General features: G+C 44.1%; 2 protein-coding genes and 2 long non-coding RNA genes across 7 annotated transcripts; 1 reads left to right on the forward strand and 3 right to left on the reverse strand.

Annotated features, from left to right (window-relative positions):
• Positions 1-1,132: 1,132 nt before the first annotated feature.
• On the forward strand, positions 1,133-4,480 carry DKK1 (dickkopf WNT signaling pathway inhibitor 1). The gene is made up of 4 exons (XM_071438337.1): positions 1,133-1,327; positions 2,350-2,506; positions 2,588-2,698; positions 3,532-4,480. The coding sequence occupies exons 1-4, from the start codon at positions 1,136-1,138 to the stop codon at positions 3,780-3,782; spliced, it is 711 nt and encodes a 236-aa protein (XP_071294438.1). The 5' UTR covers positions 1,133-1,135; the 3' UTR covers positions 3,783-4,480.
• Positions 4,481-111,741: 107,261 nt separating this feature from the next.
• Positions 111,742-754,366, reverse strand: PCDH15 (protocadherin related 15). Of its 3 annotated transcripts, none has more exons than XM_071438580.1 (41): positions 754,344-754,366; positions 639,989-640,231; positions 592,866-592,943; positions 489,447-489,494; positions 473,667-473,727; positions 382,637-382,755; positions 356,837-356,902; positions 315,378-315,538; positions 311,410-311,565; positions 302,634-302,753; positions 301,087-301,197; positions 298,586-298,756; positions 280,338-280,446; positions 275,294-275,406; positions 261,296-261,502; positions 254,695-254,829; positions 252,412-252,561; positions 243,202-243,395; positions 237,345-237,477; positions 230,391-230,470; positions 229,413-229,506; positions 218,969-219,097; positions 206,520-206,825; positions 204,399-204,623; positions 196,464-196,580; positions 188,959-189,099; positions 186,694-186,806; positions 175,284-175,393; positions 173,925-174,065; positions 166,719-166,846; positions 156,103-156,318; positions 152,190-152,278; positions 143,154-143,330; positions 137,116-137,334; positions 132,933-133,043; positions 122,213-122,234; positions 120,824-120,862; positions 120,050-120,123; positions 118,602-118,734; positions 116,081-117,517; positions 111,742-114,284 (listed from the first exon to the last, which is right to left on the reverse strand). In XM_071438580.1, exons 6-41 carry the CDS (start codon positions 382,725-382,727, stop codon positions 113,733-113,735), a joined length of 6,570 nt encoding a protein of 2,189 aa, XP_071294681.1. In that variant the 5' UTR covers positions 382,728-382,755; positions 473,667-473,727; positions 489,447-489,494; positions 592,866-592,943; positions 639,989-640,231; positions 754,344-754,366; the 3' UTR covers positions 111,742-113,732. The 3 variants fall into 3 exon arrangements, with proteins under 3 accessions (XP_071294681.1, XP_071294679.1, XP_071294680.1); XM_071438578.1 differs by lacking the exons at positions 116,081-117,517; positions 754,344-754,366 and adding exons at positions 357,743-357,757; positions 750,750-750,907; XM_071438579.1 differs by lacking the exons at positions 116,081-117,517; positions 754,344-754,366 and adding an exon at positions 750,750-750,908.
• Positions 754,367-876,837: 122,471 nt separating this feature from the next.
• On the reverse strand, positions 876,838-887,313 carry LOC139595300 (uncharacterized). Its single transcript, XR_011680995.1, has 4 exons — positions 887,148-887,313; positions 880,634-880,770; positions 879,262-879,361; positions 876,838-877,108 (listed from the first exon to the last, which is right to left on the reverse strand). It is a non-coding gene; the product is annotated as an uncharacterized lncRNA (long non-coding RNA).
• Positions 887,314-908,426: 21,113 nt separating this feature from the next.
• Positions 908,427-921,212, reverse strand: LOC139595301 (uncharacterized). 2 transcript variants are annotated; one of them, XR_011680997.1, is made up of 4 exons: positions 921,095-921,212; positions 917,459-917,589; positions 911,711-911,777; positions 908,427-909,492 (listed from the first exon to the last, which is right to left on the reverse strand). It is a non-coding gene; the product is annotated as an uncharacterized lncRNA (long non-coding RNA). The 2 variants fall into 2 exon arrangements; XR_011680996.1 differs by lacking the exons at positions 917,459-917,589; positions 921,095-921,212 and adding an exon at positions 913,734-913,858.
• Positions 921,213-1,153,433: the final 232,221 nt, after the last annotated feature.

The raw sequence follows: 1,153,433 nt of genomic DNA on the forward strand, positions 1-1,153,433 counted from the left end.
CCGAGAGAGCGTTCATTGCGGGAATTGCCGCCTCCGGGATACCCCACCGTGGGGATTTCGGGGGCGCTGCTCCGGCTCTTCGTATTCTCATTTAAACCAAGCAGAGAAAATAAATAACCGGGAGCGCGGGCCAGCCGCCGGGAAAAGCCGGGTTAATTAAGGGGGGTTAATTAACGAGAGTTAATTAGCGGAGCGGGGAGGGGGGAGTGGGGGCGCGATGGCGCGGCGGGGCCGCCAGGGGGCGCCCTGGGGCCGCTCTGCCCCGGTGGGGGGGAATGGAGGGAATGGGGAGGGAAAAATGGGAATGGAGGGGGGGGAAATTGGGAAAGGAGAGGGGGGGCGACGCCTTTGATCTCCCCGCATCAAAGGGCCCCGAGCTCCCCCCCACCGACGCTGCCTCCTGCCCCGGCTGGGGTCAGGGGAGTAGGGGGAGGACAGCGAGAGTCCCGCCGTGTGTCCCCGTCCCCCCCGCCACCTCCGTGTCCCCGCACAGCGCCCGGCGCGGGGGGATGCGGAGCAGCCCCTCTCGTCTCCTTTCCAGCCCTTCTCCTTTCCTGCCCCTCTCCTTTCCTGCAAGGCTGCGCTGGCGCCAGGAAGGACGCGGGGGAGGCGGCGGGGGGTTGCGGGGGGGAGACTTAGAGGAGACCAAAGGACCGACTCTGCCATCGGGGGAGGGCGGGGGGCTCTGCGCACCCACAGCGGCTCCCACCCACCACGGATGGGGGCTTGCACAAAGGGGAGTGTCCCCCCCGTCCGTCCCTCTCGCCGGTCCCCTCCGTCGGGCGCGCCCGGCCGGAGACAGCGGCGGCGTCGGGGAGTGCGGAGCATCTGGCCGGGACCCGGGGGAGGAGGGATGCTGGATGGGGGGGTCTGCCCTCGCCCTTGCGAAACCCCCTCCCGACCAATGTGGGAGCCCTCGGGGCGGGGTGGGGGCGGCTTTGGGGGCTCACGGGCACAGCCCCCACCCGGGAAGGCTTTGAAATCGCAGCCGGCGGGCCCCCCGCCCCGAGGGGGCGGGCAGGAGGCAGCCCCGGGGGTATAAAGGCGGCGGAGGAGCGCAGGAGCCGCTGCTGGCGGCTCGCTGCTGCTGCTCGGGGACTGCGCGGGCACCGAGGGCACGGCAGTGGGCACCAGGATGCGGGGGCTGGTGGCGCTGCTGGCGGCGCTGAGCTGCGCGGCCCCGGCGGGGCGGGCGGCGGCTCCCGGGGGTGCCCTGAGCTCCAACGCCATCAAGGGACCCCCCCCGGCAGGGGCGGCCGAGACCAGCGCCGCCCCCGCACCCCCGTTCGACGGCAGCAATAAGGCCCCGCCGGCCGCCACCCGACAGGTAGGAGAGAGCATGGATGGAGCGGCGGGACAGCGGGGATGGAGGGGGACACAGACTGGGAATAGAGGGACGCACTCCGGGGGATGGAAGGGGACACACAGCGGGGATGGAGCGGCGGGACAGCGGGGATGGATGGGGACAGACACCGGGAGTAGAGGGGGACACACTTCGGGGATGGAGATGGGGACGCACACCGGGAATAGAGGGACAGACACCGGGGGATGGAGGGGGACACACAGCGGGGATGGAGCGGCGGGACAGCGGGGATAGAGGGGGACACACAGCGGGGATGGAGGGGGACAGACACCGGGAGTAGAGGGACACACACCAGGGGATGGATGGGAACACACACCGGGATGGAGTGGCGGGACAGCAGGAGTGGAAGGGGACACACACCGGGAAGAGGGGGATACACACCGGGAGTGGAGATGGGGACACGCACCGGGAATAGAGACACACACACCGGGAGTGGTGATGGGGACACGCACCGGGGGATGGAAGGGGACACACAGCGGGGGATGGAAGGGGACACACAGCCGGGATGGATGGGACCCGTCGGGGATGGAGTTGAGGGACACATTTGGGATGAAGGGTGGGACGTCGGGGATGAGGACACTCACACTGGGAGATGGAGCTGGGGACACGAGCAATGGAGGGGACACCGGGAGTGGAAGGGATAGAAGAGGGGTGGGGACACAGCATGGATGGATGGATGGATGGATGGATGGATGGATGGATGGATGGATGGAGGGGCTGCCCAGGGCATGGGGGGACACTCCGGGGATGGAGAGGGGGACACCGGGGACGGAGGAGAGGCACGCACCGGCTGATGGGGACACAGACACACCGGAGGGAGTGGGGACACCTCGGGGATGGAGGGGACACCGGGGACAGGGTTGGAGGCGGTGAGCGACACACGGGGGATGGATGGAGCGGGAACACCCCGGGGATGGAGAGGGGGGGCCCTCGGCGATGGCAGCACCGGCCCCGCTGATCCCCCCGCCTTCTCTGTGTCCCCCCAGCCTTTCCCGTGCGCCGAGGATGAGGAGTGCGGCCCCGAGGAGTTCTGCGGGAGCGCGGCCCGGGGCGGGGGGGCCCCGCTGTGCCTGGGCTGCCGGCGGCGCCGCAAGCGCTGCCTGCGCGATGCCATGTGCTGCCCGGGCATGAGCTGCAGCAACGGTGAGGGCTCTGCACACCCGGGGAGGCGCTGGGGCTGGGGAGGGTGTCCCGGCCGTGGCTGACAGCCCCATGTCCCCGCAGGGCTCTGCACGCCCCTGGAGCCGCCGCACGGAGCGGCCGAGATGGACGAGACGGGCACCGAGGCGCTGCCCCGGCGGACGCCCGCTCCCGCCTGGCTCCCCACGGCCAAAGGTGAGGCGGCCCCGCTGCTGGCGCCCCTCCTGAGGCTGCCATCCTTCCCTGCTGTCCCCTGGGCACCGCTTCGGACTGGCCCCTGCCCCAAGACCTGTCCGGGATGCCCATCCTGCACCTTCATCCCCCGTGGGATCGCTCCGGGATTTCTCCCTTTCCCTCCCGTCCCCTGTGGGATCGCTCCGGGATGCCCCCAGCGCCACTAACTCCAGAAGCCAAACCCGGGATGCCCATCCTTCCCTTCCCTCCTGCCCCCTTTGGGATCACTCCTGGATGCCTCCCTTCCCTCCTTTCCCCTTTGGGATCACTCCTGGATGCCTCCCTTCCCTCCTGCCCCCTTTGGGATCACTCTGGGATGCTCCCATCCCCACTAACTCCAGAAGCCAAGCCCGGGATGCCCATCCTTCCCTCCTGCCCCCTTTGGGATCACTCCTGGATGCCTCCCTTCCCTCCACTAACTCCAGAAGCCAAACCCGGGATGCCCATCCATCCCGTTGGGATCACTCCAGGATTTCTCCTTTCCCTCCTGTCCACTTTGGGATCGCTCTGGGATGCCTCTCTTCCCTCTTGTCCCCTTTGGGATCACTCCGAGATTTCTTCTTTTCCCTCCCGTCCACTTTGGGATCGCTCTGGGATGCTCCTCCTTCTCTCCTGCCCCCTTTGGGATCACTCTGGGATGCCCCCATCCCCACTAACTCCAGAAGCCAAACCTGGGATGTCCACCCTGCCCTTTGGGGGGCTCGGGATGCCCCCCCTGCCCCACGAGCGATGCCCCCCCCCCCCCGGTGTCCCCCCTCGGCCCGGCTGATCGTCCCCTCTGTGTCCCCCCGCAGGAGAGGAGGGCGACTTCTGCCTGCGCTCGTCGGACTGCGCGGCCGGGCTGTGCTGCGCCCGCCACTTCTGGTCCAAGATCTGCAAGCCGGTGCTCCGGGAGGGCCAGGTGTGCACCCGGCACCGGCGGAAAGGCTCGCACGGCCTCGAGATCTTCCAGCGCTGCCAGTGCGCCGAGGGGCTGGCGTGCCGCCTGCAGCGGGAGCACGGGCCCGCCGACGCCTCCCGCCTGCACACCTGCCAGCGCCACTGACCGACACGTGGACAGACAGACGGACACCTGCCGGCGCCACTGACCGACACGCGGACAGACAGACGGACAGACGGACGCCTGCCGGCGCCACTGACCGACACGCGGACAGACAGACGGACAGACGGACACCTGCCGGCGCCACTGACCAACACGCGGACAGACAGACGGACAGGGCGACGGCGGCACCGAGGGACAACACACGGACGGACAGACAGACAGACACGCGCCGGCGGCGCTGAGCGACACACGGACACGCGGACGGGACAGACGGACTGGTCCCCGCCCCGCCTGCACACCTGCCAGCGCCACTGACCGACACACGGACAGACAGACGGACAGGTGCCGGCGGCACTGAGCGACACCACACGGACAGACGGACACACGGACAGGTGCCGGCGGCACTGAGCGACACACGGACCACAAGGACAGGACAGACGGCCGCGTCCCCGTCCCGCCCGCCCGCGTGCCGCTCAGGCGGCCCTGAGCGACACACGGACACGCGGACAGACAGACGGACGCGACAGGCTCCGGCCCCGCCGGAGCGAAGGTTGTTTCTCAAGGGAACTTCTCCTCAGCGACTCCTTGCAGTACGTTACTGTGTTGTGAATACTCGAGCTGGCACTTAGCTGTACATAGCGCCGGGGCTTCTGGTGGCTGCCCGGCTTCTGATGGCTTCTGACCCAGTGGTTATTTTGTGTTTTCTCTCTCCGCGCTCCGGCCGCGGCTGTGGCTTTGTACACACTGGGTTTTTCTGTAAATTCGCCCTGAGCTGCCTCCAGGTCCTGCCCGGGGAGGAGAGATGGGCCGGGGGGGTTCATCCCCCAGCATCCCGCGGCAATGGGATGGGTTGGCACCGTTCATCCAGGGGCTTTTTGGGAATTCCCTGGTCGCCGCTGATGCCCTCTGGAGGAGAGGGAGCGCGGTCGGGGCTCTGGGAAGGGCTCCTGGCAGCAGAATCCCTGTCCCTGGTTTTGGGAGGGAGGAGGGAGCGAGGGATCACTCCTGGACCAAGCACGGGTGCTGCCGATCTCGACCTTGCTCCATGCACAATAAAGATTTATTTTTCCCTTCATTTTGTGGTTGTTTCTGCGGCTCTCCAGCCTTTTGGGATGGCCTGGAGGGAGGGGAAGCTGCGAGCACACGTTTTTCACCTCTTTAGCTGCCCCCTCGTTTCAGGTGGGGAGCCTGGGGCTGCAGCTGCATCCCTGCAACCTGGGGAAGGGGTTTGGGGTGCAAAACCTTCCCTGTACACCCCAAAAGCCCCTTGCACCCAATCCCAAACCCAGCACAGCCCTGGGGGGCTCCAAGGGTAAGGGATACGGGAGCATCCCTCAAATGCTGCCCACTCGTGGGTGTTTGGTGCCTTTGGGGTTGGTGTTGCCTCTTTAGGGCATTAAATTCCCTGGAGAACGTGGGGTTGTGGAATACCAGCCCCACTGGCAGCTCTGGCAGTGCTGGGTGGTGCTGAGGCACGGGAAATGTAAAGGAGGGAGAAGAGCCCCAGGGAAAGATCATTCCCAGCTCTGGAACTGGCTGAGAACAGCCCAAACTGCCCCAGACTGGAGGGTAAAACACTGATGGTCCTTAAACCACCCAAACCCACCCTTGAAGTCCCTTTGGAGCAGCTTTTAATGGAGTCACAGCATGAGCAGCCCCTGAAAGAGTTCCTGACTCACAGGCTGGAGTTTAGTGCCTGAATCATCATTCCAGGTGGTGAAAATTAAAAAATAAAAAAGAAAATAAATAAATAAATAAATAAATAAAAGTGGCTTAAAGCACTTTGTAAAATCACGCTTAAACAAGATTGCACAAAATACATAATAATATGATTATTTTATTATCATAATAATGTTGTGCCCACTAAGAGTCAGTGACTCTGGGACCTGGCTAAGAAAAGCACCAAGAACTGTTCAGATGGGTTCAAATCTGCCATGAACAGTGGCACCTTTTATCCCTATTAAACCACTGTCATTAGGGTCAGGGCTTTTTCTCCAGAGAGTGAGAGGGACCAGCACAGCTTTGACACCTCTGCAGGCAGGGAAAAATGCCCTTGTGGGGCATTAAACACCATTTCTTGTCCTCTTGGGTACCTCTTTGTCCTCCACCCTCTTTTGTTTTGTTCAGGTTGTGTCTCCACACCTGTCCTTGCTTCTTGTGCCTTGACATTCTTCACTTTCCCAGCGTGGTGAAGATAAAAGGAGCATTTTTAGCAGCCATTCTGAGGCAAGAGGAGCTCAGGTCAGCCCTGGTTGCATCTGTGTCCTGTAGTCTGTGCCCAGCAGGATGGATGCTACCACAGACATCTCCAGAATCATTAATTCCATGGAGAGATTCCACAAAAACAATGGTTTTGCTGGGTTTTATTCCATCCTCTCCCCCTTCACCATGTGTGCAGTCAGGATCTCTTCCCATTCCTGCCCCTTTTGGACTTTCTTTAGGGAAATCCAAGAAATTGGATTTAGTAACATCCCTTAGGAAAAAAAATCACGAGAACATGACCCTGTGCCTGTTAAGATTAAACAAAAGCTGTTCTTGAAGGGAGGGATTTCAGCCTTCCCTTAGCCCTGACTACGCTTCTGTCCCCAAAACCTGAGCCCACTCAAGGTCTGCATCATCCTGGGAAGCCAAAACACTCTGAGGAATGGGGATAAACAGCCCCTGAGCCCTGGAAGTGTGGTCACAGGGAGGCAGAAGCAAAAGCTGCAGTGTCCCCCTTGCCCAGGGGAAAGGTGGGTGGCTGGCAGTGGCATTCCCTGGGGAATGGGCAGGTGACATCACCAGGGTCCCCCCTGCATCCCTCCCCACAGTGACAGATTCTCCTTATCAGAAACGCCTCAGCAAATTCCTGGCCAGCCCCAAACCAACCCAACAACAACAACAACAACAATAATTAAAAAAAAAAAAAAAAAAAAAAAAAAAGGCCTGTGGGAAGTAGAAAATATAAAACTTGGGAAAAAATGGAATGTGTGGAGCCTCTGAGTCTGGCCTGGCTGGTGTGTCCTGTCTGGGTCTCCTGCTCTGATCCAGAGGGAAGGCAGGGAGAAACCCCAGCCTTCAGCTGCTGACACACAAAGCAGTGACCCCAGCTGGGAAAGGCATCTCAGGATGCACTTCCCCACCAGTCCAATTGAATTTTTCCACACCAAAAAGATGGGAAACCCCCCTTTTTTCCTAAGCAAGAGGAGAGTCAATAAAAGCAGCAGGTTTTGGTGGATGGAGAGCTTTGGCACCTCTGGTGTACTCCCTGCTCCTGCTTTTAGGGCTGGAAGAGTTTCAACAAAGCTCTGTGAGGTTCAGTATTAATATTTATAATCATAGAAATCTGTAAAGCAGCTTCATGATGCTGGCTGAGCCCAACCTCTCTGTGCCCGGGCTTGGTGGGACCAACACTTTCATTCCCTCAGTTCTCCTGCTCAACCCCAGCATTGTCCCAGAGCATTTGTGGGGTTTTTAGAGGAGGTTTATTCAGGCAAGAGGATTTTCCTCAGTCAAGGCAAGGCACTATTACGATGGCTTCTGCTGGACAGGGACACCTCCCACTGTCCCAGGCTGCTCCAGCCCAGCCTTGGGCACTGCCAGGGATGCAGGGGCAGCCCCAGCTGCTCTGGGCACCCTGTGCAGGGAACAATTCCTAATTCCCAATATCCCATCCAGCCCTGCCTGCTGTCAGTTTTAAGCCATTCCCACTCATGCTCTCACTCCAAAATCCCTCTCCAGCTTTCCTGGAGCCCGTTTAGGTGCTGGAATCATCTCTGGGGTCTTTCAGCCCTTTCTGGACTCTTCCTCTGCACCTCTCAGCTAAAAATCCCAAAGCATCCCAGGATTCCAGTGGCTACATAAACATGGGTGGTTTGGAGGGGAAACTGGATCCTTCCATGGTTTTCCTGAACTGATTTTCCTGAACCTGAGGGGTTCAGGAATCCCTCCAAGGTTTTCCTGAACTGATTTTCCTGCACTGTGGGTCATCAGAAGTCCCCCCTCTGCTGCACTCGGGGACAGTCTGGCACAAAGGAATTAAACTTCCAAGGAGGGAGGCTGGGACAATGATTGCTGTCATTTGGGGAGATTTCAGGGAAGCAAATCCCATTTTCTTCTCGTTTTCTTCCTAAGCTCTTTCAGGAACCACTTCCATCCCAAGCTGTTGCACAGAAACTCCCTTTTTATGTCTTAATAATTGTTCAGAGCTGATGCTCACACCCTCCTCTCTTCCACTGATCTTCCCGTGGCATTTAAAACTAAACGCCCCTAAAAATGCTCGTGTGAGGAACAAAACCTCACACGGAGCAAGAAAGGGTTACAAAACCCCTTAAATCTCCCCGCAGGCATTAAAAGGGAAAAATCCTTTTTGTTTTATCCCCACCTCTCCTGACAGAGAGCAGAATCCTGCCCCTCTCGGCTCGGGAAGATGAAACACAGGCAGCAGGTGGAAACCTTTGTGGCTGTAAGGCAACACGCAAAGCTTTGGGGTGGCTTTGGGGTTTGTTTTCCCCTTTATTTGGGGCCGCCTTTTTTTTTGGGAGGGGGGAGCTCCCCCACCTGCTGGAGCTGCTCTTTGTCCCGAGCCTTTCAACTGCGGGCAAACCTTGATCTCCCTCGGGAGGGGAAGCGGAGCATCCAGGTGGTCCAGGTGTGGGATCCCCATGCCCTGCGCTCCTTCAAACGCATCCCCGCTAATCCAAAGGGATGTTTATTCCTTTATTTTTTTTTTTTCCTTCTTTTTTCCCCCCTCTCTCTCAAGCGGCTTTGTTTCCCCTCCCTCAGTGCCGGACTTGTGTCCCTAATTAACACCTTAAGAGGGGGTGAGGATAACCGGGATATTTAGGAGGGCACTTGTGGGCAGAGCTCCTAATCCAGCCCGGCGGAGGGAGGGGACCCATTAGCAGGTGATTTTTGGGAGAATTGGGATCATCAGCATTTAAATGGGCACGGCCTGATGAAAGGCTTGGCTTGGCTGCCAGGGAGCTGTGAGCTCCGGGAGGGATTTCCCCAAAATCCCAGGTGGAGGGTGAGGAAAGGGAAGCGGCTGAGGGGGAATGGAGGAATGGAATCATGGATGGATGATGGAGGGATGGATGGATGGATGGATGGATGGATGGATGGATGGAGGGATGGATGGATGATGGGTGGAAGGATGGGTGGATGGATGGATGGATGGATGGATGGGTGGATGGATGGATGGAAAAATGGATGGAAGGATGGGGGATGGATGGAAGGATGGGGGATGGATGGAAGAATGGGGGATGGATGGATGGAGGGATGGATGGATGGATGGATGGAGGGATGGATGGATGGATGGAGGGATGATGGATGGGTGGATGGGTGGATGGGTGGATGGATGGAAAAATGGATGGAAGGATGGGGGATGGATGGATGGATGATGGATGGATGGATGGATGGATGGATGGATGGATGGATGTTGTGGAGTGGGCAAGGAGCCCATGTGGGTTTTCCATGAGGAAGTGGTGCTGTGCCAGTCCAGGAGGGGTTTGAGGATGGCACAAGGAAAGAGGTGAAGCTGCTGCAAAACCCCAAAAGTATTCTCCTTTTTTTTCTTTTTTCTTTTTTTTTTTTTTTTTCTTTTTTTTGGCATAACTGGGAGCAAGCCATAACATTTTTTCCATCATTGGGAACAAAGGGTTGTTGCTGTGGTGGAAAGAGGGAATGATCCATCCTACAAGGGTGGCATTTGGGCTTTGCAGCTTCAATCCCCTTCTATTTTCCTTTTTAATATTAAATCCATAGGTGACACAGAGGCAGGATAGATAAATCTGGAGGGGAAAAAATAACCACGGAGTCGTTCAGGCTGCAAAAACCTCTAAGAGCATCCAATCCAATCAAAATCCAATCCAATCAAAATCCAGGCAGGCAACTCAGAAAATATGGCAACTCCAGCAGCACAGAAGTGTGGAAAACACGGGATGAGGAGGTGGGAGCGTGTTCCCAGGAAAAGGTGGCAGCTCCCAGGTGCCAAAGGGAGGGCAGGAGAGGTCTGGGAGGCTGTAAACAATGCTCAGGACATGGCTGAGGGTTATTTCTGTCCTTCCCAATGCAAGGAGGAGCTGGAGTGCCCAGCTCAGAACAAACCCAGATTGGGCAGCTGGGGGCCACAAATAAATCTCCTGGCTGGAGTCACTTGGGGACAAGGGGAATTCATGGAAGGCAGAAATTTGGGGGGGATTACTGGCTAGGAAATCTCTAAATGCTGGCTATGGGCACTGGGAAGGATCATTCTGGAAGTGTCTGGAGCTGGAGGAGGGTTTATTTGATTATTAATTTAGTTTTTCTTGGATGCTGGCTCCTTAAGGCCTCGTTGTAGGGCTGCTGTCAGATCCACAGGGAAGTGTTGGTCCTTATTTATTTATCTATGATTTTATTAGTTTATCTATATTTTAAATACTATTTCTATATATTTTATTTATTTGTATATAATTTCAAACTGAACACTCCTCTGAAGCACATCATTGGTCGAAGATGCTGATTTTGAGAGGAAAAAGGGATTTTTCTGGTGGGAAGTGTCCCTGCCCATAGCAGGGGTTGAGATGAGGTGATCTCTCAGGTCCATCTTCCTGTGGCAGGACAAGTTCTTGTCTTTCATATTTGATATCAATTATTGATACCAAATATTTGGATTAAAAATATTTTAATCAAAATATTTGATTAAAAATTTCAAAAATTGAAATATTTGATTTTATTGTTCCTGGCTCAATATTTCTGGGGCTTATGGAACTGGGTTTAACATACACCAATGCCACCATCAATCAGTAAAGAATTAGATGGTTTTTAAGGTTTTTTCCATCCCTAGGTGTGGATTTTTATGGCATGAACAGAAGTGCAAAGTGTTGAAGGACACATTCAAAGATTGAGTCCCTTTCTCTGTTTTTTGGTTTTTAAATTAATCCTGAGAGCCACAAATGAAAGTATTTCTATACAGCATTGATCTTCCTTTAATTCTCTATTTTCCATTAATTTACAGAGGGGTTTTGTAGCTTCACCACCAGTGCAGGTAATCCTTGAAAATGCCAAGCTCCCAATCTGGGGAGAAGTTGGACAATCCTGGAAGTCTCAGACCTCCCCTTTCTATTTCTGAACACCAAGATTCACACAAAGAACAAAAAATCCATACCATAATGAATTTATTTAATTTATTCTAACATCTCTCCATTGAATGGGGATGGTTTCAAAGTTTGGGGTGGCCCCAAGGTGTGTGAGCAGTTTTGGGGTGTCCCTAAAGCGTGTGAGGAGCTCTCTGCAGGTTTGGGGCACCCCAAGCTGTGTGAGGAGGTCCCTGGTGTTTTGGGGTGTCCACCAGGTGTGTGTGAAGATGTCCCTGATGTTTTGGAGCACCCCAAGCTGTGTGAGGATGTCCTTGGTGTTTGGGGTAGCCCCAAGCTGTGTGGGGCTGTCCCTGGTGGTTTGGGGCATCTCCAGGTGTGTGAGCAGGTCCTTGCTGGTTTGGGGCACCCCAAGGTTTGTTCTCTGTTTCTTTGGGGTGGCCCCCAGGTGTGTGAGGAGGTTCCTGGTGTTTTGGGGTGACCCCAAGCTGTGTGAAGCTGTCTATGCAGGTTTGGGATAGCCCAAGGTGTGTGAAGATGTCCCTGATGTTTTGGGGCACCCCGAGCTGTGCGAGCAGGTCCCTGGTGTTTTGGGGTGACCCCAGGATGTGTGAGGCCATCTCTGCAGGTTTGGGGTAGCCCCAAGCTGTGTGGAGATGCCCCTGGTGGTTTGGTGTGACCCCCAAGGCACATTAGCAGGTCCCTGTTTCTTTGGGGTGTCCCCCAGACGTGTGTGAAGATGTCCCTGGTGATTTGGGGCACCCCAAGCTGTGTGAGCAGGTCCCTGGTGATTTAGGGCACCCCAAGCTGTGTGAGCAGGTCCTTGCTGGTTTGGGGTGTCCCCAAGGCATGTGAGCAGGTTCCTGTTTCTTTGGGGTGTCCCCCAGGTGTGTGAGGCGGTTTCTGGTGTTTTGGGGTGACCCCAAGCTATGTGAGGCCATCTCTGCAGGTTTGGGACACCCCAAGGTGTGTGAGCAGTTCCCCGGTGGTTTGAGGTGTCCCCCAGGTGTGTGTGAGGATGTCCCTGATGTTTTGGGGTACCCCCAGCTGTGTGAGCAGCTCCCTGCAGGTGTGGGGTGTCCCCAGGTGTGTGAGGATGTCCCTGATGTTTTGGGGCACCCCCAGCTGTGTGAGCAGCTCCCTGCAGGTGTGGGGTGTCCCCAGGTGTGTGAGCAGCTCCCTGCAGGTGTGGGGTGTCCCCAGGTGTGTGAGGATGTCCCTGATGTTTTGGGGTGTCCCCAGGTGTGTCAGCAGGTCCCTGCAGATGTGGGGGTGTCCCCAAGCCACCCACTCCCCCCGAGGCCGAGCCCCCCTCCCTCTCTGGGTGCCTGGGCCATCCCATCCCTCTCTCCCAGCCCAGCCGTGGGTTTGGGGCCGTGCCAGCAGCTCTGCCTGCCCATAAATGACCATGCCAGGAGCGCAGGAGCCCCGCAGGGATGAGTGATGGCCAGGGCAGTGCCAGCCCCGCTCCTGCCCCTATTTGGAGCCCTGCTCCCTGCACACCACAGCCCTGGGGGAGGAGGTGAGGGAAGAGCCTGGAGCTGCTCCTGCCAGGGCTTTGTTCCACCCCATCCACAGGGAGATCATGGACCTGGAGTTTTCAGCTTCAGCCACAGACCCTTTCTGCAGGAAGCTGCTTTTCAACCTCTCCGGGTTTTTGGGGTGTTCCCAGGTTTTGTGCAGGGAGAATTCCTCCCTGGATAGGGTGGTGAATCCCTGGAAGGGATGTGGTGGAGTTCCCATCCCTGCAGGTGTCCCAGCAAGGGCTGGAGGTGGCACTCAGTGCTCTGGGCTGGGGACAAGGTGGGGACCAGGCTCAGCTGGGACTCCATGGGCTGGAAATCTTTTCCAACCTGATTTTAATGATGCTGGCTGAGCCCAACCTCTCTGTCCAACATTTAATTCCCTCAATTCTCCTGCTCAAGCCCAGCATTGTCCCAGAGGGGATTTTAGAGGAGGTTTATTCATGCAAGATGGAATTCCCCTGCCAAGGCAGGCACTACTATGGGCAATATTGAAGTGTCTTGTCCCCTTGTGTTATGTTCCAGCTCCTCCTTGGCGAGGCACATGGGACTTGGGACACCATGAAGCCTGTCCCCATGCCAGTGATCTCCTCTCCTCCCAGGTAATGCCATTCCAGAGCTGGATCCTTTGCCCAGGCAAATGTTCATTCCACCAGAAGGCTGGCAGTGCCCATTGGCAGGAGCTGGCCTGTCAGAGCCACCAGGAAGCAGCAGAAATGCCAAAGGGGAGCTTTGTACCCAAATTATTGCTGTATTTTAACCCCTGCTGTGGGAGTTCCTGCTGTCCCAGAAGCTCAGGAGCTGGGGACAGTGAAAGCTCCACACCACTGAAAGCTGGCAGGGGCTGCAGGGGTCCCACCACAATAAGAGGAGACACTGGCATGGAGAGGTGGGATGGGTTCTGGAAAAACCCATTCAGCAATTCCCTGGTTTTAGTTTGAAACCAAAATCAGCCACAGTGATCAACAGGGAGGGAAATCCCTTTTTTCAGTTCATGTCCCATGCATTTAACATTTTCTCTTATAATGATCTTTGTTTAGAGACTGTGTGTTCTTAAAAAAACCCAAACATTTAATTGTTGGCTAAAGCATTGTATTGGGTAAAGAGGCTCCCAGCTGACCTGTTTGGAACCCTTTAAAAATCCATCAAGGTTGTTCTGGGTTCAGTTTTTGGAGGGGTTTTGACAACAGGGAGCAAAGAACTTTCATGGAATGGTTTGGGTTGGAATGGACCTTAAATCCCACTCAGTGCCACCCCTGCCATGGCAGGGACACCTTCCACTGTCCCAGGCTGCTCCAAGCCCCAGTGTCCAACCTGGCCTTGGGCACTGCCATGGATCCAGGGAAGGCATTCTAGTGAGGTTCCTATTATCCTACTGCCCCCTCCATGAATTTCTTCCTATCCTGTTTGGTTTATGAGTGCTTATTTTTATTTTAAAATGCCCCAAGAGCGCTGGGCTGCGCTGAAGAACACCAGTTCCCTCTGCTGACCTTCCCCTGGGTTTCCCTGCTCCTTAAAGGCTGATTTCCATGTGCTACCCTGGAGGTCACTGCTTGTGACCCAAGTGGCAGCCAAGGAGGGGTGACCACCCCGAACTCTGGAGCTGCCTGGTGCTGGATTTGGTGCTGTTGAGCAACCCCAGGAACCGGCTGGGATTTTTTCCCCATTTTTGCTGTCTCTCCACTGCTGAACTTCCTGGCCTTGGGAAAAGGCCAAGTTCTGCCCCTGCTGGAGCACAGAGTGCTGCTCACGTGGCCTGGGGTGGTGATGTGCCCTGCTCCATCCCACAGCTCCCAGGAGGGTTCTGGGACCCTCTGGAGATGGGATCGTGCTCCTGATGGGGAATTTCAACTTCTTGGGTCAGAAAAGGCTGAGAAAACCAAGCCCTTCCTACCTGGGCATCTCGATCCTGCCTTAGATCTGCCTCTCTCTTAAGTTGTGGGTGTAATTAAATTAAATTAAATTATTTTATATATAAATACCTTTCAAAGCTCAAAGTTTTCAAAGTTTTCAGTGTTGCCATGAACCCTTAGACCTGAGCACCTTTTCCAGCCTAATTCAGAACCTGCAATGTCATCAAAATGAAGAAGACTGCAGCCCACACTGGCTTTGATAAGATAAATGCATTTTCCAGGAGTAACTCAACCTCAATTTTTTATTCTATCCCTTAAATCCTGTTGAGCCTCAGACCATCACTTTTGCACATATTTCAGTTTTAATTTCCTCCTTGTCCCTCCAGTTTTAATCACTTTCAAATCAACACTGGGCACTTCACATCTAATCCTGTGTAACAAGATAAGGACCATGTGTTTCTCTTTCCAGGTCTGTATTTCAGGAAGGGCTCTGGGTTTAGTTTAGTATTGACTTTATGTTTTGCAGGGCTGCTGAAACAGTGGCAATTTTTAAATTTAAAAAATTTAATTTTTAATTCCCACAGCGTGGGAATTTTTAAAATAAAATTTATGGCTTCTCATTGACACGAACTCAAATCCCTTCTGGGGTGGGAAACTGGAATAGAAGCAAAATTCCTGAAGGAAAATAAAACCTCCACTATTTTCTTCCCAACGAGACTCGGTGTGCACATGAGCTGCTCCCCAGGTTGAGATAAAACAGAGATGAGTAAGAAAAATCAGATTTTGCCAAGAACAAGGAGAGCAGGGGATCCTGCTGGGCCTTTGTTTTTGTTTACTTCCTTGGGGTGTTTGAGGGAAAGGAGATGATGAGGTCACTGGGAGCAGTGCTGGTACAGACAGAGCTTTTTAAGGCACAAGCTGGCCCCTTTATCTCCCTCCTTATCTTTACTAGGATGGCTGGGGTGGGGTTCAGTCAGAGCCAGAGCTTCTGTTGCAACCTCTGAGCCTTTGGGCTCTCCCTCCCTCACCCTTCAGGCTGAGCCTCACGTTTGGAATCTGCTCCTCTCTGGATCCCAGCACGCAGCCCTGGGATTGTGACATTCCCTGCTCTGCCCCAAACACCTCTCTCCACCCTTGTATGGCCATAAAACCATGGAAGGGGCCCACAGGGATCAGACACCCCAACAATCCCACCCTGGGCTTCCCTGGAGCAGTGTCCAAGCTCTCCTGTCCCTTCCCTGGGCAGCCTGGGCAGTGCCAGCACCCTCTGGGGAAGAACCTTGCCCTAAAATCCAACCCAAACCCCCCTGGCACAGCTCCAGCCCTTCCCTGGGTCTGTCCCTGTCACAGACAGCAGAGCTTGGAGCTGCCCATGGGAGGATGTTGAAGACCCCAAAGAGGTCTCCCCTTGGCCTCCTCTTCTCCAGGCTGAACAAATCACTTGAAAAGCTGCTGGAAAAGTCCTTTTCTTCTATTTTTGGTGGAATTTTGTTCCTTGTCCTTCTTTTGCCTTCCACTCTTCTCGGCCCATCTAGCACAGACAAAATTTTCTTCACTTCTAGGATTCTGAGGTTGCCTCAGCCCAGACATTGAAAACTCCTGAAAAATAACCATTCTTCCTGCTTGCTGGAAGCCTCCCAGAAACTCCAACCTCATGACTTTGTTGTTGCCCCTGGAATCACTTCTTAAATTCCTGGGATCATTCCCAACCCCCTTTCCCACCCCCAGTCTGCCCTGGGAAGAGGAGAGGCTGCTCAGGGCTGACTCACAGCACCTTTTTCAGTTTTTTTTTTATTTTCTGTTACCCCTTTATTTGCTCCGGCACAACCAGAATCTCTTGTCACTGCTCTGTACGTAGCAGAGGATGAAGAAAATGACAATAAACGACAATAAAAGAGCAGGGGAAATGCACGAACACATTTCAGGCATGGTTTTGGGGTGAAAAGGATGTGTCCTGATGGGAGAGGGGGACAGCAAGAGAGACACAGAGCAGTCTAGACCTGACCTCTACCACCCACCCATGTATATTTGGTAAAAAAAACAGCTCTGCCTGCTGTATTTTATTTTTCTCACTGAGGTACACATGGCTCTTAAATAAACATGATTATACCCTACGTGGAGCTGCAGCTCGGGCCAAGCACCAAAAATAGTGGGCAGAAGGGAGAGACTTCAATTAGATGCAGAGTGCTCAACAATTTAACTTCTAATTGGCTTGTGGTTATCCCCCAACGAGGAACCAGCCCTGGAGTGCTGAAAAGATTCGAGGTCTGGCAAAACAGGCACTCAAATGGAGTGTTTTTGACCAAAAAAAGAGGCCTGGGTGTTGCATGTCGAGGAACTCGTGTGTTTGTGTGACATTTGCCTTCAGCTCAGGGCTGAGGCCTCACCTTGGGGCTTTCACAGGTGGGTTCAGCTCCACGTCCTCTCCTCAACCCCAGTCTGGTGGCCCCATGAGGTTTTTTGGGTTGGATTTGGTTCCTGATTCAGCTTATGGTGCAGAACTCCAGGAGCAGCAGCAGTCAGAAGCATCCCAAGAACTCCTTAATTTCCACCCTCAGCTCCAGTCCAGACTCTATTTTCCCTTCCAGCTCCCAGCAAGCCTTTCCCATCATCATTCCCTTAATTTTCCCCTGCATGTAACTGTTCCTGCTGCCTCAGCCTGAAGCAGCAGCACAGAGTGGCCTCCTCACCAGCATGGAATGATCTCTCATTCCCTGAAGCTGGCTGTGGAGCAGGAGGAGGGTGGGAACAGGGGCCCAGTTTTTGGGAGAACACCAAAAACTGGGCCTCAGCCACTGCCCACTCGCCATTCCAAGCTCCCAACCCAGCTCTGCTCTGGCACTGGGCAGCCAAAGCTTTGCCAAGGCTTTGCTGGGATAGAAAGGTGGATTTCAAGGACAAAAACTCACAGAGCTGTGTAGCAAGAAGGTCTGGAAGAAGGAGATCTGGGATCTGGAGTCAAACACAGCAGGAGACAAATAACACTGGGAGCTGGCTCGGGTTGATCCCTGTTGGGGCTTGGAATAACTTTCCCTGTTTATTTGGGAATTGTGGCAGGATTTCTGGGGGTTTTGTGTATCTGGAAGCTCCTGGGATTGCTTGACATTTTTCAGGATCAGCTCCCTGGTAGTGGGTTCCCAGGAGTCTGCATCCACTGTTTATTTTTTTCTCCCCAGGATATGGGAATGTGGGAATCCTGCCCTTATTTCCAAGCCACATTTTCCCTCCCAACTCAAGACCCCCAGGAAACACCTGCATGATCACCAAGGCTTGCTCTTGTACATGTGGCTGTGGCTTAACTGGAGGAGAACATGGCAATTTAGAGGGAAAAAAAAAATCTCAATAGTTTTAAGTGAAAGCAGCAAGTGTATTCCCGTATAATCCATGCATTGTTGGAACTGGTTTTTCCCAATTGTTCCCAATTGTTTCCCATTGTTGCAGGTGTTTTTTTCCCAATTTCTTCACCTCAGGAGTTGTCTAGGAAAGCATTTCCACCTTTGCCCTGGGGAGGAGACCACACAAACTGCAGAGTGTTTGGTGTGCTGAGGCTGAGATGGAATGCAGCCCTTCTTCCCAAAGCCATGGCCCTGCAGCCAGCCCTTCCTCATTTCCCTCCAGGAGTGTCCCAGAAACCACCGTGGCCTGGATGGCTTCAATCCTGAATTTTTCAGTGGAATTGGCTCCTGTAATTATCTGCCTCCTTGCCAGGCATGTCCACTTGCCCCAGGCTCTCCCACAGTGACAGCCACGGGGTTTTGGCAATATCTGAACACCAAAAGTGAAACTTTGCCCTGTGGCTGGTGGGGAGGAAAGGGAAGGGTTTGGAATTTAGTCAAGGACTGCTCCCAGACTGCATAGTGGTGGGAAGAAGAGGACAGAGAATCCTCCTGAGAAGCACAGCTCACACCTCTGGCAGCTCTGGGTGAGGAGGAGGAAGATGGCCAAAGATTCATAAAATCATGGAAGGTTTTGTGTTGGAAGGGGTCTTAAAGCTCATTCCAACCTCCTTTCCTGGTTCTCTCCACTTCCCCAGGGTGCTCCAAACCCTGTCCAGCCTGGCCTGGGACACTTCCAGGGGCAGCCCCAGCTGCTCTGGGCACCCTGTGCCAGGGCCTGCCCACCCTGCCAGGGAACAATTCCTAATTCCCAATAATCTAACCTAAATTTCCCCTGTGTCAGTCTGAAGCCATTCCCCTTTGTTCTGTCACTCCTTGTTCCTGATGATTTGTCCCTCTCCGTTTTCCCTGTCACCCCTTCAGACCCTGGAAGGTGCTGTGAGGTCTCCTCAAACCTTTTCTTCTCCAGGCTGAACAGCCCCAGCTTTATTTATTAATATAATATATTTATTCCCAATAACCCCCCATTTGTAATAACATAGGGTGTGTATTTTTTCACTCCTAGGCCTGCTCTCTCTTCATTTACTGCATCAGGTGTTTTCCATCACAATTAATTAAAAAAAATCCTTCCACCAAAATTAAAAGTTGTCTTTTGCTGCCTTTTTTTTTTTTTTTTTTTTTTTTTTTTTTGTGAAATAGGGTTTCTTCAAGCAGAAAACTGAATTAAAGCATACGAGTGAAATGATGATTGCATTAAATCCACCTTGATGAGCAGCCAAGGAATGCTTTGAGTCCCTAAAGGTGAGACTGTGGCATCATCAAGCAGCAGGGCCGACACCTCGGGAGCCTCCCAGGGGAAATCCTGTTCTTGCCCAGAACAGGCTGAAATCCTGTTCTGGCCCAGTCCTGCATGTCTGGGCTTGTTGGTTTGTCTCCAGCTCCTGGAATTCCAGCTCAGGAAAGAAATGCCCTCTTGTTCCACCAATCCATTCCTGCATCGCTGCCCAACATTCAGGAAAAATTTCTCCATGGAAAGAGAGGTCAAACAATGGAACTGGGCTGCCCTGGGCAGAGGTGGATTCATTATCCTTGGAAGTGTTCCAGAAATGAGTAGATGTGGCCCCTGGTGGTTTAGTGGCCCTGGGGGTGGTTGATCAGAGCTTGGATTGGTGATCATGGAGTTCTTTTCCACCCTTAGTGACTCCATGAGTCCCTGATTGTTGGATTATAATTTTTCTGACCCAGAGGTGAGGCAACTGAGAGGTGTTTTAAAAAATTTTATTCTATTTTCAGTCTGATGAGAAGGGTGAGACAATACAGATGTTATAATTCACACCCTCACTATTAGAAGCCAACTATTTCTTAATTACAAAACACTGTAAGTGTTGCTTGGCTTATCAGCTTTTTGTTACTCTATGTTGTAGATGTCTTAAAGCTAATCATCCAAAAATTACTCTTTGTGGGTATTATTACAATGCTTTTTTCATAGTTTTATTTTTTTTAAGTATCTAATCTTATTTGCAAGGCTATAGCAAGGTTGATATCCTCATTAAAGTTGATAGCCTTAGTTGGGGAGAAATGCAAATTATCTTGTTGCACACAACAGGACCAAAATTGATGACCAGAAATGTAGACTAACATTCATATTTTGGGGAGGAAATCTTGGAAAACAAAGCTTTTGCTCCATCTATTATGGTTGGATGCCCAAGGGAAGGACTGGAAAGCTCCCATCCCAATCCTGAGCACCAGCATTTGCAAGGCCATCCATCCTTTTCCTGGAGTTCCCAGCAGCAGCAGGGCACAGCATGGATCCTCATCCTGTTCTCCTGCAGAATTTCCAGCCCAAAAAGCATGTCCTGCTGAAATCCTGCTGCACTAACTCCTCTGACAAACCCCAAAGTGGCTGGATACAGGAAAACCCCTACTCGAGTTTTGCCAGCCAAGCTCCAGCCCTCTCCAATCACTCTCAATCCCAATTTACTGAAAACTGGGATCTGGAGTTAAACACAGCAGGAGACAAATAACACAGGGTGGGAGCTGGCTTGGGTTGATCCCTGTTTGGGTTTGGAATAACTTTCCCTGTTTATTTGGGAATTGGGGAAGGATTTCTGGGGGTCGCATGTGCCCAGCAGCTCCTGGGAATTGCTTGACATTTTTCAGGATCAGCTCCCTGGTAGTGGGTTCCCAGTTCTGCAGGGTGCAAATGGAATATTTAGGGATGCATGGAAATGAGAGGTTATGGGTGAACAGATTCTCCCTCAGGATCCTTTTATTAAATCCTGGATGGGCACTTAAACTGAATCCCATCATGGAATTTGAGGTATCCGTGTCCCAACCCCGTTACTGGGAATTCCAGTGGGGAAAGACTTGGCCACCCCCCCAAAACATTTCAGTCCTGCCTGGATGGGTCATGGAGCATCCCAAAAACTCATCCTGTGTTGGCTCCTTGCGCTTTCCCAGGTGAGTTTGGAGGTGCAAGGAGGAGATTTGGGCTTCCCAGAGTGAATCCCAGAATCAGGGAGTGGTTTAGGTGGGAAGGGACCATAAATCCCATCCAGTGTCACCCCCATGCCATGGCAGGGACACCTTCCACTGTCCCAGGCTGCTCCAAGCCCTGTCCAGCCTGGCCTTGGGCACTTCCAGAGATCCAGGGGCAGCCACAGCTGCTCTGGGCAATGATGGTTGGGGTTTCAGCTATGAAATTCTCTGGATTTAGGTTTATTGCCTTTTTTCCCCCCCCAAATTGTCTCCCATGCTGAAACAGGTAATTTTCCTTAAGAGACACCATCCAAACTCGTTTTGGTTGGGACACATGGAGGTGGGGGAAGGGTTGGCCATTCCAGGATGGGGTTTGGGGTATCCAGCCATGGCCATGGATCTGTGGTGTTCATGCACTTTCCAAATTAGGGACAGGGGGGAAAGGCTTTTTAAAGAAGATCCTACAGGAGGAGAGTAGGGCACAGGCACCCCAAGTGTCCTTGGACAATGAAGCCCATGGATTTGATCAAACTCCCAACTCAAAGTTCAAGTTCCCTGATATTGAAATAGTGAAGGTGGGATGCTGCCTGTGGTAGAGAAAAATCCATGATCTGCTGTCAGAAATACAAATTAAATTCCCAAAGGAGTTGTTAAACTCTCAGATCAATCCCAAGCTCCCAATATTTATGGAGAGGACCTTAAATGTCCCACCACAACCACCAAAACCTCATTCCCCACAAGATGCCCACTTCTTTATTTATTAATATTTTATTGTGTAATGTGGCCTGAGACATTCACTGCCCTCATATTTCAGGTGGTGCCTTCTTTTTTTTTTCTGACCATTCCAGGATTTTTTCTGGGACCCAACAGCCAGCAAAATATGTTTGGATTCAGGGTTTTTTTTTTTGTTGTTCTTCCCATAAATATCCTCTGTGCATGGCTCCTGATGTGATGAAGTGATGGATGTGAAGCTCGTTGGCATTTCCAAAGTCACGCTCCAGATTCCTGCTTCAGTCTGACCCCAAACAGATCATGGAGATGAGCTGAGCTCTGCTCTTAAGCCTCACTCAACTGCTGCTTGAGCTGCTGATCTCATTTGTAATTTTGTCACCAATTTCTAAAACTGGAGGAGTCAGTAAATGATGGAAAACTTTGAGGAAGTCCAGGAGAAAAGCCAATCCAGGACTTTTTAACGCCCAAATTCCCATCACAGCTGCTGCAATTTGTTTGTTCCTAGAGCAAAAAAGCACCTGGAAATTTCTGTATAGAGAATAAAAGATGAAAAAATAATGCAGGGAGTCTCCTGGCTGTAATTTAGGCAGTGACCAGCAAAAATAAAATTATATTTGAGTAAAGGAAGCTGGAAGGGAGAACATGCAGTGGGTCAGGACAGTGCTGGGTGCTGTGATAGGAATAAAATGATGTTAATAATAAACAGCTCCACTGCTCTTTTAAAGAACTTATTTCTCCAACACATGCAGAAAGTTAAAGTTACAACTCTGTGAAATTTCTGCTGGCTGCCTCATCTGTTTATCATTGACTCCCTGGATGCTCGTGGTAAGAATTTCGGCTTTTGGAATAACGTTTGTGGTAGGTGGTCCCTTCAAAGCTGCTCCCTCACACTCAGCCAGTTTGATTTGCCGGGAGAGACTCTGCTCATGCAAAGTTTTCCTTCAACTGCATCCAGCACCGTGATGAGCCAGTGCAAGAGAAACTACTGTGCTGTGATTCCCCTCTCAAGCCACTCAAGCACTTTGAAGTGGAATTTTTCCTTGATTTTTGGGGCCAGAGAAGTTGTTAGGGTTTTTCTACCCCCCCCGTCCCCTTTCCTCCATTCCCAAGGGAAAAATAAAACATTGACACACATGCTGGTGGTCTATATTTATCCACATAAAATCTAAATATAGCATTGTTTTTACACCCATTGCTGGGGCTAACCCAGCCATGAAATAAACACACTTTCTGCTTTCTAAAATTGCATTTAAAAAAAAAAAAAGGTTTACAATTATTATGGCCATTTTTATGGTATCAAGGCAGAAATGGAACTGCTCTCCCTCTGTGTGTCCATCTAAAGGAGGGAGCTTCACATTCTCTTCCATAAACTGCATGGACACTTTCCATCAAATTAAAAAAAAAACCAAGGCTACAAAACAAGAATTAAAAAACCCCCAAAGCTGCAAAACAAGAATTTAACATTTTTTTAAAATAAAGATTAATATAATAAATCAGCACAGCCACTGTCACACCAGCAGACACTGATGTGAGGTGTAGCTGAGCTCACACTGTGGAAGAGATGAGTGCAAGCACAAAAAGTCAGACAAAATCTGTGAAAAACTACCCAATCAATTTAGAAAACTTTTCCCCAATAGTAAAAGAAAAAGCAAAAAGGAACAGTTTTGTTTGAGTTAATGCTGCACTGCTCTTGAGGCAAAAAATGCTCACAAATAAAACACTCGTGGGGACTGTTGTGTTTATTTTGCTTTTGCTAAATGCTAGAAATCCATGAGACTTCAGGCAGTTTGCTAATTCTAAAAGGCCATGAGACTCCAGGCAGGGAATATTCCAAGAGAAGCTAAAAAAGAGGAAGATGGGAAGGAAAAATTCCAAGGTGAAAATGGGCAGAAAAAAAATGCAAGGGAGAAGATGGATAGGAAAAATGCAAGGGAGAAGATGGATGGAAAAATGCAAGGGAGAAGATGGATAGGAAAAATGCAAAGGAGAAGAGGGACAGGAAAAATGCAAGGGAGAAGATGAGAAGAAAAAATGCCAAGGGAAAACCTGGGATAAAAACATGGACAGGGTTTCTCTTGAGTTCCATTGCTCCCACAATTGATGAGCAACTGGAAGAGGCATCACTGGAGAGCAGTGACTCTTTAATTACAAATGAATGGATGGTGTAGGTGATGGATCCAATGTTTTAAATGCTGATTTAAAAAAAAATATATATTGCTTCTATAGTGATTTCTAAATTATTTTAAAATTGGTTTTCCTTGTCTTTGGTTAAACCCCCCCCAGAGCCAGCAGCCCATTCCTGAGCCCCTGTGAGCAGCAGCTCCTTCCCAACTCCTCATCCTGGAAAGGCAATGGCAGGAGAGGTTCAGCTTCCTTGGAGAGCCTTTGTGTGCTCCAGAGAACCCAGAGATGGAGGCCCTAAATCAACCTCTAAATCAGGCCCTAAGTCAGTGTCTAAATCAGCCTCTAAATCTGGCTCTAAATCAACCCCTAAATCATCCTCTAAATCTGGCCCTAAATCAGCCCTAAATCAGCCCTTAAATCAACCCCTAAATCATTCCCTAAGTCAGGCCTTAAATCAACCTCTAAATCACCCCTAAATCAAGCCCTAAATCTGGCCCTAAATCAGCTTCTAAATCAACATCTACATAACGCCCTAAATCAACCCTTAAATCAGCCTCTAAATTAGCTCTTAAGTCAGGCCCTAAATCAACCCCTAAATTATCCCTAAATCAACATCTAAATCAACCCCTAAATCAGCTTCTAAATCTACATCTAAATAAACCCCTAAATCAGCTTCTAAATCAGGCCCTAAATCAGCCCCTAAATCAGCCTCTAAATCAGGCCCTAAATCAACCCCTAAATCATCCCCTAAATCAGCTCCTAAATTAGGCCCTAAGTCAGCCCCTAAATTGGGCACTAAATCAGCTTCTAAATCAACGTCTAAATCAACCCCTAAATGAGCCCCTAAATCAGCCTCTAAATCAGGCCCCAAATCAGCCCTAAATCAGCTCCTAAATCAGCTCCTAAATCAGCCCCTAAATTAGGTCCTAAATCAGCCCTGAAATTGGGCACTAAATCAGCTTCTAAATCAACATCTAAATCAACATCTAAATCAACCCCTAAATGAGCCCCTAAATCAGCCCCTAAATTAGGCCCTAAATCAGCCCCCAGATCCCCCCGTCCCTGTGTGACCTCCTGACATGAGCAGCATGCAGGAAGATGTGGGGTGTGAGGGACAGCCCAGCTTAGCAACTCCCCATGGAGCTGGGATTTAAGGACTTGACCCCAAAAATGACATTCAGGATGTCCCTTCCAGACAAAAAATGGGACACTGCCCTTCATGGTGTCCTTGCTACAGGGAGAAAAGAGCATTGGGATTATCTGTCCATGGCATGGGGTTGGAATGGGATGAGAGTTTTAAGGTCCTTTACAGCCCAAATCATTCTGTGATTCTGTATTTATAAAATCCCCTGTGATTCTATGATTGTGAAATTCTGTGTTATTCTAATTAAATCTTATTATTCTCAAGGTTTTAATTTCATATTCCCTGCTCCTGGCAGTTGGAATTCACGCTGATTTTTGCATCCTCCAGCTGGCAGCAGATGGAGAATTCCTTGAGAGCACCACTTGATGATGGGCAAGGCTGGGAGCAATCCTGGGGTGGAGTGGCTACTCCAAATATTAAATTTTACTATAATTTTACCATAAATTTTACTTCTTTCCCTTTTAAAACCATGTTGCTTTCCCCCCTGCTACAGCCCCCACATCCCTTCTCCCTGGCACCCAAGTTTGTGAGCTCTTTCCCAGCAATTTTGGTCTGGAAAGAAAGCAGGAGAAGGAGAAAAAATTAGGAAATTCTTCCCTATAGAGCCATTCCCTGTGGAAAAGCTGCTCTGTGTCCTGGGATTGCTTTCAGCTGAACCACAGGCTGAAATTACATTGTTCAAATTGTTCAGAAAAGCGATAGAAAAACAAACCTCAGTTTCTTGGTGGCTCTGTTTAAGTTTTGGCTGTGCTTCCACTGGGCAGCTATGGGTGAAAAAAACCATTTTTTGTTTTCCAAATGGGAAAAATCCTGTGTTTAAAACCAGCAGTGGGCAGAAAACACTTCTGGGGTGTGGGTGACCATGCATGTGGACACTCAGCTCCCATTTCCAGCAAAACTCCTGGAGGAGAATCCCCTTTATCCATTGGGAATGGTTTCTCAAGGCCAGATATGTTCCTCTGAAGTTCCTTTCCAGGCAGCAGCTGTCCAGCATCCTTATCCCATAGGCAGCACCTGAGTGGGGTGGGGTTGTTCCTTGTCCTGGACATGGGGAATTGGCACATTTGGGGTGGCTGTCCCCCCCAGTGCCATGCTGGCCTTTCCCGCTCGGACCTTAATGGGATAACACCACCGAGGGCTTTGAAGATGAAGGAGCAGCCTGGACAAACAGGGCCAGATAAACACAGGCTTCATCTCTGAGCAGCACCGTGCCCAGAGTGCTCCCAACTATTTTTCCCAGTGTCTCCACACACTGGAGGAAGCCCAGGTCACCGCTGAGCTCTCCTTCCCCCCTTCCCCAGGCAATCCATCCCATTTGATGCATCCCTGCAGGATGCTGCTGGGAGCACACACGGGTTAATTGAGCAGCATTAACCCAAGTCAAACTATAACCCGCTGGGTAAACATTTCCCTATTGTTTCTGGGGATTACCGTGCTGGGAAGTCATTAATAACCTGGAAGTACATTCCATTTATCTTTGTTTATTAGCTGCTTTTGGCAGACTCCAGGAGCGTCCCCCTGCTCTGACATCAGCCCAGCTCCAGCCCCTGTAAAGTCAACAATCTAATTTGGTCATTAATCTCCCACTTCAAAAGGGCAGGCAGGAGGTGCAGGAGGAAGATCTCACATCTGCTCTTCCACTTGCTGCTTTGCCGGGGCTGGCTCCAGATAAAAGCCTGGTCTAGGATCCCCCTGCACTGCTTGACCTCACCAGCATCCCCCAAAACCCTTCAGGAATTCATTTCACCCCTCATTTGCACCTCCAGGCAAAGGGGAAGTAGTTCCTCATGTAGTTCCTGGAGGTGTGGAACATCTCCTGAGGAACAAGACCTGGAGATGTTCCACACCTCCAGGAACTACATGAAGTGACCAAACCCCATCCCTAGTACCCCAGTAGGTACTTCCAAGGATCCATCCAGCTCGTTTTTGAGCTAAAGACAATGAACCTCACTCCAAATTCCAGGGTCCTGGTGGCTCCAGATCCCACCACTGAATCCATGGCTGCAGAGGAAGCCCAGGCTCTCTGCAGACCTGCCAGGACCTCAGAGGGGAAGGTCCACCAAGCACAAAGGCATCACCTCCTCCAGCTTAGTGTGCAGTCATTCCTACATCCCTTATCCAGCCTTTTGAACAGATCTGAATCCAAAATTCCACCAGACTTGCTGAAGGAACAAATCAGAGTTAGAAAACCCACTGGATTTGCTGGAGGAACAAATCAGAGTTAGAAAACCCACCGGACTTGCTGAAGGAAAAATCTGGCATGTTGGAAATGCTTAACCCCCTTATTATCGTGGGAGGGAGGAAAACACTGGTAAAACAATTTATTCTTCACTAATTGCATTTTTTTTCCTGCTGCCACACATCCAGGACAGGAGTTGCTGCAAGGAGGGAAGCAGGAGAAGGCCATGAGTGAAGAATTCCTTGTGGCTAAAGGCACCTTGGAGCCACCACTGCCAAAGCAAACCCAGCATTGTTTTTCCTGGGCAGGGTTTGCTCCTCATGCTCCACATGTTTGCTTCCCAAATAATTTCTTCAAACCACAAATGTAAAATTTTCCCTTCCACATCCAGAGCCTTTCACTTGCCCTGGGAAAGTCCTCAGCCTCTCTTCTCTGGGAAAATCCTCATTTAAGCAAAAGTTTTGTTAAAATTCATTAAAATATCATGAAATTTCCTGATTTTACCAGGATATTGTTTTGTTTCACTTCCATGGGTAAAAAGGAAGATGACAGTCTCTCTTCTATATCACCTACAAGGACACTTGCTTTCATTTGTCCTTTTAAAAGACAGAGATTTTATTTTATTTTATTTTTTATTTTTTTATTTTATTTTTTATTCAATTTAATTTCATTTAATTTCATTTTTTATTTTTAATTTTTTAAAATTTTATTTTATGCTCCCCAGCCCTCCAGGAGAGGTGATGTAAGGATGGGTGGGTGGGATGAGATCTCTCCTTCCTCTCCTCTTGTTCCTGCTTTCTCCCTGGATGCTGATATTGGAGATTAGATCCCAACCCCTCCAGGCAAGGAGGAACTTCAATGTGCATCTCCCACATTCTAAAGGGATGCTTTAATCACTGGGATGCTGCATAAGGAGAGGGAGGGAGAGGGAAGAAAGGACCTTTTATTTTGCTTTCTTTAGGGCAAAACCCAGCAGCGGTTTCAAGACCTCCTGAGCCCTCCAGGTGACGAAACTGCCTGAAGTGACACCTTGATTTCCCTGGACTTGGCAAAATTCCCTGACTTCCATTAATCTTCTATTCCTCTCTACGTCTCCTGGCTTGGACCTGGCTGAGTGGTTGAGGAAGATCCAACTCCCCAAACATCCCTGGAAGTATCAAAGGCCAGGCTGGATGGGGCTTGGAGCACTCTGGGATAATGGAAGGTGTCCCTGCCCATGGCAGGGGTGGGATGGGATGGGATTTAAGGTCCCTTCCAACCCAAACCACCCTGGGATTCTACAATCATCTCATTTCATATACAAATATAAATAAATGTATCAAATATCTAGGGATATTTATAATATCTCTCAATCTTGGAGTGATTTCTGATGTCACTTTGTGTTATCTGAAGCTGCCAAGTGTGACACAGGGCTGTTGCTCACGGGGGTGTGCTCCACTGCATGCGGAGAAATTAGGGAGAAATTAAAGGAGATTTAAAGGATAAATTAAATTAGGGAGAAATTAAAACACTATTTTAATTAAAAATGCTCTAATTTGATCATGTAAATGGTCACTGCACACAGACCTGCCTTGGTGTGTTCTATAAAAGAAACCTCCGTGGCTTTGGAGGGCATTTTTGGGGGACCTGCTTCACTGCATGTCCAAGGAGAAATTAAAACGCTATTTTAATTAAAATTTATTTAATTTGATCGTGTAAATGATCACTGCACACAGACCTGTCTTGGTGTGTTCTATGTAAGAAACCTCCGTGGCTTTGGAGGGCATTTTTGGGGAACCCCAAGGAATATCCTTCCATCACAGTTCAATATTAAATATTCTTAAAAAACCATGAATGCATTTGTACTCACAAGCCTTGGGATGGTTTTCCTGCTTTTGTTAGAAACTCAGGCAATGGGGAAAAAAGAAAGAAAAAAACAAATCCAATTGCTGCGTGTCATCTCCATCCTGTCCGAGCAAACATTCCCTCTCCGGGATGGTTTTTTGGGAGATGCCCGGGGGCAGCACACGGAGCCTCCCATGGCGGTAGTTTAACCATTAAGCCGAGCTTAAGGCTCGGTGCCTAAGGTGAGGGCACGAAGAAAGGAACGCCAGAGCTTTGATCTGGGCCAGGTGTTAATTTGGGAGATTTGGGAGCTGTTAGGAAGCTGGGGCAGCGCATCCCGCGGGTTTATCAGGGCCGGGATTAGTTAGGCTGAGGACAAACAACCTCTGCCGGGACAAACAGGGCAGCTGCCACATGAAAGTGCCACCAAGAGGTGGCCGTCCCTTAATGGGGACGCTGGTTTTAATGGGGACTTTCATCTCGGCGCTCCTGAAAGCAACGGGGGATGGAAAAAACAGGAGGAAAAAGCGGATTTGGGGCCGGGAGAAATCACCTGCTGCTCGGGCAAACACCAGGGATGGGTCCTTGGGGCTGTGCTGGGGGATAAAATACAGAGCTTATTTCCAAAGGGTGGGAGCAAGGGAAGGAAAAAAAAAATAAGAGAAGTAGAGGTGATTTTCCCAAAATCTGTTTATCCAAATCCCAGATTCTTCAATAGAAGCTGTTCCCTCTCCTACACACCTGACTCCTTCTACCCTTGAGGACCTCTGTGGTTGCATCCACCACTACCAAACCTTGAAAATGCCACTGCATAAAAACTGCATCCAAGAACTTCACTTTTAAACAAATGCCCTGTTTGTTTAAGAGGTTGTGGGATGTCATTTTCACAGTGAAGGAAAATGCTGGTCCCTGAGGGCAGGATTAATATTGGAATCTGTGAGCTTAACACCTCATGGTTTGTCTCCCTGATGTGATTTTAAACAACAGACCTTCAATTAAAGAAAAAAGACTACTTGAAAATCCTTTAAAAATAAGCATAACCCATATTTCACCTTTCTTGTGTTGAGGAGAAAAGTAAGAACCAACAGAATCACTGCTGGTTGCACATTTTCAATCAAACAATATCCAAATAATGAATATTGAGGAGGAAATCCCTCAGTAACTATTTTGAAGAAGTCACCACTAAAGACCTGACATCAACATTTTGCTGCTTATGAAAACACCCATAAGGCACAAACTCTCTTGCAGCCCAAAGATTTCTCCTGCTGAACCCTGATTATTTTTGTTTTCCTTCAGCACCAATCATTGAGGACAAAAGTAAGAACCAACATAATCACTGCTGGTTGCACATTTTCAATCAAACAGGGATTGAAAATATTTATCCAAATAATAAATATTGAGGAGGAAATCCCTCAGTAACTATTTTGAAGAAGTCACCACTGAAGACCTGACATCGACATTTTGCGCCAAACCCATAAGGCACAAAATTTCTTGAAGCCCAAAGTTTTCTCCAGCTGAACCCTGATTATTTTTGGTTTTTTTCAGCACCACCCATCCCACACCACTGGATTGCGACAGGCTGGGGGTGGAGAAGCAGCACCGTGAATGTGACACTTCCCAAAGGTGTCACAGATAAGGTGAGGGGTGCTGGTGGCTCCCAGTCCCACCTGGGCTGGGAAGGAGCACCTCTGCCCTCTCCTGGGGCAGCACAGCCTGACGTGGCCTCCACAAGGCTTTCAACCCCCATGGGCATTCAAAACCACCCCTCGAGGTGGTTTGAGCAGTACAGAAGCTACAAAGATGGGGAAATGAGATGAGGCAGCTCCAAACCTGGGCACTGAACCTCCCTGGGGCTTGGGACTCGCTGCCTTTATCAGGGGGGATTCCAAGAAGGGGATTTGGGGCAATTTGGAAGCCCCTCTGAACCAGCACATCCCTTCCCTTTGGCTCATCCTCATCTTGCTCTCACTTGTGGTCCAGACTCCCTTCTTTTATTTCCCTGGCTGCCTCTAATTTGTGGCCATCCAGCAACTGCTGCTCGAGGCCTGCTGGGCTCAGCCCCCTGGACAGAAGCTGCTCCCTGCCACCACAGCCATCCCAGGAAAATCGGGATGGGGATGGAATATTTGCCCTCTGATTGTTTAACAGCATCTGAGAATTCCAGCAATTCCCATGAGACCCTGAGGAATGCAGAGCCAGAGGAGGAAGAGCCATGTGCCAGAACCGACTCCTTTTCATTTCTTTTGGGCTGTGGAGAGTGGAGCCAAGGAAGAGCTGGGATAACGAAGCCCATGGTGGTTTTAATTAGCTGCAAGCCTGGAATGTGGGGGCTGATTGTATTTGTTTAATGAGGAATAAATTTGGAATGGTGTGGGTGGGTGCAGGAGATGATCCACGAGCCTCTAATAATGCACAGGGAATATAAGGAATGTCCCTACAGCACAGAATCACAGAATCACAGAATCACAGAATCACAGAATAATGAGGTTGGAAGAGACCTCTAGGTTCATCAAGCCCAACCTATGCCCTAACACCTTAACTAGACTATAGCACCAAGTGCCATGTCCAGTCTTGTTTTAAACACATCCAGCATGGTCACATCCCTGCTGGGCTCTTCCCAAGGGATATCTCTCTGTGGAAGGCTTGGGACTGGCTCCTTGGGCTTGTTCCCAGTGTGCCAGGGAAGGAGATTTTGTGGAAGACAGCCCTGGGTGTGGCTGTGCTTGCAGGGGGTCACACCTGGAGCAGGATCAGGTGCTGTGCCTGCAGAGATGCTGCACAAATCTCCCGGGCCAGAAGCAGGGAATGGAGTAACCACGGCACAAGCGGCACTCAGGGAAAGAAACTGGTCCTGGGAATACCCTTATTCCATATGCCAGGTGCTCCCTGCTGGTCAGTACAAGGCTCTTAACTCAAAGGACCATAAGTCATGGCTTTTTGGTGGTTTTGGTCCCAAATTAGTGTGAGCAGGAAGGGTCCTGCCCATCTCTCACTGATGCTACAGAGGAGGGCAAAGCCCAGGCAACCAAGAGCAAAGGATGGGGACATCTGGGCTCAGCCCATATCTGTTTCCAGGTATCTGGGGTGTGATCAGCAATAATCAAACCTTCTTTTGAGCTGTCCCAGGGGACCAGTCCTTCCCTCCTGTGTGGAACACAGTTAGGTTGTGTCCCTTGCCCCCAGACCACCACGGAGAGTGGATAATGGCTTGGTTTAAGAATGTGCCAGAGCTGGGATTCTGCCCCAGGGCGTTTCTAGGGTCTGCTGGAGCTGGTGGAAGCTTTCTGTGTGGTTGTACTGCAGCTAATGAGTGGTTGGTCGGCGGGGGAATACACCCAGGGTGGAATCCTACACCTGGAATTTCAGCAGGAGGAGCAACAGCAGCCTTGCTGGTCATGCTGCCCTCTGACCAACTGCTCTGGCCTTGAAACACCTCAAACCCCTTGGACACATCAGTGGGGAGGCAGGGTTTGCATGACTTGTCTGGGAGCCACCTCCAAAGTGGTCCTGGCACAGCTCTGATGCAAAAAGCCATGATGGAGAGTCATGAAAACACCCTGGAAACATGCTGTGTGGGAATTAAAGTGCACAAGCACTTTGAACTGGAATAAAATTTGCTGAAATATGTCCTGAGATGGGTAATGGAGCTGGGGAAGGGGCTGGAGCCCCAGGAATGGCTGAGGGAGCTGGGAAGGGGCTGAGCCTGGAGAAAAGGAGGCTCAGGGGTGCCCTTGTGGCTCTGCATAACTCCTGACAGGAGCTGGAGTAAGGCAGGGATCAGTCTCTTCTCCCAGGGAACAGACTGAGAAGGAAACAGCCTCAAGTAATGCCAGAGGAGGTTCAGATTAGACATTGTGGAAAATTTCCTCACCAAAGGGATTGTCAAGCACTGGAATGGGCTGCTGATGGTGTCACCATCCCTGGAAGTGTCCAAAAGGCTGTGGGTGTGGCACTGGGGACACGATTCAGTGGTGCTGAGTGAGCAGCTGGACTCAATGATCTCAAGGGCCTTTTCCAACATTAAATGTTTTTCACACACAAATGCACACCAGGTTTAGAGCAGGTTTCTAAAGCTTGGTTACTGACAGGAGGTTCTTTTACCCTCCATAGGACACAGCAACAGTTTGCATAAAATAGACCTAAAACCTTGACTTCCCTCTTCCCACCCCAGTCTGTTTTATCCCCAAACCTGCAGGGCATCCACATGGACATGATGCCTTAATTTTTAGCTTTTCTATTTTTCAGATTCTGTGCTGCTTTAGTGTGTAGTTCTGAGCTTCACATTGAGGGATGGTGAGCTCTGTGCACAGAGTAGGGAGACAAAACAATTCCTTCTCTAGCTGGGGACCAATATGTAAATGGAGCAGAACTTATAAAAGTGGGAGACCCCAGGTGGGACCAGGTGTCCATTTTGGGACCATTTTGGTTCACCTTGGGTGCAGCCCTGGCTGGGCTCTTGTGCTGCCCAAGGTGGATCCAGGGAGGCCTTCTAATAAATCCCTGCTTTATTCTTTCACTCTGATCTAGGTCAGCCTTCTCAAGGCATCAGAGAAACTGCAGTTCCTGTGACCAGGAATGGTCCAAGCATGGGGATGACAGCAACAAGTCCTGGTAGGGAGCTTGGACCATTCCTGGTCACAGGAGGTGCAGTTTCCAGTGGGATGGGAGCCTGGAGCACCACATTTTCACCTGGAAGATGAAAATCCCCACTGAAAATCCCCAGTGTGCCCCATCCTTGCTGAGGTGACCCCACAGATTTCCCTCAGCACCGCGCACTGAGGAGCTCGGAGCAACCGAAGGCCCCATCTTGCTGGAAGACGCAACAACCGCGCTTGCACCTCCAGCATCCCTTCCCTGCCTCTCTCTGGGCTGCTGTGAGCCCCCAGGCTGCAGCCCCAGCCGTGGGGAGGGAGCTGCTCCTTTATTACCCTTTTCCTTTCTGGCGCAGCAGCCAAGGCCAAGCCGGAGCGGCGTCCACGGCCGGGCCTCTGTGGGAGCGCCGGCATCTGGAGCTGCAGCTCCTGGCGTCCTTTGAGGAGCACAGCCAGGCAGCTGCCGAGCACATGGCAGCAGGGAAGGAGCTGCTCTTGCTTCCAGGGATGCTCTGATGAAGCCTCGCAGCCTCGGCAGCTCCCTCCTGGCTGGGGCGGCTTCCTGGAGCCTCTGGGAGCTGCAAGTTCAGGGAGAGGAGAGGAGGCAGCTGCCAGGCTGAGGGTGAATCTCTTGGGAGAGTTGTGTTGTCTTTAAAAGTCACTGAAAGAGATGGGGGTGTTTAGATATGGGGGTGGTGATTCAAGCACTTCAAGCATCACAGAGTCAAAGCATGGTTTGAACTGGAAGTGCCCATCCAGTGCCACCCCTGCCATGGCAGGGACACCTTCCACTGTCCCAGGCTGCTCCAAGCCCTGTCCAACCTGGCCTTGGGCACTGCCAGCTGCTCTGGGCACCCTGTGCCAGGGCCTGCCCTCCCTCCCGGGGACCAATTCCTTCCCAATATCCCATCTAACCCTCCCCTCTCTCAGTCTGGACCCATTGCCCCTTGTCCTGGCACTATATTCCCATATAAAAAGTCCCTCTCTATCTCTCTTCTAGGCCTCCTTCAGCTACTGAAAGGCTGCAAAAATTCTTCAAACACCTGAAAAATGTCAGGACTGAGCTTTTCTAGCAGAGATTCCACTCTCAGCCTCCTAGGAAATAACCCAGCAGCTTCTGACAGTTTGCTGCCAGTTGGGAGACCTGCACCAGTGAACCTCTATTTGCTGGCTAGGCACAATATTTTTATTCCTTCACCCCCTTCATTTTCTCCTTACAGCTTGGGACATTTTTTTTTTTTTGGCACATAAAGAGTTTGGTCCCAAAGAAGAGTTAAGATCTTTCTGGAGATGGAATTACGATGCAGCATAAAAATGATCTCTTCCTATTTCTTCCTAATTTAGGGCAGGAGGCCACCCTTGTTCCCCAAAACAGCATCCAGAGATGTGTCACATCCTCCATCCACTCCCTCCCACCAGGCACAAATTAAATTCTTCCTCTGGGAGAAGCTCTGGAGTGGGGAATTCTGGTGGAAAAGCAAGGTGTGCTTAGAGGGAGGTTTGGATCTGCTAAGGTTTGAGCTTTGCATGTTTAGCAGGGCTGGGAACACATTAATGTGCATTTTCCCCTTTCCTTGGCCATTTTCCCCTGCCTCCTGCTTTCCCTCTTCCCCTCCCCTGGAAGGACAGAACCTGGTGTGGGAAGTGGAGCAGGAGGTGTACAGAAATTCCCTGTTTTCCTCCCACGTGTGCCCACGCTCATCGGGCATTCCCCAGAATTTACACCCAACCTCCAGCCCTGCACAGGGCCAGCATGGCCCAGCTTTGGGATGATGGGGAAAACATCACCTCTGGCTCTGCACCCTGCCAAGGGACAAGTGGAACTCGTCCATGTTTTCCCTGGGGGCAAAGCTGTGTTTTCCCTGGGAAAAGAGCCACCTTTCCCCTGGGAGCAGTGGGGAAATTTTGAAAAGCACAGCTAAGCCTGTGCGGCAGCCACTGCAGGATGTGGGGTTTGCTCTGCCAAGAAAAATTAAATAATAAATAGGAGGAGGGAAAGCCTGCAGCCTGCTCTCACTTTCACTGATTTAATTCCAATGGTGCTAATTTTGGGAACGCCAGCCCTGCCTTGCACGAGTTCCTCACCCTCACCGAGCGGCAGACAACGCTCCGTTCTGCTGCCCTTCCACCTTTCCCCCATGGACTGGGGGGGAAACAACACCCCCATTCCCAAATTTTTAACACCCCAAGCCAGAGGAGTTTGGGAGAAGTGCTAGAATGGATGTAAACAGGGAATTACACCCTTCCAGCTGCACGTGGGGTTATAATTACCCGGGAATGCAGCTCGGCCGCTGGTGCATCAGATGCGCCACGCTGTCGCCAAATTTGCAGATGTTCAGCCTTACTTTTATTAAGCATGACAATGCCCAGCAGGATCTATTTTCCCTGATTATCCTCAAATGGAGAGGAATATTAAAAGGCAGGATAATTAAAAATAGATGCCTAAACAAAAGGATGTGTCTACAATTCTTTTTCGTAGCGCTTTGAAATAGTTCGAATTTCTCGGCTGGCTCATGTGTACAGGGAAGCCAAAGGATGTCTTAAATTCAGACATATGTCTTCATTCTGTTTAATGTGCCAGAACAAAAACAGAGCTCGAGACCACCATGAATTGATTTGGAAGCGACGGCTCCTCGTCCCGCTCTGCCAGACTCCAGGGCAGATTTTGCAGCGAGGATATAATAGCTTCCTACAAGATAAGGGGGGGAAAAAAAGAGGGAAAAAGAGCCTGTCTGCTGAATTTAGTGTTGAGGATGTTGCATGGGGAGTGTCCCCAGAAATAAACTCTGTATTGTTTTTTATCATATTTTTAATATGAATTGATTTGGAGTGATGGCTCCTTGTCCCGCTCTGCCAGACTCCAGGGCAGATTTTGCAGTGAGGATACAATAGCTTCCTACAAAATAAGGGGAAAAAAAAAAGAGGGAAAAGGAGCCTATCTGCTGGATTTAGTGTTGAGGATGTTGCATGGGGAGTGTCCCCAGAAATAAACTCTGTATTGTTTTTTATCATATTTTTAATATGAATTGATTTGGAGTGATGGCTCCTTGTCCCGCTCTGCCAGACTCCAGGGCAGATTTTGCAGTGAGGATACAATAGCTTCCTACAAAATAAGGGGAAAAAAAAAAGAGGGAAAAGGAGCCTATCTGCTGGATTTAGTGTTGAGGATGTTGCATGGGGAGTGTCCCCAGAAATAAACTCTGTATTGTTTTTTATCATATTTTTAATATGAATTGATTTGGAGTGATGGCTCCTTGTCCCGCTCTGCCAGACTCCAGGGCAGATTTTGCAGCGAGGATATAATAGCTTCCTACAAAATAAGGGGGAAAAAAAAAGAGGGAAAAGGAGCCTATCTGCTGGATTTGGTGTTGGGGATGTTGCATGGGGAGTGCCCCCAGAAATAAACTCCGTATTATTTTTTAAAGCCCAAGTGCAGGGGTGTTTTCCAGGAAGGTTTTGCAAGAGGGATTTCCTTAAATCCCTCTGATATTTAAGGCAGACTTTGAAATAAGCAGCCGGCCATGGGTTTCTTTGAAGGATGAAGATTCAAGGAGAGCAAACAACCTAATTTGGAGGAGATCCAGCTGGTCAGATGGCAAATTAAGGGTGCCAGAGAAGCTGTGGCTGCCCCATTCTCTGGAAGAGTCCAAGGCCAGGCTGAATGGGACTTGAAGCACCCTGGGATAGTGGAAGGGGATGGAATGGGATGAGCTTTAAGGTCCCCTCAGATCCAAACTGTGCCATGATTCTGTGATTCTAACATAGCCCAACTGAGAGCTGGGAAAATCAGGAATCAGTCAATTCCTCAGGCCAGGAAATGTGTCTTACACACAAAAAAAAAAAGGCAAAAGGCACAGGTTAAACTTTCCAAATGTGCACAGCTTCAGGATGAAGTAGGGAGAGGCACAGGGCGAGGAGCTGGGAGTGACCGGTGTAGGGTGGGAGTGGTGTCCTCAGACCCAGAGACATGGCAGGGATAGCTGGGAAGGTGGGGAATGAGGCTCCAGAGGATGGGATTTGGGGTAGCTGTGGCTCAGTGGGTGGTGCTGGATGCTGCCTGGGGAGGGAGAGGCAAAGCTCTGACTCATGTGAATCCACCTCCACCCAAGAATGGCCACCCCCATCCAAACCCAAAGCCAAGAATTCAACTTCTGCTCCATCTCTTCTCTTCACACTCCCCAAGGTCTGGATACCCAGCCACGACTTGTAATTGTTTTTTTGGGGGGGCAAGGAGGGAAGGAAAGTTGAGAGAGTGAAGAGGAAAAACCCAAATCCCAACGCCATCGATCCAGCCGAGACTTGCAGGGGTTGGGAATGCCTGGCAGCATCCCAAATGTCAGGCTGGAATGGGCCAAGTTCAGCCATCATTTCCTGGGCTGTAGGATAGGATGGTTTCCTGGGAAGAGATGGGAACTATGATTTTACCCCCAAATGCAGCTTTGCAAAACCAGACAAAGATTTGCAAACCCTTGTTCGAGTTTCAGGTTCTGTTTTCATCCAACTTTGTGTGGGTGAGCTGATGTGTCCCACGGTTCCTCCACCCCAGGGAAGCTGAGGGATTAAGCACTGGCTGCAAAAAGTTAAAACCAGCTCAGAAATGCATCTTGGTGCCTAAAGATGAACCCCAAACACTGATCTGGCAAATCCCAAGCCTCCTGCCTGATCTAAAGGGATCTAAATATTCCAGGCACCTTGGCTGGGGTCTGAAATCCCTCCAGACATTGGGGCTTAGGCTCAGGGTCTGTATTTCATCCAGAAACTGATGGCAAACATTCCAAGAACCCCAGGGAAGGGACTGGGATGATCCTGTCTCCCAAAACCACCCCAGAATTGCCAAATTTAGCCAAGCCCTTGACTTGCTCTCCACGCTCATCTGCAAAGTAGGTTTTATGTGGTGGGTTTTAGGCAGGGCAGTTTTCCACAGAGACAAAACTTGGGCAAGTAGTGGCAGAGGCAGCAGTGCAGCCTGAAATCCCAGTTTTTCCTTTGGAAGTGCCCAGTGCTGTTCCCCCTGGAGGACACCAGTGCCTGTGGGCTGTGTTTTCTGGCTGTGTTTCAATCTGGAAGAGTGCAGCAGCTCCCATATCAGTGGGGTTGTATTAATCTCAGTTTGTGGTTGCCAGTGTTTTCAAGAATCCTACAAAACATCCCAGCAGCAATGGGAATGAAAAGCAGTTTAATGACTTCCCGCTGGCTGGGAATGTCCAGGCTCCTACAGACTCCTTGGGCTGGGGATGCCCAAAAATGGATTTGCAAATGCATCCACTGTTTGTTTTCTCTCTTCTCCCCACACAGAAATAACCTCTGCTCACCCTTGCAGATGCTTTGGGGCGATTGCAGGATCCCATGAAAGCAGGAATGGAGGCTTGGCAAGAAGGGAATTGCCAGGAAGGTGATGCTGTTCCCGAGAGGAGAGCAGCACCAGCAGCTCCAACTGGAACTGTTCCTGCTTCTCCCATGGCAGAGCTGGGTGGGATGATCAGGGTTCCCCCCAGCCCAGGAACAGAAGAATTGAGGAGAACAAAAAATTAGTTATTCCGGGAGAAATTATAGATTAAGGAGCCGGATTTCCTCTCCATAAATCTCATTAAAACATAAATTCTGTCCTCCCAACACTGCCCTCACTCCGAGCACTTTCCTGGGGTCATAAGGGGCTTCTCCAAAATGCTCCCAGGATCTTCTGGATGGAGGTGTTGGGGTTCAGAGAATTATCCCTGCCCTCTCCCATGCCTGCTGAAGCCCTGGGAGTGCAGGGGTGGGTCAGGACTCTCACAAATGGTCCCTGACGCTCTGGGACACCTCAGTCCCAAACGTGTCCCTGAAGGGCCAGGTGAGCACAAAGTGCTTGTTAAAAAACCCTGGTTAAAGTTCTAAAACTCAACTTTCAAATCTCATTTTATGATCTCTGGCACCAAGGTTTGGAGAGTTGTTCTCTCCACCTCGCCCTTGTGCTTCTTGCAACCAAGAAATAAATAAATTGTAAATAAATCGGGCAAGACTGTCCCAAAGTGTCAGGGATGGGGATCATCCTCCCACCCCTACCGTCACCCCACAGGACACAGCAGTCCCCTCAGACCAGTCCTATTTGGCACAGAGAAAAACCCATGGATTTCCTATGCATTTTTTAGTCACTCTGTTTGTACACACTCAATAAAGGAGATCAAGGAGAGAAAATAACCCCCAACCCAAACCAACCACAGCCCTTCAAGCTTTGTTTTCTCCCACACTCGTTAAGTGCTAAACCAACATCTGGATGCTCTATAAATGCGTTCTTTACGGAGAGAGAGTTTCCCAGAAGTGTTTATTTGCAGTGTCCTCGTCCCTGTGGCAGAGGGGCTTTGTGACGTGGGGCTCAGTGGCAGCTCCTTGCATTGAAGTGACTCTTTTGTAGTCTCAGTGTCTGTGCCACTGCCAGGGCCAGCAATCACCACATTAAAAATGCTTGTCAGCCTCGTGAAGGGGCTCTGCCTTGCAGCATCCGGCGGGGAGCTCGCTTGGAGCCTGATTTAAAGGCAGGATTGCCTTGCTCAGACTGGCAGGGAGCCTGTGGGATCACCAACACTGCTGTCCCTCTCCCTTTCCCTTCCCTGGCCAGCATGGATTTGCTCCACGAGGAGGGAGGGATGTTTGAGGCATTTTTGACTCAGTGATGGGGGTGAAATGCTGTGGCTGCTCCAGGAGTGGCCAGCACGCTGCAGGGTTGGGCTTTGGGCTCTTTGTCCCAATGTGGTGGCATCTCTGTGGGGACTGTCACATCTCACCACTGGTGTGGCATGAGGAGATGCAGAGCACAGCCCTGCAGGAGGGATGTGGGTTTATGTCCCCCAAAAAGATCTGGGAAAACCCTGGACACTTGAGACAGTTAATTCATGTTCAGACTCAGGTGTTTATTATTTCTTATCAATAAAACAGCCTCACTACTGTGAGTTGGGCAGCTTTTCATTAGAAGGCACAAAATGGCAACAATCTCTTGTTCCAAGGGCTTTTAAGACTAAACTATCCAATTAAGAGCTGGCACCTGGATTATTTTCCCTTTTAACCCAATAACTGATCCCACAGAGCTGCAATGGGGACTTTTCTGTCCAATTACAAAATGCCACCCAAACCCATGGAGAAGGAGGAAGAAGCAGCATGAAGAAGAAACCCAGGGTGACACCCTGTGCCCTCCATCTTCTTCCATCCACAGCACACTAAAAATCCCAAAACCTCAATTTCTCACCCCGTGATACACCTGCACTGCTCTCTATAATCTATTGCACACTTTTGTGGGTTCTGGTCTATTCTGCAGTTTAGGAAACTTTCTCCATGGATGAGGGTCAGAGTCAGTGCTGCCCTGGGGGTCAGGGCACCCCAGAGCAGACAGGGAAATATCCCAGTGCCCTGGGTTTCCACACTGGAGTTCCTCTGGTTGGTGCCTGGGAGCTGCCAGACCCATCCTGTGTAAATGTCCATTCCCATGGCAGCCATGAAAACTCCTGAAGGATCTCCAAGCTGAAGGATGAATGATGGGATCCATGGAGACATTTGTAGAAGCCTGGGCAGTAAGGAATTAATCCCAGAATCCCAGAATGGTTTGGGGTCAAAGGGATCTTAAATCCCATCCCATTCCACCCCTGCCATGGCAGGGAAACCTTCCACTGTCCCAGCTGCTCCAAGCCCTGTCCAACCTGGCCTTAGGCACTTCCAGGGATCCAGGGGCTCTTCCTGCTTTTCTTTTACTCTTTTGTCCTGCTTATTTTCAGAAAATATGGACAAAAATGACATCAATTTCCATGCTGAGAGTGCAGCCTGTTAATAAAACTTTGTGACTTCTCTTTCTTAGATTTTGCTGTGCTTTTTCAACCGTGGGCATCTACAAATCTTCCCACAGCCATTAGATAAGTTGTGATCTAACAGCTTCCCTTCCATGTCCTGTTCTCCTCCATCACCTTTTGGAGGAGGAAAAAACAAATCTGGCAAATGGAAATTTAAGGATCATAAGAGAGTTCATTAGAGAGGAAACAACAGTGATTTTCAAGGCAAGAATTCTCCTGGACATCCTCTAAAACACACCAACAAGCTCAAGGAAACAGTGAGCAAACATCCCACTCCTCCTGGAATGCTGGACCAACGTCATTCTTCAGGGAACACCAGGACAGAGTGCTGGGAGGACAGGAAATGATTTACACAGATCAAACCAAACCCAATCCCATGGCTGGGAACACGGCTCCAGCTTGGATTTTACATGGAACTGGAAATACATGGCTGGATTTACTAACAGGGAGTTTCAAACTAATTAAAACCACGTCAGTTTTGTTGTGCTGGAGCTGGGTGGCAAAGGAAGATCTGGATGGAAACACTGCAGAGTGTTTGCAGGAGATGCTTCAGTTCCTGGTCAGTGATGTTTTGTTGAAAACCCTAGAGGGGAAGGAAGCAAAGCAATAACCAGCCTGCCAAATCATGAAAGGTTTGGAAAAGACTCATTTGTTGAGGAAAAGAGTTGGAAAGAAGAGTTGAATTTTTCTCCTGGCTTTTCATGTAAAGGTGCCACTTGTAGAATAAGCGCAATTTGTCCAGTAAATTACAATTATGATTAAAAATAACTCCTCTTTAATTAGTCTTAGGCCATGGGAAGAAGTTGCACAGCATCAAGACCTCATGCTTTTAATTATCTCCTGCCTACGCCATCTCCAAGCTTTGGTGAGAAATTAGGAAAGGGAGGAATTTTGTGTGATTGGATTTTATTTTGCTTGTTTGCCTTTCATTCCACACCCCCAACGTATGAGAAAGAGCAGAATTCTGCAATACCACTCTCATGTAATAGAGAGAGGTCTGGCTACAGCCAGATGTGCTGCAGGAAGGGATTTCTGTGCTCCTCTCCCTTGGGATTGAGAATTGGGATTGTTAAATCTGGAGAAAAGAAGATTTGGGATGACCTCATTGAGGCCTTCCAGGGCCTGAAGGAGCTGCAAGAAACATGGAGAGAGATTGCTTACAAGGGATGGAGGGATGGATTCCCACTGCCAGAGGGCAGGGATGGATGGGATATTGGGAATTAGGAATTGCTCCCTAGCCAGGCTGGACGGGCTTGGAGCAGCCTGGAATGGTGGGAGGTGTTCCTGCCATGGCAGGGGGTGGAACAAAATGGGCTTTAAGGCCTCTCCAGACTCAAACCATTCCATGATTCCATGATAATCCTGACTGCCAAGTAGGATTTCCTGCCATTCCCCTTCCCAGCAGCTCTTGGCTCATCTGCAGAGCCAGCAGTGAAACATTCCCCAGGGAATGTGAGCTTGGGTGAGGAGATGGTGAGGCTTGAGCATGGCTGCTGAAGCAGGAATTGAATTAATTCAATAATTAATTAGGGAGCCATGGTGATGTCACATCTCCCTGTGTGCCCCTCACAGTGTGATGTGGCTGCTTCCAAAGGGGATCCTGAGGAGTTTTCCTTCACTTCCCAGCAGAAGGTCTGCTCCTGATTATCCCCTGAATGAAGGGCACAAGTTCCTGGAGCACCTCTGTGGGAATCCACAAAATCAGAGGGTTTTGGGAAAGCTGCAAAAGGCAGGCCTCAGAGACAGCAGAACTGTGATCAGAGCCAAGCAGCAGCCATGAGATTGGTCAGCAGAAAAATTATGTAAGAAGTAGAAAAGTACAGAGAAATAGAACAATGGTCTGTGTATTAATGCTTGTCTAGAATAACTCCCTAAGCTACAGAAAAGTTTATCTAGCAAGATATTAGGGAGTTTTAAGATTAATAATGGAGCTCTGTGCATTGTGTTTGAAGGCTTACAAGCAGGTATTGTATTCAAAATAAGCAAGCATTGTTTAACCAAAGGTACCTGTGCTTACAGTGGTTGGATAGAACTACTGGCACTGTGCTTTTTGCTTTGTGTGATTGGTCAAACAACTTTTAAAGTGAATTGTAACATTAAGTTCTTAGTGTGCTGCCTGGGATGCGAGCTGCTGGCATCTTCCCATTGTCATAACCATGGAATGAGACTGATGCTGGAAAATCAAACAGCTCAAGGCACGTTCCCAGCAGCCCCATCCCATTTGTGATTTGTACAGAGCCCCTCTGTGGCCAGAGATACACCTGGAGCCAATGTCCCTGCTGAGCTGGGCAGGACGCGGTGTCTGTGAGAGGAAAACGAGCCCTGGGTTAATGATTTTCCTCTGCCATGGCCGGGCCGGGGTTTGGCAGGCAGGACAGGAGGGAAGGGGAGGGAAGGGAGCCGCTCCCCGGAGAGGATGCGCGTCCCCAGGGATCGGGGATGATGAATGGCTTGCAGAGCCGGCTGGGAAAACAGCGGCGCCTGGGGAAAGCTGTGAATCATCCCCCTGTCTCACTCTGCTTCCACTGCAGTGGCTTCCCCTCTGGAAAAACGTGGCAATTCCTTTGATTGGAGGCGCTGCAAAGAAATGTGTCAGTGCTGGCAGCTCCTGGGACAGGCTGGGAGCGGGGATGTGTCCCCCACCCTGCCGGGGTGGCTGCTCCTTGCAGGAGCAGGATGGGATCGTCTCCACTGCTGAATTCCTGTGAAAAAATGTCTTGATCCTTGGTCCAGTTCTGCTGCCTCCTAGATCCTGAAATCAGTGATCTTTTTCTGAGCAGGGAAAACAAAAAAAAGAAAAAAAAAAAAAATCCAGGCTGGACCTGGGCAGGGCTTGGAGAAACCTGGGATAGTGGAAGGTGTCCCATGGCAGAGGAAAATGAAATATGTATAAGCCATTAGGGATATTTTTTTTAATTAGGGCATCCACTGATAGTAGATGGATCCCTGGATCCCTGGCAGTGCCCAAGGCCAGGTTGGACTTTGGGGCTTGGAGCAGCCTGGGACAGTGGAAGGTCTCCCTGCCATGGCAGGGGTGGCACTGGGTGGGCTTTGAGGCCCCTTCCAACCCAAACCATCCTGGGATTCTGGAAACCTGGGATTCTGTCACATTTACCTTGATTATTGCTGGATCCTGACTATGATTGATGCCAGTGCTGTGACCAGGGACAGGTTTCAGAGTCACTCCAGTTATCTCCAGGGCTTGTGAAAGAAAAAGAAGTCCCTGAAGGAAAATCCCTAAGGGTAACTGAGGCAGCCCTGACTGTACCAGGGCAACCTGATGTGCTTTGAATCCTTAGTGGAATCATGGAATCCAGGATGGTTTGGGTGGGAAGGGACCTCAAAGCCCATCCAGTGCCACCCCTGCCATGGCAGGGACACCTTCCACTGTCCCAGGCTGCTCCAAGCCCCAAAGTCCAGCCTGGCCTTGGGCACTGCCAGGGATGCAGGGGCAGCCGCTATCAGTGGATGCACTAAATAAAAAACATATCCCTAATGGATTATACATATTTCTTTTTTCAAATTTTCTTTGTAAGATGCGACTTCCAGGTACCTGAGCTCTATTTAATTTGGTTGGAATTTGAACAGGATAGTGGATGTACTCCATCTGCTCAGTTTTACTTAATTACAGAAATCCAAACACAGATCACTTGGAGTTTCACTTAAATTCTGACAAACAAGAGGGAGGGAACGTGAGGAATAAACCTGCAGGGAGGATGGAGTGAAAAACATGCCCTTGAGAAGGTGTGGGGGAACTATATATACAGAGGTCAATAAATAGAGCTCCTGTTTGGGCTCTGTCAGAGGTGTCCTGAGCTCCCCAGGGCAGCAAAATATGTTGGTTTTGTGTAACCCCTTGGTCAAAAAACAATATGATCTGAAATGGTGGTGAAACGCACTTTTCTGCCCTAAATTAGCAGGCAAACTCTGTGAACCCAAACCTGGCTTTGCCAAAGTCACAAAACCTCAAACACCTCAGACCTGAGCTGCAGGACCACTGAAGGGGCTCTTTGATGGTGCAGCCTAAGCCCAAGGTCTGGCAGGGTATTAGAAAAGTGAATTTTTATTGGATGTATCAGAGGGAGAGAATCAGTGGAAATTTTTGGTGTTCTCCATTAACTATGAAGCTCCAGAGAGAGCCCAGCAGAGCACTGGGTTGTTGACAGAGTTTTGGCTGAGCTTGCTGGCTCTGGAAGTGTGAAAATCCTAGAAGCCCCTTAGGAACAGAGTTTAGGTTTAGACCTACAAATATCTAGCTCAGGCTTTAGCAAATCCCAGCCTTAGCAGGACACCTGTAAAACCTACCAAGCCCAAAACCAAACTGATAGAAAACCAAACCCTGAACCAAACTGGCAGAAATCCAAGCCCTGAACCCACCAAACCCTAAACCAAGCTGACAGAAGGCTGCAGACACTGCAAATCACTGTAACTGTAAAGATATAAGAGTTGTAACTAGCAGTAGTAACTCCAAATTGTTGTAACTTTGAAGCTTCTCCTCTCATATTTGGTGAGGGTCCAGTCACACTTCATGCAAGAGAGAGTAAATCCCATTTTCCTCTCCCTCCCAGCACTTTGTCCTTCCTGTTTTCCCATGGCACAGGGAAATACTTTTTGATATTCTGTGAATTCATTGGTGGAAGTCAATCCAGATTTTATTTCTCCCTTTATTTCCCTTTATATCCAAAAGGACTGGAAAAATTTGCTCATCCCAAACTGATTCCTCTGCAGTTTTAGTGGCTGAAGGAGCTGAATTTGATGGTTTGGAATGAATAAGAGGCCGGGTTTGGGTTGGTTGAAAACAAATTCATGGGAATGGGAATTCTAGCCCAGGAGTCATTATTTAATGATATCTTTTTAATCAGGGAATGGTTTGGATTGGCAGAAACCTTCAAGATCATCTCATCCCAGCCCTGCCATGGCAGGGACACCTTCCCCTGTCCCAGGCTGCTCCAGCCTGGCCTTGGGCACTGCCAGGGATGCAGGGGCAGCCCCAGCTGCTCTGGGCACCCTGTGCCAGGGCCTGCCCACCCTGCCAGGGAACAATTCCTCATTCCCAATGTCCCATCCAGCCCTGCCCTCTGGCACTGGGAGCCATTCCCTGTGTCCTGTCCCTCCATCCCTTGTGCAGAGTCTCTCTCCATCTTTCTTGTAGCTTGCTCAAAGTCTGTTATAACTTGCCCATGGAGCTGCCATTTGGTAGAAAACCCATTTTGAAATAAAAAGTGAAGCATTAAATAAAAGGGAAAATGTGGGAGATATCCTGCATTTTTCTGTCCTATTCAATGACCATAAATTGTTTGGATAAACTAAAAAAAAATATATTTTTGATGGGATAAAAGGTTCCCACCACAGTATTATTTCTTTTAAGCTTTATAATGCTTCTTCCACCATCCCAATAAGCCCTTTTTGCCTGCCTGCAGCTGAAGGCAGGGATTTGGCCTCTGGATATGACATCTTTCTTGAGCCAGCCTAAAAGTGTAGTGATAAAATGCCTGTGGAGTCATTACAATCAGTGGGGAAAGTCTACAGGCATCTAAAATATAATCCAAGCTGCAAAATTGTTATTCCTACAAGAAAATGGAATTATCACAGGAGAGCTCCATGGAGCAAGCACCCATTCCAGCCTTGTGATAAGAAAATATCTTTTCTCCTTAGAAATGTTCAGTGGACAGGAGCCACGGGCAGGGCCTGAGCCCAGCAATTGCCCTGCACAGGAGGCACAACTTCTGCCCTGGGCACTGCCCAGCCCTGAGCACATTGCCCACACAGCCTGGGGGCTCTCCTCCCTGGGGCTGGGCCACAGCTGGCTGCACACAATGCTGTGCCCTGGCCTCTGGCATGGCCCTGCTGGAGCAGGGAGGGGACACCAGGTGCCCACTGAGCCCCTGCAGCCTCACACACCCTGGGATTCCACCAAATTTCCCAGCGGGAAGAGATGGAAGGCTGGGTGAGACTTTCTCTCCTGCTCTGAACATAAAGGTGAATTCCAGTGGTTCCCTTACCTCTTCCTCAGAGAACGAGGCCCTCTCACCAGAACACTCTTTAGCCATTTCCCAAAAGCATTCCTGAACTTTTGACTCTTCCTGTGACACAGAACTGGTGCTGGAGGAGATGGGAGGGAGGCACAAAACTCTCCAGAGGAAGGCACACAAATTCTGACCTGACCCACACACCGATTTTGCTGCTTCAGCAGAAGCTGAAGTTTGCCCTACAATCCAAGGCTCCCCTCCTGAAGCTGTAATTACCTAAATCATGGTTCATTAATACCTGATAGCAGCACAATTCCAGCCTGAGACCTCAGCCTGCATTCTCAGCAGGAGCTTTTGCATTGCAGGCTGAGAATGATCCAGGTGAAAGCTCTCTTTCCATGACCTGTCATAAATAAGGGAGCCTTACAATCCCTCCCCCAGCCTGGCTTTCCACAGACTGCCAGGATCAAGCCCCTTAATTCCTATTGATGCCAAGGGATTTTTGTGGAAGTCTAATCAAAGGATTGCTGCTTCTAATAAGCTTTAGAAAAAGCAGCAAGAAACAAAAACAACCCTGCCTAAGTGGATTTCTCCTACTCTTCATGTTTGCCCCAGCCTTGGATTATTAATTGCTGTGACTGTGATGTGCTTTGATTTATTTAAATCAAAGCAGGCTTCTTTGGCTCTCAGTTTAACTTTAAATAGACATTGATACAAGACTTAGTGATATAAAGAGCAGCTGGTTTTGATAAATGACATCCGGAGATGCAGGGGACTACTGAACACAGAAATTCCCAAATCTCTGCAGGTTACTGTGCATCACAGCACTCACACATTTATTCTGCTCACAACACCCAGAGCAAAATGGAAAAATTCAGGAAAATTTCCATGTGGGCACCTGGACATCATCAGGAAGTCCCTGGTAAAAGTTTTTTAAACCTGGGAGATTGAGTCTCACACCTATGGAGCTGCCAGGTGCTGCTCTGACCCTGAAAAAAATCATTAATTAATTAAGTCATGATGGCTATTCTCTGTTGATTCTTCATCCTGAATTTGCTAGGGTTAAATGCAAACCCCCAAGCCACAACTCTGTGCTCTATTTTAGCCTGGAGCTGCACCAGGGGAGGCTCACATTGGACAGCAGGAGGAATTTCTCCATGGAATTTCTCCATGGCAGGGCTGGGGCTGAGCTGTGACAGGACAGGCTGGTTTGAAGGCAGGATTAGGGGTGAGATTTTGGTGCTGCCTTGATCCACTGGTTTCTTTTGCTGGTGATACTGGAGGGGAATCTGGGCTAAATGAGGGCTCCTGGCCTAACACCCAGAAATACAGAATCATTAAGCTTGGGAAAGGCCTCCAAGATGACTGAGTCCAAGCACTAACCCATGTCCACAAGCACCACAATTCCACATTTTTCTGCCATTTCCAGGGATGGGGTTTCCACAAGGATGGTGATTTGACCTCTGGCTTTAGTTAAAAGTATCATTAGAAGTATTTCTTATCTTTACATGTTGAAAATACCAACAAACAAACTACTACAATACTACTCACAAAACTTTGATGAAATAATGACAAAAAAATTATACTTAATACACCTGATGTTCCTCTCAACTCCATCTGCTGTTTCTTACATTGAGCCCCAGGCTCCCCAGGGAATGGTCACAGCCCCAAGGCTGCCAGAGCTCCAGGAGTGTTTGGACACTGCTCTCAGAGACAGGGTGGGGGTGTTGGGGTGTCTGGGCAGGGCCAGGAGTTGAAATTGAAGAACCTTGGGGGGGTCTCTTTCAGCTCAGGATATTCCATGATTCCAAGCAAATGGCTTAGAGGAAAATCATCCAACAGCCCAGTGAGTGCTCCTGTGAGATGGGCTTGAGACACTTCAGGAGGTGGTGGTGGAAAAGCAGAATGTGGCACCATGATCATGGAATCCCAGGGTCCCTGAGGCTGGAAAATCCCTGCCAGCCCATGGAGTGCCAGCTGTGCCCAGTGCCCACCTTGTCCCCAGCCCAGAGCACTGAGTGCCACCTCCAGCCCTTGCTGGGACACCTGCAGGGCTGGGCACTGCAAAGCTCCCTGGGCAGCCCCTGCCAAGGCCTGAGCACCCTTTGCATGCAGAAATTGCTGCTGCTGTCCAAGCTGAGCCTCCCCTGGCCCAGCTTGAGGCCCTTTGCCCTTGTCCTGTCCCTGTTCCCTGGCAGCACAGCCCGGCCCCCCCTGGCTGTGCCCTCCTGGCAGGGAGTTGTGCAGAGCCACAAGGGCCCCCTGAGCCTCCTTTGCTCCAGGCTCAGCCCCTGCCCAGCTCCCTCAGCCCCTCCTGGGGCTCCAGCCCCTGCCCTGGACACGCTCCAGCCCCTCCAGGGCTCTCTGGCCAGGAGGGCCCAGAGCTGGACACAGCCCTCAGGTCTCTCAGCAAGGCCAGCCTGGGGGTTGTCACTTCCCTGGCCAAGCCAGGACGCTGCCCTGGGTGTCCTTGGTGTTCCCTGCACCTCAGGCAATCACAGTCCCTGGAGTGAAGGAGCAGTGTCAGTCCCACAGCAGGTTCCAGCTGGGAGCTCCAACTTCCCAGGAATTCTGGGAGAGACAGATCATGTAGTGGCCACAAGGCAGGGATCTCAGAGTCCCCAGAGGAGCTGGTTTGTGCCCAAGAGGCTCATAGTGAGTTATCAAAAGAAGAAAAGCCCTTTGCTGTCTTTATTGACAGACCCTGTTTGTTGTAGGAAACCATGGAAAGTGGAAATCAAATCCAAGCTGCCAAGTCAGAGAGAGAGACTGGAAAAATTCAGGTGGACTCATGACCAAGGGACAGAGCTGATCCTTGAGGTTGTGGCATTGTGCTGAGTGGTAAAAGCTCATGGAAGGAAGGAGAAATGAGGTGGGACACATCCATGCTTATGGAATTTGGCTTTCTGAGAAATCTCTGTGCATGCTGAGCATGTGCAAGTGCCTGAAAAGCCACCTGTGGGTGGGAAGGGAATGAATTCCTCCTCTTGCTCTGCCTGCATGCACAGCTGCTGCTCGTCTTATTAAACTGTCACTGCCCAAATCCATGGACCTTTCCCCTTCCATCCTGCTCCCCATTTCCTGGGGGGAGTGCAGAGCAGGGTGGTGGCTGCTCACTGTCCAGGCTCAAGGCCAGCTGGCCCCTGTGCCACACCTCTGTCCCCACAGAGGACCCCAATGTCCCCAGGACTGTCCCCAGCCACACTGGCCCTGCTGGCTCTACTGCAGTGAGTCCCTGGGATGAGTTAGAGGTTGGAGTGGGGATAGGGAAGCTCCAGTGAGCACCAGTGAGAGCAGGAAAATAATTGCAGCTTCTCCTGTTGCCCCAATCCCTCTGTCCAACACGTGTAGCTTCTCAAACCTGTGCCTTGGCTGTAAATATTTGGGATAAACCATCCATGTCCATCCAACCTGTGCAATTCCCAGCAGTCCTAAAACTGTCCCATGGGTAAACACAACCACAGCAGCTGTATTTCCACAGGGAAAAAAAATTCCCTGTGGGAAGAAAGAGGCTGAGGCAGGTGGATCTTAACCGAGAGGGAATTTTGATTGCACCTTTTATTTGATCTTTATTTCTTTTAAGCACGACATCTTTTGTTTTTCTTGCTTTCAGGCTCTGATCTGTCCCTCTGAGCAGGTGACAAGCAGGTGTTTGCAGTCCTGACACCCATCCTAATATTGGGTATGGAGCCTACAGAAATCCTGCCAGTTCCCAGGCAAGGAAACTCAGGGAAAAGGTGGGGATGAGCACCTGTGTCTGTGTTGATTAGCCCAGGGCACTGTGAATTATCAGCCAGGCAAGTGTCTGACAGCTCCTGTAGCTCTTCTTGAGAGGATCTGAAAGCCATGGGATGGGAGATGGATCTGTGTCAGGGAATGCAGGGATGGGTGTAGCTCTGTGTATCCTTCATTCCCAGAAATGCTCTGGAGTTGCAGCATCTGCACCCCTAAAACTGATGGTCACCTCTTCTGCTGTGACAAACCCAGGGTGGGGCTCTGGTTTGGCTGTACATTTATTAAAAGATGGAGAAAAAAAATGGTTTTATTGCCATATGGCAGCATCCATCTGGAGCAACCCTCAGGATCCAGGTGAATTTTGCTGGTCCATGGCTCCCTCTGACTGAAATTTGGGGTTGGGGAGGCCCCTGGGGCTCACAGGCAGCTGCTGATGAAATATCCACTGGGAAGGTGGGCAGGGATGGAATTAGGAGAGGAAATGAGCCCAGGGAAAGGGGGCAGGAGAAGGGCTCCTTCAGGTGAGAAATGTTGGCGTGGATCACTGTGTAACCCCTGAGGGTGGCTGGGACTGAGGTCAGGGGAGCAGATGGGACTTTGCAAGAGCCAGGTGGAATTTGAGGTTCCAAATTCTGATTTGGATATTCCATCAGGAGCAGGGCAAAGGCTGTGCCATCATCCTGCATGGATTCAGGGATTTCCTCTGACTCAGGAGAGAATAAAAGGGTGGAATCTCCCTAAAGCAGAGGCTCTTTGCACCAGTTTGGGCTGAAGGCTTGCACTGATCACAGAAAAGATTAACCAGATAATGCTTCTGAAAAAAAAAAAAAAAATTAAAAACTTGGAGTTTCCTTGTGTGCTTCAAATTCCCTGAGTTTGGAGAAGGGTTTCCTCCTTAAATCCTCTAATTCTTTGTTTCTTATTCATGATGTGTGCACAATAACAGAACACAGACATGAGGCATCAGTTTAACACAAAGCAACATTTTAAGGCCCTTATCAGCCATATATAACCCATTATACAGGTTATAATATATATAGATATATAAAATATAATATACATATAAAAGGAATGGCAGCTAGAACAGCTGTGAATTAGCTTATGGACCCTAATTATTATTGAAAAATTATAATTATCAATCCTTCCTCTCTGCTTCCACCGTTTTGCATGGTACTTTTTAGTAATAACTCCCTAAGTAAATAGAAATAAAGATTTGTTTTTTCAGGATTATTGTAACAAGGGTGGACTTTTGGACACCTTGCAGCATCCAAAACCCTTTAAAAGGGAGAAGTTTCCTATAACAGCAGGATCAGTTTCTCAGTGCACATGGCTTTACCCATGTTCAGCCTGGGGCTGTGAGGGTGTCCCAGCTTGCCAAAACCAAGGGAGGAAAAATGGGATCCGAGTCAAACTGTCCTGCAGGGCTCTGTAAACTCCTGTTTATACAAACACATGAGCAAGTCCTCCCTTTGAGGGTAGAGTTTCTCCAGCTTCGTGGCTTTAGATTTCTACACGTACAAACAAAGAGTGAAAAATCAAACACTTGGCACAGGGCTTTTCCTCAGTGGCTGATGAGCAGTGCTTCATGCTGCTTAATCAACAAAAGCCAATTAACTCTTCAAAGGCAAGCACAGACTGAATCCTGCTGCCATTTGCATGGGGAGCAACGTTCCTCTTTCTTCCAGCTTCCACGGAAGCCACGATGGCTCCTCACACTGAGGAAGAAAGAGTTCAGAGAATGATTTCATGGAACCATTTCATGGAACCATTTCACAGAATGATATCACAGAATGATTTCATGGAATGATGTTACAGAATGACTTCATGGAATGATTTAATGGAATGATTTCATGGAATCATTTCACAGAATGATATCACAGGCTGATTTCATGGAATGATTTCATGGAATGATGTCACTGTATGATTTCATGGAATAATTTTGTAGAATCATTTCATGGAATCATTTCACAGAATGATATAATAGAATGATTTCATGGAATCATTTCATGGAATCATTTCATGGAATCATTTCACAGAATGATATAATGGAATGATTTCATGGAATCATTTCATGGAATCATTTCACAGAATGATATAATAGAATGATTTCATGGAATGATTTCATGGAATCATTTCACAGAATGATATAATAGAATGATTTCATGGAATGATTTCATGGAATCATTTCACAGAATGATGTCACAGTATGATTTAATGGAATAATTTCATGGAATCATTTCACTGAGTGATTTCACAGAACGATTTTAGGGAATCATTCAATAGAATGATTTCATGGAATCATTTCACTGAATGATTTCACAGAATGATTTGATAGAATCATTAAGATTGGAAAAGATCTTCGAGCTCCTCAAGTCCAACCATCAGCTCAGCACTGCCACCGTGGTTCTTGTGTATTTTCTGGTGCTGGCGTGGATGGCAGTGGAATCAACCAGACAGCAGCAGCTGAAATGTTCTCTAAAAGAGGTAAAAGAGCTCCCAGGTGTGGGGTCAGGACATCCTGGATGGGGTGACCTGCCAGAGATGCCCCACGAGGTCAAATGTAGAGAGTTGGGAAGGAGGAAATGCCCTGGGTTTGTCTCTCAGCTCCTCCACCAACAACGGCACCTCCCTCATTGTCCCAGTGAAATATTTGTCACTGTCCAAGATTCCTGCAGTATTGATGAGGTCAAAATGCCAGGACAGGCCCTCTGATGGGGCAAAAAACTTGACTATGAAGGTTTTCTATGGAGGCTTGGGTCCTCATAACATTTCTCCTCCCCATAGCTGCTGTTCTACTCCGCCACTGTTAGGGTGACAGACACAGCACTGGGGACAAGGGATTTTCTGTGAGTGCCATCTGAGGTTCTGCCCATGGAAATGAATGCCAGGGAAAGAGGCTGGATCCATGGAATAGACTGATTTTCCTAGGGCTACTCTTCGTGCTTGCTTTCCTTGTAACCTGCAGGGCAGACAGAGCAAGCCATCCAAAACCAGGGATGAGAGGAAAGGGAGACAAGGAGCATTTAGTGCTCTGAGCCTCCTCCAAGGGAATTCAGTGTGGGCTTTCCTGGATCAAAGTTGCTCCCCCACAATCCATTGTAATTTATGTGCGCTGGAGCCATAGAATAATGCTGAGCTCATGTGGTTTGGTACTTAAGTAAACATGTTTGTGGAGTTCCTAATGCATGACAGAAAGGCTGGATCGAAGCTTTTCCTGGGCTAGGAGGAGAAAGGAAAACAGCCATGTGGAAGGAGCAATGTGTCCCACTGAGGAATGCAGGAGAAAGGCTGGGAATCAGGATTTTAGTCTTGGATAAGGAGCTATTTCTGGTCATTATGGGCCTGAAAACCAAGCATCTTGGGCTCATCCCATTATTCCTGAGCTCATCCCATTATTCTCGAGCTCTTCCCATTATACACAGGCTCTGGAGCTGCTTCTTTGAAATTCTTATCCTCTTTCTTAAGGTCATATTCTGTCTTAGGGCAGTAAGATGCACACATCCCAAATGAGGGAAAAACACAGCAAAGAGTTTGCCTCAGCTGAAAGAATAAAGTGAGAAAAATAAAGAATAAAAAATAAAATAATAAAAAATTAAAAATAAAATAAATAAAAAAGTAATAAAAAATAAAGTGACCTGTCCTGTTGTGCGACGGACGTAAATTAAATATTATTACTTATTTTTCTGTCTGGTGGAGTCTCATTTATTAAAATTGGACAGTGCAGCTGGATAATACATCATTAAACTAAAATAACAAGGTGTTTTTAATTTTAAAAGATAATTTTACAAGGTTTTTTTTGAGTCCTGTTTGGGTAGGGGGATTTATTTAATTTCGAGGCAACACCAACACAAATCTCAAGGCCTCATTGGTGTTTGCAGAATGAGCAGGGCAACCATAATAATGGTTTTGTTTGATGTATTTTTAATGAACGTTCAGAAGGATCCTGTCTGATAAAGCATCCTGAGAAATGGACCTTCCCCAACATTTCCTACCCCAGCAGATGGATTTGATCTCCAAAGCCAACCACAAGAAGCAAACCACGTGTTAACAGCGTGGGAACAGCAGGGAGAGGGACCTTTCTGGCTGTCTCTGGAACACGAGGAGCTTTCGGGATGGTTTTGCCCCACTGACGTCTCTTCCATCAGGGAGACAGATCCCAGAGCTTTTTGGGGATAACAAAAGCAACTGGAAGCAGGAAAATGAGAGGGTGGGTTGTGTATGTGAAGTGGGATGAGCTGGGAAGATCTGCAGATACTTCACAGGTTGTGAGACTGAAGTGCTGATGAATCCCACAGATTTCCAAGGAGAAACCCAAAGTTGCAGGACAAACACTGGATAACATTCAGGATCCACACATCCAGATGGGAACAGCACCCAAAGAACCTGGTCTGGAGCAATGCTGTAATCCTGCCAGCATCCACTCATGCCAGAACAACTCAAGTGAGAATTTCCTGCAGGAATGAGGACTCCTCACAAGGAAAATAATTTCCCAGGGGGCAGGAGGTGACAGAGTGCTCTGGGACAGCTTGGATGCCATGGAGAAGAGGAATGGGGGCTGGAATGTGCTGTGCATGCCAGGCATGAGACACAGAACCAGGAGCAGCAAGGTTCAAACAAGCCAAGGAGATGCTTTGCTATATCCCATCCCAAAAATCTCCTGGCTGGAAGAGGATGCTGGAGCTCTGCAGGAATTCAAAAGCATCAGGCTGTTTCAAATACAAATCCACCTTGTGAAAAAATACCATCCCACCTCCAAATCACCAGGGAAGAGGGAAGAGCAGCTTGGTGAACTCTCAGTGTGGGCTCAGTCTGGATTTGTGTACAGATGGGGGCAGGAGAAATGGGCTTGGCAGACCTGAAGGACCTCGGTTTAGGCTCGGTTTTATCTTTTCTTCTCAGCATAGCTGTAAAACAAGGCACAGCTCAGATTTTGCAGGTTGGGGTGAAAGAAAAGTCAGTGATGGCCCAGCCAGTGTCCTCTCACTGCCACCCCAATGCCAGCTGTGACAGGGGGCATCTCGTGCTGAGATCAAACCTCACTGTTACAGAAGAGGAAAATGGGGCTTCCTAAACACACACACAGCCCAAAATATGATCCACTTGAGCAGCATTTCCCATTGCTGCTGATGAGGCTGGGTTCAAAAAGTTATCATGGAGCCTCCTGAGCTGGCAGGGACACACTGGGATCATGCAGTCCAACCCCTGGCCCTGCACACACCCTCCAACAATCCCATACCCCAAAAATCCCATCCTGGGCATCCCTGGAGTGGTGGCCAAACCCTCCTGGAGCTCTGGCAGCCTCAGGGCTGTGCCCATTCCCTGGGCAGCCTGGGCAGTGCCCAGAACTCCCTTTATCCCAATGTCCACCTGGCCCTCCTCTGGCACAACCATTCCCTGGTCCTGTCCCTGTCACAGGGAGCAGAGGTCAGTTCTGCTACAAGAAATAAAAGATCTCAATTTAAGCACATGCTGCTGGTTATTTAGGCACTTAAAATTAGGTGTGTGCTCCAGAGGTGCTGCTTGTGCTGAGCATTAGGCTTAGGCTGCTGCCCTGAGCTGGGACTGCCCTGATAGTCAGACATGGAAGCAGAGAAATGAGGAGCAAAACCCAAAATAGACGCACGCACACACAAAAATGCAGAAAGAGCGTTTCTTTTTATGTCTGTCTGCTGGGCTTAGTGGGCTTTCTTGGCTAAGTCTGAGCTAAATATTACTGAAAATAGCACAGTGCTGTAGCTATTTCAAAGCTCTGTCTGTATTTGTTCTGTGCACTGGGTGGGCAGGATGCTCCATTTCATAAATCACTTTCAACGAGACAGTAGGCTATAAAAAGGGAGGGTTTTTTTCCCTTTAGTGTTTTTACTTCTGAATGTTCTGAAGAGGCACGGGCTGCACACTGGGGAGAGTTCAAGAAATGTGCTCCTTGCTGCTCCACAGATCTTCTCTCACACATGAGAGACCCAGGGAGACACTGGGCAGACAGCCCTGTGCTCGTAGGTTGACCAGGTCATGCTTAGACTGGGCTAAAGTATTCAAAAAATGTTAGAGAATTGCAGATTGAGATGAGATATTGGGAAGGAATTCTTCCCTGTCAGGGTGGTGACACAGGAAAGCTGTGGCTTCCATCCCTGGAAGTGTCCAGGTTGGACACTGGGGCTTGGAGCAGCCTGGGACAGTGGAAGGTGTCCCTGTCCATGGCAGGGGTGGCACTGGATGGAATTTAAGCCTGTTCCAACTCAAACCATTTCTTGATTTTTCAGCTTCTTCTCATTCCCAGCCCTGTGCAAAGCCCTCCACAAGCACTTCCCAAGGGCTCTTCAGGAACTCCTGTGGTGGAACAATTACCCAGGAAAGAAAACAGGTGATTTTTCAGGAGGGTCTCCTGGGACATTTTTGGGCACAGTCAGGCAGGGATGTGCTTCAGGGGGAAGCTGTGAGGAAGAGGGGAGAAGCAGGTAGGAGAACCTATTTAATCCAGGAATTCTGCTAAGAAGATCCTTTTTAAAACTTTAACATTGAGCTTTGCACTGCAAAAGGATGCAGCTGAGGGTTAGGTTGCTCCCCGTGGTGGATTTTAGGAACAACAGGATGGGAGCGAGGCAGGGAATCAAGGAAAAGCTGCTGCCTGGTTCAACTCATGGAATCGTGACTTTTCCAACTAATACCACAAAAAAAAAAAATCTAAAAAAAGGGGATCTGCACATCAGTATGGAAAATGTGCCCTGGGATTGTGGCACTGGGCAGCTAAAACACCACACAGGAATAAATGTGTCTGGGGGAGGAGATGTTCCTCTGGGGAACCTCCCACAAACAGGGGAGCATGGGAAGGTCCCACCTGAGAAAAGTCAGGAGCAGCCAAGCCCAGAGAGCCCCCTGGAATCAGCTGCTCCAGCCCTGAAAGCCTCAATAAATCCAAGCAGCTCCAGCCAATCAATTCCAGCTCCAGCCTTTCCCTGGGCTGCTCTCCCAGCCTGTGGACTCCACAGCTCAGCATCTTCCTAGGTCAGGAAAAGATTTTGGGCTGCCCATCCCTGGAAGTGTCCCAGGCCAAGCTGGAGACACCTGGGATAGTGGAAGGTGCCCCTGCTCATGGAACTGGATGGGCTTTAAATCCCTTCCATCCCAACCCAGTCTGGGACTTTCCCCACTCTCCTCCTTCCTGAGACCTTGGAGAGAGCTCCTGGTGGTGGAGATCAAAGCTCAGGTTTAGATTAGTGCTGCACAGAGGAGCAATTCTTCAGAAAACCCAAACAAACCCAAATCCACCCAACACCAGCAGCTCCAGAGCCTTTCCCAACTCCCTGGCTCAGATTTCACCCCCTTGTGTTAACAGATCCTGACTTAGGAGAGACCATCCCGTGCTGGGAAGGCAGATTAAATCTCTTCATTTTCCATGGCAAATATTAGGATGAATCACTAAACCCAGGCTGTGCTCCCTGAGCCTGCAACACCCCATGCTCAGCATTCCCTCGCTGCTTTTAGCTCCCTGAATTTGTCATGGGACCTCTGTGGATTTGCTGAGTGCTGAAGTTTGCTTTTAAATTCCCTTCCAATCACGGAAACCACACAGTAAGTGGAGCCATTGTAGTGTGATTTGCAGAAAATGAGCTATCTGGAAACTAATTCTGGTGGTTCTGCGTTGGCTCAGCTCGTGGTGTGTGGCTTTGATCAGAAATAAAGTAAAATCTTGGAAAATTAAAGTCAGAAAAATTCACCCCAAACCAAGAGTCTGAAGTGTAAAAGCGTTGATTGAAGCTGAGTGAGAAATAGCAGAAACCCTCTGGTTCTGCACAGTGGTGGAAACAGTTCAAGGGTGGTGTAGCTATTGTCAGTTATTTAATGCCATAATTTGAGATATATCTATGCATTTATTTAGCTAAATAGATATATTTCACATTTAAAATGAAGAAACATGTCATACCTCACCATTTCACCTCTTCTCTCTCTTTTTGCTGCTTAAATTACCTGCATTTTAAAAATTAAAAATAAAGACAACAGAGATCTGTAAATCCTCTCCCATCCCTGGCTCACCAGCAGCAACAGCATCTGTAAATCTTAAAATTTTAGTTTAAAAAGCCTCTAAAACTTTTGAGAATTAAATCAGGGCATCCTATGAGAGGAACAAGATGTCAGGGCTTCATCCAGACCCTTGTCGGAGACAAGGATTGAGGCTGGAAGGTTGCAGATGGATCCAAAGCAAGAGATTTGGGGACTGGAAGCTGGGAATTAGTCTTGGATAGAGCCTGGGTGAGAGATGAAGGATGCAAGCACCAGGAGAGAGCAGCTCTGCACACCAAGTATGCACAGGTTCCATGCAGGAAACGGGGCTGGAGGATAAAACCCCTCCTGGCAGGGCAGGGCAGAGGATTTCAGCTTCTCCCCACCTTCTCTGCCCAGGAAAGCCAGAAGGAAACTGCAGGGTTTTGCTTTTTTTTTTTTTTTTATGAGCAACTCTGAAATGAAGCAATTGGAGGAGAGAAGTTCCTGGGATATGGCTTCAGGAAAAACATCACCTGGCCCAGGCAGACTCCAAAGGATTTGTGTTTACAAGCTGAGCTCCCCTCTGGCTCAGAGGAGTGGGAATCCACAGAAAAAGGAGATGCAGTGTGCTGCCTCCAGGGTGGAGCTGCTTTTTTAGGCCAGGATGATCACACCAGGCAGAAAGGTCTGGCCAGAGGGCCTTGGTCACCTTTAAATCTCTCTTTTACAGCCAGTTTTACCTTAAATTTTAAAAACTGTATTCTATTCTTGGTGTGATTTTTCTCACTGAAAGCGAGACTTAAAAATGTAAGAGAAAGTTCCTCCTAAATCACCCACCACATAATTCCTTTGGAAATGGAGAATTGCTCCAGAAATCTGCACCTTTCTTCCCCTTTTCCTTGTTTTAGGGCCTGCCAAGGCAGCAGCTCTGGATGCTTAACCTGGTATTCCATGTCAGGAAGATCCCAGAAAAAAATCGATTTTCATTTCAATCCCATTTACATGACTGAGTAGCTGATATTTGGTAGTTACAACTCAGTCATTGGTCACTACTCAGAGCAGCTGGGGCTGCCCCTGGATTCCTGGCAGTGCCCAAGGCCAGGCTGGACTTTGGGATTTGGAGCAGCCTGGGACAGTGGAAGGTGTCCCATGGCTGGATGAGCTTTAAGGTCCCTTCCCACCCAAACCAGGGATTCTGGGTTTTTGTGATTTTTTTTCCTAAGCTCTCGGAAGGATTCAGCTCCCAATTCCCACTAGAAATTGTTGGAAGTTTTGGTTTTGAAAAGCTTTGGTGGGAGTTTATTTCCAGCACAGACGTCCTGTGTAAATATGAGTGTTGGATTAAGATCGTCCTGTTTGGAAAACAAGGCTGAGTAGGGGTGTCAAGTTTTTAGGAGAGAGGCATTATTTGATGTATCACAGAGTCATGGATTGGTTTGGGTTGGAAAGGACCTGAAGGATCCTTTATTCCATGCCCTGCCATGGGCTGGAATGTCACTCACTCCACCAAATCATCGTCCTAACAAGTGTTAATTCCTTTTTCCCCCATTTTTCCTGTACTGAGATGCCTTGAGAAGGCTGCCCTAGAGCAGAGGCCAGACAGGGTTAAAGAATAAAGCAGGGATTTATCAAAAGGATCTCCTCCATGGATCCACCTTGGGCAGCGCAAGAGCCCAGCCAGGGCTGCACCCAGGATGAACCAAAATGGTCCCAAAATGGACACCTGGTCACAGGGTCTGTCACTTTGATCAGTTCTGCTCCATTTGCATGTTGGAGTTCATTGTCCAATTACAGCTTTAGCCCATGCAGTCCCATCCTGCTTGGTTTTCTCTTGTTTGTGCTGTTGGGCCTGAGATTTGGATCAGTTGTCCTTGGTCCCCAGCTGGAGCAGGAATTGTTTTGTCTCCCTGCTCTGTGCACAGAGCTCACCATCCCTCAATGTGAAGCTCAGACCCACACACTAAAGCAGCACAGAACCTGAAAAATATGAAAGCTAAAACCTGAGGCATCAGAATAACCAACAAACCATAAAATATTTCACAGCCTGGCTTGGCCATGCTGTGTATTTGTATTTTAAGCAGGACTAAGACTTTGTTAGGGTGAGGAGATGACAACTTTGCCTCCTGCTGCCATTTTCTTCCAATCCAAAACACCCATGGAAGGAGCTTGGGGAAGAGTTAAAGCAAATTTAAAGCTGCTGTTGGAAGCTGTTCTGGGCTGGAGCAGCTGATGGGAGGAGGGTGGGAGAGCCCAGGAAGGTGAAGGTGATGGAGGGATGGGAGAACTGTGAGACAACACATCCTGGGAAGAGCTTCCTGGTGAGCCTGGCTGCAGGGTATAATCAGGCATCTGCTGCTCGTTTGCTGGGTGTTTTTTTAACTCCCATCCCAATCCCCCGAGCCTCCCCTCCTGTCTTGGCTGTTTTTTTTTATTTTTATTATTTTTTTTGCTGGTGAACGCTGTCTGTTTGTGTAAGGGGTGTCAGGGGCCTGAAATTGTGATCCCAACCAGCAATTTGGGTGTGTGGGTGAAAATGAACCATTGTAGTTGGTTATTTTATGGGCCCAAAATATGGCTGTTAAAAACCCCAACATTCCCCATCTGAGCTTTCTGCATCCAGCCCATAAAATGTCTGGGATGCAGAGACGGGATCCGAGGCGACTTCCTGCCATGAAATTGTGCTTCACTAATGATCACTGCAGCCTGTTTGCTAAACTTGGAGCCCTCTTGTTTTCCCCAAGGGAGATTATGTTGTTTGTCTTGGGGAAAAAAGGAAAAAAAAAATAATAAAAAAAAAAGAAAGTGTTTGTGTGCTGCAGTTGTGAGGTTTATAGAGCTTCAAAAATTCACCTGACATGGGACTGAGCAGCCAGGTCAGCCTGGGTACAGAAAGGAAAAAAAAAAAACCACACTAGAAAGCTGTAAAAAAGGACAAGGATAAGGGATTATTAGCAATTTAATTGTCTATCAACCCCCATATTTAAAATCAGTTCATTTTTAGGTAGGGTTATCTCTCCTCCCCTCTATTGCCCCCAGGTTTTTTTCCTCATTTCCCAAACAGTGCTTTTCTTATCATATTTTTAAATTGAATAAATGTTGGTTTTTTACCTTAGGAGAGGTTTTGAGTGAGGAGCTGTCAAACTTCAGGCTTCTAAAACTGCACCTCTGATGCCTTGCAACAGAGAGATCCCAGTTCAGAGTTCAGAAAAAAAAAAAATACAGAAAAAGAAGATTAAGCTGAGAGGTGATGAAAAAAATAGGAATTTAAAGTCAGCTGAATAAAGGGGCTTTTTCTTTCATCATCACCCTGGTTAGGAATAGTTTTTTCAAGTTGCTTTGAAGAAAGAAGTCCTTTTTTTAGGTGCCAGTGGAAGACTGATAAAGATGGATTGGAAAGCAGACAGGGCCAGATGAGCCCCTTCATCCCAGGTACCTCAAAGCTGTTGTTTTAGGGCTCCCTAAAAGCCACCAAACCTTTTAATCCTCTGGATAAATCAGGACTTTTCTCCAGCAGGGGAAGAAAACACAGCTCCTGTTTGGCCTTCAGCTCAGGGAAGGTCTGGAGGATCAAAGCTGGGATTTTTGGGCTCCTTTTGAACCTCCAGCCAGGGTGATTGGTGTCACACATGCCCGTGACATCCCAAATATCCCCATGGAGGGCACAGTGACAGCAGCCACAGCTGCAGGAAGAGCAGGAAGAAGGAATTTGCTGGATCTGCTCCCATTTTTAATGTCACTTTCTGAGTGCCACTGCCTCACGTGTGGGATGTGTCAGCCCCACACACGGACTCTGGGTAAGAGAACTCCCTGCTTGCCAAGGCACCAAACATTTCAGGAATAAAAACTTTTCCAGAGGCGCTTTAGGTGGGATTTTTAATTTGGTCACTCCCTCTACTGGAGGTTTTTTGCTTTGGCCTTATGCAGATGGTGATCTCATTAACAACTCATTAATCAGGCTTCACACTGTGGGGTTTTTAACCATTTATTTTAAAATTAACTGCATTTAACCCATTTCTTTTTGTTGTTTCCAGAGTGCAGGGCTGTCCATGTGATGAAAATCTGTTGGGATACACACTCAGGTCAGCAGGGAAAGATGGGCCAGGAGGATTCCCTGGAGTTTGAGGGCATTTTTCCCTACAGCAGCCTTGCTTTTAGCTTCCCAGTGGCCACTCTGGGGCTGTCAGGATGTTAATTCAATTTACTACCCCGATTTTGAAAGCAAACTCTGCCCTCCACCTGGAGATGGAGAAAAGGGCACTGCAGGATTTATCCCAGCAGGCTGGAGCTTAAGGAGCAGAGGTGATGGGATCTTTGTGGATTTCAGGAACCTATCCCACATCCAGAGCCTAAACCCAGCAGATCCAAGCCTTGCCTTGAAGGCCTTTCAGCACTTTCCTAATATTTAGTTTGGAGGTGGCTCTGTGTAAATGGGAAAAGGCTGGAAAAGGGTAAGTAAATGTGATTCCAGCATGCTCAGCTGAGGAGGATTAATAAAACACAGCAATAAAAAGCCCATTAGAATTAATTCTTAACATCCTGCAGCATATTTGGAGTAGCTGGGTGAGACTGAGGCAGGAATTTTCCCTGCAATTCAAATGGAAAGACTGGGGGATGTCTCAGAAAGGTTTGATGGGCAAAGTTTTACCCCCATCAACCCAAACCCTCGCCAGCAGCAAAGCAAGTCCATGCAAGCCCAGCTTGGAGCTGTTGGGCTGTGCTTAAATTCCTCTTCCTCTGGTGGCTCTGCCTCCAACCTCAGCCCAGCTCAGCAATTGCAGGTCCCCCAGCACCACAGGCTTTTCTTAGCTGGGTTTGGTTAAGCCAGGCCTGTGTTTAAGGCTGGGCCCAGCCCCTGTTTGACAAGGCCGTGCATTCCCAGCCCGAGGTTTGCACATTCCCAGCGGGAATTGCCCACACATCTCCCCTGGCTGCCTCTGCTGCTGAGGGGCCTGGCACCATTTTTATAAGATGGAGGTTGGAGATTTGGGTAAAATATTCCTGGCAGGGTGGGCAGGCCCTGGCACAGGGTGCCCAGAACAGCTGGGGCTGCCCCTGCATCCCTGGCAGTGCCCAAGGCCAGGCTGGACTTTGGGGCTTGGAGCAGCCTGGGACGGTGGAAGGTGTCCCTGCCATGGCAGGGGTGACATTGGATGAGCCCTTCCCATCCAAACCAGTCTGGGATTCTCTGATTTTTCAGCCTCTTCTCATTCCCAGCCCTGTGCAAAGCCCAGGAAGTTGTGAGAAGGGAGCAGGTAGGAGAACTTCATGAGGAGCTGTGGCTGCCTCTGGATCCCTGGAAGTGTCCAAGGCCAGGCTGGACTTTGGGGCTTGGAGACTCTGGAATGGTGGAAGGTGGAATGGTGGAAGGTGTCCCTGCCATGGCACTGGATGAGCCCTTCCCACCCAAACCATTCTGGGATTCTCTGATTTTTCAGCCTCTTCTCATTCCCAAGCCCTCCACAAGAACTTTCCAAGGGCACTTCCAGCCTCAGGAATCCCTGTGGTGGAATCATTGCCCAAGAGAGAAAACAGGTGAGTCAGGGGAGTCTCCTGGGACATTTTTGGGCATGGTCAGGCAGGGATGTGCTGCAGGAGGAAGCTGTGAGAAGTGAGCAGGTAGGAGAACTTCATGAGGAGCTGTGGCTGCCCCTGGATCCCTGGAAGTGCCTCAGTTCAGGCTGGATGTGGCTTGGAGATTCTGGAATGGTGGAAGGTGGTACTGGATGACCCCTTCTCACCCAAACCATTCTGGAATTCTCTGATTTTTCAGCCTCTTCTCATTCCCAAGCCCTCCACAAGAACTCTCCCAAGGCACTTCCCTGGCAGTGCCCCAGCCGGGTTGGATGGGCTTGGAGACTCTGGAATGGTGGAAGGTGTCCCTGCCATGGCAGGGGTGACATTGGATGAGCCCTTCCCATCCAAACCAGTTTGGGATTCTCTGATTTTTCAGCCTCTTCTCATTCCCAGCCCTGTGCAAAGCCCAGGAAGCTGTGAGAAGGAAGCAGGTAGGAGAACTTCAGGAGGAGCTGTGGCTGCCCCTGGATCCCTGGCAGTGCCCCAGGCCAGGCTGGATGTGGCTTGGAGCAGCCTGGGACAGTGGGAGGTGTCCCTGCCCATGGAAGGGGGTGGAAACAAGATGGGATTTAAGGTCTGTTCCAACCTGAAGCATTCCATGGTTTTCTGGAGCATTTTCCAAGTGGCTGGTCAAGGTTTTCCCAAACCTCTCCATTTCTTCTGCTGGTGTTAGCTGGGAGAGGTTCCACCCAAACCTGGGTCACCTCAGACAGTGACACCCTCAGGCTCTGGCTCCTTCTGAGGAGAGACCTCCTCTGGGAGAGGAAAGCAGGGATCAGCCCCTTACCTCACTCTCATCCTGAATTTAGAGCTCCAGGAGTGTTTGGACAATGCTCCCAGCTAACACCAGCAGAAGAAATGGAGAGGTTTGGGAAAACCTTGACCAGCCACTTGGAAAATGCTCCAGAAAACCATGGAATGCTTCAGGTTGGAACAGACCTTAAATCCCATCTTGTTTCCACCCCCTTCCATGGGCAGGGACACCTCCCACTGTCCCAGGCTGCTCCAAGCCCATCCAGCCTGGCCTGGGGCACCTCCCTGTGGGTCCCTCCCAGCTCCATGATCCTTCTGGAATGTCACCCTCCTGGAGGGATGGAAGTCTTCTCCTAAACCAGTCCTTTCGATGCAGGTTGTGGAGTTCTATGCAATGGAATCAGCAATAAAGCAAACAAAAAACCTGGTCTGGGTTGTTCAGCAGCATCAGGGGTCCCCACAGAAACCTCTAATCTGTGTGTCCTGGGTTTAGGCCCTTTCTGAGGCAGGGGACACTGCAAATATTGGAGTTTCACAGGAGGAACAGGGAATTTCTGTGGAATGCAGTGTGTAACCCACTGTGGAAAGTGTGGGAAGAACTGACAATATGGGCTTGTCTGTGCTTCCCACAACCCTTGGTTGAGAAAAATCACAGAAATAGAAATATCAGAGAATTTCTAATCAATTAAACAGGAGCTATTAGCCATGGGAAGTTAAAATTTAAACCTCTGAGCTGAACACTGGGTCGTTCAGAACATCATAAAGAAAAAAAAAACCACTGAAAATATTGAAAAACAGAAAATATGAAAGCACTTTGAAAATGTTCTAAGGCATTTAAAGGTGTTTCTGGAAGCTGTTGAGTTGATATTTTTGATTAGAGCATCTGACAACCCAAAAACTCTGAAACTTCCTGAGAAAAAGTGGAATTCTCTTAAACCTTCCTGGTAGCCCCAGGGAGACTTTATCCCTGGCATGCTGTGCTTGAAGATTTTTGAGGAGTAGATGGTTAAAGGTGATGAAACAGCATCAGATTTTCCAGCTGTGCCACCATTCTGGCAATCTCCCAGCAAAATAACCTCTGGATGAATCAGCAGGAGGAATCCCAGGGCCAAGCCCAGGCCTGCTGTGCAGGAGGAGTTTGTGGGTGACACCAAGCAGGGATTTGGCTGCTTCTCATATTCTGCATATTTAGGAGAAAAACATTGAGTTGGGACACTGGAAAACATCACCTGTGCTATTCCAGCCCCCCCAAAAAAGCCAGGAAGGGTTTAGATGAGCAGGAAACCAGGAAAAAATCATGGTATGAGACAGGCTTGCATCCAACTGTCCCCAAATGTCCCAGAGAGACCAAGGTGAACATTTCCTGCTCTGTCAGTGCCAACAAGTGAACCTATGGAAGTGGCATCCAAAGTCTTGGGAGACAAAAGTTGATTTCTTTTCCTAAATAGGTAAAAAATGCCTGAGAGGACATGGTGTGTTCAAACAGAATTCTCCACTCCTTGTCCTCAAAATTCTGGTGAATTAAGTGAACCAGCCAGCCCTGGGTTCTGCCCCATTTAAAAAACAAAAAACAAAAGAAAACGAACAACAACAACAACAACAAAAACCAACAAAAAAAACCAACCAACCAACCAACCAAACAAAAAAACACCAAAAAACCCCAAAAACAAACAAACAAAAAACAACAAAAAAAATTTTTCAAGCTTTCCTCATCTTTTATGATCTAACTCTTCCTGTGGCTAGGGGAAAAAAAATTACAAAAAATTCAAAATATAGTGGAAATAAAATTCCTTAAGGTGTTTGTGCCTCCTGGTTATCCACAGCTTCCAGGTCAGATGTGGATACAAAGCTCAGCTAACACAGGAAATACATTTCCAGTCACATGCAGCTAAAATATTATAAAGATAGAATAAAGATACTCCATATCATAAAACAGAATAAAGATACTTCAGGGTTAATTTTGTGTTTTGATTTTAGTTTTGGTTTTGTTTTTTTTTCTCTCCAAATTGCTGAGAACCCCAAACTTTCATGAGTTGTGAACAGGCCTAAACCTAAACCTAAACCTAAACTGGACTTTTCCCCCCCTGCAGCAGAACGAGCTCCCCAGGCTGGGGATTTTCATCTGTGCTTCCTCAATTATAGGATTTTTCAGGCTCTCCCCTCATCTGTTCCCAGCTACATCCTGTGATTCCCAAAGATTCTCAATCTGGCCAGCACAACTTCCATGTCCTTATCAGTGACTCATCCGCACATTGGAAGATCTTAAGAGTGAATCACAACTCCCTGTTTGCCGAATTCCTGCTGCTGCCTGGGGAGGAAGGCTCAGGCTGAGGGAGCAGAGCTCAAGGCAAGAGACACTTTGATGTTTTAGGGACTTGAAGAGGACAGGAATCCTTTAAAAAGAGGATTTAAATCAGTTTATTGTATCACTCCGTGGCGGCACCTTCCAATTCACCCTTGAATTTTTCAGGCTGCACATTGAGGGAAAATGGAAATGTTTGGGGGTTTTTTGAAGCTGGCATTTCAAATATGTTGGAGCAGCTCTCTGTCACATCAGCTCCGTGGAGGAAGTGTCACTCAGCACAACGGGCCACAGGCTGAGCCTATAAATTGTCTGAAATCTTCCCTTTCAGCTGTCAGCTGACAAATGCAAAGGGGAATTACATAAATACCAGTCCTACATTAAAGCCTGAACACAGGGCTCCTGTCTGCTGACGTCTGAGAGCTCCAAACGCAGCGAAACCACACGGAGTTAATGATAATTGAGATCATATGGCCTTTATCAAAGCTTCCCCCAGAAAAGCAGCTTAAGGGAAAAATCCTTAAATGTGTGTCTTGACCACAGTCTAGCAATCTCCTTCCGCATTGGAGCCTTTAACTAATTTGTTGGGTTAATTACTGAGGCCCAGGAAAGTTTGCAAGAGTGATAACTGCCTATTCTTTGATTGCTGATCGTTCCATCCAGTGGTCTTTGGGACAAAATAAAAAATAAAAATATCCCAGCCCAAGATGCAAACCTGGGGGTTCAGTCTGTGCCTAAGGCAGCCAAAAAAGCAAAGGAATCGCTGTGTCAGGGAGCTCACGGCAGCCTACAGAAAGCTGGGATGCAAAAACGGGTCCAAAAGGAGATGAAGGAGAGGTGGAGGGGGTTCAGAGGCTCGTTAGGTAACTCTGGTGTGCCACACTCTGCTACCTTTAATTGGAGGGCTGGGGGAGCTCCTGCTCCGCATCCAGCGCCGGAGGAATGACCAGAAGGTCAAACAGGAGGGAGAGGCGGGGGAGGAGGAGGAGGAAGTGGTAATTGAGGAGCCAAGAGATGATTGTGAAAGTGCTCCGAGGAGTCTGAGTGTCTGGAGAGGTGCAGGGAGCTCCAACAGCAGGGCAGGGACAGGGACAGGGACAGGGACAGTCCCGCTCCTGCTGCCCTCCCAGCCCAGCAATGGCACTGCTGAGTGTCCCCAGAGGCTGCCCAGGCACCAAAGCATGGCCAAGCTTAATTAGCTGTGCTTAATTAGCCTTGGTTAATCAGCCATGGTTAATCAGCCATGTTATCTATGACAGAGATATTGGCCATCCACACACTCACACCTCGGTGTTCCGGGGATGAGCGGGAATGAGAAGCCAACAGCAAAACCATGGAGTAGTGAAGGACCTTCCTTCTGTTCTGACTCAGTTTGCAGAAGGTTTTCACTGTCCCTCCTCCATTATTTATAAAATGGGGCATATTTTATAAATGTTCTGCAATAAATCACTGAGACCAGGCCAGCCACCAGCACAGCTTTGTTGTCCCCATCCCTGGCAGTGCCCAAGGCCAGGCTGGACAGGGTTTGGAGCAGCCTGGGACAGTGGAAGGTGTCCCTGCCATGGCAGGGGTGGCACTGGCTGAGATTTAGGGTCCTTTTCAACCCAAACCATTCTGGGATTGTACAGTTCCAGGACATCAGGGGAGAAGGGATTGGGAATGCAGGATTCACATGAATCAGGCCTTGTGCCACAGGCAAAGTGCAAACCCATCAAAACCCTCAAAGATTGCACTGGAAAACAGGGGTGGAAGAAGAATTTGGGCAGTTAAATTACAGATGGATGTGTCTGAGGCACGGAGAGCCCAGGGGACACCATGAGAGCAAAAAAAGAAAAGATGTAGGATGACCCAAGAAACGGCAATCCAAGAGAGGAATCAGCAGAGTGAGGGTGACAGTTCAGCAAAGAGGGATGAACCCAGAGGAGCACAGACCATGGAATGGGTGTGAACAAGGAGAATCCACATGTGTTCCACACTGGATCAGCTCCATGGACAGACAGAGCGAGCCAGGGACTGATGGCAGCTCATGAAGACACTGGCTTTGTTCCCATGTGGAATATTCAGACTGGCAATGAAGTGTTTGCCCAAGAGGAAACCTGGCCTGTTCTCACCCCACTTTTTACAGCAACTTTTGCCTGGATTTGAAAGGATTCCCTCAGTTTTTTACATCACAGACTCCCTGAGGCTGGAAAATCCCTGCCAGCCCATGGAGTGCCAGCTGTGCCCAGTGCCCACCTTGTCCCCAGCCCAGAGCCCTGAGTGCCACCTCCAGCCCTTGCTGGGACACCTGCAGGGCTGGGCACTGCAAAGCTCCCTGGGCAGCCCCTGCCAAGGCCTGAGCACCCTTTCCATGGAGAGCAACATTTAATTATTTGAAAGCTTCAAGAAAACAGAAGCACCCTGACAGCTGGAATCCCTCTCATGTTTGGGGTATTTCTTTTCCCTATAGAGAAGGAGGATGGAATGTACAAGCAAAAAAAACCCAAAAAACAAAAAAACCCCACTATATGTTATTTCATTTACTTCAGCTTTTCCAATAAAAGCAATTTCAGTTTTCCACAAGAACACCCAGTTATTAATATCAAATCTGGCTTTAATGAGGATTTTTTTTTTTTTTGTGGAACAAGTATCTTCAGCACAGCCACAATTTATCTTTATAATGCAGCCCAGTTGCCAACAGAGACATTACAATTACAAGGGAAGTATCTGAAAGTGTCTGTGTGGTATTTTTGGAGTTGAATTCGAAAACACAAAGCCACAGCAGTACATCCTTCTAAGTCAAATTTAAAGACAAGCAAAGTCAATATTAAGCACTTTCTCCTGCAACTGCTCCAAAATTCATATTCTGCAGCAAATACCCATTCAGCTAATGGGTTTTTTAAGTGTGCACAGAACCTTAAAACACTTGCAGACCTTCCAGCTGTTGGCTTGGGAGCCCTTCCACTCTGCAGTGCCAGCAGAGATGTTGGCAGACACAACACAAGCAGATGTGGAGACCTGGATCACAACTTGGATGACTGGTCAAAAAGGGGAAAAGGAAAAAAAAATATATTTGTAATGGTATTGAAGAATTGGTCTGTGGTCAGAGAATCCCAGAATGGTTTGGGTGGGAAGGGACCCTAAAGCTCATCCTGTGCCATGGGACACCTCCCACCATCCCAGGCTGCTCCAAATCCCAATGTCCAGCCTGGCCTTGGGCACTGCCAGGGATGCAGGGGCAGCCCCAGCTGCTCTGGGCACCCTGTGCCAGGGCCTGCCCACCCTGCCAGGGAACAATTCCTCATTCCCAATGTCCCATCCAGCCCTGCCCTCTGTCAATCTGAACCCATTCCCCATGGTCCTGGCATTCCAATTCCTGTTGCAGGGTCCCTCTCCAGCTCCCCTGTGTCCTTTCAGACCCTGGAAGGAGCTCTGAGGTCTCCACACACCCTTCCCTTCTCCTGACCAGGCTTGCCAACTTTCTCACCTCCTTGAGAACTGTTGAAGGTCTCTCTGAGGTGGAAAACCTGGGCACTGAGGTGTCAGATCAAGTTCAACATCGATCTTTGGAAACAAAAAAAAAAAAAGGAAAGCGTAAGGGAAACAAAATTCCAGGCACCTCAGCACTCTCACAGGGGAGAATTTCTAATATCTGACCTAACCCTGCCCTCTATCCATGGGAAGCCATTCCCCCTTGGCTCCAGGCCCCTGTCCAGTGTTCCTCTCTCTCTAAAATATTGTAAATATTTATATTGGCATATAAATATAAACTTGGATGGCTCTCCAAAGGATGCTGCAGAGCATCCCCCTGAAGCTCTGCCACCACAACCGTGTTCAGCTCAACCCTAAATGAACCTGGTGATGTAAGCCTGACTCCAAGGGCTCTGTGCTTGCAAAGCTCAAATGGACCTGATTTAAATTGATATTCAGTGAGGGAAGTTAATCATTAATGGTGCCCCTGTGCCTGAAATCAAGCACAGACCCACAGGCTCCCTGCTTGCCAAGCTTGTGCCATCGTGAGATGGCAAACAGGACTCTAAGAGGGTGGAAATGTAGGATAAAAGTAAAAAAAAAAAAAAAAAAGGAATTTGTGTATTTATGAATAATTTAGGAATAATTTAGGAATTATTTATTTATGTGGTTTAGCTTGGGTGCTGGGGTAAAACTGAGATGCTTTTCATGGTGGAGATGAACATTTTCATTCTCAGCCCTCATCCAAACACTCTGCTCATGGGGTCCCAAACACAAGGTGGGTCAGCTGAATATACTGAATATTACATTCCCTAAGCAGCCTGAAATCCTGTTCCATAGGAAAAAGCAAACATTTTCCCACTGTCTCCCTGCTCTCTGCCAGTGACACGTGAACTCTGTCACTGACAGGACAAACTTGGAGGGCTGGATGCCAAGCACAGGCAGAGACCAAGAATTATCTTTGTAATTCAGGCATGGCCAGCCAAAGGTGTTTAAATCAGAACAATATGGAGCAGCAATCAGATTTTTTTAAGTGTTTAAATCCCCCAACAAACAACACCACCACCAAACCAACCCCTTGCAGCTAATACCTGATTTTTACCTCCCTTCCCCTCACAAAACTGCCATAAAAATTCAGTCTTCCCTCGCACCCAAAGCCATTTGATATCAAACCAGCTCTGACTGAGCTCCTGCTTCCTGTTAGGACCCAAATGCTCCTATGGCATTGCTCCTGCAAAGACCCAGCCTCATCCCTCTTTTCCATTAATTTGATTAATTGTTTTTCCATTTGTATTCTTTGTGATGTTCCTCCAAACACTCCACAAATTATCTGGCCTGTAGAAAGCCAGAAGTTGTTGAGCTTTTTGTTGTTTTTTTTTTTTTTGTTCTCTTCCCCCCTCCCTTCCTCTTTAAGCTGGAGTTTAGATCTGCCATTAGTTTTAACTGCTCTGTGTAGACCTGCTGGCACCACTGAGGAGAGGGAGGGCTCCGAGGATGCTCCCGTGTCCCCGGCCAGCACAGAGCCAAAGCCACCCCTGTTATTAGTGCTACTGAGCCTACATTTCCCATATGATTAATCATTAAAGCCTGGCTCCAAATTCAGGCTGTTCTGTGGGTCAGGGAGCTCTCCCTGAGCTCATTAACCACGCTGGGCACTCATTTACTTCTCCTGCAGCAACAACCTTTTCCTAAAGCACGAGGAGGGAAAAAATGAAATGCAGGTGATTTTTTTTTTATTTTATTTTTTTTTTTTTCTGCTTGGGGAGGGTTGGGGCTTCCTGCTTGATCTCTCCCAAATAGAAGCAGCAGGAGTATTTTGCTTGTCAAGAGGACAGTAATTCTTCAAATCCCCCTCGAGAGATAACGAGTGGCAGCGCGCTGCTTTTGATCTGTCATAATTACAGAAATAAAAAAAAAAAAACCCAAAAAAAAAAACCACCAAAAAAAAAAAAAAGGAGCGGATGCAAAGCTGCTGTGCCACGGGAAGGTCACTCCTTTAACCATGCAGGATTCCCTCTGTGGCTAATCCCAGCTTGTCCCCAACAGCACAGGCTATTTTTAGGAACAGCAGAGAGCCCCTTTACACATCCTGGCCCTATAAAAGCAGCGCCTTCTGTGCTGCTTCTCCTCTAGGGCAGCTAATGAGTGGGCAGGGAAATGCTGGCTCTGTGCTTTGGGCTTGCAGGCTGCTCCAAGGAAGGACAGCAGGAACGTCTCCTCTCTGGCGTCAAACAGTCCCCCCACAGCATCCAGGCAGCTGCAATTATTACAAGGCAACGGGACAAGCATGAAGCCCTGCACAAAATAAAGTAATTATGCTTAATTAGGCAGCCAAAAAAAAGAAAAAAAAAAAAAAAAGTGATGGCCTGAGCCTCGCTGCCTTAGATGTTGCCTTTTGTTGACTTAACACAGGACAGGTAGTGAATGAAACTTCAAAGTGTAAGCAGCTAAATTACTGTTTAATTAGTGGAGGCCTAGTCAAAAACATAGCAGAGAAACAACAACAACAAAAAACCCAAGGAAAAAAACAACAAACCCTCAATTTTCTGCTGTCAAAGGTATTGAGGCAGAGATACCCATCTTAGAAATGAAGGATTATTACATTAAGTTGGTGTTTGTGGTCAAAAATGAGTTTCTGTCAATGCACAGCTCTCCAAAGGTGCTGGATCAATCCTGACAGTGCCCAAAAGGGACCTGGGTGCAAACAAGGTCCTGGCTCCCAAATCTCACTGACCTGGCAGGCCCCAAGTGTAGCTATTGAATCCTGAATGTTCAGAAGAAAATGTCCATTAATGCAGGGCTCTCCAAAGGTGCTGGATCAATCCTGGAGCCTGTAAGCACTCAAAGGGGACCAGGGTGCAAACAAATCCCTCTCTCCCAAATCTCACTGGCCTGGCAAGCTCCAAGTCCACATTTTGATGCTCTGATCTGCCCCTTCCAAGGAGGCTTCCCTGGACCAAAGCCAGCTTTGCCAAGTCAGAAACGATGGGAGATATAAAAATAATAGGTCTAGGAACACTGGATTCTTAGGTGCAGCCTCTGTCAGTTTTGCTGTTGCATGTCCAGGACTGCAGAGTTTGCCAAGGCAGCCTCTGATTCTTGCATGAGCATCCCACTGCTTTATCACACAAATGAAGGTGGGAAACAGGAGTGGGTCTGAGTAGCAAATTGAGAGGTGTTTTCTGTCACCTCTGGGGCAGCAGGGCAGGGGGGGATTCTGCCCCTGTGCCCTGAGCTCAGGTGAGACCCCACCTGCAGAGCTGCCCCAGCCCTGGGGCCAGCACAGGAGGGACCTGGAGCTGCTGCAGAGAGCCCAGGGCAGGCACCAGGATGGGCAGAGGGATGGAGCAGCTCTGCTGGGAGGAAAGGCTGGCACAGCTGGGGCTGCTCACCTGGAGAGGAGAAGGCTCCAGGGAGAGCTCAGAGCCCCTTGCAGGGCCTAAAGGGGCTCCAGGAGAGCTGGAGAGGGGCTGGGGACAAGGGATGGAGGGACAGGACACAGGGAATGGCTCCCAGTGCCAGAGGGCAGGGCTGGATGGGATATTGGGAATGAGGAATTGTTCCCTGGCAGGGTGGGCAGGCCCTGGCACAGGGTGCCCAGAGCAGCTGGGGCTGCCCCTGCATCCCTGGCAGTGCCCAAGGCCAGGCTGGAGCAGCCTGGGACAGTGGAAGGTGTCCCTGCCATGGCAGGGGTGGCACTGGATGGGCTTTAAGGTCCCTTCCCACCCAAAGCAGTCTGGGATTTTATCCCATTTGTCTCACACATCCAACAGTCCCCTCTCCCCAGAGGTGCTCACATTTGCAGGAGAACCCACAGCCAATGGAGGATTTGTTTCATTTCTCTGCCTGTTCTGGGTATTTACCAGTGACAACAGCTGGAAGCCAAAATAACATCTCCCACAAGGATTTCTACCTGGCTCAGCTTTTCTCTCAGGAGCCCCTGATGACTGTGCCCATTTTAACTGCCCTTCCCACCCCACTTTTCTGTCTCTCACACCTTTTTCCCTTTGACTGCCCCTCACTGTCACCTGTCTGTCCTGCTGCTTGTCCCTCTCTCCAGAGCCAGCCTTTCCACCCCCCTGATGAGCTGCTTCACACTCCCCATCCAGACTTGGTGCCTGAGATCAGAAGCAGCTCAGGAAGAGGTGACAAGGAGGATCAAAACATGCAACTCCATCCTCCTAAATCCTTTACCTCTGCACATTTAGAGGGCCAAAATAATTCATTTTTTTGAGCTGGGGAGCTGTGTTGCTCTGTCAGTCCTGTCCATCCCCTCCTCAGCCAACAAAAGCTACAAAAAACCAAAAAAGGCACAAATTTCCTAGAAGGCTTCTCATTCTCTGGTTCCACATCTCAGGTGCTCATTTTGGAGTAGTGGCTCTGTACCCAGGAATTATTAAACACCAGCTTGTCCCAGAGTTTTTATTTTGTTTGGCATGAGGAGACTGCACTGCTGGACTACAACCACTACCCTCAGCAGGCAGATTTTTCCAAGAGCAAGCTTTTCTTTCTATCCACAGGCTGAAAACACTCAAAACCCCTCAGCACTTGAATTTTGGCCCTTTCCCCCACTATTCCTGCATATGCAGCAATAGGTTGGAGATCAGGGAAAGGTTCTTCCCCCAGAGGGCTCTGCCTCATGGCCCTGAGGCTGCCAGAGCTCCAGAATTATTTGGATAAATTCCCAAGGATGCCCAGGGTGGGATTGTTGGGGTGTCTGTGCAGGGCCAGGAGCTGGATCCATGATCCTGATGGATCCCAACTCAGGATATTCCATGACTGCCCCCTAAACCCACCATGCTGAGGCTGGCAGCTCAGTTGGGAATGCACAGAGATTGATACTCCAGGAGTGGCTGTTTCCTCACAGAATTTGGGATTCCACAAACAAACTCCAGTTTTGAGAAAAAAAAAGAGAAAATACTAAAAAAAATTACCTCTCCAGCTTCAATTTAACAGCCCCACCATGCTGGAAGGGAGCTCTGGAAGCTGGGAAGCAGTTTCAGGAAAGTTTCCCTTGGGTCCAGCATGGCCAAACTTCCCTGTGAGACAATGGGATTCCACCAGCCCTTGATCAAGCTGGCTTTATTATTAATAAATAATTAAAGAGTTCAGTGATTTGGTAAATATTCAGTTATTTCATCTCCTTCCCAATGCCAGCCACTCCCAGTTGTCCCACTGTGGGCAGGGTACAGTGTCCTGCTGTCACCTTTCCCACCATTCCCTACTGGCCTACCCACTGGCATTTTTCCCAAACCCCCACCAATTTGCATTGTTGCTGGAGATAACTTTAGAAGGAGGCACCTCCTCCCTTCTCTACTTCTTACTTGGACATTTTTTTTCCCACAGGGGTGATGTAAAGACGTAAAAAATTCACTTGACAGTCCCATGAGGATCTCAGGACACAACTCAGCAGCTCTATTCTGCTCTGCAAAGATGACACACAGCCCCACAGGGCAAAATATTGTGTGTTCAGGGGCCTCCTTCTGTCTTGAGCACTCCTGAGCTCCAGCTTTATCCATTAGGATTTATCTTTTACCAATAAATGTGCCAGCTCTGGGATAATTCAAGGGTTTCACCAGAATCAATAGGATTTTCATGTGGTTCTCTACACTGTTACCTTCTAGGACAGGGTCAGAAAAGAAGTAAAATAGAGAAAGGGGAAGGCAAGGAGAAATTCAGAATTTGCCCAGCTTCTGCACCAGAAAAGCAGGGTACAAAAAAGCAGGCATCATCCTGGAACTGGATTTAAATGAGATTCCTGGTATCTTTCAATAAGACATAGAAATGATTCTTTTAATTATTTCAGATGAAATGCCACTGGAAATGTTTGGTTCCTGATCCAATTCAAATTCAAAAGCAGGGAGAGCTCACACATTTCCCTTGCTATGAATGTGCTCACTGAGGAGCAGCTGGCTTGGAAAAAGGGATAAGGGGTTGGAGAGCTCCATCCCTTTTTCCTTTTTTACTGCTGTTCCTTACTGGGACAGCAGCAGGAATACACCTACTTGCACATTAAATGCACAGTTACAACATGTTGGAGATGAGGAGAAATCACAGAGATTGCAACAAAGGATATTTTTGATGACTTGAGTTTTTTTGGCAGTTTTGTCTTGAGTTGTGTTTTTGATGACTCAAGCCATTTTTGATGACTTGAGTTTTTTGTCTGGTGGCAAAGCCTGGATATCTGGAGGCAAGAAATCAAAACTTTATGATCAACATGAAGAAAATAGATGAAATTCAGCAGTAGAAATATCCCAAGTTCTCTTTTAAGGCTTCTTGTAAAAAAATCTCATTTTCCAGTACAATTTGGAGACATATTTTTCTTTTAAGATAATACTGCCAATGTCCACTATGGGCACATATTTGATGAAGGCCCAAACAATTTTATATACATAATTAGTCCCAAGAATGACATTTTTATTGCTACATCATGATTTCACTCTTTTTCCAATGGCATGGAGCCATGGGTTGGCTGTTGATTGCCTTCATTTACTGCCACATTTACAAACAATTACAGAGCAGCTGCCTCACTAAACCCTGGGTTTGTATAAAACCCAACTGAAATATTGACTGTAGCTTATTTGGAGTGTAAGAAATCCTGAACAAATCAGAAAATGTCTGTCAGATCCCTTAACAATCCTCTCTCAAATCCATGTGTAAAATTACAGGAAGATTTTGTGTGTTTTATATCTTCAGGCTGCTGCTACAGTAAACTATTCCCATTCTATTCTATAGAATAATTGAATTATTTGGGTGGGAAAGGACCTTAAAGCTCCAAAATTCCATTCCCTGCCATGGGCAGGGGCACCTTCCACTATCCCAGGGTGATCCAAGCTCCAAAGTCCAACCTGGCCTTGGGCACTGCCAGGGATCCAGGGCCTGCCCACCCTGCCAGGGAACAATTCTTTCCCAATATCTCATCTAAATCTGCTCTCTTTCTACTACCTTTTTAAATTTTTTTTTAAATTTTAATTATTTTTATTTATTTGTTTCCTAGAGCTAAAAGGAGAAGTCAAATTTAGAGTCAAATTCCCAGACCGTTCTCCTGAGGGCTCAGGGATCTTGAAGAGATCCAGAATCTCCCACAATATCACCACAGCTGATCAGTGACAGATAAATGTGAGGTTTTTCTCAGCAGAACCAGTCCTGAGCTTTCATAGGAACTGATTTTTGCTGCTCTGGGGAGGAGGGCTCAGGAACATCCTCCCTGCCTTGGGAAGGGCAGCAGTGGGGTGGGAATTCAGGAGAGGACTAAGGAGGCAGACTCCATTCTCTCCAGGGCTTCCACAGGCAAGGGATCCATTCCCTCCTCCCAAATTTCCTCTTTCCTCAGTCATTCCCTGCAGCTGGGACACCTCACCTGCCTGGAGGCAGCTGTTGGATGAAAGGCAGCAGGGATGGGGTTGCTCCGTGAATCCCAAAACACGACACAACAAACCCCTCCTTCCCACTTCCCAGGTTCACCTTCCTCCTCTCCCCAGGGCATTTGTGAGGCTGAGATCCTGGTCCCTGGAGCAGTCCAGCCTTTTCCACAGAGCTCATGGCTCATTTTCCCAACCACAGCAATTTCACAGCTCAGTTTCCCTTTCCAAACCTTGCTCAGGCCGCTCCTTGTTTTTCATCCCAAGGCTTTCTGGCATGAGCCTCAGTTTTCCAGTTGAGAAATGATGGCCTGAGGGCCATCAAAACCACAGCTTGGACTTTTTTTCCTCCTAAGAGATTAATTCACTGTCCTATAAATCTCAATATTAAGTAAATTGAGCAATTATTTGTCCATTTTTATAAGCCTTCACCTGAATCATCAACACCTCTGCACACGCCCAGGACCAGGCAGGAAGAGTTTTCACCATGCTGCTGAAAGTTATTTTAATAAAAGCTTCTAAATTGCTTTATTTTTCATTAAACAATATTATTAAATTTATGTTTGGTTATTGGAAAGAAATATGACAGCGGGTTTGTTCTTGGATATTTATAAATGCACTGGAAGATGATGGAATACCAACAGGTTTGGGATGGAAAAGACCTTAAAGCTCATCCTGTTCCAACCCTGCCATGGGCAGGGACACCAGGACACCCTGGGACAGTGGAAGGTGGCAGAGGGTGGGAGCTGAAAGAGCTTGAAGTTCCTTTCCAGTCCAAACCATTCCCTATCCTGTGATTCTACACCCAAGGAATCACTCAGGTACCATCAGAACTGGCACAACATAAAACCTCCTCAGAAAGGAGAAAGAGATTTTATGTGAAGCTGTTTGAAATAAAAATGACAATAACCCACCTCAAATACTTTTTTTTTTCTAATTTCTTTAAAAAAATGTGATAGAAGCAGCCCTTTTGTATCATTTCTGAGCAGAACAGCTCAACTTTCAGCTGGAAAAGGCGGTGCTCTACCAGGTAATTTTGATTTGTATATCCAGGAGGTCTCACCCAGAGTGCAGGATCCTGCATTGCACAACACATTTCCTGGAGGTAAGAACCACCTGGAGAGAGTGCAGAGAGCTGCTCCACCTGGAATAACACTGGATCCATACCATGGATTCATCCATTCATTTCAGGTTACCTGGAGAAGGGCTGGACAGAGGACACACATGATACCCACCCTCAAAGTAATAAACAAGGAACCCTCATTCACCCTAAAACCCACAGATCCCTCATTCTGCAGGAGCAGGATAAGGAGGAACAGGAAGTTTTTAATAGAGAGGTGAATGTTGGGAAAGGTCCAGGAAAGTCTCCAGCCCTCTGCAACTCAGATGTTGCAAGAATTTTCCCCACCTACGACTCGGAGGAGATTATTCTTTGATTCTCCAGCCCACCATGACTCACCTGTTTAACCTCCATTTACCTCTTCCTAATCTGAATTCCTGAATGTGGGGCACCCCACAAGGCACAGCTGCTTGGGAAGCAGGGCCATGGGAGCAGAGGCTTCTGGTGAATCAGTTCTCCTTCAAGCACAGGCCTGCAAGGCAAGAGGGCAGGATGAACAGCTCAGCCTGCCCTGGGAGCAGCCAGCTCAGAGCTTCAACCACAAGCAGGCCACAGAATCATGGAATATCCTGAGCTGGGAGGGATCTCTAAGGATTTTTAGCTCTTGTCCCTTCCCAGACACCCCAACAATCCCACCCTGGCCATCTCTGGAGCAGTGTCCAAACCCTCCTGGAGCTCTGGCAGCCTCGGAGCTGTGCCCATTCCCTGGGGAGCCTGGGCAGTGCCAGCACCTCTGGGGAAGAACCTTGCCCTGAAATCCAACCCAAACCTCCCCTGGCACAGCTCCAGCCATTCCCTGGGTCTGTCCCTGTCCCAGAGAGCAGAGATGGAGCTGCAGCCCCTGGTGAGCTCTGCCCTCAGTCTCCTCCAGTGAACAATCCCAGTGCCCTTGATGCCTTGAGAAGGCTGCCCTAGAACAGAGGCCAGAGCTAAAGAATAAAGCAGGGATTTATTAAAAGGATCTCCTCCATGGATCCACCTTGGGCAGCACAAGAGTCCAGCCAGGGCTGCACCCAAGGTGAACCAAAATGGTCCCAAAATGGACACCTGGTCATGGGGTCTGTCACTGGGATCAGTTCTGCTGCATTTGCATATTGGAGTTCATTGTCCAATTACAGCTTTAGCCCATGCAGTCCCATTATTTTTCTTTTTCTCTCTTCAGCCCACGTTGTTTGTGCTGTTGGGCCTGAGATTTGGATCATTTGTCCTTGGTCCCCAGCTGGAGCAGGAATTGTTTTGTCTCCCTGCTCTGTGCAGAGATCTCACCATCCCTTAATGTGAAGCTCAGACCCACACACTAAAGCAGCACAGAATGTGAAAAATATAAAAGCTAAACCTGAGGCATCACCCTCAGCCACTCCTTGTATGGCCCTTCCAGACCCTTCCCCATCCCTGTGTCCCTCCTTCAGACCCTCTCCAGTGGATTTGGATCCTTTTATAACCCTCTGTTCTCCTCCCCACCATCCCTAGGGATGATTTCCCCCGGCAAAGAACTCCAAGGGTTGTCTCTGAGGGGCAGCAGAATCCAGGTGTGCTGGGAAGAGGAGAAACACAGGTGTAAAGAGGAGTGCAGAGGTGACATTCCCATGGGATTAACCATGACTTCCTCCCTCCTGAGCAGAGAACATGCAGCCAGGTGCCTTTGAGGGATGATTCCAAAGGTGTGTTGCCAAGCTGCTCACACCACACACATCCTTCCAATCACAGAGCTCCAGCAAAGGGCTCGCTCTGAATCACCCACAGGTTGAACAGCTTACCACATCCCAGTTGTGGGAGGAAATTCTGCTGGAATTTGACTGGGATTTACAGAATGGTGCCAGAATCAAGGTGCTGATAACTCCCAAATTTGTGGTCTTGGGGCAGACTCGGTTTTTTGTCAGGCTGAATTTAAAGCGGTGGGTTTGGAAATGCTTCCTCAGCCAGGAGAAATCCAGGGGAAGAAAACAGGCCTCAGGAAATAAAAATATATGTAAGACAAGAATTTTTGAGTATTTGCAAGGGGAGATAGTCCAAACTGTGCCTTTTTAAAAGAATGGGAACGTGCAGCTAAATCTTTCAGGATGCTAACAGCCCTTTTGCATTTCAGCTGGCAGGTCCCAGGTGGGTTGCAGACTAATTACCTCAAAATGCACCTGCTCACAGCTGGAGAGCAGATGTGCAGCTCTGGAGTACTCAGAGTTTAGGACACCTGATCCTTGAGGAGTATAAAACCATGTAGTCCACAGAAATGCCTGCTAGGAAATAATCAATGAATTCTGGTGTTAAATGGAACTAAAAAGCCTCTTCCTGAATTGCAGCAAGGAGCTCATTGCCTTAAATCTACAAAGGTTAATTTTTTTTTTCTTTCTTAATTTTGCAGTGCAGAGCAGGAGCTGGATTTTGTAGCATGAAGCACCCTCCTCTTTCCTTTTTATTTGTTTCCTCCAGTACCTCCTTCTACCTCATGGATTGTATCTAAGTGATCATCATACCTTGTCTGCAATGAAAAAAAGTTTCTGCTGTCTGGTTTTCCACTTAATCATGGAATTTCAGGGTCCCTGAGGCTGGAAAATCCCTGCAGGATCAGAGAGTCCCAGCTGTGCCCAGTGCCCACCTTGTCCCCAGCCCAGAGCACTGAGTGCCACCTCCAGCCCTTGCTGGGACACCTGCAGGGCTGGGCACTGCAAAGCTCCCTGGGCAGCCCCTGCCAAGGCCTGAGCACCCTTTGCATGCAGAAATTGCTGCTGCTGTCCAAGCTGAGCCTCCCCTGGCCCAGCTTGAGGCCCTTTGCCCTTGTCCTGTCCCTGTTCCCTGGCAGCACAGCCCGGCCCCTCCTGGCTGTCCCCTCCTGGCAGGGAGTTGTGCAGAGCCACAAGGGCCCCCTGAGCCTCCTTTGCTCCAGGCTCAGCCCCTGCCCAGCTCCCTCAGCCCCTCCTGGGGCTCCAGCCCCTGCCCTGGACATGCTCCAGCCCCTCCAGGTCCTTCTCGTGGGGCTCCCAAAATAGAGAGTGCAGAGGTGGCCTCCTGCCTGGCAGATGTGGCCACATCTGGGCTTCATCTGTGACCTCTGGATCAGACTGAGGGCTCTCACCTGTTGTGTGTCCTGACCTCCAGGCTCACAGCATCCTCTCAAGGTTTGATATTTATCTGATACCCATCCCAACCAGAGTGGTTTGGGAAAATCCCAAATCTGAGATCCCCCACAAGCAAGGGGCAGGAGGCTGTGCATTCCCACAGACCTGGGAGCCAGGATGGAGCTGCCATTACCTTCAGTAGTCACAAATAGTTGTGCCAAGGCAGATTTTAGGCACCAAGAGAAACAAATGCAGGGCAGAGCTGGAGACTGGGAAGATCAGGAATGTGCAGGCTGCTGAATGAGCATGGAAATGCAGCCATGGGGATACTGCTCAGCAAGGTAAATTGCTTCTGACAGCTGCCAACCCACTTGTTTTGCTGTTCCCATTTCACATCACAGAATCCCAGGATCACTGAGGCTGGAAAAGCTCTCCCATCTCTCTCAGCCTTAGACAAACACCCCAAATTTCCCTTCCTGGGCTTCATCTCTTTTCCCTGTCTCACACCCTTTGCCCAAACAACAGGAATAAATTATTCCACGGGATCCTCACACCCATCTTTAGCCTTGACAGCAACAAAGACGCTTTCTCACAGTCTTAGTGATGCACACTAAAATAAACTTGAATTACTGCTGAACAAAAAGCACACACAAAAAGCCTTATCTGAGGAGCTGCAGCACCTCTGGAAATCATGAACTGATCAGCAGCAGTGGTTCAAGCTCCTTGTTTTCCTAGGAGCATTAATATTTAGGTCTTCCTGCCTGAAACATTTGGAAAGCCTCGTTAAAAATGTTGTTGGACAAGGCAGGCTCCGCAGTGTCTGTTTGGAAATCCAGCCCTTACAGCACAGGAAAAACCACACATGGGGCAGAAAGGATAAAAATGACTTCAAAAGGAGCAACTGAGGGTTTCAGCACCACCCCTGTCCCCAAGTGGATCAAGCAAACACAGGATGCACCATGATTGTGCTGGAAAAAAAAACAAGGAGCAAGGCATGGCACTGATTAGGAGCTCTGGAGAGGCAGCACAGGGAATTTGTGCTGAGTTTGTGCAGTTTGAGTTGAGGTGAGGGATGGTTAGGGGATGTGTCAGATTGCAGGGGTTGCCAGGACACTCCAGGAGGTCAGCCCACCTTCCTAATGACCCCCAGGCAGAGCAACAAGGCTTTTTTTGCCTCAAAAACCCTTTGCAGAGGCTGCTTTCCCCCCATGACACATTAAAGGGGTGATTGGTACCAAAGTGGATCAAGAAACCACAGAGATTTTGCCCTGGCAGCTGGGCAAAAGGAACACACATCTCTGAATCCTGTTGGAATCACAAACTCTGCAGCTGCTGCTGAAATCCACAGCTCAGCTGATGAGCAGGAAGGGGGAGCACCAAATTGGAAATTTATATATTCCAAAGGGTCATAAGAACACCAGAATGAGGAGTTTCCTTGTCAGGAACAGACCTGCAGCCTTTGGGGACTGCTGCTTGTGCCTCCCCTGCCATGGCAGGGACACCTCCCACTGTCCCAGGCTGCTCCAGCCTGGCCTTGGGCACTGCCAGGGATGCAGGGGCAGCCCCAGCTGCTCTGGGCACCCTGTGCCAGGGCCTGCCCACCCTGCCAGGGAACAATTCCTCATTCCCAATGTCCCATCCAGCCCTGCCCTCTGGCACTGGGAGCCATTCCCTGTGTCCTGTCCCTCCATTCACTTATCCCAGCCCCCTGTAAAACACCTTTTATCAAACCACATTCCAACACCATGCAGGTGCTTTTCAGCTCTGATTTCCCTTTCCATGCCTCCCTGTGCTTCCCTTTTCCAGGGGCAGCCCCAGCTGCTCTGGGAAATCCATTCCAGGGCCTGCCCACCCTGCCAGGGAACAATTCCTCACTCCCAATATCCCACCCAGCCCTGCCCTCTGGCTGTGGGAAGCCATTCCCCGTGTCCTGTCCCTCCATCCTTGGTGCAAAGTCCTTCTCCCCCTTTCTCCTCAGCTCCCTAAATGTCCTCACAAGGTCACAACACATTCACTGGACAAGAGGGCAGGATGAGCAGCTCAGCCTGCCCTGGGAGCAGCCAGCTCAGAGCTTCAGCTGCCTGCAAATCACAGAATTATGGAATATCCTCAGCTGGGAGGGATCCATAAGGATTATTAACTCTTGTTCCTGCCCAGACACCCCAACAATCCCACCCTGGAGCATTGTCCAAACCCTCCTGGAGCTCTGGCAGCCTCGGGGCTGTGCCCATTCCCTGGGCAGCCTGGGCAGTGCCAGCACCTCTGGGGGAAGAACCTTGCCCTGAAATCCAACCCCAACCTCCCCTGGCACAGCTCCATGTCCTTTTGATTTTGCTAAGTTTCTTCATTGAGAAGATTTTAGATTACAAAACTTGCATATGAATCCCAGGTAATTCCTGGTTTCACCCTCAGACTCAGCTGTGTGAGCTGACCTGGTATTTCTCCATTTGAAAGAAAGTTTGTTGGGCCTTTTTTTTCCCCCCCCAAAAAAAAAGAATTGTAAAGAGATGAAGCCAACCCTCAGGAGAGCCAGGGGGATTTGTGAGACCTGTGGGCAAAACTTGACTCTTATTTATCCTCCCTGCATAGGGCATCTCTATCTTGGGGGACCACTGACCTGCAGGATGTCTACAGAATTAGGAGGAAATGAGGAAAGAGAATTTCATTTTCAACACATCCCATTTAAAAGTAATTCAGTGGCAAATCCAGCCATGTAGGAAGAATGACTTTGCCAATAGGTGACAGTAATTCATGGTCAGATTTGATCATCTTAAGGATTTTAACAACCTAAACAGTTCTATCATTCCTTTCTGGGGAAGCCTTGTTGTTAAGAGCTCTTTGATGTTCTAAACATATCCTGATATTAAGGTTTTATAAAGAAAAAGTAAAAGTTGGAGAGAAAATAAACTCTTGTTGGGAACAGGACCCAAACAAACCTTAGGTAAAATAGGGAGGTGCTAATGGCTGTATTTTATCAAAGTTAGACTGATAATTAAATTATTAACAGTGGCTTTTTTCATAATAACTATTGACTTCAATGACCTGCAGTCACCTACTTGTGTTTTTTGAGGCTGATTACTCATCTTCTGCCATAAAATGCTTTTTATTGAGTTTATTATAATGAATATTATTTTTCTTGCCAGATAAAGTGGTTGAAATTTACTGCTGGCTTGGACCAAACTGCAGCTTTGGCTTCCCATTTTATAAAAACTGGACTGCAGCAGTCAGAACTCCTCACTGCTTTGATTGCATGGCAGGGCAGCAAATTCTTTCATCCCCGAGCTGGCTGTCAAGATCAAATTTCATCTCAGGAGAAGTAAACGCACAACTCAAGTCAGGCAACAGAACAGACCTCTTCTTCCTTGTTTTCCTTTTTTTCCTGTGCTCCTTCAGCACTACAGTTTCCTGCAAGGACAGGAATTAATCTCCAAAAATATTGTCTTCACTGATAATTCTGTATAAGGTTTCTGCAGTTGGTTTGCAGGCAGAACAATATAATGTCTTAAAATTAAGATATCCAACTATCACAATTCCAGCCTGTAATTAAGTCCTTTATAAACTCTTAATTTTTTTTTTTTGTAGGCTTGTTGTCAGGGCCTTCCTAAATTTGTCATTCTACCTGTGACTCGTGTATCAAAGACAAACATTTTATAGGAATATTCTGAAATTTATAAGCAAGGAATGTGTGGCTAATTCACCCCTAAGGCAGCATCACCTGCATGTGGGGAAAGCACAGTTGGTGCCTTTAGGGTCCTGCATCCATGGAAGTGAGGGCAGCTGGAGCCATGTGGTGATCCTGCAGCCCTCCAGCTGGGAATGATGTCCCAGAGACAGCCAGAAATAAATATATAAATAGATTTAAATATATATATAGATTTAAATATATAAATATAATCCTGGGGTCCCCAGTATGGGAAGGACATGGAGCTGTTGGAATGAGTGCAGGGGAGGCCATGGAGGTGATGATGAAAGAGCTGGGAGGGCTGGGAGGAGAAAAGCTCTGGGGTGACCAAATTGTGCTTTGCAGGACCTGAAGGGGCTACAGGAAATATGGAGGGGGATTTTGGACAAGGGATGGAGGGACAGGACACAGGGAATGGCTCCCAGTGCCAGAGGGCAGGGCTGGATGGGACATTGGGAATGAGGAATTGTTCCCTGGCAGGGTGGGCAGGCCCTGGCACAGGGTGCCCAGAGCAGCTGGGGCTGCCCCTGCATCCCTGGCAGTGCCCAAGGCCAGGCTGGAGCAGCCTGGGACAGTGGAAGGTGTCCCTGCCATGGCAGGGGTGGCACTGGATGGGATTTAGGGTCCCTTCCAACCCAAACCATTCCATAGTTCTGTGATTCCACAGCTATTTCTGCCATTCTCAGTTTTCACAGAATTATGGAAAGCCCTGCCTCGTAAGGGACCCACAAGAATTCCAGCTCCTGCCCCTGCACAGGACCACCCCACACTTCTGTGCTGTTTAAGCTGGTGCTTCCCTAAGCCCTTGCAGTCCTTCTCCAGCCCTCCCAGCCGTGCAGAACCTGCTCCAAACCCTCACTGCACACTCCTGCAGCATCCCCCATTCCCAGCTTTCCCAGCCCCTGGGCTGTGGCCACAGCACTGGGATTGCTCCAAGACTGATGTGTTTTGAAATGCTCCTGGAATTTCCATCCTGCCATTTCACATGTTGGCTGCACCCCCAAACTATGCCCAGCTCTCCTAAAAGCAGGTTTGTGGCTGTCCACAGCTGTTGTTCCTGTTCCCAAACCCAGCTTGGATACAAACCTCTATTCTGAGTCCTGCCATATTCAAGGCACAGGATTTGGGGTGAGAAAGGGGGAATTTGTCCCAGGTCAGAGCAGGGATTGAGAGCAGGCCGCTCCTCAGCATAAAACAGCTGCTTTGGGGACTTGCAGGCACACATGGGCTGCTGTTATCCCCAGTGGGACTTTTTTGGAAGTGGAGGCTCATTAACATCAGGGCAGGCTGCAGCATCTGGCCACAAGAACATCAATTAGTTGCCTACCAAGTTATCCAGCAGCAAACAAAGGCAGATTTCCAGCACTCAAACCAAATGGGTTTGTAAAAGAAATAGGCTACAAGTTCAGGCAGTCGGTGCCAAGTCAACTCTGTGTTCACCAGGTTTGCTACAAGAAACAGAGGAAATGGAGGTTTGGCTTTCTAACAAAGGAACATCCTTTGGGACCTAAAGAAAGAAAGAAAAAAAAAAAGAAAGACATTTCCTGTCTGCCACTTCGACTCAGGATGCAGAGCTGGTGTGGAGAAATCTTTATTCCCCCAGAAAAAAAAAAAAAAATGACACTGCTGTACTTACCCTTCCTTGAATCATTGCATCTTTCTGCATCCAATTCCCATCCTCTCTGCCTGAGGACAGCTCTGTCGAGGCTGCTGTAATTGGAAATTATCCAAAAGGAAACACAGAGGAGTTCCATGGAAGTGGGGCTGTCAGTCAGTCAAAAGCATTCCAGCAGCTGGGAGCACCTCGGAGATGTTCCCAAAGCCTTGGGGGTTGGAGGCACCCAGGGGTGATTTTTAAAAAGAAGATTCTGCAGCACATGAATGAGCTGGACCTAGCCCTGATGAATTCCAGGATTTGAGTTGTTCCTCTTCACCTTCAGCAGAAAAATGGAAGCTCAGAACTGAAATCCACAGCCAAAGCCTTGGCTGCAGGCACGGTGCTGACACAGCTGCCAGGATTTAGGTGCTGAGCTCACTGCACTTCACCCTTACCTGTTCTCCAGCTCCTCTTGCTGGCAGTGGGATTTTTGGAGAAAAAGGTAGAAAAGGTATCCCAAAGGTAGAAAAAAGTGGGATTTTTGGTGTCAGCTTGAAGCAATGATAGTTTGAGATCATCTCAACCAAAGTTTGTGATGCCCTGGAGATGAAACCACAGTTTAAAACATCTCAATTGCTAATCATCATCATCATCATCATCATCATCATCATCATCCAGATTCACTGGCACCCATCAGCTTTTCCACAGGATGCTGTGTCCATGCCAGGGTTCCATGGGACATTCCCATGAGCAGGGCTGGTGACATGGGGGTGACCAGGGGGATCACCTGTCCCTCTGCCCAGCTGTTCAACATCTGCTGCCCAGGTGATGCAGGAACCCTCACCTGGCTCCACATGGAGTTTCTGCCCAGGGAATATTGGACAACCATTGCCAAACTCCTTATTTGATAATATAAAAGAGCAGGAACTGCAGAGAAATGTGGAAAGAATCATGGAATGGTTTGGGTTGGAAGGGATTTTAAGGCTCATCTCATTCCCACCCCTGCCATGGGATACCTTCCACTGTCCCAGGGTGCTCCAAGCTCTGTCCAACCTGGCCTGGAGCACTACAAACACCAATGCAGAACCAAACTTCTGCCAATTTGTGGTTTTATTAATGACTGATGCCAAATTAAACCAAAGGAATCAAGTGAGGCTTTTAAATGAACTTACATCAGGTTTAACCTGGTGAACACAGAGCAAATTTGGCATTAGGGGCACGAACCTGTTTCTTTTCCAAACCAATCTGGGTTTCTGTAATCTGGTTTTTGGACAAGGAATGGAGGGACAGGACACAGGGAATGGCTCCCAGTGCCAGAGGGCAGGGCTGGGTGGGATATTGGGAATGAGGAATTGTTCCCTGGCAGGGTGGGCAGGCCCTGGCACAGGGTGCCCAGAGCAGCTGGGGCTGCCCCTGCATCCCTGGCAGTGCCCAAGGCCAGGCTGGAGCAGCCTGGGACAGTGGAAGGTGGAGGTGAAACCCTCTCTGTGGGTTTCACACAGCAAATATCAACAGAAAACTGTTTCTAATCACAATTCTGCAGTGAATTCAATGCAATTTTGCTTAATCATACATAAGCCTGAAGGGATAAAAGCAAACCAGCCCTCAGCTGTCTGGGCAGAAACAGGCCAAACACTGAGAAGGATCTCATCCAAGCAGGAATTTATTTGGGATGGATTAAAAGCCACAGAGGCTGAAGGAAGGGAATTAGGAAAGCCCAAAGAAAGCAGAAGGCAGTGGTCAGCAGCTCCCTGCCAAGGAGCAGAGACAGCTCCTTGTGTGTGCACTGCCTGGGAAAGAAGCTCTGGAAGCTGGGAGCATGGAGACAACCTGGGGATTATCCAAGGGGATCCAGCAGCAGCAGCCCCAGTCTCCCAGGGATTGTGGACATGAAGAAATGAGTGTAAGGTCTAAAATCAACAGCAGTGAACTTAGAAATACCCCTGTAACAGTGCTGTGATTAAATCAGAAGCATTCTGCAGCAATTCCAGCTTTTCCACCTCAAAACAACCCAGCCTTTGGCTGTTTGGTGGCAGCCAGCATTCCCACTGTGGGAAGGCATTCCCAAAGGACATGGAGAAAGGGCAGCAGTTTGTGACTGGGCTTTTACAGTCTTGCAAGAAACCCTCAGAGTTTGGGCATGTGTGGAAAGGATCCCAGACTGGTTTGGGTTGGAAGGGACCTTAAATCCCATCCATTCCCACCCCTGCCATGGCAGGGACACCTTCCACTGTCCCAGGCTGCTCCAGCCTGGCCTTGGGCACTGCCAGGGATGCAGGGGCAGCCCCAGCTGCTCTGGGCACCCTGTGCCAGGGCCTGCCCACCCTGCCAGGGAACAATTCCTCATTCCCAATGTCCCATCCAGCCCTGCCCTCTGGCACTGGGAAGCCATTCCCTGTGTCCTGGCATTCCTGGCCATTGGAAATTGTCCCTCTCCATGTTTTCTGTGGGTTCCTTCAGGCTCAAGCCTGTCCCACTCTCTGTCCCAGGATGAGATCCCTCACTGCTGCCAGTGGGACAGAATTCCATGAGACATCCATGGGAAGCCTGACTCCCCTTTGGCTCTGGGCTGCCCTGGAGAAGCACATCCTGAAGTGCAGCTTGCAGCTGGTAATGAATTTTAATTAATGTTAACTAAATGCATTTACACTGTGGAGAACCTGGAACATTTGCTATTTTTATTAAAAAAAAAAAAAAAACAAACAAGGAAAAACTTGCATTCCGACATCTGACTGTGGACCAGGCAGCTGGAATAGCTGGAATTTGACTCACTGAAGTTTCTGTGCCTGATCCTTGCAGTTCCTTGGATAAACAGAGGTGCTTTATTAACAACAACACAAGCAGCCCTTGGAAATCCTCTTGGAAAAGGAGCTGTCCAGACACACAGAGATTTTATTCCCACCCCTTGCATGCAGGGGACACATGCCAAGCATTTAGGAATGCATCAGCCAGCAAGGATGAGGGGGAGCTGGAGCCAGCTCCTGAGGGAATGTGGTGATGCAAGAGATGCACCATTAAGGAGCACTTAACTGGAAGCAGCTCGACATGAAAAGCTGATGTCAAGGACTGCAGGAAGGTTTTCCTGCTGATTCCCGTGGATCTGGACCTCTGCACCCAGAAACCCTCCTGCACCCTGCTCATCAATCCAGCTCCAGCTTGTCCCAGCACCCAGCTGCTTCCAGGAACCCAGGGTTTGGCAAGACTCAGGCTGGTGCTTTGGGCTTCTTCATTTTTGTAGGAAGAAAAGGGGAGAGATTTTTTTCATTCTCACTACAATTACGAAGTTCAACTCCTTTTATTTATCTGTCCCTGTAAATCAGGGTGATTTGGGGTAGGAGAGGGTTTTCATTCAGAAATGGAGGCCTTTATTTAAGGGAGATGCTTAAATTGGTGATATTTATTGCTCAACTAAACTGGAGTTGTTTAGTCCACATAATCCACTTAGTGTAGGACAGGCATTTTCTGTATCACCTCCAGATGCTGCCAGAACCTAAACCACTTCACCCCAAAGCTGAATCTTGCTGTGGTTATAAAAATCTGGGCTGGCCAGGTGGATTTCTTTCAGAGGGGATGTGGTGGATGCATTTCAGAGCAGAGTTCTGTATTTACCAGGGGGAAAATGAGACAAAAGGAACCACCCAGTGCCACCCCTGCCATGGCAGGGACACCTTCCCCTGTCCCAGGCTGCTCCAGCCTGGCCTTGGGCACTGCCAGGGATGCAGGGGCAGCCCCAGCTGCTCTGGGCACCCTGTGCCAGGGCCTGCCCACCCTGCCAGGGAACAATTCCCAATTCCCAATATCCCATCTAATCCTTCCCTCCTTTGGTTTTAACCCTTTCCCCCTCATCCTGTCGCTACAACACGTTTGCCTTTCATATTCAAAAATAGCACAAAATATTTTTTTACTTTATTTCTTGCCTCCCTGTTCCCCAAAACAAGAGATTTTGTTACTCCCCATGCTTGGCCTAGAAGACAAAAGTGATAAAAAGCAAAGGAGTTTGGGTTGAATCCTTTTGTCCAACAGGAACTGACTGAATAACTGCACTTTATTAAAAAATAAATGAATAAAAAAAGAGGAAAAGGGAAGGTTTTGATAGGTTCCATTCTACCCTGCTGAATAATTAAGACCTCAGAGGTCAGAAGGATTTGAAGTTTGCTACAATTTAGGATCTCACATCAGATTTGGCAGCCCTGCCCTAGACCTGAATTTGCTGAGGCAGCTCCTGGAGGATTTTTGCTGCCTGTAAAACACCTCCTCCTCCTCCTCCTCTCCCAGCTACCTCCCTCTCCAGCCCCACAAGATCAAAGTACAGGGAACAAACGGAACAATTTCTTTACAACTTCAAGGTAAACCTAATTTGCTGTAAAGCTGCAAAAAAAGCAGTGAGGAGCTGCTCTTCCTTCCCTTGGATTCTGCAGCAGGAGCTGGAGGGATGAAGGAAGTGCATCCACACAGGGCAGCAGGAGCTGTGAGGTGGCAAAGCTCAGGTCAGATTTCAGGGAATAAAGTAGACTTGGAGTTGTGGGCGTTTTCCCTTTGGGATTTCTCATCTCCAGCCAGGATGCAATGAAGATCAAAAGGTCCCTAATCCCAGTTTTTGGCTCAGGGTCAGCCCTGGGAGGAGACAGGGCTGAAATCAGCCTGAATAAAATGGTGGTTCCTGAGGTCAATTCCTGCTCTGGCAGGTTAAGGAAAGGTGGGAGGAGATGGATCACGTCTTTGGCATCTGCTGTCCCAGAAGGAAAACAATTACAGGTGAGGCTGTGGCTAGAGGGTGCTGGACATGCAGAACCTGGACTGGGAAAAAAAACCTGGATAAAATGGAAAGAAAGTGGGAAAAACCCCCATCTAGTGATAAAAGGCATGAACTGTGAGAGGCAGAGAGCAGGACAGGTGCTGGAAGTTGCTTTTCTTGGCAGCATCTGCTCCTGCCTCACCTCAGCTGCTCTGGTTGCATCCTTCTGCCAGGAACACACAAAGCCCAACCCCAAATCAGTCCCAGTCCCAGCCAATATTCCCAGAAAATTGAAGAAACAGGAAGGGAGCACCCATCAATAAGTCCAAAAGCAGAAAATCCCTGATGTTGCTCAGGTTCATACAAGGACTGCCTGATCTGGTGCAGTTTTTGGGTGAGGGTTGAGCCCTTCCCATTTATTCTGTAATAAAAATCCTCTTATTCCAGCCCAAACTTGCTGTCAAGGACTTGGGAGTACCATTTATATTTTACAGCATTTGGGTTGTGAAGTATTCAAAAGGGAGGATCTTTAACCTGACATGTTACCAAATCAGTATTTTAGACCAAAAATGGATTCAGGATGGGTTATCAGGCTTCTTATGGGGTTTGATGCATTTCCACGATCCCCAGGGAATATTTCTCTGCACTAGATACATTTACACACAACAGGCTGGAATATGTTTGTTTTTACATGGAAAAAAATAAAATAAAAAATCCCCTTCTTTGGCCATTTCCTCATTTCCTGGGAGGGCTTTTTTTTTTTCCATCTATTACCCAAACACCATTAACAACCAACATTTCCAAACCCACTTTCCAACATTCCAGCTCTGGCAAGGTCCACTGTCCTTCCCCAGCTTCACAGGGGATTTTTCAGCACCTTGTACTTGTGGTTTCCTCCAGGACATGAGGCCAAAATCCAGATGGATTCAATTACCTGGGAACAGCCCCGGTAGGCTCCGATTGCTCTGCTTGTTGTGCCCTTGTTTTATGGGAGGGAAATGTGGAATTAACACAGCCCACACCACTTCCACTCCTGGAATATCGACCACAGGTCAATAGGATGGCCCTGACAGCAAATCCAAGGTCATTCCCATGCACAGGGAAGTCACAGCAGGAGCTGGAGCAGCAAATCCAGAGAGAAAAGCCTTAAAAAGAAAAAAAAAAAAAGAGAAAAAAAAGCCCTGCTCAGCTTTGGTTAAAGCCCAGGAAACACTGAGGAGCAGTTAAACACATATTTAAACACATATTTGCTCCTTGTTGTGTTGTGACCTGCTGTTTCAGTACTGTTGGAGTCAATGGGATATTCCTGCCACTTAAAATCCTGGGATATTTTAGTGTAGAAAATATAAAATATGCTGGCACACCGGGCACTGGTGGGCATTTGGAGCATCTCCTTGAGGGCCTTAAAACACAGATGGGAAAGAATAAAATGCTGCCATACCTGTAACAGTTAGAACTCTGGAGGTTTTCTTGGTGCTGGTAGTCAGCATAATTTCTCTTATCAACAGCAAACACTAATCACAAGAAAAAAAGAAGAAAAAAAGATGAAGCAGCCTCAAAACATAGAAAAATATCTAAGATTCAATTAAATAAGAAATAACTTCTCAGTCAAAGAAATTGTCTCTGTGGGTGGTTTATAGTGCATCATGGTCATAGAACTGCAGTCATGGAATGATTTGGGTGGGAGGGGATTTAAATCCCACCCAGTGCCACCCCAGCCATGGCAGGGACACCTTCCACTGTCCCAGGGTGATCCAAATGTCCAGCCTGGCCTTGGGCAGTGCCAGGGATGCAGGGGCAGCCCCAGCTGCTCTGGGCACCCTGTGCCAGGGCCTGCCCACCCTGCCAGGGAACCATTCCTCATTCCCAGTGTTCCATCTAAATCTCTTTTTGGAGCCTAAAACCATTTCCCCTTCTCTTTCCTGGGTTATTTTGCCCATCTGCCTCTTGCTCGTTGTTGATTTCCCTTTCCCCCTCCTTCTACATTCTTGTCACATTTAAGGACAGGTCATTATCCTGAGAAATCCAAGATTTGATCCCATCTCTCTATAGAGGGATCCAGACACAAACTGGGATTATTTGAAAGTGAAATGACATTTTTGCCATGGATAAAACAGGAAAAGTCACTCCAAAGAAACTTGGGAAAAGCTCGTTCTGGTGGCTCTGGGGCCACAGTGAAGGAACTGAGGTCACTCCATGCTCCACATATCCATCCATTAAACCCAAATATCCATTCATTAACCCCAAATATCCATACATTAACCCCAAATATCCATCCATTAAACCCAAACCCACACAAAACCCAGAGTTCACTTCCCCTGAGGCTTTTTCACTTGGCATCCTCTCAAAATGATCCTCAGCTTCCAATCAACAGCGGTGGAAAAAGGGTTCCAGCACCCTCCTCCTTCCACGGCCAGCAGCAGGACACCGAGGAAATTCGGTATTTTAACGCACAGCAAAGGTTGTGCATTTCATGATCCCCCTCTAGTGACGTTTTTTGGGAATACCACCATGGATAAAACAGGACACACAACCAGACCTTAGCAATTCACTCCTCTTTGAAACGATGAGGGCGTACAAAACCCAAGGCTATTTTTTCAAAGGAAATTAAAATTATTTTCTACAGAGAAGGATTCACCAAGTGGAAAGTTCGTTCCTTCCAGTTAAGAGCAGCTCATCCCAAGTGTTCCCCATCAGTGGTTTGGTTCTGAATTTCTGCTCCTTTTCCCCTTGAACACATTTTCCCTTGGCCTTGGCATCACCTTGTGGGGTTACATAACTCGGTGACACACTTCCCCTGCCCTGATTTCACAGGTCACCTTCCAGCTGCTTTTCCTGGGGGAAGGAGGGCCTTGTTCTGAGCAGCAGAATCAGGTGTGAAACTTCCAGCTCTGCATTTCCTCAGGACAGAAAGCTTGACCCAGGAGAATTCATAAATACCATATATTTATGTCCAGACTCCAGAAATAATCTCAGCGTGGATGAATTTGGATATAACCCCCCCAAAAACCCAAGTCAGAGTTAATATCACACTGTTTTGGAGAATTTTATTCTAATTATTAAGCTCAATTTTTATTTTTTATTTTTTTGCCAGGGTTTAAGTTCACTGGGTGGCTTTAGGTCCACTGACCTCAGTTGTATTCAGATGACAAAATTCCTCACAGTGGAAATAGTGCATAGGACAAGAAAGACTCCCACAGGATAATATTTCCACAAGGAAAAAACCACCAAATGTCTAGGAAAGCATCATTGCTCACATTAAAATATTCCTAAGTGCATTTTTGAGAGGTGACACCTGAGACCAGGAGCCTGCACGGGATATTTCCAACTCCACAGTGAAGGAATGAACTGTTGGGTTCAAATCTCCATCAATCCAATGGCTTTGCAAAATTTAATTCTTTTTAAAAGCTCAGATACTGCTTGGGTTATCCTGGCAGCCAGATCTGACTGGAAAATGCCCTGAAATTCCCAAATCCAAGAATCCAATTTCTCTGCAATGCAGCAGCTGTTGCTTGCTATGATCTTTGGGATGTTAAGTGACTTTTCCAAGGAACATTCTCGGGGAGCACAGCCTTTTCTGACATTCCCAACTCCAGCTTAAATTCTTGGGATCAGCTGGGGCACTTCAGGGCTGCTGGACTGAGATCCTGGCCCCAAAGCAAAGGTCTTGACCCCCCCAATGCCTGCAGGAAAGAAATCCCAGATCTCACATGCAGCATCTGATGTCACCAGAGGGGACCACGAGACCCCCAGGACTCCAATATCAGGGAATGGTTTGGGTTGGAAGGACCTCATGGGCAGGGACACCTTCTCCTATCCCAGGGTGTTTGTTCCAAGCATCCTCCAGCCTGGCCTGGAGCTGATTTGGTTCATCCCAGGTGCCAGAGCAGCTAAAAGGTGATTGCACAGACAGGTGCAGCTTGGGGGGCATCTTTCAGGTCCATCCCATCCCATCCCATCCCATCCCATCCCATCCCATCCCATCCCATCCCATCCCATCCCATCCCATCCCATCCCATCCCCTCTAAATCCCTGCACAGAAGGCTCTGCTCATTTTTCCAGCCATTTTCCTTCCACCCCCATTCCCCCTGCTCTGGTTTTATCCCGTGCAAGTTGTTCCTCTCTGGGTTTTGCTCGTGCTGATGTTTTAAGTGACAGAACTGCTCCAGTTTCCCCCCATTTTTCTCTGACTGTGTTGTGGATTTATCCCAGTTCCCTGACACAGGACAGGGAAGTAAATTCTCCCTCACTGCAGCATTTGGGGCACTCAGTTCCAGGCTATCCTGCACAATCTTAATTAGACCTGGTTTCACTGGCACAAAATCCCCTTTTTGACCAGGCTAAATTTATTCCATAGCATTCCTCAATCTATTTAGCTCTTGCTAAACCCTTTCTTCTCCTGTCCCTGCAATCACTGGACTTTGTAAATGATAATTCCATCTCAGAGATGGGAAATTTACCTCATTTCTGACTCAAATAATTTCACAGAGGAACTGATGCAGCGATTCTTTTTTTGGGAAGAAAAAGCAATTCTGCCTTGTGTTAGTTCCTTCCAAATGTATTTCCAATTCTAATTTACTGCTTTCTTTGTGTCTTTCATACCTGCTGTTCCATTTTTAAAATGATGCAAATTATAACAGAATCTGTCCATTTATTTGGGGATGAGCTGTGATTCCAAAATAACAAATAATTCATTATAAAGTTTAGCACCAAACCTGAGAAGAGCCAGAAGAAATAACCATGAAATACATGAAATAACCATGAAATACAGTTAGGACATGGAATTTCTGGGATGATTTCCAGTCAGATGAATATAGGGAATTCTGCCACATCCATTCCTGGCAAAGGTGCTGCCAACATGGTGACAGAATCCCAGATTGGTTTGGGTTGGAAGAGTTGTTCCATTTTTAAATGGTGCAAATTATAACAGAATCTGTCCATTTATTTGGGGATGAGCTGTGATTCCAAAATAACAAATAATTCATTATAAAGTTCAGCACCAAACCTGAGAAGAGCCAGAAGAAATAACTGAAATACAGTTAGGACATGGAATATCTGGGATGATTTCCAGTCAGATGAATATAGGGAATTCTGCCACATCCATTCCTGCTGCCAGCAGGGTCACAGAATCCCAGATTGGTTTGGGTTGGAAGGGACCTTAAAGCTCTTGTCATTGCACTGAAGACACTTTCCACTATCCCAAGGTTGCTTCAAGTGATGAAATCCAGGGAGAATTACCCTAAAAACCAGTTAGGAAAGAGGTTCCAACTCCATTGTGCAGCAGATACTGAAGAAAAGGATGAATAAAGTGAATCCCTTAGTTCAATGCCACAACAGAAAGGGAGAACACCTTTATCTTCTCCCTTATCCCGAAGATCTGGAGTGATTTCCAAAGTGTTCCTTCACTTTCTTGGAGTGCCTTTTGGAATTAACTCTTTTAAATGGCTTTTTAAACGACTCGGGCCCACACCTTTGTGATCAAGGGTGTGTAATTGCCAGGTAAAAAGGCAGAAACCCCAGGGTTAAATAATTGCTGGATCATAAAAGTGAGGATTTAATTCCCAGTGCAGGAGTGGGAAAGTGCCTCTCTGGGAAGGTGGCACCACCCTCCAGAGGCTTCAGCCATCGAGCTGATCAAGGACCGATCACACCCACACCCCTGATAAGGAGCTGCCCTTATCAGGGAGCAGTTGCCACCTTTTCCCTGAGATCAAGGGAGGTTCTCCTTCTCCTGGAGCAGCTGTGAAGATGAGGCAGAGGGCTCAGCCCCACACGATTTCCTCAGCAGGAAAACCGGTGGATGTTGTGGCAGGAGAACATCCAGCAGCTCCACGCAGGTGGAGGTTGGACCTTTCACAGCCTGGCTGCGTCTCTGGCCCTCTGAGCAAATCCTGCAGTTTGTTCCCAGTGAAATCTGTCCTGTGGGATAGCATGACTCCAAAAAAGGCTCTCCTTACCTGCCCTGAGCCCCTGGATGGCTTCTCCTCCCCTTCCCCCCCACAGTGAAGCTACAAGAGGAGAGATTTCCCCTTTGCACATCACCTAGTTAGGATCCTCTCTTGGCTCTCCAATCCTGGATTTCCCATCCAGAGGCTGTCCTGAAAACAGCACCAAACAATTTAGGGTGGGTGTTTTTCTAGTGTAGATTTTCTGTGTGCTTTTTTTACCAAAACACACATCATACAATTGTACACATTCATCAGTATAACCCCAGTGCAGTGCAATTATGCTGATTAATGTGTGCACTGAGGTAAAAAACACGGAATTCCTGAATGGTTCGGTTTTGAAGGGGCTTTTAAGATGATCCCATTCCACATCTACCATGGGCAGGGACACCTTCCACTGTCCCAGGCTGCTCCAAGCCCTGTCCAGCCTGGCCTTGGGCACTGCCAGGGATCCAGGGGCAGCCCCAGGTGCTCTGGGCACTGTGAACAGAGATGATGGGTGAGGAGGGTGGTGGTGCTCTTGATCTTCAGTGAAGAAGAAGAAGATCTCTCTTCTCAAGACCCCTCAGCCCCAGGGGGTGAATCTGGGGGGGACTGGTGTCCCAAAAGTGAGAGACTGTTGCTTTTTTTGGAACCAAAAAGCAAAGCATCCTTAAAAGGAGAACCCTAGAAGCAACCCTAGTCCATGTGCAGTGGTGAGAGCACTGGACATGGAAGGAGGATGTCACAGTGGCAAATGTTCTCCAGGCAGTGCCATGTGTGATGTGGAAACACAAAAAGTTTCAGCTGTGTTTCCTGAAGAAGCCTATAATAAAAGAAGGACTCCTCTCTTCTTGATGAACTGGGAATTGATTATCTGAAAGGTAGTGATGAACTGAGAGTTGATTATCTTAAGAGTGGTAACTTGATTGAGAATCCAAAGTTTTGTCTCACTGTACTGTGTTAGAAATTTAGTGGGAGGAGGAGGAATGTTTTTGGAAGGTTTTCATTCTGAGTTCTGTGTGTGTGTGTTTCTTTTACATATTGTAAGTTAATAAAGTTTTTTTCCCTGTATTCCTAAGTTAGAGCCTGCTTTGCTCTATTTCTGGTCACATCTCACAGCAGACAGTAAAGAAAACATATTTTCATAGTGGCTCTGGCATTGTGCCAGTGTCAAACCACAACATTGTGCCAGGGCCTGCCCACCCTTCCAGGGAACAATTCCTGCCCAAAATCCCATCTAAATTTCCCCTCTGTCAATCTGAACCCATTCCCTGTGTCCTGTCTCTCCAGTCCCTGTTGCAGGGTCCCTCTCCAGGTTCCCTGTAGATCCCTTCAGGCCCTGGCAGGAGCTGGGAGGTCTCCCCACACCCTTCCCTTCTCCAGGCTGAGCATTCCCAGCTGGGATCAGGTGGGTGCCATCCTGCCCGTGGCAGAGGCTGGAATGAGAAGATCTTTAAGGTTCCTGCCAATCCAAATCATTCTGGCATTCTCTGGTTCCATGATCCACCTTGGGGAATGCTGTTATTTATCTGTGTCTCCATTGCTGCTTCAAGGAGCCTTGGATAAACTCACCCCAGCTCCTGTCTGAGAGCTGAAGGGCAGAGCCCAGTGTGGGGATCTTCACTGCCCAAATCAGAGCTGAGTCCTCTTTGAGCTCCTTTTTTTTCACTCCCCAAATCAGAGCTGTTTCCTTCTCCCCTGAGTGCTCTACTCTGCATTTAGCACCCCATGAAATTCCCTTTCCCCTGCCTTTAATGAAGTGCTGCAAACGATTTCTCAGCCCAGCTCCTAAAAGTTGATTGTCTTGATTAAACTCCTGACCCTGTCAGGACAAATTTGATATTTGCTTTGCAGGAATTATTTCTCACAAGATGCCTTTGATTGGTGTTAATTATGTTGTCTTCAACCTCTCACTGATTGCATCTGCCCAGATCCTTCCAATCTCCAGCCCAGAGTGGCCTGCTCAGCTTTTTAAACACTAATTTTAATTTATTCCTCCAAAACTGCTTCGGTGGGGTAGAATTGAACAGAAATCACTCTGAGTGAGTTGTGCCAGGGGAATATAAAGGAAAATTTCTTCACTGGAAGGGTTGTCCAGCCTGGAAAAAGGCTGCTAAAGGAATGAGAATCCCCATCTCCAGAGATGTTCAAGAATGTGCAGATGTGGCCCTTGGGGACATGGCTTAGTGGTGGCCCTGGCAGTGCTGGCTGATCTTGGAGATCTTCCCCAACCTTAACAATTCTATGAGTTAATATTCCTTTCAATTTGCAGCAATTGTACAACCCAAGGAGATACAGCCTCAACCTGTTGCTCCTTTACAGCATTTTCTCTAAATAATGCAAAAACTATCCTGCCAAAAATCTATTTATTGATAAAACATTCCATCTAAAAAAAGGAAGGGGTAAGTTTAAGGCGTATGAAGATGCTCTGAAAACAGGGAATACTAAAAATACCCAGCCAGACCACAGCCAAGGGGCAAGAATAGGTCAGTGGCAATAATTTACATTATTGTAAAAATAATTCTGTTTTTATAGCTCCCAGCTCTATATATAACCCTTAATCCCTGCATTAACTATAAGTAATGCTCCATAAGTAAGAAAATACAACAGGATTTAGTAGCAGCAGAGCCAAGATGGGAAGATTTGGGGCTGGGCTGTAATTTCTTAAAGTCAGGAGCAAAACTTCCATGGAATAAACATTCAAACATTGTCAAGATCTTGATAAAATAGCAGGATTTAGGGACAAAGCCTTCTCACTTTTTTTTTTCCTGAGACCCTTTCTTTAAAAAAAAAAAAAAAAAAAATTCTAATTTCAAATGAACTTTGAAAATGAAATATTTAGTAATATTTAGCACCACCTAAAATCTTCCTACTCCTGTCAAAGAATTGGGAAATACTGCAGACACTGGGATTTTCTACAGGAAAAAGAGGGCAAAGCTTCTGTCTTTTATATTTTCTATTTCTTTTCTCTCTGTACTCTTTTATATTCCCTATGGAGTATAAAACCCCTGTGGGGAGATGGAAACTGGAGACTCAGGAGTTAAGGAAGAGCAGCCAAAATACTTCAGAACATCCAGTTGCAGATCCCATAAAGCTTCTGTGGATGCCAGTGTTATTCCCAGTGGATTCCTCTGGCACACCAAGGATAGACTCCTTTGCAGCATTTTTCTTCTGACTTTGCAAAAGAAAAAGTCACTTTGTTTATTTGTTCATCACTGTTGTGTTGTGAAAAATGACCTTTTTAAGCTTTGGGGTAAAAAAAGAGGAACTCCTTAAAGTTCTGGTGCTTCAGAGGAAATGAAAGGAACAGGAAAGGCAAAAAGCAGAGCAGGACGCTGCTTGTTTTTAATGAACCCACTCATTTGACCATCTGACCACTCCTTTTATGGAGAAATCCAAGGTTTTTCCCATGGCTGCTTTTGGGACTGTTCAAAAATAGGCTTTACTTTTGCCTTGCAAGTCAATTATAAATATCTGTGGCAGAATGCACAGCTATACCAAAAAATCCTCCCCAGAAAAAAAATGACTGTTGCAACTCCCATCACATTTTGGGCTTTTTTCTTAGCATAATAGTGTTAATGTTAAAAAAAAAAAAAAATAATGCAACAGTTTTCTAAATATAAATCCCCGGGATGGCCTGGGCTGGTTATTACAGAGATGTTTAAGAGGATTTGAGGCTCTTTCCTGCTTTTTTCCTGTCCTTTGCTGACATCTGCTGGGTCTTGCTCAGACTTGCACAAACCCCTCCCCAGGGTGACCTCCTCCTAAAATTCCCAATGGAGCAGGATGTCTGCCAGACCCAGCCTACCACCAGCTACAATTTGAGCTGTCCAGTGAGGCCTTTGAGGGGGCTGTGGGGTCTGTGAAGGCTGGGATGGGTCTGGGGGCTCTGAGGACTTTCTGGGGTGGGAGAGCTTTAAAGGACAGTGGTGGCTGCCATGGCTGTGGGGCTTTGAGGGCTGTTTGAATGGTATGGAGAATTTCTTCACTGGAAGAATGGTCAGGGCTCAGGACAGGCTGCCCAGGGAAGTGGGGGACTCCTCATTCCTGGCAGTGTTGAAAAGCCCTGTGGATGTGGCTCTGGGGTACGGGGTTAGTGGGGAACACGGCAGTGCTGGGGGAATGGTTGGATGTGGTGATCCCAGAGGGCTTTTCCAGCCTCTGTGATTCTATCATTCCATGACCCAGTGCCTTTTTTCCTCTTCCCCATATTGGCTTTTTAGAATAGATGAAAATCCTGCAAACCTCCTTTTCTGCCCTCTCAGGAGCACATTTCACATGGGCTGTGATGCAGCCCCAGATGATGAGGCCCTGGCACAGGGTGCCCAGAGCAGCTGGGGCTGCCCCTGCATCCCTGGCAGTGCCCAGGGCCAGGCTGGACTTTTGGATCACCCTGGGACAGTGGAAAATGTCCCTGCTCGTGGCAATTTGATGGGTTTTAAGGTCCTTTCCAACCCAAATGGGGAAGAATCTCTGATTTAACTTGCAGAGCAGGTGGGGCAATTAAAGCGGGTAAAAAATCACAGCGATGCTTTCCTGGCCACAAGGGGGACTCTCCTACAGCTTTATGGGGGAAGAGGATTTCAACGGAGAAGAGGAATAAATCAGTTCTACATCTGAATATGCAAAACCCATTTTAGGCTTTAAGTTTTTAATCTTTTAATCTGTGAAATTCATTAAGAGGTATCAGTTTGCCTTCATGCCCAGCTGCTGCTCTGGCTTCTTTCAGCTTCTGGTTCAATGCTGCAAATTGTACGTTGCAAATATCCTGTTAATTTTTTGTTAATGAATTGAAATGACTTGCTTGATACAGTTTACATAAAAATTACCAACCAACCCCCTGACAGCTCATAGATTTTTATGTTCTAAAACTCTGACCAGATTCCAGGGCTGGCAGGACCTGGCCCTGGTACACCAAGCGCTGGAGCCAGATGTTGGCAGTGGTGGAAAGGGCAGAGGGGCACAAGACAGGTTGGAATTTGGGCAGCAGGGCAGGAAAAAAGGAAAAAGGCATGGAAAAGTGCTGGGAGGGAGGGAAGAGGTGCATGGCCAGTGCTGGTCAACTTCAGCCACCCATGGGGTCACATCTGCCTTAGAGTAATGCATTAAAAATAGCCAGAATAAGAACAAAAGAACAATTTGAGGTTTTTATTAATGTGGCCATATTTTATTGTGTTTTTCTGCACATTCTGCTAACACCTGGCTGCCTGGAAATCTCGATACAAACATCACTCTCTGCCCCCAGCCACAGCACACACTGAAAACATTTGGAGTTCTCAGACATGACCCAGGAAATCAAGAGTTAAAACACAAGCGTTGTTCCCTTTCACTGGTAGGAAGTGAATATAAAAGGCACAATAACTCTCAATTTCTAGGGAGTTAATATAATAGCCAGTAAGTATCACCCTGAATTCCCTGTACAGCGCCTCTCTTTGCTGAAATGCAGAAGAAAACCTGAGTATCTCTAATTGAAACTCAGCTATTGTGCTATTTCATTTAGTGGGAGGCTGTGGGTTTGTGGTGAGAGTCACGACTAAAATGGAGCTGAGAATGAGCTGCCAATTCCCACAAAGTGGAGGTGACCTCGCAGTGCCTTTAAAGGCTTCTCCAAAGAGGAGACATTATCATTCTAATTAGGGCTTCCTTTTAGTGGGGAGAAAATTTGTATTGCACTGCTGCCATAATTCTCATTATAAGTGAGCAAATAATTGTTCCTACTTGACACATTAAATTCCTTTTATATCTTCAAAACATTATCTAAACTCAAAAGTCAAAGGAGAATTTTTTTCTGCTGGAGGCCAGTGCCTGAATTGTTTTGTCAGGAAAAGTGCAACAGTGATAGGGACATCACATCTCATGGCAGATGGACATGTCAGACAACAGAGACTGATCTTCACCTAATTTCATGATCCTTTTTGAGGTCCCAGCTGTGAGTGACAGAGAAAGGAATTTGCACCGGCAGCAAAGGAAATATTTGGAATTCACAGGATGCCAGGGTGTGTGAGGCTGCAGGGGCTCAGTGGGCACCTGGTGTCCCCTCCCTGCTCCAGCAGGGCCATGCCAGAGGCCAGGGCACAGCATTGTGTGCAGCCAGCTGTGGCCCAGCCCCAGGGAGGAGAGCCCCCAGGCTGTGTGGGCAATGTGCTCAGGGCTGGGCAGTGCCCAGGGCAGAAGTTGTGCCTCCTGTGCAGGGCAATTGCTGGGCTCAGGCCCTGCCCGTGGCTCTGGGGCCATTGCTGGGCCCCGGAGCAGAGCCTGGGCCCTGCTCTGCCCCTCCCTGCAGCCAGGGCCAGCCAGGCCTGAGGGCCCCTCTCAGCTGGGGCTCCTCTCCAGGCTGAGCAGCCCCAGCTCCCTCAGCCTTGCCTGGGCACCCACAGCCTCCAGGCCCTTGCTCAGCTCCAGCAGCTCCTGGCCCTGCTGTGCTCAGCATCCAGAGCTGGACACAGCACTCCAGAGGTGCCTGCAGGGCTGCCCCAGGGCCAGGATCCCTCCCTGCCCTGCTGCCAATGCTCTGCTGCTGCCCCAGGCTCCATTGGCCTCCTTGGGCCAGGACACTCTGCTGGTTCAGGGACAGCTCGGTGTCCCCAGGACACTCTGAGGGCACAGGGACAGCTCGGTGTCCCCAGGACACTCTGAGGGCTCAGGGACAGCTCGGTGTCCCCCAGGACACTCTGAGGGCACAGGGACAGCTCGGTGTCCCCAGGACACCCTGGATGAGATTCCCCTCATCCAACCCTCTGCCACTCACTCCTCAGTGACCTCAGGCATCCCTAGGACACTCCAGGAATCATGGAATAACCTGGCTGCCCATCTTTAAGCTGTTGCCCCTCCAGTTGGCTGAAAGCATTCTCAATCTTCCACAGAGGCCACAGAAGCATCTCTTTGCTTCCTGCTTCCCTCTATCCAGCTGTCTATTTTCCTGAAATTTGTGGAAAGTTAATTAATTTGTAGACTGCAAATCTTCCTTCAAATCTGGATGGAATTGGCCATTTGGTTCAGAAATGCTTCTGAATTATCCTGACAGGTGGGTGGACACTGCACCCACCTCTGTGTTATTTCCATAGGAAATAAATTTGAAAGCAGGAGTGTAAGGAGAGGATTATTAAAAAAAAAGAGGTCCTCCAGTCTTAGGGGAGTTAATTAGTATCTCACACCTGCTGGAGAACTAATTACTGATGGGCTAATTTTGACCAGGCACCTGGGAAGTGCTGGTGATGGAAGCACAGTGGGGCTGTGGTGCTGCAGGGCAGGGCAGGATCCTGTGCTTCCCACAGCATCCATGGCTGTGGATCACAAGGCTCTCTGCCAAGTGCAACAAGCCCAGTCCAACCTGTAAATAAAGCACTCACAAAAAACCCCTTGAATTTCTGGGTTTTTTCAGGCTGCCTTTGGGATTTAAAGTTAATGAGAAATGCTACTCTGAGGTTTTTGGGGGTGGCTGAGTGATCCTTGTGGGTTCCTTCCAACTCAGGGCCTGTGAAGAAATAATTTTGCTTGGTTGATTTTGGGGATTTTTTTTAATGATCCTGTGAGATCTACACTAACACTCCTTTCCCTGGATTCAGCCAGGAAGAGTCTGGAAATATGTTATTAACCAAGACTGTGAAACAAACCCTTCTTTCCTAAAGCTTCTTCAAAAGAGAATTCTGCAGCATTTATAATAATCTAGAGTAGGAAAGAGACCCGTGTTCAGTTTGGGGTTGTATTTTCCTCTTCAGTTCTGCCACACAGAGCTGTACTCAGCAGTAAATAAAATCTCCCCAAGACCTCCTACCTGACCAGACCTTTTATTTATCATTTCTATAAAAAACCAAACCTTTTATGGAAAGATGGAGCTGGATTAAACACCAGCTAAATTCACATTGCTGCTGTTTATAATAGCATGCAGATGTGCCAGGGGAGGTTTGGAATCCCAGAATCCCAGCGTGGTTCAGCTTGGAAGGGACCTTAAAGCCCATCTCATTCCACCCTACCATGGGCAGGGACACTTTCCACTATCCCAGGCTGCTCCAAGCCCCATCCAACCTGGCCTTGGGCACTTGCAAATATGCTCTATTTTTAAAGATTTGGGGCAATAAAATCTAATAAATCATATGAGCACAGGCAAGTGCAAAGGTCCTGCTGCTATGACTAGGTGGGGGAAGCTTTTCAAAATTCCTGACCTTCTTTTGCTGATTATTTGTAAGAATTTGTCAAAAAAAGGGGCAAGGTCTTGATATTTGGGCTATCTTGATACTCATGAATGGTACAGATAGCTCTGAAGTGATAGCTCAGCCTCAAATCCTTCCTGAGGAAGCTTCCTGCTTTGACACAAAGAAGAAGGGTGTGAATTAGCCAATTGAAATCCATCCATTCCATCAACTGGCATGGGATATGTTTATCCTGGGCTGGATTTGTGCTGTGGCAGCTGAGGCCAAGCCTGTCACCTGCAGCTGGCTCAGCTGCTGAGCCTTGGCCAGGTTTCCCTGCAGATCCCTGGGGATGCAGTGATTCCTTTGGGAGAGGGGTAGAGGTTACCAGGATGTTGGGAATCCTTGATTCCCATCCTTCCCAGCATTTCCTACCATCCCACCCACTTTTCCTGCCTTTTTTTTTTTTTTTTCCTTTTCCTAGGGACAAATATTCCTCCTTTCCAACCCAAACCATTCTGTGTTCCCATGTTATTGTGAAGGCTGAGCCAGCAGCACTCAGATGAATGCATGTCACAATCCAGGAGTGAAGAACTTCCCTCTAAACCCCTAAAAGGCAAATCATGCTGGGAAGGAAGCACAGGAATCAAGGTGACATGTCGTGCAGCAGCAGCAGGTGGGGTGATTTCACTGCCTAAAACCCAACAGCTTTGCTGTCTGTTCCTTTTATACTCCTCCTTTAACAATCCTGTGTTAATTTGGGAACTCCCAGGCTATTGGGAAGGCTGGGAAGCTGTGTCAGGAGCAGAGCAGCTGCTCAAATCATCGTGAGCTCCCAATCTGTGGAGCACTTTGCTCCCTGCTGCCCAAACTCATTTATTTGGTTCAGCTGCCTTCTCCTCCTGAAGGGAATCCCTTCCCCTGGGAATGGTGCTCTGGGTGTGGTGGAAGCTGCACCTCGTGCCTGTGGGCTGCTCCTTCCTCCTGCCCCTCCTGGCGACAGATCCCATTTTCCACCAGGATTTCCACCTTTCATTTCCCAGGAAGATGTGTTTGTCTGCACGTTTCCAGCAGGAGAACCACGATGCTGGGTGGTTCTGTAAGGGCAGGAAGGGAGCAAATCCCCTCCAGGCATACCAGGACAGGGCTTTTCCACGAGCTTGGGCTGAAATTTGTCACCCTGGCAGCATAATTCATTAATTAATTAGCCTGAGCAGCAAAATGCCCAGTGTGGCACCTGGGTGTGTCTCCATCCATGGGCACAGTCCTGCCCTCCCTCACCTTTTGGGTGGAAAGGAAGGGGGAGGCAGTGGTGGAGCCAAGAATGAGAGCCCTGGGATCACCACTCCCCTCCCTGTGCTTCTCCTGGCTTTAATAATCCCTCCCACACCCCCATCCATGTTCAAGGTCCGTGCCTTGATGTCTCCTCAGAATTCCCACCCTCAGCCCCCAGTTATTTATGCATTTCCAGCCTGCAAGGCAAAAATGTGCAGCAGTAAATTAGGCTGCTGGGAGAGACAAAAATTTATTATTCTTGGCTTGGTGATGGGGTAAAGTTTTGAGTTTATCCTTCGTGTTCCTCATTTAAACCGTGGTGATTAATCAGCAGTGAGCAATTTGTTTCCCCTCCTCTCTGTAGGACTAGCTCTGTGTAATGCTAAATCCTGCTCAATATTTGATATATTTAAAACCTGCACTTTCATTTTTTCATTAAAAGAGCCTCTCACCCACATTTCTGAGATAACAACTTGGAATAAAGTAGCTCTTTGTGAATGCTGGGAGAGCGACGCTGTCTAGGTCTGATGTCTGAAATGTAACACATTAAAAAATAATCATCCTTCTACCTGTGCAAAATTCATCAGATTAAATAATGGCCCTAATACCATTTCCCTGGTGACCTTTATTGAGGAAAGAAGAAATTCTTCCCAAGATACTAAAAATAACCACGGCAAAGCAGAGTTTCTCTAAACTTTGGTGTTGTCATTCTCTCTAAACTCTTTGAAACAAAGCTAAACCTCCCTCCAGCATTACAACATTCACCATGCACCATTCTCTAGAAGCATCTCATCCCTGGAACCCCAAAAATCTGCCCCAGAATCTCTGCCTGGATCTCTGTAGCATTCCCAGGAACCTGCCCTGAGAACAACCCCAGGCCTGCTCTCCCATTCCCCTTAGCTGGGTACCATGCTCACAATCTTCTGGGAGCAGAAGTCATGATCTGGAGCTGTAAGCACTAAAAAAGGTTAATTTGGGCTTTGCTGACCTAAAAAGATGATGTTTCCTATTCTCTAAGTATTTCAACAGAGCCTTGAAGGCAAAGAGAAAGGTTTTCAACAGTTTGAATCAAGATTTTGTCCTTTCTCTTAGAAGAGCTGCAGAAGAGCCACAGCAGCAGAGACACTTCCCCAAATCCACTTGGGAATCCAGCACAAACAACTTCCTTGCTGTTTTCCCCTCCAAGCAAAGCTTCCAGGACCTCCTGGAAGCCAAATATTGGCTAAACCCTACAGGTCTGTGCAAACAGAGCATCTCCACAGGAATCCCACTGCCAGAGGACAAGGATGGATGGGATATTTGGGAAGGAATTGTTCTCTGGGAGGGTGGGCAGGCCCTGGCACAGGGTGCCCCTGGATCCCTGGCAGTGCCCAAGGCCAGCTTGGAACCACCTTTTGCAGGGTTGTTGCTCCTGCTGGGTGACTCCTGAGAGAATTAATTCAATTTTATCCAGTGAAGAGCAACCATCCTTGCCAGAAAGAGAAACCACATTCCAGCTGTCCTGGCTGGTGCCACCTCAAAAGCCATGTGTGAATTACCTGATTCTGCTCCTGTTGTTGCTAGAGCTTTGATCCAGCTCCAGCTTTAGCCTGGGATCAGCTGGGCTCAGTGCAGACAGGAAGCTGACTGACACTCCCTTCTTCCAGAAAGAAGGAAAAAAGGCAAAACTCCTCAGTTCTCATCAGCAGCCAGCTGCCTCCAAAATTCACCTGATGAACTGCACTGTTCTTTGGGCTCATCAAAGCTTGAGGTTTAACAGTGCTTTGTAATAAATGCAAGTCTTCCTCAGACTACAAACAATGATAACTCAGCAACATGGAACCAGGGAATGGCTTCCTTGGAAGGGACTAAAGTTCATCTCACCACACCCCTGCCACTGTCCCAGGCTGCTCCAGCCTGGCCTTGGGCACTGCCAGGGATGCAGGGGCAGCCCCAGCTGCTCTGGGCACCCTGTGCCAGGGCCTGCCCACCCTGCCAGGGAACAATTCCTCATTCCCAATGTCCCATCCAGCCCTGCCCTCTGTCAATCTGAACCCATTCCCTGTCTCCTGTCCCTCCATCCCTTGTCCAAAATCTCTCTCCATGTTTCCTGTAGCTCCTTCAGGCCCCAGTTTGGTGACCCCAGAGCTTCTCCTCTCTGGGTGAGCAGCCCCAGCTGTGCCAGCCTTTCCTCCCAGCAGAGCTGCTCCATCCCTCTGCCCATCCTGGTGCCTGCCCTGGGCTCTCTGCAGCAGCTCCAGGTCCCTCCTGTGCTGGCCCCAGGGCTGGGGCAGCTCTGCAGGTGGGGTCTCACCTGAGCCCAGGGCACAGGGGCAGAATCCCCCCCTCCCCTGCTGCCCACGCTGGGGCTCAGCCCAGGGCACGGGGGGGGTTCTGGCTCCCAGCTCTGCCCCCAGCACCCCCAGGGCCTTCTCCAGGGCTGCTCATCCCCAGCCTGGATCCATCCCAGGGGTTGCCCTGACCCAGGGGTAGCACCAGCACCTGGCCTTGTTAAACCCATACAATTCCCATGGGCCACTTCTGGAGCTTGTTCAGGACCCCTGGGTGGCCCTGTCCTCCAGGAGAGTTTTAAAGTCACCATTTCTGCAGCAGCATTTGAGGGGTGAGCAAGTGTGTGCAGGAGAACAAGGTGAGCAGGAAAATATTTACCCCCAGCTGGAAATTATCCCTAATTTTAACCTTTCCAGTTACACCTGGAGTAAACTGCTGGAAAATGAAGAAGCCACTTCCCAGCCACTGAGAGCATCACACAGAAGGAACTTGGGGACAACCACCCCTGTCATGCACTGGAGACTCCTGTAAATATCAAGCAGTATTCCCTTGGAATGGGTGGCAGTTCCCAGGAAGTATTTCCATGGCCTATTCCCACTGGGTGTTTGCCCAGCATTTCCTAAAAAATCACTTCTTTTTTGTGTTCCAATCCCTTTTCCATTTTGCTGACTGTTCTCCAGGTTCTGGAAGGATTCAGGCTGTGATGGGAGGATGCTGAGTGACTGTGCTGGGCCATTTCTGCCTGCAGACAGACACTTGTAACCCACAACCACCACCACACTGTCCTTTCCCTCACTCCAAATCCTGGGTGCAGGGACTCCCCACCATTAATACAAACACATTTTATATTAATATTTTGATTTTCCAGCAGAACCCTGACAGATCTGTGGGGCTTTCTTTACAGTCTTAAGTAGTAAATACTTAAACAAGGGAGAAAATAGGAATAATTCCATTTTCCACCTCGCTTTCCTTCTCCCCTCCCAGTAGGAATTACACTACCCTACCACAACCCCAGAAATTTCTCATTTGGATCTTCCCTGGTCTGAAACTGTACCAGATGCTGTGCTAAGCCACGAAATCCTGCTTGGAGAAGTGCAGGAATTAAATCAGTGGCAGGAGGGGTCATTATCACCTTGATCCACCAGCCAGTGCTTCTGCCACTCAGGGGAAGCTGCTCGTGCCTCGCCTCAGCCCGACAAATTTCGGTGCTTAAAGAGCTGTAAATGACATCCCAAGGCACAGATCTGGAATTCTACTCCCTGTATCCAAAGCTGGGTTAATGCCTCATTTCCCAAAGGGAAATAAAAGGGATTTTTTTTTTTTTTACTGGCTCAATCTGTGAGGTTCCTGCTGTTGGTTCTGGCTGCTCACAGCCTCAAATCCAGAGTTATTTGTGGCATGGCATCCCCACAAAAGGCAAAGTTTGGAATTCTGTATTGATTTACAGGATGACACCCCTAGAAAATAAAAGGGGAAAAAAGTACCCCCCACACCCCCAAATCTTGTCCACCTGAGGAAGGTTTCCCCACAGTATTCCTGTTTTTTAAAAGTTTAGCTAAAATTGAGTTAATTTTAGATAACACAGCCCCCTCACTGCTGAAAAAAAGTGGGAATTGTGATCTCTGTGCATTATGGGAGAAGCTCTGAGCACCTGGACAGCACAAAGGAGCAGATGGGGATGGAATTTCCCTTGGATAATAAGCAGGGACATCACTACTGACCACCAGTGTCCAGCCCCAGGATCCTTCCCAGAGCTACACATGCTGTAGTTAGTTCAGAAATAAAGAAACAATTTCTGTTTTCCCTCAGAAAATTGGGAGAAAATGAAGATCGGGAACAGAACTGACAGACTTTGCAATAAAAGTGAGGCAGTGAAATAATAACAGTGTCTTAAACAGGATTAAAATATAACATTTTACTCATTATTTCAAAGAATAGATTTTTTTTTTCTTTCTTCCATCAGTCTTATCTGTATGTCCAGCCTCCAGCTTAACTCCAAACAGCTGTTTTAGCGCCGGTCCCAAGTGCAAATATGCCAAGAAAAAGGAATCAGGGCAAAGAAACATCTGGTGGGTTTGTTTTCCCCACGTGTGAGAGGCTACAGTGCATTTCTCTTGCCTGAAAACAAGCACCATTGCTCAGAATATTTGGTCAGAAACCTCAGCTTGAGAAGGAGGTATTGGACAGAGAAGTCACATGGACAGCACATTGCAGACAGCTCCCAAAGACAAACATTCCCAGGGATCTGCTGGGGGACAGCCTGGGCAAAGGGAAACCCAACACAGCCACAGCAGCACCAAGTCCTTTTACTGCCAGAGCAGGTCCATCCTCACCCAGACCTGGTGGTGAGGCCTCAGCAGCTGAAAGGGGAGAGAATGGGTGCTGCCAATCTCTTCCTTGCCAGTTACACACATTGATCTGCTGGCTCTTCCAATCTTTCCAGAGGAATCCAGGTTGTTCTCACAATTGGTTTGGTTTTACCCCAAAAAGTTTGCACAACACAACAGGACACTTTTCTCAGGTGAACGTGGTTCTGCTTTTTTTTCTTTTGCTGCTTCATACTGGAGAAAACCACTTTTCTTTGTCTTTTTTTGGGTGTTGGTGACACCAAACAGTGAAAATTCTCAGCTCCCTGCCCAAGCTGTGACAACACACTCAAAACCTCAAGGTAAAACCAGAAATTGTAACCAGGTGCCTGAATTTATGTCGTGTATTTCACAGGTAATGGGTACTATAAGTTTTGGAAACAACTCTGTGTGTGTGTGTGTGTCCTGAGACCCTTTGCTCTTCCCAGATCTGTCTGTGCACATTCACCTCATAAAATATTCCCCTTTTCTCCTTTTCCCTGTGGGATCCATTTGTCTTTTCAGCACATTTGTGTTCAGTTAGCAGAGTGGAATGGTGATGGCACTGCTTAACCCACCAGCCAGCTGGGCTTGGGAATGGATCCATCCTCTTCCCATTAACTCCTCTTTAGTGCCTCCCACTGTCACAGGCTCATGGATCATCCTGCTTTATTCCAGAGGAATACAGCCATAGGATGACAATTACTGATAGAGCACAAAAGCTGGGGCTAGAGACCATGGAAAGAAGCAAACACAACTGATGTGGGAAGAGATGAAAAGATGAAAAATTGACCGGAGAAGAAAATTGGAATGAGCTAATTTACAAAAGAAAATGAACAAACCACGGCCAGGTAGCTCTGAATAAGATTAATTGCTATACATTGCCTTCCTCTTTTGTATTTTTATCTTATTTCAGCTTCTCTTGCACTTTTCTAAGTGGCAGTGCTATAATCTCAGGAACTTTGATTCCATAACTTTGCCAGCTGGGCGTTGTTTGCATAAATTGCTCTGACTTTGGAACTGGGACTCAAATTCCAGCAGCAGCCGAGGATTTGCTCCATTGACTTGGATGGGTTTATTTTTAATTTATTACTCTGAGGTCAGAAGGCAGAGCTCCGGATATCAATCTTGAACATAAATAGACAATTCCCAAATCTAGACAGTAGAGCCACAAGTACCATACAGAAAAACAAAGCCAGGCAGGTGTAGAGCTGTCTGGAGGGTTAAACCAATGGGGGCTGTGCATTTATTAGTAGTTTACTGTTTATTAAACAAGAACTCCAGATCCAAAAAGAACTCATTAATTGAAACCAAGTAGTGTTTAGTGAAATGGGAGCCTGTCAAAACTGGGGAGGACAATGGATCGGTCCAAATGTGAGTGCAAATTTTGTCTGGGAATTTTAAAGCGTGCCGTTTGTCATGGACAACGGATGTGCACCATACAAACTCCGTACGTCTGCCCCTGGGTGACAATAAAAAGCGCAGTTTATTATAAACCGAAGTAAAAACCAAAATTAAAAAAAAAAAAAAATCAACTAAAATCACAGTTTTGTCATTGGTATGTGGAGGTTGTTCCAAGGGCCCATCCAGAGCTCCTCCTCGTCGGACTGTGTGTGTTCACTGTGCGACTCCAAGGGCTCCTTGGCTTCCTCGTGGTCAACAACCGATTCCTGCTCGTCTGTGCTTTTCAGTTTGGCCGCCCCAGCCTTTGTCACTACATTTTCAGCCCCTATAGTAGAGGAAAAGGACACACTGCACGGCCTGGAGTTCATTTTGTCACCGGGGGATGGTCCCTTGGACAACGTGTTCAGCGGGACGCTCTCCTCGTGCGTCACCGCCAGCTTGTCCAGTTTCTTGAACTGCTTCCCCAGCCTCACTGGGGAGGTGACTTTTAAATTGTTGCCCAGGCAGGCGCGGCGGGTGCGCACCACGGAGCCGTTCTGGGCCACGTAGATGTTGCTGCTGCCGTTGGCTTGGAAGCCGGGGTTGCTCAGCCGGTTCCTCTGGCTGGAGTCGGGAGCGCTCTCCTCGCCCGTGGAGCTGGTCTCGTACTCCGGGTCCACCACCAACTTGATCCTCTTCTTCTTGGCCCACTGTTGGACAACAAAAAGAAATATCAGGGCAACCCAGCAGTTCATTTCCCTGCCCTTTCTGTTCTTTGATTAATGACTCTCATCGGTTTCTATCAATTTTGCACCTTTCCCCTTGGATGTGCGCAGAAACGGGAGGGCCCTGAGGAGGAAGCTGCTGTGTGAGGGATACCTTTAAGGAACTACTCCAAGGTGTAAATTCTAGAAAGGTCTTGGAAGTTTTCTTCCCTTGCATTGTGAATTCTGTGCACTGGCCAGCTCTGCTTTGTGTGCATCACACATCCAGCAGAGAAAATCCCGGGACATACACCAGGGAAAATCTCAGGTGTGGCGCTGGCAAAACCGGCTGGTTACAAAAAAGAGCAGCTCCATGTAAGGCTTTGTGACTGTTCCAGACAGGTGGGATCAGTGGAAATGCTCAGGAAGATGGTGGAGAAACCAGGCTTTAGGTTTATATAACTTAAATATTTTTTCAAAGAATTAATGCACACAATTTCCACACTGCTGTGACTCTGTAGTAGCAGTGATTGCTCTATGGTGGGCACACAACCCCCACTAGTTATTATAATTTATAATTGATCTTTTAAAAATAAATGACTCCTTGCACCACACTATTACCCTTCTGAATGAATAATCCAAGAGCTATTACCCTTCTGAATGAATAATCCAAGCACTAAGATGCCATCACAGTTCACCCCCACTGCAAAACACACACAGGAACACAAGAAAAGCCAGTTTTTAGAGAAAAAATCATGCAAGGTACAAATAGGTGATTACTCTTCAGCTTTTGAGAAGTTAAACTTGCTAAAAATTACTTGGATGCCTGTTTTATTGTTCCTCGAAAAGACAGACAATGTTCTTCACATGGATATATTCCAGTGGATCTATTCCTGCTTAGTTTAAGTGAGATTTACATGAAAACATTATGTGCAGCTACAATGTTGTGCTGTGTGGGGACACAAAGGGGCAGGTAAGTGACCATGGATCGAGTTTAAAGAGATGCTAAAATAAAATAAAATAAAATAAAATAAAATAAAATAAAATAAAATAAAATAAACCACTGTACTGTGATAGGCAGGAAAGGTAGAAGCAATCTATTTCCTTTCCTGACCCAGCTCACTTGGACCTCCTGCCTCAGCATTCCTGGCTTGTGCATCACTGGTGTTTGCAACCTGAATCCTGTGATGCAGAAACAGCCCAATGCCAGCTCTCCCAGTCATCCCCTGCAGTTTTGGGAATGTTGTTTTGCTGCTATTCCACTTGTCCTCCATGCAAACAGAGCTGACCTTGACAGCAGAGAACTCACCTGAAGATTAGCAAATGTGTTAATACAATATTAACATATAGGATGAAAACATGGATGATTTTTAGATCTTTACATCCTCCTCCTCATCATTTGCATCCTTCCCTAAATCCCATGTTTCATTGCTCCATGAAAGCAAAACTTTCTGTATTTATGACTGAGTATATCTATAGTGTGTGTATATATATATGTATGTATATTTATAGATATATATCCACAGGGCTGGAATTAGTTTGGTTTTCCACAGTTCTCTCCCAAGAACAGTGAAATGTTGGATCAATACACTTTGCCCTTTCCTTTTGGCTGTCTCCAGCCTGTCAACATTGCTTAGGAAAGACCACACAGAAGGCACAGCAAACAAAGCCACTCCTCACTGCAAACCATCACCTACTGTCACTCCTCTTTAAAAGGAGGTGGAATCACCCGTGGCCTCCGACTCTGTAACTCCAGTACCCGTGGCCTCATCTGACTGGGTCTGGCTGCTTTCCTGGGACACCTTTTTCCTGGTTTTCATTCCTTTCCTGTTGGTGTCAGAGCTCTGAGTCTCAGTTTCAGGGGACGTGGCAGTTTTCCCGGATGTGGCGCTACCTGAGCTTTTTGTCCCTGTGGTACCTTTGGAAGTCGCACTGATTTCACTGTCTAGGCAAGAAGATTCATTCTTACTGGCAGTGTCCTCCCTGTCACTGTCCTCTGGATCAGCCTCTTCTTCACTTTCCTCCTCACTGTCCTCACCAGGAGCAGCTGATTGCCCTCCTTTGCTCCCTCCAGCAACAGCAGCTTTTGCGTTGGCAGTTTTAGAAACCACCTTGTTTGAGCTACCTGCTGTCTCCTCTACCTCTTCCTCTTCCTCTTCCTCTGACACCTCTTCTATGGTGTCCTCTATTTCCACACTGGCAGAGGAGGTTTTGCTCTTGTAGCTGGATCCCGAGGTTTTCTTGTAGCTCGTGTCCCTGTCGCTACCCGAGGCAGTGGAGCTCACGGATTTCTGGCTGGAGCGTTTGCCACGGGAGCTGCCTGCCCTGCTTTTCACGCTGGACATTTCCGTGCTTCTCCTGCTGCTGGACTCACTGGTCCCTGACCTGCTGTAGGAGCTCCGTGTGGATGAGCTCTTGGACAGGCTGCCATCCTCATCACTCTCAGACTCTTCCTCATCATCATCCTCTTCTGATGAGTCCTCCTCCGACTCGCTGCTGGAGCTGGATTCAGAGTCCTCATCCGAATCCCCCACATCTCCAGTTTCCTCATCCGAGTCCACGGTGCTTTCCGTGGCCTCATCCTGATCCAGGGTTATTTTCAAGTAGTCTTTGTCTTCTGACTCAGAGCTGCTGCTCTTCTCAGAGGACTCATCCGAGGTGCGCCTCCTCCTCCTCTTCCTCCTCCTCTCGTGGTCACTGTCCTCCTGCTCGCTTTCTGCCGTGATGCTGATTGAAACTCCCGACTTGGCTTCATCCCTTTCAGACCCTTCCTCTCCACGCGCCAAATCCTTGCCGAGGCCCTCCTGGAATTTCTTGGAGACGCTGATGCGCTTCAACACGTGGTTTAGTTTCCTCATGGAGGGCCTGGCATCTGTGGATTTCTGGAAGTAGCTTCCCCTGATCATCATGGGTTTGTCCCCATCCGCTTGGCGAGCCGACAGCAGCTTGGCATAGCTGGAATCTTTCCTACCTTTCACTTTCTGCATGATCATTGGGAATATCTTTGCTTTCTTCCACCGGGAGTGGGCAGACTCAGCTCTTCCTGGTTTGTGGGCACTGACTGCCACACGACTTATATGCATCACTCCCCTTAGCCTCCTTTTTCCCTGGCTGCTCCTAAATCCTCTTCCAGGACCACGGCTGAGGTCCATCCCAACACCTACAGGTCTCCCTTCCATTTGAGGCCCTGCTGCCTGGCTTATACCTCTGCTGGGAGGGCCTCTGACTGGACTCATGCCCTGAAAATTATGAAAATTAATTGATTACCACTGGAAAGAGAGTTATTGTGAAAACCTGTACCTTAAAATAGGGTAGGAGAAGGTGCAACATTTATTTCCCAGCATCAAAATGAACTTACCTGTTTTAGAACAGTTTTCTTACCAAAATTATGGGAAATGGTTCAGAATTTTAGAGTTTAGAAAGTTCTAGATTAGGCTGGAAATGCACAACTACCTTACTCTGCAATGGGGAAAACACTGAAATGTTCTGTCTTCTCATTTAATAATGGATTAAGATCTGGCAGTCAGGACAATTGGACTTTTTCTCAAAATAAACAATTACATTGACTTTCTTCTGATTGCCACTGACATTTAAATTTTTTTTTTTTAGATTTCACTGTGGACTCTATGACAAAGGAGTTTAGGTACTGCTTTTCTCAGTGCAAAGTCATAATTTGTAGGAAGAATATTAGTAATAGACTTTTAGAGTCCAGGAGTGCTTTTAGCTGGAAGGGACCTTGAAGCCCATCCAGGGCCACCCTCTGCCATGGACCCGGACACTTTCCAATATCCCCAAGGCTTGGTTCCTCCAAGCCCTCTCCAGCCTGGCCTTGGGCACTGCCAGGGATCCAGGGGCAGCCCCAGCTGCTCTGGGCACCCTGTGCCAGGGCCTGCCCACCCTGCCAGGGAACAATTTCTTCCCGATATCCAAGCTAAATTTTCCCTTTTTCAATCTTTAGCCATTCTTCTTGTCCTGTCACCACAGTTCCTGCTGAAGAGTCCTCCTCCAGCTTCCTTGTAGGCCCCTACAAATACTGGAATGTTTCTTTTTTTGGTACTGATATAAAATGGAATTACCTAAGTCTAAGTGGATTTTTCTTTGAACTAAAACCAGATGTGGATACTAACAGAAACTCAGCAATTCTTTTCTGTGCCTAGAAAACAAAAGGAATTTAACGCTGACAAACTTTACGGGGCCAACAACGCTTAACACTGATCTCCACAAAACCTAATTCCAATCAATTCCAGCGTAGAACTGACGAGGTTTGTTGGCCCTTAAAGCTGTTTAAGAGACAGAATGATCCCTCCAGAGCTGGTTCCTTACCTCCTCGGCTGCTGGCCCGTGGGGACTGTAGTAGTAGCCACCGTCGCTCTCCACCACCACCTCGCCGTACTCGTCGTACATTCCCGACGGGGACAGCAGGCGCCGGCGGCTCCCGTACTGCGGCAGCTCGTACCTGCCAGGGACACCAGAGCTCCTCAGGACAGCCCAAATGTGCTCACACCTCTCACCACACTGCCAGCACTGCACTTGTTCACATCCAGAGCGATGGGAACGGCTTTCCTTGTTTTACTCCCTCCTTTTTTCCCTCAGCGGCAACCAAATCCCAGATATCCTTCTGCTCCAACAGCCACAAGGCCCTCAGGGTAACCTGAATTTTGGGGTCTGCTGGATCAGTCAAAACCTCTCTAAGGACATCAAGCTTCCTTTAATCCACCTGTTTTTTTGGGGGATCTTTATTAATAATCATGGCATGAAAGAGCAGCGTCCCTGGGATCAGTTCTGGGGAACGTCAGCAGGAATTCCTGAAGAGCTGCAGTCCAATGGGATTTATCAGAACAAGGCAGGATGGGGTTTCTTGAAGGAAATTTAAATGCCAAAAGACAGGATGGAGTTTTCTGAGGGAATTTTAAAAAGGTCACAGGGCAGGATGGGGTTTTTTGAGGGAAATTCAAAAGGCCACCAGGCAGGATGGGTTTTTTGAGGGAAATTCAAAAGAACATAGGGAAGTGTGGGGTTTTTTTTGAGGGAAATTTAAAAGGCCACCAGGCAGGATGGGGTTTTTTGAGGGAAATTCAAAACGCCACCAGGCAGGATGGGTTTTTGGAGGAAAATTTAAAAGGACAAAAGGCAGGATGGGGTTTTCTGAGGGAAATTCAAAAGGCCACCAGGCAGGATGGGTTTTTTGAGGAAAATTTTAAAGGACACAAGGTAGGATGGGTTTTTTGAGGGAAATTTAAAAGGCCACAAGGAAGTGTGGGGTTTTTTTTGAGGGAAATTTAAAAGGCCACCAGGCAGGATGGGGTTTTCTGAGGGAAATTTAGATGCCTAAAGGCAGGATGGGGTTTCTTGAGAGAAAATTTAAAAGGCCACCAGGCAGGATGGGGTTTTTTGAGTGAAATTTAAAAGGCCAGCAGCTGGCTGGAAACTGGGAGAAGAAAGAATTAATCCCTGAACACAGAAGAGAAGGAGGTGATGGAAATTAATCTTCCAGGACCAGAAATATAGACACTAAGGGTATAAACCCAGCATGAGGGAAGGGATGTGCACTCTGTAAGTGGAATAATGACATCCCTGAAGAAGCAGGGAGTTATCACACACCCCCTTAACCTCTGAAAAGAGTTTTGTTGTTGGTTCACGCCTTTGTGGACACAAAGATTAAAGTAATCCTTAGGTGAAGGGAAGTCCCACGATTAACTGCTGGAATAATAAACATCACCAGCCTGGAAAAGCAGCACTTTCAGAAATAAAGAGGAAAAATGGAACTATACCCATGCTCATAACTGTAGTAATCCTGGCCATAGTATTCCTGCCCTGGATCAATGCCAGACTCCATACTCAACTCCTGGAAAAGAGAAACGCTGATTGAATGCAAACAGTGTGAAAAAGGCCCAAATGTAATTACTGATTTTATTATTCTTTATTATGTAATTACTTCTTCTGACTGCAGAAATGATCCCCATCCTGTAGCACAAAAATACCAACGTCTCACATTTGCTCTTATTGCTTATTCTGGAAATAATTTTGGGCCTAAAAGATTGGAAATAGAAAGATTTGCAATTGCACTGCACAGCAAGGTGCTAAAGCTTCCAGCACCAAATGCTCAGCTCAGTTCCAGCTGCAGTAATCCATCAGCAGCTGACTGACACCAGCAAAAAATCAGCAGTTGGAGAGCAATGGAATCATTCTGCTGGGAAATCTGAAACTGTGGGATGAAGCCAGTGGGAGCCACTGAAAGATGCTCATGGGGGAAATCACAGATCCCAGAGTGGTTTGGAAGAGACCTCAAAGCCCATCCATTCCCACCTTTCACTCTCCCAGGCTGCTCCAAGCCCCACCCAACCTGACCTTGGAAGAGCCAAGATGCAGTAAATTTAAGGTATTTAATTAAAATAACATAACTGGGCTCACAATGCCGGAACTTTGCTTTTTATCTAAGAGCCAGGAGGAAAAAATTACCTGAGACAGACAAGTTCTTATTAGAAAATGATGTAGAAACCACTTCAAAACTTACAGAACAATTAAGAAATGAAAAATGGTTGTACCTCAGGTCTGAGAAGAGAAGGTCTCAGCAACTGCTGTTGCTACAAAAGAAAATGAGAAAGTGGTTAATTAGGCAGCAACAATTAAAGTGCACATGCTTGGTGTCTAAGATTAGTAAAAAATCCTGAAACCATAGGTCCTTTGGAACACTTTTATGGCAGGCAGCTGGAGACTTCCATCCCCTGTGAGAACACAGAGCTCCTGATGCAGTAAAATCCTTTCACAGTCCACCATTTATTTTGCCTAAATACAAAACAAACTTCCCAGTTTTTGTGGTGATTGCCTGACGTATTTAACTCAAGACCTTCTGTCAGAGGACAAGAGAACTAAGTTCTATATTTAAATTAAGAGACACAAACCAGCTGTGCAAAGAAAAGGAAATAAAAATCAGCAAATATCAACCTTTGTGATAGAAATGTATTTTGGAGAACTTTCCAATTATCAAATGAGATTGTACTGAAGGAAACTCTTCTCCCTGTTATTCATTGCTGGAGAAAATGATACTTCAGGAGCAGCAGACCTCACAGAGCTGCAGGGAGGTCCCTGGAGCCCCATCCCTGCCTGGCAGGTGATTGGGTGTGACACTGGAAAACACATCAGGGTGGAGGGAATTCCCTGGGAAGCTCCTTGTGGCAGCTCCTTCAGCAGCAGTCTCTGAGTCTGGAGGTCACACTCCTGCCACAGTGCATCTCAGCCCCCAGGGGATCTATGGCTCATGAACTTCTTGAAGCACTTTCAATTTCTGGTCTCTAAAGCACTCAGGAGTTCCCCACACACAATCCCAGACTGGGTTGGGTTGGGAGGGAATTTCAAACTCAGCTCATCCCACCCCTGCCATGGCAGGGACACCTTCCACTGCCCCAGGCTGCTCCAAGCCCCAGTGTCCAGCCTGGCCTTGGGCACTGCCAGGGATCCAGGGGCAGCCACAGCTGTGCCAGGGCCTGCCCACCCTGCCAGGGAACAATTCTTTCAAATATCCCACCTAAATTTCCCCTGTGTCAGTCTGAACCCATTCCCTGTGTCCTGTCCCTCCAGTCCCTGTTGCAGGGTCCCTCTCCAGCTCCCCTGTGTCCCTTCATGCCCTGGCAGGAGCTGTGAGGTCTCCCCACACCCTTCCCTTCTCCAGGCTGAGCATTCCCAGCTCTCCCAGCCTGGCTCCACAGGGAAGCTGCTCCAGACCCCCTCAATATCTCCATGGCCTCCTCTGGACCTGCTCCAACAGCTCCATGCCCTCCTCTGCAGAACAGTGCACAGAATTCCAGGTGGGGTCTCACAAGAGCAGAATAGAAGGGGAGACTCCCCCAGTCCCCTGCTGCCCACACTCTTGGGCTGCATGGGAAAAGCACACTGGTATAATCAATATTTGAAAGGTAATTGGGCTCTGGCCTTACCTCTTGCTGTGCATATCCTCGCCTAGAAGTCAGAAAAAGACAAGAAATAAATTAGTATAATGCTGTGAGCCTGCACAAAGATGCCCATTACCATTCTCGCTGGAGAGGGGTGAAAGAGAATGTAATTAGAAATATAATTAGCATGGAAAGAAATACATATCTCTAATACCAAATATGTTTTTCTTTGGGTTTGCTCTGGACACAGGGATTGTTGCATGAGCAAGGCTGGAGATGCTTTGGGATCTTTCCCTGCTTTAGATTGTGAATGGATGAGGAGAAATCCCCAATCCCCATGAGGCAGAGCATCCAGAGAGACTCAGCACAGGGAAAGGGGGACTGGGAGAGGCCCTGTCCCATGCCCTCCCTGCTGTGCCACCATCCACAGAGGGACTCCGTTCCCTCACACGTCTGCTCAAGCAGTGAAACAACTTCTCCTTCTCCAGGACTTTCTGTATCCATCAGGAATTACCCTGGAGCATGTATTACTAATTTCCTGTACCAACATTATCATTCCAATTACACCTTTCCTAACATTTGCTCAGTGTGGGGGAGGTAGAACCCCTTTTTTTTTTTTTTTTTTGCTATCTGCTGTTATTTTGCCACAGACTTTGTGCTTCTGATCTTATGGGGAATTTATTGTTGGTTTAATTAATTTCCTTGGAGCCATTCCTGGGCATGACCAATGCATTTATGTCTGTCAAGTTCTCTATTTTCATGTTTTGTGCCTGAAAATTGAAATGGTTTCAGCAAAACTAGAGAACAAAAATTTAGGCCTTGGAATTTTTCTTAAGGATAAATCTTAAGGATTGTTTTTATGATGGTTTTTAAGAAGGAAAGGGTAAATGCTCAAAATTATGTTAGGCTTAACCTAGGACACAGCCAGCAGTCATGGGGAAGTCTTTAATTACACTAAATAAATAATAAAGACCAGAGAAATCCTTTTAATTCTTTAATATCCCCATCTCTAAATCTTCCTATTAATATTCAGCAGATGGAATTGATTATCAGCATTGAATTAATGCTGTCGCCCATATAATATAAACCTCATGGCCAGCTGAAATGAAGATTTATCATCCAAAGATGATCTGTGACTCTTCAAAGCCCACTTGAGGGGGGCTGGATTTAGTTCCCATATCGCCTACAACAATCTTCAGACAAAGGAGGTCTGAGGAGAAGGAAGTCTATTACTCTTAATTGCACTATATTGCAGATTAAAGGCATAATATGAGTAATTCTAATTAAATTTGGAATTCAACTTTCATAAAAATAGCACCATGCTGAGTTTTGCTGATATTTCTTGAAAGTTTTGTGTAGCTATGATTAGAAGGAACGAAAAGTCCCCAAAAGACATAAAACACCCATTTCATTCACTACAGCACAAGGATCAATTCTGGCACAGAGACAAAGGTCAGGACAACATCATTTGTTTCCAGGAAGGAATGAAAGCTCTCCATAGAGGGAGGGATTGCTTCTGGGAAATGCTCTCAGCCAGACTTCACTGCAGTCTGGGAATCTTCTGTGTGGAATGGGAAGTAAGGCCATGGAGCCTGTGAGGATGTGGGGTAACAGGACAGCCAGAACACATAGCTGGTACTCAAAGGGAGAGACAAAGCCAGAATGAACTCATGTGGACAAGATGTCCCAACATTTCCCTGCTAAAAGAGGTTAGAGGAACTGGGATTTGCCTAAAGCAGCATTTTCCTAATTCCTGGCACCCCAGCAGGCATCTGCTCTTCCACAACTTCAATCTCTTTTCATATCCAAAGCAAAATCATCATAAATCCCAAACACTACAGATACTCCTCAGAGGGAACAACTACTTATCAGTTTTGCCCTGGCTCCTCAAATGGAGATTTTCCTGCAGTTCAGAGCTGGAACTGAGGACAAATTGGGAAGGAGGATGAGTAATGATAACACTGTGGTTCAATTCCAGCTTTGCATGGAAGAACTCTCCACTGATGCCATCTCTGCTCCTGCTCAGGACTTGGCCCCGTCAAGGTGATGATGAAAGGATGAGAGATACAGACAGGGTCACAGAGAACCCCAACTGACCAAATCAGGCAACCTGGGAGGGCTAAATTATATATAAATATAAATTATTACAGATGTTCAACTTGCTACCAACTCCTATAATGGATCTAATGCTTTGTAGCACTGCGGCACCATGGAATTGTGGAATGGTTTGGGTTGGAAAGGACCTCAAAGCTCATCCTCTTCCACCTCCACCCACTTTCCACTGTCCCAGGCTGCTCCAAGCCCCATCCAACCTGGCCTTGGGCAGTGCCAGGGATGCAGGGGCAGCCCCAGCTGCTCTGGGCACCCTGTGCCAGGGCCTGCCCACCCTGCCAGGGAACAATTCCTCATTCCCAAGATCCCATCTAAATCTCTCCTCTTGTGGTTTAAAATAATTTCCCCTGTACCACCCAAACATCTCAATGGACAGAATTTCCCTGGTACAGCTTCTTTCCCAGTCTAATTACTCTAACAGAGTAATTTTTTAAACAAAGGCTATGAAAAAAAATGCAACAAAGGCTGCATTATATCCAGAAAAATTAATACAGTTTTGTAAAGTTTTAAATTTCATGAAGATTTCCAGAATGAGAAAGTAAGCACCCCATCAGCCAAGACCCCCTCCCAGACTGTTCTGAAATGATGAAATTAAATATTCAAACTGGAGTTTCTGTGTGATGTCCACTCTTTCTGCTTAAGGAACATCCCAATTAATTGTACTGAAACTGAACCATTGGAGTTTATGCTGTGAATGACTAAACACCTCCACTTCTGCTATGTGACCTTACACACCCCAAAATCAGGTCCTATTTGGGTCATAGCTCACTGGGGATGTAAAGATTTGCATGACAGCCACTGTTTATAAGCTCTAACATGGTACTTGGGTACTTAAATCTAAATTTCTGTCTTTGGGGTTGAACCAGTCTGAACATGAGCAGCCCAATAATTTCTCATGCCCATCTCTGCCCTCTTCCCACTGTCCCCTCACCAGGAGCACGGCTGGGACACAGAAGGGAACATTTAAGCCATATTCCCACTCTGGCTCTTCAATCCTAAAAATTTTCTGCCTAATAGATGCTGAGCTTTGGGGATATGATTAAAACATTGCAGTCGTGCCACCTTTGGAGAACTGAGCATCAAAAATGTGCACATCTCATAAATGACACAGATTCTGTAACTGCAAAAATAGGACCATAGGATAATCCCTCCCCTCACACATTTAGCTACTCCTACACCTACCTTGATCCTACAACCTATCCCAACAAGGGTTCTAAGTAAAGGAAAATTCTAATGGATCAGCAGAACTTGTGGGATGGAGTTCATGGAGTTTGGCACTGGGACAAAGAGAAACTACCTTAAGCAGCTTTTGACTGAAGCATCCACACATGTCCTAACTCCAGACTTCAAAAACAAAACAGAAAAACAACCCAAAAAAAACCAAACAGGAGAAAAGAGAAAAAGCCAAGCACCATGAAAATGTTGACTCTGATAAACAGTCTAATAAAGAATTAATTACCTTTTTGCTCAGAATGACAACGTTGATACTGAACTGGAGTTTTAGTTTTGCTTCATTAGGTAATATCTGCCTTTCCCAAGATGGTTTTTCAAAGTTGTCATATTAAACTTTTTAGATTTTGGCAAAGGACTGAAAGGAAACTTGCAAGCTGAACCAAACATTTAAATGCCCAAACTGCTGTTACTTACCATTTTTTCAAAGGACAAGCTAATTTACCTTATATATACATTTATAACTGACATACTTTTGTAAATGTAAACATCTGATTTAGACCACGGCGAGCAAAAAAGCTGGTAAGTAAATCCGCATTATGTGGATTTTTACAAGTACTTGGAAACCCTTCACCTGGTGACACTAATCAGAGTGACTTTATTACAATTTAAGTGAGATGTTTCAGCTCATGACAGACCAGCATGGAAATTAAAGAGAGACAGCAACAACATGCACATGCAAAATCATAAAAAACAAACAACAAATGCTTTGTACATGAAAGAAATTTAGAAAATATAAATTTTTCACATGCAGTTACAATATAAAAAAAATGCAATGGAAGGCAGAAGATGGAGAACAGGAGTGGGGACACAGCTGAATTTGCTGAGAAACCAAGAGCAAACCCTTCTTCTGACTGCAGACTGGAACTGAGCTGCATGAAAATGTCAGCAGAGCAGAGCCCATGGAGCAGGGAGATGCAGTATGGAATTATGGAATGCCTGGGTTGGAAGGCACCTTAAAGCTCATCCCATGGGCAGGGCCACCATCCCAGGCTGCTCAAGGCCCATCCGATAACCCGGCTCCCCAAAGCTGAGCCTGCTACTCCCAGGCCTTCCTTGCTTTGATGCCCAATGTGTGGCAGAAGATTCCTTCCAGGTGGGGAAAAATTCCTTCCTTTTTATGGGCAAAGCAAGAGATTCCAATCACAGCTGCAGGAAAATCTGACTGACGTTACCTACAGTGAAGGCTGCTTAAAGAAGTATGGAGCCTGCTGCCATCTATGCCACATCCTTGGGTAAAAATGGACAGTTTCCCCCAAGAATTTCCAGGAGACAAAGAACCAGCAAGATGCAGTTCTGAGAAAACAACTTGGAGAATTGTATTTTACATCACAAATTTCCGAGCGAACGGGAAGGACAGCGTCTCTCCATTTGGGATCAGGAGTGGGTGAAGTCGTGTACAGCAGAGAAAAGGGGGAAAGTCAGGATTTCTGGAGAGTCTGAGGCAGATACTGTGTGCTGCATTAGAGTCTTCCCACTCAAAAAAAAAAGCAGGGAACATCCACCTGTGAGCATTACAGAGCTGTCGACTGGGAGGGGAAGCGTTTCTCCAGCTCCTCCACTACACAGCTCAAGTTCCCATTCTGCTGGTTGTGCTCGGCTGCGGCTTCTGGAGTCGGGAGCTCCGGGGCCGGGGCTGGCTTGAGCTTAGGGACGTGCTTGGGCAGCAGGTGGTTCTTGTCTATTTGGCTGTACATGTTGGCCACCGACTTCTCGATGGCGGCCAAATTCTGAATGTTTTTAAGAATTCCTTTGAGCTCCCGGCGGGGAGGAGGCTCTGGCACTGCGGCCGGGGCGGGGACAGCTGGCTGTTTGGCAGGGGATTTGGAATGCTTGGCAGGGGACAGGAGCTGCGTGCTAAGAGGAGATGGAGAGGAAGAAGAGGAAGAAGAAGAAGAAGGAAGAGAAACTGCGGGTGGAGGCGGAGGATGTGGTGGCAACATAGGAGGGGATGGAGGTGGTGGTGGCAGTGGAGGTGGCAGCTGTGGAGGAGGGGGTGGGGGCATTTTAGGTGGATCTGGAATGCTTTCTACATTTTCTTTGGTCTGAGGAGCTAGAAAACTTTGGCAAAGCGGTTTCTTAATCCTAGAAGATGGAGGAGTTGGCTTGCGAGTCGGTGGAGGAGAATGTTCCTGAGGGTCATCGTGGTGAGTGACGATTACAGCGGGGACCACGGCGGCCTCTGCTTCAACTCCTTCAGCACAGGGTGTTGGAGAGGACAGAGGGGAGGAGCGAAGGTGGGGAGAAGCCACCACGCTTTTGGGAGACTGCTCTGGCGCACTCTCTCCCTCCTGGACGCTGGCGCCGTGCGTGGGCGACCGCGCGGATTTCACCTCGGGAGACCTCACTTGCTTCATCTCCTGCAGCGCCTCAAACTGCCTCGCCTTCTCCTTCACAGTCAGCTTGGGGCCACTGATCTTTTGGAAGAGTGGACTGCTGACATCGTCACTGCTATCGGGGTTTTCAGCTCCTTCCTCCTTGCCCGTGAGTCTCTGCTGCTGCTGCCACTGGATGGGGTCCATGATCACCGGCCTAGCCAGGGACCCTGACATGTGCCTCCTGGTCAGGTGAGTGGGCACTGTCCACGCCCGGTGGCTGCCCCCAAAAGAGGCCTCTCTCCAGGCCAGTCTTGAAGGAGAAAGAGTATCTAAAGTATCGTTCCTTTTCCGTAGGAACCCAGAGGCAGCGGGGCTTTGAGGGAGACCTTCCACGTACAACGGGTTTCGGGTTGTTAGCGGGTTCTCATCGGACAAAAAAGTGATGTTACTCGAGGATTTGGGGAGGTTATTGTTCAGGGATCCATTGATATTGGATTGCTTGTGAGCCTCTATAGCACGGGAAGCAAAGCTGCTTATAACTCTCTGTCGGTCTCCTTCTTCTAAGACTGACTTTTTTCCCCTGCTTTGTTGGAAATGGTAGAGAAGAAAAAGACTTGAAAGAAAAGAAGATAATCACGTGTGAGGAAACATGCATGGACATAGGTACTTATGAGAGAGAGAAAAAAAGAACTTATGACATGAATCAGAGCCATTAAATCACTTCTAGCAAACTACAACCCAACAGCAGGAGCACATCTACTACTGGCAAGACATTTACTTTTGCATCTTCTTTAAGGGGGAAGGAAGAAAAATTAAAACAAGCTGCTGCTTGCTTTAATTTGAAGCTGCATAGCTACTTGGTGAGTTCAAAAATAAATTCACTTCTTGTTAAAAAAAAATCTCTTAGATTTCAAAATTATCAGTTAATATTGCGGCCTATCACCTAGAAACACTAAACATGACAGAAGTATCAATACGTGAATGAATTTCATCACTTGTGTGTATGAATTTCATCTCTTCATCAGGTTGAACCCAATGGAAAGCCCCTGTGGTTGGGTGACACCGAATTTCTACACCAAAAGTGGGAGGTCTCACCACTTTCTGGACTGCATCTATCACCTCCCAGTCCCTCATTAACTTCCTCCCTCAAATATTTTTAATATCACAGTCTTCTGAGCAGATTTGAAAATAAACAGTATTTTGAAAGGAATAGCCCCAGATTGCCAGGTAGAAAAGTGCCCTTTGAGCCCTATTTTAAATAATGCTCACCACAGGCTGAAATGAGATTTATTTTTCTCTCAAACTGTGAGAAATTTAAGATTTGGACCTGTGTCAGGCAGAGCTAAAGTACAACATGAGTAGCAATCTTATCTACCTGCACAAATTAAAATATAATTTAAGATTGGTTTTAGAGATGCCCAGTATTTTCACACAAGTTCTGAGTTGAAAATTCTAAGCCTTGTCTCTACCAAAATTTGAATTTTGGTAAAAGATTAGGAGAAAAAAAATGGAGTTTTCCATGATTCTGTGAATGCTGAAAGATAAAGTTTTTGGATCTCTTGGTCACATTGTTCTGTGGGTTTTGGTGCTGTTGTTTCATATCTCAGAAAACATGACCAAATCCAAATTAATAAAAAAATTAATCTCTGGTGGTTAAATAGTCCCTAGCAAAATTGGAAGGGAAATTTAAATACCTAGAAGGAGTTAATTAAGAGATCTTCTTTTTCCTCTAAGTTATTTAACATGTAAAAGTCCCCTGAGGGTTGTATTTAATAACAAAACACTTTTGTTTCTTAACTTTTGTTTCCTGTTTTGATCAGGGGACCACTCAGGCAGGGAATGCTCAGCTTCCCAATGTTCCAGGGAGCCAGGAGGACTGGAATTCCCACACTGAACCCAGGGATCATTCTCCCAGGGATCATTCTCTCATTTTTGTTTTGAAAAACACACCCAGCAAAGCACCACAAAGTGAATAAACTCTCCCCAGGCACTGCAGCTTGCCAGAGCTGAGTGTGCCTAAGGCTTCCTCTGGGCTGAATGAATAAAAATAATTTACTTGACACTAATTAGAGAATCCCAGAAGGGTTTGGATTGGAAAAGACCTTAAAGATGACCTAACTCCAACTCCTTGCCATGGCAGGGACACCTTCCACTGTCCCAGGCTGCTCCAGCCTGGCCTTGGGCACTGCCAGGGATGCAGGGGCAGCCCCAGCTGCTCTGGGCACCCTGTGCCAGGGCCTGCCCACCCTGCCAGGGAACAATTCCTCATTCCCAATGTCCCATCCAGCCCCGCCCTCTGCCACTGGGAGCCATTCCCTGTGTCCTGTCCCTCCATCCTTTGTCCCAAGTCTCTCTCCATCTTTCCTGTGGCTCCTTCAGGCCCTGCAAGGCCACATTTTGGTGACCCCAGAGCTTCTCCTCTCCAGGTGAGCAGCCCCAGCTGTGCCAGCCTTTCCTCCCAGCAGAGCTGCTCCATCCCTCTGCCCATCCTGGTGCCTGCCCTGGGCTCTCTGCAGCAGCTCCAGCTCCCTCTATAAAGGAACTCTGAATCCTGAAGCAGCCAACTTTGAGGTCAGCCAAGCATTGCATCTACGGAGAGGCGAGAGAAGCAGCGACTGAACTTGAAGGAGCCCCTCCAGCAGAAGGCTCATGCAAGGTGCCACCACCTTTCTGCCACTGGAGCAGATTATTTCAAAAGTTCCTCAGCCTCCTCCTCACTCCACATGAGGTCTCTGGGAGCTGAGGAGACCCCACCTTGTTTTTCTGTTTGTGTGGAGCTGTTTCCATCACTGAGGACCAGAGAGTTCAGGTTCTGTCAGCTCAAAGACTCCACAGGCCTTGCATGGGATTGGAATTAACAGCCAAGGAAGGTTTAAACCCAGCCATAAATCCATGAACTCCCAGCAAACCTCTCTGTTCACGCACTCAGTGTTGGTTTGGCTTTTTCTGACCCTTTGGCTTTAGAAATAATGCCCTTCAAGTTCAGCAATCACCCCTCCTCTCTCTGCTTCCAACAAGAGGGATAAAGAAGCACACAAGTATTGCAACTTCCCAGTAAATGTCTTTTCTGCTCAATGGACAAATAAAATATGAACTTCACCTTGCAAGGTTGGATGGGAATTGCTGGAAGGAAAATTAACTAATTTCTACCAGCTACAAATATTAAGAATATGAAATAAGCTTACTTACTGATGCCTAAGGATCCAGAGACAGGGAAAAATGAAAATGGTGAGACAAGGCAGATTTAAAACTAAAGAGCTTTGTTCCATTTCATTTGCTATAAACACCAAAGAAAGCAAACAAGACACTGCAAATGAAAGATGACAGACTTAGGACAACTAAAACGGGGAACAATGTACTAAAACTCATGAAAAAATGGCAATAAAAGACTTTTCCCAAATAAGAATTTCCTAAGGTATACCTGTGCCCTGAAGGAAAATATTTAATGGGGAAGAAAAAGTTAATTTGTAATTATATTTATTGAAGCCTGTTACTTTCTTGCAAATCCTATGGATTTTGATTTATCTTTGAAGGATTTTTGTGTTTAATCAGTTCCTCAGCATGACAGATAAGCCTTGGTTGTATGCAAAGATATCTGAGAGAAAATATTCCAACTACAGCACCTTTTTGGTACAATGAAGACTATTTTTTGTCCAAATTAACATAAAGCTAAGCCTCAAAGTCAATACTGCAGATCTAGGAACTGGCACCTCTTTGGGGCAGTGCTAAACCCCAAAAAACCTTTGCAGATAAAACAAAGCCCAATGAGAATTTTTCTGGGTTTAGCATCACACAATTAATTTCAGCAGAAATTTGGTTTAGTGTAAAAAAAGATGAATTTTATCCAGATGGCACCTCCCTGCACAAGGGTACAGATGTGACTCACAAACTGATGTGCTCCCATTCCAAAAAAACTTTATTTCACACGTTTTTCCTCCCTTCCTGCCCAAGCATAACTTGACAAAGGCAAAAAGCAAAAATTCAGCCCTTAGGAGAAACTATTCCTACTCCCAGCATTTTTTAGCCTCCTATTTACCCAGAAAAGCTCAAGCCCTGGAATTATTCCACATGAAGAGACTGCACCCAATTGTCCAAGAGTTAAAGCTCTGTCATGGCCCTGTAACATTTTATAAACTCCACCACATCAGCTGGAAAATTTCAACTTTCTGGGCAAAATAAATCATGATTGAAAACGGAGCAACCTTCATTTCCACCATCCCCTCACTCCCTACCTGCTCAAATATTACTCAAGCTGGGCTCTTCAGCACTCCTTGGTTTTCAAGTATAAACAGAGATGAAGAAGTGTGGCAAAGCTTATCAAACAACCCCCCCAATATCACACAAATAATAATTGGATGGAATATTTTCCCACTGAGAGTTAAATTGTTATTGGAGTCCATCAACTTCAGGTTTACAGAGGCATGAAAAGAGTGGCAGCCTTGCAAGATTATTATTTTATGAGCATGTAAGAGGTAAAAGATGAGTTTATTGAGCTACCAGGGGTTTCTCTGCTTTGATAGTTCCCTTAATTTCAATATTTAAACAGGTTTAAATTTAGAACAAAAACCCCCAACAAACCAAACACATCTTACTACAGGAAATGAAGACTTTGGGGCAGCAATTTTCAGGGAATTATCATTTCAGATGAGTGCAATGGATAAGAATGAATTTTATTGGATGTGTTTAGCCAACAGCTTTGGAAAACGTGGAGTGCTGGCCTGGATGTGCCAAGGAATCCAATCCTGGCAGCAGTGACCTGCTGCAGGATCTTGCTCTTAGGAAAACCATCTGGTGAGACCATTTTGCCCACCTAAAGTCTGTTAAAGGTTCTCCCATGCATTACAAGAAGATTAAATTGGTTTTTTTCCTCCTTCCAGAGCCAGCCTATGCCTTTTCTGGCTGTTGGAGAACCCCAAGCAGCTGGGGAATGAAGGAAACCTTTTGCACAGAGACTGCATGAAGCGGTTTTGTAGAATCCCAGAATAGTTTGGATTGGAAGGAACCTTCAAACCCATCCCATTCCATGAGCAGGGACACCTCCCACTATCCCAGGTGGGCCAGGGCAGTGATTTTCTGGATCTGGATGGATCTCAAGGAATACTCACATGGTGCTGTCTCCAAGCTCCTCATAGAGGTTGTTGGCCGCGGCTCCGGCCGGTTTTCCTGCTGGCAGAGCCATCTGGATCCTCGCAGTCTTGGCACACTCAGCCTGCCGCCTTTGGAGAGCCACGGGGGGAAGGAGAAACACTCATCAGAAACACCCCAAAACACGCCCCAAAGAAAGCCAAAATGGGAGGTTTTCTATGTTCTTGGCCTGTGGTTAATAAACACCCCCTGGATTTTGTCTTCATCAAAGCAACAACATGATTATCTTCTCCTGGATTTATCAGCTCCCAGTTCTGTTTCGGTGGAATCCCAGAGCTTCCCAGATCCCAGCATGGTTTGGGGTGGGAAGGACCTTAAATCCCATCCAATGTCACCCCTGCCATGGCAGGGACACCTTCCACTTTCCCAGGCTGCTCCAAGCCCCAAAATCCAGCCTGGCCTTGGGCACTGCCAGGGATCCAGGGGCAGCCCCAGCTGTGCCAGGGCCTGCCCACCCTGCCAGGGAACAATTCCTCATTCCCAATATCCCATCTAAATCTATTTATTTCAGTTTGATGCCAGTTCTCCTTGTCCACTTCCAACTCGTTTTTTCTTAATGGAGTTGGCTGGGAAATTTCTGTTCAATGAATGGTTCATCCCAAAAAAAACCCTTTTTAAAAATTTTTTAAAACTATTTTTTTTAAATGGAGTGAAATCACAGTGGAAAAAAATTCTGTTCCCTGTCTAGAAAACAAAGCTCCTCGTGGGGGGAGCACCACCAGGGTGATGTGCCTGATATACCCCAATGACCCCAAGTAGCCATAAAAATAAATCACTTTTAAACTCATCACACCAGGAGTTCAGGAGCAAGTTGACTATAGGGATGTAAAAACCCCTTATATTTAATAAATGTTGAGAACAAAATTTGTCAGTATTCCTGTGCAAGTTGGAAGAAGCAAAGCTGGAAATAAATACTTACTCTTTGAATCTGTATGGTTGCAAAAAAAAGAGATAAAAAGGAAGGTTAAATAAATTCTGCTTCCAACAACTGCCCATAACAGTGACTCTAACAGGAGTAATAAACTACAGGCTACTTAATTATTCCACACATCAAATTCCAGAATTAATGACTTGTTTAAAGAATCAGAACTTCCAGAGCTGAACAGCATTTGGCTGCTATTTTTGATCCCCTGGAAACAATTCTGTAGTCAGCAGAAATACGAATTACAGCAGGGAATGAAAACAAGACATGAAAACATGAATATTTCTCCAGTTTTTTCTTAAGCAGACACATTTTTAGACTTGTTTCTTTATATTGAATTATTTTTATATAACAATATAAATAATGTAATTATTATTTTATTTATATTTTCTCATCTTAGCATATTTCAAAACTGTTTAAAAATACTTTTAATAATGAAGGAGCATCATTTTTGGTTATTATTTAGAAGATTGCATTCTTTTGTGATTATTAAATGATAAATAATTTATAAGTACCTTACAGGTTTGTGCTGGATACTGGATTTCAAAGGAGTCATTTTTAGATTTATTACTAAAGAAATATTTTAGGAAAAATCACGAGATTCCTTTGGAAAAGGAGTGAAAAAGGCTGGAATGCAAAAACAAACCACGAGTCTCAGGATTTTAATTTAACTCTAAAATTCCTTTCATTATCTTTGGATAATGAAATATAAAAATAAAATAAAAATACAATTTTATTTGTATTTTATCTGAATAAAAATACAATTTATTTGCAATGGGCTGCAATAAATCCAACTCCAAGTCACATGTCTAGATTGGAAAAATGGGATTTTTGGATGAAATTAATTTAAGCAGATTCCTGAGAGCTCCTAAAAGAGATTGATGATGTTTAGATAATCTAACAGATGCCAAGGAAACATGAGGCTGCTTCACTTCTTTAAGGAATCTGCAATTCAGATAATAGCCACCAATGAATTGCAAGATGAACTGACTTATGGAAGCAATTCTTCCACAGAGTTCTGGGAGAGGAAGAGCAGTTTGGGAATGATCTGCCATCCCAATGGTGCAGAAGTTGGTCAAGCTCTTCCAAACTTCTTTAAAAGGCTTTTTCTCCTCATCCAAAATGGAGAAAAGGGGCGTGAATATGATCATTAATTAAAGAATTAATCTTCCAATAAATGGATTTATAAATCTATGAACCAGAATATAATGTATATGTAAATTTGTGAATATGATTTTTAAGTAGAGAATAAATCTATGAAAATATATAAAAATAAAAAAATGAATAGATATGGAGCCTTTAAGTCCAAATGCAGTGATCTTAAATATGAGTAGACCTGAAAATTTTAGTTGAAAGGAACTTGTTGCAGATGTTGATTTGAATTAATTTATCAGCCAATTACTGGAATCTCTTCAGTGTATAACAGGCAAGAGGAAATATCAAAAAGTATCTCCAATGTTGCCCTACAATGGTAGAAAACCAACTTTCCAGGAAACATTTGCAATTAAGAAGCTGGGAAAAAATATTTTAGGATTTAAGCAAAAACACTGGAATCCTCTAATTTGATTTGATTAATTTCTTGAAAAAGCACCTTTTTCCTAAATATTTTTTAGTTTTGGAATGGAATTCAGGTCTGATTCTTCACTTCTGTGTCCAGCACCTGGATTTTGAGCCGGTGTTTTGGCACAAAAATCCTGCACCGTGTTAGGAAACCCAGGATGCACTTCCCACGTTCATCACACCAAGCATTGAGCAGCCCTTGTGGTGAGAAGGGGATTAAACCCAGAAATTACTTTATATACTAGAAATCTAGATAATACATACAAAATATTACAGAAATACGCAATAATAAATAGAAAGTAATCTTGAAAAGATGAGTAATTGTTGAAGCAGCTCTGCTATGAACTGCAGCACCTCTACTAGGACATTACAAGCCCTGGGATGTCACTGTCGTATCTTCTGAAAAATCCTCTTTGCCCAGGATTCTTCTCCTGGGAAGCAGAGAAGCCTCAGAGGAAAAGAAAAACAATATAATCTCATTTGCTTCTCCTGTGTTTTGCTGCTTTGGAATGTGGTTTGGAGATTGTTTATCCAACACGTGGATTGTTTTGGCTCAATGACCAATCACGGTCAGGCTGTGTTGGGACTCTGGAAGGAGTCAGGAGTTTTTCATTAGTATCTTGTTAAGTCTTTTGTAAGTATCCTTTCTCTATTCTTTAGTATAGTCTAGTGTTGGGAAGGATGAAAGTTGGACAAAAAAGTCTCACAGATATGAGGCTTGGCAGAAAGATTTTTAAATGTAGAATCTGATGAAGGAATAGAAATGAAAGCAAGTTTTGATATAGAAGAAAATAATTGCTCAGCCAGTCTTACTAGATAACCAAAAAGGCAAAGGGTGTGTTAGTTAGAAGGGGTTTTTATGGCTTAGAGCAAAGGATAAACACACCTCAAACAAGAAGGTGTTTTTACCAAGCAGAAAGAGAGCACAGGCAAACAAGCCTGCTGATGTTGCGAGTAGAAAAAAGGTCTCAGAATTTTCCACTGCAAGAAAACTGAATTACAACTTCTACCTTAAACTGTAATGCACTAACTTTTAGTGATTGGAGAATAGTAACATGAATATGGTAATAACAGTAGTTATGATAGGCTATGGGTAATAGTTAAGGTATAGATTGGTTCTACTGTGTTAAGATGCTCAGCAAAGAAAAGTCTATAATGCATTGTAACCAAAAGAAAAGTTTATAATGCATTGTAACCAAAGGAAAAGTCTATAATGCATTGTAACCAAAAGAAAAACATATAATGCATTGTAACCAAAGGAAAAGTCTATAATGCATTGTAACCAAAAGAAAAGTATATAATGCATTGTAACCAAAAGAAAAGTTTATAATGCATTGTAACCTAAACTAAGGGTCTCCAGGCCTGCCTGCAGCTGGAGCTGACAGCTGTAGGCACAGGCTCTGTCACCCACAACCCTGGACTGCTGTAACCTCTTGGATGGAATAAACTGCATTTTGGAGAGCTGCCGGGAGTCCCACATCCCTCATTTCAGCTCTTACAGTTTAGTATAGCGTTCTTTAATACAATATAGTACCATAAAATAATAAATTAGCCTTCTAGGAACATGGAGTCAGAGTGATCATTTCCTTCCGGCCATGGGGGACCCCAAAACCACTCAACTGGGAGAGGAGGAGGAGGAGGAGGAGGAGGAGGGTACTCACTGCCGGTAGCTGACCATGACGATGAGGATGGCTGGCATGCAGCACAGGATGATGATGACAGCCAGGGCCAGCAGTGCCCCCTCCGTGTAGCCCACGGCCTGCGCCTGCTTCTTCACGTTGGCCACCACGTCCGGCGTGCGGATCTCCAGGATTCGCCCGCCCTGGCCCAGGTAGGGCTGGAACTCCTTGTTGATATCCAGCAGTTTGCCATCCAGGAACCTTTTCAAGGGCACAAAAACACCCCGATATTAGGGTCAAATTCATGAAGAGAGTTTTAATTAGGGCAGGTTAATAGCCCAATAAAGCACATGCGTTGTCTTTGTGGGCTTTGGGATAGTGGCAATTCCCTGTAAATCCCAGTGCCAGGGACAATTCCAATGTACTTAACACCAGGACACAGTTTGAACACTGAAAAGGAGGGGTGAGCTGAGCTCATCCTGATTTCCAGGGGCACAAAGTTCTTGCTGGCATCACAAAGGCCTTGCTTTGTGCTTTTCCTTCTCTGCTTTGATCCTGAGGAGCAACCAACCCTTCCTGGACTGTCAGTGTCACATTTTTTGAAAAACCCCTTTGCCAGGATTTCTTCTCCTGGGAAGCTGAGAAGGCTCAGAAAAGAATGAAAACAGTAATTATCTGATTGCTTCTCTTTCTCCCTGTTTTGCTGCTTTGGAATGTGGTCTGGATATTGTTCACCAACTGGTCAATGTTTGATTGGTTTCATGTGAATTTGTTTTATTTAATGACCAATCACTATCAGCTGTGTTGGACTCTGAGGAGTCACAAGTTTTTCATTATCATTCTTGTAAAACCTTCTGTCTGTATCCTTTCTCTTTCTTTAGTATAGTTTAGTATAGCCCTTTTTAATACAATAGACTATAATATCACAGAATACTAAATCAGCCTTCTGAGAACATGGAGTCAGATTCTCATCTCTCACCTCATCCTGGGGACCCTCACAAACACCACACTGGACACATCCCTAAGGACCACTCTGCCCAAAAGATCACCAAGGCAGTGGTGGAGTCACCCCCCATGGAAGCGTTCAAAGAACCTGAGGATCTGGCACTTGGGGACACAGGCAGTGGTGGCCTTGGCAGTACTGGGGAATTTTTGATCTGGTGACCTCAGATGTCTTTTCCACCTTTAATGATTCCATGGTTGCTGTTACCCTAAAATCAGACAATTTTTAGAGGATTTGCTGAGTTCCTTAGGGAAATTCTTTGGCTGGCTGGACAAAAAATACATTGTCCAAGGCTTCAACTTCTGAAGGAAAAGTCCTTGGATGACTCCAGAAGTGAGGATTGAGTGTCTCACAAGCTGCCCAGCTCCAAAGACCAAAGCAGGAGATGTGTTAGGATGGAGGATCCTAAAAGGTGGGAGCTATAGCAGAATTCCAGATCCTTACACATACAGTGGTTCTTCTGGAGAAAGACGAGGGAGGAAAAACCTCCAGAAAATGTCAAATAAAAAACAACAAAAACTTCCATAAGTATTTTTGTGTATAAACTCTGAATGTCCAAAGAAAGCCTGAGATAGCTTTGATTTCTTTACTCTGATCATGGACAGAAATTCCACTCTTCAAAGACCTTTTCTTCAAGGGCAGTAATTTCTTAAAATTGACTTCTCCTCAGATTAATTCCCTGATAAATCCTCGTATTATTTCTTGTCCCTATTTTTTTATTTTGGAATTTTGGGGAGAATCCACTCTGCTCTGGGCGTGTAATGGATGAACTGGATCTTATTACAGGCAGAACAGCTCGTCCTGAATAATGAATTTGGGCTGGTTTCATGATACTGAGGGAAAAGGGGCTGCTCACCCCCACTCTCACAAAGGTGTCTGGAAGAATAATTCCCATTCCTGACGTCTTCCACAAACCATTTCCTTGATACTTGAGAAAAAATCCCTTTTCCAACCTAAACAACAGCATCAAGTGGATAGAAACATTCTCTTCCTGCTCACTAGATGTCACTGGTGCATGTCCCACGATCTTGGAGCTGGCAAAAGCCTTCCCAGCAGGACACATTAAATCCCTGGGTGATTTTAAGCATCTCTCCCTTGAAATTCTGCTGGCATTTTCCCGACAGAGCCTTTTTAACAGGTCCGTAACTCAGCCGTGAGTGTTTACTCCGTGATGGAGCCTGACACGTTCTGCAGGAGCTTCACACAGTTTTCTTTTTAACAGGGGACATTTTCCACTTAATTTATGCAGGAGGAATTTGCTGCATTCAACTGGTTTTTATGCTCCAATAAATCAAAGCCTCTTCCCTTTATAAGATAGGAAAGGAGGCTGAACGTTTCAGTCTGGGAAATTATCTGAGTGGCTTCAGAGTCTTTTAGGGTTTGTGGAAGAGGGAGGACATAGTGCTCCCTAGAGCAGGTAGGTGTAGAAGTACAGGTGCTTTTCAGACCCATTTTTGGGGTGTAATCAAACAGATTTGGAGCAAAAATCAGAGGAGGAATGGCTGAGGGAGCTGGGCAGGGGCTGAGCCTGGAGCAAAGGAGGCTCAGGGGGCCCTTGTGGCTCTGCACAACTCCCTGCCAGGAGGGGACAGCCAGGGGGGGCCGGGCTGTGCTGCCAGGGAACAGGGACAGGACAAGGGGAAATGGCCTCAAGCTGGGCCAGGGGAGGCTCAGCTTGGACAGCAGCAGCAATTTCTGCATGCAAAGGGTGCTCAGGCCTTGGCAGGGGCTGCCCAGGGAGCTTTGCAGTGCCCAGCCCTGGAGATCTTCCATAAATGTGTGGATGTGAGGACATGGTTTAGTGGTGGGCTTGGAAATGATGGGTTAAATGTTGGAGCTGATGAGCTCTGAGGTTTTTCCCAACCTGAATGACTCTGGTTTATGAGGTCCCTGATTAATAAAAACTTCAGGTAATCAATCATAAGAATCTGAAGGAAAAATACAGATCTGCAATTGTGTATCAGTTTTACAAAGTACAGGACAGGGAAAATTCTGCGTATCTTGAGAGACACGTGGGTTTTACCCCCTGGCACTGGCTGCTACATCCACGACTTCTACATCATGCCTTTGTTTTCCAGGCAAACATTTCCCTGGAATTATTGGGGGATTAATATTATGGATTACAGGAGCCTCATGCTTTGGTTCAGTGGGGTTTGCTTCTCATGGTGCCAAGTGTGAGCTGCTGTGTCCACCCCCTTCTCCCAGCTCCAGCTGCTTTGGGTTTGGATCCCTGACTCCTGCCTGCATCCCTGCAGCTCTCCACCTGCTGTTCCACTTCATCCTCAATTCCCCTCGCATTCGACCTTCACAAATAATTGTTTTCAAACAGTGACAGCTTCACAAGAAATTCTCTTAAATCAGAGCCTCCACTCTGCTTTAGAAGAAGGAACACAGCAGGTGTTCCCAAAAAAAGCCCATTCTGGAAAAGCCACAGGTATATTCCAGTACACAATCACTTGGTGAGCTGTATAAAAATCCAAGCTGGCAGAAGTCACTAATTCTGTGCTGTTGGTCCATCATGGAATTGTTGGAGACTTGGAAAATCACCGGTGGGAATTTATCTTCCTTATTGGTAATTAAATGTTTAGGTAAAACATTTAATTTCTAATTAAATAGGATTTTTTAAAATTTAGTTTTTAGTAAAACAGGATGTTCTGTTTCTTTTGGACTTATTCACATTTCTCCCATCATATCCAGTTTATGAAATGATCTTTTCTCCCCCTGGTCCCTTTTCTGTCAGATCCAGAGCAGACTCTTGGCTGGCAGAAGGGTGGTTGGGACTTGTGCCTTTCCAGTGCTAAAGTGTCCTCTGACCATGGCAGGAAGAACCCTGAGCCATCCCTCAGAAATCAAACTCCCAGGAGAGACCTTTATCTTTTTAAGAGGTTAAAATCTTTGTAGATTTGGGTACATCCCAAATCTCCTAGTTTCTCCCACTTTCCAGTGAAAACCTGGGAACTCCAGCTGCAAAACTCTCTTACTCCAGTGAGCTGACAGCCACTCACCCCCACCCTAAAGTCAGGGAAGTATTCCCTGGGATTTTGCTGATTTAAATATTTAAAAGCTTTTGAAGATAAAAAAAAAGCCCCTAAAAAGCTGAGTGTGCAGGCACAAGGAGCATTTTAATGAAGTTGTTTCTCAGATGAATCCCCCTTCCCTTCCTGTTGGAAAATCTGATTTTTAAGCCTGATTTTTGCAGGAATTTCAGTTGGAATCTTAACTCTATTCTGCTCTGGGTACTTCAATGGACACCTGAACATCCCTAAAATGACACTTCAATATTTTCAGAGGGTGCCAAAATGAAGAAGGACATTTTTTCTGACCATGATGAGAGTCTGCAAAGGGAAAAGTTTATTTTTCCTGAAATTCAAAGATCCAACTACCTCCCTGTTCAGATAACAGCTGATTTTCATATCCTGATAGTAGGGGATTTATTGAGAGTTTTCCAAAGGGAGGAGGAAAAGGCTGCCAGAACCTTGGATAAAACTGGGAAAAGATCACAATGACTCCATTCTGGGAATGACCAATACTGTACAAGTGACCACAAATACCCAGAGCATCACTGAGGCCTGAAAAGACTCAATGTCCATGGGGATACCTAAAAACAAATGCAAGGAGAAAGGAGGAGGCTCTGTTGTCACCCCCGAAAGCTGTTATTGCTATTAATTATATTTAATATAATTTTAAAATATAAAATATTATTTTTTTTTTTATATTTCTACTTCAGAAAAATGATGCTGGAAGACTGCAGTGAGTTCAGAGAAAACTTCAAGTGATTAAAAGAATTAAAACATAGCCCAGAGCAGAACTTATCAAGAATAAAAATACAGAGGATGATGTGAACAGGAGCCTAGACCTTGGTGAGACCTAGAAATTAAAAGCACAAATGGATACTTTAATTTAGCACTCAAAGTTATTATAAAACTGATCCTGGAAAAATAAAATAAAAAAAAAGACTAAAGGCCTAATTTTTGCCAGGGAACTAACCTGCAGTAACAACCTCCAAGTTGTAGTTGATTGGATTGTCTGGTGCAATTGCTTTGCTGACAGATATGTTCCAAGCAGAATTAATTTGGGGAATTCATTTCTGTTCCAAGCAGAATTAGTTTGGTTCCCAAACTTGCTCAGACTGATCCCAGTGATCTTTCCCAGCCTACAAAATGTGAATATCTGCAGAACTTTGCTATGCTGCTGTTCACCTACCCTCCACCAGGAGCTCAGGAGAAGCAACCTCATCTCCTTGCTCTGGTTTGCAGCCCTTTCCTGCCAGGCTGCTGAGGACATGCTAAGTCCAAGAAGAGCCTGGTGGGGTTCTCACCAAGAGTAAAACCAACACCAAGGTGGAACAAGCACAAAAAAAACCCCAAAAAATGGGTGTTTTTTTTCTTTAGAAGAAGAACCTGATTTGCATTTTGAAGAGCCTGATCTCCTGTGTGGAGGTGTGCAGTGGCCCATGTCCCAGTCTGTGTTTTACATGAGGTGCAAACCACCCCTTTCCCTTCCCTTCCCTTCCCTTCCCTTCCCTTCCCTTCCCTTCCCTTCCCTTCCCTTCCCTTCCCTTCCCCTTCAAAGAAAAAGAGAAGAGAAAAGAAAAAAAGAAAAGAAAAGAAAAGAAAAAAGAAAAGAAAAGAAAAGAAAAGAAAAGAAAAGAAAAGAAAAGAAAAGAAAAGAAAAGAAAAGAAAAGAAAAAAGGAGAAAAGAAGACTCAAGCTCCAAACAGAAACCATGGGAAGCCTGACGGTCAACACGGCAGCACCAAAGCCTGAAGATCACACAGGACTTTGTGTGCATAGGAAGGAAATTCCTTGCAGGAATTTCAGTTGGAAGCTCCTCCACAGGGTGGAGAAAACCCATTACAAGCTGTCATGGAGACAATGTCTGAACCACGTGGACTGGGAAAATTTAGCCCAAGGCACTGGACTGAAGTAGGAAGTGGCAAATTCCCAAGGGGATATTCATGCAAGAGATGTTTCAATAGATTTTTCTGCTCCTGTTATGCTGAACCAATTTCTAACAGACCAGCAGGTTCCCAAACAATCCATGGAAACAGAGGGAGATCAACAAAACCAAGACTCACTTGAAGAGTTCGTTCCTCATGATGGCTCTGTTGGTCTGTGGGTCGATGGCGTAGACCATGAGGTCGGACTTGGTGTAATCCTCCTCAGAATATCCATCCCCAAACCTCCGGGCCCCGATGGATTCCACCACGACCGTCGCCCCCGGGATCTGGTCCTGCACGTAGCGTTCCAAAATCCTAAAGGGAAGAGGGAGCTGGAAAGCTGCAGAGATGGATTTGGGCCGCTCACCGCTGACCCCAGCCCAAATGAGGTACTGAGAGGAAAAACCCATAGGGGGAGAAGGATTTTGACCTTCAGAGCACTTTTAAAAAGGAATTGCTGCTCCACATAACCTCTGAAGTGCTGAACTCTCGAGAAAAGCTCAGCAGTGCTTGGAGAGGTCCTCAGAAATTGTGTCCTTAAGTCCAGCTCTTTGTATTTATGACCCCAGTTGAGTTTTAAATGGCTCAGGGGAATCACCACCTATATTTCACACAAAATCCCCTTGTCAGCCTTTTATTAAGTTATATGATTCCAGCACTTCCATCCCAGCCTTCCACAGGGTGCATTCCATAAATTTTCACCCAGAGAAACAACCACTTGAGCGATTTTTGGTGGGATATTTCATCCAGGCCTCCAATATCACACAACATTTCTGGGGGGGGGGGCTGCAACACCTGCTGCTCCAAAAGGCACCAGGTTTTACAGGCAGGAGGAAATTGGAATATTGGGCTGACACTTTTACCACAGGAAATAAAATCAAATAAACTGCAGCAGGATTCCACAAGGAGGAGAAAGAAAGGCTGATAGAATTTAGAGGTAACAACAATATCAACAAAAAAAAAACCCAGCAACAACCAGACTTGCTAATGGTTGATGAGATTTTCAACATGAGACCAAGAGAGGTTCACTCAAAGCCCACAGAGAGTTTTATAAACAAAGGCATAAATGCAAATATCATCAATTCTGTGCAAAAAAAGGAGGGAGAAATAAACCAGAGCATTTGGGAGTGTAAAAGTTCTTATCTTTCTTAGATAAGAAAATACAGAATTTCCTGGGGTAACTGATATGATCAGAAAATCAAAAAGCAATAGCTGAGCTGGGAGGCAAAAGCAAGGGAACTATGGGGAATGTGTTGCTTGATCCATCAAGGATGCACCAGGGTGTGGAGGAAGACACATCTCTCACAAAAAAGGACATCAGTGACTTTAAGGTGTCACTTGTTCAACACAGAACCTTCTGCAGTTGCTGAGGTTACATTTTTGCTGTTGTGTTTTTTCTTCTGACACAAGATTTCCTGATTTCTTAAGACTCCTGATTCACATTTATCCAAGGAACATCTCTTCTCTTTGTGGGGAAATTCAGTGTGCCCTTAAAACCCATTGTAAGCTTTTAAGCTTTTTTATAAGATCTTGAAAAATTCAAGTATGTCAGAGCTGGGTCATACCTGAGGAGTGAATATATGGAATTACTGCAGAGAAAATAGGGCTACAGATTGGCTGACACGGTGCTTGTGGAGTGGTGTCCCCTGAACAAGCTCTCCTGCTGTTTGCAGATATGGAAAACTCTGCTTATCTCTGCTGCTGGCATGCTCTGCACTGGCAGCCAAGGTGAGAACCTGTCACAGACACCTCAGCAACAATAATTCCCCCAGGGAAAACCTGCCAGGACCAATCTGGGATATGGAGATTACTACAAAACCCCACCAAACACGATGGGAGTGTAAATGGCTAAAACAAAACCACAACCATTCTCAGAAGGGTGTTTGGCACAAGGTGTCAGGCAGAACAAATGTGTAAAGGACTTGCCCCCATCATTAGCATTTAATCATCTTCTCTTGCTGCAGGAGGAGATGAATTTCATGGGATCACAGAATGCCAGAATCCACCCTGAGCCCAGCGCCCACCTTGTCCCCAGCCCAGAGCCCTGAGTGCCACCTCCAGCCCTTGCTGGGACACCTGCAGGGCTGGGCACTGCAAAGCTCCCTGGGCAGCCCCTGCCAAGGCCTGAGCACCCTTTGCATGCAGAAATTGCTGCTGCTGTCCAAGCTGAGCCTCCCCTGGCCCAGCCTGAGGCCCTTTGCCCTTGTCCTGCCCCTGTTTCCTTGTACAGAACTCTTATTTCACCCAAGACAGAAATGCTCCATCAGGGTGGAAAGTTATAATGTGGGGTCACTTCTGCCAGAATCAGTAACAAGATTCCCTTTCCTCAGTAATTCCTGGCATCCTGCTGGAATTCATTGCCTTTGAGAATATCTTTGTCTAAAACATTAAAACTGAAGAACAAACAAAATGTTTGGGAAAGGGATGGAGTGCCAGGACACAGGGAATGGCTCCCAGTGGCAGAGGGCAGGGCTGGATGGGATATTGGGAATGAGGAATTGTTCCCTGGCAGGGTGGGCAGGCCCTGGCACAGGGTGCCCAGAGCAGCTGGGGCTGCCCCTGCATCCCTGGCAGTGCCCAAGGCCAGGCTGGAGCAGCCTGGGACAGTGGAAGGTGTCCCTGCCATGGCAGGGGTGGGAATGGATGGGATTTAAGGTCCCTTCCAACCCAAACCAGTCTGGGATTCTGTGATATCACTTCCTGAGGAATGTGTACATTGCAGCCATTGGTTGTACTGCCATTGCAGGAAACCCCACCAAGTCCAGCAGAATGGCAGCAGTTTTTTGTTTGAAACACACAAATTGCATGTTTAGTTTAAAACAGAGAATAAAATCACACTGAAGACTGAAAAGCTGCAGCTAAAGAATTCACTTAAAAATAGGGCAGTTCCCTCTAGAGTTGTTTGAAAAATCCTTCAGCTGAACTTATGATGCTGAAAACACTGTAATGTTTTAGAACTCCTCTGGAAATGGCCACTTGCTTGCAGTGGTACTCACAAAAACCAATTTTTTTTAGATTCCTACTTTTACATGACAACAGCATCCACAGCTCTGCTGTACTGATCAACAGAATTCAATTTAAAATTAGTCTGCCACTTGTTAATCCCACGAGGGTCATTCCCACCCTCCCATGTGGTGTGTAAGAGGTGGAAGCAGGAGCAGAAGAGGCAAAGAGCTTTTCCCACTGCTCCAAGTCCACAGGAGGTGCTCAGTGGTGAGGGAAATGCCTCCCACTGCATTTCCAAACAGCTCTCCCAATTCCCAGCAGTGACACTGGACAAGAGGAGTTGCTCTGGCATCGAGGGATCCTGAGGCCCAAAGGTGCCTGAAAATCCTGAGGTGATTTTTTTTCATCTTTATATGCAAAATAAATGGAAAGGCAAAATAATACAGGGGTGTTGGTCTGCTGAACTGTCCCTTGGATGGGGAATTCTGTCCCAGAATGGTTTGGGTTGGAAGGGACCTTAAAGCTCATCCAGAGCCACCCCTGCTGCTCCCAGCCCCAAAGTCCAGCCTGGCCTTGGGCACTGCCAGGGATGCAGGGGCAGCCCCAGCTGCTCTGGGCACCCTGTGCCAGGGCCTGCCCACCCTGCCAGGAAAGGATTCATTCCCAATATCCCAATATTCCCAATATCCCATCTATCCCTGCTCTCTGGCAGTGGTAAGCCATTCCCTGTGTCCTGGCACTTCCCACTTTTGTGAAAATCCCATCTCCAGCCTTCTTGCACATTCCCTGGAGGTACTGGAAAAGGCACCTCATTCCCAGCCTGCTCTCAGTGCCATGTCCATGTGTTTATATCCACACCTGAGGCTGCTGTATCCACTTCCAGGCAGACAAGATCCTGGAGAACACAGGATTAAATTTAGGGGTTCACCCTGGCATCACAGCAAGAAGTTCTTGAGGAATTAAAAAACCTATTGTGTTTTTTTGGAGCACATAAAATATTTTAAGAAATAGGGAAACAAAAGCCCCCAGACATTCTTTCTTTCAGAACTCAGATTACCAAAGACTTGGAGTGAGCAGTGTTGAAGATTCAATATCCTGCATAATTTTTGGCCAAAATTCTATTTCCCAAAAATAACCTGGTGCAATAATAATGATCAGTTTGTATTCTAGGTATTTGAAAACACAAATTTGGCAACCATGCAGAGCTAAGAGCATCCAGCCCCCACCATCAGGATCAATGCAGACTTTTCAAGTGCTTTAATTAACTCCTCAATTCTGCTCCACTTCAGGCAAATTCTGCCTGTGTGGAGTTTTTGTGGGATTAATAATTGACAATTAAACCACTGGATTTTCAACTGGACTTCCCCAAAGAGCCAAGGACCAATTCCAGTCCCTCTGGTGGAGTCGGTGAGAGATTTGGGGGATACACTGGAGCCCCAGCTCCCAGATTCCTTATTGCAACATAAATAGAGCTCAGGGAAGGGTCTGCTCATCCTGTAGTGCCTAGGGTTTATTCCAAGCCTAAAAACATCACTTTTTTATAAAACAGCCTTTCACAGAGGTTATTTTTCTATCATACATATGTTCAGCAGGAAGGAGCAGTGCAGAGACAATTCCCTCTGCATAGAATAGAATGATATATATAATACTTCATAATAACATCTAGGACAGAATAACATGTATAAAATTTCATAATAATATTATTAATAGTATTTAGAAAACAACCCAGAGCCAATGCCTTTATACCCACTTCTCCTAATTATATACAAGAAGAGAATCAGGAATCATTAAGGCTGGGAAAGGCCTTTAAGATTCAAGTCCCACTGTCACCCCAGCACCACTACAAGCAGATTGGCTTGCACACCAGAAAGGAAATTTGCTTTCTTACACACTGCTGAAGTTGCTTTCCTTCTCTTTGTGCTCATCCTGTAAAATCCTGCCCTCCAAAACCCCTACACACACTCCAACATTTTTATTTCAGCCTCATTTGTCCTGGTCACAGGAGGAGCATTGCGCTCATTCAAAGAATAATACCCAGAGACATCTCCCCTCTGACCCCGAGGACAATCTCCAGATCTCAGCACAAAAGGGCTTTTCCTGCAATTGTCAGCAGTTCCTGAGGAAAGAAAGCAGGAGTTTACAGCTCTATCCAGTGCATTGGAGAGCTTTGGAGAGATCCATTAGCACAAGAACCCCGGGAGTTACGGAGAGCGGGAGCTCGCTGAACCACGGCTTCCCAGCTGCCAGGGCCAGCAGCAAGTGGAAAAGCTGGACTTGTAGAAGCTTGGGTCTCTATTACCCAACTGAATAAAGGTGGCCTGCAGGTATTAATCATCCTGATTGCTCAGGAGAGAGGCTGGAACAGGCTCTGTGAACACTACACCCAGTAGTAGTGTGCACACTTTCCCAGCAAAGCCAGACCGGCTGGACATGAAACAAGAGACAGCCAGTTGGTGATAAATGTCTCCCTCATCTATTTATTTAATCAGATTTTATCGAATTCAATCAATTCTGTTATTATCCAATCTATTCCTTTTCTCTGTTGGCAATTTAATTTGGAATGAAACATTACAGTGGGAAGAAGTGATGAGAAAAAGAGGAGGGGAAGGGGAGTGGAGGGATGGGAGCAAAGTGACCCCAAAATGTTCCTGTCAGAGAGTAAAGGGTAAAGGACAAAGCAGCTACAGCTGGACCTGTGACTCAGGAACCTTTCATAAAGGGCAGGGAACCAAGTGCCACCTGTGGAAAGGGCTCAAGGGCAAGGTCACTGCCACCACCCCAACAGGCACACAGTGCAGTCTGCTGTAATTAGACTTAATTCAGTAATTATCTGGCAAAAATCATACAGTGAGCATGGAAATGTGACTTCTCCTGTGGGAAAAGTAACAAGACTGAGTGATTTATACCCTGCAGCTGAGATGAGCTGATTTTTTACCAGTTCAGGGACTGAGGAGAAGAAAAAACACAACTGCAGGGAAATCATCCACATCTAAAACACTTCCCTGAACTGTGTGTTCCAGCTCCCAGATATAAAATTTATTGTCTCATATACTATGATTAGACATAAAATCTTATGTGATGCACAATGTACATGTGCTGTATATTATGATCTATAATTTACAGCACTATTTACTGCTGTAGTATTTTATAACATCTCTTTTAAGTGCAGCACAGTTTCTGTGCATTAAGTAGAGTTCCTTTGAAGAATGATGGCAGTCAGCTTTAGATATGCAAACCATTAAGTTGGAAGGCTCATATTCCAAAAAACTCCTTCAGCAACAACTCCAAGAATCAGCACTTGATTCTGCATTTGGATTTTTAGGGAAAAGCCTGCCTGGCCACTTCTGAATTGTGTTAGAGGATTCAGCATGGATTTTATTTACCTGGGGAACTGCCCCATGTTCTTTTCAGAGCCTAAAACTGACTGAGAAAACAATCAAGCGCTCCCCTAAATTTCCATATCTCAAGAACACTCCATCATCTGTCTCCACCATGTTTTCTGAAGGGGAGGAGCACACACTGAATTTTCCAAGAAGCCTCACCCTATTTTCTCTGCCCATCCTGCAGCAGACAGAAAAGGGCCTCACTGCACAGCCATAATTAAAGTGGCCAAGAGAAAAGGCAAATGGGACATTGATGAGAGTATGAAAAGCTTGATGAAATTAAAGCAGTTGGAGGAAAACACTGAATGACTGCAAAAGATCCTATTGGAAGTGTCAGCAAAGACAAGTCCATTGTATTCCTTAAAAAACTCCTACGCCAAATATTGATGCTTTAAATCTTCTCTTCCCTGCTTCACTCCTTTTATATGGACCATTAACTCCCACCCATCTCTGGCTGTGCTGAGTGTGGAAAAACTGAATTATGTAATTCTTAATACCTCATAACTCCTCGTGAAAATGACAGGATCTGGTATAAGTTCCCCTCCAAAGTTGTTCAAACCACTATTTATTTTATTGTGAGAAATCACTGTAATTCCACAAATGACTCATGTACCCCCCTCCATAACATTCCCCATCACCAACTGTTGGCTAAGTGTTCTATTTTCAGGGATTAATATTTGCCAAAATGAGAGGAGAAAGAGCTGAGTAACTTGTGTAGTGACTAATTTAATTCACAGCTCACAGAATGGTTTATATTGGGAAGGGACCTTAAGGATCATCTTGTTCTAACTCCCCTGCCACAGGCAGGGACACATCCCCCTAGACAGGGCTGATTATAGTCTTTTTCTCTGTTAATTAATTACACATTAAATTTTTATAAATTACTGCATTATTTGAAGTGGCAAAACTACTTCAGTCTGAGATTCCAAATAATTTGTTTTCTCTTTGCCTGTGGTTGCACACACAAAAAAATCACAAATTCTTATTTTGTTTTTATGGGCTGCACAAATTATTAAACCTATATAAAACCAGGGAGAGGGTGATCTTTTAAATTTAGGAGGAAAACATGAGAAATTTGAAGAAAGCAGTGAAATAAATAGAATTCTCTGTGAAATAGACCTTTGTACACAGCTAGAAAATTATTTTGGAGATATTTGTTCTCTACAAATATTTTCAGGAATGAATGGGCCTATTTGAAAACAAGTTGATGTAATTCTTCTGGCAAAGGCTGTCCTTAAAAACGTATTCTTAGAAGAGAAATTCTCCAGCTACACTGATCTGCCCATGGTGTTTGTGAAGGTAAAGACTTCCCAAGATGATCTGGAGAACTCAAAACCTGATTTTTCTAAAACTTTGTACTCATTCCAAAGCTTTGTTCACTGTGAAATACAGAATCACAGAAAGGTTTGGAGGTTAGAAGTGACCTCCAAGGCCACCAAGTCCAACCATCAACCACCACCACCCTGCCCACCACTAACCCACGTCCTCATGTGCCAATTCCACTTGGCTTTGAACACTTCCAGGCATGGGGACTCAACACTTGCCTGGACAGCCTCTTCACATGCTGAAACCACCCTGTCCATGACAGAATTCTCCCTAAAATCCAATCTAAACCTCCCCTGGTGCAGCCTGAGGCTGTTTCCTCTCCTTCTGTCACTTGTTACCTGAGAAAAGAGCTTGACTCCACCTTAGCAGAGCCTCCTTTTAGGAAGTTATTCCTATTTATAGGCAATACCTCATTTTAGGAAGTTATTCCTGGTTCTAGGCAATCCCTCCTTTAAGGAAATGATTCCTGTTTCTAGGCAATCCCTCCTTTTAGGAAATTATTCCTATTTATAGGCAATACCTTCCTTCAGGAAGATATTCGTATTTCTAGGTAATCCTTCCTTTCAGGAAGTTTTTCCTGGTTCTAGGAAATAATTCCTATTTGTAGGCAAATTTTAGGAAATTATTTTAGGAAAATTTTAGGAAATTATTCCTGTTTCTAGGCAATCCCTCCCTTCAGGAAGTTATTCCTGGTTGAAGGAAGTGCAGTCCCCATGAGTTCAGCCTGAACAACTTCGTTGGTGGTTCTGATGTTCAAATCTCTCAGAGCCAACGCATACCTGGCCCAAAACAGAGGGAGAAAAGGGGAACATGTCCCAAATCTCCAAGAGAAAATCCATCAGGAATTTTTCCTAGCCCAGTGAAGACATGAGGCACCCAGAGACTTTTTCAATGACTGGTTGGACCACCAAGCCCAAAGTATTTCAAATTCTATGCACAACAAGCAGGATGGACCAGACCTGTGGGAAGTGCCACTCATTGCTGATTGACATGACAAAAAAAAGGACAAAGATTGGTTATAGACTATTTGCTACAGCATTTTCTATCCCATATTAGCTAATTCCATGACAGCAAGTGGAGAAAATTGTCTCTGTGTTACAGAAAGAAGCCAGAAGAGCAAATTCTTCAAGAATTTTTCCTAGCCCAGTGAAGACATGAGGCACTTAAGAGACTTTTTCCATGACTGATTGGACCACCAACCCCAAAATATTTCAAATTCTATGCACAACAAGCGGGATGGACCAGACCTGTGGGAAGTGCCACTCATCACTGACTGACATGACAAAAAAAAGGACAAAGATTGGTTATAGACTATCTCCTACAGCATTTTCTATCCCATACTGGCTAATTCCATGATGGCAAGTGGAGAAAATTGTGTTCCAAAAAGAAGCCAGAAGTGCAAACATGTGGTTTTTGGGGACTTGTATTGACCAGATAAAAAACCTCCCTCACTCCCTGATCCACCCAATCCCAAAGCCAGGGATTTGTCTGATATTTGGAGATGAAATAAACTGATTACCCTATGAGTTGGTCTTTGTTTTGCTCCACGAGGGTGGGAGGAACATTGGAGACAATCACTTGCATGTCCAACTGATTGACCACAGAGACCTGGAAAGAAAAGAGGGAAATTCAATTGGCACTGCCAGGCACAGCCCCCTCCCCATCCAACAGCAATGGGAAAATTCCTCTCCTGCCTCCACACCATGCCCTGATATCCACATCTCCCCTTTTAATTCCAAATAGCAGAGCTGGGAAATCTTGCAGCCAAAGCCCATAAACATAAAAGATTTAACTGGAATTGTAATTCCAGGTCTGCATCAGAGTTATGGATTTTTAAGGTGGGGACAGGAAAAGCTGCTCTTAGTTTAGATTTGACTTAGAGAATCCCAGATCTCCCATGGGCTGCATTCAAAATTACTTGTGAGCTTTTGGGTGGTTTGGATGCCAGGAAAATCCTCTCTTGGAGCCATGCAATGTGCACCAAGAAAAATGGAAATACAGGATTAATTCCACAAAATCAATGCTACTTTGTTAGAAAATCAGGAAGGAAATTGTTCATTTACATTGAAGTGATCAGGGAGAGGTTTTATTTTAATCTCCAATTGTTTTAGCTTCTCCCTCTATCGTAAAACTGCACATTTTACAACTGAGCTTTTTCTTAAAAAAAAGAAAAACAAAGGAGGGATAAATGCTTCAAATCCACTCAATACTTGTGTGCTTTGTTGGAATAAAATTAAATTTCAGTTTTCCACCGAGGTATGGAGTAACCTCAGAGCAACTATCTGGCAATTCTTGTTTTTTACTATGAACCCAACAACACTCCAATCTGTTGAGGATTCTGGAGGAAAATTTGGAAAACTAGGCCAATGTTAAAGCTGATAAATTTAAAAATCAAGGGTTAGTCGATTTTAAAAGAAATAAACAAGCCCTGATTTTCCAAAGAGGAGCCCTGGAAGCACAGCAGCAGAAAAACCTAAATGTGCTTCCACATCAAACACTGATTCACCAGCTTTGAAGCTTAATTCAACTTTAAATATTTAAATGTTCTTGAAATGTCATCAGATGCCCTATCAGCACGTACAGGCTTCTGTGTAAGAAACACAGAATTATAATGAGCTCCAAATAAAAATCATGCAATGGAACTGGAAAGCAATGATTAATTTAATAGAATTAATCACATTAGCCAATTCAAGCAACCACTGTGCACCCAGGAACTGAAAACAGCACAAAGGCAACACCAAAAACAAAGGCAGTGATTCTTTAGATAAGGAAGAAATCACAATTATCATCGGTTGTTCATGTACAAAACCAGGCATAAACACACATTGGTGACAAGTTATAGGAAACCAAGGGTGTTGGACAAAAATCAAGCGACATTCGAGGTTTCCGTGGTAACATTAACTTGCTTGTTATCCCCATTTGTAAAGGCAGGCAAAGCAGAAAATTGCTGGTAACCTCTAGCCCACGAGTGATATCCCTTTGATCCCAAGCTTCTCTCATCAGGCACTTCCCAAGTTTTAAATTGAGCAAGGCAGAGCCTACAAAGACTCTTGATTGTGATATGACACCATTGGACTCCTGGGAGAGGCTGGGACTTGAATGAGGAGGGGCCTTGAAGCCTCCCCAAACCCCAAAAAATATTTGATTAAAGATGTTCTCTATAACATCATAAAGCTGATATCCAGGATTTCAAATCATGATAGTGAATACCCACCACCTACCCTTCCTCAGCACCTTTAGGTGCTTCCTTGCAGCAAACTAATTTTAAAATGTAATTCTTGTTTCTCTTTCATCTCACAGATGCTGAGAGGGAAAACTCCATCACATGGAAGCAAACTGTCAAGCCACAGGTGTCTGACCTGAGCCATCCTGGTGTCCTTCCCATGGGCTGTCCCCACCAGTGTGACAACCTCTGACCAGGGCATTTGGCAGACCCTGCTGCTCCCAGAGCTGTGCCAGGCTCTGGAGAAGCATCCTGCTCCCAGCTCTGGACCTTGCTCTGCCCAGCTTCTGCCCAGCATTATCTCTTCGGTGGTGACCTGCCTCTTCTCCCCAGACCTCCTCCCACTGCAGTCCTATCTTCTGCCCTCACATCTTGTTCTTCTGCATGAGAGTAATTAAATTAATTTCTCTGTTCACTTTTTGAGCTGTTTTGAAAGAAATAACATCTGAGAGCCTGAGCCCCTGACCCCACAGCAGGAAAATCCTGTTAAAATAATGGGAAAGAATCTCAGTGTATGGATCACACTTGGTGCATAAAATCAGACAATCCCAGAATGGCCTGGGGGGAAGGGACCTTAAAGCCCACCCAGTGCCACCCCTGCCATGGCAGGGACACCTCCCACTGTCCCAGGCTGCTCCAGCCTGGCCTTGGGCACTGCCAGGGATCCAGGGGCAGCCCCAGCTGCTCTGGGCACCCTGTGCCAGGGCCTGCCCACCCTGCCAGGGAACAATTCCTCATTCCCAATGTCCCACCTATCCCTGCCATCCCCCTTGTCCTGGCACTCTACCACTTGAAAATTGCCTCTCTGTATTTCTTGTCTCCTTCAGGCCCTGCAAGGCCCCAGTTTGGTGACCCCAGAGCTTCTCCTCTCCAGGTGAGCAGCCCCAGCTGTGCCAGCCTTTCCTCCCAGCAGAGCTGCTCCATCCCTCTGCCCATCCTGGTGCCTCCCCATGGCTCTCTCCAACAGGTCCATGTGCCAGTGTTCTAGGCAGCATGGGGTCTGGAATTGTATCTCCAGCTCCTCCAAGTTGCCAGGCCCTGCTCAGAGCAGCTGGGTGCACTGCTCATCCCTCAGCCAGACATCAGAAAGAAACCTCTATAAATTAATGAGACATCCTTCATTTTCTAATGTTAATGTCGACTCCTTCTGGCTATATTTTAATATCCTATTCGTGTCTAAATTACCTGAGAATGCCCCATCATTTTGGGAGGTCAAGCATGAGGGTGTCATCTTTTATGTTTACTTGGAGAACTCCTGGAGAACTCACCACACCAAGGACTCTGGCTCTCATCTGTATCCTTTGACAGTGTTCCCATGAAGTAGATAATGCACTCCATCCCTTTCACATTATGCTAATATTGAGCCAATCCATCAAGTTTATAGGTTTTAAGGAAATTTAGCTTGGATGGTTTCAGTGCCTGGACTAAGTCAATGTTCTTTGAACAGCACAAAACCACAAGCCTGACACCTAAAGATGGTGACAGTTCAGGAATGCTGCTTTCTCAGGGACTGAGAAGTTCATTCTCAGCCCAAAATTATTCCTTAACACAAGCAACTAAGACAACTTGGACATGACCAAGGGACACAGAATCACGGAATGATTTGGGCTGGAAGGACCTTAAAGCTCATCCAGTGCCACCCCTGCCATGGCAGGGACACCTTCCACTGTCCCAGGCTGCTCCAGCCTGGCCTTGGGCAGTGCCAGGGATGCAGGGGCAGCCCCAGCTGCTCTGGGCACCCTGTGCCAGGGCCTGCCCACCCTGCCAGGGAACAATTCCTCATTCCCAATATCCCATCCAGCCCTGCCCTCTGGCACTGGGAAGCCATTCCCCATTGTCCTGCCACTCCAGGCCCTTGTCCAAAGTCTCTCTCCATGTTTCTGGAAGCTTCTCCGGGTCCTGGAAAGCCACAATGAGGTCACCCCAAAACTTCTCCTCTCCAGGCCGAACAATCCCAGCTGTGCCAGCCTTTCCTCCCAGCAGAGCTGCTCCATTCCTCTGCCCATCCTGGTGCCTCCTGTGAACTCACTCCTAACAGGTCACAAAATCTTTTGGTTTAAGAAACGAAAAGCTTTATTCCAGTGCCTTCAAAAAATTAAGCACAAGCACCTGATGGCTTTTCTCTAAGTCTGCCTGGAATGAAACTTTCTGCAGTGTTTGAATTTCCTGAGGAATTATTCCATACTAAGAATCCCTGGCTGATACTTACGAGCACGTCTGCTTTGCTGCTCAGTCCTTTGCCGTAATCGTCGGTGGCAATGACCTGGAACTTGAAGTAGGATCTCCTCATGTTTTTGAAGAGCATGGCAGTTTTGATCAGCCCTGTGTAAGCCTCGATCACAAAGCCTTCCTTGCCATCCTTGATGGGGGGAATGATGAGCCTGTATTGCATGGCACTGTAATTCCCAGTGTCCTTATCATCAGCCTAATGGGGAAAAGGAAACAAGCACAGGAAAACAAGGTAAATATGCATGGAAGGAGTCATTAACCTTGTCCTTTAAATAAAGTTACATCTTGGCCCAGCAAATTTCTGCCATTCTGACATTTAAAACATTAGATCCCAGAGCACAGATCTGGCTGCTACTTTAAATGCTTCATTTAACTTTGCTGCACTCAGTTTTGCTTTTCCAGCAATTTCTTCCTCTTCTGTTGGCATTAAACTGCTCCAGAAGAAAGAAAATAAAAATTAAAAAGTAGAAAAATATAAGTTGACTTTTAAGTCTGCAACAATACCTAAGAAATGCTTAATTATGAGGAACCTCCACCGCCAAATTCTCATTGAAAAAGAATTATCAAAGAAAAAAATCATCTCAGCAACCCCTGCACAGACTTGCATAATAATGTCCTTCATATTAGAGGGATGCCTAATAGAATATCCATATTCTGATGGAGCACAGGTATTTTTGGTGCAAGCAAGTAACTTTTCTATAAAATAAGGAAGGATTGAGTGGCATTCCTGCAGTGGTGCACAGGGACCTGCTGGGCGCCCCAGTTCAGGACACAGAGCTGTCCTGGCACCGCTGCTGAACTGGATCAGGATGCAGAGCTGGCATCACAACCAGGCAGCCCCAGGAATTGTTACTCCACCTTCCCTGCTCCTGACAGCCCTGTGCAGCCCCATCCTGGCCCCTCCAGCCCCATTCCTTCTGCTCCTGTTCAACCTGTATCCAGAGGGAAGTGTTTCCAAGGACCTTGACCGAGCTTTCCTGTGCTCCTTCCAGGGAGCAGCGAGGTGGGAGCTAATTAATGCCTGAGCACTCATTAGTCTTGGTCTTGGCCTCAGCATCTGGGATACTTCAGGATCTATCAGCAGGTTTTTATGGAAATATTGGCACTGCTCCTGAGGCCTGTCACTTGAGCTAATGCTGGAATAAAAACCAGCCTTAACTTTGAAAAGGTGCACGTAAAATCCATGGAAAATCCATACTGTGCCATGACTTAGGAATGAAAAACAATAAGGGTTTGTGTCAGCATCAAGAGTTTGTAGAATCATGGAATATCCTGAGTTGGAAGGGATTCACAGGGATCATGGATCCAGCTCCTGTTCCTGCCCAGACCCCCCAACAATCCCACCCTGGGCATCCCTGGAGCGGTGTCCAAGCTCTCCTGGAGCTCTGGCAGCCTCAGGGCTGTGCCCATTCCCTGGGCAGCCTGGGCAGTGCCAGCACCCTCTGGGGGAAGAACCTTGCCCTGATCTCCAGCCTGACCCAGCTCCAGCCATTCCCCGGGGTCCTGTCCCTGCTGACAGAGAGCAGAGCTGTTTATGGGACACCACAGCTACTAAAAGAGAATTATCTGTGCAAGGTCATTAAGCCTTCAACAGGGGGCCATTATTCATCATTAATGGCTTCCTCACCAGCACTGAGTAAGTTCTATATGGTGGAAATTGTCCCTTCTGGCTTTTTATTCATTTTCAGATAATTTTTCAGGGAATACCAGCACCAGATAAGCAATCCAGGTACTCAAAGCTGTGTATGCTCCATGTAACTCCCATCAGCCCAGATTCCCAGACAGAACCATCCAGCACTTAAAGGATTACATGCAGGCTGGTTTAGCTGGAAAGAGCAAGTTTCATTCAGAACAGCTCAAAAAATCAACTCCTGGAATGACACTGGCTGTAACTTGTCACAGACACACAACTGGTTAAATTCCCACCCTCTCTCAATACTTTGCTTTCTTCTAAATTCACAAAGCTTCATCTGGCTCGACTACCAAAAGCATAAATATAAAATGTGTTGTTTTTGTTCTCCAGATCCATAGGGTTTTTTTAAGGCTTTTAAAACCCAGAGTGCTGCCTCCTGGGCGAGCTCAAACTCCTTTATTAAGAGATTTTAAGAAAGATGGAAAGGTTAAAAAGCTTTCTGAAATTTTCTCTGTTCTGTAACTCAAAAAAGCAAAGATATCAGTGGGCTTTTCCAGAGCATTCCAGCTGGCACAGGGAAATCCAACCCCACAACATCCCAGAGCCAGCAGATGGGAGCCTGACAGGTGGAGAGTCAGGACAATTGTTGGCTTTCCACATAAATAAAGTGCTGAAGGAAGAAATGAATGTGAAAACACGCTATGTCATAGAATCATGGAATTTTTAACGTTGGAAAACATCCCCAAGATCACCCCAGCCAACCTTTGATTGTCACCTTGCCCATTAAACCACATTGTGCAGTGCCACATCCACTCATTCCTTGGACACATCAAGGGCTGGTGGCTCCACCATTCCATGGACAGCCCCCTTCCAATGCTCTGCTACTCCTTCATGAGGAAACATTTCCAATATCCAACCTGAACTCAAGGAAGTGGCTGGAGAGAAACACCATGTTGATGTTTGGATGGTGAGAAACAAAGACAAAAATGAAAACAGCACTTCAGCTGTGCCTGGAGCGCCAGGACACAGGGAATGGGTTCAGACTGCCAGAGGGCAGGGCTGGATGGGACATTGGGAATGAGGAATTGTTCCCTGGCAGGGTGGGCAGGCCCTGGCACAGGGTGCCCAGAGCAGCTGGGGCTGCCCCTGCATCCCTGGCAGTGCCCAAGGCCAGGCTGGAGCAGCCTGGGACAGTGGGAGGTGTCCCTGCCATGGCAGGGGTGACATTGGATGGGATTTAGGATCCCCTTCAAACCCAAACCATTCTGGGAATCCAGGGTAAATTCAGCTCATACAACACAGCTCAGGATGAAGCCATGACCAATCCAGAAAAGTCCTGCCTGGCCAAACCCTCTTGTTTATCCACACTCAGCTTTGCATGTTGGTAATGGAGCTGGGGGGGAAAGAAAACCAAAATTCCAGTAACCCCACATGAGGGACCCAGCAGCAGCCACAGGAGCAATGTCTGATCCAGCTCCTTTGGGGACATCCATGAGCAAGCCAAGTTTCCCACTGAGTGCCCAGTGAAGTACAAAGGCTCCCCAGAGGTGCCCTGGAGAGCAGCAGGACGCCCTTCCAATAAAAAGCCAATTTCTTTGTTAAAATGGATTTATGAGGTTGGTTCAGCTGGGTCAGAAGCCCATCATATCTTTAATATTGGCAAATTGTCTCTCAATAAAATCTACAGCTTTTAATCGTTGCTGCTTTCAATGACACCAGAAATCAATTTCACCTTCAGTATTTCACACCTGGAGACGTGTGTGACTAAAAACAAACAAAATTTGGATCCAAATTAAGGTATTGATGCTGCAGGCACAGGCATTAAATGAAGTCAGGCCTCCTGCACAAAGCTCAGGGCATCGGAGCTCAGCACTAATGAGATGTTCAAGTCTTGCAGCTGAGTTTAAGGCATTCAACTCCAGTGAAAGAGGCCTTTTGACTTTTGAAGCTCACAGCTTGTCAAGTCCTGCAGAGTTCAGGTGCCTCGAGCTGGTGGACAGGCTCTGAGCTAATTGTCACCAGTTCTGAGAGCTCAGTGCCACCTCAGAGCCATCAGCAGCCCCAGCATCATCACAGCTCAAACTCTTTCCACATCCACCCAGAGATGAGCAAACAGGTGCTAAACAGTCTGGAAAAATGATCAGGTTCCAGCTTCAAGTATTTAACTTTGTTGTTTGCATTCCCCCCTTTTTCTGCTCTTTGGATCAAACCTAAGGACACTGGGCTTGGCAGGACCAGCAGAGAGAGCTTGTGAGCTGCTCCCAGGAACCTCCCAAACTTCTCTAATCCTAGGAAGGATGTTTGCTATGCCTGTAATTTGTCCTGAAGGTAAATATTTTTGACACTTCATTAGGAAGAGATCTATGACATCTCAAGAGTTGCATTATGACTGTCAGAGAAGAGAAAGACCTGCACTTAATCTTAATATTCCAGCAGCATATCTGCCTTTTGTTCTGCACAAGAAATACAGATGTCTCCTAAATCCTGCTGTGATTGAGGGCTGATAAATATGGATGATCTCAGGAATTACCAGGACAAATTCCAGCCTCCTGTGATTGAGTGGAGGTGTGCCCACACACGGAGTTGGGTCAGGATTCCAGCCCTTTGCCATCCCCTCCCACAGACAGGGCACAAATTCTGGGGTGCTCCCTAAGCCCAGCACCAAAGCAATGAGGATATTTTTACTCAGAGGCTGCCCAGAGCAGCTGGGGCTGCCCCTGGATCCCTGGCAGTGCCCAAGGCCAGGCTGGACACTGGGGCTTGGAGCAGCTGGGACATGGAAGGTGTCCCTGCCATGGCAGGGGTGGCACTGGATGGGCCTAAAGTTCCTTTCCAACCCAAACCATCCTGTTGTCTCAGTGGTCAACTCATTCTTTTTTTTCTCCTTTGCAAGAAGGTCCAACAAATGATGCCTTTAAAGCATAAATTAATTAATCTCTGGGTCCATGTGCCTGCACAAGCACAGCTTGATGGCAGGACACCCAGGCAGGCTGGCAAACCCCAGCTGCTGTGACAGCAGCATTGACCCTGTCACCAAAAGCCACCAGTGGCATGTTTGGGACGAGCATAAAAATTATCATTAACTCCTGAGGCTGCATTATCAATGATGATCCCAGTTTTTAGCATTATCAGCCTGAGCTAAACCCAGATTTGCTGCTCAGAGCGCAATGCAGTTGTTAATTTGAAGTGTTCCCCACCTCCCTCCCAGGGTCACCCTTACCCACAAGCCCGATGCTGCTAAGGGGGCACGGAAAATGGCAGGATTGGGATTGGGACTGGGCTGCTGAGGGTTTTTCTCCCCCTTCCTAGCAGATGGCAGCTCCAATGTTCCCAATTAGTGGCTGGCACATAAAGCAGTTTTTAGAACCAGACCGTTTTTGCCAGTAGGAATTACCAGATTGTTGCAGATTTCCAGTTCTGATGGCACAGCTGCCACTGGTCTGTTTTAGGGGAGGCTTCTGGGTGTTCTACAGACACCTAAGCCTGGAAATTTGGGGTAGCCATTGCAATTTTCCTTTATTTCCTGTATTTCTTCACTTCCATGCTCTTTTACACCCTCATCTGGGCTCAAGCCCTTTGGAACTCCTGCTCATCACCTTGGTTTGCCACTGGCTGCCTCAGGAATTTGAAACCTTGATTTTAAAAAATATTTATATGCATATTAAACTTATATTTAACATAAAATATTCCAAATAATATATCAATATATAATATATCAATATATAATATATCAATATATCTCTATTATAGTATATTGATGGTTATTTTCATATATTTATTAATATTCATGTTGATATTCATATTACTTTGAATTTATATGTCAATTTATAGATGAATTTATATTTCTTCACTACACCACTGATACTGATCACTGCCCAGCTCACTCCCAATACCCCTAGTGCCAGGAATTTTCTAAGAAACACAGGTAGGAAGAAATCAGGTGAGTGGGAATTGCTCACTTTGTCCTCCAGTGGTGGCTAAAACCTCCCAGGTGCCAAAGGAAACCCAGATTCCTTTTGGCAGGCTGTCTCATGGGAAAAGGTGCTGAATAAGAGGGGTTCCCAAAGCTGGGTTTTGAAACAAATAATTGGAAAAATGGATTTTATTATTATTTTTCTTTGGCCAAGAGCAGCTAGTGCTTGATAGAATAACTTTGTGTCTGTGTGAGAGGAAGTAAAGGCCACACACATGGATTTCCTCCATAGGATGGGAATGATCCAGGCACATTCCCCACTCCCAGCCCCTCTAGGAGCCTTTACTCAGGAAGGCCCATGCAGGACCAGCAGTCTTCAAAATGCCCTCAAACAACAAAGTAATTGAAATAATCTTCAATTACATGGGAAAAAAATCCCAAAGGGTAGGGAATTCTCTGATTGTGCCAGAGGAAAATAATAGGAAAGTAAGGGAGCTTGGAGTAAAAAGTTCAAAAAGCCAACAAAAAGCAGGAATATGATTTTTGAAGGAAAAATGCTTGGCATTCCTGTAATATTTTTCTCAGCAGGGCACACAGCTTTTTTGGGGGCCAGATGTTCCAGCAGCTGGAGGCTGTGCTGTTGTCACTGCAATGAGCTTTCCAAGGAGATCTTTACTCCTACCAAGCATCTTGTCTCCCTGCTCTGGGACCCATAAATCACATTTTAAGGAAGGAAAGGTTGTGACTGGCAAAGCAGCTCAGCCAAAGGAGGGATGAGCCAAATGTTGCCCTGAAAGCTCTCCTGGATGCCCAAGGTGGAATCTCTAGAATTCCAGAACTTGCCACTTTGCAGATTCCCTTGTCATCCCAAGGGAAAGGAAATAGCAAAAGAAATCTACAGGTTGTAGGCACAGATAGGAAAAAAAAAATGGAGATTTAATAACAGATCTTAAAAAAAACCAAAACAATACAATTTTGGTATTCTCTCCGTATCCAGGCATTTTAACTGTTTCTTTTATCAATTATTTTAGCTCATTATGGGATCTCTAAGATACTTTTGAGGTGAAGAAAAGAGGAATTCCTGCTTCCCTGTGTGTCCTCAGGGCCAGAACCTGCAGCCTAAAATGGCTTTGGTTTATTTTGCTCTCTTTTGTTGAGATATTCCAAGGATATTTGATATTCAAAGGAAATAAAAGATAAAGTTCCATGAAAAAATCTGATCAGAAAGGGCAAAGAGCACAGGAAAATATTGTAAGAATCAAAGCATTTCCATCAACTGCAGCCAATTCCAGAGCCTTGGATTCACTGGCATTATTTAGGCAAGATTCTTTCCCTGCAAACATTTTCAGGACAAAAACACCTTTATAAACTGAGCAGGAATTCAGACAATTCTCTTTCTTCACTAGAATGAGGACCTCTGATATTTCCTCATTTAAATCTGTAATAATTCAATAATTTAATAAATAAAGGAAGAAAAGCAGAGGTTAATACTGTTAATATTTAAAAAGCAAGAACTAATAACATTCCATTATAGGGAAAAGCCAATTCCTGCTGGTAATTTCCCCAAAGATTCTTTTGTGGGTTTGTTTCCTGAGGCAGAATGAAAATATTGTGTTTGGGGCTCAAGGAAGCCTGGTTGGAATTCTGAGGGGGAGCAACAGGAGTTCCATGAAAATACCAGTGAAAAACAAAATAATTCTAATACAAGGAAACACGAAGCAAAGATCAAGGCACAGGACTCATAATTAGAGGCTATGCATGTTACATCTGGTTTTAATTAGAATGTTCCTAATGAAAAGCACAAAAAGGTCTTTAATTAAGGAAATGGGCTCTCAAACACATTGGAAATTCTGGGTAAAAAATGGGAATTGCAAAGAAGGGGAATTCAAGCAGCAAGGAGCAAATCCTTTGCTAAAAATTGCCATTTTATTCAAATATATCCCTTTTTCTTTCTTGGAGCATCACCACCTCCCAGCTCTCAGAGGCCACTGCTCATAATCCAATCAGACCCATAGAGAATAATTCATGTGGTTTATCACTCCCCAAATTAATTCTGATTAAAAATGACTTTTGGAGAATGATTTGTGGTATTCTGCTGAGCTAAAGCATCCTTTTTATCTACTTAAAGGAATCTTACTATGAATCTGGAGCAAAGCAGCTCATTATCCTCCTCTGAAAGGCTTTTATACTCAAATTAATGTATTTAAGAGGATGCTGCTGGCAGCAAACCCAATGACCTTAGAGAGCCGGGAGAAACTCCATAGGATTGGCCTTGGTACATATCAACTGTTTGGATGATGAGAGAAGATTTTATCCAACATTTTATTGGTCTATTTGTTTCTAAGTTCAGTTTGTGTGGAAGATTATGGACTCAGGATTAGTGTTCTTCTCTCCCATTTTTTTTTAATTTTAATTTCTTTTTGGTGTTTGATTATTATTATTATTTGTGCAATTTTGTTCAAGGCAGAGTAGAGCATGACTGAAGCAAGTGAAACATCTGAATGTTCAGCGGTGTATTTGTGATCAATTGATCCAAAACTGATCTACATCAACTACTCTATTAATAATTAAAGACTGCAGTCTTTAATTATTCCCATAAGTTATCATGTCCTGTTAAAGAAGAACTAACAGTGGGATTTTTGGGGTGTTTTTGAAAGCTGTAGTTTTGCAACTTGCCACTTGAAATGCTGGGAGAGTTGGGATTGGCCAGCCTGGACAAGAGAAGCCCTGGGAGGACTTTGGAGCCCCTTCCAGGGCCTAAAGGGGCTCCAGGAGAGCTGGAGAGGGACTGGGGACAAGGCATGGAGGGACAGGACACAGGGAATGGCTCCCAGTGCCAGAGGGCAGGGCTGGATGGGACATTGGGAATGAGGAATTGTTCCCTGGCAGGGTGGGCAGGCCCTGGCACAGGGTGCCCAGAGCAGCTGGGGCTGCCCCTGCATCCCTGGCAGTGCCCAAGGCCAGGCTGGAGCAGCCTGGGACAGTGGAAGGTGTCCCTGCCATGGCAGGAGTGGCACTGGATGGGATTTAGGTCCCCTCCCACCCAAACCACCCCGGGATTCTCTGGTTCCAATACCCCATGTTTGGGGCTCATCAAGGCTGTTGTCAGTGCCAACAATAATAATAAGATACTGAGAAAATCACTTTCTTCTCAAAATCACTCAAATGATGTGGAAGAAACTGAGCAACTGTTAATGAACGCAGAAGATGAAAGCCAATGCATGAAAAACACCTCCTAAGAACCTGAATTTCCCTCTGGAATCCAAACCTGAATAATTTCTACAGTGCAAGCTCTGCATGTACTTTATCAATGTTCTCCTAAATTTCAGCTTGGAAAGCTGCTCATTTCATTCTACTCCTCAAGAACAGACATTCATTCGATTAATTATTCTTAAACCAGGCTGGAATGGGGATTGTGTTTAACTAACAGAGCAATTACTTTTGCTTTCTAAAGGCCAGGAAAAAAGGTAACGAGCACACTGACTGCTGCAAATGCTCCGTGCTACAACAATAAATCCCAGCCTGATCCTCTGCAACAAAAGTACTTCTTAATTATTTCTAATTTTACTTTCACTAAACACACAATTATGTTTAATGCCATCCACTAATACCAACTCCTGGCTTAGGCCTCATTCCATTTTGTGCCAGCAAAACCAGGGAGGATTGGAACAGAAAAAGCTTAAAGACACAAAATTGACATTTTTTTTTGCTCCTTCTTTGTGGACTGATCACACGTTTTGAGTCAAATGTTTCTGAAGGGTAAAAGCAGATTCCCCTCATCACCTCAAAATTTCCCTTTTCTCCACCTATTTCTTATCCCCCTGACTGACACACAAATACCTGTGCCTAAGAAATCCTCTGGGAAAACCAGGAAGGATTTCATAGCCTGTCCACATCTCGTGGGACGACTCCAAACGTGTTTTGACATTCGTGCCTCATGATTCATTTGCTTTCACACGAGGAACAAAATGTTCCTTTCCCTAAATTACTTTGCCTTCCAGAGTTTTTTATCTGTTCCAGTGCCTCTTGTCCTCTTATCTCTCTCCACAATTCCCTGGAAGGAGGATGGAGCCAGGTGGGGATGAGTCAAGGGACAGGAGGAGAGCAAACAGCCTTGAGTTGTTCCAGAGGAGGTGTGGATTGAATAATTGGAAGAATTTATTCACAGAAAGGGTGGTTAGGCATTGACCAGGTAAGTGGTGCAGTCACCATCCCTGGAATTGTCCCAAAATGTCTGGAAGTGGTGCCTGGGGACATTTTTGGTGCTGACCACAGTGGTGCTGGTGGATGGTTGGACTTGATGGTCTTTTTCAACCTTAAAGATTCCATGATTCTTCAAGAGTTCTAAAGTTCATGGATTTGACATGATTCTTGGATTTGCTGCCATTTTTGGATTCCTAATTTTGATGACATAGAAGCTTCCCAATTCCCCACTTCTCTGCCATTTCTGGGCTTATTTTGGGAAGGACTCTCATGAAACCAACAAAAAAACCCCCAGATAGGAACAACTTTATTAAGCTCTGACCCTTTTATCATTCCTGGTGCTCTAAATACATAATTTATTCGTTTTATTGGAAAAAAATGAGTTTTTACTCTTGGCTATTAATATCTGATGTGAATTGTAGTCTGTATATTATATTTCCATTATTTTTCTCTCTTTAAAGATAACAAGAAAACCCCCAGCTCTATGGATGGTTAATTTTATGTCCACTTTCCTCCCAGTGCAGACCTAACGTTGCTGGATTTCCCCTTTACATCCTAAACAAGGTACCACCAAAATAAATTAAAAAAACTTCAGGAGAAAACTGGCATTGAACATAAACCAAATATTTAAATATTAACAGATCTAAAATGAGACCTACAAAGTGGCATGAGACACAAGCTGACTACAAACAAAACCTGGGTTTTAACTCAAAATCATCCTTGCGCCAACATCAACCATCGAGCAGCTTTAGAAGATGCAAATTACAAAATTTCCTGGAAAAATCAAACCAGTGAGTACAAAATTTCCCTCTGTAAGTGAAGGTGATCACAAAAACTTCAGCCTTACCTTCACTTTAAGCACAGAAGAAAACATTCTGGCATCTTCAGACACCCCTCCAATGTACATTTTTTTGGTAAATACAGGTGCATGGTCATTTTCATCCTTCACCTCAACAAAGACCTTGGCTGTATTACCTAAAAGAGGGAAGGAAAAGGGAGAATAAAATATTTTGCAATAATTTGTAGCATCTCTTAGCATTCATGCATTTACAACTCAGGAATATTGGTTTCAAGGCTTTTGATCCCATTAATTACCTACAGGTGCCACAAAGAGCTCATTAACAGCAGCTCTGCACCTTGCTTTATCTATTTTCATTATTCCTACTGCCATGCAAATATTTAATGGCTGATTCAGTCCTGGGGTCTGTAAACTCATAAATGGTCACACAGAGTCCTAGCTCAGCAGCCTCAACACTCAATTAATTTCCTGTGTTAATTGAAATCATCCCCAGTCCTGTTCTCCTCCCAAACCTGGCCTGGCCCAGGGGAACTCCACCAGCATTGCCTCCCCTGAGAGGCTCAACACAAAACACCTGAGGCTCAACACAAAACCCTACTGTTAATTTGGTTTTATTAAAGAGTTCCTGCTCCAGCCCACTGAGCAATAAACATCTCCATCCTTCTGCAAGGGGGAAAACATCCAGCAAAAACCACGGACCCGGTGCCAAACAGATTCCACTGTGCAGTAATCTCCACCAACATCTGCTTCCCTCTTTCAGAATTGTATCATCCAGAAAGATTGCTGGAAATGATGATATCCAGTTCATTAAAACCACATTTGCAAGTGATAAATTGCCTCTTTTCTGAGCTGGTCTTCCCAGCTCCTTTCAGTGCCAGGATAATTTCAGTGTTGCACAGGTGCCACTGATCTATCTCAGTTACTTGTACAAGGCAGGCTCTTAAGAAAAGGCTTAGGAGCCGTATGTTTAGGGGAGGAAAATGTTGATATTTCAGAATATTTCTGACATGGCCAAAAGTCATATTCTGCCTATCTGATGGTCCATCTGATGGGAAACAAATGATGGCTTCATAAATGGAAGTGAAATGTGAAAAAAAACCCTGTGGGTTCTTCAGTGTGGAGAGAAGGGGAAAAAAAAAGAAAGCAAAGAAAGAAAAAGAAATTACACTGATTGTCAAATCTCTTTCTTCTGAAATCAGATCCTTAATGTCTCTGGCTGCAATACCAAACCATGGTAGGAAAATGAGTTTCCCAGGCAGACTTTCCCTCTGTAGCTCCACCCTTCAGGGAAGAAGGTGGCATTAAAAGCAGGATTATGTGTGGACCTTGCCCTGCTGAGCCTATAGCCAGTACTATCGCTGGCTGCCACCAGTTTGGTGCTGGGAGGAAGATCCTGATTTCATCCATGCAAGTGGGATCAAGTGCTGGCTCACCTGCACTGGTTCTCTCTAATTCAAATTAAACATCATTTGCATATTGCTCACTTTTGTCGTGTCAGGCCAGTGTGGGTGAGGTGGCTGAGCCTTGTGCAAAGTCTGACTTGCAATTTGCTTAACTCCCCATTTGTTTAATTTGCTGGCAGCTCTCTGAGCTGCCAAAAGGCTGATTTGTTTAGCAAAGGGTGAATGCTTTGAGAATGGAGAAATGGAAGTTATTACATTAAGCACAAAGCAAATTAAATACCCTCCATATCCACAGGCCAACATTAGGACTGTCACCACTGAATATCTACCTGCATTTCAGCTTCCTGCCTGATTTCTGGCCACAGTCCTTCATTCCAGCAGGTGGAGTGGGAAGAGGCATCTGTGAGCTCCTCCCCATCCCACATCTGGATCCAGTTCCACAGCTGGCTGCAGGAAAGGCCTCTCCACCAGCTACAGAAACTGCCTTCCCCTCACAGTGGAATTCTCACTAAAAGCCCTCAGCAGCAGCTCTGCCATGTGGGGAAGGTCATGCCAGACCCTTTCCCATGGGGATTTTTCCCAGTCCCTCTGCTTGATTCAGGAATATTCCCTGCACAGGAGCTCTGGTGCTCCCAAATCCACCACTCCTGCACTCCCAGCCTGATGGAAAAGGCCACCAGTGAACTGCACTCTTAGAGAGTCTGGTCTAGACTCTGTCATTAGACTCCTTTTTCCTTCCTATTCCAATTTTTACCTGCTTTTCTAAATGCTGGGTGTGGCTCAGACTCTCTTTGTGAGGACAGTGATCATCACAGGCTGTCAGTATTCACATTCACCTTCCAGAGGGGAAATTTGTACTCCCATGTATGTAAAACCTCCCATCTTTGGTGTTCTAAGTCTGTAATCCAGCTCCAATTACTTTTTTCCTTCATGAATTCCAGGAGTTGAAAGCAGGATTTACTCCTTGGTGGCAATTCTTGTGAGACCTCCCAGAATCCAGGTATAAAAATCTTGTAACATATGACTGTGCTGCCTAAAGAGCAGAACAAAAAGCATCTTTCCATGGGCAAAGCAGCACAGGCTGCCAAGGTGGCCAAAAAGAGGCAAGAAAATTGATTTCAGTGGTATCTCAGTCTCCTGCAAGGTTCCTTTTTCCTCTTTTTCTCCAGCCCCTTGGAGATGAGCTGCAGTGCACAGAAAATACAGAACTGCAGCTGCTTCTAAGTCATCCTCAGCTTATAGGAACCAGCTAAATAATCACTGCCAAGAGTTTTGGATCTTTCAGCTTCTATGGTTTGTATAAGGGGAGTGAAAACACCTGAAAGCTGCTCTAAAGCAAAGCTGAGGAACCTCTGAAACACCTAAAATGAGCAGACCATGGATAAGTAACACAGAAAACAAGCCCAACAAAAACTACTGGGTCACCAGGGTGTGCTAGCATTTCATTCCCACAAGTTTTTCCCAAACATCCTTGTTCAAAGTTCTTTTCCAGTCTCCCCATCTAAAAATGTGCCAGATCCATGTGAGCCTATACTTTCTTGCCAGGCTGCAGAAATGAAGCTGAACTAAAGCAAAGATTTTTGGACACTGGGACAGCATCAAGGACGTTTTTGAGTGTTCCCAGGTGAGTTTTACTCAGTGCTTTCACCAGCAGCACTGCACTTGCCTTCTGCAACATTCCAACCCAGCCATGGATACAGCTGCTCTTCAGGCATGGATGATTCTCACATAAATCCCTGCGTCTCCAAAAGCAATTCTGCAGGAGCAGATTTTCAAAGAACCTTTCCAAAGTTCATCTGGATCCAGCTGGGAGGGAGAATTGTGATTGGCCAGGGTTTAGGAGCACTTTGCTTTCCTCCTGCCTTACAAGTGCGTGGAGCAGGCTCTGTGCTTTGGCAGGTGAGCTGTGCTGAACTGCAGCTGGGCTCCAGCTCATATTCCTGCATTTGGCAGGACCCAAGTAGGAATCAGCACTGAATATTTTTCAGTGGCATTTAGATCTAAACGAGCCCATAAAGACTGAAGAAGATCATCATGTGCTGTCACTGCTCGAGAGAGTGCAAAAAGAAGCAAACAGTGACGTGTTTGGAGCAGCACAGACCCGAGGTCTGATTTAAATCCATATAAAACCTCTTTTCCTAACAAATAATGACCTGGGTGGGAGCTCAGGTTTTGTGCAGCCTCTCTAAAATGCACTGCTCTGCTGCCCAAAGAAATTGGAAGTTTGTCCCAGGCTCCCCCAGAGCTGTGAGGCAGCAGGATCAGCTCTCCAGGCTCTGCTTGCATTGGGTCCATCTGTCACAACTCCTGGATTTGGGAACTGCCAGAGCAGCCAACTTGGAAAGCGATGCCAGCACCAACTTTTGCAACTGAAAACATAAGGCTGCTTTACTGTTACATCAACACCACGGGGACACAGAATTCATGCTCATATTTAACAGAGTGGAATCATCATTCCCAATTACTACAGAGCAGCTGCAGAATTTTAGTTGTAAAACTCCCATTTCCATTTTATTCCCAAAGGGGTTTTTTGGGTTTAGAAAAGCAAAACTGAAGGAGACAGGACTGTTGCCTCACCCCCAGCCCCCTGAACAAAGCCCTGCTCACAGCTGGGTTCAGCAGAGCCAGGACAGTGCCTTTGTACCAGCCCTGGTGTGCCAAAGGTGCCAAACAGCTCTACCTGACTGGATACAATGTGGAAATAAGCAATGGAAAGGTGATTTTGTTTTCTAATCTTCTGACAGCAAGATAAAAACCCTTTCTAACACAGTCCTGTCATAGAATCATCCAGGTTGGAAAGGACCTCCAAGACCATGAAGTATGACCTGTGACCAATCTCCACCTTGTCACCCAGTCAATTGATTCCTCTTAAATACAGGAAAAGCCATCATGGGGTTCTGTCATTATCTTTGCATCTCTAGGAATGTGAAATCAGAGAATCCCAGAATGGTTTGGGTTGGAAGGAACCTTAAAGCCCATCCAGTGCCACCCCTGCCATGGCAGGGACACCTCCCACTGTCCCAGGCTGCTCCAAGCCCCAGTGTCCAACCTGGCCTTGGACAATTCCAGGGATGCAGGGGCAGCCCCAGCTTCTCTGGACATGCCCAGCAATGCTTTGGTTCTACAACTGGGACCAGGTTGAATTGGGAGGTAAAAGCTTCTCATTGCCCCTCCTTGTCCATCCTGCTCCCGTGCTCTTTGTCCCTGTGTTTAGGCAGCGCTTTCTCTTTGCTGCTCCCTCTGCTTCCACACAAATCCTTCTGCCCCTCCTACCCCTGACCTTCTCACCTCAAGGAGCATCAAGTCCAGCTCCTGACCCTGCACAGGACAGTCCCAAAATCCCACCCTGTGCCTGAGAGCATTGTCCAAACTCCATTAATATTGAAGGTCCTTCAGGGCTCAGCATCATCAGAATCCTCAAGAAGGACTCCAAGCTTTTTAACACATCATCATCATCCAACCCAGCTCACCTTCCACTCAAATGAAATAAAACAACACAGCAATTTCATATCATGAAGTTTCAGTTAAAGTAACTCCTTTAATGAGTTTGGCTCTGCTGAAAACAAGAATGTGACTTTGCATGATTTAGCATCATCTATGAAACCCCCAGTTTAAGTCACCAATTTGATGTTCTCATACTCCAAAGGACGTCTCAATTTACTTTCTCTCCTCATATATTTATTCAATTATTGCCCCACAATCACCTGGCACCATCACTGAATGACAAGCTCAGTTACATTTAATGCACTTCCACTTTTCCCCTGCACAGATAGAAACTCCAGCTCCTACTTCTCCATAATTATTTCCTATAATACCATGACTGAAAACAATTTGATACCCAGCCTCTGAGCTTTGTGACATTCAGGCCTGTGTGCTGGCTGAGCAGTTTGTCAGGGCTTTGTTATTTACAGAACCCCAGGGTCCCTGAGGCTGGAAAATCCCTGCCAGCCCATGGAGTGCCAGCTGTGCCCAGTGCCCACCTTGTCCCCAGCCCAGAGCCCTGAGTGCCACCTCCAGCCCTTGCTGGGACACCTGCAGGGCTGGGCACTGCAAAGCTCCCTGGGCAGCCCCTGCCAAGGCCTGAGCACCCTTTGCATGCAGAAATTGCTGCTGCTGTCCAAGCTGAGCCTCCCCTGGCCCAGCTTGAGGCCCTTGGCCCTTGTCCTGTCCCTGTTCCCTGGCAGCACAGCCCGGCCCCCCCTGGCTGTCCCCTCCTGGCAGGGAGTTGTGCAGAGCCACAAGGGCCCCCTGAGCCTCCTTTGCTCCAGGCTCAGCCCCTGCCCAGCTCCCTCAGCCCCTCCTGGGGCTCCAGACCCTTCCCCAGCTCCGTTCCCTGCCCTGGACACGCTCAATGTGTGTCTTGAAGTGAGTGGCCCAGAAATCCCTGCAGTTCAAGAGTAGGTCACCAACAAATTTCAGAACAGATTCCACAGATTCAGGGGTATCCAAGACCAGAAGTGGCAGCAGGTCACTGCCAGTGGGTGTCACAGCTCTGTATTAATTCAGTGTTGTATAATCCTTGGGCTGTGCACTCCAAGTCTCCCAGCTCCAAATGATTCATCAGTTCAACCTCAGCAAAGCCCACAGTGATGTGTTAATTGTGCCCCATCTCCTCCCACTGCAGCTCATCAATTCAGTGCCCTGAAACTCAGAGGTAGTGTTTAGCCTGATGAAAATTCCTCAAAAATAAACAAAGTGCCAAGAAAATGGAAAAGAATTCATTGTATAAACGCTGGAATCAAATCCAGACATCAAGGGATCTCCATCACGAAGTCATAAGTGATTCAGCTGGCCAGACACTACTAAAGTATTTTATATATATATTTTAATCAAATTCCTTAGCCATGCCTGCAGCACAGTGTACATTCTAAGGAATAGATGTGCTGTATACTCATGGAGAACCAAAGGCACCCAGCTTGTGCTCCTTTAAGCCAGCCTGAAGTCAAACCCCAATCATTATCAAGCATTCCTGAATAAAGCAGTTCAGCCATCACTTTTTCTGAAGGGCTGCTCCCTTGGGAGAGCTGCTCTAGTGCAGAGTGTGAGTCAGAAGAGGGAATGGAGGGAAGGACCTGCTGACTGCCTTGTGTCTTCAGCCCTGTCAGGAAGGCTTGGAGAAAGCTGTGTGCTGCAGGGATGGGAGCCTCATCTGCTTGCTGGGTATTCCTTGGCTGTATTTTTATGGATGTAACCTTACCTGGATTTCTCCCAGGCTCCAGAAAGAACAGGCAGCTCTGGCAGGTACATCCTTGGCAGTGGCTAAACCTGCACAGGACCTCACCCTGCTCTTAACAAAGCCAGGTTCCTGATCACTGATTAACCCTGATGTGTCACACACTCCACACACTCAATTCTTACTCAAGGAAAAAGAAATATCCAGGATAATCCAGGTTCAAAATCCCAAAATCTCCTGCTGGTTCTGTGGGTAGCACTGGAAAGATGAAGGTATTGGAACTGCCACTCCTGTACAGTGTCTCAGGGCATCCTCAAGGTTTATGGCATGTTCCCAAATATTTGAGCACCTTCAACTAACACAGAATCCCAGAGTGGTTTGGGTTGCAAAGGATCTACAAACCCATCCAGTGCCACCCCTGCCATGGCAGGGACACCTTCCACTGCCCCAGGCTGCTCCAAGCCCCAGTGTCCAACCTGGCCTTGGGCACTGCAGCCACAGCTTCTGTGGCCAAGTCAGCCTGAGAGATCCAAAAATGCACCATGGGCTGTGATGCCATCTTCACCATCACCCCCCTAAAACCCAGCAAGGTCCCTGGAGAGCAGTGTCAGCCTTTTCAGCAAACACCAGCAACATCTGTATGAAAAAGATGGCAAAGGAAGGATTTTTGACACTTACTTTTGGAGGGGACCCTCAGGTTGGACCTCACCACCTGCAGGGAGTCTGCCTGCACTCGGAGCTCGTAACTTTGGACACGTTCATAGTCCAGAGGCTTCTTCAAAGAGATCACTCCTGTCCTGTTGTTAATGGCAAACACATCTGGAAGCCAGCAAAAACACAGGAATTTTATGAGATGCATAAACAGGGATTTTCAGTGCCCAATGGTTTTATTTTGGGGATGACACAGCTCTCTGACACTGCCAAGGAAGTCGTTCCCTCCCTGCCTCCTTCCCTCAGGTTTGGAAAACCCCACCTAGCTCATCTTTGAAGATATTTTTAAGCAGCAGAGTGGCTTGATCTGCCCTGCTACTGGAATAACCAACCCAGCATCACAGAATCATGGAATATCCTGAGCTGGAAGGGACCCAAAGGATCAGGGAATAAAACTCCCTGCACAGATGTGTTTTGAGTATAAATGGAAAGATGGGACAAGACACAGAGCCCACTCTCAAAAAAGGGAGGATGGGATGGGGAATTTTTTACATCCCTCCCAATAATTCTGTGTTATTTTGTCAAGATTTCCAGGTGGAACACAGAGAGTATCCCAGCAGGATGTTTTGTTTGGATATCAAGCTCTAATCCAATATTTGTTACAGCACGGCCAAGTCTATAATCCCTTAAATCAGATTTTTAAGCAAGTCAATTCCATCAAAGCTATTTATGTTTGTATTTTGATGTGCCATGGACTCACACTATGTGGCATCCACGGGAATTTTCACACCAGTGAGAAATATTTTCCTGTAATTTTGCTAATTAATCTGATCGTTAGTTTATCTCCAAAGGCTTGGTAATGATAGATACAGAAACATAGAATGGTTTGGGTGGGAAGGGATGTTAAAGCCCATCCAGTGTCACCCCCTGCCATGGTCAGGGACACCTTCCACTGTCCCAGGCTGCTCCCAGCCCCAGTGTCCAGCCTGGCCTTGGGCACTGCCAGGGATGCAGGGGCAGCCCCAGCTGCTCTGGGCACCCTGTGCCAGGGCCTGCCCACCCTGCCAGGGAACAATTCCTCATTCCCAATATCCCATCTAAACTTCTCTGTTCCAGCCTGAAGCCGTTCCCCCTTATCCTGTTCTTTACAAAAAATCCCCCTCCAGGTTTCTTGTCAGTCCCTTCCAGCCCTTGAATTCCTTCCTGCTTGTCCAGATGAGGTGGGATTTCACCTCCATGACCTGAGAGCTCTTCTCCAACCTCAATTATTCTGTGATTCACCTCAGCAGCTTTACTTCCCCCCAATTTCCAGTAGATCTCTGGTTCCCCATTTCCACAAGACTGAAATGCCAATATGAATATGAATATGAATATGGTGGCACTCACCCTCTTCATTCCCTGACACGATGGAGTACACCACTGTCTGGTTCAAGGCGGCCGCGGTGACAACGGTGACCACGGTTCCCTTCGGGGCACTTTCACTCACTGGGGGAGGCCTGCAGAGAGGGACACAAGGATTTGTGTTACATTCCTGAGCAGCAGATTATTGACACTTATTCCTCAGGTTAGTATGGCCTCCATCTATCAGGCTGCCAGAGGATCTGTTACGAGGGAAAATCACATTAAAAAGGAAGAGGTTTAACATTTGAGAAGGCAAAAGTCACTGAGAAGTCAATAGACAAGAGATGGCAACCTAAAGATGTAATGATTGTTGGATCTGAGAAGTGGGAAAGCAGGGAATAATGAGAAAGAAGAACCACCACAGCCTGATAAATTGGAAGTAAAAGACAAAATAGATCTTTTCTATATATATTTTATATAAATCTGTAGATCTCTTTTATAATAGATCTTGAATATATTCAAGTCTACTGAGAAAACTCAGAAATCTGTCAGAAAACAACTCAGGAAAATTCATTCATGAGTAAAATTCCATGCCTTAAACAGGAACCAATTTGGGGCCACCTCTATGGGAATTTTCACTCTTCACAAATAACAAAAAATTTTCCTGCCAACACATTTTGGTACCAAAATCCAGGATGCTTTTCAGGAAATGAACTGCAATCCAAGGCTACCCAAGCTCTGTGAGGGTGGGCAGGCCCTGGCACAGGGTGCCCAGAGCAGCTGGGGCTGCCCCTGCATCCCTGGCAGTGCCCAAGGCCAGGCTGGAGCAGCCTGGGACAGTGGAAGGTGTCCCTGCCCATGGCAGGGGTGGCACTGGGTGGGCTTTGAGGCCCTTTGAACCCAAACCATTGCATGATTCTGAGCTGTTGTCTTTAAATCAGCAATCCAAACAATTTCAAGAAGTGAGAGGCTTAAGCTCATCTCAAATCCTCCCCCTCAGATTTTCCTCATGGCAAGCAGTGGTTGAATTCATGCTTCAAACTCTTCAAAATCCATTTAAAAGGAAGTTTTGACAGTCATCTATGAATGTAGATGGGGTTTTTTAATGTATTATGCAGATGTTTCCAATTTTTAAAAATTACACTCATTCAATAGATAACAAAATATACACCAGATGAGGATCTGCTCAGAGAAGCTCCTGAGTTTGAAGATCAGTTGTGCACTGATCTTCAAAATTCTGGAGAGAATCTACAGCTGCTTCTTTCCAGGGAATATCATGGAGGTATTCAGAAGGCCAAATGGCACCTGGGGACATGGTCTGGTGGTGGCCTTGGCAGTGCTGGAGGAACAGTTTGATTGAATGATCCCAGGGGTCTTTTCAGGCCTAAATAATTCTGTGATTCCATGAATATTTCATCACTGTCCCCTGTCATCTTCCAAGTGGTTTTCAAATCCTCCAACCCACAGCACATTCTCCCATTCTAAGGGCAGGGAATGGGCACAGCCCCGAGGCTGCCAGAGCTCCAGGAGTGATGGGACAGGGTGGGATTGCTGGGGTGTCTGGGCAGGGCCAGGATTATTGGGATCAATAATCCTTGTGTGCCCCTTACAACTCAGGATATTCCATGATTATATCAAAGTTGGAACCCCAGGACACAATCCCAACTCTTGAACCCAAACTTGTCCCACCAAGAAGTGGCCAGTCTTCTCTTGAAGTCTGCCTTACAAACATTTCTTTGGCATCAATATTACTCTGAACTTCCAAAAAACTTAGGGATAATGAATACATGGAATTAAGTTTTGGATCATGCAATATAACAGTGATCTCCTCTTTTTTTCACTGATAGAAAAATCCCCTTTTACCCAAACCCACATGCACAGAGCAGATCCCTCTGCTCCCACTGTTCTGCATCAGTGGTTGGAATAAAATTGCTCCTTAATTTATTAAGCTCTTAAACCATTGCTCTGAAAAGCTTTTTAAGGTGCATTTAACCAATGCAAATGCTAATCTTAGGGATTAAAAAGATGCCAAAAGGCAGGGAAAGACAGGGGGAAAAGCCTTACAAAGCTGGAAGCATTTAAAGCTGGAGTTCTTTTGATGAGGTCAGAGAGGAAAATGCCCTTTTTATGCTGCATTATAGATGATTTTGTTTTCTTTGTCTTCTGAAGGTGTGGGAGTGTTACAAAACCCCTACATTTCATTCCCAGCACAATTCCAGGATATTTCTGCAGTGGGAATGACCTTATAGCTCCCTCTGCCAGTGCTGAATCCAAGGGATTGACAAATCAATAATAATTAGTGAGAGGTTTTGTGTTTGCTCTGGAGAGAGGGGAAGAACAGCACCGCCCACTCCCCCCCATGATAATTGCATGGATTTCATTCCCTTCTTTTCATTCCAGGGATTGGGAACAAGAGGAGCAATGCATCAGCTGCAGTAAAACACCCAGCTCATCCCTTCAGAGCATTCCTCTGGGCTGTGGAGAAGCAAAGCAGCAAAAGATGAGCATCCAACTTCCCATATCCTGCTCTTTATCCTGTGCTTCCAGCTCTAATAACCTTTGTAAGGGAATAAACTCCTTATTTTCCAATGTTTGAATGGCTAAGATGAATAATGGTGCTTTTTTTCCCCCTGACATATTATTTGAAGGTGTTTTAGGGCACAGGCAAAGGTGTTTTAATGCCATCATTTTGCATCACTGGATGATAAAAGCTGGAATTTTTGTGGGAAGAGGAAAGCATGAGAATCCAGCCCAAACCACCCAGAAAAGGATAAGAAAACCCCTGTGGGAGTGGAAGGGAAGGGAATTTCTGTGAGCTCAACACCTCTGGGGGGGCAGGGAGGGTGAAGGGATTGGTGTGTCAGTGTCACCCAGGGTGGGGCTGGTGTGTCACTGTCACCTGAGCAGGGTTGGTGTGTCACTGTCACCGGGGTGTGTCACTGCCTCCCACCCCACTGCTGACTCCACGGAACCAGAGTTGTTAAGGATGGAAAAACCCTCCAAGACCATCAAGTCCAGCCATGAACCAGCACCACCCTGCTCACCACCAACCATGGCCCCAAGTGCCACATGCACACAGTTTATCAACACCTGCAGGGCTGGGCACTGCAAAGCTCCCTGGGCAGCCCCTGCCAAGGCCTGAGCACCCTTTGCATGCAGAAATTGCTGCTGCTGTCCAAGCTGAGCCTGCCCTGGCCCAGCTTGAGGCCCTTTGCCCTTGTCCTGTCCCTGTTCCCTGGCAGCACAGCCCGGCCCCCCCTGGCTGTCCCCTCCTGGCAGGGAGTTGTGCAGAGCCACAAGGGCCCCCTGAGCCTCCTTTGCTCCAGGCTCAGCCCCTGCCCAGCTCCCTCAGCCCCTCCTGGGGCTCCAGCCCCTTCCCCAGCTCCGTTCCCTGCCCTGGAATTGCTCTGAAATATTTGAAACATTTTCAATGAAATGGTTCTTTCTGAACTTCTGAACTGCCCACCTTCTCAAACCTGTGATTTTTGATTCCTTCCCAAAACTGCCATGCCCAGGATCCACATCCATCCCATCCCTGGATGTGAGAATGTCCCTTGCAATAAATGTTAAAATCCACCTGCATCCCACAAATCTCAGGGATAAACCTCAACTAAGACCCACTTTAATCCCCATCCCACCTCAGCCTTATCCAGAGTTTTAATCTCCCCTTCTCCACACAGCCACCCTTTGACCATGACAACTTTAATTTACTTCATCCATTTCCAATCTTATTTTCTTCCATGACCATCACAGCAATGTGGCATTTAGGCACTTTAACTTTTCCACAGGAATAATAAATGATATTTTGGGAGTATCCAGGGTGGGATGGAGACCAGAAGAGACCTCGTTGATTTCTTTGAGTGTGAAACCACAAAATGTGTTTGTCCCTCAGAAAATAAACAAAGCAACCACAAAGAAGAGCAGGATTAAAATAAAGACATTATTTGTGCACAAAAATACTGAAAATAAATACAATTTTTTAAAAAAATCACTGAATTTGCTATATCTTAATTATCTGTGTCTTGATCAGAGTGGGAAAGGGACACTGAGCACATCAGAAACACATTGCAGGGCACAACCACTGGAAGTGTCCAAGTGAAATTTTAACTTTTCCTCTCTACTTTTCTGGTTCTTCTTTTTCCCTGTGCTAAACACATCACTCCTAGCCCTTTTTCAATTTGCCTGATAGCCAATATGCTTTAAATTCACCATGAAACTTGTCTATCTCCAAAAGCATGAATGCGAGATTTAATAAAAAATTAAATTTCAAGCCAGCAAACCCAATAATAATTTGGAAAATTGGTTTAGAGCTGAAGCTTAATAGTGGGATGTGAATGGACTCCATATGAGCAACTTCAGTTGCCTCTACTTTGTGGACTTTGTATTTTATATCTAGTACCTAGAATATTATAATACAAAAAATTTTTATATATTCATATTTTAATTTATGGGGGTCCATAAAAAACCCTCAGAAATTAAGTTTTGGTGCTGTTTAATTAAATTGCTCACCTCAACTCGATTACTATTGAGGGTATTTTTATTTTTAGGGTGGTGAGAGGGCCAGAGCAGCTGTGGCTGCCCCTGGAACCCTGGAAGTGCCCAAGGCCAGGTTGGACAGGGATTGGAACAGACTGGGATGTCCCTGCCCATGGCAGGGGTGGCACTGGATGGATTTTAAGGTCCCTTCCAACCCAAACCAGTCCTGAATTCCATGATCTCCATGGCAGCTCTTTTAACCCTTTCACCAGCACATAAAAACTGCCTTGGCTTCCTGTGCTTGCTCAATAAAAGACAGACCTGGACGTATTTTAGAGCAATAAACCAGCATTTTATCAACTTTTATACATGTTTTAGAGCAAGAATCCATCAATTTATCAAGTTTTTGCTTTCCTAGTAACTCCCTGAATAGCTTGTCCCAGGCAATTATATTTTTTTTTCCTGGAAAATAATATTTTTGTCTTCATTAGATGTATTTATCAAGCAGTTTATCTCCAGAGTGCCACATATTCCTTCCTGGAGTTGATAGCCTGCCTTTCTGTCTCAATTCCCAGATAGGCTGGAGGCACTCTGACCTTCCTATGGTATTTATCTCCAAGACAAATGACAAGGGAGTCCGGACATTGCCCCAGTGATCCTGTCTTAACCTATTGCATTTTAACCCAAATGTCAGGTTTTGCTCTCCCGACCTCTCTGTGCTGATGCTATCCCTCCAATCTTCCCAAATTAAACCTGAGGCCACAAAGGCAGGAATATTCCTGGCAGCATTCTGCAGAACCAAAAAGGAAAAAGGGGGGAAAATGCCCACCAAGCCCAAAGTAGGGCAAAGTCACCAACTTGGATTGGTCAGACTGATGGGATAAATTCCAAGGATAACATGGCTGGAAGGAAAACACATTGCTGGATGCCAGTGAGGTTAATACTAAAATTATGGATAATTTCAGTTCCATATCCACACCCCCAGAGCGATTTATTCCTACATTTCATTAATGTGGTGCTGGAGTTTTGGCCCTCAGCCTTTCCAAGCACAGATTCCCTGCTGGGATCTGGCTCTCTGTGCTTTCCTCCTCCCTGGGAAACATCCCACCAGAACATTTCATTGAAAAATAATTCCTAAAATTCTAGTTTCTTTTTCATTTGGTATAAAGAAGTGTAGGGTTTTAATAAAATGCAATCAGCACTACCAACACAAGGAAAAGTAGGGGGAAAAGGATCTTTTTCCTGTAATCACCTGGTAACTCACTCCCTAATTTTTCCATGGCAATTCCTGCTTCAGTACCTGCTGTAGAATTAATTTAATTTAACTTTATAACCACATTTTCTTATTTTTTATAAGAAACCAAAAAAGTACCAGCAAAAAATCACTCTAAACCAGTGATTCCAAAGGGAAAATCACACACATTTTCCTGAATCCAAGCTGCCACAGATGTGAGATGCAAATTCCAAATGTATGTTGGAAGCTCCAGCTTAAGTGTGAGGAAAACATCGATTGCTTTTACCCCCAAATCTCAAAAATGCTGCAACTAGAAGGATGCCTGTGGTCTTCCCTGAAAAAAATGCAAATTCCATCCTAGGAAAGGTGGGAAAAAGCAGTGGTAGGACCTGGATATGCTGGGAAAAGGATGATCCAAATGGAATCGACCGGTATTAAACAAAATATTTTGAGGGACAAAACACTTTTGAGGGACAAAAATAACCCCCTGTGGATTCTGACAAGAAAGGGAAAATGATTCCTGAGGGGAAAAATGATCCCTAACAGGGGAAAATCCCAAGGAGTTCTGCTAGGAGGGAAAAAGGGAAACTTCCAGAGGTTCAAAGAAAAGCATCTAAGGTGGAATTGATATCCTGGCAGTGCCCAAGGCCAGGTTGGATGGGCTTGGAGCAGCCTGGGACAGTGGAAGGTGTCCCTGTCCATGGCAGGGGTGGCACTGGGTGGGATTTAAAGTCCCCTCCAGCTGAAACCATTCTGGAATTCTCTGGTTCATCAAGGCCTCAGCCATTCACAGATATTGAGAACCATGGAAGTAGGAACTGAGAACTGAGATTCTCAGCTATTGAGAACCATGGAATATCCCAAGTTGGAAAGGACCACTCCTTCCAACTCCTGAGCTCCAACCCAGAGCACTGTGGATGCTTTTTCCACCTTTCTGAAGGAAGCACCAAATGACAGAGATTCCAACCATGCAATGCCACTCCCTACCCTCACTGTCACTGTGCTGGCTTCCCCATTCCCTTTTCCCAACGAAGAAAACTGCCTGTGTGAACAGCAGGAAACCAGAGAACTGGGGAAACTGTCTTCCTTATACAGCTCCATGATTTTGTTTTGTGAAATCCTTTTGCTTGGATGGTGTTTGAGTCCAATACTGAAGGATTTAATTGGGTGGAAAACATTATGACACCTCTTCCACCGAGGGAGAGTGAGCTCCACGTGTCCCCAGATCTCCCTTTTTAGGCAGAACACATTTCCACAGCAGTGCTGGTGCTGGGAGAGAAATGAAATTAAATAAAATGCCACACTACACTTACACTGAGTTACAGCCTGGAATTCACAGCTTCCCATATTTCCCCATAAAACTTCAGATTGCTGGGCAACTGGACACATCTTTTCTGTCAGGCTGGGGAGCTGTAATGCAACACTAACAGAAGCTGTAAGTTTGCAAAATTCCCCTTTTTTCCTGTTCTGGAATGACTGAACACCTGGTTAATGTGCCCACAGGCACTAATTAGGAAGCAATGATGCTGCTCCTGGTTCCCATCCCATTCCCTGCTCCAGCTACGAGCAATGACCTTCCCCTTGCAGAGGATGTGGAATTTATTAATTAACACAACACCAAAAAGACCCCAAATCCCTTTCAACTTTTACTGTTTTAAACTGAGGACGTGCTCATAAAGAGGACAGGCTTGCTAAAAATACCTCTTTATATTCATCTGAGGTTCCAGTTACATCTGGTCTTCTCCACTGTTTCATAGCGCTACTAATTAATATCTGTTAATTAAGAAATGAAAGTGCTGCCATAAGTTGTTGTGAAGTAATGGAAACTTTTGGATGAAATCCTTGATCCAGAGGTGATCTGGGTGAAGTCAGGACAAAAAAAAGAAGAGCTTGGGAAAGGGGCTCTCTATGGCAGATTTGATGTTCTCAAAAAATTGATTTATTTGGTTTATTGGGTTTTAACCTTCTTTTTTTGGTTGCCCAGAGGAGCTGTGGCAGGAAGTATCCAAAGGATGCAGGACAGGCTTGGAGCAACCTGGGATAGTGGAAGGTGGCCCTGCCCATGGCAGGGGTGGAACAAGATAAACTTTAAGGTCCCTCCCAATCCAACCCACTCTGGAATTCCACAGTTCTTTATCCAGAGACCATTTTGCTGGCACAAAGCAGAGATCAAAGCCAGCCTTAAGAACATTTAATAATTTGTGTGAATTGTCTCACCCTGTTTGGGGCAGGGATGTAGAAAATCTTCCCTGTCCCCACCAACCCGGGGCTGGAGACACTGGACGTGTCCATGTCTTCCACCAGCTCTGCAGAAAACCCCTGGAATCTGACAGCCACACCCTGAGGGAGATGTGGTGACAGAAGCAGCATCAGCAGTGTCCTTCCCTGGCACCAAAGGTCAGCTGAGCCCAGCCATCTCCATCTAAATGTCCACACACCCCAGCACTTCGATTCTTTGGGATTTTTGCCTCTTTTCTCCCCACTGTGTTTTTGTGGAACAATGCCTGGCTTGGAAATCACTTTGTTTGTCAGGCACTGCTGCCATCACCTCTCCGAGTCATCCTCAGTCAACCACGTCCCCAAGTGCCACATCCACACCTGTGTGAGCTCTTCCAAGGATGGGGACTCCAGGCTTGCCCTGGGCAGCCCCTGCCAAGGCCTGAGCACCCTTTGCATGCAGAAATTGCTGCTGCTGTCCAAGCTGAGCCTGCCCTGGCCCAGCTTGAGGCCCTTTGCCCTTGTCCTGTCCCTGTTCCCTGGCACACAGCCTGACCCCATCTTGGCTCCAACCTTTTTCCAGGCAGCTGAAGAGAGTGAGAAGATTGCCCTGCTGCTGCCCTGCTTCTCAGAGGGAGAGAATGCTGGGGTGAGAAACAGCCCAAATCCCACTGGCTTTCTCTTACCAGTCCCCTCCAGAGGAGCCAAGGATGCAGAAGATCCCATCTGATGGACTTAAGGTGGGATCTCTCACAGTTCCTCACAAAGGAACTGTATTTTATTCCCCACTTATCATTAATCAACTGCTGCATTCTGTATTTTCTGGATCTCAGAGCCCTCAGCTGCCCTTTGCTGTTCAATATGGAGAGCACAGCAGCATTTAGAAGTCTCCAGAATAATTTACAATCCAAACAAAGAAGGTGGGGGGGAAAAGAGACCAATTAATTTGCCCTAAATGATGCAATAATGCAGGGGGAGAGCCAGTGAATAAATACCACTCTGCCTTCCTGCACTTGACTGGTGTCTCCTCTGGAAGTGACTCTGAACACAGGTAATGATCAATCAAAGTCTCCCTGGGTGTGAAGAGGGCTCCAAGCAGTGCTGGTGCTGCTTTGGCAGAGCTGCCAGGCTCTGCAGGCCAGCTCAAGGCAGAGTGGCACTTTCATCTCCCTTTCTGCTCGTGCCATCTGCTCTCTCTCTGTTTTGTATTTGGTTTTGATTTTGTAGCACAGGCTGCAGCTTTATTTGGTAAAACTGTTCAACTCTGACCTTTCCCTAAATACACAGGGAGGAAGTTTGTAAACCAGCTCAAGAACAGCGCTGGAATCACCCAGATTATGGTAATTAGACAAACAAAGATCAATACTAATCCACTCTAAAGCCACTAATTCTCAATCCATCTGAAATTCAAGCACTCACATCCAGCAGTTTTCTGTTTTGCAAGGGGCACCATTGCTCCGTGCTGCCTTTCACCCTAAAGATATCCCTGGAAAATGAGGGCCTGTGACACCTGCCAGCTCCAGCTTGCACCACTGCCAACAAACCAAACACAAAGCACAGCCTGCAGAGTGTGACAGTCCCTGAAAACCTTAAGAATCAACACCAGTCCTGCTCCCAAGTGTTTGAGAGTCTCAGAGCTGAATGAGAAACTTCTGGGGTTGTTTTGATTTCATTTTTGACATGGAGGAAAATGAATAACTGCCTTTGCTGTCCCCAAAAGGTTTAAAGAGCTTCTTAGCACTGTGCAAAGAACTTCCCAGGAATGGAGCTGTGCTTTGGAAAGGGAAGGCAGGCTGTCCAGATAATCCTGAAGAGTTCACAGGGACACAAAGATAACCTGGCTTATTCAGGTGTTGTCATCAAAAGGTATTATGGGCTACAAGTCACTGCAGTGAAAAAACATTCCCAGCTCCTGGGATAAAACTGGAGATCAAAACAGGCTCAGAAATCTCATAATCCCAGACTGGTATGGGTTGGAAGGAACCTCAAATCCCATCTCATCCCACCCCTGCCATGGCAGGGCCACCTTCCACTGTCCCAGGCTGCTCCAGCCTGGCCTTGGGCACTGCCAGGGATGCAGGGGCAGCCCCAGCTGCTCTGGGCACCCTGTGCCAGGGCCTGCCCACCCTGCCAGGGAACAATTCCTCATTCCCAATATCCCATCCAGCCCTGCCCTCTGTCAATCTGAACCCATTCCCTGTGTCCTGTCCCTCCAGTTCCTGTTGCAGGGTCCCTCTCCAGCTCCCCTGTGTCCCTTCAGGCCCTGGCAGGAGCTCTGAGGTCTCCACACACCCTTCCCTTCTCCAGGCTGAGCATTCCCAGCTCTCCCTGCCTGGCTCCACAGGAAAGCTGCTCCAGCCCCCTCAGCAATTTCTGAGCCCTCTCTGGACTTGCTCCACAGCAAGTTTGCTCCAAAAGAGACCTGCCTGCCCTGATCTGAAATTCCAGTCACAAATGAACATGTTTTTATTTGCTACATTGCCCAAAATAATGCAGCAGACACTGCACACCTCTGGAGATACCTAAGGAACTGCAGGGAGCAGCAGGAACACTTTATCTCTCTCTCGAAAAATCCTTCAGCCAAGGATTATTATCAAATGCAAAGTTTGTCATTTTGCACTGGTCCTTCAGATTTCATATTTGTTCCAAGTTAAATATAAAATTAGGAGAAGAGAGGCATGTTTTTGCTGTTTTTCATTTCTTTAAGTGGGAAATATGCTAATACTCAAATCATGAGGACAAATACAGCACAGATAATGTTTGTTTGTCTAAACTTGTTTAAATAGCTGAACAAGCCCATCCTTTAGGGCTTACTGAAGGCAATTAGTGTTCAATTTCTGCTTTCTGATTCCCTGCAGTCCTTGGATTTGGAAATATCTGTACAAACCCCACTACATTCTGCTGCTGATTATGTCACTAGAGTGGCATAGAGAGAACACATGGCAACTTCTTGATATCTTGAAGCTGCTTGCCCTGATCTTATCACTTCCTATTATTGTACAGATGTCAAATTCATGAGCACATTCTGTGCTACAAAATTATCAAGCTAACCAGCCCACTTTTTGGTTTGCTTTTGATCAACTTTAAGATACTGAGGTCGATGATAATGAACTGTCAGAGGGTAAAATGATGAAATCATGTCTCTGTGGTGATAATAACCATCACCTGCACTTCTAACATTGAAGAGGTCGGGTCTGAGTCCTCCCGTGCCTCACACAAATGATGCAGAGGGTCAAAACAACTCCAGAAAACTTAACCTAGAGCCCTGGTGATCCTAGTCCCAGTTCCAGCACATGAAATTTGTTTATTCAAATGACTGATATTTTCAACAACTTCTGAGGGGAAAATTTCAAGCAAACCTTCCATCACCATCAGCCCAGATCTTTCCAGCTGGTGACAACCTGCTCAGACAGTAAAATTCCACCACAACAGAGTATTTTTGTAGCTCTGTTTCAGACTAGCCTTCAAGGAGGACTTAATTTTGACTTTAAAAACATCAGTTTTAGGGTGAAAGAACGAACTCCTTACCTGTATTCATCCTGTGTGAAGCGTGGGATGACTGAGGGCTGCAGCACCGCAATTTCCACCGTGGTGGTGTTGAACTTCACCGGGTCCCCATCATCGTAGGCAATGACCACCAGCTACAAACAACACAGAAAATCAGGCTCTGACTACACAGAAGAACGTTTTTCATCCTGACTTCCAGCAATTCTGGTACTTGCAGGGTTTAAGAAATCAGACGTGATTTTCTTTTGCTGCAAATCACATGCGGTGTAAGAACAAAACACGGAGGGAAAAGGTGACAGCCATCCTCAGGTTGAACTTCTGCTGGAAAATTTACAGAAACACAGTAAATTTGAGAAATTTCTTCCTGGAAAGGGTTGTTAAACACTGGAATGGGCTGCTCAGGGAGGTGTGGAGTCCCCATCCCTGGAGGTGTCCAAGACACTGCTGGTTGTGGCACTCAGTGCTCTGGCGGGTTTGGTCACAGGTTGGACTTGATGATCCTGAAGGGCTTTTCCAACCTCAATGATTCTATCATTCCCAACAAAACAAGCAGGAAAAGCCCTGGGTGACAATTGTCTGTTGTTGACATTAATATCTAGAACCAAGGGCTCGTCTTAGAATAAAAAAAATTAACATTATTTCCAACCCCCTCCAAAACGTCCTCCTCAGAAAAGAGATGCTCTAAGCTCAAACGTGGACAAGACCAAACTACCTTCTCTTAAATGAGGCCTGTTCTAAATATTTTGATTTTTAAAAACCTTTTCTCATGTCTATTTGATGACTTAATTCATGATTTTGTGCTGGCACAAGCAGGTTAATTTGTTTTTAGCTTCCCATGAAGTGTTCTTGTGTATGGACTCCAGCCCACTGAAGAAGGAACAATGGGCATTTTTCCAGTTTTCTCCCTAAATCTTTTCCTTATTTCTGGAGGTTTCTACCTGAGGCAGGTCTGTACCTCATTTTCAACTCATTTCTGCCAGTCTGAGCTATTCCACAATAACCCTTTTTGTTTCAGTACAAGATATAATTGCAGAAATTACCCAGATGTTAAATAGTGACTGGAAAAATTCCCAGAGGATTCAGCAGCAGACACAAGCCCAGTGGTCTTGAAGTAAATACCAACTCCAAGTGTTCCCATCACTGATTTCTGGAGTCTTCTCTGTGTTTTTTTCCCAAGAATTCACATTTTCTGGAAAGTAATTCCCTGCTGAATGTCCCATTTACTGCCCTGATATGAAACAGTGTGGGAGAGATCCCAGTTTTGGAAATAAGTACTAGAAGTAAAAGAAGTACTCAGAAGTAAAAACAGCAAGTGCAGCAAAAGAAAAGTTCCACTCTGGTGATGTTAACCAAGAAAAAAAATCCTCTCCTCCCTTGGGTTTTATTATATTAATTAGAAACTTAAAAGGACTTAAATTAGCACTGTCCTAAACCAGGGACTGCTCCAGCTCAAGTAGCCCTTGATGGGACACTCAGGAGTGGAAAACAGTGGACAGCTTTATTCCTCACAATGGAAGGTGAGCAAATAAACCTCTCTTTAACCCTCATTTCAGAAATAAATAACTGAAAGAAGAAAAGAACACCTTAATGAGTGTAAGGAAGTTTCCAAGTAGGGAAATTACATCCAACCCAAGATATTATGGAGATTATTTTTTTTCCTTACTGACCCACTTCTATTTTCATTTTTTACTACCCCATGGATCTTAGAGGGCAGATGCTCTACTGCTTTAGGTTAAAATCACACCTTTATCCACACTCATTCACCCCAGAATCTTTAGGACCAGTGACAACAAAATGGGAATTTAGGTTTCCTTAAAATCAATGTTTTTACATCAAAACACTCATGAACAAGAAGTCCTGAACTACCCAGCTGTGCAGGAGCTTCATTTACAAGACATCTAGCTCTTCTTACAAAGTTCTCCCCAAATTCTCCCCAAAAGCCCTGTTGAAAGTGAACTTGGGAAAAATGAGGGTTCCCCAAGCTGCCTCCCTGTTTTCCCCACCCTCCCAACAGGTACAACCTTTAGGACATCCCTTCAAGACATTCCTGAAATCACAAAGGCACAAGACACACGCCAGAAGAAAAAGATAGAAACAAAAGAACAAACAGAATGGAAATTCTGCATGGAAATCCAATGAAAGGTTGGATTTGATCTTGGAGGTCTTTTCCAGCCTTAATGATTCAGGAATCATTCTATGCAACAGAAGAAACAAAGGAGAACCATGATGGGGAAAGGAATCCCAGCAAATCTAGGGAATTTTGTGGCACTGCAGCTGAATTTGTACCTTGAACACTGTGCTGGGCTCTTCATTGAGGTTCACTCGGGTGACCACACGTCCAGAGTCTTCCTCCACATCAAAAATGCTGGCACTGTAGGGAAACTGGACAACATCCACCTTGTAGCGAACCCGACTCGCTGGGGTGCCCTGGAAAGCAAAAAGAGGCAAATTGGAGATTTTTGGGGTTTTGCACACCTCCTGAAGGATTAAAATGTAACATTGCTAAAGCCATCAAGCCAAACTTGCTGTTTGTCTTCCTCAAACCTGAGCAACCCCTTCAATCCCCCCCCAAACACCTTCCATGACACCTGAGAGGTCCAGGAGGAAAAATCACCAGAGGTTTGGAAAGAAAAGGGCTGAACCCCCACCTTCTTAAACCCAGAAGTGTTTTATAAAAACTGAAATTTTTAAACACAAGATGGGCACGGCTTAAGGCTGGTTAAAACACCTTTCAAAAATATTTTGACTTGGCATAAAATTTGTTTAAAGGTTAAGAAGCTTAGCAGTGGCTAAAGAAAATGCTGTTTTGCAGATGGATTTTAAACAGCTCCATAAGGAACCCTCCCCATGGTTCAGATTCTTGGTGACAAGGACCAAACCCAGGCATGCCTGGGTATGTCACAAAGTGTCCCCATGTCCCACTAGCCAGGTCTTTATTGAACACCTGCAGGGCTGGGCACTGCAAAGCTCCCTGGGCAGCCCCTGCCAAGGCCTGAGCACCCTTTGCATGCAGAAATTGCTGCTGCTGTCCAAGCTGAGCCTCCCCTGGCCCAGCCTGAGGCCCTTTGCCCTTGTCCTGTCCCTGTTCCCTGGCAGCACAGCCCGGCCCCCCCTGGCTGTCCCCTCCTGGCAGGGAGTTGTGCAGAGCCACAAGGGCCCCCTGAGCCTCCTTTGCTCCAGGCTCAGCCCCTGCCCAGCTCCCTCAGCCCCTCCTGGGGCTCCAGCCCCATTCCCTTCCCTCCAGCTCCTCCAGGGCTCTCTGGCCATGAGGAGCCCAAAATTTGAGGTGCCAGCACAGGGGGATGGGCCCTGCCCTGGGCCTGCTGGAATCTAATAAATGATGGAGATTGTCCTTAGCCCACTTCTTATTGCTGGTACATTTATGGAAACATTTTCTATTGTCTTTTATGGCTGTAGCCAAAGAAAATCTGGATGGGCTTTTGCCCTTTTCTTTCCACAAACTCCAGGGGAACTGGATCTCCTGGATGTTTTCTCTCTGTCTCTCCTGTAGGGTTTTGTCTCTGCAGGGTTTCATTTCCAGCAGACACCTAGCAGGGTGAAGTCCCTCATGAGAACCAGAGTTTGCAATGGGAAGACTTCTCCCAGCTACTTGTAGGATGTCTCATCTGCCTCTTCATCCACCCTAGGACAGATTCCCTCTTTGCACACTAATGTTTGAATAATGGTTTTCCATTATTCAATATTTTCCATTATTGAATAATGACTTTCCATTCCATGCCAAAGTCTGGATACGCAGAGATTTGGGACATTTTACAAAATTCCAACTAAATTTTTTCCCAAATATATTTGGGAGTAGATTCAGAGAAACACTTCTGTCCTAGCAACAGCATGATTTAATTTTCTGAATGCCTCTGAGTTTCAAGCTCAGATCAGGCTTTGACCTTTATTTTGTATTTAAACAGCCAAAACATCATTAATGGTGGATGGCTGATTTTTACCTGTATTCAATAATGTGCTTTGTTGGGATTGGGAATATATTCCTTGTCCCATGCCAGCCACAAACTACATGGAAACAGAACATTTCCTTTTGTAAACAGCAATGGAAATGGCTACAAAAGTGATTTGAGCTCACTAAATGCTATCAATGTTTTGCTGATCCAACAGAAGTCATTTGAGCATTGCTTCCTGGAGCTCTCCAAGGAATTCCAGCCTGGGCAGGGTTTATGAGGCCATCAGCAACTTTAATCATCCCAAATGGGTCTGCCAGGCATGTTCCAGTGGTTAGCAAATTAATAAATGATTGTGTTCATAGTTAAAAGCACTTCACACATGCTACAGAGGGCAAATCCTGGAAAAAGTGAGAAATTTCTGGGATCATGGCATAGCAGAGTCCATTATCAACTTTCCCCCTGGCATTCCCTGCTTCAGTCATTTTTCTTCAATGTTATAATTAAGAGCAAATTACCTGCTGAAATTCAGCCTGTTTGGGCTTGGAGTAATGGCCTTAAACTTGCTTGGAAGACTAAGAATCCTCATCATCATTAAAGCTCCTCACACCAGGTAATTTGTGATTAAATAAACAAAAATCTCATCAGGTTATTGTTGTTCCTGATGTGATTATCAAGTACACTTTGCTCCTGTCACTTCAGAAGAATAACAAAACCAGGATTTATTTTTTATTTATGGCATTTTGGCACTGATGTAATTAGAAAAATCTCCAGAGAGATTTCCCAGGGAAATCTATTTAGAAGCGAGTTTTAATTATCTGAAATATTAATCATCTTTTGCCTCTGTTCTAAATTAATTTAGATGCATTATTATGTCTGCAGCAAAACTTGAATCTAGCTGATAATATTCCCAAATAAACCACAGAGTAAGGATTGTGCTTGGCAGGAACCACATTCATTCTCTCCAAAGTTTCCCTGAGATTCAGGACTAACATAAAACTTTAAAAAAAAGCTCATCCAGCTCCAATTATTTCTTCCATGGCTGCATGATTCCTTAAAATTCCATTTGCTCAGGGGAAAAATGCCATTTATTTCTGACACAGAAATTAAGGTCCCTCCCAATCCAAACCACTCTGGGACTCAAACTGGTTACAGACACAAAATTTCTTGGCCCAGGAAAGAATGGGGAAAAATGGGTTTCACTTTCATTTGAAGCTGACAGATGAAGATCCCAGGTGTGCCTGGATTTCACCCCTAAGGACCAGTATTGGAATAGCAGCATCATGAACACAGAGTTAACTTCCATGTAAATCTCCATATATTATCTATACATGTAGATTTCAACTCAAACCTAAGCAATTTGTATAATAAGGAATTCAATAAGGAAAATTTTGTAAAGCTAGTTCCATGGAAAAAATTAGAAAGTGGTGCTAAACCCCCACATTTACAGGTTTCTGTAACTTACTTTTGTAACTTTTTACTGGTTTTTGTAACTTACTCAAAGCAACCATGGAAGATGGGGCAGCCCAGAGTAGGTGGATGATGAGTTTGGTGGCTGGGAATGGTGCACTCGTGTAAATTCATCTTAATTTCATTCATATAAACCCTAAAATTTGAAGGATTTTACTCTTTGTAGTAGGTAACTCAACAAGAGAACCTGAAATTCTGAATTGCTAAAGCTGGAAATTCTGAATTTTTAACTCTCACAGAAGAACCCACCAACTTTTAAAGGCTTGAGATAAAATTACTTGAGGAACTCCTGGAATTTGCAGCATGTGTCCCATATCACTGAAATTCCACTTTTAAAATACCAAGGTCTGGCCAGAGCTGAAAATGGTTTTACTTCCAATTAAAATGCAGTGAAATCTTTAATTGAATATCTCATAGCCTGTTACTTTTAGTGAGTGCATGGAAGACAAAAAGGACAATTACTCCCAATTTGACAAAAGGGCTCCACTGAAGGGAAGCCTCAGGAGGTGTTAGGAGATGGATAAAGCATTAAATGGGATGTTCTGGAGCTCTGGAAGCTGGCTGCTCATTAAAATTAGTGTTCTGCATCTGTTTCTATTAACATTTCCAATAAAAAAAAAAAAAAAGACAGGATATGGAAGGGAATTGCCCATGGCAGAAATATCCCAGCTTTTACAGTGATAACCCATATCAAAAAAGGGATATACAGGAAAAACAAACACTTCTTTTTATGTCAGTCTTGGGAATTCCCTCTGGTAAATAAACTGAGCATTTATCAAACAGCTCCTCGTGCTCTCCTGCCCACATTTTTGGAAGATTAAGAGCTTTGAGACCACTCAGAACCATTTTTTCATCTCTCATTACCAGGCTACTTCAGTGAGGCATAAAATCTTCAACAGGAAGAAAACTCTCCTTGTCTCCAAGGGATTTATCCAACACTAATCCAGGCTGATGATTTCTTCAGCTACAAAGGATGATCTAAATGCCCAAAAAAGAGATGCTTGGCAGTAGGTGCTGGCTGGGACACTGGAGCCTGTGCCAGGAACATCCACAAGTGCAGGTGACTGAGCCAGGTACTGGCTTTGTCCAGCCTTTGGAATTTTTCCCTGAAAAGGCTGGGAAATATCTAAGAGAACCCAAATCTGAGCACATTTGTGTTAACTAAAGCAAAGCAGGACTTGAAATATTTTCATAGAGGTGCTTCTCCCCCTTTACTCTGCTCAGGTGAGACCCCAGCTGGAGATCTGGTGCCTCCAACACAGGAATTGTTATAAGGTTTACCTGTTATTTAGAAAGACTTCAAGCTGTCTCCAAGTTTTTCCTTGGCAGCCATGGCTCTACTTTATCCTCATCATTCCCTCTGGCCTAATTTTGTTGGTTTTTGCTTAATATTTCCTGCTTGTACCTGGAATTAGGTAGAAGCTCCTCTGGCAAAGACAGAGTGAGCAACTTGAGGATGCACCCAGTGATTTGAAAAATTATTTATGTATTTATATAAATTGTTACTACTTTGAAAATGTAGAAAAATCTAGTGTTGGTTGTTCCAAACAGCCAAAGGACAAAATGTTGGTTCACCAAATTTCATGAAATCCAAGTTTTCAGGCAACATTTCCCAAATTTCAGTGACCAGAAGGATGTTTCAAGTTTATAACACATGTAAAAGTAGCTATTAAACATAATTTACATTCTCAGTCGCTGCAAATAAAAAGAGAATTAAAACTAGAAAAGAAAGGAGCAACTGGTAAGAATTTAAAGTGACATTTACTCAAAAGAGCCCTGCAAATCTTGCTGTGGCCTTTAGAGAAAGGCTCTGGGTTTTATGTTTTAATTGACATTTCACCAAGGACCTGAAGAATAACTATCAGAGGTCTCTGGTGCCTCCAGGCCAAGAGGTTTTGACCACTTTGAAATCCACAGGTCGAAATAAAAACATTACAAAGTAACAAAGTATCTCTGAGGAAGTGCTTGACTCTGCCACAAAGTGTTTTAACTGAGCAACTCTTCAAAATAATCAGAAATCTGCGAGGTTTTTGCAGCAAAACCCATCCTCTCATCAACAGTACATTCTAATGATAGCCTAAGGTTTTAGGCACCAGTTAAATTAAGAAAATCCCACATTTTCACCCTCAGATTTGTTCATATGGATACACATGGGAGATACACGGAGTTGTAAATAACTCAGTGTGTGGAAGTTTGATGGGAGGATTTTTTAAAATACAACCAAGTGATGCTTTCATCTCCATCTCCAGTAAATGAAGTTCTGTTGGATTAATTTAATGGCAAAAGCTCACTCTTACCCCTATATGCCATAAATTCCTAAATAATTTAGGAAATACACACAGAAAACGATGTCCCAGGTGTCTTTCACCCTCTTGTCCTTCACCTAAATTAATCCTTGTTTATTGAAATGGGGAGCCCACCTCCACTGCCATCATTCCCAGCTCCTCCTCCTCCTTCCCCCAGAGCTGCCCTTCTGCTCCTGGAAATATTGAAATTTGCCTTATCTGCAGAGAAATCCCACACAGGTGCTGGGCCTTTCCAGCTGCATCCTCACAGCATCCATATTCATTTGACAACGCTGGGATTTGCTGAAAACAATGCTTGTCTCTGAGGAGCTGATTAGGTCTGAAAAGCTTTTATTGCAGATGATGGAAAAATCTGGCTGGGCTTTTATTCTGGATATGGGAATCACATCTATTACTTGCAGAATGACAACAGGAAAAGTTAAGCTTGGAGACTTCAAATTAGTTGGGCTCTTATAAACAGGCATATTTTAAAGCTACAATTATTTTTTAATAGATACTTATTTCTTTCCCTGAACTGATGAAATAAATGTATTAGTAACCTGCAAATAAGATTCCAACAGGTTTAAAACCCCCAAACCACACAAGTAAAGTATTGATGATAACTAAGAATATTCCATCCCTTAAGGCAAGTTTAGAGCAAGGTCCCCTTGCTGAGCAGAGAAAAGACTGTGTGCTTTTAAAGCAAATTTCCAGTGAATTCACATCAAATCCTTTGTGACATCATTTAATGTCAAAGCCAGCTTCAAATAAATAGAGATTTTTCCAGTGGCACAGGCTGGCTCAGGCAGAAAAAGAAACACAGCCATTTATGCCTGGTAATTTTAAAAATAAAAAAAGATGAGGGACACAACTACCAGCCATTATTTTAAAATAACAAACCCTTTCCAAACCTCCTTTAAAAGCTTCCCTCCGTAGCTGGCTGACTTTTATGGCCCTTGCATTTATTAGAGGCTTCAGGGTAACTTCATTTTTAAATCTTCATAAACTTCAACAGGTGTTCATGTGATAGTGACAAAAATGTTACAAAATGGTTCAGTAGGGTTTGGGGTTGTTAAATGAAAAATGAAATAACTTTGCACTGGAAATGCTGATTGCACAGGACTGAGGATTATAAATGCCTTAATCAGAACTATTTTGTTTCCCCTCAGTGATCTCCTAGTCTTCAAAACTTAGACACAGCAATTATAAAATGGAGCTTTTATCAGAATGGGCAAAGAGAGCCCAAAATATCTCATTTTAAGGCAACAACATCTATTTAATATTAAATAAAAGCTGCCCAAGCCCTAATCACACCACATTTAGCTAAGCAGTACCTGATTTGTGTCCAAGCACTTCATCAGCTTTTAATATGCAGGGCACATTCCCCCTGAACTGTTCCCCCTGAGGATTTTTCTCCTTCTTATGCCAAACTCTGGCAATTAAAAATTAAACCTGGCTGGCAGAACAGCTCTGCCTTTTCCTGTCCTCAGAGGATCATCTGGCCACTGATGTTCATCAGGCTCTGCTGACAAAAATTGCCATCAAACTTCAGAACAGGCCATGAGTCAGAGGTGTGTGCCCAGTTGTGTCACTGGAGGGCTTCACCAGGGAGCAGCAGGAAAAAAAAACCAACAAAAACCAGGGAGAAAAATAAACTTTCTCCCCAAACTAAATGCCCTGGGCACAAATATTGCCCATGGAATGTGCAGCTGGGGAGCTCTGCAGTCCCACACCAATGTGGGATGGCTCAGCAGGGATGTGCACTGTGACTGTGACATCAAACAGTGCCAACCTCACCAAACTGTGGGTTCTTTCCTCTTGCACCACCCCAAAGACAGGCACAGCTCCCTTCCTGCCTGCTCCTCTCACTCTCTGGAGCTGGATAAAGAGCTTTCCCAAAGCCTCCCTGACAGCCAGGAGCTGCAGCACTGATTTTCCAGCTCCAGCAGGCAGCCTTGGAAATGCAGCCCGTCCTGAGCAGCAAAGCCAGGCTGACATGAAACAAAGGGAGCAGCTACTCCTCTGTGAAGCTCCCCATACTCTGAGTTGATGAGGGAGCAGGGGCACTTCAGAGGGTTGGATTTTGCTGCCTTTTGGGTGTGGAATATTGAGGGAAGTTTTTCCTTACCGGGGGATCCCGATCCTCAGCTGAGACCGTGGTGATAACGGTGCCCTTGACTGCATCAGGAGCAACCATTCCCCTGTAGAGCTTCTGGCTGAACTCAGGTGAGTAATCATTCATATCCTGCAAAAAACACAAGGCAGAGCTTTGTTCTGGAGTGTTTAAGAGTTCCCTGCTGTCTGGGGACTTGCAGGGGCACATTGAACATTCCTGTAATTGTGAAACTCCTTCCTAGGGAAAGCAAAGGGGTGGTTTGCTATCAATGAACTGGAAAATTCCTGTTCCTCTGGTAAAACCTTTAACCACAGAAAGTTCTCCCTCAACACCTGACTCCAAAAACAAAAATCCAAGCTATTTTATTGCTAAAAAAACCAGAATGGAACCTTTATAAGGCTACAAGGTATCAGGGCATCCACAGCTGTGAAAACCCTAGAGGAGCCTCCCCCAGACCGCAGCTCCTGCCCTGGGCCCAGGATCCCATTCTAGTCCTGCCCCAGGGATGCCAAAGGATTCAATGTGCATTTTATACAAGACAGAGTTTGGTCCTGGAGTTCCAGCAAAATTCCAGATGCATTCACAAGTGGTTTTGTTGAGTCTCTCCCTCCCTCTGTAGGAATTGCCATTCCCAGGCTCTCCCAATTCCATTAACCCTGCACAAAATGAGGTGGGAAGGTGCTGAAGAGTCACAGAAGAATGGATGTGGGACTGCTGAGCTGAAGGGAATTCTGCAGGAAAACACAGCCCCACAAGAGAAAAGAGCTGAGAATTCCACAGCACCTGCTCCTGTGGCAGCAGGCTTGCCTCATTTTCCAAAAGGAATGAGCTGCTCTGGCTTGATGGTGTTTGTAACCTCTAACATCCAATAAATTAAGGAGAAATAAGATATCCTTTGAAAGACAAAAGGACATTTGCACAAATTCTTGTGCCTGAGATAGGCAAGGATACATAAATATATGTATATATTTGTACACACCTAAACATATCTCAAATATTATGCAGGGTCATCCACAGTTGCTTCTCTTTGTGTGGAGATTAAAAAGAAACTCTATTTTTCATTTTTCCTTTTATAAAACAAGATGTTTACCAAAACACTTTTTCCAATTAAAGTGTTGTCTCCTGTAGAAAGTCCTTAGGTTTGTAGCATATTCAAATCAGACCAGTCTGTCCCTCATTTAATGTTGTGGGTTATTAACTGGGAGATGTCACTTGGTCCAGTGGAAGGTGTCCCTGCCCATGGCAATGGTGGAAGGGGATGGGCTTTAATGTCCCTTCCAACACCAACCATTCCATGATTCCATGGGAATATGGAGGCAGAGATTGGAATCCAAGGAGTGCTTTTCCCAGAGCAGTGAAGGAGGAGGAAGAGGAGGTTTAACACCCAGCTATTAAATATTTACATTTACAGATTAGTGGGGCACGAGCATGAAAGGTCCCTTGGTGTCCCCATAAACCAAAAAGCCATGAATCTCCCTGTGTACAGTGACATTCCCAAGGCTATTTTATGCTGGGAATGCTGCACCTCAGGGATTTTCCTGTGTTTGGCCTGTCCCCACCTGTCTGGGAGCACCTGGGTTAGTATCAGTGCATTACAGCAAGTGACTGCCCTAATGAGTTTTAAATTACATATTGATTCCTCCTTAGTGCCTTCCCTCCCCTCCTGCTTTGTTTCCCCTCTTTGCCATTCCCAGATGACAGTTTCACTTCCCAACATTTTTGTTCAGCATTCCTACTAATCTTTTTTCCTAAATACCAGCCCTGGGAATGAGCTGTGTCCTGCTCAGAGAAGGAGGAATGTGGTGGGGAAGGGGGATCCCTCCCAAATTGTGGTTTTTCTGCACTTCATCGTTGATCTTTGTGCAGGGGAGGGATGTCACAATCCTGTAGTGCTTTTCTGCTGCCCCATGGGAGCAAAGAGGAACAAAACCAACAAAAAAGTAGTAGATAGAGAGTATCTATGGTAGGGAGACAGCTTTGAGGGTGTTATGCTCTGCTTTTTGCTCTGTTTTGTAAATAAATCTGTATAAAACTAGAATAAATCTGCAGCCAGAGAAGCAGTGACACAAAGGCTGCTTTGTAGTTATCTGTAAATACGTTATTAGGTATTATATACGTAAATCTGTTATTACCTTACTGTCAAAATAGGCAGCCTGGTACTTGAAAGTGAGAAATATGGAGAATCTGTTTCCCATATTTCCCATTTCCATATTTTGGAGCATGTCTGATCATTAATAGGAGCCTGGATTTGAGTTAATGGCAGCCTGGATTTATGTGGCTGGAGCAGTGAACTGGGGAAGGTTTTAAGATGCTGCAGTTTGGCCCCACTTGTGGGATTGTGCCTCACATTTAAAAGGTGATTTCATGAGTTCTTACAGCCTCTTTGTGGGAGGTTTACTGCCCCATTCCTGAACCTTTGCTTGGGGACTGCACTCATGTTCTGCACCCACTTCTGTGCAAGGGTTAGAGGTGTTTTTTAAGAAGCCATCAGATGTAATCTTCAATTATTTACCTGTTTACAAGCAAGACACATCTGGGGCTTTGGGCTCTGCTCAGAACAAAGCCCAGGACTTGCTCCAAATATTTGTTGTCCAAAGTCTCTCTGAAAACCTGAAAACTCCCTCTCTGCATCTGTCCAGCATTCAATTCTCTTTGATAGCAACGATTGGATTGAGGACCTTGGAGAGAGAGAATTTACAAGGGATGGAGGGACAGGACACAGGGAATGGCTTCAGATTGACAGAGGGCAGGGCTGGATGGGATATTGGGAATGAGGAATTGTTCCCTGGCAGGGTGGGCAGGCCCTGGCACAGGGTGCCCAGAGCAGCTGGGGCTGCCCCTGCATCCCTGGCAGTGCCCAAGGCCAGGCTGGATTTTGGGGCTTGGAGCAGCCTGGGATGGTGGAAGGTGTCCCTGCCATGGCAGGGGATGGAACAGGATGAGTTTTAAGGTCCTTTCCAACCCAACCACTCTGGGATTCCATGAAATACCTGATTTCACCAGATACTGGAGTATCAAGAACTTCAAGTCCCTTCCCATCCTCTTGGCCTCTCATAATGATCACAGCTTAATGACACCAAGTTCAAACCCCAGTGGTGATGCTGACATGGCCAAAGTGGCCCCTTGAATTTTGTCTGTGAGTGGGTGCAAGCTGCTTTACACAGGGCTCTGTCTGAAACTGCACAGAACAGGGCCTTGCTCTCATGGCACAACTGCATCTCTTCCCCATTTAGTGCTCAGCAGGCCCTAAAGTAGCTCATCCTATAAATTAAGGGATAATACTCATGATGGAATACACGAGGCAATAAATGACTGGCAAATGATTGAACTGATCACTTGAGATGGAATGAAAGAAATAAATCTGTTTACCATCAGTGTAGCCCAACCCCAGGCTTGTTATTCCATTAGTGTCACCAGAAATGAGAAATATTTTGGAGGTAATCCAGCTGATTTTTTTTTTCACCTTCCTGTAAGTTTTATGAGGCTGCTCTGCTCTTTAAATGGGAAAATATGTTTATTGTGTGGCTATTCCTGCTGCCCCATTGGCCTCCTTGGCCCCAGGACACTCTGCTGGCCTGGGCACAGCTCGGTGTCCCCCGGGTCCTTCCCCACAGAGCTGCTCCCCCAGCCTGTGCTGGTGCCTGGGGCTGTTCCTCCACGATCACTGATGAACAATTTAAATAATCCTGGGATCAGCACTGAGCCCTGGGGACACCTGCAGTGACAGCCACCAGCCACACCCTGCGCCACTGATCATGACCCCTGTGATCAGCCAGCTCTCAATCACCTCACTGCCTCCTCATCCTCATTTGTTTTTGCATTGTCAGAACTGAAACCCTCTGGTTTTTATTCCTTCTTGTTGCTCTCTCAATTTTGAATCCTTCACCTGTGACAATGGCTTCATTCCACCACACAATGTCCTTGAAAAACTCCAAAGCAAACCAATCCCCAATCCACAAAAAAAAGAAAAGCACTTTTACAAACAAGAAAAGGAAAAATAATAAAAAACTGCTGGTAGTAAGAAGAGAAGGATACAGCACAACATATGCAGAGGTTTTTCAGGTCCCATGATACAGAAATTCTCATTATTCATGTTTAGGAATGCAATACTCACTTAAGAGCAACTGTTTCTGTTATCAAACCCTATTACCACAACAGGTCCTTCCAAATGCTAAATCCTAATAATTTGAACTGCAAGGATTTTGCTTTTTCCAGTACTGGGAATCATCTGGATTGTGAGGGGATGCTTGTGTGTACAACAAGAAGCAAAACCAACTCAGCCCTCACAGATACCCCATGGCTTCCTGCAGCTACAGGGGAAATGTTAAGAAAGCAGTCAAAGGAATCTGAGAATGGGGAAAAGAGAAAAATCTTGGTCTGTTTGAAGTGGTGGGAAGAAATCAAGGCCACTTAGACTATTCCTCCTTGGAAATACTTGAATGGATGCAATAATTATTGTTCTATGACTCCCTGAGGGGTTGGAGTCAGGTGGGGATCGGGTTCTTCTCCCAGAAAACAACGACAGGACAGAAGGAAACAACTTCCAAGCTGTTCCAGGGGAGGTTCAGATCGGATATTAGGAAAGGTTTCTTCACCCAGAGGGTGGCCAGATATTGGGAGGGGCTGCCCAGGGCAGAGGAGGCGTTACAACCCCTGGAAGAAGCGTGGATGAAGGCCTCAGAAGATGTGTGGATGTGGCACATGGGGACACAGTTTAGCGGTGCGGCGTTAATGGTTTCACTCAGGGATCGCAGAGGTCACTTCCAATTATATGATTCCATGAATTCATGGATTCACCTCTGGCTTTCTCTGCCAAAGGAGTCCCAGGACATCCTCACAATGCAAGGAGCCTTTTGGCTGCAGCAGAGGCCAATAACTTGCTCCATCCCCACCTAAGGGTACAGATGAAGTTATTCCTCCTGCACTGAAAGCCCCGCTCTGCAATCTGTGCCTCGACCTAGTTCAGGGCAGGTTAATACAAACTATTTGTAACTTGTCATTCCAAGGGCTGAGAGCCCAAAGAACAGCCCAGTGTGCATCCCTCTCCTGCAGCCACAGGGAGCAGGGGGCTCTGGCTGTGCTCATTCCATTGGATATCTCACAAATGATGGACGACACCATCAGACATCCATAGCTGCTTAACACAATTCCATTACCCAGGAAAAATTACAGTGCTTGCAGTGAAGAGCTGGGCTGGGAGAAATGACAAATGTGAGCAGAGCAGTGGGAGCCCCAGGGGGCTGGAGAACTCAGTAATAACACAAATAAAGTCCTCAGGGTTGGAGGGGCTGGATCTGTGACGGTGACATGAGCTTGGCCCCAGCACTGCCTCTGCTTCCCTCTAGTTCAATTTTGTGTTCTTATGTTGGGGGCTGTGGGGCATCTGCACTTGGTTGAGCTCCTATTTGGGCTCTCAAACCCTGTATTAAAGTAATTACTCAAAGCCCAGCCTGTAAATAAAGGGAAAGCTCAGAAACTACTCAGAGGAAACACACCCAGTTCCTGCAGCAGGAGCAGAAGATGCTGAGGGGGAGGGAAAGGGTGGCCTGTTCTTGTTCTCACTTGGTTTTTGGTTTCAGGACTCTGCACCCTGCTCCTGCTGCTCTGACTCTTGGATCAGCCTTCTGAGGTGTCTTGAGGATCCTTCCCATCTCAAACAGGGACAGCACAGGGCTCTGCCTCCACCCTCCACCCTCACCCCTGTGAATTCTGTATCTGGGAAGTTCATCTTCAAGCTAAATTTAAACCATCCAGACACCTCTCATGACCAATGCTCAAAATATCTGCCACCTGACATAAAGCCTGCTAATGACATCTGCCCAACACACTGAGATATGAAATCTGGCTTTTCCACAAGTCCTCCTCCGTTCTCTCAAGTGCCACTCAAAATTCCCCTGTCCTACCTCTCACTCCAGCACCATCTTCATCTCAAGCATTTAAATAATATTTGATTATGTCCCTTGATCTGTTGCAAAACTCAGCCTGTCACTGAGTATGAAAATAAATTTGATTTATTTTCTTTCTCACTTAAAGTACCCCCTGCTTGACCTCCCTCCCAGGCCCTGTTCTGCCATCAGCCAAACACCTTTTACTCCAAAATTGTTACTTCTGGCTCCAGCCTGGTATTCCAGCCTCTCCAAAGCATCCACATGCTCCCATTTTGTTGCTCGTGTGTGGGAAGAGTTTCCAAGAGAGCATGAACTGATTTTTTGATCCTATTAATCCCCTCCTTAAATCCCCTATTCCCTCCTTTGAATGTGTACAAGCTGCTGGTACTGAGGCCACTGAGCTGAACTGCAATTTCCCCTGACATTAATTAATACAATCAACCACACAATCAAACAGAAAACAGCTTTTCTCTGAACACAATCCTACATGAAAACCTTTAAAAAGCCCCCAAAAATCCACTCAAACCAACCCAAACCATTCTTTCAAGAATTCAGTGTGCTGGAAGAAGGTTTCTTTTATGAAAAAAAACAATGTTTGAGCAACTTGCTCTGTAGAAGTCCAACAGAAGCAGCTCAGGGAATGATGGAAAAGCTGTTTCCTATCAATGACGTGGAATGTGCTGGGGAAAAGCGTGGATTAGTCAGGAACAGGTGACCTGCACCTCACACTGAGACATTTTGCAGACAGAGAGGCATCATAGAAGCCTTCTGGCATTGTCACCAGAGCTACTAATGGGAGACATTTACTGTCCTAAAAGAATTGTGAGCTCAGTAGAGACTGACAAACAGAATTACTCAAAACCAAGTGGTAATTCAAGCACCTGCAGATACAGAACAGGCTGAACCCTTATGACTGGCAAATGCTTTTCACAGACCCATTTAAACTGAATATTTGTGAGCTGTGCTTTTGGTCCTGCTACAATTTTTGCTCCTTCACTAAAATCTGAGCAATTAAAGTCTCTTTTCTCCCACAGTTCACAGAAACTCAAGCAACTGCTCCAAAGGACAGAATGACTGACAGAGCTGCACCTGAGCTCTCATCTCCTCCAGGACACAGGCAAATGAAGATGGGGATGTATTTTAATCACAGATAAAATATTTTCCATCTGTGGATCATTCCCAAACAGACTCCAGAACCCCTGGGGAGGTCCTTGAAACCCTGAGGTGAGGCTGTAGCTCCCTGCAACTCATGGTGCAAGACACTAAATCAGGCTGCTCCTTTGCAGAGCTGGATTTTCCAGCAGCAGAATCTGGAATCCAGGGTGTGCTGTGCCACACCAGCACTCAACACACCCCAGTGGGTGTTAAAATCACAATTTATCGGCTGAAAAGTGATCGTGTCACTTTTGCAAAAAACTGTAGCCATGATATTTTCTGAAAAATCCTTTCCTTAGGATTTTTTCTCCTGAGAAGCTGAGAGGCCTCAGGAACAAAATGCAAACCATGGTTATCTGCTTCTGTGGAATGCAACAGGTGCATCTGGGATTGGTCTCATGTGGTTGTTTCTATTAATGGCCAATCACAGCCCAGCTGTCTGGACTGTCTCAGTCAGTCACAACCATTTCTTATCATTCTTTTGCTATTCTTAGCCAGCCTTCTGATGAAATCCTTTTTTCTATTCTTTTAGTATAGTTTTAATGTAATATATATCATAAAATAATAAATCAAGCCTTCTGAAACATGGAGTTAACATTCTCATCTCTTCCCTCATCCTTAAACTCCTGTGAACACCACCACAGCAAACAATTCCATGAGGGGTTTATTTCAGATTAGAGATTAGAGATTCTAGAGGACAAAATGCTTGTATTTGTGTCTGGTGTTCTTTGGTTTCATAAATTCAGGATTTAACTATGGAACTGCACATGGGGAGAACAATTACAGCTGTTACAAAGTGTGAACAGAATAAGACTGGTGTAAGTGAGGTGCAGGAGAGCAGAGAGTGCATGGTGGTGGAATATTCAGGGAGAGGATGCTGCTGGCTGAGGAGTGACCCCTTTACCTTGACTCTGACAGTGACAGTGGCCAGCCCAGGTGGCATGGTGCCCTTGCTGTCAAAGGCTTCCACGAGGAAGGTGAAGGTTGCCTCTGTGTCAGAGAAGGATTCATAATCCAAGGATTTCCGGAGCGACAGCTCTCCCGTGTGCTTGTTCAGGGCAAAATGCTGCCGGGCTTCCTCAGTGCGGATCCGATAGTTCACATCTGCTCCCAGGTCCACGTCCTTGGCCTGCAGGGAACAGAGGGACATCACACAAAATCCATCCTTGTGGAAACCCAGGGCACCAGGAATATTTCTCTGTCTGATCTGGGGTGCCCTGACCCCCAGGGGAGCACTGACTCTGACATGGAGAAAGTTTCCCAGACTTCAAGAACCTGTAGGAAAGGCGTTCTGTGCTGTTCTTGTGAGCCAGCAAAGGCTTCCTGATGATAAGGAAAGTCCTGTATCTCTCCTGAGGAAGACTCCAAGGTTGACACCATGGCCATGTGATGAAGGAGGGAAAGTTAAAAGATAGGGACTCTAGCTGGCTCACAGAGTGATGTGGCTCCTTGATCACCCACTGAGAACTTTGTTTCTTTCTTATAACCAATGGGCAGTGAATGTGTATGTTAAGTGAATGTAAATATCTTGAAAAAGTATAAAAGCAACATGTTGCTGTAATAAATCTCTCTTGAGCCCTTCTGATGGAGTTGTGGTACTTTGTGCTGTGTCATGCTCTATAATGACCAGAACCCACAAAAGTGTGCAATAGATTATAGAGAGCAGTGTAGGTGTATCACTGGGTGAGAAATTGAGGTTTGGGGTTTTTAGTGTGCTGTGGATGGCAGCAAGATGGAGGGCACAGGGTGTCACCCTGGGTTTCTGCTTCATGCTGCTTCTTCCTCCTTCTCCATGGGTTTGGCATTTTGTCATTGGGCAGAAAAGTCCCCATTGCAGCTCTGTGGGATCAGTTATTGGGTTAAAAGGGAAAATAATCCAGGTGTCAGTTCTTAATTGGATGATTTAGTCTTAAAAGCCCTTGGAGCAAGAGATTGTTGCCATTTTGTGCCTTTTAATGAAAAGCTGCTGAACTCAGAGTTGTGAGGCTGTTTTACTAATAAGAAAAAATAAACACCTGAGTCTGAACATGAATTACTGTCTCAAGTGCCTTCAATCCAGACCCAGAGAAACTGAAGGAACAGTACCCTGGCAACTGGGAACCCCACACATCCTCACAAAATATCCCTCTGAAATTTAAAGGGCAAACTTTTGAGGACATCTTGAGTTTACCTGTGTTGTTGTAATTGTATTCCATGTGAACAGACACAAGGAATGAAGAATTCTCTGAAGGTTCAAGCTGTGGGAAATGAACACAGTGTTCTGGGAAAATGGCAGTGGAAACTGAAGCTGGTTTTAGCTCTCCTCCCTGGGCACCTGCTATTGGCCACGACCAGGATCACAGAATCCCAGGACGGTTTGGGTTGAAAGGGACCTCAAAGCCCATCCAGTGCCACCCCTGCCATGGCAGGGACACCTTCCACTGTCCCAGGCTGCTCCAAGCCCCAGTGTCCAGCCTGGCCTTGGGCACTGCCAGGGATCCAGGGGCAGCCCCAGCTGCTCTGGGCACCCCGTGCCTGCCCACCCTGCCAGGGAACAATTCCTTCCTAACATCTGATTTATATTTCTCCTCTCTCAGCTTAAAACTCTTCCCCTTGGCCTTTAGCTGTCTGCCTGTGTAGATGGTGGCAGTGTACGTTTTGCTGTTTCATTGTTTTTATTAATTACTATTATTTCCTAAATAACCTTATCTTTAAAGGTTTTTTTGGTACCTAGCTAAAGGCCAAGCATTTTTCAGAATCATAGAATCCCAGAAGGGTTTGGGTTGAAAGGGACATCAAAGCCCATCCAGCGCCACCCCTGCCATGGGCAGGGACACCTTCCACTGTCTGAGGTTGCTCCAAGCTCCATCCAAGCTGGCTTTGGACATTTCCAGGGATCCAGGGGCATCCACAGCTTCTCTGGGCAAAAGAACATACCCCCACGCTCCAGTTCACAATCTTTTAGTGCAGCCTCACTGCCGAGCTAAACAAGAACCCTGAATATCACAGAACAACCACGCTCCACCTTCACTCACCACCTCCTCACCTCCAGCTGCAGGAAGACAGTTCCTGGTGGGAGATTCTCTGGCACACAGACAGTGTAGGAGGCGTTGGTGAACACGGGGCTGTTGTCATCAATATCCAGCACCTTGATGGACAGGGTGAGCGTGGAGCGCCGCGGGTCCACGGCGCCGTCGGTCGCCTCCACCACGAGCTCGTAGTGATCCCTCAGCTCCCTGTTCAGCTTCACTGCCGTGTAAATGCTGCCGTTGGAGGTGATCCTGAACAGGTTGTTGAAGTTGGCCAGACTGTAGTGGACCTGCCCATTAACCCCAGCATCTGCATCTGTAGCCTGAAGAGACAGCAGGAAAACCGTGGGTTAATGCACAAATTGCAAACCTCCGAGGGAGACGCCCACAGGAGAGAAACCAGGTGAGGCAGGGAAGGATTCTGCCAAATCTGTGGTGTCCAGGAGGGCTTGTCTGGGGCAGCCTGCCTCTGTCTGAGCTTTGACTGAAGATAAAACATCCCACAGAAACAAATGGCTGCATTCCCAGTGACAGAAGCCAGGCTAACTGGATCCCTTGAGGAGAAAAGGCACATTTAGCTGCTCAGCCTTGGAGATTTTTGATAGGACAAGAGGACACAGCCTGAAGTTGTGCCGGGAGAGGGTGAGGCTGGACAGCAGCAGCAATTTCTGCAAGGGTGCTCAGGCCTTGGCAGGGGCTGCCCAGGGAGCTTTGCAGTGCCCAGCCCTGCAGGTGTCCCAGCAAGGGCTGGAGGTGGCACTCAGTGCTCTGGGCTGCGATCAGGCACAGGCTGGACTCAATCCTGGAAGTTTTCCTATCCTAAATAATTCTGGGATTCCATCTTATGATTCTCTGAACTTCAACAGAGGATGAATTTCATGCTTGTGAAGCCAAGCCCTCAGATAATTTTAAGGCTGAAGGATCTTCAGGACTGGGTGGTGTCTGAGAGGAATTTTTATTTAACACTGAAGCAGTGTTTCATTGCTGCCCAAATCCTTATGGAATATGAATTTAGATGAAGGATGGATGCAGACAGACAGAAGGGACATGTGAGTTAGAAATTTTCTTTCCACTTAACACATTTGTCACACTCAGTGATATTTTCATTGCTATTCTCTGAAGAACTACTTAAATTTCTGTTTTGCTCCTGTTCCTGTTCTTCAAACCCAAACATTATCACATTTCATCCTTATTCTTCTGTGCTCACAACAGGCTGATGATTGCCACAGAAAACCACCTCGATTTCTTTAGTTGGCATCTTTGTTCTCACACACTGAAGCAAGCCTCAGATTACAGTGTCAGCCAAATAATTCTTGTTATCACATAATTATAGGGATGGACAAAATTAATAGGTTTCATAGAGCTCTCAGCATGAAATGCTGACCTGTTATTTTGCATCTCTTAATTAAATTAGGGTGTGATGAACAAGGTTATGTAAATTATACAAAGGGCACTCTGCCCTACTCTATTCTCATTTATTTGCCTTTATGAATGACATCTGTGAAGATCATAAGAGATTTTCACATTTTGTTTTCAGAACAGTTGCCGGGAATGCTTAATTCTGGTGATGGTGTTCATTGTAAGGCTTGGTAATGAAACCATTTATCTTGCTAGAAATCAATTAAAAGTTAATTAAAATTGCTAATAAGGAAAACAATCACTGTGTTTCTTCCCTGTATCGTGCCCATGTGCTAAGGAGGGTTTGCTACAACTTCATTCTGACTGGTCCACTGGTATATAGCATCCTTCTAATCCACATCTGTCAGCTGGATTTGCTTAATTTTCAATCAATTCCATTTCCTCTGTAGAAATAACAGATCTAAAAAAACCCAGCCAAACAAACAAGCCAAAAAGCCCCAAAGGAATCTCCAAGAGTAATCTGAAATACGCCTATAATTGGAAACCGTGACAAAAAATTCTCATGAGACAACAGTTTTGCATCAGGTTAGTTTGGAAGCCTGTTTTAGAATAGATAAACTTCTTGTTTAGGAAAGGAAATTAAAATTACTTTCAAATATATGGCAGGCTTTGCAACTGGGTTCCATAAAACATGACTGTGAATGCTGTGAACTCATTTGTGGACATCCTTAGGCAGAAACACCTTGGCCACCTTCTGCAGGACTGATTTGGCTCACAGAATTGCAGAATGATTGAGGCTGGAAAATCCCTGCCAGCCCATGGAGTGCCAGCTGTGCCCAGTGCCCACCTTGTCCCCAGCCCAGAGCACTGAGTGCCACCTCCAGCCCTTGCTGGGACACCTGCAGGGCTGGGCACTGCAAAGCTCCCTGGGCAGCCCCTGCCAAGGCCTGAGCACCCTTTGCATGCAGAAATGGATAATTCAATACAATCCAATTATCTAATTGGGATTTTACCACCAAAACACTGGTGAAGAATTAACATTTTTAGCGCTCTAAACTTGAAAAGAGATTATGTTCTCTCTATGGATAAGAAAGAAAAAGAGTTTAATCTGTTTCCTAAAAGAATCCTGTCTCAAGGGTGCACAACTGTTCCCACATGGAAATAATTTCCCAGAGCCTGTGGGAAGCAGCTCCTTGGACAAGGACTTGGTGTTGGTGAGGACACTCTCTGTCCCTCTTTGTAGTCATCACTTTGTACCAAAATGGACAACTTTAACCCCAATTTCATCCCCAGATCTGTCACCAACAGGTACAAGAATTGCCAGGAAGTGGAAAATGGGGAGCTTTCAGGAAGTTTTGCTTCAAAAAACCAGGCCTGGTTGAATTTATCCAGACCCTGACAACATGAACCAGTAACATCCCAATAAATTTAATCCCATTTGGTCATTACCAACACTGGGCTGAATTCTCTGAGTGAACAGGTACAGAAGTGGGGGGAAGCCAGGAAACAGTTCATTCCCATATCACCCGAACCCTAAAGAAATTCCCAAAGCCAAGGAGAAAATAGGAGGACTACAAAGAGGCAAGAACAGATTCCTGTGCTCACTAAAGGCTTTCCACCACAACTCATCCCCAGTGATTTGCACAAAAATATGGTGAGAGACCTGAAGTTTTGGTAGGTAAAGGGCCACCAGATGACAGCAGACCCTAAAAGGAGCTGCAGATGTATTCACAGGCAGAAGACTCTGCCTTGCAGAGGTTGCTCCTACCTGACATGAGGCAGCAGAAGCAGCAGCTGTGATTGCTGGAGGCAACACAATCCTCAAAGGCCACTGGGCACCACAGAAACTGAGACCAAAAATCCCAAACCAGAATAAAAAAACCCCAAACAACAGGAGAAAACTAACAAAAAGAGATAAATTACAAAAGGAATAGAAGAGATTCCAAGACAGGGCCATAGTGTCATTGCATCTCAAATGCTGGCCCATTTCTACCTTGTCCATCTCACTGAATCATAGAATCCCAGACTGGTTTGGGTTGGAAGGACCTTAAATCCCATCCAGTGCCATCCCTGTCATGGGCAGGGACTCCTGCCACTGTCCCAGGCTGCTCCCAGCCCCAGTGTCCAGCCTGGCCTTGGGCACTGCCAGGGATGCAGGGGCAGCCCCAGCTGCTCTGGGCACCCTGTGCCAGGGCCTGCCCACCCTGCCAGGGAACAATTCCTCATTCCCAAGATCCCATCCAGCCCTGCCCTCTGTCAATCTGAAGCCATTCCCTGTGTCCTGTCCCTCCAGTCCCTGTTGCAGGGTCCCTCTCCAGCTCCCCTGTGTCCCTTCAGGCCCTGGCAGGAGCTGTGAGGTCTCCACACACCCTTCCCTTCTCCAGGCTGAGCATTCCCAGCTCTCCCAGCCTGGCTCCAGACCCCTCAGCATCTCCATGGCCTCCTCTGCACCTGCTCCAACAGCTCCATGCCCTCCTTATGCTGGAGGCACCAGTGCTGTGCACAGAATTGCAGGTGGGGCCTCACCTGAGCAGAAGAGAGGGGGAGCATCCCATCCCCTCCCTCCACACTGTGGGATCAGCCCAGGACACTTCTCCTGCTGTTTATCCAGAATCAGGAAAAATGTGTCCATGCAAAGAGACAGAGCAAGTACTGCTGATGTTCTGGTGACTCCTCAGATCTCCAGGAGGACTCTTATTTCCATCTCTAATTCATGAAGTACTGCATAACAAAACAAACATGGAAACCTGGGAGTATGAATGCCTCACTACTTTGTTTTCCAGAAAATCCATCCCACATTTATTAGAGATGCCAGCACCTACAAAGTGACAGCCTTTACCTGATGTGGTAAATTCAGATTTGTGTTACCAGCTCTGCTTCCACATCACCAGCAAACCCTCAGGAATATAAACCAACAGTGTTCCAGAGTAACAAATCATCTCTCTCCATCTCAAACAGCAGGAAAACACAGTCCTGGGAGATGGGAATGACTAAGACACCTCTGAAGGATCATTAACTCTGAAATATAATGACAAGGGCTTGAATGTCAACAATATTCATTATATCATTATCATCCTTTGCAAAAAAACCTCCTATTGTACCCTCAGCTCTTGCTTATGATGGTGACAGGATTTAGGCAGGTTAATTGAGGATTTGTGCCTGAAATTTTGGAGCTGGAAAACAGCAAAACAAGGTTACTACGCCAAAGGTTACTACTCCAAATCAGAGACAAGCATGGTGGGTATCTGTAGGAATGTACTTTTTGTTGACAGAGTGACAAAACTATCTTTTGTCTTTTTAAAAAGGAAATAAGCTCAGAAGTTTTTTCTTTGATTAGGTGAAAAAGGCATTTCATAGGCTTGGGGAACTTCACTTCAAATTTAAGAATAGCTAATTGGACAGGAACCAAAAGTCTCACTTGAGCAATTCACTATTTCTGGTATCCCCCTTTCCTGAAGGCTGAAACATTTCTTAGGGACCACTCTGCCACAAAACCAGCTTCCTTCAGTTGAAATTTCCCTTCTTCAGGGGCAAAAGTTCCCCACAATCCCTACCCAAGCCAATCAAACTCCTGATTTTGGACAGCTCCCCCAGTATTCCACAGCTCAAGGCAGGAATTGTGCTGGAGGATCCAAGTGATGCTGTTGGTGAGAATTATAGTTCTCGTGGCAGATAACATGATTCTTTTATACTAGGGGTTTAATAGGTTTATTATTGAGGGTTTAATGGGTTTATTACTCTGGGTTGGAAGTATTCCCAAGCCCCTCATTTGTGTTAAACAGCAAATCAAGTGTGGGTGGGAGTGTTAGATTGGATTTTGGACTTGTTTTGCAGGGAGATTACAGTTTGTGCCCACAGGACAAAATTAACATCTCCCAGATGCAGTCAGAGGCCACAGATATCTGAAATGTGCCTGACCTCTTTGTCATAAACCAAATATCTGTGAGTATTTTAAGGAGGGAACATCAGTCATCCATAAAGTTTGGACTTTCCTTCTTTCCTAAAGTTCAGAAAGGCTTTTCCTCTCTTTTGCTGCTTCTTGCCAGCTTTTACACAGCCTTTCACTTTTTAAATTTTCTTAGATGGATGGAGCAGCTCTTCTGGGAGGAAAGGCTGGGCAAAACTGGGATTATTCAGCCTGGAGAGGAGAAGCTCTGGGGTGACCAAATTGTGGCCTTCCAGTGCTGAAGGAGCTGCAGGAAACATGGAGAGGGACTGGGGACAAGGGATGGAGGGACAGGACCCAGGCAATGGCTTCCCAGTGCCAGAGGGCAGGGCTGGATGGGACATTGGGAATGAGGAATTGTTCCCTGGCAGGGTGGGCAGGCCCTGGCACAGGGTGCCCAGAGCAGCTGGGGCTGCCCCTGCATCCCTGGCAGTGCCCAAGGCCAGGCTGGAGCAGCCTGGGACAGTGGAAGGTGTCCCTGCCATGGCAGGGGTGGGAATGGATGGGCTTTAATGTCCCTTCCCACCCAAAGCAATCTTTGATTTTGGCTGTCTTGCTATTTCAAGGCAAAATTCTGCTTCTTTGTGACCCAAGTGCACACATATCCTTTGGAAAAACCCTGCAGGTTTTGTGGATATCCTCCAGGAACTTCATCATCCTACTGAACTCCCAGGTCATGGCAGCTTATCCTTCACTCCATTCAGAGTAGGATAAAGGAAACACCCTGTAAATTTTCAAATATTGGCATAATTTTCAAACACTGTCCTATTTTTAGGCATTCCACAAGCCAGAAGAACCCTGGGTGATTACTTCCATGGTCTCTGCCAATTCCTGTGCACCTGGAGGGTTAATTCCAAAACCAATTAAATGTGCTTCCAAACAAAACTGCACATTAAGAGCAGTTAAACCCTAAGACCAAATATAAATGAAAAGAAATGAAAATCCAAAAGCTCATGGCTGCAAACCTATCACTGGATGGGCTGGTGAACCCCCTACATGAGTTAGTCACATTTTAATGCTTCACAGCTTCAACCAGCCCAGCTTTCTTCAGGCTGGCACACAACAAAATCCTAACCTTAGAGACCAGGTTGTCCTTAAAGGATGATTAAAAATTTGGGGGTTTGATGAGTGTGTTCTTTGGCAATGATATCATCAAGAGATTAAACCAATGCATTTGCACACTAGAAAAAACCAAAACACCAAAAAGCCCTCCCAAAACAAAAACTTTCTAAATCACAGATGGAAAATACTGTTTAAACTCTGCACATTTAGCTGGGCTCCCAAATATTTCACTGAAGTTATTGTTTGGAATTTCTCTTGACTTTGAGTTGGAAGCAACTTTAAAGCCCATCCAGTGCCACCCCTGCCATGGTCAGGGACACCTTCCACTGTCCCAGGCTGCTCCAAGCCCTGTCCAGCCTGGCCTTGGACACTGCCAGGGATGGGAATCAGGCATCAAAACCCTAAAAGGGCATGAACCAGAAACATGAAATCACTGATTCAGAAGATTTAGTTTGGTGTCAAGCCAAAAGAGATAACAGGGCTTAAAGGCATCCCAAAATGTAAAGTGTCAGCAGACAAAACCAAGAAGTCCTTTCATGGAAAATCCTTGGACTCTCAACAATCAACTGCCACGAACATGCTGATAACAAATATCAATATTCCCGCTGCACTAAAGCACAAATATTATCTGGAGGGCAAAGATGCAGATGAATGCACAAATATAATAAATTTTGGGAACAGGGAAAACAAGAGCACAGCTTTTGAAATCCCTTTTGCTTTAAGAGGCCACGTTATGGGTGGCAAGGAGCTTTCTTAACCTCTTTGAGCTGTGCCCAAGCTGACCTAAGTTCAAGGAACAGTGGAAAAAGATGAGGAACTGTGGCTGCAGCCACTGCTGCCAAATATCCTCCAGGAATTCCCTGGTGCCAGCAGGAAGAGGTAATTTTGTCCAGCACTGATGGTCTAGAACGGAAATAAGCAGCCCAAATCTATAACCCCACCTCTTTCTCCTGATGCCACAGCTTTGGACTTGAGACATCAATCTTGTAAGGGGAATTTGCCTGTTAACAAACATGAAAATCCAGCTAGAAGCACATGAAATTCTTTTGTGACCAGCATCTCCATGAGGATTTTGAGAGAGACAGTGCTGAAAGCCTTATCAAAGTCCTTTCTATCCTCCCTGGGGACAAATTCCTTAATAAACTGAAGGAAATTATACCACCAAGGTTCCCTCCCAATGATCTTGTGATCATCTGACCACTTATAAGAAATGAAGTCTGAACTTTCTCTGCTTGGAGCTCACCTGCCACACTCTGATTCTCTGATTTTGGGGTCAGATTTGCTTTTTTATGGATTCTGACTCAAATCCCAGCTGCTCCTGTTGGTTTAACATCTATGAGATGAATTCAAACTGCATTGTTAGCCACTGGGTCATGCAGTGAGCAGGGGTCCTGGACTCACTCTGGGTATTTGAGATTTATTTCAGAGCCTTTGATTTTGCTCTTCCCCAAAGGCTTAGGTCCTTTTCTTTCTGTATTGTCCTCTCCTGCCATTAAATCCCCTTTTTTCCTGGATTTTTCCTATCTCTTTCACCTCTAATTTTAATTCCTTTTCCTCCTGGATTGTCCTCTCCTACCAATACATCTCCCTTTTTTCCTTTTTCCTCCACCTCCAATTTTCCTTGAAGTTGCTTTGAAGTCCAGGAAATTTGGGAATTTAATTTCAGGAGCCTGTACCTTAAACACAAACAAAATGCAATCTGCAGTGCAGGTTTTGGGAAATCACACTCTTCACACCAAAAACAAAGCAGTGGGGATTTAGGAAAACTCAGATTCCTTTCTAGACTTTTCCACAAGATACTGTAATGTAATAAAATCATAGAATCACAGATGCTTTGGGATGGAAAGCACCTTAAAGCTCATCTCATCCCAACCATTCCATGTGCATGGGCAATAATTCCTCACCAGCATTTTAAGGAGTCTTTTCTGCTTGTAGAAACACAGGAGGAGCTGCTTGTGGGAGATCTCCAGAGGTCATTTAGTCCAACACAACAAGCTTTACCCAACAGCCGTGAAATTTAAATTGGGCTTTAGATCCAGGGTTTACCACCTTATGAATTTATTAAATAAAAACAGGAGCACGTAAGAATTCACTGATACTCACGGACAGAAAGCTTTGTTGGGGAATAATTACATTTCATCAGCATTCAGGAGGGCTGGTACAGTACAACCAAATAAATTCCCCCAAATGTTCCCATTTTTTCCAGGAGGAAGAAGAGGTCCAGCCTAAAAATCAACTTTCTTAAGGCATTTCTTTTGTAACTTAAAACCAAGCAGGTGATAGAGGCATCACACACTGCAAACTGCTCTCATTACTGGAATTAATTTATCCTGTTTCCATTTTAGGGACCATCCAAGGGCCAGTGATACTTGAGCACATAATTCTTTATCCCCATTTTCCATCTCACTTCCATCCCTGCTGCTCTCTCTCCTTGATAGCAACACGTTCATGCTGGAGTTTTCACACAGTGCTGATCAATGACACCAAAGTATCCAACAACAAGTGAATTATGGGCTTGGGTGAAAGAATCTGGATATAAATAAAACCCCAAATGAATAAAAACTTCTGTCAAGGGATGCCTTTCCTCTCCAGGGCCCTATGAGCTCAACAGTTTTTTATTTAACCCCAGGCTGCTTTTTTAGAGTCTGCAACCAAACTGCTGGGGACTGTCTCCCCCTGCCCAAGGCTGTGAACATGCCTGCAAACCAATATATTGATCCCTTTCCTAAGTGTCATTCCATCTTTTCTGCCTCCCATGCCCCTGGGATTGATTAAAGTGCAGTGTACAATGCAGAACATCCTGATGCCCCATCTCCAGCTGGCTTAGACCGCAAGAAAGTGCCTGAATTTCACTGTGGAGTTTCCAGCTGGAGCTTTTTTGGATTCCTGGGGGCCCTTTGTGGAGACTTCCACCCAGCAGCAGCTGTGCTCCTGCCTTGCTGGGGATCCCCAGGATCAGAGGGGAAGCAGCAGCAGGAGGGAATCCAAGCCACCTCTGACTGCCCCAATTTAGAGAACACAGTGTGAAATAAAAGGATTGGAAACACATCTGCTCCACTGGCAGCATTATCCTGTCTGGTTTTTTGTTCTTTTCATCTTCAGGAGGCCCCTGGAGCGGCCACAGGCAGCACTCCTGTGCCAGTGCCTCCTGCAGCTCCAGCTGGCAGCAGAGCAGCTGGAGAGGGAGAGCACTCCCAAGGGTGGATGTTGCCTTCCTGCATGGAATAAATGCTCCAAACTGTGGCACTCACATTCTCTGATAAAATCCCTTCACCCAGGATTTTTCTCCTGGGGAGCTGAGAAGCCTCAGAGAAAAGGAAAACAATTCTTATCTCATTTGCTTCTCCCGTGTTGTGCTCACATGTGGAATGTGTTTGGAGATTGTTTACCCACAGGTGATTGTTTCATTGGATTCTGCTGGGAGTTGTTTTCACTCTCTGGCCAATCAGGGCCAAGCTGTGTCAGGACTCAGGAAAGAGTCACAAGTGTTCATTATTATCTTTTTAGCATTCAGTAAATGTCTTTTCTGTATTCTTTAGTATAGATAGTATAGTATTCTTTTATATTATATAGTATAATAAAGTAATAAATTAGCTTTCTGAGAACATGGAGTCAAATGCATCATTCCTGCCTTGGTCAGGACATTCCCAGCAAATTCAATACCAAACCCTCCCTCTCCCACAGGAAACCTCTCCCTGCCCTCCTGCTACACCTCCTTAGGAAAGCACCCCAAATATTACCCCAGTCCTTATGGGAATGCATTTCAAAGCCCAGCTTTCCCACTGCAAACAAAGCAGAGCATGGAAATCTCTGGGCTGTGGCAGGAGTTGTTCCTGGGGGTGTTCACATTGATTTATGCCCCAAACTGCCAAAAGTCCCCATCCCTGCAAGTGTCCAGGGCCAGCCTGGACAGGGCTCAGAGCAAGCTGGGATGGTGGAAGGCTTCCCTGCCCATGGCAGGCCTGGAATGGGATGAGATTTAAGATCCATCCCAACCCAAACCACTCTGACAATGGGCACCCAATCCTGATACCAAACCTCCTGAGTCAAAAATCCTGAGGGATCAAAGTGGTTGAGCACCTTTTCCATGTCCTTCCTCACCAGGTTCTCTGCTCCCATGAGCAGCAGGGACAGATCTTGGGTTTTAAGGTAAAAATCTCTTGCTAATTTTTTATTTTTCCCCCAGGTAAAATGGGAAGGTGACATTCCAAAGGGAAAGGGACATCACAAAATCTGTCTTTTTATTTCAAATTCTCTGTATGACTGCGTGCTCTGGTGGATTTTAGGCTTCTGTTTGAAATGAGTAAAAAGTTTTCTGAAAAGCAGCTTTGTTAATCAGTGGGCTAATTCTTGGTAGTGAAAACACACAGCACTATAGGGATTTCTTCTTTTACCAGGCTATTCCCACCTAAAATAGCCCTTTATGTACATTTTATCCACATTAAAGCTTCCATACAAAATTTATTCCCATTAACACCTCTCCCATACCTGCTGTGGTTTTATCTACAGTGAAGCACAACACACCAAAAGCTGTTTCAGTTTTTAAGGAATATCCTCAAACAACACAGCTACACCCAAACTCTGATCACCGTTATTTCAATAACCTCACTGGAGCCAGAAAAAAAAAATTCCAAATGCCCAAATTTGTCTTTTCTATACCCCAGAATGGCATTTCCAATGGATATCCCTACATCAATTTGCAGTTGTGAACATGAGAGAGGAGAAATACACCCAATATTTGGGCTATAAAGAAAAAGCTTTCTCCATCCAGGGATTAACAGGACAGGAGATGACAGAAGCAGTTTCTGTCACTCCAAGTAGGAATAAACTATCCCAAGACCACAATAAATATTTTCATTTCCACACAACTTAGAAATTGCAGTCATTTAGAAGCCAGGGAGCTTCTTGTGGCAATTATTTGTTGTATTTTACAGTTCAGTCACAGCTAAAAATAGAGGCAGGCTCGTGTTTGAGAAGATGATTGAGCCTTGAGGGCCCCAGCAAAGCACAAAATGGATTTGAAGGATATTTGGGACTGATTTGAAATGTTCCACCTGTGCCTTTTAGGATGCAAAATGAAAAACAACCACACAGGAAAGCAATGACAAAAAGCAGAGCAATAATTTAACCATTTTTCAAAACTGACTTAATTGCACCAAGGGATCCAAACTTTGTCCAAGACCAGCTCTGATTTCTTATGAAATAAAATAAGGATGGGAAGGAACATGATTATTATGGGTATTTGGGTTCCCATGGTACCCAAAATGTCCTGATTTCTGAAGCTTCTACTTAAGGAGCTCCCATTTTCTTTTGATATGGTTGCTGCTGGGAAAAAAAAAAAAAAGGTTCATTTTCCACCTAAATTCCTGAAAAATGCTTCCCAATTCCTCTTTTACCTACAGTTCCTGCTGGATCCAACCTTAGTGCAGCAGATAGGAGACATTATATTCAACTTCTGGATTGAAAACCCCTCTAATTAATATTTCCTTCTTTCTCTTGAGTCAGGAGAAACAACCATTACAAAAAAAAAAAAAAAAAAAAAAGTGATGTTTTCTTCAAGAGACTAAATCCTCATCCAGAACACCCCCATGTGTTATAACGATTTACAACTTCAAACCCTCAAATTTACATTATCCCCTATTTTTATGCCAGGTCAGCAATTATTTCACTCAAGAATTTAACTGATTTTCCCCTTAATGGCCTCAAAATTTCCTCTAGGTGTGACAATTTCCTACACCCGGGTGTCACTTGCTCAGCACGTTTGAATTCTATCTCAAAACAAATCATTTAAAAATGTGGCAACACTGTTTTGACCCTGTAAATCTGTTACCAGCAAGATTTACAGTGGAATTTCCCAAAAAAGCAAGCTTTTTAATGTGCTATTTTTAAGTGACAAAGTGTGTTCAATATTTAGCACAGGGAAGAAAACAATTCCAATATTTTTAAACCCCCAAATGCGACTTTGTAGCCACAAATGGAGAGTTTGCATTTCAGCTGAAGATATTTGGATGGGTTTTTGTCTGAGGCACAATTATTTTGTGCTCCTTCCTCATCATCTGCACAGCTTGGATAATAAAACACACAATTTTATTGACTTACCCTTACTTGACCAACAAAAGCATTGGCTTCCTCTTCCTGCACAGAGAGGTTTTTGGGGAGAAACATGTCAAAAACTGGTCCGTTGTCATTGACATCTGTCACCACTATATTGACAGTAGCAGTCGAAGTCTAGGCAGAAAAAGAACATTTTGAAGAAATTCTCTTTATTTTACAGCTTCCCCAGTGAGAACTCTGCTGTTACCTATTGGGCAGAACTACAGGTAAGCAGATAATCAATTTTTTAAACATGTTTTTGTGAAAAGAGAAGTGTTTCAAGTGTTTATTTTGAATTTTTGGAAGACAAAACAAGCCCCAGACTGACTCATATATTAGAGATGCATGAAAACTATTATTATATTATTATTATATATTTTATATATAATATATAAATATTATATATAATATATAAATATTATAATATAATTATATAATATGACATAATATAAATATTATAAATATATAAAATATATATTATTATATTAAAACTATTATTATATTATTATATATATCATATATTAGAGATGCATGAAAATCAGTTAGCTTTTAGATTTTATACAGTACTTTAAGAATTTAAGGAGTATTTGGTGTGAGTGGATGGAAAAATCTGGAAATACCAAAATTTGCCAGAATGTGAAAAGAAAATTAGTGATTTATCAACCAAAACACACCACAGTGATGATTAACTAAGCTGATGAAGTGGCACAATCATCCTGTATCATCCTCCTGCATCATCCTCCCCCCACCCCACCCTGATGTTCTATTTTGCAACCCAATTTTAACATTCCAGGAGGAGGGAACAGCAGAATTAACTGTATTTGATATGAAATGTCAACAAAATATGTCTATGCTACCTATGGAAGTTTTCTCTCCCAATCCAAAAGGTGGAGAGGCATTGGCTTGAGTCACATCCCTTTTCTCTGCTCCCAGAGACTGAGAGCTCCAGATCAAAACACCACTTTGTTGTATTTATTTTATTGAGTCCAATATATTGAATTTTAAATCAAATCATCCAACTCAGTGTCTTAAAGCTCTCATCTTGCGTGTTCTGATGCTTTGCATCAAATTCCTGTGAGGGAAATTTGGGCCCTCTTGGGGGGCCTGGAGCATGTCCAGGGCAGGGAACGGAGCTGGGGAAGGGGCTGGAGCCCCAGGAGGGGCTGAGGGAGCTGGGCAGGGGCTGAGCCTGGAGCAAAGGAGGCTCAGGGGGCCCTTGTGGCTCTGCACAACTCCCTGCCAGGAGGGGACAGCCAGGGGGGGCCGGGCTGTGCTGCCAGGGAACAGGGACAGGACAAGGGCAAAGGGCCTCAAGCTGGGCCAGGGGAGGCTCAGCTTGGACAGCAGCAGCAATTTCTGCATGCAAAGGGTGCTCAGGCCTTGGGGTAGGTTTTAAAGGGGAGGGTTGGAGCCCCCACACCTGGAAGTGTTTAAAAAATGAGAGGATGTGGCACTTCACAGTTGTGGTTTAGTTACAAGGTGGTGCCTGGTCACAGGTTGGACTTGATGAACTTGGAGGTCGTTTCCAACCATAAAAATTCCATGATTCCATAAAATGTTCATGACAGGACACTCACAGGGATTACACTGGGCAGATGTGAACCCAGAAGAAATCCTTTTGCTTTAGGAAGAACAAACCTGTTTAAAAGTGGCACCTCACAGGCTTCATAGGGAAACCTGCAACCATCTTCCCTTAACAAAAACCCCCAAACAGCAAAATAAAGAAAAAAACCAAAAAAACCAAAACCAAACAAAACCCTAACCAAAAAGTCTGAATGGAGACCTGCATCATCTGGTGCTCTACTGGCATCACAATCAGCAATTCCCAGCTCCAGATGCAGCTGCTGTGCTTTCAGTGTCCCAAAAGCTCTCAACATCTGCATAAAATAACTCCTCACCACTTAAAAAAATTCAAAAATCCAGAGGATTTTGAACCAAGACAGCACAAGGTGCTCCCAGGCTGGCACCTTCTGTTTACTGAGCCCCAGTTATTTGCTAATTGTTCCTGCCATTCCCACATTGCATTTCTAAAAGGAAAATGCACTTTCTGCCTTCTTGTCCAGGCAAAAACCACTCCAGAACGTTTGCTCTGCTGTGATGCACACTGAATGTAAATCAGCTTTTCCAAAGGTAACTCAGCTCCATGAAATTCAGGGAAATAAACACCCTCACATTTAATAAACTGAGGCAACATGGTGTTAAATAACAACGGCTTAAGGGAGGAATTCCTATTAGGAAAAGATTTCTTTTCATTCCAGATAATTTTCACGGGCTGTGGTTGATCATCTGCAGCATTTTGTTCTCTTTGAGAGGATTTTATAAGGAGAAAGGGAGGAAGGAAAAGAAACTTTTGGGATTTTTTTTCCCAACTGTTGCCTAAGGATTTTCAGTATTTTTCACATTCCTGGCCATTTTTTACTCATCTTAAGCACCCTCCCTGTCAGCCAACACATGCAGGTCAGTGCTCCACTAATATCTAATTTAGATGTCATATCTAAATTTTCACTTCTGAATTTAAAAGGCAAGAGTTTTGCAAAGAAATAATATTTTGCAAGGGAAAAAAACAAAAAACAAACAAAAAAACCACCTTAATGAGATACCAAATAGTAGAATTAATTTGGGAAATTTTATCAAATGCTCCTCTCCCTAAAGTTGTGTTTGTTAAAATAAGATTCTGTAAGAAGACCAACATTTCAAGTAATCCCTGTTTTTATATGAGTCATAGCTCAGAAAATTATCAGCTGTGAATGAATTCAGAAATCACTGCAATAAGACCAATATTTCAAATAATCTTCCTTTTTTATTAACCACAATCTAGCAAATGACCAACAGTGGGTAAAATCACAAGGAGCATTCAAAGCAGACTGGGTTAGCAGCAACCCCCTGGCTTCTCTTCCTTAAAATCAGTAACAGACCCTGAAACTGAGAAAAATGCTTCAAAATCTCCCTATTTCACCCAAATACAGGAGACATTTGTTATCTCACTGCTGTCTCAGCAATGCCCACCTTTACCATGAAGTGAGACTCACCTGTGTGTCTTGGAGGCAGCACTTCTCTCATTAACAGCAGAAAGTGCCGTGATCAAAGATTATTGACCAAAACCAACGTTTTTACATCCCCATTAGATGGCTCCAAAGATTTGTTGAAGCTCCAACCTCAGATTGATGGGCTGTTCTGAAAAAAGCCCTTATTTGACAAACCAGAATGAATTACAGGGGCTCCTCCTGAACTGCAGCACGGAGCAGGGTTGGGAACAACTTCATCAACCCTGCTGGGAATCATGAAAAAGTCACCGGACACTCAAATCCCACTGACTAAATAATCACTGCCCATGTTCAGGGATAAACCAGAGCCTCTTGCCAGCCTTACACTGGATCAGAACATATGGAAAAATGTGGAGACCCTGCCACAGGGTGCCCAGAGCAGCTGTGGCTGCCCCTGGAAGTGTCCAAGGCCAGGCTGGACAGGGCTTGGAGCAACCTGGTATAGTGGAAGGTGTCCCTGCTCATGGCAGGAGGTGGGATTGGGTGGGCTTTGAGGTCACATAAAAATCATGGAATCACAGTTTGTGTTGGAAAGGACCTTAAATCCATCCAGTGCCACCCCTGCCATGGCAGGGACACCTTCCACTGTCCCAGGCTGCTCCAGCCTGGCCTTGGGCACTGCCAGGGATGCAGGGGCAGCCCCAGCTGCTCTGGGCACCCTGTGCCAGGGCCTGCCCACCCTGCCAGGGAACAATTCCTCATTCCCAATATCCCATCCAGCCCTGCCCTCTGTCAGTTTGAACCCATTCCCTGTGTCCTGTCCCTTGTACAGAGTCTCTCTCCACCTGTCCTGTAAAGTGAATTCAGAAATTTCTTAAAGAATTATGAAAAATCACTGAGGTTTGTAGAGGATGCTAAAAGAGGCTGAGAAGAAACAAAAAAAGGTCTTCATAAATAATTAAATACCCCTAAAATTCTTTAAAGAATTGGTTCCCTGAAATAATGAGATACACCTAATTCACAACTGGTTTTCCAGGGCTACACCTCATGCAAATCCAGCACAGGAAAGTTTGAAAACTGCTTTGCCTGGTTAAAAATGAGGATTTTCTACAACACAATCATCAAGCACAGTTTGGGAAGGAATCCTAAAGCTATTCCTGGAAATTTAACCAGGGAAAAAGTCATCTCAGCCTCATATCAGGCATTTCCTATTCATTACTGGAGAAACCCTGCTAACTTCTCTTTTATAATGAACATAAATAAAAGATCCAGAGCAGCAGTTTATATCTTTCTTAGGGGCCCTCAAATATTTCTTACATAGATAATTCTTCCCTAAGCAATAATTGTAAAATTTACATCAGCTGCACAAATTCCAAGGACGCCAGGCCCTGATAAATGTTATGGATGATAAATCTGAAGGAAATTCCACTTTGTTTTTATTTTATTTGTACCCTGTCATTTAAATTGAAGTTGGGAATTGATGAGAGCATTCTGTGCCTTGGAGAGGAAACATTCTCGGCTCTGATGCCGAGCAAGTTTAGTAATTTGGACAAACTCTCAGACAAACCTGTCATGTTCAGAGATCAGCAGTTTGCAAATGATACAATTGGAGGCAAAGCCTTTATTTGATCAAAAAAGAAATGGTAAATAATTCTGCTGATCTCCATATCAGGATTTATTGATATTCATCTCAAGAAAACCATATTTGAGTGGGGACAGAATTAACCCTTCTATGATTCCATTTTCAGACCTTCTTCCCTTCCATGAGAAGTTGAAAAGAAGTATCTCCCAACCCTCTCCAAGCTATAAAGAGGAAATTGCCAGCTGGACTGCAAAGAAATTTTGGAGAGAAGAGGGGAAGGGAAGTGCAATTCTGTAGCTTGTCAATAATTACACTAATGAGAAAAAATCCCAATAAGCCTGGAGATGAGACAAAGAGAAAAACTGTCAAAACTCCAAAATAAAGCCCAAAGGGAAAGCTCCCAAAATGAAAACCTCATACATCACAAAAGAGAACAGAAAATATGGAAAGGAAGAGAAAATCATGGTCATTTAAGGAACATCCTTGACAAATAGAGAGCTTTCTCTTTCTTCTAACAAAAGCCATTTGTGTTTATTTCAAACTTCTCCCTCTGAAAGGTAAAGATGGGAATTCTTGCTTTGGAATTGCATCCAAACACACCTCAATTTGTGAACACAAACTGAGCTTGGAATGTGGTTTTTCCTTCACATTCCACTTTGCCCACCTACAACTAAAAGCTCATTACTTGGGAAATAAAAGCATTTTCCTGCCTGCCCAATTGTTTGTTGTGTCGGACTGTTAACAGTGACAGGTTGTGTTTTCCAGGGAAAACCCACAATCCTGTTAATGCTCCAGTCATAACTCAGAACAACAATAACATGGGAAGCACAGCTGAGCATTTTAAGCAATCAGGAGCATTCCAGGGAAGAGTAATGGAAAGGTGGCAGCCAGGCCACCCCATTCCATGGAAAGCCAAGGTGCTGGGTGAGGGCCTCAGTGGCTCTGGATTAATTTTGATGGAATTAACAGTCCCCCAAAGTCAAGTGGTGTCACCATGACTGCCACCACACCATATTAAGCAGTTAAATCAGCCTTGGGGCTTAGAAAAGAGAAACCTCAATTACTCCATGCCACAGCAGTCTTGACAAAGCTCTCTTAGGCCCTTTGGTAATGACACAGAAAAATGAGCAAGAAAAAATCCGAAAACCTTAAATGGTAATGACACAGAAAAACAAGCAAGAAAAAAATCTAAGACTCTTAAAACCCTCCAGAAATTCAGGTGTGTGGGACCACAGACTTTGCAAATGCAAAAATGAGCTCAACAGCATTGATGATGATGGGGGTTTCTTTAAAGAATATCAGGGATCAAAAGGAGAGCCAATACCATATTGTATCCTACCCTAAATTCCAGTGGATTTTAGGGCAGGCATAGAGCACTGGCCTGCCCTGGTGGCAGCTGTGGAAGAAGGAGGTCCAAGATGAAGAATCCAGGAATTGGAAAGGAAAGAGCAAGATGTCTTCTCCAGTATGGGAGGAAATGACCTGGAGTTGTGCCAGGGGATGTTTAGCTTAGATATGAAAGAAAATATCTTCACCAAAAGCATTGTGAAATACTGGAACAGCTTCTGAGGAAGTGGTGGAGTCCTCATCCCTGGAAGGAAGTGTTCAAGACACGTGTGGATGTGGCACTTGAGGACATGGTAGTAGTGGAGCTGGTTGATGGTTGGGTTTGATGATCTCAGGGGTCTTTTCTAACTTTAAGGATTCTTGGACATTGCTAACTATGGGAAAGGCATATCCTGAAGAAACAGTGCTCCCCACAAGTGTGAGGCTGGGGCTCCTGGACCCACAAGCTCATGTGGGAGGTGTCCTGCTGTCCTCCAAACTCCTGGAGATACCAGAATGGGAAGAAAAATCCATTTTAATGGGTCTCCCTGAGCCAAGAAAGATGCTGTCAGGGCTGGGGATACCTGAGCCTTGCTCAGCTCCATGGAGAAAAACATCCCAGGTTTTCTGAGAACAAGAGAGCCATCATGTTGAGACAGAAAGCTTCCAAAGCAGTCTGGGATAGATTTCTTCCTGTAAGCATCAACAATTTTCAAGCATAGCAACCTTTCCCAGCTGTGGTATTCCAGGATTTTATACACTATTATTTAAAAACTCAGGAGCAGAAGTTTTGCCCTTTTGCTTTCATGTCATAGTGGCTAAAAATCTTTGTTCACACAGAGTTTGGCTGGGAAATATTGTGGATATTGAAATTCTGGAGTGCTGGCCCCAGTTTCTGAACCACTGAATCCCTGGGTGAAGCTACAAACACTGAACTTACTCAGGTGAGTATGAAAGACCAATACAAATGTTCCCTTTTCCCCCACTCTGTGAGGGCTTTTTGGTCATCTTTATGCTTGAAAGGTATGGATTAAATAACCACATTTAAATTGTCAGTGCCTGAGGAACATCAGCTCCTGAGACCTCCTGTGCAACTGGAACTTATCTGGGGATCCTATGACTGCTGTTCACAAAACCAAGCTGCAAAAATGTACAAATACCAATTATTCATGGTGCAACTGTGGAGGAAAGTTCTGCTGCACTGGGTTTGTGTGGCAAGCTTCTGATAGTGGGGGGTTATAAGATTCCTAAGTCTTTGCTCATATTTTTCTTCCCTGTCCAGCTGAGGAGGGCAGGGGTAGAACAAGGTCAAGCCATCACATCTCACTGGAAAAAAAACCACAACAAATACAACAAAACTCCCTGCACACCAGTAAAGTATTTTCCCTTTGAATGCCTTTCAAATTAAAAAAAAAAACCCAAGCAAATACAAGAAATAAAATCCAAAAGCTGACTTTAAGTAGGTTTGACTCTAATAGCTGGTTTCATGTTGGATGGAAAGGGATCAGGTTGGATATGTTACCAGCTAAAATATGTTAATGGGATTTAAATGACATTGTACCTGCCTGGGGAATTAATTTTGGGATTTCAGGCAAACTGCAAGAAGGCATCTGGTGACATCATCAGTTTTCTGTAGGCATTAATGGAACTGTTCACAAAAAGCAGAGCTGGATGACAAGCAGCAGGTGAATGGGCTTGGGGAGCAGTGGTTTTGTAATTTTAGATTTTTTTTTTTTTCCTAGAAAGACTCTGCTGCTTCCTGCTAAAAACTAGTTTAAAAGCAAAATTGCTCCATGAAATGGAACCACTTGGACTAAGGATTTGTGTCCTCAGAAGGCTTTGGCATGGTACCAACCAGGAACTATGAGGGAGTCCTGACCCTCCTCCAGGAGAAGCCTGTCAAACAGCAGGAGCACATCCAGAAGAGCTGCAAATCGAGGGAATTGTAAAGACACAGGGAAGCCTGGCAAATCAGTCACACCCACTGTTTCCTGGCATGGAAAAGGCCTGGAGATTTAATGGCTTGGTTCAGCTGCCTTGTTTCATCCATTTGTTTGCAAAATGAAAGCCAAGGAGCTTATCCAGCCTTTTTTGTAATCCTGGCAAGCCCAGCTCTTAACCCTTTCCAGCTGCTGGCATCAGGAGCTTTGGTCAACTGAGTCCTATTGCTGGACAATCTCGAGAAGAAAGGTGCCCCACCACTGACAGAAAATATGAACCACAGAAAGCAGCTACAGGCAGGGAAGGGACAGTGACAAAAAACCCCAACCAGGCAGAGGGAAAATGCTCAAGCTACAGAGCGTGCCCATGTTTCACCCTGAGAGCGATGCACACACAGCTGCAACATTCCAGGGCAAAACATCTGGTATGAAATCACAGAGTCATGGAATCAACACGGCTGGAAAAGATCTCCAGGATTATCAGATCTGCTCTGTGACTGATCCTCGTGCCAGAGCACTGAGTGCCACCTCCAGCCCTTGCTGGGACACCTGCAGGGCTGGGCACTGCAAAGCTCCCTGGGCAGCCTCTGCCAATGGGATTGAGGGAGGAGAGGAGATGAGATATCAGCGGATGGAGTTCTTAAAGTGGATTTTGTTGTTACAACCAGTAACAAGAACTTCAAGAGGTGTTCAACAGCACAGTCCAGGGCCAGCTCTAAAGGAGCCCTCCATGGTATATTTTGGGTGGTTTTTCCAGAGCTGAGCTTCAAACACTGTATCTCAGCTCACATACAACTATTTTCTGCTAAGCACTGTGCCATGATTAACAGGATTTCCTTTCAAAACCCCAACTATCACCTTCAGAATGTTAGAATTAATAAGCTGGCCACTTAATCCCGGGGCAAAGCGAATGGATCTCTCTCTAGATGAAAGGAAAAGGAATGAGCTTTTCAGTCCCCTTTTTTTTTACATCCCTGAGAGTATTTCAGGAGCGTAACACAGCCTGAACCAACTTGCAAGTCTTTAATTTACATCTTCAGATTTCCCAGCTGAGAGTTTGAGATCAAAACCACCAAACTAGCAGCTGTGAGAGGAGTTCATGAAGAACAAACCCACAAAAGCTGTAACCAGATTTTTCATGGAAAAGGTGGAGACTCTGATAATTACTCCATGTTGTCACTAAATTGTATAAAGGCTTCCTTGATATTTTTGGGTGTGTGTGGAAATTCTGAGTAAATCCTGAGTAGGAAAGTAAAGATGGTAAGGTAAAGAACCAAAACCAGCATGAGATAGAAAAAATGAATGAGATTTTCTTCTGTCACAATGAGAACAGGTCCGAATCCCAGAATTTTCATGATCACTCTATAGCAATGTGTGAAACAGAGACAGCTCTGTTTCAATCTCAAATCCTTCTAGAACAGCCCATTCTTGTTATTTATTAATTATTATTCATATTATTTTAGATCTGCCCTTATACAGAAGGTCAGATGTACAGAGATTTCTCCCCCACCTGTGCTACTATTCCATGGCAGAACTGCTGCATTCCCAGCAGCACAATCCAGCTGCAAACTTTCAGGAAAAATAATTCCATTGCCTCTGTCTGATCAATAAACACATATCCTTAAATAGTCCACCATTTTATAATATGAAAATTGAAAAAAAAAAATCACCATTTTGTTATATTAAACACAAGTGTGAGCAGCAGTTGGTGGGGCTGGTTGTGGGGTCATAGATTGGTGCAAACATACAAGACCTGGAGATAGCTCTTGACAAAAATTTGTTATTTTTGAAAGAGAAGTGGGATTTTCCCAGATTTTTCTGGAAATCTGGACAGTCAGTTGTGGAACAGGGCTGGAAAAAGTACAAATCACCAATAAAACTTCCACATCTGGGAGAAAGGAAGAAGAGAACCAGGTATTGAATAGCACAGAGAAGAAACAGAAGATGAACATCTGTAAATACAAAAACCCTTGGCTATTAAAGAATAACACAAAGCAGCAGCAAAATCCCTTTGTCCATCATCAAGGCAGAGACACACAGGCTTCACCCACACCAACCAAAGGAAAACTCCCAGATTTCAGATAGGTTTGGTCAAGATCCATGGAAAACACACAGTCAGACCACATGGAGGTGGCCAGTGCTGTCCAGCCCCTTGACACTCAGATGCCTCAGGTTTAGCTTTTCTATTTTTCACATTCTGCGCTGCTTTGGTGTGTGGGTCTGAGCTTCACATTGAGGGATGGTGAGCTCTGTGCACAGAGCAGGGAGACAAAACAATTCCTGCTCCAGCTGGGACCTAGGACAAATGATCCAAATCTCAGGCCCAAGAGCACAAACAACGTGGGCTGAAGAGAGAAAAACAAGCAGGATGGGACTTCACAACCTGAATCTGCAATTGGACAATGAACTCCAATATGCAAATGGAGCAGAACTGATCAAAGTGACAGACCCTGTGACCAGGTGTCCATTTTGTGCCCATTTTGGTTCACCTTGGGTGCAGCCCTGGCTGGGCTCTTGTGCTGCCCAAGGTGGATCCATGGAGGCCTTTTGATAAATCCCTGCTTTATTCTTTAGCTCTGATCTAGGTCAGCCTTCCCAAGGCCCCACCAGACACTCACCCCGTCGGGTCTGCCGTCCGAGGCCGTGACGATGAGGATGTAGCGGTCAGTGCTCTCTCTGTCCAGGGGCTTTCCCAAGGACAGCAGGCCAGAGCTGGCAATGAAACAACACCAGGACACGTTAGCAGGACACCTGGGAGAGGTCTGTGAGCACCTGAGCTCCACCACCTTGCTGAAACCAAGGCTCCTCTTTGTAGGAGCTTTTAGGCTTTCTGTGGGTGAAAGCCAAGAAAAGCCTGGAGCCAATTCCTAATGCCTTCCACTTGGATACAGGAATAATCCTGGATTAAAACATCAGCCTGTCTCAGGAGGTTTGGGTATTTAGAGTCACAATGTTTCCCTCACACCAAATTAGAATTCTTTTGCACCAGGAATTAATAAGCCTCAGGTTACTTCTGTCCCATCATTTATTGTGGGAAGTCAGCTCACTGCCCTCCCTTCCTCCTGCAAGGAAAAGAATACTTTGGATTGCAAATAATAATTAATAGCTAATAAAAGGTAAAATAGGGGGTGGTGGGCCAGGCACACACCAATCTGGTGCTTACACTTCATAATTAACCCTCTCTTTCTCACTCTATTTAAGCTGGAATTCAATTTAATGAAAATACAGTTCTTAAACAATGCTCAAAAGGCTTTTCACTATAGGCTAAACCATAACAGGTCAGGAAATTAAAGCAAAAATTGTCCCTGCCATTAGTCAGGAGCTGACAGGTAAAAGGGTTTTAATTAATCCCTGGCCACTCTTTTAAATGGAATCTTTCCACCTCAGTGAGTTTCTCTTACCCAAAGTGTTTAAAATAAATAAACAGTGGCCAGTGACAAAGCCCAGAGTGGAATTTGGCTCAGAGAGCTCTCATGAATGGCTGACAGCCCCTGGAAGGAGCAGCTGAAGGTGTTTGAGCACAACCCTTTTCTCTCAGCTCCTCATTTCCTGGGCTGACAAGTTCCAAGCCTGTTTTCCAAGGGTTTTCCACTTACCTCTGAGAGAGATTAAAAACTTGCTGAGGATCTCCATTCTGAATGAGGTATTTGATGGGGTCGCCCTCTCTATCAAAAGCCTTTAGGGAAGGAAAAAAAAGGATAAAATCAGTCAGTGACAAAGGTTTCCTCTCTTCCCTTCTATGCAGAAACTTGGGAATTAAGTTTTAGGAAAGTTTCCCACAGGGATGACACCAATCCCTGTTTCTAAGGCAACTTTGGTTATTGATGGGCTACTCAAGATAAAGCTGGAGCACATCAGAATTCCTATGCTGTACAGAAATGACAATATCCTGAATGTAGGATAATAATTGCTATTAATTATTAGTAATCATCTGATTATCAAATTACAGCTACATCCAGCAGCACGAGTATGAAATTCAGGCTTTAATAATTTACTTCTATTTTTCTGCAGCTCCACACTGATTAGACTGAACTTGCAGTTTCCTTTCTTCCCATTTTCCATTTCTTATCAAGATCCCTCTTTCTGTTATTTTATTAGAATCCCAATCTTTGGCTGATGCTCCAGTGAGTTCCAACTGCAGCGCTCACCCTCCCCAATAATTTGCTTTTTGGGGGTTGAAGATCAGGGTAAGACCTTTAAGAACAGACATTAATAGCACCAAAATGAGGATATTCCACCTATTAGGTGGAAAAAAAATCTTTCAAAAGTTGAATAAACCACTTTTGATGCCTCTCCTGGTGCCACCCGAGGCCATTTCCTCTGGTCTAGAAGAGAAGAGGCCAAACCCCCCCTTGCTCCTGTCAAGTTGTTGCTGTGGACCACAATCAAAGGCTGCACAGCTTTGAGCTGACCACCAGTTTTTGAGATAAAAACCCAAGACAAATAACAAAAAACCCAACTCAAATGCCCCCCCAAAATTAAGAGCAGAAGCACAAACCATTTAAATGTGCAGGCAGAGAAGGGAATGCAGTAAGAAAAAAACTTGGCTTAGCCAAATAAAAAACAGGAGCTAAGTCAGATAGAAAGGATAAGCACAAAGAAAGAGCAAGAAAAACTGGATGGGGACACAGTCAGAAGAAGTCAAGGCAAAATTGGAACACAAACAGGAGAGAACACAAAGGATAACAAAGAAATGTTTAAATCACAGAAGGAACCTGAGGAGTGGTTTGAAAAGCAGAAGGGATGATGTTGAGAAGGTCAGAGAGGTAAAACTGCCCCATTCCAGCTCCAAACCAAATTAACTGGGGCAAAACTTCAGCTGAGAGCTGGGCAAGAGTCAGGCAGGGAAGATGTTCATGAACAGACCATCTTTGAGTCAGCTGCTGGAATTCAAGCCTGGTGAAGTCCATCCTGGTGTATACAAGGGCTAGAGGAACCTCAAAACCATCAGAGATTTTATTTTTTTTGGGCACTCCCAGAGAACTAAAATGCTGGAAGGCAAATCCAAGGTCTATCCTTCATGGAGGAATGAGCCAGGAAATCACACTGTGATTTCCTGGTGGAGTGCAATTCCCAGAAACCCAAATACCCAAATTATTTGTAAGATGGATGACACAGAACTTCTCCAGCACACAGGGATGCTGAAGCAAAGTTTAATCTGATTTTCCAACAGGACAACAAGTCCCCTGAACAGGGCAGAAACTGTGGATCATTAAAGTAGCTGAGCCATGGTGCAAGCTTTTCCTATTGTTTGTTGGGATATTTTCACAAAAGAATTCCAACAGCAGTCTCCAAGTGGAGGGTGGGATTAAGAAAGAATTAAACCCAATATCAAAGTGAAGGCCAGGCAATAGTGAGTGGTTCTAGTACTGACTCAGTTCTGCATGGATTTGTACAGCTCTCCCAGCACTGATCAATATTCCCATCCACAACATCAATGACAGACTGGGAAAATTGTTTATAGACTCCATGGGTGGCAGTGAGTGACAGGAAGTGTGGGTGGAATTTGGATCTCCTTGGCCTGAGGACATGAACAGTCAGGACCTGAGCCAAGAACACAAAATGCTGCAAGCACTGGGGGCAGACCATGCGAGGAGCTGGCATCTCTGAGGGCTGTCCTTGGTCCTGAATCACCACAATCCCATGGTTGCTCCTGTCTTTAGCCCTTTGTGCTCCTTTTGCCTTCCCTGCAGGGCATCCTGCCCTCCCTTCACATTAAGTTGTCTCAGGGGTATCATTACGCTCTGCATTCTCTCATAGCAGGTCAGGGGCTCTCAGAAAGCCAGAAAATCAGACTGTCTGTCATTGATTCAATTTTCTCCTTATCCCCACAGAAAATCATTTAAAAAGGGGAAAAGTTGCTTTGAAAAACTCCTGCTTTGCTTTCTTTAAAAGCAAAGAACACAAAGTTCTTGTGTACAGAAGAAAACCACCAAAGGCAAGGGAGAAGAGCAACTTATTCCTGATTTTTTCCAGATCAATGGCACAGAGTGATTCCATAAATTGGACACAACAATTCCATGTTAGCTCCTTGTTCAGCACATAACTGGACCCTGCTAACAGCCCTATTTGTTCTGCAGGCTCCCAGAAAAATGACAGCATTTGCATATTTTAATTAATAATGGCTGGAAGAACATGAAGCCATAAACGCCTCCCAGGCATGCAATAAACTCTGAGGTTTATTTACAAATTAATGCAGTGGAGATCATTTAATATTGCATTAATCTCAAATGTTGTTAATTAAAACACCAGTCAAGACCAGCCGGGTGCATTAGAAAATAAATAAGGGGATAAGAAAGAAATAAAGCTCTCCATCATCAGCATAAGAAACTTTAATGGACAAGAAAAAAGTGAATTTTATTTTTCCAAAGTCTAAAGGGCAAATTTAAAGCAGCTACATTTGCATTGTTACTCACCCTAATGTTAGGCAGATCTTCAGATTTGATAATTTGGGAATACTTGAAAAGTTTTGCTGGCTCTCTACAGGATTTTGTAACCCTCCTGCTGTATGCAGAACAACCAAATTATTACTAAGAGAGAGCCATAAAAGCATAATTTCTAAACCTGCACCAGCCCAAACACTGATTGGATTGATGAGACACAGGAAAAGAGACATCAGTGTGAAAATTTACACATGAAAACACTTCTGCAGTATTTGAGACCTGATAATATTCTATATCATCATTGATATATTCTATATCATCATTCTATATCATCAATGGAACACATTGATGATGTAATGGTAATAAATGGTAATAAAACCCAAACCAAGGTGCCTAACAGGGAACTTTGTGTTGCCTGGAAAAGGCAGCACAGGATTTCAGAAGTTTAAATATTCAGTTAATGAATGTTTAAAATATCCTGGTGGATTTTACACAGGAGGGAATAAAGGAAGATGAAAACAGAAATATGCTGCCCACAGGAGGAGTCCTTTAATCCAGTTGGAGGTTTTAATGCAGGATAAGGGAGCTGGACTTGGCCTTGGGTTGGAGGGATCATTCAAGCCCACCCAGTGCCACCCCTGCCATGGCAGGGACACCTTCCACTGTCCCAGGCTGCTCCAGCCTGGCCTTGGGCACTGCCAGGGATGCAGGGGCAGCCCCAGCTGCTCTGGGCACCCTGTGCCAGGGCCTGCCCACCCTGCCAGGGAACAATTCCTCGTTCCCAATATCCCATCCAGCCCTGCCCTCTGGCACTGGGAGTCATTCCCTGTGTGCTGGCACTCCAGACCCTTGTAAGAAGACCCTCTCCATCTTCACATTTCAGGTTGAGGACTACCAGATCTACAAGAGATACAGTCCTGGACTAACCACCAAAGCTAAAGCCAAGCATATTTGGGATTTAACAATTAAATATTTTTCATAAAATGCAGGATAACTGAGGCTGGAAAATGCCTGCCAGCCCATGGAGTGCCAGCTGTGCCCAGTGCCCACCTTGTCCCCAGCCCAGAGCCCTGAGTGCCACCTCCAGCCCTTGCTGGGACACCTGCAGGGCTGGGCACTGCAAAGCTCCCTGGGCAGCCCCTGCCAAGGCCTGAGCACCCTTTGCATGCAGAAATTGCTGCTGCTGTCCAAGCTGAGCCTGCCCTGGCCCAGCTTGAGGCCCTTTGCCCTTGTCCTGTCCCTGTTCCCTGGCAGCACAGCCCGGCCCCCCCTGGCTGTCCCCTCCTGGCAGGGAGTTGTGCAGAGCCACAAGGGCCCCCTGAGCCTCCTTTGCTCCAGGCTCAGCCCCTGCCCAGCTCCCTCAGCCCCTCCTGGGGCTCCAGCCCCTGCCCTGGACACGCTCCAGCCCCTCCAGGTCCTTCCTGGATTGGGGACCAGAACTGGACACAGCCCTGGGGGTCCCTGAGCAGGGCCAGTCCAGAATGGGCTGCTTGGGGTTTTGTGAAACATTAAAGCAAATTATTCCATTGGAGCTTCACTTTCCAATCACATTTAAATCCCATCAAATCCTTCAATATTAAAACCTGCCAACAGTTTTTTTTTTCTGCCTCCAAAGATCCCTCAGGCCACAGATTCCAGCACCTGTCAAGGAAACACAAATGTTTCTGTTTCTCATCAAGTTCCTGGCTCCTGTTCCTCTTTGGGGCTTCCAACCCCAAGTGTCTCTCACCAGGGAGGAGAAGGCTCCTGAACAGCCTGGCCCTTCACACTCCTCCCTCCCTGCAGGCACCACAGATGTGCCAGGAGTTAATTGGCAGCACTGAGCTAAATTAGTCATCCTCCCTCAGCACAGGTGACTGTCTGAGCTTAACCAGCCAGAATAATCCCAGCCTTTCAGCAGGAAACCATTTTAGCAGGAGTTTTCCCATCCACCTGCTCCAGTGAGTTAATTAGAGCTCCTTTATTTCACTGCTGCTAAACACAGCATTAAGTAAGTTTCTGATCCTTTAAAAAAAAACCTCAATAAAGAGTTGCCATTCATTTCCCTATTTTTTACAGCTGGTTTTGAGGCAGAAAACAATGCAGTAGATAAGAAACAGTAAATAAGCCAGGAGAGAACTGATTTTTTAACTATAAGTGCAGCAAGGGGGGTCTGGTCCTGGTGCATGAGGATGAGGGATGCTCCTGCTGCTGGACCTGGCCAGGAGCTGGTGCATGATCCCTGATCCCAGGGCACAAGGTCCCACTAATCCTGGGCCTGGCAGCACTGGGATCTCTGCTCCCTCTCAGCCTGTTGTTACACACACCAAGGGGTAGAAATATCTTCAGGCATTTTTCAAAAATGACAGGCTAGGGAAAGCAATTGCTCAAAATCTTACTTAAATTCCCCATGAATGAGGTGCTGAAGCTCTGATCAGAATCCTCTGATCTGTTGGCAAATACAGAGAGACACTCTAACATAATAAATTACATTCCTTTCAAGTTCCCAGTCACTCATAGAATTTTTTCTAATATAACTATCATAGAATCCCAGAATGGTTTAGATTGGAAGGGACCTTGAAAATCAACTCATTCCACTCCCTGCTATGGGCAGGGACACCTTCCATTATCCCAGGCTGCTCCAAATCCCATCCACCCTGGCCTTGGACACTTCCAGGGATGCAGGGGCAGCCCCAGCTTCTCTGAGCAGTGCCATTTGCAGCCTACAGCATCTTTTACAATATTTAAATCAAACAAAGAAGTAATAGAAACAGCCAAGTGAGCCCTTTTCCTCTGCAGTCCATGTAAAAGGGGCTGCTGATGAAAATGAAACTATTTTCAATCCTTTTGAAGTGCCCCTTTTCCCCCCTGGATGTAAGGAATGGCTTGTGCAAGGCATGACACAGAGGGCAGGAAGGTGGAGAGGGTTTCAGCAGCCTCAGGGTGTGCCAGGGTGTGGGAATCCTTAAAATCAGAGGGTTTTGGGAAAGCTGCAGAAGGCAGGCCTCAGAGACAGCAGAACTGTGATCAGAGCCAAGCAGCAGCCATGAGATTGGTCACCAGAAAAATTATGAAAAATGTAAAAAAGTACGGAGAAATAGAACAATGGTCTGTGTATTAATGCTTGTCTAGAATAACTCCCTAAGCTACAGAAAAGTTTATCTAGAGAGATGTTAGGAAGTTCTAAGATTAATAATGGAGCTCTGTGCATTGTGTTTGAAGGCTCACAAGCAGGTATTGTATTCAAAATAAGCAAGCATTGTTTAACCAAAGGTTTAACCAAAGGTGCTTATGGTGGTTGGATAGAACTGCTGTCAATGTGCTTTTGCTTTGTGTGATTGGTCAAAAAACTTTTAAAGTGAGTTGTAACATGAAGTTGTTGGTCTGCTGCCTGGGATGTGAGCTGGTGGCATCTTCCCATTGTCATATCCATGGAATGAGACTGATGGTGGAAAATCAAACAGCTCAAGGCACGTTCCCCAGCAGTCCTGTCCCATTTGTGATTTGTACAGAGCCCCTCAGCCAGGGAAGCCCCCCTGATTACCTGGAGTCTGTGATTTGTACAGAGCCCCTCAGCCAGGGAAGCCCCCCTGATTACCTGGAGTCTGTGATTTGTACAGAGCCCCCATCCAGTGATCCCAGGGAAGCCGCCCTGTGTACCTGGAGTAGAATAACTCCCTAAGCTACAGAAAAGTTTGTCTAGCAAGATATTAGGGAGTTTTAAGATTAATAATGGAGCTCTGTGCATTGTGTTTGAAGGCTTACAAGCAGGTATTGTATTCAAAATAAGCAAGCATTGTTTAACCAAAGGTACCTGTGCTCATGGTGGTTGGATAGAACTGCTGTCAATGTGCTTTTGCTTTGTGTGATTGGTCAAACAACTTTTAAAGTGAGTTGTAACATGAAGTTGTTGGTCTGCTGCCTGGGATGTGAGCTGATGGCATCTTCCCATTGTCATAACCATGGAATGAGACTGATGCTGGAAAATAAAACAGCTCAAGGCACGTTCCCAGCAAGCCCCATCCTGTTTGTGATTTGTACAGAGCCCCCATCCAGTGATCCCAGGGAAGCCCCCCTGTGTACCTGGAGTCTGTGATTTGTACAGAGCCCCCCATCCAGGGAAGGCCCCTGTGTACCTGGAGTCTGTGATTTGCACAGAGCCCCCATCCAGGGAAGGCCCCTGTGTACCTGCAGGTTCAGGAGAACAGCGCCGATCCTCATGGCCTCGCTGACTTCCAGGCTGTACATCAGCTGTGGGAAGCGTGGGGGGCTCTGGTTGTTGGGAGGCAGCACCTCGATGTAAACAGTGGTGATGGAGCTCCTGCAGTGCAAGGGGAAAAAAAACAGTTAAAACCAGTCAGAATCAATAAATCCAATCCACAAGGCAACCCACAGTGGTTGATTTACACATTGTGTGTTCTCGAGCTCTAACAGCCTCCCTTTGCTCCTCTAAAAGCTTCAGGACATATTTTTCCTTCTGGATCAAAAGGAAAGCAGGCTGCCACATCCACAGCATCACTGTGTGGGTTAGAAGAGACCTCCAAGATCATTGAGCCCAACCCAGCCCCAACCCCTCAGCTAAACCCTGGCACCCAGTGCCACATCCAGGCTGGTTTTAAACACATCCAGGGATGGTGACTCCACCACCTCCCCAGGCAGAACATTCCAGAACTTTATCACCCTTTCTGTAAAAAACTTTTTCCTAATATCCATCCTATATTTCCCTTGGGCCAGCTTGAGGCTGTGTCCTCTGGTTCTGTCAGTGCTGCCTGGAGAAAGAGCCCAGCCCCAGCTGAGCACAGGCACCTTCCAGGAGCTGTGGAGGAACTCTGAACAGGAAGAAAAGCTCAATAATTTCCCCCAAAGCAGCCCAAAGTGGTGTAAATTCAAAAACAGAGCAGTGAGATATCAGTGCATGCTCCACAAACAAACAGCTCCAGATGTGCTGGGTCCTCTGCAGGAGCAGCTCAAACTGCAGGCTGGGAACTGCTCCTGCCACACACAACAGCCACCCCTGGAGCATCCCAGCTGGCAGCCAGCTTGGAAAAGAGGGAGCAGGGAATGCTGGCAGAGAGGGAAATGCTGGGAGAAGTGGAGCACACAACTCTGCTGCCATGCTGTGGGTCAGTAACCCCCATGTCAGAGCAATAAATCCCATTTCAGAGCAGTGGCAATGCAGGAGGCTGCAAACCCTTGAGCTGCACTGGATCCCTGTCCCAGACAGACTGCACACAGCATTCCAGATGGAATATTGAAGGGTTTTTGGGACACTGACACTGAGGACCCTGCACAGACCATCCTGTAAACCCACTTGATATCCCACAGCCTCAACTTGAGAAAGGGAGCCAGGAGTCCCCCTGGAGATGGGAGATTAAAAATCTGACTTTAAAGGATCTTCTCTTGCCTCTCTCCCTCCTGGATGTCAGCACAGCATCCCCACCCCAGAACAAACTCCTGAGAAGAGCAAGTGCTGTGCTGCAGGTGTAGCTTTTCCCCTCATAAATCCTTGGATTTGTGTTGATAAATCTCAGGGTTTAGAGCTGCAGGAAAGAAAACAAAGGGATTTGTCCCAGTTTTCTGAAGGTGGGACAGGAAGAGGGAGAGAGAAGAAAATCATGAACCCAAAGAGCTGCTTCTTGCAGGGCTAGCAAACTCCAGAGCTTTTTTAGAGGGTCCTACCCAAAATTACCAGACATGTATTATTGAAACAGCTGCTGTACTAGCTGAGACAACTCATTGAATATGAAAACAACACATTACTGATAATATTCTTTACTAGCTGCCCAAAACTGTGGCTGAGCAGAGTCACCACTGTGCTGTTGGTGTTTCCCACTGCCCTTTCCCATCAGGTTTTGGAGGTCTGGATCATGGATGGAGCTGGGCAGAGCAATGCCAGGGCTGTGAGGAACTGTTGGAGACTGTCCCACACCCCCTGGCCATGCTCCAGGATAACAAACTGCTCTCCAGAAGGGCAGATCACACCCCCAGGGAAGGGATTCTGCCCCTCAGGGCACATCCTCACACACAGTGACAGGATTCACTGCCAGGACACAGGGAATGGCTCCCAGTGCCAGAGGGCAGGGCTGGATGGGACATTGGGAATGAGGAATTGTTCCCTGGCAGGGTGGGCAGGCCCTGGCACAGGGTGCCCAGAGCAGCTGGGGCTGCCCCTGCATCCCTGGCAGTGCCCAAGGCCAGGCTGGAGCAGCCTGGGACAGTGGAAGGTGTCCCTGCCATGGGACTGGATGGGCTTTAAGGACTCTCCCAGCCCAAACCATTCTGGGATTCTAGGAATAGGAAGCAAATTTTCTTCAAATATTTAAGGCAAAACCACAGAAGCAAAGCACTAACAGTCTGCAAACTAAAAGCACTCTAATATGAAATGGCTTTTTTTGCAATTCCAATCCATTTTTTTTATTAACACCTTGCATTTTTTCCCCCTGTGTCTTTTGTGTGGGTTATAGCCCAGTTAAGGAGCTGGCAAATTCTCCTTTGGCATGGGAAGGGGAAGGAGATGGAGCTGAGGCAAGCACTGCAGCTGGTGTTTGCAAGTGAATACCCAGAGACCAGCACAGCCTTTGGGAAGTGCAGAGAGCTCCCAAAACAGTCCAGCATGGAAAAACAGCTTTTGTGCCCCACCAGCTGATGGAAAGTCAACTGCATCCCCATCTCTGCTTAAATCATCTCCACATGGAATCATGGAATGGTTTGGGTTGGAAAGGACCTTAAACTCACCCAGTGCCACCCCTGCCACAGCAGGGACACCTTCCACTGTCCCAGGCTGCTCCAAGCCCCATCCAGCCTGGCCTTGGGCACTGCCAGGGATCCAGGGGCAGCCCCAGCTGCTGTGGGCAATTATAAAATCCAGGATGAATGGATTTCCATCCATGTGAACCAACCTATCTTGACTGGCTCCAGCAGAACCCTGTATCACCAAGTGATATGAATCCCATGTCCAGGAATCCGAGGGACTGTGAAAAGTTTAAAGTCTGACCTGAAACTCTTGAATTTTACAAATGTTGTTAATTTTTTTTTCCAAAACCAGAAATTGTTGTGCTTCAATATAGAAGTGGACTGTGCAGGGAAGGGGTGAATTCTCCAGCCCTGGAAGGTTTCTAGAAACAGCTGGATGTGGCACTTGCTGTGGTTTAGTTGACAAGGCTGAATTTGATGATCTTGGGGGTCTTTTCCCACCTCAACAATTCCATGATATCTCAATAACTTACATGAATAATTATAATTAATAATACTCAAACCCCAAATCTCAGCTGGGACACAGCCACTCACCAACATTTTTAAATGTCATTCCATGAAAAAAACCCCAACAAACCTATACAGAATTCCCAATTCCAATTTAAATTTGTGTTCACAAAGGCTGCAGAGCTACAGTTCCTGAGCCAGGTTCAGTGGCTGGGTTTTGCTTTGTGCATAAGCAAGGGGGAGACTGAAATCCAGCCACTTTCCAGGTGACTTTGGTTATCCTGGCAGAGCTTTCCACTTCTTATTTGCCTTGAAGGCATTTTCAGAGGAGGAAGCCCAGGCTCCCAACATCCATCCTCAGAAATACATGTGTTTAGGCAACACAAAGATTTCTCCAGCACAAAAGGAGCTGATGGCAATCAGAGCTGTAGTGTGGAGACACACCATGGGGATCTCAGACTCTCTGAAGGGGAATTACTGATTTTTGGCCTTCTCTCTGAAGCACTACAGAAAATAATTGCATAATTGTCCTCAGTCTTCTCCTCAGCAGTACCAGCAGCCTGCTGCCAGCTCGAGAGGGTTTATCAAAAAAGCAAGCAGGAGGAAAAAAAGAGTGAAATTCAGCCCAGGGACTGCTACCAGATGTTAATTTTATGAACAACTTAACAAGTTGAATGGATAGTAATTATAAAATATGTGCACAACAGCACGAGCTGCTTTCTTGGAGACACGACAGAAGCAGCAGGTCCTGAGGAAAATCCAATTACTGAAATCCTACTCTTGTATTTTATTTCCTTCCTAAATTTCCCATTTGAAGGAGAGGTTTTCACGTTACAGCTGTGGGAGGTTTGGATGCTGGAACCTCCTGTTCCTCCCTTCATGCTCTTTGGACAAGGCGGTTGCACATTATCAATACCAGGCTCAGGATACAAGAGATATTTTTTGTTCCCTCCACACCTTCATGAAATGACATTTTTGCACATTTAGAACACCAACTCCACTCAAACAGGTAAGCAGGCCTTGATACTTTGCTGGTTTTTGAACATATAGATCACAGAATGGTTTGGGTAAAAAAGGACCTTAAAGATGATGATGCTCCCCTCCCTGCCTAAATCCTAAATTTGCAGTCTGCTCTTTTTCAGCTGGGGTACAATAGAGATAATTTTGCCCTTAGGAATTTCAGTCTTAGTGGGGACACTGCATACCCTACACCTGGAGAGGCTCTCCAGCTCAGCCACACCATTCTTTGGGATCCTTTTTGCATCTTCTGAACAAAAACCATCTCCCTTCTCACTTGCTTTCTTCTTTCCACCCCTTCACCTCAATGAATGTACAGACATGCACAGTGACAGCACAACTGGGAACTTTTAAACAGCAGACCAAGGCATGCAAATGAAATCATGAAAACCCAGTGCTGTAAGGGACACATCATTAAGGACCACAAATATCAGTGATATTTTTGCCCAGCGTCCGGGAGGAATGATGAGGAGGACACCATTGATATCAGAAGGCTAATTAATACCTTTATAATTAATTAATTTATAATTAATTACTTGATTAGGCTATATTATTCTATACTGTATTATATTACATCTAAACTGAATCTGCCGTGCACTCAACTGCACAATGTCACCATGATATTTCCTGAAAAATCCCTTCACCAGGGTTTCTTCTCCTGGGAAGTTGGGAAGCCTCAGAAAAGAATGAAAACAATAATTATCTGATTGCTTTGGACTGTGGTCTGGAGATTGTTTACCAGCAGGTGCATCTTTGATTGTTTCTATGTGAATTGTTTTAACTTAATGACCAATCACAGCCAGCTGTATCAGACTCTGAGTCAGTCAGGACCTTTCATTATCATTCTTGTTAAGCTTTCTGATGTATCCTTTTTCTTTCTTTAGTATAGTTTTAGTTTAGTGTTCTTTTTTATAATATAAGTACATAAAATAACAAATCAGCCCTCTGAGAACATGGAGTCAAACTCTCATCTCTCACCTTGTCCTGATGACCCTCACAACCATCACACACAACATCTCCTGACTGTCAGCCAACAGTCCTGACACACACACACTTGGCCCTGACACACCAAGGAAACAAAACACTATCACTCTGGGTAAAAAATCTCCATATTGCATTCCACTTTTGTACAATCACAGGCACAGCAAATGAATTGTTTTGATCATTTTTTTTCTGCTTCTCCCAGGTTCAGAGCATGTGGTCTGGAGATCATTTACCAACAGTGCATCTTTGATTGGTTCCATGTGAATTGTTTTTAATTAATGACCAATCACCATCAACTGTGTCAGACTCTGAGTCTGTCATGAGCTTTCATTATCTTTCTTGTTAAACCTTCTGATGTATCCTCTTCCTTTAGTACAGTTTAGTATAGCATTTTTTTAATATAATATATTAAAACAATAAATCAGCCTTCTGAGAACATGGAGTCAAATTCTCATCTCTCACCTCATCCTGGGGACCTCACAAACACCACACACAACATCTCCTGACTGTCAGCCTACAGTCTTGACCCACACACATACACACTTGGCCCTGATAGGCCAAGGAAACAAAACACCAACACGTTGGGTGAACAATCTCCATATTTGGAGACCATCTCCATTCTAGTTTGGCAAAACACAGGCACAGCAAATGAGATAAGAATTGTTTTGATCATTCTTTTCTCCGCTTCTCCCAGGCTGAGAGAATGCGAACCCCACACACAAAGGGCAAGAATTCTACTGCGTGTGCCACTTTTCCAGAACAGAGGCGTGGACTAGAGAACATGGGAGTGTGGCCCAGGCGTTATGGCTGAGCTGCTGGAGTAATGAGGGGGTGCATTAATTACCTTCTCTGTGCAAGGGGGGCACAGTCAGATGCTCGGACAGTGAGGGCGTAGGAGCGCCCCACGGCCAGCAGCACCCCCGGAGCGATGGTGATCAGGCCCGTGTGCTCGTTGATGATGAAGTCCCCCTGAGCCCCAGCCAGGATTTCATACACTATCTGCCCATTGGCTCCCTCATCTGCATCCACGGCCGTCAGCTGCAAGGCAAAAAGCACAGGGTCAGCAGGGGAAGGTGATTCCAGAGGAGCTCGGACATCTGGAACGCGCACAGGAATTTCTAACAAAGATACAGCTGAAATGTACAGTAGTAAGCGTTTCTAACAAAGATACAATTCTAATTTCTAAATTCTAATTTCTAACAATTCCAGTTTCTAACAAAGAGACAGCTAACAATTCCACAGGCTCTGGGAAGGTGATTCTGGAGGAGGAGAGGGGAGCTCGGACGTCTGGAACGCGCACAGGAATTTCTAACAAAGATACAGCTGAAATGTACAGTAATAGGTGTAAAAACATCATGATGCAGAGAAAAACTCCTTGCTAAAGACTGCAAGACAATTATTTTAAGATACAAATAAAGAAACTTATTTAGACCAAGCTTATTCCCTGTGGGTTGGAATATATAAGACTTTCTCATGTGAGAAGAAGACATTTTTTGTCTTCTTTGACAACTTTTTGTCTTTCAATAGTAATGAGAGGTTTGTATTTATTTACTTCCCATCCTTCTCTCCACTTTTCCAGGTGACAGCCCTGGTAGTGCCAGGAAGTCTCACGTCCAGGCCTGGCATTCCAAGACCTCCTCGTGCAGAGCTGGGGAGCAATGTTTGTGCTCATATGCACCTATGGCTGTGGCAGCCAAGGGGAAGGAAAATGGCAGCTGTTCCCATATGGATACACACCTGGAATCATGGAATCATTCAGGTGGGAAAAGCCCTCTAAGGTGGTCAAGTCCAACTGTTAACCCAGCACTGCCAATGCCATCACTAACCCATGTTCCCAAGTGCCACGTTGTCTTTAAATCCCTTGAGAAAAATCTAAATCCTGGTATTAGACCAAATTCTAATGGTGACCATAATGAAATGAGGGGTTGCTTCTCTCCCCCCTGGGAAAGGCAGTAGATTTGTCCTGTTTCTGTAGTGAGCCATGCTAAATCAAACACACACTCATCCAGGAATTAGAGCTCAGGGAATATATTTGCTTTTAGTCAATCATGGAAAAAAATCCCAGAGTGGTTTTGGTTGGAAGGGACCTTAGAGTTCATCCCATTCCACCCCCTGTCGTGGGCAGGGACACCTTGCCCTATCCCAGGTTGTTCCAAGCCCTGTTCAACCTGGCCTTGCTGTCCCCTCCTCCTTTAGGAGTTATTTTGCTGATACACAGGTTCCTCAGCTGTCTTTTCATTCTGTAGGACAACACTCCCTCAAACAGCACAAGGAATGACATAAAGTGGTCTGAGCAGCACTGGAACATCTAGCAGGTCACAGCACCCAGCTGTGCATCCAGCTGGCAGTGGAACTTACAGGGAATGATGGCACCATGGTGTCCTCTGCTGCTCCCAGCTCCAGGCAAGCAGTGGGAGGTGGGGAATGGGAAAGGGCACCAGCAAAGCTTTCCTGGGATGTCCAAAATAATCCCAGCCTCAGGAAGGATCCCTGCAGGGATCCCAATGTGAGGATGAAAATTCAAAGGTCTCTGCCTTGGCTTTCCTGACACAAACACTCCTGCCCTGGGGCAGCAGGGATGGAGGAGGGGAATGCTGGATGTCAGCAGTGATGGAAAACCTCAGCACCCACTGTGAGGCCAAAGGCAGGATCAACAGCCAGTCCCTGAGGCAAGGCCAGCCAGACAGCAGCCTCAGCTTCTGCCTCTGGGCCCTTGTCACCTTGTGACACCTGGAGTCAGGGACAGGAGCTCCCTGATGGCCCTGCCATGCTGTGATGGAAAATCATCTACTGAACAGTGCAGCACGACATCAACTTCAGCAGCTCACAGCCTCCCACAGCACTGCCCAAGGCTGGCAAAGCAGCACTCAAAACTGCCAAACCACCACCTACAACTGCCAAACCAGCACCCCAAACTACCAAATCACCACCTAAAGCTGCCAACCATCACCTAGAACTGCCACCACCAGCCAAAACTGCCAAAGAACACCTTAAGGTGCCAAAACACCACCTACAGCTGCAAAACACCACTCAAAACTGCCACAACACCACCTACAGCTGCAAACCATCACTCAAAGCTGCCAAAACACCACCTACAGCTGCAAACCACCACCCCAAACTGCCAAACCACCACCCAAAACTACCAAACCACCACCCACAGCTGCAAACCACCACCCACAGCTGCAAACCACCACCCAAAACTACCAAACCACCACCCAAAACTACCAAACCACCACCCAAAACTGCCAAACCACCACCCACAGCTGCAAACCACCACCCAAAACTGCCAAACCACCACCCACAGCTGCAAACCACCACCCAAAACTACCAAACCACCACCCAAAACTGCCAAACCACCACCCACAGCTGCAAACCACCACCCAAAACTACCAAACCACCACCCAAAACTGCCAAACCACCACCCACAGCTGCAAACCACCACCCACAGCTGCAAACCACCACCCAAAACTGCCAAACCACCACCCACAGCTGCAAACCACCACCCACAGCTGCAAACCACCACCCAAAACTGCCAAACCACCACCCCAAACTGCCAAACCACCACCCCAAACTGCCAAACCACCACCCAAAACTGCCAAACCACCACCTACAACTGCCAAACCAGCACCCCAAACTACCAAATCACCACCCCAAACTGCCAAACCACCTTTGCCCAAGGATGTCTGAAGATTCAGAACAGCAGAAACCAAACCTGGCCAGTAAAACAAGAGTAAACCCCAAAGCTGCAATATCTGAATAAATCCCATTTGCACACAACTCTGAGCACCAAGGGGAGGATGTGAATTCATGGAATCACAGAATGGTTTGGGTTGGAAAGGACCTTGAAGCTCATCCAGTTCCGTGGGCAGGAACACTGTCCACTAGACCAGGCTGCTCAGAGACCCATCCAGCCTGCCTTGGACACCTCCAGGGAAAAACTCAGGGTTTCTACTGGCTTCTAAGATCTTGAATCCTTGATCCTTCATGCACAAAGGCTCAGTGAAATACAAAATTTCATTTAGAAAGTCATAAATATTCTGCAAACCAAGAACTAAGCCCACAATAGCTTTAAAAACAAATCTTAATTCATCTCCTACAGCATTTTGGGACACATTGCATAGTGATAAATGCTTAAAATGCCCCAAAAATCATGGAACAGAGGCCATCTCCTCTTAAAAATTTAAAAAACAAATTAATATTTGTGTGTGTGTTTTTTTTTTTTTTAAATCTACCTCATTCTCTTATTCTCTTAGGAATTCTGAAGGAATCCATGCTATGAAAACTGCAATTTAATCACTCCTTCTATAGCTTCTATACATACCTGGGTGTGTTAATTAACCTTGCAGAGAATAATTATCTACCCAACTGACAGAGCTGTAAAAACCTTGTCTGCTGAACTTCAAAAGTAACACATACACACACACAAAAAAAAAAAAAGATAAAGCCTTTATGCAAAATACAGGGTCCTGAGGATTTAATGGCAGGATTTGGAACCAGGCCAGTTTTTACTGGGACGACATGAAAAAGGAAAATTAATTGACTACACAAGCACAGAGATTTAGGAGGTTAATTAAACCTACAAATGCTTGGAAAGATAAGTAATTTGAAAAACATTTTGGGGGCAAAACCAAGAATCAAACCTGGGATTAAATAGAATTAAGGTTTAGCTGCTGCCATAATACATGATTCCAGAAATCCCATCTCCAGCTGTCCCAGCCCGATAGAGCTCCATAGTTAACAAGATTTAAGAAACAGGGGCTAAAATGCAAAGGGAGAAGAACAAAACAATGTTTCATTTACTCTGCTGAGAAATTTTCATCCAGCAGGAGCAGCTCCATTGCATCAACATTTAATGTACTAAAAGTTTGGCAAAATAGGTGTGGATTCTGCTGCAGCAAGAAGTGGTTTTCTTGGGAGGAAAAGGAGATTTGGAGTGGTTTTGTTGGGAGGAAAAGGAGAGTTAGGAGTGGTTTTCTTGGGAGGAAAAGGAGGTTTGGGAATGGTTTTCTTGGGAGGAAAAGGAGACTTAGGAGTGGATTCCTTGAGAGGAGAAGGAGGTTTAGGAGGGTAGCCTTAAGCTTACAAAGACATCTTGGATATGATATAAAACCTGCTCAGACTCAGTTCATTACTGGAGGAAACTGGGTTTCAATGTTTGACTTGGAACCTGCTCAGAGCAACATTTGGGGTCACCTGGCCCTGGACAGATAAAGTGATGACCAACATTCCCAGCAGCTTTCACCAGACTCAGTGTGATGGAAAAATTCCAGGAATTTATGGAGATATTCCTGAGCTTGAGTCAACCCCACATAATGATCTCTGAGTAGGTTAAAATATTTTTTCATTATCTCCTCCAGGCATTCCATCAAGCCTCAATCCATTATTTTTTCCTTGACTGTGCAGGGACGTTGGCTGAGCAATGCAAACAAAGCCCAGTTTTGTTTTCTCTCTCTGCTAATCAGGTTTGCTTTGGAGATGGGAATTAATTACCTGATGGGCAGAAGGCAAAAGGTTGCAAATAAACACATAAATAAAAGATGAGGTGGGGTTTGGAGACGACTTCTGTGAGGATTGCTTTAGGGAAACATTCAGGAGTGGTCAGGCATGGAACAGGTCACAGCCCCAGGGCTGCTCAAGGAGAGTTTGGACAACATTCCCAGGGGTGCACAGGGTGGGATTGTTGGGGAGCCTGGGCAGGGCCAGGGGTTGGAGCCCCTGCAATGGCAATGTAATGCCATTAATTACATTTAAGGCCAGTTCACAAGTTTTCCTCTAAAGACCAAACACAAAAAATCTCCTCATGGGCCAAGATGGATCCACGACCCCTGTGGGTCCCTTCCAGCTGCGGATATTCCATGATCTTAAGATTTCCACTAAACTGTCCTGCTCTTTTATGGCACAATGCACATTTAAGAGTTGTAAATCAAGAACTTGGGCTAAGCTAGGGGATGACCTTAAAAATTAGTTTGTACTGGTGCTATCAGACAAAATTGTTTCAGTGGGGAACAGGGCACTGATCCCCTGTGAATTTTATTCTCCATTTCTCATCAGGGAATGATTTAATTATTCTTGGAAGAGAGCCCTTGAACCTGAGTCATGCCACTGCACTAGGAAATGAGGGAGAAATTAGGATATGTGGATAATTTGAGGTAGGATGTAGGGAGAGCAAAACTGGGATTTTTCAGCCTAGGGAAGCGAAGCTTCAGAGTGACCAAATTGTGACCTTCCAGGACCTGAAGGAGCTACAGAGACTCTGTACAAAGGATGGAGGGACAGGACCCAGGGAATGGCTTCCCACTGCTAGAGGGCAGGGCTGGATGGGACATTGGGAATGAGGAATTGTTCCCTGGCAGGGTGGGCAGGCCCTGGCACAGGGTGCCCAGAGCAGCTGGGGCTGCCCCTGCATCCCTGGCAGTGCCCAAGGCCAGGCTGGAGCAGCCTGGGACAGGGGAAGATGTCCCTGCCCATGGGATGAGGTGACACTGGACGGGATTTAAGGTCCCTTCCCACCCAAACTATTCCATGATTCCATTAACTACATTTAAGGCCAGTCCACAAGTTTTCCTCTAAAGACAAAACACAAAAAAATCTCCTCATGGGCCAAGATTTAGGTGAATAATACTTTTTGCCACCCTCTGTCCCTTCCCAGCTCTCTCATTTTCCTGCTCAATATTCCTTATTCCCTGCATCCTGAATATAAAAATGAGAGATGGCCAAAGAAAAAGAGTGGATTTAAATTATTGAGATGAAATTTTGTTGCACCGCTGCTGCAAACTCCACCCATCAACGTGCAACTCATTTCAATATCTGAGTCACAGCAGTGAAAAAATGGGAAACTGGGCAGAAAAATATAATAACATAAAAAAGATGGAATTAAGTACTTTACTAGGTTTACTGCTAATAATCTTTCTACTGACAGTTATAATTTACCACATTTAACTGTTTTAAAGTACAGATTTCTCAGTTGAGAAACTCTCAGGGAACACAATAAAATACCTATGAAAAGAGAAGGAAAAATGAGAAATTTTCAGGCTGAAAGGAACAAAACACAAAGAGATTTAAACTTAACTCTTCACAACCAAGGCCTGAAACAATTTCCCAAGTACTGAGGAGACAACTGAAATAAAAATAAAACCTGTTTTTGTCACTTCTCTGAAAGGCAACAGGGAAAGAAGGAAAAGTCCTTTGTGTAGCCATCGAGGCAGAAAGGAAAAAATGGGGGGAAAAACTGAATTCTGCTTGTAATGAATATATTTTCCTGCTATTTGTGGTTATTTTCAAGCAGAACTTAAAAAATTTTAAATTTTCTTTCTTTTTTAAGAGTGTACCAGACAGCAAACACAAGCAACTTAAAAGCTATTATGTTTTGGGGCTATTGTCAGGAGTAAAATCAAAACAATGTCCCACAAAATGAGGCAGCAAGAAAGCACAAACTGGGGCTATTTGTCCATTTTATTTGTACATTTTCCTGCAACTGACTCCGGGAAAAAAATGTAAGAGATGTAAGAATATTACCTTAAGGATAATAAAACCAAGTGGCTGAAAATCATTCTGATTATTACAGATGGTTATGAGACTGTCCAGACACTCTGAGGTCACTGTTCTTTTTCTAACCTGCTTTTCTCTGATCAGACAGAGTGGTTTTATGAACTGGTTTTGCTCTGGGAGCTATCAGAGATGAGAATCCTCTCCCAGCAGAGGATCCAGACCCCAGGAGGGAGGGTGGGGTAAAAGGTGACTTTGCTCCTCATGGAGACAATAAAATGAGCAGCCCTCAAAATCACTGTGTCAGGGTTCAAAAAATGGGAAAGAAAAGTCAGTTTGACCTTTGAGAAAGTCTTTATAAAGCCTTTACATATATGAAGTGTGTATATATATCAATATATATATATAGGTATTTTATACCTAAAGATTGAGCAACCTACCAAAGAGTGCAGCTGCCCAAAATCCTGATCAGGGAATCATGGTTTGGGTGGGAAGAAAACTTAAATCCCATCCATTCCCACCCCTGCCATGGCAGAGACACCTTCCACTGTCCCAGGCTGCTCCAGCCTGGCCTTGGGCACTGCCAGGGATGCAGGGGCAGCCCCAGCTGCTCTGGGCACCCTGTGCCAGGGCCTGCCCACCCTGCCAGGGAACAATTCCTCATTCCCAATGTCCCATCCAGCCCTGCCCTCTGGCACTGGGAAGCCATTCCCCATTGTCACTCCATCCCTTGGAAAAGTCTCTCTCCATGTTTCTTGCAGCTCCTTCAGGCTCCAGTTTGGTGACCCCAGAGCTTCTCCTCTCCAGGTGAGCAGCCCCAGCTGTGCCAGCCTTTCCTCCCAGCAGAGCTGCTCCATCCCTCTGCCCATCCTGGTGCCTGCCCTGGGCTCTCTGCAGCAGCTCCAGGTCCCCCCTGTGCTGGCCCCTCTTTATTTCTGGCATCATCACCAATCCTCTGAAATCCTAAGAACTGACCCTTAGATTTGGTTGCTTTGTTTTTTTGTTTGGTTTTTTTTTTTTTTTTTTTTTTAAGGTGGGTAATGGAGAAACTCAGATCATCTGGTAATGTGGGATGAGTTGAAAAACAACTCCTCTCCCAAACCAGCCAGAATTTTCTACCTTCCCCCTCTGACCAGATTATGAACTCAGAAAACCTGCAAGTGTCCATGTACTGACTGTGCAGACAGAAGCATGGATTTGGGACAATCTCACCCTTGTAATTTAAATTTTTAGCAGAGGTGAGTTAAAGGCCCAACTTCCCCATTATTCCTTTCCCAAATAACCTGTCCAGGCCCAATTTTCCTAAGAAATGTGTCCTCCTGCTCTTTGAAAGCCTCCAGGCCTGGAATACGTTTGCAGCTGCAAGACCAGGACGTGTTTGAGGAGCTGGAGAGCAGCACCTTCCCTCTGAGCACAGAAACACTTCAGCAGTTTCCAACAACCCCAGGAGCTGCTCTGCTTCATCCCAGGTACCATTAACACACTTCAGGCAGCTCAGAGCACCCTCAAGGCCAACCTTGAGTAGAAAACGTTCTTTTTCCCCAGCAGAAATCTCATTTAGCAACATTTTCTGCCTCATGCTCCCTGGCTCTTTCAGGACAACAGTATTTTCTGTTGTGTTCCCACCCAGCCTTGTGCAGCATCTTAAGGAATTTAACTATGCTTCAATTTTTTCTCTTTCCCTCAAATTTTGCTGGAAATGCCCCTGTGGCTGTCCCTGATGGGGACACTCATGGCCCAAACTGATGAAGGGACAAAACACCACAAAGAAGAGCTGAAGATGTAAAGGCACAAGTACAGCTCAAGAGGGACAGAAAATGCCATTTTCTGAACCATCTCCTCATCACTGCTACACTCAATTCCTGATTACTGTTCAGAAAATGGTATTTTATACTCAAGTCAGCTGATTAATTTTATTTTCCCAATATTTCCACTGTCTTCAATCACTCTGGGAAGCCACCAATGGCATCTTGTCTGTTCATCCATCTGGAGTGGCAGCACTCAGAGCAGGGCTGAGATCTTGGAAGAATTACACAAAAAGAGCCTTTTCCCTTTAATTTCAGTGTCACCAGGATTCACCTCCAGTCCTGCACTAAAACATAAATCAGTGCTGCCAAAATTTAATTGAAACTGCTTCTCTCTGGGCCTGTGTTCAACCCATTTTTCATTGCTCATTTACTCTACAAACAAACTTGTAAAAACCAGCAGGTTTTCTGGCATGGGAAAACATTCCTGGTTATGTCCTACTCCACTGCTTACCTGTTTTCCCAAAATGTTTTATCTCCATGTCCTGCTAATAAAGGAGAATTTTCTTTTTCTTCTGAGATTTTTCAGCTGAAAATTGTTTTTGTGGAACCTCAGAGGAAGCTGCTGAGCTGCAGCTCTACAGCTAGAACAGGCCTGACATTTAGTATTAGCAATTTTGAATAGATATTTAATTAATTAAGTGGATGCAGACACCCAAACTTCGTTTCTACCTGGTTTCAGTGCATTTCCAATTGAGATGAATGAGACCATGCACTGCTAACAAAAAGTGAGTTACCAAAGGTAATAAAAGCCCTGAAATTACCTTTATAACACCTTCTCCAGGCTGCATATCCGTATAGATCTTGACACTGTAGGAAATGTTGGAGAAGGTTGGGGAATTGTCATTTGCATCGATCACCACGATGTTGACAGTGACTGGGACACTCTCCTGGACTCCATCAGAAGCTGTCATCTTCAGAAGGACAGAAAAAACAGGACAGGAATGTATTTTAATGGTGTGTTCTCAATACAATTCCAAGAGAAATCCAATCCCAACAGGAGAAAAGACAGCCTAACAACCCAAAATCAGCATTTTGTTTCTCTCTGCATTTACAGTTACAGGAGGATTCAGCATGTGCGAGACTCAGGGCAAAAACAAAGCAAACACATCCAAACCTTTCCAGTACAGAAGTGAGAGGGAATAACTTGGAATTTCCCAGGGATGGGGCTGGGATTGGAGCTGTTGAGTTCATGGGGTTTCACCTGGGTATCACCACACCCAGGAGCTCTGTTAAAGCTGATGCCTCAGGTTTAGCTTTTATATTTTTCAGATTCTGTGCTGCTTTAGTGTGTGGGTCTGAGCTTCACATTGAGGGATGGTGAGCTCTGTGCACAGAGCAGGGAGACAAAACAATTCCTGCTCCAGCTGGGCACCAAGGACAACTGATCCAAATCTCAGGCCCAAGAGCACAAACAACGTGGGCTGGAGAGAGAAAAACAAGCAGGATGAGACTTCATAACCTAAAGCTGGAATGGGACAATGAACTGCAAGATGCAAATGGAGCAGAACTGATCACAGTGACAGACCCCGTGACCAGGTGTCCATTTTGGGACCATTTTGGTTCATCCTGGGTGCAGCCCTGGCTGGGCTCTTGTGCTGCCCAAGGTGGATCCATGGAGGCTTTTTAATAAATCCCTGCTTTACTCTTTAGCTCTGTTCTAGATCAGCCTTCTCAAGGCATTAGGCCTCCCAGACAACATTTTGAGGTGGAAATTACAGAGCTGGGGGCTCTTCTTATTCTACAGAGGAAATCTGAGCTCTTCCTTCCATTGAAAATGGACAGAAAATAGGGAGGCACGGACTGGGAACCCCTGCAGAAGAACTGGGTTTACCCACAGCCCATTTCCAAATCCCTGTGGGGCTGTAAAGGGGTTCACCCACAACCTGAGGGAATATTAAATCCATTTCAGCTTTTTTCCCCTTCTTTATTTATTATTTTGTCTAAAAATACTGCTGGCTGTGCTTTCTGTCCATCTATTTTTTTTTAATTTGGGCCAAAAAAAATGCAAAATCCCAAGACAAGGCTCATGTTCCTGGCTCCAGTGAAAAGGCAATAAGAAAAGCAAGGCTGAGAATAAAAAAGAGGGCTCAGGTGCTGCTGTGGGATGAGGAGCAAGCACCAATCCTGGGGCCATGGAGAAGGTGCTGGCAGGGGAATCTAAAATGCTGCTCTCAACCAACTCATCCTTCACTGCACTCCCTTTTCTGGGTGATAAGCACTGTGCTGACTGGATAAGAGAGATTAAGCATTCCATTTTTGTGGGGGCAAAACCCCAGACAACATCCTTAAGGCAGGGTAGTATTTTGTTAACAAAGCAGAAGGCAGAGGATTTTATTTACTTGTAGCTCTATGGATGCAGAGTTTGTTTTGTAGCAAACTATATTTTAACATCATATTGCAATATCTATATTATAATATTAATAAGAAATTAATAATAAATTGCTTATTAATATTAATTAATTATAGAATTGATTATAATTATATATAATTAATTATTAGAATGATAATTATATAGAATTAATTATAATTGTTATTAACTATAATTAATGGTTAATTAATGACAAATAATGAATTACATTATCTATTATATAGTTATTGTAATATATTTTAATGTTTTGCAGCAGTTATACTGTAAAGAAGAGCCTTGAGTTGATCAGCATAGAATCATAAATTCCTTTAGGTTGGGGAAGATCTCCAAGACTGAGTCCAACCCTTTCAGTGAAGACATTTTTCCTAATATCCAACCTAAAGCTCTGGATACCAGTCCAAGTGACAGAAATTATGCATTGTTTTCTTGTATTTTCCTTCCATTTGTGTTTCTATTAATATCTGACCTTGCTGCTTTATGTCTGAGCAAGATTTTTGTGTCAGGAATCATCATTTTCCATTTGCAAAAAAATAAAAAATACGGCGCTGACGTCTGATGGAAATTTACACCCTACAGATAACAATTGCCACTATAACGAGCAGACCTTTCAATTTTGCTCTGAATCTTGGATATAAACAGCTTTTGGAAGTGAGAGAGTTGTATTCTTTGAACTTACAGAGAAGGTGTAGAGCTGCTGGACCTCCCTGTCCACGGGCTGCAGCAGGGTGAGGTAGCGGGTGATGCCACTCTGGGTCACAGTGAAAAACGTGGTGTAGTCGTTCAGGAAGAGATGGAGCTGTGGATCCTTGGTCTTTCAACAATATCAAGGGGGAAAAAGAGCATTTTGTTATCAATTCAGAGGGATATTAAACATCTAATTAAGTCTCCAACTCGCTGCAAGTGCTTGTTTTAGTTGAAACCTAAATAAGCACAAATGCTGTGACTAAAAATCTAAAAAACTGTAAAATAAAAAGGTAAAAAAAACCCTCACTGCTGGCCTAAAAATCTAATCTTCTTGATGGAAAATGTATTAAAAACTACTGGAGTAAGAAAATCCAGTTGTAAACAAATACCTGTATGGTATGCTGGTTTTAAATGTATGTCTTTTTTCCCCCCCATTAAACAGGATTTTTTAAGCCAGACTAAACTTAATATAAGAAACCAGATTCAAGCATTTATCTTGATATTAAAACCCAAAAGAAGCTGAACTTGATTAACAGAGCAATAAAACAGCTGGGTTAGTGCACTGAAGAAAGAGAATGACATGTGAAGTATTTCAGGAAACAGAGGTAGCTCAGGGGTTCTCTTTAGGTGCCAGAAAGAATCAAAAAAAACTGATGCAGAATTAAGAATCTCTCAGTTGATGGGGAGAAAACATCATAAATGAACTGAAAAGTAATATTTTAAGGTAAAAAGCCTTGTAAATTTACTCATAGCTTCTTGAGTACTTGGGTCACTCCTGATTTCCACCTTTTTTGAGGTGTTTTTGAGTTATTTAACTCTACATGACTTAAATTTTCAAACAAAATGCATTTCTTTTTGTTGCCCACAGTATTCCAACAACTTTCCTGTTGGAATTGTATGGACAACTATTTTTCCACAATCTGGTTGATTTAACCTGACTTCCTGCTGCTCTTGCTCGTGAGTTAGAGAATTTGTTTCTGTTGGTAGGGGAATGCAAACTCCAGGAAAATGCAAAAGGCTGGGGGACAAGTCCTATAAAAAGTGTTTTAAATTGCCCCCAGGAATGTGGAGGTGAGAAATCAGAGGAGTGGTCCCAGCCATGACAGAAAATCCAGCATTTCACCAGCTGCTTTCCAAGGTCATTCCACAAATCCCAGCCCTACAGAGAAGGCCATAGGGAGAACCATCTGAATCCCAGGAACAATCCCAAAAGGAGAAAAGCTGAATTCAGCAAAAAATCCCCACAGGAGCATTACTTCTCTGAACTCTTTCTGAATCCAAAGCTCTTCTGGAATGCCACTTCTATCAATGGCATTCCTGGAGGATTAAAACCCTTGGGAGCACAGGACAGGTCCCCAGCCAACCCTGACCTGCACCAGGTGGCACCAGGACAGAGAGAAACTGCTTGAAATAAGCCCAAATAAACCCCCCAAACAGCAAATATTCCATGATTGAAATGAGAAAACATTCCAGGAAGCCATGGGAAAGAATTATCCGAGTGTTCCACACCAGTGGCTCCTCAGTGCCCAAAGCTGCAACTGCAGCTCCCAGGAAAATGAAAATTCAGTTTACAGCCAGCAAGGCAAACAGCAGCCTCTTCATTCCAAGAAAACTTAGGGAAGGTAATTGCCCATAATTGCTCACTTTGTAGACATTACAAAGCCCGTTAAGAATTTAATTTACAAAACCCCTAGTTAGTGTTGCAGTTCTTGCTTTCGTGTCCTTTTGAACACTAATAAACAGCACTTCTTTCCTAATTTATTCCTGAAAAAAAACCAATGATGGAGATCCCAAACCCTCCTGGAGTACTGTGTCCTATTCCTTTGCTATCTTTTTCTTAGAAATGTTCTCCTAATATGGAAGGTAATTGCCTTTACAGCAATCAATGCCTATTTTACCACCTTCCAGGCATGTCAGAGCCACAGAGCAATTTATTCCCTTCATCTGGAAAAGCATTGTTATGCTTGGACATTATTACCAGGGATATTTGACATTATTGTCAGGGATCTGGGACATTATTATCCCATTTTATGCTGCCTGAAAAGCCAGCTTGGCTTAACTGAACATTTCATGTGAGAGAGAACAGCCCCAGCTACACTGCCAACACAATTTTCAATAATTTATTTTTTAAATAATTTTATTTTGCAGCGTGGAATTCAGCGTTGTAATTTCTGGTGACATTACTGGGTCATGGAGACAAGGCTGATCTCTGATAAATTGTTTAATGTGGAATTTTAAGTACAAAATTATCGCAGTCCACAAAAGAGTTCACATGCAACCTGCAAAGAGCATTTCAAGCACACAGTTCAAACCTGAGGTATTTTTGAATTTAAAAAAGCACTTTTATAATACTCAGGATGTCTCTGAAGATTTGTAATAATTTAATGAACATTAAGCAACCACAATGTATGACTTTATGCCCTAAATTGGGTCCAATGTGTTTAAAGGGCTCTTTGCAGGCTTCACAAACCAAGAGACAGTCCCAGCCTCAAACAGCAGCAGGGCAGGGAGAAATGAGGGAGGAAAGAAAGGAAGAAATCACACAATTAAACCCAAAAAAGGTGTTTTGCACACATAACACCCAATACCTACAGGGAAGGCACCTGGTGGGACCTACAAAGGAAAACACAAAATGAACACTTGAGGAAGCACAAGCCTGGGACTGAGGGACAGCAGAGCATTTGGGGGATTCATGGTTACAGACAAAAATAACCCAACAAAATGAGACACACAAAATGCTGCACCCAATAAACAAAGCCTGGGCTTGAGTGTGTTCTGCTTGAAAAAAAATCTCTGGAGAAACTCCTGCATGGATGTGGATGTTCCACTCCTGCTGCTCCTCAAATCCCACCAGGGTTTGGATACAACTCTGCCCAAAGCAAAGAGTTCTCTAAAACTGATGAAGATGAAACCAAAATTATTGGGGATAATAATGAGACTGAGCAGCCAGGGGTGTCACAGACACATTTTATGAAAAATCCTTTCCTTAGGATTTTTTCTCCTGAAAAACAGAGAGGCCTCAGGAACAAAATGCAAACAATGATTTTCTGCTGCTGTGGAATGCAACAGGTGCATCTGGGATTGGTTCATGTGGTTGTTTCTAATTAATGGCCAATCACAGTCCAGCTGGCTCAGACTCTCTGTCTGAGACACAAGCCTTTGTTATCATTCTTTCTTTTTCTATTCTTAGCCAGCCTTCTGATGAAATCCTTGCTTCTATTCTTTTAGTATAGTTTTAATATAATATATACCATAAAATAATAAATCAAGCCTTCTGAAACATGGAGTCAACATTCTCATCTCTTCCCTCATCCTCAGACCCCTGTGAACACCATCACACAGGGGCATTTATTCTCTGTGTGTTTCAACAATCCCACAAGTTTTTGGACAGGATCAATTTGGCTGTGAAGTTCTCCAGGGCAGCCAGAACGAGTTCCAAGAGTACCCAAACTGCTCAGACTTCCTAATTTACAGCACAGACTCATCCCCTAAAAGCTGCAGTGGCAACAGAGACACTTTGATGACACAGCTGATTTTTCCAACATGTTCAAGTGGAGAATGATCAGCACTGAAATGCCCAAGAAAAAATTGTTTTGTTGGAAAGCTCTTTCCAGCATCTGTCCTTCTTTTTTCTGGGTGAAAGGAGAAAAATCTTTCCCCATGTTCACCTGGAGAATGTGAGATCCAGAGCCTTACAGAGGGGAAGCAGGGGAAATTCTGTGATCACAGCACAAAATGATGTGGATTTGTTGGAATGAGTCCAGAGGAGGCCATGGAGGGGCTGGAGCCCCTCTGCCCTGGGGTGCTCACCTGGAGAGGAGAAGGCTCCAGGGAGGGCTCAGAGCCCCTTGCAGGGCCTAAAGGGGCTCCAGGAGAGCTGGAGAGGGACTGGGGACAAGGGATGGAGGGACAGGACACAGGGAATGGGTTCAAAATGACAGAGGGCAGGAATGGATGGGATATTGGGAATGAGGAATTGTTCCCTGGCAGTGTCAGGAGGCAGAAAACATGAGATAGTCATCCTGAAATAATCAAGGAAGACACACAGTGCTACAAGAGCAATTCAGTGTTAGTATTTCTAGTGTCCCTTGAGTGTAAAGATAAAAAAAATTTTTAACCCCTATCTTTATAAATCCTAAAGGAACGAAAGCAGCTTTTTGTCTTTGCCTTGATCTTCTGTTTGTTTTAATAATTATATTAATGGTCTGTTTAGTTCTGGGAAGGATATTTCCTGAGTTATTACAACTGTTGGGAATGTCACAGCAGGACTGCCCAAGGGCAGCAGAACTGTTTCCTTGAGAGAGCACTGACTGCAAAACAATTGCAAACAAAAACTGAGAGTGAAAGAAGCAATCAGGCAAATATCAGAGAAAAATACTTTGGTATTTAAAATGCTTCAGTTTTCCTGGTTAAAAACAAAACTATGCTTTTTCCTTCTATATTTATATTATTGAAAATTCATAACCTGCTCGTGTAGCTGCATTTAAAACTTATTTTATCCATTACTTGCTCTGTCTGCTCACATTGCTGCCAAGACATCCTGAAGTAAAATGGTTTCAAATTTCCCACAAGTTCTCAGAAAAAAAAAATTAAAAAAATCCAGAGAATCACAGAACACCCTGAGGTGGAAGGGACCCACAAAGATCATTGGGTCCAACTCCTGGTCCTGCATGAGGTAACCCAGGAATGCCAAGGCCAGGCTGGACAGGGCTTGGAGCAGCCTGGGACAGTGGGAGGTGTCCCTGCCATGGCAGGGGTGGCTCTGGATGGGCTTTAAGATCCCATTCCATAATTGTTATTCAGTGCAGCTTTACCACTAACCCTAACCACTGGATAAATTAATCCTCTCCCATGAAAACCAAAGAGGAAAAAAAAAAGATGCTTGGGAAGCCTTATGTAAAGAGCTCTCAGCTCACACAGTTTAAGTTCCTCATCTCAGCTTTAGTTTGCTCAGGTCTTAAGGTACTCCTGTAGCTTAATTTAATTTATGCCATTTAAACAGAGCACTTAATTAGATCAGCACTTGGCAGTGCTGCTCTGCTGAAAGGTCTGTTTGCAGTGTCCCATCTATAAATTAATTTCTGCAAGGTTTATAGCAGGACTCTGTTATATTCCCACAGGGTTTCAATTTAGAGTGGGTTTTGTTCATTTTTTTCCTCAGACACCCAGTTAAGGGAGCACTCTCTTTCAGCATTTACCTGAAGACATGGAGTCATTTTAATATTTCAATTAACAGGCAGAATTCATTATGTTTGAACAGGGTCACCATTGGGAACTGGGATGCACCAGCACAGAGGGGGCTTCTCTCAGTGTCTCATCAGCAATCTTTAAATTTAAATATACTCCTAAATACAATAATTGACAGAGGTACAATGAAACCATCAAGACACTGAAACCTGCAGAAGTTAATGACCATTCCCTATGCCAACAATCCCACCCTGAGTTCCCATCCGGCTTCATGAGGAGCAATTTTAGTGTTTGGCCATTTTATATGGGAGCTCTGTGCAACTGCTGCACTCCCAGTTGGAATTCTGGGAATTCTCCTGCCCACTGCAGGTTAGAAGGACTCTACAAATCCCTAGCACTGAACTGAAGCACAGGCACTTCCATCTGGTTCTCTCACATCCATGTTGCACCTGCATCATGCCACAGCTTTGGAAAGGGCTGTGCATGAACCAGCTGATGCCAAAGCAACAGGAACATGGAATATTTCCACCCAAGGATGAAGCTCATCCCCTCTGGCTGTATCAGAGAATCCCAGAATAGTTTGATTTGGAAGGGACCTTAAAGCCCATCCAGTTCCACCCCTGCCATGGCAGAGACACCTTCCACTGTCCCAGCTGCTCCAGCCTGGCCTTGGGCACTGCCAGGGATGCAGGGGCAGCCCCAGCTGCTCTGGGCACCCTGTGCCAGGGCCTGCCCACCCTGCCAGGGAACAATTCCTCATTCCCAACATCCCATCCAGCCCTGCCCTCTGGCAGTGGGAAGCCATTCCCTTGCATCACTGCACACCCTTGGAAAAAGCCTCGCTCCATTCATTTAGATGTTAATACTCCTGAATTTCTTTCTCTCTCCCAGTGACAGCAGAACTCCACAGCAAGAAGAAATCCCCCAAATAGATGTTACTACTTGGTTACTGCTCCTCTGGAGATGCCAGAGTTCCACTCTAAGCAATGTTACAACAAAATCTGGCAGAGCAAAGAACACAATGAACTTTGAGCCTCTTGCTGTTCCTCCTACTCCTCCTCTTTTTGGCTCAAATGAGGAATTCCTTTCTCTCTGAGCTCCCCTCTCCCATTTCCATAGGATGGGGCAGGCTGATCCCTGTCACAAAATGCATTTTGATTCCTCTGTGCACTGAACATTCACCACCTTGAACAGAACAGAATCTTCCAGAGATGTGAGCACAACAAATCAGAAAAAACCCACTTCCAAATCTATCCCAACTCAGAACGCAAACAAACAGAAAACCACTATTAAATGAATTTTTTGGTGTTCATTGATCTAAACAGGTTTCTCTCAATAACAAAAAACAAAAAGAAAGAATCCTGAAAAGAATAAAACTGCAAGCAGCCTCAAAGAAGCAGCTGTACCTCCTCCACGTCGTTGTCCAGCACCACAAGCTGCAGGAGGGAGGTCAGGTTCCGGTTATCCGAGATGGTCGTTCCCACCGGGGACGATTCCAGGATGAAGCCCTCGTAGGTAGACCTTGTGAAATAAGGCTTCTGGTTGTTCTCATCCAGGATCTCGATGTGGAGATTGGCAAAGGCAGGGAGAGGATGGCCATTGTCTTGTTCAGCCTAAAAAAAAATAAAAAATCATCTCATTGGTCAAAGGTTCCCAGTTATGAACGTTGACTGGGGATGGTTCTATTTAAGAGTCATAATTCAGTTAAAAAATGCCCTTTTTTTTTAGGTCCCCCTACTGTGGAACACAACATCATGAAAAGAGAAATACCAATTAAAAATTAGCTAGGAGACAAGAACAGGATCATCTTCCATGACAGTCACAAGAAACCCAAACCTTGTGCAAACACAGCTCCTTAAACTCTCAGGATTGAAACTTTTGGAAAAAGCTCTGAGGAATGAAAGAAAATTGGGAGTGCTGATTGCACAGCAGAACCCACAGCAACAGCAAGAAGAGTTAAACCCAAAAGGTGGGAACAGCACACATGGACACATTTGCTTCTTCTTTCCCTAAATCCATCTCTTCAGCATTACATGAGTGGGATTTTCATTTGCATTTTGTCTGTTTTTAAATTCCAGTCCAGCTGGGGTTGGAAGGGACCTTAAAACCCATCCCATTCCACCCCTGCATAGGCAGGGACTCTTTCCACTATTCCAGGGTGCTCCAAGTCCCATCCAGCCTGGCCTTGGATGCTTCCAGGGATCCAGGGGCAGCCCCAGCTGCTCTGGGCACCCTGTGCCAGGGGAGTTGTGGATGTGTCCAGCAAAATTCTTTACTTCCATGAATGACCCCCACATCTCAATGGCAGCCCTGCACCACCCAGGAGTCACTCCCTGGTATTTTTCACCTAATTTATTCTTATTCTCAAACTTCCTAAAGATAAAAGCACTAATTGCCCATTCCAGGGTGCTAGTCCTATAAAAACCTACAACCCTACTTTCTTTTCCTGGAACCTCTCAATTAACAACTAATTAAAGCAAAGAAACAAGGGAATTAGGAGATAAAAAGTAATTTGGTCTCCAGTTTATAAAGAGCAAACCAGCTTTAATTACAGTCCTGAACATGACAACTGCAGCAAGACAACAGTTAGGGCATTGAAAGAGTTTCCTGTTCCTATGGCCAAAATTTTTATTCCCAAAACCTGAATGCACACAGACCCTGGATCACAACACAGAGATTCCTAAATTCCTGTTGTTAACAGGACTTTCTGTTTGCAGAGGTTTTACTTCTAATCTGGTATTTCCCCCGTTTCAAACAGATAATTGCTCATTTTTCAAATCGAGAGTCCAAGGAATCTTGGTCTGGAAAAATCCCTTTGACATCATCATAGTTTTAAAAAATTTCTTATTTAAACTTTTCTTATTTAAACTATTATTCTTTAAAAAATTCTTATTTAGACTATTTAAATATTTTCTTGGTCTGAAAAATGTTAATTCTCTTTGCTTATAAAACAGCAATAATTTGATGATAAAAAGTCTATTAAAGAAAAAGGAATATTAAAACCTTCTATTTCAAATAAAAACAAATATAAGCATGATAATTGTTATTTTCTTCAAAGGAGGTGATGACACCTTTAGGAATCCATAAAAAACTCAGTCTTAGTTTTTAAGAAAAAACAGATTTTTCTTTTTAAAATAAAGCTGGATTACACTTGAACAACAGGGAAAAATGCCCAGTCCAGGTGATGCACCTCTGAATGAAAATAAACTACATGTGTCAAAATCAACATCACCAAAATTACCTGGCAGGACTCTGGCTCCTGACCCAGGAAGGCGAAACTCCAAAAACATCCGGAGATAGTAGTTTTGCCCCAAAGTACTGAAAGCATGAGAGAAAATCCCAGGAGAAGTCTGCTCCTCAAGCAACTCACACTGCTGGGATTCTGTTTTGTAAGCAGATGCATCATGGCATCACAGAATCCTGGAATCTTTTAGGATGGGAAGACTCCCAGGGTCATGGAGTGCCAGCTGTGCCCAGTGCCCACCTTGTCCCCAGCCCAGAGCACTGAGTGCCACCTCCAGCCCTTGCTGGGACACCTCCAGGGATGGGTGTAACAGTAAGGCAGAAAAATCATAATGAAAGTCTTCATAAAATCAGCCTGCTCTCCTAAAATCAGTGGCTGGCCTTGTCAAGCCAGCCTTTTGCAAGTTCCCACGTGAAAGCAATCCTGGTGTGAGCAGTTCCTTAACATAACAATCTTTTCCTGGGTAAAAAACAACCAGCACCTGTAAAAACTGTTTTTACACCTTTAGATAGAGAAATGAAAACTATTTTTTACAAACAACTTGTACACACTGAGAGTTTGAGTGACCAATCAATACAGAATAACAGCTTGTTAATAACCAATAAAGTCATTGGCAAGAAAGCTCCTGACCAATTGGAGTCCCACACAAGGTCTGCAAAATTATATAAAAAGGAGTTATGTGAATAAAGAATGAGCTTTTTCCACCAAGAAGAAAATGGAGCCCTGTGAGATTTATTCCAAAAGATGGGCACTGCAAAGCTCCCTGGGCAGCCCCTGCCAAGGCCTGAGCACCCTTTGCATGCAGAAATTGCTGCTGCTGTCCAAGCTGAGCCTCCCCTGGCCCAGCTTGAGGCCCTTTGCCCTTGTCCTGTCCCTGTTCCCTGGCAGCACAGCCCGGCCCCCCCTGGCTGTCCCCTCCTGGCAGGGAGTTGTGCAGAGCCACAAGGGCCCCCTGAGCCTCCTTTGCTCCAGGCTCAGCCCCTGCCCAGCTCCCTCAGCCCCTCCTGGGGCTCCAGCCCCTGCCCTGCCCTCCAGCCCCTCCAGGGCTCTCCTCAAGCCTTCCTCCCCCCACAGGACTAACAATGATTGTCCATCATTAAATTCTCTTTTCTTCTCCTTCTCCAAGTAAAATCAGTCCCTTCATAGCCCAAAGTTTCCATACAACCCCTGTGAGTTACTCTACAGGAACACTTAATGTTCCTTGCTATAAAGAGAGCCTAAAAAGAGGAAAAGGCAAACAGAGGGTCTCAATCTTCTGAACAGCTTGAAACACCACAATAATGGCCTTGCTTTAAAGTCCAAGTGAGCCCAGAGCTCATTCTGGGATAAAAGCAGGAATATTCACCCAGGAAGGTGTTGCAGGCTTTGTTGAAGTGCTGGGAATTGCACATGGCCAAACACAAAGAGAGTTGTTTGCTCCCAAAATTGGACTTCAAATTTGAAACCCTGGAGCCCAAAATAACAAAGCAAAGGAGTTCTTCCTCACTGAGCACTTCCACTCAAAGTCACTTCAGCTTTCCTTCGTGTTCACCAGTCAAAATGATGGATTAATTTTAACTTTTTTGTTTCCAAAGACACCACCATTTAAGGGAAAAAAGGAAGCTTTGTAAACAGCCACTTCTTTTGCTTTTTGTTTAAAACAAGGAATTTCATATTACAATGTGAGGAATTGATTTGCTTTCACATGTTCCATGAATCAGTCCTAGAAGCAGCACCTGATTACAAGCAGAGCACAACACTGCCCCCTCATAATGCTCCAAAAATATAAAAAAGCTGTAACATGGACAATTTTTTGCTCCAGTGCCCCATTTCTTGGGGTTTTTCTTAGTGTGGGAGTTGGGTTTTTTTTCTTTTCTTTGTTTTGTGGTGGTTTGGGGGTGGTTTTGCTGCTGTTTTTGGTTTTGTTGTATTTTTTTTTTAAGAGCTGAAGTTATACCTCATGAGAGTTGTTCCAGACACTGAGTCCTCTATTGAGAGTCCAAACCCTTTTCCCTCACATTGCCCTGTTAAGCACTTGCCTGGACTTGCTGGCCAAAGGTCGTTTCCTAACACATATTTTGGAGCACAAACAGCAAACAGTTTATATTTTCTTCACCCAGAAAGCCACTGATATCTAAGCCATAAAACATTTGAGTTCCAGTCCTTCAAAGAAAATGTTTTAGTGTCAAAATAATGGAGGATCTCACAAATAACTCTTCAAACTTCGACCAAGATACAAAAAAAAAAAAAAAAAAAAAAAAAAAAAAAAAAAAAAAAAAAAGGCAGCATAGGATTAGATTCTGGTAGTTAAGAGCAGTGAAGGAAAAAAAAGTGAAATGTGTTAATTCTGACAGATATTTAACTGATTTTATTACATCATCTGAGCTGAGTCTGCTTGTATCTGTAGTGTCCATAATTTTATCCTGATGGGAGATAGCAGGAAAGCAGTTCCAGGAGGGATGCAAGCAGTGAATGGGAGGCTGTGGGAATTAACAGGACAGCCAGGAAATTCACTCCTTGAAAAGCAGCAGATGAAACAAAAAATGAGAAATTGGAGCAATGCAAAAGGCTCCCTTTTGGAAGCACAGAGAATTCCAGGCTGGAAAGGACCCATAGATATCATTGAGTGCAATTCCAAGCTGGAAATGACCTACAGGGATCATCAAGTGGAATTCCAAGCTGGAAAGAACCCCCAGGGATCACTCCAGGCCCTCAGCACAATCCAGAGCTGGAATCTTCTCCAGCCAGTTCCCAGTGTCCCCTATCACTGCCAAAGCAGCAGGTCCTGTCCTAGAGAAACATCTAAAAAAGAGCAAAATGTGGCTCTTTAAAAAAACCTCAGAGTTCCCATTTCTCCATGGAATCCCAGAATCCACTTCAGCAATCCTTCATCCAAAAAATCTGTCCTAAGGTGCAAGGAAACGGAATTGTTTTAGCTAAGACACATCCATGCTGCTCCTTTTCTCCAGGACTACAGAGTTATCTGAAGTGTGAAACAGGCTAATTAAGAATAAATTAAAAAACAAAAACAACAACAAAACAAAAACCACCCATAAAACCTCCACCACCAAATGGAGGGGTTTGTCTTCATGCCAGATCTTTTATTTGATAAAAATGGGAAGGTCCATCACTGGAAGCAAAGAAAAACACACAAAAAACCCCAAAAAACAAACCCAAACCAAATTAATAATAAACCCCAAACAAATGAACAAAACAAAATTCCAAAAAGGTCTCTGTCCCCTCCAATCCCAACAGGAAGATGAGCAAGTGGAGCTGAGGGGAGAGTGGTGCATGGGGAAAAATGGGAGCTTCACACATCCCCCAAAAAAATTGGGATGTCAGAATTTATTCCTGGTGAGGAGCTATGCACAAATCCATGTGGAAGAAGAGCAGGGGGAGCTGCAAACTGAGCTCCAAGAAGATCTCAGATTTAAGGAAAGTAAAATGAGGCAGCAGAGGGAGGAACCAGATGGGCTTTAATGTCCCTTCCAAGCCAAACCATCCTGGGATTCTGTGATCTATTATTTAAATGGATGGGATTAAAATCAGGAGCAGGGAGAGAGGGAAGGAAGGGCAGGGTGACAAAGGGGCTCCTTTGAAAGGGGGGATCACTCAGTAAAACTCAACAGGGTGGGCAGGGTGAAAAGAAGAACATCATTTATCCAGATTTAGGCTCAACTTTAGGATTGGGTTATAATTCCCAAGGTCAGCATGCACAGCACGAGGAATGAAGCACTGAACTGGATTAAAACTTGGCTTAAGGACAAGGAGCACAGAATGTCTTCAGAACACAGAAGAAAAGTGACTGGTGTCACTGTGGCAGGGAAATTAAATCAGCACAAAGGGTGTCTGGACCCTGGGCTTAAAAAAAAAACCAAAAACAAAAACCAAAAAAACCCCAAATCATCCATTTTAGGGCCATGGGTAAAGGGTGACTTCAGTACCAGCAAGACTCGCAATGCTGCAGGGCAGTGAACAGTAATTACTGCTAATAATAATTATTAATTAGATTGTTTTCCAAATATTACACCTCTTCCTTCTTCTCTTGAAAAAACCCACCATATATGAAGCCATTAAGCCAAGTTTTAATTGCTGAATGTTTAAAATTTATACAGTAAGGGACTGTCTTTTCTTGCAGAAAGGAAACTTCTGATAATAAAAGCATTACAGGACATCCCAATTACGGATTTTAATGATTTCATTGCTCTGAGAGTTCTGACATAAAATTTAGGGTCAATCTTACTCATCTGAAAAAACATTTTAATGATTTAAAGAAAAAGTTTGGGTGTCCTGGACCATTTTTTTCCTTCATCACAAAGACAAGCCCTGTCCCTGCACTCAGATTTTTAATTCTACATCAAATCCCATCACTGTATTAAACACAAGAGAGGGGGAAAAAAAAAGCTGTCTCAAAGAAAATTAACTGAATTCTGAGTTCACCTAAGGGCTGAACCTTTGAAAAACTAATTTAAAAAACCACTTATTGTCCTTACCACCTACAGGAGATGCACAGCCAAAGGAATGATTTGGAAAATCTCAGCCTTGACAGGAAGAGGATAGACCAACTCTTAATGAAAATGAATTTCTTCCATTCTTTTCCTAATCTGTCACCCTGAGTACAAACCCCAAAATTTAGAGGATTGAAGAATAAGCACAAATCCTCTAAAATCCAAGAAAATTAAAGACATGGGAAGAGGGGAAATTTGGAGCTACCCAAACAAAGGTGACAAAGGTGAATAGTTGATGGAGCCAGGAGATCAGAACAGGCTGGGAAGAGAGAAAGGCTGAAATTCTTGCAAAAATCAACGTAACCTTGCAGATATGAAGTTTCTGAAGGGGTGAAAACAACAACAACAAAAAATTAGCTATTTCAGGACTTTTTAAGTCTTAAAACCTATGGAGCATTTCTCTATTTCAAGAACTTCCAGTCCAGTGAGCCTCAACTGATGGGCATCTCCTCATTGCCTGCTGAAATTGTGCTGTCTGAAATTCAGAATAAAACAGCCACAGAATCACCAAGGTTGGGAGAGGCCTTCAAGGTCAAGTCCAAGGCCAGCATCACCCCTAAACTGTGTCCCCAAGGGCCATGTCCTGATGTCTCCTGAGCATTTCCAGAGAGAATGACTCCAACACTACCCTGGGCAACCTTTTCCAAATCCTGACCACTTTTTAAGGGAAAAAGAAATTTTTTGATGCCCAATCAGAACCTCCCCTGGTGACCATGATAAGAAGAACAATTCCAAAATCCTGCTTGAGGCTGCAGCCAAACACAGGAGCCTACAGAAGCGGCTCAGATCTCCCTGGATTTCTCTTTTTATTACTAAACTTGTCTTCCATGAGCCAGCCTAGCCTCTCCTTTAGCCCAGGTCAGCATCCAGCCCCACAGCACTGCCTGTCAAATTTGAGTCATAGCAGGAATCCCAGTTTGGGTGGGAAGGGAATTGGAAAACCATCCCACTCCACCCCTGCCATGGGCAGGGACACCTTCCATTGTCCCAGGCTGCTCCAAGCCCTGTCCACCTTGGACTTGGACACTTCCAGGGATGCAGGGAAAGACAGAGCCTCTCTGGGAATTCCATCCCAGCCCCTCTCCACCTTCACAGGGAATAATTTCTTCCCAATATCCCATCTTGATTTCCTCTCTGTCAGCCTGAACCCAGTTCCCCTTGCTCTGTCCCTCCAGTTCCTGTTGCAGGGTCCCTCCCCAGCTTCCCTGAGATTCTGGAAGGTGCTGTGAGGTCTCCCCCCAACCTTTTTTTCCAGAGAAGAACCCGTTTTGTCTCTTTTAACCCTGCCACCTCCTTGTCTCAGTTAAGAGCTCCTCAACCTGGCTCTGCAGGAGAGGCTGCACTGCTGCTTCCTCATCACTCCCGCCAGCACTGGATTCTACAGGTGTCTATCCCAAGTTCTTCCTTCCTCACCTGCAGGAGCCTCTGTCCTGCCCTGTCCTTTTTGGGACACTGTGCTCAGGACACCTGGATCTGTTCAGAGCTGCAGTGCTTTGCTCCCTGTTCTTTTCTCTATTTCCACTAATGATTTCTAACGTTCCATTTCCATTTTATATGCTATTTTTTCTTTGGATCACCGAGCCAACCTTCACACTCTGTTCCCAGTTCCAACACCAAGATCTCACTCCCAAGTCAGGTCAGAACCCATCATTTTATATAAAAGTTCAGGGTGATCCTTTCTGGCATGTTTCACTTTATTTTTAAGCCATGCCTAATTTTATCAGCCATTTTATCACCGACTCACTTGTTCTTGCAAAATGCTTCTGTATTTCTGCTGTCAATCCCTGAAGTTCCATCCCAGGAAGTGTTTGGAAGACATGGGGGCCTGGAGTAGTGGTGGGATTGGCTGGGTTCATAGTTGGAATTGATGATTTCAGAGGGGTTTTCCAACCTAAATGATACTATGATTATATCTTTGTCTCTACAACCAGAATACATATATTGTATATATATGATGATTCTGTAATGCCTCATAACCAGAATTAGCTATTGCTTCAGGAATTCAACCATTGAGATCATTCCCAAGATCCTCTGGCCTAGAGCTCTCCTCCTCAACCTCCCTGTGTTTCAAACCTGATCATTTTTTGCCCTTACCAGTGGCTGGCAAACATCCTCTCCTGGTCTCTTTGTATTTCCACTTAGAACAGGAAACAGCCCTGTGCAATCACACCAAACATGGCACAGAAATATCCCTATTTCCTGCCTTCCAAGCTTTACCCACAGTTTGATCCTGAAGCTGATTCTGAAGCCATGCATTTTTCCCTGTAATGCAAGAATTTTTTGACAACTCAGAAACCAACAGACAGGAGGGATCAATGGAGCTCCCAATGGGATGAGAGAAACCAAACAACCTCCAGGAGAGCATCACCTCCTATTGTTTCTGCTGAGATCCATATCAGGAGAATCAGGGACATTGGGAACAGTTGAACTGTTGCAGTCAAGTAGAAAAATTATAAGATAAAGGCCACATAACATCAGGCTTGCTCTGTTATATGGATGGCTGGCCTGTCATTTCTTCCAAGCAAAGGTAGCACTTGGCAAGTTCCCAAGTGAGAACAATCCTGGTGTGAAGAGTTTGTTAACATAAAAATCTATTCCTGGGCGAAAAACAACCAGCACCTGTATAAACATTCATGTTAAATTGTTCACATATTTTCTTCACTGATTCTCATGGGATAGATTTAGAGAGATTTGATGGAAAAGTAAAATACCTTTTACTTACCAATAAAATAATTGGCAAGAAAGCTCCTGACCAATTGGAATTACAGATGAGGTCTGTAAAACTGTATAAAAAGGAGTTATGTGAATAAAGAATGGGCTTTTTCCTGCATGAAGAAAATGGAGTCCTGTGTGATTTATTCTGATATAGAACTACACTGGGACAGCTGGGGGCATCTCTCTGATCCAAAGCACCTCCATGAGAAAGGAACCAGAGAACCACAAAGTATCCTGAGCTGGAAGGACCCACAAGAATCGTGGATCCAACCCCTGGCCCTGCCCAGATTCCCAGCAATCCCATCCCAGGCATCCCTGGAGAGGTTTCCAAATGCCCCTGGAGCTCTGGCAGCCTTGGGGCTGTTCCCATTCCCTGGGCAGCCTGGGCAGTGCCAGCACCCTCTGGGGGAAGAACCTTGCCCTGAAATCCAACCCAAACCTCCCCTGGCACTCAGGCACTGCTCCATCCATTCCCTGGGTCTGTCCCTGCTCACAGGGAGCAGAGTTGGAGCTGCCTGTGCTTCCCAGTTTGGCTGGAAATGCCACTCAGTTCAAAAATTCCAGCCAGGAGAAATTCCAGAGTAGACACTACAGCAGCAATGTCCTCCATCACCTCTTGCACAATGGCATCCCAAACCAATTTCCCCTCTAACACTGGAATTGCAAGCACCCTGCTCCACTCTGAGCTTCTAAACAACAGGGATACACAGCCCCACTGTAGAGCTGTTTCTGAGGAATTCTCTGTCACTGGGTTCCTCCTGGGAACCACAGGGATACATCCAAGGGATCCAGAAAATGCCATGCAACAATCTTCTTCAAAATCCTCTGTGTTGCCCTGGCATGGTGTTGAAGCACATTTCTGTGGAGAAGGCACCAAAACAACCCAAGGGATACAACCAATTCTTTTTCACAGAATTCCAGACTGATTTGGGTTGGAAGGGCCTTAAAGCTCATCCAGTTCCACTGGCCAGGTTGTGAGACTGTATCCACTAGGAGCCATAAAGCTCTTACATTCAAGGAAAAGTCTTTTATTAATAAAAGTCAGGCTACAAATGTTATTTGAAGCTGGGACTCTTATCTTACCTTTTCCCTCTTCCCCCCCCCTATTTTTTTTAATAATGTAATTGAAATTTTTATTGAGATGCCCAAGTCACATAAATCCTCCCTAATTTCCCAAATACAATCAAATACAACAGACAATGGTTTATGAATTGACCAGCCAGGCTGGATGAAAATCCACTCTAGAACTACCAATTTAGTTAAATTGATAGCTAAATTGATTTAGTTAATTATCTAAACTACTCTAAAGCAATCAATGCAATTTCACCAGTACACAGGTGCCCACATGAGATCACCAAAACACTCCCCTATTCTTCCACCTGATGTTCTAAAAATCAAAGCATTTTTAGTCACTAATACAATGCCATTAGAAAAGGAAAATCAATTTCTGCAGGAGAAATAAAATGCTTTCCTTGATTTTGGATCTGACAAAGACACATTTTCTTTAAAGGAGAGAAAACCTGATGTAGTCCTGGATAAGTAGCATAGACCAGAGTGGTACAACCAGAAATGGAAAAGGTCTGTGAGGTTGGGGAGGTTCTGGCACAGATTCCCAGAGAAGCTGGGGCTGCCCCTGGATCCCTGGCAGTGCTCAAGACCAGATTAGACAGAGCTTGGGGCAGCCTGGCACAGGGGAAGGTGTCCCTGCCCATGACAGGGGTGGAACTGGATGGGCTTTAAGGCCCCTTCCAACCCAAACCAGTTTGGGATTCTCTGCCCTTCATTAGCATCAAAATATTTCCAGTTTTTTTTTGTTTTTTTTTTTTTTTTTTTTGGTTGGTTTTTTTTTTTTTTTTTGCTGTTGCAACTCCTACAGGTTTTATAGCAGCTCTGAATGGAAAAATGTCATGATTTTTCCTTAATGACTGGATATCAACCCACTGCAAACACTGAGGAGAAACTCCAGCAAGTTGATCAAAATTGGCTCTTCCTCAGGTCTGGTGAAGTCTCTAAAGCACAGGAATTCCATCCATGAGCACTTCCCTGCCTGTGCCAGCACATCCAACCTCCCACAGCCCATCCTCTTTGCAAATGGATCATAATGGAAGTGCCAGCTTAGATTCTGGCTGATTGATAAATAACCCCTGCTCAAATAGGAAGGGAGCAAAGTGCATCAATTTGATTAATTCTCCCAATTGCTTCATGCTTAAAAAAAAATAAAAATAAAACCTGTCTGGCACTTTTTAGAGCTGGTAACAAGAACAATCTCATGTCCACAGTGCAGTGGTCATGTCACTAATTTTAATTAAGCCCTTTCAGTTTAAAGGTTTAATCGACATATTATGGCAGCTTTGCTGTTACCCCAGTGAAATTTCAATGGGAACTCCCCCAAAACTCCACTTTTTTTGTAAGGAAGTTGTAATAATGCCCATGGATGCTTGGCAGGGAATGGAAGTGCTAAGAACTTCCATAGGAGGCCAAAATTGTTTTTCTCCTTGCTTCTCATCTAATATATTCCAGAGGTAAAGAAAAGCTGAAATCCAGCATTTCTGATTAGGATGTTTAGTTTTTTTCATTGTCTCCCTCTTTGAGAATTCAACATTTATCAGCAATGCAGGTGAGTGCCCCCATTTCCTGCCCACCTTCTTTCCTGCATTCAAATATTCTTGTATTGACTTAACCACCTTTTCCATTTTACAGTTTTCCATAATATCTTAACAGAAGAAAAAAAAAATTGATCTTCGCATATCAGAGGGAATATTTTAAAGACTAAACTGAGCACATGCTGCAAAAATAGCATATTTTCTGTTTGAAGGGAAACATCACACCTTGCACCCCTCCAGATAAAACAGAATCAGATCCTACAACTGCAAGAAATGAGAAATGTGCAACACAAGAAGCTGAAGGTTTGATTTGGTACAAGCCTGAGCCATTATTCCAATAGTCCCTGAAGGATACAGCATAAAAACTTTTATTGTTTTAGCAAGTGGCACATAATCATTCTTACAGAGTGATCCTTTTCCTTACTGTTTGCTTATTTTCCCTCACTGCACATTTACCACAGCAACAGGAACCTCCTAAACCCCATAAACATGGCCATTAAAGACTGGAGTTGCTATTTAGGCACAGAAAATACCCTCTCCCACCAGTTAATTGATTTTTTAATTGACATATTGTGCAGTCAAGGTTTGGGAAGAAAGAGCTACAGGGCTTTAAGCTGTAACTCCTTAAGGATATGGAGAGTCATGGAATGGTTTGGGTTGGAAGGGACCTCAAAGCCCATCCAGTGCCACCCCTACCATGGGCAGGGACACCTTCCACTGTCCCAGGCTGCTCCCAGCCCCAGTGTCCAACCTGGCCTTGGGCACTGCCAGGGATGGGCTGTGCTTTAGAGCTTTTCCCAGTGCTAGGAGCCGGATGGGCAGCAGGGCAGGGAGGGATCCTGGCCCTGGGGCAGCCCTGCAGGCACCTCTGGAGTGCTGTGTCCAGCTCTGGATGCTGAGCACAGCAGGGCCAGGAGCTGCTGGAGCTGAGCAAGGGCCTGGAGGCTGTGGGTGCCCAGGCAAGGCTGAGGGAGCTGGGGCTGCTCAGCCTGGAGAGGAGCCCCAGCTGAGAGGGGCCCTCAGGCCTGGCTGGCCCTGGCTGCAGGGAGGGGCAGAGCAGGGCCCAGGCTCTGCTCCGGGGCCCAGCAATGGCCCCAGAGCCACGGGCAGGGCCTGAGCCCAGCAATTGCCCTGCACAGGAGGCACAACTTCTGCCCTGGGCACTGCCCAGCCCTGAGCACATTGCCCACACAGCCTGGGGGCTCTCCTCCCTGGGGCTGGGCCACAGCTGGCTGCACACAATGCTGTGCCCTGGCCTCTGGCATGGCCCTGCTGGAGCAGGGAGGGGACACCAGGTGCCCTCTGAGCCCTGCAGCCTCACACACCCTGGCATCCTGTGAATATTCACTACTCAGATATGAATTATTCACTGCTACCCCAACCTGACCTGTGCTAATGATGCCTCAGGTTTTAGCTTTTCTGTTTTTCAGATTCTGTGCTGCTTTGGTGTGTGGGTCTGAACTTCACATTGAGGGATGGCGAGCTCTGTGCACAGAGCAGGGAGACAAAACAATTCCTGCTCCAGCTGGGGGCCAAGGACAAATGATCCAAATCTCAGGCCCAAGAGCACAAACAACGTGGGCTGGAGAGAGAAAAACAAGGATGGGACTTCATAACCTAAAGCTGTAATTGGACAATGAACTCCAATATGCAAATGGAGCAGAACTGATCAAAGTGACAGACCCCGTGACCAGGTGTCCATTTTGTGCCCATTTTGGTTCACCTTGGGTACAGCCCTGGCTGGGCTCTTGTGCTGCCCAATATGGGTTCATGGAGGCTTTTTAATAAATCCCTGCTTTATTCTTTAACCCTGTCTGGCCTCTGTTCTAGGGCAGCCTTCACAAGACATGACTGGGATTCTGTGAACACTCACACAATTATCTGTATCACTATGTTCCAAAATGGGCTGTGAACTGAACACATGAAACAGAAACCAGCTGCATTCTTAGAACAAGAGGGCTCATAAAAAGCAAGAGGACAAGTGATGCTGAGCTTGTTCACACAATGTAAAGTGAAATGTTACAACTCTGCCAGGGTTCATTCCATTTCCACAAATGCTTCACACCCTTCTTCCCCCCATGGAGCTAAGTGATGCCTGACAGGGGGGATCTAGAGAAGGGAAGATGAAGCTAATATTGTGCAAGGATGTCAGGAAAGAAGCCAGGAAAAAAAAGGGAAAAAACCAACCCAGAAAACTCCACAAACAACCAAACGAACCTCAGCAGGTAAAAGAGGAAAAGGCTAAAAAGGAAGAGAAAAATCACAGAAAATACAAGCAGGCCCACCCTACATTTTCTCAGAGCTTTTTGTTTTCCAAAGTATATAAAAACACTGAAAAAATTCAGCCCAAATTACCTTAATAACCAAGTCAAACTTCTGGTGTAAATCCCTATTTATTGGCTTGAGGAGCGTCAGTTCAGCCGTTGTGAGATTCATATGGAAATACTGGGGATAATCCTCAGGAGTACCTGCAAAAAAAGACATTGAGGTTTGAACAGCTCTGAAAGGTTTAGTTCAGCAATGTGCTTATTTTACTCATTAATCAAAGGAACAAAGCCTCATTCTGCTATTGGAAGGATAAAATACTGCCTTATGTGCACATGGAGCTTAAGGATACTATGAAGTCATGTGTTTAATATTATTATTTGCTTACTCTCCAAAACCACAAAGATTCCTCTCAAGTGGCACTCCCTAAGTACTTGATAACAACAGGAATATTATTAACAGCACATAAATAATAGATATAAGTAATAACAACATGGTAACAACAGATAGGTTATTTTAGAAATCATTCTGGGAAAAGTCTCTGCTCAGGGAGGAAGCATCAGATGAAAGCTCAATTTACTGTCAGTTTTAAGTGGTGTTTTCTTGGCTGTGGATTTCCAGAATATCCTCCAGAAGCCTCAGAGCCTGAATGGATTTGGGAGCCCATGGAGATGGAGGAAGGGCTGTGCCTGGCAGCTGCAGCCCAAAAATGCACCTGTGCCTAAAGCCAAAAGGTTCCAGCACCACAGCCTGGCACAGGAGGAGGGAAAAATCCCAGCAACAGCAATTCTGAGCCCTGGGACACTCAAAGAAATGGTGCAGAAGGGCCCAGAAACCCCAAGTGTTCCACACAGAGTGAACTCCAGCACTCCCAGCTCAGCAACACTGGGAGAGCATCCCAAGGAGCCAAAATTCTGATTATAAGAATCCTAAAATCTTGAGGGTTTTAGGTCTGGGAGCAGCCCTGACAGCAGCTGAGGGCAGAAGGGACTCCTGGCTCAAGGAGTAAGAGCCCCCAAAATAATCCCTGAGCCCCTAAATCTGCTCTGGCAGCAGCACAAACCTGGCCCTGCCAAACCCTGCACCCAGCCAGGGCTGAAATGTAAATTGAACACAAAGGAAGATAATTTTCCTAATAAATGCTGCTGGTTTTTGTTCCCTTTACAAGTGCAATGGTTAGAAAGTACTTTCAGAAACCCAGGAGATAAATTAATGTAATAATTTAATTTGCAATCCTCCAATGACAACCAACCTCTAGATAAATAAATTATACACATAATTTTATCTATACAATATATATTATATATAATTTATTTATTAATCTTTATATATATAGATATATATAACCAACCTCTAGATAAATAAATTATACACATAATATATAATATACAATATATATTATATATAATATTTTATTTATTTTATTAATTTTATACAATATATATTATAATTATATACAAGATATTAAATATTATATTATATATTCATATCTTTCTCCTTATATATTATTTTTTTCTGTGACTCTCCTAATCTACACCAATATCATTGACCCAAAAAGCAGCAAAAGAACCACCATGGATTATTTTTTCTCTTAGACCACCAGCACAAATTCAGAGTTTCAAGCTCCAGGTCCAGTATCTCCTTGCCCTGCCTTTTAATTTCAAGCTCTAATTAATTAATCTAATCTTTGAAGAGCTCAAGACACCCAGTAGGAGATCCAAAATTTTGGCAGCAAACAGATTGCTGGTGTTAAAGGCTGCACATCAGCAGGACTGCTGCTGAAGCTAAAAAATGTCACAGAATTAGGGACTAAATGCAAAAATTCTGAGAAAGGAGGAAAAAAAAGTGCCCTAAAGGAGAACAAATACGTAGGGGAGGAGGGTAAGAGTCACAAAGGGGTCTAGAGAAGGGAAGAGGAGGTTGATATTGGGTGAGGATGTCAGCAAAGGATCCAGGGGAAAAAAAATGAGAAAAAGCCAACCCAAAAAACTCCACCAACAACCAAACCAACCTCAGCAGGTAAAGGAGGAAAAAGCAGCAAGGTGGAGGATAGAAAAATTAAAAAAAAATAGGGATAACACAGGTGGATGCCCAAAATCCTGACAGGGGATTCCTGCTTAGTTCCTGCCCACCTCAGGAAGAAATTCCTGGATTTTTAAGCTCTGGGGGCCAGCTTTCCCAGGAGCAGGGATATCTGCTTCTACATGTACAAAATAATTCCCATTTTGACAGCACAGAGCAGCCCTCAGCCCAGCTCTGCCTGTGCTGAAACCCAGGGATGAGCTCCTGGCTCCAGAAATTCCTTGTGTTTGGAAAGGCTGAGGGATCAAAATGGGAGGGACAGCAAGGAGAGAAGGAAAGGACTCCTCAATTTGCATTTCCAGACCCAGAGGAGAGGTTTTGTGGGGCTTGAAATGGATACAGGACTGGAGAGGATCCTCCACACCCCCTTCCCAAAAGTTATTGTGCATTTTTGGCTCTTTCTTTAAAATATCAACCAAAAGTGCCCAAAAGTGGCAGCAGAAATCACAGAGCCAGTTCCAAGGGCAAAAAAAGCCTATGATTGAAAGGAAAACTTGGCTTTTCTCAAGGATTGACCCCAGAGAAAATGAAGGCTTCAAATTGCTCCTAAAAAGAAGATTTCACTAGTAATTTACTATTAAACATAATATATTTTACTATTAAAAAATAAAATTTCCTAGTCAAAATAATAAAACTTACTGGTAGAATCAATAGCACTGGTAATAAAAACTTAAGGAAATAAATGGAAGGGCCTTGCTTCATACCTGGATAAGTCCAGGGAATGTGGGTGCATTGCAAAGACCCAAAGAAATAAACATTTCCAAAAGCCAAGGACTGGAAAAATTAGTGCATTACCAAAAAAAAAAAAACAAAAACAAAAAACAAAAATACAAAAAAAAAAAACCAACCAAAAAACAAACAAACAAAAACACAAAAAACCCCACAAAAAAAACCAAAAAACCCCAAAACCACAAAAACAAAAAAAAACAAACCCACCCCAAATATCCCATTCCCAAACCTTAAATATATCAAATATCCACAGTGCCCAGAGCATGTGCCTTGCACAGGTGGGCAAAAAATGAAGCAAACAAAAGAGTCAAATTTAATAAACTTAAAATCATTCAATAACCCTCATTGCACAGGTTCAAACCTCCCTGTGTTTAAAAAAGGACATTCCCAAATATCTAATGGAGAAGGAGGTTGAGATCTAAAGAAAAGGGGGGAGAAAATCCACATATTAAGACATATCTGCAAGGGCTGTTTTCTGTGAAACTGCTTAATATTTTCTGAGGCTAAAACAGAAACAGCAAATCCTGGAAGAGATGAAGGCAGACTTAAAATCCAAAAAGAAATCCTTAGGAAGAGCATGGGGGAAGGAAAATAAGGAAAATACAAAGAGAAAACCAGACACGAGTGGAAAAAAAAAAAAGAGCAAAGGGAGGGGGAAAAGGAGGGAAAAAAGAAAGTACAAAGAAGCAAACAGGGGAAAAATGGAAAAAAATTAATTTTAAAATAAAAATGATATAAAGTTAGAAAAATAAGAAAGGAAAAAGAAATGAGGAAAAAAGATGGGAAAATTAGAAAGAAGAAAAAAGGATGAAAAACAAAAAAATATGAAAAAATGAAAATATAGGGGAAGGGGAAAGAAGGAAAGAAGAAAAAAGGAAAGGAAGGATAAGGAAAATATAAGGGAAAAAGAAGAAAAGAGAAGGAAAATAGGAAGGAGAAAATAAGGAAAAAAAAGGCAAAAAATGAAAACAAAGAATAGAAAGGAAAAGGTGAAAAGAAAAAGTAGAAAAAAGGAAAATGTGAGGGGGAAATGAGAAAAAAAGAAATGAGAAAAAAACTATGTGTAAAGAAAAGAATAAAAAAGGAAGATAAAAGATCAAAAGGTTAAGGAGGAAGGGAAAAAGAAGGAAAAAAAGAGGGAGGGAAAAGGAAGGAAAACAAGGGGGAAAGAAGGAGAATGAGAAGAGTGAAAGAAAATGGAAGAAGAAATAAAGAAAGAAAAAAACAAAGGAAGAATGAAGGAAGAAAGATGGAAAAGAGAAAAACAAATAACAAGGAATAGAAGATAAAATGTAAGGAAAGAAAAAAGGACAAAAAGAAAAAGGAAAGAAGGAAAAAGAAAGGGGGAGAAAGGAAGAAAAAGAAAAGTCCCCAAACCAACCTAAATTGCTGCACCACCACACCTTTCTAAATTATTTCTTGGAGGTCAGAACAGCCACTCCAATATTCCAAACATCCCAAGTTCCTGACACACAATCTTTAATAATTTCACTCCTGAAGAACTTCATCAATTATGAAAAAAACCTTAAAAACTTGGCCTAAACTTGGCCTTGGGGTGGAGCTGTCCCTGCAGAAGTTAGGAATAAAACCAATTTATGACATTTATAAAAAAGCCCATTTGCAGAGCTAAACCTCCACAACGTGGCCCTCAAAACCCTCACTTGCCTCTCTCCTTGGCTGGGAAAACCATGGAGCTCAACACAGGGAAGACAGGGAAAGATGGGATTCTACAAAACTCCCCCTTTCCAAATCCCACAGAAAGGTCCCTGGGTGGATTTTGGGACCAGCCAGGCAGGTGGAACCCTGCAAGAGCCAACCATGGTCACATCCTACAAACCCAGAAACAAATGCCAAACACAGGGAAGCAAAAGGAAAAAGAAGACAGCAGCATAACCAACTAAATCAATTTTAAATTACAAAGGAAAGCTCACAGGGAGCAAAACTGGAGGTGGATGTGGTAAGATGCTTGGAGCTGCCCTGTGCCACGTGATTTTTGGGATGAAATCTGCTCTAATTGCCTTTTTTCAGCTTCTTTTTTAGTCAATGGAAAGCACATGCCAGCAGAGCTCTCCTTTCCTTCCCTGTGTTGATCCATTCACTAAACCAGACAACAATTCTGGATTTAATCTGAATAAACACTAATAAACAACCACATGAAATCAACTTCCACATGGCAATTAAACACCAACAGGCAGAAAAACAATTCCAAACATCCCACTGACCACAAGAGCAATTTTTAATCAGGGTTCCACTCTCCCAGGCAATCTTTTCCTGGCTGCTCATAAAGAGATTGGGAAGGATAGGAAAAGGAGCAGACACCAACCAACTAGGATGGAGTAGAGGATGCCAGGTCGATCTGAAGGAGGCTGGATGTTTCTGTCCTGGTCTATGGCTTGGATGGGTGGAGTGACACTGATGGGATTCACATGGGCCTGAAATGAAAAAACACATTGGAAACAGAGCAATTAGAAAGCCAGCAGGGAGATCTGGAGTTTAGCACAATAACATCTCACTGGGAAGAGTATTGGAGGAGAAAAAACCTTCAGAATGAGAAGAAGATTTACAACTCATGGCCCCTTTAAATCCAAATTAACCAAGCAACATGAACATTTCTATAGCAGCCCCAGGACAAATCCTGGAGGAAAGGAATCACAAAACACCCAGAATGGCTTGTATGGAAGGGACCTTAAATCCCATCCATTCCCACCCCTGCCATGGGCAGGGACACCTCCCACCATCCCAGGCTGCTCCCAGCCCCATCCAGCCTGGCCTTGGGCACTGCCAGGGATCCAGGGGCAGCCCCAGCTGCTCTGGGCACCTGTGCCAGGGCCTGCCCACCCTGCCAGAGAAGGATTCTTTCTTTATATATCACCTAAATTTCCCCTCTGTCAGTCTGAACCCTGTATTCCTTCAGAGCCTGGAATAAGCTGTGAGGTCTCCACACAATCTTCTCTTCTCCAGCCCCAACTCTCCCAGCCTGACTCCACAGGGAAAGTGCTCCAGCCCCCCCATCAGCTTAGAAGCTGATAGTAAACACTTGATAAAGGAAGCTCACAAATACTTCACTGCATTTCTGTAAATAGTCCCTCAAATCAGGGATTTCAGCCATCACACAGGGAAACACAGCAAATGCCTGAAAACAGCAAATTGAACTGGAGCATCACCAGGAGCTGGGGTGGCTGTGATGCACAAATACACACTGGAAAAGAAACTTAAGGTACAGACATGCCACAGTTGAGAGGACCACAATAGACAGAGTATCAAAAAGCTTCAGACCACACAGAGCAACACCTCACCAGCTCAGAAGGCTTCAGGTATCTGCTCCCACACAGTAACACCCTAACACTGCCAGCAACTGCCCTTGCTGTGCCTCAGCCCAGCCTTTTATCCCCTCGTGCTGATGCACTGCACCTGTGTGCCCTCTGCTCCTGTGTGATTGGTCAGTGCCCCTGGGCTCATTAAGGCTCATTAATTTCAATATCACTCACCTGCTTCTCACAGCTGCAGCTCCTTAGGGATGAGGCTCAGCCCCGCTCCCAATGCCCACAGCCCCTGTGCCCACGCACCAGCCCCGTTTGCAGGAGGTGCTGGCACTGCCAGGGCAGCCCGAGGGGTGGGTGGTGGCAGCTGGGGACACGTCCTGCACCATCTGGAATGGCAGCAGCCCAGCAGGGCCACAGGGCCCTGGGCATGAACTCCAGCCCTTTTCCATGGGATACAAAACTCACCACTGACAGCAAAGGTGTGACTCACACAGAGGAAAGTTTCAGGCATCAGCACTTGGTTGTTCTTCAGCCCAGCCTTTTATCCCCTGATGTTGATGCACTGCACCTGTGTGCCCTCTGTTCCTGTGTGATTGGTCAGTGCCCCTGGGCTCATTAACAGCTCAATAATTTCAATATTGTTCATCTGCTTCTCACAGCTGTAGCCCATTGAGGATGAGGCTCAGCCCCACTCCCAGTTACCACAAACTCTGTACCTACACAGACATTGCAGGGATATCTACATTGGACAAGTGTGGATGGGTGTGGGAACAATTCACCATTATTTGGAAGTGAATTCAAATGTTTAACATGAGATAGAACTGTAGAATCATGGAATGGTTTGGGTTGGAAAGGATCTTAAAGATCCAAAATTCCACCCCCTGCCATGGGCAGGGACACCTTCCACTATCCCAGGCTGCTCCAAGCCCTGTCCAGCCTGGCCTTGGACACTTCCAGGGATCCAGGGGCAGCCACAGCTTCTCTGGGAATCTCACAGGGCCTCCCACCCTGCCAGGGAACAATTCCTCATTCCCAATATCCCATCCATCCCTGCCCTCTGGCACTAGGAAGCCATTGCCCCATGTCCTGCCCCTCCATCCCTTGTAAAGAGTCTCTCTCCATCTTTCTTGAAGCTCCTTCAGGTCCTGGAAGATCACAGTGAGGTCACCCCAAAACTGGTGCCAGCTTTCATCTGTGTCAATCCAGCCTCCAGTGGCAACTCCAGAGCTGCCGCTCCCAAGTCCCACAGTTTCAGTGACCTTGGCTGCTCAACCAACCACAAATGTGCCACACGTGGATGTGTGCACACCAGGCTTTCCCCTCCCCTTGGAACTTTTCCCTGCATGACAAAAACCCTTCATGAGCCCTGTGAAAAGCCAGACACCCCTTTTTTTCCCCACATACAACTGGTCCTGGCAGCCTTTCCTTTGGAAAGCTCTGTGTTCTGCAAGAGGGGGAACAGGAATGAGACGAGTCCACGCTCGGCCAAGTTTTGGCAGAGCTGTCAGAAATCATCCTGCTGAGAGCTGGAAAGGAGCTGGGAGAGCTTTGGCACTGCTCAGGGTAAACTTAGAGGGAAAAGGGATGAGCCAGGAGGAGGAGAAGGAGCCAGGGATGGAGCAAAGGCAGTTCATTGACCCCTTGTGGGCAGCCCCATGGGCACCTGCCATCACACCCCAAGGTGTGTCCCCCCCCAGGCATTTCCAGCAGGTTTCTCAAATCCAGAGGCTCTTCCAGCCTTTTCCACACCAAATTAATTTAAAGTAGAGACATGTCAGGGATAGGCACATTTAAAAAGTGAGAATGGATGCTCTTGGCCTCCCAAACTGGGACTGGAAAGCTCCTCACTCCACTCCTGCTCGTGGCTGCTGTCCCTGTCTCACTGGCCAGGTCCTTTGTCATCACCCAATTCCATTTGGGATTCTCTGAAAAATTAAACTCTTAAAAGTATAATGAGGGAGACGAGCTCAAAATAGGCAGAAAGAAAGAGAGAAGAAGATATATTTGACATCTGCTTGAATTTTTAAAAGGCTTTAGGATGGCACAGAAGTTGCATGGGAAGAAAGATTATGCAGAAAACTGACCAAGACTAAAATGCTATTTTTAAATCCACAGATTAGTTGGAGCCCTCTCAGAAAACTCCACATTTGAGTTAGAAACACAGCCACAACAAAACCAATCCCATCTGTTGGTCTGGGTTTAAATTCAGTATTAATGCCCAGAGCAGCTGTGGCTGCCCCTGGATCCCTGGCAGTGCCCAAGGCCAGGCTGGACACTGGGGCTTGGAGCAGCCTGGGACAGTGGAAGGTGTCCCTGCCCATGGCAGGGGTGGCACTGGATGGGCTTTAAGGTTCCTTCCAATCCAAACCCATCTAAATCTCCCCCCTGTCAGTCTGAACCCATTGCTTGTGTCCTGTCACTCCAGTTCCTGTTGCAGGGTCCCTCTCCAGCTTCCCTGGATCCCTTCTGACCCTGGCTGGGACTGTGGGGTCTGCCCACAAGTTTCTCTTCTCCAGGCTGAACAGCCCCAACTTTTATAATTTAAAACCGTTTTGAATTAAATTGGCTGATGTGCCTTGAAGGAAAACTCAAGGTGCTTTCATATTGCTTTAACGATCCCCAGACAATGCAGCATCTTTTTCATTCAAATTTAGAAATTAGAACTAAAAAACCATAAAACAATAAAGCAGCCATTACATTAATAAATGGGTAATAGCACGTTAAGAAATTAATCAAGGCACACATAGGGAGCTTAAGAAAGTGTGTATATGCTTTAAATCAGAAATAATTCTTTTATAAATGAGGAATCAAAGTAGGAGTCTTCCATAGGCATCCAACATCCCTGAAAGAGGCTGAAAAATCCCCTACCAGGCTCCTTCTCAGGAGCTTCATGAGGAGATGGAAGCTCATTAAAAGGAAGGGGAGACAGATTAATGAAGGAGTGAAGTGTCTGAGGTGCCCATGGGTGCCAACTGGAGGCAAAGCAAGAGCACCAGGTGGTTTGGCAGGGAAAGGCTGGAAAAAGTGCCAGGAAAGTCAGCACGGAGCCACAGCAGGGCAGGGAGATCACTCAGAATAAACAGCTGGCCTTCAAATCCCAACCTCTGCCATGGGGAACACGAAAAGCTGCCCAAGCTCTGGCAGGTGATTAAAAAACAAACAAGATCTTGCCCATCTGAGGGTGGAATACGCAGTCATTTATTTTCCTCGTTAGGGAAAAGCTCCCTCAGTTATTGGTGGGGTGATGAATTGACTTTTAGGTGTTCAGTATAGCAGAACTGGGTAGGCCAAAAAGCAGAACCCCAACCCCACCTTGCAACTTTTAGCACAAATATTAATAAATTTTTTAAAAAATCCTCCTTCAAACAGAGCCGTGATGGGGAGTCTGACAGGGAGCCTGCAGGGCCACGAGCTGATCAAGGCAAAAAAATACTTTAAAAAAAGCTCAGAGAGAATAAGGTAGCAGCAAAACTCTCATTTTCCTCTCTTCTATTTTTGTGTTCACCATGGCAGGACAGCAGCACCTTCTCCATGAGGAATGTCCAGCAGGACCTGCAAAAATCTTCAGAGATTTTATGTATGGAATAAGGCAAATTTAAGAGTCCCATTTGTGCCAGGGGGTTTTAGGCTCCTACTGAGGACTTTGAATAAAAGAAACAGCTGATATTTTTAATTAATGTATTTAAATCATGCTTAATAATAATTCAGGAGTACAGTTGCATTCAAAAATCCAAACAGGATTTTTGGGCACCTGCCTATGATGATTTCACCATCCCATGATCCCAGGGAATAATTATGAGGAAATTTAAAACTGAGGTGCAGAATATGCATTTGGAGCTTTCAAGAACAAAAGAAACAACACCCCAAAATCAACATGATTTTAAAATAAAAGTAATATATTTTAAAATATTTATATATATATTTTAAATTATTTTAAGATGTCCAGGAATGCCAGGCTTCCAATAAGAGGATGTGGACAGTGTGGAATACTTTTTGAAGCCAGGGTACAACAATAATTGTTACACAGCTGATAACAAGGATTTAAAAACTCAGATTTTCTATTTCTTCCATCTACCTGAGATGCAAAGCTGAATTTTCCACCTGTAGTACTTAAGGAAAACTTCCTTTGGGATGATGAAAAGGAAGAGAGAGGAAATGGCACGTTTTAGGAGTTGGAATAACCCAATTTTCTGCTCAGAGCTGCCTTTTCCATTTGTGGGGAAGTTTGTGGTATATTTTGGGGTTTTTTTACTTGTTACAATAAAAATCATTGTATTTCATGAAACTGAAAGCCAACTGAAGCCAACATCCCCCAACTAGAAGGTTCTTTTCTGAGCAGATAATACATTCCTGAGAGGTGCTTTCTGTACAATTGAAGCCACCAGACCATGAACCAGCCCCAGATTTCACTCTGGTGATGCTGCACTGATGATTCACAACCACTTGAGCTCCCACCAGAGACATTCCTGGGGCTCAGGATCCAGGGCCACCACACAGGTGGGAAATACTGCAAAGGATAAAACTGCACGGAAAGCAAGAGTCCCCAAAGTTTTGTTTGGATTCACCAAGGTGAGCTCAAGAAATCCACTGAGAGAAGGCACAAAAACCTACACTGTCACTTGATTATTGAGCCAAACACAGCAAGACATTTTCTACCCATGAGTGCCACTGAAAACTGAGTTGTTAAAGCACTTAAGGTGGTGCAGAAACCTAAACCAGAGGAACCTGGAGCTCCTGGAGTGGGGACACCTGGGATTCAGCCTGAGCCACCCTGGGATTCTCTATTAGCACAATCAGTTCCCACTGGACATCTCACACCAAGTTTTGATAACCTGAAAATTTTTATTTTTACAGACAGCTCTAACTGTGGCCAGTGCACATCAGGTAAAGTCTCAGGACCTTCCACCTGCATCATTCTCACAGCTCAGCTGAGGAATTTGCTGCTGAACTCTCATCCCTCTGGAAAACAAGGCTGAGGAGCTCTTCTCCAGATGGAAAATATCACTAAAGCAACACACATTGCCCCTGGTGCCATCCAGAACCCCTTCCCAGGGAGCCCTGCACTATTAAACCACCAAAGCTCTTGATGAATTGATGAATCATTCTGGTGACACTGCTTCTCCTTGTGCTTTCCTGAGGTTGGGATATGAGTTTTAAGTGGGAAATGAGCTGAGTTCTCTCCATGCTGTGCAGAACTGCCTGTGACTTTGCCAACACACTCGGCACTAAAACAGCAGGGAGAGCTGCAGAACCATTCCAACATCACTCCTTGCTGCTGCCTCAGCTGCTCTGCCAGCACAACAAGGGCTGTGACAAAACACTAATGAGCACAAATCCATCACAGAGCGCTTGCATGTCAGCAAAACGCGGGCAACGTTTCAGTGGAGCTATCCGACCACAAAAGAAGTCAATCCAAAAAGCAGGAATCGTGCTACATGTGTAGGAGGTACCACCAAAATCTCACTGTGAGTCAAGCCATGCCACATCAAATCTCTCATTTGTAGGGTCTCACCGTTCTCCCTCTTTTCTTGCCTTCCCACTGGCAGCTACACGTTCCTGCCTTTGATCAGAGCCAGGGGAGGCAGAGCCTCACATCAGGAGCCTGCAGGAATTCCTGTGCTGCTCTCTGAAGGCTGATGTGACACACAGATGTACAGGAATCCAGGGGGAATGGGATCTTCTGACCCTTCACATTGCCACAGCACAGGAACCCGAACAGCGGGACAAAACCTCACCTGAATGCTTTGGAGAATTTGGAAGCAAACCCCAAGCACGGATTTAACACACACTCTGAAGCTGAAAGAGAATAAATTCTCTGCAAAAAATTGTTAGATCAAGTTGTCACAGGAGCTAAAAGGAGGTTTACTTAGCAAAAATTCTGGGCCTGGAAACCTCCCAAAAAAAGGGCACAACAGCTTGAGGAAACCAAATCTACATTGCTAAACCTCAGAGATTTAGAGCTGATTCAACCCATTTATACTTCTTAGAATTACAGAATCAGTAAGGTTGAAAAAGAGTTTTAGATCATCCAGTCCAACCATCAATCCACCACCATTAATCCACATCCTCAAGTGCCACATCCTCACCTTTTATTTAACCCCTCCAGGGAGATGATGGGGCAGCCACAGCTTCTCTGGGCAAAGCTGTGCCAGGGCCTGCCCACCCTCACAGGGAGCAAACTTCTCCTAATATCTAATCTAAACCTGCTCTCTGGCACTGGGAAGCCATTCCCTTTGTCCTGGCCCTCCATCCCTTGGAAAAGTCTCTCTCCATCTTTCCTGTGGCTCCTTCAGGTATTGGAAGGTCACAATTTGGTCACCCCAGAGCTTCTCCTCTCCAGGTGAGCCGCCCCAGCTGTGCCAGCCTTTCCTCCCAGCAGAGCTGCTCCATCCCTCTGCCCATCCTGGTGCCTGCCCTGGGCTCTCTGCAGCAGCTCCAGGTCCCTCCTGTGCAGGGCCCCAGAAGTGATCTGCAAATTTAAAACTAAACTAAACTAACTTTTCTCTTTAACTATTTTTCAGAAATCTCCCCTCCTTCATTCCCAGAGCCACAGCTAAAAAGCCACAGTGGGTAATTTGTGCTGATGGTGACCTGGCCTCTCCTGTCTTCTCTGGGGGTAAAAAAGTGTTTTATTGAGCAATAGGAAAAATTAAGACACAGGATTAATTGTTCAGTTCACCTTCTTTCTAAACTCAGCACTAAATTATCAAATAGCTTTTAGCACCTGATTTAGCTCCTCTATACAACCCATGGCTCTGAGTCCCTGGGTTTCTGTCATGCCCTATGTTTATGCAATTTCTTGAAATGAAAACTGTAAAATTCAAATATCCTGGCAGCTTGGGTTGTTAACAGAGTAAGCTGTCAGAGAACACAATTCCTTCCATTCATTTGTAAAAAAAAAAGCAACCTTTGAGAGGAAAAAAACTCAACATTTTGAAGGAGCAGCAAGAGAGCATAATGAACCCGAGCACGGAGGAAAACAGAGACTATTTTTATCAATGATGTCTCCCAGGAACAGCAGGGCCAAAAAAGAATTCAATTTCATCAGGATCTGATCACAGTGCTTACTAAATTGCTTTTTCTGTATCTGACATGCTTGATAAGAAGTGTCCCCAGCAGTGTCTGTGCAGGGGACTGAATGAAATGCATTATGCAATGGGCTTCCTGCCTCAGCACAAGCACAATTCAGGCCAGAGCTTCTCCTCCTTCCAAGGTGATGACTGGCACTAAAGAACAATAAACATTTCTTTTCTGACATTTGGCTTTTTTCCCATACAACTATGAAGTCTATTTCCTTGATTATCCCTCAAACTCTTGATGTGGGTTTCTTATTATCCTGACTTCTGTGCAGGGGAGCAAACTGTGAAGCCTAAGACAGGCACCTACACCTCCCCAAAAATCAGAAAATATTCAACAAACATGTAGCACCACTATAATGACTTCCAGATTACTTTTATTTAAATTTCTAAGAGTAATTTATTTGCAATTAAAAAAATGCAATATTAACCCAATTTTCTTTCCTTAGAAATACTATTTCTCATGGAGGGATAATTCTCTCTACCATATATCTATAAATATCTATATCTACCCATATCTATATCATAAATATCTATATCTATCTATATCATACATATATGTTTATAGATATAAATAGATATATATTGATATTTATATTTCTCTTCCTAAAGACAACAGACTAATGGCTTCTCTATGCCTTCAGAAAAATCAGCCACACAATAATACACCACAAAAGGCACAAGAATTTACAAGCATATGATAAAAGAGGAGAAAGATTTGGTGGGAAAAGATAACCAGTACCAATGGTGGAATCTTTCTTAATTTCAGCTGAATGGAACTAGACAAAAACCAAAAAAAATCAAATAATTCATTTAAAATCCAAATTAAAAAAAAAAGAAATATCAAGATGAGCAGGTCAGTATTTTACCCAGGACCTATGGCTGACTCTCTTTATATACTGATTTTCCTCTCTTTTGGCTACTCAACGAGCACTTCTCCAGTTCAGGAGTGGGAATGTCATCTGGAACTACCTCACTACTTAATCCCAGCTGTATCCACCACTGTCCTCTCCTCACCTCTCCTCATTAAAGTCTGCCACCCTATCAGAAAAAGAATTTCAGGGAGAAATTTTGTGGCCAGAGCCAGCTACAAATTCTGCCTCACCATTATTAAATCCATTTTATTACACTGATTTTAATGATAATTTTAAAAGTGGCACTTTTAGATTGAAGGTTATAGGGGAAAATGGGGTTTGCCAGCTAAATTTTGGATGTATTTTCAATACATTTGTGCAAATTTACATGTGTGTGTGTGTGTGTGTGTGTACACACCTCACCTGTAACACTCACATCCTTCATCCTTAGGCTCATCCTCACATCTTTTTAGGGTGAAGCAGGGAAAGTTTGCATTTTATCAAATGCTTTTATTTTCCAATCCCAGGGAAAAAAAGCAGGAATTATTTATAGCAAGCACACCCCTTCCTCCCCAGCACTGCTGTGTTACCCAGAGTATGGATCCAGAACCAAATGGAGATGGATCCCATTTTCTCCTTTCAGGAGAGGAAGTTTCACTCAGCAGGAACTTCCATGTTGTCCACAGGCAAGACCTTTAGGATTCAAGGAATGTTTTCCACAAGACAATTATCAAAAGCATGGAGCAGAGCAAACGTGACTGTCCTGGGAGTGGGGATTTTCCTTTCATTTCATTTCCAAGGGTGATTTCATTTTAATGCCTACTCACAAATATTCACCAATCAAGGTTTTGCAGCCCATGTTTGATTAATTGAGGAATTAATCTGCACCCTCTGAATTGTGACAACAAGCTGAAAAGAGAAAGAATTCCTCCTGACCCCTAATGATCAGCTACAGTTCAATGGGACAACCCAGGCACTGAAATAATTCTCTGTGCATGGCCCAGGGATGTGACAGAGATGAGAATTTTTCTGGAGTGAAGTCGGCTAATAAAGCATCACTGCAAGAATATTTTGTTTAAATGTCAACATTTAAAGCCTTCAAATGCTTCCAAGTGACATTTAGGGATCAAATAAATTGCTACAGATGTTTCCCCTGTGACAGCAGCTCCTCTTGGTGCTGTAACAAACACAGATCTATGGGAGAGAAAACAGAATTGAATCTTACAGGAGCTCCTCAATCAACCCTTGGGTGTTGATTAAGCCATTAATTGGATTTTTAGCCTCAGTTTTGCTGCACAAAAAGCTGCTTTGTGCTCCTGAACCTGCCATGCTGCCCACACCACAGCCCTGGAGATCCCTCTCCAGCCTTGGATGGATTGGATTGCTGTGGCTGTGACCAAAGGTGGAATCAAAGCAGCTCCTCTTCCTTCCTAAAGGAAATTGCTTCTCATTTCAGAACCACTGTTTCTCCTTCCAAGCAAGCTCAGGACCCTTTTCCTTCTCAGCTCCTGGCAAAGCCAGAAAAACAGAACATTTTCTCACCTCTAAGTTCCTAAGCATGATGAGAAGTAACAGGCGATTGATGAAACATACCCAGATTTGATTATCAAAACAAATCCCTTAATTTTAAATTGTAAAATCAGTCATTTTTACCAGTTTATTGCTGCCTTGATAACAAATCAGATTTGAGATTTAACTTTACAGCTTGATGAATAGCTAGAAAATGCCCCTGTTTTCAGCAGCAGCCAAATTTCCAGCCCAGCCTGAGCCCCTGGAGAGCTCCCAGAGCTGCTCCTGTGCCATCCAGGGAGCCCCAGGGCCCCTGTGTCCACAACCCAGCCCCAGCAATACCCAAAATATTCCTCTCTCAACCCAAAACCAGCTTCAAAGATGATCTGCAGGGACATTTTTCTTTACCTGTTTCATTTTTTTGACCAAAATCTTCTCACTTTCCAGGCAAGCTTGATCCTTTTCCCCTTAAAATCTCCACTTTTAAGGATTAGAACTACTATATATATAAATATATATTTATTTTTTTTTTACCCACAGACAGCAACTCAACTTCTGAACCACAAGTGGGTTAAAATCCCCTGAAGTAAAGTGCCTTTCAAACTTTATTCCTGTATTCTGCAGCCTTGCTATAATTTTCTCAACCGCAGTGTTGTTTGAAACACCTGGTTCTTTAGACAATCATTGCATTTTGGAAGTTAAATCATGGTTTTGTTTGATCTTGAAGGGCAAACCAGGCAAATGAACCTCCCCTCTATCTGAAAAATATCTATATTTAAAGTTACAGGTTAATTTTAGATTAACAGGGACTGTCCTGCCTGATCAATACATCAGCCAAGGGAAGAGCTTGCCTGGCTGCTAAGGGAGAGGGCTCAGGTTTATGCATTCACATATTAAAGTTCCTGACAATTTTAGTGACAATTCTTTTTAATTAGCCATCCTAGTATCCTCCCAAATACATAAAATTTAATTATCTGTAACATCACATCTTTGGGATTTTAACCTTTTCATGCTTCGCTACTTTTCAGTGACATTTTCCTTAATAAAAAAAACCCTACCTATCAAGGGATGGCATGTGGGAGACACACAGGCAATCCTAAAAAGGGGAAGAAAAGGGAAAATCACATCAACAGACTCCAAAACACCTTTTATAGCTCCCTCTCAGGTACTAGCAGATAATCAATAGCTTATCAAAGCTGTCCATTGTGACTTTGCTGAGTTATTCATTCAAAATCACCAAACCAGGTTAAAAACCAGCCCAATATTGTGAATTTGATCCATTGCCTTGAAGTCCACATCAATCTGGTCATCTCTGTAGGCTGCAATTAGAGTGGGGAAAGGGGGGAAATGCAAATTGTCAGAACCCAAGACATTCCTCTAGCTACCCTAGAAGACTCAAGACCCTAGCAAAAAGCTCAAAGACCTTAACACAAAGTCAAAAACACCTGTGCCTTCCATCTTAACCCATAAAAAGAGTTACCAACTCTGTGTAAAGATTTACAAGCCACAAAAGTTTAAGTAAAATGTTAGTGAATTTCTCACAAAGTGCAAAAGTAAAATTTTTAAGATTTAAAATAGAAGTTCAAGAAGCAAGATGAAAGACTCTAAGCATGTCCTGTCTTTCTTCTTCTTGTCCTCCATCTTCTGCTATAATAGTAACACTTCTAAATTAGTTTAAAGTAGAAACAGACTGTCTAACATAGGTGATAAGTATTAAAAAATTACTGTTAATGAAGTACACATAGTTTTTAGTATTAAAAAATAACAGTGCCCTGAGGGCAGTCAGTGTGCCTCAACCCAATCTGCTAAACAGACCTCAGTGAGTCAAAAAAAATGTATTAAATAAAAAAAAAATAAACAACCTTGAAAACCAAACCAAAAAGTCTCAACTTCTTCTTCAGTCGCAAAGCTAAGAAAAAAGACTTTTTAATACCTCAAAAACCATTTCAGCAACACAAAGGAAAGGTTTGTCTGGAATAAACAGGGTGGCTGCAGCCACCAGAGGATTTTATCACTGGTTTTGCCTTGTTTCCCCTTTCCAAAGCACTTCATAATCACTTATCTGTTCATCTTGCATCTCTGCTGAAATTTAATTAGAAAAATAGCTATCTGTCTCCAGTGGCAAGCAGCTTGGCCACAGCTCTGCCTTCTTCCACAAAAAGCACCCTGACAGCTGCAGAGGTGTCAGGGAAGTCAATCTGCATTTCCCCTCCACTCAGCTGAGTCACAGCATTTACCTAAATCGCTACTGAAAAATTAATCCCTGCAAAAATGGGGACAATTTGCTCATCTTCCAGTGGTAGAGGGACTGTTCAGAGCCCCAGTCATGAAGTTCTTGTCCAATTAAGAACAAGAGTGTAGAGACACAGCCACTTCTTTAAATATTTCTCTGGTTATTTCCTGAAGTGACACCAATGCCCTGTCCATCAAATAATTTTTGGAATGAAAGTACCCAGGAACTCCCATTCATCTCAGCCCAGCACTAATTATCTTGCACCAAAGATTTTAGTCTAATTAAGAGCAGGGCTGGATGCTGCCTATTCAAAACATAAAATCACTTTTTTTCTTGCCCAAAGTGATTTGTAAAAAGAGAAACAATTCTCCTAATGATGAAAACTCTGTTTTCTCTGGAAGGCAGACTTTGAACATTTGGTTTTGCCAGCAGACACAACTGCAGTCAGTCATGGGCTAATTCCAGCAGGAAGTGTCAATTCTACCCCCTACAAAGCATTTAGCAGCACTCCCAAAAACTGGACAGAGCCTCTTCAGCTGGGAAAGGAATAATTAGAAACAAATCAAATCCCAAATCATTTCCTGAGGCTGGATGCCACTGAACACAAATGCAGCTCGTAAGTCTCGACAGGCCAAAGCCTGGCAAAGCTTTTCTATCATGTTTGAATTTTAAAAGCCAAATCTTGGTACAAATAAGGCAAAGAAAATAAAGTCAGATTGAGATTGAACTGCTCCAGAGACCAACAACTCCCTACATTAAATGTGAACATTTGCAGTTTAAAATGGCCCGTATCTGACAAACAAACACCAAAAAAAAAACCAAAAAAGACCAGACAAAATGGCAACTGAAGATGATTTTTTAGTTTTAGGCAGTTTGATTGTTATTAGGGGTGATTCCCTGCCTGTGAATTGTCTTTAAGCAATCAGGTTTAGAAGTCATCAAGAAAAATACCCAATTACTCTGTGGGATTTTACCCATACGCACACAGGTAAGAGAGGCACTCCTCATCTGCTGAAAGCTTCTATTAAAGTGTATTTAGCCACACACAGCCACTCCAACTCAGCCCAAAATCTGAGGGCTGTGTCTTTGAGTGCCCCAAAAATCTCCCTTGGCAGCTGCATGAGAGTTCCAGGTGAACCAGCAAATCTCTCCCACTTCAGGGTGGTTACTTGGTGCTCATTCCATGGCAGATCCCTGGATCAAATGCCTTTTGTACCAGCCCTTCCCACAGCAAAATAAGGTAACAATTAATTAATTAATTTAATGACCACTGGAGGAAACCCAGAACATTTTGTTGAACTTTTCTCTTTGATTACTACAACCAAGATGGGGAGATGGGGTTTCCAGAATTTTCACTTGTGCTGCTGCTGCTGGAAGTTTAATATTAATGTGTCTCTGGGACAAAATTCCAGGAGGTTTTGTGTCTGGGAGAAATTGGGATTTGCAGGGCCAAAGGAAGGAACTGCAAGGGAATTCAGTTGGAAGGAACTGTCAGGTGTTTGTCATCCTCAAGCACAGAGGTACCCCAACCCAGAATTAATCACAGAATTAACTAGGCTGGAAAAGACCTTTGAGGTCATCAAGTCCAAAGCCAATTCAAGTCCAAAAACCAATTCAAGTGCAATTTTATGCTGATTACTGGTAATTAATTAGCACATCCTGTACAGTACTAATTAATTACCAATAATTAGCATAAAATTGATTTGTCCAGAGCTGATTAACACCCTCTGGGAGTGTCCTGTGCTCCCAGTCCCACCTCACTCAGTGGGATTACACCATCTCCTCAGAAAGATGCAGATTTCTCTCTCTGAATCCAAACTGATGGAACTGAAGATGTCCTTCTCACTAATAAAGACTTCCAGGGCCACCTCTGCTCTCCAGTGTCTTATTCCACCTCCCTCAGCTTCACTGTTGTTTGAGAAGGTTTTATTTATTATTTTTTAGCCTTTCATCTCTCCATGCTCTGCTCAGGCCCAGCTCCATGAGGTCACCTAAGCCCCACAAACCCTGTGAGGTCCCTTCAGGCAAAATTCCTGAGGATTCTGGCCATAATCAGTACAAACCTAAACCCCTTCCATGCAGGAAGATCCATCAGAGGTGCAAGAACAAGGAACTTGTAGAAGAGTGAGGTCCAATCTGGATTGAGTACAAAATCTTTGGTGTCATGGAGCATCTTAGTGCCCATGGGGACTCATAATTACCCCAGGGAACCCCATAATTACCCCATGGAACTCCCCATAATAACCCCATGGAACCCCATAATAAATCCCATGGTTGCAAATCTGGCCCAGCAATTAATTAAATAAATCTAATCCATATTTTGCTGCCTAACAGGCTTTTCTTCTTTGCATGGTGGTGGAAAATACAGAGTGTAGAAGTGGAGGAAACCTTCACATTATGAGTGTGACGGGAATGGACTGAAGGGGGGAAAAAAGGAGGAGAAATTATCTTGCCCATGTTATGAGATATTCATGAGGTTGTACTTTTTAACTCCACGTGATGACTCACACATCCTGATAATAAATGCTAACTTATTCAAGTCTTCCTGACACAAGAGGGGGAAAAAATTAATTACCAGAGCTGATCAGACACAGAAACACTAAAATATGATATAAATATAAAGCAATGTAACAACAACAACAACAAAAATCCCCAAACCTAATCAACAACCAACACAGGTTTTCTTGGAAATTGAAATTCAGCCAACAACAAGTAATTAATTCACAACTTTTTACCTCAGTAAATTCATAGGTAGATTCCAACTACACTGGACCAAAATATTACTCTTACCAGTGACATTAAATGCTTTATTTTAGGGGTCAGCTGAGTGGACATCTTGCCCAGTAAAGCAAGACCTCTTTCCAGCTACTGCCTCTGAATAATTCATACTTCAACTTTGTTCCTCACTGATTAATATTCTTTCTCATCTTCATTGAAGAATTAAAAAGCAAATTAAAAATAATTTTAAAAAGGTGGTGTTAAACTAAAAATAGTCCTTTAGCCTAGGGAGTAGGGTGATGGTAGCTATGGAGAAGCTTAGTAAAGAATAAATACAATACATAAAAATGTAAAGGATAAATGCAATGTAAATATTTCCTAGCTGAATCCAGGTATCATTCATATCTTCCAAAGGAATTATCTCTTAAAAGCCAAGTAAATATTTGAGGTTCAAGGTATAACTTCTTCCACTCAGGTTTATCAAAAGTGCTGCAAAGAGATAACCAGCGAAGAGTTCGTGGTTCATCAACAGAACCCAGGGCTCATTTAATAGATATGGGGCAGTTTGACACAAGAAAAGTTAAAAAACAAACAAAAGCAGCTGGCCCTGAGCACGCTGCAGCTCAGGAAGTTTAAATAAATGAGTTTTCAGCTCAGTACCTAAATCCCAGGTGAGATTGTTCCTGGCCCAGCCTCTCTCCCTGGCAGACACTGCTTTGTCTTCCAGTGGGGAACGTGCCTGGCCCAGGGCAGGAGCAGAGCTGGAGCTGGAATCGTCTGACTGAGAGGCAGCACCACACAAACTGCCTGGTGTGTGTTACACCTTCAGATAAGCAGATGAAAACCCATAAAAGCACCAGTTATTTGTAATTCTGCTCATCTGCTCCCACACTGGCGATTATAACAGATCTGTGCAGGTGAAATGGGGTCACATCCTCATCCTGCACAGTTTGGGTGCTCACCCTGAGGAGGTCCCACACTCGGCTGGACAGGGAGCTGCCCCCCTCCTTAAAATGCCACCAAGCTCAAAGCAAATTAAAGCAGAATTTAATCTCAAGGCAGTTCTTCTCAAATCCCAAGCACAACACAGCTACAAAGGGTCTTTAAGTACACCAAGGTGTAGAAGTGTGTGTGGGGCAGATGTGGAAATCAATGCTCCAAGGTAAAACAGGGATCATCTCACCCTTCCACTGACCCATCCCAAGGATAATTGCAGCAGGAGTCCTGAGACCACACCAAGCATGACACCAAAATGTGTGGGATGGGAAAAGACTGTGAGGCACAGGACAGGAAGGGACATAAGGCAGGGAAGAGCAGGAATCTCCACAATTCTGTCTGAGGTTGGAAATGGGGGTGTGTATTCCATTCCTATCTGTCAGAGGTGGGGCAGTTCTCTTCTGTTCATTGGGCAGTTTTCTTTATCTCTCCCACAACCAACCCTCCCTCCAGGAGATCTCTTCTGTTCATGGGCCATTAATTATTAATTATCTCCTGTCCATGGCCAGTGAGTGTCCCTGCATGGCTGATCCAATCCCATCATCCCATGGGGAGATGCTCCGCCCAGGGGAGGAGCCAAGCATTCCTACCTGGATCCAATCTGAGCTTTGGGACACCCCAGCAGCCTTTGCCCAGTGCATTGCCAGAGGAGCAGCTTCTGCTGCCCTGCATTGCCAGAGGGAGCCCAGGCCCATCTGCAGCAGCCCTGGAGCTGCAGAGGAAAACTCCCCCCTTGTGCAGGATCCCTGCTCCAGCAGAGCCACAGCTGGCACTGCAGGAGGGCTGAGCCCCCATGGGATGGGGCTGTGCCACCCCCTGACACACAGGGGGACAGGGCATGGTCTGACTCAGTGTTGTTTTCTATTAATGCATTGGGGTTTTTTGATTTTTTTTTTCTTCCCTAATAAAGAACTGTTATTCCCATTCCCATATCTTTGCCTGAGAGCCCCTTAATTTCAAAATTATAATAATTCGGAGGGAGTGGCTTTGCATTTTCCATTTCAGGGGAGGCTCCTGCCTTCCTTAGCAAACCATTTCAAACCAAGACAACTTCCACCCTCAACCTGCCTTTGGCTGGAGGCAGCAGGACACAGAGTGTGTGCTGTGACAACAAACCCAAGTTACACACCTTAATGCCAAAGCTTAACATTGTTTTAATGCCATCTTAATGTCAGAGTTAATCAGGTGGGGCAATACCTAGTGATTTGATTGGTTCTGCCTTTTTTTATTCTTAATTATATGAGTCAAAGATCACATATCAGTATTAGTTCAGCAATCCCTGTTTCTGTTCCTCCCACCAGAGGTGCAGATCTCCAAGCAGCAGCTCTGCTGTAAGGAATGGCACTTGGCACCAAGTTGCAAGAAGAAATGAAAAAGTTATCACCTCATTTTGGGATTCATGTGTGCATGGAGTGTGAAATGAGCCTTACACTCACCTTTACCCGACCCTATGGATGGATTAACTGAGAGACTTAGCACAAGGACCGACATGGGTAAACCCCCACTGCTCTTCACTGCCTCTTGATCAGAACCTGGTAATTGCAACAAAAATCCTTTCAGGGGTCAGTGACTAATGCTTCCTGTTCCCAAAAATCTTTCTCCTGTGGTTTATAACAACCCTCAATGGAGTAACATCAAGTCCCCTCCCAAAAGCGCTTCTTGGGGATATTTTGAGAGCAAAAGGAGACAGATCAGGAAAGGCAATTCCAAATTGTACCAAATTTCTACAAGACTCAGCCCTTGCAGCCAATGGGCAGTTTGGCACTGGATCCAAGCTGGAATTTCACCATCATCCCCACATGCATCTCACCTTGGCTTCCTCTTGCTTGGCTCACAAAACACGGCATCGAGCACCTTCTAGCTCACAGGAGAAGATGACAGGCAAAACAGATAAACCCCTGGAAAGATCCCAGAGGACTTACAGGGTCTGTGAGCTCAGGCAGGCTGGCTTGGTAGGTGAGGGGTCTGCAGTCCCGGGTGTTGTTCACCAGCACACAGGGCAGGAACATTGGTCCCAAATCGTCCCCATCCAGCACGTCCACGGTCAGCGTGGTCGTGCTCGTCCTCCGCTCGTTCAGGTTCTGGGCTCGGTCCTGTGGAGCAAAGCAGGTCCAGCTGGTGAGACTCCCTGAACTCAGAATCTCCTGGAAAAAAAAACCTCCTAAAAAGAACCACCCCAAAGGTTTTAAGCAAGGCTGAGGATAAAACATGTAAGTGTGAGAATTATCCATGTTCCAGGAGTGATTACAGGAACTTCAGCCTCAGACCTGCAGCCTGAAAGGCTCACAAGTAAAATTAGGGGAAAAATTGAAGCAATACTGCAAGACATCTAGAGCTCAGAAATAACACAGCCTGGGAAAACTACAGCTTTTCTAAAACTACAATAATGCAGCGTGTTTGTAGAACATAAAAAGGCCCCGTGCCTTATTTATAACCAGAAATTGTTGTGGTTATACCCAAAGTACACATTAGCAACAGTTCAAGTCTTCTTTCTTCCTTTAGTGAAGAAACATCATGGCTAGCTAATATTTTGTTTAAAATACTCAAAAATATTCCCATTTCCACAGAGGAACTGCTGCATGAGCTCTCCTTTGCAAAGCTAAAACCTTGGGAGGGAATATGTCCCATGAATTACATCTTTCCCTCCTTTTCTAATGTAACACTGAAAGAAAAAAAGGAATTATTAAATTTGTTTTTTTAATTTATGCTGTTGAATAACATCATCTATGTAAGATGAAGAGCCCATTGCTCTAAATTGGATTGAATATGAAAATGCATATTGTTTTTTTCCTATTTTGCAGTTCACTCAGTTCTTGCACCAGCTTCACATTTAGAGTAAATATGGGAATTTCTGCATTCAGCTTTCTTCACAGCCAGTGATGAAAAACAATCCCAGCTACAAGGAGCAGCTTTCATCATCAACTAAACCATTTCTCCATTCCTCCAGTAAGTGCCTCTGAGTAATTCTGGATCAAAGCACATAGAGAGTAATTAATTTCCAGCAGTATCTTCAGGATGCAAGGACAACAAAGCACTGACAGTGTAATCAGAGCAATGTGATTGCACAGTACACACCAGAGAAAATTCACTGCAGCCTGTGGGGTTATAGAATCCCAGAATGATTTGGGTTGGGAAGAACTTAAATCCCATCCATGCCACCCCTGCCATGGGCAGGGACACCTCCCACTGTCCCAGGCTGCTCCAAGCCCCAGTGTCCAGCCTGGCCTTGGGCACTGCCAGGGATCCAGGGGCAGCCCCAGCTGCTCTGGGCACCCTGTGCCAGGGCCTCCCCATGCTCACAGGAAGGAATTCCTTCCCAATATCCCATATAACCCTGCTTTCTGTCAGTTTGAAGCCATTCCCCCATGTCCTGGCACTCCATCCCTTGGAAAAGTCTCTCTCCATCCTTCTTGCCAGCTCCTTCAGATCCTGGAAGGCCACAGTGAGGCCACCCCAAAGCTGAGCAGCCCCAGCTGTGCCAGCCTTTCCTCCCAGCAGAGCTGCTCCATCCCTCTGCCCATCCTGGTGCCTGCCCTGGGCTCTCTGCAGCAGCTCCAGCTCCCTCCTGTGCTGGGGCAGCTCTGCAGGTGGGGTCTCACCTGAGCCCAGGGGCACAGGGACAAGGAGCATTGAGCCACCCTTGGAGCCTGGCTTCTGCTGGCAGAATGCTGAACATGCCACAAAATAGGTAAGAAGAGAGACTGCAAAATGTATCTGCACTTCTGTGCTAGTGAGATGACAGGAATGTGGAGGTGTGGATTCAGGATCTCCTGTTGCTTCAGAGCAAATATAATTTCCCATGAACAAAGATGTATCACAACAGTGAACAACAGAAGAGAAGTTTTCATTTCAGTTGTTATCAGAAGGACAAAAAGGGAGAAAAACCTTTCACAGCCCTCAAGGGCATCAAAACCCCCCTCTGATGACAGATATCTGAGATACAGTTTATACATCACTTTTCAGTTATCCACTGCCAGCCACTCTGGAAAAACCTCTCCATACACTTGCAGTATGACTTGAAGGAAAAATCACCTCTTTATAACAAAATGCATTTCCAGCCTGAAGAATACAATGAAATTGTGTCCATTAAACTCATCTGAGTGACAATTAGCCTTGCCAGATTTGTTGGAAAATGGGACATTTAGTGCCATGAGGCTGCACTTTTCTGCATGGGCTGCACTGCACATTTGCAAGTTGCTCCTTGTGCCAAAAAGGTTGGCTTGTCACACACTGAGCAAGCTTTTTTAAGCAGTAATAATATGCCTGAGCTTTCAACAGCCTGGATAAATCTTAAATTAGATCTTCAGCAGAAGAGGATTTATCAGAGCTGCTATTTCAACAAGGCTCTGCCTTTCCTTGGGAAGGAAACTAAACTCACACCTAAATCAGGGGCACAAATAGCCTTCAAGAGATTTATACTCACATTTGCTTGAACAATGACAAAATAACGAGTCTTTTCTTCATAATTTAGTCTTTCCCTCAGAACTACTGCTCCGGACAAAGTGAGAGGAATATCAAAGGTCCTGTTGGAAGTCTGCAAATGAGAAAACAGCACAATAACATTGAACATGCCTCAAAGTTGTGTTGTAGCTGGGCCACGATGGGATGATCCTTTGGCTGGTATTCCAAGGCTGCATCTGCCCTTCAGATCAGAGATTATAAAACTTTCCATGTTTTCTCCCCACCCAGTTCCCTCCTGAAGAACCCTCCAGTAATGAATAACAGAATTCTCCTGGGTTCTTCACCTATCTGTTACTACTTCCAACCACAAAAGTCTGACTGAATCTGCTTCTTTCCCCTTTGCCATCCTGAATTTGCAGTGGTGCATTCAAATCAAGTGCTCAAGCAGCAGAGATAAGAAATCCACATCATTGTACTTATCTGCTCTTTATTCTGCCTTTCATGAGGGCAATGAAGTGCTAAACAAGCAGAGAACATCAGCGTTTAGGTGCCAGTTCATGCATACGTTCCTATCCGAGGAAATTCACATTTCAGGGTAAATGCAGATGTTAAATGGAGTGAAATACAATTTGTTCCATCTATTTGCTTCCCCTGACTCAGGTGACAAAGCTGGGGGAAAACCTGGCAGGAGGGCACACATTTCTGACCTGAGATTATCAAATTAATCTAATTAAAAAATAAACCCCATCTTTCCATGCTTCAATCTCTTGGTGCTGAAGATAGTCAGTATTTAAGTATTTTGAATAGGCAACAGCAATACAAGATTCCAAACACAGCAGAGGCACACAGGAATGTTGTTTCTTTACATCACAGAGCAAGGCCTTTTTCCTTGAAGAGCCTAAATAACTGCTAAAAATGAAAGGTTTTTTTTCAGTAAATAAATGAGAATGAGTGTTAAGTTCTCTGTGCAGCATGGGGAATCCGTGGTGGGCAGGAAAACAGGATTGGGAATGCATCCCAGACTGATAAATAACTAGAGATAGTCTGAGTTTGACACTCATCTTTTGGGATAAAGTATTTTATCCCAAGGGGGGAAATCAACAAGGGGCTTTATACTGAGGCAAAACAGAAATCATGGAATCCCAGAATGATTTGGGTTGGAAGAGATCTTAAAGCCCATCCAGAGACAGCCCTGCCATGGGCAGGGACACCTTCCACTATTCCAGGTTCCTCCAAGCCCCAAAATCCAACCTGGCCTTGGACACCTCCAGGAACGGGATAGACAATTTCTCTGGGCATTACTGAAAGTGAAATGATCCAGCTGCTGACAGCAAGGCAATGAGAGGGAAGGTAAATTCATCTGTGGTTACAGAGCTCATGGGCAGAGAAAATACTTGATGTGAAGGAAAACATTTCTTTATATCCAACAGCAACCTCTTGTTCATTTACCACTTCACAATATAAATATAAATATAAATATAAATATAAATATAAATATAAATATAAATATAAATATAAATATAAATATAAATATAAATGAATGGAGGGAAAAAATGTGAGTGGCTGTACCTTGTCATTAGGATTGTACTGGATGACATATTCTATCTGGCCATTGGGACCATCATCAATGTCAATAGCACCATTGTTTCCAGAAAATCCTGTGAAGATGGTTGTTCCAACTGGAGTTAACTGCAAGAACAGCAAGAGATCCCTATTAAAACCTTGGGGTTTTAAAGTTAATTTTAACCTTATTTTTCCTCCTAGCTCTGGCCTATAAAGCATCAAGACAGAATTTCATCTTTAAAAAAAACCCAAAAAACACAAAAAAAGATAAAAACACTTTTTAAACCTGAAAGAACCCATGAAATAAATATAGATTAAACCAAATAAAAGCTCCTTTTTCAGACTCAGGAAGGAAAACAAGGATGAGCTGCAAATGTAAACAGAACTTATTTGACAGCATCTTCATAGCAACGTGAACAGAGCCAGATTAATATTGTTACATGCAAACACAAACACCCATAGAGCTCCATGGCTTTGAGCAAACACAGGAGTGATGCTGTTGCTCCAATATTGCCTTGGCAGCAATTGAATACCCATTAAATGATGGTTTGAAAATGAATCCATTTATAATTATCCTCACGCAGATAAATAGCACGAAATCAAGGCCCATTGAGAGCAAAGACAGAAGATTTCTTGGGAGTCATCGCTTCTGAATTTAAATATTCAGGAAACTTTGCAAGTAATCAACCTGAAAGGGAGGAACAAATGAACAAACACTTGTGGATTCAGCACAACCTTTGCTCCCTGGTGCTCCCCACATTTGTGGCCCTTCAGTTCCCAGAGTCCCACTGGCCCCTCTTCTTCCTTCCAGAGCTTACCCAAAGCTGCTGCACATATTTAAACCCAGAGGGCCTAAAAAGGTTTGAAGTATTGGAAGAAGAGCAGGAGGCAAAGGACAGAGTGATTCCAGCATTTGGTGCAGATGTGGGTGTTATTTCACGTTCCTGTTTTGTAGTGCTCACAATAAAGCAAAGACTTAACTCCCCATTTCCTCCTGCACTCATAGTTCCTGTTTTATTTATAAAGCTGCTAATTAGGGTGTAATGGTTGGCAGACTTCTCTGGGAAACATTTTCAGGGCTGACAATACTGAATCTTTGAAATAAAAGCCACCAATTCAAAGCCTTTTTATGATAAAACAAGTGGGGTTTAATTTATAATACCACCACTATACACACTTACACCACGACTCTTTATGTTCATGTTTTGCTTCTAACTTGGCTTATTTACTTCTGGAGCAGGCAGCAGAAGTGTCACACGTGGGTGCAGGAAGTTGAATGTGCCCTAATGGGTTGGGATGTGTGTGGGAGAAGGGGACAGAAGACCAAAGTAACCTGAAAATCAGATGGGCAAAGTTCCAGGATGGTTTGCAGGGGGTTTTCCCACCACTGGGAAAACCTGTGCCTTGATATCCACTCAGGCACCCCCCTGCTGCCTCCTCTACAGCTCAGGAGAGGAAAATCCCGTGTTCCTGAGGGAAAAGAGGGAGACCAGGCACCCACTGCCTGGGTGGCCTCTGTCCCACACCACCAGGCAGGACAGAGCCTGTGGGGAACATGGATTAAACATCCTGCCAGCAAAAAATACCCTGGGATGGGGACAGAGGGACACAGACCAGCAGCACTGTCCCCTATCCCAGGCTCAGCATCACTCCGTAACTCCCAGCTCCTCCTCACCATTTTCTCCTCACTCCCTGCTGCCACATGGCAGTTTCCACTCTCTTAAACCCCTCTTCCCCTCTCTAAACTCCTTTTCTCCTCTCTTAAACCCCTTTTCCCCTCTCTTAAACCCCTTTTCCCCCCTCTTAACCCCTTTTCCCCTCTCTTAAACACCTTTCCCCCTCTCTTAACCCATTTTCCCCTCTCTTAACTCCTTTTCTCCTCTCTTAACGCCCTTTTCCCCTCTCTTAAACCCCTTTACCCCCCTCTTAACCCCTTTTCCCCTCTCTTAAACACCTTTCCCCCTCTCTTAACCCATTTTCCCCTCTCTTAAACCCCTTTCCCCCTCTCTTAACCCCTTTTCCCCCCCTCTTAACCCCTTTTCCCCTCTCTTAAACACCTTTCCCCCTCTCTTAACCCATTTTCCCCTCTCTTAACTCCTTTTCCCCCTCTCTTAACTCCTTTTCTCCTCTCTTAACTCCTTTTCTCCTCTCTTATACCCCTTTTCCTCTCTCTTAAACCCCTTTTCCCCTCTCTTAACCCCTTTTCTCCTCTCTTAATGCCCTTTTCTCCCTCTCTTAAACCCCTTCTCCCCTCTCTTAAACCCCTTTTCCCCTCTCTTAAACCCCTTTTCTCCTCTCTTATACCCCTTTTCCTCTCTTTTAAACCCCTTTTCACTTCTCTTAACCCCTTTTCTCCTCTCTTAAACCCCTTTTCCTCTCTCTTAACCCAGTTTTCCTGAGTTCCATGGGGCAGGCTGAGGGCTGGGATGTGCCCAGTGCTGGAGCTGTGGATGCCTCACTCCAGGGCAGCTCCCACCTCTCCTCACAGAGACTCCTCAGGTCCTACCTGGGCACTGACACCCTGTAGCTCAAAATAAGGGAGTTTAACCAATTAATCCCTGTTTAAACAATGGTTCCATTAGTGGGAAGAGCCAGGCATGGTGCTGGCTGGTCATGGGGTGGCATGGGATGGAAATCTCCCAGGTTTCTGCTGGCCAAACAGGACAAAATCCTGGTGCTCCCAGATGGATCTGAGAGGAGCAGCTCTGGAGACATCAGACATGTAGAATACAGAATGGTTTGGGTGGGAAAAGACATTAAAGATCATCCAATCCCAATCCCTGCCATGGCAGGGACACCTTCCACTGTCCCAGCTGCTCCAGCCTGGCCTTGGGCACTGCCAGGGATCCAGGGGCAGCCCCAGCTGCTCTGGGCACCCTGTGCCAGGGCCTGCCCACCCTGCCAGGGAACAATTCCTCATTCCCAATATCCCATCCAGCCCTGCCCTCTGGCACTGGGAGCCATTCCCTGTGTCCTGTCCCTCCATCCTTGTCCCCAGTCCCTCTCCAGCTCTCCTGGAGCCCCTTTAGGCTCTGGCAGGGGCTCTGAGCTCTCCCTGGAGCCTTCTCCTCTCCAGGTGAGCACCCCCAGCTGTCTCCAGAGCAGAGGGGCTCCAGCCCCTCCATGGCCTCCTCTGGACTCATTTCAACTGATCCACACCTTTCTTGTATTTGGGATCCCAGTGCTGGACACCGTACTGCAGATGGTGTCCCATAAAAAAAAAAAACAAAAAAACCCAAACCCAAAATCATATACTTAACACTATTAAAATTAAATATTGTAAAAATGCTGTCACATCCAGGCAGCCCAGGAGATGACAGACACCCTGGAGCTGCTGGCACAGCTCCCACCAGCCCTTTCTGACAGCGTGCAGATAAATAGTGGCCAACATAAAAAGGCTCCAGCACCATAAAGCACATTAATAAGTGATAACAAAGGAGACAGTTGCAAAAATGACACATCAGTAAACACCAGAACTCCAATTCCATGCTCTAACAGTAAAAGTCAAAAGCTGAAGTCTTGCATTTGATCTATTGCACCCAAAATAACTGACTGCAGATGTGCAGACCTTCAGGACACCCACGTTTCCATTTCATCCAAGTTTTTTTTCTTGCAACACAAATGATACTAGAAAAGAACACTGGGGAAAAGAATCCTCTCCATTCCTTCATGACAGAGCTCCAGCAGCATTTGGACAATGCTCTCAGGGATGCACAGGGTGGGATTTTTGGGGTGTCAGTGCAGGGCCAGGGGTTGGAGTGGATGATCCTGGTGGGTCCCTCCCAGCTCAGGATATTCCATCATTCTGTGACTTCCAGCCCGCTCAAGATCTCACATTAGAGATTCCTGCAGCCTTTAGAAAAAATTTAGATGAGCTCTTAACACTTCAAATCCACCTCCAATCATCTGGGAGAGGCCCTCAGCACTCCAAGCCTCACAAATTTTTTACACAGAGATCTCAGCATTGTGCTGATTTTTACTATGGTATTTACCATTAGCCAGTCATAATACATTTTCCCACAATTTGTGAGGGATTTCTGAGAGACTGCTGCCACCTCCTTGTTGGAACAACAAGGAGAAGCTCAGTTCCCCTAATAAAATACAACTTTAGCCTGGAGAAAAGGAGGCTCAGGGAGGGTCAGGCTGTGGTGCCAGGGAACAGGGACAGGACAAGGGCAAAGGGCCTCAAGCTGGGCCAGGGGAGGCTCAGCTTGGATATTGAGAAAAATTCCTTCACTAAAGAGTGGAATTTTGTTTCTCCATAGGAGCCTTTGGTATGTCCTAGGAAAAGGGCTTGAAGTTGTGCATCAAAGGGTTTAACCATCAAAGTGTTTTACCTTATGACAAGAAAACTTTAGGGATTGCAAAGAGACAATTCCAGGAGTGTCAGTGACAGCCTGAGGATAATCATCTCCGTGGGAACTCAATCCAGTGGAAAAGAATCATGATGACACGAAACAAGGAAGATTGCAAAAAGAATGCAATTAAACAAACAGAGAGGAGATGCACACAATAAATCTTCCTCTTGCACAGTCTACAGCTGTAGCACTTAAAAACTTCCTTCAGCGTGATTAATGGCTATTAGAAGTCAAGATGCAGACAGAAGCATTCAGCTCTTCCATAAAACATTTGGACAATGAATTTCCCTATTATTGCCTATTTACAAAGTTAAAAATGAATAATTTTTCAGAGTTGCCCAAAAGAGCAGAGCAAAGCCAGATTTACAGTTAATCATTCTGAGCTAACACTCTTTTGATGATGTCTACCTGCAGAGATTAATTATTTCGATACCACAAGGAAAAAGGAATAATTACACCACCAGAAATGAAAATTCAGCACAAGTTCTAATTCTCAACAGCCCAAACCCAAAGTTCTGAGATGGCTGAAGTTCAAGAAAGGTTCTTATTTTGCCAAGGATTCCAATCTCTGCTAAATTAAAGGAGGAAAACAAAAAGCCCCGAACTAAATAAATGAACCAACCCCAAAGCAGCTCTAAAGTTACATGCATTTAATAAATACTGACTTCAACAGTGTTCTAGGGGCTCCACCTCTACTTCCAAACAGAATCTGCTATCAAACACCCCTGACTTGCTCTGTAGGACTCAGGAAAGTGAAAAACTAAGAGCAAAGAAAGTCAGTTTTATAAAACCCAGGGAATGCAAAACTGGAGCTGCATTTAGCTCAGATAAAAATGATCAGATAAGTTGTGTTGAACACAAAACACAGACACCACCACTGGGCCTCAGCAGTACAAGATTTTTCTTCCTAATCCCTGTATTAAGCTCCATAAATTTAAACCCCTTGTGGCAATGCCATATATTTGCCTGCAGAATATTAACTGAGCTGCATAATTCTTCTGAATTTTAACTTAGCTGCAGAACTTGGGTTTAGTATGGTAATAACTCAAATCTTCAAGTCACCAGTACGGTCAAATTTAGCCCCAGGCTAATGTCATTGTCAGGAGTTTTTCCTAACTGAATAACAATGGGATATTTTTATATAAATAAAAATATGTCATGCAAAAAACCAAGGGAATAACTCTGCAGAGGATTTCTCATTATCATAAAAATGGTGACATCAACCTTCACTTGTTTTTGCTTCCATGTGGAGATTCCTAATGCTTGGGAGAGCAGTTGGAGTTGGCTGAGACACCTGGACTTGTAAAAGCACCAGGAAGGGAAAAGGAAAACTGGCACCAAAATGGTGGAGAAACAGAAAAATTGTTTTCAACTAAGACTTTAAACAAATCAATTTTGTTTGTAACCTCATGTGGATCCCAGCACTGCCATTCCCAGCTCAGCCACCTCATCCAACCAACATTCCAGCCTCCATCAACACTGACAAGGACAAGCCCAGCTCCATGTGACAAGCCCATACTTTTAAGAGAAGAATTAAAATCCTGACCAAAAAAGTATTCCTCAATCACCAGGCAATGAAGATTTTGATTCTTAGCTGCAAAAGGCACGTTTTCAATCCACTCACATGAATTTCTCTGCACATTTTAATTTGGGATCAACTTTACCCAAGGGTCTTCTATAGGTACAAGTGTGGGAATGATGGAAGGAAACAAATCCCTAAGGACTGCTGGACAATAGACAGAATGTTCCAGAGACACTCTTTATGTCTTGAGATGTGTCAGGGTTCTGAGGGCCCAGATGAAGGTGTTTGAAGCAGTAGAGTGAGGAATTATGGCACAAGGCAAAACACACTGGAAAAAAAGGCTACAAAACACCTGGAGGAGTGGAAGGAAGGAAAGGAGGGGCCACCATATCCACGTCCACGTGAAACTGGGTTAGACAAACTTGGTCTGCAGAGGATTTCTCATTATCATAAAAATGGTGACATCAACCTTCACTTGTTTTTGCTTCCATGTGGAGATTCCTAATGCTTGGGAGAGCAGTTGGAGTTGGCTGAGACACCTGGACTTGTAAAAGCACCAGGAAGGGAAAAGGAAAACTGGCTCCAAAATGGTGGAGAAACAGAAAAATTGTTTTCAACTAAGACTTTAAACAAATCAATTTTGTTTGTAACCTCATGTGGATCCCAGCACTGTCATTCCCAGCTCAGCTACCTCATCCAACAAACATTCCAGCCTCCATCAACACTGACAAGGACAAGCCCAGCTCCATACTTTTAACAGAAGAATTAAAATCTGACCAAAAAAGTATTCCTCAATCACCAGGCAATGAAGATTTTGATTCTTAGCTGCAAAAGGCATGTTTTCAAACCACTCACATGAATTTCTCTGCACATTTTAATTCAGGATCACCTTTACCCATGGGTCTTCTATAGGTACATAAAAATCATTCAATTTCTCCAAAACACAATAAAATCTACTCCTTCATTGAGTTGTTTTATGTTCCTTATGCAAGAGAAATTTCTGTACTTTTCGGTTTACAAGCAACCAGAAAACAGAAGCAAAAATTAACCACAAACCTTTCGTCCCAGTGCATTCCTGTTGCTAAATTCACCAGAGGCAGCACCAATTATGAGCAGAATAAATGAGCATTAAAACATTTAATCACTCATTAAAACCTTTGAGAGAGTCTGAGATGCTTTGTGAATTATTTTTTTGTTAATTAATTAATGAGAGCATGAACTCACAGGGTGCTGCTCAAGGGCACAGTGGTGCCACGTCAGATGTTATCCATGGAACAGAGATAAAATAAAAAGAAGAAATTAATTAAATCAGGGTGCAGCTGGTGGAAAGAGCAACAGTGCATTTTGCCCAGCAATAATTCCAATAAATGCTTGGTGTCCTCAGAAGCTTGCTCAACTTCTGAACACAAATAATTGGGAATGGTGCATTTTGCACTCCGCATTTTGGACTTCTTGCTAATTATGGAAAATCCTTGTTTTCTTAGCATAGCCATACTGCCTGTCTTTGGTTTCCCTGCAGAAATGGTGCAGGTTTTGGAAGTGATCTGGGCCCTGCAGCACAACCCACACAGGCACTTCAGGCCTGGGCTGATGCTGCCTTTACTCAGGACCAGAAACGTTCCTGCACTGGGTCTGTAGAAACAGAGAAATTCCATGGCCGTGTGAAAGCCAATGTGAAAACCATGGACAAGGCCATGGAGGACCTTCCCAGTGCTCCCAGATTTCAGTGGGAAGTCACACAGGCAGCTGGAGTGCCAAAAATATTGTAATTTAATTTAAATTTAATTTAATTTAAAACCAGGAAGTTTGAAAAACCTTGCTTATCTTTATGTCAGTTGCAGGTCCAATATGATGTGTGGTTTTGGGGAGGGGTTTCTTCCATACTTTTGGGTTGATTATGCCTCACCTCATCAATGGCCCACTCTTTTCCCAAGGCACATGCGTGGCCATTGAGACCAGAGGCAACAAAAGGACATGTTGAAAAGCTGAATCCCCCAAACACAACAAAATAGGAAATTTCCCCAAATCCAGTCTATTAAAATCAAAGCAGCCATACTCTTTCACAGACCCCCCCATCCTGCAAACCCAGGCTGCATATTTAATATAATTTATTTTCTTAAATATAATTCTTTCTTTCACTCTTCATCTGCACAAAACTGACCCATCTTTCCATTTTCCACATAGTTTCAGGCCTCTTAATTTCCATTACTTCATGTAAGTCCCTGTTTCTACTCATTACTAAAGCCCTGACATGCTAACCCTGAAAACACAGGGGTTTTTGTACTGCTTATTGGCAGATTATTCAGTCTCTAACAGAATGAAAAACTTCACTGGAAAGTGAAATGAAGTTATACCAGCTCAAGAAGAAAATAATTTTTTTTTCTTCAAATGATACAGTGGTCCAATTCACAGTTCTCTATTAAAAAAAACCCAAACAAACAAACCATAACATAATAAATAACAGAAAATAAAATAATTCATTTCACAGGCATCAGAGCATCATCAATAAACCACATCTGCATTTTGCCAAGCTTCAACATTGTTAATAAACCTTTTTAAACTGTTTTTTAACTTTCTTTTCCTCATACATAGGTTTGTTGTTAAAAGTGCTTTAATTTAACAGAAAACAACGCTTCATTCATGAAAACACTGCTTTAAATTTGGGTGCCTTCTGCAAAATTCCTGCTGAAAACTCTGCTGGGTCTTTGTATTCCTTAAGGAAAAGACGCAGGATAAGATGTTAGATGAAGCCTACCGAAGCGACGAGCACAACAAGAAACAGCCGTATTTTTTTGGTTTTCAAGGAGGAGACAGTGAAAGCTGGGATTTAGCAGTGACCCCGCCCAAAGGAGAAGGAGAAGGAGAAGGAGAAGGAGGAGGAGGAGGAGGAGGAAGCTCTGACCTCGTTGACGGCCACGTAGTAGCGCTGCTGCTGGAACTGCGGGGAGTTGTCGTTGCGGTCGCGCACCACGATGCGCACCTCGTGGTTGATGATGGTGCCCACCTTCCTGTTCACACACTGCACCTGCACCACGATGGACTGGATGGACACGGGGGGCTGCAAGGGGAAAGACAGGCTGTGGGAAAGGGACCTGGAAAATGGCACCTCTCTGAGCCCTTGGTTAATTGTTATTGGAATTCAACGGATCCCAGAAGGGCTTGGGTGGGAAGGGACCTTCAAGATCATCTCCTTCCCTCCCTGCACCTTCCACTGTCCCAGGGTGCTCAGAGCCCTGTCCAACCTGGCCTTGGGCACTGCCAGGGATGCAGGGGCAGCCCCAGCTGCTCTGGGAAATCTGTGCCACTGCCCCACCATCCTCATCACAGGGAACGATTCCTTCCCAATATCCAACCTAACCTTGTCCTCTGGCACTGGGAAGCCATTCCCCTTGTCCTGTCCCTCCATCCCTTATCCCAAGTCTCTCTCCATCTTTCCTGTCAGCCCCTTCAGGCCCTGCAAGGCCACAATTTGGTGACCCCAGAGCTTCTCCTCTCCAGGTGAGCAGCCCCAGCTGTGCCAGCCTTTCCTCCCAGCAGAGCTGCTCCATCCCTCTGCCCATCCTGGTGCCTGCCCTGGGCTCTCTGCAGCAGCTCCAGGTCCCTCCTGTGCTGGCCCCAGGGCTGGGGCAGCTCTGCAGGTGGGGTCTCCCAGATGTGAGACAGAGGGAAAGTTGGTAACACCAGAGAAACAAAAAGACCTGAGGAGAAACTGTGACTGACCAAGTCAAGTCCCTGGAAGCAGCTCTAAGATCCTCCACTGTTATGTGCCAGGGCCTGCCCACCCTGCCAGGGAACAGTTCCTAATTCCCAATATCCCATCCAGCCCTGCCCTCTGGCACTGGGAGCCATTCCCTGTGTCCTGTCCCTCCATGCCTTGTCCCCAGTCCCTCTCCAGCTCTCCTGGAGCCCCTTTAGGCCCTCGCAGGGGCTCTGAGCTCTCCCTGGAGCCTTCTCCTCTCCAGGTGAGCACCCCAGCTCTCCCAGCCTGGCTCTAGAGGGGCTCCAGCCCTTGAGCATCTCCAAGGCCTCCTCTGTACACTCCCCAAAGCCTTTCTTGTTTCTTTCTTGTCTTGAATTGAAAGGTCAAGTCTGAAATAAATCACATCTGTTACCAGTTACATTTGCAAATAATTCAGAAACAACTTCCAGCGTGGACAATCCTGTTTTTCTCTCTGCAGTGAACACAGCAGTGATCTAAAACTCCCAAACTGATGAATGGACAAAGAAATTTAGGCTGGAATGGCTTTTACTACTCATTTTAGTAAGATCCAAGAGTTTTTAGACTGCCTTTAATAAGCTGCAGTCACTACTAAGTATATCTGGGTTAATTAGCCAAGCCCAAGAATAATATAATTATTTGAAATGACAGATATTTGATAAATATTTGATATTCCAAGTTTACAAAAATATGGAAATAAGCAATGGCACAATGGCAAAGTTTCTTTATGAAACCAGGGACAAATCATCCCAGCACCTTTCAGCAGCTTCAGTTCTGATTTATCACTGGTCATTCTTCTTAAAGTTTTAGAAGAAAAGCGTGGAATTTTCTTTTTATCTGATTTTATTTGGAAAGCACACTGCCATTCTTTGTAACAATCAATCTAGGAAGATTTGTTGTCAAGAAAGGCAAGAAATAAATAAAAGGACAGGATCAGGCTGACTGAATCAGCAGGGAGAGAAAAATGGGAAGGGTATCCAAATATATGCAATTTGTGAACCAGAGGCTCCAATTTTTCCTCTGTAATAAAAAAAGCTGAATCTAAATGTTCAACTTAATAAAACTCTGGGTTTCATTGGTCCTGGAAAGCTTCAAGTGGATTTGAGTGGAAGGATGGGGAAAATAGGTTGGGATTTTTGTTAACAAAAAGAAACCCTCCCACACTGCATGGTTCTGTGGTGCTGGGGTAGCACAGCCCTGGTTCTGAAGGCTGGAAATGTCCCTTAGGAGAATCCATAAGGCTGGAAAAGACTTCCAAGACCATGGAGTTCAGCTGTTGACCCAGCACTAAGCCATGTCCCCAGAAGAGCCATATTAATAACGCCCATGACACACATTTCATATTTTTACTCAGGGTTGCTCTCCTTTTCTTTGGGTTGTGAGTGACTGCACTACCCTGAGGCCATGCAAGAGAGGCACAGGGGGCATCACACCCAAAATCTGAACCACCTTAAAGCCCACATCTCCTTCTCACAGCCCACTGAACTTAAATAGCCAGAGACGAATGACTGGACACAGTATTAGAGGTAAGAAGTGTTCCAGTTCATAGTAAAAAATGAGGAATTAATACCTTAAATACCAATGTAAACACGTTATTACCTGAATTTAATTAAGAAATGTACACATTTCACTTGTTTCCCAGGGACTTGAGTCTACTTGTGGCAACGAACATCCCTGTAAAGTGTCTAGGAACTCACAGGAATGGGAATTGGTTTAGACTGTGACTAATATTGAAACTCAAGTAATCTTATGAGGTTCTTTGGGTAAAGCATTGACTTTGATTCATGTTAAGGTGACAAAAAAGCATCAACAAATGGCCTTGAAAAGAAGAATTAGCACTGATCCAACAGGGATTTTAGTTCCTAACTCCCTGTGGATGGGTGTGGGCTGATAAGAATTGACCCCACATTTCTTAGAGTGATTCTCCAGCCTTACCTTCCATTCCAGGCTCTCATTTTTTGCTCTGGCTTAAAATTAAATCTGAGAGGCCAAAGCTGCTCCAGCAGGTGCTGGATGGCACTTGAAGAAGTGCCAACTCTCCCAGAAAGTCTTCTGCCACCATGACCACTCTGCCACACTTTGTGCTTTGCATGGGAAAACACTTTGTGAATTAAAACAAAATTAAGAACAGCTGAGTTCAATTAGTGCCTTTCACCAGCAAATGGAAATGAGGAGAAATTTGCATGTTGTTTTTGGTACTTATGAATTTATCTCAAAACACATGGAGAAGACAAATTAATCAATCAAGCTAATACAAAACAAACTTCCCTGCACTCCAAGGAGAGCTCCTGAGTTTTACAGCATTCTTGCCATATTGATTAAAGCACTAGCAAGTCAATTTTACTTTCAGGTTCTGTCGCAAGGTTGCAACACTGTGAGGAAATGTCTCTATTTTTAGAGTGTTTTCTCCTCAATGAAATTAGCCTAGATGTGAACACCCCTATTTATTTTATGCTTTCATCTTTCTTTTTATAAAAATCAAACCTACCCTGGCAATATTTCCTTAACACCATCAGGAACAAGCACAGCAAATATGTTTTAGGCTGCCTTAAAAAAAGAATGTGAACCAGCACGTTCTCAATGGAACGAGATTTTATTTTTATGTTTTTCGTCTTTCTTTTTATAAAAATCAAACCTACCCTGACAATATTTCCTTAACACCAACAGGAATGAGCACAGCAAATATGTTTTAGGCTGCCTTAAAAAAATAATGTGAACCAGCACGTTCTCAATGGAACATCTCAAGCTTTGTGAGTGAATTGTGGCAGTCACGACTCGTCACTTCTCACAGCTCATAATTCAGTGTACACAGGGAAAGCAGGCTGCTAATAAATGTCACAGGGCACAGGGTAAGCAGCCAGCAAAACAGAATAAAAATCCAATTCAACAAACGAGTCAAGTTTGGTCCGATATAAAACTCTTAACATCAGGTTTTTTTGGTCTTCGTTGTTATGTTTGCTCACAATAATATTTGCACATAAGGTCAAGTTCCTGTGTGCTCCCAATAAATCCTAAACAAAGGATCAGATGAACTCTGTTCCCATCCATGTGGGGACAAGACAGATGCAGGGATTATATTCTAGCAGGAGTTGTGTGCATGGTTAGTTAGAGGTGACCGTGTTTGTGGAGGAGAAAAGCAAGGCCCAACTCACGTCTCTGTCCAGCACGCGGCCGGTGCTGTTCAGGTACAAGGTCTGCTTGATGGGGTCCAGGATCACCCAGTAATCCACGTTGTCCTTCAGGGAGAGCTCGATGGTGGGGTCAGGCCCTCCTGCTGTCCCTTTGATCAGCATGTTGTCAACCAGGATAGTGCCTGCAACAACAGTGAACAGCCCGGGGAGGAATTTATAGGGAATCCGCATTTCTGTGTATTTCTGTAAGCACTGCGACACTGAAAATGCTGTTTTCTACCTCAGCTTTGTGGTGTTTTATGTTTTGAGTGATGTTTAAAGAGTCTGAACCTTATTATCTGTAATAAAAAACTGCCCGTGACACTGCAGCTGTATCAGACAATGCCAGGAGAAGCACTTGCAATGCACAATGATTTAAATTGACAATGAGACCTGCCACATCCAGCTATCTACTTAACAAGATGAGCTTTTTCTTCATTGAGCAATCATCCCCCAATCTCCCTTCAAACAAATGAAAGCACAGAAATAACAACCAAACTCCGAATAAATTTTCTGCAGCGAGAGCGACACATCAAGGTGATGAGGGGAGGAAAAAAAGTACAGTTACATAAAGCTCTCCAGGAAAAAAGAGGATTTGTACCTGGAGCTGCTCTGCAACAGAAACTGAATTGCAGCACAAGGATGGCAGCCACAAGACAAAGGTGGTACTGAGAGGAGCAGCCAGCTCTCAGCGTGGGTCTTTCCATGGAATCACAGGAACTCAGAATGGTTTGGGCTGGGAGGGATCCTATAAATCCAAAATTCCACCCTGTGCCATGGTCAGGGACACCTTCCACTGTCCCAGGCTGCTCCAAGCCCTGTCCAACCTGGCCTTGGGCACTGCCAGGGATCCAGGGGCAGCCCCAGCTGCTCTGGGCACCCTGTGACAGTGAAGAATTCCTTAAATGTAACCTAAATTTTCCTTCTGTCAGTCTGAACTGATTCCCTCTTGTCCTGTCCCTCCAGTCCCTGTTGCAGGCTCCCTCTCCAGCTCCCCTGTGTCCCTTCAGGCCCTGGCAGGAGCTGTGAGGTCTCCGCACACCCTTCCCTTCTCCAGGCTGAGCATTCCCAGCTCTCCCAGCCTGGCTCCACAGGGAAGCTGCTCCAGAGCCCTCAGCAACTCCATGGCCTCCTCTGGACCTGCTCCAACAGCTCCATGCCCTCCTCTGCAGAACAGTGCACAGAATTCCAGGTGGGGTCTCACAAGAGACCACCCTGTCCCATCCTGCCCCCTTTCAGCAGTCAGCCCCCACATTGTACACAATTTCCTGTGGAAAACACTCCCAGCTCACTCCCCAAACATCAACCATCACAAACCACCCCAAGCGTTGCCCTCCGGTGCCTCGGATTTGCACGCAGAGCATTTATAACCACTCCTCTGAAAAATGTCCTTTTTTCTGTAAAATTAACACTCCCCAGTTCGCTTCACACCAAAATATTAACAGGAATTATCTTTGTGGAAGTTCACCAGCAGTTACGAGGAAAACCTGTGAATGTCAGTGGCTGCAGAAGATTTAAATTAGGTTAAAATATTTACCATGTAACCTCCTGTTATTAAGGGCCCAAATAATTTATTGCAAAGTGTAGCATGAAGTTTCTTTACACCTTCACTTTATAACAGTGACTGTGTATAAAAATATTCATCTAAAAGGGGCTGATGCTTTTTTGCTAAAACAGCAAAATAATCACTGATCTTGACCCCAGCAAACTGGTTTGTAGTCCTGTGGGGGAAAACACCACAGCAAGGTCTTTTCAATCATTTATTTTCAAACTACTTCTTTTTTTTTCTGACACAATAGAATGACAGGAAGGAAATTGCCAAATATTTGGGAATAGAACAGCAAAACTTTGCACCAAAGACTGGTTTCAAGTTCAAGGAGCAACAGCTTTTTAGCCTCACAAGAAACATTGTTTTTACCCAGGCATTTTGTGGCTCTTGGCACAATTTCCTGTTCAATAACATCTGTACAGTTCTACTTTGCTCCAGGAGCTTGGCCTGGCACATTTTGGGAGACAAGCACTAGTTTTAAAAAAAAAGAGGATTTCACCAGGAAAATCCAGCTCATTTTGAACCCTGTGATCCTGCCAAGTGTTGATGTCTACTCAACAAGTCCTGTCAAATCTATAAAATCCACCAGTTTGTGCACTGCCCTCATTAGTGTGCCCCAATGACAATGCAAAGAAGGGTTGGTAATCCAAATTCACTTATAAAAACATCTAAGCATCTTAAAATCTGTGATGATGAATTTCATAGTCTGCAGTCAGCCACCATCACTTCACTGAAATCACTGCCTTGATTCTGCATCTTGTTGGACCCTGCTCTGCTTCACTCTCTGCTCGGTTTCACAAAGCACTTGAGTTTGCTTTGGTTTGATCCAGGGATTCTTTTCTTCTTAAAAACGGGCTGGATTTTCCTCAGATATTCATGAAGCACCTGTATACTGTCTCTGAAAGACAGCAGTTTGCAAATCAGCCTTTTAATAGCCATCCTTCAAGTTTTATTTTTCTACTTTATGAAGTCTCTGATATTTCAGAGGCCTTTCCCATTCCCCCTTAGAGATCTCTAAGTTTTTCCTTACATCCTGCCTAAAATACCAGGGAGGGAACATCCTAATGACAAATCTGATGTGTCTGCACCACCAGTTTTTCCATAAATAACAGCAATAAAGCAAACCAGTCTGGTGGTATTTGTAACTCACTGATGCAATGAGTTTACAGAAAATCTGCTTTGAAATTTTACTGCACAAGCCAAAACTCAAACAATCACATTATCCCTGAGGCTGGAAAATCCCTGCCAGCCCATGGACTCCCAGCTGTGCCCAGTGCCCACCTTGTCCCCAGCCCAGAGCACTGAGTGCCACCTCCAGCCCTTGCTGGGACACCTGCAGGGCTGGGCACTGCAAAGCTCCCTGGGCAGCCCCTGCCAAGGCCTGAGCACCCTTTGCATGCAGAAATTGCTGCTGCTGTCCAAGCTGAGCCTCCCCTGGCCCAGCTTGAGGCCCTTTGCCCTTGTCCTGTCCCTGTTCCCTGGCAGCACAGCCCGGCCCCCCCTGGCTGTCCCCTCCTGGCAGGGAGTTGTGCAGAGCCACAAGGGCCCCCTGAGCCTCCTTTGCTCCAGGCTCAGCCCCTGCCCAGCTCCCTCAGCCCCTCCTGGGGCTCCAGCCCCTGCCCTGGACACGCTCCAGCCCCTCCAGGTCCTTCCTGGATTGGGGACCTAGAACTGGACACAGCCCTGAAGGTCTCTCAGCAGGGCCTGCCCTTCTGTCCTTTGTGCACAAACCACTAGAAAGGACACCCAGGACTACCATTAGGGATATTTTTCCCAGCTAATTAAAAAAAGAAAAAAAAATACTGATAGAAAATTTTGATTGCCCATCACCACCAGCAGATTTTAAGAACAGCTTTCCATCTTCCATGGAGACCACACAATCTGGCTGCTTTTCCCTGATTGATGACTGAGGCACCTTGTGGAATGACCATACAGATTTCCAAGGGATTAGTACAGGATAAGCTTCAAGGAATCAAAATCAAGGAAGCTGTTGGCTAAAAAAGGAACAAAAGCAGCCAGAACCCAACAGGCTGGACAAGAGAGGAAAGATGCTTTATTGCCAGAGGGAACAACATATTTCTGAGCTTGTTGCAATTATTCAAAAATGGCTGCAAAACAGGACAACAAAATGAAAAACTATCAAGTGCTGTAAGTATTTTAACAATTTTGGAATCCAGGAGCTGAAAATCTTCATTAGGTTGAAATAAAAGGGAGGGTTTTGATTTTACAGCCCAATCTCAGGTGAACATTCTGTGGGAAGGGCATTGGACTCAGGTGCAAAAAGCCATGAAATGTGGGATCTGCTGGTCATGCTCTGCTAAAGACAGGAGCCTGGCAGTGCCCTGGTAGGAGGCACTTCCTGAAGGATTCTGACACATCCTGAGGTTATTTTAGTTGAATGTTTTGGCAGAATCCTTTTGTAAAGTGTGAGGAATTATCACTGGTCTGGGAATAAACCTAATTGAATCATGAAGTGGTTTGGGCTGGAGGGCACCAATGTGGTTGAAAAGTCTCTGAACATCAAGCAAGGCTTTTCTCTGCATTTAGATCAATTTTTGCAACACAAGAATGTACTTATGGGATTGGGCTGTGGCCTGCAAAGTCTTTCAATGTCCAGCAATACTCTGCATCCCAAGTGGAAAAGTAAAATGAATCTGCAGAAGATTGGAGAACTAAGGTTCCCCCTCCAGGGGATCATTTTCTACATTTCAGTCTTCAAAAACATCTCCTTCTGGGAATATTTTCTATTTTCCTTAACATTTCCAAACTCTTTTGAACGTGCTCTAACTCTGAATGACACAGAAGGCAAATGCAAATCCCTCTCTCCAAAATCTGTTTACGCTCAATTGCTACTCAAAATCCAAGCTCTGTAAAACATAATTTACAAAGGATTGCTTTTAGGATGAAAAAAAACTGCACCCTGCTTCATAATTGAAATAAAAAGCATCTATTGCACATGGAAATACCTGTCCAAGATCAGCCCAAAGACCCACCTAACCTGGTGTCCTGGGTGCTCAGGACAGATCCAGATCTGAAATTGAATTCCAGCTCCCTCTTCCACAAGCTCCTTGGCTCCAGAACAACCTTATTATTCTTGCCTCTTACTGGCTTTGCAGGTGAAAAAAACCCCAAAAAGATGTTTGAGGTATTTGCAAACCACACAGGCTCTTCTTTAAGGGGTTTTAAAAGCTCACACACTGAGAAGGCAGCAACACTAACCCTGCTCATCTGCCCGGGGGCTGGTGATAAAGCCTTACAGAACTCTTGGTACAACAAGGGGCAAGAGATGACAAAAACTAAATGGATAAAAATTGATCAGTTGGAAAATGCTCAATATTGGTATCGATTGGTTGAGTCCCTGAAAAACCCCACAAGGGTAAAATATCCCCTGAAATGAAATTCTGAAAAAAGGTTTCTTTTTTGGTTGTTAGTTTAGCCAGTGGGACCAGAAACAGATTGATAAGGTTGACATAAGATTGTCCATTATCTACACAAAACCTGCTGGTTCTTGATAAAAAACATTCCCAGGTTGGTGCTCTCATACCAGACACAAAAAATGGCCATGAACAAAACTGGTACTTTATAAAGCACACTATACACAATGAAAGGGTTTTCAACAAAAAACAAAAAACCAACCAAATAAACAAAAATAAACAAAAAAAAAAAAAAAAGAAAATCAAAACAAAAAAAATGCAAACAAAACAACAACAAACCAAACCACAGGCGAAAATTTCTGGGAGCATTTGAAGAAGAAAATATTCCTCTTTGTACCAGACAGCAGATAAGTAATAAAAATGCACATCCCACAGCCAGTGGTGAGATAAAACCTCTCTAGGCTATTCCAACCTTCGCTTTGTTTCTTGCCTTCCTTCCCAGAAGACTTTGGCAACTTTGAAGGTGATTTAGAATTTTTAGGACAAAACAACAACAACAACATTCTGAATAAACAGGCTCAACACGACCACTCTGCAAGTTTTCCAGGGAGGGAGTTTCAGGAAATTCTGGAAATTTCTTCCCGTGCCACAGCCTTTGGTCAAAGGAGCTTGACCAGCCAGAGGGTGCTGGGACACTGAAAAGGCTGCCCAGGGAATGGACATGGCACCAAGGCTGCCAGAGCTCCAGGAGAGCTTCTACAATGCTCCAGGTGGGATTGTTGAGGTGTCCTGGGCACAGCCAAGTGTGGGACTGGATGATCCTTGTGGGGATCTTCCAAACCAGGAGATTCCATGAGTCTACAAGCACATTAGCACCAGGAAGCTTCCTGTGGGTTTTTTCCTGTACACAGATAGGCAAACTCCTCTGTGGGAAATAAAAAACCAGCATCATCGCTGAATAGTCCTAGGGAATGATCCCAGGAGTCATCCCTGCATTCCATCAGGGTCAGACAATGAGGGAAAATGCTTTCAGAATGACTCAAGTCCAAACGAAGAAGAAAAATGCGGCTGGTGCAGCAAAACCAGAGCAAACCCAGGTTTGTGTCCTCACCCAAAAGCAATGCAAATGAACACCCAAACTGGCCAGAGACTGGATCCAGGCACTGGGATAAGAGCCAAACATCCAGATCCTCATGAAAATCCAGGAAAAACCATGAGACTCTATAAATAAGGGGACCTTCAGCACTGGATGTCTTCAGACCAAACCTTCTGAGGAAAACATCTTCTCCTTGGATCCTGCTGAATGGACTGATGGGTCTTTATTCTATGGTCCTGATATTTTGAGACAGAGCAGAAACCTCAGCAAGTTTTAGTTCCATCCACATGAAATGATTAAGATTGGAAGAGACCACTGAGATCATCAAGTCCAACCTTCAACCAACATATTATGGAATACTGGGGAAGAAAACACTCAGAGAGGAGGGAGAACCAGTACAGGGAAAGCTTTCAGCACAAAGGAGCTCAAGATCATGAAACTTTACACAATCCCACCTTATGGGATGACATTCCCAGAGCAAAGGCTGGCTCTTGTCACAGCATTCCATTCTGCAACCACTTTTCACCCTGAGAGTTTTCCCACTCCTGAGAACAATTTCCTTACACCTTCCCCTGATGAAAGCACCAGAGTTTATTTTGCTACTTTGGGGAAAAAATATGTATATTAACAAAGTTTGTGCATATTCCCAGGCAGGGCTGAGCTCCTGGAAACACAAATCCTCTGATTATGTACATTGATTATGGAGTTTGGTACCTGCAACCAGAATGATTTGCACTTAAAAGGAGAAGTCTTGGAAGAATCCACGCTCCCAGGGATATCCAAGTTTTCCCATTTGAATATATTATCACAAACCCAATCTTAGTTCTATTTCAGACCTGGTTTATTTTATTGAGACTGTGTTAATACATGTTGTATTTATTCTTTGTCTGCTCAATAGGTCCCAAGTCAAAGCAAACCAAATTTTATCCAGTTTATTTTTGTTCACCTAACTCAAATCTGCTCAACTCAAAAGCCCAAGCACTTTCCTTTAAATGTATTTTCATCTTTGCTAACTTTGGGATTTCTTTTCCTAAACTTTTCCTCAAATTCATGGGTTGAATGCACCGAAACCATTGCTCCAACCTGTCCTATTGAGGCCAAATGGGGCAGATTTAAACCAGAAACTGCAGCCTGCAAAATATACCATGACCAGTCCTTAAATGGGACAGAAATTCACACCCAGAGCTCAAAAAGCACAGCTCCCAAAAACACTGCTGTTGAAAATTAGAATTAATTCAGTGCCCACTGCAGTGATTTATTTTGGAGGCAACTGCAGACTGTGGGATATCATTGGTGTTTGCAGTCTCTTCCATTCCCTCCTGAAATCCCTCATGGATCATTTTCCAATAGCACTGGTTTTAAGTCCCTGGGAATATTCCCTGTCAGGTTTGACAAATGTGCAGCAGCACAAACTGGTTTTCATCAGAGATCTGCCTCCTTTGGTGTGTTAGTAGTTGTTGGGAAGACAAGGCCAGGCTATGGGCGCCCACCACCCCAAAACCAGGGAGCAGCCTGAGCCCACACCGGTGTTGGTGTCACCTCCAACCACCTCAAATGCCAAATGTGACCCAAAAAATCCCCCAGGATTTTTGCTCTGCAACAAGGTCACCAGGGAAAGGGGCTGCAGGCTTGTAAGGTCCTCCTGCCAAATGAGAAAACCTACAAATCCCCAGAACTCAGTGTAGGAAGAAAGAGAAAGCTGGAGCAATGAGGCTTTCTTGGCTCTTTTCCCACACATAAGCCCAGGATTTTGGAAGTTTTGGATGTGAGGCAAAGGGCCTTTGGTGCCTCTTCCTTGATGGTCCTTTATGCACAAGATCCCCATGAACTGGAGCCCCTGTTTCATTCACATTTTCCTGAGGGTGCCATACTTCCATTCCTGATCAACAGAAAATGGAAAAAGATCTAGTTTTCATTCTGATTCTAGGAATATGACATCTTTGGAAGTACAGTTTTATGCTACTGATGAGATGCCTGGATTTGTGTCTCAAAATAGGAACCTATTTTTCAGAATTAACCTTAAATCCATCTCTGGGCTTGAGGAATGGGGGGGACTCATCTCTCAATACAGGATTGATAACGAGGAGGCAGGAATTGTGAGTGGAGCATGGCCTTGGCCAAGGAAATTCTGATGGAAACTTTCCTCCAAACGAATGCTTCTGCACAAAACCCACGGAGATGAAGATCCATCTCACTTCCCTCACACCCCACATATCCAGGTAATCCCTTTTGGAGGTCCTGGGCACAGTCTGGGGCTGTGCCAGGTCTCAAATAAATACTTAAAACTGGCTTTGTAAATCCTGTTTGCTTTCCAATTCCTTGAGCCACTTCTGAAGCCCATCAGCAATGAGGTTTATTTGCTCTCTGTTTAGAAAAGCCTCATTTACACTTTAAACACACAAGGACTCCTAAATAATGAATCAGATGCAGCAGTTCTTTGGGAGCACCGTGATCAGCAGTGGCTGCTGAAGGTGTGAATTAAATGACTTGAATGTTTTCACCTTAATTTGGAGCCATCCTGGGGTCTGTTTGCAAACCATTTGGAGAGGAGCAGCAGGAGCCTGCACTGCTCTGCTCTAACCCTGAATTATTAAAATTATCAGAGCCTGTCTAAACATTGCTCACAGATTTGCATAATTTTTCTTAAAATTTCCTTGACATCTTTTGTGCACCACATGCAGCTGTTTTCTTTTATAAAGGAGGCAAAAGAAGGACAATTTACTGATGCTTTTCTGTCCTCTTTATCTGTTCACACTGGTTTTCCTGCAGGAAAGCATCCCTGGGGAAAAAAATTGAGCAGTGCCAGCAGACCTGGATTTTCTTGGTGCAACCCAGGGCAGAGCCATTAAAACTAACTTTCCAAACATGTGCCCCAATGTGTTTAGTCTGAAGTTGGCTCCAGTCTCCCAGATGTTTCCAGATGTTGGAAAGGTGAAAGACCCTGTAACCTGAGGCTCAGAAAAAAGGAATGAAAAGAAGAGTTTGGGGGAAATGTAGGGAGGGACCCCCAGTGATCACAGAATCCTGGAATCACAGAATGGCCTGGCCTGGGCTGGAAGGGAACATCTTTAAAGTTCATCTTTTACTCCTGCCATGGCAGGGACACCTCCCACTGTCCCAGGCTGCTCCAGCCTGGCCTTGGGCACTGCCAGGGATGCAGGGGCAGCCCCAGCTGCTCTGGGCACCCTGTGCCAGGGCCTGCCCACCCTGCCAGGGAACAATTCCTCATTCCCAATGTCCCACCCACCCCTGCCCTCTGGCACTGGGAAGTCATTCCCTCTTGTCCTGGCACTCCAGGCTCTTGGAAATTGCCTCTCTCCATGTTTTCTCTTGGTTTCTTCAGGCTCTGCAAGGCCACAATTTGGTCACCCCAAATCTTCTCCACCCCAGGTGAACAATCCCAGCTCTCCCAGCAGAGCTGCTCCATCCCTCTGCCCATCCTGTCCGTCCCTTGATTCATCAAACACAAAAAATTATCACAAACCAAAATTTCCATCTTCAACTACATTTGGATACAAGTCTTGTTAAGCAATAATTCAACCTTACAATAGTCCTGCTGTGAGATCCCTCCTATTTTTGCCCAGAAGGCCAAAGGAATCCTTGAGGTAAGGAGTGGAGCGCTACAGAGGAAGAACAAGCTGGATTTTATAACAGATTGAGGAACATGCCCAATTTCCTATCCATTGCACCTTCTATGAGAACAGGGAAGCATCCTCATTCACAGGAGAGAGCAAATCCTTTCTTTTCCTGAAAATTGCTTTATCACAGAACGAAAAAGTGTAAAAAAGGCCTTTGTTATCCACGAATTCTACAGCACCCTTTCTAACCTACAGCTGTGCATCAGCCTCTGATCGCACTGCTGTCAAGGAGTCAGAATTCCAAACAACTGAGAAAAAAGTGGCTGAGTGAGGAGCACACCAAGTTTAGGAGCAGAATCCCGGATTAGGAGATTTTGGGAGCCAACAGAGGGATGGATAACAGGGACCAGAACTGGTACAAACACCACTCTGACATCCTTCTATCAGATTTTCCTCCCAGTTTTATTTTCAATAAATCTGCCCCAGCTCCTGGTTGTGTTTGCAGACATCCCAATAGAAACACATAGGAAAACTAGGAATACTTGGCACTACAACCTGCCAGGAAAAACTTCATTTTCCATTAAGAAAAGCTTTTCCTAAGCAGTTTTGTTGCTTTTGCAATCAAGCACTGCCTTCTTCTCCACACTTTCCTGTCTCTGGAGGTGTTCAAGAACAGGCTGGGACAAGTGGAAGGTGGCCCTGCCCATGTCAGGGGGTGGAACAAGGATGACCTTTAAGATCCCTTCCAATCCAAACCACTCCATGATTATGTGATTCCTCCTAACTCAAATCCCAAGTCCCTAATGCCACTAAAGTGCCATCATCAAAAACCAATTTTAAGCAGCAGTTTTGCAGTTATCAGGGGGAAAAGCAAACCTGTAAAAGCCACACTGTTCCCCAGAGCCAGTCAATTATTTCACCCTTTGCTGACCTGGCTGTCAGGGAGGCAGCAAGGACATAACCAGCATCAAAGTGTTACCTGAGGAGCAGGCTTTTAAACTTTTCATCACCTGACCTGCAAACTATGATTGATTTAATTTTCCCTTTCAGCCAGACCTGCTCCTTTGCCACAGGGAAATCACCCTCAGCAAAAGTTCTTTGAGCACATCTCTAAGCATAAAGACAAAGTTGAGGGAAATGAAACCAAACATTTGGAGGAGGTTGCTAAGAACTCACAGCACTCCACTACACCTGTGATCTGAAAGCTCTTCTAAAAACTAAAATCTGAATCAGAAAGAATATTAGATGTGATTAACTACATTTGTGCTGTTCTATTGCCCTGTGGAAATGAAAATGGACATGGAAGTGAGTGGCAATCTCTTTTCCCAGGTAACAAAGGACAGGGTGGAAGGAAATGGCCTCAGGTTGCACCAGGGGAGGTTTGGATTGGATATAAGGGAAATTTCCTACACAGAAAGGGTTCCCAAGCACTGAATGGGCTGCCCAGGGAATTCACCATCTCTGGAAGCATTCAAAAACCTTGAGGACCTGGGATAGTGGTGAACATAATGGTGCTGGGCTGATGTCTTAATGACTTAAAAAAACAACTTCTCTGGGCACCCTGTGCCAGGGCCTGCCCACCCTGCCAGGGAACAATTCCTCATTCCCAAGATCCCATCCAGCCCTGCCCTCTGGCACTGGGAGCCATTCCCTGTGTCCTGTCCCTCCATCCCTTGTCCCCAGTCCCTCTCCAGCTCTCCTGGAGAGGGAAGTACATTTAATATGACTTTTCACAAAAACCTACAAAAGAAGGGACAAGAAAAAGAGAAGTAACAATCCTTAAAAGTAGAACCAACCTAAAAGTCACACAGAAAACTGGGAGTAACTGGCAACTATTATTTCTACTAAATGTTTTGTTCTGCATTCAATTGAGTTATAATCTTTCACAGGGAGGAGAGCCCCAGGCTCTTGGGGCAATCTGCTCCTGGCCCTGCTGTGCTCAGCATCCAGAGCTGGACACAGCACCCAGAGGTGCCTCCAGGGCTGCCCACAGGGCCAGGATCCCTCCTGCTGAACCATGAAAAGAAATAATCTGCATTTTTTGACAAGTTTCTTACACAAACATCATCTAAAACAAGATTCTTACACCATCCGAAACAAGACCTTCCAATAGGGGACCAAAAGAATGTCAGGAACTGAGTGACGTTTTCAAGGGCTCTCTCAAGCCCAAGGCTTTTATCTTTACACTGAGGAATTCCATCAAGACACTGTAAACAGCAAATTATTTGTGCTGTTGATTCTTTCTCTCAGTATTTCCTGGCTGTGTCTCTCCTGAACACATCCTGTGCCTCCCTTGCTTTTTACAATAGTCCACAGCAGAGAGTGTGAGCAGGTTTCAGAGCTAATTGTAAATAGGAACATGGAGCCTAACGATATTAAATGGAAAACCCTGTCAACTTTAGCAACAGATCATTTGCATCTCCTTTATTTTGTTGTACAAGTTCCCTGTTTGCATAGAAAAAAAATGAAATACATGTCAAGCTGCTTTGTAAGTGTCTGGTATCTAATAAGGATGAAAATAAGTATCTCAAATGTTAATGAAGCATTGTGTTTATTTGCCAAGGAAATTACTGGAAGGCAAATTACTCTGGCAATAGCACAAGCAAGGAAAGGCAGGAAAACCTGCCCTGCTTTGCAGACTTCAGGACCCTTTTGGTCCTGGCAGATTGGTTCTTGCCCAAATAACAGCTGGGAACAGCTTGGGAGGTGCCACCACCCAGGTTTGGGTGCCAGTACTGGTTTTAGAGAATTAAAGAGAACAGTTCCCTGTCTCAAACACTCCTAAATCCATGAGAGAAGGACAGAAGAGAGCAACAGCATGGAATTAGCTGCAGGCCTGGTGAAGGTGAGATCCTGTCAGCATATCCTGGGAAATCCATCCCCAGAAAAATTCCCACTGTGAGAAGCAACTGCCATAGACACATCACCCAAAGCCCACCCCAGGCTAGGGACAGATGGCAGCTGCCACCACCAGTGACCACCAGAGCCCCTCAGAATGTTCATTCCTCTGAGGACACCTGGAACCTGAGCTGCAGAGAACCCCCACAACAGGAATTTGAGATAAGACCAAGGTGAAACGATTGTCTGGGGGTTATCCCCGGCTTAGGGGGAGGTTAACAAAGCTGGGGAGAAGGGATTGCTGAGGATGAACACAAAAAAAGCAGAATTTATGAGACACAAGGAAAGCCAGTCCAAATGGGACAAAGGGAATTCTGGCAGGGACGGATTGTGACCACCATCCCAGAAATCACCAACTCAAAAGAAAGGAAACTCTCAGCTGGCACTAATTAGCATTAGAAACAAGGGAATTATTTAACCAATAGTGTAAGAGACCTGTGATGCCCATGAGCATTAATTCCTTGCTTGCTAAAGTGTATAAAAAGGGAAAAATTCCAGAGGAATTTGGGACCCTCCAGCACTGGATGAAGAAACACCAGCAGGACACTGCTGGATCCAGGGATGGTGACAATCTTCTGCTGCATCTGTCTCCGTCTCTCCTCTCTTTTCTAGTCCTTCCTATCTCTCTACCTCACATTCATTGCTACATAAATCCCATATTATTGACTTCAGCACATGAACTCGTTTGCACCTTAATTCAGGCAGAGGAATCTCTCACTAATCAGCTCTTAATAGAGGCCAAGGGTGTTAATTGAACAGACACACTCAGCCCACACCAGTTGGCTTCAGAAACACAGAAAAGACCCTGGTGCTGCATAATTCACGGTACAGATCTGTCCACGAGGGCTCAGAGCTAACAACAATCCAGGGGAAAACAGGAATTTCCATCCTATGGCTTGGAATGAGATGATCTTGATCTCCTCCAGCCCAAACATTTCTGGGATTATACAATTAAAACTTTGGCTTCAGCAGCCAAATTGCTTCCAGGCCTCATCACTCAGTCATTGGTGGCTGAGGTCAGTACCTGGAACCACCTGCTGGAATATTCTCCATGGGACCAGGATGGTTTAAGGTTTTAAATAGAGTGCAGGCTGGATTGTTTTCTTCCCTGGCAGGGTGGGCAGGCCCTGGCACAGGTGCCCAGAGCAGCTGGGGCTGCCCCTGCATCCCTGGCAGTGCCCAAGGCCAGGCTGGAGCAGCCTGGGACAGTGGAAGGTGTCCCTGACCATGGCAGGGGGTGGCACTGGATGGGATTTAAGGTCCTTTCCAACCCAACCATTCCATGATTCCAACCCAACCATTCCATGATTCCATGATTCCATTCATACCTTACAATTCTAACTCTGCCTTCCACATCCCCTACTCAGCCAGAGGGATCAGGTGAGTTCCTGTTTGGCTTTTCCATACTGAGCCTGATTCCGATCACTCACCACAGTCCTGTGCAGTGTTCGTTTTACACTCACATTTCCTTTTGCCTTCCCTGGATCCTTTCCCACTTCCCAGTCTTTCAGCACACAGAGGTGAGAACCACCCTCCATTTTGCACTCTGAGGAGGTGGAGCAGTGCCATGTGGGTGTGACATCCCTGTTCCCCCTGTCCTTTCTCCTGGCAAAGTGCCTAAGGACAGGGAGTTTTCATTTACTGTTAGAGAGGACAGGCAGAGGAGCTTGTCCACAGTGATTTGTGAATATATTTCACAAGTGACACACTCCAAAGAACATCTCCTTTTGTAACTTCAGCCTCCATCTCCCATTGCTTGAGATCATTTCCACTTGTATCAAGAAGCCTTTGAGTCCTCAGGGGCTGCTTCCTGTGAAAAATTTGCAAGCTTAATATTTGGATTCTTCCAGACACGAGTTAGGAGCTGCTCAGAGAATTTACTGTTTAAAAACACCTCTCTAATCTAATCTATTACCAGTTCTCCATCCCATGGTGAGGAAGCACCAAAAATGTGTTATTGGAATGTATGGGGCTTAATAGGCTGGAGTTGGAATAAAATCAGATATTTTATATCTGAAGATGAGCAGAGGTATAACTTTACATAGGAAATATTTCCTTGTAAGATTTAATACCACAGGAGCTGTTTGTTTGCCTTGTGAAAGTCTATTAATAACTTTCTTTTTAAATGCTGCTACAGTGTCAAAAGAAGACCTAAAATTTCTAAGTAGCCTGATAAATTCACCTTTTTGTTTATGGCTTTTTTTTTTTTTTTTTGGAGGGGGGTAGTGATTGTTCCCAAAACCAGCCCTGGGAAATGGAGGAAACCTGGAGAAGCTAAAGGAAACCCTGGGAAGGAGCTGGCACCAGGCCAGAACAGTTTCTCTGCTAAGAAAGATGCACTGATGGAGCACCTCTGTGATGGCTTTACTGCAGGAACAGTATCATAAATCTATAATGTTTCTCTCCATAAACTCCACTGGTGTACAGTGTATTAAACTGGCTCTTAATAAACTGCACTCCTTCCCTCTTGCTTGCCTCCCAAGCACATAAAATAAACACCAAGAAAAGGAACTAATTTACAAAATGAAGTCTATTTTTTTTTTCTGAGAGGAAAACAGTGGCCAGTGGCTCAGGGTGACAGTGGTACCCTTTGGGGGACAGGTATTGATTAATATCTTCATTAATGAGACAAAGGGATGGAGGGCACCCTCAGGAGGGCTGCAGGTGACACCAAGCTGAGGGTGACCTGACTGTGACCTTCCAGGACCTGAAGTGGCAACAAGAAACACAGAGAGAGACTCTTTAGAAGGGCTTGGAATGCCAGGACAAGAGGGAATGGCTTCCCAGTGCCAGAGGGCAGGGCTGGATGGGATCTTGGGAATGAGGAATTGTTCCCTGTGAGGGTGGGCAGGCCCTGGCACAGGGTGCCCAGAGCAGCTGGGGCTGCCCCTGCATCCCTGGCAGTGCCCAAGGCCAGGCTGGAGCAGCCTGGGACAGTGGGAGGTGTCCCTAACATGGCAGGGCTGGGATGGATGGGATTTAAGGTCCCTTCTAAGCCAAACCATTCCAGGATCCTCTGAGAAAAGTACTCAGCCAAAAATTTTAAACTTCTAACACAGCCCCAAAGCTGCCCTGCTCCCCAGGTTTTCTTTCCTGCAGCATCACTGCCACATCATCTAAATGAATTTGCTGACCCCTGGCAGTCACAGCTGTACATTCAGAGCTGGTTTCCCTTTTGACAGGTTGCTGCCAAACACAGTGTTTGATTTTTTTCTCAGTTTGCATAAGACTCTCCTTGAAGAGGTCAGAGCATCCCAAGGGAAATCTGGTGTCATTTGAGAGGCACAATAACAGCCCATTACACAGGCCAATAAACAATGTTGGAAGCAATTCCTCTTGGACATTCAAACCCTTTCCCTTTTCATTTTATCTTTTCGTTATAAAGAGTCCTGTCATTTCCAGTACATTCTTGCAATAAAATAGAAAGGCTGAAAAACTAACTGGTGATTTGTTGAGATGCATCTGACTGTGGAAAAACCCACTCCATTACTGGAAATTAAGACCTGACCTCAGGGACCAGACATGAGCCACAGTCAATATTGAGTGTTAACTTTGTTCCATCCCTCTTGTTTAGCTTGTGAGACAAATTACACATTAAAATCTGGTTTGATCCTGTTCCATTTCAGATTCTGCTCCAGGCACTGCAGGGATGATCTGCATGGACAGAGAGAGGAAGGGGCTGTTCACACAAATTCCCAGGATCTCAGAGGCTGGAAAATGCCTGCCAGCCCATGGAGTGCCAGCTGTGCCCAGTGCCCACCTTGTCCCCAGCCCAGAGCCCTGAGTGCCACCTCCAGCCCTTGCTGGGACACCTGCAGGGCTGGGCACTGCAAAGCTCCCTGGGCAGCCCCTGCCAAGGCCTGAGCACCCTTTGCATGCAGAAATTGCTGCTGCTGTCCAAGCTGAGCCTCCCCTGGCCCAGCTTGAGGCCCTTTGCCCTTGTCCTGTCCCTGTTCCCTGGCAGCACAGCCCGACCCCCCTGGCTGTCCCCTCCTGGCAGGGAGTTGTGCAGAGCCACAAGGGCCCCCTGAGCCTCCTTTGCTCCAGGCTAATTCCCAACTTCCTCCTTTTCTCCAGACTATTTCCCATGCAATCTACCAAGGCTGGGCCATGCTGGGACCTGGCAGTGGAAATCAATTATTCTCTACACACATAATTAGCAAAAGGATTTAGGAACAAAAAATTTTCTTAGGCTCAAGATTTTGCCTCTTCTGTCCCTATACTGAGGGTACAAAGACAATCTGGTTTGTGTCATTCCTGGGCTTGCTGCTGCTTCCCCTGTGCCAGCACATCAAACTTCCTTCTTCACATTCCCTTCCACAGATATTGTGGATCTCTCTTACCTAACTTGAAGCTTTCCTCTTTGCCTTTCCTGGATGGTTGAATCTGTGGGATTTGGGACATTAAACACAGCTCAATTTGAGGGAGATGCCAGCAGGGGTGATGGAAACACCACTGAGGCCCCTGCCTGGGCTTCCCAGGGTGTCCCTGACTGCTCCTGGCCTCTTCATGGGCTCCCACTGTGGGATCAACCCTGGGCCTCTTGGTGCCAACTCCTGCTGATGCTCTGCTGCTCTCCAACCTCATCCTCTGCCATCACTGCTGTTCTGACATCATCCCAACCCACCCTTCCCTTCTGACCTGGGCATTTTTCCTCCTGAAGCCTGATTTAATGGAAGTGAACCGCAGCAGTCAAACTGATCTTTGCACACCCCCAAACAATTCAGCTGCGAGGAGCCTTTAATGAACCCTTAACGACAGCAATTCCAGCTCGGGGCACAAAGGAGCAGCTAAATGGTGGGAAGAGCAAATAAAAAATGGGTTTCAGCTGAAGCATTCACAAGCCCTGCTGCTGGTGACAGATACCTGTCATATCCCAAATGGAGCTAGGAACAAGCTTGATTCCTTCTAAGATAAATCAGTGTCTTCACTCCCAAACATTTTCCTAGTAATGGAAGGCAATCATGCCTCCAGCTTGGGAAGACATCACCATTTAGAACAACAGAGTCAGCCTGATTTTCAGAAAAGAGGGATGGCAAGTGATAAGAAGTGGGCAAAAGCTCTCAAGCTGGCTTTTCAGTGCACTGGATACAACACTTCAAACACAAATTCATATAAATATCGAATAATGAAAACAGCCTGGTGGTGGAGTAGCGCTCGTAATGTGCCATGAAAAGCTATTTTCCTAATGGACATTTGGGGATTTGGGCACAAAGTTGCTTCCACATGCAGATGTTGGACAGAAAAACTCTCAATCAGCTCTGCAAAGCTGAAAGGATTTGCTCAATTTAGAACTGACCTGAAAAACACATTCCAGAATAAGAAGAAAAATCAACGTTTAGGCAAATAAAGTTCCATAATTTGATTGAATGGCACATGAGGAAGTTATAATACAGTTTCTGACTGGTAATCTCATCATCTGAGACCTCTGCTAGAGTAAACTGAAGGAAGGAATGCTTGAATATGTTAATTGAAATAATGAACTGCTGAAATTCCACAGCTCCTGCAGGCTGGGCTGAAGCAGAGCTACTCTGACTCCAGGCCATTTATAACAAATAATGAAAATAAAGGCACAGAAAGGGGGGGATTTGGTGGCAGTGGCACTCTGGAGTGGCCAGCTCTGTTATCCAGGGGAATTCTATCAGGCTTGCTGGGAGATGATATCTCTAAAGAGCAATTTGGGTTTGGCAATCATTATGAGAACATGGGAATTAAAAAATATTAACAAGACTTGGGGGTTATTCCTCTCTCACTTTTTCTTCTTCATTATTAGTATTATTAATACATTTTACTTTAATCCCAGACTGGTTTGGATTGGAAGGAACCTTAAATTCCATCCAGTTCCACCCCCTGCCATGATCAAGAGCACCTTCCACTATCCAAGCATGCTCCAAGCCCCATCCAACCTGGCCCTGAATTCTCATAACCTTATTTTTGCTCAAGTACAGGGGTGTTCCTCTTGGAAAACACAAAATCTGCCCCACCTTGGGTCTGGAATGCACCCAGAACACTGTGGCCAGGGCTCACTGCAGGGAAATCCCTGGAAATAAGCAGCTGTAAAGTGTGCAGAGCACCTTTCCTCTCCTTTTAATGAATGAACTAATGCCCTACAGATGCAGTTATTTTACCCACACTACAACACCCAGACAGTAAAGAATATCAAACCCAATAACACAAATTCCATTATTGCACCAGAGATGCTCAGCTAATGACTCCAACTCCACACTCTTTGTCAAGTTAAAAGATACTGTAGACACTTGGATATTTTATATATTTAACAGCCAATTGCTTGTTGTTTATTCAGAGCTAAAAACTGAGTACCAGCTGTGGCAGCTCCCCACATTGTCCCCAAAGACAGCAGGGTGGTTGTTCTGATCCAACAACCAGTTCATTTTCGTGGCAGGCAGAAAGGAAGAAGGAAGCTTGCCAGAAGCGTTGATTTCACCGTAAGGAAGGGACTGGCAGGTGGTTCTGGGGCACAATTATCCTGGATTTATACATTTATTGGTGTAATCCTCAGGCCTGGCTATGGCACCTAGGATTATTTGGCTTTATCTTGTTATTGCTACAAACTTGCTGCAACACTCTGCTCAATCCCAGCAGAAATTTCCCATGCATACTCCCATGCGCTACAGCTGCTCCTACTTACAGTTTTATTTCAGTACATTTGCATCCTCTGAGAGTTTGGAGCCTTCTTCTTGTAAGATACTTTTAAAATCCATCCCAGCACCATCAAACTCAATCATGAGCTGGTTTTATTTTCCAAGCTGAGTAGAGTCTCTCTCTATTCCTTCCAGCTTTCTTCCTTCCCTAACTCTTTCCAAGGAGGCTGCAGATATTTTTTGTGTGGTGCATTTAACAGCTCTAAGGGAGCCATCAGCTTCCCATCAGCTCCAAGCTTTCCCTCTTTACTGGGAGGTTCCAATCCTGTCCAGCCTGGCCTTGGGCACTGCCAGGGATCCAGGGGCAGCCCCAGCTGCTCTGGGCACCCTGTGACAGGGCCTGCCCACCCTCACAGGGAGGAATTCCTTCCCAAAATGTCCCCATTTATCCCTGCCCTCTGGCAGTGGGAAGCCATTCCCTGTGTCCTGGCATTCCAGGCCCTTGGAAACAATCCCTCTCCATGTTTCTTATTGGCTCCTTCAAGTCCTAGATGGTGACAATTAGGTCACCCCAAAACCCAGAGCTTTTCCTACCACTTATTACCATACAGACCTCATTGAGTATTTGCTTCTGCAAGGACACCATGAAAGAGTTCAGTAAAATCAGTATTAAAATGTGACATATCAATAATTTCCACTTGAATTAGGCACCAAGCCTTGGCTGCCCAACTGGCAGGGAGGGCTCAAATATCCAATTTGTCCCTTTCAGACATGACCCTTCTGCCTATGGAGATGACAGAGACATTTCTGTCTTCTTTGCCCACATCCCTGGAAGTGTCCAAGCCCGGGCTGGACAAGGCTTGGAGCAGCCTGGGATAGTGGAAGGTGTCCCAGCCCATGGCAGGGGGTGGAACAAGATGGCTTAAGATCCCTTCCAACCCAAACCAGTCTGGGTTTCTGTGATTCTTGTCCTTGTATAAATCTGTGCTTCCTTTAGGGCTTTAGTGCAAACAACCCTCGTTACTCTCATTTGCTGCTGCTGTACAGTTCCCACTGGTTCCCTGCCTTCCAGCACATCTGTGATGCATCTGTTCCAACAAGAGCTCCAGATGTCCACAGCACACGCATCTCACCACGCTGCCGTAGTTTTCAAGACTTCAAGCATTAGTACAAAAATCTGCATATTTGGTCTTGGTCTGGTTGCTTGGCTGGTCTAATCGGAATAAAATCTTACATCCCATGGCACTTCTTCCTTGTTTTCTACCTGAAGTTAATCCAATTCTACCCTAACCCTGTATTTCCTCCACAAAAGATGAATTCCCTCAAATTGCTCATTTGTCGAAAGCATTCATTCCTCAGGTTCCCTCCAGACTTCTAACCATAAATGCCATTTTGGCTGAAGTGAAATCCATCTGAAACAGCAGCTATTAAAAGGAGACATGAAACTCCATAAAAAACCTTGGAGGCACTGCTAAGCAGGTTATTCACCTTCTGCTTCTCACCCTGTTTTATTTGGGAAAACAGACTTTGGTAGGAACAATACCACATGTAATCTTCAAACTACATCAAGCTGACCAATAATTTGCCTGGCAACTTTACAGAGATGAAAAAGGGAAAAAAAAATAGGGTTGGAAAAGACTTTTAATTAACTGAAATCCAATCAAGAACCAGCAGCACCACTGTCACCACTAGTCCATGTCCACAAGTGCCACATCCACAAGTTTTTTGAACACTTCCAGGGATGGGGACTCCACCACCTCCCTGAACAGCCCATTCCAATGCTTGGCCATGCTCTCTCCATGTAGAAATTTTCCTTGATATCCAATCTGAGCCTCCTACAAGTTGGCACAAGTTGAGGCCATTTCCTCTCACCCTCTCTCCAGTTTCTTAAGGGAAGAGATGGACCCCATCTGGTTCCCCCTTGCTTTCAGAGAGTTAAAGAGCAATAAGGTGTCTCTCCTCACACAACAAGCTACATCAAGTTGGCCAATAATTTTCCTGGCAACTTTACAGAGCCAAAAAAGGAAAAAAACCCAAACAAAAGAGGGTTGGAAAAGACTTCTAATAAACTGAAATCCAGCCAAGAACCAGCAGCACCACTGTCACCACTAGTCCATGCTCACAAGTGCCACATCCACAAGTTTTTTGAACATTTCCAGGGATGGGGACTCTGCCACCTCCCTGAACAGCCCATTCCAATGCTTGACCACTCTCTCCATGTAGAAATTTTCCTTGATATCCAATCTGAGCCTCCCGTGGCACAAGTTGAGGCCATTTCCTCTCACCCTCTCTCCAGTTTCTTAAGGGAAGAGATGGACCCCATCTGGTTCCCCCTTGCTTTCAGAGAGTTAAAGAGCAATAAGGTGTCTCTCCTCACACAACAAGCTGGCTGTCCCCTCAGCAGCCTCACTGATTTTTGGGAGCTCAGTAAGAGCAGTTTTGAAGATCCCACAGGTAACTCTCATTCCAGTGTGTCCCACACCCAACACCCCTCACAATTCACCAGGAGAATATTTCCAACCAGACAAATCTTGGGCTAAACAGCTTCCAAGCAGTAATGCCCAGTTCTCTGCTGGAATAGTGGGTAGGTCACACAAAGGTAGCAATTTCAGGCTTGAACCCAAGCCCTCTGTGCCAAACCACCCCATTTCTCTAAGAAAAGGGGCTCAAGACAACCAGTACAGTCAGCAGCTCCAAAATTGTTCTTCTCTACCTGAAATGATATTTAAATACTGCCACAGACAACATTTCCCCCCATGCTCTTACCAGGAAGAAACAAAATATTTCATGCTGGATCCAATTACAATGCAATCAATTTTAACTGATTCTGCTCTGAGTAGGCATAAATATTTCTCATAAAGGAAGTTAGGGTAATTGATTGATTTAGATTAATAGAGAGAAAGTGAACTGTATTACAAGCAGCTGGGAATTAACTTTGTCCTTGCAGGCATGAAACAACACCAAAGGTCTCTCAGCCTTCAAGCATGTACAAATCAGAAAGGAAGAGGAGTTTTTGCAAGAGGGCAGAAAGACCCATTTAGCACAGCAGGGATTTAAAGGCTGGAACATCACCAACTTCCTACTGCCATACTAATGACCTGTCAACTCTGAGTTCCAGGCACAGCTCTTGATTTCAGCTGCAAAACGTCCATTTCTGTATTCATGATCTTGCTTTGAATTCAAAGTACAAGTTCTCTTTTTCGTTTGTTTCCCCCATCATGATTATTAATTTAACATCAAAAAGTGTGCTACACCCTTTTTTTATTTCTTTTAATTTTTCTCTCTTTTTTCCCCCTCTTTTGGGTATTCAGGTGTTAAATGAATGACCACTGAGGTCATTCTGAGGGGCTTGCTGGCCAAAACCAGAAGTGTTTCCTTGTCTCCAGCTGGAAATTACCTGCATGAGCATGGCTGGAGATGGGGCAGTGTTTTGTCAGGAACCAACACGCTTGACTACATGGTTGTCCCTTCCCTGATGACTGGGAAGGTCTTCCTTAAGCACCCACAGAAGATGCACCCTCAAACCTCATCTGACCTTCAGCACAACCTGGATTGCTCCTCAGGGTGAGGAAGAGCATTTCAAATGAGCCTCTCAAACTGGGACTTTGAGAATAGGCCAAGGATAAAGGAATGAGGCAACATCTGTGCTGCAAACCCCTGGGAAGAAGCACCACCCCATGCTGCTTCCTGAGCAGAACCAGCTCCAGCAATCCTTCACTTGGCTGTTTGCTAACAGCTGGAAGTCCACCTCTGCTCAAAATAAACTCTATGGAAGACTCCTAAAAAGGCTGATTAACATGGGGATCACAAAAACATTAATGCACTACAAAGTGTTTGAAAGATTCCTCTGTCAGAGAGAGGGAAATCCACCACTACCTTTGGAAGAGCCCCAGGTGTGAGAGAACCCCAAACCTCTGTCACTCTGGCTGAAGCAGTGCCAAGGGATGCCAGTTCCCAGCCAGTGGAAGAAAAGGGAGAAGAATCTTCTGCAGGGTCAGCACCTAAAACACAGACACCTCCTGGGGCGGGCAGCTTGACCATCATGGAAATATGCTGGGCTCCAAGAAAGCCATTCCCACCTGGAACTGCCATCACATTCTATGAAAGCACCAGTCCAGCATTTCACATCTTTACAAAAAACCCAAAACCAAACCAAACGAGAACCCCAGTGGAAACCATTAAGGGAAAAAACCAACAATTGCACAGCTCAAAGGTTTTCCCATGATATACATCCTGTGCCACTGCTGCAGCTCCATCCATCACGCCCACTCCTGGCCAGGATACCCTGGCACACAGCCCCTGGATCAGACCCTGGGGCAGTTTGGTTCCTCTTTCCCATCAGCTGTAACACCACTGTAACACACTGGCTTCAATCAGTGGTTTCTGGGGATAAATGAGATGAAACAAGGCCTCACCACAGGGGAATGATGACACCTGCTAAGGTTGCCATGATGTTCTTCACAGAAAAAAAAAAAAAAAAGAAGTGTTATAGGGGGCTAATTAAGTTTCCCCTCATCAAGAGACTACAATATATTTTCCATTAATTTTAAGGTTACACAGGCATGTAACTCTCAATGGAGATACCAACCAAAAAAAAACCCCAAACAAAATAATTTGATCAGGCAAAGCAAACATTCCAGAAAAGAGAAGCCATTGAATACTAACAGAAATTATAGAATCATAACTTTGGGTTGGAAAGAACCTTAAAGCCCATCCAGTGCCAATCCTTGCCATGGGCAGGGACACCTTCCACTGCCTCAGGCAGCTCCAAGCCCCATCCTGGTCTTGGACATATCCAGGGGCAGCCACAGCCTCTCTGGGAAATCTGTGCCACTGCCCCATCATCCTCATCATAGGGAACAATTCCTTCCCAATATCCAACCTAACCCTGTCCTCTGGCACTGGGAAGCCATTCTCCCTTGTCCTGTCCCTCCATCCTTTGTCCCAAGTCCCTCTCCAGCTCTCCTGTCAGCCCCTTCAGGCCCTGCAAGGCCCCAGTTTGGTGACCCCAGAGCTTCTCCTCTCCAGGTGAGCCGCCCCAGCTGTGCCAGCCTTTCCTCCCAGCAGAGCTGCTCCATCCCTCTGCCCATCCTGGTGCCTGCCCTGGGCTCTCTGCAGCAGCTCCAGGTCCCTCCTGTGCTGGCCCCAGGGCTGGGGCAGCTCTGCAGGTGGGGTCTCCCAGATGTGAGACAGAGGGAAAGTTGATAACACCAGAGAAACAAAAAGACTTGAGGAGAAACCTGTGACTGACCAAGTCAAGTCCCTGGAAGCAGCTCTAAGATCCCCCATTGTTACGTTTCATAGAGACCCAAAAATCAGAGCTGGTGTAGCAAAACATCTCTGTCCAAAGGACAGAAAGGTCAGAAGCACTGATTATAAAAACATCCATTTTCCAGCAGGAAAAGGTGATTTAAGCCACAAGATGCTGCTGAAACCCTGGTTACTGGCAGTGCAACAGAGGACAAGCCAAACCAGTGTTGACAGTTCTGTGCCTCTGGTCCCAGCACGTGGATGTCTCCTGGAAGAGCCAAGAGTGCTCCGATCCCTTGGCAACAGTCCTGAAACAGGGAAAGCAAACACTGTGCCATTCTTTAATCCCAGTAAATACACACATCAGCTGGAGGCTGATCCCAGGCAAAACAATGCAAGCAGACAAAGGAGACCAAATGCATGCTACAGGAGTATAATACACCTATTAACATGGGACAATGGGGAAAAAAGTACATGAAATTGGTTATTTGTAATGAAATTACAAGCCTGGAGAGCAGAGGGAATGCAACTTCCTAAGTTTAAATATCCATGGCCTCGTATCACATAAGCTGATTATGAAACTATGAAAATAAGCTGGATGAACATTAAATGGATTAAGAGCGAGTGAGCTCAGGTCTCAAAATGCGACCAGGAAGAAATCCCTGCATCAGCCACGTGTAAACACACAGATCCAGGCCTGGGAATGGGTTGGAAATGCAGTGTCCTGACTGGGAAGGGGCTGGACACCACTTAGATGATACAAATTATACATTATTATTACCTAGATGCTGCAGAGCCCCTCTTTCCTCTAGAGATGAAAAGCTTTGCAGGCTTTGAGCATAATCAGGGCAAACACAGAGGCTCATGGCAGGCCCAGTTTTCCTCCAGTACCTCCCTGCATCCCTGCTGGAAGTGGGATATTGTTCAGGAGCACTGACACAGGGTGTCATGGGATAACAAGGGTGTGCCTGGCATGAGCAGAGCAATGGGGAACACTGCATGGTCCTGTGGGCCAAAACTCAGGAAGTCAAATTAATCCAAGTCCTGGAGAGGAGTTCAGCCCAATGACCATCACCTACAACCTCTGATTTAATCAGAAATGCTCTGAAACTCCCTTTTTCTGTTTCATCAAGCAGAGGCTGAGAAATGAGATGTCCAGGCTTGTGCTGCCTTAAGGTCTCAGGGAAAATCTGCTTTCACTGTGGAGAACAGCAGCCCAGCATGCCTGGATTCCCACCACGGGGAGAAGGAACCCAAGCTTTCTTTCAGAAGGGGAATATTCTCCTTTAAAAGCAGGATACTTCCTTTACAAGTCAAATGTTGTTGGAATCCAAAATGCAGGGAACTCTCAGAACTTTAGACCTGCAAGCCAAAGCTTAGAATTAAACACAGGATTTGATCTGAGACCTTGGAAAAGGCTTCCAAACTTAGGTGCTAGAAGTGAGAATGTGGATTTATAGTTCAAAGCAGAGACATGTTACGCTAAGAAGAGGAAAGTTTAGAGGTTTAGAGTTAAATATATAGAAAAATAAAAGCAGGTACAGAGGTAAACAAGGAGTTTAGAATGCAGTAGTGTAGGTTTGTGTGTCATAACATGATTGGCTAAGAAATCTTACACTGTAGCATGGGTCCATAAGATGAAATATTTAAGGACTGGGTCAAAAACATAAATATCCTTGTTGGCAGTGTTTTATTGGTCAATAAATCCTTAAAGGTCTTGAAACGAGAAGTCTTGTGACCTTGTGAACCATGTGAGCTGAACTCACCCTTCCTGCCTATGTAGAAGATAAGAAAAATAAATTGCATTATCTAAAACCACTCAGAAGCCTCAGCTCACATTCCTTCAAAAATCCCCATAAAATATATTCTTTTAGAAGTGGGATATTCAACTTTAGAAGTGCTGTACCAACAATGGGGTAGGACTGTTCATTAATAATGCTGGTGATGACTGGGGCAATGAACACTGCGAGGTTTCAGCAACTTGATCATTTATTCAGTGCTTTTCAGGCTCATCCCTGCACCCACCTAACAGCAAGGTTTGTATTTGGCTGGAGCTGGGAGCGTGTTCTGCTTCCCTGAGTCCCTGATGGCTTTGATGGGATGAGGCAGGGAAGGGTGAGAGGCTTAGCTCGGCTCACAGCTTTTCCCTCCTTCTCCATTTCTGGGTTTAGCCTCACAGACAGCACTCACAACCCAAAATTAGCCCAACATCTAAAACTCAGAATACACAGAGCTACTCCATGGATGCTCGTTATGCTTAAGGGCTAATTAGAGCTGATAAAAATAATATCAAAATGTTCAGGGCTCTGCCTGGCTGCTGAATGAGAAGGATGGTGCAAATCAGTACTGAAGGGAGAGCAAATGTGTGGTTTTAATGTATTTTAATGTTTACTAACCCAGCAGAGACATCTGACACCCACCAGGCATGTTTTCAGATAGCTGAAAATTAACAGAGATCATGGCACTAATTATAAAAACAATTAAACAAAACCGAGGCAGCACATTTTAATTAAAGAATCTTCCCTTTTGTTGGTTTTTTTTTTTTAATCTATGCCATGTCATATTTCAACAGTAAAAAAAATCCCAACCCAAAGCTCCAATGTGCTGTCAGTTGGGTGAAATTGCCCTTGAAAAAAAGCAGCCACTGTTTCCCATCTGTCTGCAGAATAAAGAATTAATGAAAGGAAACCCTTAGTCAATTTAAAAATAATGAGCCATCAATATGGAGCTGCTTCAGCTCTATCAAACTGAATTAACAACTCATGGTTTATTTTTTTTTTTCTTGCCTCTGTCTCCTCTCTGTTTTTTTTTGAATCCAGTTGATACTAAAAAGCAAAAATCCTAAATGTCACACTTCTCAACCACCCAATTGCTTGTCTGGTTATAACAGGTAAAATTTACTAACTTAAGTTGGGCTTAACCTTACTAAACCAGGAGTACAACTTTCCAGCACCTTTTTTGGACATCTGAACTCCAAGCAGGCATCAACCATGCCAAGGACTTGGGGAAAACCTGGCACAAGCAAAGCAAGTGCCCAGAGCAGCTGGCTTATTAGAATTAATTCTAATTATAGGGATGATTCTACTTGTACCCCAAGTTAAAACAACCTAAACCCCCCCTGGTGATGGAGGGAACAGTTCCCTGAGGATCCTGTGGTCCAGGGAAGCACAAGAATCATCCAGAACAGGGTGTGAGCTCACAGGAGGTGTCTTTAATTCTGTCACCCCACACTGAAGCTTGCACGAGCACTGCACGACCCAAGCAGGCAGAAACCCACACAAAGCTATTTATATCCAATTTTATCACCTGTTTCTCCTCTCCCCCTCCACACTGACCCAGTGAGGCCCAACAAAGTTCATATATTTTGAATTAACGATGAAAAGCACGTCCTGCCAATCCACCTCCCGTGCTGGCATTTACTGGTGCTCAGGAGCTGTTTGTAATCTTGTATTCTAACCACTATCAATTATCATAAAAAGGTTGAAGTCTTCACCTGCTGTTTGATAAATAATGCATGAGAGAGCTTAACAACAGGCAAGAAATAGCACTGCCAGATCTTTAACACTTAATATCCAACCAGCCCTGGTCCCCGGGGACCTGAACAAAGAGCCAGTGCTCCAGGGGCAGAGCCTGGGCAAAGAAAGGTGCTTTACAAGTGCCTTTTACAGAGTTCCACAGATCAAAACCCATGGTTTGCCTGAGATGTTGTTAATAAAATAAATGGAATAGCAGGGAGCTGTTTGAACTGGTCTCATATGACATTCCAAGGGGGAAAAGTAATACCTCAATAACCTGAGAGCTCTGTGAGAACACTGATTAAACAAGGAGCTATTCCTCCATCTTAATGATTCTAGGAATTCTTCTTATGGAAATACATTTTTCATTCCACTGTTACCAAGCTTTTTTTATTTAATTTTTTGTCCTTTCTTCTTTTTTTTTTTTCCTTTTTTTTTTTTTAATAGACAGCATCACCCTTCAGGCCCACCCTCAAGCTACACCACCAAAGAAAAGCAGCATATCCTTCCCTTGCAGCTCCTCTCAGCCAGAGATCCTTAAAAAAACAGAGCCCCCTGTGGCAAAGGTGGGAGGAATAAACACCCATGGTGACAACTCACCTTCAGGAGAAATGGTTTCTCACTGCTGAGATTTATTAAGAGCCTGGAGGGGCTTCAGCAGGAGCATTAATGCTGAACAAAAGCATGAAACAAACCCCAGCTGGTCACTTGACAAATTTAACACCTTAAAACATTATGAGTTGATATTGGTGGGATTTGAAAGGGCTCTAACAACCCAGGGCAGCCCCTCAGCATCTCATGGCAGGTGGAGGTGAAGCAGGAAATCCCTCCCAAAATCCTGGAGGGATGAGCCCAGCCTGTGGATCCCCAGCAAAGAGCTCCCCTGTCCTGCTGCACACACAGCTTAGAGGGAAATGCACATCCTGGTATGCCCAGGCTGGAAAAATCCAGGGGAACACAGCTGGATCCACAAGATTTTCTTGACCAGAGCTTTGCTTTTACCAGAGGAGTGGGAAAAATGAACTGCAATCCTTCATGGCCAAGGGAAGGCAAGGAAAAGGGAAGGAATGGTTCCAAGGACATTCCCCTTGGAGAGATGGATGCTGACAGCCCATTGGGGGTGTGGGGTGCCACAGAGAAATAGGTTTAATGTTCAATATTAGCCTGTTCAAACAGGCTCGATGTTCAATGTTAAATATTGTAAAAAGGTCATTATATATATATATATATATATATATATATATATAAAAAATACATATATATAATATGTATATATATAATATATAGAACGTATATTTTTAGAATATACATTAAGCCTAGTGTGTATATATTTTTATATATATAAAATACATATATATAATGTATATTTTTAGAATATATATTAAGCCTAGTGTGTATATATTTTATATATATATATATATATATATATATATATATATACATACACACATACACACACACTAGGCTTAATATATATTCTAAAAATGTCAAGGGTAAAAATAAACACCAGAAAATTCCTTCAGTAAATATGTAACAACAAATGGGCTTTCACTTACCTGACTTAGAAAGCCAAACAAAAAACTAAACCTTTTCTTTCCCACATAAAGCCAATGGGGGGGGAACATGGGTGTGTAGAAAATTACACCATGAATATCAACCATTTAGTGACCCTCTTTCCTTCCTTCACTGGGAAACTTTTTACTATCTGGTGAGATATAGTTTACAAAAGAATCTAAACCTCAAAGACAGACAATTCAAATTTTGCCTCAAATTAGTTCCTGAAGGATCTGGAAGAAGGGATATGCCTCTTGTTCTGATACAGCAACCACATCATGGAGTGGTTTGGGTTGGAAAGGACCCCCCTCTTGTTCCACCCCCTTCCATGGACACCTTCCACTATCCCAGGTTGCTCCAAGCCCCATCCAACCTGGCCTTGGACACTTCCAGGGCTGGGGAAGACCCAGAGAAAGCCAGAAAGGGATTCCCCAGGGATCTCTGATCTGTGGGGCAAGCAGAGCTAATTCTGGAAAGGGAAATAGAGAAAAAGTGACCTTTGACAGATAGGAAGAGCACCTCCCAGGCCACAAAACTTAGAAAGGAATTAGGACACTCAGCAGTTAATGGCAGTGAGGGATCATCATTCCCAAAAGAATCCCCAAAGGGACTGAGTAAGATTTTTGTTTGTAAAAGGAATGAGACACAAAGGTGTTAACAGAGGGAGCAACAACAAATCACAGATCATTAATGCTGCAAGAGACCTCTGGGACCATTGAGCTCAGCTGTTAACTCAGCACTGCCAAGGCCACCACTGACCCATGTCCCCAAGTGTCACATCCACCTGGCTGTGACATTCCTCCAGGGATGGGTGGATTTGCCACCACCCTGGGCAGGTGTGCCAGGGCTGAACAACCCTTTCAGGGAGGAATTTTCCCAATATTCAAACTCAGCACTGGCACAGACTGAGGCCATTTCCCCTTGTTCTGTTCCCCCCAGCTGCCTCCTCATGTCAGGGAGCTGTGGAGAACCAGAAAGGCCACCCTGAGCTTTCTTCCCCTCATCAGGCTTAAGGATTATCCACCAAAAACCCCAGATGGAGGAAGATTCAGCCCATGGGCCCCATCTCAGGCTAGCACTGCATCCTCTCTCCCAGCCCTTTGTATGCTGGGAGGAACTAATAGAAAAACTTGGATGCATCAAACAGAGGGTGTGGAGCTGCATGTGAGGGGAAACAGGATCAGTAACCAAAAAAAAAAAAAAAAGAAAAATAAAAGGAAAAGAAACAAAAACTCTCAAAACACACAGCCACACTTGAAAAGGGAGGTAGTTCTCTCTGCTGCTGCTTTCCTCTGGGATGGCCTTTCTAAAAACTATTAATTCCGTGCATGGAAGATAATTTGTCACAGAACTGCTCTTTTAAACTTCACCCTGTTGTGAAAGTGACAAAATAATAGGCCCAACATGAATGCTCAGCAGTGCATTTCAGAAGCAACATGTGCCAGGCTTTTCATTGGGTTCATAAACCATCCTGAGAAATAAAATTTTATGCCTGGTAGCAGAAACGCATAATTATTCTTCTGAATAGAACTGATATATATTTGGGCAAAAACTTAGTAAAGTGTTCACAGATCATGGAATGGTTTGGGTTGGAAAGGAATTCAAAGATTATGTACTTCCATGGGCAGGGACACCTTCCACTGTCCCAGGGTGCTCCAAGCCCCAATGTCCAGCCTGGCCTTGGGCACTGCCAGGGATGCAGGGGCAGCCACAGCTGCTCTGGGCACCTGTGCCAGAGCCTCACCTCCCTCAAAAGGAACAATTCCTTCCCAATATCCCATCTAAATTTTCCCTCTGGCAGTGGGAGCCATTCCCTGTGTCCTGTCCCTCCATCCCTTGTCCCCAGTCCCTTTCCAGCTCTCCTGGAGCCCCTTTAGGCCCTGCCAGGGGCTCTGAGCTCTCCCTGGAGCCTTCTCCTCTCCAGGTGAGCAGCCCCAGCTGTGCCAGCCTTTCCTCCCAGCAGAGCTGCTCCATCCCTCTGCCCATCCTGGTGCCTGCCCTGGGCTCTCTGCAGCAGCTCCAGGTCCCTCCTGTGCTGGCCCCAGGCCTGGGGCAGCTCTGCAGGTGGGGTCTCACCTGAGCCCAGGGCACAGGGGCAGAATCCCCCCCTCCCCTGCTGCCCACGCTGGGGCTCAGCCCAGGGCACGGGGGGGTTCTGGCTCCCAGCTCTGCCCCCAGCACCCCCAGGGCCTTCCCCAGGGCTGCTCCAGCTGCTCAGCCCCAGCCTGGATCCATCCCAGGTGGAGCATCAGCACTTGGCCTTGTTAAACCCTCTGAGATTCTTGTGCCTCCAACAACTCCCCCAAACACCTCAAGAAAAAAAAATGGGCTTAACAGAAGGAGAAAATGATCCCTAGGATTGGGGTAATGGTATAACTTTGAGATAGCCAGGAGGTCCAGACTTAATGATTTATTTTAATCAGGCTCTGTGTTCCTAAACAATTGTGTCAATAGGATAAGAATGTGGAAAGGCAGAGTAATGATGAAAAATGATGCTTGAATAAAGGAGGAAAAATCTCTCAGAGCCACGGAGCAGAACATTTGGCTTGATTAGCATGACTTTGAAAATCTGAAAGGATACAAGGAGCTTTCACATGAGACTGTGTAACAAAATAAACCAACAAATGAAATTTATGTTTGAGCTAAGCAGGGCTTTGAAATCCATCATTTATTGAATCATTTAGTGTTCCAAGCACTCTGCTGTTCAAAACAAGCAATAACTTAAGTGTGATCCTTATTAGTGATTCAAAGTTGGAATAAAGGGAAAAATTCTGATGTTTTGGAGCCATCTGCTTAAAAACACAGGGAATATGAAGGAGAAACATATGCTTCATGAATTACTAAGCAGTTAGCCACCATTTTAAGATCAAAATAAAATTAGTACAAATAAAGGAAGCTGGAAATGACCATTATAAAGTCATGCTTTCTGCTTCCCCTCCCCTTTTTTGGGGGAAAGAGTTCGAAGGGTTATGAAAACATTGAGGACAGCTCATTACTCATCTGGTCCAGATCCATGCTCCCAGTGCCACATGCAGACACACCTTGAAGAATGGGAAATGCAAAGCCATACCTGCTCAGCTGAGTGTGAAAAGGGACTGGGGTTATATCATCACTTTAAATGGAAATTTAGGTGAGGTTTTCTTGGAAGGAAGTAATTTTTCAAAAGCCTGCCTGGCTTACAGAAACATCTCAAAAAAGTAATGGGAATTTTGTCCTGGGGGACAGACTTACCAAGATTCTCAGGTGCCTCCTGAAGAGACACAGGGTTCCAGGATGGGTCAAAGCTGAAAGGAGCTCAGTGGGCACCTGGTGTCCCCTCCCTGCTCCAGCAGGGCCATCCCAGAGCCCAGGGCACAGCATTGTGTGCAGATGGGTCTGGAATACGCCCAGGGAGGAGAGCCCACAGCTTCTCTCTGGGCATGGACCAGGCTCTGCTCTGACCAGCAATGGCACCACAGGAATGAGCAGCAACTGATGCCCAGGAAGTTCCACCTGGACCTTTGTTTTCCCCAACTGGCAATATGTTTTGCTTTAGTTCCATTTAAACAGAAAAAGCTGCCTTCAAGCAGTTTCAAAAGCAGGGAGACACAAGGCAGACCAGGCTGGCAAGTCAGAGAGAAGTGTTAGAGTCATGGCTCTAAACAGAGGGAGATTTATTTTGTTGTGCATTTAAATCTAAGCAAATTAGCAAATCAGGCAAAAGCTAGGGAAGATGCTTTCCCAGTAAGGATTTATTAGTGGTTTTCTTTGATTATGGATGTGTAATTGGGCAGCAGAGCAGGACTGCAGCAGCACACAAAGGAAACATCACCAGGACATCTGCCCCACTCGAGATTTGCTCCCCTGCTTTGGATGAGTCAGCTGTAAAGCCCAGCAACAGCATAACTGCATTTCTTTAAGAAACATGTTACAGTCTCCAAAGGAAGTTTTCTCTTTCCAGCTCTTGATCAAGGACTATCAGAACAAAGCTCATGGGTTACTTTCAAGAATTTGGGGGGTTTTTCCTCCCCTCAACTACAACACCACATTTGATAAGACTGTAAATGATACAAATATTTTAGAGATGTTTAAATCCCAGGATCCCAGAATGGTTTGGGCTGGAAGGCACCTCAAAGACCCTCTTCTCTTTCCACCCCACTGCCATGGGCAGGGACACCTTCCACCAAGCCCCACTACACAGTTACACCTGGCAGCAGGGAGGGGCCCTGTGCCTGGACACCACCCTGTACATCCTTGCTCACTGGGTACTGCAACGGGGTCTGTGTGCAAACCTTCCCTCCTCCAGCACCTCCACAGCCCTTGGGCACTGTGAGCTCTCATTTTTAATGCAGTTTTGTCCAGTTTAATCAAACACTTCATTTCCCAACAAGGTAAGGTGGGGCATTCTTTTGCCATAGAAGAGAATGAAAGAGGACCAGTTTGGGAGCCCATCACACTGCTGAACATCTCTCCTGGTGTTAACTGGACTTGGAAAAGAACTGATATGGTTCCAACTATTCAGGTGGTATACTGGAATGAAAATCCTCCCTGGGAGGGTGGAGAGGCCCTGGCACAGGGTGCCCAGAGCAGCTGGGGCTGCCCCTGCATCCCTGGCAGTGCCCAGGGCCAGGCTGGACATTGGGGCTTGGAGCAGCCTGGGACAGTGGAAGGTGTCCCTGCCATGGCAGGGGTGGCACTGGATGAGCTTTAAGGTCCCTTCAAACTAAACCAGTCTGGGATTCCTACACAGGGCTCAGCTGAACAAAGGTGCATTTTGAGAGTTGAGTTGGCTCAGCAGAGCCCCAGCAGGTCCAAAAAGCTGATTCCAGACTGAGCAGCTCCAGCACCCAAGAACCAATGGAGCTGGGGATTTTGGGAAGAGAGCACCTGCCCAGAGAGCTCCCCAGAGCTGAGGGCAGAAGGACAAATGGATTCAGGGCTGGAACTCCATCATTTGCCAAAGAACTCACATAAAAGCCCACTCCTCAGAAAGCAGAAGATCCATTTTCCCTGACATCAGTGTCTCACCTTTGCTGGTGGAACAAGAGGAAAGCTGAGGACTGGGACAGCTCCATGGGACCCATTGCCATGGGACAACAGAGCCAGGCTGACCTTCCCTGGGAGCTGGTTTGGAGCAGCCTCTCCCAGATTTACCATGAATTGAATTGAATTTACCCTGCTCTGGGCTCTGGTTTACACTCCAAAATTAAAGAGACACCAAAACACTTGGAAAGCACATTGCAGTTCTGGACACCAATCGCAACCATCACCTCCCACTCCCTGAAGCAAAACTGATTTTAAAAAGCCTCAGAATGTATCAAATCCTCTGATTCTTGCACTGCTTTACAGAGACTGTGACAATCAATCAGGAGGAGACAATCAGAGAGCATTGCTACTGAAACAACATTTGCTGTTGCAAAACTATATGGAAGAAATAATTAGGGGAAATACGAAGTTCTTCATTGGCAAAGGTAAATAGACACCCTGGGAATATGAATGGATCACACACCATAATTTGAATAATTTATTCTGACTACTTAAACTGTCATAGATGAGCTGTTCAGAAAAAATCCAGTCACTCTGAGGAGAATTTCCAGTAAAAAAGGAAATCCCAAACACATTTTAAAAAGGCCTTGGTATTACAGAGCAGAATTGTAATCCACAAAAATTACTCCCACCTCAAAATGGAGTTTAATTCCTAGTTTTTGCCATTGAAACATCACTTCTCTCTTATCCATGAGGGTAATTCAAGGACCTCTGTTCCACCTCTACCAAGAACACCAACACCAGGTTAGGATATTTGTCCAGACAGTTGACAGTACAAAACCAATTAAATATATCCAACTCTATCCCTATTTCCTACCCTTAAGAATTAATCAGTTTCTTAAAGGACAACTTTTCCTCTATTACTTTCACCCTAAATTATCTCCTGCTTTTCTGAATTTTAATTTTTTTTAATACATAATTTAAAAAAAAAAACTGAAGAAGGAGAATTGCAAAGATCTTTAGCAACAGCTCTGCTTTAGTCCTAACCACTGCTGATGTGCTGATAAATAGATGTAGAAGAATAAACTGATCCATTTTATAGCTTCCTCAGTCTTTACACATTTGTCCTACATGAAAAACATGAGAATTTAAATCCAAGGCATAAAACCAGCATTAGACACCAAATTGATTCATTACTTCCCAATGAAATCCTTAATACCCAAATCTGGAGAACGCATCATTTCAGAACAGAAATGAACAAACAGGATGGAATGAAACAAAAATAATTTCCATAAATTTCATTCTCTTTTCCCATCTCATGAATTTATAAACTAAATCAAATTGTCAGGAAAGAAGTGACATTTCCTGGTGAACATTTTGAATGAAGTAACCTGCAGGCAGAGTTGAGAAGCAACACCTATGAGCCAACTGCTGACATGAAAAATGGGGAAAAAGCATAAATACAAGCTATAAAAAAATGAAAAATATTCCATATTTCATCTCACTGAAGTAGTTTATTAGCTGAGTGAATTATGGAGGAAATTGTGGCCAGTTTGTGGACCAGAACATTTAGAAAAATAAACCAAGTCAGCTACAGCTGTGTGTCTCTTGATTCCTGGGCCCTGTCACAGCCTTCCCATCCCCAGCCAGGGAGGCAGGAACAGGAGGTCCTTTTGCAGAAGTTTTCCTGGCATGTTCATGGTTGCCAGGGGATTTCTACGGCCCAATGCAACCCCTTTTTCCACGTCTAATCACCATACTCCTAAACAGCTCAGGAATGCTTTGAAGAACCCAGAACTAGAGCCAGAACTTCTCACAACCCAGAACTAGAGCCAGTACTTCTCACAGCTCCACAGAGTCTGGGTTGGAAGGCACCTGAAATCCCATCCAGTGCCACCCCTGCCATGGGCAGGGACACCTTCCACTGTCCCAGGCTGCTCCAGCCTGGCCTTGGGCACTGCCAGGGATCCAGGGGCAGCCCCAGCTGCTCTGGGCACCCTGTGCCAGGGCCTGCCCACCCTCCCAGTTTCTTCCCAATATCCCATCTAACATTTTCCATCTGGCATTGGGAAGCCATTCCCCATTGTCACTCCATCCCTTGTACAGAGTGTCTCTCCATCTTTCCCATCAGCTCCTTCAGGCCCTGCAAGGCCACAATTTGGTCACCCCAGAGCTTCTCCTCTCCAGGTGGGCACCCCCAGCTGTGCCAGCCTTTCCTCCCAGCAGAGCTGCTCCATCCCTCTGCCCATCCTGGTGCCTGCCCTGGGCTCTCTGCAGCAGCTCCAGGTCCCTCCTGTGCTGGGCCAGCTCTGCAGGTGAGGTCTCACCTGAGCCCAGGGGCAGAATCCCCCCATAGCTCTCACCCCCAGCACCCCCAGGTCCTTCTCCCTTTAGAGCAGCACCCACAGGAAACCCCCAGGCTCCAAATGAGCTCCAGATGGAGCAGAGCTGCCCAGCCCTGTGGCACAGTCAGTGTTCAGCCACGTGGGATGCAGGAATCAATACAAATCCACTCCTCCTGTTAGAATTTGTCCAGAACATTCCACAAGGGTAACAACTTCTGACAGAAGTTACTCAATCTGGCAGCTATTGGATCTAATGGATCACCTCTCTTCCCATATGAAAACACAAATTTGGAATAAACTCCACAGAGCGAGGCCTAATTTGAGCAGATGTTATTACATGTGCCTGGGCCTGATCCAGCTCAGATTTGTACTGCTGGCTAATCTAATGTCTTAGACCTGGGATTAATGATCACCAGAACAGCATCAGCACCTAGAGAATCAGCAAAACACTGCTGAGACTCATCACCAAAATCTCATCATCCATCTCGACTGCACCCTGAGCTAGAATGGCCAGACTGGGCCTAGACACTCAGCCTAAAAATGGCCAGACTGGGCCTAGACATTCAGCCTAAAATCGGCCAGACTGGGCCTAGACACTCAGCCTAAAAATGGCCAGACTGGGCCTAGACACTCAGCCTAAAAATGGCCAGACTGGGCCTAGACATTCAGCCTAAAATTGGCCAGACTGGGCCTAGACATTCAGCCTAAAATTGGCCAGACTGGGCCTAGATACTCAGCCTAAAATTGGCCAGATTTAATTCCAAGCTTTATTTATTTGCTGCAATACCTTAACTTAGATCTGCACACCACATCTCCATTGCCAGACAAACTAGGTTCCAGGTTGATGAAGATAAATTTGAAAAAGATGGTCAAAAACTGGTCAAAATAATTCATAAACACATTAGGGAGCTCTAAGATTGTCTAAAGATGTGGGAAAAATCTATCTGTGGGCAGGGAGACATAAAAACAATGGCATGAGCTAGTTTAAAAATCAACTGAAGCACTTTCTCCCTGGAAACATTTCACAGGAATGATAACATGTAATCTAATAACTTGAATTTTTTCCATTATAGAAACACTACAAAAAATAGTGCACCAAGTAAAAGTAAAATGCAAAGAGTACTCAAAGTGCCTTTATGGGAAAAATAAGAAAAATCAAGATAAAAATCAGAGTTTGGTGCCTTTCCACATCTACACATACACTGCAAACTTGGCAAATGTGGTTTTCAGAATCCCTTGAAATGGTAAAACTAAGATGACTTTCCTTCATAAAGCTGATTTTTGAATGATAGGAAGCAACAGGCAAAAGTATTTTTATTTAAAGAGTGAGATGCTCATGAAGGCAATACAAGAATATCATGGAATCATTTAGGCTGGAAAAGCCTTCCAAGGCTGAAGCACCTTCAAGTCATTAATTCATCCTTTTTCTTGAAACAAGAGGAAAAAGTAGGAAATTAACATTGAGCCACAGCTCTTAAGGAATGCATTTCTTCATAGACCTGTGCTCAGCCACAGCAACCTTCCAAATTGATTTTACTAAACAACTTTTCCCCTTAACCAAAATGCCTGGGATAGCAGGACTCTTTCTTCTTTATGGCTAATTAGTTCAATTCCAGCCCTGGTGGTCACTGAACATTTAATTGAGCAATGAATATTCAGAGGCACCACTCCCAGTCCTCATCAGCACACCTAAGCCCATCTCTGGAGGGAGGCTACAGCTTTTGTGCCTCTGGGGACATTTCCTTCAATCCCTGTGGATTGTCCCTGAAAACCAAATTAAGCCAGTTTGGACCAGCATGGAAAACATCAGTGTAATCACATCCATTCTTCCAGCATTACAATATAATAAAACTGAAAATAAATTGGTGCAAGAGAATCAGGGGGAAGAAACCCCACATCTTTGTTTCCTGCATTTTTGTGCCCTATTTCCCGTGAGTGCCTCCCTGCAAGGGGCTATGTATGGAAGGGGATTTGTAGCAGGATCACACATCCTCTGCCTCCCCTGGAAGTCTGGCTGAAGAAAGGTTGCTGCTGAGAGAGCAGGAAGGTGAAAACATGGAAAAATAACACTTGACCCACCTACAGCCATGAAAGCTGCACTTCCATGTGTCAGACATCCCCAAGGAACATGGAAAAGAGCAGGAGGTTTGGGATTTGCTCCCATTATTCATTAGAGCATTCACACCATCATAAGGAAAGCAGGGAGAAAAAAAACCCACCAAAATAAAATCAAACCACACCAACACTGACTGATTTTTCTAGGATGGGAAAGAACACAAAGCATTCCTAACTGTGGAATTTTTTGGTTCTGGATGGAGCACCAAGATACCAGTTCCTATTTGTTCTCACATTAGGGGAATTGACTTCAGTCTGCTTATTTCCTCTACCCCAAATTCTGCTTTTTCTTCCAAATTCTAATTTAATCTCTAAAACTTTAAATCTTGCCTTGTAGAAATCTTTTCCCAAGAGTATACTTTCCATCAAAAACCCTGCCCAAAGATTCAAAGCCCTTGAGAATTTCAGGCTGCTCATGTGAAGGGCTGCTCCACGTGGAGGCCTCCAAAAACTTGGGGTACACTGGCAATGAGAAATTCTGACCTAGGAATAAGGCTCATTCAGTCCTTAAAACACGTTAAAACCAAGTCTCAAATCCAGTAATTAAATAAAAAGAAATCAATGGGCGAAAATAACTCTCTGCCTATAAAAATCATCCAGAAAAATTCAGTTTTGCTCTTAATATGATCTGAAATACTATCACCCAATTCACTTCCACACAGGGGAAATGATAAAATAATTCATTTATTCCTTTACAAAGGTCAAGTTCACTCCTTCCAGGATTGCTCACATGAGCACAATTATAATGTAATTTACTATTGTACCTAAATTACTTGATATAAAGAGATATCCATCCCATGGCAGGAAACTGTCAAATCCTAACATCTCTGCTGACTTCAAGAACATCTTTAAAGGTCAGGCACGGTACCTGTGTGCCTGACTGCGAAAACAAGCAAGAGTTATTTGGGAAAATGTTTTTATTCTATGAGATTTGCTGGTCTCTGACTTCCTGTGAATTAGGAATGATTGAGCTCAATGTGCCATGGCACAATGGAACTAAATATCTATTTCTAAAGAGCAGGATTTTCTGTTTATTGCCAGAACACAATGGCCATGTGCACTGATGGAATAAAACATCCCAGCCACTGTTTTGAGATCTCCATCCTTAGAGAAGCCATTCCAACCCCAGCAACAGACCCTTGGAAGCAACAGTGCCATGGAAGAACTAAAATAAGGATGAGATTTCACACTTTAAGTGAGCTAGAGACTTGTTTGTCTAGGCAAGAACAAAATTAGGTGGATTTTTATTCCTGCATCTCTTGGAAATCCCAGTATAAAGTTTGGTCACTAGGAATGTACAACACCATGCATTCCTTATCAAGTTTTGTATCTCAGACTGAGCTGGGTTGGAAGATGCCTCCAAGCTCATTCCAACTCCCTAGCTGTGGGAAGGGACCCCTCCCACTAGACCAGGTGGCTCCAAGCCCTGCCGAGCCTGGCCTTGGACAGTTGCAGGGATGGAGAGTCCACAACTTCAACCTCTCTTTCTAAAGGCTCTCACAAAGTTTTTTTGTGGCAAAGTTGGTTTGGATTTATTTATAACCCCTTGCTGTTAGCACAGGTTTATTCCTAATGAGTAGGGAGGATGAAAGGCTAAGAGAGATGAGCTATGGCAGCCAAACCATTTCAGCTGAGGGGGTCATTCCACCAAAACTGAGCAGGCCACAGCTGGAACACATCAGGATTCAACAGCAGCTTGTCAAGAACCAACACATCCAATTCAAAGAGCACATCCATCTTCAGAGCCCTCCTTTGGACTCTCCTGACTGCAGGGAAAACCACCCCAGGAGGAGGGAAAAGACCCTGGTTTTAACAGCCACCCCAGTACCAGAGCTTTTTCAGCACATAGGTGTATTAAAAATTGGTTTATTGAGGAGTTTTACCGATAAATGCATTTATTCATCTGACTTTGAGCAATTCCAACAAGGAAATCATCCCAGAATAACAGCAGAGAGGTTCCACCAGCATCACCTGGCTTTATTCACCAGCTCAAGCACCTGTATCTGATAAACCACAGCCACACAAAGCACAAAAACAGACCCAGCTTGCAAGGTTAAAAAAAAAAAAAAAAAACAACAAAAAACCCCTAAATACACAGAATAAAAAGCAGGAAAGAATAGTAATTTACTCTCAGGAGTAACAGCTGATTGTAACAGGGTAAAGCACTTCATCCCATCAAAATATGCTACACAACTGCAATGCTCCGACCACAAATTAACAATCTGAGAACTCTCTGTTTGTCAGGAGAATTAAAATACTGAAAAAAAGGGACATTGATTTTCCTTTGAAATTTCCATGACTACAACCAAGTTCTTCTATTTCAGAGGTGTCCATCAACTCATGTTCCTAAACTTAGAGGGAACCAACAAACAACTTCCCAGAAGCCACGTGGGAAACCCACAAGTTCACGTTACTAATGCTCCTTTCACGCTGCAGAGTAAAACTTCAGCTTTACCCAAACAAAACCAAATACTGACCAGAACTTTGTCCTCTGGTACCATCCCACTGACTTCAGAAAAATTAAGAAGGTCTACTTGCCACAAGGACCTTAAAGAGTGGTTATGAATAATTTGTGCTATCAATAACTGTGGGGCACTCACCGTTGCGACTCTCCTCGTCAATGGGAACTATTGTGGCTGGAGGACCTGTTCTGGCCAACTTGCAATCTATAAAGATGAAAAAAAAAAGAGTTATTTCTCATTCCAAAAGTAGGATCTCTGAGGTTTTGTTGTTGGGGTTTTTTTTAAAGTCAGCATATTTGGCATGCTGAAGGCAAGTATTCCCTTAAATGTGATGCAGGTATGAGCTACAACTGATTGTAAAGTTACACTCACAAAGGTTCAAAACAGAGCTGTTTGCTTCTCCCTTACTCAGAGAAACTTTGTAAAGCAAGGGAGGATGTGATGACAAAAGGTCTCAGGTATAATCCATATTTAAAAACCCTGAACAGCAAAAACATTGTATGGTTTTTCCTCTTCCTTTGCATGTCATGAACAACACCCCTCAAATCACAGAATCATGGAATGGTTTTGGTTGGAAGGGCCTCAAAACCCACCCAGTGCCACCCCTGCCATGGCAGGGACACCTTCCACTGTCCCAGGCTGCTCCAAGCCCTGTCCAGCCTGGCCTTGGGCACTGCCAGGGATGCAGGGGCAGCCCCAGCTGCTCTGGGCACCCTGTGCAGGGAGGGATTGTTATCACATTCCACCATGATCCAGCTGGCTACACTAATGAATCTCTTTGTGTTTTGCTCTAGAGATCCCCTCAACAATCTCAATGTGTGTCAGGACACAGGGAATACGATGGCAATTTAACCCAAAGAACTAACAAAGGAATGATTGAAAGGTATAAATCATAATTAAAGCTTCACAACAGAAACAAACAAAATTTGTATTTAACTGCAACAAAAAGGATCTACTTAGTGAATGGAATTTTAATAACTCTAAGGAGAACACAAATGAAAAGCAGACGAGCAATGTTCAGGAAGTCATATTTTGCCATCTTACCCTCATATTGCCAGTCTGGAGTCAAAAGTTTAGAGTCATCAATGGAAGCAGAGCAGAATAACGAAAGAAAATAAGTAAGAGTTTGTTGGTTTACTCAAAAGAGAGGTTCAAAGATATCAAGCAGTACATGCAGAGCTAGCAAACACATAAGTGTAGCCTTAAAATACATAAAAGCAAGATCACCACATGTGATGGCTGTTTTAGGACCAATCAGGTTTTCTACATTAAACAGCAGAAAACCAATATCCCCTTTAAAGCACATGAAAATAAAAGTTCATTAGGAAGAGCTTTTAATTTTCCAAGAGCATCATTGACTCAGTGAGCAAAGAGACAACCATTCTCCTTCCCAATTCACCACTCAGGACTATGTGAGATTGTCTATGATTTTATAGGCTTGATGAGGCTCCTCTGATGCACAGCTCAACCAAACTCCATTTGTGGGAAATGATACCTTCCAATCAAGCTCTGGGCTCAAAATAGGAAAGAAACACTCAGGTATTAATGGTTTGTTTTGGTTTTTTGAGATGTATTTTTTACACACAAATCCCAACAGAAAATCATCTGTAAATTAAACAGAAGGACAACCTGAGGTAAATTCTGTTTCTCATCTTATGGTAAAAATTACACATTTGTGGACTTCAAAGGACCCAAACTGCAGCTGGTTACAGCCCCTAATTACCCCAGCACAGACAAAACCTACAAAGGGAGGTGAGAACAGTGAAACATTTGCTCAGATCTCCAGTTAGGTGAAGCCCCTAAAGGACACCTCTACAACACTGGGTTTTCCTCCAGCAGCAGCAGCAGCTTTGTGCTGCCCCTGAAAAAAGATCTCCAAGACCACCAAGCCCAACCTGTGACCAAACACCTCCATGCCCACTTCACCACTTTAAAGCATAAATAAAATCACTAATGCAAGAAGTCTCTCCCTCCCTATTCCTTTCATTCTTATATGCTCTACTTTGATACATGGCAATTGAAAATTTCCAGTTTGTTTGGGTTTTAAGAATTAAATTAACTATTATTTTAAAGCTTTTTTGTTTTGCAGGCACTAACAGAGCAAATAAATCACCTGGAAAACCACATCTTTCATTCCACTGTAGTTTCCTATGAGCACACTGTGTGGGCAGATAAGAAATGTTTGCATTATCTATATGAAATATAGCCTTTTATTTTTTTTTCCCTGCCCTCATTTTATTTACTGCATACAAGAAACCTTCCAGGGCCATAACAAAACCAACTTTAACTTTTTTTCTAGAGATGTATGTTATAATTTTCTAGAGGTTCAGGATTTGGGGAACTGGAGGACCCTTCAACAAACTCTTAATTAGGGCAAAGAAGCTCAACAATAGAAACTTTTACTGCGACTTTGTTTTCAGGAATAGCCCTGCTATACCCCATGCAACAGTGACTAAAAAAATAAAAGTAAAAACCAAACTAAATATCCAAATAAAAATGCAAAGCAGGGACAATTTTTAAGTCTAAAAGTTGAATATATCTTAGTAAAATAATAATCAACATTTTTTTAAAACCTCCATGGAGCTTTTCCCCATCTTCTCTGTTTCCATGGTATTTTCTCCCTGCTAGGTGTACCAGTGAAAGTTTCAGCCAAATCAGACCAACTTCTAGCTTATAGTCAATTAAAAAAATTATCAAAATTACAAGCCAAATCACATGTCCACATTAACTTTGCCATCAAACACACCTGAATTTCCAGAATGATAAACAAAACATTTTACAGTGCATTTAAAAGGAGTGTTTAGCATTTAAAAGGAATGTCCACCAATCCAATGTGGATCTTGGAAGTCTCAGAGAAAAGGCAAGGCTGGCCAGTGAAATGCAGCAATTTACAGAGGATTTATTGCAAGTGTGAGCAGGTGAAGCAAGAAAATTTATCATGAGATAAATTTCAGTGAAAAGAAGAGATTAGAGCAAGCGCCAGAAGTATGGGAGGATAAAAAAACCAAGCAAACAAGCAGGATGGGAGTATGAAACTTCTGGATTAACCCATGGCACCAGTAAGAGATTTGTGAATAAGTTTTATTGCATAGACAAAAATTTACAAATTATTTCACATCACTTCACCATGCCAGCACTACCCAAACCTCCTTTTTCAGTTGTTGTCACCTCACCCTTCCCTTCTGCAGGATCAAACCTTACAAAGGCACAGACTCAGTTCCACATCCATCACCATACCCTGAACAGATAAATCTAAAACTGCAGTCTGACACAAATTTCCAATTCAGAGACAACAATTTTCATGAAAAACCTTGAAGACAAGACATATGTTGTAAATATACATATGGGGGATCCCTTTTTACCCCCCTCACAAAATCAATGAGGTCCGAAAACCTAAGCTCAAGCACTGTCTGTACAAACAGGCACCAGCCAGAGATTGTGGGAATTCCTGTGGAAGTAAAAAAACATCTTTGGACTGAGCCAGGTGCAGAGAAAAGTTATTGCCATCATCAGGAGGATGGAGAGTCTGTCTTATAAAGATGACAGAAGTTGGAATATATTTAATCAAGGAAAATGGAAACTCTCTGGAAACACAGAAGTAGGAAAAAATAAGTTCCTAAAGCTAAAGAGCAACACCAATAAGCAGTGTCCCTGAGGAAATGGTCCTCAGTGCTGTTACATGAAAGAGGCTCTGTTTTTAGGAGAATCCCATAATGTTTGGGCTGCAAGGGACCTTAAAGCCCATCCAGTGCCACCCCTGCTATGGCAGGGACACCTTCCACTGTCCCAGGCTGCTCCAGCCTGGCCTTGGGCACTGCCAGGGATGCAGGGGCAGCCCCAGCTGCTCTGGGCACCCTGTGCCAGGGCCTGCCCACCCTGCCAGGGAACAATTCCTCATTCCCAATATCTCATCCAGCCCTGCCCTCTGGCACTGGGAGCCATTCCCTGTGTCCTGTCCCTCCATCCCTTGTCCCCAGTCCCTCTCTAACTCTCCTGGAGCCCCTTTAGGCTCTGGCAGGGGCTCTGAGCTCTCCCTGGAGCCTTCTCCTCCTCAGCTGCCCCAGCCTGGCTCCAGCCCTCAGAGCATCTCCAAGGCCTCCTCAGGACTCACTCTGCTTCTATCAATTTTTTTCTCCACTATTTTGTTGAAATGATCCTCATCAGAAATTATTTCAGCACTAAGACTGCTTTATTCAACCCAAAAATGCACAGAATAACTGCAGCCCCAAAGGTGACTTAGGAAGGAAATATTTCCACAAGACTTTGAACCCAAAGAGCAGAAAGGTGCCCCGTGTCACTGTATGGGCCTTGGTAGAACTCTTTTAGCCATTATTTTACCTCTTCCGATTTTACACTGCAGTTTATTACCAGAATGTATTACCAGAACATGCCTCTGTTCCAATTTTCTCAACAAAAAAACAAGTTGTCCTTGAAATTCCTGGGCATAATGGAGTAGTTTTTGAAGTCAAATCATGATAAATCAAACACACTTTAAAAAGGAAAAGCATTCCATAAATGAGCTTCCCTCCCTACAGTTTTCATGATGCATTTTATATTTAGGCAGCAATGCTGGTAAATGGAATCCTGAGGCAGCAGTGCCCCTGCCCCAAACTCCTTACAGGAAAGGCAAATAGAACTTACTAAATAAAACAGCAAGCTCTGAAGGCTTTCCTAAGACCTTGCAGCAAATAATTTCTGTTCCTGTTGTTAACTTGACTGTTTTTCCTAACAGTACTTCTGCTTTACCCTTCTTTAATCAAGAGAAGGGGATGAACAAAGGGCCTCTCTCCTTGGGAGCAAAGTGAGAACCTCTTTAGCAAACTCTCCATGTAACCGTGTCAAGGCTCAGCTCTATTTGGTTTCTGCTGGCTAATTTTCATTATTTTAATTTCTAATTATTTTTAATGAGATGGCTCAGGGGAAACCCTCAATCACTGTCCTAGGTGAGACACTCAGCAAGGTCAAACAGCCTGAGCACAGACAAACACAACAACTGGAATAATCAGGTATTTTCCCAGCAGACACCTCCTGGATCATCTTCCTTTCACCTCTGAAACCCCTTCAAATCTCTTTCCCATCCAGCATTCCTAATCCTTGGAGGACTTCTCTCTGTTTTACAGCTAAAAACACAGAAAATAATCTATAAAAAATAAAACAATGGTTAATGAACCACCTAATAACAAACTTCCAGTGTGTGGAACCAACAGGTAATGGCCAGACACCCAAGAGGAGAGAGTCTCCAGTGGGAGGTGGAAAAAAATGGATGATTGTCACAGACATCTTTCATGAAAAATCCTTTCTTAGGATTTTTCCTTGTGAGAAGCTGCAGCTTCAGCAACCAAAAGTAAACAATGGTTATCTGCTGCTGTGGAATCAACAGGTAGACCTGGGATTGGTCTCCTGTGGATGTTGGGATTTACTGACCACTCATGGCAGAGCTGGCTCTTGCTCTATGTCTGAGACACAGATCTTTGTTATTCATTCTTGTCTATTCTTAGCTTAGCTAGCTTCTGAAGAAACCTTTTCCTTTCTATTTCTTTTTAGTATAGTCTTAATGTAACATATATCATAAAATAATAAATCAAGCCTTCTGATCATGGAGTCAACATTCTCGTCTCTTCTTCATCCTGAAAACCCTTGTGACCACGGTCACAGATGATCTCAGAGGTTCCTTCCAACCCAGACCACCCTGTGACTCTGGCCACACAAGCTGGGGTTTGTCTGACAGCCAAATGTCCCCTCCAACACCCCTGCCCCACAAACTATGGGGGTTTGCAGTTTCCAGCAGCTCCCTTTCTCCTCCTCAGCTCTTCTCTTCATTCCCACCATCCCAAAGGCCCCACAGCCCCTCTGCCACCTCCAAAGGCACCAGCTCCTCCAGAAAGGGCTTTCACAGGATTTTCCACACTGGTCTCCTGCTCCCAGTCACTGGAGGGACTCACAAGATGGTTTGGGCTGGAAAGAACCTTTGGGATCCTCCAGTTCCAACCCCTGCCATGGGCAGGGACATCCTCCTCTATGAACAACAGGTTGAGGAGTAGCTAGAGACACCTGAGCTCCTACACCACTCTCTGTGTGTGGAGGTTGCCAGGCTGCAGCAGATTTTGCCAATCTCTCCTCACACTCACATTTCTGAGAGCCCCCATGCTCACCCTCACAGGGACAGCTGAACCTCACACACACTGACAATGCAGGCATCAAGGTAGAAGAGTCACAGCCATCCAAAATTACATTCATACTCCCCCTACCAAATAGAATCACTTGGAAACCCCAAATAACCATTCATACTTCCTATACCTCTAAACTCCAGCTCAATAAAACATTTGAATGAGGTGGGAGCAGTGTCAGGAAAGGGTTACTCTGGTCTTGGTGTCACATGGCTTCCAAGTTTATTAAGAAACATAGCTTGGCCCTCAAAGCCCTAAAAATTTAAGTGACTTCAAGTACAAAAAGTCTCCCACAAGACCCAAGAAGGGATTGGTATTTGCATTAACAGAGCACAGCTGTGAGAAAAAAAGTTCCCTAACCTAGTCTTAGACCTCCAAAGACAAAAGGAGTTTCACCTTGGCACAAAAAATAAGTGAGGAGCTCTTCAGGGAGAACAGCACAATCATCATCTGGAAAACAAACAGCCAGCCTGAACCTTCCTGGGGAAAACAAACAGCCAACCTGAACCTTCCTGGGACACAATTCTGGAAGTAACTGCAATCTCCTCCTGAGCACTCCTAAAATAAAATTGGGGAAAAATCCACTTCCTTATGCTAATCACCAACTCTTCTTCCAGCTGCTGCAGAAACACACAATCATTACTCTGAGTTATTTCATTATTTGTCTTATATTCAAGTTTGCTTTTATTTAGTCAGATAAATCGTTCCATTTATTTTTATTTAAACAGTCACAGGGAGTGCAATGGGCAATTTCAAACCCCTGACTCAGTTCCTTACAGATACTCAGCCCAATTGAAAAGATTTTCCATTTAATAAAGTTCTACCCAGTAACTGTCGAAGGAAATTATTTTATTTGTTGGCAGAAGAAAGGTTTATTTTTTATTTTTGACTGAAACGAGGATCAGACTCTAAACCTTGTCAGTAATTGTGGAAGGCTCCTCAGCATCAATCCCTTACTTCCTAGGGCTGCTCACAAGACAGGAAAGGACGAAGTATTAACTCTAAAATTTGCTTTTTTTTGTTCATCTTCCCAACTCTTCCTGAATCCCTGAGAGTGTGCAGCATCCAGAACATGTTGGAGCAAGTTTAATTTGAACAAGTCATGGCTTGTTCACATGGTACCACCCCATCACAGTGCAGGAAGAAGCAGCACCCAGCCATTCCCTCCTGACCTTCTATTCCCTCCATGGCTCCAATAAACCACTGTATCATCCCCAAACACTGCAGCAAACAAGAATTTATGGTGAGTTCAGGGCTCTGATCCGCTTCAGTGACTGTGTGCTGTCAATAAGACAAATGGCAAAATGAAAAATTCTTCAAGGAGCCACTAAAAGCCACTTTCTTTGATATGCATGTGAAAGAAAACACCTTGGATAGCACAACATCCAATACACAGAACATTTCTGTGGGAAGGAGGCAATGACAACTTGGATACTACAAAAAGCCTGACCCAGCAAGCAAGTCCAAATTATCTCCCACTGAGAGGGAGCAGAGTTCAAAAAAAGCAGAGGGGACTTTTCTAGGACCTAGAGGAGAGCTAAAAGGTTGGATTTGTTGTTTTGTTTCCCTCTGTGTTTATAAGCATTTTAATTTAGCTCTAGAGAGAATTAAACAAAGCCAACTCTCAACATTCACCAGTTTTAGTTTCATGGACACTCTTTTCTTCAACCACGACTCTTCCCATTGTGGAGAAGGGCAGAATAGAGATTGTGAAACAGAGTTTGGAGAGTCAGAGATGAAGAGAGGCTGAGAAAGCTGGGGCTCTTCAGCCTGGAGAAGGGAAGGGTGTGTGGGCACCTCACAGCTCCTTCCAGGGCCTGATGGGACACAGGGAAGCTGGAGAGGGACCCTGCAACAGGGACTGGAGGGACAGAACACAGGGAATGGGTTCAGATTGACACAGGGGAAATTCAGATGGATGTCAGGAAGGAATTGTTCCCTGGCAGGGTGGGCAGGCCTGGCACAGGGTGCCCAGAGCAGCTGGGGCTGCCCCTGCATCCCTGGCAGTGCCCAAGGCCAGGCTGGACACTGAGGCTGGGAGCAGCCTGGGACAGTGGAAGGTGTCCCTGCCATGGCAGGGGTTGGAATTTGGGAACTTTAATGTCCCTTCCAACCCAAACATTCTCCAATTTTAAAGTATTTAAAGGCTTTTCTCCCCATTTCCTCTACATGGTTAAGCCCATCAAACAATTAGAGAAGTCTTGGAGGTACAAAGTGACAATCACCAAGTCCCATCTTCAAGCCTGAGTCACCAATAATACTGTGGCCATTTTAAATAAGGAATTAAATTATTAATGAGGAAACAGACACTTGATTTCTGCCTGACCACCAGCTAGAAATTAAGAGTTTGTGTGTGTGGCACCCACAAGATCCAGGATGGAACAAGCCCAGAACTGAAGGCCAGTGATTCACTAAAACACTGCCAGCACAACGAGAGCCACGAGGGCAGCTGTGCCCCTGAGGTGGCTGGTGATGGGACAAGCTGCTCAGAGAGCACAGTTCAAGAAATCTCCATCTTTCACAACCCCAGCCTTTTTGGGTCTTTTATGGATTGAAAACCCCAGCAAAGCTCCTGGGAGCTGGCAATGCCTGGCAAAACAAGAGCAGCTTTTCCAACCTGGAGAGGCCAGGAGTGAAATTCTTGCAGGCTGACTTAAAGCACCTCACATTTCTCTCTGCCTGAACAGGTATTTCTGTTCCCAGCTGCACTTGATTCTCCAAAACACCCCAGCTGCTCCTGAAGGAAGCAGTGCTTTGTCCTCACCTCCACTTCCATTCAGCAGGGAACACTCAAGGGGGGTAAAACACAGCCATGAAAGAGTCTCTAAAACTCCATTTACAAACGGAGGGTCCTCATAAAGAGCCACATAGAGCCATACATTTAAAGTGAGTAACCAAGCAACCCCAGAGCAGGGGAAAATGCCCCGCCTCGTTTCCTGTGTGGCCATTCAGCTCCACAGCTGGGCAGTTTGAGAGGAGCTTGGCATAACCTTTTACATTAGCTGGCTTGTGCTGCCATGGCTCTGCATTGACAATGGCATAAGAAGGGCTTTCACGGGCTGTTTGCAGCTCTTCCTGAGAGAAATCCCTAATTGCAGAGGCTGGGAAGGCACCCCAGCAAACCTGAGCTTGATTCAGAGCCATTTGAGATCCTGCTTAAACCTCCCAGAGTTTGGGTGCTTTGATCAGAGTTGAGCCCTGCTCTAAAAATTGGAGCTTAGGCATTCCAAAGCACGAGGGAGAGGTGAATTTGGGGTTGGGTTTGGTTTAAACTGGACAAAAAGTGAGGCTGGGTGACAATCCAGTGCAAAAAAAGGACAAAAAGCAAATAAAGACCATTGTGAAAAGCTCCTGTTCCATTTCAGGACACACAATCTGATCAGCTAATTTATCTCATGGCTTTATTCTGCCATTCTTTTTTTTCTTTATTTTATTTACAGATACGGTATCTCTAAAGGGTTTGGGACCTGCAAATTGCCCTGCCAGTGCTGTGCTTTGTTATTTTATTTTTACAGCTTTTAGATGAATGCAGAGCCATCCCTCTTCCAGACACTGAGCTTTTAGATTGAAATAACTCCCCATTTTACAAGCAGTTTTGGAGTTGACAGGAGTCTTTAAAAATCATACTTGTGCCTGAAAACACTGCAAAGCACATAAAAACATGATACTATGCCAAGCAGCAGCTAAAATTACCATTACCAAAAGTCATTTTTAAGACCATTAAAAAGCACTGGATGAGTCGAGAGAAGCTGCAATATCTTCAGGAGTGCTTTCAAAAATTGATTAAACCTGCTTTTAACCATTCCTATGCCCCAAGCATTCAAATTTCATCTCATTTTCAATATTTGTTGAGATTGCATTTTCCCTATTATGCCTGTAATGCATTTAAGACAGAGCTCTCATAGAGGAGGATGAAAAATTTCTAATATTGGAACTTCAACTCATTCTTGGTACTATAAGCAACTTTTAAAGTAAATTTTGACTGCTGTAGTACCAGTAATAAAAGCAACTTGGGAAAAGAAGTTGGAGATACTCCTAACATTTCATATTGTTGGAATTTCTTTGAAATCAACTAAATTGGCATTTATTAACAGAAACATGAGATGAGCCAATAATATTCATTCTTGCCATATTCCTAAAGAGTAAATTTGTCAGTTTTACATCTTAGGTTAAATATTGAGGTTGAAAATCATATTTAATAACCAGGCTTCTCGTCTTGCCCTGAAGAATTTCTCCTACTTCAGTCCAGATTTCTCTATGTCTAAAACAGGCACAGGAAAACCTCAGTTTGTGTTCCACAGAACTGATGGCAATGAGCTGAGAGAAAGAAGCATTGAAAATAATTTTTAAACTAATTTTAGGGAAAAAAAAACCCTCTATGGAATTTTGATATGTACACAGAAATATGATTCTCTGTAAAAACAGATGTCAAATTTTAGAATATTTCAATACCACATGAACCACTGAATATATCAATACCATTGAATGTATCAAAATCACTGAATGTATTTTTGGGGCTGTGATTACAGTGGCTTCCTTTAAAAAGCAGCACTTTATAAATTGGGATAAGAAAGAATTACACAGACATGAAAGCTCCAACTTTGGGGTTTTCAAATTCTAAACCCCTCCCCTCAACCTAAAAAAATTAGCAACATACAGGTTATTAAAAAATTAATCAAATTGTCAGTGTCTGGTAGAACAATTTTGCTGCACTAAAGTCACCTATACATATTCCAATAATTCCAGAACCTTCCCCTTGGTGCCAGTCTCCAGCAGGTAATCCAGGAAAACGGGTGCTAATTAAGCTGCCACTCCTAGGATTGTTTGTGTTCCAGAGAATTAACCACCTATTTGGGGAGATTTACATACTGTGCCTATAAATAGCTCTCTCCTGACACCTCTAATGAAGGCAATGTTGATCAACATCTTCCTGTAATTTAATCAGGACCTCGAGCAGCAGTGGCAGAAGGTGAGGACGTGGCTTTGCCATCCCAAGACATCCCCTTTGTCTTCAAAGGCACTCAATTCCCTCAGCTCCTCAAACTCTCCCTTAGACACTGCTAAAAATACCCAGACAAAGAGATGGCCACAAGTGCATCTTAATTAAAACAATGCAATTTTCTCCATCTTTCCCCAAAAATGCAACCCTGTTCTGGATGAACACATCCTACAGTCATGGGACTGCCCTGAATTATCCACCTGAAAGCAGAGAATTCTTTATTCTATCCCTGCAGGAACAACCATCTTCACCACTGAGGACTCACCTGGATGTTTAAAGGCTGGACCTTGGTACTGTTGGCTTAACTAAACCATGATTTAATTCCCACTGAACACTGCCATGAGCTAAGACAGGGTGCTGTGCTTTGGAAAGATTTTAGATTTTGGAATCTATAATCTCTGGAAAGGTTATAGATTCTAAGTACCCAAAATTAGCAATCAAAAAAAGCCCCAGCAAGGCCAAAAATGTTGGTTTTGAGCCCATTTCCAGGCAGGCAAGCAGTGGCAAAACCTGGGAAATGGCAGGGAATGAACTTTCTACTTACACTGGAGGCTTGATAAAATTACCTCATTTTGCACAGAGAATTCTGACACAAAGTCAGGGATGGAAAAGTTGCCCAAGGACATGGGCAAGGACATGGAAAGTGCTGGACTTTGGTACTGTGGCTTAACTAAACCAATATTTAATTCCCACTGAACGCTGCCATGAGCTAAGACAGGGAGCTGTGCTTTGGAAAGGCTTATAGATTTTAAGTATCTAAAATCAGCAACCAGAAAAGCCCCAACAGGGCCAAAAATGTTGGTTTTAAGCCCATTTCCAGGCAGACATGCAGTGGCAAAACCTGGGAAATGGCAGGGAACAAACTTCTACTTACACTGGAGGCCTCATAAAGCTCCCTCACTTTGCACAGACAATTCTGACACAAAGTCAGGGATGGAAAAGTTGCCCAGCCAAGGACATGGAAAGTGCTGCCCTCCCAGAGTGTGAGAGGGAAATAGGCCCCAAAAGTCACAGGCAGAAGGTCCTTTCTCCCCCTCAAAAAAAGGTGATGGCACCTAAGACATTGTGCAGCCCCTGAACCCCAGCTATTTGCATGTCCCCCATGCAGGAATAACATGGAATAAGGAGACTTCCCAATAAGTGACACCCTTGGAAGTGTCTCTTAATGAATTATGGTCCAATGGGTTCAATAATTGAAGCCTGAGCTGATTTCTGGCCATCCTAGAGCCAGCCTGTGCTCAAACAGCCTGAGTTAATTAGGAAGGCAATGAGGACTGCAGTGCTGGAGAGCTACAGAGAGTTATTTGTGGCTCTCCTGGTGAGCTGCACACTTTGGAGATCTAATCTGTTGAGTAAAAACCAAGGTTATCTTGGTTTTATAAATAAAATTGTTCCCAGACCACAATGGGTTACAGGAGGTGTGCTTTGGCTTCCTGTCCCACAGTTTATCATTCACGTTTTCAGGTGAATTCACAAAATATCTACAAATTTGAAAAAAACCAAAACAAACCAAACCATAAAAACAAAACAAAAAACCAACCAACAACAAAAACCAAAAACAAACAAACAAACAAAAAAACCCCAACCAAAAAAAAAGGACAAAAACCAACCCAACCCAGAAAACAGCAGGATGAGAAAGGGGGAATGCCAAGTACTTTCTTCAAATTTTATGTTAGAAAAACCTTTTGATGAAAAGCATGAAGGGGGAAATTAAGAAAAAAAGGTTTCAGTGCCTATTTAATAAGCAAACCATATCCTGAGATGGAAGGACAGATCTCTGGCATCTTCTCTTACTCCTGCCACAATCCCCTTATCCTTGCCTTTGGAAAGTTTGGGCCCTATTAATCCAAAACTGTCTGGAAATTGCAAAATGGTGAGAGCCTTTGATTGCCTTTGAACCAATTTAGGATTTGTTTTAATGAATGGAAGGTTTACAGGTATCTCCTCTGTAAAGCACCTCTGTGAGGGAGGAATTATGGGATGGGACAAAGGACTGTTGGACTCGGCACCTGTCAGTTCACAGTGCTCCCAAGAATCCACCTGAGGAGGATTCCCAAAAAATGATGTTAGAATCAGACAGGAATTATGGAATCCCAAAATGGTTTGGGTTGGAAGGGACCTGAAAGCCCATCCAGGGCAGGGACACCTTCCCCTGTCCCAGGCTGCTCCAGCCTGGCCTTGGGCACTGCCAGGGATGCAGGGGCAGCCCCAGCTGCTCTGGGCACCCTGTGCCAGGGCCTGCCCACCCTGCCAGGGAACAATTCCTCATTCCCAATGTCCCATCCAGCCCTGCCCTCTGGCACTGGGAGCCATTCCCCATTGTCCTATCAGAGCTGCTCCTGAGTGGACTCCCCACGCTCTAAATACTAAAAGACTCCTTCCAGAAACTTGAGTCAGGATGATTTTTTTGTGGCTTATTTTTTTCTTTAATAACATGGTGAAAATAAAATGCAAGCATGGTTCACCTGCTGTCTGAAACCTTTATCATCAACCAACTGATAAATTGCAAGGAGAGAGCTGCTGGGTTTCTGCTACATTGGAAAAGACATTTCATATCCCTTGCAATATTGACTCCAGAGCTTGAAAATATTTACTTCTCCATTTTTACCTCCTTAGAAAACACTTTCAAAAATAAACACCATACAGGACAAGCTGATTACCATCAAAATCTCTCTGTCTGGCTCCACTCTCAGGAGAGTTGAAGGCATGGAACAAATATCATTCCCTAAAAGGCAGCAGTAGAGTCCCCATCCCTGGAGGTGTCCAAGGAAGGCCTGGATATGACCCTCAATGCTCTGGGCTGGGGACAAGGTGGGGATTGGGCACAGGTTGGATTCCCTTTTCTTGGAGGGCTTCTCCAACCTCAATGACTCTGTGAAATGGTAGGAAAAAAAAAAAAAATCAAATTCTGCTCCTGGTGCTGGACAGAAGCTGAACTTGCATTTTGTGTTTGTTTACCTATGTACATTAATTTTATTTTAATTTACACATGTAAATTAGCAAAAAATGCAACTCAGCTCCATTGTTGCAAAGACAATCAATAAAAAAAAAATAATAATAAATAAGGAGGATGTTTGCTGGCAGAAATTAAGACTGATCACCTCTCCTTGGAAGGATACAACTCTGCTCAGTGTTTTGGCTCCTATGGAAAAGGGCAAGTGCCAAAGGAATCTCAGCCTCTGCCTATCAGTGATGTTTCCAAAGACCTAAGGACACATAAAACCCTTCTCCAAGCAGCACCTGCCTGGAAAGGACAGGATTAGGAGCTGTCCTTCCTAGGTCAGCCCAATCCAGGTGCACACCCAGAGAAGTTTTCCATCAGCAAGGATGGGCAGCAAAAAGAACGTGTTTTTTCATAGTTGTACAAAGTAGAATTCATAAAAAACACATGAGTAATTTGGGCCCACAGGCTACACAGAGGCCACCAGCAGGAGGACAAAGTGATGCCTAAAGCTGGACTCAGCTTAATTTCTGATAGCTGGAAATAAAAGGATTCAGGGCAGCTTTGAAATCCTTCCTGTAAGGTTTTCCCCTCAGAGATAGCACAGAAAATAATCCTGCAGATGAGACAGCAATTGCATGGGTATTTCTGTAGGATTTAAAGTCTTCTTAGCATTCAGCAATGCCCAAATTCTTCCCCTCCTAATTCCCTTCAGTTTTTGAAGCCCTATTTTTTGATTTTATCTCACCTACAGCCACTGATAAAGAGGCAGCACACCTGACACGGAGCTTCTCAGCCTCTGCTCCAGCTCCAGGCTGGCTGAAATGGAGAGCTTGATTAATTTTGTATTAGCCAGCTGCACAATAAATCCCAAGCCACTGATTACAAGGGAAGAACAAGCAGATAAGGTATTTTCTTTGCAGACCTCCAGTATTTAATTATACAAAGGTTCTATCCACAGGGTTGGTGAGAAAACAACTGAGCACAGCTCTGGGAGCTCTTTATTATTTCCTATGTGTGACTGTTCATGTTCTTTAAGTTTAAAATTAAGTGTTGTTTTTGGTTGGGGGCAAGATTCTGGTTCATGATGGGTTTAGTTCTGGATAAAGAAGAAAGCAGTGGTTTACCTGAAGCTGTTCACAGTTTGCCTTTCCCTGGCAGTTTGTTTGTAACTATTTTAATTAGCAGACAAGAGTGGGGTCAGTGATTCTGTGGAAGGAGTTTGGATACTGAGCAGTTCAATGATATTTAAAATGCTCTGGTACCACCAGGCTTCTTGCACAAGCAGAGCCTCTCCTCACCTGTTAATCACCATCTCCTGAGCAGAATAAAAACACCAAGCATTGGAAACCAAAGTGCTCAGCCCTTGGGGCTGGAAAAGCACTGCCTGTGCCACTCTCCCCCCTGATTTTCTTATCTAAACAGATCAAATTGGAGAGATGAGGAGCAGTTGACTGGAGCAGACGAGGCTGTGTCATCCTGATTAGCTCCATTTGATTACAAATTCTTAATTGCTCCTGTGCCTGAGATCATTAACTGAAAACAGAGGGGGAAGATTCCCTGAATATTCCAGATGGGACATTGGGAATGAGGAATTGTTCCCTGGCAGGGTGGGCAGGCCCTGGCACAGGGTGCCCAGAGCAGCTGGGGCTGCCCCTGCATCCCTGGCAGTGCCCAAGGCCAGGCTGGGTGTAGCCCATCCTCTAAGTTACAGTTTCACCCCTTACTAGTTTTTTTTTCCCCTTTCCTTCTATAAATAATACAAAAAACGCACTTGCACATCATTTGTATTTGAACATCCCATATATCTTATCTCTTCTAACATATGCAACTGCAGGAAGTTTTCACAGCCTTGAATTTATTTCCACAGCAGCCATCAATCACTCAGAGATGTTATTTTGCTGGCTTTGTTGATAGAGATTTTGTTTATAGTTCCCCCTTCACTGAAACACCATATTCTATCTGCTTCTTAGGATAAACTCACAAAGTACCTTTGTCCTGGTAGGAAATCTATCCCAATTAAATGGGGCAGCAGTGAATCCTGTGGAGCACAGAACTGCAGAGTGAGAAGAGGCTTTTGTTTGATAGATGGATTAGGAGCATTAACTTGGAATTCTCTGTATATTTTCTATAAATACAACAACAACAACAATAAAAAAGTCCAAAATAAATTTTAAAAACGCCCCAAAGCATTGAAGAACCTGCTTCCTTTGTGTTTCTGTTGTGTAACAGCAGAGTACCTGCTCAGAATCATGGAATAATTTCAGTGAAAAGGGACATTTTAAGGGCCATTTTTAGTTCCATGCCTGCCATGGGCAGGGACACCTTCCACTGTCCCAGGATGCTCCAAGCCCCAGTGTCCAACCTGGCCTTGGACACTTCCAGGAACCCAGAGCCTGCCCACCCCTCCAGGGAACAAATAATTCCCAATATCCCATCCATCCCTGCCCTCATCCAGTTTGAAGTCATTCCCCCTTGTCCTGTCACTCTACATCCTCATGAAAAGTCCCTCTCCACAAAACACTTTTGTTTCATATTTAGCACAAAGCCATTCAAATTGTCACAAAGTCACCGAGAACGCTGCCCAGATTTGTTCAATTAACTTTGCAATAAAAAACAGTAAAGGAAAACTTGGAAGGCAAAAAAAAAAAAACATTGAAGAAGGAGCAAAGCTCAAGTTTTTGACTTGTGGATGTGAAACTTCAGCTTCTAAAGAAAACAGCAGCACATTGAGCTTTACAATAGTTCAGATGGCAAGATCCCAACAATTTTATCAAGCAAAAAGTCTGAGGAGTCAAGAAATTTTTTCAAAGAGTAAAATATCTTAACAGTAGTAAAATAAAGTAATAGTAAAATCCATTCGTTTTTAGGTCAGAAGATAGGAAAATAGAATTTCAAACACCAGAAACTTTCATCCAGCACCACTATGTGGAATAAAAAAACTACTCCACTCTGTTTTCTTTGATTTTATTTTTTTTTTCCTCTAAGTTTTTTCAAAATTCCCTATGATTTTGCAGTAATCAATTTTTGTGCTGTGTTATTTAGAATTGAATCAAAAGCCTGGCCACTTCTCAAGAAACACAATTAGGCTGCACTGGCCAACTGGTCACAGAGAAAAGTGACACCAGGCAACACCAGAAACCTTGGTTTAAGTTAAGACCAGCTGGGGGATCAAATTAAATGTTTAAATGAGGGAGCCCCAAGATATTTAACATTCTGTGTTGCCCTCTAGGACCAAACAATTCCCAATTCAAACAATTCTGCTTAGAAATAAGCTGTGAAATTATCCCATGGCAGACTTGCCCAGCAGGTCAAACTTTTAACTCCTGTCCCTTTAGAAATCCTGTTAAAAGGGACAAATAAATCCAATATTTTATGTTACATCAATATTGCTGGCAAAATCAGAAGTTTCTAAATAAGAGACTAAAATGAAGATATTCTGGTACAAAACCAAAAAATGTCTGACACGCCATGGGCTGCCCAGGGAGCTTTGCAGTGCCCATCCCTGGAGGTGCCCAAGGAAGGGCTGGAGGTGGCACTCAGTGCCCTGGGCTGGGGACAAGGTGGGGACCAGTCCCAGGTGTAGAGGTCCTCTCCAGCCTAAATAATTCTGGGATTCTATGGTCTCCTGCTCTGAACATCTAAAGGTGCCCAAGAGTTTGCAATTGCTTGAACTTAAACCCCATTAGAATGTTTCTGAAATGAGAAGTGATCATGGAGCACCATTAAATTCACAAAAAGGAACTGAAACAATATAGAAGGCAAACACAAACTCACACCACAACCCCCTTCCTGTGCAAATCAGCTTTCCAGGATAATTCAGACTAGAGCTAAACCTTCAATTGCAGAGAAATCCCATTTCTGTCTAATCCAATTGAAAACCACATTTTTCTCTCCTTGCTTCCTTCCCTACCTCCTTGGCCCTTCCCATTGCAGTCCTGTTAAACAAAATGCAGCAGGATAATTTGGCATTATTTAAACATTTGATTTCTGCTTACATATATCAGCTGTTCATCTCCCTGCCAATTTAAAACTCGCCATGCCTCAATACACTGTCTAATAAATACTGCAAAGCACAGAGGTAGTTTTTTGTTCTTACTATTTTTTCCCAACCTAACCCAAAAGTTGCCTTTTCAGCATGTAAAACAAGGAGGGGAAAAAAGAAAAAGGAAAATTGTCTTCCAAGAGAGGTTCTCCAAAAGAAAGTGTTTGGCTGGGAGTGGTTACACCTGGGTATTCAAAAATTACACAGTGTCTGTGGAAAAGGTGTGGGGGAGAGAGTTTGGTTTGGGGTGTTAGGGGGTATTTTAGGATTTTTGGTTCAAATCCCCACATATTTCCTCACCATGGGCATTCCATGTAAAATCCCAGAGTTTCCATGAGCTTCAGTCAGAAAAAGCCCTGCCAGTGTTTAATGGCAGACAGCAGCTCAGCAGTGACAATGCCCTAATGTGAAAATGATCACTGCAAAATGAACTGGGACAGCTCAGCCCTCATGGTCACTGCCCAGCCACAGGGGATGGCTCCCAGTGCACACAACAGCAGAAATCCTGGGATCCCTGAGGCTGGAAAAGCCCTCCAAGGTCTCTGAGCCCAACTTGGTTCCCCACCTTGTCCCCAGCCCAGAGCACTGAGTGCCACCTGCAGCCCTTGCTGGGACACCTGCAGGGCTGGGCACTGCAAAGCTCCCTGGGCAGCCCCTGCCAAGGCCTGAGCACCCTTTGCATGCAGAAATTGCTGCTGCTGTCCAAGCTGAGCCTCCCCTGGCCCAGCTTGAGGCCCTTTGCCCTTGTCCTGTCCCTGTTCCCTGGCAGCACAGCCCGGCCCCCCCTGGCTGTCCCCTCCTGGCAGGGAGTTGTGCAGAGCCACAAGGGCCCCCTGAGCCTCCTTTGCTCCAGGCTCAGCCCCTGCCCAGCTCCCTCAGCCCCTCCAGGGCTCTCTGGACACAGATCCTGCTGGCCTGGGCAGGAACTCAGCCCCTGCAGAAGTCCAGACTTTCCAGAGGCTCTGGAAAATCCATATCCCTGATTAAAGCCTTCTGAAGGAGGAGTCCATAATCACCATCCACAAGGAAGTTTCTGGGCACTGGAAGTGATTCAGAACACACAAACCTCATGTCCTGAGGGATACAACCCTGAGTCTGTTCCTGTTATGTGAAAATCAAATCCGACAAAAATCGGTTTTGATCAAGCTGAAGTTCCTGTGCCTTGTTTTAAACAGCTACTTCTCATAAAAAAAGAGAGAAAAACAATATTAAACCACAGTAAGAGGGTTTCTGTAATTTCTATCACAGTTTATCTGTCCATATCTATATGTGACAGTTACATATAAGGATGCAGAAAATAATTCTTAGTGGTAGAGGCAAGGAGAAATGAGAAGGAGGTTTGGAAAGTAACATGACAGGGGCAGCAGGTAAAGAAAGGATTCCTGACCTTCCATGTCACCGAGAGACAGGAATTCTGTGCTTCCAAACTGTTGCTACAAACTCAATATTGCCAATAAAATCTAAAATTGAACAGGCAACATAAATTACAACATAAATTGGTGGAGTATGAAATGCAAGACATGACACTGAGGCAGATTTTAAATCCTGCCAATTGTAGTGTCACACTTAGTTCTTTGAAAGTCAAACTAATTAAATTATTGCCCTTCAAATAGAATTTCAAAGCCTGATTTCCTTCCAAAGTTAAAATATTTACATTTTAGGCTTCCTAGTAAAGAAACAGATTCCATTTATATGAGCTACCTTAGTACTAAAATCTAGCGGCCCGACTAAGCTGCAAATGTGTTTCTGTTGAAGAAAACACCAGAAAGGAAAGGTCCTGGCCTTCCAAGTCTTCAGAAACAGACAAAATTTCTTCATGAGTGAAGGATAAACCAGAAAGTTCATGACTGAGGAGCTGCAGTGGCTCTGCTCACACACATGGCTACAAACCAACATGTGAGGGCCACAAACCAACATGTGAGGGCCACAAACCAACATGTGAGGGCCACAAACCAACATGTGAGGGCCACAAACCAACATATGAGTGTACAGACACAGTGGTTGATGATTTTTAGGAGTTCAGCCCTAAAAACATGACTGGAGTTAAAGCTGCAAGTCCCAAAATGAGAGCAACTCTTCTGGAGGGGACACAAAGTGTGCCAGGGCACTTTTAGGAGGGTTTCTGCTTTTCCTGCATCAGAGTTCCCTTGCCAGGTGTGAGTAGCCCCTTGAGGAACCCAGCCCTTGGAGAAAAAGAGTTCCCAAAGCCTTCCCTCACCATTGGCTCAGGACAGTTCAATTTTAAAGAATCCAAGAGCATGGATGTTTGGTGGCCTGAAATCCAAACAATCCAACACACAGACAGGACAAACACAGGATGCCAAGGTGGCTGAGGTTGAAGGAGCTCAGTGGGCACCTGGTGGCACCTCCCAGCTCCCTCAGCCTTTCCTGGGCACCCAGATGCTCCAGGCCCTTGCTCAACTTGGTAGCAGAAAAAAAAAACCTTCAGAGTCCAGTGCCTGGAAGAGGCTCATTCCCAGCCAGATCCCACAGTCCGGTGGTTCCAAGGCTGTTGGGATCTGGGATTTCCTCCTTCTCCAGAAGCAGCTTCCTGCCTCATCCCTGCCAGCACAGCCACAGGAAGATCCCAGGATACTCAGTCCCTTTTACCAGGGCTAAAATCTGTACATTAACTGAGATGAACCTCGTTTCAGTGCCCCTATTTTGTGAATAACTCCTTTCTCACCACAGGGGAATTCATCTTCTGTCACCTCAAAGTGCTGCTGGTGGCACTCAAAGACACTTTGAAGAACTAAAGCCTTCAGAGGAGCTTAATGGCTCCACTACAACTCCCCAACATCAAGAAGAGCTCTTTTCCCTGTAGGAACAAGGGCACAACTCCCAACCAAAAGCACCAAGTGCCCATTAAACACACAAATGACTCCTGTTCCCAGGAACAGACAGGTTCCCTCAGGCAAGAACCTGGTGGCATTTCTCTCCTCTCCCTGCATCTGTACAGTGTAGGGCTCAGGGAATGATCAATGAGCTCCAGGTACTCAAATATGCATTTTCCCCAGTTAATTTCCTGCTCAACAGTAATAGATCAAGATCTGAAACTTTTTCTTTCTAAAATAGCCTCTTCAGGTGATTTGTAAGGCCCCTCAGTGATTTAATTTTTGTAGCAGAAGATTGTTAGACTGAATAAAAAGACATTATCTAATAAAGGGGGCCTTGAAAACCAGATGAAGGGGTTTGGGGCTCAACAGTCCTGGTGGTAAAAATGAACAGTTATGGTTTTCACAGAAAAAAAAAAAAAAAAACTTACTTAAAAAGTCATCCCCACTCAGGGAAGTGGCAAAGACCATTTAAATGGTGTTTTTTTGTTACTTGCTGATAAAAAACACCCATCTGCTGAACACTTAGGATAGGAAATCCATATTTGGATGAGCAAATCTTCTGATTAGCCTTAGTTTTATTTTGTGAAATTTTGTTTCAGAATGAAACAAAACCACTGAGCCAGCAGTGAGATCCATACCCCACAGTGCAGGTGTCCATGGCTCATCTCTTGTTCCACAGTCAAGCAGAAAGGAAGGAAAAGGAAGGAAATGAGTCTGAAACCAGAAGATTGGAAGAACTACAGTGATAAGTCCAAATAGAGTTGAAAAAACCAACATTAAATAATCAAGAGAGCATTCCTTCTTAGCCATACATGCCAAGAGAAATGCATCCAACATCCTGTTTGCATCTCCTCTGGGATAAACAAGCATTATTCCTCAAGTGAGTCAGAAGGGATGATTTCATGGAACAGCTCCAGGAGATTGCTGGAATGGAGGCTCTTCTAGAAATCCTCATCCCCAGCATTATTGGACTTGCTGCTCTTCAAGGTCTTTTCCAACCAAAATGTCCTGTGGTTCCACTGGCTCCACACCAAACACAGGCAGGACTTGAGTATTGACATTTTTGGGGTGTGACAGGCCCCTGGGTCAGGGCAATGTGGGGGACAGGTGACATCAACCCCCCCTCAAACACAACCCAAATTTACAAGGTAACAGAAGCCCCAGGATGGGCTCATCTCTGAGCGGATGAATTCAGGATTTTTGTTACTATTCTTCTTTTAAAGCTATAGATCTTCAGGAGAAATAGAAGGACCTTCAAGTGTTCTTTTCATTCATGTACAAAAAAGTGCAAAACCACTTTAGGTTAAAAGCAGGCCCCCAAAAATCTTCAAAAACCCTTCAAAGATTCCATGGTGTGAAACAGATCCCCACAAGTCACAGCCCCATTCCACTACTTCTGAAAACCCCAACAACAGATCCTTGGCCAATGTTGTGGGTGGATCTCCACATTTGCTTCTGGTTTTTAAAAGGGACTAGAATGATTTTTGCCTTCTATTCATCTTTCAAGAGTGAAGAATAAATTATTTGTGCCCCCCCAGCTTACATTTGTATTTTCGTGAATGGTATGGACTCAACATAATTAAATATGTTAATTGGCAAATAATTGCTGCTGGATTGGTTTGGTCTGTCATAAAAGTGCACAAAGTTTTGAATTCAGCAGCCTTCTTGGCTGGCCAAAAATTGCTGCTATTTTTTTTTTTTTTTCTTTGAGCCATAGACATTAGATTAGAGAGGAAAAGAAAAAGGGAGAAATTTGATCCTGTGTTTCCACCTTCCTCCTCCCTGATTCCTTTAGCCTCAGAGTTTGCCTCTGAATTCAATAAAGCAGCACTGGAAAAATAAAAGAGATTTCAGCTGACCTAATTTCACATATTGCACAGCTACAAGTGACATTTCTACTTTTACTTAAGTTAAAATATTATGGAAAAAAACCCAACCTTTGCAGTATTTCTCCTGTTTGGAAGAGAGACAACAGCAGAAATTGTAAAACCAGATCTCTTCCTTTCAGAAAACCAAACCAAAAATACACTATTCCCCATCCACACTCAAGCCTAACATTTATTCTGGTGCACCACAGGATTGAACAAAAGGATTACAGCATGAAAGAATTGAAATTAAACACGGAATGGGCTCATCAACAATAAATTAGGACTGATGGCGTGGCTCTGTAACAAAAGTCTTGGGGTTTTTTCAATAATTAGGGGGGTGGGTTTGAATACAAAGGGACTACAGTAGATGGGAGGTACTTGAATTTCACCAGGAGCAGATGGGATCCTGGGGAAAATTCGACTGAAGTCTAGGAAGAAAGCAGCCTGCCCAAGGCACTCCTGGATGAAGTTACTTTGGGCCATCATTAATTGCTGTGGCTGGGGAGGATTTGGTGACACAGGAGGTCAAGTAAAACATGTGGAACAGAGAAATTATAAGCTAATGAAGCAAAAGGCAGCAAGAAGGGCAAGAAACTGAGTCAACATCCACAGCTCCCGCCAGGAAAATGGAGGATTGGCATGCTGGCTGCAAAGAAATAGCCCATAATTCCTGCCAGAGCTCATTTTTTATTTATTTATATTTATTAGTCTGCTGTTAAGAGAACTATACTGGTTGGAAATGGCAATTACCATTATTCCTGCCAGAGTTGATTTTTTATTTATTTATACTTATTATTTTGCTGTTAAGAGAACTACACTGGTTGGGAATGGCAATTGCCAGAAGAACACATCTTTTCTATGTTGTATTTCAGGTTACAAATTCTGCTCCTGCACATCAGAACTCCTCCAGGCCCAGCCCTAAACAGAGTTTTCTATTGAGCTGTAAGAAACATATTTCCAAGTAATTATGCCTGTAAGCATTGCCTCATTAGCTGGGTGCCATTTGCTGAGTCACCAGTCCCCCACCTTGGCTTAAATCCATTTCCAGCTCATTTTTTCTCTATTACACCCCTGTGAAATTTATCCAAAGTGCTTTTAGCTACATTTACCCTTTCCTGAACACAGTATGGGGGAGGAAATCGGTTCAGTTTGTATCAGGGTGCTGCAGATTCCTCAAGAAACAGCATTTCTGCACTGTCCCCCTGAAAAAAGCAGCAAGAATTTTGGCTACAGCCAGCAAATTTGTGCTCATTATAACAAAGCTGTCCTGTTCAGGCCATGTAAGAGACCAGTACCAAGGATAAAATCAAGCATGGTTTCTGTGAAAATAAATTGGCACAAGCCAGGCTAAAACAATCCACCCAAAAATTATGTTCAGACCCCTTTGAAGTAAGGGAGTTGCTGTATTCACTCAGTCACAGGACACTGCCATTAAAGAGTGGTGGCCCTTCCCTTTCTCTAAATCACCTGCAAGAAAAAGGATTCTGAACAACCTTGGGATAAGGGCACAGAGATGAGAATTGGTCATATGAGTGTAAAGGAAATGGAAACCTGAGGGATCCCTTTTTCCCCTCCAGGAGATCAAATTGCCCCTGTCCTGCCTGGGCCATCTGTGTTTTGCACACTTCATCATCACTCAAGCCTAGGTAGAAATGGCTCCCCAACCAAAAACCCCCATTTTATTCTCCTCAAAGATGCCTTTTTGGAGATATGTGATGCTGCCAGTGTGAGCACAAAAAAAATTATCACTGAAAAGTGCTGCTTTTTTTTTGCTGTTTTTTCCCAGCCTGCCCTGAGGGTTCTCCACAGCCCCATGATCCTGGCTTTGCTTCCCACCATTATTCCCACTGCTCTCCCATGTCCTCCTGTGCTGCTGGACATGCCAGAGGCCATCCTGCCCCCTCTCCTCCACCCAAACCAGCATTTTGCTCCTCAAACCACCACCAAGGTCAACCTGATGGCCCCACTCCTCCCCTGCAATAAATGATTAAAACCCAGTTAAGTGTAGCCCAGCACAGAGCAAATATGTGAAATGTGAGCAGCTCGTCCACTTCAGTGTCAGGAGTGACAGTGATTATGACAGGGTGTAAAAATGGAGAAAATTAAATTAGCTTTCTTGTACATTATGGGGAGGGTTGGGCTGGGGGATGGAAGGGAATAAAAGGACATTTGGAGAGCAATTAGTAGAACAAGAAACAGAGACTTTCAACTGGGTAGCAAAAAACAAAGCATAATTCAAGCAGGACTGAAGACTTCCCATGAAAGCAAAATTACTTGACTTCCCAGCTGACAAAATAGAGGTTTTTAAACCAAAACCCAGATGCCAAAGTCATAAATTGGTACAATTACAGCTCTACCCACATGGAGTGCCATGGATAATGAGCAACTTCACTACAGACATTCTGAAGCCACACTCAGTTTTCACTTATCCCACTCATTATTCCCAGGAGTATTCAGGAACAACTGTGACAGAATTTGCCCTTCAAAGCTGTTCAATTGTTCAAAAGAAAGAACCCTAATCAGTTATCCAGGCCTGTAATTTTTAATTACCAGAGATCACTGGCAGGACACATTTCTGCTGTCTTTCAATTAAATTCAACCAAGATGCTCTGAGGAGGAACACAAACTACTGGTGCCATGTTTCAGGGTTCCTGAAGTATTGCTTCTCTAGAAAACCCTCACTGTGGATTTCTTCCCCAAGTTTTTGGTCATTAACCATTGTCTCCATCTCCAGTTCCAACCACAACTGCTGATTTATGAACAAAGTAAAGTTCACTGTTAAAGCTTGTACAAGGAATAAGACAAAACCCATTTTGATGCTCGAGTCCAACACTGAATAACCACAACTGAAGATTTTATCTTGCCTGCTAAATCAACAGCTTCAGGAAATGCAATCATCACTGGATGCTGCAGCAGCCACGAAACACAAAACACACCCAGACCTTTCTTTCTTGGAGCCTCTTTTCCTACCGAACTACTTCACCAAATATTAATTTTTTTTGGGGAAAAAAAACCCATTCCAATGAAATTCCAGAGGCATCCTATCCCTCCCAGAGCTCCACCCCTCAGCCAAACCCTTACCTTCATCATTCTGGGCCAGAGCCCATGCCAGGACAGCAGCGAGTGCCGTCCCCACTGTGAACCATTTCCAGAGACAAAGCTGCTGGACCATTTTCTGTCAAACTTCACTCAAGGCAGAGCTGGAAGAGAGGGATTTGACACATTTGTTACTCAATCTGCACAAAGCTGAGCCACTACAAACTTTTTCACAGGGGATACACAGGCTCTAAGAGCATGGTATTGTTTCAGTCACAAAAATAAATAAGGAAGGAGAACCTCTAATTAGCATTAATGTGTGTACTCATCAACTCAATAACTGTGCATTCACAGCCCTCCAAGTCATGAAAATGCAAGGTTCTGGCTTAAATCAGGTCTGATTTCCATAATTTCCCAGCAATAAAGTATTCATGGTATCCTTCCTGCTTTCAGGCACTTTGGAGGAGCAACTGTAGCAGGGAAATCGCACTGATTAAAATGAGGGCTCACTGCAAAAGGCCAGAGGGACTCAGGATTCAAAGGCATTGCCTGGGAAAAATGGCAATGATCCCTGAGGGTGGCCTTCTTTAAGGATAGAGGCTGTTAGGTTGTATTCAGGAAAATGAAAAAAAAAAACACCACTAACACCACACCAGAAAAAAACAATCAACAAAGTAAAATTAAAAATAAAGAAAACCAAACAAACATAAAAACCCCACAAAATAAACAAACAAAAACCCAAAAAGCAAGCAAACAAAAAAAAACCCAAAAAAAACCCCAAAAACCAAAAAAAACTAAACCAAACCCACAAAACAAAGATACCCACAAAACCCCACAACGCTCTCCCTTCCCTCCCCCTCAGGCCACCCAAAACAAACAAAACCCACCCAAATAAACAAAAAATCCCCCACCAAAATCCCCAAGACAGGTTTGGCTGAACTCCAGAGTGTACCTGGAGTGCAGAACATTAGATAGTTTAAAAAAACAAAACAACTCTGGTTTGTGGTTCCAATAAAAAGAATTAGCACAATTCTGCAGCCCAGAACTGAATTATTTGAAAATATTCCTCCAAATTTAAAATGTTGGGGTTAAATACAAGGAGTGTGGAATGGAGAGAGATTTTCAGCAATACAAGCCAAGTTACTGTATAAAAAAATAGCTGCATTTATTAACAATCAAACAAACCTGCAAAACAATTGTGTGCCAAGAGTTTGAGGAAAACCTCTGGGTTTTTTCCCCAGAAGGAGAGCAAGTAGGGAAATGTAATAAACCAGATGGAGTGGCCCATATTTACTCAAGTATTTAAAGTTCCTAGGTGGTTGATAATATAAATAAAATATATATATCTTGAGTTTGCTTGCAGGACAGCTCACATGGGTGGGATCACCAGGACATCTGAGGTTTTTCTCAAATTCTATGATTCTATCCTGTGATTTATGAGGCTCCCTCACAGCAAGCACAGTCTCTTTTCCCTTTGTCAAAGCCATGGATTGCAGGTGACTTTATTGGATTTTAATACCAACATTCTGGAGAAATCAAGGGCAGCAGCAAAGCCATTTCAAATTCTACACTGAACACATTGCTCCACTCCTCATCCAGGGGTTGAGGATGGAGAGAGGCCTTTCCAAGCTCCACCTCCCCTCAGGCTGGACCCTTCCCAACCTGTCCAGCAGCAGGAGGTTGGTGCAGGCTGCAACAGGCAGCAATTCCAGGAAGAACTTCAATATGGGCCATGAAAGAAGTGAAGCCCCAGCACAGATCTCATGGGGCTGTTCATTCCCATTTCAGACCAATGTTGGTCTTGATAGAGCAGCTCCAGGTGACAGAACCCCAGAATTCAAGCCATGCAAAGCACCCTCCCTTGATCCTTCTCTTCCCTTGCCCTTCTACAGCTGTTTATGACCAAATTCCAGCAGGGAATTGTGGAGTCACAGAATTCTTCAGGTTGGAAATGACCATTCAGGTCATCAAGTCCAAGCAGCACCAGTACTGTGGTCACCACTAACCCATGTCCTCAGATGCCACATCCACACCTGCCTTGAACACTTCCAAGGATGAGATTCCACCACTGCCCCAGGGCAGCCCTTTCCAGTGCTTTACAATCCTTTCCATCAAGGACCCTTTCCATGAAGGACCCTTTCCATGAAGGACCCCTTCCATGAAGGACCCCTTCCCATGAAGTGCTTTACAATCCTTTCCATGAAGGACCTTACAACCCTTCCCGTGAAGAATCTGTCCCCAATATCCCATTTGAACCTCCCCCAGCATGACTTCAGGCCATTTCCTCTCATCCTCTCACTTATTCCCTAGGAGAAGAGACCAAGCTCCTCTCTCCTCACTATCAGCTTCTCTCAGGGAATTGTAGGGAACAATCTCAGAGAGGAGACAGCAACCCTGACAGCTCAAATGGGAAGTTAGAGGCAGCTCATAGGAGAATTCCAGACTCTTCCCAAAGGAGCTACAATTCCCATGTGAGAGGAGACCAGAACTGCTCAAAGGGGCCTTTTCTCTCCCTTCTCCTTCCCAAAAATGTTCATTTGGTTACTGTCATGCAAACCTAGCACATTCCACAGTCATTCTGGAATTTGCAACAGCACCTTCAAAAACACCCCCAAAATGACTTTTACCACGATACATTCCTGCTGACTACTTGGAAATCAAGGCTGTTTCCACATTACCCAAGTAGATTCCGGTTAATCATCATTATCACACCTCCTGGGCATTTTGGGGATGGGAATTTCTCAGTATTTCACCACTGTTTGCTCCCCTGTTAACAGAATTTCCTGAAGGAACTGGGCTCAGCTGCTTTTCTACTTGAAGCAGTGTAATTCCATTAGGTGGTATTTGCCTCCAGCCTTTTACACCTCAAATCCCAGAATACAGAAGTTCAGGAGATTCATGGTGTCTTCAGGTCAGTCTAAGGAAAAAATCCCATCCAGAGATTTGAGGTGTTATCACACCTACAAAGAAGTGCACAAACTCACTTCTGAGACTTCTGATATTTGATTTTACAACCTTGAAAAACAAAATAATTCCAGCTCGCCAATCACGATGTTCTATTTTAGAAAGTTATTCAGAGCTCAGCTGACACCCTTGAGTGGAGTCTGCTCCTGAGAGATTTTTAGGATGCAATCTTGACAGATTTATTTTTGATTTTGATGAAATGTCAAGTTAAACCACAAGATTAGAACACCGATGCTCCCAGAATAAGCAACTCTATGCAACTGGACTACAACACAAGAAAAATCCTGTTTTTTTCCTTCAATTTGTATCAGAAAAAAACAACCAAATAACAAAAAACCCCAAAACAAATAAAACTCCCAAAAGCCAGGAGTATAAAGCACAGAAAATGACACTATTAAGTTCAAATGAGTCTGTTAACTTGGAAATAGCTCAGAACAAATCATAATTTACCACAAAGTATCAAAAGGTTGACAACCTCTAAGAAATAAGGTTGAACGCCAGCCAGGGCAAAGAAAAAACTATGAATTGATGAGAGAAGGAAGATCTGTAAAGAAAAGACACACAAAATGTCTACAAGACTCAGTATTTTCCTGAAAAATACTCTTACATTAAGTTTTAAGAGATGATGAAGGTAAATTGATCTAAATATTAGTTATGACATCCAAGCATTTTGAATATCTTTAGAGGAAAAATAACATGACATATAGTAGAGGAAGAATAATAAGTAATTTCCAATAATTATTTCCTTTTAGATCTGGTGTTATTACAGGATTTAAAACTTGGCATTCATTAGAAGCTGGAGCAAGGGGGAACATGGCCATGGTCAAAATAAATAACCATTCTCTGAGCACCCTGTGCCAGGGCCTGCCCACCCTGCCAGGGAACAATTCCTAATTCCCAATCTCCCATCCATCCCTGCCCTCTGGCACTGGGAGCCATTCCCTATGTCCTGTCCCTCCATCCCTTGTCCCCAGTCCCTCTCCAGCTCTCCTGGAGCCCCTTCAGGCCCTGCCAGGGGCTCTGAGCTCTCCCTGGAGCCTTCTCCTCCCCAGGTGAGCACCCCCAGCTCTCCCAGCCTGGCTCCAGCCCTGGAGCAGCTCCATGACCTCCTCTGGACTCATTCCAACAGCTCCACATCTTTCTTGACTACTTGAAATAATTCAGTGGGAAAGAAAAAAAAAAAAAAAAGGCAAGAAAATCTAAATTTTGGGCCAGGTTTGCCACAAGCCAGAGCCATTGGCTGCCTCACATCAGAACTGCCACATCCCCACCCAACTCCATGGGAAACATGGACTGTGGGAGGGCCCACACCACCCAAACTGCCACCAGCAACAACTTCTGAGTGTTCTCCACAAGCAGCAAATCTGAAGACAATTTGGAGGCAAACCCTTTGCAGTTCTTGCTCCTGCAGTGGGTTCAAAACCCCGACAAACTTCAACAGCAATCACTAAGTGAGCATTATTAATTCATTAGACACATCAACAAATATTTGCTATTTAATGTACTTGTCCAAACCAGCGGTTCCTGAGACACTGCTGTGGCTGGATGAGTAACTCAACATTTAAAAAGGAATTGAACAGCCATTTATATCTGTGCTGTTATTTACTCAACAAGCCTGAACTCCTTCAAGCATCAGGAGTGACCCATTTTGCTTAGTGGGGATGCTCTTTGCACCCTACAATTGTGATAAATCTTTAAAAGTATTTATTTTTTAAAGGTTGATGCAACTGAATTACTTTAAAACAGCAAAAAAATTATAGTGGACTGGTTTTTTTTTTATAAAATTCATCATTATTACTGATCAGCTGAACTCTCTTAAAGTTTATAGACATAAAGCAGGGAGTGCAAGTGCTTATTGTGGAGAACTGGTGCCATAATAAATCAGAAATGCCAGTAAAACAGCAGGAAAAAGCCTCTTGGAGAAGCTAGAAAGGAGAGGAACTTGCTTTAGAGTCTGACAGTGCTCCTGGGTTAAAGCTACAGTTCATTAAAAACTCTGTGTCCCAAATGTTTGATTTTTGCCACCTCAACAATTCTGTTGAAGTGCCAGCACGACCAAAAAGCTTCCAGAACATTATTTAACCACAGAACAGACACACACACCAAAAAAAACACCCCAAAATCTCTTTTGCCTCACAGTGCTGCTGATCAACACTCAATCACCTCACCTGGGATGGAATTCATCTCCATGAATTCCATGGAGTATCTCAGGGGGGTCCCTTCTGATGAGCAGCTCCTGAGCCCCTCTCCCTGGGGCTGGAAAACACCCTCACCTGAGGCTTACCCACAGAACCACACCCAACTCCAGCTCAGGGCTCACCTCTGGTAGCTCAGGACATCCTGGAAAGGGGAATCTCATCCCACAAGGTCCCTCCCACACCCAGGGCCTGAGCTCCTTTCACTGGTGGGGCACATCTGCTGGAAAACACCCTCACCTGGGGCTTGAGCAGAAAAAGAAACTTTAATTCCAGCATTCCAGCTCAGGGATCACCTTTGGCAGCTTGGGACATCCTGGAAGGCTGAAGATCAGCCCACAGCCCTCCTCCCATGCCCTGAGCTCCTCTCACTGGTGGAGCACATCCAGAGCACACCTGCCAGGCTGGAAAAGAGCCTCAGCTGGGCTTAACCACAAAACCAAACCCCAATTCCAGCTCAGGGCTCACCTCTGATAGTTCAGGACATCCTGGAAAGGCAAATCTCATCCCACAAGGTCCCTCCCAGACCCAAGCCATGAGCTGCTCTCATTGGTGGGGCACATCTGCTGGAAAACACCCTCACCTGGGGCTTGAGCAGAAAAAGAAACTTTAATTCCAGCATTCCAGCTCAGGGATCACCTTTGGCAGCTTGGGACATCCTGGAAGGCTGAAGATCAGCCCACAGCCCTCCTCCCATGCCCTGAGCTCCTCTCACTGGTGGGGCACATCCAGAGCACACCTGCTAGGATGGAGAATAGCCTAAGATGGGGCTTAACCACAAAAATAAACCCTAAATCCAGCTCAGGGAACCTCTCTGGCAGCTTGGGACATCCTGGAAGGCTGAAGATCAGCCCACAGCCCCTCTCCCATGGCCAGGGCCCCTCCTCACTGGTGGGGCACATCCAGAGCACACCTGCCAGGCTGGAGACCAGCCCCAGCTGGGGTTAACCACAAAAATAAACCCCAATTCCAGCTCAGGGCTCACCTCTGATAGTTCAGGACATCCTGGAAAGGCAAATCTCATCCCACAAGATCCCTCCCAGACCCTGAGCACCTCTCACTAGTGAGGCACATGCAGAGCACACCTGCCAGGCTGGAGACCAGCCTCAGCTGGGCTTAACCACAAAAATAAACCCTAATTCCAGCTCAGGAGCTCAGCAATCCCCTCTGGTAGCTTGGAGCATCCTGGAAGGGTGAATGTCAGCCCACAGGCTCCCTCCCATGCCCAGTCCCAGATCCCACAGCCCCCTCCAAGCAGGAGAAAAGCCAGGGAAGGAAGATTTCACCTTTGAGGTAAAACCAGTTCTGGCTCTGATTCAGCTGCAAGTGTGACTAACTCTGTTTGCTGAAGTCAAATATCTGCTTAAATGCTTTCCTGAAGAATCATTCGAGCATAAGCAAATATTTGGCTGTGCTGGTGCTACAGTGAATAATTTACAGTGCAAATCCAGCCCTTTTCTCCAGCTTTGGAGGTTCCAAAAATCCAAACACTACTCCAGGTTTTATTGCACTGACACTCCTTGAGCAATTAACACATGAGTATTTCAGCCTATGGACTCTTGCATTTACTCAATCCTGTTCAAGTGCTCTCATGCTCTGGGACTGGCACAATTGAGTTGGATTTTATCATCCTCATCTCCTTGGATGAGACCTTTCAGGAATGCGAAGATTTTTGAGATGAAATTTCAAGATCAAACCTGCTCCCACCTCAATTTTCTTTTCCCAGCTGCTGGGTCAGTTCCACATAAGTAAACACATGAAAAAAGTGGAATATTGATGCTGCATCTCTCCCTTTGCCTTGTGTAATCAACCTCTTGAGTTTTTACCCTCACTTGGAGGCAAAATTTTTAGAAAGGAAAGACACAAGAACCAGGAAAAAAAAAGCAATTTATGTGAGGATCTGAGTAAAATTTCACCAGCAACTTGAAATTCCTCAGCATTTTCTCTGTATCTACATTCAAATAATTCATCTTCAAATATTCCTGCTTGCCCCCATTCTTCTAAGGACTACTGAGTTTATTCCTTTCCTTGCCCCACTCTTTAAGCCTGTTATTTTCTGTGCCTTTCTGGCAGAAATGACTCTCTAAGAGTCAATGAGATGCCACTGCAAGGCCCAAGTAAAGCCTCAAAAAAGTCATTTCAAACTTCATTGAGAACACCACAGCTGTCCCTAGGCCTGGCTGGGAAAAAGTCAATGTAAAAGTCAATTAATAAGCCATTTTTACTTCAATGCAGAAATCCCTATGCTTATTTCCATTTTGCACCCCCAAAACCTCCAAAACAGCTATTTTCCTACAATTATAACTGTAATCATAATAAATTATATTTTACAATTGTAAAGTTCCATTATAATTATAAAGTTCTTTATTTTCCATCTCTGAGTACCAGTGGTGGCCAGAGAATCCCAGAATGGTTTGGGCTGGAAGTGACCTTAAATCTCATTTCATTCCACTCCTGCTGTGGGCAGGGAAACCTTCCAGACACTCCAAGGGTCCTTTTCCACCCTCCTGCCAGCAGAACATCCTACAGATGCTGATGTAAAAGGATTAAAACTATGTAATGCTGCTGATTCCCACTGAACAAAAGACTGATAAATAGATGGAAGGTTTGCACAGAGAAAACTCAACTAAACTCACAGAAATAGAGAAGCTTTATGGGATAACTGAGGAAGGGAGAGAGAAGCACTTTTGTTTCCTGCTTCCATCACTAGCAGTGATTTTTTTTCCTGTGTTTTCAACAAGCAATGCAGCTGTTGGATGGATTAACAGGATTACAGCTCTTCATCATTCATTCCTGTCCACAAAATCCTTTTTTCCATACATTGTGAATTTATTTTTTCTTGTTTCCAGCCCCTCTGTAGGGACTTCACCTATGAAATGTTGTTTCCACAGAAGGTTTTGAGTCACAAAAGCTGTTTGGCTGTGCCACTGTTCATTTGAAATTCCTGCTGTGCAGATAGTACCTCCAGAAAGAAGAGAGAGCAGAGATATCCTAAACCTGATATCAGAGCCAGGAGACTTCAGCTGAAAAATAACATTAACATAAAAAAATTAAAAGAAATACAACCCGTATTAGGCAGGAGCAGCTCAGTTCATTCTTCAATACCCTTTGCCTTCACAAAATATGCCCACACAGCTAAAGTTACACATTAAAGTGCTAATAATAAAAATATAATTCAATAGCAATGTCCAAAGATTAGTTTCCTTGCTTTTACTGCAAGACAGGTATTGGATTCCATCCCAAAACCTTCCCCATTCCTCCCTTGCCAGAGCATTTTCTCTCCAAGGATCCTCCCCTGGGATTACATAACACAAAGGAGAGACTCCAAGGGGTAAAACCTCTCTGAAACTCCCTGGATTTTGTGGATCCCTGCTTTCCTTACAGCACAGAACACCCAAGGGCTCTCATCCACCCATGCTGGCTATTCCAAGACACTTGGCCTCCAAATCTCCCAAACAAATCCTTGTCTCCCACCCTTCCAGACTCTCAGAAACGCTCCTGCCCACTGCTGAATGCAGGAACTGATGGAGCATTCCCAGCTTTTTTTGTCCTGCTGGATCTGTGGGTGATTCAGGCGTTCAGAGCTGGGGTGTGCCCACGTGCTGGGATGGGCACAGGGCACTCATCCAGAGACAGCTGGCACCGAGTGCCCACCAGAGTTGCTGGGGATGGATTTAAACACCCACAGGTGGGGTTTGATCTGCTTGAGTATCTCCTTGGCCAAATACCCAGCAAGAAATGGCTTCTGAGGAACAGAATAGAGGTAAAGATTGGATCTCGCAAGACATTGTGGAGATGGGAAAATTACGGAGATGACTTTGGGAGGAGAAATGCAAGCACAGGGATTTTCAGATCATTCCTGGCTGCTACAGGGAGGGTTTTCAGGCTGCAGGTGGGCTACACATGCCAGGGATTTCTGGTATAGAAATGGTTTGGGTTGGCAGAGACGTTACAGATCCTCTCATCCATCCATGGGCAGGTACAACTGCTCCTCCCTGCTCAGGCCCTGCTGAGCTGGGCCAAAATTCAGCCCACAAAATTCATATCTTGTTCAACTCAGCTCTGGGTGTAAATCCCAGAGTGGTTTGGGTTGGAAGGGACCTTAAAGCCCATCCAGTGCCACCCCTGCCATGGCAGGGACACCTTCCACTGTCCCAGGCTGCTCCAGCCTGGCCTTGGGCACTGCCAGGGATGCAGGGGCAGCCCCAGCTGCTCTGGGCACCCTGTGCCAGGGCCTGCCCACCCTGCCAGGGAGGAATTTCTTGCACATATTTCACCAAGATTTCCCCTCTGGCAGTGGGAAGCCATTGCCCCCTTGTCCTGTCCCTCCATCCCTTGTCCAAAATCTCTCTCCACGTTTCCTGTGGCTCCTTCAGGCCCTGCAAGGCCCCAGTTTGGTCACCCCAGAGCTTCTCCTCTCCAGGTGAGCAGCCCCAGCTGTGCCAGCCTTTCCTCCCAGCAGAGCTGCTCCATCCCTCTGCCCATCCTGGTGCCTGCCCTGGGCTCTCTGCAGCAGCTCCAGGTCCCTCCTGTGCTGGCCCCAGGGCTGGGGCAGCTCTGCAGGTGGGGTCTCACCTGAGCCCAGGGCACAGGGGCAGAATCCCCCCCTCCCCTGCTGCCCACGCTGGGGCTCAGCCCTGGATTGGGTTAAGAAACAGGGAAGTCCAGGGAAAAGCACTGCACCTCACCCCAATGCTGTGCAACAGAGACAATTCCACACCAGCACCAGCAAACTTGGAGCTGGAGGGAGCAGCCACAGGGAAGTGATGCACAACAAAAACCTCAATCCTACATTTCAAATGGCTCCAGCAAATTTCCTGAGTGCAAATGCAGCACATCCCTGGGAATGGGTTAAGCAGTTTTGTTGGACATGAAACATTATTTATTTAGATACTTTACTCATAGGGCTTGTGCTGTTAGTTATTTCTAAAAGATCAGCCAAAATGGGTTTAAAATGTTTGTATTTAAGGAACTATTAAGATATCCAAGTAACAGTCAGATCATTGAAGGAAATCCAGGAATACCACCAAAACCAGAGATAACAAGCCAGCAATAACACATCACTCAAAGGAATGTTTTACAAGTGGGCTATTCTCAAATATCAAAAGCTGTCAAAGTAACTAAGATTGTTTCACCAATTTCCTGTAACATCTCATAAAGGAAAAAAACAACATTGCTTTCTGACAGTCCTTGAATGAACAGCACCCTTACACTCACATAAGGTCACAAGTTTGTCTCTGACAGAGGCCAGATGTGGGAGAATGGGCAAAACAAACAAGGAAATGCACTCAAAGATGCAGAGATGACTCCAGGAATGGACAGCCTGCACACATCCACAGGTTCCTGATAGCATTCTCTTCCATTCACTTTTCATCATCTCACTTGATATTTTCATTGGTACTGAGCTGACATTTCCACGAATTCCATTAAAAACCCTGGTGTTGAGAAGACATTAGGTTGAGCTGGTGAAGTTGAATAGGCTGGAAACAGCCAGCACAACATGGACACCAGGGAGCTCCCCATGGCACATCAGTGAGGCACCCCATTCCTGCCAGGGCATTATCACAAGTTCAGGCATCAGATCTGAACCTCTGAGGCTGGAGAAAGAGCTCAGATAAAGATCTGGAGTGCCAGGATGAGGCAGAATGGCTTTAAACTGAAAGAGAGCAGGGCTGGATGGGATATTGGGAAGGAAGAGCAGGGTGGGCAGGCCCTGGCACAGGGTGCCCAGAGCAGCTGGGGCTGCCCCTGCATCCCTGGCAGTGCCCAAGGCCAGGCTGGACACTGGGGCTGGAGCAGCCTGGGATGGTGGAAGGTGTCCCTGCCCATGGCAGGGGTGGGAATGGATGGGATTCAAGGTCCCTCCCAATCCAAACTATTCTGGGATCCTGTGATGATAAACCAAGCTTCACAAGGGAGGAAAGAGACCTCTTTTACCTGCAGCAATATAAACTGTCCCAAGGCTCAGAAGCAGACACACCAGGATAAAAATCCCTCACCATCAGACAAGAGCACAGAGGAGAGGGTACCCAAGGCACTCAGGGGGAAGGAAAACACAGAAGACAAAGTCCATGATGGGCAGTTGGGCCATGATGCCCTAAGTCTTAGCTTTTATATATTTCAGATTCTGTGCTGCTTTGGTGTGTGGGTCTGAGCTTCACATTTAGGGATGGTGAGCTCTGTGCACAGAGCAGGGAGACAAAACAATTCCTGCTCCAGCTGGGGACCAAGGACAAATGATCCAAATCTCAGGCCCAAGAGCACAAACAACGTGGGCTGAAGAGAGAAAAACAAGGATGGGATTCCATAACCTAAAGCTGTAATTGGTCAATGAACTCCAATTTGCAAATGGAGCAGAACTGATCCCAGTGACAGACCCCGTGACCAGGTGTCCATTTTGTGCCCATTTTGGTTCACCTTGGGTGCAGCCCTGGCTGGGCTCTTGTGCTGCCCAAGGTGGATCCATGGAGGAGATCCTTTTAATAAATCCCTCCTTTATTCCTTAACTCTGTCCAGCCTCTGTTCTAGCCTTTTCATGGCTTTCCTTTTCCACAGAAAAGTGAGCAATGCCAATCCATCCTGGAAGCTGCTCGGTCCACAACACTTCAAGAAGGAATTTCAGCACAGGGGTGAACCTGAGAGATGCCAGTGTGGCTGTTCATGCCACCAAACAGGTGACACCCAGCACAGATTCCTGCTCACTGCTGAACTCAGGGAAGGGGAGCACACTTGGAAGTCATGATATTCCTACAGGAGAGAGGGTGGAGTTCTGGACATGATCCTGAGACAGCTCCTCGGAAGAAAGGGGAAAGGCTTTCCTGTGGCTTGCAGCAGAAAGGTAACTACAGGTAAGCAGTGCTCAGTGAGGCATCCCCTCCTGGGCTGTGTCCACAGTGTCCTGAGGCTGCCAGGATGGGGAGGTGTCACAGACATATTTTATGAAAAATCCTTTCCTTAGGATTTTTTCTCCTGAGAAGCTGAGAGGCCTCAGGAACAAAATGCAAACAATGATTATCTGCTGCTGTGGAATGCAACAGGTGCATCTGGGATTGGGCTCATGTGGTTGTTTCTAATTAATGGCCAATCACAGCCCAGCTGGCTCGGACTCTCTGTCTGAGACACAAGCCTTTGTTATCATTCTTTCTTTTTCTGTTCTTAGCCAGCCTTCCGATGAAATCCTTTCTTCTATTCCTTTAGTATAGTTTTAATGTAATATATATAATAAAATAATAAATCAGCCTTCTGAAACATGGAGTCAGATCCTCATCTCTTCCCTCACCCTCAGACCCCTGTGAACATGGTCATAGGGAGGGACAAAAAAGGCCCTGGCAGCAAGAACATAATGTTAGAAAGAAACATTCATTCTAAAGATAAAATGAGTTTTGATTCAATGTCAGAAGAGATGCCTTTCAAACCAGGCATATATTCCATGGGATTGGCAGCAGGCCTGAGATTAGGGGTACTTGGAATCTGTTCCCTCAATTTCTGTGGCTTTTCTCCTGAAATGTATAAAGAGAGATGGAAGAGAAAGGAAAGCCCTGTGGGGTGTGAGGTTGGCTGTCCAAAATAAAAGGTTGAACTGCAGGAAACACCACTTTAGCGCAATTCAGTTGTAAAAACAAGAGCAAACTACGAGCTAAGAGGCCAGATGAGCTGGCCCACGCACTTTACTACTGCTGGGTGAGGAGGGGAAGGTGTCAGAGTGTGGAATTAAGTGCCAGGTGAAAGTCTGCCAGCTCCAGAGTTCAGCCCTGGCTACAAACAGAGGGTTGTCAGCAGCTCTGTGAGGATCTAAATGCACTGAATACCTGGGCAGCTCGGGAAAGGAATCTTCATTTGGCTAAAAAGGTACTCTGGGACAAATAAGATATTCATGTATGCAGAGAGGAATTGGGAATTTGTCAGCTTTTCAGCTATTTTCCCCTCTGAGGAGGAGGCACAGGGAGAGGCTGTGGGTACAGAGCTGAACTAAACAAAATGCTGGGGAGCATTAGGAGGGAGAGGAAGAGGGACTAAATTAGAATGACATTATATAGGACAATAGGAAACCCCTGGAGCATTAAACAAAGGGTTTGCTGCCATCATTTCAAAAAAGAGACACCAGAGAAGGACAAGGGCTCAGGAAAGACACTTGGGTGACCTTGCACTCCTCTGTCAAACACAAGAAACTCAAAAAAATTCCAACCCTACCTCAGAAATCAGACTGGTTTGGACTGGAAGGGATATCAAAACCCATCCAGTTCCACCTTCCACTGTCCCAGGCTGCTCCAGCCTGGCCTTGGGCACTGCCAGGGATGCAGGGGCAGCCCCAGCTGCTCTGGGCACCCTGTGCCAGGGCCTGCCCACCCTGCCAGGGAACAATTCCTCATTCCCAAGATCCCATCCAGCCCTGCCCTCCAGCAGTTTAAAACATGGAAAAGACAAATTCCCAATGATTCCTTGCTGCAAGAAAGAGACATTACAGACATCAAGTGAAATCTTGATCAGCAAAGCTGCTGTAACAACAAATATTTCCCATGACACTGTAATATTTCTATCCTAGAGGAATACAGACAGGAATAAAAGCAAGAACACACACAAAGAAATCTCTCTCATGCCAGCTAAACACTCGGGCTTGTTCAGGAAATCATCAGAACAGAGAAAACACTCTAGTCCCAGTTGTTTCCTCTCCAAACAACAATAGATTTAATTATGCAGATTAAAACAAGGACATCCCATGCTTCAGGGCTTTTGCAAACTGCCTGCAGGAGCCACGGGGGAACCCCCAGGTACTGCTGTGCACCTCACCTCAGGTAGAGGGTTCAGGGACACATTTCCTCTCTCCAAAACATGAAGTGAATCAGAGGAATATCTGCTGAACAGAACAGATTAATGGCTTAATTCAGTTGCTAATTGATATGTTCTATTTTGCCCCCCAGCTGTGTGATATAAATTGGGTAAAAAATATAAAAGCCCATAAACGAAGTGTGGGTTTGCTCACAATTCTCTCTACACTTGTTCCAAGCTAAAGAAACTGTCTGGAGTAAGAAGTTTACTTCATCTAATCTGAATTTTACTCCTTTGCCATCACTTTGGTCCTCAGCACCCAACTGAGAAGAGGGAAAATTCTACCCCTGAGCGTAAGGCAGTCAGATTTTGCAAAATTTGGGCTTCAATCCAGCTGTTTCAACAATGTCCTGATTCCAAAAGTGACAACACATCCCAGGAGGGCCCTTGTGGCTCTGCACAACTCCCTGCCAGGAGGGGACAGCCAGGGGGGGTCGGGCTGTGCTGCCAGGGAACAGGGACAGGACAAGGGCAAAGGGCCTCAAGCTGGGCCAGGGGAGGCTCAGCTTGGACAGCAGCAGCAATTTCTGCATGCAAAGGGTGCTCAGGCCTTGGCAGGGGCTGCCCAGGGAGCTTTGCAGTGCCCAGCCCTGCAGGTGTCCCAGCAAGGGCTGCAGGTGGCACTCAGTGCTCTGGGCTGGGGACAAGGTGGGCACTGGGCACAGCTGGCACTCCATGGGCTGGCAGGCATTTTCCAGCCTCAGGGACCCTGGGGTATGTTACAGAAGTGAAAAGAGCTTGTTCCTGGAGCTGGCTCCTGATTCACACAACTGATGTGAGGCATTCCTCCCCAAGGGAAAAAAATCTTTCAAGACAAAATATCCTGATAACAATAGGATGTTTAGCCTTGGAGGGAAGCCATCAAAATCAAGACAAAATCTGTAAAGAGACCTTTGGGAAATTATCCAAAATAGGATCCAGACAGAAGCAGTGCCACTTGACCTGAGGACACAGTCTGAGGAGACACAAAGAAGTAGGGAACATCACAGTAATGACATCAATGCCTTACCCTGATTCTGAAGTTTAAATGTTCAGTGCTTTGTCATTAATTGCATCTTGAGGGAATCAGATGGTTTTAAACTTGGTAGGAGCAGATTTCTTTAAGACCTACAGCACCACATGCCAGGAGTTTGGAATCAGTTTTACCACTTTCAGAGGTCGAGGGGGGAAGGGAAGAAATCAAAGGAAGAATGAGAGCAAGGCTGTGAAAAGAGTTCATGAAAAACCAGCTTTGGATAAACGTCCTCAGAGGTCACTTAGATGGATGGGAGGGCAGCAGCTCTTCCAAATCCCCCACAAGAGGCAGATTTACCCTGGAACAAGACCTGGATTTACCCCAGAACAAGACTTCCACCTCCTGTTAACAAGGTGACCATAAATCACCTCAGCACAGGAGACCTCAATCATGGCTCCAAAGGACATTATCCTTGTATTGAAATTCATCTCTGGATCCATCCTCACAGGAGCCTTCTCCACTCTTGGAATTGAAAGTGTCTTCCAAGTTCTGTTGAGTTCCTCCTCAAATCTTTTATGCATGAACCATTTCCCTGATGCTTTAATCATCGTTTACACCTTTCCAGAACAAATGCAGAGAGGCAGAAACACAAGCCTACATCTTGAGTTATCACTTAGTGTGCAATCATCAACACCCCACGTGGCTACAAACACAGCTGATGCAGGCAGATTGCAGAATCTGGCTCAGCAGATGTCCCACCAGGAAACCCTCAGGGCACTGGGAAGTTATGGAAGTGAATGTTGGGTTTCTGTGCTCAAATCTTCTTTTAAGAAGAAAATTCTGATGTTTCTGTTTCGTGCCCTTCAATATAAGTCTTGTTTTTGAACAGAGTCTCACAGGGAAAGGCCTTTGCCCAGCTGAGCACTGCAAATTTTTACCACATCTATGACTTTTAACCACAAGACATCTTAAGTCTTCTACAGGTAGAGTGAAGCTCATCCCAAACCCCACCATTTTATAACAGAAAACCAGCAAATTCATCAATGTCACACAGCTGCTCTTTGGAACTGTGCTCCACTTCCAGCAGCATTGGAATTACTCAAAGAATTTGAGATTTAACCGATTTCTAAAAGATACATTTAAATGTTTGTCTTTTTCTGTCCCAAACACAAATATTCCCAGAAGTCTCCTGAAGAACAGGCTGCCCATTATGGAAAATATCAGCCAAAAATGTTAATCAAGACTTGAATCAAAGTATTCTGCTCAGGATATTTTACCAGCTCTGGCTACAAACTGGAAGTTTGACAAGACTTGGAATCTTCAAATTCATTAGGAACACAAAATGACCTAAGTGCTCTATTTCTTTGCATATGCCCTAGATTTCTGTCCGGCTCAAATTAATAATTATCCCTCTAAATTAATAAATTCTCCTTCTAAATTCTTGAAAGGAGGAAGCAGTGCTCAAAGATCTCAGGGTTGCTATCCTGCTTTCTTAACGGTAATTACAAAATCATACAATGGGCTGGGAAAAATCTTTGATATCATCTAATCCCAACACCAGGTTTTCAGCCACTTCAAATTCAGAATTTGGGCTCATGTAAGGAATGACCAGAATCACTCTCCAAGAATATTTATTGGGTACAAAATTCTGAGAATTAAAGCTTTCCTGGATAATCCAAAGAAGTTGAAGAGCACCAAAGTTTCCAACACTGCTGAATTCATCCCATCTTCCCTCTGTTTTTCACCAAAACATCAAATCCTTGACCCACTTGCATAAACTGGAATCAATTAATATTTGTTCCTCCCTTTCCTTCTTTTCCTCACGCTGAATTCTATAGAAATGGGTCTTTATTAAAGGAATTTTTCTCCCTTCTTGGAGATGACACAGAAGGCTTCTGATACGAAAGAACCCAAAGTCATGGAGACCTGGCACAAAGTCCAAGTCAGATCAGTGGATTGCTGGTGAAAATGGGAAGCAGAGCACAGCAAATCCTTGTTAAGGTCAAGGGAATAGCAGGACAGGGAAGCCCAGGGAGCTGGGCTGGCCACAGGAGATTGGGCAGGACAGGCTGCACTCCAACCCAAGGATCGGTGACAGCATTTTTAGGATATTAACAGAAAAGGCCTCTAAGTGGATGGGATCTTTACGGCCTTGGAAGGCTTTGTTTGCAGGCTTTGCCAGGCAATAAATTGATTTAGCAAAATGGCAGGGTGGAGGGAGGAGGCAAGAAACAGGAGGTGAATTCCTCCCAGAAGAACATCAGCTCTGACTGTTCTGCGATAGGCAGCTGAAGGATTTACTGATCTGCTGGAGTATTTAATGAAATTATTCTCCTGAGCACAGCTTTTATGAGCTGGATCATTGCTATCTCTCCCCCAATAACTCACTCCCTTCTCATTATGCAAAAAAACTTGACATAAATACTCCAACACTCATCATTCCAATCACTTGTGCCACTGCTGTTTAAAAATCATCTTACACTGCCACTTCCCCTCATTCCATGACATAATTCAGCACAACACTGCTGAACTCCGATTCAGAGTGTCCCAAAACACAGAGCAATGTTGGTTTGTGGCAGGACACCAAACCCATTCCTATTTCATATGAAAGTTTTGTCTAAAGTTAATTAAATGGCCAATCTGACCATAAATCTGGTATTAAAACTAAATTCTCCTCACCATTTTAAAAAGCCTAACAAATGGATGAATTGCAAAACAGAAGGTGGGATCTCTGAAAAACAATTGAAACTTAATTCTTACTTCAGAGGAGGCAAAGAAAAATAAAGATTCTAGAATCAGTTGGCTACTATGAACTTCCTTCCATAAATAAGAGCCTCTTACATTTGAAAAAAAGAATTGCAATACAGAAGAATTTTGGCTTTATTTCCAAAAAATTGTTGACTTCACCTGTGTTGGAAATAAGAATAGGAACATAGGCAGAAAACTCTCAAGTTTTAGTTTCCACACCCCATTACTGATCCTGCAATAGGACAGGCAACAATAGCCTTGTTCTGAGATCTGTAAGAGAAGTTTTCATACCAGCTGTATGAAAAGGAAAAGAAAAAAAAAAAAAGAAGCCACCTTCAAAGAATGAAATTACCCATGAAATCTTTTTTCATTCTTACAAAGACAAAAGGATCTTCAGTCAAGACAAAGCTATGGCTGATCAGGCATCTAAACAAAGAGAGATCATTAGAACTGCAAAACAAAGTTGAAAAAAAAAAAAGACTACAAAAAAACCCCAGTAACAACTTATTTAATGTGTTGATAGCCCAGTGCTTGCATTGGAAAAGGTGGGAATTATATATCCTTGCTCCCCTTTCCCCTCAGTCACTACATAGCTCCATGACCTCCTCTTCTCTCCTTCCTTTTCCATGCTGAGAGTCCTGAAATCCCTTAGTTATTCTTCAGAGAGGAATTATTTACAGTCCTGTAATTAAATCTCTGCTGAATTTCACCTGGATTTCATGACATCTTAACAATGGTGGAAAGTGTGGGACTAATTCCCAGGGAAAATGAACAAAGTATTTTTCCACCTCCTGTGTTTCTGTGGAGAAATTGAAAAATCTTTCAATGCAGTCCAAATGTTTAAGGAAAAGAGAAACTCTCAACACTTCATCATCACTGCTTCAGGCTCATCTCTTCATGAACTCACCTCTCTGAGAAATCATTCCTGAATTTCCTCTCGTCTTGCTACAGCACAGGCAGTGCCCTGCACCTCTCAGAAATGGGAAAAGCAGTTTCTCTCCTCACCACCCACCAGGAGAGGACAGGAATCCCAGCAGGAATGCTGAGGACAAACCAACCACAATGGATTATGTCCCTGTCTAACAGCTCCAAGAGCTAGATCTATCAGCCTCATACATCACTGGGATGCAACAAGAGCAAAAGTTTCTTGGGTACAAAGAGATTTTTTAAGTCAGCTTTTAACAGTTAAAGGCTATCAGGATATTCCTCAATAAACACAAATCATTTGTCTTCCCCACAGAGAAGTCATTTTGACTCCTGTGCTCCCAAACAAAATCATAATCCCTGGATTCCCCACTTAGGCGAAGTTCATGGTAAGAGTTGAGTGCAAACATCATCAAGACTGGCTTTCTTAAATTAAACCACAGGAAAAAAAGAGGCAGAAAGCACAAAAAAAGAAAGGAAAACCAAAATATTGCATCAGATTGGTCCATGGATCTACGTGGTTGTAACTCATTTGTGTGCCAAGTTGGTGCCAGGGAGTTAAGACACCTCTAAAACCACGCTCAGCTAAGCTCTGCCATTGCTGTTATTCCTTAGGCCTGAGTTCTGACCAAAACCCACTCTTCAGGAAAAAAAAAAAACCAAACCAGCAACCTCAGCCTGCCCTCTCCTCAAAAATCCCATGATTTCACAAAAGATGATGAACCAAAAGCTATGCAGAATGCTGGGAGAGAGAGCAACATACATGGGAGGGAAAGAAAAATATTTATATAGCCTGGCAAGCAAAAAAAAAAAAAAGGTGTTTTTAAAACCAGCATTCAATAAAGCACAACAACTGCATTTGCTAAACCCAATCCCAAGTCCTGCTGGGCAGACATATGGCACATAATAAACCCGAAATTGGTTAGAACTGCTGAAATACCATTGGATAAATGAAATTATTTTCTAACAATACTTAGCTACTGGGAACAGCTCCTGCCTTCATACACCAATTACTGCTTAATTACTGTCAGGCCACACTTCCTAAAGGAACAGCAGAAGGGAATTTACAGCACCAGTAAAGGAAACGTCTGTTACGTCAGGAGGAAGAATCATTATTGTCTGTTACAAACTGGTTTCTAATTCAGCCTGGCCTTGGACACTGCCAGGGATCCAGGGGATCCTCCAGCAGTGGGAGCCATTCCCTGTGTCCTGTCCCTCCATCCCTTGTCCCCAGTCCCTCTCCAGCTCTCCTGGAGCCCCTTTAGGCCCTGCAAGGGGCTCTGAGCTCTCCCTGGAGCCTTCTCCTCTCCAGGTGAGCCCCCCCAGCTGTGCCAGCCTTTCCTCCCAGCAGAGCTGCTCCATCCCTCTGCCCATCCTGGTGCCTGCCCTGGGCTCTCTGCAGCAGCTCCAGGTCCCTCCTGTGCTGGCCCCAGGGCTGGGGCAGCTCTGCAGGTGGGGTCTCACCTGAGCCCAGGGCACAGGGGCAGAATCCCCCCCTGCCCTGCTGCCCACGCTGGGGCTCAGCCCAGGGCACGGGGGGGTTCTGGCTCCCAGCTCTGCCCCCAGCACCCCCAGGGCCTTCCCCAGGGCTGCTCCAGCTGCTCATCCCCAGCCTGGATCCATCCCAGGAGATGCCCTGACCCAGGGGCAGCACCAGCACCTGGCTTTGTTAAACCCCTGAAATCCCCATAGGCCACTTCTGGAGCTTGTGCAGGTCCCCCTGGATGTTTGGGAGATCATTTCACAGTCATCTCACACAATGTACAGAAGAAACAAAATGAGTGTTTCTATATCCAGAGGTTCCCAATTATTTGAATCCCTCCTCCCCAACAGAAGGGCATAAATCAGGCTGCTCATAAATTTCTGCTCCACTGAGTTTGCAATACAAAAGCAGTTTCTTCCCTAGGGACAAAGAAAAGTAGAAGCATTTCAGAATTCCAGCATTTCTGTGAGCGGGCCTGTTTCCAAAAAAACAGAAAACAAAATAGAGTATTTGGAATACTTGAGTGGCTAAAAAAAAAAGAATAAACTATCCCCCTTCAAATGCTTTTCAGCACTCTCTGCTCTGGTTTTGCTACTCTTTTGCACCTCATAGTAGGATACACCCCATTTCCTACCTGAAGGGCAAGAAAATGGAAGTTTGCTGAAAGCCAGAGCAGAGGGAAAAACTCCTCATCCATTTCCACTCAGGGCTGTCTGCTGCAAAGCCCCAGGCTTCAAGGACAGTCAGGCATTTAAGGAAAAATGTCTTCATTTTGTTCCTCAGCCCATTTGAAGCACATGTGATAAATCTGCAGAACAGCTTGCCAGGTGCATATTCTAAAGAGGAAGAAAATCAGGGCATGAGAGGGACAAATTTCAGTAAACAGATTAATTATGTTAAAATTAATAGATCTGAAGCAAAGAGCCACAAGGGACAGTGTCCTCCTCCCTGCAGACTGAATTATTACAATAAAGACCAGCACTGGAAAAACCACCTGACACAAAGCTCCAGATCCATCCAGATTTTACCCAAATTCTTTAATGAGATGACAAAGCACAAAATAAATTAGAATAAAGCATAAGTGAGGAAAACATGCTCAGTGTATCTCTGGCAGCACATGCAACACCTTTTATGTACATACACACCTTCACCCCAGAAAAATCAGCTGTACAACCCCTCAATGCTCCTTTTCAACAGCACTTAGCACCCTGAAAACTATTGAATAATCCCCCTAATAATCTCTAGTATCTGACATTTTAAAATTTAGATTAGAACTTGAAGCTTACCAGAAAATAAGAAAGACAATGCAGCATTAAAATGATATTTTGATTTTGAGTCTCTAAAACGACATAGAACCACTTCTAAAAGACTTTTCCACACCCGATTTTACTGGTTAAGACATAACAATTCCTTAAAATTCTTCCTTCTGGATGCTTCTTTCCCCTTTAAATTAACTTTCAGTTACATTAACTTTTAAAATTGAACTTCCAAAAAAAACTAACATATTTCTCATAACCAGTGTCTCTTGTAATCCTAATGGTGCAGTACCCAAACCTGGCTATTTAATTCTCATTGTTCATGGAAAAGTGTGTTCAGTTGGCTGTTTAAACTTCCCAGTTCCACCTGATCATATGGGAAGGCACCGAAGTATCAAAGTGGAAGGTGTTATAGGCAATTTAGTTTTTAATTAATCTAAACTTGGAGCTAAAATTATGAAACACAATTTAATTTTATGTTTTAATCAGGCCCTAATAGTGCATTTTAATCTCCAGAGCACGCACTCAGATTTGGAAGGGTGCAATGGAAGGCTCAACTAAACTCTCCACCTCACTTGATAAAAAAAAAAAACAGCCCCTGAATTTTAACTAACACAAGAACAACAGATCAAACAAAGCTTTGAATAGTGAGAACACCTCCAAACTTTGCCTCACTTCAAACACACTTCATTAGAAAAAAATAAATATGAAACAACATCAGAAATGACAAAATTCTCAAACAATCAATGATGGAAAAGGAGACACCTTCCACTACCTCAGGTGGCTCCAAGCCCCATCCCAGCCTGACCTTGGACTCTCCCAGGGATCCAGGGGCAGCCACAGCTTCTCTGGGAATCTGTGCCAGGACCTGCCCACCTAAGAGCTGCACAGGATCAAGTGAACATCTCCACCCTGGCAGAAATCTCAGGTGTGCAAAGCAAACCAAGAAATCCTGCAGCAGACCTTCCACACAGTTCAACCATCAACAGGACAAACAAGAAACAAAAGCTCCAAAGTGAGAATTCCACCCGCATTCAACACAAAAAAAGTTTTCCTACTGAAATGAACACTAGAAAATTTTAAAAATGAGGTTTTTAATCATTTAGGCTGGAAAAGCCCTACAAGATCTTGGAGCCCAACTTGGATGCCCACCTTGTCCCCAGCCCAGAGCACTGAGTGCCATCTCCAGCCCTTGCTGGGACACCTGCAGGGCTGGGCACTGCAAAGCTCCCTGGGCAGCCCCTGCCAAGGCCTGAGCACCCTTTCCATGCAGGAATTCCTCCTGAAAGTTTTAACCATCAAGATGATTTAAAAAAAGCCAAAAACATTTTATTTCTGAGGCATCTTGCCCAGCTTTGTGCCCCAATAGACAGAAACCAATGCAGGCAAAAGCTGGGACACGGTGAGAAATCTCCCCCTGAAAAGCCACCAAGTTCAGATCTCATGTTTGGGACCAAGCTGCTTCCTGGGGACACCAGAAACATCTTCTCATTTAAGTAAATCAAAAAGCCAATGACCCAGGCAGACATTTTCACACAGAGCATGTGTTGAGGAGGTGCTGCCTTCCAGGCTCTGACAGGATGCCCAGGCAGTCCATGCTGACAGAACCTTTCAGGCTCCCAGTAAATAAAACTGTCAGAACAAGAAAAATGAACAGTTGGGAGCATGAAAAATAAAAAAATTAAGAATTGAACTTGATCTGGACATCAATTTAGCCTCTGGGGCAAACTAAAATTACTTGGCTCTTACTACCCTGGAAACATCCAGCTCTCTGTCCAGGGTGATTCATGTTCCAGGCTGAATCATCAGAAGCAATTAAGAAAATATAAGTCCCTGACTTTGTCTAAGTACCACCCACCACCTGATGCAAACATCTTGCCCTGAGTCCCTGCAGACACTTGAGAAGGACAAGAGAAGTGTTCAGTGCTCCAAAAACCAGTGGCTCCTCCCTTGTCTCCCCAAACCCAAGAATCTCCCCAATGCCATGTGTTGGTAAAATATTGACAGCTTAAAAGAGTGGAATCACCAAGTGAGGGCAGAGAGAAAAGAGAATTTACTGTATTTTGCAGTTTATGGTTATGAAGATGAATCCAGAGGTTTAATGAGGGAAATGTTGCTTCAGTGAGGGAAAAGGAATAAAGAATGAGAGCCATGAGGAGAAAAATGCAGGTCCCTCCTCTGCCCTCCATCAGAATCACTGAGCAGGTGCCATCTCCAGCTTGCCCTCACACAAAAAATACAAAACCAGTGCAATTCTTCTACTGAAGATTCAGATGACTTCAACATTTTTTTTTATTATTAGTCTAGTAATAAAATGATTTAAAGTAATATTGCTCTAAGTTGGAAACACAAGGAGATTTTCAGGCTTAAGTAAAAGCCATCCAGGCATTCCCAAAGCAACCTGAAGGTGAACATACTTCTGGATTTCTTTAGTTTTCAATCTGTCTTGGAGATGAGCAGGCACTGAATGACAGATCTGAAAGAAAGTGAAACAAACAAACAAAAAAAATCCCTTTTCTACATTCAGTTGTTTCACACTGGATATTAACAACAAAAAAAAAATAGAAATTTATCATAGGCAATAAGGGCCAGGAGCTGGACTTGGATGATCCTTGTGAGTCATGATGCTTTGAAAACCTTGGAGAGAGGCAGAGAGATGAGACACACCAGTTTCTTCTGAGCAGACATGGAATACGACATTCATTTTTTTAACAGGCACCATAAGGAAGATTTTCCATGCAGAGCAGGCTCCACTGAGCAGTAGGAAGTGAAAAACCAAGAGGTTTTCCTCTCACAGTGGCACAAGAGTGTGGGAAAGAACCACACTGAGATGATCTGACTCCCAAGAAGTTGGGTCCAATTCCATGGTCCAGGTTGCTCTGACACCTTCCCATGAACCAACTGCAGGCCAAGAAGTTGTAATGTACAATTTCCACAACAAGCAATTCACAAAATTAAATAACCTGCTTCCAGTTCTGGCCAGAAATCCTTTCAAGAGCAATAGAAAAGCCAACAATGTAGACACATCTTTAGCTATCCTCAAAGATAAAGGTTCTTGGAGCAACCTGGATAGTGGAAGGTGTTCCTGGCCATGGCACAGGGTGGGATGGGATGGAATTCAAAGTCCCTTCCACTGCCAACTGCTCTGCAAGTCTGTGAAGGAATAGAGATGACAACTGTCCCCCTTGAAGATGATTATTTGTGAAAGCAAGAACTTGGCACAATTTCCATTGCTCTTTTTGAAAGCTGATGATTCAGAAAGAACTGTCTGGAAAGGCTGGAGAGTCAGCAAATGTGGCTTGGTTTATTTTCATCAAGGAGATTGGTGACAATCACAGCTGTAACAGAAGGACCTTTCCCAGCAATGGATCTCATCCCCCTCCCTGGCCCTGATCTGCACATCCCATACACACCAAGGTGTCCAGTGGTGAGGGAAAATGCAGGACAGGGTGTCCAAATCCATCCCATCTCCTGGTCATGCTCCAGGAAGGAAAACAGCCAAGGAAAGCTCAGCCAAAGGGGACAAACTGAGCGGTTGCACTTGAGGCACATCTGCTCCCTGAGCTCTCTGCTCAGCTGGAGAGAGCTGTGCTGTGCCTGCCAGCAGCAGGAACCACAGGGACAGCACTCCAGCCAGTTCACCCAGTGCCACCTGGGAATGCTCATGGGGCCCTCACCCTTGCCAGAGCAGCTGTGAGTCAAGATGAAGCCCAACAAGGCTCAGGAGAGTTCCTAAGTCAGACTGGTCCATGTCAGGACAAAACCCCTCTTATTCCATGTTCGCTCCTCAAAATTCAGCCACCAGAACAGCCTCCCACTCAGCCTGCCAGAAAACACAAGGACAAGTGGCTGAACTCAGAGAGTGGAGAAGGTTGGAATGTTTCATGAGGGGAATGTTGCTTCAGTGGAGGAAAAGGAAGGAAGAACTAGAGCCATGAAGGGAAAAATGCAGGTCCCTCCTCATGTCCTCCAACACAATCATTGACCATGTCCCACCTCCCCACAGAAAACACAAAACCAGCTCAAATTTTCTGCTCTAAATTCAGAGCAGTTCCACAATCTTGTATTTATTCAATAAACCAGCCTGTAAGAGGAGCAATCCACTTGTAGCTGATGACTATTATTTACATTTGTAATAATATATTTCAAGAGCATAACTAATAGCCTGCAGTAATTTAGTCAACAGAATTCCTCCATTTGACATCCCTTTGGAGAAATTATGAAACAAACCCTAAACAGATGCTGACAAGCTGTTCCCAAACACGGATGCAACATCATTTTTAAAAACTGCTTAACTAATCAACATTTGAAAGTAAAAGTACTGCTTGTGACCTGCATTATCATGCAAACTGTGTATTATTTTTTCCCTTCTGAATCTAGAATTCATTATCATATTTGATTTATCATGCACAGCCCTACAAACCTTATTTACCCTCTAGCTTCTCAGCCCTCACAGCACCCTCATAATTTAATACCTCATCTAATTCTTTGTTTTCCTCATCTCATCAAAATATGATCCACCCATCAACACCAAAAAACCAACCAACAGAAAAAATCACCACAAAACAAATTAAAAAATACAAATCCCAAACCTATTGCTGAAGCAATGCCCACAATAACTCCTGTGGCCTAAGCACAAGATGTTTGACAAAGATTTAAAGTAAAAATAGTTTCAAAGCAAGGGAAAATTGATAACATCCCTTGTTAATTTTTGTCAACAGTTGATTACCTTCAGTCAAATATTTACAGCTTGTTTACAATTTCAACATCAACAATTTTGACTTGCAGTCATTTGATTTTGTTCCACATTTGACTGCAAGAATGAGGCCCTCAAGCACACACACACAAAAAAATAATCCAACCTGCACCAAAAAAATCATCCTGCTAATTACTTTTTCTGCTTGTGTAAAGTGTGTTGGAACTCCACAGCTCTTCTTGTTAAAGCTTTATTATTAAAATACCATTTTAGCTTTGAATAAGAGCAACAACGCTGTGAAACACTCAGGTGTGTTCACAAGGAGCTTCCAGCATTCCCATTTGCCTCTTCCACCTGGTTCTTCACCCTTTTCATATCCATCAGCCCTCTAATTTAGGTAGCCCAATTTCCAGTTCCTCCTCACCTCAACAGCCCAGATGAGCCTGGCAAACAAGGACTGCAGCAAACCCACTCCATCTTCCCAATTATTGGAAGTTTACCTGACCTGAAGGACATTTAGGGAATCCTGAAATAGCAAAGAATTGCCACCAGCGCTGCTGGAGGCAGATGGATGACAGGCAATCAGTGATTCCAACCAGGAATAAAAGCCTGGTTAGCTCTGAAGGAAGCCTGGAACAGCCACCAGGATTCTGCTCTTCCTTAATTATAGTCCAGGAATAATGTGCTGAAGGTTCATCTCTAGGAGGGGTAAAGGGTAGAAAACCAAGGCCCAGTTTTGAGCACAACTTGTCGGTTGGTAATAAAAACTACCAACAAATTGCTGCCTCTGTTATGCATTAATACAGGGTTCTACAGGGAAGCCTTGGGAAGATTTTGCTATTTCCTCTGGCATTGAAGTTGCCAATATAAAAATAAAAAGGAATGATAAAACAACAAACCAGAAGGAAGAGAGCAAAAAAAACCCCTAATATCACACAAACCTTTGACATAGCTAAAAAGAAAAGGGAAAATGCTCTCAGCAACTGTTATCCAATGGCCAAAATTCCTGCTTTTCTTTAAGTATTCCACCCAATACACTGCTACTCTTTATTTACTAACTGCTGGCACATACAACTTTGCTGCATAAACCCACATCAAGCTACAGCTACAACTCTTACAGCAGTAAATATCTCTGTCCAGGAGCATTTTCACTGAAACTGTCCCAACTGAAGTTATTTGAACTACAGGTCTCTACTACTCTGATCCAGTTTATCCCAAATATACACAGAATAGCAAAACACACTGGAGGAAAACAAAAGCCTCAGAGAGGGAAAATACCCCACATGTTTTTAGTTCTGCATTGTAAAGCAAAAGACTAAAGGGACAAAAAAGACAAAAACAAACAAACAAACAAACAAACAAAAAACAAAAAAAACCCAAACAACCACCGAAACAAAAAAAAAAAAAACCAGATACCAAAAGGAAAACTCAGCACATTCAGATTCAGTATAAATCCCAACACTGGATGCATGAAAGAAGAAAGATCCAAAAGAGCTTTTTCAGATAAAGGCAATATTCTGAGTATTCAGGGAAAGTGAGCTATTTTCTGGGTTTCCACAGATAAAATATGACACTAAGAAATCCAAAATATAGGTACAGGAAAGCAGAGATGAAGGTGAAGTGTATCATAAGGTTGTGTTTTCTTCATTGGTTTGTTGTTGCTTGGCCATTAGTCATAGTTGTGGATCCTGCAGCCTGCATTCCTATGTAGAGGTTATTCCCATCAGGGTGCAGGAGGCTTGAGGAAGAGAAGGAGCAGAAGGAAAAAGTCCTGGAGATGAGCAGGGACAGCCCTAGGTAGCAGCACAGACTGGGGGAGCTGCTGGAGCAGCTCTGTGGGGCAGGACCTGGGGGACACTGAGCTGTCCCTGAGCCAGCAGAGTGTCCTGGGGGACACCGAGCTGTCCCTGTGCCCTCAGAGTGTCCTGGGGACACCGAGCTGTCCCTGTGCCCTCAGAGTGTCCTGGGGGACACCGAGCTGTCCCTGTGCCCTCAGAGTGTCCTGGGGGACACTGAGCTGTCCCTGTGCCCTCAGAGTGTCCTGGGGGACACCGAGCTGTCCCTGTGCCCTCAGAATGTCCTGGGGACACCGAGCTGTCCCTGAGCCCTCAGAGTGTCCTGGGGACACCGAGCTGTCCCTGTGCCCTCAGAGTGTCCTGGGGACACCGAGCTGTCCCTGTGCCCTCAGAGTGTCCTGGCCCAAGGAGGCCAATGGAGCCTGGGGCAGCAGCAGAGCATGGGCAGCAGGGCAGGGAGGGATCCTGGCCCTGGGGCAGCCCTGCAGGCACCTCTGGAGTGCTGTGTCCAGCTCTGGATGCTGAGCACAGCAGGGCCAGGAGCTGCTGGAGCTGAGCAAGGGCCTGGAGGCTGTGGGTGCCCAGGCAAGGCTGAGGGAGCTGGGGCTGCTCAGCCTGGAGAGGAGCCCCAGCTGAGAGGGGCCCTCAGGCCTGGCTGGCCCTGGCTGCAGGGAGGGGCAGAGCAGGGCCCAGGCTCTGCTCCGGGGCCCAGCAATGGCCCCAGAGCCACGGGTAGGGCCTGAGCCCAGCAATTGCCCTGCACAGGAGGCACAACTTCTGCCCTGGGCACTGCCCAGCCCTGAGCACATTGCCCACACAGCCTGGGGGCTCTCCTCCCTGGGGCTGGGCCACAGCTGGCTGCACACAATGCTGTGCCCTGGCCTCTGGCATGACCCTGCTGGAGCAGGGAGGGGACACCAGGTGCCCACTGAGCCCCTGCAGCCTCACACACCCTGGCATCCTGGGTGTGAGGAAGGAACACGACTCTCCTGGTGAGCATTAAGGAGTGAGGGCTTTAGAGAAAGCCACAACACAACACAATGCTCAGAGAGAAGATAATTCAGGCTGTCTGAACATGTTCCCACTGAGGCACCTCATGAATATGAGCAACACAACACTGTCACCACTGCACCAAATCAAACCTCCAAAGGCTGCAAGGAAAAAAAAATAACAACTGAAATTAATAAATGTCTTTGTTGCTGGGAATCTGTCTCTCCCTCCCCAAAAGAGTTACATGCATAAATTACACACAGACCATGTTAAAGGATAATCCCTTCCATTTCATCTCTAGTTTCAACCATTCTCCTCTAACATGCACCTACTGTATTTATCAATCTTACATTCATAAGTATTATTGAGAGAGGAGATGCAGCATTTTCAACCAGCAAAATTTCAAAGATAAAGCTTTCTCTTGGCAGCAAATGTTTGTGGATTTTGGGGATGTGGATCATCACCCAAAGGGTTCTTTTAACACAATAATCTGAAACATTATGTTTGGGTTTAGTTGAGCTTTCCCCATCTGCAGAAGGAGCAGCTTTGCTTTATTTGCAGATTTACCAGGTGATACATCTATCCCAAAACATTAACTGGAAATGAGAGCTATAAAGCAGCTGATGGTTGGGTTTTCTGATTAAATACAAGGTACAGGTTCAGACCCACTCTGTAGACTCACACCAAGCCAAGAGCAGACATAGCAGAGAGGAAGAGATCTTACACCCCTCCACAAGCACCAACCCATTTCATCCACAAACTATTGTCCTTCTGGAAGAGATGTGCTTTTGATGAACACAAAAAATCCCCTCCTGCCAAATTCTCCTGCACTGCAGTGGCTGGCGTATGCATTTGCTTGTGCTAAGAATGATCATTAGATTTCTGTAGATAATTTGAGCATTATCTACAGAACCAGCAAACGAGCCCTCAGAGACAGCACAGAGTGTGGCATTTGCATTCCCTTTCCTGAAAACACTGAAAAGTTTGGATTTGCCATCTGCCTCTGCTCTTTGTGCAGGGAACATCAGTTCCACTCAAAAATGCAGTTGTTCCTCTTATCTAAGACACATATTATGGAAACTCATTGGTTTGGCTTGGAGGGACCTAAAAACTCATCCAGTTCCACCCCAGGGACACCTTGCACAATCCCAGGTTGCTCCAAGCACCATCCAGCCTGGCCTTGGCCACTGCTACAGGTGGTGAATCCATGGGAAACAAACCTGGATGAATCTGAGGTTAATGCAAGTGATTGTACGTTGATGGACAGCTGCTTTTCCAAGGGATTTCTAAAAATAATCCCTGTATTTTCCTCCCCTCCCATTTATTAATAGTCACCTTAATGGGAAAGTTACAAAAGCCAGGAGCCTTAAAGCAAGAGAAACTTTCCAATCAGGGCAGAGAGCCCCAAAACCACTTCAACCCAAAATCTGAAGCAAGAAATGTCCCCATGGCTGAGAGCTCCCAGAGACACAGGGACATATCCAGAAGTGCAGTAACCCAGATGTGCATTAGGCAGACACTCTCCACACAAAAAAAAAAAAAAAAAAAAAAAAAAAAAAAAAGACCAGAATTCAAGAAGAGATGCAACTTGAAGAACCAGTATTTATAGGAAAATTAAGGTAGATGGAAAACATTCTGTAAGGAAACAGCAGCTGGGTCTGAGAACTACAAAATAATAAGAAGAAAGTAACAACAACCTGAACAACTGTAAGAAAACTCCTGAAAAGCAGGATCTGTGATGAGAAAGAAGCATGGCATCCATTTCTACAGGTGGGAGGAACAGCCACTCCAAAGGTTTCCCCTGAAATGATCTTTTCTTTCAAATAACCATGAGTTTTCAGCATTCTTACAGCATCACATCCCAGAATGGCTCAGTTTGAAGAAGCCCTCAGAGACCATCATGCCCAACCTTTCCCCCAGCACTGCCAAGGCCACATCCACACTGCTTTTAAATCCCTGCAGGGATGGTGACTCAACTTCATACTAAAAACACAAGATGCTATTTGAAGAAGTGCATCAATAAAACCATGTTAAAAACCAACAGATGGGAGCTGGAAAAAAAAAAATGTTTTTTTGGTTCTGCCTTTCCTGGAACAGCACCTTATTTCCACAAGGACCAAGATCCAAACAACAAATCCACAAATCCTAGCTGGCTCTGCCACACAGTTTGCAGGAGGACTATTATTACCCCAGCCTCCTTGCATGAGATTTAAATTAGCAGATTCAATTAGGTTTGTGCAAAATAAAATCCAAGACAACGCTGGTATGGGTATTTCCTTTTCACAACCTGTTATCCCCAGTAAAAGCAAAAAAACCCAACCCCCTGATTAAAGTAACAGAGGAAATTATGTTCCTTTTTCAAGGCACTAATTAGGTTTCTGTGGAATGCTGGAGGGGGATGGATGAACCCATCCAATCTACACTGATTTCACAGTTCATTTCCAACCTCAGCCAAATCCCAATTTATCTCATTAGAGAACAATATTTCAATCTCTTTTTTAGCCATTAACCAAAGCCAGCACATTGGAAGCTCCAGCTCCAAACCAATGGTGGGAATTTGTGGGGAAAAGAGGGAACCCTTCAGTGGCAGGGATATCCCAGGGTGACAATTATTGTAAGCAAAGCAAGAGGCAGAAGGAACCCCACCTGAAGCACTGGTGGCTGAGCCTGTGTTGCTGCAGATGCTCCAAGCCTCAATTAGCTTAGAAAACCCTGCAAGAGCAGGACAAACTCTAACCACCTTCCCCCCTCCAAAAATCATGGATGTGTGAGGTAGGATTCCTGAGTTTGCCCAGTAATCCTGTTGTTCCTGCATTTCCATATTTGAGACCAACATGTCCAGTCCACAGACTGAGCCTGAGAAGAGCAATGACTGGCCAAGTCCTCAAAACTGCAAAAAAATCCTGCAAAAATTGGGCTTGAGAGCAGCACCTGCAAGGCCTTAATGTGAGTTTTGACTTCAGAGAAAATTGACAGAAGAGCAGGAAAGCCCAAATCTACTTTCAGGAAGCAATGGAGGGACAGAAAGTGAGGAGGGCAAAAAACCCCACAGCCCAGACACTGGGAGAAACCTGAGGGAATCAGTGAGATCCAGGAGGCAAGCACACACCTCTGGTGGTGTGGATCAGCAGAGCAGCCTCCTCCCCTCTGTGCAAAAGTCCCAGACCCGTTCCTTGTCTCCAGAAAGGGATGAGACATTCTTAGCTGACCTCAAAAGGTTATGTTGTAATGAAGATCACAACCCAGCTGAAGAAGGTGCAGAAAGAAGGGACCAACCAGGGGCTTGGGGTTTTATTTTAAAAAATAAAAATAAAACAGGAGGCCAACAAGGTGAAAACTCCAAAAGCCTGAAGCCAAGGGTTAAATCCACCCAGCTGCTGACTTTGGCAATGCTGATGCTAATGCCAAACTATTAAGTAAAGGGCAAACAAATAAAAACACAGTATAACTGCAAGTCAATACCTTAAAATACAATCCAAAAACAAAAAAACCCAGAACAAACAAATCGGTTCAATAAGTTTCATGTCCTTTTCAAAACTGTTCTCTTATTAATATGACTAATAAAGTTTGGCTACAACAAAGCAATAACCCGTGCATGAAAAATGAGGAGTATAAATGCAGTTATTGTTTAGAGAAATCAGGGTGCACACACTTAAGAAGCCCACAAGAGCAAAATAAAGCTCTGTTCACAACAAGAATATTAATTCTGGATTAATTCATTGCTGTTTCTTTTAATGTGCTCAAGCGATTTAGGCTCATGTTTATGGCACTTGAGGAGGAAAGCAGGTGCATCACCCACTCAAGACTTAGAACACCAATTAACCCTTTGGTACATGATGATAAGCCAGCAGACAGCACACTGCCAAAGTAAGCAAGGAATTTGGGTTTTTTTTCATTTTTAAAGCAAACCTTCAGCTGCCTGAACCCTTCCCAGAGGAGGCACTTGGGCTGGAGCTGGGAAGGAGCCCTGCCATCAGGCACAGCCTGGGTGATGTTTATAAACACACATATGCTGCACTGAGCAGACTGCACTTCCTTCAGGACACAACCCAGCCTTCCAGGCACACAAGGAACACAAGGCCAGATTTTCTCCTATTACCTCACCATCTGGTGCTGTTGTCTGAGAGCTGCAGGTCTGAAAAGCACTCACTGAACACATTTTGGTGTCAGTTCATGTGTGTGTTGTCTGAGACTCACCTAATTACCTAGAGACATTCCTGCAGCTCTCTCCTCTCATGAACACACATTTCTAACAGTCTCATGGTGCTCTCTGAGCAAACTCAACACTGCTGAATTGCCCTGCTGTGCTTTGGGGAGATTTATACACATGGGGGTTCTACAGAGCTCTACATGTTGCTATTCAACTTCTGCAGCCTCCAGCATTCCCAGAGAAGTGCTGGAAGTTTCTCTTCCTCTGTACCCCCATACTCCCACCATGGCCAGCTCAAGTTGTTCTTATTTTCAAGGACTTGAAGCAACCATGGTGCCACTGCAACCCCCAAAAATCTCCAAGTTATTGCACTCCAAGTCTTTGCTGTTGATTCCATCTGCAACCACAGCGACCCCAATCATGGCTGGGCTACCCCAATATTTCAGATCCACATGAAATATCACTAAAACCCACCTACACACTGATGCTTCCAGCAACACCTGTCTCCATGCTCCTCACACCCACACAAGTGAAGCTTGAGGACCAGGGCTGCTCCAGCCCAGCAAGAGGAAAATTTAACCCATCCCAAATACAAACATTTCAGTTAATGTCATTAAAAACTCCATCTGCAATCACAGTGACCCCAATCACGGCTGCACTTCACCAATATTTCAGATCCACATGAAATATCACTAAAACCCACCTACACACTGATGCTTCCAGCAACACCTGTCTCCATGCTCCTCACATCCACACAAGTGAAGCTTGAGGACCAGGGCTGCTCCAGCCCAGCAAGAGGGAAATTTCACCCATCCCAAATAAAAACCTTTCAATTAATGTCATTAATTAAAAGGTTTTTAATTAAAACCTTTAAAACCATTAAAAACCCATCAAAGCCACATCTGTCCCCCTCAAATGTGTGTTTGGGGAAGAACTATTTTTAAATCCACTAAGACTGGAGAAAATACTTTTCACAGGACACAGTGATTTGGCTTGAAACCAATTTTTTAATTAATTAAACTGCAAACAGAAAAAGCACTAACTAGGAGACTCACTTCAAATTTTTTTCTTATTTTTTCCTAAAGAGTTTGTAGAAGCTCTGTTAAGTTACATCCACAATAAACCTGCTCTGAGAACCAAATTTCAGCTGCATGAGATAGGAACATCAAAAACCAGAGAAAAGGTACTGATTAATTGCTTCTGCAATTCTCCAATTAAAAAAAAAAAACCACAAAAAACCAAACTAAACAAACACATACTTGCAACTGAAGGAAAAACAAGTTTGGAAACAATCTCATTTTACTCATTAGAAGTTGAGTCCAAACTGCTTTGAAGTTTGAGCTCTACAATTTCAGGATGGGAGGGGAAAGCCTAAAAGGGTTTGTTTCCTTTTTATTTTTTAAGCAGCATCTTGAGCAACATTTATCAATTCTATATGCAAATTAAGCTGGGCTTAATTCTGCATTTGTATTCCAAAGGCTGATTGCCACATGCTAGAGTAACAAATAACACAGGAGATCTTAGGAAAACAGCAGATAACACAGACCTACATTTCTAAGACTTGAATTAGATCCTGTTCACACCATCACACACACAAAAATTAAAAGCCCCAAGAAGATTTGAATACAGAAACTGGTAACTTATCACTTTTCACAGGAGTAGGAACTACTCTAAGTAGAAATTTTACTCTTCCCTTAAAATTTCAACTCAGATAAGCACAACAGCGTTTCAAACATGGCTTAAACACTTCTCATTCCCCAATTTTATTATGCACCATAAAATCAAGAGGCAAAACCTCTTTTATAAAAGGCTACCACTTCTTTCTCTTACCAATTAGAGCAAACCCCACACTTCAACAGGAACCCAAACTTGCAGAGTTTTTAAAAATTCCTTCCCAGCAGAAGGAATTGAGGTTTTCAACTCATGCTTTAAGCATCTTTCTTTTAATATTAAGACATGGGACTTAGTCCTCCCTTCTCCCCCAGCTGAACAGACAGAGCCCTACCAAACTTCCCAGCACATTCCAGCTGGTTGGGGTTTTTGGGGAGAGGAGGAGAGTGAAGCTGCCACAGGTTTCTGTCATTCCATTCTCACCTGGCCCATCAGGTTTCTCTCCAAGGATACAAACCTGCCCTTCACAGTCACACAGTTTATTCCCTGCTCAGTCCCTTTCCTTTAAAATAGATTTTAAAACCTGCAGGAACTCACCAAGAAAATGAGGAGATAGATGAATCAACTCTCAGCAGATAAAACCAGAGGAGTCAGCTGCCCCAAAAGGACTGAAGGGTGGCTGTGAAGCTCAGATGCTGCTTTGACAGCACTGAAAAGCATGGATGGCAAGTTTGCCTTTAGACTCCCCCTCTGGGCTTGTCCCCAAAGCCTTTTAAAGCATCTTGTTGGTTTTACAAGGAGAAGACAAGATAATCACTCTGACAAATGGCAACATTTACATTTGGGACATTAATTCACTTCTGAGCACATCACCTGTCTGCCACTTCACTCCCACAACTAAGTCTGAGGCCTTAAAGAGCTGGGATTTAAGCCCAGTCTTGTTAAACCTTTGTATTCAGCTCCTGCCTCACCCTGGCAAAAGGCTGAGGGAGCAATTTTCTCTGCCACATTTCCCCTATAAAACTCCCCAAGCATTCCCTGCTTGACTTTGGTGTATTCCTGACCTAATCCATGCTGCAAAACATCCCTGGAGTTCAGCAGGTGAATTCTCCCAGTAAAGCTCATATTTGTTCCAGTGGAAAACATAGACAAAGCAATTTAACCTGCATTTTCCTTCATAATATCCATGCAGCAGTTTCTCTTGTTTTTTTTTAAGCTGTCAGCATGGCAGTCAGGCCCAGGCCCTAAAAGCAAGGAGTTCTGGAAACCTAGACTTGAATGAAAATGCTGATATTTGCTTTATTCTCACTAACCAATTATTAGAAGCTGCTGAGCACCTGAAGAGCTCAAAACCCAGAGAAAAACACCAAAGGAGTCCTCACCACAACCCCAGTGCAACTTGAGGTTTATTTGCAATTTGTCAGTGAATCATTGAGTTTCCCAGAAGTCAAAACTTCTGTCCAAAAATACAAGAACACAAAGCAGGATTTGCAAAATGTCAAACCCATAAATCCTGAAAAGCTGTAATTTGTTTCTTCCCAGCCTTTGGGAATTAATGGGATTACTAAAAGCAACGTATCAAGAATAGGAAAAGATCAAGCCTTCATTAATTTATAGAGCAACTGATTAAGCAATATTGCTGCTCTGCAGACTAAAACTAACATTTAACAGGCTGTTAAATAACTCTCATTAAAAAAAAAAAAAAAACACACCCCTCCAAAGTGGTAACCTTGGAAAAATATAGGATTTGCCCAGTTTGCAACTGCATCACCACCTACTGGGCAGTGATCCACAGGAGATGAGGGCTGGAAAAACAGCAGGTGATGTTTTGTGAGGAAGACTCTGACAGTCCCCAAACCAATGGATCGCAAAGTGTAATTTGTATTAGTCCTGATAGGGCAGGAAGTCCTGATATTTTGATATGAATGGCACCACAAACATTTGGTTCACTCCCAGCTCCAAAGCTCCTCCCAGCAACAACTCCAATCACCCAACTGGGAAGAGCTGGGCAGTACCTGAAGCTCAGGCTGCAATTAGTTCCCTTTGGGGAATTAATACCCTACCCCTACCTGTGGAAATTGGTTTTCACAAAGAATATACAGAACTCCAAACCAAAGCAGTCCTAGCAGAGGAAGCAAAGTGACCTCATAGAGGTGACCCAAGTCTTGTGCTAATCCCAGGCTACAAAATGACAAGGAAATCTAAGAATTCATAGATCACCTACTGCAAAAACTCCAGGGAAGGTGCAGCCATCTCTCCGAGAAGAGATCTTGGAGCACCCAGCCCAAAATCAGTTGGTACTTAAGTGCTCAGTGGTCTCAGAAACACCAAAATAAAGACAACTCCACATGGCTGGATCTTCAAGAGAAATTCCTGCCAAAGCAGGATTTACTGAAACACCTGTTTCCTATGTGACATCAACACCTGACCAAAAAAAAAGCCAGAATTCCTAAATTAAACAAGTGACAGGACAGATAAAAATGTTCCATTTCTTACCAACAGGTTGGATAAGAGCCAAAAGATGTGCAACCATCATCATTTCACAGACAAGATGCTGGAGCAGCAGCATCCATAGGGTTTATTTCATTTTCCTTTACTTTTTTTCCTCTCCTTTAAATGCAAACCCTACTGTCTGAGTTACACACAGGGAAAAGTGAGCTGGTGGTAACCCCAGCCATGGCTTCTTGCAGCACTATTTGAATTCCAGAACCAATTAGGGGGAGGATGAGAGTGTCTGTACCCCAGGGGAGGATTCACTACTGCAGGGTGTTGTGATTAGCATCTGCAGACTCACTTTGGGGGGAAAAAAACCAAAATAAATTGGGTTAAACACAAATATGACAAAGTAAGCAAAGGAAGGAGCATCTGCAGTGGGGTTTAAATGTTGTATTCTCATGACTGCAGCCAGCTCTCAGGTGGGAGCCCAAAACAGGACTCAGCAACACCAAAATCAGCTCCTAGAGAGGCAGAAGGGGAGCAGGGGATCCAAAGTGCTGAAATGGGAAATCTGCACTCAGATCCAGCCAGGAAAAATAGCATGGCTATAAAAAGGAGTCTGCTGTATATTGCATGAACTGCACTGAGGTGCTGGAAGGAAGCAAAAGCTGTTGTTGGAGCCTAAAACCACCTCAGGGAGAGAATTTGGGGAAAGGGAAGAGAGGGGAGCACAAGGTGAAGGGGGAGTCAGCATGGCTGCTGCCATCCTTGCTGTGCCCTCCTCATTCCCCCCTCTTGGATGAGACCCTACTAAATTCATCCAAATAATTATCCTACAAAATTAGAAACGCCTTGACAGGAAAAATAACAAAAGAGAGAGCTCAGGAACAGAAGGGTTACCAAATGAGCTTCTCAGATTGCTGTTCACAGATATAGAACAAGGATTTAACCACCTGCTTCCACTGTGAGCCTCAAAGCCACCTGGCAACATCCAGATAGAAGATTTGCTCCATAACTTCATGTAAATACAGGGCCTAGTGCTTGAAACAACACATATTGCCTTAAAAATAAATGTATCAAATTTTCTCAAGAGCTTCAACACATGGAAATGCAACAGGAATATCTGAGAGCTGCCTATGGGACTACTGAACCCCTCATTTTTCTAGGCAAGGAAACAAAACTCCATTTGAAACACATCACCAAAATTATTTCTGACCTAATTTAAAGGATTACCTAAAAAACCTAATAAGCTCCAGTTGTAATTAGATAAATTGCATACTCAGATTGATGAAGCTTGTCATTTACAGCAAGAGTTCACATTCCTCTTGTTTGTAACAAGAATGCTCCAGTGGAACATTCTTCCAGTGAGAAAGCTCCATCACTCAAAGCTAAGGAACCAATGGGAGGTGCACTTTTAACACAGGGCTGGCTTAAAGTCCTTGAAATTGGCCAGAAAAGGTGTTTTTGCAAAGCAATGATTTATTGCCCTTACATGAAAAGGCCTCTTCCTGCCAGAGGGCGGGGCTGGATGGGATATTGGGAATGAGGAATTGTTCCCTGGCAGGGTGGGCAGGCCCTGGCACAGGGTGCCCAGAGCAGCTGGGGCTGCCCCTGCATCCCTGGCAGTGCCCAAGGCCAGGCTGGAGCAGCCTGGGACAGTGGAAGGTGCCCCTGCCATGGCAGGGGTGGGAATTTTGAATGAGCTCAGACTAAGTCCTCTGTGAGATCTCCACAGACATTACAGATGTCTACAACCATGCTGATGGTTGAAACTTCATACACCAACCCTGGAATCACAGAATCTTTTAGGCTGGAAAATCCCTCCCGGCCCACTGAGTCCAACCTGTGCCCAACACCCACCTTGTCAGCCCAGAGCCCTGAGTGCCAGTCACAGCATATGCCCCATGTCACAACTGAGATGGCCACAACACACAGACTAGTACAAACACAAGTTTAGAAAGCTTCACCCCAACCAGAGCAACACCTTACCAGGATAAAAGGCTTCAGGCATCTGCTCACACAGAGTAACACCCTACAACCTCACCAGGCTGCCAGCAACTGCCCTTCCTGCTCTTCAGCCCAACCTTTTATCCCCTCGTGCTGATGCACTGCACCTGTGTGCCCTCTGTTCCCTGTGTGATTGGTCAGTGCCCCTGGGCTCATTAACACCTCATTAATTTCAATATCCCTCACCTGTCCTGCACAGCTGCAGCCCATTGGGGATGAGGCTCAGCCCCAGCCCCACTCCCAATTACCACAAACTCTGTGCTTACTGTGCCACCTCCAGCCCTTGCTGGGACACCTCCAAAACTCCCTGGGCAGCCCCTGCCAAGGCCTGAGCACCCTTTGCATGCAGAAATTGCTGCTGCTGTCCAAGCTGAGCCTCCCCTGGCCCAGCCTGAGGCCCTTTGCCCTTGTCCTGTCCCTGTTCCCTGGCAGCACAGCCCGGCCCCCCCTGGCTGTCCCCTCCTGGCAGGGAGTTGTGCAGAGCCACAAGGGCCCCCTGAGCCTCCTTTGCTCCAGGCTCAGCCCCTGCCCAGCTCCCTCAGCCCCTCCTGGGGCTCCAGCCCCTGCCCTGGACACGCTCCAGCCCCTCCAGGGCTCTCTGGATGGGAGCTAACAATAAGCAGGGAATCAGCAAGGAAACATTCCCATTCCGCTGGAGGATGCAGTATTTACTTTCATTTCAAAACTTTTTAAGAGTCACAAAAGAAATTAAAGTAATGGATAAAAAATGCTGAGATGCAAGAGGAGGAATCACACCAGGAGTTCCATCAGCACTACTCTGGCTTTGGATGAGACAATAGGAATGCTGGGGCACAGAATCCATCAGTGCCTAATGCTTTAAAGGCTGAGAAGGGAAATGTTTAAAGGTGAAGGACTGCTACTCCTATAAGGAGGGCAGAGGCTCTACAAAACCTTGGGCCCAGCAGCCTGGAGTTCCTCATTCCTCTGGGAATTTTGAATGCATTGCCATTGAAAACAATCACACAGGACATGCAGCCACCTGCACTCCCACCTGCCCTAGAGGAGGGTTACCCTGCAGTTCTCCTGCCTGGATGACACAAAACACCAACAGCTGCAATAACAAAACCTTGGGGAGCAAAGCAAAGCCTTGGAGAGCAGGAAGCAGGGGAAGAGCTCTGCAATGGTCCCTGGGCCAGCACTTACCCCAGACCTACCCTTTAAACAACAACAGGAGCCTCCAGCCCTTCCCTCCCTGCCCAAAAAGCCACCAACACCTTGGGAATAATCCATGCAGCAGGAATCAAGAGCACTCATCACAGAAATAACTCCATTTCAAGGTACATAAGATGTAATATTAAATCAATAATTTAAATATACTCATGGCCTCTATTAATGTAAAACATCTCAGAAAAAAAAAAGCTCTATGTCCCTTCTCGACAGTGAGCTCTGAAATACTGGAACTATTCCTGCAATAAATGCTCAAGTTCTGTCCTTAAATTTAGTTGGCCTCTCCAAAAGTTGCCCAAGCTCCAGCTTTTCTCCGTTTATTTTATAAAATATTGATCACTGAATATGATGAATTAACTGCAAGCCAGAAATTTATAACAAGTGTGAGGCATGTAAGAATAAACTGCAGTTTTATTGGCTTTTTCTTTCCCTTAAGCTCATCCTTATTCTTATATATTCTCAAACCCTCAATATCACTAAAAATCATTGAGTTGTATTTCAAGAAATTTGTCTATTTAATGATACTTCACTGTTAGTAATTGAGCAGAAGGGGAATAATTTTTTAAAGAAATGGCAGTAATTGCTCCAAAATCCTCTTATGGAGAGCAACAGATGTTATGGTGCTTCCTATAATACACATTTTTCAAGAAACATGGTTTTCCATTAATTTTATAGGACTAATTAGTTCCAAAATGCAGAATCCCATCCTCCTTTTCCCCAAATTCCTGTGAGAACACATGAACCCTGATTTCCTGGGGTTAGCAGCTGGGACATGAAACCAATATCAGTAATAAAGTTCTCCTTCCACCAAACAAAAAGAACCCTCCAGTTCCCAAATTATTTTTGAGAGAGGGGTGAGCACCACAAGAAGAAGCTGCTCAAAGTAAGAAGCACATCACATGGCAATAAAGATTATGTATATAAAATTATCATATTTTACAAAACATTTGCTGTTTCTGAAAGGTTTTGTATCTGATATTTTAACTCTAACACTTAAAAACCACTTGAAGACTCCAAGTCAGCTGATTTGGGTCAATAGCAGAGATAGATTTCAAAGCATTAAATAAACCCTCTTTCAGTTCCCCTCAGACAAGAGTAAATACTCCAGCATTTATTACATATATTGGACACTAAACACTGAATTTTCTTTCCACTTCTTATCTGGACACAGTCAACACACTCCAAAACCTGGCATTAAAAGGCTAATGGATTGCTGTGAGCATGGGGTGAACTCCATGGCTCTCCTGTCATTTCCAAAACAGATGATGAAACAAAATCATTCCAATTCCAGGCAATTCCCATCTGGCTTCCAGCAGCCACATGCTGTGCCCCTCACAATGTACCTGTGGAGGAATAAAACTCATCCATGCAGCCCAGTCTTCTTTTGTGTTTATTCACAGGTTTAACTTCTCTTTCTCCCCGCATCCTCCAAGATCTGCCTCTCTTCCCATTCTTTTCATATTTATTGCCCTTCCCTTTGTGTCCTCCTGCTTTTTTTCAATCCAAACACTTGTCTTGGAGAAAATCTGAAGGACCAAATTCTCTTCATGGAATCACAGGTTGGGAAACACCTCCGAGATTATCGAGTCAAACCTTTCCTGAAGTTGCAGACTCCCAACAAAAAGGATTGGAGGTCCTACCTAACCCAAGCTAAGGAGCTTCTGAGGAGCACGCACAGTGAGGCCATGGGACACACAGGATCACATCCAGGCTTGGCAATGTCACCTCCACACCGGAGTGACCTTCACTGATTTGCTATTTCATACCCAATCTGATCCGAGTTATGGAAACCCACTGGAGTGCATTAAAATGTCATGTTCCTAATGAAGCTGGGCTGGGAGAGTGAGGAGCTGAGCTGGACACTGCAGAGAGCTGTTCCAGGAGCTCTGACTTATGAGACAGGCACAGATAAGATTCCTGCACTCACACTGCTGGAGGCCTCATCATTTTCTGACACGTTATATTTCAAAGTGCTCTTAATTTCCTCCAGTTATTTGGGGAGAAATGGTGCCGCACTGCAGTGATTCCAGGCAGCCCTCCCTAAAGGATGCACTGAATGGGAACACTGATCCCCTGGAGTTTGCTTTCTGAGGGATCAATCTGCCACCACTGAGTTCCCTTTGCCACTGTGGAACGCACGGGGAGAAATCACAGGCGGTGAGAGCACCTCCCCACACAGCAGTACTGCACAACAACACAAAAATATCACAGTTTTCCCTGCTCCTGGGGGAGAAGCAGCTCTCTAAAGACCCACACAGACAAAGCCATGCTGGTACAACAGGGGAAAATGCTTTTAAAAGGAATTTGAAGTGCCATGCTCTCCTCCTGTTGGAAAGGCACCATATCCTGTTCAAGGAACACATGTGGTGTCTTGCTCTTCACCAAGCTTGTGTGAAGTAGGTGGACGGAAAAAATTCCTCCCTGTGAGGAGGGGAGGCTGTGGCAAAGAGCTGTGGCTGTCCCTGGATCCCTGGAAGTGTCCAAGGCCAGGCTGGATGGGCTTGTAAGGAGCTGGGATAGTGGAAGGTGTCCCTGCCATGGGACAGGCTTTAAGGTTGCTTCCAAACAAAACCATTCCATAGCCTCACTAATGATAATCCCCTTGATTCCAGCACCAGGGAGCAGCTTTGGCCATGCTCTCACCGGGAGCTTGGAAGAGCAGAATCCTGAAGAACAAGAGGACAGGTCTAAAGGTTCATCTCTTGCAAGATGCAACTTCTAATTGAATTGAGGCAATCTTCTCTGGTCATTCCTACTTCCAGTAGGTTCTTGGCTCAAGGCACGGGCAACACAGTAACTCACTTCTCACACAATCCAGCTGAACATGCAAGTTCTAAATGGTTACCACCGAGTTCAGCAACTCCTCCTTCTACACAAACCAGAGTTTTTAATAAAACATTACCAGAGGGAGGTGATTGTCCCCCTGGATTGGGCACTGGTGAGATCACACCCATGTCCTGTGTCCAGTTCTCCCATCCAGAGAGCCCTGGAGGGGCTGGAGCGTGTCCAGGGCAGGGGCTGGAGCCCCAGGAGGGGCTGAGGGAGCTGGGCAGGGGCTGAGCCTGGAGCAAAGGAGGCTCAGGGGGCCCTTGTGGCTCTGCACAACTCCCTGCCAGGAGGGGACAGCCAGGGGGGGCCGGGCTGTGCTGCCAGGGAACAGGGACAGGACAAGGGCAAAGGGCCTCAGGCTGGGCCAGGGGAGGCTCAGCTTGGACAGCAGCAGCAATTTCTGCATGCAAAGGGTGCTCAGGCCTTGGCAGGGGCTGCCCAGGGAGCTTTGCAGTGCCCAGCCCTGCAGGTGTCCCAGCAAGGGCTGGAGGTGGCACTCAGTGCTCTGGGCTGGGCACAAGGTGGGCACTGGGCACAGCTGGCACTCCATGGGCTGGCAGGGATTTTCCAACCCAGAAGATTCTGAGATTCCAGTGCTATGAGAAGGTGTTCACTGGATTTCTCCAGAGTAATTACAAGAATTGTTTGTAAAGACACTTCCTTCAACTGTTAACACATAGAGAACTGTAGGATGTTCTGAATAGCTCAGAAATACGACTGTAAAGCAGAAGATATTTATAATAAAGTATGAAAATAGAAGAAAGCCTTTCTGATTTGGATAATCCATACAGATTCAGCAATCCTAAATAAAAAAAAAAAGTCACTTGGCCATCTCTCTAAAATAGCAGGGACACAGCATTCATTAGCTGGACTCACTGTCACCCTGTGCAGTTCATTAAGGATGCTGCTTTCTCCGTTCACACAGGAAACTGTTTAGAATTCTGCTGGACCTGCTCAGGCTTCCCTTTCACTAGAGCTGGAAAGGAAAAAACTTCCAGATAAATGAAAGCCAAACATCTGGCACATTCAGCAAACACTTGCATCCTAATGATGGGGGGAGAAGTCATCTCTCTCATCACTTCATTTCATCCCAGCCGTGTGGGTGGGGTGCGGAGATAGGGAGCACAGGAGCCTCTCTTCATCCCCCACCAGACTCTCAGATTGGGATCTAAAGGATGGATCTGCACTGCCACTGCTCACTGGGTTGATATTCACACAAGGAAAAGCACAGTTTTCAGGGATTAGATGTAATATTTATATATATATATATATATATATATATATATATATATATATATATATATATATATATATATATATTTATTTATTTATAGGGTCTGAGAGAAAAAAACAAGGCCAGGAGCAAGGTACATTCAAGGCAGTCTTCAGCAGGGATGCCAAAGGCAAAAATAATCCTACAAACCTTGCACCCACACAGAGCAGTTCAGTTGCCTGGCATTGATGCTTAAAGGGCTGAAGCTTCTCTGCTCTGGAGACAGACTGGGTTGGGATTGTTCAGCCTGGAAAAGGTTCCAGGGAGGGGTCAGAGCCCCTTTCAGTGCCTAAAGGGGCTCCAGGAGAGCTGGAGAGGGACTGGGGACAAGGGATGGAGGGACAGGACACAGGGAATGGCTCCCACTGCCAGAGGGCAGGGGTGGATGGGATCTTGGGAAGGGATTGTTCCCTGGCAGGGCAGGAAGGGGCTGGAATGGAATTCCCAGAGAAGCTGTGGCTGCCCCTGGATCCCTGGCAGTGCCCAAGGCCAGGCTGGACTTTGGGGCTTGGAGCAGCCTGGGACAGTGGAAGGTGTCCCTGCCATGGCAGGGGTGGAATGGCATGGGCAAAAGCCCTGCCCAACCCAAACCAGTCTGGGATTCAATCAAATTCCCTTTGGGTCTGCTACAGGCAGTAGGGCCAAGCCAGGGCTCAAAACTCCCAGTGTTCCCACATGGATATCAAAGAGCTGCCACTCCCAACCCAGGGAGGAAAAGGCAGTTTCCCTCAGCAAAGCTGTGAAGACCCAGAGCAGGGGTCTAAAAGAGACAGTGTTGGGCTGAAGAGGGTGCAGGCAGAGCTGCCAACACGCTGGGATGTGGAGCAATCCCACTCCAAATAGGGTGAGCATCCTTGCCAGGGAGAATGGATCTTGGAAAGACAGGGAGAGGCTTTGGTGGGAAGAACAAGCAGCTCCATGTGTCCCTCAGCAAAAGGAAGAACAGCAGACACTGCTGATACCCATGACTGAGAGGGACCATCTCCAAAAGCTCTCCAAGAAAAGGCCACAGGGAAAAGAACACGAGGGTTTTCTCCCACTTTTAGGACAGGAGCAAGAGCAGCAAAGACAGAAAAAGAATATGAAGCTTTTCTCCCACTTTTAGGAGAGGAAGAAGAACAATTAGGACACGAGCTGGGAGGGTTCACCTATCTCTGTTCACAGAGACATCTCCAAGCTATCCCTCATGAAATTCCCTGGCACTGAGCTAAGTCCTTGTGAGCAGGGAAAAACAAAGACATTCTCCCTAAAGAGAAGCAACAGGTTCCACCCACACGATGCTCTGTGCTGCTTCTCAGTTGCCTGGCACTGAGCTGAGGCCAAGATTGTGATAGGCCTTGGATCAAGCCCTGGAAAGCTCTGAAAGCAGTGGCAGCAGCCCTCAGCTGTGTCTGGTGTCAGCTGAGACAATTGCAGCAATTCCTGCGCTCTCCCACGGCTCATAAATTGCAGCAATGTGGGCTCCATTCTCCAGCTGAGGCTGGGAAATCAGGGCAATTCCAAGCTATTAAACTGGAAGTTACAGGGCCATAACTTCTCATCCTGCTCCCTGCATTAAAGGAGAGCGTTGCCCATGGTGTGCTCAACATGCAAGTAAATCAGATCCACCCGGGAGCAGAGGACAGGAGTCAAGGTTAAGGGAGAAGCACGTCCTCACTGCTCGTTTCCTGGCACACCTGGGACAAGCACAGTCTGCTCGAGACTTTTGGCTGCATTTCAAGCAGTTCATGGAGCACAAAGACTGCAAAAGCAACACCAAGGCCCATCTTAGCTCTGTGGAAAACAAACAGGACGCTACATGGGTCTAAAAGGTCATGGCAGCACCAATTAAACCAGGTTTTAATGGTGCAGCAGAAGCAGACAGGGCCATCCACATCCTGCTCCCACCAGGCACAGCACTGGGTGTCCAGCCAGCTCAAACTCCTCTAGATCTGCCAAAGAGAGAGCTGTCTATCAAAGAATCATGGAATGGTTTGGGTTGGGAGGGACATTAAAGAGCATCTGGTCCCAAACCCTCTCCTATAGGCAGGGACACCTCAGAATATTCTTGGCTGGAAGGGACCTACAAGGATCATCAAGCCCAACTCTTAAATGAATGGTCCAACCAATGGTTGTGGGACTGAACCCACAAGCTCAGTGATATTAGCACCATGCTCTAACCAACTCAGAGCCCCATCCATGCTTGATGCAAACCCCACAGCCTTCCATGGCACCCTCCAGCCTCCCTCATCCCCTCGAGTGTCACTTTGCTGGGAGTACATCACACACAGCATCCCCCCTGCCAGGGCCTCACAATATCCACCCTTTGGGCAAGCAGAAGCTCTGGAGAAGAAAAATCTTCTACATCCACACTCCAATGCCCTGCAAAGGATGAATTAACACTGTTTTTCTCCAGGCCCACCCTGGGAAAAGTCAGCCCCACCACCAGCACCAGCTCCACTGCATCTTCAGGCCAGAAGTAGAGAAACAGAGCATTTTGTGTAGCTTGTTTCCTACAACATTCCTAACTTCAGAGGTAGGTCAAGTATGCTGTAGTTCTGCTCCTTTTGGGACTGCAGAATCAAGTTTTGAACAGTGTTAAGTGTTACAGAGTAGAATGATGGTGGGGGACTTTTTGTTGTAATTGTGATGAAGGGTGGATTTTATGTAAATTGCTCATTTTTGTTCTGTGCTGTGTTGGGTTTGGTGTTGGAAATTTGTTTGGTTGGTTGGTTGGTTTGGGTGTTTTGGTTGTTTTAAGTGAAAGTTGTGTGATGAATGTGGATTTTAATAATAATTCTTAAATACCTTAAATAAGGTTTGAAACACAGTGACCACTCAGCAACAACAACCCTGACCAGTTCCTTAACTGGTTTCCAAAGAATGCTGTGATGACCTTACCTGGTTCACAGTGATTTCATCCCTGCCCAGCCTGCACCAAAGCAAGGAGAAACAAAAGCTGAGCCACATAAGTTGTGCTGAACACAGAGTATTATAATATTATATATGATATATAATAAATATAATAGTATTATAATACAGTATTATTTGCAATACACAGCATTTGTAAAACAAATGCTCAGGGAACTTCTGAAACAGAGCCCCCAAAGCACCAAGTGTGGGGTAAACTCATGACAAAGCTCTTAAAGGAAGGATACGGTGTGAGAATACCTCACCAAATTAAAATTAAGTTGTAATTTAAGAACCAGGGATGTAAATTTATGGACCAAGAACCAAGCTCCCAACCTTTGTGTCAGATAGCAGCTGTTTGATTTGGCTGCTCCCTGGGCTGGGAGAGCTCTGCTGCTGGCTGTGCCCAAGGTGGGAATGCAGGGATTTTCCAGTTTTTGACATGGATTCAGAGCCCATCTCCTGGGACCAGCAGTGCAGCAGGTCCAGCACTCACTTCCACAGCTCAAAACTTTACACTGACACCAGGAGGGGACCAAAACCATTCAACTGCCCTCCCTAAACCTTTCCCCTGCTGAGCACTTCTACCAGAGGATAAACAAGGATTCTACAAATCTCACAGGTGGGATCAAGGAATGCGTAGGACCTGCAGACCATGGCAGGATCAGGAACTCTCACTGGGGGAACCTAAATTCCTCCACATTCCAGAAGCATCTTGGTCTCAGCACACTCAGTCTGTACCAAACCATTTTTGTCCCAGTGAATCACCCAAAATTACAGCTCCAATTGCTCATGGATTGTCACAATCCTGCTTTATTCAGGCCTCATTTTGAGCTAAGATAGTGCAAGTGCTTAAAAATGATAACATTTGTTTAACTCAGAACCTAGCATGTGCTTGCATGATGGGAGGGAAAAGAGCACTCCCAAAAAATGATAATTTTTGGAAATGCAAAAGGTGTTGCAGCATCTTGAGTGTCACAGAGGAAGTAGGTTCAGCTGCCATGGCTTCAAAGCTCTGGTGATATCCCAGAGACAGAACAATTCCAGGAGTAAAAGCCACAACAGGATTTCAAATCCAAAGCTATGATGATATCCCAGAGACAGAACAATTCCAGCAGTAAAAGCCACAACAGAATTTCAAATGCAAAGCTATGATGATATCCCAGTGACTGAACAGTTCTAGAAGGAAAAGCCACGACAGAATTTCAAATCCAAGGCTCTGGTGATATCCCAGAGACTGATCAGTTCCAGGAGGAAAAGCCACTACAGAATTTCACTTTATGAAAGGTGGGTGTGATAATAAAAACCATTATAAAATTTCAGTAGATATTTTGTGCTTTAATAGAGCACACAATTATTTTTGGATATTGTGAAAAGTTTTCTTTTTAAAAGCCTGGATTTTTGTACTGGAACCTTGCAGCTCTCCTTCCCTTCATCAAACCAACAGTTTGGATCTATGGGTGCATAAACTTGGGACCACCTTACACTGGAGGAAATAAAATCTGAAATATCTTCTGTACAGAGGGACCAGAGCAGCAGCATTTGAAGGGATGTGTTCTGAGGAATGCCTGTGCCCCATCAGGACAGAGCAAACACATCCCCTGCGCTCCCCAGATGAAATAAACTCTGATTATTCAGTTTTGTGGGAGCCACAGTTAATGGCAGGATGGAAACATCAATGTTGTTCCCATGTCTGTCCTAATCTGGGGCAGAATTTTTCCATTTTGGTTCCCTACAAGAGCTGCCAGAAAGGCAAAAACCATTGGAGCAACCAATGAACTTGATCTTACTGCTTCTCCAGACAAGATTTCCCAAATGATTTTCCCTTGGAGACAGAGACAGGGAACCAGAAAAGAGCCATATGTTAAATTTCAATATTGGCTGTGACCAAAATCCTTCTGGGAAGGGCTGATCCAGGTAAATTGCATTGGGGGGCAGTAATGCCTTAAACTGGAAGCAACACATGGGTGGCTGTGGTGTCCTTAAGAGAATTAAGAACTCTCCAGAAATTGGGCCACTGTTGGGGAATCTCATTTTCCAGATACAAAGAACAAAAATTACAAATAGCAGCTTAATTTGTTTGCTCTCATAGAGGATTGATCCAGCAGGAAACCTTTGTATCTGGGAGAAATAAGGTTAATTCATTCTCAGTTTGGAGAGGATTCACTGACAGAAAATAAACTGGATTTGAATGATAATCAGATGATTAAACAAGATGGAAAAACAAAAGAAAAAGGGGTTGTAATTAAGGGTTATCAGCATTTATTTGGGAAAAAAGAAAAGAAATTAAGGGAAGTAACTAGAAAAATCAACTGAAATGAGAATCTCAGGTATTCATTTGAAGGAGAAATCTTTAAATGCCAGGTGCCAAATATTCCAAAGATAAAAGAGAGAGGGAAAGATTCTCAAGATGAAGGACTCTGTATAGGAGCAGAGCTAACAGGGAACTACCTCCAACATTAGAAGGCTTTTCATAGAAACCTATGGAATTTTAAAAACCCTCAAAGCAGACACAATGAAGAAGTTAAAAGAAAATCTAGGGAGAATTGATGTAACAGAATGTCAGGAAGATCTCCAAGAATGTAGTATTTTCCTGGTTTTGAGAACTTTGTGAAGATTTTTGGGTGCTCTATGAAGGCAGAGGTCAGGAAAAGAACAATGTGGGTTTCTCTGCAGCAAAATGGGTATTTTGGGAAGGCTAATCACCAAATCATTAAGGTTGGAAAGACCTCCAAGGCCATCAAATCCAGCGAGTCTAAGTACAAAGGAAATTTTTGACCTTGTTTTCAGTAAGGGTGTTCATATTTACCATGGGACGAGAGGGAAGGGGTGAGTGGTGAAGAAATGAAAATGAAAAAAGAAATGAAATACAATATAAAGAAACGTAAGGGTACAAAAGAAGAAATCATCACAAAGGGAATAAAAGCTGTAGGGGCCATTAAAGTCAAAGGCAGAGTTTGGAAACAAGCAGCACACAAAATTGAACACCACTCCAACATTTCCTTTAACTGGGATACTGCAGACAGTTAAAGAGCAGGGAATTAATTATTCATGCTTAAGAGAATAATTCTCTCCAAGCCTACATCACTTCCTTTAGTGGCACAGAGACCCAAGTGCTCTTCCCTTCAAATTTCCTTCCAAAGCCATGAAAGCACTGGGAAACATAACAAAATTTCTTATTATTCAGCTCAAGGTAGCTCATAAGAGACTAACTAAGAGATTATTCACCAGATAACATTCCCCAAATGCTGGAGATCCCATTAACCTGGGGTTTAGCTGAGTATTCAGCAGTGTCATACGGGGAAATGGGAGTTAAGCTGCCACCAGCAGAGGCATTTAGGGGTAGGTGAGCATCTGGCTCATGGGTAGACAACAGCAGAACCCCTGAAAACTTAAGTGATTATTAGAGGGTCTTAAAATTCAGGCTTGGAACTGATCCCATTAAACTTTTCAGCAGCAACTGTGTCACTGATGGCAGGAACAGGTTGATCCTGTGTGACACAGCGGGGACACAGGGCGTGGAGGAGGGACCATGGACAGCACCCAGAAATAACTGGGGGCTCTGAAGGGCTGAAGGAGCAGAAGCAGAATAAATTCAGAGAGGCCCAGCTCAGGGTCAGGTACTCAGGGAGTGCAAGACATTTCCTGGAGGGCTGTGAAGAGCCCAGTGGAAACCACAGAGGAGGAGCAGGAGTGTGAGTTAATTCCAGTGCAATTCTAAAACTTCCATTTTTTTTTCCATGGAGTGACAAGAGGGAACAGATTCCCAGTGCCAGAGGGCAGGGCTGGATGGGATCTTGGGAATGAGGAATTGTTCCCTGGCAGGGTGGGCAGGCCCTGGCACAGGGTGCCCAGAGCAGCTGGGGCTGCCCCTGCATCCCTGGCAGTGCCCAAGGCCAGGCTGGAGCAGCCTGGGACAGTGGAAGGTGTCCCTGCCATGGCAGGGGTGGCACTGGGTGGGATTTAAGGTCCCTTCCAACCCAAACCACCCTGGCATTCTAAAGACCAACAGTCCAACCCCATCCTTGTTTTTGCAAGGGCTCAGTGATGACACCAGGAGGGATCTGGCATTAAGGCAGTGGTACCAGCCCCACAGCTGCAGATGCAGATGGTCTTTCCCTGTCTGAGGCTCCTAATGCACATTTAAAATGATGAATTCAGAAGCAGTGGTGCTAAAACTGGCTGCAAACATCAGCGTTGCCACCTCTCAGCCCCAAAAGTTCACTGCTGCTATTAAACTACACTAATGCCCTTCACAAGTCCACTCTTTATGAAAATTTTTCTTTTTTTTTTTTAATAAAACTAATTATTGTGAATAAGAGCCTTTCATAAAGACACAAAAATACTAATCCACAATTTAAAAAGCAAGTTAAAACTGGACTTCTCAAACCACAGCCTGCAGCACAAAAAGAATTAATTTGCACATTACACCTTTAACCCTTACAACAATTTAGCTGTACAGCAAGCTATGACAGAATACAGCATGGCCACTTAGTTTTATTTTTCCTCTAAAGAGCTTAAATTTAGTTCATTTCATATTATTTGAAAGTAGTTGTGAAGAAAATGTTCTTCAGTATAAAGACCCATCTCCTATTCCTAAAAGAAGAAATTACCAGACAATCCCAGACACTAAGAAACCAGGATGCTCATAAAAAGAAAAATGAGAGAAAAAGAAAAAAAATTCTAAATCCCCACTTTTAAACCAGAAGGGGAAAAAAGAGGCTCTACAGCCTTCCCACCTTTCCAAGGAACATTAAAAAATTTTGCAGCACAATTTTCCAGGCGACTGCCTTTGTGGCAGAGCCATTACACCTGAGCAAATATGACACAAGGTGACAATACAATTATTCCAAGCAGTGATTTAGCACGAGTAGAACACCATAAAGAAGATATCGAGCCCCAAACTTCTCCACAGCCTGCACATTGCCTCTCCAAGGGTAAGGTGTGAAACACAGCACCTGGGAGGAACTTTCTTGCCTCAGCAGCTCCAGACAAGAGCTGGGAGTGGAGGCTTCATCCTTGAGCAGAGCTGTCCTCTCCTTAAATTCCACTCTTGTTTCTGAGGGGTGCACCTGCCAAGCCACAGGGATCATGTTCCTGAAACCTGAGTGCTACCACAAGCAGATAAAATGCATCAAATAACCCCCGGCTCACCGTTCTGCTGCCTCTCCTGGCAAAGAAAACCCCAAAGCCACCCTGAAATTCTGATAAGAGGAACTGAGAATTCACAGGCAAAGCCTGCAGCTCTCCAAAGCAAAACTCCACCATGTGAAAGTCCAGGCCATTAATATTATTAATTATTTACCATATCTCCTGTAATATCAGCTTGCCAGCTCCACCAGTCAGCTGGCTTTAAGGGAAGGAAGGAAATGTGGACTTGGGGTTACCCTCCACAGGGAATGTTGTGCTCCTGTGACAGCACAGCACCTTAAACACCACCTCCCTTGGTGTGGAGAAATACAAACACACACCTCCCCTCTGCCTTCAAATGCTACATCGAGTTTACTTGTTTACTCATTTGCACTTGTTTACAGTTCTCTAGATGAAATGGGATGCAGTAATCACTAAAATTCCCCCTTTTGAAAAAAAATCACAAGTAGTGGCAGCATGGCAATCAACACCAGGCAAGGAAAATGCAGGATTCCATGAACAGTAATTACTAAAGTAATACCAAATTAACAGACAAAGAACAAGTAAAAAAAAAAAAAAAACAAAACCAAAAAAACCCTCAAAAAACAACCAAGCAACCAACAAAAAAAACAACCAACAAAAAAACCCCACAACAAAAACCCTCCAAAAAAAACCCAAAACAACAAAATAAAAGTATACAGTAAGAAGAGTTAAACATGAAGGCATTCAAGGTATGACCAAAAGAAGTGGTTGTTTGTTTGTTTTTTAAATTAGGGTTAACTGTGGTATGAAAAGAAGGGGAGAGAAGCTGACAGAAAGAACTAACAGAGCACTTACTGCTGAGCGTAGAGGCTTATCAAGAAATTAGCCAGGTACAAGCCCTTAAGTTTCCTAATCCTCAACCCTAAAAACTGCAAAACCCAGGCAGAATGCTGCTGGGCATGGGAGTGCTGCAAAGGGATTCCTCTGAGGAAGAGGAGAGGAGCTGTGGGACCTCCACTGTGCCACCACCATGAATTCCCAGTCCAAACAACAGAAAAGCGAGTGCTCAGGTCTTCCCTGTCTCACTGCAGGGAAACCACGCTGTGGAAAGACACAGACCTCAGTTTGACTGAGGACATTAAATTAAAGCCCCGTGGTTTTTACTGACTCCCCCCATTCCAAATCTAACACGAGACTCGTGATTCTTCTAAAGAGGTGAATAAAATATCAATCCTGGGCTTACTTTTACCTGAATTCCAAGGGAAATCAAACCCAAGACCCCCCAGCCCGAGTTGGCAGCTCAAAGTTTGCAGTGCTGGCTGATGCAGCAAGTTCCCCCGGGAGCAAGAACAGCAAGAACACACCTGCACCCTCCTCTCCGCTTCCCGAGCGATCCCAGCGCTGCAAGAGAGCAGCAGCGAGCCCAGCATCGAGCAACCCGACACAAAAATACCTCGGCATGTCAGAGCAGGAGGCGCCCGGCCATTCCCCACCGGCGGCTCCGCATCCCGCCGGCTGCCGCTGTTGCGATGGGCAGGGATGCGCCTGCCCCTTGCCGGCTTCCCGGGCACTCCCCTAACCCAGCCCGGCTTCCCGGGCACTGCCCCTAACCCAGCCCGGCTTCCCGGCCCCTCCTGGCACTGCCCCTAACCCAGCCCGGCTTCCCGGGCACTGCCCCTAACCCAGCCCGGCTCCCCGGGCACTGCCCCTAACCCAGCCCGGCTTCCCGGCCCCTCCTGGCACTGCCCCTAACCCAGCCCGGCTTCCCGGCCCCTCCTGGCACTGCCCCTAACCCAGCCCGGCTCCCCGGGCACTCCCCGTTCCCAGCCCCTCCTGGCTCCGGGCACTCCCCCGCTCCCAGCTCCCCTGTCTCTCTCTCCCTTTCTTTTTCTCTCTCGGCTCCCCCCCGGCTCGGAGCGCTGGGTACCGAACTCCCCGAAGCTCCCCAGCCGCTCCCCCGCTCCGGAGTCCGCCTGTCTGTCTGTCCGTCTGTCGGGGAAGGGGCAGCTCCCGCTGCTTTCGGCAGATCATTTGCCAGGACAGCAGGAATGCCGCTGGAGCCTGGCTGGGCACAGCGATGCTGCTGGTTGATGCTCTCATCCCCCGGGATACAGGTGCCTAAAGCAGGCTCTTACTCACCTTCGAGGAATTGAAGCAGCATTCCCTGAAAATGCCCTTTGTAATTCCTGGGAACTTCACGGACTCGCCGTGCAACTCATGGGAGACCACCCCGGCATCTGATGGAGCTCATTTAAATCAGAGTCGTGGTTTGGGCTGTCTGGTAATTTGGTATTACTTTAGTAATTACTGTTCATGGAATATCCTGCATTTTCCTTGCCTGGTGTTGATTGCTATGCTGCCAATACTTATGATTTTTTTTTTTTTAAAAAAGGGGAATTTTAGTGATTACTGCATCCCATTTCATTTAAAGCCCAGCCAGTTCCACCCCCTTCCACACCTTCCACTGTCCCAGGCTGCTCCAAGCCCATCCAGCCTGGCCTTGGGCACTGCCAGGGATGCAGGGGCAGCCCCAGCTGCTCTGGGCACCCTGTGCCAGGGCCTGCCCACCCTCCAAGGGTAAAACTTCTTCCCAATATCCCACCTAAATTTCCCCTCTGTCAGCTTGTATTTCCTATTGTATTGTTGCCATTGCTGTCCCTATTACAAAAAAAAAGTTTTTTTTTTTCAAAATAAGGCTCTTTTTTTTTTTTTTTTTTTTTAGTAAAGGGGGAGCTCCTACCACAAGGTTTATATGGCCACGTAACCACTATAACACCAGAGCACTTCAGTTCTTGAAAACCTCTACCAGGACTAAAATTGTTCCTAAGTCCTTCAAAAAATAAGTACCAAGGTTGTTGCAAACTTACCCAACGCTACTGCTTCTCACCCACAAGCCCCAATCACCAGTATTACTTAAAACCTTAATTTCCTTCCAAAAACCTCATAAAATAAAATTTAAAAAAATCAGAATAAGCATTATATTTGTGTTACGAGACCTAGAATATATTATTTATACCTGAGCACCAAAACCAATGAAAATAAAATTAAAAATCTAATATCTATAGTAAGTAGGAGTTACCTAGGGTAACTCCTCTTTCCTGTGCTACATTATATATATATATATATATATATATATACACACACACACACATATATATATATACATATGCATATATACAGTAGTTGTGTGCTATATTTAGTTTTTCTACCATTTATTATTAAGATTTACCTGTGCTGTGAGATCCACCTGTCCCTCACACAGACCTGTATTTCTGTTACAGTGTTCATTCCTCAAGTGTTCCCAAAACACCAGAGCCAGCTCCCATGAAATCATCAGTATGAGATTTTCAAGGCAGGATTTGTCCCCCAGGAATGAAGAATCCCTCCAGGCAGAAAGGACAGCCCAGGAGAAGCTGCCTCTGATGGAGAGAAAAGGCTTCTTGCTGCCAGACATGTGCATTCAATATGTGATATGCTCCAAGAATGTTATTGTTGGTAGCTTCCCATTCCCTCAGAACATCATCAAAAGGAAGTAATTCACCTTGTGGTGATCTGGGAGTGCTTGGCAGGAGGGAGTTCTGGAGGATCTGACAGGAATAATGATGATTGGCAGCAAAGGTGCTCAGGAAAGGTTCCCTCTCCTCTGTGAGCATCCTACCTGTCCCCAGCAATCTGACCCAAGCACAGCCAGGGCCAGCCTCTCACTGAGGCTTTTCCTGGATGAGCTGGACTCTCCTTGGGATGCATTTGCACAGAGTGCAGCATGGGGAAGACTAAATTCCACTCACTTCAGCCAGACTCAGGTGCATTTCTCTGCATTCGGGGAGAGGATGCCTGGGAAATAAATTCTGGTTTTGTAAAAAGCAGGAGCCAAGGTTCTGTTAGAGCCTTGTGTGTTTTTCACCAACATTATCCCCACCTGCCAATTCCAAGCTGTCCTAGGAATGCAACCCAGCTGTCCCAGACAGAGCTCTGATTCTCTTATATGTCAATACAACAGGTTCTTCAGTCCAGTCTTTTTTAAAACTTGCATAAAGTCCCTTTTCATCTTCCAACTCCTTTAAACACCTCAGATGACACTGAGATCTTTGGTAATTATGGAGCTTGTCCTCCCAAAACACGTCTCTGGGCATGCAGAGGAGAAGGAGGTGACTGGGATCAGTCAGTCTGGATTTACCAAAGCTAAATCATGCCTGACCAACCTGTCTAGGATACAGTGACAGAAATAATAAAGGGATGGAACGTGGATGAGGACACAGCAGTTATAATTTCCCTTGACTTTCCCAGACTTTCAGCACTGTCTCCCATGATATTTTTGTATCCAAGTGAGGACAGCGTGGTCTGAAGGGTGGACAAGTGAAAAATGGGTGAACTCAAAACCTGCTTAAAGGACAGGGCTTACATGTGGCAGAAGGAGACACAACAGGAGAGCTTTTCCTTTAGGAAAAAAGGGTTGGGGCACTGAACAGGCTCCCCAGGGAATGGGAACAGCCCCAAGGCTGCCAGAGCTCCAGGGATGCACAGGGTGGGAGTGTTGGGGTGTTGTCCTGGGCAAAGCAGGAGCTGGACTGGATGACCCCTGTGGGTCCCTCCCAGCTCAGGATGTCCCATGACTCATAAGCTGAAGCAATCAGTGAGGATAATGAGGTGTAGCATTTCCTCTCAAGGACAGGTAAGAGGTGCAGCAGGGGCTTTGGAGTCTCCATCCTTAGAGGTTTTTTTCTGGACAAAGCCTTGGAGAACCTGGTCTGAACCCAAAACTGGCCCCTGCTCAGCCTTGGGGGGACCAATGATTTTATTTCTTTGCATTTTACAGGGATTTCTTTCCTTACTGAGTACTTGCTAAATAGACTTGGGAAGTTGAAGCTACTGCTTAGGAAATAAATATTGGATCGAGTCTAGAAGTTACCAGCATGTATTTCCAGTTAAAAGCAGGACTACAGCTGTGCAATAAAGTAAAAAATCTTAAAGAATTCGACATTTTCTGTAGTTTAGTTGAGGCAAAGACAGTACTGACAGCTTTCTGCTGTATAGGTGTCTGGTTTGTGTAAGGAGCAACACAAGGAACTCAGGGAAGCTCTTGGAATTGCAGCAGACAAAATACAGAATCCTTTCATCTCCCACCTGATGATGCAACGTTTTTATTTTCTTCCTGTAAAGCAGAAAGTTTGCAGCTCTAGAAGGCCAAAGACGCAGATGGCAACTCAGTGACTGTGATGAAAATGATTTCAGGGAGGACTAATAATGATTCCTGTTTATTTCCTGTCATTTCAGTTGGTTTGACCTTGCAGGAGAGGTTGGGGTGTTCTGTAATTCCCTGCAAATAAGAGCTCACAGTAAAATGCTGACCACCTCTGAACTACAGCCCTATGTCACAATGTGCCCCTAGGCAGGCAAAAAAAAAACCTGCAGGGGAGGAGAAAATGGTAAAAATTTAAAGACAATTTGCACAGGGATACGTCAGAAATGTCCTCATTGATTTTGTGCATCCTTTTCTGGGTATTTTTGTCACTGAGAGGCAAAAGGGGGTAAGGAAAGACAATCCCAGCCCTCTGGAAGTCTGGGCAGAGCCCTGCAATCTGCCCATCTGTTCACAGGGAGGGATTACACCAAATCCCACTGAGCCTGCACGCTGACAAATCCAGGAGGAGCAGTAATTGGCTTACTGTAGTTTGTTAGATTCATAATTTGATCACAAACTCCTCTCAAGGCAAGTTCATCCACAGCATTCATTTCTCTGCCTTTCCTATGGCTCATTTGTTCTGCAGCACTATAAATATTATGTGAATGAAAATCACAGGAAATGGCTATTCTGTGCTCCAGTGCTTTATTAAGAGATATCTATTTCCAAAAAAAAAAAAGATAGAAAAAAAAGCTAATTATATCTGCATTTACACAGCTCCTTTCAGAAAGATTATCCAAGACTCTTTATAGAGCAGCAAATGACAAGCCCAGAGCTCTGCCTATGTGCAACAATCAGATATATTCCATATGCAGCTGCCATAAACATTTCTATTCATGCCAGTTCATCTGTGCTGGGATTAACAGAGTGAGAAAAGCTGGCCAAGGACACCTATTTAAAGAACCAGGAGGTTTAAGTGGATGGAACCCACACAGTAACTTCTCATCTAAAGCACAGGGCAGCTAATGAAGGTGTAACCTGGAATTCTCACTGCAAACACAACACTTTGGGTCCTATCCTGCCTTGGAAGTGATGCTGGATGTGCCAGGAGCACCTTTGGGGCAGGTCCTGAAAACACGTGCACAAAGCCAGCAGGGCAAGGACTCCAAGCATGGTGGGGGAGCTGTGCACAGTCTGGGATTTGGCCAAGGGATGCTCCCAGGGATGAGCAGACTCTATCCCAGCTGGGAGGCTTTGGGGCAGGGCAAGAGGAAAAGTCCTCAGTGCAACATTGCAGAGTGCAGCCCCCCTGGCAGCCCTGAGCTGAGCCAAGATTTCAGGGAAATACATGGAATTTTCAAACCAGAGCCTAGGCTGGAAATGCTCCTCTCTGACAGGGGAGCTCTGTGCTGCTGGCAGAGCACGGGTGCTGCTGCAGTTTTGCCTCCTCATTTCCCAGCTGTGACTCCGTGCACGTGCAGAACTTGGTGCTGCAGAGGCTGAGAACCACATTTCACACCTTAAGCCAGGGGAAATCCAGAGGCTAAGATGTCCAAATAGGCTTCCTCATACTTCACCTCCTGTGGCCTCACTCCCACATCCCAAGCCCTCCAGGGAATTACTACTCCAGCTTTCTACAAGCACTCACTCAGCTGGAGCAGGGATAGAGATTTCCAGGATTGAGCAGGATTTCCTCATTCTCCACAAGGGAAATGAATCCAAACTCCAGCCCCTCAGGACCAGAAGGAGCCCACAGCACTTCTGTTCAGCAGGAAAATACTTTAAGCATCAGGACAGCAAGAGTTTTGGGAGAGCCACTCCTCACCTGGCTGCTGAATCCCTGCCAGCAAAGCAGGTTATACTGGGCTGCAAAGCCAGATTAAGAAATAACTCCTTGCTAGGCTGGTCCATAAAAAATGCAGGGAAAGTCCTGGGACAGAATCCCCCTTCTGCTGCCATGCTGGACACAGAAAACACAAGCTCTGCTTAACCCTTGGAAGAAAAAGGATAAAAATCCATCTGTGAAACCCCACTCGGGTGGGTGGCACAGAGCTCTCAGCAGCCCCCAGGCAAAGGATGTCCCCTGGTGCTCCTCCTGCCTGGGGTCACAGGGTGTGTGGCACGTGTCATGTTGGCAGTGCAGGGCATGGCACAGGCTCTGGAGCTGAGCAGGGTGCCCAGGAGGCGTGGTGGGAATCCTGAGGCTGCCTGGCTCTTGTAAAACCAGCATGTCCCAGTGAGAGGCACTGGGTGAGGATTCAGGGACCCCGAAAGATGCAGCAGGGTTGTGAAAGTTCACTCAGGGTTTGGAAAGGGGCAGAGCAATGTAGCACATAAAGCAAATGCACATATAAATACAAATATCAAAAATACACTTTTTTGTATATATACACACTCATATATAAAAAGTAAAACTTACAAAGTGCCTGGTAAATGGGTACATTTTCCTTGGGGCTGTAAAAGATCAGCAGCTCCTAACCCCTTTCCACCATTTTAAACTCACCCAAGGCTGGAACCCTAAACAAGCACTCCAAGCATAATAAACTGAAGTCAAAATCACACAAAACATAGGAATTGTAATTTTCCCTGTCCTTTCTTCCTCTGGATGCAGAGGCTGTGAGAGCTGTCCTAGGTACCAGGGCAGTGCCATCCCACTGCCACATCCAAACACCACAGCCTGGTCCTAGAGACAGAGTTCATATGCCTCTGTCCTGCAGGCACTGTCCACAAGCAGGTGAAAAAATCAGCCTTAAAAAGAGGTTTTTTTTCTGTGCAGAGCTGCTCAGCAAGGCAGGAACCCAAGAGCTCCACGGCCATGGCCTGGCTTCACTCCCTACTACAGCAACGAGGACGTCACAGGCTGAGCTGTGGATAAAGAACATTTTATTCCTGCCCTGCTTGAACCCAGCTCGTTTGGAGTTGTAGCCCGCCTCCTTCTCCCCAGGTGAGCTGGCAGAGGCAGCAGGGGAAATACACAAACCCCACTTCAATTATTTGCTCATCCTTCAGCAATAAAAGGGCAGAGAAAGGCACCACACAAAATGAAATGCTCTTTGGAGCAAAGGGGTATTTTAAATCCAAATATTCTTATGAGAGATTTGATATCTCCTCATCCAATAATTTTGGAAAAGCTGTAATCCTGTCTGGGAGATTTCCCTAACTGCTCCAGCAATAAAGCAAACACTGCACCAGGGGTTTTCAATATTTTTGTTTCTCTCTCTGGTACCTTCTCTCACACTCTGCTCACTTTCCACCAGCACATTCAAGGCATTCATTTGATTATCTGCTTTTCACTACCTGGAATTTTAGTCTTCAAATGGCAATTCTTTAATGGTTTATTGCTCACAATTAAATTTTTGGAAAGGTAAAAGGCTCTCTTTGGAGTTGCAGCTTTAAAGCACCACAGCATAACACATGCAGTCCTACACAGTACAACAATCCACTGAATTTCCTTTCAACAGAACCCCTATGGTTTATATTATATTATTATAGTTTATATTATTACTCTTTTCACACCCACAGCCCCCATCAGGAGTTACCACACACTGAAAATTTACCCCCAAAAAAGAACTTTTTGCTCTCCAACCTGCATGGATTCTCCCCCAGGACACAATGGCAGCCTCCGTTCCGGCATTGACCCTTCTGGTTGGATCCTCATAGGAATTCCACTTTGGACAAGAAGCCTTTTATTCCTGGAATTCTACAGAGCTGCAAGTTAGCTGAGGACTGTAAGTCAACTGCATGCTGGCTCCCTGTCAGTCAGGGCTAATTCCCACAGATTAGAGAAGGAAATCCTTACAGTTCCCCAGGTCCTAAACCCTACTGCTAAGAGAAGAGAATTTTTTTCCTTCCCAAGTCATCTTTTTGGATTAAAAAAAAAAATAAAAAATTGCCCATGAATTATTGCTATCTGCACCTAAACCGTCAGAGGAGATGAACCAAGAGCACCAATGCTTGGCTGTGTGTCAGTTCCCAGATCACCCACTCCCGACACCGAGTGCGTTCACCCCGAATAACATCACGATCCCGCAGTTATTGTTGTCAGTAACAACCCCACAACCACAAATCCCTCCCCTCTGCTTCCCTGGTGTCCTCAGACAACTGGTCTCTGAGGAATGCTGAGCACTGTTACTCTGAATAGGAGGGTTTGAATCACTGTGGAAGACAGAGACAGAAAACTGAGTTCATTCTGACAGAAAACTGAGTTCATTCTGTTGTCTTTCACCACAAATTGAAGACTTTCCCTGGATCCAGAGGAGCATTTGCCCTCCCGGTTCCTTGGTGCCTCTAGTTGAGGGCTGTGGGCATCACTTGGCAAGAGAGATCCTTTGTCTTACTTGAACTGAGCTCTTTTAGATTTTCTCCACACCTTCTCCAGTTCATGGAATCACAGAATATTCTGAGCTTAAAGGCACCCGCAGAGATCATTCAGTCCAAGCCCTGGCCCTGCACAGACACCCCAGCAATCCCACCCTGTGTGCATTGTCCAGTTCTTCCTCTTCTCCAAGTCCCTTTCTCCCTCTGGAGACAGAGGAATCTTAAATTATCACTGAGAGCTTCCAAATAAAGACAATGACAAAGAAGAGCTCTGTTGTTCAGCTCAAATCCCACACAGCACCTGCAAACAGCCCAGCAGACACAGCTGCCAGGGAATCATGGAATCCCAGGATGGTTTGGGTTGGAAGGGACCTTAAAGCTCATCCAGTGCCACCCCCTGCCATGGGCAGGGACACCTTCCACTGTCCCAGACTGCTCCAAGCCCCATCCAGCCTGGCCTTGGGCACTGCCAGGGATGGAACAGCCACAGTCTCACAGGAGAAACTGCAGGAGAGAAGAATTCCCCACTGTGCTCCAAACGCTCTTTTCCTCAGTTTTGGATAAAAGTGAGTTTCAATGTACTTTCATCAAAAAAGCACCAACTGGCACGGCTCTGAGGCTGCTCTTTTGCAGTTCCTTTGGATCAAAGGTGGAGGCCTTTGGATCACAGGAACAGGCTGCCCCGGGCAGGAATGAACTCCCTATCCCTGGAAGTGTCCAAGGAATGTGTGCATGTGGCACTTGAGGACATGGTGAACACAGCAGTTGATGGCTGGACCCGAAGACCTTACAGGTCTTTCCCAACCTTAACAATCCTATGATTCCATGATTTCCCTTTTATTCTCCGAGTGAATGGGAATATTTAGGATGAGTGTCTTTAAATATGACCAGGAGTTCACAGTTGTGCAGTTCTGAGCTTCTCCTAAGGCACTTAGAGATTAAATTCCAACGGAGACTTTGCCATCAGTCCAACATGACAGCAGCGCTGCTGTTTTACCCGACACTGAGTCTTGGACACAGGTGAGCATGGAGCCATTAACCACCTTTCCAGTGCCAAGGAGTTTATTGGACACATGGCTGGAGCAGATTTCCAGGAGCAGGAAGGATGCAGGAAGGATCCCTGCTTTTCCACAGTGCCCACGGCAAATCCCAGAGCGCTGAATTTCCAGCTTCCCTGCCTCTTTCCTAAAGCTGACAGGTTTTGCTTCTTAAAATGCTCTGCATAGCTTGTACTTATTCACTGCTGGAAAATTCTTGATTGGATGAACATGGGGCAGCAGGGAAAATGTACAATGTGTATTTAACAGATTTTCCCTCTCATTTCTTATCCAGCTGAGGTGGGAAGATTGGAAACACTTGATGCCTTCACCTTCGCCTCCCAGAGTCCTTTCTATGTTAATGTGTCATTATGTGATAGACTTTGAGCAAGGGTCAAGCAGCTCTCAGAAGTAGGAACACTGTGCAGTATTGGGAAAGCTAATGGAAACATGTTTAAAGCATATTGAAAAGAACAAAGGTGGATTAAAAATACCTTTTAGTATTCCCCAAATTCATCTTTATGTTGATTCCAGTCTTATAGGAAATACGATAAAATACTTCAGACAGACCTGAGGGGGCTTTGAGAATTGTACAGAAAAGACTGAAGTCATTAACATTCCAGTTTAAAATCTTCTGCAGATAACCCCCCCCTTATCCCTTTTCCATCTCCATTGCTCTCTCTCACATTTCTAATTTTTATACTGGAATATTCCAGAGCTGGATGAAATGTTCCCAGAGAAAAACACAGCTGCAAGCCCCATCGGTGTTTGGCTGAACCAAGCAAGAGTTAGCCCATCTCCAGGTATCCAGGCCTCCATGTATCTGCTGGAGAAAGAGGAAGATGGTTTCTCCTCATACTTTGGCCTTTTCCTACCTCAAACCTCCATACCTACAACCCTTACACAGATTGTGCCAACAGAGTAACTGCTCAGAATTATCCTTGCCAGGCTCTTCTGGGTGGGACAGCAAAAACAAGGAAGAAACCTGTGCTCTCCTGGCGCTTTCCATCATCCCTGTGCCCTTATTTTTGCTCTCTCTCGTATCACCACACGTATGAAGCCACTTCTTCCAGAACCACTACAGAGCCCTCTTGAAACCTCTCCTGCACTCTTCTGCTGTAATTGCCAGATCCAAGTGGATACACAGAGAACATTTTTGTAATACGTTCCTTTGACTCATATTTATATTTTGTTGGGAAAATAAAACTCAAAACATGGTCCAGACCACAAAATGCCTTTTCTCTCTCCCTGCTAAATGTTAATTATGCCTGTGTACATTGTCTTGATCAAAATAGCTCCCTTGCTTTAAGCTTAATCCCTTCTTATCCCTATTCTCCTCTTTCTTCCCAACTCTCCTGGTACTTCCCCATCTTGTAAACTCTTCATTCTCCATCCTTTGTCTATCTTCACTAAACCTTCAGCTAGTTCCAAAATTCAGTGGTGAATCTGTGTTCATCCTTCCTTGCCATCCCTCAGCTCCCCAGCTCCTGCCTTTATTCCCTCCATGCCTGCCTCAGTTCCTACCATTCCCTTTTCCTCCACATGCCTCTGGAGCACTTCCTTGGACCTCTTCCTTTTCTTCTGTGCTGTTTCCTTCTCATGTACTGGGATGATCCACTTCTTCTGCTCCCACCTTCTTTTCTCTGTCATCCTCTTGGCTGTCCCCAGCTCCCCTCAGTGGCTGTTTTGAGGGGCTCCTGGGGGATTCTTCCGGCTGCCGAGGTCACAGTGGCCACATCCTGAATTCCATGGAATCCACTTCCACCCCGTGGCATATCTCTCCTTACCTCTCCACCAGTACTCCCCAATATGATCTGCAATAATCAGCTTTCCCCAAGCTTTCAGAATTTCCAAACACAACCCTCAGCTGGATGTTAGTTTTCCTACTTCCATGTTTTTTCACAGGCAGATATCCCCAATCCTTCAAGGCACGCTGTTCTCACCTATTTCACTGCTGGTGCACTTCCACCTCTTGGGATTTTTACATCTACTGAGCAGAAGAAGCCATGGAGACTGAACTCCTGCCTCAGGTGTGCCAGCATCTGGAAGCTGCCATGTAGTTGTCTGAGGGACATCAAGGATCCCACATCCCTTTTTCCAGCACTTAATCTAGATCTTTTGCTACAGAGAGCTTAGGCTGCTGGTAGGAGACTCAGATTTACTCCTAGCGTTAACTTCACACTTGCTTCCCCTCCTACTGAGCCAGCCTGGATCAGATGGGATGCTGGAATAAAAGAAGTAATGCTCACAATCTGGCTGATTCTGGATTCCTCCTGTCTCACCTCCTTTGTCTCCAAATTAAAAGAAATAACAAGGAGAATAAGGAGTAACCCACTTGAGCACAAGATGAACTGAGGTTGAAAAGCAGAAATCCTAAGGCATAGTAGTCAGAAGGTTGGCAGTCCCTATGCAAAACTAGACCTGGGTATTTGCCCCAGCTAAACCTAAGAGTAACCTTGGAGTAAAGTCAGCCTGGGGCTAAATGGTGATCACTGTAATGCCCTCAAAAAGCAGCTCAAACAAAGAGAATTTATCTAAGGAAGGGACTACAATGGCCATGACATGAGCAGGCCAACATCAAACACAGAACAGCAAAAGCAGCCCACAGCACAGGAATACTGATGATCCTGCCCATTCCTGGGCTGCTCTGTCCTGTCTGGCACCAGATTGACAATAAATGGTGTTCAATAAGCTACAAGTGGGAATCACTGGGACCATTTTGCATTCTCAATGATAACTGTAACGGATCTCAACAGCAGCTTATTAAGGGACAAATACTGAGATTTTGTTTGTGTTTTATCATGGATTATCACAGGACGCCAGGGTGTGTGAGGCTGCAGGAGCTCAGTGGGCACCTGGTGTCCCCTCCCTGCTCCAGCAGGGCCATGCCAGAGGCCAGGGCACAGCATTGTGTGCAGCCAGCTGTGGCCCAGCCCCAGGGAGGAGAGCCCCCAGGCTGTGTGGGCAATGTGCTCAGGGCTGGGCAGTGCCCAGGGCAGAAGTTGTGCCTCCTGTGCAGGGCAATTGCTGGGCTCAGGCCCTGCCCGTGGCTCTGGGGCCATTGCTGGGCCCCGGAGCAGAGCCTGGGCCCTGCTCTGCCCCTCCCTGCAGCCAGGGCCAGCCAGGCCTGAGGGCCCCTCTCAGCTGGGGCTCCTCTCCAGGCTGAGCAGCCCCAGCTCCCTCAGCCTTGCCTGGGCACCCACAGCCTCCAGGCCCTTGCTCAGCTCCAGCAGCTCCTGGCCCTGCTGTGCTCAGCATCCAGAGCTGGACACAGCACTCCAGAGGTGCCTCCAGGGCTGCCCCAGGGCCAGGATCCCTCCCTGCCCTGCTGCCAATGCTCTGCTGCTGCCCCAGGCTCCATTGGCCTCCTTGGGCCGGGACACTCTGAGGGCACAGGGACAGCTCGGTGTCCCCAGGACACTCTGAGGGCACAGGGACAGCTCGGTGTCCCCAGGACACTCTGAGGGCGCAGGGACAGCTCGGTGTCCCCAGGACACTCTGAGGGCACAGGGACAGCTCGGTGTCCCCCAGGACACTCTGAGGGCACAGGGACAGCTCGGTGTCCCCCAGGACACTCTGCTGGCTCAGGGACAGCTCGGTGTCCCCAGGACACTCTGCTGGCTCAGGGACAGCTCAGTGTCCCCCAGGACACTCTGAGGGCACAGGGACAGCTTGGTGTCCCCAGGACACTCTGAGGGCACAGGGACAGCTCGGTGTCCCCCAGGACACTCTGAGGGCACAGGGACAGCTCGGTGTCCCCAGGACACTCTGAGGGCACAGGGACAGCTCGGTGTCCCCCAGGTCTGTCCCACAGAGCTGCTCCAGCAGGGACCCCCAGCCTGTGCTGGTGCCCATGACTGTCCCTGCCCAGGTTCAGGACTTGCATTTCCCTTGTTGAGTTTCTATTTCCCTTGTTGAGTTTCAAACAGTTCTTCTCTGACCACCTCTCCAAGCTGTCAAGGCTCTATGAATAATAAAAAATAAATAATAAATCCTCTATTGTTCCACATTCAGAAGCAAAATTTACATCTTAAACTACAGATCTTCCCTCTCAACCCGTGGGCTAAAATGTGACGTCACCTTTTTGACCCCTCGGGGAAATTTAGTTGTGAAGTGGAGCATTAGATCTATACCCAATTATTATTTTCAAGGGAGAACAGCACTTCATTTTTTGATTTATACATTTATACTCAGTACAACTGAACTGAATTAATTCTAAACCTGAATAATATTAGGAAGTGAACATCCTGCTGAGTAGAACAAGATAGAAATAAGAAATATAAAGGCAGTGTAAACATACATCCATTCATTATAGAAGCCTCTATTTCTAAATAGCCACACATTCTTGGGGAGAGCAAGGAAATATTTCATTTATTTAAAAGCAGCAGGAAACTCTTACAGTGGTAAGTTACACATGAGCATTTTCTTTGCCAAGCAATACCTGGCTTTGCTTAGGGACATTTGTTTATACTGGGGAGAGAAACTATTCTGGTAATTCAATAAACACTACAACAACCTCTCCACTGAAATTCACTTTCAGGCTGAGTAATGAAAAAATTTCAATGGGAAAGGGAACTTTTGGGACAATAAGCCCTGAAGACACTCTACCAAAGACCAGCATCTCATTTTTACTAGAACCGAACTCGCATTACATCTTGTGTTGCTTTGAGCTTTTAAACTTTACTGTGACAATCCTCATTTCTTCCCTAGAATACAACATGGCAAAGGCTGATTTTCCATCCTCTCCCCTTCCCCCTGGGCATTACCTTGGTCAGAGCAGCACTTTTAACAGAGAACTTCTCTCTCCCACACACAGCTATGAATCTTTGGACAATTACCATCATTAAGATTTTTACCCCTATTAAAAAAAAAAAGGAAAGAAGTGTTTTCTTTCCTTTGCAAGAGCCATCAGCTTTGCCCAGTGGTGATCTGTTGCCTTCCTGCCTCCACCAAAACCTCTGGCTGTTTTGAGTGCATGATTTATATTCCCTATCATCACTTAACTTGCTCATAGCTTTGCTGTTCAGTACAGAAACCCAGCAGATTTTCCTCCACAGGGCTGTTTCCTGGAATACTCCATTTCACAAATCAAAGACAGTCAAAATAAAGGATGAAAGCCAACTTTTTTTCCTCCCTACAAAATAACAACTTGTCTTTGGGAGAATTGAAAACTTCTGTCTTCACAACACAAAATACCAGTGGACTGAAACAGGCAGAAATGGTGTCCAGCAAAGTCAAATGAGATCAAAACCAGGACAAAAAAACTTGGAAAAGAGTAAGTTACAGTGAGACTGGGGTGGTGGGAATCCCCTCAGAGCCGACCACAACTCTCACATTGGAGATGCTGCAGAAATGAAATCTCCTTTTTCTCCCCAGCATCTCTATGTATGAACTATTTTTTAGGTCCTAACAGGCAACAGGAATTGGATGATGAAGTCACTCTCACCGCCATCTGCTCCAAAAGAAAAGCAAAGAAACCAAACCTCCCAGAAATCCTTTGTGTTCATAAAGAAATTCACCCTCCCAGTGCAGGGATTTTAAATTCACCCTGCCAGTGCAGGGATTTTGACCCAATCCTCTGTTCATTACCATGAACACTTTCCATTTGGTCAAAAACACCCCCTTGCAAATCGAAGAGGCCATGTAAAAATAGTCACAGTGACAATAACAACTCTAATAATGAGGATGGAGATCTTTCTAAACCATGAACAAATGTTGATTTTACTCTAAAATTAACTCGTGGAGAATGGGAGCATTTTTGTAATCCTTGTGTTCATTGTTGGCTTCCTCTGTTGAGCTTTCTGGATGCTATTTCTGAGAGGGAAGAATGAGTCACTGTCTTGTCTTGCAATGAGCCCTGGGGTGGAGTTCCATGTCAGCTGGCAGAGAAGGAATTTGGGGGCAGGTGCTTTTCAGGAGACCATGGCAAACACCCAGCAAGTAACAGTGGAGCCTCTATTCTGGGATTAAATACAGCAATGAGAAACGAAGGTGCTTAAGAACAGGACAAGGAGAGCTTTGATCAGATGGTGCACCCACAAGAGCAAGGCACGCTGATAACCCTCTTGAGGATTTGAGAAAAGGACAAGAGTAGCTCCATGGCTGCTGAGGTTTGCCAGGAGACTGTGTTCACTTGGGAATTTTATTTCCCTTCAGCCAGTGAACACTCACTTTTTTGACAAAATCCATGTGGCACTGAAAATTTCCTGAGGTGTCTCCATTTTAGAGCTTGTTTAGCTTCACCTGCCAGGAGGCTATAAGAGAGTTGAGTGTGCCTCAGCTTTTGGGACCATCTTCAGCAGCGAGTTGAGTGTGCCTCAGCTTTTGGGACCATCTTCAGCCGAGAATCAGATGTGCTTGAGCTTTTGGGAGCACCTTCAGCACCAAGCTGTAGTCACCCAAGGATGGGTTAAATGGGGGTTTCCAACACCGAGATCATAGGGAAAACTCCCTACAAACAGCTGAGCAGTCAGTGCCACAAATATTCATGCAGAGCACAGACTCCAAGGTACCTTTTACCCTGAAATATCAGCATACAAGACAGTTTTTGTGATTTATAATTACTGTTTCTTTCTTGAAAAGCTACAGCTTTGAAGACCTTGCAAAGCCTCACACACTAAGGAGCTGTTTATGCCACCTCTTTACTTACAAAATCAGACATTCCTTATACTTGGAGCAGACCCAAAAATAGCACACAGGTATTTCCACATGCAGAGCTGAATATGCTGCTGCTTTCTTCAGCCCTGGCCAAACTCAACTCAGCAACAGGTGACCCCAGTGATTTTTGACCCTCACATTTAGGGCAGCAACCTCTGCCCCAGTCCTAGAATTCCACAGCTTTTATAGCCTCCAGCCCAGAGCAGATCCAACACCTGAGGCAACCCAGGGCCTCTCACAATAATGACAGCACCCAAGGGTGCTCCTGATTCACCCCACGTGTGTTTCTTTAGTCACTTAGCACACAGGTGACACTTCTTTCTTCTGAAGTCTGACCAGAATGAGAAAGATGTGGAGGTATTTAGAGCTCTGCATTTTGGAGGCCAGTGAATAAGGATCAGCAGGATGGAAGTGCAGAGTTTCATGTTCCTCACTTCTCTCCATACCCAAAGCAGTGAGCATCAATGTCCCACCCAGGCTCAGGGGTTACAGACTCCAGCAGGGCCCATTTCTTCCTTGGCTTTTATGTTTGCTTTAGAAGCCTCAGCACTGATTCCTAAACACACCCCAACCCCCAGGAACACAGGATTACTGAGGAGCTCCTTGAACAAAGAAACCTCATCTGCCTTTTAGAATGTTGTGTTCCCTTTGCCCAGCTCAATCCCAAACTTACTGCAGGACATTGCAGCAGCAAAACCCTTTAACGTGGCCCTTCTGCACCAAGACATCTGCTCATGTCCCCTGTTAAGTGATCTAAGCCTGGCCTCAATCTTCTCTTAATGAAAGAGAAGGAGGAGGATACTTTAACTGCTATTATTAGCTCTTAGTACCTGTCCAAAGAAAACAAAACAAAACAGAGCCTTTAATTCCACAGGCTCCCCAAGGGAATCAGGCTCTGAAAAACAAACTCACAATCGGGGAAAAACCTTGTGATGCCCGGGGATTTCTTCCCTTACATATCTGCTTGAGGAACAACCTCCCATCTACATAGCAAAAATAAAAATAAACCAAACAGTACTGCTATAATTTAATCTTCACACTCAGCAAACTGAATGTTAACTGCTGTAATTTTATTTGAAGCCCCAGGATGGTTCTCTGGATTGAGTTAGGGCAGGACTTTGGCACCAGTTTAAAAACGGATGTGCAACAGGAACACCTTTTTGTTGTCCATCATTTTCACATGATGCAGTGGGTGCTCTCACCTTAGTCCAGTTCAAATGTTCCAGAATTTGGAATTTCCCGGCAGCCCATCCCTGCAGAGGCACATTCTGGTGCTGTGCCCACATCAGGGATGGCCCTGGGGCACAGAGAGGGCTCCTGCACTTTCTCAGAAACCCCTCAAGATGCTGAGATAAGCCTGAGGACTCGAACCCCTACCTTTAAAACCCCACTAAAACAAACTCTGAAAATGCTCCCAAACTCCTGAACTCCCATCCCTGAAAATGAATGCTGATTTCCTGCCTTGTTCTCATTAATCTGCAAATAATCTGAATATTTCTTTCAGTAATTACTGAAAATTTAGGACAAATATTTCCTACAAGGTGGCCTCCAATGTGTGATGATTGCAGAAAAGGGTAACATGTGCGATTGCTTGATTGCTCCCCTAACGGGATCATGGATAATTAACCATTACAGGGTAATTGATATGTACCTAAATGGATTAGGTGCTTAAAGTTCAGCCTGTGTCCCTCAGATAAACTGGTTCCATGCACACCTGGGATTTCAGCTGGATTTTCCTCTCATATTCATTATGCAGCCTGACTAATTTAGGGAAAGGGTGATTCACATCCCAACTAATTGACAAAGCATTTTGAAATCCCTATGAATGCAGGTGTTTTGAGATCTAAAGAGATCTTCTCTAAAGAGACAAGAAAACAATGCAATGTTAATTTAGGTTTACTTTTTCTCCACTTCTCTTCCAGGAGGTTACCAATTCCCTACTTTGATATTTGTCTTAATTAAATTAAGACAAATGAGAAAATAAGGAACTCTTCCACAAGCAATCCTTCAGTCAGGCATTCTTTTCACTTTAAAATACTTTTTTTTTGACAGAAAAACAGATTTTCTAAATATACTAATGCCTGCTGCTTGTAGATTACATTGTGAATGACAAACATCAACAATTAAACTTTGAATCTGGGCTAGGGCTGGCTGGATCTTACTGCTTCTGAGTTTTTAATGTTTCAGATTGCTGAAAGCTCCTGAGGGGGAAGGATCATTACTATTTTTCCACAAATAATTTCTAAAGAGCCCCTGGTACCCCACAAAAGGGAGGATTTATATAAGAACAAGCATAAAAACATTACATTTTCCAAGCTGTCTCAACTTTCCTCATGTCCATATCCAAATTCAGCAATACACTCATCTGTGTCCAATGCTTTTGATGGTCTCCACACTCCTTTCCTGCTGCAGCCACATTTCCCAATTCCACACTTTAAATACTGATGGTTTATTGCTATCTAAACCAACTGCAGATATATTTACAGGACAAGAAACTTGGTTCTCATTTCTTACTACAGCCATTACAACAGAGTGGTATTGGGTGGATTTGTGCAGCTGAGGCTGCATTGCAAATAATTCAAAATGCAAAAAAAAAAAATGTTGGAACAAGACAAGATAAACTGCAAAAATGGGTCTCACACACTGATCAAGTCCTACTTTAAATTATTAACTCACGGTGTGTCAAGGAAATTAATAAATCAGGGTCAGAGAAAAATACCATAGGAGCATTTCCTCCTCTTCCTCTCCTTCCCTCCCTCAGCAAGAACAAAGTTAATACCATTTCACAAGACATAAACATGGATCATTCCTTGTTTTCCAGTGGGGGAAATTAAACTTTCTGGAATTAAGAGCACAGGAGTAAATTATTGGGAAATTCCAAAGAGCAGGAGAACCAGGAGTTGTCTGTGTATTAGCCTGCCATGAAGGTGTGAGCACTGAATGCACTCTTGGTAAATCAAGTTCCTTCCATAGCCTTTTATCAAAACTTCACCTTAAAGCAGCAGATGGTGGAAAATGTATTTACAGATATTTATAAAAGCAAATGCAGTGGGAGGGTCCCACATTACTGTAGAGTGATCAGAAAAGAAGCATGAGCTTTTCAATGAACTGAGTTAGAAATAGAACATTTCCATGGCTCGTATCAGTTATTCCTGGGAGACAATATCTCCTGCCAGGGGGTTAAATCCAAATAGTTTTTTGTAATACATTTTTTGCAACTTAGAAAACTACAGAGGTGACAAGGAATACTCAGGAAATACAGAAAGCATCAGCTGGGAAGTTAGGCAGCACAGAAAAGCCAAGATAACACAACAATTTGACTTGAACACTTACTCCATCCCAAACCAGAATTTCCTCTGCATATTTAAATATGTAGCTCCTACAGCAGCCTTCCCCCAAGAACCAGCACCTGAACCAATCGTTCCAAATAAATCATGGCCTGCCTTGTTTGTGCATGGTTTAATCTCAGATACTTCAGGGGAAATTGCAGAAGCAGAGCCAGCCTGCCAGGTGACAGCTTGCCAGGGAAAATAATTGGCATCGTGCTCGGAGGTGCACGACGCCGGCTCCTCCATCATGGGCTAACAGGGGAGGCTAAAACCCAGCCAGCCTCACCCTCCCAGGCCTCCAGGTGAAAATATTCCCATTCCTACTGCAGCAGGAGATCTGGAGGCCTATGCTATGCTTTACATTCATTATGAGAAAAGGAGTTTATGGGGATTTATGGGAGGTGTGGAAAAGGCTGACTCTCAGTGCCAGTGTTCAGCCGTTTCCCCCTGGAGCTGGCAAAGGGTTTCAAGGCACACGGAGAGTTTAAGGAGAGGTAAAGAGCTCTGTGCTTGCACATCTGTGCATATAACAGCACAGAATGTACAGGCTTCCCAGAGCAGCTGGGACTGCCCCTGGATCCCTGGCAGTGCCCAAGGCCAGGCTGGACAGGGCTTGGAGCAGCTTGGGATGGTGGAAGGTGTCCCTGCCATGGCACAGGGTGGCACTGCATGGGCTTTAAGGTCCCTTCCAACACAAACCATTCCATGATTCTGTGGCAAGAGCTATGCAAGAATTAGCATAAAGTAGAACTTAATATAAAAAAATTCCCCCAAATTTTCTCAATGCTTTAAAAATATCAGCTGTGCTACACTGCCTATCACTCCACTTTTCAAAATGCTTCCAGGGATTCCAAAGCAAATGCTACACTGCAAGTAAATTTTAAAAATCTGCTTTTTCTCCTTACATGCAACAGATCACACAATATTTTTCCCATTTTGCACTAAGTATTTAAGACTCAGTGACAGAGTCATAAGAACAACTGGCAAGCAGGTTGTGCAGTGCTAAATTTGTGTCATCTTTGTGAGCAGTAAAAACCCCCAGTGCTGCTGGATTCACAAACAACTTGGAGGGAACTCATTGTTAAGTGTGCAAAGGAGAGAAAATTCCAAAAGAGCCTTAGCTGGAAAGCAGAATCCCAGGGATTCAGCTCCAAGGCAGCTGGAAGGTGAAGAGCAGCAAACTGTGGTGCTCAGCAGAGCAATCAATGATACAGGATTTCTGATTTCCCAGAAGGTGTTTGACAGAGGCAACAGCTGCCAAATTCCTCTCGTTTATCCATCATCTCCCCATGGGGACACCTCATTTCCATCCCATGGCAGCTCAGTTTCCCTGGGAGCCTTTGGTCAGCATCCCCAGCCAGGGCTTTTGGAAAGGCCTTTCTTTGCCCTCATACTTGGGGACAGCTCCGAGGAAGCACAGCGTGGCTGTAGGGAAGGACTCACCTTCCAAACAGGAGCTTGGCATCCTGCTCCAACTTCTCTGTGGTGATACAGATGCAAAATATTCATCCTGCTTTCCTATTCCAGCCTTATTTCCTCTGGCTGTTCCTTTTGTGTCTCTATTAGTCATCTGCCAAACTCTGTAGCCAGATTTTTGCACCTGGTGTGCTTGTGAAAGAATTCCTTCATTCTCCTGCCCTGCTCAAATTGTTCTCCTGGCACCTTACTGTTTCATCTTCCACATATTGTTCTTTTCCATTTTCTTCTCTTGGACACAGCCTCAGCTCTCTGCAGCCCTCTTGTATTTGTAGCAACCATCAATTCCCTGCTTCCAGCCAGGGAAGGTTCCTTCTGGATTCTCTGCTTTCTCTTTTGATACTCAGCATGTCCAGAGCACCCCACAGGACAAACTGTATCCCTGCCATCTGCAAGTATTCGAATTGAGAGTTGTCCTAACTCATTTAAAGACAAAATTGTTCCCTTTTATGCAGTTAATGGAACCCCATAAAGGTTAAGGTGGGAAAAGCCCTCTAAGATTGACAAGTCCAGCTGTCAGCCAGCACAACTGTGGTCACCACTAACCCATGTCCCCAGGTGACACATCCATAGGGCTTTACAACATTGCCAGGGGTGGAGACTCCACCACTTCCCTGGGCAGCCCTTTCCAGCTCCTGACAGCCAGGAAGGAAACCAGCATTCCTGGTTTTAGGGGATTTTAATGGGAAACCCTTTCCAAGTTCTTACTGTCCAGCCTAAGGTTTGTATTCCAGAACATCATGGAGAACATAAAAACCCTGCATTTAGGTCAAGAGCTCACTAAATTTCAGAGTGTAAGAAACCTTTGTGCATTTACAGGATGTCTTCCCTTAAAAACCAGTTCCTGGTTTTTGATGGACAGTGTATGAGCACAAATAATAAATAAACATGGATTTAAAGCTTCTTTTCACCCTGCTGGCAGTGCCTGAGAGTCACACAACCAAATTTAAGCAAACAAGACTAAAATCTCAACCAAGGGGCAGGTTTTATATAGAAGATCCTCTTGTTCTTGGGATCTCCCATTTCCAGTGTGTTCCCATTTCTATTTATCCACAGAAATTGGGTAACAGGTACAACTACAGGACATTTCCAAAATCCCTACTGAAATTGGTAGCCTACAACCTCTTGTAGCTGTTGATGAGCACAAACTCACTAAGCAAAGATGTTTTGCTGTCTTACCCATCCACAATCCTTCATTTCCACTCCCAAACTGATAAAAAACTCCATGCCTGGAAACAGTGACTTAGAAACTCCACATTCAATTGTTTTCATAAAGCAAAATTAATATTAACAAACTTTTTAGATACAGAGGTTTAACAGCTTTTTTTTTTTTTTTTGAAATTATAAAATTAAAGTCAAATTGCAATACCAAGGCAATTAAGGGAAATAGCTAAAATAATCTCAGGGCTTCATTGCCTGAGAATTTAAATGAGGCATTAATTAGTCCAAGACAATATTGAAAAATAGAACCATCTTGTACCTTATTCAAAATGATCAGCACCATCCACAGGTGCCAAATCTCAGCATCATTAAATAAGTCTTCAGAAATTAATTAAAATACTTAGAATGTGCAAAGGCAAAGAATTCTGTCTTTTCAATATCTCTAAGCCCACAAAAAAGTCCAGGACTAAGTAATAAGAAATAGTTTTGTAGCTGTTGATACAGACATTTCTCCTGAAAATTCTTCTGCTTTTACTTGTTTGGAATGGATGTCACTGACACAGCTCCTGAGCAGAGCCATCCTCCCCCAGAAATCTGCCTTTTATTTTTCCCTTTTTCATTCTGCCAAGTAATGCCTTGCTCTCTATAAATCCTGCTCAACAGCTCTGCCAAGGATACAGCCACTGTTGCTATCAGCTGGAACCCAAATTTGGCCAGGCAAAGCAAGAGAAGACGTGGGAAGCCCTGGCCAGAGGAGTGAGGAGTCCTGTGCATATTTAAACATTCCTAGTAGTGCTAACTCAAATTTCAACCAAGATTACACCACTTTTTGTAAGAAACTCAAATATTTAGCTAGAAAACTTTTAGCTCCAGGACACATTTTACTACTATTCAGAAAGTTGGTCTTTTTTTCATTGTACTTATAAATTAAGGTCCCATCAAAACCTGGATTGTTCTGTTGGAGACATAAAAGTGAAATGATTCAAAACCAACAAGGAATACTCCTGTGCTATTGGATATTTGATGAAAATAATATTTTGCTGTTTTGCACGTTCCCGGTGGAGTTTATCAAAGCAGCAAACGCCTATTTTTTATATTATGATAATTTTATTCTGTTTGCTAGTCTCTAGGACTAATTAAATGCACTTCACTAATTAAGTGGTGGACGATTTTGATGCATAGATTTGTCCTGTTCTCTGCCAGTTGGTCTCTACCCAATGAAGGAACTTCCAGACTATATGGAAAAAGGGTGGGGTGGGGGGAATGCACCAGCCCAGTGATAAAGCTGATAAAAACCAGTTCCCTGATTAAGCTGCTCATCTATTCTCATCTATAGCTCCTAGAACAACCTGAGGTGCTTCTTAATAAGAGTGCTGGAAGAGCCAAAGCTCAGACGTGTGGCCCAGGCAGGTGAGAAATGACAAGCACAGAAAATTCCATAAAGACATGTCCTTAAGGAGTCAAGTAGCACAAATCACCACCTGAGCAGCACATTAATCCCCATCTCCTGCAGACTCAAGTGTGACACGTGAAGATCTCTCTCCCAAGCTGATTATCTGTATTTCCTTCACACCCTGACTCCAGCTCATCTCCTCACCTATGCTGCTAATTGGTTTTCATGCCCAAAACACATCAGCAGAGCCTCTGCTCCTCATCTTAGCCCATTCCTTGTCACCTCCACATGTCAAGTGCAGGCAGCTAATTCTCATCAATCCACTTCTCACTCCCCAGCAGCTTCTCTCCAGTTTGACCCTGTCACCAAAACTGCAGGATTAAGAGAAACTCTCCACACCATCTTTTAAGTGTTAGAGAATCAGGATGCACCATGGAAATCATCCCATCCACACAGCCAGGGTGTGCAGTAGAAATTATTCCATCACACATCATTCTTTACCAGACTTTCCCCATATTTGTACATAAAAACCACAAAGAAATTCTCATTCATTGGTTCTACATTGCACAGTCCTTAGCACTTTATTTCCTATTCGTTATTGATCCCTTCACCTTCAATGCTGATTTGATCCTCATTCTTTGTTTCTCTTATCAATCTTTTCCCAGATCAGGGAGGGAATGTTTATGTCCATTTATCTCCCCTGTATCTTCTTGCTACTCCCAGCCTGGAGATGTTAAACTCTCAGAGTCTGGGAATCTTCTTTTTGTGGATTGAAAGAAAAGGAGCTCTGCAAAGTAACCACGCACAGGTAGAAGGGATGACCTCTCCCTCTCCTCCTATATTCAGGATTTTATTCTTTTCTGTCATACAGAGTTCATTTTTCCCTTGTCCAGCCTCTGCTGTCATTCCTTGTAAGCCCTTCCATCCCTCTGATCATCTCTGTTGTCCCAGCTCTCCACCTTCAGCAGGGCACCACGGTCCCCCCTTTGAGTGACCCACCTGCACCACGTGCACCTCTGACTGACATTACACTTTCCATTTCAAATTCTGTGCTGTTCCCAATGGCTCCCATTTTTAATTTTACTCTCTTGACTATCAAATGACACTTATAATAATAAAACAGCCATAATTTTTAGCTAGAACAAAAACACCCATCATAACCCTCAGGTTATTTCAGGGTGGCAGTGCTTCACTGTTTGACCTGCACTGAACACCACAGCATGCAGTGTTTCCTCACAGAGTCATCCAGGACCAAAAACTTCTCCTTCAATCCCTATCCTAAAAGATTATTCCCCATCTAGTTCAGTTATGGTCCACTTATCTCCTCTGTATCTTTTTGCTACTCCCAACCTGGAGAAGTTAAACTCTCAGAGACTGGGAATCTTCTTTTTGTGGATTGAAGCCTAGCAGGCATCACCCAGCAAAACTCAAACCCTCATCACCAACAAACTTCTGAGGAGCATGAGCCCCCATGGGAATCCACAGGGAAGTGAGAACTGCTATTCCAGCTCTCCCTTTCTGCCTTTTAACAGCTGCTTTGTGTCCCCAAGTGTCCCATATCCCCTGTGTCCCCTCCCTGCAGGTCTCAGCAGCAGGGCACCACTCTGAAATTTCCACATCTTGGGCTCCTTTCTCCAGTGGTTGTGAGCATTGCTTCCCAAAGCATCCCCTTGTCAGTGCAAACAACTTCTGTTAGTGCCTAACTTTGCTCTGTTTTGTTAATTAAAGCCCAGCAAAAAGGCAGCTACATTCCAATCCTGCAGCTGGACACTCAGCCTGTGCTGTGCCAGTGCCAGGCTGCATCCCATTATCCCTGCAACATCTGCCTGTTCTTGGTCCAAGAGCTCAGCCACCTTTCATCATAAAATGTTTTCCATCTCAAATCCTGCTCCAGCTCCTGTACCCACACCTGTTTTCTCAATTTCCTGGAGAAAAGCAGGGAGGGCCTGACCTTCTCTGGAGCCAAGAGATCAGCAGGAGAGAGCTCTCACAATGAATATTCATAGGTTGGATCTGCTCTGCTGATCATCGTGATCCATCACCCTGCTACTGCCTTGGAGCCAGATTTTAATTAACTGCTTCAGAATGTATTTTTTCCTTCCACTGTTTCCTGTTTTCTCTGCTACACTTTCCCCATTTGTCGGGACATCTGTCTGTGCCTCATTCGTATTTTTGTCTTTCTCCAAAATTAATATTCATACATCAGAAATCAATTGGTTGGAGAGGAACTTAAATCTCACTCCAAATAAATAAAATAGCACTTAAATAAGATAGAAAAAGTGTTTTAAAAATTGTGTCTGTTTCCTTTAAAATAGAAATTACCCACCCTAACCAGCCCTGGAGCAAGACATACACTTGGGGGGGGAATAGAGGTTATGGGGTTCTCCTTGACTTGCTCTGCTGCCATAAATCCACCCATTTTTTTGGCACAACTCCCACTAATTGCTGCCTCTTTCTATCTGTTGTCACAGATCAGGGACACATGGGAAGATGGGAAGTGCGAGGTGAGGGGAAGCTGCATATCCCACAGTGCTGCTCCCTGCCTGGATCCCACTTCTGAAAGGGTTTTATCAAATCTCTGCTTTTTGGAAGAGATAGAGAAGAGGTGACAATGACTCTCAACCCTAAGAAAGGCAAAACATGGCCATAACAAGCCAAAAAAATTACTGCAATTATCCAAGAAAACCTGCAGTTAGATTTTATCTTCATTCAACGACTGACAGCCAAAATTAGGGCTAAAAGGAGGGAGGACTTGGGAATCTGAGGCAAAAATTGAAGCATAAAACCCACCAGAACCCTAAGAAATATAAACCCCACCAGACAATAAAGCAGCAGGAAGCTGGTGCAGTTTCAAGGATGACAGCTAACAGGAAAAAAAGAGCAGTTTATCTTTCTCTTTTGCATCTGGAGAGCTTGGGATTAAATTTCCTTCCAGTACCTGAAAGAAATCCTGCCCATATTCAAAGGGGGGAAGCCAGAGAGGGATTTTTCATCAGGAGCTGTAAGGCCAGGACAAGGAGGGAGGGCTTCAAACAGAAAGGCCAGAAATTCAGGTGGGATATTGGGAATGAGGAATTGTTCCCTGGCAGGGTGGGCAGGCCCTGGCACAGGGTGCCCAGAGCAGCTGGGGCTGCCCCTGGATCCCTGGCAGTGCCCAAGGCCAGGCTGGAGCAGCCTGGGACAGTGGAAGGTGCCCCTGCCATGGCAGGGGTGGCACTGGATGGGATTTAAGGTCCTTTCCAACCCAAATAATTCTGGGACTCTGTGATTCTATGAAACAACATTGCTAAGGCAAAGATTTGGGAAGCCCCCAAGGAAATATGAATCTACTTTTCAGTATTCAGAATTATATGCAGATGTGTTGCATATTTTTGATCACTCATTAATGCTCAGTTCCATTCACCAAACCAGCACCAAGCTGCCAGTGCCCCAAGCTGTGAAATAAGATGGATTTTCCTGATGCCTCCTTTCCCTTCAAATCCAAGGGGAAGCTTCTGGGTCACTCAAACACTTCTCAAGGTACTTTTAGAAGCCTGTGGTTCTATTATTTACATTATTTTTTCCTTTATGTCTTAAAGATGATATGGTAGAGCAGATCCAATCTTTCCTTGCTCTGCTTGCATTTCCTTTGCAATGTAAACACAGAAATCCACGAGCTGCAGACTCTTGGTGACTAAAACTGCCTCAAGTCAGGGGAAAATCACAAGAAACACAAGTATTTAAAAAAAGATGTCTCTGTCACCACCAAACCTGGGATTTGCCTCTCTCACAGGATACCTGTCTTGGTTCTCAAATCAGCTGCAGACTCCCTGGCTTTGATTCCACTTCAAAGAGAAATTTGGTATTTATTTTTCAAGGAAGGAAAACTCTGATTCGTGCCCCTTTGATGTCTTGTTTCATAACTTTAAAAACAAAACCAAAAAAAAAAACCCAAAAGCCAACTTTGTATGGGCAAGATTAACTAATATCAGCAGCAGTGGCTTATTTACCAAAAGAAAAGAGTTTATGAGCAATTTTGGAGCTGCATTGAGCATGACAGTGGGTAAGCCTTGGGTTTTATTTATCAAATGAAATATCAAAGATGGCACTCTTGGGTTTTCTGAGTGGAAGGGTTTGGTAGCTCTGACTCTTGGCACTTCTTTCATTCATACTGAGCTTCAGAATAAGAACCTCACTTGGTGCAGGCCCAAACTTTGGTCTCAGCAAGAGTCAGACAATGGAAAAGGAAGCAGTGAAATATTATTTAACTGTGAAAGGTTCCTGGCACCAGGGTAATCTTCAAAGCTGAGATTAGGGAGAAATCCCCATGTCTACACCTAAAAGAGAAACCACTAAATTTTATTTTATTTTCATTTTCCTATGTGACTTCCACTGGTTGGATTAAAATAGCCAGGCTTTTAGAGCAGGGAGGGCTGGGGGAGACAAGGTTGTTTCATTTGTTAAAATACAGCCCATATCCCATCTAACCCCGAGAAAAATATTTGGAAAAAATATTCCACAGGCACAAAATCTTTTACTACATCTCTCATAACCTGATTTTGCTGCATTCAGCAGTTTCCCCCTACCACCCCTTGTTTTAAAGGAATGCAAACAATGCAGAAAAGCAACTAAGAAAAAAGAAATAAATTGAAAGTTGCCCTCTGAAACTCCTGCCTGCCTTGTAATAATTACTGAGACAAATGTTCTCCTGGGGAGAAATGGAGAGGTGCTTTCATAGCTGTCACAAACCACACACTTTGGTGGCTCACAGGTGCAAAAATGAATAGACTGAATACATATTAAGTTCTCTGGCCAGTGAATTGTGCAGTACAGCACCACAGTCACAGCTTTTTGAGTTCTTTATTAAATTCAGGGAGGCAGAAGTTTCACTCCAAGGACTGTTCTGAATGCATCTATTTGTTTGCAGATCTACTACAAGCTCTCTTATTTTTCTTTCTTTTTGGCCAAGTCCTCCAATCTCCTGCACTAATTAAATTATTTAACTTTTTAAAGTTAAAAAATATGGGGATCAAAGTTTTTTAAAGTTAAATCATCGTGAGGAACTGCTGGGACAGGACAAGGAGGAATGGGATCCAACTGAAAGAGGGGAAATTTAGGTGAGATATGGGGAAGAAATCCTTTCCTGGGAGGGTGGGCAGGCCCTGGCAGCTGGGGCTGCCCCTGGATCCCTGGCAGTGCCAAGGCCAGGTTGGACAGGGCTTGGAGCAGCCTGGGACAGTGGGAGGTGCCCCTGCCATGGCAGGGGTGGAATGGGATGGGCTTTGAAATCCCTTTCAACCCCAACCATTCCAGAATTCCATGGTTTAAAATCAATTCTCTGCTCAAGCAGCTGGCCCCATCCCAGGGTTGGTGTCTGATGCCACCTCCCAGTCCTGTTCTAGAAAGATTTTTTCAAATGCTGCACAGACCACTTAGAATGTCACAATGCCACTGCCTCGTTGCACTGAAAATTCTGACAAAGATTATTCCTTAATCAGCATCTAAGGATGGGTTCATTATCCCATGGCTTTGTTTATCCTGGTAATTAAAGCAGCTAAACATATCCAACAGCCCAAACACAGCAGTAAACATGAAGCCAACAGCCAAAGTCCCCTGCTCATGCTGCTGCCTTTGATCCCCCCTCACAGCCATGGCTTTTCCAGCTTCATCCAAAGAAAACCTCCCAGACTCTGATTTGATGACAGACTAAGCCAATGACACTTCAACTTCTTTCAGATCCTTCTGCCTGCAAAATCTAAATCTTAAAGACTCTAAAGGAGTCTTTAAGACTCCTTTAAGATTCACTTCCAAGTATATTCAGGTTGAAATTCTTTGACTTGGCTGGAGAAATAAAAAGTTGGGATAGCTATAATGGCAGGACTCCACAGGAGTGCTGGAGAACAAGAGGTGGCAAAAGGGGCAGGGAACAGCGAGCTGGCTCAGCTCTTTTATCCCTAATCCCATCTTCCCTGGCTCATCCACCTGCAGAGACTCTCCTGTTTATTCACACTGAGTTTATAAAATCTAAGCAGCACCACAAAATAAAATGGGAAGGGTGATAACCTCCACAGAGATCTGAATTTCATCCATTGGTTTTTCAAGCTTCTTCTTGAAAAACCTCTCATTGCTATTTCTTTGCTTAAACTCAAGATTCCAAAACTCAGAGGGGGGGGACAAAAGATGCCAGTGAAGGAATATTTTGTGCTTCAGCTGCCAAATCACACAGCAAGGGACAGAGAAAAAGTGTCCTGTGCCTTGGTCCCTGTCCCTCAATTTGCAGCAAACTGTGCTGTGTTCATTTCAGCACCGTTCCTCTTGGACAGCAAAACCAAATGCAGGAAAAGCCTTTTACTATTCCAATTCCCTGAACACCTTCTCTTCATAGAATCACAGAATCCCAAAGTGATTAGGGTTGGAAGAGACCTTCAATCCCACCCAGTGCCACCCCTGCCATGGGCAGGGTCACCTTCCACTGTCCCAGGCTGCTCCAAGCCCTGTCCAACCTGGCCTGGAATACTTGCAGGGTTTGGGAATTCACACCTCTCTGGGTGAGGCTCTCAATTTTCCCCAGTTTCCCAGCAACACAAAGAATTCTGCACTCAGCCTTCCAGGCTCTGAGGGAAATTCAAAGACACTTCAGGCTGGGGAGAATATTATTCTTGATATTGCAGAAGTGTAACAGGAAAGTCAAATGGACTACCCCAGAGGCTTCTGTGGAAAGATTTCGGGGTAGCAACAGCCCTGGAAAGATTCTGGGGACAAAAACCAGCCCTGATGTGCTGCTGGAAGTGTACCCAGGGCTGGGCAGGGAGGTGAGCTGGAGGATCTTGGCTGCAGAAGAACCACAGGCAGGACAGACCTGGGATGAACTCAGGCTGCAAGTGCTCCCCTTCCAGTCCCTGTTTCTGTCCATTGTCCATCCTGTCCATGCCCATTTGGTCACACTTTTGGAATTATCTGGATGTGAGGCAATGCTGGGGGAGCCCCATTCTGGACAGGGGAGACATCTCAGTGTCCCCTGTTAGTCACCCTGGGCTGCACACACCCCCAGCCATCTGTTCCTGCAGAACGAGGCAGAGATGCACTCACTCCTCTCATTTCCACTCAGACAGAGCCTTAATTCCACTTTACTCTTCTTCTGATCCCAACAATCTGTCCTCTTGTCTGCCCTGTCCTAGCTGGGTGAGCCTTCACTCTCTGTTCCTGCTATGGCTCCTCTGCAAGTGACATCCTCCAGTCCAGCTCACCTCCCTGGCCACCCTGGGGGCATTTCCAGCAGGGCCTCAGGGCTCTTGGTTCCCCAACATCAGAAGCCTCTGGGACAGTCTGATTTTCCTGCTACACTTCTGCAATATCAAGAAAAATTTCCTGAATTTCCCTCAGAGCCTGGAAGGCTGAGTGCAGAATTCTCTTTGTGTTACTGGGAAACTGGGGAAGGTTGGGAAACTTTCCCAGAGACATGAGGGTTCCCCAGCCCTGAAAGTGTTCCAGGTCAGGTTGGATGGGGCTTGGAGCAGCCTGGGATAATGGAAGGTGTCCCTGGCCATGGCAGGGGTGGGAATGGGATGGGTTTTAAGGTCCCTTCCAGCAGCAGCAGAACAGTGCTGGAGAAACATTTGGCCTTTTCAGCCCAGTTCTCTGCCACTCCAGCACCCAGAGAGTGTCACTGACAACATCTTTCATTTCAATACCATTTAAAAAAGAATGGTTGCTCAGAATCTCTCTCAGGTCATGTAAGGAAATGATTATGTCTGATTTATACCTAGAAACTGCATGCCAGAATTTCTGAATGCTCTGGGTTGTTCCTAGAACATTAAAAAACCAACCCAACTTATTAGTGGAGAGCACCAATTTCTGCCAAATCACACTTCCAAGGTTATGTTGCCCCCTGGGGATGACCTGGAGTTATCAATGTGTATCCAGGTGATCTTCTTGGGGTAGGTCACCCTGGCACTTCCAAATCAAGGGACAGCAGCAGGTGCCTGTGTCCCTCCTGAGCTACCTGCTCCACCTCACAGCCAAATAAATAATATCCAACCCCAAACTGAAATGCAGAGCTCCTGAGCTAAGCACAGCCTGGGATTTCAGCACTTCCCCATCTAATGTTGGCCTGAACCCGAAAAAAAGGGTTGCAGAATGAATTGCCCAAGTAAATTATGGATCTTGGAACATCTGTGGCATTTTCATCCTAGAGATGAAATAATCCAAGACCACCTCGACCATTTCATCCCACTGTCCTTCATTTCCTGCCCAACTCCTCCAGATCTGCTGCTGGAACAAGGAATAGGAGCAAGGCACAAGTCTCTGTGCAGTCCCCAGCCTGGCCAAAATCCAGCTGGAATTATTTCTGAGCTCCACAGGAGCTGGAATGTCACCTTGCTGATGAGCACAGGGCCTCTGCAGAAAGCAGCTCTTGGTGCTGTGCTGGCCTGGGCTCTGCTGGGTGCAGGTGTCCAACAGCTCCAGGGGCTCTGGAGACAGCTGGGCCATGGCCAGTGGGGCAGGAGACTCATTTCTGCCCTTGCAATGTGGTCAAGGAACTGGCACAATGTTCTATTTGCAAGCTGCCAGTGGGGGCCATGTGCTGGTTTGGTGTGAATTGTGCCAAATCCAGTCTGGTGACTAAACCTGACTTAACAGCCTGAGAGTGAGGCCAGGACTTGGCACAGAAGCTGCTAAACTGACCTGGAGATACAGGACTGGTAGTAAATTCCATTCTCCCTTTCAAACAGCAGGTTATTTCCCTTGGAGTATGTGGAGGTTCTTCCACTGGGTTTTAGGGATGTCCCCCAGGGAAATCCAGGACAAAAGGAAAAGATCTGCCCACAAGAATTGGTTTGGCTGAGTTACATCAATCCCTACTTAATAATAGTTTCTTTTGGTTGCCTTTAATATAATTGTTCCCAAAGGAGAGAACATTTTGAGATTCCCAAATTCCAGGAAATACTCCATTCCAGTCTGGAAATCCCTCAATTGTTTGTGACCTTAAGTTTCCACTGCTGCAAGTGCAGAGGGGCAATTTCCTTTGGGAATCACAGCCATGGTTCTGATCTGGGGGGAAGAGACACCAGGGAGTGCTAGTGCTGCCTTCATGGGAGCCATGTGAAGGAGAGATTAAACCAGGGAGCAGAACAGCTAATTTTGGAGAAAATCAACCAGGCCAGAATTCTGCTCCCATTAGATTAAAAAAAACCACCAAAACAAAAACAAAAAAAAAAAAAACAAACCCCAAAACTACAAATTCTATTTGATTCCAGACAAATCAATTCAGCCAACACTGGGCTCTGAGGGTACCTGAGTGGTTGGAGTAGCCTGAGGACTATCTTGGTCTCCATCAAGGTAAACAACTCAGGAGCCTTTTTAAGCAGAGATCACAGAGCTTTCAAATGGTGATGAAAGAGAAAGAGGTGATTCAGATCTGAGCCCATCATGGGTCAGCTCCAGGCTGGGAGGTTTTTCTTTCTGGCTGTGCTGCTGAGAACAGAGAGCCCAAGCCGATGTCCCTGTAGCCATCTTTCCCACCCAGCCCAGATCCTATTCCTCCTCTCCAGATCCTCTGCTCCCCAGCCTGAATAGCCTCAGCTGAGATGTGGCAAATTGCATATTTTTGAATTAATTACTGCCTTAAGCAGCAATTACATACCCAAACAAAATTATGCAGCAATGGCCAAGTGAGCCAGGCACTGCTGGAGCTGGGCAGCTCTCTGTTTTCATCCTGAACAGAGGCTCAGGAAGCAATCACAGTGCCAAGGGATCAGGAATTAAGGAGAACTGTATTTCCCTGCTGCATTTTATTTCATAAATACATTTATGTGAACCTAGGGCTCTGCTAGTTGTAAATCCTGTTCAAGGGTATGTCAAGGAAGTGATAAATGAAGGTGTAGACACTTGACAGCATCCTGAGGGATCTGTTAGTGCCTGTCTGGGTGGGCAGCAATGTCCTTTTCTGTGTTTCTGGGTACCTTCTACTCATGTGAAGGCAGAAGAATTCCATGAGCTGAATGCTCAGCCAAGAGGAACTGCTTTTAATCCACCTCTGTTGTATCTTAGAAGGAGAACATTAGGATTTATACCAGCCTGTCACCACATAAAGGCGTGCAGGGAGGGAGTTACACAGCAAAGCCATCTGTGGGCAGAATTAATGGAAAGAGCAATGTATTTGTGGGAGGTGTATCCTGACTGACACAATTACCTGGGGAAAACGAGAGCAAAATTAGACCCGACTCTCTTCCCTGTAAAAGTCAGTTCTGATCCAAAAAATCCAACAGCCTGCAATTAACAGATTCTACACATTTTGTCCTTCTCTGGCTTAAAGCTGATGTGTTCTTGGCAGAGCCTTGCAGGCTGATGCTGACACCTAAATTATCAACCTCTCAACATCTGCCCTCAGAAAACTTGGCTCTGTTAGAGCAGCAATAAAACCCCCGGACTTTTCTCCCCAGATATTGGGATGGTCACAATCTGGGTGAAGGCAGTGCAATCCCAAGAGCCAGTGGGAAGCCCAGGAATACAAACTGGGCTTGAGGCCAATGTAAAGCACCACCAGAATTTCAGAGCTGATCATCTCTGGCACATCCCAGTGCACAGGGACAGGCAGAGGAGCAGCCAAGGAGAGGACAGAGCCAGTCAGGAGCTTCCAACAGCAGTTGCTGAGGACAAGAGCTGCTGTCTGGGAAAATACCAGAGAAAAGAATCATGGAATTATAGAATCCTTCATCTTGGAAAATCCCTGCCAGCCCATGGAGTGCCAGCTGTGCCCAGTGCCCACTTTGTCCCCAGCCCAGAGCACTGAGTGCCACCTCCTTGGACACCTCCAGGGATGGACACTCCAAACCTCCCTGCCAAGGCCTGAGCACCTTTTCCATGGAGAAATTCCTCCTGGAGTCCAAGGAAGGAACATTCTTTTCCCATTCTCTCAGAGGGTCTGTAACTCATGAGCACAGACCTCTGTCCTGTACCTGCCTGCATCCTAAATGTACCCACTTGGCCTTTTCTGTCCTACTGGGACCTGAGGTTATTTGGATTGATTCTCCCTGGGTATTTTACCCTTTCCTTACCCTCATTTCTGTGCTCACAACTCCTGCAAAGTGGCCAATGTTTCCACCCTCCTTTCTGTTTAAATCTCACAGACCTCACCATAATAGAACATTTTGCTCTAAGTGACAACTTGCAGTGGCTTATTTGTGCTTCAAGATTTTGATACCAGACAAATTCTTCTGTGATACCCCAAATCCTCAATCAACTGGGAAATTAAGAAGAATGCAAAGCTGCAGAGCAATGAAAATTCCTTTTCCCCCTCCATGATGCCCAGCTAAGTTTCAAATCCAGATGACAAATTCTGGGTTCCATGGTGAGCAGAGCCAGCTCTGGTTACCTCTGAGCCCTTTCTTGTATCACTGCACAGCTGCAGGAACTTTAGGGAGAGTCCTATAGGGAGAACGATTTAGGAACAAATCCACTTTGGGGAGGAATGCCCCAGTGCTGAGATACAATTCAACCAAAGCTCTAACCACAGAGCCTTTAAAATTATCTATAATTCTATCTATTGAACAGGGAGAATAAATTAAAGGGTGTGCATGGGAGAGACAAATCAGAGATAAGGATGATATATAAATCTACAGAGGCTCCCTAATTAGTGCACCAGAGATCTGGGATTAATCCTGTTCTCCTGGTGAGGATGGAGACACTGATATGGGAGAGTGCTCCAGTTCAGGTCACTTCTGAAGGACTGTCCTTGTTGTCCCCTGCACACTGCTCTGCACTGCAGGGAGCTTTGGGAGCATGGAAACTATTCCTGGAGGATGGAACCACCAAATCCAGGAATGGTGTGGCTGTTCCAGCAGCCACTCCAGCCCCAGGCTGCAGACAGTGGGATCCCCAGCAGGAACTGCTCCCACCTACACCACACTTTAGTCCATCCAAAAATTCCTCCAGGGGGCTCCTCACTGGTACTGGCTCAGGAGAAGCCCCTGTGCTCCAGCCAGCTTGGATTTAACTTCAAAGATAAACCACAACATCTTGAAAACACCTCACAGAAGGGTGCCCAGAGAAGTTTGGGATAGCTCTCCTAACTCAACACCAACACATTGCCTTTGGCCTGACTGCCCAAGCCCTGGGATGGCAGCAGTTCTGCTGAGTGGTGCCCACTAAGGAGCTAAATCTGAATTCATATCCATTTCTCAGAGTGACGCCAAGCACCAGCGGGCACAGCAAAGCCTGAACTGAAGCCTTGGCATGATTTAAAGCCAATATTTCTATTTTCTGCCGAGTTTCTCTGGGAAGAGAGGTTCACATAATCATTCCACGCTGCTGCCTTTTTGTCCTTCCCCCAAAATCCTTTGATAGCAGCATCAAAGCTATTAAGATGCAAATCACTTCAGGAAAGCTGCAGCCAAGATAGAATAGAGCAATTCCCAAACATCCCTATGAGGGAACATGCTGCAGTTTCACTTCCTGTGCACTAAATGTAAGGAAAATCCATGGAAAACCAGTTTTTCTCAGTCTCCAGGAGAAGGAAAGGCCCCCAGAGCCCAGTGAGGAGATGGGAACCACAAGGAGCCTGGAATTCACCCCTCCTTTTACTCAGAGCAAGACTTTTAGGTTCAGCAGCATTTCTCAAGGATGATCTCTCCCTGGAAATGGTTTTTAACAGGAGTACACTAAGAAGGGATAAACAGATAAACATTTGATGCACTGATAGTGTTGTGGCATAGCTTTTATCACCTGGAATAAAGCAGGGAGGCTTTTAGGAAGGAATGCTGTATCCTGCTTTTGTACCCATAAAAGCTGGAATTTCCCATCACTGTACTAAAACCCGAACTTCTCTCACTGTAAATGTTTTTTCCCTTCCCAGAGAGTGTGGAAAACAGCTCTGAGAGCATCTCTGCAGTTCTTATAAAGCCAGAGCCAGCCACTGCTGCAACCTCATCTCCCTCACTCTAACTCTATCCATGAGACCTGTAGAGGGCAGTGGATAAAAGAAAATCAAGCACCAGGAGGAACCATAAATGTTAAATACAAATTTAAAAAAAAATAAAGAAAAAGGCATCTCATGGAAGGACTTCCTCATATTGAAAAGCTTACAGGTAATTCCATGGATTAATGGATTACTGCAATGGGATTTTTCCAAGCCCAAATCCCAGGCTCTCTGGCAGATTGCACTGACAGGCTTTACAGCAGAGCTCTACCCTTGAGATTCACCCTTTTTTTTTTTTTCCCCTCCCAACAGGAATCTTGTACCTAAGCTAAAATGTGTAGCTGGCCCTTCCACTGCCATGGTCCTCATGGGCAAGCAAGGCTTCCCCTTCCTCCTCAGAAAGCCACATTAAACCAAGGAACAGTGAAAATACAGCTGAGCAAAGCTGGGTGTTTACACAATATACAACAGAGTGACATCAGTGTTCAAATTAATATCAATTGAACATCAAACCAGCCAGGACCCAGAGCAGAAAGCAGCCTCCTGGATAATTCCTCTGTGGTTTTCAGGCACACTGCTAATAACTTCATTATCCATTTGGCATATACAATTAACTCATTACTGATGGAATACGTAAAATCCAGGGTAAAACTCCAATTAGGCACAGCAGATAAAAGCAGTACAGCAGGTACAGGATCCTTGGCCTTATCTTGCTCATGAGAGCATTAATCAATACAGCACGGCTGCTTATGATCACCTCATTTCAGCCCTGCTGTAGGAACTTCTCCCAGCTTTGTAAGCCTCGTGCGATTCCAAAACTGGCTCTGCAATTACCACAGGCAGAGCTCTCCACACCTCCCTTAATGCCCCGTTTATCTCTGGAATGCAGCTTAGACCTGCAAAACCACCGAGAAGGCAGCGAAACAGGGCTGGAAAATGTGTGTGTTAGGTGATGCCAGGGGTAAATAGGGAGAGGCCCGGCGGTGTGGAGCTGCTGGGGTGCAGAACTGGGATGTGCCCGGCGCCGCGGTGACTCAGCGGCCCCTGCTGCATCCCAGCCCTCCGGGATGCAGGGATCAAAGCCGGGAGGCAGCGCTGCGCTCTCCTCCTTCCAGACTCCGGCTGAGTCACCGCCTTATAAATTGCTCCTGCTCCCGAGGAGTCAGACACTGACAATTCACTCTTACCTGCTGCGCTTTTTCATCTCCTTTCTGATGTTTTTAGTTTTTTCCTCCCCCTGCCATGGTTTTTCTCTCTTTGCCATCAGTGTTCCCTATTGTATCGCTTCCCTCGGATTTAAAAAGGGATGGCGAGCTAATGGCTGCTTTTGTAACCCGCGTTTGTGAAGGTAAACACTCACATGGACTTCTGAGCCTTCCTCATACTCTGGCAGAGTTGCTGAAGAGTCCCAGAGTGAAAGCCTGTAGGAATGAAAAATTGGGACAATGCTATTCATGCTCAGAATGGAATGAAACAAAATCATTTCCTTCTCATCTGTTCTACAGATCTCTGCTATCATCTGACATGCAGCTCTCTGTATAATGTGGGGACTCATTTTGGGACTCATTTTGGGATTCATTTTGGAGGGGGTTTGCAGAGACTGGAGGAATCTTTCTTCTGGGAGAAATCTGTTTTTAGTGATGGCACTCCTCCAGAAAGGAGAAAGAAATGTTAAAAAAAAAAAAAAAGAGGAAAAAAGTCTAACATGAAAATAAAAGGCAGGTGTGAGCAAGAAAGAGCACTAAGAATGGATCACGGACATGAATCAGTCCAAGGTTGGACTGGATGATCCTGGAAGTCTTTTCCAACATTAGTGGTTCTCTGATATCATGATTCAAAAAGACAACAAAAAACCAAAAACAGATAGGTGGCAAGGTCTTGGAGTAGCACCTTTGGATGGAAATGGCACTGGGGAGGTCAGAAATATTGTTCTGACTTGATCAGCAATGGAAGTGGGTGGAATATCCACACCCACATCCACCTGCTGAGTGCCAGCCCACAGCACAAAAGAGGGAACTCCTGGTTTTGGGAGAAAAAGCAGTGCCAGTGGTGCTTTTCCTCTCTCACACAGACCAGGTCACACACTGCACCCCCAGCCTGGCAGCATCATGCTCCCATCTGTCAGGAGGATGTTCCTCTCTTCCCATGCAGCCTTTATTCCAGAATCTCAGTCACACCTAAGTGCTCTCCAACCAGAGCACAGCCAAGTCCAGCTGCTTGGCAAATTCTCCCAACCACAGTGAGAGGTTGGATCTTTCCATGATGAAAAATGAGTCCTCAGGTACATGATCTCAAATCTCCTGCTCAGGGGTGAGCCAGGGGCTCCCTGGGCCAGTTAGAGAGGCTCCAGCTAAACCCAGACAGAATTAAAGCCTGCTCTACAAGCAGCCAGCCCAGCAGCTGAGATAACCCTAATTTTCCTGTCTCTACCACAGGAAAATGACCATGGAATTGAATATGAATGAACAGAAGCTGGATTCTTTAAAGAAACCATTTACTTGTGGTTTGCTCCTCTGGGAGGGATCCAAATGCAGTGCTGAACATCTCTCCAGCACTCTGTGACAGAGGTTGTCATTTTAACCAAAGGACTTGTCAGGAAAATTAATCCACAAACACCAGAGGTTTATGTCCAAAAAGGAGACAAAGGAGTCCTGAAATTTATCTGAATAAAGGGAGAGGCCATGGGGCATTTCACCTTGGGTCTCTCAAATTTTTGGAGGACACAGCCTCCTTTTTATCCTAATTTCCTGGCTGCATGTCCCTCTCTCTTTCCCTCTTGGCTGAGGTACTTGAGAGGTACAGATTCCCTGAAAAATCTAATATCTAAGACCCCTTTATAATGTATAACTCCCCCTTTGTCTTTCCCTTGTGTCATTCAGTGGAATTCTTTATGGAATTTATGGTTCTTCTCATAGCTTCTTTCATCTCCTAGAATCCAATTTTATTTATCAGCAGACCTACAGTTTGTAAAGACACATCTCTCATCCCATTTATCAATCAGTGGAATCCTTCCCACTGTTTCTTTTATCTCTCAGTATCTAGCTTTATTCACCAGCAGACCCACAGTTTGTTTGTAAAGACAAGTCCCTCATTCCTTTCAGAGTCAATATAAAAAGACAGGTCTCACACAAAAATTCCAGTTTGTTCAAAGCCCCAAATCCAGGCTGCACAAAACATTCTCAGTGGAGGTGCTGCAGCTGAGGGCACTGGGAGCTCTCAGGCTTTGCTTCCCCTGCCTGATCCCTTCTGGACACTCCTGCTCTGGATGTGACCTTGTGAAAGCAATATTTGAGGAGAAGGGAAGGTCTCCCCTAGTAAATGTGAGTATTTGCTATGATTCATCATTTCTACCTCCTCATAAAAATAATTATTTTAATGAAAGAAGGGGTTAAAAACAGCAAAGAACAAACCCTGACACCTCAGAGGTATTTGTCCCATTTCATGGCCTCTCAACTCCAAATTTCTTGACCATATGGTTATGTAGAAAACTTGGTAAAATCAATACTCTAGCAACAAAATTGCTCACCAGCAGGAAATCATTTGGCTCCTTAGGCCATTGGCAAATGAGACAGGGTTTTGTGAACGTACTGTTAATATTCAGACAGGGAGGTAAGTCACTCAAAAATAAACACATTTAATCCAAAGACTTCTACAAACAATTCCAAATATATTTTCATTCTCCCATTAGCAAGTACACTGCAAAGCTCCTGGAGCGCATTGCCATTTGTTTTAGCTCATTATAATAGCTCATTAAAAATAGAAATAAAAAACCTGGAATATCCAAGCTAACTTAATGGGAACAGGGGAAAGCTTCAATCCCCACCATCAACACTGCCGTTCTCCCACTTTAATTGGAGCAAAATGAACTTCTGTCTTCCTACACTACAATTTACAGGTAAAAGCAAAATCCCCATGTTTGAAATTGTCTGGGTACATGGCAAAGTCCTCTGCAGGGAAGAAGCACCAGGAGTACCTCAAATTATCCAAACAAGGCCTGGTGGTGTCCACCCACCTCCTGCTTCAGCTGTGCTTTTGGGCAGCATCAGCTGACTTAATTCTCAGCCCCATTTCGGTGCCTGTGCTTGGTGCTGCTTTGGGTGTGTTTGTCACAGACTGGCTGAGGCTGCAGGGGCTCAGTGGGCACCTGGTGTCCCCTCCCTGCTCCAGCAGGGCCATGCCAGAGGCCAGGGCACAGCATTGTGTGCAGCCAGCTGTGGCCCAGCCCCAGGGAGGAGAGCCCCCAGGCTGTGTGGGCAATGTGCTCAGGGCTGGGCAGTGCCCAGGGCAGAAGTTGTGCCTCCTGTGCAGGGCAATTGCTGGGCTCAGGCCCTGCCCGTGGCTCTGGGGCCATTGCTGGGCCCCGGAGCAGAGCCTGGGCCCTGCTCTGCCCCTCCCTGCAGCCAGGGCCAGCCAGGCCTGAGGGCCCCTCTCAGCTGGGGCTCCTCTCCAGGCTGAGCAGCCCCAGCTCCCTCAGCTTTGCCTCATAAAAGACAAAATCAGGGGTTCAGGGCAAGCACCAGGGGCTTGGAACCTCAACAGAGTCACAGAATCACAGAATCACTGGGTTGGAAGAGACCTCCAAGATCATTGAGTCCAACCCAGTCCCAACCCCTCAGCTAAACCCTGGCACCCAGTGCCACATCCAGGCTGGTTTTAACACATCCAGGGATGGTGACTCCACCACCTCCCCAGGCAGAACATTCCAGAACTTTATCACCCTTTCTGTAAAAAACTTATTCCTAATATCCAACCTATATATCCCTTGGTGCAGGTTAAGGCTGTGTCCTCTGGTTGTGTCAGTGCTGCCTGGAGAAAGAGCCCAGCCCCAGCTGAGCACAGGCACCTTTCAGGAGCTGTACAGAGTGATGAGGTCACCCCTGAGTCTCCTTTTCTCCAGGCTGAGCACCCCCAGCTCCCTCAGTGCTTCCTCACAGGGTTTGTGTTCCCAGCCCCTCTCCAGCCTCGTTGCCTCCTCTGGATGGGCTCCAGCGTCCCAAGGTCCTTCCCAGCCTGAGGGGCCAGAGCTGGGCACAGCACTCCAGGTGTGCCCTCAGCAGGGCCAGGTACAGGGGCAGAATGAGCTCCCTGCTCCTGCTGGCCACACCATTCCTGACCCAGGCCAGGAGCCCTTGGCCTTCTTGGCCACCAGGGCACTCTGCTGGCTCATGTCCAGCCAGCTGTCACCAGCACCCCCAGGTCCCTTTCTGCCTGGGCACTGTCCAGCCATGACATGCATTTTCTGCTCCAAGACACCATCAGACCTTTCATTCCTGATCCATGGTTGTTTAAAATCTTTGGAGAGATATTTAAGTATATCCACTCTTCAGGAGATTCTACATGTTTTTTTCCTTCAGAAGAAAAGTAAGGGAATTTCATCATTCCCATTCCCTGACTCTGGCCTCAGCTCAGCTGAATTTTCCCTCATCTCAGACAGAAGTGGAATTTCCCCTCTCTCTCCAAACAAGCCCAATGCCCCTAAGAAGCTGCCTGTGCCCTAAAGTGGCTCTTAGGAGCTTTAATGGTGCTAAGGTGGCTTTAATTCAATTCTGCTCAAGAGATTTTTCTTTTTCAATCAGTGCTCATTCTTAGTCTATTTTTCATCAACTAGAAAACAGAGGATAATTAAGAGAAAACATTGTCATAAACCAACAAGGGAAAAAAAAAAGAGAACAAACCTTGTACCTATATGAAGGCATTTCACAATTTCAAACTACAAGAATTTAACTCAGTTACATTCAGATTCTCTTCTTATTTTGCATTAAAATGGCAGATTTTTGCCTGAACCACAAACTCTGTGCACACAGTTGTTGTTTTCCATGACTCCAGCACAAGCAGCTCCTCCTGCCCTTCCCAGGCATGGGAGAGAAGCAGCCCAACCACATTTTCAGGAGCAGCAAGATAGCAGGATATTCACAATCTAGGAGGGGCAAGAAAGCACAACCTTCCTTTTGCACTTTTCTGAATAAAATAACGACACTGACAAAAAAACAAAACAAAACAAAAAAACCCAAAAAAAAAAAAAAAAAGCAATTGCACTCAGACTGAAATTAGGATTCAATAGAATAATAGAATCATTCAGGATGAAAGGGACCTCCAAGGTTATCAGTTCTGATATTTGACTGAATACTCAGACTGAATTCACTCAGTTTTTGAAGAATTGTTGATTTAGATGAAACTGAGAAAATGTCAGTATCCAGCCAGTAAATGAATTTATTTTAAACCTTATCATAAGAGAATTTGCTTTCCTTTTAATGTCTCCCCCTTTCACCATCCAAATTTTCTCATGTCAAGTCCTCTCTGAGGTCCTGTTGAAGTGAAGGTGACAGGGACAAAAGGGACAGTCAGGAAGGAGGCACAAGGCAAGAAGGGTTAAGTTGATGACAGAAGCATTGTTTGCTCTAATAAAAAAAGAACAATCTATATCCTAGAGAATCTGATGGGTGAGACCAGTTTCATTCTAAAGACCCTTTATCCTGTGCAGCTGAGGAGTGATCCTGCCTTCCTTTATCCCTTTATTCCTTTATTGGAATAGCTGCAGATCAGTTACATGTGTTCAGATAAAATTAAGATTTATGCTAAAACCAGTGCCAGGCATCACAGCAGTCTCCCAACAGGGCTGGCAGAAACATGGAAAAGATATTTTTCCAATGGCTTTTTGTCATTGCTTCAGCAGGAATGATGTCTTTACCTATTGTAGTTTTCAAGTGGTATCTGCTCATGTTTTGTTTTGGTCTCCTCTGCCTTTTAACATTTGAAAAGCTCCTGGGAAGTCTGAAAGGTAGGAGGACAGAGGGCCTGTTGAATGAGATGTGAATTTAGGCCTTGCACATCCATGTTTCCCACTGCCAGTCACCATTTCAGCTGTGAAATGTCCTTCCAATGATCAGGTGCAGATGGTGTAAGAGATTCCTGAAGCAGGAAATACAGAGCACAGATGGACTGGTTGGATTTGCAGCTTGAACAGTTTTTCACCTCTTGGAAGCTGGAGGAGTGGAGTTACCCCTTGGGTTGATATTCTACAACCTGTAGAAACTCCTGTCTGATTTTAAATTCGTTTTATAGGAGCAGTACTTGAAATCTGATGGGTCTGTAAACCCCTCTAACATCACATTCCAACTACATTATTAACACCCAAAGCACCACGTTTTGAGGAATTTCCATATGGATGGAAGCTGAATAATCACAGTTCCATTCTACTTAATGCAATAAGTAAATAATAAACTCACAAATATGGCTATGAATTGATCTCACTTCATCCCATGACCTCTTTGTCTCTTGGGCAATCCTTTAGTTTATTCTTAGAACTTTTTCCTTAAAATAGTTTCATCATCACTATCTTAGGCCATTAGGTTGTGTTCATCTGTCCTTCAAGGACAGAAGTAAAACTCTTTTCCTCTCACTCTTAGGAGATTTTAGTGTCCTTTGAGAAATCTTGCATTTATCCCAAAAAAGCAGAGTGGGAATCTTCATGGAATAAATTGCCTAACTCTTGACACATTCTTGGACCCCAATTCTTCATCTACCCCATAATAAAATTCAATTTATAAAGCATTCCTGCTAGAAATAAGCTAATTTATTAAATACAGTAGCACCCATTACGATATGTAAAGCACATTTAGGTGAAAAATGCTGATGTGAAAAAAGTAATTTAGTTTGCAAATTTTCCTTGGACTGAAACAAAAGTGTGCATGGAAATTATCCCAAGCAAATCTTTCAGCTCTATCCTTCTGATCATCTTGGTGCCTCCTCTGGATTTGCTCCAAAATGACCTTTTTTCAGTTTTCTCTTTCCTTTCTGTTGTCATAACAACTATAGTTCTCCTGTCTTTCTGTAGATAGACCAGCTATGGCCTCTCATTTATTCCCCAGTTCCAAAGCCTCTGGAAGGTGACTCTCAGTTGTGGAGGGGGTTGGTTCAGACACTGCTGATATTACCCTGAAAAACTCATCTCCAAGGAGGAACCTCTTTGTTTTCAGCTGGCCCTGGCTGCAGAGGTCACAGGTTTCTCTGGAGGACAGCAGTGACACACTCAGTGTATTACTCAGGCAGGAATTGAATTACTGCTCTCCCAAGCTTGGCATTTGCCTTGGCTGTCAAGTACACAACATCTCATAAAAGGCACTGGGCTGTTTCACTGTGCTGACTTGCAGCTCTCAGAGGCTGCAGGAGATGGGGTTGGCTTTGCCTTGATGTTCAGGAAGGAAGCTTGCCAATAATTTTGAACCAGATGAATAAACATGTGTTCTGTAAGGCTCTTTTTGTACAAATTTAATAACAAGTTGCAGAGGTTGAGGTGAGAAGAGAGGGAAGTTTGGATAAATAAAAGTGTAGCAATGTCCCAGGAGGGCCTAATGTGTGTCTAGCAAATGTTCTATGCATTACAACACTTCTTTTCTGACTAACAACAATTTCAAGGCAAGGGCTAGGAGTTGGTGGATCAGTCCTGGCAGGAGTTCCAGGCCACCTTTGGAATTAATTTCGGGTATGATCTCAATCCCTGTTTTACAGAATGACAGGAATAATGCAGAGCCCAGCATCACTCACTTGGTGAAGGGACAAAGCCCAGAACACACCTCAAATAACACAAAACCAGTCCAAGACAATGCTCCAGAAGGGTTTGAAGAGGGAGCTGAGTGCAAAGGCTTCATCCCAGAAAAGTCTGTGTCCCAGATCAGGCCTTGGCAGGTAAATCCTGCAGAGGGACAGGCAGAAAGGCTGCACTCAGAAGCCATAAGCAGAGCAGAGGGAAGGGTTCTCCAACAGAGCAGGAAACGTGGAGCCTTGTGCAGGCACTGCCTAGAGAGGTGAAATGCTCCCACTTGTGCCTTCCGAAGTGTACAATTCCAGAATATCCCATTCAAAGTCTGCTGGGATGCCAGCAGAACAGCAAGTTCTGCCTCAGCTCCAGAGGCAGTTGGAACAGCTCCAACACAGAGCAGGTATGTGTGTTTAAGAACAAGAGAGTCCAAGGAATGTTTTTCTAAGGACCCAAAGTTTGCAGTGACCATGGAGGATTCAGAAGCAGAGTTTTACCCAGTCAGCACCAGTTTATAAACAATCACGTTTAAAGCCACACTGAATTAGCCACTGGTCCTTCAGGGTCAGAAGCACAGAATAAGCTGGGGAGCCTCTAAACAAAGAGTTTCATCTTCCCAGAACAGCAGTGTGGCAGTAACACCTGGCCCATAGCTCCAAAAAGAAGATCTGCTCATGGAAAGATGGAGAATTATAGAGCACAAGGTTGTTCCACATCACCATCCTACAGCTTCTCCTGAGGGACAGCTCCCATCTCTGCTCTGGGAGCAGGCAATGGCTGGAGCTGTGCCAGGGGAGGTTTGGGTTGGATTTCAGGGCAAGGTTCTCCCCCAGAGGGTGCTGGGCACTGCCCAGGCTCCCCAGGGAAGGGGCAAAGCCCCAAGGCTGCCAGAGCTCCTGGAGGGTTTGGACAATGCTCTTAGACATGGGATGGGATTGTTGGGGTGTCTGGGCAGGACCAGGAGTTGGACTAGGTGATCCCTGTGGATCTCTTCCAATTCAGGATATTCCATGAAAATACATGAACCTGCTTCTGCCCAGATCAAATTCCTAAAGATTTTGGAAGAGGCTTTGACTAAACCAAGAACAAGGAGTGTGAGCAGTCGTTGCTGTTATAACCAGAGCCAACCACTCAGAACCATGGATGAAATCCACGGTCTTCAGTGGAAGAAATAAAGGAAAAAACCCCTAAACCTTCATTTTTCTCACTTCTCTGTATCAGATGCTTGCACATCTTGATTAGAATTCAGGATGACTCATACTCCATGGCCCTTCTAATCCCTAAAATACTACCACCACACAGAGCTGCTTGCAAAGATGCTCTAAGGCATAGTGAGAAAAGTCCCTGATAGGGATTTTCATCCTCTTTATTCAAATAAATTTTAATTCTTTTCCTTTTCAAACCTCCAGACTGATACATAACAGCAGCCACTATTTAAATTAGGTGGTGATGGTGAGTTTCTGTGATGTACTGTCCATTATTTTAAATTAAACTGAGAAAAAATGGACTCTTATCATAACTACTGAAAGTGGCTTTCCTTTCCTGTCGATTTACATCCAAATAACCAACTTATCAACCTTGCAAATGTTAACCTGCACTGAGGCAAGGAGGTGTGAAGTTCTTAAGCAGACACTCTCCTTGAGACTGAAAGGTCAGTGTGCATGTTATTTATTCTTCCTGGGGAAGGATTCTACTCTTAAGTCAGGGAAGGCTTTTACACTATCCACAGAAATAATAATGGAAGGCTTTAACCAAGGAAAGACCAGCCCCAGCCTTAATCAAAAAAAGATTCTTCAAAGGGATTCATTTCTTTAACATACAGACATAAATATATCCAGAAAATAAAATCAGGAATTGAAGAGCATTGTCCTCCAAGGAGTGACCATGCACAAGCTCAGGTTTGGATTCTACTCCTCTTGAGGGAGTCAAAACTGCCAAATCCACTCTGACTTCCACATGGGAATGTCTCTTACTGGCACCTCTTTTCCACCAATTTTAAATACCCTTAAAAACCATCCTCTCCTGGTTTTGGCTGGGATAGAGTTAAACCACAACACAAACTTGTGTTTCTCTGCTTCACCCCTCTTCTTGGAAACCCCAATAATCACTAATTTTATAATGAAGTGACATTATGGCAAAGGCAATCCTGCTGCCTGGCTGGCTCCCACCGCCATGATCAACAGTACAACCCAACATTTTGTTCCTTTTGGCATTGTTTTAGTGCAGTGAATTGAGATGGGATGGTGAAAATAAGGAAAATTTGTGGCTGGAGAAATCAGGCTCTGGGGTTAGTTGGGGAGACAGATGAAAACAGCACTGCACTGAAACACCATTTTTAATGTGCCAGAACCACTGCTTTGAGGGGAGACACAGCAGCAATGCAGCTTCCTGCAGCAAAATGTATCCAAATAATCCTAATTTCTGAAGAATAAAGCCCTTATTGTTGTAACAAGGGACAGTCTTGCCCTTAAGATCCCTTGAACACACTGGCCTGGCATCTAACACAGCAACACAAGGGAAGTCAGAGAGTATCTTAGACTCACTAAGGTTGGAAAAGACCTTTAGATCATCAGGTCCAACCACCAACCAGAGCCACCATGATGTTCACCACTAACCATGTCCTTAAGTGCCACATTCACACATTTTTTAACACCTACAGGGCTGGGCACTGCAAAGCTCCCTGGGCAGCCCCTGCCAAGGCCTGAGCACCCTTTGCATGCAGAAATTGCTGCTGCTGTCCAAGCTGAGCCTCCCCTGGCCCAGCTTGAGGCCCTTTGCCCTTGTCCTGTCCCTGTTCCCTGGCAGCACAGCCCGACCCCCCCTGGCTGTCCCCTCCTGGCAGGGAGTTGTGCAGAGTGCAAATATCTGATTCCCAGATCACTCAAACTGCCAGAGACCAAAAAGTCACAGCCTCTTATAAAATCAAATCACTTCAATGATGCATCGGAGATTTCATAGAATCCATTTTTTAAAATCAAGCCAGGTGATTTCACCAGACACAAGGTTTCACTGAGAAGCTGAAGTTGTTTAAAATAATTTCTTCACGCTGGTTTTTGGCATAAGGAAATGCAAAGCCTTCTTCCTTCTCTGTTAATTAATGTGAAGTTGCTGGTTTATGACACACTTTTGCCAGCAACTTCCCTCTTGCATCAAGCCCCTATCAGGATGTTTATCAGAAAGCATTTATTTAATAACATGGGGTTCTAAATGGCTTCCTTTAATGACACTATTTTACCCATGGTGTGTGAGAGCTGGAACATATACAGATATTTTCTTGGTAATGTGTAACTGGAGAGCTGGGATGCACAAAAACAAGCAAGACATTAAGGGAATGGAAAACAGAAATTACACAATCACTCATGTTTTGGGCTGGAAGGGACCTCAAAGCCTATTCAGTGCCATGGGTAGGGACACCTTCCACTGTCCCAGGCTGCTCCAAGCCCCATCCAGCCTGGCCTTGGGCACTGCCAGGGATGCAGGGGCAGCCCCAGCTGCTCTGGGTACCCTGTGCCAGGGCCTGCCCACCCTGCCAGGGAAGAATTCCCCCAGACCATGCTCTTATCTGGGATTTTCCAGACCCAGGGGCAGCACCTTGGCCTTGTTAAACCTCATGAGATTCCCATGAGCCACTTCCCGAGCCCCTGTGGATGGCCCTGTCCTTGAGCTGTGTCCCTGCACCCTCAGCTCAGTGTCTCCTGCTCTGCTGCTGAGGGTGCTCCTGCTCTCCCATGGATTTCATGTGGAAGAGGCTACAGAACTGCATTTACAGCTCATGGTGGCAACAGGCATGTCCTTAGGCTGAAATGAGGAGATGGACAGCTCTGCAAGCACCACAATTAGGGATTTTTGTTTCTTTTTTGGAGAGGGGCAAAAGCTACACAAAACTGAGAAGTTGCATTCCCATTCAAAAGAGAGGTCACCACATTGCTGCAAAAACCACAATTTCATCTCTCCTCACCCAAGGCTGCTGGTTCTCTGTGTCCAAAGCTAACTTGTTTCTCTCCTCAGAGCAGGACAACAGCCAGTTGGGACACACAGAGCATCACCACCTCCTCAAGACTGGGACACACAGAGCTTCAGCACCTCCTCAAGATTGGGACACACAGAGCTTCAGCACCTCCTTCTCACAGTTGTCCTCTGTTTCCCAACCAGCACAGTCTGCCTGTCAGTGTGGGGGGTCTTTCCAAGGGAACACTGTCTTCATTGTTGCTTGGACATTAAAATTGTTCTCAGTCTTGTGGCTGGTTTCTTAAAATCAGCAATCCCCAAACACTTTTGATGTGTGGTTAGCAAAGCACTTGCCCTCTGTTGCCACTGAGGTCACCTGGGGCTTGGTGGGACACTGTAGGAGCCACTCCCTAAAGGTGACTCTTTGTTCGTGCTACTCTGCCCAAAAAACTTCCTCTGGTAAGAAACAAATGAAAAAGTTGGACCAACTGGGAGGACTCTTTTTACCTATCTTTTATCACTTCATACACTCAAACATGCAATGTCCTTCTCTTTTCACCTTTGTTTATCTTCAACACAGACCAAAGAACCCCCATGGGATGGAGCATCCCCAAACTAACTCTTGGACAGTACCAGAGAGAGAAAAACCACTGTTCAAACAACCAGTTCTGCCAAGTCTTTGCTCTTTCCTGGAGTCCTGACATCCCTTTTGTCCCAGAGGCTCTGACTCCCTCTCAGCTGATCTGCTCCATCCCTTCCAGCCCGTTGGGAATGCAGGGACTGTCTGTCTGCTGCTCTGACTAATCCAGAACATGTTACACATCCCCTGCATTATTTATGCTGGCTACTTACAAGTTGATTTTTATTTATTTAAAGTTCCCATCTGTAGGTTCTGGCTCCCTTTCAAAATCTCCCACTTTCCATCGTGTTCTAATGGATATCTGTTCTCTGGGAACATCTGTCCTTAATGGGCCCTGTTAGATGTAACAGTGACACCATTTTCCATCTTATTACTTGCACACAGTTTTCTGTTTGTTTTTTAAATCTCCACAATGTTACAGCCTTCTTTTATTTTGAAACAGCAACAACAACTACAACAGAAAAAAATTAGTTTCCAGTCCTGATAAGTTTTTGATTCCCAACAAAAATATCAACACTGGGTTTGCAATGAGACACCTCAGTGTAGGAAAATATTTTGCACTGCTTAATTTATTAAATTATTAAAACCAAGTTGAAGAAAATGTGTTGGCTCACATCATTAAGGGTCTCCTGATAATTTCATTCTTTTAATCTGCTTCTTTCATTCTTTCATCCAACTCTTTTACAAGAGTTGGGATTTTTTAGGATCTCCATAAACAGTGGTTCCTTGCTCCTCCCATTTTAAGCCCCAAGACAAGTTACAAACAGTCCCTTCACAGGGGAGTCCAACAAATCCAGAAATCCCTCCCTGATAGAAGCAGCTCCTAAGGAAGAGCAGAGATATTCATCCCATGGGACAATTTCCCTAAACTTCCAACTGACCCCAAAGACTTGCAGCTCATTCACTTCCTTAACAAAAAGGATTGCTGTTTTTCAGGCCCTGCTGTGAAACTTCCAGAACTAAAGTTCATGGAACAGGAACAGGATTGTTCCTAAGATGGAACAGAGAAGCTGTGGCTGCCCCTGGATCCCTTGGAAGGGTTCCAGGCCAGGTTGGACAGGGCTTGGAACAACCTGGGATATTGGAAGGTGTCCCTGCCCGTGGCAGGGGGCCTTTCCAAGCCAGACCATTCTGGGATGATTCCTTGATGATGATTCTGGGAGAGGCATCTTTTGTATTTTACAGCCCTTGGCTGGCGAGCGGCAATGCCCAGCTCAGCACACATCACCTGTGGAAGGAATTCTTCTTCCCTTTGCATCTACCTCTGTAGGATTTCAGCTGCCACTGCCTTGCCCAGCAGTTAATTCTGCCTCAATCCTGCTGCAGTTTGCCACAGTCAGCACTCAGCTAGCTCCAGTGCTCTGGAGGAAGCACTGGCAGCACACCCCGTGTCTTTCGCAGCTCATTTATCAGTTGAGTATCACAGGTTTGTGCAGATTCCTTGGAGACTGTGCTGCTGTCATCCTCTCACTCGGGAAACTGCTCAGTTACTCCAACCTTCTGCTTCCTAGCTTTTGACCAATTTTTTTCACTGTTTTGTAGAGCATTCTTTTTCTTTCTCATCCTTTTGGCTTTAATCCCAAATCCTCAGAGGGTTGGACACAGCACAGCATACTCGTGATGATCTACTCCTGTTCCACTGATGAAGACCCATTTTGGGGCTCATTTGCTCCTTTTAATGATCATTTGGTATCAGTCTGGGCATGCTACTCTGCAGGTGGGGCTGTACTAAGATTTCCCATCCCTGGCAGTGCCCAAGGCCAGGTTTGGACAGGGCTTGGAGCAGCTTGGGACAGTGGAAGGTGTCCCTGCCCATGGCAGGGGCATGGAACTAGAAGAGCTCCCTCTGGAGCTCCCCTTGGGAGGGCTCTGCCCCAGCTCTGTCCCAGTGGCTGAGCTGCTGCAGTTCTCCTACCCTAATGGAGGTTTCCTCCCTTGAGGAACAGGACTGCTCACTTAGAGCCTGAGATCCACCCTGGCTTGGTTCCATTTTTTGGTTTGTTTGGGGATTTTTGGAGAGGAGGAGGCAGATGGGCTGGTTCCATGAAAATCAGTTCCAAGGCTGCTACAATAACCCACTTCTTGCTAGTCTGGCACCTTCCTCCTACTCCCCAGGCAAAGGTTGGCTTCACACCTGCACCAATTTACACTTGATGGAATCAGGTTCAGAACTTGATATTTTAGATCTAAAATTTTATTTATTCTAACTTTATAACATACCTAGGCTCTGAACTATTTAGAGGAAATGGCAGCTCTTGGAGGAACAGGTGTCCTGGCAAATTCTGGAGTTGTGAAAGCTTCAGCTACATGCTACAATCAAACACTTTCCCTGAAAAATAAGTTGAACTTCCATATGCTGAGGCTCTTGTTTTGTTTACAACAGCCCCCTGCTCTTAGTCCCTAACACAATGGCTTATGATTAATAAATTTTATGTTGCATTTGTTCTACTAATCCATAAAGTCCACAAAATTCTTTTGTGAAATTCTTGTGTCCTTCGTGGCATTACAGGGGTTTCAAAACCTGCATCAAAGACCTTGTTCCAAGGTCACTTAAGGAGCATTAGAGAGGGCTCTTCATGAGACCTGTCCCTCAGGAATGCTTCTGATTCCTCCCCTGCACCTGGAGCTCACCTCATCCTGTCCCATCCCCTCTTTTCCAAGCTCCTTATCTGCCTTATCCAGCTCCTTATAAATCCTGTATTAATGTGCACCATCTCCTCTTTCAATAATAATTTCCTCTGGGAACTGCACTGAATAAATTCTGCCTATAAATCCAGAGAGTTTAAGCCCCCTGCAACTCTGTAGTGTGAGATGTTCACTGGCTCAGCAAAAACAACCATCCTGGTACTCAGATCAAATCATCTGCTGAGCAGCATTTTCTCTTTTATCCCACTTTTCACTCAGGACCTTCTGGATTACTCTTTGTTCCAAACCTGACCTAAGAAATCTGCTGATCTGCATGGACTTTCCAGGATCTCCTTTTGCCCAGTATTCTCACATCAGAATGCATTCTATCCCCAGATGGAAATGAACATTAAAGGTTTTTTGCTAGGGAGCAGAGATAACAATTGAAAAAGCAATGGATTCGCTATCTCCAAAGGAAGTTGCTAACAAAACCAAGAGCTTTGCTGTGCTTTAGTCAAATAAATCACACAGACTCAGCAACAAAAAATCCCAACTAAAAGGAGAATTGGAATTGAAGGATGAGTTTCCAGATTCTTCCCTTGACAGCAACATTAAACTGATGTGGATGTAGAAGGAGAATGGAAATCCTGCCCTGACAATTTCTTTGGCAAGAATTAGTTCCTGCCATTTGAGAACAACTGTTTCATACTGCTCATCAAGTTTTGAATCTTTATATGAATTTTTCCTAGGAAAGAAATAACTTTTTTTTGTTCCATTGCAGTTTATGTTGGCACCCGAGTTCAGCACCCAGAAAAAAGAAACTGCCACATTTCCTCCTCCTACTCCTCCCCTCCTGCCACTCTGTGTTCAAAATCCCAGCCAGAATTGAAACACAACTTGAGGGGAGATAATCCTGGCCATGAGATGTGCATTCCCAACAAAACCAAGCCTCTTTTCCCTGTGGCCCAGCAGAGCTGCTGAGCTGATTTCCATCTTGTGATTCCAATCAACAAATTCTCAGTGCCACAGAGTGTGCAGCAGCAGCCAGCATTCCAGGAGGACACATTTTCCCTCCTTTCCCCACCACATTTTCTGAGTTAGAAATTTCAAAGGCATGACCCTCCCCATGAAAGCATGGTTCTCATTGTTTGTCTGTACAGACATCCTAAAACATCCCTGAATTTAACACCAGGAAGGCAAAAGTTAAGGAATACAATGAAAGAAAAAATAATGTCATTTTCAAGAAGTGCAGCGGGCAAAGTGGCAAATGAAAACCATCAGGGGTGAACTCAGCCTCAAGGAACACAGATTATTACAAATATTCAAGAGAGGATTTTGGGAACAATTTCCAGCAAAAACATGCCCATATTAAAAGGGAATTATCACAGTACCTTAACTGCACTTCTCAGCCATAGCTGTAGAGATTATATGATGATCACCTGGAAAATGAAAAAGTAGAAGATTAATGATATTGTTCATATCTTAATTACTGTTTAAGAAGAGCAACTAATCTGACACATTTTCCTTTCTTTAAATAGTTTTCACCTCCCAAACAAACAGAGAAGAGCAGAACACACAGCTTTCAATATCAGCTGTTTTATTCCTGATAAAGGTAGCTTCAATGAGAAAAATAACAAGAAAACAATGCCTGAGGTTTTCATTAAAGTAGTTTACATATTTTCATGAAGGCTGTCAACTTGGAAACCAGGGAGAAACTCATAACAAGTTTTATCCTTCTAAAATACCCACCCTAAAACACATCAGGCACTTATCTGTAATTTGTTTTGAATCAAATATATTCTCTGCCCTTCCCCAAGATGAAATATTGAACAGGAAAATCTCTGACTGGCTCTTTCCAGCTCCTTTTTGCCGTGTGTCTGTGAGTTATCCCAAGGATGGAGAGCAAAACTGAGGGGTGCAGGGGCATTTTGGGGCTGCTTCTCCAGTGTTTATCCAACTGAGACTGTGCCATGGAGGAATTCAGGAAAATCCAGGAAGCATTTGGGCCTCCAGGCATGGACTGGGTTGGAGGTTTCTCCTTTCTCCCAGCAACAAAGGGAAATACAGGGCAGAGACCCCAGGGCTCCAAACAGGGAGGGAGACACCTAGAAAAGTGGGAGGCACCTTGAAATGTGTTATTTGGGGGGCTTGGAAATTAAATTGCCCAGGTGCTGGGCTAATTTCACCTTTTGCTTTTGAGAAAAAACCATATAATACATATAATTCCTTCCCAATATCCCATTCATCCCTTGCCCTCTGGCAGTGGGAAGCCATTCCCTGTGTCCTACCCCTCTATCCCAAGTCCCAATTCCCTCTCCAGCTCTTTTTTAGCCCCTTTAGGCCCTGCAAGGGGCTCTGATTTCTCCCTGCAGCCTTCTCCTGTCTGGGCTGCTCAGCACAGAATCCACATTCCATTGAAATTAGCCAGCTTGCCATGCTCTCCAAGCAGAAACAGGGAATTTTAGGCACACACAGTTTGCTTTGCAATAACCCAACAAAATCTGCTGCCTTGTTCTGAGGTGGAATAAATCCACACTACACTGGGCAGTGAGATTTAGGAGCTAACTCCCAGCTTTGAAGGCTGATGGAAATTTGGGGAAATACGTGCATGTTGTGTGGACTTGCAACAAAATATTCCATAAGGGGAAACAACACGGTATTTTCATAGCCTTCAGAATTTAACTGAGTATAAATGGGTAAAGCCTCAGTAACAAGACACCAGATGTGTGTGGGAGTGCATCACTCTTCCCAGGTCTGCTTGACCAAACCATTTATCTCTTCTATATATAAATACATATATACAAAAAGAAAGAAGTACAACCAGACAAAAATAAGGCACAGACAGCACACAGTTCATTACAGCAGATATTTGTTTGCATTTCTGAAGACACCCAACAGTTCAAATATAATTTAAAAAAAGAAATAAATGTTTCCAGCATAGAAATATTCAGCTGAAACTTCCACCTGAAAGAATTCCTATTCCCTGCTTTACACAGAGCTGGAGAAGAGAAGGCTCCAGAGAGACCTCCAAGTTCATTTCAGTGCCTAAAGGGGCTCCAAGGGAGCTGGAGAGGGACTTGGGACAAGGCATGGAGAGACAGGACACAGGGAATGGCTCCCAGTGCCAGAGGGCAGGGCTGGGTGGGATATTGGCAATGAGGAATTGTTCCCTGGCAGGGTGGGCAGGCCCTGGCACAGGGTGCCCAGAGCAGCTGGGGCTGCCCCTGCATCCCTGGCAGTGCCCAAGGCCAGGCTGGAGCAGCCTGGGACAGTGGAAGGTGTCCCTGCCATGGCAGGGGGTGGGATAGGAGGTTTTTAAGGTCCATTCCAAAGCTGAGGATGGGAGGGAAGCTGCTCTGGGCTGTGTGAAACACAGGCACCTTCTGCCAGCAGTGTGGTCACCTCTGGATTCCACCCCCAAAAATCCACACTGCTAAGGCTGCAATTGCTTTGCCCAGAGAATTCCCAGTCCCTCAGGCATGGATGAGAGGTACTAAATGAATTCCACTGCCATGACAACAGTGTTTCATCCTTGCTTTACTCAGAGATTAATGCCCATTGTCAGCAGCTTTTATGATAAATGATTGTCATTGTGAATTTTGGTAATGAAGATGCATCATGCTGTGTGTTGTTCACACACTGCAGAACACTTCTCCTCTAATCAGCAAGGGCTTGGAGCTCTGGAGATTGTTTTGCAGACAAAAAAAAAAAAAAAAATATAGGCTGTTGGGATAGGTATTGGTTTGTATTTTAATGTTGGAAATAGAGCCAGCGTCTTCAATGCTGAGTTTCCCTGGAAAGTGATGACAGAACTTTGGGCTTTGGTGTGAAAGAAGCAGGTGAAAGCAAGAACTGCTGGATCCACTTCATCCACACTGTCTATAATTTTGGGGTTCACTTTGCATGTTACACTCCCCCTGGAAGAAACAGTCCCCCCTCAGGCTCTCACATCCCTGTTGGTGGGAGCAGAGCATTTGGTGCCCACCGGACACCAAATCTGCTTTAGTTTCCTCATTTAAAGGCACAAAACCACACAGAACTAATCCAAAACTTAATAAACAAGAATAAGCACCAATGGCATTAGAATAATTGTGCTCACTATCTGCATATTCCAGGCTGAAATTAAAGAATAACCTAAGTTCTACAATTGGCAACTGCCTGAAAAAAACAATTCTCATCATTACATCTGAAGCGTTATTTCGATGCATTCCTGAGATTCTCATTTTTGAGGGCAGCCTTCTCCTTTTTAAGGGCCATGGAGATGATTAAAGGGATGGAAAGGCTGGGAGATCTGGAAGTGTTCACCTGGAGAAGAGAAGGCTTCAGAGAGACCTCCAAGTCCATTCCAGGGCCTAAAGGGGCTCCAAGAGGGCTGGTGAGGGACCTGGGACAAGGGATGGAAGGACAGGACACAGGGAATGGTTTCCCAGTGCCAGAGGGCAGGGATGGATGGAATTTTGGGAATGAGGAATTGTTCCCTGGCAGGGTGGGCAGGCCCTGGCACAGGGTGCCCAGAGCAGCTGGGGCTGCCCCTGCATCCCTGGCAGTGCCCAAGGCCAGGCTGGACTCTGGGGCTTGGAGCAGCCTGGGACAGTGGAAGGTGTCCCTGCCATGGCAGGGGTGGCACTGGATGGGATTTAGGGTCCCTTCCAACCCAAACCACCCTGGCATTCAGTGGGAAAAGCTTAGGTGGGTTCAAGATGCAGTTTGGCAGCTCTGTGCTGGAAGGGTCCGAGGTCAGGCTGGATGGGGCTTGGAACAGCCTGGGACAGTGGAAGGTGTCCCTGCCCATGGAACTGGATGACCTTGGGTGTCCCTTCCAACCTCAACCATTCCATGATTCTGTGATGAAAACAGGGGGCTCAGGAATTGGATTATGGGAATGGGATGAGAGAGGGGGATGAGGTTTAGGGTTTAAAGTCAGGGCTCTGGGGTTTTGGTGCTTACACCTCTCCAAAGAGGCCCTCAAAGCTCCCTCCCAGTCTGACCCTACCTGAACCCTCCTGCCCTCCACAGGCACCATCAGTTGGGAATTTAGAAAAAGATCACTTTGTTAATTTCTTGGCCTTGCCCTATTTGTTTCTCCCTGAAGTTTACCTATTTCTCCCCAGCATGATATATCCACTCAGCCTCCTCTCCACCCGGAGAAGTAACTCATGCAAGCACTCAGAAATGTTAAAAAGCAGCATGAAGACCAGTATTACCTCAGCTAAGGAAAGCAAATTGACATTTTTCATGAAGCAAGACTCCTAAATCTCTCCTGCAGCTTGGAAAATTACCCTCTTCATTTTAATTAGGCCAGTGTTACCTGTAATGATGCTTACAGTGTGTACATTTTCCTCTATCACCCCTAGCAAAATCCATCTCTGTGCTTCTCTCAGTTGCTCACCTGGCATTTTGATGCAGAATTTTAGAAATTTTTATCCCTAACTCAAGAACTTAAATAGTACTGATCAGGCCTTGAAATATTCACAGAATCTGCTTTCTGCAAAGACAAACCTCTCCCATTTTTTGCTGCTTGCAAGGCACATTCATGAACCAAAATTGGTTGGGGTGGGGGCAGCAGAATTCCTTTGCTTTCAACATTTTTTTCTCCCTGACTGCAGCAAAAACTAGGGTTTGGTTTTGTCTGAAAATCGTGTTAAAAGTTTTCAGTAGAAAAAAAAACACAAATGCAACTATGTCCTCTAGAAATAATACAACTAATACTCATCTGCTCCAGGTTTCAGTTATAAATATACACTTGTATATTACAAATTTACTGGTAAATATACACTCAAATACACACAAATTTACTGGTTAAAAAAATAAATACAGCTTTTGTTCCTAAAACCTCTTGGAAAACAACCATCTTCCAAAAAGGCTCCATCAAACAGTACAAATAAGTAAAGGGTACTACCCTGGCATTTTTATTAAAAGTTTTCTTGTCAAATTGAAGCCATAAAAATCTGATTTAGTGCCAACTTTTTTTTGTTGAAAAATCAACCCAGTCATGTTTTTCTTGGCAATGGGAAGTAAGCTTGAGTCAAAGTAAGATTTGTTTTCGCATTATTTCATGTTTTCTGAGTACATTTCATATATATTTATGTCTGCCTCTGTTTCTACTGCATGGAAATGCTGCTCTCACCCAGCTGGTGGAACTTGCTTGGCTGCACATGGGAGCAGTGATTGAATTCCAAAATGAAAATCCAAGTTCTCTTTTCTTTTCTGTGCTCTTTGCCACACAAACTCACAATTGCATCTCAAGTGTATTTAAAGAATTTACTGCTTATGATAAAATTAAACCTCCAAAGCAGTTTTAAAAAGACTTAGGGATTTTTTCCTAAGGGCAGTTTGTTCAAAATTCCACACTGCCTCGGAAAACTTTTGGTTTTTAGGGATTTCAAGCTGCTCAACATGGAACCTCAACGTCCAGTGCAGCATCCTGATAAATCAGAGCAGAAAATGGAATTGAATAAGACACTGAACTTTCCAGATTTTTGAAAACTTGACGTGTGGGAGGTTCATAACCCACCCAACAGATGACAGGGATGCTCTGCTGCAAGATGTCGAGTGCGACAGCCTGGCCAGGAGCTAAGAATTCCAAGAAGTGAGGATTTGAATTGCTTTGTAGAAGCACAGATTGGTTTGGGTGGTAAAGGACCTTAAAGGCCATCTAGTCCTACCCTAACCTGGCCTTGGGCACTGCCAGGGATGCAGGGGCAGCCCCAGCTGCTCTGGGCACCCTGTGCCAGGGCCTGCCCACCCTGCCAGGGAACAATTCCTCATTCCCAATGTCCCATCCAGCCCTGCCCTCTGGCAGTGGGAGCCATTCCCTGTGTCCTGTCCTTCCATCCCTTGTCCCCAGTCCCTCTCCAGCTCTCCTGGAGACCCTTTAGGCCCTGGAAGGGGCTCTGAGTTGTCCCCAGAACCTTCTCTTCTCCAGATGAACACTCCCATCCCTGGGATGTGGTGTGCAGGTAGCAGAGGGGCACTGTCTTGTTCCTCTCCATCATATTGCTTTTGGAACATGTATTAAAGCACAAAAGAAATGTGTCCTCCAACAAGGAGCATTGCTGTATTTGCTGGGAATGCCCTGACGAAGACAGGAATGATGTATTTGACTCCATGTTCTCAGAAGGCTAATTTATCACTTTATAATACTCTATTATATTAAAGAATACTATACTAAGCTATACTAAAGAGCACAGAAAAGAAAATTCCTAAATGCTCAAAAGATAATGAAAACCTGTGACTCTTTCCAGAGTCCTGACACAGCTTGGCCCTGATTGGCCAAAGAGTGAAAACAACTCACAGCAGAATCCAATGGAACAATCACCTGTGGGTAAACAATCTCCAAAAACATTCCACATGAGCACAACACAGGAGAAGCAAATGAGATAAGAATTGTTTTCCTTTTCTCTGAGGCTTCTCAGCTCCCCAGGAGAAAAATCCTGGGTGAAGGGATTTTATCAGGGAATGTGAATGCCACAGAGAACCCCAATGGTTTGGCATGAGGAGAAACATCAAAAATATATTTTCTCTAGCTAATACAGGCTGTAATGGCTTTAGCTCTCTTAATCCTCACTTCTTTCTAAAAGCAGAAAACACAGTGAGAGCCCTTTGCTCTGAAACCTTGTATTGATCAGGAAGCTGGAGAGAAACCCAGGGAGAAGCAGAACTCATGGATCTGTCCTCAGCAGCTCCAGCTCCACCAAGTGCCAAGCTGGCAGTGCCCATGTGTGTCCCTGCCCACGTCCAGCTGCTCCTCACTCTGTTCTGGCCAGGCTCCCACGCCCCCAGCCCTGCTGGGAGCACAGACCACGCACTGCTCCAAATCTGCTTCCATCACAGCCAAACGAGTGGAAGGGATGGGTTCATTTGGGAAGAAACCCTGGAAGCTCCACAGTTGTGGGGTTTGGGGAGGTGGAAATGCAGGGACAGCAGTGGGGAGCTGCACGTTGTCCTTCTCAGCACAGACAGGGAGAAACTGGGAACAGCTTTTGCACTCTGGAAAGATGGGATACCTAACCCACCCCAGTGTGCATTTCAAACCTCAATCCTCAGGGGAATTTAGGTCTGCACCAGATGTAGGGTTCAATCAAATCCACATTTCTGCACTTACAAACTGACTGTAAGAGGCACCAAATGCAAAACCCACACAGGACAGGAAAAGATTTGGGATTTGTCTGTGCAAACATGGAGCTGCAGATGCTCCTGGGCCATAAACACAAGGCTGTGGTTTCAGCCCCAAGCTGGGCTCAACCAGAGCTTGGATCTTACAGACACAATCCCTCATTTTCACTCTGGGCGCTCCCACAGCTCAGAAGGAGTTTTGAAATAGGACTGCCATGAACTTGCACAACATAATTACACCGTGCTTTTTAAACAAAGGGATGCTCATCCACATTTTTCATACTCATCCCTGTCCTCCTGAAATTTCCCTCCTACTCTCCAGCATAATAAGGCTCAGGAATGCCTGAACAGTATGTTGAGGTGTAAAGGCTCCCACAGTCTTTCATCCCCCGGTGTGTGTAATGTTTTTTGTGTAATATTTATGTAATCCCATTTTAGGCTGTGTTTGGCTTGGTTAATATTTTTCCCACTTACACAGAACTATTCAAGGAAACCTTCAGCAATGAACAGATTTATGTCTCCAGACACAGGCATTCCCACCTGTTTTTCCTCCATCAGCACTCTACACTCTATCCACTGAAAAACAAAACTAAAGACCAAATTACAAACTCATGGACTTTAATGCTCAAAATAGCACCCAGATCTGCAAGAACTTTGGCACCTGAAAGCAAGGGGGTATCTACAAGGCCATTCCTGTTAAGGATAACACACAAGAAGTGACTTTATGGGTATGAATGCCCAGAAATCTTTCCAGAGCTGCACTTTAAATTACCTACAAGCCTGTCACTAGTGCTGTCACCAAAGTTAAATTCAGGGGGGCCCAGGATTGTTTAAATTGCTCATCAGTGGTGGTGGAGGAGCAGTCTCAGGAACCAGCACAGCAGGGACCTGCTGGAGCAGCTCTGTGGGGAAGGACTTGGAGGACACCGAGCTGTCCCTGAACCAGCAGAGTGTCCTGGGGGACACCGAGCTGTCCCTGTGCCCTCACGAGTGTCCTGGGGACACCGAGCTGTCCCTGTGCCCTCAGAGTGTCCTGGGGGACACCGAGCTGTCCCTGTGCCCTCAGAGTGTCCTGGGGGACACCGAGCTGTCCCTGTGCCCTCAGAGTGTCCTGGGGGACACCGAGCTGTCCCTGTGCCCTCAGAGTGTCCTGGGGGACACCGAGCTGTCCCTGTGCCCTCAGAGTGTCCTGGGGGACACCGAGCTGTCCCTGTGCCCTCAGAGTGTCCTGGGGGACACCGAGCTGTCCCTGTGCCCTCAGAGTGTCCTGGGGACACCGAGCTGTCCCTGTGCCCTCAGAGTGTCCTGGGGGACACCGAGCTGTCCCTGAGCCCTCAGAGTGTCCTGGCCCAAGGAGGCCAATGGAGCCTGGGGCAGCAGCAGAGCATTGGCAGCAGGGCAGGGAGGGACCCTGGCCCTGGGGCAGCCCTGCAGGCACCTCTGGAGTGCTGTGTCCAGCTCTGGATGCTGAGCACAGCAGGGCCAGGAGCTGCTGGAGCTGAGCAAGGGCCTGGAGGCTGTGGGTGCCCAGGCAAGGCTGAGGGAGCTGGGGCTGCTCAGCCTGGAGAGGAGCCCCAGCTGAGAGGGGCCCTCAGGCCTGGCTGGCCCTGGCTGCAGGGAGGGGCAGAGCAGGGCCCAGGCTCTGCTCCGGGGCCCAGCAATGGCCCCAGAGCCACGGGCAGGGCCTGAGCCCAGCAATTGCCCTGCACAGGAGGCACAACTTCTGCCCTGGGCACTGCCCAGCCCTGAGCACATTGCCCACACAGCCTGGGGGCTCTCCTCCCTGGTTGCACACAATCCTGTGTCAATTCCTCCTGGTTTGGACACTGGGGCTTCAAACTGTACCCACACCAGGTCTAGTTTGCATCATTTCAACACTTGCAGCATTATTCAACAGCACGATACAAGCATAATAATTTTAGCCTTTAAATTTGAATAACTTCCTGAGGAAAAACCACAATCTATTTCTAGGGCTTCTGGTTGGGAGATAATAGAAAAAGTCAATTTTAATTTTTTACTAAGTTCCAAAATACTATTAAAACCAAGAGATATCTTGAGGAGTTTGTACATTGTGTCACACAGAATGAAATCCCAGGACCTGAGCGCTGTTTTACACCTTGGCAGTCCTGCTGCTGGGGGGTGCTAAAGCCTGCTTCAACTTATTTGGTCTTAATCAGATTTGATCCCAAGTCTGGAAAAGTTCAGGACTATTTCTGTCTCCTGCAGCCACAGGTCCCTGTAGGCCTGCACTTTGAGATCCTGAATTTTGTGTTTCTCTACTTAATTCACAAAGACAAAGCAATACCTGTGGGATTTCCAGTGCTTATGAACCAGCCAATCCAGCAAACCTTTTAAGTATGCAAAGAAGTTTCAGCTATTTCCTGACATTCCTGTAAATGAGATCTGAATTGAAGCTGTAGCATTAATACATAATGCTCACATTAAAGCTTAGCAAGCCTGGAGTTGTTCAGATTCATATTCCAGTGAGACAAACAAGTGTCAGCTGCAGAGGTGGTCTTCAAGGTGTCATTGAGGTTTAATTTTAGATTTTTCCCTGCATACCATAAGTTGGGGTTCAAGGCATTTTCTTCAACATTATTAGAGAATATCCAGCTTAAAAAATTCCCATGTTTCTTATCAAAGGAGTCATTTGAAGCGAAAAATCTTAAGGAAAGCTCTTCTTGCCCTATCTCCATTATTCCAATTATTATATACATATTAATTGGAACAAACTCTTTAGGAAATGGTTCACATAAGCAGCTTTTAGCTGATGAATTATCCCTGTCATTTAAAAACATTTACATGGCTTGTTTATGTTACTTTGTTAATTTTATTGTAATTTAGTATTAATTAACAGCCCTGTCTTTACAAGGTGTTTAATCAGTTACAACTCTTAATTACACCACAGCATTGCTTAATAAAACACCACACTATTTGGGATTAAGTTAAATTGGCTAAATTAATCTGTTATCCACTTTTGTGGGTAATTTATTGCACGATAAAAGCAAGTTGTGAAATTATTTTCATGGCAAGTAGCCTAAAAAAGATTTTACAGAGATTCTTTTCCTACTTTAACTACAGAGAAAAATTGTTTCTAATTTCAGTGTTTTCTACAGATCAGCACAAGGCTCAGAACTGTCTCCAAAGCTGCAGTCACACAAATTTGGTGCTGGAGCAGCCTGCTTTGGGAAGCAATGCTGAAGGGGAACCTCCCCAGCCAAAGAGTTGCTCCTGAGAGCAGCCAAAATCTTCTGCCCTGGCCTGATGAGGTCACAGGAAAGATTCTCCTGCATGGAGCTGCCAAACTGCATCTTGAACCCACCTAAGCTTTTCCCACAGAATGCCAGCATGGTTTGGGTTGGAAGGGACCTTAAATCCCATCCAGTGCCACCCCTGCCATGGGCAGGGACACCTTCCACTGTGCCAGGATGCTCCAAGCCCCAGTGTCCAGCCTGGCCTTGGGCACTGCCAGGGACCCAGGGCCTGCCCACCCTCCCAGGGAACAATTCCTAATTCCCAATATCCCACCTAAACCTTCTTTTTTCAGTTTAAAGCCATTCCTCCTTTTCCTGTTTCTTCATCCCTTGTCCCAAGCTCTGTGGGCACTGGAAGGGGCTCCAAGGTCTCCCCATCTCCACACCCTCAGAGGCACTGAGCCCATGCCATGGGACTGAACCCCCTTGGCTCACTTGAAATCTGCACCTGGATCATTCCATTGCCAATGTGCCAACCCCACTCCCTGTGTTAGGAGAAAATTCACAGATTGCCCCTAAATCCTTTTTCCCACTCTGGGGCTCCTGTCCCTCCACAGCTCCCGGGCCTCATTTGCACCTCTCAGGCTGAGCACCCCAAATCCACTCCATGACTCCTTGCCCAATGCCAATCACCCAGTGACCCCTCCTGAAGCTTTTTCAGACCTCTAAGTTATGCACAGCTCTTTCTTCTCTGTTTGGCATTGCCAAGCACTCACGGTGACTAAAATAAATCTTAATTATCTCAGATCATTTCTTCCTGTGTCAACATCATTTAGAATCCTAAGTCTGTCCTTGTTGAAATGCCCCCAGACCTTTCTGAAGCTGTTCTGTCTGTGACTTTCTGGTTCTAATCTGTGACTTCTCACAATGCAATGAGGAAAAATAAAAATTAAACATTACAATTATGGCTTAATGTTTGTCACAAGTTCAGGACAGGCTTGAAAACACCTCCCTGTGTGGCAGCAGGCATGGAAGATGGTGGGCTCACACTCAGCCATGGTTACATTTCTGGAGACTTATCCCACATTGTAATTCTGATGTTCACTTCTGAACTTTTAAAACAACAACTGAAATGGGAAAAAATTACCAATCTTCTAAACCAATGATTTAAGCAATAGAATTTCACTTATCAGTCCTCTGGGACCTCTCCTGCATTCAGGGTAGGTCACAGGTAACAGTTCAGACTGTTGTGGACACTTCTGCAGATGCTTCAGGGTGAACATCTTGAGTCTGGTGACTTGAATAGCAATCAGCTCAATTATTTTTCTAACTTTATCTATTCCTCCTTGGACCCTCACATTTTGCCCTGAAATTAGTGAAGAAACTCTGGTTGTATTTCCAATGCTCCTCATGCTGAAGGGGAAGCGTTTAATAAAAGATTTATCAACTATTCTATTCAAGACCTCATCCTTCAGAAAAGCAGTGCCATGCATTTTACACTTACCTGGGAGCAAAACTCAACTTCAAAAATGCCTGAAGATAAATATTTTACTAAACAGAGTGGGGAAACATTCACACTCCAAAACCCCAAAGGCTGCTTCATCTGACTCTGATTGTTTTATGATAAAAGGATGAGTGTGTGTTTTGGCAGACAGAGACACAAGTGCCACAGTTTTTTGGAGGAAAGAGGAACTGTTGAGCTCTGAAGGCTCATAGAAGGATTTTGAGGTGCCTGAGCTGATATGACTTCCCAGCACCATTTCCCAGATTTAAGAGGTGATAGGGTGATACCTTGGTGCTGATCCTCATTCCAGATTTTCCCTCTCCACCAGGTGTTTGCAGAGATAAAGTTTTATGCCTGAAGAGAAGCACCTCTGTACAATTTGTCCCTTTACTTGCTATGTGCTTGTGCTGTTCCCAGGGCTTTACTGCAGTGATGCCTTAACAAACCAACACACAAATTCTTCCAAGCAAAAGCCTTTCCAGAGCCCTTTTTGTTGCTGATCACTCACCAAAACCAAGGCTGAGACTGACTTTAACTGGAGGCCTCTAAATTACAACCTTTCACATCTCCCATTACAGAGTTTTGTACTTAAGGCATCACAGTGCTGACTTTTTTCCCCACGACTCTTCCTTCTCTTAAACCTATAGTTTTTGGGGTTTATAGTGTTTTCTGTCAAATGAGGAATTAATGAAGTTTGGCTTCAAAAGCAATAAGCATTCTGGCTTGGAGCAGAAATGGGCTGGCCCTGCTGAGGGACCTTCAGGGCTGTGTCCAGTTCTGGGTCCCCAATCCAGGAAGGACATGGAGGGGCTGGAGCCCCAGGAGGGGCTGAGGGAGCTGGGCAGGGGCTGAGCCTGGAGCAAAGGAGGCTCAGGGGGCCCTTGTGGCTCTGCACAACTCCCTGCCAGGAGGGGACAGCCAGGGGGGGCCGGGCTGTGCTGCCAGGGAACAGGGACAGGACAAGGGCCAAGGGCCTCAAGCTGGGCCAGGGGAGGCTCAGCTTGGACAGCAGCAGCAATTTCTGCATGCAAAGGGTGAATTAGTTCTTATCTCAGTTACAGTCTCACAAACCCTGAGTTCTACAGCACTTCACTGTAACAAACTAAAAATGGAGCCCCATCTCTCTCTCTCCAAGGCCTTTTAAGGATAAACTGTCCAATTAAGAAATGACACCTGAATTATTTTTACTTTTAACCCAATAACCAACTACCCCTGGCCTGCAATGTGGACTTTCTTATCCAATTACACAAAACCACTCAAACCCATGGAGAAGAAGGTGGAGAAGGACCAGCCTCTGCCCTGAAACCTCCATCTTGTTTATATATATATTACTGTATTCTAAAATATTAAACTAAGTCTTCCACCATATGATATTACACACTTCTATTCAAACTCCACACCCATAATCCCAGTTCTATCATTCCATTTTGGATTTCAATTTCAGGCCTTGGCAGGGGCTGCCCAGGGAGCTTTGCAGTGCCCAGCCCTGCAGGTGTCCCAGCAAGGGCTGGAGGTGGCACTCAGTGCTCTGGGCTGGGGACAAGGTGGGCACTAGGCACAGCTGGCACTCCATGGGCTGGCAGGGATTTTCCAGCCTCAGTAATTCTGTGAGAAAGCAAGAAGGACACAAAGGCTACCAAAGGACACCAAGGCATGCAATTATATGAAATTTGCTCCACAATGCACTGGGGTTCTCCTGATGGAAAGCCTAAGCTTCATCTGTGTCTTTTTTTGGGGCAAATCTCCATCCACAGCCTTAAAAACAACCTTGAATTTCCTGGCTGGTGACTTTCCATGGAGAGCATGTCCCACATGCCAGGGGTAAAATGCCTCTGCTGGGGAACAGCAAGGTGGCACCGGGGGTGCCTTGTGGCTGCTGATTGAGAAGAAGGAGCAGAGCTGGGCTCTGGGCTGGGTTCCACTGCCCTTGAAGCAGGGGAGGAGGAGGGGGAATGCCTAATGCTGCACAACAGCACAGCCAGCAGAATGGAACCCCAGAAACCTCCCTGGTGCCACTCAGTGGTGTGGAAATACAGCTCCCCACATGACTGAGGCAAGCACACCCAGGTGAGAAAAACAAGCTCTTCAAATAAAGTTCCACCAAGCAGCTTCATGTGCTCAGGGGACACACACATGGATTTGGGAGCACAGCTCTGACCTCACAGACACCTTCCAGGGGCTCAAGAACAGACCCACCATTAAAAACCCTCAGCATCAAAGCAAACCCTTGAATTGCTCAAAGTTCACTGCCCACAAACCAGAATGATATTTTAACTCAAGATTAAATAGCAAGGCTGCTACAGGCACATCTTTGCTCTCTTGGGGAACTTGATTTCTGCAGCAGGTAATTGTTGAATTTGCCAGCAACCCCACCAAGGGAAGAGATGAGAATCTTGACTCCATGTTTCAGAAGGCTGATTTATTATTTTATGCTATTTTATTGAAATAATACTATATACTAAAACTATACTAAAAGAATAGAAGAAAGGATTTCATCAGAAGGCTACCAAGGAATAATAATAAAATCTTGTGACTGCTCACAGCCTCGACACAGGTGGCTGTCATTGGTAATCAAGTAAAAACAATTTTACATGCTGGTAAACAGTTCTCCAAATCACACTCCAAAGCAGAAAAACATGGAGAAGCTGAACCTTCTCAGGAGAAAAGATCCTAACGAAAGGATTTTTCATCAACTATGTCTGTGGCAGGTAATGCTCAGCCAACACTCAGCACTGCTGTCCCCCCATCCACATTCATTGCACAGAACAATGTTAGAACACCTCCACACCCTTGGAAGGAGGGATGAGGCTTGGAGCAGCCTGCTTTAGTAGAAGATGTCCCTGGCCATGGAATGGGATGAGCTTTAAGGTCCCCCACAACCCAAACCAGTCTGGCATCCTATGAGTCCATGTTTGCATCATTGTCCTCACTTGATAGTTATGAACAGTTTCAGTGCTTTCCTGGTGGTTATGTAGCATTTAAAAGTTACAAAGAATAGCATGGGCATTAAGAGATTTTTTTTTTTCTGGTCCTCTTCTAACATTCCCTTTCTATTCTACAGTTATAGAGGTTTGATTTGATGAGCCCCCAGGATTCTCCATCCCATGCTGTGCCCAAACCACACAGCTCAGTGAACTGGGTGCAAGGTGCTTCCAACACCTTTCTCAGCATGAGACTCCAGGGAGATAGCAGGGCTTCAAAGGCTGAGAGAGGAAAAGAGAAGCAAGGAAATCCAACAAGGGAGTGAGGAGAAATCCATGACATCTGAAGAGCACAGCAGATGCTGGGGAGGAAGGCACCACACAGTAGGTGGTTTCCAAAGAATAACCTGACACTACCCTCACATGTGGCCACCCAGTGCTGGATCACTCATCCCCAGCGTGGCAATCATTTGAGAACATTTTAGAACTTGCCATCATCACCATCAGCTATTTAAATTTGGGATGTACAGAAGCACTCTCATAGAATTGTACCTCTCCTGTCCCTTATTTAGTACAGAATTAGTCATTTTTTTTTTGCTGTGACAATTCACTGGTGAAGGCAAATCTTAAAAACGAGCTTGCAAATGTTTTGAGCTTCAAAGATGTGTCTGTGTAAAAGAGATGATGGTTCTGCATTTCATCATGTCACGGCTGCATATCACTGGAAAAATAAAAGTCACAGCTCAAGGAAGATAACAGGGTAATGTCTGCAAGGGCTCCTGGCTGTCAGGAGGAGCCCTCACAACTGAAAGGCAAGAGAAAATCTTTCCCTAATCTTTCCTTTCTGAAATTGCATCGTTGTGCTGAAGTACTCAGAGCTATCACAGGAGCACAGCCACCCACACAGCCCGATGCACACCACAGGAGGCTCTGGCAAGGCAGAGGCTTCATCGCAAGGAGAAACGCCAGAAAACCAGATCCAAACAGCCTGAGGGCATCCTTACACCAAAGAAAAAAGGGGAAGAGTCTGGGAAATGCCTCTGTGAGAGTGGAAATGGCTCTGCCAGCTCCAAAGTCATCACTGCCATCAGAGCCCCTTGCCTGGAGCTTCCTTCCCTGGCCAAAGGGAAGAGATCCAGTGGGAAATCCTGCCCCAGCCTCATAGCAAGGTATTTGCACAGCTTGGGCCACAGTGTGCTCCATCCAAACCACTTCTAGTTATTCTTATCAGAGGCATCTGGAATTCATCAGGGTTACTAAGACATAAATTGTGCTAAATTATGAAAGAAAAGGCTGAGAAACAAAGTACCAAGACCACGAGAACGGGATAAAGGAGGTGAAGCACCTGGACTGTAACCAATCCCAAAAACTGTGTGCAGGAGATGTGGACAAGAGAGAGGCACCAATCAAGAAATGCATGGTCACATGTGCAGTAGTGTTAGAATATATGCCCAAAGGCATCCTGACACCAAAGAAAAAGGGGGAACAGACTGGGAAACGCCTCTGTGAGAGTGGAAATGGCTCTGCCAGCTCCAAAGTCATCACTGCTGCCACAGCCCCTTGCCTGGAGCTTCCTTCCTTGGCCAAAGGGAAGGGATCCAGTGGGAAATCCTGCCTCAGCCTTGTAGCAAGGTATTTGCACAGCTTGGGCCACAGTGTGCTCCACCCAAACCACTTCTAGTTATTCTTATCAGAGGCCTCTGGAATTCATCAGGGTTACTAAGACATAAATTGTGCTAAATTAAGAAAGAAGGGGCTAAGAAACAAAACACCAAGACCACGAGAATGGGATAAAGGAGGTGAAGCACCTGGACTGTAACCAATCCCATCCCCTGACAATTGTGTGCAGAACACGTGGACAAGAGAGAGGCACCAATCAAGAAATGCATGATCACATGTGCAGAAGTGTTAGAATGTATTAATAGAGCATAATGTCAACAATAAAGTAGCTGCTGCTAATCTAACTGATCCCATTAATTGGTTATCCAAAAGCCCAAAACCTCCCTCACATCCTCATGTCCAACAGTGGCAGCTTCCGCGGAGCTGCAGCCCCAGGCAAGGGCTCTCTCAGAGAGCCCCAGGGGAAAGGCTAAAAATCAAACCTCTCACAGATATTTCTGCTGATTGCCTGATGACAGTGGCTAAAAGGCAGCTCACATAAGCACCCTCTTTTGCAACTTCTAATTCACTTGTATTTTCCCCTTTTCTCCCCATTTCCAGCAGGTCAGCGGATACTTGTGCCCACAAAATACCCACCAGAGCTGCCATCTGGCTAAAAATAAAATAATTCTGCTACTGGCAACAATAAAATAAGACCTAAAAAACCTCATATTCCTCATACACACTAACCCCATTCAGAGAAGGGCTTTATTAATCCATTTGGGTTTAAACACAGCTGCTAAAGAAGGTGACATCTCAGAGATTTGCACCTGGGACAGAGCTGCTGGCAGCATCAGAGGAGCCCCAACATCCAACACACAGTGTTTAGATAAAGAGGGAATTGATCTTGTTCTATCAACTTTGAAAGTGCCTCTGTATCACCAGGAAAGCCTTTCAGGCAGGTTTTTGCAGGCTGTCCTGGCTTTGCTTTGATTGCTGTTGTAGCATGAGGGGATTATCTGTTATCCCACCCTTTGGGAGCACCTCCTGCTGAGGCAAAGTCTTTGCTCTGCTTAATCTCTTAAATTTCACATCACTAACAAAAGTGCAGCACATCCAGCATCACTTTTCTTTCTCCTAATGCCCCTCAGGCCTTTGTGGAGGGGGCTAAACAATCCCTAAATGGTATTTAACATCACCAGATCTGGTTCATAGTTCACTGATAAACTGAAATCTGATGGCATTTTTGGGTTCACAGTCATGATTGCTTTGTGCCACACTGCTCATTAATGCCTTTTTCTACTGTATTTTATAGGAAGGAACAGAGCTGGAAGGATTTAAATCTTAGCCTTGAAAATAAAACAGAGAATCAGTCCATGCTTCAGGATCAATTGATTCTGGTGCTGTCCACAAGGAATACCCTTGGCATCAACAGAACCATTTAATCCCTTGCTGTCATGTGGTCCATCCTCTCCTGGCTCAGACAAATCTGCTCCACTTGATCCCAGGAGAGTGAATATCCTGCCAGCAAAAGGCCAGGAGGCTGTGTTTGAACAGGGATCACACAAAGCAGAGCGCTTCAGAACAGAAGGGTTTATGTGGGGCTCTGTGACCCCTCCTCAGGCTGGGGACACCTTCAAAGCCCAGGGGCACAGAGCAGAAGTCAAAGCATTGCTCATCCAGAGCTGCTGGCAACTTTGGGGCATTGATCTTCACAGAAACAGCAAATCCAGAGGGAGCAGAGAGGTCCTGTGCCCACCAGTGGGACATGGATTTCAGAGACACATTTCTGCATCAAGGGCCTTAATATAATTTAAAAACAAGGAGAACTAAAGACTCAAAGGTCGCAACATTGCATAATTAATGAGAATGGCACTAAATAAGTCACTGAAAGTAAAGGCAACCCCAACTCCTTTCCATCAGTTCATTTGCTCATGGATTCACATCTGCATGCCAGGAAGGAAGGATATTCCCTATCCATGTTCCCTGACTAAACAATGTGTGTCATAGCACATACCCAGTTGAGACAGGTACAATACACAGACTATCACCAAACATTTTCAGAAAGCTTCAGCCCAACCAGAGCAATGCCTTACCAGGGCAGAAGGCTTCTAGTGTCTGCTCATACAGAGTAACATCCCACTGCTTCACAAGGCTGCCAGCAACTGCCCTTCCTGCTCTTCAGCCCAGCCTTTTATCCCCTCGTGTTGATGCAGTGCACCTGTGTGCCCTCTGTTCCCTGTGTGATTGGTCAGTGCCCCTGGGCTCATTAACAGCTCATTAATTTCAATACCACTCACCTGTCCTGCACAGCTGCAGCCCATTGGGGATGAGGCTCAGCCCCACTCCCAATGACCACAAACTCTGTGCCTACACAAGTGCTGCAATGCAGAAATACAAAGTAGAGAATTAGAGAGAAAGAGCTGAACCAATGTTGTGTAATGTCTTATCTGTACAATCATCTTCATGTAAACACGTCCAGCAGCCCCAGGAGGGGCTGAGGGAGCTGGGCAGGGGCTGAGCCTGGAGCAAAGGAGGCTCAGGGGGCCCTTGTGGCTCTGCACAACTCCCTGCCAGGAGGGGACAGCCGGGGGGGGCCGGGCTGTGCTGCCAGGGAACAGGGACAGGACAAGGGCAAAGGGCCTCAAGCTGGGCCAGGGGAGGCTCAGCTTGGACAGCAGCAGCAATTTCTGCATGCAAAGGGTGCTCAGGCCTTGGCAGGGGCTGCCCAGAGCAGTGGTAGAGCCCCCATCCCTGGAAGTGTTCAAAAGCCATGTGGCTGTGTCACTTGGGGACATGGTTTAGGGGTGATACTGGGTTTCTGTTTGGGTTTTATGACCTTAGAGGGCTTTCCCAACCTTAAAGGTTCTGTCATTGTACATATCAGCTGTCCAAAAAATACAGGGGTCACTTGGTTAAACAAAATCAAATGCAGCCTCCCAGCAGTCCCATCTATCCATAAAATGCACAAATCCATCCATCCTAAAAGAACAAACGCAGCAATTCTTACACACACAGCAGGCAAAACTCCCACCCACAAAAACTCCTGGGAAGAAGGCAGGAAAAGATCAAGTGCCTGCAAAAAGATCCTGTCCTGCTGCACAAAATCTTCTGCAGACATGTTTACCTCTCAATCTCCTTTTGCTGTCTTTTCCAGGGGTTCAAGATACCAAAGAACAGCCTCTTGCCAAGCCAGATGAACTGAAAACCACTCAGGGTGTTGCTGATGGCTGAACGAGCATCTTGCCACGTCTGCAGAGAGCCTGAAAATCAGACAGACAGCCCAGTGCCACCCAGAGGACAGCACAGAAAGGAGGAAGCACTGCTGGAGTGTGCCTGGAGGTCCTGACAGCAGGAAGGTGGATGTGGAGCTCCTGCATCCCCACCAAGCTGAAGAACCATTTGTTTTTCCACTCAGGTCTCCATTCCTGCCCCTCTCAGAGGTCCCTCGTGGCACAGGGTGTGCTGTGCTCACCTCTGAACAGAAAACTCAGCCTCAAACACTGAATCAGGAGGGGATCCACAGAAACACAAAGCACTTGGGTCTGCTCATGCAGAATTCCAGGCTAGTGGGGAAGAGAAAAATCGGGGAAATTATCCGTTCATAATTGTAATATCCATTACAAGACAAGGATTCTAATTACTGTGTTTTTCTGCTTCTTTGCTTGTGCTCTACAGAGCAAATTGTACAAAGGAAATGGGTTTGTTTCCAGGCAGGTGGTTTTTTTTTTTGCTCCTTTTCCATTTGCCACATTTGCCTGGCAAGCAGGGAAGCAACACAAAGCGCTTGGCATCAGAGGTTTGGTGTGCACCTATCCCCAAGCCAGAAGGACAGAGGGATGCAGTCAGACAGATCCCAATGCCTCCACACCACTCCAGGGATCCTTCTCTTGAGGATTCAGAATCCCAGAATGAGCCCTAGTACCTGGAGGAATCTCAGGAATGTCACCATTTTGCTGGGTATCCAATCTGAGTGTTGAATTCTCACATCTTCCCTTAGGAGAATGCTAAATTTTTTTTTCCCTGTTAATCAGGGGAAGAAACAACTTTTCCCATTGGGTCTGGTGGGCACTATGTAATGAGGCAGTTTTGAAGGTCTTGCTGCTGTCAACAACATCCTTAAAATACAACTATTTTTGTAGAGGTGCTGGTACTTCATCCCTAGGAAGAGAAACCTGCCTCAGTCTATGGCATATGACGAAAAAGGTCCACAAGAAGCCCTTAGATAGATTTTCCCAGTCTTTCTGCCCATTTATTATAGAATTATATGATCACTGAGGCTGGAAAATCCCTGCCAGCCCATGGAGTCCCAGCTGTGCCTGATTCCCACCTTGTCCCCAGCCCAGAGCACTGAGTGCCACCTCCAGCCCTTGCTGGGACACCTGCAGGGATGGGGACTCCAGTACAGGATTTGTGATTCCCTTCATTGTTAATATGCCTGAAACTTTCTAAATAAAATTTCATTTCTTTTCTGATTAAGTAATAAAGGCAGGAAGCCATCCAGGAAAGGAAATGGCAAGTCCCAGTGGACAAAGGGATGAACAAAAACAATTTTAACAAGAAAACTATATGAGAAAATTTAAAATTTTTCTTGAAATTCAAGGATAAAGCCTGTCAAAGGTGGAGCACTTGAGAAAAGGCTGAGAAAATTGGGATTCTTCAGCCTGGAGAGGAGAAACTTCAGGGTGACCTCATTTTGACCTTCCAGTATGTGAGGGACCAACAAGAAAGATGGAGAGAGACTCTGTACAAGGGATGGAGTGCCAGGACACAGGGAATGGCTTCCAGTGCCAGAGGGCAGGGCTGGATGGGACATTGGGAATGAGGAATTGTTCCCTGGCAGGGTGGGCAGGCCCTGGCACAGGGTGCCCAGAGCAGCTGGGGCTGCCCCTGGATCCCTGGCAGTGCCCAAGGCCAGGCTGGAGCAGCCTGGGACAGGGGAAGGTGTCCCTGCCATGGCAGGGGTGGAATGGGATGGGATTTAAGGTCCCTTCCAAGCCAAACCAGGCTGGGATTCCCTGACAAACCAAGGCAGAGCCAGCTCACAGAAGGAATTCCAAGGCTGCAGTTTCCTCTTCTTGGCTCTGGCTGCATCTGGAGTCAGAAGATGCTCAGAATAAATGATGTTGTGGAGTTTTCAGTTTTTTGGTTTTTGTTGTTTTTTTTTTTTTAATGTAGCAATTAGATGTTCAGCAAAGCATATTCCCATCCTAATTTGATTCCTTTCATGCATCCCCCTTTAACTGTGTGCAGCAGGATTTCTCTGCCATCCATGAGAAGTGTAATTTCTTCTCATGCCACACTGGGGGAAACTGTTTTATGTTCCAGCTGTTGGTACCCTATTACCTTCCAATGAATCCTTTATTGCTGGCAAACATCAGGCTCTTACTACTTAAAAGTTAAATACTATCTGTAAAATATATCTACAATTTTACAGCCAGTATTTCATATCAGCATATCATACACAGAATTTTTTCATATTTCTCCTCTGCAAACCAGATCCTCTGATCCCATCCCTCCCTAAATTAAACAATGGAGTTCCACCACCCTTGTGCAGACCTTTTCCCTCATACTGAACAAAACAAACAGTGAAATCAAATGCAGAGAAAAATATTTCATCAGCTGAATCACAGAGTCTTCCCAGAAAAAAGGGAACTAGATATTGGTAATATAACTGTGGAATTTCCCATTGGTAAAGCCTCAGAACAGTCTCTGCAGGACAAAAAGCAGGAGAAAATTAAAATTTACCCTTTTTCTAGCTCCACATTGTCCACCTGCCTCAGCCATAAGGACAAAAAAGAAGAAAACTCCAATATCCAGAAGCTCTGGTTCAGCCCCACAGGAAATTGTTAAAAAATCCAGAATTAAAATGGCCAATCTTAACTTTTTTTTTTTTTTAATTAAATGCTTTTGACAGCACTGCCCAGTGAACAACCCCACCTCTTTCAGCAGGCTGAGGGGTGATGATTTAAAGACTTTTGACTATAATGTAAAAGACATGCCTCTGACTAAAGTCACAATAACTAGAAAAGCTAAAAAAGGGGACAGTTTTCCTCTCAAGTGTCCCTTTTACCCAATCACAGGTGATTCTAAGCCTTTGCTCCTGGCGAGGAATAATTAATTTTAAAGCTACTGAGGTTTTGTAATAGCATTAATTTCTGTGGACATTTGAGTGTCATAAGCATTTTAACTAAAATGACCAAAATGACTTGAAATTCTGGATGATTTTGGTGTTTCCATTCCCAAATATACAGTTAAATATATTTGTTTCCTTCAATAAGGGGAATCTTTTCTTGATGGTTTAGAAAAGCTCTCCAGGATTTCAGTTTCACCCTTAGCCCCCTGCAGCCTCTCAGCTGAATGATGTTATTTGCTATGTTATATCATAGAATTTTGTGGTAATATTATTATTTTATATTACAAGACAAAATATATTATTCTTGTCTCTGCTTGAAGCTGAATATTCAGCTTCGTATTTACTAAGCCAAAGTAGTCTCGACATGAAAAGAACTTAAAATTCCTTCCACATCTCAAATAGAGCAAAATAACATTCCATGATGATTTTTTTTTTCCCCTTTTAAGTCATCATGTAGTGCAATTGGAGCCCGAGCAGACAGCAGGGATCTCACACCATTTGTTCTGCTCCGAATGAATGCGTTATAGACAGGGAGTCATTCCGGCTGCCTCCCCTCACTAATTCGCAGGGAAAAATACTCATTTTATTTGTCAGGGACACAGAATTCTCATTGCCCACGTGCCAGAGGAAGCAATCTTACAGAAAAGTCTGTATCCAATGGAGAAGGAAGGCACACAAATGCCCAAAAACCACCTGAGCTGTGCGTGGCTGCACAAATTCCACTGTAATTTCCTATGTTCTCCCAAGGCAACAATTTGATCCCCATTCCATCCATCCACAGGCTGCCAGAATGGGCAATTTGAAATGGTGCTAATTAAAAGTCTTAATTAAACCATGGGAAACACAAGCATGTTAAATGTGCTGATAGTCCAGGCTGGAAGCAGAGATGGATTTATCCATGGAATGCTGCAAGGTGTGATGGCATATTATGATTGTTAAAGCTTACAAACCAGTTACAATTCTAAAACTATTGCTGAGAATAATTACAAGCCTAAAACAAACAACTCATTTCATTCTAATATCATGAGAGCTCTTCTATTAATCTGTTTCTTATCAAGAAGTTCTTAATTGGAAGAGGCTGCACTAAGAAAATCACACTCAAAAAATCCAAACCCACTTTTAAAAATTTTTAACACAAACCTCAAATGAGTGAAAAACCCTTGAATAAAACTTAGGTATTTTCTCCTCTGCATTACAATAATGTTCTGTAGAGCCCATTAAATGGTGAAGAAACTTCAGAATCCATATACAACAAGGAGAAAAACTGAACAAGTGATAGACCACTGATGCCATCAGAATGCCAAATGCTAGGGGCACAAATCCCAGCTGCCCACAGGGAATGCTGTGGGAATCACTGAAGAAAAATGGGGAGGCTCCAAAAAACATGACTGTTACAAGTGTCTTTCCTGGCCAAAAATTATATTATTCAACTGTTCCTTCTCAGCTTCTGCATCCCTTTGATGATGGACACATTCAAGTATCCCAATCCCACATGCTTCCATGAATTTTTCTGGTGTCTCCTCCATGTCTGATCCTTTTCCACTCCTCTGAAGAAAGCAAAGCAAATTCCTGCTCTCCCAGAAGCCCTGGCTTTGCTGGGACTGAGTTATTTTTGCTCCCAGGAGCTGGTGCACTGCTGTGGGGTTTAGGATGAGAATTCCATTGTTCAGGCACTGATGCTGTGCTTGGTGCTGGGTCCTGCTTACCTCAAGTCAAGGGCTCTCAGCTTTCCATGCTCTGCCATCCAAACACAGCAGGAAAGGGTCAGGACAATCACCCACCCTTGCAAATTCTCCATGTGAATCCCTCCTGAGACCATTCCAACCTGTGGCATTCCAACTTCTCCATGCACCCCACACCAAGGGCTTCTCTATTTATCTTGGTTCTCCAAATTCTGCAGGTTCCCTCTTTAAAACAGGCCTGCATTTCCTCAGCATTTTCCTAAAACTACTTTAGAACCTTCCAAAGATTGTGCATAATTCAGGGTTTGCTTTTTAAACCCAGCACCCCCACCCCTCACCTCCTGGCCTTGGCAAGGTTTGACTCATTTGATTACACAGCACTGAACATTTTCCATATTTCATCCAATGATGAGCCAAATTGAAATGCAGGGTCCACAGAGCATCTGAATATTGTATTGTTCATCAAGTGGAGATGGAGAGCAAACCTCCCCTCACCAAAATCTTCATAGTGACAGAAAAACGAGCCTGTGTCAAATTACAACTGAAATTACATCTCTGCATAAACAGCAGGAGCAGTGAAATGGGAAAAAACTGCCATGCAAATTATTCCAGCTGGCAAGATGTGTTTCTTACAAAGGTCTAACAGAGAAATACTGTGAATTCTGGGGGAAAAAGACCCCCAAACTCTACTACAGCAGTGTGAGCCTGATGACATCTCCCAGCTATCCCAAATCCTGCCTGGTTTTTAAACCCTCAGTAGCTCAAAACAGTGGATTTGCTTCAGATTGAATTAATGAGAACATTTTCCAAGCAATATGTGGGAGGCAAGGAACACCAACTGATTATTAAATACTAGGATTTGGAGAATATAACATTTGGGTGCATACCCTGTGGCATTCCAAGACGTTCCTCCATGGATTTAACACAATTTGTGTGGGAAGAAGCTTGACCCATCCATAAGGGTTAACACTGCACTGTTAATAACAGTAATAATGTGATTTGCACTGAACAATTTCTATATGAAGACAAAAAGAGGATGTTTTAATTTCTGCTGAAAAGTGACCCACAATTGGTAAACACACGATGGAACCCAGAAACCTGCCAGGTGCTCCTTGCAGTGTTTTGCACCTTCTCTTTCACAATCCATGAGAATAACACACCTACAAAAGTATCCATGACTAAAAAAAGGGTGTGAAAGAGGCCCTAAGTGTAAGGATGTGGTTTAGAATGAACTAATTTCAGCGTTTATTGTGGTGATTGATGTTTCACGTGAGGAAAGTCTGGGTTAATGAGTCTGTCCCAGATGACCACGAACAAACACCTACTGTAAAGTGTGGGGAAAGGCAGAGAGAGCCCCAGCAGGAATCAGGAGAGGATGTGAAGAGAAATTCCATCATTGCTGTGGCCTCATCTACCCAGACACACTGTACCTGCACTGCCAGAGGGGCACAGGTGGGCAAAGAGCACCTGTACTGTGAGAGCACCATGGGCTGGAAATAAACACCACTGCAGGGGAGGGCCTATTCCAATGGCCCTTTTTCCTTTCCTTTCCTTCCCTTTCCCTTTCTCCTATCCTTTCTCCTTTCCTTTCCTTTTTCCTTTCCCCTTTCCTTTCCCTTTCTCCTCTCCTTTTCTTTTTCCTTTCCTTTCCTTTTTCCTTTCCCCTTTCCTTTTTCCTTTCCCCTTTCCTTTCCTTTTTCCTTTCCCCTTTCCTTTCCTTTTTCCTTTTCCCTTTCCTTTCCCTTTTTCCTTTTTCCTTTCCGAATGACCCCACCAAGGTGGGAACGAGACAGAGAACCACTTAGGGCTAAATTTACAGATCCCAGGGGAAAGATTCCAGAAACTGGGACCTAAAGGAGAAAACAAACAAGTTTAAGGTGCCCCACAGTCATTTTATGGATGCCAGACCTCAGCAGTGTCCCACCACCCTGGTGGCACCACTGGCAGCATCCTCTGAAGCCATTTTTCTCTCCCTCTGGAGCTTTCACTGCTGAACAATAGGATGTGCTCTGCTGCAGCACCCCAAGGTCACACATTAATTGTACCTCATCTCAACGCCAACATTCTCAAATAAACCTTTGTGCCCAGGGATGACCTCAATTTAATTCTCATCAATGGCCTACAAGTGGAAATAAGTCCTATCAGCACCTACCTACTCACAAGATCCCTGGGTTTCCTTCAGGATGTAGTTTTCCACACCCAACTTCCCCTGAATGCAAAAGTGTCAGAACCCAGGAGAGTCCTCTGGCTGCCCTGGAGGACTTGAGCCCCTGCCCAGGGGGCTCAAAGACCTTGGTACAGAGTCCAGGACCCCTGTGCCTTTGATCTTGACCCATAAAAAAAACATTGCCAACCTTTATATGAAGAATTACAAGTCGAGAGAGTTTAAGTAGAATAGCAGTTAGTTTGTCACAGGGTGAAAAACCAGATTTTTGAGGTTTTTAGAATAGGGACTCGGGGTCCCAAGATGGAAGAATTTGGGTGTGCCTTGTCCTTTTTCCTTCTTCTTCCTAACCTCCATGCTCTAAATGATACTAGCACTTTTGGATTGGTTTAGAGTAGAAGCTCACTGTCTAACATAGGTGATGGGTATTGGGAAGTTATGGTAAATAATGCACATGTAGTTTTTAGTATAAAAAGATAACACTGCCCTGAGGGCAGCCAGTGTGCCTCTGTCAGACCTGCTGAATGAACCTCAGCAGGCCAGAGAAAGAATTTAATAGATAAGAAACAATAAACAACCTTAAGACTGAGAACTGAAGAGTTCTGACTCCTTCTTCGACAGCCAAGCTAAGAAAAGAGATTTTCTAACGCATCTCAAAGTCACTCTGAGCAGCAGAAGTCCCAAAACAAAAGCTTTTACCAATCTGAACCAAAATAATGTACAAGAGCTGGGGTAAAAATCAGAAGATAAAAGGGGAAGACAGCAGGATCTGTAAGTACAGTGGCTATAATCAGTGTATAAAGGTAGGAGCTACTTCTTAGGGCATCAAAAGAGAGCGATGTTTACACACATTTGTTTTCCTAAAGGGAGATCATAAAGCACCATTTGAATGATTTCATATCTGCTCCAAAGATTGGTACAGGAGAACTTCAAAAGATAAGGATACATCATTCTGCAACTCAAACTGCTCTCCAAAGTCCCATTAATGTTGTTCATTCTCCCCTGCAGAAATGAACCCATAACTCACTCCCAGGGGTTGCAGGAAACGCCATAAAATTGTCGGTATCTCGCAGGGCAAACGTCTGCACAGGAAAGATAGTGTGGAATTATGGTGCATGTGAACCCTCAGCAACCTTCCTGGGCATACTTCATCACCTGCCACACAACTGTGCCTGTCCCAGCTGGAAAATCATACATGGAATGATTTTGGGGTTGGAAAGGACCTCAAAGCTCATCTCATTCCACCCCTGCCATGGCAGGGACACCTTCCACTGTCCCAGGGTGCTCCAGCCTGGCCTTGGGCACTGCCAGGGATGCAGGGGCAGCCCCAGCTGCTCTGGGCACCCTGTGCCAGGGCCTGCCCATCCTCAAAGGGAAGAATTTTCTTCCATATATCCAACCTAAATTTTCCCACTGAGCTGCTGAACTTGAGGTGGATGGAGGTCAGGTGGGATCTCTGTGAAGGACAAACCTCCTTGGACAGCAGATGTTTTACAGCCAGCAAAAACACTGAATATATTTAACTATTCCAACTTCAAAGGTGTGAGGGAAGGGATTTCCAACCAGTTCATGTTTGCCATGGCCCATCCTTCAACAATTTCACATTTGGAGGTGTCTTTACAACTTCATGTTTGTATCCTGCTCTCACTCCCAGGGTGTCACAAGCAGATTACAAAAGCTTTCAGATCACCAAGGAACCACAGGGCTCCACTTTCTGTTTTCATTTACATATTTTTAGGCAAGATAAGGAGAAAAGAAATAAGGATTGAAAATCCCTTTAACTAGAACTAAAAGCATGCACTCGTGGGACCTCTCAATTGAAAACCACTGGTGAGTTCCCACAAGATGTCTCCACTGGATCTAGAAATTTCTGGGAGTATTTTATTAATCAATAAATGCACCCCAGTTTTTAAAGTGTGTTTATATATCCATGCTGCAAAACAAGATTCCATGACTGTGAAAATTGCATCTCTTCTCACAGCACTTCATTTCCAGCAAATTAAACGTGACACTACCAATAACCTCCATAATGAGGCAACTTGATGTGAAATAATTCCAGGTTTTCACAGCCTTCAGGAACAATTATGTTAAATGCACGGTGATTTAAGTGACTGAGTTTGTTCAAGCAGATCTGCAGAACCTTTTCCCCACCTTCCAGGCCTGGAAATCTCCTGCAGGTGATCTTGGAATCACACAGGGAGCCTGGCTTGTGGTTGTGGTGACAGCACAGGCCTGTAGGGAGCCTTTATGGATTCTCCTTTGGGGAATTCTGGAGGAAAAACTTCAAGAGTTGGGATGGAAGGGGAGCTGCAAGTCAAGACAATGCCATCACTTTCTTTTTGTGTGTGTTTCTGGCTGTAAGAAAGAGCCACTGGACCCCAGTGTTACATCCTAAGTGCTTCCTCTGCCATAGCCCTGCAGTAGCACAGGGATTTACCTTAGGATTGGGAAAAGGAGAGTTGCAATTTCATCCCCATCTTTGCTGTGGCACTGTACCTTCCTTTGTGACCTGAGCAGAGAACTGAAGGAAGCTCTGCCCTGAGCAGATTGTCCAGAGAGCTGTGGGCTTTCCTCCCTGGGGCCATTCCAGAGCTGTGGGGACACAATTCCTGTGCCCTGGGCTCTGGGATGGCCCTGCTGGAGCAGGGAGGTGACACCAGATGCCCCAGTGTGGTCTCTTCCATCCTTCCACTCTGGGATTCTGAGCATGGAGAACACATCACCTATCAGTGAGTACTCTGGGAGTAGGATTAATTCTATAAACCATCCATCTTTAATGGCAGAACGTATTTTTCACTAGAGTAATCTCACAAAATTATTATATTCCCTCCAAAATGAAGCCATATTTCAAGATTTTATTGTTTCAATGTACAAAACTGAGGGTTGAGACACGGGTGAGCACCAACGATCTGGTGAGAGACAACTCACAGCCAACACAGTCTGGCAGAATCTTTTAAGCCCTCATATTTTATTTTACTGTGGTTATATGGCATAGAACTTTTTATGGAATAGTCTAATGAAAGTGATACTACACTGTGTGAAAGCATTTAAATAAAAGTACTACTTGATCCTGTCTTTTAAGTTCTGCTTAGCTGGGAGTTGTTCTCTGAAGGGCCTGCAGTCACTGAGCCTCATCAATTTTCCTCTATTCTGTGGAAAAGCCTCAAGATCTCTTCTTCCATTCTTTGTTGGTTAATTCTCTGATTATTAAATGAGGTGCAACCATTTGCTCCTCATTTAATAATCAGAGAATCACTAATTGAGGTTTGATGGGAGCTGGAGCTCACCCTCACCTCTGAGATAGTGGGAAAACACCAAAAGACAATTCTGCACTCTTTGCCCCCCTGGTTTTGCTCTGGATGTGCACAGACATCCCTTGGCCAGCCCAGAAGGTTCAAATAGTGACCCTTCTGTATTTCTGTGTGCATTTCAACCCCAGTGCCTGCAAAGTGAGGCAGTGCCTTTAAACTGAACATTTCAGGTGATGATGTCCCTTCTGTATGATCAGAATTTAGTGGTGCCTAAAGGCTTTTGGAATTTGGCTTGTTTGACTGCTGAATTCTGACATCTCCCACATTGCCATTAGATCTCAACTATCCTGACTGCTGTAAAATGTGCCTAAAATTGTACTCTTCAGCAAAACTCACAGCAAACAGTCTCATCATGTGTGATTACCATGGGCAACGTGTCATTCCTAGCTGGGTGGGAGACCACAACAAAATCTGCCCTGCCCATTGGTAAAATAATTCCTGGACAGCTTGAATAGGAACCAAGAATCCATATTTAACTTTTTATAGTACAAAGCAACCTCTACAGAGCACAGAGAGACTGATCCTCTAGCACTGCTGAGTTCTCACCTACAGCAGGTTTTTTTGGTAGTCTCAGGTTTCCAGATTTTCCACAAGTGGCACGTGAAACACGAACCTTGTTCCGGTTCAAGAGTATTTTCACAATATTCCTCTTACCAAGAACTAAACCTGGAGGGAGGAAGGGGCAAAGGCACTCCTGAGGTCCACCCTGCACAGAGCTGCATTCAGCTCTCTGCCCAATCTAATTCCTTTCAGAAGTCCAGAGCACCAAGGAGAATCTCATTACTGTTTAATTCCAGGATCCCAGAATCCCTGAGGCTGGAAAATCCCTGCCAGCCCATGGAGTGCCAGCTGTGCCCAGTGCCCACCTTGTCCCCAGCCCAGAGCACTGAGTGCCACCTCCAGCCCTTGCTGGGACACCTGCAGGGCTGGGCACTGCAAAGCTCCCTGGGCAGCCCCTGCCAAGGCCTGAGCACCCTTTCCAAGGAGAAAGGAGGATATTCCCAGGGCCTTGACCTGCACTGCTCCTTGCCAGCCCTGGTCTGTGCAGTGCCTGGAGCCATCGACAGCTGGAAACCACAGCAGATACACAAAGCTGGAGCTGAAAAGGGAAGGCAGTGACTCCAATGGAGCTGAAAAGGGAAGGCAGTGACTCCAAAACTCTCAGGTTTAGTGACAAAACCCACGTAATGCTCAGCCCAGAGCACACCCAAGCGCTCCAGCACTGAGGAACAGCTTCCTGCTGCTCCTGCTGAGAAGAGCAGGAACACACTGAGCTTCTCTTGCAGCAACAGTGGCTCCTGCCACCACCATCCATCTTCCCCTTTTGTCAGCCAAGCACTTGGAGAGGTGTTCCCATGCTCCATTAAGCTGGCTGGAATCAGCCTGGAATGGACCTGCTAATGCAAAGGAACCATGTGACTCTAAAAGGGACAATTTGTTGTAGGGCTGGGAAACCACTGGTGTGAGAAGGATCATCCCCAGCTGATCAGCCATGGCCACCTGCAGAATGGGCTCTGTAGAGTGAGCACAAGGAAAAAAACAGTGCCATGAGATCCCTGCAGATCCCAGGATCCAGGTATCTCACAGGCAGGTGAGATCATTTTATACTAAAAACTATGTGTACATTGTTTACCATATCTTCCCAGATACCTCACAAGCCTGAGGTCCTTGTGATGGTTACACAGAATTGTGCATGAAGCTGTGAAAGTGAACTCTTAAACTCTCCACAGAAGCCTTAGACTCATTATCACTAAATTTGCATAATGCTGGATTAAACAAAATCGCCACATTTTAAATCCTCCTATTAATAAATAGAGGTGAGGTGGAAACACAAATCAAGGATGTGCTTTGCACAAAGCCTGGTCAGGCTGGGGCCTGGAAAGAAGGGAACAATCATCCTGGCTGGAGGAGAGAGGCTGGAAGTGCAGGGAGAGCCTGGAGATGGGGAACCCATGGGTTTTGGGGCTTGGAAAGAAGGGAACAATCATCTTGGCTGGAAAAAAAGATGCTGGCAGTGCAGGGAGAGCCTGGAAATGGAGAACCCAGGGGTTTTGGGGCTGGAAAGAAGGGAACAATCATCCTGGCTGGAGGAGAGAGGCTGGAAGTGCAGGGAGAGCCTGGAGATGGGGGCAGTCTGTGCAGACAAATGTCATGAGGTGTCCAGGGACATCAGCTGGTGGTGTTCAACCCTGGTAATGGAGAAACTGCAAGAACAAGCAGGATTTCCTGTGCAGCCTTCCCAGCCAGCAGGGAGCTGCCCTGAGGGCAGCAAAGGCAGGAGAGAATAAAGCTGTGGGCTGAGGGTGGCTCACAGGGGAGAGAATGTGAGTCAGGTAAAAGCTCTGATCTCCTAAGGTTCCTGAACAAACCCCAGGACCCAGATATCCCACAGGCTGTCCAAATCCAGCTCCCCCTTCCCACTGCACACCTGACACAGCAGCACCAGCCTGGCCACCCTCCCAGGGGCTGGAAAAGGGAACAGCCACCATGGGACAGTGAAAAGGAGCCCCAGGCTCAGGCTGACCCCTGTGCCAGGGGACAGTTCCCAGACACACACAGAGGAGAAAGCAGCAGCCCAGAATCCCAGAGTCCCAGAATCCCAGAACTGGGTTGGAAGAGACCATAAATCCCATCCATTCCCACCCCTGCCATGGCAGGGACACCTTCCACTGTGCCAGGCTGCTCCAAACCCCAGTGTCCAGCCTGGCCTTGGGCACTGCCAGGGATCCAGGGGCAGCCCCAGCTGCTCTGAAGTTTGAGTTTTCATAGATAACCTATGAGTTTTCATAGATAACCTATGAGTTTCCATAGATACATTCACAATTTTTTTTCCAACTCATTAAAAAAGAGGGAAATGGATCAAAACTGGAAGTCATGGCTCTATTCAGTTTCATTTAAAGCTTTAAAACTAATTGTTATTAGTATCTGGAGATGGGGACAAATAGGAATAAATTTAATAAAAGACTGAGGGCATGAAAAATATTTTTGCACACAAAGGACCAATTGTGATTTGTCATTGGTTCAGCTCTAGAGAAACCCAAATGGAATTCTTCATAAACAAATATTTTGCTTAGCAAACTTCTAGATGATGCAGTAAAGTATAATAACCTCCCCTGAATTGTAATTTCAACCCTTGCTTTGCAGTACATTATAATAAGAAATAACTGCCCTGTCAGGATAATGCTCATGCAGCTTCTAAAGAACCAATCAAAAACCCCAAATCCCACAATTAACCCTCATCTCTCCCCCCTAGAAACAAAGATCAGAAAAACTAAAAAGCCAGTGGCAGTGCCCATTTCAACTTGATGACAGCAAAATCTAAGTTCAAGTGGCAGAAAGTATCAATAAACAAACTCCTCAGGGAGAGTTACAGCCACTTCAGCTTTATTACTTATTTAGAGACTATTCATCTTCAGCAGCCACTAGACCAACACTATATCCAATTCCCCTCCAAAATAATTCTCATATCTAATTTGCTGGATGGAGTGGGATTAAAAAAAAAAAAAAAAAAAAGGTAAATGTAGAAGAGGATGAATTATAGAAAAATGAGTGGTTTTAAAATCTCCTAAGCTCAGTGCTTGCTGTTAGCTGCAAAAATAGCATGTCTGGATAAAACTTCCAGACACAGTTAAGATAAAACATTTAGGGAAATGATTCATTTATGGTCCCTTTCCAGAAGCCTATTCAAAATTTGATCAAAATCGACCCTTTCTGTATTTCTACATGAAATGAAGGCAGAATATGAGCTTGAGGTGATGTCATAGAATCACAGAACCATGGAAGGGTTCAGGTTGAAGGGACCTTAAATACCACCCAGTGCCACCCCTGCCATGGCAGGGACACCTTCCACTGTCCCAGCTGCTCCAGCCTGGCCTTGGGCACTGCCAGGGATCCAGGGGCAGCCCCAGCTGCTCTGGGCACCCTGTGCCAGGGCCTGCCCACCCTGCCAGGGAACAATTCCTCATTCCCAATATCCCATCTAAATTTCCCCTCTGGCACTGGGAAGCCGTTCCCCATTCTCCTGCCACTCTATCCCTTGTCCAAAATCTCTCTCCATGTTTCCTGTAGCTCCTTCAGGCTCCAGTTTGGTGACCCCAGAGCTTCTCCTCTCCAGGTGAGCAGCCCCAGCTGTGCCAGCCTTTCCTCCCAGCAGAGCTGCTCCATCCCTCTGCCCATCCTGGTGCCTGCCCTGGGCTCTCTGCAGCAGCTCCAGGTCCCTCCTGTGCTGGCCCCAGGGCTGGGGCAGCTCTGCAGGTGGGGTCTCACCTGAGCCCAGGGCACAGGGGCAGAATCCCCCCCTCCCCTGCTGCCCACGCTGGGGCTCAGCCCAGGGCACGGGGGGGTTCTGGCTCCCAGCTCTGCCCCCAGCACCCCCAGGGCCTTCCCCAGGGCTGCTCCAGCTGCTCAGCCCCAGCCTGGTTTCCAGTGGGTTCCCAGCTCTGCCAGTTCCCCAAGTCCAATGGAAAGGCCCAAGGACAGGAATTTTCCCAGGTGCTCTAGGAGCATTTCTGCTGTCAAATCACAAATTCCACACAGGAAAATAATTCCCTGTGCCAGGGAGGATCTGTGCCTGCCTTTGGCACCTCTGCTTCTGCAGTGAGACAAAGATTAGATGAGGCATGGACTGAGCATCTCTCATTTTCACAGCATAAAGAACACTTGTCAAGTTTCTGTCCATCAAGTATAAATACAGCTTTAACTACCTGATATGCATCACAGGTGGGAACAAGACCCTCATCATAAATTTAGTTATGTTTAAAAAAAAACCCTCCAGGGTACTGATAGAAAAGGAAGGGATGGACAGGAAAATTTCCACATCTCTGACTTCTGGATTTCTGGCCAAGTTTGAAGCATTCAGCAGGATGAAAGGAAGTTTCTAAAGCTCCAGGAACTTTCCAGAAGCAGCCTCACACACTTCCATTGCAGGCAGGGATGTGCCATGCCTACTAAATACCACACTTGCACACATTGCAAATATGTCAATTATTTGATCCCTTCAGGGACACAAACATATTTTATTTCTATGAAAAAGCCCCACATAAACTCGTGGCACAATGTCATTTTTAACAATAATAATAATAACAAAGTAACATGGGGCAATATTGCCAGCATGGCACCAGCACCTCATTCTTATATATGAGGTGAGATGAAAAACAAGGAAAAATAAACAACCTAAAGCAATCCAAGTGGGACTTGATGCTAAATCTGGCTGTTCATTTCAGCTAAGGAAAACAGATTGAATCCAATGCTGTCACAGCCTTAAAATACCCACATCAGAATGCACCAAATTCCTCAAATATTTTCAGATCCATAACTTTTATGCAGCCTTTTCAGAGCTTCCTTATAAATTTCTCCCTAAACACATCAAATACATTAGCTTCAGATAAAACCTGCTCCTCAAATAACTTCTGCTATAAGGAAGGAACAAAGGTCAATCGCAGCTAAATTGGATTCTTCTAACAAAAATGAGAAAAACTCTCAGCCATGTAATGTGGAATTCAGGCTTGGGTTGGTTTCCAAATTAATTACAACTGCCATGTCTTCCTCAAAGAAAGCAGAGCATAGCAAATGACACCAATATATAGATATTTATTGGGTGCAGCCTAGACAGGGACTATTCCTGTTTTATGCTATAACCATTCAACAAAACTGCTGTTGAAAGTCCCTGAAAATCCAGTGCTGGGTTTTGTTACTCCCATAAAAGTATTAAAAGACTGTCTGCAGCAGCCCTTGGGCACCATTCCCTGCTCTCTGTGACAGGGACACGACCCAGGGAAGGGCTGGAGCTGCTCCAGGGCAGGCTCAGGCTGGAGATCAGGAAAGGTTCTTCCCCCAGAGCTCCAGGAGAATTTGGACACTGCTCCAGGGATACCCAGGGTGGGATTTTGGGGGCTCTGGGCAGGGCTGGGAGCTGGATCCATGATCCTTGTGGGACCCTTTAATGGTTCTATGAAACTATAAATCTTCATCATAAAGCAGGGAAAAGTTATTATTTCGAGAATCTGTGAAAAGGAATAAGAGGCTTAATAAACATCCAGGGTGGCTCAAATGAACGTGACAGAGTAATAATTGTTCCTGTACAGAAAATACCCTCTGAGAAAAAGCCTGGCTTAACCTTAACCAGGAGTTCACAGTGTTATTTATCCATGCTATCAGCTTGGAAAAGTGCTCCCTTTCTCAAAGCACACCCTGATTTACAGACAACTCCCTCTGGTTGTCTGGGACAGGGGAAAGCCAGGAATTGTACAGGCAGGACACCCATCCACATCCAACACTCCTGTGATCGTTAAATCAATCTCAATTAGGATAAAACTTTCTATTCTGTGGTGTGACAACTCACAGGAGATTGATTTCTCACATGGAAGACACTAAGTTGGACAGTCCCTCAGCCTGGCAGGATCTGTCACTTGTGCCAGCATTCCCTGGAATTGCCCACCATGGACAAGGGTTTTATTTGGAGGGTTCTACTTTCTCTGCTAGAGAAAAGCTTTTTCTTTTTAAACACTATAAAGTAGCACTTCTCTCCTGTGCTACTGCAACAGCAGGAATTTTAAACAGGCCCAATAGGGATTTCAGGTCTTAAAATCCTCCTTTACACTCCTTGCCACAGAACAAAAAGCAATTCTCATTTATTCGAAATCAAATATGTAATTATCCATCAAATGAGACAGGGAATTTTCAGACAGCACACAGCAGGAGATTGCTTTTGGAAAAGATGTTCTTTTACCTTGCATAAAGCACTCCACACCATCAGCTCTGGACAAGTGTCCAAGAAAGACAATGTGTGCAAAGAAAACGAGAAAATTAAGAAGAGAAAATAGGATTGCCTTTCTTTCCTTCTACAAATTTCTCCTCCCTTCAGCTCATTGGAACTAAGGCAGTGTCACAGAATCATAGAACAGCCTGGGCTGGGAGAGACCTCAAAGCCCATCCAGTGCCACCCCTGCCATGGCAGGGACACCTCCCACTGTCCCAGGCTGCTCCCAGCCCCAAAGTCCAGCCTGTCACACGTGAATCATATCAGGAGAACATCACCTGCAGGGCAGTGAGCAGCCCTTTGTGGACCTAGGGATCCTGGAAATCCTGGGATCAGATCATCCTTTCATTCACTTTGATATCAGAGTTTATCACAGGCTTGAAGTCTTGTGAGCTGGGTGTAATTCCCATTTTGCATTCCAGAGGATGCAAGGCTCTGCCTTCCCAGGGTTTCCTGCACACTGTTCAGTTCAGCAGTGCAGGCAGGAGATTTTAAGAAGGAAAAACCAAAATCTCCCATCCAAGGGAAAGAGGGCAACAACCCCAAGAAGTCTTGAATTTTATCCTGTTTTTGCCAAGACTCATTAAATGAAGGCAGGGAATCCATTAACCTCCAGGGGCTGGGCTCTCAGGAAAGGCAAGAGGATTTCTGCTTGTGGCTGACAGATCTGCCAAGAACCAACCACAGCTCTTGCCCTGCTACAAAGCTCATGTCCTTATTTCTCATTTCTCCTACCAGGAAAACAGCCAAGAAAGCCATTAGGGAAAATAACCCCCTGATCCACCAATGCATCACTAACACTCCAAAACAACTGAACAAGAACAGGAGTTCTGTCAAAGGCTTGAACACTCTGAGAGGGAGAGACAGAAAACTCTGTGGATGGATTTAGAACTTTGGATTTGTCTCCCAAGGGAAGAAGGATGCAGTCAGAAAACATCAGGGGAAAACCAGAAGCAACATTAGAGCCTCTCTTCCATATTTTTCTTTGAAATAACAAATGGTTTTTGTATTTTCAGCTTCCACCAGAGAGAGGAGAAATGAAATTACTCTGGTGATGCCTCTGCAAGGTGAGGGCTGCTGCCAGACCCTGGCCAATCCAGCATTCCAGGAATTTAAAAACCCTGAGCCTAACCAATAGCAAGAGCCAGCCTTGAGCTGGTAGCAGCAAGAAGAGTGTGTTCACATCTTCAGCTCTTTTTTATACCTAAAGTGGAGAGAGAATCCTGAAAAATATACCTGTATCTATAGCAGAGCATTAATCCTCACCTCTAAATAAATTAAAAAGCTGTAAGAAGTGTGCACAGAGGGATGAAGGCACAGAAACAGAAATATTCCCCATGGGAATGGAATATCCTGGGAAGGAAAACAGCAGCACCATGGAAGTCTGGCACACCTTCCTCAGCCAGGGATGGATGTCATTGCTCTGGGAGGGACAGAGGAATATCCAGCTGCAGCTGCTGTGACTTCACTGAGTCACACAGAAATCAAACTGAGCAACTCCTCTGATTCCTTCAGCTCCTGTGCCTCAGGGGCTGCCCAGGAGGTGCTGGAGCCCCATCCCTGGATGTGTCCAAGGAATGAGGCACTCCTTGCTCTGGTCCCTGCTTTCTCCAGAAAAAAACAAGGTTGTCTGAAAGAGAAAAGCTGCCCTTGGAAGTAGAGTTTATGCTCTCTCCTTTAAGAGGAACATGTATTACAGATAAAAATTAATGCCAGTGCCTATAATATTTTATTTTTTTTTCCACACAGCCCTGCCATAAAGCTAAGAATGCATAGAGAAACCTAGGGCAGGCCTGATTAATTATACATACTAGATGAATTGTACATACTAAATCATTTTACTACAAAAGAATAAAAATGTATCTGTGTTCTAATTGCAATGTTAAAGCACTTACACCAAGCTAACCACTAAATAACTGTGAAGCCACCACAACAGCATTTACTTCTGGCAAATGCTCCAACTTACCTAATGAGGTGAGAACTTAACACAATTAAATTCTTCATAATTTAGCAAAGTCTCTTACCTCAGCACATCCCCGTTTGGAAACTGTTGAATTTGGAATTTGCTGAAATTAAACCCAAATTTACGAGCACTTAGCAAGGTCTCTGGCTACCTGCACTCACCAGGAGGGAAAGGGAAAACAAGTTTCACCTCATTAGGAGGGAGATAATGCTTCAAACTTCATTTCATGATGAGAAAATAAACTTCTGTCCCTAAAATCCAGCATGGGGAACACTCATTTGGAAGCATGGATGATGCATCAAAAGGAGTAAATGATGTGGAGAAAAGGCTGTGTTGTCTCTGACCTGTAATTTCAACTCTGCTTATAACTTCTTACCTGTGTTTTGCACTTCAAGACTTGATTCCGTGAGTGCTGCAAATTTAAATTGTAATTCCCTAACTCAGACGTGGTTTGGGTACTTTTTCCCTGCACTTCATGCAATTGGAAAAATTGGGATTCTAATCCCAGCACACAGAAAGTCCTAAGTACCCTTTTTAAGCTGAACCAGATTTCACAACAGAGGGAAAACTCCACCTCAGGAATCCCAGAGATTTCATGTCCAACAGAGCAAGAGGAATTACCACTCCCAACCCCTACAATAAAAATAAGTTGCAGAACCCAATAAAACACAACCCTCCATCTAAACCATCCCCCCTTGTTACTGTCATATTTTCTGGAAAAAATCCTTTCACCAGGGTTTCTCTCCTGGGGAGCTGAAAAGCCTCAGAGAAAAAGGAAAACAATAATTATCTCATTTGCTTCTCCTGTGTTTTGCTGCTTTGGAAAGTGGTTTGGAGATTGTTCATCCAACACGGGAATTGTTTTGACTTAATGACCAATCACAGTCAGGCTGTGTTGGGACTCTGGAAGGAGTCACAAATTTTTCATTAGTATCTTATTAAGCTTTTTTGTAAGTATCCCTTCTCTATTCTTTAGTATAGTTTAGTATAGCATTCTTTAATATAATATAATAACATAAAATAATAAATTAGCCTTCTAAGAACATGGAGTCAAATTCATCTTTCCTCCCCACGACAGGGGACCCCAAAAAAATCACACTCCCCCTCTGCTTTTTGGCCAAGACCACCTTGCTGTAAGCCAGACCCACTGGAAAAGCTCTGAGGGATCTCATTTCCAGTGGGAAAAGCCTTGGGGGGGCTCAATCCCTGATTTGGGTACCATGGGGAAACTCAGTGATGTGCTTGGACACTTCATGCACAGCAAGTCCCACAATTTCCCAACTAACAGGGAAAATTTTACTCACTGTGAACCTCACCAGTCCCTAAAAATGCTGATGCCCTGCTGGAGTGTGCAGCTTGCAGCTGCAGGTTGGTGTGTGCAAACTCTGACCACACATCCTGCAGCAGTAAAAAGGGTGTGATCCAGATCAGGAACCATTCCTCAGGATGACAGCATTGTAAATCCAATTTAATAAACCTGAAGTGGGAGCTGTGCTTGATCACACACAGAACTTCTTGCTGTTCTTTCAAACAAGGGGTACAAAGGAACAGGAGCCTTCAGACTTCAATGATTCATTTTCATATTTACCACCCTAAATCCTGGATGCAAGTCTGGCACACCCAAACAAACCCCTGCTGTCTGTGCTGGAACACTCCCTGAGGGAAACAAAATACCCTCTGTTGGAGCAGGAGCTTCTAAACAAATCATGGAAGGCAAGAAAATTCCCAAGGACTCAACTGAGACTACCAAATATTCAGGGCAACGTTTACATGGCACAAACCCACTGCATCTCCAGGCTGGGTTTTACCCAGGTTTGGGTAGTTCTGCACAAATCTGGGTATTCCTGCCCAATTCTGGGTAGTTCTGCACAAATCTGGGTATTCCTGCCCAATTCTGGGTAGTTCTGCTGCTGCTCCCCTGCTTCAGGGGGGACACATTTGTTTGGCTGCTGCTCTTGGCGAGACTGACTCCACTCCAGGGTTCTGCTGAACAAAGCTCTGATTTATTTCTGCAGAGACATCAATATTGAAAATACCACCTCCTGAAAATTAATAGAGTCTCTGAGAAGCAGGAAGTTATTCTCCCACTGCATCTCTGCCATCACTCAAAGCATGGCCTTTATCATGGAACACATGAAGGATTAATGCTGACTCCGTGGTACCAAATTAGAAACAACGTCCTGGAAATTAACTTAACTTTCATGAAAGCTTCTGCCAGACCTAAAAGCTGAAGACACTTGAAAGTAAATATATCATGAACAATTTGGCAGTATCAGCTTCTTCACGCTGACATTTAATATTGACTCTGAGAGATCAAAACCCTCCAAAAAAATCTCCATTGTCAGTGAGTCTGCTCCTGTCACAGCAGCAAAATTCAGCCTGGAATTTCTTTAATTCCCTTCTGATCAGCAGCCTTAGACAGAGCTCTCTCTCTCTGAGAACTCTTCTGAGTTTCTCAGCTCTGTGTTTGTACACTCCTGACCCCAACCTGTTAGTGCCAATGGAAAATAAACAGCTGAAAACATTGGATAACCTCCACTATTTCATGTCCCAAAAGGTTATCCCTACTCCCTTCAATAGTGAGCTCAAGGCACTCTAGGGAGGAATTGATTATTTTTTACCTTGTCTATTTAAAATCTGCTTTTCCTCCAGAACTTAAGCACTTAAATATAAGGAATTATAAAGGATAGCTAATTGAAATCATCTGCCTGCTCTGTGATTAAAGCCTGCTGAAGGTGTAGCTGCTCCCTTTCAGACACAGAGCACTTTAAAATCATTTTTTAAGAAGGATCTGCATTTTCCCAATTTTCTGCATTTCCTCCTTTCCAGTACCTAAAAGGGGCTCACAAGAAGGCTGGAGAAGGACTTTTCCCAAGGGAATGTAGTGACAGCACAAGGGACAATGGCTTTAAGGGGAAGGAGGGCAGGGCTGGATGGGACATTGGGAATGAGGAATTGTTCCCTGGCAGGGTGGGCAGGCCCTGGCACAGGGTGCCCAGAGCAGCTGGGGCTGCCCCTGCATCCCTGGCAGTGCCCAAGGCCAGGCTGGAGCAGCCTGGGACAGTGGGAGGTGTCCCTGCCATGGCAGGGGTGGCACTGCACTGGATTTAAGGTCCCCCTAATGCAAACCACTGTAATTCTCTGAATGTACTGCACATCCAATAAAGATCCCTGCTTTTCTCCCCTGGAGAGATCTCAAGGACCTTGTTAACTGCAGGAATTTCTTGGAGAACTCAACCATCCTCTGCAAAGCATTACTTCCAGTCTAAAGAAACAAATGAGCATTAAAAAAAATCCTTCTTCCACTGGCAGTTCCAGTCTCTGCAACAACCACATAAATAGAGCAGCATAAAGATGTCTAAGATGACCAATTGGTAATATTCTTAATTGACTCTAATAGCAAAGATTTACAGCTCATTTATCTGCATGTAATTTCAAGTGACTCTTAATATTTTTTACCATTTTTAAAAGCAGAAAACTGGATGCAAATTGAGTTCATAGATACACCAGGTAATATAGACCTAGCACAATAAAAAGGATGAGTTTGAAGAGAATATGGGTTTAGTTCTTAAATTTGTGAAGCATAACATAATGAATGCATCTCATTTCACTTTTAAAGTGACCTGAACAACACACCATCTCTTTTTTTTCTTTTTTTTCTGCAAGCAATTACTCCCTACCCACTGGGACTGTGAGGACAAGAAGTTTGCAAGGACAAACTGTTGGTTAGGAAAGGTCCAGGGTGTGAAAGAATTACGAGGACCAGCTTCATCCTCCAGCCATTTCACCTCAGCACAGGGAGAGCAAAAATCCTGTTGGCATTAAAAGCACTGAAGATCAGAGCCTCAGGACACGACCAAAATGTGAGCTATACTTTTAGTATATTTAATTATCATTGCAGGAAAATGAGGTCTTGATTCCATCACTTAATCTTAGATCTCCCAAGCTATACAGAGACAAGGTCACTTGTGAAAATACTCTTCCAGAAGTCACAGTCAAATCAATAGATAAGAAAATGTACTTCTGGTTTTGTTTGGGTTTTTTTCTTCTTTTTTTTTTTTTTTTTAATATTCAACCCTTTCCCCATGCTCCACAGAAAGCTACAGAAGAAATGGCCAATTAAAACTCTGCACAATTGTGTCCTTCCCTTCTCTTTCACCTTCTACATCTCTGTGAAATTAATCTCATGCTAATGGCAAAGGCTTTTTTTTTCCTTCCTAACAAACAAAGGAATTAAATGATCTCCAAAGCATCAGTGGATGCAATACAAATAAATGAAACAACAGCACTATGGCAACTTTTGAAGAACATGGCTGGAATTTGAATTATTCAAGCCAATCTGGTAAATCAATCCCAATAATCCATCTTCAAGTGTTTTAGGAAGCTCAAAGGGCAATTAGCATTTACATCTCTTTTTGCAAGCAAACCTCAGTGGTGAAAAATGACTTGCCATGATCTGCAACTTATAAAATAAATTAAAAATTTGCTGAATGAGGTTATTTGCCTCAAGAGTCAGCCCAAGAACTGGATGTACCCAGGATGGGATAACTGGGAGCCCTTGAACTTTTGGTTGGCTCTCTTTGGTTCTGAGTCTGCTGCTTTGTTAAAGCCAAGGGAGAACAGCAGTAGGCTGCTTGATTTGATAGGAGAGATGATCTATTTCTCTTCTCTTGTCCCAAAGACACCTCATCTGCTGTCCCCAGTATGGAAATTTGCCAGATCTCCCCCTGTGTTTTTCTTTTTTCTCCTACCAAGTGAGGTCCTGGATCATAAATTGCCTTTTCCTCCCTGCTTCCTACACACCCTGACTCACCCAGCCTTGTCTTTGCTGTCTCAGCCTTTGAGAGTTCAGATCAAGCTTTTATTTACCAAAACCTCCTCAAAACCATGTGTTCAGGTAATGGATTTGGTTTTTTTTTTTTTTTCCACTATTTTATAATCCAACACTGCAATGCATCCTCAGGTTGTGCACACACAGCAGTGCACACTCCTCTGGGAATTTCTAATTTCTCTGGCCCCTGGAGTAAGGGACACTTCTGTGCCACTAAATTTTGAGAAAAATAACCTGTTTATTTGTGCTTGATTATAAACATTTCCTTTTTAACCCATCCATTGACAAGATGTGTTGGGTTTTTTTATCACTTATTTGTATTCAGGCCCCAGCACAATTTATCATTTCTATGGCACACATATTTGTTAGTGATTTGAGATAAAATTTGCAATTAGAGATTTGGGATAACAGTTCCTGGCTATTCTTAAAAAGTTTCTCTATGAGAGAACAGCTGTAAATTGCAATTTTGCTGCGAGAGCTCTGCATGTACAGAGCAAATAAAATGATAATAAATGGGAAAGCATCAACTGTAACTCATAAAATGTAATGAGGTATTAAAAATGCAAATATTGGAGCAGTTTATAACTTGACCTGCTACGGAATTCAGCATCAGGAGCATCACAATGGTCAAAGCTCACAGAAACGTTTCTAAAAATCTAAATTCGCATTTTTTTAAAAAAGTATACAGAATAAATTAAAGCACAACTGACAGTGATCCCAGGTTAAATTTCTGCATTTCTAAATCAACTCTTGCCATCTTTCCCTTTTTTCCCTTCCAAAACTTCCCAACTCCTCAGCTAAAATCATGTTTGGATCTGAAAACTCTCTGTTTATGGCATTTCCTCCACCCACATAAGATCAAAGTTTGGTTCAAGCATTTTTAGTTCCAACGAGGGCAGGATCTGGACTCATTTCATGCCTGCACACCATTCTGCCTTCCTAGTTTTTGCCAGATTTTGTCCCTATTTTGCTCTACCTCCCTAGGATTGATTCATCACTCACTGATTCATCCCAAGGCTCAGGAGGTCCTTTTGAACTGCACACACATTTTTCTCTCTTTTAAAATGAATCTATTTACTGGGGAAGACATAAATATATCTTCTACAAGGCCATTTAAAGTCTCAGTTTTGGTCACCTTAAGGAACAGGGGGAAATGGCGCTGCTACAGCAGATCAATTGTTGCGTGTGCTTTGTACCCGCAGAGGAGTTTGATCTGTTTTCTTCCCCTTTTACTGTGAATATCATCTTTGTGAGGGAGAAAAATGGAGAGATTTTTCTGGCAAGAGTTCCAAACTGCCCTTTCCTCACCTCTGCTTAATTCAGTTTGTCCTGTCAAACACCCTGTCAGGTGAGCAGATTATTAAGCAGGACCCAGCAGAGCTCAGGGCACGTCCTCCACGTCCTCCTCACTCCACTGAGGAGTTCATTCAGCTTTGCCCCCAGCAGCATCCCAGGCTTGCAGGGAAGGGTGAATTTGAACTCTTTGCTGAAATCAACCCCACTGCATGTGGGGACAGTCCCCATAAAAAACCATCAGAGGAGGTCAAAGCTAAACAGCAAACAAAAAATTAAACAGAAACAAGCCCAGCAGAGGGAGAGCCCAACCTGAATTGCCCTGTCCTTTAGGACAGATTCATTTCATCTGTTTGCAATGGAACTGCAGGATCAGTGAAGTTGGAAAAGGCCTTCAGGATCACCAAGTGCAGCTGCCAAACAGAGCCACCACCCTGTTCACCATGAAACCATGTCCCCAAGTGCCACATCCACGTGTTTTTGAACACCTGCAGGGCTGGGCACTGCAAAGCTCCCTGGGCAGCCTCTGCCAAGGCCTGAGCACCCTTTGCATGCAGAAATTGCTGCTGCTGTCCAAGCTGAGCCTCCCCTGGCCCAGCTTGAGGCCCTTGGCCCTTGTCCTGTCCCTGTTCCCTGGCAGCACAGCCCGGCCCCCCCTGGCTGTCCCCTCCTGGCAGGGAGTTGTGCAGAGCCACAAGGGCCCCCTGAGCCTCCTTTGCTCCAGGCTCAGCCCCTGCCCAGCTCCCTCAGCCCCTCCTGGGGCTCCAGCCCCTGCCCTGGACACGCTCCAGCCCCTCCAGGTCCTTCCTGGACTGGGGATCCAGAACTGGACACAGCCCTGGAGGTTCCTCAGCAGGACCATGGCTGGTCCCCATTGTCCTCATGCCCCCCTGGGCTCCCCTGTCCATCCATGCCCACAGATGGAAAAGCTCTGGGATCTGCTGCCACAAGGTCCCAAGTGCTGCTGCTTCCATGTGCTTCACATCCCCAATGCAGCCCCTGAGGGGTTGAGAGGGGCTGTGTTACAGATATCTTTTATGAAAAATCCTTTCCTTAGGGTTTTTCCTCCTGAGAAGCTGAGAGACCTCAGGAACAAAATGCAAACAATGATTTTCTGCTGCTGTGGAATGCAACAGGTGCATCTGGGATTGGGCTCATGTGGTTGTTTCTAATTAAAGGCCAATCACAGCCCAGATGGTTTGGACTCTCTGTCTGAGCCACAAGCCTTTGTTATCATTCTTTGCTATTCTATTCTTAGCTGGCCTTCTGATGAAATCCTTGCTTCTATTCTTTTAGTGTAGTTTTACTATAATATATATCATAAAATAATAAATCAGCCTTCTGAAACATGGAGTCAGATCCTCATCTCTTCCCTCACCCTGGGACCCCTGTGAACACCACCACAGGGCTGGACCTGCTGAGTGCCCAGAGCTGCAGATGAGCTCCCCCCTCCTGGACCTTGCTGTGTGATCCTGGGCACCTCACTGTGGAGCCAGGCAAAACTCAGGGAAGCTCAATCCCTGTGTGAGGAGTCTCCCAGTGTCCCACTGGCACAGGCTGTGGGCACCTGGCTGCTGCCAGCTCTGAACCCTTTGCCATTATAATGTGTCCCAGGGAAAAGAGACCTTAAACAAATGCACTTCATTCATCAACTGCTGCAATTAGGCAGTGCTCAAAAGACCTCAGGGCGCTCCTTTGGTGCAGCACTGGCTCTGCTGTAGGAATATTTGATGTACAAACCACATTTCCCCTGGTAAGTGCTACTTCAGGCAGCACTAAAACAGTTAAACACTGGCTCTCCCTCCAGTGCTCTCACTTATTGTGACTCAGGGTTTATCTCTTTAGCCAGACAGGTCATTAATTTTCCCAGGTGTTTATTATCCACATGAAATGTCCTATTCCACTGGTATCAAGTGTTTTATATCTGTGGCTTTGCCTGTGTGAAATCAGTGAGATGACCAAAGACCTTGATATTATCCTGACATTATTACTCAATATGACATCCCTATGCCTTGCTCCCTTGAGCATAGTAAAAGTAGTTTTATAGTCAATTTTGTTGCCAAATAAATCAAGCCATAATCCCCTTGCCCCTCCAAAATCCATGATTTTTTTTCCTGAGGTAGTGTAGGCACCAAAAGCCACACTATATGACTGCCTACTAAACTTCAGACTCCCAAAGCAGATGATGAATTGCTGCCATTTATTAGACAACTCAACTTACTATAGGTGCCAAATCACATAAAATCTTGAGATCTTGTTCTCAGACTCCAATTTGGGAGAGCATTCTCCTTTCCAAAAGACCCTGCTTTTAATGTTAAAAGCCAAGTATGACAGTTTTATCCATTAACTAATGCCCACATTTTCAGAGGAGGGATGGGTGCCCATATGTCATAGGAAATTGGTTGTATATCTTCCTCTTTTCCAGAAGCATTCTGGGAGCTTTTTTAGATCCCTGTCCCTTCAGAAGAGCAAGGAAAATGGCACAGCAATGTATCCATCAGCCATACACTATGGATTCCTTTTGATTTTTAATTTTTTCCCCTTTTTTATACATACCCCTACATGCTTCTTCCCCTGCAATGGGGTGCCAGACTCAGAGAGATGGAGCTCTCAGTTACAGCTTCATCTCACACTCTTCCTTCACATTCCTCACACTCACCTTTGTCAGCATTTTGCTTTTGTCTCCTCTCAATGGCACCAGTGCCAAGGACAATTATGCCTTTCATGCCATCCAGCACATTCCTGGATTGTTTTTTCATCCCTTTTTTATTTGCATCTGCTGAAAAACTCCTTCTCAACCAGAGGCCCTGTCTGTGTCCATCTCTTGAGCTTCCTGACAGCTTCACTCCTCAGAGCAGCTTTACTTTGCATGGTCTTCATCTTTCCTGCCCTGGGGGTTGTGACATGGCTGACCTTGTCCCTTTATCCCAGGCATGAAGTGCACTGATTTCCATGAAAAAAATAAAAATCCCTTTTCCTTCTCGATGGCCAGGAAGCAAACAGACTAAAATAGGTGCAAAATAGGCTAAAATAGGCGCAAAATAGACTAAAATAGGTGCAAAATAGACTAAAACAGGTGCAAAACACAAGCTCCTGAGGAAAAGGGCTGATGGTAAAGAGAGATCAGTAGTGAGTAAGAGGGAAGTCAAAGGTAAGTGATAAAAATGAAGGTAAGTAAAAGGGCAGGAAATATGGAGCAATAGTAAATAAAAAGGGCAAAGGAAGAGGTTTGTGCTGGAAATGCTCTGGTTTGGTGGGGAGGGCACAGAAAGTGTTGGACTCTTGGTCACCCCAGAGCCCAGGGCAGTGACTCCACTCTCTTGGCACCCAGAAGCCAAGGACACCATGGGAAGCAGGGAATTTGCAGACAAGTGGGCATCCAAAAGAGGAGGAGGAGGAGGATTCCAAATGCAGCTGGGGATAAATGAATGGAACTGGATGGAGAATGCAACACACAGACAATGCACCCTGCCTCAAGCAATGGGGATGGAAGCAGCCAGACTTGCAGGGGATTTTCCCTTCAGCCACAGTCCCATCTCTCCTGGAAACCATCACTGCAATGGCAGGGGCTTGGGCAGTCATTGCACCCTCAAACTGCTTTCATATTTCCACAAAAATCCTCCAAAACCAAACACAGTAACTCAGCCCAGGCAAGAGCAGTGCTGTCCTCAAGTGCAACTTGTGGAAACAGGGGAACCAAATGAAAGCAATATGCAAATGGAGCCTTATCTCTGCCCCCACAGCCCTGCAATGCACACACTCATCTGCCTTGGAATTATCTAGGAATGTCCTCCAGTGCAGCTCTGAGCTGCTGCCACACAATTAAAGCCACATCTGTTGAATTTTATAAACTCTTTGTGCTTGATAACATCACCCTTCTAACACTCTGCTTTTATTTAATCATCTCTAAGCCCACTGACAAATCCATCTGCCACTTCCTTCCTGTCAGCTGGGAGAAGATCCAGGCCTTGTTTGCAGTTATTTTACCCTTCTCTTTGAGCTTTCCAAAGCTGCAGCTCCATAAGGAAACTACAGCTAATCCCAGGGTAATTCAACCCAACCAACACAATGAAAAAAGCTGGAAATAAAAATTTCACCCTGTCCAGCCAACAATAGGAAAATCACAAATTGAATTTTCCTTTGAGAATGCTGGACAGAGCAGGAAAAGGCTTAAATGAAACAGACCTGCAACATGAACCAACATGAACTGTGATAAATGGAGACCCAGAAGACAGCTGAACTTGCCCACAAATCTGGTATTAATGAATTGACTTCTCCACATCACCTAAAAATGAACCAGCTCTGAGGACAGAGGGGAAAACACTGAGTCTGACTGATTGTTTTTAATGCTTGCATCTCGTAGCAGAGAGACTAAAAGGGATTAAATGATGGGGGAAATTACTGATGTCAAATTATTAATGACATAATGATTAATGTCACAGCTACTTAAATGCATAATAGAACAGATTTCTTCAGAGAACTTGCTTTCTGTGAAGAGCAGCTTTGTGAAACCAATCTAAATATTTTTGTCTCTGATTTATTACAGAGCTTTGCATGAATACTCCTCACAGGGGTCTTTCAAAAGGATTCTGGAGCTTCTGCATCAACTGCTGTGAAACACAGCCTTTCATGTAGCTGGGGTTTATCCAGATGATCCAGCTCAAATGTCCTTTCTGTAATAAATCTCTGATCACTTGGGCTTCTCTCTTCCATAGCAGTGAATTGTGATACTGGAAACTGCCTGTTCACTCACCTTTTCTTAGAAAATAAAGCACCAAACACACCTCAGCCTCGTTTTCTATGTTACATGAAAGCATCCACTCTGGAAAAGGCAGAACATCTTTGGCCTTGGCATTTTCCCACAAGGGAACAGCCAGAGAGGGCGCATGGAGTGAGGACATGGATGCAGTACAGAGGAACATTTCTATTTAACCAGCTCTAAAATGCCAAGCTCATGGTCAAGAGAAAAGTCCTGGGCAAAAGCTAACCAGCAGTCAAGTTCGTTTTCCTTTTCCTGTTTTTTCCCAGTGTATGAATATTATTTTTTTAAAATAACAACCTTGATAAACTTCTGACATCAGGAATTAAACAAATTGCCTGCAATTCAGCAGCTCAGGCACAACCCAGTCCTGGCATTTGTGTTGTCATTAAGCAACACAATCCAGTCACACCAAAGCTCTCCTCTTTACTAACCTCCAGAGCTGCTATTATCCAACCAAAACCTGTGTCCCCAGGAGAGGCAGCTCATTTGTCTGCCCTGCAAATCCCAGCTGCCTGTTCAGGATTTAATTGCAGACAACAGACAAGAAGGAGTCAAGATAACTCCCATGGCTGACAAAAAGGAGCTGAGGAGGTTTTTTACAGCTGCTGCCTTCCAGTGACAGCCACCCCCCAAAGTCTGTGATTACCTGAGACACGAGCAGGGGATGGAAGGATGCACAGGGAGCTGGATAATCAGATGTCTGACATCATTGCAAGGCTTGGCACACATCAAACACATGGATCTGCTGGATGCTCCAGGGCTGGAGCCCCTCTGGAGCCAGGCTGGGAGAGCTGGGGGTGCTCACCTGGAGAGGAGAAGGCTCCAGGGAGAGCTCAGAGCCCCTGCCAGGGCCTAAAGGGGCTCCAGGAGAGCTGGAGAGGGACTGGGGACAAGGGATGGAGGGACAGGACACAGGGAATGGCTTCCACTGCCAGAGGGCAGGGATGGATGGGACATATTGGGAATTAGGAATTGTATTGGTTACTCTGAGTCTGGATTGAAGGCACTTGAGACAGTAGCTCATGTTCAGACTCAGGTGTTTGTTATTTCTTATCAATAAAACAGCCTCACTACTGTGAGTTTGGCAGTTTTTCTTTAAAAGGCACAAAATGGCAACAATCTCTTGTTCCAAGGTCTTTTAAGACTAAACTATCCAATTAAGAGCTGACACCTGGATTATTTTCCCGTTTAACCCAATAACTGATCCCACAGAGCTGCAATGGGGACTTTTCTGCCCAATGACAAAATGCCACCCAAACCCATGGAGAAGGAGGAAGAAGCAGCATGAAGAAGAAACCCAGGGTGACACCCTGTGCCCTCCATCTTGCTTCCATCCACAACACACTAAAAATCCCAAAACCTCAATTTCTCACCCAGTGATACACCTACACTGCTCTCTAGAATCTATTGCACACTTTTGTGGGTTACAGCCTATCTTGAAGGCCAGGAAACTTTCTCCATGAATGAGGGTCAGAGTCAGTGCTGCCCTGGGGGTCAGAGCACCCCAGAGCAGACAGGGAAATATCCCAGTGCCCTGGGTTTCCACAGAATTGTTCCCTGGCAGGGTGGGCAGGCCCTGGCACAGGGTGCCCAGAGCAGCTGGGGCTGCCCCTGCATCCCTGGCAGTGCCCAAGGCCAGGCTGGAGCAGCCTGGGACAGTGGAAGGTGTCCCTGCTCAGTTCTGGGAGTTGGATTTCACAACCTTTTAAGGTCCCTTTCAACCCAAACCATTCCTTGATTCTTACATCAGAACTCATAGAGTACCTGGAGCAAGGTACCCTAATCCATATATTATTATTATTATTAACAATAATTTACTTATTTCTTCTATAATTAAGAAATAAAGGAAAAAAATATATATGTGTGTGTGTGTGTATATATATATATGTGTGTGTATGTGTATATATATATATATACATATATACATATATATATATATATATATATATATCCCAAACTACATCTTTTCTGACTGGAATACTAGATGTGAGTAAAGATGAGGATGAGATAATGAGGCAACTTACACATCCCTACTCCTATGAGAATCCCCTGAGCAGTTAAAACAAGGATCCTTGCAGGGAGTGGGATGGAGATCACACCAAAGAGCAAAGGAGAGGTCCAGAGCAGAAAAGCAGAGCAAAAGGCATGAATGGGAACAACTGTGTGAGGGAAAACTTCCCTTTAAATCCTCTTAGAGCTGTTAACATATGAAAGACAAGAGAAAATCCTCCAATTTAACTGCAGTTAAATAGAGAAGCTGGAATAAAATCTCCATTATGACTTTAGTGGCAAGTAGAGAAGATAAATGGAGAGAAAACTGTGCCTTGCTGTGGATCCCTAATTGGAGTCTCTAGTTTTCCCAAATAACTGGCACATTTGACTTCCCCCAGCAGGAGAATATGTGTCAATAATGAAATATTTTAGCCTACTAAACCCTCCAATGATCAAAAAGAACATTGCAAAGGTTTCAGTGGTGCAGCAAAGGACAAGCACAAGTGGTCAGGGGCTGTAGACTGAGCCACAGAACAAAGGACTGGCTCCTAGCAAGGCAAAAAAACCCAGGAAATCAAGTGGGAATGGTACTGACATGACCCAGATCCCGGAGGGGAAGGGCCACAGTCATGGGAATGCCTTCAGCAAAAGCAAAAAAGGTCATGTTCTGGGTTCTGAAATGCTCTAACCCACAAGCAATTCCGTATTTTCCACTGGAATGGCTGCAAAAAGCACCTCAGCAAGAGCAGGAAGCTGTGCTGGGGGACCATAAAAGCTGCTCCATCTTCTCTCCCCTGAGCTCCATCTCCCACCTCTGGAGCTGAAGAATGACCTGTGGACAGGGAGAGACTGGCACAGAGCCCACAGGGAGGGGAAAAGCTTCATGTTGTTCTTTAATTGCAGCATAAAAAAATTGGTTCAGGATGAACACAAAATATTTCCTGCTCTCTGTAGTGTTTATAAGGGGGAAAAAAAGAGTCTACAATTCCTTTTGAAGCTGAAGGCATGTGGATTTCCTGGACTCCAGGAGCCACCTCTCTTCCCCAGCAGCCCAGGCTCAGGTTTATATTTGACTGTCACACGTGCCATCAAGTCAGAGGCGTACTCAGTGCACTTCATAAACAAATCCCAGTGATAATGAACAACTTTATCTTAACAGAGATGATGATCTTCTCCCTGTGGGATTATTGAATTGCCCTACTTATCATCCTCACCATTCTAGGACCTGTCATAACATTCCCAGAAATTTTTCCATTAACTTCCCTGGAAATTGAGTTGCCTTCTTGGTTTTGGAGATTCCGTGTTCTCGGACTCAAATTGTTTCTGAAGTGAATAAAAGCCTTTTTGGTACACATGGAAAAGAGTATTCTAAATGCAATACTCTTTTTTCTTATTTATTTTTTATTAAATCAAAAGATTTTTCACCTTTTAAATCTACCTTCAGCTCAGCTTAACAAGAGCATCAGCTTTGCTCCTACCATGCCTCAGTAATGAATTCATTCTTGCAATATCCAGATCTGATTATCAGTAAAGATAAGGGACATTGCCTCCACATTTCCCTGCTCTTTTTGAGGGTTTAGTCTGTTAAACTCCTGGACATGACAGAGCATAAAAGACTGCCAAGTGCCTGTAAACAAGAACAGCAAATGCATCATCCCCAAGTGAACAGGCAGGGAATAAAGGACTGGAATGGACCTCTCAGGACTCCCTGTGCTTTCCCCAGCCACCACTCACCAATCACTGCTTTCACACCTCCTCCATTTGCCAAGCTATTTATTCAAGTACAGGAATATTTCCTGTGCCTGTGCTTTCCCCAGTCCCTCTATGAGTGGTAAATAACCTCTTGCACCTCTGGAAGTTCAGTTCCTACCTCTGCCCCACCACTTTCCTGCTGACTGAACAACACTGGATTCAACCATTACCTTAAATTCCATCCAGTGCCACCCCTGCCATGGCAGGGACACCTTCCACTGTCCCAGGCTGCTCCAGCCTGGCCTTGGGCACTGCCAGGGATCCAGGGGCAGCCCCAGCTGCTCTGGGCACCCTGTGCCAGGGCCTGCCCATCCTCACAGGAAGGATTTCTTCCCAATCTTTCACCTGAATTTCCCCTTTTTCAGCCTGTATCCACTGCTCCTTGCCCCATCACTTGGCTTCCTGAGAAAGAGCCTCCCCAACTGTTTTTATCAATAATTCCTCACATGAGAACATTCTGTCTGAATTGCAGCAGATGCAGAATGTTCTGGATGGACAGAAGAACACTTCCACTCACATTGACCTCCATCCACTCCTGAATCCTGAACTGCTCCCATTGCTCTCTCTGAATGCACAGGGCTCAAATCTCTTTTTCATTTGCTTTGGAGATCAATATTTCCCAACACCCAAAAAATACCACGGATAAACTTCCTCTTCAATTTCCTGTAGGCTTTCTTTGCACTGACTGGGCCTTTGGGGTGCCTGTCCTTGAAGGTGCCTGGAAAGTTCCCTTCCTCTCCCCTTAGACTGCAAATTAGAAACAGATTTTCATCTGTGACCTAAAGAAACTCTCGTCCCTTCCACATCCAGCTTGATTTAATCCCTTTGGCACAAATCTAAATTCACTCCTGTCCTTGGGTGCTGTGAATGCAGCCCACAGAAAAGGAAAGCACTTCTATTTTTAGATGAAAGCAAAGCAAACCAAAACAAAACAAAAAAAAGACCCCAGGAGCACTTTGTTCATGGCTTTCCATCTTTCTGCTTTGCTTTTTCTGCTCTAACAGAAGCTGAGGAGCTCCAGACATGAACTACTGGAGGCTGGGATTTGGGAGAAGCAGCTTCAGAGAATTTTGTTCAAAAGAATTTGCTCTTGCCCGTGCATCCTTTTAATTCAAGCACAGTGATTAAGTATGGATACACTGTGTCAAGGAAATTTGCTCCATATAATGCTCTCAATGCAGCAAAATAGATAAAAGGAAGCAAATCAATAATGATTCCAAGTATAAATACAGAAAATATAAGCCTTAAGGGAAATATTTGATAGCAGAAATTTTAGGAACCCCCATGCCAAGCAGAACCAAATTTCCCAGAGAAAATGGGAGAAGAGGGGAGAAATGAACCAGGGCAGAGTTTGCTGGCCCAAAAGGAAGGCACCAACTCCCAGCCACAGCACTCAGTGCCCAGGGTTTGAATGTGCTGAGTGCAAGGGATGAAAAATCCTGTGAGGAAAGAGACTTGATGAACTCAAATCAGCAGAAATCTAAAAGAAATTCCATTAAAAAGTAGCACAGATGACACATGGCACTTCAGCCTTAGGATGGGACACCACAATTCCTGTTTTATCAGCCACAGTGGTGCCTTGAAGGACCTCCACTAGACCAGGTGGCTCAAAAACTCATCCAAACTTTGGCAGCTTTACTGCATAAAAAATGAAATGCAAATGGAGTGTTTATGGACTTTTCCAATCATTGAGGAAATATCAGAAGACAGAAATGAAACTTCTCATTCAATTCCTGACTGCAATCACACAAAAATTAGTGTTAACCTCAATCTCCCAAACTTGCCTTTCTGAAATGTCAAATCTCAATTTCACCATTTAAATTAAAACTCAATTACTGCAATTGTTAACCACAAACAAGTGTAACATGATTAATCATATGTGAGATGTTTGTGATTAGGATCTGCAATAATACATCTCCCTCATTAATTTGAAGTCTACTTTTGCTCATTTTCAAAGATTCAAAATCTTTTTCTCTCCTCTTTATGAGGAAAACAAAAGAAGGAAAACACACTGTGCCAAATGCAGCTTCTCCTTCACTGAAGCTATTTTCTGATAGAAACTTGGAGTTTCTCTCCTTGGTTTCAGGCATCTAAAATGAAATGAAACACACTTTTAATACTTAATGACTGTGCTATTGTAACACTCATTGTCATTCTCCCACTTTACCAACATGTGTGGGAGAAACTCTCAAACACCGAGATTGTTTAACAAGAAAAATTAAGGTTTATGTTCTTCTCCAATTAATGACAGTATTATTTCTCTTCCATCCTAGTTTTCCCACAGTGCCCCTGGCATAATGATGTGTTTAGGATATTCTAGTAAAACATTTGCTCTAAAACATTTTTTCTCTAGGAGTTGCTTTGCAAGCAAAGGCAGATCTGGGTATGGAGCTGGCAAGCACAGGAAGAATGCAGGGTATCAATCCTGCAGCACAGCTGGAATTGAAAGCATTTAAAAGAAAAACAAATCTTACATGGAAATTGAAAATTATACTACAGCTAAATTACATTTTTTACCCATCTCTGCACTGGATTATAGGAGCTACCAGAAGCAATCCAACCTTTCCCTGCTGGGATGACCTCAAGTAGCCAAAACCTTGGAAGCAGATCCAAGCAATCACCTTTAAAAAGAATCCAAAAGCGATCTCTTCTGTCTCCCACTAAAGTGAACAAGGTTTTTTTACCTCCTATGGCTTTTCCTTCTATACAATTTTCATTTCAGCCTTAAATCCACATTTTTTTCTCCTGATTAGCTGCAATCTGGAGTGAGCAGAGTCCTCCCAGAGGGTGGCAGTGCCCAGGGGTAAAATGACCTCACTGGAAGGACGGAACCCAAAAAGCTCTTGCTAGTTGTGCTTCCCAAAAGCTTGGAGTCTAATTCCTGTAGTCTTGGGATCTACAGCTCTCACCAGGTCCCTTTAATCAGTCCCACAGAGGGGTGCTCCAAACCTGGCTGTTCTCTGAAGAGTTTTGGAATTGTTTCTGAAGGTTTCTGTGGAAAACTCGTTGGATTCTCTAATTAGTGCTCTGCTCCTTGCTCCTGCTGGTCTGAAAAGCCAATCACCAGTTCCCAGAGCATCCTGGCTTTGGATTCAGGGCTCTGGGTGCTACTGAGAGCTCTGCAGACAATAGCAATGATCAGGTGGTGAAAAGCTGTTCCCTGTTGAGCTGTTCCCGGCATCTGGAACAACAACTGCCTCTCCGTGTTTGCACAGCAGTTTGCATTTGGAGATTTCACTTATTTACCACTTTTTGCAGCACACCAGCTTATTCATGGAATTCTAATCACTTCCAACACGACTCCAATTGCCTTTTATCATGCTAAAGCCTGCCTTATTTACTCCACACCACACACTTGCTGTGCATCTTTCTCCTGGCATGGGACAGAGCCCCCATTGTGTGTTACCCCTCCAAGCACCCACTCCAGGCCTTCTCCTCTGGAGGAGCTGTGCCTGCCCTCTCCACCTGGATTTAGAGTTGGGATATGATTTAACTCTCCACTGAACAACAGCCAGAGAGTTTGGACAAGCTGAAACCAGGGCCACAAAACGAGGTGGCTGTACCACTGGAGGACTCTTTGCTTTGCTGCTTTTCTCCTCCCACCAAGGCCACCCTTCTTCAAAACTGAGAGCAGGACACACTCAGCAGGGATAAAGCTGCCAAAATCTCTCTTCTTTTTATTTCTGTGGCTCAAGCTATTGGTAAAAGAAGATACATAAAGAGAAGGCTGAAGTAAAGGTTGATGAGGAAAGAAGCAGAGATGTTATCAGAGACCCCAGTAGAGCTCTGGCTGAGCCACCACCCCACAAGAAATAACCTAACACAATGCAAAATCATGAAAAAGTCCTGTTTTCTGCTAGTTTTATCCTCCTGAAGAATGCAACATCAACCTAAGGATCACCAGCTTCTCAAAGGAATAAAAATCATCAGGTGAGACAAACTCCACATGTCCATATCACCTCCACCCATCCAAGCAGTCACTTCCCAAAATGTTCACTTCCAGAACTGAACAAAATGCAAACAATTCTGTTCTGCTCTTGGCAGTGAGGACTGAGGCACCCACCCCTTCTGCAGCTTTCAGAGCCTCCAGGAATGACATTTCCTTTGAATGTCTTTTAAAAACAATTACTATGATGTGAAATCACAACCTTACAAACTCCTACCATAAATTAGAGGGTATAAAAGCAATGGCTTGTTAAATATGAACATGAAAGATATATTTTATCAAGAGCTGACTGGTTTGCTGATAAACTGACTCCTGTAATATTTGCATTATTCCCAAATAATGGAACCTCCCTGTGGTCTCTCAGCCCTGCAGACAGTGAGAACCCCTTCTAAAAGCAGACAATGAAAATAATTGAATCTTCATTTTGCCTACTCTGATTTTGTCAGAGAATCACACAAATGTATCAAAACACCTGGATTTCCCTCGTGAACTGGGTGGATAGAATACTACCTAGAGAGGAAGCTGTGACTCTGGAATCTCCTGATTTTTCAAATAAAATGCAGAAATTCAATGAATTAAACTTTCTTTAGTATTAACCAGCGTTGTAGGCTGGATGTTTCTACACAGTGATAATGAAAGAGGCCACTAGACACCAACATCCAGCAAACTCCCAACATCATCAGGGTGAGAATTTTTACTTCAATACTCCCCAGGTCTAATTTTTAAAATGTATTCCCAGAAATGATTTTAAGCAATACTGTCTCAATAATAGAGTGGCCATAAACAAGTTGAGCTGTCTAAGTTGAAATAATAATTACCTAATTCTAAAGCTGCAGTCATTTCTGTTTGAAGCATGGCTGGAATTACACAGATCCTTTTTTTTTTTAACAGTGACTCAGCTTCACCATCTCAAATTTCCACAATGACCTGCTGAACTTTCAAATATGGCATGCAGGGAGTGTGCTCTTAATGCCAGCTGCTCGTGTGGTCGATGCTGGGATCTGTTGCATCAGCACAGTTTGGCCACTTGAACAGAATAATGTGCAGCTGTTTTTTTTCAGGCAGGGTCAATTTAACACCTGGTTTCAGCCCTGCTTTTAAATCATCAATCTAAAGTGGATGGAAAGCTGCCAGCGCACAAAGTTCCACTTGGGTTTGTTTGGGGGAACACATTTTGTGGCTGATTTATCCTTAACAAAAATATAGACATAAACAACTGAAGCAAAGCTTGACTGGCTATCCAGGAATCCAGGGGATTCCACCCTGTGGCAGGGGTTGGAATGGGATGGGCTTTAAGGTCCCATCCAACCCAAAACATTCTGGGGTTCTGTGGTCACAGATGCACTTCAAGCTGCCTCTCCTGTGTCCAGTCACCTTAAACAGCTTCAAATGGATGCACCCAGCTGCAGGAGCACCAGGCACAGATCAGTCCTCAGGACTCTCTTAAAAGCCTCTCTCCATTTTGAAGCCAAGAAAATCAGAAGTTGGAATAACTGGAATAACTGGAATAAGTTGGAATAACTAGAATAATTTGGAATAAGGCTGACCTTGGGGAAATACAGGTGTTGTGCAGCTGATTTCTGATGCCATGAGAAAGATTAAGGCCAGGAAAGGAGTTTTCCTAGAGCACATTCTCAGTATACAACTAAACACAGCCTTTTTAAAGCTGCTAAAGCCTGACACTAAACCAAGCCAAAGAAAAATTGCCTGGAAAGGAACAAATGGTGCAGGCAGCCCTTCTCCTCCTCCATTAGTTCTCCAGGGAAGCCTGTTCAGAGAATGAAGTGCCAGCACTCTCCTGCAGTCACTGCTGCACTGAAGGGACTGAATTCAGCATCTCCACACCCTGAAAACAGGAGGGATTGCTGTTTCTTCAGAGTTTGTGCTCCATGGTTCATTTCATTCTCAACAGAGAATCCCTAAATTGCACCATTCCTGTTTTCAAGGAGATCACTAAATACTCTCAAGACACCTGTGATTAAATTTAGGAATAGCATAAAATATCTTAAATGCTTGTGCTTACAAATGTTTTTTTTCTATGACCAAAAGAACAAATATGAGTTCATTGAGGTATATTCAATTCAGGTACACTCGAAGGCTGCAAGAGTCAAAGCTGAGCTCAATGAAAAAAACCAAGATATGTGCATTCTGTGCCTAACCCTGACAGGGAGGCTTCAGGCAGCCCTGATCTCCCCCCTGCCTGCCCACTGTAAAAATGAGCCAGCCTTAGTTATACCTGATCAAGTGCTCATTCTCCCCAGCCAGGGACATTTAAAGTCACCTGAAGGCCTTGTCCAGAGATGTCCCCAATTGCAAAACACTGCAGCTTGCCAGGAGCAAGGAATGAAAATGCTCCTGTTTGTAGGACACTTGTAAACCATCCTATTAAGGCTCAGATGCCCAGCAGCAGCAGGAGGAGGGAGGAAAACCTGAATTCCCATTTCAGAGCTAGACAGAGCTCACATCTGTGTTTCATAAAGACATGATTTGATTCCTGACTCCTTCCCCTGCCTGGGCACACAAACAAAACAGCTCAGCACTCACACACAGGCCCTGGAAAAGCGAAAACTGAGACCCCTGTGTGTCCTTGAGATGATCAATGCTCCTTTAGAAGGTTTGCTATGGAGCACAAGTCAGGCTCTCCAGGAAGAGCACAAGAGTTTGATATTTCCTCCTAAGCCAGAGCTGCTCCTGAGGTATCAGAATATCAGAGCTCCCAGCCACAGAGTGCAAGAAGGGCTCAGTTCCCTGTTTTTCTTGAAGGGATTCAAAGGAATAACTCCCAGTCCTTTGTCAGGAAAGCCACCTCAAACGTGATGATGACTACAAAGCAAAATCTGCTCAGGAAAGGAAATGCAGGAAACCTCCTCCTTCAGTTTGGCCATGGGTGGGTTTCATGGGGCCAGGTATTTCACCATCTATTCTGTTTTGCTATGCATTAAAAACTTTGGAAAATACCTAAATGTTCTGTTAAAAAAAAAAAAATCAGAACCTTTAAGAATTAGTTACTCAAAGGGTAACAGCCAAAGTTAAGATGGAGACTCAAATTTTCCCAACAGCCAAGAGTTTTAATTTCTTCACAAGACTTATGATGAAGGAAATGAGACAGATTTTTCTTATCCTGGCAGGGAAAGAGGTTGGATGCATCCTGAACTCCTCCCCCAGTCCTAAAGTGGGTGTGACAACCTCCAAGGTGCAAACTGTTCGTGTTTGAGAGATTGCAGCTTTCCAAAAGCAAAGGTGCTAATAAATGCATGTATTTCACAGAGAACCAAGCAAAAAGGGGGCAAACAGTCAACAGCTGACAAGGACCCCAAAGTTTTCAATAGCCTTTGTGCTATCACTGCATTTTAACCAGCCAGTGCCTGTTCTGAAGCAGGAAAGCAAACAAGGATCTCAAATATTGCCAATCTTTTCCCATATTTCTGACCTGAACATGGTGTCCTGCACAGAAAAGATTCCTCTCTGTCAGAAACACTGGACTGCTCTTTCCAGCAAAACCAACACAATTTTATCAAACACTGGCAGTGTTTCATGAATTATACTCCAGAAAAAAAAAAAAAAACCAAAAACAAAAAAACCTTTTGCTATTAAACCACTTGAAAAATTTGAAGCAACATCAATGTCAGCAATGAAATAATTGCTGGGTTTCAGAGTGGCAGCTGATTTTCCATTTTTGCATGGCTACCCCTGAATTTATCAACTGCATTTTCTGATTTGAAGAATCTGAAGAGCCAAGCCCCACTCCCACCCCAGTAAAACTGCAGTCAGGATCTCCCTTTAGTTGCCTCATGCTGTACAATATTCTTGCACAGCAACTCTTTAGTTCCCTCTTTTGTCTACAGAATAATCAATAGGAGATTCCTGGAGGGAACCACTGAAGGAAAGGGAGCCTTTTATGAGCTCTCCTTAAAGCTGTTACCACAGGAGGTTTCTCATGAAGGAAAGGGAAAGCAGGATTATTGCTCCCTCTGTTATGTATTGCAGAGGCAAAACATAACCTTAGGAGGGTTCATAGCAAAGGAAATGATGCAGAAATTGTTCCTAGGGCATGTGAATACCCAAATCTGGAAACACTCAGGGAAATGTGGTGTCTCAGGCACAGTAGGATGGGCAGCACCCTCTGCCCACCAGGGATAAGGAATTATTGGTAAGAAATGTGACTTTTACAGGCACAAAGCGACTCCTGCTCTGCTGTCCTTTAGCACAAGTGCCAGTACATTTTTCTTTATTTTCCCTTTTGCTTGCACTGCCCCTCTCCTGATCCTGTGGGGATTCAGTTCTGCTACGTTTTCATTTACTGAGCCCAGGTCAAGGGCTGGAAGACAAATGTGCTTTATAAAAAAAAAAAAATAAATAAAAAAGCCTTGCTCTATTTGCCATTGCTGAAAGCACACAGAGCACACACACAGGGAGCTTTTGGAGGGAGCACAGCTCCCTGAACATCAATGTCACTGCCTAAAGGATTGCTGCACTTCCTGCAGTCCCAGGAATTTGGGAAGAGCTCGGTAGAAATGTTGGTATGATGTTTTCCATCCCTGGGTGATTTGTGCTTTTGACAACCCCCCTGAAAGGGGCACTGAGGCTGTCCTGAGATCCACCAGGAATGGCCATGCACAGCTGCTGCTCCAGAAGCACAGAATCAACCTCCAGACCACCAAGCCCAACCTGACAGCCAGCACCACCCTGTCACACAGACCATGGCATGAGGTGCCACATGCAGATGCTGTTGGGAAGGATGAAAGTTGGACAGGAAAGTCTCACAGATATGTGTGCTTGGCAGAAAGATTTTTGAATGTAGAGTCTGATGAAGGAATAGAGATGGAAGCAAGTTTTGATATAGAAGACAAGAATTGCTGAACCAGTCTTACTAGATAACCAAGGAGGCAAAGGCTGTGTTAGTTAGAAGGGGTTTTTATGGCTTAGAGCAAAGGATAAACACACCCCAAACAAGAAGATGTTTTTACCAAGCAGAAAGAGAGCACAGGCAAACAAGCCTGCTGATGTGGCAAGTGGAAAAAAGGTCTCAGAATATTCCACTGCAAGAAAACTGAATTACAACTTCTAGCTTAAACTGTAATGTACTAACTTTTAGTGATTGGAGAATGGTAACATGAATATGGTAATTATAGTGGTTATGATAGGCTATGGGTAAAAGTTAAGGTATAGATTTGTTCTACTGTATTAAGATGCTCAGCAAAGAAAAGTTATAATGCATTGTAACCAAAAGAAAAGCATATAATGCATTGTAACCAAAAGAAAAGTCTATAATCATTGTAACCAAAGGAAAAGTCTATAATGCAATGTAACCAAAAGAAAAGTATATAATGCATTGTAACCAAAAGAAAAATATATAATGCATTGTAACCAAAGGAAGAGTCTATAATAGATTGTAACTAAAAGAAAAGTCTATAATGCATTGTGACCAAAAGAAAATTATATAATGCAATGTAACCAAAACCAAAGGGTCTCCAGGCCTGTCTGCAGCTGGAGCTGACAGCTGTAGGCACAGCTCTGTCACCCAATGACCCTGGACTGCTGTAACCTCTTGGATACTATAAACTGCATTTTGGAGAGCTGCCTGGAGCCCTGCATCTCTCATTTAGGCTCTTACTAACAGTGACTCCACCACCTTCAATGCCTGACCACCCTTGCTGTGAAGAAAACACACCTGAGACCTGCAGGAAAAGATAAAGCCTGAAACCAGCTCAGTTTGATGTCCCTGGGTCACCCTGTGGCCAAACAAGCACTCTCAGCCCCAGGGACAGAAGGAAGGGGCTCCTGCTGCCACCAGTTCAGGCCACCACCAGCCCCCCCAGAGCTCTCTGTCCCTGTCCATCTGTGCCCATCAGCCAAATGTGTGTGAGAAATGGGAATTTTGGAGCCTTAAACAGCTCCCAAAGCAGCACTGTGGGGCCAGGAGGAGGGATGGGACCCTGCAAGGATGGAGAGGGGCAATTAGCAGGGATGGAGTGACAGGACAGGGGAGGATGGTCTCACACTGATAGGGAGTGGGGTTACATTGGATATTAAGGTGAAATTGCTCCCTGTGAGGGCCTGGCACAGGCCTTGCCCAGAAAAGCTGTGGCTGCCCAATGGTGTCAAAACAAACACACAAACAAACAAACCACAGACTCCACTAAAACTGAAGCAGAGCACCTCCAAATCACAGAATAGAAACCTTAAGGCTGGAAAAGTTCTCTAAGACCATCAAGTGCAACACTCAAAGCACAAGGACCACCTCTAAGATTTGTGGAGGAACTGTTAGATACATAAAAAAACTATAAAATGAAGGTAATTTTACTCAAGAATTATTAAGGGCACCTGAACTCAATTTTGTTGTCACAGTGTCTTGGTGAGCACCACATAATTCACTTACAAGTGACATTTTTGTGAAAACTCCCACCTGTATTTTCTTCAGAGTACTTTACTCTGCCAGTCCAACAGCAACCTCTTGATCAATGGGAACTAACTTTTATGCAAAATACAGAATCCCAGACTGGTTTGGGTTGGAAGGGACCTTAAATCCCACCCAGTGTCACCCCTGCCATGTCAGGGACACCTCCCACCATCCCAGGCTGCTCCCAGCCCCAGTGTCCAACCTGGCCTTGGGCACTGCCAGGGATCCAGGGGCAGCCCCAGCTGCTCTGGGCACCCTGTGCCAGGGAACAATTCCTCATTCCCAATATCCCATCCAGCCCTGCCCTCTGGAAATTTAAAACCACTGTCCCTTGACCTGTCACTGTGTGCCCATAAAAAGAGTCCCTGTCCCTCCAGGCCCCCTTCAGGCACTGGAAGGGTCTCTGTGGTCTCCCCAGGTTTCTCCTCTCCATGTGAACCCCCCCAGCTCTCCTTGTCTTCGTGGGACAGTGCTCCTGCCCCCAGAGCATCTTTGTGGCTGGACCCACCTGTGGTTTTTGTATTAAAAAGGATATTTTAATATCATATTCTTTCTTTTATGATAATGGTGCCCCAAAACAGCAGGACACCACAAAAAACCTCAAATCCTCATGGAGATTAAAGATTTGTGTGGCTAAAAAGGTGATAAGAGGTAAAACAACCCCACAGGTGCTGTGTTGTCAGTGATAACTGAGGGAGCACAGCCTCTCCCAGGTGAGCTCCTCCCTGGAGCCATCCACAGCCATGGATACAGCACCAAGGGAGTCATCAGACTCTGTACATTAATTAAATATCACTGACAGGACTCTGGGGAAGGATGCACCCAACATGGAGAAACATACAGAAAGAAATTAATACGGGGGTTTTGTTTTGTTTCTTAACATTATCTGCAATCCTGTCTTTCAAAACTTGTCATGGATGTCAAACCAGGAGATGCTTCAAACATCCTTGAGTGCATTTTGGAAAGAAATGAGGCTGATTTCTTCTGTGAGCAGCATATTGGGAGACATCCCTGCATGTGCAGCTCCAGCATGGCCAGCAGCCCACAATGCCCTCCAGATCCTCCGCTGTAGCCATGATATTTTCTGAAAAATCCTTTTGCTAGGATTTTTCCTCCTGAGAAGCTGAGAGGCCTCAGGAACAAAATGTAAACAATGGTTATCTGCTGCTGTGGAATGCAACAGGTGGATCTGGGATTGGACTCATGTGATTGTTTCTGATTAATGGCCAATCACAGCCCAGCTGTCTGGACTGTCTCAGTCAGTCACAAGCCTTTGTTATCATTCTTTTTCTATTCTTAGCCAGCCTTCTGATGAAATCCTTTCTTCTATTATTTTAGTATAGTTTCAATGTAATATATATAATAAAATAATAAATCAGCCTTCTGAAACATGGAGTCAGATCCTCGTCTCTTCCCTCATCCTGGGACCCCTGTGAACACGGTCACGCTCCCCTCTTGGTGGGAATGATTTCCTGGGCTTTAAATAAAAACTGGTGTGGGCTCCCCAGCTCCTCAGTAAACAGCCTGAATTGTAATTATTCCTGTTTGTTTAGCCTGGAGAGGAGAAGCTTTGGGGGGACCAAACTGTGGCCTTGCAGTGCCTGGAGGGGCTGGCTGAAGGAGAGGACAATTTGCAAAGAATGGAGTGACAGGAAAAAGGGAATGGCTTCCACTGCCAGAGGGGAAATTTGGGGGAGATATATGGAAAAAATTCCTCCTGGCAGGGTGGGCAGGCCCTGGCACAGGGTGCCCAGAGCAGCTGGGGCTGCCCCTGCATCCCTGGCAGTGCCCAAGGCCAGGCTGGACTTTGGGGCTTGGAGACTCTGGAATGGTGGAAGGTGTCCCTGACATGGCAGGGGTGCCACTGGATGGGTTTTGAGGGCCCTTCCAACCCAAACCAGTCTGGAATTCTGAGAGTCCCTTTGTATTTTGGTATCCCCTCACAATTCCCATTTTTCTGCACATAGGCACTGAAAGTTTTATGGGGAGGAAAAAAATAGGAACCAAATCTCACAAATATTCAAGCAAAACTAAAAATCCCCAAAAAACCAAAACCCAACCAAACAACAACAAGAAGTTAAAAAAGAACACCCCAAACAGCTGGGAATGCCAGGTTGCTATCACAGCAAAAGAAAAAAAAAAGAAAAAAAAAGAAGAAGAAAAAATCACTACAAAGTATTTCTACTTATTGGCTTCAACTCCAGGAGAGGGAAGGGAGCCCTAGGAATGTTGGAGCTGCATGGAATGATCTGAGAATCCAGTGAGGAAAAGAGCAGCTGAGGCAGGGGTCTGGCACAGCTCCTGGCAGCCAAGATGTTCCTAGGAGCACCAAGAGGTGATGCCCTGAGGGGATATCCCCAGGGAATAGAGGAGCCAGAGCTCCTTACTTGTGTCACAGAGGAGTTCTGGTAGGATATCAAGGGCTGTGGAGGGTTAAAAAAGATCCTTCCTGTTGGTTTGCTATAAATTTTCATCCTTTCCTTCACTCTCCACCAAAGCATTTATTATTGACAGCAACAGCCAAAAATTAGACAAGAATGAGCCTTTTGTGAGTGACTTCTTGGGAGAAGAATGGAATGATTTGTGCTGTGAAAACTCAGTTTTGAGCAGGCACAGAGCTCACCCTGAACCCACAGACACCTCACAGGGCTGGGGAGAGCAAGCAGAGGCTGCTCCTCACACAGGGAACCTGTTGCAGATGTACCTCCCTCCTTCAGACAAGAACAAAGGAGGGAAGAAATTTGAAGGGACAAGTACAAAAATATCACTGAATTGCATGTGACACTTTTCAAGGCTCAGTCAAATCTCTTTTCACTTTGGTATAAAAAAACCCAGAGAAATTCTCATAATGTCAAAATGAAAAACTCACTGTTATCATGTTCTTGATCATCAGTGACATTCAAAAACGCTGTTTGAGATCCCATCAAAAGTTTCTTTCTCCTCCATTCTTTCAAGAGTGTGTTTTAACATGTGGTGGCAGCAATCTGAATCTGAAAAGTGAATCTGTTTTAACAAACATTGTGAAATAAGGAAGTCCAAACACACTTTGGGGATAATTTCAAGTGTCCATAAGGAGTTTATGAAGGCCATCTTATTTATCTCCCCCCTCAGGCAACTGGAATTTATCAAAACCATTTGAAACAAGGTCTGGTAAAGGTGTAACTCAACAAATCCTCATTTTTCAGCTTGTAACTAACCCCATATTAATATTCCTCCCTCCTCCTCAGTCATTTTACAAGGAAGTAAAAAAACTCTACACTTAAAGAAATAATTTCTGAAAGCAAATTAGAATATGCTTCTTACTTAATGGAATTACAGACAAAAGTTAGAGACTCTTAACCATACCATGTGTCTCACAAATACAATTCCAAGGGAACTGCAGTTGCTGACAGTGCATCCTTAAGAGCAGAGAGCTTCAGGAGTCCCTGTGTCTTCCCAGAAAAGCAGAGGATATATGGGGCTGCTGAGAGTTTAATGAAGAGACTGTTAAGGAGCAGAGGAGGTTGAAAGCAGGGTGTAAATCTTGGCTCTCAGAGCCTGAATCTCAGCTCTTCCAGAAGAAGGCTGCCCCTTCTCTCAGTGCTTTAGGGGCACTTTCCTGGCTGTAAATACACTGCAGGTTCAGGGCTGTCCCTGGGGGTGTGTCCAAGGGAGGGTTCCAGCAATAAAAACTTCCCTGACCCACGAGCAGCTGGAAAGGAGCAATGGCATTGCTTGGTAGAGGAGGATTCACCCCAAATCCTCCTCCCCTCACTCCACCCCAGGGCCCAGCATGAGGAAAGGGGTTTTGCACCATCACCAAGATCTACAATCCCAACATACTGGAATTCAGGACATCCCTCTGGCTGTGCTGGATGGCTCAAACCCCTGCCAGGGTGGGGCTCAGAGACCCTGGCACAGAGCCCAGGACAACTGTGACTTTGATTATGACCCATGGAAAAAAATTACCAACCTTATATGGAGATCTGCAAGCCACAGAAGTCTAAGTAGAATAATAACTAGTTTGTCACAGGGTGGAAAAATAGATTTTTTAGGGTTTTTAGAATGGGGGTTCAGGAGGCAAGATGGAGGAATCTGGGCATGTCCAGCCTTTCTCCTTCTTCTTGGCCTCCATCTTCTGCTGTGATGTTGGCACTTTTGGATTGGTTTAGAGTAGAAGCTCACTGTCTAACACAGGTGATGGGTATTGGGAAGTTATTGTAAAAAATGTACACGTGGTTTTTAGTTTTAGAAGACAACACCACCCCAAGGGTGTCAGTGTGCCTCTGTCTGTCCTGCTGAACAGACCTCAGCAGGCCAGAGAAAGAATTTTATAGATAAAAAACAATAAACAATGAGAACTGAAGAGTTCTGACTCCTTCTTTGACTGCCAGGCTGGGAAAAGAGACTTTCTAAGGCATCTGGGGGTCACTGTGACCAGCAGGAGTCCCAAGACCAACACTGTGCTAAACTTGCACAGAGCTTCCCTAAAACCCTCCACTTTCCAATGAAAAGCTCTTCTTTTTTTTTTTTTTTTTTTTTTTTTAATTGTGGCTTCTTTTTAAGCTTTTATAGCACCCTTTTCCTGACCAGGGCATGCTGCATCTAGAATGCTCCAGCTTCCAATGAAAAGGTGAAACCAAGCACATAGAAGTTGGAAGCTGGAATGTCACTGTCAAATTTTCTGGAAAAAGCCCTTCCACAGGATTTCTTCCCCTGGGAAGCTGAGAAGCCTCAGGGAAAAATGAAAACAATAATTATCTCATTTGCTTCCCCTGTGTTTTGCTGCTTTGGATTGTGGTTGGACATTGTTTACCAACTGGTCATTTTTTGATTGGTTTCATGTGAATTGTTTTTACTTAATGACTAATCCCAGCCAGCTGTGTCAGGACTCTGGCAGGACTAATGAGTTTTTCATTAGTATCTTGTTAAGCCTTCTGTCTGTATCCTTTCTCTATTCTTTGGTATAGTTTAGTATAGCATTCTTTAATATAATATAATATCATAAAATAATAAATTAGCCTTCTAAGAACATGGAGTCACATTCATCATTTCCTTCCTGCCACGAGGGACCCTGAAATTACCGCACTGGAACACTTTAAATGTTCATTTTAAATTTTAAAATGTTCATTTTAACATTTTAAATGAACGAACCAAGCTACCACACAGGAGAGAAACCCCTCTGTCTTCACACACTCTGTAGTAACCCAAGCACTTTTTGGAAAACAAGGCATCAAGGGAAAAAAAAAAATCAACCATAAAAAAAAGGTGTCACCACTTTGCTTGATGGAGCTGTAAGGGTTGTCAGGAAATACCTGGAGATTCCCAAAGAATCCATTGATCCATCCCCATGTTCTGCTCCTCCAGGAGCTGATCAAAGTTCCCAAGGGGCCAAACAAAGGCCTGGGAGCCCCATTCCCAGCCTGATGTTGTCCATGGAGAGCACTCAGAGCTCATCAGGACCAGCCCTCCTGTGCCTTGGAGCAGACTGCCCTGCAAGGCTGCATTACCATCATTAAACAAATAATTAAAGCCAGGCACTCCTAGGCAGTGCTGCTTTGCAGATCTGAGTGGGGCCAGGACAATAAGAATTAAGCAGCAAAGCCTTTTCATTTTTAACCTTGGCATCTTGTGTTTGCTCCTGTCCCCATTTGAAGTCAATTTTACAATTCCCATTGACTTCAGCAAGAATGGAATTAGATCCTGACATATTTGCATGTCAAATCTCTTTTCTTGCCGTTACAGTGCTCTCATGCATGACATCTGCAATTTAATGGTACATTTTCCATGAAGAAAGCAATGCTACATTTCTTTGAAAAGCAGTAGCAATGAAGAACACAGCCAAAACAGGAGAGATAAATACCAAAAAAAAAAATCCCCCAAACTGACACTTGCAGGACTGAAATTTTACAAAGTTTTCCCTAATAGGGAGCAAACTGTACACTTAGGGGTCTCCCTCAAAAATTTTAAATAAATAAAGACTCCAAAAACATGTTTTGCTCAACTATTACCACCCTAAGGAAAAAAAAAATTGAAAAACAGGGCTAATTAATTAAATACCAAAACTTCCACTAATAAAAATCAAACCTTTGTATGGCTGTGCAGATGTGTTCAATGCAAGTTCCAACACTCAGGAGAGAATTTAGCTCAGTTTGATGTAGCTGCATCCTCAAAACCACTGCTGATTCTATTTTGTACATTAATTTATCTTGCAGGTTTATCCTTTTACACCCCTGAACAAGTGCAGCTGATTTCTCAGTAGATTTTTCCCTCCACTTTTGCAGTCACTGCCTTGAATCGTGGAGTTCACACCACAGAATGTCTCTTGAAGCATTTCTGCTCTTCCTATGAATCATTTGCAAGACTAAAAATAAAACATGAGAAATTTCTGGACCACACATAGACTGTTTAATTATTTTCCATTTGAAGTGCAGGCTATTTTTGGCACAGAATCTTTATGTTGGCTGGACAGAGCAATTCATCTTCTAAAATATCTCAATGTCAAAAGCCAATTAGTCAGGTGACAGCATGAATGTTTAGGTTCTTTGCTAACCATGATTAACTTTGGGTCTGCAGTAATGTAGTTGTTATTCACCAAATTAATTTTCACCTTGGTACCTGCAGGCTGTGTTTTGAACCACTTCACAGTAATAAGCAAATATTGCTGTGCTGTTTACACAGGAAATGCAAAATTTCTCCCATTATTAGTGCTGAGACCCAGAAAGCTCTCCCAGATGAATTTTCAGTAAATCAAGCAATACAGGATGGGGACAGATTGTTTCCAAAGGATGGAGGGACGGGACACAGGGAATGGCTCCCAGTGCCAGAGGGCAGGGCTGGATGGGACATTGGGAATGAGGAATTGTTCCCTGGCAGGGTGGGCAGGCCCTGGCACAGGGTGCCCAGAGCAGCTGGGGCTGCCCCTGCATCCCTGGCAGTGCCCAAGGCCAGGCTGGAGCAGCCTGGGACAGTGGAAGGTGTCCCTGGATGAGCTTTAAGGTCCTTTCCAACCCAAACCCTTCTGGGATTCTGATTATTCCCTGATCATTACACATCCATAATCTGCTATCTGAACTATGCTGCCTTTATTCTGGGATTTGGGAAGTTTATTACTTTGATTAACCTTCCTTTGCTTCCAATCCATCCATGCTGCTGTGCTTTCCCTGTAATTCTGACATCAGGATGACCTCTCTTGAAATAAATCCTAATTACTCCCCTAGACAGAGCAAGGCTCTGTCTGCCAACCCTTTGTTTTGCATGGCACTTTCAAAAATAGACAGAGAAATTATTTTCTCACAGAGAAATTATTTTCAGTCAGAGGGCCTGACTCCCATTTCTACCACAGAAAATGTTGCCTTGAATTTTTGGTTCCAAAGCGAAATTTGGTGGCACAGTGCAGGTGGGAAGTTGTTTATCCAGCTGGCAGAGGAAGGAGCAGGTGGCACACAAGGCACAGGGATCCTGTCCTCTGTCCCAGAGCTGGGACCACACCTGGACTAAACCTCACAGGTCTTTTCCCCATTTGGATACTCACAACCAAGGTGTTGGAATCCAGGATTGTGGAACTGGTGAGAACAAAGTGATGTGATGCAAGAATAGAAAAGGGTGAATTAGTGTGGACAAATCAGTGCTCCTGCAATAGTTTCACTCCCTGGCTTTGCCAAAGTGAAAGGATGAGCTAACAAAAAAAAAAAAATCAAGGAGGAAATGGTGGAAGAATCACTGCCTAGAAGACTGAGAAGCAAACAAAACTCCATGAAGATTTTCAGTTTCATGATACTTGACATCACCTTCCAGCATTTTTCACTATATTTTAAATGGCCAAAGAGGGAACGTGGATCCAGAGCTGACCTTTCTAACCACAGGGAAAGTGTGTTAATTATTTAAAAGAAAGATAAGAACCACCAGAGTGTGTGATTTGTTTTGTTAATTATGGCTTTGAACTACTTTGTGCCACCCCAGCTAACTGGCACGTTTCCTTAGCCAAGTAAAGAGATCTTCAGAAGGCTCATAAATCAGACTGTGTTTGTAAGCAATGCCTTCATAGCAGATATTTTCTATTTTGGGCAGAAAAATCAAGCTGTTGAAATATCCAAACTACAACTGCACTCACTCAGGTCTGGGTCAGACTGTGCTCAGATCAAAAATGCCATCACTAACACAATATTCCTCAACAATTTCACTTTGGAACCAAAAATTCAAGGCAACATTTTCTAAGGTAGAAATGGGAGTCAAGCCCTCAAATAATTTCTCTGTCAGAAATCCATTTCCCTGTCCATTTCTGAAAATTCCCTTACAGGATATAGGCAGTCACTGACAACTGCCAAGGCCAGAAAATATCCTAGACCAAAACTATGAGAGTTTCCTCAATTCCAACACTTCAACTCGGAGGTTTTCCCTAAAAGTTGTACACCAGCTCAGCATTCAGGGGGTTAAAAAGTGAAGTGCCCAAGGCCAGGTTGGACACTGGGGCTTGGAGCAGCCTGGGACAGTGGGAGATGTCCCTGCCCATGGCAGGGGGGAGGAACTGGATGATTTTTAAGGTCCCTTCCAACCCAAACCATTCTGGGATTCCATGGGAATTCACCCACCATTTTTTATGATGGTTGCATGTCTATTCAAGGCCTGTTCTGATTTGCAGAAACCTCAAACATCTGGAACACCTGCTGAATTTTTCTTCAGTTTTTTAGCTTCCATAAATGCAGTCTCAAGGCAAACAAAAACCCCACAAACCTCCTCCCTCAGAATTTGAATGAAAAGCACTTGCCACAGTGAAAGGTTCAAAATCTGCTTGGTGAGGAGCTTTAAACTGACTTTCTGTCTTCCTTGGTTTCTGGACTAACTGAATCCTGCTATTAATATTCCAACCAGCATTCCTTTTGGGAAGCAGACATTTATACCCTGATGCAGGGAAGCAGTTCACAGTCCTTGATCCTGAGAGATGAAGCCATGCTTGGGTTAAAATGCATTAAATTTTGGGACCTAAAGCTGAGCACTACAGGTCAAGGGCTCTTGGAGAGCAGACTCTGGCTTGAAGTTCTGTCTACACAGAGAAATATAAGGAAAAACTAATAAATCTCCACTCCACTTAATAGATTAATAATGCCAGAAGGTTTTACTTTGATCTTTTAATGCTCCATTATCTAATAAGTTTGTCAATAATTCCTGGCTTCAATCTCAGGGATTTCCTTGAAGCTTCACCTGTGCAGGTGTACCACAGGTGTATAATAGGTATATATATGTATGAAATGTCCTAAAGGAACTTGTCCCTGCCCCTCATATCAGTCATTTGCAACTGCAGAGAATATATACACACACTCTAACATTATTCCATAAATTCCTGCCAGTGATTGAAGTCCAGCCCTTTTGTTTGCAATTATGCCACAATTCCTTCTAATCAAAATGCAAAAGAAAAAGCAAAAAAAAAAAAAAAAAAAAAAAGAAGGTGAGCAAGCAGCAGATGCAGCAGAACTCCAGCTGTCAGGCCACCAGAGGACACTGTCACGTCATTTCCAAAAAGGAGGAAAACATTTTTTGCTTTAATGCCAGAAATTCAAATTTAGATGGACAGAGCAACTCTTCACAGAATCACAGAGAGGTTTTGGCTGGAAGGGAACATCTTTAAAGTTCATCTTCTTTCACCCTGCCATGGCAGGGACACCTTCCACTGTCCCAGGCTGCTCCAGCCTGGCCTTGGGCACTGCCAGGGATGCAGGGGCAGCCCCAGCTGCTCTGGGCACCCTGTGCCAGGGCCTGCCCACCCTGCCAGGGAACAATTCCTCATTCCCAATGTCCCATCCAGCCCTGCCCTCTGGCACTGGGAGCCATTCCCTGGGTCCTGTCCCTCCATCCCCTTGGAAACAGCCTGTCTCCATGTTTCTTGTAGCTCCTCCAAGTTCTGCAAGGCCACAATTTGGTCACCCCAAAGTTCTCTCTCCTCTCCAGGTGAGCACCCCCAGCTGTCCCAGCCTTTCCTCCCAGCAGAGCTGCTCCATCCCTCTGATCCCCTCTTCATGTCTGAGTTCCATGCACAGCCATTAAAAGTGAGAAACCTGTGCCCATTGCAACAGAACATCTGAGCATTGTCTGAGGCTTAACACCACACACCCCAAAATAACCCCAAATAACATCAAATGAGCATCCTAGGGATAACAACAGCAAACCCACCTGTCTACAGAGCCAGTGCTGCTGAGCAGGCACTGCCCTGTCCAAAGCCTCACCCACAGCAGTTTGAGAGGAACCAGCTCTGCCCAGACTGTTCCCAAACCAAGCAGCACCTCCTGCCCTGAGCCATCTCCCTGAACCAGTGGAGCTCCTGGAGAATGACAGCTCAATCCCAGGGAGCAACACCTGACTGATCCTGGGCACTGAGGGATCCATTATTGACCTTAAACAGGCCACAGAAAACAAATGCAGAGCAGTGATCAGGGAGTGCTGCTGTCAGATGCTGGAAGATGAAGATGTACTTAAACATTTTACAGTCACAAAAACCAAAGTAAGAAATCTGCTTACACTGGTTTGATGTGTTGATGCTGGCAGGCCCATAAAATATGCAGCATCAGACCCTCTAGCTCTTATTTTCTATACATTTACATCAATTTATACCTGGCCTACATAGCAAAAATGAGACCTGCACAAGCACAAGTGCTCAAATGTGAAAGCACCTTGTGTAAAGCAGGAAAGGAGTTCTACATCATGGAATGTAGGATAATTCTAGAGAGTCAGTCCTGAGAGAAGCAGCTGAGGGAGCTGGGCAGGGGCTGAGCCTGGAGCAAAGGAGGCTCAGGGGGCCCTTGTGGCTCTGCACAACTCCCTGCCAGGAGGGGACAGCCAGGGGGGGCCGGGCTGTGCTGCCAGGGAACAGGGACAGGACAAGGGCAAAGGGCCTCAAGCTGGGCCAGGGGAGGCTCAGCTTGGACAGCAGCAGCAATTTCTGCATGCAAAGGGTGCTCAGGCCTTGGCAGGGGCTGCCCAGGGAGCTTTGCAGTGCCCAGCCCTGCAGGTGTCCCAGCAAGGGCTGCAGGTGGCACTCAGTGCTCTGGGCTGGGGCCAAGGTGGGCACTGGGCACAGCTGGCACTCCATGGGCTGGCAGGGATTTTCCAGCCTCAATAATTCCAGGGTTTGGTGTTTGCTTCCAGATTTACAACACGCAGCCAAATCAACATGAGATAAAATGATATAAGCATGGAGGAACAGGACATGGAATTATGAGTTTTTCTGCTCCAACCAATTCACAAATTGACACTTTCTGCTCTTTCTGAGTGTGCTAAAATACACAGACAGCTGTCCCTAAACACTTCAGCTGTGCAGTGGCACTGTGCTGGAACAGGTCAGCACCCATGGTAGCAGCGAGGTGGAAATCCCCTCTGACAGATACAGGCATGCTTTCTAAAGCAGTAATTTGATTTAATTCCACCAGTTTTTGAAGGTGTGGGTTTTGCTCTTGCTCTGGTGAGCAGCACTTTTCTCACTAAGTGGAGTGCACACCTTAAGTGATCCAGGTTATAGGAACTCATCAAAGGAATATTCCAAGCATTATTTTACTCATCAATTCCAAGCACTATTTTACACATCATCTTGGGTGGCTCAAGATTCCCAATTTCCCTTGTTAAGCTTTAGAGAGCTCTTAAATTGTTGAGTTCATAGGAAATTGTTCTTAGGTCAGCTACAAACCCAGGCTATGGCTGAGCATTCTGAATTAGAGAAATTTAACCAAAAAAAAAGCATCAGTTCTGTGTGTTCTGTACAATTTGAACACCTGAGCTTGAAATAAAGACCAAATTATTTTTCCTAAGCTAAAACCACTCTCCCTGGCTTAACTCACAGCTGTCAGTGCACTGTGCCCATTTCAGTTGTGACTGTCACCCCAAGAAGGGATCAGTTTCCTTTCCTTCCCTTCTCCTTTCCCCAAGCAAAATTATGTATATTCATTCCAAAATCTGGACTAGAGAGGGAAGGTTGGGAAAGACTGGAAAGCAAAGGTAAAAATATGTTCTTAGCTATAATAAGAAACAAAACAGGAAAATCCTTCTTCATAAGATGTGCAAGGAACTTTCCTGCTTTTATGGCATTAGGAGGTCATTGCCTGCTCTAGAAGAGCAAGCAGAGATCACACAGGCCCTGGCTCTTAGATATTTTTTTAATTCTTAAGAGCAGCAAGGAAAAACCTTTGATGGATTTCTGCCCTGTGCCCACTCCTTGTGCAGGCAGTAAATACAAAAACTGCATCTCCTGCTGTGCTGCCCTGGTGGTAACAAACATTTTCACTTCTGACAGCCCTCTGACACCTCATGCAGCTGTCAGAGAGGGCTTCTTCCACACATCACATGCCCAAGCAAGCTTGTCTCTGAGAGCACACTGAACCACCCCAAAGCTCTGCCAAATATCACCAAAACTGCCTTTTCCCAGCACCATTTTCCTGTGTATTGCACTGAAAAGGGTTGAAGCAAAGACTGACCACCCTGGTTTGCAATTATTCAGGGCTGCACTTGACCAGATCTGTCAGCATCAGAGCCATGCAATGTTTGTGAAGCTCCACAAAGAAATTATTTGAAAATCATTGAAATCAATGGTTTGGATAAAAGGTGAGGAACAGGAGCTCAGATTCAGGCTGATATCAACAATTCTCTGCTTAATGAGTGAACTCATCTTACCTGGGTGTAAAGTCCTTAAATGTGTGTGCCAAGGGGGGGTTCAGCTGTGGTGTCACTGCTCAGACCTGGGCCAGGGCTACAAAGAACATTCTGGAACTGCCAAACTTCACCAGTGCCAGCTGAGCACGCCTAATGCCAGGGAAAAGAAGGGAAAAACCATCTCTGATCCCTCCAGAAGGGAAAACCAATCTCTGCTCCCTCCAGGTGGCTGCCAAGTGCATTCACAAATGTTCACTCCTGGCTCCCCACAGCACCAAGAGGTGACAGGACTCACCTCAAGCACACATGCAAAAGCTAAAAACCAGAATTTCACCCTTGTGTTGTCCATTTCCCTGGTGATTTCAGATGTTAATGCCCTTTTTTCACATCCTTAAAACACCTTGTATTGCACTGAACACATTTAAAAGCAGGCTGGGGTACGGAATCCCACGGAGAGATCAAACAGTGCCCTTGCAGAACTTGCCTTTAATGGATTTAATGCATTAAACAGGCTAAAAATGCCCTGGTTATGAGCAGCATGATGTTACATCCAGGCTGCTCCCCCAAAAACATGGAACAGTTTGGATTTGGAGTGCTTTGTAGCAAAAAAAACACCAGCCAGAAACACCAACCCCAAATCAATCTTGGGGAATATTTTTTCTTTTTCAGTCTCATGACTACAAATTGAAAGCATTTCCAACTCCTGCCCCTCCAAAGAGAGCTTTGGGGGTGTTTTTATGCATCTTTTTTTAAAATCTCTATCAGGGAAGGACATAAAGTTGCTCTGCACAAGGTACTCTGATGTAAAAGGAGGTCAAGCTCCAGCAGCAACATGATTTTTATTGGTTTCAGTGCACAGATAGTCCTGAGAGGGCCACAAAAATCCTTAAAATGTAAACACAGGCAGGCTTTTTGTTGTAAAAGACACTCTATTGAAACTCTTCCTCAGAATACCCAGGATGTGAGGATTTTATATGTGATACCCAATAAATCAGCAGCAAAATAGGAATTTTTCACAGAACAATTTGCATTTTTGGAGCACAATAATAAAATTCACACTTCTTCTATAATGGCTGGGATGATTAAGACATTCCCTTTGATTTCATCAATTTTTGAGCACAACAAATCAAAAAAAAAAAATCTATAGAAAATGTAAAATCTGTCACCTCAAGCCAGATGCTGTGCCAGTGACAGGCTGGGCTTCTTTTCTGGCTGTCTAAGGCAGAAAACCCTGCTGTAGATGCTATCACCCATCCCAAAGCCTGATTTCTTCACATGTTCATTCACTAAGCCTGACAGAACACACTTGTCAGCTTCGTTTCACCAGATCCTACCTGACAATTCCCACATGGAACTGGGGAACTGCATCCTGAAGTAAAATCACAAAGAAAAAAAAAGATGAAGAACTTGTCAAGTCAAATCATGCAGGCCCAGAGCTCAGAAAGGAATAAGGGTGCATTGATTAAATCAGCTTTAGCTTCCATGATAACTGAGGCAGTCACTGAGCCACTGCCCCTGTCAGTGCAGGGAAAATGTGCTTCCATGCTTTTGGAATACCTGGAAACATTAGGGAATGCAGAAAGCCAAAAAGAACTCACCCTTCAAAGCCTGCTCCCTCCATTTAGTTCTAGCAACAGGAAAATAAATGCCTGTTAAAATCATGAAAGAAGAAATCTATGTTTTCAATTGAGGCACATCCTCCTGCAATATCCTGGACTGCTCCTAATGTAAGCTTAGAAAAGAGTGAGGAACATTAATAGTTCCTAAGAACTCTGTCAGATTAAAACAATTTACAGTTTCAATAGAAATGATTTCCATTCCTTAGGAATTATTGGCAGGATAGCTTCAGCTGCTCTTTAAACAGCTGATGCTGAAGAGACTGAGGACTTCATTTGTGCAAAACCAGATTTTTACCTCCAGAAACACAAATATTACCACTAATGTCAGTGTTTCATAACATTTAGGTTCACACTGCTTATATGGATGCTTATGACTGTAGTTCAAGGTGCAGCAAGGTGGGGAAGGGAATCTCTTGATTTCCTCTTAGACTGATTTAGAGGAATCATCAAATGTGTGAGAGAAAAAGGCCTAAGCAGGGACTGTTCCTCTGAGTCACCAGCAAGAAAACAAATATCACTGAGATAAAAATTCCTCTTTTTTTTAAGCCTGGCAAGAAGTCCTGGCTATGCACCAGCTGTTCATGAAAACCAAGAGACTTAATATTTTCTGCTACAGGCAGGAGAAATAAACAGTGGAGAACAGGAAACGAAGTGGAGCTTCCTACGAGCAGGAAAATGACAGGAGGAAGAAAAGCAGGAAGGGTGGAAATGGATTTTGGACACAGGTGGGAGTGACTGGAAAAGGGGGAATGGCTTCCCAGAGGGCAGGGATGGATGGGACACTGGGAATTAGGAATTGTTCCTTGGGAGGGTGTGGTGGTGTTTGCAGGAGTCCCAGGACGAGGGAAGAGATGAGAATCTTGACTTCATGTTTCAGAAGGCTGATTTATTATTTTATGATATATATTATATAAAAAGAAAATTATATATTAAAACTACAATAAAAGAATAGAAGAAAGGATTTCATCAGAAGGCTTGAAAGGAATAGAAAGGAAAGGAATGATAATAAAATCTTGTGAATGCTCACAGCCTCAACACAGGTGGCTGTTATTGGTCATCAAGTAAAAATTCACATGCTGGGTAAACAATTCTCCAAATCACATTCCAAAGCAGCAAAACATGGAAAAGCTGAAGCTTCTCAGCTTCTCAGAAGAAAAGATCCTGGAAAAATGATTTTTCATAAAATATGTCTGTGACAGGAGGGTGGGCAGGCCCTGGCACAGGGTGCCCAGAGCAGCTGGGGCTGCCCCTGCATCCCTGGCAGTGCCCAAGGCCAGGCTGGAGCAGCCTGGGACAGGGGAAGGTGTCCCTGCCATGGATTTGGATGGGATTTAAGGTCCCTTCCAACCCAAACCAGCCTGGGATTTTGTCAATTCCTGAAAATGGTGTCTGCTCAGGATTGCTCCCCAATCCTGAGCAACTTCACTCTCTCAGCACAGAGATCCAACCTGTGGGGTGCCCCCAAAGGGCTTTTCCAAAGGGAATCAGGGCTGGAAGAAGCTCCCAGCCAGGATGTCCTTCCACCTCCCCTCTGGGAGCAGGTCCCAGGTGAGACCCAGCCCTGCTGGGTTTGTGCCTCCAGGGCATGTGGGTGCCTGACTCAGCACAGCAAAAAGGAAGAGAAATTTCAAAGGAAAATCTGGTGTTTTGGGTTTTTTTTTTTTTAATTTTCCTAAGGCTGGCTAAAGGCCACAGGATCAAAGTGTTTCTTTACAAACAGTAGGAAAAGCTCTGCTGAAATCTTCCCATCTCCAGTTAATTGCAGAAGATATTTCCCAAAATTGTCTTGAAAAGTTTTTGCTTCAACTCACCAGCTATGGTTTATTCCCAGGTCCAATGTTCCACATCTTTGGAGCATTATACAATCTATTTTAAACATGCAGGCCAATCCTGAAGTGAAAACTGGGACTTTTCATATCTGTAATTTTCATTTAATAGATTCTATACTAAATGTTCTCAAATTTCCTTTGGTTAATATGAAGATAAAAAAGTATTTGATTACTTAATCAAATCTAGCTTTTAAAACTAAAACCAAAATTTGACATCATATTTTTAAAAATACTTTTGGTCTATTAATTTCTTTTATCAGTTAATAGCAATTCCAGCTCTGTGAAACAAGTCCAGCTTATTCATTTGGAAATCAAAAAATTGGATCAAATATAATTTCATTTTTTTAAAATAGAAGCAGAAGAGAACAGGAGGAAAAAATCTCTCGGTGTAATTTTTCACAATTATGTCAGGAGCTGTTTCTTTGCAGCTGGAATGCTTCCATGGGTATAGAAGTAGGTGGTTATACATGGAAGGAAAAGTAAGAGGACACAGCCCTCTGTAATGTGACTTACAAGATAAAAACTGAAGATGTTAATTTGGGGTTTTTTCTGAAATAAGAGAAAAATTAAGATATTTGCAGCATTTCTAAGGTCTGCTTTATCTACAAACTTCTGTGGGTTTAGTGCTTCACCCACATGAGAAAAAATGCAATTTTTTTTTTTTTATTTCAGTGGTTTGGGAGCTCCTCAGGGCCCTGTGTTCATTTTTATTAACCCAGGCTGCACCTAAAGATCCCCACTGAGACCAAGGGCTGAGCCAGCCTGAGCTGTGACCCTGGGGCAAAATTCATGTCAACACAGGAGAGTGGGAAAACTGGTTTGGAATGAGCATGGATCATAAAGGTCTGTGAAAAGATGATGATGGGGATAATATATTGGAATTATCTCCCTGGTTTATGAAGCAAGGACTTTGGGAGGCTTGGAAGAGCAACACAATAACCAGGGAAGCAGCAGGGAAGCAGCTCAATATAGGAGTTATCTATAGCTGACATATGAATTGTGTTTCTTCTTTGGCTGTTTGTGAATTATCAGGAGTTTTCCAGGCTATACAAAATTCTATATAGTGCTTTTAAATGGAATTAGGATAGCTTTATATTCCTTTTCCTTCTCTTTCAACTACTGCACTGTTCTTCATATGTCACAGGATTTATCTTCCCAATGATTTTTTTTTCTCCCACTGAAATGAAATCTTCATTTTGTGATGGAGATCTCCACTCCCTTGGCAGAGCTCTCCTATATCAGAAGTACTTGAAGATTTCTTACCCATTTGGGGTTTTTTCCCCTTCAAAAAGACTGTGAGGACCAGGAATTTTCCCCTGCCTTCACTCCAAGCAATCCCACTGTGCATTTCCTTGCAGAAAATCAAGCTCCAGCTGAGTGGTGGGTTGTGCTTTTAGCCAGTTGTTGCTTTTTAGAGATTTTTCCTGAAGCATGTTCCTCTGATGAGTGAAGATCTAATTTTGAATTTCACTCTAGATTCATTCAGGGAAATAATTTCCCATGTGTTTCCCGTGATAAGCAGATGGTGAAACGATAAATTAGAATTTTTTTATCATTATAACTGTTGTTGCTCTGTTCTCATTTGTATTGTCCACATTCAATGAAGAGCTCACAGCTATAAAAGGCCTTCAGATATTCAACATTTTATTTTAGGAAAAGTTTTGTGCCTGGGGCTGTTTGATTGTTGGATATGGGATTTAAACCACATGTTCAGCTGGCAGCAAAGCAATTGGCTAAGTAGTAAATGACAAAGGAATATTGTCCCAGTCCTGCCAAACCCCACAGATTTGGGGTCACAGTGTATAGGATCACTCTGTTTTCAATCCCATACAGAAGATTCTGGATTTTTCACCATCCCATCTCTGATTAACTTGGGATGGCCTCAGTACATCACAACTCTGATTCATCTGTTCAAGTGATTGGTTGAACATTTTGGAGCCAAAAAAGCCCCAATTTTGCCACCCTGAAAGTAGTGGCCACCCAGCCTTCAATGAGCTTTGTCTAAAGGATCAACAAGAGCACCTGCAAAAGGGGGTTTTTGTTTGGAAAATGCAGTATTTACTGGCTGTTGGACCTTGTATTAATTGCCATGATTTTGTACTGCTAAGTAATTCTGATTATTTAAAACATTAGGTTGAATATGAGTTTAAAAATACTCTACACAAGATTTTTAAACCACTCAGGAGAGACAAAGAAGCTTTACTGTCTTGTTTCATCTATTTGGTAAAAAGTCCAGATGTATTTAATGCAGGATATATTGTGAAATCAATGGAAATTGTCTGGAGCTTGGAAAATTAATCCAAGAACAGATGTCCCCGTGACTCTGGCACCCAGGGATGGTTTCAGACCCTGCACATCAGCCTTTGAAGATCAAAAGGCTCCTAATTGCATGTAATATTTCAGGTGTCTGCACAAAACACAAAAAGAAAAGTTAATAACATTTGGAGGTTGATGCTGTGCTAAGAGAGCTTTGTTTTATCTGATGGAAGCTCAAAAGACTTTGGGTGTCAACAAGATTGTTAAAGAATTAATTTGACATTTTGAAAACAGTGATATTAAAGGAAGATATGTATTAGGATGCTGCTGTAAGAAACTGAGCTTCAAAGGAGTTACAAAGGACAAGAAAACGATTAGCAAATGTTATTAAAATATCACAGATCTTATGTGGCTGCAGGTGTTTGTATTCCAGTTATTTTTAATAAAGAAACTGACTAAAAGTCTGTAACATGGAGTGCTCGCTTTCAGGGCCAGAGATTGGCATAGTATAAGAAAACAACTAAAATCCAATTTATTTTCTTCTCTAAAGCAGCAAACATCGACTACATGAACATTTTGCTAACTCCTTATATTCTGAATTACCTGAAAGCAGCAGTTCCTAGGGACTGGGGTTTAATAATTGTGAGATATCACTCCAAGGGTGTTAACAGACTAAAATAACAGCGCTGCTATGGGCTGTACGCTTATTTTCGTGACAAAATTATTGGTGATGTCTTCCCAAGAGCTGACAGTTGCCAATATGTTTCCTTTTACTTCAGGATCGTGCCTTCATTTCTAATAAAAAAGGAGGAAGATGCTGATAAGTGCTGAACTTCCTCCCAGGGGATTGAATTTGTAGCTTGGAGAGGTTTCTTACTGTGAAACTCCTGCTGCCTTTGACGATGGGCACACGGAGAGGAGTTTGCAGGACTGCAGAGGGGAAAAAAAAAAACTATCTGGTTACTTCCTGTTGTGCTGTATCCTTCAGAAAAAATGCTGGTAGACAACAATGCTGGAAAAGCATTTCTTGAAGTTTGTAGGGAGTTGATTTGTATGAAAGGAGGGCTGGGCTCTTACTTTTTTGGTGCTTTTTGTCTTGAAGCGGAGAATCCCTTTCCCTGATTTCTCCTTGTGTGATTCCAACTGGAGTGACTCAAACATGTGCTTCAAAACCCCCCTGTGATGTTGAGGTGATTTTATGATGATACTCTATTCCCTAATCTTCTGCTTTGTGGCCAGAAGTGGCTGCTGGAGCACTGAGGTGGGTCTGGAGTAGGGGTGGGATTCCTTGGAGCTCCTGCGTGGGTTTCGTTCAAAGCCGCGCTCCTGGCGCGCAGTGCGGATCAGCGGGTACTTTGCTGCTTAGCCAGCTTGGATTTGGTTAGCTTAAACAAGAAGTTTCTTTTTTTCCCTTTTCCAGGCCTGGAGAGATGCAGCAACAGTCCTTCAGTGGCTTTTGATTTTTCATTAACTGCTTGGCTTGGTTTTGGTCTGAGGTCAGACAATTGCTGAGAGACTGTCACTATGATATTTTCTGAAAAATCCCTTTGCCAGGATTTCTGCTCCTGGCAAGAGGAGAAGCCTCAGCTTCTCCATGTTTTGCTGCTCTGGAATGTGGTCTGGAGATTGTTTATCCAAACATGTGAATTGTTTTTAATTAATGACCAATCACAGCCAGCTGTGTCGGACTCTCAGAGTCAGTCATAAGCTGTCATTATCATTCTTGTTAAACCTTCTGATGTATCCTTTTCTTTAGTATAGTTTTAGTGTATAATTTCTTTTAATATAATATCATAAAATAACAAATCAGCCTTCTAAGAACATGGAGTCAAATTCTTATCTCTTACCTCATCCTGGGGACCTCATAACACCACAGGAGACCATGGCTAGGATCTGTGGGGAGCCACAGGAACCACTCTGCCCAGTCCTAGACCTCAGGAAAAGCTTAACCAGCAAGAGAAAGGGCACCAAAATCCACCAGCTTCAACCTATTTCTTATTGTGTATTGATGTGATTATCCATTATCCCCAAGGGAAAAAGGGAGTCAACTACATTTGGTACCAGAACAAGGTGTTCTATGCCCAAATATCCACAGAAGTCACCTGCACATGGAATAAGGCAACAGCATTTGAAATACTGCAGATTATGACCAAAAAATGCACAGAGGAAATCAGGGTGACAAAGCATTAGGATGAAACAGCTATTAAATATTTCAACAGGAATATTATCATAGAATCACAGACTGGTTTGGGTTGGAAAGGGCCTTAAAGCTCATCAAGTGCCACTCCCTGCCATGGCAGGGACACCTTCCACTGTCCCAGGCTGCTCCAAGCCCTGTCCAGCCTGGCCTTGGGCACTTCCAGGGATTAAGGTGCAGCCACAGCTTCTCTGGCAATAGCAATGGAAAACCTATTTTTTTTCCTTGCAAACTGAAATTGAGAATACTAAGGGTACTATCCTGTGTTTGCAATAATTTTTAAATTCCATTGTTTGGAAACATCTTGAACAAAAACGTTCTTGAAGTATATTAGGATGACACTTATGGAAATACAATATAACATTTTAAAATAACAGAGATTTATACTTGTAATTTACTCTTGAGTTCTTTGAATGTGTCTTCTTTAAATTTTACCAGGTATTTGTTGTTCACATTTCAGGAACAGGCATTTAAGCACAGTGAGGGGTGGGAGGGTGAAAGACTCTGCTCAGAATTGTGACCAGCACCAAGGGAATAAAAAGGGAATAAAAACCCCTTTCCACATAAACAAGATATGTTGAGAACAAAGCGTTGCCAGGAGAAACCAAAGACAGAAGAGCTGTACAAGTAAAAGCCTCCAGGACTGCCTCCTTCATGCACCTTTGAAAAAGGAGAGTTAACAGTTCATAAGAACAATAATAAAAACCTGGCCAGCAGCCCAGGGCTTCAGAGGTGCTGCAGGTTGTGAGAGGTACCTCATGCTATGGGAAACCACAGCAGGAATGGGAGATAAGGAGAAGCCAGAGAAAACAGAAACAGGCACTGGGAAACAGCTGAGAAATACCTGCAGCACACGATGAAAATCATGTTTGTAGGAACATCACACCTTAATCCCACTCCAAGAGCTTTTTCTCAGGTGCTTGACAGGAGACAACACCCAGGAAAGGGCTGCTGACAGCACAGCAGCTCTAAGAGAATCATGTTGTCAACCCACTGCCTGTCTGGGGCTTATGTTTTGAAGATTTAACAAGAGTTTACACATTTATGGAACAGCAAAATACCATGCCAAGATAACATAATTTCCAATGAACGATTTCATCATTTCCTGATGCTTACAGAAAAGAGGATTCTACACCAGAATGCATTAGAGAGGAATGTAATATGGAACTGTTGGGTCCTGCCCTGGCTCAGCCCAGGCCCTGCAGCTCCAGGCTGGGCAGAGGGGCTGGAAAGGGCCCCTGGGGAAAGGCCCTGGGGGCTGTGCCAGGGCTGGACAGGAGCCCAGGGGTGCCCAGGGGGCACGAGGCCAATGGCCCCTGGCTGTGCCAGCCATGGGGTGGCCACAGGCCCAGGGCAGGGCCTGTCCCCTGGGCTGGCCCTGCTGAGGGACCTGAGGGCTGTGTCCAGCTCTGGGCCCTCCTGGCCAGAGAGCCCTGGAGGGGCTGGAGCGTGTCCAGGGCAGGGAATGGAGCCCCAGGAGGGGCTGAGGGAGCTGGGCAGGGGCTGAGCCTGGAGCAAAGGAGGCTCAGGGGGCCCTTGTGGCTCTGCACAACTCCCTGCCAGGAGGGGACAGCCAGGGGGGGCCGGGCTGTGCTGCCAGGGAACAGGGACAGGACAAGGGCAAAGGGCCTCAGGCTGGGCCAGGGGAGGCTCAGCTTGGACAGCAGCAGCAATTTCTGCATGCAAAGGGTGCTCAGGCCTTGGCAGGGGCTGCCCAGGGAGCTTTGCAGTGCTCAGCCCAGCAGGTGTTCAAAAAACACGTGGATGTGTCACTTGGGGACATGGGTGGCCTTGGTAATGCTGGACTTGGATGATCTTAGAGATCTTTTGTCATCTACGTGATTCTAAGACACACGGAGACAAAGTAGAACACAATCACTGAATTCCACACAAAACAGCTGAAATTGCTGTGCAGAATCACAGGAAATTATTGACACTTCCTCAAAAATAGCAAAATCAAGAGTTGCCTGCTCTAAGAGAATCAAAAAGTTTGTTAGGCAAATGATCATAAAAGAATAAGGAAGAAACTGGGGGTAAGGCAACAGCATGGCACAGGAAGAGTTCCAGATCCAGCAGGAGAGTTTAGATAAATAAGTTCAAGTGATAATAAGTGATATCCCTTCTATTTTAAGTGGATAGGCCTGGAATTCTGTGCCAGAGCACACAGATTTTCCAGTGCTGAACATGATTCCTGAGGAAACCATCACAATCTTACCAAGAGGCACAGGAGGTCTAACTTCCAGAACTGTGAGGAAAAAATCCTGCAGGCATTTCCCAAGACTGGCACCACAACAGCATTAAGCTCTGGTAGCCAGGCCAGTGCTGGATAATCCATAATTTGCATAATCTGTTCTGTACCTCTGCTCATGGCATCAGCTGTGGCACTGGGAAGCTGCCCACTCCTTAGATAATGACCAGAGTCATGATTCATCTTCCTTTTTTTTTTTTTTATTTGTTTTGATTACAGTTCAACCTCTGCTATATAATATATAATATATTATATATAATCCTATATAGTCCTATGCAATCCTTCCTAAATTCAGTTCCCTAAAGTCCCATTAAAATAGGGCCATACTCCTGGGACAAATATAGCAGCACCAAACTGATTCCCTCTGAGAACATCTGCAACTTTGCTAACTTCTGCAGGAGCCCATTGGACAAGGTTTATTCTCCAGCTGGGAGCAGTCCTGAGTGCTGATCCCATCTGCTGATGGAAGAGGAAAGAATCTACAGCTTTGTGGGGCCAAGCAGGGCTGGGAGACAGCTCCTGACAGCTGAGGAACCCTGTGGTGGGACTCACCCCCAATCATTGCATGCCCTCTGCAAGCTGGGACTCTCCTCAATCCTTGGGGACCAGAGGGTTTCTAGATCCAGTTCAGGGAATGATGGAGCCTGGGGCTAAAAGGAGAAGAAAGGCCCTAAACACAATATCCAGTGGAGACAGAATGGTAGACAAAACTGTAGTTCCAGACATAAGACATTCTAGACAGAGATTGCTTTGTATGATTTGGGGTTTTTTTGGGGGGGAGGTTATTGAATAATTTCCAAATCAGTTGCCTATAAATAACAAAATAATTGAAAGCATGGGCATTTATGAAAAATCCCATCTTCAGTGCTATACCTCATCATGCTGCTTTGATTTCTTCCGTGGTCTGCACTGCCTGAAACTAAGTAGGGAAACCCATTATGATGAACAATCTATCTTCTCTATCTAATCAAGACTTCTTAAGACAAGGCAAACAAATCTAGCAGCATATTTAAGTCTCTTTTAAACAAAAATGCTTTCAGAGATCACTCAATCTGCTTTCCTGGGTTTTGCAGTGTTTAAGGATCGATTCATGTGACTTCTCATTGTTTGCACATCATAGTCAGTTGTGAATAAACAGTGGCCTCACAGGCCTGACCTCTGCAAACAGCTGCTTTGGACTTTAATAAGTGCATAGCAACCCTTGGTGAGGGTTTCCAGCCCATCTTTATGTCATGTGAATGTCAGACTTGCCTAAATGTTCATTATCCCCCAATTTGAAATTACCACCGAGCTCTATGAAAGTTCACCTCTCAGGATTAACATTCACCTGTGATTTGTCAAGTGCTTCCTACAACCACATTTTTATTGACTCTGCAGGAGAACTTGATTAGGAAGAGAGAGTCCCTGAGGCTGAGAGGCAGGAGGTGTGAAATGCTGCCCTGTCCATTCCAATTGCAATGTGGGTACCACACACTCCACTGAGCTCAGTGAAAGGGAGGAGGGTCCAGCCTGTCACAGCAGCCCCAGGGAGCAGTGAGCAGACAGAGGTTACAACAGCTTCTATTTGACCTGCAGTCTCAAATTGCTACCCCTGAAATAATAAAGCAACAAAAGACTTGAAAAGTATTTATAGCTCTCATGTATCCTCTGTCTCGGAGCAGCTGGGCACATTTTTGGGGATAGCAATGAGAAAGAAGTATTGGAAAAACTGTTAAAAACAGGAAGCCAGGTGATAAATCACTCCCTGCTATGCAATTGTGGAAAATGAAAAAAAGAGAGGTGCTATTCTAGCTGGGAGCTTATTGATTTTGTCAATTAGAATTCTCAAAGCTCCCAACAGATTACTTTTTCATATCAGCTTCCTTTAAATAAGTGATAGCCATTATCACTTCAGTAATGTGATGTAGTGATAACCTCACTGAGGGGCAGGAGAGTGGAGGGATTTATTTTAAAGAGCTACAGACACACCCCAGCTCTCTGGGGGTACTTCCCTCCATTTTGGCAACCCAACTTTCCAACAAATACCATAGAAACATGTTATTCAAGACAACTGTAGGAAATCACAGTTGTTGTTCTTCCCTGCCAGGACTGTGTTATCAAGGCTCCAGGAAGCAGATTTAATGAACCTTTTAATGACCCATATTAACAGTGTGGCCACTGTTGAAAAAAAACAAATTAAAAAAACTAAAAAAACAACCTTCCCCAAGCCAGCAAAGCTACTGACACCTCTGTAAAGCTTTACGAGCACCATGTTGTGTGTTCAGAAATAAAGCACTCGACTTGTTAGAGATCATTAATCATGGAACCACAGAATGGTTTGCATTGGGAAAGCCCTCCAAGATCAGCAAATCCATCCCCACAACACTGCCACTCCTGTCCCCAAGAGCCACCTCTCCATGTCCTTTAGAAACCTCCAGGGATGCGGATCACACTACAAAGCTCTGCAGAAACACAAATTGACAGAAATTCACTCAATTCTTTGTCAGAAATTGAGTTCACCCAATTCTTTGGACCACTGGACATGGAAAACATCACCACAGAACAGCCCCGTGTTTTATGTGGGAAGAACTGTCCAAGTGAAGATTTCTTTTTCCTCTTTCAACATCACCTTTTCCTACACAATGGCAAGAGGTAAAAATACAGAAGGATGGAGCTTGTTTGGGGTGGGATCAGCACACAGGAAGTTTTCTGATGGGTGGGGAGCAATTCTAACTCAAGCTGAATGGATATAGACCAATAGCCTGAGGATGAGCAGTCTGTGTAGCAATGGATAAAAAAACCATGACAAGGGAAGGCAAATCAGAAAATATTTGGGTTGAGAAACAAATAAATGATATTTTGGGCCCTATCTGAAAGGGGATGGAAATTCTTCCCTCTCAGCAGTAACTTATGAAAAAATAATTTAAAAAAAGAAGAAAGCAAGCATAAGGGTAGATGCCTATGCTGGTGCTCTTAACTTCAAAAACTACTGATTATGCATTTCATAGATTTTGCTTTTCTAGATCCCACTGAGTTTCACAGAATATAAACAGACCAAGATACAGCTACATTGAAGTCAGATGTTGCCAATAATTTTCAGTAATATTTTTATGAGGTGAACATAAGGTTTAGCATCTGCAATCTGTCTGAGCTGCTGGGATGGTTTAAAGGTACCAAGCTATCAGATTAATCAAATTTTGGGAAGAGCAAAGAAACAAAACTGCATATTAAGCTGAAAAAAAAACCCCACACTGATGTGTATTTTAGAAAATATATGGTGCAGTCAGCATGCCCAGTAACCTCCCATTATTTACACACAGTCAGCTGTAAATCTTTGGGATGTGTGATGCAGGAATGCCATCTACCAATAACCCTGAGACATCAACAAAGCCTGTGAGTAAATTGTAGCACACATCAAAGTAAGCCAGTCTGACAATGAGAAGCTGGGTGTTTAAACTGGTGTGCTTCACCTGGAATTGTTATTTATTTATTTATTTCCACCCTATTTTAGGGTGGAAAACTCCAAGATCACTGAGTCCAGTCGTTACCCAGCTCCGCCAAGGCCATGACCAAGCCATGTCCCCAAGTGTCACATAAGCTTCCCTGAGGAACAGAACCCATACAAAACATGATGGCAAGAAATGACAAGGCTGTGACATAACCCTGAAAAGACCAAAAATACTCATCTAAGTTCATAAAACAGCTGATCTTTGTAACTCATCAAAGCCCCAAGGGAAGGATGTAAATTTATATTCTCTGAAAATATGGCCCCTGGAGCCTAAAACACAGTGTGCAAAGGAAGAGAACAGAGATCTGGCTGGAGAACCAAGTCCATTTTACCACTGACATTCCTATTCTGTCCACAGGCAAAAATCTTTCTGTTATTGCAACTACAGCTCTTTCTGTAACACACCAGAATTCTTCTGACACGTGAGCAAGCAGGTGGAGACAGCCCCTGCCTGAAGTGGGAGATTCAAACTCAGGGTGCTTGCACCTGTGAAACCCTTCTTATCACACATTCCCAGTAAATCCTCACAGCAGGAGGGGTTCACTGCTGCTCCTGCAGCAGAGGAGCACAGCTCTGCTGTGAAATCACTGGGACTGATCTCATTTTGATGTCTATCACTTGTCTCTAAAAACACACCAATTCAAGCCCCGATTCTAAGAGGGTTTCCTGCAAAAACCCACTGCTGCCATGTGTTGATGGCACACCCACTGAAGCCTTTGAACAGGGTTAGCTGCTCCTAACCTCTCAGCTGGGGAATGGAAGTGCAGAATCCATCCAGCAGTTTCCCACACCCTCCACACAATGTCCAAATCCAGCAGCACTGAAAACATCATTTTGATGGATCCAGCAATGGTCCCACCACAGGGCTGCAGCTGGTATTTGACAACTCAAAACACTTCCAAGTGTTCCACTGATTTCCAAAGACTTCTGGACAGACACCTCTGATGCCAGTGGTGCCTCCTGAGGCAGCCAAGTGGCCTCTGAGGACAGGAGAGGACAAGGATGGCTGGAATGGGGACCTGTTTGAGTCCTAGAATGGTTTAAAGGTACCAAGCTATCAGATTAATCAAATTTTGGGAAGAGCAAAGAAACAAAACTGCATATTAAGCTGAAAAAACCCACACTGATGTGCATTTTAGAAAATATATGCTGCAGTCAGCATGCCTAGTAACCTCCCATTATTTACACCCAGTCAGCTGTAAATCTTTGGGAAGTGAGACCCAGGAATGCCATCTACCAATAACCCTGAGACACCAACAAGTCCTGTATGTAAATTGTAAATACCCTCCAGTCCAACAAGTCCTGTATGTAAAGACCCTCCAGTCCAACCCTTCTGCCATCTTCCACTAGACCAGGCCTTGCTCCCAGAGAGGTCTGGAATGGCAAAGTTGAAATCCATCCTCAGGAAATGATGCACTAGTTTTCAAGCAAAGCCACAGCTGATGTTTCTGCTGTCATAGGAAAAACAGTTTGAGGGGGTTTTTTTGCCTTTTAAGTGGAATAATAAGTTCCTTCAAACTTGCAAAGGAAATGTCATGTAGACATGGGAAGGAAGAGATGTGGGAGCTAACAGGAAAACAGCATTAATTATACAGAACCTGACAGGTAGAGGAGAAAACATTATGCTTTCCAAAAGGAAAAGAATGAACAGATGATTGAGATTTGCCATCAGGCCCTGCATGTTCCTCCCTTCTGGACCTGTGAAAATAAATCCCAGGATCTCAGTTCAAAGTCACCTGTGCTGGATAAAGCTGCTCACCTGCCCTCATGATCAACCAGAGGGTCAGGGATCTGCTGGTCCTTTGAACTTCCCTTTTCCTTGTACTTCCCACTGTGGAGCTGCCCTCAAACCCAGACACTGATCTGTGCAGACAGGGTCATCCCTAAAGGATCAAATTCCAACTTAAATCAGAGAGGGAAAAGCTTTGTCTCAGATCACAAAATGCAGAGTGAAAAAATAATGAAGAAAAAATGATTGGCATTGGTTCAGCATTTTGGCTGGGGTTTTTGTTGGGATTTTGGAAACTTCTATAGGGAAATACAAACGGGTCTCCCTGGAGCTCCTACATGCAGGAGGTGCTCTTGCACTGTGACACTACAGCCATGGCTGCTCCTGATTATCTGAAAAGGAAAAGATTTCCCAAGGCATGAAACTGCAGGAGCCAAAACAATTCATGGGTGCTTAAGCCCAACACTGATTGCTTCCTTCAAGGAATGTTTTGTTTCAGGTTTTTCCCTTCGATCTAATGCCTGCATTTGTCATTTAAACAAACACTCCTAATTTACTCTTGATTTCATAATGCAAATTACTTTTTCTGTTACTCCATCTATTTGGTTATTTAGCTTCTGCTTTATTTACCAGTTTGGTTTGCATATAGATCTCCCCCTAAGCAATCCCTACATCAAGGGCTACGTTTATTTTTCCATTCATTTTCTCCCACTGGTTGTGTGATTCAGATTTGACCACAGAAAATCAGATGAGAATCCTTTCAATGGAAAATTCCTTTTGTTTCACCCAATCAAGCTCCTGGCTTCCAAAAGTTTGCAGGTCAGGGACTTCTTGGGTAAGGGTTTATTTTGATTTTAAACCATTTTTCTTCTATAATCACATGCCATTTCCCCTTTTATCTTTTTGCCTAATTGCAGTTATTTTCATCACATATTCTGATTTTATGTCCCCTGTCCCCGTTCCTTTCACATTCCCTTGGTCTCATCCTGTTAACCCCAGGTGCTCAAATTTCCTGTGATAGATCACAACAAGATTATAATTTACAGGAAAAATCCTTAGGTACTTCAAAATAGATTGAGATTTTTGATTGTGATAAACTCTACCTTACCACACACCTAAAAGTTCACCAGGTAACCAAGAACTCATTAACAAAAAGTGGTTTGGACACAATTACAGCTAAAATCTTTCATTTAACATACTCATCAATCTGTTACACACAGTTATTTTTGCATGTTTGTACTTAGCACTTGAGTGTGTGTGATTTAGTAAAATACAGGCCTTGATTACAGAATTGAGGATGGGAGATTTTTTTTTTCCAGAACTTTTGCCCATCAGTAAATTATAGCTCATGGACAAAAGTCCTCTCTCTGAACAACCAAAAACTTCACATATCTGAGGTGATGAGGCAATCAGAGATAGAAATTGAGTGGCATGAAGACATAGAAACCCAGGGGTAAATAAAGAGCATTATTGGATTTAAAACATGACAGATCATAAGTCCTGAAAAATGCTTCTATTTCAAATGAATAAATAAATGCTACAAGTTGACAACATGACACAGGGACACACCAACTGTCACAGCAAATAACATCAGATAAAGAGAGTCAGGCCACCAAAATCACAAGCCCCAGAAAATCTTGTCATTTTTATACATTTCTGGCTCAAATCATTTTGAGTCATTTTGCAGCTTTATCAGAAAAGACTGCTCATATTGTACTTTCATTTCCTTGAAACCTCAGAGGCTTCTGTAATCATTGTATTTCCTTCAAACCAGAGCTCTTTAATAGACAAAATACCCTAAAATAGCTCCAATTTTGTGAGGAGCTAAGTGGTGTCTATACCCCATATAATTTGTTAAATGCCAGGAGATGATAAAGGAAAATGTGCACAGATTTTATAAAATAAATATTCCAGAAATAAATTACATTATTTTAAAAAAAGAGAAGGAACAGCAAAAGGATTTAGAATAATGGAATTATTTAGGTTGAAAAAGGACTCCAATGGAGTCCTTGTCACCAGCCCAGAGCCCTGAGTGCCCTGTCCACATCTTCCTTGGACACCTCCAGGGATGGGCACTCCACTTGTCTAATTAATTGATTAACCTGATAATTTTATGTCACAAAGTTGGTCTCTTATTTTTCAATGTCTACACTGAAACAAAACATCCTTAGTGATAGGAGCTCCGTTTTCCACCTGACCCCAGAGTTGCAGCCTCAAGGAGGGAACGAGTTCTCTCTTTAAAAATAGACTCACACACACAGTCCTTGATTTGTTAACCAAGACAATTTGGGAAATCTCATACAAAAAATGAACACATTTCATTCCTTGACCATTTCTTCTCTACCAGATCACAGCCTAGAGGCTTTCTTCAGGAAAACTGTGCAGCAGGAGGAAGGAGTTTCCCCACCTTTAGTGCCCTGATTCTGCCCCAAAATGCCACACATGAGCTATAGAGGTGTCTATCTCCATTTCACCTCCTGGAAACCTGCAGGAAATAGCTGACACTCAGACATATTTCTGCTTCTTTCTGGCAGTCATCTGGGGTTTTTTCAGGTGTTCTCCTGCACTTTGATTTCATCCCTTGATAGAGTATTAAACCCCTGCCTGGTTAAGAGCGATTGACAAGGAACTCTCTGTACCCACACACTGATGGAAGTGACTTGCACTTGAACATCCCTGCCCACATGTTTCAATAGAAAACACCTTGGGGTTAAAAGACTTTAAGTTGCATTTGTTGCACTTGGAGAAAAATAAAATTGCTAGCTAGGTATCAGATATTTCTTCCATTTATGTCCAGTTTTAGGTGGTTAAATATTGTAGTTGAATGTTTTGACCACGGGAAATTCAGTGAATCAAGGCAATGCTGGTAACCTAATTTCCAGCACTGCTTTGGTTTTTTTTTTGGTTGTTTTTTTTTTAGGATGGATTTTGTCTGTTTTCATTATTTCATACTTGCTTAAGTCTCTGTGCTCACCCCCACCACATGCTTGCTTCTTCTTCTCCCTGCTATCACATTTTTAATATAATATACAAGATATAATATAATATATGTGACATAATATATGGATGTACACCATTACTTCTCTCTGAATTAATTTTTTCCTGATCTTGGGAAGTGTAAATCCAATTGCTGCCAGGTTTAACAGGATGAGAGTCAAGATTTACTGGGCTCTGAACCACAGCCTGGTCTTAAACATGACCATGGACTGCAGCTGAATAGGTTTTTTTTTTTTTAATAATCTTTCCAACCTCTATCTCTTCTGAGGAGCTACTTGCCTGCAACAAAAGATAATGTGTAATTTGATTAAAGATGGATATTTCTCCTCCACAGCACAAGTAGATAATCTACTTTAAAGTAGTTTGAGCTTTCATGATTCATCCTGGTGAATGCCCCCACATAAGGGCAGTTGCAGTGACCACGAGCAATGGAAAGAAATATCTAAATAGAAAACATTCCAGTTTGAAGAGAAGCAGCAGCTTCAGAAGATATGAGTGCAGCAAGGCCTTTTTTCCTGCTATGCTCTCTTCACCCTTTTGTTAGGAAGAAGATTGAGAGTGATCCATTTAGGCTGGGCTTTGCCTCAGCTTTGTGTCTGCGGTGCAAGGGAAGGGAAGAAATGCAAACAGAAAACATGACAGCTGTACAATCCCCTGAGGTGCTGCAATCACTGAATCAGTAAGGCTGGAAAAGACCTCCAGGATCATCCAGTTCAGCCTTCTACCAAATCCCACCACAGCCACTAAGCCACACCAGAAACAACCCCATCCTCTTATTTTTTGAACATTTCCAGGATGGTGACTCCAGGACTGGCCTGGGCAGGCCATTCCAATGCTTAACACATGAAGCATTGGTTAAACTCAGGGGAAGTTAAACTTGAAACTTGAAGAAAATTCGTCACTTGGGAAAAAAAAAACAACAAACCATCAAAATGAGCAACTTAATGAAAAATAAAGTATGACTAACAACTTCTTAAAGGAACATATTACCAGTGACTGGAATGGAAATCAGCCCTCTTCAACACTAATTCTGAATAGATAACATTAATTTATAAATAAGCAGTTTTAGCATTACATCCAATATCCCTCTTGCTCAGCGCTCAGCAATTAGAGCCCTTGAGAAATCACACTCCTAAAAACATTGCTTTGCTTGGCACAATCAGTTGGCTGCCTGAGAAACTGAAGGAAAAGCTTGCTCACCCAATATTTCCAGTGGCCTGATCACTGGGATCATCTGGGAGCTGTACAGATTCAGTAGCTGCTCAGGATTTTCACTGCTGTTTGTAACTTTTCCTTGTCTGGATGTGGAAATCAGTCTAGCACCAGCAGAGCCACCCAGACACAGAGCAGATCTCCTGGGAGCTGAAGAAATTCACCCAAATTAAACCTGACAAGTTCATTCCATGGCTGCCAGAATCATCCAGGCTGGGAGAGACCTTCAGGACCATCAGCTGCTCCCCAGCACCACCAGCATCAGCCCTAAAACACATCCCAAGGGCCACAGCCAGAAAACTTTTGAATTCTTCCAGAAATGGTGACTCCACCACCTTCCTGGGCAACTCATTCCAGTGACTGACCAATTTATTCCAGTGCCTGACCACTCCCTTCCAGGGAATTTCTTGGTGATAATTCACTTGTGGGAAATTTTGGAAGGAATTCAAGATGGGACCTCTGAATAGTTTTTGATGATGTGATTTATTTTCCCTATCTTCTACATAGGCAGAAAGGGTGAGTTGGGCTCACATTGTTACAGCATGGTTCAGAAGGTCACAAGACCTTTAGTTACAAGACCTTTTAAGGATTTATTGACCAATAAAACACTGCCAACAAGGATATTTATGTTTTTGACCCAGTCCTTAAATATTTCATCTTATGGACCCATGCTACAGTGTAAGCTTTCTTAGCCAATCGTGTTATGACACACAAACCTCCAGTACTGTATTCTAAGCTCCTTGTTTACCTCCCTGACCAATTTATTCCAGTGCCTGACCACTTCCTTTCAGTGAATTTCTTGGTGATAATTCACTTGTGGGAAATTTTGGAAGGAATTTGAGATGGGACCTCTGAATGGTTTTTGATGATGTGATTTATTTTCCATATCTTCTACATAGGCAGAAAGGGTGAGTTGGGCTCACATTGTTACAGCATGGTTCAGAAGGTCACAAGACCTTTAGTTACAAGACCTTTTAAGGATTTATTGACCAATAAAACACTGCCAACAAGGATATTTATGTTTTTGACCCAATCCTTAAATATTTCATTTTATGGACCCATGCTACAGTGTAAGCTTTCTTAGCCAATCATGTTATGACACACAAACCTACACTACTGCATTTTAAACTTCTTGTTTACCATTGTAACTGCTTTTATTTTTACATCTTAAACTCTAAAACTCTAAAGTTTCCTTTACTCAGCTTAACATGTCTCTGCTTTAAACTCTAAATCCACACTCTCACTTCTAGCACCTAAGTTTGGAAGCCTTTTCCAAGGTCTCAGATCAAATCCTGTGTTTAATTCTTAGCTTTAGCTTACAGACCCAAAGTTCTGAGAGTTCCTTACATTTCAGATTCCAACATGTTTTCCCCCTAATATCTGATTTGAATCTCCCCATGTGTCACAATGCTGCAGGACTGTTGGGGATGAGGTGCCTGTCTCCAGCCCTGACATCACAGACATGGAAATCAGTAAATCTCAAGCTGAGGCAATGCAGGAAATTTCACATCAGGCATAGAAAAAGTTGTTTTTCTTTTTATCCTTTATAAAAACTGGGACTAAATTAAGTTTTAAGTTAGTCTTCTCTAAGATACCATGGCAGGGAGTTTGAGGGTGTATATGGTCAGTCAATATTTAAACTCTCTATGCAAAATATATTAGGCACATATATTTAATGACATGAATGCTATATACACATATATATTTAATATATAAATTTAGACAAATTTAAGAGATTTTTGAATTTCAAAACAGACAATCTGCATCCAATTTTGAGACAACCCTCACCAGACTGATTCATACTTTGAAACTACGTCCTTGTAACCTTGAAGGAATCAGAAGCATTCATTAGGGACAAGACTTTTTTTTTTAAGAGGTTTGATAACACAAATCTGTTGGGTTAAGAAAAGAGATGGAAAAGTGTATCTGCTACTCCATGGCACCAGTCTGTAACTGTGTAGGCAGAACTGTCTATGCAGCAATGCCCCCCAAACCCAAGCAAATTGCACAACCTGTTTCTCCAGCTGGGGATTTACACCCCCCTTCACCCCCCAATTTACAGAGAGAAGGAGCTGTGACTTCAAAAATGAGATCTTTATCCACAAGCCTGTTTTGAGCATAAATTATTCCACTGTGGCATATGGAATGCTTGGCAATATTTACCTCTGACTCACCAGCTATTCTCTGGTAAGATGGAACACTAGACTGGAATGATTTGAATCCTGGAATGGATTGGAAGGCACCTGAAAAATCTCCTGTTCCACCTCCCTGCCAGGAGTAGGGATGTCACTGACTAGAACAGGTTTCTCAGGGTCCCATCCAAGCTGTCCTTGAAGGAAAACTCAAGTAAAATTCAGAAAATATTAAGATGTAAAGGTGCCATCAAAAGGTGGAAGCCTCTCCGCATTGAAGGAACACTAAAACACATTTCAGGATTTTACTACTGAGCCCACATCTGGAACTATTTCTGGCTTTTAAAAACACAATATTTGTTTTCAGTTGGGAATACCAAGCTCCTCATTACCACAAAAGCCCTGCTGGAGAGTCAAAAATCACTGAGGCTGGAAAATCCCTCCCCTGTGCCCAGTGCCCACCTTGTCCCCAGCCCAGAGCACTGAGTGCCACCTCCAGCCCTTGCTGGGACACCTGCAGGGCTGGGCACTGCAAAGCTCCCTGGGCAGCCCCTGCCAAGGCCTGAGCACCCTTTGCATGCAGAAATTGCTGCTGCTGTCCAAGCTGAGCCTGCCCTGGCCCAGCTTGAGGCCCTTTGCCCTTGTCCTGTCCCTGTTCCCTGGCAGCACAGCCCGGCCCCCCCTGGCTGTCCCCTCCTGGCAGGGAGTTGTGCAGAGCCACAAGGGCCCCCTGAGCCTCCTTTGCTCCAGGCTCAGCCCCTGCCCAGCTCCCTCAGCCCCTCCTGGGGCTCCAGCCCCTGCCCTGGACACGCTCCAGCCCCTCCAGGTCCTTCCTGGATTGGGGACCCAGAACTGGACACAGCCCTGGAGGTCACTCAGCAGGGCCTGCCCTGGGTCTGTGGCCACCCCATGGCCACCCCATTGGCCTTCTAGGTCCACAATCAAGTGTCCCACACAAATTTTCTCCAAGAACAGGCAATGACACCATGGGAGCTTTGGGTTGTTCTTAATCCACCCCTTCTGTCCCAAAACATCACTGGGGGAAACAGAACCCCTTCCCTTCCTCCACACCTCTGACAGCGTGGTTTGGAAGTGTAAACAGCTCCAAAACCACTCCATGGACACAGATATAATGGGATTTGGATGGTGTAGCTGCTGGAAGGCTGTTCTGGGTAGGTGAAAGAAAACCTAACACTCCCCCCTTGTTTACAGCAGGTAGCAAGGAGACCCTGCTGGCTCACACTGTCTCCTAAATGAACTTAAATGGTGACAGCATCACTGAACAGACACCTGACCCACCCTACATATTTCTGCCAGCAAATCTGTCAGGGCAGGAAGGGAAGACATCCTCTCTTTGCAATCCTCCAGGCACAAATGCACCCCCGGGGAGTGCAGAACATTTCTGCTACTTCAGCCTGTGCTTCAAAGATCTCCTGTGATGACACAAACACTACAGATCCTGGATTTCTGTTTGTTCCAGAATGCTGAGCCATAACACAAAGAAAATTTATTCTTTTTCAGAGCAAAGTGAAGACAGGAATAGGAGTAATTAATGCAATTTTATCAGAGATGGAAACGCTTCAAAATTAAAGGCACGTCTGGGAGGGGGATTTAGGTAGAAAAACTGAACAGATATCACTGCTGGTGTACATCCTGCACTTCCCACCTGTGAGCAGCTAGGAAAGAAGATTGCACAAGGCTAGCATTCCAGCAGGAGGCCTGTTTTATCTGACCAAAGCTGCTCAGCAGAACACTTCCCCTCAGCTACGTGCCCCTCTGAGCAATGCACCAATTTGGCTCCCTCCACAAGGACAAAACTTGATGGCAAACACCCCTCTCTGACACCAGTCAGTCCATGAAGGCACAGAAATGCTGCTCCACTCATGAAATAGCAAATAAATGAACAGTCCCACGGTTGAGAGACCCAGGGTTGATCTTTGAAAGTGGCTACTACATGGAATTTCCATGCTCCTTCCTCTTGGAAGGGGACAACTGAGTATCACACCATCATCTTATTTCTTTAGATATTTCCCTGAGTAAAGAATATGAGAAAACAAGACTGTTCTGCTCATTACTTCCAAAACATCTTCCCTGGGAAACAACCTAACATCAAAATATTTTATCATCACACTCCCAACATCTAAAAATTTGTGCTTGTCTGGCTGTTTGTGGCTCCATGCTGCCCTTCTCCTGAGGTTTCTGCTGCCTCTAGACACAGCCACCAGCACAAAAACGTCCTTTCTTGTCTCTAATAGCACCATAGTGCCCAGGTACTGAGCCCCTGGAGCTGTGACACAATGACTTTTCTTTTTTCAAGGTATTTACAATTAAACAGATTGCTTGCTCCTTTTATTTTTAGCATTCATTTTAAAGTCCAAAGAGTTTCATCTGCCCTCCCTTCCTGTATATTAGGCTCTCTCATTGCTTCTCATGCTTTTAGCAATTATTTTAACAATTCCTCTTTCCCAGGGTTGTCCCCATGAGGAGGCAGTTGGGAATGCTCCAAGAGCTTTGCCCTCTCTGCTGGTTTCCTCCTCACCTTTGATGATCCCCTTAAAACTGCAACCCACCAATCCCAATCCCATTCCAGCCCTCAATCCCACCAGCAAGCAGCCCTCAGAGGAAACTTGTGTTGTTTGAGCCACTCAAACCTTCCAGCTGACAGGAATTATCCTCTCACAGCTCAAGAAACTCTGTGGGGTGAGCACAGCAGTCCTAAAACCTCAATGCTTAACACTGAGCTAACAAAAAAATATCTCCCAATGCAAATGAAACCAAATAGCCCAAACTCCTGCCTACACCCCACACTTCCAAATAGCCAAAACTCCTACATCAAATTGCCCAGACTCCCACATCCCACCCTTCCTTGTGTGATCCCAGGTCAGGGACTGGAAGTATCCATGACAGAGAGTCCACCTGATCCACATCAACTCCTCATTTTCATTTCATCCTGGGAAACTGAGAGCTCTGATCACAATGTCAGCATGTGTCAAAAATTCATTTCCACGTCCCACAAACTGTCTTTAAAACCATCATGCTTCAGAAGAAATTCCAGGAGAATTTGATGTTCAGAATATTCCCATCGATTTATGAATTCAAAAGCTGAAATCAATTCTCACTCTCATGGTTTTAGTTTTACTATGAAAATGAATTGAAAATATGGACCAGATTTGTGCAATTATTTATCTGCATGTTAAATATATCAGCTCAATAGCAGCCTCCTTTGAACTGGGGAATGGTGATGCACTGGTTTCAACAGAGATTTTAGGGAACAGACTGCAGTTTGCCTGGACCTCTACAGATGGTCTGGAATGCAAATACAAGGGAAAACCTGACAGAAAACAAACATGCCACTGTGCTCCTTAAATGTAGCTGCCCCTTAATGTATTATTAAACACAGAATCTACTAATCATGGAATTAAAGAGTCCCAGAATGGATTGGGTTGGAAGATAGCCCCTTGATTTTTTACCTTTTTTTTTTCCCTTGTTCATCAAGACAGACTGATCATTTGAGTTTCTATTCCATCAAAACCTGCCATTTTAGAATTTTAATTTTAAGAACACTTTGGGCATCATTGAGGAACTCACTTTACTGAGAAGGCATTGACAGATCCCATCAAGGTCTGGCAGACTTTGGGGTGTCAGCCCAGCACTTTGGGACACAGGCAGGCAGAGCATCCATGTCCACCTCCTGTCGTGTCAGGAGAAGATAAAACCCCACAGGACACCCAAGAGATTGGAATGTTAATAATTCTCATTTATTCAAAGCCTTGACTGAAAATACCATTTCAGACAACCATAAAGAAATGAGACACCTCCATGACATCATCATCCTCATCCCTGCCACTGTCACCACACTCCCACAAGGGTTAAATGATTTTTGAGATCATTCCAGCCCCAAATGAGCTCAAGCTTGGCACGAACAAGATTAGAGGGGAGAAAAAAAGGCCACTGTAAATTATGCTCAACAGTGACACATTGCAGTTTCAGAAACTCAGGAACATAAATCAATATTAAGTTTCTGAGCTCTCTTGACAAGAAAAACCATCATATAATTACAGAATCAAATGAGAGACATGCCCACGGTGTAAGTATTTGTAAGCAAGTTGATATCAGTCATACTTTAGAAACAAATATCTCATTTACAAGCCAATTTGAGCAATATAAGCTGCCAAATTGAGCCTGAAGCCTGAAACCCAAAGTCTGCAGGAAGAAGCCAGTGCTCTAATTTCCTGCATGACTGGAGACACAAAAGTAAGACCAAAGTGTCATTCTATTAAGGCTCAGAAAACATGCTTTTAGAACTCAGGTGGGGTTTAATTCCTTGGCTTCCAGACTTTTAGAAACAAAACTTAAAGCAGCTCAGTGCTGAGGCTTAATGGGCTGAAGGCAATCTGTGTTAATGGAGTCCACTCTGGAGTGGAGTGGATTTGCTCCTCTCTGTGCCTTTAGCTTGGAAATAGCCAATATTTCTTTCTTCACTTTATTATTAGTAACTGTAGGGATGAGAAATTATTGATCCATCTAAGCTGTCATCTTGTTTAAACTTCAGACTACTCATGTGCTCTAGGGACTTTTGCTGTTTGTCCTAAATTAAATAATTGTTAGGAACTCAAAGGGATGAAATTGTTCCTCCCCTAATTATGCATTTCATGCCTTGCTAAACTCCTTAACAAAATTGAGTCAGTGGCTTGTGGCTGACAGGGCATTATTTGTGGGGAAAATCAGCCCACACTTGAGTGGCTAAATTGACAAACAACCAAGCTGAAACTTCCTGATTTCAACAGCAACTGATTATCTTGAACTGATCTTTGAAAGTGGCTACTAGATGGAATTTCCATGCTCCTTCCTCTTGGAAGGGGACAACTGAGTATCACACCATCATCTTATTTCTTTAGATATTTCCCTGAGTAAAGAATATGAGAAAACAAGACTGTTCTGCTCATTACTTCCAAAACATCTTCCCTGGGAAACAACCTAACATCAAAATATTTTATCATCACACTCCCAACATCTAAAAATTTGTGCTTGTCTGGCTGTTTGTGGCTCCATGCTGCCCTTCTCCTGAGGTTGTTGCTGCCTCTAGACACAGCCACCAGCACAAAAATGGCCTTTTTTGTCTCTAATAACCCCATAGTGCCCAGGTACTGAGCCCCTGGAGCTCTGACACAAGGACTTTCCTTTTTTCAAGGTATTTACAATTAAACAGATTGCTTGCTCCTTTAATATTTTTAGCATTCATTGTAAAGCCCAAAGAGTTTCATCTGCCCTCCCTTCCTGTATATTAGGCCCTCTCATTGCTTCTCATGCTTTTAGCAATTATTTTAACAATTCTTCTTTTTTTCCCCCCACTAAATATTGTATAAATATTTATATTGCAATATAAATTCACAGTAGACTGCATTTACCTGGTTAATCCCCACAGCTTTAAAGAGAAATAGAGGAAAATACACGAACCAAAAAGAAACAGGTTCAGGTTCCCAGCTGTGACAGCAGCAGATCAATGTTTGCTGTGCCATCTTGACTTAAGTATCTTTTCTATGATCATTTCTCCAATTTATATTCATTACAGAACACCTGCCAGATCTGTTACCCAAATTATTTGGTGTCCCTGTTGTATCCCCCAACGTGTGAAAGCACCTCTTGTGCAATCAAAGCTCAGGTCTGCTTTGAGAATCACCACATAAAAAAAGATTGATTTTCATCCTGGAAATGTCAGACTTCTGCCTATAATGCTCAGCTACATTTTTCAGGAGCAGTAAAGTTCAAAAAAGAGCCCCAGCCCTGACACATCTCCGACACATCATGATGGATGTGACAGTTCTGCTGCTTTACTGCCAGAAACGTCCTGCTACAGAATGAGGCAATCAATGAAGGATAATAAATCTATCCCAGACCCCAGAACTATTTTTTGTACATGCAGAACAGCAGAAATGACACATTAGTTATACCTCTGGAGGTAATAAACCATCACACTTTCTTTACTGTTACACAATTCCAGTTAAACAATTTAATCTTTACCTGTTTTATCTGTTCAACACTTTGCCATCACAACTCCCAATATGCGTTTTCAAATTATTAATGGAGTGAATTAAAAATAAAAGAAAGAAAAAAGAGAGAGGGAGACAATTGAAGACACACTTTCCAGTTAAAAGAAGAAGTTTTCTTACCATTTTTTCTGGTCCCTCTGTCAGCCAGGAGAACAACTGCTGCTCCAAAGGAATGTGCTGAATTACGTTCCCTTCATCCTGGAACACATTGCTCCTGATTAATACTGACTCAGAAATTTTACCTTGAGTGCACAGCACAAATACATTTCATTTCCCCTTTTTTGAGAAGCCCTGTGTTTGAGATAAATTACAGCAAGTTTGGAAAAGTTAATTTGATGTGCATAAATCAAGGCTTGGCAGAGAAAGGATTGGTTTGATTTATAACTAATGCCTTTGGGTGTATTCTCCCACCTATCCTTCAAGTAACAGCCTTGATTTCAGCAAGAGGGAATATACTTCAAAATAAGTATTTTCTGAGGTCATTTGACCACACCACCAACAAAACAAGCCCAGCTGTGCCAAACACAGTGATTTAAAATACATGAGTTCATTTCAAATTTTCACTACACAGGCGCAATAAATTTGAAAACTGTTGCAGAACTAGATTGATGGTTCCTTGTGCTTGTGTATGATTTCCAAAATACATCCATGGATCACTGTCATGATTCTATTTCTCCCATTATTCTATACATTCATAAGCACACAGACAATATTTAATGCTGTACTAACTGAGTTTGGACGAGGCAAAGCACACAGCACAAGCAGGTATGTGACTAAAGCTCTGTAAAACTTAGAATTAGGAGGAATTCCAGGACCAAAGAACTTCTCTTTATTGGCTTGGCTTTTCCTAAGCTTTTCCTAGTTTTAAAGGCAGGAACATCCTGACACTCTCCCTCTCCTGAAGGGCTGCATTTATAACCAGGCTGAGGAAGGAACAAGAAGCAAAGTTTCTTTAGCTTTTGCACAAACCTTAAATAAATTCATAAACCTGTAGTGGGGACCTGGCTGTGAGAAAACACTCAAGGTAAGAAATGAGTTTGGATGACACCAAAATCCCTCCTGACTACTTGGTGGTGGCCCTTTGCTCCTGAGGAGTCCCCATGAAATGTTAGAGGCAAAAAACCAGAACAAAAAGCAGATTTCAGCATGTCAGTGCTTGGACACAAAGCAATCTCACCCCACCAAAGAAACAATCATTTATTTTTGTGTGTGGCCTTGTTGTCCCCTGGTCAGACACAGCTTCACTCTCCTGCTTTTGGGAAGGGCAGGGAGGGAAGGAATTCTCCCAGTGCACACAGGGAAAACTACAGCAGGATCAGGAGCTGCTGGCCATGGCTGATGAAACGTTCCCATGACAATCCCTCTTATCTGTGCATCTCAGAGCTATTTCCAGCAAGCATATTTTGGTTTTTGTCCAAGTGAGAACAACAATGCATTTCCTGAGGAAATGAAAATTAGCAGGAGCAGTGCAGCACTGCTTTGTAGCTGCTTCTGATAATTAATAAATTAATATTATGTGGTGAGGGAAGAGACTGAAAATAACTCAAATGGTTATTGCCCTTCAAGCTGGATGATGATTTTTTAGAGTATTCTCGTGAAATGCTCTGAAAATACTTTGAAGGAACAGTTCATTTAAAAACAAAGCAATAGCTCTAAAAAAAAGTAACATTTTGATAATTTTTTTTCCCTAGGAGCTAAAATAACATTTGGAGAGTTCTTTAATTTTTTAATGATAGGAAAATATTTTGCATTAATATAATGAAGTTGCTCATTATACCCGAAGCTATTTTTAGATTTCCCATAACTGGCATAACAGTTCACCTAATCATCTCTAATTTTAATGCAATCCTTTTAATTCCTGATAGAAACCTAATTTTTTAAACAAATGTTAAATAAATAGCAAGTTAAATTGGTACAGCTCTTGCAGCATTCTGCCATTCCCAAGCACATGAAAACACTCTCTAATACAAAATTATTCATTTTCAGTTGCCATTCCAGCTCAAAAACCTATAAAAGCTCACCAGATTAACTTTCAGCAATAAAGGATTTGAATACATTGTCTTGATTAGCCAAATTTCTTTAACTTCTTTCATGAATTATTAGCTCAACTCAGATTTTCCAATCTGTTCATTGGTGTCCTTGACAGAGGAAAAAAAGGAAGGATTTTCTGGACAAGGAAAGGAGCAGGGTGGTCTCAGGTGAGGCAAGGGCTCTTAGAGATGAGAGAAATTCAAATTCCATCTTCCAGCCCCTTGATGATCTGCTGACCTGATTTGTGCTCATACATGAGCAGTAGGGATTTAATTCCAATCCAAGGGATCAGAACCCAAGGAGATTTCTCCAAAATCTGATTTCCTGCACTGACGGGGCAGCAGAACCGCATTCCCCAAGTTCAGGGGAGCAGGGCTGTGTCTTTGATGGCTCCTTCACTCATCAGAGGGCTGGGACCACCCTGGGTTGGGGCAGCAGCAGGAAGGGAAGGTTGGTGCCCTCAGCCAGTGAAAGCCTTGGCTTGGTACAGCAGAGAGCAGCTCCTCCCTCTAGCATCCCAAATTCCAGTGGCATAGCAAGGGAAGCAGGCAGAGGGAATGGTCAAACCTCCCTGATGCACTGGCTTTGAAATTCTGCATTCTCAGCCTGCCTGGCAGGTTTTATTTTCTATATACTCTGATTTAAAGTTTAAAAAAAACCCCTTCAAGTATATCTGAAGTGAATGAAAGGATTGTTTGGTTGTTTATTTTGGTGAATTGGAGAATTTCTGTCTGGAATCACAGAATCCTGGGTTGCCAGGGACCCATGAGGATTCAGTCCCATTCCTGACTCCAGCCTTTCCAAAACCATCTGCTTTCCTTCAGGGCTTTTCATGTCCAGCCCAAAGAAAGGATAAATATTGCAATACTGCCCTTCTTAGGGTAATTTTGTCTTTTAAATCAGTGCAAGGGCAACAGCATGAGCAGAAGTTTAATCAGCATCCTCCCTCAGCTCCTCTCACTGAATTTTGCTGATTGTGATTCTAAATGCTGCTGAGACTCAGCTCCTAAAACTGTGTCATAACAACTCCAACAGCACTGACACTCTGACCTTCAACTCTAATTAATTTTAACAGACATGGCTGTGTTTTGAAAAACTAAAAAAATAAAGATCTGCCCTGCTCTTTTCTAAAACAAATAAAAAGCTAAGAGTCAGCCTACTGAATACACATAATGAGATTCACAACGAAAATAAAGTTATTAAAATGGCTTCTCCTTATTGTGCTTTAAGAAAGGGGGTTTGACCACAGACCACAAAAAACCAATCAAAACCAAACCAGAACTCACCAGAACAGTGCTACACTAAGCTTACATTTAAAAAGAAACAGTTTCAAGCTAAAAGCAAACAAGATCTAGATAAGCGTCATGTAATTTTCACATTTGTAGTAACTTTTACCTATATAATAAAATGAATATTTTTTGCTAAACCTTTCTGAGACCTCACACTGCAGGTAGTGAGAGAACCTCAGGATCACCTTTCCTTTGGGAAAGTCACTGTAGAGTCACCTCAGTTATGTTGAAAACAAAACTAATCACTCAATTAATTCAAAACCATAAATAATGAATTTTTTTTCTTAATGAGATAAAAAAATATAGTCTATTTTAGGTCAGCCATGTTTTTATAGCTACAAATAATAACATTAAGGCCTTGTAGGAAATAGATTTGGAATTAAAACCCATTTATCCGGAGTCACTCTGTGACTTTACAGAGTTTAACACAGAGGTTTTCTTTTCACTTTTCTGTAGTGTCTACTTAAACTAATGTGACTGTGAGAGACTTCAAATCAGTGAAAGACTAAAACCCCACAGACTCCTTTCTTTCATTGATCTCAGACTTGTGAAGAGCCTGTTGCTCAGAACAGCCCAGGAGAGGTGGAATTGTGAGAGGGGATAAGGCAGTGTTGCATTTCATAATAAAAATGTTTTCACTCCCCAGGAGATGAGGCAATGAAAAAACCCAACCCTTTTTGCATCCTTTAAACACACTTTGCGTGGCTCTCCCTTCCTCAAGAGAGAGAATCTATTCCTTGGATAGGAGAAACAAATCTGGGTTGTGCAAGGGCAGTGAGTGAAGAGCTCTCTCCATGAATATCCACCTACTCAGACACAGAATAACCAGCTCCTGAGGCAGCAAATGAAATTCATCCCTTCAGCAGCTATGAAACACAGAACACTAAATAATTCAGCTCCCAAACACTAATTACAGGGTGTTGGCAGCAGGAGCTGCCAGCCCTGAGGATGCAGAGATGACCCCAGGATGTGCTGATGTTCCCTCTGACCCCTCTGGAAAATGAGCCCTGCCTTAAAGAGAGGTGCATGGCCACGAGGAGAGGGGCTTCATAAAGAATTCCCACTGTCCTCAGCTTGAAATGCTTGGGAGTAAAGACAATTCCCCAGAGCACATTGAGACCACCCGAGTGTCGCAGACAACTTTTATGGAAAATCCTTTCCTTAGGATTTTTCCTCCTGAGAAGCTGAGAGGCCTCAGAAACAAAATGTAGACAATGGTTATCTGCTGCTGTGGAATGCAACAGGTCCATCTGTGATTGGCCCATGTTGGATGTTTGTAATTAATGGCCAATCACAGCCCAGCTGGCTCAGACACAGAGCCCAAACCACAAACCTGTGTTATCATTCTTTGCTATTCTATTCTTAGCTGGCCTTCTGATGAAATCCTTTCTTCTATTCCTTTAGTATAGTTTTAATGTGATATATATAACAAAATAATAAATCAAGCCTTCTGAAACATGGAGTCAGATCCTCATCTCCTCCCCAATCCAAAAACCCCTGTGAACACGGTCACACCTCAGGAAAGTGTTCCAGTCCCTGCTCACACAAGGATTAATGCTGTTAATGTCACCTGGAATTCCCACCCCGTGTGAGGCAGGGCAGTGTCAGACAGAACCATCAGCTCTGCCCACTGCAGGGCCACAAAGCAAATATTCCCAGAACCCCAGAGCAGCTGGGGCTGGCAGGGACCTCTGGAGGTCACCCAGTCTAATCCCTCTGCCAGGCAGGGGCACCTGGAGCAGGCGGCACAGGGACACGTCCAGTTGGGTTTGGGATGTCTCCAGAGAGGGACACTCTCCCCAGGCAGCTGTTCCAGGGCTCTGCCACCCTCCATGGAAAGCTCCTCCTCATGCTGAGGTTGAACTTGTGATGAATGGCCACTGCTCCTCATCCTGTCACTGGAACAGTTACAGAACAGAGCCTGGCAGCCTCCTCTGGCAGCCCCTGGAGGTGTCTGTGTGGATTGATGGGATCCCCCCCTCAGCCTTCCCTGCTCCAGACTGACCAGGCCCAGCTCCTCTCCTCATCAGAGAGATGCTCCAGACCCCAAATCATCTCTGTGGCCTCTGCTGGACCCTCTCCAGCATCTCCTTGTCCTTCCTGACCTGCAGAGCCCACAGCTGGACACAGCACTCCAGATGTGCCTCACTGGGCAGGGCAGAGGGGCTGGATCCCTCCCTGACCTGCTGCCCATACCCTTCCTGATGTCCCCAGGACCCCAGTGACCCTACAGGCCACTCTGTCCACTCATGGTCACCTTGTCTCCACTCCTGGTCACCTTGTCTCTCAGGGTGACCCCCAGGTCCTTCCCTGCAGGGCTGCTCCAGCTCCCCCCAACCTGTGCTGGCCCTGGGGGCTGCAGGACCTGCATTTCCCTGGCTGAACCTCACCAGGTTTCTCTGCAGCCTCTCAAGGCCCCACTGAGGGTCAGCCCAGCCCCTGAGGGATCCAGCAGTGCCCCCAGCTCTGTGCCAGCAGCAGCTCCCAGCACTGGCACTGCCACACCAGGGTCTGATCCCAGACCAAACAAGATCCCCAGGCCTGAAATTCCATGCTTCCTCTGATCTTTCCATCACTTTTACACCTCACTATGGTACTAACAGAGCCAGAGAACAGAGAGGTGCCAGGGACTGATTTTCTGCTGTCTTTCTTGGTGTTACCTGTCCATATGAGCAGGGGGTTTTGTCACTAGGACAAGGCCTGGTCACAGAGAGTGGTGCAAGCTGGAAAGCCCAAGAATCCCCTGAGGATGGGGTGAACAGAGGGATCTGTACCCAAAATATTCTGGAAGGCAGACCCCAGGTGTATTCCAGGAAAGGAAGGTCCCAAAGCTCCCATATTTCCCTTTAAGTGCTGGTTCCAACAATGCCATACACGTGGTCCCCACCATCTTCATCCTTGGCTCCTTTTCCATTTATCTCCCTGTGTTCAGACATGACACAATCAAAACATACATTATGATGTACAGAATAGCCAGAAAAAATAACTACAGCTGTCACTCTGGTGGACCAAAAAAAAAGAAGCACAGATAAGAAATGAGTCCAGCTGCAAAGCTGCATTATCAGAGCACCTCAAAAATGCTAAAGATCAAGTATTTGTTCTGATTTTTTAAAAACTACTGCAAGTCCAGGTATCTCATCAAGCCTTTCCAAAAGCATCTGCTTTCCTTCAGGGCTTTTCATGTCCAGCCCATAGAAAGGATAAATATTCCTTTAAGTGGCAATGATTTCTGAAAGATGAATTTTGCAGTGATTTATGCTTCAGGCAGTGTGTATAAAACCTGACAGGAAGCTCTAAACTGATGAGTGTTCCTGCATTGCTCTTGCACTGATTTAAAAGGAAAAAACACCCTAAAAAGGGCAGGATTTGCTTGAATTCTGAAAACAGAGTCCCACTCTTAAAGGATGGCAAGAGCTGAGGAATATCACTGATGTGGTGATAAAGATTTTCTTAGAAGGACAACAAAATTCCTGGGAAATGTATCCTGACATAAAAAATTGATCAGATGATCTGCTCTCCATGGCCAGCAGCACCTCTAGAATCAGTGTTCCATGGTTAACAATCAGAACACAGCAATAACCAGAACAATTGTTTTGAGGATAAATGAAGGAAATCAGTTTAGCCATCTCTGCTAAAGAGAGATAATTATGATATTTAAAGACAAATCAATGTATTTATAGATTAATACCCCATGGCAACATACTAAAAAATGGGAATTGAGGAAATAATTTAGTCTTTCTCTAGTATCCCTTCTCCAAACCCTGAAAATTTTCTTCAACGTGGTTTTTTTTTCAGCATTAGTGGCACCTGCAGCCAAAGACAAGTAGGCAAATTAAGCACCTTGCACAGGCTCAGCCACAGCAGCTTCTCTTCTCCCAGCTAATTAAAGGGTTTCCCTCTGAGCCTGAAGCTGTCTAATCATGGCAGAAGCATTCCCCCATCATTAGGGATGACTTGAATCAATCCTGCAGCAGGATGCAGACTCAATTTCCTATTTGATTTTTAATTATAAGCTCTAGATACCAATTTCCCTAAGTTTTCAACATAAACATTAAAGAAAACCAAACACCATGACTGAGATTTCACAGTCTTTTGTTATTCATAAGTGGACTAAAACCGAGCAATTTTGCTTTCACAAAAACCAGGCATCATCCAAATGATTACAGAGCTCAAATCCCTCCTCATCCAATATTGCTGATCAAAACCAATGCAACAGTCAGGCCTGAGATAAGATCTCTGTAGCATTCTGGCAGCTTTATTGTTATTGTTTTTTAACTCTTGGTAGAAATAGGGCCAGAAAATCTTTTAAGAGATCTTTCATTTCCTTTCCATGCCTTACAAGAAAGAGAGTAAGTATATTGTAATGTGCTAAATTGGACAGCAGGTTTTAAAACACGGTGTTGGCTGACAGCAGCACAAAGAGTAAGAGAGTTTCTTAATCAGTTTTTTTTTTTTTTCTGGGCATTGACTCTGGAATTATTGACTACTCCAGGAAAAAAACAAAAAACAAAAAAAACCTCCCCAAAAAACAACCCCCCCCCCCAAAAAAAAAAAACAAAAAAACAAGGAAAAAAACCACAAAAAAAAAAAAAAAAAAAAAACCAAAAAAAAAAAAAAAACAAAAAAGAGGCAAAAAACCCCAAAAAACAAAACGTCAAAGAAACAAAAAACAAGCAAAAAAAAACCCCAAAAAAACCAAAAAACAAAACAAAACCTGAAAAACAAAACACCAAAAAAAACCCACAAAAAACCCCAAATAATAATTAAAAAAACCAAAAAAAACCCAAATAATAATAATAATAATTAAATAATAAAAATAAAAATAATAATAAAAAATAATAATTAAAAAACCAACCAAACAAACAAAAAAAAAACAACAAAAGAAAACCAAAACCCCAGAACAAGCAAAAAATCCAAATGGTTGCAGGGCAGATTCCACTTTAAAAAATTCTAGTTTCTTCTTTGTTGTTTTGTATAGGGGCTGAGAGAGGCTGCTGTGCTCTCTGTGCCTTTAACAGACAGAGGCAAGGCTGGAGGAGATGAAAGAGGCATTTTCTCTGGAACTCCTCAATTCAGCTGTGAAGAACTTCATCTTTCCCTTTTACCTCGGCAGTGCAGCTGAAGAAATGCAAAATGCCCAGAGTGCACAGAGATATTTCAGTGCAGCTGCATTGTCTCAGCAAACAATAGAGGGCCTGGAGGAGAGCAGTGCTAAAAATAATTCCCCAGCTGAGCTCAGGAGGAGAGGACTCATCTCAAACCATCCCTGTTACCCTCATCAGGGCACTTGTGCACCTCTGGCAGCAGCTGGTGCCAGCACATCACCAAACCCAGAGAATTTATGAAAAGAATGAATTACTGAGTGGTATTAAAAGAACAACTGGAAGAAAACTGAATTGGGCACTTGGGAAGAAATTGGAGAGGTAGGAGCTGGCTGTGCTTTGTCATCTGCAGCACAGTTCAATAGAGAAATAGAAAATATACAGCAGAGCTCATTCCAGCCAAAGAGACAGCAACAATAAAAGGAAGTTCTCAAAACGAGTGTGGGCACCTTCAGTTTTGGGGGGAATAAACTCTTTATCAGGTGGGTAAAATGGGGGGCCAAAACAGACTTCAATATCAGAAAATTCTCAGGATAATTCAGTTTAAGCCATTCACGTACACATGGATTGAAACATGATTCTGAAACTACAACAGAAAGCATGGAAAACAGAGCAGCTTTCCTGGTTCCATTTCTAGTCCACCTAAGCCCAAAGCAGCTGCAGGTCTGAAATCCTTCCCAATTTGTCCCAAATCTGCTCTCTCTCAAGATATAAAAGTCAAAATACGCATCCTTCCTCCAGGAGGGGTTTGGTTCACAGGAGGGGAAGGGCTGGTGGTAAGAACAGCTGCAGTTACTCAGATAAAGGCAACTCAGGAGCTGAACAGCAAGAAAATAAAAAACAAAACCCAGAACACACACCAGAAAAACCACACCTGAAAAAACAACAGCTGAGAGGACTTTAAGACATTTGCTTAAGTGAAACATAGCTGTTAAAAAATTGTTAGCTTGGAACTGCAATTAACACACGATGAAAATTATTGACATGAAAGTGTATTTAAGCAAAAGTCATAAATGTGGTAATTTTAGTGATAATTAGCAACAGATGAAAAGTTCCTACACAAAAATTTAAAAACAATAAGCCATATAAGACACTGAACTTTCGTCACAGACAACCTTGTGGAGTAGGTTGCAACCCAGAAATGAAAATCTAGGTTTAACCCACAGTAAAATCGAAGTCACACATTTAAAAATAAAGGTATGGAAGCAAATTAATCATCTCTACCAGATTAGAATAAGAGATAAGGCCATTTAGGGGCCCAGATCCTATAGAAGCTCCATGTTCAGAGAGATTCTTTTAGGATGCTTTAAAAGTCACCCAGCCCAGCCCTGTGACTACACTTCAATTCCACCCTAGGGCTGAGAGTGCCCAAAACAGCACCAGCTTTAAAGCCTGGCTCAATGAAACCTGCTTGAGCTGCCATGGTTCAGCATTAAAGTCAGACCCCAAAATATCAGATAGGATCTTGGGAATGAGGAATTGTTCCCTGGCAGGGTGGGCAGGCCCTGGCACAGGGTGCCCAGAGCAGCTGGGGCTGCCCCTGGATCCCTGGCAGTGCCCAAGGCCAGGCTGGACTCTGGGGCTTGGAGCAGCCTGGGACAGTGGCAGGTGGGATGAGAAGAGCCTTCAGTCCAACCCAATCCCTTCCATGATTCCATGAGAATTTAGACCAGGACAGAAGCTCTCCAGTTCAAAGCACACCTCAGGAGAGCCTGGCAGTGATTCCAGCCCAGGACATGGAGCATGGAGGTTCCCCACAAGGTTGGAGCCAGATCCATGGAGCAGCAGGAACATCTCTTCTGGCACAGCCAAGAAAAAGCTGCTGGGCTGAGCTTGCAGCTCTTGCTGCCTGAGTTGCCCCCAGTGAGAGACAAATCCCCACAGAGTGAACAACATCATCTGCAGAAGCAGCCAAAAATGTCAGGTGGGACCATTCCCGTGGGATGCCAGGTGTGACCCTTCCTGTGGGATGCCAGGTGGGACCATTCCTGTAGGATGTCCAATGTGACCATTCCCGTGGGATGTCAGATGTGACCATTCCTGTGGGACGCCAGGTGGGACCGTTCCTGTGGGACGCCAGGTGGGACCATTCCTGCGGGATGTCCAATGTGACCATTCCCATAGGATGTCCAATGTGACCATTCCCATAGGATGCCAGGTGGGACCATTCCCGTGGGATGCCAGGTGGGACCATTCCCGTGGGATGCCAGGTGGGACCATTCCCATGGTGTGTTTAATGGTCATTGTGCCAAGGGAAAGTGGAGACTGTCATGACATCAGGAGCTGATGAAATTGTGTCATCTTGCTGCATCTCAAACACCTGATGAAGCCTGGAGAGATGATGATTGTCCAGTGAAAACCTGAACCTGGGGGCTTTGTCCTGATCCTGAGTTTCGCCTGGGAACATCTCCTTAGGGCTCTGGAGAGCTTTGTTCCCAGCTGGCACTGGACAAACACACCAATACCTCCAGAACTAAACCCTGAACCTTCTCAGTCCCATCAGCAGGGGCTCAGTATCACAAATTGAGCAGCAGCTCCAAACATCCAATCATAAAGTGCACCACAGACCAGTTGTTCACATTGTGGATTCCTTAAATCCATTATTTATCAGTGGAAAAGCACAGGATCAGTCCAGGGGAGAACAGGAAAACAGTTCTGAATTACCACAACAGGCCTAATGCCTGAGATTACCAAAAAGTCACAAATTAACCACTGATAAAAAAATAAAAAAAATCACACAACTTCAAACCTAAAATAATCCATTTATATGATCAAATGGTATGGCTGATATAGTAGAAGCTAAGCAGAACAACTTCAGCTGGTTCTAGCTCTTGCACCACAATTAAATATTTAGTTTTTATAATACAAAATATTGAATCAAACCTCTGATGTCATAAATACCTACAGGTGACTCCACACATAGAGCAGGACATGTCAAGCGTGTGATTTTACAGTTCTGTGCTTCACTTCCCCAGACTGCTTACATTTCAAAAATGCTTTTTTAATCCTCAGTTTTGCTGCTGCTTTTTGCCAAGTGCATTCGCCTGGCTTCAGGTAGAGCCAGAGACCTGCTGAGATCCTGGGGAGCAGCATGAGGTCTTATCTCCTACACCACCTCTTGTCTTGGCTGTGTACTTGGAATTAATCTTTTTGGAGTGCAGAGGAGGCGGAGAGAAGGAATTAGGGGGGGAGAAACACCTCGGGAGAGTTTAACAAAACAAGGCAGGATGCTCTTAACTTCTTAAATCTGACTACACAAAGGCCTGGAGACAAGATTGTTGCTCTCTTCACACACCAGCTGTGCAAGGGCAAACACAAACTGGTTTTGTTTTTTAAGCTCAGTGAAATGAAGGTTGTGGGCACGGGATAAATATGTATAAAAGAGCCAGGGGCAGTTTGAGGCAGGATGTTGAGAGCAGCCTCGCTGCAGGGGACACAGGAGCAAAATGAGCTGCTCCATCTCAGAGCATCCTGATTAATGTGCAGCAGGATCATCCAGCACAGATTGCAGGGAGGGCAGGTGCCTGGTGGCCTCTCCAGCCTAAATGCCTCGTGGTAGAGGAGAACCTACAGTGAAAACCCATTAAAGGTTTGGCACAGCACATCTGGGCTGGCCAGGTACCAGCACACACACACATGAACTGCAGATGACCTGGATGGCCTTAGGATGAAGGAGGGCAGGGTTGGATGGGATATTGGGAAGGAATTCTTCCCTCTGAGAGAGGCCTTGGCACAGGGTGCCCAGAGAAGCTGTGGCTGCCCCTGGAAGTGTCCAAGACCTGGTTGGACAGGGCTTGGAGCAGCCTGGGATGGTGGAAGGCATCCCTGACACCCCAGGAATGAGATGAGCTTTAAGGTCCCTTCCCACCCAAACCATTCTGGGATTCTGTGATATTAAAGACTTCTAATCAGTCAGAGAAGAGGTTACTTTGGATTCCCACTCAATCCCTTGGGTCTGATGATTACTTGCACCCTCAGCAAGGGAACCTGCTTGGATTTCCCCTCTTCCTGAAGTCATGCTGGGTTATTCCCAGCAGCCAAGTTACACATGCATGGCCAAACTCTGAAACCTGGATATTCCTAGAAGAGAGAGGGATCAGAGGCTAGAAAAAGGAGGCTTTGTTCCTTGCCCTCCTTCACAAAGAAATGCAGCTGAAGGAATTTTCCTAAAGCAAATTTCCAGCCTTCCCTTGGCAAAACTTGGCAAGGGCAGAAGGCAGCTGCAGAAATGTGGAATTTATTCTCCTGCCAGATGTTTCTGGCACTTTTCCTGGTCTCACCAGTGACCTTGTGGGGCAACTTTACTGCTCCCTGTCTTGGCAGTGGGGGGCAGATCAGTGTGGGAACATGATAGAAAATGAGTTTAATCCTCTGGAATTCTTCCTTCCCATCCTGAAATGCTTTTCTGTATAACAAAAATACATTGATATTTTTCTTCATTTTCTACAGAACACTGAGACATACAATAATTATATAAATGTAGAATAAAACCCCAATAGCTCCCATTTTATATACACATCCTATTTCTAAGGCAAACACCTGTTGCATTACTAAACATCAATGTAAAATAGCTCGGGATATGAAATACCCAAACTTCTGGGTGGTTTTTTGAGGATTAAAATCCATTCTCCCATCATCATCATGTCTCATTTGTTAGCAGCTCCACATGATATTTACAGCCTCCTGCAGCAGGAAAAGACTCAAATTAAACCCTTTTTCTGAAGTGTGGATTGCATGTTCTAAAATTTCAAGACTGTAATTGACTCCCTGAGATTACTCAATTTGGAAATGAGAATATACCCCAAACAGATCATTGCTTGCACCTTTACTTTCACAGGTGTTCTTTTTACTCCAGAGGGTTGTAAAATATTCAGTCTTAAAGAAGTTCATTAAATAACCTCTGCAAATTTGGATCATTTTTAGTTTAGAATAAAGCTTTCTCCAGCTTGGGCAGAATCTTGCTCAACAGTGGACACGACAATGAGGATAGAAAGCAAGGGATTATTTTGTTTCTTACAGCCCATGCAGCAGTGTTGAGATGCCAGAAGACCTCCAAGCTCCACTTGAAGAGGCTCAGGGTTGGAACCTCCCTTTCCTGCCCAACACACCCTCCTTGTCACTGTCCCCTCTCCTGCCTCCTCAGTCCCACAGCACTGCCCTGTTCGAGGCTGTCCAAAGCAAGGCCTCAAACATCATTTTGTAGTAAATCCCCAATTCTTGAACGCACCAGGCTGGTTTTCCCCAGTGCTCCCCTCCAAATGTGCTTTTTGAAGCGATGGAAAACCACACCAAGATGAAGAAAGCTCATTTAGAGAGTCGTGGAAAGGTTTGGGTTGGAAGGGACCTTAAAGCTCGTCCATTCCCACCCCTGCCATGGCAGGGACACCTTCCACTGTCCCAGGCTGCTCCAGCCTGGCCTTGGGCACTGCCAGGGATGCAGGGGCAGCCCCAGCTGCTCTGGGCACCCTGTGCCAGGGCTCCATCCTCACAAGGAAAAGTTTCTTCCACTGAATTTGCAGCAATGACTCCAGAATAAAGTTATTTGTTTTCCTGATGCTTGGAAATCAAGGGAATTAGGTGAACTGCTTGCAAAAGCAATTGACCTGAGCTCCTGTCAGCTGAAACAAACAATGGAGAAATGTCAGCTTCTGACAGCAGCTCCCAAAAACGAGAGAGTCCAGGATTTGGCTCTGGCAGTGAAGCAGAAAGTTCCTCCATTTCTATGGAACCTACGGAGCTGCAGTGAGGACAATTGCCACCAACACAGGCAAAGTGCACGTGGCTCTGGGCCTCCAGAAAACATGGAATGTTTCTGCTCTTTGGGAAAAGCAGCGGCAAAACCCCTCTCTTCTCCTAGTGCTAAAGTGCAGATTTGCTCTCCAGCTCCCTGTTTCTGTGCTCAGAAACACTTGTCCAGCCTGCCTATCTGAATTCTGCTTTCTGAAGGTAACCAGGCTGCAGCCCCATCTGGGTCACCTGACATTTACTGAGGGAAGCAAAAGCTGTTTGATGTACAATTAATGCATCAAAATCCTCAGTTCCCAGCATTCCCAGGAGCCTGATTACCTGTATTATTTAGAGAGCTCAAATTTAAATTCTGAGCAGCTTCTGAGAGCACTAGTGATTCAGCCTTTCATCCCATTTGGCTTCTAAGCAGACACAACTACAAAAATTATGCAAGAATTAAAATGACCCACAGTATTAATTCACAAACAGCAAAAGGTGGGGAAGAGATTGAAGTTCTCACAACGTGGCTCATTCTGGAAAACAGCAGCAGCTCCAACAATAAGTTTGTTTTAAAGTTCAGCTCTGGGAAACTTGTTCCTCACTCATTACAGAAGGGTGTTTTATGGAAGTGCTGTCACAGAACATAAAACCCAGGTATTTTTTCAGTGTGTATTTATGACACTACGGCCAGTGTTTTACACCTCTTGCACATTCAAAGGTAATACTCTATATTTTAACTTTCCAGTTAAAATAACCTTGCAAACACTTCAAACAAATGTACTTCTACAGTGCTTTTACGAGTTAGCAAAAAGACAAAATAAGCAGAGGGCAGACTGCCATGGACTCCCCATTCTGGAATACATTAAGTTCTCCTGCCACAGCACCTGCAGCTGCCCCAGGAATCAGGTTTGGAGGTTTGGAAATCACACTGACATTATCCTGCCATCTACCTGGATGGTCCCACTGCAGCCTATGTACCAGGCACCCCACACCAACACTCTTCACCTTTTTTTGTGGCACTTGGATTTGAAAGATTTGTTTTTTAAAAGAGAAAAATCTCTCTTCAATCTCTGCTCTGCCTCAGTATCTGAATAAACAGATGCCAGAATAAATGCTGATCTAAAATTAGTGATGTCACGAGAAAATTGCAAAAGCAAACAAGTTCACAAAAAGATTGTCCCTTACTATTCAAATCAGCAGCTTATAAATTTCAGTCTCTGTGATGCCTGGAGCAAAGGAGGCTCAGGGGGCCCTTGTGGCTCTGCACAACTCCCTGCCAGGAGGGCACAGCCAGGGGGGGCCGGGCTGTGCTGCCAGGGAACAGGGACAGGACAAGGGCAAAGGGCCTCAAGCTGGGCCAGGGGAGGCTCAGCTTGGACAGCAGCAGCAATTTCTGCATGCAAAGGGTGCTCAGGCCTTGGCAGGGGCTGCCCAGGGAGCTTTGCAGTGCCCAGCCCTGCAGGTGTTAAAAATGTGTGGATGTGGCACTTGGGGCCATGGCCAGTGGGGAACAGGGTGGTGCTGGTTGATGGTTGGACTTGGTCTTGAAGGTCTTTTCCAGCCTCAGTGACTCTGTCATTCCACAACTGCACATTGCCAGCAGGTTTCCTCCAGGTTCTCTCTGTTACTCAACAGCCCACCTAATGCAAAAGCTATGGAAGTTCCATCCCTCTTCTGCCACAGATCATTTCTTGAATTCTGGCCTTGAAAACAAAATCTACAACCCAAAGGTTTGGGTCCTCCCTGCCCCCACTTCCCATTTGAGACATCTCTGAGCTAGAAAAGCCCAGCCCACCTTAGCCCTGCCCCAATTAACATCACTAAGATCCTCCAGGGCAGAGTTTCAGCCATTTGAAGTGAGAGTTCTCAGATTCATTTTATTCCAGTAGTTTAAAACCAAATCTTTTTAATATCTCTCCAAAAACCAAGTGGAGATTATGTGTTTATACTGATATTAATGCAAATATGTCTCATTAATTCATAAACAAAGGTGACCCCTGGGAGAGTGAGGAATGGAGAGTTTGCTAGAAATCAATTTTAGAAGAAAACATATAAAATTCTGGCTTTATATCCATAGACAAATCCTTTTATCACTGCACCTCTTCATCAAGTACTTCCTGCAATGGCTGAATCCCTCCCACAAAGCACTTAAGAATCAAAGTAAAATGAAAATAAAATTATCTGAGGTGTGACAGTCCTGGGCCTTGGAAGCAGCAATTTCTGAGGTCCTCAGAGAGTTCTCTTGCCATGCACACTTCATATTCTCCAAGGAATCAGAGATAAGTACTGTGCTTAGGGAAGGGAAAGGAGGAGGAGGAGGAGTCTTCCCCAGCTTATTTACCCCAGGAATTTTGAATTAGTGAGGTCATCTGAAAGTAACCATGCTTGTAACAAGCTAGAAGAAATACAGGCAAGAAAAGTACTCCAAAACACGAAAGTTGAACTTGGTAATGGCCCTTTTGCCTTGAGGATCCCTTTGAAAGTGCCCTACTCTGGTCTGGGCATGTCCCTTCCAACCGTGGAAGGTTTTAGGGAAATAGAGGGAAAACTTGAATAGGGAAGCAAAGCAATGTGCAGCAGAATTAATGCAAGTTAATGAGTTACTGTTCCCATCTTATTTGTATTTGTCCCTATAGTCATCCTTCAATTTAATGAACAAAAAATGGAAAATACAAGGAGTTTGTGGAACATGTTAAAAAAAAAAAAGGTTATTCACAGAACTCTAATTTATAAATTTCATGGGCAGTTAATCTGAGTTGGAAACAACTTTCAGAAGGAAAGATTTTCTATTTACAGATGAGTGAAATGCCAGCAAAACATAAAAGAAAATAGAAAAATAAATTGAAATATCTCCACTTAAACTTGGTAAACATTTGTCCAGACTGCCTGTGTTCTGTTTATGGAAATAAATCTATGCCAAGTGACAAAATTGACCCTAACTATAAAATGCACACTGAAAATGCATTTGCACCTTCTTAGCAAAATTTACCTCCCCCACAAATCTGATATCCAGGAGTTGACCCAACACTATTCACACAGCAGGATAAAGGAATTCATTTCATCTTGAAACAGTTTTCCCATTCCAATTATCTTTCCAATAGAAACACTTGGAATCAGACCACCTCACAAAAAATAAAAAAAAAGACTTCAAATTTTTATGAAAAATTCACTACATAGGAAATAATAAAAAAGTTTTTGTTTGACTGCAGCTCCAGCACAAACACTTCCTATAAACCCTTGAGGTTACAAGGCACAGGACAAGGGCAAAGGGCCTCAGGCTGGGCCAGGGGAGGCTCAGCTTGGACAGCAGCAGCAATTTCTGCATGCAAAGGGTGCTCAGGCCTTGGCAGGGGCTGCCCAGGGAGCTTTGCAGTGCCCAGCCCTGCAGGTGTCCCAGCAAGGGCTGGAGGTGGCACTCAGTGCTCTGGGCTGGGCACAAGGTGGGCACTGGGCACAGCTGGGAGTCCATGGGCTGGCAGGGATTTTCCAGCCTCAGGGATTCCATGATTACCCATGATTAACCTGGAATAAACACCAGCAACAGCACCTCTGTAATTGCTGTGCCACACACAGTATTTAAGTTCAATACTTGGCTGTACAGCAAATAACATTATTTATGTTACTGGACCCAGCAGTGGGGAGGCTTTTTCAGCTCTCCAGAAAAGGGAAACACATAAAATTGATTTTATTCTTCAATAATCTCAGAAGTTCCAGAAGTTTTTGTGCTGGTTGAAAGCATTCTTTCGGTTTTCTCTTATCTATAAACCCTATCTCACTCCCAGTAAAGGGAAGCCAAAGCTGTACTTTTATCTATCAGAAATGTTTTCCCTCCAGAGAGGAATGTGTAAAAAACCCATGTGGTTCTCTAAGGCTCTGTAATGCACTCTCAAGGAAAACTTGGGAATTCAAGATCCATTTTGACCATGTGCTCCTTCTCCATTGCTGACTGAGAACGACCCCATGGCTGTGATTTCCTGCTCCAGTGCCTGCTGCTCCTGCCAGGCCATGTGGGGCCACCCAGGGCCAGCTCCTCAGCTCTGACAAACACATTTTATGGCACTCCAGCCCAAAGGAGGACTTGGGTGCAGCTTCTCATGCCATCCTCAAAATGGAAGTTTCAAGTATTGACGAAGGCTACGGAATTTTTTACTGTTACCTGACCCTAGAATGTTGAACTCTTATAAATGGTTTTTTTCCAGCGGACTTTCAGGTCCTGGTGGAAATTTGGTGGAATTTTCCTGGTGGAATATTATCTCCAGGGCTTGATATCAGTGTAACACACACAACAAATACCCAGCACTCCCTCATTTCATGTGATCCCCTACATTGAGAGAAGCCTTTTCCATCTGGCACCAATATTTAGAAGGAAACACATTGGGCAGACACACAGCCTGCACCTGTTATCTGTGCACAGTGCCATTCCCCTCAGGCACCTCAAACTGAATTAATATTATTTTTGTGTCTTAACAATCACCAATAATCCAACCTGATTCTCCACACAGCTTAACCTGGAGAGGTTGTTCAGGGCCTTCCCCATTTAGGCTTGAAGATCTCCAAGGATGGAGTTGCTTCAGCTTGTCTTGGTCCTTTTTCCATTGTTTCATCACTCTCTGATGAAACCCCTTTAGAGGTTTTTCTCCCAAAATTGCCTTAAACCAGGACATTAATGGGAAAAAAAAAATCAAAAACAAAACTTTCCATGGAATTTCTTACCTAACCTGTGTCTGTTCTCAGTTGGAAAGAGCCTTGGCCATCCCCTCCCTACCCCTCCTCCAGGTGGTTTAAGCTTTTTTGTTCCATTTTGCCAACTTGCTTGAAGAGCTATATTATACTTCCCTGATGGCCACAAAACCCAAACTGAAATATAACAGTGAGGGAGGATAAGTGTCCCTCATATTCCAACACCATCCAGGTTTTCCAGGTTTTTTTCTTTAAGGAGAAATGTTCATGTTTGGCCTGGGAATCATTTATTTAAAGTGACTTCCACATCAACAAAATGAGGGGAAAACATCAAATAAAATGCAAGAGGGATTATTCAAATCAATCAACAGGTAAACAATTCATTTACTGAAATGTCACCAAGTTTGCATGGTAGGACTTGATTCACCTGGGGACAGCAGAATCCAAATTAAGGATTACTGTTCCTTACAGTCTCTTGTGTTAGAGTGCAGCTTCATTTTCTTTCACATTTTATGGTTAAAAATATTCCCAGACAAATACTGTTTGTCTGTAGAACCAAAAGTCATGGATCTGATGCTCTGCCAGCCTCTCAATCACCTATTGATACCTTGTGCCACACTGGAAAGGGAAGGGAAGGGAAGGGATATTTTAGAGCTTATCTGGGAGGTTAAGTCTGAAGGAATTAAGCATGAAAGGGACTGGGATGCTCATGGACGTGGCTTTGAGGCTTTGCTGCTCAAGTGTTGATCCTTTTGTGCCATGGCAAACCAGGCCAGAGGGGCAGGATCCCACTGAGTGCCAGTTATTATGCTGGAGATACCAATTATTATTGATGCTTTAATTGAAGGGATGAGATCACGGGCTAAAAATGATTTATTGCTTTGATAAACATCAGCCTCAAAGGCTGTGAGATTCAAGCAGTTGGCCATAGTTCAAAGCACAAGCAACCACAAGTTGCTTTGTTTCAAGGCAATATAGAACTTGCTAGTCCAACAGAAAGTTGGCACAAAGTTTATTTTATTTTTCTAACCTATCACCTTCACTTAATTCTGCTGCACGGTGGATACTTGGATCCAATGGGTTACTATTAAACATACACACATATACTTAAAATTTAACTTATAAACTCTTAGTTTACTCCATTACTAGTTAGTTTACAATTACATTACTATGTAATGTAATTGTAATTACTTAACTACTAAATTCTTAATTTACAATTACATTACTACCCTTTAAAACCCTTCACCATCTTACCCAACAGTTTCTCACTTACTTAAGGCATATTCTTACCTACTATATAGAAACATAGGTTTATAATTTTTCTACTTAAGGTCTGTGTACTTTCATTTTTACATCAATCCAAGCTTCTCCCAAGGCTGCAGATCAAACCCTTCAGTTTCTATTTTTCCATTTCCTACAGCCAGTGTGTGCTGGTGGGTGAGAGGAGCTGGCCAATAAAAGTACAAATTCCCCATCCTCCTCCATCCTGCCAAAGCCATCCAGGACTCCTCCAAAAAACAATTCTCAGGTCCAACACACAAAGCAATTTTCAGGACCAGGAGACAATGTGAAAGTTGAGAAAGAATTATCACTGCATCCTCCTTTACTGAGACAATTCTGCTTAAAATCACTCTTCCCATCACTGTCACTGCAGACCAGAGCTCAGAAAGAGCCTGAGCTCTTCAGGCCTTGGAGATCCATGTCCAAAAATCCCACAGGAAGGACCTACCCTGCTGCCACACAATTCCTTAGGTGAACTCCACTCATTTTCCAAACACCTTTCATTTTCAAATACAGGATGCCCCATAAAGGATCAGCAAAGGATCAAGTCAAGGTAATAAAATCATGAATTGATCTTACTGCTTGTCAATAAAAACTGACATTCCATCCATCTTGGAATTCAGCAGCAGGGGCAGCCTTTGTGTAACAAGTTTCTGTTTTCTTCTGCTCTGTGTTTAAAGAGTTCTGCTAATTGGCTAAGGGATTAAAATAAAACATTTTCTTTCCCCATAATCACTGAAAACCATTTTTCCCAAAGACATTACTTGTGGATGTAAACAACACTAGGTAAAACTTTTCTAGAGGATGAAAAGAAGAAGACATGAGGTATTAAAAAAACCAAAAAACCCCAAAAAACAAACAAACAAAACAAACAAACAAAGGCAAACTAGCAGCTTGAAGGAAAAACTGGGATTTTAATTCAAAAGTGCAAAAGAAGGGAGATTATTCTTTGTACCAATATAACCTGACAGCCCAAGGAAATGACCCATAAATGAACAAAGAGTGCCCCAAAGCCCCCCTGCTTACCCCAAACCAACCCCCAGACCCCTCTCCTGCTCCCCAAATCCTCTCCTGAACCCCCTCCAACCCCCCTTTATCCTCCCCTAGGGCCATCCCAGTCCCTCAAAGTGAGTTTAAGCTGTGTTTTCCCAGACCATGCTGGAGAGAAAAGTTTATTCCTCTCCTTTATTCCAGACCTGTAGGAAATTCCCTCATGTAACTCTGTGTTTCTCTGTTGTGCTTAAATCATTGTTTAGAAGGAAGGAACTAATCAGCAAATGAAACTATGGATGTATTGTAAACAAAGAGGTAAAACCAGGGAAACAAATTGGGATTTTTTTCCTCAACTCTACAAAGCAACAAGAAAGAACCACTCCAGAGGTGTGGCAGATGTCAGTAACTCTTTCACCTACAAATAACTCACATGATGAAACCTATTCCTCAATGTTCCAACCGTGCAATGGCTCTCTAATTCACAGTGACCCACTTGGGCTCTGCTGAAGCACACACCCAGAGAGAAGCACTGCTCTGAAACAGCATCAATTCCTTCAGGGATAGTCCATTCAAAAACCCTTTCTGATTGGATGACCTGAGCTTCTGACTCACCAAAATAAGGAAATGATCTGCCTCAGAAGAGCACCTGAAAACCAGGGAATTAAAGGTTATCATTTGCAGGCACTCCAGACATGATTTCTGCTGCCATGTCGTGCTCAGTATGAGCTGTGGTGACAATTAGCAATGTGCTCAACTCCTCCCTGGCTCTGACCCTGCAGTTCAGAACAAGAAATCAGCAATCACAGATGCTTTTGGTTCACCTGCTCACATCCCACGGTTTCACTTCCAATATATCCTTATTTGTGCTCTGTGTCTCTGGGCTGCCCTGTTTCCACCTTTGCAAACCAGAGAGCTCAACTACAAAACCGTTGGAACCCTGGTTGCTGAGAATTTCAGACTTTCTGTGCTGACAGGCACTGACCCCCAAGAGAACACTGCATTTGACCTGAGGCCATGGAAAAGCTTCCAAAACTGAATAATAGAATTCAGTTCTATCTGAATGAATGACAGAATTCAATTCTTGCCATCACCTGGGATTGTGGGTGTGGAGTTTGAATAGAAGTGTGTGATATCACATGGTGGGAAACTCAGAGCTTAAGGTTTTAGACAAACACTGGCCCCCAAGAGAACACTGCATTTGACCTGAGGCCATGGAGAAGACTTCCAAAATGGAATGATAGAACTGGGATTGTGGGTGTGGAGTTTGAATAGAAGTCTGTCATATCACATGGTGAGAAACTGAGAGTTTAAGGTTTTAGGATATAGTAATGTATATAAACAAGATAGAGGTTTTAGGGGGAAGGCTGTCCTTATTCTTCACCTTCTTCTCCATGGGTTTGGGTGGTTTTGTGTAATTGGGCAGAACAGTCCACATTGCAGACTTTTAACCCAATTACTAATCACTCAAAGTAAAAATAATTTAGGTGTCATTACTTAATTGGACGATTTTTCCTTAAAAGACCTTCTAGACAGAGAGATGGGGCCATTTTATAGCTTGTTAGTGAAATGCTGTAGAACTCAGGGTTTGTGAGACTGTAACACACATAAGAACTAATAAGCATCTGAGTCTGAAGACAAAATATCATTTCAAGTGCTTCAATCCTGACCCTGACCCAGACAGAAAAAGAAGATAAAGAATTGATACAGAACTGCCCTAAAAAATAACCCAGGAGTGGCTGAGTTTCCTCATGTCCCCAAAAATCAGTTCTCCACATGCCAGCACAGTTATCCCAAAAAACCAGTTTTCCCCAAAAAAACCAGTTCTCCCCAAAAAAACCAGTTCTCCCCAAAAAAACCAGTTCTCCCCAAAAAAACAGTTCTCCCCAAAAAAAACCCCAGTTTCCCCCCCCCCAAAAAACCCCAGTTTTCCCCCCAAAAAAAACCAGTTTTCCCCCCAAAAAAATCAGTTTTCCCCCAAAAAAATCAGTTCTCCCAGCAGCCAGCCCATTGAGCCTCTGCCAAAACACGGGAGCAGGGATCAGGACCTGAGAGCAGCACATTTTAATGGACATGAAAACAGTTCCTATGAGTTTGGTTTTGTTGCTCTTGCTCAGAAATGAACAAAGGAGCAAAGCCAGGCTGCTCCTGAGCACGACATGGAGCAGAACAAAACTGCAGTGCTCAAAGACACTCATCTCATTTGACATCTCAACTGTGGCAGATTCAATTCTGTGCCCAGCACAAACCCAGAGAGATTTGCTCTGAAATCCACTGGGACATGAAACACACAAGTTGGCATTGGGAGGTTCTGGATGCCATAAATCCTGCTCTGAATCATGGTATTTATTTCTTAAGTGAAGCAATTAGCAAACAGAAAGAGAAGCAGAGTTATTTTCAGGCTATTCTGCAGTTATTTCATGTTTGATTCTGTTGTCTCAGCTCCTGATTCCACAGGGATGTGTTGCCACTAGATCTATTAAACTTCTAATCATGCACAGTGTGCAGAAGATCTTTATGTGTTATTTATAATTGCTCAGATAAAATACTCCTCCTTCTCCAACATGGAGCCTTGACAGGATATTTATACCAGTAATTGTATTTCCAATGCATCTCACAGCAGTTACTGTTTTATCAGTACTATTTTTAGGACAGACAGTTGGATGTCTGCTAAATACTCTCATTTTAAATTAATTTCTCCAAACGTTGCCTTCTCCCACTGCAGCCCATATTCTCCTTTGCCAGAATGGGGCAATATCTTAGATTTTTCAAAGAGTATCAATTTTTGGCCTGCTTACTACAGCAGCTCTGAGGGGAATAACTAGAAGGTTCTTTATGCTTTGTCCATCTTAAGGTTGCATGTAGGCACAGTCCTGAACTTCACCTAGCACAGAATCAAGCAAAAAGCAGGTTAAAAAACCCCTAAAAGCTTCATTTGCCACATAATTTCCCATTTCTACCCCTCCAGAGTTACTCATACTCTTAGGGAATATCTACACCATCACCATGATTTTCCTACATCACTCCAAGTAATTTCAAAAGAAAATCCACAACAGATTTGAGGGCTGGTCAGGGGGTAGAAACAGAAACTGAGTTGAAATAATTCAAGAAAAGCAGCACATTCAGGATTCCTCCATTAACCAAATCTTTCTAAACACCCATTGGACCAAGGAACTGTTAATCATAAATAGACAACAACACCTTTTTATGGATTACTCTGAAATGCTGGTTGCTCTGTTGGGTTGAAACCTTTTCCCTTCAATCCCTTTCAGTTCTTGTCTTGCAGGTCCTTGGGAAGGGAATGAGCTGAGCTGCAGTTCAGCTGCTCAAGCGCTGCTCTCAGTCCCTCAGAAATCACCATCAAATTGAGAATGGACTGGAAGGTTTGAAGGAGAAAACAGGTGCAGGTTTTTCTGTTTCCTTTATGCCACTGCTTTCCCAAGGATGTTTTACAGCCCTGAGATGTTCCCAAGTTACCCAGATCGTTGTGCAGCTCAAGTGGCAAACGAGTCTTTTAGAGAAGCAGTATTAAAACAACCTCACACATGCACTCAGGCTTAATATAGAAATTCCTCCTGCAGCAGGCACAGAGATGGTGTGCATGTCATTAAAGACACTTGCCCAGGGTTCTCACCTCCTTCCTATTCCCCACTGAGGAACCCTTGCCTTGAAATACTGTCCCAACCTTCCAGACACTGAACACTTCCAAAGGTTTGCACTGAAATAAATGTGACACATCCAGAAATATTTATACACCCTCAATGCAAATAACCATTTCCTGATCTGAAACATCCTGGGAAACAAAAGATTCAGTGCTGGCTTTTGAAGAGTATTTTTAACAAGTGAATGTCACTTCTCCACTCTCTGAGCCTCAGGAATAATCTGTGGCTGGAGTCAGAGTTTGTTTTTAATGTCACTGGAAAGGGAGAGTTCCCTCCAGGCTGGAACCCAAGCAGCCTTGCTGGGGAAGGATCCCCTGGAGGGGAGGCCCTGCAGTCTCCACACTCTGCTTTTTCCAGGTAGAGCCCTGGAGAGCCTGGTCTGCCCCCAGAGCTGACCCTGCCTCTGATGCCTCAGCTTTTATATTTTCCACATTCTGTGCTGCTTTGGTGGGTAATTCTGAGATTCACATTAAGGGATGGTGAGCTCTGTGCACAGAGCAGGGAGACAAAACAATTCCTGCTCCAGCTGGGGACCAAGGACAAATGATCCAAATCTCAGGCCCAAGAGCACAAACAACGTGGGCTGAAGAGAGAAAACCAAGAATGATGGGACTGCATGGGCTAAAGCTGGAATGGGACAATGAACTCCAAGATGCAAATGGAGCAGAACTGATCACAGTGACAGACCCCATGACCAGGTGTCCATTTTGTGCCCATTTTGGTTCACCTTGGGTGCAGCCCTGGCTGGGGTCTTGTGCTGCCCAAGGTTGGATCCATGGAGGCCTTTTGATAAATCCCTGCTTTATTCTTTAGCTCTGTTCTGGGTCAGCCTTCTCAAGGCATCAGCTCAGGCAGGAGGGGAGCAGAGCCCTCCCTCCCAGTCTGGACCACTCCAGCACCCATCCTGCCAGCTGGAAAGATCCCAAATCCTGTGCTCTGAAGGTTTTCCTTAAAAATGCTCTCTGCAGAGTCCCTGCAACCTCCAGCCTTAACAAAAGGAGCTGAGGAGTGTTTGTAGTACAGGAAGAGCAAATGAAAGCCCCAAATGATGATTGAAGCAACGCTGACAATATTTACAAACCAGGAGAGGAGAATATGCAGTAGTGGCTTGTGCAGTGCCTGTGGCCAATTTTCCTTTGCACTGAAGACACATGGCTTTGTCAGCAGCAATGAAATTGGATCTTGTTTACCAGTGTGAGCAGATCATAGCACTTTATTATCCTAGCAAACCAAGATAAATCCCGACGTCACCGAGTGGAGCCGGGCCTTTGAGGCAAAGTGACAACCATGTTCTTATGGTCACAACATTACAGCACAATTAAAAGTACAGGCTTCATAATTAAGAACTTCCATACGATAAATCTCTCAGGAAAAAAATATCCTCAAACGCTTGCAACAAGAACAAACCACACATTTTATCACACCACCTCATCCCTAATGAACGATTCTATTTTTAATTCTCTGATTTCCAGCCATCGGCAAAAAACCCTTGGGAGTTTGGCATGGCTGGTATTTAAGATATTTCAAATCCTTTTTCATATCATGCTTGCTGCTCTTAGATTTAGGAACAATAAAACGAGCACAGAGCTGCCAGGCTTGCTTATTGCATTTGGAAGAACTGAGATCAGCATTTTTAAAAGCCATCTTCAACTGTAAAAATGAATATATTAAAGACACAACAGATCTACATGGCCACAGACACCATTATTTGTAGCTCTTTTTGGTAAAAAATATGCAGAGAAAGCTCATAAGTGAATTTTTTGGCCATGTTTGTCGGCAGCAAGGGATAAGTGACAGAGATGAGAACACCTGGGCATTTGCTATCAAACTTCTATTGACATACCAACATTTTTGGTTCTAGAGAATCTTGAGGAGTTTTTTTTTTTATCCTGTGTATAATTTCATTTTCTTTTCAACAATACACTGTAATAAAACAGTTCTCTTAGAAAACAGGGATTTACTCCTATTTATTGTATCAAATTTGCATTTGCTTCTTTCAAAAATGCACATCCCATGTCATGGTGTGAGCTAAACTGTGTTTTAATCAAACTTACATGTTCCTTTTCATTTGAATCTGAGCTAATTTCATAAAACATCAAAGGAATATTGAATTATTTATTTACAGATAAACAAATCCTTATTGCAGGAGCAACTGTGGCGAAGCCCAGACACACCTACTGAGTCTCCCCAGGTGTAGCTTAGAAAATTAAATAAAACATGAAATAAAACTCCTCAAGTGCAAGGGCTGATCAATAGAGTCTGTTCTTACCCCTGTAAAGCCAGGGGGAAAATGCAGAGGTGCAATACAGGATGCAGAGCAGGGATTTCAGTGTGTCAAACACCCACAGCAGAGTCCAAGGCTGAAGGGAGGAAAGAGAAGATGCAGTCACTGGTGAAAAACTGCAGCATCAGGAATTTCTTAAAGTGACAAAAGGGGATTTTAATGCTTTTCACACAGGTTTGCTTCACACCCCTGCTTGTGCAGAGAGGATCAGGTGTTGTTCAATAGTCAAGAAATACCAAAGTCTAACAGGAACTGGCTATTTGTGAGCAGCCTTTAAATGAAATAACATAGCTGGGGGCTGCTATTCAGCACAAGCTTTCAAGCATAGGACAAGATGAATGAAAAAACCTTGCTCAGTTCAGAAGAGTCCTAAACTTAATAGTGAATACAAGTAATGCTCAAACTGTTCAAATTTTCCTTCAACTGTGGCTCCATCAGAATCTCTGGTATATTCATTTAACCTTTGTTAAACAGCACTGCATTTACAACTCCCATAAAAATTTAGAATAAATCCAAAAAAGTATTTAAGCAGAAAAGGGAAAAAGGGAGAACTGAAAGCCACCATCTCCTTTATTGTGAATATCCAGCACCTGCACAGTGCCCTGGAAGGAAAGAAGCTCTAAGGTAGGGCAGAAAGGAGCAAAAGGAGTGAAAAATGCAACATTACCTCAAATAATGAGCAACACCACTGATAATATCAGGATCTCTCTCATTTTTGGGTGCCTTTAAACTTCATCCTTTTCATCCTCTTTCAACTACTCTGTACTTGTTACTAAACCAATATATTCACCTTGGCACTCAAATTCCATCTTAAGGTTGGAAATACGTTTGGCTGAGCAATCCCAGGGAAAGGAGGCACAGAAATATTCCTCTGCAGGCTCAGAGCATCCCTCAGACCAGCCACTGGAAAGCCATAAAAGCCCCAAATCTGGGCATTTTCCCCTTTCTTCCTCAGCTAAGAACTCAGGAACACTTCCTGTTAGAACCCTAGTTACTGAATACTTTAAACTTTCTGTACTATCAGACACTAACCCCCCAAAAACCACTACATTTAATCTAAGACCATAGAGAAAATTTCCAAAATGAAATAATAGAACTAAAATTATAAGTATGTAGCTTAAGTATAAGTATATAATATCCATAACATAGTAAAGAACTTCAAGTTTTAAAATATAATGATATAACAAAATAAAAGTTTTAAAACAGAAACTCATCCTTTATCCTCACCTTCTTTATAAGTTTAAGTAATATTATGTAATTAAATATTAGAACTAAAATAATAAGTATGTAGTATAAATAAAAGTATGTAATATCACATAGTAACCTCAAAGTTTAAAGTTTTAAAATATAATCATATAGATAAAAGTTTTAAAATATAAAAATATAGATAACAAAATTTTTAAAATAGAAACTAATCCTTTTTCTTCACCTTCTTCATAAGCTTAAGTATTATTATGTAATTAAATAATAGAACTAAAATCATAAGTATGTAGTTTAAATTGTTTTTTACTATGTGATACTACATAATTTTAAGTTTAAAAATATAATCATATATATAACAAAAGTTTTAAAATAGAAACTAATCCTTCTTCTTCACCTTCTTCTTCATAAGTTTAAGTAATATTATGTAATTAAATAAAAAAGTCCACATTACAAAACACAAGTAGTTATTAAGTTAAAAATAAAAATAGTGTGTCATTTTATAATTAATCAGTTTATCCTTAAAAAACCTTATATAAAAAAAGATAGAACTCCAGTTTTAACTCATTAAAAAAAGTACTATAAAATTCAGATTTTGTAAAACTGTAATATAAATAAAAATGAATAAACATCTAAATCCAAAAAAAAAAGGACAAGAAAAGGTAACTTGACCCAGATGATCAAGGTGAGCAGATCCTAAAAAGATCCATTGTGCCATAGCTCTCCAACTCAGAAAGGACAAAGATCCTCTGATAATTACACTTGCCACAACAATTAATAACTTCTGAGGAACAGTGAGAGGATTCATAGGCTCTCCTCACAGAAGAAACTGTGAGTGTCACACACATCTCCACAAGAGGTTCTGTGGCATTTTTGGGGTCCCCTGCTGTGGGGAGGAAAGATCAATCTGACTCCATGTTCTTAGAAGGCTAATTTATTATTTTATAATATTATATTATATTAAAGAATGTTATATTAGACTATACTAAAGAATAGAGAAAGGATACTTACAGAAGGCTAAAAGATAATAAAAAAAACTCATGACCTCTTCCAGAGTCCTGACACAGCCTGACTGTGATTGGTCATTAAGTCAAAACAATTCACATGAAACCAATCAAACAATGGCCAGTTGGTAAACAATGTCCAAACCACATTCCAAAGCAGCAAAACACAGGAGAAGCAATCAGATAATTATTGTTTTCATTTTTCTCTCAGGTTTCCCAGCTTCCCAGGAGAAAAATTCCTGGCAAAGGGATTTTTCCAGAAAATATGATGGTGACAAGGCACCACCTGTGACTGCTGCTTGACATCAGAATAAAGCACATTTCTGACAGGTCTCCAATTTCCCCATTTCTGCTGGTTTTGGGGATCTGCTGCTTTCCCACACTCCCCACCCTTGTGCTGGTAAGCAGGCAGGAATTTCAGCTTTTAACTCCAGCAATGGTATTGTCTAAGGCTCAAACCCAGGATTGCAATGATCAAAAACTCTTCCATTTGTGTCATTTCCACCCGTGAGCTTCTTCCTCACATCAGTTCAGACAGAGTTTGTTCCATTTCTGAGTGTCACACACTCTTCAGTGCAGAATAAATAACCCCTGCTCTCTGCCCTCTGTCTGATACTCATTTCTCCTGCAAAGGACTCCTCTACTCTGAAATGCAATATTTATTTGAGTCACCTGTGGCCTTCTGGGCTAGATCTCAGCAAAGCAGGAAAATGTACTTTCCTCACAGCATTTCTGGAATTGCATCTTCCCATCACTTCAAAAGCACAAAAGGATTTTTTTGACACAAAGGCATTTTTCTTTAATTACCAAATTCTTTAATGCTGGAGAGTCCTACAAAACTTCACTCCCTACAACACTCAAAGCTGAGAGTTTTTCAAACTCTACATTTGTTTCCCCTCAGTTGTTAAAAGCTCTTCTGCCTCACCTTTTGGTATCCCCCAGTACACAAAGGATATCCATGGGACCGGCTGAGGAACCAGCCAGTAAAGATAACTGATGGAAATTGGAATTAGGAGAGCATTTTGCTTCCCCTCTCTCTTTCAAACCAGACTTATTTGACATGTGCTGGCGGACAGGGCTGACACTGAAACAAACCTGTGACTCCACCACCCTCCCACAGTCACAAATTGCTCCCACTGACACGTTCTGATCAATGTTCTTCAGCCTCATCTCTCCGTGAGCTGAGAATTTTACATTTTATGTGCTCAGCTTTGCTGCCAGGTCCCTCCTACTTAGACTTGCATACAAATTTAGCCCTCTTGCTCAGAGTCCAACAAACACACACCAAGGCAAAATATTCCAAGCCTGGCTGCTCTTCACTCTCTCTTGCAACTCCCAAAGCCTTCTTGTAGGGTTTTGGTGAAACCCCATTGCACTCTTAGGGCTGGGTTTATCCCAGGGGCAGTGCAGGCAATCCCTGCACAAGGACACAGCTCCAGGACTGCGCTCCCCTTTGAACTCTGACATCAAAATACCAAACCCATGTGCACAGACCCAAACCTCCCTGAAAAATGCTGGTTTTCAGAATCACTAAGGTTGGCAAAGACCTCCAAGATCATCTAGCACAACCTTTGAGCCAGGGGCTGATGCTCTGGGTTGGACAAAGATGGTGCTCATGGCTTAGAAAATCTCTATTTCATACACTCAGAGAGAAAGAGCAAAGCCCAATTCTAACCTTAAATCCCATTTTCATCCCCATGCCTACTGAATGGAATCAGCATTAATGTAATCACATATACAGGGTTTAATGGTAAGGTATTCTGGTGTACAAAAAGAATGAGACTGAGTGAAAAAAGCAACTTTCCTGTGCTCTGCAGAAAAGCCAGCCCCCTTTTGGCTTGAGGAGTGCAAGGTCCAACTCTTGCAGCCAGAATTAAGGCACAGGAGTAGATAAAATTTTGTATATATGAACTCAATACCTAAAAAAATGATGGCACTTTTGGACCAATACCCATTTCTTTGTTGTTAAATGGCTTTCCAATACAACCTGTATCTGTATTAAGTGATATGGGAATAAAAGCCCTAAAAATCCCATTGACTTTGCAATCATTAAACAAAGCCCCCCAAACAACCCAGGAAGATGTACATGATTTTTAATTATCTAATGCATGTATATATCCTAAATATATACATGCATTAGATAATTAAAATAGACAGATAATCTATTTATATGCCTCATCCTAAACCTATATTTATAATCTATTTTTATGCCTCATCCTAAACCTCCTCTAATAACTGCACTCCAGCTCAGGTAATTTAATTTCATATTCTTTCAAGAACACACTACTGCAGTCCTATTTAAAAGATAATAATTCTTTTGAAGAACTTGTTAGAGAGGCTGATGGAGGTCAGAGGAATTCTACACCCAGGTGGGATTTCTTAGGAAGTTTTTAGAAGGCAAATCAATAGGAGTTTACAGATTGCAAATCTGATCACACTCCTGGCTGTCCCCAGAGGAAGCTGTGGAATTGTCATTTCAGTGAGGGGAATCTCAGCAGAATTAGTTCTCTGTCCTGGAAAATTGCTAAAGGACAGTGGACAGCAGGCTGGAGCAAAGGCACTCACAATCAATAGAACAATACTTGTGTTATTTATCCTGGCAGGTTTTTACCCTGATTCTGATCTCTACCATTAAAAAAGGGTAAAACTTCCTTTATGCTTCAATATTTCACAGAATCATCTGAACAAGGTGGGATTTGGGGAGGGTCTGAGGAGAGGATATTGATACACATGATATAATCAGAACAGCTTTGCTTGTAGTTCATTAAATCAACCTTACACTCTAGAGATCCAAAATTCTCTGAAGCCTCTTGGATTTACTTTTTCCCCCCCTCTCCTCACACTCTCCCCATCCTCTGCCTTACTTCTACTGGTTCAGGAAGTCCCAGCTCACTAGGAATTCCAGAATTCCAGAATGGTCTGGGTGGGAAGGAACCTTAATATCCATGCAGTTCCATGGGCAGGGACATCTTCCACTCTCCCAGGTTGCTCCAAACCCCATCCAGCCTGACCTCCAGGAATCCAGGGGCAGCTCTGGGCACCCTGTGATATTGAAAGCACTTCTTGATAGTTCTGTGTGAATGATGTGGGAGGATAAAGGCACTTCACAGAAAAACAAACATGAAGGTCAATGCCATGAGAGTCCTCTTATGGAAAGTTTTAGGGAATCAACCAAGAAATGGATTATTTTCTGCTGCTTTCTCCATGGGCACGGGAATGCCTGAGAGATGTCACCTGTGGCACTGTCCCCAGGTGGCTGAGGACTCAGACTCCATTAGACAGGACAGCAGTGTCAGAGAGTGGGGGAGTTCAAGAGACTCAAAGAGTTTTTTCAGTTCAAGAGAGAGGGGGAAATGTGGGAAATGGATTTGTAGAGAGTTCTCAGAGCCTGACAGAAAGCCCACACAGTATGCATCTGTATGTAACCTTTGAGATAAGAAATGCTGACTTAGAAATGCCATTGAGAGAGAAATGGAGCTAGAAAAAAGTCTCAAAAGATGGCCTTGCAAATAAGACTAGATACTTTGGAGAAATACAACTATGAAAGATGCATTGTAGCAGGACCCACGAGGGGTAGTTTTAGATAACTGGCTTTAAGGCATCTACAGCATGGTGTGGCAAAAAGCTGACAGGCCAAGAAACATTTGTAATGTATTGTAATTACGAAATAATTGGCTTCTGATTGTGATGGTGTGAATTATAGCAATCTGTATTCTCTCACCCTTCTCATGAGACTGAAAATGAAATAAAAGCTTTTAAAAACACCTCTCAGTTACCCCATCTCTGGTCAGAAAAGGGTATTGTCCAACAAGGGAGCAGCACAGGCAGCTGCTGCTCCAGCAGCTTCACCTTGCAATGCCAACAGGCAGGAGCAAGTGCAGAAATTCTCCCCAAGTGGAGAAATCCAGAATTACCCCTGGCAATTACCCCTGGCACTGGCTAGAGGATTGACGCCCGTGGCCAGCTGCAAATGTCCCCCAGGTGTTCTGCCAAGCCCCTATTTTGGTAATACCAAGCTTGCCTACATCTTACAGCTGACTTCTCCATCCAAAAAATGATGGCAGCTGAGAATATGCTTCACCAGGCATGCAAGCAAATCAGGAATGCAGATAAAAACAGCTGTGGTTATGTTGAATTTACCAAAGTAAATGCACGTCTCTGTGCACCTTCCTCACCTCAAGAGGGGAAACAGGAGTTAAGAACTTTCTCCAGCCCCATTTCTGTTGGACTGCATGGAAAATTACAGAATTATGCATTTTAGTGACCCAGAGAGAAGCTGACAGACATTTGTACTTTACACCAACCTATTAGTGACTCAGAACAGAAGAAATTCAATCCAAAAAACCCCCATAATTTCCATATCTGACTTCAGTAGGTGGGACTACTCCCAATGAGGGGGTGGGAGACATTTAAAAAGATTGTTTTCTCCTTTTTTAATTTTTTTTTTCTTTTGCCTTGAACACCACCCAGTCTCTCCTTTTACTCCTATTATGTGAGCATGTTTTGGATAGAGGATGAACCAACTCTTTTTCTAGAGCTGAGCCCACAGTTCCAGGGCTACCTTCCTTTAAGCCAGACCTGTCCTGTTCATGCAGAGAACATTCAGGAATGTCTGAAGGACTCCTGCAGCCTCCTGCTTCTTTCTTGAGCAAAATTCCCTTCCATGGAGAAACCTGTGCAATCCAAAGTCTCTCCCAGGAATGTCCTTTGGGATTAGAACCTGGCCCACACCAACAGGAAAAGCTCTCAGGAGAGCAGCTACTACTTAGTGATGGCTCATTGTAATAGAAATGAGCCTCTTCATGGAAATGGAAATTAAAGCTCCATGAGGACAATGAAAATAAAGGTAAGGATATTTTCTTTTCAATCTAAGCTTGTACTGAGAGGAATGAAAAACACTTTTTGTGGTCTCACACAAGCGTTTTGTTTTGTAGAGTTTGTTTCAATTCCTACACTGAACAGCACCCGAGGAATGGCCTGACCTGAGAAAGACAAATTCAGAGGTAAGAGTGCATAAAGAGCTCTGGTTACTCAGAACATTACATCTCACCATCAAAAATAACAACAGAAGTAAAATAATTATATGTTATCAACTGTTTGGCCAAACTACAGCTGCTTTTGGTGAGCAGCTCTCTCTTTTGGGAGATTTTGGAAAATACTGTGGAGGTATGGCCACTGTGAAATCCAGTTCCTTCCACAGCTCACTGAGACAGCCCCCTTTGTGCAATGTCCATCAGGGAAACACTTTGAATATTTCAGAAAGGTTTCCTCTCTTCTCATCCAATAACCACAAAAATTTTACCACAAGACTGAGGCATAGATTATTTTTTTTTCCCCTCTAGACCTTAACAAAACTTGTCATATGCTCATCATAACTTAACTGCTAGAAAACATCTGTTAGGTTGGGAGGTAAAATAGTGATAAAAGAGCACTAAGGATGCCTTGGAAAGATATTTTCCCAAGCAAATTATGGAAATCCTCATGATCTGAAGAGAAATGCAAATTAGCAAAACTCCATATTTCTGACAGCCCCTAAATCTCCTGTTGCTTTGTAAAACCCACTCCAAACCCAAGGCAGTGCTGCTCTGTGCTGCTCTTTATTTAATCTCTCAGCCCACCTCCACAATGGCCTTTAAAGTTCGCCTCTGAGAGGCCAATTTCGAGCCACGCTGAGATTTGCAGAAGTTGAATGGAAGGCACCAACCTGGAGCTGTGTGGCCCCACATTCAGCATAAATCCCTCTAAAGCCAATAAAAATGGAGTTAATTATAGCAGTTTCACCACGGATATGTAGGTTATGCAACTCAGAAGAACTCAATAACCATTTTAATGGGGGTCATCACTATTCAGAGAGGCATTGGAGAGAATGCTCTACGTGGCTTAATTGTTTGAATGAAAAGGTTTCAGCAATTTGCAAAGCTGATTTTTATGCTTTCTATAGAACAATGTGTCTTTGCTGCCATGAAACACAGGGGACAACAGAAAACCACAGGCAGGAAGAGGAAAGCTCCTGCCATCACCTCCAAGCTCCTGCTGGGCACTGGGCATTTAAGCTGAAATGGCCTCCTTTCCCAAAGAAAATTTATTAGAATTAATCAATAGGCAGCTGGGGATCAAATCTTCAAAACCAGGCAGCACCCAGCAGCTCTCACCACGGCCTGAACGTCCACTTCAGCAGATATTCAAGCAAATGGAACAATTTCGGGAATGGAGGTTGACCCCTTTTGCAGACAAAAGGCAAAATCATTTGTATAAGCATGATTTTTGTTCTCCCCCTACCATTATACTCTGGAGAAAGAGCATTCATGGGTTCCTGGGCACTGAAAATAGGTTAATAAAACTTCAAACAGATCCAATTCCTTGCCTGGTGTTGTTTCAAATGCCCAGCAGTTGTGAGGGCCCATATTTTACAATCAGAATTGCAAGAGACAATGTTTGATTGAGAGGTTCTTCTACCCCCACTCTCAAAGCACAGACCTTGAAGAAAAATGGGAATCTGGGAGATAAGTTTCCCAACCTTATGAAAATCTGACTGTGACAAGCCTGACATCTCAAAAAGCCCCAAACCCAAAATATCAACTCAGCACCCCAGAAGTGCTCAGGAAAGTCATCACAAAGCTCAGCTGAAATCTCTAAATATTATATTAGGACTGGAATTGCAATGATGGATTCTGGAACGATGATGCACATGGCAGGAGAGGGACAGGGCGACAGAAGGAGGGGACAAAAGGCAGCAAAGGCCTGAGAAGGGAGAGGGCACAGATTGCTCACAATGACCGAAGCTTGAGAGGCTCAGATTGAGCTGTAAAGTGAGAATATGTATTTATAAGGATAATAACAAACAAAAAAACCTCCAAACACAGAGATAATCAATAAGGGAAAGCCCATAAGTACTGAATTTAACCTTGGGCTTGAAGCAGCCTGGGACAGTGGAAGGTGTCCCTGCCCATGGGATTAGATGAGCTTTAAGGTCCCTTCCAATCCAAACCATTCCAGGATTCTTTGAAAGCCTGTCAGATAATTAAAAATAAAACCAAATAAAACGATTTAAAATAAAAGCTTAAAATTTTGTAGCTTTTTTTTCTTTGTGCTATGGGAAACAAAAGAATTCTTTCCCCACTATGTTTAGCACAAAGATCTCTGGGAAAGCTGGAAAAGGTTCTGAAATGCATCTGCTTCCAACAGTAGTTTGTGTCCAATTTGCTTTCTATACTCTGCTTATTTATTTAAAACTTAGTAATAAAAAATGGCACTGGGGAGGCTCAAATTTGCAGCACTCAGCAGTTACCTGGTCAAAAGTGCTCAGTCTGAATGTTAAATTAGAACCACCAATTAATATTAATTAAAACCATCCCCGAGGTGTAAAACTTGTCCTATTTAGGGGAAAGGCAACAAAGTCCTACCGGATTTTTAATTATCACACATCCTGACTGTGGCCTTGGGGACACATGGTGGCAGCTCCATGGCCCCAGGGTCACTGGCTGGGATTTGGGAATTCCTTCCTGTGGGAAGGAGGGGGTTGGACAGCAGGTTACAGAACAGGGGACCAGAACTGGGATTTGGAGAGGAAAAATGATCCTGGCTTCTTCCCAGACACGCTTCCACATCCATCCCTGATGTCTGACATTTCTTCAGTGCTTCACAATGGATCTAGGCTTGGAAAGGAGGGGAAATGGAATGGTTTTGAGTCCTCTGGAAGGTATTCAGCTCCACTGCTCCAGACAAAAAAAATGTGTGGTGCTAATGTTCCATTGGCTAACAAGAATCCTCCCTGACACATTACTCCACTTATTTCATGGCTGTTTTGATTCGAGCACTAAAAGCTCTGCAAAACTGAAAAAAAAATTAAAATAAATCAAAATTTAAACCCTGTAAAAGCAATTTTGCAGCTCAGGTCTTGAGGGAAGGACAAAAACTTTGGGCATTCAATAATTGAAGCTGCATAAGCAACAGCAACTGGCAGGATTACAGAGCAGAGCTTTTGACAAGCATTTCATGGAATTGCAGATGCTCCACCAGGCACACAAGGAGGACTGGTTAAGTTCCCAATGCATTTTTTAAAGAGGGAATTAGAGCTATCCATTCCAGGTCATTACTCATGGAAGACAAGGAGATTTGCAGCTTCTCTGGTAGCTGGTTACTAAAGAACTCTTTCTGTTCTTCAACAGAACACTCCTTCTATTATTCCCCCCAAATTATATTTATACAACAAATATAATTCTATTATATGTAGTTCTTCATAACTGAAAAATAAACCTGATTATCAACATACATTTCTGGCCTGCCCAGGGATCTTTGCAACACTATTTTATCTCATTTTCACTATCAATCCAATTTTCAATGGGTTAGAAACCTGCTCCCTTTACCTTCTGCCTAACAGAATCCCAGAACTGCTGTTCATGGGGGTGTTTATTATTGGAATGTCTCAATTGAAAAGGGGTGAAGCATCCAAAACAGCTTCCAGCTGCAGATTTGCTCTGAAGTCACCCTGGCAGCAGGCAGCATTGAACACATCTGGATGCCATAGAATATGGGACAGGATGAGCAGGAACTCTGTGTTCTGAGGTGTGGAGCTGCAGCTTTCACCCCACAAAGGACAACTTGGGAATGTCAGTGTGAATCCTGCAGAGCCTTAACTTGTTATTTTTTGTCAAGGTTGGGATCAAATGTGTAAGATAGTATTTCTTGTTGGGACTCAGATGTTAATTAATTAGTTGTTATCTATATAACAGTCTCACAAACCCTGAGTTCTGCAGCACTTTATTCTAACAAACTAAAAATGGAGCTCCATCTCTCTCTCTCCAAGGCCTTTTAAGGATAAACTGTCCAATTAAGAAATGACACCTGAATTATTTTTACTTTTAACCTAATAACCAACTACCCATGGCCTGCAATGCAGACTTTTTCTATCTAATTACAAAATACGCCCCAAATCCATGAAGAAGGTGAAGAAGAAGAAGGACCAGCCTCTACCCTAAAACCTCCATCTTGCTTTATATATATTTCTATATTCTAAAACTTTAAACTCCAAGTTTTCCACCATGTGAAATTACACACTTCTATTCAAAGTGCACACCTATAAACCAAGTTCTGTCATTCAATTTTAGAAACCTTTTCCACTACCCCAGGTCAAATGCAGTATTCTCTTAGGAGTCAGTACCTACCAGCACAAAAAGCCTAAAATTCTCAGGGACCAAAATTCCAGCAGAATCCTACACTGCACCCCAAAATATTTCAACCTGTGTTGCAGAGTCACTGAAGGACCACATAAAAGAGAAGGCTTCTCCCACTCTGTTCTGCTAAGGCAAAGCTGAGGAGTTTATAAAACAGCCGCTCCCTTCCCTTCCTGGGAGGATTTTTAGGCTGGATTTTAGGGAAAGGCTCCTCCCCCACAGGTCATGGTGCAGTGAATCCCATGGAATGTCCCCAAGGAATGGGCACAGCCCTAATGTGAGGCTCTGGGATGACACTCTCAGACAGAATATTGAGGTTTAGGTCATCCTGTGAGGAGAAAGGAACTGAACTTGATGATTCCCATTTAGCTTGGGATACTGTGATTCCAGGAATCTCAGCAGGAAAACACTGGGGGTGACTCCCAGCAGAGTCACCAAGGACACAACTCAGGTGCAAAGGTCCATCTGCTCTGGGGGAAGTCACAGTCTGGAGAAAGCACAAAAACCCAGCCTGGCACAGCTATTAGAGAGCTGCTCAATTAATGCCTTGTCATTAAAATAATAATCATGTCACAGTGGACAAGCTGCTAGGAGTAAACAATAACAGGCATATCCCTTGAAAAATGGCCTGTCAAGAAGTAAACTGAGTATTTTGAAGAGTTCTTTTTTGTAAAAAACACATGTATGATGTTAACCATGCACATTACAAGGCATCACAGCCCTTAAGTACAATAAGCCAGCAGATTTCCAGTATCTTATAATGCCCTGGTGCTCCTACATCTCTTGTTTAAAGAATCCATGGTTCCCTTCCCCCCTTGGAAATCCCAGTCTGCTCCTTATTTTTCCTTAGCCATGCCAGTTTACTCCCCAGAACAACACCCCCAACTAAAGGATCTCAAATGCATTCATACAAAATACTTCCCTTTTTTGTTTAAAAAAAAGTGATGTTCTTGCTGGACTGTGAAATTTTTGTCTTTGTTTACATTAATTATAATTCAGTTCAACCAAAACTAATTATCTAAGCACATCCATCCTCCACAATGCTTGGATATAAATTTCAAATTTGAAAATTTAGGCTATCCCAACCTTGCTCCTGCAGGTCACATTGGTTAAATAGAAAGAAAAAATTGCCTCATTTGCTTTTGCATTGAAACTTTCTAAAGAAACCAATAATAATAATAATAATAATAATAATAGTAGTAGTAGTAGAGAAAACAAAAATCCCCTCCCAAATCTAAAGGCAAGAAATGAAAACAGCCAAGGATTTGAAGGCTACAAATACAGCATTCCCAAGAAAAATTGGGTTTTGGCAGGAAGTTTCTCCTGGGAGAAAGGGCAAAGCCAATTCTCAGTGCAACACAATTTCCATTATTTGGGAATGTTTGGGAATGCCACCTCTCCCAAGTTTGGATTGTGAATACCATGCCAAACCCTTGGATACCAGGAGAAATCTGGCACACTTGCAGGATGTCATTTCATCTCCACTGCCTGCTCACTGAAAAATTTATGTGCCCATTACTACCTTTGATGATGATAACGATGTCATTTACTTGGTCTAAAGTGGATGTCAGAACATACCCTGTGTCTTGATGGCAGCGATAAAGAAATCAAAGGAAAAAAAAAATCATTCCACGGCAAAAAAAAAAGTGATTAAAATTGCTATGAAATTCCCATTACTGCTGGACCCCTGATAAAAATCATGACCTTGGCGATCAGCACTTTGAGGGAAGTGTTAGCAGGGCCACTGGTAAAAGGAAACCAACTCTAAAGTCAACAAGAAATCATCAAGTCAACAAGAATCCATCAAGGAGGTTGGACTACACTTACATATTAGCCCCATGGCAGTGGCACATGACTTGGCCTGGGCTTGCTAAGAACCAGGCTTTAAATGAGATTTTCAGGGCTCAGCTCACATTTGGGGTTCTGCTGGTGCTACATTTGCTTTGGGAGGCTGTTCAGGTGTTCAGGGCTGCTGCAAAGCCCCAGTGCCACAGGGGCTTCCTCTCCTCTCTGACCCCAGCTCTTACTCTTTTCCATGGAAAATTATCTTGGTTTGGTTCTTGAACCCATGTAAAAATGAAAATCCAACATTTCTGCCTCTAAAGGCACAAAGCACATTAAATACGTGCAGGTTCCACAGCAGTGACTGATCTGTCTCCACAACAAAAATAAGTGGCATTTTTACAAAATTGTTTTCCTGCCCCTATTTTTCCTATTCTTACTGCAACACCTTCCTGTAAAAATCAATATAACCCTTCAAGTTCCTGGCTGTAAGATAAATTGATTGTACGTAGAAAAGGTCACATTTCAGTAAAATGCAAACCCTGGGCCTGTTTGCTCATGGAGCAGAGCCTGGGAGAGCAAAGCACTCAAGATTCCCATGGCAGGAGCTCTCTCCCCAAAGCTTTGGGCATTTGGGACAGTCCCTGTACCTCTCCTTGGCCATGGGTTCCAGACAGAAGGAAAAACAGGGAAACAGAGGCAGTAAATTACTGCAAAACCTCTTTGGGCTCTCAGCTATAATGCAAACATGGCATAGGAAAGTGCCTTCTTAGCCTGAATTTTTCTGGCTTTACAATTTGGACCTTACACAGATATCACAGCAAAGCAACAATTCCAGTGTAAACACAAAAGCAGCAATCCCCAAACCAGCTCAGAGAAGCTGCTTTACCTGTTTCTGTAAACTCATTACCTAAGCACATGTATCCAGGCATCCATCCTCAGAAATGCTTGGATATAAATTTCAAATTTGAAAACTTGGGCTATTCCCAGCCAGGAGAGTACTGCAACCTTACAGGCAACATTTGCTAAATGGAAAGGAAAAATCACCTTGTTTCCTTCTGCATTGAAACTTTCTAAAGAAACCAATTAGGTAATAGTAATAGTAAATAATAGTAATAAAGAAAGCAAACAAAACCCACCCGAAAACTAAAGGAAAGCACCAAAACAGCCAAGGATTTGAAGGCTACAAATACAGTATTCCCTGGAAAAATAGAACTTTGGCTGTTAAATTTGTGGTTGGGCTGGGGACCCAGTGCATTTTGTCTAATCTTATTTCCAGCACATGCTAAGGTTAGGAAACATGAACTGAGAAATAGCAACATCAACACTGCGGCTCTAATTATCTCCATATAATCTATGTAATTTAAGAATATTTTGTGTCCATCTGCTGAGAAGTTGAGTTGGTAATTCAGGCCCACTTATCAGACTTCCACACCCTCATCTGACTTGTCTCCAGCACTGTGGAAGAAGCGATCCATGGACACCAATGGACATGACATTGCAGGGAAGCAGTCAATCCTTTCATCTTTGGGTGCTTAAAACACACAGGCTTTTCTGCCTGCTTTCTGTAGTGGCAGGACACAGGGAATGGCTTCAAATCCAAGGAGAGAAGGTTTAGATTGGGACATTGGGAATGAGGAATTCCTCCCTGGCAGGGTGGGCAGGCCCTGGCACAGCTGGGGCTGCCCCTGCATCCCTGGCAGTGCCCAAGGCCAGGCTGGACACTGGGGCTTGGAGCAGCCTGGGATGGTGGGAGGTGTCCCACAGCACAGGGTGGCACTGGATGGGCTTGGAGGTCCCTCCCAACACAAACCATCCTGGGACTCTGGGATTCCAAATCCCATCCTAGAGGCAGGCCCATTTCTAAGATTCCCAGACTTCAATGCCCTCAGGAAGGGCGGCGCTGTCTCAAACCCTGCAGGGAATCCAGCACATTTCTCATCCCATCAGGGACTCTGGCCTCTGTGCTCCAGGCCTGGTGAAGCCCTAAACCTTTACAAATAAGGTGGTGCTGGCTCCAAGGTTGGGCTCAATGACACTGGAGGTCTTTTCCAACCTCAGTGGTTCTATGATTCTGAGCCACAGGAAATTCCAGGCAGAACTCAAAGAACCCCAGAAATCACTCCAGATTCCTGAGTGTGAGTGGCTGCAGTGCTTGAGGTGCCACCCCTCAGCAGGGTTTGGGGTGGTGGCAAACAGGCTGGCACAGAGCCTGGGGCTCAGCCTCAGCAGCAAACCAAGCCCAGGTGATGCACACCCTGTCCTTGTGCCCTTTCTTTTCTCCCCAGACTGAAATGCCAGACAGATCCAGGTTGATGCTCTCAAAGCCAGGGGTTTCTCTGAGATCTGGGAACACAAACTATGCACAGATAAATGAAGAGCCATTAGATGTTCAATCCTTATCCAGTCAGACACAGCCTCTTGGAAAAGCCTTAAAGGCTTTTCAAACCAACAGCCACTTCCAAGGGATTATTGCTGCACTGACACAGAACCCTGGACACGGGTGTTCTTATCCAGAATTTAGTTTCATGGATAATTGTCTTCTGGAAAGCAGTAAGACAATATCTGCCAGTACAACTTCTCAATAAAAGCTCATTTTTCATATTCCAGCCCCGCTCTGGCTGACCTGAACACTCAGAGCCTTAATTGATGCATATGTGAAGCATTTCATGCACCCCTTGTTAAAGTCTTGTCCTGCAGGAATCATCTCCTCTCTTGTCAGCAAGATGCCAAGAGAGCCCCAAGGACACAACAGGATTTACACCATTATTGCACAAAGTGAGAACAGCTATTTCTTCCGTTGACATTCTGCTTGCACTGAAATACAAAAGAAATCTTCCTACTTAAGGGACTTCCTTTAAGCTGGAATTTAAACCATCTGATATATCAAGAGAGGTCTGAGGTACACAAATAAAGCCCTGTCTTCTTTTGAAAATTAAATACATTGATTTTAAATATTTAAAAACATATATATTTTTATAAAATGATATATATTTATTTATATATACTTTTCTATTTAGGGGCTGGAACTAGATTATGTTTAAGGTCCCCTCCAATTGAAACCCTTCTAGGAATTTGTTTTGGTTTAGGGCAAATTTGGGAGAGAATTTTTAAAGGGTTTGTTTTGTTTTTTTTTTTTTTTTAGAAAAGCAGATTTGATTGTTTATTTGGTTTGGGAGAAAATAGTTTTTTAGAGAAAAGTGGAAAAATTGTTTATTAAACAGTAAAATAGTAAAACTTAAACAATATTAAACTATAAAATTTTTTGTTGTTTTAAAAGAGATGACAAATTTAGAAAAGTTTCTTTTTTTTGGGTTGTAGTTTGGCTTATTTAGTTTTTTATTAGTTTTTTTTTGTGTTGGAAATGCTGCAGCCCAGACCCGCTTTGGAGAGTTATAGGTGTGAGTTGTTGGTGGTTTTTTAGATGTTTAGTTTAGAGTAAGTTTAAACAGCTTTAAGAAAAGGGGAAAAAATAGGGAAATTCTGGTTTTAGTTAGCTAAAACTAACTAAAAGTAAAGGAGAGTCTTTTTTTTGTTGTTTATTTGTAGACAATATAGTTTAGTGGGAGAAATGTGGAGGAGTGAGTGTAGTGTTTGAAAATAAACTGTGTGGGATTTTTTTTTTACTTTTTGGAATAAGTTTTAAAGGTATAAAACTTATTATTTAGCATAAACAGAATAAGATCATCATCAGCTTACTATTAAAACTAATATAAATTAGTGCCAGCACTCTGCTGCTCCCCTGACTTTGGGCACTGAGCACTTTTGCTCCTTCCCCTTCCTGAACCTCACTTTTATTACATTCATGTATTGTCCAAGACAGCCATAACTGGAGCTCACTAAATAAATTTGCTTGAAGAAATTTATACAGGGTTTGAAAGTTTAATGCAACTGCCAAAAGATTTTGGAGTGCTGGGAGAATTCATCTTACTACTCATTACATTTATTGATTCCAATCAAGCTTCCAGACATCAGCATAGGTGCCACTGCTAAGAAATAAAAAGTTTCCAGGAAATCTCCCCGTAAATCTGAAGTGACTGCCAGCTTTGGGGAAGGGAGGAAAGCTGAGGAAGAGCTGTGTAATCTACATGCCAGTAAATGCTTGGGCTCATGGGTTGTCAGGCTCCACTTGAAGAGATTTCTCCAACATTGCTTTTATAACCAGAGGAGATTTCAAGTCTCAAGATGAGACTTCAGCCCTCCAGCCTGCAAAAGGGCCAATATTCATAGCAGTGTTTGCTCTTTCAATAATCTGTCAATTCAATTAGGGATGAAAAGCAAAAAGGCACTTCTACACATAAAGGTTGGGGGTTTTTTTCCCTCTTTTATAATTAAAAGCTGCATCCTGCTGAAGGTAGAAGCTGAGCAGCCATGCAATCATTCTACACTTAATAAATAGAATAACTTTGGTGCTACATCTGCCCTCCAGAACAAGTGGAGGCTTTTCATTTGAGGATGGGAGGAAACAACAACTGTTGAGTTTTGGAAATAATTTACTACATTTACCTGAGTTCACCTAAGAGAAAAAGAGCATTTGGGAAGGGATGAAAAATGATGACACAAGTTTTTTGTTTTCTACAGCTCCTACCCCAATCCTCCCCTAGTGCAAACCACAGCTACTGCTGAGGGAACACCACAATCCAGCCAGCATTTCAAAGAGTTTGGCTGAGTACAGCATGAGATAAACATTTTATTTCCATGATTGAAAACTGATTTTAACATAATTACATTTCACATTTTTTTCTCTGTGCAAGTGTGGTGGTTTTGTATGGGAGGTATCTACAGAAGTCATGTAAACCTCTGTGGAACTGACAATTACAGTCAGTAGCCTCAAAATCCCAGCCTCAAAATCCCATCTTAGAAAGAAATCTCAAAATTATCAAACCCTCAAATTAGCAAAACCAAAACCACTACAGTGTGGTATAGATTGTAGATGGCTACACTGGAAAACACTTGGGAAAAGAATTATTCCACAAGTTTCCTGCAACTCTGAGTTTCTGAGGTATTTTTACTTGTAGTGGTTGCAATAAATAAGAGCAGTACGTAAAACAGGCCCATGGGAAAGACCTTTCTGGATCACCTGTGAGCTAACAATTTCTTGAATTGGTTGGGGTGGCCCATATTATAACAGAATAAATATTTTCAAACTTTGCTATTTCTGAGCATTTTGCTTTCTATTTGAAATTATAAGAGAACAACACCTGCAATGCTAAATAGAAAAATGTCAATAACCAGAATTCCTTGATGTTTGCCATTTTGCACAAATAAAACCTGGATGTAGTTTAATCCTTGTTAGGCCTTACAAAATGAAGTTAAATGTAAACTATAAATAATGACCAGCCTGTTCCATTTGAATTTTCTGGTTTTTCTGTGTCATCACTTGACTTTGTAAATGAGGGTGATTTTGGGACATGCTCTTAAACAGCAACATCAAAAGTAGCTCAAGACTTCCTGTCTAGGTTGATGGTAAACCTGTTGTCTCCACAAAACTAAAGGAATTTTCTGCCTAGATGACACCTCACCTAGCACAGGAACCTATCCAGCAACAGGATCAACCTGTGGGATTTTGTGTGCAAGTTTCCATTAGGTGATGGTGCTGGGAAGGATTTGCTGCTCCACTCCTGACACAAAGCAGAGTTTATTGCTGAGCACCCCAGTAACTGAAAGCACAGGTACAACCCTAAAAACCTCACAGCAACTTTATTATCTATTAACTCAACAAAGAGGGAGTATCAGCTAGGAGAGAATGTGCTAAAACATAGCATATGATATTAAAAACCAACCAAACAAAGGAAAAAAAAACCCCAGAAATAAACTATTTCAATGTTGCCTTTTGAATATATTTGGAGATCTCACTGAGAATCACCAGAACAAATGTTAATTAACCAGGCTGGCAGACAAAGGAAACAGATGTGAGTACAGTAATCTTGTGCACTGGAATTAATTACGTCAAATTTTAGGTGATGACACAAATAAAGGTCAGGTTGTACTGCTGAGATGATCAAGAACACAAACTGCAAATCTATTGCAACATTTAATAACCCCCCATTCCCCACAGGGCAGGAACCCTTTCAGGCAGCTGTGTGATGAGCAAATACTTAAATGTCACACCTGGAAAATTACCCAACCTGTGCCTCCCATATCAGATGTTTCCCTTTTAAAACCCAACAAGAGCAGCTCTGTTTCTGATGCGTGGAAGACAATTCACACTCTCTAATTGCCACTAATTGCCAGCTACAATTTTATCCACAATTTCAACCCTGAAAAAGCTGCTTTCCATCAGCTGCAAACAGATAAGAAAAGGCTGGAAGTGAACATTACTCTCATGTGTTTGGATATCCCCTGCAAACTCTACCTAAGAATGTTTTATCCAGCCCCACGGTGGCATTTCCTGAATTCTACAGAATTGTGATTTAAAAGCATTGAGTAATGTGATAGCTGATCTCATCTTCAAGCTGCTTTTGAAAACTTCATTCTTACTCTCCATTTCCATTCTGGATTTATCTGATTTCAGTCTCCTACAAGGATCCTGACCTGCTCCTCTCTGTCACTCCAATCTGCCTCCAGTATTCAAGCATTTCATTCCATCTCTGCACCTCTAACCTGTCAACTCCTTAGAAAATTTTATTCTCAGATATTTGATCACCAGAACCAACATCAAATTAAACATTAGGTAAATCTACTAAACTTGAGCAAATTAACACATAAGGTTCCATGGCTAACTTTAATAAAGATATATATTAGAGACAAATCACAAGGTTGGATATCAGGACGAATTTTTTCCTGGAAAGAGTACTCAGGAATTGGAAGGGGGTCATTGGTGGAGTCTCCATCCCTGCAGGTGTCCCAGCAAGGGCTGGAGGTGGCACTCAGTGCTCTGGGCTGGGGACAAGGTGGGCACTGGGCACAGCCGGCACTCCATGGGCTGGCAGGGATTTTCCAGCCTCAGGGACCCTTGGATTGTTTCCTTTATTATTAAAAGTATATTCCCTGCATCTAACATCTACCCCAAAAATGAAATTAAAGAAAGCCCCTCACCTTTCAGCCCTGGCCTGGTGTGCGGCTTCCAATGAAAGCTCCAGCTGATTGCACTGTATTCCTTCTTCTCCTCTGGGCTCTTCTTTTCTTCCACAGCTCCCCCAGCCTTGCTTGTCAGCTGCACCTTATTCCAGGGCTGTGCAGAAGCACCCAGGGCATCATCCCAGAGCAGCTCCCTTGTCCTCCCCCTGTGCTGGCTCAGCAGGCTCCTCCTGGTGCTGCAGGCAGGGAGAAGCCCATGCTCTGTGGGAGAGAAAGCCAGGATGTCAGGAGAAAGCCAGGAAAGCTCACAAGGCACAGCCAGGTAGCCACAGATCTCTTCATGGAGAGCAGGCAGGCACAACTTCCCAAAGACAGTTCCTGGGAACCCCAGAGAAAGAGAAAACAATTCTTGTCTCTATTCTCTGCTCCTGCTGTTTTTGCACATGTGGAATGTGCTAGGAAGATTGTTTACCTGAAGGGAGTTGTTAATTGGATTCTGGTGATGGTTGTTTATTAGTATTAATTGACCTATTGGGTCAAAGCTGTGTCCTGGCTGTCTCAAGACAGTCCCAGCTTTTTCTTTAGTATTCTTTAATATTATTTGTAGTAGAGTTTCTCTTTAAATAACATAGTATTAATGTAATACAGCATAGTTTTAATAAAGCAATTTTTCAGCATTCTGAATCACGGAATCAAATGCAAATCACTGCCTACTGGGGGTTGCCTGTTTCTACTGTCACATTCTGCAATGTGACATAGCTGGGACAGAACAGCAGAGATTAATCCCAACGGAAGTGCCTTCCAAAACAGCAGTGGTTCTTCAAACCATAGAAATTACTTGGCCTTTCTTCTCCCCCAGCCTCTTTCTAGCTATTTTAGACTGGCAATGAACAGCTACGAAAATTCCAGAATGGTTTGGGTTCGAACCAATCCCCTAAACCATCCCCAGAATGGGTTAGGTTGGAAGGGACCTTAAAGATCATCTTGTTCCAAACCCTCCAGCAATATTTCCTAGAAAAAGTCCTGCTCATTGCTCTGCTCCTCAGATGGAAAAAAACTCTTACTTCTCTTTATTAACTACACCTTAAAAACCTTATGTGCCTTCAGCAAACCCCAAGTGATCTTAAAGAGAGGCTCAGGGGCATTCACCAGAATGCAGAAAACACAACAGGAATATTTCTTGTTTGTTCTCATCAGAACAAGGGGTCACCTTAAATAAAGACCGTTTTGTGAATAGATTCCAAAACACTAAGGAAAATATAAAGTGCAAAGCTTATTTTTCAATTAAAAGACCATTAAGACATAAAAATTGTGAGCAAAAATTTATATAAAACATCAGAAAAGCTTGCATTTCACAACAGTAATAGGGTTTAAGAAAAACTAAGTGAAACCCACTGGAATGAGGTTTTTAACATCCAGTTAATGGGCAGCTGATGATTTGCACAGAGCCACAGCACCAGCCTGGGGGGCTGCAGCAGGCACAGGAGCCTTGAGCTGAGCTGGAGCTGCTGCACCAACCAAGGTGGAAGCAGAGGATGATCTGAACCAACAGCTCTTGTTGTTCAGAAAAAAAATAAAATCCCTTAAAAAAATCAGTTAGAAATCCTTTTCATAGATAATTAAGATAAAACTTTGGTCCATATTGTGAGAAAAAAAAGCCTGTGCAATGCCATGGCTGAAAGCCTTGGGAACAGAACCTATAGGGTGAGTTTGGCTGGGAAGGAAGCAGGGCAGAACAGTGGAGTTCCTTTAACCACGCAGGAAAACGTGGCTGAAACAAATCTTGGTCTTCCAAATTAGGGCCACAAATTCTCTAAAACTTCTATAAACATTCTGGAGTTCATAAATAAGATTCCTGTTATTCTATTTCTTATTAACTTATAAGAATTCTTATAAGAATGCTTAATTCTTATACAAATTCTTCTTAATAAGAACCTTAATAATTCATTAATAATAAATCCTATCAGAAATAAGTTTTTTAATTCTTTGTCACAGGATGAGAGGAGATGGTTGTGTAAGGAGCTGGTGTTGAGGAACTATAATCCCCTTGGATGTGAAGGAACCTGGAGCCACTGACAACACACAACATCCCTCAGCCATGGGTCACATGCTTTAAATTATAATACTCATGAAATAGAGCAACACTTCAGGAGAAAGCTAATCCTGCTCCAAAGTAGGAAAAGTACAAAACAGAACTTTTCTAAAGTTTCTGAAACAAGTTACCCACAAAAAAACCACGTGTAGGAAGTGAAGGTGCTGGAAACATCAGTTTTGGAGTTACTGAGGCACAATGAATTCACCTCTGATGCACAGATTTACCACGAAACCATCAGGAATCACCCCTCTGCTCCTGCCTTAGGCTCAACACCAAAGGGGGAAGAATAAAGCAAATGGTCCAGCCAGAACTTGTGAATGCTTGGATTCCTAACTTCCAGAAAGAACCCTTTGATTACAGCTCTTGTACAGAACACACACAGACACAGACAGATGTGGATCACCCCGGTGGCAAAGGCTGTGCAGCTCAAAGAGAAGGATTCCTGCCCAAAACAAAGGCTGGCTCTCCATCACAAATATTCCCCACTCTCCTCCCCTGGTGACAAAGAGAAAGCAGCAGCAATTGCACAGGAGCTGCTCTCAGACAAGTGACATTTAAGCCCAGCGTTCCTCCCGTCGCTGGCAATCTTCCCCCGCTCCACTGTGCTCACATTAATAAAGAATTCAGAGGTGAGCAAGAGCTCCTCAGAATATGTCAAGGACTGGGGGAGAAATGCAGCATCAGGGAGGAAAATCCATTAGAAAAATGAAAAACAAGATCAAGCCAACCATGAATCTCACACTGCAGGACTACCAGGTTGCCTTATTAAATTGCACGTAAGGAGAAAAATAAATGAAAGGGGTGAAATTAGGAGAAGCAGAGGCCTATGCATACTGAAGCACCTGAAAATCTCCAGGAATTCAAATAACATATTAAAAAACAAAAAGGAGAAATTTAATTCTATTTCCAGGCGTTTTCTTGCCTAAAACTACACATGAACATATCCTGTTTTCCAGAGCTGTAAGTGTGTACCTCTTGTGTGTGGGAAGAAAGAGAGGCTCTAATATTTAAGGCATTTGTTCCAAAAACTTCTCTTCTTCCCTGTTTTCACCTACCAGACTTCCCTGTCTGATCCATCTTTCCCTCTCCTTGAAGGTTTTGGGTTCAGCAAGGAAGTGGTCAAGAAAATCCTTGAACACTCACCCCAGAACAAGAAATTTGGGCAGGAGATAATAGACTAAGCAGCCTGCAAGGTGCAAAGGTTCAAAAGTCTCAGGTGCTCCACTAAATCCAGAAGTGTGACCTTAATTAAACCATCAAATTGCTTTATGATTCAGAATCCAAGTACAGCATGCCCCGTCCTCTCCTATTTCCATCAAATACATGTCCTGGACATAAAGGGCTCCAGTTAATTAAGAAGGATTGTTGAAATCATGTAAAGCATCAGAAAAAAACTCAGAGGTAGGGTCATTTATTTCAAAAAGGAGCATAAAAAATGAACAAAATCACATTGCAGCACTCGAGGGGAAAAAATTGAATGATGCCCATTCTTAACTTAAAATACTTTGCACTTAAAACTTTGCAGACTTGGGTTCCCAAATGGGAAATACATGTGCTTTGGACCCCAGTAAATACAGCAGAGAATGTTTCACTATGTGCCTGCTCATTAACATTTATGAACACGTTAATTAGAGCAATTCTTAACTCTGCTCACATACAAAAGCACTGCGTACATTTAAAATCAACTGAAACCACATTAAAACCCTCAAATTGAAGGATGAGAGTTGCCAAGGTTCAAAGAGCAGGGGACCAAAACAACTGGCTAAAAGTGTTCCAAATAAACCAATCCAAAGATCAGAATATTTCAAATATATTTTAAATATATTTGAAATTTAATATCAGATTATATATATATCTATCAGAACATATCAATCTATATATCAGAATATATAAATATTTGATATTTTATATTTAATACCAGAATATTTTTCCTGTACAAAGTTGACTGTATTAATGAAGTTGTTTCCTATGAGAAGACATACAATAATTTGAGTCATTTTCAAGTAAAAGGTTAATGGATATAAATTACCAAAAGTGGTAGAGACAAATCATCTCATTAAGCCTGCTGACATTCCAGGATTCAGTTGTAACAGAGCTACACCAATCAGTACTCCAGCAGCCTCTAATTAATTTGTTTTCTCAGCCATTACCAACTGTAAGGAGGAAGGAACGTTTCCCAAAGCCAATGCCTCATTTTGGGGGGAACCCAGGGATGTTTTCAGATCAGGGGAACAGAGTCTTGTCAAGAGATTTCCTGAGATCAGAACAAACCATTTAAACCAACCAACCATTTTTGTCCTGCTCAGAAATGAGATGGGGACATGACCAGGGGCAGACCCTGGTGATGGGATCCAATTCCAAACAAAGAGTGGCAGCTCCATAGGAAGAAGCCCTTTCCAGGAGCACTTTTGTGACTCAGTTCCTACATCTCCTCTTTGTTCTCCTCCCCAAGCCTGATTTTTTTGTCTTCTGGCAAGAAATGTCCCTCCCAGAGTGCTGCTGGCATCTCATCACTGATGCATCTGCTTCAAGCCAAGGCTTTCTTCATCTTAATGTAAAGAGATTCATGAGCAGAAAAATGCCAGATGATGGAGTTGTGCTCAGAGGTGACCAAACCTCCATCCTGGATTTCTTATTTAACTGACTCCATCTAGAACAACTCCAGATTCCAGGTTCTCCTTACCATCATCTGTTCTTTGCTATACCCCAAACCCAGAAAAATGAATAGATCTATTTGATTAATGCTTGACTTACAGCACCAGTCAGTGCAACTACAGAAATACTTCATTTTTACAACTACACACTGCAGTAGCTCTACTTTCAGTTGGCACAGCTAAACCAGTTTGCTTGGATTAGTATATTTTGAAGTAATCTAGTTAATAATTGCCCAAAATGGAGATGGATGTTGAGCTGGGGGTTGCAGCAGCTGAAATTAGACACATCTGTTACAGTACTTCTCCCTTTTTAACTCCAAAAGGAGTGTTTATCCAATTTTAACTCCAAGCAAGGCCTGAGTTTGGTAAATAAAGCTGTGAAGCAGAATCCTGTTCATGCACATAGGACTCATCTTCCTAATCTTCACATTTCTTAAAAGAAATCCTACTGGCAAAAAAACTTCATCTGAAAGCTCCTGGAATTCCTCAGAGCACATCACCAATTGTGAAACTCTGTGTGTGAGGAAATGGCTCAACTCTGGCCCCAGCAGAAATCTGAATGCCAGGTCTATACTTTAAGCTTTTCACAATATCTGTGAATGCTCTGAGTCTGGTTAAAGGGATCTGTCACAAAATTGTCCTTCACAGAAACCCAGAAAGGTTTGGGTTGGAAGGGACCTGAAATCCCATCCAGTGCCACCCCTGCCATTTCATGCAATGGTTTTGCTCTAGTCTGGTGCTGTGCAATTTAGGAATAACCAATTCCAGGCAGCCTATGAAGTTATTTAAGGCAGAGGATTTTCAGGTGTACCTGGTTTCAAATACCTTCTACACCTGAACATGTGCTGGTATTTTAATTTAAATCCATTGCACATTGTCTGTTTTATGCTTAGAAATTTCAGACTTTCCCTTGAAGAATATTGAAATGAATTAACAAGTTTGAGATACAGATGAGGCAGGCTGAGTCATAACCCATTTTAGAGAGAAATCCAGAGCTGTGCAGCCACATACCCTGAAGGGGCATGACCAGCTCACTCTTCCTCATGCCCCTCAACAGAGTTAAGAGCTGCACCTCAGACACCCCAGCAATTTTCTGCTTCACAAACAGCAATAAATGACAGAGTTTCTGCAGAGCCATGGGATGGCTGTGTACATAAATATAGATGCACTTGGTTTGCTCTATGACTGAACATCTGAAAAGCAACAAGACAAGGAAAAATTAACTTTTCAAGAACAGCATGAAATGCTGCACAAGAATATTCAGTATTTCCTCTGTTCAATGTACTGTGTTCCACACAGAACACAAACCACCAAAGTTATGCAAGTTAAAGCTTTTAAAGGAAATCTCAAAGTTGGGCTCCACAATTTTTATTGCATTTTAACATTCTGAGTATGTATGTTGCCTGCTTTGATCCAGCAAAAGAGTTTAACCTGAAGCCAAATTTCCATTAAAAAAAACAAAGAAACTAAACCTCAAACCAAACCAGACAACAACCAAAAAAAAAAAAAAAAGAAAAAAATTAACCCCCCCAAAAAACCCAAAAATAAAATAAAAAACAAATAAAAAAACAAACAAACAAAAAAACACAACACCTGAAAATAATTAAACTCTTGCAAACTGACATCAAACTGTCCATTACACCTTTTCTTATTGGAATTTTAAATCCAAGTGTCAATGAATCAAAGTAAATATTGGGATTTCCTGCAGACACACCCCCCTCATTCTGAGCTAAACTTGAAGGGTTTAAAGTTTAGCTGTCTGTGCTCTGAAGTAAACAAAATATTAAATAAATAATTTAATAAATAAAATATTAAAGATTAAGAAGTCTCCTCCTATGGTTGTGGTGTTTAGTCAGCTCATAAACACTTCATAAAGTCAGCTGGGTGCAAAGGCACAGAGTTTATCTCTAACGTGACATTTAGCTTGAATTTTACTGGAAGCAATGATCAAAATTCAGATTATTTAAATCTCAATGAATCATGGCTGCCAACCTAGACCTTCTCAATACTTCTGACTGTACCAGCAATTAATATCTCCTGTATTGAGTCTATGCACCAGGTTGAGAGAATCTAAAATTCTCCCTGTGCTCACAGTGCTGATTTCTCTGTCTGCTGCACAGGCAGCTTTCCTGCTCCTCATCTGCAGGGAAAATCCTCTGCCTGGTGCCTCCACATCCCATATTCAAAGAGAGACTTCAAATGAAGTTCTGGCATTTCTCCAGCATTAACTCTGACACAGCCAATTCAGCAGGGAAATGCCAGATTTGTCTGAGCTGCTCAGGGGGTGGGGTGGGCAGAGCTGTGCTAATGCCCCTCCCCTCTCCCTGCATTTATTGCAAACAATTTTCAGACATGTTTTCCTAAGCAAATTTGATTTTGTCAACATATCCAGTGGGTTTACAATACAGGTATTGTTGCTGGAAATGTCAGTGCTCTAAATGCGATTCCTGATGCAGCCTCTCATAGGATATTGAGAAAGAGCCAAGTAAATTTGTTCTTTCTATCTAAATGTCAGTTTAGGTGTAAAAACCCCTAAATATCATGAAGGGAAGAAGAATGTGCACTGTGTGTCTAATGTGATGACTTGGATAAGAAACAAAATTAAATCTGTTTTGTGTGAGAATACTGAACCCTACAGTGGAGGATGTCAACAGCCCCTCTGTAAAAGGAAATGTATATTGCAGATATAAATAACTTTACAAGACCCTTTTTATTGTCATCATAAAACCTCAAAAACATGATGGAATCAAAGCCATATTAGAGTTTAAAATACCATAAACCAGAAGCTATTATATCCCTGGCATACAGGATAGTTTAAAGGAAGACAATCACTAAATCAAAATTTATCTTGCATCAATAATAGGAGAAATGTGTTTTTATCATACTCCCCCATCCAAGATCCTCCACAAAAGTCAACAATGCCTCCATTTATAAAAAATATTGGAGGGAATTTGGGGTGTTTGCATGGAGAAATAACTGGTTGTAGAGGTGGGGACTGAAGGTAGGATGGAAAGATGGGTGGTAAAGGCCAGGCAAGGCAGGAGCTGTCCTGCCCAAAAAAAAGCCAGAAAGAGTCTGGGAAGGTGATATTCCATGGATGAGACAAAGCAAGTTTAGAGTTTAAAATACCATAAACCAGAAACTGTTATATCCCTGGCATACAGGATAGTTTAAAGGAAGACAATCACTAAATCAAAATTTACCTTGCATCAGTAATAGAAGAAATGTTTTCATCATCAACTCCCCATCTCCCCATCCAAGATCCTCCACAAAAGTCAACAATGCCTCCATTTATAAAAAAGATTGGAGGGAATTTGGGGTGTTGGCATGGGTAAATAGCTGGTTATGGAGGTGGGGACTGAAGGTAGGATGGAGAGATGGGTGGTAAGGGCCAGCCAAGGCAGGAGCTGTCCTGCCCAAAAAGCCAAAAAGTCTGGGAAAAGAGAGGCTGGGAAGGTGACATTCCATGGATGAGACAAAGCAAGTCCAGACAGTGATGCTGAGAGCCACCTGCAGGGATGTGCAGATGGACCTTCCCTGTCTCAGAGCCTGAGCAATCACTGTGATGGATGGGAGGCAGCAGGAGGAGGTGTGGAGTCAGGGACCCGAGGGGAACATCCTGGCTCTCCACACAAAATGATGGATCCCTGCTGCATGCTGATATGCAGGAGCAGCAACGTGGGGCTGCAGCTATTAATGCTGGGAGGAAATTGGTTCAGACTCCTTGACAGCCACTTAAAAAAGCAAAATAAAAGAGTAGAAAGCAGGGAAAAAAAAAAAAAAAAGAAAATCAAGTGTTTGTTTGTAAAACACACAGTGCAAACTTGTCGCACGTAATTCTGACTCCCCCACCTCAACAAATGGATCAGGGACTTAGAAAGGGTTTAAGGGTGGGAAGGAAAGCTGAAACCTGATGTCTCACAGAGGGATGAGAGAGGTGTGGCACACCCAGAGCAAAGAGTGACAGCCCAGCCTCAGGATCAGAGCATCCACAACAGCTCCAGACAAACAAAAGGCTGGGCCTTTCCTGCATGGCCTGTCATTAGGCAGGGGAAGCTGGCTCCAAGACACCATGAGTTCCCATGGGCCTAAAAGGACTCTCAGGATCTATGTGGAAGCCAGACCTCCTGGATATACCTCTGGCTTCCCAGCTGCCACAGTGTGTGGCACCTGAGAGAGCTTCCTGAAGAACTTTTATTGTATGCTTGAGCTAAACTCACATTGTCATGCTGCTTTCCAAGGGAAGAACCCTAAAAATGATAGAAAAGCAGGAAAAGAGAAGAACTCTTTATCTTGAGCTCCAAGTGGCTGAGAGGCAGCTGGAGTGTTCCATCACTGGAGGAACTGCAGAACTGGTTTGTGGCTGCACTGGTGAATCCCACCAGGACCCTTCTTGGACACTCCCTGACCCTCCTCTGTGATCTCTGCCCCCAACCCTACCCCCATCCTCACCCAAGTGCCCTCTGCACTCTTTTAGGACTGGCACATCCCCTCACCCTTTTTGTTAACCAAGACAATTTTGTGATCCCATCAGCAACCCCTCGGCCAACTTCACCCGAGTCAGCACCAAAGGTTGCTCAACACACAGACACATGAGAATGAGCAAACACTGTGCAACAGCTTGGATGGGGATGCAGGATCTCCCCTTGCAGGATCCCTGCCTCTCATAGCTCAGCTTCCAAATTCCAGGCTAGAGGTTTCATCTGCTCAAGGTTACCCACGAATCCTTAACAGAGTTCTGAACCAGACTCCAGTCTCATGTAAGATTTTAATTGCAAAGCTTTGCACAAACAGATTTGTTTTTCTTGGTTCCACTGTATTGTAAATAATAAACCTCCCTCCATAACACCTGAAAGCTTATTATGTGCTTCAGTAAAACTGTTCATAATTATTCAGTTATCTGATTATGTTTGCCCTTTTGTGTATTTGAGCACCTCAGAAAGACAGAAGGTATTAAAGCATTTACAAAGCAGGCAACTAATTTATTTTCACATCATTTGCCCTCCCATACTGCATATTATTATATGCAATCAGTCAACTAAACTACAGGATGCCCCCACTTTCTATATTCCTGAATGGCCAATAACATCAGCTGTAAGGAGGATTTCTATTGAACACTGATATTCTTGTTTGGACATGAATACCCTGTGTCTGTGCAGATATAGATCCCCACAGAAGGAAACCTTGTTCCCTGAATACTGGATAAAACAAAAAAAACCCATCAGAACTGCTTGCAAGGAGCCTGAGCGTGACTGATAAGGGAGCTGTATAAATCTCCAGCAGCCACTTGCCAACTTAATTCTGAAACATTCAGCTGATTCCAACTGCAGATTATGACTTTTCTCTAACCATCCCCTTTTTCATCTTCTGCTAGAAATATTCATTTACCCAAAGCAGCAGAGAGGCAGCCCAGGACACCCAAACTTGGATAAATCACAGGCGTTGATTTCATCTCACGCAAGCGAAGCTTCCCGCTGTCCTTTTAAAACAAACAAGGAGGACTCAGAGGCCTGCACATAATCACTGAATTACAAAGAACAGATGTGAAACATTAACAAGGAAATGCTTATGCTGGCAAGGAGCAAGGACTATAAAACAGCACGCACTTGTACCCAGCCAGACTGGCTTTTCAATGACTCATACTTATGAGACTACAAACAAGAAGGAACAAAAATTAAATGGTTCATTTGACTGGGCCTAATACACTTTAGTTACTTTAAATTAACTGGTAATTGTGCCATTTCTTAACCTTGTTCTTTTCCTTCTGACTTCTTAGTTGGAATGCCTTGATGGAGGGGAAATTATTACAAACCCCACACAGCTCCTATCTATGCATTTACCTATCCTAAATTCATGATTAGTGCAAGAATTCCCTTCAAAACATGAAATAAAAGCACCCCTCTGTCAATTGCCTATTCAACCTGTTACTACACCAAGTATGCACCAAGGATTAATTTTTCTTTTTTTTTTTTAACCAGTTCTACAAAGATTTTATCCCGTTCATTCTCTGAGCAGCCTGGGATAGTGCAAGGTGTCCCTGCCCATGGCAGGGGGCTGGAATGAGATGAGCTTTAATGTTCCTTCCTACCCAAACCATGCTGGGGTTCTGTGATATTGCCAGGCCTATTTCTCACCCGGCACTGACAGAGGGAGAGAAAAGGAGTCACTACTTGCAGTGTTAATAAGGGAGGGTGTCCAAGCCATACCATGAATAACCTCATACTATGGATAACAGAGATAAGAACCACTCTGAACTGCAGGACAATGAAGGCTCAAATACAAATAGCAATTGAAATTCATTGCATTTAATTAAAAACCCACTGCCTGCCTCTCATACATGCATATTTTCTATTACTGTGCCTGTCCTACAAACACACCCTCATCTCTCAAGCCACTTCATGTTTTATTGACCCCATGACTTGGGTTGCAAGAAATGAAAAAGAGCTTTGCTCCTGCATGATTTGATGGTGACATCACATTTACAGGAGCTGGACATTGATGATCCCTGTGGGTCCCTTCTGGCTAAGGAAATTCTGTGATTCCAAAAAAAGGAATGTGTGTGCTAAGGGGAGATTGCTGCCCATCTTCCCTCATGGTGCCAGGGAGAAAAAACAGGGCCAATTGCATACAAACAGAACCTTCCCACTTGTCTTTATCACAAGTACTTTAAGATATCCATATTATCTCCTGTTGTTGTTCAAAACACATAAAAATTAATGCCTTAACTACTTGATTGTAAGGACACAAGCAAGATCAACACACTCAGTTTGAAAAGAATCATAACCTGGATGGAGCATGTTGGGAAACCTCTCCTGCTCCAACTGCTGATGAATGGATCTACTTGGTTTTTTTATTAATTTATTTTTTTCTCTCAGAGATAAGACATCTATTATAATGTAATATATAACATTATAGTGTAATATTATATATACTATAATTAGATGTATAATATATTAGTAGATATTTTATATATATATAATATACAGATCTATATTTCTCAAAGAGATACCCATATGTTAATGCAGAATTCCTCATTATGACCAACTTGGATTCACTTTTTGAGAGCACGGGGGACATTTTTTCTTCCTATTACCCACTGGGAATGAGAAGGACTGAGGCAGTGAACGCCTTAATTTTTTACAAATCATCGTCGTTTGGTAAATTCTGGCAGTGATTATTTCAGCACAGCTATTAAAAATTCAGCCTTTATTTGCAATCAGAGTCTCTGAGGCTCCCATTAAAGAGGCCTCCTTGTGCCTTCATCTCCCACAGTGAAGAGTCCTTCAGCCTCACATCACCCCTAAGCTCTCGTGCCCACAGAAGCTGAATTAAATCACTCCATGCCTTTTTTCCTTCAACAGAATGGATAATTCACTTTTGTCTCACAGCAAATTGAGCACCCTCAAATCACTTCTGTGTCTCTTTCCAGCACAATGTTGAAATTCCAATCAGATTTTCCAGCCTAGGAATGACCTTGCCATTACTTCCTATGGAAATACCCCCACTTGTAGCCCAGGCTGATGCTGCCCTGTATTGAGTATTATTACACATATCCCCACAGGCCTGTTCTTCACACCACTAGAGAAATCACAGACAAATTTGACTGGTTGAAGCCTTTTAGACTGATGAATTCTGGGCAATAAGGGAATGAACAGATCATTATGTTTCTTAGTCTCCATCAAGAAGAGCATTGGAGCAGTTGAGAACTGGAGGAAAACTCCCTTTACCAACCTGAGGGAGCAGCACAGGGAAAAGACAGAAGGTGAGGCAAAGAAAGGGGGGGGAAAAAAAAGCTCAAGTAAAAGCCTTGTTTTGTTTCATTGTTTAATCATTTTTATAATTAAGATATAGAGAGCCCAGTTATGGCCCTAGTGAGGAACTCCACTGTCCCGTACTGCAGAAATGCTCCTTTACCCTTCCCAACCTAAACCCTGATATTCATAATCCTATTTGAACAGAGCTTTAAAATTCATGATTTGTGCTCAAATTCAGAAGAAATGTTGAAATAAAATGGCAAGACAAAAAGCAACCTCTCAGCTGTGGTGGACTTCCCAGCTCAGTTGCAATGCCAAGTTTTTAATTTGCTCAAGGCTCAGAGAGCCTGAACACTTCACATTTCAGTGCTCTGAAGCTCCTTTCACACCCAAGCTGCAGTCAAATGCACAGAATGATGGTAGCACCTGTGTTATTCAGGGTACATTTTCCCTACTGGCACAAATGCACGGTGCCATTCAAATTAAGACTTCATACCAAGATGGCAAATTTCCCAAATCACCCCCTTAATCTCTCCTATCCACTTGATAGAAAAGAAAAGGTAATTAAAGCCCACAAGATGAACAATAACAGAACATTGCACATGTACAAGGAGAACAATCAATGTACAAAGACAAGAAAGAACTGGAAAACACTAAAAAACAAATTTAAAAAAATTCAAGTGCTCAACTAACAGATTAGTTTCTGCACAGAGATCTATAGGGCATTAACTTTCAGGGATCACAGCACTGATTTTCTCACAGGAGCAAAACAGGTATTCACAGTCATTGGGATCCTTCAGCACACTGAATTATGCAGCTGGCAAAGCACAAGACAGGAACAAGTAGGTGTTGTGTCCATCAAGGCCATGGACATGACCCCCAAGCAATTCCTCTATAAGGTGTAAAAAAACCCAGTAGTTGAGACATCAAATTTTTAATAAATGTCCTTTTTTATTATAAGGTACCAGTGAGAATTAGTAAGTGACACAGGATGTATCCTAAATGCCTCATATGACAATTCCTGAAGCAAAAAAGAGATGACAACTTGTTTTTACTGTGTTACCCTGCAGAGTTGGAAAGAAAAGGCTCATAAACCACTAGGCCAAGCAACATCTGCATGAACTACCTGGAGTGTAGCAACAACAGGGCACATGACCTCCAGGCAGCCCAGAAATCAGTGCAGGGAGGAGGACAATGAAACTGGGTCACTCCTGGTAAAGGGCCCAGTGTGCTCCCTTTATCCACCTTCTCCTGCTCTAGACCTCTGAATGGTTTCAGGAACAGATGGAAAATGTGGCTGATTATCAGTTTCCCTGGGTCTGGATTGAAGCACTTGAGATGGTAGCTTCATGTTCAGACTCAGGTGTTTATTATTTGTTATCAGTAAAACAGCCTCACTACTGTGGGTTCAGCAGCCTTTCATTAGAAGGCACAAAATGGCAACAATCTCTTGTTCCAAGGTCTTTTAAGACTAAATCATCCAGTTAAGAACTGACACCTGGATTATCTTCCCTTTTAACCCAATAACTGATCCCACAGAGCTGCAATGGGGATTCTTCTGCCCAATGACAAAATGCCACCCAAACCCATGGAGAAGGAGGAAGAAGCAGCATGAAGAAGAAACCCAGGGTGACACCCTGTGCCCTCCATCTTGCTTCCATCCACAACACACTAAAAATCCCAAAACCTCAATTTCTCACCCAGTGATACACCTACACTGCTCTCTGTAATCTATTGCACACTTTTGTGGGTTCTGGTCTATCTTGAAGTCTGGGAAACTTCCTCCATGAATGAGGGTCAGAGTCAGTGCTGCCCTGGGGGTCAGGGCAGCCCAGAGCAGACAGAGAAATATCCCAGTGCCTGGGGTTTCCACAGCTGATCATGTGAGCTTTGAGAGGAATACCTGCTGATCCCATCCCCAGCTAGGGGAGCACAGGGCATGGACCCTCCACCCTGGGGACACATTTAATGCCAGGAAGCTGAAGGACACCAGACTCTGGAAGCACCACTCCAAGCAACAGCATCCATCTCACCCAACAGGCAGCTTAAGCCCAGACATGACTTTATTTCTAGGATCTTATTCCCAGACAATAATATTCCCGGGGAGCTGCACAGCAAGCAGCACAGCTGATGGACAGTGCTGTGTCAGGCTTCAGAGGTCAGCACTGTCTCACCCTTGCAGATGTTTTCAAGGCAGTGACGTGCCCTGAGACAGCCAGGGGGACAGGACAGATGCTGTCACTTCAGGGCCAAGGCTCCCTGGCACCAAAACTCATGTCACTGCTCAGTGGCCAGCTCTGAGGCCAAGATGAAACTGTTTCATCAACTGCTCTTCTCAGAAGTGACCAGTGTGTGTCCTGCTGTGGCTGGAATATGTGGAATAATCACAGCTACCCTTTGCCAAGGGTGATTTCCATGGTCTGAAACACAGCCTCCCTGTGAATTTTGTGGCAATCAGATTCTTCTTTGCCTATTTCTGTTCTTCTCCATTTATTTTTGGAGGAGCGTTACCAGCATGTGTAATTCAGCAGGGCTGTGACAGGGAAGTCAGGCAGGATAGGAAGGAATAACAGACAGGAATAATTGGTACAACAGACTGGCTAATTCCAGCTCCAGTTCAGGCTATGCTGAGATCAAGTCCATGCATCCCAAATTTACCCAGCAGCCAAGCATCCCTGACTAACATCATCCTGGGGAACAACAAAAGGAGCATGAAGCTGTTTTGTTTGCACCTGACCAGGCATAATATGAATTCTTGGATAACTTGGGGCAGAAGCAGCCTCTAAATCACACTGTCTACCCTGGCTGGGTGACACAGGTGGCCTTGGAACACCAGCTGTCCCTGCAGCAGGATGCTGTGCCTGGAAATGTGGTCAGACTACTCCAACACTGTGCAGGGCTGTCAGTGGTGGGCTGAGAGGGGCAGTGTGTGCTGCCTGTGGTGTTAAATGGTGCTAAAATCAGTCTGGCTTGTCCTGACAGAGAGGTAAAGATGTGGCAGATGTGGTGAAGTGTTATCTAAAATGGCTCAAGTGACCCAGCTGACCTGCAGACATCTGACAGCTGTCAGTCCTGGAACAGGGCAGTCCATTTTCCCCAGGGTGGGTTCTTTAACATATTCCTCCTTGGAGCATGTGGAGCTTCCTCCCTTGGGTTTTGGGACAGACCCCAAGGATACCCCTCGAGGCTGAGTGAAAGATTTGCCCATGAGCTTTGGTCTGGCTGAGTTACATCAATCTCTGATAACTGGCTCTTTTTGCTGGGTTCAATAGAATTGCTTTATTATTAATTTGCTGGGTTCAATATAATTGCTTTGCTGTTGCACACTACTCAGTCTTATACCTTAATGATAGTTTTATCTTTTATCCTGTGCAGTTCATAATTCTGATCACAATCTTCTGTCTTATCATTTGTCATAATCATTTTATATAAACAGATCTGATTTGCCAACATTAATCCTGCAGGACCAAGTGACCAAGCCTGGCTCTAGAACTGATCCAGCCACCCTCAGGCTCCTGTTGAAGGAGGGGTTCAGAAAGCCAAGGGGTCCTTTCAGAACCTTGTGACTCCCCAGGAGCTTTCTCAAGCTTTTCACTCACCAGGGGCTCCTCTCAAACTCTGAAGCTCCCACTCCACCCACAACAGCCCCTCCTCACTCTTTCCTTCTGCTGCCAAACAATCATTGAGGAGACCAAAACCTTCCCTGCCCCAAGCAAGCTCAGGCAAAGAACAAATCAAAACTTCTGTCAAGTTTGCTTGCAGTGACACAAAGTGTTACCTTCCCTTCCTTCACAGGGAAGGAAGTTCCCTTCCTTCTCACTCCTTTGCCCCTTTATGCCTGAACAGAGCCCTGGGAAGTTTCTCAAGTTCCAGCTTTCTCATCTTCCCCGAGTCACAGAAATCAGAGGGAATGTTTGAAGAAGTGAATTTCACAGTGGACTCGTATTTATAATACAAACAGCAGGCAGTAATTGTATTTATGTATTTATACACACACACATACATCCACTGCAACAAATTCTGCTCAGCTGAACAGCAGGCTCTGTTTGCCAGCCCAAATGTGGCTGCAGCTCTGGTCATGCTCCCACACCCCAGAGATGCATATCAAGTGTTTGATTTTCTCTGTGTCCAGCTCTTTGCTCTCTGAGAAGAAGGATGCTTATGTTCCACAGCAATCAAAATAAGCTCAAGACTCCTAACAAACCTGAAAAGGTGATCAAAATATGTAACAGAAATTAAGAAATAGCATAATTAATTATTAATTCCAGAGGAAGAAAAGAACAAAGCACACATCCCTTTGTTGCTGCGTGTGGAAGTAGAGGAATTCACAGAACTTGCATTGTCTACTTTAAACAATGTTTATGAGCTACAATCCTGCATTTCCCAGAATGGTTTGGGTTGGATGGGATCTTAAAGCCCATCCAGTCCCAGGGCAGGGACACCTTCCACTGTCCCAGGCTGCTCCAAGCCCCAGTGTCCAGCCTGGCCTTGGGCACTTCGAGGGATCCAGGGCAGCCCCAGCTGCTCTGGGAATTCTATTCCAGGGCTTTGCCACCCTCCCAGGGAACAACTCCCCATTCCCAATATCCCACCTCAATCTGCCCTCTAGCAACAGGAAGCCATTCCTCTTGTCCTGATCCTTCAGGCTCTTGTGAAAAGTCCCTCTCCAGCTCTCTTGGGACCCCTTCAGGTACTTGAAACTCTCTCTGGAGGCTTGGCAAGGCTCAGTAATAGCTACCACTCATGACAATAAATAAGCCCAAACTTCCATCATGAATATGTGAACCAATGGAAACAGTCTCAAATATTTAATGTTTGCTGGGAAAACCTTCCCCAGAAGATGATTAACAACATGTTAATCTCCACCTAATGCTTTACAACATCAGCCATTAATAAATTATGTGTACAGCAGGAATTAGCTTTACCCTAATATTCTCAAATGAGACATACTATTCCCATAATATTCTCAAATGAGACATGCCATTCCCAAATGTTTTCAGCAAGGGACTTCTTAGTTTTGTTGAGGGGGTGAGTTTTTAAATAGGGTTGGTTTGTTACAGTTGGTTGACATTTTTGGGGTTTTTATTTTTGGTGGCTTGGGGTTTTTTAGGCTTGGGATGGGCACACAGGGATCCACACTTTTGGAGAGCAAAGAGCCCATCTGATGGATTCTGTAATTTCTAATACTAGAAACTCTTTGGAATTAACAATTTTCACAAATTGACCTGAATTTAGCTAGGATAGCAACGACAGAAAGTGCATCTATTTTAGGATGAAATTCCAAGTGCCATCAAGAGCTGCCTTTGAGGAAGAGCTAGGAGCTAAACCAGCTCCAGGTCTCATCATGGTTCACATTCCTGAAAACTATTCCTATTTGCTAAAGCAGACACATATTTGAAAATAAAACACACATGCCAAGACTGCCACTAGAAAAAAAACCTGATTATTTCCCATTCCCACCTCACAAGGTGTTTGAAGGCTTCCTGATGGTGGGAGGCCTGGAGAAAGCTCTTTGGCCCATCTTGCTAAGCAGCAAATCAAAATTCCTTTCTATAATTCTCATTACTAGGAGGGAAAACTTCTTTAGTCAGGGACCTCTCCACACTGACTGGAACGGCCTCAGCTGTTCCACAGAGGATTCAAGGGCTGTCTGTGTCAAAAACAATGCAATTGATGCAATTAACACATTCAAATTGAGCTCTAATTCTTTAAGATACTTCAAGCAACACGTTCAAATTCAGCTCTATTTTTTTTTAGGTTACATCAAGCAACAGCAATGCCACATCTGAGACTGCAGACCTGAAACAAACCATTCCTCTGGTGTCTACAGCAGGGAATTCCAGCAGCAGGGAGTTCTGCCATGGAGGTGAGCAAAGGGGTTGGTGCCAGCTCCCAGCACCAGCCAGGCAGCAGCTCAGAAGCTGTCAGATCATCTCCAGCTCACTGCTGAAGCTCCTGCAGCCCTTCATCCTCACACTGTGGGGTTCCAGGCACCTGTGGAATGGTTATTCCCCACCACAGGGATGGAGCAGAGCTTCTCCTGACACCTCAAAGCACACACAGAGGGGCTCCTCTCTTGCTGCTGTACCCAAAGACAGCCTGTGGATGAAGAATGCTCCCAAACTGTGCCAGGGCTAAACAATTGAGCCACTGCACACAACAGGAGGAACAAATTAGGACAGCTCCAAGATGAATTTTTGCATGTGATTATTAATAGCAAGCAATGCTGGCAGTTACTCACTGCAGCCTGTGGGGAAAATCTCTCTTGGGCAATAACTCCAGACACTGCTGAAACATCTGAAACATTGCACACAGCATGAAAATATTGAACTTGCCTCTCTCTCTGCAAACAGACTAAAAGGAATTATCAAGGACTCCACTGGTGAGAAACAACAGTTTGTGATATACAATGCCACAGAACACCAGGTAGTAACAGCAGAAGAAAAGGAAATCTGCTGTTTGCTTTCATTGCTTGCAAATTCCGAAGTCGCTGGTGAGAAAAAAGTGCTGACAACTTTAGCATTGGGTTTGTCCACAGTGCAAATTTTCATTAAAATAAGTGAAAACAGAATAGAGAAGACAGAATCCCAGAATAATTGAGGCTGGAAAATCCCTGCAGGATCAGAGAGTCCCAGCTGTGCCCAGTGCCCACCTTGTCCCCAGCCCAGAGCACTGAGTGCCACCTCCAGCCCTTGCTGGGACACCTGCAGGGCTGGGCACTGCAAAGCTCCCTGGGCAGCCCCTGCCAAGGCCTGAGCACCCTTTGCATGCAGAAATTGCTGCTGCTGTCCAAGCTGAGCCTCCCCTGGCCCAGCTTGAGGCCCTTGGCCCTTGTCCTGTCCCTGTTCCCTTTCTCAAGATTGGGAGCAAGGAATAGAAGAACACAGAGCAATACCATCCAAATTTACTCAACAATTCCCCCACTGTTAAATCAGAAAATAAAATGTATTACTGATTATAGAAAAGTATGACTCAAAGTACTCCAAGTGATCCTTCAAATAAAAAAAAAGAAAAGTTGTAATCTGTTCTAGAAGAAGACTTGCTACTTGTTACATTCAGCTCTCTGAAGTTCTTCCTGGCTGAAAATTTATATAAAAATGATACAATATGGGGGGTTTTGGTCACTTATAAAAAGAAAATAACTTCACTTTTCAGACAGGCAAGAACAATTTTCCTATTTTTGCTGCAGCATCACCAGATGCAGTAAATGGAAATTTTCAGCAGCATGCACTCAGCATAAAAAGCAAAATCATCCAATTTAACCAGACATTTAATGACAGAAGTGGTGGAGTATTAATTCCTCCATGCAAAGGTATGAAAGAGACTTTTGCCTACCAAAATGGCTCATTTCCAGCCAGCAGCAATGGAATTTTAGTGGACTAACAGATGTTTAACAGATCATAACAACCAGACACACTTTACTGCCATTGAAACCACCAAAGCTTGGAAAGGCATTTCCACAAGGAAGGATCCTTCCCCAAATGTGCCAAGGATGTTCAGGTAATGTGGGGGTTAAAAGCCACCTCCATCACTGCAGCCCCACCTCCCACTGCCTGGGACAAGGACAAACACAACATTTTCCCTGGGGCATCACTGCAGGGGCAGCTGTGGAGCACCAAAGGTGCCCCTGGATCCACATTTATGACCTGCGATTGGAATTAAATTGGAATTAATTCCATGTCTTACAGAAGCATCAGTGCCAACCTCCCTGGTTTAACGCAGCAGTTAAAGCACAGAACTCACCCTGGCCAGGAGGATAAATCACCCTTGTTAACAACTCAGCCTTTGGGATCTGTGAGATCAAACACACCTCCTGGAACTGGCTCTTCCCACACCAAGAACACAGCAGGGTAGGGAGAGTGGGCTGTAATCCACTGCTGAGTTATAACCAGCTTTGAGGGGGAAAGAGAGCAGAAATATTCCCTTTAATGTCTGTGCTTCCAAGCAGAGCCCTGCCAAGCAGAGCATCCTCCCACAGGGGGGCAGGACCAGGATGGGCCAAGGCTTCTCTGCCTCTGGGAACCTTTTCCTGAGCAGAGTCTGGACCATGAGGTTGTCAAAAAGAGATTCCCAGACAGGTATTCCTGCTGCAGAAATCCCCCAGGTAAGCTGGCTGTGCATTCTCAGGCAAGGGCCCCACTCAGAAAGGACATCTGGAAGATGCCAAACACATCCCCTCTCTCCTGGGAGCAGCTCCATGAGCTCCCACAGCACTGCCATAAGGACCCTTTGTGGCCTAAATAGGATTTTGACATTACTGGTGACATCAGACTTGGATCCTCACACCAGCAGGGCAGGGTTTCAGGGCTTGCCAAAGCAAGGGAGTGACACTCACCCTGAGAAATGCATTTACAGAAAACATTGAGCATAAATCTTACACTGGCTCCCATGGCACTAAACCAGCTGCATGTGCAGGAGAGAAAACAGGCAAGGACTGAGTGCTAAAATCAGCATCCTCTTTGCTGCCATAAAACTCAGGAAATCCATTTTTTAAATTTCTACCTTTCTGTCAGTTGTGGTTGGAACTGTTCAAGGTATTCAAAACCTATCAGTGTGAGGGGGAGAAATGAAAACAGCTAAGGACACACAGGAGGCTGCATGATCACATAGGTTGTATTTCCACAGATAAAATAAAAACCAGGAGACCATGAGGGAGGAAAAACAGAAAGACCACAGGGGAATGAACTGGACAGAAACCATCTTACTAAATCAGTTTTGTTATGAACAGGGTGAGCTTGAGGTCTGTTGAAGTCTGAGACATATGCTATGGACTTATCTGAAATTGAGCCTGTACAGCTGAAAGAGTAAATTTGAATGCTGTGGTTTGCCAGTCTAAAGTAATCACATTTTTCTGGCTTCAGATCCCAATGAACTTATACTGTTCACTGTCAAGTTATAAAGGAAAAAATACATCAGAAGTCTGACAAAATTAGATAAGTTCTTTAGGTCTCAATTAATGCTCAACTGAATTTTTTGTCTGAAGCTTTATTGGCCAGATTTTTCACATCAAATAACCCATGACAGGGGAACTGAGGATTCAAAAGAAAAGGTGAAATAATTCCATGACTTGGTGTTATGCCAAGCATATCAGTACAGCAGCAAGGATCAGCAGTCAGACTTTCCCAATCCAGCCAAATGAAATCCTCTCTTTTTTTCAGCTCTCAAATGGAAGCCAAACTCTCCTTTCAGAAGCAAAAACAAAAGCATTGCTGCCACACACAGAAATTAATGGTCACCCTCAGTCCAGATTGCCCATGCTGAAGCCTTCAAGGAAATTATCAACTTTCATCATGAGCACCTTCCTGCTCCAGCAGGTGAAAAGAAGAAACAACTATTGGAAAGCATAAACAAAACAAAAAGTGATAATATATCCCTAAACTAACAAATGCTCCTTTTCTTTTAATTGAAACATCTCTCTTCTCCCCACAACAACAACAACAAAAAATCCTCCAAACACTCAGAGTGAAGGAAAAGCTAAACAGAAAACAAAGGGAAAAAGCCAAATTTTTAATTGTTGATCCATAGATCTCAGGAGAAACACATTGAAATATAGCAATGGTTTGTTGCTGTTTTTTTTCTTCCCCCATTCTCCATGCTTCACATGCACACAGCTTGTTTTAGTAAAAAAGAAAAAAAAACCCTAAAACAAAGAAAACCAAAACAAAACAAATCCCAAACAAAACAGAACAAAAAAAAAACCCAATTAAAAAAACCAAAAAACAACAATAAAACATGCTGAGTTTGCAGAAGCTTTTTATACTACTGTTTCACTGGTTTTGACAATTTTTCATACAGAAAAAGCAGCACAGTTTAGAAAAAGACCTCTAGGAGTTACCAGTATGACTCATCCTACACAGTAAATAAATAATAATTATGGTAACAGCAATAAAAATAACCACAATAGTCATAATAATAACAGCAGCAATAATAATACTCTTTCAACCTGTCTGTCTACAAATAATGAAAAAAGCCTCCCAGCCTCCTCAAGAGAATAAACAAACCAGTTTGCAAAAGACACCAAACATGCTCCCAGCACTTTCTGTTTTACAAAGTATCAGTTTAGCAAACACACCTTTTAAAATTTTTTCCACCAAAACAATAAATGATTGCTAATATTTGAGTCTAAAAAAATGCCCTATGAGCAGATTAGGCAAAAAGCAGCACAGCCATTTGTTCCTCCGTGAAAAAAGGCTGCAATCACAAGTGACAGGAAATGGGGCAGGAGGTTACGCAGGTGTTCGTGGGGATCATCATTCTAAAACAGCCAAAATTGAGTTCAAGTCACTTAAAGGCCCAGTAAAACAGGAGGAAAATGGCAGTGACAGACCAGCCCAACCCAGCAAAGTGACCTGTAAAGCACCACCAGGGCAGAAGGGGTTTGTGTTGGCTTTGCCCAGAGAGCTGATGATAAATCCTCCATCAGGTGTTAGAACCTTTGCCCAGTTACCTCTGGGACAGCCTCCCTTCTGTGTCTCCCTCTGACCTCCCCCATTGCTAACATCTGGGCAATATACACAAATTTCCAAAACAAAGGCAGGTTCTGAACACCTGAACTCCAATTTATTTGGAAAATATTATCCCCAAGTGCTTCAGCAGTTGAAATTGCTGTTCTCCAAAATGGAAACGTTCACCCAAAGCAGAGCTCTGCCAAAGAGCCTTTAAACCTGATTAAAGAAATGCTGGGGTGCCACCTCTGATGCCACCTGGACCTTTACACAGCTCAGCTGTTTTATTACAGGTTTTTTTTTTTTTTAATTACAGTGTCCTCTGCAAGGAAACCAAACCAATCCTGCTTGGATCCTAATTCCATTTTGATTTCTAATTTCAAAAACCCAATCCAGGACAACTCTTCGGTTCAGCTGTGCTGTTGAGTCTGTGTTCATGCTCCCTCCCTGCAGAAGGAGCATAGCTTTGCTTTGGCCCTGTGAGCTTTTTAACTTTCCTAAGTCTAATATTTTTCTCCTTTGTATGGCCATTCAGGCTTTTTTACCAAAGAAATAACAAAGACAGAAAGACGTGTAGTGAGCACAGGAATGATTTTGTGCAAGATGCTTTTCCTAGATAACATTTTTTTCTCTTGCACTGTCAACAGAACAACCTGGGGTGCTCAGATCAGAAGGCTCCCTCGTGGCACCCCTCCAACAAAAACATCTGGGCCTCAGCTCCACCCCATGCCCATGTTCAAGGCTTGAGTGAAGGACAGGGAAGAGCCTGGGTCTCCACAGCAACCTGAGGCTGTTTGAGACTGGAATCTGGGAGAAGGAGCACCAACAGCCCCAGCCCTGAAAAAGGCTGAGGAGAAGGACTGGGAAACAACACAGCAGAGAAAAATTCCTTGCACTGGAGAAGTATGGAGGAAACTTTGCAAATGAGCAGTGACGTTGATGAGAAACAGAATTTGAGTTTGGGAGAGTTCTGACATGGTTGTAACAGAGATGCAAGTGCTTTCCTTCTATGGGCTTCTGCCAGGAGACATTTTGGGGTGAGGATGCCACCACTCACACACCCAAGCTGGCCAAACCCCATTGCCATGTCCCCTTGGAGCTGGTGCCAGGCCAGAGGGCAGTGCACAAACACCCAGCCCTCAGTGCCACCATTTCCATCACACTCCTTGTGTCCCCTGAGGCTGAGACCTCTCACTGTCCCAATTCCTCCTTCAAACCAGCCCAACTTGCCCACTCCTACCACAAAAATCCCAACAGACTCCATCCTTTCCCCACCATCTCCCAATGATTTCCAAGATGCCTTTTTGGTCTTCTCTCTGCCCAATCCACCAAAATGCACCTGAAGCCCTGCAGACCCCCTGCCCTTCCCTGATAGCAGTGTCCAGCCTTTGAAAGGTGGGGTTTGGACCAGAACAGAACTCAGGAGATTCATCTGCTCTCCAGCTGGACTTTGGTCAAACCTTTTAGGCACAGAATTCCTTTGCTGATGCATCCTGCTCATGCCACACATTCCATTTTAGGGCTCCAGGGATGCACACAGTTTCAGTTTAGATACCAACGTCTGCCACAATAATATTTTCATTCATGGTTCCAACTTTTTCTTCCTCAGGTTTTATCCATACTTTAAGTTAAAATGGAGGCATTTGGTGTCAACTTGACAAACTCATTTGTTTTAAGGTCTGGATTTACTTTTTGAGAGTTTCCCCTTTTTAACTTAGGACAAGGTGTTTGCTAAGACAGCACTGGATCACAGAATTATTTAGGGTGGAAAAGACCTCTAAAGTCATCAAAGCCAACAATTAACCTAACACTGCCAAATTGAGATTTTACTTTTTTTAAGGAAATAGCCACTCTTAGCCAGTTTCCCAGGGAATGCTCCTCTTGATTCCTTTTTAAATCATATATTCTTTAAAGATCATTGGCAATAAATATATGAATAAAAATGCTGTGCAAGGATTACTAACAGGGGTAAAGAATGAGGCTGGGGAGAAAGAATGCTCAGTCTAAAGCTATTTTACACTGCAGGGCTGCAGTTAGAATTTACCCATCAAAAATGGATGGTGTTGTGCCTGTGGGCTGCAATTCTCAGCTAAACTGAGTGAAGGAAGTGATTTTACTTTTGAGTCAAGATTTTCTTGCATTATTTTCCCTTTCTTTAGTAAGAAGGAGCAGCCTTGTGAAGCAGTACATCTTTTATAACTTCTTTTGTTCAAAAGAGACAAGAAAGATCAGGAAGGCCCCTGGACTTCAGTCTGCATTTCCACAGCTGTTGGCAAGAGGTGATCTTGATGACATAAAAGAAAATAAAACAATTTCCTCACAGCAACTTCCTCAGTAACAACCAACAACAGCAAAGCATCATTTTCACCATACTCATCAATTTTCTGGTTCTTCACTTGTGCACTGTGAAAAGAACTTCCAAACACCTAAGTCAGGGATGTAGTAGGAAAAGATTTGATGGTCAAAGACATGTCAACATTTCAGCATTGCTGGGACAGTGTAAAAAGCAAAGGGCTCAGGTTGCAGATGGCATCTCTGGGTCTGAATAATTCATTCTCTTGCCATGTGCTCTTTTAAGTCCACATCAGACTCACAAAAACTTCAACAAACTGGAGCAGCAGCTTCCTGTGTGGCTGAAGCACCAGTGCCACTGCAACACAGACCTGGTGTCATTGGCTTGACCATTTCCAGGTTACACCTCTGGAAAACCCAAAATTTCCACCTAGATAACATCTAATATTAAACCTAAGAATGCTGGAGCCCTCCTTCTACAAATAATCAGCACAAGCTGTTGCTCAGAGTTCATTTTCTCAGCTTGCCAACAGCTTTTCTATAGTTATTCTCAGTGTACAGATATCTAATTATTATACCCACATTCCTAAATTTTGACACCTTCAAAACACACAAGGCTTGGCATGATTTTTCTTCATTAAAAAAAAAAAGGTAACTCAAAGTATTTCAAAAGAGTTATACCCTCAAAATTACCAGTCAAATATCACTGGAAAGATCAATTTCATTATTCTTATCTTACTTATAATCTTAAATGCCTTGGACAGCTTTTCCCAAAAAAAAAAACAGGAAAACTGGTATGGGGTTTGAAAATGCTGAAATAGCACAAAATAAAAGGTCTAAGAAGCATCCCAGGGTGTGTGTTCATGTTTGAGTCATGCAACCCATTCCCAAGATCTCCCAGAAAGGGGATGGGACAGTGAGAGGGCAAATTATGCATCAAAACATCATTGTTTGAGTTCACACACACACTTAGAAGGATTTTTTTTGTGGTTCAGCTCCAAGTTTCTACTCAAACCCGCAGAGATGTCAGAAATGGGGACAATTGTTGGATAGCTGTGACAGGCTGCCCGTGGCATTGGCATGATGGAAGGGGAGGGGAACACCCCCTGCATGGAAGAAGATTCACCCATTTTTCCCAGACAATGTTTCAGCTTTCCCCCCGACAGCCATTCCTGGAGGCCTAAAATCCATCCCCAACCAGCTGCAGGAACACTTGGCTGGATGACTTGAGCAAGACTAAGTTAGATCTTTGAAAAACAGCTTGCATTTCTAAGGGAGAACAGCATTAACAACCTCCAGCCCAGCAAGACTGCAAAATTTACATCTTTTCAAATCAAGTGACAGGACCCACCTCCAAATAGATGCTCCTTTTTGGCTTTAATAACCTATTTGAAGGAAAACTCAAAAAGCATTTTCACTGAATGCCTCTCTCAACAGAGAGAATGATTCACTTCATAACAAGATAGAGAAAAAAACCTCTGGATTTCAAAACACATTCATGGGTGCTCTGCCATTGCTCAGGTGCAGTCCTTGTTTTTAAGCTGCAGTGGGGTTGATTTGCCTCTGGTAAAGCCAGTCCTGAGATCCAGCAGTGTCTGTCATGCAGCTTTCAAATTTAAGTTCTAAGCTAACACTGAATTGACAAGGCTTAAAATATCTTTTAAAGACTTAAAGAATTTTTTTTTAAATTCATGGAATTCTGGACTGGTTTGAGCTGGAAGGGACCTTAAAGTCCATCTCTTTTCACCCCCTGCCATGGGCAGGGACACCTTCCACCATCCCAGGCTGCTCAAGCCCCAGTGTCCAACCTGGCCTTGGACACTGCCAAGGATCCAGGGGCAGCCACAATTTTTCTTACTCCACTCTTACAGTGAATTCAAAGCAAAATTCTCCCCCCTCAAGCTAAGGCTCCCCACTATATCTCTGGCACACAGAATATTTGCTGCCAGAATCCTGAATAAAACCTGTGCATACTTCTGGCTTTATTTTGCAATTTTACATTCTTTATTAAAAAAAAAAGACAATCCTAAAAGGAAAGAATATTTGCTTGCAAGCCACACTGAGGTTTGTCTCTTCAGGGAACAGATGTGTGGAGGGCAGGAACATTTCTGATCTGTGTCCATGGAGGCTGCACTGTGCTCCTCAGCACAAACACATCTACTATAACTAGACATATAAAATATAGATTAGAATAAAAGATGGGGGAATAGAACCAGAATAGAAAAATTCTTGGGATTGGCCAGCAGCTGTCACAGAACCACATCAGGGTTGGGAGAGACCTCCAAGGGATCAAGCTCAACATGACCACCCCTAAACTATGTCCTCAAACACCACATCCAGATGCCTCTTGAACACTCCCAGGGATAGTGACTCCACCACTGAACTGGGAAACTCATTCCAATGCCTGACTTGTCTTCCAGGGATTTTTTTTTCCCCCTAATACCCAAACTTGGCAGCCTCCACATCATCTTTGCCTCAGAAAGGGAAAAGGATTTCATACATCCAAAGCAAGCTAAGCTCTGTGATCTACTCCCCCTGAAGACATCCCTTCCTCCTGCCCTTTTCCCTGGAGACTCTGATTTATGAGAAAACAAACCTAGTATTTCTCACATTCCAGGAAAAGCACTCCTCCAGCTTGAAATCATGGCATTACATTAGCATTTATATATTGCAGTGTCTATTTTTTAAATTTTTAACCATGCTACACTCACAGCCAGTTCTGTAAAAAACCTGCTGCAGTCCATATCACTAAAAAAAATCCCTGTGCCCAAACTTTCTAATGCCAAGCCCTTCCAGGCTAAAAGGCAACAGGAAATAAAACCACTCTACAATGCTGATCACAGTATAGGATGCTATGGTTATTCAGATTTATAGCAACACATTTAAAAATATATAAATACAAATCATTACTGCTATAAAATAAAAATGTGAACCTTACTTGTACCTTTACCAAATGCCTAAGCTTTATCAAGGTGAAAAGAACATGATTTTTTTTTTTCATTTATACTAAACTAACACAAAGATAACACAGGGGTAATACCCCAACCTGTATAAAAATGAATAATGCAAATCCCACTGTTAACCCTGTTAGATCATTTAAGCAGGCAGATTTAACACTGGACACCTGCACTGGGAAACATCTTAATGAGAACAAGAACCACAGTTCAACCCAACAGCCCAAAATCTGATGCCCCAACCCAATATTTGGTTCCAAGGCAACACTATTTAAAGTCTGGAATGTTTCACTGCGAAAGAAGCAGGAGGAGGATCAAGATGCACAGTTGTAAATTGGGAAACACTGAATAATGGCAATTTCCCTCAGACAGTCCTTTACATAAACCCTCTGCAGTTAATCTGAGTCTTTCCAACCCAGAGGCATAATTTGGCCATTGGGAAGCAAACCCAAATGATCAACAGACCAAGGATATCCTATGAACATAAATGCACATAGCAGGGAAAGGCTGTTCCCCAGAGGGTGCTGGCACTGCCCAGGCTCCCCAGGGAATGGCCACAGCCCCGAGGCTGCCAGAGCTCCAGGATAACATTCCCAGGAATGCCCAGGGTGGGATGGTTGGGAGGTCTGGGCAGTCCCAGGGGCTGGACTGGATTGTCCTGGTTGGTTCCTCCCAGCTCAGGATATTCTGGGATTCTAGAAATGATGCTGGTGCTGGTTTGGGTCATGCCTGCCCTCAGCCCCTCACATTCCCCAGTTGTGTTTGTGTTAAAATATAAATCAAAGCCTTCTCTTGAAGTAGGGACTTCATAAAGTAATACAGCTTCCTAATAAATCAATACCTCATTGCACATATCAAAATTTACTGCTCCTACTTTCTAGACTGGGCTGATGGAGGAAAATAAAGATTTCTCTGCAGCTGAAACATGTTCCAGTACAAATGAAATTAAGAGCTACAGTTTAAGTTCATTATACAGCATTTCACTTGCAAAACTCTGCCTGCCCTCTCTTTCTTCAATTAATTCTGGATTACATGCTAATCAGAAGTGTTAACACCCTTTTGTTCAGAAAATCAGGAGGCACTGAAAGAAGATTCCTACGGATTTCATTCCTTCTTCAGCAATTATCATGTAATAATTAACTTCAAGAAGCAGCTATGTGTCTCATTACAAATCATTCAGACACCAGATTGCCATGCTTCTATTTCTGTGCATTTCTTTCCCTTTCCTCCTTGCAATTTTGCCACATAATCTGCAGGCCAAGAAATTTATTATGACATTTTCCTTGACTTCTGTATAAAGATGCATAACAGTAGACTGACTTCATTTTATTTTCACTTTTTAGGATCCTCTACCTTCAGAGAAAGCCTTGTGGTGCATGAAAAAGTAGCCTTAGAAAAGAGAATCTAAGAATCACCAGAGATTTGCCAAAACATAGACAGGAACAGAATAATAACAGGAGATCTGCAGAGCTATATGGGACCTTCAGGTATTTATTTCTTGCTCTTTAAAAGCAGACTAAGTTATATCCAAAAAAACCACCAACTCACAAATTTTTGTCCACCACACTGTTGGCAAACACTGATAGAAGGGGTCCCACAGTCATGACCCTTCACTTCCATGCTTAGCTCTGCCAACACCCAGAACCCTTTTTCTTCAGCCTTTACTCCTCCACCTGCTATCTCTTTCTTTGCCAAAACAGAGCTCTGCCTTCCAGAACAGCTTTCTGTAAATTAGAATTTACATCTCTAATTTCTCCTCTTTTCCTTCTCATTACACACACAATTCTTCCAGATTTTCTAGATTTCTCAGAGTCCTGGCTGCCATTTGGCTTTGGCAGCTGCTGGACCATTGACTTTTCATTCACTGCATCTCCAAAGGTTGTGGATTTTTTTGGATTAAACTTCAGTACCCTGCCCAGATCCCTCTTTCCTTCCAGCCTGTTTACTCCAAGCTACTCTTAACTGGGGAGAATCCTCCTCATGTGAAAGCCACATCCTCAGATTCTTCCATCTCTTCCTTCCCCAACACTCAGCGTTCAAAGAAAGCAGATTCCGCTCGGAATGGCATTAATTAAAGAGCTGGATTGGACTGGATCAGAAAAAGACAACCTTGCCTCCATCTGGGTTGTGCCTCAGCTGTGAACTGCTCTGAGCACCTCCAAAAGCTGCAGGTTTGGAGGAAGCCAAGAGCAGTTTCCATGCTCCAGCAGTTTTCCACTCCACACTTCCTTGCCACCAGTGAAGATCCACTCCATCCTCCCCATTTTCCTATTACATTATAAGATCATGGGAGGAGAAAAATTTTTCTGTCAATTATAAAGCTTCAGTGGTTGAAAACTCTTGAGTTTGTGAACATTAGAAAATTCTGGGGATACTGGAAACAAGCCAAAGAATAAAATAAGCAATGCTTAGTAGGGAAGATAAATAATCCCATCTGCCAGCCTGAAATGCTCACACCTTTTTAATGTCATTAGTCACAAATAACAGACATGACAAAGTATTCAGGCCAGCTTTAGAAGCTCAAAAACCCAAAAGTGGGTGGGGAGGGGGAAAACCCCAGCTACAGGATATTAGGCTTATAAGAATTATTCAGATCAGCAGGGTTAGGTCAAAGTTATTTTTGTTACCTTAGGAACTACCAAAAGCAAACCCCAAAACGAGAGAGGACTCAGGATGCCCCTAAGGGCTACAGAAGGATTATCTTAAAAAATCAGATGAAGGAGGACTCAAGGAATTAGAGATCAGTAAGCTTAGCTTTGCTCCCCAGAAGACATCAGAATACATGATTAATCAATTTAGAGGTACCTAGGGGATAATAAATGGCAGCAAACAGCCAGCGTGAATTTGTCAAGTGCAAATCACATAAAACCAACCTCATTTCCATCTCTGAAAGAGTAACCAGGGCATTAATATGAAAGGACTTCTCTGAGGCCTCTACCAGTTTTCCTTAGGAAATGTGAGCTAAGTTCTTCAATTAGGTAAAAAGGCATAAGAGCAGTTTTTAAAATGTTCTCTTTTAACCTGAAGGGTGTTTCAAGTACAGTTCTGAAGAGACACGTCCTGTGTTCTCTAATACCTTTCACTAATGATTTAGAGAATGAATTCTAGAGGAGATTTACAAAAATATGCAGAGGATGATGATGAAAAGGGTAAAAATAGCTTCAAATTTTGTTTATCAGAGCTATCTTGGGAAATGGGGAGAGAAATTCAAAACTCTGATCAAACCAGCCAGGAGAGGTTATTGAGGGTGGAGATCAGGCAAAACTTCCAGTGCTCAGGGGCCAGCACAGCCACCTGGGGAGTTCACAAATCTCTTCCACCAGAGCAAATTTGGGCAAACATCTGTCAGTGCCTGTGTTCCTGCCTCAGGACAGGGAGGCCAACCATGCTGAACTCCCCAGGAGCCTCCCGGCCCCAGCTCCGGTAACTCCCCGTGGTCCAGGAGGAGCTGGTTCCAAGAAAGAGAAACCACACCAGGGAACATCTTCAGGGACAGGAGAAGTCAGCCAAGCCCCAGCTTGGCCAAGCACAGCGACTCCTGAACTGATTCCCAAAGGAAAAACACAGGGAAAAGGGATCAGCAGCAGCACTGGAAATGCCTGTCTTGATGAAAGCTTTTACTCTGTAACTTCTAACAACAGAAATGTTATAATATATATATTATATGGGGCAATATGAATGCACTGAACACATCGTAGAAGTAGCTACAAGTTTTTTTTGTTGTTGTTTTTATTCAGTAACTGTGCCAGAAACACAAGTTCTAGAGAAGATGTGAAGTTCCTGTTATCACAGTATATTCAAGGTTTCAGGTAATTTTAACCAGCTGCAAGAACTCACTTGCCTTGCTGCTGTTCCAACAGAGCATTTCTTCCCTCCCTTTTTCTTGAAAAAAAGATGGAAGAAAACAATCAATGATGTTCTCACAGTGCACTGTGTGGTTTTTAATAATAATAATATCTCAAAATAAAGATTGAAAACACTGCATTTTGATAAATCACAACACCTTGAGGAGTTCATCAATCAAAAAAAAAAAACCAACCAAACAAAACAAAATCTCAATACTTCATTAACCAGCTCTTTCCTCAGCCCCAGCAAATTTGGGTTGATTTCTAAGCCCTTATTAGCACCCACATGCAGTCTGGCTGAGTGCTATTCTTATCTTCAGGTGGGAACACACATCTTGTGCAGAACAGGAGCTTTAAACACCACACTTCTTACTCATGGATGTTTACAGGGAACTCTCTTCCTCCCCAAATGCAGGGCAGAATATTCAGTTGGGTTATATGCAAATGTAGTCTGACAGGGTCACTCTGAGGGCTACCTTCATGGTTTCCATGTTCATCTTTGCTTTTTTAAATGCTTAAGAATTGCAGCTGCAGCATGAATTCCTTTTAGAGCCATCTAATTTATCAAAGTAAATATTAAATACAAAATAAAAGTAGGGAAAAAATCAAGGGTCTGGGGGTTTGAGTTATTTTTGTCCCTGACCTCATTCAGCTTAAGGTCCTTCCTCCTTCTCCTGGCGCTCTGGGGCCTTGTCCCAAGTCCCTCTCCCTGTCACTCCTGGAGCCCTTTAGACACCACAAGGGACTTAAGGGTCTCCCTGGACACTTCCCTTGTCCAGGCTGGACAATCCCAATTGTGGGAAATTGCCATTTTATTCTCATCCCTAACTCAACTCTGCCATGCTTAAACAGAGAGACTGATATCAACTTTTCTGTTCTTCCTTTCCAAATGGGTGAGGAGCTCCTCCTAATTCCAGGAAGAAATTGTCTGTACAACACAAGCACTGACCCAGTTTGGCTTCCAGCACAATGATTAACAAAATACCATTCAAATTCCACTCAATTTGAATTTTCAATTCCCTTGAATTTGAATTTTCAATTCTATTCCAGCCATTCAAACTCCCCTGGCTCCAAACCCCTGGGACAGCTTCCCCCACCCTCAGAGGTCCCAAGAACCAAGAGGTTTCCTTAAAATCCAGCAAGAGCTCTGTTGGACATAGGGAGCTGCTCCAAGCAAACAGGCAGGAGAAGAAGGAAATGTGGGAAACACCAAGAAAATTGCCTTTTGGAAGGAGAAGTTTCAGATGGAAGAGATGGATCAGCTTCCAGACCAGTTCACACACCCCAAAACCACTTTGCCTATTGTGTTTTGTCAAGAAATAAAATAACTGTGACTTTCAACATCAGCCTCTCTAGGCAAAGAGGAACTGGTGAAATAAGGCCAGGAAAGCTAAAAAAAAAAAATTTCAGTCACCCAACAGGATAGTGGGCCAGAAAAATTAACAATCCAATGAAAAATAGAAGATCTGTTTCTACACTGGTGGCAGGATTAATACAGTTATTTTGATATGTACAAAATGGGTCTTTCTTCAACATAAAAGATACAGTTGAACTTTTCACTAAAAATTAAACTCACATCAAAAGTTTCTCTCTGCACTGATCACAAATCTTGCAGTGTAGGGATTTCTCAAGCAAAGCAGGTATTTGGCCCAGCAGAAAAATGAAAAGGGTCCCATTCGCCAGCTATGCCTTGCCCACCAACACATTTTTACTTTTTGTAATTTTCGGCTACTTAAAAATATCCCATCCACACAATGAGAATTCCATACATGAACTCAGCAAAATGTAATAGTATTTAGAGAGTAAAAGAACAGAAGTACCAGTTTAAAGATTAAAAAAACATATATATATATATATATATATATATATATTTTCCATTTAATTTCCCAGAGCATGTCCCACTCTGTTTAATCCCATAGTCACTAAGATTGGAAGAGACCTTCAAGATCATTAAGTCCCACTATGAACCCATAACCACCCCTAAACAGTGCCACCACTTCAAGGGAAGACCACAGCCCTGGCTGGAAAAATGGGCCTCTTATTGCCAAATGTCTTTCTAAACACATAATGCTACAGGAAGAGCCATGAACAGGCAACATAAAGAGATTTTTAGGGCCTTCTTTGTTTGAAATAAGGCTGGATGTACATGCAGAGCTCCCAGGGCCTTGCTCTGAACAGCATTTCAAATCATGTCACTCAGGCACCACGGAAGAGACTGCCACTAACACACAGAACTTTCCTGATTAACTCAGCATTATTTCTCTGCCAGGTCCTGTCATCATTGCTCATTAAAAATCATTCCCTTGCACAGCTGTCCTATTGACTTATAAAGTACTAAAGGATGTCAAAACCTGGCACAGCGTAGCTTTTGCAGACAAAAATACAACTGCTGGAACTCAATCATTAATTTCCACCTCTTTTGGGAGGCTGTGTGTTACCTGTCAAAAAGATACTGCTGCAAACTGCACTGTGAGCATTAGAGACAGAGAGTGACAGTGACACCAGTCACCTCAGGGTAGCAAACAGAGACACCTGGCAGCAGGCACCGCTTCAGCAGAGGTTCTGGGCTAAGGAAGGGATGGGGAAACACCAGAGGGGACATGCTGGTGACAGAAGTGCTGGTGCTTGGGGCAACCCCTGGGATGGATCCAGGCTGGGGATGAGCAGCTGGAGCAGCCCTGGGGAAGGCCCTGGGGGTGCTGGGGGCAGAGCTGGGAGCCAGAACCCCCCCGTGCCCTGGGCTGAGCCCCAGCATGGGCAGCAGGGCAGGGGGGGATTCTGCCCCTGTGCCCTGGGCTCAGGTGAGACCCCACCTGCAGAGCTGCCCCAGCCCTGGGGCCAGCACAGGAGGGACCTGGAGCTGCTGCAGAGAGCCCAGGGCAGGCACCAGGATGGGCAGAGGGATGGAGCAGCTCTGCTGGGAGGAAAGGCTGGCACAGCTGGGGGGGCTCACCTGGAGAGGAGAAGCTCTGGGGTCACCAAACTGGAGCCTTGCAAGGCCTGAAGGAGCCACAGGAAACATGGAGAGAGACTTGGGACAACAGCCTGGAGTGCCAGGACCCAGGGAATGGCTCCCAGTGCCAGAGGGCAGGGCTGGGTGGGATATTGGGAATGAGGAATTGTTCCCTGGCAGGGTGGGCAGGCCCTGGCACAGGGTGCCCAGAGCAGCTGGGGCTGCCCCTGCATCCCTGGCAGTGCCCAAGGCCAGGCTGGACACTGGGGCTGGGAGCACCTGGGACAGTGGAAGGTGTCCCTGCCATGGCAGGAGTGGCACTGGATAAGCTTTAAGGTCCCTTCCAACCCAAACCACTCTGGGATTCTATAACAGAAATGAGTCAGTGCCTTTCATCCGCAAAAGGTTTGAGAAGCACCTTCAGTCCTTCAGTACAAGCCAGGTAACAGCCACAACTTTGACCTGCTGAAGATTATTTGAGTTCTAAGTTACACTATATAAATTCAGATAATTTTACATGATCAGTAAAGAAGGATTTTTCAACAAAACAGTGCTCTTGCAGCATGGGTGCAGATATTCTCAACTGCAAATGTTACAGAGATTTCACTGAAAGTGAACATCCAAGTTTAAATACAGCCCTAGTCTGTCGCAAAAGGTAAATTCCCCTTTAGTGTTCTTTAAGGTAATGTTTCATTCTAGGTAAAGGCCCTTCTTCTGTTTGTTTAAATTACTATGCAATTTAAAATGCATTATTAGCATTCAAAATATTAGTATTAACCACATTAATTTTCAGCTAGGAGATTTGCCTTGCAGTGCAGCCTCCTTGGACACTTGTAAATCCCATCATTAAATCCCATCTGGAGGCCAAACCTGAGCAGAACATTGCAACCAAAGCAAAATGAACAGCTGGAAGTTTTGAATTATTTAAGCAACCCCACCCCAAATCAGCCAGCTAAACATGAGGGATCAGAGCATTTCCCTTCAGCTCCAGGAACCATCTCTTGGTCTCCTGGCTCAGTTTAAGCAGTAAATGGATTAAATTGCTGCAGGTGGAGCTTCTGGAAGGTGTGAGTGCAAAGAACAGGTGGAGCAGGCCATCTCCTCCCAAAATGCTCTGAACCAGATTTGTGTCCAGGGGAGGCTGGCCAAGGTCCCAGCCAGCAGCACTGCGGGGACAGTGCCAGGACATGACAGCATCAGCAACTCACCAGCTGTGGCCCTGCTGGAGAAAAAGGGGCAGGGCACTCTCAGCCAAAAACACAGCAGAGCACCAGGGAACAACTGCTGCTCAGGAATTTTTAATTGTTCCCACAGGCTGGGAGAGAACTCAGTCACTGTCATTGCCACCACCTTCCCTGTGCTGCCAGGGTGCCACAGCAGCCTCCAGCCCACTGGTGTTTGGTGTCCCCACGGTTGTCACCTTCCCCTAAACAGCCAGAGCACCACTGCAGCCTCCAGCCCACTGAATTTCATTGTCCCCATGATTGTCATCTTCCCCCAGACAGCCAGAGCACCACAGCAGCCTCCAGCCCACTGGTTTTTGTTGTCCCTGTGGTTGTCACCATCCCTCAGACAGCCAGAGCACCACAGCAGCCTCCAGCCCACTGGTTTTTGTTGTCCCTGTGGTTGTCACCATCCCTCAGACAGCCAGAGCACCACAGCAGCCTCCAGCCCACTGGTTTTTGTTGTCCCTGTGGTTGTCACCATCCCTCAGACAGCCAGAGCCCTTTGTGCCACACAGCCCTGTGGGCACAGAGCCCCACCACTGATGCAGAAGGATGAAGCCACAGGGCCTCCTTATTTAATTCATTTTGGTCTCCATTACAGGCTCTCAGCAGTTCTGCCCCAGATGACCCCAACAAACTCCACGACAAGGAATAAGGCCATGAGGGAAGGAGCCTCCAGAAAGGAGGGAGCTAGGTACAGAAACAAGGGTGGCCAGTCCTCAGCTCCACTCTGCATTCCTCAGCAGACCTCCTAGGACAGTTCTCCAGCAAAGTGGCACAAACCAAACTCATCCCCTCTGCAAACAGAACAAAGCCAGCGAGGTCTGGAGAGGCCAGGTACCCCCAGGGGGGTATTTAAGGTTTTGTGGACAGCAAATCAGACATTTTTGGACAACAATGATGAAAAAACCTCCCATTTTATCATTGAACCTTCTTCTTCCAGCCCTTGTACCTGCATCCACCTGTCACAGCACATGTTGCAGTTGAGACAGCCACAATACAGAAGGTATCACCATGCAATTTCAGAAAGCTTCAACCACACAGAGCAACACCTCACCAGGTCAGAAGGCTTCAAGAGTCTGCTCTTTCTTGCTCTTCAGCCCAACTTTTTATCCCCTCATGCTGATGCATTCCACCTGTGTGCCCTCTGCTCCCTTTGGTGATTGGTCAGTGCCCCTGGGCTCATCAATGGCTCATTAATTTCACCTTTTCACAGCTGGACCCATTAGGGATGAGGCTCAAAGCCCCATTCCCAATTACCACAAACTCACAGTTCCACCAGTGCTGACTTCCATCAGAAAGCACAGACAACTGCAGACTCCATGGGATGGTTGGAAACCCTGTTCACTTCTACCTGAAAATCCACACAATTCCTGCTGCCTTTTCCCAAATCTGACAGTTTGCTGGCAGGGTAAGAAGGGAAGCTACCCCTGGTCTGAAAAAAATATTTTCCAAAGAGGCAGGAGGCTGCATAAAAATGGATACAATTTTGTAAAACCTCACATTCAATTTACTCTGAAGCAAATTTTAAGTAAATAAATCTCTTTCCATAAATTACTGCTGTGTGCTACTGGACACAGCTGCCGTTGGGGTTTTTTTGGCAGACTACTCGTGAAGCAAATATAAAAATTTATTTGGCAGCTTCGAGTTAAAAGAATAGTAAGTTTTATTTTGATTATGTGCTTCAGAATGGCATTCACACACTGTCCCCATCAAGGGCATCTGGCATGCCTGGAAAAGCAGCCTGATGTGTGCTGGCAGCCAAAAACCTTTGCTCATGCCCACTCCAGCACTCATCTGTGGGGATTTTGGTGGGGAGGGGGATTTCATTTTTATTTTGTTTTATAAAATAAGCAGGAGGATTTGCTCCCTGTAGCAGAAATCCACTCATACCATTCCAGGTATTCTGCTGTCATTCCAGTTCCACCCATCACCCAGCACAAACAGCTTTTCAGGTATGCTCAATTGAAAAAACTCTCACTTAGCTGAGCCATCAGTCAAGGTTTGGTGCCATGAAAGCCCTAAAATTCAGTAGGAGGCCCCCTCAAGGTGGGCTGAAGACAAAATTCTGAGGGTTATTTATGTAGTTTATCCTTCATTATATCCTCTCCCTTTGGATATATATTTACAGAGAAAAAGCCTCCATATAATTCTGCAATTCTTTCTGTAATGCAAATTTACATCTTGGAAAATTTGCATTACAGAAAGAAATTATTTTAGGGGCATAGAGTTCTGAGGGAAATTTCTTTGTCAAATGCAATAAAGCCAGGAAGTTTCCCACAGTTGTCTCTAAAAACCCTTCCTGTAAGTCCCCTGTCACTCATCATAATAGTATTGCATCATATCCTGACATCACCATGTCCCTGTCAGACTGTCAGGATGAGGCAACAGAGTTTATTCATGGCTCCACTTTTGGACAAAAAGGATATTTTAATCTCCTTATCTCCCCATTAACTGATGGTAACAGAGTCAGATCAACACAGGCAGCACTACATCCCTCAGGTGTCCTGCAGAAATTCATTAAATACTCAAGAAAATAGGAATACATATCCAAGAAAAATTAAGATTTTGAGACTTAAAAAAACAGAAACCACACCTTATAAGAGTGCTAGGAGATACAGATCATCACTATACATAGCAATTATGATGCAGCCCCAGTTTTTAAATTTTATTGTGGTTCCTGCAATTAGCTAGATACAGCTACTGACATAAATCATGTTACAGCTTCATCATAGTCAAAAATCCATTACCCACTGGGCCACATTGTGAAGGCTATGACAGGATTTTTAAATGCTTGTTTTGTTTAATTTTCTCCCCCAGCTGACAGTTTGTGTCACTGCTATCACCCTTCACTCCTCCAATAGCAACCACAAGCAGTCAATTCCCACATAATACCTGTAAGCACACTCTTCCCTCAATAAATCTTAACATTTGCTGTCCCTCCTGCAGGTTTTATTGCATGGCCTTTTCACTAATCTAGGACTTAATAACAGGAGCTGGCAGCTGCTATTTTTGCAGCTTTCTGGACAAAAGCATAACTTTTCTCTTGTACCCACTTTATCTGTTACTTTAAATTACATTGATGCTATTTTGCAAATGCAAAAGAAATGAATTGCCACTCCTTTCATTACACATTTTTTCCCAAGTCCACACCCTCACCAATAACTGGGGTTTCCATTAAAACAGTATCACATCAAATAGGCAAAACCCTAAAAATCTTTGCCAAAGGAAGTCTTCACACCTCCTTTCCATTAGAAAGCAAAGAAAGGAAGAACACCCCATGACCAGCAGTCATGAACTTGCTAGAGTGACCACTGAAGCACAAAAGCAGCCAGTGACCTGTTCCTAAGAGGCAGTGAGATGGAAAAGAGACACCCCACTGAGAAACACCACTGTTTGGAACAACAAAAACAGGGCAAAGTATCCTTTTTTCCCTCTTTTTCTTCTTCCCAGGTTTTACAACATCAGATCCATCTGCAGGCTGAGTGCCCCCCACCTGCAGCAATGGAAAAGCCTGTAACCTGCCTTACCTGTGCTGAAATGTTCATCTGGTTAATAACTGCCCAAATGGAGATGATGTTGAGCTGGGGGTTGCAGCAGCTGAAATTAGACAGATCTGGGAGAATATTTCTCCCATTTTAACTCCAAACTGGGCCTGAGTTTTGTAACTAAAGCTGTGAAGGGGAATCCTATTTATACACATAGAAATTGTCTTCCTAACCTTCACATTTCTTAAAAGAAATTCTACTGGCAAAAATTTCATCTAGAAATTTCTGGAATTCCTCAGAGCACATCATCCACTACAAAATTCTAGATGTGAGGAAATGGTTCAGTTCTGGCCCCAGCAGAAATTTGAATGCCAGGGCTATACTTTAAGATTTTCAAAATATATGTGAATGCCTGGGTCTTGTTAAAGGGATCTGTCCCAGACTTGTCCTTCACACAATCTCAGATGGGTTTGGCTGGGAAGGGACCTTAAATCCCATCCATTCCCACCCCTGCCATGGGCAGGGACACCTTCCACTGTCCCAGGTGGCTCCAAGTCCCACTCAACCTGGCCTTGGGCACTGCCAGGGATCCAGGGGCAGCCCCAGCTGCTCTGGGCACCCTGTGCCAGGGCCTGCCCTCCCTACAAGGACTGTGAGGAATGATTTGTAATGGATTCTCAAAACTTGATAGAAAATTTACACAGTCTTGTACATCTGTATGCAAACTCTAAGATAAGATGTGTTGACTTAGGAAGGCCACGGAATAATGATATTGCTGAGAGATTGAACTAGAAATAAGTTGAAATAAGTTTTAAAATACAGCTTTGTCAAAAGACTGGATATTTTACACAGTTATAACTGTGAAAGATGTATTGTAGTAGGATTGTGTGAAGTAAAAACATAGGAATTTCTTCTTAAAAAATAACAAGTGCATGCTTAATATTCAAGGAGGGCTCTTCCTCACTAGATAGAAAGGAGAACATATAAACAGATTTCAGTGTGTAAGAGGAACTCCCCTGCACTGTGCAAGACCTGTCAGAGAAAATGCAGCTCCAATCAATTTCAAATTACAGAAATACTACTGTGTATTACACCTTGTAAGCGTTGTGCTCCCTCCAGGACAACATGAAAACATTTGTTTTCTCTGGAAACTTTTTTTTTTTTGCACTGCTGATTTTATGGTGCTCAAAGCTATCCCAAACACATCATATAACCTTTGTGGGACAGGAACAAATTTTGATGACTTCTTCCTTGTGAAGAGAAATTTCCAAAGCAGTCTCTGCAATGGATCAAAATACCTAATGTTGGAAAAAGGATCAAGAGACTTGACTGCTTCTTTCCCTCAGGATCTCAAGGCCCCTTCTCTCCAACATATGTGTGACACAAAGTGAGCAGGTATTCAATAATTTTCATTGAGAAACTCTCCCCTTGCATCACACAGGAGCTCTGCCACACCTTGGGACAAGAGAGAAAACTCATTCTGCTGCCGGCACCACAAGAGGAGCAGGAGAGGAGCCCTTGTAGGCTGTGCAACACCTGAAATATTTGAGTTTTGTGATTGAGGAGGTGCCAATGGGGCTGCATCTCTGTCCCTGCAGCCTCTGCTCCTGAGGCAGTGGCAGAGGAGTCATTTGTGCTGAAAACCAACACAGCACCATTTCAAACACGAGGCTGAGGAGTCTTTTGTACAAACAACCAACATCTCCTGCTCATGCTGCAAACACTGCTTTGGCTTCTGCTCTGCCTGGGCAATTCTGGCTGTCCTCAGATGCTCCTGGCCATGGCAGACACATTCCATCACCCAAACTTCCCTGCAAAAACCCTCTCAGAGAGATTTGGCAGGACTGTAACTGCTAAATGAGCAGCAATCAAGTAGTTCACCCAATCAGTTTTCTAATTCACCACAACTGCTATAAATACGACCCATTATTACTGGATGTAGCTTTTAGGGGGGAAAAAATACATGCAAACTTCCTGCTGAAGCTAATCTATGGGAAAATTATACAGAACATCACATTAAAGTCTAAGTAAACACTTTGGCACCCTCCTAATGTATGTGCATAGATTACTGGGGTGTGCTTGCAGGGTAAGTGCCATTTGATGCTCAAATTATTGGTAGATATTTAAAGTTGATTACCCTAGAGGTAAGATATAATTGGTAAACAAGGAATATATACAGAACAACAACGTAATAACCACAAGTTGTATTTATTTCACAATTCATTCCCACAATCAGAACAATAGTTCAGTCAAGTTCCTAACTCTATTTTCAGCTCACAAAATGAAATCAGAAATACCAAGAGCATAATTTTCCTTGGTATGGGATTGGGAGGTGAATGGAAAACCTTACTGGACTTCATTTTCCCATCTCCACAAAATGGATGTAGAAAATAAGAGAATAAACAGACAGGAGACAGTGGTGTGCTCCCTCACTTCCTGAAGAGATCCATCCCCTCCCAGGTGTGATGGTGGGACATGTTCACCTGCTAACACATTTAATTGCCCATAGTATTTCTCCTTTCCAGTGCAGGCCCCCTGTCTAGACTGATTACCCCCATCTGTAATCTGCCTCTGGATTTTCTCTCTTTTGCTTTAAGATGGCTTTCACTCCACAAAAATCCTGTGTCCTTCCATGTGTTTGCTCTTTATCCCTGAGAGACACCAACAAATGGCTGTGGTTTGGGCTTTCCCACAGATGACCTGAATGAGCCACCACCAGACATAGCAGTGCCACCATGCTCCCTGATGGAGTTCTGGAGTTTTCTGTGGAAAACAGGAGCCCTCATTCCCTTCAGCACCTGATGGTACAGCTGGCAGCCAAAGGGATTCTCCAAAAGCAAACCCAAGGGAGAAGACCTTCCATGTTCAAAACATGGTTGAATAATATCCCAATAATAACCAAGTGATGGTTATTTAGCATGGTGGATAATAATAACCAAATTTTTGATCAATAAAAATCATCATCCAAACCAAGGAAGGCTATTTAGACCATGCCTTGCCCACCTGATCACGTTTAGGGGGTCTGTCAATAAATGCACAGTCTGGCTGGATTTGTGTTCTAGGCTTGGAGAAACCTGGCCTAGGGGAAAGTGTCCCTGCCCACTGCAGGCCAGTGGAACAAGATGGTTCTTCACGCCCTTTCCAACCCCACAAATACAAATTATTCCATGATTTGTACATAGGACACATCAGGAGCTCCCCCAGGAGACCACCAGCACACCTCAAACTGGTTTGAAGCACAAAGCAGTGATTTTCTAGAGGAGTGAAAACATCTTATTCCCTGCTGGAAGACAAGGGGAGGACCTCAGGGAAAATGCCCTGCCCTCAGAGGCCTTGGACAGCAATCTGAGCCTTCCTCACACAGGAGGAGACCCCAGCAATCTGACAGATGATGCAGTGAAACACTCAGGAAGAGGAGTTGGGTCCTGCTTAAATCCTACCCAGAGCAGCCAGGGAGGACCCCAATTCCACCAATGGCAGCAGTGGGAATAGCCAGATGCAGCTGGGAAGTACAGAAATTTATTCAGCTAAGCCATCAAATTAACACTGGAGCAGGGGAAAAGCCATCAACTGGAAGAGTGTGGAAAAAAAAGAAAAAAGCCACAAGACCTAGAATTGCAAGGTTCAAGGGCGCCACAGAACAAAATGTTTCACAATGCATTTTTTTGGAAAATGGTAGCATATTGCAAGCTCGTATTCAAAAATGCTACTCTACCAACTGAAAAAAAATCAACTCAAAAACAACTCCTCCAAAAAAGCCAACTAGTATTTACAGACAGAGAAAAAACCATGAAATTGTACTTGAATCACCTGAAACAACAAAAGACATAAACCAGGAATAATTATGTTTTTATGGGGCCTAAATACTCATTTTAACAACTTCAAGCATCCCATGCACTCTTTTGACTTCTCATAATTTTGATTTTATATGGTATTTAAAAGAACTTCATGCACTATACTGTAAGGAGAGGAAAAGTGTTTTTATTAAGCATTAATTCTTTTATTTTGGTGGCAGCACACATCTCTGCCATCTGTCTTAAAGAGCTGCTGGTGCTACTCTTTAACAGCATTAGAGACACAGGCACACTTCTTTCATCATTACTTGCTTTTCAAGGCAGCCAAAAGAACTGTGCTCCAGGTAACAAAGGTTCCTAAAAACCCTGTAAACAGCTAAGTAAGAGAGATTTGGAATTCAAACACGAAAATCCTAAACTCACTTAGTGCCTCCATGGCTTAACTTAGCCAGTTGCAATTTCTGAATTCTCCCACTAAAGATACATTAAAAAAAAAAAAATCACTCCCTAACACAGCTTTGCCAGGAGCTCAGGCTTTCAAATTACTTGAAATTATATCACAAATTGAGAGCTTGCAAGAAATATGGAGAGATTTGCTGGTAAGTACATGACAGAGATAATGAAAAACCAATGTAATCCAGAAAATCCAGTTCTGCTGAAAGTAAGAAAGTAAGGACAGTTGTCTTCCTAGGAAGATAAAAACTGACAGCTCAAGAAAGAAATAAAGGGGGGAAAAGTCTTTATCACAAAAGAAGAGTTTTCTGATGTATTTCAAGTACTGAAAAAATCTAGGAGTTGCTTAACAGCTCTGCTGGCAGATCTCAGCCACAGAATTCAGAAAGATTACAGGAGGTAGTGTCTATCAGTTCACTTTTTTTACATAAAACCTATGCTAGTTCATGTCTGAGCATGGGAAAGGCATCCTGGTGCTGTTAAAAAAGGTACAATTTTACCCTCCCTTTTATCCTGTTACTAAACCAGAGACACCACTCATGCTGCAGCTCAGCTCCTCAGGGCCTGGGAGGTGCTGAGGATTGTTACCCACTGAAAAGAGCCCCAAATTTATGCCTTGAGAAGGCTGCCCTAGAACAGAGGCTGGACAGAGCTAAAGAGTAAAGCAGGGATTTATCAAAAGGCCTCCATGGATCCACCTTGGGCAGCACAAGAGCCCAGCCAGGGCTGCACCCAAGGTGAACCAAAATGGGCACAAAATGGACACCTGGTCACAGGGTCTGTCACTTTGATCAGTTCTGCTCCATTTGCATCTTGGAGTTCATTGTCCAATTACAGCTTTAGCCCATGCAGTCCCATCCTTGTTTTTCTCTCTCCAGCCCACATTGTTTGTGCTCCTGGGCCTGAGATTTGGATCATTTGTCCTTGGTCCCCAGCTAGAGAAGGAGTTGTTTTGTCTCCCTGCTCTGTGAAGAGAGCTCAGCATCCCCTCATATGAAGCTCAGAATTACACACCAAAGCAGCACAGAATCTGAAAAACATAAAAGCTAAAACCTGAGGCATCAAAACCACCACTGCAGGTCCCTGTGATGCTGTGCAGGCTGAAAGAGCAGGCAAATGCACCTCAGGCTGAGCCAGAGGAAAACAGGATTATACAGGGAAATGACTCCTTGGGTTTGGGAAATGATCAGGCCAAGCCAGCAACCAGGGAACACCTCACAGAATCACTGTGTCAGCCCACCTGCATTTTCACTCTTAGCTTTAACAGCAGTTGACCATGGAATTGTCACAACTAGAAAAAAAAAAAAATCATTCTGTTTATGATACATGATAGTCCTTTTCAGCAGTCAACACCATTTGGGTACTCTGCTCAAAAACAATATTCTTAGATTATCTTTGTGGGTTTCCTCAGCTCTTTTGCTGAGAAGGGCAAGAGCCTAGGCAAGCATAGCAAGACACAAAATTGTGATAAAGAGCGCAGAGAGGCTCAACATGGCTTCCTTGATAGCAAGGACAAAGTACTCTCTGCTCATCCAAAATCCTTCTTTTCCATAGCAAGGATTAGCTGTATCTCTCCAAAGGAGGGACTCTCCATCTTGTCCTCTCTGCCTGTTACTGCTCCCAGTTCTCCACACCAACAAAAATTCTGTCTCTCTTTTTGCTAATTGGCAAACAGGTTACTTAAATCAGTATTTAAGCCTGGTACTGGGTATAAAAGATGATGTGCCAAGAGAAATGCTGGGACTGTCCCAGAATTCCTCTGAGCTTTCCATGTGCACACCATGGTGTTGTTCTGCCAAAGGGCAGCTCTGGAATTTAGGAAGAGATTGCTATGGAGTCAAGGCACAGCAGCACAGACATCATTACATTACACAGAACCATGGCTTGGGTTAGCCAAGGCAATCATTCAAAGCAGCAGCTCATCAAAAAGACCCTCAAGAAGCCTCCAAAGCTCTGCAGCTCCTGTCAACAAGATCCTGCAGGGAAAAACACAAGTGACGAAGAAAAAAAAGGCTCTAACTTTTAGCAGCAGATCAATGAAATACATCAGTACATCTCATCCCTTAGCAGACAACATTTGGCCTCGTGGAACGTGCTATTAGACAAAATTGGCAGGAAAACCTCTCCAAAGCACAGGCCCATCACAGCAACAGCTCCAGAGATAAAACTCTGAGTTCTGAGTGAAGCACAGAGTTCTGATACAGAAGATGTAAAGGTGGCTGACAGAACAACAGCTCTGCAGCAGCTGAGGTTTGCATTTCTCCCCCCATCACAAGCCTAACAGCTCCTTCATGTCTGATATGCAAGTGAGAGTGATGCAGAAATATATGTTAATTGTAAACAGGTTTTATTTACAGGACGCCTGTCTTGTGCCTAATTAAAATTAAAGGAGAAACTGGGTTTGGATGTTTTGGAAAGAAGGGAAATGAAAGAGGTTTGGTCCAGCAGCCCATCACAAGCTCCTCATGGAGCTGAGGGCTCTCAGAGGAACGAGAACATTTGGTTTACATGTGAATGTTAAATATGTTGTACTGCAGTCAAACACATCTCCTGTGGAAAAAGGAATTGTTTTCCCTGCTTTCCTGGAGAAGGCAGGGCCCTGGAAAAAGCCTTGCATGGAGCCAGAAACTTGCAGAGCACCCAGCACAAGCACCAGGATGCGCCTCCCTCCAAACGCCAGCACTGCTCCAGCAGCGTCTGCCCATTCATTCCTCTGCCCAACATCAAAGACAACAACTTCCAGAACCCTGCCTCCATTCCAGATGACTTCTCTGTGACCAAACCCTTCACCTCCCTGGGGTGAAGGAGGTGTGAGGATTTCCAGGATGGAGCACCCTGTGCTTGGTGGCCAGCTGAAAGGCTTCCTCCCCTACCTACAGGCACAGCAGCCTTTGCTCTGGGCCCTCAGGGAGGTGCAGAAATGTGAGCGTGGTCACAGGGGTTTTGGGATGAGGGAAGAGATGAGGACCTGACTCCATGTTTCAGAAGGCTTGATTTATTATTTTATGTTATATATTACATTAAAACTATACTAAAGGAATAGAAAAGTGGATTTATCAGAAGGCTGGCTAAGCTAAGAATAGAATAGCAAAGATAATAGCAAAGAATGATAACAAAGGCTCTGTCTCAGACTCTGTCCGAGTCAGCTGGGCTGTGATTGGCCATTAATTAGAAACATCCAACATGGGCCAATCACAGATCCACCTGCTGCATTCCACAGCAGCAGATAACCAATGTTTACAATTTGTTCCTGAGGCTTCTCACGAAGAAAAATCCTAAGGAAAGGATTTTTCATAAAAGATGTCTGTGACACAGAAAGGATTCAGAGGTGTGCACATGTTTATAAATGTTTCAATTCCCACCCACCGGTCTCCAGGAGTGTTGTTCAGAATGAGTTTGGGGCTGCAGAGCAAAGGAAGACAGTGCTCTAGTTGTAACAACAGTGGCCAGGTGAAATAGAGACATTGCCTTAAGGAGGGAACCAAAATCTTCCAGAAATCAAGAGACAATCACAGCTTTTGGCTTCCTGACTTAGGAACAGCCCTGACACCTGGGCACAGAGAGATTCCAGCACCAGGGGGATCAATGAGCATTGTTCACTCCTCACCTCCCACAGTCAGTTAAGCACTACTTACTCCAAGCTCCATTTCTCTCCCCCAGCACAAGCTTTAGGTGATATAAACCATTATTATCCATCCTCATGGGTTTCACACACAAAATATCTTTATTTAAAGAAAAAAACCTCTTCATGGGAGTGGTAAAACACACTCTGGGTACATCACATAATGCAATCAGAGCAGGATTTTGTTTGACAGTTGAGAAGATAAAATTATATTGAATGAAGGGAGAACAGTTTTCATGCAGTAATAAAAGCTACAATCCTAAAATAATCACTCCACTTGAATACACCTTCAAAATGTATTCTCATTTAATACTGCTGGTACACAGGGAATTCTTCCTCTCTGTTAGATCATGTCAGGTGTTCAGATTAATAATTTTTGATTTTTCTCCTCTTACTCCCACTTTCAACCCAGCAGCAACATATCCCATTATCTATTTCACACTAATTAGCAGCAACAAAACGCAAGCTGTTTTAACACAGAGCCTCTTTTGGTGTTACACAATGTAAATTGGATGGGCAACATAACTGAAAGGGTGGAAAGGGAGGGAGGGGGAGAGAAAAAAGTAAGATAAGAAAAATCACTTCAAATTCTGAGTGTAGGCAAATTCCACAGAATCACTGAGGTTGAAGAAGGTGGCCAAAACCATTGAGTCCAACTTTTGACCTTCTACAACATTCGAAAAAGATATATTGGCTTTTATTGCCTTGCAAAATCAAATAATTTTCCTAATTACATTAAAAAGTGCTGTCTAGGCAGATAAAGACCAACAGAAAAACCTAATTATTAATTAACACATCTTGAATCTTGTACTTCAATGAAACACTAAAATGAGTGTCCCACCAGACCTGCCAAACACTCCAAGTGGCAGAGTTAATACTAAGAAAAAAATCTAAGCACAATTTCTTTTCAGAATCCAGAAACTTTTATAATCTTTGATAACTTTTAGAATCCAGAAACTTTTTGAAACATAAATAGGAAATTACCAGATCAGAGCACCATGGCAGGCTCAGCTTTCCTTCTCTCTGGAATGAGTTTTCCCCTGAGTTCCCCCTGTGGCACATCCTCCATCACTGGTGAGAGGCAAATCCTCCCAGTTGTGGTTTTGGTGATGTTTCCACTCCCCAAAGCACCCACACTCCCTATAAAACATATCACACCTCCTTCCTGCCCAGAATTCCACAGCCGTGAGTGGTGCAGTGCTGTGAATACTCCCTTTTGTCGGGGGCTTTCCAGCAAACCAGCTCCTCATTAGTAGAACAAATGTTAATTAATATTTTCAACCAATGGCCAAAGTCCCAGCAGTTTGGGAGTGCAGGCTGTGCCCTGAGCTTGGCTGCTCTGCAGCAGTGAGCAGAAGGCTGCTCTGGCAGGGAAAAAGGGAGAAAAGCTCTGTTTTGTGGTCAGATTCAGCAAATTGCTTCCCAAGTGCTGTTGAGGGTGGATCAAAAAGTGAGGGCATCAGACAGGTGAGACACACATGCAGTGACTGTTCAAATTCCAAGCAAAAACTGTCCTGTTCACAGGAATATAACCCAGGGGAAGAGACAGAAACAGCAGCAGCTGGGGGACAAAGTCCTGCCCCAGGGGAGAAGGAATTGAAGAGTGAAGAATCTGCCACACCTTCAGCAGCCCCTCTGCCCACCGACAGATAGTCTGCCAACCTTCAAACTGCCAGAAAAAACTGAACAGGAATTTTATAAAATATCTTAAGGAAGGGAGAAAAAATTTTTCCCAACACAAAGCCATTCAATAGTACTTCAAAGCATCTCTGTTCACATCAGCATCCAAAAGCAGAGCATCAAAGCAGGACCAGCCAGTTTAGTGCACACAGCAGGAAAAGAAATCTTAAAATCTCACCCTCGTGCTGTTATTGAGCTACATCCACTGGCATTCATGAGCACGAGACAGTTCAGACAAGAATCAATTTCCCTTCACACTCTTCAACTGAAAAAACAAGTGAATGTTTTCCAAGAGATGGAAAATGAGGATACCAGACTTTAGGGACCTCCAATATCACCAACATTCCTCACATTGCCCATGAATTTACACAATACTCTTTTCTAACTTCCCCTCTCCTGAATTGCCTCACTCTAACTGGTACTCTCAGCTCCATCTGACATCCAGAAATTCCTCCAGGTTAGAGGTGGCATCAAGTGGGGCTGATTCCAAGTGGTCAGAAGAAACAAATACAGCCAGCAACTGTGGAACCCACAGCCCAGTTTCTCTCTCACTGAAGATAATTTGAGTTTATTTTCTATAGCCAGCTGCAGTTTTCCTTCAAATCTAAGTAAACAAGCTGTGGGAGCTCTACTCCTGTGTCAGGACTGATCAGAAATACATGATGGGGTCAAAAACCACTGCAAAGATGCTGACAAATGAGAAGGGAAATAAAAAAAAAAACATTTAAGCCTGCAGTGAAACTAAAAATGTTGTCTGTGCCATGACCAACAAGTTTGTCCTTGATTCAGCACAGCAGGGAGGGATCAGCTGAGGTTTTAAAGCCTGACAACCTCCAATACCTGTGTTCTTCTAGGCTCTTCCCTTTCATGCCATGCACTGAGTGTAGGGAGGAAGGCATCACAGCACTGGCCAGCACCAGCCTGTTCTGAGCTGGCTGCCAAGGAGCAAAAATTAGACTCTGAAAGATGCCAGCAGTGTCTTTATTTGCAGCCCTAAAAGAGATCCAAGAACATCAATTGGAGCATTGCTAACTTTGGAGCCCTCAGCAGGCCCTTACAGATGGGTATAGAGAAAAGCTTTGTTTCTCAGAGACTGAGGAGGTTGTTCCAACAACCAGAGGCTCTCAGATGTGCTGTCCCTCATCCCTCTCACTGTGGCAGCACAAGGACACACAGGTGGCTTTGCAGGACCTCTGACTGGCAGGGCTGAGGAGACTGGGTGAGAGGAAATCAGCTTTCTGCACAGGAGCTTCTGTGGCACAGCACAGCCCCGAGGGGGGGGGAATATATTTAATGACAGAAATACAGGTCACGGTGTGAAAAGAACACATCCTGACTCGTGTTTTGGAACCTCCACACAAGGGTTCATCAAGGTGCAATGGCAGCAATAACATTAATCCACACTTTTAATTTCATCTATAATTCATTCATGCTTTTTACAGGGTTCCAACAGGAGATGAATGTGAAATATTTACTGCCTGAAGTGCTGAAAGAAACTCATTTGCTGAGACCCACTGAGCAACACCACCTGAAGCTGAGCTGCCATCGATTTTGGTGTCCAGCCCACTTCTCACAAGCACCAAGCTCACCTGTTTCACAGAAAATGCTGTGTCAGCACTGATTGCTCTTTCAGTCTCTAAATTAAGTCCAGATCTAATTCTAGATCTTCACAGCTGGCACTTAGCAGCAGCTGCTTTTCTCCCCTCAGCAGCTGGCAGACCAAAGGTATCCTGTGATAATTCCCCTCTGCGTTACAGGCCCCCAGCACTGCTGAGGGGTGAATTTGCACTCATCAGGAGCTGTTTGTGCAGCTCTCATGCCACAAGAACTGTGCTACCATCATCCTGACAACTGCTTTGGTAGGTAATGCAGTCCTAAACCAGAACAAAATGAAGGACAAGAGCAGCCAGCATCCTGAACTGCCTGCCAAGGTGGGCCTTCATCCTCCTCGTGCCTTCAAGGCACTGCAGTGGAATAAATTCCTGAAATTTGAGGCTGTTCACTGCTGCAAAGCAGATCAGTCAAACTTTTCTGGTTTTTTCCTTCCCTTACAGTAGGAAACTAATAGTACCAGCTAGAGCAACTGCACAGCAGTGTTGAAAGGATTAATTAGCTAATATTTCTACAGTCTTAAGCATGCAGAACATCACAGATGCACAGTGTAATTACTGTTATTAGGTGAGTGATTTCTTTGACTCGTTGGGACAACACACATTTTATCTGTCATCTTTTCATGGCACAGACGTCTGCCACCAGAGATTCTCAGCTAAAAAGAAACCTGAATATCATGGCCTGAACTATCTATGATGTTGTTTTATTGGGGTGGGAGGTAATTTTTTTCAAGCATCTATTATTTCTCATTAGCAGTAAGGGTTAGAAATTCTGCTGATAGCCACAAAGCCTTAAAGCTGGCCACAAATGAAGGCCAACGTAAAAGGTGCTGACTACTTGGAAAGAGCAGTATCCTCCTAGAAACCATGGTGCAAATTAAACAATGCTGGGTGTGCTTTCCCTGACTTCCAGCAATGTCCAGAAAGGTTTTAGCTACTAGCCAAACCTGCTCTGGAGCTATTAATGGGATCAAGTTCTCTTCCTCAGGATGTCCTGAGGGGGCTGGGATCAGTCAGGGCACTGGAGATTGCTGGTACTGTACAACCAAAAATAAGCTAAACTACAATAAAGAGAATGAGAATTCAGCTATTTGTGGAAATTCTGGAGGAAACTTGGGCACAAAGGAGCCAAGAGGAGTGTGATAGAACAGGAAGCTGGACTTGCGTGCATGTGTCAAGGGTGATGCTAATCCAATGTTAGGAACTTCATACTGCAAGTAACAGATGATTCCAGGATGCTGATATTCTCTCTCTCAAGCATAAAAATCAGTGCTTTTCATGGAAATTTAGGTCAGCACACAACCACAGACACAAGCCTGATGAACACATTAAGGAACCATTTAAAGCAATGCTAAACCAAACAGCTGAAGAAACACAGGGGGAGAAATGTCATCAAAGGGCACAGAAAATTCACTCTCTGGGAGATTTGCAGTACCATGAATCCTTTGTGTTCTGTGAGAAAAGAATAGAAAAAAGAGAAAATCCCAGGGCATGTGAGGCTGCAGGAGCTCAGTGGGCACCTGGTGTCCCCTCCCTGCTCCAGCAGGGCCATGCCAGAGGCCAGGGCACAGCATTGTGTGCAGCCAGCTGTGGCCCAGCCCCAGGGAGGAGAGCCCCCAGGCTGTGTGGGCAATGTGCTCAGGGCTGGGCAGTGCCCAGGGCAGAAGTTGTGCCTCCTGTGCAGGGCAATTGCTGGGCTCAGGCCCTGCCCGTGGCTCTGGGGCCATTGCTGGGCCCCGGAGCAGAGCCTGGGCCCTGCTCTGCCCCTCCCTGCAGCCAGGGCCAGCCAGGCCTGAGGGCCCCTCTCAGCTGGGGCTCCTCTCCAGGCTGAGCAGCCCCAGCTCCCTCAGCCTTGCCTGGGCACCCACAGCCTCCAGGCCCTTGCTCAGCTCCAGCAGCTCCTGGCCCTGCTGTGCTCAGCACCCAGAGCTGGACACAGCACTCCAGAGGTGCCTCCAGGGCTGCCCCAGGGCCAGGATCCCTCCCTGCCCTGCTGCCAATGCTCTGCTGCTGCCCCAGGCTCCATTGGCCTCCTTGGGCCGGGACACTCTGAGGGCACAGGGACAGCTCGGTGTCCCCAGGACACTCTGAGGGCACAGGGACAGCTCGGTGTCCCCAGGACACTCTGAGGGCACAGGGACAGCTCGGTGTCCCCAGGACACTCTGAGGGCACAGGAACAGCTCGGTGTCCCCAGGACACTCTGAGGGCACAGGAACAGCTCGGTGTCCCCAGGACACTCTGCTGGCTCAGGGACAGCTCTGTGTCCCCAGGACACTCTGCTGGCTCAGGGACAGCTCGGTGTCCCCAGGACACTCTGCTGGCACAGGGACAGCTCGGTGTCCCTAAGGAACTCAAAGCAACTCAACATCTCCAGGCACTCACCCACTGAAATTGGGTTTGGGTGCTTTCCTTACTTCTAGTCCAGGTCAACAAAGAGCTCTGAGGCTGGGGGACTCAGGGAATTCCAAGGAACACCACCTGGCAGACTCTTTCCCCAAGGACACACACACCAGCCTGGGTCACACTGAATTCTCTCTTGGGCTCACAGACAATGTGTCTGGGAGCAGCCAGCTGGGATCATTGAAATCCACTTTAAGGATAACACCAGCATGGAAAGCAGGAGAGCTCAGCACTGTTCTCCCAGCTTCCTGCTCTTCCCAATCTGTCAGCCCCAAGAGCTGCTCCCTGAGCTGATCAGTCACAGCTCCAATTCCATCTCTACATGATTAGCCAGCATTAGCAAAGCCAAATCAATGGCTTGATTGCAGATTTGCCAAACAGAAGGGCAATGTGCATGCATTAGAATGATGAGGCAATTTGCAACTTCATTACCTCCTTCAGAGACACGTGAGCTTTTACCCTAAAAGTGGCACATGGATTTTAAATCCTGCTGAACCCTACAGCTGCCCTGGTTTTCCCCACAGGAGCCTGGAGGATTAACAGCTGACACACTGAGGCCAAGCCTGTCCCAGCCCCCATGACTGCCTTGATAAAGGAAAGAGCCATCATGAATTCCTTCTGAAGGGTGCAGAAGGCTTCACCTGCAGAGGAGACCATCCTTAGGGAAGTCTCCTGACTCCCTGGGGCTTGGGGTGAAGATGAGAAGAGAAAGGTTCCTACTCCAGTAGAGGCCTCAGGTTATTATCCATGATTGATTTCTCCAAGGGGCAGCAGTGAAGTTGCAACCAGAGGTCTGAGGGCATTCTAGAGACTTCAGAGCCTTGGAATGACTGACTAAAGGATCAGAAGCAATGTTCTTCTCTATCATTCCATCTTCAAGAAGAGCAGATTGACACCTGTCTGTGAGCTTGGTGTCACCTGCACAAGTCTGGGGTCTTGGATCAGAGGTTGGTTTACACAAAACCCATTCAGGCTTGAGCACCTCCCAGCCAGAGAGCCCTAGAAGGGTCTGGAGTTTTTCCAGGGCAGGGGCTGGAGCCCCAGGAGGGGCTGAGGGAGCTGGGCAGGGGCTGAGCCTGGAGCAAAGGAGGCTCAGGGGGCCCTTGTGGCTCTGCACAACTCCCTGCCAGGAGGGGACAGCCAGGGGGGGTCGGGCTGTGCTGCCAGGGAACAGGGACAGGACAAGGGCAAAGGGCCTCAAGCTGGGCCAGGGGAGGCTCAGCTTGGACAGCAGCAGCAATTTCTGCATGCAAAGGGTGCTCAGGGCCTTGGCAGGGGCTGCCCAGGGAGCTTTGCAGTGCCCATCTCTGGAAGGGTTTAAAAGATACATAAATGTGCCACTTAGGGACATGGGTTAGTGAAGGGCTTGGCAATGTCAACTTAACCATGGGACTTCATAACCTTAAATGTTCTTTCTGACCTAAATGATTCTCCCAAGATAAAAGGGCAGCAGACACTCACTGGAGTGAGAAATCAGGTGTGCCAGAGTCTCCTTGATCACCAAAAAATACAAATACAACAAACAGATACACAGGAGAGATGGGCATCCCAAGAAACAGCCCCTTAGGAATCCTATCCTCACTCACAGCTGACTGACTGCATGGAAGCAAACTCCACAGCTACAGAGAGACCAGTATTTTCAGCTAAAGCACTGAAGTTTTGGGAAACTAAAAGCAGTTTTTTGCAAACAGAAAATTATTATTCTTCCTCAGCACTTGTGAGGTGAAAATGAGCAGTTACGTTCCACTCCAGCCACTGCACGGTTGTTTGGAAGGAACCTCTGGCTTTCATTTTATGTAAAATCCATGGCAGAATTGAGACAAGACTGGAATCAGTCTGTAGTTTGAGCAGCAACCTGCATTTTAGTCAACCACTGTGCTTACATTTTTAATGACAGCTCTCCCCTGCATCCTCCTTCAACTGTTGCTCTACAAAAGCCAGGGAAATTCCTGATGTGCCATATAACGGAGCAGAGCTATTGCCACGTGTCACTGTGAAAACCCAGATTGTCTGCTGTGAAAGTAGCTAAAATTACAGCTTTAACACCTAATGCAAGGTAAAAACATCCATCTAGTTTAAATAATTTAATGGGGAGGAAAAACCAAGCACTTTCCTTCAAAACACCTTGGAAATACCACAGCAGTAAACTTCAACCTCTTTACAGAGTCTTATCTAAAAGCAAAACTAAGAATACAAAGCATGCTTGTGCAGTGCCCTGCATTTAAACACCTGCCTGTGTATGGCTGAGGAATAATTTGTTCAGGAAAAAAAATATCTAGAAAATCATCTTAAACCCCAGAAGAATGTGCTACCCAAGTTCTACTCTCCCAGCTCACTGATGCCTATCTGTAAATAAAAGATTGTAATCCAGCTTGTTGCAATTAGGTATCATTATCCTGCTCTGTTTTATGATTTTCTTCATTAATGAACTGAAGTGATTTCAGATATTGATAATTACAGTGCTTGCAATTTTTAACAAAAAGCTCTACAATAAAACAATAATTCAAGCTAATAAACCTTGACCAAAATCTCTCTCTTAGGCATAAATCACCAACTAAGTACCAAGAGGAAGATTTGAATACAACTTTGTAATAATTATTTTCAAATTAGCAACAGAAGGAAGGAGCAACTCAGACTCCAATACTTTGGGGCTTGTTTGAAAAATTAAGAAAGCAGCTTATGCAATTGATGCTTTTCATCTGTTTGACAGCTTAAAAAATCAACTTAATGCACATGAAAGGTCTGTGGTTTGCAACTGCACTTAATCCCAGCACAGGGTGAACACACCAGCACAACTTCTGCATTAAACAGGATCTACTCAGCCAAGATACTGATAATTCAAGGTCAGGTCACACTGTACCACACACTGACATCTCCTCCTCCAACCCCACTTCTCTGGCTCTTCTGAAAATTCAGACCCACAAGTTCTGTCTCTGCCAACTGCTACTGTCAAGCAGATATTAAAAACAGGCACTGAGAACAGACAGAAAAGTTATTTGTTACCACAGTGTGAAATGGGCTTCCTAAAATGTACCCACAGAAGATGGTTGGAAGAATTAGGCTCTTACTGCTGTTGATGTGGAAGCAAACAAGAAACAAAGCAGCCCAATGAGACTGGAGAGATGCTTGATTTTATTTTTGCATGTATTGATTTTATTTTTGCATGTATTGATTTTATTTTTGCATGTATTGATTTTATTTTTGCATGTATTTGAAACACTTGTAGGACTTTAGGAGACTGTCTCAGGCACCAGCTGGAACATCTGCAGGAGTAGGAGGAAGGTCACCATCATCTGTGGTACAAGGGTGTAACTGCTGAGGCAAATCAGCCCTAGAGAAACACCTCTGAACAAGTGAATGCTAAGCTCAAACACCCTGACAAGTCACATTTCCAGTTGCAGGTTGATTAAAACTGCAAATTTTGCATATAATATTATGGTGAATTACTAGAATCATCACTTTGGGACAGGTTATAGACAGGTATTGCAGATGGGCTGAGCTGAATTCTAGATTGCCAGGCAGAGCAGGGATGTTCCTTAAAGGCTGGGGTTTCACAGAAAATTTGAAGAGGTATTAAATCAAGTACTAAGTCAATAAATAAAGTTATAACTATAGGGAAAAAACCCAACACAAGCAAAAAGATCCAAGAGTTTTCTTGTGCCATGTTATGTACAAAAAAAAATTGTTAGGGTTCATTTTTGGGCTTTTTCCCCTTCCTGTGGAATTACAAGTGTTTATGAACACCTTCAGTTATTTGGCTGTACTCAACTGTAGCAGAACTGGTTGGAAGGGACATCCCTAAACCAACCTCCACCACAGCAGCCCCAAACTGGGTCAATTTTCCCCTTTTTCTGGGCAAGTCCCCCTCCCTTGGCTCTGCCTTAACCAGTTGTTCTTGAGCTGGGACAACCTCTGGTTTGTGCCTCCTGGCACAAGACAGAGAGCAAAGCATCAAACACCAATTTGCTTTTCTTTCTGTGGTGAGTGAAAGCTGCAGTGAATTGCAGCCATCACACCTTTGACCTGATAAAGCACCTGCTTCCAAAAATACGCCTTGTGTCTCATATTCAAGGTTTGCCTTAGTTGAAACTGTTTAGGAATCTGTGTCTGGTTTTGAATAACACAAAGTAATGTTTATTGCTTTCAATACTTATGAGGCAATAAATTACTATTTCCTAAATAAAAACAGCCAGTGACCATGTCTAATAAATTTTCTGAGGCTGAACATTTCCATTTGTCACAGGTCACACAATGGAAACATTCTGATACATTTTTCAAATACACATATAGGAATTTGAGGGAGGTGTTATTAGTGTTGATCCCCAAATTAAAAAATTAATTAAAATAAGCCAAAAGATTTTTTTCCAGAGTCCCAGAGATCTCCCAAATTCCAAATACACGGCAAGCAGTAGAACAGCACAGGCTGATGGATTAAACAAAGCCTGATTTTTTAATGGCCTGACAAGTAAGTGCAGTCAAGGAGCAGTTAGATAACATGTAAGTGATATCAACCAGAGCAGTCCTGAAATATTTCTCTTTCCAAGTGGTAGTCAATGGCTTATAAAAGAAAGAGACCCATCTAGTGGTAACACTGCTTTTATGCTAATGCCTGTGGGAGGCAGGAGCAGGGAGGAGAGGGGATAAAGGAATTACACCACCAGAAAGAGCAGTGGCAGTCAAAGCTTTGCTCCAAGTCAGGCAGGGAGAACTTTTCCTGGGGTGAAGGTGCTGAACAAGCCTTTTCAAGTAATTTGGTTTACAAAGTATTAGCACTCATCTTCAGCAGAGACCAAGCCTCACCACTCAAACCTTCAGTCAGGATCAATGTCAGCCCATGGCAGGGAAAGCTCAAATGCACCAAGCAAGGAATCTGCAAGAATGCTCTCTAGAAACCTTCATTTGAATTTGAAATGTCCTAAACTACTTCAAAAAATTGTTTCTATAATGTAATGACTTTGAGTACATCTGTGCCTAAACAACCCTCTGTGTTGAGCAACAGTGTTCTGCTCATTTGATCTGGTGTCATTGCATGTGACAATTCTGAGTGGGAATGGTCCCAGGGGACAAGAAGGAAAAAACCCCACAATGTGCCAAAATCTGAAAGCCATGCAATTTTAGGCTTGTCAGAGCATTCCTTGCAAAAAGTGCTAGAAAAGCTAATAAGGGCTCATCTAATAATGAATTGAAAATGACAGTAAAATTAGCATCACTGGTCACGATTTCATGGTAAATAGATCTTGTCAAAATAAATCATTGTGCTGTTTTTCAGTGGGAATCTCAGACTTGGGCACTTGGTGCCTCAGGCCATCTTGATTAGAAAACAAAAGCCACTGCCATGAGATAATAAATGGACTAAAAGCTGTGATGGGTCTCAACAGGCAGCTGGAAAGGAAGACAAAATGCACATATTGCTCCAGGGAATGTTTCCCACCTTGTTCCAAATCCTCCCCTGCCCACAACTCTGCCAAAGCAGTAGAGAAAACTCCATATGATCAAAGGTAGCAAAGAAAATAGACAGCAATGCTCACACATGGGCAGCTCAAAAAGAAAAGAGGGCCCTGGCCTCACCTGGTACAGCAGCCAAACCACAAATTTAACTCAATCCTGAAATCCCTACAGATGCACAAACCAGATGGCAAAAAAGAATTGGGAAGTAAGAGGGATGGAGAGGTGCAAATGGGACAGCAAAGGGAACAGCCAGCACTGGTTTCAACATGGGAATTCCTAGAAACAAGGTCTTCCTTGGCCTGAGGGAGAGAAAAATCAAAGGAAAGGGAAGCAGCAGCAAATCCATGTCTCCACACACAACCCTTGCTCCCCTGGATCTCCACCAGGGTGCACAGGTTCACCTCACAGGCAGCTCAGAAGTGCCTTTTCTGGCCTTGCAAAGAAAACAAGGATTTGTGGGTCATCTCTCAAACTGCAAAGGAGAGCTTCAGAGCAATCCTGTCAGCATGGCAGGGAAAGGCCTTCTCCACATTTGTACTGTCTGAACCATAGTTTGCTCCCTTGTCCTCAGAGTCCATCAGCCCTGGGCAGTCTGGCAGTGGTAAAGGACAAGCCCTTAGCTGTCCCCAAGGTCTCTGAGAAACTCATTTCCACTGAAAACACCCCTGCTCTTCCATCCTGCACCATGAACATTGTGAGTCACCACTTCACTCTTCTCTGCTGGTCCAACACAGCTTGGTCATGTCTCAGATGTAGAAAACGGCCAAAACCCAGAGCCCTCCACAAAGGAAGGATGTGGAGCTGCTGGAGTGAACCCAGAGGAGGCCACAGAGCTGCTCCAGGGCTGGAGCCAGCCTGGGAGAGCTGGGGGTGCTCACCTGGAGAGGAGAAGGCTCCAGGGAGAGCTCAGAGCCCCTGCCAGGGCCTAAAGGGGCTCCAGGAGAGCTGGAGAGGGACTGGGGACAAGGGATGGAGGGACAGGACACAGGGAATGGCTCCCAGTGCCAGAGGGCAGGGATGGATGGGATATTGGGAATTAGGAATTGGCACAGGGTGCCCAGAGCAGCTGGGGCTGCCCCTGCATCCCTGGCAGTGCCCAAGGCCAGGTGGGACATTGGGGCTTGGAGCAGCCTGGGATAGTGGAAGGTGTCCCTGCCATGACAGGGGGTGGAATGGGAGGTCTTGAAGGCCCCTTGGAACCCAAACCATTCCACTTTAAGGAATCCTCTTAGCTGAGGATGTGAATGGCCTGCCAGCAGCTGCACTCCAGGTGAGCAGCATCCCCACTCCTGCCTGGAGCTGCAATTGCTTGAATCCCAGCCCAGACAACACCTCCCTCCCACAGTCCCCAAGACCCTGCTCTGGTAGCTGACAGAGCAGGAAACCTTTTGGAGAGGGAGCTGCCTGGAAACCTTTTGGAGAGGGAGCTGCCTGGTCACTGGCTTGTCACAGTCTAAATCTAAACACACATCTCAATGCAGCCTGCACCCCCATGTCCCTGTTGGTGACAGGGATACAATTCCCAGCTCTCCCCTCCCAATCCTCCCTGGCAGGGAGCAGGATTTTGTCTTTGCTCCAAGGCTCCTTTCCCTGCCCACACATTCACTAAACCCTTTGATTTGCTGCAATGAGCCCAGTAAGTGCAAGATCTAAGGACTAAATCACAAATAACAACCTGGTACCCAGCTCAAGGACTCTGCATCCTGCACCTTTTGGTGTGAAGTCACAACTTTAATTACTGGAGGGAACCACATCCCCAGTCACTTGGGATTTTGCTTTAGAAGATGGGGCTTCTCCTAGAGAGATTCTGTCCAGGCAAAGGCAGCAGTAAGGAAGTCAGCCCCAACCCCAGAGAACTCTTGTGGTCTAAAAAGAACAGAAAAAGCCTCCAGGAAAGTCACTTGAGAGTAGTAAGAGAAAGGTTCCTGTAAAACATTATCTGACAAATAATTTGTCTGCTACAGAAATACGCAGTTGAGATCAGTTAAGTTCTCAAATGATGCACAAAGGGAAATAAAAGTGAAATTAAGGAATTGAAAGTAGAACAAGTATTTCAATCATGTTTTTTAGCAAAGACTGTTGAAATCTATTGCCACAACTGCTGTTCCTACTGGTTTTCCTCTCAACTAAAGGTGGTGCAAGGCAGCACCACTGGGGTCAGGAGGGCTGTTATTTATTCCTACAGAGGTAATTCACACTAAGCAAAACAGGGACTAAAATCCCAATGCCATAGCAGTTTTTTGAATGACTTATTAGAGGCTGAACTTCCAAACTTGAGCAAGACATCTGAGCATTCAAATCGGCATTTATTTTTTTTTAATTCAATGTTTGCTCCACTTTAATTTTTAAGCATCTTTTGTAGGAATACCCCTGGACAAGGGGCCAGTATTTTTCTATTTACACATTATTTTTTTGTGCCAAGAGATGCAACAGCTATGGAGAGGTAGACTGGGCCATTGCACCAGCAAGCAGCCATCAAGGGTAACTTAAACCACTGTAGATTATAATAAGACTACTAAAATTTCTGCCAACAGACAACTTTTTAGTGCAGACCTTTAATATTTCAGAGAAAACAGGATTTATTGCTTTCATGTACTTCATATGAGATAGAGCCAGCAGAGAAAGAAATGAAGAAAAAGGACCACAGAAATTACACGAGCACAAAACAGTAACACCACAAACTTCCTCATACCTGCAATTATGCATGGCAGAGTCAAATGAAAAATGGATTGAACATGGCTGTAAGTGGTGCTGCACTGGGACTCTTGCATAGCTTGGGAAGGAAACTGATGGGGCTGATTAAATTAAATCAAAAGCTGGAGCACTTCAATGACAATAAAGGCAAAAACAGCCTTATAATTCAGCATGAGAATAACTGAGCAGCTGAAGGGAACCACTGAGCTGCAAATTGATTGGCACAAGCTGGTGCAAAGCACTGCTGGGCCAGTCAGTTCCTGCTCCAGGAGTCTGGAAGGACATTTGCTGTCTGAGGCTATTCCACTGCACAGCACCCGAGTGGCTCCGGTGTGACACGCTGTCCTCACTGCCCACACACACACATGTTTGGGAAATTCAGGACAGGAAAGCACCAGCATGGCAAAGGGCATCCTTCAGCACAGCTGCTGCTGGCATGGGAAGTCAGCAGAGTGGTGACAAACTGTGACAGGCACAGGCTCTCTCAATGTATTGTCCCTGGAATGGGGTTCTCAGCACATCTGACCTCGAGCACAGCACAGAGCAGAAGGTGCTGGCTGCCAAAACACAGCTGCTCCTCACAGGTGAGGGGACAGGAGGCCTTGAGAGCTGGACAATTACAGGTGGTGCAGTAGAAATTTCATGCACTAGAAAGAAAATCCTCTCTGGGACAGTGGGCAGGCCCTGGCACAGGGTGCCCAGAGCAGCTGGGGCTGCCCCTGCATCCCTGGCAGTGCCCAAGGCCAGGCTGGACACTGGGGCTGGGAGCAGCCTGGGACAGTGGAAGGTGTCCCAGCCATGGCAGGGGTGGCACTGGGTGGGCTTTAAGGTCCCCTCCAACCCAAACTAGTCCATGATTCCATACCATCTCTACAAATAGACACAGGGGTTTGTTTCCACACACACAGTAAAGTCAGGTTCACCAGAGGCACTGGGAAGAGCTGCTTCCAGTTGTTCCTTCTGCCTAAACTGCAACTGCTGCTATGCTTCTGTTTTCAATAACTATATTTTGATGTGCATGGAGGGTTGCTTAAAATCTCTGTGAACTCAAGTAAAGGGGTGACAAGGTAGCAGATGGCAAGTTCTGGGTTTGGGTTTATGTTGGGTCTTCACAAACATACTGATCAATTGTTTTGAAGCAACCTCTGATTTCCAGGCACCTCAAAACCACTACATTTAATATTTCTCAGCTCTGCAGGCAGACTCAACAAGCAGAAATCAGAGACTGTGTTGTTCCTGCAGCTGAGCAAAGGGATCTCTGATTACTGTGTGCTTCCCTGCAGCAGGATGATGAAGAGATGGCACTGATGTGCAGAGAACCATTTCCTTCCCCTGCTCTGAGCTGATATCCCTATCTGATAGGAATTCTGGGACCAGCAAGGTGTGCAAGCAGCTGGGAGGAACTCTGCTGTGAAAGCAAACAGTGCTCCTTAAGAAGCAGATAATGAATTGCCCCTCCATGGCCACCCCCAGGAAGCCCTGGGAACATCAGCTGGAGGGAGCACAGGACGAAGGAGGCTGTAATAAAGCACACATGCCTTCTCTTGCTCTGCTAGGAGAGCTCTCCACTCCTGCTGATCATCTTTTGGATCCCCATGATGTAGATCTTGCCATTAAAAAACATTGAGAACAAACTTCAAACCTTTGTCTGCTCAAGCATCCTCACAACACCAGCACCACCCACCCAGTCTACACACTTACAAGAAATCCCAGAATGCCCTAAATAATTTTGTTAATCAGTGCTTATTTATTGCCATTTGATCTGAAAGCAGGACTAAATGGACTGGGATTTAATCACCATCCTCAGGATTTAATAGCACTCAGCAGAAAAGCTGAACTAAAAAGGTGTTTGGGAATACTGAGAAAAAAAATGTTGTCATGTATTTCAGGTATTTCTTTTAGTCCTACTTAACTTCACCTAAGCACAAAACAAGATTTCACTTTGCCTGAAAGATTCCTAGGCACACAGGGCCTCGAGAGGCATTACTTCAGGATTCTTAATTTTGAAGAGATTTCCAGAAAGCTTCTTGAGAGAGCACACACTTGTGTACACAGACAGTGTAAGTGGCATCTGTCAGAGCAGGGATGACTTGCAAGCAGAAATTCTGTATATTCCTCCCAAAGAAGATTGTGTTCTCCTCCCCCTGCTTTGCCTTTCTGCTCCTGTGAGCCAGGAGGAAAAAAAAAAAATCTACTGTCCATGTTGACACTTGGATTGGCCTTTGGTGAGAAAAATCCCCAGGGAAGAGCAGATCTGAACTCCCAAGGTTGGGCAGCCTCTCCAGATGAGAATTCCTGTCCTTACCTCTCCCCCCAGGCTCAGACTTCTGCACTGCACTGGGATCAAGCTTGACCCTACAAACGGGAGGTGGCATCCCAGGGAAAGCATCTCCCATCAGGATCACATCCTGGTTTTTGCAGTTCTTCTGCCCTCACTGAGCTGATTTTCCCAGTTCTGTGCCCTTACTGTGACAACTGAACCCACCTTGATTCCCCACAGTTCCTTCCCTTCTTTCCTGGGCTAAACAAAGGATAATGCTACACTGTAAAAAGTGGGTCACAAGGAAAATAGGGAAGAAGAACAACAAAGACAACAGCACCATTTCTTTTCATCTTTAAAAAAAAAAAATCAACAAACTAAAAAGTTTAAGACCATTCAAGGACAAAACAATACTCTTCACTCAGTATAGGAAAAGATGTTTTGCCATCTCCAACTCCAGAAGTTCTCCTTCTTCAGAATTACTCAAACTCTCTCCATCACATGCTGCTGATGACTTCACTAAAATGCAACTCCTTTGGAATTTAGGAGGACTAGAAATTAGAATCCATACATCCTTCACTCCATGTTCACTAATACCTGTCACTTACTCTGTTAGATTTCCTACTGAGAGCATACTTAACAGTGCTTTGGTACTTCATGTTTACCTATTGTGTGTAAAATACCTATTGTATTTTTTTCGTGTGCAGTTGGGGGTTATGTATGCTTTAGGGTTTGTTTTTTTTTAAATGGGAATTTGTTCAATAAATAAATAAAAATGGAGCTTTTCAAGTTGCCATCAGTGAACCTTGAGCATCCAAACAGATTGAGCAGTAATGTCTCCAACTACCTAAATCCAGGGATAAACTGTATTTCCTTACACCTCATCTAAATTAGAAAACAAAGTATTAATACCAGAGCTTTCACCTGTAACACTTGGAGCCATTTTGGTCTTGCATTTTTCTCTAAGCAACACTCCTGCTGATCATCTTTTGGATCTCCATGATGTAGACCTTGCCATTCAAAAAACCTTAAGAACAAACTTTGAGCCTTTTTCTGCTCAAGCATCCTTAAAACACCAGCACACCCACCCTGACCAGTCTAAGCACTTAGAAGAAATCCCACAATGTCCCAAAGGATTTTTTTAAGTAACCCCTCTGCCTTTTGCACCTCAAGAAATTCCATCTCATCTTTGCTGCAGGAGGTTAAATGTACAGGAAGGCCAGATCCCACTACTCAGAAAAGGGGAAACTTGCTAAGTTGCTGAGAAGCAAACTCACAACAGCCACAAATATTAATTTATCAAGATTTCCAGGAGGGAACAAGTGATTTGCATGGCAAAATCTTCAGAAAATCACTTCTTTTCACTGACCAGACTGGGAATAACCCACAATTACAAGTCCCTGTTGAAGCTTTCACACTCTAATTTCCCTGATGGTAAAAACCCCTGACCAAAGGGAAAACCTGAAACATGAGGACTGTTTGACTCTAATCCATCCAAATGCACAGCCCTGTGTGAAACTTGAAATTTTTTGTCACAACACAACAACAGGCATATGGCATCTCCCAGCTCTTCCAAGAAACATTGCAGTGCACCCCACAACCTTCCAAAGGAAATTAGTCTCCCTCATACACAGGGATATGGAAGTGAAGAACCCAAGGACACCAAGTTGAGTTTATTTTCCACTCTTCCCTACCAGTTCCTCTCCCCCAAAGGTTGAAAGCAGCAGAACATTCTTCCCCATCTTAAACACTTAAAAATCACCCCAAAATTGAGCACACCTTCCCCAAGAGAGCAAAGTCTTGCACCTCTCTGTTCACAAGGAAAACAAGAAGTGAGGAGAGACCTGGGGCAAAGGCACCTTCCAAAAAGAGGCCAAAACCCAGACAACTCATTGAATTTTTTTCCGCAAGAATTCCAGTGGAAACAACCTGGGGGAAGGAAAGTCAGCAAGTTTCTGCTCCAGGGACAGCTGAGGAAAGGACCACCACACTCAGGGGTTGTTTATCACCTTGGACTTGCCTGAGAGCATCTGTCAATCGCTCAGCAGCCTTCATCCCTCACAAAGAGATCTTCACATCCCCCAGCACAAGGTTATCACTGGGTGCTCCTGGCCTGACATCCCTTCAGGCTTCCTGCTGCCTACCTTCCCAATTTTACATTTCAAAGGGAAGCTGAGAGCCCTGATCCGCCTGAAAACAGCTCAGGACTGGGAAGGGCACACAAGGTTTGAGGTGAAGCTTCCCTTTGTCCCAAAAGGGGATCTGCTGGAAAGGCTGCAGGTGGCATCCACCAGCTTAGAACAGGAAATTATTACTTGTGGTTTTCTATTTTCTTTGCAGGATAACACCACAGAAAACAGATGGGATATATGATTTCATCTTGACTTATGCATCAGAAGATTAAAATAATCCCCAAATATTAACATTGTGTCTGCTGGTCAGAGAGGGGAGACTGAAAATATCAGTCCACTTAAAAATGCACTTAAAGCCCAAAACAAATCAACAACAAAACAAAAACCCAAAACAAACCCTCCCTCACACAAAAATCCCTCCCAAAAATCAAAATCTAGCAACACACAGAAGCTAGAAAGCCACGCAGGTCCTGACTTCTCTCCCAAGAAAAAGAGTTTGTACATCATCCTACCTGCTCTAAGATTGCATTAAATTCTTAATTCTGAAAACTAAAAACACAACTCAAACCCATCTCTCTATTCCATAGAAAATCTGAGACCTTCTCTCCATGTGTTAGTAATTCTGGTGCTCTGGTAGCTGATCCTGAGGTTCAGAAAGAGGCATATGACTCATATTTATTTTTATTCCCTGTGGTCAAGAACAGAGACCACATAAATGACAAATTAAATGGCCTGACCAACAAACTCCTGGATGCCAAGTGCATGAAAAGCCACAGACCAGTCCAAAAATCCAGTTCTGTCACGTCAGGGAAAGAATCCCACCAGGGCTCAAAGCCCAAGAGCAGAGACCATCATTCCAGATGGAAAAGTCCAGGATCAAAGCCTTAAGAGGGGAAATAATTAATAGAAATAGCTCAAAATCCTGCATCAGGACCTCTGATCTGGTTGGGCATAGACAAACCTTTGTTGAGGTGCAGCTCAACAAGAAAAGCTCTTTAGATAATTATGTACCTATTCACAAAGTTGGTTGGTTTGGAACAAAAAAAAAAACCCAAAAGCACCCAAAACATGGTTCCTTAAGTTGCCAATGAAAACCAATCCAAGGGCTTGGGAGATTTCTTGTCATTGTTTCACTTTTTTATTTGGGAAAGTAGCTGGAAAAATTCCATAGTATCTCCTCTGCCTGTGTCCTTGGCTCAGAGTTCCCATCAAGAAAGACCCCATTACTCCAATGGTATAAATTAAGAGAGGAAAAAAACCACAGGCCACCACCACAAGAAAGAAAATAAAATAAATACATTAAAACTACAGAGGAGGTAGCAGATATAAGAAGCCAGAGCTAGCACTGCTCCTTCACCACAGACTTGTTTCTGTGTCCTGATTACAAACAGTTTCTATCTCCCTTGAACTACTGCAATTTGTCTAATTTATTCCAGGAGTAAATGGAAGAAATAATGAATGTCAAGCTTTAAAGGAGCCAAATGTTCTCCTTTAAAAACAAAAAACAAACAAACAAAAACTCACAAAAAAGAAAAATAAGGCAATGACATTTTTAAGGAGAGCATAAACACAAGATGGTCATTTTCATATGTCTGGGCCAAGGCAATTACACAAAAGAAAATGGTACTTAAACGAAATAGAGGAATGTAAAGCACTTCATTGTTTTCTCTCATTTTCTTCATCTCCTGGCACTTGAAACCCACAAGTGTTGTGCTCCATTAACAACCCTGGTGTTCAGCTGGAGGGAGAGCCTTGATTTTGGCAACCCAGCACCAGTAACCCAAGCAGCACACAACAGAACCACACTAACATACATGAGAAGAGCATTTTCTTTATTTCCCTGTCCTCTTTTACATTGTAATTGCATTGATTTGCTTGCTGAATTCACCAAGATTAAAGACCCATGCAGTCAGGGAGCCCCACATAGTCCTCTTCAATGGATTACTGGCACAATAATAATTTGTATTAAAGAAGAAAAGAAGACAAACCTTGTGCAATAAAAATCACTGTCATTTTGAAAGAACACAAAGGGTCAGGCTCTTTTACATTTTACTGTCATTTGTCAGTCTTTCAGCAAGATGTAAGAGATTTTATTCACTAATAACTTTTCATAAAATAATAAAAAACATTGAGCAGAGGAGCATAAAATATCTCTGGAGTTAGTTCATGGAGCTGTGGCTACATGCTGCAGATCCATCATCAGCTGAGGAACACAGACATTCGATAATTCAACTGTTGACCCCAATGGTACCAATCCCAGGTTTTCTCAGAAAATTTGTCAGGATAATAGGATGTTACAGCTTTTAACTCTAATGGTCACTGCCAAGTTTAGAACAAGAAGTCCAAAAAATTATTTTACTTTTGGTATTTCTGCCAGGACTTCATCACCAGCCTTGGAATCCAGTTTGAATCCTCACATGTTTCCAATCCCTGTCCTGTGAGCTTCCTTCAGGGGATACCTGACAAAATAACATTGTCTACTTGGGGAGAAAAGGAAAAGAAACCTTGTTTTGAGGAGGCCAGGTAGGCAAATCACTGCAATGGCACTGAATTCAGGATAAATATATATAATTGTCACATCAGGGAAGTTTCAAATCTAAATTTTTCTTTAAACTGAATTTCAAATTACTACAGAATAGAAGAATGAGTTCTACCATCACTTGTATTTTCAAGTTAAACAGGTTTATATTTGACCCACATGAGATCTAAAAGTACCCCTCAAATCCTAGTTTAAGACAGACTTCCCCCCCATTAAAGTAACACCCATGCAATGAAACACACCTTGCAATTCTGTGAAATTTCTACAGCAAGGAGTGACGTGCCAAAGGAAAAAAGTCCTATTTGTAGAAGTGAGAAGAATGGGCAGAACAAAGAGCATTAATTGAAAATTTGGATGAAAGCCACTGGTTTGGAAGGTAAAGAATAGCACAAAATTGCAAGTGCAAGCAAATCAGCATTTCATAAGCCAAGTGAGAAGAAAAACAAATGAGTTACTACCTGTGCTATTTATAGCCCAATCTTCTTGCAGGTGGCAAACTAAAGGAGAATGTTTAAAAGGAGAAATCTAAACCAAGAGACCTCCTGTGGATATTTATGGGGAGAGTTTTCCCAAGCTTGTGGGGCAGAAAGAGCTTTCTCAGGGAAGGAAGCCCAGCACCACAAAGGACTGAGGCAGCCTCCCTTGACCTGTACCATGGGAAACCCTGGTTTATTTTCCTCAATCCACAACAGCTCTCATGTAATTGATAAATTAGCAGTTAAAATATTTCACATCCAAACACAAGTTAATTAGAGTGGATGAGTTTTAAAAGCCCAGTCCTTAGAGCAGAAGTGTGAAGAGGTTTCACAAAGGACCAGATTCTTGTTGAGCAGGTAGACATTAAAAATAAAAACTAAAAAAAAATCATAACAATAAGCAACAACACTCATTATTTGTTACAGCACAAGAAGACAAAGCACCACAACAGCAGAGTTCCTCAAATCTTCATAACACCCCAAATCCATGCAGGTCCATAAGCTCTGTCTCCAGTTCAACACAACAATTGTACTCTATTTCTCATCTATTTCTGGAATGCCAGCATAAGCAGCCTTTTGGAAGAGACAGAAGTAGGAACACTCAGGCATTAGTTAGGATTTTGGGGGTCTGAACACCAGAATTGATAAAACACACACCAGACTGCTCACTCCCTTCGAGGGAGCCAATTTCTCCCCCCCAAACCATCAACACATTTCCTATGCTTAGCTTTGATAACATCAATAGTTGCAACTTAAACTAATAGAAATTTGATTTTTACTCACAAACCCTTCAAATGCTGTCAACTCTTTATAAATAAGCACCCTCTACAGGCTCAGGAAATTCAGACTGTTAATATGAATAGCCACATCTCAGCATCTGCAAGGCAGAAGGATCCCTAGCACTTTGTTATTATTTACAACCTCTCCATCAAAATTCAGTTCAAATCTTCAATATTTCAAGACAACTCACTGTGTAAACCAACAAGCCCTGTGCTGAGAAATACTTCCTGAACTGCAGTACAGGTCTGGGGCAAAAAGCAGGAAATCCTTTAATCATGGAAGGGTTGGGGCTGGAAGGGACCTTAGAGGTCAGAAATATGAAAGACACCCTCAGGTTTAGGGGAGTTTAAAAGCACAGAGAACCCCACACCATCAGCCTGGAGGAGTTCACTTCTCTGCTACTGCAGATTTCCTTCAGATTGCAGTGCCAAAGCAGGGCACTGCCTTGTCCTTAATTACATCCCAGCTCTTGAGAGGCCTCCTGCACATATCACCCTCACCTGGGAGCCCTCACACCATCAGCAATAACAGGTATTTAGGGAATTCTCATTTGCTTTAAAACACCCTCTACCCCTAAATGAATCTATCAGAAGCTTAACTTGCACACTGGCCTGCTGAAGGGACTTTTACAAGTCCCACACGCCCAGCCCAGGTTCCCCACAGACTCCAGCAACACACTCCACCTCAGGGACAAAGCTGAAAAATTAGGAGTGCTTCACTATTCAGCATATCAGGGGTTTGGCACTGAGCACACTCTTCTCAGTACCCAAAATAACATTTATATTCATCCTAAAACAAAAGGTTAGCCCATCATTTCAGAAGAACAGTCAATTAGATTTTCTCCCCTTCAGTTTTGGTACAAAGGGACGCAAATTTTCCCTCAGGACCACAAGAGAGCTCAGGCCCACATCACAGCATTGACAACCACAATACACAGAGTATTACCATACAATTTCAGAAGGAATTAAGAATTTAAACAACCAGAACAACACCATACCTGATCAGAAAGCTTCAGGTGCCTGTCCATACAAAGAAACAGCATTTCCCTTCAAAAGAGACCAAGTATCTGCTCACTGTGCTCGTTAGCCCAGCCTTTTATCCCCTCACTTTAACGCATTGCACCTGTGTGCCCTCTGCTCCCTCTGTGATTGGTCAGTGCCCCTGGGCTCATTAAGGGCTCATTATCTTTAATATCATTCACCTGCTTTTCACAGCTGTAGCCAATTAGGGATGAGGCTCAGCCCCACTCCCAATAACCATCAATTCTGTACCTACAGTCCCACTCCCCAGTTCTTGAGCAGAACTCACCTGTGGTCTCTAAAATGTATTTTGGAACAGCAGCAATTTCATTAAGTCTCTTACATGGATAAATCTTAAGAGAATAATTTATTAGTTGTCCAACTTGAGCAGGGCACAGAGCAGTGGAGGGCTCTCAGGAGCCACCAAAATGCCAGGTGACAAAAATGTCTCAGCTCCCATTAGAACCAATAAAGAAAAGGAAAGGTTTTTCACTCAGTAGTCTAAACACAAACTGAACTTCAGCTATTTGGGACACCTTTCATAAATCACTGAGCTTTTATCAATAACAGACATTCTTCTGAGTTAGAAGGGTTTTATTCAAAGAAGAAGTGTCTTGGTAGGATGTGTCAAAGTGCCCCCAGTGACAGCCCCAGTGCAGGAATACTCAGCTCATTTCTGACCTGCCATCTGCTCCCAAAAGACAGTTGGAGCACAGCATCTAGAAACATGGTTAATAACCAAAATACTTGGTGGGAAGGTCCTGGAGCAGCTCAGGAAGTGGCAATAACACAAACCAGACACCAGGCTGGGAGCAGACAACTCTGAGCTGTATTCTTTGACTAAACCTGAGTCTACCAGCACAGGGTGCAAATCAAAGAGGGCACCACCAGCCCATTCTGAAGCTGGGTCTCAGCCTGTTTCTGCCAGTAACTCACAACTTCAACAAACTTTGGTTTTTTTCATCTTATAGAGGTAAAGCTGGTTTTCATGACCATTGGTTAAGCTGTGGCATGCAGATATCAAAGACCCAACCAACCAGGTCTCACATCACTGCTCACGCAGAGATGGAAAAATGAGCAATTACAGTAAAAACAACAACAACAACAAAAAACCTTCAAGCCATTGTATACCAGAACTGAACATTTGGGGAGAGTTGAGAAATATTCCAACTACAAAACCAAAGGACACTGAGCAAAACTTGCTTCACAGCACTTCCAGAACTCATCATTTGTGGGAAAGGCCTCTGATTTAATTTCATGCTGCTGATTTTTTCACTGATTTATCCCAACTGTAAGAGTACTGTAAGAATTGCATTGCCCAATTCTGCTTTGGATATAATGACAAGTTTCAGCTGTTACTTTAATGGACTCATTTGCACTAACTGGAAGCATAACCATTAAAAAAAAATATTTATGTTTCTTGGAGGAGTGTTCCCAAATCTACCACAGACCATGAGTAATCTCAATTTATAAATCTTGAAGCTGCTTGGGCCTGCCAAGTGCTGATTATCCACAGTGCCTTCAAACTTGTAAAATTCTAGGTACAATACAGAGCAAAAATGGAGAAAAATCCAGCATGTGGAAGAACAAGAGACACCCTCACCATAGTGGCTTTTCTTACCACCAGTGTTCCTAATGGAAAAGGACTAAACAGGCTAAAAGAGGATTGTCCATGCAAGCACCAATTTAGGCATATATATATATATATATATATATATATATATAAAGATACACTATGTCAGCATCAGAGGTTATAAACCTTGGAGTATTTTGGTATTTGGTTTTTGTTTGGTTTTTTTTTACTTGAACCATGATTGACTGAGAAAACATGATAGAAAATACAAACCCAAGATGACTTGAATCAAACACTGATAATTTTGGCAAAATTAAACCCACTCAGGGGTTCATGAGTCCCCAGGTGTCTGGGAACCATATCTTCAGTGTGAAGGCTTATTTGGAAGTCTAAATGTAGATGTTGTAAAGTTACTAAATTTACCTCCAGTAATAAAAGCTAATTTGGGGCCTTATTTTGGGGAAAGCTCTCTTTAATTTTAGATTTCGAAGCTCAATGCAAATAGCTGCTCTTTGTTAAGAAGTTCCAGTAACTGCCAATTCCCTTTTGAGTGCTGATACCCACAAAGCTCTGAGAGAGAAAATTAGCTGGCTTTGAAATTCCTTCCTTGCTTCCTAGCTCAGCATGGCCAGGAACTTGTGGGCATTTCTGTTCCCAGCAAGTCCTGCCTGTGCCCCAGATGAGACACAAACAAGAGCCTTATCAGAGCAGGGCAGTGAATGGGCCCTGGCAAAGGGGAGCACCTTGCATTCAGCTGGCTAAGGAGCAGCCCAAACCAGCTTCAAAGCTTTTACAATAGCAACAAAGGGGGCAAAAAAATCAAAAATGAAAGCATAGAACTCAGAGAGAGATGCTGGCCTATTGGGGTAACACAGTTATGGCCGTGCTGCCAAATTAAATCAAGCTTATGTGCTCAAAGAAAGGGCCAAAATCCAATTCACTCTTACATTTTCTTAGAGGAGACAAAAGAAATATTTGCTTTTAGCTTCTCTGTTTAGTGCTATAAACTCTGTGGTTGTTCTGCTCCAAATTGATAACATAAAGAGGCACAAGGGCAGAAAGGGCTGGAGGAAGAAAATACCTCTGGAGGAAAAGAACATCTCAGCCCACCCAGCACTGGTCAATGGATGGTGGCTCTGGTCCTCTCCTGAAGGGACACCTCCTCCAGGTGAGCTTTGCACCTGGAGCACACCAGAATATCCATTTACACAGGCAATGCTCTTAGATCTCTTTTACTACACATTCTGTCATGACACATATTCCCATTCTGTGGGTTGGTTAGTTCAATCCCAAACCTGCTTTCCTGGAACTCCAACAAACCTGGAATCTGGGTCATGCAAAGAGAATGGCAGCAGACCTAGAGGAGTGCACTGGTACCTGCACAATTTGCACATCTGTGCTCAGGCAACATCTTCTGCACTCCACCAGAATTCTGGTGCTGAATTAGCTTCCATCAGAAATTCAGCCACTCCCAACCCTGCTGATCTCTGAGCAGCAGCTGGAACAAAAACAGCCTTATTTTCTGCTGAATTCCAATCCCACCAGCCTGCAGGATCGAGTCAGGATGCAGACAGGCAAGAGCAGCCATTCTGCATCACCTCATTACCACCTTCTTCTTCAGGGTTCTGCACCTGGGCAGGGACAGCCCCAGGCACCAGCACAGGCTGGGGGTCCCTGCTGGAGGAGCTCTGTTGGGAAGGACCTGGGGGACACCAAGCTGTCCCTGTGCCCTCAGAGTGTCCTGGGGACACCAAGCTGTCCCTGGACCAGCAGAGTGTCCTGGGGGACACCGAGCTGTCCCTGTGTCCTTAGAGTGTCCTGGGGGACACCGAGCTGTTCCTGTGCCCTCAGAGTGTCCTGGGGACACCGAGCTGTCCCTGAGCCAGCAGAGTGTCCTGGGGGACACCGAGCTGTTCCTGTGCCCTCAGAATGTCCTGGGGACACCGAGCTGTCCCTGTGCCCTCAGAGTGTCCTGGGGGACACCGAGCTGTCCCTGTGCCCTCAGAGTGTCCTGGGGACACCGAGCTGTCCCTGTGCCCTCAGAGTGTCCCGGCCCAAGGAGGCCAATGGAGCCTGGGGCAGCAGCAGAGCATTGGCAGCAGGGCAGGGAGGGATCCTGGCCCTGGGGCAGCCCTGGAGGCACCTCTGGAGTGCTGTGTCCAGCTCTGGATGCTGAGCACAGCAGGGCCAGGAGCTGCTGGAGCTGAGCAAGGGCCTGGAGGCTGTGGGTGCCCAGGCAAGGCTGAGGGAGCTGGGGCTGCTCAGCCTGGAGAGGAGCCCCAGCTGAGAGGGGCCCTCAGGCCTGGCTGGCCCTGGCTGCAGGGAGGGGCAGAGCAGGGCCCAGGCTCTGCTCCGGGGCCCAGCAATGGCCCCAGAGCCACGGGCAGGGCCTGAGCCCAGCAATTGCCCTGCACAGGAGGCACAACTTCTGCCCTGGGCACTGCCCAGCCCTGAGCACATTGCCCACACAGCCTGGGGGCTCTCCTCCCTGGGGCTGGGCCACAGCTGGCTGCACACAATGCTGTGCCCTGGCCTCTGGCATGGCCCTGCTGGAGCAGGGAGGGGACACCAGGTGCCCACTGAGCTCCTGCAGCCTCACACACCCCGGGATTTATTCAGTCCCACACCTCTTCCTTTTCTAAGGCTTGAGAAGCAAACTTAAGTCACTCTCACTGCTGGATGCCCTCCAGCCAGGTCACACATCAGAACAGTCACCTCGGGGCAGGTGATGCACAAGCAGCTCAAGTCTGCCCTGCACTGATTCCAGCATCACTCACACACACCAAGGCTGGTTTTTCAGCACGTCCCTGTTTCCTTTCTATCTCCACCATTACTCCCCTTCATTTGCATTTGGGCTCAAAGGAAGTCTTACACTAATCTGTCTTACCAGCGCTGTTCACTTCTCTCACAAGGATTTTCCTTTCAGAGCCTCATCAAAGCACAGAAGAGCCGAGCACCCCTGCATCCTCTGAGCAGTGTTCTGGTCACTGCATCTCATCTCTCCCTGGGCATCATTTCATGGCTGTGCCACAGCCCTGGCACTGCCAGGCTTCACCTCAACCAGCACTTCTCAAGCACAGATCCTCTTTTACAAATGCTGATCACTTTGAGGTTTTTTTTTTTTTTTTTTTTAATGTGCATAAAAAAAACCCAAGCATGATTCTGTCTGCTAAAGCAGACAATTCTGATCTGAGGACAAAATTGAACAATTCTGGTTTCATTGCTTAACTTTCCATAACTTCATCCTTATTCCAAGTACAGTATGATTATAAATGCATTTTGGAGAAGAAGATTACTATTGAGCTTACATCTCCTTATTATGTTTCTCTTTTCATATACACAGCTTTGGTCTGGCTCTTGGCTGTGAAAATTACAGATTTGCTTGGACTTCAAACTGGAAATACTTACATTTATTTCCATGGGAGATTTTAATTCTTTTCCAAGTAATTTCAACATTTGAATTCTAAGCCCTTCAGTGCTGACAAATACACCCCAAATAGTAACACAAGTATTTTTAAAGTAATTTAAAAAATCATTAATCCTCAATTTCTACCACTTTTCATCCTAACCATCATATAATGTCCTAATCTCTATTTCTATTATATGTGTGAACTGTAGCTCCAAAGTCTAAGGAAGAATAACACCAGAAAGTGAATCTCTTCTGCACAGATAGCTGAAGAATAGCAACACTTCATTTTCCTGTTTTGAGTTCTTTCAGCATTTGATTAGAACATGATCCCAGTCACTCCAATCACTGGAGTTTTATTCAGTTTTTGGTTCATTTTATACGACTCACATTATAGAGGCAATGTGTGCCATTCCACTCAAGGAAACAGATATTTCTTCTAAGATATTCTTGGAGCAAAAGCAACATTCAAATCCATGACTTCAACCAGACTCTTCAGCAGGTGTCAAACCACCACAAGGAGAACTGAAGTTTTTCACAACTGAAGCCCTTAGAGCAGGCATAAAAAAAAAAAACAAATAAAGATTTATCCACCATCAGTATAATCCAGATACCTCCCTGTAAGTAAGAAGGGAACACTGGCAATTCATGCAATTAAAATTTCCTCACAGGCATTTAGAAAAGAATCAACAAGACAGCGATCAAAGGCAATATTTTTCTAGTTAGTAGATGGATTTATAAAGGTGCAGCAATGCTGCAGCACCTCAAGGGAAGCTGTTCAGACACCATCAGTGCCCCCATGCTTCTGCTCAAACTGGTGTCCTTTGAAATGTCTGCTCTTGTCTGAGTGGTCCCACCAAACCTCCCTGCAAAGCTGCCCCTGGGATGCAGGAGGATGGGGATACACAAACATGCACCCATTCAGCTTTAGAAATTCTGCTCAAGGGATTAGAGAGAATAAAATAAATAAACTCATGGCTTGAAATACATTTACAGAAGAAATGAGATCAATGAGAAGAGAAGAACTGACACCACAGAAATGGGTCCTGAAGTACCCAGCTACCAGTTTTCATCACTCCAACAGATTAATTTTTAATTCTGGGTTGATGTTTTTAGGACTTCATATAATTTTGTAGAGGCACTAAGGGGAAACCAGGGCCTACCAGCAGTTGTATGATGACTTCAGAAAGCTTTGGATCACAGCAGAGGTTTGCTGTGCCCAAACCCCCACCCCAAAATGCTCAGCCAAACCCAAAAGGACCCCATGGATTTGTTCTCTGGGAGCCTGCCTTCCCCACACCAATCCCTCCTGAGTGCTCCCTTCTGCACAATGCACACAATATGCAGTCACAGTGAAAACACCTCAGGGGAGTTAGCAAATGCCTTCCTCTACAAACTCTCAGTTCTTTGGAGCAGAATTGCCAGCTGCTTTAATCCAGAATAGTCCAACAGATTTGTCGGACACAGCAGATCACTTAAATTCAAACTAGAATTTTGTCTCCCAAGGAAAAAAAAATGTTCCACTGTACCTTTCCTTTATGCAAAGAGCATTAAAAAATCCATTCTATTGAGCCAGCAAATGTCTAAATTCCTTCTCCACCTCAGCAGAACGTGCTTTTACCACAAAGGGGATAATAGGGAGCTATAAACACCACCAGAGCAATTTCCCAACAGATCTCGTTCATTTGGGGCAACTTCATTCCACCAAACCTCAGCAATGATTTTTTAGAGGAGGGAGCACCTCAAGAAAATGCAATTGTGTGATTTTAGGGTGTTCAGATTCTCCAGGGCCACGATGCCCCCAGCACCAAGAGCAGCAGGGCAGAGCACAGGCACTGCCTGAGCAAGGAGCCTTCAGGAATCTCCTCTAAAAGAAATAAAGGACTGTACAGAAATGGAGGAAAACCTACCTGAACAACCCTCCCTAAGCACCCCAGAAGTGCACAAAAGAGAAAGGTTAATTCATTCTGTCTCTTCACAGCCAGCCAGAGGCAAAGCTCAAGGTCCCTTATCTGTCCTGCTCTGCATTATTTTACCTCCCTTATCCAATTTGGTTCCCCTGCACAGCAGTTTTCCAAGTGAACAGAGAGGTGATAGAAAATACAAGTTTTTAAATCTATGGAAAATGATTTGGGCCTCTCCAATAGATATGTGAGTTCAATACAAAATCATTTATTTTGAGAATTACCTCTGTTGTCACAGGGCCCCAGATCACTGGCCTTTGCTTTCACCTATAGACAGTGAGTACAAATGGAAGATCTCCATGAGTATCTGAGTTAATTCCTGCAAACAGTATTTTTTGTTTCTTTTTCAGAAGTTTAACTATCTTCACAGGAGTTTGGTGAAGACAAGCATTTTCTGGAGCATGGACTTGAGAAAAAATTCATTTCCACTGAGCCTGAAGGAGCTTAAATATGTGCAAGTGCTGCTCTGCCAAGACCTGCAAAGCAGCTGAGAGAGGGACTAAAAAAAAGTCTTCACTCCATATATACATTTATAAAATGATATAGATTTCTTATTAACATATATCACAGGGCTGCAAAGCCAAAATTGCATTCCCACCAAAAGTTTAATGAGCAGCAGTTCCTATCTAAAACAGAAAGGAACTGGACTGCAGGAGGACTACTACCTTGAGTGTAGGAAAAAGAAAACAAAAACAAAAACAAAAACAAAAAAAACAAAAAAAAAAAAAAAAAAAAAAAGCCAAAACATTTTGTCAAGGACAAAAAATTGGTTTTTCCTTGACTATCCAAACCCACCTTTTACTATTTTTACTATTTAAGGAATAAAAAGCACAGCTTGAAGTCCAAATTGACAACTCAAATTCAGCGTGTTGAGACTGGAACCAAAAGTTTTGTTATTGTCTGCCAAAATCAGCATTGATGGCAAGAGCTGTCATTTCCCCTTCCTTTTCCCCAGGTAAAATGAATTTGATGCTCTGCTGATCTTCCACACCTCCTCCAAGGTTAAATTTCCATCACCCACCCAGGCAGAATGCAGCCCAGAGCCCAGGATTGTTATCATGTTGCTCTAAATTATTTAAACTTTCTACCCAAATGTGGGTTTTTACTGATCTCTGTTCCACATACACAAAAGAAAGAAATTAAACTCAATCTGAAAATGGAACAAACCCCTCAACTGTTCCATTCTGAAGGGGTTTTGTTAGGAGCTGTTGATTTGCTTGTTCTCCATCCAGCTGTAGCCCACAGAGGTTTCCCATTCCAGGTGTCTGTCACTTAATGTCACTTAAATATGTCTCTAGTGGCTCAAGCACTGTTCTACATGAGAGGAATGTTTGGGAGAATGTCCCATGTGGGATAAAAAGGCAGATAACTCTCAGTGGGAGCAAGTTCCAGAGAAAACAGGAACCCTAAGCCCTATTTTGGTCAGTGCCATCCAAATTTTTAAGGACCAAGCTAACTCCAAACACACAGATACATATCTATATCTCAATTTGAAGGGCCTGGAGGAATTCCATAATTATATGGTGTCACAATAAAAGCAGCCTTCCTAATCAGCTTCATCTATCTTGTTTTCTGACAAGTTAATTGTTACTTGCTTCTAGAAAAGACATTTGTGCAGTGATTCTGTAAAGATAAGATATATTCTGTGCCCAACACACACTGAGAAATTAGTTACAGATATTTATTACAGCTTGTTGATTCAGCCTGGAACTACTGAATAAAAAAGTTGTAACAGGAGACGGTCTTGGTTTGTTTTTACCAGCTTATTTATTTCATTCACCCAGGCTGCAGGCAGCTGAAACTCTTCTCCAAAGCCAGGTCATAGAAGATAAACAGTTTTAATTGAAGAATGCAGGAGATTTTACTTGACATCTCAAGAATTAAATCCTTCCACTTTTCAGGGGCACCACTCAGCAGCTTGCAGTCCAACTTTCATTTTCCAGGATGGGCAAAGTAAAATGAGCAAGGGCAGGAAAAATTTTTAGAAAATCCATTCCTTCTATTCTGAAGCTCATACTGGGATTTCACTGTCAGCACTCAAGAGAGTGGAGAATCTTATTCATGCTGTAATCTGCCCTGGCTCCCACCTCATCTTTTATTTCCAAACCCTTTGAAGCTCCTTTGCCCGGGTGAGTGCACTGGTACAAAGCCCCTTCTGAACTGCTCCACCTTTTTCTGTAAGAACCCTCTGCGATTCCTGGCCACATCTTGACCCTTGTGGCCATATCCAAGTTTTTTATTTCCCCCATGTATTTTATCAGTAAAAGATTCATAGCAGAAACTTCACTTGGCTGAGGGAATCAGAGCTCTTCCCACACAGCTGGGCAGCCCAGCCCTGATTTGGCTGGAAGAAAAAAGGGCTGGAGGTGGCCTTTGCTTTCCTCTGATGCCAGATGTTATCATGCAGGTGATGTTCCACCAGCAGCACACTGGGATTTTTTATATTAAATTTTTTAATCCCCCAGCAATGTGCCTTGCTGCAGAGGAAGAGAGCAGCACTGCAGAGCTGCTGATGATGATTTGGGCACAGAAACCATGGCAGAATCGTGTTCTTCCTTTCCAACAGAAATAAAATATTCATTTAAGCATCTTGCCCTCTTTTTTTGTTTTTTTTTTTTTTTTATGATATCCATATATAGAAGGTTATGTACAAGAACAAATTTTAAAGGAGTTTTTCATGAGATCCCTGATGCTTTTATTAGATGAGTCTGAAACAAAAAACTACAAAACTTGATACTGTTACTGTGGAGTGAAGGATCCCTGGAGGACATCCCACGGACAGTTCATTAATTAGCCAAGCCAGCAGCACTACAACATTCCAAGGGATTTTGGGAAGCAAAGCCACTGTTTGCTGCCTGTTCCAGCCATCAGTTCATGGACATTAACTATGCCAAACAGGAGCCCAGGAAAACTCCCCAAAGGGAAGGCATTCCTTTGGAGGGTATTCTAAATATTACTGCTAGTTATTTGAGTTACAGTCTCAATTCTTCTCAGGTTTTCAGACCTTATTGTCATTTGCACTCAAACAGTGTGTATTTAACAACTAACCAGGCAAAGCTTATTTTTAATAAATCTCTGACATTTTACACTGCCGAGTCACATTTCCATACCAGGGCACTTGTGAGTCAAACAAAAGCCATGGTTAAGGTGACCCATAAAAATGAAACCCATAAAATAATATAAAATATTAAATATATTTTTAAATAGTTAAACCCCTAAAAATCCATAAACAACATTAGAATCTAAAGCCAGAATCTCCAGTAGAAACCTTAGTCCAAGCTTTTATTTCCATCAGTGCAAAGCCACTCTTTGAGTGGCTTTGAATCTGAGAATCTCAAATAACACAATTCTACTGTGGTCACACAACAGCTGCAACATACAAGAAAAATTTAGGAGATGGTGCTTCATGGTCAATCCTTCTTACCATTAATACACGTTTCCATCTTTTTGTGTCTTTTGGTGGTGTTTTTTGGTTTGTTTTCCTAATCAAGGGGGTCATTCTATAAATTGTAGTGCAGAAAGAAGCTCCCTGCAGTGTCCTGCTGAGAGCCATCACAGCAGACTCACTCACAGTGGAAGCTCCCTGCTTTTGGTGCTGGAGCACATTGCAGTGAAAAGTCATCTCCCCCTGCCTGGCCTGCAGCAATATGAGCAACTTCTCACTCCCCAGGAGAGGTTCTCATTCACCTCTGCTGTGTCCTGTCTTGCTGAAACCTGTAAGACATCTTCCAAGTGGAAATACATAATTCATCCCCATGATTATTTTATTAACTTACATGGCTTCAGCACAGTGCTCTCCCATGCTCAGAAAGTAATTTTTTTTTTCTTTTTATTCTTCCCAAATCATGAATAAATCTCTGCTTTGTACAGACATCAAGCATTCTTTGTCTCCAGCACAATGCCAGAGTAAGGACTCACAGGTGTTGGGTCCTTCCCTCCTGCTGTAGGGTCTTCTTGCCAAACAGATAAATCTTAAAGTAAGATAAGGAGTATGTTTAAGAGCAAGTGTCAGGAGGAAAAAGCAAGTCAGGAGAGCTGTGAAAGGCAAGTGGGGAAAGCAGAGCAAGTTTTTTTGCCATTATTATTTTTTCTTTGTTTGTTTCTAAATTAAACTGCTGTGCAGCTGGGAGAAGTGGAGGGTGGGGATGACAGTGTTTTGGAATGTATTTTCTTCTTTTGAAGATTCCAGATAACTTCCATTCCAGGATTCCTTGTTCTCAGCAAGAATGGATGCCCATTGTCACTATTTCTAGGTGATTTAAGCACCAGCCTAAAAATAAGCCAGGTTGGACACAGCTGTACCAGAGTTTAGAGCTGAAGTTAAATAACTCCCATGGGAGTTACTCTTGCTTTCAGAAGTTATACCTAACACTAAACCCCAGGTACCCCATTGGGTTGAACACTTGACTAAAACTGATTTAAATCTGGATATTTGCAATGGTATCAGGTCACACCAGCGATCTCTGCAGCCTTTTCTTCCAGCCTGCAGCAGTGCCCAAGGACAGATGGACAAATCCCTCGGTCAGACTGAGCCTGTGTTCCTGATTTCCCAGGGCTCCTAAGGCTTCAAACCCTGCATCTTAAGTGCTTTGACCACAGGGAATGTCTGCACTTGACCACTTTCCACATGCACAGGAAAAGTTTCCACTCCTTTGTTCTCTCCTAGCCCTCAGGGGGTGTCTACAACCAAGTGCTGCTCCTGGGAACCTCTGCACTCCCCCAGGCACTCACTGAAAAGAGCCCAATTCTCTACTCCCCTTGTCCACAGCACTGAAACCAGCACAGAGCTCTTCCCCTCCTCTCCCCCTGTTCCCTTCCAGACTGACAAGGACATATTCCCACTGAGCTGAGCTGAGCTGCACTGCCTCCATTCTGTGTCCAGATGCTGCCTTTCAGCAGCCCCTGAACTGCTTCCATTGCTGCTCTCCAGGCTGGGAGGATGATGGCTGTGCAAAGATCCAGGCAACACATGGATTTATGTGGTCATAGAATGCTCCCTTCTGTTTTCTATTCCTTTTCTAATCATTCCTAGCCCTTCAGCCAGCTTTTTGGCAGCTGCCAAGCACCCAGCTGACATTTCATAGAAATTCCCTAAAATTTTAACACAAAGATCTCACTCCTGATTCATAACAGTCAGCTCAGAGCTCAGGCTTCATATGAAAATTAGAATCTCTATATACATCACTCCACATTTATCTCGAGTGAATCTCATCTGCCTTTTTATTATCCAACCACTCAATACTCCAAGGCCCTTTTGCAGCTCCTCTCATCTCTCTTTCTTGACTGGTGATCATCAACATACCAATACTCCTTTTTTCCAATGCACAAGGAGTAGCAGAACAACACAGGTCTGCTCCCAACTCCCCTGCACTGTGAGAGCTGACTCTCATTTCCTACTTTTCACAGTCACCTTTTGTCACTGCAAGCACCTTTGTTCCTATTCCCCTGTGTTCCTTAATACCCTCTGAGCTGATCCTTTCAAAGGCTCCAATAATTGCATTAGCATCAGCTTCCCACTGCAAAAGTCACATTGCTTCTTCCCCATTTTGCTTTTTCATGCAATCAGCTACCTCTAGGCTTTATTAGCCTTACCCAGCTGGTCTACTATTGACATGAGGCCCTTGGGTCTGTGCTTTCATCCAACAGCCCTGAACTACTCCAAGAGCCATTTTTCATTCCTCATTTGTCTCCTCCTTGTGCTCCTGCTCCCCTTTTGGATGCCAAGCCCAGCTGCCGTGGATTTTTGGCACTAACTCCTACAAACAAGCAGAGGATGGTCAATGCAAGGGCTCTGGAACTGCAGCAACCTCACCCCTGCTCTTCTCAGAGCTGTGTCTGCTGGGATGCTCCCCAGAGAGCTACTCCTGGAGAATTTAAGGTTCCTCACTCATTTCTCAGACCAAAGTCTCACCTGTTCCTATTCCATCACACCCTCTTCAACCAAACAAGTGTTCTGTTCAAATCTCAGAGCTCCCTCTGAGTTTCACAACATCTGCCAGATTTTCTTCTGCTGAACCAAGTTCTAAACTGTTGCCCTGTTCTTCTAAGTTCTTCTAAGCCTTCTGATGGTTACATTTTTGTAATGCAGTTTCTCACTCACTTTTCATGTAAATAATAATTGTTTTGCATTCCTTTCTAGAGGAAGAGAAATTTGATGGACTGTTGGTTTGACCAGTGTGGCTGGAGAGGTGGCAATTTCATCCTCCAATGCATGGTCACTTTTGAAAGTCTATAAATATTAGAATCAGAAATAAACAACACTTTTTCACCTTGGACATTTCAGCATGTGCATGTCATTCATTTCATGTCCTCCTGAGACACTAAAGCACCTCATTCTCACCACCATATCTGGGAGTGTGAGAGAAGTGTCTGGATGTGGCTTTTGGGATTTTGGTTTATGGGTGATGCTGATGGTGCTGGGGTTGAGGGGTTTTTCCAAACCTGCTGATTCTGTGACTTTGGGTTACACAGTTTCAGACACTTTCCACTATCTCTCCTTTTAAATTACCCTTCACTCTCATCTCTTCTTAGGGCAGCCACAGTTGCACTGCTCTTTTGACAAAATCATCTAGACCTGCTGTGTAGGTGCTCTCTGTTTCAGACACTTTCCCCATTCTTCATCACCTTGTATCATTTTTCAGCCACTGCTCTTCTCTTTTCTGGTCCTGTGCACAGCACAGGGAGGGTTTCAGTGGGCACCACTGCTGAGGCTCCAATCCCACTCTGGTGAGACCCCTCCTCCACACCCCAGCCCTAAACCACCAACACAAACATAAACCACAGCCCCAAAAAGCCCGTGAAGTCTAAAATTTTTGCCACTTGCCAGTCATGTTATGATTCCCAAAAATGCAAGTAGTCACACAGATGAGAATTCTCTTGGGGAAAAAACCCAGATGCCTGTGGCTGAAGGGGTAATTTGTATGCCAATGCACACCTGTAGTGTGGCCTTTTGGCAGGACCCTTCCTGCTCTGGCTGCATTGAGGATCTCCTGTGCACTGCATTTCCCCTCCTGGGCAGGTCTGGCTGGGAGCCTGGAGATGAGATTGTCTCACCCAGGAGCTGCAGAGCAAAGTTAACAGTGCATGGAAGCACAAGATTGAAGTTCTGAATCGATTTCCTCCATGTCAAGTTGGTCAGTTATTTTAACTGCAGTTTGCAATTACCAAATCAACACCAGAAAGATATCAAGAGAACAGACTTAAGACCTTTATGCTGTTAATTTCTGTGTCTATCAAGCCATAATTTAAAATCAGCAGCTGTGTCACAAAGATACTGCTGCAGCCATCATTTATCAAGGAGAGAACAGAGATGGAGAGAGGAATCACCCCCCAAGATGCTCAAACCAGCAAACCATGAGCTGAGCTCAGCACACACATCTTGGTTTTCTTACTCCTAAGAGCTCTAAGCCCAAGTTTTACTTCTATCTGCACATTCTAAAGCAAATAAATCAAATTCCCCACACTGCATAATCTCATAAAACTGTTCCCCATAGCAAGGACAGGATTGTCTTGTAGCACAACAAAGATCTTGAATCACAGAAGGTATGACAGAGAGTTTTCCCAACAATATTTTGACATTATTGTTACCTTCATTCATAAAGACACTAAAGCAAAGAAGCAGTTGCAAGAACAATAAGAAACACAAAGAAAATAGGGTTTAAATTGTAGTTCTCACTATTATTTGTAGACAGAAATAAAAATTACCTACACAAATGTATGAAATATTTGCCTCGTGAACATGAACATGTATGTGAAATATTATGCTGATGGACAAAAATCTCCTTTCAAATTAAGACAATTAAGATTACTGCATAATTGAAATAATCTCCACAAGAAAATGAACAAGTTTTCAAGTTGCAAGGTCACGTATATCCAAATGAAGTTGCAAGGTCATGTATCATCATCACCTGACTACTCCCCCCATCCTTCCTTCTCCTCCTAGCATCTTCCACCGTCGAAGCAGGTGTCAGCACAGGCTGAACAGTATATCCCCCACTAGCTGTCAACCCAGCTCACCAGAGCTAGGTGAGCTAGAGCCTCAGAGCCTCAGTCGACCTCGCAATTTTCTCCCTACACTTAGCCGGTATCTCTTCAATCCTAGGAGCAATCAACTTCATTACAACAGCAATCAATATGAAACCCCCTGCCCGCTCACAATACCAAACCCCCCTACTTGTTTGATCGGGCTTAATTACCACAGTCCTCCTACTCCTATCACTTCCAGTCCTTGCTGCAGGAATCACAATACTCCTTACAGACCGTAACCTAAACACCACATTCTTCGACCCTGCTGGAGGAGGAGATCCTGTACTATACCAACATCTTTTCTGATTCTTCGGTCACCCAGAAGTCTCTATCTTAACCCTCCCAGGATTCAGAATCATCTCCCACGTCATAGCATACTATGCGGGCAAAAAAGAACCATTCAGCTACGTAGGAATAGGATGAGCCATGCTATCTATCGGATTCCTAGGCTTTATCGTCTGAGCCCACCACATATTCACAGTAGGAATAGACGTTGACACTCGAGCATACTTCACAGCCGCCACTATGATCATTGCTATCCCAACCAGAGTCAAAGTATTCAGCTGATTAGCCACACTCCACGGAGGTACAATCAAATGAGACCCCCCAATACTATGAGCCCTAGGGTTCATCTTCCTGTTCACCATTGGAGGGCTAACAGGAATCATCCCAGCAAACTCCTCATTAGATATTGCCCTGCACGACACTTACTACGTGGTAGCCCATTTCCACTACGTACTGCCTATGGGAGCAGTATTTGCAATCCTAGCGGGCTTTACCCACTGATTCCCCCGACTCACTGGATACACACTCCACTCAACATGAGCTAAAGCACATTTCAGTGTAATATTCGTAGGTGTAAATCTGACCTTCTTCCCTCAGCACTTCCTAGGCTTAGCAGGCATGCCACAACGATACTCAGACTACCCAGACGCCTACACGCTATGAAACACCATTTCCTCAGTAGGCTCACTTATCTCCCTAACAGCCATAATTATACCAGTATTCATCATCTGAGAAGCCTTTGCATCAAAATGTAAAGTCTTACAGCCAGAACTAACAAGCACTAATGTCAAACGAATCCATGGCTGCCCACCCCCATTCCACACCTTCAAAGAGCCTGCCTTTGTCCAAGTCCAAGAAAGGAAGGAGTTGAACCCCCAGATGTTGGTTTCAAGCCAAACGCACAGACCACTTATGCTTCTTTCTCATAAAGAGATGTTAGTAAAATAATCACATAGCCTTGTCAAGACTAAATTGCAGGTGAAATCCCAGCACATCTCTACCCAAACATGGCCAACCACTCACAATTTAGCTTCCAAGATGCTTCCTCACCTTACATACAAGAACTAATAGGATTCCACGACCATGCCCTAATGGTTGCACTAGCAATCTGCAGCCTAGTCCTCTATCTATTAACCCATACACTCACAGAAAAACTATCATCAAGCACAGTAGACACACCAGTAATGGAACTCATCTGAACAATTCTCCCCGCCATAGTCCTAGTCATGCTCGCCCTACCATCCTTACGAATCCTCTCTATGATAGACAAAATCAACGAACCCGACCTGACCCTAAAAGCCATCGGCCACCAATGATACTGAACCTACGAGTACACCAACCTTAAAGATTTAACATTCAACTCCCACATAATCCCAACAGCAGACCTACCCTTAGGACATTTCCGCCTACTAGAAGTCAACCACCGTGCTGTCGTCCCCATAAACTCAACTATCTGAGTCATCATCACCGCTGACGACGCTCTTCACTCATGAGCTGTCCCTAGTCTAGGTGTGAAAACTGATGCAATCCCAGGGCACCTCAACCAAACTTCCTTCCTTGCCTCCCAACCAGGTGTTCTCTATGGACAATGCTCAGAAATCTGCCAAGTTTTCAAGTTGCAAGGTCATGTATTTCCAAATGAAGTTGCAAGGTCGTGTATCATCCAAAAGCAGCATTACAGTGCATGTATCTGTATAGAGATATTAAATACAGATATTTATATTATCATTGCAGGGGTGAGAGCAGCCTTTGAAAAGAGCTTTCTGATGAATAAAACCTGAGACAAAGGGAATAAAACCAAGCAAGAAGAGAAGAGATGCTTGTCCTTGGAGGGAAGCAGGTGGGGGGCAGAACAATCAAACTGCTGGACAGAATTATGGAATGGGATGTCCCCAGACCTGCCAGCCTGGCAGAGTTCATTTTATTGTCTCTGCCAACTCATCCCTTCACACACACACAGAGCAGCAGAGCTCTCAGCCAGGCAAACCCTGAGCAGTGCAGGGCTCTCCTCACAGGACACCCCAGTGTCCAACAGACGTGGGCTGAAGGGGGCTGCTCTGTGATGGGGTTTTGTTGGTTGGCTGAACATTGTGCCTCCTGTAGAGAAGATTCTAAGTAATGCTGTCATGGAACATAATTCCCAACTGAAATGGAGTAGATACAAACCAATGACAGATCATTGCTGCTGCAACTGCCTGCCCTGCTACAGAGCACCCAGGGCACTGCACCACACACCAGCAGGTGCACCACCACATCTTGTCTTCTGCACATCAGCACTTGGAGGCAGCCAAACCATCCAGGATTTAAACTCTCAGCTATGCTCTAAGAGGAATCTGCAACCCTTCAGACCTCCAGGATGATACTGAGATGGGGTGGATACAAACCAATGACAGGTCATTGCTGCTGCAACTGCCTGCCCTGCCTCAGAGCACCCAGGATACTGCACCACTTCTTGTCTTCTGCACATCAGCACTTGCAGACAGCCAAATCATCCAGGATTTAAACACCCAGCTGTGTTCTAAGAAGAATCTGCAACCCTTGAGACCTCCAGGATGACATTTGCCAGGCTGGATGGGGCCCTGAGCAACCTGGTTCTTGCCTCCCAGCAGAGAGGTTGCAATGAGAAGATCTTTAAGGTCTCTTCCAACACCAATCAGTCCATATTAAATTAAATCAGTGCCCCTGACACAACATAGGAGCAAACAAAGAAAAAAAGTGCTGAGCTTTCACAGAAAGAAGTGCAGCCCTGCAGCTCCCAGCTTGCAGGGAGGGATCTGGGCCATACATCACATCTGGATCAAGAGTCAAGCAAGAATTTGGATAAACTTTGCACTCAGCTTGAAGCTGCTGGTGAGAGCCCAGCCAGCCCCTCTGGTTCCCAACATGAACCCTGAGTGAGGGAGGTACCATCACAGCTCCCTTCTTCAATTGACATTTTGCTGTTCCAACAGTGACTGAACACTTGAGACAAACCTCTCCTCCTTCAGGGCAGCCCTCATCATTCCCAGGACATTGATGAACCCCAGCTTAGTCACACACACCTAATTTACTTCTTTAGTCATCCCAGCTTGCGTTTCAGTGGTGTTGCAAAAGGAAAAGATGTAAAATGGGAGAGTGCTGCACCTTGGACTGCCACAGCAAAGCTTCACATGCAGGACCACTCTGTTACTCAAACAAGGCACCAGAGCACAGCAATGACTGCCCAGCTGTGCTGTGGCACACATTGCCTTGGAAAGCCAATTTAACTGCTGCTATCCTGCCTTTGGCCTGATTTTAGTAAGGGATTTAAGTGAACTGATGCACTTGGGGTTGTTAGCAGGCTCAGCCATCAGAACAGGGCTTCCCCCTCCCATGTCAAGGAGTAACAAGGTATGAAGAACACCTGGTGCTGCACGGTGGCTTCACCTACAGCTGTACTGTTCTGCTTCCCTGCCCTAATTCATACAGAAATGTAAATCCAGGCACACAGTGAAACAACAAAAGCCTGGTGTTTCAAACCACAACCAGAACTGCTTTCCATACAGATTTTTTTCTTTACACAAAGGAAAGTTGCCCTCAGTGAAGCTCTGAAACCACCATACTGAACAACAGAGGAACAGCAAGGCCTTGAGCAGCTCTTCCCTCCAAATGCTGAAGCGCCAGCCCTGCACAGAGGATTTCACTCATTCATTCCTTGTCCCTGGATGACAGCCAGTGCAGCAGGACAAACCTCCTGTACACACAGAGGCCTGGATTCTGTGTCTCACAAGTGCCAGGCCTTCAGCACTATGGGAAAGAGTCTGTGCCAGGAGAAAGGAACAGAATCCCAGACTGGTAGATTGGGTTGGAAGGGACCTTAAAGCCCATCCAGTGCCACTCCTGCCATGGGCAGGGACACCTCCCACTGTCCCAGGCTGCTCCAGCCTGGCCTTGGGCACTGCCAGGGATGCAGGGGCAGCCCCAGCTGCTCTGGGCACCCTGTGCCAGGGCCTGCCCACCCTGCCAGGGAACAATTCCTCATTCCCAATGTCCCATCCAGCCCTGCCCTCTGGCACTGGGAGCCATTCCCTGTGTCCTGTCCCTCCATCCCTTGCCCCCAGTCCCTCTCCAGCTCTCCTGGAGCCCCTTCAGGCCCTGCCAGGGGCTCTGAGCTCTCTCTGGAGCCTTCTCCTCTCCAGGTGAGCACCCCCAGCTCTCCCAGGCTGGCTCCAGAGGGGCTCCAGCCCTGGAGCATCTCTGTGGCCTCCTCTGTACATCCTGCATGTCCTTTCTGTGCTGGGAACCCCAGAACTGGATGCAGAACTCCCTGTGTGGTCTCAAGAGCAGAGTTGAGGGGCAGCATTGACTCCCTCGAGCTGCTGCTCATGCTTCTTTTGGCACAGCCCAGCAATCATCCTTCTGGACTGCACTGGCCTCAGGTCTCTCAAGCAGCAGAGCTGTGATTTGGCCTGACCCCAGAATCCAGGGCTTGACCTTGGGGAACACACATGATGCCTAGAGAGGCTGACCTAGAACAGAGGCCAGACAGAGTTAAAGAATAAAGCAGGGATTTATCAAAAGGCCTCCATGGATCCACCTTGGGCAGCACAAGAGCCCAGCCAGGTGAACCCAAAATGGCCACAAAATGGACAACCTGTCACAAGGTCTCTCACTTTTATAAGTTTTGGCCCATTTACATATTAGGATTAATTGGCCAATTACAGCTTCAAGTATGAAGTCCCACCCTCCTGCTTTTCTCTTTTCAGTTCACCATTGTTTATGCTTTTGGGGCGTGAGGCTGTAATGGCTGCCCTTGGTCTCAAGCTGGAAAAGGATTGTTTTGTTTGACTGTCCTGTGAAGAGAACTTGCTAACAGTTACTACGAAGCTCAGAGTTACACACCGAGGCAACACAGAATCTGAAAAATATGAAAGCTAAAACTTAAGGCATCACACAGAACTGTTTGACCACCTTTGCTCTCTCTGCTTCATGGCAGACAACAACCACCAATGCCTTGCACAAAAAACACCAGTAAAAATGCCCCTTCCATGGGGGAAAGGAGCGTGTGACACCCTGGAAACTGTGAAACCCAACCCCCTTGGCACCTCCTCACACTGATCTCCTCTTCTGCTCCAAATCAGCCATTTCCTATTCTCTGGACAGGACCCCCAGACTGGAAGCATATGGTCTCTGTGCTAATTAAGGCTTTCAGGCTTCCCAAATTCTTCATGGAATGCCTGAGTTCTCTCACATTCATACCCTAGCAGCAGCATCCCCTCAGGGATGAAAACTTCAGGGGCAACAGGGAGCAACAGCAAGGAGAAAAGAATTAAATATGGTATCAACTTCTGGCATGGCAACCATTACACCTGGTGGATCAATCATTTAACAAAAATTGCAGCCAGGATTTATCTGAAAAACTGAATCAGCCTAGAATATATCACAAGTTATGTGTTCTGCCTCACATCACCAAAACACTGCACAGATTCCAATCAATCCAATTTTAAGAACATTTCCCTGTGAAGGGAAGTGCAATTCTCCCAGTAAACAGCTCAACCTTTTATCAGCATTATTGATTTACATAATTCTTAATAGCAACACTGCACAGCCATTGAATCATTAAGGTTTAAAAAGACCTTTAGGATGATCAAGTCCAACCTTTAAGATCAACCCTGTTCTCAAGTGCCTCCTCCATATGTTTGTTGAACACTTCCAGGGATGAGGACTCCACAATGCCACTTCTCACATCCCACCACCAAACAACATGTTCCTCACCCTAAAATCAAAGGGCAACTCCCTTTAAACACACTCTGCTCAACACTAGCATGCATTTGCCAGCATATTGTAGGAAATTCTCCTTTCTTTCTCACAGGTATTTCTGTGTATTTGTCTCCCTGTAGCTCAGTCTGAGTCAGTTCACAGCTCCAAACATGTTCCAAAAGCATTTTATTTAGAAAGGCCCAAATATCCATTTCATACAGTCCATTACATCAGAACATGGTAACAATTTCATCTGCTTCAGCCTGAATAAGAAATTATTCCACACATTCTTCAAACAGAGAAGCTCATGTCAAAGAAAATAGCTTTCAGATGTTTTACAACTCTTTCATCCACAAAGGAATGCTTGGGGCTTATGAAAATATACACCTGCTCATTTGAAAACATGTCTTTCCCCCCAGTGGGAGGAAACAACAAGAAAAGCAAAACTAATGCAACAGCTCTGCCCTCCACACTGAAAAGGCAGCCAGGTACAGGGCCTGCTGCCACAGCTGGGAAAGCTGAGTGAAACCTCATCTTCCAACACCCCTGAGCCCTGAGGTTTGCCCTGGAGTAAAGCTGGTCCCCCTGCCACAGCCCCCAGGCTCTTCCAGTGCCCTCCAGCATTTACCTGGCCTGGCAATGTAAACCCCCAGGTTCAGGCTCAAACTCCTCCCAGCTCACCTGGAAGCCCTCAGGAAATGTTGCAGTACTCCTGGAAGTGGGACATGTCAATAATGCATGTCCCAGGATCATTTCCATCCCCAGTACACAAGCCTGGTACCTGCTAGTCAACCGTGACGCTCAGTGCAACATAAGCAGGTTCTTTTCACAGCAAATAAATACTCCCAGCCATCAGCAGATTTGTATCATTAACTGATACAAATGCAAGGGAACAGATATTTTTCTGTGGGTCTCACAGCAAAGTAATCTTTGTTATAGGCTGCTCTCTGCAGAGGAATGAATGATTGAGAGACCCACAGTTTGCAATTTGGCACAAAGTCCAACTCCTGTTTCAGTTGACTTCAGCACAATTTGCTCTCATTTCCCAGTCCAAGTTTCCTTGCTGCAGACACGTAGATATTCCTCCCACAAAGGGCACAGAGCATCACCCAGACCCAAAAATTCAGATCACCTACTTGCCCTCCTGCAGCCTGGAGCACTTCTTTCCAGGAAAACGGGGCCTCCACACAGAGAGGAGCTGCCACTGCATCCAACAGCAAACCCAGCATCCGTGGGGAACCACGGCACCAGGAAAATGCAGCTGCTTTCCAGGATTTTCTCCTGTTCTCCACTTAAAGCAGCCCTGGCCAAATCCCCAGACAGAGCAGCTCCAGAGTGAGCAGGGACAGAAGAGGATCAGCCCTTTCAGTGGTTCAAACCCAACGTTTCTCAACCAGGGCCACGTCAAAGCCGACGTCACAGCCCAGCCTTAATGAAAATGGAAAAACCAGGATCATTTACTTCTCTGAAACAGGAGAGCACTGCTAATGGGCTGGGGGAGGGCAGCCAGACTCCTGGGAGCTGGGGACAAGTCCCCACGAGGCTCAGGGTGAGCACAGCTCACAGACAGGGCTCTGGGCAGAGTCACCAAGGGGAGAAGAGACCTGTAAGGTCACAGACCCTCTCTCCAGCAGCACCATCATCATCCCCAAGGGCCACATGCAGACATCTCTTGTGACTCCACCAACACCCTGAGCAACTCATTCCGGTGCCTGACCACTCCTTAGTGATTTTTTTTTTCCTACTATCTGATCTGAACATCTCCTGGTACAACCTAAAGACATTTCCTTTAACCTCTCACAAGACACGGCAGAAGAGCCTGACCCCACCTCACCAGAACCTCCTTTCAGGCAGTTGCAGAGATCACCAGGAGCACATCCCCCAAAAACACCCAGCCAAGGTGCCAGGAGGTGCCTGGAAGCCCCAGCACAGCAGGACAGACATCCCTGATTTCCCAATGTGCACAGCTAGAAAAAGTCACTGCAAAATTCATCTGCATCACTGCTGTAGCCATTTGCTCTGGTTTTCCAAGAGACACAAGTATTTCTCAAAATAGAATGGTCAATACCACCATTCTCAAAAGCTCTTATTGATTTCTGCCCAGACTTAACAAGACATTTGACTTTCTGAAGCTGTACTTAATTTCTTTGTCGCTACGTTGCCTTTCCCTGAGCTGTGGTCCCTCCAAACACTTAGCAGCAGCAGCAGCATTTTTCTCTCTTTCTCTGAACCACATAAGAAGGTGGAAGTGTTCCACATCTAGCATGGAGAAACATGGCTCTTCCCAATTCTTTTGCAAGGAGCATCCTGAAATAGAGATGTAAGTAAGGGGAGAACTCTCCAATAATAAGCTACTTCTTTAAAAAGCCTATTTTTCCTAGAACCCCCAAATGGTTTGGGTTGGAAGGGACCTTACAGCTCATCCAGTCCCACCTTTTGCCATGGCCAGGGACACCTCTTACAGATCAGGTTGCTTCAAACTGAGCAACTTTGGATAATTTCTAGTTATTCATAGTCAAAGACCAGGATTTTTAATTTTTTTGTTTAAAGTTCCAAGATGAGAAGTGCAAAACACTGCACTCTGCCAGCACCCACAGTTTTATATAACTTACATCAACACAACTTGGGAAAAAAAGTGAATGCAATCCTAAGAACTAGTTTATTAAAAAAAAAATAATAAATTAAGCCTGTATTTGAACCACGTCTTTGAACAAATGATGTAGAAAACATGACTGACAAAGGATTTACACTATTTTCTGCAGAGTTTCTCCAGAATCTGCCCTCTAGCCCAGTATCAGGACAAGAATGTGCTTTGTGGAAAGAGAGGCTTTAACACCATTTGGATTTCACATAAAATGTAAGAAAGGCATCAAAACTACCCAGTTCTGGAACTGGGAGCAGAGACAGGGGGAGCAGCTGGTTCTGCTTTAGCACAGACATCATAAAACCATTTTGCTCCAACTCCTACCTCAGAAAAAACCTCACAATGCGGCAGCAAAAAGTTGAAATTTAAGGTTATTTTTTTATATATATTTTCCTCCAAAACAATAGTTTAGTCACAAGAGATGTCACAGGGTAAAGTTATATCCTGCAAGGATAAATGAATCTGAAATTGCTTTTAAGGAATAAGTATTTGTCTGAGCTCAGAAAAGGCAATACATCAAAAAAAAGAAGGTAAGCAGCCTATTTCAGGCCATTTTACCAGTGCATTTACTGATGGTTTATCCTCTTCCATTTTATTCTTCAATTTAGACAGCATTATTCACTGTTACTGTTAATTTAGATCCTTTTGTTTTCCTAAAGTCACACAGATAAAATGAAGGTCAGGACAAATTCATGACTGTTTCAAAATCCAGAAATCCTGATGAAGTGCCTACATGAAACTGCTTGATCAAAAAAAAAAAAAAACCAAAAAAAACAAAGGGAATTTATCCTCATACACAAATATGGGATAAATTCTGCCTGTTTTCTCTTCTCAGAGATGGAACATACCAGAAAGGTGCCCCTTAAGGGAAAGAAATACCTTCTGGGGGAAGGAGAAAAGAAAAAAAGAGAACTGTAGAACTCAGCTCTTGATTTTCTTCATGGATGAAAGAAGAGATTAAAAAGATGTTCCAAATAAAAGCAGGGGATTTCTGGCATTTAAAGAACACAAAGGGAGAGGCAATGCATCAATGCCTGGGCAGCAGAGTCCCAGCAGTTCATCTTCTCCTCACTGGGCTGCTGTGTGAGTAAACAGCCAGCAGAGCTGAAGGGAGAGCACAAAGAATTCAAGGGAGAAACACAACTGGAGCTCAGCAAATCGATACCTCCAGCACATGAGCTGTGCTCCTCATTAGTCCACAGCTCATGTTAATGGCCCTTCCCATCAGGGCTTCTGGAGGGTTTTAAAAATACGGAGAAAATTAAAAGGCTGTAAAAATGCTCAGCTCGAGGAAGCAATAAGTGAGGGAAAGCTGAGAAGGGCCAAGCTAAGCTTGATGCTAACTGGCAATATAGGAACTGTGGTTCATGTATTCCTCAATCTGTCCTGTTTGCCAGGCAGGAATTGCCATCCTGGAGCAGTAATAAGCCAGAGGAAAGCCTGCATTTGGGCACACCTGTCAGGGAAGGGCTTCTTAAATTCAGATTTTCCCCAAAATTGTTGAGCCACCAGCATTGTTCTCCATAGATGGCTCCCAGTACAACGGGGGAAGAGAAAATTATTTTCATGTCCTCTGCTTTTAGAATTTGAATTCTTTCTTCTCTCGTTGGATGCAATCCTCTGGAGCAAAATTAAAATTAGTGGTGATAGCCATATAATAGTCTAGGGGGGAGGAACATGTACCAAAACACTCTGCACTTCTGTGGTGTTTCCACTTGGAGATATTTGCTTCCATCCCCTCCCCCTTGGTATGGAAGGAAAGATGTCACCACAGCCTGCAGCAAAAGGCTGAGGTTGGAGTAAAATGAGCTGTTAAACCTGAGGCCAGAGGAGCAGCAGACACAGAGCTGAGGGGTCTTTTCCTTACTCTGCCATAGAAAACTGAACAAGTTGAAGGCAGAAAAACTGAACAAGTTCAAGGTGTTGGAAATGGCAGAGCCAGACTGGCTGTTGGAAGAGCCAGAGGAGCAGCAGACACAGAGCTGAGGGATCTTTTCCTTACTCTGCCATAGAAAACTGAACAAGTTCAAGGCAAAAAAAATGAACAAGTTTGAGGTGTTGAGAGTAGCAGAGTCAGACTGGCTGTTGGAAGAGCCAGAAGAGCAGCAGACACAGAGCTGAGGGATCTTTTCCTTACTCTACAATTTATTCCTGCCAGAGGAGGAAAGGAGCCATGTGGCAGACAAGGGAAAAGCAGGGTCTTAAAAACAGAGAGTTCCCCAAAAACTTTAGGGGACCTTATGAAGGATGCACATTTTAGCCAGAAATTCAGGGTACACAGGTGACAAAGAGGGCAACCACTCAGGGGCAGAAAAACTGAACAAGTCCAAGGTGTTGAAAGTGGCAGAGCCAGACTGGCTGTGCTTTCAGAAGGCTCCACCATTGCCATTGCACATCCTTCTGCTGCAGGACACTCAAGTGTTTCAAGACATGAATGATATAATTGGTCACAATTATTGGACATGATTTAAGACATGAATGATATAATGGTCACAATAATTTTTTTTTTTTTTTAAATGGGGGAAAAAATTTCAGAGCAGCTACATTTGTGTGTCTGAACCCTGTGCACACAGTTTTGGAAGGAAAGAGCACTCTGAAAGATGCAGAGGTCAAACATGAGAGGAGTTCACTGCCCAAGACCCACAGGCATCCAGCAAATCCAACAGCTTCTCAAAATATTCCTTCTGAGGCAGCAATAAACAAAGCTGATGTGATGTTTGTCCCCTCATTGGAACCGTAGCAATGTTATTTGGTACAACACCCTAAGGGGGACATATTCCAGAGAAAACAGACCTTGAAGGACTGCTGTGAGGGGAAAGGGAATGGAAATGCAAAGGAAAAGGGCTGGGGGAGGGCTCCAGCACAGCTCTCCCAGCCTGCAGGAACACCCTGGGCAGAATGGAGGAGACTAGTGGGTGTTTGCCCACCCAAATAAAACATCCTACCTGAGCCTGCTCCTCTGGAGCTTCCCAGCTGTGCCTGCCTCCAGCTGTTGGAGGCTCTGGAAGATTTCCTTACCCACACACCCCCACAGCTGGCTCTGTGTGCTCAGGTGAAGCCAGCAGGATCCTGCAGGAGAAAGGCACAGTGCTACCTCCCTAAAGGCTAATCCTGGAGGGAGCAGAGCTCCAGCCCTGAGCAGCAGGGAGCCAGCTGAGAGCTCAGAACATTTCTAAATAATGCTGCACGTGAGCACAAAGGAGGAGAAGGTTTCCTGGCAGGTCAGACACCCCCAGTGCTGACTGTGGGGTGGCACCACCCAACCAAGCCTGCTCAGAGCCAGATGTGCCCTGGAAACTCTCCCAGCAGGGATGGATCTGTGCCCACATCAGCAGATCCCACGGAATGATGCTCAGACACCTGCACAGCTGGGCTGGCTGCACAGGTCACAGCCCAGCCCAGGCTCTGCTCCACACCAAAGCATCTGAACTGCCTGAACCAGGCAAGGCTGCAGCAAAACTGCTCCTGCCTCTTTCATCCAAGGACAGACACACAGATTGGGGTGGCTGGGAACAGCAGAGCTGCCCACATTTTTCATTAAGTGTCTGCACTGTGCAGGCTGTTTGGAGAGAGAGGGAAAGGAGGATATCAGCTTTTCTAAGCTTTCCCCTAAGCAGCACTGTGGAGTCATAGAATGGTTTGGGTTGGAAGGGATTTAAAGCCCATCCAGTGCCATCCCTGCCATGGGCAGGGACACCTTCCACTGTCCCAGGCTGCTCCAAGCTCCATCCAGCCTGGCCTTGGGCACTGCCAGGGATCCAGGGGCAGCCCCAGCTGCTCTGGGCACCCTGTGCCCTGTGGGGGTGCTGAGGAACTGGAAGAACTTCCTACTGATATCTGATCTAGACCTGCTCTCTTTCACTTTGAATCCATTCTCCCCTGCCCTATCTCTGCAGTTCCTGCTGAACTCTCCTCTGGCAATGCTCCCCCAACCCTCAGAAGCCACACTTTCCACACTACAAATGTTAGGGGAAATAGTTTGGGTTAATCCTCGGGAAGTGCACACTGCATACTGCCCACACAGCTCCAAAACACCGAGGGTTTTTTGATTTAACAAGTATTTAAACGCAGAAAATCCTCAAGCCCCAGATGAAACCTCAGCTCACACCTCTTGATGATGCTGGGAGCAAAGCATGTCTCATAAGAAAGAGGTTGCTCCGTCTGGGAAACTACAGGCAAAAAAAAAAAGGAACACAAGGAACACAATCCCTCTCTCCAGAACGGGATGTGGAGGCAGGGGACACCAAAAAGGGCAGGAAACTACTTCAGCAAAAGGACAACTCTGGCACAATGACAAACACGAAAATATGGGTCTTAAATAAGCACAAATTGTAAGAGATAGGCAGAGTAATTTGAGCAATCAGCCTTTGGCTGAGAAGAGGGAATATTACCCATGACATGCTTTGTTTTGTGAGAGGGAATGTGCAGCCAGGCAGGCTCAATGGTCCCCTCAAGCACTGAGCTCCCATGAGAATTTTAACAAAGCCACTTGTTTATTGGAGCACTTGAAGGAAACGATTTTCTAAATGACCACTCAAGAGAGGCAGAAAGCAAACAGAGCTCACCGAGGAGCAGGGCACAGGTGAGCAGAGCCATCAGAAATGGCTTTGGGGAACCCAGGGCAGGAGAGGCTGGCTCCTGGGATCTCCTGGATCTAACAAGGGATCTCCCCGAAAGACCCTGCCAAGGGTTCTGTTCTAAAGGCTGTCGTGGGTCAGAGTTCCACATTTTCTTTTTTATAATCTTGTTGCAAAAACAGCAGAAGGTCTTGGTTTTCTTTCATTTCTTTTCATTTTTTAAGCCCAAGGAAAAAAATACAGGTTTTTATACTGAAACAAAAACAAGAAGCTGAAGCCTGCATTATTTTAAAGAGCAATGCAACACTTTGAAGAAGCTGATACAACAACACTGAAAAGCAGGGATGGCACAGAACATGGGGAACAAGACTTTGGACCATATTTGAAGAGAGAAGTTGCAGTTTTTACCTCCTGCTCCCTAATTCCACCCATTTCCAAAGGAGCCAGGATGCCCATCAATCCCAGCAGATTAAAATCTAATGACCAATCTTTTGCCATTAGACATGCCTGCCTACCTTGGAGCCAACATCCAGCCTTGCAGGTGAGAAGCTCTGGGTTTGTTTCTAACAGTTCTCAAAAATAATTTTCCAGGTTCTGAGCTCCTCATTATAGCTGATTTCAGAGTCCAAAATTCATTAGTTGTGCTTCACCACCTCCCAGCTGACACCATTGTACAGTGCAGCCAATTCCTTGGAGCTCTGACACTTCTCCCAAGTATACAAAGGTGATTTTTATTTTTTTTTTTTTACTTTCTGTGGAAGGAAACATAACAGCAATGGAACAACACACTTGCTACGTGCTGCAAGGGGATTGAAAAAGGGAGAAGAAAGGAAGAACTGATTGTTTGTCTTGAGACTGCCAGCAAAGCTTGCTTTGTGTTCTTAACAAAATTTCAAGTCCTTGGCCTGCCTGAAATTATATAAGGATGGGTCAACTAAAATGTGTAAATGGTTCCATGCTAACCACAGGAGAAAAGCCACTGCCAACAACTCTGGACCCTGTGATCTGGGAAACATAGATTGTTGGTTTTAAGTAGCTCCATTTGGATGCACTTTTTTAAAGTAGAGATGCTGCTAATTCGACCTCTAAATCTACCTGACAGATATGATGGAATTGAAAACAAGATTTAATCATATACAGTTATTAAAAAACATACAGCTGGGCAGGGCTGGCATACAGTTCCTCAGAAAGGCTGTGGCCATCAGACTGGGAAAAGAGAAACACCTGAAAATAAAGTTTTATTTTATATGGCAATGTGGATTAATCCTTCTGAGCCTGGTGTTGGTCATGCTCAGGGCAGCTGCACTCCCTTCAGTGCCTGCCTCAGATTTCACATCCAAGCTTCCATGCTCTTCCTGCCTCAGATTTCACATCCAAATTTCCATCTTTCCAAGCCCTTCCTCCTTCAGATTTCACATCCAAGCTTCCATGTTTCCATGCCCTTCCACCTTTGCATGCAACAAAACATCTTCAGCACAGGATTTCTCCATTTTCCATGAGAACCAATCCACTCTTGCATGCCCATGGAACACACAACCCTCTGTCAGGTCTGATTTGAGCTGAACCAAAGCTAAAAGTGGTTCCATGGCTTTTAGGAGGCTCTGGAGAGAATTTAAGCACTCACAAGTGGATATAGCTGTAAAAACAGGTAAAATGGGAAGAAGTTCTGTTGGAGCTCCCATTGCTCCTCAGCACTGTGAGCAGGACACTGCCCCCAGCTCATCCCTGCCTCCTTTCCAAGGTCTCCAGACAGCTCAGCAAGGCAGAGCACCATCCACCCTCATCCTTCCCAGAGGGGTTTACAGCCTAATCCCAAATTTCCAGCTTCTTCTCAAATTCTTGAGCCCCACAGCCTCATCCAAATCCATACCACCAGCAAGCAGCACATTATTCCTAACCCTACACAATTCCTTCAGCTAAAAGCAACAAGGGGTCCATGGATAATGCCACAGAAACTGCCACCAATTCATGGGTTAAAGCCTTTTCCCTACCCCTCCAGAAGGCTGAAATAGTTGTAACCAGGCTGGAGAACACAACCAATTTATTACAGTGCTCGTTTCTTGCTGGCTCCCTCCTGCAATGCCTCTCACTGCTTCCAGCAGGATGTTAACTGCGAGAAAACGGAGCAGTGGGGAAAAGGAAACACTGTTGCTACAGATGTGAATGTCATGTAAATGTCAAAGCTCCTGTTAAAATTTGATCAGGAGGCTGAGTGAAAGGGAGAGAGTTTTTCTGTGAGTAAACCAGCACATTAACAAGAGTTGGAGCCTGTCTGCTCACAACGGGACCCCAGTGATGGATTTCATTATTCTTAATTTCCTATGTAATATTAAGCTGCAATTGATTTCACTAAAAGATCATATAAAGCAATATAAGAACTGCAAACAAACGTTGGTTGACAAGATGGAACTACATCAGTCTTAAGATTAAAACTTTTGTGTGCTTTTTTCTACAACTGCACTTCATAAAAAAAAAAAAAAATCACTTATTTTGCATTACAAATAAATGCCCCTCAACTTAGAAAGACCTGGAGCATGTGCAAATGCAATGTGCATTCATTCACCTGAACCAGGAGACACAAGGTGGTTTCCCACAAAATCCCAAAAAAAGCAGAATTCCAGCAGACACTATAGGGGCACAGATAATTGCAGTGAACCAATTTCCAAAGTTTGGGGATTTTTTGGAAAGGAACTGTTTTTTCCATGATTTCACTGTCCCACTGGACACTTTTTCTTGGTGAAGCTCAGGAAGGAGACGTTCCTGTCTCAGGGACTCTCTCCCTGCTGTGTATCCTCAGTTCTGCCGTTTCAGGACCCTGGACATCTCCCAGACCGCTCCAAGAGTTCCAGCAGCGAGGTGAAAATGTTACTGGCACAGGAAAGAGACATCTGTCTACAGACAGGAGCAGGGCATTCGGTTGGATTTTAGGAAGGAATTGTCGGTGATGAGGCCCTGGCACAGGGTGCCCAGAGCAGCTGGGGCTGCCCCTGCATCCCTGGCAGTGCCCAAGGCCAGGCTGGACACTGGGGCTGGGAGCAGCCTGGGACAGTGGAAGGTGTCCCTGCCATGGCAGGGGTGGCACCGGATGGGCTTTAAGGTCCCTTCCAGCCCAAACCAGTCTGGGATGTAGCTGCTGGTTTTAACACCAAGCAGTATAAAAACTTGCTTCACTCTACAACACACAGACTGAAAAATTCTATAGCAACATTCAGGTTACTCAATGCAAATTTAGGACTAGAAAAATCATCCAGCTCCATAAGACTCTCTCCAGCTTTACATGTCCCCACCAAACCACCACCTCCTCTCAACACACAGGAATTATCTTTGGCACAACCAAAGCCAGCCTTATTCCAGTTCAGAATTACCTCCAAACCAGTCCAACAATTGCCCTGAACTGATCCCTTTCTACCCAAGAAGTGCCCACTTCTATCAGATGTGCATGGCTCAGAAGACTCTGCTCATTCTGCAGTAGCCCTGACATCACAGTTACCAGTTGTGCCACCAAAACAACCTGCTCACTTCTTCCACAGGAGTTACACAAGGATATCCTTGGAAAGAACTTGGAATTTCATGCCCTCAATGACATCCTCTGTGGCTGGCAGCCCAAGCCATAAACTTGTCACTACCCTGAAAATTGTGGGAGGGCAAGAGGACATAACATCCATATTTCTGATGGATGAATCCCTTTGGTTTGAGACTCCCTTCATAGTTGGATTTTCTTTTTTTTTTTGGTAATCTGCCTTCAAAGATATTAGAATAGGAACATTGTCAAAGACTCTAAGGGAGATCATTGTAACCCCTCCAAAAATGAGAGTTTTTAAGGGATTTCAATAATCCTCTGTCCTTTCCCTTCAATGAGGCAGGCACTGTCTTCTACTGCCTCACTGCTGTTTGAAGTCATAATCAGGAAGGAATAAAGCTGAAAGTTGCAGTGCCAGTGGACAAAGCCTCCATCTATTATGAATTTCATGAGCAGCCTGATTCATCTTCAGTAGTTTCAGTTCCCCCAGCTTCCTCCCCAGATGAAAAAAGGCCCCACTGGTGGCCAGCTCCCCTGTCCTGCTGTAGCTGCCATATTGCTGAACTTCCCTCATCCACAGAAACCTCTGGATAAGCCCAGAGCAGCTGCAGAGAGGACAAACACCACCCAGCAGGAGCCTTTCCCCTCTCTCTGCTCTGCTCCCCGAGGGGGCTGCCAGGCACAAGGACACCACAGGGGCTGCTGGGGAATTCCTGGCGAATTCACTCCTCTCCCACTCCCAGCTGGGTTCTCACAGGATCTCATTCCCTGGAGCTTCTCAAAATACAGAGTGAATTTTACAAGCCCAGGGGTTCAGCAGTCATGAATCCTATTTTATTCAAGGCTGTATAGCCTTAAAAACCAAACCCATCTGAAACTCACTGGGTGCATTTATCCAGGTATAAGTACTTATGCAAATAACCTTGATTCACATTAAGTGTTACAAGATTTATCTTTTCCTAAACAGAAAGTTTTATTCCAATGACAGGCATTCCTCTCAGAAAGTAAAAAAAAAAAAAAAAAAAAAAAAGTGAAAAAGTAGTAAAGGAAAGCTGCTGAAGAAGATTATTATCTGCTCTATGATTGATTTGGGCATCTGAAAAGGAAAAAGTCCAGCAACTTAAGTAAAATGAGAGTCCTGGAAAGCTCCTTGACTATCAAAACTGCAGCAATTTCATTATTATGAAGAAATTCATTCTAGTGGACATCTGAGTAACAGAGTTCAGACTGCTCTTGAGAGATTTAAAGATCCTATTTGTGAATGTTAAATAACTTGAAGTTCCATAAGCTAAATGGATTCAGAAACCAGTCAGTGCTTCTTTGAATTTGTCTTGTGCTCACACATCTATCTCCCCCCCCCTTTTGTTGACAGGAACAAAAAAAAATAATAAATTCAATGACAATCTACTTCTGCATCAAGTTGTTCATTTTTCTTTGTCATACACATGGCACTGAAGTGTCACAACCTAATTCCATTAGAGTGTGGGTTTCATTTCTAGTTTGCACTCAATTCTAGATGCAACAAGTCAAATTAAATACACCATATTCTAATTACTTCCACTGTGCTGCCTCACCAACAGTTTCCTCAAACTTGCAATCTCTGTTTGCAGACAAGGGCAGAGAAGAAAGCCCTGAGTTATTTTGTGTTGTTGAACACACCACCAGAAAACAAAGGTTCCCAAGTTATTTCAAGCTTGGATATTACCCAAGTGTAAAAACTGGAAGAAAAAACCCAATAACTTCATAATCCATAAATTGAGTTTGCTTGGTGAAGCACGGTTTTGTTCAGGGGAGAATCTTGGGAATAAGGATCAGCCATGGGGCTCAAGAAGGTAAAACCTCAGAGTGCAGCCACTCTCAAATATTTGTTGTTTAGAGGAAACTCTCAAAAAAACAGTTTAATGGAAGCTCAGTCAAAACCACACCAACAACATTTGCCTCTTCTCCTACTCCCAAAAGGCCATCATGGATTACTCTTTTTAGAAAAAGATTCTTTTTCTCCACAATCATGACAATAATCATCATCACCATCATAGAATTTGGGTTGGAAAGACCTCCAAGATCAAAACCCAGCTGCAAATCCAGCCCTGCCAAGCCCACCTCCAACCCATAATCCAAGTGCCACCCGTCCAGTGCTGTAGAATCCATCCCTGAGGTTTGCCCAGCTCCTGTGATGGCAGCAGGCTCTTTGCTTGACTGGGGGAACACCCTGCAAAGAGGCCAAATTCTCATCAAGATCTGCGAGGAGGGAGCACAAAGCTGCCCAAAGTCACCCCAGCCATGTTTGGAGCTGCCAGTGCAAGGAGCACCCTGATGTCTCAGTGGAACTGCTGGCTCTGAATGATGGGTAGCAGGGAAATGTGGAGTTTCACACTCCCATGGGGCTAGGAGAGGGCACCCAGCTGACAACAGCCACATGGAGCATGGCCATGGGAGAGCTCCCAGCACATCCAGACCATCAGATCCATCACAGGAGTTCTCCCCCTCTTGCCACAACCATGGAAGTGCCCAGTGGAAGACAGCACCTGCTGAGACAGGAGCCCTGCTGTTCCAGAAACAGAGGAGGAAGCTGAAAATGTTGCAAACAGCCATTCAAATTTCTCTTCACATTGGGATTAGTATTCACGTTTTTGTCAAAAGCACCACACAAAATGCAATGAACAGATTACAGTTGTATCTCTCACTCAAAAGGAAAAAAAAAAAATCACCAAAACCCTCCAACAGCTGGACACAACCAGAATTTGAATGGGAAACACAGGAGTATTTTGATCTATTTAAAACATGCAAGAAGGAACCAAGTGAATGAAGTAAATACAGCAATCAGCACATGGGTGAAGTGAGTGCAACAGCCTGGCTGTGCAGGAAGGTTCCCCAGTTACAATAAGAAGTCTGGAAAATGGACAAATCACAGCACCAAGCCTTATCACACAGTCCTCCCAGATCCTCAGGCACTGCTATTTACACCTTCCTTCTTACAGCCTGGGTCCTAAGTCTTGAAACACAAAATTGTTTGGGTTGGTTTTAAGTAGAAACGTGTGCTAACGTGTATTTCTGGAAAAACAAGGCTATTTTAAGCACCAATTCCCATCCAGATCTGATTGCCCAACTACCAAATTAATAACAAGCACTGGCTGTATGTTTGTCTCCCACTAATTAAATTACTTCAACCAGAGCAGCATTTCAGTTCTTAAGCATAATCTTTACTTTAGAAAGGACTCACTACTCTTACTGAGACGTCTCCTTAAAATGCTTTACCAGGAGTATTTTTCTCCTTGCATCTTTTCCAAACTGCTCCCAGAAATCTTTCCAACAGCTTTAATCAGTCAGCTTTGCTTTTTTACCTCACTTTCTTCTCTCAATACCTCAAATGGTTTGTTCGGGTTAGAAAGTGAAGCGTATGAACTAAATTAAAAAAAATTAGGGAGCACTTCAGTGGCAGAAAACAGCTGCAGCCTTTGTGGCTCTTCCCTTTGAACCTCTCTCTGTTGCTCTTTTTTCCTTGCCCTTCAGACTGCACTATTCCAGAGGATTTATTTGAACCAGAACTGGTTTTTTCTGTGTCGCAGGGCATTGTTTGATGACAGACAAAACAGGCTGGACAAGGACAGCACTCCATGGCCCTTCCTCAGGCAATCATCCAGGCAAGCTTGGATCGTTTGAAGTTCCAAGGAAAACTGGGAGAAAGCCCAGCATTCCTCTCTTCACCTTTAGGCTGAGATTGCAATCTTGATGCCACAGGTACAATCTCCCACTGGAGCATTATTTCCCAGAGGTTGTGCCCAGTATGAGCCAGCACAGCCTGGGCAAGGCTTTCATCCACAAGGTGGGAGAGCCTGACTGGCTCCTGGCTCATCCCAGCCCTGCTGTCCCTGCAGCTGCAGCTTCCTAACTGAGGTTCACCACTCCTCTGCCTGGCCCTCCAATTGCTCTCCAAAGCCCCTGCAAGAAGCTCCCAGCAGAGACAAAGTTGCTCTGATGCAGCCCAAACAAACCAACAACCAACAATGAACACCTTCCCCTGCCTTTCCCACACAGGCAGGGAGAAGAGAGGCTCCCTTGCTCGTCCCAGTTCAGCAGTGCTGGGGTTTGCTGCACCCTGCAATCTCTAAGGCAGCTCCTTGAGATTTTGTGGCTGCCCCCCATGATCCCTGGAAGTGTCCAAGGCTAGGTTGGATGGGGCTTGGAGCAGCCTGGGATAGTGGAAGATATCCCTGCCTACAGCACAGGGTGGGTCTGGATGGGCTTTAAGGTCTCTTCCAGACCATTTTGGGATTCTGGGATTAACAAGTGTGAGAAACAGCTACTCACTTTTCATAGTGTAGGAAGGTTTATTAAACCTTATAAAAATACAACAGAAGACTGAATAAAGAAAATGCTGGGAGCAAAAGATTTTCCCTGCCATATGCTCAGCCCCCTCACACTGGAGGTTTTCCCTTCTTAACCCTTTAACCCCTCCCAAAGTTCTGTCCATCAACCCCTTCTTTGCAGTCCAGTGGTGGAGATCTCTTCCTCAAATCCTGACTGGAGGTCAGTGTTCCACAGTACAAGCCAGCCCTCCCAGCTGTCCCTTGATAACCACGTGAGGGGGTACAACATAACTATAAACCTATAAAACTTTTCTGAACCTGTATACATGCTATTTCTCCATTAACTGTGAGTCAATCATCACATTACCCATCTATCACACAAGTTTTGAGGGCAATCACACTGACAAGGTCGAATTTCTGCCAACAGAGGAATTCTGTCCTTCTCCCTGCTGGCTGTCCCTTCCCAGGTGAATGCAGGGAGAACAGCCTTGTCCCTGGCAAATACACACAAAGCTCTGTGTTTGGGGTGCATAGAGGGGACACAGAGTTCAGATCAGTAGATTTACATGTACAAAACAGACACTCTTAAGTGACTTTAGCTCTTCCTTCAGAGGTTTGCCACCAGCCATCAGAATTACTTGTTCCACCTTTGGAGCTACAGCTTGATCAAAGTCCAGCAGACATGCAGGAGCCCCAGAACAGCCTGTCATCCTAACCCTAAGGGCTCAGGAGCACCCCAAGCCACTGCCAGGGGATCACAGCCACTGCCTCAAGTGCCAGAAAAAAACCACTTCCCACTACTGCTGAGCTAGTCCTGATTGTCAAGTCTCTTGTAATAAATCACCTAAGCATGAAAAGCTGCAGGAGCATCTCCTCTCCTGCTCTGCTGTGCTTGCACAAGCTTTTTAGGCACTCAGTGTCTCTTCCCCCAAAAGACTTCACATCAACAAATGCATCACATGGAATCCTCTGGTAGCAGCAAAATTAATATATACCTGCAAGGCACTTCTTTTCCCTTCATCAATCAGTTGATTAGTTATTTTTAATTAAAACAGCAAGCTCTGATTGCAGGATTTTGAGCAATAATCCCTGCCACTAACTACTGTTTTCTGTGGTTCAGACACTGAATTTATAAACTATTAATAGGACAGAACAAGCAAACTTGGGTTTAATTCTCAAGGAGCGTTTCGGCTTGATCCAGATTTCAAGCTTCCACTATTCAGTTATCCCTCACCGTGTTTCAAGTACCAAGAAGTAAATAATAATTGGCTAACAGATCAGTTTTCATCTGTGCACTCTGAGTTTCAGACAAAAACAGCTGGTTCACACACAAAAAGCCCCAATGCTCCATTCTGACAGAAATCTGTTAAGTTTACTTCAAGCTTGGATGAAGAAGATCCAAAAAGAACCTTCATGGGTAAAAAGGTTCTCTTTGCCAAACCAAAGGTTTTATATCAGACTTGCAGACTTGCTGTTAAAACTGAACTAAGACCAGATTTTACTTTCCTATTTTCAGATTTTGCTGCTTGGCTGGACAGAGGCCCACATGCAGACACAAATATTTAAAAAATAAATAAATTTTTTAAAAAGGAACGCTACTGTTCATGTTCTTTTCCTGTTTGAGAGCATTTGGACTAAGGCTAGAGCCATGAATTTACTAGAGGCATGAAAAGTGCAAAGCTACTGGTTTCATTTCCTTCAGCTGCTTGCTAACCAGGAGCAAAGTTTTAACAACTTATGGCCCTCGCTGGAAGCTGTTAACAAGGTACTTAAATTCCAGGGTTCTGGGTTATATGTCCACGGATTTCAGGCTGCTAAGGCATGGGAAGAAGGCAAGGAGCAGCAAACGAGGGAGATCACTTTATAAGGATGTGTCCCACCAAGTAAAAATGTGGTTCCTGGAGCGTCCAGGAGCAATACATAAGGAACTTATGGAAGTTTAGATTGTAAATTGAGGGAAAAGAACTCAAGTTCTAATTCCTGTCTGATGCCCTGGCAACGCTCTGTATCCCTGAATCAGCCCTGTGGCAGCTTCTGAAGCACAAAGCTTCAGCCTACAGCAAATGCCCAGCCAGCACTGCAGGGGAGCTGTCCCAAACAGCCACCAAGCCCAAGCCATCCCACACAATCTGCTCCATGGACACACAGCAGCAGCTGCTCAACTCTTTGTGCTTCAGGCTTCCATCTCAGCATAGAAAATCAGAGCCCAGACCTGAGAAGCTCATTTGCACAGCTGATGTGATGCTTCATTGGTGGAGGGATGAGTGATAACCATGGTCTCACAGAGCTGACTGAACCTCTTCATCTGCAAAACCGAGCTAGCACTCACTTTGGAAGGTGTTTAGCAGGCTGCTCTACCAACCATTCCAATTTTGCCAGAGGAATTAGGAATGACAATTTTCCAGATATAAGCGTTTTCATTGGGAAGTTACAGAAAAAGCAGGATAGGAAAGCTGCACGTGAAACTTGGAATAAAAACAAGAGCAAGGCTAATTTAAGTGCCCCTTCACCTGTCCGCGGTCATTCCCTTGCAGATTAAGCTCGTGTCACCTACAGACACTGAGGGTGACAGAGGGGGTCCAGCTGAAGCGACAGGGGAGAGCCAGTAGTCCCTGATTTGGGAATCACCTGCCTCAAACTCCCCAAAGCTTTGACACACCAGCAAGTTGCAATCGGGGCGGGCTCCCGTGCCGCTGCTGTGGGTGACAAGGCTGTCACTCCTGCGGCGGTGCCAGCACGCTCCCGTTGTCCCTTCAGGGCACAGGAAAAGCATCCTGGCACCCGTTCCGTGCTCCATGCGCACCGGGCTCTGCTGCCAGGCAGGAGGAGATCGCATCTCTCAGGGAGAACTGAATTTGGAAAAGTTACACGGCAGGAACAGTTTGCATTCATCCCCAGCTTGCTACGTGGGATCTCGAGAACATTTGCTTTACCACTCCAGCTATACGGTCTGATTTTATTTTTAAATGTCTCTTTTTTTTTCCCCCAGTTTCCACTCATCAGAGAGCAAAACTGTTCTCAGTCGAAGTGAGAAACGTATTTGCCTAACACGCAGACAGCCCAAAGAGCAGTCTGAGAAATTTCTATGTCACGAACCTCCTCCCGTCGGGGGGTGGGTGGGAGCAGACACGGAAATGTTTCCACCTCAACTTTTGATGCTGGGAGTGGGAGCAGCCGCCTTGCCAACACAGGGGCTTCCCCCCACACCTCGGCGGGGCCCGAATGAGTCAACGGGAATTGATTTGCATCCAAAAACCCCCCCGGCTACCACACCCCTCCCTCCGAATTAACATCCAATCATCATTAATGGCCACTGCCGAAACACGCAGAGGGGATGGGAAGGCGGCACCTGCCTCTCCCGGCATGACACCACCCACACCTCGGTGCTGCTCTTCCCAAGGCAATCCCAGTGCTCAGGCTCCAGCCCCCACGGCTGACCTCACCCTACATCCCTCAAGTTCGCACAACATTTCAAACACATCAGCTCGCACCAGCCACGAGGATAGATAAAACCACTGGGCTGTGTAAAAGGTTGGCAGCAGAGTCACATCACCTACCAGGAGCGGGGCACCGGGGTTACCCTGCTGATTCCTGCCATAATCCCGCTCCCAAAGCTTCCCGAGCCCGGGAAGGTGTCTCTGCGCAGCTTTGCGGTTGCAAGGCGAGGAGCTTCCCGTCTCCCCTCCGCAGGACTCCCCCGATGCCTGGAGGAAAAGGCAGCGGGGAAGGCACCCAGCACCGCTCCGCTTCCCCCGAGGAGCTCGGAAATGAGATGGAGCAGCAAGCAGGCTCTCCCGCGCCAAGTATCACAGGAGCGGAATACTAACGGGTTCCTTTCTTTTACCCATTACCACATGCAGATATTAAAGTCTGAGCGCTGCATTTCTGCCGATACCGGCCCTCGCAAATTAACCCTGCATCTCAAAGCGACACCACAGTAGTTGAGGTCACTGTCTCTCCTCCGCTTGGCGACAGGGACCGATGGGGAAGGGGAGGAAGAGATGGGTGTCTGTCCTCGCCGAAGGAGGCTCTCCCGGCTCCGGGAGGGTGGGAGCCGGGTGGGAGCCGAGGCAGCCCCGGAGGAGCCGCGGCAGGGCAGCTCCAGCCTCCCCCCACCCGCGCATCCCTCCGTCGCCCCCGACTTACCCCCGTTCCGCCGGGAAACTTTCGGCCGCGCCGGGCAGCGGGACGGGCCGGGGGCCGCCGCCCTGTGGCAGCGAGGCCCGCGGGCCCCGTGCGGGCTCGGTGCGGGCTCGGGGGCAGCGGCGGCGCCGCTCCGCCCGCCGGGGCCAGCGCGGCTGCGGCGCTGCCTGCGCAGGGCGGGGGGAGCGGGAGCGGGGCCGCCGCTGCCCCCCCGGCTCCCGGGAAAGCGCTGCGGAGCTGCGGAGCCGCGGCTCGTGCCCGCCTCCCGCATCGGCGAGAGGGAAAAAAAGGAAGGGAAGAAGGGAGGGAGGAGCGGGGAAAGGGGGGAGAAAGAAGGCAGCAAGCGTTCGCCAGGGCGCCGGGCATCGCCGCCGCGGCAGCCGCTCCTCCGGGATAGCGCAGCCAACTCCCGGGCAGCCCCGCCGCCCGCCTTGTCCCCCGGCCGCGGGCACAGGCAGCGCACGGCAGAGGGGCCGGGGGCTCCGGGCGTGCTCCTTCCCCTCTCCATCCCTCCCTGCATCCCTCCGCGGCTGCGCTGCGCTCCCACCGCGCCCCCCGCCCTGCCCGAGCGGCAGCAGCTCCGCGGATGGAGCCCCCGGCAGAGCCGCGCACGGCGCTCCCCGAGCCCAACTCCGGAGCGGCGCGCACCCACCGCCGAGCGAGGCTGGGCTCCTGCCGATGCCTGGTCCCCAAATGCCACCTGTAGGTAGGCCTGTTTCCTCCGAGGCTCGGTGTCTCGGCTGCCACCCGCCCGAATCCGGCGAGCGAAGTTTCAGGTGGCGAATCAACACCGCGGGGACCTGTTGGGTGCGCGGCGGGCCAGCCCCGCCGCCGGCTCCCCGGGAACATCCCGCACTAACCCGGGCCAACCCGCTCACTGCGGGACCCCGAGGGGGAAAACCCGCGAGTGGCAGCCTAAAACAGCACAAACCTTCGCTTCCTAATGAACAAACTCCGCGTTTATGGCTGGTACAAGGGAAGTGGCAAGCTAAAGCGCTGCTGGTTTCAAACGCAAATGTTCACCGCTTCACCCTGCCCCCTCCACTCAGCTCCAAGCCGGGCAGGACAGGCTCTCTCTCTCGGAAGAGAGTTTTTCCTTAGCTAAGTGAATACAAAAGGCGAATTTGCCCGTTTAATTACACCAAACTCCCCTCCCCTCTTGCCTTCAAACCCCTTCATTGGGTTCACCTGTGCTCCTTCCTCACACTTCTGCGGGCAACTCCATCAGCAAAACCACCAGCACCTGTCTGTAAAACCTTTTATAAAAGAAAATAATCACTCCTGACCTTTCACGTGAAGACGACCGCGTAAATCCCGAATGTCTCAATATCCTCTCAAATCCAACCGTCAGCGTAGACTCAGGACCCACAAATTTCCCACACGGAAGCTGAGTAAAATCTGTTCTTCCCCCAGATATTTTCAGAGGACCCTGCTAATCCCTTTGGAATCCTAATAACCAATCCCAGCCTTGCGAAGGACTCGCACTGGATTTCAGGAGTCCCGAGGAGCTCTAACACTCCGGAAATTCGCCAAGGAGCGCACAGTTCCATCCGAGGGAAGCGCGATGCTGCCGAGTAGCATTCGAGTGCATCTCCCACGTAGCAGCACCCACCCCTCGGAGACCCTCACCGCGCTGCTGGCCACGATCAGCGGCCGGGAGCCACCGGGGCGAGGGGCTTGGGGCGAGAGGCTTCGCTCCCGCACCCGCTCAGTGCGCGGGGCCGCAGCTCGGGCGGCCTCGCTGTTGTGCTGAGGCTCCCCCATCCCGTTCCACCTCACCCCATCCTGTGCCACCCCCCGGTACCCCCGGTTCTCACCTCCTCCTCGGGCCGCGGCTGCCTCCGCCTTGCCCCGCTCGGAGCCGCGCTCGCCAAACGCGGGCGGAGTGTGCCCCCGCCGCGGCTCGGAGGGACGGCGAACTGCAGCCGCAGGCACCGGCCCCCCTTCTTTCCTTTCCTTCCTTCCCTTCCCGCCCCGGCACCCCCGGCTCGTCCATCAGCGCCTCCTCTTCCTCACCTCTGCGCCCTGCTTTGACTCGCCAGGGAGGGGGAAAAGCCGCAAAGTTGGCCGGAACAGAGAGGAACCGCACCCGATTGCGAGAGCGGGATCAGCTCGGGGATGCTGGTGTGGGGTGATCTCCGTGAAGTAAAAAATTAATGTTAATTACGGCGTTTGGAGGGGAAATACGGTGTGTCCCGGGGCTGGCATTGAGTCAGCTCATTAGCAGAAGTGGAGTTTAGGCTTCCAGCAGTTGTCCTTGCACATTTGTCTTTACAAACACGAGATACTACTTGTAAAGATCCTCATGCACTTCAATAAAGGTCCACAAGCTTCCTCGTTAATTTGCTTTAAATATAAGCATTTCCTGAATATGTGAGCTTTGTAGGCTTAATGGGAGATTTTTGGTGAACTACCTGAATAAAAATCTCAAACAGGCAGGGTCAGCAGCCTGTGGAATCAGGGATTTAGCCATTATTCATGTTTTACTTCAATATTTATGAACAGCACTGCACACACACTGAAACTTCTCCTACCTCTGCTCCCAAAGCTTACAAACTTAAGCCCAGATCAATGGAGTAGCCCAGGCCAGGCTCCTCCACTCAGAAGAGGATGCAAGAACAATTATTCAGCAATAAAACCCCCAGAAAACTGAGGTTGGCTGGAGATCCCAAATCCCAACCCCGTTGCTGCTGCTGCTCCCACCACAGCTGCTTACACGAAGACAGGAGTAGGGCTTATTTTCTGCCCTGCCACCACAAGAAAAGTTCCCCAAGCTCCTCTTAGCCTTGCAGCAACTTTGCTTGACCCAGGTCCTCTCACTAAATCAGCAGAAAACTCAGCTGGCAGGCAAAGGCAGCATTTCCTTCATCTTTAACAAGCCAGGGGGGATCACTGAGGAGTCAGATAAGCAGCAAAGCCAAGCTGAGCAGGTCTGGGATGAGCAGACCTTGCAGGTGATGCAGGACCATCCCCTTCAGCTGCCAGTTGTTCTTACACTTGCTCAGCCACCTCGTGACCCCTTCTGCTCAATTTCACCTCTGTAAATCCAGATTAAATCCCCCAGCTGAACCTGAGGCTGAAATTTCTTCCCTCACTTTCTCTGAAGGTAAAAATCAAAAGTAATTTTGATTCAGATGGAGCCTCCTCGTGCTCCTCTCCCATACAAAAGTGATGAGAGCAGGGATTTCAACCCCTGTGGTACCCAGATGCTTTAAAGGTACACTGTAAATATTTGAATGGCAATGTGCAAATCAGCTCACAGCTCATGCCTCAGCACCATCTGTAAGCACACAGGTGAGTGCAAACCTCTCTTCTCTTACTTCCCTTCCCTCATGCTTCTTTAATATCCAAATTTTCCATGGCAGAGGGTTAAAATTAAATTATTTTAAAGGTCCCTTTTAACCAAAACCATTCTGTATTTCTGTCATTTCAAATTTATTTTGATTTCTCTGTTAGCAAACCCAGAGGGAGGTAGGTTGAGGTTGGGGAAGGAACCCTCATTCATGTCTCCCCCACCTTTAAATGCAGCACAAATTCTCTGAGTTGTGACACATGAACAATAACAAATGCAAATTTAAAATGTGTATTTTCACTCACCCAATGAGAATTTACTTCAATGGAACCAAAATATCATTGCTTCTCATCGTCAGGAGAGTCCTACACAAACTGCAAAGAGAGAGTTTAGCTCATTATAATCATAGAATTAACTCCTAGAGGAAGGAGAGGAAGCAGAAGGAGGTTAAGCACGAGGGCAATGCTGCTCAGCATCCCAGATGCCTCAGTGGCCAGGAGTTTGTGCCCACCACCATTGGATGAGCCACAGAGAGCCCAGCAGAGAATCCTGTTTGCTTGGACAGGAGATCTGAGAGCTCAGGAGCTCCTGTGCTAATGCAGAATTCAGTAGGGTTTGTCACAGTGCACAATCATATTTGAAAAGTAATGCTTTTCATCAGAGAAAAGATTTAATTTCTACTTCAAAATTTGGTGGATGATTTTAATAAGAGAGTAGGAATTACAAGCAAAAGTGTCAAGACTCCATTAATCAAATATTGACATATAATTTAAATTACTCTGCCATTTACTTAATCTTAAAATTCAGAGTTTAAGAGCAGAATTGCCACTGTTTGTTTAGGTATGGCTACATTCACTAAGCTCATGCCTTAAGCCTCCACTTAATCTGTTTTACTACTCAGAATAATTGCAAGCAGGGTAACAACTTTTATTACATCCCTACCTTCTCTTCTCTTTTAAAGAACAGTTAATCACAGGAAGAATGTGCAGAGGCATTTGCAAAGTTCTGATTTTTCTTTTTCAATGGCCAGCTGTACTGAGAATTTGTTCAAGGATCAATGTGCATTTTACCTGAATACAATTAAAGTTGTGAACACCATTCCCCAAAGCCCCAAATTAAGTTCTCCTAATCCATCATCTCTTGTGAGTATTGAAATGGATGGAAATTTTATTGATTTCAGGGGAAGCAGGTACAGCTCCTTCATGTGCTGGTCCATCTCAGGCCATCTGTACCTACATCAGTGTGATGTGGTGTCACCATGATATTTCCTGAAAAACCCCTTGGCCAGGATTGCTGCTCCTGGGAAGCTGAGAAGCCTCAGAAAAGAATGAAAACAATAATTATCTGATTGCTTGGAATGTGGTCAGGAGATCATTTACCAACAGGTGCATCTTTAATTGGGTCCATGTGAATTGTTTTTAATTAATGACCAATCACCAACAACTGTGTCAGACCCTCTGAGTCAGTCACAAGCTTTCATTATCATTCTTGTGAAACCTTCTGATGTATCCTTTTTCTTGTCTTTAGTATAGTTTTAGCATATAATTTCTTTTAATATAATAAATACAATAAATATAATACAATAAATATAATACAATAAATATAATACAATAAATATAATACAATAAATATAATACAATATAATAAATAACTGTGTTATAATAGACATAATAAATATATTATAATAAATATAATATAGCTAATGTAATAATAAATCAGCCTTCTGAGAACATGGAGTCAAATTCTCATCTCTCACCTCATCCTGGGGACCTCACAACACCACAATGTGTGCACTGTGTGCAGTGCAGATCTGTACCTCAATAGCACCCAAAACCTGCTGCACCTGGAAAAGACAATAATTCCAGGTGTTATTGGGAGAAATCATAGCCAGGAGTGTCTCACACACAGCAATTCATTTACATTTACTGCAAGTTGTGCTCATGACAGAGACACAAACAACCCAAGCTGCAAATCATTTGCAGACCCCAGAACCTGCTGCTGTCCCCAAGTCCAGCTATCCATCCCACTCCTTGTTAATTTGGGGAATGCTGAGTGGCCACACTGCCCATGGATTTCATTTGCAGCTCTGAGTGCTCAGCACTTCTCCACATTAAGCCTGAGGGTGCAGGAGATGAGGCAGGGAATGGCCACAAAAGCTGTTCTGGGTTTGTTCAGCAACACACACAGAGCCTGCAGCAAAACCAGGGAGAGAGGAGAATCCTTCTGGTTCACCTGCCCCCAGCACAGGGGAGCCTTTCAGCAATCCTCTGGGTTGTTCTCTTCTCCAGGCACCTTGGGGATCTTCCTGACACACTCTCAGGTGCACTCAGCCCAGGCAGGTGAGAGAGCTGGCAGAGAGTTAAAGGTGATGCCCCAATCTCAGAACCAGTGAGGCTGGGAAAGCCCTCCAAGATCACCAACCCAAGTCCACCTCCACGTGTTTTTTGGACAATCCAGGTGTGGGGGTTCACCACTTCCCTGAGCAGCCTTTCCTGTGCCTCACCATCCTTTTGGTGAAGGGATTTTCCTGAATATCCACCCTGAGCCTGCCCTGGCCCAGCTTGAGGCCCTTTGCCCTTGTCCTGTCCCTGTTCCCTGGCAGCACAGCCCGACCCCCCCTGGCTGTCCCCTCCTGGCAGGGAGTTGTGCAGAGCCACAAGGGCCCCCTGAGCCTCCTTTGCTCCAGGCTCAGCCCCTGCCCAGCTCCCTCAGCCCCTCCTGGGCCTCCAGCCCCTTCCCCAGCTCCCTCAGCCCCTGCAGGGCTCTCTGGCCAGGAGGGCCCAGAACTGACACAGCATTTGAGGTCTCTCCCCCATGCCCAGAGATGCTGAATTAAAAGGCAACACCATGGCTGGCTCTTCATAACTTTTGAGTGCCTGACTGCAACTGAAACAACTCATAATACAAGAAAATCACCACGAAGAGGAGAGGGCTGCTGTATTCCAGTCTTTTCCTCATGTGAGAACAAGGGAAAGAGAAATCCCAACAGTTCCCAGCCACCTTCCACCAGCTGTGTTCAGATCACACAAGAAACTGCATCTCCTGCCAAACAGAGGAGACCTTTCTCTTGACTGGGAAGTAGAGTACTGAGGTTATTTTTTGATCCCTTGCAAAAACTGATGAGATAATATTGCATTACAAGCCCAGTGTAGCCCAAATCCTTTCTCAGTGTTCCCTGAGGAGCCCATGTCCCTGCCAGTGCCACCTGCCATGGCCCACAGTGGCACAGTGGGCCAGGCTACACCATCTCTGTTTTGACCAACTGCCAGCATTTCGCTAAGAAATCAAGTGCTAAAAAGGGAAATTAGCAAGTTTACATCTCAGCCAAAACTGAACAGAATTTCATAGAGTAAGAAGTGCTTTTCTCTGGTTCTGGAGGTGTTTTTCCCTGCCAAGTTCCAAAGACTCAGGGAAAACAACGTAGGTGCTTCAGCCTCTGAAAAACCTGCTATGAGACTCTTCCCAGGGTAAATCCTAATAATCTGAAATAAACACACTCTGCTCAGAAAGCATCACTGCTTGAAGCAGAAAATGAGGCTGGATAATAGCAAACATAATGCCTTTTGTACCAGGAAGAACAGATTTATGACTCTTAGCAAGCACAGCACACAGTTCAACTTTTCCAATGAAGGGTTTGGAAAGATGGAGGGTTTGGAAAGCTCATCTCACATGGGATGCACCTCACTCAGAGCTTCTGATCCCTGTCACAGAAAAAGGCTGATTTACACCACTGACCATTGCTTTTCTGCAAGCCTGGGGACAGCTCAGACTCAGGTGGACTTTTTGGAGAGTTGACACTAATAAAGGTTCTGTTCATACACAGAAAATCCCAGAGCTGAATGTTTCTGACTGGTACTACAGCTAATAAGAGCTAAGGGTGATTAGAAGCTCCCAGAACACACTCAGCAGCTTTTGTTACAACTTGGTTGTGAACACATCCATCAGGAGTGATTACACCTCTCCAGTAACTAAATTACAAAGCTAAAACACAAAATGGAGGGTGAGCACAGCAACAGCAACAACTCAAATTCCTCTGGATTCTCCAAAGTCAATAAAAGTTGTGTCCCTGCATGTTTCACCCAGTTAGGAACTCTCCTGTATCTGTGCTTTATAAACACCTTGGAATAGCTTTTTAAATTATCTGCTTGCAAATGAAACAAAGGTTGTTTACAAATGGGTGTCTTGTTAATTAGCCAATCATGTGAAATGTATTGATTAAATGAGCAATCAGGTCCACCTGGAGCAAGCTAAGGTATAAAAGGGGAGAGGATCAAATCCATGAGGCTTTTGCTTTCTGATATGGCTCAGTGTCATCTCTGACTCAATGGTGACACAGAGCTATAAAAGGTCCAACAGATACAGGACAAGTCTTTGGGATGGACAAATGGGCATCCCATTAAAGCTGAAATGGTTTCCAAACTATCCCACTAAAGACCTCATCAAAGCCACATTTTCAGTAGCTATAAATGTCACACAACAACTCCTAGGTAGCTGTTGAGGACAGGAAGGGGATGCTGCCATAGTCACTGGCACAATACAGTTACTGCAAATGGATTCCTGCCAGCCCCAGACAGTTAATAACCTTTACTCTGAGCAAAGTCTAACATTTAATGGTCCAAATGGTGAGTGCTGCTCCTCTGGGGGCTTCTTCCCACAGCCTGGGGGAGAAGAGCAGCCACTGCTATTTATCACATCCCTCCCAAATGTGCCAGCTCCTCCAGTCCACTCCAGCCATTCTTTACCCACTTCCATAATTTCATCTCAGTTATTAAATGCTGACCACCCCTGACACTGGAAACACAACCCATGGCATTTTCCCATTAGAGGCTGATGGTCAGCTTGGTGCTGATCTGTGTTTGCATCAGCGTTGAACAAGCAATGGTCTCACTGAACTTACACTTGATTTATGTGGGCACCACAGAGATAAGAGCCCAAACCAAAAATCTAACCAGGCCATTTATTTTTCTTAATCACAAAAACACAGATGGGATTTTAGGTGGATATAACAGTTTAAACAATCATTTAATTTTTGAAACTAGTTTTTAGTGCCAGAAGAATCTTTTATCACCACCACTGACAATGTCCCTGAAGGACCTTTACTAGGCAATCTTCTTAAACTAAACTCATTGTCATGGTCCTTAAGGCCTGGCAGGTGTATTTGTGTCACTTGGGTATTTGCAGCAGGAGAAGATGGATTTTCAATGCTGAGATTGACCTTTGAAGACTTATGTGAGGTATTGATGAGTTACAAAGCTGCACTGACCAGAAGAATTGAGCAAATCCTGACTAACTCAGGTGTTACTGTCTTGCCAATCCAGTGAAGTGTTTGGACAAGCTCAATTTGAATCATCAGCTCATCCTGTCTCAGGTAAGCTTGGACTGGCAGATATTGTTAGGGAACAGCTGTTCCCATGCATTTCTTTTATGGACAAATTATCTGGAAAATTTGCCTCTGTTTAGCACAGAGAGAAAAATATTTACACAGACCATGGGGCCTTCTGTGCCTCACAGGGCTTAGGAGCCTAAAAGTGCAGTGCAAGCTGTCCTCTCTTATCTATCTATATGCATCATCTACATCTAGACACGTGCTGGTGGGGAGGGGAGCTCTTTTTTTATGTGCTTGCAATGAAATCAGACTGAATACCTCAAATTTTAGCTGTAGTAAGACATTACATGACTGATTAAACTCAGCAAGGTAGCATAATTATTGTCATAATTTCTGGTCACTCCCCATTGAAGGAAGAGCAGGCAATGATAGAGCAGTGAAACTAATCACAGCTATAATGAAGGAAGAATGGCAGGCTGGAAATATTTAGCTAAAAGAAGAGACAGATACAGGAAAAACAGAGACACACAAGCTAATGAATGACATGAAAACAGAATGAGTCATTACAAGACATCATTTTTGTAGCAAGGAATGGCTGGAAGCAATTCATGTAAAAGTGGGATGAAAAAACAACATTTTATACAACAAAATTAGCCTGAAACTGTTACCATCCTATTGCAGGGGTTCCATATTGTTGTTTCCTTATCACAAAAGTTTCATACCTGTTTGGTGTTCCTCGTGGGCAGCTCCTCAGAGCACTGACTATTTCTTCTTCACAAAGCAGCCAACTGACTGCAGCTCCCCTCTCACCCAGCCACCCCACTCTTTTATAGCATCTTCTTCATTGCTTACACCTGTGGCCTGTTAAAGTCAGGCCTGCTCCTAATCTTTGCTAATTGGCCCAGCTGCAACTCCTTAGGGGTGAGATTACTATCTTTGTTTTCTTATAGTCTATCCCCCTACACGAAGATCTCACAGCTGAAAGACATTCCTTTAAAAAAGTTGGCCGGTTCTTTTGCTCAGGTTACCTTTCCATGGAAATGCAGTCACAGAAGCTCATAATACAACTGCAAACATGAGGACACACTCCTGCAGGCTCCAGGATGGAATAACCCCCATGGAGAATGGACAAATGACCCAGAGCAGGGTTTTCTGCATCACTCTTAAAGGCATCTGAGCCAGCCAACTGCCTGAGACAGGCTGCTGGGCAAGTGGGAGTTTGGTGTAATCACAATTCCCCAAATTTTGATAAGTCAAACCCAAAATGAGAAGCATAATATAAAAGCAGGCATATTCACTGGGAAACTTCCCCCTCCCATGTTGTTATACTTCATGGATAAAGCATGTTATTAAACTCAAAGCATGTTATACTTCATGGGTAAACTCTATTTCTTTTTGAAATCATCAGAACATTTACACTACAATGAAATATCTCCCACTGCAATGCTAAAGGATGAGCATGGCCCAAAATTAAGTAGGGTAATTGGGAAGCACCACTCAAAATCAGAAAAACAAACTGAAAAGTCAATTTGAAAAACCCAAAACACAGTAGGGATTCAAAATTTAGAGAAAGGTGTTATCATCAAAAGTGCTCTACTGTCCTGGTAAGCTCTTTGTTAATTGACTGTTTTGTTAAGCTTCATTAAAGGCTGGTGTTGTAGCCAATAAATCTGGTTGCACAGCTAAAATTCTGTTTTGTTTCTCAAGACTTGGAGATTTCAGCTCAGAACAGATTTTTTTTCAGCCTGTGATGCCTGGAATTGTGTTTACTGCTTTCAGTCATCATCTACTTTTGTATTTATTATTTCTGTTATTGTAATCATTACAAACTGTAGTCATGCTCTACACCCTGGAAATATCTGTACAACATGCCTGTAACCTGCTGGGGCCACAGAGATCACAGCTACAGCTTCTCTGTTTGGAGCATTTAACTCACCTTACAGTCATTTAACATTGCTTTATTTCCTGCTCTCAGCCCAGCTTGGCAGCTCTGTCTCCAGAACATCAAATACTTTGTAGGACTCACTGTTTCACTCCGTGTGAAGTTCTTTTCTATTCAGAAATGGGATCTTTCATTAGAAGCAGAAAACCCTGTCAACTTTTAGCAACATACTCATAAATTTCAGTGGAACTAGGCACATAAATATGGTAAGTATGGTATGTAATCTTCCCATAACTATGGGTAAGCATTAAATAATTATTAATAATCCCCCACAGAAAATGAAGGTAGTATTATGCTTTACAAAGTATAGTGTATAAATATTTATCAAAATCTAGTTTACTGAGCATGGTAAATCAATAGAAGCATTTATTATCCACTAAAAGCACACACAGAAAAATCTGAATAAAAAATAATACATAAGAAGAAGTAAAAAAATAGAATATAATAATAAAATAAATTAAAAAAATAATAATAATAAAGAAGGAGTAAAATAATCAGCAGTGTTCCAAAGTCCATGGAGACAGAAAAGAAATAGACTTGGGCAGGATATATATTCCAATTGTCAGGTCCTTTTTTATCCCATTTTAAGGGTGTTCATCCCCATTTGGCCCAGTGAACACTAAAACCTCTCTCTCAACCCCAGAGAAGTTGATGTTGATCAAGTATCAATGGCTCCAACAGTTTCTGGCACACCTGAGTTGCTGCCTGGCACAGGTACCATCAACACTTGTTTGAGTATGAGCCCTTTTGGAATATTTTATAAAATAAATCCTGCTCAGGAGTCAGTACTTCCCAGGACTCCAGGCCACCTTCCAGTGCTCTGATTAACTCTCCCATTTGACCAAATGAAGCTTCTAAGACCCATTTACCTTTTTCTTAGACTGAAAGCTGGCACACCTCAAGGATATTTTTTTACTGGCCTCTCTGTGTCGGGCAAAATAAAATTTTGCTCGTCTAATGAAGAATGGCAACTGAGTGATGAGATGCAAATACATCAAGTGCAACTCCCTGGGCTGAGTGAGTGAAGCCAAACACCTTTATCAATTACCTCTGAACCCCAGTAGGTAAAGCAGGGCTGAAAATCAGCAAGAGGATTTACCTGCTGAACCCAGTCTGTAAGAAATTCAGCTACTTAATAATCATTGCTTTTCTTTGCATCGCCTGAACAGAAATCTCTTCCACTAGAGCTGTTGCTTTTCTTCCTTGCAGCTGTGCTCCAAATTGTGCTCACTTTTCTGACTGGCAGGGGAGCAAGCTATGTCCTTGTTCTGCAGGGGGAGAGGTTAATTTTAGCCCTCATAATCCCAAACACTGCTTGGCCTTCTCCAGGCTGCCACTGGGCTGTGAGAAGCTGGAATTAACCCGCACACCTCCCGAGCTCCACAGCATTCCATCCAAAAATGACACTGGAGGCCTTGGCATGGCTGCTGGGGGTCAGCAGAGCTCAGGGCATGGCCATGGCTGATCCAGGCACACGAGGAACCCCTGAGGAAGGTATTTTCCTGCTCATGCTGAGCATTTCAGTGATCAAATTCTTCCACGTGTGTCTTCGTGCCCTGGGTTCTTTATGGTCTGTCAGCTGCAGATTATACTCACTGCAGAAGGGATGAAGGAGCAGTCAGAAACAGAAAATCCTGCTAAAAAATAAAAACCACCCCTGAATTCTGATGGCCTCATAGCTGCCCTGAGAGGCAAAATATCCTGATTTTGGAGAATGCTGCCATCATCACAACATCAGCACGTAACAGCTCCGAGTTCATCTTACACTGCTTTGGCTTGTTGCAGACAGGATTCCCTCAGCTCTTCTGCTTCCATTCATCCAGGGCATCCTGTGATCTCCTTTTTCTTCCAGTTTCAAAGTATTCCAGCAATTCTGGGCTTTGGCAGTACACCTTTAGTGTGGAAACTTCCATTATGGGGAAAATTTGGGGAAATTTTGGTTTTCCCTAAATAAATGAAGTTCTAACATATTCTGAATGAAGTCTGTATTTTCTAATTAGCCTGTACAATAATCAACCTAATACTGATCAATGGCATTAAAGAACTTAATTCAGAACATCTTTTTGGACATTCAGACACGCTGCCAGCTGTACTTACCCAGGCAGGGAAAGGTAGTGAGGGAAACTCTATGGCCTAGAAATATGAATAGTTTAATTTAGAAGAGAATTGGGGTCCATGCTGAGCTGTGCAGTCACATCTCTGCTCTGCAGCTGGATACCTGGGGAGACAACTACACACAGCAGCACAGTTTTCTTAAACAACACAGGTTCCACCCCCAGTCCTGGAGTGTAACTTCCATCTCTTCCTGGTAAAGCACTGATACAGCAAATGCCCACTTGAAAAATCAAGGTAATGTCTCTACATTGTTCAGGCAATAACTTCATGGGTTTCATCAAGGTGTGCAAGTTTCAGATCAACTCTTGCAGATCTCATTTCACACTGGCTAATGAACAGTCATAGAATCACAGAATGGTTTGGGTTACCTCAAAACTCATCCAGTGTCACCCCTGCCATGGGCAGGGACAATTTCCACCATCCCAGGCTGCTCCAAGCCCCAGTGTCCAGCCTGGCCTTAGGCACTGCCAGGGATATCCAGGGGCAGCCCCAGCTGCTCTGGGCACTCTGTGCCAGGGCCTGCCCACCCTCCCTCACATGGAATAAATTATTCCTAATGTGCAATCTAAACCTACTCTCAGTTTGAATCCACTTCCCCCTGTGCTGTCACTCCAGGTCCTGTCCAAGGTCCTTCTCCTCCTTGCTTGTAGGATCTCTCCACAGAGTCCCTGAGGCTGGAAAATCCCTGCCAGCCCATGGAGTGCCAGCTGTGTCCAGTGCCCACCTTGTCCCCAGCCCAGAGCCCTGAGTGCCACCTCCAGCCCTTGCTGGGACACCTGCAGGGCTGGGCACTGCAAAGCTCCCTGGGCAGCCCCTGCCAAGGCCTGAGCACCCTTTGCGTGCAGAAATTGCTGCTGCTGTCCAAGCTGAGCCTCTCTGCATTCCCTGAGAGAGGAGGCCAATCCCCAATAATGTTCCCAATCCCTTCAGGCACTGGAAGGCCACAATTTGGTCACCCCAAATCTTCTCTTCTCCGGGTTGAATAATCCAAATTTTCCCAGCATTTCCTCACAGCAGAGCTGTTCCATACCTCTGCTCATCTGGACTTGCTCCAACAGGACCTTCCATGTCCTTTCTGTGCCGGGGACTTCAGTGCTAAAGGAGTAATATCAGTTTGAAACAGAAACCTGCCACTCTTGGTTTATTTTTAACACACCACACTCATAGGGAAGAGCTATAAGCAGCAGAAAATGGACTGAAGAAGTGAAGTCTGTAAGAGAAAAAAAAAAAGTATAACAAAAAAAAAGGACTAAGTCTGAGAACATGAAACCCAGGAATTATTAAGAGCCATCTTTTATTCACATAGGCTTTTAAGACTGAAGGTCCAAGGCAGTAACTTAGCACACTTTAAAGCTGTCTATTCCAATGGGTATTGCAGTAAATTACTGCCATTTCAAAATACAATGTATGCACCTACCCATATGATTACTCATAAAATGTTGTATTCTAACCTAAACCACATTTATCACACTTTATTAGGCCATAAATACAGGTATAATTATGTTTATAAATTACTTAGCTCATTTTTTTCAGAAAAAAAATTATTCAGGACATGCAGTATAGTGTGATATCATTCAAAAGCAGCAAGGCTATAGCAACGTGTGTTTCTGGCAAAATACAACAAAAATGTATAGACAGGGAAATAAAACTCTTGTATTTACTATTAATGTTCTTCCCTCTACATTGACTATCAATCATCAAGGTATTAACATCACTCAAAAAATGGCATGCTGTGGGAAAATTATGATAATTCATTCTGTAATCTATATTCCTATGAATACATGAAAAAAAAGAATGGCACCAATTTTGGGTTCCCTCCCCCCTGCCTAGAAAATCTGATGGGTTATTTTCAGGAGGAGAATCTATACTGCCTTGAAAATGTGTAACTAAATACACACTGAATGAATAATCCCCCATTGATGTGGAACCCCAGGATACATTGCCAAGTTTTCCAAATGTACTTTACAAATGGATTTGCTAAGTACTTGCCTTACAGGAATCATTTCCAGCTCCTCAGGGGAGAGAGACAGTGAAACTTTACTACACACAACAGCAACAAGCAGGAGTTAGTGAGGAGTTGTCACTGCCATATTTTCTGGAAAAATCCCTTTGCCAGGATTTCTTCTCCTGGGAAGCTGAGAAGCCTCAGAGAAAAATGAAAACAATAATTATCTCATTGCTTCTCCTGTGTTTTGCTGCTTTGGAATGTGGTTTGGACATTATTTGATTGGTTTCATGTGGATTGTTTTAACTTAATGACCAATCACAGCCAGCTCTGCTGAGGCTCTGGAGAGAGTAATGAGTTTTTCATAATTATCTTGTTAAGCCTTTTTTAAGTATCCATTCTCTATTCTTTAGTATAGTTTAGTATAGCATTCTTTATTATAATATAGACCATAAAATAATAAATTAGCCTTCTAAGAACATGGAGTCAGATTCTTTCCTTCCTGCCATGGGGGACCCCAAAAAATCCCACAAGGAGTGAGGGAAAGAAGGATCCTTTGGAACTGCCAAGGGAGTTTGAAGTGTACAACGTGGCTATCAAAAGTGGTATCAGACCCAAATATTCCTCAATTACTTAGCTGGGATAACAGCAACACAGAAACCCCAAATATATCATTTTCTCATCTTTTATAGGATTATGCAAACGTGAGAAACAGGGAGCATGTGAAGCAACGTCTGGAAAACAAGACAGAAATGGCCTTCAAGGTGCTACCCCAAATTCTAAATCATCTCTCACTCAGAGGATGTTGAAGTGCTTAGTGGAACCCCTCTTCTTCCCTTGGTAAGGATTTCTAGAGCAATAAGACTTCACTGTTGGGCACAGGGAGATTTTGCTTTCACTGAAAAGCATTTGTGAGATAATCTGGACTAAAGCAGAGCTTTGGGTTTGGCAATAGAGCTCTCCTACTCTTTCCATCCTGTTATCCAGGAAAAAAACAGGAAGAAATCAGGTATTTAGTGTTCCATACAATAAAAAAGGTAAGATGTGAATCATGTGAGTCAACATATTACAAAATATAAAATATTATCAGCGTTTTTGATGCTGGAGCACTAAGAAGTGCCTCCACCTTGGCTTCAGATCAGCTGCAGGTGCTTTCAGAGCAGGGGAAATATGCTCACGAACCCTCCAGTGCTTAAGAAATGAATCTCTGTTCTTAATGAGCAATTAGAACTAGGTATTTAACCAAGTAACAGACCTCAGCTTCCAGATCCCCTTGAGTTTAAATAATACTTGGAGTAGGATGCTCCTTTCAGACTCGTTTCCCCTGTGAAGCTTTGCCTCACAAGAAGAACACCCAGTGACTCTGAAGCCCCAAGGGGTCCCTCCAAGGCAGGACCTCCAGTGCCTGGGGGTCCTGGGGACCATTTCTGTCTGAGACCATTCAAGCACTCTCCTGGCAGTACATTGGTTTGAACTGCACATTGTGAGAAGGAGAAACACCCCCTTCCTGGCAGGTCATGGACCAGCAGGTCACACCATCCACTGGGACACACTTTAGGGACACTGTGACTGGGAATTCTGCTTGTGTTTAGGGCAGTTATTTCCCTTCAAAAAAAGGAGAATCCCAGAATAATTTGAGTAGGAAGGGACCTTAAAGTTTATCCTGTTCCACCCCTGCCATGGGGATGGATGGGATATTGGGAATTAGGAATTGTTCCCTGGGAGGGTGGGCAGGCCCTGGCACAGGGTGCCCAGAGGAGCTGCTCCTCCCACTTTTCCTGCCCCAGCTCTCTGGAGACCCACACTGGGTACTAAATACCCAAATCTGATCAATTCCAGCAAAAAAGAACATGGCTGAACAAGAAAATACCAAAGATTTTAAGGTGTATTTCTTTGCTGTATACTTGAAATGAAGACAGGTTTGTCAGATAATGTAGTATTTAAAATTAATTTTAAAAAAATCAGTCTCAGAAAAAGAATTTTTCCTCAAATGTAGCATGAGCTGTATTTCTTCTGTCCACACAATTTCTTGGGAATCTTTATATTGATTTAAATATACAAAATTTAAGCATTACTTCAGATTTTTTCCACCTCCAGAATTTGTTAATATGTTCTTTCGTGGATTTTAGAAGTCTCATTTTAAATTTAGCAAATCAAACTTCAATTTTTTTTTCCCTCAGTGGGTTTGGCTAATGTAAACCAGCTGATATTGCTGTAATATGTTGAGCTCATTTTGCAATTTGATATGAAATATGAAAAAAATACAGAAAATGCAAATATGCCATTAACCTAATTCAAACTTTGCTGATACTCACTAGATATTTTACGGGTATTTGCCTGAAAAATGATCTTTGTTCTCCTTATTGCAATAGATCTTACTGAAACATCTATCAGGAAGCCTTTTTTCAGTAACAGGGAAATAATAGCAAATAATACAGTAAAAAGTCTGTCAGATATATACTGCATTTTAAACACTTCTGCATCTCCTTTGTTTTCTTCCTAACAACTCTGTTTCAACTTTGGAATAAAAAAAAAAAAAAGAAACTTGAGAGGCACAGCTGCTTTGGGCGCAGACCTGGGCTGTCATATGTTTGATCTGATCAGTCAGAGTGGAGATGCCAAATGCACACCTGGAAAATGAGTCCACACCTGCTCATTCTGCAATTCACCTTCTCAAGCTTTGGCCACAGAAGTTCCCTCTACCTCTACAAAACTGGTGCCTTTATACAGCAGTGCCAGAACTCCAGCTCAGCTGGTGCAAGTGGCTCAGCCAAGAAGCCCTGCAATGCCCAGCCTAGGAATTCCTACAGCTAAATCCTGGGAGGAGCAAGGCTTGGCCACCTATAGAATACAAGAAATCTGCCTAAAAACAACACACACATTCAATTGTCACATTCACATTTTCTGAAAAATCCCTTTGCCCAGGATTTTTCTCCTGGGAAGCTGAAAAGTCTCAGAGAAAAATGAAAACAATTCTATCTCATTTGCTTCTCCTGTTTTTTGCCCCTTTGGAATGTGTTTGGAGATTGTTTTATTGGATTCTGGTGTGAGTTGTTTTGACTCTCTGGCCAACCAGTGCCAAGCTGTGTCTAGGTGCTGGAAAGAGTCACAAGTTTTCATTATTATCTTTTTAGCCTTCTGTAAGTATCCTTTCAGTATTCTTTAGTATAGTATAGTTTAGTAGTCTTTAATATAATATAGTATCATGAAATGATAAATTAGTCTTCTGGGAACATGGAGTCAGATTCATCATTCCTCCCTCCATCAAGGCACCCCACTAATACAATATTCACATCCTGACAGTGAGCTGAAGATGAGGCAGAGCTGATAAAGGAACAAAGAAGTGATCCCACTGATAACTTATCTCCATCTGCTCACTGACACGGCTGGCCTGAGGACTCCTGACTGACAGAAGGTTTCTTTGGATTGCAGAAACCCAGACCACTTTTTAATCTTCTAATAAAGCCCTTCTTGGGAGGATCTTCTAATGAACCCCTTCCTGGGGTGTGTGTGGAATTCCTCTCTGGAGTGAGGATATCCCTCAAGGTTACTCCTGCAGACCAAGCCAAAAAGATGTGCTCACACTCCTAGGTCTGGGTGAGTGCCATCAATCTCTACATAATAATTGTTTTTGTTGGCTTTCATATAATTTTGTCAATATTGTCTTAACAATAGTGAACTATGGTGATAGTTATAGCTCCTGGACTGTGCAGTGAATTATTCGGATTAACATCTTTTATTCTAATCATTATCATAACATATAATACTTATAGTTTTTCCTTTAAAAAGCAAATTTTTTCAATTTGCTCTAATAGAAGCACTGGAGTACCTGGCTAATGACTGCAATTCTAAATGACTGTACACATGTAGCATTATCATGAACAAGCATATATTGATTCTCAGAGAATAGAAACAGTTCAATAAAGTATTCTTCAGCATCAGTAACAAGGCATTTCCAATAAAAAGTCATTATTTTAAGGATAATTTACTGAATTTATATTTGCTTATTTGAAGCTTGTTTGGCAATTTGCTTCCCAAGCAACAAAATTAGACAAAGTTAATTTTTATTACAGTAATGTCAACCAGTATCAGAAAACTTAGATCAGATGGGTTTTTGGCAGTCAAAACCCTCCTTTGAGAAATGATAAAGAACAAACATATTTGGCAGATGGGACTACAACATCTCCCACGGGCAGAATTTGGGCACTTTTTGTGAGGTTAAACATTCAGTGTTTCAAACAAGAGTAAATTATTTTCCTGTGTGTTCCTTTTGCCTGCCACCCACCCACATCCCTCACTATAAACAGCAGAAGCATGCAGGGGTGGTGGTGCAGAGATAGCCACATGCAATTTCTACACACATTTCCAGCAAAAAGGATCCAGGAAATCTTCCAGAAAACCTTTCAGGAAAGACTTTGGTGGGCAGAGAGATAACAGGGGACACTGTGGCAAAGGGGGGGTCCCAGGGCAGAGAGGTGAGCATGGGACACTGCAAGGAGGGGATGTTGTGCAAGCTCAGAGAGACAAGAGAATGCTCCAGAGCCCAGTGTGTTGTCCAGAAAGAAATCCTAGAAATGTTTTTAAATGCCATAATAGCCACAGAATCATACAATGATCAAGGTTGGAAGATCATGCAGTCCAACCATCAGCCCAGCACTACCAGTGGGCCCCTAAACACCTCACCCAGTGACAGATGGAGGCATCTCTTGGAGACTTCCAGGAATGATGACTCCACCACTTCCCTGGGCAGCCCCTTCCAATGCCTGACAAGCCAAACAGAGAAAACTGGGCTTTTTAATACCTAATCTGAATCACCCCACTCTCATCTTGAGGCCATTTCCTCTGCTGATCCCTCACTGGAACAGAGACAGCCCCACCTCACTGCACCCTCCTGTCAGGGAGCTTGGAGAGTGATGAGGCACCCCCTGAGCCTCCTCTCCTCCAGACCACACAGTTCCCTCAGCCACCCCCCAGACTTGTTTTCCAGACCCTTCATGAGCTTTGCTGCCCCTTCACTGGGCACACTCCAGAACCCCAATGTCCCTTTTAAAGTGAGGGGCCCAGAACTGGATGCAGCATCCCAGGTGTGGCCTCAGCAGTGCCCAGTACAGGGGGACAGTCACTGCCCTGCTCCTGCTGGCCACACCATTCCTGATGTTCCAGAGGCTCTTGGCCTGCTTGGCCCCCTGGGCATACTTGGCTCATGTCCAGCTGCTGTTGACCATCAGGGCCCATAGATTTGGGAGTGGTTGGCAGAGCAGGTCACCCACCATCTCCTGGATTTTGGGGCACACTCAGCTCCCCATCACTTAGCTCCAGCTCTAGGGGCTGGGGATCCTGAGTGTGGATGCTGAGAGAGAGAAACAGATAGTTTCCCAGGCATCATTCTGGGAAAAGCTGTGAGAAGCTCAGAGAAAAGAATTATAAACAATTCTTAAGTTTCTGTGCCTGGTGTTTGTGAGCATGTGGAATGTGTGATGGAAATATGGTTACCAAAGGGCGGTTCCTTAATTAGCCAATCATGTGAAATGTATTGATTAAGTGACCAATCAGGTCCACGTGTGTCAAAGAGAACCTAAAAGAAGACTCTCAATAAACAGCACAATGGTGTTTATACCTTCTGATGGGTCTCTGTGTCATCCCTGACTCAATGGTAGCACCTGAGGACAACTGGTCCTGATATTGGAGACTGAGGTAAATAAGGCATTAAGCACCTCTGCCTTTTGCTCATCTCCTGTCACTGCCCTCCCCTCTGCATTCATCAAATGAGCCAGACTCTCCCTGACCCTGCTTTTGCTGTCAAGGCTTCTATAGAAGATTTTTTTTGTTGTTTTTAACTGCAGGCCAAATCAAGTTCTAGTTGGATTTTGACCCTTCTAATCTTCTCCCTGCATGACCTTCCAACATCCTTATGGTCCTCCCAAGTTGCCTGACCCTCATTCCAGGGTCAATAGCTTCTCTTTTTTCCCTAAGTTCCAGCCCAAGTTTAACCAGGCTGGTCCTTTTTCCCCTGATAATTTGTCTTTGTACACATGGGGACAGCCTGCTCCTGAATATTTAACAATTCCTTTCTAAAGCACATCCAGCCTTCCTGGACTCCTTTGCCTTTCAGGACTAACTCCAAAGGAATCCTGTCAATCTCTCTGTGCCCCCACTAACCTGGCTATGGGGTCTGTGTCTTTTATTTTGTTTTTCAAAAAACCTTAGTTCAAATAAATAACTTCCTATGAAAACCTGCAATAACACTTACATCCTAATGCCTAAAAGAACTTCCAAATTTTAATTTCACAGAGTTCTATACTTCTGGCTGAAAATCCACAAAATCACATAAGATAAGGAACTTAAACAGATTTCTTCCAGAGGTAAATAACACATGCTTGTATCACAAAGAAATACTAAAAACTGACATTTTCAGATGGGAAGTTCATTTCTGTCAATGAGAAACATGTTCCAGAATTCAGGACAGCTTCCTCCTTTTTGTTGGAACTCTGTCCTTAACTGTGCTAGCAACCTCAAAGAAATTCAAGTTACAACTCTTCTGTTCATGTGGGAACATGAACTTCCAAATTACAACCTTCCTCCCCAAAACAAACCCTCCCTCACTAGAGGTAAGATGTTTTACTAGGAATGGCAGAAAGCCTCCAAGTCCACTGTCCTTGTTGATGAACCATTCTAAAGAACAAACTGTGTCCAGGGAATTAAAGAGCATTCCCAAAGTCTGTCACTTACAGATGGTCCCAGGGATTGCTGTTGTCTCTGTGTGTTATGATTTATTGTTTAATCACTTAGCACTGGCAGCTCCTGCAAGGCAGTAACGTTAAAGGGCACAGGTTAACTTGTACAGTGCTGCCAAACACTTTTTACACTGCTAAAACTTTTGTTCAATCTGTAAATCCTTTCCAGCTTGTAAATGTCAGGACTTTAGGACTCCTGTACTACAGCCTGGGGAAAGTATCAGCTGCATCCCCATGTGGCAAAATTAAACTTGTAATTCACTAGGTGATAGATAAAACACATCAACTATTTATGTTATTATATACAACAGATCAAAGTGATGTTATATTTTTTTCTTAAAACCTGAACAGAGGCAATTTTAGAAGAGAAAGCCTGTACTGCAGAACTTGGAGTAATCAGTGTGGAACTCCTCTGGAGTTTATTGGTGTTGCACTGAGCTGGATGCAGTGAATGGAGCAGAAACACGTGAACAACCTTGAAAATTGTCTGTGAATTTCCTCCTGCAGATTAAGGTCACACATAAAATTTAAGGACAACTGCATTAGCAGCTGCAAATAATAAGCCAGAGTCAATCTTAAAAGCCTTTCATTTTGAGTGTAACAGCAGCCACAGGGTAGAGTTATGGCTGAGAGCACAGGAGCTGCCATTTCACACACGCCCCTCTTTAACCTGCACTCACAGGATGGGAAAAAAGTTCTGATGAAAGCAAAAACTTCTCAATCAGTGGGGGAAGGTGGAAGAAGCCCCTTGCCATTGCTCAAGCCCTGTTAGGGAGAAGTGTGTCAAACTTACATTTATCCAAAGATGGGCGGATGACACAGAGCTTTTCTCTTCATAAACAAGCAGGTTAACACTCTTTGGTCACCTTCAAACCTTAAAATATCCTTCTGCCTCACAGTTTAAATACAGCCTCTCAACTGTTGCCATGACAGAACACTTACACTTGATCATCTTGTGTTTGCCTTGATCTAGTTTTGATCTCAGCCAAATGCTGTGACTCACAGGAAACCAGGCCAAAGCTCCCAGGAAGAGCCCAGGCACAGAGCTCCAGCCATGGCACAAAGCCAGGAAAAGGGATGGACATTCAGCACCTGTCCGAGGCACAGCTCAACCCTCAATGAGCCCTAGCAAAGGTATTTACACTTCTCAACCTTCCCAAAGCAAAACAACAGAGCTGAAGCCTTGGCACTCACAATGGATTCAATGCAGACAAGTTTTGCTAGCAAGTTCCACACTCCCTCCCTCTGTGTTAACCACAAGGAATGTGTTTCCAGCAAAAGAAACCTAGAAACTTTTCTTGATTACATAAGCAAAACTGTTACCCAAGTCTAAATACCATTACCCAAAATAAACAGTTGTCCATAGTCAAGTCCCTGGCTAATTAATGAAGGCCCTGTGAATACTGAACTTATGCACTGATCAAGTGTCACAGCTTTATGCTGCTGCATTATTCCAGTTTTACAGGAGGATATCCCTACCTTACTGGCTGTCTCACAACACATTTGACAAATTAGTCTGTCAGGGACATGTGACAGAAATCCCAGTTCTCACCAGACAGTGCCCAAAAGGTGTGACAGCACAGAAATAAATCTGTATCAATCCTGCTGCTCAGAATGTATTGCATGGGCAGAACCCTAAACGGTGTAAGTGAAACTAAACCCACTCTGCTTAATTAAATTTAAGGCAGAAATGCATTTGGGATTGAGGAGGGTGTGGAAATGTAGGGCCTCCTGTAGCTGAGCAGCTCCTGCTGTGCTCCCTCCTGCAGGGCTGACAGTCTTCAAGCAGGTGTTAAGTGAGTCCAAAAAGCTTTTTCTTGGATTTTCTTGCTTTCCTTTCCTTTCTTGCTGCTGCTCCTGTTACTTCATCCAGGTAGAATTTATCTTGACTCTCATTTAGGAGCAGATCCTGGCAGTGTGATGCAGTTTGGGCATTAAAAGTCCTTTCCCTCCTGAAAACACCCCAGGGGGGGACCCTGAAAATCCCAACAGAGCTTTGGGTGTGCCACATTCTGGGATGAAACATCATTCCTTCATCTCAGCATCATGCATAACCTGGCTTTTCACACCACTCCAGTGGATTTTGTGTCTCTACTGTTTCATTTTATTTCCTCACCCACCACTGGATGACCTCTGTAAATGTGGGTTTGGGGTTTTTTAACAATTCAATCAATATGAAGGAAACCATTCAATCAATATAAAGGAAAGGCATTCAAGCAATAGAAACTCTTCTCTTATTTTGTTCTCCAGGTGAAAAAGAGAATTGAAACCTGAGAATTTGAGGCCGTAATAAAAAAAACAAAAAAAATCCTATACCTACATGTTTTTGCTAGAGGTTAACTCTGCTTTTGCAAGCACAAATTCTGTGTTCAAAGGTGGTTTTAGATGGTGTTAAAAATGGTACTTCTGCATTGTTTACCTTTATTTTACACTACATTTTACTACAGAGGATAGTGCATATGAGTGTTTTCAATTACAACATAAGGAAGAGTTGGGAATTTTGAAGGAAAATGTTACAAATTAGTGTTTGAGAATATGAGAGGTAGTGATTAAACACTGAAGAAGTGAACTTCTTGAATGAAAAATGGGACAGCCATTCCTCTGCTTTCCGCTCTGCTTGGGTTTTGGTTTTTTCTGCCAGTTTGTAGCATTTTCTCCATTCCCCTTACAGCATCCCAGTTTTTCTCCCTTCACTGCAACTGTTTCATCTTAGCAACCTCTGCCTTCCTGTCCCAGAGCACATTTTCACAATGCTTGCCTGACAAATGACAGTGGGGCACTGTTTCTGCTCCTTCCAAAATATAACTTTTCATTTTTCCTTTTAAGAGGGATTCGAGGTATGCTCAGGGACCACTGGTGAACTCCTCACATTTACTCAGCAGAAGCAGTATCAGCACATCAGCCTGTGCTGTGTATGAAAGGTGTGGTGGAGCAGGGGCAGGTACAGATATTTCTGCCTCAGCTGGTCCCCAGTGCAGGGAACACCTCACCAAACTTGGTGTGGCATCACAGTGACCACTGGGATTGCTGGAGGGTCACTAAAGACCCTGTGTGAGGCTACAACACACAGGAGGGCACCAAGCAGAAAGATCTAAGGGAAACTGCCCCCTGAATAAGAAGAAATCACAGAATCCAAGGGTCCCTGAGGCTGGAAAATCCCTGCCAGCCCATGGAGTGCCAGCTGTGCCCAGTGCCCACCTTGGCCCCGGCCCAGAGCACTGAGTGCCACCTCCAGCCCTTGCTGGGACACCTGCAGGGCTGGGCACTGCAAAGCTCCCTGGGCAGCCCCTGCCAAGGCCTGAGCACCCTTTGCATGCAGAAATTGCTGCTGCTGTCCAAGCTGAGCCTCCCCTGGCCCAGCTTGAGGCCCTTGGCCCTTGTCCTGTCCCTGTTCCCTGGCAGCACAGCCCGGCCCCCCCTGGCTGTCCCCTCCTGGCAGGGAGTTGTGCAGAGCCACAAGGGCCCCCTGAGCCTCCTTTGCTCCAGGCTCAGCCCCTGCCCAGCTTCCTCAGCCCCTCCTGGGGCTCCAGCCCCTTCCCCAGCTCCCTCAGCTGCTTCTCTCAGGACTGACTCTCTAGAACATGAAGGCATTGAGGGCACCCTCAGTAACTTCTTGGAGAAGCCCAAGGCAGGTGGGAGTGTGGCTGTGCTGGAGGGCAGGGAGCTCTGCAGAGGGCTCAGGACAGGCTGGATCCATGGGCTGAGGTTCAGCAAGGCCAAGTGTTGGGTCCTGCCCTGGCTCAGCCCAGGCCCTGCAGCTCCAGGCTGGGCAGAGGGGCTGGAAAGGGCCCCTGGGGAAAGGCCCTGGGGGCTGTGCCAGGGCTGGACAGGAGCCCAGGGGTGCCCAGGGGGCACGAGGCCAATGGCCCCTGGCTGTGCCAGCCATGGGGTGGCCACAGGCCCAGGGCAGGGCCTGTCCCCTGGGCTGGCCCTGCTGAGGGACCTGAGGGCTGTGTCCAGCTCTGGGCCCTCCTGGCCAGAGAGCCCTGCAGGGGCTGGAGCGTGTCCAGGGCAGGGGCTGGAGCCCCAGGAGGGGCTGAGGGAGCTGGGCAGGGGCTGAGCCTGGAGCAAAGGAGGCTCAGGGGGCCCTTGTGGCTCTGCACAACTCCCTGCCAGGAGGGGACAGCCAGGGGGGGCCGGGCTGTGCTGCCAGGGAACAGGGACAGGACAAGGGCAAAGGGCCTCAGGCTGGGCCAGGGGAGGCTCAGCTTGGACAGCAGCAGCAATTTCTGCATGCAAAGGGTGCTCAGGCCTTGGCAGGGGCTGCCCAGGGAGCTTTGCAGTGCCCAGCCCTGCAGGTGTCCCAGCAAGGGCTGGACGTGACAATCCCCAAAAAAACCTTCAAAACACTACAGAACTCCTCATGCCAATAGGTCAGAAAGAGAAAAACAAACAAACAAAACAAAAAAAAAGAAAACACCAGAAAAAACCCCACCCCCCCCCCTTGTGTTTTTCTATGGGAAGGGAGTCAGAGGAGAGATTTAAACCAGGTGAGGTGGTAAAGCAAATCAGTGGAGATGAATTAAACAGCAATAAATGATACAGTCCCCCAAGCATCCTGGAAAGGACTGGCTGGGTGAAGGGAAAATCCAATTCCACAGCACATCTGAACCACATCAAGCCCCCAGCACCTTTGTTTTCCTTGCCCATTCTTCCTCCCAGCAGAGTTTACCTACCTGGCTTAAAATTGAAGACTTGACATCCCAACAGTTATAGAATCCCATTCAGAGTTCCCATTAATAGCCACAAAAGAATGCTACAGAAGGTGCTGTAAAAACAAATAAAAAGAATCAGACTGGGGGCTTTTGAAATCAAAATCCATAGTTCTGACAAGTCTGGAAACAAATTAAAGGAGGTATGTAGCAAGGAGACAATAAGCATGAATATTTTAATGCTCCCCATGTTCAAATTGGCCCCAGTTTATCCAATATCAAGGCTGGATAACAATGGATTGCAGACATCAGAGACAGGTTTCAAAAAGGGGACTATGAACTAGAGAGGGAATGACATGGAACAAAGATGTTGTAGCACAGAAATTCACACTCCCAAAGCAGCTACTTACAAAAAAAGACATGGAAGTGATGGTGTGAAATGTGTGGGGTGGGATCAGATGATAAACAGTATGGGCACAGTAAAACTCTCAACAGTGATCTTAGGGTGGGACACTACAGAATTCCTCATGCCAGTAGCTCAGACAAACAACAACAACAACCAAACAACAACAACAAACAAACAACAACAAAAAACACCAAAAGCCAAACAAACAAACAAAAACACACCAAAAAAACCCCCAAACCCCCTTGTGTTTTTCTATGGGAAGGGAGTCAGAGGAGAGATATAAATCAGGTGAGGTGGTAAAGCCAATGACAGGTGGTGCTGATAAGTCTCATTGGGAAATAACTGATGATCTATTATCTACAATTTACATTTCTGAGGTAATTTCTTTTTAAGAGAACAAAATGTTCCAGAAGCAGAATAAATATTGTGAGCCACTCATTAGTGACACAAACTCAAACAGATGTCTTATCTCTAATTAACACATATCCTCTAAAATTATTCACATGTGCTCCTTCCTGGGATTGGTTTCAAAGAACAGGTGAATGATGTCTCAGATTAAACAGTTTCACATAAAATCCTCTTCGTCTCTGTACTCTATGGCACACTCACCAGCTCCTCTTAGTTAAGCTCCTCTTTATACTGGCAAATCAATCAAAATCAATTAAATGCTTATAAAATCTTAACCTTGACACAAACATATTGAAGAACTTGACTAAAAAACCCAATTTGCATAATTTTCGTCATAGAAATAAGTTAATAATAGCACAGAACAGAGAACTTTCCACTAAAGAAAGAAAAATTGCCGTTACTGCTACTTCAGAATTTCCACTGTTAGAGTATTTAAAACAATTTAAAGCTTTGTTATAAGGGTAATGCCCAAGTTGGACAGGTTTCAGTAAGTACCTAAAAGGTAATTTAATGGCAGTATTTTAGGACAGGCCTCATTATTATACTGTGAAAAGGAGGTCAGGGTTCTCCACCAAGATAATAAATCAAGATAGCCAATTAAGAGATGCAAACTGAATATCTGATATAATTTAAATTTGGTGACCTTAAAACACTAAACACTGTTAACTGAAAAGATGCTGCAGGGATAAGAGGCTTTGTTATGAGCCTCAGACTGACACTTTGATTTCAGCTATCTTTGCAGACATTCCTAACTCTGCTTTCCTTGTGAGACAAGAGCATTTTCTTACAGAAAATGCAGAAGCAAAAATCCATTCAAACTGTCAGTTTCCCCAGTTCAGGTTATTTCCCTTTTGCTGACTGACTGGCTGGTTGAAAACAATCTCTTTTTATGTTTACCCAAGTCAGCCTTATCCCCCTCTGCTTGCCATTTTCCCAGAAGCTGGAAAAAGGGAAACACTGTCCATATCTCTAAAAAGGCTGGAAAGGGAAGCACTGCCCTGTCAGCCTCCTGTTGTATTTGCTAGGAATGCCCCAACAAAGGAGGAATGATGACTAACTCCATGTTCTCAGAAGGCTAATTTATTACTTTATAATACTATATTATATTAAATAATACTATACTAAAGAATACAGAAAGGATACTTACAGAATGCTAAGAAGATAATAATGAAAACTTGTGACTCTTTCCTGAGTCCTGACACAGCTTGGCCAAAGAGTGAAAACAACTCAGACCAGAATCCAATGGAACAATCACCTGTGGGTAAACAATCTCCAAACACATTCCACATGTGAGCACAACACAGGAGAAGCAAATGAGATAAGAATTGTTTTCCTTTTCTCTGAGGTCTCTCAGCTTCCCAGAAGAAAAATCCTGGGTGAAGGGATTTTATCAGAGAATGTGAATGCCATAGCCTCCCCTGTGTGCTGGGAAGATCCAGGGACAGCCCCTGCTGGAAGCTCTGCTGAGGCTCACAGAGCTCAGGGAGGTGATTTGGGACATCCAGCAGGGCCTCACCAAGGGAAAACCCTCTTGACTGACCCCGTGGCCTTCTCTGGTGGGGAGACTCCATCAGTGCACAAGGGAAGGCCATGGATCTGGTTTAGCTGGAATTCTGTGAAGCTTCTGACACAGGGCCCCACAACCTCCTCCTCCCTGGGCTGGAGACAGCTGGATGTGATGGATGGACTCTTGGATGGATAAGGAAGTGCTTGCACAGTCCCAGCCAGAGAGTCATGGCCAATGGCTCAGGGTCCTGATGGATGTCAGTGACCCTGGAGGCCCCCAGGGTTCTGTGGTGGGACCACTGGTGTTTAATGGCTTCATTTTTTGGGGTGATGTAATTGTGGCCTTTCAGTGCCTGAAGGAGCTGACAGAAAAGATGGAGAAAGACTTGGGACAAGGGATGGGGGAACGGGACAAGGAGAATGGATTCCCAGTGCCAGAGGGCAGGGCTGGGTGGGACATTGGGAATTAGAAATTGCTCCCTGGCAGGGTGGGCAGGCCCTGGCACAGGGTGCCCAGAGCAGCTGGGGCTGCCCCTGCATCCCTGGCACTGCCCAAGGCCAGGCTGGACACTGGGGCTTGGAGCAGCCTGGGATGGTGGGAGGTGTTGGGGGGTGGAGTGGAATGAGCTTTAAGATCCCATCCAACCCAAACTCTCTGCTGATTCTCAAGGCACAAGCAGAGGACACCAGGACCCCCTGCACTCTGCAAAGTCCTGCTGCACTGGGCTGGCATGCACAGAAAGCCTCAGGCTGTCATATTTGCTCAGTGTAGAATGCCTAAATCCAGGGATTTGTGACCTAACCTGGTTGTGTTTTAAGAGTTCAGGTATAGGAGGGGCAGAATCTTTGCTCCCACAGAAAAGCAGCACTAAGGTGTTTCCTGCTTTACTTCATTCTGTTGGAACAGGTTAATCCAATGCTTTTTAATACAAAGTGCCTTTCTTGGGTTTCTTCACGCTGTTCTAGTTGTCAACTTGATTCTTTCCTATATATAGATAATGTTTCCTATTTATCCTAAACAACAGCTCATTCTGCTCCCCAGCTTTGCAAGCTGTCACTAACACAAAGCCCAGCCTCAGAGAGGTTTAAAATAAGGATCTGAGAGAGCTGCAGCGGAGCCATGATGCACCTCCCAAGGCTCTGCAGAACCCTCCAGTGAAAATTAACACTTCACTTGCAGGGAAAGCTTGGTGGAAAACCCTGCCACGTGTGCTCCTGCCTCAGCACAGGCCAAAACCTTGGGGAATTCCATCCCACTTGGTGGGATTGAACTGAGAAATCCCAATAATGGAAAAGGGGCACGTGGCTGAACAAGATTCCACCTGGTGGAAGGCTTGGATTAAACTTGCACAGACAAAGTCAGACTTGGTAAAACAGTTTGGGTTTTTAAAATCAAATATGGGATCGACCACAGCATTGAGTGTTACAGACTTAAGGAGATAAGGAAAACTTGGATGAGCTGGAACATGAGGAATTATTCTATGGAGGAATTATTCTAATGAGGCTCAACATTTCACTGAGGAGTTTTCCCCACCTGGGGAATCCATGTTCCCAAGGCTACCTGGACACAATAAACACCTGATGCACACAAGCACAGCACCTGCCTAAGTTTTGTGGACATCACAAAGCCCAGGCCCAAAAAACAAAGACATAGGCCAAAACAAACCTCTCAGACCCCAAAAAAAGCAGTTTTGGTGGATCAAAAGTATCTGGGAATATTTTATATTTAGCAAAAAAAAAAGTCTGAAATAGGCAAAATATTTTAGCTTTCCAATTTCAAGCATGTTCTCAAAAATAGTTTCAGTTAGAAACTTTGAAATGGAAGTTCATTTCATTTTGAAGTCTAGTCATATCAAAAGCAACCCCACAAAAATAATTCATGTTTTTCTGTAGGAGAAGGGGAGGAGAAGAGAAACAAAGGCTGGGTAGTTGTTAGGAATATAAAATTCAGAGTTTATTTTTCTGGTGCAGTCAGCAATTTGAATAAAAATAGCCAAAAAACCCCAAATCAATTATCTCAATTTACAGTTTGATTGTTGATCACAGGCCCTGAGAGTAGAATTCAGATATTAAGTAGCAAAATAAAAGTTGCTAACTAGCACTACACAGGACCTTGTCATATAAGACAAGCACAGAGTTACTAAAATGTGAAAACAGCTACAGGAAGAGGCCAAGAGTTTATTCCCCTTCCCCACTTGCAATCCTTGTCACGTGGAGGGGTTGTTTTCATCCCATATTTCAGTTTTTGCTGCGGTGGAAGGCATCTGAATGTTAATCCCCACCTCGTGCCTGAACCACAGGGCTCTGTAGGGTTGTTGTGACCTTTTCAAAATTCTGCAGTCACCCTTTCAGCTCCCCCATTAGAACCCACCAGCCACAGGTGAGGCAAGGGAATGGACAGAGAGGACTGGAAATGCACTCCAGGAACAGCTACTGAAGAAGGAATATCCAATCCATCCCTCTGATAAAGATGAAGAAAGACTGGAAAATGTCACTAAACTAATTCATTCTCCTGAGAAAGACAATGAGGAAAGAAAAATGTGTCTAGTTAGATTCTTCTGCTTCTAACTCCCCAAGTCCTAGATTGGATGCTCCAATGAAACCAGCAGAATTTACAGCCTTTGGAAAAGTCTGCTTGTAAATCAGCCAGGCTTAGGATGAATTTCAAGGATTTTAAGTTACTGCTAAAGAAAAACAAAGAATCCCCAACAAATGCACTTCTCCCTCCACCATACCCTTCCTCAATGACACAGAACAAAATATTCCTTAGGACAAAGAGTTTGGGGAATAGTGACCTAATCAAAGCCCTGCTCCCTGGGGCACCATTTTCTCTCTCTTTTATGGATATCTGTGAATTTTAGGTTCTCCTCTTTGCCTTGGCACTGTTTCAGATGCAGGGGTCCCCATTCCAACCACTCTCATCATGAGCAGAGCCAAGGCAGAGTCACCCTCGTGCTGAAATGGGAATTCATCCCTCCAAAAGGTGTAAGGATTCTGCATTTCCAAATCACTGCTTTACACTGCTTTTTCACTTTCCTGGGATTAAAGAGGGATGGTGCTGTGGGGGTGATCAATTCCTATAAGGATGCAACACATAGTGCTGGCTTGAGATGCCATTTTCTTTTTAAAAACCTGGCAAAACCCCTTTTAAAATCATGATGGAAATATTTTTTCATTAATGAAAGTGAGCCCAAGCACTAAAGTGCCAACAAGGTACAGATTTCCTTAGAGCAGCTCCCAAATTAATGAAGAAAATACCCATTTTCACTGATCTAAACATTACAATTTTTAATTTGCTGTACCTATTATAACTGCTCACAGTTAAAAGGTCAGGAATCTCAGTGTCATTATTAAGTCTAAGCCTGAAAACAAGGAGAACTGAGCTTATTTCATTCTTTTTGCATGCTCTTCAGTGCTTGATAAATGAGTATTTTCCTTCCAAGCAGTAATTTCTGTGCAGATACAAAGCAGCCAGATCCCAGGCTGAGGCATTTCAGACCTGCACAAGTTGAAGTTGTGTGGTTATTACAGCTTAGAACCAGGTGACCCAGAGCTGTCATTGACTGAAGATGTTCCTCTCAGAGGTGACACACAGCCTGTCTCCCCAGAGCAGGGCTTTGGGCCAGCAAGTGACAGCACTCAGGGAGCAAAACATCCTGCCCAGGTGTGTGGGAGGACAGGTGAAGTCTATATTAGAGGGGCTGAACGAGTCAGCCAGATATGTGCCAGAATCAGCAGGACAGATAATGAATCTTTAGGCTTTGCATTTGCTGAAGGCACACTTTGGAATCTGACTCACCAGTTCCTGCCTGTGCTAAGCCCTGTGTGGGAAGCCATGGTTTCCTCAGAACACTCAGCAGCAGGCAGTGTTTATCCCCTTGTTCATCCCATCTCCACAAAATACACCCATGCTCACTGCCCACATCCCCCCCTGCTCCGTGCCCCAGGGAAGGAGCTGAGGCAATACCTGGGGGAAGTATTCTCCACTCTGCTAATTCTATGTTCATTCTATTCTCTGTTAATCCACAGTGCCCTCCATCCTTCTCCTCTCTCAGGGACAAAGCAAGACTCTGACATCAAGGGGCTCCTTCCTCTCAAGCCTGCTCAGAAAAGGAGCTGAACCCTGTGCACCTGCTCACTCTGCTTCTTCCCTTACACACCCAGGCCTGGCATGGGGAAAAGCAGTGATTCTGATCATTCATGCACCTTCTGAAATCATTCATGCTGTGCTTCAGACTGCTCTAACTCAGCACAAGGGCCAAGTGATCCAGCCCACCCCAGTGGATCCCACCCACAATTCTGTTCTACAGCTTCATGAGTGAGTATTTTCAATGCTTTAAACCCAGGCTTTGGTGTATAGCTGGGGCAGCATGTCCAGCTAGACCATCTCCATCCTAAATTGATCAGCTGTCCCAAAAATATAGCTCCTTTTACTTGAGAACTGTTCTCAGCTCTTAATTTACACTCATCTAGTGAATTCTCACCCTCCCCTTCAAAATCTCATCCAGAGGCATTTTCCCTTTTTGTTAACAGTGTTACTGTCTATTTACATCTTGTTTGCAGCCAATTTTCTGTTACAGGAGGTTTAAAAAAGCCTTCATTGCAGCCCTTATTGTTTTTCCAACCTTCATGTAGTATCCATCTCACTTTTCTTTCAAGCTCTTACCCTCCACAGCTCAACAAGCAGGACTTTGAGTTTCAAAAATCTCAGGTGCTTCAGTCTCTGTCCACCCAGCCATTTGCAATAGCAAGAGCTGAGTGTCCTAAGGAAAGGCCATCTTAAAAAAAGGCCATCCTAATGAAAGACCATCCTAATTACACCCTAACTAGAGCAAATCAGACTGGAAAGGGGAAAAAAGCAAGCACAGAGCCCTCACCACAGGAACCTCATTGCTCTTCGTGTTTTCTGAGAGTTCCAGTTGCTTTCCCCTCTCTCCTTGTTTTTCCATGCCTCTTCCAGCCCTTTCACTTCTAAATACCAAGCTGAGCCCCTGTCTGGGGATGAAGTTCTTTACAGCTGAGCCTGTGGCTTTTCTCTGCAGAGTAATTTTAATTATCTGCTTTTTCTCACTGATTTGCAGAGCCTGTGACCATCATTGGGTCATTAATACACACAGGTGAGTGTCCAGAAATTTTCTCCACTGCACAGCACATATTTTCCCTGTGAGTATTTTGATTTTTTGGGAATATGTTTCCGTGTTCTCCTGCATGAGCCTGATGCAGCTCTGGCTGTGCTGGTTTTCAGTCAGTCAATACTGGAATCAATACAAATGTGACACTGTGGCAGGAAGAGCCAAGTGGCACATGGAAATGGAGTGAAGATCAGATTGGTCTCCTTCCTGAATGCAGGGGTTTGTAAAGCCTGTGAGGGCTGGAACAGCACAGACTCACCGGGGGGACAAGTGCTCTGCCGCCTCCTCACGCCTCATGGCAGCTCACACAAACTCTGTGCCTGGCAAATAAAAAAAACACCATTTAGAAACTGTAAATACAGAACCAATCTGATAGAAACATCAGCCTGCTGGAATAGATGCACTTGCCATGTGCCAAAATCCCTGCAATAAAACCAGAGCCCTCCTCCAACCCCAGGTAAGGGAGGAGTAACAACAACAGGAGCTGCCTTCAGAGACATCATTCCCTCAAATTTCACCCAAGAGCAAAAATTCCAGTGATACTGACTACATTTTCTTCCATATTGACTGCTTTTTCTTTTCCAACCCATTTGGAAAAGAAATCCCATGGCAGACACAGAGATCCCAGCTGAAGAAGAGGTCTGGTTACTGTGATTTTAAAAATATGAAAACAGTTTAAATAATTCTCTTTTTTTTCCCCTCTTCAAATATAGAACAATTTATTAATGCGACCTTATGTGCATTTCAGGATATGAACAGTTGGACAAAAAAAGAAATAGAATTTTCTAATTCCAAACCAAGATCTCCTGCAGCTGACTTCCATATGCAGAGGAAAGAAAACAACCCAGGATTTCATGCTTTCCTGGCTGATGTTCATCATACCCATCCTTTGGCCCACTGGAGTTAGGGCAGAAAATACCAGCTAAGAACTTTCCAGAAGACAGGTTCAGGAAGCTTTTTGTGCTCTACCACAAACTGTCATCATCCTATATAAACATAACAGTCAAGGTACAAAGCCCAGCCAAACCAGACTCCAAAGACACATTCTTTTCAGTGTCATTTTCACTCCTTCAAGAAACATAAATGACTTTCCCAGACCAGTTTATTCTTTGCTATCAATTTTATACCATGCCAGGTATGACAGTTTGTTCAAAAAAGATAAATTGAGATGTCAACATATTTTCCATTTTTGAGAGTGTAAAATGTAAATATTTAATGAGCAGACTTAGGAACTCCTACATCAGTGCTTGATTTATTTGCTAATGTTGTCAATACAGTTTCCTTATACTTTATATTCATTATTGAGCATCCTCCCCCACTCTTTTCTTTCCAAATCTCTTCAACCTGCTAATGTCAACACTGAGACACCTCAACTCCAAAGTCCCAGGCAATGGCCAAGAGCTTCATTTTCATCTTCCCAGAATAAAATATGCTTGGGGATGTCCTGGAGTACCACAGCTGCCATGTGCACAGATGCAATAAAGCAGAAGTGACCAAATGTAACAAAGTAAAAGAAAAGGGAATCTTCTAATTCTAATTTTAGCATTAGCACAGAGACGTTCCACCTTTTTCATGGTCAGATCACCAGCCCAGCACCAAATCTTCCAGGTTCATTGTACTTATATGAACTCACATCTTCAAAATTTAGGTTAGGGATATTTTGGGACTCCTGGAAACAGGATGCATGTTTGATATTCTAATCAGTTGGTTAATGGAAGCTATCTGTTCAAAATTGATTTGCTTAACTACACAAAATATTTAAACAAAGTATTTAGTTGCTTGCAACACCTGCTAAAGAGATGACACAATCTCCTTTTGAACTCTTAAACACAAAAAGAGAGCTATTGAAGCCAGCTCTCCATCAATTACTAGCTCAAAATTACTTCAGAAAGAATTTCTTCTCATCTCCAGCAGTATCTTTTATATAATCTTCTTTGTACAAGTTTAAATATATTTTAAGTGGCGCATCAGCAACTCCTACTTCCAACAACTCAACTCACCAGGCAGAAAAATACCTTTGAGAGCTGAAAAGCTCCAGCATTTGCTAAGGTGGATGTGCATACACGTGAAGAACACTTCTGTAGGAGACATAAATATATATAATTATTTAATGAGTGATAGGACACACACCCACGTGGATTCTAGAGGACAAAGCACTGGAAACTGGAGGCAGTGCACTGGAAAATGCTGCTGGCACCAAGGACATCTTTCCCCTGCCTATTAGCACTGAGCAGAGACTCTAAGGCACTCAGACATTACCCTAAAAGCCATTTCCAAGTCTCTGCACCCAAACTCAGGTTCAATTCAATCCTTAGAGTGAAATCCTGGCACTGAAAGGTCAATGGAATTACTTCCCTTGCCTTCAGGAGTAGCAAAGCCTCCCCCTACACCATCAATCCAGAGTATCACTCATTCGTTATCATCCTGGTTCAGAACAACCTGTCAGGAAATGGGAACAAAGACCATAAACACTTTTCATGTTATTTCCATGTTCTTCACTGCAGCAACACATGAATGATCTATGTGGTAGGAACACAGCATGCACAAAACAGGGGAGAAAAAAGACAAAGAGAAAAGGGAGAAAAAAGCTTCACATTTGATATTTTACACTACTATGCAAGTGTTGAGAAAAGAAAATGGTCACAGGTATTCAACAAGCAGTTATTTGGGAAATAATTTTTGGATTGGCATGGAGACAGGAAATGAAAACCAGATCCTCTCCAATTTGTAGACACACAGGGTTCATTTTTTTCTGAAGTGAGTCCTGAAGAACATAAAGAATGTTCACAGAGCATTGTAAAGGTCTGCAGTGCAACACAAAGCAGAGTCCCACCCCAAACAGACAAGGACACTCTTTCAGAGTGAGTCACTGGACTCATTAGAAAACAAATTATCCCCATGGCCATCAGGCAGATGGTTTGGATGACCATCAGGAGGAACCACCTCATGACTCCACAGAGCTGGGGTGTTGTCTGACTCCACACAGCTGTTATCTCTGTGTTATCATCAGGGACTTGGGGCTGGAAAACCAAATGAGCAGTGACAAAGTTTGAGGAGGGCACAAACAGGGGTGGAACAGCAAATACCAGTGGCTAGGAGAGGGTGGCCTGCATGGCTTGGGGAGCTGAGGACAGGAAACAGCAGCAGAATGATACAGGCAAATATTAAGTCAAACAAAAATCAAAAAAGAATGCCTGACATCCAAAATGGAGGAGTCTACCTGAAGATGCTTTGAAACACCCTGAGAAGGGTGTTGCAAGGGTAGAGGATTTGTGTATTTATTTTTAAATAGGTAGTCCAAAAAACAACTCACTTTGCTCAGCTGAACTTACAATATTAATTTAAACACAAACAAGCTACCTTTGGATTCTTCAGGTTTTTTTGGTTGTTTGATCTTGTTTTTTTTAATATTAAGTTGTTCTCAAAACGCAAATCACCTTTTAAAAAAATCCCCACCTTCAGCCTGGTCCTGTCACCTCTTTTTCACCTGCACTATTCACTAAACTTACCCTGTATTTGCAGAGTTTTAGCACCCTAAACTCTCTCCATTCCATTAATAATGTCCTCAGATAGAGACTACTGTCTGCTATTCATTCCCTTAGCTAATCAGTAAGAAGGGGAGCATATGGGGACCAAAATACAGGCCAAGGATGTAGAAAAGAGCCTCCAGAATTGACTCTTCATCCTGGAGGAGCAGCTGATGCACCCTCATAAAAGGTCTCTGAAGAGCAGACAACAGCACTAATGTACCAGAACTGCTGAGAAGGGCTCTCCTCCCTCCTCAGCACACATCTGCTCAAGAACACACAGCAATCTCTGCCCTTGGACTTGAATTCATCCCACAGGATCTGAGGGTGGCTTCTGCTTGTTCCTTGGGTTTGCTCTTGGCTGTGCTCTCCCATCTCTCCGTGTCCCATTTCCCAAATGGGCAGAACCATTCTTTTCCTCTCCTGCCCCATTGCTTTCACACAGCACCTGCTCTGTTACTGGGTTATTGCACTTCCTCTTCCCCATGGAGCTGTTCCTTGTTCTCCAGTGCAGTTCTTCCCTCAGATGTTCCACACTGCTCCTCCTTCCTTGCAAAGTTCCTTTCCTCCTCTCTTTCCCTCTGAAATCACTTCATTTTTCCCCTCCCCACTCCTCTCCCCTTCCTTCCTAAGGGCTCCTGCACTTCACAGGGAGGATGGACCAAAGTGCCCAGACTGAACCAGGATGTCCCCTCTGGCTCTCCTGCCAGGCTCCACCTTCACTGGTGCTCTCTAGAGAGTGAAAGAGCAAAACTGCCAAGGAATCTTTTGAATTCTGGATGCCTTCATAACCAAGAGGGTGTTTTGATACAGCTGAGATTCACATTTCAGGGATGCTGACAGCCCTTTCATTCCTCTAAGCAAGCACACCATTTTTGGATCATATACAAAGAGAAAAGGGGAGGAAAATTATGATTTTTGATAAGTGAAACACTACTGGCACATGAAGAAATAAGTTTCTTTCTCATACATTTATGAACTGGCACTTGATCATGGCAAGAGAAATACAATCTGTAGGCAAAAAGATGAGGCATTCAAAGCATCAGTCCCAGCTTTGCCAGCAAAACAGGAGCAAAGGATAAAATCTCTGCGAGCAGAGAAGGAAGCAGCTTCCTTCCTGAGAGCCACTTCACCTGGAACAGCAGCCACAACAGGTTTGCACAGGAGCCTCCTCCAGCTCCCCTCTGATCTTTCCTTGAGGATTGCTGTCCCTGGGCTGGAGGTTGCCAAGGCTGAAGTGAAAACAAGGTGCATTTTGAGCAGCACGTCTGCTTGGTAGAGCAGAGGTGACAGACTGAAGCAAATCTTGGTAGAAGCCAACTAATTTAATGAAGTTACATTCATAGAATCACAGAGTTAGAAGGAACTTTTTAAGGCTCATCATCCCCTGCTCCAAGCCCCATCCAACCTGGCATTGGACACTGCCAGGGATCCAGGGCCTGCCCACTCTGCCAGGGAACAATTCCTCATTCCCAATATCCCATCCAAACCCACTCTTTGTCAGTGGGAAACCATTCTCTCTTGTCCTGCCACTCCATCCCTTGTCCAAAATCTCTCTCCATGTTTCCTGTAGCTCCTTCAGGCCCTGCAAGGCTCCAGTTTGGTGACCCCAGAGCTTCTCCTCTCCAGGTGAGCAGCCCCAGCTGTGCCAGCCTTTCCTCCCAGCAGAGCTGCTCCATCCCTCTGCCCATCCTGGTGCCTGCCCTGGGCTCTCTGCAGCAGCTCCAGGTCCCTCCTGTGCTGGCCCCAGGGCTGGGGCAGCTCTGCAGGTGGGGTCTCACCCGAGCCCAGGGGCAGAATCCCCTCCCTCAAATTGCTGCCCACGTTTAATTACGGAAAAATTTTGAACAAAAGCTACATTTTGAAATACAATATGAAGCAACTTGGAAGCAGAATGTGGGATAGGAAAGCTCTCTCTTACCCTCTCCAGCTCTGCTGCAGGTAAAAAACTTCAGAGCCATCATTTTGTCACACCAATGGCAAACAAAACATACGTGTCACAAGCCAGAAGCACCACAATCTGTATCAAAATCAACAATTAAACTTATTTCTGCTTGGTGATTCTGTTGGCCACTGGGTTTAAGCATCCAGAGACTTGAATTGAGCTGGAATGTGGCTGCACAAACACCCAGGGAATGTCTAAGCCCAGGAGCTGAAATAGTCCCTTGGCTGGAAACAAGGACAAAATGAGTCTGGGGTGCTTTCAGTGGTTGCTTTTCACCACAGTGCTTTTGCACAGAGTTGAAAAAACAAAATCTGGTCTGTGAGGTGCTGCAACGTCCATACCAAGAAACTCTCTGGGCTATTTTCAACACTGGCTCCTTGGGCATGTTTGGAAATCTCAAGTTCAGCTGTGGTATTAACCCCTCTCCTACACAGACAGACACAAACAAACAAACCAAAATAAACCAAACCCCCTCAGTTTAAAAGCAGCAAATCTGGAAAGGATACAAAATGATGAAATTGGAAAAATCAACTAAAGGCAGCCTCAACATCTCATGGGAAACTCTAGCTCAGCTTAATAGGCTTTATTAATGATTTTTTTAGGAATTTAATATTAGGCTTTAAATTTTTAATTACAAGAAATATGGAGAAGTCAGATCTGAAGGTAATAAGAATTCAGAGCCAGAAAGTATCCATTTTTCATTTCCTTCGGTAGTTTGTCTCAAAGCTCCTCAAACTGCTGTGATTTGCCCACTGCTGACACACAGCTCCAGGACAAACACTCAGGTTTGTCATCTGGAAATCCTGTCAATAGCACAAGAAGCCCAATGAAAGCCAGTCAATAGAAATCCTGCAAGAGTTTCAGGCACTTTCTGCACATCATAAATGTCTTTGAAGTGCTGCCTTGAAGGTTTGGCTTATTGAACACCACTTTTTAAATGTTCTGTTCTGGTTTTAGCTTATCAAATTAGGTGCATTTGCTGTTAAAAAACTGGCATCAGTAGCACTTTAGTGTTGGAGGATCTGTGGCATCACAGAACCGTAGGGTTGGGAGAGACTTTGCTACACCACCTAACTCATTTTCCCAGCCAGGATAAGCCCTCCTGCATTTTTCTGACTGATGTTCTGAAGGAACAGCAGCAATTCTAGAGAATCTACCCACATGACAAAAATGAAAAATAATACAGTATTTAATTTTCTTCACCACTAAAATGCTGCACTTGTTTCAGGACTTCCATTTCTAGACTGAAAGGTTTGCTGCTTTGTGGGTTTTTTCCATCTGAAATAGAGAACCAGCTACCATCAAATTTCTTTCATATGGCCAGTGTCTTACCAAAACTCATGACTTGTTATTTTCTGGTTAACAGCAAAGCATAATTCCTACTTTTAACTGCATGGCAGAGTTGCATTTAGTTGCATTTTTTGTCCTGGTCACGCAGGAGGTGCAGCCTCAGGTATAAAATCTGATAAAATCTGGGTGTGCTCTCCTCAAAGAGCTCCAGCTCCGAGGGATACAGATTTAATATCACCTGGATCAAACTACATGAGCTGCAGCTGGCTGCATCAACTGCTCTGAAAGGCACTCCACTTCTTGCCATCTTGCATATTTATCAGCAATGCCATCATGCTTTATACAAAAGGATTCCTACAGACAGAGTACAGCCCTGGGAACAGATCTCCTAAAGGGATGTCATGTGTGCTTCAGCCACAGGTGTTGGAGCAGTCTAAACACACAGAGGCTTTTAAACACACAGCACTTTTATCACCTATGCTGTAATCACCTGAAAACTTACCCTCAATTCTGACTAGTTTTTTTTTCCACAAAGCTTTTGATTGGTATTAATCATCTCTCCTGCTGTTTCAAAGGAGAATTCCAGCATTAAAGAGCTGGTACCTCCTACCCTGGCTGTCTGTCCCAGCCAGTCTCCCAGCAGTGAGCTGAAGCCCTGCTCTGGCAGTGGAGTGCTGCATGCCAAACCAGAGTTCCCCGTGTGCAAACAGGAATATCCATGAGGCTCAGCAGCAGGGGCAGAGCCATCACAATGACACCTTAGCTAAACACAGGTTTTGGAGTCACTCATGCAGGTTTCCCCATCAATGCTTTAAGTATTTTTAAAAACACCTATTTGACAAAAGATGCAGGTAAATTCCCTGCCACACCCACGCCTCAGCAGGCAGATCCAAAGGAATGTGCTGCTTTTGTTCCCCCCATGTGATGAGTTGCCATGGCCAGAGCAGGGGTCTCTGACAAACATTGCTGCTGTAACACCTCTCCTGCTGAGCATTTTGCTTTTAGTTCTTACAAGGCCATTTCCTTCTGACACAGGAGCAGCAGACACCTGGGAATGCTGCAAGGCACTAGTTTGGCTTTCATCTCTCTGACACTGGCCAGGAGCACACCTGATGACAGCAGGGTTGGTGGTCAAGACAATCTAAAGGCCTTTTGAAAACAGTTCAAGTTCTCCAACATTCATAGAATTGATTTTTAACTGGAAGAAGAGAAAAGCAAACTACTCAAGCTTGACACAAGTCCAGGGGTGGATTTGCTGAGGTCAGGGCAGTGGGGAAAGGGTGAAGGAACAGGGCAGGAATGACAGGACCAGGAGCAGCAGCTCCTCTGTGGCCAAGGCTGGTGCTGGAGCAGCTGCTGGAGCAGCCACAGCCCTGGATGCCCAAGGGCCCAGGATCACAGCACACATCTCAGCAAACTGCTCCTCACACTGGAGAGCAAAGCACCTGAGGCTGCCCACAGGGGGATTTGGATCAGGCATCAAACCACAGAGTCACAGAATCATTTCATTTGGAAAAGACCTTTAAAACCATCGAGTCCAACCATCAACTCAGCACCCCCAAACCATGTCCCCATATCATGGTGTTTTTGAACACTTCCAGTGTGACTCCACCACTGCCTCGGGCAGTCTGTTCCAATGCTTTGCAGCCCCTTCCATGAAGGAATTTTCCTAATATCCAATCTAAATTTCCCCTGGCACAACCTGAGGCTGCTTCCTCTTGTTGTGCTGCTTGTTAAATACACCAAAATGAACTCTGAGGAAAAATAAAGAGAGTAATAAAAAGTAAACATTTGGGTTGAATGCACGAGTAATCCATTGTGGCATTTATTGAAACTGCAAGAACATAAGAGAAAAAAGATCATATGTGGGCTAGTAGCAGAGTATTGCATAAAGGCTGACATTTCAGGAAAGAAAGATGCTGAAAGTGAAGAAAAGTCTGTCTCTCCAGAGGAAAATACTCACTCGGTGTTATTTCTGATACCATTGTCTGCTTTGGCTTTTAGGAAATGCATGTTCCTATGTTTATGAATTTTAGAGTTTTGCAGCATTTAAGTACACAGAAAAGCATCTTCAAGTCCTGATCCCTAAAAGCATAATTATTCTCTTGACTGAACAACTTGAATGATTGTTACTGAGCTTCTAAAATCTCCCAGTATCTCACCCATGGACTGTTGAAGGGAAAGTCAGCAGGTTCACAGTGGCTCATATCCAAACACCTCTTCCTTCACTGACACCCCCTCTCATGGCCCACACCCCTCCTCTTCTTCCCACCCACCACAATTTTCCTCTTGTCCTCAGCAAAACACATTGCTACACACTCTCCCTGGATGCGAAGGAAAATTGGCTTTTTTGGTTGGGTTTTTTTAAACACCCTTGTCAAAGACAGAGCAACACAATTCCAGGGGCTGCTTGACATTAGTTAATCCCATCATCTAATTAGACTCAACTGTAATATGAAAGAACAGAGCTTATTCATTAATCTTCCCACTCCCTAGACCAGCAAAATATCTGAAATCAATACCAATGGTGAAAAGCTTTATGTGGAATACTAAAAATATCAAGGTATGCCAATATTTTTGGATCAACCTGTACAAATTAGAGCCAAAATAGTTGACTGTGCCCTATATTCATGTGTGACCAGGCAGCTGATTTTTAATAAAGCTAAAGATTTCTACTTCTACATCATTAAAATGCAGATGTTAAATAGCAGACAGTGGGATCTTCGTCAGAGTCCTTGTTATAGCTTTTTTTTTTAACATTCATCTCATGGTTTATGCAAATAGCCAGGCACACACACATGTCATTCCAAAAGCTTGTTTTAAGTGTAGGTGTGTTTGGGCTGGGTTAGATTCAGCAGATCAAAATTAAGAAAAACAACTCCAGTGATATTCCTCACAGGAGCACTGAACAGGAATGCGCACAGAACATATCAAAGACAGAAAGAAAGATCCTGCAATTAAACTTTTAACCACAAAAACAGAAAGAAGGATCCTGGAATCATACTTTTAACCATAAAGACAGAAAAAAAGAACCTCATGTTGCCATCTTATTGCAAAGCTCCCATACCTTCTGGGTGATTTCTCATGGGCACCTCCTCACAGCACTGACTCCTTCCTCTTCAGAGCACAACCAACAAAGTCCATCTCAGCCCTCACCCAGCTAACCCACTCTTTTGTAGCACTTTTCTTCTTATTGGACACAGCTGTGGCCTATTAAGGGCAGGCCTGTTCCTAATCTTTGGTGATTAGTACAGCTGCAACTCCTCAGGGGTGAGATTACTTCTGCACTATCTTTATTTTCTTACATTCTATTCCCCCATATCCTGGAATTATACTTTTAACCACAAAACCAGAAAGTCCTAAACCAGGTATGCTGGGGAGACAATGGGATTTCTACCTTCCTCTCAGGAACAGAATCAGCTGAGCAGATCTGGCATGGAGATGACTCAGAAAAGCTCTTGGTGGTTTTCTGCTCTTCTACAACTGCACAAATGTCTTCATCAAAAGGGGTGTGAAGGAGCAGTGCTTGCAAGACAAGCAGCCTGACAGGGATCTAAGCTTCCAGGATCCATAGCAACACAGAAGGTTTTGTTTTGTTTTGTTTTCTATAGTTTCCTTTTCATTCCTCAGAGTTTTCCACCTCTACAGGACAGCGTCTCACAGCTCAGTATAAAAATTATACAAGACCAAAGGCGTTTCACGAGGCTCTGTGTTTTTGTGACACGGCCTCTGTCGTTCTGGTTTCCAAAGATACAGCCAGTTTTCAGAGGAGTACTTGGAAGAAAGGCACTTTTTGCTAATATAATTTCATGACAAAGATGCCGTCTCATGTTTATACATTAAATCAAGAAAACGACAGCTACATATGGCATCCAAGAGAACTGAACAAATTAAATTTCTTGTTTTGACATATTTTTGGTGTGGAAAGAAGGAACCAGTATCTTCACAGGAAACAATCTAAAGAGCTACCCACCACTAAGAACTCAATCCTATTATCTTTGCATTCCCTCTGCCTCCTTTTGAAGCTTCCATTCACCTTTGAAATTCCTATATCAAAACAAAGTTTTTCTCTTAAAAGACCTCCAATTATTCTGAAACTTAGTTAAGAGAATCAGCCTCTCCTTCCATCAGCCCAGCACAGAGTACAGTGCAATACAGAGGCACAGCAGGAGTTTAAGGGTTGCTGGAACAAAATTACTGTTCTAATGATGATTACTTTGCTGTTATGTCTGTTACAAAAGGAGAATTTGGAGAGGGTGTTGATCCTTGAAATTTGTTCTTTCATTGTTAGCAGAGGCACCACAAAAATTTCTGCATATGGGGTCATTTTTCACTGTTACTCATAAACAAAATTCATGTCTGAGTTAAATGTACAAGAAAAAAAGGAACCTCAGTATGCCATGATGTCTGAGAGGGCAGAAAGATGTGGATATTCAGGATCAAGTGCTTCTCAAAACTCTCACCTTCAAAACAAAAACAACCTCAAACTACTGCTCTAAGACTTCAAGTATTGGAGCTAAATTAAAAGCAGAAACGTGGAGTGCTGTGCCTTGTCACAAAGCAGTAACAAACAGCTCGTTTACACCTCCAACCTGTGGGACAGGGCTTCCACCTGCTCTGGCTGCACTCTGCTCCCTCCAGAGCTCCTCTTCTTCCTCCCCTCGAGGCTGTGCTCTGCTCCCCATCACTTTCTGCTGGAGCACCGATGCTCCAAGCTGCATTCCAAGCCTGGCTGCACCCTGTCTCTGGTGGTGGCACTGCCTGCACATTCCCAGATGCTCTTTGCTGTGGCCGCCTCACTGCTGGAAACAATTCCCCTCATACTCAGAGCTTTTGTTTTTAATGCTGGAGGCAGATGGGGTTTGTGCCCCAGCCCAAGGAGAGGTCCCAGGTGGGAATTCCCATTGCCACACGTGGTGACCCCAGTGCCTGGAGCTGACCCAGCAGGGAACCCCCAGCTCAAGCATTTTGGCCCAGCAGGAGCAGCTGAACATTCCCTCTGAGTCTGCTGTGCAGCTCCCTGCCCTAGGGGATGTCACATCCCATGGCTTTGACAGGTCAGATGCAAAGAGGGAAGGCCCTGCTCTCTCAGAAACATCTGGGCCTGCACAAATAGAAAAAAGGAGCCACCACAAAAGGACAAAACCAGTTCCAGCTAAAGGGCCAGGGATTCTGTGTGGATCACGATCTGCATTTAACCTGGGGCTGACCAAGCAGCTTTTTGTCTGTTTGTCTGGATGTCTGTCCAGTTGGGAGGGAAATCTCCTTTTCTCCTTCACCCAGAAAAGGTGTCTTAGGCCATCATTCATTAACTTAATATGGAGACAACTCCTCTAAGAAGGGGTGGGGATGCAATAAGTAGGTAGATGACCAACCCTAGCCAGAACAGGAGATTTTTCATGGCTAAAAGGGCTGGACCATCCCTGGGTTTGGCACTGCTGGAAGTGCTGGTGCTGGGCCAGGATCTGATCTCCAGGGCACGGGGAAACAATGGGCATGCTGATACCAGCACAGTCTCACTGGGAGCTGGGAAGGACCACACTCTCCCACCTAAACCTTCAGGATGAGATTTCAGGCTGTTTTCCCACGTTGCCTGGGCTCCTGGTCTCACACGTCTGAGAAAGGCCATGGGACCATTCTCAGGGGATGCAAACAAGGTGGCTGCTACTCCAGAGCCCCTGGAAGTGTTGCCTCTGCCCTGAAGTGCTCTTTTATTCCTGCCACAGCATCCAGATGGCCCCTATGGCATTGCAGGAGGGTGGCACTCACCTTGCAGCACGTGCAGGCTGCTGATGTCCCCAGGCAGGGTGTGAGGAAAGAGGAAGGCACTGGTGTTACCTGTTGACAGAAAGCAGACTGTGCTTCTGCCCTGAGCAGGGAAAGGTGTGGGACAGGCCCAGGCACACCCCAACAGGGCTGCAGGAGAGGCTGGGGAGAGGGAGAGGCTGCAGCCAAGCCTGCCATGGGCAGTGGGAGCAGCCAGGAGCTCCCCTGGGCTCAAACACAAAGCAGGACCTGGGACTTTGGAGGGGTTCCAGTCTCACCTGGAGGAAGAGGAGGAGGAAGGGCACTCCCTCAGCAGTGAGCTGCTGATTAATTAGAGGAGACAAGTGCCAGCCCTGCTGCTGTAATGAGCAGAGGCAGCTTGGAGCACTTTGCTCACACACTTGACACTTGCCATGGTTCTTCACCTGACAGGCCACAGGCTCTCTCCCTTCTGCAGAGCAAACATCAATACAGATTAACACCTCCCAAAGCTGCCAGGCACCAGAACCAGATACAGTGTCCTCCCTCTTGACCTCTGTGAGAAACAAGCTTCTAAAACATCCTATCCTGGTGAATTTTAAGAGGAGATAGAAATTAAAGCTATAAATACAGCTCCTAAGTACAAACACAAAAAGGGAAAGTGTGAAAAACCTTATTGCTGATATAATTTAGGGCAAAAATAAAGATCAGGATGACAGGAAGGAAATATTTAAAAACAGAGAAGGGTGGAAAGGGCAACTGTTGAATCCTGAAGCATAAAACATGATAAGGATTTTTCAAACAATCTTAATATAAAGAAAATTTTCCAGATTGAAGTGGAAGCTCTTGCCTGTAGAACCATGTGTCTACAGTCAGATACTTTGAGAATTATTTTTTCCCTGAAACTAAAAGATCAAAAGATAATTAATACTCTATTGTGGAAGACAGAAGGTACACTTCAAAAACAACCTCTTCTCCTTGCCTCCATCAGCTGCCTTCCTGGAGTGCTCCATTTGCCTTTAAGTGGACTCTTAGAGAATCCTATTGAAGACTTAAGAGCTCTCAGTAGCACTTTCTCATCTTCTTACCCTGCTGCCTGCTTCAGGCATCTGCAGCAGTCACATGCTTGAACTCAAATGTCATCTCTGTCATCTCCCTGCTGCTCCTCCTCCTCCTCTGCACTCCTGGCTCCTCCCAGCACAGCACTCGGACTGCTGGGATTTACCACCCAAAGTGGCAGAGGCTTTTCTTCTTTTTAATTCTACACAACAAACAAATCAGCCAAGACCTTTTCATTCCTTCCAGCCACTTCTTTCCCTCCCCACTGTTGTGCTCACAAAGAGCAGGGAAGGGAAATATTGAGTTGGGGAGGTAAGGCAGGGACAGGATGAGTGGGAGAAAAGCACCAGGTAAATTTTACCTTGGTGAAGTGACAGGGCCAGAAGCAAGTTTAGGAAAGAGGTCCTGGACTCATCCTTACTGATCCTGGACCATCCCTACTGCTCCTGGAGCATCTCTACTGCTCCTGGGCCATCCCTACAGCTCCCTGTACCATCCCTACTGCTCCTGGGCCATCCCTACTGCTCCTGGGCCATCCCTACTGCTCCCTGGGCCATCCCTACTGCTCCTGGGCCATCCCTACTGATCCTGGAGCATTCCTACTGTTTCTGTGCCATCCCTACTGCTCCTGGACCATCCCTACTGATCCTGGAGCATCCCTACTGCTCCTGGACCATCCCTACTGATCCTGGAGCATCCCTACTGCTCCTGTGCCATCCCTACTGCTCCTGGGCCATCCCTACTGCTCCTGTGCCATCCCTACTGCTCCTGGACCATCCCTACTGCTCCTGTGCCATCCCTACTGCTCCCTGTGCCATCCCTACTGCTCCTGGACCATCCCTACTGCTCCCTGTGCCATCCCTACTGCTCCTGTGCCATCCCTACTGCTTCTGGACCATCCCTACTGTTTCTGTGCCATCCCTACTGCTCCTGTGCCATCCCTACTGCTCCTGGACCATCCCTACTGCTCCCTGTGCCATCCCTACTGCTCCTGGACCATCCCTACTGATCCTGGAGCATTCCTACTGCTCCCTGTGCCATCCCTACTGCTCCTGGACCATCCCTTCTGCTTCAGGACTCAGCCCTGCAGAAGGGAGCAGCCATTCCAGAGGTTCTGTATTTGCCCTCTCTGTTTAAATGATATTTATGACTTTGGCCTAAAAGGAACCATTCAATTTCCTAATCCCTGGCTGCAGAAATAGCCACAGGTGCTGAGGGCAGGGCTGGGCTCTGTGAAGCTCAGCTGAGGAGAAGGGCACACAATTCTTTCAGCCATTGACTGTTCCACTTTCAGCACTGATTGGCTGTTAATCTTAAAAGCAATTCATCTTTCTCATGCTTATTGATTAACAAAATATAGAGTTCCTGACAGCAACATTGATGCTGACCTTGGGAATTGTTTTGTGCTTGCCAGGAAGGCAAGATAAGCCCCACTCCCTGCAGCTGTCCTGCCTCTCTTGACTGCCATGCCTCAAGCTTTTGATTTGGAAGAAGAATTTGTGTGGCTGGCACAGCACAGCCAGGGCAGTTACAGCCCCTTGCTCTATTTCCAGGTGAGTATTCCTGGATACCACCTTGAAATAAATGGAGTTGCCTGCTGTGTCAGAGATGTTTATCTCTAAGGAATGCTGCATTTATTGGAAAAGCTGAGTGAAAAGAGCTCTCATGAATCTGAGAGTGGAGATTAGGCTTGTTGCCTTTAGATTAAACCTCTCCTAATTAACCTTCCAATTAACCTCACATCACTCCTTTGAACAAGACCATAAATACAAATGTTGCTACATCCCCTTTTATCAGAGAAGAGTGTTGGCTAGATGGAATAATGATAGATGGCCATAATCTACAGAGAATTATATTAGCAAGAGTTTCAAGCTCTGCTCTGAGTCCCCAGGAGGAGCAGAGAGGGCACAGCTGCTCTGACAAGAACAAAACACAAAGCACAAAATTTTCTCCTCAAAGTTCTGCAAAGTGAACTCTGAGATGCAGAATCACTTGAAAATACTGGCCACATTTGCCAGGTTTAAGGAAAACCTGAGCTGAAAAACTGTGCTATGGAGAAATTAAGGAAACCAAACAAAACCTAACCAACCCAGTATCCATCAGACAGGAATCAATGAATCTGCAACAACAAGGCAATGCTCCAAAGGAAATCATCCTCTCCTCCATGTGAGGAGGAGCAGTTCTGCTCCAGGGGACACTTTTTTAAGTGATTCCCAATATGCTGAAACATCCTTTTCTCCTGATCCTTACCCAGAACAGCCCCTACCTTTTTGTCTCAAAGACTCTTTTTTCCCTGTGTTAAAAGTTCTCTCTGTCAGAGACAATGTTCTGCTGAATGTGCAGGTGGTGAGAATGGATAGTGCTTAAAAACTGGAAATAACTCCATGTGAACTTTCTGTCTATGAAATTTAACCTTTTCAGTACCAGTTTTCCTTTCCTCACTGTTTGGGCTGGGTATCAGTGCCTTTGTATTTAAAAGATTTCACTGTTACCTCCCCTTGCTGAGCAGGTTTCCTGTTGTGGATTCTTTTGCTCCTTTTCTGCCAAGATTGGGATTAAATCATGAGATGGTCTTTCTTGTTGGGACTCAGATGTTTGTTAGCTCTGTCCTATGTTACAGTCTCACAAACTGTGAGTTCTACACCACTTCACTATAACAAACTAAAAATGGAGCCCCATCTCTTTCTCTCCAAGGCCTTTTAAGGATAAACTGTCCAATTAAGAAATAACACCTAAATTATTTTTACTTTTAACCCAACAACCATGGCCTGCAATGTGGACTTTTTAATCCAGTTACACAAAACCACCCAAACCCATGGAGAAGAAGGTGAAGAAGAAGGACCAGCCTCTGCCCTGAAACCTCTATCATGTTTATATACATTACTGTATTCTAAAACCTTTAACTCTAAGTTTCCCACCATGTGATATTACACACTTTTGTTCAAACTCCACACCCACAATCCCAGTTCTGTCATTCCATTTTGGAAGCTTCTGCACAGTCCCAGGTCAAATGCAGTGTTCTCTTGGGGGTCAGGGCCTGTCAGCACAGAAAGTCTGAAATTCTCATCAACCAGAGTTCCAAAATCCTGTGCCCCTGGTTTCCTCTGGGCAGCTCCCATGTGCTCATGGTACCCAGCCAGTGACCAACCTGCAGCCCCATGTCATCCCTGAGGGACAAACAGGACAGTGACCAGGGTGCCACCCAACCCAAGCAAACCCCAACAGCCTCCAGTGAGCTCCTCCATCCCCTGAGAATTCCCATTCCTCTGCTGGGCCTGAGGGAAACACAGAAAACCTTTCTGTGCCACATTCTTAAGGCAACACCCCCTTGCCAATCTTACTGGCCAAACCAAGAGCCCATCCCCAGTTCTGGTGCTCTCATCCAAGGCTGTTTGTGTTGTCAGTACCTTTCTCCAGGCTGCAGCAGGACACAGGTCAGGCTCCCTCAGCTCTCCTCTCAGAGAGATCCCTGTGATGCCTTGAGAGGCTGCCCTAGAACAGAGGCCAGACAGAGCTAAAGAATAGAGCAGGGATTTATTAAAAGGATCTCCTCCATGGATCCACCTTGGGCAGCACAAGAGCCCAGCCAGGGCTGCACCCAAGGTGAACCAAAATGGGCACAAAATGGACACCTGGTCATGGGGTCTGTCACTGTGATCAGTTCTGCTGCATTTGCATATTGGAGTTCACTGTCCAATTACAGCTTTAGCTTATGATGTCCCATATATTTTGTTTTTCTCTCTCCAGCCCACGTTGTTTGTGCTCTTGGGCCTGAGATTTGGGTCATTTGTCCTTGGTGCCCAGCTGGAGCAGGAATTGTTTTGTCTCCCTGCTCTGTGCACAGAGCTCACCATCCCTCAATGTGAAGCTCAGACCCACACACTAAAGCAGCACAGAATCTGAAAAATATAAAAGCTCAAACCTGAGGCATCATCTGCACTCTCAGGTACAAATTCCTCCTTCTTCCTCCCCACACTGCCCTCCCAGTTTCGTTTCCAGCCCTCCCTTAGGTTCCAATGAGTTGGGAAGTGCCCATTTCATTTAAATCCTACTAACCAATGTGTCCTTTATGTCACAGCAGCCTTTTCCCAACAGATTTAAGTTTGCATTAGCTTTTTGAACATGTATTTGTACACACATGTTTGACTCCTCTCCCAGGACTAGAACTGCCAAACTCATACCAAGAGAAATATCTCATTAAAATGCATCTCTGCTCACTTCTCTCCAGCAAAAGGAGCCAGCAGTGCACATGAGTCTGGAGAAGAATTTAAACATCACTCAAGTTCCAGGGAAAGGTAACAATTTTTAATTCTCACACTGATTTTTTGGGCAGCATTCTGGCAACACTTTATTTTCCCACACAATAATTCAAAATGTCTGAGTGTTTTTTTCTTGCTTTTCCCTAGCCTACAGTGCAAGCCAGGAATGTTGTATCCTGAAGAAAAGAGTGATGCTAGGATAGATTACTGTGCTGCCACAGCAGCTTACCAAGAACATGCACCTGAACCTGCCTGTGCACAGAAATAACCACCCTCACACAGGCACTGGGCATTGTGAACACACAGCTAAAGCTGGGAATGGAAAAAAAAAAGCTGAGAAAGAAAGAAGAGGAACAAAACATCCTTTTCACCAAGGAATATGATCTCCTTTTTTGTTTGTTTTTGAAAGAAGAAAAGTTCTCTGCCCTGCAGCAGCCCCAGGTTCTTTGGTAAATTTGTGTCTCTGGACAGAATTTGGAGCAACAGGGCCACGTTTAACAAAAACAGAACCATTAAAATTGGCAGAACAGGTGGAAAATCAGGCTTTTCAAAGAACACATGTGGCTCACTGGACAAAAGCAGCTACACAGGGAGCTAAAATAGTGGAGAAAAGAAAGAACACCTGCAGTTAAAGGAGCTTCCTTAGAGCCCAGGGCAAACACAGGGTGGAAAAGCTGCTCTCCAGCCCATGGGAGCTGCTGGAACAGGGATTCACATGGAAATCCAGGCTAGGACTTCTCAGAGTGCCTGCAAATATTAATGTTTGCTCTTTCAACTTCTGACACTTAAATAAACAGCCAGAAGTAAAAGAAAGTTTGTGTACATTCTGGAATGTTTTGCAAAAGAGCTGCCAAGATGAAAACAAGCACTCTGTCAGTCTGACCCTGTCAGAGCATCAAGCAGAAGGGTTGAAGGTTCTCAGAACAGAGGTAAATGCAGTGCTTTCAGCCAAAGGAAAAAATAAATCTATTTGTTGTATATATTTATTTAGCCAGCTTTCCATGGAGGAAGGTTTTTGTCATGCATTTGCATTTAGTTAACTTGGGGTATTTAAAATATTTACAAATGCAAATACAGAAGGAAAAATGAGTTTCCAGTAGGAGAGAGGTCCTGCAGGATGCCATTGTAACCAACTTCTGAATTCTGTGTTTTCTAAAGAACAGAAACTAAGCTCTGGCTTTCTCAGAATCACAGATTATCACAGAATCCCGGGATGGTTTGGGTGGGGAGGGACATCAAAGCCCATGCAGTGCCACCCCTGCCATGGGCAGGGCCACCTTCCACCATCTCAGGCTGCTCCAAGCCCTGTCCAGCCTGGCTGTGGACACTTGCAGGGATGCAGGGGCAGCCCCAGTGGCATTCCTAAAAGAAGTTTCTCCATTATTTAGCTCTGCAGTCTCATGATGCCCTTCTGGCTGTAGACAAACACATTCACCCACTCTGGGGGTGACTGTAAAAATCCTCCCCTCCTTCCACTGCTTCAGCAGAGGCCTTATCTCAATCTTGGAAATCCTCTTACAAGGCCATTGTCTGGCTTGAATTCTTTCCCTCTTCCTTACCAGGGCTATTTTTGCATTTCTCTATAGGTTCTCTAATCTGAGCCTGCCTTTTGAGCTCAAGTTTCATCTCATTGCTTCTCCAGGAGTGTTCTGCTTGTGCTGAACAGATAAATGATGGCCACAGATAGCTACTTACCCAGACCATGTCAGCAAAACTCTGCAAATGCAAAGCACTGCAGGCAAATTTGGATTGGATTAAGGACAGGCAGACACAGTTTTCATCCAGTTATGCATTATTTTATGGCTGCTCATTATCTGGACTTATTTCTGCTTAATGCCTATGGAGAATGAGATCACAAAGCCAGTCCTCTTATAAACAAACCTCCTGTGCTCAAGAACAAACAGAAATTAAATAGGGGGGGGGGGGTTTATCTTTTTTTGTAAAGGATAACTGCAATATGTATTGTAAACATATACAGAACAGCCAATGTGATATTCAGGAGTAAAAGCAAAGGGATTTGCCTCCACTTCCAACAGATAAGAACAATTCTATCTTTGTTTCCTGCACAGAGCAAAAGGAAAGACAGAAAGTGGTCAGCATTTTCTGGGCTGTTAGTTCCACACTGCCATACTGTCCAGTCCTCAGACCATGGAATTATTTAATACTTTAAACATTTAATGGCTTCAGCTGCTTCTGAAGGAAGATTTTCTCTAAGATTAAATTGCCACTAAAATTTTTTTACAGACAGACCCCCACCACCTTCCCAATAAAACAAGTACAGTGAGATTACACTGAATATATAATATATAAGGAAGGTTGTCTCTTCTTAAACTTCCAGTTGAACACCTCTTAAGTTCTTTTTTTTAGGAACTTTTTAAGTTCCTTTTAAGTTCTTTTCATTGACTCCCATGTCTTTCTTACTGTAAGACCAAATTTCATTCAAGAATGAAATATTCCTTTGTACCCTCAACTCAGCAAGTTGAGCTTCCAAAAGACTCATAAGAACAGACAACCTTCCTTTATATATTAAATATTCAGTGTAACCTAGCTTTGGGTACGAGAGCAGGACCTGTGTTACTGGGGAGGTGGTGGTCTGTCTTTCACAAATCCCAGGTGCACATGTACCTGCAAGCTTCCCCACCCTGCCAGCTCTGGGCATTTCTCACTTTTGTTTCACCAGCAGGAGGACTTTCTGTCAGGAAATGCTGGGAGAGAGAAGAAAAGAAATGATGGAAAGCATCCCCAGCCTGGTTGAGCAGAGAAGGCTTGGAGGAGTGGGTGTGAGCTTGGCTTTGCCTCCTGGTGCATCCTGAGCCCCAGAGACAGGAGAGCTCCAGCCAGGAAAGGAAGGGCTGAAATGAGGAGTGGAGGAGCATCCACAGCCCTGCAGACAATGGGATTGTCTCCTACCAAGGAAATTCTTGGAGGAGAAAAAGGGGGAGTTGGGTACTTTGGTATGAATCCCAAAGAATGAGGGAATGATGGAATATCCTGAGCTGGGAGGGACCCACAAGGATCATGGATCCAACTCTTGTCCCTGCCCAGACACCCAACAATCCCACCCTGGGCATCCCTGGGAATGTTATCCAAGCTCTCCTGGAGCTCTGGCAGCCTCAGGGCTGTGCCCCTTCCCTGGGCAGCCTGGGCAGTGCCAGCACCTCTGGGGGAAGAACCTTGCCCTGAAATCCAACCCAAACCTCCCCTGGCACAGCTCCAGCCATTCCCTCAGGTCCTAGAGATTTTCACACCTTCCCAGTTTGAAATACAACCCATTCTACACTGGAAAATACATTCTACATGGAGGAGGAAAACTGTAAAAACAAACAAAAAGCATGTTATAGACACAGATATTTATAAAATGGACCAAAATATTTGGATCTCCTGCACCCTGTTACTTTCTTCCCTCATCCCTTTCTCCTCCTCTGTCAAGCTTAATTATTCTCAAACATCTACAGCAGACTCAGAGGTTTTTCTGTTTCTTCTGTGAGTCTTCCAGCACAGGGGTTTTGCCTTCCACTGTTTTTTATCTTCCTACCATAATTTGAGCTATAGGAAAACAGAAATAAAACTCAGGCTGAGCCAGGGGTTCTCAGCATGAGGGACCACCCAGGTCAGTCCACTCGATAGCACTGTCAGATGTTCCTTCATCACCAGAGCAAGAATTAAATAACAAATTCAAGTAAGGAGAAGATTTGAGGGATAACTTGGAAAAAACTGCCTTGAGAATAACTTCAGCTTATTATTTTGTGGAAATACATCCCATAATACTGCAAACTGCCCCATTCTCCTGCATTAACACTTCACTGTTATTGCTCTTGTGTATTTTGCTGATGCTGGGCTTTAATTTTCAGGTGTGATGAGCATCTACCACACAAACATAATCCAAGAGCCTGTCTGGACACTCAGGCAATCTGATCACCAGGACATACACAGATCTATTAATATTTCATCCTGACATGTATTTTTAATCAAAAGATCCTAAAGTCCAGTTAAATCTCCAGTTTATATATTCCAGTCCTTAGATGTTTCATTAATAGTTTATAGGACACAGACCTTACACACAAATGTCAAGATTGTAATGATTTACATGGATTTCTAGGATGATGAGGACACACTAAAATGAACTCTGTATCTTCAAACTCAGTACCAAAGCACCATTCACCATTTTAGAAGGACAGAAATGTAAAAGTTTCCATGAAGAGAAGGCACAGTGACATTTCAATAGTTTGTTTCAATTACCCCATTGCAGTGTTCACTGTAGTTTCAAATCCAGAACAAAGAAGATGAAAAGTGGAAAAGAAAGTAAAACATTAAGGATCTCTGTGACATGCAGATATTTTAGAGCCCCAGGTCCCAGGGTGTCCCAGACAGAGGCCTGGATTTGAGTCCAACAGTGAAAACACACTTAACCCTTCCTAATGTAGCTCAGCCTTCTTCTCCTGTTGATTCAGACTAAGTATTTGATAATTCAGAGCTCCAGCCTCCAGCACAATTACATCAAACCAAATAAAAGACAATTCCTATGACTGCTGTATTTTTGTTAACAGGAAAAAAAGAAGGTGAAATGGGGCTACTCTGTGTAGAGACAAAGCAATTTAAATTCTAAGAGGGAAGGAAGAAAGGATTCCAGAATGAAAAACTAAATGCTGATGACAGGATGGTTGATAAAAATTAAGAGAGATTATTGTCTTGATGGTTTTTTATCTTTTAGTTAGGGGGGTTTTCACTCTTTCAATGAAGAAATTTTGCCTAATATCCAAACTGAGCCTTTTCTGGTGCAACTTGAGATCATTGAGACTACTGGACAGTGCACTGTAAATCATAAGTTTTTACTTACCAGCCATGCATTACTTGCTTGGTAACTAAATGAAATCTTCTGGGATAAAAACCTCCAAAGTATGAACTCTAGCAAGCTGTATTTCTTGGGGCTGCTCAGAGCAGCTGTGCAGCAGCCCCACAGTCAGGGATCAATCCAAATCCAAGCCCAGAATAATCAATTCCAAGCTGCAGTGATTTCCCAAAGCTGGTAGCAAGGCAGGAACAGGCACTGGTGGGGCTGGAGCAGAGACACAGAGATGCTCCAGGGCTGGAGCCAGGCTGAGAGAGCTGGGGGTGCTCACCTGGAGAGGAGAAGGCTCCAGGGAGAGCTCAGAGCCACTGCCAGGGCCTAAAGGGGCTCCAGGAGAGCTGGAGAGGGACTGGGGACAAGGGATGGAGGGACAGGACACAGGGAATGGCTTCAAAATGACAGAGGGCAGGGATGGATGGGACATTGGGAATTAGGAATTGTTCCCTGGCAGGGTGGGCAGGCCCTGGCACAGGGTGCCCAGAGCAGCTGGGGCTGCCCCTGCATCCCTGGCAGTGCCCAAGGCCAGGCTGGAGCAGCCTGGGACAGTGGCAGGAGTCCCTGCTGTGCTTCCCCTCTCTTTCCCAGCTGCTGGGAAGACCCAGTGTTATTACAAAGCATGGTAGTATTGAGTATTGAAAAAGCAAATAGTTGCTGTTATTATTTAAAAAAAAAATATTTTTCCTTCAGTAATATTTTCTTCTGGGATGGTTGCTCCCTGTAATCCTGAATCTTCACAGCATGTTTTCTTTAAAACAATAGATTAAGTTAATAACCCCTTTAAAATACATAAAAGATACATTTGTATGCCATATGAAAGACAAATATTTGAGTTTCTGCTCTAACTTCTTCAGTATTTCCATTCCCAGGGATGTGCTAAGTGTGCCAGGGGCTACATCTCTCATACTTTGATTCCTCATTCCTAGAAACTCTTTCAAAGGTTGGGGTTTATTAAATTAATTTTTTCCACAAAGAAACACATTATTTGAACATCTGATTACCATTGACTAAGGTTTCTAACAGTACAAACTTCTCTCTTTAGCTCCTGATGACACCTCTGTATTCCACTTTACTCATCACCTCCTCCCCTGCTAAGTTTCCTTCTATTCCAAGAGTGAGTTATCCTTTTCCTATAATGTTTTTTCTTTCTTTTTGAGGTTGGCCTGTGTTTTATCTGTTGAGGACACAGCAGGACCCCAACCTCATCTGCTTTTTCCAGCTACAATGCATCACTTGGTTTAATAAAGGATACTTGGTGTTACCTTCTGTGAATCTCATCTTTTCCAAGCCTCTGGACAAAGGCAGTTCCAAGGTCACTTTCAGGATTCCTGACTGCAGCATCCTTCTCTTCCAGCACCCGATGGAATCACTTTATTCATTCTCTCTGGAGGTTTGCTGGTTGAAAAGCCCAAAAAGTTCATTAGCAAATGATCATATTTAGTACCCAAGCTGTATTTTCTACATTTATCTGGCTTGCTGAGCCATGTCTCAAATTTCAGGAAATTTATACAACATATTTAAGAGCAACCACAGCAAATGTTCAGATGTATGTGACTTATAATTACAAGATTTGATGCATGTTTTATACACCCTTGCTGAACACAGGTGTTTTTCTAAGGCTGTTTGCAAAATCCACAAAGTGTGAAGTGATGTTTGCTCCATGCAGGAACTGGGAAGAAATTTCTGCCTCAAAGATTAGTGTCTTATTTTCACAGAGAATTTCTTTTTTGCTGAATATGTGGTGCAGTCACTGCTTTTTAGGCAAAAAAAATAAATTTGTGATTAAAATACCTAAACCCAGTCCTGCTAAAAATGAGAAACTGGCAACTGTGGTGAGCAAAGGTGTTATTTGAAGGATAGGAGTGGACTTTTGGAATGAGCTACCAAACCTTCTTGCTCAAAGCAAACAGCAGAGGTGTCACTCCTCTGGAGTCCAGCTCCTGTTGTGTCTCCAAACCCTTTTGGGCCATTTTCCTGCCATGTGTCAGGGTATGGGGCACAGATCTGCTCTGCCATGAGCAGAGAAATGCTCAGCTCCTTTCCCTCCTGGGAGAGGAATCCATCAAACTCAGGGATCCAGAATCACCTTTCTCACTCCCTGGGGACATTTCAGCATCAGGTGGGATTCCCCTTCCTGCTGCTATTTCCTTGTATCCTTCACATTAACTGGGGCCCCAAAAGCTGTGCCCTGTGTTCCCTGACATGGGGGCCTGACCTCTCAGAGAGGCACCAGTGGCACAATCCCACATTCCCTGCTCTTTCTTTCTCACTCCCTGGGGACATTTCAGCATCAGGTGGGATTCCCCTTCCTGCTGATATTTCCTTGTATCCTTCAGATTAACTAGGGCCCCAAAAGCTGTGCCCTGTGTCTCCCTGACATGGGGGACAGATGGCCACAGTGACCTCTCAGAGAGGCACCAGATCAGGGCACAATCCCACATTCCCTGCAGCTTGTTCCCTCTGGAGATGCTTTAGCCTTGCCAACAGTTTCCTGCTCCTGCTTGGGCAGCCCCTTCCTGTTCACAGCCTCCTCATTCTGTAACACTGAGCACAGCCTTGCACAAATACACCAAATACAGCTACTGAAGTACAGCACTATCAAAAAGGGGCTTGCAATACATGAAACACAGTTTTACAATACATTTGTGATTAAACTGGCATTTAAACACAGGGAGAAAAAGCAACGAGAAGGAGTCTCACAGCTGGGCGTCCTTTCATGAAATTTTGACGATAAGAAAATATTAAAAAAATTTTCTGTCTGGAGGCAGAAGGCAAACAAAAGGTGTTACAGTCTGAAAATGAAGCCAAAACACTTCAACAGTCAGCAATAACTAAGTAAAAAAGGAAGAAGGAAAAAAAAAAAAAACCAACAACAAAAAAAGAACAAAACAGTTCCCAGAAAGGTATTTAACATAAAAGAGCTGGATTAGCAAGATTTTCCAAACATTTTAGGAGGGGCAGGAAAGGGACCAGATGTCGTTAGCATCCTAGCATGTATTTTATGAGCTAGAACAGTATGTGCAATGTTCTGCAAAGAATACCTGTAATCTACACCCCTTTCCCTCAAATAAATTGTTGTTTAAGGTTCCCTTCTCTTGCAGTACATGACATGGGTGTGAAACATGTGAACACAAATGCAGCCAAAGATGCTTTTAGTGCACTTCACAGCAGCTCAGGCTGGAATGGAAAGCCAGGGTTATGCATCTCATTTTTAGCTGTGCTGGATACATGATTGCCTCCTTGAGTGGCAATCACAAATTATTATCAAAGGGCAACACAAATGGCATTCAGATTTCAGTGCCTGAGCTCATTATGACATTTAGAGCACTTACAGCTTATTGTGAGTTTTGTTGATTGCTGCTTATCCACAGATGACAAATATTACAGAGCACCTCAGACAAGCAGGGCCATTTTCTCCAGTTCTGTCTCCCTGTTTTGTGGGTAATTTGGCTGTTCTGAGCAGCTCTGCAGGGAGGAGGCAGGAGGGACCTGGCAGCCAGCTTGGGTTAGGTGTGACATCTCCCTGTCCAACCCCATGCAGAAGCTGAGGTCAATTCTCATGAAAGCAGACGCTGAATGAAATGTTGAAGACTTTCTAAGGGACTGAAAGCCAAATTTTGTCCCAACTTGGGTCCAGTCAGCCACTTCAAACCCTCTCACCACAAGAGAAGTACCAAGGACAATTCAGCTGAGGTGTGTTTCCCTGTAGGAGCAGAAATCAGAGAGGGAAGGGCTGGAGCTGTGGCCTTGGCAGGGGAATTTGGAACTAGGTCCCTTCCAACCTCAACCATTCCATGATTTCATTTCAGAGAAGCAATTAAATATTCCAAATACCACCTTTAAAAGGCAGAATTTTGAGGACATTCTTTCTTTCAGGCTGAAACCAGAAACCTGTCCATACCTTTCCAATTGGAGAGTAAACCCCAGTCTGTGCAGGTCAGCGAGCTGGATGTGGGCTGGCACTGCTGAAAGCCACAATCAAATCCCTGCCTGCTGAATAACCATCACTCCAAGGCAAGTCAAACTCTGCAAAGGGCATTCACCAATGACAGAAACAACCCAGTGGTGTCCCAGGAATGGATCTTATCCGTGGGACTGGTTTGATTTGAGTCTCAGGCAGTGCTGCTTTGTAAGCAGAAAGGTGAGAGCCTCTTGGTTGGCTTGCTCTGTCACACACACATTTGTGAGGCTGCTGTGAAAAACAAAGTTCACTCTCCTCACCCACATGGCTCAAACATTAAAATGAGCCAGGGAGAAGCTGAGGCAGAGCCAGGGGCTTCCCTGCTGTGGCTGTGTTTGAGCCCCCTGGGTGTGAGCCCACCACGGCAGTGGGTACCAACAGCTGCCAAGCAGAACCCGAGCTCAGATCCTGCCCAAAATGATTTTACTTTCCCAGCAGAGATGAAATAGTGCTGCCCCACAAATCAGCTCTGCCTCAAGCACAGCATCTTGCACTGCAGATAAAGCCAGCTACAGACACTGGCAAAGAGGTGGGAGAGGTGAATTTCCTGACAAGCATCACAGGCTGCTAAGCTGTGACCCAAAGAAAACTTCAGCAATTAAAGCCACCCTGGCTGGTTTGCACTCTCCTTTCTCTCTTCTGAAATTTCCTTGCTTTTGTTTGCCAGAGGAAACACAGTGGTCTGGGTTTTAAGTTCTTCCTGGAGGTGCTGGTAGTCACAGAGAAAACCTGATTAAAAACTTCTCCCACCATGTTGTTCCTCTATCACACGATGCCATGATTTACATTAATAACAGCAGAGAGCAGAGAAGACCTGCTGAGCCTTTAATAAACTTCCTTTTTCCAATCACTTAAAACATTCTTTAAAGTTGCAACTGAAGTAATACAAAGCCTGCATAACAGTACACTTGACATTTATGAGCTTGGCAATAAATCAGATTTTTGTTTTTACAATGTCTGCTTTTGATTAATTGTAAAAGTTTACTATAAATACTTCCAGACAAACAGTAGAATGGTTAATAAACTGTATTCTGCTTGCTAATACCTTAAGTCATAATGGAGTAAATGCCTTGAACCATATACATTAAATTCAAAGTACTACAAAAAGCCAAATGCTCCCAAGTTTCATTACTGTGTTCATTAGGCAATAATTGTGAGGCAGCCTGAATTTCCTCTGGCCTTGGCATCTATCAATGTAGTGCACAATTCAGTACAGGTTTTAAAATAAAAGCTCCCTCCAATGTTCAAACATAAACAACATGTATAATGCATTTTAAAACCCCCTTATTTTTGATAATAGAACATGATTAAGTTAAAATAGCAAGAGACTGTAATCTTGATTTGAAAGTCTAGGAAGAAAACCCTCATTATTATTATTTTTCAGCATGACACAAGTGAAATGCAGAGAATATAATGATGCCAGAATTCTGCCACAGGAAAGACCTGGCACTGGGCTTTGTGGAGTGCAATTTTATCCCTCCAGGAAACTGTCTCACCTGCTCCTCCTGGGTCCTTCCCTGGGAGGGTGCCAGAGCTGAAGGGTAATGCAAATATAATGAACAGCTGCAAATTGAATTATGCTGTTGTAATGCGGCATTATTTGGCGTAAATGATTTGGTTGCAATTAAGAAAACAGCTCCAGAGCCCACAGCAGGTGGGTGGTGGTGCAGCAGCACCAGGTAAGCTGGGTCTGCTGGCAGGAGAGGGAAGATTCTGCATGCAGAAGCAGCTTTGCTCTCCAGCACAATAAACATAGAAATGCATTATTAAAGGAGTAACTGATATTGCAGACAATCAAAGTAGCCACTGTATAAACACTCCTGAAGTGTTTGTCTGGCTGAGTGCACAGGCCACATCCAGACCTGTGTAGTGTTCAAATCTCATTAGCACCTCACCAAAGAGGTGTGAAATGATAGATGTGCCAGGCTTTGTTTTCTGCCCCAGAGTTCACTGTTCTCCTAATTACTGCCTGCAACTAAAATCAGCATTTTTAGAAGCTCCTTTTGCTTGCAGTTCTGCCGCTTGCAGACAGTCCTGCCACACTCAGCAGTTGAAATAAATCAGATTTTATAACAGTTTGGAGAAGAGCATTCAAAAATCATGCTCTCGTGCTCTCAACACTTTCCACTCTCTGGTGGTTTTTGGGTTGCTCTGTAACTCATTTTTACCCCGGGAAAACATTGTTTTGATTGATATGTCTTTGCCCTAATTGCTTGTGGATTTGTTACATTTTAAAAGCAGCCACCAACCTCCATATGAGACAGATAAAGTACTGAACAGGAGAAAAATCAGATAATTGCTCATTAAGGTTGAATACAAAATAAATAAAGAAGGCATCTTCCAAAAGTTCTCTTGGTCTGTTCCATCCATGCATGAACACAGAGTGCTGATGCAGTCAAGGCTCTTTAAGATGTAAATGAAATTTCTATAAAGGAGGAACTCAAATTCTTAAAAACTCCATTAAGCCCAGGCCAGGTTGAAGCTACCTGGGGTAGTGGAGGGGACCCAGAGCAGGGGGACTGGAATGAGATGAGCTAAAGATCCCAAAACACCCAAAACACTGGGATTGAGTGTTTCTCTGCACCATGTGCGCTGTCCCCTTATCCCAAGGGCAGTGCAGACACATTGTCAGCACAGCAGAAGGCAGCACAGAAAAGTCATGGAGAGCAAATCCTTCAGGTGACATAAAAATCTACCCAGTCATGGGGGACACCTGGTTGCTATCCACCAAAAGCAATGCAACAGCAAAGAGAGAACACGTTTGTCAATGGAGTCCATTCTGTGCAAATTCACCAGGAGTAGGAAAAAAATATTTTTAAACTTCCTATTAGTGGACTCAAAGCCTTTATGGTGACTTAAGACGAAGCTGAACACATACCTGAGCCTTGAGAGGTTTTTTGAGCTCTATTTCCCAGCTGGTCAGCAGTGGTGACCCCAGGTTCAGTCCCAGGCCAGTCCTGTTTAACAAAAGGAAATGACCTCAAGCCATGCCAGGGGAGGTTGAGGTTGGACATCAGGATTGATTTCTCCCTGGAAAGGGTTGTAGATCCTTGTCACAGGCTGCCCAAGGCAGTGGTGGTGTCACCATCTCTGGCAGCGTTCAAAAATCTCGTGGCTGTGGCACCTGGGGACGTGGGTTAGTGGTGAACAGGGTGATGGTGCTGCTTGGGCTTCATGAGATCCTGGAGATCTTTTACAGATCAATGACTCTGCAATCCCATGTGTCACAGGCTCTCTTTGCTTCAGGGTAATAATTCACTCCCTTTCAGAGCAGAAGTCAGCAGCCCCCAGGCAGATGTCTCCCCAGATCAGAGGTTTTCCCAGTGCCCTCTGCAGACCCCACAATCAGCTGCCATTTGGGGCAGGGCAGGGCAGCTCTGGCCTTGTCCAGGTTGTCCCTCCTTTGTCTTGGAAGGAACCCATTTGAGAGCAATGACATAAACACCTGATAAATATCAGGGATTGACATCAGCTGAAGTTCTGAGGACAGAGTTCAGTTCTGATGATTGTTGCTCAGAACCAAGGCAGTGCAGCTCTTCTCTGTCCTAGAACAATGTCTATAAACTGAGTATTTTAGAACTAAACCAGCAATTGACATCTTGCTGTTGTTCTAACCCACTGCTACCACTAGACACCACCTGCACATTTAGAAAACATCCAATAAAAACAACAATACCTAATAGAACAAGAAACTAGAAGAGAAGTTAAAGCAGCCAGAGGCTGGATCTTAATTAGAAAAGCTCCTTAGAAAAAGCCAGAGAAGTTGTCAAACTAAAAAACAGAATAATGAGAAAGTTGCAAGGTTCATACTCCATGGATTTCCAAGTCTTAGGTTAAATCACAAAATCCCAGAATCATTGAGGCTGGAAAATCCCTGCAGGATCAGAGAGTCCCAGCTGTGCCCAGTGCCCACCTTGGCCCCAGCCCAGAGCACTGAGTGCCACCTCCAGCCCTTGCTGGGACACCTGCAGGGCTGGGCACTGCAAAGCTCCCTGGGCAGCCCCTGCCAAGGCCTGAGCACCCTTTGCATGCAGAAATTGCTGCTGCTGTCCAAGCTGAGCCTGCCCTGGCCCAGCTTGAGGCCCTTTGCCCTTGTCCTGTCCCTGTTCCCTGGCAGCACAGCCCGGCCCCCCCTGGCTGTCCCCTCCTGGCAGGGAGTTGTGCAGAGCCACAAGGGCCCCCTGAGCCTCCTTTGCTCCAGGCTCAGCCCCTGCCCAGCTCCCTCAGCCCCTCCTGGGGCTCCAGCCCCTTTCCTGGACAACAAACATATTTTTCTCTATCAAGTGTTGATGTGTTGAACCTGACTCTCTGTCAGATTCCTGCTGAGAATTTCTCCTACTGCCTTGGCCTCCTTCTCAAACCCTGTCTTTGAAACCCTCAAGAGCAAGGCTGCAATAACTTTCTCTAAAGCTCTTCACAATCTTGCACCATGAGGGGGTTTGGGGACACTGCATCAGAAATGCAGCCACAGACCCCAGAGGGCAGGAAGCAGAAACTTCTCTAAGAAAAGCTTCTGACTGTGGGAACATAAATCTGGCCAGAATAAAAAATGCCATCTTAGCCATGTCAGCTTTGGATGAGAGTGTGAAAGGTGCCTGCTAAGGGCCTGTCAGGCATATTCTGTGTTCAGCCTGTCTCCTGGGAACCCTTCCTTTCCAAATGCTGTGCCTTGGCTTCCCACGTCAGACAAAGCTTTCAGTGCTCCTTCTTTACAACCCACTCCTGATTTCAGCACCAAAGGCCACTCTGCTGCTCTTCTTACAAGAGCACCAGCCCCTGGGAGAACAGCTGAAATTTGTGGTGGCTTTTGCAAAAGGCAGGAGCTCTGCACCTGGAGACACAGGTCACAGGAGGATTGGAGCCACTCCAAGCTCCTGCTTGAGGCAAGGCCACTGTCAGGATTTCTAGCTTGTCAGAGTGACCCTGACAAGAGTTTGAAAGTCTCTTTTCCCAGCCCAGCACTTGAAGAAGGAGTCAGGGCCTTTCATTTCTCGGTCTCAAGGTTGTTTAGTGTATCTTATCTATAAAAAATTTTCTCCTCCTGCCGAGGTCCGTCCAGCAGGACAGTTCCAGGCACTCTGCCTGCCCTCAGGGCAGTGTTATATCTTTATACTAAAAACTATGTGAACAATATTTACAATTGCTTTCCAATACCTATCAATGTTAGACACTGAGCTTCTACTCTAAACCAATCTGTAAGTGCCAACATCACAGCAGAAGATGGAGGCCAAGAAGAAGAAGGTGGACACACCCAGATTCCTCCATCTTGCCTCCTGAACCCCCATTCTAGAAACCCCAAAATCTACTTTTTCACCTTGTGATAAATTCACTGTCATTCTACTTAATTTGTCATGGCTTGCAGATCTTCATCTAAGGTTGGGAACTTGCTCCACGGGTCATAATCAAACCCACAGGTGTTTTGGGCTCTGTGCCAGGGTCTCTGAGCCCCCTGGCAGGGGTCCTGGACGGCCAAAGGGATGTTCTGGGTTCCCACAGGCCACCTCTGAGGCAAGGCCAGGCTGCTCAGGGCTTTATCCACTCAGCTCCTGAGCACCTTCAAGGATGCAAACCCCTCCAGTTTGCTGTCACCCCCAACATTCCCTTCCTGCCTCCCCAGGGCACTGATCCCAGTGTTTCTCCTGGTGAGTCCCAGCACAGCCTCCCGCAGCACTCTGCCTTTCCCTGGCACCTTCAATGAGTTCAGAACAGCAGAGAAAGGCCCAGAGGAGCCAGAGGTCCTGGCAGCATCCCTCCCTGTGGCTCTGACACATCCAGCCAGCTCACCTGCAGCATTTCTGCTCCGAGACCCAATCAAGCCCTCCCCACCCGGCCAGTGCTCAGCACAAATCTGTAATAATGAGCTGTCAAGTCTTTCACTGCTCCTCCACAGGAGGACCACAATCCTGTTCACCCACAGCAGCTCGTGACAGATCCTGCCTAACCCTCTATTTCCTGCTGTAAAAAGGGACTAATCTTTCCAAGTGGATGAAAAGGCAGCATGTGGACATTATATACATAGATATTGGTTCTACATGCAGGCTGCTTTAAAGCATGTAATTATTGCTGCTTCTCTGCAATACAGATTGATGGAACAGGTCAGTAACAAGACTCCCATCAATACACCTGGAGAAAATTAAAATAAATGAGCACTGTGCTCCCTCAAATGTCCATATTCCCCCAGGATGGACTCAGCAGGGCTGGCCTTCCCTGCCCCATGGTAAAACTGACATTACAAAAGGAGGATTATTCCTGGCTCTCCCCAGGTCCTGGGGCTGGTTCCTTGGCTCTCTGCAACTTCTCAGTTCCAGAGTGGCTCCAGGAGCACCCAAGCTGCAGAGCTTTGCCTGTTGTCACTGGTGCCTGTGGGACCTCAAAGACACGAGGCATCGTGGCTTGTTTTGTGACAACACCATGGAGAAATATTCTGACAGAAAACAAAGAGCAACTTTGCATAAGCAGCAATAATTCCCATTAATAATGATGATGCAAATATTTCTTTTATACAGTTGAATTTCAACTCCAAGTTTTAGGCAATAACACCAAAATTACACATAAAAAGAAATCAATTACTATGACTGGACCCTGAAAGAGAAAGCACTGACTGGCTAAGTCTGTGTATCCTCACACAGCTTCTGTGCTGCTGGCTGGGTGAGCAGCACAAGAAATTCCATTTTCCTCATGGAGTCAGAACCCTGCTGGGTGAGGAAATTACGATATGGAGGAAAGGGGGAGACAAATTTTGCTGCATTTGCAAACCACCTGTTCCAGACACAGAGAAACAAAGAGCCTGCATGTAGGAGAAAAGCTTCATTAATGATGGAGTTTTAAGGGCTTCTATCACATCCATCAGGGCATTACTGAAAAATCAGATATTTCTCAGCTCTGATTTACCTTCCTCTAATTTTTTTACTCTGTCTTTTTACTGATTTGTGTTCCTAAAAAGATGAACCAGGAGGCTGCACAGCACAGGGGACAACCAGCCTGGTACCCATGCATATATTAGAGAATTTCTCTTGCCATCAGCCACTGATGATGAGTGCAGTGTGAATCCCATGATGAATCCCATGGTGAAGCTTGGTTGAATCTCAGCACTTTCTGCTCACTGTTTCTACTTCCAAACTCCAGGACTGGGGGACCTCTGTGCTTCCTTGGGATAGGGGTCTCTCCATGGAATGCTGCAAATCCAGGTCTGACCTGTCCATCTCTCTTAATCCTGCATCTTGTCCCATTCCAGACCAGCAAGTCTCCCTCAGCAGCTCCAAAAACCACCTGGGATTTGGGGTTTTCCTCTTTGTGGGTCCACAGAGCAGAGTCATGTTCTGTGCTCAGACAAGGCTCTCCAGAGAGAACTCTCTGGAAATCCAGCATATTTTGGGTGCTTTTGGTCAAGTAACAGCAACCTCCTCATTCTGCTCTCTGTGACACATTCATGGTGCTTCTGATCTCACAGGTGTGACAGTCACCTTGCCAGGAAGTCAGGATGGCACTAGAGGAGCACCTTAAGCAGGTTTCTAGAGACTTTAGATGAGGCTTTTAGATGGTAATTCACCAACATTCATGTCACCCTTCAGTGCCATCCATCTGTGGTTACACCTTGACAAGCGTTGGTCCAGTGAGGCCTCTGTGGTACCCTTGAATTCACCAGCACATGGCAGTGGTATTAAAGGGGCAAAAAATGCACATTTCTTCACTATGCTGGTGCCCCTGCTTGTATATCCTCAGGTTTGTCATTCCTGATGCTTATCCAGCTCCAGACTCCACATTTCTGTGATGATTATGATTCCCAAAGCAGGAGAACAAGCTGACTTTTTCTGCTGCCTTTGCATCTGCTTCACAGAGAGCCACATTCCACAGAGCAGCTTACTGGGTAGGGAGGGAGCTGGCTTGCTCCCAAAAGCACTGTCACATCCCAACTTCTTTTCCCCTGAAAGTGTTATTTATTAAGAAAGCTCACACTTGAGGACGTAGGAGCATTTTTGCAGCCCTGCTTTCTCAAGCTCCAGCAGATCCATCCGTCCCAGCTTCCAGAATGTTTGCAACTCTCCATCTGCTGCAGCTCCTGCTGGCGTCACCAAACCCTGACAGCCAGGAGTTGCCAAGTGCTGTGACTTGCTATTTTTTGTTTTTTTGTAGAAAACAAACCATGAGAACACAATGTTTTTTTTTTTAAATGATGTCACAACATTTAAAAAAAAATTGCTTGCGAAGAGGTCTTTTCCATTTTCTTCACAAAAATATCTTGCTGTTTACAGAAAATGACAAACAGAATCTTATGCATCTGATAGCTGCTCCAAGAGGCCAAGCCCTCAGGAGCAGGGTAAACCAAACCTGCATTATCTGCTTGGAAGGTGAAGTTCATTCCCTGCCCTGCTGCCCTTGAGGCTGGTTCTGTAGCCTGTGCTGATTTTCCTTGGAGGTGTCTGTGTGAAATCCTTGGCTCAGCACAGGCAAGGGGAGCTGGGGCACTGGGCTGCCCCCCTGAGCAGGCAATCCCCAAAGCCTGGCCCAGCTGCACTGCAGCCCAGCCTCTGATCCATGCTCTTTGGGACTGTGCCTTCCCTTATCATCTCATTTTCCCCCCTCATTCCTATTCACTGCTTCTTCCCTCTCCCCTCAGCTACCAAGCTTTTCCCTTCACTCTTCTCTCCCCAGAGCTCACACCAATAAAAAGCATTTCCTTTCATGAGGAGGGAAACCTTTCTGCAGCAGCTGTGTACTGGGTAAAATACACCAGCAGTTGCCTCTATCTGTAGAACCTAAATGCCCTAAACAAGTCCCCTTTTTTGACTGCCTGTGGCTTAGCTCAGACCCTGCTCTTTGCTGAGCATGAAGGAGCAGAAATGACTGCCAGTGCATCATTTCAGAATGTAATTATATAATTATATACCCATTAAAGGAATATAACCCACCCTTAACCACCTACACGAGAAAAACGACATGAAATAAACCCTGAACGTGGTAAAAAGTGAAAGTATTTTCAGCTATTCCCTGTGCTAAAATAAAGTTAAATGGTGTTTTAAAGAAATGTGCTTTATTCTAACCAGCAAGATTGTTTTCAATGAAGACAAAACATGGAGCAATCTGAACAGCAATTCAAATTGAAGTCAGATAGATGAGCTGTCACACATTGGAGATGCACACACAAGGCTTTCTCTCCTATGATGTCAATCATACTTTTCCTCTGATGGATTAAAAAACCAGTCCTCATGTTGGAAAAGTGAGAAGAGGTTTTCCTGGTATCCTTATGCAATAGTGAGGTGTCAAAACAAGTTCTAAAAAAGCCTTCTAAGAAGGCTTGGTCCCAGGTTTGGGAGTATTACTGCCTCTGGACTCTGGCTGTGCAAGGAAGACTGAGCAGAAGTTGTGTCTTTAACTGCTTAAAAGCAAACACATCATGCAAAGAAATAACAGAAAACAATCTGGGCAATTTAGGAGATACAAAAGCTCTGGCTGTGTGGGATCTGTGCTTTTGCCACATGCTGTAAAATGTCTCCCTGACAAAAGCCCAGCAAGAACTCAGGTTGTGACACAAAAACCCTGAATGTATTAAACAGTGAGCTGCAGCCTGTTTTGTGGAAATAAACAGAGGAGATAAATGTTAATGCACGCATGATTTAAGTGAAGCATCACAAATAAAAAGAAACATTTTTACCTTAATGAAAGGAGGAAGAGAAACACTTCCCCAGACCTCTGAATTCTGCATTACCACAGACATGCTCTGGGTAAGGCAATTTTCCTTCTCTCTCCCACTGAGCCATATTTGTCCCTGTTGCTGCTGTACTGATACCAAGGAAGCATCATCAAGGAAGAATCTAATAACAACCAGTTTGTCATTACACTCCCCTCAGCACTAACTGGAGCATGCTGAGCTGTGAATGACTGTGGGGAAACACTAAAAGGCAGCTATTAGGGAAATGGTAAATATCATTTACCCTTCCCATTCTAGAACTGGCACTTTGGAAATCCAGATTTTATGCTGGCTGGACACCAAGTAACTCAGGTCCTCTCTCAATTATTTACCCTAACACAGACCCATGGAATCATACAATTGTTTGGGTTGAGAGGGACTTAAAAGATTATCTAGTTCTAAACCTCAAAAGGATCCAAATAAGTAAACTTTAAGTGCTGGCTCCTCTAATTTGAGTGTGAAAGTCAGTGTCTCAGGTGCCACCTTGAATGTAGGGGGCAGATAAACCTCTACAGGATATGGCTGATCTTCAATGTTTTAAGTCATGCTAAGGATGAAAAATTATAATTGATTTTTGACACTGTTCCAAAGTTTGTAACCTCCCCAAGAGAACTAATATTTAATTTCTAAACAATGAAGAGTTTAGAAAGTGCCAGGAAAAGAAACATAAGAAACATAACAATTTCAACTTGGTTGAAATTAGACGCTAATACTAACAAAACCTAAAAAGAAGAATGAAAGGAAGACAGAAATGGTTTGGAAATATTGGAATATTCCAGCTCTCTCCTTTGTCACTCCTGGTGAAATGAGCACCATCTGTTTTCTCTGGTATTTAATGAGCAGGGTAGAGCTGGGGGGAGCCCAGCTCAGGTATTTGCCCAACACACTTCACTCACCCTGTGCTCATCCCTGACCCTGATGGACGGGCCCAGGCACTTGCCAAGGTGAGAATCCACCAGCCCTGGTGGAGCAGGATTGCTGAGCCTTTGCTGCCACAGAAAAGAAGCCAAGAGCAAAGCCAAGCACATGAGTGAGGACACCAGTCTGAGCAGAGTTATGGGAACTAATGACTGGGCTGGAACGTGGGAAGGAAGCAGGACAGAGAACATTAAGGGAACCAGGAGGGAAATTAAAGCCTTTCCCAGCTAATGTGAGTTATGAGGGGCTCCTCGTGGCATAACTAGACAATTTATCTTCCTGTAAGGAAATAAAACAAACCTGGGAGAGTAATCCAGCTAATTATGCAATGACTTTATAGACACTGCCTGAGCAGAAATTACTTTCTCTATGGGTTGTTTCCTCAGAAATTTTCTGCCTGTTTGCCCATGTAAGAGCATTCCAGAAATCTTCCTTTAGACTGTGCTGTGTCAAAGTGGAAGAAAATAATTTGGTATCAACATAATTTCAGTGAGACAAAAAGGAGATTTCCTGCCATGGTCCTAAAATCCCTCATGCCTCCACTGTGGTGGTGTTTGAGGGTCCCCAGGATGAGGGAAAAGATGAGAATCTTGACTCCATGTTTCAGAAGGCTGATTTGTTATTTTATGATCTATATTACATTAAAAGAAAATGATATACTAAAACTATACTAAAAGAATAGAAGAAAGGATTTGATCAGAAGGCCAGAAAAGAAATGAATAATAAAATCTTGTGACTGCTCACAGCCTTGACACAGCTGGCTGTCATTGGTCATCCAATAAAAACAATTTCACATGCTGGGTAAACAATTCTCCAAATCACATTCCAAAGCAGCAAAAAAAGCTGAAGCTTCCCAGATTCTCAAGGGAAAAGATCCTAATGAAAGGATTTTTCAGAAAATATGTCAGTGACACCTCCACCACCCCTCAGTTAGTGGCTAAGGCTGCAAGGGGGTGCAGTAGAGAAACTCTGCTTTGCTGCTGTCCAGGAGCCTGAGTTTTATCTCTCTCCAAGTATAACATCTCTTGCTCTGCTTAATTATTTGGGTACCAGTCTACCAGGCCTTGGACCAACATTTGATTCCAAAGAGTTCACTCAGGGAGGGCTGAAGTGAGTTTGCTACTCTCTTGACACTGATTTGAGGACTATTTAGCTGAGTGATTTTGGCTGTAATCTGAGTGTTTAACCTGGTAAAAATCTCTGCAGTTAATTGCCAGTCACCAAATTCTGGAACATGAATTTGAGTAGAAATGAAGCAACACACCTGTCAGGTATAAAACACAGGAGCAGAGCCATGAGAAAGGACACCCCTCACATTGGAAAGGTGGATGGGTGAGAGAGAAAATCCTGCTGGTTTTTTTCTGAGCAGCCCCAAGCATGAGAATGGCTGTGGATTAGCTAGGGGTGGGACTGGCTGCCTGTGTAAGATGCTGTAATATCTAAAAAAAATCCCTTTACCTGGTGCTTAAAGCAATAAAAGGCACTTTTTGGATCCTTCTAGAAAGTGGATGCAGATGGTTCTGGTGGTGGAGGACTGAATTCAGTAGGGTCACACAGGTGTTACTCAGGACACCTTTCAAATCAATGAGCAAGGCACTGCAGACAGGAAAGGCAGTTCCAGACTTCAAGGGAAAAAAAAAAAACCAACAAAAGCTGTATTACAGCCCCAGACAGCAGCCTGAGAGGTGAAAATTGCAGGTGATCTTGTGCTACCACCAGTCTGTGGTAAGCACTTTCTCTCCTTCCACTTTTTATCCATGATCTGTACTATGAAACGTGACACTGAGTCAGAAATGTCACATAATTACACCTCAAAGAGCCCAGGGTAATTGGCAATCACCAAAAGCTGCCTTTCCTATAATTTGCTAAAAGGAATGAAGCTCCTTGTGTGTTTTGGGGCACCACTAGAGCAGAGATGTCTAATTACCAGCAAGTTCAGCTCAACAGCTGTCAACACATCAGCCCTAATAGCTATTTCATAAGGACAAAGACATAATATGGGCTGAAGGAGCTCTTCTGAACTTGTCCAATTTCACTCTGCCACTTTCCCCAACATTCTGTAAGGGTTACTAAAGAAATTTGTGAAAGATTTCATTCCAGCTGTAGCTTCAGCAGCACTGAACACAGGCTAAATGATGCCCAGGCACTGCTGGTGTCAAGCTGGAAAGGCAGGAGAGCCTCTTGAATGGCTAAATGGTTTTTAATGTGAAATATCTCAGCAAAAAGGTGTAAAGGGAAAGAAGGAGAAGAAAAGCTGGGATATTACTGTTATCACTGTTGTTCACAGAATCATTGAATCACAGGTTTGGGTAGGAAGGGACGTTAAGGATCATCTAATTCCCCCCCTAGCATGGGCAGGGACACCTTCCACTACCCCAAGTTGCTCCAAACCCAATCTAATCTGGCCTTGGACACTTCCAGGGATGGGGCAGCCACAATTTCTTCCTAAATTCCTACAAAGAGAATTCTATTGACAGTAAAGGTTCAGGAATTGGCTGCTCTGAAGCAGCCCTTCCCCAAGAAAGTGAAGACACTGAAGAAAAAGAACAAGCAGTGTCTTGGTGACAGCTGCCCTCTCACAGGCACTATGGCTTTGGCCAAAAACTGGGTTTTGCACCATTTTCCTTTCTGCCATCCAGCTCTAAAAAAAACCAAGGAGAACTATTTCACCAAACTCTGACCTTATGGCCAGAGAGGGACATGCAGCAGCCTGTGAAACCCTACACATGTTCACATTTCTCCTGCTTTAACTCACAGGAGTCACTAATGCCTTGAGAACAGATGAAAGAGCACACACACCACTAAATCTCTACACAGCAGCCTACCAGCACCTTTCCTCTAGTTTTTGCCCACTCTGTTGAAGAAGATACCAAGAGTCAGAAGGAAACTGTGAATGCAGAGGAATGGCATTGGTGGCAGAAATGAAACCTGGGCCTGTGTTATCCCAGCCCATTGGAGGACAAATTACCCCAAGCAGAAAACCCCAAAGCTTGAGCTGCATCTCCTTCTATTTGTCCCTGTGCCCTGGCACACCAGCTGAGCTTTGCTCAGCCACCACAGCATTAAAGCTCAATTAAAATGAGCACAGGGCTCAGTGACCTCCCTTAAGAGGTGAGCACTCACCAGGGCTTTGAGATGCTCTCCCTTTGCTCTGGGGCTGCTCTGAGGAGAAAGGGATCATGAAATGGCACTTCCCCATTTAGAGCTATCAGCTCTGAGTGCTCTGCCAGGGGCAGAAGCCCCATCCCAGCCTCACTGAGATACACAAGATATGTTTCTATTAATACTCTTTTGTTACAAGATTACTAATTTACGCAAATAATGACTTTCTAGCACAGAAAATGTCCTTCATTAACATGGATCTATCTTATTTTCAAGCTAGGAGAATTCAGAATCACTGCATTTGTGCTGCCCAGTGCTGGTCACTGCAGTGAGACAAAAAAGCTGCAGCTCCCTCTTTTTCTATGTTTTTTTTGTTGGTGATGGTGGTTTTGGGCTTTTACCTTTATTTCAGTGGATTTATAGTACAAGTTTATCCTTTTTCTAATAGGGACATAATAGAGTCTATTTTAAAAGTATCCAGTGGCTACTCATACATTATGGAAAAGCTGGATGTTAAAGATGAAAGGCAATGAGAGCTGCACAGAGAAGATGATCCTAATTTCTCATTTCTCTCTCTCTGCACTCACTCCCCAACACATAAACACTCATCTGCTGGCCACCCTTGTGTTTTCACACAGAGCACTTAAAATAATCTTATTAAAGTTTATGCTTTTTAAATCTGTTTATTACACCACTCCAGCTTTATTTCCTAATCCTCTTTTGTCATTTTGATTTTTGATTTTTTATTTTTTCAAAAAGCTTTTTAAAAGCTATCTGCTTTTTCCCTGCCAGCTTTTAATGAGTTCTTTAATCCTAAGAGCAGCAACAAGTGCTCCCACTTTCTGCACTCCCCTTCTGAGGGGCCTTCCCAAAGTGTTTCCTCCTGATCTCCCCTTTCAAGTCTTGCTTACAGGATGCTAGAAATTTAAGTTAATAGGAGAATCAGTGTTAAAGCCCAGCTTTTGTGCAGCATTGTCAGGCACCAGGGAGGTGTCTCACAGATACTCAAAATTACATCACCCTTGTAGTGCTGCCAGTCTAAATGACTGCAGACAGCAGTGAATATTGTTCAAGTCATTTCAGAGACAAACCAAATGACATTAATGTCACTTTTTCTCTCTTTGCATGATGAGCATGCCTGGCTTAAAGGAGATGTGACCCTACCAAATAAATATAACTGGGAGCAAATGGGAGGAGTTTCTGTCTGCAGCAAAGTCCTGCCACACCGATGGCCAAAAATAATCAAGATATTTTTCAGCCTTCCTTTCAGTTCCAAAGAGATTAGCAACACAAGAGGGTGAGACAGAGCTGTAATTAGTCAGGTCACTGAAAAGGAAAAATGCATAATGATTCCTGCAGATAAAGCAAGGGAAACATATTGATTGCATCTCAGAAGGCAAAGACTAACTTTCTTCTGGATCTCAGACTAGATAAAGTCCATTTTACTACTAAAATCCCATAGCAGAACAGCTCCAAGCTTGTGACTTCACACAGTGAGAGTATTAATAAATGTATGTACTGATTTCTCAGTTTGGTGGACATCAATATATGTGTAAGCCAAAGAGTTACTAGAGCAAACTTCAGCCTGCTGCTTACTGCGAAGGACAATCAATCTCAAAATTTACCTTAACATAGTAAACCCCCATGGTTTCTAAATTATTAAAACATGCCTGAAGCACTGGAGAGTTGTGCAGCTGCAAGTGAGTGATGCCAGTGAACCATCAGGTCTGTGTAACAGCACTGGGTAAGTGCACTCAGTGTAAGAGTAAGTTCTTACAAACCTGCACCACGCCTGACATTTCACTCACCTCTCTTTTACCCGTGCACTTGCTCAGCGAAGCCAAAAGTTACAAGGAAGATATTTCAGAATCTGCTTCTCTGGAAGAGACATCTCAACCTCTTCTTTGGGGCTTAGTGTTTGAAACAGATAGAGGAGTGCTGCTTTCTGATGCAAATCCAAATTCCTCTGCGTGGAATGTGATTAGCCTGGGCTGGTCTCAGCGGGCAGAAACTCTTCAGCCTGAAATATTCCAAAGCAGGTACAAATGGCTTCTGACAGGGAAGATCAGGATTCATTTGTTACACTGGGAAGGAAAGAGCAATTAATGATGGGATTCAAAATGTAAGACACATAGCCAGGGCAGGGATATTGAGAGGCTCTGGGAGAGATGGAGCCATCCCTGAACTTGGGGTGCAGCAGCGGCAGCACACCTGCAGTGTGGGGAGGGAGCGCTGTCACATTCATATCTTCTGAAAAATCCTCTTTGCCCAGGATTCTTCTTCTGGGAAGCTGAGAAGCCTCAGAAGGAAAAAAAAAAAAAAAAAAAAGAAAACAATATTATCTCATTTGCTTCTCCCGTGTTTTGTTTATCCAACATATGAATTGTTTTGACTTAATGACCAATCACGGTCAAACTGTGTCACGAGTTTCCATTATCATTCTTAGTAATCTTCTGTCTCTATCCTTTCTCTATTTTTTAGTATAGTTTCTATACTAAAAAGGGGAGCAAATGTACACAGCCCATAGGCAAAAGAGCAGGCAAAAGAGCATTAAGGCTGTGAATCCAAACCCTGCAAAAGTTAGGAAATCTCAAGATTCAGCTTGTTTGTGTGATGAGAATTTGTCATTGCCATCTGCAAGTCTGCTGTCCAGAAGAGTCTTCATGACAGGAATATTTATTTTGTCCTGCAGGATCCTTCCCATACCTAGAGGGTCTTATGAGAAGGAGAGAGAGAGACATTTCCATGGGCAGATAGTGACTATTGACAAGGGGGAGCAGTTTTAAAATGAGAGAGGAGTGCTTTATATTACAAGTTAAGAAGAAATTCTTTACTCAGAGTGTGGTGAGGCCCTGGCACAGGGTGCCAGAGAAGCCTCATCCCTGGCAGTGCCCAAGGCCAGGCTGAATGGGGCTTGAAGCAGCCTGAGATAGTGGGAGGTGTCCCTGCCCATGGCAGGGAGTGGAACTGGGTGAGCTTTAAGGTCCCTTCCAACCCAAACCAATGATTCTGTGACTCTTCTCCCTCTCCAAACAGTCAATACTCCCTGAACAAGCAGCCATTCCCTATTTTCTCCTCCTCCTGGAGCCCCAGAATGCTGCTCTATGACTTATTTACTGCGTGCTGCTTTGAAGACAGAATTATTCTTTTTTCTTCAAAGATTTTCTCTGGCACTCACCATGTGAGGGCTTCTCAAAGATTAATGACATCTGTTAGCACAGTGTGCCTGGGAGGTGACAGGATGAGTCAGGAGGACACCTGTTTTGGCTGGGTGGCACTCAGCCCTCTAACAACTAACCCACTAAGCTCATCAGCTCCAGCCAGGACACCATCAGTGTCTCTGTAAAGGGCTGGGAGTGTGACAGGTACACAGGAGCAGAGCCTTCAGCTGGGAGAATGCAGGAACAAGTGTCTGTACTTAGGGCATGGGGCTGTGATAAAACAGCTGCTTTGCTTGAGACTTGCTCAGGTTTTGTGAGATGTTAACACTCAGCAAAAAGAAAGCAGAGCATGAACCCTGCCATGAGCTGGGAAGCTTCCAGCTTGCTTTGCAAGCAGGTGGACAAGTTGTGACAGAGCATTGTCACCTCATTCTCAACATGTGCAAACTGAAACACACTGAAATAAGGACAGAAAGCAGCCACTGGTGTAGTGTGCCTGCCTGGGAGCCTGGGCCTTGGTTTTGAAGAACACCTGCTGCTTCATAAACATTATAATATTCAAATTGTGATGTCTAAATAGTACATTTTCCAATGGGAGAGGCAGGCATCAGGTGATCATGGACAGTGACAAGTGGCCCTCTCAGATTTCTCACCTCACATTTCTGGCAAAGGCTGGAAACCCACTCCAAGGGAAGCATCCAATAGTCCTCAAAATGAGCACGTCCCCCAGCAGGAAATCAGTGCTGGAAATCAGCCACAAAGAAGGCAATGTTCTGCAGGTACCAGGGTCATGTGACATGGAATGTGACACTGGCTATTGTCACCCAGTCCAGCCTACAACAGATTAACTGCTACCTTAGACAGCAAAACTAACCCTGAATTACCTCTCCTTTCAATTAAGTCAAAATACTGGATGGAGACTTTTCCTTCCCATGTCCTGTCAATGAAAACCTTTCCTAATAATTAATTTTTCTAAAAAATCTGATCTCACTGCCATCATTTTCCACAGGACGGGGATAAATACCTTAGTTTGCTTCAACTCTTATTTAAAACATAATTTTAGCATTGTTTCATAACATAATCAAAACAACTGAGCTGTACAGGCTAGTAGTACCACAGCCACCTTCAGCATCCCAGATGGGTGGAAGATCCCATTCCCTTGTTGAGACACAAACTACAAAATCCCCTCCCTGTTCTCTGGGAACCTGCTGAAACCACAGACTTGTTACAAAAGCTCCTGTTTCAAATAAATAAAGGGATTGTTCAGCCTGGAGAAAAGAATTTTCAGGGTGACCTAATCATGGCTTTCCAATACCTGAAGAAGCTGCCAAGAAAGATGGAGAGAGACTCTGTACAAGGCATGGAGGGACAGGACACAGGGAACAGCTTCCCAGTGCCAGAGGGCAGGGCTGGATGGGACATTGGGAATGAGGAATTGTTCCCTGGCAGGGTGGGCAGGCCCTGGCACAGGGTGCCCAGAGCAGCTGGGGCTGCCCCTGGATCCCTGGCAGTGCCCAAGGCCAGGCTGGAGCAGCTGGGACAGTGGAAGGTGTCCCTGGCATGGCAGGGGTGGCTCTGGATGGGCTTTAAATCCCTTCCAACCCAGACCTTTCTGGGATTCCATGAATACTTCAGGCACTGCTGCAGAAGCCAAGCTTCCCATCCTGTTCAGAGCATTTTGATAGTCAGTAATCCACTGCTTTGGGGATGTCCCAGGTCCCAGCCCAGCAGAGAGAGAGAACAACTGGGTAATAGAGCCAGTCCCACCACACGCTCACTCTGCTCTCCACTGAAATGTAAGAAGCAGCTATTGAGTCTGAGGAGAGCATAACTAATTAAAAGGTCTCATATGCTGTATAGAAAGGAGCAGATTTTTTGATAGGAGTGCACTCATGTCAGTGCTGCAATACCTGCCTTTCTCTAGTTGGACAAAAGCTGATATAACCAATTTTCTCACACAGAGAAAACCAAACACAGTTCATGGGTGAGTGACCACTACTTAATTGACATTACTTTTTTTATGTACAGGATAATCTCTCAACATGAATTTCATTGCAGGCAATGGAAAGGGAATAAAGGAAATAATTTAGAGTATTACAGGAGCTTCTTTCTTTTTTCAAAACTTATTTTCACTTTGAGGTTAGTTGAATTTGCTTGTATTTTTTCTAAATTCAGGGACCAGAGCACTTATATTACCTCTATGGCTTATACTAAGTTCTTATATTATCTCTAGTCCTCGTAGTCTGGCAGGTTGCTGACTAACAGAGGTGTAGGTATAGTACAGTATGTATACAGATTTATATATTTATATATATGTAAATATAGATATATATATATATGTAAATATATATATATATGTAAATATATAGATGTAAATCTTGCATGGGACAAGAGCTGAAGAACAGTCTCCCAGGGAAAAACCTGAAACTCTGGGAGGAAAACAAAAAACAACAAAAATGAAATTTCGTAATTGTAAGCAGCTGAAGAAATGATTTGCATAACAATCCTCAAGTGACTGTAAGATATATAGGAACACAGAAAAAAGGACACCAAGGCTGGTATAACTAACATCAGTGTTAAATTGTCTTGTTAAGCAAAATCCTGTTCTGGAAGCTTTCAGCTTCATTGACAAAAACACAAAAAATTCAAATCCCACCCAGCTGGAATCGTAATCTGAGAGGACCTGGAGGGGCCAGAGCCAGACAGGCTGGGTGAGCAGATGCCTTGAAAAATTGTCCCCAGGAAATAGCTCAGAGAGGGCAAAAGGCAGTGGGGCAGCGGGATTCAGAGGAACTCACCTGATCACCTCCCTGAAAGCACTGCAGGCAGGGAGAGTCCTGTTAATGAAGCTTTTTAATGACCATTTGTACACTGGTTTTCTTCTCTCTGTGTGAAGGTCATTTTGAGCAGTGTCATTTGCAAACAGCTCTTGCAGGTGCATTTTGCTTTTGCTTTTCTTTCCCATCTCCTTATCCCGTGTAGAGCAGTGTAACAGTTGGGTGAGCCACTAAGTGGAAATGGATGAGGAGAGTGATCTTTTCTCCTCCAAAATGCAAAGCTGGAGGAGACATTAAGTGCATTGAAGTGAGGAGTGATGTTGCAGACTGGCCCTCAGCTGGGAGTTCCTAAAAAGTGCTTACATTTAGTTAACCACTAAACAATCAGGTTGGAATTGAAGCAAACAGCACCCTCTACATTCCCAAATCCCCAAATATGGGATGTAACACAGAAAAAAAAAACTTACATCCTCATGGAAACCCTTTCTGCTGCTTTTGTGGGAAAACTGGAAGTGAGTATTACAATGAAAGCTGGCCTTTTGTTTTGTATTTCAAACAAGAGATTGTTTATGCAGGGAACAGATTTCCAGGATGCTTCACTCAAAAGCAAGTTATCAATCAAAAACCCTTTTCTTCCTCTAGGAGGACAAGAAAAACAAAAGGTTGATTGTCTTAGGGCTCATGGACATCTGGAGAGGGATGGATTTGGGGTGCACAGAGTGTTAAAAGCACCTGAGACAGGTCTGTGTGCAGAGATTCTTTCTCCAGCAGGTGAGACACAGGTGATTTTCCTGGGCATAGGTCTTTGGATATAACCAAATTTCCAGGTGATTTTCCTGGTCTTTGGGTATCTTTCCAAGAGGAGCCACAGCAGGAAGGGCATGCCTTTTTCTGCCTGAAATGGTGGCATGAGCTGAATCTGAGGCTTGTGGGGTTCCTGGGAGTTTGGGGTGGTGATGCAGCAGTGAGAAGGTTCTGACCAGGGCTATTGCTTGGGAGTTAAGGGAAAAATCAAGATTTGGAACAGAATATTTTCAAAATAAAAATGGATTAAGAGCAATTCTCATTTTTCTTTGGTGGGCTCCACATCCCTGGAAGCATCCAAAGCCAGGGTGGACAGGGCTTGGAGCAGCCTGGCATAGTGGGAAGTATTCCTGCCCATGGCAGGGGTGGAATGGGATGAGCTTCCTGATCCCTTCCAACCCACACTATTCTATTATCAATATTATTTCTTTTTCTCTCTTGGAAGATAATGTTTGTAGCAGTGTACTCCTGAACAATCTCTCAGGAAGAAGAATTCAGCTGAAGAGCAAAAATGGCCTTTCCAGACACATTAATTCCCTATTTTGAGAGGGCCTGCAGGACAAGAGCACTCCAGAAGAAACTTCTATTTACGAGTTCTAATGGCTCTACACACAATGATTTCTTTCATGAGACGTCTCAACCACTTCTAATGTATTCTTACATTTTCAAATAGGAAGCAAATGTAGAGGAAAATGCTGCAAAGCAGCTCTCCCTGTGATGGAGTCATTTTGTATTCCATTAGATTGTGCTGCTCAGCTGAGCTTTTAAGGTGGAAGATAAACAGATGAGGAAAGGCTTCTTATTAATTAAAGGCATGCACTGCTAATTGTAAGGGTGATCAAATATTGGTTCATCCCCAGGACTGCTGCTCACTTTTTACAGGTGTGAGGATATTTGCTAAAGATGGCAGGAGTGCCCAGCAAAGCAGAGTCTGTGGGCAAGCTCCTTTCAGATCAGGTCTGTGCAGGCTTACAAGACAAAGGCTGATGAGAAAAACAGCCCAACAAGTGCCAAGGGGCCATGGTATTGAACCTGAAAACCAAACCTGTTCGTTGCTTGGGTAGCGAAACCAGGCCCTTTGTAAGCACTTGGCTTATTTATGTAAGTGCTGCAGCTCAGCTAATGATTTTTGGTTTAGTTGGAGTTCAGATTCTCACTTTCATCAGCATTATCTTGCCAAACACATTCCCAAGCTTACTTTAATTTAGGATTTGACACCAGCGATTGCCTTTTTTTCCCCCTCAAAGGATGAACTAGTCCACCATAAAATGGAATATTAGGCAATTTATTGTGCTAATGACTTGCAGGAAAAAGCCAAATTACACTGATGGTGGATTATATTGAACAATAAACCCCCCCTCTCATCCCAACTCTCAGTGAGCACACAGTTGAGCTGTAGTCAGCTGGGAATTCCTGGGAATAGCACCCACACTGCAGCCAGCCATGCTTCAGCAGGAGCCACATTCCCAGTGGGACAGCACCCATCTCCCTCACACCTGGGATTGTGTCTCGTTACCCCCCAGTTTTAGCTCAGCTAAAAAGGCTGCTGTTATCAGGGCATATGGCATTTCCTACCTGATTACCTCACAATCTATCCTCTGATTCCAAGCAAGCTGAAAGGGAAGTTAAGATTCAAGAGCATTCAGGTTTGCATCAGTTTTTTTGCAAAGAGAGAGTCAAGTAGATGGAGAAGCTGTCATCAGAGCTCATCAGTGATAGAGGAGCTCAGCCAGGAAAGAGGAATCTGCAGGAAGCAGCTCTGCATAGCTCCCAGAACTGGCACTCAGTAACTTCAACAAAGGCAAGATTGAACAAAAGATTCAGATGAGACTATCAAAAATATTCTTTTGAGTTGGATCAATAACAAGATTCAATCAGACACTGGAAAAGCTGTTCAGTGACAAGGGCAGGAGACAAAGTAATCAGCCCTGAGGGAGGGAGAAAATAAAGGAATCAATGTAATTGGAGGAAAAAGAGAAAGTGGCTGAAGAGTAACCCAGCCCCACTGCCATTAAAATCTGAGCAGGCAGAATCAGAGGGAACAGCTCAAGCAGAGAGACTCTGCCGGGTTCAACAGCACTTAGAAACCCAGCAGTGGCTTCAGTGGGATGAGCTTGGACCCCTCCTAATTACCAGATGAAAAGACTCCTCTTTAGCAGACAATTAGTGGGATTTTTACCAATAAGAACGAAATCACCTGCCACCTCAGGGTCTGGTCAGTCGAGATTTCATCACACACATTTTCATGGATTTCTCCTCCAGTGACTGCAACTGCTACCTCAGAGTTAAGAGCCCCAGCAAAAACATAATGGAACTTATTTTAAAGGGTTTAAATACAACTCCCTTTGGGTTTATGTCATCTGCATTGCTGAAACCAAGCATTCCTTTATTTAATTTCTATTTCTTTTCCTGTGTGAGAAAAAAATATTGCTCAAAGCCTGCCTCTTCCCCCAGCAGTCCTTGCACACACTCAGACCATATCCCCATGACAGGGGTGGGCAATGCCATCCCACAAAAGGCAGGAACAGTGGTCAGGAACTGGGTTGGTGACACAGGGTTGTGTCAGCAGTGACACTTCAGCACTGTTGCAACAACATTGAGAGACAGAGCAGTGCCTGAACGAGCCTGTTGTGAGAATGAGCATTTTCAGTGTGTTCTGTAGCAGGAAATACTGTATCTGCTATAAAAAACAACAGCTTCTCTAAATGATTAAACTCTTGAGCTTCTTTTTAGCAATTAACAAGCTTTGAACATTGTTTACAGTGTTGGTTGTATGGCATCATTGCTTTTATCCTCCAGAGTAGCAACAAAGATTCCACATGAATTAAATCCCATTTTCTTTTCCTCTGCATCACTGTTAAAAGTACAGCACGTGAAAAAAATTCCTGCTAGTAATAATTACCTAGGACAATGTAAGGTCCAGCACTGGTTTGTAGGAAAAATGGGTGTTTATTTCCTGGTTAGCATTAGTAGAAAAGCTGAAAACATCCAGATGAGTGACTGCAGCACTGCAGTGAGTAGGATTTGGGGAAAACTGTTCCAAAACTGTCTCTGAGTAAAAATAAGGCCTGCTGTGCATGGGGTGGGTTCATTTTCCAGCAGAGCACGGGAGTTAAGAGGGATGACTTCCTCAGAAGCATCCAAGGCCAGGTTGGATGGGGTCCTGATCAGCCTGGTCTAGTGGAGGTTGTGCCTGCCCACGCCAGGGGGCTGGAACCAGGCAATCCTTTCCAACCTAAACCATCCCATGGTTCCATGGGGATTTTTTGGCTGCCTGAACATGAGCACAGCCCTTTTGGCACCATCACAGCAGCACTCACATGAAGGAACCTGTCCAGCTTCAGCCTGTGCTCTTTGATAAGGTGAGATGTTCATACCTGGAGGTGTTGCCATCCTGGACAATCCCATAACTTTGGGGACACCCACAGATATATTTTCCAGTCTAGACAGGGCCTCTGTTGAGACAAACCTCATTTTCTGCTTTATGCTAAAACAAGCCAATTCCTGATGTCCTAAATCCTACTCCATCCCTCCATTTCAACACATGAATTAGTTACTTGTGAAACAATGAGTAATTTTATTTTTCACGGGTGAATGCTTATCACTCACATAGAAAAACACGCTGGAGCATATCCTGCAAAGGAACAAAGCCAAATGTTTCAAAAATTCAATCAAGACCTACAAAGAACACTAAGAATGAGGTGTGACTAAGACAACAGGCAGAGATTCAGCTTCCTGCTCTCAATGCCAGGTGACACCAAGCGTGTCATTTGTCATGCTGTGTCTGGGTCCCCATCTCTAAAATGAACACAACAGCCACCAAGGCACCTCAAGTCTATGTGGGGAGGTTATTTTGGAATCTGCTTCCCTTTCCACTGGTTTCCATGGAAAATTATCATCTTCCTCTGCTAACAGTGCTCATTTTGGTAAGACAAACAAGCTCGGGGAAAACCAAGAAAATGTCGATAACTGATTTTTTTCCATGCACAAGAAGCAGAGGGTGTGGGGTATGGGGGGAAAAGGCAGCAGCAAATCCAGCAGGTGAGCCCAGGGAAAAGCACGTTTGGTGCAGCCATCCCTGCCTGGCAAATGAGGGGTGGGAAAGCTCTCACACCTCTCTGCTCTTCTGCATTCCCACCCTGTCTGGCACTGGCTTTCCTCACCTCAGAGGAGCTGCTGGCAGCCTGGAGCTCCCACAGCTCCCCTGAACATTCCCAGTCTCCTTCCACACCCCAGTGGTGCCAGTGGGATTTTGCTGTGTTGAACAGTCACTGTGTGGGTCAGTCCTTCCCCAGAAAGAGGATTCAAATCCATAGGAATTTCCATGAGCAGAGCCTTCCTTCAACCATCCACAGATAAATTATTCAGCCAAAACTACTCAGAGTTACTCACTGCTGAATGGGAAGGGCAGCTCAACTCACCTGACACAGAGAGAACAACTTCAATATGGGATGAGCAGTCCTTTAGAAAAACGTCCTTCCCCTGGCTGGAGGTTAATTTAAAGCTGTGTTTCATGCAGGTGATGTGGAATGTGAAGGGATTTTTTTTTTTTTTTTGGCCCTGTATATATTACCCTTTTGGGATCAGAGGTACAGCATATTTTGGCTTTAAACTGAAAGAGGGAAAGTTTGAACTGGATATTAAGAAGGAATTGTTCCCTGGGAGAAGGGGCTGAGGCTCTGGCACAGGGTGCCCAGAGAAGCTGTGGCTGCCCCTGGATCTCTGGCAGTGCCCAAGGCCAGGCTGGATGGGACAATAGGGAAAAGATTGTTCTTTTAAATGTATAAAAGTGGGTAGTTAAAAACCACTACATTTTGATGGCACATCGTGGCAGCCACACAGTGCTGCTGGAAACAGGGACCTTGAGCTTTGGTGGAAGGACAATAAAGCACATTTAACTCACACACAAGGAAGAAAGAGCAGAAAAACAACTCTTATTCTGAATACAGCACCTGCTAAGGAAGCAAGGACACAAGAGCAGCTGGATTTAGTACAACTGTTGGGCATCTAAACAATCTAGTCAAACAGCACATTCATGGAGACCTTGAGAGGTGTATCTATGTCCTGTCTGTCCATCTGTATTTCCTCTAAGATCTTGTTTCATTTTCATTTCAAAGGATTTAGGAAATGTATGAGCACCTGTCAACAGCTTGATATAGCAGTAGATCCACAGTGGAATATTGTAACTGGAGTTAAACCCAGTAATGTGCCACACTGCTCACTTAGTGTGGCAAGTATGTGCCATGACAACACTGATTAATTCATATTTTAATAATATCTATTTTTAAAATACGTGCAATAGATATTAGAAATATTTCTGATAGAGATTCTCAGGGCAACATGCACAGCAAGCAACCATTTTGGAGGCAAAGGACCTCCAAGACAGCCAAACATCCAAGCATTTAGCCTGCAGTTTAGATCACAACCCCAGCTACTGATGGTTTGGATTCTCTGAGCTTTTCCTCTGTCACTGCCTGTTGCCCACAGGAGACAAGGGGACATCACAAAGTGTCCCCTTTGGTAGCCCTGGTGTGTGTGGCATGGATTGCCACGTGTAGGACACTGCCACACCCCCCTCTCTGGCATTTAACTCCAGCAGGAACCACCTGAATCCATCTGCTCTGAGAGAGAGATGACATTTCCATGAAACCAAATAAACCCAGGAATGGCAGATGGTGTGTGTGTGTGCAGGGAGGGAGGTGGGGAAAGGAGAGCGTGGGTTAAAAAAAGGACCTGCCCCAAATACAGCCTGAACTACAATGAAATGGGGAAGGGGAAAAAAGGCCAACTTTGACAAAGGCATGGGGAGAACACTAGGTGGAATCAGTTTGATTGGGGTGCAGCTCTGTGCATCCAGAAAGCAAAAAGGGAATCAGAGAGCCAGGTGAAATGGAGTGCCTGGGCATCATGCACTTGGTGCCTCACATCCCTGAGAGCAAATATGCATGGCTGGTGCTCTCCCAGAAATCTCCACCAGCAAAGCCTTCAGCAGGACACATCACAGCTGGTCAGCAGTGACCAGATGAGGGGGGAACTGACCTCAAACTCATGGCCCTCCTCTGCTTCTGCTCAAACACCCAGCCATTGTCTGTCCTCATGTCCAGGCTACACCCCAATCCACTGACAAGGAGCCCAGTGGTTATGTTGAGGTTTTCTGGAGTGTGTTACATAAGCACAGCAAATCCATCAGTGTCTTGGAGATCACCATAGAAACAGGCTGCCAGCTCGGTGCAGGAGGAAGAATCCCTGATGTCAGCCTGGAGAAGATGCTGATGTGCCTGGTCCAACACACAGAGCTCCCTCCCTCCCTCCCTCCCAGCACCTGGGCTCCTGGGGCCCATTCCCTCTCCCTTTTTGGCCACAGGAGGGTGGAGGGAGGGTTTCCTACTCCCTTGAGTGACACAGAAGACACCAAACCATTTTCTACCCAAGCAAATGAGACATCAAGGCTCTATTCCAAATAAAAGAGAAAAAAATGGAAATAGCTACCTGGGTATTTCTGTATGAAAAAGCTCTACTCCAACTCTCTGAAGGACACCCAGAGCATGGGAATGTGCAGTGGTTGCTGCCATCACCCCATTTTTGGTGCTGCCTCGTTCCTCTTTCAATGACCTGGGCCATGAGAATGTTTCCTTCTGCCATGGCTTTAGTGGGAGAAATTTAGGAGAAATCACAACATAAGGAGATGACTTTCAGTGTTTGCATGACAATTGATTACTACAAAACAAGAACTCTAATTCTGGCTTAATTAAGCTGCACAGTGTCCAGTTTTCCCCAGTACGGACAGAGAAATCACACAAGCCACAAGGTCTGAGGCCAGAATTGCTCTGCTGGAGGGGAAAAATGGGGTAAAGAAAGACTTAGTGCTGTTTGATGGGACATGCACTCACCAGGCTCTCCCTACAGCTCCTCCATTTCTCTGATTTTGGGGTTGAACTAGAGCATTTCCCATGGGCTTCATTCCTTTCTGAAGGATCTTCCTAGACAAGTGCCCACTTCTCAGTGGACCTCACATCATGTGAAGTAGGAATTACATGTGTTTCCACATAGTTCTTCAAATTAATGTACAACAAATGGATTGATTGAATTAATAATTCATAAATGCTAATTGTACTTGAATGGAAAAGTGTTCAACCATTACCCTGTTCACTGACCTGAAATATATTCCTCAGTTTAAAGTATTTCTCTAAATTTTGGTCTGATGACAGCAAATCTTTTAATCACTCTCTTGTAATTTTGTGACTTCAATTTAAAACCATTACAATCCTATAAAAAGAATTGACATTTAGTCAAACAAAATGATGAATTTCTTTGCACCACAGCAAGCACTCAGATGCTCACTTTATCTCAAGCTTAAAAAGTTAGCCAAAGCTTGCCCTGAACTGAATTAATTTTAAATATGCATTTACTCAGTAATTACGGCTCAGTAAAATTTAAACTCCAAAGAAATACAGAAATATTTTAATGGGTGGTACCGAAAACTAAACCGCTTCATTTTGTTTCACGTTATTTTCCATGTCTCCATGTGCAGCCACAAGATCAGTTGAATTCTATTTCCCATTGCTCTCCTTGAAATGTTTATTCTCTGTACATTCATGTCCTAAATTTATGGACAATTTAGGATAGTTATTAATCCACAATGTTATCTAGAATAAAGGTCCACAGAATCCTTTGACCTTTTCTTTCCCTCCACATCCTTCTGTTATGTCCTATGATTATTCCTCTTGGCTGATAGGAAAAACTCCTTCTCCAGAGGTTTGTCCAGCACTGGAATAGGCTGCAGTGGAGCAATCACTGTCCCTGAGGGGATTTTAAAGACTTGTACAGGTGGCACTTGGGTACCTGGTTCAGAGGGGGCCTTGGCAGTGCAGGAGGAGCTGGATTTGTCCTTCCCAACCTCATGGACTCTGTAATTCCCTGCTTATTGGGAATATTCCCTAATTATTTCCACTCAATGAAGATACAACAGTGTTATTTATTTACACATTTTGCTATGTTTGATTTCTTTTAGTGAATTAAAGTTGCTCAGGGCAGCATACAGAGAGCTAGGGGACAAACAGCAAGTTTTTGTCTAAATGTTCCCTTCTGCCATGGCTTTAGTGGGAGAAATTTAGGAGAAATCACAACATGAGGAGATGACTTTCAGTATTTGCATGACAATTCATTACTACAAAACAAGAACTCTAATTCTGGCTTAATTAAGCTGCACAGTGTCCAGTTTTCCCCAGTACAAACACTCCTCTTTGCCCTGGATAACCCATCAGTGTTAGAGGTGGTTCACCAACCTTGGTTCAGTGGAATATTTTACTCTGTTAGCACCTGGGATTTTGGGGAGAGAGGCTGGGTTCACCTTTCTGATTTGGGTTTACTCTTCGTGTGTGATCCAGAGTCAGTGTGAAGTTTCCTAATGAATTCACTGCTCTTTATTCCAAGCTGCTATGGAAATAGGAAGCAAGCTGAAGTAGGGAAAAATCATCTCCCCCCATGAACTGAAAGAAATGTTCCTCAAAAACCAATTTGTACTTTCGTACCAAGATTGGTATAAAAGCCAATCTGCTCCAATTAAGAACACAGTAACAGTAAAGTCCAACTAGCACATAAAAACTACAGGAGCAAAAGCCCATCCTCCATAAACACATTCAGAAATATGATTTATGCTTTTTGCCCTTAGATATTTGTAATGTCAAACAAAATAAAGCAGCCCCATGAATATGACACTGTCTCAGTCATTGTTTTCTCACAGCTCAAGGAATAACTGCATTTTTGACTGGGCAAAACACTTGGAACCACATGACACATAGGGAGGTTCTCTGAGAAACAATCTCCTTTTTGGGGGATGGAGACTGAGAAAAAGTGACAACAGGATAAAAGTGGGGACCTGTTGTAATAACTCAGTGGTAACAACAATTTGTGGGGTTTTTTCCCTTCTTTCTGTAGAGGAAACTTATTTGCTGATACTTGTGGCAAACACCTTATCTTCAATTCATTCTATTCCATCCTGCATTCAGCTATATTCAATTTGATCCCTTCTATACACCCATGACTGTGCCTATCAGTGCTGGGCACAAAAACCCCACCAGCCTTAGCCAAAAACCAGCAACCCCACTCAGCTGGAATGTTCAGCTCTCCCCCTGACTGGCTTCCAGCTTCACAGGTTGGCTGTGGGTGCTCTAATGAAATACTCCCTCCATTTCACTTTCTTTGCCTGCCATCAATTCCACTGAATTATGACAGATTCCTGGAATCCAGGCTGGTTTTTTTTTTTTTCTTTGTTTCTTCCCATTTAAGATAGATCTTGCAAAGTAGTGGTCCAAAAACCTGACATTAGCCTTGCTGTCCTCTGCATCTTTGCAGAATTATTTCTGTATTTTTTTTTTAGTGGGGAATAATTCACGTTCCAAACAAAGGCTTATGACTGTCACTGACAATAAAATCTTAAATTTCTCTGCATTGCTTTCCATTCCCTAATGAGTTGAAGATGTAATTTTTGCTTTTTCCTACTGTTGATGTGATCTGGAGAGATTTTCACGCTGCTGGCTTTACCAGCAAGAACGAGAATTTCTTTTTCTCAGAGGAAGGGGAAAGTTTAAAGCTCAGCAGCATGAGAGGTTTGTATTGTTGTTCCAAGCACATATTACCTTCAAATTTATGCAAGCTGAATTTCATATGCCAAGTCTTCAAAATTAATCTAGACTCTCTCACCATCCCCTGTGGTTTGCACAAACTGAGAAGTTTATGGGCCAAACTGTTGAAAAATGCCTCTGGACTTGTTTTCAGCGCTGGCACATGCAAAAAGGGATGTGCAGACACCAATGCTTTTGTTTCAAAGTCAGTGTGCCCACTTGCCTTTGTGTGTGACAGCTGTGAGGAGCCACAAAGCTTCACCCTGGCAGGGCTGGGCCTCCCTCAAACCTGACAGCGCTCTCCAAACACAAAGGTCCCACCAAGTTCAGGAAGGGACAATGACATTAAAGCAACTTGTGTAGTGCCATCAGTAGGGTGTCACACAGATCCTGTCTGAAGGAACTCTTTCTGCAGAGCTTTTGTTTCTCAGTGGTGGTGGATATGTCCCTGCCACTCCAGGTGTGAGCACAATGCCACAGCCCTCCACCCTCAACTGATTTATGGAATCACAGAATCTTTAGGGCTGGAAAACACCTCTAAGATCCTACACTCCAACTATCAATTGAGTACCACTGTCATGTTCACCATTAAAAATGTCCCCAAATGCCACATTCACACATATTTTGAGTACTTCCAGGGATGGGGACTCTCACCTGGCTACTCATTTGCTGAGGAAATATTTCCTAATATCCAAGCTGAGCCTCCCCTGGCCCAGCTTGAGGCCCTTTGCCCTTGTCCTGTCCCTGTTCCCTGGCAGCACAGCCCGGCCCCCCCTGGCTGTCCCCTCCTGGCAGGGAGTTGTGCAGAGCCACAAGGGCCCCCTGAGCCTCCTTTGCTCCAGGCTCAGCCCCTGCCCAGCTCCCTCAGCCCCTCCTGGGGCTCCAGCCCCTTCCCCAGCTCCGTTCCCTGCCCTGGACACGCCCCAGCCCCTGCAGGGCTCTCTGGCCAGGAGGGCCCAGAGCTGGACACAGCCCTCAGGTCCCTCAGCAGGGCCAGCCCAGGGGACAGGCCCTGCCCTGGGCCTGTGGCCACCCCATGGCTGGCACAGCCAGGGGCCATTGGCCTCGTGCCCCCTGGGCACCCCTGGGCTCCTGTCCAGAGTCAGCAGTTCACTGTCCCTGTCCCTGCCAGAGGCTACTTTAACAATCTGTCATTTGGGTCCCAAGAGGATGATCCCAGACTCTGTTCAACTGAGACAGGACAAGGAGCAATGTCCATAAACTAAAACCAAGAAGTTCCACCTTAATAGAAAAACTTCCTTATGTTAAGGGTGGCAGAGTCCCACGCAGCTGCCCAAGGACGTCCTGGAGTGTCCCTCTGTGGAGACAACCCAAACCCTGCTGGACACATTCCTGTGCCACCTGCTCCAGGTACCCTGCCTTGGCAGGGGGTTTGAGCTGGATGATCTCCAGAGGTCCCTTCCAACCCCAGCTATTCCATGATTCTGTAACCTTTCCACAGTTCCTGGGCAAATCAAAGTAAAATAAAAGTAAGTGAAATAAAACTTACAGATCACTCCCAGAGGATGTTATGGGCAGGAATGAAGGAGGCTGAACTCCTCCTGCCCTGCACAGTTCTCCAGTTCTGCAGGCAAAGAGGGCTCTCGGCACTCTGCTATAAGAACAGTGAAAACTCCACATGTACCTTGCAGTGTGACAGACACTGAGCTGAAACTCTTAAAATAATAATTATTATTACCTTGGAACCACCAGGGGAGAGCCAGGGTGGAATTCAGTGCAGCCTGGACAGGGACAGTTTGCTCCAGAGGCTTCTTGCCCTCCACAGCACAGAGCTAACTCAGCTCCTGACTCAGGAATCAATCCCTCATCCATTGTAATTTGCTACACTCAGCATCTGCAAAGAAACCTTTATTAAAAAATTTAAAAATACTGCTACTTGATAAAACCTCTTTAAAAAAATATCATTTTTATGTGATCAAGAAATAATCCAAATAATCCCTTCAGAAATTCTTTTAAGAGTGAAACTAGAATTTGACAATGACTTGAATGAATGTGTTTTGACATTTAAAAAAGTGATCAGCATTTATCTCTTGATACACATTAGAGATACAAGCCTTCTTTGAAACAAAGGTTTGTCTTTTTTTATACAGGAAAGTTGCAGTCCTCTTTTAAATTGCTGTGTTACCATTTCTGGATTAGAAGAACAAAACCATTTCAGAGATTCAAAACATCAAAATCAAGCAGCTTTGAGAGTTTTAGATGAAGAATCAGGGTGAATACTTTTTTGTGCAATACCTTCATCAAATAATGTAAATTACAGTGCTCTCTTTCCCTGATTAAGCCCAGCTTTAGCCTCCTGACAGCTTCTTGAGAAAATGCTCCCAGCCTGGTCCAGCTCCTCCAGCAAGTGAGAACTACAAGATACAAGGACAGATCAAGGGCAGCAGAGAGAGCGTTATCTTTCCCCAAGTTATTCAGGCAGAAAAGGTAATTTTCTGTACAAAGAAGCCTGCAATCCATTGTTTACAGGCAGACACAACACCTGAATAAAAGACAGTCATGCCTATGGTTTCTGTCACATATTATGGCTTTCTGACTCCTTTTCTTCCACTGCCTTCTGCTAATACTGCTTGCAGTTCACCAGAACACTGGGGTGCTGTTCATGGCCTCACTGGCCTTTTACTCTCAAGTGTGCCCAAACTTCTGTCCTGGTTGGGTTCTCAAGTTGGGCACAGAGGGGATGGCAGAGGGTAAGCCAGGCCAGCTGTGCTGCTCAGCTGCCCCTGCAGGGCTGTTCCCTGTCCCCTGAGCCCTGTCCTCTCCCCTGTTCCCTGTCCATGTTCTCTGAGCCTTGTCCCTGTTCCCTGTCCCTGTTCTCGTTCCCTGTCCATGTTCTCTGTTCTCCAAGCCTTGTCCCTATTCCCTGTCCCTGTTCCCTGAGCCCTGTCTCTTGTCCCTGTTTCCTGTCCCCTGAGCCCTGTCCCTATTCCCTGTTTCCCTGTTGTCCCTATTCCCTGAGCCCTGTCCCTGTTCTCTGAGCCCTATCCCTGTCCCCTGAGCCCTGCCCCTGTTCCCTGCTCTCTCAGCCCTGTCCCTGTCCCCTGTTCTTCTTCCCTGTCCCCCCTCACTGCCACACTTTGCTTCCCCTGTGTATCTGCTGTCACCTCCATTCCCTCTGATGGTGCAGATAATGTCTTAAATAAATCCAGCATGGAATTTGTAACTGGAACAGTGTCAGAATAACGCTCTGCAGGGTAGGATTTGTGTAGGGGCTTTATGCAAATATCTCTAAGTGTTTAAGCCTTCCAAACACTCACAAGTTTTAGGTTCCTGTTTTTTCACCTAATGAATATTCTCTGCTGGACTATTTAGAGATCACCTACAAGAATTTTTGTTTACATAGGAAGTTAATTAATACTGTTAATACACCAGGGCATTCTTTTACCTGCTGCAAGTGCATTCAAGAATCTGCTGGGATTGAAAACCAAGGCAAAGCAGACAAGGTTCATGAACCTTCCAGATGAACCTCCAGCAAATTTTCAATGAACTTGGGCTGATAGAATATTCCCCTTAAGTGATGTGAAAGCAGGTGCTTTGAATCCCTTCAAACTCCTGCCATGTGAATGAATAATATTTAAAGTTCACCTGTAGTTAAGAATTCCAGCTCAACATAAAAAAACCCACATTAATGAGAGCAGATTAGTCAATCCTCCCCAAGCCTTGATTTATTTCCTTTCCATCAATTTTAATAACAGCAATAAAATTTGGAAAGGCCAGATGAACACGGGAACTCCATAGGACTAATGACATCTGGGTGATGAAGAAAGCCCTGTTCCAAAGGCCCTCTCAAGGCTGTGCAGCAAGGATTTAAACATTGGATTTCTGCTCTCAGACAAGTGTCCCATGTCCCTGGCCAGGGTTTATCTGGAGAAGGACTCTCCATTTGTCCTGTTCAAGGTGCTCCAAGATGAAGCCCAGGGATGCACAGGAGTGCTGATGAGTGCACTGTGTGACAGCCACACACCCAGTTAGGAGCTGGGTCCCTTCACTAGAGCCCCTATTGCAGTGACTAATCTTCAACAGGATAGTTACAGCAACTGGTAAACAAAGAGAGAAATGATGCTACTGGGGGAATTCACAGGGAGAATTTATAGCTCAGCCTGATATATTTAACTAAATCAGAGCAAATGGAATCGATCCCTGACTCATTCAGGGCTCTACTCCACACACCAAACACAAAACCAGGCACCAGGAACTCATTAATGGTGATTTTTTTAAGGCTCTTTGTCTCTTGCTGCAAGCAGCTGTTTGTAGAGTGAGGACAATGCACACCACACATACACTTGGACACGTGAGATACATTTAGATGGCCACCATGGGGTTGGAAATGCACTTCTGTGACTCTGAACATTCAGACAGCGGAGCCATGAAGTGCAGAAAAAGCTGTGAGAGCTCCCTTGACCTGACAGGCCCCAGCACCTCTCCCAGCTCCAACCCAGACAATCTCTTGGGCTCCTCTGACACAAACTACCAGAGGTAACACTTCTCCTGGCTTCTCAGTCCAAGAGAGGTGAGAAGAGACCTCCAGAACTGTCCAAGGAAGCATCCTCTTTATGGAGGCACAGGCAAAGAGCCCATGGGAGTAATGCTGGCTCTGAAAGCTCCCTTCATATGCAAAGAAAAAAAAGGAAATTTCCATAATGCTGCAGGCCATAGACTGTCTCCAGTTCTGGGAAATTCACTTTGAAGTATATGGATTATAGGCAGCCATCCAAGACACATATATAAATATCCCATGTAAGTCTGGGCTGCAAGACCTAATATTCTTTAAGAATAATAAAGCTCAACAGATTTTAGCTGAGTATAGAGGGAAAAAAAAAAAGTCAAATGAGGTGCTGATACTGAAAATGTCAGAAATACCCTGCTTTCATTGATTAAAACACAAAATGGCATCTAAAAGACAACACAGTTGTCATTTGCTGAGTATGTGGAAAACATTTTTTAGGGTTTTGTCTATTGTGAATAAAACTTCAGCTGCTTCTGTCCTTGACTGCCCCAAAACCTGCAGGTAGGGCAGCAGCAGGAGCAGTTTGTGGTGTTTGCTATCATTGAACCTCTCCTGAGAGCCCTTCATAAATTGAAAAGTGAGCCAAGGGATCTCACAGTACATACAGAACAGCAAAGCCCTTTCAGAAATGCATGAATGAATGACTGAATGAATGCAGGGGTAAGTGAATGACTTGTGCTAAACAAAGTATTTGAGCACTGAAGGCTTGCCCTGAAAGCAATCCCAACACAAACATTTATTTCTCTGCTACAGCTCACCCTGATCTCCAGAGGAGGCCAGCAGTGCTGGAAACTGAAACCACTCTTTACAGACCCTCAGAGTACATTCTTATGGCAATTGCAAAACCAACCTGTGTTTTCTTTTCCTTTTTTGAGTGATTGTGAACGAGCATTTTGCTAATGACCCCATACTGATTTTTGGGATGGTGATGCCCTAGCTATCCCACTATCACTGGCTATAAGTAGAATCCTGCTTGTCTAAATTCTCTGATTTCAGAGCACTAAAATGACAAATCTTTGGTGTGATGCCTGAGCCATGCAGGGAATCAGGAGGCTTTCCTTCACAGAACCTCTATTTATCTACACAGAAACTGTGTACCTTCAGACTGTGCTGTTGTTTCACTACCAAAACCCCCAATTTCAGCTAAGCACACCAATGGTCTGTGGACTCCAAGCCAAATAACCCAAATCCTGTCTGTGTCCCTTACCCTGCAGCCTCCTCACTCCTGTGATGAGACCCACAGAGGTGAAACACAGAACCCACACACAGCTCAAACCCCAGCAACAACATCTGCCAAATCTCCCAGGAGTATCTGAAACTTGTCTACAAAGCAGGACATTTTGTATCCTTGGCCTAGTCATCACTGTTAGCTTATTTTTGGTGAAATAAGGATGTTTGAGTTGCTCTGAAACGCACAGCAGGGTAGCCCAGAAGCCACGGAGGGCTTGGAGGCCCTGGGAGAGCACAGCAGCACAAAAAGCCCATTTTCCTGCCATTAGCCCCAGCAAGCAGTTAGCTTTCCCAGAGAAACAATAGGAAATTTCTTGTATTTAATACTTAAACTGTGAATGAAATGTTAATAATGAATGTCAGCCTACTTTTAATTCCTATCAGAGCAAGCATATGCTGCAGTCTGCTCCATTTCCAGTGGGAAGGAAACCGTGGGCACTGCAGTCTTTTGTTATTAGAGCATTACAGTGGCAGTGTGAGGCTGTGCAGATGTAAATCTGTCATCATTTTCTCTAGGATAATATTTACAGTATTTCAGAGTGCATGTGTGTGTGTGAGCAGCATTTTGTACCCACTTGGCAGCTTGTCTGAACATCTGCTTTCATGGTTGGTGCTCAGCAAGGCCTGGTTCTTCCCATTCTGGTCTGGTTTGAACAATAACACTCTTGGTGGGAAGGATCTGTCACATTTCCTGTTCAGCACACCAGAAATTTCTTCTTTAGGACAGGCACCCCACTGCAACTGGAGTGTAGGAGAGCCTTTGGGCAAGCCAAGAGGGCCAAGATCTTCAGTTAATGGTGATCATCACTGTTTTAAAAACCATCTTAAGACCTATCAAAGAAGTATCTTTAAAAAGTAGTTCATGAGGGAAAAGGGAGATGAAGAAAGAGAAGTCATCATGTCACAAAGAGATGGAGGAAATGGCTCAGCTACATCATGCACTGGCTTTCCTCTGCTGCCTCTCTCCTCTGAAATCCCATGGAGGGGAAAACACTATGCACAGCTACTAAAAGAACAGAGAAGTTGATACAGGAAAAAAAAAATAAGGTAAGCAGAGAAGAAGAAAACTTTCACAGATAAAGCAACAAATAAAAATGATTAAAACAACCCAGAGCTTAGAAACACTAAGAAATTTTAATATACCATCAAAAAACTGACAAAATACATCTCAAAGAGCATAAAAGAGAAAAAAGAACAATGCATCTGGCAGAATCATAAAAAATGAAACAAAAATGTTCACTCTAACAGCCACATTTATCCTTTCACAAAAGAGAGGCAAAAGGGCACAATCACATGGAGTTTGGAAGAAGCTATTTCCCTGTACACATAATGCAGCTGAAAATTAGTGTCCCTGCATCTGAAAGGGATGGCACCTTGGAGCTGAAAAGCCACTTGACCTCTTTGCCTGCTCTGAAACCTGGCTGACCTCAATTAAAAGGACTCCTGGGGGTAGGGATGTTGTCTCTCCTCTTGCTAAAAATTCTGCTGGAAACTTTTCTTCTCGGTGAGTAATGAAGACCTCCCCAATTACCTTGCAAGCTTGCTCTAATGTGACACCCCTCCTTGCCACTCACAGATTCTTCCCCAGGTCCATCCTGCCTCCCATTTGGTGTGTTTGAAAGCCTAGAGCAGGAATCTGGTTTGCTGTGAGCACTGAGAATGGGAAGGACACCATTTACAGTCAGCTGTTACCTCCTTGGTGGGTAAAATGGCTTTTGTCAGCCTGCTCCTGATGAAACAATCCCCTCTTCCAAACTAGCTCCTTGTTCTCCTCTGGTTTTTCCCTACTGTCCCAATTTTGCTGCCCTCCCAACCCCAGGATCAGCAGTGGGAGCTGTGTCCCTTGCTGTGCTGACTGAGCACCCCTCAGTGCTGTCTCTCCTGGGAAAAGCTGGCTCTGCTGCTTTAGGGCTCCCCACACCCTCCAAATCCTGCTCTGTGCTTTTGTAGCTCCTTGGGTTCCCCTGGCCTGGCTCTGAGCAGATGATTGCTCCCACCCAGGGCTAAGAGCTTAACTTCACCCTGAATCCTACTCTCATTTAAGGTCAGATGGCTTTTCAAACTTGCCACCTTCCTTTTAATCCTGTATTTTCTGCTAAAATCAAGAATTTTATTCTTGTATCCCCTTTAAACCAGTATTATCTGCAAGTGTGTGCCTTGTCAGCTACTTCAGCATTCAAGGAAATGCACAAGACCAGGCCTTGAAGGAATCAGGATTATGGAGAGGCCTTGCATTTTAGAAGAGAGCCACAGGCAGCTTATATTAATTTATCTATTCTCCTTATGGGAATGGCAAATGCAATGCTGCCAAAAGCTTCCTCTCTGCTGGAACCTAAGCTTAGAACTCTCTTTGCTTTCCCTCTAAGAAAGGCTTTTGGCATTAGCACTGAAGAAATCTGATTGCTGTGATTTAATCTGAATTTAATTCTGACAAAACTATGTTGCCTCTTATTGACCACCTGTCAGAGGTTAATTATCTTGGAGCTGCTCAAAAAATAGTTTATTTAGGCCAGTAATTTCTCTCCTGCTCAGCCATTCCCTCCTCTTTTGTCAATCACCAGACTAGCAATGTTTACTGGCTCTCCTTCAGCCCAGTGAAGATTTCAAATACACTTCCTGCTGGATCTGAGCTTGCTTCCCCACTTTCAGAGATCCTCTGTGATTAAAGCCATTGGGTCCAATACATTTGAGATCATTCAACAGCTGCATGTTTTCTCCCCCAGTGAGAGTGGGCAGGTGGCCCCATAGGTGTTGGTCTCTCTCTGCAGCAAAGATCTCCAAGCAGAGAAGGAAAGGCAGTCCTGCCTTTCTCTCTTCCCCCATGGAACCCTCCAGACCACAGCCCCCAAAGAACCCAGCCCAGCAGGAAAATCAGCATCATCTTTAAACACCCCTCCAATGTAATCAGAGGGCTCCACGTGCTCCAGCCAAGGCATCACTCAGGATTTTTTCCAACTGGAAGCAAATCAGTTTCTGTATTTGCCTTCAAAACAGGCCTGTTTACACACTAACATTCAGCTCAGATAACAGAACTGGGTATGGAAGAAAACCTGTCCAGCAGATGCTTTGAGAAATGCAAATAATCAAATAATTGATTGCTTCCAAAAAACTCTTATGGCCAGAAAACCCAGGAAAGACAGGAAGACAGACAAGAAAGACAGACGGACAAGAAAGACGGACAAGAAAGACGGACAAGAAAGAAGGAAGGGCAAGAAAGAAGGAAGGGCAAGAAAGAAGGAAGGGCAAGAAAGAAGGAAGGGCAAGAAAGAAGGAAGGGCAAGAAAGAAGGACGGGCAAGAAAGAAGGACGGGCAAGAAAGACAGGCAAGAAAGAGAGGGAGAAGAGAGGGAGAAGAGAGGGAGAAGAGAGGGAGAAGAGAGGGAGAAGAGAGGGAGAAGAGAGGGAGAACAGAGGGAGAACAGAGGGAGAACAGAGGGAGAACAGAGGGAGAACAGAGGGAGAGAGAAAGAGAGAGAGAAAGAGAGAGAGAAAGAGAGAGAGAGGGAAAGAAAGAAAGAAAAAGAGAGAAAGAAAAAAAAAAAAGGAGGAAGCAGCAGCAGAGGCTCTGCAGGCACCTGCAGAAACACATCCCTGACCCTGCAGCCATCAGAGGATGATGCTGTACAACAGGAGAGGGAAGAAACGCCCTGCTGAGCCTCTCCAAAGTTTGCCTAGGCTGTAGCCTTGGTGTGAGCCCGTCCTTCAGTGCCCCCAGCAGTCTGTGTGCTGCTGCAGGGCTTTCCCAGCTGCCAGGGGCCATGGAGGGTGCAGCCCTCAGCGCTGGGAGCTGCAGGGCACAGCCAGCTCCAGCTCCAGGCAGGAGCCTGTGCCTAACAGATTGTCCCTTGGCTGCAAGTGACACTCGGGCCGGGCAGGGGTTTATCTCCTGTCACTTGTGCTTCCCAACACAGCCCTGGGACAAATCACCTCCCTCACACATGCAGCAAGGCAAGCAGAGCCAAGATCAGGAGTGGGAAGCAGTTTCACAGCGTTGTCACACAGAGCACGTCACCTCTGGAGAGCACTTTGTATGCAAGGACATCACAGCCCATAAAACAAATCAGGGATTCCCAGCACCAAGGAGAAACGTATCCCTAATCCAACATTTACCTCAATAAAGGATAACACTGGCTCTACACACCTGCAAAGTCAATGTGCCATAAATCACTACCAGAGCTCTCCCTTTTCAAAGAATATTTTTTCTGTGAATTAACTTCAGAGGAATGCAGGCTTAATGGGTGAATCATCGTTATCTGTTAACTTCAAATAATTCCAGCTATGTCTGGGATCCTTGAATACCTACAGTGAGGGAAAATCTGACAGCATATTCTGTACAGAGTCACCTAATATTGACAGAAGGCTTGAAATACTTAGGTTTGAGTAAAAAAGGTGAGCAGGTTGGGTGAATGATCTGAACTAAGATGTAGTGCTCAGCCTCATTGCAGGTTTTGAAGTTCTCTGCATGCAGAGAACACACTTCCCTGCAGCCTCTTGCTCAGCTGAAATAACTGGAAGGAACTTAAACCAATTACCAGAGGTGAGCTTGGATCTCTGCTCCAGGAGTAACATCCTGCTGCTTTTACTGCTTGTACATTGCTTTTCACTTCCAGTGGCACTGGGGCAAGATGTGCTGGGCTCCCTCTTTGGATGAGAGCCTGACAGAGCCACAGGGAAACCTGCACTTTTGTAACTCTGTGGGCTGGAGTTTAAAGCTTTCCCAAATAGCAGCAGTGGCCTTCTATTCCAGGCAGTTTAACAGCAAATTCCACAAAGCAGTCTCCAGCATGGGAAAATTCAGTCTATAAATGACTATAAAATACCCCCTGCTTCCTGCATGGCAAATTAATAGAGATGCGTGGTTTGAAAAGAAAAACTCACAGCCAAGTTTGTCCCCAGTGTTATGAAACCTGTCACAGCACTGACAGAAACTGCCAGGCCCCCAGCTTTCAGTTCAGCACAGCCCCTGCACCACCAAACCTGAGATATGCACACAAGAGGATGAAAATACCAGGACAAACCAATCTCTGCTTTGGAGAGAAAACACCATCATGACCAAACAGGTACAGAGGGGAACTTCCCTTCTACTGTAACTTCCAGAGCACAGAGAGGGAAAGGAAAGGAACATTTCAGCATTGCACAGCTCTAATTAATGCCATTTTGGAGCTTGATAACAATTTATTCTTGCAAAAATTATAAAGCATTAAACCTGTGTATCAGTCAGGCCAGTTTCAGCATTAAAGCCTTGCCTTGGGCAGCTTTCTTAAGCAAGGAGGGGGAAAAGCTGCTCTTCCCCTGTTTTTTACAGAGAGTGAAATGAAACAACAAGTAGGGGCTGGAGAAAAAGAACACATTTTCACATTGTTCAGGTATGCTGCAGATGAAAAGGGCTGTGCAGAATTGGTCTATGCCCCCAGATGTCTCAAGTCACAGGTGAGGACTAGCCATACAATGAGGCAGAAAATACATTAACAAAACTGGTCTGTAACACAAGAATAAATGTGCCACCCAAAATATTTCAATTTCATAATGACAAAGAATAAAATCAAATGCAGCAGAGGACCTTTAAAAAGGCAAATCTGCTGAGGACCCAAAGGCTGAAGGCAAGGACTGCCCAGAGAGACCTCACAACAGGCAGTAAATGTCTAGTACAACCAAAATCCCCTGTGTTTGGGGTGAATTCTTGGCTCCAGGCTGATGATTCAGCCTCCTCCTGGTGGAGGAGAAGGTGCATTTAAAAGACATAAGATCACCCAAATCAGAATACATTTCTTGACTCAGGAGGCTCAGCACCTTGCACTGTCTCAGAGCATCCCAGCTGCCAGAGCCAAGGGTGTGGGGAGAGTCCCTGCTGGGAGACTTTTCCCTGTGTGGCTGCCCAGTGTTTGCACAGTGAATGCCTCCTGCCTCCCTCTGGCAGCAAGCTCTGCCATTGGAGTGTCTGCTTGAACATCCCCCTTTGACACCCAGTCATTTCCAGTGTGGTCACAGTAGCACCATCAGAGGACATTTAACAGAACTGAACATGTGCAGAGCTGCAGGGATCTGTTGAGCCATTTATGATAACCATACATCACAAGTGATGATCTCTTACCTCATTCTCTTGCCATGTTCTTTCAGAACACCCATGCTTGTCCCTGTGTTTTCTTTTGGAATATCCATCACAGGCAACACTTTTACCAGGCATTCATCAGGTTACCTGACCTGAAAGAAAATATTTCTATAAGCTGCCATGGTTATAAAGCCTGAGAACCTCAGAAAAAATTAATGAACATTTGTGGTTGGGGTCTCAGGGGTCTCAGGACGAGGGAAGAGATGAGAATCTTGACTCCATGTTTCAGAAGGCTGATTTATTATTTTATGATAGATATTATATTAAAAGAAAATGCTATATTAAAACTATACCAAAGAATAGAAGAAAGGATTTCATCAGAAGGTTAGAAAGGAAAGGAATGATAATAAAATCTTGTGACTGATCAGAGTCCCAACACAGCTGGACCTGTGATTGGTCATCAAGCAGAAACAACTCACATGGACCAATCAAAGATGCACCTGTTGCATCCCACAGCAGCAGATAATTATTGTTTTTCTTTTCTTCTGAGGCTTCTCAGGAGAAAAAATCTTGTCAAAAGGTTTTTTCATAAAATATGTCCATGACAAACATTCTCTGCAGTGTAGTCTTCATGTACAGGTTATCTCAGCTAAATCTCAATTACATCTCACTTAAATCAGTTATCTCAGTTAAATCTCAGTTAATCTCAGTTACAGGGAGCTTAAAAGTGGATTGAATTCACTGACCACTGCCAGGTAAGGTTTAGACATCTACCCCAAGGCAATCATTAAATCTCCTGCAAAAGTTAATGAAGGGAATCTGCTTCTGGTGGCCAATATTCCTAACAGAGGCAGGATGCACTGCCTGCTGAAGCTCAGTCAGACTTTCCCTCTTAGGAAATTTCAGAAGACCCAAATGGAAGTTTAGGCTTCATGCCTTATTTCTGCATGGTTCAACTGCAATTCCCCCTTATTTCAGGATATCCAAGTAGATTTTCCATGTCTGACAGCATCCTCCATGAAAGGGTTCAGGTGTATGGAAGGTGCAGGAAAAAGAGTGACCCAGTTTGTGAAACTTTCCATTAAAGCCCTTTTGGTGAAAAATTGTAGACAAGAAAGAAAATTGTAGACGAGAAAGAAAATTGCAGACAAGAAAGAAAATGGTAAGCTGCAGCATGATTTGCAGCTTGAAAGAATTCCCCTTTTTCCTCTGGAGAAATGAGTGACTTGCCAGTGAGCAAACATGCAAATGTCAGCCTGGCCATCACCAGCCCTGCCCTGGGCTGTCAGCAGCAGGCAGGATGCTGAATGCTGACATTCCCCACCTGTGGCAACTCCAGCACTGAGATGTCAGCTGGGGAAGGAGACCCCACACACATCTGCTCATCCATGCTGCCCAGCAATGGGAAGCACTGGAAATGGGGATGGAGTTCATGGAAAAGCAGAGAGCACAGCACAAACCTGTTTGGGATCACCCAGGTGCCATCAGACCCACCAGACTGGGCACCAGGGCAGGACAAAGGAGCACAGAAAAGCTCCTGCACAGGTATTTCAAATCAAGTTAAAGCTTTTTCTGACATATTCCACTTCAGCAGCAAAGCATCATCTTCAGCTACACTTTGCTGATGAGTAAACTGTACTATTAAAAAGTTTAGTAGTGATTTTCTTCCCACTAAACAGATTCCTCCTTATCCCTCTTTGCTCCCTCAGTTATTTTTGTTCATGATACTTCTCCATGTTGGAATACTCCAAATTTGCATACTAAATTTTATTTTACTCCTTTTTCTAGAAACTTTATTGCCCTTATTAAGGCCACACAACAATCAAACAATGACATGCCTCAGCCTTTCCAAAGGGAATAATTTAACTCACTTGTGCATCTAAAGCTTGGACTTAGAGGGTCCTCAGTGTAAGGCAAACACAGTTGTTAAATATCACAGAATTCTGCAATGGTTTGGATTGGAAGATATCTTAAATCCCATCCTGTGCCACCGCTGCCATGGCAGGGACACCTCCCACTGTCCCAGGCTGCTCCAAGCCCCAGTGTCCAGCCTGGCCTTATTTGACCCCCCTGAGCAGGGAGATGGGAACATCTGATAATAGCAAGATAGCAAGAGCTGATATCACACAGTCATGGAAGGGTTTGGGGTGGAAGGGACCTGGAAGTTCATCCCATCCCATCCCATCCCACCCCACCCCTGCCATGGCAGGGACACCTTCCACTGTCCCAGGCTGCTCCAGCCTGGCCTTGGGCACTGCCAGGGATGCAGGGGCAGCCCCAGCTGCTCTGGGCACCCTGTGCCAGGGCCTGCCCACCCTGCCAGGGAACAATTCCTCATTCCCAATATCCCAGCCAGCCCTGCCCTCTGGCACTGGGAAGCCATTATGTTCTCCTAAACTATAGGCTGAGTTACTGTGAGACCACCTAACTAGAAAAAGTTTAGTTTGGACAGCATTTTTGGAGTATTCCTCTATTTATTTGTCCATCTCAAGGTAATGAGGGAGATCTGAATCATGTGCTAGCAGCAACTATTCTGAATAAGAAAATGTCTCCCCCAGTCACCTCATTTGCACACCCTCCCATTGTTTTTTCCTCTTGTCCTGGCCCAAGTTTCAGGCACATTTTCAGAGGCTCTAACCCATTTTGGCAGCACATGTGACAGTTCTGTGGCAGTCCCCAAGGAATGCCCATCTCCTGCTCTCCAGAACACCTCTTCTGAAAATTTTGGCTTCCTCCCTCCAAACCAGCTCAGGTGCTGAAGGGGGACAGAAGAAGAGGGATCAGACACAGGGTCCTAATTCCCTGTGTACTTCAGGGATTACCTGGAATGTGAGGGTTTCACTGCAGGCAGTAACTAATTCCAGTCATGGACTGACCAGAATTCCAGCACCTGTTCCAGATTTCTTCTTCTCATATAGAAATGTGGAGCAGAAAAAAAAGAATATTTTTTCTGTCCGAAAAACAGATGAGGAGGGTTATGCAATGTCCAATGACAACTCTAAAGGAAGATTGTGTTCACACTTTCTGTGGTATGGAGCCATGCAAAGGGTGACTCAAGTCACTTAATCTGGCTTTTGTAACACTCAACAATAAATTGATTGATAAATAGATGAGGTTGTGTTAAATGTTTGCACTAGAAAATTAGGACCTTCATTTTCTAAAGTGCATATATTTCTTAACTTTCTCAAAACTTAAGTCTTCCAATTTTAATGGAAGGGCATTTTCAATGTTCTCTCCTCCCTTGCAGATTGAATTTTTTATCAGCTAACATGTATTTGAGTGGAATTGGTGTGCTGCTCATGAAGAAAATCTAACCTGAAATAGCTTTTCAGAGAGCTTAAGCACTATCTTGGAATTGATTGATTTGAATACACAATTCACAAACCCTTAGACTGCCTTTTTAATATTTCCCACCGACCCTGCACAAGCTGCAAACATCTCCAGACACTCTGGAATTTTCTCAAACCCCAGTAGCAAAGTGCACAATCCACAAAGAAACAATCCATGCCAGCATTCCAACTTTTACTCCATATACCTTGGAACACCAGGTTAAGAAGGAAAAAAAAATCAGGATTCAGAACATTTATTAAAAAGTCAGATCTGTGCTTCTGCCTGAGCTGTGCTGAAAGCCAAATTCTAGGGAAGAATCCACAGAAATGCCTCAGTCCCTATGACCAGTATTAAAAGGAAATCTTCAGTGTATCAGAAAGTTTCAGTTGTTTTAACAGAACACTTGGAAAGAGCCAATATTTGAAGAATCCACAGCAAAGCTGTGTAGGGTTTCACAAACCAAGGACGTGTTAAAGACAGCCTGAAATGATTAGGGAACTAATATGTTCTGTGGCCTTTACTGCAGGCCAGGAATAAAGAATTAATCTCCTTCTGGGGTGGCTGCTGGGATATGAGTCACTTTTACATTTGCTGCTTAGATAGATTCCCCAGTGATGTCTGCAACACACCTACACTGCACCCCCCACAGAAGGTAAACAATTTATTCTTCATTGTTGCTGTCACTGCTGCAATCACAGCAGGATAGAGCTCCATTTCCTAAATGGAAGAGGTGACAGAAGGAATGCAATAATGCAAATTGATAATGTAAATTTTGAGGGTGACTTTGGAATACCGGTGGCTTGGCAAACCTAGAAAATACAAAATAAAATCCCTAGAAAATACACGAACTGAATAAACACTATATGAACAGTATTTCCCAGAACCAGGACCTCACACATGCTGGGTTTTGTCTGTGTTTTCTTGTAGAAATCTGTAGGAAACAACTGAGTCAAGCTCCCTACAATACTGCAAGCACCTTAGTATAAAAAACAAAGATAAAGCAATAAATAAAGAGCAGGACCTTCTGTGAAAAGTTTGTGCACCTAACTGGAGAAGGATGAAATACTGACAGCTATTAAATCCAGTACTCTCAATGCACCAGAACCTCTACAGCTCTGCTGGCCAGACACTGAAAATAAGCACTGGAGAGGGATCACTTCATACTGACCCTACCTCTTATACTTTATTTAAGGCTCTTCTGAGGATACAGAGGCACAGTTAAAGCAAATACCCCCAACCCTACATGGCTTGGAAGAAAGGAAAACTCCATTTGCTCTTGTCGCCTCCCTTCTGTGTATTTTACATTCACTTCAAAGTTACAAAGGCAAAAAAAAAACCATCCAAGACAAGGTGATGTGAATTAAATCCCATCATGTTACAAGTTAAGAAGTCTAATTCTTTTTCAGGTCAATCTGGGCACTTTCTGGGACATATTTTAGAGCAGGATTGGTTACACCAAGGCTGTGGGTTCAGTCTCGGGAAGGACCATTCATTTAAGAGCTGGACTTGATGGTCCTTGTGGGTGCTTCCAACTCAGAATATTCTGTGATTCCGTCACAGTCCAATTTCCCAGGAGCGTTTTGCCTGAGACATTATAATTAAGCTAATCAGAATAAATGGCATACCCTAAATAATAAGAAAACTTAGTCCTACACACAGCCCCAACTTTTCCAAGCATTGGCAAGCTCTTCCCACAAGCTCTTTTTGGTGATGGCACAGTGCATGAGGAAACTGCACATTCTTGGTGTCCCACCTGGTGAGCAGGTTTCCCCCACAGATAATGGCTGTGAAAACTGTGCTGGCTTTGGGGGATTTTACAGAGCCAAGACCAACTTGTGTCCTTTCCCAGAGCTCCATCCTGCAGTGTGAGTAGCCAACAATGAATCACCTGCAGGAGGACAAGACAAACCTCTGAAGCACACATTCCAGGTAGCTGAACTATAGAACAATTTCTATTCATTAATTTGGTTATTTCTGGAAGAAATGAACCACATAAGCAGCAGGTGCATATGCTAATAGAATGACTTCATGATTTAATTAAGCTATATTTCCCTACAGAGTAATTACATATGTTGTTTACTCAACTTTTTTAAAGGCCATTAAAAAAAATTGCAATCACATTCATTCCTGGCTAAAAATAAAAGATCACAAGAACTTCAAACACACAAAGAAAATATTAGTGAACAGACTCAGTAGATCCTGCACATAGCCAATGAACACTTGCTATACACAATGCCATACAGGAGCTGCTCTAACAGATGGTGTTACCCCAACTCCTGTTAAAACCTGTCTGGTCTGATCCCACCCAGTGATGTGTGAGGAGATATTTCACATTGGCTGCCTTGGCTGTAAGAAAACTTGGAGTTCTGAGGTTCAGATTAGATATTAGGAAAAATCTCTTCATGAAAATGGTTGTGAAGCAATGGAATAGGAAGCCCAGGGCAGTGGTGGGAGTGTTCAACCGTCCCTGGAGTTGTGCAAAACAGGAGTGGATGAGGTACCTGAGGACATGATTTAGTGGTGAACAGGGTGGTGCTGGGCTGATGTTTGGACTGGATGACACTAAAGGTCTTTTCCAGCCTTAACATTTCTGTGATTCTGGTCTAACCCAGCAGATACTGCAAAGCAACATCTGAAATATAGACTACAGAGCCTAAAGAAGAAGATAATTTAATGAGATGACAATTTTCTGAGCTTAAGACACAAACACAGAACTTTCCTCAAAGGACAGGGGTGGTCTCATCCCAGATGAGTTCCTGCTGCTGCACAACTGCTCCTGGCCTGGATTCCCCACAGCTACAGCTGCTGTTCCCACTGTTCAGTGATAGTACATCCATCACTCTGGAATAGCAAGGCCATGGCACAGATTCCCCAGAGCAGCTGTGGCTGCTCTGGATCCCTGGAAGTGTCCAGGTTGGACACTGGGGCAACCTGGGACCAGGGAAGGTGTCCCTGCCCATGGCTGGGAATGAAATGGGTTTAAGACGCCTCCCAACCCAAACCGTTCTGTGATCCTCTCATTTTCTCCTGTGAAAAACCCATTACTGTGTGGACAATATTAAGATTACAGCCCTGGAAATGATCATGCAGCCAACAGCCACTTGTTGTTTCTTTAGCTACAGTGACAGATTTATCCCTGTGCTCTGCCAATTCACTGCAGAGGAAAACAGGGAATTTCAGGGTGAACAAGCCAATTCACAGGCAGTGGAAAACAGGGAATTTCAGGGTGAACAAGCCAATTCACTGCAGAGGAAAACAGGGAATTTCAGGGTGAACAAGCCAATTCACAGGCAGTGGAAAACAGGGAATTTCAGGGTGAACAAGCCAATTCACAGGCAGTGGAAGACAGGGAATTTCAGAGTGAACAAGGCAACTCACAGGCAGTGGAAAACAGGGAAATTCAGGGTGAACAAGGCAACTCACAGGCAGTGGAAAACAGGGAAATTCAGGGTGAACAAGCCAATTCACAGGCAGTGGAAGACAGGGAATTTCAGGGTGAACAAGCCAATTCACAGGCAGTGGAAGCCCTCAGACCTGCAGGTAACTTAGCCAAATATGACACTGGCATCTAGAAACAGACACAGAAACAGCCAAATTCAAACCCACTGCTGTGGATTCAAGGCCTCTCCTCCAAACTGAGCCCAGACACTGCTGCTGAGCTTCCTCCAAAGGATGCAAATCCCTCCCTGCAGGAGAGACTGCTTTAAATTCCACCTGTGGAAAAGAAACTTCTTTCATTCTTAAGGAGAATAACTCACACCAAGTTATGTTCAACAGAAGGAATTTTAGGCATTTTTTTAAGTCCTTATTTGTGCAAAACTACAAAAATCCAGGTTCCGTCGCATCTGTCTTAAATATGGCTCCAGTGCAGAGACACATTTCCCAGAAAATAAAGATGGGAAGACATTCTGTATTGCAGGAGAGACATGTCACATGCGTGTCACATAGTTATTAAATTGAAAAATGGCACTTGCAGTAAAATCTGAGGATGTTTTCAAAAGCTAAAAGCCACATTTTCCCTTGCTTCACTTGTGCAGGCACAACGTTCTTAAAATATTTCACTAAGGTATTTATTTTTTTCAAGATGCTCTCTGCCCATTGTCCATGTGAGATCTGGTCTTTTCTGTCAGTGTAGCATTTCTGGAAAAGCTACTTCAGCAACTTGCTGAGAAATGAGGAGTTTGTATAAACCAAGGTTTGTAAAGAAGAGCTAGCAAGTGCAACTTACAGGCTGGTCTGACTGCAATCTTACATACAAAAAAAATAAAGAAATAATATATTCCAAGCACATGATTTGTCTTGAAACAGCCAGAAATCAGGGAAACAGAGCACGTAGCAGTTTGGGGTTTTTTCCCCCTTAAAGCAAAAATTTGATTTTAGAAGTACACGTACAAATCTAATTTGCCCAATGGCTTTCCTAGATCCTCAAACTAGCAAAATACCTAATAAAAAAAAAATCTCAGGAGAGAATAATTATTATATTGGCAGAAATTGGCACAATGGGTAATTTTGCTAGAATGAATCAGAGCCATGATGGAGTCTTTGTGTACCTCCAAAAATGTCAAGGCATTTGAAGGATTTTCTTTACATTTTTATTACACACATGAATATTGCTTGTGGGTTACTTGCTCTGCATATTTACATCTTAACCCCAAACACTCAAAATGATGCAGGAGATGTTAATACCAAAGAAAGTACATAAGCTGCCCAGGAGGGTGTCAGTCCATGGAGTGCATAAATGAACTGCTGGCAGGAAAAATGGCCACTCTGGAAAACACAACTTTTTAAAAAGGTCTTACCAATCTCAAGATTATATTCAAAGCTGTAGCTAAACAGAAAATCCACTGCCCAGGGAGAATGACCATGAGCAAATATCTGTGGTCCAGCTGTGTAAGAGATGCAAGAGGAGTTTTTGAAATAATTATTTGAAATAATTATTTGAAATAATTATTTATCACATTTTTTATCAGTAAACTTCAAGCAGAATGGCTTGAGCATTACCTCATGTTCCTCTTTTTGCCCCTTCTTTTTCTACTTAATACTAATATATTTTTACAGAGGGTTCTTCTGACAGTGCTCGTCAAAATTTCACATTTGGACTCAAAAATTGCTTGGTTAGGATTTTATAAATTAAACTGCTCTTATAGTCCATGATCAGCACTGAGATCAGAAGGTGCATTGTATTCTTCAAGAGGAGCCCAGGCCCAGTTTACCCTCTCTGACCACAGAGTTCTCAGAAAACACACTCAGCAAGTAATGAATTTTGCCTGCCATCAATTTCTGTCCTGCACTAGCTCTCCAGCCCAGTTACAGAAATGATTTAATAGGATAATAACAAGAGCCCTTTTTGCCTTTATCATCTCCAACTGAGGCTAAATCACTCATCCTTGCACAGCCTCATTGTGCTCTGAGAGCAGATAAGTGGAAAACAGAACAACAGAGAGCTTCCATTCCAGCTGAAATGAGTCTATTTTCACCAGAAAATGTCTTTATCTCGAAATGGGAAACATGCACACTAGGATTCTGCACTCTGGTTTGCCTCCTTCATATTTAGCCTTCAGTTTGAAGGGCATTTAGCCTAATGACATCTCAGAACATAGATGACACTGATTGTTTTTCTTCCTAAACTAAGAAAAAAATGTTGTAAGAAAATTAGGATCACAAAATCTGGATTTCGGACAAATTTTGAGACACGATAGAATTTGTTTTTCCTTCAAAAAACACTCAGTTTCAAACTAAGACACTGAAGAATATGCTAATAAAGGGAATTGTAACCTTTATGATGGAAGAATTCCCAGCTTACTATGGTCTTAATATACACACATGATGAGAAGTATGAAATAAATAAAAACTGATTTCAGAACAAAAATTTACTGAAAAAAAGAAACACAGCACTGCAGAATGTCCCCAAATGTGTGCCTGAAGTTGCTCAGAAAATGCTTCTGTGTCACCTAATCTCCTGCCTTCATGAGATAAACAGTTCTGCTCCCAGAACAGAAGAGTAACTTGTAAATCTGATAGAGCTCACTGCACATTTGCTGTGGGAAAACACCAAATTCAATCTTTTTTTTCCCCTTTTCTCTCCTGGTATTTACATGGAATACATTTCTGGCAAATTAAAGAACTAATCCTCGTCCTCTTATTTCTTACTAAGTCATTTAAATGTTACAAGCTGATAAACTATTACACACACTGGTGAAAATATCCAGAATTTGAATGCTGTTGTTCTCATTAGAAAATTCATTCTACACAGATCAGGGTTTTATGACCCCCCAAGTCCAAATTTACAAAGGCAAGTGATGCCACTAAGGAATGAATGGGTTTGCTGAGAGTAGATTTTTTTTTTTCCCTTCATGAGACACAATTCCTTCCTCTTGCCTTTTGGATGACATACACTGCACTGGATATTTGTTTTTGCCAGGTAAAAAATGATTGCTTGAAGTACATTGGGTTTGTCATACTGATCTACTGGATTTTTCTAGCAATCCTATTTTGAGAGTATTATCTGTGCTAAAATAACAGTCAGGATTTATTGGGACAAGAAGGCCTGAAAAACCTTTCTAGCAGAAATAGATATATTCAAGCTGAAGATTTCTAGTATTACTCAGATTTTTGGAATCAGACAGGTGCAATTTCATTTATTCAGTGCTTTCTTTGTGTTTTTCAGCAGGAAGACATCAAGAACAAAATAAAACTGATTTATAAGGTAATGCACATAGAAACAATGTGCATTTAGAAATCTGATTTTATGATTTCGGCCCAGGCAAATTTCAATACATCAAGACACATCAGAAGGAGCTGATTGCTGTGGGACCTGGCAATATTTGATGATAAACATCTACCACAGGGACCATATCACTTCTTTTGGCTGACTTTCACATGCATGCCCAGTTTGTAAAACCCTGGGTGAGGAAAAACTCATCTGGCAATGTTTTGTCCATCATATGAGTTGAAAGCAAAATACCTGAGCAGGCTTTGAAGTGTGGTCCAGCAGAAAACACAACTGAAAACACACAGAAAGCACAAAGGTGTCACCTTGGGCAGTGTTGCTGTGGGTCACTGGAAACAATTAATGTTGTGCTGGACAAGCTCCTGTGGGCACAAAGAAAGCCTTTCCAACAGGGAACCCTGAAAGCAGGTCCTTCCCAAATGTTCTGGGACCCACATCAAAGAGGAGATCAGGAAATGTCAGGGAGAGGGAACAAAGCTGGTTTGGGGCCCTTTTCCTGTAGCCCCCCTGAGGCTGGCAGCTCCTGAGCATCACTGGCTGCTCCAGCTGGCTGCAGGTGCAGGAACTTGGGGCTCTCTGGGGTGAGGACAGGAGAGGAGAAGGAGGTTTCCCTCAGCTGCTGCTCTGCACTGCTCTCCTTAGGAGAGGAGAGGCTCCACAGGGTCCCTTCCTGGAGGATGAACACACAGGGCACAGCCCTCAACCCCTGGCCGTGTAAGAGCCACAGAACCACAGAGTCACAGAATGGTTTGGGTTGGAAGGGACCTTCAAGACCATCTCATTCCACTAGAGTAGCTTCTTCCTAGTATCTCATTCAGTCCCACCCTGGGGCAGTGGGCAGCCACTCCCCTGCATCCTGTCACTCCATCCCTCGTGGAGAGTCTCTCTCCATCTGCCTTGGGGCTCCTTCAGGAGCTGGAAGGTCTCAGTTAGGTCAGCCTCAACCACTGTTCTGCACTGGGTCTGCACTGCTCTCCTCCTGAGAGGAGAGGCAAAGGGCTCCATAGGGTCCCTTCCTGCTGTGATGAACACACAGGGCACAACCCTCAACCCCCTGGCTGTGTAAGAGCCACAGAACCACAGAGTCACAGAATGGTTTGGGTTGGAAGGGACCTTAAAGACCATCTCATTCCTGCTGTGTGTAGGGACACCTTCCACTAGACCATGCTTGTTGCTAACATCTTATTTAATGCCACCCTCTGGCAGTGGGCAGCCATTCATTCCCGTGTCCTGTCACTCCATCCCTTGGGGAGAGTCTCTCTCCAGTTGTCCTGTAGCTCCTTCAGGTGCTAGGTCAGCCTCAAGCTTCTCCTCTGCAGCCTTGCAGACAGCCCCAGGTCAGAGCAGAGATCACTGTGCTACCATGGATCCATGTGCTACCATTTGCTCTCCAGAGCAGAGGTCAGACACTGTGGTAGCTCTGCTGCTGGCTTTCAGGGAATGCAGACTGCTGGGGCACAGCAAGCATCTGGCTGTGCACTGCCTGCAGGAAAGTAGGATCAATTCACCTGCAGAGTTAGGGAAAAGGGTCACTTTGATCCAACAGCTGCATGAGCAGCTCGCAGACACAATCTATGAGAACATTAGAGACAGGGAATCAAGAGGAGGAAGACACAAGGAAAGCAGATCCCCAGAAGCAGCAGAGGAACAGCTGGGAGATGATGTGAAGTTCCACCAAAACTTGTGGAATTTTATTTATTTGCCTTGCCAAAAAAAAAAAAAAAAAAAAAAACAAAAAAAAAAACAAAACAAAAAAAAAAAAAAAAAAAAAAAAAAAAAACGAAAAAATCTACTCTGCCCTTTTTCCTTCTCTGCTGAGATCTCACCCTGAGTGCTGCCTCCAGCTCTGGGGTCCCTGCACAAGACAGACAGGACCTGTTCCAGAGGAGATTCTCTGAGGGCTGGAGTGCCTGAAGGGGCTGATAAAAAGGAGGCAGGGGGATTATTTACATGGGCAGAGAGTAACAGGACAGGGGTCAATGGTTGTAAACTGCCAGAGGGCAGCTTGAGATCAGATGTTGGGAATGAGGAATTGTTCCCTGGCAGGGTGGGCAGGCCCTGGCACAGGGTGCCCAGAGCAGCTGTGGTTCCCTCTGGATGTGCCCAAGGCCAGGTTGGATGGGGCTGGGAGCAGCCTGGAACAGGGGAAGGTGTCTCTGCCATGGCAGGGGTGGCACTGGGTGGGCTTTATGACACAAACCAGCCTGGGATTCCATGGTTTCTATGATTCTATAATTAAGTTACAGTAGGAACTTTTCATTCATGACAGAATATCCTGGGGGAGAAGGTTGGACCTGTCTCTTTGCAGTAACCACCAACACAAGAGAAGAACAGGAATATAAAATTGTCCTATCCATGGGCTTAGCATAATGAAACAAATCAGAATTTGGAATTTCATTTCAAAACCCCCAGCTCTGTCCCACCAGTGTTTTCATTCCCACACAAAGGCACACACACACTTGCTCATTCTCTGCAAAGGTCCTACAGCTGTCACAATGCAAACACTTCAATCACAGAACTGCCACTAAAAAGCCAGAAAAGTGATGCCACCTTTTGTGGTGGACCCTGTCCACATCCCTGCCTGAAGGTGTTCTCCCTGCTCTCTGCCTTCTCCAGCCAGGTCCTTCCTGTGGGTCACATCCCATTCTCATTAGTGTCCCTAATGCCACACCAAATCCACCCAAACACTGTGTCCTGTCCACAAACCACATGCAGAACATTTGATCCCCTCTCCTCTGGCAGTGCTGCTTCACTTATTGTCCCCCCTCCCTCAGGATTCCTTCTGGGGGGAGAAAAAAATGCCTCATCAGAGAACTTCTTCCTCCTCATTAACGAAATAACAGTATCAGGTCTAGGGTACCTAATTAACATTTAAGAACTAACAGCAGTAGAAATTAGTATTGATTAGCCCTGTTTTGTCTGTGTAATTAATAAGTGTTAACAACAGAAATGAAGGCCTGTGTAGCTTTTTAAGGTGGTTTAATTTTTTACTGCAGATTTTAGATAATTGTTTTGAATCTGCCTAGGTCTTGCTCAGTTATTTACAGTGGAGCTGATGGCACCTGAGAGAGGGTCAGATTTGGATTCAGGGGAAGTGATCCCTCATTACAAACAACTGCCCACACCTCAGTGGCATGCCAGCCTCACCAGAGCCAGTCCAGGCTCATATCAGAATTATGGACACATCTGTACTTCTGTGTGTTGGCCTTGATGATTTAACCCAGGATTTCAGTCTTGAAGGGCAGCTTGAGCAGTGACTTTTCCTAAAGAGTAATCCAGAAATGCCACATGGAACCATTGAAACAATCTGGTTTGCTCTCTCACCTTGTGCTCACTTTGTAGCACAGGGAATCACTTTCTGCTTCTGTCAGGCAGCCGTGCCCTGAAATCCTAACCCTCACCTGCTGCTGAAAATTCATCTTCCACCTATCTCTGTGCAAAATGTAACCAATGCAAAGTGGTTTTAGGTTTTTTGGACCCTGTTACAAACATAAGGGCTCATGTATTGCGCCCAGGAAGCCAAGACAATAAAATGGAAAGACTTTCTGCCCAAGAGAGGAAAGAAAAGCAAGGAAAAAGGCAAACCAAAGGAACTGATTATATATTAAAGGTCTATTCAATCAGATACAAGAGCAACAACACACAGAAGTTTAAATATTTGAGCTGTCAAAATGAAGTTAAGACATTAAGTGATTTACTGGACAGGGAGCTAAATAAAACACATGCAATATTTCATTTAAAAACAGATTTGTTCTCTAAGGTCTTCCTGTGAAAGATTCTAGATCAGAAGTCCACAGAAAAAGCATTGATTTTCTTATCAATGAAAACCAAGTGGGAAAACATGCAGTGAGATGAAAGGGATCATTCAAATGATTCATGAGTTATGCAGTGATTTTGGTTATTTATAAACTGCTTCACAGTTTTTTTTCTGCAATGACTTTGTTCCAAGTCCTTCCTGCAGACCACCCCACTGGTGTGAACATCACGAAAAATAATTCCAGCCTCAATCACTGCTAAACTGGCAGCAGTCATGCCTGAGAACAGAGACCATTATTGTGTCATCAACAAGCTTCCTCCCCTACATTAATGTCCCCATTTAATTTTCTACCCTGCTTCCACAGAGCAGACACTTCCCATTCCAGCAGAAGAGGGCTGGCAGTGCTCACCCTCTGAAAACCCCATTAAAAAAGCATTAAAGCTGCTACACAGAACAATAAAAGCAGGGGAGAGCTCAGTTCCTGCAGAAATGGGCCACATGAACTCCTGCACTTCTCCAGAAAAACAGATTTGGGGTGCTGGAATATTCTGAGGTGCAGGAAAATGTGGGTAGGTGAGGATAGATTGAAGAGTCCAGAGGTTAAAGCATGGATTGTTCATGTATTTGCTACTATTAAGGGTCAGATGGATGAATAAAGCAGGATAATCTGGGATCTATTTAAAATGAAAAATATAAACCTTGTCTTTGGGCATATCTAAATTATTCCTATGGTGAGACTATGCTTAGCCCTATTATTTCACTGAGGGTTAGGATTTTGGCTCTGATTTTGCCCTTTCCACCACTGCCCTGTCCACCTTTTATTAATTTCCCTAAGAAGAATAGATATCTACAACAAAGCCCACACCTGCCAGCAGAGGTTTTGGGGAAGCTGAGAGGAACTTTACTGCACATTGACTCTTCAGATGCAGACTGACCTGTTTGAAAAACTGCACCGCTCTGGAAAACACAAAACCCAACATCTTCCATCAAAATTCTGCCTTCTCTGGCCTTTCCTTGCTGAGGCAAGCAGCCTGTGGCTGTGTTTGCAGCAAACTTCTGAGAACAGCTGAGCACTAACCTGGGCTCTAATGGTCCCAATGTGAATTTCTCCTGCTTTCAGGGTAATAGTTAGCAAAGTCAGAAAAATACATTTTGTAAATAAACCCTGCAAAAAAGATAGTCCTCCCTTCAGTCACTGAATTGGTTTTAATCTACTTTTTAATGTTAAGAAATGACTAAAGACATCAGAAAGGGATTGTCAAGGCTACTCATTTGTTCCTGCTGTGTGCAGGGATTGTTCAGTTGCCAATGAAACAAATGGCCTGAAGCTGGCTCACTGCAGGAGCCATGGATGGGGCACAGAGTAGCACTGGAACTCATCACCACTGACCTGCAGGACACTGGAAAACCTCAGCAAACAAAGGAACAAAGGTCCTGGCTTCTCAACACAGGAGCTCAGGAGGAACAGGCACCAACCCAACCAGTGCTACAAAACCAAGTGCTCTCTCTGCATGGAGGTTCTCCTGAAATCATCCTGACCCATCACTGCTTTTCATCTGCATGAAAAAGTCTGGGACTGGCATTTTCCAACTGCCAATATTTTGTCCTAACTAATGCTTTTAAAATATGCCTTAACTTCAGAAAATAACAAACCAGAAACATTTTAAAAATATAGAGTATGTGGATTGATTTATACTTGTCACAAGAACTGATGGAAATGACAGACCCATGGTTTCCTAAGGGACAATTACCCCCCTCTCAGAGCACATCTCATCCTTAGGCTGCAGAGTGGTTTGGCTGAGGGGCTATGTGAGCCTTCCCACAAAGGGAACCTGCTGGCCATGGCTGGACAGCTGCACCCAAGGTGAACCAAAATGGTCACAAAATGGACAAGTGATCCTGGGGTCTCTCACTGTGATCAGTTCTGTCCATTTGCATCTTGGAGTTCACTGTCCAATTACAGCTTTAGCCCATGATGTCCCATATATTTTGTTTTTCTCTCTCCAGCCCATGTTGTTTGTGCTCTTGGGCCTGGGATTTGGATCATTTGTCCTTGGTCCCCAGCTGGAGCAGGAATTGTTTTGTCTCCCTGCTCTGTGCACAGAGCTCACCATCCCCCAATGGGAAGCTCAGACCCACACACTAAAGCAGCACAGAATCTGAAAAATATAAAAGCCAAAACCTGAGGCATCACCCTCAGCCACTCCATGTATGGCCCTTCCAGACCCTTCTCCATCCCTGTGTCCCTCCTTCAGACCCTCTCCAATGGATTTGGATCCTTTTATAACCCTCTGTTCTCCTCCCCACCTGCCTTGCTGAACCAGAATCCCTAGGGATGGTGGCTTTACAGCCAGGACACACAGGATTGCTGTGAGCTGCCCCTCCTGCCCTGCCCTGCCAGCCAAGAGCCCCCTGAGGCAGCACCCACCTGGCAGGTGCCTGTCCCTGTCCCAGCACAGGCGCCTGTCCCTGCTCCTGCCAGCCCCTGGACTTCCCACCAAGCTGGAGAGGAACATTCCACAAGAGCAAGTAGGGACAGGACAAGTGGGAAAAGCCTGGAGCTGGGCAGATTTAGGTATGAGATATTAGGGAGAAACTCCTCCCTGGCAGGGTGGGCAGGCCCTGGCACTGGGTGCCCAGAGCAGCTGTGATTGACCCTGGATCCCTGGCAGTGCCCAAGGCCAGGCTGGACACTGGGGCTTGGAGCAGCCTGGGACAGTGGAAGGTGTCCCTGCCATGGCAGGGGTGGGTTTGGATGAGCTTCAAGGTCCTGCCCAGTCCAAAGTGTTCCATGAATCCAGGATTCCATTAGCTGTGAACTGCTGTGGCTTCACTAAGGCTTCCCAACAGGCCAGGAACTCCAGTCATTGTAAAACACCAAGAGAAAAGCAACTGAATGACTCAGTGAGCTGAAAAACTTGACCCATGACAGGAGACTGAAGGTTCTGTGATTTTTTAAACTCAAAATGCTGTGAAACCTCCATGACAACAATTTTCCATTATGGAAAATTGCTGTCAGGGGAAGGAGACAAAACTATTCATCTCAAGACAGGAGAATAAGGGTTAAACTGCAGCAAGGAAAATTTTGCTCAGATGTTAGTGAAATCTTTCTGTCTGTCAAGGTGGCTCAGCACAGAAATCAATTGCCAAGGAAGAGTGGAATCTCTGTCACAGGAGGGTTTGAAGAACAGGCAAGCTAATTAACTGTCAGGCATGGCTGAGGTCTAATTGCTTCTGCTGGGGAAGGGGGCTGAGCTACCTGACCTCCTCAGTCACCACCAGCTTTACCTGCATTGATCAGAGCATCTCCAGAGGAACAGAACCATCCACATCCCACACAAATTACAGAAAGGTAGAACATGAGTAACCCAAACCAAGCTAAAAGTTAATTGCAGGCAGATAAGGCACCTAATACCATGTTGCTGATACCTTAGTAAGTACAGAATTAAATCCACAAAGTCCCTTCAGTAACCATATTTTGCTGCCAGCATTGCTGGACTATGAATCATTCAGTCTTACATTGAATCATGTGGCCCACACTTATTTTTTATTCCACACAACTGCTGAATTTGAACCTTTTGAATGTGATCCATCATGGCCATATTTTGGTGGGAGCTCTGGCAGGACCTGACTGTGGTACCTGCACAGAGCCCTGCAGCCAAGTGCAGAGGGCACAAGGGCTGCTGGGAGCCATTTCTGTGTCACTCTCCTTCTTCAGTCACCCACAAAACCCACCCAGGGCTGTCTGAGAAGCAAGTCCTGACCCGGGGCTCCTGGAGAGCTCCAGCTTTGTTCCCCAGTGGCAGTTGAAGGGAATATTGTTGTAGGATACTTCTTCCACCACTGCACTCTTTTACATAAACAGCAAAATCAAATTCATGCAATTGAGACTAATTTGACACATTTCCTTTCTCTACTGCCTCTGTAATTAGCATCATTGCCATGCTGCAGCATTGCACTGTTCTTTTTTTTTTTTTTGCCTTACAGAAAACCCTTCAAATCTGTATTTCTTTCATTCCTCATAGCTAAATGCTTAGAAGGCAAAAAGAAATTAGCTTCTTTACTTTAGGAATCCCCATTCTCTTTTTTAATTGGAACTGCAAAGGGAAAACAATTAAATGATGCTGTGTTTAAAAAACTGTTTAAATTAAAATATGCAAAACATGTCAATCTTTCTATGAGAACCTGGAAAATATTTCTGAGATCTCACAGAATTCTGTGGTTAATTCAATGGCCAGAGGGGACTATGTAAGTTTGGCACAAAGCAGGGAAAGTGGATATTGTTGGAAGCATTGCCTAAACACCATTTATAATTACAGAACATTCATTATAAGCAATAAAGTTGCATGAAAGCAAGTTATACAGCTGGAAAAAAATGGAATTAACTACAACACTATGCCATGACTCAGACCATAGTATAGCACTTGAATTTCAGTATTTTCACTGAAAAAAAAGCACTTCAGTGCTCTCTAGAAAGCCACATCTAGAAATGAAGGGAAACTCGATTTCTGGAGAGATCATAGAGCTCTGCAGGAAAACCAGGGCACTTGGCCAAAACCACGTGTGACAGATGCAAACATACACAGCATTTTCTACAAACCAACCATTCCCTGCCACCCCATTCCCAGCCTGGGCTCTGCCCCTACAGATCTCCATCAGCTCATCCCAGGGAAAGGCAGGTAAAAGGCAGCTCAACACGATTTAAGGGGTTTGTGCACACAGTAAAGCTACTCTGGACATACCCAATTATGTAATTCCAGGTACCTGTTCTGAGGGAGTTCATCTCCAGCACCACTTCAGGCAATGGCAACACTACAGGGCTCAAAAAAAGGCATAAAGAGTTCATCCAGATTTTCACCCTGCCAGAGGGCAGGGCTGGATGGGACATTGGGAATGAGGAATTGTTCCCTGGCAGGGTGGGCAGGCCCTGGCACAGGGTGCCCAGAGCAGCTGGGGCTGCCCCTGCATCCCTGGCAGTGCCCAAGGCCAGGCTGGAGCAGCTGGGACAGTGGAAGGTGTCCCTGCCATGACAGGGGTGGGATGAGATGAGCTTTTAGGTCCTTTCAAACCAAACCATACCATGATTCTGTGATTCTACAATTTTATATGACTGAAATTCTATACTTCTCGTAATACCAATTACTTCTTGGCAGTTATGGTTTCATTTCTATCATTAGGTACCCTGCTGGGTAGAAACTGTTCATCTTGATGTTTATAGTTTCCACTTAGTCCTTTCATTTCAAAGTCATACTGCTGGTTCAAAAATTTTGTTGTGCTTTTTTTCCCCCCAAGAGAAGTTTTTAATTAGAAAAAGCAACTTGGTACAGGACAAATTAGTCATTTAAGTCAAGTAAAGCTATTTATGTTTCATTTTTAAAGTAATGTATAGAGCAATACGTCAAGTCATACACACTCTGAAGGATTTGAACTTGGTATTGTACAAAAATTGTACAAAAAAGATTATAATGACTATAATGCCAAGTTAAAGCCAAGCCTGGGAGTTCAATACAGAAATAAGGGAAAGCTGGAATCTAATGTAGCTCTTTCCCAAATCACCAATCTTGACTTGTGCACTGCTAACCAGTGGTGGCTCCTTTGTGTGTTCTCTTTTCTCTTTGAGCCTCTAGGTCCAAACCACAAAATCTGACATGCTCTGGGTGCTGCTGTCCTTTTTATTGCACCACTCTACTCTTTATTTTTAAAATGCTGAAACCACCTCCTTTTTTCCTTGCATTACCCCAGCAATTCCTCTGCAGGCTCCCACCCTGGAACAGACTGCAGTGCCCCTTTTGTCACTGAAATCCCCACAGCCTTTTCTTTATCCAAGAAAGCTTTTTGGTAAACATTTCAAAAAACAGCAGATGAAGACATCTGGAACATGGACTCCTCATGCTGTAAACAAGACATTTTTTATTTCAAAGTTTTTTTGCTTTTTTTTTGTGGATTAAATAAAACACCTTCAAAAGTTGTTTTTCTTCCTAAGCTATTTAAAAAAAAACCCCATAATTACTAATTAATCTATAGCATTTCATGTCCAAGTAGATGCCAAGGAAGCAGTAACATTTAAATATGAAGCAGGCAGGAACTGGGAGGAAATGCTCCTTAATTCATAACCATTTGGGAGTTTTGCAGGATTACCAACAAGGGAGATGCAAACCCAGGTTTCCATGAACACGACTGAAACAGCTCTCATGGTCCAGCACTACCACAGATGCACTTGACAGCAGGAAAATGAGCACTTAGCAGTTCCTAAGGGAAGGGAAAAGCACCTGGCCTCTTTCAGACCCCACAACAGCATTTCCTGGGGGGTTGTGTGGGAGACACTGCAGCATCCCTGCTGAGCAAACCAACACAGGATTTAGGGATTTATCTAAGGTCACGCTCCATCACCTCATGGGGCCTGTCCAAGGCCAGCTTCAGGCTGAGACACCATCAAAGCTCATCCTCTTAGTCTGTTTTTAACCTTCAGGTGTATTTCTCTAAGTGCTACAATGGCAAGTCACTAGAAAAAGAGAATTTTGGGCAGAGAAACAACATTTATTCTGGCCCTTCAGTGACCATGAGGCTGGGTGCTGTGACCTGCATTAAATAAGATCACTGCCTGCACTGAGGTGTTGTACAGAACTGTCTGGACTTTATTTTCTTGGCTCTCTTAGACGTGGCTGGGTTAAATATGACAGAGAAAAAACCACCCTGCCAAGGGCCTTTGCAACAGCTTCCCTTAAGCAGCAACTCCTGGAAGTGCTGACAGAAAACTCAGTTAAAATCACAGAGCAGCTTCTCCAACTTGGGGAGTGCAGGCTTTTAGTTTCCCTGGTTATACACAATATACGTGGGCATGTTAATAAAAGCTTTCAGGAGCAATAGAATGGTTTGTCTCTAAATGCTATAGTTTCTGACCTTTTAAACAATTGTAGCAATTTAGGTCAACTGTCAATCCATGGCTTTTCTACAAAGAGACAGTAATAAATTTACTAAAATTAAATTTCTTTTACGTAAAGTATATTTGAGGAAAACAAACAGAATTGATTTCTGACTCACTTTTAATAAGTGCCTTCTGGAATCCAATTTCTGACACAAATTAATTCAAGTCTGAAAGTTAGATAAAAACAAATTAATTCAACTCTGAGAGCTTGAGCATCCTGAACTCACCACAGCCTCTTTATAAACCTAGATTTCAAAATTATTTCTGACAATAATTTTAATAATTAGCAAGAGAGATGCATCACCATAACAAATTGCCAAATTACTGCACTGTGAGACGAAATGGAATGTGAAGAATCTCTTGTCCCATCAATCTTGTTCATCTGAAGCCTACCCTTTTTTTGTTCCAAAGGTGTCTTGCTTACAAGAGGTTTTTTTTATTTATCTGTTTTTGTTTCTCTTTGTTGGCTGAAGTCAGGCTGTGCTTCCCATCACCAGCCTGTGTCTCCTGCAGAAATCCCACTCTCCTGCTGAGCACCCTCCTCAAGCCCAGCTCTGGGCAGCAGTGCTGCTTACCAAGCTCAAACCACTCTGCCCAACACGAGCACTTGGACATCACCCCCTCAGAAAGGTTCATTTTGTCATTCCCTCTGCTCCAGGTGCTGATCAGACCTTCAGCTTCTCCTGGGTTTGTAACCTGTGAAGCCTTGTCCCCACTTTTGGGGTTCTAAGTGCTGGCACGGGTGCACACCTCCTCCCATCCCATCCCATTTATCTCCGCAGATATTTTTATTTTTTCCCCTTTTTGCTGTGCCCCCAGGGCCATGCACAGCCTGTCACTGTGCCCACTAAGGGAGAGGATGAACTCAGATTAAGAGCTGATCAGACACTGCAGAGCAATACTTGACCAGTGCCTCGAGAGTGACATAGATCAACACAAAAAAGCATTTTACAAAGGTCTCAGTGAAGAAAACACCAACAGATTTAATAAACACACTGGACTTCAACACAACGAAACAGTCTTTGCTTTCTGCAGCAGTTGCTGGACTTGCAGAATTATTAAAAATACAGATTAGATTAATTATAGAGAGATCAGCAGAGTTAGGAAAGACTTTGCTGAAACATGTTAAAGCTAGCACTTAAGATAACTTTTTGTTAGTTTCTGTTACAGTATCAAAACAAAAAAAAAAAAAAAATCTGGTTTATGAAGTCCCTGCCTTCCCCACTCATTCCAGCTCTTAATCTACAGTTCAGGGCACTCCAGCTATGCTGAGAGTGACTTAGATCAACACAAAAAAGCATTTTTCAAAGGTCTCACTGAAGAAAACACCAGCAGATTTAATAAACACACCAAACACATTGGACTTCAACACAATGAAACAGTCTTTGCTTTCTGCAGCAGTTGCTGGACTTGCAGAATTATTAAAAATACAGATTAGATTAATTATAGAGAGATCAGCAGAGTCAGTAAAGACTTTGCTGAAATATGTTAAAGTTACCACTTAAGATAACTTTTTGTTAGTTTCTGTTATAGTATCAAAACCAAAAGAAAAAAAGTTTTGATTCCATAAATCTGGTTTATTAAGTCCCTGCCTTCCCCACTCATTCCAGCTCTTAATCTGTAGTTCAGGGCACTCCAACTGTGCTGAGATAATTTATTACAGGCCTGTGTTATAAATCAGCCAAAGAATAACTAAATCCAAGGGAGCAGATGCTATATCCAGCAGACTGGTAGATGGATAAGTCCAAACTAAATATGTTAGGGCAGCTATCTGAGAGTCAGTCAGCACAAACCACTGTGTCCTGCATTGTGCAAGGCTGTGAATCAGCCCCACAACATTGGAAATGTGGCTATCAGACAAACCAGGAGCGCCTCTGGGCCCCAAACCACAAATCATGCTGGTGAGGGATGCAAAAAAAACCATACAGGGATGGGTGGTAGAGTCTCACACGGCTCTGGGCAGAGGCAAAAAACAATCTGCAATTTATAAAGCCAAATTGCCAGTCTTAGAACATATTAACTGCATAATGGCTTTTCCATACAAGGAACAACCCTGAAAATTTAATAAATCGATATTTACTTGATTTATATAGATTAAATCATGGTGAGTATTAGCCCAGCTGATGATAAACTGAATGGTTATGACTGCAAATGGTTGTAAGAGCCATTAAAACCATGTAGCAGACATTCAGTGCAGAAAGGTCTGCAGAACGGGCCTCAAACATCCCTACAATGGGGAGAAAAATGTTTTCCACATCTCCTTTGGGAGAGCAGAAAAGCTCACAGGCATCAGCAGGTCCCAAGGCCCTGACATAACAAAAGCTTTTCAGATGAAATTTCCAGATAGGCCTAGGAAACAGAACATTCCCCAGGCTACAGGGCAAGGGAAAAGCCCACAGGGTCATTGCCAAAGAGATGTGAGAGAAACACAACAGCAAGTGCAAGACCTGTTTCCTTTGTGGGCAGGAGGGTATCAGCAATTAAGAAAAACAGGAATAAAATAATATAAAATAAAAAACCACAACAGTGAGTGCAAGACCTGCTCCCTTTGTGGGGAGTTGGGTATCAGCAATTAAAAACCCAGGAATAAAAAACATTAAATATATATATGTGTGTGTGTATATATATATATAAAATATATAAAAATATATAATATATTTTTATATTTTTCTATTTATATATAATATATTATACATATAAATATAATATATATATATAATAACGTAACATAAAATAAACCAGGAATAAAATAAAAAAAAACACAACAGTGAGTGCAAGACCTGCTTCCTTTGTGGGGAGTTGGGTATCAGCAATTAAAAAAGACAGGAATAAAATAACATTATATGTATATAAAATATAATACAAAAACATATATTAAAAAGATAGATAAAAATATAAAAATTTATAAATATATACACATATATTTTATATTTTTATATAAATATATATAATATATATAAAATAGCATAACAAATCAGGAAAAAATAACATAAAATAAAAAAAAAAACAGCAAGTGCAAGAGCTGCTTCCTTTGCGGGGGGAGTTGGGTATCAGCAATTTCAAAAACTAGGAATAAAATAACATTAAATATATATATAAAACTACATTTTAAAATATATATAAAATATATATAAAATAACATAACATAAAACAGGATTAAAATAACATACATTAAAAAAACACAACAAGAAGTGCAAGACCTGCTTCCTTTGTGGGGAGTTGGGTATCAGGAAAAAAAAAAAAAACCAAAAAAACCCACAGGAATAAAATAATATAAAATAAAATAAACAGGAGAACATTGTTCCAGATGCAGTTAAGATCCAAGAAGCCTCAGATTCCTGCTCCCTGCTATCTTCAGCTATGGATAGTCACTAATTGCACCCCATTTACTATGGAATAGCCATCTGTGTCCTGGGAGTGGAGGAAAAGCTATCAAACCACAGCTTCAAATTCACATCAAAAAGATTTCTAAATTACATCAGGCTTTTTTAACACGTGTTTTTTACCTTTGATCAAGCACAGGAAAATCACCCTCATTTCTATGCATTTTGTGGGATGGCTTGCCTGTATTTGGCAGATGAGTTGGTTTTTTTTCCTCTCTTCCTCTGGTGGTGCATCTGCCTTGGCTCCATCCTCCCCTCCCACTGTAACTGAAGAAATAATTTTATTAGTCACTAATTGATTGTCATCCATGTTTGCTTTCAGATTGAATTCCCAAGCCATGCTGGCTGTCCCCAGTTTTAGACTGAGAACACTTGAGATCTTGTCTCAATTAGCCCAGCCCATAATCTGTCACATCTCTTGATTCCCAACCTGTAGGGTACCCAGCACAGCAACATGGCACTGTTGGGGTTTATTTCACAAATCTTCTCTCTCTGAATTAATTTATCACAGGACAGGATTCTCCATGACCATCTCAGGTTTCTGTGTGCACAACCAAGATGAAAATCCACATTTAAGCATTTTCATCCAACTCTTACCACTGAAATTTATGGTCATTTCTCAGCATTAGCTACTGAGCCATTTCCAGCAGGCACTGGGCTTTGAAAGCATTGATAAAATGCCTTCATGCCATCCATCCTGCCCTGCAGTGCTGTGGGTAGTTTTGGTATTCCCTTTACAACCTGTAAGGCTGCTTTTGGTTCAGCAGCAGATAGGGACAAAATTAAATTGTGAGTCAAGTTAAAAGCATGGACAACATTTACTGACCTCTTACCAAGCACTATCATGGGCAAAACTGACCTGGCTGGGTGAAAATTGGTTTATTTCTAATAGATACAGAGATCAAAGATGAGAGGCAAATCACTTGACCTGCCCCAGACTCCTCTCCCATCCCAACAATGCAGGGGTGGGGAATGGGGGCGATGGGCACCCCACAGCTGCCCCACTCTTTAGTTCTTTCCTCCCCACACCTCCCCCCTGCCCCACTGGGATGTCCCCACACCACAGAGGAGTCTGATGGAAGCCCCCAGTCCCCCACTGCCCCCAGGCACAGGCAGCCCAAAGAACACCTTGTTGTCATCTATATTGCAAGAGTTCTGTTATCATTATATTGCAAAGGTTCCATATTGCCAGAGCTTTGTACCTCCTTGATGCTTCTCATAGGCAGCTCCTCCAGGCACTGACTTGTCCTCATCCTTGCAGCAGCCAACTGACCCCAGCTCCCACCAATCCACTCTTTTATAGCACTCTTCTGATTGGCTACAGGTGTGGCCTGTTAACATCAGGCCTGCTCCTAAGCTTTACTAATTAGCTCAGCTGCAACTCTTTAGGGGGTAAGATTACACTCTATATCACCTTCATTTAACCATACTGGATCCCCCTACAATTCCCCCTTTTTCTTTTAATTACAGAGTTGCAGCATTTATACAAGTACATATTCAAATATTATGACACATTCATATATTTCATTCAGAACTAAGAGTTATACAAGTGTTCAGACCATATCATAGTACAAATATATATTTCTAAATGTTAGTTCAGTTTTGCAGCTTTTCTCAGTTTACAAAGTAATTATCTTCAAAATCTTTTATACTCATATTTAACAAACATTAATAGCTGCAATTGATATATTTCCCCAAATCCATGGGGCCATATAGTTTAGAATCCATGGGGTTATACAGTTTAGCATTTGGTCCCTTTTTTTTTTTTTTTTTTTCTCCTCCCATATCACATCAGGGTCACCATTTGTTATTCATTTGTTCATTTACCCATACTGTATCCCCCTACACACCTTTATCTTAAAAGACATTTTTACAAGTCCTGTATTTATCCCACAGCTCTGGGAAGCATTTCAAGTCTGAGATACAGAGGAGATGTAATCAGGAGGAGGTTGAAACACTGAAGCACCTGGTCACTCTGTGAGTCCTGCACAGGACCAGACCTGTGAGTGCTGCTCTGCTCCTCCCTAGGCCAAGAGGAGAAATGAAAACACTCTGCTGTTCATCTCAGAAAGTGCACCAATAGCACCAGAACACAATCCATTTTTGGCTGTCCATGGCCCCAGGAGACAGCTATGGGGCCAGTGATGCCTCAGTCTCAGCAAATGCCACCACAGGAGCCCCTGGAGAAAGGGCAGGCTGCATTTGAAGAAACTGCAGTAACCACATCCCAGAGATATATTTTAAGAACCTTTTGCCTTTTTTTATCAGCAAAAAAAACCCAGAACTTGGTGCTTTGTGTATCACTTCATGCATTTCCTCATTAGTCATCCCTTAGGTTCCCCTGAGCATGAGCTGATCTCTGTGTGTTTTCCCCAAAAAGCATTTTCATTTCAGCCAGCAGTGATATGAGTGGTACTCACAGGACCAGGCTGTGGCTGCTCCAGGTGTTTGCTGTGCAGGATGACTCTCAGAGGGACTGCTGGTCTCAAGGTGGGCAGCTGAGTGACCCCTCTCAATGACCTGCAAACCAGACCACTCCTGTGAGGTGGTGCCAATGAAACCACTCCTGTCAGGGGTGGAACTGCCTGATCTTTGAGGTCCTTTCCAACCCAAACTATTCTATGATAGTGCACAGAAATCCCAAGGGCAAGCAGAGCCTGTTGTGGTGGGGGAAAAGCAGTGCTCCAGGCTTAGCTGGTGAGAGCCACTGCAGCTCCAGGGTAACTTCAGTCCTGTTTGTGTGGTGGTGTTCACAGGGGTCCCAGGAAGAGGGAAGAGATGAGGATCTGACTCCATGTTTCAGAAGGCTGATTTATTATTTTATGATGTATATTACATTGAAACTATACTAAAAGAATAGAAGGAAGGATTTCATCAGAACACTAGCAAGGAAAGGAAAGAATGGAATGATAATAAAATCTTGTGACTGACCACACAGTCCAAACAGCTGGTCTGTGATTGGCCATTAATTAGAAACAACCTCATGAGACCAATCCCAGATGCACCTGTTGCATTCCACAGCAGCAGAGAATCATTGTTTACACTTTGTCCCTGAGGCCTCAGCTTCTCAGGAGAAAAAATCCCAAGGAAAGGATTTTTCATAAAATGTGTCTGTGACACTCTTTGGGACATTTGCAGTTGGGGCAGGGCCTCTCTATGCAAGGAAAGAGCACCAGGCAGCCAACCTTGACAGGGACAGGGAAAAATACTGTCATACCTTTTGAAGGTCTTTTCCCCTCAACTAAATATTACATGTGTGCAATGCTTTGTAAGATTAGCTCTGTCCATGTTCCAGAGCAGTTTTTAAAGTAGAGGCTTTGGGTACTTGTTCCTTTCCAGTAAACTGTACACAGGACACTGATTTACTACCAACTGAGCAGAAGACCAGGTTTAGCACTCAGTTTTTACCCAGCCTTCCTCCTTCAGGAGGAGAGCCCCAGAAGATGCTGTGATGGCAATCCAGGCACACCAGCTACAACACAACTCTGAACTGGAAAAAGCTTTGAAATGAATTAAAATCATCCTTCAAGTAAGATGCCCAAAGTACCACTACAGCCTTGTTAACTCAGTTCCAGGTTTCATTAGGCTACAAACTAAGACAATGGTGATCCTTCAAAAGCAGAGACAACTCACTGAACAGCAGTGGAAGGAGTTTGCTGGGCAATCTCCCCTCAACTGACTCTATCTTTGCATCATGGGGTCTTTAATCCAGGCCCCCTCCCTTCTCAGCAACCTCAGTAGCCTTTCTATGCTGGAGCACACAGCCTGGGCCCACCAAATCTGATTTTCTACCTTCTCTGAGGTCTGGCTTGCATGGCTGTTCCTGCTTTCCTCCAAAGTCACCACTGTAGCACTGCCATTGGCTTCCCTGTTGCTCAGACACCAAGGTGTCCTTTGCACACACCTGGAGGGCTTGCAGAGGGTTTTACCTGGAAGAAGGGAGACAAGGAGATGGCAGGGAGTGCCCAGGGTGTCAAACCCCAGAGCTGGTTCTGCTGGCTGTCAGGGATCAGGGCATTAGCTCCACTGGAAGGGAAATAAATCACATAATATCAGACCCATGAATTCCTGGAAGAGGTTGTAAGGGAGGTTCTGGAGTTCCCTTCCACAGGAGGAACAGGTCAATAAAGTCAAATATCTCTCTTTGATTTTGGCTTGCTGTACAGAGCAGCAGATCTTTCCTTGAGATGTGTCTTCCTACAGTTCTAAATGCATCTAAGTTTTATTTATTTACCTGTGTTACCAAGCTAACCAAGTATCAACTTCTAACATGTGAATCTTGTCTTCATTTGAATGTGTTTTCATCTAGCATTTCCATCTGCATTTTCATTTCTAAATTCAAGCAAAACAGTCAGCAGTAGGAATGGAGTTCAATAAAAAAGCTCCTGCTTGCTTCACTGATTTTTCTCCTCAGCAGTGTTTCCTCAAGGATATGGTAAATGCAATAATTAAATAATTAACCATTCTAAGACAATTTTCTGCTTAAATGACCATGCATTATATGTAACAGTCTTCTGTGTTTGCTTAGAGGTGAAATGTAAATCTAGAGAGAAAAACATCTCAAAAGAACATAATTATGTTCTGACATAATTAGTACCATCCTATGGATCTTGTAGCCTCGTGAAGAGTTTTCCAAAAAAGGGTAGAGGAATGTTAGTCTGGAATTTCTTTTTTAAAGGCTCATTCAACCAGGCAACATCACCAGCTTCTATAGACCAGTTTTGCTCAGCAGACATCAATGGAAACATATCTGCTCTGTTCCTAAAATGAAAGAAGGGATAAATCCAAGAACCTACAGCACCTTCTATTTGAAGTGAAATGTCAACTCTCCCATTAACTTCACAAAATCCCTTCAAAAGTTAATTCAAATTTAACAGGATTGTCATACTCATTCCAGGGCTTATTAGGAAAATTCCACTAACATATTAGTGATATTGACATCTGAAATTCAATTTAAAATTTTGTTAGCTCAGCTTAAATAAAATTAGGGTTTGTGGTCAGTTCTGGGAAGGTCTTGGATATTTTCTAAACAGATCCTTCCAGATGAATTTTGTAAATACAAAAAGTCACTGGGATTAAAACCCACCAGGAAAAAAAAAAAAAAAGTTTGAGTTTAATTACCTTTAAATAGAGATCACATCCTCCAAAGGCCTCAGATAGAAAAAGTCAGGAGAAATTTCATTTAATGACCTATGTTCCAGTATATGTGAAATTAGATATAGACCTTCCCATTCATTCATCCCATTTGCTCTAATCAATCATTCCATAGTTATTACATTTTTAGGTTATACAAACAGAGAAAGAAATCAAAGAGCAGAGTTCTTTGTCCCTAACAACAGCAGCAAAACCACCACAAAACCCCCAAAGTGCCACAATCTCCCAAATTATCACAAGCTGCAAATAAAAACTTCCCCAATGTGCTTTTCACCATTTGTTCTATATCCTTTGCATATTCAGTTTGCAGCCATTTCTCAGTCTCACAGGCTATTATGATCTACTTTCCATTCTGTATCACCATGGATATCTTATGATCACAAATTATGCTGCCATATCATTAACATTACATGTTCCAATACACTAAAACTACCTCATCTTTAATCTCTACTTTTTAATCAGCAAACAAGGTCAGCTTGACCTTCTGGGGTACCCAAAGCCCTCCTGTATTTGCTTGCATCAAGCAAGAAGTCTAATTTTTTGCTTCTGAAAATCCAAAACTTCTCCATGGGTTCACTGAGTGGATCCCTGTGCTCAGTGCAACACTTAAACCGGCTGCAGCTTTAGAGTCCATTTTGTTTTCAGCACCATTATTCCTCTATTAGATGAAAAGTTGTTTGCTAAAGCAAATGAGACAATTCTGTTGGTGACATCCTAATTCTAGGTTTGTTTTATCTTTCTGACTGCAGGGGTGCAGGGTGGGATAATTCTGCTGGTTCAAGCACCATGAAGCACTTTCCATCATCAAGCAACAAGTCTTGGCTAGGAAAAAAAAAAGATCTTTTTGAACATGCTGCACATAATTATTTCACTGCCAGATACAAGGACTTCATGTTCTTCTAATTATTTTTTTTTAAGTTGTGGAGTGCTGGTATTTGTCAGCCACAAGCAAATGGAGGTGGTACAACTGAAAAGGCACATCTGCTCTTAGTAAGTGTAGCAAGAAAGACCAACACTTATTAGGTCTGATTTTTTAAGCTGATATTTGTAAAACCAAGGTTAGGAAGAAAGTTTTGCAAGATAGGAACTCCTAAGTGTTGGAGTCCTTTAAAATATCCCTCAGAAGGCTCTCTGGGATCCCAGAGCCCCAAGGTAGAGAAATGGTCACAAGGTTTCCTAGGACATCCAGCCTTAATGGAGTCAACATCAGTTGGAAAAATTGGGTATTTTCACCATCTTTCTGTTTAAAAGGCTCTTTTCTCACCCTACAATCACATCACCAGTTAAGCTGATGAGGTCTGACCACACATCCTCACATCTTCGGTCCTGTTTGACAAAGCTCCTGAGATTCATCTACATTTTTTAGGTTTGGATATCATGAGTGATTCACAGTCATCATGCATTACAACTCCTTCATTTGAATTCTGCTCCTCCTCCTCCAACACTCATGATTCCACCTGAAATTGTTTTTATTCCCTAAACGAGCACCCTTGAATTGTGTACTACTGCACTACATCCTATTTAAATTATTCCAGCCATTCATTCCTTTTGAACACTTTTCTTCTCAGAAAAGCACAGAAATACATGAAAAGAAATCCCTGATTGCCCATTACAGTCATTCATAATATTATGATGCAAGGTTGCTCAGCCAGAAATTAAATCTGTGCTGAATTTTAGGATCACGGAATGATGTAGATTGGAATGGCCTTAAAGCCACCCAGTGCCACCCCTGCCATGGGCAGGGGCACCTTCCACTGTCCCAGGCTGCTCCAAGTCCTGATGTCCAACCTGGCCTTGGGCACTGCCAGGGATCCAGGGGCAGCCACAGCTGCTCTGGGCACCCTCCCAGGGAAAAATTCCTTCCCAAAATCCCATCTGACAGTGGGAAGCCATTCCCCTTGTCCTGCCACTCCATTTCCTAATGAACAATCCTTCTCCAGCTTCCCTGTACCCCTTCAGATCCTGGGAGGTGCTGTGAGGTCTCCACACACCCCTCTCTCCTCCAGGCTGAATTCTGTCTCAGTTTCTGTTTATCTCAGGTTTTTTAGTGTCCTCCCCAGTAGGGCTTGGATGATGATTGAGGTTGCAATCAAATGCAATTGCAAATTCGTGATGGGCCAGAAATTCTCTCTTTACTCATGCTTAGAAATGGCAGAACACCATGAGATATTTGCAGCTGAAGGGAGATTTTTGGAAGAATGGTATTGTCAATCCAAAGTGGAAGATCCACCCCTGCCTTAATTACAACATCATTACTTGGATGCCACACTTGGCTGGGTTGTGTCACCAAGCCATGCTTCAAGCCTTGGGAGCAGGAGATTCAGGGTGAGTACAGAATGCTGGGACTTTCCTTCAGTATTCTGTGCTTGAACAAAAATTAAAAGGTCACCTCTTCAGCTTCTCTGGGGAAAGACTGATCACAGCACAACTCGGGGCATCCTGGAACAAATAGGAGCAACTTGATGTTGACAAGTTCATTTATCTTTTGGCAAATTCTACCAAGGAAAATATACCAATAAAGGAGATTGTTCATTTAAAGAAAGGCTACATGTTTTGTTTTTCAGCCAGAATGTGTTTTGTTCATACCCACTGACAGCAAAGAATTTAAATGCCAAAGAATTTAAATGTTCAATTTTAGCTGTGAAAAATAAAGCTACATCACTTGGGAATCTGAAAACAGCATTTCTTGTTTGGCCATTGGGTTTGGAGTGAAAACAATGAACCTTTGACAACTTCATGGCAAACCCCAAGTCCTGCCAGGGTTAGGACTGACATCAGGGATAGATTCAGTCATAAAGACAAATAATTTTGTGGTTTGAAATTCCTTGGTTAACTCCTGTTCACTTTTTCCTTGGATTTGCTCTGGAGCATGAAGTGTCATTATCCCAGAGTCATGTAAAAAGAGTAATACTTCTTATAACTCCAGATAAAAGCATTTCTTAGCAATTATAACAAAAATAGCTGGATGTGTTCCCAACAAGATTCATGACTGGGATTTGTATCTGTTTATCACTGAAAAAGAAAACAACTCACAAACAAATTAAAATTATACAAACTAACACTGTATGTTCCCAGGTTACAGTAACTGCTTTTTAGCTGTAGTCTGACTGTAAAATATCTGTGACTCTTAAAAAGAAATTATTTAGTATTCCTTAAAACTCTTTAAAATGCCCCTTTTTGGCAATTTTCTTTTCTCTTTCTGCTGCACGTACAAGTTTGTTCCAAAAATGAATGCCTGTCAAAAAGAACACAAATGCTAAGCAGGCTTGGAAGGACTCAAAAGAGCCTGTTTTGCTGAAGAAAAAGAAATATCCGTTCCATTGGCAAGTCAGACTTTGTGGAGGAACTGGAATATCGAGCTATCTGACTAACAGAAAGGAAGATGGATGACTCCTCCTGAATTAGATGCTTGAAACCTACTTCTGCTCAAAAGGGAATATAATCAATTTGGGAAAGAGTTGCCTCCAACACCGGGAACGCTTTATCATAAATAGTAGATTGCATTTGAACTTTACTTGAGTGTTTTAAAGGTATTATTAGAGCTTAACCTTCACAATGAATAACAGTTTATTTGCGCAGTTACTCTGGGAAACAGGTTGAGGTACCTACTTTGAATAATATTCTACCCTGTCCTTTACACCCCACTTCTTCTATTTATTATTACCTGGGTTTATTACTCATTTAATTTGTCCCTCTTTGTGTCCAGAGGCAGCAGGGTGTCAGCTGAAGGGCATGGAGCAAACACAAGCTCAGATCTCCCTCTGCAGATGAGGAGCTCCAGAGGGACCATCAGGGAAGGACTTGGTGAATTCCCAACCTTCCCCTGCTCATCCAGAGCCTCCAGGAGGGAACCCAGGTGCTCCAGGGAGTGGCCTTAAAGGTCACACCCTGAGAGAAGGTGTTGTGAAAATTTTACTGATTTTTTTTCTGTATTTCAGAAAATTTCTGTATTTCAGAAAATTATTCCACCAGAAGGTGAGATGTAGGGATCACAGGCTGTTATTCTTATTTAAGTTCTGGCAGAACTTCCATTGCTCTACAAATTGTTCTGGAATGGGATCATTCATCCCAACTCTCCAGCTGGTGACTCCAACTGAGGTTCTGAGGGCTCACAACTCCCACTCTGTAAATTCAATTAAGATCTGGCACTAAGCAGTTTCAGAAGGAAACCTATCCAGGATATCAGATCCAAAGGGAAATCCCAGCCATGAGGTCACAGGCAGCCCAGAACACTCTGCAGCTATTTGTAATTTTTTTTTTCACATATTTCAGCTGAAATTTTACTGAATTATTTCCTGTATTTCAGATGTAACACTGGCCAGAAGGTGAGATGCAGGAATCCCAGGTTGTTACTCTTACTTAAGTTCTGGCAGAACTTACACTGCTCTACAAACATCCAACTTGAAAAAATCCATGTAATTTACAATCATTATTCACCCACACATGGATTTTTTCCTACTGTTGATGGGGTTTTTAATAGAATTAAAGTTACCTAATAATTTAATTGCCAAAAATCAAAATCCATCTGTATTTTGATGCCATTTAAATGTCTCTACGAAGAATCCAGCTCTGGATTTCACTCCTATAAGGTCTACATCTCATTTGCTAACAAAATTAAGTGTAGGAAATAAATCTGGATGTTCACTTCCTTTTTGAACTTGGCATGGGTGCATATATCAGCTTCCAAGACCTGTGCCTTAGTTCTTTGTTTCAGAAACAGAGATCTAGATCAGAAGCTTCAGCTTTCTTACAGAGCAACAAATATTAAACTAATAAAAATTATTAATTTTTGTGATATTTTCCCATTGTGCTTAAATATCTTCATGCTCAGTACAAGTCATATTTAAATTAGTTTAAGCACAATTATGTTTAATCCCTGTGGAAGTAGCACTGGTGTAAAATCAATGACAGGAATAAGTCACTGAAAAAAATGAAGAGTTAAGACAAGAGAGACAAATTTCAAGGAGTGTTTCTGTTCACTAAATGCTCTAAAATACTTCACTAAAATATGCATCAGAAAACAAGGAATTTCTGTAATATTAAAATATGGTGCAATTTCTAGGGCTGCTAAAAGTCAGAGCATTATTTTATATTTAAAATATAATCCATTTGCACTGAAGCAATACATTTGTAAAATCCATGGTTTTCATACCGTAGCTTTTCACTTTGATGCAGAGCTCCTCCAGCCTAACAGCATTTGCATCTTTTTCTGGTTTTTCACATCCACAAATTCAATGTTCAAGCTCTTAATTCATTTCTGGGAAAAAAAAAAAAAAGGAAAAAAGCAACACAGTGTGAGAAATACCAACTAGAGGGAGAGGCATGATCCATTGAATTTCTTGGGGATTTTTGCCCCACTTCACTGTAGACCTTTCAAGGGTCCTTGGGAATATTTCATATTTCACGTGTCTCTTCCTCTGAGCATATTCTACTAAATTTCATTTCAGTGTGCAGCCACCAGGTAAGAGCTGTTCAGGCAGTGATGCAGAAGGATGCAGCAGGGACTGCTTCCCCAGTATCTCCCTGCATGAACAGGTAGGCAAGAGGAGAATGGAAAACAGCAGCAATGGCAGGAACAGCTCTCCATGGCTTGCTCCAGCTAGCCTGACATGCTGAAATATCTGAAATGGAATCTCTGGCCACTGTATGGAATTGCCACAGGATCACCTCTCTCCATAATTTTGAGTGTTTTAAACCTTTTAAAAATGTTGTATTATTATTTTGTTGAAATTGTGAGGCAGTAGAGGTAGCTGGACACAACAAAAACCAGGAAGATGAGGATAAGCTTAGAGGCTCTGTGAGGGAAAGATGGGTTACAGCATCCCTAGATTGAGAAACTTTTTCCTACACACTTGCCAGGCTGGCAGGACTAAGCCAGTGTTCCTAGAGAGCTCCCAGGAGAGGAATGGAAGGCCAGGAGAATGAAAAGAGCACACACAGAACCAAAATCTCTTTAAAAAGGGAAACCTGCACAAAAATCCTGCAGACAGGGGTTCACTATCAACAGATCCATACCAAAGTGGAGAGGACTGTGGCAGAGCTCTGCAGGATCCAGCACTAATCCATACTTGGATTAATTCCTTGCACGACAGGTTTGAGCAAAGAGGCAGCAAGAAATCAGAATTCTAAAGCTCTGTGGGCAGGCAGCAGGCTCCTGACTTCACCTGAGGAATCACCAGTCAGGGTGTAGGCTCTGGGGAGTCCCTGTGGGGCACAAAATGAGCAAGACTCAGCAGTGCCACACTGGAGAAGAAAATCCCAGGAAATGCAGAAGAGACCTGGAACAAGAGCATGGGGTGCTGAACACGTCCAGTCTGAGAAAGAGATGAACCAAAGCACCGAAAACACGACAGATCAAAAATGTGGCAAGGAATGGGAGCCCAAGCCTACAGAGCAGCATCACAATTTCCAAATACATGGGAGGTGACCATAAAGGAGACAGAAATGATCTGCTCTCCCTGTTTATTGCTGATAGAACAAGAGCTCATGGACTGGAATTGGGTTCAGGCTGGACTTGAGCACGTGCTCCATGGGGAAGGCTCTAATGGCAGCCTGGAGGAACAGCTGTCAGCACTATTTTAGGAACCTGTCCTCTTTGTCCTTGCCCACCCTACAGCTCTGAACTACAGAGAAAGGCTAAGTGGTGATAAATGGTACCCCTACCCGAGGGCTGGTAATGTGAATTTGATGGGGGTGTGTGTGAAAATGGTGCTCTGGGGTTGCAGTGCAGTACTCTAACACAGACTGTGTATATTCTGGCATGTATTTTGGAAATAATAATGAAAACTATCAATATAAGATATTAAAGTGTAAGAAACCAGGAGGCTGGAAAGTGATAAGAATGTTCCTAACATGAAAAATAATTTTATTACCTAAGTGTATGGATGCAGATGAACTATGTCTGAATTACATTCTCTATTCTGTTAGACAGACATGTTGAGTTTTAAAATATTTTCTGCTGCTGTGCCATCTTTCTCCTTTCCCAAACCACGACAGTGTCTTGAGAGGAGCTTTTACCTCACTGCTAAAGCAGCAATTTTATGGAGATGTGTCCTTAAGAACAATGCTTTCCTTGGGGTGAAAGTGAATCCTGCTGTGCTGCTGAGCAGGCTGGAGCATCACCCCATTGTCAGGACTGTCCTGAACACAGTGTGAGCTTAACTCTGCCCTCAGAAGGGTCAGGGCCAGCACAAACTGGCTGCAGAGAATCCTCTGAGAGTTTCAGAGGCAAAAAAGACTTTTCACACCTCTCTGAAAAGCGGCAGGGATAATCCAAGGGATAATTAAGGAATACCTGCAGTCCATTCTCTCAGGATGGCAGGCTGAGGCTGGGACCCGCAGAGCCCATTCACACCACTGCTCTCAGACACAAAGTCTGGCCCTTGAAGAATTCCATAGGAATATTTCAAGTGAGAGTGGAACTGGAGATGAGAACATTCATCATCACACAGTTACAGTGTAGTGGTGGGGAAAGAAAAAGGAAAAGATGGAAGCAGACATCCCTGAAAGTCCTGCTGTGGTTCTATAACTGTGTGACATTATTAGAAAGATGCCTGAAATGAGTTATGGAACTAATTAAGGAAATATAAAAGCATGGATAAAAAGTTCCTGGTTAAGTATAATTGATAGTACAAATCTAATTTGAAAGGTTAACAAGCTCTTGAAAATTGTTGAATCAAGTACAGACTGATGTTTTTAATATCATTATATACAGCTAACAGATGGTATAATCTTTTTATTATATTGTCAGCTATTAGATTTTCACTTCTTAATCAAATAACTGAATTATACTAAAGATATTTCTGGTTATTTTTAAAGATTTTTTTTCACTTTTCTAATATCTGTATGTACTGATCAAATGCATAATATTTACTATTTATAAAAATCTGAAACACAAGATTTAGATAAGAATTCAGAATCTTTCACTTCCCCTTCTAAAACAACTTTATTTTAGAATCTTAATTAAAAGCTTGATTGGCTTTATGAATAACATAACTTTAGATACGTAAATATCTTTTCAGGCCAAATGAGAATTAGAAGAAGATTAGGAAAACAAAGCAGCAGGGAAAAAACTACTCTTAATTCAAAAATTCTCGTTGAAAAAAGCCAGTGAAAAATTAAATTTAATATGCAAGATAATATATGAGATACACCAATTCAGAAAGATCAGGAGAGAGGTGATTACCTCATTCCTAAACCCTGCAGTCTCTATCTGATAGCTACTTTATCTGGGTTCTGAAAATCCCTGAAATAAAAGCCATTACTTACTTTGGTATTTTTAAAACAAATCCTAATATAAGATTCAGAGTTCTGGCTCCTGTTGTGCTACTTCCACCACTGAATAAGAAATTCTACAGACTTGTTGCATACCAACCCAACATTTTAGAGTTGAGGATTCAGAGATGAAGCATTACAATAATAATGCTGTATTTCTCATTACAGTCAATGAGATTTCAGCTCCAGGGAAGCCAGAGAGGGACTCTTCATCAGGAACTGCAGTGATGGGACAAGGGGGAATGGTTTCCCAGTGCCAGAGGGCAGGGCTGGATGGGATATTGGGAATGAGGAATTGTTCCCTGGCAGGGTGGGCAGGCCCTGGCACAGGGTGCCCAGAGCAGCTGGGGCTGCCCCTGCATCCCTGGCACTGCCCAAGGTTGGATGGGGCTGGAAGCAGCCTGGGACAGTGTTAAGAAGTTCTTGCCCATGAGCAGCGGGAGGAATGGGATGAGCTTTAGGGTCCCTTCCAACCCAAACCTTTCTGTGATTCTGTGATTTAATAAGAAGGGGAGCCCTCAAATTCATTCATTTAAGTATCAGACAAAACTGATGTAGTCCAAACTGAATTTGGAATTGACAGCAAGCAGGACTCATCCCAGAATCCCAGCCTGGTTTGGGCTGGAAGGGACCTTAACACCCATCTCACTCCAGCCCCTGCCATGGGACACCTTCCACCAGACTGGGCTGCTCAAATCCTTACAAAGACAACAAGTAGGACATGAATCACTCCTTTTGTATCAGTGCTCATCTCAGCTAAATTTAGCAACTGAAAGGGGAAGCACCTCCTTGTTAGGATTCCTGTGCAAACCCAGGGACTGATTGCCAGAAACCTGCCGTGGCCTTTCTGAGGTGCCTGTTTGCATTCAGCAGAAACAGCAGAAATCCAAACAGCTCCTGAAGAGAACACATTTAAAACAGCTCAGTCAGATGGAGACAGGAGGATAATATCCACACTTGAGAGCAGACTCACTAAGCCAGAGCAAATGTGCCCATATTCCCCACACTCATCAACATCAGTTTCCTTGGGCAGCACTTGCACAAACACCCTCCCAGCTGGGCTTTCATTTTGAATTCTGCAGGCTAATGCTCATCCCTAGCAATAACCAAAGGCTCTGCTGGCATGGCCTGGGAGGAATCCAGGAATGGCTGTTGGTGAGGCCATAAAAATGGATAGCCTGAACTTGATGGCTCTTGAAATAATCACACAGCTTCAGCTGGTGGAGGAAATGAGGGATGGGAAATGCTCCCTCTGTCAGCTAAGAGCAAATAACTGACCTGGACAAGTTCAGGCATCCTGCAGTCTCAACTTAATGAATTCATTGGACCCTTGGCTGGAGTGAAATAAATAAAACATTGCATTTTCTCACTTGTGGCTTGTCTCAAAACAGTCACAAAACAACTGTTTGGCCACTTGAAGGAAACTAAAAGTAATCTAAAAGTTTATGGGGGTTAACAGCTGATTACAATCAAAAAGCTGGTTCAAGAGTGAATTCAGTTGTTCTGTTTGCCACTCTTGTAGTCCTTGTCAAAAGGCTGGATTTATGCCAGCCTTCCTGTCTTTCTTACAGCCTTTGTCACAACAAAGAGGCATTGCAGTTTTACAGCCCTGTATTTTCTCCCAAAGATAACAATAAACAATATTCCTTTGATGTTTTCAATGTTCTATAATTTTACTGAATGGTCCTTCTTATTCTCCCTTTTATATTCTCAAAACTGATGAAAAAGTGATGAAATGGCCAACAAAACAAAATAGAGAATTGTGAAGAGGTTAAAGCAGTGAGCCTGGCTACTGTTCCTCATGGGGCAGGCAGGGCATTTTGAGACTTTTGTTTCACTTTTGATCATTTTTGTCCTAACTTTCTGGTGAAGTAGCACCACACTACACAACAAGCTCACACAGAAACTTCAGATCATACCAAGAATCACCAGTTCCCAACCCAAACAACAGGTAAGGTAGAGTTGATTCCATTCCTTTAGCAAATGCTCAGCAAGCCACAGGTGCCCCTGACTCTCCCTGGGCACACACGTGCAGCTATGGCTCCAGACAAACCCCAACTGCAGACACTCCTCCTCATGCAGAGGAGATGAAAGAGCCAACATGTGACAAATCTGTCATGCTAATACCCCCCTGGAGAGGATGTGAGCCTGTGGTAGTGGGGGAGCATAAGGAACCACTCTGCAGAGCACTGGTGATGCCCTAAAATGAACTGAAGATGAAATAACACAGTGAGGTCTCAGTGGGGAAAGGAAGATGGAGCACAGTTATTGATCCTTATGTGCCAAATCCTTGCCCAGGCTCTGCAGCTGATCTGTGCAGTCCTCTGTGCTCTCACAGGGACAGAGTCAGTGTGGCATGGATGCAGTGCAGACAGAGAATGGGACAGAGCCACTGCCTGCAGCCTCATCCCCTGCACTGTGAGCACTGCACTGCAGCTGCATTCCTGCCTGGTGCTGTGTGCCTGCAGACACAGGGGTCAATGAGGCAATCACATCACTGAGGCTTTCCTGGTACCCAAATCAGTTCCTTAAGCTCATCTTCATTTGAATTCTTTTCCCCTAAATGTGAATGTTTTGGGTATTCTGTGTTGGCCACAGCTCCACAGACTCAAATCCCAGTCTGCACTTTGAACACCTGAAGATGGAAACCTGGGAAGAAGTGGAGAGGATGTGGACAGGGAAAGCCACCTTCCAGCAGTGCTGGGTCCTTGTCTGGAAGCTTCCCTGACCTCTGATCACCTTCACCTCCCTCCCAAACCTTCTGGGTGCACAGCAATCCCCATGGAACCTGGGGGATCAGGTCCTCTTCTCATTCATCCTATGGGAGCAACTTCTTACCAAGTGCCAGAGAGACATTTCTTGCTGCATTAAGGTAGAAAAATTACAAAGAAAGGCCTTATAAAATCAGGTCTGCTCTGTTAGATCCGTTAGCCTGTCAAGCTAGCACATTGCAAGTTCCCATGTGAAAGCAATCCTGATGTGAACAGTTTGTTAACATAACAATCTATTCCTGGGTGAAAACCAACTAGCACCTGTATAAAAATTAAATCCATCCCATGAGAATCAGTGAAGAAAATATGTAAACAATTTCAGAGTAGAGAGATTTGATGGACAAGTAAAAAACCTTTTGCTAACCAATAAATTAATCGGCAAGAAAGCTAGTGACCAACTGAAGTCACACACAAGGTCTGTAAAATTGTATAAAAATCGTTTATGCAAATAAAGAATGGGCTTTTTTCCTGCATGAAGAAAATGGAGTCTTGTGTGATTCATTCTGATAATTTCTGTCATTTTTCAGGTCCTTGAAAATTCAGTGTGTGCCAAGATGGCAGGTTTCTGGTACTTGATGCTGAGCCTGAGGTAAAGGGGAACCATAAAAGGGGTTTTGCATCTCCCAGCCTCATTCCTGCTCCTCGTTGGGAAGCCACAATGTCCTGCAGAGTGAAAATATTCTCCACAAGAATAAGCTTTGGGCCTGGGCTAAGAGTAGAAGCTCTCCCTCAGGGATTTAGTGCCACACAGAATTTGAGCACATGCAGAACATTTAAGAGCAGAATATTCAACATTTTGCTGAATTATATCTGAAGTGGCATAAGCTAACAACAAGCAAACTAAGGCAGAGTGGACAGAAACACCTCTTGTGTGAAATCCTGCTTTAGGACTCAGCTGTAAAAAACATCAACACTTACCAACAGCTGAAAAATAGCTACTGGAGGGGGTTGTTACTTTTTTGAGTGTTTGATGCCCTTTCATTGCTTTGACAGTCTCACATTTTACTGGGCAATACAAAGAAATGTAGATAAAACTCCTTCACATAACCACACAGGCTAATACTAAGTAGCTTTCTGAATGCTGTCCCACCAAGCAGTGTTTTTGTGAGAGGGAAGGCAGGTGCACACATATTCCTGTGTGAGATGCTGCCTGGCAGGGCTCTCAGAAGAAAGGATCAGAGGAGTGCACATGCAGCTCAAGGCAAAACACACCGGCTATAAAAGAGCGTGGAAGACAGCAAGCACTTGAGGAATTAAAAACACCTTTTGACCAAGGAAAACTGAAGGGCAAACATGATCTTATGGGCTGAAAAAGGATCCAGATGACTTTCAGGGGAACTGTTGCAGTCCCTTCAGAGGGTTTCAAGCTGGTTTCAAGCTATCACAGGTCAGCAGACAGCTCTGAGATGCTCCTGCTGGAGCCTTCCCAGATGTCCAGGAAGGGAAGGGGACCCAGGCTAGCAGGTTCTGAACAACAGCCAGTCTCTCATCCCTCAGGCAGAGTGGAAAAGCAAGGCAAAATCCATAAATTATGTGGGTGATTGTTTAAAAATTCTTTTTAAAGGAAGAAAAAACTCCCATAATGTAAGAATATGCAGAATATGAACACTGAAGGACAAGGGAAAAGAGAGAGGAAGCATTAATAGACACCAAAGTAAAAGGAGAATGGACAATGAGATTACTCTGGGGTCCAGATTAAATTTCTTTAATGCATTGGGAAAGGCTGGAGAAATATATAATTTTTGTAAAGCAACACAGTGCACTGCAAGAACAGAACAGAGAGCTACAAACAATGGATAGGCTGTGGAAAGAGATAGCAGGAAAATAATGGCAATCATGGTGGGGATGCAAGGACAGGGGGAAAGAGCAGAAATTCTGGCACTGCAGGACAAGGCAGGAGCTTTCCTGGTTTATTCTGGAAAAACAGATCTGTGACAGCAGCAGGGTCTGGTCATTGCCTGGGTTGCTAGTAAGGCCCCCAGGATTTGACAACAAAATTGGCATTTCACAGTGCATGTGTGTATGTATGTATATATATATATGTATGTATGTATATGTATATATATATGTATGTATATGTATGTATATGTAAATTTATATATTTATATATACATGTATATATATGTGAATATATATATACACATGTGAATATATAACTATACAAATATACACCCACCAAAACATTATGTTCAGTACATACACACAGTGAAAAGAAAAATATGAAGGCAAGAATAATAAATTAAATTTTTGATTATTAATCTTATCACCCAACATGGAGAATAGCTAATAAGGTCATGAGGCAGTTCCACTTCCAGCTTAAAAAGTAAATAAAACCAGACTATAAACAACGATTTTCAATCAAAACAAATCAAACAAACAAACACAACAAAAGACAAACAAACCAACCCCAAAACAACAAAACTCCTGAAAAATTAGGAGCATTAATATCCAAAATGATCTTAAATGAACTCAGAAATTCAAAGTCCTCTAAAACCTTTCTATAAGGCAGAAAGAACTTCTTTAGGAGGCTTCTAGCCTAAGTGGGTGATAATCAGCCCTAAAGAGAAAATAGCTACACTCTAGAGGGAAAATAAGCAGCTCAAGAAAGCAACATTTTAGAGATAAAACTGTAAGAATAATTTGAGAATGGCCTTAAATCAAATGTTTTCTACACAGTGACAAGGACTTTCAGTCCTATAAATAGAATATATAAAAGGACAAGACATTAAGATGGTACAGGAATGTTTTTTTTTTTTAATTTATTTGCAAATTAACATTTTCTTTGGCTTTCAATAGGTGGAAAAGTGAATATTCTAAGGCAAAATCACACAGTCTAATAGAACAAAGTACTGAAAAGGAGGCTGCCACTGTCAAAAAACCCCCAGAATCAGAGGATTCCATGTGCTTACCCTGCAGGGACCCGAGAGCCCATCCTGGAAGGTGTGAGAGCCCTGAGGGATGAAGTGCAGTGCAATAGGAGAGGCCTCTGCCAGCTGGGGGTGAGGCACTGCCAACCAAAGAGGAGCTGAAACCACACTCAGGTTTCAGAGACAGAGCAAGAGGGGACCCAGAGCAGCAGCAGCTCCATGAGTTTTATCTCCATGACCCTCCAGGCTCTAGAACACATTCTGTGGGAAAGGGGCAATGGAAACCCTGGAGGCAACAGAGCAGGGACACAGGGCTGGGATGGCAGAGGAATCCTGGCCCAGCCCCCAGCCCAGGGGCAAAACATCACCTGGGGGGTGGGTTTGCATGCTTTGCTACCAGGGGGCCACAGGAAGGGCTGCCAGAAGCTCTTTCCATGTTCAGCAGAGCCAATCCCTGCAGCTCCAAAGGTGGATGTGTGCCTGGCCATGGCTGGGCACCTCAAAATGGGGGTGCTGCCTCTGGGATCACAGACCAAGGAAAAAGGAAATAAAAATGTTGTTGCACGGTTGTAATGGCAGCCAGAGGAGAGTGGAGTGAGAGGAACAGCTCTGCTGACACCCAGGGCAGGGCAGGAGGAGGAGCAGGAGCTGCTCCAGGCACTGGAACCAACATTGCTCTGCAGCCTGTGGTGAGACCATGGGGAGGCAGCTGGGCCCCTGCAGCCCATGGGGATCCCTGGGGATGCAGAGATCCCCCCACAGCCCCTGGGGGTTCACAGGGATGCAGAGATCCATCCACAGTCCCTGGAGATCCATAAAGGGTTCAGAGATCCACCCACAGGCCCTGGGGGTTCACAGGGATGGAGAGATCCACCCACAGCTCCCTGAGATCCATAAAGGATGCAGAGATCCACCCACAGCCCCCTGAGATCCATAAAGGATGCAGAGATCCCCCCACAGCCCCTGGGGGTTCACAGGGATGAAGAGATCCACCCAAGGCTCCCTTGAGATCCATGGGGATGCAGAGATCTCCCAGAGCCCCTGGAGATCCACAGGGATGGAGAGATCTCCCAGAGCCCCTGGGGATCCATGAGGATGCAGAGATCCCCCAGAGCCCCTGCAGATCCATGAGGATGCAGAGATCCCCCACAGCCCCTGGGGATCCATGAGGATTCAGAGATCCCCCACAGCCCCTGGGGATCCATGAGGATGCAGAGATCCCTTAGAGCCCCTGGAGATCCACAGGGTTGCAGAGATCCCTCACAGCCCCTGGAGATCCATGGGGATACAGAGATCCTCCTACAACCCCTGGGGATCCATGAGAATGCAGAGATCCCCCACAGCCCCTGGAGATCCATGAGGATGCAGAGATCCTCCTACAACCCCTGGGCATCCATGAGAATGCAGAGATCCCCCACAGCCCCTGGAGATCCATGAGGATGCAGAGATCCCTCAGAACCCAGGTGTCTTTAAGGGTTTATTTTACTTCTCATCATCCTGCTCTGATCCTGTAAGTAATAAATGCAATTAATATCTCTAATTGCAGCCTGTTTTGGCCATGATGATATTTGATGGCTGATGTCTCCCAGCCTTCACCTCAACCCATGAACCCTTCCTGGCACTTTCTCTCCCACATGCAGCTGTGGAGGGCAGTGAGAGACAAACTTTGGTGAGTGCCTGGTGCCACACACCCAGTAATATGGGCATGAGGCAAACCTGTAAAATATGTAAGAGAAAAGAGGGAGAAAGTGAGAGAATGATGGAAAAAAGTCAGGCATTCATTGCCTAACTACAGCAACTGGTGTGAAGTGCTAGGAGGGGGCATCTGGAAATGCCACAGCTGCAAAGATCTCAGTGAGCACCAGAACCAGAGCAGGAGGAGGGTGATTGGAGGCTCTCCCCTAAGAAGAGATAAAAACAAGCTGAAAGAATTTCTTGTTTAGCCCAGCAAAATGCCAGCTGCTAACAACTGCAGCTGTGCTCAGTGTACACAGAGGGGAGGTGAAAGAAATCAAGCACGGTGCTGGCAAAGGACAGATGGGTAAACTGGCATGAGAGGAACCTTGTAGGGACAGGTGAGCCCCTCCAGCCCTGTTCTTTCTGTTCTCAAACACTTCCCAGCAATGATTTAATCCTAAATGCCTCTCCTGATGTGGAGCACAGGGAAATGTGTGTTGCTGTGTGTCAGTTTGGTAAGCAGAGCACACAGAACTGCAATAACACATTCTGACAAACCTGGGGGGGGGAGTGAAGGTTGTGTATTTTATCTCTGTATAATCAGAGGGAGGGAAAAAACCTTCTCAGTGGATAAGCTCAATAGGAGTCATAGGAGCACAGGATTATTCAGCTCAGACAGGACTTCAGAAGGTCTCAGCTCCAGCCTCCTGCTCATGGCAGGCTCAGCTGCACCAGGTTCAGTTCACACGGCCTTGCTTAGCAACCTGTCCCACTGATTAAAGATCTGATTGGGAAAAAGCTTTTCCTTATATCCAGATGGAAAAAACCCCAATGCACTCCCAGACCTGACAAAACACAACCAAAGTATGCAAGTGGATTTAGCAGAAAAAGACTGTAAGTGATAATTTAATGGTTGCCTCAGCTCAGACTTGTCTCTTTTATGAACTATTGATTTCACTACAGAATATTCTTAAACCTGCTGAGTAGAAGAGTTCAGTTGAAGAAAATTTACTGCACTGAGTAGGTTCCTGCCATTATTGAATCTTGGACACCTGTTTGGGAAGCAGACAAACCCAAATCCTTTCCTTTAATTCTCATGCACACCCTCTGTCCCACTTTCCTTCCAGGAGCCTCAAGGACAGTCCCCATTTCAAGACGCTCCAAAATGTGAAAGCAGCAGAGGATGAGATATGGGTGAGGAGAAGGAGAGCAGAAGCAGGGTGTGAGCTGCTGCAGCTCTCTGGAGGCAGGGTGACAGAAATGGGTCTCTAAGATGGACACGAGTGTGCTCAGTCCTTGCAGGGACCTTCCAGGAGGTCACACCCTGCTCAGGAGCTGGCAGGGCAGTGCACAGGATGAGCTGACATTTCCTTCCTCTCCTGAAACACCAATTTCATCTGACCCAGCAAAGGATACTTTACAAGAACTACAGATTTGTGCAAACAGAGGACAGCAAAGATTTTTCTAATCTTGGCCTAGAAATGTATATTGAAAGAGAAACCATCCAGTGCCACTTTGTACAGGCTGTAGGGCTCAGCAAAGGCATGAGTAAACAGGATTATACCTCCAAGAGAAAATATACTCTATCAGTATTACTCAGTATTTGTTTCAGTATTTTTTGCTATTATATATTATATATATTTCAGTATTTGTTATATATAAATTTCAGTATATTGCCATATAATGTTATATATATATATTTCAGTATTTGTTGCTAGTTCAAATATCTTCCTCAATTTTCATGAACAAATCACTGATAAAAAGTTGTAAAACATCCTTGTGATCCTTCCAAATTTTAGTCTCTTAAAAACACTGATGAGTATTTCCCAGATATTTCTTGGCATATTGATGTCACGAAGAAATTTAAATTTCACCGAAGACTCTTTTTTCCTTTTCAGGAAATTCCTAAACTATTTCCCAGTATTTTAAGTGTCTCCTGAAAAGACACAGGATCACTTAATTTCCAAGAAAGGATGTAGACCTCTCCCCATCTGAAGATAACTTCTGTTTGGAGCATGCATCCTACCATTATGGCAAGAAATACTTCAAGGTAATGAAATTGGGTTTAACTCATGAACATTGCTGTTCATTCTTTGTACAGTGATCCCAGAGAAACAGATCAACAGGTTTCAGCTTTAATAAAGAGCCTCTTAGATATTTGCTGATCCTAAAAACACTTGTCTGAGAAGTACTTCAGTTACTCATAATTGTATTCTTTCATTTTCCTGTTCATCCCACTGGTACCTCAAAGGAGCCACTGGTTTTGTTTACCCTTATTTCAGCTTTTTGTTTGTTTAATTACCACATCTGAAATTCTGTTTTGTAAATCAATCTCTTCTTTCAAGTGCTGATTAAGAGCCAACACTCCAACAAACACAGACACAAACAAGAGGAGTTTCCCATCCTGGTGCCCAGAAGCTGCAGACTTTCACTCTGGGTGATTTTGGATATTTTCAGGTACTGAACACAATCAGTTTGAACAGATGTGGGTTTTGGTTTGGGTTGATCCTCTGGAGGAATGTTATCTTCAAAGACTGAACAACACCTTCCAGGGATGGTGACTATTTACTGAGGGCCTTGGTGCTTTTCAAAGGTGCAACCTGAAAGCACAACTCTTGCCATAGTACATTTTGTTTCTCAAAAAAATTGTGTATGGAAATTTAACTGCTGGTGACTTGGGCAAAGCTGACCAAAAGTGTCCACCACAACCCCAAAATGAATGTGCGCTGTTGGAGGGCACCAGCAATTTCCTCCCTTTTATAATTCAGCAGCAATTCCCTCCATGTTTTTACATATTCTCTGATCAAATTACTAATTTATACTAAGCTGATCTAACAGAGTTGCAAATGTTGGGCAATATTTGTTTCCAGCCAGTAACTCTTGAAGACCTTAAAATTCTCCAACTCTCTAACCCATAAGAATCTGTAATTATTTCCTCTTTCCATTCCATCCCTCAAGAGGGATTACATTTCTGAAACTTGTAAAACACAGTAAACAGAGGCTGAAGAATTGGCTCTCTGGGACCAGAATCACATTTGGGGAATTTACAACCATTTCCAAATGTCAAGAGAGGCTTTCAGGCATGGAAGGCAAAAAGCCAAGAGAATTAACCCTTAGAATGAGTCTGTGCTATTTATGTACTTTATATCTTATTGTTTAGAGTGTAACAGCAACACAGTTCACAGGTTATACCTGAAACCCTTTCAAAAGCAGCAGAGATCTCACTGCCTTGTGATCTTGATCACCCAGTGCTTCCAGACCTCTCTTCTGCCACTTTTTGTCCTTTTTGGGCAACATCAGGATCTCCATTCCCTCTGCTGAGCTGAGGGCAGGAGAAACGAGGCTGTCTGGTGTTTTACCTTTGGCTTCAGAAACAACTTCCACTGAGATTAAGTGCCAATCACACACCCAAGATTAATTGCTTGGTTTATAGCCCCAAATACCTCGATTTTAAATAAGCCTTGCCCAGGACAAAATGTGCACATCCAGGGCAGACATACAGATAAATCATAAATCAGTGTGGGCATTTCTAAGTCTATAGGGATACAGAAAAGAAAGGCTGGCAAAGGAAGCTCCTGAAATAACATTGTGTTGGCTTGGGTTTGTTTTTTTTCCCCAAAAAAAATTCTGGCTCAGAGCAAGATCTGTGATTCTTTACAGCTGTCATATGCTATTGTGGCACAGGGTGATTCATTCTAAAGCAGTGTAAAGGAGACAGCAAGAAAGACATGCCTTAACTCTATTTCCAGTGTCATGAATCCATGGAATAGTCTCAGTAAATTCCTGTCATAAACATTAAAAGAAAATGAAGATGCTGGACATATTTGATATATGCTCAATATACTATCCAGTGAAGATGAAAAATAATGTGGTTTAAATAAAATAATGGGAACTTGATTCCCAAAGAAACAATGGACAGGACATGCAGAATTCCTAGCTGGAATCTCTGGAATTTACACAGAAGTCCTTCATGGATAAGGAGAGACAGATAAACTGACTGGGAACCAAAACTTTCAGGTTTTTTACCTGGAGATTGAAAAGATCATCACATTCTGCAACAGCTTCTGTGCAAACAATGGCTAAAAAATCAGAAAGGTGAGAGAGGGATGGGAAAGATGAGAGAGGGATGGGAAAGATGAGAGAGATGTTTGAGGCAGAGGCAACCAAGACCTGTTATACACTTTTATGAAATGAGTGGGAATGGAAAGGGGGAATGGGGTGGAGTTTTTTCATTTTGCTTTAGGTTTTTTCACTGCACCTTCCAATGCTAGAAGCAGGTGGCATCCAGCAAAGCTGCAAACAGGCTCAGAAAAATCAAATCCGGGTGGGTTCTTCACACAAAGTGAAGAAGCTAAAAGGGGCCCTGGACCAAAACAATGGACAAGTGGAGTGGGCAATGTCCCAGGAAAATCCCAGGGGCACAAACAGGACCGAGGTGTTCCCCACAGCAGCCCTGGCACACCTCAGCATGCCAAGGCCATGTGCCCTGGTGGCATTCTGCTGCTGGGCTTTGTTCCTGCCCCTGCTCCCTGCTCCAGGCTCTCTCCTCAGGGCTGGCAAAGGCTGTCCTCACCTAAACAAGACCACCCCCAGAATCCCTGCCAACTGCAGAGCTTCAAAGAGCTCAGGGAATTCTTCAAGCTTTTACCTTCAGGGTTGCCATCCCATGGATTTCTCTCTGCTCTCCCACAAGAAAAAATTGTTTCCAGCTTCCAGTTTCACTCCTGCCCTAACCCAAATCCTTGTCTCAGGGATTTAGTGGAAGTTCCACCAGTGCTTTGAAAGATTGGATGGATTTGATGATTTGTTCTGATGCTTGTACAGCAGTAGCTGAAGCCATAAAGAATCTCAGCACCTCAAGTTCCACCCTGGCTAGCCTGGATTCCCCAGAGGATCTTTCAACAGGAGCCATGGGGCAGGTGGGGAAATAACACAAATCCCCAAAGCCACTGGAAAATATTTGCAGAGGCCATATTAATCATAATGTCAGCCCCTTTTTATTTTGCTTCTTTTTTTTTTCTAAAGTTCCTTAATTGGGAAGGAGTTGCCAATCTGTGATTGCTGTGTAAAGAATTCCCAGCAAGGAATTCCATGTGCTTGGAGAGGGGCTGCTGTGAGCTGCCCAGGCAGAAGGCAGCTGTGGTCCTGTGCAGGAGGAGCTCAGCTCTGAACTTCCTGGCAGCAGGGAAAACTTGAATAAATACTTGAATATTGAGCTTTTAACCTTCTTGTTCATGGTTTTTTAAAGTGAAAAACGAGCTCGAAAGGTAGCTCAATTCACAGATTAAAATGTAGCATCATGGTTTCCCGGTTTCTGATTCTTCTGGTATGAACAATTCAGCAAATACAACAAAATAACAAATATTAAATGCTGACATGCCATGAATCTGCATTTTTTTTCTCCTCAAAACCAATATTTCTCCCAAGAATACCATCTGGGGGGATTCTCCAAAGACAAAATGTTCTGGTAATCACCTGAGTGTCTTCTCATCTCTGGTCCCCCTGTCTGCCCTGAATCCAGTGCTGGTTTTCCTTTCACCTCCACAGTGCCCAGCACAACTGGACTACAACGAAATATTTTTCCATTATGTCTTGCATTGGTGTTGCTGTCACTGAGCTGCTTTTTCCTTCCCCACATCTGTTTATTTTGATACATTAAGGTCACCAGAGATTCTTTGTGACTCAGGTCTGCTTGTGAACATGACAACCTTGGCCCAGTTCTCCAAGGAAAATTGTTGCTAAGGCATGAGAAAGGATAGGAGCTGAAGAAATGGAAGATGAGAAAGGCACTGACTGTCCTGAAAAAATTCAACTTCTGCCCCATCACAAACATAAGGATTTGGTGTCTTCAAGGAGCTCCAGAAACTGAGATTGAAATTTTACCAGAGGGCAAAGTACTTCATACTTTTGTCTTAGAAATAAGCAAGAACTAGTGATACTACTGCAAGCAAAACCTGCTTTTCTCCTCTTGGATAAACTTTTTTCTTGTTTGTTGTGAGAAAACATTCACAGGGGGGAAGTGAATGCAAAAGAACAACAAAAAAAAGGACAGTGAAAAATATAAGTGGAGGAAATTCTTGAGACAGAGCTGTCTCTGAAGTACTTTTGGAGAGCATTACTTTTATTTAATACAGAGAAATCTGATTTCACTCCATCACAGACCATCCATTCAACAAAGTAATCCTTATCTGTCTTGATTTTTCCTGACTGTATTTCTTATTTTGCTGATAATTCATCCTCTACCAAGCAGTCTGGAACCAGATGCTTCTATTTCTAAGTACCAAGGCATTTCAGGCTAACTGTGTATCCTGTCTGCACACTTCTCAGAAACACAGTAAATCTCAGATTACAAAAAAAAAAAAGGCCACAAGCAAGACATTGAGAAAGGCACAAGAAAAGAATGAATTCCAGCCAAGGATGTACCTTCAGATTCAGCAATTTGTTCTCTTAAACATTTTTACTCAACTGGCAATATCAAGATGAATACCTGCTTTCTCTTAATGCTCTCTCCTCCTGAGAACACTGTCACTCTGCAAAGCACCAGACTAAATAATGCATTTCTAAGTTGAGGAGGCTTAAAGAGTCCAAGAAGACAACAGCAACAAATTCTGAGGAACAGCACTGCTGGCTGGAATAAAAAAAGCCAAGCAGACAGCCTCAGTGGCAGCCATAAAATACAAATAACCCTGGATTTACCCAGATAAAGATATTTGAGACAGGCACAGATCAGGCCTGTCATTTAGATTTCTGTTCCCTCTTTTTTTCTAATACATTCCAGAAAAGCTTTTATTTACCCGCATTTTCACACATTTCTTTCTTAAAAATAATATTCTGGAGGGGAGTGGGGTTTGAGATCAATGTTCAAAACCCATGTGTGGCTTGGGAGTTCATAGTGCATGTTCAAACAGATCAGTGCTAGGTTAACCAGCATTACAGATAGGAATTAAGAAGACAACAAGTTCTTACCCACCTGCCAATCAATAGAAGTCATCATCCTCAGGAAATGAAAAGCCTTTCTGCTCAGGGCCAAAGCAAAACCAGGAAATTCATTCTGCTGCAGACCATGTCACTTCTCTGCAGTGAAAACCTCCCAGATCTTCAGAGTTTTCTGTGCTTGACTGACTCTTAAGCAGAGCTTAAATCCAGAACACAGCCTAAACCCACAGCCAATATGTAAAAAAATAAAAGAAACAATCACCTCAGTTGATTTTTCCCTCCCAAAAGCACAAGCTTCTATCAGTCAGCATCTGATCTTTTATCTATCAACCTTTCAACCCATCAGCTCTTCTCATTTCCTTTAATTTTTCTTAGTATTTACTTTTTTCTTAATACTTCTTTTTGGCTAATTTAAGTGAAAAAACATGCTGACAAAGCAGAATATTTTCATATAATCATAGGCTATCTCAAGTTGGAAGGGGACCCACAATGAACTTTTTGGCAAATTTAGCAGCAGAGCCAGACACCACTCAGCACTGCAACAGTTGCCTCTGAGGCTCTGTCCCATCCTACTGCAGCCCAGAGTTTAGAAACTACACAAAAATATGCTGCTTATAAGGAAAATTTTCCTAACTACTAACTGGCAAAGTGCCTTCCAAAAGCCTTGGAAAATTAGAGGAAATTAAAGGTTTTCTGGTGATGTTATCAGAATAGATAAGAAAAAAAAGGAAAGAATTGTCATAGCATCACCATAGAATGGTTTGGGTTGGGAGGGACCTTGAAGATGATCTCATCCCACCCCTGCCAGGGCAGGGACACCTCCCACTGTCCCAGGTGCTCCCAGCCCCAGTGTCCAGCCTGGCCTTGGGCACTGCCAGGGATCCAGGGGCAGCCCCAGCTGCTCTGGGCACCCTGTGCCAGGGCCTGCCCACTGTCCCCTTATTATTAGAAATGATACATGCCCAGGTGTTTCACAGAAATCTCTGCATCCTGGGCTTATTCTCCCATCTAATTCCTTCTTCAACCCAATCTCAGACTCACCCCAAGGACCAACACTGATGTTACCATAAAGAAAATCATCAAATGTGAAAATTATTCTGGAAATAAAGCTGAAGAAAACACCAGAAATTTTAATCAAGTATTTATCTGCTTCTGTATTGCTGCTCCTCCTATGAAGATGGATGAGAAACCAGGATGCTTCCAAAATCCCTGCCTCCTCCTGGTTATCATAAAGCTAAAGGCTCTGCTGGCTTTGGGAACCTCCCCTCAGGAATTTTGCAAGGCTTGCACCCAACAGAAAATAAAACCTGAAAACCCAGAAAAACCCCACAAACATTCTGTTGATCAGTCTTCCCAACTTTGGGGTGCAGAGCCTGTCAGGAAAGGTCCACACATGGAGGAGGGAACCATGCCCAGCTCTGGGGCTACATCTGCTTCCCTGGGAGCACTGAGCTAAGTGCTGCCTTTCAAAGGATGGCTCAGGTGCAGGAATGATCCCAAACAAACACAGCTCCACTCCTTTCACAGCCAGCAGGCCTAGAAAATCTCTGATTTGTTCAAATTCCAAATCAGACCAAGTTGATCCAGCTCAAGCTGAGATGGCAGGAAGAATATCCTGAACCACCTCCTCATTCACTGGAACCATTGCATGGAAAGCTCACCTGCCTGTAGCCCTGTCAGCCTACCCTCTGTGCTGGGAGGAGCCTGGCACAGGCACTGGGACACACAGAGGTGATCTGGGACAGCCAGCACGGCCTCACCCAGGGACAATCCTCCCTGTGGCCCTCTCTGGTGCAGTGGCTCCATCACTGAGCAGGGGAAGGGCCATGGGTGACATTTATCAGGAATTCTGTCAAGCCTTTGGAGAGATGGAGCATGTCCCCCATGAGAAAAGGCTGGGACAGATGGGATTGTTCTGCCTGGAGAGGAGAAGCTTTGGGGTGACCCAATGGTGGCCTTCCAGTGCCTGAAGGAGTTGACAGGGTACACAGAGAGGGACCCTTTACAAGGGCCTGGAGTGCCAGGACAAGGGGGGATGACTTTAGACTGACACAGGGGAAATTTAGATGGGATATTGGGAAGGAATTGTTCCCTGGGAGGCACCACAGGGTGCCCAGAGCAGCTGTGGCTGCCCCTGGATTCCTGGAATTGTCCAAGGCCAGGTTGGATGGGGCTTGGAGCAGCCTGGGACAGTGGAAGGTGTCCCTGTCCCTGTGGAATGGGACAGGTTTAAGACCCCTTCCAACCCAAACCATTCCATGATTTCATTATTCTGGTAATTAGAGTAAAGGGAATCAAGAGGTTTGTGTTCCTACCTGAACCCTGGCCCAGACTTTAGCAAACTCAAACCAGAATGTGAGAGAGCTGAGCATAAACAGCTGAAGCTACAAAATACTTTTCTGACCCACTCTGTTCCAACACTGCCATTACTTGCATACAAGAGAAAGAGATTTCATTCATAAACTTAAAATCAAAATTCCCTATTGCACAGGAACAGGGAATTTCTTCCCAGCTGCATGGGAGGATTTGGGAGCTGCACACACATGGCTCCTTCTTCTCTCCTCCAAAGCCCTGGAGGTCTGAGAAGCTCTGTGGGGTCATTGCAGGGAACAGAGAAAACTCGGTGAGATGAGACCTGACCTTTGCCAGTCCTTTGGAGCACTGCAGGCTCAGAACTGGAGCACAGAATACTGAGTTTGTGTCACCCTGATTTTTTAAGATTTTCTAAGCTTTCTGATGTTTACATTCTTGTAAAAAACTTTCTCACACACTTTCTGTAAATAACTTATTGTTTTGCATTCTTTTATGGAAGAAGAGAAATTTGATAGACTGTTAGTTTGTCCCGTGTCATTTGAGAGGTGGCACTCAAATGTCACTTTTAGAAAACTATAAATATTAGAGTCAGAAAACAACTTCCCTTTTTTCTTCACCCTGAGAGCAGTAGTGTGTGCACTTGTGTTGTTTCATGTCCTATAGCTACAAGTTTGCTCTCAGTATTTGGTCTCAGTATTTCTAACCTGTTGTCATTATAGTGCAAGAGTTCTATTGTCATTACATGGCAAAGGTTCCATATTGCCAGAGTTCCATACCTCCTTGATGTTCCTTGTAGGCATCTCCTCTAGACATTGACTCTTCCTCATCCTTGCAGCAGCCAGATAGCTCCAGTTCCACCAATCCACTCTTTTATAGCACTCTTCTTATTGGCTACAGGTGTGGCCTGTTAACATCAGGCCTGCTCCTAAGCTTTACTAATTAGCTCAGCTGCAACTCTTTAGGGGATAAGATTACATTCTATACCTCCTTCATTAACCCAGACTGTATCCCCCTAGACAAACCAGTTGTCTGGTTTGCAAAGCCCTTTCTGGGCTGCCTGGGACACCCTGGGCACTGGGTTCTGCAGTCAGATGTCAGAACTGGGAGCTCTGAGCACCTTGTTTGGCACACACACGTGGGAACTGCTTCATGTCTCATCTACCAGCTCAGCCTAGCACCCAGACTGTTCCTTCAGCTCCTCTGTGACAGGCGTGAAACCTAAATTAAAAAGAGGCAGAGCTGGAACCAAATATTCCAAATGCTCACTCTTACCACTTCATCATCAGCAAAATGCTTTCACCCGTAATTGTTCTCATTACAACAGAAAAAAAGCCAGAGCACAAACAATGCTGAGCTTGGTATGCAAGGGATGGCATCTCCATGGCTGAGCTGAGAGCGCAGCACAGGCATGTTCTTCAAATTGGAGTCAACAATTATTCCACACATGGCACAGGATGGAGCTGAAAATAAATAGAAGGAAGTGACAATCTGCCAAGTGGTGTGTAAACATGATGGCAGCCTGAAAAGATTCCCAAACATATTCTTTTACTGACATTATGTCTTCAAAGCATTTTTCTTACCTTTAAAAGATGCAGTCTGTACTTCCTTGATCAAAATTACTCATTTACTCATCAGAAAGAACTTATATTATGTGTATTTTTTCCTTCAAATGATGAAAATATGCCTTTAATTGTCAGCCCGTTCTTTTAAGTTCTTCAAAGCCTTTTGATGTTTACATTTTTGTAATGAACTTTCTTATGCACTTTTATGTAAATAGTTACTGTTTTACTTTCTTTTCTGGAAGAGGAGAAATTTGATGGATTGTTGGTTTGTCCAATGTCATTGGAGAGGTGGCACGTTCATCCTCCAATCCACTGTCACTTGTGAAAGTCTATAAATGTTGGAGTCAGAAAATAAACTTCCCTTCTTTATACCTTGGAAGTTCCAGCGTGCATGTTGTTTTATTTCATGTCCTAGAACAACATTTAATTATGAATTATTTTTGCTCAGAAGCAGATTTCGTGGCTGTGTTTGGTGTTAGGCTTTGTCTCTGGTTCATTCAGATGGCTGTGAGGTCTCTGATACCTGGAGTTCACTCTTGTCACCAATTGCAATGTCAGCTTGGGAACTCGGCCTCTGCTCCTCCCTGAGTGGCCAATGATTCTGAAAAAGGTTCCTGGACCAAGTGACCTCCTGCCCAGCCACACCATGAGCTGAGGAAGGACACTTTGGACATTTTTAGTCATCATTTGCATTTTTAAGTAGGATTTTAGAAATTGGTTCCCATCTTGGGCTCCCTTCCCTCCTCTTGTCCTGCGTACACGAGGGAGCTCCAAGTGGGATTCGCCGGCTCCCTGGCACACGTTCTGTTTGCCTGTCTCCTGCCACAGCCACAGAAGCAGGAGCAGATGTTGGTAGAACATTCCTGAGTGTCGTTCTGGGGTGTGCAGCCAGACATTTGTCAGGCTGCTTTGATTTCCTGAGGACTGCAAGGCAGGTTCTGCTGGATAATTCCCATCTGCGACTCTGAGCCGCTCCTGCCAAATCCACCCCAAGCCTCCAAGGAAGATTTCCTCCTCCAGATTTTTTCTCAAGGCTACTTTTTATTAGTTTTCTTCAAGAAATCTTCTTTTCTTTTTGTTTCCCCTTGTTAACACAGCTATGAAGATGGAGAGAGGCAGGGTTAGGAGTAAGGAAAAGATGCACATTTCCAAAAGACAGCCACATTCTTTGCCACCTTAGTGTTTACAAGTGCTGCTAAAGCCAGCAAAATCACAAAGATTTCAGCAAAAGATTTTTCTATCCTCCCACAGCTGAAGAAACATCATCATTTAAACACATTATATACATGTCAGATATAAACTTCCTTTTTGGTCTAAGTGCCTACAAACCATTTTCCAAAGGACTTCTGGAAACAGCAAATCACTTTTTTTGCATTTGTACATAAAAGATAAACACATATTTTGCAATGCCTTAAAACACGCTTCAATTTCACCCTTCACCATTCAAAGTCCAAGTGGACTTTGTTTTGTTCACTCACTCCATATCTGAATTAGTAAATAAAGTACAATTAAAGTCTTATTGCTGAGTATCACCTTTGAATAGAATAAGCCAAAGTTTTGCATGAGATTGGAAACGTTTCCAGATTTAGAGAAATTATTAGGTTAAATGGGTTAAGGCATTGTCTCAAAACTAAAGGAAGCTTTCCAAATGCTTTCTTCATGAATAAAATCATGTTCGAGCATGGGGCAGGAATTAGGTAGGTTTTTTTCTGCAGGGAGAAAAAAAACTGGAAAAAGCCATTTTCCCATGCATTTTCTATAGGACTCTTATCTAGACATTAAAGTTTGGCTAGGTGATTCATTTAGCTTATCTCTGTGAGTGAAGGAGATGCCCAAGCTGTGGCCTTGGATAAACACCACACAGATGGGAACACCGGGAGCACACAGCCCTGATTTTGCAGGGCTTGCCGGGTTTCCCTCCCAACACCTGGCTCGTTTGCAAGTGCTTTAACGGGATCTAAGGCAGGGGCTGGAAAGGCCCTTTGTGGGTGGGCTGTGCCCCGTGGGGAAGGGTGCATCCCTGCTCCATCCCTATCCCCACCCCCTTTCCATTCCCATGTCCATCACCCTCCCTATTCCCTTCTGCATCCACTCCCTATTCCTATCCTCATTCCCATTCCCATTCCTGTACCTCCATCTGTTCCCATCCATATCCCTTTCCATCCTCCCACTCACATTCCCCTTCCCATTCCAATTCCCCTCCCATCCTCAGCTCTTTCCCTGTCTCCATTCCCCTCCTATCCCCATCCCTTTTCGTCTCCCCAGTCCCATTCCCATCCTCATTCCCCTTCTCCATTCCCATTCCCTCTCCCCATTCCCCTCCCGTCCCTTTCCCTCTCCGCATCCCCATCCCTGTCCCCGCCGGGTGCGGAGGCGGTGCGGGAGCGCCCCCTGGTGCCCCACGGCTGCAGTCCAGGTGCGCCCGCGGCCGTGCTGGGAGAACAGCAGGGAACAGCAGGGGACAACCAGGGGGACAGCAGGGGAACAACCAGGGGGACAGCAGGGGAACAACCAGGGGGACAGCAGGGGAACAACCAGGGGGACAGCAGGGGGGGAACCAGGGGAATAGCAGGAGACAGGGGCCAACGAGGGGGACCAGCAGGGGAACAACCAGGGGGACAACCAGGGGAATAGCAGAGGACAACCAGAGGAACATCAGGGCACAACCAGGGGGACAACCGGTGGACAACCGGGGGGACATCAGGGGAGCACCAGGGGAACACCAGGGGAATAGCAGGACACAACCGGGGGAATATCAGGAGACAATCGGGGGAGCACCAGGAGAGCACCAGGGAGAGCATCCGGAGAGCATCCGGAGAGCATCAGGAGAACATCAGGAGAACATCAGGAGAACATCAGGAGAACATCAGGAGAACATCAGGAGAACATCAGGGGAGCACTGGGAGACAACCAGGGGAGCAATCGGGGGAACAGGAGGAGACAACCAGGGGAGCAGCAGGTGTCACAAGGTGTGCACAAAGGCTGCACAGGGGAACCCCAGGAGTGCAGGATGCACTGCCAGGTGTTCCCTGTCCCTGTGCATGGCAGGAACTCAGCCACAATGCCACTTGTGTCCCTTCCCTGCTCCTCCAGGGGTTGGGAAGGGCTGAGGAAGGTGCACATCAGTGAATTCTCGAAATGCAGAATCCCCCATCTGTCCATCTGGCCAGTTCCTGTTCACAGAGCATTGAGAAGCAGCACCCTCAGCAGGCTCCTCTCCACTCCCTGCCCTCCAGCCCAGGGGCACACAGAACCCCACGGAATCCCAGCCTCTCCTCCCTTTGCTCACCCCCACCCTGACACATCCAAGCACACCTGACACCCTCCTGCTCATGGGAATCCAAAGTTTTCCAAGGAAGTTCAATATTTTCATAGTCAAATCCTAGGGGAAAAAAAAAAAAGTTTATCTTATGATTCATCCTAAATATTGAAAGTGTAAATTTATTGGGAAAAGAGCTAAACCATTTCAGAGAGGCAAAGTCCTCAGCCTCTCTTGTTTCCATTACACGGATGAGAAAGTGTGACTGTTGTGCATAAGAAAAAGGTAAGTCATCTTCATAAATATCTCCAAAAGGCCATTTAGCTCCATCAGCAAACAAGGGAAATGAGCTATTTAGCATAGTTTAGTGAGTGAGTTTTCATTTCAAGGTTGAATAATGGCTTAAAAAAGAAAAACAAAAGAGGCTTTGAAACTTTTCCTAACCTTCAGCTCCACTAAACATGAAAACTGACTGCTGAATTCAGGGGAAGTGACCTATTTCTCAACACTTCAAAAAGCTTAAAACTGTGCAAATGACATTGACAAAAACATGTTACTTAGCTTCCTTTACACAATATGGTGAAAATCAAGTCAATATGAACTCCATTACAGGCAAAAGGCCTAAAGAACAGAGTTCTCAGAAGAAATACATTTCTCTTAAACTTATTCTTGATTTTATTTCTTATTTTCAAGCATCTCCCCCAATGTGTGTTATGAAAAATTGATTCCCATTTGGAGGCAAAATGTGTCCATTTGATGGTGGGGTCAGTTACAATTACGAAATAAATTGGGAAGTTTTTCCTGATATTGCTTTTCAGTCTGAATTTTGCACCCAGCACTGCCACCACCAGGAGAAAAAATATTTTGGTTACACATGGAAGAACAACACAGTCAACATTTTACCTGTTTTGTACTTAAGTAAAAGCCAGACTTGAGTACAAAATATTGCAGAGTTCACACCAAGGCATTCAGGTTATCTGGTGCTTTCCTAGTACACTAAAATACCTGGGTTTTTAGAAGCCCCTAAGTAACTAACTCCAAACCATTTTCTACACTATTTGTTTTCTCAGCAATGCTTTGTCAAAAACAGCCTTGAGAAATGAAGGAAATTAATTGAATTAAAGGATTCTCAATTAAAAATTGGCTAATTTTTACAGTAACTAGCAAACCTTTCTCCAATCCAAGCTTAGTTCCAGACAAGATCTCTAGCAGCTCCAGTTCTCTAAAGATGCCCATGGATAATTTTTGAATTTTGAAATAAATAGCAGATACAATCTTCTTACCCTAATTTCCCCTGCATCCTTTATTCCCATCTGCTATCAGAGCCTTCCTAGGTCTGACTGACAGAAAGCAAACTCTGGAAGCTGGAGCCTTATTGAAAACACAGTCAAAGTGACTGAGAGTCAGGAGAAACCAGTGCAAGCTTCAAGTCACTGCTCAGAGCTGGGTTTTTACAGATGGAACATGGCACAGGCAGACAGCTTTGTGTGATTCCCCTTTTCCTGGGGCAGGGAGGGGTGTCTGTGCAGGGTGGGGAGCCCTGGGCTTGCTTTTCCTCCTTCCCCAGCACCACTCATGGTTTGCTCAAGCAAAATGTCTGTTGTAACCACACAGGCTAGTGAAGAAATTGTCAAACTGGGCTTCCAAAAGCCACACCTATCCTTGTTCACAGCCAAAACAGTCAGGATTAAAACCTGGGAGCTCTAGATTCTCTCCAAGAAGGCAGATCAGGGAGGCAAAAACTGTGGCTGCAAGCCCAAACCCTGGGCTCAAAGCCATGGCCTGGGCCATGGCTCCAGGGCAGCTCTGAGCCCCAGCTGGGGCCGTGGCCAGGGGGGCTCCCAGCACTGCAGGGATGGTGCCACTCAGGAAATCACCTTTCCCTCATGTTCAAAGGACAGTCCTGACACAGCCTTGTGGACTCTTTGGTTTACTTCTCCATAAACCTTTAATTAATTAAAGGAAATTCATGTTCTCTGGGCTTTAGTTCACTTTCTGGAGCTCTCAGGAAAAGAGTTTACCAAGAACTGAGGCCCAGGTTGGAAACATTGCTGAGTGCTGCTCACAGCTCTGCCTTACCTTCCTCAGAAAGTTGTCTGAAAAGAAAAACCCTTGAGCTCTTCCAAGTTTGTTTTGATTTTATGTAACTGCTCATTTTAATGTGGCTTCTCCTGCAAGTACAATCAGATCATGCTGATGTCCGTAGCCTCAGGCAGTCTAAATTTCCTGGCACAACAATATTACAAAGATAGAGAGAGAGAAAATAGCCATGAGCTCCTTGTCATCTGCAAATGAAAGAGCAATGAGAGAAACATGGAACAGTTTGGATTGAAGGGACCTTAAACCCATCCAGTGCCACCCCTGCCATGGGCAGGGACACCTTCCACTGTCCCAGGCTGCTCCAGCCTGGCCTTGGGCACTGCCAGGGATGCAGGGGCAGCCCCAGCTGCTCTGGGAAATCCATTCCAGGGCCTGCCCACCCTGCCAGGGAACAATTCCTCATTCCCAATATCCCATCCAGCCCTGCCCTCTGTCATTTTGAAGCCATTCCCTGTGTCCTGTCCCTCCATGCCTTGTCCCCAGCCCCTCTCCAGCTCTCCTGGAGCCCCTTTAGGCCCTGGCAGGGGCTCTGAGCTCTCTCTGGAGCCTTCTCCTCCCCAGGTGAGCACCCCCAGCTCTCCCAGCCTGGCTCCAGGGCAGAGGGGCAGCTCCATGGCTTCTCCTGGGCTCTCTGCAGCAGCTCCAGGTCCCTCCTGTGCTGGGGCAGCTCTGCAGGTGGGGTCCCCCCTGAGCACAGGGGCACAATATCCCCTCCCAGAGATGCCCAGCTGGGACAGACACGGGTTCCAGTGGGGCTGGGATGTCCCTCAGTGCAGCTGAATTAATGTTGGTGCCGCTGCAGTGCACAGACCCTCAGTGGAAAAGCATCAAATGCCCTGGTGCCCCCCAGCTCCCAGCTATCTCCCTACAGACACACAATTTCTGGCAGCTGTGGAAGAGCCCCTTAGCCTCTTTTTCCCCTGCTAATTTCCTAACACACTGATGATTTTCCATTAGATTTGCCAGACAGACTGACACCTTTAAAGCAGTTACATTCCTGCAGGATTCAGGCCAATCACAGGCAGGTGAGAGACACTTTGGCCCCTCAACTAAGACTATGGAACTTTGATAGCACACAGAAGTTTGATAGCACTCAGAAGTTTGATAGCACTTCATGACTCAGAGGTCATGGAGCTTGTAAAATGACCAGAGAAGATTAAAGAAAGTCAATTATGAATGATGGGAAGAAGTCGGGAAAACATTTTGTCTCTGTGCATAATTTAACTCCTTACTTTTCTCTTACAACCACAAAAGCTCACTGTTTGAGTGTTTACAGAAAGCACATTTTAGTTGTGCATCCATCAAGCTGATCACCCCATTTAATTAGGAAGGGTAATGCACACCTTCAGAGGAGCCCAGCAGGCTTCCAGAGAAACTGAGGACAACAGCAGCTGGCATTACTGATAGCTCTAGCATAGATTAAAGAACCCCTCTTTGAAAACAAACACTTTTATAACCCCTTTTCAGAGCAAAGAGCATCTAGAAACCTCATCGCTTTTTGACAGACTGTTTTGCAAAATCCCTTCTGTGTCACTTGTTATATGATGTATGTACATAGCACAGCCAGTGATACATCATCTCTATCACTGCAGCCAGTGCTGCTTTGTTTGTACAAAAGCTTGGTTGTGGACTGAAATGATAAAAAGATGAACATTAAGCCCTGGTTACAGATAAGAGTGCAACAGTGCTTCAGAAGAAACAGAAAGTCTTTGAAGTTGCTGAGAAAGTTGAACAAATGTAAACCCAAAACACAGCAGCCCCCCAGTCCCACCTGCCATGCCTTTTTTTTTTTTTTTGGCTTCTCCCCTGCTGTGTACATAGAGAAAAATACAACAGTTCAACAATGAGCAACAATCCTTGCACATCAATCAACAGTTATGCTTTGAAATAATGTTGGTGTATTAATTCTTCAAAGCCAGACATTGGACTGAATACTCTTTGCAAAGAAAGCTGTGATCTGCTACAGACACCCTTCAAAAGCCAAGAGCAGTGTATGAAAATAAGGCAACATTAAGAGTTCAGAACTCCTCATTCTTGTGGACATGAGGAGAAAGAACATGAAATAATAAAAGTGTTTGGAGTTTTGAGGTTGGGCTTTGCAAATACCCAAGATGTGAAGGTTAATTGTTCACCTGCTTAAAGAAGGAATGTATTTGACCATTTTCTGTGAGGATGGACAAAATTTCTTTCAATCAAACTGGAAATGAGGCCATTCCCATGTTACAGAGGAAATGTGCATGTGATGCTCTGAAAGAGGAGTTTGCCACATTCTCATCAACAACCACTCAAAAAAGAATGATGGAGCTGGATTTTTTCCTTGTTCCCAAGTGTAAATTTCTAAAGGTAGAATAAGGAGAGAGTCCACTGTAGAAAATACATCCATTTAGGCAAAGAGTATGTTTTAAAGTCCAGGATTTTATCCCTGCCTGGATGGGGCAGCCTGCTCTAGTGCATAAATTCTATCATTCTCTAGTGTTATCAGCAGGACTTCCCAGGATCACAAAACCTTGGAGGACACTGTAGAACCCTGAGTCACAAAACAGCAGGATGGCAAAGCTGCTTCCCAAAATGCTCAGATCCTGTTCACTTCAAATGTAAGCCAGTGAATCACTCATTTTGGCACATGTTTGATGTGTGCTAGAAAAATAAATCCCATTTTCCATTCCAGCCATCCCAAGAGCCTGAGCTCCATGCTGAGTGTTGGCTGCCTTGTTCCCAGAGCCCACCACTCCTCATCCTCAGTGTCCACCACTCCTCATCCTCTGTTTCAAGCAAAATGAGGCCAACCTGACACAAGTAGGACAACTCAAGTGAGCCCAGGTGTTGTGGGAATCTCCTCCAGAGGTTCCTTCTGCTGCTTCATGGCAAGCATCCTTCTGCCTGCTGCCATGGGCATCAGAACAGGCCTTGGAGGCCTTAATTCCTGCAGGGAAAAATTCCAGTATGACCCTTGTCTCTACAAATAATTCCTTCTAAAAACACAACTCACTCCAGAGAAAAATCTTTTACGATTCTTTCTTTTCCCTTACTAATTTCACTGGGATTACAAATACCATTTCAGTTTCTATTCCAGTTCTTTGGAACCTCAAGGACACCATGGAAACAACATCCTCCTCCCATAGATTGTTTGGAGCTGGCTGCAGAACTTCCCATCTTGGGTCAGGTGACCATTTGCCAGCCATTACTGAGGTGTCTGAGAGCTTTCTCTGATCTCTGATATTCCCCTGCTATCTCCAATTCCATTTCACACATCACAATCCATTTGTAGCACGATTTTTCTTTTCTCCCCACTGTTCCTTTTTTTGCTGCCATTTCATTTTAGACCAAATTAAAGCAGGATTATTCTTTTGTATTTGGGGGTTTTTGACATGTAAGAAAAATATGTCTTCCCTTTCTTTTTATAGGATGTATGAATTTCAAGTGTAAACTTGACTTACTTGCTCAAGTATACTATTTAACAAAAAAATTCTCTCTCTTATATATATATTATACAAAGCAGAGAGAAAAAAAGGAAAATCCATTTGTTCATGTAAATTACACAGAGAAAATTTGCAAATACTAAAATATAAATAATTAGAATAAAATAGAATAATAAATATTATTTAGTATAGAACCATAGTTTTACTTAAATAATTTGAATAGGACAAGTTCAAACAAGTGGTATCTAATTTATGAAAATAGATTCAATAGTAGCTGACACTTACCTCAAATCCACAACTTCAGATTAGTCACTTTACCAACTTTGTTCAATAATTTCTGAAGGATTCCACAGACTCTGGTATGATTCTATTATGCCATGACTCACAGCTGATGAATGCTCTTCCAATTCTCACTCCTGCAGAAATAAAATTTATGAATGAAGTGATTAGTTCCTAAAAAAGATTTTTCTTCCTAGTATTGTAGAATCAGTTTAAAACAGACCACAATTAAAGTGTCGACGAGCTAATTAATACGAATACTTCAAATTTATTAACCAGAACCTGCCTACATAGAGAAGGTAATTAGTCTTGGTTATATATAATCACTAGTCTTGGTTATATATATGTGCATACACACATATAGAAGATATAGTCAGTATATTCTATTGAATTATTTCATTAACTTAATGAGGAGGGAGGAAAAACCACAGCCACCTCCACCTTCTACCAATCACACAGAAAATTCTTCAAATGCTATTGGAAAAGCCATGGAATTCTGTGAAATAACATGGGCAGTGCTACCTATCCACTTTGGGAACACACCACCTCCAGACAAACAAGGTTCCTTAGGAGCATTTTATGCCAGATTCCATCTCTGTGCAAATGTTCCAATTTACATGGGATAAAGCTGTAAGAAATAAGATTTTTTTTTTTGCCGTTCTGATAGAAAAGCAAGAAAAAATTAATGTCTTATTACATTTTAATGCTTAGCTTGTGGAAAACTCAGTCAATAATAAGATTAAATCCAAATCCAATCCTAAGGGGTGAGAATAGGAGTTTTGTTTCTCACCCCTTGCATTTTTTGGTCACTACCAAGAGCTTTGTTAACAAGTGACCTCATCCTGTCTCTCCAGACTGTTCCTACACTTCCCAAGCATTCCTTCAGCTCTCTGCCCACTACTGAAGATTCTTTTCTATCACTTCATTTTTTCAGTGCACCAAATCCTGGTTTTTCCACCAGCTCAATGAAAATTATCAATGCTTCAGCAAAATCAAAATATGCAAAACCCAACAGTAAAAAAAAAACCCAACCAAACATCTCCCTATGCCCAACACGCTTTGCTAATTATTGAATTTGTCTTTATTTCCAATTCCAGCAGCTGAGTTTTTCTCTGTTTGTCAGGCGTGTAGAAGAGCCCAGCACCACTGCTTCATTTCTGTGCTTAATTAGCTGCAAAAAATAGAAAATCACCTCTCAAGCTGCTCTTTGGTGAACTCTGTTTTTATTGTGAATACATTTCTCTAACAAGTACCAACAGTTGAGTTAAAATTTCTATTCAGCACACATTTATCCCCTGGTGCACCTGCAAGAACGTCTTTTTAAAAAGTCAGAAATTAGCAATAGATTCCATTTTAATTACAAGAAGCAGCAAAACTATGAACTTTTATCAAATCAAAAATGGGCAAATAATTCATTTTTTATTTTGACAAGGCTTAACTGAGCTGTGAACAGTCCACTTTGCCCTACATTGCCCTGAAAAGTTGAACCAAAGAACATTTCTGTGATAGCTTGAATGGACTTAACCACCCACCAATTTGCAATCCAAATGCAATAACAACATCCTTTCCCTGTTATTTGTATGCTATATTAGAATATCCCAAAATACTCCTAAAGCCACCTCTAGAACACTTCAGTAGGAGCATTAATAACCTTTAAGCAAAGTTCTGTGTTGCCAAAACCACTCTGAAGTAATATTTTAGCACCAGCTTTCTCTACAAGAGCAATGGGGGTGATTATAACTCAATTACAGACAAAGACAGGATAGGTACAAGGGACATTTTTTTTTTTGTCTCTTCTAGGAGAAATCAGATCTAGCTGTGAGGGCTTTGTATAAATGAGGGAAAATTACACCTCTGTGTTACTTGCTTTTGTTTTCTTCATCACAACCACCCTGAGCAGCCCCTGACTCCATGTGCTTTACATGGCAGGCAGAATTTGTCAATAAAGCAGGTGGGAATCAGTTTCTTTAAGCAGAAAAAGCCAATTCTTTATTGTATAGGTGGTATTTTATTGGATTATCAGGAGGCACTGTGTCAAATCTTATTGGTTGATAATACATTCACACTTAGTTCATTGGTCAGTACATGGTATTTTGCATATCTATCAAACTTCTGAATTTTTAGTTATTTATTTTTTCTACTGATTCTCATGAGACAGATCTTATTGTTTATACAGGTGAATTTATTTTACACCCTAGGAATAGATTGTTGTGTTAACAAACTCTCATTCCCAAGGTTGTTTCCACATGGCAACTGCCAAAATATTTAGCTGCACTTTGGAAGAAGTGACAGGCCAGCTACTAATTTAGCAGGGCCAGCCCGATTTTATGAGGCCTTTCTTTTATAATATATAGGTATAATATATAAATATATATTTATTTTAAATATATACATATATATATATATATATATATATCTCTACCACAGCAGAGCTTCCTTTTTCCATCACGTTTCCTAATAAATCCCCAAGAAAAGTCATTCTGCTGTGCTGGCAGACAGTTCTGAATATCTTCTGAATATCTGCTTTCCAGCATTGCTGCCAATGTACAATGACGTGGGTTTTGAATTTGTTGGAAAAGGCTCCACCTTGAGAGCCACAGTGCTGAGAGCTCAGTGCCAGCCTGCCCAGCCCACAGGGCACCACCAAATCCCTGTGGCTTGCTCCTCATTCCAAGGGTTCCTATGATGCCTTAAGTTTTAGCTTTCATATTTTTCAGGTTCTGTGCTGCCTGGGTGTGTAGTTCTGAGCTAAGTGTTGGTGAGCTCTCTGCACAAGGTAGGGAGACAAAACAATTCCTTCTACAGCTGGGGACCAAGGACAACCATTACAAGTTTCAGGCCCAAGAGCAGAAACAACATGGACTGAAGAGAGAAAAACAAGCAGGATGGGACTGCATAACCTAAAGCTGTAATTGGAAAATGAACTCCAATATGCAAATGAAGCAGAACTGATCTAAGTGAGAGACCCCATAACCAGGTGTCCATTTTCTGACCATTTTGGTTCATCTTGGGTGCAGCCCTGGCTGGGCTCTTGTGCTGCCCAAGGTGGATCCATGGAAGCCTTTTAATAAATCCCTATTTTATTCTCTAACCCTGTCCAGCCTCTGTTCTAGGGCAGCCTTCTCAAGGCATCCCCTACAGGTTTCCAACAGCCACAGGTGCACATGGGTTTGTACTCCTATTACCACTGAGATGCTTTAGAGGATTTGGCTTCTCCTGCCTCTTTTCATGAAGTAATATTACACTTGAAGACTGTGTGTGCTATGAACTGTTTCTTTAGCAAATACCTACCCTCCAATCTAAATTATTTTCTCTGTGATCTCATCAGCATCATTAGAAATAAAGCAGACTGATTTATAAGGCCCCTGGAATGCCAGTGCCCTCCTGGGCTGCAGGATGTGCTGTCTGGGCTGGCTGATGCAGGTGCAAAGGACACAGAGTAACCAAAACTCAGCTGTCAAAAGGAGAAAAGTATAGGTAAATACATTCTGCAAAGATACCTGCAGAATTCTGATACCTGGAAAACAAACTGGTTACTGGGAAAAGTTGGTCACCTTGGAGCACTTCATGTTTTGTCATTAAAAGGGATAATAACCCACATACCAATAAACCATTTTAAAAACCAAAGAGGTCTGAAAGTACCTTTCCCAAAGCATTGGCTCCAGCCCAGCCAGTTCAGTAAATAATCGGATTTGAGGATGCAACTTCTATTCCCTGAGGACAGCAGGGGATGTGAAGCATTAATCCAGTGACCTCACACACACTAATCTGTGGATAAAGAGCACCATGAGAACGAAATCAGGGCTTTTCTGTCACAGAAGGATGGGAACAGCTTTATGGAGAAAAGCCACAGAAACCTCTTGCACACAAAAGGAAAAGTGTTCCGCTTAGAACAGAAGTGCTTGGCTGTGTTCAGGGGGCAGCTCTCACAGGGCTGAGATAACTCTCACTGTATTTTTTGACAGGCAATTCACCAAGATTTGATTAAGTTCAGTAATCATTTCTCCAGAATTTATGAAATTCTTAAATGCGGGTGACTGCTTAACAACATGTTCCAGCAAGAAAGAAACTGCCCCAGCCTTTCCAGCAGAAGTTGAACTGTACAGCTCCTTTTCCAGCATTTCTGATAAACATGTTACCTTCTCCTCATGACAATCAGACAATGCCTGTATGTGAATGAAGCCCAGGACAACCTCCCCCTCCAAGGGAGAAGCAGCAATGCTGGATTCCCACCAGAAAAGCTCCTTAGGTCAACTCTGCTCAGGCAGAGAAGAGAGTTGGACTCTCCAAGGAAAATACGCACAACTTCCAGCCTAGTTCAGAAGAAGGCCTAGAAGACCTCTGGGATGTTCTCTGCAGCAAAGCCCTTTCATGTGTGCTCCCTGCCAGTAAAAACACACATCCACCCAGTGCCAGCTGTACCAAGAGCCCAGTTCTGCAGACAGAAATGAGACCAAAGGAGGTGAAGCACAGGAGGCTTTCAGGGAGAAAATGATAGGATGTCACTTCCGTAACAGAAACAACTTCCTTGGTATTCTTTTCAACCAGAATAAAATAAGAATGAGAAAAATGCTCTGTTTCTAATGACTCTCAACACAGCTGTGAGACACATTTATTTGTGAGACCATCTTTGTGAAAACATGCACTTTAAAGCATGCAGAACACAGTCAACCTTTAAAGAGAGAACAGTCCAGAACCTTAACACAGCAGAGCTGGTGATCTGCCTGAAATAATGACAAAGCTTTCTTTGCTGGCTTTTAAAAACCCAAGAAAGCTAATTACAAGGATGACTGATTCTTTGGTTTCTGTGCTTAAATATCTAACTGAAGAATCAGGTGGCTAACCAAGGAAAAGAGAACTGCTGCAGGTGCATACACACACTACCAAGTATGGCAGGGTATGAGGGAAAGTAAGATTTTTATTTCATAATAAAGAAATAAATCTGATCAATCAAAGAAACCTGTAAAGGACTGGACCTTAAGATATCATTACAAAATATTAGCAATATTTTTTTTTGCAGTAGCTACTTTAAATTTAACTTTAAATATTGTCAACAGATGTTTTTATATCAAGGTTATCATTGGCTTCCTTCATTATTGAAATAGTGTATGTATATGTATATATATATGCGTGTGTGTATATATGTGATCAAGCCACATATATCACTTTGTATTATCTTGTTAAATACATGCCTCTCAAACATAATTTTAAATTTAAAAAAAAACCACTGGACAAAGAGAAACACATTAATCATGCACAACTACAAATCTTCCCTTCCTTAATACCAGGAAGGGATAGAGGGGAGCAGCAATATCTGCTCTTACTTGTAGCATATGAACATTTGTAAAACACAAAGAATAAGTACCTGGCAAAAATACTTGAATGCATCTGAATTAAATAAAATATTTCTCTTTACTGGCTTTAACAGTGAAACAGATCTGCCTAATTGAAACTCAGGCTTTTTAGTTTTTTAACAAGAAGTGAAAAGATTACTTATTTAAAAAAAAAGCTAAATCAGTACTGTAAATACTGTTGAAGATTGCAATGCAAGATGTTCTCCATTACCATCTGTATGGCAGATTATCTTTTGTCAAGTGGGCAGTTTGCCTGATCTCTCTCTTTGAGTGACCACATTCACACCTCCCTGGGAGGGGACATCTGCTGATAACAGCCATTGAATGTCCCTGCATGGCTGATAAGAACTGTAACATCCCATTGGGAGATGTGAGCCCAGGGGGAGGAGCCAAGCATTGCTACCCAGATATAATCCAGAGGTTTGGAGACACCAGCACGGCTTCTCCACGGGATTCCCAGAGGAACAGCAGCTGCCTCTCCTTCCACTGGATCTTCAGAGGAAGAATACATCCTTCTCTACAGGATCCCTGCTCCAGCAGAACCACCCCTGGCACTGCAGGAGGGCTGCAGCCACATTTCCAATGGGACTGCCACCAACACCCTGACCCACAGGGTTCTGACTCTGTCAGTGTTGTTCTAGTGTATTGCATTGTTTATTTTATCCTTTTATTTTTTTCCTTTTCCCTATTAAAGAACTGTTATTTCCTGCTCCCATATTTTTGCCTGAGAGCCCCTTAATTTAAAATTTATAGCAATTCAGAGGGGTGGGGAGGGTTCACATTCTCCATTTCAGGGGAGGCTCCTGCCTGCCTTAGCAGACACCTGGCTTTCCAAACCAAGACAATACTGGAATCCCTGGATAATCACTCTGCCTGTGCTTCTCCACTTGGCCTGGGTGCAATCAGGAAGTTTTCAGTCTCTGTCTTCCTCATCTGATTGCCAGGAGAGCCCTGCTGACATCCTCAGGAGAAAGCAAAGAAACCAGACAACACAAGGCTCTGAACAAAGCACCCATGAGAAAGGCAGAAAGGAAGAAATACAAGAAAACAAGTTTCCCACTCTCTGTGTCATTTCTCACTCTCTCACTCCAGCTATTTTTGCTTTCACATCCAGCCCTGTGACTTCCCAGAGAGGCTCATCCAACCAATTGTTTTTTCCTGCACTATGACCAAAGGATAAGGCATCACTTTTGCTTCCTCCAGTGAGCCAGTGGATAATGTATACAGAACAATTATTTATTAATAGAGTGCATGGCCTTCAGAATAGGCTCACTATGCTATGAGACCCTGGGCTGGGCTCAAGGACAACCACAGTGTCCACTGAACACACAGCAATGGCAATCAAGACAAGGGCATTTTTATTCTGCACTGGACAACCCTGTGACACCTGAAGTCTCATGGAGTATTTCAGACCTTGTTCTCTCAGACTGTCTCCTGTGCTGTAGGAAGCTTTGCATGAAGAAAGCTGACATGGAAAAAAAAAAAAGTACAGCAATCTGTCTTTTGAGAATGGGCAGGGGAAAACTTTTGTCTTGTTTCATATTGAGTTGCTACATTTGGAAATAACATAGTTTTGTTCACTGTACACACTAAAAACTACTCAAAATGGTTTCATTTAGTTATCACACCACCACAGCAAAGCCCCTCAACACCTTATGACTGAATCCCCATGAAAGTCTTATAAACTAATTTCAATGCACGATTGCAGAAATTGTAGTTTGTTAGATCTACAGAGCCTAGTGGTCCATGAAAATCAGTGAGCCCAAATTCAAACTGGAAAATATGAACTAAAACTGCACCCTAAACTAACAATGTGCAAACAACAGGACACTATAAATTATTTTCCACTGATGAAACAAAGCACCCAAGTTTCTGAGTCAGAAGCACAAACTCATGAAAGAAGGGTAGGTTTTCAATTTGGCACCTTAGAAGTAATTAAAGAGTATCCTAAAATCTAATATGACACAATAGCCAGCAACTAAAGAGACTACAAATGTTCTTCTGCAGTAAAATCCTACTTTTAATGATCATGAAGTTATAAAATCCACAGTGTTCTGCTGCTTATACTGCAGCATCAAATCTCCACTTGGTCTCCAGGTGATGTTAATGAGGAGAATGTATGCTCTTACTGTCAAGCTCAATTTGAAAGAAATCCCAGCCTTACTTTAAACCAAATTTTTAGTTCTTCCACTGTTACTTCCTCCTATCAAAACCAAGGAAAAAAAAAAGCCTGCTCAAAGGAGTCAGAGGAGGAAAAAACCCACAGAGCAATCAGCCTCACCTCAGAAGTGGACAGAAATGAAAATTAATGCAGAAATACCAATCAAACAGCAAACAATTAAAAAAAAAAAACAAACCAACAAAAAACAAAAAAACCCAGGGTCTACAGAAGATGAGTCACACAGAAAAATCAAATCCCTCAATGGGAGAACCACTGAGATGGAATCTGGGCAGTGAGTGGTAAAGTGCCTTGGTTCTTTTGGAAATGTGTTTCTAACCTACATCAGCCCAGAGGGTCTTTGGAAATCTTTAGAGTTGATGTGTAACAGGCTAGACAAAGAACAAATTGTTCTGGTGACCCTGTTCACTTCTAATACAAAAGTTCAGGCTTCCTTGCAGGTTAATAACAAATGCAATATTCTAGATGTGACATTTTATACAGAAATATTTTTAGCTTCAAGAAAAACAGCATTGCTTGAAGCGTATTGTTAAAAAGAAAATGCATCCACATTTTTGTAAGCCAAATCAACAGCAATGAAATTAAGCAAAGTGGTGACTCCAATCAGTTATTTCAGAGCAGGGTCCCTTTCAATGCTAATGGGCTGATCACACAGGCACGTGGACATTCTGGCAGGTGACAAATAAAAAGATTTTTTATATTATGCATTCCATTTAGGAATGTTGTATACACACATGTATAACCCCAGGTGGTAAACAAGCTGGTTCACATTTCCTGCTGGTAATGTAAAAGCTTTTCCTATTTAGACAAATGATATTGTGCAGAAATGAAGGTTTCAAAAGGAGAAGCGGGCCAGAGGGTGACAGCAGTGCTTCTCCTCAAGGACAGAGCAATCAGTCCAAGCCACGTCACCTAAAGACACACACAACCTACACAGGGAAGAAATTCTTTTATTTCTTTCTTCACTGCTGTCACCAAAAGCCCAGAAAAGGCCAGAGGTGCAATCACTCATGTGCCTCTGCATGGCTGTGCACATCCACACACCCACATACAGAATCCTAAATGAACTGAATTAAACACAAAAGACAAGTAACCAGGTTTGAATTACACCTTTGAGAACAAAGTGAATCAATCAGGGCTTTTCACCAAAAGTAGGCAGGTCTACAGAAGCTCACAGAAAGAGAATACCACCAGAATAAAGTACCATGTACACTGCCCCTCAGTGAGGTCAGGTTTATGTCCTGCTTCCCTCCCACTGTGACAGGGACCAAATCTCAAATGTGGGCACACAGAGCACAGTTCCCAGCTATTGTATTTGCTGGGAATGCCCTGACAAAGGCAGAATGATGCATCTGACTCCATGTTCTCAGAAGGCTTTATAATACTATATTATATTAAAGAATACTATACTATACTAAAGAATACAGAAAGGATACTTACTGAATGCTAAAAAGATAATAATGAAAACATTATTAAGAGTATTATCAGAGTCCTGACATAGCTTGGCCCCAATTGGCCAAAGAGTGCAAACAACTCACAGCAGAACGCAATGAAACAATCACCTGTGGGTAAACAACCTCCAAACACATTCAACATGTGAGCACAACACAGGAGAAGCAAATGAGATAAGAATTGTTTTCCTTTTCTCTGAGGCTTCTCAGCTCCCCAGGAAAAAAATCCTGGGCAAAGGGATTTTATCAGAGAATGTGAATGCCACCCCCAGCAGTGAAGAGTCACCTGAGAGGCTCCCAGTTCCCAGTGGTGGCCATCTGGGCAGGTCCATCCCTCAGGCAGCACAGGACTCCATCCTGGAAGGTCAAAATCCAGCAGCAAAGATGCAGAGCTTCCTCATTCATCAGCTTGAGACAGTGAAATGCTCCTGCAGAGGAGTTTATTGAGTGAAAATTTCACTGTGAAATGTGAATGGATTTCTGCAATCTACACAGACAGAGACAGGAATGGAAAACAGATTTACTTTGGAACAACAGGAGTTAGACTGAGACACCTTTCAGTCTGCACAAGCCACCCACCCATCTCTCAGCCAGGAATATCTGAGGAAGAAGGAAAACCATGGATTTCCCCCCAGTTCCCAGGCAATGTTATCACACTAAACTGACTCAGGGGAGGCCACAGCTTCTCTACAAGTATCATGTGCATGGTTGGAAAGCCCTGGAAAACTATTAAGCACCAGGAAAAGAGCACAGATTGACAGAAATCAAATTGTTTTGGTTTTTTTTTTTTTTTCCAAGTCAGCAATCACCTCCTCCAGCGGGCAAACAATGTTCCTTCAACCCCCCCTCTGAACATTCAATATCTAGCTTGGCTTCATGGGATCCACCCTTTTCTGCAACACAGCTCCTCAGTCTCCACCTTCCAGAGCTTCCCAGATTAATTAAGGGGACAACCTTAAGATTTCAAAACACAGATTGAAGCCTTGGGTGTTTAGTTGTTTGCTATTGAATTTCCAAGATACCTCACAGGGTCTGTGGGTAGCTGTGGTGGGTGGGATGCTGCATTCAAGAACCACCTCAGCTGCCAATTCAAAATCTTTAAGGATCATTTTTTTTCAGGAGTAGGCAGAGTTCCTAGAATTGTTAGAAAAAAGAAAAGGATGTTGGTGAAGCACATTTCACACATTGAGGTTTTTTTTTTCTGAACTGTATTTTTCTGTACACCAGGAAAACAGCTCACTTGACTTGAGAGCACTTGATCCCACTTGTCCCAAATATCATGATGTGGTGCCCAACACCAGAATTTTGAATTGCAAGTAAGGGACTTTTCTCTCATTCCCATTCAGACTTAAATAATATTGGAAAAACATTGCTGAAATATCAAGATGTGAAACACAGTGCAGAGGATTTTTGATGCCTAATTAGGGATAACCTCAATGGGTTCTTTTTGTGAGTTCTCTCAAGTGACAGTAGAATCACACATCTGACAAATGCAAGCACGAAACCAACATGATAATAAACAAGAAGACAAAAGAGTACATCAGAAGACCCAAAACCCTTTACAGTAGTGACTGTGGTACTGTTGTAATCAAAACTTGGTGGAGCTGGAGTTGCAACTGGAATGCTGGAGTGGGTGGATAATTCAGAGTGACCACCAAAGAAACAGTGACCTGAGGCAGAATTAATGTCCCAGACAGAGGCAGGAAGAGCTGGTGAAAATCCAAGTGAAAGCCTCCTGCAGCCAGGAGAGGCCAGAGGCCATGGGCACAGCCAGGCACCTGCTTTACAGGGAGGCTTAGTTTCAGACACTGAGAGGGGAAGGGACTGGCAGCAAAATCTCTGGAATAAAAATTAATTTCAAGGCAGCCTCCTGACCGTGTTCCAGTCTATCAGAGCTGGACAGGGAGGGCCTGCACTGCTCTCTTTAATACGCCAGTGTTCCTGAAGAAAAGAAATTTAAATTAAGTGTGCATATTTGCTTAGGAATTGGGATTAATATACATTACTGATCTACTGGTCTTTGCAGCTTAAGGTAATTGTAATGTCTTTAAAAGTTTGAAACAAAATTCTGTGTACTGAATAACTTATGCAAATATTGTAATAGAATTTAGTTTCTATGCTACTCAAATATAAAAGACTTAAACAGTATTATCCTACTCCTGTCAACAATTTTATTCTTCAAAAGAACCAAAACAAAAGCATTCCCAGTTAACCAGCCTGGATCACCATCCCTCCCAGAGGATTAGGAGCTTACCACATTGAGAGAAAATACCCTTTCACTGATCATAGTCACAGAGTTATGGACATTTTCCACTATCCCAGCAACACATTCATCACAGGTTCCAGCCCTAAATTTCTTGGCCATTTATGAGATGAAAGGCAAAAAGCACAGGTAATGCTGTTGGACATGTTGAGTGCTCAGTTATTTAGGTGAGTTTGCATCAGAAATAGTGGAAATATGGGAAGTTAAGGGAAAAGGAATAGTTGGAGAAGCAGAGCCAGGAAGTACAATGCATGTGATATCCCCACTCAGGCATCACAGGGACTCATAGGCAGACAGTCACAAGGAATCACAAGGGACACAGAAATGGGTGGACAGCTCTATTAGAATCATTTTTCCCTTATACACAAGAATTGATGCGGAAAAAAGTAAAAAAAATATTTATGGGTGAAGTGGCTGAGCAGCAATCAAATCCTTGTGAACAAGGGCAGAACTCAAGTGCAAGTGGGCTCTACAGAGAACTTTGTGTAAGGGGAAATTACTCCTAAAGCTTCACATGTATCTCTGGGGAATGAGACAAGACAAGAGCTCAAGACAAAAGCCAGGTTGGACAGGGCCTGGAGCAACCTAGAAGGGTGGAAGGTGAAGCTGTCCCTGCTCATAGCAGAGGGATATTCTGCTATGGTTCCTCTTTAGGAGACCATAAATAGATATTATTTAAGGTCCCTCCCAACCCAGACCATTCTGTGATTCTATACAGGGGTTGGAGCCAAGATGATGAAGTTCACACAGCAGGGAGAAGAGAAGAGTCCTGCACAAGTTGAAGCTGAGAAGCCAGCTGAATTTGGATGAAAGAAATAAGAACAATTCCAGCACAACTGTGCTGCTGCATTCTCCCATGTGGAAGAGAAAAAAAGATGATAAAATAATGACTGTGATAGAAGTAAGAGTGACTGGAAAGGTTGGTGAGTGCCACCTGCAGTGACAGCTACTGGGAGATGAAAGCAGCAGCATTTCAGGAAGATTTTGCCTGGGTAAATGATGCCCTTTTTAGCTCTAATAATTATTTAAATTAGGATAATTTGCAATAGCTCCAGCAGGGTAAACCCAGAGCTACTGAGATTTCCACTCCTCAGTTTCCTTTGCCTCTGACTTACTGTCCTTTCTCCTGCTTTCCTGTTATCCTTTAATTTCTCTCTTGAGCCCCTCACTACCCTTCATCAACTTCTACACAATCCAGTCAAAACACCAACCACCACCACAAGCTCTGGGCACAACATCAGCTTCCAAACCCATTCAATTTGTTTTAAATTCTAGAAAACTGAGTTGTCAAGTTTACCTTCATTAGAGGGACCTTACCCCAGCATCCTCCTGAGTGCTGCAAACATCCTGCAAAGAGTTCCCCAAACAAGACTTGTTCTGAAACACTCTGTTCTGCAGCTGGAGAGGGAATAGAGAGATTTACAACAACCATAAACACATCTTTAAAAGGCTGTTTTACTTGTGACCTGTGACAGTTCAGAGACACTTGCTATGCCTGTGGTGTTGGGTCCAGGAAAATAAATTCAATCTAGTGTGTGGATGAAGCTGTAGGTGGCAAGTACAAAGGTATAAAGGATCACTAAAGGAAGAGAATCTGCTAAATTGGATAAATACAGGGTTGTGTGTGGGAGTTCAGGGCTTAAATAAATGCTGAGACACCCTGGACAAACAGAACAACCCACATCTGGGAACAGATGTGTTTGCTTAACAAAATATCAATGCTGTAAAATGCCTTGAAAATTTATTGATTTTTCGCAGAAAACAAGCAATAATATCCAATTCCTCTATTTTCATTTGGATTTCATATTGACAGATGAACTTTCTGTGTGCTTTAGCAAGTGAAAATGGATATAACACTTTCTTGTGCAAACCACATGAATTTATCTCTTCACTCACTTAGTCTGATGTAACTCCAACCATGTAAAAATAGGGGAAAATATCAAGAGAGTTAATTTTTTTAAAAAAATTTATTTTTTATATTTTAATTTATTCTGTGGACAGTAAATATTGAGACTCAACAGAATATGAGGTTTCTTTCCTAGACTTAAAAAATTGTTTTCTGTAGCTTTAGGGCTGCCAGGTCACAAGGCACCTTGTACTGCAGGACAGATGGACAAACCCACAGTGCTCACTCCCTGCCCTGCCCAACCTCTGAGCAGGAGAAAGGACAAACTGAAAGGCTGGGAAGCAAACCCAAGGTTAAACTAAGTGTGGGTTCAAAATGCAACTGTAATAAACAATGCAGATGTGTGGCCCCATACTAGAGAAATCTCTTTATTCCCTTCAAAAGGATGACTAAATTTACTTAATTTGTATGGTTAGTTATGAAGGGAAGGAAAAGATTGGCTTCAGCCACTGTCCTCATTTAACTCCAGCCACTCACTCCTCATCCCAGGAGAGCAGGGCCTCCTCCCATGTAATGGGGACTTGGGAAGACAAATGGTATCACTTGAAACTTCCCCCCTTTCTCCTTGTTCCCCCACTTTGTATGCTGAGCACGATGTCACACGGTCTGGAGCATCCCTTGGCTCAGCTGGGGTCACCTGTCCTGGCCGTGTCCCCTGCCCTGCATGGCAGCATGAGGGGCAGGAAAGGCTTTGGCTCTGTGCAACATCAGCAAGAGCAGAAACACCTCTGTGCTATCAGCCCTGAGCTCAGCACAAACCCAAACTCAGCCCACACCAGACACAAGGAAGAAAAAGAGCCCTACTCCAGGTAAGATCAGCACAGGAGACAGCTCAAAACCAAGCAACTTCTTCTGGATTTATTCTCCCTCCAATGGGAACACTGAGTGTGACATGGCTGTCTTCACCCATTGTAGTAATTACATATCCTCTGAACAGAGAGAGACATGGTTCTCCCAGGAAAATCCTGGGAAGCTGTGGGAAACTGAGAGGAAAGAATTCAAACAATTGATATCTCTCTTTCTGTAACCATTGTTTATAGATATGGTTCTCCAGAGTGTGCTATTCATAGTTCACCAAGAGTGTGAGAGAAGATTCCTTAAGGCCAATCAGGTCTTAGGTCCACTACTGTTTCTAGAAGAACTGCAGATTTCTAATAATAAAGTGTCTGTTCATGCCTTCTGAGGATGGAGTGTCTGTATCACCTTTGTCTGTCCCCAGTACCCCTTTGGTGATGAGCTGTCAGATCCCCTTTTCCCTCTGCAAACCAGGGAACCCCAGTATGAACATCCTTTTTCATCTTTCAGGGGGATCCTACTTCTGTGATCACAGAGAGCTGCAAAGCTCACACAAATATGAGCCATGGATTTCCAGTGCCTTGATAACACAGAGGAAAAGAGCTCTGACACTCTTTTGATAGCTAAGATCACTTTCCCACACTGGCTGGAACTACTGATGCAAAAAAAACTTTCAAATGTGCATGAAGAGCACGGCAGGACTCTGACACATCAGTCTCTGCTGCCCCATAAGGTTCCAAACCAGCACACACACTGCACAAGCCTATTTCAATAATGATTACAATGTGATCAGAATGAATCTGGAAGCCATGGAGTTCCCAGGGCTCACCTCAAGAGCAAGGACCATCCTCAAGGGCTTTCTGCTGGCAGGGGCAATCCTGGGAGCTGGGACATCTTCAGGATGTCAGGAACCAGGCAGTGGAACTCTGAATAAAGCAACAATTACTATCACTGAAGATCATTATTTTGTGTATAGCCCAACTACAAAACTCTCATCACCCTATAGAAACTCTTATAAACTTAGTTACCATTTCTCTTTAGAATATTTAGGGGAGTATTTCAGATGACCCTGTGTCTTCTACTTGCCCAGACAGTCACTGATTAGAGAGAATTCCTGGCCTAAACTATATTTGGCTACTATCATGCTTCTAAACTAATCCTCTAAGTATTTTATAAATATGAAAAAAAAATTGAAGCAATCAGTTGGCATAGTTCTGGAAAGCAATCAGGAAAGGCACGAGGCTGTGGTGTCACAGACACATTTTATGAAAAAACCTTTCTTTAGGATTTTTTCTCCTGAGAAGCTGAGAAGCCTCAGGAACAAAATGTAAACATTGATTTTCTGCTGCTGTGGAATGCAACAGGTGCATCTGGGATTGGGCTCGTGTGGTTGTTTCTAATTAATGGCCAATCACAGCCCAGCTGTCTCAGACTCTCTGTCCAAGTCACAAGCCTTGGTTATCATTCTTTGCTATTCTACTCTTAGCCGGCCTTCTGATGAAATCCTTTCTTCTATTCCTTTAGTATAGTTTTAATGTAATATATATAATAAAATAATAAATCAGCCTTCTGAAACATGGAGTCAGATCCTTGTCTCTTCCCTCTTCCTAAGGCCCCTGTGAACACCATCACAGCTGTGGTAAATTTTTCCTTGTGGTTTGGTTTGTAAAGAATATAAAATATAAAGCTCCAAATCTTTGCTCTTGTGGTCACAGACCATTGCAATAAACTCAGGTTTTCTTACACCTTCTGTCTGTTTCAGAGACAGCTTCAGTTCTTTCTGTACCATCCCCAGATCCAAACCTTCAGATTCTATGATTTAGATAGCCATTAATTTTTTTAAATGTATTTACTCTTAAAATAGAGTAACAAAATATTTTATATTGCCTGTCAAAAGATATGCAAGTTAGATATGTTTTTCTCTTCTCCTTTAAATCAATTCACTGAAAGGTGAATATTCTTAGTAGCAGTTCTTGGTAAGAACTTAATAGTTCTATTGTATATGAAAAAATGAATTGTTTAAACCCTTTCTAGTAATAGCTTACCAAGACAATTGGTTTCACGTGTTTGCATTTCCAAGAGTTTCCAAATCCACTTTTCTACTAAAAGAAAAAAATACAAGTGCAGGAGAGAAAGTGAGAGAGCAGGTAAAGACTTTAGAGCTCAGCAAAATCGAGTTCCCCACAGAGCAGGTTTTGTTCTCATATTCTCCAAGGGGGAGCTGATCTGTGTTTGTCAGTCTCTGAGCTCTGTAGCTGTCAAGGAAAGGGGAGAAAATTCCCTTACCCTGGGTATGGAAGGGGGTTTGTACAGACAGACAAAGCTTGGACAGAGCAGCCAGGCACCTCAGGTGTGACCCAAGCCAGCAATTACAGTGCATTTTAAACCCAGACTGGACAATTCCATGCTCAGCCACAGCCCAGCTCCACAGCTGTGCATTCCCTGCCCTGTGCCAGCCCCGTGCAGCCACAGCAGGACAATGTGACAGGGAGTCCACAGCACTGCCTCCCTCCTGGAGGGGGCTCCAACAGCAGCAGCCTAGGGGGGCTGTTTAGGATCTATTTTGCAAATCACAAAGATGCCTCAAATCAAAGAAACACAGAAATGCAAGAGCTGAACTTGGCATGTCAGGAAAAGTATGGGCAGAGCATCCCTGGGACAGACCCTGGTGGCTGTGTGTGACAGACCAAGGTTATCATTCACTCCATTTTATTCACACACCAAATAAATCCCTTAGTTATCTTTACCAGGTTAAAACACACACACTCACACAAAGCTCCAATAGATAAAGAGCTCTTTCATGTGCCAGCTCAGATAATTATTCTTTTCAAAATCTGAAATGTCGTTTATGTCCTGGATGAAATAACTTTTAATGTATTGCATTTAGAATAATCCCTTCACTGTACTACATTGCAGCCCACAATATCATCTGCAGTTTCTTTATTCAGTAAACTTTGATGCATTTTCCACAACCCTCCCTCAAACACACACAAAAAAAACCCCTGAGATGCAGAGCCCATGTGCAAAATCTTCATCAGCTGCAAAGAAAAAAATCAGCAATAAATATTTATACTTCTGCTGTGGATTCAGTACAGATCATATTAAATACCAACACATTCCACACTCATAAATGTAACAGAAAAGCCACATTAAACTTGCAAACTGGAAAAGCAGTCCCTCAGCTGCAGCCAGCCTTTCAGAAATGGGAAGGACTTTTAGGAGACAGATGCAGCAGAGACTTTGACCTCTGTGTCTCTCTGCTGGAAGGAATGGATGCAATAGCTAAAAAAATAATTGAAACTTCGGAAATATTTGACAAAAAATATATAAATCCTTCAAGGGGAAATAGTTTTTCTCTCTGTGAAAAACACAAACTGTTCAGGACACCAGTGATCATATAAGCCTGTCACTGGATAAACTCTCATCTCCGGCAGGATGATGAATTCCTGTCTCGTCCATCTTTCAGCTGCTTCTTGGTAAACAATCTGAGACTCCAGCTCCTGAAAGCCCAAGCAGGAGGAGGCATCAGGGCATCTCTTAGATCCCTGCAGAGCCCTCACCCTGTGGACTGTGCCCAGGATGTGTCCCCACCAAAGCTGAGGCACCCCTTGCTGTTTTGTCACAGCCTTGGCTGTCACTGGCCATCCCCTTGTCACCAACACAGCCATGTTCCCTGAGGTAATAAATTTATTGTGGCAGTAAAGGAGCAAAGAAACCTTTCCAGCAAACTCTTTCATTTTTTATTAACAGAGGCAAAGCCATCTCCACTGTTATATTTAATTAAAACATCACTTTGCCAGAGCTTCCTTTGCAATTTTAAGACAGAACAATACAACCACTATTTAATACAGCTGAAAGAGTGACAGCACAGAGAGGTGTCTGGGAAAAGAGGGTCTGCTGGCAAAGACATGAGAAGCAGGAGCAAAAGGGGCATAAAATACACTGAGGTTATAAGAAATGAAAAGGGAATTTAATATTACCATATGACAAACTGAACCTATATTTATTCAAATCTGATTTGAGTTGGTCACTGCCCCTTTGACAAGACAGAGTTATATTTAATTTCAGCTTTTTAGAGCCTGTGTCATCTCCCACTCTGTTACACTGAAGCAAAGCTCAGTAATCTACAGCTGAGTAACTCACTGCCTTTCCTGGGAAGTTTTAGGTTGGGAATCTGGGAAAGGTTCTTCCCCCAGAGGGTGCTGGGCACTGAACAGGCTCCCCAGGGAATGGTTGCCAGAGCTCCAGAGGCATTTGGACAACGTTCTCAGGGATGCAGAGTGGGATTGCTGGGGCCAGGAATTGGACTGGATGATCCCAGTGGGTCCCTTCTGGCTCAGGATATTCTGTGATCCATCCCAAGTTCTCATGGTAGGGAGCCATGACAGGTAACTGACCCCTACATCCTTCTCCCCACCCTGCCAGCAGCAGGACAGCCAGGACCCACAGACCAGCTGAGCACCTGCCAAGGCACAGAAATCATCCTGCTTCAACAAAAGCAATGAGATATTTGTGAGGAATGCAAAAGTGAGCACAGCCCTGCTAGCCTAAAACACGGCACTGCTGCACTGACAATCAATAACCCAGCAGAAACCCTGGGCTACAGCCTGGGGAGGAGGGGGCTGCCACTGCCTCTGCATTCCCACATGGATATCTGTGCCTTGGCTGGGAAAGCAGGAATCCACCACAGGAATCAACAGCAAGCAAGCACCTCATGCAAACATTTCATCTCCTGTGCTGGAATCCAGCTGCCAGGGGGGTTGGTCTCCTCCAGCTCTGGAGACAGAGTGAGGAACACTGGCTGGAGTGACCTGCAAAGGAGCCAAGAAAACCCTGCCCTTGGAATGCTCTGCTGCATCAAATCAAGCCCCACTTGACAAATAAGTGACCAGTTGCTCTGGGAGACTGAGGAGAGGTTCAGCACACAATGGGGGTGAAATGAAAAGCTTGAGGAGAGGTTGTCTTGGCAACATTGTCTGATTCATATTTAAAGATAAAATCACTCTCCAGAGCTAATGTAAAGTGGATGCCAGAGATAAGAAAAAAAGAAATATAGGCACTCATAACATCTTCATAGAAGAAAGCTCTGCCTTCTGTCATTTGCCTGAATTGTATTGGGACTGCTGGGTAGAGTTTCCTCTGTTCATTGCAAAACATTCTTTTTATAGAAACTGTTAAGGCAAATAAATAAGTCTGGAAAAACACAGCTGAAGCTCCTCCAAGACACCATGTAAAACAGCACAGTGTCTCAATATCCAAAGTACCACCCTGCTTTTTACATATATTAGCACACAAGCAGACAGCCCTAACACTGCTGCACAGAAATGTTCTCACTATCAATTGGAGCAGGCACCTAATAAAACAGAGACTGGTAAAGATTTTTCACTTTTTATATCTTGAACTGCTCTTTGTATAGGGATTGATTTTAAGGGCCTTAAGTTTTGTGTGATTTCTTCTGGCAGGAATCTCCTTAGCCCAAGGTCTGATGAGATGGGCAGGAAAACCCATGCACCCCTGTCAGGGAGCTGGCACAGCACAGGACAGAGTGACAATGTCCCAGTGCTCCCTGCTGCATCTCACCAGGTGTCTGGGCAGCCCATCCAGGTGCTGCCTTCCAGCTGTAATCTCTTAGGACAGAAATTCCAATTATTAATCATGTTCAAGAAATTACTTTGTTGCTAAAATGCTCTACCTCTCATTTAATAAGAGTTCTACCTTAGAAGAATATAGACACTGCCTGATTTAGCATTCTTTCTGTGCTTCTGCCAGGATAATGAGAACAGAGCTAAACTGGCAGCTCCCAGATTATTTGTCTCTTTTGCAAGTAGTTTAACCCCAAAAGAAAAGAGAAAGGAAAAAAAACAAAGTAGTAAACCCTACATTTTTCTACATTTCCTTTCTTTCTGTTTTGCTTTAATAGATCATTGCACTCAGCCTAAAATTCCACATGAAACCAATTCCAGCAGGAAATAAAAGAAAAACATTCACAAGGTTTTGCTGTGCCCCTTCAATCTCCCTTCTCAAAGGCTTCAGGAGCCAGCGAGGTTGGTGGGTTCCATCCCCAGGGCTCCTCAGATGTCCCCTTTTCCAGCCCACAGCTCTGTCAGTGCTGTAAGGGGCTCAGTGCCTCCCTGCCACCTCTGATCCCACTGACCTTCCACCACCTTGTCCCCAGCCAAGAACAACTCTGATTATCATTTGCTCCAGGCCATCAGCTCTAAGCAGCTTCAGACACTCTCAGCTTTTTGTACCCTCACAGCCTCTGCTGTTCCTGCCTAATTGCAACTTCCTCCATCCACCCTTGTCTCTCATCTCCATTATCCTCCTGAACAGCCTCTTGAGGCAACTGCTGCTCAAGCTGGAAGAATTGAGGTAAATTGCTGCAGAAGATTGATTTAAACTCAGGTGATATCTTCATCACATCTCCCAGCCTGTGAATAACAGACATTCCTTAATTCCCCTCCTAATAACCATTCCTCACTGCAGAGGCTCGGTGATCCCTCACTCCCAGGTTCAGCTCAGCACTACAGAAATGCCATTTTTCTATCAGCCACTCAGCACACTTTCAAAGGAAACCTTTAGAGTAATTTCCCCATTTCGACTTGAATTTCTTTTTTATTAGCTATTTTACTCCTCCAGTTCTGGCTTGTAGCACTGCTCTGCTCCCAGATGGCACAATCCTTCCCTTGCCAAGGACAAGTCTGACACGTTTGGGAAGGCAGGGTTTTCTCAACAGGAACAAAGAGGTGGCAGAGCAGGAGGATGCAACAATTACATTTAACTGGCTGGTAATAAAGGATGGTCTCAAATACCTGCTGTTAATGCAAATCTAAGTCTTAGCTACAGCTCAAAAGAAAGGGGGACAAAGAAAAAATTTTAAAAGGGCAAACCCTCAAAGTTTTACCTGTGCCTGATGTAAGTGATAAAGTGGAACAGGTAATTACCTATTAACATCAGCAAAAATAGGGGATCTGGGGCCAAAACAGTTCAGCCTTGAAGAAGTGAAAAGACTGGGAAAGTTACAAAGAAAGAATCAGCAGCAAAGAAAAGTTTCTTTTGAAGAGATTTAAGAGCTAGCAGTGCTGGTTTTAGCTGTGGGGACATGAAGCCAACTAGGTAGGTACAAAATACATTGTGGTTTTTTCATCTTGCCTCAGGAATGTAAATGCATAAAAAATCACTTACTTACATATTAATGATCCTTTACAGAAGGGACAATATCTACCAGTCATTTTCCTCAACCATTGGGTGTGTGCTCCCAGCATCAGGGCTGCTCACTGGGCACTCATCCCCAACTCCTGCAGGCAGAACCCAGCCACAGGATCCCCTGCCATGGCCTTTCCTCCTCTTTTACACAGAGAAAGGTTCTGTGAAAGGAAAGAGTTGGGACAGGAGTTCCTCAGGTGTTCAGATATTTAATTTTACAGACATGAGCCTAACAGGACCCTCACTAGAGTTCTGGGAGGGCAGGGTTTTTTCAGCCTGGAGAGGAGAAGAGTCCAGGGAGACCTTAAAGTCACCTCCAGTGCTGAAAGGGGCTCCAGGAGAGCTGGAGAGGGACTGGGGACAAGGCATGGAGGGACAGGACACAGGGAATGGCTCCCAGTGCCAGAGGGCAGGGCTGGATGGGACATTGGGAATGAGGAATTGTTCCCTGGCAGGGTGGGCAGGCCCTGGCACAGGGTGCCCAGAGCAGCTGGGGCTGCCCCTGCATCCCTGGCAGTGCCCAAGGCCAGGCTGGAGCAGCCTGGGACAGTGGGAGGTGTCCCTGCCTTTTGATGAGTGGACTTTAAGGCCCTTGAACCCAAACCATTCTGGGATTGCCTGATTCAATCTACAAATCAATGGGACTTCAGTGTATGTCCCACCAAGCTGCATCTTCAGTACAGCACTGTGGTCCAGCTTTGGGATTCAATACTGCCTTGGGGTGATTTTATGATGGTAACTCCATTCCCTAATCATCTGCTTTATGCCCAGAAATGGCCACTGGAGCTTTGAGCTAGGTCTGGAGTAGGAGCAGGATTTATCCTAAAACTCACCCTGGGCGTGGGGATTGAATGTAACTTTGTTGCTTTTTGTAGATTAGTTTTTTCTACCTTAAGCAAGAAGTTTTCTTTTTTCTTTCCCCTGGCTTGGAGGCTGTACCAGGAATCCTTTCAGCAGCATTTTGTTTTTTTCTGGAACGGTTTCAGCTTGGGTTTCACTCAGAGATCAGAACCACCAGGACTGTGGACAGGGAGCCTGCAGGGGGCTGCTTCAAGCCTGAGACCTTGGGGAAAAAAAAAAAAAAAAAAAAAGCTGAACTAACCAGGAAAGGGCACCAGAATCCACCAGTTTCATCTGCTGTGAGGAGGAGACTGATACCACAAGTTCAGCAGGTTCCCATCTGTTTTGCCTGAGCTGCTGTGTGAACTTTTCCCTTCCCTGAGACAAAAATTCAGTGCCATTTTTGCCTTCCTGGCTGAGCAGCCAGGTGGGGCTGGGGGATTAAAGTTCCCAAATTTCAATATCTAGCATTTCTTTTTTTTTTTTTTTTTTTTTTTTTCTGTGCCTTTTGCTTCGTTAATAAACAGGATTTTTTCACTTTCACCCACTGGTATTCACTTCTTATTGGCAAAAGGGACTGCTGAAGCCCTTCTCCTTAGAGAAAGCACTCATTCCAGAGTGTTTTTCTCCTAAAATTTGTCTCTAAACCAGGACAGCAGAGCTCAGTAAAACACAGAACTCTCATCCCATTTAGGGGTTTTTAACCTGCTGTGATGAGCAGCTGTTTGCAGTTTCATTATGAAAAATGCTTCTTTCTGACATTTTCCCTTCAAAGGATGGCTCCATTTCTCCATCCCCCTTCCCTTAGGCCCACTGAGGCAGAACTGCAGCTCCACACGAGTGGATGGCTCAGTTCTCCTCTTTCCAGGACCCCTGGAGCTCAGATCCAGGTAGGAATCACCCTGCATTAGGAGAGAGGGGTTTTGCAGAGAGCTCAGCATTGGTAACAAAGCACTGATGGACAAAAACTGCTAAATTGATATTACAGGAAATGTCTGTGGCTTTTGCAGACTCAGAAGTGAAAGATTGGAATTATGTTTTAAAAGACCCAGGCCAAAACACTCTTACATTTATCTGATAAAAGAGTCCATCATGGAGAAATCTATTTTCCTGACAGAGGCTGCAGTTTTGCAGGGCCATGAGAAAATCCTTCAACCAGCAGCCTCAAAAAACCTTTGAAAACTGATCTGTATTACTGAAGGACACATTGCTCTGCCATCAGAGCCTTCCAAGCCCTTCAAGCATGAAAGAATCCCAAACACACTCCTGCACTCAAGGATCCTAAACTCAATCCAGTGGGCAGGGTTTATGTGCTTTGTCCAAAGAGTGACTGCAGACAAGCTTCAGGATTCCTCTCCCCAGTATCCCTTCTACAAACAGAAATAACCTGATTAAAGCTGGACAGGTTAAATGGAAACTCTGCTCTATCCTTCTTTCAGATGCTCCATTAATCACCAACTTTCTCCTTGATTTTGGTGGAGTGGTGACATTAAACAGGCACAAAGCAACACGTGCTGGACTCTCTGCTTGGCCTCTCTGACAGGATTAGAGAAGGGATCCAGGGCAGCCCCAAGTGCCCTGCCCCATGTGAAACCTCACAGCAATGGGGCATCACAAGGATTAGGAAAAAACCTCTGGATTGCATTTATAGCACTTAGAAGGACTGGCAATTTTCATTCCAGAAATGAAAATATTTAGCTTGCTCAAAATGAGAATTCAATAAATAAATCAAGCAGTCAAATGATGGATCAAATTCTAAATTTTGTCAGCAAAATATTGGTTATAGTACCTTAAAATTTCATAATAATGCCAACATTCTGTGTATATGCACACATTTTCATCATACAGAGCATAAAATTCTGTCCCAGTAAGCACAGAAAAGGAGAAGTGTAACCAAGCAGCACTGTCAGCACTTACACAAGTGTAAGCAAACATCACTGTCCAAGTTACACAGCCCCCACTTTTCTGTGAATACCTGGATGGGGCTTAGAACTTGGCTTTTATTTTATTTTCCCCCAGTTGGACTGGGGACTCATTGCAGGTCCCTTCCACCTGAACAACTCTGTTCTATTTTTACTGACTTCTGTCTCATGTTCTCTCTTTTCTTCTCCTGAATGACAGCTGCTCTAGAATTTTTAGAAGAAATTCCACATTTGAAACAGATTTTGGGTGCAGATATTGCTCTCAGTTATCCCAGAAGGAAATTACTGAAGCAGTGACAAACATCAAACACATCTGTGAATGTTCCATATTGGTATTCATCCCAAAAGCAGGTAAAAAAATCACTACGTAAAATCAAAAATTGGCAATATTCTCACCAATATCTTCCAACAGGAAAAGGAGACTGATGTTCACCTAATTAATTTATTATGTCTTGTGTATCTTAAACCACAAGTCATATTTTAGTTTCATTGTGTGCTTACCTGAACCAAGAATTAATCACCAACATTGGGCATGGAACTCTCAGTTTAAATGTTGTCAAGGCTCCAAGGTAGCAGGTTATTAAAAGTGAAAATAACTGCAACTGGGCAGATTAAAACACCAGCCTCATTCCCATGGGAACATCCTTCAAAATATCAGCTGCCTTTGGAACTGAAAGATGCCAATGTCTATAAAATTTTGCTACAAATTAATCCAAGAGACAAACCAGGAGCTTATCAATGGTATTAAAATAGACATAAAACACTGCCCAGAGATATTTTATGAGGAAATGAACAGGATATTTTTTTAATATATGCCAGCCTTATGATTTTTTTGGTGTTTTTTCAGTATAATTATGCAATAAAAAAAATAGGATGCTTCCTCTTTAGCAGATTCACGAAACCAAAATGTATGAAAACAAACCACTGCAATTCTAGCACTTTTCTGCCTACTTAATATCATTTGTGAAAAATATTTGTCCAAATGCTTTTCATTTTGTAGATATTTTTATGTTAAACCAAACTATATCATAGATTGCTTAGGCTCAATTTCACAATTATAACTTGTATATTACCAAAATAACAGGATGAGAGAAAATGGCCTCAATTTGCACTTTTCTCCAGGCTGAACTGACATGTGTTGGGATATTGTAGGATGTTATATCCAGTTCATGATAATATATAATATATATAATATATTATATTATATTAATATATAATATTATATTATATATTAATATAATCATATATAAACTGTATATATATATTGTATATATATATAAAAATATGTATATAAGTATATATAATGTATAAAATATATTTTTTTTCAGAGATGGTGTTTCCATGAAGTGCATTTGATCCCTCTGATCTCTGATCATGTTTTATACTATGTGAAGAAAACCTCTGATAGTACAGGAATGTTGCTTACAAACCATGGCATTGAAACACTAAGATTCTGTCAAATATTGTGAGCATTTTTGGCTTTGATTAATTTCTAGTTTTGGCACACTTGATATATAATGGGATATTCTGCCTATAAATAAGGAGTCTTTAAAAAAAAAGCCTATAAAAACAAAAATCATACTAATATCTTAGTCTCCATGAAGACTTGAAACAGCTAAAATATGGCCAAAATATGGAAAGAGTAAACAATTTCCTTTTAAACAGGCGTTAAGTGTCTCATTTTAAATTAATATCTTTACTTCCTGATACCATGGGGGAAGGAGCAAAGGCAAGGGGCCCCTCTGGGCTTCACAGTAACAAATGGCAAGAGACATTTTCAGATCTGCTCTTATTTGTTGCTTCTCTGTAGTGAACAGCATCAGTCCTTTTGCTCTTTCATCAAAAAGGTTTTCCACATCCCTAATCTTTGTTGTTATCCCTCCCTGCTCAGCTGCTTTAACCTGGCAGAACAAGCCATGATAAGCTCCAAAGCCAAGGGGAATGACTTGAGGTGCCCCTTTTACACTCTGAGGGCAGACACCTGCCCTGCACACTGAGGGATGTTCTTGCTTTCTGGTTTCCACCTCACAAATGGGTACTTTTAGAGATAATTTAGTTCAGCATTACCAGATAAAACCCTTGAGCCAGGGCTATAAAGAACATCAGAAAAGATGGCTCTAATGATGCCTGAATATCAAAAATCTGTGGCATATCCTAAATCTAAGGCAGTCAGCAGGAAAAGCTGCACCTGGCATCCTTCACCTGCACCCCAAAATCTGCCTGGCTGTTCAGAGGAAAAGGGGGAGAGAAGCAGAAAAGTTTCTGCCTAGCTGCAAGAAACCCAGTGATTTTTCCAGTCTCAATGTGGTGTCTTTCTGTACAGAATCTTATCAAGCAATGTAACCCTTTCTTCCTGCTTTCACACCTGTTTGATTTTCTTTGCTGTATTGGTGCACACCTAGAAAAAGCTGCCCTGAACAAGCTGATGCAGGAACATGGGCACTTAGAGAAGCAATGACTGGCAGGGATGTATCAACCTGCCAATGCAGCATTCTGAGGAAAATCCAGAGCATTTTCAGTGCCTGTTTGAGGGAATAAAGAGCAGAATGACATCATTAGGAACACCATTTCTCAAATGCACAGGTAAGAAAGGAATTGTTTTTTCTCCCTCCCCTGCACTGAGCACTGCAGCAGGGGAGGGAGAACAACATTAACATTTTGAGGAATGAAGAGTTTTTGAGCACTATTTTGCCATAAGGCAGCTTAGCCTGTTTGTGAGATAAGGGCAGCCTCTTGCCTTTGAAAAGCCTCCTGCTGATAAAACCAAGAGCAGAAATCAAGGGCCTTAAAAGTACCCTGAAGTGCTTTACTGAGCAGGGCCAGGTTTGTGAGTGCCTAAATGCTTCACACAACCCTTGTTGTCATTGGCAGGGACTGAAGAGTCCAAAGTCCCTTAAATACCCACTTAGACATTTCCAGCTAGTACACAGTGAATGTATTCCAGATCAGCTCCCCAGACACAGCTCCTGATGCCTCAGGAGCCAAACCCAGTACCCAGAACTGGAAGAAGCTGCAGTCATGCTTAGGTCACAACCTGCATTTTTCAAAATGCCTGCTTGCTTTTGTCCCCCACTCCTCATCCTAAATTGATTAAAACAAAGAGATGGAAAGAGGCAGACACAGGATCCTTTGGAACCTGGGCAGGGCATGCAAGCTTTGCTTCCTGACCATTTAACAAGGCAGTTTCTGTAGCCAAACATAAACACTGAGGTCAAGAACTAAAGTGGTTGGGTTTCTGAACTTGAGGTTTCACCTGCTGTATGCTGTTACCCCTCCTGCCTTTTGTTTTGACAACAGAGAATGGTTTGGGCTGCAAGGGACCTTAAAAATCAGCCACACAAACATTTTGGACACCATCATTGTTAATGATACTTCATGGTTAATTACATTTTTTCTGCTTTAAGCTTTTTATAATATCAAATTCTACCATGACTCCTTTAAAGAAGAGAACTCTGCATGAGCAGTAGCTTCATTTAGACAGAGATTACCCTCTCTGAATTTGTAAATATATTAGAAGATAAATATTAATAAGATTAGTCTATATGGGGAAATTAGAAAGATCTATGAATAATGTTGCCCTGTATAATTGAACACACAGACCTATCATGCTATTAAGGGAACCTGATTATGTCTGATTTGCAAAACTGGAGAGAGTAAAATAATCAAACTGATTAATCCATGAAGTGGGGCAAAGCAATCTGTTCTTAGCTCCCTGCTCTGTTCCACCAAAGCCTGGCATCCCCAGCACTGAGGTGCACAGCCACTCCCTCCTCCCCTGCAGACATTCCAGCTGTGTTCACCCCTGCTCAGCAAAGATGAACATAATGCAGCACTGCAGGAATTCAGGACATCCCTCTGGCTGTCCTGGATTGCCAGGACCCCTGCCAGGGGGCTCAGAGACCCCAAGACACCTGAGACTTGGATTATGACCCATGGAGCAAGTTACCAACCTTAGATGAGGATCTGCAAGCCATGAGAGTCTAAGTAGAATAATAATTAGTTTGTCATGGGTGGAAAAACAGATTTTTTAGGGTTTTTAGAATGGGGGTTCAGGAGGCAAGATGGAGGAATCTGGGCCTGTCCAGTCTTTCTACTTCTTCTTGGCCCCCATCTTCTGCTGTGATGGTGGCACTTTTGGATTGGTTTAGAGTAGAAGCTCAGTGTCTAACACAGGTGATGGGTATTGGGAAGTTATAGCAAATATTGTACACGTGGTTTTTAGTATAAAAAGATAACACCACCCCAAGGGCCCACATAGTGCCTCTGTCTGTCCTGCTGAACAGACCTCAGCAGGCCAGAGAAAGAATTCTATAGCTAAGAAACAATAAACAACCTTGAGAACGAGAGCTGAAGAGTTCTGACTCCTTCCACCACTGGGCTGGGAAAAGAGACTTTCTAAGGCATCTTGGGGTCACTGTGAGCAGCAGAAGCCCCAAGACAGCACTGTGGCTGTGAAGTCAGCCACATGTCTGACTTCAGGCTCCTCCTAATCACAGCCAACAGCTTCCAGCATCAGGGTCAAAAGGCAAGAACCAGAAACCTGAGGGGGAAGCTTTATGTGAGTGCCTGTTCCCAGGTGTGAGCTGGGAGAAGTTGTTCCCATGTCCCTGATGAGCCAGGAGAAACTGAGAGCTCTCAGAGTTCCCTGCCCTCTTGCTGAGAGCCAAAACTGGGTACTGAATACTCCAGTTCAGGGGGTTATGGCCCAGGGTCCCTCCCTGTGCTTCAGCAGGGTCATGGACACCTGCAGCACAGCAGAACAGGCCAAGGGCACCTGTGGGGGCAGACATCCCCTGAACCCCACAGCTCAGGCATGAACTGACTCTGTCTCTAGGCTGCCACTGGAACAGACCACCACACATCCTTAGGAAACTGAGCACTGGCTTAAGAGAAGAGGATGTTTATTTTCTTTACAAGGTGTTGACTGTTGAAGGAAACAATTAAAGTGTGCATGACAACAGGAGCAAGGAAAATCAGAATTTTCCATTATCTTTATGATGAATTTAATTTCCTGGACTTGGTTTGGGTTTTTTATTTAATTTACTGACAGGCACAATATTCAGTGATGCAATCTTCATGCTTCTAAAAAGCAAAGGAGTTATGCCAGTTATGCCATACTCTTTACCAGAGGCTGTTTATTAAGCATTTCCCTTGCATGGCATTTATTTGCTTCATGAAAGCAAATGAAAATGTAAACCTTGAGGGAAGGAAGCAAAATAGGTGAGAAAAATGTTACAGCTTCAACTGCCTTTGGCAACATCTTGGAATCTGAGCACTAGTGTTGTGGTGTTGGGTCCCCAGGATGAGGTGAGAGATGAGAATCTGACTCTAAGTTTTTAGAGGGCTGATTTATTACATTATGATATTATATTAAAAATGCTATACTAAAACCACACTAAAGAAAGAGAAAGAATACATCAGAAGGCTAAAACAAAAATGAAAATAAAAACCCGTAATAGACTCAGAAAGTTTGACACAGCTAGCTGTGATTAGTCATTAAATTAAAACAGTTCACATGCTAGGTAAACAATTCTCCAAATCACATTCCAAAGCAGCAAAACAAGAAGAAGCTGAAGCTTCCCAGGAGAAGAAATCCTAGCAAAAGGATTTGTCATAAAATATCTCAATAACACACTAGACCCGTAGCAATGGGAAAGTCTTTAAGCAACTATTTTTAATTTTTAAAAATTATTATTTATTTGTCTTTTTGAGGCCCTGTCTACAAAGGCACAAAGGAGATCCTGCTTTGAAACAAGTCTGGTGTTTGTCTGTAGAAACCCTGTCTGGCTCCTTCCAGGTGGGTATTGAATGAGAGAGATGAGGCCAAGAAGGAAATGGTGCCCTGCTGGGAAGGCAGCTGTGCAATGATGAAAAGAGCATAGGGAGGAACAACTCAGAGATCCTTTTACAAATGAGATTTTTCACAGAGGGCCACAGAGCTCTCAGTGATCTGGGTCCTGGTGGGGCAAGTGGGCTGCTGCACAACCAGTCTGTTCCTGCAGAGCTTACTTAGAATATTTACAGCAACTTTCTCCTACAGAATTATCCTGAAGACTCTACAGTACTAATAGTGGTGCATTTCCCTTGTGCTTTTCATATCAGAAAATGAAATTCATAAAGCACTTCCATTTCATAATTGCTTGGTATCCTGATTTAGCAATCTGCAAACATCTACAAAGTGTACTATCATCTCTAAATATAGCAAATGGGGTTTGAGTATTTTAATAAAGGCCCACTTTGAGCTAAAACCAGGCCGTTTAGACCCATGCTGGTCTCTTCTTCTGTGCTATGCACTCAACAAGATGCTACAGCTATTACAGAAAAAAAGAATAGCAGTGACAAACATCTGTGGCTTGTGCTACTGAGGAGTCCTGCAGTGCACTGATCCTCTGAATTATATGCAGGAGTTGTCTCTACTCTTAGGTAACAGTGTCTGGATTTATAGGTGGTGCTGAGGTCACAGGAAACTTTCTCCTTCTTGCTCCAAAATGCTAAAGCTGACTGGGAGAGGAGGAGAGAGGCAGGAGGCTGCTCATTCCAGCCATGACCCAAACCACAGGTGGGGAGACTGTCAGCTTTTCTTCAGTCAAACTAGACAACTTCTTCTCACATTCTGCTAGCCTCACAGAAAGTCCTTAAAAAAGCCAAACCATGACATAAGAATTAAAGCTCTTTGGGATACAAACCACATTTTCTCATTTCCTTAGGCTTTTTCTAAGGGCTGGCCTGACTTGGCTTTGATCTTCACGGTGTTTTTGGATGTTACAGCAGCACAAACAGAAAATGACAAGTCACTGCACAAACACTGAGCACACAAGTAGAAGAATGGTAAAGTAAAACCCACCAGCACAGATGGGAAAAGCTACAACTCAAATTGAAGGAGTTCTGAGGATCCCAGCAGCTGCTGGATTCATGGAACAAGATGAAAACCCCCAAAGCTGAATGGAGCAGGAAAGAGATGCAGCAAGACATCAAAATGGAAGAGAAACAAGAACAGGATGGAAAGAATTGCACCACTAACCTGGAGCAATGCCAGTAGTGGAACTGAGGGAAGGTGGATCTCCCTACTGAAACCACCATACACAGGCTCCACCATTCTGCCACCTTTGCTTCTAAGGAAAGAAGCTTTCTCTTCTTAATGTTCCTGGGAGAAGCTAAATCACAGATTTCTGGGGACATGACTGCAAAGACTGAGGTTAACCCAAAATTTGTTTTAAAGCTTGCATGGGTCACCATGGCCTGGCTGCAGTTTGCAGTAGCAGCTTCACTGGTTTCCCAGATTTTATCCAGTCATAGCAGGATCCTCACCCTAAAAAGCCCCATACCCTTCCTGAAGCAGATCAGGGCCCAGAGGGCACTGCTGAGCCAGACTGACACGTTATGAAGAACATACAACCAAGGACAAAGGAGCTGCTGCTGCTGCTGCTGCAGTCACACCCAGCACAAACAGGACCTGCCCAGAGCTTTACAAGGACCTCCTGATGCAGATTGCTCAGGTTTCCATATCTGACATAATCTATGCTTCTCTGTCCCTCCCCATTCTGCTGAAGTTTTGCTTATTTAAACACATTTATTGTGTGCATAAGGCAAAATCCATTCAGCACCTCTCATTTTGAAGAGTGTGGGAGGAAAAAGGAGCCAAGAAATAGAGGAGTGGTCTGCTGGAACCTAATGAACAGGAGGAATGATAAAGGGAAAGGAGAAGCTGACAGACACTAACACACTTGGTTTCATGAATCTACTAAACTAGATGTACTTTTTAGAGATAATATCACAAATATATCATATAGTAGAAAAGAATTTGATAAGGTGTGAACTCACCACAAACCAGCCACATGTCTGACTTCAGGCTCCTCCTAATCACAGCCAACAGCTTCCAGCATCAGGGTCAACAGCCAAGAACCAGAAACCTGAGGGGGAAGCTTTATGTGAGTGCCTGTTCCCAGGTCCCTGATGAGCCAGGAGAAACTGTGAGCTCTCAGAGTTACCTGCCCTCTTGCTGAGAGCCAAAACTGGAAAAGCTGCTGGCCAGGCTGGGACAGTCAGCCAGAGCAGTGGGTGTCAGGGAGCAACAAGGTGGCATGAAACAAAAAACCTCACCAAACCAGCTTAAATCAGGCAAGCCTGAGCAATTCCAGGCTGGAGCCAGGGAGGAAAGCAGCTGGTCTGACAGTGGCTTCGGCAGATGAAGGTGCCCTGGAAGTGCTGTGTGTAGCAAGGAATCAGCAATGCCACTCTCTCTGCCATGGTACAATCTCCTGCTGCCCCCAGGGTAAATCTTCTTGCCAAGTTAATTTGAGCATGCAAGCACAGCAGATGAGCTCATTGCCAGGGACAGAGGGGTTCATTTTCATTGCATTTCCAGGCACAAGCTGAGCTCAAGTGGTCACAGAGCTCACACCAGCACCAAGCCCACCTGTGCAAGTGCTCCCAGAGCACCCTCCAACACTGAGGTTTTGCTGTTTTCCAGCTGGAGAGCTGGAGTGAGGGATTTTATAGGGATCCCCATCCATCTAATGTGATTCTGATGCTGACAGCCAAAGGCAAGCAGCAGAATACAAAACACAAGTGAGGAGTGGGCAGAAGAGATATAATTCTTTACATTTTTTTTCTTGAGCCTTAAGCCTAATGTTAGAAATGCAGACCTTTCTCAGAAGGTGGTGACCGTGTGTCAGAAAACTGAGTGCACATTTTTAGAACAGCCTCAGTGCCTGCCCACAGGAGGATGCCCCAGCTTCCATCACTGTTATCACTCCTCATCCTTTCCACTCATTTCTGCTTTCCCATCGAGGGAGAGGGTGAATAAATTAGTTCCATTTTCAAACCCAGGCTGTGTCATTTGTCTTGAGTGTTAGTTCCTAATAGTATTTTCCTTTTTGTGATACCACTATCAATTTCTATCCAAATTCTGAAATCAGAGATATACAGAGAGCTGCTTTTTATTTAAGTGAATGAAGCAGCAGAGATGTACAATCCCAATCAAACCCATTAAATACAGAAAATCAAACTCAGTCTGTCCTCTGTCCCTTCTGAATACAAGGTACCAGATGGAAGATTTGGAGTATCTAAAGAAAAGTTTGGTTCAAATGCAGCCCTGGAAGAGGTTATGGCATACAAGAGTTAATTGTGCTCACTGAATTGCTGTGAATTTCAACTCTCTGTTTGCAGATCACTGGGGTGGTTCACCTGTTTTCAAAAGATTCATTAAACCTTAAAAAAATAGCTGAGGAAAGCAAGCAGTGTTTGGAGAGAAGACGTGGAAGAATATGTACAAATCAAATTAAGGGTATGGACAAATCAAATCAAGGGAGTGTACAAACCAAAACAGCTCAACAATTACTTATTAATTCCATTACCTCCTTTTTTTCCACAATTTCTGTAAAGGTAGCAGTTATAAGCAACACCTATATAAATATAAATAACATCTTTCCAAATATTTGCATTATTTATGTCTATTTATTCTGCTACTGTTTTTTGCTTTTGGAAGCAAACCCATGGGGCAGCAGTGTGGCAGTCATCCAGAGTGAGATCCAGTCAGGATGATTAGAGCACATAGCCACCAGCACTGCAGCAGTTGGATAGCATAAAGCCATGCAGAGTTAAATTAATCCCTAGCCTGGAAAAAAATGTTCAGTGCAAGCAGGAGATGTAGTGTGGAGTGACTGCCAAAGCCTATTCCCCAAGATGCCACTCCCTCCAATTCCAGTGATTCCACAGGACTTTGCTCCATATTCACACTGCCAGGTCAGGGATCAACACTGACTTTTCAGACATCACCCAGTTCAGAGTTTAAGCACAACATGGGTAACAAATTGACTGCCAGGGGCCAGCACAGAAAAAGAGATCTGCTTTCTCACCTCGTTCTGTCAAAAAAGTCTCCAGAGGAGATTTCCTGCTGCAGTGTTTTCAGATCAGAGGCCATCAGGAGCAGCTTTTGTGTGGCTGTGGCATATGCTGGAACCTGCCTGTAGAGAAATAACCAGAAGAGAAAGAAAAAATTCAAAACTGAATATAAAGCATAAAATCAGTCCACCCAAGGGGTATTGCCCTGGTTTGGCTCCGTGCACGTTGAAGGGGTGGTTTTTAATAAATATTTCTCAAGAGTTACATGTAAACTTCCAAAAAAATGGAAATTAGATTTTTAAAAGAAGTAAATCTATTCTTTTACTCTCTGTAATTAAGCTGCTATATCAGATTTCTGACTGGACTAAAGGCCATCCTTTAAAGAAAAGTTGTAATATAAGGACCTTCACCAAAAGCATTAGTTTCTCTGAAGCTACATGGCCCATAAAACCAAAACCAGTTTCAGTCCAAATCTCTAGCACATCTATAATGCTTACACATTTAAAAATTAGCGTTTCCACACAATTCTATTTGTACTTCTTCAAAGATATGCAAGTTCATTAAAAAGTAGGTGGAGTCTGACCCTGCTTTCCAGAGCAATATTAAATGTGTGCCTCAAGATGAATCCTCTTTAGCAGCTTGCCTGGAGGTGCCCTGTGTCAGCAGGGGCTTCTCTGAATTTCATTACCTCTACAGAGACTCACCTTTCATTATCAAGGAGGTGTTTGCTACTTATAACAGTATTGGAAACAAATTAAAAATTAAAAATGCTGGGGAATTTCAGAAAAATCTGCACGGAGTTCTAATGAAGCCAAACTAAGCAAAATGACTGTGTTTGCCTTAACACAACTTGTGTCTCTCTGTTTGGACCAGCTGCCTTCTGGGACAGGGTAAAGAAGGCAGAGCCAGAGCCACCTCTCAGGGTGCAGGTAAAGGACAGGGATCCAGAGGCACAAGGGAGAACAAGGAAACCTTTTTTCACCTCAGAAGGGCTCCAGAGCAACAGAGGAATCTCCATCCTTGGATATTCAGAGTTCAGCTGGACAAGGTCTTGAGCAACCTGATGTATGAGGATGCTCTAAGCAAGGCGTTGGACAAGGAGCCCCCAGAAGTCTCTTCCCTCCTCAATTACTCTTCAATTCTACAATTTTATTAAGGATGAGGACAAAATTCCCCAAGAGAGAACATATTGAGTCCTTCACTCCCTCCTCCCAAGATGCCCCTGAAGCTGGGCAATGGAAATAGAGTGCTTCCTTCCAGAAGAGGTTTGAGTCAAGCTGGGATGTCTTCCTCTCTGGCCCTAGAATCACTAGCCAGACACATTTAGGGTGATAAGAAGGGGTTACCTTTAGATAAGGATCCTTAGGTGTGCAATTCATAAGGCAGGAAAAGCCAAAGGTGTGCCAAAAACACGTGTGCGATTTTCATCAATTTCTCAAATTAGCACATCTGGCCAGAGTCCCCAGTCCAGTGAAGGAATCCCCCCAGCTCCAGCACCTCCTAAATCCTCCTCCCTCAGATGAGGACTAAGATCTGTTTGTAACAATATGTCTCAAAGGGCTGGTTTCAACCTTGGTGTTTAAAGAGAACCAAAACAAGGGGAGAACCAAGACAAGAACCAACCAAGTGTAGGGGTTCTGGTACCTGCTTTGTCTTTCTGCCTTGGAAAATACTGAAGCTAGGTTACAATAAAAAACTACAAACCTACAAATATGTATGTGTAAAGAAGACAGAGAATGTATAAAAGAAAAAGACAAAAATCAAGATAGCATCATTTGAAAAACCATTTTCCACTCAAAATACTGTGAGGATGAGGGAAGAAAGGGGACAGAACAAAGTCTGTATGTTGCTAGCATTGAAGTAAGACTGCTTCAATTCAGAGGACAGAAAAGGAAAGAAAATATCTTGGGGGGAAAATCTGGTAGAAATCTGAGAGCAGATTGATATTTTCAAGAGAGCTGTTAGAGGACAGCTGTTAATAAAAGAGAAAAGCTTTCTGGATAGTTTTTTTACCAGAAAAAAAGGATTCCTCCTCTTAGGGTACTACAGCCAGGGATTAGAGATGGACAAAATCATCTGTAAAACACCAGCATCTTAAACTGGATTCTCAGTGTGAATTGGAACATTGCTCTTTTAGTGGAGCCTGCCTAAGGACCAGCCTAGAAATATCATCAGGTGCCTTTGAGTGCAGAAAAGGGTTTCTCAAGACTTTAAATGCCCCATTGTTTGAAAATAGGCTCCAAAATCCTGTAGATCTTCTGGAAGTATTTTAAAGGTGCTATTTTCTTGCAGGTCCCAAACACCACAAATTAAAATATACTCAAAAATCTGCTCCTATAGACACAAGCCCAAATATATGATGTGAGGAACACAATACAAAGGAAATAGCTAGAACACATCTCTCTGATAAAACATATTCCTTGAGGATAACAGTCTTTCCAAAGATGAAGTGCAACAACTACTGAGCTGGAGAACAACTGGGAAAAAGGTAAATGAAAAGAGCAGCAAGCTTCAGCTTCATTTTAAAATCATTTCAAAACCTTTGCTGTTTCTGGCATGGAGCAATGAGGACTTACTGCTTCTCAAAACAACAGAATGGAAACCAGCTCCAGTCAACACCAGAGATGTTTTTAAACAAAGTAATGGTGGGTTTCTAACCTAGTTTTCCTGGGTTGTCCCTCCATTTTCTCTTCCAGCAATTTCTTCTTTTTCCTCTCCTCCTGTCGTTTGTCAGCATATAAGTGTGAATACAAGCCACTGGCTGGTCTGATGAAAAGATAACTCTGAATAGAGTACAGCTACTTTCTACAAACAAAATTCCTTTCCTATGCTTTCATTAGAAAAAAAAAATAAAAAAAATCACTATCTGACAGCAAAAGAATACACAAGCCTGGTCTTAAACCAGAGGCAGTGGCAGAATAAGGCAAACTCCCTCCTCCCTGGAGTAAGTGTGGCACATGGCTGGATAGCTCCTTTGGGGAAGGCAGTGTGTGCTCCCTGTGTAAGAGCCACTGCTCACACACTGCAGGTAAACAACCTGACAAGCAGAGTCTGTTTGCCACTTAGACCCAGCAATAGACCTCAACTCACACATTTCAGGCACATCAAATGGCTCAACATGAAAAAAAAAAAAAAAAAAGCAACTTTCAGCCTAGCTGAAAGAATATAGCTCAATCCATCTCCTCTCCCCTGTATAATCTCACTGAGAACAAACAAACAAAAAATAGCCAGGGAATCGATTTTCTCCCGCTGTTACTTCTCCAGTGCTATTGTCCTTTTAGTAACACCTCTGGAGACCTGAGCAGCACATTCCTTTTGCAGCAAGACCTCTTCAGAAATCAATAGCACCTATTCAAGGGATTTATAGCATGATTCTGCAAAATCCTTTCATGGTGGCTTGCATAGCTTGTTAGGGAAACTGTGTGCAGCGTTATCTGTACAAGAGCTCTTCTGAGATTGATAAAAATAAGGCAGTGGAGGGATAGCAGAACAAGTACCACACAAATATGAAATTAATCAATGCAAGATTTTGAGATAACTTTGAGAATGACAGAGTGGGGAAAATTCTTGTTTCTTTGGCTTGGGGAAAGACATTGACACTTAAAGACAGGATACCACTGCCACTTTATACAACTGAGAACATTCTTTATTATTTTAAGTTCTGTGTCACTATATCAGAGGAAGGATGAGAGAACACTAAGATTTCTGATCAACAGCTGTCATCAGCAAATTCTCAATGTGATGCAACTGAAAAGGACAAAACTGGTGATAAAACATTTAACAATTTGCTTTACCAAAGAACAAAACATGACCCAAGCACAGCAAAACCACAGATGAGTCCCAGTTAGAGCAGGGCTGGTAATCAGCTCCAGTTCTTGGGCCATGTGCAGCACTGGAAAATCCCATTGCCAGGGCAGAGCTGTTCCTCTGTGCCTGTGGCAGCCCCCACAGCAGCTGCTGTTCAACATTCAGTGTGCCACTGGAGGATGCCACTGCTCTGAGCTGCCTCAGGTTACCTGTCAGATCCATCCAGGTGACACTGAGAGTATAAGGATAACATGTTTCTAAAATCATGGAATATTCATGACAGTTGGGAAGGAAGGTTGGGCCTGGTAGACCCTGGGAAAATGTGAGGGTAGGCCCTGGGAAAAGGTTGGGCTTTACTGGATCATGCAAAACTGCACCTGTAAGAAAACGTGCAATACAACATGCACCTGTAAAATCATTTAATGACTATGATAAACGATATGATTGTTATATGATAAATTATATGATTGTTAAATGTGATGATTATTTGGTAATTGGATATAATTATTGTTTAATTGTAACAGGAATCATGAGAAATGATGTTTGGGGGGTTTGATGGAGATGACAAGAATCCATGCTTGGAGGAGATCAATGTATACAATAGAACAAAGTAAGTTTAATAATTAATGTGTAGTTATATAACAATAAGGGTATAAAAACGTGTTCATCCTGAACCCATGATGGAGTCAGATTTGGGTCTGTACCCCTGGCACCCAGAGCTCTTCCATAAAAGCACCTGCACAGAATTATTCCATGATTATGTGTTTCTGAACACTAACACCAGCACAGAGCACAGGCACACAGGCAGGTGCCATTCCCTCACTGCATTCACAACGTGAAGGGCTGAGCTGGGCCACACCAACCACAGGGCAGCCAGCAGGAATTGCTCCAGGGGACAGGAGGCTCTGAGCAAAATCTTCCCCTTTTTCCTCAAAACTCTTTCCCCTAGAAATCAAACACAGCCAGAGAGTTCACAGAGAACTATTCAGGAAAGTGAAGTTCCCAAGAACCTGACAGCCAAACCTTTGATAACCCCAAATTTAGGATTACCTCACACTGATAACAATGTGTTCTCTGCCAGGAAGATTTGTTTTCCCAAACGCAGAGTTTGTTTACAAACCAGACCGTGCAGCAGAGTGCAAGAGCATCCCAACTTTGCCATAGATTTGTGATGAAGCTGCCTAAATATTTCCCTATATCATCTTCTGAAAGAAGACTGGAAAGTCGTTAGGCACAGGAAAAGCCAAACTTCCCACAAAAAAAATCCATAAAAATCAACTAGATTTCCTCCTACATTGTTCCATTATGGTGACTTCAGGAATACCAGAGAGAGAAAGAGAGAGCAGAGCAAGGTGCTGTTGTTATATATGATATTATTATGTTATAAATGATATAATTATGATATTACTGCTTTCCACTAGAGCATTTTTCATTTATAAACCAATTAACATTATTCCCACCAATGCATGTGCATCACTAAGTGCAGCAGGTTTAAATCACAATGCTTAAAAATAACTTGTAGAGGAAACAAGAAATATGTGGTGGTTTTGGGGTGTTGGAGGTTTTTTACCATTTCTTTCCCAGAAAAGACAGAGAGACTAACCTATTCAATTCTAAGAAGGTCATTTAAACTCCTGGAGTGTGGGAATGACAGCACTGTGAGAAGGGAGTGAGCAACAAGGATAAAGGGAACACTGTGATACTGTGCTTCCCTGTCCTCTCCTGTAGGTGACTGAACTGCTCAGGGCAGAGCTTTGGGAGAAAAGGTGTCAAAATAACCTCATGCCTCAAAGATTTTTTAAAATGAAAGAAGTCATTCCAAGACATACAACAATGTAAAATGTAATATTAAATGAGTTTAAAGACTAACATATCTTGGGAAAATGGAAACCTACACTCACACTAAAAAAAAAAAAAATAAAAGCTAATATAAGCAGAGAGAATGCAAGGCAAGTCATTTTCTCATGATCTCTGTAAACCAATACAAGCTTTACAGCAGTGTGAAGGTCTTGATTAAGGCACAGGGAACAAAGTGAAGTGTTATAATGAAAGATTAGTTTCTTTGTGCTGTTATATTAATAACATTTTAAACTGTGCCTCACTGTGCACAGACAATGCTGCTTTGACATAATCAAGCATGGAAATTTATTAGGGGCTTAGTACAATGCCAGTCAGAACCCAAGTGACAACATCTCAGTGACAGTCAGGAGATTCAACTCATTGCTGAGTGAACAATAAAACTACAGCTTAAGATGGCAGCAAAAAATATCCCAAACACCATAGAAACTGGCACAGCCTGAATAAAATCATTGAACAAAACACTACTGAAGAAGAGATCTGAAGAAGGGTTAGTGGATGCTGAAGGTCTGGAGAACACTTGGATCAGCAAAATGCTTTACTGGTGACCAAAGGAATTCTGATCTATGATGGTTCCTGGATCAGTGTTCTGATCCAGGCATTGGTTTCTGGCACTTCTAGCAATGGGTGGGAAAGGAAAACCTGCTCACAGAAATATCCAAATTCTGAGGGTCTCTCCTTGATTGAAGAGCAGCAAAGTCAGGCCCCATAAGCTTTGAATTCTCAAATCCTGAACTCACGTGCTGGGTCCAGCACTTGGAAAATGGAAGGGCAGAGAAATAGAGAAATGGCTGTGCCCTGTGACCATTCACTGGTCAGTGTTGGGGAAAGGGTCCCTCACAGGGCTCCACAGGGGCACTCATGGCCTAAAACCCCTGTTCAAGGCAGCTCTGAGACATCTCCCAGGTATTGACCCCATACTCAGACCAGAGGTTCAGTGTTTTCATATTCCTGCCCAAGAAAATGCTGGAGATGGAAGAGAGCAACCTGGCTAAATACCCACTTAAAAGACAAAGAACAAGTTCCGGGGAAAACCTTAAGCTGGGTGCTGATAATAAACACAGCTTTTGTGAACTCTACAGAAAACACCTTTCCAAAACTTGAACTGAAGCAATGACAGGCAGTGCAGGGCTCCAGTGCCAAGGGGATATCCACAGCAGAGCTTTGACATTTTACTGGAGAACATCTGCTGCCATGGGAAGCTTTTCCACTTAGAGGCATTGCAAGAGAAATCCCAGCAAACCTCTTATCCAGGCCCCTCACAGCCCTGACACCAAACCTAACTAGTCAGGAACAAAACACAGACATTATTCTTTTCTTAGCAAGGCACACCACATTTATCAGATACTGACAGCTCTGCTCCTCTCCTGGATTCATTTTGTAAAATCTTACCTTTTCAGATTGCACCAAACACAAAGCATTAACAGCACCCTGCAGGTCTATAAAATACACCATTATTTTCTAAAGACTACAAGATTACAAGTGTATTATAAAACAATCAGAATTTATTAATAAGTATGATAGTTATTCCAATTGTTTTCAAGCAGACCATGTTGCCAAGGTTTCTTAAAAATACTCAGTTAATATTTAATTGTTCACATGAAAGAAACAAAACTTGTCAGTTAACTGGAGCTCCTCAGAGACACCTGGATGCTGGAATTATCAGCCCATTTTTGATGCCTGAAGAGCTGATGGGTTATTATGTCATTTCCCAGGTCAAATGCTAAATCTAGAGGATGTTTTTTCCCTCCTCAGCTACCTCACCTCTTCAACAACCATGGCAGGTTGCATTGCCAAAACAAACCAAACAAAGCCTGAACAATTTTCACACAATGCACTTTACTAAGTGCTTAAATCATGTTTTATAAAAAGCTACTGCTAAAATACTGTGATGAGCAAAGAATGCCCAAGATCTGTTGACTTGGCTCTAAAATTAAGTGAATTCTGTGTCAAAGCTTGAGTTGGCACAGTGCAGCAACTGTGGAAATAGGAACACTTACTAAATTTTAACCTTCAGCTTAATTATCTAACCAAAATTTGATGTATACATCACGAAGACTCTATCTTGCACTCATCATTATTCTCTCCTCCTCCTTTTTCAGGGTTCACACTGTGATCTTAAAGGTCTTTGCCAATCTCAACAATTCTATGATACTCAGCAGTCTTGGTATTAACCAGCTCAAGAGAACAGTATTGAGGAGGACAAGTAAATAATTACAAGAACAACCAACAGAAAAATTAATTTATACAATAAAGGATTTGAGATATTTGGCATATTTTCTGGAAGAATTTAAGCTTTAATTTGTGAAAGACTCTTCAATTTTAAAAATCACTTAAACCCACACAGCTCCTTTAGGTTTGTGTGAAGATAAAAAGAAAGTCCCATTCCTAAAAATGAAGTAAACCCTTCTCATTTTCCAATCCAACTATTTCCTTCTCTTATGAACATTTCAGTGAGCTTTGGGTCCAAGGACACATTGAACCATTACCCAAGAAAGATGGGATCAAGAATGTCACTGATAAATTATCTGCCTTGAATATAAAAGCATTTACTGACTACTTAACAATTGAGACAGGCACTGCAATTCAAGCAACCATATCTCTTTGAGCTATGCTTCCTTTAGTTTTGGTGAGTTTATTCTAGAAGCTACAGCCATTACATTGGCTTAATATATTTTAGCAAGAGAAAAGGCCTCATCACTTTTTCACGGGTGTTTTATTTAATTTTGATCAATTACCATTCAAATGTCTGCATTGGCAGCAATTCCAACAAGGAGCTCCTGTTACAACGACCACACAAACTCCCTTTCTTCTTCAAAAAGGGAATTTTCTGGTTCTTTCATGAAAGACCAAAATTTGCCTCAATAGTTCTCAGAAATTGCCTTGCCCCTGCACACAATGCACATTTTAGAAGACATGCAGTGATACGTGTTCAGTGTAATTCAGGGAAAACAGAATAAAATAATTCAAGGGCTCTTATTTTGGAAATAGGATTTTCAAAGGAATTCCCCTTTTAATTGAAGGTTTGGTGCCTTTAATGGAATCCATAAATTAAAAGGAAGCTGCCATGCCAAGCTTAGCCCCAGCACAGAGGATTGTAGAGAGCAGTCATATGGGCCAAGCAGGAGAAACACCCACTACTGTAATTAGGAACAATGGGTTTCACAACTTACTGGCTTTCTTCACCAAAGCACCAGTTCATTTGTTCAACTTTAACAGTTTATTATACCTTTAATTGTAACAGTTATTCCCATACTGCTTCAACTTCAGAAAATTATCCTCTGTGATGGGTGACTGAAATATTTAGTCACAGAGAAAACACTGGCTGAATGAGATTTGGGAATTTATTGCTGTGTAAATGAGATTGTGAAAGCCCCAAGAGCTCCCTGCAGGATGACTTTATAGTAGAATTGCCATTTTGGAATATGCATGCGGGTGATAATTCTGAAGCCACAGAACATTAGACCCAAAATACTGACATGGGATGGTGATGGAAGAATCTGGTGAATTTACTGGAAGATAAACAGAAATAAACTGCATGCAGATTGGTGTAATTACTCAAGACACCAAGAGAACATCTTTTTGAAAAGCACTGTTATGGAAATGTTTATCTTAGCACGTGTGTATTTATAAAGGAACATTTGAACAGCCTTCTTCAGATATCAGTTTTTAATACAGTAAAGCTTCAAGGTTGATTTTCCATATCTGAAAGCAAGTTGAAGCATGGGCAGTGATCCCACATAAAGCATGAACTCACAATTATAAAAATGTTCTGCTTTTGCCATTGCTAAAGAGTCACAGGAGTTGATTTCCCAGGCTAATGAATCTCAGCACAAGAAATGCATGCAGCAAGCTACAGAATGGGTCTGGAGTTGTGGGCTATGCCAAACACAGAGCACCCCAGACAGGCTCCAAGTGGTGCTTCAAATGGGGAATATCCCTGTAATATCCCATTTCCTCCACTGCAGGTAGCTTCTGACACTCCAAGCCCCTGGAAGAATATTTCCCAAAGCTACAAAGGATTTTCCAGGCAGAGCAGCTGAGCCTCTTCCTATGTGAACATGTATTTTGTCCCTTCCATCAATATGATAAGCCTTGATCCCATTATTATTTACACTTGCCAGGAAAAAAACCACACAAACCTTCACTGTGAAGCTTCCTTGACCTTATGGAATCACTGTCACCTCTCTGCTGATCAGAAGGAATGGGCCCCAACTGCATAAAGCCTCTGCAGGGAAAGTTCATCTCATAGCCTGTCCATAGGCCTCAAATACCAGCTAAATTTACCTTTCAACCCCACCCAGACATTTGGGTGACCATTTCTGCATCATCCTAATCAAATCATACTCCATAGAGATGGAGGTGATTGACTTTGTTCAAATCAAATCACTTAGTGAGCTCCCACTCCTTCCAAACATCTCAAAAAAAACCAAAACCAAACAAAAAAAAAAAAAAAAGAAGCAGGGAAGGATATAGAAACAAAGGGATAAAATCAATATGGAGAAGGAAGAATTAAGAGGGAAAAAAAGGCACAAATACATGTCACTTCCAAGCTGCACAGTCTGACTGGACAGGAGCTCTCTCCTGATACTCTGCTCAATCTCCCCCTGCCATAAATGTTTTCTGGGGTTCATTTGTGCAAGCACACCAAAGGGCCAGTCCACATTGCCCTGTGAGAGCAGGCAAGCACAGAGGACTCAGTGTCCTTCCAAAGCAACACAGCAACAACTGCTGGGTGACAGGAAGGGATTAATAGAGACTTGAACTGCCTGGAGAAAGTCAAGGACTATGAGGACACAACTACAGGAGCTCTAAATGCTGTTTTCACTCCCCAGTTGAGCAGATGGAGGAAGATTTCCCTCAGGGTGGGGCAGGGGATTAATTGTAGAAAAGGAATTTGTGGTTTGAGCATAAGGGGGGGAAAAAACCCTCCAGTAAAGGCACAGGGTCATAGAGGAGTATCCAAGCCTGGAAATACTCAAAACTCAGCTGGACAAAGCCCACAGCAAGCAAGTCTACATTTGAAATTAGCTGTGCTCTGAGAAAGGGACTGAGCTTCATTATCTTCAGAGATCACTCAGATTTTGTGACCTGAGATGTTCTGAACCCCTGAAGGGGGGCTGTCCCCAGTGTCTTCTGTGTGCTGCAAGTGAAGTTGGAGGGAGCAAACCAAACTCATTTTTTCAGGACAAACAAAATAGTTTTTCCCAAATCACCATCAGCTCTGTACATCTTCTCCTGCCTCTCTTTCCTCCTCCTCTCTTGTGCCCAATAAGGAAATGAGTTTGTCTCTCAATATCTAGCTAGTTTTTGTGCTCTAGGGGTGATGTAATTCCAATGGATTACTCCAATTCTTTGTCTCACTCTAGCAGAAAGAAATGTTACTGCACTAAAGCTCTGCTGATGTGCCCATTAGCCAAGATACACAAGGTCACTGAATGGAGTAAACCAGCGACTGAGGGACAAACACTCTGTATTCTGCTGCTGCTGTTTCCTTGCTTGCAAATGACTCAGCAAAGATGACCAATTGTTTTTATGTGAAATCAATGACAATCTCCTAACAGGCAGTAAAGATTTCACAGAAGAAAATGAAACACCAACACTAACAGAGGATAACAGAGATCCTGAGAACACAACTGATCCAAATCTCAGTTAAAAGGACTTCTTAACTACCAAATGAGCTGAAAGCTAGACTCAATGACTTCAAGCAGCCAAGAGGGGCCCAGGTCTCACTCTTGTGTTGCTGCAGACTGGCTGCCAATCTTCAGCTGCTGCTGAATGTGCTGCAGCAATTTCTGTGGAACCCCAGATCTTTTAATGCCCACCAATGCAGCAGCAATCCTGGCAATCCCCAGATTTTCCAGAAGTACAAAGATGACACTGAAATAAACTGCTTTGTAACTATTTCTTTCTCAGGAAAATCCTGAATGATATTCTAAAGGACAAAATGTGGTCATCTTATTAGTTCAGTGGCATCTTTCTTACTCCCTCACTTTCTCACTTCTAGTTAAGGGGATCTTTTTGCAGAAAAATCTATAAATCCTGTAAGTCCCACAAAAAAAAAAAAATAAAGGACTTTTCAGTCTATAAACCAACTGTGGTTGTGGTCAGTTTATCTCCTCCTAGGCATTTTACACAGGAAGAGGTACAGGATATTAATGACAAAAGCTGAAAATTGAAACTTCAGGGAAGCAAGTTTTTAACACTACTTGTAATTAACCTGAGCTGCTCACTGACTTAAAGGATCAGTGAGGTCAACAGCTTTGCCAGACCTGAAAGGAGGATTAACCATTCATACAGGCACTAAGAACCTCCATGGTTCTTCTGCCATCATTATATTAACATTAACATTTATAAGCTACATTAATCCTTGTATTTAGGGTGTGAATCAGCAGCTCACTGCCAAGGGTTGACAAGGAGTTTGCCAGCCCTGAGCACCAGAGACACTGAACTCATGGCCCAACTTTTTCTCTTAATTCCAGTACCGGAACAAGCCACCTTTCTGCCCTCACTGAAGTTTGTTTCTGCAGGAGGTGACCTTGATGGGCTGTAAGAGGGCTTGGGAGTGTAAGCAAGAGATACCAACAGCAGTCAAAGGGGAAAGGCACGTGCAGATCACCCAAATGATGGTGTGCAGTCAGACAGAGGAAGGTGACAGTCAATTATCACTGACAAAGTCTTACTAACTTGTTTTCAAAGAGGCCAAGCTACAAAAGTTACTTGGAAACCTCCTTACCAAGGACACCAGAGGACCAGGCTGTTGCTCACACCAAGAGACAGAGTAAGAGGCTTTCCAGAATAAACCAACAACAGACACCCCGTGGGTGAACAGAATTAACATAATCTTCAAAATCCTTGGAATACATTAAAGACATCTAGGAGGTAGCAAAAAGGAAATTGAAAACCAAAATTGAGCTCTAGCACAAGGAGACAAGCATTTACCACTCATATAGAACAATAATGGGATGTCTTTTGAGTCAGGAGGAAAAGTAGAAAATACATTTTCCACAATTAGCAGTGAATGCCACCACACTGGCATTCATAGAGCACAAAAAAGATAACTTCCATATTAAGCTGTACAAAAAAAAAAGAGAATAAACCAAATAAACCTTTTTCTTCTAACAACCAAGACCACTTACAAAATTCCCTAGACCTGCATCTGCCTGGCAGTGGGGAGATTTCAGCACAAAAGCTGATCACATTTACTAAAAGAAAAACAACTGCCAAAAAACAAAAAGAGGCATGGCAAAACAAGTCTTGTTTCTTAAGTCAGAACAGTGACATGAAATCTCCTCATTGAGGAGACACTGCTTCTCAAATAAAATCACCTGAAATGGCTGGGCCTGCAGGGAAAGGCTCACACATTGTTCAGCATGATATGCACACATGCCATCCTTGGATCTGACCCCACTTTTGGTGTAAAGAGCAATTTTGGGGGGTTCCTGCTGCTGAGGCCACCCACAAGAAGGGCCAGGGAGCCCTTGGTCCTTTCTGGGCTGGGCTGGGGAGGAAATTAAATGAGAAACCATTCCATCACTTGGAGTTGATTCCCAAGTTACAGCTTAAAACATGAAAGAAAAAACGGCATCCAGCTCAGCAAGAAATAGCCAGCATGAACAAACAAACTAAAAATGAACACCAGCAACATCATCTCCAGATACCCACTGGAAAGCAGAATTCAAGGCAGGAGTCAGTCTGTCAATCTACACATCTCATTACTGATGTAATATGTCAGATTTTGCCAACAAATAATGGCATCTGTTACTAAGACAGCCAAAACACAGAAAATCACCATGAAAAATCTCCTTACAGCCCAATTATGTGGTGTTTGTGGCCTGGCCTGAAGTCCTTCTGAGTCTGCCAGCCCTTCCCTTTGGACAGACAGAGCAGCTCCCTCTGTGCAGATCCTGCCTGAGACAGGGGAGGGAGAGCAAACTCACTATTTGTGGCCATTTACAAATAAGTTTACAAAGCACCCGAGAAATACTTTTAGTATTGTGCTAAAATTCACTTTCTGTTTGTCACAGCTGCTGCCTGAGGCTCTCCCACAGCTGCTGCTGAATCCAAATGGCCAAGGACTCCCTAGGACAGAGGGAAAGGGCACAACCAGGCAAACAGGATTGGGTAGGTTACCAGGGCTGGGGAGGTTAAAAAATTGAGGTAGGAAGAAAATCGATGACTCTGAAATTATGTTCCATTACTCCATTTGAAACTAAAAATATATAAAAGGTATTTTTTAAAAAATCCTTCTAAGAAATCAAATTATAGAATCATGGTCCTACAATCCCAGAGAGTTTGGGTGGGAAAGGCTGTTAAAGATCATCCCACCCCACCCCTGCCATGGCAGGGACACCTTCCCCTGTCCCAGGCTGCTCCAGCCTGGCCTTGGGCACTGCCAGGGATGCAGGGGCAGCCCCAGCTGCTCTGGGCACCCTGTGCCAGGGCCTGCCCACCCTGCCAGGGAACAATTCCTCATTCCCAATATCCCATCCAGCCCTGCCCTCTGGCACTGGGAGCCATTCCCTGTGTCCTGGCACTGCATCCCTTTACTGTAAACAGTCCCTCACCACCTTTCTTGCAGGCTCCCTTAAGGTATGTGATTATTATTTATACTTGAACACTCAAAAATATGGAAATCGACTGGAAACAGGTGCAAAACTGAATTTTATCATTGTCATTGTTTCCCAGACCTACAACAATCTCTTACCTGTAAGTTTGTTCACAAAAATATAAATAAAAATATTGGTGTGTATATTAAACCCACATCAAAACCATTTCTATCTAAAAAATTAAATATTAAAATAATCTACCCATTATAGGACAGATGCCTCATGCAAATAACTGCACAGATTAAATTTTGAATTGAAATAATGTCCTGAAGTTACAAAATCTTTAAAAAGAAGTTACAGAGGAATTTTCAATGCGGTTCACATATCTTGTCTCCAAATGCAGGCAGTACTGAAGACACAGGATATCATGCAGTTTTAAAATTACCTACTTCCTGAAGATCTTTCTTCTCCAAATCAGATAATTAGAGGCTGGCTAATCTTCAGAAACAAGAAATACTTCTCATCTTACATCCCACTACTTAGTCAGGGTAAAAATTGATAATGTTATGTATTTATTTCTATTCCTTTAGTTGTTTTTTCTCAGAACAAAGGGATTTCATCATTCAATAGGCAGTATCAAAAAGCATATGGGAAGATTTGTACTATAATACAAGATACAAAAGAGGCTGAAGTGGCTGTAAGCAATAAAAGGAAGATTCAATCTGGGAAAGTGGCAAAATTGGCAATTTATGGTGGCCTTCACCCTTTCTGATGTCAGATTAGCTCAGTGTGCTACCTAACATCTCTATCAGTGTTTTGGAGACACTGTAGAGTCAGTGCTGTAGGTGGTTTGTTTTGTTTTGTTTTAAAAACCAAACAAAAGAACAAAAAGCCTTTCACCCCTGAAAGATGATTCAAACTCTTGTCTGGGGTTTTTGCATGAATCAACAGGAACTGCAGAACCTGGCAGCATCACCACTTAAACTCACTTTAAAACTGTACCTTTAAATGGTATTTACAAACCATAGAAAAGTCTGGTCTATAGAATGCAGCCCCTGCACCCCTCCACACTGTACACAAGTCAGAATTTACCCTCAGTCATTGAGTCTGCACTAAAACAAAACCTTCCAGAAAGGCTGTTCCACTGATTTCCTTCCCTACAGTTTCTGACTTATCTGCAAGATGGAGCAGGACTTCTATCAACTGTGTGATCACTTACAGGGTAATTATGAAATAACCTAAAACTAAATCCTTTGAATTTCTTTGCATACAAGACAATTTCCCATTTTGCTCAGCAAAGACTTATGAACTACTGCAAGAAAAATCATTATTATAGTAATTAGGAATTCTCTATGGATTAAAATCTCTGGAACACCCTGTAATCCTTTTGTGAGCTAAACAAGTTTTCATTGTGTTGCATTCATATTTTGACTCTTAGGCAGAAAAAGAAACCCTTAATCTCCTTGTGCCCCAGGGATCCATTCTTATATCCTGATACTTAGAATGGGCTCAATCTGTCTAAGCATTTTAAAATGTATTAGGGAATAAAGTAATCTGATCCTAAAACCAGTGTTCAGTGTTATTTTCAGTCAGCTCTGGCAGGATAAATCCACATCCATCCTATACATCCTCCCCCAGGGAAGGTGCTCCTGCCTGTCCCCAGACACTGAGTTTGTTTGGGGTTCCTTGGGTCCCCAGTGAGTCCCCTCACAAAATGCATTTCCCATCCTCTGCCCCAGCTGTGCAACTCTTCTTCAGCTCAGTTTTCCCACTGTATGACAAGAGGCAGAGTCTGCTTAGAGCAACTTTGGTGTGGTCCAAGAGCTGAAAGCATCTTGTTCAATTTATTATGTACCATAGACATAGAGATGTGTGTGGCCACATCACAGCGCCCAGGAAAGAGGGGCAAGGAGAAAGATCAGCCTGGTTTTCCCAACAGACCTTACATTAGATGATGAATAAAAGCAGGGGAACCTCAGCTTCTAGCAGGAAATGTGATTACAGCATCACACCTAATAATCATCCTTGTTAGTGGAAAACTCTCCAAAGAAGCAGCTTTCCTAGGATTTCTGAGTCAGGTCACTTCCCAGCGTCCCTGTGCATGATAGTACAGGAATAAAAACATCTTCTGACCATTTCATTTTGTTCCACTGTCTTTTAAGCATTTAGAGAACATGCAAACAAAGTGACATTTAACAGCTTCCTGTGAAGGAGACAAATTTGTTCTCAGCTCCCTAGATCTGGCACCAGTAAAACTGACCTGGGAAGTCTGTGCAGCACTGGCCATGTGTCTGTTTTGAGCACTACAAAAAGTGTCAGGGAAACAGCTTCAAAAGGACCACTCCTAAGCCCCAATCTCAATGTCTGGTACATGTGGTGTGGTTTTCTGGCTCTGAGCTGAAGCCATCCAAATGTATCTGAGCACAGAATTCAAGGGCAACAGCTGATAAAAGAACAGGTTTGAGAGGCTTCCTGGGAAGTGGTACAAAAGGCAGAGTAAAACAAACCAAACATCAACAGTTGTGTACCTTTCTTTATGTGGTGTAAATGCAGAGCAGTCCCCAAACCCACAGGTACCCACGTGGAGAGGGAGGCTTGAGGACTGCCAAGGAAGCTCCTTGAATAAAGAGTGCTTAACTGAAGTGCTAGGAAATGCCAGAGCACAGTAAACAATGTTCAGGTGTATAAAGGAAAAGAAGAACCTTAATAAAAACAGATTCCCATGGGTGTAAAGTACTAGGAAGGTGAATGAAAAGCACTTTACTCTTTCCATCTGAAGGAATCAGCCCTGCAAACACCCTCAATGAAAACCCTGTAACCAAGAGGAAGGAGCTGGAACACCTGACCCCCCACCAGCAGGGCTTCCCACACACCTTCCCCCTGCCCCAGGCTGACTCACCCCAGCAGAACTGTCTCCCTAAAGTGTAATAACAAGCCATGATCTCAGCCTCCTTCTTAAGTTCCCCAGGGACAAACCTCATTTATTGGTGAGTGACATGTAAATGTAGGAAAATGCTTTCATAAAATACAGAAGATGCACCATAACAAATGACTGAGGTGTCTATTACACAAAATGATAGAGTACTGCTTAATAATTAATCTAATAACTAATAGAAATAGTTAACGGTGGCTCAAGTCACATCTGTAATTTTTGCTTTTATTCCAGTCAGACACTAAGTTTAAGTGTACTACATTAAAAACAAAATCCTAACAGGCATTTACATTTTGCCCTGTCACTAATCAATCCTATTTAACTTAAAAAGGCTTTGGAGAATGCTATCATTTGCCTGTGATGGAGTGGACAGCCATTTGGGCAGAATCCATTAACAGTTTGATGAAATGCAAAAGGCTGCAAGTGTTCCCCAGCCATCACTCTGAACTGTGCAGCAAGATGTAAAAGCAGCAGTAACACCCTGGCAGGAACAGGAGCTTAATGAGAATAACTCTGCATTAGGTATTACAATGAATAATCCAGAATTACGAAGTATGACAAACACAGAGTGTAAGAAACATGTTCAATGTCCACTTCATGTCCACTTCAATGTCCAACCCCCTCCTTTGGTGATGTTTGACTTTCAGTATGAAGTAGACCTAATAACTAATACAGTAGTGATATCACACCAGGATTCTGTGAACATTTTCATTGTACATGGAAAGGGCCCCAAAACTAAAGAGCAATTAAAGTTACTTGATTAACCTATTTTCCATTTACAGCTGCAATTTGTCTCAGAACCAATGACAAAATCTCTTACATCTTAGGGATGTAAGACACATGCTCTTGGAATTTTTATCCCTGGACAAAGTTGTTAGTTAGGCTGTTGTCTCCATCTGTAGAGGTGGAGGCAACACCTTGATGGTGAATTGATGGTAAAATGGTGAAATTCACCATTCTTGATGGTGAATTGATGGTAAAATGGTGAAATTCACCATTCTTGATGATAAATTGATAGTGAAATGGTGAAATTCACCATTCTTGATGGTGAATTGATGGTAAAATGGTGAAATTCACCATTCTTGATGGTAAATTGATGGTGAAACGGTGAAATTCACCATTCTTGATGGTAAATTGATGGTAAAATGGTGAAATTCACCATTCTTGATGATAAATTGATAGTGAAATGGTGAAATTCACCTTTCTTGATGGTGAATTTCTTGACAAGAGTATTCCAGCTCCCTGGTAATTGTGCTAAAATAAAACCCTTTGCTTCTTCTCCTTCATCTCTTGCCTCTGCTCCTTGTCTACTCTCCCTTTTCTCTCTGACACCTCAAGTTTTGTCTCTCAGACTGAGCATCAGGCCAGGACACAGTGACCACAATGTTCTAGGATCAGGGATAAGGCAGAGGGTACCCAAGTGTCAGCCAGAAAACCCCAATTCAGCCCTGGATCGTGGCCAGCAGGGAAGCCAGGCTGGACCTCAGCACCAGCACAGTAACCAAGAGAAATAAAACAGAACTTCCCAGCAGTGAAATGATGCTCCAGTTTCTGGTTTATTCAGGGCTTGGACTGGGGGGAAAAAACAGATGCTTCTGATCCTTCTTCACCTTTCAATTTTAATGCTGTCATGGCCATCAGAACACAGCCATCATGTGAGAGTTGTGTGAAGGAGAACAGACACATCTCATGTTCCCAGACCAACAGCCAAATGTATTTTCCATGTAAATCTCATGTCTGTCCAAAATATAAGTCCACAAATCATATATTTACAGTTACTCTCTTCTCCCTGTGTTTTCTCTATGTCCAGGAATTCTCATGAGGATGTTAGGCAGCATCAAGGGGTTTTGCACCTGGTCATCACCACTCTCCTGTGTGGCACCAACAACAAACTTCCCTGAACTTTTGCAAGGGGTTTAAAGGCCACCAGATCTATGGAACACCTTCAATCAGATTTGATTGGACTCTGCTTCCCTCCTAAAATACACCCTCTGGGTGTCAGACGGCCAGACCACAGCAAGAGGCACTTCCATAAAAATCAGGTTCGTTACCCTGGGTTCTTTGGGATGGTTGAGAGGGTTCCCTGTTCCATTAACCCCAGATTCAGAGGGACAGTACAGTGGCTGCACCCCAGCTGGGCAACTCCAACACAGGAACCAGCACAGCACTGGTCTGATCAGCGTGGAACAGGTTTATCTCAGGATATGCCAATCTCTCAAGACAGACAGACAGTGATTTAAAAAACACAACGCAAGGGTTCGAGCCTTATCCACCTGAAAAGCTCAAAATGATTTTCAGTCATGTCTTCCAAAACTAACAATACAGCCATTTTATTTCCCACCTTTCCTGAAGAGGTACCATAAGCCCACACAAATAAAAGAACCCCTCTTTGTTCACCTCAGCATTCAAACTGCCAAATCAAAAGGAGGTTGGAGCTTGCTACACTGGCCATAGATCAGAAAGTTTCAAATTTTTGGTGAGAGCACTGTTTTCCACAGCCACTTTTCACAAACCACTCGCTATCATCATCAAGTTTTCATGAAAATAACAATAAATTGTTTTCCCCTGAGATGCAGCTTTGAATTGCTTTGTACTGTCTCAATCATGTCCTCTGGGAACGATTGTCTTTAGTGGTTAGAATAATATAGCAGGGGTGTTCAATATGGGTGCCAAAATGTAGGCAATCAAGTAATCAGCTTTATTTTTCAAAAGGCTATGCACCAACAGCTCATTTTCAAGTTACTTCTGAAAAATGTGGCAATTTCAGGTCATAGCAATGAAAAAAAACAAGTCAGTTTACTCCCATGGAAACAGAACAGGCCTTTATTTAACTACCTGCATTTTAACATTGCTATCTGTGGCTGAGTATTGTTATCCCATGGCAAAAAAAAATATTTAAAGCATTTTTATTTTCCAGAAGTTTTTCTTTTTTAACAGGCATTTTAAAGAGGATGCAGTCATTTTAAAGTGTGTCAACAATATAATCAGTAGTACTCAACAGTGGGCTTTTTAATTTTAATTTACTTTAAATGGCTAAACTGCCCTTTTAAGTAAATTAAAATTAAAATTAAAAAGCCCATTGTTGAGTACTACTCAACAGTCTAATATAAAGCAAGGACCACAGCTGCCTCTTGACCACTTAAAAGCCACAAGATTACAGCAGTGCATGTAACCTGCAGTCACCATGGCTGGCACACAGGGCCTTGGTAAGAGACCATGCAGGGAGTATGCAAACCAGGCTGATAAATTATCTGCACAACCCCACATCCATTCAATCTCATCTTCTGCTTTTCCAAACACATTATCAACACTTTGATACTGTCCAAATCTACTGAGGGGTTTTGTTGGATGAATAAGGGTTGCAGTACTGTCCAAGAAATATAACTAATATCCAGTTAGCCCCAAGTGTCCAAGACAGAGGATATAAAACAGGTATGGCACTTGAATGCCTTCACAGCTCCTCCTGCCAGTGCACCAGTCATTCTCTGACACTGCAAGAGTAAGATATGCATGCCTACATATCCTACTCATAAGACAGAAAGTAGCCACTTAGAATCCTGCCAGGACAGGTTATGACACAGAATTTTCTAAAACACTATGATCTGGCAATAAAACACTACCCATTAATTTCCTTCCAGAGACAGAATTCCGTGCACTAAGATACGAGCGGAGGAATAAACCTTCAGAGTTAAGATAAAATATTTAAAAGTCTTTGGGTATCTCTGGCAGATTCCTCAGTCTCATTAATCCATAGGCAATATAAATTTGAAAATAAGATTCCTCTGATAATTTTTTGCAGCTGTGTGTGCTGCAGATTACGTGAATCATTCACAAGCCACAGTGAGAGACAGAGTCCAAAAGCCCAACATCTGCTGGTGGCCCAGGTGACTCTGCTTCACCTGCCAGCCCTACACCAGACCCAGCAGCGCTTACCCAGCTGGCTCTGACCCTTCAGCTGCCCCTCATCTCAGGGAGATAATGCTCCCAAAGGCTCTGTGTTTTCACAGATTCTTCCCAAAAATAAAGTGGGAAGGCAGATTGCAGATCTGGGGGGAGATGGAAACATTCATCAAGCCTCAGCTTCTTACCCAGCACAGATCTTTGGTGAAGAAGGAGGACAGGGAGGCCACTGGGAATTAACTTCCTTCTTTAATAACTCCTCTGAAAGGTTCTGCCTGAGCTGCTTCTAAAGAATTACTCAGAGGATGAGGGAGAAAAGAAAAAGGCATTGACAGGAAAGGCACCAGAGCAAGATCCCCTGTGTGATTTTCAACTGGGAGCTGGGTTATAGGGAAATAAGGCTCCCTTAGAGAAAGTAACATCAGGCCTGTGCCAGAGGAATCCCTAAGACAAGCCTGTCCCTAAGCCTGTTAGGACCTGCCATGAAATACTGCCATTCTGAAAATGAGGGAATGCTCACAGAGCCCAGCAGAAACACACATTTTACAGGGGCTAGCCTGGCTGTTGTTCACTCTAGCAGCAAAGCCAGCCAAATTAACATTGCAAGCCATGTATTTCTCAGAAAAAGCACTTGGCTCAGAGTATTTTGCTATTTGAAATATACATATATATGCTTCACTAAGCTTTTAATGAACATATTTGGGCCAACTCAAGAAAAGCTGAATATTTTTGCCCAGTAACTGCAATTAAAATTCAGTCCATGTGGTTGATGGAAGTGCTATCCATTTCTGCTCCTCGACGACCGACAGACCTCCTGAAAAAAAACCTATCAGTCAGGCAGACAGAGAGGTTTGGAAAATGGTAGTACCTTCTTTGGTTCCAAGCCAGCCACTGGTGAGCAGAATTTATGGTTTGGAGGTTTTTCCTCAGCTCCAATGCTGACATAACCCAAGCAGGCATTTGTTGGCTGTTGCCATAGTGACAGCAGGCAGGGAATGTTCCAACACTCCGTGCTTGGCACCACGACACCTCTTTAGCTTGCTAACAAATGTCTGATTAAACATTCATGTTCCCCCAGACATCCAATCCATATGGATGACTGACTCCACGAACACTTGACCCAAATCCTGCTCTGTTATGTGGGTGAGGTAAGAGTGAGGTGGTGGGGAAAGGACCTGTCACAACTCAGCTTTGGTAGCAGGCACAGCTCTTATTTGGAAATGAAATGAACAGCAGGCATGGGATCAAGCTCTTCTCTCTGCACATACTACTCAGTGACATGTGTCTTAGAGTCTTCATGATTCTCAGAGCCAGCCCCAAAAGAGTGCTGAAATCACAGGGAAAATATCTTTTGGGGAGAGTCATAACTTTTTCCTTGACTTTCAATGGGGTCTCTGTCCCTCACTGATCTGCTCCACAAAAGACATGAAGATCTTTCTGTGCTGGAGCTGCCAGAGCAGGTGCTGCTTCTCCACTTGGAACAGCTCAGATAGAGGCAGCCTCCTCATCCTCTTCCTCTCACACAAACCCTGCCAGTGCCCCTCCAAGGATTCCACATCCATCTCCTGCCCCATCCCTGTGTTCTGCTGCAGCATTCTGTGGGAGAGGGACAAAATTCCAGCTCCCTGTTGGGCCAGGGAAGTGGAATGCCAAGCACAAGATGTTGTCCCTCCCTGCCTCCCAGGCTGGAATGAGTATGCCAGGCAGGAACTTGCAGGAACACAGGAAACTGGGGCTTCAGCTGGGACACAATGTGTGGCACTCTGGGGCAGCAGCACAGAGGGGGAACAAACACCTTCTGGAGATACTAAAATTGGTGCCTCATGACTTCAGAGGTTGGTGGTGTTATTGGATTTTTTGTTCCTTTCTTTTACTTTTAGGATTTCATGTTAGTGATGTATTACCCTGTGCTGGGAGGCCTCTGCAGAGACACTCCAAGGGCTGGACTGAAACCTTGATTAAGCCACTGAACATGCTCTCCTGGCATCCAAAAATCTTCTTTTGGCCCTTTCCACAGCAACAGAAACCATGCTTATTACCACCTTATTTCCTACCCAAGCACAAAAGAAGTTTATACCACGCACAAGAAGAGAAGAATTTGTTTATGAAAAATTTATCCTATGTTCATGCACATTATCCAGGAATTACTCACTGAAGTGAACATCTATAGGAGATTTCATCTCATTTTCATCTCATCTTGCTTTAAAGACCCCTTCTGTCCTTTCCTGCTAGAAATCATCCTACCAAGCCTTGTCTGTGATGATATCCAGGGCTGCTAAATCCCAAACCTCTACTCAGCAGCACTCTGGGAGTGTTAGGGCCGTGTGTGACACCAGAATTCCAGAACTCCAGCTGATGAATTCCTGTGGAGCTCCAGCTGATGGCACTTTCCTGCCTGGTGCAGGGCTCTCACAGCCTCAGCAGCAGGAGGAACATCTCCAAGCATGTCAATACTCACCTGATAATCTGCATCACAAATTACAGGCTGGGCTTTTCTGTGGTGGTTCTAAAACAAGCATTTATTGAAGGCAACTTCTGTGGGTCTCAGTCACCTCTCACAGCCCCTCTGAAGCTTTTGGGCAATCTCACTCTCAGTTGTCCATTTTGGGCTTTGCCAGAGTAGACCCAGAATTCAAAGAGAGTCCTCCCACTGCCTCCAGGCAGCTCCCAGGAATTCATGGACACATCAGCCATGAAATGATTCACAGCAGCAAGGCATACTGAAAAACTGTGCCTCTGTGGCAGCCCTGCACTGGCTTCTATAGAAGAAGAGTTTACCCAGAGGATTGTAGGATAGAACTTTAAAACACATGGGGTTTTTTCCCTTCAAACAGAATTATATTTTTCTGGATGAAAGTAGGATTTGAAATTTTTAATCATGCAAATGTCTGGTGTTATCTGTTAAAAGCCTAAACTTTCCCCCTTCCCTCCAGACTGGTTTTGTAAATACACCAACAGAAGGGCTTTGTCTCTTTGTATGTGGAACCACATAACTCTGCCACTTCTTCTTGAAGAGGTTGTAATTGAATTCATTTGGTACCAATTTGTTGAAGAACACTGAATACTTTACAATCCCTCATCAAGTAAAGCTTCCTTAATTTAAAATAAAAATATGATGCAAAGCCAGGAATGGAGCAACTCAGAGCCAAGACTCAAACCATGGTCAAGTTCAGCCACCAAGAGCTACACAAGTCAGAGAATTAAATAAAAACAGCAGCTTTTTGCCATTTGGGGATAGCACAACATGTAGGCATCTTAAAAGCTGAAATTCAGCCACTTCAGTAACTCTAACAGAGCACTAAGTCAGATAAAATTCAGCTTACATATCAGTTCTAGACATATTTTAAAAATCTGTATTTTTCTGTTCTGTGTGTTTCTGTCTCAACATGACTTGAAAGATAGGAAAGCACTGGGAAATGTGATTGACTCTAAACCTACTCCTTCAGTGTACAGACATGTCCTGCCCATAATTATCTTTGCCAGTTACATATTCAGTTTTCCCCAAGTGTCATTTCTGACTGGTTCTTCAGAAAGTTTCCATACCTGTGCTGGCAGGTGACTCTTTCTTCCTCTTTTCTCCCTGAAGGTCAGAGACTCCATTTCAAGATCCTGTAATGAAAAGACATTTGAAGAATCCACATTTCTCAGTGCTCCAACATGCTGCTCTCCAGCCTCTTGCTGACAAGCTGGTATTAAAATCTGAGTTGCCTCTCATGTCAGGCAATTGAGAGGCAAGGCAGGCTCAACAACCAGAGCAAGGAGACAGAAGCAGTTCTGAAAGCATTAGAAATCCCAGAAAATTCTCAAGAGATTCTGACTATCAATAAAACAAAACAAAACAACAACAACAAAAAAAAAACCCACAAAGTTTTCAGACAGGTCTCAGGCTGGCTAACACAAATATCTGAAAAATGCCAACAATCTGCTACCCCATCATCTATCAGCAAACATGGGAGACAGAGCCGGGGGAAATGAGGATGAATTTCATGAGACTTAATAATTTGGTAAATGAAATATGACTGAAATTCTGATGAACACCTCTGTCTGCTTCTGGCCTCTTCCTTTGTGGTACTGAGCCAACAATCCCAGTGTGAAGGCTTATGCTTGTTGTTCTCCTGAGCCATCCTGAGAATGATCCCAGCAGTGAAATACTTGTTCCATTCCTTCTGCTCAGGACCTGTAACAGCTGACCTGCTCCCAGAACTAACAGAAATTTCTACCTGGCCATATATTAAAACCTCACTTCTTACAAACAAGCTGGGTTTTCTCCAAGGATTAATGCTGATGGAGCATAGAGCAAAACACAAAGGCTCAACTCAGGCCAGAGCAACAGGCATCCAAATGTCCCAAGAACACAGAGATGACAAACAGCAGCTCTGAGAGGTTCCAGCATTTGACAGGCTGGGAGAGCTGGGGGTGTTCAGTCTGGAGAAGGCTCCAGGGAGAGCTCAGAGCCCCTGCCAGAGCCTAAGGGGCTCCAGGAGAGCTGGAGAGGGACTGGGGACAAGGGATGGAGGGACAGGACACAGGGAATGGCTCCCAGTGCCAGAGGGCAGGGCTGGATGGGACATTGGGAATGAGGAATTGTTCCCTGGCAGGGTGGGCAGCCCTGGCACAGGGTGCCCAGAGCAGCTGGGGCTGCCCCTGGAACAGTGGAAGGTGTCCCTGCCATGACAGGGAGTGGGACAAGGTGGCTTTAAGATCCCTTCCCAGTCCATTCCATGACTCTGGGATTTCCTTCCCTGGGTGCAGTTACTGAGAAACTCCTCAGCCCTTCCAGCAGGGCTGCAGTGCAATCATCACAGGCTGCACTGCAGAGAGCTGGCAGGGGAATCCAAGCCACATCAGCACAGGAACAGCACGAGTGCACAGTTTAACAGCAAATTTAAACCAATGCAATGGCCAATGCTGATAAGGACTGATGATAAGGGGGCATTCCCACCACTGCCTCCTTCCCTGCAGCTCAAAACATTTACCAGATCAAACATTTACAAGACCAAATCTGTGACAAAAGACAAAACTGCTCTTCTGGTGTCATCTGGATTTTCATGAAAATAGGCCCCATTTCCTACCTCTGCCACAATTTTCTCTTAAGTTTTCTGCAAGTACAAGTTGGTTCAGGTGGTGATGTGACATTGAATTGGGGTAAAACCTGTCAGGCCCTGGGAATGATGAGGTATTGCTCTCAGCTAAATTCCAGCAAATTGACATTTTTACCCATAGCAAAATGTAGCTGCGTTTGCAGAAAGAGAAACTTTTTGACTTGGTGGGAAAACACAACCAAAGGAGCTGCTGCATTTTCCTAGAGATTGCTTGTGTGAACCAAAACAACAACAACAAAAAAGGAACTGTGCCAGTCATTACCTCAGTCAGCTTTCCTAAATCAGCTAAGTGCCACTGCAAGGAAAAAATCCTGGGAAATATTTTTAGGAGGAATTCTGGGCTGCCTGTTCAGAGGCAGCTGCAGTGGTTCCTGTACCCAAAGGAAGCAGCACTGTGGTGCTGTGAGATAAGAGTCTTTCCCAGCTGGAGGTACCTTTCAAAGTGCTCTTATCTTCCCTGATGTGTCACTGGAAACAGCTTCTTCCTACCAGTTCAGACCACTACCAAAAGGGAGACCCCAACAATCCCACACATGACCAGCCTCTTCATGGCATCTTCATGCACAGCAAGGAGGAAACAAGGCTGGCACTAAAAAGCTGGTTGGTCACTCCCACTGGATGTATGGCAACCCTCTCACAAATTTTTCAGAGAACATTAGGATCTGCTCCATCTCAAGACTGCAAGAAATGCCCTCATGTGAGCTCCTCTTTAGCACACCCTGCTCCCAGTGAGCACATCCAGAGATATCCCTGGGATCTGCAGGGAAAACAGGAACCCCTCATCCTTGGAATCACAGACAGCTCTGATTGCAGGTATCTCAGGGAGCACCTGCTAGATCTGCTTCCTGAAAGCCATTCCCTCTAGAGCTCAACAAGATGTAGGTAATCAGGTAAACCCCTTTCAGTGGGCTGCCAGGCCAGGAAGCAGCTCCAAGGTCTGATCTCTACTCACCAACTTCTCCCAGATGCTGCAGAAACCCAGAGGGCCAAATGCCAGTTTTTCATTCCTGAACTATTTTATAATTCCTCTCCACACATGTAATGACTCTCTCAGCACAGCTTTTGTGAAGAGTTAACCTGGAGAGACTGAGAACTTCATCAAGCAGAACTTCTGGACAGTTTTAGGAACATTATGCACACAGCTTCAAGAATGGGGGTGTGTGCACAGGTGTTCCTGTATGTGTGTGTGCACATCCTGAGCAAGATCAGGAAAGATGTAAACAGCTTCTCCCAAACCCTCTCTGAGGCTCCTAGAGCTCAGAGTTCATTTCTGACATAAAAGACAAAAGTTCAGGCCTTCCAACCACATGGCTGACACCACCTGAAATGCTGTAGCTGTTTGGATGAATTTTAAATTTCTATCTCCTCTATCAGCCATCATAGGAGGTGTCTGTGAATGAATTAAGCAATAGAACAAACTCATAACATTTTCCTGTGTTTGCAATGAAGATCAAGTGTTTAAAGTGCCTCCTGAGTTAGTGGGGTTACAGAGAGGAGTATTTCATCATTCCCTTCCCAAGCCTCAGCATCACAGCCTTTCTTCCCACTGTGCACCCTAAACTTAGGCTCCAGCTTTATAGTCTGTGTCTTCTTATGATACAGCTCAAAGCACAATCCACCTCCACTGCCACAAAGGACTTTTGGAGACATCTATAATATATCTATCTATATTACCTAACCACAAATTCATTGTTAATTTATCTACTAATTCATCATTATTATTACTAATGCATATAAATTGTCTTTTAAACCCTCAAAGTAGCTCAGTAAAAAATAAATTAAACATTAGCATATTTCTTACTATTAGATTCTCATCACATTGCTAATCATAGTCATTCCAGTGAATAGGGTTATTTGAATAATCTTAGTTGCATTTTTGTATTGAAAGAGACAGGACAAAAGAGATTTTCTGTTAGAGCTGGGGAAGCCATACAAAATGTATAATTAAGTATTTCACAACTGCTCAGCATAAACAAAAGTAAAAATAAAATGATGGGTTCTTACTTGGAAGTGTTGTCAAAATATGATGGTATTTTAATTAAAGACCAAAATCTATCTGTGTGAAGAGACAGTTGAAGGAAACAGTGTCATAAGTATTAGGACTAAAAGAAATAGAAGTAAATACATAAGTTTGCAGTACATCTTCAACTATACCATTATATAAGGTTTTAAACTAATTCAGCAATTTCATAAACATGCAGCTGCAAGAACTAATCCAATATTCTCCAGTAATCTTTTCTCCCACAAAGACATTCTATCTGGTGATTTCATATCACTTCAGGAGAAACCCATCTTCTGACTGTACAAAAACAAGTTCCTTGCTGTGCCTCAGCCTCATGATCAGAACACCCTGGTCTAGGATTCCAGGATAAAGAGAAAAGAAATCTAGGACACAGTTTTCTTAGCCACCAGTTCACAGGGCCCTGGCATTGACACAAAATTTTAAGGAGTAATCCAGAAAGTTGAGTCTTCAAGTAATAAATCAACTACAATGGAACACCCTCTGTAACAAGAAAGTGGCTGGAAGCAGAAGGACACCTGGAAACCCATGGGGTAGTTCATTTCCTTGGGTTGTACTTCCTTTTAGTAACAAAAAATAAAAAAAAAAAAAAAGAAGAGCAGATATAAATTAAGAAGCTCAAAGATTTTTGGGCCAGTGAACACTCCTGGTTCTTAAGATACCCAGGAGAATTTTCCTTTTTACAGCTATTAAACAACTGTGTATCAGGATTGTGTTAAGCAAGCAGGGACCTTCCTATGGTTTGAACATAAGAGGGGATTAAAGTCCCTGCTTCTGCTCTGAATAACACAAGGCTTAACTATTTAGAACATGTTTCTTCTCAAGCCATTTCTACTCTCTACTTTTATCCTTCCCCTTCAGTATTTTTAGAAAACCTAAGTCTCAGAAAGAAAAATCTTCTTCGCCTTCTGTGCCAGTGAAGATGCAGGAGCTTTAATATCATACTTCCTAGAGGGAAATGGTTGAGAGAGACAGATGGCCCATTCTGCCAGAATTGCAAACAAAAGCTCAACTCTTCTACCTGAGGAATTTTCAGCATCTGAAAGTTAAACCATTTAAGCTACAAGATTTTGAAAAGTGAATGTGAACTAGGAAATTTTTATAATGTTAGACTTCACTTAAAGTGAACACATCATTTATGATCATATAATCCAAGCATAAAATGGGAGAATGAGGATCAAGCTGAGCTGATCAATCTTGTCTGACTCCAAAATGGGCAAACAGATACAGATAAATCAAGGGGCTATGATGACAGCCTGGTGATTTGACCTCTCCAGTGTGTAATCACAAAATAACAGATTGGTTTGGTTTGGAAGGGACATCAAACCCATCCAGTTCCTCTGTTCTGCCATGGGCAGGGACACCTTCCACTGTCCCAGGCTGCTCCAAGCCCTGTCCAGCCTGGCCTTGGGCAGTGCCAGGGATCCAGGGGCAGCCCCAGCTGCTCTGGGCACCCTGTGCCAGGGCTGCCCACACTCACAGGGAAGAATTTCTTCCCCCATGTCCCATCTGACTCTGGCACTGGGAAGCCAATGCTCCTTGTCCTTCCTCACCAGACCCTTCCAAACAATCTCTCTCCATCTTTCCTGTGGCTCCTTCAGGCCCTGCAAGGCCCCAGTTTGGTCACCCCAGAGCTTCTCCTCTCCAGGTGAGCAGCCCCAGCTGTGCCAGCCTTTCCTCCCAGCAGAGCTGCTCCATCCCTCTGCCCATCCTGGTGCCTGCCCTGGGCTCTCTGCAGCAGCCCCAGCTCCCTCCTGTGCTGGCTCCAGGGCTGGGGCAGCTCTGCTTGTACCTCCCTCTACCTCACTCCTCACTGCTCAGAGGCATAACCAGCTTTTCTGGTGTCACCAACTCAAATGGGTATTTCACTGCTGCAAAGGGAGTGTAAATGCAACATCAAATCAGAAGAGTCAGTGCTTAACTCAATGCTTACTTTGTGCCAGTGTAAGTGGCCAGCTTGACAGGAATAAAGCAAAGGAAAATGCACTCTTCTTACAGCCTCCCAAGCCCTCCTATTATCCAAAAGGTAAAGAGAGAAATCTAGCAGTGGTTTCACAATGACACAGGGTTTGGCAGCCTGTAATTTGCAGTGACTTCCAGCTGTCCCAGTAACACAGCCTCTTTTCTGAGAGAGGACACTTCACAATTCCCTTTGTTCCCTGGCAGGGAAGGCAGACTCAGTGGCATTGGCACTGCAATATCTGCTCCCCAGCACAAGCAGATTCTCCAGGGATGAGCCATTCACAGGAGTTCCTGGCCTTGCCTTGGTCACTGCTCTGTCTGGAAGGTGACAAATATCAAAGAATTTTCTTCATTGCGATTTAGATCCCTTAACTACCAACAGCAAATGTAATAGGGCTCTTTGTTTGTTTTTCTGTGTGATACAGCTCCACCTACAGTGAAATGCAGCTGGACTCAACTAAAAATCACCAAGGAGGATGGTACATGTGAGCAGAAGGCTGCTCTCACAAAACAGGACATATCTATCAATTGTCCCTATGCTGTCACATAAAATCCCAGTAAGCATCTGGATTTGTTTAACTTTTGACTATTTATTAAATACATTAAAGTACAACCCAGAAAAAGCTTCTGTTTTATGAGAGGAATTTGCATTTTGCTAACAAAGCCAGCTTTTCAGACCTGTCGTGAAACAAAAACAAAAACCAAATCCACAATTCCAGCAAGAATACATAATTGCTGAAATTTCTTCATCATACCTATTCTGGAAGAAGTGTCTTTTGATATAGCTTAGCAGAGCTAAAACCTCATTTTCAAAACATTAAATCATACAGGTGATAGACTGGCAAGGAAGCAAAAAAGTCACAGCAGGAAAATTATAGATTATTTAGTGTTGCAGAATTACAAACAGATTTTCCTTCTCCAAAATCTCATCATTTTCCTTTTCATTTTAATGAGATAATAGTAAGCATAGGAAATATGAATTTAGACAAATGAGGAGTAGAGACCAACAGTTAAAACAAAATCAGAACTTTGCTAAAATATCCTATTATCTTAATTTTCTTTTTAGGTCCTAATTTTGAATAGCTGGAAAATAGCTTTCAACTGTGAGTGACAGTATTCTAATAACATACAATAATAAACAATAACATACAAACTGATTCCCTTCTTCCTAAAATGACTAGAAAAAGTTAAATACAGTAAAAAAAAATTATATAATAATTCTATAACAAAATGAACTGTGAAAATAACTACTAAACACACACAGCAATAAGGGCACAGAATTATATTATAACTTGACACCTTAACAAACCAAACCAGATTGACTAAGAGCACTAAAAATGAACTGGTTTCTCATTTACAGCTCTAGCACAGAGGGACAAACTGAAATACAGGAATTTTCTTTCCACTCACATCCACCTTTGTCAAAGGGCTGGAGAGTTTGATTATTCCCCAGGAAAGCAGCTCTTGGAGATCAACTGCTGCATGGCACAATCCCCCTGCTCACATTTCATCCTGGACTTTTCAGTAAGGTAGAAAAATCATAGAGAAAGGCTTCATAAAATCAGCCTGCTCTCCTAAAATCAGTGGCTGGCCTTGGCAGGCTGGCACTGTGCAAGTTCCCATGTGAAAGCAATCCTGGTGTGAGCAGTTCATGAACATAACAATCTATTCCTGGGTAAAAAACAACAAGCACCTTTATAAACTGGTTTTACACCTTTAGATAGTTTTCCTTTTTCCATCTCTCACAAACAACTTTTCCTGCATGTACACACTGAGAGTTTGAATGACCAATCAATGCAGAATAACAACTTGTGAATAACCAATAAAGTAATTGGCAGGGAAGCTCCTGACCAATTGGAGTCACACATGAGGTCTGTAAAACTGTATAAAAAGGAGTTATGTGAATAAAGAATGGGCTTTTTCCACCCTGGAGAAAATGGACAACATTACTCCATGGCCTTTTCCTGTCCCAGTACATCTCAGCAGTTCTTCCTCACCCCTCCAGACACATGCATAGTCCATTTGAGGGATAAAGGAGGATCATTCCTTGGCCTCTCTGCACTCTGATCTCCATCCACAGGATGGGAGCAGGTAACACTCCCTGCTCTCAGCTTGCCTGGCTCATGCCATGCAGCTGTGGGAGCTGGGCAGGGACACAGAGAGATAAAACTCTCCAAAATGCTGTAGCTGGCAAACTGCAGCCAAAACAAACCCTTCTTTTGCCTGCTTATGATGTCCTTTCAGGGAAGTTCCTGTGCACTTCATATGTAGCTTTGCTTTTTAAAAAAGCACAGGCTTAAAGCCACTCCATGAAGCAACAGAAAATTCCTGCGAATCTCCCTCCAGTTTTATAATCATTCTGGAAAATGCAATTTGATATTTGTAATTACACATACCAGGCATAGGAAGAATAATGGTAGATCCCCTTTCACTTAAGTTAATGGGGCTGGTGATATAATCATGTCATTAAGCAAGTCTGGCTTCAGCATTACTGTGCTCTGATAGAAAGGGAATTACACTCTCTCAAAGTCACGACCTGTAAAAATGCTGCACAGCTTCTTTAAAATCTACTGAATGTATTGATATGAATTTACAGCAGACCTGGATGACCCCTGATTATCTTTTGATTAAAAAAAAATCTTGAAAAATTAGAGGAAAAAATCCTTTCTGATTTTTAACACTTCACATTAAACAACAGGGAAACTCTCTGATTTTGAGAATTGCTGGAGTGTTGGAAGATCAAATAATGAGGCAGTGATAAAACTCTTTGCCTGGGACTTCCAATCATGTTAGAGGCTGTGTTCCATCCCACTTCTGTGGGAATACTGGTATCCCTGTGTCCCTGTTACAGCTCAGACACGAAATCAGCTCTCTCTTAGGGGGAAATGCAGAGGGTGAATATCCTGAAGCTTCTACAATTCCCATACATGACACTAATTGAGGAGATCAGTCTGCAGAAGGTGAGGGTTTGCATGGGCAAGCTGGATTTGGGCCACAGCATCTGTAAATTCCAGGGTGCAGGACTACAGCAGCCTGTCCTGGGAGCATAAATCAGGATCAAGTGGCTCAAGAAAAGAAAAATCAAGCAGCTCCCAGACAGCTGCTGTTAAAAGCCAGGGAATACAGCCTGTCTCAGTGTGCTCAGGAGCACAGATGAATTAAAGGTGTGCCCTCCAACTGTGTCCCATCACCTACTGCAGATACAGCATCTCTCTGAGGAATTGCTGGAGGTTACAGGCAATATTGCTGAGCTCTGTTCACTGCCACACAAACATAGGGGAGCAAAAGGATCTGATGCACTACACATTTGTGACACTGTCTGAGTATAATTTAGCTCTTGGCTCCTGGAACACGCATTTTTATTGAAAGGAAAAAATAAACATAGTTCTCTATACTACAGAGGAAAAAAAAAGACCTGTAGGAAAAGGAACCTGAGGCAAAAACAGCTTCTGAAATTCTTGTAACTTCAGTCTGGGCCAGATAACTTCCTCTGCCTTCAAAATTCAAATTACTTTGAAAAAGGTTAATTGTGATTCTTTCCAAACTCTCTGGGGTTTTGCTGTTGACGTCAACTGCAAGCTCCCAAGTCCTCCTCCACAAGCAATTACAAATTGCAATAATGTCTGCTCAGTCTTAGATCAGACAATATCTATATTTTTATCTTTTTAATTGTGCTTTCCAATAAGATCAGCTTCATTTCTAGTTTAAACACTGTATTTCTTAGATCCAGACTACAACACCATTTCAGAGCTGCCCCCCCAGTCAGCTGAAAACTATTAAAAGATAAGAAAAACTAACTCAAGAAAGGAAAATAAACCAACTCCCAATGTTTTTGTTAAAGCTATTACATTTTAAGGCAGAATCAAGTGCTGTTTGCACACTTCTCAATCACCCTCCCACATTCACAAGAGAACTTTCAGAGAAGGTTTGTGGCTGCCATACTTTGATTTGGAGATTCCTGTACATTGCTCTGCTCCTTATCCCAGGAGCTGCTGGGGAATCACCTTGAGCCCCTTCACAGGGAAGGTCTTGCACAAGAATAAACCAGGACCCTCCAGACAGCCTAGCACAATAAGGCCCCCAATCTAATCTGGGTTAAGCCAGTCTGTCCCCCACAGGGCACCCCAGACCCAAAGCTGCAGGTGAAGATCACTTTTAACCTTCCAACAAAAGATACACAACACCTATTAGGAGATGAATTAATGTGGTTTTCCTTTGTACTTATTGCATTCATTTAACAATACTTAACACCGAATATAATTTGCAATAATTTTTTTCTTTCTCTGCTTTTTTCAACCCTTGGACTGTACTTATTTAAAACATCTCTTTGTAAGCCACCCCTTTGAGAAATATTCATTCTCCCACATGTCTTAAACAGGACTTTCATTGACCTTGTCATTTAGAAGATCACTTTCTCTCTGCATTAAAAAAAAAAAAATCAGACTTCTAAAAGAAGAAATGATCTTATGACAAGGTCAGAATATCTTGAATTCCATAAAGAAATGCATAAGGAAGTCTATATAATTCATTTTAATAGGAAGTTTGAAAGAGGCTGAAATATTCATTTGTAGAAAATATAAAACTAGCTATACCCTAGAGTTAACATCTTGGGAAGAAAAGCAGCAGTCTGCCTCTCCACTTCTCTCATTCCCACATCTGACATTCTGCATTCCTGGCAGATGTCACCTTTATGGGGATTCCAGCCTTCACACACAGGGAGTCCTTCACTGGCAGCCCTGGGACAAAATCTTCCCCACTCTGAGCTCACCCCCAGGTCCTCTGGAACTGATGTCCTGTGAAGGCTGCCCTAGAACAGAGGCCAGACAGAGCTAAAGAATAAAGCAGGGATTTATTAAAAGGATCTCCTCCATGGATCCACCTTGGGCAGCACAAGAGCCAAGCCAGGGCTGCACCCAAAGTGAACCAAAATGGGCACAAAATGGACACCTGGTCACGGGGTCTGTCACTGGGATCAGTTCTGCTCCATTTGCATCTTGCAGTTCATTGTCCCATTCCAGCTTTAGCCCATGCAGTCCCATCCTTGTTTTTCTCTCTTCAGCCCACGGTGTTTGTGCTCTTGGGCCTGAGATTTGGATCACTTGTCCTTGGTCCCCAGCTGGAGCAGGAATTGTTTTGTCTCCCTGCTCTGTGCACAGAGCTCACCATCCCCTAAAATGAAGCTCAGAACTACACACTAAAGCAGCACAGAATCTGAAAAATAGAAAAGCTAAAACGTGAGACATCATTTCCTTCTTGCAAATTGGAATAGCTCAAGGGTGAGGCCAGAAAAATTGGCCCAAGTCACTTAAATTCTCCATCTCTGTGATGCAGCCTTTACATCCAGGCTCTGAAACACCACGGTGAGGCTTTAGGGCTGCCTGTACTTCATCAGCACTGAAGGAATTGGCTGGAATGAGCTGACCCTGCAAAATGGCTCTGCTTGACACCAGCAGCCAGGATGTGCATGGGAACAACCTCAACTCACAGGCAGTGCCCTGCCCCTCCCAGCCAAGGGATAGGGATTGTGACAGAAAACTGAAGGAAGACAGATGACATGGCAGCCTCAAGGCAGGGCCACCTGACAGGAACTTCTGACAGAATTTCTCCCGAAAGAACAGTTCACTTGGGACACAGCGACCTCTTGGAAAAGGATTTCTGTCACCTCAGCTGCTGCCCACAAGGACTTCCTGCCTCAGGGAGCATCTGGAGGATTCCACTCAGTTGAAGCCAGAGAGAGATCAGGCTCAGCTCCCAGGAAATCTCAACAGACAGAAGTTCATGTGATTTGTTGATGTCCTGGTGTTTTCAGACTATATTTTCTTACACTCCACTGTTTAATTAAAAATACTAGTGAACTTCAAAAAATTAAAAAATCTAGCTTCTAGACATGCCCTTGGAGTATTGAGAATCCTGTAGCATTTTCTTCCAGTTGTAAATTCTTTGATTCCAAGGAATTCCTTGAATTCCTTTATTCCTGGAAATAAAGCAGTAGCTGATGGGCCACAAACAGGATGCAGGCAGCAGTCTCATCCCAGAGTGAATCAGCCCAGGGTCTGTCTTTCAGAATAAACATTAAATAAAAGCCCTCAGCCTCTGCACTACCCAGAAAGACCAGGTACATCCATAACATGCATGAGTTTTAAGAGATTAACCATTCATCTTTTATGATCATATTTTTCTGCCTATTGATTTTACAGTTTCTGTACAGTCACGTACAAATTGTGTGACTTAGGGATTTTAAGCAAGTTACACTGAGGTAAGCACGTGAATTTACATACTTAGTAATGTAGCCCTCACACAAATCAGCCACTTAATTTCTATATGTGCCTGCATGACCAAAGAGCCATCTAACAGTGTCTGTTCACAGCAGGACTGAGACACAAAGTAATTTCCCAAATTTCCTCAGCATCCTGTGGCATGCATGGCCACCATTTCATACCAGCCATTCATACCTGTGGACTGTTACTGCAGCTAAAAAATTTGACACATTTATAATTGCTATTTATAATTTCATATCTGCTTTATACCACCAAATTGAACAGATACTATCATTTAAAATTATATTTTTTTAGTCATTTCCTTACTCTTAAATACCTTCTGAAGTACTACAGGAAAATTTTCCTTTCTAATTTCTTCTGTGGCTCTTAAAATGCAGGACAGTCCTTTTCCCATATTGCCACCTCCTCCGTGCAGAGAATTTCCATTACACAACTGTACGTGAGGAGTATGTTTATGTTGTGCATAATTAATTCTATTTCTCACATAGAGACACCAACGAGAAGCACATTGGTAGCAGCAGTGAAGCAGGATTGAGAGAGGGCCAGAGACCATGGAAGTGTGGGGAGAAGAGGAGGGTAGCCAGGGAAATGGCACTGGTTAGGAGGGGAAAAGGGAATATGGAGTCTATATTGCATCATGTCCATAACAGCAACTCCTGTTTGCATTTCAAGCCTTCTTTAGCAATTGGTAAAGTGTCAATTTTCATTCTCCTCCACACAGACACAAGGAACCTAATTTTCAGCGAGAGGTTAGCAATAAATAATTTAAAACTTTGTCAAGAATGGATGGGGTTTGACTGCCTGTGTAGTCAGTTTGACAACTTGAGAGGCAGGAACAAAGCACTGGCAAGGGGGAGAAATCCTGAGGCTGCTGCAAGGAATCAGAGAACCTGAAAAAGCAGCCTATAATGATCTAAAATCAGAGGTACAGGAAACAGCCCATCAAATCCATTTACACTGCAGAGAAATCTGAGAGAAGGTTCAGCTTGCCAGGGCCAGGATGCAGCCTGGAATCAGGGGATCAGCCACAGGAGTAACCCTCACTACCTTTTGTGCTCTACAGGAATAAATAAATGCTCAGTTGAGTACCTGCTCCCCCCAGTAAGTGTAATACAGGTTCTCTCTCAACATCTGACACCAAGCACATCAATCCCTGGCCATCCTGGCACAATTTGTTCCTCCTTTGGAAGGTGTTTGTCCTGGGCTGCCTGAAGCTGGGCTCAGCACTGGAGCCATCTCAGGTATCAATCTCCCCTTAGATCAAATTCCAAACTACCATATTTGATTGAAATGCCAGGGATTTAGTCTCTAATATGTCTCGAGGCTTTTCTTGAGAGCTGCTTCTTTTTGCCAAGTGATTCATGTTTTGTATTGGAAGTGATTTAATCCCTTCCTAATAATCTATGGCTTATATACACAGGGCATCCGTGACTGGCATTTCTAGGGTCCCAGGAAGCCTGTCTTTAAAGATAGATTCAAATATTCAAAATCAATATCTTACTGGAAAAGTAGAGAAAGACTGAGCACGTCATCTACTCCTATATTCTCTGTTCAATTTAAAAATTTGGGATTTTATTGGAAGGTTTCAGCATTTTCTTTATTAAGGACAATGAGAAGCGTTGCATTCTTATTTAGGATTAGAAATAGCCTGCTAAGTTTTTCACATCTCTGCACCCTAAACTATGCTTCTCTGAGACAGTATATGTACCAGGATTTTAAGTTCTTTTACACATAAACACAACCCCCATCTTTTTCTATTTAAATACCAAATAATTTTCAATTTGATATTTCCTAAACCAGAAGTTGCCTGTCTTTTTACACAGACTCTAGACATTATTTTCCCTCCTCCTCTTCTAATTCTGTTTCAATCAATTTTAAACTCAATTGCAAGATGATTTTGTGGCTTATAAAATCACATGTGCAGAACCTGAATCTTTGGAGGTCTGCAAAATGACAACATCCAAGACAATAAAACTGGTCACTTGGCAGGAAGTTAAGCACAGGCTTGTTTTCATTACAACCAATCCTAATCAGAGGCAATAACTTTCCACTATTAACAGCAAATTAAAGATGGGCAATTGACATTTATAAACCACTGCTTATTTTAAAAGTTAATTGAGAAGAACTTTCATGAGGTAAAAGAGAATTGTCTAGTGCTTTCCAAGGCAGTCAGTCTCAAAGCACCAAAACACTGCATTGGTGCTCTTTATTATCAGTTATTATGGCCACAGCAGCTTCCCTCTTTCCCCACTGCTCTGTACAAAATCCCAGTAAGCTGATCAACCCTGGCAACACAGAAATGGCCTTTCTGGATCATGCAACAGCTCCTAATTGTTGCTGGTCTAGCACAGCTCCAAGATTTTGAAACAGCATTTAGAGGACAACCTCTACAACTTCATCCAAGAGAAGAAATTCTGAGGCAAGTACCTGTGTATCACTGCATCAGTGTATATTATAATGTGCATTTGCATATTAAATCTAATTCAATGCTGGCAGTGGCTCAGCAGATCACTGTTGTTCCTGACATGATTTGAACCAGGAATCACTCCAAGATCCTGAAAATCACTTGAGTAAGGATGAGGGTTAGGGTTACTCTTGGGACAGGAATAAGTCACAGTGCACATACAGGGACAAGAAGAAGTGGGCAGGCAGAGATTCTGCAGAAGAAAATCAAACCCATGACCAACTGATCTAACTGAGCCTGCTGCAGCCCTGGGGGGTCTGTGTGAGTGACTCACACTCTCCTGGCTGATTTTGCAGGACGATGCTCAAACACCATCACAGTGTCTCAGCTGGGAGATGGAATTACCTGCAAAGGGACTGTGCCTTCCCAGCCTGCCTCTGGCAGCTCCTGAATACTTCAGAGCTGCTGCTCTTCCAGGGTAAAACAAGAGGAAAAAAGAGTAGCAATGTCAAGCTCACCTATTTGCCATTGGCCCTTTTTGGTTCATTCACAAGGTGAGGGGTGATTGAGCAATTTGCTAAAGGCTGCTTGATTCCAACTGCTCAGCTGTGTTTGAAGGCAGCTGCACTGCACAGCCAAACATGAAAGCTGGGATCAGGATTTGGAATTCACCAGTCTGACTTTGCCTTTCAGTGGTGTAATAGTTTTCATACAGGCTGGAACTGCTCAGAAAAGGTTAGAGTTTAGTTACCTCTGCTTGGGAAGATTTCAAACATGGCCTGTCCCCTTTTCAAACTTGTTTGACATCAAGGAAGACAATTCACTGCAATCCAGCTGCTGGGCCAGCCCACACACACTCAAGTCTTCCTCAATACAAGCTACAATGGGTTTGAAGTTGCCTTGAATGTATTTCTAGACTTACTGCCTTTTCAAACTGCGCTCCTTTTTTGGATACGTTTCTAAGCGCTCGTCCTAAAAATGATCAAAATATAGAAAGAGTACTTTGAGATCTATTGTAAACTTTGGGAGAAGTTTTCTGAAGTGAACATTACATTCTTGTCCCTAGAGCAACTTCATCCTAACCAATTATCAAGTAAAAATTTGCATGATTCCATGATTTAGGATGGGGGCTCTGTGCATTAGTGATACAAGACCTCTCTGAGAGAGTTCTACCATGAAGATGAGCAGCTCTTAGATCACCACACACAAGTTCCCAGGTACTAAATTATGACAACAGTTGATTTGCAGTTATTCCCTTATTCCCATTTTGATTCCCTGTGATGCATATAAAGAGTCAGCAGTGTTCCAGCACCTGGGATCCACAGCAAACTCTGAAAACCTTGTACTCTGCACAGCTCAACATCCAGGCTTTGGCTCTGCAAATGACTCAGACTTCAATTTGGGATTGCCAAGAGGCCTCGAATGACTCCCTACTTATGTGGGTATGGTTAAGTAGCACTAATAACTTCACTGAATGATTAAACAGGGACATTAAAATGAATATTTACATTTACCGCTAGAATTTCCAGGTTTTCTCCCCCTTAAAAACTGCATTTACACTACATAACCTCATTAAACAGAGAGCTGTATATGTCACACTGGGGATGTATCACAGCAGCTTTACACATTCTCAGCCATCTTTTTGGGAATTCAGAGTACCCCTCTTTCTGCAGGCTTCAGGAGTGAAATAAAACTGCTTGGATGGGCAGAGAACATAAAACAGACATAATAGACAGAAATAAAGCAACATCAAAATGCATGTGCCAGAACACTCCTGCTTGAACAAAAGCCTTGAACTGGCACAAACTGCCCTTTGCAGCACCAAGGACTGGACAGGCAGTAAAACCTTCAGAGTGGGGCTCAGACTCAAAGGACTCTCAGGCAAAGAGGGGTTGTGGTGTGTTGCAATGTCACATCCTTTCTGTGATCACAAAATACTCACCTTGAAGGGTAAGGTAAAAGCTTTAACTTGGACCTGCCCCAGCCTCACTCATGCAAACTCACAATTACAAATCCTGAATTTGCATTTCTTCATAATGTGGATTTTTTTTTCCCCTAGCATTTGTATTTCTTGGTTGACTTTAATTAACTTCTTGCTATGCTCATAAACTTGGAGAGGATTTGCTTTAAGCTTTTACATCTCTGGCCTATATTAAGATATTTTAATCTTTAAACCTCTAGAACATTTAATGGATTTAAACAATTTAAGAAGGAAAAGGTGCTGGCAAAATGCACCCAAACTCAACATTTTTGCATGAACTTTCTATTTGGCACAACTTAAAATTTATCTTAAGATGGTCTAAAAACACCTGAATGGAACCAATCACAGCAGATACATACTTTATTTCCCATTAAATAAAACATGGCAAGCTGGGAAAGAAAAAGATGGGGAGTGTGAGGGATAGGACAGAAAGAGCTAAAGTAAACTGAGGCATGAAAAACCTGCAGTAAGCAGGAACTGAAAAGGCTGCTTCAGGGAAGCAGCTTTTGGAGTCCATTAAATTAAGAGGTTGGGCTTTGAAAACGTGCTGGGGAAAACGGAGTATTATACAGAAAGCAAGCCTAGAAAGAGATGTGAAAGGTAAATATTATGGGTGACTATGTGAAAAGAAGCACAGTCATATACAAAAAGAGATGCTTCTTCTGGTATATGGTGGAGCTGACTTAAAATAAAATAAAAAGAATAATAAAAAAATTTTGTTTTATCTACAGTGACAGAGCCCTTCTCTTCCACTTGCTGTCTAATCCACAGAGCATTAATAGTTCACCTTTAAGCACTGCCCCCACCCCATAAAATACCTGTCCTTCCAGAGTGTGACAGGAGTAATTCCTGCAGATAATTTTCCCTTCAGTCTGACCATTAAGAAAACATCCCTTTCTGCTCCTCTCATTTTTACCCACAAAGAGAGCTTCAGGTAGATGGAGAAACCTGGCTGGTGTTGGTGTCAGAGGAGCTGAAGGCATGACAGACACAAGTCTTTCCTGCCTCACATGGGACTGGAAGAAGACCTTGAAGGTCAACTAAATACAGATTCTGGAGTCCCAGTCACCCTTCAAGCAGTAGTTCAAGCTCTTTCCCTCCTGTGGAAGCACTGCCCTCCCTTGTAAGCACCCCAAGGCTTGACTCTCTCTGGGCCTTGGCTGTGCAGAGTGCAAAGGAGCATATGGAATCCCCACTCAAGGGCCTTTCTTGCCCTAATTTTGTTGCTCATAGCAAGTTTAAACTACTTCAGCATTTCCCTCCTTTCTTTTGAGAAGAGACAGTGGAGACAGTGTCATTTTAGTCAGTGAGATGGTTTTTTAGAAACAAATGAGCAACATGGAAGAGGGAAGTTTTAGTTTTAAACTAAACACAAGTTTAGTTTAGTTACAAAACACAAGTTAGTTACTAAAGACAAGTTTAGTTTAGTTTTAGTTTTTTCATCCTTTTGGTATGTACAGAGGAAGGTGAAAAACCTCAAGCCCTGCTGCAAATAAGTCCCTACAGACTTGCTGCACACCCTAGGCTACAAAGTCCCCTCAGGAAAGCTCAGATGAAAATTCTCAGCTGTCCAAACATCTGCTCATTGCAGGGAGCTTTAAACAAAATTGCAACTGTCCAGACAATCTTCATTTGTCAATGCTCTTCTCCTCAGAGATAGATAATCCCAACATTTTTTTACTTACAAGAGTAGGCAGCAAATAATTAATGTAGTTGCTTACTAAACACTTCAACTTTATGGACTCCCTCCCCTTACAGAAAGGGAGAACAGCTCCTGCCATATTCCCTGTGCCAGCTGTCAAGTATTAGCTATGGGCTAACATGGCTTTCAAAACTTTATCATCCAGTGCTGCTAATTAGCCCTAATGGACCTAAGCAATATAAAGTTCTTTGATTGGTTTTTTTTGGCTATTATTTCCCTTGAACAGATTTTAAGCCGTGGGCAATACTGTTCTCTGTGGCTGTATCCTTCTGCTGAGCTCCCACTGGTCCAGTTCTGTTGTTGGAAAAGCAAAGCAAACCCACGAGGGTCACAGGCTGGACCATTGCACAGAGCCAAACACAATCTGCATTTCCTAACAGGCAGAGGATCCAATTACCTCCAGGTTGTCTGTACCAGCGTCTGCAACCAAACCCTTCCAAATTCTGCCCCGCTCGCTTTTTGGGAATAATGGACAGAGAGCTGTTCACTGAGATTTTACTGCCAGGCATCAGCATTGATTTCCTCCAGCATATCCTAATAGTACATCTGACTGCACCTGGCCTTTGTTTTGTGCTTCTTCTGTTTGTCTCAACACCCTGGCTTTAATGGGATGGCACAGAGTTCCTGTTACAAATCTAGGAACAGAGAACAGGATGGCCAGGCTCTGTTCAGGTGGCTGCACACAGAGCACAAGAACAGCTCTGGGAGCACTTCCCCTCCTGGGACACCAGCACTGCAGAACCTTCCACAGCATCTGAACAAGGCCAACACAAACATTCCTGCTCATTTTTCACCTGATCTGATGCCCTATGAAGGCTGCCCTAGAGCAGAGGCTGGACAGAGCTAAAGAATAAAGCAGGGATTTATTAAAAGGCCTCCATGGACCCATCTTGGGCAGCAAAAGAGCCCAGCCAGGGCTGCACCCAAGATGAACCAAAATGGGCACAAAATGGACACCTGGTCATGGGGTCTGTCACTGGGATCAGTTCTGCTCCATTTGCATATTGGAGTTCATTGTCCAATTACAACTTTAGCCCATGAAGTCCCAAACTTCTTGCTTCTTGTTTTTCTCTCTCCAGCCCACGTTGTTTGTGCTCTTGAGCCTGAAATTTGGATCACTTGTCCTTGATCCCCAGCTAGAGAAGGAATTGTTTTGTCTCCCTGCTCTGTGCAGAGAGCTCACCATCCCCTAATATGAAGCCCAGAACTACACACTAAAGCAGCACAGAATGTGAAAAATGGAAAAGCTAAAACCTCAGGCATCAGATCCAAGCTCCTGCTTCTCTGTTCCTCCTCTTCCCTTCCCACACAGGTGCTTCAGATGAGACCTCACCTGAGAGAAATGGACCTGCTCCCTGAGTTCACAATGTCAATTATGAAGTCTGTGCTTATGTTGAAATGAACAGAGAAATAAAGAATGGTGTCCATATAGAAAAAAAAAGTATGGGCAGAAGTGTTCAATGGAATAGTGGAATCTAAGCAGAAAAGCAATCATATTTCTAGCATGATAAAAACATAGGCAGATAGCAGTGGAGCTGGAAAATAAACCTGTAGGTGTGGGTTGTTTTCTTCAGCCAACATCAATTATTTATTTCAGAATGACAGCACATCAAATTTCACATATAACTCTAACAGGCTTCTGTGTCTTTTTGTGGTACATTATTCAAAAGATCAAAAATCCCTATTTGAGAAATTCCTGTAAATGTTCTCTCCTAAGATTGCTTTAAAGATGCCACAGGTAACATCTACCTGGAGGAAATGCACTAGCATCCTATTGAATAGTCCAAAAAGTAAAACTTAAAAGCAAACCACTCTTCAAGCAAACTTGTGAATTTATTTTGAAAATGTGTTCTTTAAAACAAAGAGAATGAGATCTTGAGATTATAACTAAGATGTGTTGGAAACCGCCTGTTCAATATGAGTCAAACCTCAAGAGTCAAAAATGCAAAATGAAGTAATGTTTTAAAACTTAGAAAAGAACAGATTTTCCCTAAGTCAATACTTATGGTTCTGACCCTCTTACCTCGAGGGAGTAGAGCAGAATTGGAAAAGCATGGAAAGGGACAGAATGATAAGAGATAAGAAACTGTCATACCATGGGATGACTAAATTAGAATCTTTCTGCCAGGAAACAGAAACTGAGATGGGAGAGGTTAGAGGCCTCTAAAATCATGTTGGGCAGAGCAAATGATGCTCACTGTCTCTTCTTTCTTGTGATTCAGAGGCTTTTGGAGGAAGAGGATACCTGTCATTCCTGCCTATGCTGTGTGAAAAACTCCAGCAGGATGAGTTAGTGAATGGCAGGTGTCCATTGTACCTTCAATTTTAAATCAATGGGATCCACAGCTTAAATCCCTGAATTCCTTTAATGCAAATTGCCCTGCAGAACTGAGCAGTCCTTAAGAACAACCATTCCTTATCTCTGGTGTCATCTATCAACAACCAAGCAATGGCACCTGCTTCTAATAGGAATTTAGCCCAAGGAGAAAGAAAACAAGCAGAATATTCATATAAACTAAATTCCTGGGAATTTACCTCTCTTTTTCAGACTGTAATGTAAAATTTTCAACTCTTAAATCTGAACAGTTTGGTGGTGAATTACCTACCTCCAGCATGGTAATCAAAATTGTCCCAAAGTTCAGCTCTCAAACAATTTTCAGATCTAAGCACCCAAAGTCATGCCAGTTGCAGAAGGAGTGGAAAGGTGGCAGCTCCAGGAACACTGGATGCTCAGGAATCACCTTCACCCACCTGGTACAGCCAGCCTTTGGCATCAGATTTCCTCCCAGAAGTCAGGCTATTCCCAGCAGCTCAGCCTCCAAAGGACTTCCTCATTTTCTATGTTCATCTCATCCACCGAGATGCACCTAAGTGTCAGAAAAAGAAATAGTTAAATATTTTTTCATCAAACTACTAAATCTGCTGAAACTCAAGCTTCCAGCAGGATTTGGGATATACAACTTGCTCCAAAAGAGAGAAAGCTGCAGGAAATTTCTGAAAATGCCACAATAGCAGCCACAGAAGTGCCCTCATTCCCAAACTCCTTCAGGAATTGTTCTACTCTGGACACAGTTAGGAAAGAGAACTGCAAAACACAACAGGTTATGTCACTTCAAGAGGGCCATGACCATGGAAAAAGTCCTCTGTGGGGCAGAAGGAAAATTAATATTCTTAACTGCAGGTCTCTGGTCTCCCACCATCTACTTTAAGACCTGCTTAGAAACAGAGTTTTGCTGCAGCTTAAGCTTTAAAGGTCAACTTTTCACAGCACCTCAGCTTAAGGCTTGGAGTGTTTTAGCTTGGCTCTGAGCTGGGTGAAGGAACATCATTTCAATTTCTTAACACTTAAAGTGCCTTATTATCAGATCAAATGGACAGCATCAACAGCAGCACTGCTGCAAGCTGACCTGATTTACACCTTGGGAAAATTCAGAAGGGCAGAAATCAAATGAATGTGTAGGGGCATATTAGGGAAGAAAGAACAATGATTTGTGACCCCAATTTTCTGTACTTAGCATCTTACAACAGGAAATGGATTTTTAACCTCCAAATCATGGTGTGAGGAAAGGTAACTGTTGTTTGAAGGGACTGCTTCCAAAGACATAAAAATAATAATTAAGGTTATAGAGATAAACTGAAACTTTTAAGAGTGTAAAGCAAAGAAATGGAGGACAATTTCATGCAGCTGGACAACTTATCCTGTTACAACAGCAGTCTACTGCTAATGAACAGCTTCACATCTACAATTAAATTTTAGTTAAGTGGAAATACTAATACACTGTTGGGAACAAAAAGCCCTCCCCCCCCCACAAATCAAGCATGCTATTTCTTACATGGCAAAGGTTCCTGGGATTAAATGCCAGCTAAATCCTGAAGCACTTATTTTCCAAATGGTAACTTAGGCTAGACAAAGCTCATGGCCCAAGCCTTTCAACAGGAGCATGCAGCAAAGCTTTACAAATGGGATTTGGTATCCAAGACAGGAATCCCACCTTTGAGGGTTCTGGCCACTAAACTTCCAGTCAAGGTAGGAAAAAACCTTCAAGCCCACTGCCTGAAATGCCTTGAAACAGCTGTACAATGGGCAGGTAACTACAGGACTGTGGTTTAGGATAGCTCCTACTGGCTCAGTAACAAACAGTGAGTGCTGATGGTCACCAGGAGCTCCAGGAGGGTGCCAGTGACCAGGGATGGAAATAGAAGAAGGATGCTACACCAGGGCCTAGGGACTCCCAGCTCTTTCCCTCTGTCCCTCCTCAGCAGACAGTCCTCCATCCTTACAGGTGTGCTCCAGCTCCCTGGGGAATGCAGGATTCAGCCACTGCTCCCTGAGAGAGCTGAGCACAGCAGCTTGGCCTGATCTCCTCCATCTGCTCCTGCACCAGGACTCTCTCTCCAACCTTCTCAAGATGAAATCAAGCTCTTACACTGGAGAAAGAGATCCTGAAGAAAAACTTCTTAATTCCCTACCATGCCTCACAAGGTGGCTCAGAGCAAGTCCTGTTGCTTTCCTTATTTTTTTGAGCCTCTTGCCTTTGCTGATAGATATGCAAACAGCTGGTGGATAAACAGCTCCACATGTCCTCCTTGCTCTGCATACTGAGTAATTCCAGACTTGGTTGGGCACCAGGCAGGTGCACTAAGCACAGGGATGAAAAAGCTGCTGTGGGAATCCTCAGAAAATGAACAAGGATCAACTTTCCACGCATAAGAAAGACATGCAAGACTCTTTTGTGGAAAATTATGTATGTAAATATTCACCTACTTGTATCCCTGGTAGCAAAATTTGTGTTTGATAATGTGTAGACTGGTTGCAAAACAGTCTTTACTTACAACTATAGGACTTAATAAATTTATAAAGACTGAGTGATTAAAAAGAAAGGTGTATGTTCTGGAAAGGTGTTACCACAGCTGCAGTTCAACTATCTTAGCTGGATGGAAACTTCCATGGTAATTCCTATTTAAAGATATTAACACGGATGAAAGAAAGGGAAACAGTAACAATATTCATTTTCTACTAAGTGTAATTCTAGAAAAGATTACCATGAAGAGTTAAACATTATTTCTTAGTTCTAAACCTCATATATAAATTCCTGTCACAGCAAAGAGCACAAGCTGGGAGGACATGAAAAGATAACCAGAGTCCCCTTCAAATATTTTGCTTATTTCTTGTATAATTTAGATTAAGATAACTTTCTCATTGCTGTAGCACTACCAGATTGTTTTCTGCTTCTGGCTTGCAATGGGCATAAACCTGAGTGCTGACTTTTAACAACAGGCTATTGAATAACCACAGGAACGAAACAAAAAATGTCTTATCTAAAGCTGGCACGAAATTAAACCACTCAGCGTAAAGCTGCTCTGACATTAGAATTCGTGTTGTAGAGATCTGTTCACCACAAATTTCAGCTGCAGTGAACAAGACCCTCTAGGCTCATGCATACAAAGCAGCCCTCACGTCCCCTGTTCAGCTTGTTATGAGGCTTGTGAGGAACAGCTGAAACTCAATTTTTCCAGCTTTAAACTGGAAGCCAAGGATGCTGTTATGCTGTTCTTTTTCCCTGCCTACAGCTAAGAGCACATTGAGAACAAGCTCATCACCAGCCTGGTGTGGGAGAGGTGTTCCCATGCCTGCCTGCCGTGCTCTGGGGCTGTAAAGAGGACAGCAGGCAGGATGTGCCAAAGGACAGCAGATACAGTCCCTCCACAAAAAATTCAGCAACTTCAAAGGCACTGTGGAATATTTTGGTGGTTGGTTCATGCAAGTAGTCAGGTTAACTCTTCCAAGACAAGACACTGGCTCTCTAAGCCCCTGGGGAAACAGACCTTTGCTTCCAGAAAACAACAACAATGGAAGAAATCAAATCATTCCGGGGTTATTTTTGCTGGAATGGCCACCTCACTGCAAAAATACTCAGAACTAAAGAAGCAGAGGCCTGCAGTGTACAGGTGTTTCTTCCCCTAACCAGCCAGGGCTGACACAGGACAAGCAGCCAATGTTGTTGCACAGCTCCTCTCTCCTAGAGCTGCTCCCCTGTGTGCTTCTCTTAAATGGAAAAGGCCAAGATGCTCTGCACTGACTTTCATGTTAAAATCCTGAGACACAGGACACCCCAGAGCATCCTGAAGAAGGCTCTGCTGTTTCTGAAATCTGTCACTAGAAAAACTTTGCTACAGATTTGTGTGAGCTTCCTCTAAAGGAAAAGGCAAGACAAGTCCTGGCTGGAGTACAAGACATTTATGGGACTGAGGGAGGCAGGTGAGAACAGTTGTACTTAAAAGAGCAGGATGGAAAATGAGAAATGTGAGGAATACCATCAAATTAAATCTGCCCTAGTATGAGGAAGGGGAGAAAAAAACCTCAGATGACCTGGCACAATTGCACATACAGAATCCCAGTTTAATCTGGAGTTTTCGGACATATTAACTATAACCAGAGCACATACAACCCAGAAATATACAATTCATCTGGAAATTAAAGCAAAATATCTTATTTCTTTCAAGTATAGAGCTCCCAAATTCAGTATTTTGGTTTCTGATGTCTTCTGAAAGCTAAAATCATCAAAATCATTAATTCACACAACAGACTTTTCACTTGAAAACATGAAAAATGCTTTGAACCACACTCCAAAATAAGTACTCCCTTTATATGAGAGATAACTCTTTAGAATTTGTTCTACTACAAAGAACCCTCTTAATTCAAGTCCTTCTGCTTCAAACAATACTCCCTGATCAATAAAAATCTCACACTGTGGTGGTTGTCTCAGTGTGAGCTTTCAACAGCCACAAGGCAATTATTTAAACTACACTTAGGATGATCTATTAAATAACTGAGGATGATGAACAGTTTGGAGAGGGATGAATCAACAACAGAATGAAAATCATCATCAAGACCTGCACTCTCTCCCAGACAGAATTTCCCAACTGGGCAAATGTACTTGACAGCATTATGAGGACTGTGCAGACTCTTCAGTTGTATGTCAGTGAGTTTGCTCTTTATTGAGAATTCCTGGAAGGAAACCCTGGCATGCCTGGCACAAAATGAGCCCAGATCCACATCTTTAAAAGCTGCCTTGCTGGTCCTTCAGAGCAGTGGGTGGTGCTGGTGCCAGAGAAGGGAAATGAAGCCATTGTTTGTCTTTAGCACTGTATAACACAGGCCAGATCCTCACTGATAAACCAAAGGGCTGAGATTCCATACACACACACACACCTTATAAAAGCTGAATTGGTGAAAGGACATTCCTCCTTTTAAAGAGGCAAAATCCTCTTAAACAATGCAAGAAAGCCTCTAAACCAATGCAAAAGCATAATGCATAAAACAGGCATTTCATGCCAACCTGCGACATCAAGGACACAGTGTGGGGGTTTTAACCTGCACTTCTCTCTGGCACATTTGAGATTTCAAACCTGCCTACCTTTAAGCACAGAGGTAAAAAAGTTACTGAAAACAAGAACATACCCTCCCTATACTGGAGATGTGAAAGTGGGGCTGGACAGTAATAATTTCCATTTCCTAAGAAGAAGGAGGAAAAAAGGAATCTGTACTATCTCTAGAAGTGGCTGAAAAGAGAAAACAATGTCACCACTAGAAAAAGTTCCACAGAACTTTAGTTAAAAAGTGCACCTTCATTCAACCAAAAATAGTGAAATGCTCTCAATTCTGACTAAGAATTGATTGCTGTGGAATATTTAGTTTCATTTACAGCATTTGTATCTTTTATGTAAATCTTTCTCCGTGCTGTATGAGAAGCTGAGGGATTGCACATTTTTCTTTTTTCCTTTGATTTGAACAAAAAGGAAATTCAAATAGAAATATTTTATATTCTTTATATAAAATAAAAATAGAAAATGAGAAATTTGAAATGCTCTCACACAAAGCTTGTGCCTCAGCTCACCAAACTGATTTGGTAATATTTTGGAGAACTTATACTGAATAGTTAAGTTCAAAGAGCTTGCAACAGAAAAGATGAGATTCCTGCCTTCCCCAAAAGGACAGAAAAAAGAATGCACAAGGTGCTTTCTCCTGGAAATGTGCAGGGCAGGACACAACAGGCAAACAAAACCAGACACAAAATCAAGGAACTTGTCTTTAAGCCATTTCCATTATAACATTAGCACTCATTTTTAGGTCTAAAATTAGATTTTATTCTGAGAAACTTCATCTGACATAGTCTTGAATATTTTAGAGGGCAACACAATTAAACAAGAGCCAACAGCTTGTGCAACAGAACATTATTTTATCCTTTACAAGCTCCAGTACTTGCTTATATCATAAGATTACTGGGAATTTAGTGGAAGGAGAGAGTTTGCCATATAAAAACATCCAATGCAGACCTTCTTACAGCAAGTTCCTACATACAACAAACATTTGTCCAGCTTTGTACCTGAGGACATTCGTTCACTGGCCAGTGTAGTTCAGTTATTTTCTGGTTTGGTGCTACCTGAGGAATAATCCACTGCCTTTGGCAGGCAGCAAACTGCAGCAGAAGTGTTATGAATAATCCTACTGACTCATAATTATGTCTCACTGTCATTGTCATTACAATTTTTCATACAAAAGATTAAGAAGTAATCAAATTGAGGAAAAACTGCAGCAGGATGAGAGGTGTCTGCAGTGCTTCCCATGATTATGTTTCTATCATCTCTACAATGACAATTCATCACCAGCTGTGGGCAATTCACTTTCTCAATTCATTGAAATCAAGACTTTACTCTTTTTAAAAAGAAAGAAAAATTCTTTTACTGCATTTAATTCAAATCAAACAGCACAGCAGAGCTCTCAAGACCCCCATTCAAAATTACTGTGATTTGGTGGCCCAAGCCCAGAGAGGTGCAGAACATTAAAACTAACCCACTCAAAGGGGACATATCCTAAAGCCAAGCAGAATAACCAGCTTGAGAAGTGGGAATTGGTTTTATTAAAGAGCATCAGTTGTAATGCCAAAATGACTGTTTGGATACATCTAAACTGAAAACTAATCACTGAAAGGGAAAGTGGCTTTATCAAGCCATTTCTCACAAGAAAAACTCCCTCAAATTATTCTCATTTCATCTGCAGAGATAAAACCTCATGGGTTTGTAAGATATTCCTGCTTTCTGTTAGACCAGATTCCTGTGCCCAAAGTCAAAACCAATCTCACAGACCCACAGACATGGAGCTTGTTTCCTGTAGAGCCATTACACTTTCCCCCTCCATCCCCTCACCCTGGGGCTGGTCTGTTTGGGTGGGAGATCCTAAAGCAGCAGGACATTTCCACAGGGGTGCAGTGAGACCTGGCACACTGAGGAAAGCCATGCTGCCACCTCTGCAGCAGCCAGCAGTGCCCCCCCAGGGAAAGCAAAGAAAAGCACAGGGACAGAATTACTGTTCCCTGAGATCTGTAGCCTGGGGGTTTTTGAAGCTGAACACATAAAAAGGACAGAACACTGTGCTTAATATTCAATTGCACATGTTCCCTACAAACACCTCTTTCACCTGCACCTCATGAGCATGTTTGGCCTCCTTTTATGTTTATATTTAGGCCTCAAAATATCCCATGGACACGAATTATATGATGTAGCTACAACATGTCAAAATCAAATGGAGTTTCGATTGCTTTAACCCTCATGCTTGATAATTTTACCAGGTTGCCCACAAGTGTTAACTCCAAGAAACAGTGAGAAACCATCTTCAAATAAATCATCTCCTCCCTCTCCTAAGTTTCTACTCCTCTCTCATGTGTTTCTAGACCATTCTCATCTCTGCTCTTACTGTTTTTTCCAGGGTGACAACCCACATTAGCTTTTCCTCTCTGCAGAAGCTGTTATATTTTCCATAGCCTTCACTGCATTTTTCCTATTTCTGCCTGCAGCAGGTGACCTGAGTGACCAGAATACTGCAAGTACCCCAGGGAAATGTAGAATGACATTTGCCTGGCATTGACTCCTTCTATCAAACTGCCACAGGTGAAACACCAGTTCCAATCATTGATACACATACACACAATCAGCAGCTATTCAGGAAAGCTGTGCCACGAGAGATGCAGGAACACCCAACATTTTCAACATTTGAAATAAAGTAGAGTTTTGGTTTTCAGGTACCTATGAAACAAAGTGCAGAGGCACAAGTCCCTCCTGTCCCCAAAGGCTCTCAGCAACACAGAAACCTATTTGTGATCCCACTCATGATCCCAGTTACAAACAAAAATACTTAAACCTCAGCTCTCCCTGCTAAAATAAACCATTCTGACAGTGGCTGTTTTCTATGTCTCAAAGCCCAGGAAATCAGAGTCACTGTACCTCAAGGCTCTTCTCCTTTGGAAATTACAGAGAAGCATTACAAAAAGGGCTCAATGTTTCCAGCATTCAAGATGTGGGATGAAAACCAGAATGTCTCAACTATCAGGTTCTGAACTTGAGCACTAGTCCACACAAAGTATTTCATGGGCACTGCTCCTTAACTGTGTTTTTCTGCACTAAAAATGTCAGCTCCAGTTAGGGGATTAGGTACTTCTGGTTCTGGCTGAACTACTTCCCTCACTTACCTTTATTTGACCCTTTATCTCCTTAGTTTGAAATAGTTCCAGTGCCCAGTCTATCCCACAGCAAAAGAAAACCAGGTGATGTTTGACTTGTGGTCCCACCATGGAGCCTGAGTAGTGAACAGATATATATCACATTTCTGGCAAGAGCTCACCAATGTTCATCTGCCCTGGAACTTCATCTGAGCATTTACAAATCAGCCACACAGGGGCTGTGGCTGAAAAGCAGATGATGGATTCCTCATTGCATGTCATAGCTGGCAGCAAGAAAATGAATGCTGGGATTTAATGAGGGTGCAGTTTCATTCTAAACAAGTACAGCTGACTCTGCCTAGCACCTAGCTTAGCAGAAAATTTCTACCTTATTTTATAACATGGGCACAAGTTTAATGAAAATGAAGCCAGAATGGGGATTTGCACATTAGTGAAGCTGAATGATTAAGGTAAGCCATAAGTGAAAGAAAACATGGAGCCACAGAACAGGTAAGTCACAATATATCTCCCAGTAGCAATATAACTCAGGCATGATTTTAAAACAGACCAACTCTTGAGGTGACAGCAAATAAATCAGAGAGGCTACCAGTTCAGGAGCTAACTGTGTACACATGATTCAAAGCCTGCCTGCTGTCAGGTAGTGACAGGACACAGCATTTCTGCAATCATCTGGCCAAAGGGTTAAGGGGATAAACAGTGACAAGCTCACACAGACAGCACAAGGAGAAATATTGACTCAACTCTGGCCTCAGCTGCCTGCTTGCAGCTCTCCTTAGTGTCAGCAGTGACTCCATGCACGTGGCTGCTGTCAGCATTTCACTCACAGACCTTCCCTGTCAGGAAGCATTTCAAATCCATTTCCTTCATCACTATTCAGCCTTCCCTCTCAGCAGGCATTGCCAGATGCAGCAACTTCCACAAGCACTCCAGGAAGCTGCTGTCATTTATGCAATTATATCTGGCTGCTTTCTTTAGTATGCAAAGGAGGTTGGTACCCAGAAGCACCACACAAATGGCTGTGTGTACTCAGCTGACCTCTGAAGGGTCCTCCAGAGCCCCCCATCCACAGCCAGGGTGCATTTGGACATGAATCCCTCCCAAGATGACACCCAGAGCCTGTGACAAGGGACCAATGACAGGGATGTGTCACATCACAGGACAGGTGGGCAGCTGCCACCTGCTCACAAAGGCCCTGTGCAGCACCCCCAGCAGCCTCCACAAGGTGAGAACCCAGAAAGGAGGAATCCCAGTCTCTGGGGATACCTTCCTGAGCCAGGAAACAGCTTTGCTTTTAACACTGGCTATGGACAAAGGCTTCTCTGTACCACTTGTTAATGCTGATGCAGAAATGCAGCTGCTGGGGGATTTCATCTGCTCTGTAGCTTGCCCAGAGATACCTGAGGAGCTTCCATAACTAAATATAGAAAATTCCTTTTCAGCAGGACTGCAGCAGGGTGGTGGGAGGGAAATGAGCTTCCCACCTTCTGAGAAGATGCACTCTTCACTTACACATGACCATGTTATGGTAGCAAGGGCTACTGCCCTGTTTGAACCAGTTTCTGAAGCTACAGGTGTTGACAGAGAATTCATGGAAATAATAATGTCCAACACAGTGGTTCCTATGCTGAAGTGCAAGTCAGCAAGGCATAATCCCACTTATGAAGCCAAAACAGGACAGGGAATGCTAGTAAAGGAAAATAAAACCAAAAAAAGATACATTTGATAATGAGCTGTTCATCAGAGCAAGTAAAGTATTGCCTTGCATTTGCCAGTATTTAAGGATATCATGGGTTTAGTTAAATACTTAGATACTTAGTTAGATACACTTAGGCTGGTGCCTAAGTGTAGAAGTGGCACAGAGCTCACTTAAAACTAAAAATAAGACAACCCACAAGGAAAAAAAAATCTGCTAAAAACATATAATCTTTCCTCCAAATACATATATGATATTTATTTTACTCTTAATTGAGTTGCTTGGATTTCTCCAGTGACATAGTGATTGTCAGTAGTTTATTATCCCCCAAAGTCCACATGGCTGCTCAACCAAATGCTGTGTAAAGCACCACTGCAAAGAGGAATACCTTGTGATTTCAGCCTACTCCTTTCCACTATTAAAGTCATTGGCAGAAGGGCTTCTAATCACCCAGAGGCTGACATAAGAAAAACTATACTCTGATTCTCAGAAAGTGAGATTCAGAAATAATTTCTCACAGAAACCCAAGCTTTTTAATAGGTGTTATCTCAATACACAGAGAGGGAAGAGAACAATTCACAATAAACCAAACTTTCCAAGAACTGTTAAGAGAAAGACTTGTGGCAGGAAATTCTGGGATCAAGCTAAGCAATAAATGTAAAAAAAAAAAAAAAAGCAGGCCTTTTCAAAGTATGTATTTTAAAACAGAACAACATATTTCAGCAACAGCATCATCAACACTTGCTCAAAAACAATACCCCCTTGCTCTTTCTCCAAGCTATTCCAGTGTTCAAGGATCTCATGTTGTCAGTCAGGTATTGCAACTGAACACTGATATTTAAATAAAATTAATTTCCAAAAAACCCCCCATTTTGAAAAAAAAAAACCAAAACCCCACAGATTTTTACCTTAGATATATGGCCAAGAAATCTCTTTAGCTTTTGAACAACCTGCAAAGGAGCTGAGTTAACACATACTGTATCAAAGGAGTGAAACCCAAAGAAAATGAGATGCCCCATTTTTAGAACAGACTCTAAAAGAGCCAGACTGCAAAATTTTCTCCCAAGGAGGATCCAAAACCCCTGAGCACTAGACAGAAGGCACCAACACCATGTCAGGCACTGCCCCAGCACAAACACCTCCATGTGTTCTGATCCAGAGCCCAGAAGTGTCTCTGAAAAGCTTCTGTTCCAAAATACTGTCTGTGATCTGGGTTCCCACCTGGAGAAGCCTACAGAAAAGCACCAGGACAGAGCACTGGATTCCAATAACTCTTTCCAGGCTGGCTACTGAGTTTTCCAGGCAGATGTACCAGGAGTGGTATCTGGAGAACAAAACTGCTTCTCCTGCTCTTCTGATCCCAGCTTTGCAGGTAGAAGCCCCACCCAGAACCTCCTCATGGTCTCTGGGACAGGACTTGAGCTTTGGAAGGGCACAGTGAGTGCCACAGAAAGCCTTGACCACCTGTGCCTTCCAAGCAAGCAGGACACAGGGCTTTCAATCCCCTTACACTGAGGAGGGGAAGATGCAATGTGTGCTTTTAAGGAAGCCTTTATAGTCAGAGAGACACATGTAAAATTACTCCAGGTAGCATCTATTCAGTTGTATTTCACCAAAAACCAAACAGATTTCTTACCCAGAGCCTTTCAGGATTTTTGTTATAAATAAAAAGATCAGATGTAGCACAAGAACATAAAAACATGGTAAAATGATACAGAAAAAATCCTCCTTAATTAGGAACTGTTATGTACATAGAAACCGACCAGAGGCTGAATTCAGTCCTTGAATTGAGTCCTCAAATTTCTCCTAATAGTTATTTTCATTAATTATCATGGCATAAGAGGCAGGCTACTTAAATCTAGTATGGCACAAACTCAGAGGTCATCCTTAGAAAATATTCTAAGGAATATTTTGGAGGTACTGGAAATCTTTGCTGTTACAAGGAAATAGGATGAAATCTAACAGAAAAAAAATCAGCTCCTTAGGACTATAGAATTTCATAGAAATAATTTTTAATTATTTTGAAAAAATGAGAGTTCATCAATTGCAAACACTGAAGGGGAATGAAATTTTTTAAAATATTATGGTAAATATTTATCTCCAACTGCCCCCAGTTAATGAAAATACACTGTTAGATATTCTCACAGATGTACAAAATAAAAAGTAAGTAATGGGGAACTGAATCTTCTCAGAGCTCTGCTTAACATCCAGTTTAAGTATAATGCATATTTTAAAAAGTAACAAAATTGCTAAGGGCATATCCTTTCAGAAATATTGTAATATTATATCTCAGCCACTGTTCATCCAGCCCTTGAATAATTTAATTTCCTCCCAAAGATAACAGTCATTTTGGGCTCTTTGACAGCATTACCTATGGACAAAGAGCACACCCTGTTGAACCCAATCTCACCAGTGCTTCCCTGCCTTCCTCACAATCTACTTTTTGATATTATTTTAATTTTAACTCTCTGGTCACACAGGCACTGCAATATTCTTCATGCAGAAAATAGAATTGTACATATATACTTGGAAAATAATGCAAACCTTTATAAGTAAGCTAAATGCTCAACGGGGCTATTTTCAAAACAAACTGAGAGAAATGATCTCTTGCAGTGTTCTTGACACTTTGATCACCCAAGCCTTTTGCTTAAAATATGATTTAAAAACTTGTGTTATTCTGTGACCAATCCAATGTAACTGCAAATTGACTCAGCTGATGAACAATACTCTGTAATTCTGAAGTACTTATATCTTTTTTGTATTCTTCAATGCAGCTTTTGTCACAGAAATATCAGAAGTACTGTTGTTCTCTTAATGGGCTATGGATATGAACAAGGTTTGGGTAATTTGAACAAACTTTTTCTCTAATCTGTTAAAATTAATTTGAAGGTATTTTTTCCTTGTTACAAATGGCTACACTAAACTGAAATTATGCAAAAGTTCAATATAATTTAAGGGTAAGAGGACAATAGAGTTAACCCAGTTCAGCAGTTGCTCTTTATCTCCTTAGTTTCTTCTGTTTTCTAAAATAATTTTAATAATTGACTTTTTTAACCAGGCTCACATCCTGGCTATAAATGCAAGCTTGAAGGAGTGTTTGGTTTAAATAGTAATTTTTTTTTTTTTTTCTTTTTCCACTTAGACAGGAAAAACTTCCAAATCCCCAGATTTTGAGAAATTAATTCATTTTAGGAGCAATAAGGCTCCTTCCCCCAGTCTTGCTGCAGAGACTGTAACATCACAATAGAGATTGCACTCTGCTAACTTCAGCTGGAGCAGAGGATGAGCACCCCGAGCCCTTTGGCATGCTGGCACAGTCTGGCAGCACATGGAAAACATGCTATTGAAATCACTCAGCTGTGTAGGAAATAATTAGAAGCTAAACATTGTTTGCAGAAATCACTGAGGAAATACTTTATGTAATGGATAAAGTCAGTAAAATTGAACTCTTCGTGGAAAAATTCTGACCAGAAAAGAAAAATATACAGGCAAAAAGAAACTACTAGCAAAGAACTCTATCAGTTGGGTTCATCACAAAAGGAAAAGAACAGAAATTGCATCATTTGCTGCTTTAGGAGATGAAGTACACACACACGACCTGGAATTTTTTTTTGCTAATAGATTACACCTATTACAATGCATCAGAATAAAAAAAAAAAGATAATTGTTAATCTCATTTCTGCAAGCCTTTAAATGTTCAACCCTAATAAAAGGACCTAATTAGATTACACTGATAAATGCAAATCTCTTCAAAATAGCTGCAAGCAAACACATGTGCCTCGATGGTTTCCAACGAGAACTGACGATGGAAAGCAGATGGCAACGTGCTAGACTTCTCCTGCAGCCATGAGCTATGAAAGCTCTCAGAGGTTCATGTTTCAGCTTTGGCAAGCTCAGGTGATTGCCAATTAAATATCTTTAATTGGCAATCACCTGAGCAAGGATTACCACAAGGGTGAGCAAGGACAGAGACAAGCACTCGCTAGAGCATCAATGGGAATTTTTCATGTGGACCTAACCCCATAAAATGTGGCAGAAAAGGAAGACAAAGCTAAAAAATTGATACTGAATAATACCCAGAAAGACAGGGTGATATGAGACAACGAGTTTTAAGATAACTCAGGGTTGAATTAGCATTTCTTGCCTGGAAATATAGCTACCAGGTCATAGAGCCTTGTACTTGACCAAAATAACAAATCAAGTCAGAGAAGAAAGGTGCAAACATTGGGGGTCATGAGGGGGCTCCTGGAACCCCTTTAGTCGCTGCAGGAGGGTTTCAGCCATGCTCACCAAGGATTCCAGGTGTTTGATCAGTTCCAATTAGGTAACTTTCAACCTATTCTAGATCCAAGCTTCTTCTGCTCAATCCTGTCCCATCCCTCAGGTTTTGCTGCTCACATTTTGCCTTTCTAAACACCTCCCAAGGCCTCAGCCCCCAGAGACCTGCAGAGACTCATTAGAAAGGAAAGGTGAGTGCTCTCAATCCTGCCACAAGCCAACTTCAGCTACCCTGTGCCTATTTTTTCTCTTCCCACCTATGGTTAAAAACCAGTACAGATATTCAAATTTAAATCCATTAGCTGGAAAATTAAGCAAATAATGCAGACAACATCTGTGGACAATGATTTATCAAACACTGTTATAGGAACCAAAGTATGAATTGAAGTCAACTTCAAGAGCTGGAGGCTTAATATATCTTCAGGAGAAAAAAGAAGAAAATAAAAAGTGAGAGAGAATGACTCTTCACAGAACCTAAACCTCCTGGCAATTAGAAATGGGAAGATATTCATAGGTGTGATGAAGAACAAAAGAAGCCATTACAGCAGCCTAGAAAGGATCATTTCATAAGAGTAGTTTTATTTTAATGTCTGCAGAATGATGTACTCATATAAGAAATACAGAGCCAGTGATCTGATCTGACTCTCTACATGTCACTGAACTTCAGCTATATGATACAAATCCTGTAGGTACTCAATATTTAAAAGTGGTTTTGAGGAAAAAATAAATTACTGGAGAACAATGATACCTCTTCTAATCAAGGTAAATGTGAACGTGATTTTGTGTCATCTTGATTAAACAGCTATCTCACAGACTGTTGACAAGTTTCATTAAGAGCAAATTATATGTTCTCTCCTGAAAAATTAAGAGAGCATTAGAGGGAATTATCAGTCCTCGCTGACTTTATCAAGGATTATATCAATATTTGATTTTTTTATCAGAAAGCCTCTCATGCAAAATACTGCAGCTCTTTTACACTGATCTGCTTTCAAGAAGCAATGAAAGCAGCTAAAAATGCCGACAGTGTATACTTAGGGCACTAAATCATCTATAGCTTTGATGGTAAATACAAAAAGGTTTATCAGGTGACAGCTGAAAGATGCTTTCCCCTGCACTGCCCCCTTTCCAAGCTCCTGTGATATTCCTTTGCACAGAAAAGTGGGAATTTATACATTCCTGTCCAAAACCAATGGTACTATGGGAGAGGCTATCAATAGGAAAAAAAGAAGAGAATTACAATTTTTTCTATACCAAAAGAAAAGTAGTGAACAATTTGTCTTTTTAATTCAACCTACAAAATTTCATGGCATTTGGGGGGTTGAAGATTATAATTATTACTCCCAGAGTTCTGTATGGTTGTCACATAATTTTTACAATACTTTTGTGACATTGCTTTTGAGTTTGAGAGCTTCAAATCAACCAATTCGGACACAAATTCCTACACATTCCTATTAAACCAAAATGTCTTTTTTTCCCATTTTAATCAAGTACTTGATTCAAATTAGTTTTTCTAAGTCCTTAGTCTGTACTCTGAGAGCAATTAGAAGCACTGGAAATAGAAGCCAGAAATAGCCCCATCACCTTCTTGTTCCTTACAGACACATAAATTAACCCCTCTCCTCACAACCTGCATATGTTGCACATTCTGTCCCAATGTTTTCTTCTAAATTAAGACTAAACTGGATAGTTTATCACAAGCCCTCCATTTTTTTTTTTTGGCATCACCATAAATACTTTAATATCTTTACACGTTTGCATGGAGGTAGCTGTAAGTGGAGTACTAATTAGACAAGAAAAAAGGTAGAATTCTGGTGTTAAAATGAGATCTAAACCTATCTTATCAATTTCTGTCTTTTCCTCTTTCTTCTAATGGCATCTTCTCAGAATTTTTTTAGTAACTTAAGATTGAGGGGGCTTAGAGTTTGCTAAGTTGGTGGGGCAAGTTAATGCTTTGAGAACAGTTTGATGCTGGTTAAATATTGCACTAAACCTTTTGCAAAAGTTCTCTGATTTTGTTGAAGTTGCCAGTAAAGTTCTTTCTGTTGTTTTGACCTCTTGAGAATATCTTGTGGTTATTTCTCCTGAGAGTACCACAACCCAGGGTGTATGAACAACCATCAGCCCATTCAAAAACCCTTTTGAGTGAGTTGTTTGAGGCCTTAGAGAAGCATAAACACTGGAGCCAGGGCAGGCCACCGTGGAGCTGCTGCAGGGCTGTGTGGGAGGCAGAACCCCCAGAAGGGAGCCCTGGGCTTCAGACCAACACCACCAGCTACCCCATCCTCCTGAAGGGCAGCAGCTCCCAGCAGCTGCCTTCACCTCTTACTTAGGCTTAATTAATATCCAGCCCTGCCTCTGGAAAGCTGCCAGGCTGAGCACAGAGCAGTTCTCTTCCATCAGGCTGCTCTCTGTAGCAGGGGAGCTGCCAAGGCAGGTGTTTGCACAGCTTCAGAGTGAGCTGCATGTAAATCCCTCAGCTGCAGGAAAACCACACAGTGTTTGACTTGGCCTTTAGACACACACCCAAGAACAACAGAGGCTGCAGTAACCTCTGGAAAGTTATTCCAAAGTGATGCAGCTGAGAAACAGAATCCAGACAAAAATACACTGTTCAACAGGAGACCTGATCATTGTAACAGGGAAGCCTGGACAGAGTCCTCCAGCAAAGTAATGAGATTTTTTACTACAGAAAGGAGATTGTTTTGATGAAGATAATACAAGATGAAAACCATCTCCTTAGGGAAGAGTCTTAGTCTTTTATCCTCGTTGGTACAACTCTACAAATTCACAGAATCATGGAATGGTTTGAGTTGGAAGGGACCTTACAGCCCATCCAGTGCCACCCCCTGCCATGGGCAGGGACACCTCCCACTGTCCCAGGCTGCTCCAACCCCATCCAGCTTGGGCTTGGGCACTGCCAGGGATCCAGGGGCAGCCCCAGCTGCTCTGGGGAATCTGTGCCAGGGCCTCCCCATACTCACATTCCTTCCAAATATCCCATCTAACCCTGCCCTCCAGCACTAAGAAACCATTCCTTTTGTCCTGGCACACCAGACCCTTCCAAAACATCTTCACATCCTAGTTTAAAGGACAGGTATGTGCCAAGGAAGGTGGGAACCTCCATTGGAATGGAAAGTATGAGCCCCTTAGCGTTGAATTAACATAACTTTGAATTTAGGGGGCTTTCAGGCAAAGCTGTGGGAGGAGCAATGACAGTTCTTTACTGGGTGTGTGTGTATTACAAGGCAAACAAAGCCCAGCAGCAGCCGGAGCACAAACCCAGCCCCGGCCTCTCTGGGCCGCGGCGCTTTCCTGCGCTGCAGTTCCGGGCACGGCCAGCAGGGGCGCTGCTGGCTCCCGGCCGGGCACGGCCCCCGCGCCTGCAGGGGGCGCTGTGGCGCGAGCTCGGCCGCGCTCCCCTCACGCGGTGATGGCGGCCGGGCGGGTGTGAGGGATGGAGAAGGGGCTTCCTTTGGGAACTCGCTGGGGTCCGTCAGTGCCGGTGCCCCTCGGGATGGAGAAAGGAGCTGTAGCAGGGACCTGGGAGCAGCTGGAATGGCAGAGGTGAGCAGATCCCTTGGGGTGGTGAATCTAAGTGCAGCACTAAGCCCCAAGCAGTGGCAGAGGCAGTGGGGGGGGTCCTGGCAGACACAGGATGTTGGGCTAAAGCACAGCAAAAACCCAAAAAGAGCAGGGGCTGGTTTTGGGGTTTTTACTAAAAAGCAGCAGCCAGGCTCCCAAAACCAGCTGGCAGATGCCCCCAAAGAGAAAGTAAAGGGGAAGAGTCCCAGGTTTTCCTCTGAGGCACCTGAGTGGATGCTGAGTTTCCTTTTCAGCGAGATCAGGTGTTGAAAACATCCAACAGCCACTTTTACCCACAGCAGGAGAAGAAGTAAAAGACAGAACTCCACGGTAACAGCAAATCCTTCCCACAGCAACCACAGCCTGGCCATGTCCCCTCCAACCCGAGAGCAAGAGCGAGCGAGGAGCAGGGCCCAGTCCCTCAGCCCCAGCCCAAATCCTGCGCTATCTCTGCACTGCCCAAGAGAAGGGCCCCGAGCTGGGAGACTGCAGCAGCTGCCCACTTCCCCCTCTTCCTCTCAGCCACATCTTTTCTCTTGATTATTGTCCTTACCATCTTTTGGGCAACAGATGGGAGAAAATTCCCTGAGAGAAATATTTAAAAAAAATGGCAAAATCCTAACCTCCAACACTCTATCTTTCGTGTCAGCTCCTTCAGACAGGACAACTGCAGAATTTCTGCAGAAGCAATCCCTGAAGTAAAGCACCAATCCCTATCAACTACTGACTCAAAAGAAACATAAAACACCATTTTTCCCAGTCCAGAAGAACCCCAGAGACACAAGAAGGAGCTGCTCCAGCATCCCTTCCTCTCTATTTCACAAACAGTCCCAGACAAACCCTTGGGGACACATGTGCAAGTGTTTGTGAGTGTTAGGGAATTACACTGATGTAAGAATAAATGACAACAAAGGAAATAAATCTGCTTTGAAATTCTCTAAAATAAAATTACTTTCCCTTAAGTTCACACATTTAGTTTAGTCATTAAAACTTTCTAAAAGAACCTCTAGGTTTTATTTTATTTATCAAAGAGCAAGCAACTAACATTTTTTTATTACCTTTGAGACTTGCAAGAAACTGATAAACATTTACATTTACTGTAAAAAATTAAGTTTCTGAGTCAACAGTGTATTATATATTTGTCTTAATTGGGCTGATTTTAGCCTCCTTAAATTCTGCCTAATTTTTTAACTTGGACTTTTATTTGTTGCAGAGTTTCTCATAAAAATCTGCAAACGAATTACAAACTGTGGTTAATGAGCTATGCATAAAACTTCTCTTTTTCTTTATCATTTGTACCATCTGCTTTGGCTGTTTTATTATCAGCCTGTAAGCCAGTCATCTATCTACTTTATTCCCTATCTCACTCGGGAAAAAAATGAAGAAATCCACTAGAGTTTTCCAACTCCCTGTTTTCCCAGAGTTTTCTTTGAGTGATGCCTTATTGTCCAATCTGCCTCCTGCTCTCGTTTTCTCCCTTGCAAAACTAAGACTTCCAGTTCCATTTAAAAAGCTCTTTGGATTTCCAACACACCCCAGACAGGACAGCAATTCCAAGATCACATCAATCTATTTTGCCCTTCTTCCCCACTGCTAATAAGCAAACTACTTCTTTCCCTCCCCACCATCTTGTTTCAATCATTACTAACTACAGATTTGACATAAAAACAACTATGGATTTGCAGGAAAAAAATTAAAATTTGGAGTATTTATGTCTTATCTATCCATGTAGAAGTATTTCAGCACAGCCTTGTTTCTGTGCACTACAGTTTAATATGTGCTTTGATAGAGATGTTGCTTTCCTTCCAGGTAGGGCCAGCAAAATTCTGCATTTTGATGTGTTCCATCACAGAAGTATCACTGGAATGTTAATCTAATTAAATTCCCTCATTTTGTCTAAAAAGGTAATTAAAAACTTGAATTATTCTCTTCTGAGCTAGGCCAGTACTGCATATGTGTAGGACAAGAATAAGAAACAGGACCAAGTTCTTTAAAAATCAATGAGAAACCCCTTAAATTCAGTGCTCTGTGGAATACAACCATCACTAAGCAGGTTAAGGAAAAGTTTCATTATGGTCTCTCCTTTCAAATTTAGCCATTATTTTCAGAACTGACAGTTGGGTAGCATTTGTTCTTTATAATGGAATGACTGACTTGAGGAAAAGTTAGAAAAGCCAGCAGCAAGAACAAGGCTTTATTTAATGAGGGTGAATTTGTGAGAAATGATCCCAAAGTGAGCAACCATTAACCACTAAGCTGAAAACCAGCTTTTGAATCCTCTGCAGATTTCCTAGCAGAGCTGCTGTTTAGTGCTAAGCTCTACAGAGACTTTAATCCATTTTGCACCCAAAAAGGGGCATGGGAGTGAAATTATTACAGTTTCAAATGCAAGCTCAGGGGAACCTAGCCTGGTGCTGAAAACTGATACTGAACTGAGCAAAAAAGAAAAAAAATTGGATAGATCCTGAGGTGTCATGACTGTCTTGGGCAAGCTGTGTACCAAGGGAACCAGGTAAGGTCTGTTATAAGTTCATGTATTTCTTAGCCTTCACCAGCTGTGTTTTCTCTCTTCCTTGTGCTCTCACATGCATTATATCACTTCAGCAAAGCTGGCTGTTTCCCATGTTTTCTGATTTACTATTTGTTTTATAAACCAAAACAAGACTAACTGAACAATTTGTGGTTTTTTTAGTTTATTATCAGTATATTTCTCTGGTAAGAAGAACCTTATCTCCCCAGATATAGAAACTTGGCAAAACAGAGAAAAGAGTGCAGGTCCCTGCTCTAAACCACTTTGAAGTACACAGAAAGACCATGGGAAACATTCATCTCTCCTAACTGCAGTGATTTAAAACTTGTCTGCTCCAAGTTGGTTGCAGGGACCTCCACAATCCCAAACAATTCTGTCTTCAAGTACAATTCATCACTCTGTGCATGCACCAATCTCTCCCTGTCGACTGTAAAGAGGACCCAGATGGGCAGTTTAGGTCAGGGAGCCAAGTTTTAACACCTCCGTGGTTAAGTGAGATCCATTACCATTGAGTGGGATGGAATGCATTCCAACACAAAGTCAAGCCAGGCAGGAGTCTGGCCAAGGAGGGCTATGGTTTCTGCATCTCCAGTCCCACCCATCAGTCACTCAAGACTGGCACTCTTTGTCACAGACAAGCTTTCACTTGATGGAGCCCTAAAGCAGCCTGCCACTCCAGGGAAGAGCAAACACCAAGCATGTCAAGTAATTTTTAGGAAGGCCAATTACATACACAGGTTGACTCTACTTCTTCTTCTAGAGCCATTGACATCTCCTACATTTCTAATTAATCTCCATTCGCACCATGTGGAGTGAAACACGGTTTGTAAACAAGGCACCGAGCAGCAGGCAGGTGTTGTGCCACCTGGGCAGGTCACACACCAAACTCACACAGCAAAGGCTCTTGCTGCAGCTGCTTTGCTGCTTAGTGCAGCAATACCACGGCATCCTTCTCACACCAAGTAAATGGTAATTTACTAGTAAGAGTACCACACTTAGGGCTAATTAGCCCTGACTGGTCTCAATAATTAGCTGTGAGCCAGAAGACAATATGGCCCTTTTCCAGTATTTTCCAGAGGAATTACTACAACCTGCATTCTTTATGTCACAGTACTTGAGTTCACAGAAGAGCAGGAAAGCAGGAAGCAGTGTTGCTTTTCAGTTTCCAGACTCCATGTCCACAGAAACACTAAAGGGATAACAGCAAAGAACAACACTAAAGAGATCAGCAATCATTAGACACCACCCATGTCTTTACTGGGCTTTGGCTCAAGGGAGACTTTAAGCTCTGATTAAGCATAGAGCACACCCTTGAAGCTGTTTTCAGAATCTACAATGGATACACTTGTCTGTCCCTAGCTCTCTCTCGTCCAGTTTCTGAGGTCTGTTGTACACCAAACCCAGGCAGGAACAAAGCTGTCACTCCTGTCATCTCACTTGACACAGGTTTTCCTCTGCTCCCTGCTCAGGGCTGCAGCTCTGCTCTGCTTTTCCCACTAGGTCACTTAACTTGCTTCCATCCAGCTCAGCTAAAAGCACAACTGCTTAAATGCAGAAAACTTTAAAGGAAGAATTGGAAGCAGTTCAGAAGCAATCTTCCTGCCATAAAATTTCTGCTAGCAACTGAGAATTTTACAAGTTCTCCCTTGTCTGGAGAGCTAAATACACACACATATATATACCCATATATATGTATATATTTATAAACATACATATATGCATCCATCTATACATATGCACACTCCATATACATATATATATAATGACAGTACATCTAGATGACCATTTCAGTTCATACAGGATTGTGGTTTATCCCCTCAGTCCCCTCTTAGCACCCTTCGGTCACCCAAGGGAGAGGTCTCAGAACACATGAAGGGACACATTTTGGAGGAACTTCAACCAGGTGTGCTTCATCTGCTGCTGTTGCCAACTCAGTTCAAGAGCCCAGAGCAGTGGTAGACAAACTAACCTCCCCAAAACAGATCTAATCCTGTGGCACCCTCCCACATGCCAGGATGGACACAGTCAGTGCTCTCTGTGTTCCTGGCCTGGGAGTCCTTCTCCTCCCAAGTTTTTGCCACCTTGAAAGGAAGGAGGCCATTCAAATGCTGTCCTCTTTCCCCTGGACAAAGGTGATATGTCATCTACTCCCCTGTACTATGTTACAGGCTATGAAACATTAGCCTTTATTCTTTTCCTCACCAGGAACACACTTCTGCAGGGCTCTTGGGCAAGAAATGAGGCTGTCTTCCCCTGCCTAAAATAATTAATAACAGTGGGCCTCTACAACTGTCAGCCAGCCCAGCTGCAACCAAGGACCAAGACTCCAATTTCATAGTGTCAGCTGTGGATATTGGTGTCCACTCATCCAAAGGAGTGACTGATTCTCAGAAATAATTTCCCCAAGCTGAGTAAGAACTTGGCAATGTCTAAAATGACAGAACTAATAAAATTCATCATGTTAAACATACTGCTTTTAATATTTACCCCCTTAAAATTAAAAAAAATTCCCAAACCAACAGAAAATTTTAGTGCATTAGAAGCTAATCTTTAACCTCTCTAGCCTTGACTCACATAGTCATAATTGTGTTACATAAAATGCCCTTTGATTCAATTACTGTACAATCCATTACCATAATGGAAAAAGTAATTAGTATTTTTAATTAATGAGAGACTTGAAAATGCACAAACAGAAGGATGAACCTCTGTTTTCTTGAGCTAATAAAATAATTGTATAAAAATATCACATCAAACTACAGATCTAGTCCTCATGGCTCTGCTAAAAATGATGCTTTAAGGTACCAAATAGAAATACTTGCTTATTAAGAATTAATCATCCAATTGGACAAACTAAAGGCCTATCACCTGCTCACTAGGGATAAATAAAATCTGTGGCATACAATACAAGAGCTCAGCACAGCTAATGAGAAGAAGAGCATTTTGTGGCACTGCTGCTGATGCTTTGAAAGGCTGCCCTAGAACAGAGGCTAGGCACAGTTAAAGAATAAAGCAGGGATTTATTAAAAGGATCTCCTCCATGGATCCACCTTGGGCAGCACAAGAGCCCAGCCAGGGCTGCACCCAAGGTGAACCAAAATGGGCACAAAATGGACACCTGGTCACAGGGTCTGTCACTTTGATCAGTTCTGCTCCATTTGCATCTTGGAGTTCATTGTCCAATTCCAGTTTTAGCCCATCCAGTCCCATCCTGCTTGTTTTTCTCTCTCCAGCCCACGGTGTTTGTGCTCTTGGGGCTGAGATTTGGATCAGTTGTCCTTGGTCCCCAGCTGGAGCAGGAATTGTTTTGTCTCCCTGCTCTGTGCACAGAGCTCACCATCCCTCAATGTGAAGCTCAGACCCACACACTAAAGCAGCACAGAATCTGAAAAAATATTAAAAATATGAAAGCTAAAACCTGTAGCCTGTGCCTGGCAGAAGTGCATGAGTAGCACATCAGGTTCCTGAAGGAGCTCTTTCTAATCACCAAGTACCAGGGAACAGCAGATTACCTGTTCATGCATAAATATTTAGACACAGAGAAGAACAACTCATAAAATGGTTCTTTAGAATGGTTCAGCTTTTTTTTGGTTTAACTGAATTGTGAACATGTGCCCCCCTGCTCCAGCTGCATTTCGGTCTGATGCTACTGTAAGATTTTGTAACATTTATTTCTTGCAAAGAGACAAGTACCACAGCACTTTACTGCATGGTCTGCTTCTCCAGAACCCAAAGGAGGATTTTTTTTCTCAAACCAAGGTTACCTTTGGGCTAAAATGGCCCTTCTGAGTGGGGTTTTTTATCACATAAGTTCAATACAACTTATATTAATTCTTGAAAACCATCTCTCCTGATACAGATCCTGAAAGTACTCTGGGGAATTACTAAACCAAAGTAGCTTCAAACCACCTGGAAGGTTATATAATATTTTGAGAAACTATTTATGATTAAACCAAAGATTTAAAAATGCAAATTCTTGAGGAAAATAATTCTGTGCAGAACGCAAGGTTGAAAATAATTTTGTGAAGCGTGGCAGCTTATTTTTACAGATTCTCCCATGTGGGAGCAAGTACTCCCCAGTGGAAGCCACTAAGTTCCATGCCATGATTTTACTTTAAAATGCACAATTTATCTGTTCAAAATGAGTTTAGTTCAACTGGAAAACACAGTGGTGAAAAAGCTAATATAGACATTCACTGAGCCAAGTCAAGGCAAGCACTGCTGCCATCACAGAGTGACCTATCCCTCTAAAAACCATCAGTGTTTCCATCATTTTAAGGGAAGGGACATCAGGAAGCTCTGTGTAAAGAATATTCACTCTAGCACTCTCTTAAATTCAAGAGGATAATTGGAAGGCTCAAAAAATCAGAAAGCAAAAATAAAATAAAATTTCCATAGCTATGGCATGAATGTTCAGTACTGACAGTTGACAATAATAATTTTAGAAGTTAAATTAGAAGCTAAACATTTATCATCAATAAAATACTTATAGATACTCTCCAACTTAATTCTCTGAAGTGCAGGAAAAAAAGAACAAAGAAAAGAGCAATATAGGTTAATTAGGTATTTAAAACAAGAAACAGGAGTTCACACTTGTACTTGCATTCTCTAGATTCTTTCACATATTACAATATAATATATCACAGCTCTGGGTCTCCAATGCTAACATTAGCCCTATGACTTAACACTTGAAAATTGATCCTGGCAAGTCTGACAACAAATTGAATGTCACTGATTAAACGTGGTAACAAAATGGTACAGGTTCCTTCAACACCCCACTAGAGCTCAGCTGCCACAGCAAAAAGAAGACTTGAAAACAAGGGTTTGCTTCAGTAGGGGTATGAGTCAGACCTATTGAGCAGCTACACTGTGACAAAGATCTCAGACTTTATGCCTTTGCATCAATGGCAGCAATCGTGTGCAGTCTTCTGCTTCAAACAGAGCCAGCCCATCCCTGTCCTTAATCTCCAATAACACTGCTGGCCTCTCCCTCATCCTACAAAGAAAAAGAAGGGAAAAACTGGACAAGATAATTAGAGATTCCAAGAAGTTTTTCAATTAATCTTGAAAATTAAAACTTTGAAAGCAGGAGATGGAGTGTTTGCAGTGCTCCAGAGGACATAAACAGCCCTCTCGCAGTCAAGAACAGAAGGAACAGCAACTTAATCCACAGAAACTGGGTTCAAATGCCCTTAGTTCCTAAAATGATCCTTACTCAAGGGAATGTCCTGATTTCATGATTCCAGGGCTGGAAAATCCATCTCAAACCAAACTGTAGCTGCAGCACCTTCTCCATCTCAACACTGGTCTAGTCAAAAAACAGGAGAAATATAAAAACCTGCAATAAGTTCTTCAATTAACCTGCTGCCTGGAATGATTGTTCTGTGTTTCGTCTTTAGAGACCAAGTGACCACAGAGCAAGAATTCCTAATGTTTAATCACTCAAATATCATAGATATCTTTGGGTTGGATGGATTGCATAGGCCTGCCTCACCTGGACATCCTGTTGCACTTTCCCAGCTGGAGGTGTGTCCTTTTCAAAAAGAAATCCCTCAAGAACCATCTGAGAGCAGCATTTTTTCAGCCTCTATGAGGAGCACTGGAGCTTTTATTTGGAATATACATAGTCCACAGCCCTCAGGATCTTACCAAATAAAGTCTGGCAACAAAGAAACCTCACATCATCTCTGTGAAACTGGAGAGGAGCTCTGGGGGGCACAGACAAAGGAGGGCACCCCTGCACCCCTCATTCCCTGGACCAGCTGCATGAGAACCAATGGTTCCAAGCTCAGATTGCTGGTACTGCTGCAAGAGAATCCAACTGGAGCAAAATGAGCAACTTGGAGCACACTCTGGCAGCAACAATCAAACCTCCCTATGTCCTGAGGACATCCCATAACCTATTCCATTGTATACTTCACACCATCCCCATGATTCCACTAATATTGGACTAAATGCAGAATACACTTGACAACAATTGCATTTTGTATTCAAGCAGTTGTAGTTCAGTGGAACATTGATTTTATCTGCCTGAAATACTGAAAATGGATTGTGTATTTCAACTTAATTGCAGCTGCAGTCATAGGAGGCTTTCTTACATATCTGAAGTAGATGCTCCCACATTACACTTTCATAAAATATTGAAATGTGTGAAGAACTGAACTGGTGTTCTCACTTGTTTTTTTAAGAGTTAACTTAGACATTACCTTAGAGAGTGCCTCAGACCCTGAATCACCTCCCCACTGCTCTATTTAATGAGAATACTTAGTTTCAATATTACTTTACAGCATGTTTAATCTGACATGTCTCCAATTTGCTAACTACAAATTGTGGTTATTCCATAAAATGACATTGTCTATTAAAAATGAAAGAAATACAATTTAATTTGAATTGTATTAGTAATTTACATCTACATATAGCTTATTAACTGCTGCTGGCCTCTCAGTTGGGTAGGCAAGATAGGAAATGTTTCAATTTATGTGATAATTAGAGTAAGTCCAAGGGTTCTTTCCATATTTAAAGTGCATTTCTCCTCTGAAGAGTGACTTTTGAGACATTAGTCTGGTAGATTCCATATTTCTCTCTTAAACATTGAGAAATTGTTTGGGTTACAACTGAATGGGCTTTTTCTAATTTTGAATCCTATAACATCCATCAAAATCCAGCTGAGTTTGTTACTTGTCATATTACTCAAACTCCAATGCAGGCAACTATTACATTATTTTGGGGGGAAAAAAGATGTCTCTGGTTACAGATATTGGGGTCATTTTAAGCTTGGTCTTCCGAGTGACTTAAAAAGGAATTGTCACACTCAGGAAAACAGAGTGTGTCCTTCACAAAAATATGAGTTTTTCATGGTTGGTTTAGATTGGTTTGCTCCATCCTGGAGAAAGTTTTGGCTTTGTAATTGAAATTTTTACTCAGGTTTTCCATGAGAAATAATCTGCAATGAGATGCAAAAATTCATGGTATTGAGACAGCTAATTTGAGAAAGTATGAACATAATAATAAAACAAAGGTTACTTTTGCTGGATTGGTAGGGATTTATTCCATATCTGACCTTTCATCTTTGTATTTATGAATGCAAGAAAACTGACCTCATTACTAAGACAGAACTGTTCAGGCTTTCAGTGGACCTGGAAAAACATAGCATGAGGCAGCTCTCCTCCTCCTCAGGAGAACATCCCACAGCAGGACATGGGGACTCACACAGCTTGTGCTGCTGGACCCTCACACTGCTCTGGCAGCAAATGCTCTGAGTGCTCTGCAGTACAACTCCATGAAACACCAGGGAGGGTTCCTAATGGAGAAGCACTTCTCATTATTTCAGGAGCTTCTAACAGGCCAACAAATAGGGAAGTTCCTTGTCCATTTGGTCAGGATGCCACAGCCAGCTACTTAATACCTACTGGTTCATGCCAAAATGGTGTTCTTGGAGATGGAATTTAGGTCTCCTGATACTTCCTGATGCTTATTCCAGTTTATTGCATCATCAACATCAAACAAATCCCAGCTGCTCTCAGGCAGTGAGGGCAAGTGCTCCAAGCAGGCCATGGTCACATTCTGTGCCTGCCAGTCCCCTTCTCTGAGATCACACCCCCCTCTGGCTCCCACACAGCTGATTTCATTCCACAGCTCTGACACAATCCCTCTTTTGTAATTTGTGAGACAATTCCAAAGTGTTTCCTTTTCCCTCTAGCAGAATGCCCCTGACCAGAAACAATCTCACAAGACAAGACAAGACAAGACTCTGTGACAGAAATTTGAACTCCTGCCTTTGGTCATTTCTACAGACATTACAAATACACTGTGATAACTTCATCAGCTCTTCTGTGGATTTTGTGGAAGAACTCTGGATTTGACTGAATTTATCAAGATGATTATCCAGCCAGAAACTGCTGTACAGAAACCATATCCCAGTTGCTGTGCAATCAGTGTCAAACAGAAGCATGGATCTGGCCTGTTTAAGTTTGTCAAATCTTTTCCATAATTTACTAACTCTCCATAGCCCAAAACACCAAAATCTTCCTAAAACCTGTTTAAAAAAGGTAATGCAATTATTATCTGCAATCACACCTGGTAATGCACAGAGGTATGGATCCCAGTTAAAAGTCACTTCTGGCAGCCACATTTTCTGCATTGTCACAGAATCCTGGAGTGGTTTGGGTTGGAAGGGACCTTAAAGCCCATCCAGTGTCACCCCCTGCCATATGCAGGGACACCTCCCACTGTCCCAGGCTGCTCCAAGCCCTGTCCAGCCTGGCCTTGGGCACTGCCAGGGATGCAGGGGCAGCCACAGCTGCTCTGGGCACCCAGTGCCAGGGCCTGCTCACCCTCACAAGGAACAGTTCCTTCTGTATATCTAATCTAAAACTGCTCTCTTTCATCTTAGGGCCATTCCCCCTTGGAAATACCTCCCCCTACAAACCTGTGATATGTAATCTCTGCATCTAGACAGAAAAAAATCATCTGTGCCACTTTGGGAGGATGCATCTAAAGCCCTATACAAGAAAATGATGAAAATAAGACCACAGTCCAATTTTTGTCCCTCCCTCTGTTTACAATATTTTCTTGAAAAGGAATATTTCTTTAATCTTAAAAATATTTATAGTGTTTGAATAAGATGGACATTTCACTTTCCTTTGTTATGCCTGTGCTTTAATTTATTTCTATTTTCTTTTAATATCTTTTTCCTGTAGTTTCTTGTCTACCATCATCATTTCCTTCAAAAGGGAATGATACCCAACACATCCTTTTAGTGTATAGAGAGAAGAACTCAATTCCCTGAAAATTTCAGCCTTAGTTTTCCATTAAGTCATTTCCTTTTGCATTTAGCTCACATACACAGCCAGTATTAATAATTTCCTCAGGAGACAACCCAAGCTGACAGTAAATGTGTTCATCTCAATATGATTCCTGATCCATGAGGAGTGCAACGGGGCCTTGGCAAACACTTCTACCTCCACATGCAAGGTTTAAATAACACTTTATTCACTGTGGACTTGTATAGCACTAGCCTGAAGTCCTGAAACAGTTAGCAACATACACGGAGACTCCCAAAATCAATAAAATAGCCTGTCATGTCTGCTCAAACAAATAAAAAACTATCAGCATCACAGGATGTATCTTTTAAACATTTGTTTCTTCCATAGCTCAGGGCAGTTTGTGTAGCACAGCTTCAGCAACATGTTAAAAAACATTGTTGAAGACCCAACACTGACATCTGTCAGAGCTTTTAGCACTTTGAGAAAGAGAAAGGCCATTTCACAGTGTTTGGTTATACAAAAGCAGAAAAAAAAAAAAAAAAGAAAAGAAAAAGAAATACCAAACAAACAACCAAAAAACCCCAAGCCCACTACCTGCAGGTGCTGTTACAGAAAAGGAGTTGCAAAGTTGAATCACTGCAGGAAATCCTAAACAAACATCCCTGAAAAAGAGACCAGTAACTCCATCTCTGATCAGAGGAGACACAGGATCTGTAATTCTGGGTTTGGAAAATGTCAGGAACTGCAGCAGAAGCACAGCCACACTAACCAAGATTAGCTCAAGTGGCACTCAAACAAAGCCCCTGGGACCTGGCCATGTGCAGAGCACAAACCATGCATGAGTGGGTGGTGACACATCACTGCAGGCTGAAGCTCATGTCATGAATCCCAGCTGCCCTTGATGTCACCCTTTAATCCTGCTGTCCCATCACTTCTCATCTTGCATCCATGCACTTTCAGTCTTGGGATCACAGTTTAATGGCAGATAAAGGCCTCATCTCCTCACCACTGACATATCAGAACAGACTATTAAACAGTAGGTGACTAACTGAGCATTCCCAAAGAAATCACATCTTGTTCTCACAGGGATTACACTTCTTACCTCAGCTTGGATTTCAACCAGTCAAAGAAAACCTCAACTAAAATAGTTTCTGCCATTTCTCATTAATTTGCTATGACAAATCATTTGCAAATACCACAGCTCCCTTTTTTGTTTTCCTTAGCAGTAACTACTAAATCAGAGACATCTCCAGAGAAAAATAATGAGAATTTGAAGATTAAAACCCCCAACCAAACAGGGCTTGTTCCAAGTTGCAGTTGGAAATGTCATGGTTTAATCAGGAATGTTGTGCACACACTGCTCTCCCTCAGTACAGGACTGTCACCTCTCACCAAGGAATCCACTTTGCCCAAGAACCCTTCAAGGATGTCTGTCATTACTAGAACAGATGGGACCAGTGACTCTGGACTTGATTTTGTTTGCTCTCTGACATTTTGTTGAAGCTGTATTTTTATTTTGGAGAATGGTACTCAGAAGAAATATTTCTCAGTGTAAATTATAAAAAACATGAGCATTCTGTAGAAAGATATTTTTTCTTATATGTTTTTACATCTTCTAGCAGAATCTGGCCCCCCTTCTGACCTGATTTTGCAAGCACTGGTACCATGAGAATATTCTTCAAAAAACAATAAAACAAGAAAGCAAGAGAAATGTGAATGTATTTCCTTGAGTGGTTCTGTGAGCGTTTTCCAGGGCTGAACTCACTTTCAGATACTGTGGCTTAACAGTAACCCCCACAGAAAGAGGAGCATGCAAAGATGTGGAGAAGTCAAAATTTGGTAATGGAGCCTTTTCTTAGGATAATCCAGAGACTTAAATGTAGGCTTAAAATTGGAAAGGTATTCTCTAAATGAATTTTTTTGCTTTGGCAATGTTTTTGTTTTCTCAATATTGCTTTCTTTTGCTATTACAGCTACTTAATTCTCCTTCTCATGCAGCAAAAGGCAGTTTGTTTTGTTGCTGAATAACAGCTGTTTTCTGCATGGAACTTCAGCAGCACAATCTAAAGCATATTAACTCCCATTGCTACCTCTTTATAGTACATGCATCACCTAAACAGAGATTCTGTAATAAGAAAAATATGTATTGATTTGCAGTTGAATGGGCTTCCTTGCTTGCTTTAAAGAAACAGTGCTTTTCCCTCCCACTGCCTACCTTCTAAAGCTTCTGCTTTTCAAACTACATATGGTCCAAGCAAAATCAAGAGATATTAATTAAATACAAATCAGAGATTTAAAAGTAAAGTTGAAAGTTACTAAAACTCCCAACTTACAGCAAAACTCTAAACAAGTCTCTATTGCCTATTATTTTCTATACTGCACATAAAACATGCTGAAGTGAAGTGGAAAGCCAGAGCACCTCAGTGACAGAAAACACCACTTTCAATAGAACAGGAAATAGGATAGTTTCATAATTTAATTACCTCAGCTTCTGGCCTTATTTCAGGATCTGAAGTTACTAAATTTCATGCTGAGAAATAGCTCATGGTAAAGGATAATACTCAAATATGATACTTTAGCTATTTTATTGCACATTCAACTGTCCTGAGCAAATGGGGAGCACAGACACTCAGTGAGAAATGTTATCTTGGCATTGCTGCTTTTTGTTTTAGATTAAAAACTTTTTTTTTTGAGAAACATTAACAGAGAGAAGTCCATTCCCAGTAATTTTTCAGCCAAGTAGATTATTTTATTATCAAGTTTCAGTAAAATATTGGTCTAACAAAATTAAACAGTACACATGTAAATTACTGCAGAATCAGGACTTAAGTCAATTTACAACATCTTGTAACTTGTTTACTCTCCACATTGTATTTGCTGATTTGGTTATTCAATGCTCCTTTTTAGCAAGTAGAAATCATTTCCAAAATCCAAAATTTTTACACAAGGTCTCAAGATTCTGAAAGAATTGCAATTTGAGTATCAGATGAGTGAGGGAAGATAAGTCTGGAACTTTTCTTAAAGGAGAAATGGGAAGAAAATGCTATAAAGCTAGAGAGAATAAGAGCTGAAGGCAAATTCATCTTAATTCATAATTACTCTTCTGTAAATATTTAACTTAAAACTTCTGATTTCCCCCCTTATTTCACTGTCTTTGCACTGAGGAAGAAAAAAGGACCTGATGATCTTCAGCCACTGGGTCCACAAGATGAAGCAAAACAGCTCAAATTTTGTCCTTGGGCAGGCTAGGGGTGTGATGGAAGTGTTGAAAATAAAGAGAATTAAGGCCTGGAGAGGTTCAAAAATGAAAGATCTGTTATTTTGAGATTTAGGGCTGTTCAGCCTGGAGAAGGGAGGCTCTGGACATGGTTCCACCAGTTCCAATGTTCATTGGGCTTTGTTTAGGAATCTCCAGCAAGGCTTTGGAACAGCCCCCAGCAGAACAATGGTACTGCAGACTGAGCTGGCTCATAGCAAAGAGAAATGTAGAGGCCTAACTGAACAGACAGACCCAAGACAAAAAACACAAACAGAAGAATGGAAAATATGGGTATCTTTCTTGGCAGGCATAAGGACTGGCACACAACCTCACCAGGATGACTATGGGGAATTAATTTACTAACCAGCTTGCAGTCCTTTGGCTATGCAGTACCTTTTCCTAAATATTGATATTATTTTTTAAAAAGCTATTGTAACTTCCTTTTAAAGCAGTAATTTAAAGTCCTATTAATCAATTATTCAGATTTTAAGGTATGTATGTTGCTTCCATGGACCATTTTATAGACTTCATCTTGAAACTCTACTTTCTTGTGCCTCCTATTCCTCAGTGGGGCCTCTGGCTGGATTTTGGGAAGGGCTCAGTGCACTGGGGATGCCCTGGCTTGTCACACCAGCACAGCTCATTGTTCACCTCTGTGCATCCACAGGTGGCCAAACCAGCCTGGTCCCTGAGCAGAGAGCACAAAGCCAACAGATCCTGTCCCATGGGAAGAGCAGCACTCAGGGGTGGCTTTGCTGCTGCTCCTGGGCCCACAGGGTGACAGCAGGGACAGCTCCTCCCAGCACCTCCCAGTGCCAAGAGCCAGCCTGGTTAGCCACTCTCAGCCAGGAGTCCTTTTCACTCTTCTCCCAGTTCTCCTCACTGCTCTCAGCCCTTGCTATTTTCTGATCTTTATTGCAACTGCCACTTTTTAAATCCCACAATTTAAAGCATTTTATTACACAATAATCATAACTCTCTTTTATGCCATCATTTTTCCACCGGTTGAGCAGTTGAAGGGAAAAATTATCTAAAAATGAATTACTAAAGATCATTCTACACCAAGCTTTAATGGTTTAGTACTAGAATCGAATTTTTCACAGCTTCTGAGTTATATGCAGCAAACATTATTTGATCAAACAAAAATATCATTCCTTATAATTGGTATAATGTACTCTCTAAATTGTGCTATCAATTACAAGATGCTGCAGAAACAGCATGACCAGTTAACAACTCACAGAGAAGGTGCCAAAGCCAGTATGGACATGCACCCACCTCAGGAAACACACATTTGTTTATTCCAGGCTCAGCACTGTGGATTTGGAGTGACAGGCTCTGCATGTGCAGCTGGTGAGGGAGGGGTATTTGAAGGACACCTCAAAGGCTGCTTTTTCTAGAAAACTCCAAGAACTCCCCATTTCTGTGTGTCAGCTTTGCACTCTGCCATTCCCCAGTACTGCTTCTGAATTCAGGGACACACCAAAAAGCAGGGTGAGCACTTTGAGAGGAAAAAATAGAAACCAAGACATGTTCCACTTCAAAGAAAAAGAAAGCTGGCCAGTCATAAGGAATGTCCACACTTCAGGAAACAGAAATACTGAAAGAAATGCAGGGCAATAGTCCTTTTTTCCCCCATTTTTTAAGAGCAAAACATTGTTCACTGACTGGGCTCACACTTCAGATTGCAAAGATTTTATTATTTTGAAAAGCCATGAAGTCCACTTTTTCCCCATGTTTTGCTGGGGAACAGGGAGAAAATTTTTACAAGAAAGTGAAGGCAAGCTTAAAAATACAGCAGAGACCTGCAAAATAATAATAATAAATTTTTTTTTTTAAAAAGTGAGAAAAGAGCCATAAGTAACATATTTCAAGGAGATGAGCTGCAAAGCCCTATAAGATGAATTAATACCCAGGAAAAAATATTACACTTTTATCTTGCCTAGTCCTTCTTTACTAATTAAGTAATGAAAAATTAATCAAAAGAGATTTTGGAACCAGAACTAATAGTTAGTCAGCTTCCAGTCATCCCTTTTCTCTTCCCTGGTCGCTTTTTTCCCATTTAGATTTGATTATATGACAAAGAGCTGGTAATTGGAACAATGAAGTTACCTAGAAACTACTTAGGAAATCAAAAAGCACAAACATCACTCTCAGTGTAATAACTAGGGAAGAGAATGCAAATTTTGAAGTAAGAATATGCCATATAGCTCATTTTTCAAAGCACTGTTTAGTTAATAAAAAATAATTTATACATATCAGCAACTTGAGAGGCCAAAATTGCAATCAAAAAGAGATTTTTCCATTTTATCTAATGCTTAGATAAAGAGTATTATTATTATGAAGACTAATATTAAGTCAGAAAATAATTTAGTAAGACTAACATAAGAGGAATCCACACCTATGACTCACAGCATTTTTCTTTACTCATTAAGTCTTGTAATGACAAATAGATTTATTCTAAACTACTGGGTGCTTATTTCTGAAACATCACACAACAAATCCATGTCTCCTACTCTGAAATACATAGCTGCTTTCCTTTGAAGCAGGATTATATGTACATACACATAGATATTTAACCATTGGTTTTTAAAAATTGCAAATTTTAGAGAACAAGTCTCTAAAAAATATACTTCTGGAAATGAGGTAAATCCAACGATATTCAAAGTAAAAACGCTAACTCTGCAGTTATCTCGAATTACATTTGAGAAACTCCAATTACTGTGGAGAAAATGAGGGAATTGCTGATCACAGCCTCTTCCAATGCAAGAAGGAAGAGGTAGGTACCCAGTTAAGCCACAGTTCAGGAGAAACAAAAGGAAATGCGGGTCCATGTCACACCAGGTGACTGGGTCCTCACCTCTGGACCACGAACCTTCTACAAAGTTAGTCAGGCAAGTAAAACCCACCCAAGGATTCATAGGTATCAAACTGTTGCCTCTGCCTCAGGAAGTCACTTGGTGACAAATTATGAGAGGCTGGGACATAAGAAGATACAAATGTTTAGAATATTCCTATGAGGTCTCCCCTACACACATATATGGTCAGCATCTATATTAAATGCCCACAGGAATTATTTTGAGAATCATAACTCAACAGAGTGGAGAAAGAAGACAGAAAAAAGGTCATTTGTTGGAAAGTATGAGAAGTTCAGCAAGTGAATGCCCATCAGGCTTTAATTAAATGTTATTAGGAAATATCACAGACACAACTAAGTTCAGAGGAAGATAACAGGGGATGAATGTCCATCAGGACAGAAATGCTGGCTGAGACCACATCAGTGTAGAAAACACTGAAGAAATGGGATATGGCTCCTGATTATTTCTTCTTTCCCAAATCACTAGCCAGGAGAGCCTAGGATGAGGGATGTATGTTAAATCAGCAAGAGAATTTGTGACACACTGAGCTGTTTATAAATAACAAGCATTTACACCTCAATAATTCTGCTCCTCTGCATGAGAGAGAAAATTGATTAAGTGTCATTAGAATGAGAGATTACAGCAGCTGTTGGTAAATTTACAGCAATATCAGATTACTGAAATCTCAAAATATTTTTTATCTAAATAAGGAGACTTTTAAAAGTCTCATTGAGTCCATGCTGTGGCCTGAGGAGATTTTCCATCTCACTGCATGCTCTGTGCAGCATTTAAGGCTCAATGGTTTAACACAAAAACATTTCTATATGAACTGAGAGCTCAAAAGTCTGACCCCCACACCTGCAGGTCCCAAGGAATTTCTTTAATTATTTGCATGGCCACACACCTGCCCATGAATGACACAACTGCCCTGCACTGCAGCTGGGACACAACACAGCATCAAGCCAGCCCACCAGGTTAATCTTTTAATTTCAAAAAATATGCTATTTACATCACTTGTTTCTTAGGTAGCATAGGAATTGAGTAAAACATACATATTTTTAAATTAAATTATTTTATAGAGCTTAGAGGGAGATCACTAGACCTTGGAGTTGGAATAAAAGGAGAAAATTTCTTGTCTTGTTTTGTGCTCCAGCTCCACTGAAGAGTGTGGTGTTACCTCTTTCCATACGGATAATGCTGTCTGGAAATTATGGAAATTGAGCCTATGGTCCCTGTCTCACATGTACTGCTGCTAATTAAGTTCTTTGTGACTTATCATTTGACTTAAAATACAGAAGGGAGAGAAATTGCCTTTTTTCACTCCCTTTTTGAGGGAAGAGTGATATTGAAAAAAAAGCTTTTATGTGGTTATTTTCCTGAAAAATCTAATTTCAGATCTGTAAACTGTTCTTACAAGGGCCATTCAACATTAAAGGCTTCCCATTTTAAAGCCCATACTCTAAGAGCATCCTGCACATAATCCCAGAGAGTAAATGCAGTTATTCCATGCCACTTTCCTACAAGCCTTTACTGCACCATGTGCCTCAACATGGCATTATCAGAAGTCAAATAGGATTACCTTCTGAAAATTTTGATCCTTGAATTGCTAAGGTTAGTATAGGGATTGGGTTGAAAAAAAGTTGCAAAAGAATGGAATGAAACCTTAATGGACTAGATCAACCTCAATAAACTGTCCTAGGAAACAGTTATATCAAATATCTCTGAGAATTGGGAGCCAACTTGCTCTGCTTTCTGCTCCCAAGGATCAGAGAAGACATGCTACTGCTTCAGACATTTTCCTCAGAGCAGAAAGTTGGGCCCTACTTGTATTTAATGAACAGATTTGCAATTCTGGCCCTCAACATTAGCAAACGAGAGGCCCTCCTCCAAAATAATTCACATAAACCTGTTTTTCCTCAACATTAGCTATCACTCTCCCAGTCTAGTGGTCCCTCCTCTCCATCCATTCAGCTTACAAAAGAAAATAAAAATCACAACTGGATGGTTTAGCCCAGGAAAGGCCATTTTCTGCCACCTGGAGCCATTCAGTAACACTGGTCTAAACCCACAAGTTGTTTGGTAAATTGGCAAGCTCCTTTTGCAGCAAGCTTGCCATTTGTCTGAGCAAAACTGACCCCATTCCAGTGAGGAGACCTTGGAAAACCCCATCCTTTTTGGCACTGCAGGGAGAGGCACGAGGTTGGCATCACTGTCGTGTTCAGAGCAGACTGAGAAAAGCTGAAATAAGGTAGAGACAGCCCACGTGGACAGGAATGGGACAAATGCAGGTCTGGGAGCAACTAGATAAATTTTGTCCCTCTAACATGAGTGAAGACAATGAGGAATAATATACAGGCCAAGAAAATTATGGCAGTGGACACAAGGTGAACAGAAAATCATTATTTGCTATTTCTCAAGATACAAGAGCTATAAACACCCACTGTTACCACTAGGAGCAGAAATAAAATGAACTACTTTTTCATATCACACAATTAAAATCATAAAATCTTTGTCACAGCATGGTGGGGGGAAAGGCAGAAACACAACTGGGTTCACAAGGAATTGGACACTGGAGAGATCCATCCACAGTTACAAATCATGACAGTGACAATAGTGGGGACATTCCCAAGCAGCACCTGGGTGTCTCCTCCCAGGACCCTCATCCATAAATTAAAAAAAGGGCTGCATGTAAGGGTCAGAAGGACAGCAGTGCTGCCTCAAGCAGTATTTTGTACTTCTTAAAGGTCACAGTCTATTAAATGGCTGTATTTCTCCTTTCATGAAATGTGAGCAGAAATTCCCAATTATGATGTTAGTCATGCTATTTTTATCATGTATTTTCTTAAAGAAGGACTTAGGCAAGAGTTTTAGTCAAGCTAATGTGTTGTTATTTCCACATGGAGTTGAAATTAACAGATACCAAACTCCTGACAGTATCAGATGTAGGGAAATTACCTCCCTTTCCCACATTTCTTGGTAGCACACATCCTGCTAGAACTTCTGAATGAACCTGACAGCTGGCACCACCTCCTGTTGGATACAACCTTCAGAATGGACCAGAATACAGGGATGGAGTAATGACCAAAATACAGTGTCTGAAACCAGGGTAAATAATGCACAATGCACCTCACAAATTCTCAGATACTCTGTAGCAGAGAAATGGGAATAAATGGCAATGTCTCAGTTCTCCCAGATATTATGTGCTTTTTTATATTTTTAGAATACGGTCTATTAAAAATACATTAAGTAATCTAAAATACATACATTTTTTAAAGGAATACTTTAGTACAGATCATTATTTCAATCTCAGAATAATTCATTTGAGAAATTTTTCTAATTAATGTAACGTTCATTTTGAATTGCCAAAAGATTAGATGGATTCGTCTCTCTTTTGCTGTGTAAGTTTAAACAAACAGCTCTAAATGCCCTTTCTATTTATGGAAAGCTATTTTGTCAGTTTATTTTAGAAGAAAAACATGGTTCTTTTGTTTTTGCAAGAAAAATAATAAATTATATCTGTGGTGAAGATACCAACATAACAGGGCAATGAATCTGGTTTTTATTAAGGGTAAATCTCATTCTCTTGTGTCATGATTAACAGGGAAATTTCTCAGGAAACAAACTGGGACGAGGGGTGAAGAGAATCCCTCACTACATTTTTGCCAAATACTACTTAATTCCTTTCTCAGAAAAGATTTTACTGTTAAAACAGAGGCAAAAGAATTTAAAACCAGCAACTGAGAGCACTGGAACATGCAGCATGTTATTCTGTTTAAAATTGTTTACAAAATTGATGCACAAATGTTGATCCCATAATCTCCCCAGGCTTTCCAATTTCACAAGTAACTTAAATAACTGAGGAAGAAACAGAACTGGTGATCAGCCCACAAGGTTAAAAAATAGAATTGCCTCTATTTCCCCTCCTCTCCTGTGACCATGTTCAAAGCTGCACTGCATCATCTCCTGAAAAACACATATTTGTTCTGAAACACACATGTGTTCTGAAAAACACTTATTTCCTGGAGGGAATGAGACTTCCCTTGGAATTGGAGTTGTTCATACAAGGAACCACGTGTGTGCAAGCCAGTTTGGCTATGGAGCCAGCACACACTTGGTTCTTGGGCATAATGCCTGGGGCACTCCTGGGGCCAGAGCCTCACCCTGGCAGTGCTTGTGTTTGGAACTCAATCCCCTGGAGCACGGCAGGGGTGTGACCCTCCACAGGTACCTGCCAGCCATGACACTGGCCAGTCCTGGCCCAGATTTGTCCCTGCTGAGCCCCAAGGATCCTCAATCCCCTTGAACCCAGCAGAACCCAGGCTGCACAAACCAGCTGGGTGTTCCTGTGGTCCAGGGGCTTTTCCAGATGCCTTCTGTCCCTTCCTGGTCACCAGATCTGATGCCTTGAGAAGGCTGCCCTAGAACAGAGGCCAAACACAGCTAAAGAATAAAGTAGGGATGTATTAAAAGGATCTCCTCCATGGATCCACCTTGGGCAGCACAAGAGCCCAGCCAGGGCTGCACCCAAGATGAACCAAAATGGGCACAAAATGGACACCTGGTCATGGGGTCTGTCACTGGGATCAGTTCTGCTCCATTTGCATCTTGCAGTTCATTGTCCCATTACAGCTTTAGCTTATGATGTCCCATCCTTCTGGTTTTTGTCTCTTCAGCCCACATTGTTTGTGCTCTTGGGCCTGAGATTTGGATCATTTGTCCTTGGTCCCCAGCTGGAGCAGGAATTGTTTTGTCTCCCTGCTCTGTGCACAGAGCTCACCATCCCTTAGTGTGAAGCTCAGAACTGCACACTAAAGCAGCACAGAATCTAAAAAATAGAAAAGCTCAAACTTAAGGCCTCAGTCACAAGGTCTGACAGTGCTCCCAAACACCAAGTCCTGGGTTCCCAAAATCAGCCTGCAGCAAACCATGGTCACTTGTTTTACCAAATTAACTAACAGACAGCTGACTCAGCTGATTGTTTAGATAATAAACAAATAAACTGGCATTTTAAAGCATTTTAAAATTATAGAAAACTTCATCTTCTACTTCCAGGGATCCATTTCCAGGCTTGCTTCAGCTCAGTGAGCAAACATAGGGTCTAAGTCATAAATTGCTATTTGTAAAAATTAGAAAAACATATAACTTTATTAGGCATTAAATTAACTACATAGAAAGAATGAGAAAACGTTGGGTTGTCTCTGATTTTTTTTTCCCTAATAGACAGTATGGCATTTAAATGAACATGATAATTCTTAGGCTTTAATTCAAACAAACCTAATTGTGCATGGATCACTTTGAATATGATAAAATGTAAAGCATACATCAATGGATTTAATATTTACTGCATTACTTAACTGCACTTTAAACTGAAGGGGAAAAAGATGATTTGATGGTCTGCTTTGCTTTATAAATAACAATAACTTGTTGAAGCCATGGGAGACTTTGCTAACAGTAAGCTTTACTGGTTTATGGATCCTTTTTTAAGACTATTTTGGTTCCTTGTTAATAAAAGAAAAAATGGGGCAACAGACAGCTTAAATTTGCCATGGCAAATAAATGTCAGTCCTATATGTACTTGCAATTAGATTAAATGCTAATGACCTGAAGGGAAACAACACAAAATGTGTCCACTACTATTTAAAGCATCAGCATCAAACACTGGCATACCAAAATGGAATAATTAAATGCATTTGAAAGGCAGCAAGTTAACAGGTTGCTAATTCCATCATTTGCATGGTGATGTGAAAAGCAATGGTGGTGGTACCTCAGCAAGGTCTAACACAAAAAGTTAGATGCTATTTATATCCACCAAAGATTTCAAAATATTTTTCATTATGAAACTGGAAATATCCACATTTTGTGCTAGCTCCACTTAAAACAAGTGTGAAATTTGCATTGTCCTATGACAGTGTACTTTAATCTTCCTTTATTCTCTGTCTTTTGAGTTTGATTAAAGGGCACCTCCAAACATGCAGAAGAATGGAGGGGGAGGAGGTCACAGTCCTAACAATGATGTTATTTTCTCTTTTTTAACATTTTATTTAACAAAAGATCCTGCCTATAACTGCCTGAAATAACCCTATCTATTGAAAATTGCTCTAATTTGGTTTTTCAAGACAGAAAAGGATGAATAATTACACTTCCTTTTTTTTTAAGGGCACAGCTTTATTTGATTAAACAATAAAGCTGCCTTGTGCAGGTTCTCAGCCCCTGTATTTCATAATCTAGAGAAGAATTCAGAACCCTTTTCACTGAAACTCATTATCAGCACCACTCCTCTCTGCAGCCTGGCCCAAGCACTGGGCAGAGCAGAGCAGCCCTCAGCTGCCACCCCACAGAGCTGCCACTGACAACCTTCCATACCCATGGCAGGCTGGCAACATCTGCACAATGAGACTGAGACATCATTCCTGTACTATTCCAAAGGAGGTGGATTTCCAGCTGCTATTCCTCCCAGCTTCTCTGGAATGAGCCACAGCCACCACTCCTAGCTTGAGACACAGTGTGCAAACCACAGGGATCCCACACAGCAGCTGCAGCAGCTGGCAAATCTGCATTAAACCTCTGCTCCCCTGGAGCATTCTGCACCAAGACACAAGTGTTACTGGGAATTCCATCATTCCAGGCTATCCTGATATCCTGTGGGGTGGGTGCAGAGCCAGCTCAGAACAAAGGTTCCAGCTAAGCCTGCAGCTGGCAGGGCAGGCACTGGCTGCCCTGTGATATAGAAGTGCAGGTAACACTTGGCCTGGCTCTATCCCAGCACTTGCCAAGCTGTGCTTTGGGCAGGTTGCCATTCTTTTCTTCAGGACTGATGTTTCTTTAATGAAGGTTCCTGGTTCCTCAGAAAACTCTGTCATGGTATTTCACATTTCCAGACATGTTCACAGAGCAGGACTCAAACCTGCACCAGACAAATACTACTCCATTTACCAAGTGAACAACTTTTGGTCACCTTGACTACTAAATAAGCTTATTAACCTGAAACCACCTGCAATATCTTTTACCACAGTAAACTCTCCTGGTTAGTTCTCCAGCTTTTGTTTCCCTCACTCCCTTGCTCTGTAACAGTAATTCTTCCCTGGACAAACTGGAGTCATCCATCAATTTCTTTGTTCCTGCTCTTGTCCCCAACTCCATGTTCAGCCTCCTCAGACACTAGCATTGCTAGATTTCCACTCTAAGATGAGTGGTGTGGTTTGGAGATACACACAAGCACTGGACAAAGCCTAACAGACATGGCTAACGCTCCAGCTTGGCTACCAGACACAGCTTGTGGCCAGATACTGAACACAAATAAAGGCTTGTTTCACTTTTCTATGAGTATTTGCCTGATTTCTTGACCCAAAAATCATTGTTCTCAATGTTCTTTTAGATTTTTCAGATTCTGTGCTGCTTTGGTGTGCAGTTCTGAGATTCACAGTAAGGGATGGCGAGCTCTCTGCACAGAGCAGGGAGACAAAACAATTCCTGCTCCAGCTGGGGACCAAGGACAAATTATCCAAATCTCAGGCCCAAGAGCACAAACAACATGGACTGAAGAGAGAAAAACAAGCAGGATGGGACTTCAAAAGCTAAAGTTGTAATTGGACAGTGAACTCCAAGATGCAAATGGAGCAGAACTGATCACAGTGACAGACCCCATGACCAGGTGTCCATTTTGTGCCCATTTTGGTTCACCTTGGGTGCAGCCCTGGCTGGGCTCTTGTGCTGCCCAAGGTGGATCCATGGAGGCCTTTTGATAAATCCCTGCTTCACTCTTTAGCTCTGTTTGGCCTCTGTTCTAGGGCAGCCTTCTCAAGGCATCAAGGGCACCTGCCCAAAGGTGCCAAGGTGACACCAGCTGTGCCAGTGCTGCTCCAGTTCCTGGGCAGGCACATCCCAATGGAAAATGAAAGGCACTTGTTCAGCCTCCCATGAATGTGCCTGAAGGGAAGCAGGATGAATCCCACACATGGAGAGTTTGGAAAATGATTATTGTGCCTTGGATCTACACCAGACCCTATTTTTCAAGCATTCCTCCAGCAACCAGTACAGGTTTAAGTTTAAACACCTACACACATTTTAATAAGGTGCATCCCAGGTTTAATTCTCTTCTCCTCTACACTTAATTCTGACATTAATGAGAGCTACATGTGTGGGTACACACAGAACTGACTCCAGGCAGTTTTACAGCTTGATCTTTTTCTTTTTAATGCAATTAGAAAAGCATATTGAAATTCTTAATCTGTGTGTTTGGGGAAAAATGCTTAATGGTGCCTAATTAAGGCATAAAATTTACATTTAGAAAACTAGTATCCAGGCACTGCAATAATCAAAATATTTGCAGAAATCACAATAGATTTTAAAAAAATATATTAGAAATGGTTTCCTGGCAACTGTTCATGAATCTCTCAGCTTGCTTGGGTTTGGGGGGGGATGAGGGGGGTTGGCTTGCTTGTTCTTTGAACCAGAGTTCTGGATACACTGCAGTTTATTAATCAAATAAAAAACTATCTGCAGCTGAGTGAACCACAACAGTATTTGTCTTTTCAGAAGATGCAGGCAAACCTGGAGGCTGTAACTTTAAGCTACTCACTTTTTTCCTTGTTAGAAGCCATCTGCAAACAACACACAATATTATCTCTGCCAAATAACTTACTTCCTTTATCCCTTTTCTATTTGTGAGTGTTTTCACTTTGGGCCTTGCTCTGCTAACTGTTACAAGGCTACAAAACCTTAAATCCCCACAACACAGTGAAGGCCACTCTGGTAAGACAAGGGGTTACACACTACTGTTCTACACTATTTAGAATTGTTTGCCTTAATGTTACAGAGATGATCTGGAACACAATATGGAATCAGAGCTGTGACAAAGAGCCTTTAACACTGACATGAAAAATTAAGTTTTAGGACTAGAAGAACCAGAGAAAGCAAACAAAGGGGAAGAATAAAACCTCCTAGAGGCAAGAGGAAAAAAGAATAAAATATTTAATTTGCCTAACTTGATGATGTGCTGTTAAACACCACTTCCTGCTGCTGTTTGACTGGGTATTCTTTTTGCTCTTTAGGAGAGACTTGATTCAATCTGTTTTGCAGCTTCACAGACAAATCTCTTCCTCAAGTTGGCCCAGAAGCTCAGCTTTTGAAACAGGATGCTGTGCAATTGTTAGAGGCTCCTAAACAATTCCAACATTGGAATAGAAGAGAAGGCTGAGATCTAGGTAGGAAATAAAAATTAGACTCACATTCCTAAATCCTAAGTTATAAACTCAATCTAAATATAGTGTTGTAGAGTCTGATGTTAAAAATTTTCATAATTTTCTTATCAACTTGCTTTACAATTTAACATTACTTTTCCTCCAAAATCTGCAGCACTTCAAATACAGTTTTTATGCCATTGTTGCTTTTTTCAACACTAGGAAACAACATCCTAAAGTCCAATATTTCTTACACATCCACAATCTCACTGTGAGGTCATCATCATCAAAGATGATCTTTGCAAAATGCAGCAGGCAGCCTTTCTTTCATTGCCAGAAAAAGTATATGGCATTTGGATGTATTTTGGCTCACTACCTGATGTCAGAGTAAGTTTTAAGAACTGTAGGTTCACAGTTGGTTTTGACAGTTATGAATTTTGATATGGAACTCAGTGAAACAATAGATGAGGGTTCCTACAAGGTTGTATTTCCATGATGGACTTTTACAGTGCTGTCAGTTATGAAATCCAGTGAACTTATTATGAGATATTGGAAAATCAGAGTAATTTCTAATGATATTCAAACTGCCAGATTTGGGTTTCAAAGATGTTTGAGCACTTGCCACTCCTCACCTCCACAAATCAAAGGAATTGTTTCCAAGAATAACTCTAAACCATCCAAGCACTGCTTTTGTACTGTGAGAGCACTGAATATCCTTTTAGAATCATCACAGAATCCTTAAGGCTGGAAAAGACCTTTCAGGTCATTAAATCCAACCATCAAGCAGCACCGCTGTGTTCACCATCTCACCATGTCCCTAAGTGCCACATCCAAGCATTCCAGACCCCAGCACTGCCCTGGGCAGCCCATGCAAATGCTTTACAGCCTTCATGACAAGAACAAAAACTCCTTAATATTCAACCTGAGCCTCCCCTGGCCCAGCTTGAGGCTGTTCCCCCTTGTCCTGTCCCTGTTCCCTGGCAGCAGAGCCCAAACCCCCCTGACTGTCCCCTCCTGTGAGGCAGAGCCAGAAGGTCCCTCCTGAGCTCCTTTTCTCCAGGCTGAGTTCCCCCAGCTTTTGCTCATAAGGCCTGTGCTCCAGACCTTTTTCACAGAGCTTTGGCTGTAAGAAAAAACCAACAAAATGAAAATCAAAAGCCAAGAAAATAAAATTTAGGAAACCCACAGACACATGGCGGCACAAACCCTCCTCCAAAATGGTCTCTGCATTTCTCTGTATACTTGGAAGTGTTCAGTAGCTAAGTTTTGACACTTAGGAGCTATTAAGCACAGACAGCTATTAGTTATTAAGAAGATGTGGTCACCACAATTTCCCAAGAATTTGGTTCTAGTGCTGTGCAGAGTCTGCAGCAGCTGGCAGTGAGATCTGCTGCTCTCAGGTGCTGCCCTGCCATGCACACTGAGAATCCCAGCAGTTCTCAGCAGCCATGGCAGCAGCCCAAAGCAGGATTTCAGAGCAGCTCCCCACCATGATGCATCCCTGGCACACAAACCCCAGAGCTCCCAGGAAGTCAGTAATCCTCACACCAGGCACTCCAGGGGCTCTGCCCTGCTAGTTGGCATGTGCAGCTGACCTAGACTAGACTACTGTAGCCACTTGAATAAGGTACAAGTGTTTTTATTCTAGTTTTTTATTCCTCTTAAATCATTTTTAAACCCCACCGGAACACACCCCACCAAACAGACAAAACGCCTTTCCTGTCATGAAATAAAACATCAAACCATCTTCCAAGTTCAGAGGTACAGCAGAAACCTGAACTTGGGTTTCTGCACCAAACCACTGCAGGATTTATCCAATGCACCATCCAGAAGAGCAAAAAACCAAATGATCTATACTTCCCGAGGTATTTTACAGCTCATCCTCCATTTCTTTCAAAAGGCAGATCAGACCAAAAACCTACTATATTCTGGCTGTGAAGACGCACACTTTGAGTGATTTAAACCTTGAGATCCATTTAAAAATTTATTCCATTAAAGGTATGAAATTAAGACATAAATAAAACAGAACTTAATTTGCCATAATCTACCACAACATTTTGATCAAATGTTTGCAGAAAGATGATGCTGAAATGCTTTTCCACACTACTTTAAACCCAATTTCTGACAACAGCAGCCTAGGACATAACGAGAGCTGTTACCAGTGCTGTGGTTGTCTTCAGAGCAATTGACCACCAAAGCCTGTGTTTTACTTCAGGCAGAATTGTGCTCAGTCACTCTGAAAAGCAGACAGAAATGAGTTTGGACCTGGGTCCCATTCCTCTCAGTACCCTCCACCAATTCCATACTGATAGCTGCTCCCACAGGAAAATCCTCTTTAGGATCATGTGAAGAACAAACCCAGCCCTGCGTCAGCCCCATGTGAAGCCCAGCAGGGGAAGGAGGGACTGGTTTGGAAGCTCTTGGGTGCCCTCAGTGGGCCTGGAGCCATTTCCACATTGCAGCAGCAGCAGGATGGTGCCCATGGGTGTTTGGGGTGACAGGCCCTGGGGCCAGGGCAGGGCTCTCCAACTGCCTTGGATGTGGAACTGGAACCTGGCAACTGCCAGAACGGCCCATGGAGCCCCAGCAGGTGAGTGGGCAAGGGGCAGCTCTCCCTGTGCCAGGCCCAGAGGGGGCCTGGGCAGTCCCATGGGGAGCAGTTCCCTTTGGGAACAACGGGGCATTCCTGGGAGGCTGTTCCAGAGCTGATGGCAGTTTTGGTGCTGGCCTTGGGGACAGGCCTGGCAGGGAACAGGGGGCTCCTGGCCGTGCCAGAGCACACCCACGTGTCCTGCTGTCACCATCAGGCTGGAGGCTGTGGGCACTAAGGGGGGAGCAGCTCTCATTCCATCACCATGCTGGCATTGGTGGGAACAACTATGGCAATGGAACCCCAGAACACTTGGCCCCAACAGTTGCCTTGGCAACAGAACCCACGAGTGGTGTTTGTCCCAAGGAACCCCCAGGCTGCCCAGGCATCATGGCAGGTACAGCAGCAGGGTCCTGCTCCTCCTGGGGCTGCTGCCCTCCAGGTACCCCCAGTCAGCTCTGCCTGCCAGTATCTCACCCCATCACCCCTCTCTGCTTCCCCCAACAGAGAGGTTCCCTCTCCAGGTGACACTGGTGAAGGTGCCTGGTGTGAGCTTCCCTTCCCTGGGAGCTGCCTGGGACCTGCCTTCTGTCCCCAGGCTGCCACTGTCCTCTGGGCCTGTCCAGCTCCAAACTGCCTCCCACCAGCTGGTCCCAGTCACCACCAGCAGGCAGGGGTTCCCAGGGACACTGGGGCAGGTATTCCATCTTCCCTCTGTGGTGCATCTTCCCCAGCTGGTGCAGCTGCCCCTCGGGGCTGCTCTTTGTCCCCCTGCCTATGGCTGGGTACAGCAGATGGTGATGGGGACATTGCTGCCCAACCAGCCGAGAGCTGTGGTGCACGAAGAGGCCCTTTACCCCTTAGGCTCTAGTGTGTTCCACATCCACCATCAACCTGCCCTGGCTCTACCAGCTGCCCCAACTACGATGGAGCCTGAAGGTAAGTTTTGGGGGGTGGCAAAGCCCACGCACCAGCAGACAAGCTGAGGAAAGCTTCAATCTCTTGTGGTTCCATTTTCAGAAGAGGTGAGCACGGATCTGTCTGGAGAGGAACCAAGTGCCACCACAGAGGCCACTCCTGAGCAGGCAGGGGACAGCACCAACAGCCATCTGTTTGGCTGGCCTGACGCTGTGGTGACCGAGGACACCGACCTCAACAGCCCCAACAGCTCCACCTTGGATGCTCTCCTGGAAGAGCTCTCTGAGTACCTGGAGGACAGTGGCTGCCTTGACAAGCAAGCAGAGTTGGCACAGCAAGGGGACAATGAGGACACCATCTTGGCTGCCAATGTCCCCAGCTTGACAGCTGAGGACCTCGATGAGTTCATTGAATTCTGCGAATGCCTGCTGGAAGATGACCATCCCAAGGAGCCAGTGATGGAGGCACAGCAAAGGAACAGCCAGGATGCCATCCCTTCCATTCCTGCCATCCCCAACCTGACCCCCTCTGCCAGCCCACCCACTGCCTCCCAGCCTCACTCACTCCACGTGGCCCAGGTGGAGGAGCAGGCACTGCAGAGGCAGCCACAGAGTGTCATCACTATCTGTGTGAACCCCAAAACAAGGGAGCTGGCAGCAGCCAGGCCAAGAGCCCCTCAGCAGGCAGCACCCCCACAAGCTAAGAGACCTTCCCACAGGAGCACGGCGCCGCCAGCCAGGAAGAGGCGGCGGCGGTGACGCGGCACCCAGGCCAGAAGCCACCCTGAGGCAGTGACCTGCTCCAGACCCCCAGCCCCTGCCCTCTCCTACACTCCTCATTCCTGTTTAGTCATTAAAGACTTGGTTTGCAGCTCATCTGTCTGCCAGGGGTCATATTCACAGTGAGATTGGGTGATGCCTAAGGGCAGCCTCTGCCCACCCCATGTGGGGCCAGGCTGGGCTGGAGATGGTTGCATTGCATTGATTAAGTAAATAAAGAACGTTTCTTGCAATAGGAATGCAAAAAAAAATCATATTGCTACTGAGAAGAAAGAAAAGCTACTGCTATTTTAGTTGGAAGGGACCTGCAAGTGGTCATTTAGTGCAGCTTAACCTGGCCTGGCCTATTCAAGTTAAAGTATGTTTTTAAGACATTATCCAAATGTCTTATGCATGCTGATGGAAAATAGGCATTTTTTTCAAGGAGGAGAAAATGTTCTTGCTTTGACCATTGCCCTCTTCCTCAGTTCCTTTTATTATGCATTCTGAAACACAAGAAGAAGGATTCCAAGTCCCTCTCCCAAAGATGACATTTGTGCTTGCAATGACTGGGAGGGAGCACATGCTAGAGTAAGGGAAAATAAGGTAGGAAGCTGTCTAAACTAAATGCTATAATAACCACTCTTCTCCCCAAAGGGGGGACAATTCCAAGCTCATACCAGACTATTAATTATCTTTTTAAGTCATCACATTTATAACAGAAATCAACTATTCACAAAGACCACACAGTCTTTAAACATCAGCACGCTGCTGAAAAAGGCCGTGAGCCTCAGGGGTCACCTCTGCTCTCCAGCTGGACATTCTGCTTTCTTCTAATCCACCTTACCACAGTCACTGCTGCAAAGCACCTGGATGATCCCCTACATCCCAAGAGGCTTTCAGGCCACAGGATTTACAGACTGCTAAAAGAACCGCAGTCCAACATCCGCAGCAAACTCATTCTGATGTGTAGTTTTCAGAGGAATTGTTGGGAATTTGTCTTGCAATGCAGCAGTGAGAAAAATTTTCTTGCAAATGTGCATCTATGATTGGGTAGCATATGCTGGAAAAGCACCCATATTTCCCTAGAAGGAATATCAGCATCAAATTTCATATATTTTAGCAAGAACTCAGGCTGCATGGTCCAAAATTCACAACCACTCCATGAAATTAAGGATAAGGTGCAGCACATCACTCTCTAGGGCCCCACATGCAAATTCTTTATTAAAATTGATTAAAATTCATTTTTCTTTTTCTTTATTGACATAAATCCTGTGCCTCTGCACCAGACCCTCCCAGGAACTGTCCCTGGCCTTTGCAGGAGCTCACCTCAAGTGAGTCCAGAGGCAACCTGCAGCTGCCCACTAAACAAAGTGCAGCTGGAATGTCATTTCACATGCCAGGTCTGAGGCTGGTGACATACTCTGTTCTGAGTTTTAATCAATGGGTTAAGGTATGATGTACAATTAATTAAAAAGAAACAACACAGGCCCCAAGAGATAAGCTTAGACCTGAAATGAATTTGTAACCAAGAAAACCGTCTGAAATCTAAAAGAGTCTTTCAGACTTTGAGACACCGTAAAGAATTTTTAAAAATTTTTAGACATCTGCATAAAAGCACATTTTTCCCATTATAAAGCACTAAAAGAGCTAGAGCAAATTTACACACTATAGGGACACTGCTCTCCCTCTCAGGAATGACACACATGGCATCTTTTTCAACCTGCCTTGGGTCTTCCCTTCTTCCAAAACCACAAATCACTGATCAAAACAGCTATGTCCCCAAAGTGCATATCCCAAACACACTATGACATCTATTTCACTACTCTGTTGCTTTTCATGTAGAAAGCATCCAGATATTTTTACAGGTTTATACTGCCTCTGATGAGAATTTTAGAGGTTTTTATCCTCTAAAATCCTTATTGTAGAGGTTTTTATCCTCTAAAATACTTTTTTTAAATCAGATTATATTTTTGGAGGTTTACACTCCCTCTTATGTCTTAAAGTCTTTCCTAATGAGCGGAAAAAAAAAAAGACAAAAAAAGCGTTTTAGAGAAATTTTGGGTGTGCAAATGCCAGCTAACTGTGAGGAACATCAGCCCCTACAGAGCTAGCAAGACCAGAGAAGTTCAAGTGGAACTCAAAGAATCCAAAGTTTCCGTAAGAAACAGAAAAGGAGTAACATTAACTGCAATAAAACAGTGAATGAAAACACCTTCTGAAAGCTGTGCACGTCCTACAGACTTTTATTAAACACATCTCTGAATGACCCCAGTGGAGCAGATGTGCTGCACTGAGCATCAGGACCCTGAGAAAACACCATCCCTCACTATATTATTTGCCATTCCAGCTGTCCTTCCTCCTCCCCAGCAGCACAGAAACTAATGCTATCAGGCATAAAAGAAAATGTGATCTGTGATAAAATATTATCACATAGTGCCTCCAAAGGTTTCTATTTCTATTAACATCTGATTGCTCACTCTTACATAAAATCCTACAATAATGAAAATATTCATTTTCCATTGTTTTTGTCTAGTTTCATCACCATCATTCTTACTGCCATTTTTGGGGAGGAAAGACAGATTCTGTTCCCAAGTACATTCATCTCATCCCTAATAAAATTCAATCCTGTCTTCATTAAAATTACACAAGTGTATAGGAGGTCAAGACACAGTGAGCTCCAATTGTTTCCTAAATGAAAACTAATTTTCCAGTTATTGTTCAAAATAAATTATACAGAAGTATAATCAAAGTTAATTGAAGAACACTGCACAGTTTGAGCTCATTAAGAACCCCACAAATGCCAACAGGAAACATCTTCTTTGGTACTTTCAGGAAAAAAGTGGCTTCTTTTACCTTGCAAAAGGCTATTAATCCATGTGAGAATTCCTCAAGGGTAAATTAATAATAGTGCCAGCAGCTTCTGTGGTCCATGGGCCTCGGTCACAGCCAGGTCACCAGGAGCTGCAGGGTTCAGAGCTGTGGGACATCACACGTGGGTCACCCCAACGCAGGAAGCCCCCTGAGCACCACCCACAACACTGCCCCACCAACCCCTGCTAAACAAGAACTTCTGGCTCCATCAAAGTAGCACATTGGCAAGGCAAGCAAAATATTAAAGTGGGGATTTTCAACTGCAAACCTACCTGAAACCTCAAAATTTCTTCCTTTGTTACCTTCTCTTCAAACACTCTGTATCATGGCAATGAATTACATTTGGGCTGAATTTGTAGCAGTTTCATCTCCTGTGATGTTGCCTCTCTTTTCCCTGACAGCACTTACCCACCTGTTATGTAAAGGTTGTGACCTCAGGGACAACAAGGAAGTCCTTCAAAATCAGCTCCCAGAAAATGGAAGGCAGGTTTGGCATTCCATGTATTTCACCACTGACTTTCTCACCACTCACAGGGTGATCCCAGTACCCCCAAAAGGAGCCCAGAGAACCCAGTCCCAGAGCATCAACAGCCAGCACAGCACCACAAACTGCTCAGACTTCCTTTTGCAATGCAGATATGAACCAGTGAGCCATGATCTGACCACCACCTATTCTTTGTTATTGCACCTCCTCAGACCTGGGCTTTTAGAGATGATGAATGTTTCCCCAGAGTTTTAAACATCAGCATCAATTTCCAGCAGGCCCACACGGCTCTGAGTGTTAGACACTGAGCAGAATGATCCCAGCCAAGAGCTCAGGAGCAGTCACAACCAAAGAAAAGCTCAGGATGCATCACAGCCTGCCCAACCTCACCCAAGTTCCTACAGCTTTACCACATCCTGGCCTGCTGCAGGGTTTCCCACTCGGTGACTACTCAAATTAACAATACAGTGACCAGAGCTCACCTATGGTGACAGGTCACAACTGGAGATTGATTCAACCTGATTTCTGAATCCTAAAACTGACACTTTCCCAAACAGTGTACCAGAATATAAAAGCAAAACTAAAAGTATAAACCAAAATGTGGTTTCCTTTACAAATATCAAAGTAAAGAAAACTAGTTTTGGACCAGTCTCTCTCTGAGGCTTGTTCTAGAAGAATCCTTTTCATAAGAAACATGTCATATATAAAACATTGCTTTTGCTGAAAAGCCAATACTTCAAGCCTCTTACCCCCTGCAGTTACCTCCAGCAGTATAATTAATACTTAATCATGGCTGTGGTATTCATAGGCAAAGATGCCTGGTGTGTTTTCACTGAGATAAAAATAAATTATCTGTTCTCTCTTTCTACATGAATGAAGATCTGCCCTTCCAAATTATTAGGAATTTGACTAACTACACTGAACCCAAACACAGATGTTTGCAAAACTGGGCCTTGGTTTGTATTGATTCTCCTTCATCCACAGGGAATTAAGCCAAGGAAGCAAGCCTGTAGAGTCTGCTATAAGGAGCACAGGAAATAAATATGTAATTAAAAGAAAATCAGGTATTCCATACAGCACCAGTTGTCACTGTCAGTTCTGTTACTCAGTACAAACCATATGGATTAACTGCCTTTTACAAACATCTCCAAATTAACATCAAAATTAGCTCATTTCACGAAGTTGCAGGAAAAAGGAGCTCTTTGCTTACCCTGCAGTTTAAGAGCTACCCCAGAACACCCAAATAAGGAAGATGCTTGGAAGCAAAGAGCTCCTGACCCAAACGGCTGCAGTGACACAGGACACAAGGTGGGCTCAGTGCAAACCCAAAAGGGCCTGGCAAGGGAAGGCTTGAGTCAGGTGCAGGATTTCCCTTCCTCTGCAGCCTCACTCAGTCTCCCTCGAGGGCATTCCCCCTGTCCCAGCCCTGAAGGAAGACTTGTTCTGTGGGCAACACCAATGCTATTCCACTGGCCACACCTCTCTGGAGAAATCCCTCTGCTCACCAGGATAAACAGTGGGGGAATTTATAAAATCAGAGGGTATTGGGAAAGCTGCCAAAGGCAGGTTTCAGAGACAGCAGAACTGTGATCAGAGCTAAGCAGCAGCCATGAGATAGGTCAGCAGAAAAATTATGTAAAATGTAGAAAAGCAAGGACAAATAGAACAATGGTCTGTGTATTAACACTTGTCTAGAACAACTCCCTAAGCTACAGAAAAGTTGATTTAACAAGATATTAGGAAGTTTTAGGCTTAATAATGGAGCTCTGTGCATTGTGTTTTAAGGCTTACACACAGGCATTGTATTCAAAATAATCAAGCATTGTTTAACCAAAGGTACCTGTGCTTATAGTGGCTGGATAGAACCACTGTCAATGTGCTTTTGCTTTGTGTGATGGGTCAAAAAACTTACAAAGTAAGCTGTAACATTAAGTTCTTGGTCTGCTGCCTGGGATGTGAGCTGGTAGCATCTTCCCATTGTCATAACCATGCAATGAGACTGATGGTGGAAAATAAAACAGCTCAAGGCACGTTCCCAGCAGCCCTGTCCCCTTTTTGATTTGTACAGAGCCCCCAGCCAATGATAAACAGGATTTGTCTGTCAGCCATGGCTTGAGAGTTTGTTTGCTGGTGCTGTAACAGCACACCAGATTTCTTTATGAGAGGGCAGAGATGACAATTTCCAACTGATGAAGGGCAAAGGATACCGAGAAAAATTACTGACCACCCCAGTGAAGAAAAGTGATGCTCACTTAATGACTGAGTTCAGTTTGCAGCAGGCAGTGGGTAGGAAAAAGAAGAAAGAGAAATGAGAACTTTAACAGCTCACCAGGAGCTCACCAAGGAGAGATTGGCATACTACTGAAATATAAATAGTCAGAAAAAAACACATGGAAAAAAAACCTCTTAGAAATGCTTTGCAGTGTAATTTGGTCTCACAGCAGTGAACTTAAAAGTGAGTGTTTGTTATATATAAAATGCATGATTTCTGAATTCAAGTAAAAGCTTTTTCTCTACAGTACCTCCTTAATCCTTTTTGGTTTCCATAATTCTCTGCCATACCTAGCAGTATTTCTCTCAAGTCCTGATGAAATTCAGATAATGCTCCAATGTCTTATCACAGAGCCCACTGCATAAGGCCATGTGGAATATTTTGCATTTCACCAGTATTTTGACAGCAGACTAAAGTACTTTTCTAAGGCCATTTAAATTAAAATTACCATGGCTGATAATTCTGAGGCTGAAATAGTACAGGGATACATGAGGAAAACTTTCAGTTCCATGGCAATGAACTGCATATTGCATTAAAGCCTACAAACCAAGCCATGATTTCTTTTCACAGGAAAATAATGCCAGCCAAGAGGAAAAAGAGTGAATTCAAGGACTTGTTTTTGTGATACTTAGGGCTCTTGTTCTTTAGAAAAAATAGTTGGTTGTGGCTTTTTTCCAAATTAATTTTCCTGCACTATGAGATCAGAATAATTTATCCATAGCACAGGAAAACAGACAACCTGATCACAATGGGACTTGTAGAATTCTGTGTTGTTAATAAGTGCCCAGACATACCTGGGCCTTTTTTAACGCCCTTCCCCCTTTATCCAAAATACAGAAAAATCAAATTAATTAACAGCTTCACACCAGTTATTGCATTAAATTTCATCTAGATGTCATGTAGTGTTTCCAAGACTTTTTGCAAGTCAGCAAGCTCATGTCCTTGTAGCAAGCTTTATTATTAGAGGTTTATAGTTGTTTAAATTTTAAAAAGAAGGATTTCTTCTACAGCTAATAGATCAATTTTGATTCAGCACAAAACAAGTTCATATGCTCATTCTTCAAAAGCATTTTGGCAGCTCTGTTAGCAAAAACATGTATGTTAATTCCAGTACTTATTCTTTATAAATAATGCTCTAATTTATGCTGGGTTTGTCTTTGAAATACTCATGACACTGTTCTTGTACCATCAAATCTTTTTTAATTAATAAGAGAGTAACTATCAGGCCTAATTTTCTTCCTGTGTTTGTTGTTTGTTTTGCTTTGGGGTTTATTTTTTGCCTTGGTTTTCTTTTTTTTTGAATTGCTGTTGAAAATTAACACAGTACCTGTCTTTCTGTCAGCTCTTTGAGTTTTACAGTATTTTTTTAACATTACAAAAGCTAAACTATTTTACTGATGAGTGTTCATAGATTCATGTTTCTAGTTTCATCAATAAATGTATGTTTTGCAAGTCTTCAAATATTTACACATTTCTCCCAGTACTTTAAAGACCCCTTTGTTTTGTCAACAGCCTTTATTTTCTTGTACACAGATGTGTAAAAGATCTATATCTTAAATTAATATGTAGTATCTCAAATATTCTGTGAGAATATTAGCATAAAAGCTCAGGAGAGATACAATTTAAAAGAGAGAAACACTGTTTCTCTGAGCAGTGTGACAGGATAAAGACCTTATCCTCTGTAAAGTTTCTGACTAGCATTAACCACAGAAAACTTGATGTGGGATGTAAAGTATATAGCATCAATCCTAAAAAAAACCCCATGAAATATAAAAAATTTCGTATTTTATTGTAGAGAGATGGTACTAATAAAAAGCAGGAGAAACATTTGCAGTTGGTAGCAAAGATATTCCTAAAAAATAATCCTAAAAACACCATATGAAATATAAAAAAGTTCATATGTTATTGTGGAGAGAAAGGAATATCTTTGCTACCAACTGCAAATGTTTCTCCTGCTTTTTATTAGTACTTTCTCTTTTCAGCTGCCTTCCATTTTCTCACTGATCACAGACACTGTGCCAGCAAAGACAAAGAAACATGTCCTATTTAACACTGAAATATCCTTCTGCCAGTCAAGTTTAGGCACTGCATTGCCTACCAAACCCTGTGAGTGCTTCAGGGCTGCTGCTTGCTCAGTGTGGGATGAGCTTCCATGGGATGCCTTTGCTGTTTCCACACCTGCAGCACTGTGTGAGAAGAGCCTCTTCTGTTGCAGGCAGCCTTCAGCAGCCCCTGCCCTGCAGGAGCCTTTGCATTTCTGCTGCCCAGGCAGCACAGAGCAGCTGAGAAGCACCTGCTTTTTCCAGATCAACAGCTGAGTGCAAGCTCACCTCCCTCCTGTTCCTGGCTGCTGCCTCCTGGCAGCCCTGACTGGAAGCCAAGGCACAGCTCAGAGCTGTGTCTGTCACACCCACCAGGCCAACCTGCAGTGCCCGTGCTCTGGGGACAGGCAGCCTTTTCCACTGCATCACTGACAAAATAAACCCAAACACAACTCTCTCCCCAGCCCCTTCTCTCTCCCACCAAGATGTCCCCACTGTCACCTCCAGTTACAGCTGCCAGGTGGAGAACACATCTGTGCTCCTCTTGCTGCCTTTTCCAGCCTCTGCTCCTGCTCCTTTTCATTCCACATCTGCTCAGAGGTGCAATCAAGCAGATCTTTTCACTTGAAAATCCCTGCACTCTTCCCCAGAGACCTCCCTTCTGAATTCCAGCCTGATCCTTCCTGTCCTGCAGAATCCCTCACTTGCACAGGCACTGACTCCCACACCAGCCTGGTGGAGCCCCCAGACTGACCCCAAAAAGGTAAATAAATAACAGAGAGGCTCATTCTCCTTCCTCCTGCCTGTGACCCACTGCAAGCTTCACAGAAACCCAGGAAGGAACAGGCAGGCACTTGCATTGTTAAATAAAACAACTCTGCTTTAATTAAAACCACCAAGATCAACACATATTCCCTGGACAAGCTGAAGCAACCTGGATGAGGCTCCTTTTAGCTCTGTGAATATAAAAGCCCTAAAGAAATAGGATGCTTTTTGTCAAGTTAACAAAAAAATTCATTGATTCAAGCTGGAAATAGCATTGCTGAAGGACACTTCACACCACCCATTCCCACTGCTATGCACTACACAGGCCTGTATTCCACTCCAGGAGACCTTAGAATACTACAGATCAGGCATTAATTTCTAAAGAATTATACAGGAGCATTCTGAGCAGATGGAAATTTGTGGGTTAAGCAGGTATAGATTCATAGAGTTAACTTGTGAATTCATGTCAATGAAAATTTCCACTGCTGAAAATGAGAAACTGCTTCATGCATAGGATCTGTGACTTTGGATCTTTCCATCTGCAGCATATCTTGCTATTTACTACTCTGTTATTTTGCCTGTGCTGAAGTGAGAATTGATGCAGTTGGCACATTGGGAAGCAGCAGCATGGGGAGAAGAGCTCACAGGAAAACAAACTCACTCATTCCACCTCCTCAGAAATATGAGAAAACTGCTGAATAAAGACACAGATTTACCCAAGGTGGCCTTTCTTTCCTCCCTAGTACTTGGATTATGGTCACTTATTCTCACACAGGATGAATCTCTATGTACAGGACCTGCTGTGATGTGTTTGTATTTCAAGCTGGGAGTCAAATATTCCACTTCCACATGTATCATCCACATGGCATCCTGATTTTCTGAGTCACAGATTAACTGTGACAGAGAACTGGGGAGCCAGAAACTCTCAGATGCCTCCCTTGGACTCCCCTTGACCTTCTCAGCATAGCCCTTCTAATGACTGAGAGAAAATAAGGTTTCCATCTCCTAGTCAATTCTACTAAAAATTAGTAGGTAAGTGCAAAAAAAGAAAGCACAACACTGACTAAAATTGAACCCTGCTAACCAAATTAAGGTTTGAACTAAAGCCACAGCCAACTAATGAATTAACTATAACAGACTGGAGTTTGCATTTGATCAAATCAACAGGCAATGAATAAAATGGAAATTGTAAGGGCCCTGGCATTTGAAAATACCTGCTGCAGAAAATAATGGAGCTCATTCCTCTGAGGCAAAGGCCAGCTCCTCCAGGCTGTGACAGCATTGAGGACATTGCTCCCTTCTGCTGTTTGGATTTGTTGCTAGCAGGGCTTAAGGATTCTCTGATCCAGACACAGTTGGCTAATGTAGGATGACACAGGATGATTTACAACAAAATATTTTCTGCAAATCTACACAAGTACCTTCCCTTCAGCTCTTCAGCTTCAGAAAAATCTTTCAGATAAACTAAGAATGATTGTAGAATCCCAGAAGAGTTTAGGTTGGAAAGGACCTTAAAGCCCATCCAGTGCCACCCCCTACCATGAGCACAAACACCTTCTTCTATCACAGCCCAGGTTGCTCCAAGCCCAGTCCAACCTGGCTTTGGACACCTCCAGGGATCCAGGGGCAGCCACAGCTGGGCAGCCTGTGCCAGGCCCTCAGTGTTCTCCCTGAGGAGCCATTAAAAGGACAAGAGAAGGTCATTTGCAAAGAAAGACAAGCTCTCAGTCTTGCACCATTCTCAGAGTGCCAAAGGCAGAGCCCAGCTCACATAACCAGGTGATATCTCTGTAAATAAGCACCTTGATCCTCATGGAGCTCTTCAGCCCTCAGATAATCAGGTCTGTGTGCTCTGTACAAGAGGAGTCCACTGCCCCTCCTGGCATGAGAGAGGGAGCTCTGCTTTCCTTAGGGAACAATTCATTTTGCTCCTTCTTCAAACTGCCCTCTCTCCATAGGAAATTGGAGTTCATGAAGACCTGTCTCCCTAGGTTGGAAGCTGGAATGGCTTCCAAGCCCAGAAAAGTATGGAGGAGGACTTCAGAGATAGAGCATCAATATCCCTCCTGTGGAAAGCCAACACAGTGCTGGTACCTAAACTCCTCATGTCCTGTGACTGGGCTTTGGACTTACTCAGTGATTTTAGGAGTCCTCCTTACTTGCTTATGCTTTTACCTGCAGACATTCATAGAATATTGCCTGCATGTTCTTGTATTCATTTGACTGGCAGAAAATTCTCTAACTCAATGAAAGAATGTAAACTCTTGGGAATTCAGGTATTTATAGTTCTGTTAATGTGAAACTTCAAGTAAGTTACAACATTAAAGAAAACATTAAGAGTTTCTCCAAGAAAATGATAAGTTGAAGCAAAAAACTGTCAGTCAAAACCAGTCTGAAATATATTTAAAAGGAAGCATTGACACCTTTCAAGTCACATTTTCAAAAGCAATACATTATTTGCCTTCTAGCACCTCCATCTTTACATGCATGCTATTGAAATATCTTTTCCTGTGATTTCATTTTCTTTCAATCAATGAGGTCCTGAAGTACTTTTAATTAAGAACTGCTTTTCTGCCAATCACAGGACTCCACAGGAATCACAGGACTCCTGGAAGGGGAGCATTAAGAGAAAACTCCAAATAGTCTAAGACCTGTACTAAAACAATAAAAGTGTACAATAATGAAACTTCCAGTTCATTTGGCTATCTTCCATCTTCTTCACTTCCCCAGCACTGATTTCTCCAGGTTCTCAGTTCTGATTTTATTGGAATACTTTTGAAACCTTGATCTCTTATATTTTCAAGGAATCTTATCTAATATTGCTACAACTATTTAAATAAACAACTTCTGCCAGCAGGTACCCAGAATTTCAATGGAACTTCTAATTAGAAATCACAAAGTCTTTAAATAACAAAACTACAAGTTCAGCACAGGCCAGGGTTCTTGCTTACAAAATTTTACTATGAGAGTGATTCAGAGCAAAGAAATCATAGTACAGGACAACTACTTAATATTTAGTAAACATCATTAGACAAGAAAACTTAGAGAGTTCCAGCTGTCAATGACCATAAAAACTGTTAGATAGCTCTTTTATAACAGTACTGGGGAAATTCTTTCTAGCCAATTTTTAGCATGGCAGATGCCCTCTTGTACTAAATATTCATTGTATAGGGATACATTTTCTCTGACAATTCCCTTTCTCCCTTGAATATGGCACAGGAAATGAAGTCTTTACTAAAAACTAACCTCTACAAGACACCTTTTCCAGCCATTCCATGCTATCTCATGCTTATCTAAAAATAAACTTCCAGTGTCAGCTCCCTGCTCAGACAAACCTGTCTTTGCAGAAGGCCTGTGCCCACTCCCCAGCTCTTGGATTTGCTGTGAAGTTGCATTTCCAGTGCATTCCTCTCCAAGGACAAAATCTACTGCCCATCTGTACTGCAGCAGTCCCTCTGAAGGGGCCAGGAAGAGATGAGTGCACTCAGAAAGGTGAAACACAGCTTGGAACCTGTCAAGGTTCCACAACATCACAGTTCAGAGCAACACCTGCCCCCAGTGCTTTCTGCTCTGCCTCGTGCAGCAGCCACACACAAACACACCCTTCAGGCCAAGGCTTTTGCCAGCTTCTCCCTTTACTGCATGTTCTTTGCTATGAAACTTCCTATGCTCCATTGCTGTCATTTCTGAAAGTGTTTCCATGTCACAGCTCTGTCCCTGCCATGTCCCCACACTCTGCTCCATGAAGGGCTGTTGAAAATGCCCATTTGTGCTGGGGCAGCCTCACAGTTTTGTGACAAACTGCAGTGTGGCTTTTCCAGCTCTGCCTTCATTTCATCTACAATGGAGAGTGATCAACAACAACTCCCACCTTCCAGTGAGCTGTAAACTCTCTAGTTTGAAAATATCTGCTGAGTCCTCCACCACAGATCAGGAGAATACAGGGTCACCCTTCAGACACCTGCTGCAAAGAGAGCCCTGGTCATCAGTCCCCTTCTCCATTTCCTTCTGAAATACAGAGTCCTTCCAGGGCACACAGAGCATGAATTCCAGCCTGGCCCACAGCAGCCACTGGAGGTGGGAGGAGGCACTGTTATTGCATGGGCTGGAGTTTGGTATGCAGCCCTCACTCACTGATCTGCAGGCACCATTCCAGAGACAAACACTTCAATAGAATTCCCAGAGTGGAACTGACCTTTGCTGCATGCTAAAATACAAACACAGGGACAACAACAGACCTGTTCTCACAACACATCCACTGCTGCCCAGTTTTTCAGTATGCAGTCCACTTTGGAAACCTGCCACTGGTTTGACAGCTCATGTCCTGTTTATCTTGATTTTCTAATTTTTCAATCTAATGACTGCTATCAAGAGGACAAGTGCTTTCTGACTCTATTGACAAGATAGACCAGGGTTATGAGCAACTATTGCAAAATGCCTGTGCAAGGCAGATCCCTCCCATGCGGCCCCACATTGAGCCTGCACACTACTGGTTTGTCTACAGATTACAAGTGGCAATAAATTACAGGGTGCTGACTTCTTCCTAGGAGGCAAAAGCACTGCCTGGAAGCAGGGAAAGGAAAGGGATTGATTAAGGGGCCTTTAATGCAATGCTCAAAGGTTTTGTGGTAAGCAATGAAACTAAAAGACTTTCCCTTATCAAAAAACAATCACTGTTTGCGATTAATAATAATAATAATCCCATAATAAATAATAATAATCCCATGTTTGTCCCCAAAGCTCCCAGAGTAAGAGCTGCCTGGGACTGAAGGCTTTCCCCTAGCTCAGGAGCTGTCAGGAAGGTGAGCACTGGGAAGTGCAGGGTGGGAGGTGACACACTGAGCCACACAGGGTGAGCAGCTCAGGGAGTGACAGAGCCTGCTGATAACACCAGGATGTCAGCAATGGGATACAGCTGGGAACACCAGCACCACAATTCCACAACACTGAGTGAGTGTGGGGAGAAGAAATTCATCAGAGAGGAATGTTACATCATGCATAAATGCAATCTTAAATCAATGTAAGCAATGGCAGGTTCTGAGCCAACTGAGACACTGGGGTTAGAATATGCCACACATGCTGCTCCATGAGATCTTGAACAGGGTGCTCTGTAAAGGTCAGAAAAGGGAATTGAATGCTCCAAGTTAATAGGAAAGGGGCAGAACAGAACAGGGAAAACATCACAGTTCCTCACATCAATATGCAGTGCACCTACACCATGAGTGCTGTTAGCAATTCCAAAGCACACATCTGCAAAAACATACCATGGATTTGGAAAGAGCAAGGGGCAAACAAGAAGTCTGATCAAAGGCATGGAATGGATTTTGTGGGAAGGATAAATGAACAGGCACACTTTTCCATCTGGGCAAAAAGCTGACAACAGGTCCTATAATAACAATTTTAATACAACCAACATAAGTGTTCACTTTCTTTTCAAAGAGTGAAACATACATTCTTCAATCACAGGATTAAAACATGAGGAAAATTTCTCTATACTGTGCACAGTGAAGCTGCAAAGCTCTTCACTACAGGATGCTGTGGCTGTCAAAAACTGACAGAGCTTCAAAATATATCCTGCAAATTAAAGGAAGGAAAACCCCTTGAGGTCCATTGAGTAAAGAGACACAATATTTGGATCAGAAGTGTCTGAAGCACACATTTTCAGGAGATAATCCAGGATCTTAAGGAATCATCACTACATGACTTCCCCATTCTTCCACTCTACTTTGCCTGTGTTGAAAAGAGCCTAACAGGCTACAGACCTTTGGCTGAAGCCAGCAGAGAGGCATGAACATTCCAGTAATGATTTAAACACATTTCAGGAGGCAGTAAAAACCCATGCAGCTCTAGTGGTTTGGCTTTCTACCATCTTTTCTTATTCTCTACATGTAGACCAAAGGCTTCTTCTTCTGATCTCAGGGCCTGGCCCCTGGCAGCACAGGGAGGAATCAAATCATGTTGTGGGTCATCTTTATCAGCAGGTGAGTCACTGCCATTCAGAACCCATGTGATAATTTGGATTCTTTTTAACTTTCTTTTCACTTCTTCTCCATCTCTTTTTCCACCTTTTAAAAGCTGTGTCTATATTGCAGGTAAGAGATGACTTGGAAGGAAGGGAGAATTCCAGTCTGTAAAGTCAGACTATTCCTTTTCAAGTATGATATAAACTTTCTCCTTTTGCTAAAGGTTCCAAAGAACCCCAAACTGCAGCTGCACTGCCAGGTAACATGCCTTTTACCCACAGCCATCACACAGCCCTTGGATATCAGGGCACAGCACTCTCCCTCCACTGCTCTGCTTTCTCCCAGTGACTTGTGTGGGCTTCCACTGCAGCCTCAGAGTGTGAGACACAAATGTTGGGCCTTGCAGTGTCTTCAGCAATGACCTTCCATGCAACAAACAGAAGGAGAAAGAATTTATAGGCCTCTCTACGCTCCTGAGCACACCTTGCACATACACACACCTCACTTTGAAGTCTGAAATGTTAAATAACTGAACCAGAGATGAGAACATGAAACCTGCAGCCACAGCTACACCCTGAAAGGGCTTCACATCCTTCACTTGATTCTTGATGCTGTAGGTTTGCAAGTCATTAAAGAGCAGGTTTAACACAGAAAGGAAGGAATGGGAGAAGATGCACTGAAAATTACATTCCTTGGGGTGATAAAATTTCCTCTCAATCTGCTCAACAGCTCCATTTCTTACTACAAAACATGGTACAATAAATCTGCTTAATTTTTTAAATCTTTTTAGTGGTGAAAAGTTACTGAAATGTACACTCAGCACTGGTGATACAAGACCAGGGTACCACCTCACTTTTACATCATAACATGAGAAAAGAAAAATCAGGATAATATTTCCCAGGGAGCCCAACTTTTGAAGCCATCAAATGCAGAGAAAGCAGGAAGATAATTAAGATCTCTCCCAGCCAGTGTGAGGTCTGGGGGTAGAACTCAGGCTTTCCCATGCTGTGACTGCAATATCCCTGATTTTTTCACAAAAGAATCAATTTGAATAGCTTCTTTTTTAACTGAAAAGGAAGTCTTCATTAAAGGAAAAGAGTCTCTTGTGCATTCAGGGTGATAGCTCAGCTAAGAAGGGGACAGGCTAGAGAGAAATAATGTGAATAAACTAAATGACAGGATGAGCATGGCAGTGCAGATGTGAGTGTCCAGACCATCCACTCCATTGGAGCTTCTGCATCCTGCTCAGGAGGAGATGGCTCTGGAGGGAAAGCACTGCCCAAAGCCTACAGAACATGTAGTTTGTCATCAGCCCTTCTCTTTGAATTAGAAGGTTTTTCTTTCTCAACAGGTTTTAGGCAGAAATTGATGACATGCAAGTTGGGTATCAAGCTGGATGTGTCGGGTTTATGGGATACCTTGACACCTGCACAGAGGTAAAATACCTTCCTGACATCAGGATATTCTTTATGCACATGGTGATAGCAACCAAGATTCTTGGACACAGGAAAAATGTTTTAAATCAGAACCAATTCTGCACAGATGGAACAGAAACCATGGCAATGGTGTGGTATTAGCAGCAGGCATCCCCAGGTGGGAGTGGGATCACAGGACTCTCCACAGTTTGGGACAGAACTACAACCCCTGTGTGTGGAAGTTTCTACCCTTCCTGTGTTAGGTGGAGATTCCTGCAGTGCTGAGGCTCCTCCTTGATCCACAGCACGTTAAACAAACCAAAGGACTGCCCAGGACAAAGTCAGAGCAGGCTGATTTTGTGTGGGTTTGAACGTGCAATAAAGGTGAGAGCTCTGCCCAAACCAAGAGGGTGAGCAGATGTAACTGCAGGTGCCCTCCTGCACTTAGGCAGGGACTGAACCACTACACAAAGCTGGGTTTGGGCTTTCTATAGAAGAATCCTGGGGCTCTAGGTAAGGTTTTTTGTTGTTTTGTTTGGGTTATTTAAGCCTTGAAACAGCAAAAATCTTCAGGAAAGAAAATATAGGTGAGTGAAAAAAAGTACACACATCACCACATCTTCTGTGTAGGAGTCTGCAGACACAAAAACTGCTTTGTGCACACCTCAGAACCAAACCCCACAGAGAGCAGTGCAGGTGTGTGGGGTTTGTGAGGATAAGGATGAGCAGCAGAGTCCCTGCTAACACACTCAAAGGCTGCTGACAGCCTCTGCAGCTCTGCCTCTCACACTGCTGTGCTCAGGAGCCAACTGTGATGACAGGTAACACTTGGACTTGTGTTTTTCCATCAAAAAATGCTTTTGGCTTACTGTGAGAGACTGAAATGGTTTGGTTAATGGCTTCAACACTGTTATGAAGGACTTTTTGCCCATTATGGCAAAACTGTATAAAAAGCTGTGATCACCAAAGCCCACCCCTCCCTGAATGAGCCTGACTGGAACTTTGGGCTGAATTACAGCACCTAAGGGAACTTCAGACAAGATAAAGGTGACACTGTTTCTCATTTACTGTAAAATAAAATCCATACTATTGACTTTGGCATATGGTTTCCTGCTCTTTGCAGGATGGGGATGGACTAGATGACCTTTAAAGGTCCCTCACAACCCAAACCATTCTATAATTCTAAATATTTTCAGCCTTTGGTAATGCCACAGAACACTTCAGGAATAACATCCAATTATCTTCTGGAATTATCAATTAAACACTGGCTCTACCTGCAATCTTATTCTCAAATTAGCAGTGTAATAATCTCTGCATCCAAACAGATCTTTCCAGGAATTTTCAAACATCATCTAATGGGTAGGTTATGGCATCTTCATTTCTGTCCTGTGGGGTCCTCTAAGAAGACAACCCACCTCCCAGCAGCCACAATCTGCTGCCAACAGGAAAAGCCTGGGAGCTGATAGGTGAGCAGGAGCAGCTGTCCTGACCTCAGATTCTCTTATGAAGGGAGATGTTGCCATTTGAATTAACTCTCCTTTCAACCTTTAAGTGAGCTGATGAAAAGAAGCCACAGAGGAGGTGAAAACAAAATTACTGAGGGTTACAACTTGCATCCTCTCTGGGCTTTTCCTCACAGCTGAGCTGAGCTGCAGTGACAGTGAACTTCACCAACAGCCAGGTTGTAAACAGATCATCTGTGCAGCTCCAGAGACTGTTATTTGCACCAGCAGGTGGCTGAGGCTATCATGTTTGCTCAGCCAGGCTTAGGCCTCCTGAAAGGTCAGCTGATGAAGAGCTTCCCAAAGTCTTCAGCAAAAGGAGTGAAATCAAGGCTATCAGGGTCTCTAAGTGTTATTTACACAACATACTCCAGAAAAAGCATGAACTCCTCTCATTGCCATTCAATTAACTATGAACTGTGTAATACTGTTTCAACTTCAGCAAACTGAATCACCTGAGAAAGAACTGCGCTGCAGTCAGCAGCAGCTATAGTCTGGACATTATCTTTATCTAGGAATCATAAACTAGCAGTATGCCCAAAGAAAGAAACATTATACAAAAATGAGGTTATCCTATATCCACACTGTTTGTCCCTTGATTCTCAACCTGAGATTCTCAGCTGTGAACTCCAGACATCCCAACCCTTCTTTTCCATACATTGTCACATGTCTTGCCCTGCCTCTCCCTCCTGAGGAGCCTGTAACCATCCAGAAGGGCAGCCCAGCCACAGGACACATCCCAGCAGGTTTCACTCATGCAGTGGGACTGGGCCAAAGCCTGGAGCTCAGTGCCACCCTAATTACAGCAGAGCAGTCACTGCTCCCATTCCATGGCAGGTATCCCACTGATTACCAAGGCATCAGTCACAATCTCCTCTGGTGTTTCCAAGTTGCATTTCCAGTGCATTCCTCTCCAAGGACAAAATCTACTGCCCATCTGTACTGCAGCAGTCCCTCTGAAGGGGCCAGGAAGAGATGAGTGCACTCAGAAAGGTGAAACACAGCTTGGAACCTTGTCAAACACACCCTTCAGGCCAAGGCTTTTGACAGCTTCTCCCTTTACTGCATGTTCTTCTTGTAAAAACAGTTTTGCCACCTCCATTTTTTGCTGCACCCTCATGGAAATCAGGAATAGAAACCTTCTTGAGAGGCAACTGTACTAATCATCCTGGCCTGCAGGAGAGTTTACTTGGTACTTGGCCAGCTGCAGCAGCCACAGCACATGTGGGAGGTGGTGTGAATCCAGGGCATCTCCTCCTGTCTTTTGAGACACATAGATTTCAACCCATTCATATATTTCAAGCCATATATATATTAATATATATGGTCACATGCACTTCCATAATATGGCAAAACACTACTTAATAAACACACCCCACAAAACACACATTATTAAATACAGGAGGGCAAAAAGTTGTCCCTGGCACAAAATAACAGAAGGAAGAACAAGGTCAGTCCAGCCCACCAGCCTGTCACTGCAATGTCCCAGAGCAACTGCCTAGGGAAGCATGGGAAAACAGGGTAATCCAAGGAGAATGACCAGCCCTGCCATGAAGCACTTTGCCAGCCTCCAGCAGGACTGGAGGGATTGGTAGGGACATCCTGAACCACACACAGTCTATTTCTATTTAAGAGGTGAAAGAAATTTGTTTCCATAAATAAAACCAGATCGTTTGTTTGGGATTTTTACAGTTGGAAACTTCTGGAATCTACAACATCTTGTGGTATTCCAAAGTTTTACCACCATCTTAGTGAAGAGCAGCCTCTCTGTTTTGACCCAAAGGCCTTGAGTTTCCTTTGGTTCCTGCTGGATGCTGACCAGGAAGATATCTTCACCTCCCAGTTTCCTAGACCTCTTCAGGCATTTGTTCAGGAGAGAGAGTCCCATTTGTTTCCTTTATGGAGCCTGTTCAGTACATTTGATCATTCAGGCTGCACTTTTATGAGCCTTTTCCAATTCTATTGTAACTTTATGAAGATGGGTCCACAGCTACATGCAATATTCAAGATGCAGAAGCACCATCATGCAACATCATAATGATGTTTTCTGGTTTATTTTCATTCCTCTTTCTAAACCCAAGCAGAGACAGGTTTTTTAAACTGAAGAATTCAGCTCATCTTTCTTATCCCAAATCTTATTCCTGAGTTATAATGCTCAACAGAAAGAGGAGCTCAGGATTACTCCTCCTCCTCCCACCTCCATGTACCTCACACGGTATTGTTTTGCATTTCATCTGTTACTTTTGTCACTCACATGATCAGCACTGGATTTTTTTATGTAGCCCTTCAGTCAGCTTTCACTTTCCCTGTGCTGAAAAATGGAGTATCTGCAGTGAAAGCTGCCACCTCCCTGCTGCTTTTGGATCCCCTGGCACACATTGAGCAACACATCCCACCAGTCTTGCTACTGGTGGACTGATCATGGGAAGAACCATTTATTCCTACACTCATTTCCATCAGGAGTCCTCATCCTAAAGAAAGGTTCTGGAACAGAAACTGTCCTCAAACTCCTCCACAGTGAAGAGAAGAGCAGAAATCATTGACATGATGGTCTGGCCTTTTATTAGCTTGGTTTGGTTTTGTACCACAATTATCTCTTAGTGTCTGGTTTTCCTGCCAAATTTCCCCTTCCCTTGTCTTTCAGCAAAGTGAGGTGTTTGCTTTGTGGTCCCTCACAGGGTTTTCCCTGTCTGCCTTGTTTTTATGCCTTACATATCTAGAGTGTAACTCTTATGTACAGCCTGCATTTTGGCCCATATGGAAAAACTACACACTTTAGCAGTACAAATGCTGAAGGGCTCAGAGTTTACACCACCATAATAGTAAAAAGAAAAATATGTGAAAGCATCACCAGAAGCAGAATTAGACCTTTAATATTTGAAGCTTTTAAAAACAAAGCCAAAGCAAACAAACAACAAAAAGAACTGAGAGGCTACCTCAAAGTGATTAACAAAATATCACAGGATAAGAGACTTATTTATGGGAAAACATAGTATTTGACATCAGAGAAGGAAGAAAAAGGAATCAGCCCACTGAGAAAATGATCTACACATATATTAACAGAGACTATTGCGACTCAAAATTGAAAGAATCAGGGCAAAAATGACAAAAGAAATTATCAACAAGGCTTTGCTATTCAGTCATGGAAAGCAGAGACAGGATCTTGAGAGGAAACACAAATCAGGCAGCAGAAATAGTATTTATCAGACTAGAAGGAATATTTACTGCCAAAATGACTATGTAAGGAGAGATAAACACTTTGTTGTACTACACAACTAAATGTATTGTAGCATACAGCAACCTTCAGTATGACAACCCACAGTCAACAAGCAGCAGCATCTCTGTTTTCACTTGGGAATCAAGAGCAGCCAATGCAATAGTCTGTACTGGAAAACTGAACACACACAAAAAAGGTCATATTGGCAAACTATCCTGGTTTTCTTGGAAAGAAATGCAATTGTCTGCATCTCAAAAAAATGAAACTAGGTATTTATGGATAGAAGTGACCTGTTTTGATACCAGCAAGTGACCACAGAAAGGAAGAAAATGAGAGAAAAAGTCTATTAAAATAATTCTTCCCACTGCTGGATCTTCTTTGGAGCATTGCGTATTTGGCATTAATTTTTTGGGAATTTTGCTTTAATTTTCTAGGAAACTGTTCTAAGAAATACAACCACATAATTAATACTTGTATTTATCATGGTTAAACAGTAATTTGCTTTTTGTTTTCCTTCTTAATATAACTCCCCTGAAGATGCACATCAGGTGATAACAGAATATTCTTAAATGCTGCTCTGCAATTACAACAGCAAAGTGGCTGGTTTACAGCTATTAAGAAAGCAGGAGCACATTTAATTGCAGAGATAGTTATCTTGGATTTCCCTCTAAAAGAGGCAATTCTGACCAGGGTGCTCTAATGGAATGACACATTCATTATTGAATGAGGTGCTTTACCACCTCATTCAGAGTGCAGGCATCAGTAAATCCAAAAATTAATGAAGGTGTTGGAACCTAAGGTGGGATTTATGATGCCATGTGAGGTGATAGGTGACTACATTTGAGTGCACACCACTACAAGAACCCAATAACACCCCAAGCCCCTGCCTGAAGAGGGGGACATAAAAGGTCTGCATGCAAAGTACAGGAACAAAGAGGAGGAGCCCAAAGGAGTCTGACCCCAAAGACAGCAGAGATCTTCTGCCTAGCAACAACCCATGACATGCCAGACTCCATTCCACAAACTAAAGCAAACAACTGCTGGACACACACATTTAGATTTTTAGTCCCATCATTACTGCTGTGCTTTCCTGAACATTCCTGGTTTCACTAGTAAGTGAACATCACACTGTGGAAGACGGCAGCTACTGTCATTGCTTTAAAATAACAGAATTAACACTATTTATAAATAGAAAAACGTGAGTTTTCACCCCTGATAATATACTCTCCACTTGTGGTTTATCTGATATTTTTTAAAACAATATGGGAAAACCTACTGTTGCACAAGATAAACAAGAGCCTATTTGAACAATCAAATGTGACATCTCTGAGGATTTAGGAATTCCAGATGGAGATTTAGGAATTCTATGTGCTACTGTATCATTGGTTTTCAAATAGAACATAATCAGTCAAGATTCTGTAGTTTTTTAATTTAAAAAGGAAAAAAAAGGCAATAGCATAATAAGTCTAAAAATAACTAGGGTGAATCCTGAAATAATTCTCACTGTAATTTTTTTTATCCATAGTGAAATGTAGGAATTAAAATGTAAATTAAAAAAACAACAAATCAAAAATTCTGCAGCTGAAACATAAAAGCTAAATCTCTGTAAGTTTACAGGTATCCATTACAGTCCTTGCTTAGATTTAAGAGATGGGACTTTGCCATGAAGCTGGTATTTAAGCTGCCAGTGGAAAGATGAAATAAAGTTAAAAATAGCTTCTTTAAAAAGAAAAATTCTTGAAGGCTCTTGCACTATTGCCCACCTGTAACTTTATCAACTGCTATCAAAGTTTATCATCCCAGTAAGAGGATGCTGCAGGGACAGGTTCCCGACTTGAGGGAGCCCTGAGCACAGCAATAAACCAGCCTTGAAACAGAAGTGAACTAGAGAACTTGAACTAGAGAAGTGCCAGAACACTTCCCAGAGTAATGCAGTCTGCACTGCACAAAAATACACCAAATTGAAAGGGAAAAGATTTAATAAATGGGGTTTATTGGCATGCACAGAGGCAGCAGGCCCTGCTCCAAGGAACTGGGCTCAAACACAAGAGCCAGTGAGCTGGTGGGGCTGCAAGTGAGTGCAGAAGGGAATCAGGAGCTTGAGAGCAGATGGAAGAGGCCAGGGAAATGCATGGATTACAGCAGTCACAGAAGTTTGGAATAATCTGGACAGGATTATGTAAAGTACAGAGGACAACCTGCATGTGGCAGCACTGGGTTTTGTAGGAAATACATCTTCACCTCATGCAGGCAGTTCTCAAACTGTCCTCATTGCCAGCTTTCAAAAGCAAGGGGAGATCTTTGGTCAAAAGGGAGGTGGGATCCATGGCAGAGCAGTGTGACAGAACCCAGGGAGCAGCCCCCCCTCACCCTATCCTGGGATGTAAAGGTGCTGTGAACACCAGGACCACTCCATGGGGGACACTGCACAGCCCCAGGACTCCTCCCTGAATTTAATGTAAACAAATCTCTGCTTGGTTCTTTCCAAGAGAAGCAATTGACAAGCAGCAGGCATTTGGGAGAAATGATCATAAACCAAACCCCTGTTCAGAGCTGTATTTTCCTGAGAACAGCTGAAGAAAAAAAGTGGGAAGTTATGCCTGTTTGTGAGGTGATGAGATACATCTGATTCATCTGTGTATATCACCAGCTCCTTGATAATACAAGCCAGTATCAATTTAAGTTGGCAATTACATTCTCATTTTCAGCAGGACTCTGAGATGTGCCACGCTCTGTATCAGGCTTGGAGAGATGGATGCAAATAATGCAAGGTGCATGTCCTGAAATGTAACTTTTCACTTAGAGTTCTCTGGAGTGCCATTATTCTGCCCTACAGCTCAGCCTGGCTCAGTGCTGCTGCACACACTGAGCACTGCAGCAGAGGCTGCCATCAATGCTCTCCCTGCCAAAAAAAAATCAAAAACAAGGAGGCAAAAGAGGGTGAAAGCTCATTTCTGCATCTCCTGGCACTGAATGATGCAATAACTCTTTCAAGGTCAAAGACTGTTGGTGTCAGCTGAAGTTTGTGACATAGAGCAAATCCCACTTCACTGGGCCATATCCCACCTTCTGTAACTCATGCTAAGATTCCCTGTGACATTATTTCTTATGTAATTTTTCACTTATTTTAAGCACAAGAGTATTATACATTTTCAGTCACCTAAAGACAATCAGAACATCATGGTTGGACACAATGGGTAGTGAGTTGCCCAACCCAAGCCTTCTGGGCTCTGCCAGGTCCCTCTGCAGAATCTGTATACTCTACTACACAATTTCAGAAGATTTTTGCATGTCCTGTAAAATTTAGGAATGCTGCAGAGTACTGAGTAGCCCAAATTGTGCTATTGTTATTGTGATGGGACAGAATTCTGACTTCCATGCTGGTGAGGATTTTTGAAGCCAGAATAAATTCTATCTTTTATTTTAAATCACAAGAAAACTTGGGTTGGAAGGGACATCCAGAAGTCTAGTTATTCTCATTGTGACAGTGATTTGACACAAGTCATTCTCACCAGTAAATAGCTCACAACAGGCAAAAAGTTACCTTTCTTGAAATTTCTCAGATGACTGTCTCAAGTCTCAGCACTTCTGCAAATGCCACCCAGTCACAGAAAATGAGCATTAATACAAATAACCAACTTCAAACCCACTGTTATTCTCATACACCACCCAGAAAGTTATGAGCCTAGCTCATTACACAAGGTAATGAAGAATCTTGTACATCTTCCAGAGGCAAGATTTCGTACAAATGATTGCTGGTACAAGTCAATATTCATGTGCTAATACTGAACAGTTTAATCACAGGCCAGAAGAGGATATCTGAGCACAAAAGCAGGTACATACTTTTAATTATTAGAAACATGATTCCATTCTCATGGTTGAATTCTCTCTATGTGTGGTGCAAGACAATCATCCTCCAGTGCACACTTTAGATTGTCACTGAAGACACTTCCCCAGAGAACAGCTTATAATGTGTAAAATCTTTCTGTTGATACAAACCAGGATGCTTTTATTGAGTATTAACCCCAGAAGTTCAACTTTGATTCTGCTTTCCAACTGAGCATTACCACAGAAGCTCTCAAGCACCTTCCCACCTGGAGATGGCGTTTTGACCTCTCTGGCAGACTGGGATTCTCCAAGATCTTTGATCAAACAAGTTTTGGCAGCTTGGATTACAACTCAACTGATCAATCAAGTAGCAGATCCTAGCAGACATGGAATTTCCCCTTAGAGCCATGTGCCATGACTCAGAGCTCTGGGCAGCAAAATGGCCAACACAGCTCTGAACCTTCTCTTTCCATCACACCAGAACTCCTAACACAGCCAAGCCTGCTGCACTCCCCTTTCTGCTACTCTGACTTATCCCCACCTCTTTCCATGACCTCACAGACCCTTCAGAGCTCTCTCCTTCCTCACTCCTGCAGCTGAAGGCCTGGCCACATGCATCCCTTTACTGCTGGCTCAGCTCCTTGAGCTTGCTCCCTTAGACTGGAAACCTTTGTAGGCAGTGACAATCCTGGCACACCTAAGTAGATTCTCGTGACAGTCAGATGCCTAAAAACAATAGCTACTTAATATATTAGCCCTGTGATATTACTAACAATTCAACTACTATTATTCTTACTGTGTTAACCATATAATAATAGTTCTTGATACTACCTATTGCCACGTGCAGATGTCTGAACAAAAGTGAAATCTCTCTCTGGTAGAAACTCTACTCTATGGCATACCAACATCACCTTTAGCAGGCACACCTGGTCTCCTCTACCCATATTTTAATGCAACCAGAAACTAGATTGCATTACTGCAGCCTCAAACTAACATACTGTCAGACAAAGGCAATAATATAATATAATATAATAACTTACAAGACTGCTGCTAGAAGGTCCAAGACATTAGGGGCAATTAAAAACACAATAAAATTTAAAAAGCACTTCTCAATTTCTGGAATTTCTGATTCATTGGGATTCCCATCTCCCTGGAGGGCAGGATTTCTGTATTTCTGTTGCCAGTACTTGCTTCTAAAATGACATCACTGTCCTGTTTGCTGATGCTCTGATCTCTTAGCAGCTCCTCTAATCACCCAAAAGGGCTGACTTTGTGGCTGCTAGTGCTGACAGCTCAATCTGAGAGCTGCAGAGACAAACAACTCAACTTCTGACAATGGCAGGCAGGCAGGGCATTGATTTTGCTCCTGAGAAACACTGTAACAAAGATCACAGCCAGGAGCCAACCAGCTGATGGTGTGATACCGGTTAAAAGGAAAAATTCTCTCAAAGGAGAGCACTCCTTCCCAGCAGGGACTTTGAAAGATGAAAGGAGTACATGTGAGTGGAGAAAGGCACCTCTTGGAGCCACGGGAGGGGTTCTCATTCTCACACTGTTGTTCCTCTAGTGCAGAGCCAGGAAACCCAGCCTGAGAGGGAGATCTGTCACCCTGCCAGCACTGCCCCTCCTCACTGTATTCCTGAGGGAATACAACAGGCAGTCTCAGGGCTGGCTCTGCAGAACAGAGGTGTTGGACAAGATCCTTTTCTGACCCAGAGATGGGGCAACTGAGAGGCATTTCAAAAACTTTTATTCCATTTTCAGTCTCATGAGAAGGGTGAGACAATACAGATGTTATCATTCACACCATCACAATCAGAAGCTATTTCCTAATTCCAAAACAATATAAGCATTTCTTGGCCTATCAGCGTTTTGCCACACCATGCTGTAGATGCTTTAAAGCCAATCATCTAAAACTACCCCTCGTGGGTCCTGCTACAATGCATTTCTCATAGTATCTAGTCCTATTTGCAGGGCCATCTTTTGAAACTTTTTTCTAGTTCCATTTCTCTCTCAACAATGTCTATTCCACAGCATTTCTAAGTCATCATTTCTCATCTCAAAGTTTACATACAGATGCATACTGTGTGAGCTTTCTGTCAGGCTCTAAGAACTCTACAAATCCATTTCCCACATTTCCCCCTCTCTCTTGGACAGAAAAAACTTCTTTGATGGCTTTGTTCATTATTCGCCGTGCACAGCGAAGCACACATGGCACTATCACTAACATTGCTACAATAACAACCAATGCACATAAACCTATTTTGCAAAACTCTCTACAAATCCATTTCCCACACAGAGGCACTGCTTACATGCCCTAGTAGGAAGGGGAGAAGTGGCAGGAATGCCCCCAGGCACGGGTGTCCCCAGGACAGCCCCTGCTGCTCCAGCGGAAGAGGCGCTGTGCCATCAGCAGCTGAGCCAGGCACCAAAGCTCTGCAGCTGGGCTGAGCTGCTCTGCAGTCAGTGCTGATAGAAGGGGGAGCAGAGACATTCACAGCTCAGTTCTCAGCTAACAAGTCATGTAGTGCAATAATAACCTGAAAAATGTATCTTTATTTGTAATCTGAACAAAGCTGCTATGAATATCCCTGAGCAAAACACAAGGCAAGTCCCTGAACTACTGCCATACCAACCTGGCTTCCAGCAAAATGTAAAATGCCCTAAGGCATTCATTATCTTACTAGGGGAAGAGAGAAAAGGTATTTTATAGACAGCTAATGTGTGCCTAAAAATACATGTGTATTTCAGTTACAATTCAAAATGTTGCTTTTGTTGTCAGAATTATTCATAAAATGAAAATCTGATACTCTCAGCATGTGTGAACTCTGGATACTAATTTTACCAGTCACTGCTGTTGTCAAGTCTTTTATCTCAAAAACTAGGTGCAAGATATTTTCAATTGAGAGGGAAGACGTGTGCTAATATCTTCACAAACAATTTGATAGGTCTCTCTTTGAAATGGGTCTTAATGTCTCTACTGACTTTGGGTAGCAGGTTTGTTACCAGGCCCAGACAGTTTGGGTCCTGACACAGACAAATGGGGCAGCACAAGCCTGACCTTGTGAATTTTGGGGGAAATTACATCTTCAAGGGGGAATATGTGCTAGGTGGTTAGGGAAGGCTGTACCTTCCTAGTACCTCAGCCAGTGGGGAAAGGAAGAGGGCAAGGTGCAGCTGGGAGTTTAGTGCTGAGCCACTTAGATGCTCATGAGTCTGTGGGATTCATGAGGGGATCCATCCCAGGGTGAGGGAGCTGGCAGATGAGCGTGGGAAGCCACTCTCCATCATTTACCAACAGCCCTGGCTCACTGGGGAGGTTCCAGATGACTGGAAGCTGCCAATGTGACACCCATCCACAAGAAGGGCTGGAAGGAGGATCTGGGAAACTACAGGCCAGTCAGCCTGACCTTGGTTCCTGGCAAGGTTATGGAGCAGAACATCTTGAGTGCCATCACATGGCACCTACAGGATGACCAGTGTATCAGACCCAGCCAGCAGGGGTTTAGGAGGGGCAGGTCATGGCTCCAAACCAGGCCATGCAAACCCAGTACAGCTCTTACCATGGTTCTTCCCAGCCCCAAGCCTATTCCCCCCCTCTGGCAGCCTCCTGCTGCAGCAGGGAGAGCAGGGATTAGAGACCAGGCAGGTGAAAACCCTTCCTTCTCCAAGGGACCCTGTCTGTCTGTCTCAGCCTCCTGGGCCACCTCCTCCCTGAGCCTGTAAACAACTCTGTACCAGGAATGAGAACACCTCATCAGCCTGCACTGGCAACACAAAGCAAACTCTCTCCTTCAGCTCAGTACCTCTGCTACCTGCTCACCATTGATCCCCCTCCATTCCCATGCCTGGTTTAGAGAAGAGATTGACAGTCCCTAACTCCCAATTCAGGTGTGTCTCCAGACCAGCAAAGCTCTCCCTGCCTTCATTTAAAGGCCTGGCCACCCACCCCAGTTCAGTTTCAGCTCCAGTTAGATAATCAGTTTGAGGGACCCCACTATTGACATTTCCCTTTCTCTCATCTGATACAGGGAATGAAGCAAACAAGGAGTTTGATTCCAGGACAGCTAAAACTGCTGAAAAGCACATCTGGACAAGTTCATAACAAATAAATCCTGATACTCATATAAACCACCTGGATATCTCCTTCTCAGAAAGTCTAAGGGCCACCAGTTGCTGGGGGATAAAAGAGCATTTTTACTTCCAGGCTCACAGTAGTCTGACATGCTTTGCTAAGGATCAAGGCTGATACTTTTCATACCTGAAATCACTACAAACCCTCCTGAAACAGCTGTGGAAACAAGACCAGGAGGGAGAAAAGCAAATATGAAGGGGAAAAAAATTGAACAGAGTCAAAGAATAAAAACTAAAAAGAGAAAAGGCTATTATTTCACTGGCATGATTTAACACCATGGTTTCTCAATGAATGGCAGTAGCAATACTTGAAGGACAATAAAAAGCTTAGTCTGAGGCTTCTTCTTAAATATGAAATATCCTAATATATTATGTATCCAGGAGAGTAATCCAGAGCTCAAGCAGTGAGGTTTATTCAAAGACCTAAAATGCACCCAATTCTAAGTTGGAACAAGGCTTCTATAGAAAATTTCTGAATAGAGAAGCCATGTATTCTTTTCAGAATACTCATTCAGAAAAGCTACTTGATTCAGTGGGATTCTCCTTTCATGCTTTACCATCTGCTTTCTTAAATACTGCTGCTATGTATTCCCATGTTTTAGTTTAATATTTCAAACTTTCCTGTTTCCCATCATTTCTGTAAATGGTGGGTACAGAACCTGATTACAACCAAACTATTCACAGCACAGTGGTACTTAGTTACTGAGAATCATGTCTGGGCCTCTATTTTATCCTCCCATTCATTAAAAAGCAAGCACTTAAATGGGATGTACCCTATTATTTTTCCTTACATTCCTATTTTCAAAGGCAAAGAAGTAGTAAATCCACTGTTCTTTACTGTAAGCATTACAGAAACTGACAGGCAGGGAAATGAAGCTGAAAATCAGGAGGCTCTAAGAGCTCCCCCAAAACCCCAGGATGCTGTTTATACATAATAAGCCTTGCCAGCAGACTCTCCCATGCTGCCTGGCCCTGACTGTCCCTGCTATTTCCATACATTACAGAGATGTCACCATTAGCATTCAGGAGCAGGGTTAGACACTGTGAAGGCTGTGGAAAAAGAGCCTGCAAGTGTCTGCCTCCTTTTTTAGCATCATGCCCTGTAAAATTGGCTGGAATTAGGTAGTCCATAGGGATCTGGAGTAGCAGCATTGCTATTTTCCCTGATGCACAGGAGGGCTCCCAACCCTCCAGAGCCTTTACATCACAGCTGTACAAAACATGCAATCACCAAACTAGCTCAGCTCCCCCTCCTTTCCAAAAGAAAATAATGAATTCACTTAACTCTACCAGACAGTTTTATAGCCCAAATGAAATGGAGTGGAGCCCAGACAAGCCCATCTTTCCCCACTGCCCCTTGGGGCTCCTTCCAGCAGGTTTTGGAGGCAAAGGAGGAACAATCTGAGGTTGGGTGAAGAGAGGACATGGGGACAGGTCCCCACATCTGTCTCATGCTCTGCATCCTTATCACTCAAGGAAAGAATATTTTAAAAAAATGTTTTCTGCAGACTAGAAAAAAATTGAGCAATGTCTTATCTGCACTCCATCATGGTTTTTTTCTTAATAAAAGATCCCTCCTAACTTTAAAGTTAGTGGGGAGAAAGAAGTGAACACAGCCTGTGTCCTGGGGAAATAGTTTCCTAAATCACTCTTATGGACCTCTCAGGTGTCAGGGAAGAAAGGTAAGAAAATTATCATCCAAATATATTTGAAAGTCCATTTTCCAAAATTGTTTTCTTTACTCAGTTTGTTGCTTCCTCCTTCCTGTGTGAATGTCAGTGCACATCACTGAGGGCTCCTGGTAACCTTGGCAACCCTCACATCACCGCTGGCACCCAAGCCCAAAATAAATCCCTTTAAAGCCAAGTGTAGTCACTGCCAAGACATTTCCCAGTGCTGATGTATTTAAGGTCACAGTGCTAAAGGAACAGGACTTTCTCCAGCTGGAGACACTCAGGTGTTCCTGATCTGCCCAAGCCTGAAAAGTCTCATCTCCTATTTCCTATTTTCTCAGTGCTGCTTCTGAGCCCACACTGGCCTTGCATGTGCTCTTGGTGCAATAAAGCATGCACTAAACCCACAGCTGACACTAATTTGAGCAACAGAGCTCTTGATGATATTTTTTCTTCTGTCTAATTAATTAACAGAAGTGACAAACCAATTCAGTTACAGGAAACAATGAACAAGAGATTTCAGATAATTAACCATTAACTCAATGGAAAAGTGTTATTCCTTCCACAATGTAAATTGGTTTATAAATTTCAGTGCCGAACACTACTGCTTTTCATCAGTCCTTGAGAGCAACAACTTTCAGGGCAAACCCATTAGATGATATATCAAGGCAAAAAAGTCTCACATGATCAATTCATTACCCACACTGTTCCCACAGAGGCATAATTATACAAGAGCTCAGTCACTAATTAGTAAGTGAATTCTGCCTTGAGAGAGGTTTTTTGTGAACAAATTGTTTGTTAGGTGAATGTTAAGTTCTCCCATCCCAGAATACTTTAAATTCTTTTTATCTTCAGCCTGAGCCCAACACAGATATTTTGCAAACACCTGGCTTCGGTTACATAAATTCATATTATATGGGTTAGAAACTGAAGTGCAATATTTCTCTCTCTGAGTGAAATGACTGATCCCACCTGTGTGGGACAACCAAAAGGCACAACTTTATTCAGTACTTTGAAAATCCATCTGGCAAGATCCCAGCAAGGTGTGGCAGATGCTGTTATCAGAACACATTTCTGCTATGCCACTGTATTGCTTGTGGAGATCCATCCATTTGTTTCCAGTGAAAGGAGGAAATAAAACCAAACAATTTGACAGAGAATAATTAGTGCCTAAAAAGGCCCAGTTCATAGTCTCCTAGAGTAGCCAGGGTATCAGATTGCTCTGCTTGGTCTCTCAGAGAGCATCTCCCTGTTTTAGCAAAGGAAAGCACAAGAGAGTGATGGGCAACACACACCAAGTCCAGAGCTCTCCCCTCAGAGCCAGGGATGTGCCACACCAGGCACCATGGACAGCAGACAGAAAGGCCTAAAGGGGAGCACAAAGCAGAATAAAGATGAAACCTGGACACACAACTAAGGAAAGAAACAAACACTTCCTCTTCCTGCTGCCTGAGACCATTTCCTTTCCTGACAGTTCTTGCTTCTGCTCAGTATTTCAGTGACAGCTTACTTGGTCCAAGCAAACCTGCTTCCTGCTTTCTTGAGCCCCCTTCACTTCAGCAAAGCCACAATGCCATAAAGGTTTAACCAAAGGCACAACACTCCTGTCTGTTTTCTATTTCAGAAATACAGCCAGTGACTAGAAAAGAGGCTACTTAAAGTTTGGGAGAAATCTGAAGTGCTCTCCATGGAAAATCCTTTCTGAATGAGCCTCATAATTTATTTTATGCCACCTAATTCTTTAGGAGAGTAAAACTCAACACACTTCTCTTTAAAGGCTCATTTATTTCGTTGTGACAGCAAACCATCTCATCTGTCAGGAGTGCTGATCTTGCAGCCAAACCACTTCTCCTTAGGGTTCAGATTTACCAAGAGCATCAATTTAGTATGCAAATAGACCAACTGATAAAGGGAACCCAAGGCTCTGAACTCTTCTGTTAAAGAAATAGAGCCCTTCTTGCCAAATACAGTTGTTATTGAAATTGCAATGACTAAAGCAATCCTGAGCTGACAATGTCACATGGGAGGATACTGATGAGAGATTAAGTCTTGGATCTAATTTGCTCTATTTAAACAGTAATTCAACATCACTGGAGCACAGTAAATGCTTTTCTAAATCATTTATTTAAAAAGGCTTGACCAGGATTGCTAGCTGCTTGTAACCAACTTCCAAAGGACTGAATTAAAAATAGCCTCAAAAGCTAGTAGAAACATTTATGGGAGAAATAAAAAGGAGTGATTAGCTAAAACAATCCACTTTGGAATTAAAAGAGCTCAATCAGGATTGACGCTGAGGAATTAATCTTATCTTTTGCAAGAGGCCATTACAGCACATGGCAGAGTGAAGGGGAGTTTAGAATGTGCCACATCCCAGGTATTGGGCAGGGAATGCTGGCAGTGCTCCTCAGCCAGGGAAGGCTAAAGCAGCTGCTTGGCAGCCAGAGATCCCCTGGCCAGGAGAAGGCTGGAGCTGTGAGCAAACCAGACTATAGTAAAAACAGGGCACCCCCAATGCAGGGAATGATTGGCATCTGACCCCAAGGCTTCAGAATGCTGAACACTCACTTTATTGAAACTATACTACATTACAACTATATTAGAGAGAGATGCTATACTACAGCATACCTACTACTAACTGAACAGCTCCTGACTGCCTGCAGACCAACAGTCCACACAGCTTGGACCTGATAGGCTAATTAACATAAACAACCTCCACCAGAATCCAATTACCAAACTCCTTCAGGTGAACAATCTTCCCAACACATTCCACGTGTGCAAAACACCAGGAGCAGCAAGCAGAGATGAAAATTGTTTTCCCTCTGTGCTTCTCCAGGAAAAAAACCTGAGAGAGAGAATTATCTCTGTCTCTGTTCAGAGAATGTGAATGCCACACCAGACAGGACACTATGACTTCAGAAGGAGTAGATTAACTTCAACACAGTATTTCCCTCACAGAAAATAAGTTGTTGCTGTCAGGACCAGCCAGAACAGCTCTTCTGCAGAGCTATCACAGAATACATCAAAGGCAAAGATTTCTATTATTTCCAACAATACCCAAAATTGGGTAGGGAGCTGAAAATCAGGGGAACAGGAGCCTTAAAACTGACCTGCTAAATATTGGAATGGCTGAGCTCAAAGTTATCCCTAGATGTGTCAGGGCACCTTCCAGTGCTCTTCCCCCATAACTCAATTACCAGACACTCTCACTGACATGTTTTTCTCCACTGAGCATAACAGGGAAATTACTTTTTTAGCATTTCACCTTCTGCATGAACCAAGATACAGAAAAACCTCTTAAGAGAACTGAAATAGTACCTCTGTAGTTCTGTAGCAGTTGAGACAGGCACAAAGGCTTCAATCCACACAGAGGGACACCATTCCACTTCAGAAGGCTGCAAGTAACTGCCCTACTTGCTCATCAGCCCAGCCTTTTATCCCCTCTGGTTAATGCACTGCACCTGTGTGCCCTCTGCTCCCTCTGTGATTGGTCAGTGCCCCTGGGCTCATTAATGGCTCATTATCTTTAATACCATTCACCTGCTTCTCACAGGTGTAGCCAGTTAGGGATGGGGCTCAGCCACAGCCCCACTCCCAGTTACCACAACCTGTGTGCTTACAGCATTCCCCTGTTGCAGCATTTATTGACTTTCATGAGGAATTCAGAGAACTCTTATTTTGTTTAAATTCCTGGAATTCTCTCTTCAGTTCTTTAACCTGCATGCCCCTGCACAGTGACCTGGCATCTTTGAAACAAAGCACATTAGTGGTGTTGATGCTGTTCCCCATGGCCTCAAGGCCAGAGGATATCTTCCTCCTTTGTACATGAGTTTGCAAAAGAGCTCAAAACACCCAGGTTCAGCCCAGACCCCTCCCAGCCCCACTGCACAGCAGCCACTGCTGGGGCACTTAGACATTTTCAACCTTTTCTCTGTTGCAAGTACTTTAAACATGTAAATTGTACTAGATTTTTAATAAATGCTATCTTTCCCCTGTATACTTTTGAGTTTCAGTAATCAATATTAGTTTGTGTTGGAAAGGACCTTAAAGGTCATCTTATCCCAACTCCCTGCCATGGGCAGGGACACCTCCCACTAGACCAGGCTGTTTCAAGCCCCAACCAACCTGGACATCTCAACTTGAAAACAGCTGGGTTTACCAAGAGCCACTTAAGTAACTGGGTTAAAACTCTAGAAAATATGATTTATCTATCTAAAGATGCCTGAGTTAAGGATTAACTGCTTTAGAGTTTGCAGTGACCACAGGGCAGGTGATCAGTGTCAGAAAATCTAAAATACTCAGATACAGGAACAATCAGTGTTCAAACACTCCTCTGCTCACCTGCCTACTGCAAAAACCACTGTGAATCAAAATAGGAAATGACAGTCTTATGGTATTTGACTTGATGAACTCTTCCCCTAATGTGTGTTGAATCCTTTGCAGCTTTTCTCCCTCAAGACAAAAGGATGGGGGCCCGGGGAAGGGGAGAGAGGGTCAAACAAATAAAAAAAAAAAAACCACAAACCAACCAACCAAAAAACTCCACACAAAAAATCCCCCAAAACCCCAAACAAATAAAAAATGCTAAAAAAATATCCTAGCAACCAACAGACCACATTCACATAGTATTCACATCAAAAGACAGATTCAATCAAGACTGAATTCTGACAAATTCATGTCCAATAAGCCTGCTCTCTGCTCCTTCTAGACTCAATCAATCCCTCTCCTCTGCCTGCACAGCCCTGCATTGGTGCAACTCCCTAATTTAGCAGAAACTGCTCAAGGAGGAACATGGCAACCCTTCCATGCGAGGCTGAAATAACAGGGGTGGAGTTGTTTGCTTAGGTTGGTTTTTTTCTGTTGTTGTTGTTGGTTTTGTTTTGTTTTGTTTTAATAGAATAGTTTGCTGGCATCACAGGAACTTAGTATAAATTCAGTGACTTTTAGTCATCCTTCTAGGGAAAAAAACAATCTAAACTTTGAAAAGGGACAAATGTTTGAACATCTTGCATTTGATTAACAGAGACCAAAACCTCCACTGGCATACGAAATGCAAAACCCAGTCCCTAGAACCCACTTGGAAAAGCTTCAGGAGAAGAGGTGAAAAGCCTCATGTGTGTGGCATTGCATGGCACTGCCACCTCCTGTGAGCAGGACATGCTGTGCCATTCCAGCAATCAACAGGGAAACACAGGACACAGCCAGTTCTGTGCTCAGGACACCTGGAAAATCCTGAACTAGGAAAAATTGAACAGCACTGGCTTTTATGGGGAGAGACAAGGAGCAAGCCAGACCACTTTAAAAACAATGAGAATTTAAACCATGATTTATAACAGGGACTTTTTAAAAATAGGCTGGCACCAAAACTGTTTTTTTTCAGAGAAACCTACATTTGAAAAGCCTCAGAATTGGTTTAAATAGGCAAGCCCTTCTCACTAGGAGATGTAACCCTATTGTTTTTATTGCTCTAAACAGAATTTGTAACAAAGTCTTGGATTCTTCCAAATGCTTGGAATAATCCTGCATTTAGCCAGTTCTGCAGGACACCAAGGAGTTGTATGCACTGCCATTAGTAACCTCATGCACCTCATGAGTAACTTCAGTCCTAATTAATAGCCAAAAGGGAAAGAGTCAGGGAAAATGTCAGAGCTGGCAATAAAATTCTCACCACTATAATCCCAGACATCCTCTTCCCAAGTCTCAGAATCCTCATAATGGGTTGATTTGTGAATTTTACTGGCCATTCCCAGAGGATGACTGGCTTACAAAAAGATCTAATTTTCCTTGAAGACATCTTTCTGCTTCAGCCAATTGAGATTTTAAAATTCCCTTTTCCTCTCTATGGGAATCTACCTGTATTTCCAATGTCTCTGTAATTTACTTTTTAAAAGCCTACTGTTTTTATAGCACATCTTTTTTGGATCAAATCACTGTACACACCAGCATCAGGAGCACACCTCTAGGAGCCAGAAAAGCTGTTTCTTCCTCACAGAACAATATATGAAATAATAGTAACTACAACAAAAGTTATATTATTATCAGTTTTATTTTAGTTATTATTGTTATTACTACTGTTGTTATTATTATTGTTATTGTTGATTCATATACCATTTCCTTTGAAGGATATGCATGAATTTCCATACAGCATTCCAAACTATCAGCATTTAAAGCTGTTATTGATACTCCTGTCTCATGAAACCCTTCTTAGCTATGTTTCAAACAAGCACTTATATTTTTCTTTATGTTTAAGTTTATAAAATATAACTAAGGAGACATGTAAAAAACCCAGTATATTGGATGAAAAGAGGTCATGAGAAAGTCAGTCACTGGGGATTTACCTTTCCACAGTTCTGGTAAATGAATGGGGGGATTTTGCAGCTTTTGAAGTCTGAATTTTGCTTTGTTGTTTGTGGGTTTTTTGGTATCATAACAACAGAGAAAGATCCTTGCACAACTAGACTCCTTTCTAAAAACTGTGTGTTAAAATAATACAAAATGAATTTTAAACATTTGCATGCCAGAATGCCTGGCTCCATGGGAAGACAGTATTGTCTTCCCCATTTTGTTGTCATTAGAAGTCGTGATTATTATGCCCATGTCATTAACTACTTTTCAGCTCTGTCTCTGGTTAATTGTTTGCTCCACAGCAATCTTCTTCTCATTCATGCATTGTTTATGAGGCTTTTAAGCAGCTTCTTGTTTATTGAGATCTGATTTACTTGATGATCCTCTCATCCACTGTTGAAATGGAGCAATATTCCTCCTGACTGTTCCCAGGCTCTGGCCATTAACTATGGCTGCACTATTGCCTCTTTGAGATGTAGCTTCTGTCAAGCTATTAGTTTACAAAGATTTGTTTGCTGCAAATCATCCATCACAGATTTATACCATTTTTCCTGAAATATATAGATAGCAGAGTGCTTGTAGAGGGCTAGGAGCACATCAAACTGAAAGCAAATGAAGAGCAGAATTAAAAGCATCACTGTTTATGATACATGTGTTGGCCTCAATTTGGCTCATGACTTAAAGAAATCACACAGATGGACAGATGTAAAATCACTGCTGGATGAAATTGATGTTTTGAGGGCAATCCCATGAGCAGTAAAAGCCAGTTTAGGTTCAACCATAACAGAACATTAAAAAATGCAAATCTGGGGAAAAAACCCAAGCAGTAAAATTCCCTTCTTTCATCATTTATCTTTCAGTAGCTTTATGGCTAATAGAAAGACAAAGGTCTTAATTTTTTCTCCCCGTGTCAGGTAAAAAGAGCCAGCTGATTCCATAACATTGCCTTCCATTCTGACAAAAATAACCTGATTTTTGTCCACATCATGATACTGGCATCCAAGTTTATAATTTCCTACCTCCTAGCTATTGGTGATTAAAGCTGTCTCCAACCAACTTGCACTTTAAGGGAGATCTTGAAATCAAATCTCCAGTTAGACTCACAGTAGAATTAAAGCATGACACTGATTTAAAACATCCTTTTCTGCTGAGGTAAAACAAATGCATTTCCCAAAACAAAGAATTTGCAAGTAAATTGTGACTCATTATGAACTGACAAAAATGTTTACAGGTGGTTGCTGGTTTCTGTAGCTGTGCATCTTGTGAGCTCGTTTCTGATCTCATTCAGGCTGGCAGCATGTAATATATATATTTATCTAGATTTACTCATGTTCTGCCCAAGGTGCAGGAGCTTTTGAAAGACTGGCCACGTTTGGAACCCAAAACTCCTTCCTCTGTGCAGGACACTGAACTTCCACACAAGGAAACTTCTCACCTACCCTGGGGTCTGTGGACACCTCACAGGCCTGTGGGAATTACAAGCATTTCCCTCTAAAAGAAACAGTGACAGCAAATGATTGGGTTAGTGGGTGTGCACTGGAAGCACACACATAGGTGATGCTACAATAAACCTCTGCACTGCCTTAGGATCTGTAAAACTCTTGTGCAACCAGAGAAGTGCCCATCATGGCCCCAGGACCAGGGAAAAGTCTATCAGTGATGGATGTGGGAAAATAGGAGGAAAGAGCTGAAGGAGGAAATATTTTGTTGTCCAATTCACTGAGTACATAGCAGGCAGCTTATAAGAGCTGCTCCTGTTTTGTAAGGTTTAATGGAGTGATGCTTCCCATTTTAAACATAAAAAAGATCTGTGGCAAAAGGTTGACCTTTCTTTACCAAAAACACTGCAGGAGTCCCTGTTTTATGTGATGCACAAAAACTGGGAAGATCTCTTGGTGCAAATTTTGAGAGATGCAAGATTTCCCAGCACTCAGAGGGAAGGGACTTACCAAAGGGAAAAGAGCTTCTCTTTTTTAAACACCAACAGCCATGGGAACGGCTCCTGATGGAGATGCCCAGAGGGAAGGGAGCCTCTTTACCCCACAAACAGTAATGCCATCAGCAGTCCCCAGCCACAGGGTCACTGCAAAGCCTGATGACAGAAACTTGCTTTCTCCAGGTTTTTCCAGGCCTGCCTGGAGCATTATTTCAGTTCCTTTAGCTGTAACAGCAATTTTTTAATGACTTAGTAGCTTTTTATGCTTTGCTTGCATTGTATAATCGTGTGGTGCAACCATAACTTTGAAATGGGCAGTGCTAGTGAGCAGTTATGCTGTGCAGAAGGAGCATTAACAGTGCCAGCCCAACGATGTGGCACAGAGAAACAGGAGCAGGAATTGTGCTGAGACCAGGAAATCCAGGGCAAGGATGCAGAGCAGACATCAATGAACAAGATGATAAATGTGGCCTTAAACCTGGGATGCAGGATAATACAGGAGACCCAGGAGAGCTGCACACCAATGGCCAGGTGCCAAGAGCTGAAGAGGATCAAAGAAGGAAAACTGGGTTTAGGGGAAATGATGAAGATTTGCTCAAGGACTGTGCAGGCAGTTTGGGGCAGCACAAAGTTACTGAGCTCTGGGCTGGAGCCAGCTGCCTTCTCTGGGCTGAGGTGACCTGCACAGGCACAGGCTGCTGGGGCTCTGCTTTGGAGACTGATCACAAGGTCTCTTCTTCCCCCAGCCTACTGCTTTCCTTCTTTTCCTGTCTGTGAACACAGAAACCCTCCCTGTGTGATTAAATGACTGCCACAACACCTGGACACTGTGTGTTACTACCACAGATAGCACTGGAATATGCAGGTGCCAGCACACTGGGGAAGGTGGCTCCTGTTTTCTGTTTAAAGGCTGAGCTCTCCATGTCTTGGCCTGGGGCACTGGGACACACCCAGCTCACCCTGCCTGGGATTGCTAACATCATTTCCAATTAATACCCTCTGGAGAGTTATTTCACATGAGACACCCAACATGGCAACACTTTTCAGCTGGCAAATGCTGCTCCAGGGAGCCTCAAAGGTTCCTTTTTTCAGACATTCTCTCCCAATCGTCTCTGTAGATAACACCCAGCAAACAGCTCCTGGCATCCTGGTATGCAAAGAATCTAAACATCCCATTTTCTTCCATTTCCAACACTTTTCAGAAGTGTATTGAAGCTGAAAAATATCATCAAGCTATCTTCTCTGGCTAATAGCTTTTCTGGACCACTGAGTCTACCCAATCCTGCTGACTTCTTTGTGTAAGAATTCACCTCAGGGCAGACAAGCTGATGATTCCAGGGACTCTTGCTAGTAAAAAATCTGCCCCCCAAAAGGAGTGAATAAGTTATGCTTCTGCAAGCCTTTTCTATTACTTAATCTTTGTTCTGAGAAGGCAATGATGATATAAAAGAATTATTTAGTATTCCAAAAAAAATCTGTCAAAACTAATTTTTAGCTGAAACTTCTTAACTTGCCTTTACATTCAAATACTAATTTTCTCCAAATGCTAAACGCCCCCACTGAAAACATAAAACTCTTATGAAATATAAAACATTTTGAATATTTTACCAAAAAAAGAGACATATTTGTGTTCATGTCCTTCTGTAACCTATGAGTAAATGGGTCCTTTTCTCCTAGAAAAGACTTGCATATGAACTTCTCCAGAGCAAGCATGAAATTATTCAAACAATTTGAGAACCTGTACATGCCCCAGCATCCTTTCCCTGCCTCTCAGAAACCCTGTGGTGCTCAGCTCCCTGGCCTACAGCAAAGAACTCCCCAAAACCCAAGCAGTTGCCTTTTCTTACTATCTAAGCCTCTTCCTCCTGCCCATCTCACACTTGCGGTAATTCATCTCCAGCATCTCCCTTTGCAGAAATGCCAGCAGTGTCCTCTCTAGAAAGGACTGTAGAGGCAGCTGTTCTTCTGTTCTTTCTTTTTTGTACTTATTCTGTCCATGATCCCTTCTTGCCTGTATTTTCTAAAAGTGTCTGTTAGATACCCAGCTCCTTCTGACCCAGCAGCAGCACATCCTATGGGGCTCCTGCACACTAAAACCTGGAGCTCCAAAGACCTCAGCTTCCTAATTTTGGTGTTGTCATTAACTGGGACCATAAGCCTCTAAAAAAGGAAGTTTTACAAAGCAGAAATCAGCCATGAGGAGAAGTGAGAGGACAAATGTCAACATTTAAATGAGTATTAGGAAGTGATTAACTTGATTTCGTGCTAATAAAAGAAAGATCCTGCACCCCATAAAACAGAATCTATACCCCAAGGACTCCTTAGGAGCCTTGCCAGATGTGAATGAATAATTACCTTGCAGAATAAAACTCAAACTGATTTTATTTAAAATATAACCAGAGCAACATCAGATTGGTAAAAGAAGTGTATTACTTCTGCAAAAGATATTATGAAGTCCTGTGCCCCTATTCTGGTGTGTGCTTTATGAAAAAAAAAATACTAATAAATTTTAAAAGTGTGTGAAACATGGAAAACTTTGGAAATCATCCCACTGAAACTTCTGAGAAACTCAAGCTGTTTGACTTATTCAAGAACAGTCAGAGATTACTTGATTATGGTTTACAACAGGTTTGAAACACATTATGACAGATTCCATGGGAAAATAACTTTAGATTAGGTAGCTTTCCAGTCAAAAGTAGCAGGAAAAGTTGAAACTGTGGGAGGCTGAAACCACCTGCAATCAGGATGAAATTTTCTTAATGAGGATTAAAAATAAACACTAGAAAAACCACCTTATGTAAGTGGTTTGATTCTTTGATTTTTACAGGATTCAATGTCCTTATGATGACACAGAGTTTGAATGCAGCAGCCACATGAAAATACCTGACCTACTTAAAATCATTATAGAGAGGACCCATCTTTAGCCTTCCTGGTGGCAGGGCAGCAGCAGCACACAAACCACAGCTTTTCAGACATGCACAGATGTTCAGGTATGGATTGGCCACCCAGCTGTTCCTTTTACCCACAGGCTCCTGATGCCTGGGCTGCATTCCCAAACTTTGTCTGTGCTAAAGGTGCCCAAGAGAGCCCTGTTAGGAACTCCCCTCAGACAGGGGCTTAGTCCTGACAGTTTTCCTGGGGGGGAAGGCAAATACAAATCAGGTGGACAATATCACAGAAATATGGAGAGTTTGGGCTGGAAGGGACCTTAAACCCATCGTGTTCCTCTACTCTGCCATGGGCAGGGACACCTCCCACTGTCCCAGGCTGCTCTAAGCCCCCAGTGTCCAGCCTGGCCTTGGGCACTGCCAGGGATGCAGGGGCAGCCCCAGCTGCTCTGGGCACCCTGTGCCAGGGCCTGCCCACCCTGCCAGGGAACAATTCCTCATTCCCAATATCCCATCCAGCCCTGCCCTCTGGCACTGGGAGCCATTCCCTGTGTCCTGTCCCTCCATCCCTTGCCCCCAGTCCCTCTCCAGCTCTCCTGGAGCCCCTTTAGGCCCTGGCAGGGGCTCTGAGCTCTCTCTGGAGCCTTCTCCTCTCCAGGTGAGCACCCCCAGCTCTCCCAGCCTGGCTCCAGAGGGGCTCCAGCCCTTGGAGCATCTCCATGACCTCCTCTGGATTCATTTAAACACCTCCAGCCCCTCCTGTGCTGGGGCCCCAGAGCAGGTGGGATCTCACCTGAGTGGAGCAGAGGGGCAGAATGCCCTCTCAGCCTGCTGCCTACAATGTGGGATCAGCCCAGGATGCAGTTCTCTTTGTAGGCTGCAAGCACATCCATTCATCCTTCCCCATCCTGGACCACATGCTCTTGTGCTTTCTAGAAGCTGGTTTGAAATTCTTGGTATTCTCGCTGTCTTTCTCCTGCCCATTAACCTGTATTACTTTGGATTGTAATTTTTAAGGGCTGCACTTTGAGCAAATGGTTTGATTTTCATCTTGCTACTGTAAGGGAATGAGAGAACATCAGCAATTTCTCTGGGCAGACTTTCCCAAGTTGAGGAACTGCTGTGACATGCTGTGGACTATTAATTCTCCAGACAATAAAGAGGATATGATATCCAGTCTGCTAAGCTACCTGTATTCCTGTGTCCAGGGGAGTCCTGTATTTCCAACAGCCTGTCCCAGTCCAGCACACTGACCCCAGGGCTCAGAGACTGCTCCTTCCTTCTCCCACTCTGCTCCAGTGTTGGCAGGATGTGAAGCATTGCTCATGGGCAGAACCTCTGCTTGCACAATCCCCTGAAGAAACATTCCCAGGCACATTCCCAGTTCAGATTAATGAATTATCCCACTGTCCTGGAGAAATGCTATGGCTCCTGGCTCCTTACAAACTTTCTCACTAGGCTTGTTACCCAGATTTTACTGGAACACAGCTCAGCATATGTTCTGCCTGCAATGTTTTTGACCAGAACTGATATTTCAAATAGTTATCTGTAACATGCCATCTGCACTGTCTTCACTGTCCACAGCCCTTCATCTATTCCCATAGCAGATAGATGTAATTTACATAAGGAATTTATGTAAGGTCTATATAAGCAGACCCAAATTCATATTTATACTCTTTGGAGCACTTGTGCCATTAATATTTCACCTAACAGAAATTCAATTTTCTGCAAGGAAACCAAATCCAAGGTTACCCTAACAGTTAAACATGGTTTAAGCTAATTATTAGAGCTTAACATTCACACAGGGTAAATGCACCCATTGAAACAAAACTCTGCCAATTCACTGCAGCTGAACATCTGCCCATTTATTCAAACAAATGCTAGAGATATCTTTGCAATGTGTCTAAAACTTAGGGAGAAGAGTAAACTAAGGATTAAATGTGGCTGCAAAATCTGACAATGTGTTGCTATCTACGATCCCTCATTAAAACTGCTGGAGAGCAAACCTTTGGCTTTGAGTTTCAAGAACCCTTGGAGAGAAAATAAGCTTCCCAAGTCAGCCAGAGAAGGATAATTTTTGTCCTTAGGGAATAATAGGAGATATAATATCACTATTAGTATTGTAGAAAGATAAAGGAATAAATGTATATTGAGAATTATAGGAGCAATAGAAATGCTCAAGTGTGAAAGATCTCAAGGACCAACTTTGGCTCAGGGGTTTTACCTGACTCAGATCAGTCCCAAACTACTTTTCTCTGGCAATAGGAGCAAAGACCTGGATGTTCTTCTGAGTTAAAGCATTTTTTATGTGTGAAGGTGAGGGCTTGTGTATAAAGCTGCTATCTCAGCTTTATTTCAGTTTCAAATACGATTGATCAACTTAGTATTTTTCCACTTTGCCCTTATCTACTGATGCCACCTTTAGAAGACCAGATTAGATTCTGGCTACACATTCAGTACCACAAAATCCATAACACCCTTTAGGATTTCCTACAGTTACTTAACCACTGAACATACTGATTCTGAACACAGAAGTTCCCATCCAGTTTGGATTTGCCACAGCAGAAAACTCCTTATCTCAGTTGATAAAGTGCATTGAATAAGATGGCTGAACACATACAAACTTCTTCCAAAAAATATCCCTGCAAATCTTTTTTTAAAAGATTTTTGTTTGCAGAAGAAAAAATAGGAGATATATCATTGACACCTCTGAAACAAGAAACAGAATGTCCAAAAAGTGAAATAACCTTGTGAACAAAATTTCAAGCAGAAATAATTCTTAACTGAAGGGCTGAACTATTTCCATAGGGTGAAAGTTAAAAGACCTGTGGAGTTCAAATGCATAACCAGAAGTGCCTGCAGAAGGCAAAAAAATTAAGTTAGTATTCTAGAGAAAACTGTAGAGAAATATGAAAAACCACTGCTCTAAGCTGTAGAATCATCAGCAAGGATGACCTAGGGTTTGAGCTTTGCTTCCACTGGAGGAAAAGGCTGAGGGAGGATGCTTTGCCTAAGTTTGTAATCCAGTTATAGTAGAGAGAGGGAAAGTGAGCTTCAAGGATTGCTTCCTCCTAGAAGCAATCAAATGAGGAAATACAATAAATACAATGTCAAACTTGTTGCTGTAACAGGTAGAGAGTTGCTGAAAATGACAGAAATGAGGAGCTGGATGCCATTTGCCGGTTTTAGTTTGAAATAATATCAGCTGAAGTGTGTGGAGCCAAACATTTCAACAAAAGGTCAGGCAGAAGGGGCTGGGTTCTGAGGATGCCCCACCACAGCTTGGCTGTGCTCAGCACACAAACACAGGCTCTGAGCCAAGCCAAGGGGGCACCTGAAAAGGTGAAGCACAAGCCCTGCCCTGAGGCTTGCTTGGGGGCTAGTCTGGCCCCCCTGCACACAGACAGAGCTGCTCAGACACACAGAGTAGCCCTGCATGGAAGGAAGGAGCCTGATGTGCCCTGGAACCATGGGGCCCAGCGTTTCTTGTGATACTCAAAAGCAAAAAGCAGGACTTTATTCCCAGTATATCATGAGAAGGGCAGAGTCAGGCCTCCAGGGATGTGTCTGAACTCTGCCTGTTCATGGCAGGAGAATCCCCAAAGACCTCAGCAGCCACAGCCCCAAGCACAAGACAGAAAAGACAGAGGTCATTCAAGGTGCCCTGTGAACAGCAGCCCTGACAAAGGACAGGTAAAAACTTCCCTAAAATCTTGCCCTGCAGGGAGTGCTCTGCTCCAGGGCACCCAGAAAAGCTTCAGTGGTGCTTGGGAAAGAGAGGTGGGGCAATGCCCCATGCTGCTCCTGGCCAGCAGAGCAACATTCCTGCTACAGTGCAGCTGTGCCAGGAAACCCTGAGCCACAGAAATGCCATCAAGGCTCTTTACATATATCTGCATCACTGTGCCTGATGGGTGAACTTATCTCTCTGCCCTTTCAGCTACCCTGAAGGTAAGCTGCTAAATAATTTACTCTTGTGGAAACAACAGGAAGGAAACCCTGAAAATCAAGAGCATTCTTAGTGACATAAATGTCTGTAAAGGACCCTTAGAAGCTACAGCAAATTTGTTGTGTAAATTAAAATATCATACACATGTAGATGGAGCAATTGCTGGATTTACCAGGTTTTGAAAACATCAGTTTTATAAGGTAGCACAGCACTACTCTGTATGCTTACCTTCCCCTGTTCCATGACCTCTCTTCTAATCTCATGGCAAACAGCTCAAAGGAGTTTACTTTCCTAATGCTCTACTTGTTCTCCCTTGATTCCTAATCCAAAAATTTTAGCAGCCAAACAAGTTTAAACAATTGAATTTACAATGATGAACTTGCTTCACTTCTTCTTAGGAAAATTTGGAGCTGTGATAAAATTTTATTCCTGGTTAAGATCACAGCAACACTGTTTTTGTTTAGAGTTGTCAAACACTATTTTCATGTATTACACAGTGTTACTACACCATAAGCTCAAAAGTTTTGTATATGATCAGATATTTCCCTTTTTTTTCCCCTCCCAGCACAAATTATCAGTAATTTTCAGATCTTTAAGTAACAGAAGCATTCAGCAAGTGTAAAGTTGTCTGGGAACTGAGAGTTCAGTGCAACATAATGTGGGTAATAATTGGCTTTATGGAGGTGGGAAAACAAGTTATTGTTAAGGGATTTTAATGTTGGCACATACTTGGCATGCAAATAGAAATTAATGCACATTGTTAATTTGTCTGCCTCACCAATTGCTCCATGTTATTAAATCTTTCCCATTAAACAGACTCTGGCAGGCTTCTGAAAGTACTTCCATCCAAGGAAACTGTTATTAGATGGGTATTCTTGAGAAGGTTCCAGAAACATCTCAGCAACATTGGCAGGTTCCAGAATATTTATGAGCATGTAAAAACTCAGTGTTGGATGCAGCTCCAGATGCAATTAACATCCTCAGAACAGAAATTAAAATTGCAAAAGGTACCACTGCACTGCTCAAGTGGAACCAGAACTCCTACAGGTACTTCTGAAAAATGCCTTTTTCCTTCAGACACTACTCTCCATGGAAGAACTTCAGTGACCAGGAGGTAGGATGATTTTATAGTCATAAAATATAATTGCATTTCAGAGTCATGGTCCTGCACATCACAGAGGTGATGTCAAATGGAGCTTCTGGAATGCCATGCCAGCCCTGCAGGGACACTGTCCTGGCTCCACTGGCAAGGAATGGCTTTTCCTGCTGCAGGTACATTCAGCACCATGCACGGGGCTGTGTGCATGGGCTGGAAGGAGAAGGGATTGTTTGTGTTTGGGGACACACTGCAAAGGCAAAGTGTCCCTTAGATCTGTGTCAAAAACAAATGCTGAAGGCATGAATCTCTCTGATTGCTTGCTACAAAACACTGGATATAACTCTATAGCTCATGCATGTGCCATACACACACACAGCTCCAGGATTGCTCCTGGTGGGAAGGAAATGTCCCTGTGCAGGACATGCACAGAGGGGTGGGGAGGTCAGAGAGATGGCAGAGCTGGGCCTGCTGAGCCTGAGGAGCAGCAGGAGGAGAGGACACTGCCCCAGCTCTGTTTGGTGACAGGCTGCAGGAATGAGCAGCTCTCCATGCCCAGGATGGATGGGACACAAGCAGGGAAGGGCCACGGGTACAGCTGCACAAGAATGAAGACAGATGAAAGGCAAAAGAAATAAAACACCTACAAAAATTTCCAGCATTAAGAACAGCAGAAGAATTCCCTTTGGCCAAAGGCAGTGGGTGGGAAGAAATAAGTGTTTTGATCACTGATTTTATCTCCTCTGTTTTGACCACCACACTGTGCAGTGATGTGCTGAGGCCTGAGCAGCAAGTGCCAGGCAGAGTGCCCATGAATCCTGTGTGATGAACACCATCAGTACCATTTAACCAAAATAAGATGACAAAGATGCTCATGCTACTCTGTATAACCTTGTGTAGTTATCTGCAAGTAAGGTATAATTTTAAGAAACCTTCCCAGCTGACATGAATAGAGGCTTGTTTGGAGGGTATTTTAGGGGAAAACCCTCACAGCCAAGGCCTGGTTGGGAAGTGTACCATCAGATCCAGGAGTTTCTGTGCTAAAAATATAATCACGTCACTTCAACTTCCTAATTTTGGCCTATGAAAGCTGGACTCACTTTCAGGGTGAATTAGGAGACCTCACCTATGGGTGGACACACTGTGCAAGATTTTCCAAACTGCTGGGAAGGGTTCTCCAGGTCCTCAATGCAAATTGGGGCTCCCCAGAGAACACAGACTCTGCATCATGGTGGAGTGTTTGGGGAATTGGTGATGTATCTTTCTTACACCCTATTCTTTGCTTTCTCTCATATAGCAATGATTAGGGTGCATTCCCTTGCTTACTTTTCTTTCTTGCTAAAGCCAAGCACATAGTATTATTCAATGTATCATTTTAGTTTTGAGTTGCCTTGATATTCATAACAAATAGAATTTCCATTGGAAAGAATGTGTTCTCTAAATCACCCCCATCAATTGGCACACAAACAGCAGCTTGTTTGTGCTTTGCTTGATGGTGGCTTTTCCTCCTCTCTTCCCTTGATTTGAAAGGTCACCTCAGACACATTGTGTCCCAATGTTTTTCCTGTTCTCCTTAGGTTTGGTTTTGTTACTACTTTTTAAAACACCATTTAATTATCTGACCACAAGCCCTAAGTTCATTGACTAGACACCTGGTAATCCGTTCCATACATATTTTTCTGTAAATCCACAAAATTACTACAGATGTTAAGATTCTAAAAGTCAAAAAAAGAAATCAGTTCTCAGTATCTGATAAGAAGGGTTTGTGTGGTAATTGTCTTTGCTCAGCACTGCAGCTGATTCATGACTATTTATTCAGACTGTGAGATGTTTTATGAAATTAGCTTTATCTTTGTGTTATCATGCAAACCTTTTCATTTGTATACAAAGCATCTCCAAAACATTTTTCATTAGTTCCTCACAGCCCATTATTTCCTGCATGATTAATGAGAGTTACATAAATATGCTGTTTTTCCCATAACAGACGTGCTTTACTTTGCTCTCTTACTATCAAAAGACTATTGGCTTTAAAGCAGCTCTTTAATGCAATCACACAAAGGTGATATTCAGTATGCCTTCACATAATTCTTAAATGTTATGAATCTGAGGAAGGGCTACATAGGCTATACTAAGCCAATTTTCATAGGAAATGACAAAAAACAAAATACAATGAGATAAAAGGCAAAAGTTGTGATAGACAATGAGTGACAGGAGCAGCTTCTTCCTAGGCTATATTCTGTCCATTTGTTGTCTTACACATGTCAAAGGACTAGTGGAAGGAGAAGCAGTTTTGCCCAACCACCAAAAGTACTTCTCCAAAATTAATGCCCTTTCTAAGGAAAAAAATTTAATATTCAGATTTTATGTATTGCTAGCTCCAGGTATGAATCAAGAATCCTGTTCCAAGACCACACCACCTCTCAGGCAAATCCTCTGTCAGTAAGGTCCAGAGAAGTCCCTGGAGTGACTCTGCTCTGAAGGAAAGGAAAAGTAAAATTCATCTACACCTCTCAAGCTGTTTCTTCCTGACCCAGAGAGCTCAGGCAAGGTGAAAGATATCGATCCAGCACACTCTTGCAGGTACAGTACCAGTTTCAATGTCTAGCTCTGTACTAGCAGAGCTTGCAAGTGAAAAGGTAACCAGTAATACTTCATGCCATGGATAAAAATAGAAAATAATGGGGAAAAAAACCACAGAGTAGCTGTGGAAAAAAATGAACATTTCAGAATTAAAGACATGTAAAAGGGATGTTTTATAACTGATGTCACCCATTCAAACCCCTACAACTTGACTGATACTTTCAGTGAAAGTCATCATCCTAACATCATCCTCACATCCTCCTTCATCATCCTAACAAAAAAAAACAAACAAACAAAAAAAGCCATTCACTACTCTGGGAACAAGTCATATAATTAATATTTCATAATTTTATAGAGAAGCTCAAAGAAAATGAGAGCAGTGGGTCAGGCTGTGCAGTGGTGAGGGAGTGAAGGCTGCTTTCTTTTTGAGGACTGGAGGCTCACAAGGATTTTCAGCTGTTTTCCTTTTACATGGTTTGCCTTTAGCTTCCTGAGGCAGGTTTGTAAAGGACACAGCTAATTAGGAACATCAGAGACTTCTTGAAATTGCCTCTTGACTTCAGTCAATAAGGAGCTATTATTTACAGGATTTTCTGTTCTTTTTCAGCCATCAAGAACTTTGCTCTAATTTCACTTCTCATCTACAACAAAGCTGCTGGGACTGAGCTTCAGGACGAGAAATAAAAGGAAATAAGTTAGAAATATTGTGCTTATTGACAAGCATGAAAAAAGAAAAAAAAAGTAACAGCATGATTTAGAACTCTGTATTTTATATATAAAATACTTATAAAATATTTTCTTGCTGGTTTTTTTTCCTTGCAGGACAAGGAAAAAATATGGTATAATAGATGGTATAATATACAATATAAATTTGAAATAGATGTTATAATATATAATATAAATACTATAAACAACTGAACAGAGCTCAGGGGACCACAGCAGATTTACAGGTAAATGGTAAGATTTTCAGAGGTAAAATTAACCCTTCACCTGCAGCGACCAGCAGAAAAAATACTTATCTTTTTATTTAGGAAATGGAGTGTTTTCTGCACTAAATCCTTGATCTGTCCCACAGGATGAAAAATCCCCAGCCTTGACCAAGCCATTAATCCAATGTGGAGAAAGGTGGGCTGGAACCAGGGGGCAGAGTTGGCACCTCCCTGGCTGGAGGAGGAGCTGGCACAGAAGGGAGCTCTGAGGGAGGCACTGGTTTGTGCTGAGGCTTTGGAAAGAGTGAGGTGTAATCACAAGGCAGCCCAAGAAACAAGGGCATAGAAGAAAGAAGAAGAAGAAATTTCATGAAGAAAACACATCCTGAGCCTGAGCTGAATAACCCAGCCCTGTGCTAATACTTGCCTTCTGCCCTGCCAATTTGACAGAAAAGCAACATCAACATTGGCATTCACCTGCTTATTTTACCATGTTCATTCAGGAATTCCCTCTTGCTCTGTAGGAGTTATTAGAGTACATGATGTGCAAAATTCTCCAGCCTGGCCTAAAATTGTCCTCTGGCACCCTTTCTTACTGCTGGAATTTGCTACGTTTTTGGGGGTTTTTTTAGCTCAAGCATCAGAGTCTGTCATATCCCATTTACTTTGCCTTTCATGTGCAGACACAGAGCCCCAGACAGCTGGGGGCCCTTTGGGAGAGATCTCCTCTGACAGGAAAAGCTCCAGGCAGAGCACTGAATTTCTCCTTAAAAACACAAAACAAGAGAGAAACAGATTCATTTCCTCTAGGTAATGTCAGGCTGCAGAATTTCTTTGACTGTATTTACAACACATGAATGTAAATAACCACATTCAACACTGTTTTCACTTTGCAAGAGGTGAGCTAAATAAGACCACAGAAGCCTTAATTTGGGCACTAAAATGCAAATTTCAGCACATCTCTTTTATGATATTTTAACCATCTCAGGGGATTATCTGCCTCCCCTTTGGGCCTCTGGCAGGTTTTGAGATGTCAGTGTGGAAGCAGCACATCATGAATCCCTCCCTAGGGCAGAGACCTACTCCAACCTTTATGCTGCCAAGGAAGATGTTTGGAAATTTATACTTTCAAGTACTAAAAATTGGTTCATTCCTAGGAGATAAAGCTTAGGTATTTGGTGGCATAATGTAACTCTAGTTCTGAAATTACCTAAAGAAACTGTAAGTTAGAAAAGACATTAACTTTTCAGACTTGTGGGTGAAGAAAAAGAAACTAAAATCCAAACCAAAAATGCTGGCAAAGGAGGAAATAATGCATGAACCACTTACAAAGCCATGTGCCTACAGTGTCTGATGCCAGACTGCCACAGGTAATTCATTTATCTAAGTCTGACAAAGAGCTAACATTTACCACGTCAACTTCTATTCATGTGATATTTATCAATATAAAAATTAATTACAAGTAGTCAAATTATCCTTTCCAGCAGTAAATCCTTCCTCCACAGTTAATGGCTCAAAGTAAAAGACTGCAAATGTTCAACCAGAGATGCTCCTGAGACTGACTTCCTACTGGATTATTGCTCCAGAACTCTTCATCTGTGCTTCCATTCCACTGGCAGCATTCTCCCAGTGCACAATGCTATTAAAATAATGGTTTAGAGCATCAATAATATATTAAAGGTGGCCTCCTCAACATGACTGTGGTGACAACATAATAAAATCCATCATTCTTTGAACACTTGCAGACATGCTTCTTACAGTTAATGATGTGGCACAACTCCATCATCAAGAAATGAGGGAAACAGAAGTTGAAAGCAAAGAGAAAAACAAAGAGACAGCAAAAAGAAAAGCTTTAAACTGAGCCCAGGAGAAGTGCAAAGCATTCTAAAGTGTAGGGCTGCTTAACTCCATACCCATGTCCAAGCAGGGAGCTTAACAAGAGATCCAGGTTTGTCATGGTAGACACCCTAACAAGAAGTTTGGCCTCAATCTTCACTTTAAAATCTATTTAATAACTTAACAGTATCTAAGGATCTGCATCATGGAGAGCAGAGGACTTACCTCCCTGAGCTCCCTAAGTTTCAGAATCCTAAAATGAACCAGTAAGACTGAGTCACATACTATGGCTTCCTAAATTGTCAATGGACAGGGACAGGAGCCTCCAGAAAGACACACTGTATTTCTGAGCCCGATGAAGGTGGAATTACTGACTGGAATATTACACCCTCTGATACAAAGAGATTTCTCAGTATCACCAGAGAATCATTAATGTATTATTTTATGACTAATAAACACCCATTTCCCATCTATGCACACTAATTGAAAACTTTAATTGACATTTCAAAGCCTACAGTTCCTTCACACTGTGAGTGGAACTACAGTTGCATACACAAAATGGGCATTTTCCTAAATCTGTTAATTAAGTAATGATTGCACAGAGTAAATGCTTATTCCCACTAAACTACATGACACTTTTTCACTTTCTCCTCTGGTAATATTTAATGTTATTTTTATTAAGTCAATTGACAGAATATTGACTTCACTCTGCTGTCCTTCAACTCCTCTGTACTCCAGCTTCCCCTCCCAAAAGGCAGCTCGTTCAGGGAGCACTCTGTGTGTGTGTCCCTTGCTGAGCACTCTGTGTGTGTGTCCCTTGCTGAGCACTCTGTGTGTGTGTCCCTTGCTGAGCACTGTGTGTGTGTGTCCCCTCCTGGAGCACTCTGTGTGTGTGTCCCTTGCTGAGCACTCTGTGTGTCCCCTCCTGGAGCACTCTGTGTGTGTGTCCCCTCCTGGAGCACTCTGTGTGTGTGTCCCTTGCTGAGCACTGTGTCCCCTCCTGGAGCACTCTGTGTGTGTGTCCCCTCCTGGAGCACTCTGTGTGTGTGTCCCTTGCTGAGCACTGTGTGTCCCCTCCTGGAGCACTGGCCTCATCAGCCACACAGCAGAAGCAGTGGACTCCCAGACATGCTGCAAGGAAGGAATCAGACCATGGAAATTGGCAGTGGGCATCAGCCACACCAAGAGGAAAAGTCCTTTTCCTGCTAACAGACCCAGGAATGAAACAAATCAAAGGACCAGCCTAATTCAATACTGATTCTCACAGAATCCTGCAAGGAATGTAATTTCTGTTTTAATTCCTTTTCTATTCTGATTCCAGAGTTTCCATTCAGGTAGCAATAAAGAAAACTTTTACAATCTGTTAATTTTGAACAGATAACAAAACTTGTTACTCATTAACTTCTACAGTCTGATAGTAATCAGGTGCCTCCAATTTCAGCATCACAACAGCAAGGAATTCCACCTTAGAAAGCAACTGACTTCCCTCTATTTAGAAAATTCAAATTGCAAAACACCTACCTTTAGGTCATCTAAAACTGCAAATTATTTTTGAATTTTTTCATAAAAGGAGCTTCATGCAAATATATACTAGGTGGAGCTAGTAGCAATCAATGACACAGCTGGATTAAGATACTCAAAAGACCTTTTTGAAATTACTAAACATGTTAATGATTCATGTCAGTGTATATGAAATGTTTTGTGTCTGGTATTGTTGGAGACTTGACTGGCACTAGATTCATACATATCAAGAATGAGGAAATCTCAAATATTCCTACAGTGAAAACAGTGAAATAAAGAGCTATGGCTAAACAGTGCTTTACTGATATTAAAAGGAAATGTAAGCCTGGTGCAGTTATAATCCTCAGGTAAAACAGAAATTTCCTTGTTCCAAATAGACCATCTCCTCTTTTTTATCAAGCTGTAGCAGTGTTACAAATTCCTTACACCTTGCACATGACTACTTTAATTGTTAGGGTTTCATTCAGTATTCCATTCATAGATCTTAATGTTCCAAAAGCAACAGAGGCTGCATTGCATAAATTTAGCTTTGCACCACAGTAAGGATCTGATAGCACTGTTTAGTCACATTTACTTGAACTAATTTAACCTGGATTTCCAGGGTTGTGTTTAAGCACCAGAAATCATCTTGGACAGACTGTGTGAGGAGGATTAGCACTGCAGCACTTCAGAGAGCATTTCCTTTGGAAGAAGACATAGGCAAGAGAGAAATACTGTTCTAAAAACTTTAAAAAATAATAACCATGGTACCAGAGTTTACAATTTGCTATCTTTCTTAGGTTCAGAGAATGAGATATGAGATTCCTCTTTAGTTCTTCCATTTCTGGGAGCAGACCTGTGAGCTGTGTGGTTTTATCCAAGCACCTGATGTTCAGCTGTATGTGACTTACAGTGATAAAAAGAGCCATTAGCTTCAAATACAGTTTGTTCTTCCTGAGAGTTTCAGCTGAAAACTCCTACAATACAAGAGATAACTGCATCATGATGACTTGGTAGCTCCAATATATCTTTTTATAGTAGAATATCAAACAATAAGTTAAAATTCAAGAGTGTATTCAGACCCATTTTAATTTCAAGATAGATCTCACAAAATTTTGTCAGCTTAAGGGCAGAGAGAAGATGTAGCTCAGCCATTTTTCCCACACAAATAACACAATTACTTTTGTCTTTTTGTTGTCTGCAACAGCAGAAGTTGTGCTATAAAGCAAAAAAAATACAACCCTGCCTCTGGACTCCTGGAAAAGCTGAAACTACTGAGCCAGCCTGTGCCCAGCCATCGTGGTGGAGATCCCCAGAGGCACCCCATACATGTGTGATTTCCATCAGGAAATCCCAGTGCACAGGCTGCTGCCTCCTCCAGAAAACACAGAGAGAGGCCATATCCTCTAAGTTCACACACTAGTTTTAAGAGATTAGCACATAAGAAACAATAAGAAACTTGCCAAGGGAAAAATTCTGGAAGAACAGTCAATAAAACCAACAGAAAAACTAGTTTGCAAACATGACTGGCTTGAATGACTACAAAAAAAAAAAGAAAAAGAAAATTATTATAGGACCTGCTTGTATAAAACAGTTAGGTTGGGATGCATGTGGATCACTGTTTAAAAATGTGGACATTGATTTTGGCTGTGGATATTTTTATGCAAATGTTAGTAAAACATGCTAGAACTTACAGCATGCTGTGCAGCCACAAGATCCTTTCCCTCCAATAATATCCCTACCTGTAACATTCACTGGGATCTCCTAAAGAGCCAGAATACATACAAATAGATACATTTCCTGAAATAAATCTTATTACAACTGTACTGCTGAAGTTTTGCAGAGATCAGTCACAAGAGAGCTGCCAAGCAGAAGAGTGCCTGGCTGCCCAGGTTCTAACTGAATTATTTTTAGAAATACCTCACTCTTTAAGGGCTGCAAATTGTATTCAAGTTCTCATAGGAAGAGGATTTTTTGAAAGATTCCTGTTGTTCTGAGAAGCAGAATTAGGGAAGAACTCCTCTCTTTCTGAGTTTGGTTTTTTTTTCCTCTCAGGATAGTATGAGATTGTGAATTATAACAGGAGGAAGTGAGAAATAAATGTGACATTTCAAATTTTCAAAGTCAGGTTTGATTTTCATTTTCTCTATGGATTTACACAGCAATTTCCGTGAGTCAAATTTCATTTAACTTACAAACAGGGTTATAGTATATCACAAGGTATTCCCTTGCAATATCAAGTTACAAATTAGTCCTTCCATTACTTCCCTGTCCTATTTATGACTGTGTATTCAAAGCATCTGTGGTGTCCTACATAAAAGCAGAGCCAAAATTGCATCTGACAGAACCCAGCAGTTTGTGAAAGGCAGAATCCAATACCCAAGATCCCAAGGTGATGGGCAGAATCAGTGTTGTAGCTTTAATGCCTCATTTAAAAGTATTTCATCTTCTAAATTTTCCTACTTTGTAAAGAAACCAATTCAATTTACATTCTGCTTTAAAATAATTATTTAATCACTAATTAACAACTTAGAAATGTCTACTGACTTGCTAGGAAATTTGTCATAGTCTCCATAATAATCTACTCACAGTATTTTGTCTTTCCTCGAGATCCACATCTACTCCCATCTTATTGCAGTTTCTCTGGGCTGTCAATTTGTTCAGTCACATGTCCCTCCATAACACTTTTCCTTTCCCTATCCAGAAATGTGCTGCAAGGATGAAGCAGGAAGCTGCAGGAAAAGCAAATTAAATTATCAAAACAATGCAGCTTTAGACAGCTGAAGAACAAGCACAATAAAATAAACAGCTATGATATAAATTTGCTGGGAGCCTTTACATTTTCTGAGCACTGCATGTATGCAGCCATCACAAATGAAGATTAATCCTATGATTTTTGGGATCACCTAAGCCTCCAGTCTGTTCCTGCAGTTTTTCTCTCCAGTTGACTAGAAGAGCACCTTGGGTGAAAAACTCTGTTTATCTTCACAGAAAATGGAGAGCTTGAGAACAGAAAAAATACCTGGTAAGGACAAAGGCAGAAGAAGGAAAGAAGGTGATGATTGTGTGCTCCTCAGGCTACATTGCCACAGGTCCTGTGCCAGCTGGTCTCCATCTCAAGTGCCCCCATCTCAAGGCAATTGCACACACACAGAGCTTTCCACAAGGAGAGAAACCCTGCCTGCATTTAGGGCCTCAAGCAATCACCACACATTTTTCAGTGGGCAGAAAGAAAAATATCTGCAGCTCAAAGTCACTGGCAGGGACTTTCAGCTTGGCCTGGCCTTATCCCATACCCTTGGAGAGGAGCTGCAGCAGCCTGACACTGTCTGCTGGCACTGCCCTGTGCACTGATAGGGATTTTTTTCAGCAGATGGAATTCTAAGTGAATGTTGAGAGGAGAGGGAAAAATTTCTCAAGTTTTTTGGAAGCTTGGGAAAGCTCCAAGACTCTGGATAATTTTGAGAGGAATAAAAATTTGTCCTTCAGGGCTATTTTTAGGAAATCTAAGGGGAAAATACAGTAAAAGTACCTGATGATAAGAAAAATGTTTGTTCAGTTCTGCAAGATACACAGAACCCACCCCATCTGACATTAGGCAAAGAAATTTGAAGGAGATGGTAATGGGAATGATTCCCAACTCAACATTGTGTGACCATGCTTAAGGATGTCTGTTTGTTTCAACAATGTCATAGTCTTAGGATGTCATGATTCTTCTAAAACTCTTTTTCCACATTTGCTGCCAGCCTGAATGCTTCCCCAGTCCCTGTGTTGTTAGGTCATTTCTGTTAAAGCAGGTTTCTAATTTACAGGGCCAATGCTATACCTGGGGACATTAAATATGCCAATCAAACAGACAAACTGCCTGTAAAATGCCAGTGAGTTTTAAATGGGATTCCCTCCCTTTGCTTGAATAGCATTTTCTGATAAACCCTTTCCACAAGAGCACACAGAGCTGTGCATCATCACAATAATTATACCAGAAAAAGTGCACATGGTGAACACAGGAACATACTGGACACTCTCTGGAACAATACAGAAAAGCAGATTCTTTTTCCCCACACATAAAGAAAACATTTCTGACAAAATGATATTAAAAGAAAATTGTTGTGGGGCTTTCATATCAGGGAGGACTACAGTGCTGAAAGACAGCAATTGGTAATTGGGGGAATTGAAAGCAGGATGTTCATTTGTCACAGTTTTTCTTTCCAAACAATCACAGGTTTTCAAAAAGCTGATTTTGAAAAGCTCTGTACAGATAGCTGCTTAGCCATTAGAAACACCCCTATTCCCTATTTCCTGATGGACAGAACTTCCCTGACATCCCACTGGGCCCTTCCCACCTTGTGCTCTTTCCAAACCCACTGTTTGATTTCTCTTGCTGGCAGGCACTTTTACCACACATTTGAGTGGTTCTGTTATTCTGGACTTTCTACTCAAAACTTGTCTCTCAATCTGCAAGAGCCAATGAACCCAAACTCATTCTTCCATTGGTAATCTGCTGCTGATGGGAGCTTGCTGTGCACTACTCCTTTCCCTCTGGGCCATTTGTCTTCACTTCCTCAGAGTGAAATTAACTGATAAGCCAGTTCAGAATTGGGTCACTGTGAAATCTCTCTAAGTTATCATAATGCAGGTCTAAATTCCACTTGGGTTTTCTCCTTAGCTGCTCAAACTGGCAATTTCAGACACAGAAGGATCAGAGTTACCTCCAATCCACAGGGGGAAAGTCAGTGGGGGTTCTCTGTCTCCACGTTTCATGATTGCTTAAATCCCATGTGAAGTTGTTTTCAGTGGGAAACAAAATTATTTAGTGTTTCAAAAGCCAAGAACCTGCCTGGAGAGGATTTGTAGCCATTTGTCTCTTCCTCCTTCCATTTGTGTTACCATATGATCCTCACTCATTTGCCTTCCTGGGCAGTCTTCCATGTGCAGCATGCAGGACCTTAAGCATTATAAAATCCTGAAAACTGTTTCAGAAATTTGTACATTTCTAAATATTTCAATCTAGATTACCTGTAAGATCCATAGGAAATGCCCTCTTTCCTGACCTGGAGCTTGCACTTGGCCCAGCTGAACATGCTGCAATCACACAGCTGCTCTTCAAGGTTTGAAATGTTTGAATTTTCATCCCTTTAACACAGAGGTATACCCACCCTTATAGTTCAAAATTGTTCCACTATTGAGCCATATTGTCTATTTTGCTCCTTCCCTCCAAATTTTCATTTCTCCACTACTTGCAAAGCTTCTGTGCCCTTGTAAACTGGCATTTACATAAAAGTAACAAAGGATCAGCTCAATAAAATATTTTAGACAGCATTAGGAATTAGGTAATAATTTTTTCCCCAAAAAATCCGAAACCGTCACTTCCTCAAAGTGCAATTGCACACATTTTAAAAAGATTTTCTCTGTAAGAGGAGCCAAGAACTTGGCTGTGCTGCAGAGCCTTTTGTTATTACTTTATAACAGGTTGTCTGGATTTCCAAGCACCTTTTTAGTTTGTTAATAGCTGTTTGGGCATAGGGCTTTATTGATTTATAAAGTCACAGCCATTTTTCCTGTCTCTGATGTTTACAACAGTGAGGTGGAAAACAATGCTGGCTTTGCAGAAACAGCACAAGCATAGAGCAGCTGAGGTAAGATATTATTCTCTGGGAAGGAACAAGGGAAAAGAAGGAAACCTGTTTCAGGGAAAAACAACTGCACAGGTTAGGGAACCCATGAGGATGCTTCAGTCAATATTTATCTCTCAGATCAATAAAACTTGATGTTCATTTCAGTGAAATCAATACCTGCTTAATTTAAGTGTTGTTGTTCCTTAGCTCCATCTACTTCTCCCTGTTTCCAGGATCTCTTCTCAGTGCTTAAGACTCCGAACTTGATCATCCAACCTGATTTTTGCATTTCCAGAATTTTCATCATGGGCTCAAAACAACAACAAAACAAAACAAAATTTTAAAAAAATTTTAAAAAATTATAAAAACTCAACAAAACTAAACTAAAAGTTATTCCCTTCACTGAGCACTGGAGACAAGTAGATTCTTTTCCTAAATCTCAATCTTTATCTAAGGCAGGAGAAAAGCAAGGGGGCCTGAGAAAGAGGGTGTACAGCCAAAAGCATAGGCAAGAGGATTAGCAAAGATGTTGGCATCCTAGGTAGTATCTCACAGGTGCAGAAAAAAGGTGTTTTATCTGCTAATGTTCTTCCTAATACCTGGCTTCTTGTGTGGAGACTGTCCTTATCCAGATTGATTTTCTAAGCTGGCAGAGTGTTGTCAGAGGTATCTGCACCCAGACTGAATCCTAAAGATCCTGATCTCCACCACAGTTATTAGTGGTCCAGCATCGAGCATCGGAAACTCTGGCTGTTTTTTCTGGTCATGATTTCTGCACTGCAAGGAAATTTCAGCTGAATCCTTAAAGGACTCTGCAGCAGCACAGCACTTGGCAAGCACATGGAGGTTATTCCTTCTGCTGGAACAGGTGCTTCCCTTGCTCCCTCTAGCTGTTCAGGCGCAGGGCGGGGCTCCCTCCGGCCGGCAGAGGTGGCATTCAAAGAAGGCTCCAGGGAGTGGCGACCCGGAGCGGGCAAACAGGAGCATGGCACAGCAGTTTGTGCAGGCATCCCCCTGCTAGCTGCATTTTTATTTCATTTAGCTTCATTTTGGTTGGAGGTTTCTTTTTTCTTTTGCCTTTTTTTTTTCTTTGTCTTTCCACAATGGTCTCTAAATGATCAAAAGCTATAGCTAATAAAAGTGTACCAAGCCAAACAGAACTCTCCAAGGAGGACATGTCTGTCCAGAGCCCTTCCTGCAAGGAGTGTTTGAGCCTCTCAGTAGTAGCAGGGAACAGTGCAAAAGAGACCTGTGCATGGTGAGAACAGGTGAATTATCTCCTCTGTCTGGTGGCTGAGCTTAAGGAGGAAGGAGGAAAACTAAGGAATATTAGAGAAAGTGAAAGGGAAATAGACTGGTGGAATTTCACCCTTCCATCCCTGAGAGAAGCCCAGCAGGCACCAGAGGACTCCCATGCCTCCTGCCATCAGGCTGAAGGAGGAGACCTACTTGATAAAGGGGAGTGGAAATGGGTCCCTCCTTGGGGAGGAAAGGAAAATTCCTCCTGACCCCCATCACCCACCCAGGTGCCACTTCAGAACGGGTGTGAGGCCCTGGACCTAAAGGCTCAGGCAGATGACACAGAAGAAAATCACCTGCCCAGTGAGCCCCCGAACTGTGCTTCACCTGTCACACAGATCATCACCCCCTTTGACATTGAGGTGCTGGAGTGTGAGAGGAGGCAACGAGGCTGGAGAGGGGCTGGGAACACAAACCCTGTGAGGCACCACTGAGGGAGCTGGGGGTGCTCAGCCTGGAGAAAAGGAGACTCAGGGGTGACCTTGTCACTCTCTACAGCTCCCTCAAACGTGGCTGGAGTCAGGTGAGAGTCAGTCTCTTCCTCCAACTGACAGAACAAGAGGAAACAGTCTTAAGCTGTTCCAGGGGACATTTAGGTTAGATATTAGAAAGAAATTCTTCACTGAAAGAGTGATTGGGCACTGGAATCATGTGCCCAGGGAGGTGGTGGAGTCACCGTCCCTGGACATGTTTAAAAAAGGACTAGACCAGGCACTCAGTGCCATGGTTTAGTTGATGAGGTCATAGGTTGGACTTGATAATCTTAAAGGTCTTTTCCAACCTAGTTCATTTTGTGGTTCTGTGAATTTGAGCATCAATTACCAACATTTGATAAATGAATTCATCATTTTTCCTCCCCTCCACAACTGGACCTGGGGGTTTTGTTAACCCCTCACACCAGAAAGCTCATTTCATCCTTTAACCTTCATCTCTTCTTTTCCTTTGCACAAAATTGCAGCAACCTATTTTCAGGTTTGCTAAATCCAAGGATGTTTTGGCTGCCAAGCTGCATCAAGAGGAAAGAAAGAAAGTGCTTTCATTTGGTCTTATCACAGAACTGATAATAACATCATTGTACATGCAAAGAACTCCAGGCTTGTTTATCAGCAACAACAGAATGACACATGCAAATATACATATGAAAGGCCCAAATATCTCAAGCTCTGATAGTTCAGTCAAGAATATTATATCCCCAAAATGCAAACAGAATTATTTATTCACATCAACTGTACTAATGCCTCTTGGTAATTTTCTGTTTTCCTATAACAAGTCTTGCCAGGTTCACTCTTTGGTTTTTGGGGAAATCATCTGAGAAGGAAAGATTTGCTTTCTAAATAATTTTCAGCCTTGATAATGAAAAGCTTCATGCCACCTAGAATTATTTTCTATTTGTTGTGTTTTGAACCTTCTACACAATTAAATGTTAAATATAATTCAAACCCTAAAATCATCATATCCACTGCCAAAATAAAAGTCAAATTTGTATACTTGGTATCCAAATCATGGTTCAAAAGACTGGTTCCCTGTATGGTATCTCAGAAATGCACTGTCTTGTAACCAAAGGTTTGGTTTGCTTTGTTTTCCAGTTCCTGATTTCACCCACATTTCTTGCCCTGCCCATTTTATTTGCATTTCCATTTGGAAATACCTCCCCCTCATAGTAAGCTATGTGTGTGCTACCTAAGCTTTTATAGCATTCTGCTAACAGATTATAATTTAGAACTTTACCCTACAGCAGATCAGGTCATTGTTCACATGCCAGAATAAATAACAACCTGTATACTGTTGAAAACTCAATTGCATCTGGATTTCTCATGTGGATATTTCACAACTCCATTTACATTCTCATTACCTTTTCTCTTGTGAGCTCTTGCACCAGCCATCCTGGGGATGGATTTGGATACACTCAGATAATAAGGAGAACCCTGGAGCAGTGGGGCTATCATTACAGAAAAGTACATTTGCAGTTTTAAGTGGCATGGAAATAAAAATTATAACCCAAATTTTAATCTTTTATTGACCAGTATTACCCATTCAGCCCTGCCCCAAACTCCACCACTTGTGCTTTCCAAGGACACCACCAGACCCTAAAGGGGGGCAATGTTCTGTGCTGGGGCCATGGCCCCCACACTCCCTATTCCTCCCCAGCAGGACATCCCCAGGCCCACAGCATCCTCCCTTTTGGGGACATATAAGGAAAGCAAGGGGGCAGGAGTGTCCCAGAACAGACAAGATCAATACTGTGAAAATACACTCTGCCCCAGAGTATGGAGAACACCCTCCCTGCCCCATGCTGAAAACACACAAAGAGGAGATGACTCATTCCATCAGACTGAAGTTGCCTCAGGAGGGTCACAGGTGCCTCCCCAGCCTCAGCACATGTCTGGTCTGTGCCCTTTAGATTTCTGAGACACCCACATAAGGCTGGAATTCGTGACACAGGCGCCCCAGGACACCCACACTCCCTGGAATAACACCAGACTTTACCCATCATCACTCCCTCAAGGTGTGATTCATCCTTGTGGGAGGACTGCTTCCCCCTGCCAGGAGACATGACAAGTTCCTGAAAAAGTTTCTCAACAACTCAGTGCCTGGGGCAGGAGCCCTGGTCCTCCCTGGGAGCAGAGGAGGCACTGCAGCCTTCACCAGGGGTTGGGGATGATGAGCAGCATGCTTATCTGGCAGGCAAGAGAGTCCAGCTGATGGTGATCCCAGCTGGACACAAGAGTGCATTAAATGAGAGGAGCCTCCCCCTCTGCAAGGACAATGGCCTGGCTCCTCTGGCACCTCCAGAGAGGAACAAACCCCCTCTCCAGCCAGGCTGCATAAATCACTGCCTGCAAGTGCCTGACCCTTTTTTCTACCTCTAAAGGAAGCCAATAAAATAACCTTGGCACTAGAGGCCTGACTTTTAGTTAGCTGCTGTGAGGTGAGCCAAATCTGGGACAGACTGTCCAAATGGCAAGCAGTTCATTATTCATGCACCAGGAAGGTGATGCCAGGGTTGCAAAGTGGGAAGTTTACATAGCACAGAGCTGGACTGCTTCCAGGATAGTATTTTATCTCATTTTGCTCTCGCTCCCAGTGTTATTCTTCTGCCTTTCACCCACATCCTTCCTAGCAGAACCATTTAATTGAATGATTGGCAGAGTATGGCTCCACAGGACATGATGAGAAGGTGTCAGCTTTGCTGCCAAAAAGGATGCTCCCTCCTTCCCAGTCTCTCCTCCTGCCTGCTTGCTTCTGCTGCCTTCTGTTGGCTCTAGCTCAGAGCAAAGCTCTGCCTGGATGCACTAACATGATGGAAAACAACAGTCAGGCAAAAGAGGAAAAAAAAAAGCCACAAATAACTTTCTCATATGTCAATGAACTGGCTCATGGCAGGGTGAAGGGGGCCTAGGCCCAGTGCAATGCAGGGGACAATAGCCAGGGGAAGAGGGAGGCACAGGGCAGGACACAGCTCCTCTCTCTCCCTGGGAACCAGCCTTCAGGTGAGCTCTGCTGCCTTTGCTGTCAGCAGCCCAAAGTGCCAACCAGCCAACCCCTAATTAGTATCCTGGCTGATCACTGTGTAGTTAATAGGTGTGACAGAGAAGAAGGCCAAGAGCAGCAATGTCCCAGCTGTACCAGGCCAGGAGTCTGTCACTGAGGAAGCCAAGGCTCACAGCCCTGCTCCTGCCATGCAAACAAGCTCCTAAAAGATTCCCAGCCAGTGCTCACCCTCATTGCTCTCAGTTCCTTCTGCCCAGGAATGTGTCATTAAACCCTCAGACAAGAGGGATTCAAGCCTTGGCTGAAGGTGACCTGTGAAATTATAAGAGGTCAGAAACTGAGTTCAGCTCCTTTGGGTACTAGAGCAGCAGCTTAGTGAAAAACATCTTTTCTCTTGAGAAGCCTGTTATGAACAACTCTGTGTTCATGTTTCTTTCAGTATAGGATTGGGCTTTCTTCAGGAAACATGAATACATATGGGACTGATCTGACACAACCCAAAATTTTTCTGTAGATTTCTCATGTAATTATTTTCCTTTCCTTAACTTTCTATTCTTTCCTCCCTGCAATGTTGGTGAACACTTTTGTTTTTCCTCACTCAGTTAATGATCCCTTTTACTTTTTGTGTTCTTTTTTATTTCTCCCTGCTGAACATGAGGAGGTTTTTAGCTATATGCTACGACATTATTTGTTAATGGCAAGCTATCCCTCACCAATTACTTTGCTGGGATTTTACTGCCTTGTCATTATTTCATCTCCAACAATCTGCTGCAGTTTTTGGCTGGAAAAAGAAACAAAACTATAGCTATGCCCTGGAACTCCAACTACAGAAATGCAGAGCTATTCCCAACCCACACAATGCCATTTCTTCCCACAGCATTTTACCTCCAGTCACCACTCGAGGACATCACTGGGAGAGCAATAGTAGGCAAATTTCAGCCCTGGAGACTGAGATAAACTATTTTAGGTTGCATTATTTTGAGTAATGCTTGCTAAGGGCACTGAAGAGCATGTCAACTTAATTATGAAAGACAGGTCATTGATATAACTGGTAACAAATAAATCAGTGAAGAGAGCATAGCATTCAGAAGAGCAGTATTTATCACTGCACAAAACCACACCATTATTTAGTACAATGACAACATGAATTTTGGAAGGCCACTGAGAACACCCCGTCCTGGTGTTTATATCACTCACTGTCTCAGTCATTCCCTCCTGCTATTCCCCCTTCTCGTGGAAGGGCACCCAGTTTTGCACCACATCCATTCTGAGCACCAGCATCCATCCTGCAGAACACTCTTGTGGGATGCACTGACCTGTGTGCTTATCCTTGCCACTCCTGAGGGTTCAAACACAGGAAGAAACTTCACCACAGCAGAATTTTGGGGTCATGTTCCTAAAGTCCAATCTGTTGTCCTATCTTATTTTTAGGACAGCAGCCCATTGCTGGGTGGCCTGAGGTTAAACCCACTTCCAAAGCCTACTCCCAGCTCCAAGAAACCCTCTAATCCCTCAGCTGTATTCTCCTGTCTCTCCTTACACCCATTTCCTCCTCTAGCACCTCCATCCCAACTTCAGATGCCTTCATCAAACCCCCACTTAGAGGCCTATCTACAATAACAAGAAGCATAAATATGTGACCTGCAACAGAAATCTCCTAGAAAGATATTAAATATTGTGAATGTCCCTCAGTGAAAGCAAAAGATGAAAACAACAAAAATTCTCTGCTTTCAGCACTCTAATTGTACAGAGTAGCCAGCCTTCAGTGTGCTTCAGTGCTGAAACTGCCCTTCCCTGCTTATGAACTGCTGGGGGCTGCTGTGAAATTGCCTTAATCCCACTTCCACTGAAGTCCCCTGCCCCAAACAGGGCTGAGCTGCTCCTTCAAATTCCTCTGACAATTAGGCTGTAAACACTTCAATCAAAGGAGGAATTCCCTTTGAATTTATATAGTCAATGACAATCTCCATCTTCAAAAGAGGAAAACATTGGAAGTATAAGGGTTTTTTACACACATAGAGGGAAGGGACAGAAAAGCCCCAGTTGCCTCCTGCAAGGACTCCAAGTCCTAGATGGTGGTCTGTCTGTCACATATTAAACACACTACCTGTTCCTATGTGGCTAGTTTGAAAGCAAACCAGTGAGACATTCCAAGCCAGAGCTACAACTTAATAGGAAAATTAAAATAGAGGCAGAAAACACTGGCTTAAACTGATAGAGTCAGGATACAACCTGACACCCTGTTGGTCAGGGTGGTTGTAGCAGTCCAATTAAATGGTGGCTGCAGTGCTGCTGAAGTGGTAGATGTGATTCTGTTGAAGTGGTGATCCTGTAGAAGGGTCTGGTCTCCTCTGAAGAGAAGTGGTGGTTGTGTAGTTTTTGTCCTCTGGGAATCCAATACGTAAAGCTGCCTATGGAGTTCCAAACCTCAGATTTGGAGGAATGCTTGGCTCCTCCCCCTGGGCACAGCATCTTGCAATGGGATGATGTAATTCATGAATCACAGTGAGACTTGAGGCCCCATTAACAGAAGATATCCCCCCAAAGGGAGTTACCAGGGATGTGCCATGGAAGAGATGAAGAACACTGCCCCACCTGTTTCTGCCACCTTATCAAGATGGTGATAGAATAAATACTTATGGTTATATCTTGCCTTGTAACCTAGGATACCATGCTGGATCCATGTGGAGCCATGCTGTGAGGGGATCTTACTCTGCTGCTGCTCCCACAGCTGTGAGCCCAACAGGAGCTCTTGCTTCGAGCCCTGAGCAGCATCAGAGACTGGAGATGTCAGAGGAAGTTATGTGGGAGCTTCTGCTGGGATGTGCTCAGAGGAAAAGCCAGTACAGGTGGATAGAGAGCTTGGCACAGTGCTCATCCTTCTGGGGTATTCTGCCTCTCCCACCAGTTTCTCTTTGATTGGGTCTCAATGATCCTTAACTCTTTTCAGCCTTACTTTGTCATTTTTAGCAAACTTTTTTTTCCACAAACAGTGCTCAAATTCAGAAGACCAGCTGCCTACATCAGCACACTGTGGGCAAAGTGTTCTGGTGCTGTAAAGCACCATCCACCACTTTATACTGGCTAAATTCTACCCTGTTATTTTAAAGGATAAAACCAAAATAAATGCACAGAGGATAACTTCATTAGGATAATTAAAATAGAAATACAGCATACAGGAAAAAGCAAATCTGCTAAGATACTAAACCTCTGCATGACTGCATCAAAATGCAACAACTTAGGAAGTTTAAGGACTTTCCTTACATGCTTTCCTGCTCTGCAAAAATGCAATATTCTGTTATGAAACACTTGACACACAATTGAATAAAAACAAATTTAAAAGCAATTTATCCTGAGGGGCATAGCTTGTGCTTTTCAAGCAGCCTGCTATTTTTGGGTACCCCTGAGATGCAAAGCAGAAGCCAGGTGCAGTGCAGGACAATTCAAACTTGAGCACACTGCAATAACTCCCTGCTCACAGAGCCTCCCGGGCTGTGTTCAGTGTAGCTGTGGCAGTGAGGGATCCCCCAGAAGTGGCTGTGATGCTGCCTGTGCTGGCATCAGGTAGAGGATAATGGGAAAAAAGACAACTTTTTGTCCACAGATAGGGTATATACCTGAAAGCTGCAGCCTGATGACATGGCACTGACTCTGTCTTCTTTTATACAGGTACCTCTTCTGTTTTGCAGGTGAAGCGGCTCCTGCTTCTGACCCACAGAAGAAACAAGTATCTTCAATGATTTTGTTACTGTTTTCAAAGGTCTGCAAGCAAAACCTTTCTGCAGTACTCAAAATACCATTTAAGTTTCTCAGAAAAACTTATCCTAGCTGGACTAAGAATAATGTAAGAAGCCAGTTCTGCTGAAAGCTCTTGGGTTAATTGAAAATGCTGGTTGTCTGACAGTCACTGAGCCACAGACATCAAGGCCCAGATATGCAGCCTTCTCAGGAAAAGTGGGCTTTTCTGAAAGAGTTCAATATTGAAATCTATAATTACATGCTTATTTAGAATCAAATTATTGAAAGCTCAGCCTCCTTTTGAAGGGTGGAAGCTTCTCCTTGAAAGAGATAACCATGTGTTTCCCTACACTTTTGATGTTGAAAACCATTCCAGAAAAATTCCAGGCAAAACTCAAGGTACAGCACTATGAAATTGCCATCAAATAAGCATTTATACAGTTGCATATTCATTCTGACCATTTTGCTTCCTGAAATTCACACTTGTTCCCTGTCATATGAGATTTTCAGAATGTTCCCTGCAGATTTCACCAGTCTGGAGGCCTCACTTACCTGCCAGGAGTTCTGAAAATCAAGAGGCAACAATGAATGAATTGCCTTTCTGGTATCTTGATAATTGCATTCTGCAGGTGCACCTAAATTAAATAAAGCAAGGAGGCCAAAGCAAATGTGAACAAGGGAAAAAAGAGGTCCACAAGTTCTGCAGGGCTTGGAAAACTCCTTTTTAAGTTAAGTTTTTCCATTTAGTGCCAAGCTGGAGTTATGGCTCTTTGCACCACTGTGTCACATTCAAATGTGAGTGAGCTGTGTAAGAGAGGGGCTGGGCTGCTCAGTACTGCCAGGAGCCCAGTGCAGCACTGGAGGCCCCTGAAGAGACAGTTCAGCTCCCCCAGCAGTGCTCAGAGTGCCAGAAGCAGGGCTGTTTCTGTATGGCTGCAATCATTACTCTGCTGTACTTTACCATGAGCTCGGGGTTGAGCTGCCACAATGGCCAGGCAGGGCTGGGATAGGAGCCAACTTACCCAAAACAGAGAGAATCTGACTCAGTCCCCTCCAGCACAAGGACATGGGCTGGCACAGAGGGGACACAGACAGTCAGAGCTGGCTTTGTGCCAGGCAGCACCATATGAGACCATGGCAGGATGGTCTCAGAACCCTCCAGAGCAAGGAGCTCCCACAAGGGCTGCCTAGGAAATGCCAGGGGAAGTGCAGGGCTCCATAGTCTGCTTTAGGCATGTTATCAGTCCCCTGCTTCAGATATTTGGGGTTGGTTGTCTTCTAAGAACATCTCTCACCAGACTCAGAAACTGCTGAAGAACTCAGGGAGATGACCAATGTACAGCCCAAGGACTCAGGTGTGCCCCAAAGCAAAAAGGGGCACATTGACACAGAGGGAAAAGTTTAAACCAGGACATAATTATGTAAATGCATCCCACTATTCCCATGAGAAACACACAAAGTTTCTCATGGGAATAGATCACTAATTCCCCTTCCCTGGCTGAGTGTTTGACCACAAAACCCAGCCATGTTTTTTGTAGATCAGGCTGGGTGACCACACCTTGCTGCCCACAGAGATGTTCCCCCACAAAGGTGGAAATCCCTGACTTCAAGCCTTTCACATCTGGTCTTCAGCTGCAGCTCTACACACACGAGTCCTGTAGCAGCCTTAAAACAGATGTAGCTCTGCTGCTGCCAAACAGGAAAATCTTCCCTTCACTGCTCAGTCACTGCTCAGTGACAGCTAAGAACTTTAAGACATAAATTGTACCCTATATGAGGAGCTTAGGGACATTTAAATACATGGATAGAACCCAGCAGCAAGAACTGATCAGAGATAAGGCACTGAAATGAACCATTTCCTTTCATAGGTTACTTTTTTCTTATCTGCAATTATTCCATATAGGCAAATACAGTCTTCAGATGTAGCTCCATCCCACTGGCTCAGGACCTGCATGCAAACAGTGCAATATGCATGACTGCTTTTTAAAACTACTCTCCATAAAAATAACTTCTGTGGGCTTACCTATTTCCCTTTGTTCCCTGGGTAGGCTGATAGCTCTTACTGAGTGTTAACATCCATAATGCTGATAATGAGTTTGTCTAAATATATGATAATAGCTGTAGTAGTACCAGCAATGCCATTGGTAGCAATTCATTGTTTGCAAGAAAATTTCAGGCAACTGTGGCACGTCCCTGCTTGGAACAAACATGGCAATCAGAAGTTCTCACTTAGATCAGTGTAGAAAATAGATGTTGAAATGTGCTGTCATGTTGCTTTGCTGGCTCAAACAAAACTGTATTTCATTTCTCTTAAAATTCAACTTTTGAGAATCATAAGTTCTTTCCAAATTGAGGATTTTTGCTTTGCTTTCTTAAATAGTCATTGCAGTGCATTTCCACCGTGGCCACCATGAATTTTGATCTTTCTGATATTGGCACAAGCCCCAGTCAAAAATGAGACATTCTCATACTCTATGACAATAAAAACAAATAGTCCCCAGCTCTCAGAAGTTTGTGAAGGGAATGCATTTGTGCCCTTTTAGTCAGAAATATCAGAACTGTTACCAGGTCACTGCCTCAGGCCCCAGAGCCAGGAACAGGTGACTCAGGACTGACTTCAGCTCAACCAGCAGACTCACAGCTGGGAAAATGGGTTTCACACACAGACCAATCCAATTCCCATGCCAGTCAGTCTCTAACCACTAATCAGGCACCGTGCTCTGGATCCAGACTTTGGGAAGGATAAATACCAGGTTCTCTAACTTGAAAAGTTCATATATTTAAAGCCTAATGAGCAGAGATGCTGAAAACCAAAATTTGTGTATTGCAGGAAATTAAACAATGAAAGTTTGCTTTGTCTTGGTAAAAATTCTGATTTTCATTAAAAGAAATAGTAAAATGATTTGTAGGTAATTATTTTGACAATCATCACAGCTAAAGAAGAAAGCAAAACTTAATTCTTTCAGTCTCAAAATGCCCTAACAACAGACCACAAAAAGCATCAGTGCTAGAAGTGTTTCTATGCAATGTTTTAATTCAAATTAATTGCTATTTTGGACTGAAGGGACATTTTTTATTAACTTATTCCTCACACCCCAAAAGCCTACAACTCTTTTTTCATTAAATGCTGATAAAATTTTGGCAACCAGTTTACATCCTAAAACAATAAGGGGTTTCTATAAAACTGATATTTAAGGTAGTATCTTGTTCAATTACATAACTTACTTGCACTTGGATGAAGAAAGAAATGAGAAAATTTCAAAAAAGAAAGGGGATCTCTTGCAAGATGTAGTCCACAGCTTCCCTTCCCAAGCATGAATAAGGGTAAAAGGTTGGTGTTATGGGGGTGCAGATATCACCCTATGTCATGTTGACTCTTAATCCAAAAGTTATGAGACTTTTAACACAATCAATTACACTGTCCCATCAGACTTTTTATGGTACACTCATTTCAGGCAGGAATTTTGTCTCTGGAGGCAGAACTTAATTCCCACTGCTGAGCCAAATTCCATCTACTTCTGGAAGTAGAGAAATAGCAGCAAAGCTGGCTAGGAAATAAATCTCATGAAAGCTTTGTTCTGCTTTTCTTCAGTTTCCCTAAGAAACACCAGTGAGGAATTTTAAATTGAGTGTACTTGGACTCCTGCACATGTTCAGTGCCACGCTTCCCATGCACTCCTGGGCAGTGCTCATCTCAACATTTTCATTTGTAGCTGACTAAAGGTTTCCTGTTTACTGGGAATCTAAGGAAGGAATACTTATTCTTGTAAAGAACAGTTAGATTTTAGTGAAAAGCAAATTTCTGCTCAAACAGTGCAGATGAAAGAAAAACAGGCTTTTTTCCTGTACCCAGAAAAAAAAACCAACTGCATTTCACTCTGGTAAAGAAAACAGAGGGAGGGGAGCCATGTGTTGGCAAGTGCACAAACTGGGGTGTTTTATTGCAGAGAGGTAGTCAGGAAACAGCAAGCACCAAAAGATGGGTACAAGACACAGCTAACCTCAATGATTCTCAAGCAACTTTACCAAACCTGACAATCTGCATCAAGTAGAGAAGCAGAGACACTTCTGTGAAGCACACAGGGGTACTGCCAGCTACTGTGTTGAAGGATCTGTATGGCCAAACAAACAACAGCTTGGATCTTTATGGCAAAGGAAAACACAATCAAATTCCAATTTAGATAAAATCTGTAGAAAACGGTGAAATCAGTTTTGTATAAACACACAGACGATATTTTATATACACATAGCCCTGCTTAGACACACATCTCTCTTTGAACTCACACACTTCATTCCACAGATTAACTTTTCTTGGATTTCTAGCAGTGTAGATCTTGTCTTTCATTGTGACAACAGACATCAAGACAAAATGATGTGTCAGGAGTTTGTTCCCTGGCTATGGAAATGAAGCCATGAAATATCACACTTTCATATGAGACTGAAGCCTTAATTTTTTACAAGTTCTGAACTGCAACACTCAAGTTTGCAAACACAAAACCATAGAGACATTCAACTGTTGGTATGCCCCCAGTGTGAGGAAGAGCAACAGCTTCTGTAGAGCTTTGTGCTTCCCAAACAACCTTCTAAGATCAGCTTTTTCCATCCATCAGTCCTTGCTTCATTGTTCTCTTTTCCAGCCCCCATCCTGCCAGTTTCTGCAGCTTTCCCATGGACTACAGCTCCCTCCTGCCCCAGGGATCCCATGATAGCTCATCTTTCTTCATTAACTCTGCACAACTGTCAGTGTCATTCCCATTGGGAACTGAACATAATCTATGCAGTTATGATTTAATTCTGTTTTCACTACACTTCTTGACATTACAGGAGTCCCTCAGGTTCATTTGTGAGAGCAGAACAAAGCCAACCACTGTGTGCACAAAAGTATTTCTTTCATAGGATTCTCCAGGATTCCAGCTGCTGAATCCCAGCTGTGCTTGCCAATCTCAAAAAAAATATTATGCTGAATTATTGTGCCACAAGAGGAGCTGGTGAACCACAAGCACATTGCAGGCACGAAGCAGACAGCTCCTCTTTGGGGTTCCCACACCAGCCACAAGCATGGATCTGCAGAAAAGCTCCAATCCCCTGTCCTGGTCCCAGCAAGCACAATTCTCCCAATAATGTACCAAACCTTCCATCCTTGCTTTCCTCCAGAGACATCTGTGCCCAGATCAGGGAGGTGGCTACAGAAAAATTTTGAAATATTTTCATTTGGCCTTAAACTGAGATTGAAGGGCTTCCTAGCCATTTCAGTACTGCTAAGGAACACTGGAGGATTTGAGGTTTGGAGGTTGGTTTTGTATGGACCTGTCTTATAATCTGTGAATTCTTAGAGCTTTCTGGGAAAGGAACTACAACTCAGATCATCTACACAGAAAGATTTCTTTGCATTCCCCTCCCAGCATTACAGACTTTAGAAATCACTGGAATTAGCAATGTGGCTGTCTTCCTTCTGAAGCAATAGAAACCAGTTACAAGAATGCATTTACTAATTCCCAACATGGCATTGCTAATCCTGTTCAATTTTACTGCACCATGGCAGAAGTGCAGTAAGTTAGTGTAAGAATACACTATACAGTGTTTTATTTGCCATAAAATTAAAAAAATAATTACTGGGTTAAAAACAACCAATCAATTTTATAAACCATTTCATTACTGATTAATAGAGACCTTCTCTAATGTGACACCATTTGATTGAGCATTAACCCTCTCTCTGGGGATACCCCAATGCCAGCTTACAGGTAGCAGTATTTTTAATAATCTGACAAATTGTCAATGCAGCAATACGGATGAGATGTCAAAGATGGATTTACTTTGCATTCACTGTGCAAGTGCTGGATTGAATAACAATTACTTAATGTAATAATGGCTGATTGTTCCTGTTAGTATTTTGACTTGCTCATTGTATTGCAGATACCCATTCTCATTTTCCAGTTCCCTGTAATAGCAATCAGTAAATGAAAACAGTAGAGCCATTCCCACTTTCCTCCTCTTGGAGTTATCCTCTAAAGGACATCCAGGATGCTATAGAACATGCTATTCAAATCCCACTAGTTATGGGAAAAAAATATTTAAAAAAACATAAGCAAAGATTTTTTAAAACTTAAAAAGCCAAAATTACAGAGTCACAGAAGAAACTAGATTGGAAAAAACGTTGAGATCATCAAGTCCAACCTATAATGTAACATAGTCTTATCACCTAAACCATGGCACTAAATGCTTCATCAATTGTTTTTTTTAAACACATCCAGGAACAGTGACACCACCACCTCCCTGGGTACATGATTCCAGTGCCCAATCACTCTTTCAGTGAAGAAGTTTTTATCTAGCCTAAACTTCCCTTGGCACAGCTTAAGACTGTTTCCTCTCATTCTATCAATTGTTGCCTGGAGAAGAGGCCAAGCGCCACCAGACTCCAGCCACGTTTGAGGGAGCTGTAGAGAGTGACAAGGTCACCCCTGAGTCTCCTTTTCTCCAGGCTGAGCACCCCCAGCTCCCTCAGTGGTGCCTCACAGGGTTTGTGTTCCCAGCCCCTCTCCAGCCTCGTTGCCCCCTCTCACACTCCAGCATCTCAATGTCAAAGGGGGTGATGATCTGTGTGACAGGTGAAGCGCAGTTGAGGGGCTCACTGGGCAGATGATTTTCCTCTGTGTCATCTGCCTGAGCCTTTAGGTCCAGGGCCTCACACCTGTTCTGAAGTGGCACCTGGGTGGGTGATGGGGGTCGGGAGGAATTTTCCTTTCCTCCCCAAGGAGGGACCCATTTGCACTCCCCTTCATCAAGTAGGTCTCCTCCTTCAGCCTGATGGCAGGAGGCATGGGAGTCCTCTGGTGCCTGCTGGGCTTCTCTCAGGGATGGAAGGGTGAAACTCCACCAGTCTATTTCCCTTTCACTTTCTCTAATATTCCTTAGTTTTCCTCTTCCTCCTTAAGCTCAGCCACCAGACAGAGGAGATCATTCACCTGTTCTCACCATGCACAGGTGTCTTTTGCGCTGCTGAAGGAACAAGAGCATGGGAATACTGCACCAGTTCAACACAGGAGAGATGAGGGACTGTCGTCTCTGCTGTGCCGCTTCCTGCATCCTGAGCAGGACAAGGAAGAAGAGGAAAAGAGACAACACCTTAAGATGCTCTCCTGTCCCATGTAGGTGCATTCCCCCTGCCAAGAAGCACCCATGGAGTCAGGCTGGGAAATTCAGTGTAAGCAGAAGCTAATCCCAAGGAAAGGGGTTCATTTCCTGGCAGCTCTAACACACAAGTGGCTCACGTGAATACTGTTCCTGTCTGGATTATTTGCAGCCCAGACTAGACTTGGCTGTCTTCCATCTAATACAAAGTTTCTGAATAATTTGTTGTAGGACAAAGTAATTTCATAGCCTGCAGTGCTGCATCAAGCCTTTGCAAATCTGAATCAGCAGTTGAGGGAAACTGTTATCAGAACCAAGGCAGTACATATCTACTTATCAGAAAATGCTTCATGTAAGAACATTTTCTCCTATAGCACAGATTTCCAAGTATCTATTTTTAATTTATTTATATGAACAGGAGTTAATATTTTTTATTACCAAAACAATTGTTGACACTGATAGTCAGATTAATTCAAAAGTGGCTTCATAAATAATCACCATCAACAGCTTGAATAATTTCACTGAGTAAAAACCTCATCCTTCATAAATTCCTAGAATTTAATTAAGATGTGAGTGGTTGGATAAGTCCAATGTTCATTGGAAGTGGTACTATGCAAACAATGCAAGTGAATGGCTTGGTCTTTCAAAGAAAAATTAAGACAGAATATATTTCAAAACAACAAAAAAGCTCTGGAATTTGGAGAAAAGTAATTTAAGGAACACCAGCTGGAATGCCTCTGGCTAGGGCAAAGACATGGCCCTACCAGAGAGATTTCCAACAAACTGCAGTGCATCTGCAAGTGTAAATTATTATACAAGAATTAAAAATATACCACTTCTACTTGGTAAGAGGTAGGAGAGTAGACTGCCACTGGGAAATTTCTTGCCCAGAAAAAGGAATTTGGTCATGCAAACTAGTAACAAACCAGGAAGGAAAGCACAGCACCTTTCCCAGTCAGCTTGTTGACCTACAGGTTTGCCAAGGAAACTAAAATAAAGGATTGCAGACAATATCCATCTTTGTAACCTGTCACTTGTGGAAATCCAAGAAACAAATACCAAACTTCCATGTGCAGTATAATTAGAAAAAAAGAGCAGTAAAGGCAAAAGTAAGGGGTCATTTATTAATATAATTGTCTAAAAAAGGATTTCCAGGCATAAAATGCTAGGCTGTGCATTTTGAAATGTTTATTTCCAGAAGTAATTTTCACTCTTAACACAACCTCTAGTGATACAAGAAAAAGACAGGAATGTAGATATTGATCTGTTTTCTGGGGAGCTTTTATCAGAAGCCTCCAAGGAAAGGAAGTTTCTGTTTACTTCTGCTGCAGAACTTCACCACCAAGTTTTATATCTGCACAGATTGTGCAATTGGCATTAAAAAAGTTACCTGAAAATATCTTTCAAACAGAACAAACCAAACTGTTGTGCTTTGAACTCACCCTCATTTTATAACCAGATAAGCAATAACTATCTGCCCATAAATAATGAAAGGTAACAACAGAGTTAATGCTACTGGGAATCAACTTTTGGGAGCATTCACAGAGGGAGCAGTGAAAACCCATTTAAAGATTTGCACAAAAACCAAAAGAAAATATTAGAGTTACTGCTAAGCTTCCATTCTGCCTAGACTTGTAAGGAACAGCTCTTTCCTTAGTAAAGAGTTAGCATTTAAAACAGCTGAAGAAAAGACATTAAAATAAGATTGCCAAATCTGATGTTTTACCCTCTGTGCCTACCAAAAAATGAAAAATCTAACAATACTTAAATATAGTCATTTTATGAGGTGTTTCAGTATCAAGACACATTAAGGTATCAAAGGAAGATGGGGCATTTTTTAGCTAAATACCTGGCAACCTTCTGGCAGTGATTTTGTGTCACTAGTGATGTGATACCATGCACTGAGATCCCACTGAAGCTCCTTACAGCACGCTGCTGAGGAACCAAGGGCCCAGCAGTGAATGGCACCATGTTGTTTCCAGGGGACAAGGGTACATTAAAGTAAAGGGGAGATTGTCTAGATCATAAAGAATGAAGGCCTGCAATCTTGGCATGCTGATACAGAAAACAAACTACCCATCAAGTGTGGTAGTAAATATAAAGCATGTTCTGAGTGTAGACAATGATTAGGTTTAGAATTCCTGAAGGTCCTGTACTTTCAAGAGCCTTCCAACCACCCAAATTAATCAAATTACTAATTTCATTGACATAAATCATGCTAATCAGAAACAGGATTTCTTAAAAAAGACAAAAAGATGAGAAATTACAGAAGATGAAGACTTTCTCTTGCTGTGACCAACTAAAATCAGCAGCACTACAAAATGATATCTATAAATTAAGGCAACTTTACCTTAGTGACAGAACAGTAAGATAAAGGATCTGCCAAACAGTGACCCATCTGTGTGAACTCTTGCTCACACTTCAATTCCTATCTGCAGATGCAGAACCATTTTTGGGGGGAGGCAAGGTCAAACACAGATAAATGTTTCCCATGATAGGCCATGTATTATTGATTTCTAGGAAACAGAGACATCCTAAAGAACTAATTTCCTTTGTGTTCATATTTACAACCATTGGAATTTTAAGCGGGGTCTCATTTATCAGGTTTTCTTACAGCAATGTTGCTAATTTACTTGCTGTAGTACCTAGGTGGCAATGTCACTGAAGATCTTTCAAACACATTACATGGGGGCATCATTTTTTCCTGGACAGGGTTTTTTGAATTTCCCTTCACCCTGAGAGTTGGGGTGCTGAATGAGGTACAGAGGCTCTGTAGCCTCTCACCCCACTCAAGGGCTGGGAGGCCAGAGGTTAGGGATAGCTCTGGCAGGCATAGCCAGCACCCAGGAGCCAAGTTGTGGCAAAGAGTTATATGAGAAAGGACAGTGAGGTGGGGCTTCTTCCTCCTCCTTTCCCTCTTTTGGCCCAGGAGCTGCATTTGCATTCACATGTTGTGCAAATTTTCCCAGAATAAATGTATCAGATTGCAGCGGAGCCACATTGGTGTGATGTTTCTGCATCATTGGTACCTGTGGTATTTAATGCTAGACAATGTCATCTGAAAAGGCACATTTCCCTGAAATCAAAACTCATACTTGATATGTTAAACAGAACCTTTTCATTGGCTGTAGCCTGGTGCTGCTGCATTTGTTTAGTTTAACATCTCCATTGTACTGCCCCATAAGGAGGCCTCATTGAGAGGCAGAACAGGCCTTGCTTCCAAGGCTGAGCAGCCAGCAGCTAAGTAGGATATTTTGGAAATATGTGATGACACCTAGAAAAATAGGGATATTTTATCAGCCAGTGCCTATCTAATTCAAGGACAGAGATCAATATTAAGCTACTGTTGCCTCATCCATCTTCTGACTAAGCTGTTTTACCACCACATTCCCCCTTTCTCTCTTCCAGAAAGATTTAAACTTTTTTTTAGTCCTAACTACATTTTGCACCAAGAGGTAAATTTATTAGTTTATTAATAATGACATTATTGCTTTTTCAAATTTGGTTTACTAGTTACATTGTAGGATGAAATCACCCTTCCCTGTATGGCAATCCTGGCAGCCAAGTATCTCTGATCCTCTGAAGGGGAAAGGGATGCTTGCTGCAAACAGGACACAGCTGAGGTGCCTCGGGGCAAAGCCCTGTGCTGTGCTTTAGTAACTGATCACAGGAATTCATTCCAGCAAAGCAACCACAGTCAGCTCCATTCTGTAGCAGTAGGTCCAGAGTGGCACCCTCAAACCCCCAAACTGGTAAAAGACTTCCACAGGCTGCAAAGGAGAATTTAGATGTTTCCTTCCATCTCACCCCAGGGTCAGCTCTTGGCATTCTGCACTACTGCAGAGAGTCTTTGGTGAGGATTTATTTCCTGCCTCACCCAGCAGACTGGGCAGCTTCTCCATTCTCATGCTTTCTGCCCATTATCCTCATGGAAGGGTTGAGAGAGAAAGGAACAGGTACTCTCCATTCAGTATGGAGAAGGAGAAAGTAACATCTTCTGTGGAGGCAGCTGGATCAATACAAAACCTCCCTGAGAGCACAAGCAATAAGGGTAAAAGAGTTAATTGCTTTGAATTTTGGCTGGGACTTACACATAATGATAAGCAGAAGCATGGAGAAAACACTAAAAAACCTGGAGTAAAAGCAAAGAAAGGGAAAACAGAAAACTCACTGTTAGTGCAAAGAGGCTGAAAATTCCGAACAAATCAGCCAATTTCTAAATTATTATGGTTGTTCTGCTCACAGAGCATCAAAGATATACAGGATACTGCATCAAAGATATACAGGACTAGGTTATTGATTTCCTTTTCACAGAAACACCAACACCTGAAACATGAAGTTTTTACTCCCAAAGAGTACATTCTCTCTTTTTATAGATATAAATATATAAAGAAAAGACACACAAATCATAGACATACACAGAGAGATTATATAGCAGACTTGCAAAGCCAGGACTGCAAAGGCAGAACTTGTGCAGAACTTTTAGGAAACCTTCATGGGATTTCATGTCTGCTCTGCTTGTCATGCTCCCAGAGGGAGTCCACATGCCCTCTCAGTAGAAGACCAATCCTGTTCTTACCCTTCACTTCCCTATAAACTGCTACACCAACAGACAACAGCTACACATAGCAATTAAAAACCCTCAAAAGTTAACCCTTTATCATGACATATAGTCCCTGAGTCTTCCCATCTTCTTCAGTGTGCTTCCAAGGCTTCCCCTCTATCCTGTTTCCTACAGCCAGATTCTACAGGCTTCCTTAATGTCTCTGTCTCCATATGAAGAAGGAAAGCATGCACTTCCAAACTTTAGTATTTGGAAGTCAAGCCATTCCTTGTTTAACCTGAGTTATAAATAGCTTGTACAGATCCAAGCACATCAATTTTGTCTTACTTGGTTACACATGAATCAAGCTCAATCAGTTCTCTCCTACTGAACTTACAAGTATTGATGGGTCTATTTTATTATAAGCAAAAGTACCACAAATCTGGTAAAAGTTGCTACAGGTATTATTAATAGTAATTCATTCTATTCTTTCTACCATTATATTTCAAACAACTTTCCCATGGCTGTTTCTTGTTGAGAAAAGCAGACAAGTTTTTCTATTAACTGAAAACTCCATCTCTAGCTCATGCTTAGCTTGGAACTCTGCTTTATTTATTGGACATTTAGCTCAAGTAAATGAGTGCAAAATGTGCTTTACAGAACCTTACTGCCACATGTGAAAGGTAATAGTGAAATTCCCATTGCTTTCAAGTGGAATTAACCACAATTCGAATAATTTATGTCAAGAGGTACCATTTGTAAGGTACAGTAAAATGTAACATACACAAAATTAGTCAGCAACCTACAGATCTAAAAATGCTGTAAACTGAAATCCAATCACTGCAGAAATTGGAAAATAATTTCACAAAGTCTTGCTCAGGAAGTAGTATTTTAGAATGTTGCCTTATTGCCAAGGAGTCACTATCACCTGCTTTTACCTTTAGTAGTTGCAGTTCTAGCCTACTCTGAGAGCAGGTAACATGTAACACCAGCTATGGCTGCTACTCCTTCCTCACCTTCCTGCCTGCCTTCAGGGCAGACTCCCCTCAAAGTCCAGAGGCTTAGGAAAAGCCTTCTGGATAAAAAACATCTCTTGACACTACATAGATGGAATTGTAAATGCTGGTCTTGGAAATGAACAAAATCTTTGAAGAAAACAGAATTATTGGAGCACCCAAGTCTTGGGATCTCAATGTCTGTTTAAGATGGCAGTAAGTAGTGTCAGCTGCATGGAAAAGCGGGACAAGTACCTAGGGGTTACAGGGACCTTCTTCCAGCTCCCAAAATAGAAGCCTTAAGGATCTGATTGACAAGCAATCAGCCTTGGGGCATATGGTGAAGAATGGGAAAGGGAAGGGAGAAAGCAGCAGAACCAGCTGAGAGCAGGCACAGAGGGCAGCTCTACTGGACTTCCTTAGATCCCAGGTAAAGCCATTAATCCTTCACTTATGGAAGATATTCCTATATATGCAAGATTGAGGCACTGAGGGATGGAAGTGAGCAGCAAACATAACTTGGAAAAAGTGGAGATCAGCTCTGGAAGAAACCTTCTGGAGAAAACCTTCCAGCCACAGAGGAATCCCAAGGACAGCAGAAGGGATTTATTTAGCAGAAGCCATTCACCAGCCAGGCTGCCAGTGCATGCACTTAAAGGAAGCAGTAGAACTCGAGAGGCATGGGATGAAAGATAAAAGAGGCAAAATGCAGTCTCAAGATCCAAAAGGACCATTAATGTAGCTGTTGGAAGTAGGGCTGCATGTGTCCTGCTGGGGTAATCACAGGATAGACATGGGGCAGGCTGGCAACAGCCTCAGCCTCCTCCTGATCCTGAAGGAGAAGCAGCTCTGGGAGTCTATAGTTCTGCCAGCTGAGTCTGGAGAAGGCAAGGAGAAAAGGCAGCACCCAGTTGTGAAGCTGGCTGCCTGCTTGTTCCAGGAAAAATCCTCTTCCATACCCTGCAAAGGCTGGAGCACAACATGAGGGCTCCAGTCACAGCCCTCCCTGTTTGAGGGTTGGGACTGAAGGTGTCTTCAGAGTTTGCTGATGGAGCAAAAGAGGAAGGGAAGAGGACATGGGGGGAAAAAGTATAGAAAAAGAGGAGGGAACAGAAAGTGGTCCAGAATGGTCAACACTGCTTTGAAAATTCTAAAATAGAAATCTGAAGGTCTCAAACACTCTGCATTTCTTCATTTTTTTGCAATATACCAACAGAGAGCACACTGGCCAGGTTTGGCTGATTCATACTTACATTTTCTTGCTTTATTACAATTTTGAAATTTTTCATCTCTACCCCATAAGGTAGAAATATAGGATAGAAAACATGCTCTCATTTAGGCACATGACATTTTATCCAGTGGACTGATCATGGGGTCCAATTATCATTTTCCAGTCACTTTTTTTTCTCTATGTCTAATTTTCCCAGGGCAACTTATTATTATCACTGACTCATGATAATGGAGCAGCTAGATGGTAGAGTGTGGCTAATTCCCTTTTATACTTGCTGAGAAAATGAGGCTTGACTTTTCCTTCTCTCACACCCACACATAGACACAGACAGGTTGGTCTGCAATGAAAGAGCCCAGTCTCTGTTCTGCAAATGAACAATAAATCCACAGTCCAAACCCAACCGAGCAACTTGCTAAATCCCACAGCTCCTAACTGGGCCACACTCCCAGCTTTTCAAGCCAACAGGAACTTTCCTAAATGAAGCCAGATCTTTGCTCAGGTGCTCATTGATAATTCAGGGAAGCAACCAGGTTATTGGAACTCGCTGCTCTGTGCTGTGACAGTGAGTCTGGAAGCTGTGGGGCAGGGGCTGAGGGTCCATGTGGAACAATCCCCCTGTCTGGCTGTCGTGCTGATTTCCTCACTGGTAATTCATGGCTATCATCTGTTTCCTGGACTCATTTGCAGGCACCAGCTGTCAATGGGAGTTTTACATTTAGCCTTAGGAAACAAATGCATCTGGACAACAGAGTTCTTACAGCTTTCTCTGGCATCTATCATAACACTTTTAGGGGATGAAAAATTATATCCAATTAGCCTCTCAGTATGCAATTCTTTCAAACGTTTCACCTTGCAGGAATTTCCATCTTTCCCCCCAGTTTCTTTCATGCAATCAGAGATTCTCTACCCTTATAACCCCATTTACCAGCATTTCACCTTAGGCTGACAGTTTTCAAATCAAATTCACAAGGCAAGGACTGACACCAGAACCAAATGACATACAGTTATCTCAGAGCTGCTCAAAGCTTTCCAAAATATCCAATAACCTCTCCTGTGTAACAGTCCACAAAGGTTATTTTGATGTTCACTAGAGCTGCCAGGAAACAGCTGCTCAGGAGCCACTGATGTTTATGGGTCTGCACCAGCTCACACACATGGATGGCGTTCCCTGTTAGAGCAGGGGGATGTCACTAAAGAAATGTGCAGCCCTCAAGGCCACAGGTATCTCAGAAATTCCTGTTCTCAAGTGTTAGAGAGACCTCATGCAGGAAAACTTCATGTTCCACTGATATCCCCCCAGATGTTCTCAAAGTCAAGCTGATCCTACCTTCCAGGTGCCAACATGGCTTAACACCTTCATCCTGAACATACAAAATGAGCAAAGCACCCCAAATCATAGCCATCATCACAGGCAGCACCAGAGCTCTGCAGTGCTGAGCCAGTGCCCATCCACCTGTCCTTGGAACCTGTTCCAACATAAAATTAAACATTTCATAGGAATAAGACGTCAGAGAACGTTTATAAAACCAAGCAGTGCTTGCTACTGTTACTCTTGTGCAGCCACATTTTCTGCAGGGTGAGAAGCAGATTTTATAGTGCTCTGATGGAGCCATCATCAGGAACAGGGCTTCATCCTTCCAGCTGGATTTTCTGACACATTCCAGATGCAATTACAGTACTGATGACCCAGATGATGATCTGGGTATATCAAAAGAATGCCCTGACTTTTTAAACCAAGCAAAGCTCTAACTCCTCTTGCTCCAACTCTGCTCCAACACATCTGACAATGTTAGGCCAATGCCCCAAATCCTAAGATTTCCCTCAGACACACATGTATCTACCAACACACTCACTGCCCCTTGTTAGCAATGTCCCTCACAGAGCTCAGACACTGCAAAGCTTAGTGCTATGTCCTGAACTTGACCTGTCCAAGCTGCCACCTGGACTTGTTCTCTGAAAGAAAAATATCCTTTCCTACAAGAGATTAAATCAGGGGGCTTGGCTTCTTTCATTAGAAAATGAATTTTATATTAAGCTTTAAGCAGTGTAGAATCTCCCCTTCTCTGCCCTTTTAGCAATCAGAGCACATACAAACAAAGGCAAGAGCTTTTTGCATCTGAATCACTTTTACCTCCTGGCAAAGAAGCTCTGGCCCTCCAGGCCCAAACTGTGCTTTTCTGTGTTGGTTTACAATGGCCATAAACTATGTAAATTCCAGTAGCACTCCCATGCTACAGAGGAATGACACAAAGGAAGGCAGTCTCTCCCCTGGTTCCAGCTGTGCATTAAGGGTAACCCCACAGTGCTGCTCTGACAGGGCACAATGTCCACACAATGTCCATGCAGCCCCTGCAAGGATGTGCCAAGGATGAATTACAATCCATACTGTGCACCTCTCATGTGCCCACTGAGAGGCATTTTGATAACCCTGCTATTTTCTTAAGGCTCTAGATGCTTTGTGTTGCTCTAAGCAGGCTACAACGCCCATGTTTTTAAGTTAAGGAGAGATACTGAGAACAGCAAAATCTGAGACCTGGAAAATCATGATCTGAAAAGAGATGCTGAAGGAACTAGGGTTGCCTAGACTAAAGATGACCCAGGCAAGTTCTTATAGAAAATGCAGCTGGTGAACAGGCAAGAATAAACTTTACTGTAGGTAGGACAAGAAGGAATAGTTTTGAAGTGGGACAAGGGAAATTTCAGGTGCTAGGAAAATAAAACAAATTAACAAGATGGATAGTGAAACACTGGCAAAGACTTGTTAGAGACTGTTATTGGAGACAGGGCAGCCAAGACAGGCACCAGCTGTGGGTGGGGGAAGCTGCCTGTCTGCCTGGGCAGCTCAGCCTTTATGGTATCCACAGTTCTCTTAGGAGAAACTGATGAGAGGTGGCAAATAAAAAAGTCATCAGAGCACATACAATGCAAGCTATGGGGGGGTTACTGTAGAGATGCAAACATGCCTAAAAATGTTATAACTTACCTTTTCTGTACTGGAATTTGGATGCAAATTACAGTTTGGTATTACATGCATGAGTACAGTTCCTCTATGCCTCCTCTGGGAGCATTTTATCAGCTGTATTATCTTTGCCTTCTGGTTATGCTGTGTAGGGAGTTAATGTTGGTAATTGAAAAATGAAACTACTGATAAAAGAAAAATCCAAATATAAACACAATTGTACTGTCTAACCCATTCTTTTCATTATCTCATCTCTTACTCTGCTTGACAGTTGGGATTCTGCCCCCTGGTACCCTTCACTTGGACAAGGCTCCCCTTTGCTCTGCATTTACTGTTCACTTGTGACCTGAGGAGCTCACAGCAGGTTCACAGTAAGATAAAACAAGATGGGCAGAAGAGCAGGTTGCTCACAAACTACTACTGCAAGAACTAGATGCTTTCCTGAGGTACCTACATGTTTACAAATGCAAACTGTTGATGTCCACTAGGTACTGAGCAGACTATATATCCACATCACATCTTTCTCTGAATCTCTGAAGCTTAAATACCTTTTTGAAATTTTATCCTACATGTTTAATTTTAGTCCTACCCAAATATCTCTATTTAAGCATATTTTATGCTTTAATTCAATTGACTTAGTTTTCCCTGACCTCTGCAGTGAGGATTTCATGAAGCTCTCTTCTGGTGATCATTCAAGGGTAGCACCTTGGAATACAATCACCCTCAGATCACAAGGGTTGCAGTAATGTATTTCAGCACTGTGTGTTAATTTAGCTCAAGTGAGTTTCACAAATGCAATTCCAAAATCAACAACAATGGATTATTCCCTGTGCTTGCCTTCATCACTGATTAAGTGAAAACACACTGAATTTTATGTATAGAGCACACTTTGCCCATCCCTGCACTTAAGTGCCAGTCATGCTAATCTCAATTACTTTCCTCCTGAGGCAAGAGTAACACATTGATTACTCCTGCTCAGTTACATGAAAGTATGATGGGTACTGGAACATCCCAAATCTGTGCCCTTTGAGCCAGCACTTAGAGATGCTGCCAGCAAGAACTTCTCCCAGGAAGGAGCCAGTTCCAAAGGGCCCCACATGCCAAGCACTATCACCCCAGCATTTCTAGAGCCCCAGGACTTGCTCCAAAGGCTCTCTGACTTGTAAGGACTTGTACAGATAGAGCCTGACAACACCAGGACATCCTTTGTTAGTGCCAGAGCTAAGAACAATTTAGCACTTCTGATGTAAGGAGTTTTTAATAAAAAACAAGAGAAGCCATTAACAACATCCATCTTCCTTCAGAAACATGACAGCAACATAAGCCTTTCATTTTACATTCCTTAATTTTGAGAACTTATTTTCTTTTTCATGAAAGAAAACCAGTCAGAATATTTTGATTATGCAGCACTGTCCATTGGGGGCACAGGGATATATATATATATATATATATATATATATATATATATATATATATATATCTCAGCCTGCCTACCGGCATTTTTGTCTCAGCATCACATCATCAAAGCTGTATTTCCAATTTAAAAAAACAAAATTGGAGCTTACTAAATGCATAAAATTATGCTTTGGTATGGGCATCTGTTTAATTACTTTGAACTCCTGATTCCAAAGCCTATGATTCCAATGTGTCCTTAGGAGAAAAAGGGGGATTCAGTCAAGCATTAGAGGAAAAACCTTATGAAGGTTGGAGGGACAGAAGAAGAAAGCCTCTGATTTCTTGCCTGCTCCCAGGGCAGTTTCTCTAGTGGGCCCCTTCCAACTGCCACAGCAATGTTCTATTCTTGTTCTAGCTCTGACTCTCAAATCACAGTGAGGGAAACAACATTTCACCTGCAAAGATAACATTTTACTTCAAGCTTCTTTAAAGGCCAGATGTCCTCACCTCTTTCTGATGAAGAAAATTCAGAAAGAACTTTAGCCCTGGGCTCAGTTTGAACCTGGGGCAAAACAAACCCAGATTTGTAGGTGCTTTTTCATGGAAAATACTTTCCCTTGAATATTCCCTGAAGTCATTTACAAAGTCTCATACAGTTTTGGCCCTTCTGTTAAAATTAGAGTCTTCTCAAAAGATTCCCAATTCTTACCAGTGTGGAGTTCTGGGTTAATGAAGTCCAGGATCCATCTGGAAATAAGTAACCTACATCAGGATGATTTCCTCCTTCTACAAAATTTCTAAATAACAAGTTTTCCTATTATCCTAGGGTTAATTCAGACAGCTGTTGCACAAGTACAGAAAGGAAAGTACAAGCATACCAAGTTAAAAAAAAAATGGAGAAAGATGGGGTTTCAAGACTGGATTGTGAAGAAGAGAACTGCCAGGGAAAAGGAGAGGGCCCCAGCCCAGCTCGTTGGATGCCAGCATCCTTGAGGAGCCCCTTTGGCCCTGTTTCTCTGCTGAAATCCAGTCCTTTCTGCTGACCTGAGCAACAAGCTGAATGAAATATGAGCTGCTCTCTCTCAACAGGAAAGCTAAAGGCGATGATGCAGGCTCAGGTTTTGGCTTTATGAATATTTAAAGGATTCAAATAAAAGATTAAAAATAAAAAGAGATTGATTTTAAAATATATCTGGTATTGTACAAGAGCTTTGGTACCTCAGTGATCTTTTTATTACCTTCTATCAGAGCACACATGCAGGGCATTTTCAATTACTTTAATTACGTGTCAGGGTTATTGATGCATTGAACCCTGCCAGACATCCCACAATATTATCTTGAATCGCTAGTGTTTTCTTATCTGTGTCCCAAGGAAAAGCATTTTCAGTTATTTTACAGGATAAAAAGAGAATGAAATACAGCTTTTAGATTGAATTTTAAAAGATAAAAAGCTACGTTTTCTCACCCGCCATAATTAAATAATTATCACACTGGCATTATTTACCTTTACAAAACTTTTATAAAATCTTTCTGGCATAACAGTAGGACTAAAGTTCCTGGAGTTTCTTTAATACCATACAAGGAAACCTTGAATCATAGAAATTAATGCACCAAAGAAAACAACAGTAACACCACCTCTGCTGCTCATCCAGACTATCTGCAGATGACATGGACACAAAAAAATGAGCTGATTAAATTAATTTCCTTCCTCCTTCTCCCTGCAAATCATCAAGACAAAAAAGGTCCTGAGATGAGGTAATCAGTGCAGATCAGCACAGGCCCACCAAACCCACATATTGGTCACTAAAGTGCAGATCCCTGGTTGGCAGAGGTGAAGTGCTGTTCACTTCAAGAATCCTGAGCACTGCCCTAATGGCATCCCCAGTCCATGCACAACAGCCCCTGCATATGCTGTGAAGTCAAAAAATGAAGGCAAAATGACTTCATCCTGGAGGGACTGCAGAGCTAACCAGGAAAACTGAACCCAACCAGCCTGCATGGCTCCCTTCAGACTCCTGCAAGGGAAGGACTTGCTGGTACAGCACAAGGGACCTGCTGAGGGAATTGCTCAGTTTGGCCAAGGGATCAGATACACCCCAGGGATGAGCAACAGGAGCCAAAGCTGTGAGTGCTGAGAGAGCAGCAGAGGGCAGGGGGTGCTCACACTGCATTTCTGTCCAGCAACCTCAGCTAGGGGCTGGCCATGCCCATGCACAGCACATGGACTCAGTGCTCTCCTCCACCAAGGACAGGCAAGACAGAAAACAGGATGGGTTTGGGTAGCAGGAAATATTTCAATATCTTGGTATCTCATTTTGGGAAGTGGCACAGGATTTGCATCTTGTCCTACAGGTTAAGAGTTAAGCCTGCTCTTATGGAGGACAGTCAATATAGGACCACTGTACATTCAGTTTATGCAACAAACTCTTGTCCAGTAAATGTTTTACAGTTCTCATTGTACAATGCCAAAGGCAAAACCTATTTTCAACTTCATGTAGAGCTCTGTACAGGATGTCTGTCAATAAATCAAATTACTTCTACATCCTTCTGAGTCCAGCTGCCTTCCAGGATCTCACCAGGGGGCAACACCAGCTCAAAAGAGGCAGAACCTCCTCCAAGCATAGAGAACTTATGCAGTTCTGCTCTTCTCTTCAGCTGGGAAGCCTGCTCTCTCTAAAACTTAGATAAAAATTTACATTTTACTAGGGAAACACCAAGCAGCCAAATGACACAGCCCTGTGCATGACACACTGCTGCACAAAAATCCCCCAACAGTGATGTCTGCCCCTGTAACAGCCAGGATCCAAAATTCTGCCTCATTACCTACTCCTAAATTACTCTGCAGTACTCATCCTGTAATGGCCACAAACCAGAATTCTGCTCCTAAACAGATTTTTTTCCTCTGTTAGGCTCAATACAATGATTAGAGTTGTTCCAGTTTACAAGACACAAAAGAAACTAAGTGTCCATGGCTTCCTGCGTGGATCAGCTTAATTACAGTTCCCTTTTTTTCATCAGCCTGTCAGCCCCAGCAATCCCCAGTTCAGCACAGCCCTCCTGCAGCTGTGCTCCTGCTAGTTGCCAGATACAATTTTTGTGATTGCCTGTGTCCAGAGATATGCTGCATTCCTAGACATACAGTTAGGGGTATTTTCCTTTTTTCCAGGCTGTCTTGTTTGTAGTCTGATGAACACCCTTGCCCAGGTAGAGGGGAGAAGCTGGGAAACATTCCAGTCCTGATGGCTGGAGAATATCTAACACTTCAAGAGGAATGCTGCAGCCAGTAGTCACAAGGGTTTGCCAGGCAGGAATTCTGTCTGAGATTACACTCCATTAAGGTGTGTAATCACCTGCAGCAATGTTAAACACAAACAAAGCAACAAGAAAATCACCAAGTGGGGGAAAAAGCACCAAATCCAAAAGCAAGTGCGCCTCAAAGTTCTGCAGCACACCTCTGCTTGATGGTGAGTTCAGCTGAAGCAATGAGAATGGTACTTTAACATGCTGCATCATTTCTCAGATGCTGAGTATCACAGCAAAGGAGTAGGAAGAAAACCTGTGGTAATCTCATATCCTCTGAACAGAGAGAGACATAGCTCTCCCAGGATTTTCCTGGGAAGCTGTGAGAAAGCTCAAAGAAAGAATTAAAACAATTATCTTAATCTCTGCACTTGGCAGGCAATCTCTGTTTGTTAAAGATATTTACAAGAAGGAGTTGTCTGTTCTTGACCAATAGGTGGGAGAAGATGCCTAAAGGCCAATCAGGTCTTAGGTCCACCATTGTTTCTATAAGAACTGTGGATATCTAATAATAAACTGTCTTTTCATGCCTTCAGATGATGGAGTCTCTGTATCACCTTTGTCTGTCCCCAATACCCCTTCAGTGATAAAACCAATAAAGAGATCAGGAACAAAATGTTTCTGTGGACCTCTGCACTGGGTTTGCATGGCCAGATTTTGGGGCTACAGGAGTGACTTCTGTGAGAAGCTGCCAGAAGCCACACTGGTGTCTGATGAAGCCAACACCAGCTGGCTGCAGGACAGACTCGCTGGTGGCCAAAGCTGAGCCCAGCAGAGATGGCAGTGCCACCTCTGGGATAACAGAACTAAGAAGGGATAAGTTCCTGTACAGGAGCAATAGCAGTTAGTGAAGAGAGGAGTGAGGATATGTGAGAAGAGCTCTGCAGACACCCCAGGCTGGGCAGAAGGAGATGCTCCAGGCACCAGAGCTGAGGTTCCCCTGCAGCCTGGGGTGCAGCCCATGGTGAGGCAGCTGTGCCCCTGCAGCCTGGGGGGGAGCAGAGATCACCTGCAGCCCATGGAGGAGACCCCGCTGGAGCAGGGGATGCCCAAAGGGGCTGTGACCCCGTGTGAAGCCTGTTCCTGAAGGACCACATCCCAAGGGAGTGACCCACACTGGAGGAGTTCACTGCAGCCCCTGGGAAGGACTCACATTGCAGAAATTCATGGAGAACTGGCTCCCATGGGAGGGACCCTCTGCTGGAGCAGGAGGAGTTGTCCAGCTGAGGAAGAAGAGGTGGCAGAGACAACACGTGATGGACTGACCTCAGCCCCCATTCCCTGTGCTCCTGCACTGCTGTCAGGAGGAAGCAGAGAAATTGGGAGTGATGTTGAGCCTGGGGAGAGTAGGGGGAAAGGTATCTTAGGATATGTGTTGTTATTTCTCATTATCCTGATTTCCCCAAGTGAAGTTTGTCCTGCCCTGACAGTAGCTGGTGAGGGACCTCTCCCTGCTTCATTCAGAGCCACAAACATTTTGCTCTATTTTCTCCCCCCTGCCCAGCTGAGGAGAGCATCTGAGAGGGGCTTTGGTGGGCACCACAGCTGCCTCAGTGCTCTGAATGATTTCCCATATTCACATAGCACCTCTTCTTCACAAAAGAAAACCCAAAAAATTAATTGCAAGACTAATGTGTGCCTAGCAGTGGGATTTTTCTCATTAACATTATTAACATTTCTTTTTGTTAACAAACAAGTTCTTATCTTTTCTAATGATGTTTTAAGTACCATCAGTGAGGACACTGCCACCATATCCTGAAGCCATCCCAACCCCCAACTGGCTGGTGATCTGACAAGATTTTATAGGTAGCTCATGTATCCTTAAACAGAATGAGCTTTTGAACACAGCATAGTGCAGGGAAGAACGATCTCCATATATTTCATGATCTTCACCAATCTTTCCCCCTCAACAGCAATATAATTTCCATTTCTCCCAGCAGCAGCATCCTCATTTCATCTATAGAACAGTAATCCCCACCCACACTTTATTAAGTGTCAAAATAGAAAAGGATTGCATGATGCACCTGCAAAGAAGGTGGAACAGAAGCAGAAATCAGGAGGCAGTGCCATGAACAGAAACTCAGGTCCAGTGTCATTAAAGGTGTGACCTCAAGAAAAAGGCTAGACTGGCTTCCAATGCTCTGCAGACTGTTTTGATTCTGAAGGCATACACTTCGTTTGCAAAGACATCCTGTAAATAGTTTAAATCCTGTCGATTTCAGTAAAAAGAGCAGAGAAGGTGGCTGAGACACAGTTCCATATCACCTAGTTTGCAAGTAAACATCACCATTTTAAAAAATAGTTATATTTGTGTATGTGCCTCTCTTTCCCCACAAAACCACCTAACCAGTATGTCTCTAGTAACACACTGGTGTAATAACAAAAGAATTATTTTCAAAAGATTGGTGTTTTCAGAAGCTTCTGGTCATTTTTTTCCTCACAGTTATCAAACTTTAGCATGGTAATCTGAATTCTCCTGGGAGCTATCAACACTTAACTGCAGCTGTAGTTTGCATTTCAGACTGAGCTGGCAAAGTAAGGACCTCTTGATCATGTTCATTTTCCAATTAAGAAAAAATGATAAGCAGATGTAGGAGAGGAGGAAAAGGAAAACAAACATCAAACCCAAAAAATCCCCTTGAACTAGAAAATGTATACTTTCACTTGGGAGCTTAGGAACTGCATTATGAAAGAAAGAGACAACAATAAATGGGTAATGGAAAATTAGCAAGGGAAATAATTATGTCAATAAATAAGTACTGACAATTGATTGACACAACAGTAAAGATTCACCAGAGAGATGCAGCATAAGAAACTTGCCTCCAAAGCAAACAAACATCAGCACAGTGTGATAGAAAGTGTATGTAAAATCTTTCCCAAGAGACCACTAAAGATGTAAAAAACTGCAAGCTAGTTTGCAAGATGCAGTCTTGCACTTAGTTAGCTTTGTTCTAATCAAGTGCAATACTTAACTACAGACTTCAAAATAATAATACTCTCCAGGCTTTCTTCTCCTCAGATGAAGGCACTTATTGAGCACGAATCTCCATCCCCTCTCATTTGCAGTTACAATATGCTCAAGCCATAAAGGAGTGACACTGAAAATCACTGTCTTCAACTGGACATCAGAAATCAGATGCAGAGCAACAGCTCACCTGCCTCAGCACCCTGCTCTGACCACAAGAGGATGCCCAGGACACAAAGTCAAACTCTCCCAGCCATATGAAGTCTCCCAGAATCTGGATTAACTGAGACCAGAATTTTTGCACCATAGGACACAAAACCCAGAACAATATAGGAGAGGGAAAATTCAAACTGTCCATGTTCTTTCCTGTTTGCAAGACAGGTGATACTAAACACATAAAGAATACTGGGAGAAAAGACCCTGGTTTGTGTTGTGTTCAGGGCAAATCAAGGGGATATGCTTATTGCTGCAGCAAACAAAAATGGTTGCTGGGCTGTAATTCCTCCTAGCAACCACCAGCAGCTGCTGATGACATGGGGCTTCCTGTGGCTCTAGCCTCTGTATTTTTAGAAGTTGCATAAAGACTGGAATATCAGATTGTCAGACCAAGCTCTGTGAGTTACACCAGACCTGTAAAGCTCATAAAGATCTCAGACTGGTTTAGAGGCCAGTTTGATGAATATGAGTACAAAGCAGCAAAAAAAACTTTTTATTAAATAAACTTAATGGTACCAAAGCTGGCTCTTGCAAAACCTTGCTGCAGTTCTGAAATACTCAGAAAAGCTGAGAACCATAAAACAGTTCAGCAGCTAGGCCATAGGACCAAAAAAAGCTAAAGAATACCAATTTCTGATATAGTTTGGTTGTGAGTTTGTATCAAATGGTTTTGTGTGATTATGAAGCATCACATTTTGTGAAGAAACTTGCCATAAAGCTACCTAAGATAACTTTCAAGTTGTTTTGTAAAGGAAAAGCTCTCAAGCTCAGCTGGTATTTGTTTGGGTGAGGCTGTTTTAGGAAAGAACAGAAACATGGTAACCTGGACAGTAATAGAGTGAAAGCCAGTTCTGTGGTGCAATAACAAGCTCATTGCTTGGAGCTACACAAAGGACAGCACCAAGATGCCTTCATTGCATCAGTTTAATCTTGACCTCCATTACAGTTATTTTCACCCCTTTGTGCAAATACCAATACTTAGTAAAGATGCAAAGCACAGGTCTGAGTGCTCACTTCCATTGTCAGAGGCCATGTGCCCCAGCTGGGCAACTGCAGGAGCCCCTGGGGCCAGTTTCTGCAGTACTGTCCATGCTCCTGTCCCTCAGTCTGTTTGTCCCCTCTGCCTGAGGGATGGCTTGGTGACTGTTGTGTTTTATAGTGCCAATAATCCAGGAATCTGTCACAGAAAAAATTTAACTCCCATAATTAACCTTTTTCTGACAACAGCAGCAGCAATGTATCAGACCTCATTTTAAAAGCCTATGCCTCCAATGTTGGTGCATGTAGTTTTTGATAACAGATTAAAGGGATTTTTCCCTGTGTTCACATCCTCCTCAGACAGCAGGCTTTGTCTCACTGTTTGAGCAAGCACTGGTAATAATTACAAGTGTCTTTGGAATTACAAATAGTCACTTTGTAGATAAACATGTCCCAGAACAGTAGCAAAATATTTCTGGGTAATTTTTTTCTTCTTCATTTATTTTAATATACTTTAAAGACACTTTTAAGAACATCAATCTCCAGAATAAATATTTGAACCCCAAATGTACCAATTTCTTGCTGTTTAAGACAGAGGTAAGTTTTAAACCTACTGTCCTTTATGAATATGCATATTGGTTGGCAAAAGGCTAGATACTTCTACTAGATACTATCAGTAGATAATCAACCTGCTCTATGATCAGAGTTTCACTTTGACACCACTTGTTAACCTGGGACATTTGATGCAGGTGCAATGGAGTCCTTTATCATGTATTGGATATTCTTCAGTTGTCTTATGTCCTTTTTTATTTTTTTCTGGTTTTATTAGGCATCTACTGCAACTTAATATTTTACCCTGAGGAGCTTCAATTATTTATGAACATGGAATATTTGCTGGTTTTCACAGTATATGGTTTCCATTCACCATCTAAATGACTTTGTACATGAACAGAATAATCTGTGCTTAATTTTCCACGAGCTTTTGCAGATCTGTTTAGAGTTCCCAGTTCACCTAATTTCCTTCCTCAATCATCAACTTTAATTGAGTTTTACACATTTTATGAAAGAAACTAAACTAAGTAAGATGGTTTGAATAATAACATCTTCCTAAGTCCTCACTTAACTAAATTGAGCTCTCTCATGAAAAATAAAAGCTTAGATTAAAAAAGAAAAAAGGGTCACTCTCTAGTGACTTCTAATATATCTGTATTCTCTCATCTGATAAACCAGCATCTTGTACCTTCCTCAGCTAAGTTGTGGATATGATCCACTCCCAAAAACCCTGGAAGTCTTTCAAAGTCATGTTTCAAACTACCTGACGTGGAGTTGTTCCCATCAGTACTGAAAATTATTTTAGCAGGACCACTTGCAAGAGTGGGGAGTAATAAATTTAAGAAAATAGTTCATAATAACTCGTGATCCACTGATCTTTCTCTTGAAATGCTGGCAAAATTTCACTGACCTGAATGATCATTCACAAATGATTACTCTAACCTCTGTTTCAAAATCAATAAAAAGATTCCAAGAATCATTATCTGTTTTAAACTTATTTACACTGAAGAATGAAATAAAACCAAAAGCACAAGCTCTTCCTCTGCAGGAGGAACAATTTGCTTTCACAATTAGCAGCACAATTTGCTTGCAGTTACCAAGTGAAAACTATAGAAAGGTGGTATTACCTATATCAGAAGTAGACAAATTCCATTTATCATCACTGCTGATGTCAACACAGCTAAACAGTTTAAACCCACCCTTCTCCAGTGACAGGCAGCTCCTTTTCCAGCTTCCCAGACTGCAGCCCAGCAAGCCTTTCTCCTCTTTGTTTAGAAGGACTAACACCTATGCAACAGGATCACCTGTAAAGCACAGCCAGCTGAGGAGCACAGTGGTGACCCCACACAGCTGACCAGACAAACCACAGCCAGTCAGAAATCCATACACACAGGGGAAAAAAACCAACACACTTCTGCATGCAACTATGAACAACTGCTGCTCATGCCCCAAACCTGTGAGGTTGCAAACCCAAGCCCCCCACATCACATTGATGGGTCTGTGCTCAGTCTAACATGCTCAGTGATCCAGCAAGATCAGAGGGAAAAATTGCTTTTCTATTATACAGACAAATGAATACCCAGAGAAATACCTGTCACTCCCTTAGGTTAAAGAACTGCACTGAATTGCCCCAAATCTCTGTCCAACTTCCACTGAGATTTGAGATGACATCATTGGGAGTATTGCTGGGATCCTACCACCTATCACCTGGAAATAACTTTGGACAGTTTGTTCTCTTGCCATACACAACCTGAGTTTAAAGCATAAGGGAGCTCAAAAAGGCCTGAAAGGGAATTTACATTCTACTTCCTTTCCCTTCAACAGCATCATCAGAAAAGTTTGATTCACTCAGCACAGTAACAACACAGTAAAAACTGAGATGTGGACTCAGACTGGCAGGGAATCTGAATTGCTTATCCAAAGAAACAAGCTGGTTTCATACACTTCTTCAAGACACACTATTTTCCTAGATGGGAAGTCTCACTAAGCAGCCTGTCACACGTTGCCATGTCAGCAGCACTTTCCTCATGTCCCTGTAGGGGTGATCACCTGCTATTCAGGGGTCTGTCAGCTTCCACAGGCTCCTCTCCATAGGCTCTGCCATGTGGCACCTCCTCCCCAAAGTCAGGTGGAGACAAACTTCCCTGTGCTGCCAGGGAGTTCTGCAGGCACATCCCACAGCCTGCAGCTCAATTCCATCCTATCTCTTCTCACACAGCACCAAACTTCATTGCCAGCTTTCTCCTGAGTAAACACAACACCCAATGAAACTCCATGTGTCTAAACCACATCCTCTATTCACCAATGCTCAAAGCAGCAGCCTGCGATTCCATATTTTCCTTTATGAATCACCACAGCCTCCATATGGACAGTCCCATAACCAAATCCTTGCTTACTCTACAGAAGATTGACATCTAAAATTCATTTTCTGTACTTTTCTGTAGGAAACAGCAAAAAAAGACATCACCACTACACACATGAACAGTCATGATCAGATAAACCAAAATGTGTAGTTTATCCAGGAAAACACAGGCCCTCTCAGAGGCAGATGTAAATAAGAATGACAGACAGATGTAGTGTCAATGAAACCATGACAGAGATGTGTAGGAAAAGTTACCTCAGCTTACACTGGTTTTGAGAAATTCAATGCTGCTTTTCATTCTCATAGTTCTATAAAACAGCAGTGGCTGCTAAAAGAAAAAGTTAAATATGTATAGCCCAAATTGAGCTCAGGAGAGTGGCACCTGCTCTGCCTTTAAGTATGGGCATTACTAAATACATGAGAGCAGTGCTAGAGCAAATATCAAAATGACCACCTGAGGGGCACAAAGACAGGAGCCTGCAGGGGACCAACACACTGAAACTGAGGAGAGCCCTTCCTGGGAAGTGTCCTAAGCACACCTGTCCTGCACAGGGAACAAAGGTCAGGTGCAAAAGCATTAGCTAAGCACCCAGCAAGCAATTAGCTGGACTTTTCTGTCTTTTCCAATATAACACATTTTGCATTTATATTTTTCCTTTCACGCTCTTATCTTTGTCTTCATAAACATGTGTATGTTCTGCATTTTGTGTATCAACTTTTTTTCTTTTTACCATAACTGAGCTGAATACAGGTGGTTTTTGAGGTCCCTGATGTATGCCAAAGCACGGGGAATGGCAGATTTGAGGCACATGGTCCTAGCACTGTGGACCAGGAAATTCCTCAGGCCCAGAACTAGTATGGCTGAGAGGAGATGGTGTCTTTTGGTGCCCAGCAGGAGCTGGGGAAGATCTCTGGGATGTGCCAAATCAGTAGGTGGAACACCCACAATAACCAATTATCATAATTATTATAATCCATACCAATTATCATAACCAATAACAATTATCATAACAGGGCCTTCATTAATCTAACAGATCCCACAAAGAGGGACTGAGAACACAAGAGAAGGAGGAGTTCAGATTGAGTTCACATTAAGAGAGAAGAAATTTGCAATGTGCAAGAAGTGGTTCAAGCTGTTGTGACCTTAAACAGTCTCATGCTTCCTTCCTCCATCTGGATGATTCCCTACAGGCTGGGAGACCTTATCACTTGGGCAAGTGTACCAAAACAAGAGAACATCTTTTGTTTCAGTAAGCCACAAAGGTAAAAAACATTCACTACCACAAACCTACAGATGGAATCCAATTAATGATGTCTGACTTCTCTTTTATATTGTGAAATATCTAAAAAGACTGACTCAGATACACTCGCAGCAAAATATAAATTTTATATTATATTACTTTGTGTGCATTAGGGACGTAAAACCAAATTTAACCTTTATTTAATTACCCACAACAACTGGAATATTCTGTATAAATAGGCATGGTTTAGAAAAAGCTTGTAAATTTATCACTTTGATCCTCAAGCTGCTAATCCCAAGGATGTACTCAACTACTACATGCTCAGAAAACTGACACAGGTGTTATTTATATAAAACTGCTGAAACTGCTGCTGTTCACCAGGCAGATGGATTGAGTCACTACACTGCAAATCTCAGAGAACAACTGTGTGCAGAATCTGCTCTGTCACAGTTTGTGACTCCCACTAATAGAGCTGGAATGGCTCTGTAAGGCACAAGCAGGATGCCTGCAGGAGATGTCACTGCACTGGCCAGGCCAATTCACAGCAGTGCCTGGGAGCTCTTTGGTCGTGGTGCACAGGGTACACATGCTCCACATGCTACCAAGCCAATGCTCAATGTAACAGGCTAATAATGCACACATGTAATTAATCCTTACTAAAAAATGCATTACACTGATAATGTTTTATTCATATACAGGCATGATATGACAAAAGGGGATAGTGAAAAAAGAAGGAAGGAAGCTTTATCAAGCCAGTTCTGCTGCTTTTTCTATAATTTAAGTAGTGAAAAAAATTAACTAACGATGATGTTGTGTTTGTGAAGGAAGTGTGGCATGACACATCCCACTGCTGCTCCAACTGCTCATTCTGCTGTCATTTGCCCTGCTAGCTGGCACAGAGAGAGCACTGAGAAAGCTGTCACTAATGCCTCCCTTCAGTCCCAGGAGAGGTGGGACAGGCAGTCTGACAAGCATCATCTCCCACCTCCCAGAACACTGAAACAACTCAGGGCCAAAAGCCCTTGGAGAGATGCTTAGTCAGGCAAAGTTTCAGCTGATGTTCTGTTTTCTCTTAATATTTGTCAAGTATGCATGGCTGCATCCTTCATTATCAATAGACAATTAAGCAGATGTAGTCTACTGTAATAGAAGCTTCAATTTATCATGTAATGAGACAGACATTGCAACAGTAATTACCTACACTGACACTCCTGACAAGGATTAAAAAAAAAGTTTTGAATTTCTGATGAGATTGTACTGATCAGATCATAAACACTCTCTTCTGCTAGCTATTCTACCACAGGTAAAAAAACAGCAATTGAGAACTGATAAATCATAGATTTTTTTTTAATATGTGTCCAGTTGACAAAAGAAAAAACATCTCCTGAATAACCGTGACTCCTCGAGTGTCTCTGAGATCCCTGGGCTCCTGAAATTTCTGTCAAAGCTGTCATTTTCAGTAAAACAGTGCTGGGAGCAAGTGACTCAGACTTACTCTATTAAATTAACTCTCCATGCTGGAATAAAATCCCAGCTCATGTACAGCACAAAGTTGTTTAACCGTCTTACTTCTATAACCACAAAAACAAAACAAAAAAGTTTTAAAAAGGCCTTCCTAAAACCAAAACATTTGAAGGCTAGAGAAATATTATTATGCATGAAAAGCATGCTGCACTTGAAGCAGAGACACTTGGCTGTCCTGAAAAGCACCAGCTCAATCACCAAACAGATCAAAAGCAGCCATTTGCTCAAAGTAATGGGCTGCTTCTATAAAATTGTCACACATCAGTGATTTTGCCATTCCCACATCTCCACTCTTGAACACTCAGCAGTGACCTGATGATCCACCAGGACAGCTGAAGAATGAATTATTGTTTGTATATAAAATATAACAACCGTGGCCACAGTGCACACAAAAGTGATTTAAAAAATCTCTCATTTGGTCAGCAGCAAACTTCTTGTTTGGGATGTAAGTGGTGCCCACAGCTTTCTGTAATCTACCAAGAACAGTGCTGCCTGTGCTCACAAATGAAATCGTGTATTGGTAGACTAAAGGATTTGTCATTCTCCAGTGTTTCATTTTTATGAACCTCAGAAAGGTTCCAGTCAAGCTTCTTATCAACCAGCTGCAGAAATCTTACAGCTTAATTTTAAAACTCTGGGCTGTCCTGTGCCCAAAACTTTCTTGCAACAAGCCAAGATTACTGCTCATTATAATAAGGGCCAGCAATCAACTGGCCAAGAACAGGAACCTAAGTACATGGGGGTTGAAATAATTACCACAAAGCAAGGGAAAGGTTCCTCATACAGCTGGAGATGAAAGGGCAGTTGAAGATGAGTGGGGGGAGAACACTCAGCTGTTTTCTTCTGTGCTGTGTGGAGCTGTTCAAGTGAACAGAGAGGTGTCCAAGGACAGCACATTAACCATTGCAACAGGCACAAACCCAGTGGGGCAGAAAGTAAAAGGTACACAAGGTGGATAGATACTGCCACAGTGCCACTGACCATGGAAAGAACACACATTACATTTCTAATATTTTCACATGCCATTTAAGAGAGAAAAGGAAAAAAAAATAGCATGGTGGGCACAAAAAAATGGAAAAGTTTCTGTGCAAAAGAAACATAGATTGTTAACCCAGTGACACATGTCCAGTCCACATACCTGCCCCAGAACTGCTGCAGCACCATCCTCATTGAAAATGAGTCTTCCAGAACATGATGCAATTTTGTATGTCATTATCTCCAAGGAAATTTGAATTTATTCAATAAATTTAAATGTTCATGTCTCCACAATGTTGACCATATCTGAAAGCTGGTGCTACTTTGCCCTGAACAGAATTATTGAGGCACTTGGCTGCCAGCCATTAATAGCTGAAATTATTCTGATTTAGTAGATTTTTTCTGCCAGTTTAGCAGAGATTATTTTAAAAGCTCAGTTCTCTCAGCCTGCTATTGAAATTACAGGCCAAAGTCATTTTTTTCTAGATCTACCAGTCTCAGCTGTCTGGGGTTTGGATTACAGACTGTCCAAATCCTCCTTACGCTGCCAGCCTTGCAGCAGCACCAAGAGCCCAGTGTCCATGAGGGTGGCCATGAGCCATTTCACACACATTACACACACACTGCTCCCCTGAAGGAAGTTCCTGTGGAAAACTGCTGGCACTTCTACTCCTGCTCTTGTCCTTCAGTGTCTCACTCTTCTACTCTCTTACCACATCACAAAATTAAATACAAGGTTCAAACCATGTCTGACAACTTTCTGAGCTTTCTGTTATCTCTCTTGTTCAATAATTTGTCTTCCAATTCAATAATTTTTTTTCACTTGCCTGTAGAACACTTGACTTAATTTGTTCCTAAAGACTCCAGCCTTTCTCACTATATAGAATCAATGTTTGTGGTATTGAATACCTTTTTTTCAGCAAAAACAAAACACTCCTCTGCTTAATGATTCCCATTAGATCTTTGATTAATATAAAAATAATAAACAAAAGAAACCAATGCTGGAAAAAAACCAAAATTCTCCATTTCAAGTCAAAGGGCACATAAAAACTTTGATACAAAATGTTTTTATGCCTAACTTCTACCCAAGAAAGTAAATTAATTCTTTTCATACTGTACCATCTGATGCAGTTTGAACTATGAAAAGCTAATGCCACTAGAGGCAAGTGGAGGGACAGGACAGGAAAAAACTGCAGCAGCCCCACAGCTGCAGGTGTACAAACTGAACTAGAGAGTACCTCCATGGTGGAAAGGCAACAAAGCTTTAAGCTATTTTTTGCCTGCCTCTAGATGCTCACAGAACTCCTACAATAACACATATTTTTCTTAAGTTTTTAGACCTTGTGGCCTTCATTTTTGCAGTTTTAAAAGTCTAAGTTTAACAGCTTACTGAACTATTAACATGCTATGCAAGTGAGCATTCAAAATGAACAGGGCTGACAGAAACTACAAGCTCTGCTGTCAGTTGCTCACTGTTGTCCTTTTTAAGTGTTCTCATGAGAATTGACTCTTCCCTGATCCCCTGTAATTAGCTCTGCCTGGTTTGTATGCCAGCAAATGCAAGAGAAACATCAGAGGAGCTAGAAATTCAGGATGTGGCAGCTCAGCATTGTCAATTAATCATCTTCCTCCCATGAGAGCATTGTAGGAAAACCTCCACTCACTCGAGGTTTTCATGTGTTGGTGTGGTTTAATCACATGTGCTCCTGTCTCCACACAGTGCTGGAAGAACAGCCTCAGGGATATGAATAACCATCTCTTCATAGTGTATTTCAGACTGCAAGCCAGTCAAACTGTCATGTACAACAGTGAGTTGCCAAGGCAATTGACAGTGTGTACAAGTGACTCTTGGCAACTCACCATATCCTCAATTCCTCTTAAAATACACTCAGTGCTCTTAAAATTACCTATTAGTCAAGGCCAAGGAACACCTCTTCCAATGTCACCTGTATCTGCAGCAAATGCAAGCACATAGCAGTAAAATTAGCAGCTCTCTTGAGACCTGCATTTTGCTCACTAGAGACCAGACATTTGGGAATAAACACAGAAATAAAAAGTAAATTTAATTAAGGTCAAGTAAGAATCTGCACATAAAGAAAGATGAAAAAGTTGAGGCATAGCTGAAACTTTATGAAGAAAAGCATAGTATAAAAGGAGTTTAAAGAAACAGTTAAAAATTTGAATCAGAAAAGGGTAATGCCATGAGTGTGGGTTCCTTTCTTACAGAAATTATATGTTCTTTAAAAACTTGAAACCAGAGAGCAGTTCTGCATAGTTTGTGACTTGGGACTGAATGTCTTCTGGCAAGGAGCAAATGCAAAACTTTCCATTCTCTCTAGCCTATATGACAGAGGTATTTTCCCTCTTTAAGCTGGGACTCGATCAAAAGCAATTGTGCCTGCAGGAAAGTGAGGAGCTGCAGTGAGTGGATTTCAGGCAGGCAGCTGTTCCCATCACATCAGGCTCCACAGGGGCTGCTCCCAGAACTGCAGTGTCAACACAAAAGGACAATGAGATCATAAACTTAATTAGGAATTTCTGTCTGCTTCTTATGTATGTTCTCTGATAGCACCTTGCCTGTTCCAAAGGGATGAACATGGTCACCTGCCTCTGATAAAGAGTAGGAGTAACCTGTGAGCAAACTGCTAAGTGTTGGCAAACACAGATCATCTCCTTAGTGGCTTCCTGCCTAGCTGCACACTTCTTTTCCTCCTCTAGCAGGAGACACCCCAATGGGCTGCAAATGCAAGACATGAAAGAATGCACTATAATAAACATCTTTTTTGTAAAATTCTCATGATGGACTACCTATGTTCCTGTGTCTTCCTCTGTTTTACATTGTGGTGTCATTTCATTCATGTTGCAGTGAAGCCTCCCAGTAAAGGTATTCAGTGGGAAGTGCAGGAAAAGCAACTGTAATTCCATGTACAGAGACAACAACCACTGCTGAGGGAACATTCCAGACCGCAACACAACTGCAGAGAAGAGAGGAGTCAGAATAGTGGGGGTTTTATCTATTTCTCTAGTATACATTGAGAGGAAGCTGCACCTTTTTTTTCTGAGTTCACAATAAAGACAGGCAACCTTTCAATTGTTTTTCCCAAAGTTGGCCGAGAAAACAAAAATTAATCTATTTCTAGAAAATATTGAGAGGGTTACTATGGTCTAAAATTGATTCCGTATTAAGAAATGGTGATTCAAGAAAATGTCACTAATCATGATTACTAATGGGAGATCAAAATGTAGACACAAGGTCCTACAGCATTTTACTTCAAGGAAACACAGAAACCCCAATGATGCAAGTTGAACTTCCATTTTAACTTTGCTACAGGTATAATTTCATTTAACCTTCTTTAATTTAGAAAATAAGTAAACAATTTCTGGAGGTTACTACTATCATGGATGAGAACATGGGTTTTACTGGCCTGCCCAAAAGTAAACTAAAAGGCAACTATATCCTAATTAACAAGACTTGGCTTTAATAAATAGCTTCCTCTGAGCTCCAGTTACTCCACTAAATCTCCCATAATAAAAAAAGAATATAAAAAACCCAACAGTATTTTTATTCTGTCTCAATACAAAATTAGCTCTCTGGGAGACTCCACAGTAGTTTATAATTTCATCTTTTCAGGATTCTTCTATTACCTTTCCAAGAAAAACACAGGGTATTTGCTCTCAATTAAAAGTAGATCTCTTCACATTTTAGCTGAGCAATTTTGGCTCATTGCTAAGGGCTACAAAAGCTGGAATCCCAATGTTTCAATTACCCTTGGAGCAGCTGTAACCTCCCACCAGCAGAAAGCTGTGACTGAGCAGGGACACAGCAGCACCACAGAGATCAGAGTGGCCTGGCTGGGGTTAGTCATAAAGACAGAAACATTTTCTGTGGCTTCAAGCATGCTTAGGAATTAGAGGAGCAGATCACAGGGCTGCTATGCATTTCCACAGACTCACAGAACAGCTGGCGTTGGAAGGGACCTCTGGAGATCCTCCAGTCCCACCCCCCTGCCAGGGCAGGGTCACCTAGAGCAGGTGACACAGGAACACATCCAGGTGCACTGGGAATGTTCTGAATTTTGCAACTTAAAGAGGATTTATAAACAATGTGAAGTTTTGCTCTTTGGTTAATGAATTGAGAATGAAGCAGATCTCCAGAGGAAATCAATTTTACTCAATATCAGAGCCAAACATCCCTGCAAATATTTAGAAAAGAAGTTAATGAAAGCTGCTCAGTTTACTTCTACAGCTTCTGCCCAGAGCCCTCCTTCCATCCTGTTTTTCACTGCTTTCAGAACTCAGATGAATAAAACAAAATTAGAACTGCTGAATGCTACTTCACACACCTCTTGGAGTGATAGGAATCATCCAGAACCGCTGTCATTCTTATGACATCTGGTGACATGTTGCCACCTTCTTGCAAGAAAAAGCAGTGATTTCATCCTGAGGCTGCAAGAGCACAAGTCAGTAGTTTCACAGCACCTTATACAAATAACCCAAAAAAATATATTTAATATTCAGAAATCAGGATGATTGCCTTCCAGGAAGACTCTCCTTCTCCCTCACTACAAATTATATCTTTCTACACAAAAAAAGAAACAAGGAGAGATACTGGGTATTATTTTGAACTTGAGAATAGCATGGCAAAAAAAAATTCAAAGTTATTTCACTCTCATTCAAATTAGGACAATGATTTTTCTTGCAAGAGAAACCTCCAAATATGTGTGAAAAAATCAAGTAAATTTCTACTACACTCTTTTGTGTCATATGTGAAATACATTTTAGAAGTTTAAGTTTTTGCACTTTGTCCTGTAAAGCCATCAAATTTTCATAGGCCATTAGCTGTCACAAATGAAAGCTGTACAAAACTAGAAATGGATTCTTTTCTCCAACAAATGTGAGTTAAGGCCATCCAAATCCTTCCAGATCTAGAAAGACTTGGTGAATACCTAGTTCTCTATAGCTAGAAAGTCATACTGCTGGAAGGGCTGGATGTCTCTGGATTTCCTTCAGCCCACTCTCCAAAGCCTGGAGACAGCAGGAGTGCAGCTCAGGCTGCAGCACTTGTTGAGTTATCCAAAGATCTCAGCAAGGTCTTCAGCAAAGTGAAAAAATAAATAACTAGCACCTCAATGTTACTAAAAAGATCAAAGGGAAGAGCACATAAAATGACTTCCACATGCCTTAATACAACATGTCAATCTACAAAATGCCTCACACCTCTTCAGACTTCAGCCTTACATCATCTCTCTTGAAGCCTGTGTTCAATTACTTTCAAAATTCATTTTCCCCCAGCTTTCATTTGCCCTGAATGTAACTGATGGTGTATCCAGCAATTCCTCTCACATAGCACAAATAAAAAGCTTCTTTCCATGAGAATATCACCTTGTGAGACTTCAAGTCTAGTTTGACTTGAAAAATCTTGCAAAAGCTGTTTCTCTTGTTCAGAAATGTTAACACTAACTTGGATTGTGCTTGTGTGGGCTTTCACACATCACTGAAAGATTAAGAGGGAGTATCCATACCCTCATTAGTTTGACTCAGCTAAGGAAGCACCAGGCACTCCCTCCCTCTTTGTCTCTAGCAATAGCACAAAAGCTGACAAAAATTTTCACATGGAGAACTCTGACATTGTTGTGGTGTGTTTCAGCAATATTTAACATTTTCTCTCTGAAACACAAATTACTGTTCTGTGCTGACTAACCACAGACTTGAAAGTTCTCTCACACAGATAGAAAATAAGTGTCCTATTTTTTTCCTTTGACACAGAAGCTCCCAGCACTATTGTAAACTGAAAAGGTCACAAGAGTGACCTGTATATATTTCTCTCTCCAAGTCTCTCATTCTTCTTGCATATTATTTATCCTTTGAGATATGAGCAACACCGCTCCCAGTTTTGAGGCCAAGAAGCCACTGCCACTTCCAAAACTTCCTTCCAGCACATGGAAGTGAGCACCTGGGACTGTCCCATTCCTGTCTCTGTGGCCTTGGGAGCAGACAAAACCCTGGCTTGGGAAACAGCCACAGCTCATTTTCTGCCAAGGCACCCCCAAAACTCCTTTGAGTACAGCATGGGTAGCAGATGTGTTGATGTTTCTGTACCACTCAGGCAGTCTGGGCAGCAAGGTGTCACAGAAATACAACACAAATTATTTCTCTCCCTCCTTTCTGTCCTTCCAAGGGCTTCCATGCCAGAAAGGGATTATCCTGAACAGCCTCTCAGGGCATGTGAGATATTCCCAGCCAATCTCATTAGCAAGCTCTGAGCACTGCCAGATATCCCTCAAGGCAGGTTAACCTCCTGGTCACATGAGGTACCAATAGACAGCACTTTCAAATTAGACTTAAAATCAATCCCCTAAATTACAAAATCCAATTCATTTGGGTACTAAACAGAAGGTATGAAAAAAATCCAGCACAACAACAAAACTCCCACTAACTACATCAAACTCAGTATACTTTAGCCTGTTTTCACTTCCTTGAATTTCATAATCTCCCCTATGAACTCTGATTCTCACCCATTTAAAAACCTCAGATGACATTCTTAAGGAATGAAGTTGCTCTGCAGCAACTGTGCCTTCACCTTCCAGATACCAGGGGCAGGTGAGCATGGAGGGCCACACACCACAGCTGCTTTTGAGGGCTTCCAGAGTGACAATCACCAACCAAACAGGAAGCTGAAGAATGCTGGAAGTAAACCAGATTACATGTGGAGCTCTCCAGGAGAGCCTCAGAAGGTAATGACTTCAAAAAGTCTGTGGAAAAGAGAGATCTTTTTCCTCATGAATATAATGCAGGACTTGAATAGCCAGACATCTGTCACTGTGATATGTGAATGGTCTCCAAACTGTCTAGCTGACAAAACCACATCCATTAAAATAAATCCTAAATAAAAAGAGACACAACAGTACATTATTCTTAAGGCTGCTATGTACCACACAGATTTACAATGGGGATATGGTACAGTCCCAGGCATACCTCTGACTCACCATTAGAAATCAGAACAATGGGGATCAGGCTACTGTATCAGAAGGATTCAGAAAAACATTGTCTATTTCACATTCTCCTGATATTGTATTGTCAGAATTTCTTCTGAAGAATGTATTTTAGTTTCCCATTAGAGATAATTGAAATTGTTTTGTCTCAATGCAATGCCCAGTCAAATGAAACACTGAAGAGCATTATTAAAAATGAAATCAAAATATCTAATAGGTTTTCCTGTCACTGCTCATGGACAGACTCTGCATTCACTCCTTTCTAATTCACTGTCATTACACATGCAACTTGAAAATAGCTCAGACAATGCTAGTTCATACTTGTTATTTGGTACAGCATGCCCAACAGTGACAGAGGTAACAATAAAAGGAATTGATTAATAAAAATTACAAAATATATTTGAATGACAATGTCACCACCCCCATACTGGGCTTCTCCAAAGCAGTGTGTCTCCCTGAAAAGAAATAAGCACAACTCAAATGTTATTTAAGCCAGTCCAGTGAGATTTCATCTGGCTTTATTTATCCAAAGCACACTTGTCCCTCCCCATGAGCCTCTTCCCTGCATGATCACATTTCACTCTTCTGCCTAAAAAAGTGCTCCAAGGATAATGACATGCCATTCCTCACCTCCACAGACACAGGCAAGGGAACTAATTCCTGTAGTTTGATTCCACATATGCTTTGGCCATAAGGTATTCTTACCTAATTTGTTCCACCAGTCATGGAACATTTACAGTATCAGACTGTCTTCTGTGTCTGTCTTTTATTAAAAACCCACTGAGGCATATGAAATGTTCATGTGCACAGCATATGCTAAACCAGGGCAAAATGAGAAGAAGCAATGCTGCCAACTTCAAAAAACAAAGGAAAACATGAAAAACAAATCAGATTCTACCAACTACTCCTCTCCTTTTTCCTCTTAAACAGAAAACATTACTTATGAGCAACAGAGTTTTGGCTTTGACTATGGTCAAAACAAATCAATCCCAATACAGCATTTCATTCACTGATGCAGGAGACTTCTCTAGGAGAACTACACAAAGCAGTTCCAAGGCTCAGGGCACACCTGGAGGTTCAGATACAAGAAATTAAAGGGAATTATGTGAGATGTTCCCCCTCCCAACACTACAGGTTACTATGGGTGTGCCTGAGCACTGTTTATTTTAGGGCCACTCTGCTCCACTCTAGAGCTCTAGCCCTTGTGCTCACCTCTAGGAGTTAAAAGGACAAGACAAAGATCAGTGAACCCGAGAATCATCATCTCCTGGAACATGACATGAGCCCTACAGCCTCTCAGTCCTTCTGTATAGCCTATTTTGAGATTCCTTCATCACCTTAAATGAAATCATGCCCTCTACACACCCATTAAATACTATTAAAGCAATAATAGTTTGATCACTGAATGATAGGCATGCTTTTGTCACAAGCTCTGTCAAATCCTGGCTGCACTGACCCAATGAGCCTCTGAACCCATCACACCAATACACAGCAAAGACCTGCACAAACCTGTGTTCTGGAGTAGTGCACACCAAGACAGCCAAAACTTTCCAACTGTCCCAATATTTTTCCACACAGGACTCAGAGAGCCCTTGAGTTCATTTCCTATGGCCTGGATTACCACAACCCCTCTTCCCCAGAGCAGGAATGTACTGCACAAACACCACCTCCTAGTCACTTAAAATCCTTTCAAGCAGTAAGATAAACTAAAGCACTACTTTTATTGGACATGAGGTTATTATCAAGATCTGACAATACTGATAATACTGACTGACTAACAATATATCTCCATTTCTCAGCCTTACCATGCTTTATGATACCTGATGACTTCTTTCTGAAGTTCTGAAGAAAAAGCACTTTCACTGTGATTGAAGGATGAAATTTGGTAATGCTGAAATCTTCTTCCTGTGACTGACTTGATTGTGTGTATGCAAAAGGAGAACCACACACTTTCACATTCCAGAACAATATTAAATGGCAATTAACAAGTCAGCATTAAGAGAGGATGTCCATCATCACTCTAATTATGTCAGAAAAAACGTAACATAATTTCTCCCTTCTGTAAAAAGAAGGGTAGTGAGC

Source organism: Agelaius tricolor, unplaced genomic scaffold (genome assembly GCF_023055355.1).
Source record: "Agelaius tricolor isolate 1412-34295 unplaced genomic scaffold, bAgeTri1.0.p SCAF_13, whole genome shotgun sequence".
NCBI lineage: Eukaryota > Metazoa > Chordata > Aves > Passeriformes > Icteridae > Agelaius > Agelaius tricolor.

Coding starts and splice junctions, on each gene's coding strand:
- DKK1 (XM_071438337.1), top strand. CDS start 1,136: ATGCGGGGGCTGGTGGCGCTGCTGGCGGCGCTGAGCTGCGCGGCCCCG. Junction 2,507..2,587: donor GGGCATGAGCTGCAGCAACG/GTGAGGGCTCTG, acceptor ATGTCCCCGCAG/GGCTCTGCACGCCCCTGGAG. Junction 2,699..3,531: donor CTGGCTCCCCACGGCCAAAG/GTGAGGCGGCCC, acceptor GTCCCCCCGCAG/GAGAGGAGGGCGACTTCTGC.
- PCDH15 (XM_071438580.1), bottom strand. CDS start 382,727: ATGGTCCAGCAGCTTTGTCTCTGGAAATGGTTCACAGTGGGGACGGCA. Junction 302,754..311,409: donor ACTACGTGGCCGTCAACGAG/GTCAGAGCTTCC, acceptor CTGTTCTTGCAG/TTAACTCCAGTTGGAACAAC. Junction 152,279..156,102: donor GCAGCAAAGCAGACGTGCTC/GTAAGTATCAGC, acceptor TTTTCTTTCCAG/GTCTCTGTGGTCAATCAGTT.